Source organism: Lepidochelys kempii, chromosome 22 (assembly GCF_965140285.1).
Source record: "Lepidochelys kempii isolate rLepKem1 chromosome 22, rLepKem1.hap1, whole genome shotgun sequence".
Lineage (NCBI taxonomy): Eukaryota > Metazoa > Chordata > Testudines > Cheloniidae > Lepidochelys > Lepidochelys kempii.
In genome coordinates, this window is record NC_136401.1 from 11,306,606 (window position 1) to 12,460,038 (window position 1,153,433).

General features: G+C 47.9%; 2 protein-coding genes across 10 annotated transcripts; one reads left to right on the top strand and one right to left on the bottom strand.

The window, feature by feature from the left end:
- Window positions 1-97,894: 97,894 nt before the first annotated feature.
- On the top strand, window positions 97,895-778,783 carry NTM (neurotrimin). 8 transcript variants are annotated; one of them, XM_073320725.2, is made up of 10 exons: window positions 97,895-98,130; window positions 494,085-494,169; window positions 644,972-645,204; window positions 692,851-692,976; window positions 750,022-750,156; window positions 751,645-751,765; window positions 755,915-756,066; window positions 760,101-760,136; window positions 771,744-771,776; window positions 777,027-778,783. In XM_073320725.2, the coding sequence occupies exons 1-10, from the start codon at window positions 98,070-98,072 to the stop codon at window positions 777,125-777,127; spliced, it is 1,083 nt and encodes a 360-aa protein (XP_073176826.2). In that variant the 5' UTR covers window positions 97,895-98,069; the 3' UTR covers window positions 777,128-778,783. The 8 variants fall into 8 exon arrangements, 7 of the variants coding, with proteins under 7 accessions (XP_073176826.2, XP_073176832.2, XP_073176825.2 ...); XM_073320731.2 differs by lacking the exon at window positions 97,895-98,130 and adding an exon at window positions 492,604-492,673; XR_012155901.2 differs by lacking the exon at window positions 97,895-98,130 and having other exon boundaries at window positions 493,643-494,169; window positions 777,027-777,182; window positions 777,365-778,783.
- A 35,334-nt stretch (window positions 778,784-814,117) lies between these two features.
- Window positions 814,118-1,143,070, bottom strand: LOC140901626 (opioid-binding protein/cell adhesion molecule). 2 transcript variants are annotated; one of them, XM_073320814.2, is made up of 7 exons: window positions 1,142,121-1,143,066; window positions 971,643-971,875; window positions 901,494-901,619; window positions 848,871-849,005; window positions 845,838-845,958; window positions 845,018-845,169; window positions 814,118-814,327 (listed from the first exon to the last, which is right to left on the bottom strand). In XM_073320814.2, the coding sequence occupies exons 1-7, from the start codon at window positions 1,142,285-1,142,287 to the stop codon at window positions 814,227-814,229; spliced, it is 1,035 nt and encodes a 344-aa protein (XP_073176915.1). In that variant the 5' UTR covers window positions 1,142,288-1,143,066; the 3' UTR covers window positions 814,118-814,226. The 2 variants fall into 2 exon arrangements, with proteins under 2 accessions (XP_073176915.1, XP_073176914.1); XM_073320813.2 differs by lacking the exon at window positions 814,118-814,327 and adding an exon at window positions 841,698-843,314 and having other exon boundaries at window positions 1,142,121-1,143,070.
- Window positions 1,143,071-1,153,433: the final 10,363 nt, after the last annotated feature.

A 1,153,433-nucleotide genomic window follows, 5' to 3' on the forward strand; every position in this document is an offset into this window, starting at 1 on the left:
CCTTAATCTAAATGCAGAAGTCAGCCAGAATGAATGCTGTGCAAGTGGAGAAACAGAATTACATGTATGTGTGGCGGGGAGAGGGAGGGTGTTGTTTGCACCAATACTCGGCTAGTTTCCATATGAATGTGTATTTTCAGCCAAATAATTGTATGTGGTGATTGCAATTCATTGTTCTCCTCAATCGTCTAATCGGAAGGCAGAAGTAATGCCATGTGACTTAATTCAGGTTTCAGAGTAGCAGCCGTGTTAGTCTGTATCCGTAAAAAGAAAAGGAGGACTTGTGGCACCTCAGAGACTAACAAATTAGAGCCTAAGCTTTTGTGAGCTACAGCCCACTTCATCGGATGCATACCGATGAAGTGGGCTGTAGCTCACAAAAGCTTAGGCTCTAATAAATTTGTTAGTCTCTAAGGTGTCACAAGTACTCCTTTTCTTTTTTCATGTGACTTAAGCAACCAATCAAATTCAGGAATGATGACTAGCAGACAGTCAATCTCTGCCCAAGATTTTCAAAAGTGCTTTAAGGACTTTGGGTGCCTCTGTGTTTGAGTGTCCAACCTGAGATGCCTTAAAGGGGCCTGATTTCCAGAGAGCAGGTGCTGAGCACTTCCTGCAAATTGGGTCCTTTTTCAAGGCAACCTAAGCAGGGCCCCCCAAAACCACTAGTCACTTTTGGCCAAGATTTTTTTTTTTTTAAGCGAATCGTTTGCGATCCCACAAGCAGTGAGTTCTTCATCCAGGCTGTTCAGTGAATCCTTATGAGTAATTTGCAAGAATGGAAAAGATGGGCTAAATCCATTGGCTAACTTGCGGTGCCAAATCAGAGTCGCTCGAGGGTTTACTTCCCAGCCCATGTGCTATCTGTATGATAATACTGGCCCACTCTTTTCTCCCGAGTCTAGTGGATTCCTGCTCTTAAGGGCCATTCCTGCTCACCTGAGTGAGCATTGCTCGTCTGGCCATGAGCACAGTCGGGGCCTGATGGTCTAAAGGCAGCCTCCCTTCCTGTCTCCTTGCTGTGAACTGACAGCGTCATTCAAGGAGAACCAAGGAAACTCCTGGTGCGGAGATAAAGGCAGTAACAGATGAGCCATCGTTTCTGGAAGAGATGGGCATTTGGAGTCCACAAGATCATCGTTCAGCATAAGAAATCTCTTGCCAGTGGCTTTATGGGTTTCTTGCAGCCAAGATAAGCCTGAGACCATCCTAGGAACAAATGAAGGGCTGCAGTATCGATCTGCATTCACACTGAGCTGGTTCTTTCCATTCCCATCGGGGGCAGCTCCCCCTGGCCTGTCTCCCCTCAGCCTCGCTTTCAGCAATGGAGAACTACAACCAAAATGCCTGGGGGGTGGGGAGGGTCAACCATTTCCCCTGTTAGACTTAGCTAATCGGTTCTGCCTCTTTTGAGGGAGGCTGCCGCAGGCTCTTCCTCCTGCCCAGGTTGCTACAGTAGATACCAAAACACATGAGCCTTTGCATAGGAAGCTTTCCAGTGAAAGCCAAGTCCTGCCCAAGTCTCTCAGGTGCTTAGTGCTTTCCCCTTTGCAGATGGGGAAACTGAGGCACAGAAGTGGTTTGTCTGAGGTCACCTGACAAGATGCTGGCCAGGCAGGGAGTCAAACTCCGGAGTCCTGATTTTCAGCTTCTTGGCCTTGCCACTAGACCACCTGAAGCAGATGAGTGAAGTGTGCAGATATGGGGCCAGGAATGTCCTTATTTATTGTAATGATATTAAAGCCCTGCTCAAGGATAGCAACACCACTGGCTAATACCCAAGCTGTTCCTCTTTGTCTGTGTCTCTGTGCTTCCCACAAGAACAAGTGCTAACCATCTACAGCACTCGGGCAGGATTTCGTTTCGTTTGTAAATACTAGTATGCTTCAGCATTGACAGTAGCCCCACCTAACTTGTCAAGGGTGTTAGTGTTCCATTATTCTGGGTAACTGTTTTGTTTCTCTTAGCCTGGTCAGTGATTTCAGGCCAATCTGCAGAGGTGAGGTGGTGGGAGATGAGTTTGAATCCTAAACTCTGCCTGTAGCTCACTTCAGGTTGGAACCTCATGGGGGATGTTGCTCAGCTCACAGCAGGTAAAATTCCCCTCGCCCTTTCCACATATCTTACTAGCCTGGGTGAGAGCATCCTACAGTGAGCTCTCAAGGAAGATCCATTCTGCTCTCCAAGCCAGTTGCAAGAAACCATCACCTCCAGATTTAGCAGGGAAATCTGTGCTCACTTTGTAAATGAGCAAAGAGACCAACTCCACCTTCCAGTAAATGTCTGGGATCCCTTCTAGTCTAGAACCAAGCTCTGGTCAGCCACAGCATGTCAGAGGTTTTAATAGCTGTTAACAAGGAGACCACCTTATTCGGGGATGGGATGACTTGAGCGAGGGGGCTACTGCTGTGTGTCACGAGAGTGGAATTTAATAGATTGAAGCCCTGCTTTTAGGTGAAGTTCCATTTGCTTTATGAAACTAACTGGTCCTCTCCCCAGCGTTCCCCCAGTCCTGTCTCCCTGGTCTTGTGCAAAGCCTGTCCCAGGGCTTTCCCTCCCTCGCTTGTTTCAAAGCTCTCGTCAGGAGTACTGAGGTGGACCTAGAAAGCTGCAGCAGTGATCGTGGTGCACGTGCCCATCCCATGGAGATCCAGCTTGAAATGCTTGTGAGGCAAAAAACATTCCCACAACTTGAAATACAGTCTGGGTCACCTCCTAGCCCCTCGGCGGTTTGCATTGCAGAGTGCAGCAGATCAAGAATCGGTAGCCTCTGCAAAAGAACCCGGACTATAGTGGGTCAAGACTGAAATATCTTGGCAGAGCTATACCCTCATGTTTATTGCACTGTGCCTGGTTATTTATAGAGTGCTATAAATCTCTTACATGCTACTAAATGTACCCAATATTCCTTCTGAAAGTGACCGTTCAGCTGCATACCAGCACTCCCCACAAAGTACTGCCTGTCTGTCTACTATTCCTAAGCACCGAATGCGGTAGATGGGGGAGAGGGATAGCTCAGTGGTTTGAGCATTGGCCTGCTAAACCCAGGGTTGTGAGTTCAATCCTTGAGGGGGCCATTTGGGATCTGGGGCAAAAATTGGGGATTGGTCCTGCTTTGAGCAGGGGGTTGGACTAGATGACTTCCTGAGGTCTCTTCCAACCCTGATATTCTATGATGGGAACAGCCAGGACCTGTAATTCTCCCCAGGTGTGGCTCCCACAGAAGTAGCCATGATGGAAGCCTTAGATAGGGCTCAGGAGGTATCTCACTACCATGACGTCTACCCTGCTCCAAGAGATCTCGCGCTTTCCTGTGCTAGGCTTCAAAATCCAAGGCCACAGCTCTGCTGATTGCTTTTCCTAAGAGCTCTTCTCAGACGCAGGGCCCTGGCTTTCATGAACAGGAAGCAGTGTATGGGCTGCAAAAAAAAGCTGCCCTCAAGAGCTGTTGGTGGCATGTCACATCTGGGAGATCGCGCTCTCTCTCTCTCTCCAGGCTGCAGCTTAATATGTGCGAGAAGCTTCTGAACAGCAGCCACATCTGTTCCTGGAAGTTTATGGGTGTCCTACAGCAAATGGGCTCCCCTGGGAAAGATGGCTATGCTGATGGAGGCACTTTGTTTGTAATGACTGGAATACTGCGACAACAGTTATGATGAAAGGAATAAACAGCACTGATGGTTTTGTCTTATTTAATGCTGACATCCTGAGGTCAAATTGTTGATCTCTGAGGAATACTCAAAAGCATTAGTCAAACGCAGAATCTTCTGCCTCGTAGTTCTGCTGCATGATTTATAAACCACAGGGGTAAAAAAGAAGTTGTTTCTCTCCTCTCTAACTGCTAGAGAATATTTAGACCTCCTAGATTTCTCACTGTGTTCCCCTGTGCATTTTAACTTGAGTTTTCTGTGAACATGAAAGCACTGATGCTTTTTCCACTTGGGGAGCAGAAGGACTGGGGGCTTTCTGAGCATTATGTAGGATTTGCCATGCTGCATCGTACCGTATCTGCTTGCTAGCTGTTCCAATAGTGTGGATGTGTTCACTTGCAATATATTACTCAGGCACTAGGTGTCTCTATGCAGCACAGAGTTCTAGGCAGGTAAACAAAGCAGACCAAGCTGGAACTCAAACTGTGTGGAAGCCTATTTGTGTGCTTCTAGTTTCCATTATCCAGCATCTCCTGTTTGATAGACTGTGGTTCCATGTATTGTAACAAATACCTGATCTTTCATGAGAAAGATGGGAAAATACTTACAAGGGATCCAGTAAGTGGTGCAACACTACATAGGAGGCAAATATTCCTTCTTAAACCCACATGGCAATCAGCTTAGCCTGAAGCATGAGCTTTGATTTTTTTTCCCCCTCTCTCTTCCCTCACTACCCCACCTTTAACTTCCATGACTACAATGTTGCTAGAGGTGGGACCATGTTGCCAAATTCAGATCTGGATTTTAAGTCTTCATTTCTGAAGGTGTGTGGTGTTTGGACCATTATAAGAGATCGAGGCTAATGCTGACGTTCAGATACTGATCAAGGTTTGGATTTTGTATCCCCTGCTTCCACATAAAGTTTGAAAGAGGTTTGGATGCAGCATTTTTAGTCAGGCCCATCTCCGTTATTGTCATGGAAATCTCCAGTCTTGTTAGAAATCCACATCATGGCAAGCTCTCCTCAAGCTCCCTCCCCACCTACTGTATACTCCCCATCGCCACATCTCTATCCCCTGCTTGGGCCACGTGCAGCCTGCCTGTCTGCCTTTGCCAGCTTACGGCCGAAGGAGTTCATACAGCTCTCCGGTCCCTGTTGAGCTGGTTTAGGACAGGGCAGCTGAGCAGTTACTCTTTGCTACAGGCTACCGGGATCATAGTCTGACAGGGCCAGAGACAGAGAATCTTTCAAAGGACTAAAGCTACCATTGGCATTTGGAAGGGAGACTTGGATTGTCTTTCCCCACGGCGGCCAAACAACCAGGATCCAGAAGGGTGCAAGGTGCTGTAGCTAATATTGACATTGTCCCATTTTCACTCAGCGACCTAACTTTGTGATTGTACTGGGGAACATAGGCCAGTGTCGTTTACTGAAAACCCAGGTTTTGGTAAATTATACAGCGTTGACAAATCTGAAATAGTGGTTTTTTTGTTGTTTTTTTTTTAAGTACTACAGTTTTGTTTTCCCTCCTCCCACCACATCTATTCCCAAGAAGAGAGTGACCGATTGTGGCTTAGAGCATCTGTTTTTCCGTGTGTGTACTGTGCTTAGTGCAATGAGGTCTTGTACCACGACTTGGATTTCCTTCTGCAATATTCCCCATGTAAATATTAATAAGCACAGTGTAAACTGCAAGGTGGCTTTCCAAGTGTGTAACAGTTGGGCAGACTCTGTTAGCCCTCTGTGTCCAGAACATTTTAAAATTCAGATTTAGCCCCATCCCCTTTGGAGAGAGAGCTTGACGTTTTGACTTTCCTGGGGCCTGAAATTAGGGTGACCAGACAGCAAATGTGAAAAATTAGGACAGGGGGTGGGGGTAATAGGAGCCTATATAAGAAAAAGACCCAAAAATCGGAACTGTCCCTATAACATCGGGACATCTGGTCACCCTACCTGTAATGATCCATGTGAGGAGTTATCTCTGGCTGAATCTTCGCTTAACACCCATCATTGTGGTCGTTTGCTGCTGATGTCGCTCACAAGTTGTTAATGATCGAGACGGGTTCAGGACTTTGTGTTCCCCACATGGTCTGGGCACCACACCTGTCGGCTTGGGCTTTTAAAAAATTCTTAATAATTTGTGATCAGGAGACCATTTCTTGCTCATAAAAGTCACTGACTGCACTGGCTGGCCACAGGCATCATGAGAGCATGTGCTAGGTACATTTTCCTAATACAGGGCTGCCAATGTACCTCTGATCTGCTCTTGAGTGCTCCTTGCCAGTCTATTCACAGCCCCTCTTCTACCCCCAAAACAGCTCTGTCAATGCAACTCATTTCAGACTTGCAGTGTCCCCTGCTAGTCTAGTCCTGGGCTCCTCACGCAGTTCTACCAAGGTATTTAAATTGTATCTGTAGTATGATTATCTCCCACTCCCCATCCAACCCTTGCTGAGGTGACTATGGAGCTGAATTTCAGGTGACCCTGGGCCTGCTTCTGGTTTTGGATGGGGACCAGACAAAGCCAAGAAACTTTGAACTGGAGACAGGTAAAACTCTCTTGTTTCAGCTGAGTGTCACTTATAATGTGGGGTTCCTTTGAACCCAGATTCAAAGTAAGGAACCTCATGCAAACTAGAACTGGGAGACAGGTTCATGGAGGTCCCTGACAACTCCGGCTGCTGAGTTTTATCTGGGTCTAACCAGCTGGTTTTTATGGACAGATAAAAGCAGGTAAATCTCTCTCACTCAATCCTCTTTTTTTTTACCTTCTGCTGCTGCCTAACTCCAGTCTTTGATGAGACAAAACTGTTTTATATTCAGTAATCAATCTCTTTTTGGAATGTGTTGTCCTTGATTTCCTTTGCAACCTGTTCTGTTTTGGACAAATGAAGCAGAAAACAGGTTCAAAAACTCGGAAATACAGCAGTTGCACAAGTTAATAATCCATAATATGCCAATGAAGGGCTTGAACCAAAACTCTGGTTCCAAATCCACCTAGGCCTGGGAAAAATTTGGATTGAGAACTGGGGAGGGGGGTGGTCTGAATTTTATGGCTTTCCTCTTTAACCACTATGGCTTAAGGGCCATGTTTATCTTAGTAAACATGTTTGCAGGTGTTTTTGCAAAGTGTTTCTCTTCCCTTTTGAATCTTGTTGGATTTAAGTTGTACAATAGAACCCAGCAGCTCAATCTGAGACAAGAGCCCATCTGCTCAGTGCCCTATGTATACAATTGGGTCTGTTTATACTACACTTTTTAAAAAAAAAACCCTACCAAATGTTTGTTTCAGGTTACAAATAATTAAACAAGAGTCAAACTGGAAGAGAGACACTTTTGTAAGGACCTGCAAACCTTTTTATTAAGGAGGTGAGCACGTGGAGAGCTGACCTGGTATTTTTCAGCAAAGAAACATCCCATTTTTTTCACCACAAATGCGGATTCATGAAACCATTTGTTTGCAAAATAGGGTGGGTGTTGACAAATCTCCTGATGCAAGAAATTACTTGGGGGGGGGGTTAAATGTCCCTGGTTTTATGGTTTTGAACTAGAAATTGTCAGGGTTGTTTGAGTCAAAACAACATTTTGTTTCAAAACTGAAGTAAAGTTAAATTAAAAACATTTTGAAATGTCAAATCAAAGCATTGGTCCAAATAAAAATATTTCACAAACCAACGGACTGGGAAGGCAAAAAGTGAGATTTAGACTTTTCAGCCCAATTTGAGATGGGGAATTTTTTTTTTAAATTTTTAGATTGAAAGTTCTTGGGGGCTGGGAAATCCATTTCCCACCCAGGCCTTCACCTGGCATGGACACTGGTGGAGTATCTGCCCATGAACTCAAAGTACTTGTCTGTCCTTCAACTCAAAGTACAAACTCGAATCTAGATGAACTCACAGCTATGATCAGTCCCGGCAAATGGTGGGGAATTGAGGCAGAGAGAGACTACGGGACGTGCCCAGTGTCACACAGAAAATTGTGGCAGAGCTGGGATCTGACCCTGTCCCTTAACCACAGAGTGCTCCTTCCTCCACAATGGCTGCTATTGTCTTTTGCAGGACCCTCTCCAGTGCCTATTTAAATGCCTTTAAATGTGTGTTAGTTTCCTGGCTTTGGTGTTGTAGGTTGTAGGATGGCTGTAGTGATGGCTGGGGGTTTCCTTTTTATTCTGATTGTATTTTGAATAATCATATAGCTCCCAGAGGAGCACTTTATAACTGGAATATATTTATTATTTTATTGATAGTCTCAAACCAGGTACCCAGATCAGAAACTCCTTTCTTCCCCTAACCCCTTGAATTTATTGGAAATTCAGATCTGGCTTCCTCTATACAACAGACACAGAGCAGATCAGCAAATCCCGGCAGCCTAAGGTTTGAAGAACTCCATTTTCTGATCAGAAGCTGGCTCTGAATTCTAATTATTATGATTATCAGTGTTTACATTCCTCTGCATTTTCTAGCATCCATCCACATTAAATGTCCCTTGCAACGCTGACAACAAGGGTGTGGAAGATCTGACAGTTGCTTCCATTCAGTAACATCATAATCAGCTTCCCCGCTGTGCGAGATGCATCTCCTGCAGCGAAGGAAGCGACTGCAAGAACCCATATACAGCTGTGATGCCCTGGAATACAGCAGAGCCATACAGCAGAGCCAGAGACAATGTGGGCAGGTGGGGGTGCCTAGCACAGAGTTGCACTTGAGGGACAGGCCAGCTACTGAAGTGGTTTGGTAGAGCTGATCGGAAAAGGGAGCTTTCATGTGTTGAAAATGTCAACTTTTTATTACAAAAAGAGACTCCTTTTCTGTGGGAACTGAAAAAGTTGAGTTTTTTTGTTCGTTTGTTTTTTTCCCCTGAAGGAAAAACTGGAAATTGGTGACAGGTTTCAGAGTAACAGCCGTGTTAGTCTGTATTCGCAAAAAGAAAAGGAGGACTTGTGGCACCTTAGAGACTAACCAATTTATTAGAGCATAAGCTTTCGTGAGCTACAGCTCACTTCTTCAGATGCATATCGTGGAAACTGCAGCAGGCTTTATATATACTATGTATGTATATATAAAGCCTGCTGCAGTTTCCACGATATGCATCTGAAGAAGTGAGCTGTAGCTCACGAAAGCTTATGCTCTAATAAATTGGTTAGTCTCTAAGGTGCCACAAGTCCTCCTTTTCTTTTTGGAAATTGGTGAGAAATTTCTGCCAAAAGTTTCACTTGCTCGAACTTTCTGGTTTGGGGCAGTTTCAGCAGACTTTCCTGCCAGTCCTAGAGTTCAGTCGGTTGTGATCAGTCTGTTCTCATGGAAGATCCCTGGGACTCAGTTGTACATTCTTAAAGATAACGCTTGGCCCTGCAAAGGAGGTTTAGGCCAAGCATATCCAAGGTATGGTGCTAATCCGACCCCTTGGAGCAAAAGGGAAATCCGATCTCCCTTCAGACACTCCAATTGTTATAATGGTTTATGAGGCTGATTCAAAACCCTCTGAAGTTGATGGAAAGTCTTGGTTTGGATCAGGCCCTTAGTGAGATAGAAATGTACCAGAGCCCCACCAAACTCATTGCACACAGGTCACCTGGCAGCGGACAGATGGTAATTCAGTCCCTAATAGGACTGACTCTGTATCGCCTCTGCCAGGCAGCCTCTCTCGAGCTCTGATCTCAATAACTTGCATTCAACACCAGCATTCCTTGTGTCTGTCACCTTCCACGTCCAATAATAATGTACTGCGCTGCTCGGGAAAATCCCAGCAGAACGATGGACTTTCTGCCCTGCTATGAGGCTTCATGGCTGGTCTGAACCCACTGGTGAAGGAATTCTCTGGGGGGAAGGCTATTGTCCAGAGGCTGGAAGTGGACAGCAGCAAGCAGGAAATCGAAAGCTGTATCCCAGAGGGAGGGTGAGCAGTAGGTACATGGGATCTGAAGGAGCAAGGATCGATTTCAGTGAAGTGCACACACTGACCTATAGAGCAGTGGTTTTCAAACTGCAGGGCACAACCCAGGACTGGGTCAAGGAATGGAAGGCACTGGGTCATGGCAGCTCTAGTCAGCACCACCGACCAGGCCATCGGTGGTGCTGTCCAACTAAGGCAGACTAGTCCCTGCCTGTTCCGACACCCCGCTGCACCCCAGAAGTAGCCAGCAGCAGGTCCGGCTCCTAGGCCGGGGGGCCACAGGGCTCTGCTCGCTGCCCCTGCCCCAAGCACTGGCTCCACTCTGTGCTAGGACAGGCGGGAAGCCTGCCTCTGCACCTCGGCTGCACTGCTGACGGGGAACTGCCGGAGGTAAGCCTGTGCCCCAATCCCCTGCCCCAGCCCTGAGCCCCGCCCCCAAACCCAGAGCCCCTTCCTGCACCCCCAGCCCAGAGCCCTGACCCCCTCCTGCATCCCAAACTCCTGCCCCAGCCCAGAGCCCTGCCCCACACCCTTAACCCCTCATTCCTGGCCCCACCCCACCGCCCTCACCACTGCAGTCCCACCCTCTGCCCCAGCCCTGAGCCCCTTCCACATCCCAAACCCCTCATCCCCAGCTCCGTTGGGTCACGGGCATCAACAATTTTCTTCAACTGGTGCCAGAAAAAAAGTTTGAAAACCACTGGTCTAGAGAAAATGGTGCCATGTGTATGGAAAGTGGCTTGGCGCCAATCAGGGCAGGGGTGGGAGTGGGGGAGGGACTTCAGGGGGATAAAGACACAGATTTCCAGCCCTTCCAGGAGGGATGCCAGGGATCGAGGCCAGAAATCCAGGGAACAGGGCCAGGACAGGGTTATTGTAATCCCTTGAAGGATTCATTTGCCAGCTACAAAAGCGAAAGAATGCAGCACCCTGAAATGGAGACTAGCTATTTTGAAGCAATTAGCTGTTGGTGCCGGCTTCTGCTGTTGGAGGCAATCCAAGGCAGAGCAGAGGCAGGGGGAGGACAAGCGCCCAGGTTGTTTCTGGGTAGGGTTGCTTCATCAGACATCGGAGCTGGAGTTCTCTGGGATTCATGCAGGATCTTCTCTGAATGCTATCCAGGCCAGCAAACTCCCTGGGATGGAGGGGCCAGTTGTGTCTCATTTCATTGCACTAGGTGCATTAGAGTTGTTTGGTTGTTCCCTGCCTCAAGCACCGGGATCAGACCGCAGGTCCATCTAATCCACCTAGTGGTAGTCGTATCTTCCCAAAGGGGCAGGGGGAGTGCATCCAAAATCAGAGGGAGCCTGAAATAAATACACTGGATCGGCTTTAGTGAATGCACCCAGCCAGGCTGGGTGCAAGTTTACCGACTCCTGGGAGCTGCACAGTTTTGCATCCAGATCCAAAAGCCAAACATCCCTGGGGTGTGTGGATCCTGGCCCATCTCCCGTCCTGCCCCGGAATGAAGTGGGCCCCCTGAGAAAAGCTGGGAGGTTCTTTGCATCTGTCCTTTGCTTGCGCCAAAGTCATGGCCGGGCCCATGGAGGAATTTGTCCCAGAATCATCACAATGAGGTCATGAGAAAATGACTGGCATCCCGCCTCTCATCCCTCTTCATGCCACCCGGCTGCAGAGCGGGAAGAGCCTTCCCAAGGGCTTAGCGGATCCTGCCAACCCGAGGAGCTTTAGTGACTTGAATAGAAAGAAACCACGGCAAGAGTGCCTGGCTTCAGCAGGGAGCAGCCACTGACCCGGTCTGCAAAGCCCCACTGAATTCTTCCTTTCCTTTGGTATCAAGGACATGAGAAACCTTGTGCAGTGCTGGCAGCCTTATTCCATGGCTGCTTAGGCCAGACCTGGCTTACTGAGGACCCCAGACACACTGAAGACTGGGCATTGGAGCTAGGGAGGACCACTGTGTCTCTCCAAATAACATTCACCCTTGGATTGGTGACTAGGACTAGGAGCATGTCTATCTGTGCATGTTTGGCTGTGTTTGCGTGTGCATCCGTGTGCCTTGTATGGGGATGGGGGCAGGACATGGCAGATGAAGGGGAGGGTGATGTCTGGAGTCTCTTCTTTTACAGAAAGTGAAAAATCAATCCTTGACCTTTAAAGGAGTTTATGAATTCCTGGCTTAGGGATCGATGCTCATTGATTTTTTTTGTGTGTGTGTCTGCGTGGGCTCCCCATGTACACGATCAGGTGTTGAAACCGATGTTTGCTGAGCTTGGAGCAGGCAGAAGGAGGTGCCATTTCCAGCCAGCTGCCAAGAGTAAAAACTTGGGGGGTTTCTCTCTTTCTATTGCTCCCATGGCAGCCGTGAACTCTTGGGCCGAGGCCGGCTGGGCGGAACTGATGGAGTTGTAAAGCCATCTGGGATTTTAAAAGGGTCAACAAGTTTGGAATCTTTCGAAAAGGCAGCAGCAAGAATTATGTACGTGTGTGTTTGTGTTTTGCCCACCAGCACGCCCATCCCTTCCCACCTGTCTGTGTGCTAAAGTTGCTCTCCACCAGCTCACACAGGTTGTTCATGAGCTAAGCCTGCATCACTGGGCACTGTGGGATATTGACATCTGCCTCATAGGCACGGCTCATGGAAAAGGTGCGGGAGGGGGTTATAGACGGTGGATCAGTGCTTGGCTCTCTTCCTGTTCTGGGCAGTGTTGAAGGAAAGGAGAGTACTGCCATTTTGCTCTAGCTTCATGCATGCAGTCCTGGGATGACACACACACACCCCGCCCACCCTCCCCAAGACTCTGTGTGAACAGGGGTGTGGTAACATGGAGCGCTCTCCGTGCCTATAATTGGTTCTGCTCACGTGCATGTAACCATGACACATCCCCTACCACCTGTGACTAGGAATGTGATTCCTAAGCCACCCACTGATGACCAAGTCTAGTCGGCACGGCCTTCTAAGGGGAGCAGTAGGGGCAAAAAACCTAACTTGTTTCAGGACTGAGCTTGAACAGTTTATGGAGGCGATGGTGTAATGAGATTGCCTAGAATGGCATATGGCCCGTCTGCGACTGCTAGCAGTGAATATCTCCAATGGCTGGTGATGGGACACTATATGGGGAGGGCTCTGAGTTACTACAGAGAATTCTTTCCCAGATGTCTGGTTGGTGGGTCTTGCCCACATGCTCAGGGTCTAACAGACTACCATATTTGGGGTGAGGCAGAAATTTCCCCCACAAGTTATATTGGCAGAGACCCTGGAGGGTTTTCACCTTCCTTTGCAGTATGGGGAATGAGTCATTTGCTGGTTTGAAGTAGAGTAAATGATGAATCCTCTGTAACTTGAAGTCTTAAAATCAAGAGGTGAGGAGTATTCAGTAACTCAGCCAGAGGTTAGGAGCCCATTACAGGAGTGGGTGGGGGAGGTTCTGTGGCCTGCAATGTGCAGGAGATCAGACTAGATGATCATGATGGTCCCTCTGGCCTTCAAGTCTATGAGGATAGTGGATTAGAAGGCATGTGTGTGGATGGGCTGTAGGACCCCTCCAAACGCACGGCCCTGTCCAGTCTCATAGACCTAAGGTCTCCACAGGCTGGGTGAATGGCCAGAGAGGGGAATCCGGTTAGGCCAAGTCAGTTATGTCCAGGCCTACTCAACCTTACTATGGCAAGTCTGTTCCAGCAGATCTTCCAGACGTAGGCATCTTAGGTCATAGAATCATAGAATATCAGAATTGGAAGGGACCTCAGGAAGTCATCTAGTCCAACCCCCTGCTCAAAGCAGGACCAATCCCCAATTTTTGCCCCAGATCCCCAAATGGCCCCCTCAAGGATCGAACTCACAACCCTGGGTTCAGCAGGCCAATGCTCAAACCACTGAGCTATCCCTCCCCCCTCACCAACACAAGAGCATGGGTGGGCAGAGAAGGGCTAATGCCAACTCCTTCTGGTGCTCTAGGATCCTTGTTGCAGGCTGGGGCGTGTAGGTGAAGGACATGGGCTTTGCCATGTGTCTGGGCTAGCAAAGTTCAACCCGGGAGTACAGAGAGTTCAAGATCAATGTCTGTCATTGTCCTGGCTTGAGAGAGGCAAAAATGGTACAGGTTGTCCCAGGCTGTCATGCCACCCAGGAATCTGTGACCATTTGGGGGAATAGCTAATTTCCCATTGAAAATGAGAAATTGCGGAGTCTTGGCATATTTTCCATTTCAGCTGCGAGAGGTTTTGAATGTCTGAATTGTTCAATGAATTGTAGCATAAACATCTGCAACTCTGGCTCCTGCCAGGCTCAGAAATGCTGTAGGGAGAGTGAAAGAAAGGTTAGTCTTGGAGTAAAGGCATTCAACCGGGACTTGGGGGAGCCCAGGTCAGTTCCTAGCTAGGTCACAGACCCATTATCTGATCTTCGGCAAGCCAGCTGGGATTCAATGTTTCAGTGCTTAGCATGCAGCAGCTCCCGTGTTGCTGCTTAGGGTCAGATTTCCTAAAAAGCTCGATGCCTTGGACATTTCATTGGGGTTCATTTGCATTGTCGCCCCCCGCACCTCCCCAAAAAAGTATGTTAGCCAACATGAGTTAACTTAGGGTGAAGACATGGCTCCTTGGGCTAGAAGCTCAAGTTAAAGCCTGTAGAGCAGCCTGAGGTTTAACCTGAGCTGCTCACCTCAATTCAAAACCAGGTTGCTGGGTCTTTACTACTGTTTTAACCTGTTAGCTGACCCGAGTTCAGAACACACCTTTTTCTGCAGCATAGACGTACTGTTGGTCTATCTGGCCTCAATTTCCCCCTCTGTTAAAACAGGGATAATAATAATTTCCTTTCTCTGGCCCTTTGTCTATTTAAACCATGAGCTCTTCAGGGTGGGGACTGCTCCATACCATGTTTATGTACGGCACCTAGCACAACGGGGCCCTGATTTTGATGATATCTAGGTTCTATTGAAATACAGATGATACAGAAAGACTGGTCTCCTGGCCCTGTTTCTACTCTAACTTACTTCAGTGAAATAAAATTAACTTGTAAAAGGCAGGAGTATCTCCAATGAAGTCAATGGGCTAGATGAGATTAGAATAATTTCCATTGCCTTTCTAACCAGAATTGAACCAGCGTGTTCCGCATTGACAAATCCACCCAAAAGCCCTCCCTTGAATTTCCCTAACAAAATTCTTTCAACTTATTAAGCAAAGTAAAGTTTTTCCAAAGAATGATAGAGCTAAAGGTGGTTTAGAAGCCAGCACATAGCTGTGCAAATAAGATATTTCAGTTCTCGGGAATTCTGAAAAATTTAAAGAAAATGGATTCAAGCGGAAGCAAAACCCAACATTTTGTGATTTGAAGTGTCAGCTTTTGTTCTGGGTCGAATGAAATTTTTTGTTTCAATTCTGAAAAGTTAATTTTTTTTAAATCGAATTAAAGACTATTTCGAATTGAAGATATTTTGAAATGAAATGTTTTGGACATTTTTTTTTCATTTCTTTTTTGACCAGAACAGTTTGGTGAAATCCACATGCCTTTGCAAAATATTTTGCTGTCACTGAATCTGCATTTCCTCCTCCCCCACCCCCGCACCAAAAATGTTTTGGTTGAAAAATTTCATCCAATTTGACGTGCTTCCCATCGACAGCTTTCAAGCTGCTCTTCTGTGTAACTCCACTCACGCAGGTGCCATCTAGAACATGAGTTGCAACATTCTCTGGCAGGGGCATCCCATCAGCTCAGTGCCCATTGCCAGGGTAGTATGAGAGGGAAGCTTCCACTGTTGCTCGTCCTGCGGACTAACATAGCTCGTCTGTTTCCAAGGCTATAATTGCAGCGGGTACTGAAGTTCCATTCATAAATGAAATGCTCAGTGGTAGCTTGACCTTGGCCGTGTGACACTTAAAGAGGGACTGAAGAATGCTGATGTCTTGGTCTGTCCCCGCTCCTAAGTCAAGTGGCACGTGAGGAAAAAGCAAGGCCCACCAAGTCTGTTTCTGTAGATACACCATGTATATTCGTGTCCGCCCACTGCTCTCCCCAGCAGAAGTTGCTTTAGTTGACAGTTGTGGAGTAGACGTAAGGTGCTGGGAACAGAAGGCTCTGAATGCTGCTCAGCTGTTGATAATGTGTGGGGGCTGGTAGCCATGAAATAGAAACGTTGTCATGTTAAAGGAGATTGGAAAAGAAATGGCACTAGGTCTCTGTCCCTGAGAGTGGAGGCTGGAGGTGGGCCTGACCCAGGACACTGACTGGGCCCACGCTTAACTTTGGGCCACTTGTTGCATTCCACAACTGGCCCAGTTTATCATGGGCTGAAACCAGAGCTCGGCTCTACATAAGCCCTGTATTATGGTACTGCCTAGAGACCCCATCCTGCTGGGCACTAGTACAAAGAGGGAGTCTTTTCCCTGAAGAGCTTACAATCTAAATAGACAAAGTAATTGAAAATGCAAGTGTTTCCTAATGAGTAGAGCACTTCGCTGGGATTCAGGCACCTGCATTTGATCACTGGACTGCTGGGTGACCTGGGGCAAGTCATTTTGCCTCTCTCTGCCTCAGTTTCATAGAATCATAGAATATCAGGGTTGGAAGGGACCTCAGGAGGTCATCCAGTCCAACCCCCTGCTCAAAGCAGGACCGATCTCCAATTAAATCATCCCAGCCAGGGCTTTGTCAAGCCTGACCTTAAAAACTTCTAAGGAAGGAGATTCCACCACCTCCCTAGGTAACGCATTCCAGTGTTTCACCACCCTCCTAGTGAAAAAGTTTTTCCTAATATCCAACCTAAATCTCCCCCACTGCAACTTGAGACCATTACTCCTTGTCCTGTCATCCGCTACCACTGAGAATAGTCTAGATCCATCCTCTTTGGAACCCCCTTTCAGGTAGTTGAAAGCAGCTATCAAATCCTCCCTCGTTCTTCTCTTCTGCAGACTAAACAATCCCAGTTCCCTCAGCCTCTCCTCATAAATCATCTGCTCCAGCGCCCTAATCATTTTTGGTGCTCTCCGCTGGACACTCTCCAATTTTTCCACATCCTTCTTGTAGTGTGGGGCCCAACTGCAAAAAGGGGGATAATGATACCGTCCTCCTTTGTAAAGTACTTTGTGAAAAATGCTGTCGAAGAGCTAGGCATTGCTCTAACGATCCATGGTTTTTACTGATGGGGAAGGGAAGCAAAGAGGAAGTGACTTGCCCAAGGAGTCTGTGACAGGACAGGCAATGGAACCCAGGTCTCTAGTGTCCCCCTCAAGTGCTCTAACCACATGATCGCCCTTTCTTTTTCCCCAACCTAATCTCCAAGTTCAGACATTGGCAGCACAGTGTAAACTGCACTCGCCTCCACCAGGGATTTGATTGGGAAACCACCTTTGCTCAGTGGTTGTTTCACTGGATGGGGGATTTTGCTTTGCTCCCCATCCCTTGCGTAGCATGGCTGCCGTGAGCCATCTTCCGCACCTGTGACCCGCCAGTCGCTATCGAATCCAGGACTTGCTCCTGCCTCACAGCCCAGAGGTGACTGTCTTCTGAGCTGTGGCGGAAGTCCAGTGACGCCCCCACAGACACACACATCTCGAGCCAGTAAAGTACTCTGTGATTTGTGACAGGCTCTCTAGAAATGAACAACAATTAGAATCCCACCTGTGAATTAAGTCATCCAGACAATAGACCTGAGTGACAGCTCACCTCTGCTTCCATTTCCACTCAAACAGCTGCCTCCTAATGGGGCTTCAGCAGCCCAGCTGATCTAAGGAGGAAAAAGGAGGAAGGTGGACATAAAGTAGGCTTTCCACTCAGGCCACATACCGACCACTGTCGCATAGAACACACCCTTCCCCTCGGAGCCTGTCTCATGCTAGAGATGTAGGATATGGCTGTAATGAATTGCAAAGGGCTTCTGTACTGAGGTTGCTTGATGCAGATAGATCCTGTGGGTTTCTCTAGCTTCCAGGCTGATGCAGACACTCCTAGTTACTGTTGCTATAACAGGGGCTCCCCGAATCCTGGTCTGGATTGCCCACTGCACTGCAGCCCGCTTCCTTGTCATTGACAAGCAGCTTGCTGGTGACTGCCACAAATTGTTGGAAAAGCTGCAGAAGCAGAGGGAGAGGCAGCGAGGGGGAAGAGGAGTAGCGTAAGAGCAGAGAGGTGGAGACAAGAAGGTCTCTGACCAGTGCATTGCAAAATGGGCCCATTTGCAATGATGGAGCAATGGTTCCATCCCAAGGGCTCCGGCAACTTGATCTTAACCCTCCTAGTTCTTGAGGGGGGAAAAAACAGGGACATCTGATGGGATTATGCACACTCGAGGGGCACTGAGCAAAACCAACCCCTCAACCCAGTGCAAACTCTGACACTCATATGTAATTTGACAGTGTATCCAGCCTCGCCTACTGTCTCTCCTTTTCCACTGCATGCATCCGATGAAGTGAGCTGCAGCTCCCGAAAGCTTATGCTCAAATAAATTGGTTCGTTTCTAAGGTGCCACAAGTCCTCCTGTTCTTTTTGTCTCTCCTAATGTATTCATATTTGTTTGATCGCCTGCAAACTTCCCCTCTCTGATCTTCTGATGAAATAATACACCTGGGGCCATGGAAGATACTTCACAGCGGGAGAGTCTCCATGAAAACCTTTTTAAGCATTTAGAGTTCTTAAATGTAACCTCATTCTCCTTGAAGGATACCATATGTACTGTATTGTTCAGGCTGCTCCATGTAAAATATGAGTCTGTAAAAGCTGTTCACTTACAAGGCTCGATCAGCTACCGTGTATGTGGAAATCTCTCTTTCTCCTCTCCTCCCTTTCCTGAAACACTGCTTTATGATCAATGAATAGATGGATGTGACTTTTTTTTCATTATTGGAAACCTGCATGCAGATTCATAACAGTGTAAATAAATACAGGCCCTGTGTGTATAATTTAGAGGCTGTGGGGAGAGGAGGGGAGGGCTGAGAGAAGGTATTGCTTTTTTCAAACAGGTGGCTATTGCAAAAAAGTCCATTATGGTATCGGACTGATAAAGTGCTGGACCAGAGAGCCATTTTCTGCCATTACTTAGGTCAGTGGAAAGCTGCCCCCGAATAGACACTGGTTGGGAAGTGATGAGAGCCCCATGACTCTCAAAATAAAGCAAAAATTTACCAACAGCAGCAACCTGGGAAGCTCTCTGACCCACCAGGTTGTCTTTAAAAGGAGATTGTTGGGGCCTGGTTTTCATTGTCACCACTCTTGCAGTGCCAGAGGGTCTCAGAATGGATAGAAATGATAGGTTTCAGAGTGAAGTGAGCTGTAGCTCACGAAAGCTCATGCTCAAATAAATTGGTTAGTCTCTAAGGTGCCACAAGTCCTCCTTTTCTTTTTGATAGAAATGATGTGTCAGGTCCCTTTTATTCTGCCAGAGAGGAGCATAGGAGCCATAGTGTAAATGGGAATCAGGTTCTTGGACTTTGCTTGGGTTTAGACACTCAATGGTGGAAAGGAGAGGAATGGGAGATAAAGCAAAAGGCAAGAAGTTTTCTACTGCAGTTTCCCTTCTGCCTGCCATGTGCTGATGTGACTCCGAGCACCTCTGCTCCTCATTTATATAGAGTCAAAAGTTTCACTTTGGAGCCTGTTCCATGTCATTCCACTGAGGCTGCCAGACCGCGATCAGTAGAAGCACAGAGAAGTGATCCCAATTCTGACAGTGGAAGAGTTTCCCGGTACAGACAGCCAGGCAGGAATGAGCTGTGGTAATCTGTCACTCCTCCCACAGCTCTTTCCAGTCACATAGCTCTGGAATGGCTTCTCCTTCAGTCCACTGTTAGCATTTTGGAGCATTGTGCAGGGCTGCCCTTGAGTTCCAAGCATATCCCTAGGGTGCACGCACCCACTCTTGGAAGAAAACCAGCCATTTCCTCTTTATTTTTATGGTAATCACTATATTGGATATTGCACAGCTAAGGCCCGTTTTAAAGCTCAGGGCAGCCAATGGGCTTTGGCCTGCTGGAATTCAAATCAGAGTGCCATCTGGTGGACATTTGGGCTGTGCCTCCAAAAGTCTGGGAGAACTGCACGACAGGTTCGCAACGAAACCATGCTTGAGTTGCTGGTGGCAGGGGCAGAAATAGAACCCAGGAGTCCTGACTCTCCATTCCATGCTGTGATCATGTTCGTTCTCTGTCTTCTATTTCTTTACAGTGAATAATGTTGTTTCCACCCATTTTGTATCCTCGGCCATTTCTGCTGTTCTTTGCAATGGATCCCTCCCATCCTCGGCTTCCTATTGGAACATCCTCCCCCCGGAGCCCTTGGTTGAGTTAGTGTAGTTTGCATTTGGTGTTGATCAGGATGTGGCTCTCAAGAAGCCAGCAGATCAAAGACTTCTGGTATCAGTGGAATAAAGTCCCTCTACTTGGGTTGTGTATCTCTGTCCCCTTGAGCTGGGCAGAGAAAGGTTCTTCCATTTTGCAGAGGATTTAGATATTTTGAAATTTGGTTCCATTCACATAAAGCATGTAAACCACAAAATGTGAAATGCTCTGCCACAGGGAACAAAACCCTGTCTCCAGGCCAGAACCAGAGCCACCGGTCCCCAGAAGCCCTGGGGTCCCCTGGTCAGAGGCAGTCCAGCAGCCAAGGAACGATGTGGGTGAGTGGCAGGAAACCACAGGTTTCCTTCAGAACCTAGTCAAAATCAAACAGTCTCCGTGAAGCATTTCAGTTTTGCTGAGCTGGCAAATATTGAAGGAAAAATGTTTCTTCAGCATATTTCTGACCCTCTGTAGTGACCATTGCCTCTGAATAGTAATATTGTAGCTCTTGCGGTGTGGGGGGCGGGAGGGAGCTCTCCCTGTGCACAAAGCCTACAAGCCATATAACTCCCCCTTCAGCTCTATTTTTGTGCTGACTGGCTGCATGGGCGCTCATTTTGCCCGGAGAGCCCTGTTCAGTGCCGGGTACTGCACAATACGAAATAACATTGGGTGGGATTATCAAAAGCCCCCAAGGGAGCTGGGTGCTGAATTCCCTACCCATTATCCCCATTTTACTGGTGGGGAAACTAACGCACACAGAGATTCACCCAAGCTCGCACAGCAGAGCTGGGAATGGGGCTTGAGCCACTGGCCCATGCTGCTTTCCAAGGATGTTCATAAAGCCATGTATCAACTTCCCAGTCTCTGTCAGGACCAAGGACAGAGAATCTATTATATGGGCTTGAAGGCCTCCCTGGCAATTGAGGGGAATCAGGTTACTCCTTCCTCGCTCAGGCCAAGCAGGAGGGCCCAAAGAGTTGGAAGAAGCTGTGGCTGACATTGGGTATTCTGACTCAGAGGTACCAATATCATGCGGATACCCTCATGGTCTAAATATTGACCTGTTTGCCCAGCCCTGGTAACTGTACTGCTAGGACGATTATCCATTAGTGACCGTCAAAACACTGGTGCTTACAGGAGTGATGCTGCAGCATTCTTGACTAGTGCTGGAATAGGATTATAGCACGCGCGGTCTCTCTCTCTATATCTATCTATCTATCTATCTATCTATAGGTAGATAGATAGATAGATATAGCTATTTATCTATTTAAGGGGGATAGATTGATCATCAAACCAAAATACTAACACTGTGTAAATCTGCAGCATGTTATTTATCCGTGTTGGAGGACAGTGAAATGACCAACCCTGCTCGGCCAGGGTGGGTCCATTGATCTAGACACCAGGATCACCCAGCTAGAACTTCCCACGTGGTTGGGAGAAATAGAACTCCCTTGGTATCAGAACCAGTCTCCTGCCTTTTGAACTTAATGAGAACCACTGTTGACCTCCTGTACCTTGTGTCATCTTTGCAATCACTGGACAGCAACATAATTACGAGAGAGGTCTTTGTGAGCAAACAGCAGAGTGGCATTGTGAGACCTGGATCCTATTGGTGGCTCTGCCACTGACTCTGTGGCTGACCTTGGGTGAGTCATTTTCCTTTTCTGTGCCTCAGTTTCCCCCATCAGTAAAATGATATGCCCTTTCTCTCAAGGGCTGAACTAACGAGTGTTTGCAAAGTGCTTCGAGACCTTCAGATGTATGTTGCTCCTAGAAGTGCAAAGTATTCATTGTATTATTTGCATTACTGTATCACTTAGAGAGCCCAACGGAGACTGAGAGCATTGAGCCAGGCTTTGTGCAGACACAAACTCAGAGCCAGGTGCTACCCTTAGGAGCTTGCATTCGAAATAGAGAACGGGTGTGAGGGGAAATGGTAGCACAGCAAAACGAAGTAGCTTGCCCAGGGTCACAGAACAGATCAGCAGCAGGACTAGGAATAAAATCCAAGTCCCTCGGACTCCCAGACCAGTGGCCAATTCACTAGCAGCAATGCTGCCTATAATTATCATTATATTCCCCTCCCCCCGCCCCCACACACACCCTTTTCCTTTTAAAATGTCAGCATCTCCCAGTTTATAGGCATCTGCTGTCTCCAGTCAAATTTAATACTGTAGGTTCCAAATATTCAGCCAATCAAACACTGTGATTGCCTAAACATCCTTAAGTGATTTTTAAAATGAGGAGGAAAAAAAAAACCCCACACCATGTGCTAAGAAGAAAATAATGAAGTTTTGTGGTTCAGCATTTTAAGCAGCTGTTTCAGTCTGGGCTGTGTGGTATACATAAATTAACTCCCCCTTTAGAATGCTTGCCAGCCAATAGGAAGGCTCCCTCAAGCCAAGCCATTTTATAATTAAGTAATAATTGTTTTTGCTGGGGAGAACATAAGAAAGATAAACAGCTTGAGGAATCAATAAGCATCAAGGTCATGGGCTGAGTTAGTTATTTACTGAATCATCTGCTATTTATCTCCCAACTTTTCTGTACCAGGGAAAACCGATTCTATTTCGCACCAGATTTAAAAGTACCTAGGTTAGCCTCAAGCCATGTGGTGTTAGTGTTTCTGTTTGTTTGGTTTTTTTTAAATCATGGATGATTTGGTGGCTTCACTGGAAAAATCTTCAACATTTGCAGGAGAGGATTTGGGGAACAGCCAGCACTGCTGGTACATGAGTTATCTATACGTGTACATTTGCACTGGTTTAACTAGATTGATGCAAATTTTAGCTTAAAACTGTTCCGAATTATTTAAGCTAGGCCTGGTTTGAACTGTAATAAGAGCATCCACACAGCCTCTTGCATTGGTTTAATTATATCCATTTCTAATGGCATGTTAGGTCTACACACTGGGTTGCACTCCTTTAACAAGTCCTTTGAAATGCAACTGATGCTGGGGACTGGTTGGCAGAAGGGGATCAGCGAGAGAGTATGGCACTTTCCCTATTATAGGATCCTGCAACAGGACCTTCCTTATGCCTGCATGCAGTCCCATTGAGTTTTACAGAACTCTGTGTGAGCGGACCCTGTGGCTTCAATGGCTTCATCTCAGACCAGCGCGGAGAGACTCTGAAGTCATTGGGGATCAGTGCAAGTGTCCTCTAGTCTGTATGCCCTTGTTTGCTTGTCAAGGACACTCTTTAAACCCAGCCAGCCTGGGACCTGAAGACCTGGATTCAAGTCAGCTCAAAGCAAGAGGCACTTTTGTTTCTTCCAAAAAACAATTATATTTAAGAAGCCCCTTTTGCACCAAAAAAGGATTACTGGGGCCAGATCCTCAACTGGGATAAATCAATATATCCCCTACCCTGACATCAATGGAGCTGTGCTGATTTATCCAATTTGGGGATCTGGCCTATTGTGTCCTAATAAGAATGTGCCACCTGTCATTGTTTAGTGGTTGCTTAATAAAAAGCAGAGATGTGACCAAACGGCACAAACCCAAGACCCAGATTTCAAACACTTCCAAATCTTGAGACCGCAGGGACTCAGCTCTGGAGATCTGTCTGAGGGGGCTGCCTCTGGTTAAAATGTTTGTTTTTTTTCCCCCTTGCTTGAGATCTGAAGGAATGTGTAATATGCCACATCTCCTAGGGGGGCATCTGAGCCCCCCTGCTGGCTTGAATGACAATTAACGAGATCAGAATCAATCTGTCAATGCGTTTGATGGGACAGAAAGGCCTTTGCCAATCTTGCAACTGCTATTGGTTCGCCTGCCGCTGTAATCTCTTCATGCCACACTCCATCTCTGTGCATCTCTCGGTATTGATTAAGTAATGTCAGTGCAAGGCTTGTTTTAGATAAAGTAGCTTTATAGAAAGCAAAGTGCCAGGTATATATACACTTCTGGCTATTATTGTGTTATCCTTGCAGAAGCAGGAGAGTGGCATAAATTGTACAAGAAGTCAAGTTCTCATTTCTTAGCGGCTTCAGAGAGCGGAACCAGCCACCTTGGTTCAGATGCAGGCTTGGAAGCTTTCTGCACCATGTCAAATGGATCCCTGCTACAAGCAGCCATGGAGGGGAATTTATTACAGGCCTTTATTGTAGGAGGTTGAACCAGAACGGGGCTCCCCCGCACCATCTGCCAATGAACTCCTACCTTCCAGCCCTGATACCCTGCATCCCCCTCCCTTGCTCCTCACTTCTGACCTACAGCATGGCTGCTTTTTCAACCCCATCTCCACTCCCTCTAGCAGCTCTGCTAATGAGTGCCTCAGTCACAGCCTGCAACTTGCCCTACTCATCCAGGGACCTCCCTGCACATATGAGTACCTCTAGCCTGACCTGCAACCCCTTCTGCTGCTGTTGTAGTCCAAAGTGCTCTCTGTCTTTGTCCTAATCTGCTACATCTCCTGCTATCCTTGCTCCCCTGCTAAATGCTCGGTCCTCCACTGCTACTTCTGCTATTCCAGCCCTCAGCTCCACATAGATCTCTGCCAATGTGCTTTGCTTCTGACCTGCAGCCATCCACTGCTCACCCGGCCCCGGCCTCCTCCCGCAATTCTGTCAAAGCACCTGTAATGCATTGTGCTGATCCTCAATGCTGGTCTGATAGTTTGGATGTGAAGAAACGCCCACTAGCAACTACCCTCAGACCCTCGTGCTCATTTCACTTGAGCCAGATTTACACTCCGACATGAAACATTTGTATATTAACTCAGCGAGCCACCTAAGTCCCGAGTACTTACGTATGGAACCGGCAGGGTGTTCTGTATTAGCACAAATCCTATGACCTGCTGCTGTATAACGAGTTACTTCCCAGTTCTCTGCAGGTGTTTTGCAGTTAGCATGGACATTGGATCAGAGCTCTACTTGCACCTGGAGCAGCATGATGCGCAGCTAGCTGTTGCAGATAAATGGCGTGACTTGAATCCAGGTCTTCAGGTCCCTGGCTGGCTGGGTTTAAAGATTGGCCCGGACAAGCAAACAAGGGCTTACAGGCTAGATAACCCTTGCAGTCCTTTCTAACCCAATGATTCTACAGTGCTGGTAAAGGGGTCAGACCATGATGCATTTAAAAGCTCTGGGATTACTTAACGGGACACTGTCAAAGGAAAGGCTTCCTTCAGCGTTGTCAGTGCTCGGATCCCAGCACCCCCATGGGGTGGCCAGCTAGCAGGAAATATAGGGAGCAGCTGGGGTTTGTAAGGTAGCTCGTGTTGGGGCACCCAGGCCTGTGATGTCCTGCACATGGCTTCAGGCCTGGTGGTGAGAGCACTAGATAGGGATTCGGGACACCTGGGTTCAATTCCTAGCCTCTGCCATTGTCTCCCTCTGTGGCCTTGGACAAGTCTCTACAGGCCTCCATTCCACATCTCTAAAATGGGTCGAATAATAATTTCCTTCTCTAGGTCTTTGTCTGGTCTACTTGGATAGTTCCTGCTCCAAAGAGTTCACAGTTCTTCACTACATGCATGTACAGTGCCTAGCACAATGGGGCCTCAATCTTGGCTGGGCCCTGAGATGCTGCCTTAATACAAATAAGAACAAACAGCACAATCAGTAAAAGGAGTTGCTTTATAAGTATGATGATGGTAGCTGGGGTGGTTACTATTATTGGTATAGAATTACTGTCCCGGAAGAGGGTACCTGAACCCTGCCTCTCGGACCAGATACACCTAGTCATCTGGATCAGCTCTCATTGCTGGTGTCACCTAGAACCACATCCCCATGAGTCTGCTATTCACACCACCAAATACTTTCTACATGCTGAGTTTGTCATCTGAGGGTCCCCTTAGCTACTGAATTGAGTATCTCAAGGAAGCAGTTCACACACCTAGTTATCTCTTCACAAGGGCTGAAGTGCGTTAGCCATCATGTTAAGGTCTGTCTACACTCCAATGAAACACCCACAGCTGGCCTCTGTCAGCTGCCTTGGATTCTCAGGGCGATAAAAGGCAGTGTAGATGTTTGAGCTGGGGCAGCCCCCCTTAGTCTCCAAGATTAGAACCTGGCATAGATCTTTAAAATGCATTTATATGGAGGTAGTGATCTTCAGCAAGTGAAATTCAAGAGAGGAGCTGTTGTGTTAATCTATAATGAAACAAGAACTAACCCTGAAGGGAAAGAAAAGTGAGTGTGAAAGGAGGTGTTATTGGAATGAACATTTCCCATGAAGTTCTCTTGCTCTTACTTTCTGTTCCACTCCTTCTCTATTTCTTGTTTTAATCTTTCTTCTTTTCTCACCTTCATTCTTTTCTGGCAGTGTTCCCCCTCCTCCTCCATCCTTTGGGTTTTCAACCAGAACTGAAACAGAATCTCCAGCTCTTTTATTTATTTATTTATTTATTTATTTTAATTTGCTCATGACCAGAAGAAATTTGAAATGAAGATGGTGTTTGCCAAATGAAAGCTGAGAGTTGGAAGATGACAACCTTATATTTATCAACTCTCTTTTTAGTTGAGTTTGACTGTTGAATTTGTATTTTTTGAGGATTTTTTAAAAAAACTAATTATGCTCCCACATTATGATTCGTTTAATTTTCTAAAGCGTGAGTGCTCACGAAGTAGAGAAGTCTTTTCCCATTCTCTGTGCAGCTCTGTCATTAACTCTTTCTTTCCTTTACCTCACAGATTATACTGGTTTGAAGCTGGAGACTGAAATTTTCAAAGCTTCCTTAAGATGTTTGATTAGAGTGAGTTAAAAAATTGCAAATGGAAAATGCTGATTCAATGAAATTGAAGCATATAGTGGGAATGTATCGATTTTTGTCAGGGTGAAGCATTCCTTTTTGGTTTTAACATTATACTATAATGTGCAGTCTAATATAACATACAAGTAGAAATGATAAAGTCAAAAGGAAGTGCTTCAATATGGTGGTTTTTAAAATTTCATAAATCATTTTTTTTAAATGTTGTATCACGTGAAACTTTGAAATTTTGACTTTTTATTCCAATGGGGGATGGAAGGAAATTTTGAGATGTTGGGAATTTTGCATCAAATGGAAACTTTGCTTGTTGTCCAGCTCTAGTTTTGACGCCCTGTTCCCATTAATATTTCCCGGGTTTCATCCTGGGTTTTGTGGGCTGCCTTCTCTGAGAGGAGAGCAGCTGTCACTGTGATTCATAGATTGACATTCAGTCCTTAATGTATCTGGGTCTTGATCCATTCACTGTTTTGAAGATTAAGACCCAGGTCTGAAAGCAGCATCAGAATCTGACTGGGAGATAGTGGGGTCTACAAGGCTAATCTTCCTCACCTATCAGAATGTGGATGGAAATTTAATCGTTAATATTTCTAAAGGCCACCAGTGAATTGAAGGTGGTGGTGGTGGTGGCCGTGGCCGTGGCTGCAGCCTGGAAATCAGAACATGCAGAGCATAGAATCTGCCAGAGAACTGTGCATTTCAGACATGGTCTGTCAAACGGAATAGAAACTTTTTATTAAAGACACATGGAGGCACTGACATGCACACACTTTCCACCAGCATAAACTCCACTGCCACGGCTTTCTGGGGGCTGGGTGCATGCAGCTCCCATTGTGAATCTGAAAATGACTTCCCAAGTGCCTCGATGACGCTAGGAGATTCCAGGCCTCCCGCTCTCTCCTAGTCCAGTGGGATGGGACGTTCTCACTTCCTGCAAGAGAACCTACATTCCTAACCATTCCCCCCCCCCCCGCCCAGCAGTTTACATGGAACTCCCCTCAAAGTCCTCCAGCATGGAACTTGCCTCTGCTCAGCTCAGGGGGACTATGTCTAGGCCTTCACTGCTTAACCACATACAGGTAGCCTCCTTCTATGCTTGTGTTGAATCACAACCGCCTTGGGTGAATGGTGATGAACTATGCAAAGACTTGCAAGGCAGCCATAGTCATGGAGGAGGTAGCTTATTCTCTTTTTAAAATGATTACTGCAGCCTCTGTGGCAGTATCCCCTAGCGGTTCCAAACAGGGATCAGGGCCCCATTGTGCTAGATGCTGCATATACACCTACTAAGTAATAATCCCAGCCCCCAAGAGTTTACAATCTAAGTAGACAAGATAGATAATGGGTGAGAGGGAAAACAGGCAGATGATGTGTCGTGACCAGTCTCAAAATATGTCCCTGTCAGAGCTGGGAATTGAATGCAGGTGTCCTGAGTCCCGCTTCCATGTCCATCCTCTAGACCAGTGGTGGGCAAACTATAGCCCAGGGACTGCATCTGGCCCTTCAGATGTTCTAATCAGGCCCTCAAGCTCCAGCCAGGGAGCGGAGTTGGGGGCTTGCCCCGCTCTGCATGTGCCGTGGCTCCTGGAAGCAGCAGCATGTCCCCTCTCTGGCTCCTACTCGTAGAGGCAGTCAGGGAGCTCCACACACTACCCCCGCAGCTCCCAATGGCCAGGAACCATGTCCAAAGGGAGCTGCAGGGGTGGCACCTGCGGACGGAGAAGCGCCCAGAGCCTCCTGGCCGCGACACCGTGTAGGAGCTGGAGGGGGGACATGCCACTGCTTCTGGGAGCTGCTTGAGGTAAGCGCCGCGTGGAACCTGCACCCCTGATCCCCCTCCTGCCCTCCGAACCCCTTGGTCCCAGCCAGGAGCACCCTCCTGCACCCCCAACCCCTCATCCCCAGCCCAGACCCCCTCCCACATACTGAACTCTTCATTTCTAGCTCCACCCCAGAGCCTGCTCCCCCAGCCAGAGCCCTCCTCCCCTCGCACACCACAGCCCCTAATTTCGTGAGCATTCATGGCCCGCCATACAATTTCCATACCCAGATGTGATCCTTGGGCCAAAAAGTTTGCCCACCCCTGCACTAGACCATGAAACTTCTTTTTAGTTTTACTGAATGGAACAGTGAAATCCCCTGGGCGAAGGGGTCAGCCTGTCTGGGGGGCTTTTCAATTTCCTGTAACTGGCAGGTGTGCTGAGTTCAGGATTTAGGACTTGGCCTAGTCATTTCTCCTTCTTCAGTTCCAATTAATCCCACACTGAGTAAATGCATTCCTTATGCTTTATCGCCCTGAAAAGACTCTCTAAAAAAGAAAACAAACAACCCCCAAATAAATTAAACACACACACACACACACACACACACACACACACACACACACACACACACACACACACACACACACACACACACACCAGTTCCTTCCTCAGAGTTAATTAATTGGAGCAGTACTTTCAAGAAAAGCACCCTCTTAAATCCCCTGTTCCTGAAGGCAATTTTCTCACCACAATCACTCAGTGTCCCTGACAGACAGGAACACAATCGCTCCTCAACAGAGAGCGAATGGCACAGCACAGATGGAGTGAAAATAGACTTTTAACATTACTGCAAGCCTTGTAAATACCCAAGGAGCAAACATTCCTCCCCAGCTGGAAGTCCACCTTTGATGGAAACGCTGCTGGGCTTTGGCTCTTGCTTCCCTTGATGTCGGTAATTGACTTCCCTTGCTGGTGTTTGTAACATGGATAGCAACCTGCAAATGGCTTGGCTGTGCGTGTGACACACTACACCAGTTTGCCATTGAGCTCAAGACTGAGCCCATGTTGCTATTCCGTGCCCCTTAGTGGCTAGTACTAGAATGGCATTGCAACCACCGAATTCACTGGGCTCAGCTGGTAAGGATAGCCCAGCCCAGCCACCGTGTTTAGCTGCTGGCTGAGGAAGAGACCAGGTATAAAAAGGCAGCCAAGAATGGAGACCTCTTATTTCACATTCGGAGCAATGCAATTCCTCCTACACTGGCACGGGTGCAGGTGAGAAGGGCCCTTACGTGAAGCTGGGCTGTGATTAGAGAATTTGAGTGTCTTAGTGACTACATCAGAATCTTTGCTGCAACATGAATTTTTGTATATGTGCAGGAGACGAAGTATTCCGATGTTATATGTTAGTGCCTTTGGTCCTGAAGGATTTCACAAACTATGGGCCGGATCCAAACTCCACTGCAGTCAACTGGCGTTTCCCTGTTAACTTCCTCGGGCTTTGGATCAAGTCCTAAACTGGTCTCTTATCAAACGTAAATGTCCCCCCCTCGGCTACAGTAAGACCACCGAAACGCAGTCACTTCTGGCGGGAATGTGACAGCTGTAAATGGGTCACTTCAGAACACAGGGCAGGAAGCGGGAAATGTATCCAGTCCTAACCTCACCGGAAATGTAGGGAGGCAGAAAGTAATCCTCATCCGTCTTGGAATTTGGTCAGGACACTGCAGTTATGCCTGCAAAAACCCCATGAGTTCTTTAATGACCAGAGGCTGCCGGGGCCTCAGATTTATGTCTCGTACGAAAGACGCCACTTCCAGCAACACATTGCTCAGTTAGCACCAGCCTGGGGAAATGGGCCTGGACTGGCTCAAAGAGGAGAGCATCAGCCTTTGCCATGTCAGCTCTTCTTTGGAGGCCTTCTATCCAGGCCTGAGACGGTCCAACGCCTCCTAGCATGAGGGACCTAGGGCAATCACAGCCTGAGGGGATGGATGCCCAGGGTTTAGCAACCCGACTGTGAGTTCTAGAGTAGGATCACCAGTGACAACCTGGCAGAACCTCCTCTCTTTGCTACACCATGTAGGGCCTTCTCCAAAGTCTACTGAAGTCAAGCAGAGTCTCTTGATTTGGCTCTGGCTCGGTTCCCAAATCTTCAAGGCGTTTTCTCCTTTTGCTGCTGGAACTGGAAAGTGACTCACCCTTCTTCTGTCTCCCGCAAGGTTAGTGGCCGTCAGGGTGTGAAATCCACATATCCAGGTACCTACAGCCCGGTCCCCCTAGTATCAGTCTAGTCAGCAGTATGTGCCATGCCCAGCCAGCCAGGCTCTGGTCTTCTGTGATGTGACTTACTGTATCGCTGCTAACCTGACTTATCAAAGCAGAGTGCATTGCATAGGGGAATGTGTGACACAAGTTTCCAAAAATGTAACTAGTTATTTAGAAGTAATGCATTTAAAATTAACTTTTTCCCTCCTGTTAATTTGAAAAATGAGAGGTAAATCCGGCCCAGTATAGATGAGGAATTGCGTTCTGGGTTGACCCCCCACACCTCTGCAACTGCACCTCAATCCTGCCCTGCTTTTCCAGTCTGCAGAGTCTTCTACAACTCTAATATACTTCACCCTTGCCTCACAAGCAAGTCTTCCTACTGCAGTCCTGCCCCACTGCCTACTCTTGTTCCTGCCCTGCCACATCCACTATTTACCACTGGACCTTTCCTGGACAGAGCTAAATTATGTGGGGGGAAAACAGCTTGGATGAAACCCCAGATTAATTTCACTTGCAGCCAAAGTAGTCTTCAACTGACAGATTGCTGATCATATCCTTGATTCTTAACCTGCCCTATAAATATCAGCTTTTCCCTACATAGACCTAGTCAGCCAGGGCAGATCCCAGGAGCCAGGGCTATTTAACTGCTAATTCTTGCACACAATACTAATAATTTTAACTGTGTTTATAATATCAGTCAGTGCCCATGTCAAATCCATTGTTGCATGATGTGACCAAATCCATTACTGCACACGTGGAAATCAATTACTGCACATTAGGGAACATTTAACACTTTAGTGCAGCCTTTTCTACAGCATTGTTTGCACAACGTGGCTGGATGAATCATTATCTGCTGCTCTGGAAATAGATTTTTACAGCTGTAACAAATGCACGCAGGTGCAAAGCAAAACACGCACACACTGGTAATGGCTTTAAACAGGAAAGCTAGGCAGCTCTGGGGCTGGGGAGTTAACGTTGGCAATAACTCATCACAAGGGCTGGGCAGGGAATGGGGTTGTGTTGCTGTTCCAGAAAGTTACCCCAGTTTGTGGGCCCTACGTGTTTCCTTTCAGATATTACAACACATCTCTCTCTCTCTTACGCCTGTCACACCCTACCCCACACATGTTCACTGACCCAGATTCTGAGCGGTATCATCCATTTCCTTCATCCTCGACATCTACGATGGAAGGGGATGTGTGACGGTGAGAGGACAGCACCCGGAGAAGGTATGGTAGATGAGTGTGCTGGGGACATGAGAGAGGGACTTGGTGTTGTGTTGCGAACAGGAGGAGCATGTGGGGGAGAGAGACCGTGTGGGATCTGGCGCACAAGAGCTGCTGGATTTAGGCCAGCTTTGCACTGCTGGGGTTCACCATGCAACTGTCCGGCAGCTCAGAATGGCCAGAGCACGATGCACCCAGCCTCTCCCTCCAGCATAGGCCTATGCCAGGGACTGCAAGAGCGGGTGAAGAAATCTGTCACAGCAGTCCTGGGGAATCAGTATGCACGCATCCCTCCCCCTACAGACCACACCCTTAGACACCCACCCACGCATAACCTCTCCTGAATCTCTCTCCCATATATACCACTCACTCTCACAACCGTCGCACCCCTCCCATACACAACACACCCTCTGTCCTGTCTCCAGCACACTTGCCTAATGGCCATTCTCTGTTCCCCGTTGTTCCTCTGTCATACACACACACACACACAAACCTGCACACATAAAGATGAAGGAAATGGATGAAGGTTAATTTTTTTGGTCCCCTTTTGTAATGACTCATCCACAACAATTTCGATTGGTTATATTTCCTTGTGTGACAGAAACAATTTACTGCGTTTCTGCAAAGCCTATTTTCTCTGCGTGATCAGCTTGTGTGGAGGTTTGGGGAAGTTGTTTACAGATCTTTTTTGCCTCAGAATAGCTTGCAAAGACAAAAGGGTCCTGTTGCCACTAAGATGCACTCCCCGTGGGCTAGAAAAATGTTTAAAAATCCAAACACTTTATTACAGTCACTCAAAGTTAAGTTCCAAATCATATGCTCCTGGATGAAGTCCCCCCCACCCCGTCACCTGTGAAAATGTGCATGGATGAGGGTGGGGGGGTGTCTTGGGTTTCCACTGCATTGTTGGATGAGGGGTTAGGATTTAAAGCTTACTGCTGAGGGCCAGAACCTCACCAGGTGCAAATCAGTATTGATGTCAAGGAGCTGCTCTGAGTTACACCAGCTGTGGAGTTGGCCCTGCTGGAAAAGACACATTTCAGCCCCATTGTATAAGGCCCCAGCCCTGCGACGAGATACATGTGGGGGCGTCCCTGCCTGGAGGTGCATCGAAGTCAGCGCTCTGCCCTGCGTGCGTGCAGGATCTGAGTCTGTGGTCATAGTCAGGAGACCATCAAGAATTAGAGGCTCATGATAGGGGGTGGACAGGCATTTTAGGCATCTAGAAAATCACTGAAACAAAAATGGGACCCACAAAGGCTGAGTTAAGCACCGAGGCTCCTACGCTGTACATGGGGAGAGAGAGGCGCCGAAGAATGCAATTCACAAAACCAGCATGGTAGGAAGAGAACCACCTAAGCTAGCTAGTGGTCTGTCCGAAGCCCCCTGCCTTTCCATGTTCAGCACCTAAATCTGGTGCAGGGAGGTACCTATCTCTGCCAGCAATCCATGGCCGGGATCCCCTTGTCTGTAGTCAGGGGGCTTAGGCACCGAAGTCATTTCTTGGAAGACGGAATTAGGTGCCTTCCCAGCTCCATGCACAATGGAGGGGAGTCTACCTGTCTCATAACCTTTATCCCAGTGGTTAGGTCTTCACCCAGTCTGGGGGCGACCCCTGGTTCAATCCCCACTCTGCCTGAGGAGAAGGGACATGAACAGGGATCTGCCACCTCTCAGGTGAGTGCCCTAAGCACTGGGATAAAGGTTGAAGGAGTCATCCTCCTTTTCCTCTCCCCTTACCCCCCCCCCACAGCCATTTTGTTTGGAGTTAGGTGAGCACAACTACTGAATCAGGCCCAGCACATGAGATGGGCTCTCCTCTGCCTGTCTTCCCCCGTTCGTGGATTGCTTGGGGGCGTCAGCGGGACATAGGCATCTGGACGCCGAGAGGGAGGCAGCAGCATGTGTGCCCAGAAGTGGAAACGTAGGTGTCCAGGGAACTTCTACCCTGAAAATTTAGGTGCCGAGTGAGTTTAGGAACCTACAGGGTTAGGCGGCAGCCACGCAGGACCTTTGTGGATTGCAGTGGTGCCTAAAACTGGGGCTCTGGATCCTCAATCTGGGGTTTAGGCACCTAAGCGCCTTTGTGACTCTGGGCCTGCATCTTTAAGCGTTGGATGTTCTGGGCCAGATCCTCAGCTAGTGTAAGCAGAGGATCCTGGGTGGCAGGATTCAGAATTGCTGACAGTATGCAGCTGGAGCGGTGTCGTGGGCTGTCCCGAGGAATGGAGTGAGGTTGGATGTAATTTGTACCACCAGGTCCCAGTCGCTGTGCTAACCTAATTGTTCTGTGGATGCTTTATTATGCTGGGGTTTGTTGTTATTCCAGTCTGCTGACATCCAGCAATACAGGCTGACTGGATGTTGGAAAGCAGAAATATTCCAGTCTCCTCTCATACTGTGGGACAGGAGAGCCAGAAAGGACGTTATGTGAAGAACGTTGGAGCTCCATGAGGCTCAAGGTGCAGCTGAGCTAAACTCCTAAACTGTTTTATAAGTACATTGCCACCAACAAATACTGGAGAAACTGGAAAAAAGAAAAGGAGGACTTGTGGCACCTTAGAGACTAACACATTTATTTGAGCATAAGCTTTCGTGAGCTACAGCTCACTTCATCGTTGCAGATACAGACTAACACGGCTACTACTCTGAAACCTGGAGAAACTGGAAAATTCCAAACCAGTATAATCCTGAGAGTCCAGGATGGGCTCCCAGATTAGGACCCGGGCATTCTGGGGTTAGTTACTGCTTCTACCACAGACTCCCTGTGTGATCTTCCCCAAGTCACTTGGGCCCAGATCCTCAAAGCTATTTAGGTTCCTATTGAAATCCATCATAGTTGGGTGCCTAAAAACCTTGCAGGATCTTGGCCTTAATCTCTCTGTTCCCCATCTCTAAACTGGGGCTAATTGTGCTCCCTTTATTTGTCTTGTCCCTTTAGAGATTGTAAACTCTTGGGACTACCTTTCACTATATGTATGTGCAACACCTAGCACAATGGGGCCCTTTTCATACAAACAATATCATGTTCTGTGATATTCCTGGTCTATAACAATCGCCTGCTGTCTGCAGTAGCCGACATGTGCAAAAATGCTCAGGTAATGGGTAAAATGTCAAGGGAAAAATAAAATGACCATTTCATTCGGAGCCATTTTACGTCTAGGACATTTACCCCTTTTGGCCAAAACATCACCGAATGGCTGGTTTTGTATCAACAAACTTGCCAATTAAAACGCACAGATCTTTTTCCAGATGAAACTTCAAATTCTGAAAAGTCGTGATTGCAGCTGCTTGAAAAACAGTGGACCCCCCCCCCCCCCCCCGCAGGACAAATGTTAGAAATTTTGTAAATTTTGCCAAAGTTCCAAATTTTTAAACATGTTGACTAAAATCTTAGTTTTCCCATTTTAACTAAAAAAAGGCCTGTTTTCAAATAAAAATTACCATGAACATTTTGCAGAATTTTTGGGTGTGAAATCAACACACACTTTCACATATTTGCTAGAAGCCAAGGGAATTTGAGTTCTTCAAGAGTAACTTCAAGAGTTCTTCTGATCTGTTGTGAATATTCTGTGCAGTCTCACACAGCAACATATTCTTCCTTCACCCCCATGCAGGGGGATAACACCATGCTTATGCACTTTAAATGTGACGCAAAGCTCTCAAAATAAGCTTTAACTGGTACATAAACCTTGTGTTGGCTCTCCTGCAGAGGAGTGGATTTTATCCTGAGACCCCTTTTGATGGACCCAGGTGCCTCCAATTAGTCGCCTTTACGATATCTATCTGCAACTATGCAGGAGAGCACGGCCCCCGAGCGGGCATACAGAACCGTGGTGCAGAACTTGCCAAACTGAGCCCCTAAACAGCAGCATCGGACTGTGAGGCTCCTGCACTAATTGGAAATGAGGTGAGCAACGGCAAATTGAGTTTCAAGGGCAACAGAGACAACTTGTCAATTTAGCCTAGGCTCCTCTATGTCAGTAGAATCCTTAGTAGCTGGATTTGAAGGCTTGTTTACAGCAGTTTATAGAGCAGCTACAGTCCCAAGGTAGATTAAGTAATTTCTTCATTTAGAACTTTCCAAATTGTAGGGTATGGAGAGATTTTTCTTCACCTTTTCAAGGGCAAACACTCACTGCCATTGGGGTCTCTCTCTTCCCCCTGTTCCCCTCTATTGCTTTTGCCAATAATTTATTTGAACACCATGAAGGAAGGAGGAGTTTTGGGGAGAGGATATGGTCGCCTACCTTTTATGGCATTGGAGTCCTTATTGAAATATAGGGCCTGACCCATTGAACCTGCTGGAGTTTTTCCATCAGCTTTGTTTTGGTTTTGGATTAGGCTCATAGTCCCAGGGTCTAGTGTGTGGTGGTCATTGATCTCTCAGGCCTAGCTTGTAAAAGGTTTTTAGTCATTGCTGGGCTCAGCAGCGTAGTGCCTAACTAATTTAGGAGCCTAAATCTCCTTTTCAAAAGGGATTTGAGCACTTTGAGCTAAGTAACACCTAAATACCTTTCAAAATCTGGACCTCAGTGCTTAAAGTGCTTGCAAGAGCTCTGCTTTATTCTATGTCCAGTTCCAACTGGCTGTGCATAACAGGAGCTTCAAAGCATTCATGCCCTAACTTTTTGGCTGGGAAGCTCAGCCCTTAAAGCCCTTATCAGGTAGTGGGTAGAGCATTGGACTGGGACTCAGGAGACCTGGGGTCTATTCCAGGCTCCACTACTGGCCTGCTGGGTGACCTTGGGCAAGTCCCTTCACTGATCTGTGCCTCAATTTCCCCATCTGCAAAATGCAGCTAAAGATCCTGACCTCCTTTGTAAAGTGCTATGAGATCTACTGATGAAAAGTATAGGATCAGAGCTAGGTATTATTATTTATTATCACCGTGGTGTACAAAATGTGCTAGGCACTTTCCAAACACAGATGTAGACCCAGTCCTAGCCCTGAAGAGCTTATAATCAAATATCAGCCCATAAAGCAACAAAGGAAGAAACAAAAGGCTGACAGAGGATTTGATTGATCTCTATAAATACATCAGGGGGCTACCCACCAAAGTTAGAGAACAGCTGTTGAAGCTCAAGGCACAAGAACAAATCGGGGGAAACTGGCCATGAAGAAACTGCGGCTGGAAATTAGAAGCAGGTTTCTAATGATCATAGAATCATAGAACTGGAAGGGACCTCAAGAGGTCATCTAGTCCAGTCCCCTGCGCTCAAAACAGGACTAAATATTATCTAGACCTAGTATTATCTAGAAGGGAGGTTCTGGCACAGCCTCCCAATACGAGCAGGGAGGGCAAGAAACCAAACTGGCTTGATGATGCATCTTGAGAAGTTTATGAGCAGGATGATATCATGGGGTTACCGGTGATGACAGGGACCTGGACTCTCTGACCCAGGCGGTCCCTTCCAGTGCTGTCTCCTTTGTTAATTAAAACAGTCGGGGTGTTAGTAAAATAAGCCATGAACTGAATGTGGAGACCCTTCACTGGATGGGTTGTCAGCAGGGGATGACCCTGAGATCTCTTGATCTGAAAGGATGAGACGCTGCTGTTTGAACTAAGGGGCTGTGAATCCGTCGCTAACTTATTAACCTCTTACATGGATTAGCCACTAGAGGGGAATATAGACCCTCACTGTGTCCATGTGTCTCATTGGCTCTCCATGGATGGGGACTAAAGAGTCTCCGTTAGAGCTGGTACAAGGAGGGTATGAATCAATTAAAGAGAGTGGTCACTTTGGATGGGCTATTACCAGCAGGAGATTCCGCAGGAATTCCTACCAGCAGGAGAGTGAGTTTGTGGGGGGAGGGGGGGACGGAGGGTGAGAAAACCTGGATTTGTGCTGGAAATGGCCCAACTTGATGATCACTTTAGATAAGCTATTACCAGCAGGAGAGTGGGGTGGGAGGAGGTATTGTTTCATGGTCTCTGTGTGTATAATGTCTTCTGCAGTTTCCACAGTATGCATCCGATGAAGTGAGCTGTAGCTCACAAAAGCTCATGCTCAAATAAATTGGTTAGTCTCTAAGGTGCCACAAGTACTCCTTTTCAATTCCCTCTGGGATTCTTGCACCTCAAGGACGGGGTCCAGTGAGCATGGTGGCTGAACACCTTGCCTCTCTAAAACCCAGGGGCGGGGGGGGGTCTAGCAGATTGCTTAGTTCCTGAGCACTTCTTAGTGGTGGCCTGTTCCTGGAAAGGCTACTGACATCTGTCAATATGGTGCAGAACAGCTGGTGCCACGTGTAAGGGAAGAGAGGGTGGGTCTGTGGAGTTTAAAATATGGGAGGGAGGTAGAGAACCCGATGATCCCTCCCTCCAGCCCCCAACTCATAATGGCCTTGGACAGGGGATCACCGGAACACAGGACCAGATTTTCAAAGTGACTTAGCTGCCTAAAAATGCAGACAGGCTCTTAGATATTTTCAACAAAGCCTAAGCAGATTAAGTGCCTAACTCCCCTTGGCTTCAATAGAAGTTAGGCCCCTAACCTCCCTAGGCTCTTCTGCAAATTCCTCTCGGCTCCTATCTGCATCAGTAGGTGCTTAAACCCCTTTGAAAATGTGGCCTGAGGGAGTTGCCATGGACCAATGGTGCAATGAGCCCAATTTCCTGCCTCTGGCAGGAGCGAGCGGAGAGGCTTGGGGGGAAGGTGAAAGAAATAGGTTTCCTTGTGTGATGCCATTAACTGGGAGACAGGGGAAGGGGGTTCTCCACGTGGATGTCGAAGCTCCTTCCGTGGGGGTGGGGAATGGAACTTTCTTCTTTTTAAATTTAAAAGCAAGCTGAAAGCTTTCACAGCAGGGGTGACATCCTCGCTCACCTCCCCACTCCGCCTGCATTTGATACCCTGACTGATTGTCTCACTAGCATTAATGTGCACAGCTGTATGTAGTACACAGACAATGCCTAATGACTGCTTGAGCTGGCGTACTTCCTAAGTAAGTCTGGCATGTGGGAGCACTGTAAAGGAGTGTGGGACTAACAGTCTGTGAAAAGTGATAGAGGAGAGAGATGCCAGAGCAGTGAATTTCTCCCCCCTGCCATCCCCCAAATGAATGCATTGTTGGTGAAATGGCGCTGCCTTGACATCACTAGAAACTCGGCTCTTCCAGCTATTGTAGGGGACTGTGCCTTCAAGAGACCCCAGATAGTGGCTAGGGATGTTGCACCTCTGGGAGAGATTTTTTGCTGACTTTCTCCATGTGCTTCTGCCATGATCTGAGGGGAGAGGGTCCTGCTCAGTTCTTGACATCTCTGCTGATGCTGCCAACCAGGGCCTCCAACTCCCATTTTTGTGCCATGAGGGACTGAGCTCCAGACATGCCAAACCCGCAAAAAAAAAAAAAAAAAAAAAAAAACGCAGAAATCGGGCTCGTTTTTGGCTTAATTGGCTTGTGAGTTGCTTATTGGCTAGTTTTTTGGCATGTAGCTTGTTTGGCTTGTAGCTTGTTGCTTCTTATTTTTGATTGGCTCCCAGCAAGCAGGGGAAAGGGGCAAGGTGGGGGGAGAGAGTCAGGAGTGCACAGCGGGCCCACCACAGTCCCAGACTGCACGCCGGGGGGATCTAGTCACATAGAGTGTTGGGGTTCTTAGGGATTGGCTTGTTTTGAAATGGGATTAGCTTGATTTTTGGCTTATTGTGAAAGTCGGGGTGCTTGTTTACTTAGTGAAAGTTGGCAACTGCTGAGTTCCAGCAGGTCATTTCATAGAGGATGCACCAAGCTGTTGTCCCACTGTAATAACATTTAGTTCCCACTGAGCAGGTAACCATAGAGATGGAAGGGCTCAGCCCCAGTTCCTCGAGCCAGCCAGTCTGTCCCCTTCCCAAGCCCCAGAGCACAGAGGAGAAATGAATGTCTTTCTCTGCTGGGATTGCGTTTCTAGGAGCAAGGACTGATCCAGTGCTCATGGAAATCCATGAGAGTCTTAGCACGAACGTCAATGGGGTTTGGATCAGGACTAAATTCACAAAGTGTCCTGTGGCACTGGAAACTGACTAGCACAGATGCCATGAGTCTGCCGCACAGCATAGGTTATAAACCAGATTTCCCTTCCATCCTCCAGTTCCTGTGGTTTCCCTGACCCTATGCTTCTGACCGTTAGGAAAGTAAAATTCTGCTCAAAATATTTTTAAACCAAATGGTGAATGCACGGGTTGCTTTAATTGCTGTCATATTGTAAAGTGTCTTAATAGGCCTGATTTTGTTTTTCAAATACACTTCATACGCGGTTGCTCAGATGGTCAATCAGCAGCGTGAGCTATAACCAGTCCCAGCCATGCAGGGAGAACTTTGTAGAAGCCTTGAAAGAAATAACCCTCTTTGTGGAAAAGGGAGTCAAGTACTAGCTGAGGTGGGGGTGGTAATGGGCTAGATTGATCTCTTTTTTTTTTTTTTTAAACCTCTAGGACAGTGGTTCAAATCCAGGTTAAGGGGCTATTCCTAAGAGGTACTGACCATTATCAACATCCCTCTGTGAAACCTCCCTTCCCCCCAGCACTGCACAATGCTAGTTCCCATCTGTGTGGAATTAGTTGATGGCATTCAGTCTAGTTCATGCTTGGATGGGGGTTGATATAATGCAGAAACTGTGATAGCAATTAGCAGAAACTGGGCACCTTAGCAAGAGAGGACTGAATGGGCTGTGGAGATGCTTAGTTTCTCACTTTTCCAGCTGGTCCCTCTGGCTCAAGGTCAAGGTACCTTTGCAGGGCAGCGTAGGCCAGATCCAAAGTCCACTGTACTCTTTAAACAGATGCCTATTGACTTCAAAGGGCTTTCCTAGTTTGTGGAAATTTGCCCTCTCACAGGTGGCTTCAGCATCAGGGCTATTATATTCAGAGACAGGTCTAAGCTGCGGCTACCTCTGCCTTTTCCCCAGTGCCTCAGCATAAATTGTACCAGGTGATACCTCCTTAGACCTACTTGTTGGCATGCAACTTACACATCCCCACTGAATTTGGCCCTCGGCTTCCAGGGCTGTCATCCAGCAACATTCGCTAACTCTAAAAACTGCTTAACACCGAGAGGCAGTATCCATTCCCAGTTACAGCTGGTGGGAGAATTTTCATCAAAACAATTGTGCATTGGAAAATACCCTTTGGAGGAAAACTTTTGGGAGGGTCACAAAATCATATCAATTTTGACAGTTTCCCATGAGGGAAAATTTTAAAAAAGGAAAGCAAAAGAAATATCTATATATATTTTGTATATATTGCATATTTTTCCAAAACAAAAAGTATTTTCTTGGATGGGGGGAAAAAAATCAAAATGTCGCTCCAAAACCAAACATGTTTCAAATGTTTATTTTTTTCATTTAAATATTTTATAATTTGTGCATTATTTCGTGACATGTCAGCGGTATGAGTGAGTACTGTGACGTGTCTTAGCCTGTCAAGTCCTGACATAATATGATTTTGATGTCAAAATTTCCCAGGCCACAGCAATTCTGAGTTTTCCCTTACTCTACTCCCGACTTCTCATGCAGCCTTTGTGACAAAGAAAGGCTATTTCTCATCCTTCTATAGGAGGGGGAATGATTAGTTTGCTCTCAGCCATAACAGACTTTGTCTCACCCTTAATTTTGGGGCTGCCGGAACTGAAATGCAGCAAATGAAATCAAATAGGCCCATGAAAATCGCCCACAAAAGCACCCAAACTTATGCCAGTAATGCATAAAGCACTGGAATAAATATAATTAGTGTGGCTTCAGCAGCAATAAAAAGATTAATTTGCTATTATGGAAAAAGAGGGAAAAAAACAACACCTAGTGTTTGTGCTAAAAATTACTGCCAAGAATTGCGTTTCATCTAGTGCATTCTGCTTTGTTGGTTTTTAGCCTTTTCCTCCCACTTTTCAGATATCTGAATAGCTGCATAAGGAGATTTCAAGGATCTGATCTATTGGTAGGATATTCTTCAGACGCCTCGCATGTGTCCCTCTGGGTTTCTGAGGCTCGGTATTTTATTTTATTTTATTTTATTTATTTATTTACCCAAAGATGCTGATTTGCCACTGGGCTGATCGAGGAGGGTTATACGCACTAGACTGGCAACATCTGATCTATGGCCACATTCGCAGCCCCAGACTTCATCAGCCTTAATAACATTCTTCCTTCCAAAGTGCTTTCTGTTAAATATTTATGAGCCGATGCAAGAACAACCACTGCCATTGTCTGTGAGTGCGCAAGCAACAGTTCTCCCTGCAGTTTAAGGGGGCTGTGCTGTAGAAGGGAGATGGGGAAGCCTACCTTTATTATTTATGCCAAGCCAGGGGCTGCTCTAGCCATGACATACCTTTGTTAATTTCAGGTTCAGTGGTCGAATACCTGAGTAACTGGATTTACGTGCCCAGGGCAGGTGATGGTCTGGAAGCTGGAGGTTTTGTTTAAGGACTCCCCAGGTACGTCTACATTGCAGCTGGGAGCAGGAAGACAGACTCATGCTAAGGCTAAACTCTGTAGGGCTGCACTAAAAATACCAGTGTGGACGTTGCAGCTCGGATTCTCAAGCCCGCCCGACCCCAGGGTCTGAGCTCGGGTGGCTAGCCTGGATCTCTGCTGGAGCCACAGTAGCCACGCTGCTATTTATGGTGTGCTTGCTCAAGGTCCGCTGGCATGAGTCTGTCTACCCAGGATGGGAGGATCACGCCTAGAGCTGGAAGAGCATGAGGGTGCTGCAGGTCGGGATTGTGGTGCGTCAGGTGTATTTGTCTGGAGAGCCAGGAATCTGGAGGGTGATGTGGATTAGGATTCAGATACTTTGCCTGCTTCGGAGTAGACTGCAGGAAGCAGTTGAAATTGAGATTCCCTGCAATGGGAGTTAATATGCTCTGTAGGGGGGGTTTGGAGCATTTTTTCCCCCTCTCTATTTCTAAATCATGTGGGGGGGGGGTCAGGTCTCGTGCATTGCTGTGGCATTTCCATGATGCGTTGGAAAGCAAATTCTGGCGATAAAGGAGCTCTGTCTCATGCAAACAAATCACACAAATGAGGGAACTAAAGCAAGAAAGCCCATATGTTCCAAATGCCGAGGGGTTTCCTTTGCACAGTCACTGAAGTTCAGTTCTGCTACTTTTTTCTCACCCTCCATTAATGCCTATCCCAGGCTCTCCAATATAGCTGCATATTTGGCCTGTGGGAAACTTGTAGTTTTGGTTGGTGATGTGCTGGATACATGTCCCCTGAGCCATTCAAACAAACAAAAACACCTAGCAAAATTTAGCCAAATCTGGCATGTTCCTAACTTGGGATCAAACTCTTACACTGAGTGCTGGCCCATCCAAAACTCTACCTGGAAGGAGGTCTGTGACCCTTCAAGGCTCTTTGGTAGCATGATCCAGAAGCAGATGAAATTCAACATTCACACTCTTTCACCCTTCATCTGACCTTTGTTTCAGTTTCTCTTCCGAGGGACTTGCCCATGAGCAGCGCAGTAATACAGCGGTTCTCAGCCAGGGGTCCTGAATATACCTCTGTGTGTGTGTCTCTGTCTCTTGCAGCCCTACAGAGAGAATAAAAGCTCTACTGAAACAGCCAGCTAACTAAGATTTGCCTTTACCCTAAGTGCTAGAAGAATATGTTTTGGGAACCACGAACCCTGGGTTCTGTTCCTAACGTTAGCTAGTGATTTCATCGTCATTGTGTACGGCTTCATTAAAGTGCATCTCATGTCCCAGTCAACAACTGCCTAAACTCAAAAGGTTCAAACTCTCAAGCTTATTTGAACCGAATCTCAGCTATCCGGATCTAGAAATGAGGGTGGACATCTCACAAAGACAGGCTTTCTCATCAGGATCTCTGAACCTCCCAGTTTGGGTTGTGCAATAAACACCATAGTAAAAATACTTAGCTCTTATATAGCACTTTCCAGCCATAGATCTACAAAAGGCTGGCAGGATTGACCCCTTTTTGACTTGCCCACGGCTACCCCGCAGGCCAAGGCTAGAGTTAGGAATAGACTCCTCAGTCAGAACAACCCATCACCCGGCTTTTTGGCACTGACGCTGCACGTGCCAGCCAAACCCCACAAAGTGCCGAGACTCATGAAGTAGAGAGACTCTTTCACTTCTGTCAACTTTTTAAAATGTTGGCTTTTTTATTTTTAACCTTCAGAAAGGGATTTGGTTTGGTGCCAGCCGGAGAGGATGGCTTCAGTTGGCTCTCCTTTTATCTAAATGCTTAGGGCTGGTGCAAAGCGTTCAGAGCCTATAATTTAGAACACTGCCTCAGCATCCTGCAACTTAAAATATTCTGTTCTCCAGGCACTTCTGTCCAATACAGGGAGCAAACTCTCAACAGCCTGGCAGAGTTAGTTACCCGGAGCTTGCTTCTCACTTACCCTCAGGCCTCTTTGCGCTTCTCCAACAGTGGAAAAGGGAAGTTGTGCCCTGAGAATTCTCCCCTGCACAGAGGAAGTTCTCCAATGGTGTAGAGCTGATGTACATGAGCCCCGCTACTCCCCAGTGCAAGGGGTGCACAGCTGAAGCACATTGTACAATAGTTATTCTCTGTTCCCAAGTGCCCACTGGGGAACCTGGGAAGTGGAGCAGGTGCCAGATGCGGTGTTGCCAATTCTTGTGATTTTAAGACAACTCTCATGACATTTGGTGTCTTTATTGTAGTCCCAGCTCCTGGAATCATGTGAATACAAGAAAATCGCATTTTTCATTAAAAATGTCTGGTTTTAACACTTCTAGTTTCAGAGAAAAGCTTGAAAACATGCACGCTTAAGGCTCAGTAAACAAAAGCTGGACAAATGGGTACTTTTGGTTATTTTAAAATATTTCCATGATTTTTAAGACAATCTTGTGATTTTTGGGGGGCCTGACTTTTTGTTTTGTTGTTGTTGTTTTTTTTTTTAATGCTTAGGGTTGGCAATACTGCATACGAGGAGTGCAAAGACATCTTTGCCTCCCTGCTTCTCTGCTCTGGTGCAAGTTCAGGAGGAGAATACCTTGCACTTGGGTCCTGGGGGTAGATATTAATATAAGGACATGGAACTGTAAGTGACCCCCTTGGTCACTGAATCCAGTTGCCTGCTCTCACCGCCAGCCTCGTCATGTAATCGCGTGAGAGAGAAAGGGGTGAAAAGCCAGCCCCTGAAATCCCACAGAGCTGCAGGGTACTACAGACTGCAAACGTGAATTTTGTTGCTGTGTGTTTGAAACGTTCCTTGCCAGTTGATTTCTTGTTGGTGGAGCGAGTGCCAAGGATGTGCGTGTGGAGCTGAAAATGGGACACATAAACAGTGGTAATAATTTCATAGACAGCTCTGCATATTTCTCGAGCGAGAAGAGACACTTGTCCTCTTCCGCATGGCACCCTTTATGGTTTAATCTCCCATTGAGATTCAGGGCAGAGCTCTGCTAATTAAAATGGCAAATGCCGGAGGAAGGATCTCTTTGTAGGGCTAGCGGGTATCTGCATGCGCAGACTGCTTCAGGAAAAGGACCCTTGTCCCCACCCCAGCACCCACAGTCTCACCAAGGGAGGAAGGAAACACACATATGTAAATCAGAGGGGAAATCCTAGCCCCATTGAAGTCAATAGCAAAACTCCCACATCCCCTGGGAGCTGATTTCCAGCGCAAGTGTCACCAGGCACCTTCCCAGCATCCCTTGCTGCACTTCTGAGTTGGAAGCCAATGGCAAAGCCATTGCTACTGTCCTGGGGTTTTCCTATTCCACCTGCCCTATCCAAGGGGAACGTCTTTGGTTTCTGCAGGAGCTCAGTGTTCAATGGCATTCACCATGCAGGGCAGAGGGAAGGTCAAGTCTCCAGATGTGCAGGTGCCCAGGCTGGCAATACCATACTTACGTCCTGTTGGGAGAGCCTCATTCCTGGAGCTGTGACTTCAGAGGTCAGCCCAATATGATCGAAGTGCCAGCTCTCCCCAGTTAAGCATGGTGAAGCCTGGTTGGGATGGGACAACTCCCAGGAAAGCCAAGGTTGCAGCAGGGCATTGTGTGGCTAATTAGCTCTTCCATCCGAGCCATTGGCCCAGTGTGATGCCATGGGACCCAGTGGTCCTGAGGGGCCAGCCTGTGATAATCCCTCCTAGTCAGTGCTAAACCAGCTCTGCAATGTGGGAAAAGAGAAGCTGCATAGCAGGGAGATGGTGTTGGTGACTCAGGAGGGGGCGCTCTTCCTTGGGGTGGCTTTAGGGGCTGCTGGCAGTGCCATTGTCTGGAGGAGAAAGCCGAGGAGCAATCTGCTGTGATCTGGTGATGTGTTTTGCAAGGGTAGTGGTGCTGACCCCCTCCTCCCCCGTGACCTGTCCAGTCAAGCTATAAGAATTTCCGTGATTTTGGTAAAAGCTTTACATCCTCACATCCCGCTTTGAAATTGTCCGAGCCATCTCAGACACATCAATTATTTTTTCCTATCCTATCCTTAGCAGGCACGTCACATCTACATGCACTTTTAAACAGCTGCCACACTGTTCCCCAGAGGTGGCTGCGTTTCAGTGGCAGGTGACATCCCTCTTTCTCAGATGAGGGAAAAAAAGACATAATCCAAATCTTTCTGGACCAAGTTGAAGTGCCCCAGGGCAGAATGCAGTGAGCACGAGGGTGAATTCTCTGTTTAGCCTCACCAAGTGCCACCCAAGGCTGGTATGTCAGTTGCCCACCAGTGTCTTGCCATGAATGCCTTATATTTCAATTATCAAGTAGGCAGGAAAAAATAAGAGATCTGATGGGCTCCGTTAGCCAATAACATCCTTGCTTGAGGACACAGCCCCAGGGCTGGATTCCCATTCACTGGGAGGCCCTGGGAGCAGATGTATATTCTGGGGGATTATAGGTAAAGGACATGAATGAGTAAGTGCACTAGGATTGTTCACATGATGGATTGAAAAGTCTCTGTCATACACTGTCACCAAAGCCGAGCTTTAAATAGGAGCTTGCTAGAGAGTGTTGTGTAACCGGCATTCTAACAATAGCTGCTGCACAGAGCAGGGAGGCTGTATGGAGAAATGGGACTGTTACAGAAAGCAAGATGCTTATTGTGTTAATATATTTGCCGCCTCCAGTGTGTCCATACTCAAGCTTTGCAGTGGATGGGACGTGCACCTGATGAGCACTCAGGCAAAGGGGCGTGTTCACAGAGATCCCCCTGGGACTGTCACCTGATGTGCTGAGATTACCTCTGAGCCCGTTTTCCCTGTGAGCTTGGGCCTCCAGAACCCTGCCTTGTTGAGCCAGACATGCTAGCCACCTGCAAACACAGACCCAGGTCTGGTCCACACCCCCTAAAGCTGCAGACTTTAACCAAAAACTGCTCAGCAGGTCACCTATCTTCAGTGCCCAGACACCCAGCGCCCAATGGGATCCAAACCCCGAATAAATCCGTTTACCCTGTATAAAGCTTATACAGGGTAAACGCATAAATTCTCCACCCTTTATAACGCTGATAGAGAGAGATGCACAGCTCTTTGCTCCCCCAGGTATTAATCACTGACTGGGTTAATTAATAAACAAAAGTGATTTTTATTAAGTATAGAAAGTAGGATTTAAGTGGTTCCAAGTAATAACAGACTGAACAAAGTAAGTTACCAAGCAAAATAGAACAAAACATGCAAGTCTAAGCCTAATACATTAAGAAACTGTATACAGGTAAATCTCATCCTCAGAGACGTTCCAATAAGCTTCTGGGCCCAATCCTTTCCCGTGGTACAGACCTTCTTAGTTCCAGCAGGCATCTTAGGTGAAAAGCAGGGGATTCAACATGACTGGGACCCTTTCATAGAATATCAGGGTTGGAAGGGACCTTAGGAGGTTATCTGGTCCAACCCCTTGCTCAAAGCAGGACCAATCCCCAATTTTTGCCCGAGATCCCTAAATGGCCCCCTCAGAAATTGAACTCACAATCCTGGGTTTAGCAGGCCAATGTTCAAACCACTGAACTATCCCTCTCCCAGCTTTGTTCTGTTCCACCCCCCTTTTATAGCTTTGGCACAAGGCAGGAATCCTTTGTGTCTCTCTGCGTTTCCACCCCTCCTTCTAAATGGAGAAGCACCAGGTTTAAGATGGATTCCAGTATCATGTGACATGCTCACATGTCCTGTGAGACCCCTAGTCTCCATTCTTCTAAGGCTGGGTGGCATGTACCCAGGAAGTTTTGCAAGTAAACGCAGCCATTCACAACCAATTGTTCTAGTTAATGGGAGCCATCAAGATTCCAAGCCACCATTAATAGCCCACACTTTGCATAATTATAATAGGACTTCAGAGTAATACTTCAAATTTCTAGTTTTAGATACAAGAATGATACATACATACAAATAGGATGAACACGCTGAGTAGATCATAAGCTTTGTGACAATGCGTTACAAGAGACTTTTTGCATAAAGCATATTCTAGTTACATCATATTCACATGTATAAAACATATTTTTATAAAGCATATGGAGTGCAACATCATGATGGGCACTCAGGCAAAGGGGCGAGTATGCCCATGGAATCCAGTCTGCTGTGCAAAGGGGTAGCTCTTACCTATTTACACTGTTGCCCTAATTAAATTCAGTTTTTCGTGGGTGCAGGTACATTTCTGAGGGCAGTCTAGATGCTCCTTCTTTCAAAACCTGCCACCAAATATCTAAGCTGAGGCGAGCTTGTGCTGTGGTGAATTTAGGAGGTAGGGTTGTCTCTACTGTTTAGGGACTGAGGATAACTGGGTTCTGTTCCAGATTCTGAAGTTGACTTGGAGTTACCAGAAGCAAGGCTGTTCCCCCCTTTGTGCCTCAGTTTCCCTAATAGTGTTCTGCTGGAAGGAGTTAATGACTGCCATCAAGTGGGTCTGTGTTCTATAGACAATCACAGATGCAGGTAAAGCAGATGGGTATTCTAAACATCCTTCTTTCAGGCTAAATGGAAGGAGCAATTAAATGTCCCTTTATGCAGTGATAGCTGAAAACAATAGGAGGCTACTACCCAAGGCACTGAGCTTGGCTAAACCATGTGGTTTCTCTGGGACTAGTGGCAAACATGGGCTATAGGAGCCTATTTAGCAAGCTATATATGTGTGAGAGGCAGAAAGCCAGCAGACTGTGAGAGAAGTAGTTGTGAGCATGACCATGAGATGGAGCGGGGAGACACAGCTCCTTGGGCACAGAACTAACTTGAGGCGCAAACTTGGAAATAGCAAGCACAGAAACTGCCTGCAGTTGCTTGTTCCTTGTGTGTCCAGGGGAATAGGGCTTTGTGTACAGTCATAGTAAATAAACAGAATTGCACCAAAGAATAGACCTGGTTCGTATCATCTGTTTCTCTGCCTGATGGGCATGGCCTTGAATATTGGCGATCCAGGCTAAAGAGGCAGAAATAGCTACCCACCTCTGCTCTACTCCCCTTAAATTTAAGGGGCTGCGTCCGTGGGTAGCGTTGCTGTTCCTTGAAGTAAAAGAGAGACAAAAGCCAACCATGTGGTGGAAACCCAAAGTGCCTCATCCTACGAGCTGCAAAAGCAGCTTCCTCTCCCTGCCCTGACTTGTCAGGGCCTGGCAGATGTTCTCGCAGTGTCGTAACCAAGCTCAACAATAGGCTCTGTGGCTTGCCATGACAGGCGGCCATTGTTCTGGAGGGGAAGGGAAGTGCCTGCTGTCATTCACAATTGTTGCTTGTTGTGACAAGATGGCTTTTGTCCCTGCGCTGGCCCTTAGGGATCTCAGCTTGAGCGGGGCCTTTTTCTGTTAGCCCGTAATTCATGTCACCCATTTTCCGGGTGCTCCTTTAGCACCTCTTTGTGCTCATCCGCCATGTGAGTGCTGAGCCACCAGCAGTGGACCCCCCTGATGTCAATTAAACTCTGACTTCGCTCAAGCCCCCCCCATATTCCCTGACTCTCCATTCTCCCCCTAGATCCAGAGGCAGAGCTGATGCCTCAGCTGCTGCCTGGCTTGGTTGGTCAGTGATCTTTACCTGCTCAGAGAGAGACTTCGGCTCAGCCCCAGGTCCTTCCTTCCTCACAATGGCATGGCTGGAAGTGCCTCTGCAGCAAACAAGCCCATTTCCACCCCTTTCTTCAGCCACAGGGAGCGGTCATGGCTCTGAGGGAGAGTTGCCTTCTCCTTTAGAAGGAGGCTGGCCTCGATGCACCATGAGGTAATAGCAATGATGCTTCTATAGCACCTTTTGCCCAAGGACTTTGGAGAAAGGTGCAAGCACAGATTCAGTCTGCTTTACAGCAGCCTTGTGAGGTGGGTGATGATTATTACCCCATTCACAAGGGTGGGGGGATGGAGGGGGGCAGCGGTTTGTCCAAGGCCACACAGTGAATCAGTGGCAAAGCCAGGGATACAACCCCTGCCTGTTCTCATCAGTAATAATGAGACAGTGTTCTCTCTCCCTTTTCGGGTAGCGTGTCTTGCATGCGGCATCTTCGGGGATGTGAAGAAAGGGGTTTGACAAATGTCAGAGCCGGCATGAATGAGGGTCCTGTTCTGGTTCTAAAATGAGCTCACTTTCCAAGTTCCCATCTGGTTTGCGAGGGAAGCAGGGAGAGTAAATTACACCCGCCGCACTCCTGCGTAACTCCAACTCTGGGATCTCCACCCAGCTGCACTAGAATGAGCTGGATCAGCGTAAGTGGCATCGGAAGGTTATTTCTTTGCATCTTATTTGTGGTCCTTTTTAAAGCAGCTTCAGTGCCGGACTAAAATGCATTTTAGTTCAGGCTAAACGTGTGCTGAGCTGCGACACTGGAGAATGAGAAGCTCTGTTTTATTTAGGCCTCTTTCCCCCCGATGCTCAGATACGATGTTGATGAGCGCTAGCTATGCAGTGGTTGGATGGCCTGGTGGATAGGGATCTGAACAGGACTGCAGGAGACCTTGGTGTTCAGTTCCAGGCTCAGCTGCAGAGTCCCTCTGAGATCTTAGGCAAGGATTCCTGCTCTCTGTGTGACTCAGCTTCCCATTTCTAAAAGGGGACAACATTCCCCTACTCCACAGGGCTGTGGTGAAGATAAATTTCATTGATGCCTGGAAGATGCCCACATCCTAGGGTGATGTGGGCCATACAAGTGCTGGGGTATCTACCTAGATAGACGGAACACCCTGTTTCCTCAATGGTCCCCCACCCCCCTTTCAGTTCGCAGGGGAAATTCGGTCACTCTGTGAGCTTGGACTGCTGGCATGGGGAGCAAGCTGTGACCATGGTGGGCATGTGTGTGTTGTGGACACCTCTCTGCAAAAGTTGGGCGGGTCGCAGGGACTCCTGATCAGCTGTAGGTTCTACCTGACTAGACTGGAGGGGAAAGTTTCCAGGTCTCATGACCAGCCCTGCTGAACCACTTACTTGCTAAGAGCGGAGGGCGTGAGAGAGGGGAAAGCAGGTTTGTAACTCACTGGCTAGTGTGTATTCCAGGTCCCCTTCTGTGCCCAGTCGGGGGATATGAATCTGTTATAGCCCCAGTTACAGGCCTTTAGCTCAAGCAGTAGCAGCTCTTGGAGGTCCCCAATGTGATAGCCAATATAGCAGCCGTCACCAGTGCATTTCAGTTTAGCTCCTCTTTGAATTCTGGTCAGTTCTAGACTTAGCCAGGATCTGGTCCTCTGGCTCTCCTGTAGCCTGGTACAAGCCTAGCCATTACTGTGTTGAACATGGCACTCTTTGACCCACCAGGTGCGTATGGTGACTTTTCAGCAGTCTATTGCAGGGATTCGAGAAAGGGTCTGGATCAGAACCTGGATCTGAGCTCCCTCAAACCCAGATTTTGCACAGGGCCCCTCACTCCCAGGTCTGAACAGTTCCTGCACCTTGGGGTGTTTGAAATCCACATCCAGACATTGTAGCTTGAGCTTCTCTCTACTTCTGGTGACTTAAATGGACATCAAGGGAACTTGGAAAATGGCTAGTCCATTAGCTAAGCAGCTTCCTCTGCCAGGCACAGCCCTAGATTGCTCAGAAAGTTGTGCATTGCGGCTTCTAGGATCTGGGCTTCCGCAGGGCTGGATTAGTTTGTTTTCACTTCTCCTCTCGCCTGCTGATCATCCAACTGTCTCAGTGTTTGTGTACGATGCAGACACACGTTGGAAATACCAATAATAATTAAAAATACCAGGCGATCGAATCCAAACTGCAGCGCATAGTTTGGCTCACAGCCCCTGGAAGCAATTCAGTCCTTAGAAGCAGAGATGGGACTCAAATCAAAATCCCAGATCCAGAAGTCCCTGAACTTTCCAGCATGGAGTTTGAACCTGGATCCAAACAGTGTAGCTTGGACTCTCCTCTAGTTTCTCATCCAAGATGTGCATTTCCAGAGTGGTATATTGCACGTCTCCGCTAGTTAAACACATTCCGCTTTTGTGTCCCCACCCCCTCTCCTATCTGGCCTTGTGCCCACAAGAGGCACGTTATATAAACTATCCCTAAATACACTGCCTGGGGAAGTGTCTTTATATTTTAATTCCCAAATAGGCAGGCAAAATTGAGTGCTCTGATTGGCGTCTGCAATCAGCGCCCCATTCATTGAGTGCTGTGAAGGGAGCTGATTGCAGCAATCGTGGCTTTGACCTTCCAGGGACTCTGACACTGCCTCTGTTTCATTAGCAGGATAAATATTTTTCCAAAAACAACATTTCCCAACCACCAGAAGTCAGGGCAAGGCCGGGCTGCTGTGCGGCACAAAGGCTGCAATTGCGTGAACCCTCTTCTCCGGCCCTGGGTTCATCGCTCAAGGCCCTTGGGAGACCCCCGTTCTATTCCAAGCTCTGCCACAGACATGCTGTGGGACTGTAGGCCAGTCATGGCCCCTCTCAGTGCCTTAGTTTCCCCTCCCACCCTTTGTCTATATTCTTTACTATGAGAACTTCAGGGCAAGGGCTCTCTCTTACTACGTAGATGTACAGCGCCTAGCGCAGTGGGGGCTTGACCTTGTCTGGGACCTCTAGGTGCTATTCTAATACAAAGAGTAATATAATAACAGAGCATCAGCTAGGGATTGGGGCCCCATTGTGCTAGGATAGCCCTTGTCTCTAAGAGCTTGTGGGATAAATGTGAAATGAAAGACTGTTAATATCTGCGCTGCACTTTGAGATCCTCCAGCCAAAAGGAGCTCTGGACAAGGCCAATGGATCCAAGATCAGGTGCTAGCTGCCTTGAGTGCATTTCTCCAGGCCTCCAAGGCTGTCTGTGTTCCATACAGACTCGGTACCTCCTCTCTACACCACCATCCCCACCCTTGATGGGGCCCGGGCGAGGTAGAGACCCTCGCAGGCTATAACAAAGGTGGGGCACACCAGGGAGCGGAGAGTTGGTTTATGACAAGCGTGAGATGTGGAAGCAGTGCTCACAGCACCCCGGCTGCCTGGCTGGTGCTCAGGGTTACGTAGGCATTCCCTCTGAGGGGAGCTTTAAGGAGAAATGTGAAAGAAGCTAGCGGATCACGAGACCCTCACTGCGTTAGACAGAGCGAGGCCACCCTTGGTGTCACTCACAACCACGCCCGATAGCCCGGCACTCTGCTGGCCAAGTCCAGTCACGTTCCAGGGTGATGCTCAGGAATTCCATTCTCTGGCTCAGCCCTTCCTACCCAGGAATTCTTAAACATAGTAGATCAGTCCAAAAAAGTCTCTCCCTCCCCTAAGCCTGCTATGGCCTCTACCCCTCCCCAGCCCCACTGGGTGGAGATGGTGGTGTAGGGAGAGGGGGTACCGAGCCTGCAGGACACACAGGCAGCCCCGGAAGCCCAGGTATGCATTCAAGGCAGCTCGCACCTGATCTTGGATCTATTTGTGTCTCCCATCTTGGCCTTGCTCGGAGCTCCTTTTGGCTGAAGGAGCAGTGCAAACATTAATTAATTCAGCCCAGGCTCTCAGCAAGAGAGGTTAGTGTTATTACTTCCCTCTTTCACCGCAGAGGGAAATTGAGGCACAGTGGCTTGGCTACAGCTGTACAACAAGTTGCTGGTAGGGCATAGGCTAGAACCTGACTCCCAGCCCAGTGTTCTGACCATTAGACCATGCTGCCTTCGTTTCTAAGCCCAGTAGCTAGCCCTGCAGTGAACAGCAGACTGGCGCCGTCTCCCCCAGCACTGGTATAACATGCCATCGGCTGAGCCCCTGGAGTGAGTTATAACCTGGGTTCTGCCCCAGGGGCCACTCGTATCCGGCATCCTGTAATAGATGGTTTTAATTCTCATGGAAATATTGAACAAACATCAGGGAAATTCATTTTACGGCCCGGAGCCAGCTCCGAGTGTCATTACCACTGTTACTGGAGTCCGTGCGGGTGATTTAAGCGGGGACCTCTGACAAAGACACACACCTGTCCATGAATAAAAGGCTGCCGTTTATTACCCAGCATGCTAATTAGGAGGAGGATGCAGGTCAGGTGTGGTGCCCGATCCAAATGCCTCCTGAGCAAGGTGGATGAGGTGACCATGCTAATGCTTCCCTTCCTGTTCCTGGCCATGCCACGGGGGCGCTGCATGCATAGGGTGATCTCCTCAGGGCGGCCAGGAGGTGGGCACCTCCTGTCAGCGGTGATCTAATGCCACGGAATCTAGGCACTGAGCCAGGGTGACGCTGGGACAGAAGGAAACAGATGCTGCCAACTGAAAGCACAGGAGCAAATAATTCTCCTGTCAGAGCAGAGCAATGTGCTCTGCTGCCCGGCTCTGACAGTGAAGGGTACCAGAAGCTCAGCTGAAGCTGTGAAAGAGATTCTTTCCTGATCACTTAGCTTGGGTTTGCCCTGAAGCAGAAGGGTTGGTAGCTTGTTTTATTTTACGGGTGTAATATTCATTAATTGATTTATTCCAAGCGGATCCTGTTACCCTGTAACAGTGAGTTCCATGCCTTAATTCTACATCAGACAACAAGAATTTTCCTCCTTTCCGTTTTGCATGTGTTGGGTGTGGGAGGGTGGCTCAGGGCTGGCTTTATTAGGTTCTCCTGTTCTTCTCTTGCTGTCATTTATGCCAGCTGCTCTTACACGTACCTTCCTTTACACCTATTTACTGATGTGTAAAGGAGTTGGAGTCAGCGTAATTTACATACTCAGGATCCAGAGAAGAGAAGGTTGCTTATAGATTCTTATGTGAGTTTCATTTCTTGTTAATCTCCTGTTTCCATCCCCTGCTCATGCAATTTCATCCAGTCAGCCAGGCTCAGTGAGCCTAATTTAGAAGGGGGAGCTACAGGGGGAGTGTAAGCTACATGATGATGAGCAGATGTGCAGTTAAAGAATCTGAATTGATGTAACATGCATATTCAGGTGGCTGGAAGGAAGTGCGAATTCCACCAATTTAAATACTCTCTAGGCTTCCTGGGTCACACCAAAATATTTAGACTCACTGAAACTAGTCGGTGGTGTTCAAAATCCTTACCCCTGGCTGATTTACACCAGGGATTAATTTAGCCTAGTAAGTCTTTTCCTTGATTATTCTTTCTTTCTTTCTATTTTCTCCTTTGTAGCACCAGGTTATTAGAGCTCTTCTTTTCTAATACATTTGTTTATGTTTAAAAATTGATTCCAGTAAACTCTAGGGCTCCTGGAAAGACCCCTGTATTTTTGGCTACAGTGATCTATGATAATTCTGGTTTGCTTTCTTTGGCCCCAGTTCAAGAGAGACACCTGAGTAAAGGAGTTTGTGTGGGCACATGTACCCACACACGCAGTTTTGCTCAGCTCATATCCTGTTTTGCCTCCGTGCTCCCACTGGACATTGCTTGTGCATTGTGTCCCTGCCTTGTATTATGGTAAAGGCAAACAGCTGGCTGGCCATTACCATTCATGACCCAACTAAAGTGTGCCATGGAATCTACCCTTCCCCAATCTGAAGACTTGAATCGTTGTCAACGCCCTTCACTGGAGCTTTTCTGCTTCCATTCTAACGAAATGTGAATGCAGTGGTCCAAGGTGAGGACAGGGCTGCTGTCGCTCTGGTTTGTAGAATACCACTGTCATATCTTCTGTATTGTCTCTGTCCCTTTCCCAATGGGGTAATGTCTCATTTGCCCCTCTGATGTACTGAGTTGAGCTGTTGGGAGTTTCCTGCCTTTCTTCTTTTCTTTTCTTTTCTTTTCTTTTCTTTTCTTTTTTAATAAAAAATGCGGGTTCAGCAAAATTGAAAATCAGAAAAGCCAAAATTAAATATTTTGCTTAGAGTCAGGTCAACCAGATGGAAAACCTTTCATTTTGTCAAATCAAATCAGAATATTTTATTTAATTTCTGCTCCATTCAGTCTTAATCGGTGTCAGCCTGAGCTGCTATCATGGAAAGTGTAGTGCAGGTGTCTTGCGCCCCATTTTCGTCGGGACCACATTTCCCATAATGCACTGCTGGTGTGCCTGACACTGCATCATGGGATATGTAGTCCAGCCGTGGAACACGGTTTATAGCTAGGCTTCAAAGGATTCGATTTTTATCTGTAAATGTCAGTAACTGTTGAATTCACCACACGCACGCAAATTGATGAGAAAGTGTTTCCCTCAATAATAATCAAAACTCAGATCGGCAAAGTAAGAAAAGTGCTGCTTGAGAATTCATTAGAGTTTGATTTAAGGGCATTTACTTTGAATATTTTGACATGCAATGTTGACAATTTGTGTTGTAACGGTTATAAAGCTTTAACTTTTTGAATCTCAATATCTACTGGCATTAAATAATTCTTCGCTGATCCATCCCTCCTGCAATTTCCCATGACTGTGAACGTTTAAATCAACACAAATTTTAAAAAAAGTTTAAACCCTATAATTGGCACAATTCTGAAAACTTAAATTGATAAAAATAAAAATGCTTTAAAATAAACGCATTATTAGCTATCAAATTATATTAAAAAATCAAATTCTGCCATGCCTACTTACAGAGGAGAATGGGGGCATGAAGCTCTCAAATTACAGCTCACAGTGGCTTTCAGGGACACAGATTAATGTCAAACTCAGCGGAAATGAAACGTTTTGATTCAGTTCAACCAACTGATCCGGGCGTGCTGAAAGGTCTTGTTTTGTTCAGATATGTCAAAACAAAACATTTGGACGTTTCCTAACCCCTTAAATGTTTGGAATGTTCTGCTCCACACAAAATAAATAAATACAAGATTGATTATTTTGATTTTTCTTCTTGCCCAGATTTTGGATGAGAACCAATTTCTACTCTGTCTGAGCAGGACTTAGTCAAAGTGGGTTGGAGGGCGGGTCCGATCAGATCCCCATTCACCAGAAAAGCCTGCACCCCAGGAAAGGTATGGTCAATTTCATTGCAGGTTCTCTGTCTAGCCTAGAGAGGAAAACAGGGAGTCATCAAGGCTGATTAGTGAGAGGCTTTTGGCGAGACAGGCTGGCATGATTTAATTCCCTAGTCAACATTCCCAGCGCATTGATCTCTCTCTAAGCAGGAGGGAAGGAAGCAGGAAGAATGGAGGGAGAGAGAATGAAAGGGGAAGGAGGCAGGGGAGAGAGAGATGGGGAGAAGGAAGGAGAATAAGAAATAGGGAAGAAAAAAGAGGAAGGGTGAGGAAACTGTAGAGCAAATCTACACCGACTATGCAGCCTGGGTGCAGATGGTGGCCCTGATTATTTGTCTCACGAAATTTCAAGAGCATTGGCGCCTTTCCACTAGCACCTCTAATTAGCACTAAACGAAAAGGAGCAGAATAGATCTCTGTTCATGGTGCCCTGGGCGGGTGCCTGAGCCAGAGCCGCTGCATGTGACAGGGTTGGGTTAGATGTGCTCTCTCCTGGCTTTCCTGCTGCATGAGCTCAGCTGACACGGGAATCTAATCAGACTTCCCTTCTGCCTGTCTTCACTGAGTCTGGTGCCTCCGAGCTAGGAAGGCCGTAGGACAAGTGAAAAGGGAGTGGCAATGAGTGTGAATGTGTAGGGATGTGTGCACGTGGTTCAAAGTGGATATGTGGCAGCAGGTGGGTTCACATCTATAGGTGGGCATATGCCAGGGCCGTTTCAGGCCTCCTCTGGTAGCTTTATGGTCTGAGATCTCATGAACCTCCCAGGATGGAAGTGGCTGCTCTAAAAGTCTTTGAAAGACAGGATCCCCTGCTCAAAAAGAATCGAAAGCTTTAATTTCTGGCTCCAGCTGGCAGTCAGATATCAGGCATTAAAATCACATTATTCTGAGTACCATCTTACTTTTTCATTCCCCACTTGGATTCCAACTTGATTTTTAGTGCGTGCTCCCTCAAGAATCACTGGTGCTGGAAGCTGGTATCATATACCATCCGCAAGCTCAGCCTCTTAGCTTTCATACAGTGTAATTAAAACATTAATCTCTTACTCTAACAATCTGGGAGAGAGAAGCTGCTAAAATAACATGGGAAGGAACGCTGCAAAGGTGTACAGTTGTCAGGACTGCTGCAAATGCCCGTAGGGTCAGTAAACTTTCCCTGGGGAGATTGGGCTCTAATCATCAATGCATTTCACGCAGGCCACCAAAGAGCCTTGGAAGCAATTTTTATTGTCTCACCGTTTCCTTGTACTCCCCCATCTGTCTGTATCCACCTGTTGTCCCTTGTTTTATACTTAGATTGCAAGCCCCTTGGGGTTGGAACCATCTTTTTGTTCTCAGTAGCGATCTCTGAATTGGGCCCAGACTTGAGACTACTTCTCCATTCCTGTGCCCCGTGTGTAAGTTTGGGGGTCTGATTCACTGTTGAACTGGTCCAGTTTTGCACTTGTGTAAACCCACTGAAAATAGAGTTACATGGTGAGGAATCAGGCCCTTGACCTGTTAGTATTTTACACCTATTATGCACAGGTGTAAAGGCAGTTGAGAACTAGACCTGATGGTTCTTTTTACTTCTCAGTTCAGTGTAAACCACTCATCTACCTCTGAAACAAGAGTGACATGCTCTCATTAGCTAGGGAATAGATTCGCTCCCCAGGTGTCATTGCCTTCCCAGCCTCTGGGGCCTCTGATCCCAAGCCAGGCTGTGAACAGTTCCTCATAATAAAGGAACAAGAAACAAGGTGCCAATGATTTTCATAGCTTGATTAACGCTCTTCAGAGCGATTGCCATTGGATGCCACAGAGGAGCAGAAGAAGATGGATGTTTTCCATTACTTGATGTAATGACTGTGAGGCAGGCTAATGAAACCTTTACAACCAAGTTTACAGAAAGCCCGCAAACACTGGTCAATAGCTGAGTTACAGTTCCCATGCATAGATTAGTATGCGACGTGCTGCGGGATGCAAACAGCCAGGTGCGGAGAAAGGAAGCCAGAAAGAGGGAGTCAGAAATGGGGACAGAAGGAAGCGGGGGCTCAGAAGAATGGAGGAATGTGGAAGAGAATGAAAGAAAGGAGAGAGACTTCCAGGGGACAAGGTGGGAAAGCAAGGAGCCAGCGATGTTGGTGGGAGCCTTGCATTCCCTTTCCATCCATTTGCATCCTTTGGTACAAGCTGGATGACTTTTCCACTCAATGCCAGTGCTTCACCTATTCCCTAGAGGACAATATCACTAGCGCCCCCAGACCAGTGGCTCTACTGATGAGTTTCCCTTCGTTGCTCTGCCTCCTACTGGGGATGGGGGGAAGACAGAGGTCTTTCAAATGCAACCCAGGCCCCGGATCGAACCAATCGAGCGAGCCCCCAGTTAAAGGGATGGGATGGCTGCAGGGTTGGGGATTTCAACTCCAAATCACCAGCCTTTCCAGTGTGGCCCGGGTGAGCCATGGCCCAAAGCCTTTGCTAGCTGAAGGCTGATTGCTGGTCTGTGTGAAATGCTTTGTCAGACTCATCTCTTTTCCTGTCTAATGGGGCCATACCCAGGGTACAACCAGCATTAGCTGGCTCGCTTGCTGGTGGAAGCCAAGGACTGACAAGAGAAACAACTACCGTCATTCACCTAGAGGTGGTTCCTTCTGGCATCACTGGGGCACAGCAGTGGGAGATGGTTGGAAGAGGGGAGCTTGCACTGGGTGTATCTGTTTGGGGGAGAAGCATTGCGTGCACCAGCGCTGTCAGCCCAGCAAGTTTGGGGTCTCATCCACACTTAAAAAGCGTGTTCTTAACTTGAGGTAAAATCCTGTGGAAGACCAAACCATTTGCCATTTTCACACAAGTTAGTGGGTTGAGTGATGCCCAATCCTGGTTTCGAATCCTACCAATCTCTTGGGCTCCACCGTTCCTTGTGGCAAGGAGTTCCCCTGGCTAATTGTGTGACAAGTATACCTTCAATAAGTTCCCATCCCTGTAAACTGTCACTCTGGCTGCCACAGGTATGATATCCAATTGCAGATGGGAGGGGAAGTGGGATCCCTGGGCTGGGGATTGCAAGGGGAGGTATCAACGAGACAATCTCTCTTTTAAGCTATGGTTCTTACTGTGGAAAATGTGGGAGAAGCCCCTGGCAGACCACTGAGGTTTGGAGGCTTTACCTCTGAACCAAACCGCTTCACTTTTCAGGCTTGCCTCTCTCCCTGCTTGCATTCGGCACCTTTCATTTGTCACGGATTCCGTTGCCGCATAAGCGTAGCGAAGAGACTGTTCTGCTGGTGTATCCACATAATGGGATCCACCTGCTACCAGACAAAGCAAGGAAAATAAAAAGCCGTCCATTGTGCCTCTGAAATAGCTGCAATTAACAAAAAAAAAAGACACTAGCAAAGAGCTGGATTCATTTCACTAAGGCCACAGGAGACAGCATGAAATATGCCAACATGCGCAGAGTGAGGCCACCTAAGACACAAACCTAATTAGGAACCAGCAGTCATCCTGCAAGATGACATGCAAAATGGATAAGACACCGATTTTCTCATCTCTTCTCATTTTTCTATAGGTTTTTGTACCAGGCTCGTCACTGTAGTATCTGAGCACATTCCAGTAGTGCATTAAGCAACGTGATGGAAGGGCTGGCAACGTGCTCGGAGATGCTGAGAATGCAGCAGCCTGGAATTTACAGGCAAAGAAAGCAGCTAATTCTGTTGCCCCCTTGCAGATTTAGCAGCCAGATTGGGATTCCCCACCCCAAGGGCATGGGTAGGATGAGTGGATCCATGCTAATACCGGAGCCCATTCTACGTTGGCAAAGTGTAACCTTTACGTTGGAAAGTTCCCAATTAATATTAAGTTGTTAAAGCTAAGGGCGCATGTAGCAGGGTGGTCACCTACTCCTGCCCTGAAGCGCAGGGGATGGCTGTGGCTGGGGCAAGCAGCCCAGGCTTATTGGGGAAAAAGGCACAGCTGGGGCCATGCCCCAATGAGGGCCCAGCTGGCCCTTATAAGAGGGCAGTGGGCCAAGAGCATAAAGACTCTCTCTCTAGTCTTTTGAGAGGGAGGGTCCTGGCTGCTGTGAGCTGAGTAGGATACCTAGACTGGAGCAGGGCTGGGGGAAGGCTAGAGGGGCTGGGGAGCTCCGGCCCGGAAACCCCCCAGGCTGCAGGCTTAGTGTAAGGCCAAATAGGTACTGGGGTTGCAGGGGGCAGCCCAAGGGTAGGCGGAGGCAGCAGGTCCAAACCCTCCTTGCCAGTGATGAGTGGCAATTATACTGCATCCGCCCCAGGGAACGGGGGCTAGATGGTGACTGGCAATACCCATATACTGAGGCAAGGTGGAGATAGGGGGTTGGGGGTTCCCCGGAGAGGGGAGACCCAGCGAGACTGCAGGGCACTGGAAGGGGGCAGCTCCCTGAGGAAAGGGGCACAGGGGTCCGGGAGGGATCCAGGGGCCAGCAGCAAGCGGGACATCGGCCTGCAGAGGGTGCTCCGATGGCTGGTGAGCTAATTCCTGAGACGACCAGCAGGAGGCGCTGCAGGGGTGAGTCCCGCACCGTTACAGTGCAATGAAACCTACCTTAGTTTTCAGGTTCGAGACGCTAGGCCAGTTACAATAAAATTATTTAGCAGAGGACCGCTAGGTGACACTTCGAATGCTCCAACCAAACATTAATCAAAAGGAAAATGATCAGTTAAGCAAACAGGCATGCAATGGCTGCTTACATGATACGACAGTTATGCTTACACTCAAGGAGGGTATCAATGGGTAATCGGTCCACTGACACCAGAGTGAAGTACAGCCTTATAATTGTGGAACCTAGCGGTACCCTTTGGATGTTAATTGAAGATCTCCTGAAATTTAGCAAGGCAGCTACTATTATAATACTAATTAACATTAAATGGCCCCTTATAATTCTATTTCTGCCACCTCTTTACATTACACATTATTGAAATTAACATCTGCACCAAAGTCCTTCCCGTACCATCTGTGTAGATGTTAATAAACCTCTCGGAAATTCTTAAAAACCTTGCTCAAAGCAGTTATAACCAAAGCAGAATGGCAACGTAATCTTGGGTCATGTCCTTGCTGACTTCAGTTTCCCACGGTACTGTCTCCCGCTTGTCCGTAACTTTCTCCCACTAGCAACTTCTGTTTCCCACACTCCCCATCACACATGCTAACTTAAGCCAAAACCAAATTTCTACTTATTTCTTGATCAAACCCATTCTATAGGTTACAAAAGCCGTTCTATTTTCATCAGGTACTAAAACACCACCCTACTGGAGCATATACATTGCTGAGTTCGAGCTAGTCACACAGGACCAGTGGGCTGACGATCATGGGTATTTGACGTTTCACCTGATATTCATTGGGGGTGGGAGGGGATGCAGAATTTACAAGGGTTATTCCTTTACAGGGCACTTCAGCAGAAGCCCAAGATCTGAGCACCCCAGAGTTTTGGGAGAGTTGAAAGGCTGTTCCAGATGTGCTCCAGCTTCTCTGGTGTCTTGGACTGTTATTCTGCACTCTGATGGCAATCAGAGGCCTTGATCTTGGAATACCATATATGGAGGCAGGTTCCTGAAGCCACACCATGTCCTATTGAGGGCCTGCGTGGTTGCTGGGGTGCAGAATTGAGGACTTTCGTGGCACCAGGGTACTTGAGGCATATGCGTGGCCTAGAAGCTCATGCACTGCATTAATACTCTGAAGACCTACGTTCTATTCCTCACTCTGCCACTGGCCTGCTGGGTGACCTTGGGTAAGTCCTGTCCCTGCTCTGTGCCTCAGTTTCCCCATCTATAAAATGGGGATAAGGCTAACTTAGCTCCTTTGTAAAGCATATAGAGCTCAACTGACAGGGGTGAAAGTAAGTTAGAGGACTTACCGGTACACCGGAGTCCTGAACAGGGGGCGTGGCCTCAACCGGAAGAGGCATGGCCTTAACCAGAAGAGGCAGGGCCTTAAATCCCCAGGCCCCTTAAATCTTGATTTAAAGGGCCCGGGGCTCCAGCAGCTGTAGTGGTGGCTGGGAACCCGGGGCCCTTTAAATCACCCCTGAGCTACCCGCTGCAGAGGCGGCTGGGAGCCCCGGAGCTTGGGGGTGATTTAAAGGGCCCAGGGCTCCAGCCGCCACGACCATAGCGGAGCCCTGGGCCCTTTAAATCACTGAGGAGCCGTGGGGGCTCCTGGCTGCCACCGCTACCCCGGGGCTCTGGCAGAGCTTTAAAGGGCCTGGGCCTTTAAATCCCCGCCTGAGCCCTTCTGCCCGAGCCCTGGCAGGGCCAGGGCGGTAGCAGCGGCTGGAGCTCCGGGGCCCTTTAAATCCCCACTGGAGCCCTGCCGCCACTACCCCAGGACTTTAAATTGCCGTCTGGGAAAGCCGGTCCTGGTACAAGGCACAGGCTCTTACCGGTACGCTGTACCGGCTTACTTTCACCTCTGTCTACTGATGAAACAATGTATGGTTTAAAAAAGCGCAGCAACAACACACATTAACCGAATGGTTTCAATTTTTTTAGAAATGTTTGTCAAGTTTGGGTGAAGATTTAGGTTTATCCTTATTTTAGACGAGCTTGATCGTGTGGGGAGCACAGCACATTAGATAGAGGCTGTTGCAGCTGGGGTTGGAGTAGAGGGAAAGGTGCAGATAACCTTTCAGCTGGTTTCCTGCTCTGATGCAGAGTTGCTGTGTGGCAGAAGTGCTTGGGAATGAAGCCAGCAGGAAATTAAAAATCCCTGCTGGCCTGAGTTCTAAAAACAGCGATGACCCTAAAGCCTGGATCCGGAAGTTTAGGGCTGTTTGGGCTTGGGAACTCTGCTTAGTTGCTGCTGGGCTATATCGAAAGAAGGAGAAGTCTTATGCAAATGCCTGTTCTTGTGCAATTTGCGTCCCTGAGAGCATCCGCTTTGAGTGTTTCCCCAAACTGAATTGCTTATCCCCCAAGAGAAGTCATGTGGCAAAGACTGGAGTTTCTCTTGGATTTTTGGTCACGTCTATTTCATGGCTATGCCAGGATCATCAGCTTAAATATGAAATGGAATATACTGAGAATCCACGCAGGGGCCCGACAAGAATGGGCTAAATGAGAGTATTACACAGATACACCAAACAGAACTGCTAGCCGTTAATCTGCTGGCATTCTTCAAGGCTTGCCAACCAAATTAAAAAAGCTTAAGAGCAGAAAAGGATTCTGCTCAGATACCACGGTAATGGGCAACAGTCTGAAACTCCGAGATAGAAATGCCATGCATGCCGAATCTTTAAAGAGAATGTATTTTGCTTTTTTATTTGAATCCGCCCCAGAGCGGTGAGAAATAAACGACGCAGTTCTATATGCTCTGCCGTTCTCTTTCTGTATTTCAAATGAATAATAGATAAAGGAATCACTTTATTTAAAGAGAATGAGTTGAATGGCGTTTGCTTTAAAATAAACAACATGGCGGGGGGGGGGGGGGGCACAGACACATGGCAGCTCATCCCTGATTGCTATTATAAAGGAAAATTCCTTTTCATTTATTATTGAAGTAAATTAAGTTGATTGTCGGAAACTTCTGTGTGGAGTGAAAACGTTTCAATTGTGACTTTCACTGAGATGAATGTATTTAATTTACCCCTTTGGAATACTCGGCAGCCATTCAGAAGGCCCCGTGCTGGTGAGCTGCTCCATCTCCTGGCTCGGTGGCTGTGTCTCTCAAGCGAGGATGGCTGCCAAGTTTAGGCTGAGAGCTTTTTGATGGCTCTTGTTCTGTCTGTTTCCAGGGGCATCTTGTCTATTACCCACCTGGACCTGCTAGGGAGTGGGGAGCTGATGCGAGTTGTTTTTTCCCTTCCCATCCTAGCAGTGTGACACAGAGGCAAAACAACAAAGCTCCTGCCAGGCCTTTTGGCGCCAGGAAGCTGCCTGAATTCCATTCAGAGAGCAAAGGCACTGGACCAAAGTGGGTGCAGCTTCCAGATTGTGTTGGGCAGCCATTTTCTCCATCAGACCTGCCTGCCTGTGAGACCGCAGACATCAGCGGGCACATGATGAATCGACAGTCAAAGAAAAACCCAACCTGCCTCTTTTCCATTGGCCTCCTTTCCAAAAACTCTGCACTGCCCCGGGGCCGTCATACAGAATCATATTGAGAGGCGGAAGGACTCAAGAGCAAGAGTGGACACAAGTTACTTGGATTTTGTGACCATCCACAGACAACCACCGCCTTCGGTGCGAGGCAACTGTATGCCAGGAGGTTCAGGTACAGCACAGGTCAGTCGAAGTCCTGACTGACAACCTTCCAAAACTGATCTGGGCCTTGGTTCTGACATCACTTCCACCAATATAACTCCATTCACTGGGCTCTGCAAAGTGTCTGAGAGTGTGAAGGTGTGTACCCCATATGGGCTCTCAGTGGGACAATGTGGGCCTGAGAGGCCAATTAACACACCACGCCACTCCTGGAGAGTGGGCAAGGCTTAGCAGAGGATGAAGTCCAGCTGGTAGAGGACGGTGCACAGAGGAAGTTGAGAACAGAAGGGGACAGTAGGCAGACAATGAGGAACTCTGCAGTCACTTTCTGGGATTAGCGTAGTCAGACATGGGGCAGAGGAAGTGCTGGCCATCAACAAGTTTAGGCTTGAAATTAAATGAAGGTTTCCAACCATCAGAGGAGTGAAGTTCTGGAGCAGCTTCCCAAGGGGAGCAGTGGGGGCAAAAAAACAAACTGGCTTCAAGACTGAGCTTGATAAGTTTGTGGAGCGGATGAGATGATGGGACTGCCTACAATGGTGTGTAGCCGATCTGCAGCTACCTGTAGCAAAAATCCCCAACTGCTGGAGAAGTGACACTAGATGGGGAGGACTCTGAGTTATTACAGAGAATTATTTCCCGGGTATCTGCCTGGTGGGTCTTGCCTACATGCTCTAACTGATCATCATATTTGGCATCAGGAAGCAATTTTCCCTCAGGTCAGATTGGCAGAGACCCTGAGGGTTTTTTGCCTTCCAATGCAGCATGGGGCATGGGTCACTTGCAGGTTTAAAGTAGTGTAAATGGTGGATTCTCTGTAACTTGAGGTCTTTAAACCACGGTTTGAGGACTTCAGTAACTCAGACAGAGTTAGGGGTCTGTTACAGGAGTGGGTGGGCGAGGTTCTGTGGCCAGCAATGTGCAGGAGGTCAGACTAATGATCATGGTGGTCTCTTCTGGCCTTAAAATCTATGAATCTATGAGGAGTCTGGCAGGAGGCCAGGGGGGAGACAGAGCAGCCACCGGAGTAGAGCAGGGTCTGGTGGGAAGTCCTGACAAAAGGGCAAGAACTGGCATTCAGTGAGGAGCAGAGCAGGAAGAACTGAGAGGTCAAGCCCAAAGAGGGCAGATGTGGGAGTATGTTTGTATTGCATGGGTTGAGTCTGTTAGGGGATTCCAAGGGAGGGTCCGAGAGTCCCAGCCCTGGGACAGGTTAACCTAGAGAGATTGTGGGGGAGAAAGTCTGAGAGAGGCTGGGTAGGAGGAAGCCCAGGGAAACAGCAGCAAGAAGGTGGTTGGAGGAACCCTTGGGTGCTGTCATAGGGTCCCTGGGCTGGAACCCAGTGTAGTGGGCGGGCCTGGGTTCCCCTACCAGCCACTGGTACTATGGCATGAAGGCTACTGCGGAAGAGATAACGATATTCAAAGCCCTGAGACAAGAGGGCTCCAGGACCATGGGGCCCAGAGCTGGGGCCGAAGGCCATTTTCTTTCGGACTGTCTGTTGTCCTGGAAGGGGTGGACTTAAATCGTGAGCTGGCTAGAGAGCCAAATTTTCAAATGGCTTCAAACCAGCCAGTAAATTGCCACTTAAAACCTGTGTACAAGCAGCTTTGTGTGTATTCATTAACTGCAGTCATTAACCACATCAGCAAACAAGCATTTGCACAAGTCGGGGCTCAGAGCACCTAAATACCCAAGTCGGGTGGATTTGTTTTTTTGCAGGCACAGCAACTGCACACCCAAAACTGGAGATCACTTTTTTGGTTTTTCAGGACTGGGGCTAGTAGCAAGAACCTTTAAAGGACAAGTTTTTCCCATTGTGCTGCTGATGGTCCTTCTTGGAGTCACACCTGGAATCTGCAAATGCAGAAGAAAATGATAAAAGAATGGAGCAGAGCGTTAGGGGAAGGGAGTTAACTGAGTTTTTCCTGATTTCAGAGACTTGGGTTCAACCTTATCTGGTGTTTGTACCACAAATCCCTAATGAGGGGCTCAAATTGCAAAATTCAGATCAATATTTCAAATGCCTGAGTGATCCAGAGTGTTTAGCTCTGGGATTGTGCTTCCCTGGATCAATCCAGGGGCCATTTTCATAGCTTTTAAAGCCAGGAGGGGACTTGCATGTATCATAGGCTTGGAATGTCACCCAGCTAGCCCTGTGTTGAGCCCAGTAATCTGTGTTGATCAACCTTGCTGTTAAAAATCTGTGCCTTGTTTCTAATTGGAATTTGTCTGCCTTTAATTCTAGCCACTATTTATGCCTTTCTCCACGAGCTTAAAAGCCCTAGTGTTTTCGTCCCATGAAAGTACGTATACACAGTAATAGTCACCTCTTAATCTTCTTTTTGATAAAGAAAAGGAGTACTTGTGGCACCTTAGAGACTAACCAATTTATTTGAGCATAAGCTTTTGTGAGCTACAGCTCACTTGAGCTCCTTAAGTGTCTCACTGTTATGCATTTTTTTCCCCCAGCCTTTAATCCATTTTTGCGGCCCTTTCCTACACCCTCTCCAGTTTTTCCCAATATCTTTCTTTTAAAAATGTGGATATTGAGAAAAATTGGAGAGGCCTCTGATTTGCAAACTGCAGCTCCAAGTTTGGATTTCAACCCCCCAGAGGAGTTCAGATGAGGGGAGGCCTGTATCATGGGGCCACTACTGTAAAAATCCTGCTGCTAAACACAGAGGGAGTCTAGCTAATGCTGGTGCTAAAGTGAAAAATGAAGCATTGTGGTTTTAAAAATGTAATAGAATTTAAATTGCATTTTCTTTAATGAATGAGTCACCCAATTACCACGCGCTGTGCAGTCTGAACACCTGTGCCCAAGATTTCAAATCCCTAGAGAGATTTTTATTTTTAACAATATTTATTATTATGAGTGTTATCACATTAGATGAAATCAGCTAAAGATGGAAGCTGCATTCATTGACAGCATCAAAGCAACTGTGGTTTATCTTGTCCTCCAGATGCTCCAATTTCACGAGGTTGCCAGCACTGCTTTTGGCACGTGCTCCAATAGATTAATAACAATAACAACAACAGAGTATCCTAGATTTCCAAAGTCGTTTTCCTCCTGGAGGATCCCAAAACACTTCGCAAGCTGGGGCCAGAGTTGGTTTTCATTTGCAAGCAAACGCTGGCCCTGTCTCAGCGCATCTTCTGGCCAGGCTGATCCTGTCCCTTCCGGGTTGGTTCAGTGGCGGGGGGGCTCCATATGGAAAAGAACGTTGATACGTCCCCTAACTCAAGCAGATGTACTACCAGGGTCCCACTGCCACACGAAGAGCACGTCAAGCCTTGTATGCAGGCAAGAATCATTTCACAAACCAGAATCACTCTGCGGTGGCACCCGCTTATCCGTGGACAACAAAGCAGCAACGACTGTTTAGGACAGACCGAGACAAACACCTACAAGATCTGTATCAAGCATTCTTACAACTACAGTACCCCTCTGGGGAAGTGAGGAAACAGAGCAAGATGGGTACCCAGAAGTCACCTACTACAGGACAGGCCCAACAAGGAAAATAACAGAACGCCACTAGCCATCACATATAGCCCCCGGCTAAAACCTCTCCAGCACATCTTCAACGATCGACAACCTATTCTGGAAAACGATCCCTCACTGTCAAAGACCTTGGGAGGCAGGCCAGTCCTCGCTTACAGACAGGCCCCCAACCTGAAGCAAATACTCACCAGCAACTACACACCACACCACAGAAACACTAACCCAGGAACTAATCCTGTAACAAACCCTGTTGCCTACTTGTCCCCATATCTACTCTAACGACACCATCATAGGACCCAGCCACACCATGAGGGGCTCATTCACCTGCACATCTACGAATGTGATATATGCCGTCATGTGCCAGCAATGCCCTTTTGCCAGGTACATTGGCCAAATCAGACAGTCTCTACATAAAAGGATAAATGGACACAAATCAGAGATCAGGAACGGTAACATACAAAAACCAGTAGGAGAACACTTCAATCTCCCTGGACATTCTATAACAGATTTAAAAGTGGCCAGCCTTCAACGAAAAAACTTCAAAAACAGACTTCAAAGAGAAACTGCAGAGCTACAATTCATTTGCAAACTTCACACCATTAATTTGGGCTTGAACAGGGACTGGGAGTGGCTGGCTCACTACAAAAGCAATTTTCCCTCACTTGGTATTGACAGCTCCTCATCAATTATTGGGAGTGGCCCACATCCACCCTGACTGAATTGGCCATCAACACTGGTTCTCCGCTTGTAAGGTAACTCCCTTCTCTTCATATGCCAATATATATTTATGTCTTTATCTGTAATTTTCACTCCATGCATCTGAAGAAGTGGGATTTTTACCCACAAAAACTTATGGCCAAATTAAATCTGTTAGTCTTTAAGGTGCCCCCGGACTCCTTGTTGTTTTTGTTTAGGACAGGAGGTGAAGAAGACAGCCTGTGACCAACATGAGACCTGGGAAGAGCCAGGAGTTCAGACGACTATACTGAAATGTGGCAGAGGTGCATGGACTTTTAACACTTATTGTCCCAAGTGGATTTCCTGGGGAGTCCCTTTTATGCAAAAAACTCACCCTTTTAAGGCTATGCCCTAAGGGGAGGGTCCATGACTGTTCCTAGGGATTGGAAGTTAAAGGCCCAAGTTGTATAAAGGAACAGCTGAACTGTCCAGTTGGTGTCTGGTTACTGGTATAAAAACTGACATGAACTTGTAACCAAGGGGACAAACCCAGCTGTGGGGTTTGAAAGACTGATATCTACCAGAGCTCTGTGTTGGAGTAGGGGTGACCTCTGGTAAGCTTGTAGCATGCATATAGATTCTTTGATTATTCATTTTGTATATGTCTTCCCTGTAATGTTTTTGCCTGAAGAAGAAATGCAGTTTTCTTTGTGAACGCCGGCTGGTAACTAGTGCACACTGTTATAACTCCTGGAGAAAGAGTCAACCACAGGTGCTGGACCCTGGTCAGACCTGCTAGTGAAATCACAGTGCTATGCAGAGGGTCTGCAAACCTCAGCCTCTGGACTGGAGGGAGAGAATTGCAGGTTTCTGTCCCAAGAGAGGTAGGTGAAGGCTGGGAAGCCTAAAATCTTAAGCAGGCGCCCTCAAGGAAGATGCAGGGGTGGTGTCAAAGATGCAGTAAACCCTGGAACTGTGACATTGTCTTTAATTGAAACTGCAGGTGGTGGTGAAGTGTGTGTGTTTGGGGGGAGGATTAGATTAACTGGATATTGACCGAGTCCCTAGAGAGGATACCCCTGGCTCACTTGAAAAGTGTTAAAGGATCATTAATGATCCCAAGTGACGCAAGCTTGATTAGGACTGTAAAGTTGAAGTCTATTTTATTGAACATCAGTGTCACAGTGTGGGATCGCCCTTTAAGGGAGTTGAGTTTAGCCTTCCCTGGGACTAATCAGCTGCTTCCCAGATGATGGGTCTGAAGCCAAGGAAAAGATGAATGAGGATCAGGTGACCTGAAGGTTGGGTCGGATAAAACAGCCAGCAATCAACTTGGTTAGAGAGCAACATGGGCAGGAAATAGGTAGGTGTTTGTAGGAGGCCCGCCTTAACAGAAAGGACCTGCTCTATGTGTTCGATTTATGTTGGGCTGTTTTAAGAAATAAACCCCTCTCCGAAGCAAAGGACTGAAATTATGGGGCTGTTTGGAGCTCTGTGTGATATACTTGCTGACTCGTATGCAGTCAGGCAAACAAAGGGACACTATGACCTCCTAAAAATAAGGGTGTAGAGTTGAATGACTCTTCCATTGTGAATGAAGTCACTGGGCTATAAACACTGGGCTCCTTTGAGAGCTGGGCATTTGCATATTTGGGTAGAGGAGAAATCCGACAGCATTTATAATAAATCTATTATTTGTAAGTATTTTTTGTAACTCTTTCTATCCCTGCTCATAGTTTCTATCCAACTGCTCATCAGGGGCCTGGCACAGGAGTATCTGGGGGGTGCTGTAGGGTGGTATTTAAAGCTATTGGAAGAGCTGGGTGGGTGCCCAGGTCTGGAATAGCAGGGGATGTTGCTGCGATGCATTGGCAGAGCTAGGTGGCATTACTTGTACCTCTATTCTGAACTACTGACTAGAACACTGGGCTGAGAGCCAGGAGCTATGGGCTCTAGTCCTGGCTCTGCCACTGTCCTATTGTGTCACCTTCGGCAAATCACTATGCCGATTTGTGCCTCAGTTTCTCCTCCCGCCCTTCGTAAACTCTTAAGACTCTCTTGTGGTGTGTTTGTACAATGCCGAGCGCCAGGGCAATTTTTGGTTGGGGCTGCTGGAACACAAATATCCTCACCTCCTTTTATGAGCCCTAAATCCACTCAACTTTGAGAACACTGATTAAAAAACCCAAACAAACCTATAGAGTTTGCTCTTCGAAAAGAAACTGAGATGACAATTCTGCTGGTTATTCCAAAGAAACCCTCCTCTGGCATCACACGTGTTAGGGAATAAAACCCCATACGCTGAGATGGACAGACCGTGATCGAGCATAACCCAACAAGCCGGCTGAGTCGATGCGCGCTGCATGGCAGGTGAAGACAAAAGGTATAATTATCCCAGTTCCCATTGCTGTTTGTGTGGTAGCAGTTCTTCTGCAGGCCAGAGGGCTGAACTGCTGTGTTGGTGCACCTCCCCCTCTCTGTGTTGAAATAGCGCCTTGGAAAACACAGCGGCCGCCATAACTTTCCTTTATTTCCACTGGTTTTTGTTCAGTTGCTTAGTATTTTTTGTTTGCTTTTTATTAGTGAATATTAATTTTAAAAAAATTAAATTAAATGTTTTAATTTAATTTTATTGTGGGTAGTTTTTGCATTTTTTCCATGGTGCTCTTTGTGCAGATGCGGATTGCAAATCTGGGGCTGGGCAAAGAGGTGCAGCCCCACGTGTCCCAAATTTCAGAGTAGCAGCAGTGTTAGTCTGTATCCGCAAAAAGAAAAGGAGGACTTGTGGCACCTTAGAGACTAACCAATTTATTTGAGCATGAGCTTTCGTGAGCTCCAGCTCTCTTCATCTGTAGCTCACGAAAGCTTATGCTCAAATAAATTGGTTAGTCTCTAAGATGCCACAAGTCCTCCTTTTTATGTGTCCCAAAGTGTGCAAGCCAGGTGTATGTGTGCGCGTGCATACAGAACAGGGCTGTGTGCATACAAAGGTGTGTGTGCAATTTTGGAGAGTGGATTCAGACACCCATCAGTATCCATTCTAAAGAGAACCTCCCCCACTTGCTGGAGAGGAGGCAATAGCAGTTGACAAGAATAATACAAATGCATCTGATCTTGCAAAGCTTCATTGGAGCCATCTACAGAGAATCCATGCTGGATTTACTCTGTACCCCGGGCATGCAGGGACAGGACTTTGAGAGTCTAGTGAATGATGTGTGGGTACCTGCATAGCACAGAAATGGACGATAAAACTCATGTATTCTGGTGTGTCAGTGCCTTGATTTAAGCAGCTCCCAGTAACCTAGGATGAAACATTGTAATAGCTCTTTCTCGGTCCCCATGGCCACGGCTCATTATAGGGCAGTGTCTGTTCATTGTACATTAAACTCACTTCATTGTTTCTTAGTCATCCCCACACTTCCAAGTCTAGGCACACAGAAGGGCACAACCCTCCAGGTTCCCTCAATCCCACTTCTTCAAGCTTCTCTTCTGCTTGGCATCAAATCAGCTTTCCTCAAAGGTCAGCCCTCGGTGGGTGGGAGTTGCTTTCGGCCCATCTCTAGTATAAAGAGCAAGGCTGCATTTTTCAGTACTACCTCTGATTTGGAGGGCTTCCGTGTTTGGGTGCCCAGCTTTGGCCTGGTTTTCTAAGAGCTGAGTGGCTATCACTCATGTTAAATTCAGTGGGAGTTGAAGGTGCTCAGCACCTCTGAAAACCAGGCTCAAAACCAAGGCACGTGGAACCACAAGCCCCTTCTGAAAATTCGGCTCTAAAACAAGATGTTTGTGTTAGAACAACAGTTGCTGCAGCTGGCCCACTTGCTGGCAGTCTCAGCAAAGGGGCCAAGGATTCAATGGGCCGTAGACCCCAAACTCCTCTCCTCCTCCAGCTGAGGACTGAGGGGCATGAGCACTGGGCAGGGTATGGGGGGAAGCTGAATTGCAACTACCTGTGCTGTAGCAGCTCAGTGGCAAGAAGACTTGCCCTCCAGAGGCTGGAAGTCTACATCTTTGCTCCGTGCTGACCTCCCTCAGAAATGGTTACCAGAACAACTAGCAGTCAATAAACTTGCTCCACCTGAGTTCAAGAAGGGACCTTCTTTTTTGTGCAACACCTAATGTATGGGGTCCTGCTCTAGGACTATAGTCCTCCAAATAACAAACCATATTCATGACTGATGCCCTCTTCACATCTTTTAGGCCTGGCTCACTGGACCTTGGATATGCTAATTCTTTTGCCTGGGTTACCTGAATTTTCCTTATCTTCTGCACAAGATCCCATCTCCTAGGGTCAATAGTCTGTCTCATAGCACATATGCCTGCATGTCTTGATTTAAAGGCATGGAAATCAGGTCTTTATGCAATACGTTTGAAAAGACTTCCTGTGTTATGCTTTTAAACATTTGGTGTGGTGCAGAGGATACCTGTATAGCAAGGATGACTTCAGCTGCCTTAACAAAATCACCATTTACGTCGCCCTATTCCATCCAGATTTCGAAGCTCTTCTACAGAGACCTTCAAACAGGGAGAAGGGTTTATGTTTCAGGCTTAGTGTATCTGGAACCTATCCTGGTACTTGCTTAACTTTTGCTGCCTGAATTACTGGAAGTAATAGGAGAAATCCTTTGTAATTCCTAGAATAGATCTACCACTCATTAAAACCCTCTTTACCTTTTATTGCCCATCTTTTATCCAGCCGCTAGGGCTAAGTGGGGAGCATAGAACAACTGCCTTTTCCCCCTCCCCGGTTTGAACACCGATTCAGATTTGAGTGGAATCTGTCTCTACAGCGCACGTTCAAATCCAGATCCTACACTCTGAAAAGTGATCATCAATGTTTTTTGTACGAGGGCCAGAAGCATCTGTCACCCTCAAGAAATTCTGACTATCAGGCAAAGAAAATAGTATTTCCTCACAACTGAAAAGTCCTGGGATCTCAGAGACTGTTTTTCACTGTTAGGTTCATAAGCATTTCCATACAGAGCCCTTCTCTCTCAGGGCAGAAATTTCCCCTACCACCTGTATGTTCTCTTTGCAAGCATTTCATTTTTGCCTCGCACTGGTACTTAAAATACAAGGAGAGCCTTGTTAAGAGCCAGATTGTGATACCCTTACTCCATAAGTATCCCCACTGACTTTATTGGGATTTTCAACATAAAGGGTATCCCAATCTGACCCTAAGCTTGCAAGCGCATATCAGTGGCTTGAGCGCATGTTGCAAAGGTTGCACTTCTCACGAATACCCCCAAACCATCTCATTTATTTTCTCTCTCTGTTTGAAAATGTGTGCCGTAGAAAACTGGGTTCATAATTTGCATCATACATGCGTGCGTTGGATACCCAGTGTGATGATCTGCCACCACACTACCTTCTGCTCTCGTGGCTTGTTCCAAAGCCCATTGCAGTCAGTGGGAGACTTTCCATCAACTTCAATGAGCTTTAGACCAGCCCTTGGGCTCTTCGTGTTAGTAGGACAATTTCATGATCTGGGTATGTGAGGTCTGAACGGAGAGACACTATTTGCCTTGTGCCTGCCTCCATTTCATCCTAGTGGAGAGGGCAGAGGACTGTGTGTCAGGAAGCCTGAGTTCTAGTCCTGGCTTAGCCACTGACTTAGGCAATGCACTTCTCTGTGCCTGGTTCCCCTCCCATCCTTTGCCTGTTGAGACTTTAAGCAGGGACTGCCTCTTACTTTGTGTTTGTGCAGTGCCTGGCACAGTGGGCCCTGGCCCTAGGTTAGGCCCTTCAAGCACTACTGTAATGCAAATAATATCATCCCTTAGATTGTAAACTCTCTGAGGTGGAAACTGTCTTTTTGTTCTGTGTTTGTACAGCGCCTAGCACAGTGGGGCCCTGGTCTGTGACTGGGGCTCTTGAAGTGCTACCACAATGCAAATAATAAGGAAGAAAGAGAACAGAAAAAAGGAGAATGGAAGAGGAAAGGCAGAAAGAGAAAAGGCACCGGGGGGGTGGGGGAGAAACAGAGGTGAATAAAAAGTGAGAGGGAGCTGATAACATTTAAATGAACCCTAGGGTTTGGGTTTTATTTTGAATCACTCCAAGCAGTGTGTTTGCGGTCCAATTCACTGAAAATAAAGAGCTGCTCAATCGGCAGGAGAAGTTGGCATTTCATTCACTGACTGCTCTGATAGCAGCTGCTAATTATTCCAATGTTGTTCCTCCCCCACTGGAATTATTTGAAACAGACTATTTGCAACTTCCCCATTAACGTGTAGATATATATATAGTGGTATCCTACTGAAAGTTCAATAGGATCCCATTTAAATTGCTCTTGCCTTCCCCTGGCGTCTCCCCTCTGCATTTTGCTGATGATACAGCTGCACGACGGGGAAGAAAGGCTTCAGCATCTTGTGGTAACATAAACAACAACCTCCAGCTGAAATAGGGAGAGAAAAATTACTTGCTTGTACTCCTGCGCTCTTGACAAGAGCTGTGGTTTTCCCTCCATCTACTGCGTTCAGTTTTCTCCTGACTTCAGTGGGCAGGTTACAGAACTAATCTCTAAAGCACTTTGAGCCTGCTATATAACACTACAAGCCATTAAGGGGCGGGGGGAGACAGGAGAGAGGGAGAAGGAACATGCAGAGAATGCAATTAGCTTGGGACAGTAGGATGATGGAGGGAAGCAAGGAGCCATATCCATAGTTCCAAAGCATTGGACTTCCCGTCCCCCCCTTCCCCGCCCCCCAATGAATCCTGTGCCTCCTGGGACCTCCGTTGTTCTCCTGATTCCCTTTCAGCAGCTAAAGGCTGGGAGATGTGGATTTAAAAAATCTATGGATGCATTGCAAGCCCTTGAACTGCATCTTCAGCACAGAAAGTGCTTTGTAATATTTTTTTTCTCTGCCTTCATGCAAAGCTCAAAGAATCCTGAATCTGAAAACTACGAAAGATTTTCTGATAATTAGAAGATGGGCCACAATCAGACCTGGTGTAAAAGCTGGTGCAAACCCTGTGGATATCCAGGGCATAACTGGGTCCTGAGTTTTGGTGGTGGTGGTTTTTTGGTTGCGGGGTTTTTTTTAATCTCCACTCTTCTAGCATCCGAGTAAATACGTTCTCAATGCCTCCTAAGGCTTTCACTCCCAGTACGGAGTAATCTTTATTAACGAAGGCTCTCTTGACCCCATAACAGTCAAGCTGATCACAGTGAAGCTGGCAGGTTCAGAGTTCGGAATCTGGCCTCTCAAGAGAGGTCAGTATCTGATTCCTAGGCTCTGACTGACCAAGAAAGAACACCTAACCAGCTATTTTTACATCCTTTGGAGATGGGATGAGGATGACTCCAAAAATGTAGCAATCATATAGGCATCTAAAACTTCAGAGCGGTCCTTCTGCTGCACACCTTGGCCAGTTGGAACACCCTTGCCATAGCAGGGCTAGAACTTGGATTGTCCTACTGTAAAAGCACAGACCCCTGCCCCTTGAGCTAAAAGAGACTCTCTTTGAGCAGTATAAGGCCTATGACACACAGGTCAGCATCTTCTGATTCCATTCCGTAGAGGATAGTGATACTATATGTAAGAGGGAGAATGTGTATATGTAGTTGCACATACAATATCCAGTTAGTTTTGTAATTGGTATATGACCATTTAGAGCTCTACGTTTAGGTTCCATAGAAACCCAAATACAGCCCCAAATTGCATTATTCAGATAAACACAAATATCTCCGTATCATTTATTTCACAGGGTTTTTAATGCCACAATGTAATAAACGGGGCCAAAGAGGACACAAGAGTTAGTCTTGCCATGGGGTCTACACCATCTAGGTACAGAAATAGTGCCAGATCTTCTCTTCTCTCCATGTTTTATACCAGCTGCCATAAACGGAAGAGGATTTTATGTTGCAGTTTTATCCTCTTCTGTTGTGTTTCTATCATCTCTCCTAATCGAAGGGAGCAATAGCTGGATGAGAGGCCTCCAAGAACTAGTGTATTGAAGTATTAGCAGGGGGCACTCTTCCCTCTGAGTGTTGAACTTATTTTCTCAGCATAAGGTCAGGGCCACTGTGCTGTAGTTTGGATGAGATGTAGATTAAGTCGTCACTCATGTAGAACTGATCCAATAATGGGATTTCTGACCTGCAGAGATTTTAATATTTCCAAATTTGTTTTTGTCCCCATTTGGGACGAACAGTTTGAATAGAAAAATGTTATTGAGGAATGAAAAGTTCCATAAAAATTTTATTTGGAAACATCGATGTTGGAACATTCCTGGACCCAAATGCTTCATTATGGATCAGTGATGATTTTTGTCTGCTTAAGGTGCCCCATTGCTTTACGGGAGATGGCAGCAGCTCAGCCATGTGGAGAGACTGTGATGCATCATGGGAGATGCAGCCTGGCTGAGGAGAAGGCTTGTAGGGGATAATGGGGTAATGAAAGACCGGGGACTACAACTCTTATGAGACACACGGTAGCTCAGGTAGACTCAGACCGTCAACCTGACATGAAACGTTTTGCTTCCGTTTTTCCTGATGGGAAAATTCCTCCCAAATCTATCTTTTCCCCCCCCAGCCCCCCCGGAAAACATGAATTTTGATGAAACCATTTTCGGATATGGGGACAAGGTTTGGCTTGAAATCTTTTGACCAGCCTTATGCTGCAACACCTTGCATAAGAGCGGTGTTAGCCGCAGGGATGTTCCACAATTCCAGCTTGGACCATGACTTTCTGGTTAGCTAGTTCCCACTGTGGTTTGGAATGGCAGTGATGGCCTCCTTTGCGTCCTGCCCGAAACTGTCATTCATTGTTGCTGTTATATATCAACATATGTACAATGCGCCCAACCATTTCATGGCGTCGTCATCAGCCAGGTGGAGAGGCAAAGCCTGCCATCAAAATAAGTCAGTGGGAACTCATCAAGGATATCTGAAGTTGATTGCAGATGCTTCACGGATCAATATAAGAACCCCATTTAAAGAGAGTGGCCACACAGTTGCCTTGTCCAGTTTGAAACTTGTTCAGGGATGGCCACAGGTGCCTTGGCAGATCAAAACCTGGTGGACAGATGGTTGGGTGAATGACGAAAGAGGGATTAACGCCTGTCGTCACTGACCACTGGTTGCACCAAGCACATTCCACTGTCATGTCGTGTGGTGGCATAAATGACCATAAAAGGCATCAAGAAGACAGACAAGCAGGCAGATGGTTGAAGATAACTGTATACAAAGGCAGGTCACTGGTCTCCAAGATCTTGGCCAGCAGCATGACCAAAGCCTTCTCAAGGAGAATATGGGGCGGTGCTCTGTTACTAAGTCCCAGTAACAATACGCATGGCTTTGATCAGCTCTACACTGACCAGCCTCGTGTGAGACAAGTGACCTCAGATGGGAGCACAGTACTTTGCTGTTGAATGACAGAGGGCAAGGGCTGATGTTCGAAGCGTACGGGCACTCGCACCCAGATTGAACCAGCCAATTTTCTGAGCAGGTTGTTCTGAGTGCTGCCTTTGACTCCCGTCTTCCTCAAGTGGGCGTGGCACGTTAATGACCTAGCCACTGTCACACCAAGGTAAACCAGGTTTGGATCATGCTGCAGGCATGAATCCTCTGACTGCCACCCCAATGTATCACCATTCTTCCACTTTCAAGCCATTGGTCTGGCGCATCAAATTCTTCAGCTTAATGTTTAGGGCAAGATTAGTGCCATTAGTGCTCATAATCTGTTGCCATCTCCTCCTCCAGAGGTGGCTGCATTTTGGTGGTGGTGAAGTGATCCTTGTGTTCAGGATGCATTTCATCTGGGATGAAAGGCACTATGCAAATAGTCTACTAATATAGACTCCCGGCTGGGAAGTCATCAACATCAATGGAGCTTCACTAATCAACCCCAACTGAGGATGCAATTCCATTGAGTTCAATAGTGCTGATTTACACCATCTGGGGATCTGGTCTGTTGTTGGTAGAGTGCTGGTGCCTTCTGAAATCAGGTTTCTAAGGATTAAAAAATCATAAATAATATTGCAAATAACTCTGGAGGAAACTCACCATTTTCATAGCGCTTCTCAGGGCAGTTCCTCAGCTGGCATCACTCGAGCGATGGCAGTCCTCGCCAGCTGAAGTGCTGACTCTTAGTTTATCAAGCTTTACAAAGAAGGGCAAGTATCACCATTCCAGCTTCCAGAAAGGGAAACTGAGGCAAGAGGTCTATTTGGTGAGCCATGCTAGGAAGCTGGTAATAAGCATAGGGGAATGAGACCTTTCTTTCCTTCTCCTTACATTGACCACCATTCTGTCCAAGGGCTAGGAGACAACAGGTGCTGTGTTCCCTAGAAAGGAGTAGAAATATACAGGGAGAAAGTGTCTCACATCTCACCACTAAGCGATGGAGTGTGCGTAGGGCAGTAAATATCACTCCATCTCCTCAGCCCCTTCGTCTTCAGATTCCTTGGCCATGGGCCAGATCCTTCCTCACACGTCCACTCCCTGTGGGCTTGTTGTTTCTATGTCATCCCTGAATAAATATACATCTAATCAACTGGAAAGCATGAAACAGAAGCAGCGAACAATAATAGAGAACTCTCTTGGGATTAACCATCAAAATTAGCCACCCTCTGAGCGTCATGCCCTGCAGGGCAAGGTGGGCTGCCAGACAGAAGGGTCGGTGGTGATCCCTGTCCTTACCCCTATAATGATGCTGAAAGATGGACCCTGGATCCCAGCACTCTTGCACCTTTGAGCTGGAGCCAAGCCTCGCTGAGGACAACCGACAAAATAAAGGGCCTTGCAGAGTTAACAGGGCTGTGGGCTCTCAGGAGCTGTTCAGCATCTTGCAGAACAAGCCCTATAGACCTGGCACTGGTGATGTGCCAGGTCCTGATAGAACAAGGAGCAATGGTCTCAAGGTGCAGTGGGGGAGGTCGAGATTGGATATTAGGAAACACTATTTCACTAGGAGGGTGGTGAAGCACTGGAATGGGTTACCTAGAGAGGTGGTGGAATCTCCATCCGTAGAGGTTTTTAAGGCCCAGCTTGACAAAGCCCTGGCTGGGATGATTTAGTTGGCATTGGTCCTGCTTTGAGCAGGGGATTGGACCAGATGACCTCCTGAGGTCTCTTCCAACCCTGATATTCTATGATTCTATGATGTCAATAGCAAAACTCCCATTGATGTCAATGGGGCCAGGATGTCACCCCTAGATCAAAACTGCCCCAAACTTTGGGAGAGTTCAGCTCCCCAAGGCCTCTACAAATACTCCCTTCTTCAACTTCATATCCTACCCTGGGAGGCAGGTTGGGAAGTGTTATTCCCGTTTCCCCTACGGGAAGGATGGCGGCAAGTGGCGAGGGAAATTCCTTCGCCCCTGAGGGTTAGCCCTAGGCAGGGCCATCTCCAGGCACCAGCTTTTCAAGTAGGTGCCAGGGGCGGGATTCAGAAAGGGGCGGCAGTCCGTGTCCCGCGGTGGCAATTCGGCGGCCGCTCCGCCACTCTTCCGGGTGTGACAGCAATTCGGCAGCGACTGCTTGGGGCGGCAAAATTGGTAGAGCCGCCCCTGGCCCTGGGGCTGGCCAGAAAACAATTCTGTTTTGCAAGAAATTTTGAGGTTTCAAAACTGGTTTTGCAGTCTGATGGAGAACGAAACTCAGACCTTTCAAAACTGTGGAGAGGGACAACCCTCTCCTCCCCCTCAGCCTACCCCCAGAATAGCTAATAACGGTCAGGGCACTCATCTGGGATGTGGGAAGCCAAGTCCAAGTCCCTGCCCTACCTAATTTGGTGGAGGGATGACACCAGTCTCTGACATCAGTGCCCTAACCACCAGGCAATGGGCTATTCTGGTGTGCGTGTGTGTTTTGGTTTCTCTCATGCCCCTTCCTGTCCCCCCGGGACGGGAATCTCTGGTTTTGACAAGTAATTCCATCCTGGACCTGAGAAACCTCCCCAATTTATAAATATATAAATACGTGTGTGTGTGTGTGTGTGTGTGTGTGTTTGTTTTGTCCAAACTGAGACATTTCCATGAAACATTTTGGTTTCGATGAAAGAAGCATTTTTTGATGGAAAAAATATTATCCGAACAAAAGAAACACCGGCCTGAACAGCACTCCTACATCTCTTAAGGTCATCAAAATAAAACTTAAATGGGACTAAGAGGCACAGAGACCTCATGGTGCTCTGTGAAAGGGGGAAGCTCTGCCAGGGAGGTTCAGCAGCCAACCCACCGTAATACAAGGAAGTGAGTCTCTGAGCCACGTTTAGAGCCCTGCTCCCAGTATTGTGCTCCAAATTGGCACTTCAGTCGTGCCACTTCCTTCTTATAAGTAAGCAATGGAGAAAAGGCCTTGCCAGCCCATACTCTGTGTGCCCTCTCTTTCAGCCTCTGGTGCTTCAAAGATCATCATGTCCCTGAACACTTGATTCATCATCAGTTAAATTTTAATGGAATACAATGATATGTGCTCAGTGCTGCAGCTGCTAGTTGCTGAGGTTTTTTTTGTTTTTTATCTCTGAAGCATTCCTTACAGCGCATTCCACTGGGGCTCCTTCTTAGGAGAGCCTGCAATCCTGGCCTGCATGCATAATACATTGCAGGGCTGTGTGTTAAGCACACAGAGAGAGAAAGAACCATTCCAAGAAGGTATAAATCTATAGCCAGATCGAGGGTGCTGACCCAGTGTCCTTTAGTACATGGCCTGATTGTATTTAATGTGCTTGGCTCTAATCACTCCGTAAACAGAAGTGATTTTGCTGACTTTGAGCTGGGGAAGCAATAACCAAGAAGGGAGACAGGATTCAGCAAACACTCAAAAATCAGACCTGTTAGAAAGGGCTGGGGAAGTGACATGGGCTTTGTGGCAAATGACCTTCTTGGGGATTAAGGGCAAATGAAATTGAAGCCCCAGCTCCATCTCTCTTTCCTTATGTTTCTCCCTACCCCCTCATTAGTCTTCCATTCTCCTCCACCACTGCATGCTCTTCCTTTCATACCAGCCATTACACTTGAATATAATATTAGATGCCCTGTAGGGTAGGTGACAAACCAACTTTAGTATAAATAACACACATGGAGAGCTGAGGCTCGAACCCTGGTTGTTCTGCTCCAAAACACAGGCCTTGGTCATGTGAGCTAGAGAAGAACTCCCATAGTTAACAGTAGTACTTGGTCCTTTATCTCTCTGTGGGGCAGCCACGGGAGTGCAACATCATATTCAGTAATAACCTAAAACCTAGTCCATTGTGGGTCTGGTTTTCAAAGGCTGAAGCTCCTGTAGACATCACCTGGAGCTGTGGGTGATCAGCAGCTTTTAAAAACCAGGCGCTGTAGAGCAGATTTTGAAGGACTCAGCACCCACAATCCGGATCAGATTTTCAAAAGCTCCCAGGAGAGCTCCCATTGTGATAATCCTAGAAATGTAGGGCTGGAAGGGACCTCAAGAGGCCATCTAGTCCATCCCCCTGTGCTGAGGCAGGATTCAGGATGAAGAATTAAGTATGATTATGGCCAGATTTTTCAGTAACCAGCCTCCTTTCAAAGCTGTTTCTGGTACAGAGGAGGGGACTGGTTCCTTGATCCACGCCCTCTAAGACTAGCACTCCATGAACTGCCTGTCATGGGCCAAATGCCAGTGGGTTGCAATGGGACCAGGAAATAGCAGCTGATGTGAGTGTCTCTGTGCTAACACCAAGATAGGCCCAGATTGGGATTTGGAATGTCCAACGGTACATGGATTTGGGGAAGAGTAAGGCGACTGGTTTAACCCATTGGAGAGATGAAGACCCTTGCCAAATGCAGGTCTGGATCTGGGTTCAGATTCCAACTTGCCCCTTCAAAAAGCTGATAGGTGTTTGGATGAGGCAGCAAAAATTCCCAGTGCAGTTTGGCACCCAACACTGCATGTTGGAGTATGTCTACAGTGCAATTACTGGGTGTGATTGCAGCACGTGTAAACATACCCAGGCTAGATGTAATCTGCCTATCTCATGTACCTAGAGCTGTGAAGCCGCAATTGCATGCACAATTACTCACAGGGCTAGCCCATGCTGAAGTGTGCACTGCCTGGGCTTCACGACTTTGGTACCTGAGCTGACTAGATTAAAGCTAGACTGGGTATGTCTCCTCAAGCTGCAATCACAACCCATGATTGCAGTGTAGACGTACCCTTAGTTCTGGGCTGAAAACTTCCCAGGACTGGGCTTCCTCAGGGCTGGAATAGTAACAGTCACAGAACGGTGATTTTCAGTAAGCCTTGGAACACCAGGGAAGTTCTGGAGGACTGGAACAAAGCTAAAGGTGTGCCACTGTTTAAAAAGGGTAAAGGAGGTGACCTGGGTAATGATAGGCCTGTTAGTCTGACATTGATCCTGGCAAGATAATGGAGCGGGTGATTTGGGACTCGATTTATGAAGAATTAAAAGAGGGTGATGTAATTAATGCCAATCAACATGGTTTTATGGAAAATAGATCCTGTCAAACTAACTTGATATCGGTTTTTTATGAGATTACAGTTTGGTTGATAAAAGTAATAGGGGGGATGTAATACACTTAGACTTCGGTAAGGTGTTTGACTTAGGATCGTGTGACATTTTGACTAAGAAGAAAAGGAGTACTTGTGGCACCTTAGAGACTAACCAATTTATTTGAGCATAAGCTTTCGTGAGCTACAGTATGCATCCGATGAAGTGAGCTGTAGCTCACGAAAGCTTATGCTCAAATAAATTGGTTAGTCTCTAAGGTGCCACAAGTACTCCTTTTCTTTTTGCGAATACAGACTAACACGGCTGTTACTCTGAAACCTGTCATTTTGACTAAGAAAACTAGAATGATATACACTTAACATGGCACACATTAAATGGCTTAAAAGCTGGCTAACTGATAGGTCTCAAAATGCAATTATACATGGGGAGATCATCATCATGCGGGTGTGTTTTTAGAGGAGTCCTGCAGGGTTCGGTTCTTGGCCCGTTGCTTTTTGACATTTTTATCAATGACCTGGAAGAAAACATAAAATCATCACTGATAAAGTTTGCAGATGAGGCAAAAATTAGGGGAGTAAATAATGAAGAGGACAGGTCACTGATACAGAATGATCTGAATCGCTTGGTAAACGAGGAACAAGCAAACAATATGTGTTTTAATATGACTAAATGTATACATCTAGGAGCAAAGAATGCAGGCCATACTTATAAGGATGGAGGACTATCCTGGGAAGCAGTGACTGGAAAAAATGGGGAGGTGGATGATCAGCTGAACATGAGATCCCAGTGTGATGCTTTTGGCCAAAAGAGCTAATGTGATCCTGGGATGTGTAAACGGGAAACAAAAGCAGAAGTAGAGAGGCTATTTTCCCTCTATCTGGCACTAGTGTGATGGCTGCTGGAATCCTGTGTCCAGGTCCGGTGCCCCCAATTCTAGAAGGATGCTGCTAAATTGGGGAGGGTTCGGAGAAGAGGTCCGGAAATGATCAAAGGATTAGAAAACCTGCCTTAGCGTGATAAACTCAAGAAGTTCAGTCTATTTAGCTTAACAAAGAGAAGGTGAAGGGGAAACTTGTTGGGGAACAAGTATTTAATAATGGGCTTTTCAATCTAGTGGAGAAAGGTATAACACGAGTTGAAGCCAGACAAACTCAGACTAGAAAAAAGGCATACATTTTTAATGGTAAGAGTCATTAACTATTGGAATAATTTATCAAGGGTTGTGGTGGTTTCTCCATCACTGACAATTTTTCAATCAAGAGTGGATGTTTTCGTAAAAGCTCTGCTCTAGGGATTATTTCAGGAAGTTCTCTGGCCTATGCTATACAGGAGGTCAGACTAGATGATTGCAGTGGTCCCTTCTGGCCTTGGAATCGATGAATCTGTGAAACCTATGACCTTTTCTGAGCATGGTGCCGTGATTGGTCGGAATGTCACACACCAGTTCTGAGCAGCCCATATTCTAGAGTTTGCCCAGCCCAGGTATGAGTCCCAGGGTTCAATGCCTCCCGTGTCTCTGTGGCATGAGGAGTGATCACAGTCCCTTCATCACCATGCCTGAGCACATCATTCCATCATGAAGCACCTCGAGAGCAGCTGCTGTGTTCATTTGCTACCCACAGGACTGTGCGGGCTCTGTGGCTGTGAGAATGTCTTGGCAGTGATGTATTTACTACAATTACCAGCTCTCTTCCCAAAGGAGGAAAAAATAGATGAATAATATGTTTTGAAGGAGTCATGGCGTGAAGGCAAGAGAGGAGCTTGAGCCTGAATTTATGAATAATATAGGCTTCCTTCCTTCATGCAGTCACTCCATTTGGGCTTATCTTTCTTATTTATAGGAGGCATCATTAAAAGAACAAAACCAGGCGTCCGTGTACGTTGTGTTTGGCTGTGTGTACACATGTGCTTTTGTCAGTATGTCCTGATATGCACATGCTTTTGTGCATGCCATGGGGTGTGTATTTGTACCTGTAAGTTGCATGTTTGTGCACAGGAATGTGTGCATTCATAGGTGTGCAGGTTTTTGTGTGCATAGGTGTGTTTGTGTATGCATACACATTTGTGTGGCAGTGTGAATGACATTCGGCTGTCTGACTTAGGTACTGATCTGGCCGGCATTACTGTAATATCTAAGTACCTCACGATCTTTATCCTCACAGCACTCCTGTAAGGTAGGGCTGAGCGATTATCCCAAATTCCCAGTTGGGAAACTAAATGACTCACCCAACATCACAGGAGTGTGTGTGGAAGGGTGGCGAAGGCCAGAGCTACAAAAGAACTCAGCACCCAGCTGCTCCCCTAGTTCTCAGTGGGGGAAAGGGTGGGGAATCTCAGCAGGAACTGCTGGGAGCTCAACCCTTTTGTTAATCTGGCCATACAGCACCGTGGCTATCGCTCTGGTGCATATGGTCCTCTCCACCGCCCGTGCTGGGTATGCTTAGCCTGTTGGTTTCACTCATGATTTCATCCCCATGTTTGCTGCTGAACTGGCTGCCTGCTGTTTTCCTTCTATCTTGCATAGAGGGGGTCGGAACTTGGAAATTTCCAGCATTTTTGGAAATGTGTTTTGATTCCAATTTTTAAAATATTGCATTTTTCTGGTCCTTTGAGATGTTCTGTTTGGCTCAGATCTCAATGTTTCATTGCAATTTGGCTTTTTATTGTACATTACAACATAAAACGAATGGTGAAACGAGAAGTTGTTTGGAAAAGGAGGAAGTTTTTGACCTCATCGAAATGCTTTGTTTCAATTATTTTTCTAAACCAAAATGCCATTGAAGTTGATAGCAGGGAGCTTCAATTTCAACAAATGGCATCTGCCAACAGAAAAAAACCTCCACTAGAACAATTTTTTCCCAGCTCTAATTTTGTCTCCTCCATCCATGTAGTGGAGCGGGGGTCTTCACGGCACAGGGAAAGGGGGCCTGCACTCAGTATACTGAACCGCAATAAAGAGCAGAATGAACTACCCTTCTCCCCCACTCCTGCCTTGTTTCTCACTCCCTTCCAGGAGCTGGCAGCTGAATAGGACTTTTCACAAAGCAGGCTGCTACCGCTTGTCCGTTACTCATGCAATAAGAGGGTGTAAGCCACCATTAGGAGAAACTGTGTAGACTTGTGCTCTATACAGGAGCTGGATCTGTTGTTCTGGAAGCCAGGCAACAGTTCCCAAGGCACTCGATTGGGACTCCAGAGATCTGGGTTTAATTCCTGGCTCTGCCCCGGATTCCCCATGTGACTTTGAGCAAGTCACTTAGGGTATGGTTATACTGCATTGTAAACTTGGGTCTGTGGAACCTGGCATGATGGACTCATGGTTTCCAAGCCCGTGCTTGAGTAGCCACACTGCATTGTAAACCTGGGTTTACAATTGCTGGGCCCAGGTCTCTCAGCCATGCTAATGTGTCCATACAGCACTACCGCAGATCTTCTGACTCAGGTCTTTGGGTTGAGCTGCGTCCACACTGCAAAATGACAGGCTTTGGAGCCAAGTCACAAAGGGTCCTAGGACACGGGTCCTGAGTGCTTGCTTACCTGTGTCAGATTGATTTGGGTATGGACGGAACTGGGGTTTGGGGTCAAACCTGAGTCAGAGCCCAGGCTCAGTGTGGACTGTAGACATACCCTAACTCTCAGCCTCTGTTTCACCATCTGTAAAATTGGGGGTAACCTTCTTTTCTCCCACATGTTGTCTGTCTTGTCTATATAGACTGTAACTACTTCTGGGAGGGACTATTCCCTATGTGTCTAAAACACCTAGCGCAATGGGGCCTTGATCCTTGCTTGGGCCCAGAGATGCTACTGTTGTAACCCTCGCTCTGGCACTCGTTCCTGCTGCAGCTATGAGTCAGCAGCACAGAATGCAGTCCTGGGGGGGAGAGAGAAGCAGTGAAAGAGCAGGTCCAGCTGGGGAGAGGGCTCAGGATCTGCCCAAAGGGGCAGTTGGGGTAAAAAACAAACAAACAAAAAAAACCTGTTAGATAAGAAAGAGGGAAGGAGAAGTATCTCGATACCGAGCTAGCAGATAAACCAGAGCTGGGGTAGGAGGTGAAGTGACAAAAGAACAGGAGAATCAATATTGGGCAAGTGAGAAGGAGGAAAGAAGGAAAACAGGAAAGGTTTCAGGTCAGGAGAAGCAGAAAACCAGAGCTGGGTCTGCGAGGAGAGACTGCTAGAGAAGGGAAGTACAGGGGCAAATAAAATCTACAGATGTAGCGGAGAGAGTATCAAGGGAAAAAACGGAAAGGAAATAGAATTGGTGAAAAAGGAAATTGGTCAAAAAGCTGGGTTAGATGAAAACAGATCCTGAAAACGGCAAACGAGAAGCCCACCCGCGAAGGACCTGAAGTGTATGAACAGAGAGAGTGACGGCTTGGACATCCTTTGATGGAATACAGTTCAAAGGTGCCTAATGGACAAGTGAGGGCCCAGTTGGTGAAGAAACCCGGCTTGTGGAGAAACTCGGTGAAAAGAGGCACCACCACAGGAACATCCAATCTAAGGAGCGCTTCGAGGCAAAGAACAGCTAGGAACAGTGGAGGTGGGCTGAGAGCCATGGAGAGGAAAAGTGGATTCCTCTCTGACGTAACACAGTGTGCAGTTGCGTAATCTCTTTTGTTCTTGCTAATAACAATGCACTCGGTACTAACGGCACGGAGTGAGGAGGAGTAGCGGGTACAAGCTCACAAGGTAATGAGTTGGTAACCTATAGTTAAGGCTACGATTTAGTCAGGGGTATTTGTAGTGTAAGTCATGGACAGGTCACGGGCAATAAACAGAAATTCACGGCCCGTGACTTGTCCATGACTTACACTACAAATACCCCTGACTAAATCTTGTGGGGAGGGGTGTTTTTGGGGTAGGGGGGCGGGGCCAGCAGCACCAGTTACCAGGGGCCGACCCAGGACCACTGCCGGGGGCTGCCGAGCAGTGGCTGCTCTGGCCACCCCTGGGGCCAGCCGCACCGGCCACTGCTTGGGCGGTGCCCAGGGCCAGCTGCCTGGGGACCGCCCAAGCAGCAGCTGGTGAGGCTGGCCCCAGGGCTGCTCCAGCTGCGGCCAGTGCAGCCGGCTGTGGGGCCGTCCGAGCGGCTGGCTTCGGAGCTGGTCCAGCAGCAGCCAGTGTGTCTATCCCTGGAGCCAGCTGCTTGGGCAGCCCTGGCGTCAGCCACACTGGCCGGTACAGAAGTGTGGAATCCGTTACTTCCGCGACCTCTGTGACAAACACGGAGCATGACCTATAGTTTATTATGATAAGTAGTAAGTATATGGTCATGTTCTATATTATTTATGATCCTGGTACCATTTTGGGGTTTTCCCTTATAAACCTTTAAAAATTTAAAATGATCCTTTTTGTCCTGGTTTGCCTTTGCCTTTCCTCACAGTTAGCCTAGCCTAGCAGGGTCATCACACGACCGTGATACAAAAAATAATTATATACATGTGTATATGTAGAGGCGGTCAACAAGTCTCTGGCAGGAAGATTTGTCATTGGAAAAGGCCTTTTTGTCAAAACTGAAGCTTTCTGCGGACCTGTGTTGATTTTTGATAAAATTTCATTTTAAAAAAACAATGAAACAAAGCACTTCAGTAAGGGTTGATAATGTGTGATAATGTTCCAGATTTTTTGGACCAGAACATTGGGCTGTCTTCTTTTAAAACAGCTTTTCATTTTCTAAGGCATATAACGTAGGTAATTAAGTGGAATAATCTAATTGACTGTTCCAAGCCACTCCAGTGTATTAGTTGCCTACATGAGCAGGGTCGAATCCAGGGGTGCTGTAAAGGGTGATATAAATTCCACGCTAACTTACGTATGTGCTGAGAGCATAACAGGTCAAACAAAAAGAGAAGGAATGTAAGTAGATAAAACTAGTAATACCCAGCACTTGCATAAAGATCCAAAGATTGCAAAGGAGATCCCATCCTTTCCAGCTAATAGATGGGGAAACTGAGACACGGGAGATACGATTTGCCCAAAGGCACCCAAGAAACCAGTGCCAGAAGCAGGAATTGAACCCAGCTTTCCTGATTAGTGCCCTGTCCGCTAGGCCACACTGCCTAGATGTGCACAGCTGAAGCAACGCCCTCTGTCATACTCCTTCCTTTCAATCATGTTCACACCCCTTTCAGTGGTAGTTTTCAGGCTTCTGGCACTCTCCCCCAGAGATTGGAACTGTGAGCTGTCCCTTCTCTAGGACGTGTGTGATGGCTCTAAGCTTTGCCCTGCCCATTCTTCCCTAAAACGAAAAGGAGGACTTGTGGCACCTTAGAGACTAGCAAATTTATTTGAGCATGAGCTTTCATGAGCTACAGCTCACTTCACATCATGCATTGAGCTGTAGCTCACAAAAGCTTATACTCAAATAAATTTGTTAGTCTCTAAGGTGCCACAAGTCCTCCTTTTCTTTTTGCGGATACAGACTAACACGGCTGCTCCTCTGAAACCATTCTTCCCTAAGTGGAGAATCGCCAATGGGTGCCTACTAGCCGAGGGACCCGGTTATGGGTAGTGTTTATGGAGGGATGAGGGGGGGAGTGTGGGGGAGGGCTCAGCTCAAAAGAACACAAATGATTCTGCTTTGTTACCCTGGTCTCAATCAGGCATCAGTGTCAAAGGAGTTACACCACTATAAGACAGCTGTGAGACCAGCATGGGGCCCTGTATCTGCATCAGGAGTGACTGCGAGAAGAGAGAAGCTGTAGAGAGTTACTTAGTCTCTGTCCAATTACAGATGCAGCCATTGTGTTGGGTTAAGGAGGACATAGATTCATAGATATTAAGGTCAGAAGGGACCATTATGATCATCTAGTCCGACCTCCTGCACAACGCCGGCCACAGAATCTCACCCACCCACTCCTGCGAAAACCTCTCACTTATGTCTGAGCTATTGAAGTCCTCAAATCATGGTTTAAAGACTTCAAGGAGCAGAGAATCCTCCATCAAGTGACCCGTGCCCCATGCTACAGAGGAAGGCGAAAAACCTCCAGGGCCTCTTCCAGTCTGCCCTGGAGGAAAATTCAGTCTGCCCTGGAGGACTGTTGTTGTTACAGCAACAGTCACTAATGTCATACACATTGTGAGTCACTGATGTATGATCATTCAGGATGAAACTGTCTATAGAAAGAGTTATAGAGATATCATGCAGTGACCACAACCAGACAGTCTCTTCATGGACAGTTAAACTTCTCGCAGTTTCTTTGTCATGCAGAGCAGCTGCCCCTAGTGGTCCTACAAGAACCCCCTGCAGTTTCCCTCCAAATTCTCCAGAATAATCCAGTTAAAACCAAAGTCTTTGAAACTATATTCCCCGTCACAAGTGTTTTAGTCCCCTATTGGTGGCTCCCTTCGTTTGCCAGCAGGACTCATGTATTTGCATTCTAGTGTCCCTCTGGGCTTGTCTTATATGATTGCTGAAGTGTTCAGTGATCACTCAGTGCTTAATCCCCTTGCGAGAACCCTGCTCTAATCAGCGTCTTGTTCCAAATGGCTCTTCATAACAACAAGAGCTTCAGAATTTCCCACACTGCCTCTCCTTCTTGGAAGTTCAGCCGTTAAAGCCACAAACCCTAATACCATATTTGTAGCTCCGTGTCTGGGATAAGCTGGGAAGCAAAGAGACTTCAGTTACAAGAAGCCCCTTTTGCTTATTCAGGTGCTGGAGTCTGGCTGCAAAAACCTTCTGGCATTTCAACCGTCTACTTCCAATCCCAGAGCGTAGCTCTCTCTCCTTTGGTTTAGCTGAGCCGTCAAAATGGGCCTGATTTCCCATTTCCAGGCACTTTGCTGACTCATTTATATTAGCACAAAGTGCATGTAAAATGCTATCAGATGACAGTGGTAATATTTTGCACCCATTGGGGCAGTAAATGACTGCACAAGATGCAGGCCGGGGGGAATCAGACCAAGTGTGATGCATATCAGGTATTGTGCTCAGCAGACCAAGAATGAATTGGTATTTAAATAAAATGGGAGGAGGGTGGTATTTTTGAAAGAGTTTCTCAGGATAGCGTGGTTCTGCTCAGAGATTCTCTAGGGCTATGCAACACATTGCTCAGCAAGTATGAATGCTTCAGAACCTGTGAGATTAGTGTGTTTTTTCTTTCAATTTTGCAAAACTCGTGCAATTCCATGGGAAAAAAATGAATTTTCTTTTCATTTCTTCACTTGCAGGTACAACTGATTTGAATAAAAATTCAAAAGTAAGATCATGAGATTTTGAAATGTTCCTTTTCTTTTTAATGCACAACCCACCACTTCACACAGCTCCCCTTCTCACCTCTTCCCCTGACTCCTTAAAAAAAAAAATACAAAATTTAAAAAAAGAAACAAAAGCACATCTAGCATAAAACTTTAGGGGTCATGAATCCTGGAACAAGGACAAAACTGCAAGTATTTTGTCAGAAAATTTAGCGGGGAAAATAAGAACATGTGGTGGTTTCACTCCGCTCTAATCAGAAAAGTTATGTGAAAAGGGTCTCATGTTAACAGCTTAGAACCCAGTTCCTTATCTGTATTAAATTGGCATAGATCCATATGCTTTCAATACTGTGACACCCACTGAGGATCTGGGACCCTCTCTCTTGCTTGAATGCAATCAAGTCATCTCTGCTTGCTTACTGACCAAAACAAGAGGTTTGTATGGTCAGCACTGCCAATGTGACATTAGAAGAGTGAGCTAGATTCTGCCATGCCTCACACTTCCTCAGCAGAACTGCTGGCCTAGATCTGATTCTAAGTATCTCTGTAGGAGGTGGCCACAGAAGAGAGAGAGAGAGAAACACAGCTGGATTGTCTGAGACTTTGCAGCCAAATCTCCTCTTGAATTGCAAAATGAACAGCTTGGATCTGGAAGTCTCTGAAGAAGAATAAATATGAAACCTCATCTTCCTCCTCCCCCCCCCCCCCCCACCGCATGACCACTTTTTGTGAGCATAATGTTGTTTAAGGGGCTGTGAGTCAGCCCAAGTGACATGAGATGTTCTTGCCACTAAGGAAAATAGTGAGCATTCATTAAGAAATAGTATTTTTATTTATTTATTTATTATTTGTATTGCTTAAGAGCTTCTGTTAAGGGCCAAGCCTTGTACAAACACAGAACAAGGAGATGGCCCCTGCAATTTGAAAAGCATTAAAGGACCCTTTCAACAGGAAATCTCTGCACCTCCTTAAAAGATAATTGTTAAAGTATCACTAATCTCCATTACCCGCCACGTAAAGCCTGAGGAATTATGGTCCAGTGGAATGGGACACAGGATTGTAAAGCAGGTAGCCCCTGTCCTTATCCTGGTTTTGCAACTGACCTGCTGTCTGACTTTGGCCAAGGATTTTCCCTTCTGTTTCCTACTTTTGCTCCGTCTTGTCTATTTAGATTGTAAATATCTTCAGGGAGATACTGTCCATTACTCTTTGTATGTACTGCACTTAGCACAAAGGGGCTCCAATCAGGATTGGGAGGCTTGAGGGGTTATTCTAATACTAACAAAAAGAATAAATCCAGAGTCACTCCATTCACATCAGTTGAGTCTATCTGGCCCTCCTTGCTGTCATAGCTGGGTACCTTTGGGGTTTCTCCCAGCATAACAGAGAGCAGCATCTGGCCCTCCAAGGCTGACTAAATCCTAAAGGCAGACTGGATTTCAGAAATCAGAGTAGCAGCCGTGGTAGTCTGTGTCCGCAAAAAGAAAAGGAGGACTTGTGGCACCTTAGAGACTAACCAATTTATCTGAGCATAAGCTTTCGTGAGCTACAGCTCACTTCATCGGATGCATGCAGTGGAAAATACAGTGGGGAGATTTTATATACACAGAGAACATGAAACAATAGGTGTTATCATACAGACTATAACGAGAGTGATCAGGAAAGGTGAGCTATTACCAGCAGGTGAGCGTGTGTGTGTGTGTGGGGGGGGAGACGGACCTTTTGTAGTGATGATCAAGGTGGGCCATTTCCAGCAGTTGACAAGAATGTGTGAGGAACAGTGTGTGTGTGGTGGGGAATAAACATGGGGAAATAGTTTTACTTTGTGTAATGACACATCCACTCCCAGTCTTTATTCAAGCCTAAGTTAATTGTATCCAGTTTGCAAATTAATTCCAATTCAGCAGTCTCTCGTTGGAGTCTGGTTTTGAAGTTTTTTTGTTGAAGAATTGCCACTTTTAGGTCTGTAATCGAGTGACCAAAGAGATTGAAGTGTTCTCCTACTGGTTTTTGAATGTTATAATTCTTGACGTCTGATTTGTGTCCATTTATTCTTTTACGTAGAGACTGTCCAGTTTGGCCAATGTACATAGCAGAGGGGCATTGCTGGCACATATCACATTGGTGGATGTGCAGGTGAACGAGCCTCTGATAGTGTGGCTGATGTGATTAGGCCCTATGATGGTGTCCCCTGAATAGATATGTGGGCACAGTTGGCAATGGGCTTTGTTGCAAGGATAGGTTCCTGGGTTAGTGGTTCTGTTGTGTGGTTGCTGGTGAGTATTTGCTTCAGGTTGGGGGGCTGTCTGTAATCAAGGACTGGCCTGTCTCCCAAGATCTGTGAGAGTGATGGGTCGTCCTTCAGGATAGGTTGTAGATCCTTGATGATGCGCTGGAGAGGTTTTAGGATTTCAGAAGCTTGCCTCAGCTACCGCCCGGGGCTTGGGATTTGCTGTGTGTGTGGTACAGCGCGTGAGATCACCTGTGGCACAGGAGATGCAACAGCTTCTGTGAAGTCCTCAGTGTTAGGTCAGTGTCGTCGTCTATATTCTGGCTCCTCTAGGAGTTCTGCACCCCTCCGCCGCCCCCACCACCAAAGGCCCTTCTCCTGTCCCACACAGCAATAAAAACTTCTGGCACTGCATCTCAGAGCCAGAGTCAATTGATTCGGGCTCACAAGGCTTGGGCTGCGGGGCCCAAACTTGCGGTGTAGACATTTGGCTTCGGACTCCACCCGAAGCCAAATGTCTACACTGCAATTCTGAGCCAGAGCCGGGCCAGCCGTGGCAGCACCCGGGTCTCTTTTCTCGCAGGCAGTGATGTACCCTGAGGTCCCTTGGAATCTGTGTGCAGGCACCTCCCATGATGCTCTTGAGCTTTGGCTGGACCAGGGCATGGTGCTGCCATTGTCTTTGGGCTGGAGCAGAGGAGAGTGGTGAGTGTCACTCCTGCCTACTGGGAAGATGCTGCATCGGACCCTAGCAGAGAGAAGAAAATGATCTATTTCTTAAGTACCAAGAACATTCTCAGGCCTATGCAGAACGTGAGTGACAAGACCGTCTCTGCTTGAGTGAGTGACAAGACTTGTCTACCTGGGGAAGTGGACGTGCATAGCTGTAGTAGGATACATTATTTTGTTCCAGCTATGCTGGAATAACGCCTCTGGTGGACACTGTTCTGGAATAATTACTCCACTCCTGGAATAAATGCTAGCCTTGAGGCATAAGTTCCAGAATAGTGCCTATCTGAGGAGGTATTCCGATAAAGCTATGCCATGTGATCATACCACAGATACGGCCCACTGGGAGGCCCAGGGGAAGGAGTTTGCTTGGAATGTTTATTACATCCTTGTGTTTCTACAGACCCCATCACCAGAGTACTTGAGCATCTCACACAATAGTGAATTTATCCTGGGAGTTAGGGAATGAGCCCCATTTTATAGAGGGGGGAAATTGAGGCACAGAGGGGTGAAGTAACTTGCCCAAAGTACCACAGAGTCTATACTAGAGCTGATAATTGATCCCTTCTCCCCTGAATCACAGGCCAGTGTCATAAGCATAAAGCCATCCTTCCCCTCTCTATTTATTCCTTGTCACTTCATTGCCTCTTGCATAATGGGGTGGAGGCTGTCTTCCTCTGGCACGGGTAAGTGAGGGTGGGCACTGTGAAAGGAGCGTGTCTTCAGGAAAGAATAGAGGGCGAGGAGCTTGGCACACTGGGTTTGGAAAGCTCTTCCATGCCAAGGGGGAAGGTGAGAATAAATACATCGAGCACCAAGGAAACGATGCAGCATCAAGGCTGGTTTCATTGGCAGAGCAAAGGGGAAGCAGGGGACCTCGCGGAGAAGGATGAGAAGGTTAAAGTCATTACTGGGGCAAGGAGGAGCCAGTGGAGGGACTGGAGGAGGGAAGTGACATCATCTGCTCAGGGAAGGGGGAGATCATCTCAGAAGCAACTTGGTGCTTGTCGGTTCCAGGGAGACAGGAATCCTCCTGAGTACACTTGCAGCACAGCTCACACTAATTGGCATCCTTACCACAGCCCCACTGTGCCAGGTGCTGTACGTACATGGCTATTAAGAGATGGGCCTGCCCTGAAGAGCTTTGCTAAACTCAGGGTATGTCTTCAGTGGAAAAAAGGGGGGGGGCTTAAACCCACAGTGAAGACATACGGTACATCTATATTGCAATGAGAGACCTGCAGTACAGCTGCAAACGACCCAGACTCACGGGGCTTGGGCTGCGGAGCTAAGAATTGCAGCGTAGACATTTGGGCTCTGGCTGGAACCTGGGTGAGACCCCACGTGGGTGAGAGGGGTCTCGGACGCTGGGCTCCATCCCAAGCCCGAACATCCACACTGCAATCTTTACCCTGGTGGCCTGATCCCGAGTCAATTGACCGAGGCTCTGAGACTCAGGGTTTTATTGCAGTGTAGACATACCCACAGCCAGTTTGGCAGCTTGCTCTTAACCCCAGGCTCCTCTGTCAGCTTGGACTCGAGCTGATGACCAGAGTGTCAAAGCCCAGTTGCCAGATCTGCACACAGCATTTTAAACCAGCATTTCTTGAAGCCAGGTCCAGATTCATAGGAGTGTTTTAGACAGGAATGAGGCAGGAAGAATCAGCTGGTGGCTATTTTCTAAACAACAAAGGTGTGTGTGTGTGGGGGGGGGGTGCAGAGCTGTCCCTTGGGTATGGAAAATTGGAGGCCTCCATGCTTCAGTGTATGTATGTCATGCGGGGGGCACTAGGCTAGCCCAGGGGGTGGGGGTGGGGTTAGGGATGCCTGGGGGGCCAGGCTGGCCCAGGGGGTGGGGGTTAGGGGTGCCTTGGGGGGCTAGGCTGGCTCAGGGGGTTGGGTTAGGGTTTCGGGGGACCATGTCAGCCGGGGGGGGTCAGAAGGGGGCCCATATAGCCTGATTTGTCCTGGGCCTCGCACCCCCTTAGGGGTGGACCCTGTTGTGTGTGGTTGGTCTCACTTCCTTAGGAAAACAGGGGCAGAGGAATGAAGTGGCCTCCTGTCTGAAAGTTTCACTGAGCACAAAAATATCCCTTGAAGAAGCCGGAGGAGCAGCTCCCAAACCCTCCCGCTTTCCCACGGCCCAACGTGGAACGGGGGGCGCTTAGGCAGGGGTGCCGGAACAATGGCTGGAGTGGACCAGTGTCCTCCTGGGCTGGGCTGAGCTGGCCTGGGGGTGCTGAGAGCCAGTAAACCAAGCTGCCGACCCTGCCTAGCATCACGATGAAGAGGACTTGTGGCACCTCGGAGACGGACACATTTATCACTTGCTGGAGGATTCTCTGCTCCTTGAGGTCTTCAAACTACAATTTGAGGACTTCAATAGCACAGATATAGGTGTGAGGTCTTTTTTAGGAGTGGGTGGGTGAAATTCTGTGGCCTGCGTTGTGCAGGAGGTCGGACTAGATGATCATAATGGTCCCTTCTGGCCTAAATATCTATGAATCTATGAATCTGAGCATCCCCCCTCTAAGGTGCCACGAGTCCCTCCTTTTCTTTCTGCGGGGGCTGCGACTCTGAACCCCGGCATCATGATGGAAAAACCACTTCCAGGGCAGGGGGGGCCCAGCAGCCCCCCCTCCCCCCGAGGACCCCCGCCCCGGTGGGTTGAAGGAACCCCAGCTTCGCCCTGGCGCCTCTTCTTCCACCTCCGCCGGCACGTGTCTCGGGCAGCGGCCGGCCCGATTCGCGGGGGGGTGCGTGCTGGGGCGGGGGGGGGGGGGTGTCGCGCTGCCAATCCCTGGCTGGGAACCAATGGCTGCGCGGCGGAGGAGGGCTGGCCGCGGCCGGCTCTCGCCGAGCGTGCCCCGCTGCCCCAGTGCGAGGGGAGAGAGTTACGGAGCCGGGAGTCCCGCTCCTCTCGCTCGTCCTTCGCGCGGGGGGGGGCGGTGGCGGTGGCGGGGGGGGAGGAAACGCTGGATGTAAACCTCTCCCCGCCAGCTTTGAGAGCCACCGAGAGCTGTCGGGGAAGGGGAGCGAGGCCAGGAGGCGGTGGGGAAACCCCCCCCCCCCCCAAAAAAAACAAACCCGAGCCCCAGCCACCCCGAGAAGAAAAGAAAAATGCACCGCTCCGTGGCTTGGGCGATCTTCGCCGGGCTGGCTGCGCTGTTCCTCTTCCAAGGTAGGGCTTGCGCCGGGCGCGCAGCGCACTTCGGGGCCGGTTTCCAGCGGGGGACTCGGGTCCGAGGCTGCTTGCGGCTCGGTCCCGCCGGCGAGTGCCTGGGGCTGCCGGGGGCGGGGGTGTGGGGCTGCCGGGCGCCTCGCTCGCCGGGGCGGCGGGGGGGGGGTGTTCGGCGCGCACCGACTCTGGAGCCCGCTGTGGAGACGGGCTGTTACGCGGTATAGTGCCCAGGCGCTGCCTCTCCCGGCAGGGGGGAAGGAAACTTGGATGACTGATTTCCAAACTTCCCCAGGTGCCAAAAAAAAAAAAAAAAGCCGACCAAGCAGGAGGGGGGTGGGGGGAAGCTCCCTGTGAACCCCAGAGAGCGGGCTCTGGGCTGAGATTTCGGCGGGCAGCTTCCGCCACCCTGGCTGGCTGAGTCAGTCCGCAGCAGCTGCGGACAGATGTTTTAGTCCGGGGGGGTTAGTAGAGGGGGGGGCTGCTTGGCTCAGTGGGGGTGGGGGGGGGGAGGAACTTGTGCGAAAGCTAAAGGGCTCCGCGGCGTGTCTGCTCCGCGCTGCGAAGTTCTCCGGGGGTTTCCGTCTAGAGCTGCGGGGTCCCGGGAGAAGCTCCCGTCCCAGCCCCCGGCGCTGCTGCATCTTTCTGGGCATGGCTCGGAAGGAAGAAGCCCGGGGGCGGGGGGGCTGCAGCGCGCGGCTCCGGCATCTCCGCGGGGCGTGCACACTGATTGCACTGTATTATTAATAAGGACCGTCGCCTGCAGCACCCTTCACCCTCCGATCTGCCCCTGCTCCGCTTTATTAGCTGGAGCGGAGGGCAGCAAGGTAACGCCCCCACCCAGTGGGTCCGGCAGCGTCTTGTGCGCTCAACGACTCTGTCCTCTGGAGCCGAGCAACTTTATTCCTCGAGGAAAGCGGCCTCCAGCAGGCTGCGACAGGCTGGTGTGAGGATGGGGATACTGGGCCCGGGGGGAGGGGGGGGCGGAGTCAAGAGACGGTCCCTTCTGCTCCCCATGTGTCTGGCTCGCTTTGTGTTTCCCCTGGCAAGGTCATTCCATACACCTGATTAAATACTTTGCTGGTAATCCGCTCTGCCCCTCCTGCTGAGGTCAATTGAGTTGATGAAGTCTTAATACAGCCGGGGGCCAGAGAGAGAGCCGTCCCCCTGGGGGGGTCTTTACGCCTGCATTGAAGCCAGCCGGGAGCTCTTATGTAACCGCCGGGCCCGGGGCAAAGCTGGGGGTTGCCTTTTGAAGAGGCTGCGGGCTGAGTTTTGCGAGGAAAAAGGGACCCAGCTGCTTCCCCTCCCCTCCCCTTCCCCCCCCCCGCGCTGCTCTGGAGAGCCAGCGTCTGTTTGCCTCAGATTCCTTGCAGCCAGCTGGAGGTGCCCTCCTGGCCTGGGTGCCCGGAGGGAGCTGCCTTCTGAGGGTGGCCTCAATGTGCCACTTGATTACATAATGCTGAACGCTGCTGCCCGGTCCCTCCATCTGGCTCTGCCCCTGGCCCCTGAGGGCAGGGCTGTTGGCAGGGGTCAATTTCAGAAAAATTCTGGGGGGAAGGGCCCAGCTGAGTCAACTGATATGTAAGACCATAAGAATGGCCTTATGGGGTCAGACTAATGGTCCAGCAGGACCCATGCCAGGTGCTTCAGAGGGAATGAACAGAACAGAAAATTACTGACTGATCCTTCCTCTTTGCCAGAAGCTGGGAGTGGTGGCAAACGTGTGATTATCTTGTATCCTGCCAAGTCTTGCCCCATAGCAAATGACACCCCTGGTTTATGGGTTACAATAAATCCCCTTTCCATCCTGTCTGCACTGGTTTGGGATTAGGCTTTACACAGCATCCCAGGCACCAGGGAGGATTCTGGGTGCCATGCACAGTGAATTCCCTAGCTCTGGGGCCCCGTGCATGGAGGTAGTTTTGAGGGGTGCTCTTGGATACGAAGGGCCGGGTCCACAGCTGGTGTAAATCAGTGTTGCTTCATTGGCTTTATTGTGCATTTATGCCAGCAGAGGGTTTGGCCCTAGGTGTTTAACAAGGGCAGGCGGCAGTCTCCTGGCTGTCTGCTCCCTTCCCTTGAGAGGTTAAAGCAGAGGGTTGCCTGCATGTTGAATCCCCAAGGGCTGTGCTGGCCACTTGGCCTGAGCCACATTTGTGCAAGAAACCCATGCCGCAGTGCAGCCAAAGCAGCTTAAATCCACCAGCCATCAGAACTTAAGCTCACAGGTCCTCTCGTCCCTCTCCTTATGGTTCCAGGGCCTGTCTTGCTGTAAGAGTGTTTTCCACATGTTGCTCCCTGAATTTCTCTGTGCATGCCATTGACAGATTTAGTGTGGCGAGAGGAAGTTGCTTGCCCTTTGCTCAGCTCTCCCAGTGATGGACATCGCTTGGTCCATAAGTCAACTTTAAAATTGGATATAAAAATAGATATCTTTAATCTCAAGCATCAAAGCTGGTGCAGGGGTACGTCACTGTTGTCAGGCCATTTGTTTATTTTATTTGAAGGAGGAGGAAATGCCAGTCTGCCAGCAATCTCAGTTGGATCAAACTTCCACCATTCTTGGGCAGCCGTGGTCTGCTATGCAATGATCCACCCCTATTGCATTGATTCACTGAGGCTACTTAGGATGCAGTTCACATTCCAAGTCATTTTTCTCCTCCTCTCTATCTTTAAGCTTGCGCCTTCTGCTGGGGCTGCTACTTCCTGTCTTTTTCTGCATCTTGAAAAGGTGTCTGGTGCCCACAGCAGGTGCGTAACTCTCCCCCTGCTTCCAAGCTTTGTGTAGGAGAGAATTTCCTTGGTATCAGTGCTGATTCATGGAGAAGAGATGGTGGGGAAGGCAGATGATCAGCTCCCTAGGGCTCTGGCCTCTACCAAGAGCTGAGGTTGATTGGTAAGAGATTGGTAAGATTCTGATTTCCGTGGTGTCAGTGGAAAGCAGAAGGAGCTGTCCCTTAAGCACACGCCTCCCTGCTCCTGAGTTAGACCCAGCATAAGGGTGTTGCTGCTTTCTCCCTATTTTTCTTTCTAGCAATTGGATCATTTCTTCTTAGGAAGACTTGTTCCTGTTAATACTTTCTGATCAGTTTGGTTTGATCCCCTTTTCCTTTTTGATACCCCTACTCCTGCAATCTCATTTTCTGTGTCTGGTAATCTTTCCCTTTTCCATGCACACAGATGGCTGCGGGAGGGTGCATTCAGATCACCCCCCAAATGGTCCCACCCTAATCATCAAAACCGAATTCACTTAGCTGCCATTAAGTATCTCTGGCATCAGCAGAATTCCAAACAAGGTTCTTCCTCTGTCGTGGTCAAGGGGCAGGAAATTAACTTGGCCTTCCAGGGGAAGGAAAAGGAATAGCTTGGGTCCTGCTTCCTGTCAGCAGGATCCATTCTGTGCTGCGTTTGTGCTCTAGAACCAGAGGAGTTGTATGGACCAGAGTTGCAAAAGTGACTTAACTGGCACTGTTGAGCCATGTCAGAAGTTGGTGGAGAGGATAGCAGCGCCATGTGCAGCAGGGCAGAGACGTAGCATAACCAGGAAATGTCTGAATGGCACGTTTAAAAATGTAAATATCACCAAATTTTTTTGGGGTGGGGTGGGGTGGGGTTTGGAAAATGCTGATTCTACTAAACTGACATCCTTCATGGAAAAGGGTTAGTTTCAAAAATGGGGGTGGGGGGGAGAGAGGGAGTTTTGAAGTAGTCCAAACAAGTCTGCTCTGACAGTTTTGAAAGAAAAGTTCTGCTTTTTCAGTTCAAAAGAATGTTTTGTTAAGAAATTTAAGTTATTTTACAGTATTCAAAAAAGGTAAGAAAACAAATGAAAACTGCAGTACTTAGAAATGACTGGAAATGAAATGTTCCGACTGAGCTGGTCCAGATGTCTGTCTCACAAATTGTTTTGAGATTTTGACTTTGTCCTGATTTGGGATAGGAAAAAAATGTCAATCTCAACAATTCCGAATCTCAAAGACGTCTGAAAACCTGCCCCCTCGTTCTTTAGCTCACATGTTAGTTTGGTACATGGGAACCAGGAGGCCTGGGTACAGCAGATTAAACTGTTTTTTGTTTTTTTTTTTAAAGTGTTTTGGACAAGTGTTTTGTTTCTTTTAGTTTCCACTTTTTTCCTTTGACAGTTCTAGAACTGGGTTCTGCTCCCGCTGGCAGGATCGTTCAGTTATGATCCTGCCTCTATGTCCATTGCTGTTATGTTGGCCAACGCTCTGGAGACTGACCTGAGGACCTCCAGAGCTTAAAGCATCAGCTGCTTTAGTTTAAGAGACAAGGCTCCCTCGCGAGCCCCGTAACAGACTCCTGTTCTCTGTGGATTGGGCATAAAGGGGTACATATAGCCCACACTCACCAGTGGGCTCTGCTAACATACGCTACAGCTGTCCGCAAACTTCATACATGTGTTATGGATTTTAGGTGGGCTGGTGAGTGGTACATGTCTCCTTCTGTCCCGATCCGCTGAGGATGGGAATTGTTCCAGCCTCCTGCTAAAAAGTCGCACTAGATTCAGAAGGGGGGAAAAAAATCCTCTGGCAGTTTATGCTGCAGGATGACTACCAATGAATGCCTGTGTTTAAAAATATATATATCTCATAGATATCGACTTCTTTCTGTAAGTATCAAGATTTATTGTCCCTTGAAGAAAATATTGAGTTAGTTTCGCTTTGGTCAATATTTACCACTGAGGTCAATAACACTGGATATTCACCCCAACAGCAGCTTAATAGCTAATAATAATAATAATCAATATGTACAGAATTAGATAACCCAGTTATAGCACACAAGAGGAAAGACGTTATAGAATCATAGGACTGGAAGGGATCTCGAGAGGTCATCTAGTCCAGCCCCCTGCACTCATGGCAGGACTAAGTATTATCTACACCATCCCTGATGTTTTATCTATCTAACCTATCTAAGGTGCTTATTTGGTACCCACAACTGTAGGAACTGAGCACCTCACAATCTTTAGTGTATTTATCCCCCAAACAGCCCTGGAGATATCCCCATTTTGCAGATGGGGAATGGAGGTGTAGAAAAGCTAACTGACCTGCCCATGGTCACACAGGATGGTCTGCAGGCTTTACTGGTCAGTGGCCTGATTTCTGAGACTTGCTGAGCATCTGCCATTCTTGACAACTTTCATGAGGGGTGTGGGTACTCAGCACCTCTGAAAATGAGGCCGCTAATGGGATTAATTAGCACATTCCTGAGGCCCAATGGATTAAAACATGAACAAAATAGACCTCATGTCCCTAAAGGGCATCCTTGAGACCAAGGTACATTGAGGAGAAATAGGGTCTTGTAGGTAAGGCACTACACTGAGATACAGGAGACTGGGTTTCAATTTGTGCATCTCTCTTAATTGCTTGGTGCCTCAGTTTCCCTTTCTGTAACTTGGGGATGGTCACACTCTCGTTCCTCACGGGGGAATGGTAAGGGTAAATTCATTCATATGACCATGCTTGGCAGGGTGGCATGGAGGAAGACTGTGAGGTTCTGTAAATAAAGACCTTTGGCTGGTAGCGGGCAATAGACTGTGTGGAATCTGCTGATTTGGGTTCCCATTGTTATTACTTACTTGTTATATGTATTGCAGTAACACCTAGGAGTCCCAGTCATGGAGCAGGACCCAACCGTAGCTCTATAAACACAGAACAAAAAGCTGGTCCCTGCCCCTAGGAGCTTACAGGCTTAAGTAGAAGAGAAAAGAGACCACAGATGGCTCCAGGCAGATAGGGGAGTACAAGGAAACAGTGACCCAACGCTGCTCGGCATGATGAGCAGTGGTCTCAACACGTCAATTGCCTCACCATTGTCAAGCGCCCTGTAGGCATCTCACACACCCGTTCCCAGTAGATTCCAGCTGCGGGTTTCATGAGTTTGGAATCCAGACCAAAGTCAGCTGAAAGCTGGGGGACAGTGGTGAATTTAGACCAAAACCTTTCCATATTGGGACACGTTGCCAAAAACCCTCTCTGGGCTCCGGAGATGGCAACAAGAATTGTATGAACCTCCGGCTGGTTTACTCAACGCCAACAAGCGCTGCTGGAATTTAGCTTTTATTTCGGTGGTGTCAGGCCGTGCTTCATTTGTAATGAATTTTTTTTTTTTTAAACTTTCATAACTGACATGCCAAGCCCAGAGGTGCTGTGGCTATGAACTGCCAAGCCTAGAGGTGCCTGCCGGGGCTTAGCACACATGAAGCACTAGTGTCAGGACAGTGATATTTTCTCAGATCCCTGTGTTTGAAGCACCGTCACCTCCTGGGTGGAATGTCCCAATCAACCAAAAACAACGAGGAGGACTTGTGGCACCTTCGAGACTAACACATGTATTTGGGCGTAAGCTTTCGTGGGCCATCAACCAAGTAGTTGTGCCTTTTCCTCTCTGGGATGCTGCTCCCTTAGCAAACTGGGGGATAGGATTTATTCCCTCAGAAATACCCCAATGCTGTTCCACCTCAGAAGGGGGTGGGGTTTGGGTACCACACGCAGTGTGTGTGTGTTGGGGAGCGGGGAGGGGTTGTGGTGTGGCTGGCAGATGTGCAGATCCACAAACTCTTCTTGGTCACGTTCCCTGTCCAGGGGAGCTGCCACAGAACAGCCTGGCAACAGGGAGGATTCCCTCCCCATAAAGCCTGAAATACCCAGTATGCAGTCCACACCCTCCAGCTGCATATTGGAATCAAGGCTTTGGCCATGCCGGTGGCCATGCATGTATCCCACCGGGTGTCAGTCTGGTATCTTTCACCAGCACTAAAAATCTCTTTACTTATATGGCCAAAGCCCTACAGGTAGAGCCAGGTAGTTGAATGGGCACAGCAGAAAGAGGCAAGATGCTTAAGAGAGCTGATTATGACTCCTTGATCTTCAGGCTGGATTAACACTGGCCCCAGTCTGAGCTGAGTTTAGAACTCGACATTCTGGGAGCTGCTCGACATTCTGTCAACGAGTCACAGCTCCCGAGGTGCCTTCTACCAGCTGGGAATGGCCAGAGGATATTGTGCACCTGCTACAATCCTTCCACCCCATTTTTGGCAGAGACTGCAGGGGCAGTGATATAGGAATCAGGTAGGCCAATTTAGGCTCAGTGGGGAATCCCCAATAGGGGAGATGTGACAAGTTTCCAAGAGCCAGAGTGGAACAAAGGGAGCAGATAAAAGGCCCAGGATCTGATCATCATTATCTCTAATTGTCCATCTGGAAGACTTGCCATCCCATAGGTGTCTGTAGAAACCTCCGAACTAGATCAGACAGGGATCCATCTACTCCTGTGTCTGGCCATGACCAGCACCAACTGCTTCAGCGCACAAAACCCTGCTACGAGAGAGAACCTGCCCCAGGAAAACTACCTCCTTTCCCCCTCCCCACTCCCAATCTACCTGACATATATATCCGCCTGATCTCCCTGTCACCTGGCTGTGCTTTTGACACCCCTACCTCCATAGATTTAATTTGGTGCAGTCGATATTCAAAGCCTTGGTTCGTTTATTTTCTTGCTGCTTTAGCTTAAAAAACAAGTCCTTATTTATTTTTTCCGTATGGGGGAAAAATACTGATCAGTTGACAGATCTGGGTCAAGCTAGCAGGGGTTGCTGTGTTCCACACTGGTTTAACATAAAGTAGGAAGAGGAGAGCTGGCCTGCACTTTGCAGAGATCTTGTAATCACATCACTGAGTTGTGAGCAGTGCTGGCGAGGTCTGGCACCCCTCGGTAGCCAGCAAAGTGCACTGGAGATTCTGCTCTGATCCGAGGGATCATGAGAGAGCTTCTCTGCATCTGTTTTCCTTTCCCTCATATAAGATGTGGCAACAGAGGGTGGACTCTCTGTGCTTAGTTCAGGGGAAATTCACTAAGGCTATTAGGCAATCTTTTGGACAAAATGTTTTTTCTTTGGAAATGTGGCTTTGTTGCAACTGTGACTTGTTTGCAGAAACGCATCAGTTTGAATGTGAAGCTTTCTTAGGTCCAGGATGGAATTTCGGGTCCAAGTGAGTGAGGGCAAAAGCAACCCCCAGAATTGCTGATAGCCCAGTGGTTCAGGGACGCACCTGGGAGATACAGGGTTCAAATGCTTATTTCGACTGACACAATTCCAGGCTGTTGGTTATTTGCGGGTGGGCTGTGGGGAAGGGTCTCTCCTGCTCTCTGAATTTCAAAAGGTCTCAGTTTCGTCCTGCCTCAGAATAAAAATAAATTCCAAAACTTCAAAATTTTCCAGGAAACAGAAATGTTTTCTGGCCAGCGATAAAATTCACCCCTGTGAAGGGGCATGTGTACCCGCTAGGATGAAGTGGGACTTAACTTGAGCACAGGCCTCATACTGTCCATCTGGTGAATTTCACCCTGAGAGAGCCAATATCTGGCCCTGCTTCCACAGAAGACAATGGCAAAACTTTCATTGATGTACGTCAGCGTAAGGTGAAACTCTTACACCTCTGATCCACTTTGAGCATTCAGTTGGAGGTGAGAATTAGGGCTGGTCTACGCTCAAAACTCTCATCAGCATAGATACGTGTCTCAGGAGTCTGAATAATCCACATTCTGGAGAGAGGTAGCTGTTCCAACCGAACCACTCATGGAGACAGCGCTAGGTCAACAGATGAATTCTTCTGTTGGGAGAACCCCTCCCGTCATCACAGTGAAAGGCTACGCTGAAGTGCTATAGTGACGTGGCTGTCACCTGACTCTCCCCATTTTAGATAGGGGGACTAGGCCAGGGTGCTTGGTGTGTACAACCCTGCAGGGCCATTCTGCTGACTGCTAGACTAGGTGGGCCTGAAAGGGTGGAGAATCCCTTTGTGGCAGAGGGACACTGGAGGCAGGAAGGCCCCAGCCAAGCTCAGAAATGAGTTCAGGGCAAAACTTACATTTGCCAGGTAATACAAAGGGAGGGGTAAGTTTGGAGCCAGTCAGGATAGGTGTGTCTGCTGTGCTAGGGGTGGGATGGGATTGCCACCTGTTGAGAGGGTTAAGAGTATTAATAGCATTTGCGAGATTTGCTCAGGATTACACAGCATGGTGTTCGCAAAGCTGAGAATAGACCCCAGGAATCCTAACTCCCAACTGACCTGCCCTAACGGTTCAACCACATTCTCCTCTCAGAACTAAGCCAGGAGTCCTGGCTTCTTGTTGCTGGCTTAAATTTTCTAGCCAGGCACCATCCCCCCTCTCAGAGGTGGGAATAGAACCCAGAGGTCCTGGCTCGCAGTCCCTTGATGCAGTCCTGTATCCTTTAACGAGGGGAAAATCTCCCACCGACTCCACTGGAAATGTTTGCCTGAAAAAAAGAGTTTGCTCAGGCCCAAGAGCCATGATATTGAACTGCCTAACCCTGTTCTCTTCCTTTACTCCCCAGTTCACTGGGGTAAGCAAAGGGCCGATGACCCCAAACGCGACCGCCAAGCCAGCCCGTGATGCTTGCACGCCTCAGGTCCTGCAGCATCCCGGAAAATTTGGGAGCTGTGGCTCCAGCAGCCACCTGGCTTCTCCTTTCAGAAGCCTGCTCCTTGCTCTTGGTTAATAATAAATCAGAGGTGATGTCTTCACCCTGCTCTCTGTTATCTCCTGCCAAGAAGGATATCATGGATTTTTGATGCGCCTACAGTTAATATGTCCAGCGCTGAAAGCTGTTGTAAATTAATTGGCCCTTTGACCCCCTTGTCCCGTCAACTGTTCTCACGAAAGACAATATCCAGTTCTTGGCATCCTCCCCTCTCTCCCTTTCTTCTATTCGCCCCTCTCCTGCATGTTCAGCCTGCTAATCAGAAGGAGCCTAAGCAGGCCTCCGAAGGAGCTGTAATGCAGAGCTCTAGGCAGAGGAGAAGCCTGGGGCTCCAAGAAGGAGGTGGGAGCTTTTGTAGCAGGTGTGTCTAGAAGCCAGGAGCCCAGCGAATCAACGTGAATAAATTACGGGTTGCTGGAATATTTCCTTTAAAATGCCAAGGACACTGAGATTGAAGCTGGCCCTGCTACCTCCACTTTTCCTTGGAAAGACGAATGGGGACATTGTCGAACTGCCAGCATCTCCATGACCCCAAACCAGAGCGGCTGCTGTGGCTGAGTCCGAGGGCCCGATGCTGTGACAGGCGGCGCGCCCCTTTGGAGGAACTGGGCACCCTCCACTCCCACTGACGTCAGCGGGAGCTCCGAGCGCTCAGCACCACGAATGAGCAAGTCCCCCCCACCCTCCCCACGCAAGACAAACAAGCTGCATGTCACACAGGGCGTTTGTGACCAGAAAAGTGTCTGTCAAAGACGTTGTGAGGTTACCTGGGCCCTGATTTCCACAGGAACTCAGCATAGCTGACTTCACCCTGAGTTGTGGGGTTCCAGGCCCTTGAAAATCAGACCCATATTGTTGCCCCTGTGGAGTGAGCTGCGGGAGCGTAGTGATTAGAGTAGCAAACTGCCAGGAAGAAGCATGGTCTTGTACTTAAGCATTGGGCTAGGATCCAGGAGATCTAGATTTATTTCCTGGCTCTGCCACTGATTTCTTGGTCAAGACATTTCACCTCTTGGTGCCTCAGTTTCCCATCTGTAAATTGAGGATAATAATCCCTACTTTCTCCCCCCTTTGCATTGCCTGTTTAGATTGTAACCGCTTTGGGGGCGGAGACTCTCTTCTCCCATGTGTTTGTGGAATGCCCAGCACAGGGGGGGCTCTGGTTTCAGCAAGGTTCTCTTGTTACTGTTACAGTGGCAAACTCTCAGTCTGCCAAGACCATGAATGGGAGACGCTGGCCTGTTAAAAGGCCAACAAAGACCCAAAGATGAAACTCAACCAGGAAATCAGAGGGTGGATCTTGAAGTGAAGTAAAGCGAGGTTTGTTGTTTTAATACCATCCTGCCCCTTTTAAATCTCTCCTGCCCTGCAGAAGGAAATCCACTGAATAACACTGAGTTCCTGACTTTTTGCATTTTCTTTTAAATTGCTACATTCCCTTCCTGCAGCACTGATGCAATAATTAAAGGTGACAGGGCAGCATGTATAAAAGTCTTCTCTATGTCCACAGCCAGAAATAGCATTCTCAGTAACTGGCCAAATAGTGGGACAGCACCAGCATTGTTTGGCACAGAAATCAGTTTGGGTTTAACATCGCTCCCAATAAGGTGTATTTAAGACCGGTGCTGGCTGGGAGCATGCTGGGATATTCCTGAAGCCAAAGCAAATTGTCAGCGAGTACAGCATTAAAAATTGCATTATTTATTGCTCATTTTCGCGCCACTTTTCTGCAGGTCAGTGTTGCACATCTCCAGCTTCCCACAGTGACATCACATTAACAGCCAGCTCTGAAGTCTCCCCCGGCCCAAAATAAATAAATAAACTACGCTTATTCCTTCTGATGCACTTGTGTTTATGTAAATGTCTGGAAAAGCCCCTTTCAACTCATTTCAGAAGCTTAAGGTCTTCATACAAAGCCTCTCGTTGGAAAATATCAGAAAGTGAAAAGCAACTTGGAAGACCATGAATTAGCAGCTCATTGTCTGTGTGTGTAAAGATGACTGTATTGGATGTGGCTGTGTTACAAATGGGAACTCCCTTGGGATTCAGTAATCAAACACGTGGCAACAGGTTGTCTGTTTCAACAGCAACTGGTTAATCAAAGGAGATTTGCAGCTAATCCAGACAGAACAGAGGGCACATCCAGGAGAGGAGCATACGGATGATGCAAGAAGGAAAATGGGGCTAAAGTATTTCAGACCTGCACCTGTCTATGATTTGTCTGAAGAGACATGGTGGTCGGCGTTGGGATGGGTAGGACCTAGAGGATGGTATAGGGTGTGGTTTGTTATGGGGCTGCAGCCAGCGCTCGGTGGCCGTAAGGTGTGTCAGACATGATTGGATCCATGAGGGGCGGTGAGCCAACCTCCAGCTTTCAGCGTGTCTGCCCAACTGGCAGCCAGGGAATTAGCGATTCGTGGATCGCCTGCCCTCGCTCCCCTGTAGCTGAGTGTGGCGGGAGGGCGTGTGAAAGAGGGAGAGAGGTTGTGAGGGAAGTGTGTGTTTGAGGCAGAGCGTGTGTCAGGGAGACTGTGTGTGTGTGTGTGTGTGTACGAGCGTAGGGCCAGCAACATGCAAGGTCACTGCGAGCATGGCCTAGTGCGTGCAGACTCTGAGAAACACCCTCCTCTTGGCTGAGGGCTTGACTCCCCTATGGGGACTATAGCTCTGCTGGTATAACCCTGTGGCGTAGACGGTCCGACAGAAGGGGTTCTCCGTAAGCACTCTCTGTCAGTCTAGCTCTGCCTGTCCTGGGGGTTAGGCAGGCATAGCTCTGGCACTCAGGGGTGTGGATTTTTCACACCCTGAGCGGCGTAGCTCTGTTGACCTAGATTTTAAGCACAGACAAGACCTGAGAGTAACTCTCTGTTACGGTAGGTGCCTGCTCTTTCTTACCCTCCCCCACAAAGCAGCGGGGCGCTGACTGCTCCTGGGAGGCAGAGGGCTGTCTCTAGCTGTGCTCCTGTAAATCAAACACCTTACAAACAGGCTGTGCCAGGCCTTTTCCCGTCAGCTGGCCCCGCAGCCTGTGATGTCTCCTGGATCTTTTTTTATTTTGGGGGGTTTTTTTGGTCTCTTCCCCTTCCTTATGTTAATTTCCCACCTGAGCACCAAGTACTTTATAAATAGCAAATCTAAAATGAATTTCCTAGCTGCAATCATTAGCTCCCTTGACATCCATTAAACATTCACACAAGCAGAGTGAAATGACAAAAGGGATTGATTTTTTTTTTTTTTACAGTGTGCTTAAAAGGGAGTGGGGGGGGGGAAGAAATACGTTGACAAGGCTTTTCTCAGATCCCCCATCTCATGAGGAATTTGTGATGACTTCTATGTTACCATTGAGGAGAGGGGGAGGGAGCACAGAGAGAAAAATCCCCCCCCCCCAGCCCCTCAACCACTGCACATTTAGCTTGGATCCATCAACCACATGTGCCTGGTAAACATAAAGTTAGTTACCTGGCGCTGGCTGTTGAGATGAATATGTCAGAAGTAATGCTTCAGAACACACAGGGGTTGGAGGGGATGGCGGAGGGAGAGGAAAATATCCAATTTATGGCAGAGCTACTGGCAGAATAAATGTGAGGATGCAATAGTTGGGAGCCAGTGAGCCACTGCCGTGCGAGGCACTGTGGCTGAAAATTTAACTTTGATTTCAATTTTCATATTTGTCAGCAATAATTAGATTCAAGAAATGTTTTTATCGCGGTTCTAAAATACTAATAAGTAGCTGCCTTTGTAGTATGGTTAATGGAGTCTTTTCTTCCTACGTAGCTAGAAAAATTCCATTAAAGGGAAAAAGTCCTAGTATATTACTGCCCTTCCACACGCATTGACTTTTGCTGCCGAGGTAGTCTCCTTGCTCTAACCACAGGGACAGTGGCTGGGAATGGAAGTTTGGGGTTTAATAGTCCACCAGTGTCCATCAGTTGTGACCCACGCACACTTCCACCATTGGGCAGGGGAGTGAGTGTGGAAGAAACACATCTGGTAAAGAGCCATTCGAAGCCTGGGCTTTTATGTGCGAGTCTCACTGGGGCCTGGGCAATGTGGTGTGTTCATCGAATTTATAGTTAGGCAGTGGTCACGTACTTAGAATCATAGAATCTCAGAGTTGGAAGGGACCTCAGGAGGTCATCTAGTCCAACCCCCTGCTCAAAGCAGGACCAATCCCCAACTAAATCATCCCAGCCAGGGCTTTGTCAAGCCTGACCTTCTCTGCTCATTGATGATGTCCTGTGGCTTATTACAAGTGCTCCGTTCCTTTTGCATTCCCCAGCAAGTCAGTTAGGCCCCAATCCTGCACCGTGACAGTCAGTGGGCAGCAACGGGGAAGAGCCCTTAAGAACAAGTTCCACTTGGATTAGGCCTTTTCATGCAAAGATCTCAAAGCCCTTCCCAGGCATGAGTTCACTGAGCCTTGCTGCAGCCCCGGGAGCTGGGATGTAGCCATTACCGGAGCTGGCTGGAAACGGTTTCCATTCCTTGCCATAACGATTGAGATTTTGAACGTTGATCCCACCCCAAACTGAGACAAAAATTCGAAAGAGCTTTAAAATTTTTCATGAACCGAAAATCCTAAAAAAACAAACAAACTTGGCTCGGTTCATTTGAAATGTTTTGTTTCAATTTTGACTTTTTTAAACGTTGTTTACATTTTTTATTAATTAAAATGTGTAAACAAAAAGATGTTTGGACCCAAGAAACGGAACTTTTTCATCTAGAAAATGCCCAAATGGGAATATTTTGACAATTTTTTCAATTTTTTTTTTAAATGGGAAATTAATTGAAACCGCCCCTTTCCTACAAATACTTTTTCAGTTTCAATGAACCAGCATTTTCCAGTGGGGGAAAAGCGTTTTGTCGAAAGACTCCCAGCCAGTGATAGTCAGTACTCCTCTTTCACATGTGGAGAACCGGAGAGTTCTAGGCCATGTCTACATGAGAAGTCACACCAATTTGACTTGATCTAGTTAAACAGGTACAGAGCCCTGCATGTATTCTTCTATTTCAGTTTAAGAGATTGGTTTATTTAAATGTAGCCAATGCCAATTCCTAATTGACTTAAACCGAACCAAAATAAGTCTGGTTTAAACAGAAGTAGGAGTAGCCACATGGCCAGTTGCACTTGGTTTGGCTAAATCGGTTTAACATTATATCTGAAGATAAATCTGTGCAGACAAACCGTTAGTCTTGTCTTGTCCAGATTTTCACTCGAAGCAAGTGCAAGCCATGAATAGAATCCAGAAGTCTTGGCTTCCATTGCCATATTCTAACCATCAGACAATTCTCCTTGTTGGAAGATGGCGTGAGGTAAAGGAAGAGGAAGGTGGTGCTGTTTGCCGAACAAGTCCTCTGTCCTCTCCACCAATGCCAGTTATCTAATAATCAGCAATATCTGGGGTAACCCTTCTAAGGTCCCTCCACCCCTTCCAAGCTCCTGAGGAGTGATAGCTTTATGCCGTGACAGTTGTGCCAAGGAATCCAGCAGGAGGCACTGTCCTCATATTTATTTTTATATTTTCTGTAGATTTTGCTCACTGCTCATCCTAGACTCCGGCCTTTTGTGCTAATTAAAACAAACCAGCCATATTCCATCAGAAAATGTAATCCTCTACGCAAGGGACTAACCAAACAGCGAAGGACAAACTGCCTTTCCCCTCCTCAATAACAAGAGCCCATCAGCTGTACTAAGCAGTCAGCCAGTCCCTCGTGTATCCATCCCATCAATCTGTCTCTTGCAAATGCCCTTCAGTAATGGCCTGGCCTTTGCCAAATGGTTAATATATCCAGGCCCTGGTGGGTCAAGGGAGGGGAGCAAGCTCCAAATCAGAGGACCATTGCCCTACCAGCAGCCTGCTTAAAAAAAAAAAAAAAAAAAAATCCCTCTTGGTTTATTTATCACCAAGCATGCCTTCTACCTACCTACTGATCTACCTCTGTGCATGGCTTCTATTTACCTACCTACCATCAGGCTAGCTCTCTGTCTCAAACTAGGTGATCACACTGGTGGGCCTCTCTGTCCTCAAAATCTGCCTCTCTTCTGTTTAGCTACTATCTCATCAACTAACTGAAATTTCCACCCCCAAGATCTCTCCCCAGCTCCATCATGCTCTTCAGACAGGCCCATTCTTCCCCCTCCGCTCCCAGTCTCTGCTGCTGCATGCATTTCCCTGGTGGCATCTGCCAGATTTCATCCCAGAGCAACACTTGAGAATGAAAGAGGGGAAGGGATATTAAATTTCCTGGCGGCACGTGCAGCAACTGGGGGAAGCGTTAAGTTGGTGTCATTTTCAAGCTACTTCAGCCTATTAAGCAAACAAAAGTGCTTGTGGAATGAGAAATGTAAATGGGCAATGCAAGCCGATTAATCCTGGATGTACAATTCCATTAATAAACTGCCTTTTTAATAGGTGGCTTCTTCCAGCAGCTGCTGGGACCAGGAATTGATGAATTTGCTGTAATTGTATCGCAACTAATAGGATATGAAGAAAATTGTACTGGAGAACCTGGTCTTTCAATGCTATTTTCCAATCGGTTGAAATAATGACTTGCTATGGAAGGGCCTAGCAAGGTAATGACACTTAATAAAAAGAGAAACCCAGGAATATCCATTAGTCCAATCCACATGATTTGGGATTCTGTATGTATAGGCTGTCTTCATATCATACGCAGAAACCACGGCTGAGGTTTGTGATGCTGCCTAAAGGATTTGGGTTTATTCCCATTAACATGCGCTTGAGCGGGCACCCAAATTTCTGAAGTAGCTTTGAAAATCAGAGCCCAAAGATATGAGGGGCATCTGTTCACTATTCAAATACAGATTTCTCCCAGCTGAGCACAAGGCGTCTCATGGCATGCAACTGATCGCCACAGCCCAGCTGGCCTTGTGGGATAGGAGTGCGTGAAAAGTGGGTGACCATTCACCCCTCCAGGCAGAGTGAGCACAATGTCTGTGAGCCAATGGCATCCGTCTGGAGAGCTGAAGTGAGATTTCATTGGTGCAGGCCCTCTGCAGAGCAGGGAATGTTACCCAGAGTGCTTTGCTTTATAGGCTTGGTCTGCTCTGATGTCGCTGGTGTCAACAGGGTGTTTGCCACTGAGTCCGGTAGGAGTCCCTGTAAAAGAGCCTGAGGTCCTTACTCAGTTTGTTCTGTGTCTTTATTCAGGCCAAACTTTCTTTGGCTGAGTAATAAGGTAGCATAGGGACCTTAGGATTTGGCTGTTTCTTAAGACGTGCTCCTGCTCCTCTGGGAGTCAATGGCAAACATCCCTCTGATTACGGGCAAACAAAGTGCCAGAGGGATGAGACCGAGAGCTGAGGCAAATGCCCCTCGAAGCAGTCACAAGCAATTTTAAACATTCTAAATGAGAAGTCGTTCTGAAAGGAAAAATCGAATCATTGTGCGGGAAAGGGACATTTTGACATTGAAAAATAACTTCTGTGAAATTGACACAATTGTGTGGTGGTTCGATTTCACTGGAAGTGCCTTCTCTGATGGAGAATGGTTCCATCCGAGCTTTCTGACCACTTTGATTGAGAGTCCTTGCTCAACATGGATCCCTGGATGTACCCAGTGAGGCTGCATTGGTGTGTGTGTGTGTGTGTGTGTGTTCAGGGCTACAGTGCCAACGGGTGCAAAACCTAGATTCTCCCACAGACATTTTATTTGCAATTCTTGTCTTTGGGCTCACTCATCCTCTGATGAACCCTACTAAAGGGCTAAGATAGCATGTATCAGACTGAACTTCTGAATGGTGAAAAGGTTCAGAAGTTTGGTTCAGGTCAGGTAAGCATCGATAACTTAGATCAATATCCTTCCTTTTCATTTCCCCATGATGGCAAAGAACGGTGTAAGTGAACCACATCTTGGTTGCTTTGAACAGCTGTGGTGAGCAGTCGTATCTGTGACACAGGAAAGTTGCCTCAATTATTTAGCGGTGTATCCTCAAAGCCGGTTGCTATTTGTGACATAAATGTATTTGTGTGCGCAACTACACTGGAAATATTGCAGCTCCTCCTCATGCGGGAAGGATGTGCGGTTGCAGTTTTTCACTCAGAATTCTTCAATGGAATTCACCCTCTAAGGTCGAGAATCCCCTGGATAACACAAGGAAATTGAAGGCTCCAGTTGCATATATTTTATGGACCAGTTTCTGCCCCAAGTGTTGGCTGTAAAATCTGGAGTATCCACACTGAAAAGAGTGGAGTTACACCAGGGTCACGGAGATCAGAACCCATCCTGAAGTGGACTGAAAAAGAGTTGGTCTTAGTCCATTGAAATGTTGACGATTTTTTATTTTTATTTTTTTTAAGGAAAAATTTCAAACTATTTTTTGGGGAGAGAGAAGTTGACCATTTTTCAACCAGTATTAAGCTGAAGGAGAATCTCCCATAGCAGTGCAGGGCTTATGACACACAGTTGAGAAGTTCTGATTGCATCTAGTAGAGGGCAGTGGTGCATAGCCATACTGACTAATTCTTTTAGTCCTTAGGGGGAGGTTTCCAAAAGCACCTATGTGACACAGACGCACAAATCTCATGGACTTTCAGTGGGCGTCTTGTGCTCCTGTGAAAATCTCACTCTGAGTTCTTGAGATAATAATGCAGCTCGTATAACCATGGAGATGTCATCGTTACAGAATGTTCCAAATCATGAGTTGGATGAGTGGATCAGCATAAAACTGAGGTAATATGTGACACGTTGCCCCAGGACACATGCTTTCATAATATCCAGGCAACTGGAGAATAATGCACATTAAATCTGGGAAAACATCAACCATAACAGCGAAACAGTAGCGAAACCTAATCAGTTGCTGATTATTACAGCTTGCTCTTTCTCTGCTAATGGGCTGGGGGATTGGGAGAAGTTTGTAGCCACTTCTTGTTCCTGTCTGTCCATCACTGACTCTGTTTCTCCCTCTCCCTATTGGTATGCATGCTTTGACCCTTCTTCAGTAGCAGGCTAAAGAGTAAATATAAAAGGAGGGGAAAAAAGCCAAAGCACATTTCAGCTCAAATCCCCGAGGAAACAGATGTGATTGCCTTACAGAAATGGCTCCAATAAGGCCAGAAAGAAATATTGCTTTTATAGCTTTTGGGATATAAAACATTTAACAAATGTGGATGACTGGCAGGGTCTAATCCATCATTTATCCAGTTTGTCCATCTCTCCCTCTCTAACACACACTTTTCTTTCTTTTCTCTTTGCCTGTAACTCCCTGTCCCTCCTGTGTGTGTGACTTGTATTTATCATCATCCTGCTAAGTAGTAACACTCCGATCGCCAATTGTAGTTAATACTCAGAAACCTGCCAATCCATTTAATGACACCAACAGGTCACAGCCTCCCTTCTAGCTTACTATTAATCATCATTAGACTGGTTCTGGGTTTTTACATTCCTTTAAAATGTTAATTCACCTTTATAATGCGCCTTTCGGCTCTGACTGGAAAGGCAAACATTGCAATGACTCTGGACTGTCTCTCCCATGTGCAGGTGAAAGGCTCAGGGGTCCCGATTGTGCTTGATAAAGTCTCTTCTTGGATTTCCCCTGCTGGAAGGAATTTTATGGACAAGCAGGGAGAAGGAGGTGATGTCATCTCCTCATCGCCTTCTGCTGGCTGCTCTGTGAAGCGTTGCTCGTTCCCTTCCTATGCCTGTATCCCCTCTCTTGCAGGTCAGGAGGGTCTGTATAGTTAGGAAGGTGCAGACTGGTCTGTATCTGCTTGGGGGGCGGGGTGAGCAGGGTCCATTGCATTCTTCTCCTGCCCCACTCAGAGCCCCCTGCTGGAGTAGGATGGGTAGGGTTGCACCGAATTGAGTCATGGAGTGAACACTCCATTAAGATGAAAGGGGGAGTTCACACCTATTGTTTTAGGCTGTCTGCAGACTCCGGCAGAGGTTCCTGGAGTCACATTTTCAAGCTTTTCCTCCCAACCATGGGGACTAGAAACTTCCCTTAAAAACAACAACAACAAAAAGCCGAGATTCTGATGCAATCACGTGACTTCAGGAACGCGAGGGCCCTAGGCATAGGCCTTGGCCTATAACCTCTTGGTCTTAATCCAGCCCTGTCTACACACCAAATTCCACTCTTATCCTAGATGCCAGAGTGGTTGGTTACGTGGGAAGAGTCGTTGTGGGGGCTCTCATGCATGTCCATGGCTGTTTCTGTGCCTCTTCCTTAAGGAAGTTGTTGCTGTCCTCAGTGCGTACAATGTGCCAGCAGGGGTCTGCCCATGTTACCACTGAGGTCAAAGGCTTCAGAGCAGGGATAAGGGCCTGGTTCCCCATTACCCCTCGGGTAGCACTTGGCCATCAAAGCAGTGGGGTCTGCCCCCAGTAAATAACCCCTGTGTAATGGGGTTCGCAGGCCAGCACGGAGCCAGCAGCAGAAGAATGGAGGAAAGCATAATCCAGCCCCACAGCGTGCTCTCAATTATGATGGGATGAGGACCTGATTCAAAGCCAACCAGAATCTTTCTGATGGGGGAGTGGGACAGAGATGGGCTGGGGGGGAGTGAAGAGATCACAAGCACTTCCCTAGTGCCATAGGAGATGTCCTCTTGGTTTGGGCATGAACCACATCCGTTCTGAAGGTTTAAAAACCAGTAAACCAGCGGAGAGAGGGAGATCTTTATTTTCTCATATTGCACTGAAAACCAGAACACTCTCCCCCTGGAATGTGGCACGCCTCTGTCCTAGGGCATCTGCTGTCACTTCCTCATCACTACAGCTAAGCCACTTGTCCCATGAGCCCCAGAGAGGCTTGTGTAATGGCATAGCAGAAGGGGAGCTGGCAGAGATGTCAAGAAGCAGCTCGGAGGAGAGAAAGCTAGTGGCACAATCTGGTAGCTTTTGGCAGGCGTTGGCTGTTCTTAAATAGACCCGTTATTATGTCAGAGAGTCTCTCTCTCTCTCCTTTGCTTGCAGACTTTCAACCTCTCTCTCCATCTGCAGTAGGAAGAAGCAAATCCGATGCTGAAATCATTTCCTCATCGTGGGTAACAGAGATGGACCCAAGAGGCAATTTTTTAGATCTGGATTCTGGTTCAGAGAGGGGTTGAGATCCAGGGCTTGGGTTTGGCCTACTCTCAGGGCAAGGTTAGGTTGAGATTTAGGCCCTTCTCTGATCACTCCTGGAGACTGCTGAGGATAGTATGATCTCTGCCCAGTGAGCTGACCAGCAAAATTTAGCAGGCACCTATTGCTGCGGTGCCCTGCTCTACCTATTGAATAATGTATCCGGGCTAGGGTGAGATTACAGCGCTAGGCACTGTGTAACCCTGGTAACCATCTGCAAAATATCCCACAGCCCTAGTTATTAGTGTGCAAGTGAGTGCAATGGAAGATGGCTGCACAATCATCGGGTCACACCTTCAGCAGGGGTCGATTGGCGTCAATTGAGATCTGGCCTGGTGCATTTGCACCCGGTCAGGGTGGGAGCAAAGGCTCACATTAGATTGATTGATTTTCTACTCAGGTAAAACTGATCTGCTCCTGTTTACTTTGGGGCAGTTCTAGCTCTTTATGAGCTCCATGCCCAGCTCCCATTTCGCCAAGTAAATACGCCGGCAGCGTGTGGTTTAATGAACTGTGGCTTTTAATAAATGGCTCTTATCTCGTTGAAGTGCAGCTAAATTGTCAGGATTTAAAATTAGCTGAACAGATTTGTGGGCGATGTTTTATTCACTGGTTACTCTGAGAGAGCCCCGCCCCATTCTTCCTGAATTATACAACAGTTATTTATTTGTTTGGGCCAAAGGGGATCTGTTTTGGATTAATGTTCAATGCCTCAACACTTGACTTAATGAGGATTTAGAGGGCTAGCCCAAACCGGTAGCCTCCAATTAATCACTCGCTGGCCCCTCTGCTCTGTTGCCTCTGGAATAGATTTTTCAAGCTGTCACATTTGTCTGTTCTTGCACATACGACTTCCTGCCAGCAGAAGGAGACAGAACCAAGTTTCTCTCCCTTCTGTGATATTAATCGCCCTGCAGATTCTTCTTGCTTAAAGGACCATGTGTGGGAAGAGTCCGCTTGCTGATGAGTGGGTGCTCAGTATTTGCTCTGAGAACACATTTGACTGTAGGTACCAAACTGCATCAGTTCATATGGCTGGTGAAGATCTCGTGGCTCTTTTTATGGTGGGGCATTAACCTCCTGCTGTAGATGAATCTTAACATCATGCCTTCATTAAAAACCAGCAAATAAACCATTCTCTGTCCTAACTGGAGGCAAAAGTCTTCTTCAAGACTAAACAGCTGCCACATTCCACACCAGAGGTGTCTGTGTTTCAGTGGTGATGGAAGGCCCAGCAGATCTGGACAGATACTGCAGTGATGGGGGCAATATAAAAACCTGAGCAGGCTGGCATAGAATTATATCAGGGTTGGAAGGGACCTCAGGAGGTCATCTAGTCCAACCCGCTGCTCAAAGCAGGACCAATTCCCAGCTAAATCATCCCAGCCAGAGTATAAGTGAGAAGCAATCCAAGTATCTACACCTCAGTGAGTAGGGCTGAACAGAGTCAGAAGGGACTCAAGAGACCTACTTCCTAATATGCTGCTGACTTGCTGTGTGACCTTGGGCCAGTCACTTTGCGGCTTTGTGCCCCAGTTTCCCCACCTGTAATGCAGAGGTAGTAATGATGCTGTTTACCCAACCTTGTAGACAGCTTGGAAATACACAGAGAATAAAGGCTAAGTATTGTTTTTATTATGAAGTGCTTTGCAATCCGGGTGCACAAAAGATGCCAGAGAAATGTCAATCGCAATCATTATTGTAACAAACTGCTGTAGCTGTAGAGATAATAATAATAATTAATTAATATTTAGCAATTATATATCACTTAACAAGCTTGAACAGTGCAGATAGCAGCTAATTAAACCTCACAACACCTCTATCAAGTTGGTGTTTTCACCTATGACGTGTACCACATTACACACACAGCACCCCTGTGAAGTAACGTGTATGTTCTCCCCATCTGACAGTGAGGTATAGAGACGAGCGGACTGTTAGACATCTCCCAGGGAGTCTGGGGAAAGGGCGGGACTGGAACCCAGGACCTGAGAGGATAGATGATCTTGCAATTAAGATACTGGACTAGGTTTCATGAGATCTGGTTGGGTTTCTAGCTCAGCAGAAAACTTCCTGTGTGACCTCAGACAGAGCACTTAATTACCATGAGCCTCGGTTTTGCATCTGTAAAATGGGTATAATGACCCTTCCTTCCCTCAGAGGAGTGCTGTGAGGATAAATTCATCAATATTGTGTTTGGTCTAGTGGACCGAATACTGGATTGTGAGCAAGGAGAGCTAAGTTATGTCCCAGCTCTGCTGCCGATCTGCTTGGTGACCTTGAGTAAGCCACTTCCTCTCTTTCCCCTCCTACCCTTTGTCTTCTCTATTTGGATTGTAAGCTCTTGAGGCAGGGACTCTCTGTCACTATGGTACGTACAGCACTGAGCCCTATAGGGTCTTGATCTCAGTTGGGGCCTCTCAGTGCAACCGTAAGACAAATAATTCAATGATGGAGGCCATACAAATGGATAAAGGTCAATTCCTGGCTCACAAACCTGTGTTCTTTCCGCTAGGCCACGGGAATGCGAAACTTCTGGCACTGGCGGGAAGCAGGGTGGGTATTTTGATCCAAGCCATTTGGATCCGAGCGGGCTCCTGACCCATTTCGGCTTGTCTCCGCCTCCTCTATCCCCACAGGATGTTCCCCGGGCCTGGAGAGCCAAGGCTCTCCCTGTGACTTTGTGAAGGTCGGTGTTTGCTTCTGAAGCAAGGCAGATCATAGAGATGCATGATGTGCAGTGTCAGGCAGAAAGGAAATATTGTATATAAAAGATAAGTTTTTTTCCCTTTCTTGTGGCCAAGGAACAAGGCGCTGGGTTCATTGAACATTCATAAAGTCTTGCTTTGGAAACGCCTTTAAGTACTGCTGAGGGAGACTTGAAAGAGCGTGTTTGAGAGTGTTTGCACATCTCATTGGGCTTTCCTTTCATCTGCTTTAAAAAACACAATCTTTTTTTTTAATCTTTGACCCCCGCCCCCCCCCCCCACAAATACTAATCTCCTCCAACAGCAGCAGACTCCCAGGGTGCGGGCGCATGGCAATTAGTTCAGAGAACAGAATGAGCAGAGGGAGAGCAGGCTCAGCCGAATCCTGGGAAGAAGGCAAAATGAAGCCTGTTAATTAGGAGGAAGCACAATGTGATTTTTGGGGAGGAAGGTGGCCGGGTAACTCGGGGCAGAGCTCCTAAATAGCAATGGATGAATCTCAGGAGATGGGATTGGCTCAGGGTGCAGAGTTCACACCTGGATCCAAACTGCTTCTGGGATGCTGGATTGACATTTGGCTGAGAGATGAGCCTGCTGGGAAGTTTGGATCTTGGTCAGGGTCTAGATCTGAACATCTGCAAAGCACGGGATGACAGGGTTTTGGTACTGCCTGTTGGACGGGCAAGGACCAGCTGTGAAGTTTGCAGCTGCATTTAGAGCCCCGCTGTTGGGTCCCCAGATCTGTTCTGGTCCATTTCTTGGTTCAGACCCATCCGTACTGAGAATTAAGAAGTTCGGGTTGGAGGAGCTTCCAAACCCATGGCCTGAACTTTCTTTCAAGTACCCACAGGTCTTGGTGATTGCAAGAGAAAAAGTTGTCCTGTGGGTTTTCATACCATCAACAGCTTTTCCAAAGGCAAGAGGAGGAATCTGGGAGACAGCAGGGATGCTAGGCTGAACAAAATGGGTCAACAGTGGATCAGAGTCAAGCTAAACTTTCACCCAAGGGCCACAACCTGAACTGAATATTTCCTGGGGCCTGAATCAATTTAGTTGGTAATAATACAAGTTGCTGCTGTCCCTGCATTTCTGGCTGGGATCAGAGGAGGAAGTGCCCCAATTCTGCAAGCATCTCTTTGCCAAAGAATGGCAGAAAAGGACAAGCATCACATGAGCGAGCCTGTCCCGTTCTGATCTACAGCCCTGTTTCCCAGGCCCAGGAGCTGCGGGTTCTTCAGAGAAGGCTCAGGCTGTGGAAGCTCCTCCAAATGGCACTTCTTGAATCATTTGAGTAGAGATTGCAGCCTGAGCCAATCTCTTCTCCTGAGGCTCATCCCTTGCAGCTCTGCCTCTGAGTTACCCAGCCACCTTTGTGCTGTGCTTCCTCCTACACCGAGATTTATTTTGATTGGAATGGGCCTGGTCTGGGTAGTCATGAGCTCACTGACCTCTGGCCCAGGCTCCAGAAGCTTCCCGAAAAATAACTTGAGTCTTCATGACAAAAGGTTTTTTTTTTCTTCTCCCGCTGATAATAGCTCACCTTAATTGATCACTCTCATTGTAGTGTGTATGGCAATACCCATTGTTTCATGTTCTCTGTGTGTGTGTGTGTGTATATATATATATCTATATCTTCCTACTGTATTTTCCACTGCGTGCATCCGATGAAGTGGGTTTTAGCCCATGAGAGCTTATGCTCCAATAAATTTGTTAGTCTCTAATATGCCACAAGTCCTCCTCGTCGTTTTTGCGGATACAGACTAACACGGCTGCCACTCTGCAAATTGAGTCCTACTGTCTTTCTGACCACGCAAGGCAGGGCAGGCTCAGCCAAGTACTGGGAAGAAGGCAGCGTGTTCATTAGAAGGAAGCAGGCAGGCTGTTCTGGGATATTTTGACCCAAAGGCTATGGCTGGATCTAAAAAGAAAGATCTGGATGTTTTCATGATCCGCAACAACTATTCGCAGAAACATAAGGAGAGTCCAATCAAATCCCATGTGCATTGTCACCCCAGGAACCAGATCGGATTTTTTTTCCATTTTCCAGCTGCCTTGTATATTTTCATCTTCCCCTTAAACATTAAGTGCAAGGCTAAATGGACCAGTGATCTGATTAGTTGCACCGGGGGTCAGGGTACCCAGGGGGTACAGAATACGCAAGGCCATGCACTAGTGTCAAGAAGTATGACCTTGGACGGGGCCTTCAGCTGTTCTGACAGGATACTTCTTATGCTTAGATTTATTTTATTGATTTACATGTGGTTGGAAAGGCCAGATCTGGGCAATCACAAACTCACTGACCTCGGGGGCCAGGCTGCAGATGCCTCTTGAAAAAGAACTGTGCTTTAGCATCTTTCTGACCCTGTGAGACAGGGCAATTTTCAGCTCCGCTTCCTTTTTGTTCCACCAGGTAGTGCTGCTCCATAGTCACAAGGTGCTATTGGGCACCCTAAAGAAATAAAACACACAGAGCCAGCACAGGTGCCAGCTACCTGGAAAAAGGAAGGGGTTGGCTAGTGCTGAGAGAGGACAGGTACTCCCTCTGCTTCCAGCACTTGCTACGAGAGGTGCCATTCTGCTGGCTACGCTAAATCGAAGTGACAGGTGTCCCCGCTGAAAAGCTTTTGTTTCTGGGAAAAGGACAGCATCTAGGCTTTTACTGCCTTGTGGCAAGAGATAATAGTCAACTTCATCCTCTAATAACTGGCGGATGCAATGTTTGCCTACCTGCCTACCTAATTCTGTTCTCACTTACACTTTTGTAGATCAGGAGCAACTCTGCTGAGTCATAGAATTACACTGGGGTCAGTAAAAGGGGGACTCTGTTTATCTTTCTTCCCCTGCTCTTCAAATCTAAGCACTTCATAGATGCTATAATTGCTGTAGTGCCTTCAAGCACACCGCAGGCCAGCTGGCTGAAGGTGTATAGCTTTCCCTTTTGGAACCGAGGGTCCTTGGTTCAAGTCCCCGCAGCAACCACCCAAAGAGAAAAGATGACTTATAATTACGTTAGTAATTTAAAGTGATTAATGGCAGCAAAAGAACTTCAAGCGATTTCCAGTCATTTAAATACTAATTAATTCCTTTACAGTGCAGAGCACCATATTTGCTTTATGGGTGGTATTTATGGCTGCTCTGTAACACGCGTCTTTTTAAAGATATATGAAACTGTACTATGTCATTTTCCAAAAATATTTTCCAACTTTGAGCAAACGTGACTAGAGAACAATTTGGTCATGCTGTGCCTGTAATTAGCAATTCCTAAATCATTTTTTTCATTGAAGAACACTGTTCTGGAAGCCGCTCACCTCCTGCCCCCGGGTCTTGGAGGAAAGTGGACAAAGTTTCCAGTGCCTAGCTCAACTGGGCCATGGTTTTCCCTGGCACTGTTGCAATATACATAATAGAAAGGAGAAAAAGGACAAGGACGCGGTGGTCAGGCTGGGGTGTGAGATGGAACCCAGGCCAGGGTCAGCTCTGACAGCACTGAAATCTCTCAGGAGAGTTCAGTTCAAGATGACGGGAATCTCTTGAGAGCAGCTGATTTTTCCGCCATTTCCACCATCTCGAGTGACGGGAATGTTTCATAATCGGCTGCTCCCGTGAGATTCCATGAGATCTCTGCTACCGAGAGCTGAGCCCCTTCAGAACCTGCCGCTGCCTATTACATGAAGCATTATCGCTTCGCTCTTACTGTCTTTCTCCTCCCCTCTCCCACCTCCTTTGATGGTTAGTTCTACCCACCTGTTGTGTCTCCTTGTATGCTACAACTGTGAGCTCTTTTGGACAGAGACTTTCTTCCTTATTACAATGCCCAGCCTAAGGGGGCCCAGATTCCTGAATGGGATGCTGAGTGCTACTGAATTATTGCTATTTGTGTATTAGTTGTTAAGGGTCTTTGGCCACGTGCAAACTGGAACTGCACAACAGCCCCCTTGTGGTTTGGAATTTGGCCTGGTAATTGTAAGGTAGGTTAATATTATGGAGTAAGGTTGTTGTTTAAGGGCTGGCAGTGAATTAGTCACAAAGGGAGACTGAGTTCCTGTCATAACCAGCTTGCAATATCACCATACAGACGAAGGCCAGACACCAATGTGATGGGAGACCAGAGATTATTCTAGATGAGACCATTGTTCAACTTGTCTTGGTGGTTCAGCATTGTGATGAACTGTTTTAGCCTTCAATTTTTGTCTAAGCAAAGTGTGGATGCCTGCAGTATGTGCAGGTTGACATTTTAGGGGGTCCCATGGGAGAAATGAGTTGGGGGGTGAGGTTTAAATAGAGGGTGGCATACCAGTGAATACTCCTGGCATATAGGTAAGGCAGGGTGAAATGAGCGGTGAGGCAGGCTTTGTTAATGGAGCAAAGAGGGGGAAGGGCAAGCAACGAGAACAGACGGTCTTCACATTTGTTCGTCTCCAAGGAATCAAGCTCAAGCCCCCAAACATCTGTGGGACATTCAGATCTGAGCTCCTGGCATTCGTCCATCTCTATTGGTCACATGCTGTAGGCAAGAGGACTATATTGGCCACGGTCACAGACACGATGTAATCCAGGGTCACTTCTCCCTCATTCTCTAGTATCATAGCAGAAGAGATGACACATAGCAGAGATGACGCATTGTTTGTTTGTGTTGTGACAAAGCTCGTCATTAAAGAACTGTCTGGGGGACTTGTCGCCCCATAGACCTTAAGCCATGTTCTCCCATTGACACATTGGGAAGCATCTGATGGGCGCCATTTTTTTCCCCACCAGTTTCTCAGTTTCTTGCCAATGCTTTTCATTCCCTGTTACTGCTTGAGAGAACTGATTGTCTGATTAAATTAAGACAACACAAAAACAGCTGGCCTGCCAAAGAGTAGGATTGTATTAAAAATAATATTGTTTACAGAGCTCTTTCCTTTTATGGTGCGTATAAAACAGTGTGTTCCACTCAAGCAGCCAACAGGCTTGCCTTAACTTACACGGACAAATAAAAGAGATGGGGGAAAACACTAAACCTAGTAATGAGGACTGGTAGGAAGCAAATGGGGGACAGAGAAGAAAGGAGGTGAGGGCAAGAGACAGAGTGTGTCTGTAAGGGCAAGTGGGAGAGAGAGAAACCCAGGAAACAGGAGAAAAGGGGAGGTCTGGTACCCCTGTAAATGCATACACAGAAATGGGGCACTTAGAAATCAAGAGACATCCCAGAGGAGAGGAAATAAACTAGGCCAAAGACTTGGGGACTAAGACTCCACCTGAATGGGTATGAGAGATACTTGCCCTCATTACAATATTCATGAGCCCTTTCTTAGCCATCAGACGTCTCCCCTGCTTTTTACTGTCAGATCTTCATGCCAATGGGATTGGGTGAGTTTGGAACTAAAATCTTGCAATTGGAGAGAGGAATGACGAGATTAACCCATGGGAGGTAGGATGCTCAAGCTAAGAGCTCTGGCTTTCATCCCTCCAAGCAATTTAAACCTGTGAGTCATCTCAAAGAGATGAAGTGACTTCTCAGAAGTCTCATCGGGAGCTTGGGGCAGATCCATGGCCTGAACCCAGATCTTCTGAGTCCCACTTCCGTGCAGTAGCCATAAAGCTAGATGTCCTCCCTGTCAGTGCAGGCGTCAAATGGCTGCAAACCTCAATCCAGTGCCTGAGAGGCAGTGGTGGAAGAGAGACTGGCAAATGGAAGGGGCCTGACTACCACCCGGCAGGAGCTCATTCTTTCTGCTTCCCTTCTGTGCTTTTGTTGCCTTTTTCTCTCGTTCTTGTTTGTCTGTTCTGATTTGGTTCCAGAAAATGAACTGTAAAAACCGTGGCCAATTGTTTGAATGAAGGAGGGACGGGAGCTTTCGTGAACTTGTGAGAGGATTATACACTTCTGTTGTCAGTCTCCTGGACCACAGCCCCAAAGCAAGGCCCTGACATCAGAGTGAGCTGAATTCCAAGGGCACCACAAGCCATGCTATGATTAAAGCGCGCTGGAGCAAATTCTCCGCTTCCTTACACCTTCAGTCTGCTGAAGTCAATGGAGCAGCCCTTGCGTAACTGAGGACAGAATTGGGTCCTTTATCTAGCGATGAAGGTGCCCCTCCTCCCAGCACTCCTGGTATGTGACTCGGATCCTTCCTCATACCCACACTGCTGGGAACCTCCAATGTCTTCCCCACAGTCCCCCAAAACTCCTCCTCTCCCATTCCCAAATGCCAACTGAGCCCACAAATCACTTTCCTCAGTTCTCCCCGCTACTGCCATAAGGTCTTTGACAACACAGCACACCCTCTCTCCAACACCCCCACGTAGTCCTTACCTTGGCTGATGTTCCTTCAGGAGAAGGTGGAGCTCATATCCAGCATGTGTGTTTTGGGGTCCTGGCCCATTGCTCCAATCAAATGTCACATGTTTTGTGGCTTCCCCCTGTCTGTGGTGTCCAAGAATGCCCTGTTTCTCCACTCAGGCCCAGGGAGTCCCCAGCGCTCTGAAGATGCGAACACAGCAGCTGACCCTGTCTGAGATTGTGTAGATTAGAAAATGTTCACAACAGACCCCTCAGTCTGGGTGACAGAGGTTCGCCATGAGCTTTGCTGAGGCTCATGCACCTTGTGAGTAGACCTGGGCTGAGTTTGGAATGAACACCTGCCTGGTGTCTAATGATACTTCTGTCCTCTGTTCCATCCCTATGTGGTCCAGGTGAGGGTTGAACTCAGAAGTGCTATAAGGTCGTAATCGCAGACCAGACAAGCCTCAGTGATTTGAACAGACTTCCATTCTTCTTCTAACCATCAAAATCATTGGGGTCTGAACAAGAGTGACCGAAACTTGCCCCTGCAAGCTGAAATCACACCGCTCTATTGAGGAGGCCAGACGGAGGATTTCTGCAAAACTCTGGGGAGTCTTTTGGAACCAGGGGGGACCAGGTTCTTGTCCGGCTCATATTATGTGGGACGTTTGCACTGATTGCAGCGGCTCTGGTGACACGCTTAGCAAAGCACCTTCCAACCTTGGGGAGAGTAGAAGGTGGCAGATCTGGGTTGACCCTTATTTCCCTCATCCCTAGCCCTGAAACACACACTAATCAATCAACAGGTTGCTGAGATCGCCATCTATGACTCCTCTGTGTCTCGAAGGCAGGTTGTAGAGGAATCTGGGGTGGTGGGCTTAAGAGGAACAAAGCCGAGGTGTAGCCTCAGAGATCTCTTGAATGGCAACAGCCCAACCTTCCAGCTCATCACAAATCCAGCTTTATTATTTATGTGCCTTCTGTCTCCTCCTGGTATCAAGAACTGCTGAGTAAGAAGCTGAGAATTTTTAAAAATGCATTGCACTCCCACCTTCCCTCTAACCCTCTCTCACTGCTAATTTCTGCTGATGGCTCCTTCCTTTTTCCCGGATGGTGTCAGGGGATGAAAGATGTCTCCTGTGCAGACGTTTTAATGAGCAACTAAAATCAAGTCCGCCCATGATGGAGAGCAAAGTGGGGGAACAGGAGGTGGTGACAAGCTAGTTACGAGGTTGGCAATGTCATTGAGAACTGCCTGCTCACGGTTCTTGAGGGCATCTAGTGCCTTACTTACAAGGACTGGAAGCAGGAACCCTGGCACCTAATTATCTTTGATTGTCTCTGTTGTGCCTCTCCATCAGTCCATGGCTCAGTCCCCTGTGATGCTGCGCTGAAAGGGATGGTGTCAACTAGTGAATGTCCTGAATGCAGATCACTGCTGTTGTTTGCTTGTGTAAAAGGCCAAACAGCATGGCATGACTCCAGGACATGTCCTGCCTCCTGTCTGTCTCTTACTTTGTCTCCCAGTGGCACTTTGATGGATGGTGTCCTTTGTGATGTATCCGTGGCTCTAAGCAGCATGAGCTGTGAGAGAGCGGGACGTGCATCCTCCGTGCAGTATGGAAAGTTTGGAGCAAGGGAGGATTGAATCATTTTTTAAATTTATCAGAAATATTTCAGAGAGAGAGAAAGAACTGATCTTGCATTATGACAGTTGTGGGTGTTATGGAGCGACTTCCTATTCAGTCCAATGCAGGGCTGTGCAAAACACTTTGGGTGCGATTTGCAGCCATTTCTACTCAAAACAAGGCCTTGATGGCTGTTCCCTTCATTGAGAGAGTCTGAATTTCCATGTGTTTATGTGATGTAAAGTTGATTCTTCTCCAGATGAGGTTGTTCGGTCTCCCTACCAAGGAACTCCATTCCTTGAGTCCCCTATACCTATCAGCACATCAGGAGGGCTGCTATTCGTTTGATAGTTAATTCATCTCATGTATTACATTTTTAAACCCACTTTCAATATTTTATTTTCATGATTTAGGACCCCATTCCGGCTTCAGATCTGCACCGCTCCCTTTCACTTCAGTGGGAGCTGTTCCCATATATCCCAAGGCATAACATGGTCCTTACCCTGCTTTGAAGTTATACACCACGATTAGAACGTCTTTCAGATGATACTGCAGTTCAGCACCTTGAAGCATGGCTAGGCGAACATGCTTGGAAGTTGGAACTAGGTGCATTTATGTGCTCGGCATGTGATTTGTGAGACTTCAATCTGGTTGCTGGTATTTCCAAATTCACAAGCTGCTGACTAGTTTTCTCTAGTGGGTAAGGAGGAATAGATGTCCTCTTGAGAAATGATGGTGTGTGAGACATGGACTATGCATAAAGTTAGCCATGGCTCTATGGCTATGCCAACCGAACCCCCACTGTAGACACAGTTAGGTCTTCCATCGACCTAGCTACCACTGCTCACAGAGGTTGATTACCTACACTGACGGAAAAATAAAAGCCTTCCATCACTGTAAGAAGTGTCCATGCTGTAATGCTACAGTGGAATATTTATAATGCCATAGCGCTTATAGTGTAGAAATGGCCTTAGATATGTTTCTTGCAGTGTTACAGAAATGAATCATAGAAATGTAGGTCTTGAAGGGACCTCAACAGTTCCTCTAGTCCAGTTATATTTGAGCCCAGTGACAAAAGGTTTAATTATCTCAATATCTGAGCAGGAATTAAGCTGGAGTCCCTTGTGCTGCCCTCTTCTTATTTGGCTAGAACTGTCCAGGGACTGTGCAAATGTCATTGGACATTGTTGCATCTAGTGTTCTAGCCTGAACCTGTGTTTTAAGCTCAGTGCTGCCGGGTATTTAGCACTTCTAGCTCTCATTGAAGTCAGTGGGCTTTTGGCACCTCCCTGGAAGTCCTAGGCACCTAGCAGAATAGGGGTCTATGCCTGGCAAAGAGTCGTTTGAGAGATGGAGGCGAGAAAGGTGTATCTAGAGTACTGTTTGAAATCTTGTTAGGCGGTTGTTCTGATTCCTTTGACTTCTCAGAGAAACCTCCCTTAGTTTAACAAGAGCTGAGCGTTTCCTGAGGGGAATGAAATGGGTTGCTTTGGGGTTCTTCCCTGCGCAGCAGCGTGATCTTGGGGGATTTCACCCATGTCACAGGGAGGCATGGTGGGCTGTCAAGTTTTTATGGAGGTGAGCTTGGGCTGCTGCTGGCGGCATCTACTCGTGGCAGAGAAGGGGGTTTGGCAAACGAGCATTCAACAGTGCTCGTGCTGTAACATTTTGTATGTAGACGTGCCTCCTAGCCAGAGATCTCTTAGTGCTTTACAATGGAGTGTAGAAATCACTAGCCCTATTTTACAGATAGGGAAACTGAGTCACAGAGAAGCAAAGGGGGGCATTTTTGAAGAGGGCCTAAGGGATTTAGGAACAGAAGTCCTACTGAAAATCAGTGACAAAGGATGGTTTTATGGTTAAGGCTGTGAGCTAAGACTCTGGAGACCTGGGGTCAGTCTTAGTTCTGGTACAGGCATGCTGTGTGCCCTTGGGTAAGTTACTTAGCCGCTCTGTGCCTTATCTCCATTGCACAGGCCTATCTGTACAGTGGGCATAATAGAACTACCCTACCTCACAGGGGCGTGTGAGGATAAGTCCATTAATGATTGTGAGGGGCTCAGATACTGTGGTGCTGTAAATACCTTCACTATCTCTATCCAAAATATCCCAGGTGCTTCTTACAATTTCCCCCAAAGCAATTTGGCCAAATTCCCATTGTGTGGAGGAGTCCGGACTTCTGGACCCCTGCCCCTTGCTCCAACCCCTAGGCGCTGCAACCTCCCCAGGTAATATCTATGCTTGTCTGAACTGTTCTAACTTCTTGAGTCTGGAAAGGTGCTCGTGAAATATGCTTGGAATTGCTGAGTTCTGTTGGCTGTGATTTGAGGGGTTACGTTGGCCCGGATGGAAAGCCCTTTCTTCCGCTGCTTGCACAAGTCGTTTCATTGAAATCAGCTGGGTTACTCACGTGAGTCGCTGCTTGCCACTGCGCCAGGAGTTTGCAGTCTGGCCCACTGCTTGCTATTCAGGAGTGTTTCCTGTGTGCCCGTGAATCCTGAAAGGTACCTACAGTTTAACATGGATGGTGATTTGTCTGCGTAGCTGTATTGGGGAATCTGCTATTCCGTGTTCAGTTTATCAGGGTCCAGAAGTGATACCATATGACAGTCCTGTTGCCAATAACAAACAGTGCAAGTGAACAGTTTACAAACGCTCCTGTCAAGGTTCCTTCCCCACTCTGAACTCTAGGGTACAGATGTGGGGACCTGCATGAAACCCCCCCTAAGCTTATTTTTACCATCTTAGGTTAAAATTTCCCCAAGGTACAAACTATTTTACCTTTTGCCCTTGGACTTTATTGCTGCCACCACCAAGCATCTAACAAATATATAACAGGGAAAGAGCCCGCTTGGAAACGTCTTTTCCCCCCCAAATCCTCCCCAAGCCCTACACCCCCTTTCCTGGGGAAGGCTTGATAAAAATCCTTACCAATTTTGCATCGGTGAACACAGACCCAAACCCTTGGATCTTAAGAACAAGGAAAAAGCAATCAGGTTCTTAAAAGAAGAATTTTAATTGAAGAAAAAGTAAAAGAATCACTTCTGTAAAATCAGGATGGTAAATACCTTACAGGGTAATCCGATTCAAAACAGAGAATCCCTCTAGGCAAAACCTTAAGTTACAAAAAGACACAAAACCAGAAATATACATTCCCTTCAGCACAGCTTATTTTATCAGCCATTTAAACAAAACAGAATCTAACGCATATCTAGCTAGGTTGCTTATTAGCCCTTTACAGGAGTTCTGAGCTGCATTCCTGTTCTGTCCCCGGCAAAAGCATCACACAAACAGAGAGAGCCTTTGTTTCTCCCCCCCCTCCAGCTTTGAAAGTATCTTGTCTCCTCATTGGTCATTTTGGTCAGGTGCCAGCTAGGTTATCCTAGCTTCTTAACCCTTTACAGGTGGAAGAGTTTTTCCTCTGGCCAGAAGGGATTTAAAGGTGTTTACCCTTCCCTTTATATTTATGACAGCTCTCTCTCCTGTTTGCCCAAGCTATTCAGCAAATGCTTACAAGTAACACATACATTTGAGATTACTACTAGCTGAAGCGTCTACCCGGCCATCTACTTCTGTGCAAAGGGAGTGTGCAGTGGGTATAAAAGCATCACCAAAGCTGAATGGTAGCATCTGACACCCATTTAATGCAGGTGTAAATGATCACATGAGATGCAAGGCGGGAGAGGATTGGGCCCCAGGAATGGCTCAAAAAGGGGCTATTTCATAACTGTTACAATTAAAACTGGTTGGGAATTTGCCGATGAAAGATTTCTTTTTTTCCATTGAAAAATGCCGATTTTGTCAATCAAAACTATTCACGGGACAGGGTTGGTTTTGAGTAAATTTATGATGGAAAAACATTTTTTGGGGGGAGGGGGGAGAGTTTCAAAATTACGGCATCATCCCATTTTGACATAATCAAAATGGCAAGCTTCCTTTCTTGGAGCAAAAGGACTTCTTGTTTCTAAATGTTGAAGAAGAGTTGTGTGTAAGATGGAAAGCTTGTCTTTCTCTCAAACAGAAATTGGTCCAATAAAAGATATGACCTCCCCCACCTTATCTCTCTGATTTAGTCTAAAGAGAGGTTTATTTATTTATTTGTTTTTAAAAGGTCAAAATTAAAAGGAAACCTTCCAAAATTATCAAAACAAAACGTTTCAAATGACCTGAGGGTTTTGGGTTTTTTTCCTTTTTTTCAGATCAGTTCGTGAACATTTTTGTGATTTCAACAATTTGTCCCAATTTGGGACAGGAAAAAAAAATGTCAAGATCTTGCAAGATGGCAAAGGCATTTCCCACCCAGCTCTGCACGCAAGGAACAGCTCTATGAGCTCTGGTAACCAGCCGAGCAGTTCAGTTTTGGGTGGCCAGCTGGGAGGCTAGTTACTGCTGACCCAGCGAGCTCATCTCTCTGCAGCAAATAGCTAAGAAATGTGGGGCCCAGATTGACAGAAACCTTTAAATATCACCAAAGCAATTCTGCATGGCGTTCAAATCTTAATGGCAAGCCGATGTGATGCTGCACAAAGAGACTGCAATGTTCCCTCTCCGAGCAAGGTGCCCCAATCCTGCCAGCTTCCTCTACGGGAGGGATTTATTTACCTGCCGGTCTGTGAAACAAGGAGTTACAGCCAACGCAGATCAGTACTGGCAGCAGCTATAGAGATGCCAAAGGTCTGGTGGCTTCCCCTTCCCATGAGGTTTATGGCAGGCAGATCTCTAACGCAGAGAGATGCCAGGAAGAGCAGCCTCCTGGGGCAGTTTGGATAGGGATACTTAGGAGATCCCCAAAGCGTAGAGATGAACAGAACAGAGGTTGAGATTCATCTGGCTGATGTCAGGAGAGGTGGCAGTAGGTGCGTTTGAAAGTGCTTGTTTTAGGAAAGAAATTCTGGTTTCAACCTCCCTCTCCCAGGTGTATTGGTACAGGCTTCCGTGGGGATCTCGAACCCAGCCCCCTGGGTCACAGTCACAGTGAGGGTAGTTGCAAAAAGAAAAGGAGTACTTGTGGCACCTTAGAGACTAACCAATTTATTTGAGCATGAGCTTTCGTGAGCTACAGCTCACTTCATCGGATGCATACCATGGAAACTGCAGCAGACTTTATATATACACAGAGAATATGAAACAATACCTCCTCCCACCCCACTGTCCTGCTGGTAATAGCTTATCTAAAGTGATCATCAGGTTGGGCCATTTCCAGCACAAATCCAGGTTTTCTCACCCTCCATCCCCCCACACAAATTCACTCTCCTGCTGGTAGTGTTTGCCCCACAGTATTTTGCCATCTGTGCCTCCTGGGCTTCAAGATCAGTGGCTCATGATGCAAGTATTGTTCTAGTTGCCAAGATGTTGGCCCCAACTAGTGCAGAGTTAAACACAAGCAAACGGGCAACGTCTTTCTGCTGGTTTCTCAGAGCAGCATTAAATACAATGGTTTTAAAATTATAACCAAGATCTGTCCCTCCCACTTGCTGCTCTCTGTTCAAGCTCTGCAAGCGGGGCTAGTGCACGGGAAGACTGACCCGATTTGGCAACACCATGAAGTCACTGAGCTCGAGTGCCCGTGCGTGGCAGGTGGGTCTTCAGCACAGTAAGACACTCTTGTTGCATTGACACAGACAGAGACACCCAGATGCAGGTGTTCGCTGTCTGACCCAGGCTGACACACACACACACACACACAGCAGGAGCCTGATGCAGGTCTTCCCAGCCGACCAAGCCACTATTACATTTAATGTAGGGATTCCCAGAAAGGATCATATTTGGGAAGCACTCCTTAATCTGTGTGTGTGTGTGATGGTCACCCCTTGCGGGATCCCATTCAGACCCCCTCACCATCATAACTCCCCCTAGGTGTCTTGGGTCATGTCTGTCTTTCTCTCCCCATCATACCCTAGAAAAGTTGTTTGCAAAGTCTCGCTCCCAAACCCCAGCCGGCTGGCGGCCAGGAGCAGCTCTGACCTGCTGGAGCTGCAAATTCAGAGCAGCAGCTGCCGCCGCCTGGGGAGACCAGCGCAGGGATGGTGTTTATGATGATTATTTATTTATTCAGTATGCTGTCCTCACGCGTATACATGTGTGAGAGAGAGACACCAAGAGTTTATAGCTTGCTTAGTGCTGGCTGCAGGCAGGTGACAGGCAGCGTGCCCAGCCTCCCATCCCAGCTCTGCGGCTGCACCTCCAGCCTGACTGGAAATGTTCCCTGCCATTCTCGTCTCAGCTGCTGCTGGTACCTGCTCTTCTAGGCCTGGCCAGCCTCCTCCCCCCAGCTCTGCGAGGCCTCCTTGGTCCTGATCTGCAGCAGCCTCTGCCCTTGTAGTCCTGGGCCCCTCCTCCAATGACTCGACCCAGTGCATCTCAGTCCTCCCCTGAAGTGCCCCCTTCTCTTCAGGCCTGGGATCCCTCAAATCTCCGCCTACTTTAGCAGTTCTACCGTGCAGCACTAGCTGCTTTTCCAGCCCTCCTTCCCTGGCTTTGCTAGTGCACCTCGATCCGGGTCTAAAGTTCCCCTTGCTATTTCAATCCTGCCTCCCCTGCCTCTCTGTCCAATGCAGCTGGTTTGGCCTGCAGCCCTCCTGCTACTGCAGGTATCATGGGACATGGTAGTAACCGTGGGAGGTACGCTGGGCCCCAGGCAGCTGCTGGTGTTGTAAGCACCATGTCATCTAGACCTGCACAGAGCAGATCTAGGCAACCCACTGGTTTAAGAACACCACTGGTCTGTCCACACTAGCCATCTAGTTGCTAGTACCAGCACTTGCTGCATCCGTGCTACAGCAAGAGTGGTCTTGTTTCAGGGTAGATGAGGCTTAACTGGCAGGCAGGCATGCAGCCCCGTGGTTCCCACTCACCATGGCTACCTGGCTTTGCAAATGAACCTCGCTCCGGAGCTGCAGCTCCCAACGCTCCTCCTGAGTTGGGACAATCCCCAGCTGCCACTTGTGCTGCGGAAGAGGGATGTTTGAAGCTGGGAGCGGGAGCCACATGGCAGGAGAGGGGGGTGGAAATGGGGGCTAGACCGTCCGCTGCTATCACTTGTGCACAGTGTTGGTATTTCTGGTCGCACCCGCCAGCTGTAACCGTGCTAGTTACGGTCTGTACAGAGAGACTAGGGCTGCACTGTAATCAAGGGACGTAACTGCAGTACGTGGTGGCATACCTGAGCTAGCTTTAATCTCGCGCGTTTACGGCCCGGCAGCAGCGCAGTCACGGCGTTATGGGTGGGACGTAATTACTCAGGGTCCCGGGTGAGCGTTTATCACCTGCGCTGAAACTGCTGCAGCTTCTCTGCTGTCGGTTCTGCAGCTGAGCCGATTAAAGCAAACGAGGGTCTGCCTACATGGGCTGCAATCCCACCTCCAATGCCAATGCAGACAGACCCAGAGTGAGAGACTGTCCCTGCCCTGAGGTGCGTAAAGCCTAAATGGACAAAGAGCAGAAGGGGAAAGAGGCACAGGGAGATAAGTGACCGGCCTGAGGTCATACAACAGCTCAGTGTCAGAATTTGGGAAGTCACCCAGGTCTGCTGAGTTCCAGCCCGGCGTCCTATCCACTCCGCATACTTCCGCTGAGCTGCACTGATTTACACCCGCTCTGGTGCCATCCCTTCAAGTTTCCCGATTGCTACGTTGCTTTTAGAAGTCAAGTAGAATGGGCAGCTCAAGCTAACGAAGATGCTAATTCCTCAGGCAGGATCTGTTCCGCTTGCCTCCACAGCGCCGGCCCCGTTCACCGGCACTGCGCATCTGACACGGCTATTACCGTACAGCTGGGGATCACTCAGCCCCACCGACAGGGCCGTCGTGTCTCACCGAGGCTCATTCCTGGCAAAGGTTATTTCACTTTTTTTGCATCAAGCTGAAGGCTGAGCAGGGTTGGCTCGTTGCGAGGTTCTGAAATATGCATTTAAATTAGACCTAATGAGGAAATTAGCTCCTAGCGAATGAAATGCATTCTGGCCCGCCTTCCAGGACAGGCCCATGACTGGAAGAGCAGGGGTTCTACAGGTCAAGGGTGAGATATATTGGTGGGGGTTGTCCGGGGTGTCTGCTGAAGGGCAGGAAAAAGATGCTTTAGGTGATAACCCACGATGGCAATAGCATGCTTGCTTCTGTGAACTAGCAGAGCTGTTGTGGGCGATTAAGGGACCAGTCCTGCAAATGGGCGGGGGGCGGGGGGGTACTGCTTTGAGGAGTAAACAGGACTTGGAATGGGTGTTGCAAGGAAGGACATATGAAGTATTCCCAGAGCTGTGTGGTGCCCCGTGCTGGAAAAGTTGAGGGGGGGGGAGCCAAACCCTCAAATCTCTTTCCCTCATTTTTGCCAAGTAAACGGCCCATTCTGAAGTAAAAAACCAAAAGCAAACCCTGCCAAGCACTTTTGGGGATTCTCTGGGCTCTAAAAACGTGAGCTGTGTTCGCTGTTGGATGGAGGGGACTCAGGTCTATAGAATCATAGAATATCAGGGTTGGAAGGGACCCCAGAAGGTCATCTAGTCCAACCCCCTGCTCGAAGCAGGACCAATTCCCAGTTAAATCATCCCAGCCAGGGCTTTGTCAAGCCTGACCTTAAAAACCTCTAAGGAAGGAGATTCTACCACCTCCCTAGGTAACGCATTCCAGTGTTTCACCACCCTCTTAGTGAAAAAGTTTTTCCTAATATCCAATCTAAACCTCCCCCACTGCAACTTGAGACCATTACTCCTCGTTCTGTCATCTGCTACCATTGAGAACAGTCTAGAGCCATCCTCTTTGGAACCCCCTTTCAGGTAGTTGAAAGCAGCTATCAAATCCCCCCTCATCCTTCTCTTCTGCAGGCTAAACAATCCCAGCTCCCTCAGCCTCTCCTCATAACTCATGTGTTCCAGACCCCTAATCATTTTTGTTGCCCTTCGCTGGACTCTCTCCAATTTATCCACATCCTTCTTGTAGTGTGGGGCCCAAAACTGGACACAGTACTCCAGATGAGGCCTCACCAATGTCGAATAGAGGGGAACGATCACGTCCCTCGATCTGCTCGCTATGCCCCTACTTATACATCCCAAAATGCCATTGGCCTTCTTGGCAACAAGGGCACACTGCTGACTCATATCCAGCTTCTCGTCCACTGTCACCCCTAGGTCCTTTTCCGCAGAACTGCTGCCTAGCCATTCGGTCCCTAGTCTGTAGCTGTGCATTGGGTTCTTCCATCCTAAGTGCAGGACCCTGCACTTATCCTTATTGAACCTCATCAGATTTCTTTTGGCCCAATCCTCCAATTTGTCTAGGTCCTTCTGTATCCTATCCCTCCCCTCCAGCGTATCTACCACTCCTCCCAGTTTAGTATCATCCGCAAATTTGCTGAGAGTGCAATCCACACCATCCTCCAGATCATTTATGAAGATATTGAACAAAACCGGTCCCAGGACCGACCCTTGGGGCACTCCACTTGATACCGGCTGCCAACTAGACATGGAGCCATTGATCACTACCCGTTGAGCCCGACAATCTAGCCAGCTTTCTACCCACCTTATAGTGCATTCATCCAGCCCATACTTCCTTAACTTGCTGACAAGAATACTGTGGGAGACCGTGTCAAAGGCTTTGCTAATGTCAAGAAACAATACATCCACTGCTTTCCCTTCATCCACAGAACCAGTAATCTCATCATAAAAGGCGATTAGATTAGTCAGGCATGACCTTCCCTTGGTGAATCCATGCTGGCTGTTCCTGATCACTTTCCTCTCATGCAAGTGCTTCAGAATTGATTCTTTGAGGACCTGCTCCATGATTTTTCCAGGGACTGAGGTGAGGCTGACTGGCCTGTAGTTCCCAGGATCCTCCTTCTTCCCTTTTTTAAAGATGGGCACTACATTAGCCTTTTTCCAGTCATCCGGGACTTCCCCGGTTCGCCACGAGTTTTCAAAGATAATGGCCAATGGCTCTGCAATCACAGCCGCCAATTCCTATAGGACACAAGGCACAGTATTTCCCAAGGCCCCTGCTTGGAACAGCAAGTTCGTGGTTTGGAAACAAAAAATCAGTGGCCTGCTTCCAATTCGAAATGGGTCTGGGATTAAAAAAGAGGAGAGCAAGTGCAGTTAGGTGCAGGAGGCGGAAGTTTCCTGCAGGGGCAAGACTCTAGCCAAGGAATAGCTTTCTGATGAAAAGGCCTGAAGAGTCAAGACCCAGCCGTCCCCTCTGGTTACCCAGTCAGAGCTCTGGGAACTTGTTCAAAGCCGCTGCACAGATAAACTCTCTAATAGCTTTCCTCTCAAATTTACCTGATTAGGGGGTTCGTTTGACTGGCATTATGATGATAAATGAAAAATGCTTTGCACCATTACGCCAGGTGCTAATGCGTAGTGGGAAGAATTTCTACTCATTAACAAAAAGAGCGAACAGCCGAGAGGAAGGTGATAGGTTTGTGCAATTGCGCTAAGCTATTTGCATGCAGCCGACTTGCCTGCAAGAAACACTGGGTCTAAGATGCTGCCATGACCGTCTACTGTTCTGATACCCCACCCTCCTCTTGCCTCCCAGCTGAGGATCTTAATGCACCTTGCAAACGTTGCCATCCTCACAGCAAGGGGGAGGCTTGATAAGAGTTGACCCCATTTTGCAGCTAGGGACACTGAGGCACAAAGAGGGGGGTGAGGGAATGAGTCCGTGGCAGAGCTGGCTAGGGAACCCAGGAGTCCTGACTTCCAATCCCCTGCTCTAACCATTAGATTACGTTCCTAAGCACAGTGCGGCTGGAAGTTTCCAAGAAGAATAATTCCTTTCCCCCTCCCCCTTTGTTTATCTAGACTGTAAGCTGTTTTGGGGCGGGAGCTGTCTTTTCCTACATGTACGTAGAGCGCCTAGCACTGATCTCGGTTGAAGCCTGTAGGTGCTATTACCATAATGCAATTAAAAGTACTAATACCAGCTGACCAAACACTGATGCGCCCGCAGTCCGCCCTGCTGCTAGGTTTCACTCACACCCTCTCCCACTTCACTTGTGGCCCCGATTGCTCTCCTACCTGTCCTGGTAGGAATTAGGCGTCATTCCACTGAATTAACGGAGCTGGGAGAAGAGCGCCGGGCCCGTAGTGTGAAACGCTGTTCGCGCTAAGGCAGAAGGCAACGGTGCGCTTGTGCCAGAGGCTCCGGCGAGCCTCGTCAGCCGGAGCAGGAGTTCTACCATCCAGAGTGTTTCTTTAGGTTTATAGCTGTGGAGCAAATTGAGTTCAGAGGGTCACTATTACTCCCAGCTGCTGCGACAGACTTCCCTAATGCACCAGACGCCGGCTTTCGCGAAAGCTGCAGCTTCCTTTTTATGAGGTGCTGTCACTCTATTATCTGCCGCTGAGTTGGTCTTTTAGCTCTTTAACCTCACGAGAAGGGAGGGGGGGAACCTAACCCCCCCTTCCCCAAAACTGGGATGCTGGTCATCCTCCGGCACATGGCCGTAACTGGGAGCGAGGTGCGAACTTTTGCTTGAAAGGGGACAGCATTAAAAAGGGCACAGGCTGGCCTGCGTGCTGATGGGAGAGAGGGCATAGGGGCCAGGACTGGCTTTTGATGTCCTTTTGGGGTGGAGGGACAGAGGCTCCAACAGATCAGAGGCAGTCGGGATCAAACGAAGGCTTATAGCCATCTATACCGGAGCCCTGCAAAATGCTTTGGCCTTCTCCTGGTGACTGATGCCATCTGAGGAAGGTGGGGAAAGGCGGGGAGATAATACATGTGGAGGAGAGAGCTCATTAGCAGGCTCTGAGGGGTTAAGGAGGGCAAACCTGGAAAACCACCTCAGAGGAAGAAATGTCAGCTTGGCGGGCAGGGGTTATTTCTTGGTAAGGTGTGACCCTGGCCTCGCAATTACCAGACGCAACTCAGACAGCCGAGCCGCTCTGTGATCAGCGGGAAACATCGCGCAGGGTTAGCGGTGGTTGGGATTCGTGGTGGTGGTGGTTTAATGTTGTCTGGGCATAATGCGAGTTGTCGAACTATCGTTGCCGGGGGGTTATGGCGGGAGAGGGAACTGAGAGCCAGGCTTGAAATGGGCTGCTTGATTTATGTAAGAGGAGACTGGTTGGCTGTGCTTGGTGCATCTGTAGTTCTTTTCAGGTCTGGATGGCAAAGCATTTTAAAACTCTTTGTGAATGAAGCCCCATTAGGCTCCTCTGAAGTGCATTGCAGATCGGGAAACTGAGGCAGCTAGGTTAAGGGACTTGTCCTGGGGTCACGTAAGGAGGACACAACCCAGGAGTCTCAATGTTAGATTGTATACCTTTTTGCCTCTGGGATCTAGGCAGGGCTGAAGAGAGAAGGGGACAGGGGTGGCTAATACAATACAGTTCACATTCTTTTCCTTCTCAGGACCCGTGCAGACCCCTAGATCAGGCCTACAGGCTAGTAGCTAGGCTGGGGAATGAAGAGCAAGGAGAGTGCAGATGAGCCTGGGCTCTGCCAGCTGAATACTACAATGGAGCCTGTAAGGGCTAAAGATGGGCTAAGGCGAACGCTTGGCTGACATCTGGATGAGCCGCTTGGCTCGTGGCTGTATAATGGGCTGAACCCACTCCTTCCCTCCCGAAACACGCCAAGCTTCTCCGCCATTCACCTCTGCACCTGAGCCTTCTGGCCTTGCAGAGGGGTCTGGAACATGAAGCCAGACGGTCAGTGTGGAGTGTTTCTTTGGTTTGTCATAAGCACCCAGCTGACTCTCTTGCCATAGACACCCGTTCCCCTGCTTGGCACTGGGGGGCTCGTACATCAATCGGGTGGGAGCTCTGGCCTGATCCAAACCAGAGCGCTGTAGAGAGGGGAGGAAAGGGGCAGCTGGAGGAGAGAAGGAGAGCCCTGGAGAGATAGTGTCTTGTCTCGTCAGCAGTGCAGAAAAGCGGCAGTGACCGCCATAACTCAGTCCACGGGCTATCAGGTGAACTCTTCCCAGAAGACAGCTGGGAAGGTCTCTGTCGCCGCACGCTGGGAGGACATGGGGCTTTTGCTCAATGCTGTCTCCTGCACGACAATACTCTGTCTCCCCGCAGGATAGTGCAGCCTGATATGCTGCACTGCTGCAGAGGGCATGGGGATGCGTGATCCTGGTAGTGCAGCTTCACCAGGGATGTTACGGGGAGAGGTTGGGACCCTCCTCCCCTTTGAGACCTAGCAGAGCACTTCGGCAATGTGCATAACACCCTCCAGGGGAGAATCCCTGATCCAACAGGCTTTCTGTCTCTTCACTACTACGAGTCCCGTCACTATCCCTAGTGCCCCTTTGCACTGTATCCCTGCAGGGCACTGCAACCCGCTGCATTGTACAGCTGCAAATCAGTGTCCCTTGCACCCCTGGCGCACTGTTGCCAGGCAGGATACCACAGGGTGCTGCCGATCTGACACATTCTGCATCTGTCACAATGCGATCGTTCCCTGCAGTTTGCTGCAACCAGCCGAAACGGTGCTGCTGTGAGAACTGTTCTGTGATGCTGGATCCTCTTTTCCACAGCAGCCCAGTGCACCGTGCTGCAGGGAGCTGGAAAATCCCGTTGGCTCCGATAGTGTATATATCAGCTGTGCACATCTGCTTTTATTTCCACTCCCCCACGGGTCTGCAGATGATGTCGCCGTGGATGAGAAACTTTCAGCCACAAGTCCCTCCAGTGAGCTCTGGTGGTGGCTGCAGCCAGTACCATGGGCGGGGGGGCCATTACTGTCGCTCTGTATCCCGAGTCATACCAGGAATTCCAACCCTTGGGGTGCTGGCTGACACTTGCCGCTGCGAAAGGCATAAGTCTCTGGAAGAACTGGAGCTCTTAGTGCCTGTTGGGGAAAAATGCTAATTTGTATCCAGGGAAGTTTTTGAAGGAAACAAAAACAGTGTTTCTGTGCTTTGAAATTTTTCATAGAATCTGTGGGCTCAGTTTATTGTTGCTGAAATGGAATGTTTTGTGTTGATTCAATTGGAAATGAAAACTTGCCAGTGTTTACCTCCCCCTTGCCAAAAATAATTTGTCCCCATCCTCTCTCTTCCTTCCCCTGCTGCCAGAAAGGAGGACAGAGGAAACCCACAAAAAATGGAAACAGAATTTTTCTTCCTTTAAACGCAGGGGAAATTAAATAGCTTTGCTTGATGAAAAACTAGAAAATTTGGAGTGATGTGATTTTTTTTTTTTTTTTTTTGCTTCCCTAACTTAAAACGTCTGGTTCGTTCAAAAAAGCCATTTTTGGGTTGGAAAAATCTGCAGTGGAAGTAAGTCCACCCCGCTGGAGAGCCGCACTGATGTACTTTAGCGGCGTATTAACGCCTAGGCCAGCAAGGCCTAGCCTGGCAAATTTGCAGGGGCGGCAAATTTATAATAGCAGCCAGAGGCTGCTTCCCAGGTGCCGGTTCGCGCCCTCCGCCCCTGGGCCTGCCCCCACTCCACCCCTTCCCCAAATCCCAGCCCCGCCTCCTCTCCCCCTTCGCGAAGCTGGTTCGCGCACTGGCAGGGAGCCCGGAGAAGCAGGACCTGGCAGCGCGCTCAGGGAAGGAGGTGACCTTTGGGGGGAGCAGCAATTATTTCTGGGCCTGGCGGGGGGGCAAAATCATTAACCCGCCACTGGTGTACGTAAAAGGAGGATCTGGGCCTATGCTGAAGGCGGAGAGATGAGGCGCAGTCTGTCTGCAGCCTGGTTGGGAGGGGTCCCACCAGCTGAGGAACGAGAGAGGATCAGGTTTCTTTGGTGGAGCTGGCAGCAAGGAGACGCATGGGCACTTGTCTTGGGAAGAGCTGGCAGCTGAGACGTGGGGAGTGTTGGGGCTAGCAACAGGGAGCTGGCATAAGGAGAGTTGGCTAAAGAGGGGCGGTAGCGTGAGCGTGGTCAGATTTCGGGAGTGGGGAAAAAATCAGCTGAGAAGGGGATTGTCAGGCTGGCGGCACTTTGGGGGAGAGTTGTGACACCTATGAATCACTTGGAACTCTTGTGGAGGGGCTGGCCACGTAGGATGGAAAGCCAGGCAAGGCTCAGGTGGTCCGCTGAGGCGGTCTTGGCCTCCTCCCGATGGATACAACCCTCTGCAGTGCCTCAGTGAAGCTCACCAGAGAGGAGGGGAATGTGGGTTTATGGCCGGGGGCTGGCTGGACAGTAGCGAGAACGGTGCATAAAAATGTCTTGATTTTCAAAAATGTCCACCCACCATTTCCAAGTGCCCCTATTTTTGATGAAAAATTTTTTTTTTTAGGTTTTTAAATTTTTCCTCCCACCGTCCCTCCCTTTTAAAGTGGCAAAATGGAGAGGGGAAATGAGGTTGGAAAAACGGGGGGAAACACCAAAAAAGGAGGAAAAAACTGGTTTAATTTTTTTTTTTTTTAATTGAAAATTTTGAGAAACTCCAAATTTCCCACTAAATGTTCCTTTGGAAAAAGGCCATTTTTTTCCCCTGGGTGAGTGGGAGAGGGAGGGGGAAGTTTCAAATGAAATATTTTGACCCCTTCCACTAGTGAGATTAAGGGAATTGCCAGACAGAACCATCTGCCTAGTCATTTACCCCAGAACCGCTCCAAGCATTCGACCTCAGCCACATGCCTCTGTGAACTGGCCCGAGAAAGGATCCCCCCGCCAACATGGCCTCCTTTATATACGTTTCCTTCCCACAGCCTGAGCAGATCTACCTCACTTAGAGACAGCCCCCGGAGTGGGCTCTGCTGAGATCCCCTTTGCCAATCTGCTCTGTGAGCTATGGGCACAGGAAGGACTGCCAAGCCAGCGGTAGGTGTCACTCACTCAAATTTAGCCCAGTCACCCCTCCATCATACCAGCTGGGAAGGGGCTCCAGCAGTATGCCACCCAGCTCCGGTTAGAGGCCAAGAGGGGGATGGCTCATGGCTGACCCCCATTGCACCTTTGCTGACTTCAGGCACCTCAAAAGTGGGGGGTCATGGCCCCCCTGTTTAAAAAGGGGGCACTGGCCCTTTGCCCCCCCTTCCGCTCCCCTGTCTCTAGCATCCATGCCCTGAGCAGGAGGGCAAAGAATGTGACACACCTAAGACAGTTTGAAATTTTCCTAACACAGCAAGCTGTTCACCTTATTGAATTAAGGGGTGGGTGTGGGTTAGGAAGCAATCCATTCACTCCCCATATGCTGCCTTGGTCAGGAATGTAACTGGCTAAATGCTATGGAATATGTCAGGAAGGGTAGGGGGAAGAGAGATAAATCCATCACCTAACAAGATAAGTTCCTTGTTCTTCCATCTGTTACTGCTGTGTCCTTATCTGGGATTGCAGCGTGGCAGCAAGTGATGCATCTTGTGTCAGGTATTATATTCCAAACTCAAATGAACGCATTTTCATGTCTGCAACAATCCATGATATGGCCACAGCCTCCGCTACACATGCCCTGAGGCAGTGACTGTCTCACTGCATTTCCAACTCTGTTGAATCCTTGGAGGAGCGGGGAGTTGGCTGGACTCCTGCCGATCAGCGGCATCTGGCTGCCTTTTCTTGACCCCGCTCCCTCTTTGCCTTTCTGACCAGCTCGTGCTATGACCCGCTGGCTTTGGAGGCACTGAGTGGGCACAATGCCAGCTCGTGGGGAGGCAGCAGGATAGTCTGGGGCAGGAACTGGAGTCAGTTCAGTGTGTAGATGCCAATGATGTGAGCATGTGCAAGAGCTGTTGACAGGGATGGGAAAACCAGCTCGGGTAGGGAACCTGGGTTTAGTATTAGTAGCAGGGGACAGGGAGTCAGGACATTCTTCTCCAGCTCTTCCACTCTGTGGCTTCTTGGGAAGTCCCTTCAGCTCTGTGCTTGTTTCCCCTCTTTGAAAGGGCGACACTATCCTCATCTACCTCGCAGGGGGCTTGTCCAAAAAGCACAAAATAAAGAACTCAGGTCAAAATAATGAACAAAATGAGACAACCGCTCCCCAGACTTCGTACCAAACCCTACAACTTTCAGCAGGTTGGTAAGAGTTTGGATAGCTCCCTACAGTTTGCTTTCCTTTCCACAGTAGCCTCCTGGAAGCAAGAGCTACCAGATTATCATGGTACGCCCAACCACAAGCAGGGTGCCCCAGAATCTTATGGAGAAAGCTTGGTCCTGGGAGATTTCCAGCCCAATCGTACAGGTCAGGTTCGTACCTAGATATCAGGAGCCAGGTCAAAGGAGCTTAGGGTCAGATTTTCAAGCATATGATGTCGGCAATCAGGGTCAGATTCTCCAAAGAGATTAAAATACAATGTGCTGGGTTCTTCTGACCATCTAGCCCTGAGAGCTTCTCTGAACTAAACTCAGTTTGTCCATCTTGGGAATTTCTGATAGGCCTATCACAGTGGAATCTAAGTGATAACGTTATTGAGGTCTTAATTTGTGTAGTTATCCAAAGGGACCTCAATTCTCTGGCCTTCCATGATTTTGTTAAGTCCCTTCCACTCCTTTATCTGGCCACGGGAAAGATCCCAGTTTGTTGAACTGTAGAACTTTCCCGATATTTACATGAATAGGGGGTTGGCTGGAGACAAGGAGCTTAGCTTTCGTCTCCCAATCTGGAGTAAAGCCGATCAATTCAACAGCATGATATTGATGGAAGAGAGAGAAGAATCGAGCCCTGTGCTTATTTCTCTTTATTTTTAACCATACACACATTTACTGCTGCCCAAGATATTCCTCCAGGTAGGGGCATTGCACAGCTACGGAGCATTTACACGCTAAAACTTTAACGCATATAAATCAGCAGTAACTGAACATATTCGACTAAACGAATATCAGACTAGCACATGCTTTGCTTTAAGACCTGCTTAAATACCATTGACTTTAATAGGACTTAAGCATGTGCTTTGCTGAATCATGGCCATGAGGGGTGACTGTTACAAAGAGGGCAGGATGTGTTTCTTTGGGTCCATTTTATAAAAAGGACCTCACTCATATAGGAGACGATAGGCTGGCCTTCCACATAGAATGCCTTAACGAATAAAACTTCTGCATACATATTTCAGGCATCTAATAACTGGCTTGATTTTGGGATGTCCTGAACGTTCAACTCATGTGGACTTCAGCAGGGGGCTGTGGGTGCTCAGCACCTCTGCAGAGCAGGCCAAGGGTGTCGACAGATACCGGTGCAGGTGCCTAACTTTTGGCCTAGAATGTTGACCTGTGTTTCGGAGGAGACAGGAGGTTTTGGAGATGGCATCTCTCTATCCACAGCACTGAGGGTTGCTCTGTGATGCCTGTCATTATAGTATCTCGGCGGTGAATAGATTAATTCAATCTGTTGTTCTCCCTTCCCAGTGTTCTGGGAAGCTCTGCTTGAGGTGCATTTTGAGCTTCTTGCAACAGGGTATGCAACTGGCTCCTAAATAGAGAGAGATGCAGACAGAGCTGTGAAGGTCAGGTCGAGGTCTGAAGTTCCCCAAGGGTTGGGCACGTTTGGAGCAGGGGCATTGGTTCAGACTCATCTCTATACTAGATATGCATTTGAAGCTGGTAAGCGCAGACTGCATACTGGAAGAATTAGAATCTCTGCCTCTCTGCCAATTTGGGATTGAAGCACTGATCCTGCTCGTCTCTTTACCGGACTGAAACTGGTCTGGTCTCTGTTTTGTGCTTCTTTGTTGTGTGGATAGCTCTTCCCAGACATCAGGGATAGAGAAGAAGTATTTAGGGTGGCATTAGGAGTCAGTGGGGAAGCTAAGAAACATTGGTGCAGAACTTCAGGAAAACCTTCCTGGTGGTGAAATCTCTTTTGACAGTGGAATTGTCTCCCAGAGGATAGAGAAGACAGCACTTAGCGTCCCAAGAAGAAGACTGGACAATCTGCTGGTGGGAACAGTGCTGTGTTAATCCTTCAGGAGATGGACTAGATCATCCAGTCTTTTTATTTTTCTCCTGTCCTTTTCTGCAATTTCATCCTATTGTTCCCAGTAATCGGTATACCTGGATTCTAGGTGTTTCTAAAGCAACTGTCACTCAGGTGATATGTACGTTTGTCTGTTTAGTTATAGCCCCTGTGGGTCACATGAAACAAATTCCACTCCCTCCTGGCTGTCTACTGCTTAAGGATGGTAATGCAGAGTTATTGGTATTAGCCATTTGTATTACAGGAGTACCTGTAAACCCAGTGTGAGATCAGGGCCTCATTGTGCTAGCTGTGGCATGCACCTGGTAAGGGACAGTCCCTGTCCCGGAGAGCTTGTATAGTCTTATTAGACAAGATATGCAAAGGGTGAGTGAAAGGAAGGATGTTCATTTTCTTTTACTGGTAAAGAAACCGAGGCACAAACAACAAGGCCCAGATTTCTAAGTGTTCAGACCTCACAACTGGGACCAGATATTCCAAAAGAGTTCAGTTTCCATTTTGACACCAAACTAAGGCCAAATTTCCGACTGTGCTAAGAAAGTGGGCTAGTTATTTAGGTGACTCCATGGGAGCAGAGCTCTTCTGAAAATCCGGCCTTGGGCCATTTGTCCACAGTCTGTAGCACAGCCGAGAACCGAACCCAGCATTTTGTCCAGTGACTTAACCACAAGACCTCCTTCCTCCCTTTTCCATTACATCATCCAACCCATTTCCTTTACTAGCAGATACCACCGTACATTTCTTCCTGCTTGAGCTGGGGAGGGGCTGGGTGCGGGAACTGACCTGAGCAGGTGCGACTGACAGACAGTTTGCTTTGGCTAAAATAAGAACTGACCTGTACTTGAATTGAACCCTGAGCCTTTTCAATCATGATATTTGTCCCTTCTGCAAGCCCTTTTATACAAGGAAGACAAAGCACTGCAAATGGATTAAGCTTCACAATGTGCCTGTCAAGTGGGGGGTGGTGGTAACTCTGCTTTAGTGATGGAGAAACTGAGGCACAGAAGGATGTAGTGTCCCGGCAATCACACAGAGAGTCGGGGCAGAAATGGGAATAGAACCCAGGGGTCCTGACACCCAGTCCAGTACTTTAAATCTTGGCTTTTCATCTGGATTCATGGGAGAGCTGAAGCATTGACTTTGTTTGTTGTAGTTGATGTGACTGGGGCAGGTTGACTATCCTCCGTGACATTAGACTGAAGACTGCTCAGCTCCTGTAACTTGTGGTCTAACCCTGGGCCTTGGGAGAGGACCGGGGACAGGCCTCTGGACCCATCTGGTTGTTTCAGTTGTGGGTTGGTCTGAATGTTAGTGACTCAGTTTGACCTTTAAAAACCCTTTATGAACCAGGCATTTGAATTCGAGAGGCACGAACCTTTCTGAGGTGAGAACTGAAAGCAGAACCCTGGCCAGCCTGAGTGAGTCTGGCGGCACGTTTGCCCAAAGCGAGACTCCCCCAAAGCAAATTCATAGCGGTGTGAAAACCAGGTGTGCTGAAACCAGAGAGAAGCTTTCCACCACGCTTCCCTCCCTGAGTTCCTTCCTGCTGGAGTCTGAATAAAGATGCTATTTTTATTTTCCCTTCTGTTTAGCCCCAATGGGTTTAATCCGTCTCTGCAGAGGCACCGAAATCCCAGCTCTAATTTCAATTAAGAGCGCTTTCTGTATTGCAGCCCGGGCTGGGGGTTTGAATCCATCCTTAATCCCTATATTAGCACTGATTCATCTCTTTCGCGAGCATTATTATTGGTGGCCCCAAGGGAAGGGGAGGGAGGGGTCTTTTGAGAGGATAAATACCATTTGTTTGTGTTTGTGTTCGCCTCCACGCTGCATCCTGATTACATCCTGCGTTTTGACACAACAATTATTATTAATTTCCCCGCGTCTGCGCTCCGATTCTCACCAACACAAAGGGAGGATGACTGATAATGTCAGGCTCGATAATAGGGAGGGGGGAAATGGAAGGAGGGTAGGGGGCAGATGGGATATTATTAGATTCTAATTCTCCGCCTGGAGAAGCCAAGGTATTTCTCAGCAGATGCCGGTAGCAGATATTTATGTGCACATTATCGGTGACACCATGATTGTCTCAGGAAAAAACTCCCCTGCTCTTGCTCTATTCCATTGCAAATGAAAATATGTTTGGGGAACTGAGGCCTGCATTAATTTTGCGGGTGTCATGTTTTATTGGGAGCTGTGGGTGCTCCAGTTTTGAACTGGTCACCTAAAAACAAGGCACCAACATTAATGGGCACTTGAAAATCTGGATCTGTGTGTCTTCCCCAAGGAGTCGATGGCAGAGCTAAGGAGCGAAAGTAGGAGTCCTGCCTTCCGGTCAGTTGTTCAAACAAGTCCAGGCTGCCTCCTGTGTACCACAGCACTGTACAAAGACAAGGTCTGCAACCCAATGTGCTTACACTCCTAACTGGGGGAGAGGCAACCTACCAGGCAGCAGTCCAGGTGCTGAAAGGTCAACACAGGGACATTGTCAGTGAGAAAATCAGATCAGTTTAAACCAGTTTGTAAGCTAGGAGCTCATCCCATTCTCTTGGCCAGGCTGGATTTGCATAGACTGGCCATGTTTGTTCAGCCATCCACATGAGAGGCAGTGTGTCCTAGGGGCTAAACTAAGGCCTGGGACCCGGGAGGCATAGGTTCTATTCACAGCTCTGCCACTGGTCTGCTGGATGACCTCGGGCAAGTCACTTCCCTGTTTTCTGCCTTGGGGATAGTGGTATTGCCCTCTTCTGTAAAGCACTTTGAGCTCAACTTGTTGCTCACCTATAGGGTGTTAGGGTGGATTGTGTGGCTGAGTTACCTTGTGATGCTGTTGCATGGCATCCATGCCATGACAGCTTCAGGGGAGAGGGAGGGAAAAGCAGGAAAGGGAGATGCCAGCTGCCCATGTCTGGTGCCTGAGTGGTGAATACCAGCTTTTGGCCTCCTGGGATCTGCATTTGAATTGTCCCCTAGCTCACATACCCAGAGAGATCAACATATCGCCGCAGGGCACACCCCCAAACTGTGGGTAGGAGCCATGTGCATTAGCAGAGTCACAGGGTAGGGACCGGGATGGTGGTGGCAGCTGCAGGTCAGGACGCTGACAGAGCTGTCCGAGGACTGGAAAAGGCAGGCTTGCTGCAGGCGGGGTACGGAGACACATGAGCAGAGCTGGACGTTGGGGTGCTCGGGAAGGGCACTGCGGTGTGTGGGGGAGCAGCAGGCCGTGCTGAGGACACAGCCCTGGGAGAGCTGTGGTGGGAGCCCAGGACTAGAATGGCAGGGGAACACTGCAGCTTAGGTGGACTGGCAGAGCTGTGGGAGCGGGTGCAGCATCCACTTGCGGACATGCCTTGTCCAACCCTACCTGCTGGCCCTGTATTCCTCTGAGCTTCCAATTATCCCGTAAAACAGGTGCCCCATTTCTGCTGCTTTGTCTGGATAGAAAATGCAGCCGAGCTGCTCCAATGCCCTCCCCCTCGGATCTCCGGCTGAAGGTAAAAACAAACTCTTTCTCCCTTTGAGGTCAGGGCTGAATTTTTATGGCTGTGCACAGTGAAGACATGAGAGAAAGGCAGGAGGGACATCCGTGCCACGGCAAGCAGCAGGTATTTGCATATGCAGAATACAAAGTGGGTACCTGCCTAATCAGTTAAGGGTTAGTCAACGCTGCAGGCAGGGTTCTAGCTATGCATCTCTCAGTTATGTTAGAAAGAGAAGCAGGGCTCTGTCCCCGAGCACAGCTCAGTGAGTGTCTCCCCAGGGTCAGCCTGGGGAATCTGAGTTTCATTGAAATTACAGAGCAGTGATATCATCCTGGTGCTTGTTACGTGGATGGTCTCTTTGTGTCTCCAATTCTTCCATCTTTCTTTCTTCCTTCCTGCTGTGGCTTCTAGCTGGGAGCAAAGACAAATAAAGAAGCCCATGCCTGCTGCAGGTTATGAGTCACTCTGCCGAAGCGAACTGGAGTTACTTCTATCCTGCGGCATGAAGGGCCCGGGGAGCTGGTCCCGTCTCTGGGCTCAGTCGTGCACTTTGCTCGCATCGACTGAAGGTTGCATGAGTCTCCCTGAATGTGAATGAGCCTGCGGGGGGGATGGCGGGGGTTAGTCCCATAGAGGGTTCTGGGAGCTTTTTGGCACTAATGAAATCTCACTATTGTCAGACCACTGACAGGCACTGCCATCCATGTTAATGCACCTGCAGATGGTGTGTTGAGGGAAGCAGAGCAGAGCAGAGGAGAGAGCCACTGTCTGTCTGAAAGATGCTCCTTTTTCAGTGGTGGTAGTACTGGGGAAGGGTGCGAGATTGCAGTCCCCAGGGCTGTCAAGACAGGTACAGCCTAGGCAGCAGCCAAGCAAATTTCCCCCACGCTGCCCCTGGCCTTTGTCCCTTACCCCCTCCCCGCCAGGACTAACGCCGCGTTTCAGCTCCAGTGACCCGTTCGGCCTTTACCCTCTCTGCTCCGGCCGCCTATGGGCGAGGTGCTTTATTTTGAGGCTGGCTGGGCTTGATCATGGGGCTGGGAATCCAGGTCTCCTTGGGAAGAGTTCGAGCCGTGGCTCTGCAACAGACACAGTGTGTGACCTGGGGCAAGTGGCTTCTCCTCCTTTCTGTGCCTCAAGCCTCCTCCCGTGGTGGTGGTGGTCCTTCTTACCCCATGAGGGTGTTGTGACACATCAGCTAGTTAGGAAGATGCCATGTTCAATCTCTCTTACATGGGCACCACTCCAGAGGAAATCTACTGGGTCCACCACCAGAGCGTCCAACATCTGGACCTGTACTGAAACCTACCTATGCAGTTCACGGTAATTCACCGATCAGCGTTCCGTTGCCAGCCGCTTCCAGCCATCCTCCTGCAAGCTGCATTTGAAGCTGAACCTTCAAAAGGAAGGTCTCCTACCCGTAACCCATCTAGGGGTGTGTCTCTCCCTCCAGGCACAAAGCTGCTCCTCTTGCTCCCTCTGCAGAAAAAGTGGGAGTTCAAACGGAAAGATCAATAAATAAAACTGAGGAACTAAATGGGGCTCTAGGCGTTTTTCCCTCCCTGGATTTAGTGTGTGCGGCATGCTGTGTTGCTCACAAATGGAAAGGGGCTGAAAGGGCAGGTGAAATGGTTGGGCCTCTGAATCTTTGGGAAATCTTTGTCTCCTCCATTATAAATCTGTGCAGCCAGATTATGTGTTTAAATTTATTTTTTCTCATCAGCACAGATGCTGAGGCAGGTAATGGAGTCGCTCTGTGGGAACTCATGCATGAGATTAGCAGCATAGAAGGGGAACACAGAGAGAGAATGAGAGAGAGAGTGTGTATGTGTGTGTGTCCAGGGATCTGTGTGAGTGTGGTGGGAGGAAGTGAGGAGGCGAAGGTGAAGCAGAGAATGGGGCTGTGTGTGTGTGTGTAGCAAGACAGCCGATGCACGAGTGTGAGTAAGAGAACACACTGTGCGTGTGTGCAAGTGGAAAAGCATGGCTCTGGGTGGATGTCTGCATAAGAATGGCTGTATGGGTCCATCGAGCCCAGTATTCAGTCTTCTGACAGTGGCCAAAGCCAGATGCTTCAGAGGGAGTGAACGGACCAGGTAATGATCAAGCGATCCATGCCCTGTCTCCCATGCGCAGCTTCTGGCAGACGGAAGCTAGGGGCACCCAGAGTATGTGGCTGCATCCCTGATCATCTTGGCTAATAGCCATTGGTGGACCTATCCTCCCAGGAACTTATAACTAGTTCTTTTTTGAACCCCGTTATAGTTTTGGCCTTCGCAACATCTCCGGCAACGAGTTCCCCAGGTTGTCTGTGCATTGTGTGAAGAAATACTTCCTTATGTGTGTTTTAAACCTGCTGCCTATTAATTTCATTGGGTGACCCCTGGTTCTTGTGTTACAAGGAGGAGTAAATAACACTTTCACTTTCTCCACACCATTCAGGATTTTATAGACCTCTATCATATCCCTCCTTAGTCTTCTCTTTTCCAAGCTGAAAAGTCCCAGTCTTATTAATCTCTCTTCATATAGAAGCTGTTCAATACCCTTAATCATTTTTGTTGCCTTTCTCTGTTCATTTTCCAATTCTAGTATATCTTTTGTGAGATGGGGTGACCAGAACTGCATGGATTTATATAGTGGCAATATGATTTTTTCTGTTTTATTCTCTCTCCCTTTCCTAATGGCTTCTAACATTCTGTTAGGTTTTTGTCTGCCACTGCACATTTAATGGATGTTTTCAGAGAACTATCCACAATAACTCCAAGATCTTTCTTGAGTGGTAACGGCTAATTTAAATCCCATCATTTTGTGTATATAGTTGGGATTTTTTCCAATGTCCATTACTTTGCATCTATTAACACTCATTTTCATCTGCCGTTTTATTGCTGAGTCACTGTTTTGTGAGATCTTTGTAACTCTCCACAGTCTGCTTTGGACTTGTAGTTTTGTAACATCTGGAGATTTTGCCACCTCACTGTTTACCTCTTTTTCCAGCTCATGTATGAATATGTTGAATAGGACTGGTCCCAGTACAGATCTCTGTGGGACACTGCTATTTATCTCTCTCCTTTCTGAAAACTGACCCTTTATTCCTATCCTTTGTTTCCTGTCTTTGAACCAGTCACCGATCCATGAGAAGACCTTCCCTCTTATCCCTTGACAGCTTACTTTGCTTAAGAGCTTTCAGTGAGTGACCCTGTCAAAGGCTCTCAGAAAATCCAAGTATACTGTATCCATTGGATCACCCTTGTACACATATTTGCTTACTCCTTCAAATAATTCTAATAGATTGGTGAGGCATGATTTCCCTTTACAAAAGCCATGTTAACTCTTCCCCCAACAAATTGTGTTCATCTAGGTGTCTTATAATTCTGTTCTTTACTACAGTTTCAACCAGTTTTCCTGGTACTGAAGTTAGGCTTACCATCCTGAAATTGCTAGGATCACCTCTGGAGGCTTTCAAAAAATTGGCATCACATTAGCTATCCTTCAGTCATCTGGTACAGAAGCTGATTTAAATGATAGGTTTCATACTACAGCTAGTAGTTCCGCAATTTCATATTTGAGTTCCTTCAGCACTCTTGGGTGAATACCATCTGGTTCTGGTGACTTCGTCTTGTTTAATTTATGAATTTGTTCCAAAACCTCCTCTACTGACATCTCAATCTGGGACTGTTCCTCAGATTTGTCACCTAAAAAGAATGGCTCAGGTGTGGGAAGAATTCATTTAGCTTCTCTGCAATGGCCTTAACTTCCTTGAGTGTTCCTTTAGCACTTCGGTTGTCCAGTGGCCCCAGTGATTGTTGGACAGACTTCCTGTTTCTGATGTACTTAATTTCTTTTTGTATTATGTTTAGTTTTTGAGTCTTGGGCTAGTTGCTCTTTAATTTTTTTTGGCCTGATTTATTATACGTTTATACTTGACCTGCCAGAATTTATGCTCCTTTCTATTTTCCTCTGTAGGATTTAACTTCCAAATTTTAACTGATGCCTTTTTGCCTCTAACTGCTTCGTTTACTTTATTGGTTAGCCATGGTGGCACTTTTTTGGTCCTGTTATGTTTTTTTTAATTTGGGGTATACATTTAATTTGAGCCTCTATTACAGTGTTTTTAAAGATTTTTAGTAGTTGGCAGGCATTTCTACCGTGCAGTTTGCCTGTAGTTTGCAGGCATTTCACTTTTGTGACCGTACCTTTCTAGTTTCCATTTAACTAACTTCCTCATTTTTATGTAGTTCCCCTTTCTGGAGTTAAATGCTACTGTGGTGGGTTTCTTTGGTGCTCCCCCTCCCCCCAGGATGTTGCACTTAATTATACTATGATTACTACTACCAAGTGTTTCAGCTCTATTCACCTCTTGGATCAGATCCTGTGCTCCACTCAGGACTAAATCAAGAATTGGCTCTCCCCTGGTGGGTTCCAAGACTTCCTGCTCCAAGAAGCAACAATTTATTGTGCCCAGAAAGTTGTGTGTATGAGGGGTTTATTTTAGCTCGCTCGCTGGACCCCAGCCCTTTCGATCTGAAATGCAAGTAGCGTATCCTCCGGATCAGTTCCCTTCCCCGCGAATGGTTGAGGGTGCACGGCACAGGCTGCCTCTCGGCCCGAGCAGTTATGTGGGGGGGAGTGGCACCACCTATTGTTCCTCACAAGATGTCCTGACTTAGATGGCAGGTCGAGGCCCATGGTTCTGCTGAGACGACACCGGCACCCCTCACGAGGTCGGTTGGGATTCCTTGTGCTGACAAACCGGGGCCTCCCGGGATATGTCAACGCTGGGAGCGGCTGTGGGGAAGCCGCGGCAGCAAGTCTCGGACCCCAGGTCTACAGGCTCCGGCTCATGGGGGCTTGCGCGACAGGGCTACAAGTAACGGTGGCGCTGTGGGGCAGTCGGGCTCTGAGACCCGCCCCCCTTGCCGGGCTTCAGAGCCTGAGCTCCAGCCCAAGCAGGAACGTTTGCCCAGGTATTTTTAGCCCTGTATCGTGAGCCCCATGAGCCCGAGTGTAGACTCGGGCTCTGAGACTCTCTGCCAGTCTGCACTGTAGACCTTCCCCGGTAGCCTGGCTTGCAATGAACTTAGACGGTGCGGCTGCAACAAAGCATGGCACAATGCCACGACGTCCGATTGGGTCCCTGTCCAAGAGAGAGAAGCCCTTTGATCCCTTAACTTTTAGAAAGCCATGGCAGTGGCCCGTTTTGCCGTTTGATTAACAGTGTTGTTGTTCCTATTTTGGTAATGCTGGAAGCCCTAGTTTGGATCAAGCTCCATTGTGCCAGGCACTGTACAAACATGGGTTCAGACTGTGCCACCCTTATTCCCAGTGAGAAGTATCTTATTCCTTGAGTTGTCCCATTTGAGTTAGAATCTGGCCAACTTAATGGGGTTAAGCGTACATGAAATCCCCTTTGCTGATCTGCTGTGGCGTATGTTCCTCAGAAGCATGTCTCCAAGCGATTCCCTTTGGCTAGACATGGATCCACCCTGCGAGCGGCTTGGGCTGTGCTAGGTCTCTTCCGTCAGGTTTTGGCTTTGCCAAAGCAAAATCCCGGGGATGATTTGGATCTTAGCTCCGTTTTCTCCAAACCCTCAGTGTTCGGGTTAGATGACAATTCCACCTTAGACGCAGCTTTCCTATCGATCAGCCGTACAAAGAGAGGAGAAGCTGGGGTGCTGGATCTGCTGCCTTGTTTGAGCATGTGCAGTCATGCTTCCCCTCTTTTGCAAACCCTTAGTTGGCTTGGGTGCAAGACAGTGCTGCAATGGGACTGCACGCTCTGGTAGATCAGGAGTGCTTCCTGCTCTGGCCAAGATGAGCCCAGAAGATCTACCCTCCTGCCAAATCATACTTACCCCCTTTCTTTTTCTAGTGTTGACAAACCTCCTTGCTCTCTTCCCAGGATCCTGCCCCCATCCCCACTACCCCCACCCTCCAAGCATGGCCAAAGTCCAAAGTCAGGGGGTGACATGCCAGGGCTGCTGGGATGGGCCTGTGCCATTTTATCACTGTGAAAGTATTGGGAATGTTCTGGGTTTTCTGAGCCTAATGGGCTGAGAAATAGAAACTCACTCAGATGGCAATGGCCTCCCAACCTGCTGTCGCTCTGCAGAGTTTATTACATGGCCGTGGCTGCCTGGTGCCTCTCTGTCTCTCTCTATTCTTAGCCTCATCAGCCACACTAGAGCCTCTTTGAATCTAGGCTCCCCCATCCATCTGTTCCCTGGCATTGATTTCTCCAGAGGCCTTTCCTGCAGGGCAGATGACAGGATCATGGCCTCTCTCCAAGTGGATCAGGGTTTCTTATGCTGATGAGGTGGGCGCTCTGGGTTCTGCTTGTTAAAAGTTTAACTCCCGAGCGGCTGTACTTTGGTGCTGCAGCGTCTCGGGCACTGCCTGGCAGACCCCATCCCGGCAGTGTCGAGGTGTTTGCAGGGGGCGAGAGCTGCTTTGGCAGGAGGGCTTGCAACTCGCACAGGCCAGCGAAGACGTGTTTAAAAAAAAAAAGAGTCCTGAGTTTTCACGCTGAAACGTGATGGTAAAAATAAGCTGCGTGAGGGATTATGCTAGTGTGAGTCTGTCAGCACAATCGGGACCTCGCTCCTCCACTGTGCTCACGCGCTCACTCTCTCTCTTTCACTCTCCCTCTCTCTCTTTTTGCACAACCGCGGGAGGTCAGAAATGCTCTGCATGGCGTCATTTAACTGCTTCCCCTGCCCCTCTGAACATACCATCCATCGAAGCATTCGAGAAACAGTCCAGTAGCCCTAGAGCCATACCCTCCTCCAGGGGACATGTTGCTCCGCAGGGTGAATTCCACTGGATGGCGCTGAGTTCCTGTTTTTAAAGGGGCTCCCAACTTGTTGGATTGGGGGGGATTTTAGGGCTCCAAGAGTGATTCTGCTGGGCATAAGACTGCAGTCTGAGGAGCTGGGACTGGGGAGGGAAGGCCTAGTGCTGGCTCTAGGTCAGCATTATGGGTGGGACACTTGAGTTACATGTGGGTCTTGGTGCAAAGCTCCCCAGGGGATTGGGAGTGGAGGGAAATTTGGAAAGTGATCCAGCGTGGCTGCTGGGGCCCTTTATTAAAATATAGGGTGCCGTTCCTGATGAGCTGAGGCTATGGGAACTTGCACAATGGTCTCGACTCACTGGAGCGGCTTGACCCTGTCTAGATCCTTCCCCGAAGGACCCTCTGCTGTTAAAAAGCTGTCCCTGGCTCCGAGAACTGCAGTGTGTCATAGAGGGAGTGTGATCTAGTGGTTGAAACACAGCTCTAGGAGTCAGGAGACCCGGGCTTTGTTCCTAACACTGCAACAAGCTTGCTGGGAGAATAGGGGGAAACCGTGTAACTTATTCTGTCTGTGCCTCAGTTTCCCATCTGTACAAGGGGGAGATAATATGGAAGATTGGTATGGTGTGTATCTAAGGCACCTATGACTGTGGTGTCTGAATACCTTGGGTTAGAATGGAGATGAGCAAACTGGTTTTGATCGAATCATCACACTAAAATCACACTGAAGCTAGTTGCAGAGATTCAAAAAAAGTTAAGTAAACTTTGCTTTTTTACTTTCACAACTGCCCGTCAGCTTCCAAGTTCTACCCGGGACTTGGACTTGGTGGAACTAGCAAATTAGTCTGGTATTTCCAGCCTATACGGAGGCAGGAAGTACCAGACAGTGCTTTATCTGACAATAAAAGATGTCATGAAGTCTCCTGCCGGCCAAAGGGGTGAGGCAGCATAGTCCAGTGGCTAGGGCCCAGCACTGGGGCAGCAAAGAGACCAGGCTTTGTCCCACCTCTGCCCCAGACCTGCCATGCGTCTTTGGGCAAGTTACTTTCCTTGTTTCTACTCTCTCTCTGTCTCTTTGTGTCTTGTCTGTTTAGATCGTAAGTTCATCAGGCCTGCACATGTACATCACCTACCAATGGGGCACTCCTCTAAGCTGTGGCTGCTAGAAGCTATGGTAATAGAAATCATGAAAAAGAAAAAAAAAAAAAACGGGACGATCATCTGAACCAAACCTGAACTCTGACGCTGCCCATAACTAAATATGAAGGCGGGTTGTTGTCTTCTAAAGCATGATCTGGGGGAGTAGCCAGGGAGGGGAAGCAAGCTAGCCATAGTGTTTTGTTTCCTTCTTTCTTGAGGAAAAAATTTTTTTTATCTCTAAATCTGTGTAATTGGGGCCCAGGTACTTTGGTGATGAGTGCCTCAGAAACGTGTCTTCACTAATAATCTAATATCTGCGTGTTAGGACTCTAAGGAAATCTAATAATACCGATGCTTTCCCTAATAGGGCTCCTTTCATCCCAGGATAAAATGGAAGGAGTTAGAGATGGAAAAGGCCTATTTGAGGTCATGCAGTTCATCTGCCTATGCAAGATCTCAAGGTGTCTTTACAGGCATAATATAATTTGAGAGCTGTTATGGTCAGGACTGTGACAGGGTGCAAAAAAGATGACAAAGGCCCCCGATAACTGCCCGAATCGGCTGCTGGGGTGTTTTCACAGCTCGTTCTGCTCGCTGCAGTGGTGAGGGAGAGAGCTGTTGCCTGTACTAACTCCAGAATCAATGTCAGAACGGTCCTTTGCTAGGTTCCAATGGCAGGATTTCTCTGAGCTGAGTCAAGTCAAGAAAGCGCCCTGCTCAGCTACCCAAGCGTGGGGCAGACTGGGGTGCTGGCTGCTGGATAATAAAGCCCCATCTTGCTTGTTAAACTGAGCCAATGTGAGCTGGAATACGTGAGTGAGTCCCATGTTAAGCTGAGCCATCCTGTGAGGTAGGTCAGCGCAATCCCCATTGTGCTAGTGGGATAAAACAGAGGCACGGAGAGATGAGGAGATTTGCCCAATGACTTGCACAGTAAGTCAGTGGCAGGGATTGTAACAGAGGAAGGATGGTCTAGTGGTTAAGGTACTGGACTGCGCCTTAGGAGACATGGGTGAAATTCCCTGCTTTGCCACAGACTCCCCCTGTGAGCTCGGGCCAGTCACTTCACCGCACGGTGCCTCGGTTTACCCATCAGTAAAATGGAGAGAACACCTTGCAGGGCGGTTCTGAGGGGTAAACTCATTGATGCTCGTGAGATGCTCAAGAGCCATATAGGTAGATGGAACCCAGGTCTCCCAAGATTGATAGACCTTGCCTTGCCCCCGTTGTGCCTGGTGGCTGCTGGTCCGACGCCTGCTTAACGCCGATGCCTGAGTTCTGGGACCGCATTCCTGCCAGAGGAGAAATGAAGGGGCAGAATGGAAAGCCCAGAACCTAAGGATGCTTCTGCTTCCCTGGGGTCTGCTCCTGATAGAGGCAACAAACACCTTTTGAATGATTCCCACTGAAATCCTTCAGGATTGGGCCCCAAAAGATCACACTCAGGGAGGCCTCCTTAACAGTGTGAGAGTGCTCCTTGTGAGCTGCGGAGCGGAGGATTATGCTAGAGAAGGCAGAGGAGGGGAGGGGAAGACTCTGCCTGAGAACACACCAGGCTGCAGCTGCTATAAATTTCGGAAATTTGTCTTCTTGAGTTTGGGGCGGTTGGCAGGGGGAGGGAGGCTGAACTCTGGGGCTTGGAAATTAACGACATCTGCAGTGAGGTAGCCAGGCCTGGCGATTCAGTGTTCTGCTTGGGTCATGGAGCGAAAGGTGAGGAGAAAGTACCTGCGGCCGGATCCTGACATCTGGCCTGGTGTGGATCATCCTCAAGGGAAGTGTCAAGCGCAGAGAGAACGGGGGAGGGTGTGTGTGTGAGAGAGAGAGCGAGAGAGAAAATGATGGGGAAAGACCTGGTGGGGAGGAGGAAGAGTGTGACAGCTCCCCCTTTCTAGGGGGCAGACTAGTGAGAAATATTTTAGGAAAGAGGAAACATTATGTCTAGACCTCTTTGTAGACTCTAAATATCCTGCCTTCCAGGGGCAGGGCATGCAGTTTAATGGGAGCCTGATCACTCCTTCTTCAAGGCTCAGCAAAACCTAAAAATTCTCTCTTTGCCAGGGCCTGGCTGGCTGGCGATCCAGCTAGCGTGACGTGGTAGCCGGGTAATCAATAGGAAATCTACACAGGTAACATAGTGCTCGGAAAGGGGCTGTAAGGCACCGGTGGCTTCAGTGATGAAGGGAGGCTGGGGAGCCTGGCTTGCCGTCTAGCGCGCAGTGTCAGGAGAGCAGGGTGCGGATTTGAGGTGCTGGAGCTGCTGGGATTTGCTGCTCCCCTTTCTGATGCTAATGCAGGCTCATCATGGGATGGACACACGGGCCCCTAACCCTGGGATTCTTTTCTAGTCTGGTTTGGTTCTTGCACAAACCCTCTTCCAGCTGTGTGCTGCGTGATGCGGCTCAAATCTGTCGTGTGCTGTTTGTTCTTTTCCCCCAGCAGGAGAATTGTGTGTGTCCAGGAGTGCGGCGTTGTTTTGGTGGGGTGGAAGGGGTGGGGAATGGACATGCTATCCCTCTCTTCCAAGGACGCTCCCCTTCCCTGTTACATATGAAAGGGACCGGATGGTTTAAAATGTGCATTTCTTGCTGGTGGGAGCAGCCAGCTCCTGAGATCGTCTCTTTATGCACAGAGCAGGTACAATGCACGCTGTGACAGCGTGAGCCCCGTCAGGACACCTCCCACCCTGCTCTGGAAGGATAGTCTCTGTTCAGTCTTTTGCTTCTCCGCTGAGAGTGCCAATCAGCGGTCCAGTTAGTGCTCAGTGTGAATGTGATTTGGACACTTGTTCTGCTAGGAATTGGACTGAGAGCATGAAATAATTTCACACAGGTCACCCACCAGCAGACGGTAATGACTCTCCTGAGCTAGCCTGGACTTGTGCCAGTGACCTACAGGTGAAAGACCGTGTCCCCATTATCAATCCTCCAAGCCATCCCGACAGACGTCCCTGAAGATATGGGTACGGGTGCCACTCTGCTGTGTGTCCATAAAGCGCTGAAAGGGTTAATGGAAAATGGAAAGTAAAGTAACTTCCTGGGGCCATCCTCTCCCACAATGCCTTGCAGATTTTGCTACAGGGAGCTGAGATGCACCAAAAGAAAACAGGGTGGGGGAGTGAAAAGACTATAAAAAGAGAATGAAGTAGGGTGGGAATGGAATGGAATAAAATAAGGCCTTTGAATCTTGGGGGAGTACTTGCACGGAGTTAAAGGAAAGCACCAGGGGCTGATTAATGCCGCGTGGCCGGTGTATTTACTGCATGCGGCCATGATGGACCAGGAGTCGGGCGGGTACCAAACAGCTCTGCTAGTGCACCTCAATCTTGCCCTGGAGCACCTCCTGCGGCTCCAGCCCTGAAACTCCTTCCCAGCTCAGCCAGGGTGCGCGGGTTCACATGGGATGCCACCTGTGGGGCGGAGGAGAATGCTTTGCAGAGCTGTGGCTCGTGGGGGTTCCGGTAGCATTGAGGAGTCCAGGTCAGTGATCAGTGGGGGATGTGACGGAGGAAACGAGTCTTTTTCGGGTTCATTTTCTGTTCTCACAGCAGTTGAGTAAATCAGAGCAGTGGGTCACGTCATCAGAGGTCTCAGCTCTGGCAACGAGAAAGGGCAACATGGGAGAACCGGAGACCCTGGGGATGTGTCTCTGCCATTCTACTGCAGGTGAAGCTGAAGGTGGTGGGTGGGTGTATGTGTGTGTGTTTGGTGGGGGAGATGGGAGGACTTTTCTTTGTGGCTACCCAGCCTTCCAAGGGGCTCCTGGAAAGCGAATGCTGTGGTCCCATGGAGAACCTGACAGGTTTTCTAATGGTCCAACGTTGGCAGCTCCAGAGGAGAGGAGGGAATAAGATTTGTAGCTGGATGTTTATTTCCAGGGTTGCACATGAGTCACCCTGGTTTGGGAAAGGGCTGGTGGGGTCTGTTCTGTGTGATTGCACTGAAATGCAAGGTGACCGCCAAGAGGGAAGGGAAGGTACCCATCATAAATATCCCCCCAGCGCTGTTTCTTTCTATGGACTGTAGCTCGGCATTTGTGTTTGGCCACGGGTGTGATGAGAGAGACAAACTGTTCTGTAAATGCTCATTTCCTCTTGGAGTATTTTAGACCCCCTTCCCTTCTGCGCATTCCTGCCCACCCAGCAGGATAGCATCACATGGAAGCCTCGCAACCACACACGCTACCCTCCACCCCAACCACACACTCGCGGGAGAGGCAAAGGAAATGCTCAAACAACCCGCCCCAGCCCTGAGAAATGCGCACACACACACGGACTACCCGAAATACCTGGAAAACAGTCACAGTGGAACACGTGCAGGTCGGCACACCTGTCTGTTTGGAATAAACACCAGCCGTGCCCTGAGGCGCACACACACAGAATCACTCCCTCAACGCACAGCCACCCAAGAAAGGCACATGCATGTCAAAGTACACCCCCCAACATACTCCTGCACATGCCCCGAAAGACAGACACACGTTCTCTGTCTCCTTTGCTAGACCCTCCCTTCTTCACTGCTGAAGATGGCCGCATGAAATCTGCGGTGGGGGCATCAGCTTGATACCAGCTTCAGTCCAAAGCCGCTGTGAAATGCACAGACTGGCAGTGCCGGACTGCATACTAATAAAGCAAGAGCTCTGAGGGGACTGAGAACGGGGAAGGGAAGGAGCCAGACTGCAGCTCCTGGCTACCCACGATTGATTTATCACCAGGTTTGCTGATGAATGTGTGAGAAATACTATCCGTGTTAAAGCAGAAAGCCCGTAATTAAAGTAACAGCTTTTGTTTTTTAACCGTCATTCATGTGCTGCTCCTCTGCAGCAGATTTCTTCCCTGTTACTCTTTAGATGGCATTACCCCCTCACCCCCCTTTGTCTTGCATCTGTTGGTGAGAGGTGTCCTTTTCCTGCCATTTGTCTCAGCAACAGCTGAGGGATGGAGGTTAAAGGGCAGACAAAGGAGCCAACTGTTTCTTCCCAACAGGATCCTAGGATGCTGGGTTAGGATTCCTCGGGAAAGGGTTCTGGCTCCTAGAAAAGAGTAGAGGTTTAGGAATTTGTTTTCACTCTGCATGAGACTGAAATAGGGGCTGACTCGCTAGCCCAGTGGTTGGGGCTCTCACCTGAGATGTGACAGAACCTGGTTCAACTTCCCACCCTACCTGATTCAGAGCAAAGACTTGACCCTGGGTCTCCGACATCGCTGGAGAATGTCCTGACCCCGGGCTATTGGATCTCCAGTGGGGTTCTGTCTCTTCCTGCCCAGTTCTAGTGCAGGTGCTGATCTGGGACTCGGGGAACCTGGGTCTACTTCCCTGTTCTGCCACACACCTCCTTGGTCAAGTCACATGGACTCTCTGTGCCTCAATTCCCCAGCTTTGCCATGGGTACAAGAGCTCTGACCTGCCTCTCAGGGGTGTTGCATTAAAGATTGTGAGGTGCTCAGCCTACCTCTGCTCCCAGTGGAGACAAAATGGACTTTTCAGTCAGGCCAACGCTTAGCGCTTCTCAAAGTCGTGTCTGTAGAGAGAGCAAAAGCAGCTACAAAGCTGGATCTAGATTTGGGCTAAAGTTCGGTGTGTGTCTGGGATTGGCCCATCTCTAAAGAGAAGACGGATCAGATTTGAGCGTAATATGTTACGTGATCTCAGGAATAAGACCAATGCCCGAGAGATTTAATTTAGAAAAAAGCAACAAAATCCAGCCAAACTAACTGTTGTTAGACACATAGATACTGAAAAGAAGGGGAAAAAACAGCAGCTAGATAGATAACGGTGAGATAGAAGGGTATATGTGAGGATGGATAGATAGAAGGCTATATTAAGTGAGAGCTAAACAGATCATGGCTACATAGAAGGGGGGGATTTATAATAGATAGAGAGAAGGGTGTTTGTGGTGAGAGAGATATGGGAAGATGATGGATGGATGGATCAATAGAGGGTAAATGTGATGCTAAATGGACAGATAGATGGCAAAGGCAACTGAGTATCTGGACCAAATTCTGAATCCCCTGCAAACCTGCTTTTAGATAATCTGAGCTGGGACGTAATCTCATAGTGCCATGGTAAATTTCTTAGCCGGGCTGCCTTTTTAAATGCAATTTCCCTAAAAGAAGAGAAATGAATAGGTAACACTGTCCCTCCCCTGCTCCTTTGACAAATGCCTGCGACCTGGGCCTGCCATTTCCATGATTCCAAATTAACTACCGTGTTGCAGCAGCTCTGTGTTTTCCAGCAGCTCTGAGTTTTCCAGCAGCTCTGATTCACTCACTCTAATACCCTGCCAAGTCCCAGGTACATTCAGGGAGGCTCCCTTGTTCTGCAGGGGGCTTGAGGCAATCAGTGGAGCAGCCCCTTCTTATGAAGAGGCGGAGAGGGGGGGTTGCTGTGTGTTTCGATGACTTATCTAGAAATCTCACGCGGCCTCATTCAGTTGATAGTCCCAGACCCAGCCACGCTACCTTTGCACAAGCGGAAACTCCCCTTCACAGCGATGAGAGCTTTGGGTGTGCAAGCATCAATGGGCCTTGTGCATTATTGGAGATGGTGGCTGTCACACAAGGACTGGCTCTCTTCCCTCTCACTTCCCCTGTGGAAAGCTGCCGTGACACCGAGTAGAGAGTACAAAGAATCTGACTCACTTCCATCTCGTGTTTTGAGGACTAGCAGCTAATTCTCTCTTTGTTACAGTGATGTTGAATCCTGCCTCAGCACGGGGGGGATGGCCTAAATGAGCTCTTGATTTGCTTTCCGGCCCTACGTTTCTGTGATTCTGTAACATCCTTTGACATGCCTTAGTATGCAGGCACAGTAGGTATGGGAACAACTGTGACAAGGACAGTTCAGATGGAGCTTTGGCTCAGATGAGCCCCAAAGCAGTTTGGTAGCTTCTCCATGCCCCTCCAGCCCCACAAATGTGGGCTGGGGATGCTGAAAGAAGAGAGTTTTTCCTAGCGTTTCCTGGGCGTCCAGGGCTGGCGGAAGCACACGTGTGCCCTCCCTTGTGCATTTTGGGTTATGTCCACACTGCAAGCCTCAGAGCCTGGCTCAGCTGAGCTGGGCTTGTGTTACAAGGCTGAAAATGGCAGTGTAGACATTCCTGCTCAGGCTGGAGCTTGGGCTCTGAAACCCGGCGAGGGGGGTGGGTCTCAGACCTGAACCGCAGTCTGAGGATGGATACACTGCTGTTTTTAGCTCCAAAGCATGAGCCCGAGTCAGTTGAGCTGGACTCTGAGACTCGCAGGTCTTTTGATTTTGGGGTTTGTTTGTTTTTTTGTTTGTTTTTTGGTTTATTTATCCTGTAGATGTACCCTTAGAGGCTTCTGCTTTGGATCTCAGCTGCATCTGAGAAGTGCAGAGGGGAACAAAGATGTGATCTGAAACTTCCACCAAGGTTTGTGAGTTGGGTTTGATTAGTAGATTCCAAGCCCGGAAGGGACCAACGTGATCATCTAGTCTGACCTCCTGCATAACACAAGCCAGAAAACTTCCCCAAAATAATCCCTAGAGCAGAGCTTTTAGCAAACCATCCAATCTTGATTTAAAAATTGCCAGGGATGGAGAATCCACCACGACCCTTGGTGAATTGTTCCAAAGGTTAATACCCTCCCCGTTTAAAAATGTGTGCATTATTTCTGGTCTGGGTTTGTCTAGCTTCAACTTCCAGCCATTGGTTTGAGCCCTGGGCTGGTTTCAGTGGATTCATTGTCCCCAGCTGTCTTGTCACACTATAGCACCCGCACGAGCTTGTTTAGCTCACACTAGTCTCGGTGCTTTGTTTCACAGCAGAAGTGTGGGAGGAGGAGGAGAGAACATGATTTGTAGTGTTGAGAGCACAGGATGGAGAGCCAGGACTCCTGGGTTCGATTTGTGTGCCAGTGATTTGCTGCAGGGGGTTTAGCTCAGGGCAGAATATGACCCTAATACAGTTTATTGAGGCCTCAAGGTAGTCCGATACCATGGTGATGATGAGCATGGTATAAAAGGAGAGAGGTCGTGCAGCTGCAACAGATAGAAGCAAACAACTTCTCCCTGGGAGCCTAACCGCTGTCAGTAACAGACAAGACTGAGGAGGTTTGAGTCTTGCTCAGCAGGCAGAGTATGGAGGGCGAAAGCGACGCGTGGGGTCATCTCAGTGCAAACAGCACTGAAGAGGCTGGGTTTGGAGTGTGTAACCATTCCACGGTTAATAGCCATCACGGCGCTGGGTGGAAAGCTGCACCTGTCCGAGGGAATTGGGCTTTCTGCTCCGGCCATTTGGATGCCGGAACGGACACGGCACCTGCCGTTTCCAGATGGGAGGGTAGGGACTCCTAGCATGGACGTGTCCCACAGAACTTAGTGAGGTCGGGAGGGACGGTTTCAGCCCAGGGCAAGATACGTAACCCTCTGTCTTGCATGTTAGCAAGCCCTCAGATGCACAGCAAACCTGTGCTCCTCCTAAATGCTCCTACACAGTGTTTGTCCTCCAACCTATTTCAGTTGGTATCGGCCACGGGAAAAGCAGCTGCAGGTCGGGACCGTTCTCCACCCTGGACGAGTGAGAACGCCGGGGTCTGTCAGACCGCATCTAGCAGCTGCACGGCAAGGCCACCCCCGTCAGCACTGCAAGGCGGGAGGTTGGATAGCAACATCTTTCCCCTGGCACGCGTGGTGATCTGGTGGCGCGCAGGGTGCTTCTAGAGCTGGGAGCAAGCTGACAACGTGGGTGGACAGGCTCGAGCTGTGGATGTTGCGGCTCCAGAGGCTCACGCTAGCCACCCGAGTGCAGACCCCAGGGGCTGGGTGGGCTCGAGGGCCTGAGCTGCACTGTCCAGCACTGCTATTTTTAGCATGCAAGCTCGAGCGCCACGAGCATGAGTCACGGTACCCGCGCTGGGAGGCTCCCCCCGCCCCGCTTCAGTGTAGTCATACCCCCAGAGATCGGGCCCCATTGCGCGAGGCGCCGCGTGAACACCCAGCGAGAGACCATCCCTGCCCCCAAAGAGCTTACATCCTACATAGGCAAGGAGAAGAAGACTGGGAGGGGGAAACTTGGCCAAGGTCATGCCGCAGTTCAGAAGCACAGCCAGGAAGAGGAACCCTGATTTTTCTGAGTCTCAACCCGGTGATCTCGCCATGGGATCACCCAGCCCGTCCGTGTCCGGCTGTCCCACCACGTATTGCGCCTGTCACTGCTGCTGGAGAGCAGATACACAATTTTTAAATTTTTTAAAATGCGTCTGTGGAACAGAGCGGCTGAGGCGGGCTCAGAGGGTGAGGCTCTCCGGCAGCTTCAGAGATGTGGGGTGAACATCTGTGGGTGCAGCATGGTCCTGGGACATTCCTGCGTCACAGATTGCTGAGGAGGATTATCACCAGGGGGTCTGGTAGGGCTGTCTGGCTTAGCCTAGGAGTCCTGAATACCCTGATGCTTGGAATGTTTAGCTGGTTTGTTTCCCGGCCCTAAGACGCAGCGTGAAGATTGCCTTGGTTGGCTGCACAGCTGTGGGCTGCAGATGGGTAGTACTGCCCTCTACTGGAAGAAATCCAGACTGCTCACATGACTGTCCTAGACCCTGTGCTCGTAGTGGAGAGTCTCCTTTAGCTCCGGTGGCAGAGGACTGCGCTTTTGGAGCAGGAAGATCAGCTTTCTATCCATGCTGTTAGCGTAGAGCACTGCCTGGCTGTGATGATGTGCAGCGTAGTGACAACCCTCTGACGTGTTCTAGGCGGCTATGGATTTGTTACAATAAATCGGTCCAGGATGTGCTATTTGCACACAGCTCTAGGTCAGGGGCATGCCGCCCTAGAAGGTATAATGCCTCCTAGCATGCAGCTGCCATGGCACCCCTGAGCGGGGTCCAGAGTTCCCTTCTCTCCCCTAGAGCAAAATAATGGCCGGGCCAAGTCTCCCGGCCTCTAGCACCCAGGAGGGCATGAGCCCGGAGCAAACTCTGAGCTCTGGAGGAGCACAAAGGCTGCAGTTGTACATGTTGTATGCGTGTGGGAGTGCAAGTGTGGAAGATCGCTCGTGCACACTCCCCACACTAGACCTTAGCACTCCTAGGTAGGGGCTGGCTGCAGCCCCCTTGTGTGCTCAGGTCAGAGCGGATGGAGCTCTGTAAGAGGGCTTGTATCTTGTGAGCTCTGGGAGGAGAGAGAGAGAGGTTCATAACGCACCAGCCAGAAGCCCCCTTGCTTTTGTTCCTTTTCCTTGGCATCGGGGACACACACACTCATTGGGTCTTGGTGCCGTTGGCTCGTTCGCTGCGTGCTAATGCAATGAAAATTAAATCTGTGCCCAGCACGCCTGACTTTCAAAGAAATCACAGTAACACATGCGGCCCCCTTCTCTCCGCGGCTCCTGGTGTCTGTGCCACACGGGCGCTGGGGGATCACTGCAGAAGGCTGTGAATGATGAGGGATGAAATGAAAAATTCCTCCCTAACAAAGAGCTTGCGCTTGCGAGAGAGAAGATGCAGGAGAGGGAGCGAATACAGGGGCTGGAGAGAGACGGGGGGGGGGGGGGGGGGGGATAGGAAGGAGAGGATGGAAGGGAGCCGAGTTAATGGGAACATCAGTGCTGGCTTGAGGCACTGATGTTCAGGGGAGTGATTTTGTATCTTGTGGTCCAGAAATGATCAGAAGAATATGGGAAATCGAGAGAGGGACATGGGTTACCAAACTCGATTAAAACCCTTGGAGGGGGCGGGGGTGTGGAAGAAATGATCAGATTCCTGCATTCCCCAACCCCACTCCACAGGGCTGGCTGGGATAAAGCACAGGCTGAGGAGAGGCCGACAAAGCCAGGCAGGCCGGAAATCCGCAAGCAATCTCAACCCCCATCCGACAGATGTGCAGAGGGGATTTTCCTCCATTCCCGTTCCAGATAGAGCAAGAGACGCCCCTGCCAGCTCCTGGCCCTACTACTGTTTGGCCCAGAAGTCACCGGCTGTGCTATAGAACCTGAGCATCATGTGCCCTCCTTCCATGTCCAGACTTAACTTCCTCACTTACCAAAATGTCACTGTACGCTTACTGTGTAGGCTGACCTGTTCGAGCGCATTAATGACCTATTCGTAACTATTTGGGACCATTGCTCCACCTCACCTCTGCAATTTCTGTCCTAAACGATTGTTTCCATGTTCTTTGTGGTATACCTGCTCAGTCTGAAAATGACCATGGACTGGGGTGGTCTTACCTACCAACTTGCTTGAACTTGCCCACTTATCTATGTTAGAGGTCACAAACATATATCCCGTACGCTTTAGCTCATCACCACCTATCTAGAGTAAAGGGCTCGAACATGTGTATGCTAACTTTCCTTAGCTCGACATACAGGATGTGGCCTGTCGGTTTCTTGCGTTCCAGCTAAAATACTCTAAATAGAAATTATAATAACAAATAACAAACCTTTAATAGAACCAATGATCAAATTAATAAGAAAAGATATATAGGCCAGCAAGCAGGTTAGCCCTATAGGCTGAGCTGGGGAGGTCTTTGAGCTTGAAGGCAGCATTCACTGATCAGGTAACTTAATGCAGAGTATGGGCTGTGGAGAAGGAGGACGAGAGCAGCATCTCCCCATACTTCCTGACCATGCCCCAATTGATTCAGCCCATTTCTGTGCTGGGGGAAGCATGGAAGAACGGGCCAGGCTTGATACTCGTTTACTGATTACTTGCCCGCAAAGGACTTTGTGGTTCCTTTTTTCTTTTATTCTGTGGTGTATTGTGAAAATGATTGTGCGATTGGCTACCTGAGCCACACAGGTCATCCCGTCAGGGAGGGAAAACCACTCAGCAGGCAGATGAAGTACAACTTTTGCAATTTCTTCCCAGAGTGAGGATGCTCACGATGGGATTCTCGAGGCTTTGGCTTTGCATGAATATTCCAGCAGATAAAGATTTGCTTGGCCAAATGTGTATGAACGTGAGCATAAAAAGGGCTGCAAATGCCACAGAGGTGCAGGGATTGAGTTTATTTGCAAGAGCATTACTAGTCCTTTATTACCGTAGCACAGGGGGTCAGATTTTCAAGAGTCCCCGGCACCCAGAATGTGCAATTGTGACGCTTCTGGCTGGATGTTCTAACCAGTTCCATAGGTGGGTGTAGAGCTCTTCTGAAAAATCTGACCCCAGGCACTGTACAGCCTCCTGGCAAGAGGCGGCCCCTGACCTGATGAATTTACAATCCAAACAGACAAGACAGAGGAAGGGAGGGAGGAAGGAAGGAATGATGATTATCTCCATTTTACAGATGGGGAACTGAGGCACAGAGCAATTAAATCACTTACCTAAACTCACCCTGGGAGTCTGTAACAGAGCCAGGAACTGAAGCAGAATTTCCTGAGCACCAATACATTGCTCAAAGCATGATCTTCCTCCTTCTTTCTAGACTGGACCAGCTCCTACAGCTGCACCGTAGAGGGACATTGTGAGGCTATATTAATGGCTATCTGTCGAGCGCTTTGAACACGTGACACTGGGGATTATTGTTTACTGAGCCAGTGGGTGGCAGACACTGATAGGATCATCAGCCCCCATGGGTGGAGGCATCATACTAGACCTGCCCAGCTGAAGCATGGAAGGTTAGGCTTTGTGAAGGTCACCTGGCGTTTGAAGAGCAGACCTTAAACCTCTGGCTGGTGTCTTTACTCCTCTAAGAATGTTGGTTTGATCCAGTTTGGCAATTCCTGTGGTACAGCTAGTCCAGCATCCTGGCTGTGGCGACCACCAGATGTCTCAGAGGAATCTGTAAGAACCCCGCCGTAGTAGCTGTGGGATCATTTGCCCCTTACATTAGATCTCATCTCGCGCTGGTAGGCAGTTTTCCGACCCTACGTTTTTCCGTTGGAAAATGCGGATTTGTTGAAAGCAGAATGTGTCGTGTCTCTGCTGACTTTGGCAAAAGTTCATTTCAAAAGAAAAACTGACCTGCCTCACCCCCAATTCCCCCTCAGTTTGAGAATGTCTGACCCGTCCATTTCAACCTTTACAGAGCAGAACACTTGGATTTTTCCATTTCAATCTGTGTTTTTTCTTACATTTTAAAAATGAATATGATATAAAATATGAAAAGTCAACATTGGAATGAAATGTTTTGATTTTTATCAGACCCATGTTTCAATTCACCCCAAACTTTTTTTTTTTTTAATTATTTCATTCCAACTTTTGAATTGTTTTGCTTTCATTCCATTTTGGAGGGGAGGGAAAAGTTAGAACTTGTGACATTCCCCGTGAAACAAAAAAATCCAGTGCCCGTTCCCCTCATTCTTCTCCTGATCCCCAGTAATACGACTGGTTTAAACCTTGAAGTACAGCCTCTCTCCTATCCCACAACAGCGCTTCCCCTTGGAGCTTCCTTTTCCTTTCCCTCTGATTGACTGACTGGCATGGCAGCCTAATAAGAGATAACAGCACATATGACAAATTAAACAACTGTCTAATGAATTGATTGACAGCCCAAGGATTTGACTTGATACACAACCCTGGTAGCAGATAATGTTAATGAGGGAGAAATTAAAATGTAGCTCAATGGGTAATGAATACAGCATGTGCCTTGTTTTAACACATGCCAGATGCATCGCTCAGAATCAAGCGATGGTAGCAATTTCAAAATTATTTATCACGCCCTGCATCCACTTCCTCAAGGGAAGAGGCAGTTGGACAGGTTGTGTATGTGTGTGTGTCTGTGTATTTCACAGAGCTACATATGCAAAGAAAATTGCTTTGGTTTTACAATTTTCATAGCTTTTTAAAAACTCAATAGCAAAAAACCCTGCAAACATATCATCCCATTTGAATCATCATGGCTACAAATTCACTTCCCTGAATAAATGGAGAGGTTTATTGATCAAATATATACAAGATGCCTGTCTAGCCGTTAACACACACAGAGTGGCTTGAGTAGGCAGAGGCAATCAAGAAAGTTGACTGAGTTCCTGCTCTCTCTAGGGCTCATACCTCCCATCCCATCCTATCCTCCAATTTCACCTCCAGGTGGTTTTGTCTTTTTTTTGGAATGTGAGGGGGTGACAAAACTGAGGTTCTCCGAAGTGATCAAGAGCTGAAGTTGCAAGGCAAGAGCAGGGAAGGTTGTATGGAGCCTGCATCTAACCATTGCTCCTTGCATGCACGAGAGGGGTGTGAAGGCATCTGCTCCACCAGCCAGGATGAGGAGAGATTTGTCTGTCTATTTTAGGTATCTAGCTGACCTCCGTTACTGTATATATAAGGTATGAGCCCTCCTTTACCGATGGGGAATGGAGAGACAGAAGGACCAGGCAGCTTGCCTGAGGTCCCACAGGAAGTCTGTAGCAGGGCAGAGAACTGAACCAAGTCTTCGAGGAGCAGCCTGATCACTGAACCATGCTTCCTCAAGCTGAGTGTTTGCTCTGAACAGGGCCATTACCGAAGTGAGACGGCACCATATGCTCCTGCGTGGGGGTCTCTGGGTCATTGGGCCAGCTGCCTAGGTGGAATGGGTGCTGTGGGACTTTATTCCTCTTCTCCCCAGTAAGTGGGTGAAGAGTGGGCAGGGACTGGGCTGAGCTTTGGCTCCACCCCTCTGTGCACAGGCCAGCAGATGGGAAGAGTTGAGCTGACGCAGTGGGGACCAGTTGTGTGGCTGTTGTCCTGGTGGGAGCTGCTGGGTCCGAAGCCCTTGAAAATATGTCCCTATGTGACTTGACCGAGGTGACACAGGGAGCCTGTGGCGGAGATGGGTATTGAACGAAGCTCTTCCGACTCGTCCTGCTGAGCCAACTCAGCGACGGGAGAGTATGCTGAATTCGACTCCTGCCTTAGCAGCAGTGCATTTGCAACAGCGAATGAGCTGATGACCAAGGGCAAAACCTTTTTCTCCCGAGGAGGAATAGACAAAAGGATTTCTTGCCTCCCAGGTGGAGTGCGGCAGGAATAATCTCTCTGCTTATCAACCATGGCCAGATCTGCAATCATGCGGAGCGAATGATTCTAGAACCCTGCAATGCCGTCCTTAAAGAAAGAATCACTCTTCTAAAGAAATTCCTATGGGATTCATTTAAAAGACCCCATTGTAACTCTTTGGCAATTTGGCTTGGAGCACAGGTGCTGGCTGCTCTTCAGAGGTCTGCTATTCCTTCCGCCGGCGTCCTTTCAAGAGAGTGCCTCTCTATTACAGTGCTCCAGGTATATCGCACCCCCTGATGTCATGGAGGCCAGAAGCAGCAATCTTAGCAAGGTGCAGGCATTTCAATTAACTGGCATGACAGCCAGCATTTCAGCATCTCTCTCTCTCTCTCTCTTTCTTTCTCTCCCTTGCAGCCGGGATGTATTGTATTATAAATAACAATAAGCAGGCCCAGTCAAAGGCTGTAATTGAATCTCTTCATTTTGCTGACTTTGGCAAAAAGCCCCCTTGAGTGAATTACAGCTGTTAATAATTTGGATGACACGTACAGGTATCACACTTCTTATAATTAAAACATGTCCCTTCCCAGCTGGTGTCGTTGGCCTCTGAGCGCTTAAGTTCCCAGAAGTTGCTTTTATGGGTATCCGTTTGGGAAAGTCCTGCAGTAGACGCTGGGAGAGGGTGGGAAAAATCGCCTGGTTCTTTAAGATGTTTCTTCCCTGCAGAGTGAATTCTGCTGAATAACACTGAGTTCCTATGAAAAGAGAAAACAAAATATCCTGTTTCCTGTGGGATGGGAGGCATTTCAAAGGGCCAGGACTAGCTCCATTTTGTTAGTATTCTCCTAGAGTGACATTCCCTGCTGCGCAGAGAACACTCACAAAGCCTTCTTGCGCCCAACCTAAGCCCTTAAAATAGGGCTTACGTGCGACTGAAGTGGGTCATCATCCTTGAATTAGCCCCTGGCGTGCACACTTCAATAGCAGCTTCCACCCAAAGCCAGCAGAGCACTTGCCAAACCTTCATGAATTAAGCTTCTGATGTCCTGCCATCAGGTAGCAGGTAAATATCATCGCACCTCTGTGACTCAGTTTCCCCTCTCCGTAACAGGGGGAAGTGACTTAAGCCAGTTCATGCAGAGAATGAGGAACAAAGCTGGGCATTGAACCCAGGAGTCTTGACTCCCAAGCCCCTGATCTGACTGCTAGACCATGCTTCCTCTGGCTGTCCTTTAAAACATCCTCTCCCTGGGGCTGCTGCTGCTCTGTCTTACATTAGCGTCAGCCTGGGGTAACTTCTTGGCTTCAGGGAAGTTACCTCCGGCTTTACACCAGCGTGAGAGGAGAACTGGGTCCCGCCTGTCCATCTCCATCCCTTGAGTAACTTCCCTTGACTTAAGAGGAGCTGTGGTGGGGGAGGCGCTGCTCTGTGCCACGCAGACGCCCAAGCAAAGCCTGGCAAAGAAGCCCAGCTGGGCTCCATGGCCCCACGCAGCGAAATGCTGGGGGTCTGCAGTGACACAGGGCCAGGCACCTCGGGCTCTGACACAGCCCAGCCTAGGCCAAAAGCTAAGTGCTGGTTTTGACAGCTGCTGCGAGCGCTGTTGCTAATGCAATGCACGGGGAGGGAGAGCAAGAGCGGAGAGACACGCGCAAAGCAAGCGGATGAATGGGCTCTCTCCTCCTGCAGGTTTTTACTAGTGGGTCATCTGCATTTCACTCTCACTAGCCCTGACTAGTCACAGCCTGAGGCCCACGCACCCTATGCGCCAGCAGAGTGCCCCATGTTGCCAGGTTCCTCTGACCATGGAGCAGCCAGCACCCAATCCCCTAATCCCCTCCCTTGCTTCCCGCTTGAGCCTTGGCGGCTCCGTTTGTGCACGGGGTGTCACAGGTGGCCAGGGAACTTTGAGCAAGGGCTCCTCGCAGCCTGAGGGGTGAGGATGGGGTCTGAGGCAGGCACAAGGTGGAGGTGTTGTGATCATGTGACAGTATTTAGGTGCTTAATGGGCACTGGAGTTAGATGCCTAAGTGCCTTGGAGTAGCTGGGCCGTAAGGTCCTGCATTGTTACTTCACGTGGGGCCCTGGGGAAATGCAGAGCATGTCTTCTCCACCCTCTGCCCCCTCATAGACTCTCTGACTGAAAATCTCCTGTCCAAGCCTGTGGCGGTAAAGGTGGCTCAGAACAGCGAATAAAGAAGTGGAGGAATCTGTTCAGAAAATGTGAGACCTGCCCAAATCCTCCCCAACCTTAATCAAGGCAGCGTGACATAGTGGTTAGAGCAGGGAACGGTGTCAGGACAGCTGGGTGCCAGTCCTGGCTCTGCTGCTGATTCGCTGCGTCACCTGGAGCAAGTCGCTTTGCCTCTCGGCACCGCCAAAGCGGAGATAATGCTGCTTGTCGGCCGCGCCGTGGGGATGAGAGGGTTAATGCTTCCACAAGGCTGCAAGGGAAGGTGCTGTAGAAGCAAAAAACTAAAAAAAAAAAAATAACATGATTGTCGGAACTAAACTTTCCAGTCCTCAGAGGCTGATCGGTGAGTGATGGTTGAACTGAAATCTTCCGGGGAGGGGGCAGCAGGAAATCACACGGGGGAGAGGTGACCCTGGGGTTTCTCCTGAATGTTTTTCAAGGCTGGAATGAAATTCAGAGGTGGCGGGGTGGATTCTGGCTGTCCTAACAAGGCAAGTACAAAGCATATCAGTCCTTCTACTTGAACAGGATGGCGGGAGGGGGAGAAAAAACCCTCGGAGGGAGAAGGAGTTATAAGAAAACTCAGAGGCAGTCCAGTGTACCAGGTGATTTTCTGATTTGTATTGCAGAGTACAGTACAGTTGCGATTTTTCCAGGGTGGTTGGAAAGAGAACAGGATTTTGCAATGAATCTGTTGCACGTGCTCTTTGGGAGAGATTTGCTACAGTGGGTGCCCCAATAGAGGACAATAAAACCTCCAAGGAACAAAAAGGCCACAGTCCCCTTCCACAGCATCCGTAACCCTCAGTGTGACGTGGGCCTGTGTCTGAATATTGTTTCAGCCTCTAATTGCTCAGTCTGACATTTCCAGCAGTGGCAGGCAGTCCAACGCCTCCAGCTCTGCCCTCATCAACATTGACAAGAGAAGCTAGTCTGGTCTCAGACTCCATCCTACTAGCCACCCGCACACCCATCTTCAAGAGAAGAGATTAGGATTTCCAAAGTGGGGAGGCTGGCAACATAGGAGTCCAGGGTTTGTATTTTGATGGGGAGGCCTGCAAGGAAAAACCCAAGGTTCTGCTAGTAATAAAATAGGAGAGACCCTTCCCTCTTAGTCAGTGTTAAATCCCTGCTTCAGCATGGTGCTGGGCAAAGCTCTGCCTGGCCAACATGAGAAAACAAACTCCTGGACACTTGTGTTTAGTGAATATCCTATAGCTCATTTAACACCAATTAATCCTGGTGTCGGGAGCAAATTATGCTGTTTCTACTTAAATTTTCTCTTTAGTTTCCTGTCCCCAAGTGTGGGTTAGTGTTGCTGTGCACAGCTTTGGTCAGATACAAAGCCAGCTGAAGTCAGTAAGAGTCTTTTCGCTGACTTTAATGCCCTTTAAACAGCTGCTGGGTTTCACTCCAGAGATGGCTGCATTTCAATGATGGGTGACGTAATTCTTACATGTAGTCTTGTAAGGAATTTTGTGCACATGTGATTTGCAATTTTGTTGTAGCCATGTCGATCCCAGGATATCAGAGATGTTATATCTTTTTATTGGACCAACTTTTTCTGATGGTGTGATTAGTTTTGAGGGCTGTCACTCATCCCTGGATCTCCGCCATTCTTCTACTCATGACTCAGAACATCCTTCTCCTTTTCTCCTGGCAAACCATAATGATACTTAGCTCAGCTAGAACACCTTCCATCCGAGGGTCTTAAATGCTGTCCAAAGTTGGGAAAATGTTCTCCTCCTCGCATGGCTGGGGAAAGTGAGGCACAGCACGTTGCACTGGCTCTGCACAGGTCACACAAGTGAACTAGTTGCAGAGCCATGAAGAATCCAGATCTTCCAATTCCTAGTCCACTGTTCTAACCAGTAGTCTGTGCTGCCTCTGGTAAGACCCAGGGTCCACACGGTTGACTCCTTCCGGATCTCTGAGTTCCTTCTGCCTCTGGGTGCCGCCGAGCCGATTTTACACAGCCCGGCTCCTTCACACCAGCCATTCCCCGCCCCCATTCAATCCAGACATCCCTGAAGGCCAACGCATTTTTCAGCCCAAATTTTGCACTGACAGAATATATTACATCTGCATCGAGGCAGAATATAAAGTGACGAGAAGCTTAAGGGAATGAAGAGAAATGAGGTTTGCTACACTGAGGGAGCAGAAAGTTAGTGACTTTCTCTCCCCTCCCAGCCTCCACCCTGTTCTCTCAGGCTGGGGCTGTTCCCTTTATTGATGCCTTGCTGCCCTGTTTTTCTTGGAGACTTGTGCAGAAAATGCGTCCGTTTTTTTTCCAGAATCCACTTCGTGTTACTTTTTTTTATTATTATTATTTTTATATTAAACATCCATTATTTAGAAACTGCTGGAGTCTGGAAACCAATTTTCATGCTTATTTCAAGGCGTTTGCAGCGTTTAGACAGCAACGTACAGGCTACACGTAAACCAGCCATGGGAGAGCTAAACTTGACAAGGCTGGGTGCCCTGCAGAGAGACAGGGAGCGGGCAGATGGCATGCAGTTTGGGGCCATCTGATCTTGTCTGCACTGGTGTCAATCTGGAGTAACTCTGAGGGACAGATCCTGATCACCTTGAAGCCAGCAGAGACCAGAACTCCCTGGTTTACAGCTGTAACAGGAGGTGTGATGAAATCTAACGTATGTTTCAGAGCAGGGGTTTGGGACTGGTGGGTCAGGGCTGGGTTCCACTGCTGGAAGACCATCAGAGAAGGCTGGGGCCTGATCCCCAGATACACTATGCTTCCCTCTAAGAATGTAAAGGGGCCCTATAGTGGGTAGAAATGGAAAATACAAGGGGCTTCCCTGGCAATTGCAGAGCAGGCATAAGGGCTCTAGGCTGGCTCGGCTTCCAGCCCTGGGAGTAGGGGACAGATCGGGGGCATGGCAGGAGTATTTACTGATGGTTACTCTCTGCTTCCAAGGGCCGAGAGGGAGCCATGGGAAACGGTGTTAGTTAGAGAAGCCCTGAGGTTGCTCTAATTTACACTGGTGGACTGGACAGGATCATGCATGGCCCCAGAATAAAGGGAATGCAAAGGTAGCTTAAAGCCACCTCCCTCCTCTCCGTTCTAGACCCGAGTAGAAGAAAGGATGAACTTCTCTCTTGCCCCATTAGACAGTGGTTCAGGGAGGGCAAAGTTAAGGTCTGCTGATGGAGCAGTACCAGAGAAGCCCAATACACAAGTCAGATGCAGGATGACTCCTGCTTTTTCACCCCAGGAGTTTGCAATCAGCGCTGATCAGAGCTGGGTGTCACTGATGTGGGGGGCATGGGAGGGGATTCAAGATTGAAGGACTAAGTCCAGTTCAGCCCTGGTGTAAACCCATCCAAGTGAGTAGTGTTACATCAGGGATGAAGCTGTCCCAATGGGTTTTCACACTACATGAGTGCTAATTAGAAACCCCTAAAGGCAAGTGATTTAGAATAACCCACTGCTGAGCTGGCCAGCAGTCGCTTGTGTGGGAGTTTGAATCACAGGATCACTTTTTAAATGCCAGATCAATCAGTGACCCCTGTGCAACTGATGTGTCCTGCTTGGAAGGCACCGACTCATAAGGGAGGTCATTGCCTGCCCAGTGAGTGTGAGGACATACAAACAAAAGGGAACAGCTGCTCTATTCGAATACAGTTTTTTGTTCTGTAGAAGCACAGTGCCTTTCATCCATAGATCTCAAGGCCTTTCCCAGAGGTGGAGCAATACCACTGCCTCTCCTCAAAATAGTGGTGATTTTAAAAAGCATTTAGTACGTACATGTAAACTGGGATTTTCAAAGGTGACTAAGGGAGTGAGGCACGCAGGGTGCTTCACCCCCCTAAGTCTCTTTGGAAATCCCAGATGTAATTACTCAAAGCAGCAAATCCAATAATACGCATAATACGCAAACTAGGGATCACCAAGTGAAATGAATAGGCAGCAGGTTTAAAACAAACAAAAGGAAATATTTCTTCACACAATGCACAGTCAACCTGTGGAACTTCTTGCCAGAGGATGTTGTGAAGGCCAAGACCATAACAGGGTTCAAAAAAGAGCTAGATAAATTCATGGAGGATGGGTCCATCAATGGCTATTAGCCAGGATGGGCAAGGATGGTGTCCCTAGCCTCTGTTTGCCTGAAGCTGGGAATGGGCGAGAGGAGATGGATCACTTGGCGATTACCTGCTCTGTTCATTCCCTCTGGGGCACCTGGCACTGGCCACTGTCGGAAGACAGGATACTGGGCTAGATGGACCTTTGGTCTGACCCAGTAGGGCCATTCTTATGTTCTTATGGCACAATCTGCATGACCTCTCTGGCAGGTCTGCTTCATTGGATTAAACCTAGAGACTTCACTAGAAAAAATTAACTGTGTTTGCATTGACCCTTTCAGCCAAGGGTTTGTAGGAGCTTTATAAACGCTAATTAAGCCTCAGAGCCCCTTCCCCTCCTCCCAAATATTATTTTCCCTGTTTACAGAGCTGGAGACTGAGGAACAGAGAGGTTAAGGCTAAAGGTTTCATAAAGTGCTTGTGTGTTAGGGCGCTCAACCTCAGAGGCGCCCTTATTACCACAGAACGTGCCACGGGTCTTTAACGGCCCTTAAGTGGACAAGAGTCATGTCTTCCAGCCCATCTCATTATTGGTACTCTAATATCCTTGCACTGCTTCCTTTCAAACCAGAGAACTATGGTTGATGTGCAAGCAATTTTCTTACCCTCCCACAGGATATATTTTGCCTCCTGTCAGTTTCCCTACAGTGCTTCATTTCTTGTCATTACATTACAAGGTGTAAAGTGACTGTATCTCAATACTCACTCGGCTACAAGTACGTTGACTTATTTCTGATTGTACAAACAACAAGCTACGACGGTCTGGCTCTCGGCAGTCTTAGCCTCTAATGCTGGGATCCAGTTTAATCTTCTAAACGGAGCGGTGCTGGGTGGAGTCAATGCTTGGATGGGACTTTGAAAGAGCACCTAAGTGGTGTTGGGTGATCCACTGGTGCCACTCTGCCCAGTGAGCTGACATCTAGCACAGTGTCACGCTGGAGTTGCTATCTTTTGGGTGAGATGTATAATGGGGGTGTTGCCCATACATTGAAATTAAGGAATCCAGGACACTTCTTGCAAGAATAAGGTTGCTATCCTGGCTACATTCATCTCTAGTGTAAATCGACTGAAGTCAGTGGGTTTGTGCCAGGGATAGGGTGGGCCTGTTCTGTTTACATAAATCCCACTGGCTGTAGAAGGATGGAGAAATTTCTGCCTTTATCCCTGGCTGTGTAGGAAGCTGGTCCATCTGTTCCATCTGTCCATCCATTTATAAATCTCCATGCTCAATGAGGTTCTCTCTGTAATTCCTACTCCTCTTCCCATCCTTTGATATCTGTGGCAGAACTCTCATTTTCTTCTTGGGGAACAGGATTCTGCCCTTTATAATGAAGTCATAGGCAACAGCACGCTTTTACACAGGCTCCTCAAACTGTTTCTGAGTGTGGGCCATGTTTTAATAGACAACTTGTCTCATGGACATCACTGCCCCGATCTGTGAGGATGTGAACCCCCACCTGAGGCAGGGCCCTGCTTCCCCTGTCTATTGGTGATTAGGACTAGAGCTCACATGGGAAAGGAGCATAGTGCTTAGCTTCTGTGAATGCAGTTTAGCCCCTGGGAACAAGGAAGGGGAGCCAGCACCCTGTGATCAGGCAGCAGTCCGTGGGCTACCGGCAAATATTAGCAGAACACCAACGCTCCCCAGATTGAGAACTTGTGCCCTGAAGCCTGCAGGGAAGACGAGCTCTCCCCAGAGTCAGGGCAGGCAGGCAGCGAAGGCGCTGTTGGAATTTTCCCCACGTCCCTGTGAGTTAATTCATTCCAGTAAATCATCCAGAATAATTTGTAGCGAATATCAATTTTCTGTGTGAACTTCTCAGTGGCTGCACCGGAGTATCTCTGCCGACACGGCTCCCTAATTCTGCTGATAGGAGACAACAAAGCAGCTGGGGAATAAACAGGAGGCAAGCCAGAGTCCCCAAGGCTGCTTGTGCAGAGGGAAGCGCCAGGATTTAAACGCACTTTAAAATAAAACCTAGCCGAAGAAGGCAATGATTAAAGGCTCATTTGCTGCCTGTGTTTTGTGTTAAGTATCCCCTTTTCTAATGAGCAGCCGGCACAGCCAATCGTTTCCCCATTTTACTCCTTTTTCTTCTGGGTCTTTTCTTTTTATTTTGACCTGTTTTTGTGTTTTAATGTGAGCACGCGGCCTGATCCGGGGTGGTGCTGAGCACCCGCCTGGCCTGCTGAGCCCAACAGGATTAGCAAGCCATCTCGGGACCAGCGCTAAAGAAAGGTGCCAGCTTTCCACTTCTTCTACCAGAGATGAAGCGGGATTTGTACCTGTTCTCGTTTGCACACAGTGCACCGTGCTTTCCACTGTTCAGGCATGACCCTGCTGTGTCTTTAACCCCAGGGCAGATCCAGCGTCCCCTGGCCACAGTGGATCAACAGTGCTGGGGAGGGGACGTTCTAGGAGGGTGACATTCCACGGGGAGATTGAAATGAGAGGGAGCGCTCATCAAACCAGCCAGCGACAAAGGGTGCTCTCCAGTGTTAGGAGTGGCATAGGGTTGCTACCTATCTCCGGGGGGGCAGGGGGGAGGAATGGGGAAGAGTGGAATATTTGCAGTTAGTTTTAGATTGTTCGAAGAACAAATCTCCCACCCTGGGCCAGATTCTGCTCCCTGTTTACAGCTGGCACCGCCTGGCACCGGAGCTCAGAATGTGGCCACTTCAGAGTCAAGTTGCATCGTGAGCGTGTGAGGACGTGTCAGGAGGGATGATGTTGCTTTATATCGCATTGTAGCACAAAGGGGTCACCTTGCATCCCAACCTGGTAGCACGGCAGGATGCTGTCATGCCGCAATGCGGTGTCGCAACATCATCACATAGTGATCCGTGTCGTATCGAACGCTCACAAGGGTGTCTCTTGCATAAATTCAGTGTGGGATGGTAAGTTAAGGAAAGACTGCTGGGATTTCCTCCTTGTGATTGGTGCATTAGGAAGCAGGCAGGCACAGCGAACCTATTTGCCACTGCATTTAGTGGGTCACTGATACAGCAGGGATGCACTAAACATATATGAGAACAGGCACTGCAAACAGGACCAGTGTGCTGAGTGTTCCTCTCTCCCTTGGTCGGGCTGATCCTAGGGGTACCACCTTGCCCATGGCAGGATGACGAGATGGACTTCACACTTCATACTACTCTTTATCCTAGGGTGCTAATTCCCAGTCTTCCCCGGGGGCCAAACTGGAGTGTGACCCACTTGGCCAGCTGCACCTACTCATCGGTACATTTCAGACGTAAACATCTGTCTGAAACGATTTCTGGAGCGGGGTCCCTCGTGCTGTTGGAGAGGAGGGCTAGCGCTGCGAGAATGTGTTCCCCGGGAAGGTAGCCTGGGGTGGGGTCAAACCCAGCACCCCTCCCTCTGGATAGGACATGCTGGACAGATGAACTCCTTTGGGAGTTGTCCCTACCCCTCACCCCCGTGTGTCAAATGAGAGACACTCCAAACATGAGAGTTTGATTCCAACCTCGGGCTAGTCTAGTGACTACGGTGCAGGAGCTGTGCCGCTGTTACCCCCTAGTGTAGACGCACGCTAAAGTGATGAGAAAGGCTTTTCCAATGCTGTAGTAACTCCAGCTCCCTGAGTGATGGGAGCTAAGAATCAGTCTTCTGTCGACCTAGCCCCACCTGCACCGGGGGGGTTGGGTTGGCATTTCTGCAGTGCTCAGCAGTAAGGATTATTCCTCCTCTTTTAGACCAGGCCTTGGACTCTACTGGGTTGGGAAGAGACAGTGGAAAAGGGGAGGAGAAAGAGGCACAGAGAAAATCCAGAATGGATGAAGGCAACTTAAACATGAAACCTCCCTCCCTGAAGACAAGGTCAATGCCCAGAAGGGGTTACAGTCTGCGGGTTAGGTTGTGTCTAGCCACACCCCCATGACCACCAGCAGCCCCTATGCAGCCTCCTGTCACTGTCGGAGCCTCTGCCCTCTTTGTGCAGGGACTTCTCCCTTTTTGTGCCCCTGGTAGTTGGAGGAGGCCATGGCCTCTGCCCCCTCATGCCAACCAGCACAGCTGTGCATGGTCACAGGCCGTGCAGGGGTGTAGCAGCAGGTTTGCTCTGTGCTGGACAGCTCCGAGAGGCCCTGTCCCTGTGAGATAGTCTGCTGAGCACTCAGCCTCGGAGGTTGTAAAGAGAGGAATTAAATAGGGTGGGTGTCGAATGACTCTTCCTGAATATTTGAAGGATGTGGGCTGGCTAGCTAGCAGAATGTTTTTTCTTATCTGAATAGCTGAAATGTGAAATTATGAAAGGCCAGGGCAGAAACGCCACTCCAGGGAATAAACCTGTCCAGGAAATAAGTGAATAGGGTCCCCTAGGATGCCTGTGGTCACAGTTCAGGGCAACTGCACCTGAATTTCCCCTGTATGGTCCACCAAGGGCACCCACTCTCAGGCTCCCAGCTCTCCTGGCTGTCGCTTCTCTTGCATGGAGACAGGAGTCTCTTTCCCTTCTGACCGGGTTATCTTCAGTCTGCACAGTTCCCTGCCTTCCCTGGCTTATTCTCAGCAGCGACAGGCTAGCCAAGCACACCTGCTGGCTTTCTCTTCAGAGACGGTTCACAGTGTGACTGCCCGCAGTTGTACATCCCACACCGCTCTTTTCATGCAAGCCTGTTTTATTCTTCAGACAAAAGCAGAGAAAACATATTTAAAAAAAGAAACAATAGAAGAAACTACCAACAGGCTAATAAGTTTATCAGAGATCACTGAACTCTAACATGGGCTCTGGGAAGTGAGTCCTTCAGACCTCCAAAGGGGACTCTTTTGTGGTCACAAGTTCATGACAGGCCTCGGCTCAGAACCCTGGCACACTCATGTACGGTTCAATCCATCCTTTGTACAGTTCAGAGTCTTTGCTCTGGGGTTTCCAGCAGTAGCTAATTAGTAGACAATGGGTCTCCCTCCAGGGCATAGCTTCAAAAAGATTGATTCAAAGTGGGTCATTTGGATTCCCTTCACCCCCGCCACTTCCCCCCAGGTAGTTCCTTGCAAATCCATTTTACACATATTGTCCCAAACAGCTCTTTGAATTTCCGAACATTTGCATTGGTCAAGTCTCTAGAAAAAATTATATACAATCCTACAACAGTATGTACACAATTGTATTTTTTTTACAACGGATCCCAAAGGTATTAACCAAATTCAACAAGGTTTAACTTAATTCAATAAAGATGATTTTAATTCCGTAAGATATGTCGAGGATATTGTCAGTCTGTCACAGCGCTCAAGCCCCCTAGTGACACCCACTTCTTTATGGTGCAAAGGGTGACCTCTATACCTACCTGCCCTAAGCAGATCTAGAGCATCCGCTTGCACCAACGCGAGCATTTCACTTTCTATCCCGGTGGGCACTGCCTGTATTAAAGAAAGTATTTATAAAGCCCTTTTGTCAGCTGGATCCTGAGAGTGAGGCAGTGATAATTAGTTTGCAGTGGAAACTGGGCTGATCACAAGGTGATCCGAGAGATACCCAGATAGATACACTGGACCCATGGTCCGGGGCAAGCATAGATGGGAGGTTTTAGGAGACAAGAGAGCATGCTTCTCTATCCTTTTGTTCCTATGGGCTCAATTTTTTTGTTTGTATTTAATATCTAAAACTGTTTGAAAACTGGGAGTGCAGAGGGAAACAGATGAAAGCTTTTTGTGAAAAACTCATCTGATTATTGGAGGCAGCTAGTTTGACATTTTCCATCGAAATTTCAAAAACAAACAAAACCAGCTCGATAGCTGGCTGAAAAATATGATGAATTTTTCACGATTGTTATGTTTTTGCCGCTGTTTCATCGTCTGAAGTTGTGATGAAAACTTGGCTTAAAAAATCAAACCCTGGACAATTTCAACCAGCTTTGTTATTGTCTTTTTACGTATTGCAGTCGTACCTGCAGCAAGCTAAACAATTTCCAAACATTCCTGTAGTCCAGTCGCTGATTTTCAGGATCCCATGGTACAAGGACAGACAGATACGGGTTAGTGAAAGGGGAACAGCAATAGACAATTTATATATACGTTAAGTCTCTTCACTCTAAGCAAGAAGCCAATACCTGCAGCTTCTTGGAGCTTAGGTGGGCTTGCCGTCACCTCCCCAGTGTGTGTGTTTTAGCTTGTGTGTGTGTTTCTTTTTCATTTAGTCGAGACTAAAATTACTGAGTCAAAGATTCCTTTCCCTACAGAACCCCTTGGAAGGTGGATAAAGGGGAACACAGAACTAAGTAGGACTATAAATAATGCACAGAGAACAGAAACAGCTGTAGCAGTCCTCTGCTTACAAATGGAAGATCTCTCAGTAACATATTACTCTGTTTGCCATCCTCGGTAGAGCTGCTTCCTTCCTGAAATAAGGCTCACGCCTGCCATTCATAAGCAGGAAAGCATAACAAAGCCCCTTGTTCTCACTTCTCCAGGAGTCTGCTAGTCAGACTCCGAGTCCCAGCAGTGTCTAATTTCACATACGCAGCCGAGTTCTATCCTGCGGCTGCCGTAGGCCTAATGTCACTGCCCACACTCAAGATGGTCTGTGTGCTGGTAAGTGGTGGTCAGATTGACTGATCTATTGAAGACTCTGGATCAGAGCCCCCTTTTTCTCCCCAACCTTTGGGAGAGTTTAGGGTCAGGTCTGGATCTCATATGGGACCCATCTCTGTACAGCGTTGAGTGCATTTTTTCAGACAAATGCTTTATTTGCCCAAAAATACAGGTTTGGCCAACCTGAAACCGTTTGTGAATTTGACACGAATTCCCTGGGGGGGAAAAGTGGAAGGGGATGTAGGTGCTATTCCCAAAACGGGAGGGCGGAGAAGCAGGCGGTGGCCATAGGGCTGGCTCATTATTACCTTTTAGCACAGTGGTTGGATGCAGGAGAGTAGCGTTCAATTACCTCTGCCTGATGTGGAGCGAGGATTTCAATGTGGATCTCCTACCTTGCAGAAGAGCACCCTTCCCACTGTCCTTTAGGGGATCTTGCTCAGTCTCTCTTCTCTTGAGGCTCTTCCACTTTCCATAAACAATTAAATAGTCATTAGAACAAAGACATGAACTTGTCTCCCACCTGAGTACCCTGACCACCAATCTATAGAATGATTCTCTCTCACTCCGGTCCAGTGGCTATTCAAGTATTTTCTACAAAGTGGCACAACTTCAACAGGAGAAACCGAGAAAGATCCACCCCAGACTGCCCGGTGGCCCAGGGATTAGGGCAAATCATTGGGCAAGGCATTGAACTTCTATGAGTCATCATGGTGTCATTGATTTCAATTCTGAGTTATGCCAGTTGAGGATCTGGCCCAGGGAATGAAATAGGTTTCTTTGAACAAGTTACAATCCCGTCACTTTATGAGACTTCCCACTTTCTCCATCGTAAGGTCTTTCCACTAGGACAGGCTTCTGGGTATGAGAGTGGCATCTCTAGATCTCCTAATGCCCACGGAAAGTCAATGACATATGGGTCCCTATTCCCTAAGGTTCCTTTGAAAGATGGAGCCTTTGTGTGCGTCTACACTGCACACTGAGCCTGGGCTGTGACTCAGGTTTGAGCCCAAGCCCTGCTTCCGTCCACACACAAATCAGTCTAACTTGGGTCAGCGAACTCTCAGGACCCAGGTCCTAGGACCCTGCTAGGGGGCTGGGTCAGAGTCCAAGCTCTGTTGTGACTCCAGTCCAAGCCTGGTTATTTTTCAGCATGGAGGCAGGTCAAGCTGCAGACCCGAGTCAGAAGGTCTCGTGGTGCGATATAGACACATTAGTGAGGCTCTGAGGTCTGCGTCCAACAACTGGAAACCAGGTTTACGATGCAGTGTGGATGCTCAAGCACGGGCTTGGTAACACTGAGTCCATAAGCCCGGATCCCACAGACTTGGGCTTTGTGAGCAGTGTAGACCAACCCATAACATCCAAGGGCCAAACTGCAGGCATAAAAGGGACTTAAAACTTGCCATAAAGGAGCAACTGGAGAACCCTTTGCCATAGCAGAAGCCCAATGATATAAAGTTAGTATAACCTGCTTCACGCTACCTGCTGCTCTCCTGTGCATTATTTATAGTCCTACGGCATAGCATAGATCAGCATTTCCCAAACTTTTTTGGCCACGGAACACTTTTTAGCCTATTCATAGATTCATAGATATTAAGGTCAGAAGGGACCTTTATGATCATCTCGTCGGACCTCCTGCACAACGCAGGCCACAGAATCTCACCCACCCACTCCTGCGTAAACCTTTCACCTATGTCTGAGCTATCGAAGTCCTCAAATCATGGTTTAAAGACTTCAAGGTGCAGAGAATCCTCCAGCAAGTGACCCGTGCTCCATGCTACAGAGGAAGGCGAAAAACCCCCAGGGCCTTTTCCAATCTGCCCTGGAGGAAAATTCCTTCCCAACCCCAAATATGGCGATCAGCTAAACCCTGAGCACATGGGCAAGATTCACCAGATACCCAGGAAAGAATTCTCTGTAGTAACTCAGCTCCCACCCCATCTAACATCCCATCACAGGCCATTGGGCCTATTTACCATGAATATTTAAAGATCAATTAATTGCCAAAATCATATTATCCCATCAGCCCATCTCCTCCATAAACTTATCGAGTTTAATCTTAAAGCCAGACGGTGTGGAACCCTATTACGGAACACTTAAAATATTATTTTGTAGTCGTTTGGTTTTCAAATAAAAAAATGTGTTATTTAGGCTTAAATATATTTTATTTTATAAAACGAAGCAAAAATACAAATTTAAAATAACTTGAACAAACAATTTCTAACTGGAAAGCGTGTATAAAGTAGTACAAAAATCAAGTGCAAGAGTCAAAATTAAATTCTAGATTCTTTCACGGAACACCTATTCTCATCGTGCGGAACACCAGTGTTCCCCGGAGCACAGTTTGGGAAACGCTGGCGTAGGTGGTTGCCTATTTCCTAGGCTGTAGGAACAGGCTATCAGCCCCAGGGTTGATAGAGATAGGAAGGTGGCATAGAGCTGCCTTGAAGGAACTCCTCACAGCTCAGGGTTGAGTCCCAAGGCTTTAGCGTAGCTCACAAACATGGTTCAAACAAAGCTCAGTTCTGGCTGTGCAAGAAAGAGCCATGTGTCTCCTATGGGAAGAGCCCCCTGTTGTAACTGGGTCCAGCAACACGGGTGTGTTAAGGGGCAGTCGGAGACCAGAGTGGTTTGGGACGCACAGCAAAGGAGCGAATGAACACTAGAACAGAGGGAGACTGGGCAGTTCGAAGTCACAAGAGCTCGTAGGGACTTCTTGTTCAGTTTTAATCCACAGGGTCATCAAAGCCACTGCATTTTGAGCTGCTCGTTCAAATGAGCCGGAACCCTCAAAGCAAAATGCAAGGCAAAACTGTCGTGTTTCATCCAGTTCCCATCAAGTCTCAATGCAGAACTGTGTAAATCAGTCCCGGGTTGGCAATGAGGGATCCAAATAGGCAAATGGGGTGCTGCTAGATCCCCTGCTCATGACCAGTGGATGAGGGGACATTCAATGAAACTAAAAGGCAGCACATTTAAAGCAAATGAAAGCAAATCCTTTAAAAAAAAAAAAAAAAAAAAAGACACAGGTTTTGCCTGTGGAACTCATTGCCACAAGCGATGGTTGCAGCCAAAATCTTAGCAGGATTTAAGGTGGGGAAAGGATGAAGGGGAAAAAAAAGGATTAGGCATTTATATGGCTAATGTGAACAGGCACAATTACACTCCCCAAAAATATGGAACGGGGTCTAACCCCTCGTACTTCAGAGTGTAAGAAGATTTAGGAGGAGATTTCTGTGTGGTCAGGTTGTTCCCTTACTGCACACTTTAAGAGGTTTTTGCAACATGGCCTAGTGGATAGAGAACTGCTTTGGGACAGAGAAGAGCTGGGTTCTATTCCTGGCTTTGCCACTGTCCTGCTCGGTGATCTTTGGCAAGTCACATCCCTTCCCTGTGCCTCAGTTTCCCCATCTATAAAACGGGGATAGTGATACTGACCTTCTTGATAAGGTGCTTTGAGATTGATGGATGAAAACATTAGCTAAGAAACAGGTATTTATTATTCCTATTCATCTGAAGCTTCTGTCTAGGGTATAAGAATTTCCATTGGAACCATCGATTTCACTCAGGCTGTGTCCAAACCAAGCGAAGCTGAAAATCTTGCTTGAGTAAGACAAAACAAACAAACAAACAAACAAAAACCTGGTCCCAGCCTCACTTAAAATTGCAGATAGGCTTATCCCAAAAGTTAGAGAAATGAATAAGAGGAGATGTGATCAAGGGATACAATATAATGAATGGGGTTAGGAAGGCAAAGCGGGCCCTTTTGTTCACCCTGTCTCATCTTACAAGAATGAGGGGACGTACAAGGAAATGGAAAATTAGCCTCCTGGAAATGGATGAAAGTGACTAGCCTTTCACAGAAGGCATAATTAACCTGTGGAGCTCATTGTTGCAAGATATCGCTGAGGCCATGAGAAATCCATGGCCGGGCTGGTGTTTTTATAGATAACAAGAATATCCAGAGTTACCGTGGTAAGGCTTTAAAAATCAAGACTTGCAAGGGATATAACCTTCATGCTTCAGGCAACCTTGAACTAATGAGGATCAGGAAGAAACTTGCTTTCTGTGTAGGTTATCCTATAACTGCCCCCTTTAGGATTTCCCACACCTTTCTCTGAAGCATCTAGGGAACAGAATAGAGAATAAGCCACTGATCGGAGCCTTTGTTAATTCGGGTGGAATCAGGGTTGCTCCAAAGCACCTTCACAAACCTGTTTCAAATGTGAAACAAAACCCCCAGAGCAGGACAGTTTTGTGTGGTTTGCCCAGAGGCTTTCCCCCAGCTCCTTATGTTTCCTCCATATACCATGAATAATGGCTCCATGGCAATATTTCTCCTAATGCTATTGTATTACACCACACTTAACTGCATAATTTCAACATTTTCCAGGGTATTTGGAGGAAATTTGGATGCTTCATTGACTAGCGTTTGAAGGAAGTGGAGAATTTAATTAAAAAACATGAGAGGAAATTAGTAATAAAATAAACCGATTTGAAGGGCTGACGTAGGAAGATTTTAGGGATGTCAGGCAGGCAAGCTCGGGTGAGGGGCCCAAAAAGCTGGCTCCACTTTCCAACCATTTCCTCTGCCCTTGGGGAAAATCATAACCAGGAAAAGGGGCTGGGGGAATGACTGTTTTTATTGTTGTTTTGTGATTTTTTACATACATTTTGCAGATTGCACAGTCTAGATTTTTTTCCCCCACTCTATTTCATGCATACCACACCATCCTGCTGATTGCAATCACAGTCTGATTGAGAGACATACACATTGCCTGTGATGGAGACAGAGAAGGGTTGCATCTTAACTTTCTTTCTTTCACCAAAAGCTTAGCAGGCTTCCAAACCCTGCACCCCCACCACCCAAAGGATTAAACCTTTATATGAACGACACAAATATCCACAATTACAATAGCAGTGCATTTATTTTAATAAACTAGAGCTCTGGAAGGGATGAAAGACCTCATGTTTCAGGGCATAAAGCTATCTTTAATTAACAAGGTTTAGGAAGAATCTTTCCTTGTGCGTAAGTTATCCCATAACTGCCTGCTGCAGGATTTTGTGGTCTGAAGTAGCTAGTTCTGGCCACTGTGGGAGACAGAATACTAGACTCGACGGACCACTGTCTGTTCTATATTGGTTCTTATACTCCCTCTTTATGGTTGTATAAGAGGCCCAGATCCTAAAAGGTTCATAGGCTTTTGATTTCAGTGGGAGTTAGGCACCTAAATACCTCTGAGGATCTGTGCCTGAGCACCTTAAGCAGCAACATAGCCAACTTCCGTTACATGCGGTTTGTTCTCTACCTCTCCTCGGGGAGAATTGCGTGCGCAGTGGAGTGGTTTGTTTAGATATGCTGGAGCACCTTGAGGATAAGGTCCGAGACCTAGAACTTGTCTCATTCCATGGGAAGCCAGCGTAGCCGGCAGAGGACAGATTTGATATGCTTGTGGTAGCCGGTGTTGGTGAGTATTGCAGCATTGTGTATTGGAATCTCCCAAGGGCTGGTGGCTTCATGCCCAGGTATGTTGCATTGCTGTAGTACAGGCCGGAGGTGTTGAAGGTGTGTGTGTAACTAAAGCCAGGTCACCAGGATGAAGTGGGGTCTCCTAGCCAACCAAAGATGGCAGAGAACATTACTCATGGATGCTGCTCTTTATGAGCTTAGCATCCGCAAAGATCCAGGTGTGCGCCTAAACTGCTCTGATCAAGTGTGACCATCCCCATGTCTCCCTTTCGTATTTTGTGGTAATGGTGCTTATAAGAGATACAGAATCAAACTCCTCACTGGCGGAAGCAGAGCTCCACCAGGGTCAATAGAGCGCCGTCTGCTAAGGTCGGTGGTGGATGTAGTCCGTGGTCTGGTAAGTTGCCAAGAAACAACCTGTGAAGCCAATGAGTTTAGGGATGGGATTGTATCACCTAACTCAGTAACGTCTCAATAACATCGTGGTTTACAGACATCGATCATTTCAGAGGAACCTGCAGAGGGATTTTAATGCCTCGCAAATTGCTTTTCCTTCTATTCAATTTACATTTGCGATTGCACAGAGCATATTTAGGAGCTTTCCAAAACGCCACAAGCAATGACGGATCTCTCCGAAGCATTCTGCCACAGCAGTAAATTTGACCTGACGAAAGAGAGCAAGAAACTTTAGTCTGCGTCGGCTCCTCTACACCACGCTGTCCTCTTAACCCATCAGAAGCCAGTAGCACCTGAGCTGAAATATTTAACAGGGACCACAATCCAACTGCTGTTCGCACAGCCCGCAAGGCTGTCAAAGCTCAACTGAACAATCCTCTGGCTGAATGATTCATACTGAAGGGCGGAGCAGAGAGGCATATTGCTTCACTTGCTATTTTTAACATTGCTTATTAATTTAACCTTCCCCCCCTTTTTCTATATTAAATTAGATTAAATATCATACACAGCGATTTGTCCAGATGCTCTGCTGAGTGGTGCTATATCATAAAGCAGTGAAGCCTCCTGTGGAGATGCAGGTGAGAATCAAGGCCCCGATCCTGCACTTGGCTCCCCTCTACTGAGTCCCATTGATGTCGCTGGGGCTTTGCTCAGGTTGAGAGGCTGCTGGCGTGGCTCCAATGGCAGGATCGGGACCTAGAGCTGCTCCCGCCAGTGGAAACTCCAATAAAGGGCAAATGGCAATGATGCTGTCTCACTTCCCCCATGATGAATCCTACCCCCCAACTTTGCTGCAAGAGGTGTGATTGGTGCACGGATGTGTCATAGAATCATAGAAGATTAGGGTGGGAAGAGACCTCAGGAGGTCATCTAGTCCAACCCCCTGCTCAAAGCAGGACCAACCCCAACTAAATCATCCCAGCCAGGGCTTTGTCAAGCCGGGCTTTAAAAACCTCTAAGGATAGAGATTCTTCCCTCTCCCTAGGTAACCCATTCCAGTGCTTCACCACCCTCCTAGTGAAATAGTGTTTCCTAATATCCAACCTAGACCTCCCCCACTGCAACTTGAGACCACTGCTCCTTGTTCTGTCATCTGCCACCACTGAGCACAGCCGAGCTCCATCCTCTTTGGAACCCCCCTTCAGGTAGTTGAAGGCTGCTGTCAAATCCCCCCTCATTCTTCTCTTCTGCAGACTAAATAACTCCAGTTCCCTCAAATCATGTGCCTCCTCGTAAATTATGTGCCCCAGCCCTCTGATCATTTCTGTTGCCCTCTGCTGGACTCTCTCCAATTTGCCCACATCTGTTTTGTAGTTGGGGCCCCAAAACTGGACACAATACTCCAGGTGTGGCCTCACCAGTGCTGAATAGAGGGGAATAATCACTTCCCTTGACCTGCTGGCAATGGTCCTACTAATGCAACCCAATATGCTGCTGTCAATTACAGCTCTCTGTGCCAACTTCAAAGACTGGTCCAGTGTGGTAAATGTTAGATGTGTAAAGCAACAGAGTAGCTCTATGAGTTCAACAGTTTGGGCTTGATTTGCAGATGTGGTGAGAACAGGAGTTGCAGTTTCTCTTAAAAATCAGGCCTTTTGTGGTAACAGAAAGAAAAGTCCCCTACGCTGTAAGAATGCCGTGACTCCGCCTCTGCTGTCAGATGGGGATACTGGGGAGAGTTCGATGATTGCAATCGCGCATCATTTTCAGAGCTCCACGCGTGTGCACGGCCCTGCATGGACACGTGAGAGGCAGGGGACCTGCTTCTGATCTTCCGCACACTGGTGGAGATCAGGCGCGAATCCACTGCAGCCCATGGCATTTCACTGGTATCAGTCTGGTGCAAGAGGACAATGGCCCTGGGGAATTTACAGCCTGCCCCAGACCAAAACGAGGCAGGCAATGAGTGGATGATGGAGATGGATGGTCTTTAAGGGGGGTCTTGGTCTTCCTAGTGTAGGGGCAGCATGAAAGAAGGTGCAAAACAGAGCAGCATCCTTTGCAGTAGAGAAGAACAGGACTCGGCTGTAACAAGTATAATGGGATCATTGGTTGATGCTGCTGGACTCAGATAGACTTTGTGGTTCTCTTGGGCTCTTTTGGTCCTGGATTGACTGACAGCCTTTGTCAGCAGATTGCTGGTCTCCCTAACATGTGGCCATGATCAAGCGCTCATGAAAAGGTCTGCTTGCCTATGCTACACTGAGAAAGGGGAGAAAGAAGAGAGCAAGGGGAAAGTAGAAACACACTGTACTTGAGCATCTAGTCAGTGTGACTGGGATCAATAATCTGGGTGATGTTTTACATTACAATGCTGAGCCCTTTGGCGTATTCATTCCGGGATCCTGGCTGCAGCTGGGGACTCGAGGTGCCATTAGATTAAAATTCATTTTTTATTATTATGCAGGCTCAATATCTTTTGGCAGCCACATCTCTTCACAGCCCGTTGTATCCCTGGTCTCTGCTCCTGCCGCCAGCCCCACAGCACACATGGGATTCTTGCTAATTGAATTCTCCACCCTTTCTAATCAATAGGAAAATGATTGGTTTTCCATTTTGAGAGATCCTTTTCAGCCTTGGGATGCAGCAGCTGGGGGGAGGGAGAGCCTGGATGTGGAAAACACCCTGGTCTGTCTGGTAAATGGGCTGTGTGCCTGAGGAACCAGGGCCTAGTCATGCTATCTGTAGAACCACCAGGCACGTAGCAATTCCTGGTGATTCAAGGGATCTGACACCATAAAAATCCCACCCTTCCGATTCCCATTTGCCTTTCCCTAACACACACCTCCTCTACAACCTGATATAAATGACTGCTTGAAAATTGGCATTCAGACACCACCTGTGAGCCCCAGCACCCGCCGACACCCACCTATGCTGCACACCGGCACCCACACTTAAGTTGGGCATACATCTTCACTGGCTTGTGTGTGCAAGACCCCTGGTCTGTGCGACTCCACCCAGGGCCTGGGGTGAGGCCCCAGTTCATGTCATTGTGTTCTACCCAGCCTGTTGGCCAAGTTTTTCAAAAGTGACTGGTGACAACTGGGTGTCTTGATTTTGGGGGGTGGGGGGGTGAGGGAGAGGTGTCCCACTCAAAACACCTTACAGAGTCTGAACTTCAGTGAGTTGGTGAAAATCAGGACCCTTATATGGGTCTCAAATTGGGCCCCTCCAAAATGGGAACCTCCCTGAATCACTAGTTACCTCTGAAAATCTTGGCCGTTGACTCTGAGCTTCTGGATCAGTATCGACCGGCCAAATGACCCAGTTTAGTCTCTGGGGATCAGAGGAGCTATTGCAGCTACCTACCTATCGTTGGTCATGGTTGTTGGTACTCAGTGCATGAGGATTGGAGGTGTTCTGGGAGATTCCCCGCCAGGCGACTCGACTTGACTGAGCTTGGAATTTGGGAACTAATCACTGCTGGGAGCTGGGCACGAATAACTTGACACAATGGCTGGCTTTCTCAGGAAAGATGCAATTTCACGTGTGGTCCTCAAGTAGCTTTGGGTCAACTTAACAGGTGTCCGAGCTGGATGGGGATGGGTACGGTACAGCTCAACTCCACTCTCAGTTGGTGAAATTCACCTAGTGCAGAGAGCTAGCACATGGTCGAGGCTCCACTTAAGTCCTGCTTCAGCCCAAGTCATGCCTAGACCTTGTGGGTAGGACTTAAGCAGTGCCTAGGCTGCGTGCTGGCCCTCTGTGCAAGGATGGATTCGCCGCCTCCCGCCCCCGATCTGTGGCTGCTGACTCAGCAGGGCCACCCAGCCTCTGGTGGGGGCTGCCTCCATTCATGCCTCTGGGTAGGAAAGGCTGGGGGAGTAGATTTAAAATTCGAAAATGGAGCGAGCGAAAGTGCATTAGAAAAACAAAAGCCCTTTGCAAGCCTCCAGGAGCAGTTTATCTCTCAGCCTCCTCCCCCGCCCCGTCCCATATTATCAGGGCTTCCACAGCTGTCAAGAAATGGCCAGAAAGCGAGCATCTCACCCATGTTATTATTGCATTAAAAATGTTAATTCCAGCGGGCTGTCTTCCTGCACTGCTTTGCATATTCATGAGCCCCCACCCCCCCCTTCATTCCTATTCCAGAGACGTGGCCCCTGGGCAGAGGATCAGCTCTGTGGCCTGACTCACAGGAAGGCAGCTCTGTCAGGGAGCCGCAGCGGGTGTGTGTCTGAGCAGGAAGACATGGGCAGGAGGGAGGAGGTGGGTCCTTGAGTTATTTCAGTTTGATTCTTCTTTAGGCTCCTACCTGCTGGTCAATGGAGGGACTTTATGCACGGCAGGGCGTGGTCAGTGCTGGCTGTATGTCCCCACAGGACCATGCTGGTGCCGGATAGGAGGACAGTGTTGTGAGCTTCCTCACAGCAGTGTGCCCAGCCAGTACCTGCGTGCTGTGGTATGCGTTTCAAGCCAGCTCCTGCAGGTGAGCACCTTTGGTCAGGGCCAGCTAGGATTCCTGCCATGTTAACACCCTCGCAGCAGTCCCAGCTGGGACTCCAGTTCTGAAAGCCCCATCTCACCCACAAAGGGAATCCACAGGCAGGGGGTTCTCACAACATGTTTTTTGGTGGCCTTAGAATGTGGCCACCAACTCTTGTTGGTGGCTGCTCTGAATTTTTTTCCTAAAATGATTGCTTAATTTTAGGATAAAACAAATAAATACATGCATACACATGTACAAATCATTGAAATTAACTTATGTAGGTTGTTTTTTTTGTGGACTCAATAATAAAAATAATGTCCAGTTGTCTCTCTTCTTTATGGACCTAAACAGACTAGAAACACAAATAAGGGGGTTTGCATGTTCTTGTACTTTTTGTTGTTGTTTCTTTTTTTTTCTTTTTTAAAGACTTATTAGCTGGTAAGTCTGCTGCTATGAAACCTGATACTTGTGTGTTAATAATTTCACAGCAGATTTACTCAGCCTCGGCAAGCCCAGGGACAAATTAAACCTTGGATAGGGAGGGAGGCAGGCAGGCAGCAGGGGCCAGGAGTGATGGAGGGGGTGAGCCTGGGGAACGGAGCCCGGAGCCCAAAGCCCCATGCCCGAGGAATGGAGCCCGGAGCCCCATGGCCATAGTCTGAGGCCCGCAGCCCCAGCCTGAGGCCGTGGGATGGAGCCCGCCACTATGCAGTCAGAGCCCAAAGCCCCACGGCTGGAGTCTGCTGCCTAGCACCCAAGTTCTGAAGTCCGACCCAACCACCTCTGGGAAGCTGGGGAACTCACTGGCTGTCTGTTCCTCCAGCATTTGTGTCTCCAGAGGGAGAGCCCTGGGGGAGGGGCCACTGCTTTGTCCCCCACTCTCAATCACTGCCCAGGAGGCTGTGGCTGCAAGAAAAGTCTCTGGTAGCCACATTTGAGAAACACTGGGCAAGCATGCCTCCCCTGGTAAGGACACCCCTGGGTGACCAAATGAAGCACCTTGAGCCTTTGCAATTAGTTGTTCAATTGGAAATAGAAAGGCTTCAAAGAGGCCAGCTGAGCTCCTTGTTTGCCATGGCCAAGACATCCAAGTAAACCATCTAATTGAATCAACTTTCCAGACTCACTCTCCGGCAAGTGCCGGAGCATCATCTGCTAGATCGAGCCAGAGATTTCAACTGGAAAATGTCAACTAGCATTGAATGGATTAAGCCCAAGAGTGCTGGCACCTTTCCTGTCTGCTCTTTATCGCTCTCCTCAGAGAAGTTAGGATGCAGCGAGTGGCCACATTCTGGGGAAAAGAAGCCATCACACGTAGTGGAGAAGAGAATTCCTGAAAGAAAAAGAAAATAAAAACTAACAGCAGCTGCACAGTCTGATTAGAGATGGGCCCAAGACATGGTGTTTGGATCAGAACTTTCCCAATGCTTGCTGGATGGGGGGTGGATTTTGAAGGTGGGATCTCCTGATTGGGTCTATTTCTGATCCTAATGCTTGGCTCTTTCTCTAAGTTGCCTAGGCTTTGGGGTTCCTACACACAGCCACCCCCATTCCCAGCTTTCTGTTCTTATTTTATTTGTATTGAGGTGTAGCCAACAGGAGCTCAGTCATGATCCTCTCTCTCTTCTCGCCCTTCCTAGTAGATCCACGGAGCAGGGCCAGCTATGTTCCTAGCAATATGATGAGCATAAAGCAGTTTGTCGAGTGTATCCCACAACACCTCTCCTGAGCCACCAGAATAGCCAAAACCCACCAAACAGCCAGCACGCCTGGACTTGTTTAAGCCAGGATTCGATGCCCGGCTGTCAGAGTCCAGTTAGCTGCTGTGATGGCTCGCAGTGTGTCGCGGGATTTTCACACCCATCCTCTTCGAGTGCTCGCAGACGTACTGGAATCCGGTGAGTGCAGGAGCGAGTCGTAGCACCATGCAGATGAGCCATGGAAAAGGGAGTCCTATCAGCTGGCCCAAGCTCCTCTCCTGGCCAGCAATGGCCTGTTCCCTACAAGGTATCTTCTAGCAATCTGCTAAGTCCCGCTTAAAATGCCTCCAGCAATGCGTCTCTCACCCCTTTCCCTTCCTGGGTACAGAGAGCACAGCCCACCAGTGGAATCTCCTCTCCTACTCCCAGCCTCGTCCATCTGCATCCAACCCAGCCATTGTGAAACGTATCATGATTAGATGCCCGCCACTGCCCTTCACCCTCGGAGCCAGCCCTCTCATTGCATTCCTAGGTTTACCAGAGTAGGTCATTAATGTTTCCACGGCTCCCAGCACTGCTAGCAAATCTGTTTTGGCAAAGGCAGTCACAGCCCCCTCCGCTAACAGATCTTACCCCAGATGGCTCTAACATTGGGGAACGATCCACAGTGCAGTGGCAGTAACTGGTGGGGAAGACACTCCTGTGCTGGGCAGCCCTGACCTTTCTCTCCTAGGAGCTTGCCAGTTTGCATTGCATGGAAGGAAATGGGAGAGTCATAAATCAATCTGGAGTGTTTCTCTTCTCTTTAGGGGAAAAATAATAACCCCAAACAAAACAAGCTTGCAGTCAGGAGAAGGGAATTCCTAATGACAAACTTACTTCAGCTAGGACACCAGGGGCTTCAGCAATATGAGATTAAACGGGCTGTGCCGAGACTCTATTACTCCATATATTATTGTGTGCTGCTGGACTGATGGTTCTCACAGGCGGAAATACAATCCTTTGAAAATGTCAAGGAACATAATCAAGAGACCTAGCAGGGGAGGCTGGATGGCTCTGGGGCCGATAAAGCCTATACACTGCTGGTTTCCAGCCAAGCCAAGATGGGGAGCTTATGAATGTGTTATGGGGCTAAGACCAGATCCTAGCAGCCCCACAAAATTGCCAATTAACTAGACCCCTCCTTATAATGAGGGCTTTAGGAGAGAGGTGAAACATATGGGGATGGGGGAGATTTTGCTGCTATACCCCCATCATGCCAGACCTGTTTTGTAGATGAAGAGGGGACCTCAGTCAACAGAAGGAAGATCTGAGTGTGTGGTCAGCTGCTGGCTGTGAGTCAGGTCACCATCAGTTTGTGCCTAGGGATATGATAGCAGCAAGCAGAGAAAGTCTCTCTGCCCCTTGCAGGCCTACCCATGTTTGGCCATGTCAGTACAGCCTTGCACAATGCAGGAAGGAAGAGAGAAGTGATGGAACCTAGCCATGTCTCCCGAGTCCACAAAAGAACAGGCTGGACATTTTGTAGGAAGAGGCTTTCTGTCAAGTCCCTTCCTGCCGTAAGAATAGCCTTTCTCCTGCCGGCCCACTTCCTGCTTAAGCCAGAAAGAACGGGAACAGGCAAGAAGAGCTAATGAACCTTTGGTAAATAGCATGAAAGTTGTGTTCTCGAGCTCAGGGTGAGCATTGGGTCAGTTCTTCCTTACCAGCTTCCTCACCTACCCCTCTGGCCACCTCAGCCCCCTCCCCAAGTCCCCTTGCTCCAGGCCTCCATCACTCTGAGACCCTGTTTCTAACCTTCACTGCTCTCTGCATCTGCCTTTGTCTCATTTCCCATCTCCTACCCTGCTCTGCCAGCCCCGTAATGGTGTTGATGTAATATACTTGGACTTCTGTACAGCGTTTGACTTGGTACCTCATGACATTTTGATTAAAAAGCCTAGAACGATATAAAGTTAACCTGGCACACATTAAATGGATTAAAAGCTGGGTAACTAAAAGGTCTTGAAATGTAATTTTAAGTGGGGATTCTGCGTCAAACTGGTGTTTCCAGGCCCACAGGGCTTGGTTCTTGCCCCTTCGCTATTTAGTGTTTTTATGCATGACCTGGAAGAAAACATTTAAAATCATTACTGATGACATTCACAGAGGACACAAGAAGTGGGGCAGTGGCAAATCATAAAGCAGACAGGTCTGTGATACAGAGAGATCTGGATCACTTGGCATGCTTGGCACAAGCAAACAGTGTGTGTTTTAATGTGGCTAAATGTAATTGTTTACATCTAAGAACAAAGAAAGTAGGCTGTACTGGGGGACTCTATGCTGGGAAGCAGCGACCCTGAAAAAGACTTGGGAGTCCTGCGGCACAAAATCAACTAAACATGAGCTGCCAGTGACATGCCCTGGCCAAAAGGACTAATGCAATCCTGGGATACATAAAACAGGGGAATCTCAAGTAGGAGTAGAGAGGTTATTTTCCCTCTATATTTGGCACTGGTGTGACCACGGCTGGAACACTGCATCTAGTTCTGGTGTCCACCATTCAAGAAGGAGGTTGATAAATTGGAGAGGGTTCAGAGAAGAGCCACGAGAATGATTAAAGGATTAGAAAAACAAATGATTACCATGGTCCCGTCTGGTCTTGGAATTGATGAATCCCCTCTTCACTTCTTTCATGCTGTGCCCTGTGCCCAGAACACCCTCCTTCCCCCTGTGTGATTGGCACCTCAATCTGCTCCTCAAACCTTCCCACTTCCAAGGCTGATCTCCTGCTGCTCCCTAGTTCCACCAGTGGTTGTGTAATCAAAGCACTGAGAATGACTTACTGAGAACTACCACTAGACAGCTCTCAAAGCAGCAGGCACCTGTTCCTAAGTTACCTTCCTCCAAGTAGCTTTCACTTTCTTCTCACCTTCCCCCGCCCTCCTTTTGTGACTTTGTCCTCTTTCCTCCTTGCATTAACTGTTTAAATTAGACTGCAGAGGAATTGGGGCAGGGCTGTTGTTTTATTTTTATGCCTGCAAAGTACCGATCATATTGCAGATATTTGTAAGAAATAGCCATGAATATCTGAATCATCTGTAACACTGTACAAATGTTAGGTGATCATGTCTGGACCAGTTCTGATGCCAACCCACCTTCTGCTGTTCGTGCTGGAGGGCATAAGCCCAGAGGGGGCTGCTCCAGAGGGGGCTGGTTGATCCATAATTGCCCCATTCAAGGTTTCTTTCACCTTCCTCTGACGCAGCTGGCCACCCCTGGAATACTGGACTAGATGCATCCAATCTGGTGATTGCTATGTTCCAAGGGGCCAATCTGCCCCTCTGGCATTGGTCCAGCAGGGGTCACTGGATTGAAACCTCAGCGATCACCATTTGGAGGCTGTGAACCTTCCCAGCTCTCCATTGGCTCCATGGGCTCGTTAGTGCAAGAAGAGGGGAATAAATCTCTGGGAGCTCATGAACTATTTACAACCATGCTGAGCAAGCAACCTGCAATTACTTATTTATTCCACCCCCACTTTTTTGCTGGATGGCACTTTGCGAGCCCAGAGGGAAGCAGACGTGCCTCTGGGCTCCCTCTCCAAAGCATCTGTCTCTGGAGTTCCCACAGCGAGGCACCTCCCAGTGGGGTCCAGTGGCAGGCAGGGAACAGCATAACACATGGGGAGTGCTCAGAGCAGCTGGCAACCGGAGAGACCAACATGCCAGTTCCAGAGCGTGCAGCTGCTGCATAGAAGCACCGCCCGTTCGGTGGGTGCTACTTTTGCTATGCAAAGTCTAGTAGCATTAGCCAGCCCTCTCGCTGTCAAACTTAACTGGGCTGTCTGTGGCCGCATGTCTCATTTGCTGTGTGTCGTTAGAGTTGTTCAAATAACTGTTTGGTTATTTGGATTTTTCAGTTTGCTGGCAAACAAACAAAACCTAGCGTTTTAGGTTAAACCCAGACTGATTTCTTGTCAGGGAATCAAAAAGTAAAAACAACCAGAAAAATTGTTTCAGGTCAAATGAAGCATTTTATTTCGACATTGGCTGTTTTTAAGCAGTTTTGATTGGGATTTTGTCAGTCGGGTTTTCATAAAATGGAAGGAATGTTCGAAAGGAAAGATCATTTTTGAACCAAAAACTCTCAAAGTTTGCTTTGTTTTCAGATTTTGTTTTAGGGTTTTAAGGAGGTTTGTTTTCTGAGTGAAACAATTTGATGAAACCGACGAGAATTCATGAAACTTTTTGGTGTTGTCAAATCCACGGTTTGCACGGAAAAAATTTATCCAGCTCTATGGGCCTCTCTACATAGAGTGATAGTGGTGTGGGAACTCCAGAGCAAACCACCATGTGTTCACACAGTACTGTTTGAAACAGGAGCATGCTAATGATCATTTGGGAACTTTTAGTGCACACCAGCATGGGCTAATGAGTGCAGGACATGTTGGTGCACATAATTCACACCCGTTGGGTGCACACTGCCACACCGAGTAGATAAGCCCCTGGTGTCATATCTCCATGATTGTGTTTCAGGAGTAGAAATTAGCTTCATGGTTAAGAGGGATTCCATCACCACCTGATTGGGGCTCCATACCATGAGGAGAGCAAGCAGATTGCAGAAGCCACAGAAAGAACAGAGAGGAAGTAGGAAGATGAAGGATTGGGAGTGAATGTCAGAGGGAGAAGAAATAAGTGTAGCAGAGAAAGGAAAGGGGATAGCTAGGGAGGATGGGAGAAAAGGAGACAAATACCCAAGCCCTGCAGGATAGCTAGATGTCTTGTGAAATGTGTGGTAAATATACAGTGTATGTTTGGAGACATTTTGCTCTGTGTGTGTGTGTGTGCTTGCTCGCAGCAGTGTTGTCTGGATTGATGATGACAAAGTCTGGAAGGTAGGATCTCCCAAATTCTGACTTTGGCTAAGTCTCAGAGCCTCTCTTTTCCCATCTGTAAAATAGGGATGATGCAATTATCTCAGAGGGGTGTTTTGAGGACTAATTGGCTAATCTTTGTAACATGCTGCTGAAGTGTGTTTTGTCCCTGTCTGGTGGCTGGTCCTTGTAGAGGATAACAGCTTGCTATGCTGTCAGCAAAAGGAGCTATTCTTTTAGCTCAGCAGGTGGAGGCTTGCACTTATGGTGGTAAATGTCCTTCGTTCAGTCCTGCTAACAGCCCTATGCTGGGGGATGTAAGGAAGCGGTGATCCGTACCAGAGTTGTTATTTTTAGTGAACATCTTTCTTTTCTGCAATGCTTTGAATTAATTCATAGCTATGTATGTGTGATCATTATAATTATTATGCAACTGGCTGGTTTTCATGGCCTTTAAAACACCAGGGAATAGTCTACGCCCAGTGTTCTGTGCCACAAATTGGAAATGCACCATTTTAAGTGACATTTGTTTATGTCCTCTCCGGGAGAGCTTTGCTTTCCCTGTGTGGATGTGATCAGGAAGTGCGTGTGTGTATGTGACAGAGAGAGTGCCACTATGTCATTGGCTTCCATGCAGCACTGATCATTTGCTCGAGCTGTGGTTTAAGATTTAGATTGAAATACCCAGTTTGGAGTCAGTTAGCTATGTGAGGCTGAAACAAACAAAGCACTTGTCTCTTTCCCATAGGCCTGGCAGGCTGAAGTCTGCTTACCAGGACATGGTCACTTCAGCGTGTTGTCTTCAAAGGGCTTTTGTTGTGGGACCTAAGGGCCAAGGACACTTGCAGCGTGGCTTTATATCGGTTGGTTTGATCAGCACACGGGGGAGAAGGCCATAAAGCTGCCGAGGCTGGAGCCCGAGTCTCTAATTTTGCCAGGAGGGCCTAGGTTATTTCTCCACCGGGAGTGATAATAGGATTCTAATATGCCGGCGAATGGGATTTTTTACAGCAGTGAGGCTGCAGTTACTGAGATGGTGTGTCGCTGGGACAGCCCTATAAATCTTCCCAATCCGCTCCCCGGAGGTGAGGGGACTGCAGGGAGAGGCATGGGGGGGGAGGGATAGCTCAGTGGTTTGAGCATTGGCCTGCTAAACCCAGGGTTGTGAGTTCAATCCTTGAGGGGGCCATTTAGGGATCTGGGGTAAAAATTGGGGATTGGTCCTGCTTTGAGCAGGGGGTTGGACTAGATGACCTCCTGAGGTCCCTTCCAACCCTGATATTCTATGATTCTTTGATTCTATGACTCATAGGGAAGGGAGCCTTGGGAAGAGTCTGGGACTGAAAGGTGTGGGGGTCACATGGAGGTGTCTGCAGGGAGGCATACATGGCTTTCTTTGGGGAGATGGGGCACCTGTTGCAGTGACTGTCCGGGCGCAACTTGTCATGGGGCCCTGTTCCAATGTACCTGACGGGACCATGTCAATGAGCCTTGTGCTGACGTCTGGGGGATCTCTGCTATGTTATTGGGGGGTCCATAGCATAGTAGTTTGGAGCCCCAGGTGGACATCTGAGGTGCCCTGCCCCCACCTCACTGTCTTTGGGAAGGCCCTTAGTCCTTGTTGAATATCCTGGGGAGCCCTTCCGCACTGATGTCTTTGGGACACTCGTGCTGGCGTCTGTGGCTGACAGCAATATATTCAGGGTGGGGGGCTTGGCAGTGTCTTTGGTGGGGAGGGCATTTATAAACGATGGGGACTGTATAAGTTGGTGGGACTGCAGTGTTTTGATACCCCCACTCCCCGACTTTGGGACACCATGGAGACCTGGCATTCAGCCAGAATCGCTGCCTCAATGGGACTCATCATCTCATGTGCCCCGTGGAAACCTTGAGACGCTCACAGCACTGAGCAGGTGCTTGGTGGTGCCCGAATGGCACGGAAGGGGTTAACAGCTGGGCCCTGTATTCAGCTCGGCCCTGGGGTGGCTTGTACAGGACCGTCTCCATTTACACCCTCCCTCTCGCCCATCGCTAGTCACTGGGATCCAGCCCACTCTCACCGTGGCTCTGTGCTGCTGTCATCTGCTTTGGCCCAAGCCGTTGGACCGTTTCCAGTCCGTAGTTCCTGCTGGCTTCCCTGCACAGCCCTGCCTCTTGGGCCTGGAACAGCAGGACAGATTAGCCTGAGAGGTTCCCAATTGGTATCGCAGCCCCGGCTAATGAGTCTCTCGTGTCAGCGTGAGAGCTGGGGCGGGGCTTTGTCTGGACAGCTGCCGTCCTGTGCTCTTACCCCTTCACCGTAGGTCACGCGACAGCTTGTCCGACTCGCCCGCCTGTGTGATGCGGTGTGGATTCCCACGGGAGAGGTCATGGGACACGGGCTCTGCGCAGTGGCTCCCATAATGAGGTAGCAGAGAAAAAATGACGAGGCGGCTCTTTGTGCTCTCGTTCCGTTCCACCTCCTGGGGCGCCGCGGTGACTCTCTCCTCCGACAGTGAACACTGTTCTCTGCCTCCTGCGGTGGGATGGAGCAGCTCTCCTCGCCCTTACCCCTGATCCTACCTTGACTCCCCCCCCCCAGCCCCCCCAAAAAACACACCCTCCCCTATAAAAAGAGTGATGTGTCCAGCTGTTCAGTGTAGCCCGTCTCCTCTGGGCTGCTGTTGGGAGTGGCCATATTACAATGACTGACATTTGCGTGCCTGTCCTTCAAATGGGCCCACAAGGCGTCTCACTGACATGCTATATGCTCCAACACCGAGCTGCCCCCAGCACCAGTTGATCTGGGGAGTGAAGAAACAAGCAACCATCATCCTCTGGCCTGCGTGAAAGTACCTATGTCTTTCTGGCTTCTGTTCCATCCCTTGCTCTTGCAGTCCAGGGAATGTTAATGGCCCTTACAGGGCATGCTACACTTGAGCACATCAAAGGCGTTTGCTCTGGCTCATACAAGTGCTGCTTGTCTGGCTGGGTACTCTCACAAACGTTGGAGTGAGATATTAGGGCAGAGCTGGTGGGGCTGGGAGAGGAGCCAGCTGATAAATTCCTATGAACCCCTCAATCTGATCAGAGGAGGCTAGAGCAAGGTGTGGTGTGTGCAAATGCTGAGGAGGGTGTTCCATATAACTTGGCCAGTGCACTTGAGTCCTGACTTCATAGATTCATTCATAGATTACAGGGCTTGAAGGAACCACTGTGATCATGTAATCTGACTTCCCCTAGAACAGAAGCCATAGGACGTCTCTGAATTCCTGTTTGAACTAAAGCCTCTCTTTTAGAAAAACAGCAACATCCAATCTTGATTTAAAAATTGCCAATAATGGAAAATCCACTACAGTCTTAGGTAAGTTGTTCCAATGCTTAATTCCACTCACTGGTTTTTTTTGTTTTGTTTTTTAAAAAAAGCCTTATTTCTAGCCTGAATTTGTCTCGCTTCAGCTTCCAGCCTTTGTATTTTGTAGCACCCCCCGCTATTCCGGACCCTGCTTCCTCACACAGATCGGCTGATGCGCCCCAGTCCTGAGCTTCACACACACACACACACACACAAGTAAATCTTCTCTGTGCTCCTGCTCCTCAGGTAGCACCTGACTTGAGTGCCAAAGCCATAAATATTGTATTAGTTTATCCAATCTCGGCTTTGGATTGATTTTTCTCCAACCCTGAGCGCAGTAAACCAGGAAGATGGGATTATTTTGCAGGGCAATCACTGGCAAAGGATACCTTGCAGCTGGTTCCACACTCTTTTGAACATCAGTAAATAGCCAGCTCCCCGTTCCATTTTGTAAATGGTGCCACTGGCTCTGGGACATCTGTGGGCATTTTTATTGCACGGTCCTGTAAATTGATACAGTACAGCAGACATTTTGAGAGGATAGATCAGGGCCTCCTCAGCTTAAAGATGTCTGCAGGCCTTGGTGTTCTCTCTGTCCATCTCTCTCATGCTTTCACAGAATCACAGAATACCACGGTTGGAAGGGACCTCAGGAGGTCATCTAGTCCAACCCCCTGCTCAAAGCAGGACGAATCCCCAATTTTTGCCCCAGATCCCAAATGGCCCCCTTAAGGATTGAACTCACAACCCTGGGTTTAGCAGGCCAATGCTCAAACCACTGAGCTATCCCTCCTCCTTTCTTTCTCTCTTTCTAGCCATCTATATATCTATCATCATCATCATTATTATCTGTGTTACAGTTGCACCCAGAAGCTCCAACCAAGATCAGAGACCATTGTGTTAGGCACTGGTACATACATATAATAAGAGACAATCCCTGCCCTGGAGAATTGACAATCTAAAAAGACAAGACAGACATTTTAGAGAGGGACAGTCGAGTCACAGAAATATATAGGGCCAAATCCATGAATGCTAATGGAAAGACTCCCATTGACTTGCTCTAGATCATAAATAAAGACCATGGTAGAACTGGGATTTGAGTCCAGATCTCCACAGTCTCAGTGCCAAGGTTTAACCACAAGACTATCCTTCTTCTCCCTGATTATCTGTCTCTAGTTGTCTAAAGTACACACCTAGGAGTACAAGTAAAATGAACAGAGTCCCATTTCCAGTAAAAAAAAAAAAAGTTTTGAAATGCTTTGCCCAGAAAGCAGGACCGAGGAATGAGATCATGTTGCCTGTAAATAAATGAAAGCGGAAAGATGTTACATTTCACCGAGGCACTTTCCTAACTCTTGGCTACGAGTGGAAGTGGGAATGGTAGGAGGTTGGCAGTGAGCAGCAGGCTTCTGGTGATGTGGTTCATTGTGGATCTTCTCCCAGGCTGCTGAGAAAAGAAACAGCTCCTAATGGAGGGAAACAGGGGATATGGCCTGTAGTGAGTTCATGAAACCTAATACAATTTATTACTTGGAAAATATTTTCAGGCTATTCCACAAACATGCTTATTATCGTAGCACAGTTCTTGGTTGGTCTGGGCGTGCTGAGTGCTGTACAAACACAGAGTAAGAGACCGTCCCTGCCTGGAATACCCAACACTCCAAAGGAACAAGATAGACAAAGGATAAGGGAAAGGGATCTAGCATACAAGCAAAATGTTTGGCTTTTGCTGCCACAAAGTCCACACAGCCAGCATTTTAGAAATCACCAATGTTGTTGTCAAGTACGCAAATCATCGCATTGAAGTTAATGGAAATAACTCACATGCTTAAAGTGAAGCCTATGTGAAAGTGCTCTGATGGATCATAGTGACACGCTTAGCCCAAAGCTCTGAATGGGAACACCTCTCTCTGAATTTTGGTTCTGAGTGTATTGTGTCATTTCTGCGTCCAGTCGGGAATCCAGAAATAGAGAGTATGCCAACAAAAATGGAGGCTAATAATAATAATTAATAATAAAAAGTTTTCAATCCTTCCTGATATTCTCAGGACCCCACAGGGGTGGAGGGTCTGAGCCTGAGTCAAGCCCTATTGCTTTGCAGTGTAGACATAGCTTTGTTTCCATAAAATAGATCCCACCTCCTGCTCTGATAACACTTCATAGACTTAGTTATTTGAGGCCAAGTTCTGTGGCCCTTAAGGAAACAAAAGTCCCAGTGAAGTCAAGGAACTGAGAGCCAAAGACTCAGGTACCCGGGGGGTTGATTCTCAAAGGTGCTTTGGCTGGAGTGGGGGGTTCTCAGCACTTCTAAAAATCTGGCCCCAGCTCTCTTTCTCATCTTTCATTTGTCATTCCCTGTTGTTTGCAGTTCGTGTGGAAACAATGCTATCGGTCCTCAGGCTTCAGGGCAGAAGCTGGTCATAGGTTTGGATCCGGAAGAAATCTGCCTCCCATGATGTCTGATCTGTTACGTGTGCTTTGATTCTACCCTCTTGAAGCATCTGGCATTGGCCATGGTTGGCAGAAGAATCCCAGACTAAACAAGCCATTGGCTTGTTCTGGTGTCCCAATTCCTGTGGGCGTGTGAGTGTGTGAAGCATACAGAATAGCATCTGCAGCTATTCTAGTTTAGCTAGGATAAAAGTGGAAGAGTTTTCAATTCTCATGCTTCAGAACATGGAATGATCAATAGCTGGACCCTCCTTCCCTCAAAGTACATGTGATATTTCTGGACTTTCACCCGAGGAATAAGTGTCCATAATTAATAAAATAAAATATGTTGTACTAGTGTTGGTTGGGGAAAAAATGTATTTTTGATAATAAACGTAAAAAAAAAGCAATAAATATAAATAGCAATACTGACGGTGGAGGTTGCATGCCTTCCTTTGAAAGCGTTTGGTGGTACCAGAGGCAGGACATCAGTATAGATTCAATGCTTTTGTGTTCCGATGTGTCCATTCCCATGTTCTTCTCAAAGAGGCTAATTTAGTTATTTTTAAAGCGAAGGGTAAGGGAAAGCCAGGGTCAGATCTGCTGGTGTAAACAGGAGGGAATGTTCAAGAGAGAGGAGCAAAGAAAAAAAGGATAAGGAGAGGGGACTAGTTCTCCACCCCTTTGTCCAAGCTCGAGCGGAGTAGTAGGATTTCTGAAAGGCAGGCTAACTAAGGGCTTGCCTGAAACAGGCTGCCAACAAGACATTGGTTAGTAGCCATGTTCCTAAGGGATCTAAACTTGACGAGTGATGGGAGGAGGTTGAAAAGGCGGAGGGGATGGGGAGGATAGACTAGACTTTTTTTAATTTTATGGCAAGCAAAGGCTTTCAGGCAACCACCACCAGGATAATACCAAATGAAGGTGACATGCTTATCCACACGGAGTAGATTTCACCCAAGGCAGAGAGTCATCAAAGTCCTACACACTTGTAGGACGTGCAAAGTCTTCTTATTCAAGGGGTGCATCCCACACACTGTCCCAAGTGCCTGCAGTCACTCTCTTTCCACCTAACACATGCCTGACACTCTGGGTATTACCAGAGAGAAGGAGCAGCACCAGATCTCATAAATGCTTCTCACTCCAAGGGATATCATCCCACTAAGTCCCCAGATCACCTATATTCCCCACCAATGAGGCGTCCTCCACATCAGGTGTTGCACCAGAAACAAAAAAACGACGTTCTGTGTTTTCAGCAAGGGATTGACTCTGCAGCATGTTGAGTTTCCTGGTGAAATGATTGTTGGTAACCCTCCTCATTTTGGATCTTCATGCTACATTGTGTCTCTACTTTGGGCCCTGTTAGGTTGAGATGTGTGGGCAGGACTGAACTTCCAATGCCCCCATGAAAAGCTAGAAAACCTGTTTTCAGTTGTTTTCTTTGTCCATGGCTTGTAGAATATTCTTTGCCTAGTTGTGTAATAGGAATTAAGTTCATGGCACTGAGAATATAATAGAGCAAACGGCTTTTGCACTTATCAAATGCCTCAGCTCTGCTTGGCCATTTAATCACTGGCAAAAGCCATTTATTGCCTCGTATACTCCTCTTCTATGAACATTAGCTCTTAAATACCCAGCATAATTAAAGGTGAACCTGCTGTGCTTTGTTGAGTCTTCTATCTGGAGAAAGGGTAACAGATGAGGTAGGAGTTTTGATGGAGTTCAAGGTGAGAGCCGTAAAGCCGATTTTCTGCATGTGTCAGGGACATTATTTTAGGAATGTATAATTCCGCTCGTGAAAATTGAGGCTGGCTGAAATAATTCACAGTTAATGAACTTAGAGTTATAGCCCTGGCTCTGAGATTCCCTCTGCGCTTTGCATGGTCGATTTGGCTTGTAAGATGTTTAAGGACGGTATGGAAATGACAAAAAGGATTTGAAGGAATTACTTGGATTCCCCCCATCCCCGTTTCTTTCATTTTAAATCCCTTTTTGGAAGAAAGGAGATAAATTCTCTTCTGTTTTGGATATGAACCAGCCAGCCCCTGAATCAACACCTTTCACCTTCTTAGCCCTTTGCCTTGTGGATGTATCTTATCCAATAATGGTTTTAAAAAACCTTGATGAATATTCACTTTGCTTTTTAAATGAATTTGTGGTCCCACTTTATAATAAATTACATATATTAACAAGGTATAAAGGCGGCAAAGAGTCCTGTGGTACCTTATAGACTAACAGACATATTGGAGCATTAGCTTTCGTGGGTGAATACATCTGACGAAGTGGGTATTCACCCACGAAAGCTTATGCTCCAATACGTCTGTTAGTCTATAAGGTGCCACAGGACTCTTAGTCTGGATCTGTAAGAGCGGCAAACACGGCTACCCCTCTGATACTTGAAGGTATCAAGGGTTAATTAATGATTAATTGATATTATAAGCATATTACAGATGATAGTAGCCTGTATGATCTTATCTATTGTAGGTTCTTTCATAGCCCACCTTTCTATAGTATTTGAGCACCTAACAACCATTAGTGTATTTATCCCCATTGTACAGCTGGGGAACTGAGGCACAAAGAGGCTAAATGACTTGTCCAAGGTCACTCAAGAAGACTATGATAAAGCAGGGAATTGAACCCAGGTTTCCTGAGTCCTAGATTAGGGCCCCAACCACATGAGTATCCTCCTTCCTCATCCCAGTGTCTGATGCCCACAGCAGTTCATGTACCAGACGAGCCCCCACCTATGCGAGAACCACCAGTTTGGCTGACATAGCAGGTACTGAACAAGGGACCTCCTGTGGTAAACACACCAGTTGCTACAGCTTGAGCTAAAAAGCTAGCCTGTTTAAGAGATACATATATGCCTTGATTCTAAGTAACCTGATTGATCTGTTGCGCTCTGCAGCAAGCTGTTGCCATTGATTGGCCATTTATTAAAAGCTCTGCTAATCGTTTATTAACACTTTATAAACTTCACATAAATGAAACCTTCATACTAAGTGGGACCTAAATTAACTCTGGCTGCTCTGGTGCCCTTTTTGTGTTCGGTTCCCATGAACACTCAACCAATCAGCTTTTACCAGCAGGAATGCTCACAGCGGACGCGACACGGCAAGGTGCCAGTCACTGGAGTCCTTGGGAGCTGAGGGAGTCCTGCCCCCTTTCCGCATCAGCCCCAGAAAGCAAATGTTAGTCACATGTGCACGCTTGTTCAGGCAAAGCAAATTGGAGACACGTGTGCTTATCCAGCCAGAGGCCAGCGGCTTTACCATGCAATGTAGCATAGCTGACCAATCCCAGCTAAGCGACACGTAGTTCAGACATTGGATCTGCTGCCATTGATCCAGAAATAAATTAACAATAATGATAATTGAAGAAATCTGAATGACAAATTTACTGTGGGGTTCTTATACCTTCATCTGGTGGTAGTCGTGGACTTAGATGGACCTCAGGTCTGACCCGTCTGTCAAGTCCTGTGTGTCTGTACATCTGAGGAAACCGTGAACTGTTTGTTGATACTCTGTGAGCAGAAAGGGGGCTAAATTCATTCAGGAAAATTATTCTTGTGAATTCTCCATCCAGTTCTACTGGGTTTGGGCCCTTTGTAGCCCTCACTCTCAGCTGGTGACCGATGAGGGAGAAATTGGTTGTAACATTTGGCTACTGCCGGAAGTGCTTCTCACCACCGCTGACTAAGTGGTTTCCAAAGAGGTAGATAGACCCTCTCTAGACTGGATTTCAAGGTTGGTTGATGGTGCAGGAAGAATGACTTCAATGCATCTGATTGCTGGCTTCCTTGATACGGAGAACTCAGACTCCATGCTCTGGGAAGCAGCCGGAGGGCGTCATTGTTGCAGATGAACTTTGGAGGACTTGATGACTTTGAAGATTAGGAATGAAATACAGACTCTTTTACCCCTAGGTCAGTGGTTCTCAGCCAGGGGTGTGCCGTACCCCTGAGGGAACACAGAAGTCTTCCAGGGGGTACATCAACTCATCTAGATATTTGCCTAGGTTTACAACAGGCTACGTAAAAAGCACTAGCGAAGTCAGTACAAACTAAAATTTCACACAGACAATGACTTGTTTATATGCTCTATATACCATACACGGAAATGAAAGTACAATATTTATATTCCAGTTGATTTATTTTATAATTACACGGTAAAATGAGAAAGTCAGGAATAGTTCAGTAGCAATGTGCCGTGACACTTTTGTATTTTTATGTCTGATTTTGTAATTTTTAAGTGAGGTGAAACTAGGGGGGTATGCAAGACAAATCAGACTCTTCAAAGGGGTACAGTCGTCTGGAAAGGTTGAGAGCCACTGCTCTAGGTCACTGGCTGAAATCTAGCCCAGGCCAATAGTGAATTGAAAGCAATTTATTTTATGAGGAACTTTGTAATAAGTAATTAGTAAATGTTGTGGTAGTACCTAAAGGCTACAACTGGTGGATCTGATTCTGAATGCTTCTCCGTGCCTCTGAACTCTGGGGTCATTTTGGATCAGTCCATATCTGATTAGCCAGGATGGGAAAGGAATGGTGTCCCTATCCTCTGTTTGTCAGAGGGTGGAGATGGATGGAAGGAGAGAGATTACTTGATCATTACCTGTTAGGTTCACTCCCTCTGGGACACCTGGCATTGGCCACTGTCAGTAGACAGGATACTGGGCTGGATGGACTTTTGGTCTGACCCAGTATGGCCGTTCTTATGTTCATATCTGGAACTGAATTGGGGAGTTTCACTCCACTTCCTAGAGGGACATCACAGTTGATACTGCCTGGCACCATTGTCACCACTGTAAGAATTTTACATCCACCATGAGTCAGAGAGATTCGAGTTCCCCTCTGCCACCTAGAAGTGGTTCCTCCAGGTCAGATGGGAAGAAGCTTTCCTGTGCACTGGACTCATTAGGAGGAAAACGTACTGTTACAATGACACATTTGCACCCAATGCTAATCCTGAAAAGTGTTTAGTCACACAACTCCCACGGGCATTAGGCACCTTAATATCTTTGAGGTTCTGGGCTTTTATCCCTGTTCCTTGTTCATTGCAAAACCATCATTCATTTTGTCATCAGGAGAGCAAATAATAATAATAAGTTCAGCAGATTTTCTCCTGTTTAAACCATACCCAGCATTCATCAAATTCATACTAAAAACCAAGACTTATTCTCCAGTCAAATTGGTCCTAGGACAATGCCTAATGCTCTTGGCTACACTAGAATACTTTTGAGCTATTCACCCATCTCTATTTGCAGTCTTTTATTACTTATAATGACTAGTCATTCAAGTGACCCACATTTTCAAAATGTCCTCCTTATAAAAGGTCTAGTCAAAGCGTACCTGGTGCCATTTCTTTCCATTGGTTTTTACTGAAAAGACCAAAATCCACGTAGGCAAAAATAACTCCACAGAACTTTGCTAAAGCTCATAAGCTGTACATGCAAATGTCAGTCATTTTCCTCCGACTTCATCAAGTTCGAACAGCAGATGCTAAAATGAGTTTCCATATGACTAAGATTTCACGGTGTGTGCAGGTTATACTGCAGTATGTTGACGAGTGTGCTGCAAAGTAAAAGCAATGATCATAACTGGACTACCCTGAATAAACGAAGACTTGGGTACTGCCAGCTGTTAAGCGTGTAGGTGCTTCATTTGGACATCCATGAGATGAGTCACCTGTAACATCAAATGTGTGCACGTGTTTTCAGGATTGGAGGCTACGTTGTTTATTTCACAGTGCCCAAAGGGATCCTAGTTCTCTGCACAGGACATGTATAAAGGTAAGGTCCCTGCCCCAGGAAGCTTCCATTCTAAGCGGAAATTGCCCAGCATATCTCTCATGTGTGGGCACTCCATTCAGGCATAAAGGTGGCTTTATTCTGGACTAATTACTCCACTTTGGAAATGGAGTAATAATTCTGGGACCGATCTATCTGTCTGTCTTAGGTATTTATATGGCCATGTCACATGTGATCACTTCACATGTGTTCATATATTTATCCTGACAACACTCTTGTGCAGTGCTATTGTCCCCATTTTGCAGACTGGGAATTGAGCCACAGAGAGACTCCACCCTGGTCTTCTCTTAAAAGTTAGGTTGACGTAGCTTCAGCGCTCAGGGGTTGGAAAAATCCACACCCAGGAGGGACGTCACTCTGCCGATCTAGCCCTCAGTGTAGTTGCAGCAAGGTTGATGGAAGATCTAGCTACTGCCTCTTGGAGAGGCAGGTTACCTTAGTTACTTGTGCAAACACTTGGAAAAGGCTAATACCCTGCACGGTGGAGCAAAACATCTTTAAACTATATAAATATCTGCCCTATTTCTTATGGATGTTACAGTGAGGATTTGATCAAAAGCCCACTGAATTCAGCAGGAGTCTTTCCCTGGACTTCAGTGAGCTCTGGATTGAAACCTGTAAATGGGTCTTGAGGTGATGCATTAGCCTGGCTGTTTTATAATGTATTTGATCACTTACGTGGTGATTTTTCAAATGTCAGACATCTGAGATGGGTCGTTAGCGCAAATTAGTGATGCTCTGTGTCCAAAGAAACGTCTCTTGAAATTGAGCTGAGACTCATAACACAGACAAATGTGCCGGCATCCCATGGCCATAGAAATGTAAGGAGAGTATTAACCCTCATTAAAAAAGACAACTCAGTCTAATACTTACAGTGACCCTGTCACAGAAACACTGGATTTTTGTCTTTTTATTTTTTAGTTATTTCTGCCATTGAACTAGTTTAGGGACATAGGAACTGCCAGATTGAACCAGATCTGTGATCCATCTAGTCCAGTATCCTTTCCCCAATGGTGGCCAGCAAAAGAGACAAAGGAAAGCACAAGAAACCTAATGCTGAATGATTATAAAATAGCCATCCTATAGGAGAAGTTTCTTCCTGACCCCAGGCCATTAGCAGCTAGCAAATGCCCTGAAGCATGGGGATTTATATCCATCCTTTTTTTTATCCTGTGTAATGTAACTGTGGATGTTCTCATTAGCTATATAAATGTCTAATCCTTTTTTGAATCCTGCTAAGCTCTTGCTCTCAATGATACCTAATGGCAGGGAGGTTAATTAAGTGTTGTGAAAAAAGGATCTCTTCGTATCTATTTTAAACATGCTGTCTTTCTATTTCATTGAATGTCCCCTTGTTCTTCTGCTAAGAGAAAGGGGAAATGGTAGAGCCGCATGAAAACTTCATGACAATTCAACATGTTTTGCAGGAACCTATCGATTTTTGTCAAGTTTTTGTGGAAAATTATTGAAATGTTTCATTTCAACTTTTATGTTGTTTTATATAATATCATATAAAAGTGAAAAAGATAAAGTCAAAGTGAAATATTTTCATAATATTTCATTTTGCAAAAAATTCCAAGATTGCAACTTTTCGTCCCCAATTCAGGATGAAACCAAAATCTGAAATCTCAGAATTTCCCATAGGACAGAAATTCCATTTTTTGACCAGTTCTGGGCAGTAGGGTTGCCCAGATATTTCCCTGCTTTGTGATGGTTAATAATATGAACATTTCAACCAAATACAAGGGGGCTTGCAGACAGCTTCATTGGTCTGTTATTTCTAGGGTCATCCCCGTGTCTTTAGTGGACCTATGTAAAGGTCGGTTCAACCTTTGCTCCCCTCCAGGCATTTGGTCTAGCAGTTCATGTTAAGGATTGTATATTTTTGTTACAATGAAAAGCCTGAGGATACTTCAGCTCCTTCAGAACTCTTGACTCTATACCATCGGCTCCAGGACGTGTCTTGGTCCTTAGTTTGTCATTTTGTTTTAGTGCTTTCTGACACTGCAGTCTTCTTCAATACTCAATCTTTATTACTCAGAAAGAGCAAGCATCTCCCCAACATCCACTGTGGTGAAGAGTGAGGTAAAGAAATCATTTTGTTTCCCTGTAGAGTCCTGTAGAATTGCTCCTTTCCTTACTCGTATAGACCAGTGACTCGCAGGCTTTCTACTTCGGATATTCATAGACTCAAGGGGCCATATCCTCAGCTGGTATAAATCAATCCAGCTGCACTGAAATCATAAGAACGGCCATACTGGGTCAAATCAATGGTCCATCTAGCCCAGTATCCTGTCTCTGACAGGGCCCAATGCCAGATGCTTCAGAGGGAATGAACAGAATATGGCAATTTTGAGTGATCCATCCCCCATTGTTCAGTCCCAGCTTCTGCCAGTTGGAGGTTTAGGGACACCCGGAGCATGAGGTTGTGTACCTGACCATCTTGGCTAATAGCTATTGATGGACCTATCCCCCATGAACTTATCTAATTGTTTTTGGAACCCAGTTATACTTTGGGCCTTCACAATATCCCCTGGGAATGAGTTGCACAGGTCGACCATGCATTGTGTGAAGAAATACTTTGTTTTGTTTGTTTTAAACCTGCTGTCTATTAATTTCATCAGGTGCCCCCTAGTTCTTGTGTTATATGAAAGGGTAAATAAGACTTCCCTATTCATGTCCTCCATGCCAAGTCAATGGGGCTACATTGATTTACATCAGCTGAGGATTTGACCCGATGACTTTAAGGTCAGTTAATCTTGTTTGACCACCAAGTGATTCCTGCATTAAGCCCAATCATTTGTGGGGATTCCCTAAAAACAGAGCTGCATTCAGGCTGGCACAGCTCATTTTTAACTTGAAATGATAACAAGCCAGAAAACCCGTAGCCACCTTGAGTCACCTCCTGCCCCCACCTCCTTTTTCCTTTCATTTTAAACCATGCAAACTTTCCTTGGTCACATTGTACATCCCGAACATTTACTAAAGTTTAAGCCCAGCGTTTTCTTTACCAATCCACTGACTGAGACGAAAAGGTGAACTTTTTTTCCCTAGGCTGATCAAAATGTAAATTGTAAGGGTGTTTGCTTTCAAAATCGGAGTACAGAATGGATTGGAGCAGCAAAAAATTCCCAGCCAGCTTGGAACTTTCCCAAAGGTAGACTTGTTCAAATCCGTTTGTTTCCAAGCTGTTCGTATTATGAAGATTCAGATCTTTGATTAGATTTTAAACAGGCCCTGGATCATTTTTGACCATTAAGAACAGCTGTAGCTAACATTGCTCTAGTTCTATGAGGCATTATTTTAGGGAAATTCCTGGCCTCTGTTATGCAGGGGATTAGATTGGATGATCACAGTGGTCCCTTCTGACCTGAGAATGTATGAATCTATAAAAACAATCACACTTCATGCACAGGGACATAAGCTGATCAGAATGTTGCTTGTGGAAATAAATCCCTTTCTCCTATTGGTCCAGGCATATTATGGGGCTTTTCACCTTCCCTTGAAACATCAGAAGTCAGATAATGCTGGAGCAGGTTACTGGAATGGATAGACCAATTATGTGGTTCTTTCTAAAAACAAAATCAATGTACTTTGATTTGTAGGTATTTAGAAAAATAAATTGGAATGTCATTTATTGTAAAGTCCTATGTAATCAATAGGGATGATACTAACAAGATTTAATGGCCATTTAATAGGGTTCTGTAAAAGACATTCTAAAAACCTCTAGGTCAAGAGCCTCAACTGGCATAGCTCCATTCAATGGAGAAACATGGTTTACACTGGCTGAGGAGGATCCATCCTATAGAATTTAATAGATGATTAGATCTTTTCTATACCATTTTTAAACTATCCAACAGAATGGTGGCCCTGATTGAGCAAGGAACTCTGCTGAACTTTAAGCAAGTGCTGAAGTCCCATTGACAGGTTTAAACGCTTTGCGGAATTGGGGCATATAGCCGAATGGGATGGAACTACAGATGGTGCCCTTTGGAGGGGACCTCAAAACCCTGCTTCACCCTGTTCCAGTGATATCCCTAGAAAAAAGTCCTGCTGAGCCAACCAAAGATCGCTGCAATACAGTTCCCTAGGATGGTGTAAAAAGGAGATCCGTCTCTTTTAAATTCCATAGGACTTTCTCATTATTGGTATTCATTCTTTTTGCCTGAAGCAGAACCGAAAATTAAGTGAAGGGATCTGTTTAAACCTTTATAAATGCATGTTTAATATCCGCTTAATGCGAGATTGAATGTATGAGCCATTAAGTTATACCGGATGGTTTTTATAAGAATAAAGAAATCTAGTGGGGAAATTTCCTCCTGGGACATAATCCCATTTTATATTAAAGAAAGAGAGAGAGTTAATAGGGTTAGAGTTGACATTTTTAGTGATAATGGAATACTTCATACACAGGAGCTTTCACCAGTGCTTTAAAAATCTTAATTAGTTAAGATTCATGAGATCCCTATATAGCTGATAAATACTATGCCTGTTTTACACGTGAGTAAACCGAGGCACAGATATGTTACGGGGCTTACTCAGTAGAGCTCAATGAGTCATAAGTAAAGTCAGGAGTAGAACCCAGGAGTCCTGCTTTCTACTCTTCCTGGCTCTGACCATTAGACCACATTACCTGCATCCCAGGACCAGAAATAGAACTGAAGAGTCCTGCCTCATGGTCCTCTTTGCTTTAACCATTAGACCACACTACCACCCGGAATCAGAAATAGAACCCGGGAGTCCCCCTTGATATAACGATTAGAGAACATCACTTTCCTAACTGAAGGTCTAATTCCTACTAGTATGCTGTAGCACTTGCTGCCAGCAAGCCAGCATATATGGCTATGGGCAGGGTAGGCCCATAGGTGGTACTGAATTCTTGGCAAAGCAAGATCCTCCCCCATCACCCTCAAGTCCCAAGGTTTTCTCTCTGCTGCTTGCTCTTTTTGTGCACGTCTGACCATTGATCTGCCTGCTCCCTCTCAGCTATGGTAAAATTATTCAGGTGCTCTTGTTGCCTTTCAGAGCTGACAGCACAGCAGCAAATCACCACCTTAAAGCCTTACGCTGGAGGTGTTAGTGGTGTAAAAGCTTCCTTCTCCTCCAGATATTAGCTGACAAATTCCAGGTTCGGCCCAGGACAGGGGGGCAACCAGGCAGACACACTTTGGTAAAGTGGCTCTTTTGTCTTGCTGTGTTTGTGTTAAGCAGTTTAGTCCCCAGAGCTGTGGTCCAGATCATCAAAGGTACCTAATTCCCTTTGATTTCAATGGGAGCTAGGTGCCTAAATACCTTTGAGGACCTTGGCCTGCCTGCTTACTAGAGTGGGTGGGGATTCCCCCACCCCCATGAACATTTTTGATGAAAATGACATTTTTGTCTTAACTTGTTGCAGTTTGTCTTTGAAATCATGTGTTTTTGTTTAGAAAGGGATTTAAAACAAACATCTTTGGATTTCTTTGCCAAACACCAAAAGATTCTCCATTTTCAATAAAAGCGCTGAAGCAGGTGTTTTGGGGTAAAAATTTCAATTTTTGTAAAAAAACAAAACAAAAAACCAACAACATTGTGATAGAAAATATTTTTCCAGCTTCACATCACACCTGCATCTTCAAAGAAACAAACAAATCTACGCTTGCTTGTGGTGCGTGGGTGACGGTAAGATTCGTAGCTCCGTATGTCCAAGCATCTCCCATCCAGCTCTGGCCCAGGTCCACACACAGCTCTGCTGATGCCCCATGATCCTCGCCTGCAGCTTCACAGGCATGCTTCATTTTCAGCCCTCTCTTTTGTAGCAATGCCCACCCCGTAAACACTTTGGGGGAAAGGACTGGCTTTCCATGGCGTGCACACGGAACCAGCTCTGTGGTGCAGGATGGTCTAATGGTTAGAGCAAGAGGGAGCTGGAGACAGGACTCTAGGGTTCTAGCCCTAGGTCTGGGAGACAGGAAGCCTTCGAGAGGCTTCTGGGTTCTAATATAATACAAATAGTAATAAAGCGTGTGGCTGTTTTGTAGTGTGCATCGTCAGGCACTCAGTGAATTCATTCCCAGGCTGTGAAAGGGAATTTGGAGGGTTAACTCCTAGCGTCTGACTTACACTACAATTAATTAGGTTCAGCTGAGCCTAATTAAGATCAGACCATTAGAAAGGAGCTGGCCTGGAGGAACAAGAGAGAGGTTTTCTGATAATAAGCCAGACCCTTGTGCTCTGGAGACATGCTAGCTGCCCGGTTTGTGTTGGTTATTAGGATTTCACAGCAGTATGAAGGGAAGGTGGCTGTAGGTTACTTTGGATTGTGATGTTTTTTGGCTCCACCAGATGCCCAAAAGCAAAAAAAAAAAATGCCAACCCACCTGAGTCCCCAGAGACATTTTCCCCCTGGGACTCCTGCTCTGTGTCTGCCCAGAGACGGAGCCCTGCCACACACCTTCCTCCTGGAATCAGATCTGCCATATCCTCTGCCTGCTGCTGAAAACCAGCTTTCATGTATCAATTCCCCTCCTGCTTCCAGCGGTTCTCAAGTGTCCACCCCCACTCAGTGCAATAGTGGTGGTGGGGAATCACAGTGACCCACTTAGCATGTTGATGGCAGGCTTTGCATTGACTGACAATCGCTAGGCCCTCTAGGCAGGGAAAGTGAATGGAGCAGTGTATGTCACAGGGAACATCCGTCAGACAGACCAAAGTGATGTGTCCCAGGTAAGTCTGAGAATTACTAACAACTCCCTGCTAGTCCGGGGCTATCTGAGACTATCGGCAACCCATTGTCAAACTTCTTATGAATAATTAAGAAAAAAAAGTGACAGAGAGAGAGAGAATGCTGAAGAAATAATCTTTATTACATTTTAATCTGAGCCATTTTCAGGCAGTTTGATAAGGTGGACTGTAGAAATGTCAGCTTCCCCTTATCTCTAATTGGCTTAAAGTAAAGGCAGTCTCTAATCCCCCCACGCATGGGAGCCTAGGATGGGGAGATGAGGGTGATTGATTTCTGGCTTTTTAATTAACAATCTGTCCGCTTTAAAAACAATGGGGAAGTGGGGGGGGGGAAGGGAACTGGAATGAACTTGGTGACATTTAGAGCTCTCAGCACGGGGCATGTGATGGACCACTGTGTGGTGGGCTGTCAGGTAAGCTTAAAACCTCGTTCTCCCCTTCTTGACGGTGAGGTGAAACCGGTGTGTTTCTACTGGGTTCCATGTAGTTACCCCGATTTATAGCGGCTCAAGTGTGAGTCTATCCTTCAGCCCCATGCTGACGGCACTTGAACTAGCTCACTAAGAAGAGCAGTGAGGATGCCCTGGTGTGGGCTTCCGCATCAGCTGCTGCATAAGCCCACCCGACCCACCCCCCTGGGTACATAGACGTGTGCCTAGCCTTTGCTGAAACGCACCCTGCTGCATCCTCGCTGCTACTTTTAGCCAACTAGCACAGATATGTCTACACTAGCTGTCATTCGAACTCCCTGGCTGAAGTGTAGACGTACCCTAGGTGGAGAATCAGGTCCTTGGTTTCTTCTGAGCAGAGGACATGGTGAGTTAGGGCTCACGAGAGTCCCTAGCTGCACCAGCTAGAGTAAAGTGACCACGGTTGTCAACCTCCCTGCTTCAGACCGTGGCTGGGTGTGGCACGTCTCCCAGAGGTTGGACAGAGTTGCACTACGAGGAGCATTGTTGAGCACTGTGCTTCGCTCTGACGTGTCTGGCATTGACCACCGTCAGGGGCTGGAGAGGCCAGTATGCTGTCCTGTCTTGGCAGGAGGCAGGATACCGCACCAGGTGGGCCAGTGGTCTGTTCCAGTGGCTTGCCAGTGTTCCGTGATGCCAACAGAGTTCTTTGCACGTGTGCCGCTGTGTTGCCTTTGGGGAGAAGTCTAGAGGCCAGTTCCCTCCTTTTCCACCCCCCTTACCCATAGACAGGAGCAGACATTCCCTTTGCCGCCTTCTCCTCTCCGCTTCCCCTGGCTTTCCTGGCATTTTACGTATCTGTCAATATCCCTCCTTTTGTTTTCATGGCTGATTTCCATGACTGGGTACCTAATGGGACAAGCGTGCCACTAAGCATACCCATGGGCAGCTCATGGATATTACTAACGCCGCAGGGTTCGTGCTTTGGCAGAGCTGCCAGTCCTGTCTGGGGAGTCTGTGAAGAAATACGTATACATGTGCATACATGCATGCTTCCGTGCACATGCATGTTTGTGAGTAGGTGTGTACAGAATAAAAAACCTCCTTGGTATTTGGAGGGTGCCTATTGCCGCGGTAGCAAAGCTTCAATGTTTCTTTGCTCATGTTTGCACTTCCACACTCCCGCTTACATTCAGGGCACTGTGTGTGAGAGCTAACACACCCACCATTGTAGGGCCAGTGTTACCAGACACTGCACCTCTGACCGCAGAGCTCTCAGCCGCTGGCTGTGGGTCAAGACAGCCCCGTTGTGTAGATGCAGTGCCACGTGCTTTAATAGCTCCACTTGGTGCTGGAAGTGATTCTTAAGCAGTGAAGAGAGAAATAAGGAGGGGGGAATTGATGATGGCTTGGCTCTTCGATGAGCTTTCTGGATGGCTGCAGCTGCACAGATGTGTGTGTGATGATGGGCCTTGGAGCAATGACTAGCCTGCTGCTGAGCTTGTTATGCTTGCGTTTGCCGTCCTGCTGCAATGTACTTACACTTGTCCGTTTAAGTGTCAGCCACTCAGCGGAGAGAGTTGTTTATGCAGCACTTAGTAACATCTACAGGGTAATGGGCTGTATAGAAGACCCCGGGATAATTGGAGAAATGACTGTAAGTGGATTAGCTGTGTGTCTGGATGGAAGGAATTTGAATTTCTTTTTAAAAAATACATATTAGTCCAAACCTTAATATCGCCCTGGGATTCTGGAGGTGGATTTAATGTTCGGTGAGCAAAGCAGGATGCGTGCGTTCCTTGCAGCATCTTGAAGCACACATCTTTGAACTGTGACCCTGGCCGGGCATCCCCAGGGGCCCTCGGAACCCACCCCGGTGGCCTACACAAGGATGTATGTTGAAAAGCAAATTGAGATGCTACTGGAAAAGGATTGGTCTGGGAGAAGGGAAAGATTAAACCCCTGCTGACTTGGAGGGACACATGGCAGCGCATGTTCTCTGTGATTGCAAAGGGTAAAGGAAATCTGGGAGGCAGCTGTGTGATTGTCCTAGAAACAAGGTTAGAGACTTAGGGTATGTCTGCGCAGACGCTGGGAGGTGTAATTCCCCACTGGGGAAGGCATACATGCACTAATTCTGATCAAGATAGCAGCTAAAAGTAGCTTTGTTGTGGCGGCTTGGCCGATCGGCCCAAATACGGGGTTGGGCTGCTGGTCTTAGACACTGTGGCCACATTACTCTATTCAGCGCACACAAGTTCGGGCAGAGCTAGCGTGTGTAGGTCTACCTCCCAGGAATTACACCGCCCAGCAGCAGTGCGGACCACACTTATTCTGCAGTACCTGCAGCTTTGCTCTGTTTCTTTCTTCTAGGAGCGAGGGCAGATAGTTATCTGTCTCCAGCTTCTCTAACTCTCTTGGGCTTCGCATTCCACATGCTTGTCTTTCCAAGGAAAACCCCCGACGTTTCGCTCTCTTGCATGGGCCCTGGCCGTTTTTGCAAATCTGCAGCAAAACACAACAAACCCTGCATTTTTCTAATGCTTCCCAGTTTTTCCCTAAATATTCTGTACAGTGTGTTGTATCAATGACTATGTTGGAATTACAAGCTATCACTTTAAGAGTGGGGGGGTGGGGTGTGGGGGGTTTGGTCCTATTGTGGGCTAGAGGAGTTCTGTAGTGTGCCATCAGAGTCGGTCAGCAAAGAGCCAGCTTAAAGCAAGGTGGAGTGAGTTCTCCCTTGCTGCCTTAGGGAGCAGCCTGTTTTTTCTCTCTCTCTTTTTAGATTCTTTGTGTGTTTTTCTGAATTCTAAGAAATCAAATAGTGTAACATTGCACCCTTCCAGAAAGACCAGTTAGATTTTTATCTAACTTCTTTGTGTGTATGCTGTGAACATAACACAGATTCTACAGTACAAGTTTCTTAAAGGGCTCTTTGGAGGCTGAATAAATTGGGGCTGCTCAGTTCAAAGAGGAGAGAAATTAATGGGGACACCGCTGAGGTCTGAAGAAGATAATGAATAGCACAGAGATGTCTGATTTACCATCTCTGTTTGCCTTCTGACACAATACGTGGAGAAGGGGCTATTCAGTGAAATTGTAATGCAACAGGTTTTATGCTGCTAAAAGAAATATTTAAGAAAAAAAAAAAGCCCTGAAGTAATCAGTGGAACCCATCATCGCTAGATAGGCAGTTCCAGACAAGACTGGAAGGATTCTCAGAGAAATAGATCTGCTCTAGGAATTATCTTTGGGAAGTTCTCTGACCTGTGTTACACAGGAGTTCAGACTAGAATGGTCCCTTCTGTCCTTGGAATCTGTGAATTGGACATTTATATGGATTTACATGGATAACGAGGCCATGCTCAGCTGCAGTGTGTTGTTACAGTATTATGGCAGCACCAGCTGAGATTTGGAGCCCCGTTGTGCTAGGCGCTGTATATACACATAGCAAGAGGCAGCCTTCAGAAAGAATAGAAACCCATTGTGCTTCAGGGCATAAGCCAGCCACTAAGTAAATGGAAGTTAGGAAGACACTTTTCCATAAGCAGGTTAGTTTATACTTTTCCAGGGTGGGGATTTTCTTGCATTCTTCTCCAGAGCAGCTGGCACTGGCCACTGTCAGAGAGAGGTTACTGGACCAGATGGGCTACTGGTCAGATCTAGTCTGGCAGTTTCTCTGTGGGTGCCCCGGGGCAGTAGATCAGCTGAATTGTATCTTGCTATCTGCACAGAGAAAATGACTGAAAGAGTGGACACCGAAGGACAGAAGGACCTGCCAAATCTGGCTGAAGGGGTTAGGGGCTTAATTGACTCCTGATGGTGAGAGAGACAAAAGGCTCCCCTGTAAGAGCTGCATCAGAGGAAGAAAGGAGCGGACTGTGCTCCCCTGGCATAGTAAGTGCGGCCGCCCTGCCATCCCTGGTGAGCAGACGCTCCCGAGAAAGGGCCTGGCAGGTGATGTGAAAGTGAAGTGAGAAGCCAAACTGATTTAGCAGCCGCCAAAAGGTGGCAGCAACCCAGAAAGGAGCTGGGCTGTGGGAGGAACCCTGGGAAATGCAAGCACTGGCGAAGAGAAAGCAGTGAGCTGACAACGAGGCACTGCCCAGGATGTCAATGAGCTCTGGTTCCAGTCCAGTGAGCCTCCCACAATCAGCTAGTGAACAGCAAGAAGGAGAAGAGACATCCCTGCTCTTCATCCACTTTTACTGCCGGTTTCTCCCCCTGCTCTGTCATTTCTCTCTGTCATTTGTTGAACCAGGTGTCTCCCGCTCTTTCCTGTCCTGTATGGCCTGGCTAGGCCAGCACGGCCACTAGTGTTCCTCCCCCTCCTACCCCCCCAGCCAGTCTCTCACTCCAGCTCTCTTCTTCTGGTGCAAGGCGCAGCAATCTGAGCAGCATCCACTCTTTGGGGGGGTTCTGAAAACTAGAGATGGGTCTGAAGCAGAGCCCTGGCTGTGAACGCCGCCAAAGGGGTACAAACTGTATTGCTCTTGCGCATCACTGCTTGAAACGCTTCTGCTGGGGATGTCTCATTACCAGACATAAAAACACCTAAGGTAGCTTGAAGGTTCATAGTGATTCCGGCCCCATGCTTTGTAAAGATCATGGGTGGGTGGTCAGGCCCTACATGTGGCGAATGTGTGCCCTAAGGCGATGCGTTTCCAAATGGCTGTGCAGTTGCGTACTTCAAAGTGGGAGCATCACACGTAGGCCACAGGAAGTGCTGAAGAGCGCTGTAAATGACTTTCAGCAATGCTGAACATTTGCAGCTCCTACTGACCTCAGCTGGAGCTCTGAGCAATCAGCAGCTCCTATGAGGGCGGATCCAAAGCCCACTGTAGTCAGTGGAAAGGAGGTAAAGTGTAATCGAGTGGGTAAGGCCCTGGATTGAGACTCAGGAGACCTGGGTTCTGCCAGTGGGCATCTTGTGCACATCATTTCAACTCCTTGTGCCTCAGTTTCTCCTTCTGTAGAAGGGGGCTAATGATACTTGCCGCCTTTTGAACGTGCCTTGAAATCTATGGATGAAGAGTCCTGTAAAACAGCTAAGTGGTGATATTACTCAGTGAGGTTTGGTTCTGCCTGCAGTTTTGTATCTAAACTAGAGCATCAAACTAAAGAGATGCCTGGGGTTTATTAGTAGTAGTATTTTAAATGCAATAACACCTAGGTGCCGCAGTCATGTACCGAGTCCCCATTGTGCTAGGAGCTGTACAAACAGAGCAAAAAGAGCCCCCTGCCCCAAAGGGCTTAGAATCCAGGACAAAAGTATATTTTAATGTAGTTTATAGGCACTGGATTTCCACACTTACGGAATTATGAATTATTAAGGCGCACTAATGCTTTGTGGTCTCTCTTTCATTACTAGAAATCAATTTGCTAAGGCTTAGATCTGCCACTGAACCTCTTTGGAGGGGGGGAAATGTTTTCATTCTGGTTTTTCGAATTCCCTTCCTGGCGCAAAGGTTAAAATCAGCACAAAAATGCCACAACCCTCCGTGACGAGTTTCCTTTTTTTTTTTTTGTTTAAAGTAAATCTGTAATAAAACCTGAAAACCAGTATAAAACAATGAAGCATGATGTAAATCCTTGCTCCCGTGCACAGTTGTAATAGAAACCCATTATGCTTGTCTGAGCACTAACGCCTCCTTATTGAGAGAGCCCCAAATTCTATTTATATCTCGCAGCTCCGAATAAACATGAAAAGGCTGCCGAAATGGCCCGATAAATCCTAACAGCCTCATGTGTTATCGTTCCTGTGCACTGAAAAACAAGGGAGAGAACGAGGAGGAGATATGGCCATGCTACCCTGCTCGTAAGGTTTAAAGGCCAAAGGTGAAGGGAGTTAGGCACTTAAGTGTCTGAGGAGCCTAAACCCAATTTTCAAATGGGACCTTGGGCCAGGTTTGAAAGGTATTTAATTAGTGTTTAGGCACCTAATACCTTTAAAAATCTGACCCATAGGCACTTAGGAGACTAAGTGTCATTGAAAGGCAATAGGATTTCTGCTTTGAAGTGCCTAAATCTCTTCTGAAAATGAGACTTAGGCCAGGCCTACACTTAAAATTTAGATCAACCTAGAAATTCACCCCCCTGATCAACGTAAATAAGCCGACCTAACTCCCATCAACCCAGAGGCCACTATACTGGAAGAATTCTTCCATCAACCTAGGTACCGGCTCTCAAATAGGTGGACTAACTACATCGATGGACAAACCCCTTCTGTCTCTGTAGGAAATTGTGCCACTGTAGCGCCTTTAGTGTAGACACAGCCTTAGGCTCCTACATCACCTATGTGCTTTTGGGAAATGTTATCCCTAAATCCTATGGGCATGCCCCTTCCATAGGCATTTCTGAAAATCTGTGGCAACCAGTGGACCAGGTCCTCATCTGGTGCAAATCGGTGTAGCTTTACGACCTTCAATGGAGCTGCATCATTTTTCACACTCGCTGAGGATTTGGCCGCAAGCAATTTCCAAAAGGCAGATTGAGATTTCAGAGCTATAGGTAGAATGAGCCACAGTATAACTAATATCTGCGAAGAATTAAAGGAGATTTGGGGAGAAAAAGGCAAGATCTCCAGTGTAAATAACAATTTGGTCTCAGCATGATTAAAAGTAAGCTGCTTCGTGATTACAAATGCTGTTGTTTAAATGAAGAGGAGAAGAGGATGTTTTAGAGTCTATCTAAACAGGGAAAATGATAATGCTGATAAGAGAGAGGCATGTACGGTAACGAGGAAGGGGGTGAAGAAGTTTGGGCAATTGCAAAGGCTTTATCTCCTCCCTGATCTTAGGCTTGGTTTACGCTTACATTTATATCGGCATCGCTACATCGGTCAGGAGTATGCAAAAACCACGCCCCGGCCGACATTGCTTTGCCAGCAAAACCCCCAGTGTAGACGCAGTGATGTCAGCAGAGGAGTGGTTCTGGGGACATAGCTGATGTCATTTGGGGAGGTGGGGTTCCTACACTGATGGCTGGTCTATGTAACAAAGCTAGATTGGCTTAATTACATTGCTCAGGGCTGTGAAAACATTCACATCCTGTGTGATGTAGTTAAGCCGACCTTAGCTCTGGTGTGGACACGGCTAGGTTGACAGGAGAATTCCTCCATTGACCTAGCTACCGCCCCTTGGAGAAGTGGTTCACTAAGCATCAGAGGAACCCCTTCCATTGCTGCAATAAGTGTCTACACTACAGTGTTACAGTGGTGCAGGGCAGCGTTCCTAGTGGAGGTATACCCACAACAGAAACAGTCCTGCTGGTATAGTCTGTGTCTACACTAGGAGGCCACACCAGTGTTGCTACAGGCTAGTGTGGTCTCCATAGTGCAGGGGTAACCTTAGTGAACATTTGTTAGGTTGAATGAGTAACAGAGGAGTCTCAGAATTATGCACACAGCTTGGCAGTGCAGAGCTCCTGGAGGGTCCGGTGCTCTTCTGGACCTAATTATGTTCCTTTGCGTGAGAAATTGCATGCACCACTGCTCCGTGCTCTGCTCAGAAAGCACCCTGGAAATCTAGCCCTGTACAGAGAGAGGAAGGCGGATCCAGTTATTAGGGTGCTAGACTTAGACTCAGGTTCATTTCCCTGCTCTGCCAGACTTCTAGGTTACCTTGGGCAAGTCACGCCTGGTCTGTCTACACAGCATCCATTGGCGTGACTGCAGCACGTGTACCTGAACGGCCTGTGATCTAGCTAGCTCCAATAACAATAGCCGTGAAGCCACAGCACCATGGGCTAGCCTGTCCAGTACATACCCAGTGTCACAGATGGGCTGCAGCCCATGTTACCACCACTTCACTGCTATCGTTATTCGAGCTGACTAGATCTAAGCTAGCTCTACACGGGCCGCAGTCACACCTCTGACTGGAGTGCAGACATAACCTCTGTTTCTCTGGGCCAAATTTTCAAAGGTACATCAACTAGAAAACCTAATCTCAACTATACATACAGAGTGATGGGGTCTAAATTAGCTATTACCACTCAAGAAAGAGACCTTGGAGTCGACATGGACGGTTCTCTGAAAACACCTGCTCTGTGTGCAGCTGCCTTCCAAAAGTTAACAGAATGTTAGGAACCATTAGGAAAGAAATAGATAATAAGCCGGAAAAATATCATGTTGCCTCTATATAAATTCATGGGACGCCCACACCTTGAACGCTGCGTGCAGTTCTGGTCACCCCATCTCAAAAAAGATTTATTAGAATAGGAAAAAGTACAGAGAAGGGCAACAAAAATGATGAGGGGGATGGAATAGCATCCATATGAGGAGAGATTAAAAAGACTGGGACTGTTCATCTTAGAAAAGATACAGCTAAAGGAAGGTATGATGGAGGTCTATGAAATCATGAATGGTGCAGAAAAAGTTAATAGGGAAGTGCTGTTTACCCCTTCACATAACACAAGAACCAGGGGTCACCCAGTTACATTAATTGACAGCAGGTTTAATACAAATAAAAGGAAGTATTTCTTCACATGATGCACAATCAACCTGTGGAACTTATTGCCTCAGGATGTTGTGAAGGGCAAAACTATAAGTGGGTTCAAAAAAGAATAAGATAAGTTCATGGAGGATAGGTCCATCAATGGCCATTAGAGTAGATGGTCAGGGATGCAACCCCTGCTCTGGGTGTCCCTAAACCTCCAACTGCCAGAAGCTGGGACTGGGTGACAGGGGGTGGATCACTCAGTGAATTACCCTGTTCTGTTCATTCCCTCTGGGGTACCTGGCATTGGCTACTGTCAGAAGATAGGATAGTGGGCTAGATGGACCATTGGTCTGACCCAGCATGGCCATTCTTATGTTCTTAAGTGCCTAAAGATGCAGATAGTGCCTAGTTTGATATTCAAAAGCATCTAAGATAGTTAGGTGCCTAAGGCCTGGTCTGCACTACAAAGTTAGGTCAACGTAAGATGCCTTGCATCAACCTAGTTGTGCATGTGGCTACACTTAAACTGGTTTCTCACCAGGACTTAATGGGGCTTCTCTGGTGGCAAACACAGATGTTGCAGACTCTTGTGGACCTAGAGGTTTATCAGCCTCCCTTTGCAGTCCATGGAGAACTCCAATATAGCAACTTCCTGCCTCTCTCATCAATGCTGAGGCATCGGGGCCATATCCCTATCCCTACCACTTCACACAGGGGACAGTACGGACCACCACAGCTCCACATGCGCTAACATGTGAAAGCCACGGCTGGTGTATGTGTAGGTAAAATGGACATGAATGTTCTTCCCTTTTCTTTAAGCTCTGGTCCGTACATTCATTAAGATTTTAATGTATTTGCTTTTAACTTGCACAGATATTTTAGGGTGTTTTTTGTCATTCAATAAAACTCTATTGTTTGGGAAATAATTCATCTTTATTAGCTCCCAACATTCAGCTGTCCTTCTGCATGTGCTAAACTGGTAGTCGAATCTCTCCTTGGTGCTGTCGAGGTGGCCAGTGTACGACTTCATGAGCCAGAGGAATAAGGTGTAGGCTGGATTCCCAGGATCACTGTTGACTTTTCAACATTGCCAATGGTAATCTGCCAGTCAGGAAAGAAAGTCCCTGCTCGTGGCTTTCTGAACAGATGCAAGCGTCATGCACCTTCCTGGACCAGCCAACACTGATACACTGATGTTGGTGAAGTATCCCTGGTTATCGACCAATGCTTGCATAACCATGAAAAAGGAACTCTATTGGTTGATGTACTCCGTGGCAAGGTGGTCTGCTGCCAAAATAGGGATATGCATGCCATCTGTTGATCCACCGCAGTTTGGGAATCCCATTGCTGCAGATCCATCTATTTTGTCCTGTACATTACTGAGAGTCACAGTGCTGCATAATGGGAGGTGATTAATGGCCCTGCACACTTGCATAACAATGACACTCACAGTGGATTTTCCAGCTCCCAAATGATTTTCCACTGCCTGGCTGCAATCTGGCACTGGAAGCTTCCAGGGAGCGTTCACCACTCACTTTTTCCACTGTCAGTGCAGCTCTCATTCAGATGTCCCTGTAGTGGAGGACTGGGATGAGCTTGGCACAGAGACCTAGGAAATTGGCCTTGTGCACCTGCTCATCTGCAGCCACTGCTCATCATCCCAAACCCGTGTTAATTCCAAACCTGCATTATGATGCAATCCCACCAATCAATGCTCATTTCTCGGGCCCAGAAGTGGCGCTTCACCATTTGGAGCTGCTCCATGATTGCCACCAACAATCTTGAATCGCTGTGTCCCACAGCAATCTGACCTCCAGGAAACCATCATGTTCCCTGCAGCTTTTCTTTTGGCTCTGCAAATACCAAAGGATTGTGCGTCCTATGCTTGCAATGCTCATGCTCATACTGCTAAGCTTGCTTCTGTTGGAGCTGGTGGGCAGTGACAGGTCCTGAGCAGGTTTGTGGGCTTTTTAAAACGAGTGTGAAAAATTATGGGATAGAGAAGGCATTATGGGCTGGAGAAAGTTGTATGACGGGAACTTGACCCTGCAGTCCCAGTTACCCCTACACGACTCATTTCTGCCCCATCATGCATTGCCAAAACTTCCCAAAAGGAAGTGTGCTGGATGGTGGCAAGTTGCACTCTGAAACACCGACCCAGGGTGTACTGCACTGTGCATCAACACAAGCACTCCGGGTGCACGTACGAGCGCAACCGATATACTAACTGCAGCAGCTTTACACCAATGTGATTTGCGCTGGCAAAAGTTTGTAGTGTATGGACATGCCATACATCCTGTTGATTTCAGTGGGACATAGGCATCTGCCTTGCTTTTGCGAATCCTACTAGGTGCCTATCTGCAGTTTTAGGTGCCTAAATACCTTTGAAACTCTGGCCCTTTGGGCCTGGGTTCTCCATTTTGCAGATGGGGATAACAGCACATCTCTAACTCACAGGGGTGATGTGAGCGTAAATACATTAAAGATTGTGAGGAGGTCAGATTCTGCAGTGATGGGGGCCAGATCACTACCGTGGTGCATCATAGTTCTACCAAAGGGAATTATCCTGCATCTTATAGTCATTCTACTAGTCCCCACTCACATGCATAGTCCATTGACATTGCTGGGGCTAATGTGCATAACAAAGAATCTCTAATATAAGAAGATCAGGCCCCAGGGTCTTTCCCAGCTCATGAACATCAGCTTTCCAAAGACAGGACTAAGATCCAGGAAGGAGAAAGAAAAACAACAGAAGAGAAGAAACTTTTAAAAAATAATCTGGTATTTTACAAGGTGATGACTGAGCTTTCCTACCCAGGTGATGAAGGGCTGAAAGGAAGGGCAGAAATACATTGTGTGGTCTAGGAAGAGGTGTCTTTGGAGGACTCTTGAGGTTGAGTAGAGTTGATTGGATTCTTTTTTTTCCTCCCTGTGGAAATTTTGTGAGTTTTTGGCAAAAAATCATTTTGATTCTGAAATGTTGCAGTAGTATCTCCTGGGCGTTGTACTTTGGGCGCATCATGCTGCCAGTCTTCTCTGTATGTGGGGCTCCCTGGTTGGACTACGTTACCTGTAATGCTCCTTGCTTTCCCCTTTTGGTGAAGGGTGTGGTCAGATGTTCGGCCTGGTGTGTGTGTTCTTTCTGAGTGCTGTACCGACTCTAGCCGGATTGCCTGTACAGCAGGTCCGATTGAACGGCCCCATAAATCCACAGCCTCGGTTCGTAGTGAAGGAACTTGGTCAGGTTTATTGTCAACAAAGCACGGTCCTAATGTCCCAGCTCAATAGTTACAAGTACACTAACACATGTATGCTGTTGCAATGGACTAGCTCAGTTAATAGCGGGAGTTTCCATTATCCCCTAGACCAGCCGAAGACACTCCTTCTGAGATACATCTTTATACACTGATACAAGCAAGTTACGTATTGCCCCTCTGAGGTATCGAGGTGCCAACCTCTGATGTATTTGGGTGTCACCCGTTGCCTTGTACACGTTGGTTCGATCAAAACATCTCTATCCATTATGCTGTCATCCTGACCTTATCTTCAGGATGGGCCCATGTGTTCCCGTTATCTTTGAGGAACGTCTTTGGTATCGAGGTGTTCTGGTATCACCTTTCTGGAATGTGTTTGCGTGTTTATTCTTATGCCGAGCACGATTTAGGAATGCGTTTCGGCCCTGTTCTTGTCAGATTCTGTGAGCAGGGCCTGCCTCTAGCTCACCGCCTGACTTCCCTTCATATTGGCAAAGTTTTGACCACTACTTTAGTTCAGGCCTCTAGTACAAGGGCTTATGTTCAGGCTGTCTTCTTACTACAAAGGGAGGAAATGCGTCATGGACGTCATGGGAGACCAAATCTGGCTTGGGCGGAGCCCAGCCCGAAGAGGAGCCTGAGACGCTGCCACTGCTTTTCAGAGCTGAAATGTTTTGCTCTTCATGTGCTTTGTTTGTTCAACAACAACAACAAATACCCAAATCAACATTTTCTGCGTAAAAAAATTCATTTTGTCAAAAAATAACCCCACACACAGACCTTTTCCAAAAAAAACAAAACCAAAAAACTTTTGCTGGAAAATTTTCAACCAGCCCTAGTGATGATGAACATCATGGAAGCCTTAGGGAAAGCATCTAGCACAATGGGACATGTAGGTGCTAATAGAGTACAAATAAACAACAATAAAACACTAACGGAGAGGGGCTAGCATAGGATAGGTTATCCTCTATGGACAGGTTCTTCTGTAATTGTTCACTAAGGGGATTCATCTGAAGTGACCAGTGCTGTTGAAGACAAAGTTCTGAACTCGATGAATGGCTGGTCTGATTTGAAATGGCAATACCATGGATACCCCTCAACCAGCATCATGCAGAGATCTTATTTACACTAATCCTTCCTGGGACACGTACAGCACAAGTGAGAGCTTAAAAACCCCGGCCACTTCCTGAAAGACAGAGGTTTGGAATGAGCCTGGAAACCACAGGCTAATTATAGGATACGCTTGTACAAAATTGAAAACTATTTGCCTCTTTCTTTTAATAGAGGATTCTGGTGCATCCAACTGCAATACCACCCCCCCACCCCCCCCACCCCCGTTGTATCTATTTTCCATGTAGATTTAACTTGAGATGAATATAAGTAGGTTTTTAGCAGCTTTGGTAAAGAGAGCTGTAGCTCTTCAGTTGGGTTGCTGGCAGGGGAGCAGTCACTGGGAGACTGGCTGCCTGATGGCCTGTGAACAACGGGCTGTGCTGTCAGTGGAAGAAAGACACCTGTCACTTTGATGGGCCAGCAATAACACGAAACCGTAAGGAATTCATGCAAGTGCAGCGAAGGGACAAACTCACTCATTTCCTTACAAAGCTGTTGTGTACTTTGTTGGCGAGAGACCGAGTCACTATTTTCTCTGGATTTTCAGATTTCCATATTTATTGCTCGTTTTGTGCCATGGTGGGAAGGAGGGGAGAAGGGGGTTGAGGATGTTTTGCCATTGGAAATTTTAAAGCTGGAAATATGAGGTTTTCTCCCTATGCATGTGCATGGATTATTTATGTATCTTTAGGACATGGGCATCATTTAAGAAGAATCTGTTAATTTTTTTGCAGATGTATTTTCTCCATAGTTTTCTGATGAATCTTTAAATCCTTACCTGAGTGTAAAAAAAAAAAAATAAAATAAAAAAAGCAGAATTCCAAAGCACAAGAAGTGTGTGAAGAGGGAGTGTGGCATTTTGATCTCCTTTTGACCTACAGAGGATCCATGCATCTGGAGGATGAAGGCCAAAGGCCAATGAGAGAGGCATTTTGGGGAAGGACTTGAACCGTCAGAAAGAGGAAGCTAGGCCTTTTTAATTAGAACTTTCAGGGGAATTTCACGAATGCTGGAAAATCTTTCACGTTCTGTGTTCCAGTGTGCAATGAGCACAGGTATGCTGCTGCTGCTCCTTTCAGAATTATTTAGGGCACCTCCCAACTGAGATTGGGGTCCCACTGTGCGAGACACAGCACAGTCACACAGAGGAAGTACCTATGCTGAAAATCTTACAGTCGAAGTAGACATGACAGACAAAGGGTGGGAGGGGAAACCGAGGCAGGACGCAGTGAAGTGACTTGCCCAAGGTCCCAAAGAAGGTCAGTGGAAGGGCTGGGAATAGAAGCCTGAGGCTCGGTCTAGTCCCCTCTCCATTGCCCCATGCTGGTTTGAGTCAGAAGCATGTTGTAATCCCAGTGATGCTACTGACTTGCTGTTGGGCCTTGAGCGAGTTGTGTAACCTTTCCTTGCCTCCCTGTCTTCAAAATGGAGATAATGATACGGATCTAGCTCACATGGGAATGGGGGAGGGGAGGTTATAAAGGTAAATTAATGTCTAGGCAGTAATTTGAATAGGTAAGGCATCACGTGAGTGCTTAGTAGTTGTTGGCCTAATTCTAGACAAAGGCTGCCATTAGCTGATCGTATCTTGACAGCAAGAGGCTATTTATAGCAGTGTCTCAGACCTGCCCTTTTCCAACTTCATCCTGTCACCACGATCAGATGCACCACACACTTTTGTCTAGTGAATTTAAAATCAATATAATCACTAGTGTGACAAGGTTTACCCAGTGCTCAGCTGCCGTTGCTGCTGCTGGCTCTTCCCTTGTGTGGATTTAGCTTTGGTGAAAGGTGTTGATTGATAGCTTTGGAGACCAATGTTGAATGTTAATTCCCACAACACTACAGTACAGCACAGATAACAGTGCATGTTTCCCTATGCCAACTACTGCCTGGGGCCTCCGTCGTGACTCAGAAGCTCCTTTAGGGGTCTCTCATGGATCATAGTGAGTGCCTCTTCGTGGCCACTTACTAGGGCTACTGTGAAGGGAATCCAATCCTCTGTTCTCTGGATCCCCTGGATTTATTCAGGCTTTTATTGCCTCACCAGGCTGAAGCACTGGTTCCTTCTGTAGCCCTCAGCCCACCTGCCATAGCTCCTGGATCAGCGCTGACCCCTGAGATTCCCCCCAGATACTTAAACACACCCTTTTCCCAGACCTCTCCCCCCAAAGGTGTGAATCTTCTGGTTTACCGTTTAACTCTCTCAGGGCACGCAGCAATTGTAAAGCAGACAACACATATATGCTTTGCACAGTCTAACACCTTTATGCTCTTTTATACTTAATCATGTAAAGTACAGGAGAGGAGAGCTCAAACAACACAATAAATATTACAGGTATGTCCCTTTCTATCTGATCCTTCCCTTGGGAGTCCTTTGGGACTATCCATGTCTGGGAAGGCAGGCAGACAGGGTGTGCCCTCCTTGTGCAGGCTATTGCATGCTAGCCGGTCTCTTTCCCAAATGGAGCCCCATTTCTGTGACTATCCTGACTCACCTTCCTTTTCCTGTCTAACCCCTTGTGTGTGTGTGTATGTTTGTGTACACACACCTCCTGGTCACCTGGCCTCTTTTGTTGTTCTCCTGGTAAATTTCCACCTATCCTCTCTTTCCCCCTCCCTTCAGAGGAGTCAACTAAAATGATTTGTGTAAGGATACAGCTGCCTTTTTAGCATAAACATATGTGAGGCTTAAGTACCGTCGTTAATCTTAAATATTTCCCATTGTCCCTGTCTGATTTATAGCTGCTACAGGACCTGTCAGCAGTGGTGGATCCACATACATATATGTTTGCAGTGTTGTTGTAGACGTAATATTAGAGAGACCAGGAGGTGGGTGAGACAAGATTTCGAGCATACACAGAAATCTTAAGATGCTTGAAAGCTTGTCTCTTTCAACAATAGAAGTTGATCCAATAAAAGATATTATCTCGCCCACCTTTTCTCCCACATACATATAGGCACACTGCAGGTTTTCATCATACACCTTCACAATAGCAATCAGAATTCATACGCTGCACAGATGTAGCTCATCGCTGGGCCAAAAGGCAATTTAGACTCCAGGGGCTGTCTGTTGAGGTGGTCAATATGGAGCAGAGCTGGTCAAAAAAGGGCAATAAAATTTTCTGTGGATTGGGGGGGTGGATGTAATTTTCCCTGAATATTTTTTCATGTATTTATTTATTTGACAAAAAGACAAAACTGGATTTTTTTTTAATTTGCGGGAATTGCTGAACACACACACAAAGGCACAAGCTCAATTTTTGCGAAGTAGCCACTCATTTGGCAGAGACCCCTAGGGAATGTTTTGTCGGCGGTTCTGAGAACTGACTTACAATGGAGTTATGGGTTGTCATTTGAGCAACTCAGGGATTTTTGGAGTAATTTTTTTCCCCATTGGAACATGTAAAGTCGGTGAAACTGAAACTTCACAACAAAGGGTTGGTTTAGACAAATTTCCTAACTTGAAGAAAATTTGAAAAAGTAACTGTTCTAGTTCAAAAAGACTTTCCATTGAGAAATTTAAGCTAATTATAGTTAAATGGTCAAAATTGAAACAAAACATTTGAAAATGATCAAAATGAAACATTTTGAGTGACCCAAACCAACTGGATTTTAAATTGTGAAAAATTTTAAGATCTCTACGCTATTACTTCATCAGGGATGAGAAATATTTTTGAAGTCTCGAAATTTTTCAGGAGGACAGGAAAACCGTTTCCTGCCCCACATCACCTCTGAAAAATCTGGCTCATAGTGTCTCAAATTGGGTATTCAAAGTTAGTGGACACTTAAAAAAAAATTGGGACATAACCACACAAAGGAGATGCAATTCTTCCACCCCTCTGCCACTACATCCCCCAAATAATTCCTATTGCATATCTTTCAGAAAGACATTGAATCTTGATTTAAAAATCATTAGCGATGGAGAATCTACAATGACCCTTGTTAAATTGTTCCAGTGGTTAATTACCTCTCTGTGAAAAATCCTTATCTCCAGTCTGAGTATGTCTAACTCCAACTTCTAGCCACTGGCTTGTGGTATATCTTTCTCTGCTAGACTGAAGAGCCCTTTATTAAATATTTGTTGCCCATCTACATACTTATAGACCGTAATCAAGTCATCACTAATCTTTTCTGTTTGTTAAGCTAAATAGATTGAACTCCTTGTGTCTATCACTATAAGGATTGTTTTCTAATTCTTTAATCATTCTTGTGGCTCTTGTGTGAATCCTTTCCAATTTATCAGCCTCCTTCTTGAATTGTAGACACCAGAACTGGACACAGAATGGTCCCACCAGTTAAATAACCTCTCTATCCCTTCTCCAGATTCCCCTGTTTATGCATCCCAGGATCGCATTAATGCTTTTGGCCAGAGTGTTACACTGGGAGCTCATGTTCCGCTGATTATCCACCATGACCCCCAAATCTTTTCCAGTGACTGCTCCCCAGCATAGATGTCCCCCATCCTGTAAGCCATGACCTACCTTCTTTGTACCTAGATGTATACATTTACTTTTAGCCATATATATAAAAACACACATTGCTTGCTTGTGCCCAGTTTACCCAGCTATCCAGATCACTCTGAATCCATGACCTTTACTCTTCGTTATTTACCACTTTCCCAAATTTTGTCATCTGCCAGCTTTATCAGTGAAGATTTCAAGTTTTCTTCCATGTTTAATGGCACAGGGCCAAGAATCAGTGCCTGAGGGACGCCACTTGAAACACACTCTCTCAGTGACCACTTACAATTACATACTGAGACTGATCATTGCACTTTTTAATCCATTTAATGTGTGCCATGTTAATTTTATATCATTCTTGTTTTTAATCAAAATGTCATGATGGTGCCAAATCGAACATGTTACAGAAGTCTAAGGATATTACGTGAACACTGTTACCTTTATCAACCAAACTTGTAATCTCATCAAAAAATCTCATCAAGTGAGTTTGACTGATCTGTTTTTCCATAAACCCTTGTTGATTTACATTAATTACATTCCCCTCCTTTAATTCTTTATTAATTGAATCCCGAATCAGCCACTCCATTATCTTGTCCAAGAGTGATGTCAGGCTGACAAGCCTATAATTACCCAAGTCATCCTGTTTTTGCCTTTTAATTAGCTTCCTTCCAGTCTTCTGGAACTTCCCCGGCGTTCCAAAATGTATTGAAAATCAACAATTAAAAGTCCAGCTCTTGGATGCAAGTGATCTGGATCTAGCCGGTTTAAAAAGGTCTAATTGAGCTATAGAACTATAAGTGTTGTGTTGGGTCAGCCAATAGATGGCAGCATGTCAGTCATAATGTCCGCACGGGCACCTACGCAGAGCCAGTGCATCACACTAGCACCCACAGCCTCTTTGAGCACAAATAATCGCTTACTTCCCAGATGTTGTGCCATGGACATCGGAATTGAATTGGGAGTTGCATTTGCCCCTGTGTGCAAGTTGTGATGGAGGGAGGTGTGTCCCACACCGAATGAGATGTTGCTTCTAGGATTGCAGAATTCCGCATATGTATTTTTGCTGCCCCAGTTGGGACCAGGAGGACAGGGGAGGGGAAGAGCCCTGCTGAGGGAGGGAACACCAAAGTAACTGTCCCTTTAAAAGCCTTCGCTGGGATAATGGTATCCTTGATCTTGCAACCGTATAAATCACAGGCAGACAGTTCAAGTCAATTCATATTTCTGGAGTTCGTTAGCAGCTCAGGAGGAAATTGCATTTATTATAATTGCCCGTAATTGCACCAGATTAGTGATTACAATTATTGATGGTGGCTGATTATTCATTAGGCTTCAAATCAGTTCCTCTGCTTCTTTGTTACCTGAAACAGTAACTCTGATGAGGAGATAGGTCTGGAGGAGCCCAGGTCCGTGCTCCTTCCAGGAAGCCAGACAGTCTCCAGAAGCCATGAGCAATCAGCACTTGAAGCTGATTGGTGCCTTGAGCAGCTACTTACTTGGACTTTAGATTCCTCTGATGCCTAAGATTTGAATTCCAGTCAGATACCTCTCTGTTGGCTGTTGTTCTAATGACCCCCCCGGGAGGTAGCAATCACGCCCATTGTACAGATGGGGCAGCTGAGGCACAAAGAGGTGGTGTGTCTCCCCCAAAGTTGCCCCACAAGTCACAGTGTGATCCAGAACTAGATCCCAACAGCTCTGACTTCCCAGTCCTGTGCTCTAACCACCAGATCATGATGCCTTGAGAATGACTCTCCCTGTAGCTCCAGCTGCATCCACATAGACACCTGCAATTCAGTGCATCTTAAGATATGCCTAATTATCTTGAAAATTGCCTGACTTGCATAGTAACGGCAGCTTCAGGTAGACTCATCCTCAACCAATTGAGTGCCAGGCTGCTTACCGTTCAGCTGAAGCAGCTGTTCGGTTTAGTCATCCAGGTTTGTAGATGCAGGGCAAGCCAGTCCGCTTTCCTTGCTGATCTCTTAGACTGGATAGGGGTGGGCATCCAAGCGGCATAGGCGATGGCTGCTAGCCTTACAGCATTCAAACCGGTTCTGTCTCATCCCAGGCAAACTTTGGTCCACGGCGGGAAACAAAGCTGCTAGGGATGAGGATGAGCCCTTCATGGGAGGGCAGTTTTTTTCCCACGTCTCGCTATTGTGGGGGGTTCTTGCAACTTCCTCTGAAGTATCAGGTGCTGACTACTATTGGAGAGAGGATGCTGGATTAAGCGGGCCATGGGCTTGATCGTCTGTGGCAATGCCTATAGTCCGACCTAAAATATTCCCCACCCCCTTCACCTTTTTCTTTAAACCTCCCTACTCATGTCCTGAGGCTGTTTTCTGTGCCATGGCAGAAAATGGGTCTCATAGGCAGGAATGCCCTATAAGTGTGCAGGGGGGGGCCCACAGGTCCTCCAACAGTGGCTCTGCCCCCTGCACCTCATTGCCCCCGAGGACCCGCCCTCACACCACCCCTTCCCCCAAGATCCCATCCCCGGCTCACTGCTCTCCACTCCCTCCCCCCGTTGCTCGCCCTTACGGCTGGTAAAAATTGGGGGGGGGCATGGCCCCCTCTGCTCCATCACCCCTGCTCAGAGGGGACAGTTTGAATAGAAATAGCAATGGGATCCCTGCAAAAATCAAACTCCCCTCTGGTGCTGAGCCACGGTCACCAGGGCTGAAAAGTGGATTCAGACATTTCAGGGCTAAGCTGTGCACCTGAAAGGGGGCAGACCGAGAGCTCTGGAAACTGAAGTCTTCTGTTTCAGAGGAGCAGCCGGGTTAGTCTGTATCCCCAGAAAGAAGAGGAGGACTTGTGGCACCTTAGAGACGAACAAATTTATTTGAGCATAAGCTTTTGTGAGCTACAGCCCACTTCATCGGATGCAATGGACAGTGGCCCTACAAACCTCTCCCGTGCAGCCCTATAAACCTACGTTGGACCCTCTGCTAGTGGGGACCCCTTCTAGGATGGGGAGAGGGATTCAGTCTTCAGAACCCTGTCACCTCTTGGCATCTCTCCAGCAAAGGAGCCAGCAGGTGCCAATAGTGATGTGTGGGTGTTACTGTAAATGCTAGTCCACTAAGGACGGAGGCCACTGGCCCCCTGAGTTTTAGTTCCAGGTCCCAGCTGCCTTATTAAAGGGCCATTACTACTTATCTTTCCCCACGTTGATCTGGTTCTGCTGCTCAGCTCAGACATTGCTGTAGGGGAAAAATCATCAGTTCCGTTCATTAATCTCACCCAGATTCCTTTGCCCGGAAGGAACGTGGGGGCCTGAAGGCTCAATTAGCCCTGGTGACTGTAGCTCAGTGACACATGGCAACTTCTCTCCCTTTCATGAGCGGGACTTTCTCTCTCTCTCTCTGAGTCCATCTCCAGCTGTTTGTCACCCCACTAGATGGCCCCTGCCATCTCTCCATCACGGGCTTGTGCGAGGGGCAAATTACAGCAGTCTGCAGAGGAGGTGAAGGCCGAGTGGCTAATTATTAGGGAGGCGTCCTGTATCCAGAGGGGTGAGATGAAGGCAGTTGATGGCCCCAGCCGAAGGAAAAGGGAAAACAAAGGGGGCTGCTCTCTTAAAAACTGGCTCATTGTACACGGGCAACCGAATGGTAGCACTTGTCAGTCACTGGGCTGGGTTGGAATTCCAAGAAGTAATGAACTAGATCAGGGATCGGCAACCTATGGCACGTGTGCCAATTTTTAATGGCACGCTGCTGTCTGCCGGACCCGGGCAGACAGCAGCGTGCCACTCAAAGCCCGGCCCGGCCCGCTCTTTTCCGCCCCCCGCTCTCTCCTTGCAGGGCAGGCAAGCTTCCCCCTCCCCCCGCCTCTTCCCCCAGCGTGCTGGGTTCCTGCCCCTCCTCCTCTCCCTCCCTGCGGCCGAGGGGGAGAAGTAAAAGCCGCAGCGCGCTCTCTGCTCCGGGGACCTTGGGGAAGGGGGTGGAATCAGGGCATATCCCCTCCAGCCCCCTGCTGTGAGCCGCTCAGGGCAAGGGGCTGGGAGCACCCCCATGACCCCAGCCCACACCCCCAGCCCTCTGCCCTGACCCCCTGAACCCTCCTCACACACACCCAGCCCTCTGCCCTGACCCCTGAACCCCCCCCCAACAACCCCAGCCCTGACTCCGGCACCCCCCACACGTACCCAGCCCCCCCCCAGTCCCCTACCCTGACTCCTGCACCCTCCTCACACATCCCCAGCCCTCTGCCCTGACCCCTGCACTCCCCTCACACGCCCCCAGCCCTCTGCCCTGACTCCTGCACCCTCCTCACACACACCCAGCCCTCTGCCCTGACCCCTGAACCCCCCCCCAACAACCCCAGCCCTGACTCCAGCACCCCCCACACGTACCCAGCCCCCCCCAGTCCCCTACCCTGACTCCTGCACCCTCCTCACACACCCCCAGCCCTCTGCCCTGACCCCTGAACCCCCCCCCCAACAACCCCAGCCCTGACTCCGGTACCCCCCCCACATACCCAGCCCCTCCCCCCAGTCCCCTACCCTGACTCCTGCACCCTCCTCACACACCCCCAGCCCTGACTCCGGTACCCCCCACACGTACCCAGCCCCACCCCCAGTCCCCTACCCTGACTCCTGCACCCTCCTCACACACCCCCAGCCCTCTGCCCTGACCCCTGCACTCCCCTCACACATCCCCAGCCCTGACTCCGGTACCCCCCACACGTACCCAGCCCCTCCCCCCAGTCCCCTACCCTGACTCCTGCACCCTCCTCACACACCCCCAGCCCTCTGCCCTGACCCCTGCACTCCCCTCACACACCCCCAGCCCTCTGCCCTGACCCCTGCACTCCCCTCACACACCCCCAGCCCTCTGCCCTGACCCCTGCACTCCCCCAGCCCTCTGCCCTGACCCCTGAACCCCCCCCCCAACAACCCCTGTCCTGACTCCGGTACCCCCCACACGTACCCAGCCCCCCCCCCAGTCCCCTACCCTGACTCCTGCACCCTCCTCACACGCCCCCAGCCCTCTGCCCTGACCCCTGAACCCCCCCCCCCAACAACCCCTGTCCTGACTCCGGTACCCCCCACACGTACCCAGCCCCTCCCCCCAGTCCCCTACCCTGACTCCTGCACCCTCCTCACACACCCCCAGCCCTCTGCCCTGACCCCTGCACTCCCCTCACACACCCCCAGCCCTCTGCCCTGACCCCTGAACCCCCCCCCCCCCCAACAACCCCTGTCCTGACTCCGGTACCCCCCACACGTACCCAGCCCCCCCCCCCAGTCCCCTACCCTGACTCCTGCACCCTCCTCACACACCCCCAACCCCCTGTCCTGACTCCTGCACCCCCCACACATACCCAGCCCCCTCCAGACCCCGTGCCCTGACTCTTGCACCCCCCACATCCCCACTCCCACCCTGAGCACCAAACGGGAGCTCCTGCGTACACACACACACACACACACACACACACACACACACTCCCACCTGCACCCCTCGCACCAAATGGGAGCTGCCCAGGTAAGTGCTCCACACCCAAACCTCCTGCCCCAACCCTGAGCCCCCTCCCTTATTCTAGCTCCTGGCCAGACCCTGCACCCCAAACCCCAGCCTGCTCCTTCACCCCCAGCCCTGTGCTCAGTGCACTCCCACCCTCAGCTCAGTGCAGAGAGAGAGGAAGAGAATGGGCTAGAACCAGGGAGAAGGTAGGTACCCACTCTATGTGGACAGGGCCAGGACTCCAGACCGGCAGCAGGCTGCGCGGGGCCGGCAGCTGGGACCCTGGCTGGCAGGAGCCGGCGGACGGAATCCCAGGCTGGCAGCGGGCTGAGCGGGCCGGTGGCGTAAGATCAGCATTTTAATTTAATTTTAAATGAAGCTTCTTAAACATTTTGAAAACCTTGTTTACATATGACAATAGTTTAGTTATATAATATGTAGACTTATAGAGAGAGACCTTCTAAAAAACGTTAAAATGAATTATTGGCACGCGGAACCTTAAATTAAAGTGAATAAATGAAGACTCGGCACACAGCTGGTGTAAATGGACATAGTTCCATTAACTTCAGTGGAACTGCGTGGATTTACAATGGTGGTTGGTGTCTCTCTTGAGGCTTATGAGTGCAGTATTCGAAAGAATGGAATATCTGGTGGAAAAGAGTGACCTGGAGAGGAAATTAGCTAAGAGCCCTGAACTGCGGCAAAACACAGCTTGAAAATTTGTAGGACCATGGCACCTCACAATTACAGGCGAATTAGGAGCGAGCGAAGCACATGGGAGACCGAGGTTTTATTTTGTCCTGTTGTTTCTCCCCTCTCTTTTGATCCCAGCTTAATTCTCAGCATTAGCTCTCAGACCGGGAAATTTGGGGAAAGTTTGCTGATCTCAGCCAAGCTGGCAAGCGGGTTTTCCCTGCTGATTCTGGTGAGGGGGCCGTAATGACCGGAGCTAAGCAAAAAAATCACAGAATATAATTTATCCAATGAATTCCACCTGCTTTTCTGTGTGCAGAATGCACATTGCAATTTCCTCCAATTCCCACCCACCACTTGAGTCCCGCGCCATACCTCATGCACCTGGACTTAAGGAGTGTCTAAGCTATGTGCTGGACTCTGCTCAGGGGATCAATTTCACACTGTTTGAATTCGTTCAAGGCATTTTTTCCATTGCAGGTTGACCAGTGGCAATTTGATATTCAGAGGTTGTGTGATGCTTGGTCTATTCTGACAGGTGACAGGACATTTTTCTGCCCCCTAATTGGATGCATATGCGCATACTTCTGACAGCCATAAATACTTGCAAGCAGGAATTTAAAACTTTGCCTACAACTTTGAAATCCCCTTTCCATGCAAGTGAACTTGACTGACGAGATATCTGTGGAAAACAAGGAAGGGCTATGAGGGTGGTTTATTTGTCACCCACTGCACTCACGGTGTTGCCATCTCATGGTTTTATTGCAAGTCTCATGATATGATGTGTTTTTTCTTAAAGCCCCAGCTTCTGCTGTCAAAAAATTGAATGAGAGGAGCTTTCGTTAAAAAAGTTAAATTTCTCATCCTCTTGGAGGTAGAAAAAAGCTTGCAAACATGAAGCATTTTGCACTCAGAAACAAAAAGACAGGGAAAACCCACATTTTTATTTTTATTTTAAATCTCTTGATTTTTTAATCTAATATCTTGCTTTTTTTGTGGGTCCTGACTCCCAGTTTTTGAACTTTTGGGGCTGACAATACAACAATAATCTACCGCGAACTTCCATGACCTGCTTTTACTAGCGTAGGAAGCAAATTTTGAGCTCATGCGTTTGAACACTCATGGGGGGTGGGAGGAATAATTTTTTGTCAAATTTAACAGAGTAAGTTGTGATCACCCAATCAGGGAACAGAAACAATAGCACATGACTCATGTGACCAATTATAACTGAGCAACACAGCTCAAACTTTGACTAGCATGCCTTAGCGCTAAAAAGATACATATATTCAACTTGATCAAGTAAATTTGAAGGACGTGATTGTGTCAGATTTCTTCAATTAGTTTCTGGATAGTCTGCAAGCAAAGGCAAAATTTGTCACAATATTAAATATGGATTATTTGCTCCATCTAGTAGAAAAGCCACATTCAACAGGAAGACAGGGAGGGAATTTGTGATAGTGGATAGTTTCAGTTATAAATGGTATTATTCTACTTACTCTGTTCTAAATTGTTGTCCAGTGCCGCCAAGTGATATTAACCAGCTGCTGAGTTCTGCCCAGAGGGGGCTGCACTGCAGTGATGGGAAAAGCGATTTCTGCATAATGACATATAACTTATCATGTCCCTTTGAGAGTCTTCAAATATAGAAATTGCTTTATAAATGTAACATATTGTTAACAATCACAGGAACAAGATTCTTCAGGGGAAATTAAATCTTCATCCTCATGGAGAGGATGCAAAAGCATCCTTCCTATGGAACACCCTAATGATCATACTTTGTAGCTCTGTGTGCCTCTTTTTATCCAAAGATCTGAGAGTGCTTTGCAAACAGTATAGTCGTATTCACCTCTATGCAGAGGGCCAGTAAAAGGTCGAGGTGTCACAAGAGCCCTGTTTTGAATAGAGAGAAAGGATGACCCAGTGGTTAAGGTGCTAGCTCGGGTCTTAGGAAACCTGCATTCAATTCCCTGCACTGCCACAGACTTCCTGTGTGACACTGGATCTCTGGCCTCAGTACCTTATCTGTACAATGGGGCTAACAGGGCAATGATATCTTACAGGGATGTTGTAACTATGTTAAAGATCATGAGATGCTCAGATCAGTACCTAAGATAGTGCACTTCACACCGTAATGGCCTAAGCATCAACACAACCCATCAGAAGGGGAAATAGAGACTGGAAGAGGTGAAATGTCTCATCTGTGGCTATACAGGGATTTAGCAGCAGCAGGAGGAATAGAACCCAGGAGCCCCGAATAACCACTAGCCTAGTCCCTTAACCAGCAACTGCCTATCTGCAATTACATCCTGCGAGACCAGCACAAAGCTGCATCAGTCAAGCAATCAGTTGCTATGGAGCCGATAATGCAGCAAAGCAGAGATTAAATTTTAGGGGTGGAAAAATCATTATATAGAGATTACATTTAAAAAAAAACCCCAAACATTATGTTTAAGAAATGTCCCAGATAACTAACCTGCTTAAATACCCTGGCAATGCATCAGCCCTAATGGAATAACATGCTTACCACTTTCTTTCTCTCTTCCTCCCCCCCCTCCCCCCCCCACATGTGCCAGGGGAAATTTCAGGTGACTTATAACTTATTTAGGAAATCAATCTCTCTTGGCAGGCAGGGGCAGCTCATTCTGGGGCTTTGAAGCAAACATAGTTAAATCTTATCTTTCCAGCTGAGCCACTTATCTTGGGAATGAAAGAAGAGCTTATAGGCTAGGAGCTCTCCCTGGTATTCTACGGCAGGACACATAGAGACAGATTGCTTGTCACCTGATGGGTGCTTAGACACCTCTTGGCGAGGGGTACCAGATAGCAACTGTGAAAAAACGGGACGGGGGTGAGGGGTAATAGGCGCCTATATAAGAAAAAGTCCCCAAAAACAGGACTGTCCCTTTAAAAATGGGACATCTGGTCACCTACTCTTGGCTCTAAACACTCGATGAACGTCTCTTCCGATGGCCTGATTCTGCATTGTGTTTGTAGAATGCTCACCCATGCAGGTTGTGTCTGCTTGGCTGCTGGTTCGCACAGCTTGTATCTCTGTGCACCTCTGTAGCCCATGATGGCATACCTGATTTAAGGACCCTGTTTATTTATGTGTTGTATAGCACAAACTCACTGTTTCTGCTAAATAATAATAAAAAAGGACGATCCTGGTTTGGATTTCTGCTAGCCACAGGCCCCAGCACAGAAGTGCTCAAATAGTAACCAGGAACTTACCATTGTAAATGGCCCCTTTCTTTATGATAGGCCCCCAAACCCCAGATACAATCATTTTAGGGTTTTGCAGTGTTCCTGCTCCAAACCCAGATCTGTCCCTTTGACTTGGGAGCCCTTATTCATTGCCACAGAACCCCAAAGCCAAGCAGAGTTTTGTATGGTTTCAGGTCCTTTGTGACCATATTGCATCCCTCTGGAACATCCCTTTCCAGGTCTTGGTGATGAGTTTAATAATTGTGCACACCCAAGTAAGAGTTAACATGGCCATCATCTCATCGATATCACCACTGACCTCTCCCGCATATCAGTCAGTAACCTTAGACTACATAGAGATACTTTATCTGCTAATGGTATAGCCTGTAAACACATGGGAAGTTCTAGTGTAAACCTCTCTGTGTGATTGTCACCTGTGTTTTGCCTTTGCAAAGGCCACAGCTTCGTCGTTCTCTACACTAATCCTTCACGATGCTTATATGAGCCTCATCAATGTAATATTTGAGCAGACTTGTGAGAGAGTAAAATGTTGTTGTCTTCATTTTGTGGATGGAGAAATGAAAGGTTAAGTGATTTGCTCAAGGCCACACAGGGAGTCTGTGGCATTGCCAGGAATTGGACCCAAGTGCGCTGAGTCTTACTCTACTAAACTGGTCTTTTCACGGCCTAATACCCAGTTGTCTTGATGGCTTTTGGAGTTAAGTCACCTGAAATTGCTATGGAAACAAGCATAGGGTTTCGGCACTTAACACAGAGATCTGACTTCCGCTGTTCCCTTGATTTCCTAGCTTTGGACATAAACAGTTATGATGCGGTATGGTTCTGAAGCCACCAAAACTACCTTTGCACCATGAGGCACGTGGCCAGGCTGCAGAGTTCCTGCATGTGTGCATCCCAGGCATGTGGAATTGCCAAGAGCAAATCATCCCAAAACCAACTTAATTTCTTCCTTTGATAGGGTTACTGGCCTAGGTGATGGGGGTGAAACTGTAGACATAATTTATCTTGATTCAAGTATGGCTTCTGATACTGCTCCAGGTGACGTTATCATAAGTAAACCAGAGAAATGTACTTAGGATAAAATTACTATAAAGTGGTGTGACAGGTTGGGTCACAGAAACCCCCTTGGGACTGTCACCTGATGTGCTGAGACTACCTCTAAGCCCATTTTCTCTGGCAGTTTGGGATTTCAGTGCCCTGCTTGGTTGTGCCAGACCCACTAGCCTGCTACAAACACAGACCCAGGTCTGAACCACGTCCCCCAAAAGCTGCAGGCTTAACTGAAAACAGCTTAAGAAGTGCTCCTGTCTCCAACACCCAGATACCCAGTGCCCAATGGGATCCGAACCCAAAATAAATCAGTTTTACTCTGTATAAATCTTGTACAGGGTAAACTCATAAATTGTTCGCCCTCTATAACACTGATAGAGAGATATGCACAGCTGTTTGCTCCCCCAGGTATTAATACTTGCTCTGGTTAATTAATAAGTAAAAAGTGATTGTATTAAATATAAAAAGTAGGATTTAAGTGGTTCCAAGTAATAGCAGACAGAACAAAGAAAATTACCAAGCAAAATGAAACAAAAACACGCAAGTCTAAGCCTAATACAGTAGGAAACTAAACGCAGGTAAATCTCCCCCTCAGAGATGTTCCAATAATGCTTCTTTGACAGACTAGACTTCTTCCTAGTCTGGGTCCAGCAATCACTCACACCCCCGTAGTTACTGTCCTTTGTTCCAGTTTCTTTCAGGCATCTCTTTGGGGTGGAGAGGCTATCTCTTGAGCCAGCTGAAGACCAAAGGGAGGGGTTTTCCAGGGCCTTATATAGTCTTTCTCCTGTGGAGAATTACAGCTACAAGACGGAGTTTTTGAGTCACATGGGCAAGTCACATGTCCATGCACGACTCAATTCTTTACAGGCCGATGCCACTGTTTACATGTTAGTTTGAATGTTCCCAGGAAAGCTCAGATGTGGATTGGCGTCTCTCAAGGTGCATTGTTAGCTAAGTGTTTCCACTTACTTGAATAACCCCTTCACACTATGTTGACCAAATCTGCCTTATGTGTTTCCTACAGCAAACACTTTAAATACAACCATAGAGCGAGCCAACGCTCATAACTTCAGATATAAAAATGATACATGCATACAAGTAGGATGAATAGATTCAGTAGATCATAACCTTTGTAAAGATATGTTATATGGTATATCTAACATAAAACATATTCCAGTTATGTCATATTTACACTCATAAGTATATTTTTATAAAGCATTGTTGGGTGCAACATCACAGTGGGTGCACAACTGCTTGAAAGACCATATTCAAAGAGTTGTTATCAATGGTTTGCTGTCAAACTGGGAGGGTGTATGTAATGGGGTCCTGCAGGGGTCAGTCCTGGGTCTGGTACTGTTCAATATTTTCACTGATGACTTGAATAATGGAGTAGAGAGTTTGCTTATACAATATGTGGATGACCCCAAAATGGGAGGGTTTGCAGCACTTTGGAGGACAGGATTAGAATTCAAAAGGACCTTGAAAATTGGAGAATTGGTCTGAAATTAACAAGATCAAACTCGGTAAAGACAAGTGCAAAGTGCTAAATGTAGGAAGGAAAAATCAAATGCACCACTACTAGATGGGGAATAACTGGCTAGATCGTAGTACTGCTGAAAAGGATCTGGGGTCAATAGGGGATCACAAATTAAATATGAGTCAACAGTGTGATGCAGTTGCAAAACAGGGTAATATCCTTCTGGGGTGTATTAACAGGAGTGGTGTAAGACACGGGAGGTAGTTGTCCTGCTCTACTAAGCACTAGTGAGGCCTCAGCTGGAGGACTGTGTCCAGTTCAGGGTGCCACGCTTTAAGGATGCTGTGGACAAATTGGAGAGAGTCCAGAGGAGACCAACAAACATGATAAAAGTCTGGAAAACCTGACGTGTGAGGAAAGGTTAGAAAACGGGGCATGTTTAGTCTTGAGAAAAGAGGACTGAGGGGGCACCTAATACCTTCAAATATGTTAAGGGCTGTTTATAAAGAATACGGAGATCAATTGTACTCCATGTCCGCTGCGGGTAGGACAAGAAGTAATGGGCTCAATCTGCACCAAGGGAGGTTCAGGTTAGGTAGTAGGGACAATGTTCTAACTGTAAGGATAGTTAAGCTCTGGAATAGTTACCAAAGGAGGTTGTGGACTTGTCATCAGTGAAGTTTAAGAACAGGTTCGACAAACACCTGTCAGGCCTGGGCTAGGTTTATGGGCCTTGCCTCAGCGCCGGGAGCTGGGCTAGATGACCCCTTGAGGTCCTTTCCAGCCCTTCATTTCTATGACACTATGATTTAGCAGCACGATCTCAAGGTGACCCCCCACTCATGCCGGAAGCACAGAGGTAGTGCTTAGTGCTGGCAAGAGAGGTGTCCTAATAAAGAATGGTTAGGCTCTGAACTGGCTTTTGCTGATTATTGGGAATAACTGAGGGAAGGGGATGGCCTTCAGTACCTTTCAGGTTCCTGAGCTTTACCCTGGGTAATGACTAGAGTTGGATGAAATTCAGAATTGCTGTTCCATTGGAAATACCAACAGTTCCAAATTTCCTTCCGTCTTGAACTGGATCAAAAAGTTGACATTTCCCAGAAAAGAGAAGTTCTGGAAAGGGTCATTTCAGGAGCATCAAAACGTTATTATTGAATGCTTCATTTGGATAGAGTCAGAATGATTGACTTACATATTACAGCTGAAAGGATAAAGCTGAAACAAACTGCTTTGGTCTTAAAAATGAAACCATTTGAAAATATGTCATCAAAAAATTTGATAAAATCTATACGTTCCCATGAAACATTTAAGTTTAGTCAAATCAGCATTTTCCAGTGGTTCAATCAATAAAATTTTAACCAGATCTAATAACCGAGTTTTAGGGTAGGCTGGGTACTGGACAAACTTCTTTTGGTACCTTTCCCAGACCTGAAGAAGAGCTCTGTGTAAGCTCAAAAGCTTGTATTTTTCACCAACAGAAGTTGGTCACTACAGATATTACTTTACTCAGATTGTCTTTCTAATATCCGTGGACCAATTTGGATACAACAACATGGCATACAAATCTAATAATGATGGGGGTTTTTTTACATGATAGTTGCGGGTCTGTTGCTGGGGAAAAAAGGTGAATTTCTCCCTTTGCTTTTCCAAGATTGGATTAATAGCTGAGAGGTTGGCATGTGTTCCTGCAGCATAATATTTAGCCTCCTGCCACTGAGCATGGGTGGGTTTATGATGAGCATCTCTCCGTACCTTATGCCTGGATAGGGGACCAAATCCAAAACCCACCTCAGAATACCCTTGAGTACAGATCGAGGCCTGAACTTTCCAGCTTGCGTCCATCTCTGCATCCGTGTGATTTTTATATTCAAAGTATAGGTCTGGTAGCTTTGATTGGCTCCAGATATAGCACTGTACAATCCTGTGCAAGCGTCTTCACGCGTCTGACAGTGTACCGGAGCTCTGACTTGAAATAACTTCACTGGTCCCCCATCCACTGGTCACTTACAGGTGTTCTGCAGCTTGGCCTGCTGTTTTGAAACTAGGCAAATGTCCATCTGACCCTGCTGTTCCAGTCCTGGGCTCCTTTGACAGCTCTGCCAGTACACCTCCATCCTGGCCAGCCGCCCCTGCTATTCCAGTCATTGATTTCTGCACAGCTTTGTTCATGTACCTCGTTGCTGACCCACAGGACCCAGGACTGAGCTATCTGCAGAGCTTTGCCAAAGCATCTTTCATAGCACACCATTGTCTTAAAAGAGAAATGTGGTTTTTTTTATTTGCAGGGTCAGCATAGCATAATTATAAGCAGAGCGGGTTATGTAAATGTTTGTGAGCTCTCCCACACAACACCTGTTCGTGTCATCAACGACGAAGGTTGTGTTGCAATAAAGTGGCTGTTTTCCCATTTTTCCACTAAGTCCATCTTAGCTACATAGATTCCTTCCCCTGCCTCTCTCCCTGCCATTCGTCCAATAAGAGAGGCTGAGTGAGCAGTTTTCACATTCATCAGTTTCTCTTCAACACTGAAATAACTCCCCCATTGAGCGGCGCATCTACAATAACAAATAAGTTCCATCAAAAAAATTGTGTCCTGCACAATCGTAGTGTAAGTTGAATCTTGTTCCACGTGTCGATTGTACAGAAGCATCGCTGTAATATCTGCTCCAAACTGGCACATGCTATCAAGTAATCATGCGCTATTTATTTTCTCCATCTGCCTGGGGATATAATATCAGCAGCCGAGTATTTGGTATTGTATTTCTATTGGATAAGAGGTTGTGGCACTCTAACATGCCAGCTGGTGCCCATCTTCCTGTGTTAATTCGCTCTCAATTCTGGATCACATTTGTTCTCCATATACTTGAATCCGAAATACTCTTCTCCATTTCCCTCATGCCCCACAAAGAGTTCCCATGAAACCCCTCAGTGCCCATCTCATTTAACATTGCTGTTCACAGTGAGGATTATACTTTGCATATCTATTGCAAAGATGGACCTCGGAGCATTAATGAGCTAAGCAGCCCAGCTCTTCCCTGGGGCAGGGGTGTCATTATTGGAGTTGGTCAAAATTTATGATTTTTTTCATTAAAATCGCATATTTTTTGTAAATTTTTTTTCCAACCAATTCTGATATATTATCCCCATTTTAGAGACAGGGAAACTGTTACTTAGCGAGGTTCTGAGTCCCAGATTTTCAAAAGTTCTCTCTAATTTTGAGTTGCTCCATTTTGGGGGTGCTCAGAGAAAGAGGGGCAGATCGACTGGGCTGGAACTCGAGACCTGGGTTTAATTCCAGCTCAGCCTTCCTGTGTGACTTTGGGCAAGTCATATAAGCTACTTCATGCCTCAGTTTCCCATCTATAAAATGGGGATAAACCCCTCTGTGCTTCACAGGGGTGAGGGTAAAATGTATTGATGACTGCGGTGCACCGAGAGTATGGCATTGAGGGACCATGTAAGTACCTAGATCGATAGCTTTGAACATCTAGGGTCTGATTTTCAGACGTTCTAAGCACCCACCCCTCAAACTTAAGCCAGTGGGAGCTGCAGGTGTTGAAAATCTATGCCAGTTAGGCTCATGGAGTGATATCCTGGTCCCAGTGAAATCAGCAGGGCCTGATTTCACCCTTTGTGTCCAACATTGGGCTCCCAAAAGCTTGAGGCACCAAAAATTTGAGGCCCCTTTTGAAAACTTTACTTGAAGAAACTGCTCAAAGTTGGGGATTGGTCCTGCTTTGAGCAGGGGGTTGGACTAGATGACCTCTTGAGGTCCCTTCCAACCCTGATATTCTATGATTCTATGAAAGTCATGCAGGAAGGTCAGTGTTGATCCAAGAATGAGCCAGCATGCCTTGCTCCCAGTCTTTTGCTGTCAGCACAACCCCACCTTCTATTCCGACTGAACGCATCTGAGTGTCTTTGGTTTGCAGCTGTTCATGCAAACATACTTGCTTCTGTGTTGCGCTGTGCGGTTTCTTGACAAAACCATGTGTGGGGTCATGTTCCTTCTGGTGCCTTTTTGAAACTATCAACTAGCCCAGGTCCCACACCTCTTTCAGTGAACATGGACTGAGGTGGAAGGCAGAGGACTTGTGGTGTTGGAAACATGCACGCTAAGGTACATGTGCAGGAAGGGGAAAGGTCTCCTTCAGTCGCATACAGCTGTGTGCAAATTTTTGGCCAAACTTTTTTTGCAGTGAAAAATGCAGATTCAATGATACCAAAATGCTTTGCAAATGTAGCCACATTTTTCATTTTTGGGGGGGGAGAACAGTCGCAACCTGCCCCCCCAAAAAATGTTACAGTTTTATGGTTTGAAATGACTTTTAGTTTCGAAATTGCCATGACATTTATTTTTTAAAAGCCCCGATACAATAAAAAATGGCCAAAATTGAGACAAAATGGTTCTCTCTTGTTGAAATGACCGCCCGCCTGTTTTTTTTTTTTTAACTTTTTGATTGAACAAAAAATGTGTTTTCTAATTGACTGGAAACGTGTTTTTTTTTCTCAGAACGGTCAGCATACCGACAAACCTGTCATTCACACAGCTCTCCTTGGCATTCGCACAGAGCGCCTTTCATTTGAGGATCTCAAAGCATTTTGAATCTCATGACCTTCCTCCAGCGATAGGTCTGGTCCTCATTTTCCAAAGGTACAGAGGCTGGGAACTTGCTCCAGATCCCACCCAAGGGAATGGCAAAACGGGGAGCAGAACCCAGGAGTCCTGACTTCCAATCACTTCTTAACTTTTAGTCAAAACTTTTAGTGATGGTTTTCCTGCCAGGATTAGATTCCTCTTGGAAGTCCCTGTTAATTGAACCAGCTATGATGCTTCTGCTGCTTTTCCTCATGCTCAGTGTGCAGCTGAGAGAAGGTTAGTAAGGTAGCATTGACTAGGCACAGGGCAGGAAGCCAGTAGGTTTGGAGATTTATTCCCAGCTGTCACTGAGGGCAGAGTCATGTATGCGCTGTGTGCCTCAGTTTCTCCATCTGCAAAATGACTCCGTTCTCCTCATCGCTAACAATTCCTGATGCTTGTGGGCTGTTACCAGGGTGCAGCTCAGGGATGAGGAGAAAAGAGTTTGAAAATAACTTTCTCTCCATTTTTTAGGGGGGTGCCTAAATCCCTGATACAATCTAAAGCACTTTTGAAAGGTCCCAGATGCTCCCAGGAAAGCCAGACTGTTCAGCGAAGCAGGACGAAGAGGAGGATGATACAGTGATGCAGTGCTTAGGAGTGACAGCCTTGTCACGCTGACTTATGATGGATGGGGGAAAAGCCTATTTCTCATTAGTGGTGGAAAGAGGTGAAGTGTAAAGAAAGATGCGCCACGAGTCTCCGGACAATTCATCTTGCTTCGGGTACATGCCTGGAGTTGCCAGAGTTTAGAGACTGAGTAGGTGAAGCAAATAGACCAAAAACAAAAAAAAAAAAAACCCCAAAAGAAGTTTGGGGAAAAATTCATTATATGAAGCATAATCTCACAGGGAAATATCAAAATGCCAGCAGCACCCAAGTTAGGAGTCAGGGATAGAAATTAATCGATGCCATTTGTCAGTTGCTAAACCGGGCATGGAGTCAGCATAGAATGGGAAACAGCTGGATTGCGTAGCTTCTAGGAGCCCTGGCAAGGGGGGAAAGGCCTATGGATGAGGTGTTTCACATCAGAAGCAGAATCTGCCTGGACAACTTTAGCAGGGTGTAGGGTCTAGTGGTTAGAGCAGGAAGGACTGAGAGTCGGGACTCCTGGAGTAATGTCCTGGCCCTGTTGAAATTAATGGGAGTTTTGCAGTTAACATCAGTGGGTCCAGAATTTCCCCTCTAGTTTTTACTCCTGACTTTGATTCTGCCTTGCTGTGTGACCTTGAGCATGGTGCTTAGCTGCTGTGTGCCTCAGTTTGCCCTTCTTTAGACTAGGGTGCAATATATGTGTACTTGGGGTCGGGGGGGGGGGGGAGTAGGACTTCTTTGTTTGTAAAGCTCTTTGAGATCCTTGGACAAATGGTGCTATAGCAACACCACATAATCATTTTGTTGGGGTGGCCAAAAAGCAACCCCATACTTCCCAAAAGTCATTATACCCTCCTTGGAGTTTTGCAAATATTTGCCTCATTGGCTGTGAAAGGCAGAGTGTCTGGCTGCAAAATATGGGCCTGACCCTGCCCTGTGACCTGCCCTGCAGGGACCCCCTTACATTTTGTAGGAATTGAATTTGATGGAGTTCTGCCCAAGCACAGGGAGTCGTTTGCATGGATCAGATGGCAGGATCGCCCGAGGCCCCTCTTTGTGCAAGTGGAAATATTCTGACATCTGATGTGGAAAAGGGCATAATTTTGCCCTGGCAGAGAATGTACAGATTATCATGAACACCTCTGAGGGACATTAGCTGAGATTCCATTGGCCCCAAGGAAACCACTTTAAAGAAACTTCAAGCTGATCCCTGCTTGGGGAGGTAATGAGCGACACCCCTGCACTGACACTGAAGTCAGCCCAGGGACAGAAGAAGAATGCTGCATGCAGCTTCTCTCTTCACAGACTGGGGGCTGCCATTGTGATATGAGATGGTGCTGGTTTTTTCCCCTTTCAAAGCCTCTGCTCCTGGAGTCATGGGATTATGTGAGAATTTCAGTTTTCATTAAAAAAGACGCACTAAGTTTCTAACTTTTGTGGCTGAGGAGAAAAGCAGGAAAATGTGACCCAAGAAGGTACAAAACAAGAAAAAATATTTAAAAAAAAGTCATGTCTTTTTAAACCAATCTCTTGGATTTTTTTGGCTCCTGACTCTTGGCTTGTGAACACTTGAGGCTGGTGAAACTGCTAATTTGCAACCCTGTATCAGAGGCCTCGAGGGAGTGCGGAATTGCTGGGTATGGGGATGTCCCTGCTAGTTTCCTCCAGTACCATGGGCTTGTTTCAGTCAGCCTGCTTCGTGCCAAAGGAGCACAGGGCAAGGATTCATCTGGCCGCTTCTCTGTCCAACGGGAGACCAATTAGCCTGTGAAACAGAATCCCTGGGAAAACAAAAGACACACCTGACATATTTAAAACTAAGGGTAAGCAAAGCACAGGCAAATAATCCTGCCTCAAGAGATGAATGGGATGTAAGAGTTGAGAGACCCTGGTTCTATTTGTCTTGCTGTGCCGCCTCAGGGGAATCATGGAGCCATTCCATGCCTCAGTTCCCCCATCTGTAAAATGAAAATAATTATACTTACTCCTTCTGTAAAGTTCTTTGACATCTACCCATGGAAAGTTCTATTATGATGCTTCAGTAGATCTTTTCCGCCTCTAACTCCTAAGAGTCCTGTCTCTGTCTCCCTTCCCAACAGGAAGTGGGCGCTGCCAATTGTGAGCAGTCACCTTTGGATTCAGACTCAGAGCTGCTCTGTTGTACATCACTCAAACAGCCCTGGAAGGATCTGAACCCAGCGAAGCTCCAGCCGCCTTGCTGTTCGTTCTATATATCTAAAATAGCTTTGTTTTGGGAGAACTCGCTAGCGAGGTGGTAACAATAAAGAGCAGTGGTGTTTAGAAATGATTGAGCCATTATTTCCAAATGCTACCAGGTCTTCTGTCCTAGCCGTGCTTTCTGCTCAGCGTGCACATAGCAAGGAGAGGAAGTTTAATAGCTGGCGCGCCAACATGCAGTACTCAATATAATAGTCAGGGCCTGACACCAAATAAGTATCTCCTGATAAAGAAGGCAGGTTAATTTACTGTGTGAAATGAACCAACTTAAACTGCTCCCAAAAAGACAATATGCAGTGGGAGCAAATACATTTTCCAGGGGAGCAAAAATTATTTGAAGCCATTGCGGCGGCTTTCTGTTCACTCTCTATTGATTGAGGTGAGCGATTGCGCTGGTACTCTTGTTTCAGCAATTTCCCAGCACGGCCGTGCTTTTGTGCGAGGTGGTGCTTGGGTCTCCTCCTTCCCTGCCTTTGGGCTTGATCATGGGAGGTGCTGGGTGCCCAAAACTCCCATTGTTCAGGAGGGAGGCTCAGCCACAGGTGTGCCTCTGCGCCAGCCTTCAGCATTTGGCAGCCATCTGCCCCCCACCCACCTCCACCTTCCAGATGGGCTGGCCTCTTCCACCGAGAGCCTGACGGTGCATCTACCCTGCCGTGGGCAGGTGGGACTGCAGTGCATGTCGGCATACCCGAGTTAGCTTTGATTGAGCCAGCTTGCTAAAAATATCTATGGCAGCATGGGCCATGGCACGGGCTAGCCACCTGAGTACTAGCCCACCCTTGACCCTGGGTATGTACTCGGGCATTTAGCGCCACTGCTCTTTCTAATGAGCTAGTTTGATCAAAGCTGGTTTGGGTATGCACTGCAATCCCACCTCCCATCTGCAGTGTAGACATAGCCTGAGAACAGCTCGTACTCTAGGCCAGGCTACGGTGCACACAGTTCAACAGAGTGTGGCAGGTGGTCTTTGCCTGCATTAACATGCCTTTCATGCCTGCTTTCTGGGTGAAATCCCCTCCCACTTAGAGAGCTAGTCAAAGGCTTCGAAATAGGGCCACTGGATACAGCGTCCTTTTCAAAAGCTGTGTAATGTTGCTGTGAGTTGTTAAACAGCAGCAGTGTTCCACCCCAGAGGTGGCTAAGTTTTGAGGGGTAGCCCTGACTGATCCCCCTGTGTCTGTCTAAGGAGAGCAAACACTACAGTAAATAAGCAGGTTGCAAAGTGCCATGTTATTCTATTGCATTTCTTTACAGCACCCAAATGTGTGCTAAGCCCTTTAAAGAGTCCAGGAAAGATAAAGCCTCTGAACAGCTTGCAATCTAAACAAAAACATGGCATAAAGCAATAGAGAACAAGGGAAAACAAAGGGAGGAGATCCTCTGGTGATAGACTCTGAGTGAAATTCTCCCCTGTGTAGTGAAATTCTCTGCTACTTAGGTCTCACCTCTGTTCTCAAATTCGAGCCTTAAGTGGGCCCGAAGTGCTGCCTAGGCCCTGTGCTGTCTCTCTGCAAGAGGTGGATTATGTTCCATGTGGTCGTATTAAACTGAGCTGTAAGAAACTTCCGTTAATATCTGCCCAGCCTGGTTTTTACACTAGTGTCTGAGGCCCATTCATGTATGCAAGTCCCTCAATGTGTCGTGTTAATGGAAAGCTGGTTACACCTGCAGCAGCTTTTAATGTTCTCTGAAATGAGAGACTTCAGGCTCTTTGGGGGCGGGGAGCCTCGTTTTGTTCTGCGTGCGTACAGTGCCTAGCACACTGGGGTCCTGGTCCATGAACAGTGCTGCTAGAGGCTATCACCATACACATAGTAATAGCAGTTTGGACACCAAGCTCCGCCTCTGAATTTCTGTGTGGCCTTGGACAAATCACTTCACTCTTCTGTTCCTCAGTTTTCCCATACACTAGGGTTAATGATATTTTACTTGTCATAGGGTTGATGCAAATATCTCTGTAAAGCACTTTGAGATCCTCAAATGAGATTGCCGCTGGGGGTAGGATCTGGCTGTGAGAGGGCTGGACCCTGCCCATGGTGAAGGCAGTGGCAAAATGATCCTCATGACTCTAGTGGGAGCAGATGAAGACCCATTGTCTGTCTCACCATTACAGGAAGCTCCTTCAGCATCGAATGGTTGACTGAGGTAAACTGACAGATGCGTCAGACTGTTCTCCCAGGCTGGTAGCTTTTCCCATGACAGATATACTCCAGTCTGATAATGGCCAGCCTGTCCACTCGCAAGATGAATGAGGATGTGTGTGTTTGTGTTTACTACTGGAGATTAGCCAAAATGCTTCCTAATATTGATCTTTACAATGGGTGCAGTGTGGACCCAGAGATCTTTACATGCTGGCTTGCTCTTCTCCACTGTCATGCCAAATCCTGACAGGAAAAAGTGGGCCTCATAAGCAGAGGAAGACCCCGTCTTCCCAGTAGACTGTGGTCTAATGTTAAACCAATTCATAATACTCTTAAAGGGACAATGTGGTTGGGCAAAGGGCTAAGTAGGGCTGGCCAAAAAACCAGAATTCCGTTTTGTGAAAAAGTGGATGGTTCAACATTGGTTTTTATTCTGGGATGGCCCAAAAACAAGACCTTTCAAAGTTGTTAATGAAAGAACACGAGAGAGAGGCGTGTCTTGCGATAAGCTGATAGTACCATGGTGAGGGAACTCACCTGGGCGGTAGGAGACCCACATTCAAGTCCCTGCTCTGAATTATGCCAATTTAGAGCAGCGACTTGAACCCTGGTCTTCCATATCCCTGGTGAGTTCCCTAACCCCCAGCTTGTTGGCTGTTCTGGTCTCTCTCTCTCTCCCACTCCTTCTCCCGCCAGCAATTCCATCATGGACCTAAGAAAACTTGCCAACAAAATTGGCATCAAAACTGATACATTTCTGTGAAAAGTTTCAATTCTGATGAATTGTCGTTTTCTGACAACCGCAGCAAAGTTTCATCGAAAAATTCCCGACCAGCTCCAAGTAATACGGTTTCATCCCTTAGTTTGTGTTATGTTTTTATTAAGCTGCGATCTAAAGCAAAGGAGAGGAGAGCGACTTTCATAGCCTGCAGCTTCTTGTTTGCAGATTATTTTCCAAAGCTGCTCACTGGAATATCAATTGGCAGTGATTAGAAGTCCCGGCAGGTACTGCCTTGAACAGAAGAGACTTTAGAAGTCAATTCAGTCCCTGAGCAGAGAGGCACAGTTTGGCTTTAGCGCATTGACTCAAACAAAATTCCATCTCCAGTCAGTTCCACCTACTCCTAATTGGCAGAGCTGCGTTGGAGTACAGGGCTGGGATAGCAGGGGGTGCTGCAGGCTAGAACCGAGCCGCCTCGCCAGAGCTGTGCAGGGCAGAGTGGCTGCAGCAGGAGGAGGCGCTAGGGGGTCAGGAGTCAGGCTGGCAGAGCCGGGTCGGGGGCCAGGACTGGAAAAGCAGGGGTGCTTCAGGTCAGCATAGAAGTGCACAGACAAAGCTGCTTGGGAGTAGTACCACAGGCAGCAGAGGGTGCTGTCAATCAGGATGATGCTCTTAGGAGCACACGCAGGGACCAGTATAGAACCACAGGGGATGCAATAGATTGACACAGCTGTCTGGGGGAACAGGACGGGAATAGCAAGGGGGGCTGGAGGGGGGTTCTCAGTGGTAGCTGATGACAGAACGAGGAGTAATGGTCTCAAGTTGCAGGGGGGAGATTTGGTTGGATAGTAGGAAAAACTTTGTCACTAGGAAGGTGGTGAAACACTGGAATGCGTTACCTAGGGAAGTGGTGGAATCTCCTTCCTTAGATATTTTTAAGGTCAGGCTTGACAAAGCCCTGGCTGGGATGATTTAGTTGCGGACTAGTCCTGCTTTGAGCAGGGGGTAGGACTAGATGACCTCCTGAGGTCCCTTCTAACCCTGATATTCTATGATTCTATGACTCTATATTCTATGACCGAGGTTAATTTGGCAGAGCCGTCTGGGGGAAGTTTGCATGATTCCTGCCAGCACTATGCCCAGCTTGTGCCAATGGTACTCAGTCTCCTGAGGTCCATGCTGTTGTTCAGATGCACGACTCGCCAGGCACTGGTGGGGGCACTGTTATTTTAGCCCTTATATTACGGTAGCATCTAGAGACCCCAGCTGTGATCACTGGGCTGGGTGCTGCTCAGACACATAGACAGTCTCTGCCCTGACGAGTTACCCTCCAAACAGACAAGGCAGGAAAACAGACGGAGAGAGGTGAAGTGACTTAAATGAGATCACACAGCAGAGCCTGGAAGAGACCCCAGTGTCCCGGCTCCCCTCCCAGTCCAACGCCCTGTTTGCTGCACCGCACTGCTGGAGGGGATTTCTTTTCCCTACCTCAAAGGGCTTTTGTGAAGATAAGCTAATGAATGTGGGTGAGGAACCCAGAAGCTACAGTGAAGCAGATAGATCCTATGCGTGCCCAATATGCCACGGTGTGCATAAGAGGAGGGAAAAATAATCTTTTTTAGAGATAATGATTTTCTGATTCCTCAAAAAGCTCTCAAGTTTCCATGCACCCCCTCCTATCCCCTGTAGAAAACAGACCATCCGGGTGCATCCAGACTTCTGCCTTTAACAGAAGCTCTCAAAGAGCCACTGAGGCCAATCAACAGGAGAGGGAAACATCCGGTGCTTCAAGATCTCAGAACTCGTCTGCTGATGAAGAAGAGCGGGGTACATGCACACTTGGAATAAAAAATGAGCCCTTAAGATTGAACCACGCAGTGACCTAGCTAGGGAATGGACCAGAGCAACACATCCAAAAAGTTCTTGTCAATTACCCAGTGTCCCTTCAGAGCATCTTTAATCAGATACCCTATCATCATCATCATCATCTTCATCCGATGGGAGGTGGCAATCAAGGCTCCGAGCAGGAGAAGATGCTGTTTTTATATGCTGCTGAGGTTGTCCTTTTGGGGGGGGGGGGGGGGGCGGGGAGGGAGAAGAGTTGACAAAGAAGATCAAGCGTGTGGGTGGGATTTAGATAATCTCTTCTTTCTGTATCTGATTCGGCATCAGCTCATCTAGCCCTGAGGACTGGAGTGCAGAAAACCATGCCTGGAGAGTTAGCGAAGGGAAATGCAACGTGAGCCGTTCATTTTCTTCCTCTTTCTGTTTAGTGGTAAAATGATAGAATTTTGCTCAGTCAATCGAGGCTATTGAGTTGTTTTGCCACTCAAGTGCCAGAGCATTGACTGTATGGATTGACAAGGTCCCCCTGGAATAACATTTCTTTTAACGGTGCACCATCGAGGGAGAAGTGCGCAAGCTTTAAAAGATTTTCCAAGGTTTGTTTGTTTATTTTTTCTTTTTTGCTCTCTCTCCCCGCCACCTGATGGACTGAAGTAAGATCTGATATGAGCTCGGTGCCTGGCTTTTGGCTCCAAAGGGATCAGTTCGGCTGGAAGTCATGCACTCCCGTATAAAGCTGACATGCCATCAAGTCCCACCAACTTCAGTTTGTCCCCTCTAATCCTCCACCCCCTCTGCAATTCCTTTTCCTGTCTCTTGGCTCCTCCTGGCCTCCTCCTCCAACAGCTGCTCATCGCTAGGCCGAATTTGAATCAAAGAGGACGTGGTGGGTAGCAGGCTCTAGGAGAGGAGAGATTGAAGGGTTGTGGGACATTATGGATGTTGTGGCTCCAGTGGATACTTGGGCTAGCCATCTGAGCTCAAGCCCACCCTACACTTTGGGTCCGAGCTAGCCCAGGCCTCCACAAAGCTATTTTTAGCACAGGATGTGAGCAAGCCCTGCTAGCATGAGTCTGTTCACCCGGGCTGGGAGGTTCTCTCCCAGCTGCATTTAGACATACCTAAATGACCAAATATGATTCCCAAAGTGAGGTGGAAAATGCTCATCCTCCAAAGACGACTCAGGCCCTGCCTAGACTGGGAGGACAAGAATCAGGCAGTGCAGTGATTTGAATCTGCCTCTCCCACATTCCAGGTGAGTGCCTTCACTCCCAAGCTGTTGGCTGTGCTGGTGGTCTGTGTGCCTCTCATTTCTCATGAAAAATGTTTAAAGGTCTCTTGTTTGTCCTGATGCAAAATGGAAACATTTCTGAAATGTCAAACATTCCCATGGGTCAGAAAGCTGTTTCCCACCTCTCTGTAGTTATCAGCAGAGTTTGAACCTAGAAGTCATGATGTTTATGCTCAGAAAGGAAGCAGGACGGTTAACGCAGTGGGCTAGGATACAGAGGACACCTGGATTCAATTCCTGGCACTTCCACAGGTCTCTTGTCTGGCATTAGGCAGCTAAATTTCTTTGTTCCTCAGTCATACATCTGTCCAACACGGTCTTTATTTAGAGTGTAAACTCCTCAAGGCGGGGACTGTCTCTTGCTTTGTGTATGTTGAATGCCTAGCATAATAGGTCCCTGCTCTCAATTTGGGCCTGTGAGTGCTACATTATATAAATAATAAAAGATCCATACAGAAACTCTTTGACACTTGAGCTGAAGGAGTGACTCCATTAGCTGGTAGCAATAGTAGGCTGGTATACTGAAGCAGAACCGCCAGTAGAAGAGAACACAATGTGTGCTTTGCAAGTCATTGTGCGCACCCAGTATGTCAATGCACCCATCACACGTGTGCAGAAGCGAGCTGATCTCCACTAGTGGAGCAGCCCGCAGAAGGAAACACAGCACACACTTTGCCAGTGTGTTACATCAGACCTGCTGTCAGGAAAGGTCATCTTAGGAAAGGAAAGAAAATGATAGTGCAGTGAAGAGCTGCAAGAGTGTTGAGGAAACACAGCTGCCTGCCAGGAAGAAGGGGTAGTTTGGTGGGACGGTCTTTACTGATGCTGGCTTTTGTTCTTGAAATGAAGGCACAAATTAAAAGTAAATTAGAGACTATTTTTTTGTAAGGCTGAGAAGGAGGCAGATTTTTAAAGGCGGAGACTGGGAACATCTGAGAAGAAGCCCGGAGCTGATGCACTCTCTTAAGGGATGGCTATTTTCCTTTAGACAATACACATGTAAATGTGATGGCGGCTTCTCTTCTCAGATCAGCTCTCTTGGCAACGGGCCCAACAGCTGGCCGTGAGGAGGAACCTGGCACAGGTGGTTGATTGCAACAGGCAAAACCTTGCACCTTTGTGGGTCATGAGGTCTACATTATGGAGAGGCCACAAGCCTCCTTCAACATGGTCTCAGCATTGCCAACTCCTGCAACTGCACTGTTTTGTGGTATTTGGTGGGTTTTTTCCTGAAATCCCCAGATCCTGGAGTCCTGTGATTACTTGAGAATCTCAGTTTTGTTTTTGTTTTTAAGTTTCTATCCCTCATGCCAAGAAAAGCTTGAAAACATGACCCCTAATGTGTCAAAAACCCGGAGGCAAATTATAAAAAAAAAAAAAAATGAAAAATGTATTAGTCCTTTTTAAAAATCACATGATTTTTGTGCCAGTTGTATGATTCTTGCGGGGGGGGGGGGAGTGCTAACTCGTGATTTTTGAATGCTTGGGGTTGGCCACGATTGCGCAGTGGTTCTTTGACTGGGATGCTTGGATAAGCTCTCCCTGGTGGCCCTGGCAAGGCGTCTTGAGACCCAGGCAGTTGGAAAGGGGAGCTTGACTCAGGGGAAGATCTGTTTCTTCTGAGGTGGCCCAAAGAATTGAACAGTGGGAGAACCAATGTGTTAGCAAACTGCTCACGATGCATCAGAAGGGGCTTGAGGGAGAACGTGGGTCAGTGGGAGAGAATCCAACATCTCTCATCCAACGATCCTTCCAACTATGCCACCATTTTGTGCCTAGCATTACTCTGACCCTTACTTGGGGATTGTTGGCAACAGCTGTGTTTGTCCCTCTAGTGCCAGGAATTTGTTACCCCTTGATAACAGCTAGTTGTACATGGCAGAGCACCAGTTAACTTTCCACCTTTTGCCAACAATGCATGGGGTGGGTGAAGGAGATGTCTTTAATGGCCCCATAAGACGGCACGACAGCCACGAGCAAGTCAGAGGGTAAGTGGACAAAATCAACCATATGGCTTCATCTGAAGTGTTTTGTTTGACATTTCAGCAGCAGGAGTCAGAAAGAGAGGGAGCTGGAGTCTGTGGCTTGGGAGTCAGGAGGAGGGGGTGGTGAAGGCTGTGATTTGCCTTCTGAGGGAAGCTCTCGTCTCGTTCTGCTCCCTCAATTGCAGTCCCCTACTTTATCACATCCTCCTGTCATGTAAAACCTACCGGTGCGTTAGCAGAGAGCATGGAGACCCTGTGGAAATTACAGGAGTCGGGCTTGCTGGGTAGAGGCTCCCTGCTGATTATGCACCATGAAGTGACCCCAGTCAAAGCCACATTGGGGTCAGCATGTGGGATGCTGTGCAGCAGGGAGCCCAGCCAGTATGTAATGGGAGTGCAGTCACTTAACATAAGAACGGCCAGACTGGGTCAGACCAAAGGTCCATCTAGCTCAGTATCCTGTCTTCCGACGAAAAGAACAGGAGGACTTGTGGCACCTTAGAGACTAACAAATTCATTTCAGCATAAGCTTTCGTAAGCCCACTTGATCGGATGCATAGAATGGAACATACAGTAAGAAGATATATATATACATACAGAGAACATGAAAAGGTGGAAGTAGCCATTCTGACTGTAAGAGGCTAATTAATTAAGATGAGCTATTATCAGCAGGAGAAAAAAAACTTTTGGAGTGATAATCAAGATGGCCATTTAGACAGTTGACAAGAAGGTGTGAGGATACTTAACATGGGGAAATAGATGCAATATGTGTAATGACCCAGCCACTCCCAGTCTCTATTCAAACCCAAGTTAATGGTATCTAGTTTGCATATTAATTCAAGCTCAGCAGTTTCTCACTGGAGTCTGTTTTTGAAGCTTTTCTGTTGCAAAATTGCCACCTTTTAAGTCTGTTCCAATCGCCAATGCCTGGTGATTCAGAGGGAATGAACAGAACAGGTAATCATCAAGTGATCCCTCCCCTATTGCTCATTCCCAGCTTCTGGCTAATTGAGGCTAGGAACACCATCCCTGCCCATCTTGGCTAATAGCCATTGATGGACCTATTCTCCATGAACTTATCTAGTTCATTTTGGAACCCTGTTATAGTCTTGGCCTTCACAACATCCTCTGGTAAAGAATTCTACAGACTGACAGCTTGTTGTGTGAGAAGGATTAAATAATGCTTCCTTAGTTACTTTCTCCACACCTGTCATGATTTTATAGACCTTAGTCATATCCCCCCTTAGTCATCTCTTTTCCAAGCTGAAAAATCCCAGTCTTATTCATATCTCCTCACTTCCAGCACCTTGCCACCACCCCAGTCCTCTGGGGAAATGCATCTCGGAGCAAATGACAGTTGCCCTGGCTTTTCTGGAGCCAGGAGTTTGGAAGGTGTTGACACTGGGGTTGCAGAGTTGGTAGAAACAGGAAAAGCATGCAGGTGGGGGCTCCTTATCTCAACCACAAACCTCAGTTTGGCTCTGCCTCTGTCTCTGTCAGATTGAGGCCCTCACACCTTGCCTTTCCTCCTCCGCCCCTGGCCGGACGCAGATGCCGAGAAGCAGCCGTCCTCTCTGGGATACTGCGCTGCCCCTGCCAATCACTGGCCATGCCTGGCAGCTGGAATTGCAAGTCCCCTTGTTTACAATGCATTGTAATTTCAGACACAGGCTCAGCTGTCACTTGTAATTTTATCTTGTCCCATTTTGCAGGCGCACTCTCTCCCCTAGGTGTCGAGCATCTGCCCTTGCAAGCAGCAGGAAAATGTGCCCCAGCATCTTGTAAGAAACAACCTATTTTCCCCCTTTTCTCTCCTCCTCCCCCCGCACCTCTCCCCACTTGGAAGATATAATAGCAAAAGACAAGATGAGCCATTGATGCTTCTGATTACACTTTAGCTTCCCTCCCACCTCACTCACCTATACACTCTTCTTTCTTTCTGGCTTTGTCTTGTTGCTTTGGCTGCCCCTGGGCTCTATGGGATTAGGATCACCTCGCCAAACCTTTCCCTCTGCCAGTCAGAGCCTGACTCGGTTCTCGTCCCATCTCCTTGCTGAGGATGTATTTAAAAGTTTAAAAATAGATAGCGCTGGGCATGAAATATGAATTCTCTCTAAATGTGGGCTCACCCAAGGTGACTAACTCCGTATGCACGGGGGCCAGATATGCAGCGAGGTATCTGTACCCCGCATGCTGTTGCCTACCTTCTGGTACTTGTCTGGGTATTGGGCCATTGCCTGCAAGATATACTTAGACTGTGAACTCTTAGAGGCAGGGGCCATCTTTTCGTCCTTTGCTTGTGCAGCAGCTGGCGCAATGGAGTCTTGGTCCACAACTGGCACTGCAAGATGCTACTGCAGTACAAATAATAATCAGATTGTTAATGCCTTGTCGTTGGAAGCATCAGAACTAGAGATGTGAAACATATGTGGTCTCGGGAATGACTAAGCTGGACTAGGAGTCAGGGGACCGGGATTCAGTTCCCGTCTCCACCACTGAACTACTGTGGCATCTTGGGAAAGTCTCTTCATCTTTCTGTGCCAGTTTCCCCACCCATTCTCTGTCTCCTGTTTAGACTGTCTTCTCTTCAGGAGAACGAATGGCATGTGTGTTTGCAGAGCACCGAGCACAACGGGGTCCCAATTTCTGATGGGGCCTCTAGGTGCCATTGTAATTCACATGACAACCTTTGCATTAGAGCAGGGGATTTAAATAACCATCCCTGTCTCACAGGTACATTTGCAAATAAAAGTGCAGGTTCACTATATTGGAACAGCCGAATGATTTGTTCTTTTGGAGGATTTGGACGACTGTCAGGTATTTGTGAAAATGGTTGCAAATCCCCAAAGTTTCACAAGTTGTAGAGTGACTGATCCTTCTTCTGAAGAGCTACACCAAACCCATGCCTTTGTTCCCTGTGAGAAAAAAAGACCGTGGAGGGAGGGAACACTTGAAAACAGTCTTCAGATAAGTTAAGGGCTGTTATAAAGAGGATGGTGATCAATGGTTCTCCATGTCCACTGAAGATAGGACAAGAAGTAATGGGCTTAATCTGCAGCAAAAGAGGTTCAGGTTAGATAGTAGGGACAACGTTCTAACTATAAGGATCAGTAAACACTGGAGCAGGTTGCCGGGGGAGGGGGGGGGGAGGTTGCGCCTTTGAGGTTGTAGAGAATAGGTTAGACAAACACCTGTCATGGATGGTCCCACCTCAAGGGGCCAGACTAGATGACCTCTGAGTATCCCTCCCAGCCCTATGTTTCTATGTGCCCCTTGCATAAAATGTTTCCGGCTTCTGACTGAACGGCAAGCAATAGCATCTGATTTCAGATGACCAGTCACGCCACGTGAACAACAGAGACTCAACATGTTTTGTGAATGACCCTGAAAGCGATAATCACAGGCTATCCAGGTAAATAGCTGGGAACAAGATTATGTTCATCGTGAATCAGGATCCAGTCATGGACCATTAGCTGACCAAAAGAATGGTTACATTCGTAAGGGATGTTATTTTGTAATAAATGGTTTAACCCATCTCAGTTATCTCCATCCATCCAGCTACTCAATGAGTGTCCCGGTCAAAGAATAACTCTTGGGGGAAAAAGAAACCCCGCCCCGGCCTGCCTGAGTCACATTGACTGCTACCTTTCTCACTGTACCTGTGGGAGGAGCGCACTCTTATTCCAGAGGCTCAACTACGTGTCTGCAACTCCCTGTGCAGCAAAGAAAGGGATCAAAAAGAAACCACCACTTCCCTACCTAATACCAGCTTAATTATCTGATAGTGTCTGTTACTTACTGACACCGTGCAGAGACGTCATCAGCTGAAAGCTAAGAGGTCCTTTGATGAGAACCAATTAGGAATACAGACTCAACATTCAAGAGACCTGAATGGTTTATATATATAATATAAAAGGACCCTGGAATTAGTTTAAGTGCTGTGCTCAGGTATACATATTAGCCAAATAGTTTTTTAAAAAATGTATAATTTAGAGGGGATGAACCCAGGGGAGTGGGGTTCATTTGCTTCTTATCAGCTTGGGACCTGATTATTTTGCAAATGAAATCTCCATCATAAGCAAGAGCATCTCTCACTAAAACACACATGAATAAATGATACTCGGAGGAGCCACTTTGTGCAGTCTTGGCTGAGATGAAAGAATTGAGGCATAGAGTTCCCATGATGTTCCTGTTCGCCTCCCAGAGATTCAGAAACAGTGATGGACTGGGAATTAAAAAAAAAAAAAAAAAAAGGGCAAACTCTGAGGTTTTAAACAGAAATAGGGAGGTGGAAAGAGAATTGAAAAATAGGAACAGTTTACAAGATTGATCTAAACACCTGAGCTCACAGCCGGTAGCAGACTCGTAAACCTCGATACATGATCCAGGCACTACTAGAGACAGACAATGATCCACATGGTTCAGTTCTCCTACAGCACCTACCACAATGGGTTCCTGGTCCATAAGTGCTGGACACACTTGGGTGCTGCCACAATGGAAGTAAGTAGGAATAATAATGGGTTAGCATAGGTCACAGAAACACCAGCATAGCATTGTCAATTGCATTTGGCCCATCTAATTATTTGTGGCCCTCATTGGCATAGCATCTAAATGCCTCACAATTGTTAATGAATTTATCATCCTTGCTAGGTAGGGAAATAATTTCTTGGTGCTACAGTTTTCTCATGTGAAATGGGGATACTAAGAGACTTGCAAAGCTGAGAATTGAAGCTCGGTCTCCTGAATCGCAGCCCACAAGGCTATGCTTCCTGCTTGCCTTGAGGATGCATGCAAAGGAATTTCCCTTGACATTTCAACTAGCTGCTAGGAGGCTATTTACTTCCGCTCCCAAAACTGACAATTTCTGCTGCCTTGTTCCAGCTTAGAGGTGGCTGCATTTTGATGCTGGACAAAAGGAAAAAAAAAAAGCTTTTAATCAGTTTACAAAATCAAACCCACTGAATCTGGACAGGCAGTGCTGGGTGAGGAGAAGGATGGCTGCTGTTTTCAGAGAAAATTGACAGGAGGAGAAACTGATTTTCAACCAGATGAAGTGGAAAGTTTTGCAACACTTTTTATTTATTTATTTTACTGCAGAGGAAGGAAATGATTGAAGCTGATGATCCACCAGATAAGCTCCAGGCTCCTACAGATATGACTTCTGAGTGTCCCCTAGCACAGTGGAACACAATGGAGTTCATAATTTCACCACAACCCCACCCCCCTCTGAAAGCCTTTTCTCATTCCAGACCTGCCCTTTGTTTGGTATTTGTCCCATGGGTTTTATTTGAGTCCCACTAAAAAGCCACAGTGGTTAGGATCATGCATTTATTTCCATCTTCAAAAGCCATCTGCAAGCACAGCACAAAGCGGGTGGCTTTCCTGGAAGGAATGCTTAGGGTAAACTGAATTAAGGAGAATAATGTCAATGAGCTGGTATAGAATCATAGCAATATAGGACTGGAAGGGACTTCAAGAGGTCATCTCATCCAACCCCCCAGGCTGAAACAGGGTTAAGTCTACCATCTCCCTGCACCGAGGCAGGACAAAGTATGCCTAGACCATCCCTGACAGGTGTTTGTCTAATCATGTTCTTAAAAACCTCCAGTGATGGGATCCACAATCTCCCCAGTGCTTAAGCTCCAGTGCTTAACTACCTTTATAGTTAGAAAGTTTTTCCCAATACCTAGGCCTGATCTCCCTTGCTGCAGATAAAGCCGATTACATCTTGTCCTCCCCCAGTGACACTGAGAACAATTGCTCCTTATAACAGCCCCTGACATATTTGAAGACTGTCTAGCATGTTCTACTGCACATTGGGATGCTATGTCTGCTGGTGGCAATGCTCATTCACACTTCTGGAGTCACCGCTCTTCCAATACAGACCCGAGGTCAGTTGTGCCACAAAGAAAGACCCATCCAATACGGCATTTTGTCACGGTAAAGTACTGGCTAGAATAAGTTTAGGGTTTATTGTGCTTGAAGGACGGATGTGTAAAGAGTCAGGCCTGGCCCTTCAATTTCCGGATGACCGTTGGTTCTGTCCCAGTGAGATGATGCGGTGCTTCATGGAGAGGATCGTGCTAGGAACAATTGCTTGGTACCGCTTTGCAGATTTAGGAGGAGATTTTCAAAGGGCAGCCTGGAACCCAATTCCTATTTGTGCACTGGAAAATTTGTCCCATTGGTAGAAGTTTCTTGCCTAATTTCTATTTTTACCGTTGAAAAATGGGGTTGAAGCTGCATGTATCTTCTCAGTTGTAAATGGGGTGAGCTCAAAGACCATTACCTGCTAATGGCCGAATGTGTCAGAATCCAGGGGGCATGAATGTGGAGTGTCACCAGAGTAAGGCTGTACTTCACTCTGGCTGTACTTCACTCTTGGTAAGGAATTCGAGTCTGACTTCTCCTTCAGGCTGTACCGAGGGTCCATTCTAGCAGGGGTCCAACTCTGGGCCTGGTGTAAAGTTGTGATCCAACAGCACATGATGCTCAGAATGGGGCAGTCGGGTGAGATTATTTAGGGGGAGCAACAATGAAACAACACTTGCAGTGGTTCATTGGCAGCTGTACAGAACTGGGGTTGAGTATAGATGAGATTGGAAGGATTAGATTTGTATCTGTAAATGCCAATAAATGTTGATTTCACCATATACACAGAAATAGACACAAACAATTTCCATCGATGATGATAGAAATGTACAGAGGCAAAGTGAGAAAAAAGCTGCTTGAGGATGTATTAGAGTTGGATTTCAGGCTAAAATGTTGACCTATGGTGTTGACAAAAAGAACAGGAGGACTTGTGGCACCTTGGAGACTAACACATTTATTAGAGCATCAGCTTTCGTGGGCTACAGCTCACTTCATCGGATGCACAGAATGGAACATACAGTAAGAAGATATATATATACGGAGAAGGTGGAAGTTGCCATACAAACTGTGAGAGGTTAATTAGTTAGTTATTATCAGCAGGAGAAAAAAACTTTTGTAGTGATAATCAAGATGGCCCATTTAGACAGTTGACCGTTTGTGTTTTAACAGTTATAAAGCTTTAATTATTTGAATCTCCGTATCTACTGTCATTAGATAATTATTGCCTGTTTTAATAATTGAATCTCAATATCTATCGTCATGAGATAATGTTCCTACAACTGTGAAAATTTAAACGAATAAAAATGGAAAAATTATCCTTAAAAGCCACAAATTTTGTGCTCCTGTGAAAATGTAGATAAGCATTGATATTATCTGTCAACACTGTAAAAAAAGATACAAATTGAATTCTGCCAAGCCTAAGTTCGAAGCTGAGTGAAAATTTTCTTACCAAACCATTTTTTGGTGAAAACAAAGGCAGATTCAGCAGCACTGAAACAGTGTGTGAATTTGTGCTAATTTCACCGGAATGTTTCAGTTAAAAAAAAAAAAAAAGTCTAAAAAATTTCAGAAGAAAATTGGGAAGTTTCACTTCCATAGTTTCAGAATGAAATGTTTTGATTTTTCATTTAGAAATTTCCTTTATTTAAAATAAAATCCCCCCCTTTCAGAATTGGCAAAAAAAAATATTTAGTTCAACTCAAAAATGATCTTCAATTATTCTGAAAGCGAGCAAACCAAAAAATCTGTTCTTCGCCCAGCTCTGGTTGAGTACGAAGGGTTCTATCTCTCTTCCGTAATGTGATTGATCTGTCTAGCCTATACAGTGTGTTACCCACCATAGGGCCTGCCCTACACCACATGGTGTCATTTACCCAAGCTCAAAGCTCAGATAGCACTTGGACCTTGTGTAAACGATGCCACGAGCTGCAGGGCAGTGGAGAATCAGCCGAGGGGATAAGCGTATGTTGGATTCTGGCTTTACATTTCTTTCACCAAATGAAAAACCCTAGGCCAGACTCCCAGCTGTCGTAGCTTCGTGGAAGTCAGTGCTGACCTATGGTAGATGAGGATCTGCTCCCCTGTGTCTAACATCTCTTACTTTACAACTTCCACCCACGTTCATGGGCATGCTGCTGTAAGGTACCCAAAGCTGTGCAATGTTAGAAATGCATTTTACAAGCGTGTCCCCTTGAGACAAGCCCTATTGCCCCCTTCCACTTTCCCAGACTGGATTCTGCTCCCCCCGACCTGCCCTGAAAAGTCACTGAGAAGCCAAGCTTGCTGCAGCACATGGGCGGCTCAAACAGTATCTCTTACGGATAGGAAATTATGAATAACTCTTGATGTAATTAGACATGTCTCAGGCCTATTTGCCCTCAACCAACATCTTTCCATGGGAAGGGGACGTGAAGAGACGGTTGTAGGGAGACACCTTGCTGTTTAATAAATAAAAGAAGAGATTCATAAAGTGTCTGGTAAGCGCATTCCTCATGCAGAAATGTTACAGAATAACACAGGATGAATAATAGAAAAGGTTACTGAAAAATTCATAATTTCCAAGCGCCAGCAAAGGCTGAGCTTCCATGCTGTCTATTTGCCTGTAGAAAAGTGATTAAAATATATATTATTGTCCTGTCTATAGGAAAATGTATTATTAAGTGGATACTACCGTGACATTTGAAAAATCCATTTCATTCCATTTAGCAGCGGAAGGGTGGGTGGTGGGGTGGAGGGGCTTCTTGCTGGTGCTTTTGTGTGGCAGGTTTTCCAAGCACTTTAATCAGCTGTTTGAAAAACAATACAAAAAAAGGGGGGGGGTTAATTATGGCCCCCTGCCTCCCCGCAGTGCTATTCTCTCTCCATTTGCATGCTGTTGTATTAAAATGAAATGAGTCTCTCTACTTTTATTTATTACTTTAATTGCGAAGAAAGCAACTTGACACAAAGTCTAGTTTCGGGGGGAGATTTTCCCCTAGCTCCCATTAGTGACAGGTGGGCTTTTTGAAAGTGTCTGAGCCTGGGTGGGGATGTAGAGATAGACCCAATGGTCTGGATGTCTTATCTGTTATTCCTCTCTCATCTCTAGCAGCTTTCAAAGGTGCAAAGTTTGGAGCCAGCTCCAAAACTGTCCCAATGTTGGGGATGGTGTGGGTTTTGGTTCTTTGATGTTCGGGTTTTTATATTGCGCCCGTCACCGTGGTATCTGTGAACCTTCCAATAGCGCATTAAGTGATGTGACCGGCACCTGTCACAGGTGGTGCTTTCCATCTTTCTTCCCCTCTTACTGGGGGACAATTGTACAGTCCATCATCCTAACAGGATTAGCCATAAGGTTTAGATTCGGAACAAGGTTGGAACATTTAGAGTGGCTTGGCATCCAGTTGGTGTGTTCACGCTCCGTCTCTGATCTGAACTATCCAGATGTCTTAGCTCTGCAAAAACGGGCGGGAGCTCTCACGAGCAGGCTTCCTTGTGGGAGTTCTACTGTTTCCTGTAGCACCGAGAACATGCTGAAACCTGCTGTGTGCCACGCATTAAGACTCGTTCTGATGGAAAGAACTGATCCGGGTCCATTCCCCCAACCCAGTGCCGGTGGGTATTGCTACTGATTACCAAGGGTGGATATTTTGGAAAGGTGGCCAAAGGGGTCAAGGCATGGGAAGAGGGGCCACTTTAGGTAAGACCCAGGTTGAATATGTGCTTTGGGGAAGGGCTCTGGATTTGGATATTGTTATGCCCCTGAGGCCCAGTCCAGTGCCCACTGAAGTCAATGGAAAGATGCCTGCTCAAAGGGCATTTGGTTAGGACTCGGGCCTGTTTGGCAGCAAGGTCAAGAAGTAAATGGAAGAAGGAACGCCCCTCTCTCTGGATGAAGGTTGATGCCCACTAGAAGGGCAGTGGGCATAGGGAGTTTCCAGACCTCTTGTCTGTGTTCTTCTATAAACAGAAGAATTCAGTCTCCCAGGTGGTTAATCTAGGATCATGGACATGTAGGACTGGAAGAGACATCAATAGGTCATCTAGTTAAGTCCCTTGCACTCAAGGCAGGACTAAGTAATAACTACACCATCTCTGACAGGTGTTTGTCTAACCTGTTCTTAAAAACCTCCAATGATGGAGATTCCACCACCTCCGTCGGCAATTCATTCCAGTGCTTCACCACCCTGACAGTTAGGAAGTTTTTTTTCTCATGTCCAACCTAAACTGCCCTTGCTGCCATGTAAGCCCGTTGTTGCTTGTCCTATGCTCAGAGGTTAGCAAGAAAAATTTTTCCTCCTCCTCCTTGTAACGACCTTTTTATGTGCTTGAAAACTGTTATCATGTCCCCCCTTCAGTCTTCTCTGCTCCAGACTAAACAAACTCAAATTTTTCAATCTTCCCTCATAGGTCATGTTTTCTAGACCTTCAATCATTTTTGTTGCTCTCCTCTGGACTTTCTCCAATTTGTCCACAGCTTTCCTGAAATGTGGCACCCAGAACTGGACACAGTACTTCAGTTTGAGGCCTTATCAGTGTGGAGTAGAGTGGAAGGATTCCTTCTCCTATCTTTCCCTAGCCCTAAATCCATTTGTGGGGAAGCAGAGGGGAGATGTAGGACCAGATCCTCAGCTCAGACAAGTCAGCACAGCTCTGATCATATCAGTAGAGCTACACCAGACTGGATCTGGCCTGAAGAACTGAAATCCAACTCTAATGGAAGAAGCAGAAGGAAGTTTTGCTCTCCCCATACTTGGGCCCTGGGGCTTTCAGCAGTGTCTGTATTTGGGGTGATACTTATTTCTAGCCCTTGTACTCAGTTTTATTCATAGTGTCCATTTGCGATGGCTATAAATACTTGTCTTAGAAATGCAAAAATCTGGGAAGAAGCCACCCTGCAAGAGAAAGGTGCAAGCTCTTTGGCGGTGGGAAAGCATAGTCCCATGAAGGGCAGCTGATGTTCTGCTCTGTCCGCACTCCAACCACAGGACCCTTCAGGGGAGGCCCTGGTGGTCTAACCTTCTCCTGGCCTCTAGGAATCTTTGGGGGATACCCATCATTAGCTTCCAGATCCTTCTCCCTTTCAGCAGCAGCTTGGAGCACCCATCTGTTTGGCCCAAAGACTGTTATCCTATCATTTAGGGCTGAAAAATCCAATCTGCACTTCTTCCTGGTCTGTACTCCATCCTGGAGTGATCTCTCCAATCCGCCATGCTGTTAGGTTGTAAGGGTGAAAGTAGCACTCAAGTTCCGAAATAGCATGTGAAATCGCATTCTTGAGTACAGCAGACCATGAGACTGTCCTGGCCCTTTAAAATTCCCCTTCTGCTTCAGGGAGGGGATCCCTTTATATTTAATCTAGAACTCAGTTTTATCCAATGGAATTCATTCGGCAGTCTATTAGGAATTTTTAAAGGGCCAGGGATTTTGTACATTGGGATGCTACGCAAAAGACTGTACCATACAGAAGGCAGCATGCAAGGCACTGTAGCAGAATATAAGACATCATGGTCAGCGTGGTAAATTACTGGGCATGACTTTTACTTATCTTTTTTCTTTCACCATCTCAAACTCGGCTAGCTTCTTTCTGTAGCTCTCTCTCCCCCGTCTGCGGTACCCATCTAAATTAAAATCTGTTATCATTTCCCAGATAATCCCCTTTGATGCCCTGAATACAGCAGAATCTGTCCGGCTTCAACCTTGCATGTAAGTGCTGATAGCTTTTGAACAGCTAAATGGCTTTGTATATCTCATACAAATGTTTGTCTCGCCCAGATCCAACCGGGAGCTGGCGAGCAAGGCGCAGTCCTCTGAGGAAGCTTTTTGAAGTTACATATGGAATTATTTTAGCAAGCGGCTAAGAAAGTCTAGCCATCACCAGCACATGCTGTCTTGGCATCTTCTATCCAAGAGGGAAACAACTGCATTGTCTTAACCTCTTTGTATGGCTAATTGTCGTTATAACTCTGATGCAGTAGGAAGCTACTGTCAGAGCTTTGCTGCCGGTTCTGTGAAATGCCATTTTTTTTAGGTACCTATGTTATAGAAAGGAAGGATGGTACCAGGGTTATAGCTGTGAAAGTAATGGCTTTTTGGTTCTCTGGCAGTTCTGAAAAATAAAAATAAAATTGTTTCGGGTTGATGCAAGAGCATTTTTAATTTTTTTCCTGAATCAGAAGGTTAAAAAAAAAAAGTGTTTCGATCTTTGAGCTTTTTAAAAAACCTTTTAATATACATTTTAAATAAAACTGAAGGTACTTCTGAAATGAAAAGTCATTTCTACCCCCACGCGCCGTGGAAATGTTTCATCTTGGAAATGTTGAACTGAAACATTTTGACTTTTTCTGATCCCCCCCCCGCGAAGACAAACGAGTCAGCAAAACCAACGCGCCTTCCTGAAATGTGTTGGAGTTGCTGAATCTGCATTTTGCCAGAAAAAAAGTTTTGACCAAAATGTTTTGCCTTGATCTAGTCGGTGTTAAATGGATGGAAATGTAGGACATCTGGGTTCAATCTGTGGCTCTGCCACAAGCCCTCGATCTGACCTTATGCAATGACGTAATCTCTCGTCAACGTCCTGTCTGTAAAATGGGGATAATACTTCCTTTCTCTTGTATTTTGTCTGTCTTGTCTATTTACTCTGTAAGTTCTATAGTACTGGGACTACGTGGCTATACAATCCCTAGCACAACGAGGCCCCGATCTGAGTTGGATCCTTTTAGATCTGACTGTAATACACATAATACTTTTGAGAAAATGCCCATTTATAATTAGAAATAGGGTAGAGCTGCAAAGTTCAGACCTGGATCATGATCCAAACCTCCCTAAGGTTCTGGAAAATCTAGATCCAGAGTTTTGGTTGAGGTAAGCCTTTAATTATCATTAGGAATGAACCAGAGCCACTAAGTTAGTATTTGAATCTGAACTTTCCTGATGTTTCAGGGTAGGTTAGAGTACAGCTTTAGACTCATCCCATTAGCAAGAGCTAAATTTGGGGGAGTATTTTCATTATTCTGAAGTTCTCAGACTTAGAGGAAACGTGGTCCAGTGGTTAGGGCACGGGTACAATTCCCTACTCTGCCACAGACTTCCGGAATGGTCTTGGGCAAGTCACTTTGCCACTTTGTGCCTCGGTTCCCCATCTGTAAATAATAGCACTGCCCTGCGTCACAGGAGTGTTGTGAGGATAAATACAGTAAAGGTTGTGAGGTGCTCTGAGATCTACTGATGACAAGCACTCTCTATGACCTAGGTATTATTATATATTTGTTGATTGATAATAACAAATTTATTTGTTGTCATTCTCCCCTCACCCTCTTTGAGTTGACAGCAAATAGTTAATTGCAGATGTTTGGATTTGAGGTTCATGCTGTCTTGGTTACTTACTTAGAGTAAATCACTTTATTTGTTTTCTGATTGGATGCCTTACATAACTAAACAACATGGCATGGATTTCAAATTGTAGTCTTGAATATGTAATTTGATATTTGCTTTGGGTGAATATTCAGGCTTAAAGTTCGTTCCGCATGAACATTCTCACTTGGAGAGCTTGGACACACCAGATGTCACAGAAAATGAACTCAAAATGGTCATTATTCCAAATGTGGTTTGGAAATCAATATTTAGAGAATTTTTTTTCTAATGATTGCTCTATCCCTAAACTGAGGCACTGTGGACACTGGGCATGTTTTCCAGATTTAGAGAAACTAGCCACCTAGTGCTAGTTTGATCCAGTGAATTCAGTATTAGACCAGGAAGACAGGGAATCTGACTTCTGTCCTGACCTTGGCAATGACCTGCTGTGTGACCTTGGTCCTCTCATTTCATCCCATCTGTTAAATGGGCTTGATAGTGCTGCTTGCCCTCCTTTGTCAACTGCTTTGAGTACAATGGGAAAGTGCTGAGTATGATTTATATTATTTGACATACCTTTTTTACGGCCACTTGACTTCATGGCTGTTCCAATCTCTAGGGAGAGTGGGCAGAGAGAGCGAGAGAGAAAGATGTTGAAGGAAACCTCAGAAATAGAAGATAATTTCAATTATTTAAAGAGGAATAAAGTTGGAGTTCTGGGATGTAAATCGGTCTACCTCCACCAAAATGAATGAGCCAGCTCCCCAGATGGTGTGAATCACTTTAGCTCAAATGAAGTCGCTGAGCCAGATCTTCAGCACAGCTCTGCTGATGTCTGCAGGCCAGCCCCTGCGCTGATGTGAGTGCGCATAAATAATTTTCCAGCCCTCCACAAACCCAAAGCACTGTGTAAATGTTAAATGTCTCTGGAAAACATATCTTCTCCAACCTGTATCTCTGCATCTGAGAGAGCAATTTGAGGAGCAGATGAGAACTGCCATTGTCCGTGACATCTCCGAGTCCCCTCTGAGAACTCAGCAAGATCTATCATCATCTGGGGGAGAGAGGGGGGAAATAATCTGTAAGGAACTGGTAATAGTTTAGTAATGGCCTGGTGACTTGAAATGATGTGGCAGGCTACAGCTGTGACTGAGAAGCGTCTTTTCAGCTCTTAGCCCCAGGTGACAGGATATGAAAACTCCAGCCCCCTGCATGGCAAGTTGTGCTTAGCATCAAGTCCAGAGGAGAGGAGATTAGGGAGGAAGGAACCAAAGCAAGGCAGAGTTGTGTTTTATTTATTTATTCTTTTTAAAGCCTTTTTAGTGGCAATCACATCTCTTCTCCTCTCCCCACCTTCCCACCCCTCCTCCGGTGTCTCTGTGCTTTATAGCAAATGGGTTTTGCTTTGGAAGCAAATTGACCTTGAAATAAGTTCCAAGATCTGCACCCCTTCCAGCCCAGATGTATCTGAAAAGGCACTTTGCTCATTTAGCAAGGCAAGACGTACACTAAAAATGCCCCTCCCCCCAATGTTTTCAGGGGAGGGAGCAAGGATGTCCATGGCTGATAGGACCCCAGGAAGCAGGAGTAGGTGGAACGAAAGTGTTGGCATGTGATGGAGTGGGGACAGAGGAGTTGTGTTGGCAGGGAGGAAATGTGTGTTGGCGTTGTGTGTGTTGTGCAATGCACAGCATGTGTGTCTCCAGGGAGTGCCTGTGCAGATGTGTTGTGCTCAGGATGTAATGTTGGGTGGTGTCTCTGTTGTGCACTGGCTGCTGATGTTGTGCAATTTCCAGTGTGTTGTGTTTGTGCAGTGCTGTGGGGGTGTGGTAACACAGGCGGAGAACAGGTCCGATTACTAAGCGGGGAGTGTGTGAATCCCCTTTGGGACCGTGCTGCTTGGGTGAGAAGGGCAGCGCGTGTTTGCACTGAGGGGTGTAATTTGTGTGGGGAGGTTGTGGGGAGGAGCTGGCGTTTTCTTTGGGGGGCGTAGGGGGAGAGAGGCATAGGAGTGGGCATGGAAAAGGGCGTGTGTGTGCGCAGACGCAGTCCTAGCCAGTCCTGCTGCACACGTTAACCAAAGCACTGTGCTGTGCCAGTTAAAAGTCCTGCAGGGGGGCTTAATCCTCCACCTCTTATTGTGCTTCCTCAACAAAAACAACCATTGCGGAGTGTGTGTTTTCAGTGGGCTTCTGAAATGAAGGCTGGGGAGCTGGCAGCTGCAGACATGGCCGTCCCTTGTCCTCTGCACCAGGTTGGTACAACTCGCAAGGGTTACAGCGACATCTGAGCGTCGCCATGTAACTATCTTCCAACCTGACCTTGAGAAAGGAAGAATGGCATCTGTAAAGGCACGGGAGAGGGGGAGGAGGGAAAGGGGGGGAGGAGATGCATTCAGCCCACCCCGATCCCTCTGTCTCCAATGGCCCCAAAACCTTGAGATGCGCCGCACAGGTTTTTCCCTTGGAGCAGGAGCCAGATAGAGTGATGGGAAAGTTCTGCTTCGGCCTTGTGTCAGGGGAGAGAAGTGGTGTCAGAAGTGGGCATTCTCCAAGTAGAGCAGGAGGCTGGGTGATGCGCAGCGGGTCTGCCGTTCTCCAGAATGCCGTTCCAGCCCTTGGCTGTTTTCTCGGTTTGCCGGTGTCAGAGCTGTGGGAAGAGCTGCAGTCACGCGCGTGCAGTGTATGGAATAAGTGTGAATGGCTGGAAAGGCTTCCCTGCTGTCAGCTTTCAGCCTGTACTGGTGTGTGTGTGTCAGGGAGCAGGAATGCTAAAGGGTACGTGATTAGGCAAGAGGTACATGGTCACTGGCTCAACTGGAGTAATTAGAAGTAGCTACCATGTGATAGTGGCTTGGATGACATTAATTGGTGGGTTCTCAATCCAGTTCCCAATGGACAGATGCCCATGCCACAGAAGGACCGCTGCAGCTGGCAGTCTGAGCTTCTGCAGAGAGAGCAAGGCCTGAATGTGTCTGGAAAATGAGCTCCTTTCCCGGCCCTACAGCTTGTCTTTCTAGGTTAAGGTTGAACCTAGGGGCACTGTTTGGGAAGCATGCTGTGTCAGTGCCCATTCTGTGGGGGGAGAGAGTTAGCGAGCTTCAGTCACCAGGGGTATCAGGGTGGCACATTGCACCCGGATTTAATTTTTACAATGGGGGCAGGGGGAGAAATTCATAGATTCCAAGGACAGAAAGGACTGTTGTGATCATCTAGTCTGACCTCTGCCAGAAAATCCTAGAGCAGATCTTTTAGAAAAATATCCAGTCTTCATTCTTAAATGGTTCCCAATTATCATTCAGATAATTCTTTTGATAATTTTCAGATAATTTGATGATTTTCAGATAATTTTTTCAGATTAATTCTTCCTCCCAGTTGATTTGGCTTATAATTGTTTTCAGCTTTGTAAAATTGGTCCCTTTAAATCTCCAAGTATGGATATCACTGGTCTGGACATTATTCTGTTTGTAATTATCAATGTGATCAAGTCATGATCATTTGCACCTGAGTTACCACTAATTTTTAGTTCTGTGATCAGTTCCTTTTTATCAATCAAGATAGTCTTGTACAGAATCCCGCCATATTGGATGCAGTACTGTTTGAGTGAGGAAATTGTCATCTATACTATTTAGAAATTCCAAAGATGTCCTGGCAGCATGAATCTCCAGCATATGTCACTCAAACTGAAGTCCCCTGCGATCATGGTACCTCTTTTCCTACACATTACAGACAAGTGCATAAGGAGCCAGTCATCATGTTCCCGAGCGTGATGGTCTGCAGCAGATACCAACTGATACCTCATCTTATGCTTATCTGTTAGGATATTGCTCCATAAGCTTTCGAGATCATTTTCTTCTGTGTTGTCAGTGACTGAGAAGCAGGTAATGCCATTTTTAAGGTAGCGTGCCACTCCCCTATCCCTTTTGTCCCCTCCATGCTAACTACGTAGGTGTTAAGCATTGATTTTAACATGCCAGACATGGAATGAGACCATTCTAAGGCGTTAAGGAGCACTTCCCACTCGTAACTGCACTAGGACTTTGGACTTCGAACAGGGCAGGCAGGCGTAGACTTCCCAGGTCCCTGGTTATTATTCAGCAGAGGGGAGTTTAATCCCCTGTGTTGTGGATCAGCCAGTTTGTGGTCCCAGGAATGCCTACTAGCCTCCCCGCTCCCTTCTCTTCGGGAGTCAGCCAGCCATGGGCCTATCAGAGAAGCTGCGTTGTGTTGTCAGGCACATCTGTCACATCGAGTTGGCTTGGGAGCTCATCTCTCAATTCCTCTCTGGTTTAGATCCCAACCAAGCATAGCAGTGACAGGGGGAACCTGTGCAGCCTGCCATGGCACCACCATGCAACTGTGCCGGGCTGGCGTTAAGCACGGGCTGGGTTCGCAGCCAGCTGAGTTCCCAGCTCCTTTTAGTTATGGGAGGGAGACAGGTTCTTTGATTCCAAGAGGAAGAAGCTGTCTAGCAACAGAAGGACGGGTTGATGGGGTCCTCCCCTGCAGCATGGGAGCAACCGGCTGGACAGAGCTCGCGGGAAGACAGTGGGAGCGGCCCAGAACACAAGTGCTGCACCAGTTTTGACAGAGGAGGAAAGGAGGGCGGGGAGAGAGATAAGAAGGGGTGGGGGATGAGGAAAGGAAGATGGAGTTGTGACGTTCCCCTGGTGTTATCTGGACCGGTGATCTGCTAGGTCACTCCAATCCTTGCCTCCGGGAGCCAGCCTTACCCTGCTCTGTCGTGAGAACCTCCACCCCTGGGCTCGTCACACACACACAGCCTCTGGCATGTAAGCTGCTCCTTGGATTGTGCAACCGAATGACGCTAGCCATTACCTCCAGTCCCAGACACAACCCTGGGAACCTCCGTCTTGCAGTGTCCAGTTATGCCTGCTGGACTCTGCGAGCTTATATGAGTTCATCAATTTAACAAGGAAATTGATATGCACCAGGCTTGTTATCCCAATGGGAGTCTCTGACATGCTTCAAACCAAACACACTGCTTCAGGTAGAATAAACAAATTTATTAGCTACAAAGATAGCTTTTAAGTGATATTAAGTGATAGGCAAAAAGTCACAGTCGTTACCAAAAGAAAAGAAAATATAAGCACGCAGTCTAAACTCTCACCCTATTAGACTAGGCAACATCTAGATGAAACAGTTTTTCTCTCCCCACTGGATACTGCAGTCTTTTATACAGGTTTGTTCCTTAAACCTGGGCCAGTCTCCTCCATTGGAGTCTTGTCTTCTTCTCATTGTCTTAGTTGCTTACAGCGAAGGTCGGGGCAGGAGAAGGGCCCAGTATGTGTCCACTCTGTCTGTTTTATACCATGAGTCCACGTGCTTGAAGAGTACAAGTCCAGGCATACCTGGGGGGCATTGCTGAGTCTCTCCAAGCAAGGTTGAGCAATTCCCCTGCTGTGGCCTCATGCAGGTGAGTCATTGCACTGTAGCTCCTTTGCTGGACCATGGCTGTTGATGGGTTGTTTAACACCCCGCCTGGGCATTGGTTACTTTCCTTGCTGTTGCCTCTGGGGAGCTAATATCTGTCTCTGATCTCACGCGCCCTGGTTTCATAGAGTCTGGACTTCCGCAGAGATACACCTGTCTCGCACCATGAGAGCAGGATCAGGCGCTCGGATTGGCTGAAGGTTTGTCTGTGCCGCTGCCCTTCAGACGCTTGCTACAGCGACAGAAGACAGACTTCCCTTGCTGTGGTTAATCCAACCCCTCGAGAGGTGGTAGCTAGGTCAACGGAAGAATTCTTCACTCGACCCAGCAGGGTCTACAACCAGGCTTAGGTCGGCTTAACTGTCTCCCAGGGATGTAAATATTTCACACGGTTGAGCAACATAGCTAGGTCAATCTAAGTTTTCGGTAGAGACCAGGCCTGAGTCTCTTCTTCTTACTTGGGTACCTTCAAAGCCTTTGACGTGCATGCTCTCTGCCTCCCCCAGACCTCCTTCCCCTCTGCCAAATCCAAAACCACCGGAATGAACTGAGCATTAATCGCTTGTGTCAAATCCTTGTGCTAACAAGCTAACGAAATCAAACAGGCTTCCCCCGGGGAGAGGCAGTGAGTCAACACTCATCCATTAAAATGGTAATTTTGTATTTTTCACGGAAGCGGTCCTCGCTTTTTGCCCTTGTGCTCTCCTTAGTGCTGTGGTCTTTAAATTATAGCTTTAAAAAAATCACCTTCCCCACTCCTCTTCCTTCTCCTTATTTCGTGAGATCGCAAACACAAGCTCTATACAGGGGTAGCTGGGCTTGGAACCGAATGGGAGATGATTGTTTTTTCTCTCATTGGAAGAGCGATTGGAGCTGGTAAAATAAAGCCCTTCCAAAAAGTGATTTGTGCACAGTCTCATGAACCGGAGAGCCAAGTTCAGGTCACCTGTTATTCATGGGGTTGAAATTATTTTTTATTCATGAGCCTTCAGGCGGCCGTGGGCTTGCTAGGAAAATATTTGCAAATCCTGAGAGTTTTGCGAAGTTCGCCATGAATAATGAGCCATGCCAGAGAAGTGTGGTGCTGGCTATTTGTCATTTGCTATTCTCCCCGTTTTAAAGTTAGTCATGAAAGAGCAGACCAAACACTACCATGTGACTACAGGCACCAGAAACACAGCCAGGACCAAGGAATGGTGCAAGCACAGCCTAGTGAGCAGGGTACCTGCCTGGGTTCTATTCATAACTCTGCCGCTGACTGGCTGGAAGTCACTTTGCTACTCCGTGCTTCAGTTTCCCCTCCTGCTCTTTGCCAGTGTTGGCTATGTCTTTTGTGCTAACAATAAGGATTTGTTTTTTACTTCAAAATAGCTCTCTCCTTGCAAAATCTTAGGAGGATAAGGCACAGGGACTTGTTATCTTGATGTATCTAGTCAAGGGGAGATATAAGCTTTCAATGGGTGTTAGGCGCCTAAATACCTTTCAAAATCTGAGCCTTTGTCTCTCTCTCTGCCTCAGTTTTCCATTGGTGCAATGGGGAGAATAGCACTGTCATACGTCACAGGCATGTTGTGAGGATAAATATATTAGAGACTGTGAGACACTCAGATATTACTGTCATGGGTTATAAGTACCTTAGATAGATAGATTATCATTAATTAAGCCCTGACAGTGAGCCAGACACTGTACAGACATGAGTATCAAAGCAATTCTTCGCCGGGGAGCCTACTGTCTAGAATACAAACAAACAAACAAACAGAGCTGGTCCAAAAAAAAAGTTACGATAAACAAATAAAAGTAAAAAGCTTCATTAAATGTTTCATTTCATTAGATTTTTCCTTAATTTGTTTTCCCATTTTTCATTGGAGATTCTTCTGCTGAGCGTCTTCCACGCGGCTCGGCACTGGGAGGCCCACAGAGAAGGAGCTTCCATAGTTAGTGTGGTGGTTGGTTTTTCTCCTGTTTTTATGGGGCAGAGTGGACTGACTTCCCCTAAACGGCACCTGCCCTCACTTGCCCGGCCCAAGGCTGTGCTCTGATCTGGGTACGCTGGTGGGAGTCAGGAGAGCTACTTCAGGTGGGTTTGAGTTCTAAACCCTGGTCCCAAAATGGGGAGAGGAAAGAAACCAAGGGAAGCTCCTCTACTGTTGTTTCATCTTCCTTCTCCTCTCCCCATTCCTCTTGCTCTTACTTCATCTCCTGCTGTTGTGGCCTCTTGGACAGAACATGATTTGGAGCCTTCACAATTTTGGAGCTGCTCTGGGAGCTGGAGACGCCCCCAAGTCCAAGTCAGGGGACCGATGTCTACCCAATCTTTTAGTTTGCAGCAAGCTAGGGTGTGACTCTTTCCCATGCTAGCCTGCCACGGACTAACTGTCCATGTGGCCCCTGCTGATGTGCATGACCAGCTCATTAATGCGCTTCAACCTTGTCCTCTTTGAAACGGGACTAGTAGATTAAACTTAGTTATTGTGCGTCAGCAGGGGCCACACACAGTCCACAGTAGGTTAGCATGGGGTAGGCTTGCCCTCACTTGCCACAAACTAAATGGTAGTGTAGAGAAGCCTTTAGACAGATGTGAGGACCTGGCTGAGTGACAGCAGCCTTCCTAGGCTGTCCTATGAGCCACAGTGCTACCCAGAGTCTGTGGAGCACTTTATCCTGAGACTCTGCCCTGATGATGTTGATGATTGATGATGATGATTTGTATCGCTGTAGCTTCTAGGATCCTCTGCCATGGACCACAACCCCACTGTGCTAAGTGCTGTAAACCACAGAACAAAAAGATGGGCCCTGCCCCCAAAACGTATGTTCTAAGTATCAGACGAGGCAATTGGTGGCTACAACAGGCAGAAGGGGAGCACAAGGAAACAATGAGACAGTGTCGGCCAGCATGATGGACAGTGGTCTCTGTGCGCCAGCAGCCTAGCTGTTGTCAAGTTCGTTTGTAGACGTCATGGTTTTACCGAGAGACCAGCCTGCAGAAGGTCACCGTGCCCTAGAAGGTCGCCGCCGAGCATCTCTCTAACCTGCCCTTTCACAGCCTGAGTGTGGACTCCTCGTCAGAACTCATTTTGTCCTTTCGGAAGCTGACTGGGGAGGAAACGACCCCTTTCCCTTCTCAGCATTTTATGTCATGGCTGCAGTGGGGACTCATGTGTATCCCTTCGCGTCTTGTGATGCCTGCAAAAGTGAGGGATTAATAGCGCTGGCTAAGACCAGCTTCTCAGAGGAGTTGTTGCTTATTATTTGTATTACATTAGTGCCAAGGTCCCACACAAGATCAGGGCCCTATTGTGCTGGGTGCTGTACATACACATGGTTAAGAGACAGTCCTTTACCCAAAGAGCTTACCCTCTAAACAGACAGGACAAAGGGAGCAGAAGCACAGAGCAGATAAGTGACATGCCCAAGGTCATCCAATGAGTCTGTGCCAGAGTTAGGAAGCTGAACCCACATCACCTGGATCCCACTGTACAGGGTCTGAATGGGTTCGTATTACATAAATGTCCCCACCTGAGTGATCTGTGTGTTTCGAGTGTGGAAACTGAAGCAGACAGGTTGTGGCTTGTCCAAGACCACAGAAGCAGTTGGGATTACAACTTAAGGTTCTTGGCTCCCAGTTGTGTGCCTTCGGGAGCAGCTGAATCTTTAGGGACTGATTCACCCAGTTCACCCAGTTCGACACTGAAACCATGAAAAAAACTGGAGTCTTGCAGTGGTGAAACAGGCTCAAAGACTAAGCAGTGGGTGCATGCACAAATACACCTGAATATTTATGTAGTTATTGTTATCCATCTAAAATTGGGGGCAGCATGAGGTGTGCAGCTGTGTTCCCTCAGCTCCGGCACATGCTATGAATGCCGCCTGCATATTAAAGCACCCACAGTGGCCATTGGAGTCAATGGGAGTTGTATGCAAGGCAGGGCTGCAGAATCAGGATTAATGAGCACAGCGTCTTTCTGGCAAACTGTATCTCAAAACGCTTTCCAGAGCTAAATGACACAAGACGGGGGATAATATATGGTGTAAATTGCAGAAAAACAGTGCCGCGAAGATACGGCATGACGAATAAATTAAAGCCTTCAGTGGCAAAGCCAATAACAGGGAAGGAAAAGTGAAGAGATAGAGACAAGGCGGTGGGTTCTGTTTTTCTGAAGAGATTTGAAAGGAAGTGGAGAATCAATAAACAGAACTTTTGGATTCTCATTTATACTGGCATTATATACATCCCCTGCCCATCACCCATGGTCCTGATCCTGGAAGGTGCTGAGTTGCCAGTCGTACAGAGGGCTCACTGCCCACTTTAATGTGTCCCAAGCTGGTTATTCCCAAATCGCTTGCTACTTTAAAAAAAAATTGTGTATATAACCCCCCTGCACTGTAATAGCTGAGCACCTCCTGTGTGTTAATGGATTACATTCACAACACCGTTCTGTGACAGGGACGTGCTATGATCTCCACGTTACAGATGGGGAAACTGAGGCACAGAGCGGCAAAAGGGTAATATTTTCAAACATCCCTAAGTGACTTAGAAACCGAAGTCTCTGACAGTCAATGGGACTTAGTTCCCTAGGTGCCTACATCACTTTTGAAAGAGAAGCGGGCTTCTAAATCTCCTACGCACTTTTGAAAATTTTACCCTAAGGTTGCACAGGGAGTCTGGGGAAGAAGAGCTGGGAATTGAACTCCAGAGTGCAGAATCCCTGTCTGGAGTAAGACAGTTTTCATGAAGGAAGTGATATTTTTAACCTCTATCCCTCTTGGCTCAGTGGGAGCAGGGGAGCTCTTAATACTCCTTTCACTAGCCTGGACTTTGTTCTATAAGTTTGTAAAACAGTGAGTGAATTTACAGGCAGCGCTTCATGTCAACGCACTGAGGAATCTGCTCCTACCTTCCCGACTTGCCCCCTCTGATAAGATAATGAGATACGCAGCTTTGGCGTGTTTGACAAGCTACTATCCTACAGTGGGAGAGCTCAGAGTGCTCGGAGGCTGGCAGAGGAGATTAATTAATGCTAAAAGACACAGTTTGATGTGGCAATGAAATTTCGATTATAATAATCTCTAATTATCTCGTAGCACAAGTGCCTCGGCTCTCCCAGGTGTCTCTCCCCCCTGTTTGAAATGGTTATTTGGGGCCTTCCAACACAAGGTGGTCGTGGGGAGGGGCAAATCCAGGCCGTCGCATGGGTTGCCCCCTCCGCTTTGGAGGAGACGCCGCAGTATAGGGAGGGCGGACGGATGACTGGCTGGGGACGCGGCTCGTTTGCCCCATGGGGAGGCAGGGGGTGAAGATGGAGGTTTTGCTCCTCTCTGTCATTGGACCCCAGCGGGATGGCCACAGCTGTGGAGCACAGTGGTACTCGAGTGGCAGCCCGAGCCTCCTGCAATGATTACCCCCAAAGAATTGTAGCAGGTGCGCCCTGGTGTGCAGCACCTGTCCTTTGGAACGGGAGGAGGCAGTTCAGTTTCCACCACCCCTTCAATCCTTGGTGTTCATGCAGAATGCGGCTTGGCTTCAGGTCAGATGTGGCTGTTGGTCTGCCTGGAGCTGGAGTGATCGAAACCAACACCTTATTTCCCTAAACACCGTAACAGACGGAGGCACGGATGGATCTGGTCCTGATGCCTGGCTAACACAGGTGCTGGGTTTGTTCCTCTCTCCACCACCTGCAGCCGAACCACCAAGAGGGGAAATACCCCAATCCTCCCTAGAAACAAACTGCTCCCCGGTCAACATCCCCCTCTTACAAAGATGGGCTTGGAGCCCTGAAGGCCGATACATTAGGGCTATTTCACATCCAGGGTGGAGAGCGAGCTCCAGAACTAAGAGGCCACGAACCATTCAACTGGGTTTTGATGGAGCCTGCCAAGCCTGGGGCCTCGTAAATCATAAATGCTGGCTGCCTTCTTGGCTGCTGATCTGGTGCAAAAGATCATGAGCCCAGGATCCTTCTCCCTCAGCCTCTGAGAAATAGGTACGAATGGCACCACAAGGAAGCATCATGGGCACAATTTTCACCACTTCCTTAACCTGTCCTGCCTTCCTCTGCCCTCTGGCAGAGGAATTACAGGACCTGAGCTCCATCAGATCTCACCATTTTATCAAGACTTGTCTGGGTCGACCAAAAAGACAATGCAGTCAAGAGGCTAGGACCGTGAAAATGCCAGGTTCCATTCCCAGCTATGCCACTGATCTTCTTGTGTGATCTTCAGTGAATCATTCCCCGTCCATGCCTCAGTTTCCCCGCCCGCCCTTTGTTTGTCTTGTCTTTTTAGACTGTAAGTTGTGTGGCACGGAGTGTCTGTTGCTATGTACTTTTATTGCACCTAGCACAGTGGGGCCCCAGTCTTGGTAGTTGCACTGACATGCTAACGTATTGCAAATTAATACTAGAGCCATTCTAACCTCCGAATTTCCATTCATTAGGAGATTCTGACATTTCCAAGGTTTGTTCTTGTTCTGAAAGGAAAAGAAAATTCAAAATTTCCTGCGACCTGAAATTTTTGCAACAAAATGGCCTCCCGGTCAATTGAAACATTTCATTCCGATTTCTACTTTTTACCAATGTGAGATTAGAATTTATAATAGACTAGGAAAGACAAGACTTCTCAAAGTGAAGACAATTGTATTGAAATGAACTATCGAAATGTTCTGTTCCCATAAGGTCAAAACGGAACATTTCGACCTTATCGACATGCTTCCTTTCATTTTTTCCCCTTAAACAAAATGTTGAAAACAATCAACAAATTCCCATGGAGAGTTTCAGTTTAGTTGAAAGGGCATTTTGTAACGGGAAAACATTCCACCAAAAAATATGTCACACTCTCAAGGTTTGACCGACGGCAGATGTGTACCTAGACTATAATAATAAGACCAACCTCTTCATCGTTTGATCTCAAAGCGCTTTAAAAAGAAGGACAGTATTACTGTCTCCATTTTACGGATGAGGAAATTGAGGCACAGAGAGAAGCGACTTGCCCAAGCTGGTCAGTGGCAGAGCTGGGAATAGAATAGACTTTCCTGAGTCACGCTGGGGTGCTCAAACCACTAGGCTATACTGGACTTTGAAGAAGCCAAGAAATGAAGACATGTGACAAAGCCAGGAATTGAAATTTGACCTCCTGAGTCCTAGCTCAGTGCCTTAACCCCAAGGCCAGCCTGTCTAAAACTCAACATCCCATTTAAGCCACCTGAATCAACCATTTCCTATGCACTCACAGTGAAACTTATCTGTCCCTTCCCAAAGGGTTGTCTTGTGTTCCAGCAGATGGCCCTCAGCAAGCGTGTATGTGTGTGGTTGTATATTCACGCTGTGTAGATGTGAACTGAATAGAAGATGCATCTGTATGAAGAGGAGTAATTGGCTTCTCATCTCAGTGGGGACCCTGAGGGGGTCTCCACTGTTTTAAATCACACGTCTGGAGTCTAGCCCATGGACCCGCAGGGAGGAAGCCTCTAATACAGAGGTATGATTTGCATTCTGCTCACTCAGGCTGGAAGTGGAGGAGGCATCCTTTGTTTTCTGCCTTGATCTGCAAGCCCTGGTCATTGCCCTGTGTCTGCAAGAGGCTGTACCCAGGTGAGGTGGGAGGGGGCGACGGAATTATGTTACTGAGAGGTCTTGCTGGGTCAGGACTGTGTACCGAGATCGGTGTGCCCAGGGATGCTCCAATGGCTGTATTGACTTGCTGCCTTTGTCCTCTCCTCTGACCTCATATTCACACCCGTTGTTGTCATTCTTGTTTATATAACAGTAGAGTTTAGAGGCCTCAACATATCGAGGCTCTGCACATGCACAGAGTGAGACCGTCCCTGCCCCAAAAGCAGGCACCAAGGTGGGAGGGGAAACTGAGGCACAGAGCGGGGCAGCGACTTGCCAAGGCCACACAGCAAGTCAGTGGCAGAGATGGGTCTTCTGACTCCCAGTCCTGTACCCTAGCCACTAGACTATGCTACTCTTTGTAAACCCTTTTCGCTGGTAAAATTCAAGCTATAAAACAGGTTCTTCTATCAAGCCAGCAACTCTTTCTTTAGAAAGAATTCTCCAGGTCTGTCCCAGATCTGGAGCTCCCTGCTCTATCTTTTCTCTCTTACTCAGGTCTTTTGCAGGGCCTTTGTTTAACAGGACCTTGCGACCCGTTCACCTTAAGCTGCAATTCCGTCATGACTCACAGACTACTCGACCCTGGCAGGGTCCCTACTTGCCTGGGAGACCTCTGGAGAACACATGTTGGTAGTGCTACCAGAAGGGGTGTTGGTGACTCAGCACGTGTGGTACAGGGGTTCTGGGCTGCTGGGGGGGAGGGCGCCTTTGGGATGAGGCGTAGGGAGGAGAGAGAAGGATGCTTGGTGGTTGAGGATAAGGGCAACTTTTCCATGAATAGAGAGGGCTGCAAGGCTGAGAATGGGAAGAGGAGTTAGTGATCCAGAGAGGAGTCGGAGAATAGACTTGGAGACTAGGGAAAATAAGAACAGAGAGACATAGGACAGTAGGGCATTGGGCGAGATTCTGATCTTGGTGTAAATCAACAGCAACACTAAGGAAACCAGTGGTGTCACTCCGGATTTGCAGCAGTGCAGCTCAGTTCAGTGTCTGGCCCTCTATGCTCCATTCTAACTCCTGACCAAGAGGATTACAGATAAGAGCACATCAAGTTAACACTGTGTTAATCATTCCTGCATTCTTAGAATAATCCCCAAATGCATCTGCAGCAAGAGGAGGCAGGTGATGGGCAGAAGGCAGAGTAAAGGCTTCTGAAGTCATAAGTAACAAATCTGGCCAGGGTCCACCTTTGCAGTTCTGTGCCTTGAAAGGGAGGAAAGAAAACAACCCAACCTCCAAACCCTTGTGTGCTGTTTTGAGTTGCAGAATTGTCTGCAAATGAGCATGGGGGTTCATTGGCTAAACGGGGATGCTTGATAAATCCTATTTCACTTCACCAGTGAGCTGAGAAAGTAGTGCAGAATGGGTTATGAGTTGTAGATCTGTTTGATTGCATTGTTGCAAAGTGGGAATTGTTTTGCAACATAGATCCTTAATCACTCAGGCATCTATGATTGAATGCATCGAAAATTGGTTGGAAATGAAAGTTAACTATACTGTGGAGGGCTTATTCTTGTGTATAATTGAAACTAAATTCTAATAACTCTTCTTGAAAAGAGCTGCCAGGAGGAAATTCCAGACACCGCCTTCTCCTCTCTCCCTGCCTTCCCAAAAAGAGACAGCTACCGCTAGACACTTTTCTTCTGCGTACTGTAGTGATGGGAAATGAAATCCAATCTCCTCATGCAGGGCCCTGAGTAGGTGGCACAAAAGCGCCATGTGTGAAATACATTTCTGCCCCGCTGTACCTACCTTTGGGGTGCAAGGAGATGGGTTGTTGGAAGGGTGGATCGTTTGAGGGGAGGGGATGGGGTTGTTAAGGCACGAGATTTGGGAACGGAGCAAATCAGAAAAATTCCAGTGATTTGTTTTATCAAACCAGCCAATTCATCCAAACTGAAACGTTGGGTGGAGACAGGGAAGTCCCGGATGACTGGAAAAAGACTAATGTAGTGCTAATCTTTAAAAAAGGGAAGAAGGAGGATCCTGGGAACTACAGGCCAGTCAGCCTCACCTCAGTCTCTGGAAAAATCATGGAGCAGGTCCTCAAAGAATCAATCCTGAAGCACTTGCATGAGAGGAAAGTGATCAGGAACAGCCAGCATGGATTCACCAAGGGAAGGTCATGCCTGACTAATCTAATCGCCTTTTATGATGAGATTACTGGTTCTGTGGATGAAGGGAAAGCAGTGGATGTATTATTTCTTGACTTTAGCAAAGCTTTTGACACGGTCTCCCACAGTATTCTTGTCAGCAAGTTAAGGAAGTATGGGCTGGATGAATGCACTATAAGGTGGGTAGAAAGCTAGCTAGATTGTCGGGCTCAACGGGTAGTGATCAATGGCTCCATGTCTAGTTGGCAGCCGGTATCAAGTGGAGTGCCCCAAGGGTCGGTCCTGGGGCCGGTTTTGTTCAATATCTTCATAAATGATCTGGAGGATGGTGTGGATTGCACTCTCAGCAAATTTGCGGATGATACTAAACTGGGAGGAGTGGTAGATACGCTGGAGGGGAGGGATAGGATACAGAAGGACCTAGACAAATTGGAGGATTGGGCCAAAAGGAATCTGATGAGGTTCAATAAGGATAAGTGCAGGGTCCTGCACTTAGGACGGAAGAACCCAATGCACAGCTACAGACTAGGGACCGAATGGCTAGGCAGCAGTTCTGCGGAAAAGAACCTAGGGGTGACAGTGGACGAGAAGCTGGATATGAGTCAGCAGTGTGCCCTTGTTGCCAAGAAGGCCAATGGCATTTTGGGATGTATAAGTAGGGGCATAGCGAGCAGATGGAGGGACGTGATCGTTCCCCTCTATTCGACATTGGTGAGGCCTCATCTGGAGTACTGTGTCCAGTTTTGGGCCCCACACTTCAAGAAGGATGTGGATAAATTGGAGAGAGTCCAGCGAAGGGCAACAAAAATGATTAGGGGACTGGAACACATGAGTTATGAGGAGAGGCTGAGGGAGCTGGGATTGTTTAGCCTGCAGAAGAGAAGAATGAGGGGGGATTTGATAGCTGCTTTCAACTACCTGAAAGGGGGTTCCAAAGAGGATGGCTCTAGACTATTCTCAATGGTAGCAGACGACAGAACGAGGAGTAATGGTCTCAAGTTGCAGTGGGGGAGGTTTAGATTGGATATTAGGAAAAACTTTTTCACTAAGAGGGTGGTGAAACACTGGAATGCGTTACCTAGGGAGGTGGTAGAATCTCCTTCCTTAGAGGTTTTTAAGGTCAGGCTTGACAAAGCCCTGGCTGGGATGATTTAACTGGGAATTGGTCCTGCTTCGAGCAGGGGGTTGGACTAGATGACCTTCTGGGGTCCCTTCCAACCCTGATATTCTATGATTCTATGATTCTATGACAGGTCGATTTTGACAAAGTTCCGACAGAACCCAGGCAGAGGCCTGATGGAATCCTACCTGCCTCCAGGTTTCCCAGGATCTTGGCACCAGGGCAGCCTGCTCAGCAGACACCCTCAGCCAAGGACCTCAGGGCTCCCAGGGTCTGTAACTCTGGGACAGCACACCAGGTGGACCACCTCACAGCTGGGGCTCTGTTCCCTTCCCCAGAGAATTTTAAAATGTTCAGGTTTCATTCTGAACCAGATCTGAGTTTTAATTCCTGTTTGCTCCCAAACTCCCTGTGGCACCGTAGGCAATACAAATAGGGACCACACATCTTGCGGGGGAGGGATAGCTCAGTGGCTTGAGCATTGGCCTGCTAAACCCAGGGTTGTGAGTTCAATCCTTGAGGGGGCTGTTTAGGGATCTGGGGCAAAAATTAGGGATTGGTCCTGCTTTGAGCAGGGGGTTGGACTAGATGATCTCCTGAGGTCCCTTCCAACCCTGATATTCTATGATATTCTAAGTCACTTAGGGGAAGGCTTTTCAAGAGCTCAGGGTCAAATTTTGAAGCACTCATTACCCCCAGTTACGGCTAGATTTTTCTAAAGAGCTCTGATCCCATCTGGGAGCCTAAATCAAGGCCAGCCTTTCAGACGTGCTTTTGAACACCTAAGGCAGGAGCTGCTCAGTAATGATACATGCACCATTATGAAATGTGTCTTACCTCTTCGTAGCACCTTTCACTCAGCAAACTATCTGCAAGGAGCCCCTTTTCAGGTGGGAGGGTGCCAATGCAATGGAGCACGATACAACAGTGAGAAAAGGCCAAGGGCATCAGGGCAAAATCTGGGGTCTTTAATGTCCGTACAGACCAGAGAGGTCATCGATTTTAACAGGCTCACCTGCAGAATCCAGCACGTGGTGTGGGCAGCGCAGCATCTCGGAAGGAAGCTGGACCCAGGTGGCGTTGCTGGAAATGGTAGTGGTGGGTAGGCTTCTACATCATCCCATCCAGTGATGATGGAGCTCTCAGAGGTCACAACATTGAATCTATATGAGCTTTGTTGGGTGCTCTGGGATGCTCTATAATAAAATAGAGCTGGTTTGGTAAGAAGCAGGTTTGCATTTTGTAAAACCAGAAGCTGTCTGAATCTGGGGCCTGGGTGCAGCTGGGGTGTGTGTGTGTGGGGGTGAATTATAGGAGGAAAGAAAGGGAATGTTCCCCCACTTACCCCCAATGTTTTTCTGCCCTACTTAGGCCTTTAGTTCTGCATCTACCCTCATCAAACACCACTGCGGGAATCTACTAACTTCACTGGGCTTTGGATTGGGCTCCAAATACATTGTCCCACGTCTTCTCCTCAGAGGGCATGTCCGCACTTAAAATGCTGAACCTGTGGCACTGTAGTGATTCAGCAAATATACTACCTGGGACATTGGGAAGGGTTCTCCCAGCAGCATAGGTAATCCACCTCCCTGGGAGGCAGCAGCTAGATCAACGGGAGAATTCTCCCATTGACATAGTGTTGTCTACAGCTGTCTAATCTAAATCTAGATTGATTTAACTGCATTGCTCATGGGTGTAGGCCAGGCCTAACTCTTCCCACTCCTGCATGGGTTGCCCCAATGATCTGGGTGCCTTTTCTCTGAACCGCCAAGATTTTGGATTGGACAAAAGGTTTGAGTTCAGTTTGGGTTTCTTTTAGCACCGTTTTAGGGTGATTTTTATCACCACTTGCTCTTGGCAGAGGCTCACTGCCCCCCAGACTGCGTCTGTCCCTTCTTTGTGGTGCAGGGTGGAAAAGAGTAACGTTCCAACCAGAAATTGACAGCCCGGGAGACCAAGTCTCTGGGTCTGATGTTCCACTGTGCATATTACACCCCTGGTTTTGTTGGTGTTTCAGAGCAGAGACTCAGCCTTCCACAAGAAATACCAACCCATTAAATTACCATCTCACTGTGCTAGCCTCCTCTGAATAAAGTTAGCCTTGACAATTCTCAGGGGTGAAAGTAACTTAAAGGACTTAGCGGTACAATGGAGTCCTGAGCAGGGGGGCGGGGCCTCAACCGGAATAGGCGGGGCCTTTGCAGCCCTGGGCCCCTTAAATCACCGCTGGAGCCCCAGGCCGCTGCCGCTACCCTAGGGCTCCGGCTGCGGGGCTCTGGAGGTGATTTAAAGGGCTCGGGGCTCCAGTCGCTGCCAGGAGCCCTGGGCCCTTTAAATCGCAGGCCTAGGGAAGCTGCCCCCTACTGGTACAGTTGGCTATGTATCGGCTTTTCTCGGCACACCGGACCGGACGGCTTACTTTCACCTTTGACAGTTCTGCATTCCTTTTCCTCCAATGATTTCTCCAGCCTGGTCTGCAATTCATGGTCATGAATCTACTGCTGACTGTGGAAGTTTGTTCCATGTTCCCTTCAACAAATGTTGGTCTAAAATAATTTTCCTTGACTTGTAGCCAAGCAACTGCAGGCTCTGGAGGTAATAGCAATGACACATACCTGGGGTGCTAATGAATTACTACTCTGCCCAGAAAGGCTGGGGTCTTGGTTGCTGAATATTTCAACTCTCCTCTGGAGCATTTTGCACCATTTATGTGACAGTAGATGATACAGAGGGGTCGGTCAGGAACTGCTGTTTGCTAGACCTAGTCGGCAATTTTTCAATTAAACATTTATTCACTGGAAAATGCTGATTTGTTGAAACCTGATCTTTTTATGGATACAGGTCGGTTTCATTGGGAAGGTGTCTCCAGTTCAGGATGGAATTTGTCATGAGAGAGGAGAACGCTCTCAAAATAGCCAGGATTCTAGCAATTAGGGCACTTCCCTGGGATGTGGAACACCTAAGGTTTAAATCCCTACTCTGCTCGCTCCAGAGCAAAGTTTCCCACATCCCAAGAGACTGCTCTAAGCACCAGGGTACAGAGTCAGTGGAATTTTTGTCCTGATGCAGAATGAAAACAAAATTTGAAACCCCACAACTTTTCATGAAACAGAATTCTTGTTTTCCGGTCAGTCCTGGAATCTATCATAACACACGATCCAGGGGATACCCAGTGAAATTAAAATGTCACAAAATTAAAACGGATATTTCAAACAAACAAACAAAGGACATATTTACCCTGTGGAACTCTTTGCCACAGGGTATATTTGATGCCAAGAGCTTAGCAGGAGTCAGAAAGGGCGTTTTGCAAAAACTGCCCTGTGGTTTTGTGAAGATGCAAATAAAATGTTTATTTTGGTTTTTTTGTTTGTTCTGTTTTTGCAAGTTAATATGTGTGTGTTAGGGAAGAAAGAGTGTTATTCTTGGAGGGAGCAGAGGTCAATTCTGTTTAGCAGTGAGACATGTTTTTCCACACGTCTGTGCTGTGCTGGAGAGAATTATATTCTTTTGTCACTCTGATAGCAAGGCAAGGCTGGTCAATACAATGCTCTCAGGGCTGGCTTTCGAAGAAAACTTGGCAGAGGATGAATGGTTGAATTATTATTAAGCATTTATTTGTGGTGTCACCTGTGATGTGCTAAGTGCTTCCCAGACACACTAAAAGGGCTAGATCATAGTCTAAAGATAGATAGATAAACAGGAAGATAGACAGAGGTCAGAGAGGGGGACTATCAAGGATTCTTCTCTGCAAATCCAAAAGGTTCACTCTAAGCGACTCAGCAGAAATTCGCCAGGTGCACCTCCTAGGAAAAGTGAGGAGTTTATCTTGTAATTTGGAGAGAGGCTAATGATGGCAGCTCTGAGAGGGGATGGAATTAGTCTGATTACAGATGGATTGGAATATGATGACAGTTTTGTCAGAATTTTATCATCTTAAAAAAATCCATTTTTAAAATCAAAAACTGGAATTTCAATTTTGAAAACGCCAACAATCGGATAAGGGAAGAACTGACCCCAAAATTGCATGGATTCAATAAACTCGATTTCAACTCACTCTAGTTAATGCAGTGCAAACACAGTCACATGTGAACCACTTTAACCCTTGCTTAAATAGATCTAGCTTGCGTCGGTAAATTTCTGAGTTAAACTGAACTGATTTAATAGAGAGTTAAACTTGTTTAAATGTGTCCAGATTATGGGGTTGCACTAGTTTAGAGAGGCAGGATGGTTCAGTGAATAAGATGCCAGCTCGGGAGCTGGGTTCAATTCCCTGCTCTGCCACAGTCTCCTTGCACAAGTAACATAGACCCTCTGTGCCTCGGTTTTCCCTCTGGAAAAATGGGATGATTACCCTGCCCTACCTCACAGGCTGGCTGTGAGGATAAATACATTAAAGACGGTAAGATGCTAGATATTAAGGTAATATGGGCCAGATAAGTCCCTTAGCAACTTTTCTAGTACAGACAAGAATCTGATCTAAAGTGAGGACATTCTCACATTCATATGATGCAATCTGTTAAAGCATCTCCTTTCATATGATGCAGGCTTTGTCCCTTAAATGTTGCAATTTTTGGCACATCAAATATTTCCTCCAGGCAGGAGGAAGCATTAGCGCTGGGTACTGGAGGGCTTCATGCAATATGATACCATGCAATATACTTCTTCATTACAGCTTTGTGGGTTCCAGAGCTCAAGGGTAGTTTGCTTTTGTTTGTCTTTTTCTTATTTTCTCTCAATGGGTCAGTGAGGAATAATGCACCAGTGGGAATCCCCTGGTAGCGCAATGAACTGTGCTTAACACTGGCATATCCTGGATGGAATCGGAACTGCTGAACTAGTCTGCTAATGGGGCTTCCTGGTTAGCTGAAGTGGCAGGGACCTGGGCCCAGAGTGGATCCTCAGAGGTAGCTAGGCACCTAATTCCCACTGACTTCAGAGAGAGTTGGGTTCCTAACTACCTCTGAGGATCTGGGACTTTTGGAGCAGGAAGATCTGAGTTCAATTCCTGCTCTTGCGAATGGTTCTCTGAGTGGCTGTGGTGTGCAGCACTGAATTCCTCAGCTGGATTAGAAGGTTTGAATTCAGGTGGATCTGTCCTGAGCAGATGCCCTAGAAGGAGCAAAAGAAAAGCCCACGGGGGACAGACGTGTTCTGAGCCCCCAGTACCATCCTGCTCCTTAGGGAGGTGGGGAAGAGAGGGACTAATGGCATTTGACTAATAACTCATGGAGAAATCAAGGAGAAGCAGAACCCAGGTAAAACCAGGTATCATTTTGGAATTAATGGAGGACAATTTGAATTTGCGGCTAACTTAAATACTCATCTGCTCTCATCCCAGGAGCGTATACATTTCAGGGGATAATTAGTAGCTGCCATACACAAAGCAGCAGGGCACAAACCCCATTTGCTAGGGTTGTGGGGTCTTGTCTGTCTCTCTGCGGTTCTGTGTGGATGGCTGAGTTCTGGGAAGAAAGGAGCCAGATTGTCCCTCTGTCTCATAAAGGGATGGAGACAGAGGCAGTTCTGTTTATTCAGAGGTCACCAAAAGAGGGGGTTGGAACCTGGAGAAGGAACGGAGGAATCTTCGGGATGGGAAAGTGCCATACAGATTCATTTTGAGCCAGAGTTATACTATAGTTATATATTATTAGATTATAATTATAGTAGAGACCAAAGATCCCATAGGTCAGGGAAAATTCTGATAAGAATTTGATTTGGATCTTGCTGTATGTCTCACTTTTCATTCCTAAGTCTCAAAGCATTTTACTAAAGCAGGGAAGTATTTTATCCCCATGTTACAGATGGGGAAACTGAGTCACAGAACAGCAAAGTGACTTTCCCAGGGTCAGTGCCAGAGCTGGGAACAGAACCTAGATCTCCTGATCGCTACTGTGTCCATCTTCTGCTCTGGCCCCTAGTCCACGCTGCAGGATCAGCCGGTGTGCACATTTTGTCTTTGAATTTCTCCCAGCCCATCTTCATTCCCTCTCCCTGCTTTTCTGAAAGATGGCCGGTAAAGGATGGGCAGTCCGGTGATTACAGCAGGGAGGACTCCTGGATTCCATTCCCGGCTCTGTCACTTATCCACGGTGAAACCTGAGGCAAGTCACGTCTCTGTGATGTGCGTTGGTATAACTGTCTCTGAAATGGGTGTATATAATACCTGCCTCACAGTAGGATTGTGAGGCTTAATTGTTTCATGTTTCTAAAGCGCTTTTGGCTCCTCAGTTGAAAGTTGCTCTCCAGGAGAAGTGCAAAGCATGCTTATTTGCATTCCTATTGCCAGCACTATCCATAGGGAGAGAATGTCAGAACAGCTGTTATGTCAAATTACCTTCTTCCCATAACTAGGGATTTTGTCTGTCATCTTATGGATGGCCGACCCACTTCCACCTCTGGGGGGAGCCCTGTTTTGCATATTCTTTGCATCTAGTGCTTTGTGATATTAGCCAGACAGCCCAAGTACAATGCAACAGAAGCACTCGGCTCACATCTGAAAGAGATTAGCAGATCCTTTCAGACAGCACATTACGGGCCTGTTAGCAGAGATGAACCATAAGGAGCTGGAGATGCGGCAAGATGGGATGGAGGGGCATCGGCAGGACTATATAGGGGGGCCTAAGACTGGAACAACTTGCTGCATGGGAGCCGTTCCCATAAATATGGGCAGAGGTGGGATGGAATGGAATAGCTGGCTGCGTTGTGGGTCAGGGTTGAGGTGCACCATTAGAATTCTTTTGGGGAGCGGGGCATGGAACGGAATATCAGGAGGCACAAACTACTGAGAAGCAAGGGCACCGAAAACAAAAGCATTCTCGTTTCATAGGAATGTGGCCACAAACATGTTTCTACATACTAGCACTGAAATGACTAAACCAATGGGGGTTAGGTGGGCCTCTCTGGGGGACCAGGTTGTAACAAGACCTGGGCAAAAAAATTTTTGTCTGAAACTGTTTTTCATTGAAAACTGCAGATTTGGGTCGACTGAAACAATTCGCCAATTCGGGTCGACTTTACAAAATTGTTTCAGTTGAAAAAGATCATGTAGGACAAAAGGTCAGAAAAACTCAAAATGTCTCATTTGACATTTTCGACACAAAACATTTTGTTTTTTGTCTTTTTGTATTTGAAACAATACGATTTAAAAACCTCCTTCTGTTTTTCATTGAAAAGCATTGATAAAGCTTGAAATGAAACCCCATTAGTTTGATCCAAAACTAATGTTCTTTCAACAGTGGTGGGTGAAATTCTGTGGCCTGCGTTGTGCAGGAGGTCAGACTAGATGATCATAATGGTCCCTTCTGACCTAAATATCTATGAATCTATGAACATTTTGGTTTGCCAATTTTTTTCCCCTCACTTTTTGGGATGGGGGGAAGTGCCAGTGAACTGCAAACACAGTTATTTGTCCAGGTCTGGTTGTAAACCAGGTCCCTTGGGAAGGTTCTATTTGCAGAGTAGAAAGGATCCAGGCGGTTCTGGGTGAGATCCTCAACTGGTGTCAGACAATATAGCTCCACTGGTTTGATGATCCTTGGAATATGAACGGGAAACTCCATAATGTGTTCCATTCTGTCCAGAGGCCATGGTTCGAGAGTTCTCCAGTCCTTCCTCCTTCAGCTGATTTCATATGAGCAGCTCAGTGTGTCCTACTATTTGAAACCCTTATTACAGACTTTCAGTATAATTGCTTCTTAATTAACTCAAGTGATGGCTTTATTTCCTTGAACTCATTTCCAGGGGCTTCGTTTTATTTCTACACAAAATTAATATTTTACATTTACACTTAGGAGAAGAATAGACACACAATATAGAGAGAGGATGAGAGATGAATGTGACCTGGCTCCTATCTCTGCTTACATTACAGAAATGTTTTATTTTCTGGGAGCGGCACTCGATTTCCAATGCTTGTTTTCAGGGGAAAAAACAAAAACAAAGCATGAATCAAGATAATTAAACAGCTTGGTTTAGGGCAAATTAAGAAATGATTATGTCAGCAGAATCCCCTTTCTTGGACTTCATTACATCCATTTCAGCCTTGAGGACCCAGAAAGCACAAAGAATCTCTGTGTGTATATGTGACTGCCTTATGGGTGGGGTGATCTGAGCACAGGGCTGGAATCCAGGAACCCCTGAGTTCAAATTCTGCTGTGAACCCTGAATCCCTCTGTGACTGTGAGCTAGTCAAGAAGCATAAGCTAGTGGGTGAAGCTCAGGGGATATGCGTTCAGCCCTTGGCTCTGCCACAGACTCCCTGCGTGACCTTAGACAAGTCACTTCACCACTCAGTGCCTCGGTTTCCCTGTATAAATGAGATGATGATATGGACACTTGTGGGTCTAGGTTGGGGTGCTCAGCACTGACTTCTCTCTCTCTTCCCTGCTGTGGCTGCTGGAGAATGCTTGAGGACTCACCACCAGTAATTGGAAGAGACCCCTACTGTGTTTAGTTGTCAAAAGATGTAGAAAGCAACTCTTCTTATTGTGTCTCCTCATTCCTTCTAACCGAGAGCTGATCTGGAGATCCATGTAGCATAGATCAAGATGTAGAATGTGTGTCTGGCTCGCAGACACCCAAGAGTCAGGGGATGTTAGAATGTGGGCTTTGGCTTGGACCAGATAGAGCAATGTCTGTGCCCATCTGGGTGGTTAAGCTCTGGACTAGACTCCCAAGGGAGGTTGTGGAATCTCTGTCCCTGGAGGGTTTTAAGAACTGGTTGAACAGACATCTGTCAGGGATAGTCTAGGTTTGCTTGGTCCTGCTTCTATGTTGAGGAGCAAGGGAGATAGACTAGATGACCCCTTGAAGTCACTTCCAGCCCTACATTTCTATGATTAGGATGGTGAAGTCGTAGACTCTTATCTTACTGGCTTGGGCACTACTGGGGGTGTATGATCACACACTAGGCCAGTCAGTATTATATTGGCACGATACTTGGAACGAAATCCCTACCTGTGTTGGTCAAGCCACCTTAACACCAGCTGTGTTCACACTACCGACGTTGTGCTGAGTAGCAAAGGTTCTGGTCCCAGGATGAACCCGCATCATTAACCTGTGTTGCAGAACTGGGAGGCAAAACAGTAGTTCCCAACCTGGCTAAGCCATTTCTGTCTTGCAGTGTAATTAGGATTGAACAAAGCTCCCATACCTGTGCTCCAAGTCTGCAAAGTTCACAGCTGCTGTGTGATTCAGAATAGAAGAACTGATGGGAGATGGTTTGGTCCCAACTACTTTGCCAGACTGAGCTATGATTTACCTGTGTCTGGTGCTGCCATTCTGCCACTGTGCCCTGCAGCTTGCAGTAACATTGACAGTAGGAGTGCTTATGACCCATCTGCCCTGGTTTGTGACCTGTCACTTGAGCAGATTTTTAACATGGTGACAGAGTTGCCTAGTGGATAGAGCACTGGACTGGGACTCAGGAGACCTGGGTTCTATTCCTAGCTCTGCCATTATGTGTGCCTCAGTTTCCCCATCTGTAAAATGGGGCTAATTATACTGACCTCCTTTGTAAAGCGCTCTGAGGTCTACAGACGAGAAGGGCTAGGCATTATATCATTTAAGGGCTTAACTCAATTCATGAGGGGTCCAAGCAGCCACGTGGACTTGGCCTTGAACTAGCTTTAATCTGTCTTTAAAACCACTTTGCACCAGGTGTTTGCCAGCACTGTGCGATGAAGCCGGGTTTATCCAGCCCAACCTAACGTAGTCTGCGAATGGAGACTTCATCCCGGCTCCATCAGCAGTGATCTTCCCTGGGCTAGGGTAGGTTGCATAATGCTGGTAGGGGTTGATCCCTGAGCTAAGCAGGATTCCCTAGTAAGTGTCCATTCACCTCCTGAGCAATCCCAGACACGTGGTTAGAACTAAACTGCTCAGTGGCTTTAGACTTAGAAATAAACACTAGATTTGATGGGAGATTCTGGAGAGAGGAACATAAATAACACTGACTGAGAGACCCCAAGAGGCCAAAAATAGCACTCAGCCATGCTGGATGGGACCCACAGAGGCTGAGCAGCGGCACTGTTGCCCAGACAGCTAATCTGTTTCTTGCCAGAGGGGCTAGGAGTCCCTGCTGCTTTCACAGTTAACGATGGCCCGGTTTGAGAGAGAGATTACTCACTAAACTCTCATCCAGCAGCCCCAGCTTCAAAGTCAGCCTAGAGAGCATAGAGGAGGGAATGACTGGGACCTTTTTTCCTGAATCAAGCTCAGCTGGCCCTTGGCTCTAGCAGATAAGGACATCAAACAGGCTCCTGTTGGGAGGAATTTGCTGGGACTGGCGACTTCTGCCGCAGGGGTGGGGAGAATTCCGAACCCCAGCCAGGGCTGATGGAATCCTGCCCTCCCGGGGGACTAGCTCCACAAACCTAAATGCCTGCATTTCAGTCATGTCTTGTTTAAACCCTCTCCTGCAGTCCCAGCCTGGAGCCAAGCGCGGGGCTCCAGGAGCTGTAACACAGCTGCAGCTCCGGTGTTGAGGTTCTGAAGCAAGCGGATTCCGGCTCCGAACGCATGGCTCTGAGCTTTGGGCCGGGAGAGCTAATTTAGCCTTTAATTTGCAGGGTTCCAATATGTGTCCCATCCCCGCGCTGCAGACATGGCGTGAAAAATCCCCCGCCGGCTGCAGCTTGTATCAAAATGCGGCTACTGCAGGAGAAACACTTAGCAATTGCCAGTGAGTTTGCAGTGGTGGTGTAGCCGTGTTGGTGCCAGGATATTAGAGAGACAAAGTGGGTGAGGTCATATCTTTTATTGGACCAACTTCTGCTGGAGAGAGAGAGAAGCTTTCGAACTCCAGAGAGCTCTTCTTCAGGCCTGGGGGAGCTACTCAGAGTGTCACAGCTATATACAAGGAGGAAGAGATCACTCCATCTCTGACCTCTCAGTCATCATCCTCAAAGGAAACCTCCACAACACCTTCGAAAGACAAGCCTGGGAGCTGAAGTTCATAGCTCTGCTAGACACTCAAAACCCCGGACAGAATGGAGACACTGGTTTTATGGCTCATTACAGCAATCATAGCATAATAGAATATCAGAGTTGGAAGGTGTGACGATGTGACTCAGCAGGGAGGGGGGAGTGTTGACCTGGGAATGTGCCCTGGGGATGGGAGACCTGAGAACCTGTCACCTGAGCCAGGAGGGGGAGGGGGAGGTGACACCTCTGCCCAGGAATGTGAACAGGGGCTGCAGCAGGGAACCTGCTGGGTGAGTTTAGTTTCAGTTTGGGGCTGGGTGGAGGAACACAGGGAACCCCAGGGCTGGGGTCTAAGCTCCCTGCTCCCCCAGAAGGACGTGATTGAGGGGTCCTGGTTGTACCCACAAGCTCTGTTTTTGGACTGTGTTCCTGTTGTCCAATAAACCTTCTGTTTTACTGGCTGGCTGAGAGTCTCAGTGGATCCCAGGAAGAGGGGTGCAGGGCCTGGACTCCCCCACACTCCGTGACAGAAGGGACCTCAGGAGGTCATCTAGTCCAACCCCCTGCTCAAAGCAGGACCTAATCCCCAACTAAATCATCCCAGCCAGGGCTTTGTCAAGCCTGACCTTAAAAACCTCAAAGGAAGGAGTAACCCATTCCAGTGCTTCACCACCCTCCTAGTGAAAAAGTTTTTCCTAATATCCAACCTAAACCTCCCCCAGTCCCCTGCGCTCTGCACTGCTCAAAAGCTTGTCTTTTCATCAACCAAAATTTGTCTGATAAAAGATATTATCATCCACCTTGTCTCTCGTACTGGCCAATCATCTGAGGATCTATCGGCGCTTTGTAAGCAAGAATTAAGCTTCATGATACCCCTGCAAGGCAGGTGTTACTGATGGGGAAACTGAGACACAAAGCGATGACTAACTTACCCAAACACAATGGGTCAGCTGGCAGAAACAGAACCCTGGTCTCTTAATTCCCAGGAAGGTTGTGTGGGCTAGCAGAGTGGTCGATAGGCTGGAAGCGAGGACAAATCTCTCCTGTTCCTGGCTCAATTGGGGATATCTTCTGAGGCGCTGTGCCTCGGTTTCCGCACTTGTTAAACCGGGAAAACTCCACTGCCCTCCCTCAGTAAAACACTTGGAGGGATGAGACATGTTAAATATTATGTATTACTTACTGTAACCACTGGAGCACACTGTAACCTGTTTCAGAGTAACAGCTGTGTTAGTCTGTATTCGCAAAAAGAAAAGGAGTACTTGTGGCACCTTAGAGACTAACCAATTTATTTGAGCATAAGTTTTCGTGAGCTACAGCTCACTTCATCGGACACTTAGCTCCTTTGCCCTGATTGTGTCATTTCCCAGGCTCTCAGAGAGGGAGCTAACTTTCAGGTTAAAGAACTATGGGAGTGGAGAGGGGGCCCAGAGAGCTCTTAAATATCTCTAGCCTTTCTGAGGCTATTTTTTTAGCATCTTGAGAGTTCCATAATTCATAATCCTGAAATGCACTGGCTGATAATTGCCCTAATCACTGGAGAAACATGGCTGAAATGTACTGAAATAAGCCATAAAACTCATTACAAGATAACAAGATTCTATCTATTCTCGGAGGTCGCTTTAAAGCTCCACAGGTCAGGGAGTTAATCACTTCCTTCAGTGGAAGCAATGCAGATAAGAGGCTGCAAGTGCTGTGTGTGTACAGTGAGCCTGCCGCCCGCTTGGAGTCTCTGTGGGCCTTACCGTGGGAGAAGGGCTGGGGGGGCCAAGGAGCGAGCCTGCACCTGTCTGTTGGGTTTGTGTTTTCCGTTCCAGTTTTTATTCGGAAATTGATCCAAGAGGGAAGGGATTTGGTGGCCAGTCTTTCGAAAGACAAATTGCATCTTTCTCTCTTTGCCAGGGAAAGGGCAGCTCTGTCCAAACTGGACTCTGAGAGAGAGAGAGAGTGAGCAGAACACGTTTCTGGAGTGTTTTGACCTGAGGCCTCCTGCATGGGCCGTTACATTGGGTTGGCCGTGATCGATCGGTACCCTGCACGTGGCTAACACATAATTAACTCTCGATCAATGCTGCCTATGAGACAGTGCTCACTTAACATAAAACAGCCCTGCTAGCCAAGCCAGCTATTCAGATCTAATAGGGCTGCGTGCTGAATAAATAGTAATTGATTCTTAAAAGCATGTGTTGATGGAGACTAGGGACTCATAGCCCATTATATGGGCACAAGTCAGAACTGATTCTCCATCGCTTTCCACCTGTTGGAGGCCCTCCTTTCTTGTCTGTCCATCGAAGTACTTACGTTGGCCCTGTTGCCGTGGTAGCCGAGCTCCACACCATCTTCAATGGCTCTGTCCTCAGAACACCCCTGGGAGAGAGGGCAGTGCTATTAGCCCCATTGTACAGATGGGGAACTGAGGCACAGTGGGACAACTTTTTAATGGGATTTAGGCACTTTGCTCCCAATAGTTTAAAGGTATTTAGGTGCCTAACTCAAAAATCTGGGCCTGAAGGACGACAGGACTTGCCTAGGTCCCTTGTGAAACACATGCCACAGTGAGGTACTGAACCCTGGATCCCTAAGTCTGAGTCTTAACCACTTAACTATCCTTCCTCCTCGGGCAGAGGAGGGTTTGGGAAGCTGGATGCTGGGTTCAGGCCAGAGGCTGTGCTCCTGGGACCGCTGTGATAATCCTGCTGCTGCCCCTGCCTCTGTGAAAAGAAAAGCAACCTAATCCAAGGGGGTGAGGCTAGGGTGCAGGGCTGGAGACACGGCACCCCATGGTGGGGTGAGCCTAGGGCCCTGCATTGCCTTACTCCGGCCCTGATCCCTTCCCTTGCACTTCCTTCTGAAATGTCCAGAGCCAGCTGCTCTTGGAGATGGGATGCTTGCCTCAGCTTCCCTACAGCCCTGGGGCTTTAGCTTTCCACCTATCCTCAGAGGAGCCTTTCTGTTAACAGGAACTCAGTATCATTCAGTGGAATTCCCCTTGCAGGGCAGGTGGGCTTGGAAATCTTCAGAGGTGGCTGTTGTTCAGTAGGCTAAAATGGTTCAGGGGGATCCTGGCCGAGGACAGGACTTTTGTAGGATCCCCATGGGGAACAGTACAAGTGCTGCAAATCTGTCTCCTCTTTTATTTTCTTTCTTTCTTTTTCTTCTGTCCAGCAAAAGTGCACAGAGAGAGAGGCTAGTATGCAGGATCAGTCTTCAGAGACTGGAGTCGCTGTGTGTGATATTTGGAGGCAGAGGAGAGCTGTAGAGGTGGGGGTGTTGAGACAGTGAGATTGCAGCAGCCCACAGATGATGCTCTGACATCCAGATTGCATCCTTGCTTTGGTTGAGCTCAGCCCTGCCAAGTAAGGACCCCATGTTTGACACTAGCAGCATGAGGGCACACCTCAAAAGGCAATTTCTTTTTCTTCACCATGAATCCATGGCCAGGTCTCAGGCATGCACAAGTTAATCTGGGACTGTGTGCTTCCCCCATCAAGAAAGGTTTAGGAAGGAGGTGGAATCCGTCAGGAGGGAGCCTGTCAGCTCCCACAGCTTCTGCAGTTTCACTTCCTTTAGTGATCTGAATTTTATGATTGTTAACATGCTGTGAAGCTGGGGCAAGCATTCCAGCATGCACCTGCAGCGGGCCTGGTAGGAAACCTTCCTACAGAGCAACAGGAGCTTCCACTCAGTGCTGCCAAGAGATGTGAATGTATTTATTTTTCTTTTTGGGGGGTTAGGGAAACAGGTCCATGAAGAAGTTTGCAGCATGGACTCATGGCTAGACTGGGCATTAGCCATTAGGACACCTAGGGGTCTTTTCCCAGCTCTTGTGCAAGTTATCCTTGCGCAAGTCATTTCCCCATCTGTAAGGTGGGGCATAATGAGATGTACAGAGAAAAGCACTCTACAGTCGATAATTATCTGTTAAACCCCAGCAAAGGATAGTCTTCCTCTCCCAAAGAATTTACCTACAGTCTAAACTGAGGGACAGCCAAACACACTGGCAGTTCCTGTCTCATGCTTCCTTTGCTGCATCAGAAATAGCTGGCGAGCAACGCCCTTGGCATCCTGTTTTATGGGAGGATGCGAAGACACCTGTAATAACTGTGTAAGACCTCTGCCATGACCAGCTGTCTAACTCCAGAGCATGCGTGATCAACTCATTTCCCAGGTATTGCCTGAGGCGATCAGTGAGTGAGGGACAAAATGGGTGTCTTTCCCATGTTAGTATCAATTGCAGGAGGAGGTAGATTGGTGAAAACGCTGGAGAGACAGCATCGTTTAGTGGATAAGATGCTGGACTGGGACTCAGCTGGGGACTTATCAGTTGGAAGCAACAGGGGAGGGGAAAGACCTGAGTGTATTGGTTGATCACAGGATGAGTATGAGTCGTCAGTGTGATGTGGCCATGAAAAAGGCTAATGCAATCCTAGGATGCCTCAGGGGAGGTCTTTCCAGTAAAGACAGGGAAATGTTAGTACCATTATACAAGGCACTGGTGAGACCGCATCAGGTGCGCATTTCTTCTCTCCCAGTTCGAATTCATCTTTCTTAAACATGGAACAGGTGCAGGAGCAGGGCTACTTGGATGATCTGAGGAATGGAAAACGTACCTTGTGAGAGGAGACTCAAAGAGCTTGGCTTGTTTACCCTAACCAAAAGAAAGCTGAGGGGAGAGATGATTGCCCTCTATAAATACATCAGAGGGATAAATGCCGGAGAGGGAGAGGAATTATTTAAATTAAGCACCAATGTGGACACAAGAACAAATGGCTATCAACATGCCATCAACAAGTTTAGCAAAAAGAAAAGGAGTACTTGTGGCACCTTAGAGACTAACCAATTTATTTGAGCATGAGCTTTCGTGAGCTACAGCTCACCTCATCGGATGCATGCCGTGGAAACTGCAGCAGACTTTATTTATACACAGAGAATATGAAAAAAATACCTCCTCCCACCCCACTGTCCTGCTGGTAATAGCTTATCTAAAGTGATCATCCGTTGGGCCATTTCCAGCACAAATCCAGGTTTTCTCACCCTCCACCCCCCCACACAAATTCACTCTCCTGCTGGTGATAGCCCATCCAAAGTGACAACTCTTTACACAATGTGCATGATAATAAAGTTGGGCCATTTCCTGCACAAATCCAGGTTCTCTCACCCCCTCCCCCCCCCTCCCAAAAACCACACACACAAACTCACTATCCTGCTGGTAATAGCTCATCCAAAGTGACCATTCTCCCTACAATGTGCATAATTAAGGTGGGCCATTTCCAGCACAAATCCAGGTTTTCTCACATCAAGTTTAGGTTCGCAATTAGATGAAGGTTTCTAACCATCAGAGGAATGAAGTTCTGGAGCAGCCTCCCAAGGGGAGCAGGGGGGGGCAAAAAAACGAACTGACTTCAAAACTGAGCTTGATTAGTTTATGGAGGGGATGGGATGATAGGACTGCCCGTGATGGCATGTGGCCCATTGGCAACTGCCAGTAGCAAAAAAAAAAAAAAAAACTGCCAGCAGAGGCTGGAGACAGGACACTAGACGGGGAAGGCTCTGAGTTGCTACAGAAAATTCTTTCCCAGGTGTCTGGCTGGTAGGTCTTGCCTACATGCTCAGGGTCTAACTGATTGCCATATTTTGGTTCATGAAGGAATTTCCCCCCAGGTCAGATTGGCATAAACCCTGAGGGTTTTTTGCCTTCCTCTGCAGCATGGTTCCCGGGTCACTTGCAGGTTTAAAGTAGTGTAAATGGTGGATTCTCTGTAACTTGAAGTCTTTAAACTATGATTTGAGGACATCAGTAACTCAGCCAGAGGTTAGGGGTCTGCTTCTGGAGTGGGGGAGGTTCTGTGGCCTGTGATGTGCAGGAGATCAGACTAGATGATCACGAGGGTCCCTTCTGACCTCAAAGTCTCTGAATCTGTGATTTCTGTTCATAGCTCTGCTCTGTGACCTTGGGCAAGTTGCTTTCCCCTCCTTGTACCTCAGTTTCCCTCCAGTCCTTTGTCTGTCTAGTCCCATTGGATTGTAAACCACAAGCTCATTCTGGGGCCTCTGTGAGCTGCCTTAATATAGATAATGATATTAACAGACCTTTAATCTTGCATTTATCCAATAACATCCCCCGTAGCTCCAAAGTAATCTGCAAGAACAGTTAATTGTCGGGTCCTCTAATTTGTTTGTCATTTCAGAGCGGGGGGAGCTCATATGTTCCCTGTAAGATCAGGTGATTCCCCCGTCAGCATGGAACTACAGTAAAGCTCACAACCTGCAATTGGATCTATGCGAAAGCCTGGTCTACACCTAAAACTCAAACTGACCTAGCTCCACGGCTCAGGGCTGTAAAAAAATGTTGCGCCCCTGTACAACATCGTTCGGTTGACCGAACCCCTCCTGTAAACACAGCTAGGCCAACGGAAGAATTGTTCTGGTGATGTAGTTACCTACCATCCCGTAAAACAGGATCCCCCTTCTGTCTATGGAGGAAGCGTGCACGCTGCCGCACAGCTCCAGCACGAGAGTTGTGCTGTTGTAGTGTAGACATAGCCTCACACATGCGCTTGTTCCGGGATTGGGGAGTTCTACTCAAGCCGGTGAGATTCTCCTCTCGCAGATTCGGCGGCAGAATTGTGGCTTCCAGCTGGTTTATTTTTTCCAAGGTATGAGAGAATTACAGCTGAGAGAATGCTGCAAATAACATTCCACCCGTGGCTGCCCCTCTTGTGGGTTCACTTGCCACAGGTATTGTAGCCAATGAATTTGCTGGCAGGAATGGTGAATTTTAAGCAGATGGTGGAAAATAGCTGCTGAGAGTGAACTTCAGATTCTTAATTGCGAGTATTATCAGTGGAAATCCAATTCTAAGAATTACTGTGATCTGACTGGAGAACAAAAGTGAATGAATGTGATCTGCAGATCCAATCAGAACATCTGAGATTTTGAATACCATCTCCCCACAGTAAGCTGCTTATGAACATACTACAGGTCACAATTTGTTTGCATCAACAGTTTGATGCCTCATTTTGAATAACGAATGAATGAAACGGCACGTTCCTGGTCTCTCGTTTTCTGGTACAGTTGGGCCTCTGCCCCGTTGCATGATGGGAAGAGCAGTGCAGACCTCCCCTTGATTTTCTGCCTTTTAATTCCCCATTCTGTTGTGTGGAGGGCTGACAGGAACCTCATGGCTCCTGGAAATGGAGATCCTCTCAGGAGTATAGTGTGTTTCTTTGCCCAGTGTGAAAATCAATAAATATTCTTGCTACCAAAATATATATATATATATATATATATATATATATATATATATATATATATATATATATATAATACAAAGGAAAACTCAGTGTGAAGCAAGGAGGGCAAAAGTAAAAGCTTTTCTCAAAGGAATAATGGTTTGAAATGGAAGCCTTGGAAAATAATAATAAAAAAGAAAGCAATTTCTGGTGGAAATAGAATAACGTTAGGCATCAAAACTGCGGCCTTGTCAGAGGATCAGATCGCTGGCCTGTCAGGTCCGGTGTTGGTTTGGGAAGTGGGTGATAGCATCGGCTTGATGGGGAAAGAAATGAATGCATTCTTACTGGGTAAAGCTGGGTCTTGGGCAGAGGTTGATAGTGCCACTCAGCAGGAGGATGCGTGAATGTGTTTCACACTGCATTGGATCCTTTCGCATCCTATATTTCACTCTGACTTTTGGGGGACTTCAACCCAAAATTCACAGTCTGTTCTGTGTTTGTACAGCACCTGGCACTGCGGGGTCCTGGACCAGGGCTGGGGCTCCAAGGAACCACATTAATATAAAGAATAGTAAGAAAGCGATGACAAGAACATAGGAATTGTTCTGATAGACCAGACCGGTGTTCCATCTAGCCCAGCAGCCTGTCTGTCATCGGGGCAGAGTCCCCTGGTTCCCAGTTCTTCACTCCAACCAATAGGCAAAGCTGTCTGGCATGAAGATATGTTGTGGAGTATGTAGAGTTTTCAGTTGTAAGCTGCTCAGTGTGACCCTCTGTCTCCATCTGTTGTTGGCTGGACCACTCAGAGGTGGTTGAGCCTGCTACCCTCTGGGCTAAGGAGTATCACGTCTTTTAGCTCAGGCAGTAGAGGCTCATGCTTTAAGATCCAGAGGTTCCAGGTGTGAATCCCACTGTCAACGAACCACCTAGGGGCATAGCATTGTCCGGCGTTAGCTCCTTTCCCACTCTGTGTGTGGGATCTGATGCCCTGTCTGGCCCACCCGGTCCCTAGCGGTTTCAACCGGACTGAATTAGGGCAGACTGGGCCCTGAATACATTTCTGAGAGACTAGCTCTGTGTGTGGTACTTGCTCCAGCATTTGATTATCATGGCTCCACTGTATTGTTTCCTCTGTGATTGCATGTGTGTGCGCGTGAGTGTTTGGGGGTGAATGAGAGTCAATGTGGCAATGATTCCTCTGAACAGAGGTTAAACCTTCCCAAGGGAAAGTGTAGTTGCCAAGTTCACTCAGTCCAGCTCTTTGAGTGTCTGATACTCGGTTCTCTCTTCTCCCTAATCCCGCTCCTGCAGTGCCAAATCCGTGCGAAGCAGCAGAAGGCAAAGAGTTAATTTTCTTGCATTTGCTTCTGCTGCAAAAGACGAGGGTGAGAGAATCTCTTGAGTTGAAACTGATTAGGAGCAGTTTGGGCTGTCACCACTCTTGGTTTTATGATGGCCCTATAAAGATCAGCCGGTAATTCATTGAAACAGGTTTGGTTTGCAGGCTCTGAACTGGGGCTGCATATCAAACAGGCAACCTCTCTGCAAGCATCTACATGGGATCCTTGAGAGACACAAGAGAGGAAAGGGGCCTGTGTGCAAAGAACCTGTATGAGAAGGGGGCAGTGAGGGGGCTCGAGGCTTAATCCTCAATCTTGTGAAGCTGCTTGGGTGGTGGGTTGGTGTCAGACAAAGCAGAAGGGAGACTGGTGAGGACACAGCTTAAATGCTGGGCAGTGCCACTCTAGCGGTGTTTTCGCTCATCGGGGCTTGGGTGGAAATCCATCGATGGTCACAGGCATACAGAGTTGGGCTGGTCTCAGTTGAGTGTTGTTTTCCGCTGCTGGTAGATGATTGATTTCAACTACTAATGCTGGCCATGTACAAACAGGTACCACCCTACCATGAGTGGGAACTGAACCTAAGGCCTTCCGGACCAGATGCACAGTGCTGTGAGAAGGCATCAGGCTCTTATAGCTTCTGGTGCCAGCCATTCTACGGCGATATGTTCATATACACTGTGACAGCATATTACATACTCTGCCTGTTAGACTGGCTAGTCCTGGGCACCTGAGACACACAGGGGGTTCTAGTCCCACCTGGGCAGCCATTTTGTAGTGGGGCACTCAGATACCGGCGATGAGCCTGCTATGAAGCGGGAGGGATAGCAGGAAACATCTCCAAACCGTGAGATCCATTCGGCTGTTGAATAGTTTCCTGAAAGATGTAGTGGAAGCCCCATCACTTGAGTCATCTGAAAATGAACCTGAGGAAGCCATGTAGGGCTCAGTCCTATGGTAGCCACAGTAGGAAGGATGGTTTAGTGGGAAGAAAAACTGGATTTGTGATGCAAGAGCCCTGGTTTAACTCCTGGCTGTGTCACAGGCTCTCAGAGTGATCTTGGGCAAACCACTTAATCTGCTCTGTGCTTGTGTTCCCCGTCAGTACAATGGGTGTAATACTTCCCCACCTGATAGAATGAATCATAGAATATCGGGGTTGGAAGGGACCTCAGGAAGTTATCTAGTCCAACCCCCTGCTCAAAGCAGGACCAACGCCAACTAAATCCTCCCAGCCAGGGTTTTGTCAAGCCTAATCTTGAAAACCTCCAAGGAAGGAGATTCCACCACCTCCCTAGGTAACCCATTCCAGTGCTTCACCACCCTCCTAGTGAAAAAGGTTTTTCCTAATATCCAACCTAACCCTGCCCCCTTGCAACTTGAGACCATTACTCCTTGTTCTGTCATCTGCTACCACTGAGAACAGTCTAGATCCATCCTCTTTGGAACCCTCCTTCAGGTAGTTGAAGGCTGCTATCAAATCCCCCCTCACTCTTCTCTTCTGCAGACTAAACAATCCCAGTTCCCTCAGCCTCTCCTCATAAGTCATGTGCCCCATCCCCCTAATCATTTTTGTTGCCCCCCGCTGGATTCTCTCCAATTTTTCCACATCCTTCTTGTAGTATGGGGCCCAAAACTGGACACAGTACTCCAGATGAGGCCTCAACAATGCTGAATAGAGGGGAACGATCACGTCCCTCCATCTGCTGGCAATGCTCCTACCTATACAGCCCAAAATGCCATTGGCCTTCTTGGCAACAAGGACACATGGTTGATTCATATCCAGCTTCTCATCCACTGTAACCCCTAGGTCCTTTTCTGCAGAAGTGCTCCCTGGCCACTCGGTTCCTAGTCTGTAGCAGTGCATGGGATTCTAAGCATGAAATCAGTTACCGATCATGGGGTGCTCAGGGATTGCACTGTTCAAGGCCATATAAACATTTAGAATAGCAAAATTCTTCCCCGTCTCTTAACTTCTAAAATTTCTCCCCAAAGAGTTTTTTGCATGCATTCATATTTTTTATTTTGGGCTCCTGATGTTTTGCTGCTCACGTGCTCTGATGTGCTTTTCTCTGTCTCTCCTTTGGCCTCTCTGGGGGCAACGGAGGGCGTGGGGGGCACAGGCACAGTGTGAAACAAAAGAGCGATAATGAAGGGAAATCTGAACCCAGGGACACAGGTTTTGAAAAGCAGCAAGTTTCATTAAAAAATAAGACGGGGGAGGAAAATAGCCTAGCGTTGCCATTTTCGAAGCTCTAAGCTGACCGGATTTCAAAGAACGCGTGTTTAATGCTCTGGCTTTCTCTTCTCTCTCTCTCTCTCTCTTTTTTTTTTTTAGGTAAGTGACATTTTATTCTGCTCGTCCCTAAGGCAAAGTTGGATTTTATTTTTTTAAAGTGTGTGTGGGGGAATAGAGTTGCAGTGAAAGAGTAAAGCAGGCGTGGAGGACAAGGGAGCGGGGAGAGCTGGATCAGAAGTCGACTGCTCAGGTAGGTAGCTACCAAACGGAGGCTTCTTTATTGCCTTGGAAGCTTTGAAGAAAGGGGATGCATACGGAGCCACGTGCCGCGGTGAAAACGGCCTCCGAATGGTTATTGCTGATGACAGTGGCGCTGGGTTCGCTCTCGGGGAAGGGCGCCCCTCGGGGGCCTTTGCAGCCAGCTGTTGTGTTGGTTCAGTGGAGGAATTGGGAAGCCGGGGAACGCCTGGGGATAGGAATGAACATCTGGGCAGGGTGCTCACTGGAAAGTGTAGTTCTGGGCTAAGGAGGTGCATGGCTCAAGGGATGGGCATTAGGTATTGTCTGTGTTGTGTTGTGATGAGTGGGGCTCAGGGCATTTGGGGTGCCTGGGCTGAAGGGTGGGGGCTTTTGTGGGTTGATACGGGCTGTGCGTGTTTGGCATGTGTGGCTTTGTCTTGTTTACATTTGTGTAGCTCTTTTTAATGGCAGATTTTTTAACAGTAAACAGAATGATTAGCCATAAAAATGACGTTGTTACCTAAGGATAAGGTAAAGTGATAATGCAGTAGGGAACCCAGCAAACGGAGCCTGCCTCTGGAGCTTATTTGTGTGGCAAACGGCATTTTAGTTCCTGGATGGTGCAGATACCACAAGGAAAGCAGATTGGCATTATATCTCCACCCAAACTGCTCCACGAGGAAGAGAACAGGCCCTTGAAATCCTTGCAAGGGCTTGGCACCAATGGACAGGACCAGATCTTCCAAAGCGCGTTGCTCTGCCAGCAACGCGCACCGTGATGCTGCCTGCCAAAGTGCTCAACACCCAATGCACTGAGTTTTTCTGAAAAATCCAGCCCAGTAAAACAAACTCCTGAACCTAAATGACAGCAACAAACCCACTGTGTGCTTCCCGGTTATTGGCAGAATGATCTGGGGTGGCCCTGGACACTGCTCCTTGGCTGTTTCCTCAGAGCCGTGTCTATGCCTAGGATGATTAGACTGTGCTGACAAGGGGTGAAGCTAAACAAGGTTTCATGCAAGCACAGCAAGGGGGAAAGCATGGGGAAAAGCTGCTGCGGAGAAGAAAACACAGCCCTGGGGAGTTAGTACAGTGGGAGAAGAGCACGCGGAGCCTGTGTATTTTTCCCCCTTTCCCCTCCACTCGTCATCTACGAAATTTTCAGCCTAATTGTGATTCCTGCCTGCGTGTGCTGGTGACAATGCGGGAAAGAGAAAGGAAGCTGCAGCTGGATTATCCCAGAGCCCAGCTCCAGCTGAGCTGTAGACAGGGAGAGAAATCCTCGGCTTGACTTGAAAAGATAACTGGGGAAGTGGCCAGTCAAGGATCAATACGGGCCATCAAGATGTCGGGTTTATGTGGAGTCACTTTGCTGGCTGTAAAAGCCCACTTTAGCTCCGCGTGGAGGCAGATGAGGTTTCAAGTGTGTGCTTGCTGTGTGGAGAGGGAGCTTCTTCCCCATCCCTGTGCCAGGCACTGGATTAGCAAGGTTTGCCCTGCCCGTCCCCATGCCAGGTGCCAGATAAGTAGGGCTGTCCCCATTTCTGTCTTTGCATGCTCTAGTCCTGTGTGACATTAGCTCCTGGTAGTGTTTTGGGGCATCCACGTCATGCCCCGGATGCCTGAGTTCTCTGGGTGAAAGTTTCTCCCTGCGCAGCTCTGCAGAAGAACCCCATAAACGACTGATCCTTGTTGTGATGAATCCCTTCTCGCCTGAGCTTTTGGCATCTGGGTGCAAAATGCACCATGCTGGCGCTAGGCATTTTGCCTCCTTAAGCGTTCCCCTTGTGCTTGTATTAGGGGGTCAGGGGAGGAATCTGGGCCACAGCTGTGCCGATGCAGCTGCTCCCCACAGCTGGTGTGGTGGGGGGGAATTAAAGGGGTAAGGGTGGTCAGGCTGGAGCCACGCTGGTAGGGTGGCTCCCACCCCTTGCTACTGCTCTTGGTCAGTGGGACCCTTAAAGGGGATGGGGGCCGTGCATGGCTCTCAGGTGGTGCTTAGAGCCTTAGGTATTGGCCTGTGCATTCTCTGGCACTGGTAGTGACTTGGTAACTCAGGGGTTAATGGACACTGTGGTACTAGGTCACGTTCTAAACCTTAACCCCCCTCATGCAACCCCCCGCCCCCCAGCTCTCTTTTACCCTAGCTGAGCTCAGGTACCTGCTGTGGGCTAGAGCCCTGCACTGGGCTATTCCTTAATCCCACTCCTGCTAGCACGGCCGCGGGTCCCTGGTATCCCAGTCCCGCTGCAGGGCTCTAATGTGGACACTGTGTGAGCCCGGTGCGAGCACAATGTATGGGAAAGTCCGAGCGAAAACACCCCGGTGGGAGTGGAGCTGGGAGTGGAAACACGGAGCGCATTCGAGGGAAATATTTAGACAAGTTAGAGGCTCCGTTGCAATGAAGAGTCGACTGCTAATAGCAGCTCCAGTGGGGAGTGTGGCATTACAAGATGTTTGTGCCATGTACTGATTAGAGAGGGGAGCCTGGGATTCTGTTCCCCTCCCCGGGGGGATCCCTGTGCTGCATATTGGGGGGGGGGGCATTGGGATCTAGTTCCTTTCGCTTCGGAGCTTCCCGAAGGCTTGTGAGAACAGGTGCCGCTGCTGGGATTTTACCCTGTGTGTCCTGAATGGGGGATGCAGCTGTACCAGAGACAGATCTGAGCTGAGAAATTTATATACTGGCTTCAAGCAACCCCAAAGCTCATGTTGCCTGGGTTTTGCTAGTCAAGACGTATTTCAGCACTGGAGGGATTGTCATGGATCAACGTGGATCAAACCCCCTATCCAATCAAATCATGCATGGGTGGACACATTTCACCCATCTTCCCCAGAGTTCAGGGAGGACGAGACCATTGTCTGTATCTCCCCTGGGCTCACCCTGGGCAAGCACTCTCCTCTCTGATCCAAGCATGCACTGAAGTGTGACTGTTCTCAGAGATCCTCTGCGTCCTCAGCTGAGCTTTGCACGAAAGACCAGTGAAGGAGGGGGGCTAATCTGGAGCTGTCAGTCTTCCGCTGCTGGAGATTCTTCTAAGTCCCACCTACTGCACCCTCAAAAGAATTTGCATGGACCTTTAATTCGGGGCAATCTTCATTGAATGCCCATTTATCGTAGCCTTACTCCTTTCCTAACTGTTCAACTCTCAACGGCTACAGTTTTAGAGCTAGTGGTATTAATTTGAAAAACAAAAAAAAAAAAAACCGCATGGAAATACATAGGTCAGATTTGCAAATGGATCCTGCGACGAACAGCATTATGGGAGCCCTAGCTAGTTGCAGCTGAACAAGTGTAAGCTGGATAGAGTGTGGGGCAGCTGGTTGGAACAGGCCTAGCTCCAGTCTGGCTTTAGACCATAAGGAAAGCTAGGGCTGCTTCAACAGTGCCTGGAGGAGTGATCTCCAAGAAGGCAAGGCAGAGATCTGCTTGAAGAAATAGGGTCATAACTAAGGCCCCCCCTGTGAAACAAAACTCATGGCACTGAGTCTCAGAGCCTGGGTCAATTGACCCCAACTTGCAGGGCTCAAGCTGCAAGGCTAAAAATAGCAGGGTGGAAATTCCCTCTTGGGCTGGAACCCCAAATCTGAAACCCCGCGAGGGGTGGGGTCACAGAGCCCAGGCTCCAGGCCAAGCCTTAACATCTCCACTGCTATTTTTAGCCCCACAGCCTGAGCGAGCCTGTGGCCTTTTATTGCCGTGTCGGCATATGGTAAGAGAGGTCTCCTTCAGCTCTCCAGGCAGCCCTGCTTCTTGAGGCTGCAGAGGCCCCCAGTTCAATTTCTTTGTGCAAAGGATGCCTTGCAAACAAGACTAATCCTCCATTTCATGTTTACTCACTTGGAAACGTTTGTGTATTTTGTGCCCTTCGCATCAGGCTTTGCAGTGTGTATTTATTCTTGCCAGAATACACGAACACATTAGCATGTTTAGCGTCTCTCCCCCTCTCCTGCCCCCGTCCCTATCCCTGACTCCATCTCCCTTGAATGAAATCGTTCAAACTCTTGTTAAGGGTTTTCGTCTAAGAAGGGAAGGCTGGCCTTGTAGTTAAGGACTAAACTGGGCATCAGGAGATAAGGGTTCAGTTCTCATCTTTGCCACAGGCTTCCTGTGTGACTTTGAGAAAGTAACTCCATTTTTATGCCTCAGTTTCCCCTGAGGATAATGGTTCTTTTCTGCCTTTTCTATTCAGAGCATGAGCTCTTCATGGCAGGGACTCTATGTCTAGTGCAACGGGGCCTCACTCAGGATAAGGGCCACTCAGATCTCCCCGTAGTGTAAATCACATAGGCGCTGCCATAATGCTTATAATACGACGCTGTTTAAGGTCACGATCCCCAAGGGTCTGAGCCTGATTGCACTGAAGTCAATGGGAGCTCTGGAGTTGACTTCAGAGTGTGCTCGACTGAGGCCTTGCTGCATGGTTTAATAAAACCAGCCGTAGAAAACGGCATGAAAATGAACTAAATGCGGCACCAGAGTCTTTCACTTGAACTTGGAGATCGGGGTCAGACGTCACAGGGGTATTGGAAGCAGCAGTACGTCGATTTTTCATATTTTTTCTTCTGATCTTGTTTGCCCTTGTCTCTCCCCCACCCCACCCCCAATTTTGGATCGGTAAAGTATTTACATTGCATTATTATTGTAATTGCATTAAGGGAACCGATAACATTCTATAATCAGTGTAGTACTGAAACCATTTGATCCTGACAAATCCACACTTCAGACCCCACCCCATCCCCCAGGAGCAGATTCACAACTACCCGAACACAGGCTTGGGGGTTTAGCCTATGGAAGTTGTGATGCCACAGGGCTTGCCTGCGGGAGTTGTAATGTCATACGCCTACGCGAAAAAAGTGTGTTCTCGACTCGAGCTAAAACACCTAGACAAGCCGAGGCAATTTGTAGTTTTCATATGAGTTAGCCTGTCAAGGTAAACCCTGAGCTCCTCCAAAGGGCTTTACCTTGACCTGCGAACTCCTGTGAAAACTCCAGGCTGCCTTATCTTCGCTAGGATATTACCTCGTGTTCGCTAACTCCTGTTAAGCACACCACACGCTTTTTTCCAACTGAAGAGGCACCTTGAGTGTTTGTTGTGATTTTAGGACTTAGGGTGGAGAAGCCAGGAAGTTTGTAGAACCCACTCTTCAGGATCTAAGGGAGGCAATTTTGATGCAATGTTTCTGTTTTTAAACATGCAGACATATGCTCTTCCCTCCCTAGAATCTTGCTTTGAGTATTTAACTTGCCTTTGCAATCCACCTTTAATTCTATCCCCTTGCGCCAGTGCACTACACCAGGACATGCCATTACAGTATCACTGAGTAAATCCGCATGCTATTCGGCACATAATACAGTATGCATCCGATTAAGTGAGCTGTAGCTCACAAAAGCTTATGCTCAGATAAATTGGTTAGTCTCTAAGGTGCCACAAGTCCTCCTTTTCTTTTTTGCAAATACAGACTAACCCTGCTGCTGCTCTGAAACCTGTCATAATACAGTATAGTAAGTCCCAGTGGAACAGATCTGCATATTTTTCTCCATTCTGCTCCTCTCTTGAGCCTCTGCACATGTCTTACGTATGTTTAAAGTGCTCCTCTTTCTATCACTGTAAATGCAAACACGTGCCATTTAGCATTGCTGCTTACACTGTATGTGGTGTAATCAAAGTCTAGATTTTCAAATATGTGCACACCAGGGGCTGATTTCAAGTTTTGGTAGGAACATTACAAGTGAATTTCCTATCTTTCGTGAACTTAAAATCTCGACCTTAACGATGGATATATATATATATGTTTAATGTGTCTTCGTGTGTGGCATATACTCACTGTATGTCATTTTTATAACTACATATTAGAACGGATCGGACAAACTTCGACAAAACCATTAAACCCAGGGTTGTGAGTTCAATCCTTGAGGGGGCTGTTAAGTTGATCTGGAACAAAAAATGGGGAATGGTCCTGCTTTGAGCAGGGGGTTGGACTAGATTACCTCCTGAGGTCCCTTCCAACCCTGATATTCTGTGATTCTGTGATTTTCCATTGGAAAATGCAGTTCCATCAAATTTGTGAGATTGTGTTAAAATGTTGTTTAGGAGAAAAACCGCAAAGTTCCCATTTTGACATTTTTGAAATAAAACATGGCATTTTTTTTCCTTTGGAAATTCCTTTTCATTTAAAAAAATATGTTGCATCATATTATATAATATGGTGTGTAAAAGAAAAGAAAGCTGAAATCGAAACAGAATGATTTTGTTGAACTGAAAGACCCCCACCAACTCAACAAACAAAAACCAGTATTTTCTTTTGCTGAGAATTTCAGAATGTGTTGGTTTCATTCCAATTCCAAACCAACCCAGATATCAAAATCTTGAAATTCTTTGTGAAATGGAATTTCCATCTTGCTGTAGAGCAGGCAGAGTGGTCTTGTGGATAAGTCATTACTTAAGCCTCAGAAGATCTTAGGAAAGTCAATTGGTCAGTTCCTCATCTGTATAACGGAGTTAACAATGTCCCCCTATTTCACACTAAGGTTGTGAGGCTAAATCATTTAATAATTGGGAGGTTCACATTCATCAGGGGAGCAACAGAAGCAGATAGGGAGGCAGGTCCAAGTGCCAACGTTTGGATATGGATTTTAGACCCACAGCCTGAGATTTTCAAAGCACTGTATATCCAGACCCTCTTCGGCATCTTTGAAAATTCTGCCTGCCAAGTTTAAGGGCATTCAGATCTAGGCTTTTGGCATGACCCGGATAGAAATACGAGTACCATGCAGGCTCAGGTTAGGGAATGCGTCCCAGGCCCAGAGTTTGGGATTGTTCCGGTCTGGGATTTTTGGCTTGACCCATTATTGAGAAAGGAACCAGCATGAAATTTGGATCCAGATCTAGGTCTGGATTTGGAGCTTCTCCTTCACCCTCAAAGGCTTGGTGATAACTGGTTTGGAGGTGGTCTTGCCTCTATTATTAATGCATTTGCATTGCAATAGCACCTAAAAGCCCCAGGCATTGATCACAACCCTGCTGCAGGAGGGGCCCTATAGAACAAAAAGATGTTCTCCGCCTTAAAGAGCTCACAAGCTCTTGGGAAGGGTCCCTGAGCAGGCAATGAAGTATGGACTCTCCAACCTCACCATGTTTAATACCAGCCTTGTGACCAAGTCTCTGCCTTGCTGAAAGCCAGCAGGTTTTTCTGTAGTTAATGGCCACAGCTCCACTGACGATGGGTGCTCAGGGCCCTGGGTTTGGTTCACAGGCTGTCTATTGATCCTCTCATCCCTTCAGGTCCCATCAACCCCAATTTGCAATTGTTAATTATTTCTCATTTGGAATCAATTTCCCGCAGTGCAGTTTTTTTTTCCTTTGCTACATTTAATCAATTTTTTTCCTTTTGTACCCTTCTGCTCCGGCACGAGAGCGATTGTTCATTGCAGAAGAGGCAAGTCAAGCCCATTGGCTGTGTTTGTTCGGCGGGGTGTCTCTCTGGGTGAAATGGCTTGCTGGTTGTTAAGGGAGAAACAGCAAGTGATGGCAAAAATATCGAAATGGGTGGAGACGGAAATAAAACATCAGAGCAGGTCGGACAATTGGGCAACTAGCTGAAGAAGAATAGATCAGTAACTATAAAATCCAGAGCTGTAATTCCATCACGGCGTGCCAGCACGGTGATAAATCCCAGAGAGGGAAAAACTTGAACCATATATTACAGGCACATATGAAATGGGGGGGTGGATGCCGTGGTACGAGCACAGATCATAACGCACATTCCTCCTAGCCTGATAAAGATCAGCTCCACCTCCGTGGGGTCCCAGCCAGCTCCCCGCTGCATTGCAGGGATCCCACTGAGCTCTTGACCAGTTAGGCAAGTGGCTTGTATTTTTTCCTGCTTGGGTGCACCTGCCTATTAAGGCCTGATCTGAAGTCCGCCGCGGTCGATGGGAATCTTTCCACTTCAACAAGCTTTTGGATCAGGCCTTGAAATTGTGCCCAGCCATGCAAAAACACAGGCTATCTGCCAAGACAGTCCTGTATGCTTCCTGGAGCCCGGTTCTTGCTCCCCGCCTCCTCTATGCCACATGGACACGAGGAAAGGACTGGCAAAGATTCGTTAGCTCTTCTATGAAAATGTAACACCCAACCCCATTTATCAAAGCAGCAACAATGCGGAGCCAGTGAAGTCAAGGGGAGACTTTCTGTTGACTTCAATGGGCTTTGGATCAGGGAGCAGGTGGCTAGCAAACTGAGCCTCTCAGTCACATTGGCTCCTGCCAGGAGTTTCCCCTGTCCTGTGGGGGGAGTGTCATGTTTACAGGAAGTCAGCGTTAACCAATGGAATTCACCCTGCGGGGTAGGAGGAAGCTTACAGCTCAAACACTGTGTTAGATTATTATTATTTCGTTGTGTTATCGTAGCGCCTGGGTGCTCGGTGCTGTACAAAAACAGAACAAAAAGACAGTCTCTGCCCCCAAGAGCTTACAATCTACATGTAAGACAAGAAATGGATACAGACAGATTGGGGGAGTACAAGGCAACAATGGCTCTCCCTCCCACCTTCCTCTGCCCAGTATCAACCTCTCAGCATCCCATCTGATAGGGTGATGATCAGGAAGTCCTGCATGATCCCAGATCAATTACACACCTGTTTACACACACACACTCTCATGATCTGCCCTTTATTCCCTGCCATGCAGGTGCAAGGTCAGAAGCACATCAAGGAAAGAATCATTCCAATCATTCCAACCAGTCATATTTTCCCCACCTCTTTCTAGCCCCTGGTTTTGGACGAACACTCACCCAGAAGGGAGAGAAGGGAATTAAATTAACGTACACAATTTCTCCCTGTCATTGAACTCTGACTAATGAGTCTATTTCTGGGTAATAAGAAGGAGCAGGAAGTGACAAGGCACCATAATGAATTAGTGGCCCAGAACCTCGTTAGTCAGAATAATCTTTCCACAAAAGATAAATGATGCAAACATTAATTATGAAGCTGGTGTGGAAATGCATTTCATTATTTGGCATCCTGAGAAATGTCTCCATGTTATTACTGGAGCAAGGTGCTTATTTTTTTTTAAAGGTGGTCATATAAAAAGTAATAATCATATGTTTGTCTACAAGCATGATTGCCTCTGCGAGGTGACACAAAACCATAGGAGGAGGAGGATTTCTGGGGTACCTCACATATCTATGGGGCTGTTCCTGTCTGCTTCTGTTAATATTTTTATTATGATAGTCCCAACCAATATTGGAGGCAACCACTGTGCCAGGAGCTGTACAGATAGGGGGCCCCTGTCCTGAGGAGCGTACAATCTTAATCAACAGGACAGACAACTGTGGGAGAGAGGCAGGATTATGATCCTAGTTTTATAGGTAGGGGAAACTGAGGCACAATGTGAGAGATTTACAAAGGTGTTTTGGTGCCTGAAGAGGCAGAGAAGCACCTAGTGGGATTTACAAAAAGGCCCAAAGGAGTTAAGTGGTTAACTCCCTAAAGCATTATTTTAAAGCCCCACTTGAAACCTCTTTGCATCTTCAGGCATCTAAATATCTCTGTAAATTTGACCCAAAGGGATTGAGTGACTTGCCCGAGGTCACATAGGAAGTCTGTGGCAGACTCAGGAATAGAAGGCAGGTCTTGTTAGACCCAGCCCTGTGCCTCCGCCATAATACTGCAAGGTTATTAAGGGGGAAACAGTCAGTGATGGTAAAAATGTTCGGGTGGATGGTTTCAGGTCATGTGGATTTTGTGAACTTGAATGTGAGCTGGTTCCAATTCAGCCAAGTTAGAACATAAAAACATAAGAATGGCCATACTGGGGCGGACCAATGGCCCATCTAGTCCACTGTCCTGTTTCTGACAGTGACCAGTGTCGTGTGCTTCAGAGGCAATGAACAGAACAGGGCTAACATCGAGTGATCCATTCCTCGTCATCCAGTCCCAGCTTCTGGCAGTTGGAGATTTAGGGTAACCCAGAATATGGGATTGTTTCCCTGACCATCTTGGCGAATAGCCTTTGATGGACCTATCCTCCATGAATTTACCTAATTCTTTTTTGAGGAATATCCACAATGACCCCAAGATCTCTTTCCTGAGTGATAAGAGCGAATTTAGACCCCATCATTTTCTGTGTATAGTTGGGGAACTGTTTTGCAATGTGCATTACTTTGCCCTTATCAACATTGTATTTCATCTGCCGTTTTGTTGCCGTTTTGCTGGGGGATATCACTATTTACCCCTCTCCATTGGGAAAAATGACCATTTATTTATTTATTTATTTCTGTGTGTATATAAAGTCTGCTGCAGTTTCCACGGTAAACATCTGATGAAGTGAGCTGTAGCTCACGAAAGCTCATGCTCAAATAAATTGGTTAGTCTCTAAGGTGCCACAAGTACTCCTTTTCTTTTTGCATTTATTCCTACTGTCAGTTTCCTATCTTTTAATCAGTTACTGATCCATGAGAGGACCTTCCCTCTTATTCCATGACAGCTTACTTTGCTTAAGAGCCTTTGACAAGGGACCTTGTCAAAGGCTTTCTGAAAGTCGAGGTACACTATATCACCTGGATCCCCCTTGTCCACATGCTTGTTGATGCCCTCAAGGAATTATAATAGATTAGGGAGCAGTGTTCCCTTAATTTTTTCCACCCATGTGCAGAATGAATTTTGTTATGTGCACCAATATGGAGGTGATGGGTCATCACCTCCATATTGGTGCACATAACAAAATTCATGTGGCAGGGTGGGGCTGAAGGATTCAGAGTATGGGAGGGGGCTCAGGACTCTGGCAGAGGGTTGGGGTGCAGGGAGGTGTGGACTCTGGGGTGCAGCTGGGCATGAGGGGCTCAAGCCTGGGGCAGCGGGTTGCGGGGTGCGTGTGGGGGGGTGAAGGTTCCGGCTGGGGGTGAAAGCTCTGGGGTACTTCTGGGGATGAGGGATTGGGGTGCAGTGGCGATCCCTGGGGCTGCAGCAGGGAGAGAGGACTCCCCCCTAGCTCTCTCTCCCTGTAGCAATGCCAGGGCTTGGGGGGAGAGGCACCTTTCCCCCCGCCCCTGGATGCAGTAGGTCTGGGCTGGGCCGGGGAAAGGGGCGCCTGTCCCCCATCCGTGATAGATCCGGGCCGGGGGAGGTATGCCACAGCAGGTCCGGGACTTGGGGAGAGGCATCTCTCTGTGGTGCTTAATAGGCAGCTCCAGAGCCACGCAGCTTAGAGGGAACTTAGTTTGTGCAGCATGATTTCCTTTTACAAAAGCTGTGTTGATTCTTCCCCAATATATCATGTGTATCTTTGTGTCTGATAATTTTCTTCTTTACGATACTTCCAAGCAATTTGCCCGATACTGATGTGTGGTTTACTGGCCTGTAATGGCCAGGATCGCCTCTGGAGCTTTCTAAAAAAATTGGCATTACACTAGCTACTATCCAGTCATCTGGTACAGAGGATGATTTAACCCATAAGTTACCTAACACATTTAGCACTTTTGCAGTTTCATATCTGAGTTCCTTCAGAACTCTTGGGTGATACCATCTGGTTCTGGTGACTTATTACGGTTCAAATTATCAATTTGTTCCAAAACCTCCTCTACTGACACCTCAGTCTGGGACAGTTCTTCAGATTTGTCCCCTAAAAAGAATGGCTCTGGTGTCGGGATCTCCCTCCTATCCTCTGCAGTGAAGACCAATGCAAAACAAAAAAAACAAACAAACAAAAAAACATTTGCCTTCTCTGCAATGGTCTTGTCTTCCTTGAGTGCTCCTTTAACACCTCGATCGTCCAGTGGGCTTGTTGGCAGGCTTCCAGCTTCTGATGTACGTTTTTTTCTTTCGTTTTTGCTCTTAGTATTTGTGTCCTTAGCTAGTTGCTCTTCAGGTTTTTTCTTGGCATCCATTATTATATTTTTACACTTGACTTGCTGGAGTTTATGCGCCTTTCTATTTTCTTCAGGAGGATTTGACTTCCAATTTTCAAAGATGCCTTTTTGCCTCTGACCACCTTCTTTCTTCTGTTCTTTAGCCATGGTGACAATTTTTTGGTTCTCTTACTGTTTTTTTTGATTTGGTATATACATTTGCGTCTATTATAATGTTTTTGAATAGTCTCCATGCTGTGTAGTTCCCTGTTTTGAAATTAAATGCTACCGTGGTGGGTTTCTTTTGCATTTTCCCCTGTGCAGATTTCTTTGGCACTTTACCCCCTATATTATGGTCACTATTACCATGAAGTTCAGTTATATTAACCTCTTGGACCAGATCTTGTGCAGCTTTTAGGATTAAATCAAGAGTTGCCTCTCCCCTTGTGGGTTTCAGGATGAACTGCTCCGAGAAGCAGTCATCGATGGTGTCTAGAAATTTTATTATCTGCATCCCTTCATGTGGTGATATTTACACAGTCAATATGAAGATAGTTGAAATCCCCCATTAGTATTGTGTTTTCTGCCTTAGTAGCCTCTCTAATCTTCCTGAACATTTCACAATCACTGTCACCATCCTGGTCAGGTGGTTGGCAGTATGTTCCTTCTGCTATATTCGTATTATTCAAGCATTGGATTTCTATCCATAGAGATTCTATGGTACTGTTTGATTCATTTAAGATTTTTACTTTATTTGATTCTCTGATTTTTTTCACAAATAGTGCCACTCCCCCACCAGCGCAACCTACTGTCTTTGCTATATATTTTGTACCCTGATACTACCATGTCACATTGATTATCCTCATTCTACCAAGTTTCTGTGATGCTTCTTACGCCAATATCCACATTTAATGCCAGGCATTCTAGTTCACCCACATTAGTATTTAGACTTCTAGCATTTGTATATAAGCACTTGTACCACAGTTTGTTAATGTTCAATTGCTTGCTTTCATGTGTTTTATTTAAATAGGGCTTATTTACATTTTACTCTTCCTCACTAGTTCATACCTGTAATTTACCAACTTCTTTGCAATCATCTTTACTAAGATATAGAGTATTCCCTTTAATAAATCCTCCCCTCAGGGATGTCTGTGTCTGAACCACATGCCCCCGTGCTCCTGTCGGCTTTCCCCCAGCCCTTGCTTTACACACTCCTCTACAACGTTTTTAATTTTACATGCCAGCAGCCTGGTTCTGTTTTGGTTTAGAGAAGCCCATCCTTCCTGTATAGGCTTCTCCTTTCCCAAAAGGGTCCCCAATTCCTAAGAAACCTAAAACCCTTCTTCCTACACCATCATCTTATCCAGGCATTGGGATCCTGTAGTTTGCCTGTCTTTCTGGCCCTGTGCATGGAACTGGAAGTATTTCAGATAATGCAACCATGGAGGTCCTTCACCTAAATTTGACCTCCAGGACCTCTCTCCTACCTTTCCTTATGTTACTTGTACCCTAATCAAATTCCCCGTTACTTGCTCCCCAAACCCCTTGGGGCAGTCCTCTTCAGGACAGTGAGCTGAAGCAGCAGTCGATAACGCAGAGTCCCTCATAGCAGAAAGAGGACAGGACTTGGCTGTGATGAACATAAAGGGGTTGCTTCACTGGGGCTGCTGCTGGACACAGGTGGGGATCCTGTAGTTCTCTCTAGCTTCTAGCCTGTGCTGTCGTGACACATCCGAGGGTCTCTCTAATTGCTGTACTGGATCCCCCCAATATTGACTATGCTCCCCACACTGCTGCTGCTGCCAGGACTACCATCTGGAACATGGGATGCTGAAATGCCCCAAATCACACCACATTCGGGTGTTGGCTTGAATCCTTCCCACGTACCCAAAGTGGTTCAAGCAATGTTGTTGTTTTTTTCAGCATTGACTCATGGGATCAAACCATTTTTGTTCAGCCCTAATTTGGACATGAGCTGCCAGGGGGAGAGATCAGCAGCACCTATCCTGACTGCCCCAGCACCAGCCACCCCTTGTTTACTGTCGGCTTGTGATGCGCAGGGAAATCCAATCTGCTCCAAACCCCAGTTTGGCATGATGTGAGTTTACGGGACCCTCGCCTCCATGATGGTCCAGTTGGGAGGCACCCTGCATAGAAGCATCTGTACCAAAATTGAAATCGAAAGGGGTGGAGGAGTGTGGGTAGGGGAATTTGCAGATGCCCACAGATGGATGGGGAAAATCTTTCCATTCCCCTTCTCACTGGCAGTCGCTCCCACCTCCCACGGTATTAAAAAGCTTGTCCCAGTTTTCTGCTTTGTTGTTTTTATTCCTGCCAGATTCAGGTGGCTTCTCGCACATTTCAAAGAGCCAACGCATAGTATTTGGTCACAGCTGCTTCTGTACCTTCGAGGTACAATTACTCTACAATACAACTTGATTTTGGACAGTTTCTTTCATACCAACGTGCCTCTGAAAGCTCTTTGCAGGGTCTAACACCGTTACGGTACGAAATAGTGAATAAAAGAGCAGGAGAGGAATTAAAAGTCATATTGCAGCCGGAGCAGAGCAGGTGGGTTATTCTCGCCTAGGGGTTCTCCAGCTCTTTCAGAGCATGCAGTTGCAACCTCCCCTTCTACCACAGGGAGCAGTAGGAGACTGGCACAACCCGAGGATATGGGTGGGAAGAGGAAGTGGCCTCGGCAGCTAGGGAATGAGTTGAATCGGTGCAGTCTCCATTCGTACAGCTGCTATGCATGGCGAGTTAAAGCTGCTGACCCTGTTCCCAAGTGAAACCCCCATGGAGGAAGGGGGCAGCGTAAGGCCTTGTAACTTACTCCATGGAAGTGAATCTGGCCCCAAGTCATTAATGAGTACTATCAGTGTTATATCATCAGAAGCAGCAGCAGCCAGTGGACGGGGCACTGGGCTGGGAGTCAGGAAACCCAGGTTTTATTCCTCGTTCTGCCAGTGACCTTGAGCACAGCATTTCCATTTTCAGTGCCTCAGTTTCCCATCCTGTAACTCTCTTGTCTAGTTAAGCTCTTCAGAACAGAGACTGTGTCTGTACAGCCCCTAGCACAATGGGGACCTGAACTCAGCGCTGTTGATGCTACTGCAACGCAAATCATGAATAATAATAATTGTGCTGCTTCTTGTAATGACGTCTATACACACATCTGTATCACTGTAACTATATTGGTTTGAAACTGCTATAATTAAAGCAGTTCAGCTCCCTAATGTGGACACAGTTATGCTGGTATAAAAGTGCTTAGACCAGTAGAATTTATTCCTATAGGGGAAGGGGAATAAGCTATACCATTATAAAGCACTTTTACACCAGTATAACTGTGTCCACACAAACAATTGTTCTGGTATTACTATTTCAGTTTAAAAAAAAAACAATCACACCCAGAACCAAAATAGATAAATCAGCAAAAGCAAACAAAAAACAACTAAAATCACATGGAGTAGGGGTAACATTTTCAAAAGTACTAAAGTGACTTAATAACCTAAGTCCCATTTTCAGAAGGGACTTAGGCTAGAGTAGTGGTTCTAAACTGGGGGTGCACTAAGGTGTTCCAGGGGGTACATCAACGCATCTAGATATTTACCTAGTTTTACAACAAGCTACCTAAAAAGAACTAGTGAAATTAGTACAAACTAAAATTTTCCTACAGACAATGACTTTTTTATACTGCTCTATATCCTGTACACTGAAAAGTAAGTATAATATTTATATTCCAATGGATTTATTTTAAAATTATATGGTAAAAATATAAAAGTCATCAATTTTCTAGTAAGAGTGTGCCATGACACTTTTGTATATTTATGTCTGATTAGTAGTTTTTAAGTTAAGTGAAACTTGGGGGTACACAAGACAAATCAGACTCCTGAAAGGGGTACCGTCATCTGGAAAGGTTGCGAGCCACTGGGGTAGAGCCTGGCCCACACTTCAAAGTTAGACGGATCTAGTCGCCCAGGGCTGTGAAACATCACGAAAGCTTATGCTCAAATAAATTGATTAGTCTCTAAGGTGCCACAAGTCCTCCTGTTCTTTTTGCGGACACAGACTAACACGGCTGCTCCTCTGACACCTGTCATTGTGCGCCCCGTGCAGCATAGTTAGGTTGACCGAACCTCCACTGTGAACACGGCTAGGTCAACAGAAGAATTCCTCCTTCGGCCTCTTGGAGACATGGATTACTTACAACAGTGAAGAACCCCCTTCCATCGATGTAGGAAGGGTCTGCATTACGGCTGCAGTTCCATAGCTATGCTGCTGGAGCAGTTATGGTGTAGACGTGCCCTACGCTACAGAGCTTATGTCAGCGTAGCCCCGTAGTGTAAACACAGCCTATAACAGAAGGAGGAGTTTTTCCGCTGACGTAGGAACACCACCTCCCCAAATGACAGTAGCGATGCTGACAGAAGTGCTCTTCTCTCCACATAGCTGTGCCTATACAGGATTGGTTTGTCAACAGTTGTATTGCCAGGCGTGTGGGGTTTTTTCCACGCTCCTGGCCTGTAGAAGTTACAAGTGTACACCAAGCCAGAGGCACTTACGAGGCTAAGCTCCATTTCTTTTCAATGAGACCGCAATCAGAGGCGTGACTGCATTATAGCTAGACGCCCCCAAGCTAGCTGTCATCTAGCTAGCTCCAATTACAATAGAAGGGACGCCTCACCATCACAGACTAGCCGCTCGCATCCATAGCTAGGGTCCGGCGTGGGCTCGTACAGCCCGGTGCTGCTGCAGCTTCATGGCTTTTGCCCAAGCACTCTAGATCCAAGTCTACCTCTGGTTGCTGTGTAGACAGACCCTGAGTCTCCTAAGGGCTTGGTCTCTTTTGAAAATAGGACTTTGGCTGTGTTTACACTTGAAGCAGGAGGTGTCATTTCCAGCTTGAGGCAACCTACCCACGCTAGCGCTGAGCAAGAGAGCTCGCTAAAAATAGAACAGAGCCAGGGCGGCACAAGCAGCAGGACAGGTGGAGTATGTCCCTATCCTGTTGGGCCGGCTCGTACCTGGGCCGGCTAGCCCCACCCACCGTTTGTGGCACTGAGGCTGCACTCTGTATTTGTCACCCTCGCTCAATCAGAGTTGGCCTGGGTATGTCTCCTCAAGCTGAGAAGCACATCTCCAGCTCGGCAGATAGGCTCCTAAGGCACCTAGCATAATGACAGGTTTCAGAGCAGCAGCCATGTTCGTCTGTATTCGCAAAAAGAAAAGGAGGACTCGTGGCACCTTAGAGACAAACAGATTTATTTGAGCATAAGCTTTCGTGAGCTACAGCTCACTTCATCGGGTGCATTCAGTGGATGCATCCGATGAAGTGAGCTTTAGCTCACGAAAGCTTATGCTCAAATAACTTGGTTAGTCTCTAAGGTGCCATGAGTCCTCCTTTTCTTAAGGCACCTAGGTACTTTTGAAAAATTTCCCCCATGTCTAAAAGGCTCTTTCTGCCCCTGGGGTGTGAATAAACCAGATGAAAAGCAGTGTGTTGGGGGGGGGCGAGGGATGTCACTGTCCTTTCCTGCTCACCCACAACAATCCCTCGCCACATTGCAGCTGTCTGCTTCCCAGTTCCCCTGCCTGGAGTGAGCAGAGGGAGACGTGTGCGTTGGCCAAGCACCCCGCAGAGAGCCCAAGCAACGCGGCCTCTTGAGTTCCTCCTTTTTCCATATTTATGAATATGTTGATCTCTGCTGCTGTCCTTCCCCTATCCGACTGGCAACGCGTAACAAAAGTTGTGGGGGGGAGGGGGAATGAAAAACAATCAAGGAGCGATTTCTAATCTTCCCTGACTCCCAGTTTGTGGAGCCATAATGGGCTCTTTATTGTGCTGTTAAATTATGTTACCGCTCCCAAATAATAATAATCCGAGGGAGATGAGACGCAAGAAAGAAAAACATTTTATATATATATATATTACTATTATTGTCCTTCAGCTGTTTGCCAGTTCTGCAGGGCACTGGGGTTAGAGAAAGGAGGCGAGAAACAAACCAGCTGGGAAATACGGGATGATAAAAGCTTCTGCTGTGGCTGGATAATTAAAAGCCACAGACAAATGCACACACATGCTCTTGCGGGGCCAGCTTGGGTCCCCTTTGCGTTCAGAGGAACAGATCGGGCGGGATCTATCCTTGTACACTTCTTTGCTTGTATCTACCCACCCCACAGCAAGCAACTGACTTAGGCTTTCAGGGCTTGTGCCATTACGCTAAGTACAGCCTTGTAGATGTTGCAGCTTGGGCAGGAGCTTGCATGAGTCTGTTGACCCAGGTTGGTGGCTCACTGCCATCGGCTGCAACTATCTGTGTAGACATATCCCGTAAGGGCCTGCACCAATGACCATTGAATTCAATGGAAAGAGCCTAATTTGACTTCAGCGGGCTTTGGATCAGGCCTTATAGGCCCAGCTGACACAGAAGGAAGCCGAGTGGAGGCTGTAGTCAAAAAAGGGAACAAGTTCTAAGGCCAGGTGCTCTCTTTTCTAGCAATAGCTTTTGCCTCCATGAGCGGAGATGGTGGGTCTCCAAAAATCTGTGAGGAGAAGGAGTATTTCCATGGGGAGCAGGGGCATGTTGAGGAAGTTCTCTGCTATTCCAGCAGAGGGCAGCAGTGCACATCAATGGGCAAATGTGCATCACATCTTGTCTCCCTCGAGAGCCTGGCCCATGAAAGGATAACAACCTACTACTGCTGCCAGTTAATCGCATGACTCCTCAAGCAGATATGAATAGAGACTTATGCCATGGTGCTGAAAATCTCCGTTTCAGACCATGCAAGGGGTCACCATAGACACATGTTCATTTTGTTCTGAATTCTGGAGGGAGTCTGCCTGTTACCTGTGTGGGTCTGAGTGCTGCAGAGACAGCCCTAGCCTGGAGAAGGTGCTGCTAACCGGAAGCCCTGCTTCTCACTTTGCGTTGGAGGAGAGAGGCAAGTTCAACCATCACAGCCACTACTGGATTCCGGGAGTCTGTGGGCCTAAGATAGAAACTGGGGGTGAGGAGTTCAGGATTCCTGGTTTCTATTCCTGGCTCTGACTTGGCCGTCACTTGCCTCAGTTCAAGTACAATAAGTCCAGTAGCTCCCTTTTGACAATCCCAGACACGTGCTGTCAACATGGGGTCATTTCTCATTGCAAGACTAGCTTCCTGTGTAGCGATGTGCTCCCACCATCCCTGCCTGTCCATCACATCTGGGTCTCCAAGTATTATATAGCCCTTTGTCCTTAGCCCACTACTCTTCCAGTCAGTGGCCTAATGGATAGAGCACTGGCCTGGGACTGAGGAGACTTGGCCTCTATTCCTGGCTTTGCCACTGGCTGCTGGGTGACTTTGAGCAAGTCATTTCACCTCCCTGTGCCTCAGTTTCCCCAGCTGTAATGTGCTGATAATAATACTGACCTCCCTTTGTGAAGTGATTGAGATCTATTGATGAAACAAGCGAGCTATTATTATTGGCTTCCTTGCTGGGAATCTTGTAAGTCTTTGATTCCTGCTCTTGGCCCCGGGGCCTCCCCGTAACAGAAGCAGGTGGTTGAACCTATAGCGGGGCTCACCGGGCTTTACATACTCTCCCAATGATACACTCGTACACCCCAGAGCCATCATTCACCTGTGCTGTGCTGCTCGGAGCAGGGTTAGACGACAGTAATGATGATCGAGTCCCATCTCGCCTGCAGCTGCCAGGACTGCTGACTACTGGTTGTGTGGTTTGCTAGTACAGAAGCCACATCGCTGTGGGGCAGAGAGAGAGAGAGAGTGTGTGTGTGTGTGTGTTGGGGAAGGCAAGAAGGTGGGAGAACAGTTTACTGAGTACAGTCCCGGCCCTTTCAAATCCATGCAGGGAAAAGACTGTTTTTACAGGACTTCGCCCCTGCAGAACAAGTGGGCGTCCAGGCCTGGAGGCCAAGCACTTTCCTTAGAGAGGCAATGTAGTTTTAGGGGAAAGGACTCAGAAGATCAGGGTTAAATTCCTGGCTCTGTCACAGCCTCCCTGTGTGACCTTGGGCAAGTCACTTATTCTCTCTGTGCCTCAGTTCCCCATCTGTAAAATGGGGATAACACCCAAGGCTATGAGTCTTATAACTAATTCTATGTTTTACTCATGGGTATTTTTAGTAAAAGTCATGGACAGGTCACATGCAGTAAACAAAAATTGACTTGTACTATATGACTAAACCTGGGGTGGTCTGGGTAGGGGGTGGCCTGTGGCTGCTCTGGGGAGTGCCACCAGTGCCCTGGGGAGGGGGCAGCCTGGGACCCTCGCTGCTGCTGGGGAGGGGGACCTGGTGGTCTGAGACTGCCCCAGCCACAGCCGGTGTGGCTGGTTCAGGGGCTGCCTGAGCTGCAGGGAGTGAGTCTATGGATCGAGGTTGAGGCCCCTATTGGGATAGAAATTATGATGATGATAGCCCTTTCTCTGCCCTCCAGTCCTGAATAGCGCCATGCCTTTGCCCTGATTCCCCGGCATTGCACCGGAGCACAGCTGCTGCTGTGACCATACACAGATTAAAGCAGGTCAAAGACTGATGCGGCAATTGATGGCTTGGCAGAGCGGGGTGAGGTGGCTTTCAGACCCCTCAGCTCTGGGGGAACGAGCGAAGAATCAAACTCCCCCAGATACGAGAAACAGCACCACGGAATGCAAGATCTCAAGCGTCTATTTCATTCAACTCTCCTGCACCAGTGAGATATCTCATCTGATTCATGGAGGTTTAATCTCGCGTGAGATCCAGCCGACACCATAATCTGAGCCTTACAATCCATGTGATATTTATGTATGTGGTGTACAATGCCGTCTGTCTCATTCAATCTAAATTACACGCGTATTTGGGAACCTTAATTCAAAGCTTTCTACCCCGAGGTCTCAGGCACAGAGCTGTGCGCTGCTCCTGTCTATAGAAACAAGTCCAGCATGTATGTTTCCCATCTCTCCATTCAGCTCCAGGCAGGCAATTGGATTTTGGTCTCTCTCTCCATTCACTCCTTCTGCTGTTGCTGGGACTGTTCCTTTAAGTGGGCAAGAAGAGTTTAACCCTGGGGTGAGGCTGAACAGATGGAGATGTGGATGTAGCAGCCTGTGGCAGCTTTCTAGAGGGGGCGCTGTTAACAGTCGTTTGCAATAGAAATATAATGGGTCTAATTCTCCTTGCACGTTAATTTTACACCAGTGAAACTCCACTGACTTGAATGGAGTTTTCCCTGATCTACACTGGTGTAACTGAGATGGGAATCAGGTTCGACACTCAATTTATAGCAGTGCCTAACAGGACCGCTGGTTCTTTCTGATCTCTGGGGATATCTGCAGCATTTCTGGTCTTCAACTGGCTCTCCCAGTGCCTTATTCCCAGCAGCAGAGGACACTTCCCCTCTTGCTCCTCTGCGGGCATCTGAAATAATAACTTCTCTCGGTGTTATCTTTGGTGCAAAGTGTGCTGCAACAACTCTGGGAAGTTGGTAAACATTGCATTGAACAGGCTAGTTTCCACTGCCCTCTACTGGAGGAGTTCAGAACTGTGTGTCATATGCCCTTTACTATTGCTAGCTGATGGGGATTCTCTGTTAGTTCAAGGAGTAGATGCCTGAGCTTTTGAAGCAGTTAGGCCTGAGTCCTAGCCTGCTCTCCCCGTGAAGTACTAAGGGGCTGGGATGGGATGAAGTTGATGGTGGGCTATTGTATGACTGACCTGTTCCCAGCTGTATGGAATGGTGCAGGAATGCTGGTTATGGTAGAGCTCACAGATACTGTAGTTCCAGTCACTTTCAGCAGGGGGTGCTGTATAGAAGAGCAGGGAGCACTAGCTATGGGCTGGCTCCCAGTTATTGCAATCCTAGTGCCTCTCAGCAGGGCATGTTGCATGGCAGCACTGGCTATGGGGCAGCTCCCAGCTCTCCTGTAGCCAAAGGGGGCAGGTGATAACAGACCACAGGTAAGCATAAACAAGTCATCAACATTAACAGAGAGCTGGACATTGAGGGGTGGGATAAGGACAATTCAAATTGGGACATAGGAGCAAAAAGAGGGAAAATCAGTGTGGGAATCTGCTCAAAAGTCTATTCACAAATGCAAGAAGTATGGGAAGCAAACAGGAAGAATGGGAAGCATTGATACATAAGCTAAATTCTGACTTAACTGGTATCACAGAAAGTTGGTGGGATAAATCTTATGATGGGAATATTGGTATAGAGGGGTATAACTTGTTCAGGAAGGACAGGCAGGGGAAGAAACGGGAGGATGCTTTATACAGCAAGAATATATACGCTTGTTTGGAGGTCCAGCAGAAAGTGAGAGGCAGAGCAGCTGAAAGTCTCTGGATAAAGATAAAATGGAGGTGATATCGTGGTAGAGGTCTACTATAGAGCGCCAGATCAGGAGGAGGGGCATTTCTAGAACAAATAACAGAAATGTCCAAGACACGAGACCTGGTAGTAATGGGGGACTTCAACTAGGGTAACCCCTCGCGCTTTACCAGAATGCCAGACATTTGGTACTTCTGGGCATGTTTCCTCTGGCATGACTCTGCCCACGCTGGCATGACCTTGCACACACAGCGTGTGTAAGGTCACACTAATGGGGGTGGAGTGGTGTACGCTTCAAAATGGGGTCTCCTGTCCAATACTGGACCAAAGCACATCTGGTTTTGTCTCCATACTGGATGGGGAACCAACCACCCAAAAAGAGGACTGTCCAGATTATAACCAGAGAGATGGCCTGCCTAACTTTAACTGCTCTGATTTCTGTTGGACAAGTCAGATGGCAAAACACAAAATGCCCAATGTGTTCTTGGAAGGTATGGGAGGAAACTTTTTTTTTCAGAAAGTGAAGGAGGTGACCTGGGGAACACACATTTTAGACTTCGTTCTGACCAAGAGGGAGGAATTGCTAGCGTATCTGAAGGGGGAAGGCGGTTTGGGTGAAAGTGACCATCAAACAACAGAGCTCATGATCTACGAAAAGGAGGGAGTGAAAGCAGCAGAAAAAGGACAGTAGCCTTCAAAGAAGCGGACTTTAATCAACTCAAAGAACTGGTAGGTAAGGTTCCCTAGGGAGAAAATCTAAGGAAGGGGTAAAGGAGTTCAGGAGAGCTGGCAGTTTCTCAAGGAGACAGTATTAAAGGCACAACTGCACACTATCCTGGCGCAGAGGAAAGATAGGAAGAATAATGAAAGGCAAATATGGCTCCATCAGGAGCTCCTAAATCCCCTGAAAATCCAAAAGGAACCCTACAAAAAGTGGACACATGGGCAAATTGCCAAGGAGGAGTACAAAAGAATAGCACAAGCCTGGAGGGACAATATAAGAAAAATCAAGGCATAAAATGAGTTACACCAAGCAAGAAACATAAAAGGCAATTAAAAACAGGTTTTTTTTAAAATACATTGGGTGCAAGAGAGAAAGGTGAAGGAAAGTGGAGGCCTTCTACTCAGCAGGGTAGGAAGCTAATGACTGATGACATCAAGAAGGCTGAGATGTTTAGTAGCTATTCTCCTTCAGTCTTCACTACAAAGGTCAATGGTGACCAGATACTCAACACAATTAATATTAACTACAAGGGAGAAGAAATGAAAGCCACAATGGGGTAAGAACAAGTTAAAGAATATTTAGATAAGTTAGATGTATTCAAATCGAGAGAGCCTGATGAAATTCATCCTAGGGTACTTCAGGAACTAGCTGAAGCAATCTCAGAATGGTCAGTGATTATCTTCAACAATTCCTGGAGGATGGGTGAAGGGTCAGAGGATTTGAGAAGGGCAAGTATCTATTTTTAAAAAGGGGAACACAGAGGTCCCAGGGAATTATAGCCCAGTGAGCCTAACTTCAATACCTGAAGAGATACTGGAACAAATTATTGAACAATCAGTTTGTAAGCACCTGGAGGAAAATAGAATCAGAAGGAATGGCCAACATGGAGTTGTCAAGAACAAATCCTGCCAAACCAATCTAATTTCCTTCTCTGACGGGGTTACTGGCCTAGTGGATGGGGGGAAGCAATACATGTGATATACCTTGATTTTAACAAGGAGTCCGGTGGCACCTTAAAGACTAACAGATTTATTTGGGCATAAGCTTTTGTGGGTAAAAAAACACTTCTTCAGATGCATGGAGTGAAAATTACAGATCCAGGCATTATTTCCTGACACATGAAGAATGCTTGATTTTAGTAAGGCTTCTGACATAATGCTACATTGGAGAATTGGTCTGAAATCAACATGATGAAATTCAGTAAAGACAAGTAGAAAATGCTACATGTAGGAAGGAAAAATCAAATGCAAAACTACAAACTGGGGAATAACTGGCTAGGTGGTCGTACTGCTGAAAAGGATCTGGGGTTTATAATGGATCACATATCAAATCAGAGTCAACATTATGCAGTTGCGAAAAAGACTATTATTCTGGGATGTATTAACAGGAGTGTTGTACGTAAGACAGGGGAGGTAATTGTTCCACGCTAGTAGGCCCTGGTGAGGCCAAAGCTGGAGTACTGGGTCCAACTCAGGGTGCTACACTTCAAGAAAGATGTGGACAAATTGGAGAGCGTCCAGAGGAGAGCAACAAAAATGATAAAAATATTTAGAAAGCCTGACCAATGAGGAAAGGTTAAAAAAAAAAACAGCAAAACTGGGCATGTTTATTTTTGGAAAAAGAAGACTGAAGGGAACTTGATAATCTTCAAATATGTTAAGGGTTGTTATAAGGAGTACAGTGATCAATTGTTCTCCATGTCCACTGAAGGTAGGACAAGAAGTAAAGGGCTCTATTTGCAGCAAGGGAGATTTGGGTTGGATATTAGGAAAAATAATTTCTAACTGTAAGGGTAATTCAGCTCTGCAGTAGGCTTCCAAGGGAGGTTGTGGAATCCCTTTTACTGGAGGTTTTTAAAAACAGGTTAGACAAACCCCTTTCAGGGATGGTCTAAGTTAACTTGGTCCTGCTTCAGTGCTGGGGGCTGGACTTGATGACTTTTCGAGGTCCCTTCCAGCCTGACTTTTCTATGCTTTGATGACTCTGCAGCCCCAGTCTCTCTCAGCAGGGGGTGCTATAAAGAATAGCATAGAGGCACTGGCTACCGTCGCATTTCTGGCTCCTGTCCTCACAGCCTCTTTCAGCAGAGGGTGCTGTGCGGCAGCATTGACTACTGGCAAGCTCACACGTACTGCATTGCCAGCCTCTGTTTATCTGACACTCCAGGCTGTTGTGTAGATAATTGCAGCACTCATGCTGACGATTGTCTTTTTATACCGAATGTCATTTCAGAGATTTGATGTCCCACATCAGGGAAATATGTTTCCTTCCCCCCCGCCTTTTCATTCCCCGGCCTTCTGGTGTCAGGCGGGTGATGTGCTGAAAAGCAGAGCGGGGTGTGGGCAGGGGGAGGCAAAGCCTCCGGAAGATAATTGACTTTGGAAGCGGTTCATATGAGATCTAGGAAGACAACGAGTGAAAATATGTTATTTTACAACCTTGATACTCCTGACCTCATTGGAAATAAATATACACATAACAGCACAGAGGAATGAGGTGTCACATTTAATGGAGAGATGGGGACACGAATGTGGGGCTACAGCAGCCTCTGGTGGCTACACATGGTATGCTGAAGCCAGGTTTCTGGAAGAGAAGGCTTGGGAAGTAGGCATTGGTGTGGGGAGGGAGGGGAAGTTTGCAATGCAGGGGTGATGCAAAAGCAGAGAGAGAGCAACCCCAGCTCTGCCTGGCTTAGGTAACCCCTCTCTCCCCTCATCCTTAACTCATGTAGGGAGAGTGCCTGCTTCTGTCCAGTCTGTGGATATGCAGGTGTGTGTGAGATTCTCTCCCACACGCAGTGTGTGTGTGTAGGGTGGGGGGTGACTGTGCTCACGCCTGTGACATAGGCTTTCGGTCCCCTGGGTATGCATGGATCTCTACATATATAGGAGAATTCAGTGCTGCCTGCTCTCAATTGCATCACAAGTGTTGCAATATTTGTTGTGTTCCTTAAAGCCCCAGCTTCTGGAGTCCTGGGATTATGTGAGAGTTTCTGTTGTCTCTATCCCTCTCCCTTGTGAACGGCCTTGCAAACAACAGAGGTGTGTAAACTGACAGAAACCCATTGCCAGGGCTGAAAGGAACAAGCCTCTAAGGGGGAAATCCTGGCCCCATTGAAATCCATGCAAGTTTTGCCACTGATTTAAACGGATTCACCCTAGATGGTTGTCCGTTTTACCCTTTGTCTCTGCTGGAGAGGAGATCTGCAGGTTGGCCCCGTCCTACTCCTGATCAAACACATGGTTTATGTGGAATTAGTCGGTGACAGTTGGGGCACATCCCAAAGAATCATCTCATGGGGCCTCCCCAAGGGCCTGGCAGGGCAGTCAGGGTGGGTGAAGATTGGTGCTGTTTGGATTGGCAGGGCAAAGAAAAAAGTAGCTTGACCCAGGTCCAGCCTCAGGGCTCTAAGGCTGACTGCGTGTTTAGGGGAAGTGAAAGAGCTCCTTTTGGCCTCCTGATCTCTGCTGGATGGCACCCGATTCCATCCTTGGTGGGGCCCCTTTCACTCTAAACACCTGCATTTCCATGTCTGCCCCGCTCCTGTTTCAGGAGCGAGGGGGGAACCTGACTGAACCAGGGACCTTCAGAGCTGAAGGCATAAGCTGCTCTAGCTTGAGCTAAAACTTCACAGGTGGGCTTGTAGCATCTCCTCTGTGGACTGTAACACTCACTCACCAGTGGGGTACAGTAACACCAGGGGCCCCAGACATTGCAGCTATAACCCAGACTCAGAGCGGGAAGGTTGTTCGTCACCCTTGAGTGGCTGAGCCCCATAGCAAGCTTGTGACCCCGCCACTGGGTGTGTGGTCCATTGGCCCAAGCAGTCTCCTGCTTTCACAGCAGAGAGTCGGTGGTTCAAACCCTGCTGTTGGCTTGGTATTAAGATACAGAGCCAGTCTGTCTACCTGGACTGGAGGCTTACTCCCAGCTGCAGTGTGGACATGCTTAGAGCATCCTGCCTCTCTCCAAACTGAATGTCAGCTCAACTCTGTGGACGTCGGTCCATCTCACTCTGTGCAGAGCCTATTGGGAAGCAGATAGAAGGCTCCATCCTGCCAAAGCCAGACCCGCTGGGCCATCACCAGGTGTATAGCAGGAAGCACCCTGCATCCACATGGTCGCTCTGCGGCACCACCGCTGCACTGGCAGACAGGCCCCGCCTCTCCCTAATCTCTAAATGGGGGCCGTGTAGAGTAGAGGAGCGGTATGATTGTACAGAACCGAACAGCTGTGGATGGCAGTGCCCTCCTGGCATCAGCTTGGGCTGGCAAAGCCCTCCTGGCATGATGGCATCACTTGGCGCAGAGCCCTTGTTCGGCAAAGCTGCCTTGCCTTCCTAGCCCTGACTCTCCTTTTGCCTTTTGCCCCTTGCGCAGGGATGCGGCTCCCAAAGGATGAAGGCAACTTGTCTGGTGCCGCCGTTCAGCCAAGGCCCCCTATTTACCATCTGTGCCAGGGTAGTTAAAGGTGTGAATGAGTGCTTGTCCTGCAGCACTATTTAAAGGTAATGACGTTTACTTGGCTTGGTAAATTACCAGCTCACAGTAAATGGCCCTTCTCCCTTCATTGCTATGCAGCTGTATGCTAATCTGCCGGTTTCCAAACACAACTTGATGACCACCTAATTTTTATTTATTTATTTATTTATTTACTCGAGAGAGCAGTTTCAGAAGGAAGTGTAATTGAATTAGTGTCTCTGTTTCAGAGGCTTTCCTGACAGTCAGCTGAGGGAGGGGAGGGAGCCTACGTGGGCCAGGGAGGGTCGGATCCCCCTGCATGTGAGAGAATGAGCTCCCAGTGTCATCTACTCACGTAGGTAGCAAAGACGAGAGAAGTCACTCTGTGGGTGGAGCATACTTTAGGGTTAAATGCTGGGCTGCAAAGGCTTATGGGGCTCATTCCTCCCTATGGCCAAACTTGGAATCGTGCATTCAGTTCTGGCCAAAAGATACAGCCAAGCGGGGGGAAATTCCCAGAAGAGCCCTGGGAAGCATCAGGGAGCTGCATGGATTGTATAGTGAGGTGGGAAGGGGAAACCACAGAGCAAAGGGTGTTAATGCCAAGAAGGGAGGGGACATATTTAGGGCACACGTGGGAGTGGCATGAGGAGACATGAGGTGTGGTAAGGAAGTTGAAGGTGAGGGCTGAGGTGTATTGTCTGTGGCTTAGTCACCATGGTGAAAGGCCCATTACGGGGAGCTTTAGAACTAGATTGAACAGAGCACTGGGAAACGTTTCACCTCCCCTGCTTAGCCCAGAAGGGCTGGTGTTGTTATTAATGATCAATTATTATATATTTGTATTGCACTAATGGATAGGAGTCCCCGTCATGGGCTAGAACCCCGTTGTGCTAGGCGCTGTACAAACACAGAACAAAAAAACAATCCCTCCCCCAAAGAGTTCACAATCTAAATATCAGACAAGAGGCAACAGATGGATACAGACTGATTAATGGGGAGCACAAAGAAACAATGAGACTTTGAAACCGGCGGTAGAAGAATGAGCTTCTGCCACTGGGCTAGAGAACTGTCCCCTCGCTGGCAGCGGTAGCGAACTCATTGTTAACCTCCTGTGTGGATCAGTTGTTCTGTAGGGAATAATCCTGCACTGACCTCAGGGAGATAGGTGAATGCTCTAATGGGTCGTCTTCTCCTTGAGAGTCTGTGAACCCCAGCCAGAAGGGGCTTCTCCAAGTTATGAGATACTCTGAGTTTCTCCCCTGTGAAAAACCCTGTGGTACAGTGACAGTCAGGATCTATCCAGGGTGCCGTTCAGGGGGATCCAGCCTTAAACACTGAGTGGGAGAATGGAAGCGAGGGTGGCCTGAGGGCCAGGCTGTATGGTGAATTGTGACTAAATGCACCCCTGTATTCACACCCTAGGCATGATTGTAATAACCTTTGTACAAAATATGCCTTGTGCAGTATCATTTGAAAACTAATAACTTGCTGGTCAATAATATCACAGTAAAATGTAGGTAGCAACATTACACATAAAATTATGAATTCCCCCTGTGTGATGTTGTTAGCACATGTTCAAAGCCAGGCAACCCTGCCTAGGCAAAAGTGGTCAAACAAGCCTATGCTAAACAAAGGGATGTGAGTTTACCTCAGTTTTCGTAGAAGTAGTGAACAGGGTCCTGGAGAAGGCAGCGGGAGAAGATGGCAGGAAAGAGAACAATTTGCTTTTTAGCAAACACAAGTTTGTTTGTTTACAAGGCGAAGAAAGAGTCTCCCTAACCACCAGCCTCTGTGTTGCCTTCCTCACAGTTGGGGTAAACTTTGCTTTGAGGGGTAACCTTCAGAAGAACCCATGTCAAAGGTTCACTTGAGTATAAAAGAAAGGAGCAGAAAACCCCAAGTTCTCTCTCTCCCTCCCTAAGAAGGCAAAGACACCAGCATCTCTGGGCCTCAGGGAGCGATCCTGACCAAGGAGAGGGTCAGTCTCCATCTTGCTGGAGGACTGTGGGTGAGAAAGGACATCTTAAATAAACCCCTGAACTAAACTTGCTAGATTAAATTTTAGACTCTTAGCTGCGTGTTTGAACTGTGATTTGCCGGTAACCATTTCTAACTTTCTCTCTTATACTTGAATTCACTTAAAATCCGATCTTCATTTGTTAATAAATTTGTTTTCATTTTAATCATACCCGATCCACTGCTGTGTTTAAATGGAATGGATTGGTAACTCCAGTTAAAGTAACCAAGAGCTGAGTATTGACTCCTTGCTGGGGCAATGAACCTCAATATTAGAACTGTCTGGGAGACAGCTGGACAGTGCAGAACACAGGCTTTGGGGAAACTCTGGGACTGGGAGTGTGTTGGGGTCACCCTGCAAGTGGGAACCAAGGCTGGTGGAAGCCAGAGCTGGGCTGTGGGGCTATAGACAGGCTGCTGGCATCACCAGGGCTGTCTAGCACATAGATGCTCAGGGTGTGCCTTGCATGCAGGTAGGCCGGTTATGAACAGTCCAGGTTGGGAGCAGCAGCAGCAAAGCATCGCAAGGCGCCCAAGGTTACAAGGCAGGCCGAGGCCCGACCCCTCACTGGTCTGGATTGTACCCTGGAATGTAACCAGCAGGGGGCTCAAAAGCAGAAGAATATCACTGTAGAATCCAGCAGCCATGGCAGAGCCTTGTAGGGGCACTTTCAAAGTGCTCAAGCCTGTGGGTGCTGCACTGTGGCAGCACCTGAAATGCAGCCACCTCTAGGGTGGAGAGTGGTAACCAACTATCGTGCAGCAGTAGAATGGGCATGGGTAGGATTTTGACTGAGAATGTCTATGCGGAGCAGGGTGTTAAGGTCTCATCCATGCCGGATTGCTAAAAGATCTGATGAACACACCGCAAACAAAGCTGCCAGTTGCCCCTAGGAGATTCAAAGCCACACGCTTCTCCCCCCAACACTGCTACATCCCAACCGGAGCCGCCACCTACATCCCTGGGCAGAGTAATGCCCCCTCCCTTTGTGTGTCACTCTGCCCATGCAGCCTGCGTTAACTTCACAGCAGGAGGGGCCAATGCCCTGGGGCACCCAAGCACGGCAGCTCCAGCTGCTACTGTTTATATTTAACTGTTTACATTTGCATATTGAAAAGACACCCAGGAGATTTCCGGGCTCATCCTCAAGTGGGGCCTGAGAGGCAGAGAGGAAACCCTTGAAAGACATTGACCATGGAACCACCTCGGCAAACCCTCTGATTCACCCTCCCTGTGTAACAGGGGATATGTCTGCACAGCAGCTGGGAGGCCCGTGCTAGCTTTGCTCAAGCTAACATACGTACAGTCCTGCACGGCCCTGGCCGGGTACATATGGGTGTGGGTAGCCTGAGCAGCCATCTATGCCACCGTGGTCACACTGCTCTTTTTAGACCCCTAGTTCTTATGTTGTTTACTCCTTCTCATAACACACAAACTAGGGGTCACCAAATGAAATTAATAGGCAGCAGTTTTAAAGCAAACAAAAAGAAGTATTTCTTCACCCAGCGCACAGTCAACCTGTGGAACTCCTTGCCAGAGGATATTGTGAAGGCCAAGACTTTAACAGGGCTCAAAAAAGAACTAAATTAATGGAGGATAGATCCATCAATGGTTATAAGCCAGGATGGACAGAAATGGTGTCCCTAGTCTCTGTTTGCCAGAAGTTGGGAATGGGCGATAGGGGATGGATCACTTGATGACCTGTTCTGTTCATTCCCTCTGGGGCACCTGGAATTGGCCACTGTTGGAAGGCAGGATGCTGGGCTAGATGGACCTTTGGCCTGACCCAGTATGTCCGTTCTTATGTTCTTAACTTGAGCAAAGCTAGTGTGTGTCTGGCTACCCACTCTGGGCAGCATGCTCCCAGCTGCTGTGGAGGCAGCAAGAAGCTTTCACCATATTCCTTACTCTCTGCCCTGACATTTTGGCAGAATGGGCTGCAGGACAGAGCCGGGGGCGCTTGTATGTAGTCACAATAACGGGTTGGTTATTAGTCATACCTATTTCTTATATAGTACTTTTCGTCAGGAGATCTCAAAGCACTTCACACTTTTGAATGTATTTACCCTCACAACACCCTTGTGAGATAGGGCAGTTCTGTTATCTCCACTGTACAGGTGGGGACTAAGGCACCGAGAGCCTAAGTGACTTGCCCAAGGTCGCACAGGAAGTGTGTGGCAAAGTAGGGAATTGAACCCGGGTCTCCCTAATCCTAGTTAACCCTAGACCATCCTTCCTCCTTATGGTAGCGCTCATGGTCATGAAGTCCAGTTCCGAATGACTCTTCAGACCAGTGCTGTCCATCTGGATCCGGATTCGGGTGATTTAAAAACTTCCCAAGACCCAGAATTTGGGCTTATCTTACTCTAAAGCTGGGCCCATTTGGATCTTGATTTAAAATATGCATGTCCTTAGCTCCCGCAAAGCTGCAGGGTGTTTAGAGGCAGGGTTCTCATTGGACCCTCTCCTGGTGTTTTGGACTGCTTCTCTGACCCTCCGTATTTTCCCATTGCTCAGTAAATGCCAAAGGCCACTTGCTACCCGAATGTCAGATGGAGGGACAGCATGATGGAAGGGGGTCATCTCCCCCACGTTACGCCAGACCTGGTACCGAATCCACGCTTTTTGGCTGCCTTCGCTCCCACCGCACTAGTCAGACATGGGGAGGCTGCCAGCGAAAAGGGAGTTCAAACTTTTATTGGCATATTCATGTCCTCTGATTGACTGATAAACTGGCTCCTCATTAGGGTTTTGTGTTTTACTCGTCTTTTTAATTAGCCTAAGGGCCTCATTAGCAGTAGTGGCAATGGCTGTGTGATCAGCCTTGCCTGGCACGGATCTCACATAACGCCTCAGTTCCAAGGGGTTACCTGATAAAGGAACAGAACCACTCCCTCAAGGGCTGCCTGGCTAATAGACTCTGATAGACCCAGACATCCTGAGGGCCCTGGGGAACCAGGTACTGGCTAAACGGCAGGTTCTCAGCCTGCAAAGCGAGGGATGTGATGGTAAATGGGCTCGTCAAAGGACTGGCTTCCTCATTAGGGGGAATTCGTCTTGGCAGTACAAAGCCGAGGGGACATCCATGGCGAGGAGTTCTTGGAGTGGGAGGGGAAGGTTGTGCCATGACATTTGAAAATAATATTGTTAACAGGGTTTCGTGGCTTGTGTTTTTCTCATTTATCATTTTAATAAAGATACTTAGCCTTTCCCACTCACCAGCTTATCAAAGGCTCTCCGCGTTTGTTCAGCTCGTTAGAGAGACGGGGGTGATCTGAGCACAAAGCTGGGAGCTAGGACTCCTGGGTTCTGTTCTCTGCCCTGCCATTGCCTCCTTCAGGCAAGTTGCATTGTGCCTCAATCTCCTCTGTCCCACTCGGGTGTTGTGAGGCTCACTCTATTTAGGGCCTGGTTTCAGAGATGCTGAATTTCTCCTTCTCCAGCCAGCACCCGAGGAAGCTCTGTCTGAGTTGAGCTGAGAATCGAGTCCTTCACCTGGGCCAACGACTTTCCCAAAGAAAAGCATCCTCAGACAGTATTAAAGGTCGAGAAAGCATGTGACCGATGAGGGAAGATGGGGAAAAATGTGTTTGTTTAGTCTGGAGAAGAGAAGACTGAGAGGGGACATGATAACAGTTTTCGAGTACATAAAAGGTTGTTACAAGGAGGAGGGAGAAAAATTGTTCTCTGTAATCTCTGAGGATAGGACAAGAAGCAATGGACTTAAATTGCAGCATGAGCAGTTTAGGTTGGACATTAGGAAAAGCTTCCTAACTGTCAGGGTAGCTAAGCACTGGAATAAATTGCCCAGGGAGGTGGTGGAATCTCCATCACTGGGGATTTTTAAGAGCAGGTTGGACAAACAGCTGTCAGGAATGGTCTAGATAATGCATAGTCCTGCCTTGAGTGCAGGGACTGGGCTAGAAGACCTCTCGAGGTCCCTTCCCGTACTACAATTCTATGATTCTGTGGCATAGAGAAACCATGTGACTGTTTGCACTGGCAGACAGCTGGTGCCCTCTTGTTCTGTTCCATCAAGTAGCCAATTAGCAAGAAATGTATATTGTGATTATCAAATATTATTTTTTGTATCTTAATCTGTAATGGGGTTATTATTTGCTTGTAAGCACTGATGGTGGCCACTAGATGTCATTGTTCTTTCTTTAATCCCGCATGCAACCAGATGGGTGCATTGAGACCCCACACCAAGGGTTTGGAAGAGTAGCTCGGAGAGGCCCTCACAATCACTCCACTTCATTTCTCAATTCCTTTTCTTGTTTACATGGGGTTGGAGGGACCCAGGACTCTTCACCACTCCTTTTGCTGTATGGCCTGGGTTTGTAGGGCTCAGAGGGCTCCAAACTTCCCTTGACAGACTTTTTTGCATTGTATTCTCAGTCTTACCCATCTGTTCTTGCTGTCCTCTCCCTCCCATGCTTTCTTTGATAGTCCTTCTTCTCTCCTTCTGATCACCTGTCCAGCCCCTCTCAAACCTGCACTCTTCTCTTTATCTGTCCCTGAGGGTCCCAACTTCATTTCCTCCCTAATTTTTTCCCCCACATGCACAATATATTTACACATGTGGGGGCGTAGATGATGGTATGTCCCATCCATGCAATGAGTTACTAGGACTCAGCAGTGAGATTTGGGGCTGCGGGGAGGGTGTCTATCTTTTTTTTTTTGTGGAGGGAAGTCTTTGGATAGGAGCAAAGTTGGAGGAAGAGTGATGGATCAGCTGTGAAACACTCAGGAATCTCCAAGAGCCTAACTTGACTATTAGGAAGTGTTGCCTAGTGTATTGATCACTGGAGTGGCACTCAGGAGACCAGGGTTCTATTCCCGGCCTGGCTGCTGATCTCTGGGGGACCTTGGGCAAGTCACCTCACCTTTCTGTGCCTCAGTTTCCCTATCTGTAACATGGGATATTGAGGCTTACCTCCTTTGTTAAGCCCTTTGAGATCTACTGATGATGTATTATTATTATTACTCTCTGGGACCCGATCTGATTTCCATTCCCCACAGCAGCATCTCATGCTCTATGGGGAGGAGGGGGAGTTGGGATAATACCTGTGCGCTCATTTGGAGAGACGAACCACCACCTCACACCTCGGCTGGATCTCAGAGCAGCCCATCACTTGCGGACCCTTTAGATAGCTCATTTTCCTACCCCTCCTCAGAGCTTTTCCTTTCTCAAGCTGCCTCTGCATATCCAGGATGGCAAGTCTCTGAAAAAGATCATCCAGTTTAACCACAAGTGATTGGGCTAGGAACCAGTGAGAGAAAGTCGGTGGTCTGTGTTGCGTGAGATGTCTGCCTAGATATCATAATGGTCCCTCCTGGCTTTGGGATTTCTGACTCCAGATATCAGCACCAGGAGAAAGTTTGTCCTTGTGGCCCTGGTTAATGACCTCTGTGGGCAGATCTTTTTCTGCCTGCATGGAAGAGGGAGGGATGCCACCTCCATGGGCATCACTCTCTTTTCCTAGAACTCTATAGGACATGCAGGGCTTGTCTACATGGTGAGTCTCCAGCGTGAGCATCCAGGGTGTGAATATACAAGCCACCAGCTTGCTCAGCACTAGCCAGCCGCTTGGACCCTGCTCTGACCTGCTGCTGTTGGAAACGGGAGTGCATCCAAACGCACTACAGAACATTTAGTGTGCGGCAGCGGGGTCCACACAGCAAGTCGGCCTGTTGGAGATTCACACCCTGGCTTGCCGTGCAGTAACTCACAATGTAGATTCATGCCCGCCCTGTGGGAATTTGGGGGTTTCTGCAGTTCTCTCCCAGTTCTGCGCATTGGGGAGACCCCTTCTGCCTGGCTCCCTTGATCCATGGATTCGGGATGCCTTGTTCTCTCTGAAATCCGGGCTTCCAAGTCCTCTTTCCCTAGGAGGGGGAGGCTTTATAGGAAACTCCAGTATGTTTGCCCCGTTGGGACCCCAGGATCCCCTACGCACACGCACACTTGGGATGCTGCTCCATCAACTCCACACCAAGTGCCAACCAGAGGAGGCGCTCCCAGCCTGCATGTCTGAGTGCACTGCCCCAGCAGGCTCCCAAACCCAGAGGGGCTGGTAGTGAGTCAGGGAGGCGGGAGGCCATGCAGTGCAGCACATGGCCACGAGATGGCTGAGTTGGCCACAAGATGAGTAGGAAACTGCTCACCGTCAAGTGGTAACCCAGGGCTTCAAAGGTACATGTTCACCAGCTGTGACTCTGGGGACCATTTGCAAAGCCCATCAGTAGCGGAGGGTCCCCTTCGCGGTGGGGAGCCAGAAGCAGTGAATAAACCCACAGAGGAGCTTGTAAGCACCCACTATGGCAGCGTTCGGGTGGTCTGGCACGGCTGCAGCTTCAGTTCCCGTGCCAAGGAGCTGGGCATGTGCAATGCCTTCGAGGCAGCCAGAGAAACAGCAGATCCTTTTCGGTGGCAGGGAAAAGCCTGGAGCCCCGGCGGGGATACACGCGCTGATGACGGGCAGTTGTTCCCCTGCAGCTGTGTAAATACCATGTTCAGGGGGACAGTAGCGCCCCTGTCCCAGGGAAAGCATGGTGTGGTGGCTCCCCTGTTCCCTATAGACCAAGTGGGTCATCTTGCCTAGGGCCATACCAATATGTGCTCTGATCGCGCCACATCATACCAGCTGCTCAGTCTGGGTTAGTGCCCAGCTGAGAGATGTCCAAGGGCCACAAAAGTTCTGTAGTGGTGTTGCGGATTCACGAGATGGCGTTGTTCCTTTCGGGTCAGGGACAAACAATTGTCTGAGCAGGGTGCCGGAGGCCAGCTGTTCTGCAGTGTCCTGTCTTTCTGAGGAGATGTCCTGAATGCTTGCAGCCAAGTAAGGTCACATGGTGCTTTGTGCTAGAACCAAGGGGCTTAACCTCCGTGGCTTGGCTTAACTTTAGACGCGGGTAATTACACAGTGCCTCTCTCAATTTCTACTGCAGTTCTAGTTGGATATTGGATTTTTCTTTCGTGATGTTTAGTGTTGCTGTGAGCTGTTAAGGAGCAGCCCCATTCTGCCCCAGAGGTGGCTGGATTCCAGTGGTAGCTGCCTAAAGAGCTGTCTGTGTATTATATATCAGTTAAAATGCTTTTGAATTTGAGGTATTACATGTTGCTCCATGAATATAGAGAACATGTGACATGAGACAGTAGAGAGCAAATGATATTTCTGTACTTCTATCTGTCGAGAGTAGATGTAGAAATATCAGACAGGAGAAATCCAGCAGTTCCCTAAGGAAGACCTCTTGCTCTTAGTAATACTTCGCACTTACATGGCATTTCATGTTTTAAAAGATGTTTACAAGCATTCACCACTTATGCTTCCCAGGACCCAAATGAGGTATGTGGCTAGATTCATTTTTCCATTCTCAATCAAAATTATTTCCCCCATTTTACAAATGGGGAAACTGAGGCACAGAGAAGGGCAGTGACTTGTCCAAGGTCACACAGTGAGTCTGTGGCAGAGCTGGAGATGGACCCCAGGAGTCTTGACTCCGAGGTTTGGGTGTTAAACACAAGACCATCCCTCCCATATTTTTTAACGTGACTGAATCTGTCCGGTTTTGGGATTCCTCACTTCCATTCAATGTATGCGTGAAAAGGCCGACTTAGAAATGGCGGATGAGGTCATATCTTTTATTAGACCTCACCCATCTTGTTTCTCTAATATCCTTGGACCAACACTGCATAGTTAGAAATGCATCAGAACCCAAATCACATCCGAATGCTCCCAACTTTGGAGGTTGGGATCTATGGGACCCAGGTCTGGACAATGTCCGGTTCTAGTTCTGCAAGAGAAACTCCAGCTCCATAAGGTTTTAGAAATCTGAAACTACCTGCAAGTTTCTTCTCTTCCCTGCCCCTCCCGTCTTCCACCTTTCCAGTGGAAAAGTATGTCTTCCCTCCCCACTCCCTACCTGGGATGTGAAATAACTGCGGTGCAAAGGGTTGGGCACTAGGTGGCAAAAGAGAGCTACAGTAGGGCCACTGGCAGCTCCCCAGCCTGGCCCTCTCCCCTGTCATTTGGTCCTGAAGACTTAGAACAAAAGCGATAAGTTGGAGGAACACAATTTATACAAACGCAGTTGCAGCGTGAAGCACTAACTCTTCCTCTAACCTTCAGTGTCCTCAATCCGGGAGAAAGCGCGCACGCTGGCAGCAGAGTTATGGGTTTATCTTGGGCTTCTCCCGCCTTGTCCAAGTTCTGTCTCTCCTTTCGATGCTTTCGCTTTGGAGGCAAGGTGGTGCTGTCGGACAGCCTCCGAGCCCCAGCCTTGACCCTGCCAAGGCCTAAGGGGCGCGGACGGCAGTTGGGTTTAGCAGCCTGATGTGTAAGGAGCCTTTGGGACAGCGCACGGTGCCGGGCATTGGGTGGGGTTACGGTGAGGCTTGCCGGGCTTTTGCTTGCACACAACAGGGGGCTGGCGTGAAGGGTCCAGTGCCAATCAGAATGGACCCAGGCACCATGGGCAGCTGCTGGTTTGAAGGCCTCTCTGGCCGGAGTTTGGGAGCAGTACAGAAGGATGGAGAGGCCGAGACTCACCTTGCCAGCTGGAGGGCTCAGCGAGGGAGCTGTTGGAAGAGGTTTAGCCTGCTCCCATTAAATAATGTGAGGGTTGCTGTTGATTTCCCACAGTGCCAGCTTCACTCCAGGCCCAATCTACCTTTTCAGGACTTCTCTCTTTGTTTTTCTCTTCCTTCCCCCTTGGCTCGCCTTCCTTCTGCCCTGTCCAGTCTGTTACCCTCCTACCCCTCTTGCTGGCCCACAGCACTCTATTCAGGGGGCACATGCCCGTGGGACTGGTGTGGCAGGCCCTAGCACTGTGCACCTACAGGTCTGCCATCTCCCAGCTTCCATCTGTGGGAGTCTAAGCTGTCTGTTCGGGTCCCCCCGAGCCCAGCGCAGATGCAGGTTTCGTCTGTCAGAGCCGGGCTAGCAGGGCTGCGTCGAGATGGCCAGGGATCCCGGGTTAAGGCGAGGTAGAGAGGGAGAGAAACAGTGACGCACACTCAGTTACATTCATACACGCACAGGACTGCAGCCTAGCAGAGGGGCTCGCACTGTTATGCAAACACTCACTGTTGCACAACCAACACACAGTTGCGCACAATCACAGAACCAGAGACTGACACACACGTTACCTCTCTTGCACAAATACAGTTATGCACTTCCAGATGCACCTATGCAAACGTTAACTCCCATTCTCTGGCCCACACCCACAGGCTCTCTAGCAGACACAGCTGCAGAGGCATGCATAGAAATACACACACACACAATCGCTGATGTACACACTGGAATAAATACTAACTCCGTCTCTCCCTCACACACACAGCAGATTGGAGTGCGGTGAAGAGACGATGTGCCCCCCCCACACACACACATTGAGTTAGAATTCAGTGAAAGAAAGTGGCTGGGAACATTGTGCCAGCACATTATTTGCACGCAGCGGAGAATTAAACGTTCCAGGATGCTCAGTGCCAGCTGAAGCCAACATTGTTTCTGCACAGTGGCACTGCACAAAAGCTCTGCTTCTGGGAAATTGCTGGAGCTCATGTAGCGAAGCGCTAGGTTAAAAAAAAAATACGAGAGAAAGAGAAAGGAAGCGAGCGGAGGACACGTTGCATGTGTGAGCAGCCCCAGCCTTGTGCAAGGCAATCTAGGGCACAGGCGATTGTCAGGAGAGAAGACAGTGGGAGAACAGCGAGCTCTGGGTAAGGTGCAGTGGTAAACAACAGAGCTTTGGTGTAAGGCCTGCCTGATGGGAAGACAGACAATCTGCCGGCAACGACAGGCGGGTTCAGGACCACCAGTGGGCAACGGAGGGCAAAGTGCCGGGCTAACCTCCTGGCTTGAGCTGCCAGGGCTTGGAAATCCAGCTCCTGGATGAGCAAAATCTGCCTGTTGTCCAGCAGCTGTAATATTATTTACATTAAAGTAGTGCCCAGAATCTGCAGCCGAGATCAAGGTCCCGTTGTGCTAGGCACTGTACATACACTTAGGAGGCAGCAGTGGAGGATAGGTCCATCGACGGCTATTAGCCAAGATGGGCAGGGATGCAACCCCGTGGTCTAGGTGTCCCAAGCCTCAGTGTGCCACACGCGGGGAGTGGAAGACAGGGGATGGATCACTCAATGATTGCCTGTTTTATTCATTTCCACTGGAGCAGCTGGCATTGGCCACTGTCAGAAGACAGGCTATTGAGCTAGGTGGACCATTGGTCTGCCTCAGGATGGCTGTTCTTGTGATCTAGAGAAGGGATGAGTTCCGTCTCCACGGCTCATTCAAACTAAGGAGCCTTTGCTGAGGGGCCAACCAGAGGCTTGGCCCTTAAGGCAATATCCTTTGTAATGTGAACAAAGCCCCTTGAGCTCCCCACCCTGTAAGAACTCCGGGACCCAGCCCGTTCACTCCAAGGCAAACGGCCATGAGCACAGCACCTGTAAGCACCGGCCTACAAACCCCTCCAGCGGCGGTGGTGGTCACAGAAGCCCCACAAGTGCCTTCGCACCGCAGCGGTACCCCTGCCCCTCACGCGGCACTAATGCACTGGACTTGGCCTTCGCTTGCAGCTGCCCCACCCTGGTTTTTGAGATCCCAGACGCGCCACTTGCCCTGGCTTTGTCTTCCCATTAGTTTCCATCTTCCACTCCCGTCTGGTTCCCTCAGGTGCTGTGAGTAAAGAGCCATGAGACCAGCACCATCCCCTAGCCTGGGGGTAGCCAGGGCATTTGGGTTTTCCAGAGATTCCCTGCTCCATTAGCAGATCTGAGAGCTTTGGAGGAGCACCTGAGTTCAGGGGGCTTCTCACAATCCCCTGAAACGTCTGAGATGCTCCGGTTGCCGACCTCTTGCTCCATGGAGATGCAGCGCAGGCCCTGGGTGGCGGGCTGATCTCACTAATTACCTGTCCTGCCTGGGAGTTAGGCAAGTAAGTCCGGAAGTACTCCTACAATGGCAGAGAGGAGGCAGGACTTGGCTGTAATGGATCAAAGTGGGATTTTATATGGGGGCTCCGACAGACCCCGTGTCTCTTCTCTCCAGCTTTCTGTCTCCCAGATCAGCAACCGAGTATTGGTCTGAACGCAGAAGTCATGGCAGGCACCACTGAGTGCCCTCTTGGGCCCCATGACATGGCACCTGGTGAAGTCCCTGCGAACGGCTGGGAGGTGGAGAGCTCTCTATGTGGGCTTTGGCTTATTTCTGGCACTCAGCATTGGGACCGGGCTTCCTAGGGACAAGCCCAAACCCAGCCACAACCCCGAGTGCTCTATAAAGTTTCTCTCCCTCTTCTCTCCAAGGAGTGGCTGAGCTTACTGGGCTTGACAAAGCCCCGCTCCTGTCTTGTGCCCTGGGGGCAAAACGGAGTCCTGGCAGTGAGCCATTTTTTTACTCTTGACATATGTATATATAAAGCTGAAATCCTCCCTTCAGTGACTACCCTGGGGCTAGTTTTCCAGCCAGCACATCAGGCATGTTCTTCACTCGCTGTGAGCTAGCTGGATTTCTTGCAGCCGCTTATCCTCCCAATGTCCAGCCTATAAGGAGCTCGCGACACGCTGACCTGTGACGATCCAGCCAAGCAGAAATTCAGGGAGCACAGGCCTGGGGAATAGGCGGAAATGCTCTGACAGGACGGTCAAATGGCAGTGAGTTTGTCAGGCCGTTCCCATGTTCATCATTCCCACCAGCCATCGAGCCACTCACACAGTCTACTGTCCCGATACACCCCACCGATACCCCCACCCAGGGCTCTCTTCTCTATTAACTGTTGGAACAATTTACCAAAGGTTGCGGTGGATTCTCCATCACTGACAGCTTTTCAGTCAAGACTGGGTGGTTTTCTAAAAGCTCTGCTCTAGGGATTACTTGGAGGCAGTTCTCTGGCTTGCGTTACACAGGAGGTCAGACTAGATGACCACAGGGATCCCTTCTGGGCTTGGGATTTATGAATTTATAAATCCATCCAGCCAGCGTTCTACTGACCTTTCCAGATGGACCTTCAAGTGTCCCTAGGCCCATAGGGGTCAGGCATTGAGATATCACAGCAGCAAGCGCAGTAGGAAACCTGGTCTAGGATAGTATCCGAAATGATTTGGCTCTCTTGAGAAAGTGATCCTGATAGGAAAGGGATGAAATTTGATGCTGATTCAAAGTAAGCAAGATGAACTGTAAATCAGGACGCTGGGGTGCAGTCAATCCAGAGGAAGACCAGGCTACCCAGAGTAGTTTGGACAGACCAGGAAAAAGGGGTAAAGAAAGAGATGATGGGTGAATCGTTCAACCTGTCTCTTTCCCTTATACGCCAAAAGAAAAGAGTAGGTTACTAGATACTAGAAGGAGAAAGGCCTCTGAGGTACAAAGAGTTAAATCCAGAAGCTTTGGCATCAAAGCAAAAGCAAAGACAACTGGGATTGTTAAATGCAAGTGTGCAATTTATAAGGGAGGAAATTATTGTTGCCCTGTAGCAAGGGGTTCCCAGTCCATCAAAGGAAGGGTGGTAGGCGGGGTCGGGGAAGGTGCAAGGTTGGAGTGAAAGGTGGTTTTGAGACTTGCACTGAGACTAGACCGATTGCTTTAGTGCTGAAGTTTTCATCTTTCATTAACTGTGCATCCATCAAGGGTTTCTACTTTTTTCTAAGGGTTCTTGCAAGGGAACGTTTCTTAAACCCCCAGCTCCTGGAGGCCTGTGATTAGGGGAGACATTTTTAAAGTATGTTTGAAGCTCTCATAGCTGCAGCAAAAAACCTTGAAAATATTGACCTGAGTTCACTTTAATGTTTCAAAACCCAGACAGCAAATCTAAAGAACCCAACTTTTAGATACAGATGTACATAGATATCAACTTTAAAGATTTTGAAGCCAGTCTTCTTATTTGGGAGGGTCTGATTCATTCATTTTAAACACTTGGGGTTGACAGTTCTGCAGTGGTAACGGCGAAGCAGCAAAGACAGAGAAGAAGACAACCAGACCAATGGTACAGGGTCTGGGAGAGGTCTGCTATCCAAGCAGGGTTAGAGACATTGGCTCTGTAACTACTGGCAAAGAGGAGATTAAGATCGGACCTCGTTGAGGTTTTACCCATTTCTGAAGGGAATTGAGTGGCTTGATACCATGAGGTTCTTTAAACTACTGTCGGATTAGAGGAACAAGTGGGCATGAATTGAAGCCAAGAAACTGAGAAGCAGGACACACAAGAAATGTAGGTGGATTTTTTTTCTGTAGCCAGATTACTTAATCTATGCAATTGACAGCAAAAGGCAGCAGGAAGAGTGATCAGTGTAAATTTGCTTGAAAATTAAGTCAGGCTGGTAATTAGGGATCATGAATGTTGTGTTGTGAAAATGGCGAGTTGGCTCAACAGCATCAGACATTTGCATGGGTTTGTCTGGTCCTCTCTCCAGCCTCAAATCAGTGAGACCGTGTGCTGGCCTCGAGGCAGCTAACAATAAACCTTTAAATGAGTCTGATGGCTCTGTCCCATCTCCAGGCTTTGAGGGCTGCAGGGAAAACTGATGTTGCAATGGACAATGGGCCATGTTAATAGTGTGTTACCCGTGCTATGCATGGGTGCAGCCCAGAGGTTAATGTTCTGTGACAGGTCATCTAAGATACTGACACCCAATGTGATGGTGCTCAGGGAAATCTCACATACTATCCTCAGAGATTTAACAGACAGCTGAGTAAATAGGAATGTGTGTTCAATGTGGCAGGGGGAGAAGGAGACCCAGAGGCTGGAGATGGGCAAAAACCCTTCCAAGTTTGATTTGAAAGAGCTTTGCCAATGTTGCATGCTAGCAAAGGGTCCTCCCCACAAATCCAAGCCCCATGTGCAGCCAGGGAGTAGCTGGCCAGTTTTACTAAAATGAGCAGTAAAATAGTTAGCGACGCTGACATTTAAATCACCCTCGTTACACTTCCGAGTTAACACCAGTTGCGATGAATTTGAAGAGATCACGTAACTTCCCCAGGGGTGGGTTACTGGTGCCTTTTGAACCTATGGCCTTCAACACTGAAAACAGAGTCTCAGCCATGTGAGCTAAAGGAGTAACTAGAGATTTATGCAGCTGTGGGATCAAGCAAACAAGCGATATCTGATGGCTGGGGCAGACGGACCCAAACACATAGATAATAATTTAAATGGATTTTTTATTATTATAAATTGATAAAGCGTCAGCTAACCACATTATAGGAAGCTATTTATTTCCTATAGGTGTTAGCAAGAGGAAGTATGTGCTTGTGGGTAAAGCACTGGACAGGGATTCAAGAGACCCACGTTTATTTTCTGGCTGCGCCGTAGTCGTCTTGTATGACCTTGGGCAAGTCATTTAACCTCTCTGGGACTCAGTTCCCCATTTGTTAAATGGAGGTGGTAATACTCCTTTTTGCCTGCTCTTTGTCTGGACTGTAAGATCCTTCAGTCGGGGACGGTCTCTCACTGTGAGTATGCACAGCGTCTAGCACAATCTTGCTTGGCTTTACCATAATGTAGACAGATTGTAAGCTCCATGAGACAGGGATGGTCTGTCACTATCTGTCTGAGTATGTACAGCCCCTAGCACAATGGGGCCTCATGCCAGTTGGGGGGGAGGGCTTGTTGCTACTGGAATAATAATAATAATCTTAAAAAAGGTTTTGTTTTAATACTTTAAAACCCTTTTCCATTCACATTTGAAATGTTAGGAAACTCAGGCCAAGGGGTCAGATGCGGCTCATGCTACAGAGTAGCTGAGATGCAATCTGCTGTCATCCCACGGGGCTGCTCGCGAGGTTTTTAATTGTCTGATCTTTGTGTTTTTTAAGTTGCTCGGGAAGGGGGAAAAAAAATCTGAAAAATGTCACCTTCATGGTGACATGGGCCTCAGCACTTCCAAAGCTGCGTGGCAGGGGGGCACGCTGGCAGATGGCAGCCTCAGCTGGGACAGTGCAAAATAACAACCAGAGGTCTTGGGAAAAAAAAAGGGGGGGGAGGATTGTGCATCCATTTAGGATTTCATAAGCAAAGGCTGCCACGCCTGGGAAGGGAACTGTTGCTCTTCGTATACACAAATCCAGATACATGAATCCTGGGTGGAATGGGGAGCATCCCCTTACATTATGAGAGGTGACAGGAGCAAATCCTCCAGGCCCTAACACCACCTGTTGGATGGGTCTGCTTATTTTCCCTCCATTGACTGTGTTTTGTTTTTTCGCGATGCAGGCAGCCACTGAAAACCCCTGGGAATATAGAGGACGGATGCTATGCTGGGGTTCCTAGCTTCTTTTTAATTGACTCCTGGGAGGTTTTTTTGCCAGCAGTTCTCTCTCTCCCAAGTTCACTGCTGTTTCCCCTGTAATTGGTTAGGAGCAGAGAGCACCAAAGGAGGAGCTGCAGTTGGGTTCGGAGCTTTGCCTAGCCCCTGGTGACAGCCTGTGAAATAAGGGAGAGGATGAGTAGAAGCTGCTAGTTCCCTTCCCATCATACAAACAGATGCTGCTCCCTCTGGATCTCCCCAGTCTCTGCTTTGGGAGCTGTCAGTGATTGTGCTCCAGTCGTGCGCAGAGCTGGCTGCACACTGACTTACCCAGTTTGTCCTGCAGCGAATTCCCCGAGGATGGTGCAAAAGTCCCAGACACCAGGGGGAGCTCTTTAGTCACGAATTGTTTGTAAGATTAGAAGGAAGCAGTTTCCCCCAACCATCTCTGTACATGTTCAACCAGGGGTGCGTATTTCCCTTCAAACTCTCTCGGTTTGCGCTTTGCGGTATCATTTGTGCACTGTCTTTTTCTGAGATGGGACCAAGCCAAAACTCGGCATCTCAACCACCTGGGAGGAGTCACTTGAAAGGAGTCCCTGTCTAGAGCAAGACATGGCCGCTGGTCTCTGTCCCTGTGTCTCGACAGGGAAAAGTACAGAGTCCTGCACTAAGGAAGGAAGAATCCCATGCACCGATACAGGCTGAGGACCAACTGGCTAAGCAGCAGTTCTGCAGAAAAGGGATTACAGTGGATGAGAAGCTGGGTATGAGTCAGCAGTGTGCCCTTGTTGCTAAGAAGGCCAATGGCATATTGGGCTGTATTAGTAGGAGCATTGCCAGCAGATCGAGGAATGTGATTATTCCCCTCTGTTCGGCACTGGTGTGGCCACACCTGGAGTATTGTGTCCAGTTTTGGTCCCCCCCCCCTACAGAAGGGAAGTGGACAAATTGGAGAGTACAGCAGTGGGCAACGAAAATGATTAGGGTGCTGGGGCACATGACTTATGAGGAGAGGCTGAGGGAACTGGGGTTATTTAGTCTGCAGAAGAGAAGAGTGAGGGGGGATTTGATAGCAGCCTTCAACTACCTGAGAGGTGGTTCCAGAGAGGATGGTTCTAGACTATTCTCAGTGGTAGAAGATGACAGAACAAGGAGCAATGGTCTCAAGTTGCAGTGGGGGAGGTTTAGGTTGGATATGAGGAAACACTATTTCACTAGGAGGGTGGTGAAGCACTGGAATGGGTTACCTAGGGAGGTGGTAGAATCTCCATCCTTAGAGTTTTTTAAGGCCCGACTTGACAAAGCCCTGGCTGGGATGATTTAGTTGGTGTTGGCCCTGCTCTGAGCAGGGGATTGGACTAGATGACCTCCTGGGGTCTCTTCTGACCCTAATATTCTATGATTCTATGGGGGGGGGGGCAGCCAAACACTCTAGATCTGATACCCTGAATTTCTGGAAAGGCCAGATGCCGACTGTGTTGCGGTGTCCCTCTCTGGAATGGGGCAGGACTTTGGAGTCATCCAAGCAGACCCCAGAGAGTCCTTCCCAGGGTTTAATGCTGGTGTCCTGGGACCAGCCTTTAGGGATATCTATCTATCATCTCAGAAACATGTTCACTCTCTTTATGGCTTTGACATTGTGCCCATCCCCCTAGCAGCTAGGCTTAGCATTTCTCCCTCTCTCCTTTCCCCGGGAAGCAAACAGGCCTCTGATCAGCTTGTTGACCCCAAGCTATATGTTCCCTTTATGTGAGTGCTCAGTAACAACCACTTCCCAGCAAGCCCTGTCCAATTCCTACCCTTCCTCTTCCTCCTCCCCACACCGCAAAGCATCCCTGTTGCTGGAGCATAGATTGTGTGCTCAGAGCCCCATCAATATTTTCTAAATTTATGGCGCGTCAGAGGGGTCTCCCGAGTTCAGTGCTCAGGCTAATGCTGTGTGACCAGTCCTGTCCTCACTCCGTCAAATCGCAGGAGTCTGGCAAAGCAATGGCAGTGGGAGAGGGTCGGGCTTCGGCCCATGCCTCTTTGCTCCCTCATGAGACCCAGGAGTGCTGATGAACTGTCTCAGGGCCTTGCAGCCCGGCTGGCTCCATAACCACGCTCTCCTCCCGGTGAAAAAAGAGCTACGTTTGGCCCTGGAAGTGAGAGGTTAGCATGTATTATGTATGGAGGGCACTAAAAGCAGGCTTCCCTCCTTGGAGTCGGTCTTCACTGATGCCACAGGCTGCTCTGCCATCCTCCTCTGGAGAGGGCACCCTTTGCTGAGGGAAGTGGGGAATTTAGTCTGTAGAGTCATTCAGTCCCGGGCTGTCCCAGCCCACTTACACCCTGGAGAAACCATCAACTTATGCAGCACAGAGGGAACTTTGGCTAACCCAACCGGGAACCCCTGCCTTTCCCTCCTGCGCCCCACGTCCCTGGAATTCAGTCTCCCAGCAGACCAGGCACAGGGCAGGCCCCTCTGCTCTCCATCACTGGGCCTAGGAAAAGGCTTCCAACTTGAGGTGCCCATGTTCAAGTGTAATTTCTTGACAGCCCTCTGTCTGAGTCCAGCCCCTGAATCTGCTGAGTTCAAGGTGGGATCGATGCCACTTTGTTTTTTGTTTTTTTGCTGGTCCCTATCATGTTCCCTTTGGCATCCATATCTCTGGCAGGAGACTGAAATGAACTCTGGCAAGGCAATGTTCACCCTTTTTTGTAGTCTAGAGAAACAGACCAGCCTGGGAGCCCACAGGGGATTAGCATGCCCTCGTATTTCAGACTCTTCTCCCCTCCTCAAGTTATTTTTGCTCTCTGGTGGACGGTTGCCTGCCCAGCTCAGCTCCCATCCTCAGAGTGCCTCCTCCCACATACTCTAAGGAGCTGTCTCCACACCAGTCACCTTCAAAGTTCTCTCTGTCCCAAGTGGGGAGGGGCTGTTTTCTCCACACCTCCAACTCCCAGAATCCCCTCTACCCATTTCCACCTTTGCCCCCATCCCTCAAAACACTCTCTGTCCTGCACCAAGTCACCGCAGTTACCAAACCCAACTAAAGCTGAAGCTCCCTGACCTGCAACATGATAATGAGGACTCTCTACATACTTATGAATTGCAGGGGCTTCTCTGTCCTGCATTACAAGGTGGGGCTGTCTCTGTACTTTGGAACCACTGAGTTCCCTCCTTCGAGAAGGGGCTGCCCGTGTCATGCAATGCCTCTTTGTTAGGTGGACCTTCATTCTCTGTATTTTCCCCGCACACAGGAAGGATGGGAGTTGCATTTGGACTGGAAGTAAATCCAGTCCACCACTTTGCCCTGCTCCGCAGCCAACAATGGGTGCATAGTTCCCAAGACTATGGGATGAACTCTACCAGGAGCAAAGGGCCATCACAAACCTCCCCAAGTAGGAACTCTTTGACCTTGCTGGCTAACATAAACATATAGGAGAGAACAAACACATATTCGATATCTGTCAAATTGGGCGATACGCTGACTGGAAAGTGCTCAGGTTCTCCTCCGCTTTGAAAGGATACAGTATAAAAACCGATACAGAAGAGACCCACTGGGCTAAAATCATGAGCCGCTACCACTTGAGCTCACTCTGGGCTAGGCTACAACATGAGCTGCTAAATTAAATGACAAGCTGCCAGCCTCCATCTACATCAGGCAAACGGTGTAGCGGGGATGCGCTTAGCGAGCATATGTTAGCTGAGCGTGACCTAAACTCAACCACTTTTCCTAGCAAAGAAAAGGTCTTAAATTTGCCCCAGAGGTTTTTTTTCCTGCCCACGATTCCAGCAGTCATTTGTCTCGTGAATGTGAAGGCATTTATACGGGACAAAGTGAAATGTACTAGGCTGATCGCCATGGTTTTATTAGCGCTAATGGGAGCCTGTGCAGATAAATCCTCCTGTGTCCTGATGGAAACTTACCTTTAAATATCTCATGTTTAGTGTGAAATATGATAATGTGGGGTTCTGGGGAAGGGCGAGGCAGACATACTGCTTGCTGCAAAGCTTGGCACTTAATTAGCTCCTTAAGGGTTTGCCGGAGAATGTGCTGGCAATACACAACTGCGGAGAAGACAGATGATCTTGTGGTCCAGGCTCTGGAGTGGGACTTAGGAAATGTGGGTTCAGTTCCTGCATCTGGCCCAGGCTTCCTCTGTGACCTTGGGAGAAGTCTGGAACGGTAATATTGCCAGGCCTCGCAGAGAAGCTGTAGAGGCTAAGCTGGCTAGTGATTGCGGGGAGCTCAGGTACAGTGATTCTGGAGGACAGTGATCAGGTCCATGGACCATGTTCGAATCCCCGGCACAGAAAGCAGCCAGGTGGCAAGTTGCTTGGTGAACAGAGCTAGGATCCTCAGAGAGCTGAGTTAGGCAGACCCTTCCCAGAACGGCTAGTCCCCTCTGTGGGTCTGTCATTGCTGCAGGGTTAACATGACTTATCTGCACTCCTCCTCCTGCTCGAGTGCGAGCAGCCTCACCAATAACTCCCCAGCTCCTTTGTCCACACAGGTGCTGCCCTCCCTTGCATGTGGTCCTGAGACTTCTGGGGGCAGAGCCTCTGGGTCTTAGCGTTGAGCCGCTTGGTGAATTCTTGCTCAGTGAATTGTGGGAAAACTTGTCTGTCCTTTCTGGGTACCCGGGGAATTGTGGCAAGGCTTTGGCGGATGAGTGGCACTCAAGTGGTGCTTGCCTTTGTCCACACCGCAGAGTACTTATGTTAGCAGATGACACGTTGTGCTCACTTGAGTTTTAGCCTGTACCCCATCTTGGGTCAGCCATCTTGAGTTAGAAGCAGGACTAGCCTCAAGTCAATGTTTTGGAGTATGGACAGGACTCAAGTTAACTCTGCAGTGAAGAAAAACTCTAAGATGTTGAGCTGAAGAGAGCAGACTCCCTTCCGAAAGCCTTGGGCAGTAGCTGACAGCGCCCCTTTAAATACTGCAAGATGACCGACTCATCAAACTCCTCTTCCTGAAACTCCCGGCATGAGGCTTGCAGCTAACGCAGAGCTGACGGGGACTGATCCGTGGCCACTGAGCCTCAGAACACGGCACCTCAAATCCATCAGGTCTGTTTAATCTCTCCACTCTCCTGCGATGTGCATTCGTGATTGCCAGGCACAGACGTTCCAGAAGGAAGAGATTCAAATGCTTCCTTATTTATTTATTTTTAATAAACTGGCAGATGAAAAGGCTCGTGCAGGTCCAGAATGGTACAGGTCAAGCCTCTGTCCTCCCAGCGAACCGAGCGATGTCTCAGAGCTCTCCCGTCTCCTTTCGGAGCCAGAAAGGAAATGGCCAGGAAGGCGTTCTGACAAACGGACAGACAAGACACTGGCATCCCCACCACAGGGAGATGAGACGGCGCAGGGGCTTGGTTGTGAGCCTTTCAGTGTCCATGTGACTGCTCTAGACACAGATGGCTGTTTAGTGAGTGAGGCCAGTGGGTGGCTTCTCAAACCAGTTTCCAGTGGATAAGTGTGTCCTGGCTCCTTGCTGGGCATCTCAACAGAGAAGCCCAAGGTAGGACTTGGCTGCCTGTAAACTCCTCCCTCCTGACTGCAGGGGGCGCTCCCTCCCATCGAAGTACAAAGGTGGGGAAGACCACGGTGGCTGTGTTGCATTTATTCCAAGGGTAAAGGGTGGAGACCAGTTCCCAGGGCTGTCACTCCAGCACCTCTCCCCAGCACTACATTCTCTTTGGAAAAAATCCCCCCCCCCCCACAAAGTAAGCCCTGAAATCACCAGTTAATTAAGTAGCAAGTGATTATTAAACACATGCCTAAGACCGAGGCTTAATAATGCTATTACAGGCATTGTCTGTCTCTGCACATGTCCCCACCCTAGAGGTGATGCACTTCAACCGGGGTGCTTTTTAATAATCAGTAGTTATTTGTTAAACGTAGAAGAGCTATTAAATTTAAATTAAAGGCCTAGCCGGGAGATTGATGAGATTTGATTTTAAAGTATTAAAGAGTTCGCTATCTAGCACAGCGCCGGCTGGAATCTTCAAATTGCTTATCCTAGGCCAATGTTGGCCTCTGAGTCCCTGCATCTGGGGCTGTTCAAACACCTGCATCGTCTCTGATCTGCTGAGCAAAGCCCATGTGCCAGTGTTTCCCGAGGAAAGAAAGAGGCTTAAAGATCCAGCAGAAGGTTCCCTATAAATTATAAATCAGAAATCTACTGCTGGGCCCTCGGTGTCTGTGGCAGGGAGGGGAGCAGATGAATGAGCCAGCCTTCTAGCCTACCTGAGAGTGTAGTGATGACACTGGCTAGCAACCAGAGTACCTATCCGGGCTCCTTGGCAGACATGTACTCAGGTTGCTAGCCAGTGCTGCCTTGTCTACACTGCTATTGTTACCCACAGTAGATGGATTAAAGCTAGAGCTGGGATGTCTACCCATGCTACAAGTACATCTTCACTTGCAGAGTTATCCCTAATGTCTGTACAGCACCTAGCGCAACGGGGCCTCATCTCAGTTTGGGCATCTAGGGGTTAGTGTAATACAATTATAACCAGGAGGATATAGATACAGCACTATCTGAATGAGTATATTACATTTATCTAGCAAAGCGAATTCCTCAAAGAGCTTAACAAATTATATATACCAGTTACCATGATAAAGTCAATATTTGCCAACAGATACACATTTACTTCCTAAAGATAGGGGACAAACCATGGTGCCTCAGGTACCTGTTGGCAAATGCGGACTTTTTAGTGGTGACCACTGTAGGCAGAGGAGCAAATGCAGCTGCCTCTGTGGTGGAAAGCAGCAGTCAGATGACAATGGAAGTCCGAACAGTGGAGGACGGGAAGATATTCCCCCAAGAAATCAAAGTAAGTTCTCTACTCTCTCCGAAAGTGCCATTTCGGGTTAGAGGCTTCAGTCTGGCCTCTTCGTTTGTCCCTGCAATTTGTGTATGCAAATAACCTCTTCTCCCCAATCTGCAGTTTTGCACATAAATGGTAGCTGCTTCTGTGAAGTGGACGGACATTGAACTTCTCAGCACAAACCTAGAGAGCTAGGGGGCGGGCACTGTCCGGTCATGTGAAAATGCTGCATTAGAAATATTGGCACCTCTAGACACACTTTATAAGGTCCCATCCAAAAGAGAGAAGCATGGTGAACTTCAAGGAACGAGGATGAAAATACCCAAACCCGGGCAGCTAAATCCATATTCAGGGCCGATCTTCAAAGGAGGGAGAAGTGGATGCTCAGCAGTCTGACGATCAAGCCACTTGTGTAGGTACCTAATCTTGGATCAGGAGGCTAAGCATAGGCACCCAGGCTTGAAGATGCTGGCCTGTACAGTTCTATAGCTCGGGTGCTGGGGTTTGAACCTATGACTTCCAAAAGTTTAGGGATCCCAAAGGCAAGAGTTTAAAACACTAAGCCATCATCTCTGGAATAGGGGGTTTTTGTTTCACGTGCTTGTGTCCCTGGTGACTTGAGGCTCCTGGCTGTTTTCCAACCCCTTGTCAGGAGTTATCGGAAGCTCTCTATGTGTCAATAACTTGCTGAAATTGGCTCAGCATCCCTCTAGGGAAAAAAGGGCCTTAACTGCTACTGTTTATCCCTCTTATTTTCAGTTCATTTTATGCAGCTTCAAACACAGCCGACACTCACCCAGGTCCATTAATGGAAAATAAAGGTCACAGCTGGAGGCGCCAATCATTGCCTTTTCCCACTTTTGTGTGGGCACGCGGGTGTGTGTGTGTGCACTGCAATCTTTTCAATTTCCTTTTTGATCTGGTGGAAGCAATCAGAACAGAATTGGCCCTGAGCGCCAGAGGGAACTGTCCCCTGTATGAAAATGCCCAGCAGCAGGCGGGGGAAAGCGGTCCGCTGAGCTCTGCTGAGAGGGAACATTGCATGGAGTGGCAGGGCGAAAAATTCACAGAGCTAGAACCAGAGAAATAGAGGGCCGGAAGGGACCTCAGAGTTCTCAAGTCCAGCCCCCTGCACTGAGGCAGGTATTTAAATGACAGGACTGGCGGGAAAGGGAGTGTTATCTGGTCTTATTCTGGAGTGTGCATTGTAATTAGCGTTCTGGCAATTTCAGCTGATTTCCCAGTTGGGCTACCGGGAGCTTCCTCCCACCTAAATAGGGCTGAGGTTGTATTTTCTGACCTCCTGGGTTTTCTCTGGCTTTTTACCCATTTCTTCATTGTACAATTGGGATGAGTTGTGATTGGCTTGGATAAACTCTTTGGGGCAGGAACTGTCTTTGTTGTTCTGTGTTTGTACAGCTCCTAGCACCATCCTGGTCCTTGGCTCGGATGTCTGCGCCTGTTCTCCTCCCCTTTGCTAAGGGACGTGTTCAGTCACATGCAGGGCTTGGATAAGTACGATGGGATCCTCAAAGGAACCTAAGAGAATTAGGCGCCTAACTCCTTTAGGAGTAATCCCAGCATTTGAGCCATAGCAGGAAGCTAGAATGTGCTGTCTCCTATTGCTGTATGTAGGTATTGGGGAGGGAACCAACCCAAGCATCTTCGGAAAACGTCCTGGCCTGTCTGATTCATGGCCTGTTGTACAGAGTGAAGTCATTTGCCAGCCCTGCTTAGTGGGATCAATGCAGGGGAAGAGAGTGTTTGCGGGGATTCTGTCCTGGGCAGGGAATATGGGTGCTGTGCTCTGGGCATGTAGCCCGGCTTCCCAGCCTGCCCCATGTTGGATACTCCTGTGAAAGGTGTGAGCTTCCCATAATGTACCTCACAGTGTAATACTGTGGCGCTGGGGTGGAAGCCTCTCTGACCCCGCTGGGGGCCAGATCCCACTCTCCTTATTCACATGAGAAGGCCTGTTCCCCTGCTGATCACTTGGAGATTGTATTTGCTGCACTGATATCCCTTACCATCCCAAGTTATTTCTTCTCTTTCCTCCCTACCAGAGCTCCTCTATCATTCCTAAACCTCCCTATCTTTCCGGTTCTGAGCCGCCAACTCCCTGCCTTCCTGCAGGGGGAAAGCTATTGCATAGCAATGAGTTCCTGCAAAAAATGACATGGAACAGGTGCAAGGCTCTGTGTAATCTGCCGTATGTCTAATGCACCATGCACGGTAGCACCCAGGCCTCTCTTTCTCTCTGTCTCACGTGCACGCATTTATTTTACTGCCTTTGACATATAAATCTGACCAAAGGGCAAACCAAAAATAAAAAAGTCAATAGCACAATCTGACATGAATTGAAATGTGCCCAGCAGAACAGCAGGTGGGGATAAAGCACCAGCCAAGCAAACCAGGGCTGGCGCTAGGCCCAGGCAGTGCAGGTGAGTGGTTGGGGACCCCAGGAAGTTGCGTAGCTCACAGCCCAGCCAGACCTCCCTTGTTCCTCCCCACTTTGGCAGCAGGCCCCATTGGAAAAGCAACTTCTTCCTGAGATTTCCACCTGTGATGCAAGGCTGATACTGTTGGAAGGTCGCTCGCTGCACCATCTCCCCCTCTGTCAACTTGTGGTCTCAAGGCTGATGATGAAGTAAATTATGCCTTTTCTCTAACCCCTTCACCACCATGAATTCAGAGCCAGGCTGATGGCAAACCTGCCACTATCTGGCACAGGTGGTCTTCATCGCCCTCTGCAGACTGGTGCCTACTGACACTAGAGTAAATTGTGATCCCTCATCTCGGACTCTGATCCCATCACCAGCAGGATGTCCTGGTTGCTGTAGACAAGACCGGCAGGAGATGACTCTCCATCCTTCCTTCCTGAGCATGCATCTCACACCTCAATCCACCTCACCCCATTCCCTGCATAGAATCATAGAATATCAGCGTTGGAAGGGACCTCAGGAGGTCATCTAGTCCAACCCCCTGCTCAAAGCAGGACCAATCCCCAATTAAATCATCCCAGCCAGGGCTTTGTCAAGCCTGACCTTAAAAACTTCTAAGGAAGGAGATTCTACCACCTCCCTAGGTAACGCATTCCAGTGTTTCACCACCCTCCTTGTGAAAAAGTTTTTCCTAATATCCAACCTAAACCTCCCCCACTGCAACTTGAGACCATTACTCCTTGTCCTGTCCTCTTCTACCACTGAGAATAGTCTAGAACCATCCTCTCTGGAACCACCTCTCAGGTAGTTGAAAGCAGCTATCAAATCCCCCCTCATTCTTCTCTTCTGCAGACTAAACAATCCCAGTTCCCTCAGCCTCTCCTCATAAGTCATGTGTTCCAGATCCCTAATCATTTTTGTTGCCCTTCGCTGGACTCTCTCCAATTTCTCCACATCCTTCTTGTAGTGTGGGGCCCAAAACTGGACACAGTACTCCAGAAGAGGCCTCACCAATGTCGAATAGAGGAGGATGATCACGTCCCTCGATCTGCTCGCTGTGCCCCTACTTATACATCCCAAAATGCCATTGGCCTTCTTGGCAACAAGGGCACACTGCTGACTCATATCCAGCTTCTCGTCCACTGTCACCCCTAGGTCCTTTTCCGCAGAACTGCTGCCTAGCCATTCGGTCCCTAGTCTGTAGCTGTGCATTGGGTTCTTCCGTCCTAAGTGCAGGACCCTGCACTTATCCTTATTGAACCTCATCAGATTTCTTTTGGCCCAATCCTCCAATTTGTCTAGGTCCGTCTGTATCCTATCCCTGCCCTCCAGCATATCTACCACTCCTCCCAGTTTAGTGTCATCCGCAAATTTGCTGAGAGTGCAATCCACACCATCCTCCAGATCATTTATGAAGATATATCGTTCCCCTCTATTCGACATTGGTGAGGCCTCATCTGGAGTACGGTGTCCAGTTTTGGGCCCCACACTTCAAGAAGGATGTGGATAAATTGGAGAGAGAACAGCGAAGGGCAACAAAAATGATTAGGGGACTGGAACACATGACTTATGAGGAGAGGCTGAGGGAGCTGGGATTGTTTAGCCTGCAGAAGAGAAGAATGAGGGGGGATTTGGTAGCTGCTTTCAACTACCTGAAAGGGGGTTCCAAAGAGGATGGATCTAGACTGTTCTCAATGGTAGCAGATGACAGAACGAGGAGTAATGGTCTCAAGTTGCAGTGGGGGAGGTTTAGATTGGATATTAGGAAAAACTTTTTCACTAAGAGGGTGGTGAAACACTGGAATGCGTTACCTAGGGAGGTGGTAGAATCTCCTTCCTTAGAGGTTTTTAAGGTCAGGCTTGACAAAGCCCTGGCTGGGATGATTTAACTGGGAATTGGTCCTGCTTCGAGCAGGGGGTTGGACTAGATGACCTTCTGGGGTCCCTTCCAACCCTGATATTCTATGATTCTATGATATTGAACAAAACCGGCCCCGAGACAGACCCCTGGGGCACTGCACTTGACACCGGCTGCCAACTAGACATGAAGCCATTGATCACTACCCGTTGAGCCCGACAATCTAGCCAACTTTCTACCCACCTTATAGTGCATTCATCCAGCCCATACTTCTTTAACTTGCTGACAAGAATACTGTGGGAGACGGTGTCAAAAGCTTTGCTAAAGTCAAGATACAATACATCCACTGCTTTCCCTTCATCCACAGAACCAGTAATCTCATCATAGAAGGCGATTAGATTAGTCAAGCATGACCTTCCCTTGGTGAATCCATGCTGACTGTTCCTGATCACTTTCTTCTCATGTAAGTGCTTCAGGATTAATTCTTTGAGGACCTGCTCCATAATTTTTCCGGGGACTGAGGTGAGGCTGACTGGCCTGTAGTTCCCAGGATCCTCCTTCTTCCCTTTTTTAAAGATTGGCACTACATTAGCCTTTTTCCAGTCATCCGGGACTTCCCCCGTTCGCCTCGAGTTTTCAAAGATAATGGCCAATGGCTCTGCAATCACAGCCGCCAGTTCCTTTAGCACTCTCGGACGCAACTCGTCCGGCCCCATGGACTTGTGCACGTCCAGCTTTTCTAAATTGTCCCTAACCACCTCTTTCTCCACAGAGGGCTGGCCATCGATTCCCCATGTTGTGATGCCCAGTGCAGCAGTCTGGGAGCTGACCTTGTTCGTGAAGACAGAGGCAAAAAAAGCATTGAGTACATTAGCTTTTTCCACATTCTCTGTCACTAGGTTGCCTCCCTCATTCATTAAGGGGCCCACACTTTCCTTGGCTTTCTTCTTGTTGCCAACATACCTGAAGAAACCCTTCTTGTTACTCTTGACATCTCTTGCTAGCTGCAGCTCCAGGTGCGATTTGGCCCTCCTGATTTCATTCCTACGTGCCCGAGCAATATTTTTATACTCTTAACAACCTGCCCATGAGCAAATTCTCCCCAGTCTCCCATCTTTCATTAACTTGTGACTTCTTCATTGGACAGATCCTTGTGCCTTGACTCCCTTCCTCCTTCCTCCAGGGTAAAAAAAACCCCTTCAGCTCGTGCCACCTGTTCTCACCCATCCATCTCAGCCATTCATAACCCCATGGCACGACAAAGTCTTCTTCATCGCTGCTCCCAGGCTCCATCGCACGTGTGACTGTGTTTTAAAGATAGGACAAAGAGAGAGAGAGAGAGAGCGCGCTCCATGTTTGTGTCCTTTTTCAGGGCTTAATACAAAGTTAATTGAAATCTTAGCCTTGGCTTCCACAGGCTTTGGATTTAGCCCTCCCGGTCTGCAGTACAGGTAAGAATTTGATCACACCTGGAAGGTAACGGCGGCACCAGCCAGCTGAGACACCCTCAATAACTGTACAACCAAACCGCTTCCAGTTTCCTTCCCCCAAGCTTCGTTCCCGTCGCTCCTCAGCTGTGGTGAACCGTCAAGGAAGGCAGCGATGTTTTGGCCTGCAGGGATGTTGTAGCCCTGAAGGTGGCACAAATTCCATCCTAGGGACGTACATTCTTGTATCCTCCAGATGGCCAGTTGAGGAGTAGCCTTGCCGTGCTCCAACTTCACAATCCTTGTTTGGAAGCTGTGACGAGGGATGTTGTCTCTCTGAGCAGTGAGGAAAAAAGTGGCAGGTCCTTAAGCTTCCCACCCCCTCCATCTGGAGGGCAACCAGACAGATAAGAGAGGAGAGGGTGTTGAACTCAGAAGGCAGGGCTGTGTGAAATGCATTGTACACCCAGCAGATCTGGTTGTTTGTATTTCAACCACCAGTGGCGTGGAACTGGGATTTTTGCCAGAGTCTTGCTACAGGCAAAGTTTTCTCTGGCTCAGCTCACACAGTGACAGGTCCCCCCCCTCTTTATTTTGGATACCTTTTTAACAAGATCAGCTAAATAAATAGATATAATATACCAGTTCTCAGGCCCCTGGAGGTGAAAAACCATTGCAGATTAAATTATTTTTTTGTGATCTGTAAAGCAACTATCGTTTACATGCTGACCCTGTTTAGCTGATCCTATTAATGGATATCACAAAACAGACAACCTTGTGGCTATATGTGTTTGGCTTTTCGTCTGAGTATTTTCTTTGGCCGTGTTTCGTTTCGGCGCCAGGAGAGGTGATTCCTGCCAGGAGTTGTGCAACCTGTCGGCACTGCTCTCAGTTTTATCAGAGCTCGGGGAGCTAGGACTGAGTTTCAGTGCGACACCCGCTCCCTGGGGGGCTAGGGAGGGATTTCTAGTTTCAGATTCATGCCATCTGAAAAAATGGTTTTGTTTTTGGCTTGAACTGATTGAAGTTTCAGAGTCAAATCGAAATTTGGGACACAAACCCAGCTCCAAAAGAAAAAGGGTTCCTGGAATCCCATGTGAACCAGGACTGGGCTTTTCACAGGATCCAAAAGGATTTAGGTGTCTAAATCCCATTGAACTGGGCACCTAACTCCCATAGGCATCTTTGAAAATCATTGCCCAGTAATGCTGAGTTTTCCTTTCTGTTCCTCTGTGTGTATGGGTGGACGGGTGATTCTGTTTGTGAAAGAATAGGTGTGTTGTTTATAAAGCACTTTCAGATGAAAGGAACTATACCAATCAAAGGGCTAGATTGGGAAGCCCTTAGTCATACCAGTGAGCAATTACTTACATGAGTAATCCATCATCTTCAACCCTTGGGGGCGGTGTGGGCCAATGGATAGTGCACTTGACTGGGACTCAGGGTACCTGGGTTTTATTCGTGATTCTCCCACTGATCTGCAGAGTGACCGTGGCTGAGTCACTTCTCTCTGTGACTCTGTTTCCCCTCCCCACCTTTGTCTCTCTTGCCTATTTCGATTGTAAGCTTTGTCGGCAGGGGCCGTCTCTCATTGTGTATATGTACGGCACCCAGCACAATGGGGCCCTGATCTTGGTTGGGGCTATTGTAATAAAAAACGAATGATGATGAGAATGTGGGTAGAGGCCTTGCCTTCTGGCCTGAGCTTTTCTCGTAAGCAGTCGTGAAATGCACCATTGCCATAGGAGCATGCTGCTATCACATGAAAAGTCAGCCTTGCGAGTCCCAGCACAGATATTATTATATTTCTGAGTATCGTGGCACCCCAGTCATGGACCAGAACCCCATTGTGCTCAGTGCTGTACAAACACAGAACAACGAGATGATCCCTTCCCCCAGAGAACAGCCAGGCTAGGTGTAAGAGCCAACAGATGGGTATAAACAGATGGGGGAGTACCAAGAGACAGTGAGACAGCTCTGGTCAACTTGCAAGGCTCTAGGAAGTGGCTTCAGCATCCTACCAGCCTAACCATCGTCAAGATAAACTGCCGGGACCTATCTAACTTATCCTCTTGCTGGGTTTCTCAAAGCTCTTTTGCTATTATTGATGAGAAATGGGCTTGAACCAAAATCTGCGCACCCCCCCATTCTTTTTTGGGGGGGAAAGGGGGCTCAAACTCCAAAGCCAGATCTGAATTTCCCAAGCAGACTCGTTCCAAGCCCCCACATCCTAGTTCGGAGCCCCTCCCCATATTAAAAAACAGCCCAGCATGGCTGTGGCTTGGGGCCCTCTCCAGTCATAATGAAAAAGGACAGTAATTAATGGGAGTCATTAATGGTGTTTATGATTGTGACGCTGATTGACTGTGATTGTAATTATAGCAGTTATCGATGGAAATCATTATCAATCTCGCCATACTCCCCGCGAGCCGAAGAGGGGGGGAGGGAATCTTCCCGTTGTGTAGAAGGGTGAGTCAGGTGCCCCTTTGGGCCTGACACGACATTGACTCACAGATCACGGAAGTGGCAGTGGGTCTCAGAGATGCTCTGGCTAACTCTCCCTCCTCCTCCTCTTCTTCTGCGTATTAATCAGCCTGGTAGCGCCTGCTTCCCTGCAGATGGATTTCACTTTCTGTTCCATCTCATTTGACACTTCATCAGCTGTAGACGGCTCTGAGACAGTGCACTGTCAGCTCCCAAGATCCATCCCCTACCTGCCAAAAGGCTCTTACTCCTGGCAAGGCAACACCCGCACCAGGGATGTGATTAGTCTGGCCGGCTGATCTCATTACACTGCAGAGATTTCCCTCAGCACTACCTGGTGCGTATATGTAGTGAGTAGCAAATTCCTCCCAACTCCTCTTCCAGAAGGGCTGTTGCTTGTTTTGGGCTGAGGTGGAGAGGGGCCCTCTCTCCTCGCTGTGTTAAGGAAGTGAACGTGCTTGTTAGCTGTTTTTATACATATGTATAAGGGCACCGGTAACTGTGCTCTGTGTCAGACAACGAGGCTTTGCTGCCCACGGAAGACGCAGAAGCGGGAGGTCTAAGAGGCTGAATTGTTTCCTTTACCCATAGGCTTTAAATACAAGCCACCCTCCTCGCCTGGAAAGACCAACAGCATCTGCAGATGCACAGTCAAAGATGGGGAGAGAACCCTGGTCCTCTTTCTCCAAAAGCACAGGTCTCCAAGACCTGAGGTCAAGGGGAATCTCTTGTACCGCCCGAGTAAGGCTTCTGACGCCTACTTACGTAGCTCTGAGATTCCCTGCAGCAGAGGCTGCAGACAGATACTCGCCCATGAAGCCATCGCACCTCCCTGCCCTGTCCTTCTAAGTACTGAGAGTCCCCCATCCCTCCAAATCCTTCCTCAACCCCCACTGCTTCCATTGTCACTAGCTCTCCATAGGGTGTCACTACCCGTTCTTGCACCTGATCTATTTCCCCCACGCACTATGGCTGGCTGAGTTGCACTGTGAGCTATTCATGGGAAGGACCGTGTGGTTCTTCCATGTAGGTTTATGAAGCTTCACGTGCATTGGCATTTCATTAACAACAAGGTTGGCTGATGAAGAACGTAAATCCATGTGAGCAGGAAATGCGGGTTCTTCAGGAAGTTCAGCAGAGGACTATTACACAGCAACTGAGGAGCCTATAAGAGCGAATTCAATGGGACTGGGCACTCAGCTCCCTAAGATTCCTTTGAAAAACCCAGCCTGCTCAAATTGTGCCCTAGAATTGCATGGCTCAACAGAGAACAAATAGAGACTGCTCTCCCAGCACCAAAAACCTGACAGTCCAAGAGCTTGATTCTTCCACTCTAACTAGAGCTCAGCAGGATTCATGCAAGTAGTTTAATAGGGATATTTGTGTGAGCAGCACTGCATGTAAGTACGGGTTGTGGTATGGATCACACAAATCATGCAACAACTCCCTGCCTCACACTAGGTATCCCCAGTGAACACGGAATGTGGGACTTTCAGCACCAAAAGTTCTACCTCTTGACTTAGAGGGTTAGCTTCATCTGCTGGTAGCAGTAGTAGGCCCTTACTGTCTGTGTGGACTAGCCAGTAGAGTGGGGACATAACAAACATGGCCAGGGGGTTAAGTTAAGATGAGAATCAGCAGGGAAGTCAATCTCTCTGGCATGGGCAGCAGAATGCAAGAACTAGAGGAGATGGCAGTTTAGACTATAAACTCTTTCAGTGGCTCAATGGGGCTGTGACTTCAGAGGGTGGCCGATAGGCATTACTGTAGCACCTATAAGAAATTAAAAACAAAATGTAATTATTTTGACACTTGGAAGACAAACATGTGTGCCTAGGGAGCAGCAAAGGGTGTTTTATTTAACGGTTGTTGGGGTGTTTTGGGGTTTTTTTACAATTTTTACTATTATTGGCATTTATTTCAAATTATTTCGATTTTCAACATAGACCGGGCCATCCCTTAGACACCTCATTGGAGAAGTGGCTTTGGGGAAGGGAAGAACAAATCTGTATAAAGCTGAATATCTTGGTGCCAAAGAGCCTCGATTATGTGACTGCCACTGGGGAAATTGGAAAGCTTTGGAGAATTGAAGGAACTGAATATATCTAATAGATGTCCAGGAGATTATTTACATTACTGTAGCTTTAGAGGCTCCAGCTGAGATCAGGGGGCTGTGGCGGTAGGCAGTGAATAGACGCACAGTAGGAGAGAGTCCCATCTCTGAAGAGTTCATGGACAAAAGTGGTAAAACGGAATTATTAACCCCATTTTATGAGTGGGGCACTGAGGCACGGCGAGATTAAGGCTACGTCTCCATGACCCCGTGGCACAGACTATGGGGGTGTGAATCACAGTGCAGCCCGAGGCATTGCTCTGCAACTGTCCCACGTGGACGCTGCTGGTGCGATCTAAAAGGCACCTCTCGTTGGCGTAATGTAGTCCGCGCCAAGCAGGACCATGTAAATTGCTAACTAGGTACCTGTTAGTTCATGTTAACAGTGTTCACACAAGGCAGCACTTGAGTGTCTGCTGCAATTCATGCCACCTTAGTCCACCCTGCAGGGCAATTTGTGTAGACAAGCCCAAAGTAACTTGCTGAATGACCGTGCCAGAATCTAAACCCTGATCTGAACCACAGGACCGGCTTTCCTCTCAGCTAACGCATGCCAAGGGATATAACCTGGTTGAGATAATGGCGAATTTTGGCTAATTGAGGTTCTACCCCTAGTGAGCCATTGATGGGGCAATCAGCTCTTCTCACTTACTTCCACCCTACAGGAACTGAAATCTCCCAGGAAGGCCCCAATCTCCTGTTCTTCCAGTCTAGGGTGGGGAAAAACTAGCAACTCTAAACACAAGTCTGTGCTGGTGTCTCTAAGCGCTGAAGAGTTTAGCAGGAGCATCCATCACTTCCATAAGAGTAAGAGCTCCCTCGCCCCCTAAGCTGTGTCCGGCTCAGTGAGCCAACACACACTGATAACGTGGCAGATGGGTACTTCCAGCATTTGTCTGGACGATGACAGTGTCTGCTGAGCTCAAAGACGCCCCCAGGACACATTGTTCTTTGGGTAAAATGATGAAAATTAAGACTGAGTTTCCTAGGTCAAAGAGACACTTGTTATATCTGTCAGGCCAGCGACATAAATAAATAAATACTTTCTGTAAAGGCAAGCCACTCCAAGGGAAGTCTCTGGATTATGCGGTGTATTTATTATTTGAAGCCCCAACCATGTCATGACTCCCCTGAGCTAAGTGCTGTTCAGCCAAATAGGCAGAAACAGCCTGTGCCCCGAAGAGTTTATCAAGTAGAGAAGACAGACAGCGCGTGGGAAACACACCAAGAGAGGACATGCCCACAGTCACGTGGCAGAGGTGAGAGTTAGTCTAGGTCGTCTTGGTCTAGCGCACTGGCCACTAGACAACCCTGCCTCTCTCTACGCACCTCTGCATAACGCCTTCCAAGGAGTCAGCCTGGGATTCATGTCAAACTGACAGGCCTCCCCTTGAAGCTCAAACGACCTTCAAAACAAATCAGAGCTGCACACAATTTTTCCCTCTATAGCAGAGAAAAGAGGTGACGGGTGAGGAGGACTATGGTAGCGGACGGGCTTTTTGTGTCTGAGCGAGGCAACAAGGTTGCCCTCTGGTGACTGGCTCAGAAAGACGTATACAAGACGTATTGCCAGAAGTGAAACTAGAAAGCTCTCCTCTAGCTCAAGTGACAGAGGCCTGGGTGCTTGGAGTTGAGAAATCAGGGTTATCGCCTGATGGTAATATGGGATTATGGGGGTAATATGGGATTGTCTGCAGCATTAGGGTTTATTACACTATGTCCTGGGGGGATTGTTTGGTTATTTAGAAAGAGAACAGTTACAATGGGTTGAACAGCAAATTCTTGTGAGCTGCTGTGTGATGTGTGTGTGTGTGTGTGTCCGCATTGCAGTGTTTTGTTTTGAGGAGTCTGCCTTTAAGCTTCCAGGAGTCTGCGGTCTGTAGGGGCAGCTGCCATTTTGTGAGGGCAGAGTTGTTGCCGCATGTTAGAGCGGAGTCACCCGTGCACACCCTGTGCTCTCTCCCGTGGAGACTTGACTTTGTTTCTTTGTTTTATTGCTTTCCGCCAATTTAACCATTCAGTCCTGAAGCGGAGAGCTGCTCCCCATGCACGGGAAAGCACAACACGGAGAGGGCATCTATGGGAGAAGAGGAGCGAGAGGCAACTTTGAAATATCAGGGGGGAAAAGAGGGAGTGTTACTTTGGCAAGCTACAGTGACCTGTGAAATTGACACAGATAGTCAAAGCAGAGCACGCAGGTAGCCATGCTGAGAGAAAGTGATGGTGGAATGGTTATAGGGTGACCAGATGTCCCGATTTTGTAGGGACAGTCCCAATATTTGGGGCTTTTTCTTATATAGGCTCCTATTACTCCCCACCCCCTGTCCCTATTTTTCACATTTGCTGTCTGGGGTCACCCTACGTGGTTAGAACAGGGGGAGTGGGATCAGGGACACCTGGGTTCTATTTGTGGTCCTGCCACTTACTCCCTGTACGATCTTGGGACATCACTTCACTTCTCTGTACCTTCGTTTATCCAGCTCTAAAACGGGGCTGCTAATATTTATCTAATATGGTGCAATGGGGTATGTGAAGCTTAATTCGTGGTTGCAGAGCACTTGGAGATCCTCGCATAAAAGCTGCTATAGAAGAGCAAAGTAGGATTAATAATTACTCTACAACTAGAGCAAGGCTAGAATTCCCAGGAGCCAATCAGGCAGTGCTATAATCTAATGTGAACTCTTTATCCTAGATATGTCAGAGCTCAGATAGAAAAAAAGTCTGTTCTGGAAGCTAGAAAATATGCTCTCTCCCCTCCCTTCCTCATAAGGGAAAAAACAAACACCAACAACCCTACTATTTATTTTGCTCTCTGTCTATTTTTATGTGATATAAACAGTATTGGTTTTTCTGGCTGTTTTTTCCCCCCCTTATTTGTTATTTGATTTGCCCTCCAGAGAGCGTCAAAGAGCATCAAACATCATTTTAGTTCTACCCTCTAGATCAAGGGAAGAGATTAATAGATTAGAACCTTTATTATGTGTGTGTGTGCGTCTCACTCTCTTTAAACATTTTTCCATTTGGAATCAAATTTGGACTCTGCCTCAGAGTTGATCAGCAAGTTCCTTCTCTTTCCCAGTGAAAACCTGTCAGAAATATTAATCCTCTCCATGGCAAGAGATGTCCCGAGGGCTGCAGGATTTTTCATCCTTTCCCCATCCTCTGCCAACCCTATTTATCTTCTGTCATTAACTGGTTTCCTTTTGATCTGAAAATTAATTTCTAGACAAAAACAGAAACATACACACATGCACGTGATGGGCCAATTTGGTGTCCTCTCCAAACAAAGTTGTAATTATACCATAGATCAGGCTGACTTTTTCATTTTGCCTAGTTTCAGCGGCTTCTCTCAAATGTCTCTGAAACACAACAGGAGCCAAAAGCAACAGACGTTTGTTAAGATTAAACTGCTCTGGGGAAATGCGGATCTCACACAGCTAGGTGGGTTTCTTGTCCTTTCAGAATGGCTCAGTGTTTTGCTTGGGAGCCCCACAAACCAACACCTTCAGTGCAAAGTGCTTTGTTGGCAATAGTGCCTGATGTTTGGTGTTTTTTTCTTAAAGTACCAGCTCCTGGAGTCATGTTATAATCTGACATATCTCATCTTTATTTTTTTCTTCAAAAGTAAGTTTTTAAGCTTGAAAATGCAAAGCCTAAAGGCTCAAAAATGAGAAGATAAATAAAAATACCCAAATGTATTATTAATAATAGTAGTTTATTATTAAATCTCATGATTTTCAAGTCAATCACAATGTTTTTTGTGGGGTCCAGCTCACAGTTTTTGAACACTTGGAGCTGGGGATACTGAAGATCTTCCTCAATGAAAGGCTGTGAAGTCCATATTTGATACTAACATCTGACCTTTAAAACTGACCTCTTTTAACCCTTGGCAGGACTGCTAAGAAAGACCCCTAAACAACAAAAGCCTGATTCATGCCCACTCAGTGTTTTGTGCAGTCACAATAGTGCAAAGTGAGTGGAATCTACTAGCAAATCAAACCCAAATGGTAGCATTTGCAGGTGCGTTGTGCTGACGAAAATGACTGGACAAGTGCAGGACAATAATGAACCAAGACCCAAGAATCTTGAGTCATTTGTCTGAATTTCAAGAGGATCTCTTGAAATGTACATCTGACATCCCTTTCATCCAGTTCTTTCATTTTCAGATGCCTTGTTGGCATTGAAGCTTGGACCCTCAACCCAGTCCTACTCACCTTGAATGAGATATCGGTGCTTGTTAATAGCCGGGGCTGGGTGCAGGATACCTAGGACCCAGCTTCGCTGGCTGATCAGTGTAACAGCCTTAAGGAACTGAAGGGATTGAGCTTCAGTTGGACTTAGAAATATGGGAGCCAGTTCACCCTTGCCCTCATCCTTCTTGTGCAGTCATCTACCACAGTGCAAAATGCAGCTGGCCAGATCTGGTAATGTTTTACCCCATATTGCCCTGCTGTAAATGACTGCTCAAGGGGCAGGAGGATCAAAGCCCAGGGAAGCATGCACAGTTTGGAAACATTCAGGCAGGAGCCTTGCCTGGGTAGGGCGAGTTGACCCCCCTTGTGGCACCTGTTTGAACGTCTGTGCTGCAGGAAGTAGTGCCTCTCTCAGGCTTCTCAGCTGCAATAAATCTGCTTTGCAAGCAATGCCCCTTCCTCATTCTCACCCCTCTCTTCCTACACTCCTCCTCTCTTCCCCACATGCTCTTATTTCCTCTGTCCTCCGTGAAGTAGCACAGAGCTTCAGGCAGTCAATTTCAAGTCAGTGGGCTGTGAAAAGCTGTTAGAATAATAGTTTATTGACCCTGGATGTGGCAGCTGGAGCTGAGGGCAGACACGACTCTTGGCAGAACTTAATCGCCACAAAGGAGGCTTGATAATCTTTGATCATTCCTGTGACCTTTAAGGGATGGGACATTTGGAACCAGTCTCGATGCATGCGCCTGTCGGCTTCTGTGCCAAGGTGATGCTGCATCTCAGTCCCTGAAAAAGGTTTGAACAGCTTAAAGACCTACTCCAAGCCCATTGAAGTCAATGGAAATGCTCTCTTAGGGTGCATCTACTCTGCAATTAGACACCTGTGGCTGGTCTGTGCCAGCTGACTCAGGCTTGTGGGACTCGGGCTAAGGCGGCTTATGGGTTCAAGCTGTGAGACCCTCGCAGGGTCCTAGAACCGAGCCCGAGCCCAAGCCCAAACGTCGACCCCACAATTAAACAGCCCCTTAGCCCGAGTCCATGAGCCTAAGCCAGTGGGCACAGGCCAGTCGGGGGGTTTTAATTGCAGACATCTAGACATACGCCTAGACTTCAATAGGCTTTGGATCAACCTTTAAATGATGAACATTTAGAATGATCAGCCTGTCATATACATGTTAGATTCCTTTGTCCCTCACTCTGTCCACTCCCACTACCGCCACCTGGCACCCTGTTTGCCACAGGCTTGCATAGCCATATATGCAGCCCTGCCCCTTTAGAATTCACTACAGGGAGAATTCCATTGAAGAACAGTGAGTTCCTGCCTTAAAGACATTCCGTCCCTGAATGAGAAACAAGGAGTAAAGGGCCAGAACTGGACACATGTTAACTAACTCCCCTCCAGCCTTTCCAATGGAGAGCTGGTCTTTAAAGGTGAACTGAGATATTTAAACCAATTAAATTGTTGACCAAAGCTGCCTATGATCCCCCGATCTTTTGCAGGCATTACAGATGCATTTTAAAAACAAGAGAGTGGCCCATTAAGTCCTCCTTTATGTATCTGCCAAGATCCAAATTCAGAGTTCTGGACCGGCGAAAGTACTGACACTGATGTCTTTGGAACGGCTGCCGCTCCCTCTATAGCAGTCGCTAGTGATTTCATCCGTGCCTAAATTCAGGTCCTAAAAGGTGTTTAAAAAATCCTTTCCCCTTTGCTTTAAAGTGGATTTATTTGTAATACTGTATGTTCTGTTAAGGATTTGGGCGCTCAGAGGCTTTTATACGTTATATTACCTTGAAAAAAGGGGGGGGAGATGGTGGCGGGGGAGGGAACACTTTGTTCACCTTAAGGATTTATTATGTTTTTTCCAGAGCAGGTATTTACTGGAGTATTTCTCTGTGGAAATGACTGCAGATTATGAAAAAATAAAGTAAAATAACCCTCTGAAAGCCAGGAACCTTGCAAGGTGATATATGGTCTGGCTGCAAGTGGTGGTGTGTAGCAATAGAAATACAGAGAGGAGAGATGCAGAGACAGCAGCTATATTCAAGGGAGTCAGGGAGGTGGATGAATTATTAAGTAAAATTAATAATTGAAATTATTAACCGCGGCGAGAGATTTTTGTCCGTTCTCTTCATAATAAGGTAGGAAGGTTTAGTACTGAACAGTAGTAGTAACCACTAGTAATTTGATGCAAATTAATTCATTGGCTGGGTATTTATGTCATTTATGGGTGTTTTCTTTCCTTATAAATATATTAATACATTTAAGTAATTTTAGAAAGTAATTTCTAAAATAAATAAATAAGACCTAGTAAACAGCAAGTAATTTAGTTTTGATCAGTAATTTAAATGAATTTTTTCCCCTTGTGTGTGTATATCAGAGCTAGGAAGATAACCAGATTCCAGAGAGGTTCTAGTTCTTATTTTTCCATCCTCTGTTGCAAACTGAGACTGCACATTGTTTGGGACATGGACTACTACTTAGTGTGGCAGGATTTTCCTCACAAGTCTCACAGTATTTGGTGGTGGTTTCTTTTCCAAAGCCTCTGATTCTGGAGTCATGTGATTATTTGAAATTCTCAGCTTTCTTATTTTTTTTTTAAATGTAAATTTCTAACTTTCATGGGTGCAGAGAAAGACATAAACATGTGAAGGCTCAGATGACAAATAAAAATAACCACAAATTCGTATTTTTAATAAAATATCATGATTTGGGGGTGGGGGAGGATCCATGATTTCTAAATACTTGGGGAAGGCAATGCTGCTTCCTCCATATGTTTGTACAGCCCCTAGCATGATGGAGCATGGAACTGTTTGAGGACTCTAGGCCCTGCCACCATATACATGATGATAAGACTCCAAATCAGAACATATAGGGTAGCGTCAGGAGCATTCAAAGAAATGAGCTGAGACCACATTGTTTAAACCTCCCACATGCTTTAATGCAGCCTTCCTCCAAGAGCTGACGACAGGCCGCCCCGTGGACCCAAAGACTGCTTCCTTTCAATTCCCATTCTCCCAACCTGGCTCTCAAACCACACCCTCCCACAGCCCGTCTAACAGGGCCGGGGAATTTCTCATTAGGATAGAGTATGGCCCCAATCTTGAAAGGTGCCAAAAATCCTCGGCATCCAACATCTTCATTTGAGGTGAATGGCCCATCTCCACCTTCCTTTCCTCACGAAGGGATTAAGGCATGACCCACAGCCCCTTGAAGTCAATGGGAGTATCTCCATTAAGCCTGGGGTTGGTTCCTTTTTAAGGAGGCCATGCTGTAGTAACTCCACTTGCTTGAGGGTTCCTCCAGTGTCCCGGATGCCTAGAAATCTGGCTTAAGTCCTGGGTATGGTGCAGAGATCCCATTAATGTCCTTGCTCAATGATCTCCTGAAGGTGAATGAAGGTCATTATGTCTGTGAACACTTTTTGCTACCGTTGTCTGCTAGCTTCTGCTGACCGGCTTGCAGGTCTTGCACTGAATGGTGGAGTTTTCAGAAGCTCAGTTCCGTCTTCTCTTGGAGGTCCCAGAAGACGATGGTGAGTGGCTGCCCATTTTCCTTCTCCAAACATGCACATGAGGTTTCTAGGGGCATGGTGTGATTTTGGGGGCTCCAGTGCCATTAATATACCAATGACTGTCAGAGCTGTTTCCAAGCGGTGCCTTTTTCTTGCTTTCCTAGTGCCTGGATAAGACTGGGATTGAGATAATCTGTCTCAAGCTCAGTCCTGATAAGATGGAGATGATGCTGGCTGGCAGGGATAGTTAGAAGATCGAGTGAAGGTTATGAGTGTTCCATCTCTGGCCTCAGTGGTTCATGGTCTTGGGGTAATTTTGGACTCCGACTGCTATAGATATTTAGGTCAGAAGGGACCATTATGATCATCTAGTCTGACCTCCTGCACAACACAGGCCACAGAATTTCACCACCACTCCTGCAAAAAACCTCACACCTATATCTGTGCTATTGAAGTCCTCAAATCGTAGTTTAAAGACTTCAAGGAGCAGAGAATCCTCCAGCAAGTGACCTGTGCCCCATGCTACAGAGGAAGGCGAAAAACCTCCAGGGCCTCTTCCAATCTGCCCTGGAGGAAAATTCCTTCCTGACCCCAAATATGGCGATCAGCTAAACCTTGAGCATATGGGCAAGATTCATCAGCCAGATACTACAGAAAATTCTTTCCTGGGTAACTCAGATCCCACCCCATCTAATATCCCATCACAGGCCATTGGGCCTATTTACCATGAATATTTAATTACCAAACCATGTTATCCCATCATACAATCTCCTCCATAAACTTATCGAGTTTAATCTTAAAGCCAGATAAATCTTTTGCCCCCACTGCTTCCCTGGATTCCTAGTTAGAAGCTGGAGCCCAATGTCATTTTCTTGTTGTTTATGTGCTTCAGCTAGGAGGCAGCAGCCTTGTCTTGTCAGTGGAGACCTCACTACAGTCATCCAGGTCTTGGCCCCTGACAAGCTGGCCTGACCGTGTTGTGTCCTTTGTGGGGCTTCTTGAGATGGCCATTTGGATGCTTCCGCTCGTGCAGAATATGGGGGGGGGCACCAGCATTGTGCAGTCATAGTCAGCGTGAGTGCATGCCAACCTTGCGCCATGTGTAACACATTGTTCAGAGTGTGCTGTGTCTCCCTAGCTTCTGTGCCTGATTCACAAAGGATAAAAGTCTACTATGGCCCCCAATGAGGGAACATACTTCTTTAGCTCCAAGTCTAGAGGATCATGGTCTTTCTCCTGGAGGTCCCAGCATCCGTCTTTGCTGGTGATTAAGATGATGGTCATTTCACTGGTATCTTGTCCACGTTAGGGTGTGACTCAAGGCCTTGGCATTTACTTTATAAAAACGAATGGAAGGCACTAAATAAATGTAAGATCATCATCATCATTAACATTAATGCCGACGCCTCTGAATGTTGCAGAGACAGAATGATGAGGTGAGTCCGAGATAATGCCGCTGACAAACACAGCCAGCAGGCAGGCTGATAGATCTCTATATAATACAAAATCAGGGCAGAGGGAGAGAGAGGAACAAAGCTCTGGATAAATGGAGCAAGTCAGATTTAAACAAGGCTAAATACATGTGAACAGGTGAAGAGAGGGGAGGGAGCAGGGAATCAGATGAGCTGGGGAAATGATGCACGATATGACTCAGCCAAAGGAATGTATTTCTCGGGGGGCAGGGGGTGCTGAGCCAACCCCCACTGCTGAAATCAGGCCTCTTAAAGGTGTCTCAAATTGGGCACTCAAAATCACAAGCCACTTTTGAAAAGTGTAGATGGGTTCTGCTGACTCGTCCCCCCTCCCTTCCCGCTTCCCAGTGTCCTCAGAAACTCTAGGGTGGTGTGGAAGAAAAGGGGAACACAAACCCACAGATAGATGGGTAGATCAGTAAGTCCATGGTGGGGGGGCTTCCATTTTTGTCTCCCGCTCCGGTGGGTTGTACAGATGCTTGGTTTGCTTTGTTTTCCAATGGCAAAACATGGCACATTCATTCGAGCTGGCTGAAAAACTTTCGGGCAGAACAGTGTTCTGTCGGAAAATGCAGGTTTGTCAATTTAGCAATGTTTTGTAGGCAGGCGGTGACTTTGACAACCCTGTCCGTGGGAAAAATGTGAAACTATGAGCGCGGTCTTTTCTTATTTCCTTTGGCTAATGTTGAATTTTATTTTTTGCTTTAGACAGATGTATTAATGATTCCACGTTTTTACCATATTGAAACAAAACGTGGTAAGAGTGCCAAAGAATACTGAGCATGCCTGTAGCAATCTGCATGTTTGAACACAACACACGGGAGGGGCTGCCTGTGGGGATGAGAATGGAGACCCTGCCTCCCATTTGCATTCCCCCTTGGGTCCCGGCCTGGGAGGTTCTGAATACCCTCCACCCCTGTCGACCTGAAAGGGAGTTGCGGGACCCCAGCACCTCCCAGGACTATCCCTCTTTCCGAGGCATCCACCTGAGACCTGATCTGCATGGTGCAGCAGGCTGCCCCAGAGGGAGGCAGATAGCCTCCTTTACTAGAGGGAGGGATAGCTTAGTGGGTTGAGCACTGGCCTGCTAAACCCAGGGTTGTGAGTTCAGTCCTTGAGGGGGCCGTTCTGTGTGACAGTTGTTTTGGGGGGGAGGGATAGCTCAGTGGTTTGAGCTTTGGCCTGCTAAACCCAGGGTTGTGAGTTCAATCCCTGAGGGGGCCATTTAGGGATCTGGGGCAAAAATTGGGGATTGGTCCTGCCTTGAGCAGGGGGTTGGACTAGATGACCTCCTGAGGTCCCTTCCAACCCTGAGATTCTCTGATTCTATGAGGCCAGTTGTAGATGGCGCTAAGGTGTTGTGCTCCAGCAGCTCCGTGTAGACCCTGCTGACACAATCTAGAAGGTTTAGACCGCTCTACAATTTACATCTGTCTAGTGTAAATGGATGCAGGACAAGCCCAAAGGCACCAGCTGAGGCACAGACGCTTAGCCTGGAACGACAAGTTCCTTTCGCATTAGCTCCCAGAGACCTTCTGCCAAGTGTGACTTTGAACCAGTGCCCTTGAGCACAGCGCTCTGTATTGTGTACTGTAGCCCTTTCCCCCACCTTGTGTCTGGCTTCACAAAGAGGTTAAGGGGTGACTTGATCACACTCTATAGGTACCCACATGGGGAACAAATATATAATACTGGGCTCTGCAGTCTAGCAGAGAAAGGTTTAACCCAGGGGTGGGCTAACTTTTTGTCCTGAGGGCCACATCAGGGTTCTGAAACTGTTTGGAGGGCCAGGTAGGGAAGGCTGGGCCTCCCCAAACAGCCTGGCCCCCGCCCCCTACCCGCCCCCTCCCACTTCACACCCCTTGACTGCCTCCCTCAGAACCCCTGACTCATCCAATCCCCCCTGCTCCTTGTCTCCTGACAGCCCCCTCCCAGGATCCCCCTCCCCAACCGCCCCCCCAGGACCCCACCCCCTATCCAATCCCCCCACCCCCCCCGCTCCGTGTCCCCTGACTGCCCTGACCTCTATCCACACCCGCGTCCCCTGACAGGCCTCCTGGGATCCCACCCCCTGCTCCCTGTCCCCTGACTGCCCCCCCCCGGGACCCGCTGCCCCTTTTCCAACCTCCCCCGCTCCCTGCCCCCTTATCATGCTGCTCAGAACACCAGGAGTGACAGCCCTAAGTAGTACACCATAAGTAGCAATTTAATACACTACACCAGCGGCTCTCACAGCCGCGCTGCCCAGCAGGAGCTCGCAGCCCCACCACCCAGAGCGCTGGCGGTACAGCGAGCCAAGGCTGCAGGGGAGGGGCCGGGGGCTAGTCTCCCCAGCCGGGAGCTCAAGGGCTGGCAGGACGGTCCCGCGGGCTGTAGTTTGCTCACCTCTGACCAATGGCTGGAAGTTGAAGCTAGACAAATTCAGACTGGAAATGCAGTGTAGATTTTTAACAGAGTCATTAACCATCAGAACAACTTACCCAGGGTTGTGGTGGATTCTCCATCACTGATGAGTTTTAAATCAAGATTGGATGTTTGTCTAAAAGCTCTGCTCTAGGGATTAATTTGGGGACGCTCCCTCGAGGAGACTAGGAAGTAAGAATAGATGATCACAATGGTCCCTTCCGGTCTTAAAATCTAAGTCTATTTAAATTGTAAGTCCTTCAGGGAAGGACTACTCTGTGTCTGAACAGTGCCTAGCCCCCTGGCAGATCCTTAGGGACTACCATCATAAATGTGATTAACAATCTAAATGCCATCAACTATCCCTGGAGGCTGTCTGGCAAGGAGGGGAACTCTGTGCAGAAAACAGGGAATTGAGCCCTTTGCTGTAGAAAGAAAGGCCATCCCAGCCTCAGGAGACTGTTCACTGACCCCAAAGCAGGACAGCGGAAGGGGGTGACGCCCTCCAACCAAACCCTCCTTTCTCGGCAATCAGTTCGGCACAGATGCCAAAATGCACCCAGTGCTCTCACCTACTGTGGAAAGTAAAAAGCGAAGCCCGGGAGGGGTGTAAATTAATCTCCCAGGAAACCGATCCTATATCGCGTGGCAGTTTCATAGGGTGCTGATCCCTGAAAGGATTTGGTGGCTCATGGAATGAATCTTGGCTTGTTGCCTCCCCGCCCCGCCCATCCCATGCTCACCCTGGCTTCTGTTCTCTTTAGGGCAGGGAAGCTGGTGTCAAAGCGTGAATGAAAAAAACCACTAAATAACTCTTGAAATGTGAAGCCATCATCTGAAACACAGGAGCTAATTTTGCATTATTAAGGAGCCCTATCACAGCTTCCCACCGAGGGGGAGGCGGGAAGGGAGGGGAAATGGGTGTTTGCGGAGTTCAATTATTTCTGAAATGCCGGCAGTCTTATTAACTTGGGCAGAAAATTAATTAGTCTAATTAGAAAACCTCATTGGAATTCAGAGAGGAGTTATTGGGGAGTGACTGGTGGGGGGGAGAAGGAGGGGAATGACAACAGCAATGGGGTGGCCATCCCGGGGTAGGGGGATTGAGGGAGGCAATGCACATAGGGGAAAAAGCAGTGAGATTTTCTTTTTAAGGCTTTTTGGTCCAAGTTTTTAAATGAATGACGCCTGTTGTGTATTTGTGTGTGTGTGTGTGTGTATAATATATATATGTAAAATGCAGGAGAGATTTATTGGAGGGTTTCCGTGGGCTGTTGTCTGAATTTCTTATATGCCTGTTCGTCAGCATGGGGCATTGTTATAAAGCGCTGGGTGGGTGGTTTCTTATCTTCACGGATTTATGAAGTCCTTAAAATACCTGTTGCCGTCCTGATTCCACAGTCCTTTAACAGCTCAGAAAGAGAGAGAGACATGACTTGGTGGAGCTGTCTGAGGACAATTGGTTTTGATAGAGACACATTTGCTGCATGTTAATGTGGAGAGTCCCAGGGACAAAGGCAAAGAAGAACGTGACATGGGACAGGGCAGCCATTTGCTAGGCAGCTTGCTGCCATCGGCACAATAGACACGGAGGCTCTGGCAGTGGCGTGTCATGTACACCTGGCTGCACGCTGCAGTGGAAAGCAGGCTGCCTCCACACGGCAGTGTGTCACTACGAGCGTCAGTGAAAGGCTCTGGTAGCAGGGAGTGGCCCGAGCTTTTCTCCGCTGCTGGAGCCTTTCACTGCACCGGGAAGGACTCTGGCAACAGGACGCTACTCTGCAAAACGTAGCAGTGTCGTTTGGAGGTGGGGGAAGTCACTGCTTGGATGAGTAGGGTTCATACCCGCAGGGCCGTGCAGGTGTGTCCTTGCTCTACTCACCTAAGCAGGGTCTGGTTTAAGGCTGGGATTTTGCAAGGAGCCAAGGGGAGTTAGGTACTCAGACTCCAGGAAAACTCCAGTGGAATTGGGCAGCTAACTTCCTTCAGCTCCTTTGAAAATTGCACCCTGAAAGCAGAGTTGATGACGCTTGAGAAAGTCCACTTAATTTCCTAGGGGACTGGTTGCCTCCTGGTTTTGGTGCTGGAGTGGACATGAGACCTTTTTACGCATGCGGTGCATGTTTTAATCTAGACTGGAAGTTGTGACACTTTTGGGGATTAACTGAGGTGTCCTGATGTCACCCAGCTGCTTACAGTGCAAGGAAGTCTTGTGTGTTCCCAACCAGGGCAAACTGTCCCAAACTACCAGCTGTAGGCAACGCAAACGCTTCAGGCCAGGCTACCAGAAGGCCTGCTCTTTTCCAGTGCAGGCTAGCAATTTACACACCCCACCTTATTACATACAAGTGCCCAGTCCCATGTCTTTGGGACACACCGTTGTACACCAATCGGCTGCCTCCAGGGAAGTAGTGCACCTCAGTTTATTGACTTCACCTCAGTCCAACACTTGCCTTAGCACAAGTCACTTAAATGTGTCTACAGGGAAACCAAACTGAAGTTTATTTAACAAAGCTTGAGTTTAAGTTTCAAATAAAAGCTAGTAAAAAGGATGTGGAAACATAAGGTTACAGATAAAAGAAAAAACATAACATGTAAGGTATAATTTATAACTATTAACAAGATATTTTCTTATCTACTAAGGTATTTCTTTCCCAATGGTCAGTCCCCTCACAGAACTTGTGTGGTTGAGAGACCTGGGATTCACTTTCCATGAGACACTTGCTTTGGCAAAGTGTCTCCTCCGTAAAGGTTAACATTTGGCACCTTTCCTCATTCTCTTACCCAGTCCCAGATTTTTGTCTCATGTCATAATTAGGGCGTTTCATTACCTTCACCTCAGTCCTGATGGTTCTCTGTTCAGACTTGGCCCGTGAGGTTCTTTTTGGCTGTGTCAGTGCTCAAGCCTGTGTCTGCTCCAGACTGTAAAGAGAGGGCTGGGTTGATGGATTCCAGTTTTTCTCAATGTTGATTGAGTCAGCTCTGAGCCCCACCCTGCCTCAGGTGATATGATTATGTTTCACCTCTAATCAGTTGGGCACCCAGTATTCCACATATGACGTAACTCTGAAACTGTTTCCTATACAAACAACCCGCGAGAACCATGATAACCAGCTAGTGCTTAGCTTTCGGCACAGCCACCACAAGACCCCCTCCGGTGAAATATCATGAGGAGGATTGGACACAGGTGGGAAAAGGGCAACAAAAATGTTTACGTTTCCATATGAGGAGAGATTAATAAAACTGGGACTTTTCAGCTTGGAAAAGAGATGACTAAGGGGAGATAAGATTAAGGTCTATAAAATCATGACTCGTGTAGAGAAAGTAGATAAGGAAGTGTTGTTTACTGCTTCTTATAATACAAGAACTAGGAGCCACCAAATGAAATCAATAGGCAGCAGGTTTAAAACAAACAAAAGGAAGTATTTTTTTCACACAATGCACAGTCAACCGGTGGAACTCCTTGCCAGAGGATGTTGTGAAGGCCAAGACCATAACAGGGTTCAAAAAAGAACTAGATAAATTCATGGTGGATGGGTCCATCAGTGTCTATTAGCCAGGATGGGTAGGGATGGTGTCCCTAGCCTCTGTTTGCCAGAAGCTGGGAATGAGTGACGGGATGGATGACTTGATTACCTGTTCTGTTCATTCCCTGTGGGGCACCTGGTATTGGCTATTGGGGGAAGACAGGATACTGGGCTAGATGGACCTTTGGTCTGACCCAGTAGGGCCATTCTTATGTTCTTAAACTGATTTTTAACAGAGAGGTATCCACGTACCTAAAACACCCCTAAAATTGGCCCCTTTGGAAGGAGTCTCAGCAAAGAAGATCAAATGGTCCCTGAGTAATTGAATCCCCTACAGGAGTCCTTTGCAGTACAGAGTTGGGGCATATTCTCCAGGTAGCCTACAGGAACCTCTCACAGGAAATGCCCATGTTACACTTGTTCTGTGGCTTAGGGCAGGTTCTAGGGCAGGTTCTAAAATGAAACAGCTGGTGTGTGGACGTGTGTGTGTGTGCAGAGCAGACAAAGGAACCAATGAAAGGTAGAGAAGAAAAGGAGCCGGTATCTTGTTACCACACCACTTGTGGTCCTGGAGGAAAGCTGAGAAGATAGTTTCTCGCTTTTCCCTCACTCTGAAAGCCAGGAGATTTTCCGTTCTCAGTCCCCTCCAGCCGCAGAGCCCAAGGAGCGGAGGGTAAGAGAAAGAGCTCTCACACCTGGCTATCAGGGTGCTCAGATCACCTGCCTTCCCCCAAGTAGGGCAGCTGGGGTGGTTTTGCCCTGCATGGGAGACTAACTAGCCAGATGCCGCTTGCCACCCAGGCAGACTGAGGAGTGCATGGTCTTACCCTCTTAATGCTAGGCTGAGGCTGCCAGCAGAACACTAAACACGGACAGCATGGGCACTGGCTGATGTTATCCGGCCACATTTATGTGGCCAGACGGGGCTGATGCCTGTGCAACCTGGCACCTCTGTTATCCAGTTTTCCCATCCCAAATCAGCATGTTAGGGCTAGAGTTGGGCACAGACCCCAATCCTACTTGCAAACACCACACACCTGGGGGCACATCTCAGCTTAGCAGCCAGCCCACACTCTGGATCCAGACCTAGATGAAACTGAACTTTAAGAATAGCTGGGATCCAGCTCTGACCCCTCTAGGGCTTCTGCAGACTTGGAAGACCTCCAGAGAGAGACTCAGCCATGGTGCTGGGCGAGTCCACCAAACAGAGGGCAGGAGTAGGCATTTGTCACTAGCAGCATTGGCCATCAAGGGTCCTAGCAAGCTGGGTGAATCGGTCATGTCTCCTCCATAGCAGACCATGTCCAGAAAGATGCACAGGAGCAGCTGCCCTTAGGTGACCTTGTGGGACTTCACACTGGCTGCTCAAAACCTCTAGCCTGGCGGGATGCATGGCCCCTAGGTTTTCCCCAGTGCATTTGTTCTGATGGCTTTTCTTCCTGCCACTGAAATAGCCTGTCAAGCTAAAGCTTGTAATAAGCCAGAAGTCCGTTTCTCTTGGTAGGGTGCTCTGGGTGTCAATCACACATCTTAGGGGTGACCCAATTATGGTAATTGCCCAGTTTTTGGTATGGAAGTTTTAAAAAAATTGCCAGGCAGATGTCACCCAGCTGAGTGCAGAGGAGGAATAAAACAATGCTAATAAACCAGAGAACGGTCAAATATGTCGTTTCCAAATATGTCGTTTCTGGGGGGGTCGGTGCCTTCTGCTTTAACCCCTTCAGTGCTGACCATGTACATGTATAACCAAGCTCCTACCATATGCCCTGTACTATCCTGAAGTTCTGTTCATTTGAAAGACAGAAGCACAGATCTAGAAATCAGACAGCCTAGGTCCTGATTCAGTGTCCTGATACTTCTTGATTCGTCTAATTAGAAATTCTCATTGGACTTCAGAGAGGAATTACAGGGGGATAGGTCACTTGAGGCACACACAGGTTGAACTTCCCTGTCTGTAAAACTGAGATAACACTTACGGGATGTGGTGAGACATAATTCACGTCTGTTTGGGAGATGGTTGGAATGGAGTGTTAGGGGGGACGGAATATTTGTTGCAATCTTTTCCCCCAACAAGCTCTGTGTTTCCAAAATCATCCAACTGTGGCATTTTGCCCCCAACATACTCTACAGTCATCATGTGTCCTTCACATCCGTGTCTACAGATGTGGCCTAATGGGTGGAGCATGAGCCAGGACTTACCTAGGTTCTTTTCCTACCACTGACTAACCTTCTCCCTGTGCAATGTCTGGTTATGCTTTACAGCACTTCTGGGTGACAGTGGAGTATTATAACTCTCCATAGATTGCAACAGGAACCCTACTTGACAATGGCACTGGCCTACAGATGCCCAGATGAGAGGCTTAAGCTCCTCCCTTCTCAGTGAATAGCCGTGAAATAGTCCTGCTCTGGCGTAAACCCTTTGCTTGTTACTGGTGTGTCAGCAATGTTTGCCCAGCGTGATACGTGCGGTGGGGGGTGTGAACCCTGATGGACCAAAGAAAATGTTCACCCAGAGCCATGGGGAAGCAGATTCCCGAGCATCCTGCAGCTTTGAGTCAGAGTCATAAAGGTTTAAGGCCAAAAGAGATCAGCAGATTATCTAGACTGACTCCTGCACATCACAGGCCACTAACCCTTCCCATTCACCCCTAATTTCAGACCATTCACTGGGGCTAGAGTAATGTATTATAGAACTCAGTCATGTTGTCACATCGTGGGGAGAGCCAGTAAGGGAGGACTCCCACTATCTCCGAGCAAGGACCAAACACACGGGACATTTAATAGCCAGTCTGTCAGGTAAAGAACTTGAAAGTCTCCCAAATGCATGAGATTCAGCTCTGCTCCCTAGCCAGTCCCCTTTCCGCAGCACCCACTCACACCTCCTGTAAGCTGAGAGCCCAGCCTGCTGCTGATTAGCCACCTGTTCCCCTTTCAATCAGTCCCAGCTGGGCTCTGCCTCTGACCAGGAAGAAGTTCCCAGATCTCAGACTCTCTCTGAAGCCTGTGGAGTGAGGGGCAAACCCTTCCTTCTCTTTTTCAAGCAGAACAGCACTGGGAGCTCTGCTTAGGTTCTGCCTGCCCTTAGGAGATACAAGGACTTGCCCTGCTGTCTCATGAGCCCTCAAGTAGGGCCAATGAGGGCTGGTGTCTCCAATGTTTGGATGCAAAATGGGGAAACCTGGGCGCTGCAGAGAGAGAGCCAGAAGGAGAGGTGAGTCCTATTCCATGTCACCCTGTCACTTTCCTACCTGGGGGTTTCCAGGGCTGCAGAGATGAGAATAAAAGGGGAACTGTCCTTTCCTCCCTTGCAAATGCCAGGAGTCCTCCCTCCCCACATCCTTCAGCAGGAATTCCCCTCTCAAGCCTCAGGACCCACAGACAGGGAGGTAGCAAGAAACTCCCCTCCTGACTCTAATAATCCTGAGAGCCCTGGGGCCCCTCCCCACCACCTCCAGACCCCAGAGACCTTCACAAGGGAAAGCAAGAAGGCAGTAACTGCCTTCCAAGTCGTAACCGGCTGGTGACAGTGAAACACCCTGCAAACAGGGAAGACGAGGGTCCTTCGCTCGGCTCTGATGGATGCTGGGAGGCGGGCAGGGGAGTGCCACGTGCCCGCCAGCTGCTTGCTATAGAGCAGGAGAGGCAGGAGCTCCAAAAGAGCCAGTCTCACTGAGGCCTGGGGAGAAAGCCCCTCCACACCCAAAGCTTTATTCGGGCACAGCATGGAGCCCACACACTCCCCCTAACGTTCTGGGCAACTTGGTTCCCAGCAGCTCTTACGTTGCATTGAATATGATATGCACATATCCAGCATGTTACGTGGTTTTTCACTCCCACCCCCAAGCTCCTCCCTGGACTGGTAGCATCCTATGATGGAAAGGAGTGGTGGGGTTGCCTGCCATTGCTCAACTCAACGGTGACCCTTTCTGGGAGATAAAAAAAGCAGCATTCACAGATCTCTCTTTATCTGCAAGGACAGTGGGAGTGATATTACACCAGCTGGGGATCTGGACCGCTGTGTGACTTTCTAGGGCAGGGGTGGGCCAACCTTTTAGCCTGAAGGCCACATCAGGGTATGGAAATTGTATGTCGGGCCATGAATGCTCATGAAATTGGGGGTAGGGGTGTGGGAGGGGATGAGGGCTCCAGCTGGGGCTGCAGGCTCTGGGGTGGGGCCAGAAATGAGGATTTCAGGGTGTGGGAGGCGGCTCCGGGTTGCAGTGTGTGTTTGTGGGGGGGAGGGCTCTGGGGTGCAGGAGGGGGCTCCAGGCTGGGACCAAGGGCTTCGGAGGGTGGGAGGGGGATCAGGGCTGGGGCAGGGGTTTGGGGTATGGGGGAGGGGTGTGAGGGCTCCGGCTGGGGCTGCAGCTCTGTGGTGGGGCCAGGGATGAGGGATTTAGGGTGCAGGAGGGTGCTTCAGGCTGGGACCAATGGATTCAGAGGGCAGGAGGGAGATCAGGGATGGGGCAGGCTGTTGAGGCATTGGGGGGGGTGAGGCCTCTGGTTGGGGGTGTGGGCTCTGGGGTGGGGCTGAGGATGAGGGGGTTGGGTACAAGAGGGAGCTCTAGGCTGGGATCAAGGGGTTCAGAGGGAAGAGGATCAGGGCTGCGGCAGGGGATTGGGACATGGGGGCGGGCAGGGCTCAAGGGGGCAGGCTCCGGGTGGCACTTACTGCAAGCCGCTCCTGGAAGCATGTTCCCCCGCCAGCTCCGAGGCGCAGCCAGGCAGCTCTACGCAATGCCCTGTCTGCAGGTGCCGCCTCTGCAGCTCCCATTGGCCAGGAATCGCGGCCAATGGTAGGTACGGGGTCGGTGCCTGCAGACAAGGCAGTGGGCAGAGCTGCCTGGCCACTCCTCTGTGTACTACATAGGAGCTGGAGCGGGGGGGGGGGATGCCAGCTGCTTCTTGGGAGTCGCGCGAAGCTGGGTAAGCCCCTGACCCCGCTCCCTGGCTGGAGCTGAGGGCCAGATGAAATGGTCTGACAGGCCGGATGTGGCCCGCAGGCCGTAGCTTGTCCCCCACCCCCGCCCTAGGGCTTGGACTGCACTGGGGATTTTGACCACTGGTGTTGCAGCAACAGCGCCCTCGTTCGTGTGGGTAGGCTAAAGCGTGATTCTCGCTGGTGCAGGTCGCTCCGGTTTCACGCAGTAGTGGTCTCGCTTCTCTGCACAATGGGTTTGCACTGGTGCAGCTGCTTCAGTGAAAATCCCCAGGGCAAAGTTGCACGTGCATCTTCCCTTTGCTTAGTTTTTTGAATTGTATGAGTGAAACTAAGCTCGGTTTTCACCGTTTTGTGGCTTCACATGTGTGACACTAGCAGCTTTGTTTTGAGTGTGTTTCAGGCTGAGATTTTCCTTCTAGTGTGGAAGGCTCGTGGTGATGTTTCATTTCCCCCTTTCTTAGTGCAATCAAAGGCTAGACACTTCCACTCTCATTTCTCATCTGTTTGACTTCCCACTTCTCATGAGCTACCACATGAGTGCTTTTGTGTTTGGGCTTCCAGCAGTAGGTGTGGAGGGAGATTTTAAACCCAACAGAATGCCTGTTCTCGTTGAAACTTCAAGAGGAACATTGCATGGAAACATTCCTTGCAAACTCCATGTTTCCCCCAACACCTGTCCGTGTCCCTTTAATAAAAGAGAAGACGGTTTTGGGTTTTGGTTTTTTTTTTTTTTCAGAAGCAGCTGTGGCCATGTATGACACATACACGCATGGAAAAGATATTATTTTCCCATCTGGGCGGGGACTGATGAAGGAGGGAGGTTCCCCTCCCTTCCCAGATGGATTGGATGCCAGCAGAGAAGGCTGAGTGAATGGCATGGAGGGCGGGATTTCCCCACCACAGCGATCAAGGGGAAGCTCCTTACTGGTGCATCAAGCTGGATTTATTCCCCTCTTTCATACGTTTCTTTGCTTCAAAGTCTTGAGTCTCGAATGAATGATGTCAGAGAAAATCTGCACTTCTTAAGAACTGGTTATGCTGATCAGATGTATTTATTTCGGCTTTTGATCGGCTTTTCCCTAAGGCCTGTTCCTCACCCTCGTTCCCCTACCTTTGAAGCAGCAGGCACAAATGTTAACCCTGCCGAGTGCTGGCACTGAAATATCTCCTGAAATACAATGAGCCCAGGTGGTGGGATGGGGTCACCTTGTCTGTGTCCCGAGTTCTGCCTGGTGCTAGCAGTTCTTCTGAGTAACTCTTCCAAGAAACCCGCTCTGTGTATAACATACACACCAGCACGAGTAATTTCCCACTGAGGTCTACACCAGGTATTGTTTCAGTGAATAACCAGGAGCAACCAGAGAAGTATGAGATGCAAAACAATGGTGTTGGACCTCTCCTTCCCCGTGCGCTACTGTCTTCTCCCCTCACACACCAGACCTGTACAATGTGCATCCTCCTTTGTCAGTGACATTATTATTATTATTGAAAGAGACAAGGGGGGGGGGGTGAGGGAATAGCTTTTATTGGATCAGCTTCTGTTGGTGCAAGGTACAAGTATTTGAGCTTACACAGATCTCAACATCTTGTACCTTCCAGCAACAGAATTTGGTCCAATAAATACATTACATCCCCTGCCTGGTCTCTTTCATATCCTGGGACCAGGACAGCTGCAACAACACTGCAAACCATTGTTATTCAGATGTAGAAATAATAACCAAAAAAAAAAAAAAAGAGTGAGACCACACTGTTATGACTGTTTTGACCTGCTGCCCAGTGAGCTCTGTTGAAATGCAGCTAGCTTTGTAACTCTGCCTCGGTCTCTTTGGTGAGGGATCACGTCTAGCTAATCTATAATTTACAAAACACGCTCACATCCATTTTGTATGGAATAAAGTGTGTGTTTGCATAATGCCAACTTCTTTTTAAAAAAAAGAGCTGAGGCAATCTTTTAAAAGTTCGCCTTGATTCCTCGTTTCTGTTGTTGTTGATCTGTGGAAACCAATGCATTTAATACGGTTGTCATTTTGGCAGAATCTGGAGGCCCCAGCTGAGATCAAGGTGCCACTGTGCTAAGTTTTGCATGTGCATGTCATGAGAGGCAGTCCCTGCCCCGGGAAGCTCACCATCTAAATAGACAAAGGACGTATTAGCCTCATTTTACATATGAGGAACTGAGGCGCAGAGAGAGTAAATGACTAGCCCAAGTTCACCCAGACAGAAATGGACCCTACATCTCTCCTGTAGTCTAGTCTACTGTCTTTACCACAGGAACATCTTTCCTCCTGATTTTGCTTTTGCTTTGGAAGCCCAGTTCAAAAGAAGGAAAATGTTATTTCCTTCCCTACAGTTTCTGTTTGAGGGGGAGGGGAACCGGGACAAGAAGTCCTATGCAATCTACCTTGTCTACAGAGCTTGTTGTCCCAGCAATAAAAAGACAGTATAACTTTTCAGCAGTGTTCTGAAAGCCTTTCTAGTGAAACTATACAGGCATCCAGTTACTACAGAAAATATTCTCTTTGAGGGAAATGGTCATGTGATGTGGGGAATCAAACAGACTGTCTGACATAACCAAATAGTTTGAGGTTTCATAGGTTGGCCAGTCAGTTCAGCACCATGGACAGAACCTGCAGAAAGGAGCGGTGAACTCATCCCAGTTGTATGTGAAATCTACCCCTGTGCAGGGGGTCAGCATCTCTTCCCCTGGGGGTACTTGGAGCTCTGAGACCATGGTTCTCTTCTGTAGGCTTTGTGGTAACCCCTCTGCACAGAGGTGAATTTCCCGCTGTGTGTAATTACCAGTAAAGGCTCATACAGTGCTATTAAAGTAAAAACCCAAGAGTGATTCTCCTGGGATCCTATCAGCAGCACAGTAAGGATTAAAACATGTTTCTGTTTCCTGACCAATCACTGCTCAATGGCTATTGTGAAAGAAGTTTGGAGGGGTGGGACTCTCACTCCAGATCTTAGTAGATGTGTGGACATCACTTAAGCCAATAACACAGTTAACGCCCTCTTTTGCAAGGCATGAAAGGGGATGGAGACTACTCTGTTCTTCCTCCCCTAGAAGTTGTCCCTCTGGGTTAGAGGTGGAAGTGAAGGAGGTGCAGAGTTAGGCAGCAAATGCTGTTGCCTTGCTATGCCTGCTCTGTTGATGAATAGAGGGCTCTGATCTTGAGGGATGTCAACCTGGTACCTTTTGAGCAGCAAGAAATACCCTGTGGCCCTGATTCTCCCCAGCCTTGTGCCTGGTGTGCTCCTTTACACTTGTCACAGGCTGAGCCTGGTAGTGCTTTGCACTCACTTTGCACAAGTTACAGGGCAGAGGAGATACAAGCCCTTAAACTGGTGCGATAAAATGAAATCATGCTTCTGATGGCAGCTGTCTATAATCTAAACATCTCTGACCCTGGGTTCAGGCAAGGGAGGATCAGAGGCGTAGTGATATGATGGACATTCCCACATGGGACAGAGCAGGCAAAGAGTGAAAACATACTTTCCATTAGTTCTGATTTTTCCATGAGCTTGCTTGGATGACGTTGACATTCCCGTATTCTCAGTATCCCTGAGATGACTCATGACTCAGTAGTGTGAATGTTCACAAAAAGCATTTCTTCTTACACCTGGCATAATCAAGCACCCTCTGGAAGTGAGTTTTAAATTGCTGAGCAACACAACTTAAATAGCAAGCCATGACCTAAGCACAAGTTGAGAAAAATTTTGTTTGCATAATTATGAAGAATGAATATAGGGGAGGATCTGTTTGCAGATGATCCGAGACACAATGAATTGACTGAAATGCTAATTTCCTATTATTCACACATCCCTAATCTCACTAAGAATTATACTCATGGTTAACTTTACGCACACTAGAAGCCCAATAACCTAAAGTTACGTGGGCACATAATTCTTTGCAGGATCAGGGCTGTGGTGGGTATGGAAAATGAGAGAGAGACAGAACATTACAATCACACATTTCCGGAGGAAAATACTCTACAGTTAGCCAAAGGTTTCATGTGGTTGAGGTGAGAATCAGCTAATTAATTACAGACTTGGTGGTAATTTATTGCCCCATGTAATAAAACGGATTCTATAAGCCTGCTGTCACCATAACAAACTAGATGAGATATCCCCTTAGATCCTGGTGGTGGGGGGTGGGAGAGGTGGCTTGTGGTGTGGAGTGCAGTCTTTGGGGCATTTAAAGAATGCAAATTTGTGAGTGACACATGCACAGATGGGGGGCCTGGGAAGATAAAGATGCTCTTCCTTAGGGGCATCATGATCCCAATTACTGGGTTAAGATGTGCTGAATTCAGAGAGATTTCTGAGGAGGAGTAAACCAGGCCCTGGGGAGGAACACATGAGCAAAGAGCATTAAACAGAGCAAAACTGATAATGAATGCTGCTGTTCTAGCACCTGTCAAAACTTCTCAGGAGTTTAACACTTCAGCTTTGTGAGAGAAAACATCCTTCTGTTTAAAGCTGGGGCATGGGGGTGGGGATCTTTAGTGCTTTTTAATCCTCTGATTTCAGTGATGAATAAGCACTCTTTTCCCTGTTGTCCAGGTTGGGAAACTGAGGCACAATATCACACAGGTAAGATGTCTGCTGGCATCTGAACTGAGACTCCACAACCTCATCAAACAGTGAGCTAATGGATTTAGGCCTTCAGCATGGGCAATAGCAGCAGAGTGGGGCTGGGAGGGGATGGAGGACTGGACTGCAGTTTAGAAGAGCTCTGTTCTATTCGTGGGTCTGCTGCTGGTGGCCTTGGACAAGTTTTTCCTGCGCTGTGCCTCAGTTTCCCAATCTGTAAAATGGGGTTTAATGAGATCTTTTATAAAGTTCTCTGAGTCATTTGGATATAAAACAAGGCATTACTACATTTACATGGGATGTAAGTGTGTGATGGGGTGTTCACCTCACACATGACTGGTAGGGGTTAAAGTGGCCAGGCAGGCCTATTAACTCAACAGGCTGCACCTGGAGGAAGAGCCACGGAGCAGGGAACTGATTGCAAGCAGGCTCAGCTGTTCAGAGACGGGGGGGCAGGAAGCTGGCAACAGACCGGGGCGGCTCCTGGGAAAGGACAGTTACTCCTTGGGAAGAGGGCTTTTAGCTGGTATACCCAGAGTAAGGCAAGGCACCAGGAGTGGCAGGAAGCAGTCCAGGGAAGGTGCAGTGAGGGATGGGAGAGGAAAGCCCAGAACGGCTGGGTTGAGGGTCCCTAGACTGGAACCCGGAGTAGAGGGCAAGCCTGGGTTCCCCTACCAGCCACTGAGGGAGTGACACAATGGGGCAGTGAATGGGAAGACTGCCTGAGATTGTCAGTGTGAAGAGAGACTTTAAAAGACTTTGGTACGCCAGAAGGGGAGAGCACTGAATGACCTGGCCGGAGGGCTGAGTTATGAAGAGCACCCTGGAGTTCCAGGAGTGAGAGGGGCTGCAGACCAAAGAAAGTGAGAGTGAGTCCATGCAACCATAGGAAGGGGTGTGAACCTGATGAGCTAATTTCCAGATTGGCCAGGAAGAGGCGCAAGACTAGCGGTGAGTGGAGCACTCCCACCACAAAATGGTACATAGAATTAGCCTTACCTACCCAGCTGAAATTTATCCCTTCAATGCCAACACTTAAACGCTGTCCAGTTTTGCTTTTGGTAGCTAGATACGGTGCATACTGAGCTGTCATTACTCCCTGTATTGCTAAGACGGGTGGCTGCAAAGACTGAGGTACGGTAATGTTTAGTTGCCAAGGGAACTGGTGCACTTTAAATTACATTGTACTTGGGACCCAGTTCAGCAAGATTCTTAACACAAGAGTGGCCTCCTTGAAGTTACTGGAGCTACACACGGGTGTAAATCAGGCATGTGCCCTACAGAATTGGGGCATTGGAGGACTCAGGTGTGTGCTTCTGGCAGAGGCAGAATGGAAGAAGGCAGCTGTTTCCAGGTTCTGGGGATTCAGAATGGCATCTTTGCTCTACTTAAATTGTCTGGGAGAATTAATTAACGTCCCTTAAGTAAACTATTGCTCCAAAAAGTCAAGGCTGAGCTTCTTGGGAATGAAACAAAAATAGACTTAAAAAAAAATTCTCTGGAGAACTCGTCTTAATGCAGCCCGCCCGGCTGGCCAGACATGGGAGGTAATGCTGAAATGAATATTCATCCTTTGCTGTTTAGTTAGGTAGGCGGGAAGTCTGACCCTGCTGTCCCTGTCAAAGGGGATTTACTGCTGTTTCCAAGAAGAGGCAATGTGAGGGAGGCAGCTTGCTTTTGAACGGGGAGCGCGGGTTGTTGCTGTACGTTCACCGGTGAGGTGATGCTGTTACTTGGTCAGTTTGGTTTTAACTGGGACCACGTGAAGGGGATTTTCAGGGCAGCCCGGGCTGTGGGTTTTGTCTGAAATGGAACATGGCCTGGTCATTTCCCAGGCACCCGCTTGTGCTAGGCGACAGTGCTCATGTGGCATGAGGATTCCATTGGAGGGGATGTCAGAACCAGGTTTGCTGGGAAAGCCACAAAGGAACCCAAAGTTCACCCCCCCCCCCAGCCCTTACTCAGGGGTTCTGGAGTTTGCATGAATCTAAAACTCCCAGCTGCAGAGCCAAGTGATTTCTCAGTTCGTCGAAGTGAACCAAAAATTGGGAGTGTCTTACAACCCCAACAATCCTTCCTATGTGTATTACAGCGGTGCCTGCCCTGAGACCTGTCACGGGGTAGCTGGTCCCTGGACCAGAGCAGGTGAGCCAATTAAGGAAGGCTGGGCTACCCCTGGGCCTATAAAGAACTGCTAGTGAGCAGCTGGAGGAAGGACTGAGAGAGGCTGTGGGGCGAAAGCTGCAGTGGAGTGGAGCTGGCACCTGTGGTGGGTGCCTGGAGCAAGACATCAGGGCTCAGAGAAGCCTGCGGCTCCAGGAAGGGAGCAGAGGTGACTGGGAGACTACCAGGAGCAGGAGTCCCTGCCCTAGCCCCGAAGAGCTGGCAGTTTAAATAGACAAAGGAGACGGGGCACGAGGAAAGAATGTGGCTTTTCCAAGGAGATGCAGCAGGTCTGATCCAGAAATAGAACACAAGTCCAGTGCCCTCCTCACTAGATCACAGCTTCTCCCCAGGGCTCCTTCAGCTGGATATAGTTTTACTCCCTGTCCTAAACTGCTATGCAGCGTTGCTTCGTATTGCCTCCTGTTGAGAACCGGTCATTGGCATTTAAGGGCAGAATGTGGACTCCAAGACACGTATTTTAGAACTGAATTGGTGACAACTAACAAATCTTCACACACAAGTGCCCATAAACTTCCATTTGGATACTTCTAGCCAGGCCTCATGGGGCACAAGGCTGCTGCTCCCTGGGAGAACTGGTTCTCCCCTGATGGCAAGGCTGGCCCTTAATTTTGTGCTTGGAGCTGTACAACCGCAGAACAAAACGACAGTCGCTTCCCCCAAGTGCTAACATTCCCTGTAGCCTTGCCTGTGGTACATGAACATGTGTCTGTCTTGGATGACTTATGGCCACCACTGGCATATGGAGTCAGATGCGTGGGACCTCACGCACACATTCCAGAACCACCCATCATGGGTGGCTAGGAGGACCGGCTCAGCAGCAAAGTTTGTGCTTGGGACTTTGAGCAGCATAGTGGGTGAATCCATGAGCCGGCAACAATAATAGGCTATTAACCTCTGACGATTCAGCCACTAGAGAGGACAGCAGGGCACGTTTTGCCAGCCTTTGACACTTGTGCTACTCATGAGGGAGAGACCCCCCCCCCCCACCCTCTTTTTCTCCCTACGCTTCAGGAGTAGGAACTTAGAAAGAAGCATCCCTCCAAGTTTGGCTGCTTCTTGCTTAGCATGCGTAAAATGGAGGAAACTCTGTCAACCTGTCCCCCAGCCCGGAGGAGCAAGCTGGATTTTGTTATGCCTTGTTTAAATAACATTTTGTTTTCACGGCAACTAATCCCTTCAGCTCCTCTAATGTAGCGCTTCTCGGCAGCATCCCCTGCATGTCCATTTTCTTGAGCGCGACAGCTTGATGACCGTGCCGGCTAGATGATAGTAATTGGCTAGGTGTTTAGATGCTCCATCATCTCTCCTGCCCCCACTCTATCACAAGAGGATTTCAAGTGCAATTTTCGCTTGCACATCAAACAGCAATTTCCCTTGCCGAAATCACAACCTGTGAAAACTCTGCCCTAATCAAATCTATCAAGCCCCATTTAGGAGCTGGCTTCTGTCTGTTTATCAGGGAAATGGACTTGAAATTGGCCCTTCTAATGGAATCCCAGCTCCCACACAAGTGTTTGGAATTACTAGCAGGGCCCGCTGCGAGCTCGGAAAGTTGGGCGCTTGATTGTGGTTACAGTAAATTGCCACAATTTCTGCTCCTCGATACTCTCAGGTGACATAAGGATTTTTAGGAGGGGGTGAGGGGGTTGTATATGTAAGCAATCCCCCTCTTGTTGATAAAGCATGGTCTTGTTATCATGGCAACCCCTTTTGTAAGAGAGGTATAAAAAGGGAAGGTATTACAAATGCTTAGGTGCTGACAGCAAAATTCAGAACAGGTCGCTAAATTCAGGGTTACTTGTTTATTGCCTGCATCTGTGATGCCTTCTGGTAGGAGTGAATCTGCTTCGCTAAGCAATGCTAGGTCAGATTGGTGCTTGGAAGAGAGACTTCTACGGAGCACTTGGGAACTGCAGAAATAATTCAGCAGGGTGCTGCTGCTCCTTCAGATGCAGTGCTGAGCCTCACTGGGGTGAACTGCTGCCTTTCAGGTGAGAGAGAAAACTAAAGGCCTAGACCTCTTTGTGTGTATTAAAATCCCCACAGCAGCTCGATGGAGAGATGAGATGGTAACTTCTTTGCATCCTGGGCAGCTTGGAATTTGAGCAGTTGTGGTGGTAGACCGCTTTACCAAGCAAGAGGGCCTGAGTGAGTGCAGTATTTTGCTTTCCAAAGAGTAAAAGACAGGTCCTGTATGTCAGATTCTATGAGCGGGAGCTCCATGTTAATTTCAGTGGTGCCTGCGGGTCATTTTGAATGCCCCACTACCACCCCCATGGTTTTGGTTGGATATAGTGCTCTTTTCCACTCCCTGCTATGTTGTGTTCCTGGACCTTAATCTCTCTCTCAGTTCCCTATTTGTAAAATGGGGATAATAATAGCCCCTCATCTCACAGGGGTGCAGTGAAGACACATTCACTGTGACTGGGAAGCAGTCAGATACTGTAGAGGTGTATGCCATAGAAAGGCCCAAGAGAAAATAAATAATTTGGTCTTCACAGCAGGCTTTAAATGGTGTGTGATTAAATCAAGCTTGGGCACACTGAACAATGAGGATGCAACAAAATACAGAATAGCAGCTCATTAAGTGAACACCATCCATGCTGTGCACTGAATGAGGCAAGGGTCCTGTGGGGGGGAAAAATAGTATGTGATCATGTCATTAAAGACTGTATCATAATGCATCTGTACGAGGGGGCTGAATTAAGGTTGCATGGGCATCCTTAATTCTGGCAGTTCCTAACTTTTGAGCACTTGGCTTTGCAACTTTAATGTTTTAATATAGTTTTTTTAAAATAATATATATATGCAAGATATATATTGTGGGTTCCCTAATGTTGGTGAGTGAGAGAGGCGCTGAATGCTCTGCGAGTAGGATGTTTAGTTTGTTGGCTCTTTAAGGACAGCAGTGTGAGAAGGCCTGCGGGGTGTGATTTTTTTATTTTTTTTTGTCTCCCCACATGATGACAAGTGGACAGCTTGCCTTTCCTTCTTGGCCTTGTTTGTGTGTCTCTGTAACAGGCCATTGGCTACAAGGGCCAAAAATGTGTCTGTGAGCCAAAAAGAGCCAAATGTCCCCTCCTGCCACTGGGCTGAGGATACTTGGGGCCGGGTCCTCAGCTGATGTGAATCAGATTCGCTGCACTGAACTCAATGAAGCACTCATGACTTGCTGACTCTCAGCATCTTGCTTGTGTTGCTCAGCTTCTTGCTGCATCTGGCTCTACATTATGTAACATTCCTCCGTGGAGCTGTAAAATGTGAAAAGATGGCTGGTGAGCCGAGGTGTGTGTGAAAGAGAACATGAACCAAAATGAATTCCATGATATATGAGAGAATGGAAACTATATGTTTGCACCTGCTTCCTAATGAGAATTAGGATGGAAGTGAGGAAGAGACACAGTTACTCTGAAAGATAACTGACAATCACTCCAAAATCACGAAGCATTCAACACACTGATTACAAAATCTGTCCCTGGGGATCAGGTCGCCTGCCGCTGATGCAGCCACCTCTGGTGTGGAATGCAGCAGCTGTTTAACAGTGCATAACAACACCGCAGTGCAGGCCTGGAAGGGGAAGAAGGAAAACTAGTCAATGTATGTAACTGTTTCAGAACAATAAAGAGACTGTCATTTTTTGTGGATATGTCAAGAGGGAGCTGCACAGAGGGCCCGGTCCTCCTTGTGTGGCTGTTTCTAACAGTGCTAAGTGTATGTAAACTGTTACCGGAACGGAATGGCATCCTCTAATATCCACTTTCCACAGGCATAAATGACAAGATAAGGAGCAAGGCAGCAGGGAGCTTGTCCTGATTAACATAATTTAAGCCTGGTCTACATTTGAACGTGATGCCAGTGTAACTGGCACAATTAGTTTTCTATGTTAGTTCAGGGCTGGATTTATTTACCACTGTAATTATACCACTACAAGCCCTAACGCAGATCCATTTATACCCGTTCAAAGGTGCCTTCTACCATTATAGGTCCTAGCAAGAGCTATGCTGGTGTAGGCGCTGTTATACTGCTCTAACTGCATCCAAACTGGGGGTGTTCTTCCGTGCTCGGGGTACATTTCCAGCTGCACAAATTTCCACTAGACAAGGCCTTACCCACGCTAGAATTCAGCCGCTGCTCACTCCTGGGAAAAGCATCCTTGGATCTGCAGATCACCTGTTGTCAGGGCCTTGAGCTCATGCCTTCAGCAGCTCAGCTCAAAGAGGTAACCCGATTCACGCTGGGCTCCTCGGGAAGAAGTGTGCAGCTGATCCGCCTTGAGCCACTGATGGCAAGCATCATCTTGCAAGCCGGGCTGACCTTCTTAAAAGGGATCAGCAGAGCAATTTGAAGGAGATAAAGCTGGGGTTTGGGGGTTTTTTGCCTTCAATTAGGGGTTAAAAAGGAAGAGTGAAATTAACAACAGAGATAATACGTGTATTAAATACTTATCTGACCTCTTTTTACATGATCCTTTTATATAATGACCCAGAAAGCTGGTAAAGAGAGGTTTCCTCCATCTCTCCTCTCTGCCTTTCCCTCAAAGCCTTTGGTTTTGATTAGAAAGAAAACTCTTTCCCGACAGCCCCAGGAGGAGGTGTCGGGCCAGCGTGGGTCAAGCAGGAGCCTTGTTAGCTGATGTAAGATGACGCCACTAACGATGACGATTCTGACAAGGGAGCCAGCGTGGTTCACTGGTGATGGGGGAATAATGGATCAAATGGGAGGGAAAAGAGCGAAAACACCAGGCCTCGTAGCTCAGAATATCCACTGGGCTTGGATGGCACCACTCGACTCGGGGTACTCACTGCAGCCCTCTCCCCAGTACAGTGCTGGGGAAGGTGGGACGGACATACACATAATCCACCTGCACTCCCTAATATACTCGATTGATGTCATAGCAGGGGAGGGCCTCCCTGCTCACAACTGTTGGGCCTTTGTTGTCTTCATCTTAGCTAGTGGAAGATGGTGCATTGACAGCCCTGGGGATTGAAGTGCCCTTTCTCCCTGGAACATCCCTGGCAGGGGCAGCGTAAGCTGCTCTCCATCCCAAGAGTCGGTGTGTTTCTCTCCCTAACATGAAAGGACCCTTCTCTAGGGATGCCTGTGAAATTCTGTCTCCAGGGCCAATCACCCATTGCCCTCTCTGCTGAACAGTGCCCATTCATGCCAATTGTACTGTTGGGTTTCTGTGATGTGGGACATGGTCACAGAGGCCAGCAGTTTCACCTCCCAGCTATCTGATGGTGGTAACTTTCATTCACTACTGGCCCAGGCTGGGTTTGAATTGGTAATGTTGAATGGGACAGCACCAGTCCGCTGACCCATCCAGGCCCCTTTGCAGAGGCTGTGCTTTTACACATTCATGCAGAACCTTGTTGTTGATCCTTTTGTTCAATAATATCTTGTGGGAGTGAGTTCCACAAGTTAACTCTTACTCTAAAACCGAACTTCCTCTTAAAGGACAGTCCTCTGTAACTACTGAGTTGCCTCTAATCTCACAGTCACCAACCTCTAGTCACTGTCCAACTTCAGTACTTTGCCCTATTTGCAATAGTTGACTTAACTATTCAAATACGACTGAGGTTCTTTGATGGAGCAGTTCTAGCCTCAAAAGGTTCTAGGGTTTTTCAGCCACTTACTGTTTGGGGGAATGTTATCAGCCAGTGAACTTCAAAACAAAAGCTCTGTGCTGAGAGGGCAGGAAGCAGAAACAGATCAATGAACTACAGGGGAATCCAGGTTGCTCAGCTAAGGATCCTGATCAGAATTTCCAAACCATTTTCTCTGTCTGCCTAAAGGGGTATTGTAAGTGAATGCAAAATATGTAAAAGCCTTTGTGGGCTGGACCATCTGAGATCGAGAGATGAATGGAAAGATGTAAGACTGGAAGGCTTTCTGTTGTGTGTGTATATAGCTGACTAAATTCTTCTGACTTTCCCAAAAGGGCTGAGATGGGGATGGAAAGGAAGATCGGCAATGGCTTATTGTGATTGGAATGTAGCAAGACTTTTTTAATGCCTTTTGATCAGGTTTCTACTTTACTGCATTGCTCATCTGTTGAGTCTCCTTTTCTCAGTAGCCTCTGGAATGGGGTTCACTCACCACTCTGGCACCTCCTGCTGGTTCCCCTGGGAATTAGCTCTGCGTGTTCGTGTGTCCCCTGTGGGTGGTGCCTCACTGCTGTCACTCCTGCTCTGGAACCCACGTCTCCAAGGACCGTGGTGCCCTCTTCAGGGGCACAGACTGTGCCCCCCCCACTTCTGGGGGACCTGCATTCCGCTGTTCAGTCACTGCCCTTAGTGGCTCCTGCAGCAAATTGTCTGGCCACTTCCTCATGGCCACAGCATCCTCTTTGCCCTTGCCTCAGGGTCTCCACCTGCAAACCCCAGCAGCCAGCTTGGAGCTCTCTCTCGCTCCCCCGGTCCCTGCTTGCAGCACTGCTCTGTCCAGGGTGCTGGGAGTTCCCTCTGTCCTCCAGAGACACAGTCCTTCCTCGTTGGGCTCCCAGCAGAGAACGGTCCTCCTCCTGCCCTGCAGCTCTCTTTTTATATGGGCCTGCTTGGCTCTGATTGGCTTGTCCCTTCAGCCCTTCTCTGATCGGCTGCCTCCTGCAAAGCCTCCCTAGGGCTTTATTAACCCCTTAGAGCCCAGTGTGGGGCAGGCACCCCATCACACCTCTGAGTTTCAGAAACATTGGCTAACTTCGCATCCAAACTCTGCCCTGTATCTTCCGTCAAGCCCTCGCCCTTCCCATCTCTGTCTCTTGCCCAGAGCCCAGAAACAGCGTGTGAAATGTCCTATGTAGAAACAGTTTGCTCTGACAGGAGAGATTTTAGTCACTCTTTAATTTCCAGCGCAGATTGAGCATTTGTCTGGGAGTCAAAGTTTTGATCCAGCCCCCGGTGAAGCTAATGAGAAGATTCCCATTCACTTCACCGGACGTTGACCAACGTTTTATTCTTGACACAGCCACTGACTTCCTGAATGACCCTGGGCAAGCAGCGTAGCCTCCCTGTGCCTCAAATACCTTCTGTATGGAGCGAAACTAACAATGCCCTGTTGTTGTTTTGCTCAGCCCAGCAGTCTGCAGGTTCAGGAGTGAAGAGGCCCTTGTCACCAAGGGGAAACTGGGGAACATCATTATTTTTTCTTAAAGTTCGAATTGAAATTAGCATTTTCTAAGCCTAGCGCTGGAGGCTAGTTTCACAAATGACATCATTTTCTGGTAAGGTGGCAGCCTCCAATGCCTGCTGTATAAATGACAGGTTTTTTGTTTTTTTTTTAAAGAAACATGCCACATTTTATTCCTTGTGGCAAGCATCTCCTACCTTCTGTTCTTACGCTGAGGAATTACGAGAGCAACTCTCAGACTTGCTGTTTATTATATTACCTTAAGACGTAGAGGGCCAATCCAAGACCATGACCTCCTCCTGCTAGGGGCTGTATGTACACATAGAAAGAGGCAGACCCTGCCCTGAACAGTTCACAACCTTAGTAAACAAGACCAGGGCATTTTTCATTGGAAATTGTCAATCTGTTGTAATCGGAATATTTCATGGAGACAGTTTGAGTTCAGCACAGTCCTGACGGAACCCAGGCAGGGTTTTGAGGGAGCCTTGCCTGGCAGGCAGGTTTCAAAACATGCCTGGTTTCCTGCTTAGCTCCTCAGCAGCTCACTTGCCAGAGTGCCTAGGAGTCGGGTACCCGAGGCTGTCCAGGGCTTGTGGTTCTGGGTCAATCCATCTGTCAAGCCGGCAGAATTTTAAAATGTTCCGTTTTCATTCTGAATCGGGTGAAACAAATTTTGAAATACCAAAATCCTCTGCCAAACGGGATTACTTTTCTCCGCCCAGCTCTAATTATTATCCTTATTTAACAAATGGGGAATGGAGGGGATTGAGGTTGGGAAAGTGTGATCTGGAGGACAGAATTTGGTCTGGGGTTCAGCAGACATGTGTTGTGTTCATAGCACTACCATTGATTTACTAGGAGACCCTGGGTACCTTGAAGCACTTCTACCACTTTTTCCATCTGTGCTCTTGAAGAGTGTCTTGCTTCTGTGGAATTGGCAGGCTGAGGCTGTGCCCAATAATAACCCTTACCTTTGTAAGATACTCTGAGATCTATGACTGTGAAGTTCTGGAGCCCTGAGATCCTGTTTGTAGCAATGAAGTGTCTTATTAAATAAAATCACCCTGCAGAACAGGAAATCCTCCGCTGGTCAGAAAGGATATTAAGGCTGCTGGTCTGAAAGTGCACAATGTTGTTGTTAATCAACTGAAAGTGATCCTTGCCTCCACCAATCCGAGTAAAGTGAAAACTAAAGTAAGCCGAAGTGTGTGTGGTGAAAAGTAGATTGGATTTTACAAATGCTTTCCGATTCCATAATCTGAGGTGACATTAGTAACACAGCTCGAGGAATTTTAAAATACGCATGTCCCCGTTTTTAAAAAACCGACTGATTTCAGATACCTTGATTTTGAGGTCAGAGGGTGGGGGACGGGCAACGTGAGACCACTTTAAAGGAAAAAGATTTGCAGTATGTGCTGAGCTATCACTCTCTGAAAATCGGGTCTCTTCAGAGCATCTCAGTTTAGGCATCCAGAATTGCTAGTCACTTTTGAAAATGGGGGCGGAATGTGTAAAACTAGACCTCATCCAGTGGCAGCTGTCGACCATTTAACTAGCTGGTAAATATCCTGGAGTAACCAGATTATTATATAATAGGTGTTATATTATTAAAGGCTACTATATGATTATTTCTGTCTTCTAACACCCACATCCCCAAGTGCAGGTGACATGGGGCTTAGTTTAGCCTCCAGTAAATATAATTACACAGTAATCCACAGAAGCCTGTGCAAAAACTGCCACAATAGGGGACTGACCAACAAGACCTATTAGTGTTCTGTGTAATTAACAAATAGCTATGCTGCATTCCTTCTTCCCTCTCCTTAGCCCATTTGTTATTGCTGGAGAGACATTTAGGGAAGCAGAATTGTGGTATATTGAAAGCTGTGTTAATATTACAAGCTATCACTTTAAGTTGTAAGGTATTTCCTTTTAGTGCTGGCAGGCTAGGGGCTCTATGGGGAAAGGTGGGATCTGGGTTATCTGCAAAGAGCTGTCTCTTTCTGCCTTTAGGTGAGAGTCTGCTGTCTCTCTCTGTAATTGGTTATTATGTGTTAGATTTCTGGATTTTAAGAAATGAAGTCATGCTGTGTTGCAACTTTATGCACAGAGTACAAATTTTTTTATCCCGAACTATCTGCATGTATTCCGTGACAGTAACAAGGAAACTGAATAACTTTAAGTGTAAGGCAGATGGGCTGTTGGTGCAGACGTATGATATACACGTAGACCCTGATTTGCATGCTTCTTCATTTGATGCACATGCATAGACCCTTAGATTTCCAAGTTAAGTGTGTGTGTGAACGTTTGTTGGGTCAGGACTTTAGGATTCAAGAGTTCTGAGGTTCAAATCGAGGTTGGGCCATCCAGGAGAATAAGACCTCTTTGGGCATCTGGATCACACAATGATGAGCACTCTGGATGCAATCAAAACTCTGGCTTTTGAGAAACTGACAGAGTTTTCTAGCAATAAGCACAAGGAACTGAGAGACAGCATGTGCCAATGCCCGGCTCTGCCAAATATACTCTGTTCCATCTTGGACACATCACTTAGGCTCAAGTTTTCAGGAGTGACCTTTAATTTTGACAGGTTTCTAGTAGCAGCCGTGTTAGTCTGTATCCGTAAAAAGAAAAGGAGGACTTGTGGCACCTTAGAGACTAACAAATTTATTTGAGCATAAGCTTTCGTGAACTACAGCTCACTTCATCGGATGCACGCTCCTTTTCTTTTTACGGATACAGACGATATCTTCCACTGAATGCATCCGATGAAGTAAGCTGTAGCTCACGAAAGCTTATGCTCAAATAAATTTGTTAGTCTCTAAGGTGCCACAAGTCCTCCTTTTCTTTAATTTTGAGTATCTCAGCTTTTGGTTGCCTGACCATAGGCATTTAGGGCTTAGTAGCAGTACTGAATGCTTGCAGTTCCCATTGACTTCTGCTGTAGTTGGGGATGCTCCGTCGAGCTGCTTGGGACATTTTTTTTCATTTGAAAACATTTTTCCATTTTCCATCAGAAAATTTGCTTGACAAAAGTTTCCTCATTTCCAGAGAGGTTGAGCATCGTAGCGGGAGAGAAAGTCAGGCCCTAGCTGTTTAAATTGGGCACTCAGATCTTGCATCCGATTCCATATCGGAAGCCATTTTTTTTTTTAAAAGGTGGGTCTTTACCTTTCTGTGGCTTAGTTTCCCTGTCAGTGAATTCTAAATTCAGCACTTCTCTATTTCACCAGTGTGGCGAATGTTTGGAGCGCAGCACAAAACTTATCAACCCATTTTTTTTCCCAGTGAAAAGCTTTTCAAACCATATGAATTTTTTTCACTGAAAATGTTTGTTTGACCGTTTCTGAGTTTTCACTATAACCGTGCAAACAATAAAAAATCTTTAGAATCCAATGAAATCAAAAGAAAAAATTGGTGTCTTTATTCTGCCTTTTTTTCATTTCCGCTCCTTTTTTTGCAGTGGGAAGGCGGTGGAGGGAGAAGGAAACCAGATATCCAGTAAAGGTTGTTTCGATACGTTTTGATTTGACTCAAAATGTAATTTTTTGTTGGCTGTTTTCAATCGTTTTGTCAAAAAAAAAATGGAAAAAATCATCTGGATTTTTTCAAAAGACGCAAAAAAAGTGTTCCCTTCTAAACTTTTTGCAGAATTCCCAATTTTCTTTATCATCTCTGCTTATTAAACTCCTGTAAAGTCCCCTGAGATTCACAGCTAGAAAGACAACAGGGGCCACGTTCAAACATCAAAGTAGTCATGCTTATTTATATCGACTGGGAATCTGGCTCTGTGAAGGAAGGGTCTAAATCCAAAGCCCATGGGAGCACCTCAGTCTTTAATGGGTTTATCCTTCCAATGCCCCTGTGATGTAGGGCAGCACTCTCATCCCCATTGTACAGATAGCCTCTCTGTGCCTCAGCTGCCCAAGTGACTTGCCCAAGACCACATAGGCTGTTTTTCATAACATAGGGGTTTGAACCCAGCATTCGAGAGTCCAACGCTAGTGTTCTAACCACTGGATCATCCCTTTTCTCAGTAAGAATCTTTCTGTTGACTTGAGTGGGCTTGCGATCAGGCCCACAATAAAGAAGAGGAGAAATTTAAGAGAGAGTAGTATGTTGAAACACAATGTCTCTTGAAGTTTTCCTTGGAGCAACAGTCTGTGTTTTGAATGTAGAGGTTTCAGATTATCTCTGAAATTCCAATCTTCTTGTCAATCCCTCTGTTGCATTTGTTCCTGTGAAATCTCCTTGGTTTTATGCTGTTTGTTAAGCATACTCTTCCTGATTTTAATCTGAGAGAGCTGTCTCCTAGTGATACCCACTGATTTTTGATAGCAGCATAGAAGTCAATCCTGGGCTTTCTCTTTCTTCCCTGTGATGGAAAGAGTATTGGGCGGCTATTGTGAAAGAAACCCTCCCTACCCTGACTCCAAAACCCTATTACCACTGCCAGGCCAATAAACCCATTCCCTATTGTTCCTCTCAGTGCAGTTGTTCGCACTGATAGAAGGCTAATGCCTACGTGAATACACAACTTTTTGATTTATTGGCTTTCTTCATTCATCACTCTTTTCTTTAAATTAAAACTCCCTCCAGATGGGGTCTCTGACACAGATTTATTGATCTGCAAATCAGCCTCACTCATAACCTGTACAGCTACCCATTCATCTTGCGCCGAAGGAGGGTTCATTCCTCTATGGATCTCCCAAGAATGAAAGTGAGGCGCACATTTTTTCCCCCTCTGTCCCATGCCTCTTCTGTCTCTGCCTCACTCTGCCTGTCTCATTATTTTCATGCCACTTGACAATTTCCATATCTCTTTCCTAAGCTGCTCACTAATGATTTGAAATGGATTGCGTAATCTATGACCCAAATGCACCACCCCTTTCATCTAGACAGTGGTGGTGATCAGGTGGTGGAATGGTCTGGTTTGAAAGAGAAATGATCATAGAAGCCATTGGAAAGATGGAGAGCTTTTATCTTTATCTGTGTTCTACCTCACAGGGAGGAGATGGGGCTCATGATCAGAAATCTTCAAGGCCCAGTGAGTTCCCTATGTTATAGTCTCAAGGGGATGTGCTCAGAATGGACTGTATTCAACATAGGAACACCACCAGAACTAGACATGGGGAAATACATATTAAGAGGTCTATGGAAGTGGGGGTGGGGGGAATTGAAATGAGACTTTAAAATCTCAGATTGAGGTTTCATCTTTTAGTTTTGAACTTTCACACATGGTCCAATTTACTGGGGGGGGGGGCAGGGGAGGGAAGCCTTCACCAAAAAGGCCTGGGATTTTGCTCAAATATGGAGATGGTTTTGAGCTGAAATTATCCCATTTTCATCCAAAATGATTTTTGCCCTCCAGCCAAAAGAAATTCTAAATTTAAAAAAAATCAAAAATTTTGTTAAGTACTTTGGCTGTAAAATAAAATCAAGTCACATGGAAAATGACATATTTCATCTGCTTCTGAGTGTTCAAAAAAAGTTTTGAAAATGGGAATTACTGGGGTCTGAACTGGCCCAGAACAGAATGAACTTTCCCCCATTTTCTTTGCCTTTTGGTAGGGGAAATCTCTTTCCTAAAGATGTAGGCCAGAATTTGGAAAATCAAGGGACTGAGATTCTCAGCAGCCCCTGGTCTCAGTGAAGTCAACAGGATTATCAAGTATTCAGTTCTGAAAATCGAAGCACATGCGTTTAGATGTTAAGGCCTTGATCCTACACCAACAGTTCACTATGAGAAGTCCTCTTGAAGTCAATGGAACTATTCACAGGTGCATAAAGATACTCACAAATTTTTTAGTCTCTAAGGTGCCACAAGGACTCCACTTTTTTTCCTGATACAGACTAACACGGCTACCACTGAAACCTGTCACATGTTTGAGTCTTTGCAGGATCCGGGTTATGGATGTGGAAGCACCAATGTTTAAAAAAAAAAGAAAAGAAAGAAAGTTAGTCTTAGTTAACTGGCCCATGTGCCTGCAGCCAGAGCATGGTCCCTCCTGTCCATATGGTCCCTAAAGCTTTTCCTAAATGACTCGAGAGAGAGAGAGACAAAGTTGGACCAGCAGCTACTTTGAAGGACAAGTTGGTAGCTGGAGGCACAGTAGAAGTGCATGCCTCTTAAGGTTGACCATAGGAAGGATGGATGAGATGGCTCAAAAGACAGCTGATTGGCAAGCTTGACAGAGGAGTGCGTACTGCACATGAATAAATAGGGGTGGGGTTCAGATGGTGTGGGGATGGTCAGGAGAGGATGGCTGAACAGCGAGTCGGAAGGCCTGAATAGTCATTCATCACCGTAATCAGGAAACTAGCCTGGGAAGGTTTTAATCACCGTGTGCGGCACTGGAATGCAGAGCAAGTTTATGGTTTGCGGAGAGCAGACTGACACAGCTGATTGATGTCAAATATGTCATGATGTATATTGTAAAGCCGGGAGATTTAATGGTGTAACTTCACGGCAGGCTTGGAAGTGAGGTGCTGCAGAGTAGGGAGTGATGGATGGGCTCATTTACATGTAAAATTGCCGATGGCATTGACAGTGCTGGTATGCGGCGGGAAGATAAGAAGGATACGGCAAGATTCTCTCTGACCCTGGTATTGGAACGTTAAAAGACAGCTGTGGGGAGCATACGGGCTTTGCAGAGTGTCTGTGTGCGAGGGGGTAGCTGTGGGGGGCGGGGATATGCACACACTCGTCTATATACACTTGTGTGTATTGCTATACACATACATATATAGCCCACTGGTGTGTTACAGGTCCTCCCATATGCCAGTCCATACAGGTGTTACAGAGCCTAGGCTCTCAGGCTTTTAGCTCGGGCGGTTCCTGGTTCAATCCCTGCGTTGTCAACCAAGATGGTGACATTCACAGGCCTACATATTATATGCATGCACCTAATTTGATCAGCTCCTTCAGGTCTCGGTCCTGTAAGGTGCATGCTGCTACCAACTTCTGGAGAAGAACCTCATTCAGCCCGCAGTGAATCCAGGAACTGCTCAGCCCCTTGCAGAACGAGCTCTTAGGCCTGAGTAGGTCCACTTCCACCTGCAGGGATATTCTCCAAACCCCATTAGGACATCCCCTTCCTGGCTTTTTTCAGCGGAGACGCTATTGCTGGAGTGAGGTGACTACTCACTAGGGCGGCGGATTGTGTTAGGCCTCAGGTTCCCATGTTCCTTGTGCATTCAGACCTTCCACTGGCGGGTGTTGTGTTTATTTAGATGGAATATATAGGCCAAAAGAGTCGCTGACCCAGTCGCTGCTCACCATTAAACAGTGTTCAATGAGGTTCGGGGTTTGGAATGCAGGGACGTCAGCCTACTTAGTACCATGGTAAACCCACCATTGAAAATCCTTTTATTAAAGACCGAGAAGAAGGAAAAACAGTTAAAACACTTCAAATAGAAAGTCGTAAGCATGGCTTTCATGTTAACAACATCGCTTCTTCCCCTTAGATGGAGAGAAGGGGAAAAAAAAAAGCCCCTGTTTGACAGTCTGCTAGATAGTGATTAGTCTCCTTTGGGGGGCAAAAGACAGGACGTTGGTGGACATGGACTGGAGGGGTTGTTGAAGTCCACTCCTGTTTCATCTCAGGCAGTGGTTGGGATTCAGCAGGAGCTGATGGAGGTGCCAGTGTCATCTGTATCCCCCTCTTTGACCCGTTCTGGTCAGGACGTCTCTCGGGAGTAGGCCAATGAAGGCCCAGGGTCCCAGGAGACAGTGCGGGTGGCAGCCAGGATGGAGAAGCTTGCTTCAATTTCTCTCCCCAGAATCCCTTTCTTTAAGGACCCCAGAAGGGATTGGCAGGCCGAATATGCCCATCCCCTCATTATTTAGTCCAACAGTTAGGCCCAGTTTCCCACACACCGATTTTGGTGCTCAGATTTCTGGTTCTACATTTTTCTTTCTTACCAAGCATGATCTTAACACTGTCCTTTTGTTCTGTCTGGACTAATTCAGTCTTTCTGCCTCCCTTACACCTCTCTTCCCACCAACACTTGTTGTTGTAGGTTACTGTGACACCTTGTGAACTTTCATGTATTTTTTTACAGTTGAGCTCTTGAGGGTAAATGTGTAGGCCCATTTACCACAATAGTTTTGTAGACACAAGGAGTGCAGGGCTGGGCCTTCGTTGGCTTTGGAGTTTCTTCGGTGTTGCAGACTTTTTAAGCCACATCTGCTGGGACAGGAACTGTCCTTTTCTCTTTCAACACTTTTCTTCCCCTCCAAACGCACACATACCCTCCGAATGTCTCCCTCGCAACCCAGAAAACTTTTCATAGAGGGGGAAAAAACTGAGGGGGAGGGCAGCGGGGAGGAGGTTCCTGGATTGGAATCACTCCAACATCACCAATCTCAGTTCTAAATCAGCCCCACAACCTCATAGTTCCTTTGACCCTTTTCTCCTAGAGCATGAGGCATTAGAGCATGAGGGCGGGGGAGGGATAGCTCAGTGGTTTGAGCTTTGGCCTGCTAAACCCAGGGTTGTGAGTTCAATCCTTGAGGGGGCCATTTAGGGATATGGGGATTGGTACTGCTTTGAGCAGGGGGTTGGACTAGATGATTTCCTGAGGTCCCTTCCAACCCTGATATTCTATGATTATTTGTTGAACTCACATGGAGAGAGGTTTGTGTTGGGGTCAGGTGTGCAGGAAGATGAGCATTCTTTCTTCCTCTCCATCTCATGTGGACAGCAGGACTCTTGCTTTGCTCTTCATTCTCAAGTCCCATTTTTTTGACATGGTTGCATCTATCTTCTAGTCCAGCTCTTATTTAATCTCTGCAGGCAGCAGTTCCCAAGTACATGTAACACCAGGATCCAGGTACTGCACATAGATGAGAAGGGCTAGAAGCACCATTAATTCCCCTGCCCCCACGCCAGGTTCAATCATGGGCTGCTACCTTTTGTTAGATTTCCTTCCGTCCCTCCTCTTAGGCGAGTGCAGTAGTGGAGCGGTGTGGACAGAAGATGGCAAGAGCAAGACCCTTCTTGACCTCCTTAGGGGTCCATGGGCCTGTGGTTGAGAACTTAAACTCCACCTCCAGCGCCTTGGGGCCTAGGCATGGGCTCTGTATAATGCAGTGTGCCGCATAGCTGAGGGAGAGAGATGGTTCCCGGAATGGCCTGTAGCTCACCCCCATGGAAAGCCTTGTAAAGGAAAAGCCGTGTTCTCTAGGGCTTGTCCTGCTTAGGAGTTGGGGCATCGTCCCACGTGTCAGCTGTAGCTTCTACCTGAGCTTCTCATTAAGGCCCAGCTGGAGTGAGTTGCAGAAGCTGTAAGATCCCGATCCATTGCCCAGCGCAATCAATGGAAAGGCACCCAGTGATTCCAGTGAGAACTGGATCAGACCTAAGTTAGCCACATAGGCCCCTTCCTTTCCCTAGCTACTCTGAGCTATTTACAGACTAGCAAGGCCCTGCGTTGGCAGGTCTGTGAGCCCGCAGCTGATCAAGGAGGGGAATTACCCCGATGCTGCCTGCTGTCCTTGCGACTCACATGAGGCTCCTTGGGGAGGAAGGTCCCCAACAAATCAACACAAACATTGGTCAAAAAGGTGGACTTGGGAGCTGCCACTTTTCAAATGAGCTTAAGTGCAATCCCTGCCCTTAGCCCTGCTCTTCTCCATGTGTCTTGCAATGGTCCTGCTAGAGCCATGCCCTGGCTTCTCTAAAAATAAACCGGGATGAAACCAATAGGATTCTAGAGAAATCACCCTAGAGTTCTGCAACCAGGTGCAAAGGAGGGTGGTGTACAGGGAGCCAGTGGCAGTTACCGGATCCTGGGTCACCTGATCCCAGCAATTCCCCTCCAGGACAGGATCAGACTATGCAGATCTCTACTGCATCATGCACCCCAACCTGGATGTATCCCCTTTCTTCCCTTAGAGCATGGGTGGGGAGGGGGCCTGGTAAAGGATCCTGCTCTGTTACTGCGGGGAATTCTCCACTAAGCGTTTCTGGCTGCTTTCAGTTCACATTTTTGTTACTCAAGTGGTGTAAAGGGGACTCAGTGGAGTGGAGAATCTGGTCTAAAGAATGGGGGGGTTGAACACTTCCCTGCCCCGCCCGCAATAGAATTCCATCGCTGGGGTTGCTACAGGGAATTCTGTCTGTAGATTGGTTGAAAAGTAGGGATGAAACTAAAGATTTTTGTCGGACTTTTCTGTAAGGGGTTAACTTCTCTTCCCTTCTCCCTAGCTAGCAACCTACCTGCCCTGCATAAACCGCCTGACAGCCCCCTGGGATATATTTTTCCCTGCTGTGACTGCACTGAAGCCAGTGGACTTACTCCTGGGAGGAATCTGACCGGTTATCTTTCAGGGAAACTCTGTGAGGTCAGAGACGTGAAGAGTAAAATCCTGCTCAGAATAGGCCCCAAGAGAATTCTGGGAAGGGATGGGAGCAGGGAGGAGGCTAAAAAGGGTGCTGCTATCTAAAGAGAGGTTTCAGAGTAACAGCCGTGTTAGTCTGTATTCACAAAAAGAAAAGGAGTACTTGTGGCACCTTAGAGACTAACCAATTTATTTGAGCATGAGCTTTCGTGAGCTACAGCTCACTTCATCGGATGCATACCGTGGAAACTGCAGCAGACTTTATATACACACAGAGAATATGAACCAATACCTCCTCCCACCCCACTGTCCTGCTGGTAATAGCTTATCTAAAGTGATCATCAGGTGGGCCATTTCCAGCACAAATCCAGGTTTTCTCACCCTCCACCCCCCCACACAAATTCACTCTCCTGCTGGTGATAGCCCATCCAAAGTGACAACTCTTTAAACCCTTTTTAGCCTTTAAAGAGTTGTCACTTTGGATGGGCTATCACCAGCAGGAGAGTGAATTTGTGTGGGGGGGTGGAGGGTGAGAGAACCTGGATTTGTGCTGGAAATGGCCCACCTGATGATCACTTTAGATAAGCTATTACCAGCAGGACAGTGGGGTGGGAGGAGGTATTGGTTCATATTCTCTGTGTGTATATAAAGTCTGCTGCAGTTTCCACGGTATGCATCCGATGAAGTGAGCTGTAGCTCACGAAAGCTCATGCTCAAATAAATTGGTTAGTCTCTAAGGTGCCACAAGTACTCCTTTTCTTTTATCTAAAGAGAGTGACTTACACTGCTTTATACCCTTCCTCCGCTTAGCCCCCCACCGTCTTTGATCCTGTGCCTCATTGCAGCTGACTTGACAGGAAGCTGGAAGGGTCTAAATTGGGATATTTTTCAGAGGCAGGTTGACTAAGCACTGACTGAGCTGACCCTGATATAAATGCTTAAGAGGCTTTGGAGGGGATTAAGTGACTGTATTTTAATCTTGCCTTCTTCGTGGTGATGTGTCAAGGGTTCCAGCACGCAGCCTGAGCTTGCGGATTCATTCATTCTCTCTCCTCATCTCCTGCTCTCAAATGTGCTCGGGGCAGATGGGCCGGTAGGGAAGAGAACTGTGTTTCCAGGAATTGACTCGGACCAGTCTTTCCTACAATTGAAGGGCTAAAATTAAGGCTGGAAATCTTAAAACTAAATCTTAAAATTAAAGCTCAGAAATCTTTTTGGATTGATGTGCCGCTCTCTGTTAGCTGGTGAAGAGGTATCAATTATAGAATAGTTCTATGTCCAAGCAAGAGCCCATGACAAGGTGGGTTGGGTTGGGTTGGATGGGCCTAGTGATCAGGGAAATCAAGAAAAATGCGGAGCTTTTGTCAAGTTCAGATGCTCATGTAGGGTGACCAGCTGTCCCGATGTTATAGGGATAGTCCCCGATTTTGGGGGCTTTTTCTTATATAGGCTCCTATTACCCCTCCACCCCCATCCCGATTTTTCACACTTGCTGTCTGGTCACCCTGTGCTCATGTTGGTTCTGATCCAAAATCCACTCAAGTAATTGGGAGTCTTTTTCTGCTGTTTTCAATGGGCTTTGAATCAGGCCCCGAGAACACAGGATTAGTCTGGTATCCCAGGTCCAAAGCAGCCAGCTGCTTCAGAGAAGGGCACCAGAAAACCATGTTGGATTATTAGTCCTATTTAAAATTGGATTATGGTAGCACCCAGACGTTCCAGTCAGGATTTCTGTGCTCGGCATTGTACACATGAAAATGTAGTCCCTGCCCTGATGGGTTCGAAAGCTAAGAAATGGAGGTATATCAATATTATTATTTTATATTACCATAGCACTTAGGATACCCAGTCAGGGAGCAGCATTCCATTGTGCCAGGTGCTGTACAAACACAACAAAAAGACTCTCTCTGCTCTTAAACAGTTACAATCTAAGTGTAAGACAAGAGAAAACAGATGGAGACAGATGGGGGAGCACAAGGAAAAAAATAGACAATACTGGATTGTATGATGGGCATCTCAACACATGAGCAGCCTCAACGGTGTCAAGTTTATTGCAGGCATCCTGGCAAAGAAGAGTTTTGAGGAGAGAGTTAAAGGATGAAGTATCTATGCAGGGGGCTGTATTAAAATTGAACAAATGAAGGCTGGCATCCCGATCAGTGGTGGGAACTGACATCTCAGCATGAAAGTGAGGTGATAGCTGTTGGGGGATGATCTGTGCAGGGCCTTGACAGTGAAGATCAAACAGTTCATGTCTGATGCAATGGAGAAAGGGAAGCCAGCGGAGGGATTCAGAGAGAGGCATGACGTGGCCAAAATGAGGGGCCAGGAGACCGATCTCTGCAGCAGCAGCCTGAATGGATGAGAGCAGGGCAAGACTGCATTTGTCAACACCAGAGAGAAGGATGTTCTCGTAATCAAGCCATGAAATTATGAGAGGCAGGACACTTAGCCTGTCCGTGCCTTGTTGCCCAATCTGTAAAAGGGGGACAATAGCATTGCCCTATCTCGCAGGGGAGTCAGTGGGGGCCCCATAAAGCTGCAATCTTGAAAAGTCAAATAATCCTGTAAGGGTCTGTGAAATCTGGCCCCAGCATGGGGAGAGAGCGTCTGCTTGTTTAGCAATTCATTAATCTGTGAGAAGAAATTTAAGGGGAACTCAGTAACTGACTCACTTAGCTCTTTCCGTGGGTTAAGGATGCCAGTATTACACACACTGCGAAAAGGTGACCAGTATCTGCAATATACATTGGGCTTTCCTGACCTCGAGCCAGGGAGCTCCAGATAAACTGCGTGCTTAGCCACCCGTGCGGGCTTCATTCACTTCTAGTGACTCTTGCTAATTGGATCAAAAATACCTTTGGCCTACGAAAGCTTATGCTCAAATAAATTGGTTAGTCTCTAAGGTGCCACAAGTCCTCCTTTTCTTTTTGCGAATACAGACTAACACGGCTGTTACTCTGAAACCTTTGGCCTAATTGCACCACAAGGGAATGTAGTTTTAAAAAAAGAGAGAGAGATATATTCACAGCAACATCAGCCCACCAAGCCTGTCATACAGAATTGGGCATCTATGTTCCGCGCCCCCATTTTCAAATCTGGAGGCCTGATCACAGTCACCTAAACATGTATGTAGGTGCCTAAATACTTGACCTGATTTTCACAAGTGCCGAGCAACTAAAGCTCCCATTGGTTGTGGGTACTCACTGCTCAGTACCTCCGAAAGTCAAGTCACTTATTTGGGCACATTAAACGTTGGAGGCTCCATATCTTGGTTCTGTGACATAAGTTTTACATTTTAGCAGAACAGTTTCTTATGGAGATTTACTCATAGATTTTAAGGCCAGATGGGACTATTGGATTATCTGGTTTGACCTCCCAAATCCTGCAAAATACAAGCTGTAGAATTTCTTCCAGTTTCTCCTTTACTAAGTCCAGTAACTTTTATGGTTGACTAAATCCCATCTTCCAGAAAAGCATCTGATCTTGTTTTGACGATATCAAGAGGTAGAGAATCCATCTCTTCTCATGGTAGTTTGTTTCAATGGTTCATCACCCTCACTGTTAAAAATGTGTACCTTATTTCTGATTTAAATGTGCCGGGCTTGAACTTCCAGCCGTTTCGTTATTTAACATACACAAGCTATTGCAGCATAGGCAGTAAGCCAATTTGGAGCATTTTCTGCTGGTGTCAGTCAATGGATTTGCACCAGTTTACACTGATAGACAACTTTGTCCTGTATTGTATATAGGGTGTATTTGCATTTGTCCGCAAAGCAGCAAGGACACCGGTATCATTTTAGAAATCTTCCTCCTTCTCTTCTTGATGTGACAGAAGAAAGCCTCCTTTTAGAGCATCTAGACCATTTCCTTGTGTGTGCTTTGTAATTGTGGTACATTCAGTAGGGCGCTGTCCTTGTGTTTTTGGACTCAAATGTCATATCTCCATCATCAGGGATTGCAAGATGCAAAGTGGCCAGTCCCAGCGGTCTTGGGAACAACCGTTCATCATGAAAGCACATTCACTCTAGAGCTTTGTCCTAGATGTGGTCCCTTTCACCATACTGGGCTACCAAAAACCATTTCATCATGTCGACTAGAGCTGGGCAGAAAATTTCTTTCCCATCCCACGAGAATCTTCACAACTTGGACATTCTTGTCCCATCACAAATTGGGACAAAAAGTCAACCTCAAAAATTGTTCCGTGGCAAAAATCTGAAGAAAAAAATCATATTGGGTCTACCAAAATTGATTAATTTTTTTGACCTTTTGCAAAAACTTATTTTAAATTTCAAAATGGCAAGTCACTGTTAACTGGTTTTGTTTTGAAAATGTTGAAATTGAATGTTTAAGCAATTTTGAAACTTTTTATTCAAAATGTTTTGGAAGCGGCAAATTCATCAAAACCGACACTTTCTCACGAACAGTTTTGGCATCAACAAATCAATATTTTTTTTTCCCAATAGTGAAAATGTTTCATTGCAAATGTCCTGACCAGCCCTACCGGGGACTAAGCCTTAACACAGAGATTGTCTCATGAACCCATCCCTTCCCATTTTCAGTGACACTGGATCCATTTGTCCTCATGCAAATTGAGCAATTACTAAGATGGCAGAGTAGTCTGTATATTAACTGTCTTTAAATGCAGCTTAGAAACTGGAAATAAGGAAGAGCCAGTTCTGTGCAACCAGCCAGCTCTTTGCAGACCACCAGCATGCCTGGCACTCATTTTGAGAAATCCAGTTGCTGCCCTTTCCATTAGGAAATGCTTCCTGCTACTGCTTTTCCTTTGCACTGCCCCCTCCAACAGTTTGCCATGTCCCGGTGAAATCCAAGTTGAATTGCTGTCCCTTTAGCCATGAAGTCAAGGCTCGTTTTTTTTTTTTTGTTTGTTTGTTTTAATTATCATTTTCCTCTGTGGCTCGGTGCTCCCGCAAGGGAGATAGCATCTCTGTTAATGGGATTATGCGTGCTGTTTGCTTATGCGTACGTGTGCACTGCTCTCTCTCCCTTTGAATTTCACCCAGATAATTGATTTCTGTCTCTTCCCTGGCACTTGCCTTTGTGGCACAGGGTGTTATTAGGCCCCCTTTGTTCCATTGCTGAGTGACAAAGCCTTTACAAGGCAATCAAGCAAAAGCAATTGTTGCATCTCTCACTTTTCCTATTAACTAACAGGGAATTGCAGGCAGCTTGAAGCCCTCTGAAAGAAATAATAACATAAGCGGCTGCTTGGGAGCAAAGTAGGTCCTTTCAAGCACAACGGGCTGGATTAACAAATCTCTTCTCTGACCCTATTCGTTCTCTTCTCCCCATTTGTCTGCAGCTGGCTGTCTCTTTGCGTCACCTGAGTGTCTGTTTCTCTGCCTTCTTCAGTGTGTGGTGGTGTTGTTATAGCATTTGTGTAATGGTAGCACCTAGAGGCCCGAACGGCGATCTAGGCCCATTGTGTTAGGTGCTGTACAAATGCATAGCAAAAGACCAAAGAGTTGTCAAGATTGGGGGAAAGGAAGGTGCTGTTTTCCCTTTCTGTAAAATGGGGAGTTAAAGCACTGCCCCAGAGACATCCAGGGGTGGATTCTCTGGCCTGCTGTGCTCCCTTTGGGCCATTCAGACCTCCAGGGCCAGGAGTGCATCAGGGGCAAGGAGAGCAGCCAGATCACAAAGATGCCCTTGGGGAACATGATCATTGGTCAACTGCCCCTGGGCTGGGGCTGAGAATCCGGGATTCCCAACTAGTTGCCAATAGCTTCCTGCTCTCTGCGGCCCTTAGTGTAAGCTGGGCACTGCACAGTGTGACCTGGGGGGCCGGATTGTCAAATGCTCTGGACTAGAGCTGGTCAGGAATTTTTCGAGAAAACTTTGTTTGAAAATGCCGTTTTGTCTGAACTGAAGCTCTTCATGGGAAAGGGTTGGTTTCCACAAATTTCCTGACTGAAAAATATAATATAATATAATATAATTGGAAAAATTTCAAAATTGTTGAACCGTTTCGTTTCAACACGTTCTAAATCAGGGATTCTCAAACGTGGGGTTGGGACTCCTCAGGGGGTTGCGAGCTTATTACATGGGGGGCCACGACCTGTCAGCCCAAACTCCGCTTTGCCTCCAGCATGTATAATGGTGTTAAATATATAAAAAAGTGTTTTTAATGTATGAGGGGGGTCGCACTCAGAGGCTTGCTATGTGAAAGGGGTCACCAGTACAAAAGTTTGCGAACCACTGTAAATGATAAAATCAGTTCATTTCTAAATTCGAGCTCAGTATGGCATAGGTATAAAATTATTGAAACTGAAATTAGACCCGGGCAAAAAACTGTTTGTTTTTTTTTAAAGGGGGAGGGGAGGGGTCATTGGCAGTTCCAGGAAATAGAGGGGAAACAAACAAATCAGGTCTGGTCAAATCTAAGCTGAAATGTTTCGGAACTGTGGGTGAATCAAAAAGGTCAGTTTGGGGTCTGTTCCATAGCGGGGAGTCAAACCTGAGAATCCCAAGTGAGTTCTCTTCGCACTGGGCTAAAGGTTATAAAAGGGGTACAGGAAGCAACAGGAGCAGCATCACCACTTCCTCCTCCAACCATTTTATGAATGGCCAGAGCAATAGCTTCAGGTTGACGGAAGCTGCAATTTTAATCAGATAAATGATCCATCGGAATAACTTCACCCAGCTCTCCTGTGAGTAAAAAGACCTTTTGAAGAGTTCAGATCTATTATTATAAATTACATGGCACCTAAAATGTGCTAGGTGGCTTGCAGAGCAAGTCCTTGATTCGAGAGCTGTTAACCTAAAGTTGCAATCCTGTGAATTTACTACTAGAGTAGTAACCCTGATGAGAAGTGCTATGTCTCAACTACAGATTTTGCTCCTGGTTTAACTCGCGTTAACTGATCGCCAATGAGATCAACTAGACTCATATTTTTGTATATGCTAATCTAGACACTCCACAAACATTTGCTCCAGGACACACGTTTGTTACTGAATTTTGTAGAGGAGGAAAACCTGTGTAGATAATCCCCCAGTGACGACTCATGGGTCTCTAGTTTACATAGCACTGGCTATAAGTCTAGATAATACTTAGTCCTGCCAAGAGTGCAGGAGACTGGCCTAGCTGAGCTCTCAAGGTCCCTTCTAGTCCTGCGATTCTATGTAATGTGAATTGGGTGATGTATCACTGGAAAGAGGGAAAGGAGCAGACAGAAGGAGGAGCACTAGAGCAGAACCCTGTGTGGAGTGTTAAGGAGGCAGCAAAGTTCAATGGAACTGAGTAGAGAGAAGGGTGGGGAAACTGAGGGAGGGAGGAAGAGTTGGAAGGGGGAAGCAGAAGAAGAGGATGAAGCTAAGGAGCTAGCAGAAGGGTAGAGGAAGCATATGAGGATTGGGGTATGATGAGGATGAAGAAGGGACGGGGTGAGTGAGGATGCAGCTGTGGGTCTGAGCTGGTCAGCCAGTCCCTGACTGTATAATAGACTGTGCCAAGATGCAAAGACCTCTGAGCCTGGAGAAGTTTGGAATCTGGATTTGGACTTAAGAGCATGGGCGCATCACCATTAATTATTACACATTTGTATACAGGCCCTGCCTATCTACAGTACAGGTACATCTGCGTATTTGTACCCACTTTGTGAGACTCTTCTCTGACCGGTGTGACAGTGTCAGGCCAGCTGGCTACAGGAGAGTGATAGAAGGCATATATATTAGCCCCAGGTTAAGTAGGTCCCTTTTCCCTGGGTAAGGTAACGGGGAAGGTTCCAGAACCATCAGGAACTTTCTGGAAACAATTAAGGCAGACAGGCTGATTAGAACACCTTTAGCCAATCAAGAAGCTGCTAGAATCAATTAAGGCAGGCTAATCAGGGCACCTGGGTTTAAAAAAGGAGCTCACTTCAGTTTGTGGTGCATGTGAGGAGCTGGGAGCAAGAGGCGCAAGAAGATGAGAGTGAGAAGGTGTACTGCTGGAAGACTGAGAAGTACAAGCATTACCAGATGTCAGAAGGAAGGTCCTGTGGTGAGAATAAAGAAGGTGTTGGGAGGAGGCCATGGGGAAGTAGCCCAGGGAATTGCAGCTGTTATAGGAACCACTGTAGACAGCTGCAATCCACAGGGCCCTGGGCTGGAACCCGGAGTAGAGGGGGGCATGGAGGGATGGGGAGAAACCCAGGCCCGCCAACTCCTGACTTGATACCGGAAGAGTTGAACTGGATTGTGTTTCCACCAGAGGGGAAGGTCTCTGGCCTGTTCCCCGATCCACTAGGTGGATCAGCAGAGACTGTGGGGATTGTTCTTCTTCCTTTCCCCATGCTGGCCAGTGGTGAGGCTAACTGAGTGAACGGCAGATTTGAGCCACGAAAGTGGCCACACTGAGGGCTGCCGTGACCCTCTCAGGCGAGAAAATCCGCCAATAAGTGCAGGACCCACCAAGGCAGAGGACGGACTTTGTCACACCGGTTAAAGCATATATCCACACAGCCACTTCCTTCACAACAGAGCCGCGTGTGAGTTTGTGCACACGCACTGCATAAATGCATTTTCGGGGCATTCTAGGGCAATCCGGGTGGCTATCCCATTGGGCCCCTGCCAGAAGAAAACAATGTCCCAGCCTAGGCTGCTGGCAAGGATGAAACGTGGCTAGTAGGACTGGTCATAAGCTTTCCATAAACACTTCCCCTCCCCGCCAACAGAAAACTCTGTTTTTGATCAAACTATTTTGTATTTTTATTTATTTTTGTGGGAAACCTTTCCTTCTCTCCAAAATGTTGATCTTCCATCAGGAAAAACAAACCCCTAAAAACAACATTTCAGGGGCAGAAAAAAACTTGGTCCATTTTTTTACAGCAACGTTTTCACAGGTAGAAATTTGGAAATGTTAGGTTTGGCTTTTCAACGAAAATTTTCCCTGGGGGCGGGGAAGGAGGAACTGTATCTTTTTCTGGCCACTGGTAACCCATCTGCCTCAGCTACAAAGTATTCACCATGATATGTGCGCAGACACACGTCCGCTATGGTTGTTCACAGTATTATAAACTCAATTAAAAGTTGTAGTCTAGTCAAGGCTGAAATGGAGATGCCCAGTCCCCTGGGATGAATTCCTGTTCAGTCGACCCTCACAGAGTAGCAAATCAATTTCTGGACAGGATTTCTCTTTCTCAATCCTCCTAGTTTTCATTCTCTTCCATCTCCCTTCTCCTTCAGAATAAGCAATCATTAATCCAGCCAAAGGCAATGAAACTTTCACTCTCACACAGGAACACGTCTGAAGTCCACACAAAAAGTAACACATTCCCTTGATACCCTGACACCATTAAAAAAAATGATTCTGGGGAGAGCTGCTTGCTTTTCTTTTTTTATCGGTTACTCATTCAAGACACTGAAACCAGCTGGTTACGAGTGGCTGGTATTTGCTTTACAAAGGGAGCAGACAAAAATAATAAAAAGACACTTCCTCTAGACACACATTCCTATTCTTTCTACAGATTTGAGCACTAATGGTATTTGACATGTCGGTAATTTGTTTCTTTTTTACCATAATTCATTTAGTGCAGTTCTGCTTTATTTATTGTACATTTTACACATTGATGCACAGAAACATTTTTTTAAAACAATTCTATTCCTTCTAGTAATCATTCATTCATGTGAGCTGTGCTCTAGCCTAGGTGGGGAGGAGAAGGAAGAGAAAAGGAAGGAAGGAATAAGAGGAAGGGAATAGAAATTAAGCAGAGAGGAAGGAGAGAGTAGTGAAGAGATGGAAGAGGAGAGAGAGTGAGCAGGAAGGAAAAGATGCAGAAAGAAAACAAATGGTGGTGAGGGAAGAAAAGCAAAGGGAAGGAGGACAAAGAACATATGACAAGAAGAGAGGGGAGAACAGAAAGACCGTGTGACACAAGGGAGGGGAAACTGACAGGCGAAGGAGTAGAGGGATAGGCACGTGTATTTATAGAATGGTTGGCCTCTAAGGTGAGGCACCAGCCTGGGCTTCATGAGCTCTGGGTTTGATTCCTGGTCCTGCCACAGGCTCCTTGTGTAGATTTTGCCCAGATCCACTGTTGCAATAAGGAAAAAAATAAACTCTTTAATGGCAAGAGATGTGTTGTTTACTTCACCAAGTGAAGTATTTGTCTGCTTTCTGCAGCTAATTTGGAGCTGGATGCTGATTTTGCCAAAATTCAGGAATGTTCCAATCCAAATTTCATTCAGACACATCTGTACACGTTGCAGTTTAACTTGTGATTAGGTAGCTTGAAATCGGCTTGTTAACATGGGTGTCTATGTACGTACTTCTTGTCTAATATAATATTATTGAAGAGAGGTTTGAGGTCCTGACTGGGGTTTTGGTTCAAGACCTTCTTCACAATCGTAGTTTAAACCCCAAGTCAGAAGAACACTTAAGAACATGCTTAAGCAGGTGAGCTGTGCTATCGACCATCCAAGGGACTATTCGCATGTTGAAAGTTAGGTGTGGTGACTTTAGGTGGTTTGCTGAATCGGGACCATCATGAGAAAATGACATGGAGTGGGATGTGGTCTGAGAAGCCCAGGACAGACCTCACCATCAGTCCACCTTCTGGTACAGCTCGTATCTAGCTTTTCTCACTGGAGTGCTGCAGACCTTGTTGTATGCTTCTGATCTGCTAAGTGACTTGGGTAAGGAGACTTATGGGGAAAACTCCTTGTGGGAGGGATCCAGAGACTGGGCTCCAGCCTGAGCCCAAATGTCTACATTGCAATTTTACAGCCCCACAGCCTAAGCCCCGCAAGCCCAAGTCAGCTGACCCAGGCCAGCCCCTAGTGTTTAATGCTGTGTTGACATACCCATAGAGGCCACTGTTAGCAGTGCTGAAGTCAGGCAGGCAGAGACTGGCCTAGGAATAATTGCTTACCGTAGGAAAAAAGAGACCCCATTATCTAGAAGCCAGCAGGAAGGATTGTGCCATGCTCCTTGCTGGGGTGAGCCCGAAGAATGTGTGATAACAGCCCTAAAGCTTGGAGGAGCCCAGCTCCCCATTTGCCAGCCCATCTCAATGCCACCACTTTGACTTGTTCCCTAGCAGGAGCCTCTCACCAAAAGGCAGAGGAAAGCTAGCCATGTCTGTCAGCAGCTGGCCCTCTCCCTTGTGTTCTGCAGATGCATTCTCACAGGCAAGAGGTGCTCTTTCCCATTTCCTCTGGGACCTACTTGGTCCTTCTTCTAGTGCTCAGTGGGATGGGATTCCCTTGTGACGGCCTCTTCTCAGCTGGTTCTAGCTTCTGAACCATAGCTATTACCTTGCAACAAGCTCTTACCTTGCACCATAATAAGGCTGTATGTTATGGACCAGATTCTGCTATCCTTACTCCTTGAATAGTTCTAGTGGAATGAATGGGACTCTCTATGTAGGCAGTTGTTATGCTATAGGAGAGGAAGGATGGTTCAATGGTTAGGGTACTAACCTCAGACATGCAAATCTGAGCTCCATTCCCTGCTCTACCGCAGACTTCCTGCATGACCTTGCATAAGTTATGTAGTTTCTCTTTCCCTCAATTCCCCCTCTATAAAATAATAGGACATCTCAGGAGGGTTGTACAAATAAGTGTATTAAAGACTGTGAGGTGCTTCAGTAGTATCATATCTCAGCAAGACAAAGGCTGGGAGAGCTGACCCTTCAGAATCAGCGTTGTCCGACCCCATGACAGAGATGATGGCTGGCCTGATCCAGGGGCCTGTGTCTTACCGTCGCAGGCCGCCCTCACATTGGAACACATGTTCCAGCCAGGGACAGCTTGAGGGCCGTGAGCTTGAGGAAGGCGATGTGTATAAAATCAGGTCTGATATTAAACAAAAATAAATTCCCTCTAATGCGAGTTTTCAGACAGGTTGTCCTAATATATTAACTTCTGTCTGTGTTTTGAATAGTCAATTTCACGGTGAAATGACTTCTTAATAATATATTTACCACCTGGGAGAAATCTCCCAGCCATCTGGAAAGGAGTGGGGATTTAGTGCCTCCAAATGGAGATCCAGTTGGATTTATTTATTTATTTACATTTCCCTCTCCAAGCAGGATTGTTTGGCTCACACTCCACCATCACGGTAGGTACGGGTGGGCATCCCCTGCCTTTTGCGGGCATGTAGATGGCAGGATTTCCCAGTGACTTCCCCAGGCTAGGGATTGCTGTGGTGGAACATGGCTACTTTGCCTCTGAATGACTCAGCTTGGTATTTGTACTGCTCCGTGGACAGAGAGGCTATGGCTGGGAAAGGTGCGTGATGCTGGATGTGTCAAGAGGCTCCGGTGTACCTGGGTGTCTATGTAGATGTTGCATTTCTTTCCTTATGTGCGACATCCATACCTGTTTCTTTGCACACCCATCTGCATGAGTGACTAACCTTCCCTTCTAATTTCCATTGAGGAAAAGGTGCCATCGTAGTTACGATAGGAGCTCTCCTTTAACTCACACAGGAGAGACACAGGCATTTGGAGGTGAAAGACCAGGGTTCTAATCCCATCTCCTTGACAGGTGCCTGTGGGTTTCATTCAACCAGCCACAGTGTCCATAAACATAATGTTCTTGCACCAGACGAGGCTACCTCCTTGAGTGGAGATGTCAGCGATAGATGGTCCATATTCACACTGTTTCAATGCCTCTCCCAAACTTTGGCGGCTCAGATATAATGGAACCGAGATCCAAAGCACGTTAGGGTCTGATGACCAAAGGAGGTTGCAAAGTTGTCGTCTTTAAATCAAGATTGGATATCTGTCTAAAATGCGTATGCTCTAGTTCAACCACAAGCTATTGGGTTTGATAGAAAGGAGAATAATTCTTTCCACTTCAGGAGTCGATCACCAGGGTTATGCTGGGTCAATTATCATAATTATTTTGGTCTGGCCATAAAATCATTGAATCTATGAAAACCTAGTATCATTAGCCCATAGAGAATGTCAACATGTGGCCTCCCCATCTTTTCAACTGGTGTAGTGCTGAAGTCTGAAATTCTCATGTCGTGCAGGAACTCAGTGTTATCCAATGGATATCACCTGCAGGAAGAGAAACAATTAAAAGCTCCAGGATTGCCTTGCTGCAAGGGTCAGGGGGAAGGAATTCTGATCAGGAATAGAGTTTTGCATCTCTGGCCCATCTCTACTAGAAAAGCATTAGTTTTGTTCGCAAAAACAACATCATTAGCACTTCCCTATCTGCTGCTGGATATTCCGTGCAGGTCACTGACGTCATACTTGAGGGAATCTCTTTGCTACATTTTGTTTTGCATACCCCATGTATAGCACTATCAGTTTTAAAAAATTCCTCTAGGCATATTTGTACATGTCATTACAGTCTGAAGAATTTGCAGTCTTGCTGTCTGAATAATCTCTTATTTGTGGGTCTGAATAAACTTCACTGTTGCAACCTGGAGTTGGTTAGAACCCGAGGCCATTCTGAACACTCGATATGAGCTTTATTCCAGAAAGTGTCCTCTGATCTCATGGGTGTCTTCACTGGGAATGGTAGAAACAGCTGTGTTTGGAAAACTGTGTTAAAATTACAAGCTACCACTTGAATTTGTAAGGGGTTTTCCAGTCCTGCTTGCAAGCTCAGAGGCTCTGTGGAGGGAAGCGTGGGATCTGAGCCAGTTTGCAAAAAGCCAGCCTAGAGCGAGATGGGGAGTATTGTGCCTCTCTTCCTAAGAGCAAGACAAAGCAGGTTCTGGATTCTAATAGTGTTACATTGCAGCCTTGTAGAACTTCTCCGCATGTATGCCATGAACGTAATAGAAACAAAGTCCAGCTTTCACCAAAAATCAGGACATTGGGATCATCCATGGAAATGATACCAGCCAATCTGTTTTGGCAAGAGATGGACCCAAGGCACAGAAGAGAGATCGGAGTCTGCATTTTGAACATCCCTAAGTTGGGAGGTGGGGTGGCTGCGCAAGGTTTTGTCCATGCCAGCTGAGGTTGAATGTAGGCGCTTATCGCGTTTGAGGATTAGTCCCTTGGGGTTTTGCTTTGGTTCAAGGGCTGTTGGTGAAGTTCACATCTCGATCTGCGTTCAGATTTCAAACTTCAGCAAAGTTCAAAGGCTTTCAAGCCCACTGCTAATTCTGGAACAAAGTTAAGACACTTCACTTAAACTAGGGATGTAACTGATCTGGGGTACTTACAGGTCTTAATAGACCCAATCCTAAACCAATGAAGGAAGGCATTAGTAGATTGAGAGCAAGGCAGGCCTGATTGGCTCTAAGTTCTGATCTCTCTAGAAACACCTGATCCAGGGTGGGAAAAACATTTTATTTCTGGCCCACCCTTAAAATCCCTTATTCCTGCCTTTTGATCTTTGTTTTCAACCTGCTACTTCAATTTGGCTTGAACCATGCGCATATCTGAGATCCAAACTCAGTGGAAGGAAGGATGGTCTGGTTAAGTCACTGGACTAGAATTTCGTAGAGCTGGGTTCATTCCTGGCTCTTACAAATACCTTCTATCACACTGTGGGCAAGTCACTTCGCTCCTTTGTGCCTCCTTCATTGCTCATCTGTACAAGACAGATAATGTTTCCTGTCTTATTGATTTAGATTGTAAGATCTTTGGGGCAGGGACGGTCCCTTACACCTACCATAGCAAGGGCCTGAACTTAAGTGAAGTCTCTAGCCATTACTGTAATATAAATAGTAATCAGATCCAGTTTGTCCCCTATCTTTACAATACGCCAAGACAACCCCCTGGATGCAAGCCCCTTGAGCCTTGGTCTGTTTGCAATCCAGGGCCAAAAATTTTGCAGCTCCAGCTGCAGCGTGCTATTACTGTGGTTGCAGTTATGAAAACCATTAAAGCTAGAATCCAAGGCTATATACTATGCTTGGAGTTTCAGCTTTCAAATGTATAAAGCATCAATCTTGAGCTAGCAGCTCATGAGCTAGCAACGGCTACAATCAAGTGTAAAAGACCGTTGCAAAGGCGCTTAGTTGGTGGAACTGTACAAATGCTTTCTGGACCAGTAAACATTTCCAAGTCTTGGTTGTGAACCAATGATTAAATGTGATCCCTGATTAAATATTTCAGCTGGCTACCAATACTGCATAAGCCTAAAGATAAACAGGAAGATTAGGAGTGGTCTGGAGCCTGTGAATTTTGTTTCTTTTCCCCCTTTTAGCTTCTAAATAAGTTTTTTGGGCATTTCCGTCCTTTTTTTAAAATTGTTTTTTCCTAATTGCAAATATTTCTTTTTTTTTTTAGTATAAAAATGCTGATCTTGAATATATCAGTAAGAGAGATGACCAGAAGTATGTTGCCATCCTAGAGATGCATTTTCAAGGGTTGGAACTATTGTTGGCCAACAAAATTACTTCCCTCATCTGCAGTGTTTGTCCGCTATGCAATGTCCTATTTGCTTGTGTGAGTACGCAGCAGCTCTCAGTAAACTTTCCAAAAGAACTTAAGAGATATAGGAACCTAAGTCCCATTGAAAGTAAAACCAAAATGACCAGTTTTACCCACACTGTCTAAGAATAATTCTATCAGAAAGAGAGAGATTCTGAGAGTGAGACCCAGCTGTATTTTCAGATGCACAGCTTTGGGAACAACTGCCCCGCAGTGAACAATAAGCATTCCTCCAGGATCTCACTGCCTACCCAATCAGTTAAACAGAGCTTGTAAAACTAGCGGTATTCGCGCCATCTGGTGGCTCCCAATAATACCATGTGGCCTCTGGCATTTTAATAATCACAATATGAAATTAATAATGGGTGGAATTTTTCACATGTACCTGAGTCAGTTAGGAGCCAAACTCCCATTTACATTCACTTTTGAAAGGCCTGTCCAATATAGATTGTAAGAATCCATATTTTAATAAATTCATGGCTACCTAGGATGTCACTCTTTTCAATGTGCTGAACACCATAGCCCCTGGAGAAAGCAAGAGGTTAAAGCTCGGACCTACATGCTTCTAAAACACAAATTGTTATTGCTTGAACAGAGGGCGAATCTTTGTCGGTTGCTAGTAGTTTAAGGTTTATATAGGGCTGGATTAAGTCATGAACACTATAAACCCATCCTAAAGGCCCTGGCTTCTGGGGTCATGTGATGTGGGCAGAATCTCAGCCCCCATTTAAAAAAAAAAGTCTGTAGCCCACACAGTTGTGATAAAAATTTGACAATGGGATCTGAGCATAAGCAATATTTGGACATCTGCCTGAGTCTGCAGACAGCCTGAAACCATTGTTCTGAGAGGTGTGAACTTTGTTATGCATCTCAAGGGTATTAATGCCAAGATCTGCTGCTCTGGCAGGGCCCACCATCCCCACCCCAGCAGGAGACTCTTTATGGTCAGAGGAAAAGAATGCAGATGACCTAATCCCTCACCCCAACCCCCTGCCCCTCTAATGAGAGGGAGCCGCCAATACCACTGCGCCATGTGGGGGCGGGGCAACAGAACAGATGTCAGACCATGGAGGGTGGAGCCCGGGGGGGGGCGAGTCCAAATTGGGATGGGCTTTAATCTGGCCTTGGGTTTGTGACCCACAGTGGTGAAATTCTGATCCAGTCCAGCAGAGGGGAGTGGTGCCTGCATGCATGCCTTGATGCATACCCACACCCCGGCCGGTTCATTACGACCAGATACCAGGCTGTACGGTCCTGCTGATGCATTCTCACAGCCAACCACAAAAGAGTAGCCTTCGAGTCCCCAGCAATTCCAAGGTGGAATGTCTTTGCACGGCACCTTTGCATAGTAGCTCACTTTATTTATTTATTTATTTTATTTATTTATTTATTTATTTATTGTTCAGTAATGCAGAAGGTTCAGAATGTGCTGAAGTTGAAACCGTCTCCAGTCACCGTCCATTTTCCATAAGTCATTTTACTACCCATGTGACATATCATCAATAATAATGCGGTTTCTTTCTGCCGGCTGTGGAAAGGAGTTTCGGAAAGCACATTATTATAGAGAATAATGGATGGACAGTGGGGGGGACCAAGAAATAATTGCATTGGGGAGGCTTGGAAACATCATAAAGCCAGGAGTGGCGTTTGGCTGGTCTCTAATGTCGCAAGCTCACTGAGGCCAAACTAAATTGTCCATAAGTCTCAGTGAAACCCATTTAAGTTTATGGCTTTTCATTGTTTCTTTAAGGAACAGCAGCATGAATACAGGAGACAGATTTCAGCTGGCTCCCGAGCCGCAACTATTATTGTTGTTTGTTTTTAACACCTTAAGATCTTCAGTCATGCACCAGGTTCCCATTGTGCTAGGCACTGTACAAACACAGAACCAAAACAGCTTAAGGTCTTGTTGGCGTTGTTTGAGTCTGTTAACAGAAACGGCAAAACTAGCCGTGGAGTTCAGATCCAGATCAGAAACGTTCCCAACAATCTAGTTTGCTGGGAGCCAAGGTTTGTGGCAACTTGAATTTGTTCAGCTATTAGAAATAACTGAAGCCATTAAAGTGCTTAATTTATGAGCGTGACCTGTTTGAAACGGGTTGTAAAATTACCCGGAGATGCTCCGATGCCATGGTGATAGGGAATAAAAGCCTAGATGGGTGCAGTGCTGCAGTTTCCAGGGTATTTCCATGCATGACTCAGAATTGATCCATTTGTGAAGTTCAAAGCATTTGGACAATTCTTTCTTTCCTGGTGTTTTCTCTATGGTCCCGCCCTAACTGGTTGCACATAGCATCGTCACTGCCAGTGTACTGTAAGAGAAGCCACTGGCTACATTGCTTCTGGTAGCTGGATTAGAATTTATCGCTGTTCCCTATCTTGGTAGTGGTCCAAACCATGACTGTAGCCCACAGACACACTGATCCTGGGGGAAGTTTGGCTCTTAACCCTGAGGCTCAGGCCCATCTCAAGACCAGCTGGTTAAAAGAAAGCAGAACATTCTCTATGGGGTGCACTCTCCATCAGGGCCAAGCAGGACCAGCCAACATCCTACCATAAAATTTCTCCAGACAATATTTTGCCCTCTCTCTGGGTCGACTTGCATCCCTCACATTTTGCTCAAATTCCCATTGAAAACACAAGAGAAGTGAAATGTCTGAATGTGGGCCTTTCAGTTTTCAAGTTATGTCTCTCCAAAGAGCCCTAGTTTCCATCTATAACTGGCTCGTTATCGCTCGGAAAGGAGCCCGTCTTGAGAGAGGCACATTTCCCAAACCGCAGCCACTTTTGTGCTCTGTATCCTATAGGGGGTGCCGCATCCCTGCTCTCTACTGGCTTCGGGTGACGTATCTACTCCCTGGGATCAGAGAGCTCTCACTGATCACAGTATGGTGAGTTTGTCTCTCCAGGAAGGGAGGCGAGTGAAAGTTTTTTACATCTTTAAAATAGACATGCTATATCTATTTTTTAATCAAAGGGAGAAAGAAAGGGTTTCTGCCTAATGACCAGACTCAAGCTGGATTCCTTTCTGCTCAACCATTATACTGTGTTTCCTACAGTCATCAGGGAAAAAAAGATGCATTTTCCACATTAATGGCACAATCCTCTTCAAGGGGGAAGGCCCTTTCCAGCTTCTGCTTTGCAATCAGCTGCACAAAACAGGGCTAACCCTTATGCATCCCTTCTCAGATCAAAGTAACTCCCTTATTCTTAGTATTTACTCTTCATCAAGAGAGAGGCAAGCACCCTTAGGAAGCAGAGATCTGGAGTGCTTGAAAGGGGCAGACGGTTGTTGCAATGAAGTGTTCTGGAGGGGTTAATACACAGAGGTCTATATGTCAGAGGAGTAAACATACAAAAGCTGTCTGGCTTTAACTATATCAGTATTGTTAAAGCAGCACAACCCCGCTTGCATGGATCAGTTATGTCAGAATAAAGGTGCATTACACTAGTATAACTATACTTGTATGGAAAGGAAAATAACTCTGTCATAAAAAAATCACATTTCTAACTGACAGTGATATTAGCGCAATCACTGTGTCTAGACCATGCATTATGAAGGGAGGCTACCCAATGCCTGTCTTGTACCTTAGACCCAAAGGTGATGCTTGAAATTAATAGCCAGTAAGTATGACTTATTTTTCCGTCTTTGAAGCACTGAACAAATAAAAATTCTTACTATGTGATATCATCATCCCATTTTAAAGCTAGGTAAACTGAGGCATGGAGAGGTTAAGTGATTCCTCCAAAGCCGCACAGTGAGTCAGTGGCAGAGCCAGGATTAGAGCATTAGAAAAGCACTTGAGTGCAAATTTGACTACATCCTTATCCAGGAAATCACTTAAGCATGTGCTTAAATGCTTTGCTGATTCAGGACTTAGAACTCAGTCCTGGATCTCATTCTGCGCACAGTCCACCATATCGCCCTGCTATAGTTATAGGTGCAGGTTTCCCTTCTCCATCCCCTTTGGAGGAGGCATTTTTGCTGCTACCCAAACAGTTCTGGTAAGTCACATAAACATTAAACAAATAACCAAAATAAACAACTACACTCCAAATAGTAACTCCTTGCTTCTCTTTAAATGAAAAGAAAAGCCATTTCACAGTTTGCCACTGACCTGTGGAACTCACTGCTGCAGAACATTAGCGTCCGGTATTGTGGCTGAGAGAGATTAAAGAGGATGCCGTTATCTGATGATCCCGAATAGCAGCTATAGCTATGCAAGCTTTAGTCATGAAAAGGGCAGTCGAGTCCTGTGGCCATCGAATGTGATACCTGCCATGTCCAGTTTGCATTCTCATCCCTATTCCCGTATGGGCACAGCATTAGACAGTCAGCTATTGTCTGTTCATGATGGTGCATTCGTAATTATATGATCATCATAATTTTATTACCAGTACTGATTATTAGTCCCTGTGGTATGCGATGTGTCCTGCGCCACATAGTCCAGGGGGTGGGACGGGCACTTTTTAAAGGACTTTTGCAAATTTATGGCTGGATTCTTTCTTAATAAAAAGTTGAGTCACTTTCCGCCTTGGTGGTTTGGCTCCTTGGAAGCAGCTGGTGACTTTGTCTGACTTTGTCTCATTCTTTCTCTTCTCCTGATTGCTTCACGCTCCTCCCAGTCTTACCCCAGAAGGGACTCGGCAGGCAGTAATCTTCTGTCATTAGCTGTTGTGTCTGAGGCAGTCTGGCTCAAGGCATAGAGCATTGCTGTAGGGCTGGGGTGTCTTGAGTTTTGCTCTAGGCGCTGCTGTACTGTCAGCCCTTGGGAAAGTCACTTCATGCCTCCTTTGGCCTGTGCATAAAATGCCAATAATCATACTTGTCTTCTTCTGGAAAGTACTCTCTGATCTGGCCATGCAAAGCACTATATGGACCTGATACCAACCTGTGAGCTTTGGCTCAGGCCCCGTCAGAACTAAGCAATGTTACTTTTAGGTCACCTCTGAGTCTTGGGTTCAAATTCTAAGAATCTTGCATCATAAGAACGGCCATACTGGGTCAGACCAAAGGTCCATCTAGCCCAGTATCCTGTCTTCCCACAGTGGCCAATAGCAGGCGCCCCAGAGCGAATGAACAGAACAGGTAATCATCAAGCAGTCCATCCCATTGCTCATTCCCAGCTTCTGATAAACAGAGGCTAGGAAAATCATCCCTGCCCATCTTGGCTAGTAGCCAGTGATGGACGTATCCTGCATGAACTCATCTAGTTCTTTTTTGAACCCAGTTATAATCTTGTCCTTCACAATATCCTCTGGCAAAGAGTTCCGTCACTCCATCCTTTTGTGCAGCAGAGACTAGTGAGGGGTGGAACCATCTAAGTCTGGAAGTCCCAGTGAGTAATCAAAGGTCTGGCTAGAGGGATGGCAACCTCCAAATCTAGGCTGGAAATCAAGTGAAAGCTGGCTTCATCCAGAGATTTCCAGTACTTCCCATCATGCTGGCTATATGAGAACAGCTTTCTCGGTAGTATTTTGGCCCTTCCACCACTGAAAGACTAAAAGGCAGATCCTCAGCTGGTGCAATTCAGCGTAGCTCCATTGACTGTAATGGCATGGCGTTGATTAGAAGCAAGAGATTTGGGACTAAGTTCTCCAGACTTTTTCTGATTTCAAATGAGAATGGTTTGGGGTCTAATTGAATGTTTTGGATGAAGCGTTGGGTCGGTTCTGTATCCGATCCGGTTTGCACACCCGCAGCAGAGACCTGAGGAACTCACCACATATTGGTTCCTCCTGCTGCTGGCATCCAGACTTGTCCTTGGGGCAGAGGCAGAGAGCGAGGGAGCACATGAGGAGTGTTCATGCTGGGACGCAATGTGATAACCCGCTGATGCGACTCCCCGTGGATCCAGGAGTTCAGTGCGAATGGCGGTCATGGTGTGCACTGAAGCGTGAAACCTTGAGAACTTCAAACAAGCCGAGGACAGACAGATGTCTATGGGAAATTAATAGCTAACAGGGATAAAAATTGCTCTCAACATCATCCTATCCCCCCTGCCCAGCAAGGCCCTATTTACTTTCATGCCACCTAGAGTATTTCACACATAGGACACCCTCACACCTTTCATTTTCGAAAACATAAATCCTCCGCTTCCAATTGCATCCATTTGAAACATTTCCCTTTTCTCATTCTTTCTCTATTGCCTTTGAAATACTGACATTTCAGTAGGGACGTGTTGTAACCTCCTGGCACCCTTGTGTCTGTTTTCAGTTCTTCCTTAGAACATCTGGTTCGGTGATGGCCTTCACACTTCTCTTTTCACACACACCTCCCTCATTCACACACAATACAGAATTGATTTACACAGAAAATTTGAACAGGAACATCAAATTGCAACAGAAGAGAAAAACCACCATTGCATTCTTTACGTGTTTTAAAATGTTAAACCTACAACTAAGTGGTGACCCTAAAAGGTCTGTAGCTGCCTTGAAATCAGCCCAGATACAGATTCTGACTGCTGCATCTCTGCCAATGGCCAATGAGGCCACTCCTTTCTGCTTTCAGAAAGGGTGGCTGGCAAGATACAGTTAAATACATGCGACATTATTATTCTTTATCCTTTATTTTAAATTTATACAAAATATAAACACAAATCCTGCTACTACAAGCCCAGTGGGTACAATTGCTTGCATAGCTAGTGAGTCATAACCTCGTACAACTGATGTACCCCTCCTGCCCATCCCTTGTGCAGTATGAGCGCTCCAAAAAATCATTAGAGGGCAGCTATTTGGCATCTCCTGAAGTATAAAAATAGCTCCCTGTAAGAATGCTGCCTAGCGGCAGCTTTATCCAAACCATACTGGTACTTTTGCAGGTACTGGCAGTGACAATGTTCTATCCACGATGCTCTTCTAGAGTGGCCGAAGAACAGTAAACTATCCGCCCTCCCAACAAAGCCTGGAATGCAGTGTGTGATCTACAAGGTGTGTCAAGAGGACCGAGAGCCGCACGCCTGGGTTCTGTTCCCAAATCTGGGAGGGAGTGTGCTGGTCTTGTGGGGGAGAGGATGGATGGGCTTGGTGCTTCAGGCACTTCCCTGGAACTCAGGAGATCTGGGGTCAATTCTACAACACAAGGAGATCTCCCTGTGTGACCTTGGGCTAATCACTTTATCTTTCTGTGCCTCAGTTCCCTATCAGTAGAACTGACATAATACTTCCTTGGCTTATCTAATAAGATAAGGTTATCAGGGCTGACACTGTCTGTACAGCACCTAGGACAACGGGGTCCTGATCTGCCCTGGAGCCTTTGGGTGCTATTGCAATACTAATTACTAATAATATTAACATCAACTAGCCATGTCAATTAGTTAATCCAAGAGGAATGGGAGTTCGAACTCCTGGGCTCCATTCACAGCTCTGCCTCTGACCTGCTGCGAGACCCTGAGCAAGTCATTTCACCTTCCTGTGCTTCTCTTTCCCCATTTGTAAACTGGGAAGGTCGATTTACTCAGAGCTCCTGAGGGCACCGTGACATTCAGTTCAGTACTGGTTGGGTGGCATTGCAGGATCCTGGGGTAAGAGATTCTCTATAAATGCAGGGCGCTGGTATTTATTACCCAGGTGCTTCCAGTTCTATCTGGCCCATCCATCAGGGGTCAGAACCTGCTGCTTCTGGGTCTCTTGGGAGCTGGCGGGTCTCGTCTTGCAGTAACACGGCTCCCTCAAATCCTCCCACTTCGCAGACAGCATGCCTCATCCTTGACCAGTTACTGAAAACGTTTTCCACTTCATAAAGCCATTGCATCCAACAAAAAAACATTTATGCTCAGAAATACCAGAGCGCCTGCGAGATCCCAGGGTGAGAGAGGGGTGGCCCAGACTGGGAACTCTGAGTAATATAGGGGCTGGAGAAATCGTTAAAAGTGACATTGTGTGAAGGGGGGGTTGGAGGGGGAGGAAGAAACAGAGGGGAATGATCTGTTTCACAGAGGTCCACACCCATGGTCGTGGTGCCAACTTCCCAGACTGGCTTTGTCAGTGCCTGCTAGACAAAGTCAGGTATTGCTTTAGCAAGGGACATGGGGGGCTGCCGGCTGAGTCTCCTTCTCCCGGCAATTGCAACCCATCATGCTGTGGGGGCCCTGAAGCAAGTGGGTCTGGGGTGATGTTGGAGCATCTGGGATATAAAGAGGATGAGCTGCATGTGGCTAAGCAACAGAGAGGTGCTTCAGAGAAGGCCCTCAAGGGACGCGTGGTGCAGGATGTGCTTAGCAGCTAGTACGCGCTGTTCTTGGCCATGTTTGCTAGGAGCAAACGGAAGTCAAACCAAGCTGTGTGTTCTGGGTGCTGATCAGGACAGATCTTGTGTGTGGGAGGAGAGGATCCAATTCAGTGTGGAACAGGGAGTGTTTACCTGCCAATTCCCACTGAATCTGTGGTGTGTTCATTGGAGTGCCTGAAAGTGAGTGGCGGGTCAGCTTCTGGGAGGCATTTGGGGTGAGGTCAGGGCCATGATGCACTGAGGTCCCTGGTTCCACTTCTGGTCTCAGCTCTTCAGTGGGGATGGGACCACGTACCGAATGACCTACACACCAGGACAGAGGGGCTTAAGAAGAACTTTTGGAGTGTCTAGGGGCTGGGCCTGGGGGGTGGCCCTCTGCACAGGGGTGAATTTCACCCCGGCCTGGAATTTCCCTCTTCTTGTCAATCACCAGAGATCCACCAATAACAGCGTCTGGGGGTTGATATGTTCTCCAGTCACGAGCTAGGGCCAGGTGACCCACTTATGGCACACGATTATGTCCTTTAAACGGGCGCGGTTAGCTGGCTCTGCATCCTCCTGGCTAGGGAACCGAAAAAGCAAGACACAGCTGAGCTCAACATCTGTCCTCTCTTACAGGCCCTTGTTTCCCTGTGAGAGGGTAAGAACTGTGCATATCAGCCAGCAATATGGAGCTGGGGTGACTTCCATTGCATAAGGGCTGCAGACAAGTTAATAGAGCTATGCTGATTTACATGGACTCCAACCCTAGATGTTTGGATTTCAAACACTTCCCCAATTGTGTCATGTTAGATCTGCTCCACTCTCCCTCCCTCCCTCCCACTTTTTTCCTCACTCCCCTTTTTAAGTCTCTCCCCATCTGTCTGGCTGCCTCCCCTTCTGTTCAGCTCTCTATGTCCTCTATCCATCTTTCTCTTTCTTGGCGAAAAATGAAGGAGAAAAAAACAACTCAATAGATTTTTTCCAATAACCTTCCCTAAAGTCTCACCAGGTTACATTATGCTTTAATAGCATTTAAGCCAATCTGCCTGATGCCACTAGAAAGGTCAATTAAATTCACCCTAAAAATTTCACTCCTGGCTCATTATACATTTGGAAAATGAATTAGAAGCACAAGCTGCCCCAGAGGTTTCTGATATTTTTGCTAATGAATATGTCTCAGATTGCACACACACACACAAAGAGGTGCTTCTCCGGCCATGTCGGGGTAGCTGTGTCAGTGAGATGGCCCCAGATTGTGTCCTAATGGAAGTGGAAGGAGAGGGAGATGAAAGAAGAGTGATGTGATGTCTGACCCGGATGAAACTGATGCTCCTGGTCACGTGGTGAGGACTTGGGGAGGGGGGGAAGCGGGGCGTGCATCACCAAGTGAACGAATGTGCATGGAGTGGAGCATGGGTCTCGCCCGTGGAATTAATGGGCCAGCTGATGGAGATGCTCCTGTATTTCCAGCACCTGGTGGTTTCATGGCAGGGAATGTCCTGAAGGGAAGGGTGAATTGTAGCAATACCCAGGTGCAGGATGGCCTGACCCCAGGCTGCTTTGGAAGAAGAGACTTGATCAGCAACCAGCAAGGCATTTCTCCGTGCTGGACTTATTTGCTCTGGAGGGACAGCGAAGTCTCCTGAAGCCTCAGCTGACTCCCCTGTTGCTGGCACCACTACGCAGGAGGAGTCAGAATGGAGTGTGTCCAAGGTCCAATAGCGCAGCCAGGCCCCTTCTCTGGGCACCATTTGGGGTCTGTCCATCACTGTGTGATGTGATGACATGGGACAGCAACAGAGGGGGAGCCACATTCGGAGGTGGCCTCTGTGACATTTCTCAGAGAGAATGTGAGTGCCGCTTGGTACACAAAGCCTCATTCCTATCGTTTTCTCACCATCTTTAATGTGTTTACCCTCCCAATATATCTGTGTGGTAGGGCACTGTTCTTATCCCTGTTTTGTAAATGGAGAACTGATACCCAGAGACTGTGACTTGGCTTACCTCACACAGGAAATCTGAGCAGGAATTGAACCTACCTCGCCTAAATACCAGGCTATGACCCTAACCCCCGGGCCAGTTTTCCTCTTAGAGCTTCCTACCATGGCCCTGTCTTCCCTCACACTCCACATGCACCATGCATTGATGTGTGGAGTTGGCTCAATAATGCAATCCATATTCCCCAACTATTCGGACAGAGGTTTAAAAGCACTCGCTTCCCCGTGTCCCAGCCCCTCTTTCATTTGCACAGCCCAGTTCTGCCAGCAAAAGTGTTCGCCGAGCTGCATCCCCCAGTGCCTAGGGTACTGTCTGAGCTTCTGGGCATCTTGGGATGGAGTGTGGGAGATTACAGCCAGTAAGAAAAGGACTCTGAGTTTCGCTGTCACTTAAAACTGTGATTTTTAGGTGTGGGAGGGTGATGGTAAAGTGTGGTCCCTTGCAGCGTGTGGGGAGAGGTGTTTTCCCAGTGCCTGTGCATCTGTGTGTCAATCACTGGGTGTGATCACCCTCTTCCGCGATGTGTGTATATCCCTTGCAGAGTGTGTCTGAGGGTACAGGGTTCCCAGTGTGTGCACATCTGTGTTGTCACAGTGTGTGTCTATCCACTGTACTTGGCATGGCTGGATACCCTGTGTCTGTGTGTGTCTGAGAGTTTTCCTTGGTCAGTGCTATTCTGTACCAATGATAATGGCACAGAAGTCATCCTGGTCACTCGTAATGCAAGCACCAAAGGACCCACTGGGGAAACTGAAAGGCAACTTGTAAAACTGGTAAAAGGAAATAATATTTTACCTGTCACAATTATCCTGTGGAACTCAATGCCACAAGATATTGAGGCCAGGCGCTCCCTGAGGAGTACTTTTTCTTGTCTCCATGATTATTTCTTTTCCCTTCCCCAATACATAATACAAGGTTCTGGCAGAACGAGGTGTGGGGGCTGGATGTCTGTGTGGCACTGGCAAAAATCAGATACTATGGAAGGTGATCTGCAAGGAGGAAACTGGTTTGCAAGTGTGTAGAGGCCTGCTTGGACTGGCTGGGCCATGGATACTGAACTCCTCTTTTAAACCCTGAGGTGCTCACTCCAGTTCAGGATTCAGTCAGAGAGGGAAGCCTGTCCTGCTCTCTGTGCACTGCCTTGTCTGTAGAGGGTTCCCAGGCCTGTCTGTTCAGACCTAAACTCACAGCCAGATCCCCCCACCTTAAAATGGCCCCTGTTTGGGGTGCTTCAATTTCTGGCTGCTCCCCTCCCCAGCCCCCCCAGTGTACCTCAGATTTGTCTCCCTAAAACTGAGGCACCTCAAGTCAGGGGCTGATTTGGAAAGTTGGGCCCCTACCAAACAACATCACCCAAACCCTTATCCTCAACTCCCTTTCTGGGTGCTCCGTGCACAGGGGAAGGACTTGGAGTGAACCAGTGAACCCCCCTGGTGAGTGTGTCATCTAGGTCTCCCTCTTTGTGCCTGATCTACGGAGGATACAGATGTGGGACAGCCCAAGCTAGGGGTCTTTAGCTCAAGCAATAATAGCGCACGCTTCTAGCCCTGGAGATCCCTAGAGTGTCAACTAAAACTGTGTCTGTTACGGTCTCTCCCTCTCGCTGTGCTGCGTAAAGGCTGTCTCCTTGAGGATGCCATTAGCGCTGCATAGACTGGACCTGGTTCTGCTTCTCAGGAAAGACAGGCTTCCCAGCACGGCTTCAGTCCGGGGCCACTTGCTCTGGGGGATTGTGACATTTCCCTCTCGGCATAGGGTGGTTGAAGCTTGGTTTGTTGGAGGCTTGAACTTAGATCATTCTCCCTTTCCTGCCAATCGTGGGGCCCCTCTCCTGCTCCTCCGCTCGGCGGAACCGGGCGTGATCAGTTTTAAAATGTGAGGCATGTTTTGTTTTGTTTTTTGTTTTTCCCTGGGACCCCAGAACAATAACCACTGTCGCTTCCCTGCTGATGTTTTCCAATCCCTTTGGCTCTCTGTCCCTCACAAAGGCCAGCCCCCATGTGGATCCCTTGTAAAGTGGTGTGAAAGGCAGAGGGACAGAGGCCGAGAAGAAGTTTCACAGGAAAATGTTTACAAAAAGGTTAGACGTTTGGTGCTGAGGCTTCCAGCTAAGTACCCTGGAGCGAGCCTGCAGGGAGACCGACCCTTTCCGGGGCCAGAGGAAACAGCGGCTTCCTGGCTGACTCCCGAGGAGCACAGAGCATCCACACGCTTCAGTAACCCAGCTGGCGGCTGCTGTCTCCTCTCCTGCCGTAGCTGTTACAGCTACATTAGCCTTGTCTTCCCTTCTCCCCGGTGACTGCGCTCGCCCCCTATGCTGTCAGTTCAACTTGGCAAACTTCTGCGCATCCCACTGTGCCGAGGGCCCGATTTCTGTCCCTCTCCCTCTCTTGGGTGCCCGGGCTGCTCTCACACAGTATCCTGCTCCCTGTGTATTTTCCAGAGTGGGGGAGATGCTTGAAAGTGGGTTGTCAAACCCAACACAGCATCACTCTTGTCTCTGGGTCAAGTCCCTTTGTCTGCATGCCAGCTGCCTCAGCCTCTCCCCAAGAGCTCTCACTGCTTCATTTCTCTTTTAATTTTGCTGCAGTTTAGCAACATCCACTGCTAGGTCAGAAATTACAGCGATGGATATTGACGTCCTTAGCAGTGCCCTGACCTCGTCAATTCCGTCGTGTCCTTCCTTCCTTACACTTGCCCTAGCTTTTTAAAAGGACCAGCCTCCCACCTATTGGCCTTTTTAATGCATCGAGCTTAGCTCATCAGCTTTTCCTTTACAGGTGGCCAAAAGGACTCGTTATAAAACAGGGTCTGGAATTAAAAGCTGCGGGGGGGGGGAGGGGCGGTTATGAACCTGAGTAATCGTGGTCCCATTCTACAATGCCTAAAATGCTGGAGTGACCTTAACTCTTAATGAAAGAGGGAACATGGTACCCTCTTAGTTTCTGAATCACATTTTCCTCCAGCAGCTGTGTCTGTGCCCCTCAATCATGACGGGCTGTATTTCCCATCATTCTTGTCCTGTACCCCATAACTCTAGACCTCATGCACCTCATCCTGATTTGTAGCATCAGCTCTGCCCTCATACCCTTCAGTCCTCCTCTGCGTCACCTGCTACTGCTCCAGAGCTGGTCCCCCTGTGCTCTGTCCCCGAACCTCTATCCTGATCTGCAGCAGCTGCTGCTAGTCCGCTCCTGGGTATTTTATCCAAACAGCATGGCAATATGCTGAGCACGTGTATGCAGTGGAAACTAGGTCCCTGTAATAACTGGGACCAGTTTGTCTCTGGTGTAAGCACCTTGAGCCAGTGTCTCTTGTGTGACGTCTCCTGTCTCGTATCGTCGATACCTTCAGGCGGTGCCCCACCCTAGACGTGTTACCCACTGTCGATAGCTCGCTGAGATGGGGGGCAGGCTATCAAGCCAGGCAGCTCTAGTTCAGTGGTTCAAATCGAGCCTATATCACTCAGCAGCCGCTGTTGTTTCGCTTTCTTGCAATGAGTTAGGGAGAGTTTCTGTCTAGTTCCCGGTAATTAAAAAGTAACTAAAATTGGTGCTAATCAGCCCCCTTTCTGGCAATATCAGCCAAGGTCCGAATGGGCCATCAAGAGAGAAGTCCCCTGTTTCGCAAAGAGGTAATTCCCTCCAGGGTAGAATTGCAAGACAGCGCCTAGCACCGTGGGGTTTGTACAGCGCCTAGCACAGTGGGGTTCTGGTCCATCACGAGTCTCCAAGATGCAACAGTAATTCAATAAATAAATAAATAATATCTTTTGTGCGGAGCAAACTTTGTGACTCTTTTTCCTGTTCTGTGGATAAATAGAGGACCTTGGTTTCCAGGCAGCCAGACTGGCATTAAATTCAGTTAAGGAAATAAGTCTTTGTGGTCTATTAGAAAATATGGGGAAGCTAATTTTAGGTGTGTCTTATCTACCCATTGAGAAACTTCTGTGGCTCAGTAACTCACAAGCTTGCCTCCTGTTTTCAGCTTGGCTGCATCCCCTCTGTCCGCCCCGCTGCTCCCATCCTCTCGATCCTCCGACAAGCTGGTCGAACGTTTCCAGATGCTTGGGTAGTAAAACTCGCTGTGCACAAACTTTTTTGCTTTATTGTTGCGTCCATAAAACTGGCTTGGAAACTGCTGAAGCAGTAACCCTGTTGGTTTTAGAGGCAGCTGCAAATCAGACCCACTCTCCAGCGCTGCTCCAGGAGGGTTTTACCACATTAAATAGGCATTGACCTCTGGTCTGCCTTTTACCCAGGCAGGCTGAAGGATGGGATTTAACTGCTGGGATGGTGGGTTTACAGTTCTTCATTGGTGCGTTTTTGGCCCTGTCTAAATGATCTCCAGTAGAATCACGTGTTGGTGGATATTGGCATGCACACCTTTATGCTGCTAGCTTTGCCCATCTGAATCCATCTCTGGCTGGTTGTGACTGAAGTGTATTACCCCCTACCCCGTGGGCTGCAGAGCGGGCACAAGGGTTCTCCAACTTCATTGCACCACAACTCCCTTCTGACAACGACGTTACTTCACGATCCGGGGCGGGGTGGGGGGAAGACCGAGTTCGAGCCCTGCTGCCCCCCGTGTGGAGGAATGGGGGCTGCAGCCTGAGCCCTGCTGCCCCGGAAGGGGGTGGAGTTCTGGCCTCAGCCCTGGGTTCAAGCAAGTCTCATGCTGGCCCTGGCAACCCCATTAAAATGGGGTCGTGAGATGGTGGGTTTGAGAACCGCTGGCGAGAAGGTTCTCAGTCGAGTGGGAAAGGGGCCACATCACCACTGCTCCCACCAGCACCAGATGGCACCATTCAATAATCACAACAGAGGCTCAGGAATGAATAGGCCATGTAGACTGAACTCATTGCCAGACTTGGTGTGAGGGCCAGGATAGGGAGGGCGAGCACAGGCTACTGCTGTCCTCGTGCGGTGGGTAAGCAGAGGGCTCCAGGACTGCTGCTCCAGTGCCGTTCGCTGGCACCATGCAGCGGGGAGTTCAAGAAAAGATCGAATTTGCTGCTTTGCTAGTAGGAACCCTTTATGTACGGTGCCGTCGGATTTTAACCTGCAAAGGCGAGCGGTGGGGAAAGGTGACCCTTGTACCCCCACTGCACCCCTGCCACAGCTGGGTGGCAAACCATCCTGAGTGCTCGGTGCTGCCTGAGAATGCTCCATAGCCCCAGAAATGGGGGTGGGGAGACTTAACCTGTCCCCTTTCAAGAGCATGCTCCCACCTGGCATAATGCATGCTTCTTGCTGCTGCTGCAGTAGCTTGGAGGGGTGTTGCTGAGCATGCTTCCATGGGGCAGAATGGCTCCACTGCTCCATCTCAGCCCCCCCCGAGAATACAAACTATAGTGCAACTCTAAATGGAAGGGTCCAAGCCATCCCTTCCCCCATCTCCTCAAGCCAGGAGTTGCCCCTCTAACACGCAGCCGGGGTCAGGAGAAGTACCGTGCAGCATGGGGTTGCGTATTTCCACCTGCACTGGCTGTTAACAGGAAGACCCGCCTTTTGGCCCTCCCAGTACAGCCAAGACATTAACGCAGTCGAGATGCGGAAACCCAAGCTGGCCTCTCTTCTGCCTCTGGCTGTTCAGAGACGAGACAAGGCATGTGCTGCCAGTCGAGGGAAACGGCCGTTTTGCCTTGGAAATGGTTCATATTGGTTCGACAAGTTGCCACTCTGGCGCCCCGCTGGCCATGCTGGGTATGGCAGAGGTGTGCTTGCAGCCCGTGTGAACGTACCTGAGCTAGCTTTGATCGAGTTAGCTCAGACACGGGAGCGGTGAAGCTGCAGCCGCGTGGGCTAGCCGCTTGACTCCTTACCTAGGGTCCCAGGCAGGGTAAGCGCTATCCATTGCCACTGGCACTCACACTAGCTAGATCAGGTATGTCTACACGTGCTGCATCACACTCTGACTGAAGTGTAGACAGAACCTTTGACGGAGCTGGATCTCTGAGCCTACAGTGACCCCAGGGCAGGGCCGCAGGAGCCAGGCAGTCCCTTAGTACAGCTTCTCCACACCATCCCAGAGATGGTGGTCCAAATTCAGCCTCGATGGAAGCAGCTGCAATCCAAGGGACCCCGCTGAAGTTGAACACGCTGACACCAGGGCTGAATTTGACCTGTTTTTTGTGCATTCTGGCAAGAGGAAGCCCTGCTGGAAAGTGAGCCTTGCACCCATCTGATATATAACCCTGCCGGGATCCCACCAAATTATTCTTTCAGGACTCGAACGCAGGCAGTTAATAACCTGGAGTTTGCTGGCACCGTCACCAGGAGTGTGACAGATCGATATAAATAACGCACATTTGTATGGTACGTTCCACACTAAGGATTCCAGCTGTTTACAAACAGGTGGCTAGACAATCGACACGACAGGATTTGCTTGGCCCAGCACTGAAATGCAGCCACCTCTGGGGTGGGAGGAGGCAGCTGTTAAAGAACACCCAGAGCAATGCTGCACGGCAGTTTCAGATAAGAAGTGAAGGAACCCCATCCAGTTACAACGGGAGGGTGGATTTTAGATGGGCAGAATGCAGTCTGTAGTCACCCCAAGTTGTCAGGCACTTGGCAATCTTTTGTTAATGTTGCTCCTGTTAACTGTTGCTGGGCGGGAGGGTGGGAGGGTTTTTTCTGCTGGCAAATTTAAAAGTGCTGTTTATCCTGTAATTTCATGTGGCACTAAGAAATACAGCACGATCCCTCCCTCTGTCTGGCAGCGTGTCAGGGGAAGAGAAGGACCGGAGGGGAAAATACCAGCTAATAGACCAACCACAAGATAAAGAGTTACCATCCTGCTGGGAGGCAGGGAGGGTTGAGAAATGACACTTGACAATTTGTTTGAACTCTTGAGTTATTTCCAGGAAAGCAATTTCTTTGACATTTTCTCTTGGCATTTGAAGGGGAAGAAAAGTAGCTTTCTTCCCCCCACCCCGGCCCGCCATTTCCATTCCTCCTTTCCCTGAAGTGATTTAACTCCTTGCTCTGTAAAAGTCACCTGTCTGCAAGCAGTGAACAGTAGGTGCGAGAGTTGGGGGGAGTGACAGAGCGCAGGTGTGTATGTGACAGGGAGCACGGGGGAGCGTGTACAGGTTTGAGGGTGAGAAGATGAGTGTGTCGTGTGTGTGTGTGAATGGTAATGTCCGCGTCTGTGTACACGGGAGACCGTATTTGAGTGTGAATACATAAGTGTTGTGAGAGTGCATGCATGGGAGTGCTTGTGCGTGATTGTGAGCACACGAGGATGGACACAAAGGGGAGCAGGCTTCAGTGTGAGTAATCGGCACGTGGGAGCATGTATGTGAGCAGGTGAATGCGTACAATAAGGAGCGCCATATATGCCATATATGCGCCTGCACAGGGGTCACATGACTTACGAGGAGAGGCTGAGGGAACTGGGCTTATTTAGTCTGCAGAAGAGAAGAGCGAGGGGGGATTGGATAGCAGCCTTCCACTACGTGAAGGGGGTTCCAAAGAGGATGGAGCTCGGCTGTTCTCAGCAGTGGCAGATGACAGAACGAGGAGCAGTGGTCTCAAGTTACAGTGGGGGAGGTCTCGGTTGGAAATTACGAAACACTATTTCTCTAGGAGGGTGGGGAAGCCCTGGAATGCGTTACCTAGGGAGGTGGTGGAATCTCCTTCCTTAGAGGTTTATAAGGCCCAGCTTGACAAAGCCCTGGCTGGGATGATTTAGTTGGGGTTGGTCCCGCTTTGAGCAGGGGGTTGGACAAGATGACCTCCTGAGGTCTCTTCCCACTCTCATCTTCAATGATTGTATGTGCGATCACACGGCCATGGGCACTTGCACGACTGTCTGGACAGTTGCTACATCTGTGCATGCATTTGGACAAATGCAGTCCGTTTGGTCTCTGAGCTGCGTGCCTTTGGGTGCTCTGCTGCACAGGAAGTCTGAGCAGTGGGATGCTCCAAAGAGACAGCTCTATACATCCCGACACGACACTCCCACAGCCTGTTTCGCTCCTATGGACAGGACGCCCACAAAGCAACAGTAAAATAGCAGCAGCAGCATGGCTGGGCTTAAATCTTTACTGGGTCTCCATTTTTCTTTCTTTAACCGCTTACAGAATAAATGGAATTTATAATCAGACACTATAAAATTGCTGATTTATAGCTCGTCTTGATGACAATATTTAATAACTCGTGTATATTTTATTGTGTCTTTTTAATGCCCTGTTGTGGAACTTTACTTAGGCATTTCGCCCTCTATCTCACCCTGTCGCAGCACAGATGGGCTGCTTTGCACTCGGGACTGAGCACTGAGCCTGCCAGGACCTGGGAGCCGCTCCAGGTGGGCTACGTGGAGGGCTGCGTTCTGAATCACTTCCAGGTCAGGCCGGGAAGCCAGCCTGCCCTCTCTCCAGGGATGTATTCTGAATCCAGTCCCAGCCCCTCTATCAGCTGCACCCAGAATCCAGTCCAGCTTCTATCAAGGTGTGCAGCCAAATTTTGTTGCCGGGGGGCACAGAAATCAAACTGAGGTTTCTCTGGTCCTGGAGCCCTTCCCACAGCGTGGGTTCTTTTCCTGCCTCCAAGTGCATTTCCCACCTGGGGGAGCGTCCGTCCCCGCCATGGTACCAGTGCTGCGTTAACTAGTCCAGGCTGGCAGTGGCCAAGACTGCTTCAACACGGAACTGATTTTGTTCTCTTCATTTTCCCAAGGTGGTGAAATAAGTGAGCAGATCAGACAGGTTCTGATATCCAAAAAAGGCCTCCTCCCTTCCAGCCAGCTTTTGTAAGCAGCTATTTGTGTTACCACCACCATAACCTCTCTGAAAACTCAGCATGGAAGAGGAGAGGGGGGTTGTCTGGGAAAAGGATGGAGCTGGAAGAGCAAGGATGGACTAAGAGGGCAGAAAGAGTGGCAGGGGGTGGACACACAGGCTCAAATGAGTCCCTGCTGTGAGCCTTTGCAACGGCCTCGTTCGCTTCTGGGCCAAGATGAGCAGTGGGGTCAATGGTGATGTGGGTCGCGCATGGGGTGGAAGCGGTGAGAGTGGCATTCGCGTGTTCTGATTTGGGACTCGGGTGTGCAAAGTGGGTGCAACGTACACGCAGAGGAAGTGCAACAGGGTGGGACGGAGCAGGAAAATCAACACCCCAGGAAAGCATAATGTGAGGTGTGTGGGCTTGTTTTACTTAATCCCTGCCTGCTCCTACCCTCCCTGCAATCAGATTCTCCTCTCACACCAGAGTAAGCTACACTACCATCAGTGGCATTACCCCTGGTATAAATCAGAGAAGGATCAGGCCTGCAGCATGTAGGTTACACTCATTTTGCACGTGTAGCCCACTGGTGTGTGTGTGTTCCAGATCCTCTCCGGGGCCCGATCCGCAGAAGATACGAGTCTGTTGTAGCCCCAGCTACAAAGCCCCAGGGCTCTTTATCTCATGCTCTAGCGGCTCTGGAAATCCCCAATTCAAAGCCTGTTGTGTTGGTCACGATGACAGCTGCCACGCTCGCTCCACTTGTGCTGGTGTGCATTACACCCTCCTCCCGCTGCTGTCGAACATGACCCACGGGGTGGATTTTTCTCTCTTTTAAAAACAAGCTGCTGGCAAATGTCACCTTGGCCCCGACACACGGCGCATCCTGCCCCGACTGTCCGAGCACAGCCACATGAAGATCCTGCTGTTGCGTGTGGGGTCCTCAGGCCGTGTCGGTCGCCTGTGCACTGGAGGAGCCTGGCTCTCCGGTCCTTGGGGAGGACAGGCTCTGCTGTATGGGGGTAAGCGACTGACCTTGGTGAGTATTGGAGCGGAGAGGAGAGCACGCTGAAGGGCCGGGAGGGGGTCGGGGAGAGCTGACATGCCGAGAGCTTGTTTGCATGCTGAGTTCAGAGCTGGTGAGCGTCTCCAGGTCCTACCCATCCGTCCGTCCCTCCTTGCCTTCCCCTCTCTGCTCTTGGCAGGAGCCAGGACAGCAAAGCAGCCAGGTGGAGAGGAGTAAACAGGCCGAGAGAGCTCGCTGGAGCTCAGGTCTGAGCTTTGTGCGGGCCGGAGCCACCCCTGGGTTGCTGGCACCGTCTTGATATAGCCACGTACACTCCTGAGAAGCAGAGGTCACGGGTGCTCTGCCTGATCGGGTTATTGTAGGATGGGGGGAGGTTTCTGAAAAACAGCAAGACGGATGTGGGTGTGGGTCTGAAATTCAACGGCGCAGAGAGGGAGATGATTTACTCGCATGGTGGGCCTGACCCAACTCTACGTCACTCCCAGTTTACACTGGCGTGCCCCAGGATCATTGGAGTCACCCTCCGTATAGAACGGGAGGAAAGTGGCAGGCACTCAAGACGTGCATGTTCTGAACGCTGGGGAAGGTGTTCCCGAAGCTTTCCTCAGGCACTGGTATAATGCACTGGTCAGGGTGTACTGTGCATCCCATCACGGAGAATGTGAGCTTACCATAGGCCCCTGCTACAAAGTTTGGGTCTTTAGCTCATGCGGTAGAAATTCATGCTCCGAGCCCTGCTGCAATCCGTTGCTGATGTGTTGGTCAAGATGAGCTTCAAAATCAGCCTCAATTCACTGAAAGCTGTGCTCAGGTTTGTAAACCTTTTGAGGGGAAGCCAGGGGCGGTTTTGGGCAAATCTGGGGATGACTGGGGGCTTCACATGGAGACCGTGAGAAATCTGCGGCCTGAGAGGGTTTGGCTATTAGGCAGAACCAGCCACTGTCACCTGGCTTAAGTTTCATAGCAAGGCTTTCTCTTCTAACATGTCCACACAGGGCTATGCAGGCCAATAGCTCCATATTACTGATGATGGCCTAGATTGTGCCCTTGCAGAATTCGTCTCTGTTCGGTAGAGCAGCACTACCCCGGGGAGCTCCCTGCTCTTCAAAGGAGAGGTGGCCAGTGCACCATCCCTCAAGAAGATGCAGTTTGCAGTACCCTCTGTGCCAGTGTAAAGTGGGGGGTGCAATGGGCCAGGCCTTGGTGCCACCTAGACAGGTCCCCCATCACAGCCTGGGACAGTATTGTTATTCAGCTGCGGGCATTTCTGTGGTCTTCGTGTGACCCGCCAAGAGCCACTGGGAAATACTGGCACAAACTCTTGGGCAGGGAAGTTTTGCACTGCTCATTTGATGGGCAAACCTCAAACTGTTCAGTTCAGAGGAACATCTCAAAAGACTGAGGGCTTGAGTCTCAGCGGGTGTAAATCGACGGGGGTTCTGTGGACTTTTGTGGCGTTAGGCTGATTTAGCCCAGTTGAGGATCTGGCTCTGAATTTTTATCCAAACAGCCAAACTCTCCACACTGGTCCCTTGGGAAAAACTTAGTGACTGTTATGTGTATGGCTTTCCATGAAGCCATTTGTCTCTTTCAGGTCAGGTTGGTTTCACATCCCGTGAGATTCATCTCTGTAAATTTCAGGTGCATCTGAACTCCTCCTGGTGAGGGTGAAATCCAAATGGAACCGGTGACTTCCGTTAAGCTCTGCAGGCCTCCTCTGTGTTTGTGTGACCCAGGTGACCTGCCCTATTATCAGATGCCATGTTTCTTTTGAAACCGGCAGAAAACTCTCCCCTTACCTGAAGTATTTTGACGAACATGTCTCGGGGCCCAAAATGTTTCGGGCAGCACTTCTCTGGTTTTGTTTAAACGTTTGAGTCTGGAATTTTAGCCACATGGACTCGCCTTCCCTTGGGAAAGGTCTCTTGGATCTCCTAATATGAGGCAGGAAATGACTTCCCTCTAGATATTCTAGCATTTCTGCTTCCAGCCTGGCTGAGAAAGAGTCACCTGAAAATAAAAATGTCAATTAAAAAAACTCAGAAATGTGCAAGATCCAACTGGACTTTTGGGAGAAGGATCCTGTTGATTCTTGTCCAGACAGGTTCATTATTCCCAAATTAGACCACACCTCTTAGTAACTGAATAGCAGAGATCCTGAATTTAAAATGGTTGGTGCGGTTTGTTTCTGGTCTGTAGCTGAAAAAATTTCCCCTGTCTGAGACCAATGGGTGTGAATTTCTCTAATATCCTTTTGCCTTGGTGGGGATCTAACTGGAGCCTCAACTGTTGCCTTTGGGGTGAATGATTCTGAGCAGAAAACTGGGGAAAGATGTTGCCAGGTCGGACTCATTCCTGATCGTTCTGAAAGTAGCCAGTGTGGAATTCAGGGGCATGCTCACTCTGAGGCTATACTGTCTGGGTCTAATGTTAAATTATAGTCTACAGGAGAGTCCTCCGAGTCCTCTGAGGTTGGGCTGGGGGGAGAGGGGAGAATTATCTCAGCCTATAAATACCTTCAAGGCAACAATATAAATGAAGGAAGGGACTTATTCACAGTCTCAGAAGGTGGTAGGACAAGGAGTGATGGCCTGGAGCTAAGGAGAGAAAAGTTTTTGGCCAACTACTAGTAAAAAGTTCTCAACAGTAAGAGCAAGTGAGCAGTGGAATAGATTCCCAGAGGGCGAGTGGAGGCACCGTCATGGCAGAGATTCAGGAATGAGCTCGACAAGATATTAATGGAAAATATGATGGGAGGAATCTTTGCAAAATGCAAGAGGGCAACCTGCTGACCCAAGACAACTCTCTTCTGGCTTTGTGCTCGACAGATTCCGTGTTCAATTCCTCTTATGCCATTTTACTGCCGATAACCTAGATTTTTGCTATAAGGTATGTTTACACTGGATTATAAACCCAAGTCGGTGGGACCCATGCTTTTGGATGTGGTGTTTCCAAGCCCACGCTTGAGCGTCCATGCTGTGTGGCAAACCTTGGTTTACCATTGCGGGACTCGGCTCGCACAGCTATGCTAATGCATCCACAGTGCACTGCACAGACCTTCTGACTCAGGCCTGTGGTTTGAGCTGTGTGCACACTGCAAAATGACAGGGCCTGGCCGTGAGTCCCACCCACCTGAGTCCCAGGACACCCTCCCCCTCCCCCTCCCCGTGGGTTGTAGGCTCCGGGTCCTGGCAGCTTTCAGATCTGAGTCAGAAAGATGTGTGTAGGGGTGGTGGGGCTCAAACCTGAGTCTGAACCCACTTTACAATGCAGCATATACATCTCCCTAATGGGGAGGAAGTTTTGATGTTCAGCTGCCCCACCTACAGCAGAGTCCAACCTTTTGGTCCTGGTTTTAAGCCATAACGCAGCATCTCAGAGGCAGCATTCTCTTTTCATTAGGTTCCTCATCAGTGTCAGGACTCCTGGGTTCTTGTCTCGTCTCTGCCACGGGTTTGCTTTGTGAGCTTGGTCAAGCCGCTGGGGCCCAGGTTTTCAAAAGTTGCCTCTAATATTTGGTGCTTCGGTTTCTAGGTGCCCAACCTGAGACACGCTGGGACTCATTTTCAGAAGCACTGAGCACCTACCATTCCATCTGAAATCAATGGGCACTCTGGATGCTCAGCACCCCTGAAAAATCAGGCCCCTTCAAGTCGGGCACCCAAAATTAGTGGCCGCTTTTGGTCTTAACGTCCCAACAACTCCATTTCCTCCCCAGGGGGATAACGAGGTTTATCTACCCAAGCAGGGTGCTTTCAGACTAATGTACTTGAGATCCCAGTGCTGCCAACTCGCATAATTTTATTGTGAGCCTCATAGTCTGCGGACTTTGTCATAAAACCCCAGCTCCTGGAATCATGTGATTACGTGCAAATCTCAGTTTTCAGAAAAAAGTTTCTGGCCCTCATGGTTGCCAAGAAAAACTTTGCAAGCAGACCTGTGTGAGACCTGGAGGCAAATAAACCAGAAGGGACATAAAGGAACCCTAAGTTTATCATTTTGCAGTTTCATGATGGGCAGTGGGGGCTAGCTCTTTTTGAGTGCTTGGATTGGAAACACTGAGATGCTGACATGGAAGTTGTTTTACTGGCTTCTGTAGCAATGGTGCAGAAGGCAGGCAGGGACTCAGTAGAACGGGAGAGTTCTGTCCCAGTACATGCTGGAAACAGATCTGCAAAAATGGCTACTTCTGTGGCAAAGATCTGTGACAGGGGAGAAAGGAAAACTAACTTTCCAGAAAGATCTGTCCCCTCCCGTATTCAGGGTGGTCATCAGTGAGACAGCCTGGCTTTAAAGAAACATAAGCTCTGTCTAGCCTTTCAGGCCATTGATCGCTGAGTGTTCTACTCTGTCTCCAGAGGTTGGGTTGGATACGCACCTTAGAGTTCCAGAGTGGACACTGTTTAAAGGCCAAATCAGTGAAATCAGGAAGGCCAAATCACACCTGAGTTGCAGCTAGCAAGAGATGTTAAGAGTAACAAGAAGGGTTTCCTCGGGTATGTTAGCAACAAGAAGAATGTCAAGGAAAGTGTGGGCCCCTTACTGAATGAGGGAGGCAACCTAGTGACAGAGGATGTGGGAAAAGCTAATGTACTCAGTGCTTTTTTTGCCTCTGCCTTCATGAACAAGGTCATCTCCCAGACTACTGCACTGGGCAGCACAGCATGGGGAGGAGGTGACCAGCCCTCTGTGGAGAAAGAAGTGGTTCGGGACTATTTAGAAAAGCTGGACGAGCACAAGTCCATGGGGCCGGATGCGCTGCATCCGAGAGTGCTAAAGGAGTTGGCAGATGTGATTGCAGAGCCATTGGCCATTATCTCTGAAAACTCATGGAATACCCGGATGACTGGAAAAAGGCTAATGTAGTGCCCATCTTTAAAAAAGGGAAGAAGGAGGATCCTGGGAACTACAGGCCAGTCAGCCTCAACTCAGTCCCTGGAAAAATCATGGAGCAGGTCCTCAAGGAATCAATTCTGAAGCACTTAGAGGAGAGGAAAGTGATCAGGAACAGTCAGCATGGATTCACCAAGGACAAGTCATGCCTGACTAATCTACTTGCCTTCTACGATGAGATAACTGGCTCTGTGGATGAGGGGAAAGCAGTGGACGTGTTGTTCCTTGACTTTAGCAAAGCTTTTGACACGGTCTCCCACAGTATTCTTGCCAGCAAGTTAAAGAAGTATGGGCTGGATGAATGGACTATAAGGTGGATAGAAAGTTGGCTAGATTGTCGGGCTCAACGGGTAGTGATCAATGGCTCCATATCTAGTTGGCAGCCGGTATCAAGTGGAGAGCCCCAAGGGTCAGTCCTGGGGCCGGTTTTGTTCAATAACTTCATAAATGATCTGGAGGATGGTGTGGATTGCACCCTCAGCAAGTTTGCAGATGACACTAAACTGGGAGGAGAGGTAGATACACTAGAGGGTAGGGATAGGATACAGAGGGACCTAGACAAATGAGAGGATTGGGCCAAAAGAAATCTGATGAGGTTCAACAAGGACAAGTGAAGAGTCCTGCACTTAGGACGGAAGAATCCAATGCACCGCTACAGACTAGGGACCGAAAGGCTAGGCAGCAGTTCTGCAGAAAAGGACCTAGGGATTACAGTGCACGAGAAGCTGGATATGAGTCAACAGCGTGCCGTTGTTGCCAAAAAGGCCAATGGCATTTTGGGATGTATAAGTAGGGGCATTGCAAGCAGATCGAGGGACGTGATTGTTCCCCTCTATTTGGCATTGGTGAGGCTTCATCTGGAGTACTGTGCCCAGTTTTGGGCCCAACACTACAAGAACGATGTGGAAAAACTGGAAAACGTCCAGCGGAGGGCAACAAAAATGATTAGGGGACTGGAACACATGACTTATGAGGAGAGGCTGGGGGAACTGGGATTGTTTAGTCTGCGGAAGAGAAGAATGAGGGGGGATTTGATAGCAGCCTTCAACTACCTGGAAGGGGGTTCCAAGGAGGATGGATCTCGATTGTTCTCAGTGATAGCAGATGACAGAACAAGGAGTGATGGTCTCAAGTTGCAGTGGGGGAGGTTTAGGTAGGATATTAGGAAAAAAAATTTCACTAGGAGGGTGGTGAAGCACTGGAATGGGTTACCTAGGGAAGTGGTGGAATCTCCTTCCTTAGAAGTTTTTAAGGTCAGGCTTGACAAAGCCCTGGCTGGGATGATTTAGTTGGGGATTGGTCCTGCTTTGAGCAGGGGGTTGGACTAGATGACCTCTTAAGGTCCCTTCCAACCCTGATATTCTATGATTCTAAGGCCATTATGGTCTGATATGGCCCTGGGATGGAACAACACCCTGGAGAAGAGCCTTGGGAGCCCTTTCCTTCCTGACTGTGGGCTAGGGTAGGGTAGGCCTGCAGCATCCCCGCAAGGCCATTGTGGAGCTTTGAGTCCGAGACATGCTCTGGGAGTGTGCAAGACTCTCATTGCAAATGGTGGGAGGAGAGGCTGTGAGGCCTATCAGGCGTGGGCAACGCAGAGGATGCGCTGTCTGGGTCCTACCTCACAGAATCTCCAAATCACCCCTTTGGGGCAGGAACATGTTTCCTTCTGTCTCCTCTTGAGTATTAATTCATGCTTGACTCAGGCCTAATCGTTTAGTTTAAAAAAAAAAAGCAGGAGGGGGAGGGGAGAAAGATATTTGAAGGTGCAATCTTGTTCCGCCTGGATTGAATTAAAAACGGTTTGTCCCCAGGGTCTGCTAGCGACCGCGAATAATGCTTCTGCCATTAACTGGGCGCAACGCTGCAGGTGGGGTGAGTGGGAGGGGGAACAAGCGAGTGCCCCCTTAGAGAGCAGCTGTTTCTGATGACCCCCCGGGTGACACTCCCTCAAAAGCATCCGCGTTCCATTATAACGAGCAGTGTACAAACGCCGAAGGATTCCCTGGCCCTTTCCAGAGGCTGTTACAGTAAATTGCTAGCAGACTACAGTGCAGCAAGGGATCTGTCTGTATCAGCTGCCTTTTGATAATCTGATGTGAAGGGTCCCCTTGTGAATGTATCTGGAGGAGTCTCTCTCTTCTTCTCAAAATGCAAAGTGCTCTATGCAAGCTCCTAGTCCTTTGGTCAACTGTGGCATGCTAGACCGAAACCTGTGGTACTCTCCCCTCCTTTAGGGGGATGATGTGCTCTCCCTCCCACCCACTGCAGTGTGGTAAACTTATTTCCTTTCCCTGTGCTCACTGAAGTCAGTGGGGCTCCTTGAGTGAGCCAGGGTTGCAGACTCTTGGGTCAGGAGTGTTAGCGGAGGCATGAAAAGACAGAATCATGGCAGAGAGAGATGGAGAAAGACCCACTGGGAATTTCCCCCTTGGAATAACTTTCGGATGGAAAATGTTCTTTTTGCAAAATTGAAATTTTCCACGAGAAAAATATTGCATTGCCAAAAATTTTAAATTGGGGAAAATCAAAAAAGATGGGCCACAAGCTGCCTGCTTGGGTGGTGGTTGTCAATTTCACTTTGTCCCAGCATGCAGAAAAGGAAATTGACAAAAACCTTCCTCCAGGCAGGCTGCAAGCTGAAAAATTACATTTGGAATCTTTCAGCAAATCCCTTCCCACAAAAAATAAAATAAAGGTATGTTTTACTTTTCATCCTGATTCAGGATGAAAACATTTGCAAAAACTTGAATTTTTCCATGGGAAGAGATTACTGTTTTCCAGCCAGCTCTACCCATTAGGTTCTACCTAGTTCAGCCAGCGACATGAATGTTCCCCCTTCACCATATTCTCCAGTGTCCATCATAACTCTGACTCTTCCAGATGATGAGGCTTCTGCATCAATCCCCTTGGGAATCTATTGTACCATCTATGTCAAGAAGTGTTTCCTGATTACTGAGATGTATTTTTTTTTCTGTTTAGAATGTTAAAAAATGAAGGGATATTAACTGTCATGCTTCAGGGCATAAACCAACCTGTAACTAATGCAGGTCAGGAGGGAACTTTCCCTGGGAGTAGATTATCCCATAACTTCTACTGCAAGTTTTCTTGCACCTTCCTCTGAAATAGCTGATACTGGCCACAGTTGGTGATAGGATGCACTAGATTGATCTCAGATTTGATCCAGGCTGGTACTTCCTCTGTTGCTAATTATAGCCATGAGGTCAATATAAACATTTCCTCTCCATTTGGATATGTTTGCTTAAATTGAGGTCCATGGGGTGTAGTACCCCAGCTCCCCAGTCACTCAGGGGTCACCCAATCCCATTGTTTCCAAGATAGTGAGGGGAAATCTGTTTGCAGAACTGGCAGGGTGGCACTAGAGATGGCCTGAAAGAAAAATCTGGGTCCTAATGCAATACATTGGCAGACTGTGTCATGATCTCCTTTAGCCATTGGTCTACCTAATGGAATGAGCGCCTATTACTACTATCCCCAACAGAATTATTCCCTTAGTTTAGGTGGTAGAGCAGAGTGTGCTGTGAGAGGGCTGCTCTTGCATTCAAATCCGCCCATGACCACTTTGGTGCGGGGCATTACACAAAGACAACTTGGGGATAATTCCAATGAGGATCCTGCTCTGAATTTTCCGTCCAGGAGGCGAGAGTCTGAGGCAGAAACTAGCTACTCTGACTGTCCATTTACATGAAACAAACTCTGCTGCTGTGTCTAACAGATCCACATGGCACCAAGTGCCAGAGCCTGGTATATCTGGACTGAAAAAGGGCTCCCTCAAGGCAGCTGAGGGGGAGAAATGGGATTTATGTACAGACCCGAGGGCTGCTGCTACTGATGAAGAGACAGCAGAGGGAGGCAAAACAAGCCCCTTGGACTTAGGAAAGCTCCTTCAGGCATTGTGGTTAGAAAGATGAAGGGCCCCTGGGGGCAGGAGCTGCCCAGCGGTGGCCAATATTTCTATGAAGGCCAACAGGGTGCTGCATAGCCGCAGTGGGCAATGAACACTGAGCAAGGACACAGAGCAATGGATCTAAAAATGCTTTGGCTTTTTTGCCTGTCTCAGACAAAGGGGAATTTGTTACACTAAGTGTAACTACACTGTTAAACTAAGGTCTAGGTCTAGGATTGCTAGCGGCCCCTGAACATGCCCGTGGTACAAAGAGCTTCCCTAGTCGGCATGAAGCTGGTCTAAAGGGCTTTGGGCTAGACATGATCTCAACCCCTAGAATAACGGCTGATTGGGAGCAGGGCAGGGGTGTGGCCAGATTGCACCATGCTACAGCTGTTCTCCACTCCGCAGGGGCCATGGGAAGTGAAGCGTAAGGTAAACTGCTGTCCCCTGCCGGGCCCCAGAACATGGGGAGTACAAAAATGGCTTAAAGACAATCCTAAGTGCAGAAGCAGAGGAACTGAGACCTGGGCCCACTCTCCTTTGAACCTGACCAAAGATAAAGTAAAGCCGAGGAGCAGAAAATTTCCAGCTAAAGCAAAATCTCTGTCCCATCTGATTGCATTTTCATGCCCACATGTCAGCTCTCCATAAATGCAGTTAGAGCACATGGGGGAATAGTTTCTCATTGCATTAGTGCACAGTGCAACAGAAAGGGTTGAGTTTGTTCTGAGGCTTCACTGAATTACAAAATGACTCAATGGATATTTTACCACATGTCCCTGCCTGAGCTCGGCTCCTCACTGTGAGCAAGTGACTCTATCTATGAAAATAACACGTGGTGAATAAGATCTACTGGGAGACCTGTAAATCCTGGCCACTCTTAGAGAAATGGGGAACACTATCATAAACCTTGAACTTGCTCACCTTTTGAACTCACTGGCAAAATCCCCATTGACTTCAATGGTGTAAAATCAAGGTCCTGGAAGATGAGGCTGGAAACGACTTTACTGGAAGGATGGTCAGGGCACTAGCTTAGTACTTGAGACACCTGCCATCATGTCCCTGCTCTTCCACAGACTTCCTGTGTGACCTTGGGCACATCACTTTCTCTCTCTGTGCCTTGGTTCCCCATGTGCGCAACAAGATGATAGCACCACCCTAGTTCACAGAGATGTTGGGAGGATAGATACGAATGTAACAAGGTCCATGTAAGTGCCTTGGGTGGGCTATCTAGTGCAAAACTGTCTCCTGCAGAATATTCTCCAGTCCTTTGTCCTAACTTCAAGTTAGGCAAGCAACATGAGAGAATATTCCCCAGGCTAGTCGATCTCAGCATAAATGAATGTTTCCTGATATTCAGCCGACAGGACTCTTTCCTTAATTTCATTCCACTGCTCCAAGCTCTGCTCCTCTCAGACTGCTCCAGTCAATTCCTCTTTCTCCTTGGGGTTTACACCCTTCAGATATATGCCGGCTGTCACTCTGTATCCCTTCTAAAGTTAGCTGGAGGGAGTATGCATATAATGAAGGGTTGCAATGTATAATAGAGGGGCTGTAAATACCCTGAAAATACAGCATCATAGCTCAGCACCATTAATTCACGTAATCGGAAGTTTCTCTACGTCAGGGAGTCTCAAACTTTTTCTTTGAGCCCCCCCCTCGCCCCCATGCTATAAAAACTGCACGGCCCACCTGTGTCACTACAGCTGGTTTTCTGCATATAAAAGCCAGGCCCAGTGTTATGGGGTAGCAAGCAGAGCAGCTGCCTAGGACCCCACACCATAGGGGGCCCTGTGATGCTAAGTTGCTCAGACATTGGCTTCAGCCCCATGCGGTGGGGCTCAGGGCCCCAGGATTCAGCCCCATGCAGTGGGGCTTTGGCTTTCTGCTGTGGCCCCCAGAAAGTCTAATGCCGGCTTGGCTTGGTGGACGCCCTGAAACCTGCTTGTGGTCCCCAAAGGGGCCCTGGACCTCTGGTTGAGAACCACTTCTCTATGTTACAGAATTAAGGTTACCTACATGACCGCAATTACCCCTTTGCTCACTTTGTGTGTGTGTTTTTAGAATTCAAGTGCATTAGTGACATTGTAATTAATCATGGAGTCAAGAATTTAAGGCCAGATGGTCTAGTCTGACCTTCTGTATATCGCAGGCCACCACTACCACCCGCACCTGAACACTACCCCCAACAACCAAGTTAAATCAAAATATTACAGTCCGCAGGAGGCTAGACTGTGATGTGCTACATGCAGAGACTAGGGATGACCAAGGTGCACCAGTGCCCAACTCCCCTGCAATGGCAGGGAATTGATTAAGTTATCTGTACCCAGATAATCCTGGTAAGTGACCCACACCCCATGCTGCAGAGGAAGGTGAAAAAAAACCATGCTCCCTGCCTGACCTGGGGGAGAAGTCTTTGCTGATCTCCTGTGAGAAGAAGCTATAAATATACAGGAAGAATTCTTCTTCTCTGTAGTGTTTTGGATTCTAATAGGGCAGAATAACCAAACGAGAAGACGGATAGCCGTAAAAGACTTTAGAGAAACTGTCAGATCACTACATCTCTGCTACCTTGTGAAGTTATAGCCTGTGATTATAGACTGTACATATATTTTTACCTGCTTTAACCTCTCAATAACTCATTCTCTTTTCTGAGCTAATAAACCTTTCGTTAGTTTACTATGCAATTGGCTACCAGCATTGTCTTTGGTGTGAGATCTGGGCTGCAAATCGATCTGAGTGAGTGACCTGTTTCTTGGGACCGGGCATAATCTGAATGTTCTGTGATGGTGGTGAGCCGCTCAGACAGCATGACAGTCAGATTCTTAAATGTTCTTGGATGGAGATTATCTGGGCCCCCGGACTTGGTCCCATTAAGCTGTTTGAGTTTGGCTTTGACCTCAGATGTAATAATTTCTATGTCCATATCCTTGCTCCTATTAGCCACCCAGCCACTGCCCCCAAGCCCCTCACTAACCTTGTTAAAAACTGAGGCAAAGTATTCATGTTAGTGTTGGGCCATGCCTAGATCATCTTTAATCTCTACCTATCCTCAGTGCTTAGTGGTCCCACTTCTTCTTTCCTTGTTTTCTTTTTATTTGTATGGCTAACGAACCTTTTCCTGTTGGTTTTCATTTCCTTTGCAAAGTCCAACTCTGCCTGACTTTTGGCAGTTCTCACTATATCCCGACACTCTCTGACCTCCAAGAGGTAGCTTTCCATGCTGATCCATCCCTTCTTCCATTCCTTGTAGGCTTTCTCCTAATAACCTGTTTCAGATGCTTGTTCATCCAGTTTGATCTGCAGACCTTCCCTATGAATCTGTCCCGCCCCCACTCCTTGCTTGGGATGCAGGCTTCAGAGAGCTTCTGCACCTTTGACTTAAAGTAATTCCAAGCCTCCTCCACAATCAGATCCTTAATTTCGTCAGTCCAGTCCACTTCCCTGACTAATTCCCTGAATTTTTTTTTAAAAGTTTGCCTTTCAGGTACCCTAGTTGCAGCCCTATTATTGTTTATCCTTCCGTTTAGTTTAAACTGAATTAACTCATGATACCTTCAAATCCCTGTCTGAATTCCATCATTATCTCTAGCTGCATTTCTAATCCTTTGAATCTTTTCTGCCATGAGCTCTATCAGGCAATATTTCATGCGTAAGTAGCTTCCATCAGATACTCACTCAAGGATGAAATACATCCCGCAGCTTCTACTTCTGACCATCTTCTTTGTCTCCTCTCCTCCTGGGGCTACGTCTACTTCTGCCTCAGCTAGTCATTGCTGTTTTCTCTTCCTAGCCCCCCTACTCCTGAAGAAAAAGAAGACACAAATCCCCTTAAAAGTCTTACCTACAAACTCACGCAGAAACTCCCCTCTTAGCTGTTTGCTGCTCTACTGTTTGCTAGTGATTTGCTTTTAAATCTTGCCAAACTAGATCAGCACCGCCCCTTCCTCACAGTCATGGAGTTAACCTTTGAGGTATGTGAATGCAGTAGAAATTACAGGTATCAAAATCATAACTACTGTGTAATCACACTGTAATTGCTGTGAACTGTAGTGGTTGTATTGTATAGTGTAACCAAATTAAGGTTTGCTTGGAACGATCAGAAAAGATCAAGCCAGAGGAACAGGTCTGATCACGCACAGACTCCATTAGAACTACACCTGTTTGCCTCAGCTGCGGGCTGGCCCCATGACTTGGTCCAGGTGTGAGGCTTGGTGGGTCTGCTGGTGCACTCCATGTCCCTACCCCCTCGGGTTCTTTCAATCAACTACCAGACCTAAGTTGGTTCAATCCTCCCACCCCCCGTTTGAGTCGTCTGGTTTATTCACTCATTCTGCAGAGGGCAACTCACTTATTTAGTGGCTCATGTTCACTCTCAGTCTGGGCCCTAGCCAGGTTCCTCCCCCATTCTGGGGGCCCCAGCCCTTCTCTTGGACCTGGGTTGTACTTTAGGAATGGGACAGAGGGATTGTCCAAAGAAAGGAGCCCCTTAGCTCACCTTCTTGGAGCTGGAGTAGTACTTTAGGCCAGCTGTAGAACTGCAGGCAGCTTCTCCTCAGCTGGACCTTTTCCTGATCAGTCCTTCTATCCTCCGGCTGGCAGGGATCACCAGGCAGACCTGCCCCTGCTGCTGTCCTCTCCCTACTAACTCAGGGCCCTACAGGAGCCTTCTCAATCCCTGCAGAGATGTGCCCTGCTATGAGAGAGGAGGCAGTATTTATGCTGGTCCTTTTCTCCCAGCTCATCCCCAGTTGCTTGGGGGTGGGGTGGGGGGGAGCCTCACCCCACTTCTCTACAAGGCTCCTGATGCTGGGCTCTTGAAGATACAGTGATATCATTTCCTCCTGCTCACCAGTGGTTGCTGGGACCTCTTCCTCTCTCTCCACATTCCCCACTTTGGTCCTTATACTGGCCCTTTCAAGCCCTAAAAGGACCATGCCACATGGTAGGCTGGGCCGACCACCAGGCACTACTGCCTTTAAGGGGCAGACTACCCCATCATAGATTTCTGTGGAGCTAGACCCAGTTACAGCAGTTGGGGATTTGGCCTACTGAGTTCCATTGATCTAATTTCAAAGTACTTGGAAGCGGGGAATAGGACAGCACTTTCTGTTCAGCAACCAAAGTCACATTGCCATGGAGATAGGAAAGACAAGGTCCTTGAGTCTCTGAAGAGACAGGTGCGAAGGCAGCTTCCAGCCCGTGCACCTAGAACTTATTCTTGTGCTGAGGCAATCGTACCGAGGAAAGGGGTATTAATATTTTACTTGCAAACGAAAGAAAGTTCAATCATAGGAGCTGGAAATGGAAAAGCCCGGATAGGCCACGGAGGGAGGAATGACCACAAGGAATTGAGGTCTGAGTGTCCCCCACTGTTGGTGTGTGTGCGTTACAGGTCTCCCCCTCTTGTCCTCAATCCACAGAGGATATGAGTCTGTTACAGCCACAGCCAGGGACGGCTGGGTCCTTAGCTCAAGTTGTAACTGCTAGTGTTTTTGCTCACGAGGTCCCCAGTGTGTCAATCAAGATACCAAATGCCACAGAAGTGGGGGGCTCATCCAGGATTCGAGCTGCGGTGGGCCTCAGACACTTGAGATAAGCTTCCTTCATCGGAAGCCTGGTTACCAGGAACTCCTGAGATCTATTCTGCCTGTGCCTTTGGGCAAATCACTCAAGGGCTCTGTGTGACCTAGTAGCATTGACCAATGTCTACTGGCTAGCATATATATCATATTAATAATATGTATGATCTGCACCGTATATTTGTGTGTGTATTAGTATGCATTAAGCACAAATAGCATTACACACAAATATTATAACTGAGATATAGCCTAAATGGGCCTATACCTTTACAATAATCCGGTTCTCTTACGCAAAGTATCCCATAACACCTTGCATTAGGGGAAGTAAGCTTTGGCCTAAATAGACAGGAAAGCTGTCAGATTCAGGACATATGAGTATTTTACCATAGCAACAGGTAGGGAGTTATTCTCACAGGCCAGTACTGGAATGTCCCAAAAGAAGATAACAAGAGAGATGATTAGTCTATCCTGGTACAAACCTAGAAGGTACTTTCCCAGACCAGTACCTGGAATTCTGATGTGCAAAACCTCGATAAGGAAAGGAATAGAACAAGAAGTTAAGAAACTGGGCCAAACTGATTGGGTGAACTTTAGTGACTTGTAAAGAAATATGTACTGTAAAATCATCCTATAAATATTACCAGCTGCAATGTGTAGCTTGGAGAGCACACCTTCTGTGTAAGGCAAATGTAATAATGCTGCATGAGACAGCTTCCCAGAGCCGGGTATCATATAGAACTCTTGTCCTGGGCGGGCTTGTTATTGGCTCCTTGCAATAAACCTGACTGACATTGGTTATTTGGTCTCTTGAGTAAATTTCATAATGAACCAAAGAGTGGTCAAGCAATTGACTACACAATTTATGAACAGTGGATGGAGCGCTGGGCTAGGAACCAGGAGACCTGGCTTCTCTTCCTGGTTCTGCCACTGCCCTGCTCTGTGACCTTCGGCAAATCACTTCACTTCCCTGCACTTTAATTTCTCTATCATTCACATGGAGATAATGATGTTTTCTTCCTTTTGTGAAGCACTTTGAGATCTACAGCTGAAGCATGTCATAAAAGAGCCAGTATCTCTTCTTATTAACCTCTCTGTAACTATTTCCGAATAATTTAAATGGGAGTGAGGAAATGCACCTGCCCCTCTGGGGTCTGGGGTGGATTCTCTGGGTCAGATCTCTGTAGTGCTTAGAGGAAGTGATGTGCTATGCGCCTGCTGGCTGATATTGTTTGTTAGGAATCTGGTTTACTTAGGGTCTGTCGTCCCCCCCAGCTGGACTTGTGGACTCCAGTATGGGACACTGGACCAGATTCCTCCCTGGTGTCACTCCGCTGACTCCAATTAAGCTTCACCGGGGAGAAATCTGACCAGCCCCGGTTGCTAGATGCGGGCCTGGGTTCGATTCCCTGCTCTGCCACTGACCTCTTGTGAGACCGTCAGCGAGTCACTTAGTCTTTGTGTCTTAGTCACTTAGTCTTAGTCATGTAGTCTCTGTGCCTCAGTTCTCCACTTGTGCAATGGGCATAATAGCTCTGCCCTGCCTCCCAGGGAGGTTTGATACATTAACATTTTGAGGTGCTCAGATACTGCGGTGACAAGGGCCAGATAGGTAGGTGGGGCCCAAACTGAGAGGGGCTTTCAAACACTACAGGAAATATGAAAACTGGAGGATGGATTCAGCTGAGAGTAGTTTGTAAATCCTGCGGCTAGGGGATAAAACCAAAGTCAGCCGTCTGGTAGATAGATGGGCCCAAGCTGACTGGAATCTCCCCCTGCTCTTCCCCCACACACTGAAGCACAGTCCGCCCTCCAGCGAACCATAGTGGCTGTTTGAGGAGTCCCAGCAATGCCCCGTGACCGTTCAGGCTGAGGCATGAAGCAGAATTGAGTACCCAGTTGAAACCGTAGGGCATGCTAAGCACACAGCAGCGTGGGCACCGGGGCTCGTGCCCCGACTCTTGAGAAAGCTGCCCTCAGATCTGCGTCGTTTCCTTGTGCTCCCCCTCCCTGTTTGTTTTAGGGCCTGAACCTCCTTCCCCGACCCATCTCTGATTTCCACTGGGGAAGGACCAGGAATCTGCTGGCTGGCTGGAGCAGCAATGCCCCTTCCAGCTCCTTCCTCTCACCCTGGGTCTCGTCTTCCTCCCTGAACAGAATCCCTCTTTAGCAAGTGCTGCTTGCACCTAACGGCCGGTGACCAGATGTCCCGATGTTATAGGGACCGTCCCGATTTTTGGGTCTTTTTCTTATATAGGCTCCTATTACTGCCCAGCCCCTGTCCCGATTTTTCACATTTGCTGTCTGGTCACCCTAACCTAACCATGGATCGGCTGGCTCAGCTGCAGGCCAGAGCCTCGCGACTGGATGCTGGGATTAGCACCTAGTTTGCAACAGTCATGCAACGGAGCCCCGGCCACTAGGTGCTACCATAATACAATTAACGAACAACTCTGATCAGAAGGACAGCAGGAGTCCACATCCTCTGTTTCCAATCGCATCCTCAAGCATGGCCTGGAGGCGGCAGCTTCTCAAGGAGATAATTCTGTCTCCCCATTGAAAGTGGAGTCAAAAATTCGGTGCTGGCAGATCTGGGGCAGAATTTAACGACGTCAGGTTTTTTTTTTTCTCCCCCTCTGAAGTGAGATGCATCTGAGACGGCTGCCTTTGCTTTTTTCCCCCTAACCGCAGGCGTTTACGAACCATTCTCCGCTGCATCCATGCTCCCGTTTTCATATTTCCTGTGGTGTTTGAAAGCCCCTCTCACAATTGCTCACTCAGAGGCATTTTTTATATATAGCTATATAATTAAGTTTAAATGAGACCAAGTTCGCTCTCTCTTTTTCCCCCCCCCTTTCCTCAATCTGTTAAGAAATGTGCTCTGTGAGGGGATAAAGCAGGAACTGTCTGGTGCAGGTAAAGAGGAACAAGGGTTTTAGCCTCTTTCCTTCTCCCCAGGCTCCAAAATATCATCTCTCACGCTCCACCCAACATCAGGTTCCCTGCTGCAATAGGGACATTAAGCATGGTCTTCCTTCCAAAGACTGTAAGCTTTTTGGAGCAGGAACTGTCTACTACTTTGTACAGGGCCTAGTGGGCATAATAGGGTCCTGTTCTTGAGATTGGTCCCTACGCGTCACTGTAATAAACCCGATTAATAGTCATCATAAATGGGAATGTCAAAGTAACCACCCAATCTCTTCAAGACCACATTCATTTCCCATTTTGTAGGATTACATTTACTCTCTGTGCGTTGTACTCACACACCATGTATATACATGCATGCACCCACACTGTACATACATAGACACGTGCTTACAAATGTTGCCTGTCTCTGTCACGCACACACACAGCGTACGTCTGTGGAGAAAGCACATTTTCCAGCTAGCCCGTGTATGCACATAGCACGAACTGCACAAGTCCTACAGACACTAAACGTATGAGGCATGTGTGCATGGTACCTGTTGCACAAGGCACACACATGTCGTGCAGGCTAAACCAAAAACCTGAGCGCTTTATTGCATTTCCAGATTTTGAATCAGAATCCAGTTTCAACTTCCTTTAGCTCTGTTGTTCTCAGCCTTGTTCTTCCTATAATCTTTTGAGACAACAGAGAGAGAAAAAAAGTGTGGGCTCTCTCCTCTGATAATTTTCAAATCCCCTGTTTCTCTCTCTCTCTGTACATCCACGCTCTCAAGGCACTAAGGAAGGGATAGTGGCTGTGACCTCATAAAGCTGGATCCCAAATAGAGCTGGTCAGGAAACTTTTTTTTTTTTTTTTGGTTTCCATTGATGAAACATCATTAACATTTTCTTCTCAAGTTCTCATAATTTCATCAAAAACCTGAAACCTACGAAAATCCAATATAGTCCTAAATATAGAGCTATCGGTATAGCGGTACAAATCTGAGGTGTAAAATCAGCCAGTGGGCACTGGGAAAGAAGCCCTCTTTGTGAGATCTGAGCATCTGCACCCAAAGGTAACCCCCGCTGAGTCTCAGCTACCCGTTTCCCCACCTTTGGGGCAGCGTGTCTCTGCTTCTCCTGGCTCATCCCTTGTCCTTCCCGGTATTCTCAGGATGGTCACAGTTCTCTAGGGGCCAATCCCAGGCATGCTCGCTGTACCGTCACGACTCTCCAGATCACTTACGGGTCTCTTGCAACGTCACTAGAGCTCATTGAAAATTTTCCTCCAGAGCAGTTTTTTCCTTTGGAAAATGAACTTTCATTGAAATCTGAAGGTTTCACAGGAATGTTTTCAATGATATTTTAATTGCAAACATGTCACAATAATTGGTGCTTTCTTGTTTTGTTTTTCTGTCTAAATAGTTTGATGCATTCAAAATGTTTTGACTTTCCTGTTTTGATTCACTGCATATCGACTTTTCTGTTATATTAAAATATTAATGGTATCATAGCTGATATTTAATATGATAGGTGTCTTATTTGTTAATTTATATTATAATGTTTTGGCATTACAAAATGTTTTGACGTTTCCAAATCTTCGAGTTTTCAGAATTTCCCTTTTGTGAGCAGCTTTGACTTTTTGTTCTCATTTGCACGGAATTAAAACCAATTTTGAAACGTCACCAGTTCCTACAGACTAGAAATCCCATTTGCTAGCCACTTCTCGTCAGCGCATGACAACATTGCGTCGTGCCAGTCTGTCACGGGCGTGACCCTTTGGGCACACTCAATAGTGTCAAAGCTAGTTCTGCCAGCCCCATGACTTCTAATCCAAGGGGTACCCACCTGGCACCCCCACGCTCTGTTTCTGTCTCAGACCCACATGCACTATCTACAAAGTTTCCTTTCTCTAATAGGTTCTGGACCAACCCTACTTGTAAATTTCATTGCATTCTGCGTAGCTTTGAGGCACCTGTGCACGGTCCATGCATTTACCACACAGACATGTAACCTAATGTAGCGTGATCTGGGCGGACTGTTGAGGGAGAGGCAATGCACGTGAAATAAAGGGGAGGTAAAGGGAGGGAGGAGAAAGGTGTAGCATGAGAAATTGTCTTTGAAGCCATTAGTAATGATCTCTGCAGGGCCCCTTCTCTCTCACTCGATCTCACACACACACACACACACTCTCTTATCCTGTCAGGCACTTGCTTGCTGGCTCTCCCGCTCTGTCTCTGATTCACACTTAGCCCTCCCTACGTCAAGGTGTAGGGTATGCATGGAATGAGAAGGAGGAGGCAGGATCCTGGCTTTGCCCCTCCTCCCCGGTCCCCATGCATGCTGGCCAGCTACATGGAGAGATGTAGCCGCACGTGCACAACTGTCTCTGCAAAGACGGGCGACTCCTCCCAGGACCCCCACTGGGAAATGGCAGCTCTGCTCAGTCCCTTGCTGGGCTGGGCCTAATTGGAACAACTGACTTTCCACCCTCCCATGCAGCGTGAGCCGATTGGCATGGAGTGCCGGGTTTCCTTAGCTGACATGCTATATAAGTTCCCATCGGGGTTAGGCTGTCATTCCCCCTAAAACAAGGAGTAAATCAACCCAGTGCTAATCAAAGATGATTGGCAGTTGCTAATAGGAGCTCAATTGTACAGCCTCTTCTTAGAAAGCCAAGCTGAGTATATTGTAGTCTTTCTTGGATCAGGGATTGTCAACACCTCTGAGTCCTCGTGGGAGCTGCATGCTCTAACCCCCTTCCCTTCTTTGCCTCAGTCTCATTGCTCGCATGCATCCCTAAAATGATCCTCGTAATGTTAATTAGCTGGATTAATTAACAGGCTTCTTTCTAAGTCATTGTGCTTTCTGTGGTAGCAAATATTGGCTGTATCAAGCATCGAGGCTCAGCAGTGCAATGGTGGATACATTCAAATGAGTGCAGAGCGGCAGGCTATGGGGTGTGCATGGAAGCAGGTGTCAATGAGTGTGTGAAGATGGCTGCACCCTACTTCCATGATGTTACACGCGCAATCTGACCACTCTTATTGTGCTGCTGAGAGCAGGTTGGCTCTTACAGAAGGAAGTGTGACTTTTGTTAAGTGTGTGTGTGTGTGTGTAAATAGGGTTTGGGGTTTAGAAGGTGATCCCAGCATGTGAAACCCCAGCCCTATAGAGCTTCTTGCTCACTAATACATGATCACGGTGCTTTGTCCATTCTGGTTTTCATCTTTTTAAGCCCTGATTTGTGCACAGTGCCTGTTTTAAGGATGGAGGATCTTACCCCCTGGAGCAAACAATTGACAAAAGACAACACATCTCTGCGGGGCCCGTTGCTTTGTGTGTGTGTGTGTGTGTCTCATTTCTGCAGCCCTCTGTGTTTGCATGGCAACCTGTCTCCCCCGTCGTTATGCACACCTCCACCTTCTGCTTTGGCTTGGAAGTCCTGATCCTGTGTCCCTGGCATTGCTCGCACATTCAGCCTCACTGCCTTGCTTCCTCGCAAGACACCCCCACCCCCCGGGCCTCCAGGGTGCTGATGCCACTGGAGTGGCCTCTCAGGTAGCATTGCGTGCCTCCAGCCCCAGGCAGCAGCCAGTGTGTGCAGACAGCACTGCAGAAAGGAACGTTAATGGGGGGGAAAAGTTAACCACTTTTAGTGAACTGCAAAAAAGGTTGGTTTTATATTTCTTTATTGGAATATAAAGACAGCATTTATAACCCTTTTAAAGAGGCATAAAAGCAGCTTGGAGACTGGAAAGCTCTCTCCATTTTAAGACAGACAAAGAGAGAAGGAGGGCAAGCGTCGGCCATGTACTGGGGTCAGAACTAACCACGGTTCAGTGCAGGGTTAATTCCTGGAAGAGGTTTCAGAATGTTTGCACTAGCAATGGGCCTGAGTCCAAAGCAACAGACAGACACTCCTCGACTTTGGGGCCATATTTCCGTTAAGCAGATTGGACCCATCTCTAGGCTTTGACGTGTGTTTCCTTTCTGTGTAGCTGCTGAGCTAGTTCCTCAGATCTTCAGGGGAGTGTGGTGAGCGAGTAAGTGTGGTGCATAATGATCTAACCTGTTTTATTTCATTCTCTCTCTTGTCCTCTTTGAATAAATGCCCCTCTGGCTTTGATCTTACTGGAACAAGGAAGTGTGTCTGTAAATGACTTAGGCTACATATCCCTTGGAAGTGAGGGGTGTGATTCCCAGCTCCCCTAAACACACTCAAGCTGCAGCAGCAAATGGAGGCCTGACTAGCCACCTGACTACATACCCCTGGAGTCCAGGCGGACTCGTGTTCGGAGCAGCTAGCCCATGCCACCCCTCACTGCTGCCCATGCTACCATGACAACACTGCTATTTGTAGCACGCTAGCAGCTGGATGAGAGCTAGCATGAGCATGTCTGGGCTAGCTGGAAGTCACACCCCCAGGTCCAAGTGTAGACGTTGCCTCAGTTTGAGTCTTTGGCGAAAGGCTGAGTTAATTCTTATCCAGCTGGAGCTATTCACTCCCAGAGCAGAGTCACTTTCACGGTGGCACTGAGGCCGTCATGCATAGGTTGGGAGCCTCACCTTTTGCTTCCGATCCTACGTGTGCTTATTATTCTCCCCTTACTTATATTTCAGTTGTACCTAGTAGCTTGTGCTCGGCACTATGCTTACATAGAGTAAGAGGCAGTCCCTGTGCTGGAGAGTGTACAGTCTAAATGGACAAGATTGGTAAAGGGTGGGAGAAAGGAAGTATTGCAAGCCCTATTTTACCTATAGGAAATCAAGGTACAGAGATTAAATGACTCACCCAAGGTCACACAGGGAATCTGTGGGAGAGCTAAGAATTGAATCCAGATCTTCTCGTTCTCAGTCCAGTGTGTTAATCACAAGACGGTTCTTCCGAGGCGACACACACGGGTCAAGCTAAGTATGTGCATAACTCTGGGTGGTGTCTTCACAGTTATTTAAAGCTGGTCAGAAAAAATTCTCATTAAACTTTTTTTTTTTTTTTAAATTTGCCCATTTGTCTAAATTGAAAAGTTTTGTGGGGATGGTACAATTTCAACAACGTTCCAGCCAACTGGTTTCCTGCCAGTTTGCAGGCCCAATTCCTCAGCAGCCCTCCTGCTGGCCTGCCTCGGAGTTGGGGACCACAGGGTTGACGGCTCTGGGATAGCCCACCAGCCCACCACATCTGCTTGAGGACTCTTGGGGTTTTCACACGTATCTGGGTGTAGGAGTTGGTCAGATGTAGCACTTAAAGAGGGGAGTCGCCCAAACCGATCTTCATAACAGTATCCTGCTGAGGAGAGAGCGGTACCCTGCAACCCTTTCCAGTAACTGAGTGTGCCTTGTTTGTGGTTCTCAGGCGCTGCTCCCCTCTTCCTGCCCTCCCCCCCAATAATCACCCTCCTTGGATTCTGCCTAATGATCCTACATTGCAAAAGAGCAGCAGCTTCTACTTCTACTTCACAGAGAAGAAGTGGCAAGGGAGACCTCCCCTTTTTCTCTGCCCATATTTATCATCATTGTAAGGGGAAAATGCCACTGGAGTGGCAGGTATTAATGCGATTCTCAATGGCAGAGAATCGTCTTCCTTTCATCAGGCTCGGTGTTTAGTGAGGAGGCCAGTGCCCAACCCGGGGGTGGGGGAGGTGTTTATACCTAGAATGATGGAAACCTGCACAAGTTCCTAGTTGAGGCACGCTTGGAAAAGTACCACAAAATGTGGATGTTTCTCTGTACTTGGGGTCAAATGGGGCCTCTCTGTGCGTCTCCCATGGACATGAATGGAGCTGAATCTGTGTAAGTGATAGGAGAATAAAGAAAGCTGCGGGGTGTTTGGATGGTGGGCTTGCTTCAATCTGCTATGGAGACAGAGCCAAGATCCCAAGGCCCCCATTCTGCAAACCGCTCCATATGGGCATCCTCCCACTGAAACCATTGGGGTCTACATGTGGGCACAGGGATCTGTCCCCAGCCGGCAGCCTGCACAATCCAGCCTCTGTGCATGGTTCACAATCTGCATTGCATCCATATTCAGATCTGGGTGTTGGTGATAGCCAGTCTCCAGTCACAAAGTTTGTAAAGTTATTCTACACAGGGCTCCCGTTTCTATCGCCCCTCAGCCTCCTTGTATTTGCTTTTCCCACTAAATATTCATCAGTAACATTTAAGACAAAGGAAAGAGATAATTACAAGGGGAGAGTTTTTTTGAGATATTAAAGGTTAACAGAATTCTTGGCATTTGTGCCTTGTCAATTTCCATGTAATTATGCTCAATTCCCAGAATTCAGAGGCGACTCTGCCTTTTAACTCTCAAAGATGGTACCCCGGGAATTTAATTTGAGATCATTTCTCAAAAATGTTCAGCTTCAAATCAAGCATCTTGCTTAATAGCATGGTTATTATTAATATTATTCTTGGATGGGGAATGCTACGCGGGTCAGTAGGCCGGCAACGAAAGTAAAATTGACTCCCTGCGACAGTGGTGAGCCTTGCTTTTGTTACTCAGAGTGAATGATTTGTCTGCCCCAGCGCTGTGTGAAATGAAGGGCTGTTACTTGATGATCAGCGAAACAGGAACCTGATGATGAGCCACAGATTTGGTCTTGGTGGAGCATCCGGGAGCAGAGCTGGGTGAACACTGGATGTTTTGATTTGCTGGCAATGGGGAAAAAAAGTGACCCTTTTTATCCCCCCCCCAGAAATATTTGAGTAAATCAAAAAGTCAATATTGTGGTAAGATTGAAACAAAATGTTTTGTTTTGACAGTAAACAAATTCATTTAGATTTTCAGGCCTTTTGGCAAAAGCAAAGACCTGAATTCACAAAACAGCTGGAGGAGAGGCTCTCGCCTGCCTGGTAAGCTTTAGCCCAGTGCTTAGGGCACTCTGCTGGGATGGGGAACTCCTTGGTTCGATTCTGCCTCTTGTGGAAAAGGGATTTGAACTTGGTTCCTCTCGTTGAGGGTGAGTACACTGGTCTATGCTGCTGTGGGGCTTTCTCTCTTGTTGAAGCTGTTCTACTTTTTATACATCATTGAAGTGTCATTGGGGGCCCTGGGTCTGCCATTTCTTAGCTGAGCCTCCTAACTACCAGTCTGAGTCTGCCTGGCCCACGGTCTATTCATTGTCATCATGAATGATCATGAACGTCCGGTGTGATTGACAGTGGATAGTTGTCAGGTCAGGGCATGCTACTACAAATAACTATGTAGCGTGGTGGTCAGGGCCCTTACCTAGGCAGTGAGAGAACCGAGTGCAAGTCCCTGCTCTAATGATGCTTTAGTTATTTATATAAAGTGGAACAGCTTCCGGAGGAGAGACTGGTAGAGCCCCACACCAGACTATCCCATAGATTCCCAGATCCAGCCCTCCCCTGCAAGGGGGGACAACCAAGTCCAACTTCTTTCCCCACCTCAGGTAGACCAAACTGAACCTGGATCTCTCATTTCCCCGATGAGCGTCCTAAGCACATCTCCCCAGCTAATAAGAGAGCACCCTTCACCAGCTTCTCTTCTGGTCATTTTTTGAATCCAGTCTTTGTCAAAATGCCTGAAAGCCTCAACAAAGTTGAGGCTTATCAGCGTAAGCTAGCTCTTTAAGGGCATCCTGGGTTGAGCCTCACCTGGGACTAGTTCAGATCTCAATCCAGATGTCATATGATTAATCTCAATCCAGGGGTCATATGATTAGAGCATGTGACCAGGAACTAGGGGTATAAGGGCAGCGTGAGTTCAGGCAGGGGGAAGGACTCAAAGGAGGAATATGTGTGAGTTGTACTTTATAGACTGACTTGCCTTCATTCCCAGGTGGAGGGCCTAGAGGGTCAAAACCTGTGGAGAGCCAGGTGCTGGTGGGAGACTTGTATTATTCTAAAGTTTACATTAATATCCCAGACTTGATGAAGGGGGAGACTTAGTGAGAAAACCTCCACAGTGTAAAGTTTGATTCCCTGGAGAAAAAACGCTGCACCTGAAGCCAGATCTGGTAAGCCCCTGTTACTGGGCTCCATTGTGCTAGGTTCTGTAGACACTTGGGAAAAGACACTCGCTACCCCCAGATAATTTACAGGCTAAGTCTATGGCAAAAGAATAATAAAACCACCCAACTGGAAGCTTTTTGTTTGAGGTTTTTCAAGTTTCACCACACTGCTCCAGTGCTCATGCATGTTTTAGCTGAAGATTTGGTCCTTGTTTTATTTTAGCTTACTCGGCTATTTTCCCCCTCCTACTCCCTATTAAAATTCAGCCTGGAGTGAATTGTAGAGCCCTGAGTTAATGCCATATGCTTATAAAATACTATTAGATGGCTGATGGTGTGCTTTTATCTGACACCAACAGATGTCTCTGGCACCTGGCTCAGCCCTGATCAAATGCAGGTGAGGAAGCAGTGTCTGACTGTGCAATGACTTTTTAAGTGTTCGTTGGTTGCAGTAAGTTCCCAACAATGCCACAAGAAACAGATTTATATAAAAACAATATTGATTTGTACCAGGGAGAGCAAAGATCAATTCTGTTTAATAACTTCCACGGTGCCTATGCTGCTCTGGATTTCCAAGATAACTTCTTTGGACTCCTGATATAAATATTAAAGGGACACGTACAATGGTGTCATGAGGTAAATAAAATAATTGTTTGGGGTTTGCTGGGTAAATGTAGGCAAGCAAAACAGCAGGGCCCTGATCCTCCCATGGGGTGAGGAATGCTTGGACTAAGACTTGAGGGAAGGTGCAAAGACAATTGTGCACACACACCCCCACCCCCCGTCTCCCTCTGAGCCTGTACCCTGGGGCTGTCTGCCCAGTCCATAATACATTAGAGCAGCCTAAAGGTTGCTGTAATCTGCCCCAGCAACATGTGACTGTTATAGCAGCTGGTGGCTATCAACCTACAAGGGCTTACCCCTAGCAACAGTGGCCCTGGTGGGGCTGAAGGGAGATGGTTCAGGATGACTATAGACCACCTGAGGATTCTCACAGGGAAGGGGAATCCTCCACTGGCCACCTAAGCCAGCTGTGCACTACAGGGTAGGAGCTGACTTATTGGGAGCCAATCTTGCAACTTTTAAGGACCTGGCTGTTCCCTCTGCACCCCAGCAGCCCCCTTGGCTGCTAGCAGGCTTTACTTGTGTGAGTAAAAGTCTGCAAGATCAGGCTGTTCGCTCAGCCTCCAAAATAGCCTGTCACAGGCTGGAAAGAGTTAAGTTCCATTTTAACGTAAGAGCCAGACAGCGAAGAAGGGAGAAAGAGACAAAACCAACCCCAAACTGACTAGCTTTTTAAAGGGCAAAGGAAATGTTCTTTTTATGGCCAAGCGCCTAGTGTAAAGTGCAGGGAAGGGAAGGGAAGGACCGGAGCTGCAGAATCCCAGCTAGGCTTTAGGGGAAGGCTCCCAAATGCGCAGTTAATTTAAATTTAATAGGACAGGTACTGTAAGTTTAAATAAATGCCAGTTAAATATTAACTGCATCTTTATTGGGGGATTAACGGACCCTCTTGTATTATGTTTTTTAAACTCAATAAATATGTTGCTAATAATCATCACTCCTCTTCAAATGTGACAGCAGCTGCTGCTGCTACTGCTGAATCTAAATCAAACAATTATTTGGGGCAGCTCCCGAAAAACATTAGCCAGACAAGAGCTGGAGAAGTTTTGGGGTATGGGGAGCCTGGGGATTGTGAGACATGAAGGGGGAGGAGTAAAGGTAAGTCACATTATCACATTAGCCTGCAAAGGGCCAGGCTGTGATGGGAAATTATGGGCAGGGTTTAAAAAAAAAAAATAAAAACCAGCAGAAGGGAAAGTGAATCACTCCTCAGGTGGAGTTGGGGGATGGAATTAACGGTAATTATTTGGGAACCTCTGAGATCTGACACAGCAGAGTTGCAGTGGACCGTCATCTCTGTTCATGATATGAATTCCTCTGGGGAGGAGAGAGTTCTGAAAGGTCACCAGCCATAGACCATGTGCTATCATTGTTTCCTAATTGGGGCCACTCTTAGCAATGGAAAAAATTAGTCTGTGTCCTGTGTCAGTGCGGAGGGGTGAGAATCCTTTGTATTGTCAATGAATCTTTGTTGTAGACTCTTAGGACCTACTGACTTTAATGGGATGTTCACTTATGTAGCGAGTGTGAGATTTTGAAAAGCACATTTGTAACCCTGAGGAAACGGAGGGATAACATTTAACGTGATTGCGTGAAAGAGGTTGATGCAATAATTGTGTGTGTGTATGTTAAGGGTATTGTATGCATAGGTGTTGCAGTGGCTATTAGAGATGAGTTTTGGACCAATTACGTTTCAGATGAGAGTTGGGAATTTCAAAACTGTATACATGTCCATCCATCGTCAGGTTTTATGCTGTAGTACGTGAACTCAGTGCAGTATCTGAGCTCCTTCCCCATAAAAGAGCTGTAAATTAAAACAAAATGTTGCTCATCTAGTTGTATAAATTGAATATACCAAGAATTTCTGCAGGTGAAATTGTATCTGAAATGAAGTTCTTCCATGTAAGTGGGTATGTATTTTCTGGGTAGGGTTTGGCGGAACTGTGCCAAAAGTTCTCAGAAAAACTGAAATAACGTGAAATTGACCTGGCTTCACTTGACTCACAGCCCTTAATTACAAATGGACAGAGAAACCTTGGCTGTAAATTCTTACATCTGGAACCCGATCCAAAGCGCCTCAAAGTTCAGAAGTGTTCAGATCTAGAGATTTTGCTTCTGCTTATTTCTAGTTTTGCTAAAAACCCCTAGAAGTTCAGTGTGTGTGTTGGAAGGCTTGCAAACCATTCACAAGACCCAGGAGCCATTTTTGCATCAGAGCCGAGTGGGGACGCTAATGCAGGTAGAACTTGGTGGTTTTTACGGAGATTTGCTGTGAATTTAGGGGTGTGTTTGCATGAAAATGCACTTGCTTGAAGTTGAAGGTCATAGCAGAACTGTAAAAAAGCCATGTGAGTTAAGGGTGGAAAGATGTAAATCCTTATGAACTGCTGAATTTTGCACTGTCTGCCTGTCCAATCTCTCTCTCTCTCTCTCTCTCTCTCTCTCTGAATTTTGCACTGTCTCTGTCCAATTTCTCTCTAAACATATGAGTAAATATCACCTCAAAAGCATTTTGCTTCACTGATACAGCCAGGATTTCAGCCTGCTTCTCCACACCTTATCTGGACTCTGAAAGCTCCCATCCACTCAGCCTATGACACTGCAAGATCCTCTGCTTTCATTCAGATTGTTTCTATCTCCTTCAGATTCTCCCTGGAGATTTCTCCGTAGACTAGACCCATGAACTCTTGCTTCTCCTGCCCCTTCGCCTTTCCTAGGTTCATCAGTCCATGCAGACCCCTTCCCTCCAGTTTCTGATAATCCCAGGGAAAATACTATCCCAGTTTAGGCTGTCTTTAAATCTCTCTCTCTTATATCTCCCCCCCCCCCAATACTATTAGCCAGCCCTCTCCTTGCCAGTCTGTACCTTGCTTTGCAGAGCCTCCTGCACGCCCTGTTTATGGACTCTGCCAGGAAAGGGGGGCAGTTAGCCTTGTTAGAAAGAAGGAACAGGTTGCAGGTATTTTTCTTGTCGTGTTTGCCCTGGGCAGGCAACAGGCACAAGGAAAACAGATCTTTATTGGAGTATGAAGAAAGCCGGGAGAGATCAGAAAAGATTCCACATTCCCTGTTCAGCTCTGTGCCAGTGTGCAAGCACCCTCCCCACGTACACCAGACCCCGGCCTTCTGTTGTGGTCCAAATCCAGCAAAGGAAAATGATTGCTCGTGTCCCCAGAGGAAGCTACAAAGCTCTCTCTCTTCCGCTGCTGCACAGTCACAGCTGGACTTGACTGCTGGCTCCTCCGCTCCTGGAGCCACAGAATTATTCAATGGAATCTGGATTTCGTTTTCTCTTTTGCTGTTTGTGTGCGTGTGTTTATTGTCTGTGGATATTTTTAAAATCGGAACCAATTACAGCGAACGGCGTGGAGATGAGCGGTGACAGGCTCATTTGTTTATACATTGTGTGTGTGCAAGAGGGAGAGACAGGGAAGTGGAGTGGGGAGTCGGTAGGACTTGGTATACGCAGGCTGGATTTGTGTGGGAGAAATGACTTAAGATCATCAGAGCATTGCCAATCACCTATTGCTAGGTAACCCTGCCCCACCTCACTCTATTCCATCCACTCTATTTTATATGTGGCCTCATTCCCGTAGAGTCTGAGCTCTTCATAATTACTGTATTTATCCTCCCAGGTAAAGCTAGTGCTATTATCCCCATTGTACAGATGGGGACTTGAGGCACGGAGAGACTAAGCGACTTGCCCAAGGTCAAAGGGGAAGCCTGTGGCAAAGCAGGGAATTTGACCCAGGGTCTCCCACGTTCCAGGTTAACACCCTAACCGCTGGACCATGCTGCTTCGTGCTTCACCCAATCACAGTGTCACAGATCAGCCAATGAAATTGTGCCCTGATGATCCAGTGCTCCTTTCTTTTGTTTCATTGGTTGAAACTTTTGCCGCTCGGTATCCTGCATTGTGAAGAGCTCTGCATGGTCCGAATTGGTTTAGGGGATGCTTCAGCTCTCCTGCTCTTGTAGCTGAATTAATTTCTCTTTAAACACTGCTCAGATCTTTCTCATATCCCTCCAATCCAGACTCTTCAACATTCCTTTCATCCTCCGTGCCCGAAGCATTATTGCTTCTGACACTGCTCTTTTATATTAAATGGGGAGGGGAGTTGATGCAGAGAGGCTGGCAGTCTGGCCTGTGGAAAGATCACCCCAGGCAGCATGGTGGTGTAGTTAGAGAATGGCACATTTAATGTTTAAAGGCAGCCTTGATTTTGACAAGTGACAGGCTCACTCACTGTTTCCTATCCCATCCCTTTTCATGTGGGAGTCATTCTTCGCTTTGTCTTAATCCACTGGAAAAAGTGATCCAAGGCTGCATGAGAATGAAGAACAGAATGGCTCATAGAGGGCAGGAGTGGGGCATATGGATGAGGACGAGTGTTCCTGTGCTGACTGTCCCTTTATACTAGTGGGGTGTGAAAGATGGGAGGAAGAGCTCCCCATCAGATGCCCACCCAGGACTTGAGAACAGCCAAAGAGAATCCACCCCATGATTTAAACTGAGCCCAGGGCATGCTGTGGTGGGACTTGGAGTCCTAGTGAGAGTTGTACAAGATTCCTGTGATCAATAAATCTCATGCTTTTTATGTGTACTAGAATAACAGCGTCCACATGGAGGGGGTTTACCTGAAAAAAACTCCCCCACCACCATAGACAAGCCTGGAGAGCTTTTGATTTCAGCAGCTCCCACTAACTCAGAATACAATGCAGCACCTTGTGCATTGGGAAACAGGCAGAGAGGGGTTATTCGAATGGCTAAAGGAGAACAGTCTCTTACCAACAGACAGGTCCTGAGCAGCCTGGAGGAGAATTGGAAAGATCTGTGTGAAATAAGAGCAGTTTGCTCTCAGGTTTTTTCTGAGCTGAAAAGCCTCTACACTGCCTCATATCTATCTTCCACTCTGTTTTGTACAGCAGGGTGCAGTGGGGTCCCAATCCTTAGTGGGGCTTTGGGACATTACAACAGTAGAGGTAATAATGAACTAAGTCAGTTTAACCCTTTGTTGGCAGTCATGGGGACCGAATGGACCACTGAGACTAAACTCCTCGTGCCAGTGAGTGTGTCCCTACCACAGCAGGGGGCAAAATAGGAACTTAGGGCTGGAAGGTGCTGTAAAAACACCAAGCTCTCACTTTAAATACTAAAGGTATTCCTGGTCCTGCTTGCAGGCTAGAGGCCTCTGTAAGGAAGTGTACAATCTGGTGGCTCAGCAATCAGTCTGCAGGGAAATAGTAAGGTGGGGTGTGTTGTGTTCCTCCGGTTTGGGAAGCGGCCTGCTCTCTGGTTTTGGGTTCCTGTGCGTGTGATCATGTAGAATTCTAAGAAATAAAGTTGTGTTATGTTGCAACCTTCCAGCCTGAATATTTTATGCTTTTAGCTAACTTTGCTGTATGTATGCTGTGAACATAACTGGAGGGACTTCGTGAGTCATGCAGTCCAGTCCCCTGCTATCACAGGCAACCCCATCATAAACATAGCAAGCTCCATCTTAAACTTAGTTAGGTTGTTTGTCCCACTCCTCCTATTGGTAGTCTGTTCCTGAAATGGGGAAGCTGTGGATAAATGTGACTTCTGCCTCTAGGGTTGTCAATCCAGCACCTTCTACCAGTGCTAAATTCAGAGCAAACAATCTTAAAAAAGAAATGGAACAGGAAAGCACAAAGAGACCACAAAGCAATCCCCTTCTCTTGTGACCCATCAGTATGCTCAATAATAATAATAATAAGGCTTTATTTGATAGTGTCTTCTCTACCTGACAAATCTCATAATGTTTGAGAAATTAAACAGCACAGTTAATGAATTAAATAGTACTTTACAGGGGAGTGGGAGACTCAGGGGATTAGTAGCAGGCTATGGATCTTTTCACATCTAGGTCACCGGTTTGAATCCAGCTCGGGTTGGCAGGGATTTAAAAAAAAAACAACCAAAACTCAACGGTGCTATCTAATAGCTGGTAGGTGCCCTGTGTGAAAGGAATTGGGAAGTCTCAGATCAATTCCTGGGTGTCCTCACCATTAAAACCACCATTTCCAGCAGGCAGGAAGGGCTGGACTCTCGCAAGTGCTGGGCACCTGCATCTTGCACTGAGTTCAGTAGGAGTTGTGTGTGCTAAACATCTCTGAAAAGCGGACCCCAGACTGCCAGCTTTATTAGTGGAGAGGCCGAAGGAGCGATTGCGGTTCCTGGCCACTGGCTTGACACTAATGGAGAGTGGGAGACTGGCACTTCAGCTGTCTGCATTGTACCTGTTTGGCTAAATAAAGGACTTCGTTCTCCAGGGCTGTCTACCTGGCACCTTTTACCTGCGGGAAATTGTGCATAAAGATGGCAACACACTGAGCAGCGGGTGGAGGGAGAAGTTACTAGGCATAACACAACTGCGATATGTCCTAAGTAATGAGTTGATTTAAAAAAAAAAAAAGTATTTAGGGATGAAGGGACAGTTCAGTGGTTTGAGCTTTGGCCTGCTAAACCCAGGGTTGCCAGTTCAATCCTTGAGGGGGGCCATTTAGGGATCTGGGGCAAAAATGGGGGATTGGTCCTGCTTTGAGCAGGGGGTTAGACTAGATGACCTCCTGAGGTCCCTTCCAAGCCTGCTATTTTATGATTCTATGAAAGGAGTTGCTGTGGAAGCGCTTGGCAGCCCCCCCTGCCCACAGAGCACTGTTAGGAAGTGCGGTGTTATGGCTCGCGCACACAGGACGGGCAGCCTTGGGTTCTGTTCCTGTGTCTTTTATTGACCCACGGTGCGACCGTGCTGCTCCGTGCCTCAGTTTCCCCACCTGCAAAGTGCTGGGTTCTAAGCCCGAGGTGCTCGGCCAGGCGGTAATTCAGGCTGGCGATGGGCGTGGAGCTTCCCCGCCCTAGAAAGAGCGGCGTGGCCGCTGTAATGCGATGGGGGGGGGGGGGCGGAAAGGCGAGCTGGCTCCCCGAGGGGTTGCCGGGGCGGGGGGAGGAGCGGGTCCCAGCCGGCCCGGCGCCGGCGGGGTGAAAGCGGGGGAGCCCCGCCGCCGCGCAGTGCGGCGGGGCCGGAGCCCGAGCGCGGGTGGCGGCCGTGGCCACCCCGGGGGAGCCCGCGCCCGGGCGGGCGGGCGGGCGGCGAGGCGGAGCTCCCGGCCGGGAGGCAGCGCGCAGCCGGGCTGCTGAGAGCCGGGGCCGCCGCCGGCTCCTGCGCGCCCGCCCCGCCGCCGCCTCCTCCTCCCCCTCGCCGAGCCCCGCCGGGGGCAGCCGGGCTCCCGCCCCGCCGCAGGTCGGCGCCCAGCCCGGGGCGGCTGGAGCGTGCGCGGGGCGGCGGCGGCGGAGCGGATTTGCGGTGCCCGGCTCAGGCGCTTTCTCGCGGCCGCCGGGGGAGCCGGTCCCCGACGCCCCGGGGATGGGAGCCGAGCCCCCGTGCTGGGGGCAGGGATTCGCCGGGGCAGCGTGAGAGTCCGGACTGTTGGCAGGAGGAGCCGGCTGGTGAAGCCCGACGCGCCGCTCCCCCCCCTCCCCACCGCGCCTCGGGGCTCCCTTCCTCCTCCTCCTCCCGCGCCCCAGGATCGCCGGGGGCTCCCTGCGGATGCTCGGCGCTCTGCGGCTGGATTGCCAGGGGCTCTGCTAATCTCCGAGGAGCTCCGTGTCTGCCCCGCGCTCCCACCCTGTTTGCTTCTTCCCCCCCCGCCCCGCTGCCCCGCTTCTCCTCGCCGGGGGTGTTTCTGGCCTTTTGGAAAGTCCCTGCTGCCCAGGATGGGGGTCGGCGGGGGCTTAGTCGTGCCCTGGAGGTGCCTCGTCGTCCTCTGTCTCAGGCTGCTCTTCCTTGTGCCCGCAGGAGTGCCCGTGCGCAGCGGGGATGCCACCTTCCCCAAAGCTATGGACAACGTGACCGTCAGGCAAGGGGAGAGCGCCACCCTCAGGTAGGAGCAGATGTTTTTTTCTCTGGGTATCTACAGGGGTCTTGCTCTGTGGGCGCCCCGGCCCCAGGTGCATGCCAGGAGTGGACGCACCCGGCTGAGCCAGGGGCTTTCGATGCCACATTGCCACGGGGGGCGGATTCTGCTTAGCCCAGCCATGTCCTGAGTGGGGCGGGATAAAACCCCCGAGTCGGGGAAGAAAACGTGACGCTGAGTCTGGGGCTCCTGCATTCGGGGCAAGTGGCCTCGTAGTGGGGCAGGCAGGGGGGATGGTTTGCTGTTGGTTCAGAGAGCGCCAGGGTGTCTGCAAAGGAATGAAGAGGGAAAACTCTGTCCTCCCCCCCCCGCCTTGGTACTGGAATGCAGATGCCAGGCAGTGAGATCTGGATGCCAGGCAGGGAGTTACGATTAACTGACACCCCAGTTCCCTTCTTTAAAGTTACTGAAAGGGAAGGGGAGTGGGAATTAGTCTTTACACCTCTGAGTCGGTATCCGCTTGGATTGGCAGCGTGATGTTTAAGGCTCTGGCAATGCTGGGGCTGTGGCCTGGTCACTTTGTAGAACATGTGGGCTTATGTGTTGCCCGTATTTTGGGATCAGGAGAGAGCTGGTCCTCTGAGGCTGGTGTTCCTGTTAAAGATGCCTCCGTGCATGTCCAATGAACATGAGCTGGGATTGTGTGTTTGCAAAGTATAAATGGTCCCTGAAGTTTCTGAGTTCCCAGTTTGGTTTGTAGGCATCCGCAGGCATGTGGGGAGAGCCAGAAGTGGTCCCTTCTTGGCACAAGAAGGGCAGAGCGATGAGCAGCCATAAAGTGTCAATGATGGGAGGGGTGTCAGTTTGGTGCCAGGCATGGCGGGTGCAAATGCCAGTGTGCCTCGCCTGCAGAACTGCTCATTAAAATCCCATTGTGTGCACGCTCCGGCATGGGGGGTTCCACTCCCTGCAGGCATTAACTCTTCCGAGCGTTTCCCTCCTGCTCTGTTAGCCATGCTAGGGGGCTGTTTAAAGGGAAGAGATGAGCTTTATTCAAGGGATGCAGAGGCTGAGGATGCTGCCAAACACCTAATGTCTCAGATCGCAATCAATGCAATATCTGGGATGTCCTTTACCCAGACACCCATTCCTCCTCTGGCAGCAGACAGACATGCTCATCTAATAGGTCTGTCTCCGATGATGAGGATCTTTGTGTTTTTTTTTTTCTTTTCTTTAAATTATTGGTTTTAATTGCAAGCTTCACAACTGGTGATTAAAACTCTCTGGTGCTCAGGAGCGACTTTTTAGTGGTCGCGTGTTGCACTGGTGATACATGACCGCCTGCGGGGTGTGTCAGGCAAAATCTAAGCTCTCCTACTTCTCTGCGTCAGTGAGTGGAGCAGTGTCAAGGGTGGGCAAAAAGTGGGGCTGGCTCCAGGGCGGAGGCCATGGAATGCTGGTGGAGTGTCTCTTTTGAAGTGGTGCAGGGGAAAGAAATGAAATTAGGGCCATGTACTGCCCCTGGAAACATAAGCAAAATGCCCATGTAGGGACTACACCTCACAGGTTCCACTAATTTGTCTTCTCCAGCTGTGTTGCTGTCAATTCCCTCCTAGCCTGCGCTGGGTTGCTCGCTGCAGGATTCCTGGGTTTTGAGGATCCCAGCAGCAGAAGAGAAGGATGGTTGTCCCTCGGATCTGATCCGCATTAGCCTGGCTGTGTGTGAGGGTGCCCAGTAATGGAAAAACAGGGGCTGACTCAGGACAGGGCTCAGCCTGCTGAGCTCTTTTGGGAGAAGCTTGCCCATGACCTGTCCTGACTCCCATCATAAGCAGCACTGCCCAGTGTTCAGAAGCCAGTCCTTCGTTCGTGACCAGAATGCATGCAAAAGGCACAGGAATGTGGGTGACAAGCACAGGGGCTGACAAGGGCATGTGGGCACCAGGCAGCAAAGGTGACAATGGGATACGGATCAGGGGGCTGGCATTGACTGACACCCCAATTTCCTCCCTCCCCACCCCCACCCCCACCCCCAAGTTACTCAAAGGGAAGGAGAATGTGAATTGGTCTTTATGTCTCTGTGTCAGGTCTGACTAGAGTCACAGCGGGTGGGGGGCTCTGGCAATGCTGGGGGTGTATCCCGGTCACTTTGTTCTAATGTGAATCTGGGCACTCCGCACGTGTGTGAGGATGGGTAGAGGCGAACTTCACTGCGAGTGGTCCTGTGGCATCAGCCTAGAACAAAGGATCAATAGGGTGAGTCAGCAGCTGGGACATTTCCCATTTTATGAATGAGGCCTGTAGGAAAGAGTGAAAGATCCTGCACATACGTGGGCTGCAACAAAGCCACAGGAAAGGTGGGTTCAGCTGAGCAGGCAGCAGCCGTGGGATTGAATGCATTCAGCCAGCACTCCAGGACAGCAGTGTGCTTTGCTGAGTTAGACCTTAGAGCCCATCCAGCACAGGAGCTGAATGAGAGACGCTGGGAACAGACGTCCACAGACACAAACGCTCGGGCACCAACGTGTGTGAAGAGATGCACATTTACACTTTGCACGCGTTCTCAAGGACATACGAACCATGTGAGCGTAATACCCTTCTAGTGGCCATTGCACATAAAGGATAACTGCCTACTAATGTATCATCTCGTGGAGTTAGTCCTTTTGCTCAAGTGGCAGAGGACTGTGTTTTGGCTGGTTCTGGATTCTACCCTTGCTGATGACCCATGATGAGAATCATCATTCAAGCATTCATACTCTTGGTTACACACACCACGTGTATGCTCACAGATGCCCATGGCCACACATGTGCTTACAGACATGCAAAGCATGCCTGTGCCCTACACCCATATGCCTGAGCATGTGCACCGTGCTCACCTGTGACTTCACATGTGTGCTCCTGTGAGCACACCGGGGCAGTCACAGACACTTGTGGGCACACCCGCTTTGAGCTGTGCAGTGGTTACAGGCTGGTGGGAAAAAGTGCAGGAAAATAACGATTTCCAAGATAGGAAAGCAAAGAAGCATGAGTGTCTCTTGCACTCTCTCCTCAGCCTCCTGGTCCAAAGCCTGATGGCAGAGGCTGGCTCCATGTGTAATTATTGATCTGTTGTTTGAGTTAACTTGTTCTGAATAGTAATGCTCTTCAGAAGCTTGTGCTGATCTGGGTGAGGCCACTGTCCTTCCCCATCCCCACCAATGGGTTTCTCCTCTGACCCTGTAACTGGGCAATGCCTCCTCAACTCCTGGCAGCATGGAAGTTAATGGAAGAAAAGGCTTCATTGTTTCCAGCTGATTTCCATTTGAGCTTGGAAAGCAGCAAACTGCAGCAAAGGAGTCCAAAGGAAGCAGGAGGCTCTGGAGTTTTGTTCTTGTCCTTTCACAACCAGCAAAGGAAACACAAGTTTAATAACTTAGCTGCCAAAGAAGCAGATTCCCTGGGGCACTATGAAAATCCTGGATCCACTCCCCCCACCCAACTTCTGTCGTGTTAGCCAATGATGCTGTTTTAAACTCTGTCCAAGCTGTCCCTGAGAATGAAGTTAATTCAGTGCTTGTGAAAGGCGCCAGATTGACAGCCCTGAGAAGACTGAAGGCCACTCTTTGTCCACAGTGCTGTTACAGCCTGGGCAGTGACCGAGGAAACGCCTCACGCCGCCCCATGCCAACATGCTTCAATCCTGGCATAGAACGATCTCTACCACCCGGTTAAAGAAGGGTCCACTCCTCATGGCCTATTCAGTCCTTGACCTCTCTGCACAGGGGACGAGCTAATGTCTGTTACAGGGTTGTTTAAGGACAGGCACACCTGTCAAGGAGCGACCAGACTGAGTATCCACCAATTGATCAGATCAATGCCAAAAATCATTTTTATTAGATCTGGGTCCTTGACCTGGCTGTCATGACCCTACTGGGGATCATGCATGGGTGTCGGGGGGTCACAACCACCCTGTCCTCCCTGTATTGCTAAATAGGAAAGGGGTCCTGGCTAGATAAAAGGACCTGCTAGGATGGGGTCCCAGATGGAAGAGGCTGAGAACCACTGCATTAGACGGTTCTGAATTATGGGCATTACCTCAAAGGACTGACTCAAATTGGTGACCTAGATATGAAATGTGTCATTGCCTATTCTGGTCCCCCGTGTGTGTCCCCGCCCAGCTCCAGCACAAGTTGAGGGGGGAGCACAGGGTTTATCTGTACTATAAGACTATTTCCAGGTCCAGTTTCACCCCACCCTGAAGATATTATCTCATACGTGGTGCTGTTAACATTATTCAGTGTTAATGATGGGCCAGGAGGTCCACATCACAGACAAACTAACCTGAGCCTTCACCTGAAACTTGAACCAAGCCCAATCTTTTTGGGGAGTTTTGAAAAAAAGTTTGGTTAATGTTTAAAAAAACAGCAACAACAACAACAAAAGCCTTGATTCTAATCCTACCTGAGCTGGTATAAATCAGTTAGTAGCTTTGCTGGACTCAACGGAGCTACCCTACTGTAAAGCTGACGTGCGATGAGAATTGTTTAGATTTCCAGTAGTAAAGGACTCCTGACACATCATTAATAAATTAACCTCCCAGCAGCATTAGAACAGTCGCTTCCACAAGAAGTCAGCCACCTACAGAAACTCCTTTCAACCTCTTCATTGTAATGGGAAGATTTAGGTCTGTCGTCTTCCTTTCCATTGTCCTCTACGCTTCCCATTTCTAGCTGGACCAGAAGCACTGATATACCATGAATGACACTCCTCTTACCATGTTTCCAGCATGACTGGAATCAGGAAGTGCCTGATGCTGCATGAAAAAAGTCTGCAAGTGGGTGCATTGCCCCGTATCCCGCTGCTTTGTTGCTATAGGGTACGTCTACTCTGCAGCCGGGAGCATGCCTGAACTCCTGGATATGTACTTGGGCAGCTAGCCTGAGCCAGGATCTGTGCTCTCCCCAGCTATGCTGCTATTTTAGCATGCTAGCTCAAGCAGAGCTAGCTTGCCTGTCTCCCTGAGCTGGGAAGCATGCTCCCGGCTGCAATGTACATGTACCTGCAGAGAATATCCATCCTGGCAATTTCACTCCACACTTTAAGCCTTGATCCTGGAATTGCATCAGCATCTAATGACATTTGCACCCATACAGCATCACACTGAAGTCAAGTAGGCCACGGGCCCATGTGGCTCCGATTTCAAGGTTGGGGTAATTTTTTTGCAGGAGTTTTGTACATTTTTTTGCCTGGTTTTGCTGGATGTGGAGTTGAACCCCCTACATTTTTGCTTTTGAATTGAATAACCCAAAATGACCATGCTGAACACAACGGGCTTTTGCCTGGGTTTGGTTCATAGCCCCAGAGTTTCCTGTGGTCTCCACTAAGGCTCTGCAAAACTGCAGCACGGTTTTTCAATGAACCCTTTTGCAACATTTTTCAGGGCTATATTTTGCATATTCCTTTCACCCTATGTTGCACCCCTGGAATAATATTGGGGAAGTGGCAACATGACTCCAATACAAAACAAGCCTGTTTTCACCTGGACTCATAGAGACTACTATGAAACTTCCCAGTTCCTAAGCGAAAAAAGAACCTGGCTCAGAAATAGGCCTGTTTTCTCTGAAAATGGTCCCAGTTGAATATTTCCCACAAACGGACTGATTTCTGATTTGCAACCAATTGGGGGCAGTGCTTAGATTTCGAGCCTTTCACATGTCTGTTCATATTTCACCCAAATCGAGCTTTCACCTAGAACTGAAAAGAGGCTGAAATTCCCTCAAAATGTGTGCTTGGTTCTCTGAAATTCTTGCAAATCTTCTAGCTCAAGTTTTGGGGTTTGTTCTGAACTTTTCCTCTGGTCCACAGCTGAGAATGCGGCTTGTGGGTTTTTTCCCCTGCTCCCACTAGTGGAAACACAAGGCAAAATTCAGCCCAAGCGATGTGTGCCTTTGGTTCACTCTGGGGAAGCCCCACCCACTTACACCAGGGCTCAGCTTTGCTCTGTTGTTGCTTGTCTCTTTCGGATAATTGAGCACATTAATGAATACTGGAATCTCACCCTCTTCTGTGCCAAGCACAGCCCCGGATTCCGGCCCGGTCGCAGGCTGCCAGGGTTGAGTGACGGGAAATCTCTCCTGCGGTTTTTGGTCTGCTGCCAGTGGTTTGTAATCAATGAGCTGAGAGAGTCTCTGCCAGGATGCAGGGGACAGAAAAGCTTCTCCCCAGCTGTCACTCTGAAGGACCCTGGGCAGCGATCTCTTAGGACAATCTGAGCACTGGGCCTCACGCTCCCCCCCAGCAGGATGTCCACTGCTGGAAGGACTGGTGCTCTTTTGAAAAGAAGCTGGAGCAGGGCCGAGGGCAGCAGGGTCAGGTGGAAGTGGATGGGCAGTGCCGGGCATTCAGCGGATGGGACAGTGCAGGTGGTGAGTGGAGCTCAGCGGGTGAAATGGGGCAGCGGGCAGAGCTAGACTGGTGAAGGGGCAGCCACCATCCCCGTGCAGGTGGAGGGCAGCTGTTGGACGCGTGGCAGCAGTGAGGAATGGCACCGTCAATCGCATGGCTTCGTACTCTGCAGGCTGCGTACAATACGCCATGTGTTCCTTGACCTCAGTCCCTCCCTGGAGGGATGCTGCAGTAGTCCATGTGAGGACTTTTTCACACCTCTCCTTCATGCCAGTGCAGTCGGAGTCAGTCTGAGTCTCTTACCATTCACCCCGGCTCACTCCTGGCATGCGTGTACAACCACCGAACTCCCGGTTAGTGGATCAGTACTCGTGTTCCTCTCCAGGGCTCAGGCCCCCAGCATGCTGTTCCCATGAAATATTCATCCCGTTCTGATGTCCCGAATGTTCACCACCTGGTATTTGTTTTCACCTTCTGCAATTGTTCAGTTCAGAGCTTCATCCGGTAAACTCCTACCTGCTTGCTCAGGGATGGGTTCTGTGGGGGCATGGTCTGGGCTTTCTGCTTCTGACTTCCAAAGCAGAGGAGCAGTCACCCTGATTCTGCCGCTCCCTGAGTGGTAAAAGAGCCCACAGCTGTGGGGGCAGCCTGGAAAACACTGTGGGTGTGCACGGCTGGGATAGAATTAAGCCACTGACTCATTTGATGGCATCATGAGCAACTTCTTCTGGCCCCTTTAGTGCCCCATGCACTCTGCCTTGATCGCCCCCTGCTCCACATGGATCACGGGAACCTCATTTTGGGTCATAAGAGTTTCTTGTATTTCCCTTCCAGGCCCAATCCCTTTAAAGATTTGTGGTCTCTGGAAGGGAGAGGCTAGCAAACCCACAATTAAATAGATTTTGTGCTAAGGCTTGTTGCATAAAGGTATATGTGTGTAGGAGCCACAGAACACATTTTCACCCATATCCACCCTCCCTCCAAGCTCCACCTTCACCATGAAAATCATTGTGAATTATAGGGGGGAGCACTGGGAGTCAGAACTCCTGGGTTCCATCCCTGGCTCTGCCTCACTGTTCAGCAAGTCACATCGCCTTTTGCCCGTAAAATCGGGTGCCTTGCAGCGTACTTTAAGCTCCTCACTCAAAAGGGGCTGTGGAAACATGGAGCATTATTACCAGTGTGTATTGTTCATGGGAAGCTTGTTTGGAGCCTCCAAGTCAATTGCTTTGCTCACGGTGGCATGTTTTTGTAAGGGGAGTTTATTGCTAAAGTGACATGTTAGTACATCTCGGTGACAGGAGAGAGGTGGCTGAGATGGAACCAGGTTTAAGTGAAACCAGTTGTGATATGCTTGGATTTTTAAGTGTCCTTTCCATCTAAGAGGAGCCCAGCCAGGGGAAGGTTTCCCTTGATATTTTTTTTCTGATAGACTGGTGCCTGTCGATCATCATGTGCTCTGGTCCTGTCTGAAGGAGTGTCCCGGGTGTGATTGCAGCTCATGGAGGTCCCGGGGCAGCGAAGCCATGGCAATGTGGAGTTCCAGGTGGGTTTGTACAGCCTGTGCTTCACTGCTTCTGTACCCGAGCTAGCTAGATTAAAGCTATAGGAGCTGCAATCAAACTCCATGCTTGCAATGTAGACACACCCAGAACCTCTGGTCTTATGGGTCAAGCATATAGTCCTGCACCTATCAGCTCTCTGGGTTAGAAGCTCCCTGTTTGTCTTGATAAGCGTTAGTTTAACACATTCTTATCCCTCTCCATCTGAGGTGGGTAGGACACAACTCTGGAACGTTTTCACCTCCCATACCAAATATTTCACATATCCATAAAAAGTACTGAAGCCAGCTTTGGAGAGTGTGTTGTTCGGCCAGTTCTATAAAGGCACAAGCAGCTCGTTGGATCAGGGATGGGGTCTTGCTATGTGCCTGCATCTTGTGAGTGCTGCTGGAATGCTAACAGCAGCAGCCATGCTAGGAAGGGGTGAGTTACTCCAATGATCACTTAAATGAGACAAAGGAAAACTTACTCCCTGTGCTACTAGGGCTCATGAACCCTGACAGGGGAGCTGTGATCTCATGGATTGGGGGTAGATTAACTCGCTGTACATTTAAATAGCTAACTGTTTTCTATGGCCACTCAAGGCATCCCTAAACATGGTGGCTGTGAGCGCTGGAGGTGTGGTGTTGAAAGTGCTGGGCTGGGACTCAGGAGATCTAGGTGCAATTCCCCGACTCCCTGTAAGAATTTGGGCAACTCACTTAATCTCTCTGCGCTTTGTGTCCCCATCTGTATAATGGGGGATAATACTTCCTTACTCCCGTCCCTTCTCTTGTCTATTTTGATTATAATCTCTTTGCGGCAGGGACTGCATCTGGCTGTTTCCCATGTGGCAAAGTAGCCCCCAGGAATCATTGCCAGATGGCGTAGATTAGAGCAGTGTTAAATTAGCTTTAATTTGCATGGGGGGACCAGTCTGGCACTTCTGAACCTAGGATCAGGGAAGTGCAAGGGCATCTTAAAGTCCTTCCCTCCCAGACATGTCCTGAAGTGCTCCTCAGCTGGTCCAAAGATCTTCTCCTCTTGTCTTCCTCACTCCCCTATCAGCTTTGTGCCTTCTTTCTCAATGCCGACCATCTTCCATTCCTACATGGCAAGCAGGCCCTTGTGCCTCCACCTTCAAATCAGTCTCCAAAGTCAACCATTTCTGCGGCATGCTCCTGTTAGAATTGTTGATGGGCCCAAGCCCAAGCGAACACCTGAAATTGCGCTACTTGCTGTCCGAGCCCACCTTTGGCAAATGTCTCCCGCCTGTACAGGCCTGAATGTCCTGAAGTTGGGGTCTGAAGGACGAAGGCCCGGTTAGCTTGCCTCCATCTTTAACTGGAATCCTTACCCAACGCCTCATCCTCATATCGTCTTGTTAGGCATTGCCAAAGCCCTTTGTTGCAATGCACCTGTTTGTTGTTTGGCACAGCTTCCTTACTGTATCGTGCCATGTGGATTTACTGTGGCATATACGTGTTAACTAATACATATTGGGGACCGGTTCTTCAGATGGAATAAATCAGTGTCACTCTATTGACTTCAGTGGATCTGTGCCAATGAACTCCAGCTAAGAGTTTTCATCTTCCTGTATCTGAGCTGTCCTTCCCTCTTCTCCCCCCTCAAACGAACAAACAAACAAAAAACCCTGGCAGTTTTGTGCATTTCCATTATTTTGTTTGGGCAGCCTGGCCCCAAAAAAGGGGATGAATCAACCTCTAATCGTATCGATGGGTAAACAAATAAAAAGAATTGTAATGAAAATACACAGTCAACCCGGGGGGGGGGGAGAGAATGCTGTCTCATCAATGCAATAGAGACAAAGGGCCCCATCGAAGACTCATTAAAGTCTATGGGAGTTGATTTCTTATCCTTAGTGGACTTTGGATCAGGCCGGAAGAAAAAATTTCGGTATGCTGGAATGTTCAAACTGTCAATAAGTTGTGAGTGGGCTAGCAAGGCAGAGAGCCTTTCGAGACACAGCTTTGCATCTGTGGTCACATTGCATCTGTGCAAAATGCTGCCATGCTGATCCGGTTACGTTTTACAAAGCAGTGGAGGATTAGCCCCAGAATATCCTTACATAAAATGTCCTGAGAATCAGGCTAACCCTCCCCTCCATGTGCTGTGGTATCCGTTATAATGCTGAACCATGTCCAAATTATTAGTCTATTAAAAATCTCGCTTTTGACTACATGGAAGCTTCAGCCTGCAACGAGTGGTGTGTGTCCCTACCAAGAAGCAGCCATAGAGGAAAGGAGTTTATGTGCATAGTTAGAGAGGCGGATGATTTTAGGATCAGTGTGTCAGGCTAACTTTGCAGCTGACGGGGGGAAAAATATTGGTGGAGCGATTGAGACAAGGTGGTGAAGTGCTGCGATGCCACCCGACGGCAGTGACCACTGTGTGTGGCGGGCGGATGTAACAAGAAAGGGCACAGATTGTTGAATCGGAGACAAGGGAGCTCAGCTCTGCATGTCAATGAGGATAGAGGAAGTCAAGAATCAAACTACCTTCCAACACAAGCAGCTGGTGAAATATCACAGGTTTTTCCCAGAGATGGAAGATTTTGACTGACTCTGAGCCTGCAACCATAAATGGCTCTGACACCTGCGTCTGCTTTATCAGACACACGCAGAGCCCCGGAGACCATCCAAACATTCATTAGTTCAGGTTTTAAAGTCTGTTTTGTTTTTTTTTTGTGGTGGATTCATTATTTCTCAGCTTCGCTTTCTCCATGCAGCAGAGTTATTCAGGCTCCTGTTTTCTGGGCACCTCTAATGAGAAGCATTGTGCAGAGCAGGCCGACAAGCCTAATTCTCAGAGGTGAGGAAGAACATGTAAAATTGTATAAATAACAGCCGTGGGGCAGAGTCACAGAATTCAGATCCAGGTTTTGAATCACCCCAAAGATCAAGGTTGTTTGGACCCATCATTGAGATAGGGGCTAGTCTTTAAATTTTTATACAGATCTAGGCTATAATCCTGAACCATTCACAACTTGGGGTATTGGATCTAGGGCTTTGGTTTAAGCCAATCTCTAATAAATAACATTTCTACAGTCCTTATGAAACCCCTATTGAGTTCAAAGGAAGCAGGGTCTGAGTAAAGACCACAGGTGGGATTTTCAGATGAATCTATGGGAGTTAGGCACTCGACTTGCAATAAAATTTAATGGGACCTGTGCGCCTGCTTCCCATAGGCACATTTGAAAATCCCAGACTACAGGGTTTGGCCTTTGGTTACTATATGGTGTGTGCTATGTACCCAGCTTTGTATTTCCTTATTTCTGAAGATTGGGCTTTTTCTGGAAAATCAGCTGTTTTCCCTAGGTCCCCGTTAATAAAAGAATTACAGTTGGTCAGAGAAATTCCAGTGAAATGTTGTTTGTTTTTCATCAGAATTTGCTGATTCCTCACAATGGAAACGTTCCACAGCAATGGCTTGACTTTGCCAAATTTCCAACATAACCCTGACTTCCAGCAGATTTACATTGGAAAGCTGTCTTGTTTCCTGCCAGTTTGCTTACCTGCCTCCTCATCAGCCTGTCTGGTGGGTGGATGGGGAGCTGAGACTCTGGAAGTCCTGGTGCAGGGCTGGCTTTTAGGCCATGACTCCTTCACAGCCTGGGCTTCCTGTGCCCATGGCTCCGTCCCCTTCTGTGGAGAATTTTGAAAGGTTTGGGTTTTGATCCAAATTGGAATGAAGTATCAAAATTCTCTGTGGAAGGAATGACCTTTCTCCACCCACCTCTAGAACATTTGGCTGTTCCCATAAACTCTCCAATGAGCAGCCGGAAAGCTTTTCTGGAAAGTGTGGAGAAGAAGAGTCTACTCCCAGGTCCAGCTGCGGAATGGGAAAAGAGGAGCTTGGATGGGTGAAAAGGTTCAGCACTGGAGCTGGCTGGAAATATTTTTTCAGTCAGAAAATGCTGATTTAGTGAAAAGGAAACTGATTGATTTTGACAAGTTCATTTAGAAAGAAAAATTGTGGGGGGGAAGTATTTTGATCTTTTCAGAATGGAACATCTCCATTTTTCATCACAACATTACTTTTGATTTCAGGTTTTGAAAAGTTTATATTATATAAAAGAAGTTGAAATCCAAACAAAAGGTTTGGATTTTATCAAAATGTTTTGAGCCCAAACAGTACTTTTTTCCAGAATGTCATTTTTCCGGAAACGTTGAAATGTTTTGTTTTCATTCCATTTAAGAACAGAAGGAATTTGGAAATTTTAGAATTTCCCATGAATCAAAAAATCCAGTTCCTACCCAGCTCTAGTCTGCATTACATCTGCTCTAGGAATTGTTTGGGGTCAAGTTCTTGGGCAGGTGTTATGCAGGAGGTCAGACAAGTGGAGTACAATGGTCTTTTCTAGCCTTAGAATCTGGGTCACCTTCTTCCACTCAGAACAAACTTCACACTAAGTGTCAATTTCTGCAAATCCTAGCTGGCTAAGATCCATTGCAACCCAATTGGCTTTAGAAAAGTTGCAGGGGGTGTATGTCAGTGTAGAATACTGTGCATGATGTTCTGTTTAGGAAGGCACCATAGACTGGGGGGAATCCAAAATGCATGTGGGTTGTGTATGTGTAAGAGAGATGAGACCTGGTCTCTCTGATGCTGGCATTTTGTCCTAAGAGCTTCAACTGCCTGTTGACTCATGTATGGCTCTTCTAAGGTCCAAGAGGTTTAAGCATACGTTTTCTGTCTCCAGATGCTCCTATTCCGTGATGCTATGTGCAGTGTTTAACCCTGGATAGATGGATCTTATTTTGGGTTTCCTATAGTTGTACTCTATAATGAGAATGATCTGATTTGCCGCAGTTCTGGAAGGACTGCTTCCACTGAGACAGGGCTGGGGAAATCCTGTCTTCATGTTCATTCAGTCCTGAGACAGACAGACACACACACACACACACACACACACACACACACACTTTATAACTGCAGGCTTGCCCATCTTCATGGATTCCTGGAGAATTTCTCCCATTTGCTCAGAATCCAGGAGTTTTCCCACTTGCACGTCTCACCTCTAACTCCTAAAGATCTTTGCTTTTCCTTGCCTCATGGAGAACAGTGTCGGCAATTTCTTAAGGGGCTTAAGTTATGAGCACGCAGACTTTGGGAGAGATGGAGTGAGAGATGGAGCCTTTCAAGTCTGCAAGTGGTAACGTACAGCTCTTCTGTGGCATGCTTGGTGACCTCACTCCATTTTCCACATCACGAGTCGCCCAGCCGCAGATAGTCCTGGCCTGTGGTTGAGGCCTGAATGCACCACCTCTCACTCAAGAAGTGGTCCTCTCAGTAAAATGCTGAGGAATGATGGCCAGCTTTAATGTAGGAGAATCTTATCCCATCTGTACATGTGCTGCATGTTTCCTTTGGATTCAGGCCCCAGGGCTGTCAATCACCAGACCTAATTTCATTCTGCAAATGATGAGCCAAGTCCATCCAGCTGTCACCGTCATACCTGCGCTCTTGTGAAGTCAAAGTTCATTGGGCAGCATCGGGCCCTCGGCAGGTTTAGGTGGGAACAGAAAGGTGTGATGCAGCATATGAGCGGCAGGCAGCTTGTAATGATCACCATGGTGATGCCACTATTAATTTAAGCATATTCCTTCGCGCTCTGAATGAGTGGCATAGCTCGGAGTAGTCCCATGGCATGCAAGAGACAGAAATTGGTGGAAAGGGGGAACAAAACGCTCTGATCTATGAAGAGGAACTGGTGCTGCTGAGTGAGCAAGATGGGGAAATGTCAGTTCTTCCTCTCAGCTTTCCCCTTGCAGCGCCAACTGTCAGTAATTTAACTAACGTTTTGTAAATAACTGTGGCATTCGGACAGCTGTCACTGCGCCTGTTATAAACACTCCTTTTGTCACTAAAAGCTGGCATTGCCACTCCGTGTCCCCTGCAAATGCAGCCAGCACTGCCAGTTGGCTCCTGGATCCAGGTCTGTCAGGGAAACACATGAAGACCAGTGGCTGCGGGACCTGGATTTCACATGAAAGGAGCATAATCATTTAAAAACCAGAAAATCCATTTGTGTGTGAATGTGGCACTGGCAGGTTGGCAGTCCTGGAGACCAGAATCCTCTCCTTTCAGCCACCGGGGAGGTACAGCGTGGGCAGTGTAGAGTCCAGGTTCTCTGCAGTACCACCAGTATCACTGAGACCTGACCTGGAAGGATCACATCCAGGGAGGAGATGGGGAGGTCGGTCAGTCATTGGCCTCTCTGCTCATCCTCACAACAAAGGGGCAGTTAGTTCCACCTGTGGTGGATGCTTTTCCACTGGGAACTGGACTCTCTTCACGTGAGGCCATTGTGCATGCATCAAATGACACCATCATTTAGGTTGTGGCAGATCAGGGACTGTGTTTGATGAGGTGACCTATGGATGGCAGGTCCTCCCAAGTCCTTTACCCATGCCCTGCTCCATGCAGTCCCCCTAGCAGGACAGTCCTTAAAACCCCAAGACAGTGCAGACCTTCATTCCCTTATAGCAATGGGCACCTATGTCAACTCACCTGACCTGTGATAGGACACTACTCCCTTTCCTTCCTACCCATATCCCCCCATCAGCAATCCTCAGTAGCTAACTATTCGGAGAACACACTACCCCACCAACACATTCGTCCTCTGGCTGTGATGTCCTGGTGGTGGGGAAATGTCCCATTTAGGTCATTGTGTGTAACTTCTTGGCCTCACTGTGCCACGCTAATGGGTGATCCAGATCTCAATCTGATCGCTTGTAAAATTCATCTTTTTGTAAGTGGCTGGATATTACAATAGCTTTGCCTTTGAGAGCAGTGGATTTATGCTGTGGAGTCACCCACACGGAATATACAGGTGGAAAAGGTAGAGTGCTGCGGAATTGCCAGATTAGCTTTTCCTACCAGGTCCATGGTACTACAAAATCCAAGCAACTCCTTCCCCTCTCTCTTTTTCCCTAGAAGGGAAAGTCAGATTATTTCTATTGGTGGTCTTGCCTCCGGATCCTGCAAGGTTCTGAGCACCCTCCAGGCCTCCTGGAGATCCATGCAAGCCAAGGACCTTTCTATAGGCACTCAGCACGCTTGTAGGCTCAATCCTCTCAGGCTCTGCAGCCTGTCAGAGACCACCTCTGTCCCACAACCTCGTGCTCCATCTCGGAGGAAGCTGTCCTGACTGTCCCCGAAAGGGCATCTCCGCTTTCATTTGCCCTCCGTCGGCTTTAAGCTCAGCATGGTTACCATAGACAAATATATTCCCCTTTCTGCAATTGGCAGCTTCGTACTGAGGAAAGTCTCGCCAAATTAGGCCAGCAAATAGGCCAAGAAACCCTTCAAAACACTGATAATCAAAAGCTAAGCTCTGTAATGCTCTTGCTCCCTCCCGTACGCCGCTCTGCAGCGTTGTGGAAACAGCACTATAGTTATGGGCAAAGAGACACTTTTATTCTCAGCCTGGGTCGCTGGGATTTTTATAGCTAGTGCTGCAGGTGACTCCGCATTTTTGGTTTGAAGGCAGTTTCATGGGAAGGGTCAGACCTAAGTCACAACCTGAATTCCTCCGACACTCAGTGTGTGTGTGTGTGGGGAGGTGCTATATTCCATGTCCTGTGTCAGCCAGTTCTAGAGAGATGCCCAAACTGTGAAGTTTGGATCAGTATCTGGGTCGAAACTTCTCCCGTGTTCGAGGTTGAGGAGAGTTCAGATTCTACAAAGCCACAACTTAGTACCTGTCATGCACCACTCATCTCAGTTCTGCTCAGAAGTCAACTCAGTCTCAACTAAACTCTTCAATGTAAGGCAACGTACAGGCGAAACTCCCAGCCTTTCACCTGATTTTGATATTTTAGGCCCAGCCTTTGCAACCGTGACCTGTCTCCAGTTAGCCGGAAGGTCATAGAATATCTTAAGTTCACTCAGCACTGGATTCACCTTCCTTTGTTCAGTCAATAGAATTGTGAGCTTTAGCAAACTTCTCCACTAACCTGGTCAAGGGCTAGATCCACAGTTCAGACTACAGGGATGTGAACTGCAGCACGTAAAATGCAGTAACTCCCACATATGGACCCTGTGGGCATGAACTAAAAGGTACTTAGTTCACGTTAACGTCATACGTGCTGGAACTGGGGTGCTGCCACACCCCGGCTTGGAGTGGTTTCCATCATATACAGGGTTTACCGTTTGGTTCAATGGCTCTTAGTACCCCCACTATACAACTTGTTCCAGCACGCTTGGTTAACTTAGTCCTGTTCGAAAGAAGTCTACGTTAACGCAAACTAGTTACCTTTTTGTTCACACCAGCTGCGTCCATATGGGAAATTACGGGACAGCACATTAGCCTACCCTGCAATTCACCCCCCCCGCCCCCCGTAGTCTGCACCTCAGGCCTGTGCAGACAAGCCCTTATTGGCCCTAGTCGATACTTAAAACCCTCCTAGTGTAGGATGCAGCTTATAATAGGATAAGAGTGATTTTTGCCAGTATAGCTTATGCCAGTTTGGCGAGTGAAATAACCTATACTGGCAAAAACATCTATACTAGGAATTTTTGCTGGCACAACAGTGTCACAAAAAATCACCCCCATTTGACATTGCGATACCAGCACAAGTTTCCAGTGTAGGCCTGGCCTAAGCAAAACTAGTTCCTTAAGGTTTTGCTCTTCGTAATATCCGTTTGGCACGCATCTGGTTTATTTCAGTGTGTGATCACCATTACTGAAAGCAGGTGCACGGCTGCTGGAGATACACTGACCATCTTAATTCGGTGTCCGTTCCAAGGTGTAGCCATCTGATTCTAACATTGCACATTGAAATAAGCATACGTTTCAGCTTCTTTGTTTCATTTCGTTACCCCCCCTCTTTCCCATAAACTTGACTCCTAACTGTGGACGGAATGTGCAGTTGGAGGGAGCGGGGGACCCAGGAAAGACCATTATGAAAATAAACAGATCAGGGCTGGAGATTTGTTCTCTGACGGTTGTAACCAGCTGCCTCTGGGTGCAGGAGTCTGCTTGCATTCTGCACACGCCAACGATCAGAGCCCATGGAGATTGACTGAATATATATACCTTGTGTATGGCTAATGAACTAGGATAGATAGAGTAGAGAGGAAGAGTAATTCACACAGATTCCTGTGGAGAGATGCAGGACTCGGCGATAAAGGCAGTGAGAGATTGTGCCGATGGAGATCGTCGATATCGCAAACAGCTACAGGGAAGGGAGACCTCAGGAAGGCAGAGTCGGGGCACCACTGGGGAGTTGGGGCAATGGAACCATTTGCAAAACCTTCTTTGGGTGATGCTGACAGCGAGTTGTTTGCCCTCTGCTGCCATGACTCTGCAATGAACTCCGGACCACAGAGTAACCTCTAGCATAACTGTGGGGCTGTTGTTGGAGGGGAAGGTTTGTTTAGCTCATGTCATTTCTCTAGGCTCGGAGGAGAGGGTATTAAATAAAGAAGCGTCTCAAATGGGATCGTTGTTCTAACGGAGGCCAAAGCGGACTGCTCTCCAGCCACCCTCCCTTTCGTCACCAGGACTGCCCCCTCTTCTCCAGAAATAATCCCTCTCGTTTGGATGCGGCATTGCCCCCAATCAGAGAACAGAGCTCATTATTTTTTGCAGCAGATAAAGGGCTCCTTTGCCCTGCTGCCCTTCTCGCTGGGAAATCTGTGATGCGTTTCATCCGAAAGCTCTGGAATTGAACAGCTGTGCCCCATGGAAATGCAGCTTCTGTTCTACTGGTTTCCCGGTGCCTCTGGGCGGGTGCATGGTGCTGCTGTGACTGCCGGTAATTCTTTCTGCTCACGAACAGCAGTTTCCCTCTCGCACACAATGCACTTCACTCATGCACACAATGGTACTCGCTCGCTCTTCCATCTGGCACTGGCATGCGCTGCTTTGTGGCCACGTTTTCCTCGTCATTCTCAAAACCCCTGAGCAAATAGGTCTCACTTAGTAGCTTGCTCTGAGTCCGCAGGTCAGGTTGATGCTTGGGGATCTGGGTTCCTGTCGAACGCTGATCCCAACAAAAGTGCCGTCCTTTAGATGAGATGGTAGCCGGAGTTCCTTGAGGACTGTTTCTGGTGGGAGGGCCACAGACAAGACAAACTTCCCATGATTCTCTTTGCTGATTGCCCCAATGTCCTGCCCTGCATTTTCCCCCACTGAAACCAGGTTCTAATGTCCAAGGCTGTACGTGTGAGCGAGCTATTGCTGAATACCGGGTGACTCGTTTGCAAAGTGCTTTCTGAGAGCTGGAATATGAAAGTGTTAGATTAAATCCCGTGATTATTCTAAGTTTCAGAGTAGCAGCCGTGTTAGTCTGTATCCGCAAAAAGAACAGGAGTACTTGAGGCACCTTAGAGCCTAACAAATTTATTAGAGCATAAGCTTTTGTGGGCTACAGCCCATTTCATCGGATGCATTGAATGGAACATATAGTAGGAAGATATATATATTTATATACACACATACAGAGAAGGTGGAAGTTGCCATACAAACTGTAAGAGGCTAATTCATTAAGATGAGCTGTTATCAGCAGGAGAAAAAAACTTTTGGAGTGATAATCAAGATGGCCCATTTAGACAGTTGACAAGAAGGTGTGAGGATACTTAACATGGAGAAATAGATTCAATATATGTAATGATCCAGCCACTCCCAGTCTCTATTCAAACCCAAGTTAATGGTGTCTAGTTTGCATATTAATTCAAGCTCAGAAGTTTCTCGTTGGAGTCTGTTTTTGAAGCTTTTCTGTTGAAGAATTGCCACCCTTACGTCTTCTACTGAGTGGCCAGAGAGGTTGAATGTTATGATTCCTGATGTCAGATTTGTGTCCATTTATTCTTTTGCGTAGAGACTGTCCGGTTTGGCCAATGTACATGGCGGAGGGGCATTGCTGGCACATGATGGCATATATCACATTGGTAGATGTGCAGGTGAACGAGCCCCTGATGGCGTGGCTAATGTGATTAGGTCCTATCATGGTGTCACTTGAATAAATATGTGGACAGAGTTGGCATCGGGCTTTGTTGCAAGGATAGGTTCCTGGGTTAGTGGTTTGTTGTGTGGTGTGTGTGGTTGCTGGAGAGTATTTTCTTCAGGTTGGGGAGCTGTCTGTAAGCGAGGACTGGTCTGTCTCCCAAGATCTGTGAGAGTGGGGGATCATTTTTCAGGATAGATTGTAGATCTTTGATGATGCGCTGGAGAGGTTTTAGTTGGGGGCTGAAGGTGCCGGCTAGTGGCATTCTGTTATTTTCTTTGTTGGGCCTGTCCTGTAGTAGGTGACTTCTGGGTAGTCTTCTGGCTTTGTCAATCTGTTTTTTCACTTCATCAGGTGGGTATTATAGTTTTAAGAATGCTTGATAGAGATTTTGTAGGGGTGTGTCTCTGTCTGAGGGATTGGAGCAAATGCAGTTGTATCATAGAGCTTGGCTGTAGACAATGGATCATGTGGTGTGTCCTGAATGGAAGCTGGAGGCATGTAGGTAAATATAGCGGTCGGTAGGTTTCCGGTATAGGGTGGTATTTATGTGACCATCGCTTATTTGCACAGTAGTGTCCAGGAAATGGACTGCTTGTGTGGATTTGTCAACCTGAGGTTGATGGTGGGATGGAAATTGTTGAAATCATGGTGGAATTCCTAAAGGGCTTCTTTTCCATGGGTCCAGATGATGAAGATGTCATCAGTGTAGCACAAATAGAGTAGGGGCATTAGGGGACGAGAGCTGAGGAAGCGTTGTTCTAAGTCGGCCATAAAAATGTTGGCATACTGCGGGGCCATGCGCGTACCCATAGCAGTGCCTCTGACTTGAAGGTATATATTGTCCCCAAATGTGAAATAGTTATGGGTGAGGACAAAGTCACAAAGTTCAGCCACCAGGTTTGCCGTGACATTATCGGGGATACTGTTCCTGACGGCTTGTAGTCCATCTTTGTGTGGAATGTTGGTGTAGAGGGCTTCTACATCCATAGTGGCCAGGATGATGTTTTCTGGAAGATCACCAATGGATTGTAGTTTCCTCAGGAAGTCAGTGGTGTCTCGAAGACAGCTGGGAGCGCTGGGAGCGTAGGGCCTCAGGAGAGAGTCCACATAGCCAGACAATCCTGCTGTTAGGGTGCCAATGCCTGAGATGATGGGACGTCCAGGATTTCCAGATTTATGGATCTTGGGTAGCAAATAGAATACCCTTGGTCGGGGTTCTAGGCATTTGTCTGCACAGATCTGTTCCTGTGCTTTTTCAGGGAGTTTCTTGAGCAGATGGTGTAGTTTCTTTTGGTAATCCTCAGTGGGATCAGAGGATAATGGCCTGTAGAATGTGGAGTTAGAGAGCTGCCTAGCAGCCTCTTGTTTATATTCAGACTTATTCATGATGACGACAGCACCTCCTTTGTCAGCCTTTTTGATTGTGATGTCAGAGTTGTTCCTGAGGCTGTGGATGTCATTGTGTTCAGCACGGCTGAGTTTACGGGACAAGTAACGCTGCTTTTCCACAATTTCAGCCCGTGCACGTCGGAGGAAGCAATCTATGTAGAAGTCCAATCTGTTGTTGCGACCTTCAGGAGGAGTCCACACAGAATCCTTCTTTTTGTAGTTTAGTAGGAAGGATTCTGCGGGTTAGTATGTTGTTCAAAGGTGTGTTGTTCAGAGGTGTGTATTCTAGTCTAACTTTAGCCAAAAATTTCCGTGGAGAGAGGTTTTTAGCACCCATTGGATCCACCCATTCTAAAGGTCTCCGTCAGATTTTGGATTCAATTTAACCTGACCCCATTATCTCATTTACCTGGAATATAATCAAGCCCTTTACTAAGCAGGGAACCCCCTTTGGAAAAGCCATAGGATGGCCAGTTCATATTGCTTAATCCTTGATGCTGTCACAGCTACCTCTGATGAAACCTTTGCTTGTGTCTTTTCTTTTCAAATTTGGCCAGGACCTCTGTGAAGATTTAGATCTCTCGTCCTCATTGGCCCTGATCCAGGGGTTTCGCACAGGCTGTATCTGGGTCCTTATCGCCCGTCGTTCTTTGCCCAGATGCCTGCTGCATGCTGATCCCTTGCATCCAGAGGAACAGAGATGCCTTATCTCAGGAAGGGCCTAATCAGTGGTGAGCTGGAGCCGGTTTGCACCAGTTCGCTGGAATCGGTTGTTAAATTTAGAAGCCCTTTTAGAGCCGGTTGTTCTGCGAGGGACAGCCAGTTCTAAAACGGCTTCTAAATTTAACAACTGGCCAAAAGCAGCGCCTTAGGCTCCAACTCCATGGGTGATCCAGGGCTGGAGCACCCAAGGGGAAAATTGGGTGGGTGCAGAGCACCCATGGGCAGCTCCCCACCCCGCGCGTGGCCCCAGCTCGCCTCCATTCCGCCTCCGCCTCCTCCTCCTCCTCTGAACGTGCCGCCCCGCTCTGCTTCTCCACCCCCCTGCTTCCCCGAATCAGCTGTTCATGCGGGAAGCCTGGGAGGGCTGAGAAGCAGGCGGTGGCTTCGCGCTCAGGCCCAGGGAGGCTGAGCGGAGGGGAGCTGGGGCGGGGGACGGGGCGCGAGAAGGGCTGCCTACACCGCAGCAGGTAATCTGGGGGGGCGGGCGCAGGGGAACTGCTCCTTGCCCCAGCTCACCTCCGCCTCCGTGGGCCTGAGGCGAAGCTGTCACCTGCTTCTCGGCCCTCCCAGGCTTCCCGTGCCAACAGCTGATTCGCGGGAAGCCGAGGCAGGGGAGGGCAGAGAAGCAGAGTGGGGCGGAGGCGGAGCGGAGGTGAACTGGGGCTGGGCGCGGGGCAGGGAGCTGCTTTTGATGTGATCAGTGTTGGGAGTGGCCGCTCCCCCTGCTCCCCCCCGGCTACGCTACCCCGCCCCTAGGAGCCAGAGGGACCTGCCGGATGCTTCCTGGGAGCTGCCCCAGGTAAGCACCGCCGGGACTCCCCACCTTGCCCCCCGGCAGGTCCCTCCGCCTCTTAGAGGCGGGGTGGGCACCCACTACGGTGGCTCACGAGACCCTCCTGCCCGGTTCTGGGGACAGGGGAGGGGGGTGGATGGGGCAGGGGTCCTGGGGTGGGGGGCGTCAAGGAACACAGGGGGTTGGGATGGGGCAGGAGTCCCGGGGGGCGGGGGTGAGGAGGGAACCGGTTGTTAAGATTTTGGCAGCTCATCACTGGGCCTAATCCTGAATGGGCCTGTCAATTGCAACAGCTGGCGTCTGTGGCATTGCTGAGATAGACTGGCTTGCCCTTCTAGTCCATAAAAAACTTGCTTTCCAGAAGTTTTTAACCGTGTTAGCAAGAAAAGCTTTGGAGCTGAAAAGAAATAAAAAGCCAAGAAGGGGGTGGGGGAGAGAGGCATTTATGATGCTCTCAAACTAACAGCATGCTCTTCTCATATTATTTTTCCTCAGTCTTTGAAACAGAACAATGGCCTGCAGCCTTCACAGCAGATGGACAATGTGTGCGCCTTAGCCACTTAACAGCCATTAGACTAATTTCCCGTATTGGAGCCAAATTAAATAATAAGTAAGAGGCTCTGAAAGGCTGTTTTGGAGGCTGTATTACTGCCTTTCACTTGATAACCTTCTCATAAACAGATGCTCCCCTTCTATCCTATTAACCTTGCCTAAGAGTGAGGGGGCCTGTCTACAGAGAAACAAGCAATAGTGCCCTAGATGTCTGAGGGGAGAGGGGGCCAGATGGGAAGGTTCTCTAGCCAGGAGGCATGGATCATGGTTCTTCCCCAACCCAGAGAGGCGATCGAGCGGGAGTCCAATCTGCAGTCACATCCAGGTCTTTTTAATGTGCCAAATTATTCATCTTGGTCTGCAAAACCCATCTGTACCTGCTGGGAGCTGCCGTGCCATGGAATTATTTCCAGATTTGGTGTGTAGAGAAAGATAGAGGGAGTAGCCCCAACTCACATGAAAGAGCACACAATTCTTCCCAGATTCCGCAATGCCGTTTGCCTCCTGCAGTATGCCAAGCTCCTCCCCATGTTCAATCTAAACTCTCCCCCCGCTTTCTAATTGGCTGGAAGCATGGTGCAGAGAAGAGCTACTAGGATGATCAGAGGAAAGTAGGGCCTATTTTATGGAGGAGACTGGAAGAGCTTGGCTTGTTTAGTCTAGCAAAAAGGTGGCTGAGAAGGGGGATACGATTGTTCTTTATAAATATGTCAGAGGGCGGGGGGAGGCGAACCAGGGAGGGTGAAGAGGTTTTTTAAGCTAAGGACAATGCTGGGACAAGAACAAATGAGTTTAAACTGTCCATGAACAAGTTCAGACTGGAAATCAGGAGAAGGTTTCTAACTATCAGAAGAGTGAGGCTCTGGAACAGCCTCCCAAGAGGCGTTGTGGGGCCAAACACTTTACTTTGTTTCAAAAGGCAGCAGGACACATTTATGAGGGTGATTGTATGATGGGGTTGCATGTGATGGTGGGAGGCGGAGCTCAGAGGCCCTGGGATTTACTTCCGGTTTATGTCTTATGTTCCTAAAAGCTCATGCTTCAGGGTTTCAGCCAGCCACCTGCAGGAAGGGGTCAGGAAGGGATCTCTCCTTCTCTTCTCCCCTCCCCACCCACCCCCGGATTCTTTTTGGTTTTTTTTTTGGTTGGTTTGTTTTATTTTTTAATCTGTTTCTTCTGAAGCCTCAAAAATGGCCATGGCTGGAGATGAGACATTGGGCAGGGTGGACTGGAACTCTGAAGTGGCACCAGGCATTCTCTGTATATGCTTGAGAATGGCTGGTTGGGTCTTGCTCACATGATCTAACTGATCACCATAATTGGGTCGGGAAGGAATTTCCCCCAGCTTAGATTGACAGTGACCGTGGTGGGTTTTTGCCTTCCTCTGTGGCGTGTGGTGCAGGGATTATCTGGGTGTATCTCAATAATTTCCATGCCATTGTGGAGGTCTTGGACGCTGGTGCACCTTGGCCCCACCTATTCTCTGTCTGTGGCTCTTAACAATCTAGTTTCCTGTGGGCTGTAATACTTCGCAGTTGTTGGGTTTAATGTGCGGGTGCTGCGTGGTGTTGCTGGCCTGTGATATACAGGACGTCAGACAATCTGGTGATCTCTTCTGGCCTCAAACTCTATGAATCCTAGAATATCAGGGTTCGAAGGGACCTCAGGAGGTCATCTAGTCCAACCCCCTGCTCAAAGCAGGACCAATCCCCAACTAAATCATCCCAGCCAAGGCTTTGTCAAGCCTGAACCTTGAAAACCTCTAAGGAAGGAAATTTCACCACCTCCCTAGGTAACCCATTCCAGTGCTTCACCACCCTTCTAGTGAAAAAGTTTTTCCTAACATCCAACCTAACCCTCCCCTACTGCAACTTGAGACCATTACTCCTTGTTCTGTCATCTGCTTCTACTGAGAATAGCCTAGCTCCATCCTCTTTGGAACCCCCTTTCGGGTAGTTGAAAGCAGCTATCAAATCCCCCCCTCATTCTTCTCTTCTGCAGACTAAACAATCCCAGTTTCCTCAGCTTTTCTTCATAAGTCATGTGCTCCAGCCCCCTAATCATTTTCATTGCCATCCGCAGGACTCTTTCCAATTTTTCCACATCCTTCTTGTAGTGTGGGGCCCAAAACTAGACACAGTACTCCAGATGAGGCCTCAACAATGTCGAATAGAGGGGAATGATCACGTCCCTTGATCTGCTGGCAATGCCCCTATTTATACAGCCCAAAATGCCGTTAGCCTTCTTGGCAACAAGAACACACTGTTGACTCATATCCAACTTCTCGTCCACTGTAACCCCTGGGTCCTTTTCTGCAGAACTGCTGCCGAGCCATTTGGTCCCTGGTCTGTAGCAGAGCATGGGATTCTTTCGTCCTAAGTGCAGGACTCTGCACTTGTCCTTGTTGAACCTCATCAGATTTCTTGTGGCCCAATTCTCTAATTTGTCTAGGTCCCTCTGTATCCTATCCCTACCCTCCAGCGTATCTGGACCATCAGGAACACCTCAGTGCTAATCCTGGTTCTGACACCAGCTCTCTCTGGGGCCTTCGGCAAGTCACTTTGCTTCTTTATGCCTGTGTGTATCCATGTCTACAATGGGGCTAACAATACTCGCCTAACTCGATAGGGATTTGTGAGTGTCAATTAGTTAATATTTAGATATTGCTTTGAATGCTACCTTAACTGTAGACATTCTACGTATCTTTCAGTACATTATAAATACTGGGGAAATTCCCTTTTTTATGTGAAGAGTTGCACGGTTTTGTCTAAAAATCAGAGATTTTGCAGTTTAAAACCAAAAAGATTCGGTTTCTGGTTTGGGCATTTTTGACAAAAATCCTGAAATTAATTTATTTGGGGTTGGGGGAGGTTCCATGTCTGTGAAAATTTCTATTTATCAAAAAGACTTTTTGCATTAAAAGAATCTTTTGATGGAAAATTGATGGCCACACCCCCAAATATTAACCCCTTCATTATTAATTTTAATTGTGCTATCATTTAAACTACCGGATGTTTAATTGCGTGGCGCAAATTAGTAGCTCCCGGATTAAATACTTTACTGCTGAGTTTTACAGAATTGTCTCTGCTCTGAAAGCCCATTCTGTCCTTTGACAGAACCAGCCCTGTACCACAGCACCTAGTACCATCAGTGTTGGTCTCAAGCAGTGGGACAATCTGAAGCAGCCCAATATGGAAAAAAAAACAACCCTTGAACTGCCCATTTGAAATAATCTGGGAAGGTTTGATTGTGACCCCATGTGCCATGACATGCGAAATATGGAGAAGGCCTCATGTCATGTTTTACTGCATGGAATAAAAAGCTCCTTCTAGGCATTTAGTGTGGACACATCATGATCATTAGCTGATCACACGTGTGGTAGTTAATATTGTGACGGGTTCCCCTGGGGGGCCACCTGGAACTTGGGTACCACGGAGCCCATCTGATCCACCAGCCTGGGCTCCCACTCAACCTGCAATGCTGTGACAAGCAGCAGAGACGCTCACGGTCACACACGTTCACCGGCACACGTACAGGTAAGGACACACCCAGCTCTCGCCTCACACAGATGCTGAGATCAGCTGTGCATGGGAAGGCTCATTAAGGAACTGCCCAGATATGCAAGTGCACACCCTCCTTTGAATGGTAAACCAAAAATTATACTGTCTTGCGCTGCACAGGGGACTGTACAGCATAAGCTCATGAAATTCACCCTCTCCCTCAATGTAGAGGAAGATATGCAACAGCATTCTGCCCCCAGTTATGACTTCCACACACTGGTTTTGGACAAAACAAAAATAAGTTTAACTATAAAAGATAGATTTTAAGTGATGATAAGGGATAGCAAACACATCAGAGCAGATTATCTAGCAAATAAAACAAAACACGCAAACTAAGATTAATATACTAAAGAAATTGGATATGTGTAGCAAATTCTCACCCTAAATGTTGTTTTAGGCAGATTGCAGAGATTCTTAAAGGCAAGGTGCACTTGCTTGCAGCTTAAAACTCCAGGTATTCCTTTCACAGGCTAGAAATCTCTCTAGCCTGGGTCAGCCGTTCTCCCCCAGGTCAGTCCTTGTTTCTCAGGTGTTTCCAAGTGTCTCCTTTGTGCAGGGAGTCAAGAAGAAGAAGAAGAACCACAACAATGTCATTCCCCTGCCTTAAATAGCTGTTGGATATGGCGGGAACCCTTTGTCTCCCAGTTTGATTGCCACGCCTGGTCAGTGGAAAAACACTGGGATTCTCTGATGGAGTCCAGTACCAGGTGACTTGGTCACATGTTTCTAGGGCCATAGCAGCCATGATTCAGAGGCTGTTTGTAACATCCTCAGGGAGCCTCTCCAGGAAGCCTCCCCGGTGGGAGATTATCATCTTCTAAGACCTATTGTTTTCCCTAATGGTCCATTGACTTGTTCCCAGCCAGCCGTCTAAACTGATTGCATTCTACGTAGTGGGCATTTCCCGGGTGCAAACACATTTGTAATAGATGCATAAACAATATTCCTAACTTCATATACCAAAATGATACATGAATACAGATAGGATAATCATATTCAGTAAATCATAACCTTTCCATTCATATTTCACATGACCTATCTTGTATGAAATACATTATGATTGTCACAATCGTATCATAATATTATTATGAAAAATATGGGGTGTAATGCCACAAATATGACTGACTCTGCTTGGACCAGTGGTAGATTTTGAACCCAGGACAAATAGCTAGTGATTTTTGGATTCTTCGCTTTTTACATGCACAACTTGGAACACCTTGGATGGGCTGGAGTTACAGAAAACTCTGAGCATCTGCCCTGTGAAAATCAAGCCTCAAGTTGGGTACACAAAAAATGAGGCAGCAGAATCACGAGTCACCACGGAAAATGTAGGACTGATTAGTGCTGAAAGCATGAACATCTGTGGATTACATTAGCTCAGTCAATCCGCATCGTCAAGCGAGCAAGCAAGCTCTGACTGGCTAGAAAGATAGGTTGACTCAAGAGAGGAAAGGTCTAACACTGATCGGTCCTGACACATTGTGTCCAGTATTTTTCTGAACGTTCCACCCCTGGAACATGCCATAAAAACTCCACAGCCCAGCTGTGCCACAACAACTGGCTTTCTGCATGTAAAAGCCAGGACTGGTGTTAAGGAGTAGCAAGCAGGGCAACTGTCTGGGGTACCACCAAGCTAAGTTGCTCAGGCTTCAGCCCTGAGTGGTGGGACTTGGGGCCCCAGGCTGCAGTTCTACACTGCAGGGCTTTTGCATTCTGCCCTGGGCTTTAGTGAGTCTAACGCTGACTATGCTTGACAGACCCTCTGAAATCTGCTCACGGCCCCCGGACCCCTGGTTGAGAACCACTGCAGTAGAGGACACTTGGGCATGTACACGCTAGCGAGCAAATTGCAGGGGGGTGCCATGATACCTCATTAAATAGATCTAGGCAAAACCAGAGGCGAATCCTGATCCTGTTGGGTTCAGGGAGGTGCCAGTAAGTGATTTGGGATTTGGTAGCTCATACAACAACTTGGAAGATTACCAGCATTCCCTCTGCACCGGTGAGGGGCCCAAAGTGACCCAGTTCTGCATCAGAGCCTTAGTTAAACAGCAAGGGCTGAGAACTGAATCAGTCCCCACTAGAGCTGGTGGGAAAACCAGACTCGGCTGCTTGTTTTGAAGCTCGGCTCTTGCTGTGCATGATTTCGGAAATGCAAGGGGTGGGTGCAAACATTTGCTCTTCTGGGTAAGGCTGTGACTGCCAAGGGGCAGAAGAGGAAGTCAGCATCTTGGGGATGTCTCCATACTCCATCTGTCTGAGAGCCTCTCATTGATTTTCCTCCAATTGGAAATGGCGCAGACGTGCATTAGCCAGCTTCATGGCCTCTCCAGGGCCATTATTGGAGGCAGCGAGGGCTTTGTTGCTAATTTTGCCTCATCTGTTTTTGCGTTTTTCTCTCGCTCCTTTCCAGCTCGACTCTGTAGACATGGCTGTGATTTGCCAGGGTCGAATGGTACTGGGAAAGGGGAGAAGAAATATGAGGTGGGAGGTAAGTTTGTACAACCAGACTGCTTCTCCTCAGGATATTTGAGGTCTGGGAGGCTCCCTATTTAGTTAAACTGCTTTGACAACCAAAGGCCACTCGGTGAAATACCGAAGGAGAGAAGATATGGAAAAGAGACAAAGCCTTCCCCGGCATCATTTGTGGTGCTGTCGCTGTCTGGGCAGGAGACACTTCCATACTGATGACAGAGCATTCAGACTGTAAATACTGGGAGATGGATTGATCCCTAAGTTTTTTTAGCACTAGGCTTCTCAACACCCTGTTGCAGGAGGGCTCATTTGGCCACCTGTCTCTGACCCTCAGTTTTATTTAACAGAAAGCAGCCCAGGGTTTCTTACGTTTTCAGTGGAAACTCTACATGGTTGAATATTCTAGTTTGCTTGGTTTCTTGTTCCATTTGCCTTGTCTTTTTTTTTATTGAATGTTCCTGTTTTCCATCACCAGCTGTCATTGTGAAGCTCTCCTTTAGTTGTGTTAAGTCCTAGCAAACCGTTCCATTTTGTTAACATCAAAGCATAATATAATGCATCTCTCTCTCTCTAATATTGTGGTGGAAGTAGGACTTCCCTGTAATCATTTATGAATGCTGTGCGGTGACCTGGTTATGGGGATGTTTTCTGTATGACTATATTGGGTTAAACAGTGGGATGTTTACTATAGGATTGTATTGCGCTGAACCAACTGTGCTGTTGGGAAACAAGCAGGAAGGAGAAGCAGTGACTTAGATAAGGTCCCCTTCAGCTAATACTGGAGGTTGTTTGGGGGCAATGGCAGAGCCATTGGTTCTAGAGAGTCTGGCTCAACGTCCTGCTAAGGGCAACAAACTGGTGTTGGACAGCAGGACCAAAAAGCCTTGGGGAATAAGAAAGCAAAGGAATTCTGACTGGATGAAACGTGACTCTTTTGTGAGGTTGAGGGGCAGCTTCTGGGGAGCTGTTTGCGGGAACAGACTAACATACTAAATCCGGTGAGGGGGTCTGAAGTAGTTAGGTTTGTATGGGTCACCATCACAGGATAGTAAGGATTGGGGTAAAATAGCCATACATGTAGACTGTTTGTTGCTATAAAATCCTTCTCTCTCAATGTGTTGTCCCTACTATTAAGATAAATAATGGTCTGGGTTCCGACGGCAGTCTGGTCATTCCATTTACCACTGGTCACAGGGGTCGGAAGAATTGCCGGTGCTGAGCCCAGTTGGACATACAGAGGTGTAGCTAGCCCTGTAACTGTGACGTAGATAGATATAAAGTAAAAATGAGGAAGTTGAAGAGAAGTGAGACAGTCAAAACATAATACTGCGTTTGGGTTTCAAATTGCTAGGAAACGTTTCCATTGAAAATATCATCACAATGCATAGTTCCCGCCAAGCATCTTGATTTTGACAAAACAGCATTTTCCAACAGAAAACTCTTCTATCGAAAATGTTCTGCCAGCTGTAGTCCTGACCCTTGTTAGCACCCCTTTCCATTCCTGGTCTGTGCCCCGGCACAGTTTTGTGATTGTTCCCTGGGTCGTGGCTCTGTCTTGCAGTCCAGATCCCTGTTAATAACCTGCAAGCCTGCCCTCGATATCTGCTATAATATATAGGCCTCCAACTTCCCCAAGTAGTAGCAGAACAGGAAACCTAGTGAAATCCCCTGGTTCTGGCTGACAAGATGTGCCTTGATTTGGGAGTCCATTAAAATGAAGAGGAGTTTATCACCAACATGCTCCTAACCAGCTGGGAATGTCCTGATCCAGGATGGTTTTAGATGCTGGAAATGGAAGCAAATGGAGCCTGGACTTCACGCTTGATTGCTTTCCTGATTGGTACTATAAAAAAATGCATTTGAGAGTGAATGTTTGATTTAAAGAGTGGCTGGATGTCGACACCATCTCTGTTTGTTTTCCTTTTTTAGCAGAAACCTTGTAAAAATTTTATGAAGCCTTAATGGATTGGAGATTTTTCTCCGGCACATTTTACGAGGTGAGCGTAACCCCTACACATCTGACCCAGTTTAGCACTCGAAAGAGGCTGAGGACATAAAAAGCACTGAGACGGCCCCCTGAGTTATTCCCTGCTGGAAGGACACGGAGAAGTGGGGAGGGTTGAGAAGTTTATTCCCGTCCATAGTATCGAGAGGTAAATTAGACTGAACCCATCTGGAGTTAGATAGGGAGGACCTGCTGCAGCAAGGAGGCACAAGATTTAGTAGATGCCAAAGGAGGGGAGGTGAACAGGTGTGGATATGAAAACTGTGTTTCATAAATTAGCCCTGACCCTGAGAACTCCAGCAGCTCCTCTCCGCTCATGGTGAGCAAATAACAGAGAGGCTTAGCCCTGTAGTCTTTCCGTCATGGTTGCCCCAGCAATCTACTAGCCCTGTGCTCATAAGCAGAAAATTGTTCACTGGTGAGCAGGGGACGGGTGACACTATATGTTTCATGCTTCTGTATTAGACAGTGTCCGCTGCCATCCTCCATTGTGGGAGGAAGAATGGTGTAGTGGTTAAAGCACTAGGATGGGACTCAGGAGATTGTTGGTTCTGTTCCTAAGTTTTCCACTGAGTCCTTCTTTGACCTTTACCTTGCCTCTCTGGTTTCCCCAAAAGGATAACAACCTTCTGTGCCTCACTGGGGTGTATTGGGAGCAGAGAGAGAAGTGGGGAGGGAAAGCGACGGGGTTGGCAGACTGGTGGTGAGGACAGGCATGGCCAAGGGAGTATTGTTGAAGGAGAGGAATGGGTGGGTAGGAGAGATGGGCTAGAAGAGGCATGAGTGAGAGAGGAGAATCCTGAGACCTTTCCTGGCTTTCTGCAGGGCTGGGGTGTGTGTGTGAGGAGAACAGAAGCAGCGTCAGAGAAAGAGCATAGCTGTGAGGAGCAGGAAGGAGAAGGCCGAGGATGGTATTAGTGAGCTTGTCCTTCGGTGTATATAGCCCACACCATGTCCCTTGACAATATAGGCAGACTGGGGGTAGCAGCCCCAGATCTCAGGAATAACATCAGGCTCCACAGTGCTTAATGAGATGTTATTAGCCTGTATATTTTCCCTTTATTGCTGGGCCAGACTGCCATGCAGCCGGACAGCTCTGAATAATTGATGGCTCTTCAGAGAGAAGCCAAGTTTAGGTTTTGTGACTCAGCAGGATCCTGTACTCTTGTTGACCTTACCCTTCAGAGGAGCATGGGCATTGCTGGGAAATCAATCAAGGCTTCTGGTGCTAGTGTGTGAGGAGCAGTGCCTGAGAGTGGGGAATGGGAGGAAGAAAATGGAGACAGAGGATAGCAGGAATGGAGTGAGGAGGGAAGAAGGAGGAGAGGTGGGAGTGGAATGGAGTGAACTGGGGTGGGGTGGGGCGGAAACGCCACTGAAGGCTCCACTGCATGTGAGGAGGGGTCCAACCACAAAGACCAATCCAGAGCCAAACTTCTTCAAAACTCAGGCATGTTCAGATCCTTCTTTAAGACCGAAACTAGCGTCTCTGTGGCAAAATCTGCTTTAGTGTGTGTGTGTGTTTCTTGGGCACAGGAGCATGCCATCTGCTTGTCATTGATTCCTGGCACTAGCAGAGGCAGGGTGGGTACTATACCTACTCCTGGAATTATTTTAATAACATAGACAAGGTGGGTGAGGTAAAACCTTTTCTTCTGCGTAGCTCAAAAGCTTGTCTCTTTCACCAGGAGAAGGCGGCCTAATGTAAGATTTTACCTCGTGTCTCTCTACCATCCTGAGACCAACACAGTTACACCACCACTTAATCAGATTGTACTACAGTAGTATTGTGACTGTATTGGGATTATCTTGTTATTAATTAGAATGATATTAGCAATCCCAACCCCAGCAGTATTTTAGCCCTTGCTAGAGAATACTTTAGCTCGTTAAATTCTTATTAGTGTTTAAGATTTATTTTAGCATCCAGCGTATTCTTGGCACTTTACTGATGGAGTATAAAATGCCGTCTCTGCCCCGAGAGCTACACTGCAATCTGAGGTGTGATTGCAGCTCAGATGCATGTACCCGCCTGGGGCACATCTGCATTGCTAGCCTGTGCCGCCAGCCGCCCCGCTGCATGCATGCTGCTTCTTTTCGCCATGCCAGCACGCGCAAAGCTAGCGTGGGTGTCGCACCATGACCAGAGGTGCCAACTCCGCGGGTGCTCTGGAGCTGGAGCAGCCAGGGGCCCCGCCAATCAACTCCTCCCCTCCCTCCCGCCGCCTCCCACCCGCCGTGATTAGCTGTTCGGCGGCAGGCGGGAGGAGCTGGTGGGGGGGAGTGAGGGTGGGAAGAGGCAGGATGGAGACGGAGCGGGCGCTAGAAGAGGCAGGACAGGGTGGGGCCTTGGGGAAAGGGGCGGAGTGGGGGCAGGGCCTGGGGCGGAGTGGGGGTCGAGCACCCCTGGGAAATGACAAAGTTGGCGCCTGTGCTTAAGGCTATGTCTTCACTGCAGAAAATAAGTGTGTTGTTATACTGAGGTTGCTCATATGTTAACTGTCTCGATGTAAAATCCTCAAGGAGACAACTTCTGGGTAGTTTTGACCTCGACGACCTATGCCAATGTGAAAACACTCCTTTTTTTGCAGTGAAAGTGTAGGCTAAATAGAGAGGGAAAAGTGCCAGCTGATGGCAGACAGTAGAGGAGACTGGCAGGGTAAAAGCTCCAGCAATAAGACAGGATCCTTTCTCGTTTTGTTAAACAGACCGACCCATGGAACTGGTTGCCCCAAGAGGCCAAGAGCATGGTGGGTTCAGAAGTTGCTCTGGGTAACAAGAACTCCTGCAATTACACTCAGATAGAAAAAACATTGAAAAGGATTCCTGCCTTAGCACATCAGCTGGTCGCTAACTATCTGGGGTTCGGAAGAAAATTCCTTCAGGGACAGATTGTCGTGTAATTGTCCACGATGAAGATTCTTGGAACTTCCTCTTGAAAGGCAGTCCCAGAAATGGGTTACTGTTAGGAGAGGTCGATCTGATCCGGCTATTCCCACATTCCTACATTCCTGACTGCATTTTACGATCCAAAGCGCAGATTTCCCCTCCGTCTGCATGTCTGTTGGCTCCTTCAGGAAGTTAGATGTTAACTCCTTCTGTGGTGCTGCTGCATTCGATTGACATGCCTGTCTGGTATATCGAGCAGCAAAGAAGAACAGGTGCACTTTTCTCGAGCATACCAGAAATATGCAGCAGCAATCAAAGCAATTAGCTATAATTGCAGAATAACTACCATACAGTGGCAGGACACAGAAATAGTCAGGTAATTACAAAGGATTATAGATGTGTGGTTATTTAAGTCATGCAGGATACGCAGGGATTTATTTCTTGGGATTGTGTGGACTAGTGGTTAGAGCATGAGTCTGTGAGATGGGAGTGGCAAGTTTTCTTCCTAATTCTGCCCTTGAGTTGCTGCATATAAAATCCAGCATCTGTCTGTCTAGCTCAGCGGTTCTCAAACTTCATTGCACCATGACCCCCTTCTGACAACAAAAATTACTACACGATCCCAGGAAGGGGGAATGAAGCCTAAGCCCGCTGCCCCAGGTAGGGAGGCCAAAGCCCAAGCCCCACTACCCTGATGCAGGGGGCGGGGGAGGTGGGGAGGGACAAAGCTGAAACCCAAGGGTTTCAGCCCCGGGCAAGGGGCCTGTAACCTGAGCCCCACCACCCAGGGCTGAAGCCCTTGGTTTTCAGCCCAAGGCAGTGGGGCTCAGGTTTTGGCTTTTGCCCTGAGGGATGGGACCCTGGCTTTGGCCCTGGGCCCCAGCAAGTCTAACGCCAGCCCCGGTGACCCCATTAAAACTGGGTTGTGACCCACTTTGGGGTCCCAACACACAGTTTGAGAACCGCTGGTTATCTAATTGATTTGCCTACCTATCTCACAGGAGTTTTGTGAAATGTCTCAGGTTTTAAAGTTGCTTTGAGATCCTCAAATAAAATTCACCACATGAGTTCAATTTGTTATTTAACCACCCAAGTATCTGAAGGAACCCAGTTTTAGGGCTAAAACCCACAGCGGTGATATCTGAGCATCCTGCCCTTGCCAGAACTGAGAGGAACTAGTGCATTTGCTTGCTACTCAAATCCTGCAGCTCAGGTCAGAATTCCATGGGATGATCTAAGATGCACGGATGCTGCTGCCCTGCTTCACAGAGGAGCAGCCAGCGTGCCTGGCTAGTGTGTTATGTAGATAGCAGCCTGTGTGACAACTGCCTCTTGGCTGACATGTCAGGGATTGAACTGGGGACCTCCAGCTGTAAAAAGCACAAGCTTGCTACAGCTTGAGTTAATAGCCCAAACTCTTATAGCGAGAGGCTGTAACAACTCACCTTCTTTGTGTAAGACACTCACCATGCACACTAGTTGGCTTAGTCAGCAGTTTGACCACACTCCCTATTAGGCAGTCCACTACCTCAAAGGCCGGTGGTGTCCTGACCAACATGGGACAAGGTCCACGTTCCACAAACTCTCAACTGGAGTCCCACCCTGCTGTGTACGGGGAGAAGGAAGGATGCTCTGTAGATCTTGTCTCCCTTAGTATTCCATCGAGCAGAAGGCATGCTCCATCTCTTTATTGCCACATCCTGTACAGCAGGATGATACCCAAGGTTCCCTGTGCATGTGAATAAGGACTAGTCATATATTATTTGTGTCCTGTGCTTTCCAGAAGTTGTTAGCAAATTACCATGTAACCCTTGATTACCGCTTATGCCCTCTCTTTGGAGGAAAGTTTTGGAGGCACTAGGTGATAGTCAAAGGTTATTTGTAGAGTTGTTCTAAAAGCATTGCTAGGAACAGGGGGAAAAGCCTTTCAGAAACTAATACCAAACATCCAAAGACATGATCCATTAAGGAGGGCAAGATGAAAAGGTGGTGTGGCTAGTCTCTGTACAGGAGACAAGATATTATGGTGGCGGGACATCTTGTAAGTTATGTAGGTTTCCCGATCCTGGCCTTGGCTCTCCAGAGAGGTTTTTAACAACATTAATGCCCTTTTGCTTGGCAGTATTTGCCATCTACTTAGCAGCAAAGAGATTTCAATTATTTAAAGGTACATGAGGACATGAAAGCCATTAGGAACGGGCATAGCCTCCCCGCCCTGAGATATTTCAGTCTTTTCCAGGCCACCCCCAAATCCATCTCGTACTGCTTGTGACAAACGTCTGAAACTGGAAAAGTGCTGGGAAGTGTGCAGCATAAACTGGAAGGAGAACTGCTTATGCATAAAGTTAGAGCTGAATTTCATGTTGAGTAACTTTGTCAGAATCCATCAGTGGGTGGGATTAGGGACCATCTCTAACTGCGAGGAGAGGGAATCTGGATCTGCAAAGGCTTGTGAAGGAAATAATGATCCTAAAATAGGAAAGGAAAAGGAGGATTGGCAGAAGGTTGTTATCTAGCACTCGGCAAACCTCTGAAAGGATTCAGAGCGCAGGTTTGGTACGGATAAACATTCTAGATGATGCCCTCTGCACCTTTCAAAATGGGGCTGGTGATCACACTCTCCCATGGGATCTCCTGCCCAATCGCACTGGAAATACTATGAGATCTACTTTCTCATGATGCCTTGGCATGTTAGCTCCTGATATCAGGTGCAACCTGCTGCTCAAGAGACTGAAATTGCTGAGGGAACCCAAACCCATTTTCAAGCCCCAAGAAGTGGTTTGCATTGAGTTTTGGGTGAAGGTTCAAGTGATGGGAGCTGGCCCAGCCACCATATTACCTGCTCTTTGGGTAAATAAAGGAGTTAAGTCCTCTGGGTTGTCAATTCAGCACCTTTTATGAGGATGAACTTCACTATAAGAGGTTTTTTTCAGCACAGCTTTGAAGGAGAGCTGACCCTGCATAATATAGGCATGGGCACCAGGAGGCGATAGTCCCACATTCTGTCTTTTCAGCTGAAGACACATTTCTTGTTGTTTCATTGACTCAATCCCTTTGGTGAGCATTTGATTTTCGATAACTCCTGTTCATCTCCAGGGAAGTCTTGAACTTCTCTGCAAAGCATGGTGTTGGACCATGCTCGTGCAAGGATTACGTCGGCAAAATGCAACAGCCACGATGTGTTCTGTGACAGTTAGCACACAGCCTTGCATGCGAGGACTTATTTTAGCCAGGAGGAATATTGGTTGGAGATCAGTGGGGTCCTGTCTTACTATTGTCTAGGCAGGTCCTATGCTAGTTTCTGCTTCTACCTAAATAGCCACAAGGGATTATCAGAAAGGATGGTGATTTAGCATCTCAGCTGAAGTATAGCATGTCTCTCCCCTCTCTTCCTGCACTGCCATTTATTCTTGGATCTGAGCCCAAGTCATAGGGCAGGACTACACTTAAAATGCTGCAGAGCCTAAGTGAAGATGCTCTCCCATTGGCGAAGATCATCCACCTCTCTGAGAGGTGGTAGCTTTGCCAACTGGAGAAGCTCTCCTGTCGACATAGTGCTGTCTACATGGGGGGCTACGTCAGTGTAACTGCGTCACTCAGGGATGGCATTTGAACCCACAGCCTCCTACAAATAAAAAGCCACTTTGGTATCTGTGACATAGCTCCGAAGTTACCACCCCCAGCCGTGTTGCTTTGTGCTGTGGTCTCATCGGCTTTCCCGAGCCAAACAAGGTTCAGCTGGGTCTGTACTTAAATGGATGACCTGTAAGCAGTATCTGTGCCATGCTGGTGAGGTAGGGCTTACCTACACATGGATTTATTCAGGAGCAGCTCCTGATTAACTCCATGTCTGGACATACTTATTCTGCAAAAAGCATGCCTGGTTCCTGTTTAGCGTAACCTGGGAACAACTCCATGTGTAGACAAGCCCTACAAAAGGAGAACTCCTCTCCCTGAGACTTGTCTAGAGTAGGATTTAAAGGCATGATGTTGGCACTAACAGGGGCTAACTAGTATGGTTTAAAAGTCAAGTGTAGACTGCCTTGACCACATGCTGAACTGGTCGAGCTAAAGCAAGTGGAGAGTCTGGGTTTTAACTTGGCCAGCTTAGCACGTGTTTGCCATACAACTTGCCTTGTGCTGACTAGAATTTTAGACTGTGTTAGCTAGATCAAGCTAGCTACCAACACACCTTTAAACCCTAGTGTCGCAGCCTGAGTGAGTGGCTGTCTAGTGTCCCAGAGTGATATCAGGGCACGTTGTTGCAGGAGGCGCTGTCATTCAGATGTGATGTAAACTCATGTTCCTGTCCACTTCCAGGTCATTTCAATTACAGCTTTAACAGGAATGAGAACCTCCTTTGTCAAAGCAATAAACCATAGGGAACAACCCTGCATTGGCCAGGGATCGAGGAAACAGGCAAGGTGACCAAAGGGGTCTTTCCCATTTCTGTGATCCTATTCCCTATCCATTAGATTACATTGGATGTATTACAACTGTAACTGAAAGCAGTGTTAGAACCAAGGGAGGATTAAAAGCACGCATGGCATGTATAAGGTATACAGCAACTAATCTAGCCTGATGTTTGCCGTCAATCAAAGGATGAGGGAAGATAAGTAACCATGCCTCTCGTGAACTCCGGCCTTCTCTCTTCAGTCATGAAGATAAATGTCAGACATCAAGTGTCATTTATGTACAACCCTCCACTGGTGAACGAAAGAACTGCAACAAAGTGCTACATTCCAAGGCAGATTTGCATGGAATCCAACGAATGCCAATATGACTGACTGACTACCAAAATTAGACACCCAAACATTACAGGCCCAGATTCCCTCCTGCCCTGAGATCTGCCTGGTGGGAGGCGATGAAGGGCAATTCAGGGTGCTGGTTACAACTCCCTGATTCTCCAGCTAGTGAAGCCCTGGCCCCTGCTGTATGTTAGAGGAGCCCATGCGCTGATCTAAGTTCCAGCAGGTAGCTACGGTCTGCAAAGGACCATGCAGTAACTCTAGTGGTCAATGTGGCATGAAATCTCTGTTCTCACGGTACCATTATAAAGAGGGCTCGTGGCTGAATGGTGTGTGTGTGAGATCCTGGGTGAGACCTCTCCATGCCTGACTGTATCCATTTGTAGAACGAATGAAATAATTCTCATATATGGGTATCTGGGGACTCAGTGTTTCCAAAACACTCTCAGATCTTGAACTGGAAGGTGTCCTGGAAGGGCAAAGTTAACATTATTACTAATAGCAGAACACAATTAATAATTATGCAGTCATCGTCACAAAATACTTTATGGAGAGAGAATCGATCTTAAGCAAAAGAAGGAAGGGGGGTGCAAGGGGAGATTTAAAGAAAGGCAGAGGTGAGGAGGGGCCCAGATGTTTTCTTTTTTTTCCCTTTCCCTTCTTCCTTTTCTCATCAGTTTTATTTGCCAGTCAAGCATGTGTTATGTATGTGCCAGGGCCAGCCACCCCATGGATCCATTGCACCAGGGCAGACAATCTTCTTCACTCAGGAGGATAAAGCTAGGCAGAACCTGGGTGAGCGAAGGGCACTGATGTGGCTTTGTCGTGTCACATTCTCTCAGGGCGCCAGAGGGAAGGGTGGGGGCATCCTGTCCAGCTGGAATGCGATCAGATAGCCATTGCATGTCGATAATTCTTTATCGGATAATGGGCAATTGTTTCAGAGGAATTGTTTCAGAGCTATGGTAGCTGCATTAGTCTGTATCAGCAAAAAAAACGAGGAGTCCTTGTGGCACCTTAGAGACTAACAAATTTATTTGGGCATAAGCTCTCGTGGGTTAAAACCCACTTCATTGCATACATCCAATGATGTGGGCAATTGTTTGACGATAAGCAAGAGGGTTTTGCCTTGAAATCAACTCTTAGCTCCCTACGTCGTGACTGTCACGTCAGCGATTTTGTTTTAATACCCCAGTAAATGCCCAGGCTGAAATCCTAACCTCATTGAAATCAATGGAAAACCTTCAATAGGTACAGGATTTCACCTACAAATATCTTTAATGTCTTAATTATTTACAACAGGGCTGAGATTTTCAAAGCTGCCTGACGATATTTGTTTGGATGCCCAAATTCCCACTAGCCTGGGATTCAAAGGCAGCTTTTGAGGTATGAGGGTTTATGACCTAGAAGTTTATGACCTAGCCTAGAAGTTTATGACCAGGTAAAGTTATAAGAAGTCCTTGCTTGTCAGGGACAGCTGAGTCAAAGGGGACCTAAGGGGAAGGCTGGCTAAAGCAGGGAAAGCCAAGAGGAATTATTGCCCTGTGTTTCTCAGTTGATTTGCTTTTGTGTGGATGATAAAACAAGCCACAAAGAAAAGGTCTTAAAATACTTTATTAAAAGGGCTTCATTCCCCTTCCCTGACTGGTGACCCCGCCCACTTATGGGGATGTAAGTGGTGAATGAGCCTTCAGCTGGCGTGCTACATGTAGTTAACTTTCACCCTACCTGCTGTGCAGGGCTTTGGCGACCTTGGATGACAGGTGCCGTGTCGGAAGCATTACAGTTGTTATTGAGAGGAATACAAGTTTTGTATTGAGTTCGACATGTCTCTGCATGAGCCTGAGTCAGTTTTAAGCTGCCTTGTTAGAACTTTACAAGCTGCTGGTTGGTTTCACGAGTTGAGGGAAGGGAAATCAGTCTTCAGGCACTGTTCTTTTAAGGCCCACTTTGGGGACTGAAGAGATACATAGGCCTTACGCTGGTTGCTCTGCATGGGGGTGAATTTCACCCAATAGCCATACTGCCAACTCAAAACATTCAAAAAGCATAAGTCAAGCCCCACAAAATCAGGAGATTTTTTTTTTTAAAAGATACATTCGGCGTCCTTTTTCTTTGCCTTCTGGTGTTTCAGCATTTAAGAGATACGTTTTCAAGCTTTCTTCTCTAGCCATGAGAGGTAGAAACTTTTCTTCTTTAGAAGAAGTAACATTCTTCTGTGATCACATGACTCCACAAGCTGGGGCTTTAAGACAAAACCACCAAATATAACAAGAGTTGGCAACATGGTGATAGTGAATTAGGATCTCTGTGACATGAGTGGATTGATTCCTAATGCTCTTTTACACGTGGCTAAGAGGGAAAGGGCCTGATTCTGCAGTCCTTACTCACATGAGTACTCACGAGGAGGCAGAAAGAAGTAGAGAGAGGGGACAGAAAGGAAGAAAGATGGAGTGAAGGTGAGAACAGCTGAAATAAAGAGACGGGAAAAGGACAGACCGAGAAAGACAAGCCTTTTGTGCAGGTTCATTGGCTGACTGGGAAAAGGCTTTGGGATTGATTAAGTGAGGCCAATTCCTGTAACTGATATTATAGCGGGTCAGGGAGGAGGGAACCCAGCCAGCCATGGCTGTAATATGGGTAAGCTGCCTCTTTAGATTGTGCCACTTTGGCTAAAACAGCATTAGAGCAACATAAAATGAAAGCGTGTGAGAGAGAGAAGTAAAATTACTTTAATTCGAAGACAGAGGACATTAAAAAAAAAAAGCAGTGATTTGGGTTCTTTTATTCATTGCTAACCATAAAAGGCCCAGACTGCATTGCCAGTGACTTTAAAATCCAAGACCCCATTAAAACCTTTCCTTGCTACTCCGCACTTGGAAACTCACTTAGAGAAAAAGAAAGGGGGAGCAGAGGAAAAAAGCCAATTTAATCAAGGGGGGACTTAGAGCAAAGAGCGGCACTGATCTTACCTTTCTGCAGGGAAAGCTTTTAGGATCAAATGATTTAGACTGCCTGTTTGCCTAAAGAAACCCCGTGGAATCGGCAGCGTCCTGCTGCCTCCTGCCAGGGAATTGCCCCGATTCCAGCTCCTCAAAAAAGGGCATCGCCCCCCATTCTCAGGCATTAAACTAGGATTTATTCCTGCTGCTTGCAAAAGCCCGCAGCTCAGGGGACGGTGGCTTGAATGAAAGATGAGATAGGAGAGGGAGAGATCAGTAGATAAATGGAAAGGATAAAGCCTGCAGAGAGAGAGAGAGTGAAAGGTGCTTTGGATTAAGTTCCCTTATGATAAATCGCAGCCATATTTCTTGCCATTTGAAGTTCACACTCAGGTGTGGGGAGAGACGCAGCTGCAATGCTATGGGCTGCGATCAAGCAAAGCTAGATCCGCCCTGGTCAGTACCTGGTCAGGATTCCAAGGGCAAACACTGCAGGTGTCCGTAAATCCAGTAGGTGGCACTTTTCCCTCTGAATCCCTCCTAACGTATCATTCCCTAGACCAAAACCACACGCTTTGTACTGCTGCAAATGTCTCTCCTTGCCAGCCCTGCAGCCACTGCCCTCTGTCCAGCTCAGATGAGAGTTATAATTAAAAGATCTGTTCCCTGAGACCCAACGACTTATTGATCTTTGTGTGCATGTGTCTGTGTTTCTTACTCCCCAGGGAAATAGAATAAACCATTCATTTTAAAAGTGAGACCTGGGCATGAGGCAGCGACCTGCTCCAGGTTCCATCCCTCGCTCTTCGTTATCACGTGGGGAGCTGTGCGCTGGGATGAGAAAACAGCTCACTGGAAAATGTTCACCATGACATTGCGAGGGATCTCATGCCCCTGCAAATGTTCCGCTTTCCCCCTTTCAACTCCCCCTTCAAAACATGGTTAAAACACAGTGTCCAGGATTGGCTCAAAATGTCCGTCTCACGAAATCCTGAGTGGGAGCGCTGGGGCGACTGTATTTGGATGGCAGAATGAAAATGTATTTTGTAAATTTTGTCAGCTAAGAGAGAAGGAGAAAAAAGTCTCCCATTGTTCTTATTGGCTCCTTCCTTCTTGTCTAAATGTCCTTCTCAGAGTTGCTCTGTGGGCACCTTTGCTTAAGCTCGTAAAAGGTGTGATTAGCTCATTTTTAAAGACTTAAGTGGGACTCAAGCCTGGTGTTGAACTTCTGCATAATTGTGAACCGCCCCCGTCTCCCCATTCTGTGTGGCAGTTGCAGAAGAGAAATAGATTCCAACTGTTTGGATGTAAACTGGCCATGAAGAAATTCAGGCTGGAAATTAGAAGAAGATTTCCAACCACCAGAGAGGTGAGGTTCCGGAACAGATTCCAAATAGGAGTTGTGGGGATAAACTTAAAAGTATAACTGGGTTCCAAAAAGAATTAGATAAATTCATGGAGGCTAGGTCCATCAATGGCTGCTAGCCAAGATGGTCAGGAATGCAACCCGTGCTCTGGGTGTACCTAAACCTCTGACTGCTAGATGCTGGGACTCGACAACAGGAAATGGATCACTTGATAATTGCCCTGTTCTGTTCATTCCCTCTGAAGCATATGGCACTGGCCATTGTTTGAGAACAGGATACTGGGCTAGGTGGACCATTGGTCCGACCCAGTATGGCCTTTCTTATGTTCTTACTTAATTAGTTTCAAGAGTCAGCTGAACAAATTTATGAGTGCGGGGTTGATTGTGAAGGTGGAGGGTGGGGCTCAATAGCCCTGTGGTTTCAGGTTTATGTATTATGTTCCTAACGCTCATGCTTCTGGGTTTCAGCTGGTCACTGGCAGGGGGTCATATTTTGGGAGGTGTTGTGGGTTTTTTTTTTGTTTTTTGTTTAATCTTCTTCCTCTGAAGCATCAGGGATGGTCACAGCTGGAGAATGGGACATTGGCTGGGGTGGGCCAGAGCTCTGAAGCAACACCGAGCATTCTCTATTTCAGGGAACTGTCTGGCTGGTTCTTGCTCATGTGATCTAACTGATCGCCATATGTGGGGTTGGGAAGGAATTTTCCCCCAGGTCAGATTGTCAGTGACCACGAGTTTTATTTTTCACCTTCCTCTGCATTTGTGGGTGCAGGTCACATACTGGGATTATCTGGGTATATCTCACTTAATCACTTCTCTGCCGCAGGGCCTTGGGCACTGATGCACCTTGGTCCCTCTTGTTCTCTCACTTTGGTCTAATTACGGTTATTGGGTTTAGTGTGCGGGTCTTGGGTGGTGTCGGTGCCCTGTGGTATACAGGAGGGCTGACTAGATGATGTAGTGGTCCTTTCTGGCCTTATATTCTATGACTCCTTTATCTAGCTGGCAGGTGGTGGCGGCTGTCAATAAGTAATAACATGCCTCACTGAGGCTGGGAGTCATGCCAGCCATCCTTCATTCAGGACAGATATTCAGGACAGATATAAGAAGCAATTATGCTCCTTTATGTTCTAAGATAGCTAAAGCACTGGGAGCTACTGTCCAAAACACAGACCACCGCATTCAAGGCTAGACAGACACTGAGCTATGTGGACAGAGGATTTTTGCTGAGGGCTGATTGCAAGCTGGATGTGTTGAAATCAGAAAGCAAGGAAGGAGCCTGGAGGAGAAAACTCACAAGAAATTGGTAATGTGTCCCTGAGAGAAAGCCAACAGTTTTTTGGGCAGATTGCTGGCTGGAAAGAGGCTTGGAATTCTGAGCAAAGAAACTTTCCTCTCGTTGTTTGATTCCTACTGTGTTCAGGGAAACAGAATTTTGTGTATTTATTTTGTAAGTAAACAGGATTGCATCAAATATCTGACTCTATCATCAACTTCTCCTGATGGAAACCATCTGTAAGGCCCCAAATATTAGGGGTAATATAGCCATCCTGGGTGTTTATGACATACACATCCCTGTGATATGTTTATGAGGCAACAGACAGCTTCACAGTTCAATAATAACATAAATGAAAGGAATGCCCACCTTTTTGCCATATTTGCAATGAGCAGGAAGGAACAAAGTTGACAATGGAATTTTGGAGGCTTTGACCATTGGGGGGAAAAAATCTAGGCTGTAAACTAAATAAAGTTACAAACACATTTTTAAATTTTCCTGCTTGTATTAATAAGGAAAACCCAGAAGCCCCCAAAATGGTCCTCAATGTCTCAGTACCGGATTAAACTTATCCAAAGAGATTTAAAGAAGAAAGATTCCCTTTAGCCACTACTTGAGCACTGAATTTTGGCTGAGCCATCCAGACAATCTGTTCTGTGATGGAGATCTCTCATTGAAAGTAAGTGTAAGCAAGTGGTGGTGACAGATTTCTTTGTGTGAAGCCTAACCGGCTTGTGGAAGATTTTGGAAGTGTTATTTGGGGATTTACCCTGTTGTAATTGGGCAAGCCACAAAATCCAGATATTGTTGTACTTGGCGAGGTATCCCATTATTTCCTCTTAACAAAGCTTTGTCCTTAACTAAAGCCTGAACAAGCCTTCATAAAGAATTAACTTAAGCCACCCTGCATTTCAACAGCCCTTTATTGAGCTCTCTGATGGTTTCCGTTCAGAACTCTGCTTTGCTCAGAGACATCTGCAGAGCATCCGTTTTCCTAGAAAGACTTGCTTCCATCTGCTATGTAGACTTGGAGGTAAGGAAACCCCTGCTTCTGCAGGTAGGACTCAGAGATTATCCCGAATATCATCCCTGGATATAAGTATTGTACTTCCTGGATTCCTTCAGCTTCCAGCTGACTCAGGCTATAACTGGACTGGGGAAATCACTCAGGTCCAGCAGAAGTAAGAAACTGGGCAGTTTTGCTGGAGAAGGGGCTATTGTAGATGTTATAACAGCTGGTGAAACCGCTTCACAAATTGGAATGAAAACAAATTTTGAAAAGTTGGAACTCCCCACAGAATGGAAATCCTGAGTTTTGAGAACACTCATTCTGAGCTTTCTGGGCCAGAGACTTGTTTAGTCCTGTTTGCATGGTGCTTAGGAGAATGAATCTCTAATCCCTGTTTGGGATGCTTTGAGGCTACCAAAGTAGAGCTGCTAATAAATCATCATCATAATTAATTTAAATAGTAGCCATTTGAGGTATATGTTGTTTTGCTTTTTTGCATTTGACTCCATTTCAACAATTAAAATAGACACATCTGAGGTGGTTTTGTCAGTTTCCCTTCTTGTCTCTGGTCAATGTCCGGCAGCCTAGAACTAGCACTGCAATGTCTTATTTAAGGTCAACAATCACCACCACCAAAAAAGTTTGTGGTGGAATTTACAAATCCTAGAAAAATGTATATTATTCTTTGATTTGGTAAAACCTGGTATTTACTAAATTTTGCACTGAAGTCAACCTGATAGTGACCTTTTAATCTGGCCCATTCTCATTGTCCTTTTACATGATGACTGAAGAAAGAGGCATGCTCTTTAGCACACAGGTACCCGAGCACAGTGGATGAAAATCATGCCCATGCAAAGCACACACTCTCTGTGAACCACTTTTAAGTCCTCAAAATAGCACTTAAGTGGGACTTAATAGTGCACAGGCCTTGTTCTGGCTCTTCTGCACAGGGGTGAATTTCACCCAGTGATGTCAGGCCAGCCAACTTCATCTTGCTGGTGTCCTGACAAGGTCTGCTTTCTCGCTCTGCTAAAACTGCTGAGCTCAAAATCGGGAATTGGTTCCAAGTATGCAACCTTACGTAAACCTGAAGGAAATGTGTGTGTATGTGAGTGAGTGAGTGTCAGCGGGGATGAAAAAACAAAGCAAAACAAAAACCAAACACAAGCCCCCTGTCCCTGTATTACTAAGCTTTTAGATATACAGTTTTGATAAAAGCTTGCAAGTAGTGAATTTGCTATCAAGCCTAATGTAGCATGGCAGATTTTGTCTCAGCTTGCTAAGGATCACATTTGCAGCTCCTGTGAGGCGGGGAAGTGGGCTCAATAAGCTAGTTTCCACATCCATGATCTGTTCCAAAAAAAAAGGAAAATAAGTAAAAGAACAATTTTCCTTTTTTTAAAAAAAATCTCACCATGGTTTTGGGTGCATCTGCTGTGAACCTTATTGCCTGATAAATTATGTGCTAAATGCAAACTATACTGTAGAATCTATCTGAGCTGGGTGCACAGAGTTGCTTTGGAATATACACTGAAGTACTGCAGAGTTCTGGTAGGCATTTTAGATTCATGATCTATTAGTAGTTTTACTTAAACTCTTAATTTGCTAGTGGAATGATCTTTTTGTACTGTGCTAAATCTGCAAGCCCTCTTGCTAAAATGGAAAAAACAAAAGGACATATGATATCTGCCTGAACTTCCACTGAAAGTTTAATGTCTTATGGTTATCTTCATAGTTCCTATTATTGATATTAAGAAAGAATTGATTTCTTCCATCTGAGTTTCAAGACTTATTGATCCGAAAGGAAAGTATTGACAGAACTGATGGTATGATCAGCATCAGACGTCTGATCAAGTGCTCATTGAAACAAGAAATCAATATCTATTTTAATTAAAGCCAAATTTCACTTCTGTTACTGTCTGTGAATTGACCACAAACAAGTCACAATTTTCTCAAATGTATTCAATATTTAAAATGATTTGTCCAATCGTTTCTGTGAATAATTCTTATACTGTAATGCTTTGTGAACTTTAGAAACTTGAGCAGTTTCCAATGGATGGCTGAATCCAATGGTGTATTTTTTTTCCCTGATTGGATGATCATAACTTTAGACTCAGGTTATCAGTATAAATACTTATGAGACGCTTTTTGGAATATATTTTTTGACTGGATGATAGTGCTCCAGATCTTACTGTTACGTTGAGGCAGGGACTATCCTTGTCTTCTGTGTTTTTACAGCCCTAGCACGGTCAGGTTCTCATACATGACTGGGGCTCCTACGTGCTACAGTAATACAAATAAATAATAATAGTTAGTAATGCTTACTTCTCAGAGCTGAATAATAGAACTTTAGACTTTTAGGCAATCATGAGGCAGGATTTTTTCTCATGCATGAAACAATTCTTTTTATTTTGGGATCTAGCTCTGTGAGTATTCTCCACAAAGCACTGTTGCTGATCATCCTTATCTGCAGCACCTTTTGTCACTCCAGCTTGGGGACCCGATACACTTTAATCCCGACCTGTCCCAATCTCTGTACCGCACAAGCACACCCAATACAACTGAACCCTGCTGTCCCACATCAATCCCACCTGCAGCACCCTTGACACACACACTCTCTCTCTCTCTCTCTCTCTCTCTGTTTCTCTTGCAGTCTTACTAATGCACTGTCACTGTGGCTTACCCAACAGCTCTCCGTTTACTTCGGCCCTGACCTGCAACACTCTGGACCTCACAGTCCTGGGCCTTGCTTGAGGAGAAATTGCCAGCCACGCTAGGTCAAGGGCTGATTGTTTTGGAGAAAGAAAGACTAATACCATCAAACTCATTTTGTTTGGGAGTTACCAAGATTTGAACCCGGGATAGTGTAAATCACTTTCTGGGGGGAGCTGAGAGCCTCTCTCAGTTCTCAGGCACCCCTCTATAATTAGCATTCTGAATCCTTCCTATTAGACGGAGCTTACAGCTGCTCTTCGCATGTCCTCTGTGCGAAGTCCCATACATTTTCCTTCTCTGAGTGGGGTTTAATGAAGACCCATATTGCCCCTGCCGGGCATGGCGAAAAGTGTCTGTGATGGCCAATATGTGTTTGTGTGTGTCTAGAAATTAAGGGGGGGTCCATATGGGATGTTCACAGAATTTGACCCAATGACAAGACCTTTTAAGAGAGCGGCAGCATCTCTGTTTATTGCAAGCCAGCATGAATTTTTTTTCTCTCCTTCTCGCTCTGCTTCAGTTTGTCTCCTCCTCCCAGAGGCAGACACCTCTTGCCAAATTCTTACCTCACAAGGGCAAAAAGCTGTAAAAGCATCCAGTCTGTGATAACTTTGGTTTTATTTAGTGTCTTACAAAAGGATTTATGTCTAGCTATTCCCCTTCCACCCCGCCCCCCCCCCTCCCCCGCCCCAGTCTAAAGGACACCTACCTGGCGTTTTGGGACATTCCCATCTCACGCGCTCCATAGCCCATAAACCTACCCCTGACTGGGCTCCTGCCCCCTCAATTTCCGTCACTCCCTCCTGAGCCAGCAGTGCAGTCCCTCTGGGGTTCCCCGCATTGTTCCAACAGGGCCTGTAAATGTACAAGACCATTTAGGGTTTTAAGACAACTCAGGCCACTTTTCATTGCCGGCTGGGCCACCGCACAGCTTTACAGGGTCATAAAAGCCCTGACAGGAGCCGTAAAAGCCTCCAATTGCACTGCACAAACCCCGTGGAGTATATTTTAAGGACCCCTGAGTTTTCATTTTGCTGGCTTTTATGGGGACTCATAAAAGCCACGATGAGTGAAGCCCCCGATTGGCTCCTCAGCACGAAGGTAGTTAAAATTACAGCCTTAGACAAATTGTTCTCCGTCCGGATAAATCAGGGATTGGCATGTGATGGGAAGGAGGAGCCTGACTCTCTTTTGCACGCAAAATGCTCCAGCACTCATGCACACACGTGCACAACGCTACCCACCGTCATGCTGTGCCTCTCAGGATCCACCCCCCTGCCCCTTTCCACCAGGAAATAATACATCAGGGTTTTGCATGGGATATAAAAGAGGAGTGCTGCTCCCTTTTGCACCCTATATGCATGCACACTCAGTGTCTCGCGCACACGCACACTCTGTGCTGCTCAGGATTTCACACACCCCCCCCCTTTCCACCAGGCCCCCACGTGCTCCAACACACACGCAAGCCTGAGGGAGCTCCCTGCTATCAAGATGCTTCTTCTGCACACTCTCAAAAAGTGCCAGCATCCATCCCTGAAACAGAGGGTGGCGCTTCCTCAGTGAGAGGTCATGAGTGGGCTGGTGGGACCCAGCAAGTCTAGCAGGGTTGCAAAGTTGGTATTACAACACAGAGCGTATGTGTGAGCAAAAGACTTCATTCAGAGCAGCTCACCTTAATAATTACAGGCTGGGATCGTGCACCAGAGCAAAGCCGTGGGCAGGGGAACGGCGGAGACACCTGGCTCTGATGTCAGGAATCTCCGTAGCAATGAACTGTAGGCTTGTACAACCTTTGCATTGGTTTCCCAGCTTTGAAACAGCTTGTCATGGCTCAGGAAAGGGAAAAAGAAAGCGAGAAAAAGGACGTGATCGTAATGGTTCTCTTTGCTGTGCAAAGATAAATGTATCTTCTTTCTGTCTTGCTGTAGCTTTATATAGTAATTATATCAACTATGGCTGATCAAAGCATTTGTTAAAGAGAAAACTATCTCTCCTTTGCTTTTGTTACTGTTTGCAGCCAATTTGACAGGCTTTATATCTCTGACTACGTTTTCTTTTATTTTCCTCGCTTGATTTCTCTTTTTTTCTTCCTTCCTGCTTGTTGGCACCTGGCAAGTAGATGTATCTCTCCTTCCCCCTTTCTCCATCTGGCTTAATAAAAATGTTTTTTTAAGCCATCCAGGGGACTGAGCTGTGAGTTATCAATCCACCAGTGTCTCTTGCTCTCTGCAGTCGCAGCAGGTGGGAACCTGGGTAGCTCTAACCAACACAAGCGGCTGGGCAGCGAAGCGGAAAAGTGAATGGGATAGTTCTGCGGAATATTCCACATGAAAGCTCTCAACTCTCCCCAAGCCAGCCCCCATTTTTGTTTTGTGTCTTTCATTCTAGTTTCTTTCTTCAAATATTTATAGGAATTTAACCTTTCCCCTTCAAGCTCCTTTCCTGAGACAGTCCCATATCTGCTGTGCTTTGTGTTTGAAATATATCCATGTATCCTAAAGGGTAACCTTGCTTTTTTCCAGGGTTCTCTTTCTATTGGTTTTGCATATCTCTGTGATCTCATTTTAAAACCTTGTTTATGATCTCTTTTCTCCGTTGTCTATGCATCTTTATTTCTCTCTCTGTGTTATCGGCTTTATGGCCAAAGGCTTTAATTTATTTGCCATACAGTGTCTCTTTCACTGCTGCTTTAGGGCTACAAATTGAATGGAAGATGCTACAATACTATAAATGCTTTACCCGTCTGTTTGACAGTGCACAACATTCTTGTACAACAGCTAAGGACAGGATGGAAAGAAGGATTCTGTATCCATTTGAAACCACCTGGGAGGATTTTAAAAGGTAGAATGTAATTACCTGAACTGGCATTTCACCAGGACCCAGGGATACTGGGTGACTCTCGCAAAGTGTGTCACACAATCATTAGTGCCCAAAAGTAGTCAGCACCTAGAGTAAGTTGGGAATATTTGGACAAATGGTCCTTCACTGAGAAATGCTGTGTCATCTAAACCAAAACTATTCGTAAAACAGGGTCAGGTTTGATGAATTTCCAGACGTGACAAAATGTTGAGAAAAATGTTTTGAAATTGGCAAAGCGAAATATTTCCACATTTTTGAAATGAACATTTTTCTCTTTTTGTAGTGGTAAAGGACTTTTTGTTTTGAAATTTAATCTAATCAGGCTGAAAAATAGGAAAAGTCCAAATCAAAAACATTTCCGAATGGTTGATTGAAATGGATGTTTCAGTTGTCCAAAAATGGGTGAGTGGGGGGAAAGGCTTTTGGGTTCGCAAATATTTTTGAGATTTAGACTTTTCACCTTGATTTGAGACAGCAAACATTTTGAACTCTCAAAAACATTAATGGGATGGGAAACCTGTTCCCTGCCCACTTCTAGCCAGCATGGTGGTTTTACATCTCAGTCAAATAATGTGAGCATTGTATCCCCGGGGTGTTGGTTTGTTATTGATTCAGTGGGAAGAGCACCTCCTACTGAATGAAGAAGGGACTGAACCTACATCTTGGAGCAGAATCCCTGACTCAAATGCTGGATCCATAGCTAAACTTCTTGGGCATGATTCTGATCTCACTGATCAGTAATTCCACTAAGTCGATGGAGCAATACCGTTGTACAGCCAGAGTAAGTGAGATCAGAATCGGACCCAATGGCCACCTTCCCAGTCAGTGTAAATTGGTACAGTACCATTGATTTCAACGGGATTGCCCTAATTAACACGAGATGAGAATCTGGCCCGCTATCTCTATAATGGATCAGACCAAAATTCCCCGAGATATGAGAGAGTCCCTGCCCCACAGAGCTTACAAACTAAATAGACAAGACAGACAAACCATGCGGGAAAGTATTGTTATCCCCATTTTACAGGTGTGGAACAGAAGCACAGTGAGGTGAAGTCACTTGCACAAGGTCACACAGGAAGTCTATGGCACAGACAGCAGTTGAATGCCAATCTACAGAGTCCAAGTCCAGTGCCTTAATCACAAGACCCTTGTTCCTCTCTAGACCCATATTTTCTCCCTTTTCTGTGATTCTGAAAGACACTAAAATCCCAACCCCTGACCTTCTTGTGTCCCTCACATCCAACCTGTCTCCTCACAGTTTGCCTCTTGGGCCCTTCTTCACCCCATGTGACCGAGCCTAGTCGGCTGCATTGTAGCCTACAGACAACACATGGGTATAGTGTTGGCCATAAGGAGCTGGGAAGCATTCCATGATATTTCCTATGAAAGATGCTGCACAAAAGTAAATTGTATTGTGTCAGCAGGAACATCAGTGGAAATACGTGGGATCACAGCAATTCAAACCCTGTGAAGATGAAGCCTCTGTGGGTTTTTGTTTAGCTTCTGACTAGCTAAGTGCAGGAGGATGAAAGGATGCCATGAGTGCAGCTTACTGTCTTTTAAGGGGACTTATCAGAATTCTGGATTCCATGGGGAGAAGCTTCAGGCACTTAAAAAAAAAGCAAATTTGCAATTGTTGCTGTTCCTTGGGCCAGTCTGGAAGAAACCAAGAGATGTCAGTGCCATGGTCTGGAGGGGTAGATCCTTTGATTCTCAGGATTGATCAGAATCCCAGTGATGCCCAGGGTGGTCTGATTGCTCCTTTGCCCCCCACACTTCTGCTGCTGACTCTCTTTGCTTATCTGCTGGGATCTTTGCTTCTTCTAGTCCTGCTTCTATCTCCCGCCACGAGCCAACCTATTAGTATCCCAAAAAGGATTAGACATTTGTATGGTTAATGAGACCATCCACTGCTAATGTAGAAGGGCTATAAAACTTCATGCATCAGGCTATAAGCCAATTACTCAGTGTTGAGGGTATTAGGAAGAAACTTCCTCTATGCGTAGGTTATTCCATGATGCTCCACTGCAGGGTCTCTTGGAACTGCCTCTGAAGCAACTGGTGCTGGCCACCACTGGAGACGGGATGCTGGATAATGGTTAGGCTGTTGGTGTGCCGTGTGTTGCTTTCCATGCTGATAGGTTTTGCTGTTTTGATCCCTTGTGCTCCCAGCACCTGTTTGTTGCATCAATTTGTTGTCTCTTGTCTTAGATTGTGATGAGCCTCAGGTTAAGAGACTGTGTGTTTTGTTCTGCGTTTGTACAGCACCTTGCTCAATGGAGTCCCTGGCTGGGACACCTGACCTCTACTGCAATAGCACAAACTAACAATAATACGGGACGAGGTAGACCGTTGGCATTTGGCTTAGGTTTTAGCTGCATTTCAAGTTAGGACCAATCAGTGGAACATATGCTCTTGGGAAGAAAGATTCAGTTACACTGGATTTATGGCTGCTGTGCCAACCTAATACTTACAGAGGCAGTGCCACCAGGAATTGGGTGTAGCAATGAGCAACAAACAAATGTGCGAGCTCCTAGTGAACCCGGTGCAAGCATCCCTCAGTGCACAGAGCAAGCGATGGAGGCCATCAAGATAGCTTTTTAAAATTCCCGATCACATCGCTCCTCTTCAATGCATGCTGCTACTTTTATTTATGCTCCTGTTCCTTCCCTCCCCCCCCCCCCCCACTTCTGACTCATGGTTTCAGCTTTCCTTTCTCCAGAAGCATCAACCCCTTTGGATAATGCACCCTGACAGCTCCTGTAACCAGAGCTTTCACTGTCAATGTGCAAGGCTGTGTGGGAACAGACAAAAATCCAACTTGCAATCCCTTTCATGGAGTGAAAGTCAACTGCATCATGTAGGTAGGCATAACACCTGCATCGCTCAGCCCCCAATGGTGCAAAACCTCAAGAGGCAGAACACAGCCATTGAAATTAATGCAAGATGGCTTGGCTGTTTTTTTTGTAGCTGGGGAAAAAATAAAAGGCAGGGGACATGGAGAGGATATTTTGCAGTGAGAAAATGGGGCAGCCTCCCAGGGCAACGGTGAGAATCAAGCCATGTGACAGCACCAGCTTTCTCTCATTTCTCACCTTTTTATCCCAGGCTGTACAGGTCTGGTTGGGTAGAGCAGTTGGCTTGAAAGCTAGATTATTTTGCAACCACCACCATTTATTTATATCTGTGCAAGTAAAAATCATGGGTGATCAGCTCTCATGCTTTGCCTCAGGGCATCAGCTGAGCTTGCAGGTGGCAGAGAAGAATTCTTCACCTTGTTGTACTGAACGAGGGGCCAGGTTCAGTCTCCCCCTCCCTCTGTGTCACTAGATACTTGCTGCTGATCGGCTCCAGGATGGAACAATGCTGTGATCTGTGTGCATTGGTTGTTCTGAGATAGATTTAATGTAAACCACAGAGTAATTGGCCAGAGTTGCTCAAGCACAAAGGGACATGGATGAAAGAAGAATACTTCCAGAGCAGGCTGAGCTATGCTATAAACCGTCATCAAATTCATTTAATTTGTATGATTCACCTTCAGCCTGGCCAACTACCCCCTCCATTTCATGTTGACTCAACATGGATCCTGGGGCGCTGGCAAAGCTCACCGCGACATCTACAGGAACAGGATTTGGCCCTGAAAGCAGCATTCCTTCCCTCTGTGTGCAAAGAGCCTGTATGGAAGGGAAGGTCAGGTTAGACGTGCGTTGAAGGTGGAATTTGCCCCCCTCCCAACTCCCAGCACTGATTTCTACTTTGCTGAATTCGCATAATTTCTGGAACGATTAAAGCTACATTTTAAAAGTCCCTCTTGTTGTTACTTCTCTCTTTCCCCCTCCGCCCCTTCATCTCCTGGCGCGGCAATCACTCCTTGCTTTTCATCAGGCTCTTTGCTTTCACCACAGAGAGGTTTCTTCGTGTTGTCAAAGCCCCTGGAGCATCTTCTGTTTTTAATTAAGAGTGAATGAAGGTAACAATGTGTTTTATAACTGAAGAGAATCCACCAGCAGGATGCCAGGGCAGGAGCCTGAAAGGAGCTCGGGTTGGCCCCAAATCACCAGCATAGGGAAGATGTCCTGCAGATCCTTCCACCTGCTGTTTTAGCTGTTCATTCCCCTAGCCCACAGCCAGCTGGGAAGTTTCCATGTTACCTCAGAATGTCCTGGCTTCTGCTACATTGTCACATCCTGCAGGGTATTTTAACGTTGGGGGGGGGTGTGGTACAGGTGTGTGAATACACACACATGCGTTATATATGTGTATGAGCTAGACTGTGTCCCATACTCATAGGGAGGAGAAGGGCTTTGCAGAAATCTTGGGCTGCTTCCCAGGGAAAATGCTGTCTGGTCCCTGGCCAGAACCCTGCCAGCTTGAGCCCCCTTCTGTGGTTGGACTCGTACAGCCCTTCTGGCTGGTGCATGGTACAAGTGGGGACCCTGTATACATTCATTTGAGGGCAGAGTTAATCCTGTGATATCTGGATTCCCATGGGCTCAGGCCCATGTTGTACTGATCTCTTTGTCAGAAGTGTGTTCTTACAGGCAGAAACAAATATATATGAAATGAATATATAAGAAATGAAATATATTTCATTTTATGCTTTACAATTTCATATAGTGTTTCAGGAGACTATAATATGGTTTGATTTTCATGCATTGGACACACAAACTGCCATCCATAATGCTTTGTAGTCCCTGACATAAATTCCATTCCACTGTTTATTAAAAACTCTCTTCATCACCCTGAACAGTAGCAGCTTGATGTTCCACTGCACCTACACCTGACATTGACAGAGCTACTCCTGTGGACACCAGGATCTTTAGACCTTGAGCCCTTTGGGACAGAAAGTGTCTTTTTGTTTTCTCTTTGTACAGCACCGAGCATAATGGGGTCCTGGTTCATGGCTAGGCAGGGACTACTGCTGTACAAATAATAAGCAGTTATAATAAAAGAGCATTTTATCAAATCCACTACTCCATGGGCTGCACAGCCATGAAATGTGTCACTTTGATAAAGCTGCTCAATAATAGTAATAACGCCTAGCTCTTATATAACACTGTTCCTCAGTAGATCTCAAAGCACTTTGCAAAGGAGGTTGGTATCATTATCCCCATTTTACAGATGGGGAAACTGAGGTTTGGAGCGGGTGCAGAAACGTGCCAAAGGTCACCCAGCTGGCCACTTTAAAGCTAGGAATAGAGCTTAGGTCTGCTGAGCCACAGTCCAATACTGTGTCCACTGGCCTCCCACATAGGGGAGAACATTTCACAAATATGTTGTTAATTATTTTTGTTGTATTTCTCCTCCCCTGCCTGCCAAAAAGTCAAAAATTCCAGTCAGTTCTTTCACTGTATCACCACCGGGCAGGAGAATTCCTGCCCTAACCAGTAAAGAGGAGTCAGAAACTATGGGCCTTGTGAATGAACCGTATTGCATTTCAGCAATGGGTCCCGTTTGGTAATGCTGATCCAGGTGTTCTGTCTCCAGGATAGTACGAGTGCTGCAGGGGAAATGGTATCATCTGTCTGTCTAATTATTATGTATTGATTATGTATAGCAGCAGTGCTTAGGACCTCCCACCCCCCATCTTTTTGCTCTGCACCTTGCACAATGGGATTCTGGGCTATGACTGGGGTTCCTAGGCGATACAGTAATATAAATAATAATAGACCAGCACCCCAGTGTGCTCGGAGCTGTACAGGCAGCACAAGAAGATAGGCCTGTCCCCGAAAGGTTTACAGTCAAATGTATTTACAGCAAACCATTCCAGTGGGGATTCCAGGACTGGACCTAGGCCACATGATGATATTAGTTTATTGCAGTGCTGAGGAGCCCGGGATTATATAAAGATGGAGCAGTTCACTCCCATTCAGAAGTCAGGGAGGTGAGACTTTATGACCAGGTTTCAGAGTAACAGCCGTGTTAGTCTGTATTCGCAAAAAGAAAAGGAGTACTTGTGGCACCTTAGAGACTAACCAATTTATTTGAGCATGAGTTGTGTCACCAGGTTGTGACTGGTGTGTGTGTGTTTTCTCCAAGCTGAAGTAATCCAGATGGTAGGAGCCTGTGGCTTCCGACTGGGCTGGGCTGTGTGAGTACTCAGCATGCTCCCTCCATCCATTATATGTTTCACTTTACGCATGTGGTTGGTCTCACGCGGGATATTCGTGCTGTGCCGTGTCAGGGCTATCCTGCTCAGCACCCCCTAGCACTGAGCTCTTACTCAGTTGAGGGATGATCATTAAGTGCTCCCATCAGGCAGCCATGTTTCCAATGTCAGAATCTAAGCACAACCTCTAGGTGTTCAGAAGGCCCCTATCGCCATAGTATCGAAGTGCGAACAAACTTACTCTGCTTCTCCTTCTCAGCTCCCTCCGAAGCTGTCTGTTTCCATGGAAATGGGGTTGGAAGTGAGTGACAGCCATCAGCAGAGTTGTTAGGGCCTCTTGTAAATTTCAGCAACTGCTGGCTGATGGTAACGGGTGCCCTGTTTCTTCTCAGGCCGGCTGTCAGTGCTTGAGTTCTCTCTGATACTCCCACTGAACCAAAGGGACATCCCAGTTGGTTGGGCCGGTCAGACTTGTTCACTGGGTGCGCAGCCTCCTGCCCTCCATGGAGATTCTGCCTCTGCAGCTGCTTTACAATGACAGCAAATTTTGAAAATTTCTCATCTCTTCCCCTTCTGAAATTTGCCTTTCCATGCCCTCGGAATCAAGTGAAATGCCAGAGTACAGTAAGTCAAACTCTGCTCTCAGTCATATCCGTGCCAATCCCTCCGAAGTCAAGTGCAAACAAGGGCAGAATTTGGATGGATAGATACTCCACACCCCATGGCTTAATACAATGAGCCAGGTTTCACACTGTCCTGCTCCTTGTCACTTATACCTGTGCAAAATGGGTGTGACATGCTTCCGTTCTGCCTGGGCAGCTCATGATTGGGTTGCCGTTAGGGGGAGATTTTCAAAGGTACAAATGGTAGGTAAGGCGCCTAATTCCCATTGGCTTTCAGTGGTGCCCAAGGGCCGTGTGTGCCTGTGAAATTCTCCCTCTACATGATGTGCAAGGCCGTGGAGTGTCAGGCCCCATATGTCCCAGTTGCTGATCAGAGAATAATCAAATGAGAGACGCATCTCACTGGAATAAATCTCTACATACACACACAAACGAAACAACAACTGATTTGCGGGGGAAAGAAAGGATGTTGAATAGAAGTGCGTGCGTGTGTATGGAGAGAGAAAGTGAAGAAGAGGAGGATGAGGGGATAACCCCTATAGCATGTTGTCATCGAGAAACTAGAGAGAAACCAAAGTAAGTACCAAAATCCTCTCCAAATGTGTCTGTGACTCACTATTTCTTTGGAGTGAATAGATCATCTCTATAGCCCCTTTCATCTGGAGATCTGGCAGTGCTTTGCACAAATTAACTATTTAACCCCACCCACTGCCACTTTGCCCTCATGAGAACAGACATTATCCCTGGGGAAACTGAGGCATGGAGAAATTAAGCCGCTTACCAAGGCCACTCAACAAGTCATTGGCAAAGCTGGCAACTTGCATTCCATGCTGTAACCCTTAGAACCACTCCCTGGACATGGATAACCTTTCCTGCCTTTGCGGCTTATTCCTTGTTTTATTTACTGTTAATCGCCTGTCTTTCTGTGCTGGGTCACAGCCTCCTTGTCTTAGTCTCTAGCTGCAGCCTGTTAACCGCAGCTCCCTTCTGAGCAAAACACTCCACCTGCAGTACCCATCTGCCCATCCCCACTCCCTGAAGGGATCTGACCTCCTTGCTCTAATACCTCCAGCTTGGCGCTAGCCCAGGCTGAGAACGCACGGGCAGACCCTGCTGTGGTGTCTGCTCTCCATCTCTGAGTGCCTGTTTCAGCTTTGGCAGGGCAGTGAAGGCTCATCACACACTCTGGGCAAGTGCATTTGTGGATCTTTTTCAGATTTGCAAAGTCGCTATTTGAGGGCTGTTAAGAACTTGGGCTGGCGATAATTGGATTTGTAAGACAGTGCAATGTGTGATAAAGCGCTCCTGTTGGACAGGATCCCAGATTTCTTCTATCGTTCCTGTTAATGTGACAAATGTTGCTGTCGCCTCTGATAGGGCCATGCTGGATAATAAGATTGGAATCAGCTTTGATTTCTTCTGCTCAGTTCTATCTCCCAGCTCAGCATTACCTGTTGGGCAGCATCCTGGAGGGAGTCTGTGTTTGAGGGAGAGTGGGCTATACACCGCCACGAGACACCTCTTTGGCAGATTTCCAGGGTCATCAGCTCCCCCTACTGGTGCCCTGACCCCTGCTGAGAACGCCAGCGCCCAGAAGAAGGTGGAGGAGGAGACCGCCCTCTGCTATCGCTGACGGCGGCCTGTGAGAAAGTGGGAGCGGGGGGTTCTGTGCGTCACACGATGAAACCTCTCTTAATTAAAACTGAAAGCAAACAAATACGAGCCAGTCCAAGTGCAGCTGTGAAGCACAAGTCCAATTTGGAACTGAGCAGCTGTGAAATTGGACCTCTCAGCCACAGCTGGGGCCGGGAGAGGAGACTGTGGGGTTCAGAGGAAAATACACTGGTGGGGGACAGCCATTATTAATTATTATTTAATTATTAGTATTATTGTGGGGCCTAAGACACTGTTCATGGACCAGGACCCTATTTGGCTAGGTGCTGTACAAACACAGAACAAAAAGACGGTCACAGGATGCGTCTGTTTCCCTCTCTCTCTCGTTCTGTATCTCACAGTTCCCTTCATTTGCTGCTCCTTTCAGCCTGTCAAATGGCACCCATCTCTGTGCTTTCCTCTAGCCACACAGCCCCATTGCCGTCCCTGTGGGGGATCCAGCAAGCATACTGGAGGATTTGCCTGTTGGACAGGGATATTCTTGGGGTGTTAAAGATGAAAGATGGAGCCCCCGTGGCTCACCGAGCCATTGTTTAACACATAAGCAAACAGAGATCTCTGAATTTCTCTTGGAACTTCGGTGTTCAACCAACCCCTTGTGATTGTGGTAGCTTCTAGGATAGGAAGCACAGCTATTCATTGACAGAGAAGGACACAGCCCAAGCCCCAGGATAAAATCCATTCACCCCATGTCCATAGAGCAGAACACGATGGGTCTCAGCAAGTCCTGGAAATTATGATCACTCAGCCTTGGTGTCAAGACATGGTAGGCTACTTTCTAAACCACGTTTGCTGGAGGCTCCTGCCTCTTCCTCTTAAAGATGCAAAATCTTTGTCATTTGGGAATAGGGTCTTTACCTTTTTTTTAAAAAAAGCAGCTCATTCAGCACCACCCCAATAGTCGTCGAATCTGCATCCCACTGCAGCACTGCTTTGGTAGGAGACAGTGGAGTAGTGGGCTACTGGCCCTTGGTGGTGATTCCATAGGAAACACCCTCCTCTCTAAGTTAGTGCTCAGCTAATCCTCCCTCTTCCTCCTTGGATGACTTCGTTGTTGGAGGCGCCAACCATGGAGAATAAATGGAAACCCAACCCACGGCCCCCCCTTGTGCTCATTAAAGATCCCATGGGACTTTCAGCAGGAATACAGGTGTCCTGGCAAAGGAAGCTCGGTCCGGCATCTTTGTTATTCCCCTTGCAATTGGGTTGGCTTCACTCCTGGTCTCAAACTGGTGGCATTTTTTCAGCCGTTGTCTGGTGTCACCGTGGAGCTGGCTGCTCCTTGGGGACAGGCAGCTGTGAGTCACCTCTCTACCGCCAGCCTGCGCAATCAGGTTAGGAAAGTTTGTGAGCCATGTGAATGAAAGGCACTGTATCAAGGCGGGGGAGCGGGGAGGTTATTGCTATTATCTTCATCAACAGTATTATCATTAGGCACCCTTAGTTACCGTGCAGCTGTTGGCTTCATTGGAGGGCAGAGAATAGCACGCACTGCTCAGAAAGCCAGGCAAGGCACCCCTGCCCCGCTGAGTCCCAGTTTTGTAAATGTTGTTTCTATTCTTCATTGACTTCCCAGCGTGTCCTTTCCAATAGCTTTGATTGCCTGCCTGTTTCTTTTTGGGAAGCAGGGTGTTTCATGCTCTTTGCTGATTGCTGTGATGGACATAAAAGAGGGGAACCCCGCGGACACCAACCCAGCGTATTTAAAGAACAAAAAAGACCCCACACTAGCTGCACCGTCTGCAGCTCAGAAGTTGCTCGCTTGCATGCTCTAATTGGAGATAAAGGACCCCAGGGGAATAAGCAGAGATCTAAGATCACAATCAGCTGTTTGCTCCAGTCTCTTAGGGAGGGGTGGACGCAGGTGTCAAGAGAAGTCATGTCTTGCCCCTCGGTTTGATTGAGCTGTCAAAGAGGCCCAGCTAATCTCGCAAAGGCTACAAGGAAGATCTATTATTGAGAACTGTGATCCACCAAAATTCACGGCGTTGGCAGCAGTGTGGCCTACCCAGCCCAGCACACCCTCACATCATGCCAGAATGTAAGAGTGGGGAGAGGGCTCTTACCTCTTGTTGGCCCTGATTAGATTGGTCTATGGAAGCGACCTTTGTCACTGACTGCCAATGCTCACACTTGAGCTTCAGTCTTCCAGGGCGGGAAGTTCTGTGCCAAGGAGACCTGGCCATCATCTAGGCTCAGAGCACCATTTTAGGGCTACAGTCTGCTCCGGCTTCTCCTCTGTAGGGCTCCAACCCTTGTGAAGTGCTTTAAGCACGTGAGTGGTACCGTTGATGTCAACATCCAATCCTGTAATTCTTGACATCCTTGGGGCTACTAAGCCAAGTGCTGGAGCAGATCCTGGGGCTCTTATCCCTTCAGGGCTGTATCTCTCTGTTGTTCATTCCTCATTTCATCCCATATGCTCCTCAGATGCACACTGCAAAGACAAGAGATCCCAGAGCAGAGCCATTGTCCTAAAAGCAACCTCCTCTCCATGCCACCTGGCTTCATAACCAATGGGTCTGTCCTCATGGTCAGATGTTGCCACGGCTTTGACCTGGTATGTTTTATGGAAATTCTGCTGAGTGCAATCAGTGTCAGACAAGCAGAGTTCTGCTACCTCACTTGCCTTCAAGATAACATCAATAGAGAGTAGGACACTATCACGGGATAACGATTTCCAGCTGCTAGATAAATGCCAAGCAAAGCTGAGACCTTTATTTTCAAAGCAGGAGGCAATATTCCTCAGTCCCAGTGACTTTGATTCTCTTCATCCCAAATGATAAGGAGAGAGAAATGCAATAGATCCCTGGTGTAACCAGAGTGACAATTGCTCCTCGTGCTCTTATAGCAGATGCTGCTTCCTGATTGGTGCAGAGAACTGGATCCTTCTGATCTTAGACCAATTAGGAGCCCTTTTCTTTACAAATAAAAGAAGTTTCTGTGTGGTTGAGGTTTAATGTTCGTCACCAAATAAGGTTCTGAAATTGATCCTTGGACCTGCAATGTCTTTGGGAGATTTTATTAAGTTTAAGTAGCTTTGGAGTCCATTTTCTTATAAATGCAAAATGTTTGTCTTATTGTGGGATTGGATGTAATTTCTCTAGCAGGGAGACATGGCCAGTGTAAAACCTGGGAAGCGTTAAAAGCGTCAAAGGACTATTTTAAACAATATGCCAGACAAGAAGGAATGTTGGAGACAATGTGTGTGAAGTGGATTTCCTGGGAAATATGTAAGGGCAGGTGAATGCAATTCCCTTCCTGCGCCGCACCCCAGCCTCTGGTTATGCAAAGCCCAGCATTTTGAAGCTATGCCCTGTGGAGAGGGTGATTGTCTGCTGATCACCTGTTCCCAGGGACTCAAGATCAAAGGCCAAAACTGTATAAAAGAGTGATTTGTGGATCCATGATTGCTCTTGTTCTGAGCAAAAGTGGGACCACTCCATGGCGAGGTTTGAAGGACTATATCTTACCTGAGCCCAAGGTTGTATTTGGGGGGTGATCTCTGGTAAGCCCCATTTAATGTGCATGCAGGTTCTTTTGTTGTTTTAATAGGCTTTCTTTGTAATGCTTTCACTTTAAGAATAAATGTGCTTGCTCAGAAAGGGCTGAGAGGTAACTTTCACTGTGGGCAATCATGCTGTTGATAGCATCTGAGAAGAAAGCAAAGCAGGCCTGCTTAGGCAGTCTGATTCACTGGGGAACTCTCTGTGTGAAGCAAGGAACTGTGCAGCCTGGAAAACCCCTGGTCAGGAGGGAGAGAAATGTGGGTCTCCGCCCAAGAGAGGTGGTGGCTGGGGAGCCAAGAGTGGGTGCCTTTGCTGGTGCATGGAGGGGGAATATAGGTATAATTGTCCTAAACTGTGATGCTGGTCACAAATTCGATAGACCAACCAACTAATCGCCAGTTGTTCCTACCAACAAAATAAACATGCTCAACTCTGGAATTCAGCACCAGCACTGGTCTGCCAAAGCCAGAGTTAGTTGATTTCAGTGTGCATTGCAGAGCCAGCTTTGTCTCAGGGTGTAGGCTGAGTGGTTGGTGGTGATTGCATTGAAGGGTTATTTTTGGTTTGGGGGGGCTGGGAAGGACAATAATGTGGCCATCGGGCCAGCTGCCTTTTTATTTGTAGTGGATTTGTGCATTAGCTTTTTGCCACACTCAGTGTTCTCTCCAGATTTCCCACCCTCAGCCCCAAGGGAGATCTGAGCCATCCCCTTGCTTGGGCTACACACCGTTCTGTCTTGTGAGTTGTGTCAAAGAGAGCAGGGTCACCTTTCTGCTTGCTCCTCAGTGTAGATGAGGAAAGATGGTCCAATGGTTAATTCACTTAGGCTAGGACTAGGGAGACGTGGGTTTAAGTCCCTGTTTTCCCACAGACATCATCTTATGACCATGGGACAGTCACTTAGTCTCTCTGTGCCTCAGTTTCCCATCTGAATGTTGAGGATAGTAGCACTGTCCTGCCTCACAGGGGTGTTGTGGGAATAAATAATGATATTGATGGGGAGACAAATATTTCAGCCAGAAAGACATAAGTGCAATTAACTATCAAGCAGACAGTAATTGCTGTGTAACTGCAGTGTGAAGCAAAGAGACACTTAATATAGCAGTGAAACACAGCCACAGAGCATTTGTGCCCTGTGATGTTACATGTTACCAAGCAGCCTCCCGCTGGCAAATTTTCTTAAATTAAATCTAGATGAAAACCACGAGGGTCGTGCTGAATGACCCTTAGGAGTTGGCAGATAATAATCCTTTTATGCTGCACTTCCCTTTGCCAAGGCAAAGCTTCTGTTCCTTTAATAACCATCAAGGGCCTTGGTGGTAGAGGGGGGCTCTCTTTGTCTCTGCTTTTTGCTTTTCTGGGAGCTAGGGATCTGTAGTAAAATGCCCCTTTTTATCACCTAAGGAATAGTCCTGGATTGTGTCCTCTTTTCAGCAGCTTCACGCCTGGAGCCTTCGATCTAGACTTTTGTAGTGTCTGCGGCTGATTGCTGCAATTCACCTGTGTTCCGGCCCCACGGCTAAGACCCTCCATGGATTGGAGAACATTCACAAGGACTGCAGGCAGATTACTCTTACACACTGTCACACTTGTACTTAAGTCATTACTTGCATTGGCTTCTTCTTACCTGGTGCATTGACTTTAACACTGTGCTTTACAAGGCTTTAAATGCCTCGTGAGTGCTTATAATGCCTTGATCATTTGGAGCACGTGTGCTATCTTCTCCGTGGTGCATTCATTAAACACAAGACTTTTGGCCGTTCCATGGCTTAAGTCTTCTGCAGTCTAGTGCTATTTTAATTTTGCCCATGGGCATAAGAGCACCCCTTCACTTAGCACTTTAGATACCATATTGAAGTTTATTGTTGTTGTTTGTTTATTTATTAAATGTAGAGTTTTTAATCTGGAGAGAAGTGATATTTATAATTTACCCCGTATGGCCTGGTAATTTACATTTGTGTAAAGCTCTCAGAGATGTCTTGGAGATGAAACGTATTATATAAATAAAGACAAGTCTTCGGGGAGAAATAAAAGTTCCCCCAGCTTTCATGGGAATATGTGAAGTTATTAGGTAATTCAAAAGTCCCTTGACATAAGAGAGACGGGGCGGAGAGGGGGCGGCAGCGGTGCTCGTGAAAATAGGGGGCTAGTGCTTTCCGCAGCTAGGTCGCAGGTTCAAACCCACTCCAGGTTTGTGGATTTTAACACTTTTCAATCCAAAGGTGGCTCATAATTGCATTTATGGTGGGAGCTCATTCCTCGTAGGCAGTAAAAGATGATGCACTTACCAAGGTCTTTGGCTGTGTTAGAAGAAAGGCCGCGGCTTACATGGGCCATGGAGGTTGCAGCACTGTTGAGGCGTTGCCGCTGGCTCAAGGCTGTGGGGTACTGTTGGGGAAGCTGGCTGGCATTGTTGTTGCTATTGTGGTACCTGGTCTAGGGCTGGCAGAGCCTCATTCTCCAGGTCTTTCAGGCTGGCTCCTTTCACCGAACGCACATGAAAAAGAAGGGGGAAAGCGTTAATATCACAAAACCTACATTTGCTGTTGATTGCACCCTTTAGGCGAGGAAGATCGCTTCCCGGGATGACTGTCTCATCATGCAGATGGTTTACGGGCACCAGTGCAGTGTAATTGGCGAGTTATTAGATGGTTATTTTGCTGCCAGATGAAAAGTGATACCCAGTGTTATGCTGCCGTGTACTCCATCCTGAAGCACAATGGGAAACCCTCTCTAACCCTCTGTGCCCTCCTGTTCTGCGCTAAACGCTGCATTAGAAAAGGGTAAGCTGAAATTGCTTGGAGTCGATGTGCTGATTCGTCCTAGCTGCTGTCCAGGGCCTATAAGGTGACCCCATCATACAGTCCAAAAGCAGCCACTGGAGGCAGTGGAAACTGGCCCTTGTTCGGTAGCTCTGATCCGTGTCAGCTGAGTCCAGGAGCCAGGTAATAAAGGTGAGTCCCTCACTAGGTACCTGGACACAGCCTCTCAACAAACTCAGGCGAGAGGGGCCGGTGCTCTAAAATAGCTGTGTAGACAGTCCTTTGAAGCTGCTGCTTGGCCTCTGACGCCGGGGGAGCCTGAGCTGCAGGCCAAGCCGTAACGTCAAAGCTCTGTCTACACACCTATTTCTGGAGCCGTAGCGCACGCCTGGATCTGAGAGTCACTGATGCAGGTTGTGGAGATGTACTCACCTGAACTCCTGGATGTCTAATGAAGCGTCTAGTCTCTTACTTCTCAGTGGGTCTTAGGAAGCCTCCAGGGAAAGGGGAGGCCAAAGGACAGGTGTTTTGGAAAGAAGAACATGCAGTTGTCAAGCCAGCTGGCGGTGCATTGATTGAACTCTGGGACCTCTGCATCAGCAAGTCTGAGACGCTACCTCTGAGCTAAAGGATGCCGCAACTGTTAGCTCGCACGGCCTCTCAAAGGGACTTTTCTCTCTTCTACTCCAAGTCCAAACCATTTGTGGTAACTCAAGATGGGCTTGAATCCAAGTCCTCCATCCAAACACCATAAACCTTTGGGGAAGTCCTAATCCAGAATTCAACTTTATGGGCAGGCCATGTCTCTTTAATGAACTGAACCCAACTGTCTGTATATGAGCCCCTATGGACTTGGGCAGTTGGCCCCATCTATGGTTGCAACAATCCCTAGATTCCTAGACCAGAAGGGACCATTGTGATCACCTAGGGCATGTCTACACTGTGGGTTAAATGGGCATCGCTGCGATCAATGCAGTGGAGTTGATTTAGCGGGCCTGATGAAGACATGTTAAATCAACAGAAAAGCGCTCTCCCGTCAATGTCTGTACTCCACCTTCCCAAGAGGTGGAAGCACTGTCAACGGGAGAGCATCTCCCATAGACACCGCTGTAAGTCGATCTAAGGTATGTCGACCTCAGTTACTTAACCAACATAACTGAACTAGCGTAACTTAGATCGACTTACCTCATTAGTGTAGACCAGCCCCTAGCCTGATCTTCTGCACAGTACAGGCCTGAATTAATTCCTTTTTGAACTAGAACAGATCTTTTAGAAAAAAATCTGCGCTTGATCCTGTTGAATCAAGAAGTAAAATTCTACTTTGTGACCAACTTAGTGAGCAGGGGGATGGTAGGTAACACCATGAAAGCACCTAGTTTAAGATTAGCGATGATCACTAAAGATGATCCGTCTAAAGAACCTGGCAATGGTGATTCAAAGGGTGACTTTCTTTCTACTAAGTCACTACTGAACCCATGGCCCAGCATGGCATGAGGGGATCCTGTGCTGTGGCAGTAATAACAATATACTGACCACTGGTGGTCACTAAAGACTCATGGCACTTGTCGCAAGGGTGGAGGTGCTAACCCTGCTGCCTTGGCCAGTTCCAGCTCTTTTAGGGCCAAATTCTGCTCTTTTCCACTGGTGTAAACCCTTAGTCCATCAAGGTTAGTCGTGTGTTCCAGATTTACAGCGGTGTAACTGAAAGCAGAATTTGGCCCTTAATTACATTTTCCCTTTTTAAATCCCCCTGCTTTTTCAATAGAAAGCGGTGTTCTTCACTTCCTGCCCTAGACTGTTCGCAGAGTAGTGCCGCGCACTGCTAACCATCTGCCACGATTCTGCACAGAGGTGGCTGCGTCTTTGTAGTGGTTAAAGTGATCCCTCTGTATCGCTTGAGTATATTTTTTCTCCATGCGTGACGAAATCCCGGCTGCCCCGGGGATGAAAGGAGCTATAGAAATGAGGAAATTATTAAGAAGAAAATCTTTCCCCAAGCCTCACCAAGGACAGCCCGACCAGGTGGGGATCAGGTACCTAGACAGAAACATTTAACTTAGCTACTTTACTTCTCTATAGACTTGTTTTGTATCCACTGTGGTGGCCTCTGAGATCAGTCAGATGCTGTAATCAACCAATACACCAAACAGCCACCGGCTCTTGACCCTGTTGCCTGCCACTGCCCATCACTTAGGGCTATACTGTGCCTTTAGGCACAGGCCAGAGTATGGGGCAGTGTGCAAGCTGCATGTCGCTCCAGGATTCCTTGTGACATGGTGTCAGCCCTCTGAGTCCCAATTCCTCCCTTTCCCCTCTCTTTCTCGGGAGAGGCTGGGGGAGTGGGCTGGCTTAATATTTGTTGCTACTCTATCCCAGCAGTAAAATCCTTCTCCTCCCTCTGTCCTTGCTGATTCAGCTACATTAGCCAGTGAGAAGGGGAAAGTGGGAAGCGTCCAGGCTCAATGACTCTGGTTAGCTAGTAAAGCTCTGCCCATTCCATGCCCACCTGCTCTGGGGAGGAGCTAAGCAAAGGAGTATCCCCCACTTACTGCTGTACACCTGGACCCAATGCCCAGGCAGACTGTGTAGGGATATCACAAGGGTGTCTCTGAATCTCTTATGTTGGCATCTTGTCTATGCCACAATATAGCCCTCAGTAAGCCTCCATGTATGAGACTCCACTTCTAGTGCTGGTTTTGATTTTTCCATTGGGGAAAAAAATGTTTTTTGATGGAAAATGGCTTTTTGGTTTTGTTTTGTTTTTAAAAACAAAACAACCAACTTGGGGGAAAAAAAATTCCTGTGAAAACAGCACGGAGGGGCAGCAGGGGGATACAGGGCATCAAAAATAAAAAAAAAAAGTTTCACTGGAAATCTTGGGGGGGAAACATTTTTTAAAAATGCAGTGAAAAAGAATTAACGTTTTCCCACCAGCTGTACCCCAATTCAAACAACATGCCTGGGACAACCTTTTGTATTGGACCAAGACAGCCAGCAAGCTTGGGTCTAGAGCTGGTTAAAATTTTTCATCTGAAACTTTTTTGCACAAAAAGTGCAGATTCAGTGACAATGTAACATGTAGCAAATTCACATTGGTTTCAGCAAATTGTTTGATTTGTTTTCCAAATAAAACATTCTCAAATAATAATAAAAAATTGTTTTGATATTTTCAAAATGACCTACTTTGATTTTTTTTATTTGAGGCCACTTTTTGTTTCAAAATTTCCACTGGCTTTAAAAAAAAAAAATGTTTACGGATGATTGAAACTGGAACAAAACATTTTGATTTTGCCAAGATGGAATCTTTCATTGAACGTGAAACACAACCAAAAAAGTCGTTTGATTTGTTGAAATTTTCTAACATTTTCATTTTTGTTCCAACGGGAAGCGATTTTATTTTTTTATTTTTCAAAACTGCAGATGAACTAAAAAAATCTGTTATTTGCTCAGCTCTATATGAGAACTAGTTTCTGATCCATCTGTCCATCTGGGGAATCTTTTTGTGTATCATCTATCTATTGCCTGTATAAAACACCAATCAACTGATCTTTCTTTCTTTCTTTCTTTCTTTCTTTCTTTCTTTCTTTCTTTCTTTCTTTCTTTCTTTCTTTCTTTCTTTCTTTCTTTCTTTCTTTCTTTCTTTCTTTCTTTCTTTCTTTCTTTCTTTCTTTCTTTCACTGCTCTAATTATAATGTAGCTTTTATGTAACTAACATGTGCAGGTAATATTGTGATTATAGAGAGAGAGCCATATGGCCCTGTGCCGTCACTTTCAATGCTGTTAAATCACTGAAGCAGATAAACTTCATGTCCGTGCACAAAGTAATTGCACAAAACTAATTTTGTGTTTGCAAACAGAACTGAAATTAGGTATGTAAATAAGCAAAGCTGCAGACTAAATATTATAGTGGGGATGAAGGGAGGGGGCACGGGATGTGGAAAGCGGAAACAACTTCATAACTGCAAAGTACAATCAGTGTACGAGATAGAAATGGTAAGTGTTTATAATGTGCAGATAGCTAATGCTGTGAACAACCATTAAAATGTTTCAAGCTATAAATCCTGTGCATCTCTCTCTCTCCCCCTGCGCTGTTTCTAGCTGGAACATCATCTCTGTCATTCAAGATGTATGTCTATTTTTAATGTTGTGTGTTTGAGGGGACAGAGACAGGGTTTAACCCCTGTCAGTAGTTTTAAGATTGTGTTCCACTGAAAATAAATACACTACAGAACATTTTCTAGCTTGGTACGAAGCAGTGTGAATAATTAACGCTGAAATATGTGTGGAATAGTGCAGTGCAAATAACTGATTTCTCAGTTTGGTTGGAAAATCTGAAAAATAAAATAAAAAACATTTTGAATCAACCCAAAATTGCGGGATTTTTGCTAACATTTTTAAGTGAAGTGAATATTTTGAGTCAAATGAAATGTTTTCTTTGAACATTTTGTTTCATTTTTGAGTTTTATTTTTTTAAAAATGAAATTGAAGCAAATTCAAAACAAATAAGTCTTTTTGAATTGAAAAATCAAACTCTTTCATTTGAGAAATGGTGAAATAGAACATGTCATTTTTTTCAGAATTGTTTTATGGGGGAGGGTTTCAACCAAAATAATTTGCTGAAACTGATACAAACTCACAAAATGTTTTGGTCAACTCAAATTTGCATTTTTCGGCTAAAAGAAATTAGAAAAATTTCACCTTGTGAAACCCAAGCATGTTTTTGATGTGTTGTTCTTTGACTGGGACAGTGGCCCATCCTTCATGCCTGATCAGGTACCGAGAGGGTTTGAGGCACACCTTTGCTGCCCTGCATCCGCCGCACATGCTGTGAGTAGCTGTGCAGGGTCAGAGCTCTCTCCTTGTAGGGAATGGGTGGAGCCAAGACTTCTCCCTGGCCCAGTGTGCTGGGAGATGTATACTGCATCAGCTCTTGGGCTGGTGTATTGTTGCTGTTTAAATATTTATATTGAGGAAGCATCTATGAGCCCCAGACATGGACCCCATTGTGCTAGGTGCTGCATAAACACAAAACAAAAAGACAATGCGTGCCCCAAAGAACTTACCATGTAAGGCACATCCCAAACGAGCCTGGAGCAGAGGGGGGACAGTCAAACAGATGGTAAATCTCTTGAGTTGCAGTTTGCTTCCTGGTCTGCTTCTGGAGCAGCATAACAATGGGCTAACCTTTGTGCAGGGCTCCTGGCCAAGCCATGATGGAGGCCATAGTTTGGGGCTAAGGCCCCAACTCAGCAAAGTGCTTAAGCACGTGTGCAATTCACATTGATTTCAGTGGGACTTCTGGAGGAGTAAGGATGGCATATAGTATTAACGAAGAGCTGTGCATGTAATCACAGGAGCAGTAATAAAATCCAGAGGAGCTGATATTCCCACAGGCCCATTAGGTCAGTTAACGTTGTCTCCCACCAAAACCAATGTGTGGGTTCCCTCTGCTGGATGTACAGTGAACAGTGAAGTTTGGTAATTACCTGAGCTCTTGCAGAATAAAGTTATAGGCCATTGTAATGAGGCCAGTGCATAATCAGTGGAGGGTGTCAATGGCACAAATGCTTCAGAGAACACAGATGAGCTTGCATAGAATCATAGACGATGAGGGTTGGAAGGGACCTCAGGAGATCATCTAGTCTAACCCTCTGCTCAAAGCAGGACCATTCCCCAACTAAATCATCCCAGCCAGGGCTTTGTCAAGCCTTAAAAACCTCTAAGGAAGGAGGTCCCACCACCTCCCGAGGTAACCCATTCCAGTGCTTCACCACCCTCCTAGTGAAAAAGTTTTTCCTAATATCCAACCGAGACCTCTCCCACTGCAACTTGAGACCATTACTCCTTGTCCTGTCCTCTTCTACCACTGAGAACACTCTAGATCCACCTTCTTTGGAACCTCCCTTCAGGTAGTGAAAGCAGCTATCAAATCCCCCCTCACTCTTCTCTTCTGCAGACTAAATAATCCCAGTTCTCTCAGCCTCTCCTTCTAAGTCATGTGCTCCAGCCCCCTAATCATTTTTGTTGCCCTCTGCTGGACTCTTTCCAATTTTTCCACATCCTTCTTGTAGTGTGGTGCCCAACACTGGACACAGTACTCCAGATGAGGCCTCGCCAGTGCTGAATAGAGGGGAACGATCACATCCATCGATCTGCTGGCAATGCTCCTACTAATGCAGCCCAAAATGCCGTTAGCCTTCTTGGCAACAAGGGCACACTGTCGACTCATATCCAACTTCTCGTCCACTGTAACCCCTAGGTCCTTTTCTGCAGAACTGCTGCCTAGCCACTTAGTCTGTAGTGGCGCATGGGATTCTTCCTTCCTAAGTGCAGGACTCTGCCCTTGTCCTTGTTGAACCTCATCAGATTTCTTTTGGCCTAATCCTCTCATTTGTCTAGGTCCCTTTGTATCCTTTCCCTACCCTCCAGCGTATCTACCTCTCCTCCCAGTTTAGTGTCATCTGCAAACTTGCTGAGAGTGCAATCCACACCATCCTCCAGATCATTTATGAAGATATTGAACAAAATTGGCCCCAGGACCGACCCTTGGGGCCCTCCGCTCCATACCGGCTGCCAACTAGACACGGAGCCATTGATCACTACCCGTTGAGCCCGACAATCTAGCCAGCTTTCTATCCACCTTATAGTCCATCATCCAGCCCATACTTCTTTAACTTGCTGGCAAGAATACTGTGGGAGATGGTATTAAAAGCTTTGCTAAAGTCAAGGAATAACATGTCGACTGCTTTCCCCTCATCTACACAGCCAGTTATCTCATCATAGAAGGCAATTAGATTAGTCAGGCATGACTTGCCCTTGGTGAATCCATGCTGACTGTTCCTAATCACTTTCCTCTCCTCAAAGTGCTTCAAAATTGACTCCTTGAGGATCTGCTCCATGATTTTTCCAGGGACTGAGGTGAGGCTGGCTGGCCTGTAGTTCCCTGGATCCTCTTTCTTCCCTTTTTAAAAGTTGGGCACTACATTAGCCTTTTTCCAGTCGTCTGGGATCTCCCCCGATTGCCATGAGTTTTCAGAGATAATGGCCAATGGCTCTGCAATCATATCCGCCAACTCCTTTAGCACTCTCGGATGCAGCGCATCCGGCCCCATGGATTTGTGCTCGTCCGGCTTTACTAAATAGTCCCGAACCACTTCTTTCTCCACAGAGGGCTGGTCACCTCCTCCCCATGCTGTCCTGCCCAGTGCAGTAGTCTGGGAGCTGACCTTGTTCATGAAGACAGAGGCAAAAAAAGCACTGAGTACATTTGCATTTTCCACATCCTTTGTCACTAGGTTGCCTCCCCCATTCAATAAGGGGCCCACACTTTCCTTGACCACCTTCTTGTTGCTAACATACCTGAAGAAACCCTTCTAGTTACTCTTAACATCCCTTGCTAGTTGCAACTCCAGTTGTGATTTGGCCTTCCTGGTTTCACTCCTGCATGCCTGAGCAATATTTTTATACTCCTCCCTTGTCATTTGTCCAAGCTTCCACTTCTTGTAAGCTTCTTTTTTGTGTTTAAGGTCAGCAAGGATTTCACTGTTAAGCCAAGCTGGTCGCCTACCATATTTACTATTCTTTCTACACATCGGGATGGTTTGCTCCTGCAACCTCAATAAGGATTCTTTAAAATACAGCCAGCTCTCCTGGACTCCTTTCCCCCTCATGTTATTCTCCCAGGGGATCCTGCCCATCAGTTCCCTGAGGGAGTCAAAGTCTGCTTTTCTGAAGTCCAGGGTCCATATTCTGCTGCTCTCCTTTCTTCCTTTTGTCAGGATCCTGAACTCGACCATCTCATGCTCACTGCCTCCCAGGTTCCCATCCACTTTTGCTTCCCCTACTAATTCTTCCCTGTTTGTGAGCATCAGGTCAAGAGCAGCTCTGCCCCTAGCTGGTTCCTCCAGCACTTGCACCAGGAAATTGTCCCCTACACTTTCCGAAAACTTCCTGGATTGTCTGTGCACCGCTGTATTGCTCTCCCAGCAGATATTGGGGTGATTGAAGTCCTCCATGAGGACCAGGGCCTGTGATCTAGTAACTTCCGTGAGTTGCCGGAAGAAAGCCTCGTCCATCTCATCCCCCTGGTCCAGTGGTCTATCGGAGACTCCCACCACGACATCACCCTTGTTGCTCACACTTCTAAACTTAATCCAGAGACTCTCAGGTTTTTCTGCAGTTTCATACCGGAGCTCTGAGCAGTCATACTGCTCCCTTACATACAATGCAACGTATGTGTGACCTAATGGTTATACCAGGTGAATAGGTGCCAGGACTCTTGGGTCCTATTCACAACTTTGCTACCTGGCAGTGTAACCCTGGGAAAGTCTCAGCCTCTTTTTACCCCACCTCTAAAATTAGCATCATATTTGTCTCCCTCTGATGGGTGTTTGCAGGTGACTGTAAAACACTTTGAGATTCTCAGATGGAAAAGTGCCATCCAAGTGCAATTTTTATTATTGTTGTTTATTACTTTGTACTTTCTCAGCACAAAGGTGGTGGCTCTCAATCTGTGTTAGAAAAAACGGAGTTTAAAAAAAGAAGGGAGGGAAAATAACAGAATGATAGTTTACCAGATGGAAAGGGGCAAGATGGCTCAGAGATGAAACTCTACTTTCAAAATGGTGCAATATGACAGTGTAAAATAGATACATCAATTGATTAAATAAATACTGTATAAAAATAGATGTGGTCCCTATAGCCAGCCATCACTCCTCTTTGTTTCTTTCCAAGCTTGTACTTCAGAGCAGGAATACCAGTGTGAGTCCAGCACACCCCTTTGGTCTCTGCAGTGTGTTATCACTGTAAATTCTGCCTCCGTCCGGATGGCAGTGTTTTGCCATAAAGTGGTGCACGTGGTTTGACGACTGGTTCGACAGTTTTTTCTTATTTGGACAAGCAAACAGCCCTATAGAACGCCTGCCCACGTACCTTGCTGGGTGTGTCCTTCCCTTAATGCAAAAATACAGAGCTCTGTTCTTTTCTGTAAATAGTATGTGATTCACTGGCATGGCAATAATGTAATTAATGTAATTATAGTATATAATAATAGTGTGTATATATACACACATACCACCACCACCCATGCTGCTCTGTGTGTACTGTGGATCTGTCCAAGCTTCTGCAGTGTGATCTGTTACAGGGAATGACCCATTTGATGTTTCATTTCTAGGATGTATGGTCTGCTGTCATCTCTCAGGCTCCTGCCTCTTCTGTAATGGATCGGCGTGGGAGGGAAGTTAATAGCAAATTCTGGGATGGCAATGCCAAGGGAGGTTTTTCCGATCCCTCTGGCCCACCTTGCTGGAAGCTCTCTTCCGGTAGGTGAGTGAGAACATGTGTGTGTTTGTTTACAAGCATGGTGTGCACGTTCGGAGGGGGTGTGCATGGCTGTCCTACATGGGTGAGCGTGGCTTTCATTTGGGAGAATGTGGTTTGTGTGTATGCACCCACAACGTGCCTGGGAACCACACAGCATACTAACCAGCAGCAGCAGGGAGAGAAGTTGGCAGAGTACAATTCACAAGAGAGGGGCCTGTCTGGTTTCACATCCACCTTTGAGATGGCTCCTTGGCCCTTTACCTCCATCGCTTTGACAGTCCAAGGAGAGACCGCAGCCAGCAGCGTAGCAGGGTTGCCCTGCTCTTATCTAGGTGCAGTTCTGGCAGGGGGTGGGCAAGTAGGACTGAAAGTTTAAAACCAAGTATCCCCACCAGAGAAAGGCATGAATGAGTCATCCCCTGCGAGTGACCAAGCCTTGAAGAGAGTAAATTACTTCAGTCTTGCTTATTATCCACTTGATCCAAAGCCCACTGATGTCCATGCAAAGGTAACCGCCAACGCTCCTGGCCCTCTATGCCAAAGACCCCCAGGTGGCTGTTGTCACCCTTTTATGACTGGAGCAGCTAGTCAGTTTGAGGCCCTGTGCGTGCTCCCGTGGGGAGTAGAACTTGGTGGTAGTCAGGTCTTTCTTCGATGCAGTTGTGTATATTTACAAAGAATGGACAAAGGCCTGAACGCAGAGGGGACCAAACAGCTGGAAATAGCTTCTCTTGCTCACAGAGCCAAGGCCACTCTTCTCAGCTTGCACCCCTGACCCAAAAGCACCCAGAGTCACCCACCGTGTTTTCAGCTGCTCCAGCAGCCTGTTTCTCTCTCTCAGAGGGTTTGTCTACACGTGAAATGCTACAGTGGCCCAACTGCAGATGCTTCAGTGCAGACACTAACTACACCAATGGGAGGGGTTCTCCTGTCGGTGTAGATAATCCACCTCTCCTGGTTGCGAGGTTGATGGAAGAATTCTTCCATTGACTTGGCACTGTCAACACTTGGGGTTCGGTTGGCTTAACTACATCATGCAGGGGTCTGGACTCTTCACACCCCTGAACAATGTAGCTGAGTCAACCTAGCTTTTTAGTGTCGTCCAGACCTGACTCTGTTCTTGTTCTTGTTGTTCTGCTCTGACCTCCGTTTCTGTGTGGCTTTACACCCCTGCCCTGATTTGTTTTCACACACACCCCTGGGCTGGTTCACACCCACCTTTCGTTTTAGGTTGGAGATGATGTTGATAGTTATGTTAATTGAAGGGCACGGTCACACCTACCAATCTCAGTGGGATTTTTAATTAGACCCGAAGCAAGGTTTCACCCAGCTCATAACGTTATTTTACCCTCTGCTGCTTGGGGAAGTTAAACACCAATAGCCCTGCTCTGAGCCAGGCGTGGTGTGGGGATCTCTCCCACAGGGATCATCTTGCCACGCTCATGCAGAGCCCACAGAGAACGCTGCTGTCAGCCTCGAGCAACAAGTGTCCGTCAGCATCCGGCAACAAGTGTGGGAGGAGTTCCAGTGGCCACTCCCAGCCCCAATCCAGCTGGGTCTTCTGCCTGCAGAGCACCTCATGCAACCTCTGATCATCCACTGCTGCTCCTCCCCACTCCCAGCTAACAGCTCATGTGGTTAAAGGCACCGTTCAACCCCGGCCTCAGTTTCTCCATCTGTAGATTGGGCATATATCTGCCAGAGATGGGGTGAGGATCCCCTAGCTAATATATGTAGAGCAAGTTGGAGTGCAAAGCTTTTGATTATAAAGTGCAAAGATGTAACTTCCAGGTGAGCAGAGAAGGGCTAGTCTAAGGCTGACTTGTGCCCCGTGCTGTGGACCTTTTATTCTCTTGTTATCCGAATGTTTTAAAAACAACTGGGGAGGAAAAATGGAAGTGAAGGGGGGAAAATTAATGATAAACACAGACTGAAACACTGTTACAGGCAGACTTGAGAATCTGAAATCACCTCAAATGTCATCTAAAATTACCTTGAGTGTCTTTAGGCAGACCTATTTTTCATCACAGGACATTAATGTACTGACTTGTAGGATTTTTCAGCACAAACATTTCTGTCACACACTGGTATAGAAGTGTAATCATCATCAGAGTGCTGGGGTGTGAGAAGCGGCTTGGCAAGTGGGGACTGGGAAAGCAGCGTGATCAAATAGTTAGAGCGTAGTTGAGCGTCGGGACTGCTGGTTTCTGCGTCTAGCACTATGAAGCGGTGAGAACAGGGGATTAAAAGTGAAGACCTCTGGGCTCTCTTTGTAGTGCTGGAGTATGGTCACGGTGTTAAGTCAAACAGCGAGAGATTGAGAGTCTATGTGTCTATGGGTACATCTACGCTGCGATAAGACTCCTGGCTGACACGGGTCAGCTGTCTCGGGCGGTGGGGCTATAAAATTTATTTATGCACATTCAGGGTTGGGCTGGAGCTCAGGCTCTGAGATCTGGTGAGGGTAGATGGGCCCAGAACCCAGGGTCCAGCTCAAGCCTGAATGTCTACACTGTATTTTACAGCTCCGAGTCAGCTCACCTTTTCTAGCAGTGTAGATGTGTCCTGTAGTGTTGGTATGGTTCCCATTACTACAGTATGTGAGCACAATCTTTTAATGTGTTTGTCCTCCTGGCATCCCTGTGAGGCAGGGCAGTGCCGGTATCCCCATTTTACAGATGGGAAACTGAGACACGGAGAGGCTAAGTGCCCTAACCACTAGACCCTCCTTCCTCTAGCAGTCATTCTGGACTCCTCAATTCTGTTCATCCTCCTGGAAGAGGAGCATGGTCTAGTAACTAGAGTAGGGGACTGAGAGTCAGGACCCTAGGGTTCTGTTCTTGGCTCTGCCACTGTCTGACCTGGTCAAGTCCTTTAACCTTCTGGCCCTCAGCTTATCCACTTTACTTGTCTTGTGAGATTAAATATGGGTAACATGCCCAGGGATCTCCAGTGCTATAGAAGTGGACAGTGGGGGACTAGCAGTTCTCAGTGTTTAAAATCCCATTCTTGTCCCTAATTTCTACATTCGTCATTAATAGTGTGTTATTTATTGGGGACGTACAGATGCTTTGTTCCTCGCTGCAGAAGAAGCAAAGGCAGGAGTGGAGCCAGCCCTGAGATGTTTTCGATCTGCGAGTCAGATTGTGAGGCCCTTACCTTGGGGAGCTCTGGTCAAGGAGGTTACTCACGTGCATGGCAGTTCACCATCGCAATGGCTCTGCCCTAAATCAGACAGCCCAGTGCAATGGGTGGCTCAGAGCATGAGCCTGTCTTGGAGCAAAGCAGGGCTGTTAGTGGGTGGCTGAGAACTGACTGGCTGAACGTGGGCTATCGCTGGTGGGAGGATCTGATCGGAGAGGGCGCCATGGAGTCACGGGGCCTGTGCTTCACCATGCCAGGGCCTTGTGGGTAAGGCTATTGGAGCATGATACAAACAGCAGGCGGGAGCCAGTGGCAGGGAATGCCCTGTCTGAACAGTGGGTCAGAGGCAGAAGAACTAGCCCAAGAGCCGTTGAATCGGTCCCCCGTGTGAGGAAGCTGGGGAGCGGGAGGGAGAATCAGAACCACATTGACCTTTGACCCGTTGCCTGGGCCTGTGTTTTAAAAGCTAAGGGGGGATATCTGAGCAGGTCGAAAATGAGGTGGTGAGAATCTAAGCACGTCAGAACCATCGAGCAAGCTGTCTTGCCACCTGCAGTCCTTACTGTAAAATCAGTCACTGCTGGTGAGTGGGGAGAATAGAAAGGTTAGGATGGAGAGGGGGGGGAAGGAAGCAGCTTGTCCCCTTCATTTGGTAGCAGCAGCTCTGTGGCATTTCTGAAATGCCCTGAGACGTGCACAGATTGAGCCAGGAGCCCTTCGGGCAATCACGCTCTTGTGTCATCCCCAAAACAGCCACTAGAGGGGCCTGAAAGTGGCGGAGAGCAGCACCCATGAGGCTGGCAGGGAGAATTATTCACCAGCTTGCATGTGACTCGCCTCCCTCTTTGACCAATTAAAAGCCTTTCCTATAACCTAATGATTAATGACTTGTGCATAGAAATACTGCTGCTGCAGCTAAAACGTCATGTCAGCCGCCGGCCTTCCCCATGCTCCGCCAGAGCCGCGCTCTGCTCTGCCCCGAGGGGGTGGCTGTCCTTGTAAAAGGAGGCTGCGTGTGGAACAGATCGGTCTCCCAAGCCTTGCCCTCGAAGCCCAGATGAGCGACTTGCTTGTAGGGCAATGCTTGTTCTGCAGAGGAGGGGCAAGTGTAACCCTGAGCTTGCTGGTATCAGAGAGGCCCTTTTTATGTCCCCATTTGAAGGCCAGATGGAGTAGATTGTTCTCCACGCCCCTCTGGAAGGAGATTTCATGACCATTTGTGCTTCCGCGGCACCTCCCGTCAAAGGCTCCAAAAGTGCCTTGCAAGCATTAATGAATCAAACCACACAACAGCTCCTGAGTGGTGGGAAAGCATTACTGACTTCAGGAGACAGATGGGGAAACAAGACACAGATCCACTGGTTCAGATCTACTCATAATAGGCCAAATTCAGGGTGCAAAGATTCCTACAGAATGTGACTGGGCTGAATAGTCGTTAAACTAAGTGGCTGCGTTGGTGTAACTAGTCTTTGTCTCCCTGTAGTGCCTGGCTCACATAAAGAGGTTTATCAGTCGGATGCTAATGTATTTAGCCTTGTAGCTCAAGTGGCCAAGGTACCTGCTTTTAGTACTGAAAGTCCTGGGTTCACGTCTCCCAGTAGAGCTGGTCACAGTGGTGTCTAGTGTAACTGCACAGGTGGGGCGCTGATAGTGAAATGTTACCGCAATGCACCAGGAAGTGACTCTGGAGCAGTAACAGAGCCGTGACCGTGGATGCACTCTGGCACCTCTGGTGACTAAAGGAATTTACTCCTTGGCCTGCAGCCTCACATTCGGAGTGGTGAGAGGTGACCTTGGCTTGCAGATCTGTGAGCAACTGTTGAATTTTGACATGAGTAAACAGGCAGACAAGTGGGGTCCAACTGGATTATTCAGTCACATACAGCGGCGATGGACCCAATATCAGAATCTGGCCAGGTCACAGCAGAGGGAACATCACTCAGAATACAACCTCTTGCCTCTCTCTTTCCCTTGCTTCTGCTCCCCCTAGTGTTCCCAAATATGTATTGTGTCTTCACACTCCTGATCAGGCGGTCAATGTTTTACAGCTCTGGGGTTGCGGGGTGGGAGGGAATTTATTCCCCCCCCATGCACCTTTTTTAATGTATGGAGGGAAAGGGGGGAGGGGTAAAAAGCAAGAGAAGCTGGAGTTTTTTCCCCGTCAAAACTTTTTGAAAATTGAATATTTTGGCACCAAAAAACAACAAATCTTGATTTATTTTTTATATGTTTTACCTCCCCACCCCAAAAAAACCAGAAAATGCATATTTTTGGGGGGGAGGAGAGAGATTTCAACTTCCCATGTTTTGACCAGCTCTGCTATTCAGTTAACATTCGCCACAACAGAATCACTCGTTTGTTTCAATCCGTGTGGGTTTTCACGCCCTGGGTTTGCATTTAGCGTTAGCGTTCGAATGCACAAAACCTGAAGCTGAACTTAGCTGTAAAACCATGCAGTTTCACCTTCTCCCCCTGAATGGGATGGCATCCCTTGCACTTTGAAAGGGACAGGACTCAGGTGCAGGAAAAGAGAGAGAGGATCCGTTAACGAGGCTGCAGGACATGGGCAGGCCACGCTAGTTAGCAGACCGAGCACAGCTTTTGCTGTACTGTTATCCCATGGGCTCTGCCTGACTCGTGACCTGGTTGAAAGAATCTTGGAATGGGTTGCTGGTCACACTATAAATCTAGCTTCTGTTCTCGGTGCTCTCAGCCAGCCGCTCCACTTGCGGCCCCAGTGCTTGGACACATGCACACAGGACATATTCTCCACCCCCTACGGTCTCTCGGGCCGCGCAGCACAAAGACCCAGCTGCATGGTGTACCACGGCTGCATGCCCTCTCTGCTCTGCCCATAGAGTAGCCATGGCTGCATTCCAGAGCGATGATGGGGCTGGCTTGAGCACGGGAGCTGAGGACGGTCTCTGGTTTGTCGGAGGGAACAATGCCCCTGTTCTCGTCCTGCACAGAATGGAAGGTCCTTGTGTTTGTCTCAGACCTCAGGCTCTGCGGGAGGCTGGCTCTTCTTCCCATTGGTGTCTGTTCCCGTCGCTGCCTGGTGATAGAGACCCAGGGGTGGGACTGGGAGGAGGTGTGCGGGAGCAAGTTCCCTTACTCTCAGTGGCATTTTCTGGTTTTTGGGGGAGGGGAAGTAAAACATATAAAAATGCTTTGAGCAGGGGGTTGGACTAGATGACCTCCTGAGGTCCCTTCCAACCCTGATATTCTATGTTTGAGTGTCGGTTGCACTCAGCTCAGCATGGATCAGGGTCACTGAACATCTGGCCTAGCACCAGGATGATTGAGCTGAAGCTTTCCCCCATTGGCTCTGGGAGACCATGAGAGCCAGGCGCTGTGTCTGTGGGCATGTCTACACAGAAAAACCTACCCAAGCCTACTAGTGCGGGTAACAACAGGAACAACAGAGCAGCCCGGGCTTCAGCGCGGTTGGTACGAGCCCGGCACCGACCCTGTGCATGTACTTGGCCCGCTAGCCCACTTTGAAACCTATCCTTCAGTGTTTCGCTGTCACTGTTACCTGCACTAGCTGGCCTCAGGCTAGCTCGGGTAGAGACACCCTGAGCTGCACCCTGCCTCTCCTGCTCCTCCTCGCCCTTGGTTCTGCCAGCTGGCAGCAATGGCATAGCTACCCTCCCACCGACGTTGCCGAGACCCTCACCTTAGCCACACACAGCGTCCGAGGACCCCGTCGTCTCATTTTGTGGGCACAATGGGCTCTGTGTGATTGCGGTGTGGGGGCTCTGCTGAGCCAGGGCTAGTGCTTGGGCTTTAAAGCAGCCACCTGATCCCCTCCTCATTTCGAAGCAGGATTAATTAACGTTCTTTAGAGAGAGGCCTGAGCATCCAGACTTGGGATCCAGACTGAAACCCCAGAATTGGTGGCAGGGGAGGAAGGTAGAAGCAGTGTTTGGCTGGAGGATTTTGAGCCTGATCCGTGTCTGATTACAAACAGAAAGTCACGCTCGGTTACAGCTGAGGGTGAGAACCAGACTGACCCACCTCATCCCATTGAAACAGACCAGGAGGATTCTTCAAACCACGTCATGCCCTCTGATCACATTACCCACTCACGCTGACCGAGCCCACCTCAGCCTGGTAACCTCATGCCCTCTAGCCCCAACAGTGCATGTCCCAAGGTCCGTACCGCCGCTCTGGCACGCTGGCCTCCCACTTCCCCCAGGGGATGCACCACCTGGAGCCTATGCCCAGCTCTGGCACGGACTTGTGGCATGGCCATCAGCCATTGAATTCATCTGCCTGCACCTCAGCTGCCTCCCAGGCATATCCGGCTCTGATGCGGGTACCACAGCATCTTCCACCAGAGGATTCCGAAGCAGCCGGCAAACATCCATGAATCAAGGCTGGCGAGGAAGGCGTCTGGAAGCTTAATTCCTGCGTGGTGCTCCTGTGCCCTTCAATGGAAACCGCTAGAGAACGGCAAAATATGGTGGTTATAAAATGCGTCAAGGAGGAGCAAGGCCGGATTCATTACAGGAGGAACGGGGCTGTAAAGCACAAGAAGAAGATGAGACCGAAAGAGCCAGCACGCCCCCACAGAGGAGTGGATGTATTAAATAAAGGCCCCATTGCTTTGACTAGTTAGGTGGGGCCGTAGATTCAGCCCCAAATATGGTGCCTATCTGTCTTAGGTCCTTATCAGGCCTCCATTCCCACAGTATCTGAGCACCTCGCAGTAAAATGGATTTATCCTGACAACACCCCAGGATGCAGGGCATTGCTGTTACCTCCAGAGAGGAAGGAAGTGGAACTGACTTGCCCAAGGTCTCACACGTTCTGTGGCAGATTAGGCAATTGAACCTGGGTCGTCTGAGTCTCAGATGAGCAGCCCCACCACTCGTGCAGCCTTTGATACCCAGGGGGTGTCTGCAGTGGAGCTGGATGGTGGAGTTTCCAGCTGGCACAGACATACCTGGGCTAGCTCGGATCCAGCCAGTGCACTAGAAACAGAAGCGTAGCTGCAGCAGCGCGAGTGACGGGACGGGCTCGCCGCCTGAGTGCGCGCCTAGAGTCTTGGATGGGATCATCCTTGGGACGGCTAGTCTGTCCTGCTGCCCTGGCAGCCCCGGCTCCACTACTGTTTGCAGCAGGCGAGCCCAGTGACAGCTGGCATGTGCAAGTCTGCTTGAGCTGGAAATCACGCAGTGCCGCCATGTCCATAGATGGGCACACAAGGCTCCTCTGTCCCCCACACTGTGCTCTGATGGGCAGAGCTTGCTGTGACTCCTTCCCTTGTGGCTCAGTGGCCGGGGAGTGGATCATGTTGGGTTCTGTTGCTACCCTGCTTGGGAAGGGCGTGTTCCGTGCCTCTGATTCCCAACGCAACGGAGATAAAGAGACATGCCTCCTTAGGGAAGGTCTGCAAGATCAAGGGATGAGGCGAGTTAAGTATTGTTATATTTACTGTTCCTGGCCCATGCGTATGGGGCAGAAATTCGGCTCCCATCCACTCCCCACCCATCTGCTCACAGGTCAAGCATCAGCCACGTAAACCGTGGCTCTCCCGACTATACACTGGAGCTGCAATACAGGCAGCCTTCACCCAGATGCAGAAGGAGGTTCGAAACCTCTGCCCTGCCTGCTGCATTAGGGACAGTCTGTCCCTTGGAGCGTTAGCCAAATCAATTGTGCCTGGACTGAGGCTGGGGGATTTAAGGCCAGAGCGCCATCTTCTCTCCCAGGGATAAAGCCCTGCAAAGCAGAGTGTGCGCAGGGTAGAAGTGGCAGCACGAGCAGCTGCCAGTGAGTTGTGGACCATCTCAAAATAAAAATGGCTTTCTGATGTCGTCAAAGCCTGGGCTGTCAGAGAGGCGTGCACCCTCAAGCCGGTGACCTGGCAGTTCTCAGTGCCGCCGGAGATCTTTATTGCTTCCCTCACGCTCGCTCGGGATGAAGTTTTGCTTCTGTCGGTGGCGTGAGCCTTCAGCGACCTGACTCACCTGGGCACTGTGGAGCTGTGGGAGATGCTGCAGGGACAAGGGCTGGCGGGTCGGGGAGCGGGGGAAGGTGTCGTGCTGCTCCCCTGGTGCAATCTGGCACCTCAGCGGGTGTCTCAGCTGCTACCTCCCCGGGCTGTGGATCCCCCGTGTCTCCTCGATGCAGCTCCCCAGCTGTCCTGCAGGCACGGCTTGCTGTGCGTGACAGAGTGTTCGGGGAGCAGAGGGGACGGGGCAAGGAAGCCGACAGCAGCTTGTTTCTCTGCCGTACCCTGCCCCTACTCTATCTCCCCCGTTGCCCATCACTTCTTACCTCCCCCTCTGCTGTATCAGGGCTGGATGACAATCCAGTTAACACTGCCCTGGGAACCATGAGCCCAGCACAGTGACAGACGGCATTCCGGTTGCTAGTAATTAGCTCGCTCTTGGTACCCAGCAGGAGCCCCTCTGACAAAGTCACTGCCTTCCCAGCAATGAGGCTGGCGACTGCAGAGCTCATGCAAGCTCAGGTCGGCCAGCAGCCCTGCAGTTAATAGCACGCAAGGAGAGCTGTCTCCGTCAATCATCTCAGACGGCTATGCGGGAGAGGAAAGAGGCTCTCTTCCTAACCCAACACAGCCCAGCCCTTGGGAACTGCCAGGCCAGAGCCTGGGCTCCCTGTCACAGCCCGCTGGCCAGCGTTGCAGGATAATAATTACCACCCAGATGCCAGGGTTCCTTGTTCAGTCTTGACTCAAGCCAAAGCCCATTCAGGTCAAGCTGGTCGGAAAGTCATCGCTGAAGCAAAATTTCAGAGAAATAGGCTGCTTTGTCGACGTGGAAATGTTTCACGGTGACATATCCTTCGGCACAAAACTTTTGGGGGAAGGGTTTTTGTTGGGGAAAAACAGAGGGATAATTTGTGCTGGGAACATATTTCCCCGCCTCTTTTCTCTTGTGGGAACAAGACATTGGTTGTTCCCTCTTAAAGAAGGTAACAATTTGCTGAGGAAAACGTGAAGAAAGCAGCAGTGCCAAGAAAACAAAAGGGAACATTAAAAACCAACCAACTCCTTGAGGAAAAGAGCCATTTGGCTTAAGGAAGGTTCCTTGAAAATCTCTAAGACATCAGTCCCCTGGGAAGAAGAAAAAAAGGGCTATGCCAAATTCCCCTCTAATCCCCTCGACAACAGGAAAATCGGCCTGGTTGCCAAACTTCCCCAGAGCCTGTTTTGCTTCACTCTTGATATTTTGCAAACGCTGGCATGCCGGGAATTTTAATCAGGACTTGTGACCTTGTTCATAGTTTTGTTTTTATTTCTGATTGGAGGGGTAGGGCCACATTTTGCCCTTTCAAAACAAAAAGCGCACCATTCCCATGCCCTCAGTCATGTTGATCGAGGTGCCTGCCTCGTGTAAATGGCACTTTATCCACTGGAAGTGTGATTCCCATTACCAGGGCCTGGGTCTGTCATGCTTATCAGCTGAGTGAGTGAGACAGAGAGATATACCTGGTCCTGTTAGTGCCAAGAGAGTGATAGACAATAACATTTCGAGGGGAGACAAGGCAGAGGAGCTGATGGACAGGAATTAAGACACCGACTGGAAGAGTCAATCATTTATTCACTCCCAGTTTCATAGTCTAGGGAAATGTTGTTTGTTTTTGAGTTACTGTCTTTTCTTTTCTTTTCTTTTCTTTTCTTTTCTTTTCTTGAGTCAGTGCAGCAGAATTAATTTTCTTCTCCCTACTCTCCCATCTCACATGTCAGGGGGTAGCCATGTTAGTCTGTATCCACAAAAACAACATGGAGTCCGGTGGCACCTTAAAAACTAACAGATTTATTTGGGCATCAGCTTCCCATCTCACAGACTGTCTGTGTGCATCACTCCTCATCTGTAATTGTAGTAAGTTCCTGTACGTTTACATTCCTAAGCTCCGTTATGGCTTTTGGAAACCCCCAGAGAGAGAGAGAGGTCTCTGTAATCTGGGTGTGGGGGTTGGCCGGCGTGATGCTTGGGGTACAGGAGGATGGGCTGAGGCCACAGGAAATGGTAGTTTCCGGTGCCATGTGCCACAGATTTAGTTTAATACTGCTATTGTCTTGTGTCTATGCCTTGAGTGATCTCAAAGCACCGTACAAACTAAGATCTATTTTCAACCTTTCTTGGGTTAAAAACTGAGATCTGGAGGAGAAGCTATAGTTCAGAGATGAATAGTTCCTGTGGAACTGCAGTTCCACAGCATTGTTGGGATGGCCATGATCACTTTGTTAGGGGTGCCGATCTTTTATTATTTACTTGGGGTAGAGCCTAGCGGCTCTGGTGCTGGGTGCTGAACACACACACATCATGAAAATATAGCCCCTACCCCAAATAACTTGCTATGTAAGCGCATCATGCAAGATAATAGGTGGATGCAACAGACAGACACAAGGTAACAGCAAAACCATTATGATCAACATAATAAGCACTGGTCGCCAGTTACTTAGCTATCGCCAAGTGTTTCGCTGGCATCCCAGCAGAGGTGGGTTTAAGGAAGATAATGTGGCTTTGCCAATGTTTACAGGGATCTTCCCCTATACATACGGGATGGCACAAGAGAAAGTGTGAAGATGGTTGTTGGAAAACTTGATAGCTAGGCAATGAAGGCTGGCATCATATTGATCATTGTATCCTGATGAGCGTAGCATAAATGCACAGATAGTTAGAAGGCCACAGATCATAGAAACATAGAAGATTAGGGTTGGAAGAGACCTCAGGAGGTCATCTAGTCCAACCCCCTGCTCAGATCTGCTTGGGTAGAGATCAGCAGGAGAAAGTCATTTCTGGGGAGCTCACAGAAATGTCCTGGGAACTTTAATGACCACAAGTAGCCAGGGCCCCAGGGAGATACAAATCAGCTCTGTTTTCTGTATGCATGATCCTGAAATTACCCTTTTTCCATAGGGTCGCCCTGGGCATGAGGGTTATAATGTAATGAGTTAAACTGTTTGCTTACAGCCCCGCTAAAAGCACATGGGCTGGGAACTCGCTTTAAAGCTGGGAGGAACTTTATTGGCCAATAAATTAGAACGCATAATGGATCAATTAAAGGGGAGCATCAAGCCAGGCTGTTGAATAAAAACCAGTAAAGGGCAGTCTATAAATAGAGCATTATGGGATGCACCACAACAGACAGCAGGCAGGGGAGATAAGCAACAGCCAGGGCTGGTCCAGGGGCTAATGCCGGGATCACAATCCCTTCATCCCACATCCACCCCAAGTCCTTACACCTCATGGGGTGTACAGTTGTTTGGGAAAGCCGTCCCATCACATGTGAGTGTTGCTCAATCTCTTTCTGCGGGTCTGTGTGGTGAAAGAAAGGCAAGAGTACCTGGGCATGCATCCCACAAAGGAGATACATTCTATCTGGGGAAGGGAAAACGCACAGTAAACAGTAGTCCTGAGTCACGTGGGTGAATGGAGATATGGAGAATGGAGTCAATGGGAGTTTTGTTTCCAATTCCAGCGGGACCAGCATTTCACCTCCCAGCTTTCAAAATCTGATGTTGAATGGCTTGATGTGGCACTAGGCCACGCATCTGGCTGACGTCAATGGGAGACTTCCCACTGATTTCAGTGGACATTAGATCAGACCTTGATGGAGCTACGCCCATGTGTTTGGGCCCAGGTCTGATGTGTGGAATCGCCAACAGTGAGCCATGGCAGCGCAGAAGTTAGAGGTCACAGCAGGAAGGCGAGGCTGTGTGGTGTATGTATATTTATGGCAGGTTTCAAAAACATCCTGAACGAAAGGCAATTGCACCTGATATTTCATATTTTCCACTCCCGGATCCACTCGCCATTATAATCCAGTGATTGTGTCTTTACTCCACAGATTTCTCTCCTTGGCTGTGAACCCCTTGGTAAAGGGGGCTGGGGAAAGTCAGCCACAAAATATTGCACATCTTTATTGTCCCATCTCTTGAGACCAGTGCCTGAGAAGGTCCTGCCCTTGGGGTCGACCTCCTCCCCTGCCCACGTGGCTGGTTTGTCACTAGCTTCCCCAACTTGATTGTGTTGATGTCCATGGCCCCTTGCTTCAGATCACATTTACCACTCTGTAAACCCAATATGACCCCACCAGAGTCCCAGTGCCGCTTCTCTGGGATTTACAGCTGGTGTAAATTGGCATGGCCCCTCTGAAGTCCATGTTGTTATGCCAATTGACACCAGCTAAGCAGCTGGCACAGAGATCAGCATCTGACCCCACGTAGGAATGGTCTGGTTGAAAAACCACAGTCTGCCCTTTGGCGTGGTGGATAACCCTTCCTGGGGATCTTAAAGGGGGGTCGTTTTTGTAGAGGCACAGCCTTACCTGTGGCTAGGTGGAAGGGAGACAGAGAACTCTCTCTCGGGCTGGGTTAAAGACTGATTTCTCCAGCAGGATAAAGCCATTGTCTCTAACACTAAGAGAACTCCCATTGAGTTCAGTGGGGCCAAGATTTCACCCTTCATGTCTGACAATGGGTGGCCAGATATGAAAATGCCCTTATGCAACATAAGGTTGCTCTGTGCACCTGTGTTCTGCACGTTCCCACAGTTGAGACCTGAAGTAGGACCCTCGTAGCCAGCAACTGAGTTAAAACAAGAACTTCTCCACCTTGCCTGCAGTTGGCGTTTGCTGAGCTTGTCTCAGTGAGAGGTTGTTCTTTCCAGGCCTTGCAGCTTTCCACCAGCCAGCACCACCGACCTGAAATGCACTCTCCAAAGCAAGCACATTCACAGTGGGTTTTCCTGAGGAGAATCAATAGAGTTCTGCAGATTTTATGGGCAAATCTGCTGCTTCCAAGGAGAGGGGGGGAGGGAGCTGAAAGGGAGAGCTGGCAATTGGAGAAATGAGTTGGAAGAGCTAATTTCCCCACAAGCTGTGCAAACTCTCTTCCGATGATCAAATAAACAAGTGTGTGTGTGTGTATTCCCTCTGCAATGAAGTCCCCCCATAGTACTAGTTGCCTTTGTTCATGCTCTCCAGGAGTCCTGGCAAACTGCAGCTGGCAAATTGATGGTCCTTTCGCATGCACATCCCCAACACGCACCCACCCTCTGTTGGTGGTGAATTTCCTCCCTGTAGAAATCTCGTATTTCCAGACTGCGTTGAAAACCAAACATGAAGAGTAATGCCATTGATTTGCAGAAGAGATTTTGAGTAATCTCCCCAGTAGCTGTAGTTTCCCTGGGGATTAGGTGTGGGATTGGGGGTTTATGGTCCATATTGGACTCAGGTTGGATGGCCACTGTTATTAGGCCACATTTACATAACGAGTTGGTGTTCTCAGCCCCGTTGGTTGGTAAACCCAATTTGTGTATCCTTCGTGTTGCATCTGGCCTGCTTCTTGTCCTGCTCTCCTACCCCATCTACCTCCGAGAGAGTAGTCCCAAGATCCGAACCATGTGAAATTCAAACCTGGATCTTACCTCCTGATCACAGGTCTGACTCTACTAACTGTACACTGACAATGTATACGTCTTCTTGGGTGAAAGCCTGTCCCCTCTGAAGGCAACGGCAAACCTCCCAGTGACTTCATTCGATAAGGCCAGGATATCATCCCTTGAATCTGAACTGTGGTCCTGAGAGTCCTCTTCACGATAGACTCGAAGCTCCTTGGTGCATGGCCTCTGGCCTTTCTAGGTGTTTTGAGAAGTTCTGTGTATGCTTAACAAAGCTCTACAGATACAACAGGGACAGGTGTCAACCATCACGAGCAGCACCCGGCCCACATCATAAGCAGTCACGGCAGAGAGGCCAAGGACTTCAGTGAGCCATGGAGCCCGAACCACTCTGCTTAGGGAAGGTCCTCTTGAGAAGCGTCCTGATCAGGAAGCTTACAATGCTACGGCAAGTGCTGTCGCTCCCCTGTGGGTAACTAGAAGACTTGAGTGCTGTACGTCGCAAACACTAAAGTCATCCCCCGACTTCATCCGGTTCGGATTGGGCTCTTCTTAAAACAACCATTGGTTCTCACTTCGACCCCTCCCCTCAGGGCACATCCTGCTCTGCCCATTCCCCTGCCGGGCATCTCTTCCTGGAAAAATACAATTGCATCTCTTTCTCTCCCATGAACTTGGTGTCATTTTACAACAGGAGCTGAAGCTGTTTCTAGGCGACTTGGCACACCTTGCTGGTTTGATGCATTATCTGAGAGGATGGCAAAAGTGGGAGCCTCGCAGGGAGAAAACACAAATAATCAGAAATAGATTTTTTGCTGCTGCTGCTTCTTCTTTTTTTTTTTTTGAATGCAAATTAAAAACAAGCAAACCCCCCTCTTTCTGGCACCTCCTCGCACAGTCTCAGCAAGGAACGCCAGGCAAGGGGAAAGCAAAGGAGTAAAATTATGAGGGGGTAAAAAACCAAAGCAGTATTTACTGCTCAGCCAGGTAGAGCTGGTCGAAAGGAAAAATAAGGTGAGCAGAGTGTTTTCTGCATCATTTCTTGTGGTGATTTAGACTCAGGGTCCATCTTGCCCTGGGAATCCTGTAGCATCCCGTTATGATGATACTCGTATTCAGGCAATTCTCCTGGTGAAGTCAGCAGGCCAAGTCCTGAGGCCTGTTCTGAGTAAACACTGAGGTCCAGATTCTTAGCTGGTGTAAACTGGCCTAGCCACACTGACTTACAGCCATAGCGTTTATGGCCAGAAGGGATCATCTAGTTGGACCTCCTGTATATCCCAGGCCACCAACACCGCCCAGACACCCCCACACCAGGCAAACCATTGGAATGAGACCAAAGTTGTACAGACCTCAGGAGACTAAACTATTATCAGTGATACTGATTTATCATGGGCCTTTTCTTGCCCCCATGACCACGGTATTTGAGCGCCTCACAATCTTGGATGGGTTTACCTCGCAACACCTCTGTGGGGTAGGGCAGGGCTATCCCCTCACTCCATTTTACAGATGGGGGACAAAGGTGCAGTCAGGCAAAGGACCAGGTTTTTAAGGGATTTAGGCCCCTAAGGATGCAGATAAGCACCTTTTGGGATTTTCAAAAGCCCCATGTGCCTAACTCCCATTGATTTCAAAATTCAAAACCAATCATTGATTTGAAGTTGATAGGAGTTAGGCACCGAGGGGCTTTGCAAATCGCCCTAGGTGCCTATCTGCATCTTTAGGCGCCTAAATACCTTTAAAAACCTGGCCTGCCCAAGGCCACAGTGGAGGTCTGTGTGGGGGGAGGGACCTGAACCCAGGTACCCCAATCCCAGGCTAGTGCCCGAGTCACTGGACACTTCTTCCGGTCTACACCAGCTGAGGAACAGGTGTTTGAGCGTCCCCGTAATGAGGAGTTTGAGATTTGAACGGAGGGACATTTTGCCTGGCAAAGGACGGAGTGCGGATTCAAAGGAGGGCTGTGCCAGGGGTAGGTGAGAGATGAGGCCACTGTTCCTGTGCCCTCTGTCGTCCAAAGCAGGTGCATCTGAATGCCTCCTGCTCTGCTGTGTCCATTGATCCTGCTGAACGCCAAGAGCCAGAGCTGAGTATCTGGGTGACGCTTCATTTAGAGCTTGCTTAATCACCTGGGCTATGGATGGAGGCGGGATGGTCTCTAGCAGGCTGGCAGAAAGGCCATCAAGGGTCCAGAATCTTGCCTATGTGGTTCAGTGCAAATGAAAGACACACACACACACACACACACACCCTCTCTCTCTGTTTTCTTTGTGTGCACAGCGTTCAGTCTTGTCCCCCAGCAGCAAGCCAAGAATCACCATGCAGGCAGGAAGCCTCATTATGGAGCAGGCTGGCCTTGGCTCTCCTTTCGCATGTGCTGCATATGGACAGGGGCCCCGTGCTGTGCTCCCCCCCATCGGACAGCAAGCTGCCGCGGTAAAGGGCAAATGTCTGCCGCTAATGAGACGCTCCCCTCCCGTCTTGTGAAGATGCATAAGGAACAGCCGACAAGCTTGCTGGTCAAATCCTTATTGGCGCAGAGCCCCTGCAGATCCTGGCGAAACACAGCCTGAATGAGAGTGAGGGAGGATTGTGTAATGCCTGTGTAACGCTCACGGGATTTGGCTTGTTGACTCCCACGAGAACTGCAGGGGCTCTGCACTGCTCAGGATTTGACCGTCTGCTTTTCCATTCTTGAAGGGCACAGCTGCATCTGGCCAGGCCATCCCTGGCGTAGCAGGGGCAGTCTTGGGCACCTTTGGCCAGGACAGCCTGGAACAGGAGAATTCAGCTGCTAAGAAGCAAGATCTGTACTGTTGTGTCAATGGCCGTTAGCACTAAACAGGGAGAGACATGAAATACAGAAGGACGTGGTGCTCTTTTGGGTGACACTTCCATTTAAGGGTGAGGATGCTCTTTGCCAGCCTGGGAAGCCTGGCAGCAGGGGGAGCTGAGTTCTGGTCCAGGGATGCCTCTTGTTCTGTTTAGCACAGTAGAGCTCCTGCCCCATCCTGGTGCTGAGCAGGGAGGGCTGATTATTGCCCAGGTTGAGATAGAGGAAAAGGTGGGCAGATCTCCCACCCCAGCTGCAGGACTGGAGAGAGGTAAGGAACAAGGATGGGGCTATGTTGGAAAATTCCAGAGGGTGGCAGGAGGAAAACGTAGAGAGAAAGGCAATCCAGATCTTCTTGCTTTTCAATGCACCTCTCTCTCCAGCCAGTGTCTGGGGCTTGGAGCAGTCCACCGGGGGACAGGACACTTGGAGAGTTTTGTTAGTTTCAGGTGGGGAGCCAGCCATGTTCATAGAACCAACTTGTTCTTTTAGACACATCCTTACTTTGTGAATGTAGCCAGGGACTCCACTGCTCTTACCTGGTCTTTGCTCTTAAGCCACTTAGAACAGATGGGTCTGGGGCTTCTTGCCAGAGACGCTGCACTGGAGGTTGATCCTTGTAAATAACACACCCAGGGCCTTAAATTCCCAGATGAGCAATCCAGGAACTCAGTGTCGTGCACGAGAATTTGGTCTGCAGCATGGGTCTGATTTGAAGGCTGCGGGACAGTGTGGAAAACCAGGAGAAAGGGGGAAGGTGGGTGGAAAAGAACAACCGTGGGACTGCCCGATGAAGACAAGGCAGGGATTGTACCCAGAGCCAGAAAGAATGTTTTGATGGGCAAGCCGCTGGAGAACCACAGGGGAGAAGTGCAGGAGGGTGGCATGGCCCGCAATGCCGAATGACTTTGCATGCTCTTTGGGGCAGAGGCGCATTGTTTTGTTCTGTGTTTGTACAGCACCTAGCATGCTGGGCTCCATGAGCGGGGCTTTCTAGGTGCTGTCTCCATACAAGTAAATAATAATAGTACACATGGCTTTTGTTCTGCTGCCCTGGTTTACAAACAAAGCAGTGCAGCCCCCTAGTGGTGAGGTTGTTTGACTAGCAAATGGGCAGTTACAGTGACATTTGCAGATCCCCATGGTGGAAGAGAGTCTTCCTGCTACTGCGCACCCATGGCAGCATTCCCATTAGGGGCAATATAACCAACCTTGTGCTGGCATAACGGCATCAGCACTGGGGGTTTTGACACCACTTGAACTACACTGCTTTCTACGGTGGTCTAAAAACTGTGCACAGACCAGGCCACAGACTGCTTTATTCTGTTCTGCAGGGGATCTTACCCCGCCCACATCACCGTGACGGCTGAGCGCCTTCTGGTCGCGCAGTAAGCCGCGTGACTAATAAGGCAGCTCATGTATAGTTCGTTCTTTCTCTCATCCTCACCCCGGGCAGGGTGGGGGGGGATCGCTGTGTGCCATGCAGGGCTGTGTCTTGGTAGGGGATTTAGCAGTTATTGCTGAGATCAAGGAGGGAAGAGAGCAGTTGTCACCAGCTAGGAAGGGTCACTGAATAAACCCAGTACAGCAGCTTCAGTGGTAAGCATGTGCTCAAATCCCATTGACTTCAATGGTACTTAAGCATGCGCAAAGTGCTTTCCTGAGTAGGGTTGCTTGTTCTGAATCAGTGTCAGAGAGCAGGCTATAGGCTCAAGGGACCATCTGTCATCTCAAAGTACTATGAAGTAGCTACTCATTGCAGTGCTATTTCCATGATGCTACACAGAGCACTGGGCTATATATCTAGATGGTTGGAGAACAATCTCTCCTCGGTTTTTTCTCATGTATGGCAGCTGCTCCCATTGTTGTGTGGTCACCTTGGTAGCTATAATTCTGCTGCATGTCAAGATGCGATTAGTTTGGTTTTAGCCCCCCCCCCCCCCCCCTTGATGTGTTGAAGCTGGGCTGTTTCTATGGTGACTAAAAACACTCTTGGCCAAGATTTTCCAAAGCAGCGAGTGGTTTGGGGTGTCCAACAAAGACACCTTAGAGGGCCTTATTTTCAGGATGTGCTGAGCCCCCGCCCTCTGAAAATCAGGCCCCTTTAAAAACTTGGGCACCCAAAATCACTACAAGGCCTTTATGTAGATTAGATGCCAGAAGGTCTTGTTTGTTTCTGAGAACTCCAAATATGCCAACGAGTTTCATTCTCCTGGGGTGATTTTCCTCTCCAGGTGTAGGAAAGTGTGAGAACTGGTAGGAAATGTTTCAAAAGTTTGGCATTTTAGTTAACAAGGAAGATGGAATCCACACAAAAATGTTTTGCATTATCTAGCCAGGTTTAAAAATGACATTGTGGTAAGTGTAAAAAAGAAAGAAAGTGCAAGCCAGAATGAAGATCCAGCAGGGAACTGTAGTTTGTCCTCTAGCAAACACCACTGGTTTTCACCTTGTGAGTGCCGCGAAGCGGAGTGGATGGCTGGAGCCAAACTTAATGTAGGCTTCCCCCATATATAACTATGCCAATATGGCTCAGTTGTGATCTGCAGTACTCTCTGTTGTTCCAGTCCTGGGGCCTCTGCTTGGTTTTCCCATTGCCCCCTCTGTCCTCACTTGCAGAACCCCATTGATTGTCCAGTCCTTAGTCCACGTATGTTCTGTCAGTGGCTCTCCGTTTTCACCCACAGCACGCCCTGATCCTGCTGTCCGGGGACCATCCACTTAATTCTACCAGTGAACTTCAGTCCTGCCTTTCAGCAGCCCATACTACATCAGCCTTGGACCACAACCCAGCTTAGCTCATCCACGGTCACAGGCATTTGCAAATGATAAAACAACTACCAACATTTCGGGCCAGTTCCTCAGCTGCCGTAGGCCGGCGAAGCTCCACTGAAGTCTGTCGGGCTAAGCTGACATACGCCAGCTAAGGATCTGACCATAGGTGCTGACTTTTCTTTTTTCCGGTCGGTGCTCCACCCCCGCTCTGCCCTGAGGCTCCGCCCCTTCCCCCAAGGCCCTTGCTCCGCCTCTCCCTGCCCCCACTCCACCCCCACCTCCAAGGCCCCGCCCTCACTCCATCTGTTCTTGCCCCCTCTCCCCCCGAGGCCCCACCCACCCGCCACTCTCTTCTCTCAACCCTCCTCCAAGCACCTCCCCCAGCTGCTGAGCAGCTGTGGCTGGTGGGTGCTGAGCACCCACTACTTTTCCCCTATGAGTGCTCAAGCCCCGGAGTGCCCACGGCGTCAGTGCCTATGGAGCTGACGCAGGGTGTAACGAGGCTGGTTCTGGCAGGACCCAACGGAGAGTGCCAATTCAGGACAAAGTGCTTCAAGCAGGGCAGTTACAGCCCAAGGCTGGGGTTTTTCCATCTGTAAGGCAAACCAAACCAGCCAGACGGAGAGGCCTTTGGTTTTACCCCACTGGCTAACCACAAGTCACACAAGCCACTCCCTTAGACACTCCAGTTTCCTAGTATCTCCACCGGTGCCACTCGTTATGGGGAGGAATGGTTATGAAAACCAATACCCCAGTAAAGGAAAAAAGGTTCTCTCGATCCCAAAGGACCAAGCCCCAGACCCAGATCAATATACAAAGCAGATTTTACCCATAAATCACGCTGTTGCCAGTCCTTTAGAATCTAAAGGTTTATTCATAAAAGGAGAAAGATATAGATGAGAGCTAGAATTGGTTACATGGAATCAATGACATACAGTAATGGCAAAGTTCTTGATTCAGGCTTGTAACAGTGATAGAATAAACTGTAGGTTCAAATCAAGTCTCTGGAGTGCATCCACAGCGGGGATGGGTCATCAGTCCTTTGTTTAGAGCTTCCGTTTGTAGCTAAGTCCCTCCAGAGGTAAGAAGCAGGATTGAAGACAAGATGGAGATGAGGCATCAGCCTTTTATAGTCTCTTCCAGGTGTAAGAACACCTCTTCTTACTATGGAAAACTACAGCAAAATGGAGTTTGGAGTCACATGGGAAAGTCCCTGCATACTTTGCTGAGTCAGGAGGCATATCGGCCTTCTCTCAATGGGTCAGTTGTACAGCTGATGGTCCTTAATGGGCCATCAAGCAGGCTAGGCAGAGCTGACACCAACTTGTCTGCAGTGTCACCCAGAAGCATAGCATAAGTTTGAAATACAGACAGGATAGAGCCAATATTCCTAACTTCACCACAAAAATGATACACATATACAGATAGCATAATCATAATCAGCAAACCATAACCTTGTCTTAGACACCTCATTTGACCCCCTTTATATAAGATTTGATGCCACTACAGGGCCTTGGTTGCAACAATGATCTATATGGTCCCAGCTTATGTCAATAACGTCACACAGGGCTTAACAAATGTTTTACAATAGTTTTAGATACAAGGAGATAACTGAGGTTCCACCTAGATAGTGTGTGTATATGAATAACCAGAATGTGTTAGATTTACCTACTTAATTCTTTAGAGGCTGCTGCCTGCCCGGTAGCCATCAGCTATCCCTGAATAATACACACCCATTCCAGCTAACTCAAGAGGACCTTGGGCGTCACCAGGCTGCTAGAGCAGTTAGGAGGGTTTATTTGACTAAAAGATGTCATTGATTTGTTTGGGCCGCCTTCAGACTGTGTGGTCTTTGGAAGTCAATACCGCCCAAGCCCTGTTCTGTATACACAGCAATTACCTTGTAATATATTATAGCTAGAAAATGAAATGCCAACTCTCTCGCTCCATGAGTGCGATTGAGCAAGGGAGAAGGGGAGCGTGGGTGGTGGCTGAGAGAAGCGCATGCGGGGGTTAAAACGAGGGTGGTGGAGGAGGAGGAGAGCAAGTGGCCGTGTCCTAGTGTTCAGCAATCCAAAGCCCTTTACCCAGGGGAGTAAGTAGCATTATTTGAAGATGGGGAAAGCTGAGACACAGAGACTTGCTCAGATCACAAAGCTAATCAGCTGAAGAGCCGAGTGTAGAGCCCAGGTCTCCTGACTTGCTCTAACCACTGGATGCACTGGTCCAGATTCTTAGCTGATGTCAAACCATGTAACTCCATTGAAGTGTCCATCAGCTGGAAATGTATCCCACTGTCTCCCCTGAGAAATGTGAAAGGTGAGTGGTGGAGTTGTAATAAAGTTCATGAATAATTTCAGACCATTGATGGTGGCAGCATGGTCCAGAGGCAGAGCACTGTACTGGGATTCACGACACCTGGGTTCTATCCTCAGCTCTGCCACTGATCTGCTGTAGGACCTTCGGCAAATCACTTCCTTTCCTTGTCCCTTTGTTTCCTTTGACTGTCTTGTCTATTAGACTGTGAGTTCCTTGGGACAGGGACTGTCTCTTACTGTTTATGTACAGAACCCAGCACAGTACAGCTGTAATACAAAATAATAATAAGCATTAGCACAGACTTATCCCCTGAGAGTGTCCTAAGCAATTCCTATTCCCCACTGGACCAAAACACTGCCTAATTACACTAAAGTAAATCCATAGTCACTCCATTAACTGAGGTGGTCTGACTCCAGATTTACCCTAGTGACAACAGAATTTGGCCCTGGTGTAAACACTTTCCATCTGCTTGGACACCCCTCCTCTTTATATGTAGTTCAGCTAGAGTCAACAGACTATTAAAAGATGGATATTATTTTATAGCAATAATTGACCCTGTATTCCACATAAAGCCTTTGCTACAGCTTCCGGGCAGAGCTAGGAAGGTGGGTCACCAGTCATGTCTTGCCCTTTTCATGACTGGAAACCATCCCAGATGCTTCCCTGAACAGCTGATCCCAACCAGTACTTGATGGCAGGTGTCATTAGGTTGCCTTTAGGGAACCTGAGGCTCTGTATCTCTGGGTGCAGTTGTCACTGACAAAGGATTTAGGACCTCAGGTTGGGACCTGTGCAGCAGAAGCAACTGAGATCCTGTTCCTGGGAATTCATCAGGATGGATTCAGTTCAGTTACACCACCGGGGAGGTATTTGGCGCTATGCAAATTTCCTGAATAGCGAACAGCAGAGAGGAGGGGAAAAATATGGATCCTAACATCTTAGAGAAAGGACTGATGGGCGGATTAGATGGTGGGTTTTGCACCCCCAGCCGTGGTCCCGCAGTGCTCAGTCGGGAAGACTCCTGCTTGTGTAGCTTTGAGGCAGGCAGAGCACACGGGAGGGATTCCCTCGTGAGAGCATGGGTGGATCTACCCTGCAGCCTGAGGGGTGATGCACTGCGGGTGGCTATACCTACGCTAGTGTGGCTTACGGTAGCCGTGTAGCTGCAGCGGTGCATGCTGATGCCGCCCCATGGACAGTGCCGCTTTCAGGCAGGAATGCCCGCCACAGCTGCAATGCAGTGTAGACGTACCCACGGAGTGCAGGCTAGTGGCTTGGGGGAGAGGGAAAAGAGGATTTGTTCAGCACAGTCACACAAAGCAGGGGTGAGTCTGGCCCCAGGAATGGAAGGCGAAGGTTCATCCATCCCGGACGGTTGCCGTCCTGGCTACACACAACCTCAGTCCTTTTAGTAGCCCTGTCTGAGTTAGGTTTCTGGTTGATCCTGAAACGTGTGCATTAGTTTGGAAAGCAAACCCAACAGCCCAGAGCATGCTGGGTAATGCTCTGCAAAGCGACTGGGAAGGTGGGCTGAGCTATAGCAGATGTAGGGGGATCTTGAGCTCAATTAGGGGGCTGGAGAGATGATGGGTTAGGAGGAAAGATTAAAAGAGCTAAAAACGTGCAGCTGGGCCAAGCCACACCTGGGGCGAAGGGGGCATGACAGGTGCCCACAAGTGCATGATGACTGCAAAGGGCACTGGACGCGTAGAATTGCTGTCTTTGTGTTCTGTGTTTATACAGGCCCTAGCACAGGGGGCCCTGGCCTGTGGCTGTGATTCCTCCATACAAATCGTAAATAATAACACAGCAGGTGGGACAAGAAAGAACATTGGGATGAAACTGAACTAAGGCAAACACAAGCCGGGTATAGCAGTCTCTCACGTTCAAAGGCAGAGCTGGCTGGGAAATCATTTGGGGAGGGGAATTTGCTGAAAACAAAATAGGTTGGGTTCTCACAGAAAATGTTCTGCAAAAATAGTTGGAGTTTTTATCAGAAAACTGAAAACCAGGAAATCGTGGCTTCATTGCTCCAGGGCCAGGGCTCAGCTAGATTTAAGCTAGCTCAGGTGTGTCTACTCAAGCAGGCTTCACACCCTGTGATTGCTGTATAGACATAGCCAATGATTAAAGTCAATGGAACTATGCTTGATTTAGACCTTCTGAGGAGCTGGCCTGTGGCCTCTTATGAAAAGTTTTAGCTCCCATTCCTGATTCCATATGTCCCCAAACAGCACCCCTGTACATCACAAAAGGGGGTGGAAAAGCCCCATCTTTCACCAAACCATATTCATCTTCCCACACTGTTGCCCGGTGTGTTTGTTACCATGCTGTGCAATGGAGTTCGGATGCCGATCAAAAGGCATTCATTCGATCACACAAGTGGAGATAAAGAAGCCACAGATTACAAACACTCTCTTTGCTTTCACCGTTTAGCAGAGTATAATCAGTATGTAGTTGGAATAATGTGTCTCTGTTTTGCAGGAGGGCTGAGTTGAAGGCTACCGTACCATGTTCTTGTGTGTGTGTTTGTTTTCTACTCCTCTGTACCGAGAGAGGCAGGTCATACAGTGCTCTCTGCTGGGTATATTTGTACACCAGCAGATAATGGCTCCTACCATACGCCTCCATTAGAGAAATGTATGAGTCTCACCTTTCCCCTGGAATAGGCATAAGACTGGCAAGGAAAGGGGGGCCGGTGAGTTAGTTAACCCTCCAGATGCATTCCAGTCTCCATGACTAATGCACTACCCATAGAGAACGCCACAATGAAATGTTCTCAGATGGGCTGTTATCCCACAAAGGAAACTGCTCTAAAATAAACCATGCATGCATGCAGATTGTTGAAATGCCATCACTCATTAGGGAACCCTTCCATGTCATTTTCACACCCGGCATTTCTGAGGAATACAAGGGACAAAAAACTAAAATGGATCAGCAACTCCCTGGGACCCAGGGGAAAGCAAAAGCAATGCTCCTCTCTCTGCTGGGCACACGGCATTAGCTGTCTGTCTGATTCTAGTCTCCCGATCGCTCCTCTTCCATCTTCACTAGTGCTGGAGCGCAAATAAAGTAGGTAACAAGAATCTTTCAGGTCCATTAGAAACACAGAGGGAAGTAGTCAATGTTAGCCAAAGAGAGAAGGGAAAAGATGAAAATGATACGGATGAAGGAAAGCCATCCTCAGGCTGCTAAGAAGGTGCTAATTGAATTAAGTTTTAGAAATATGCCACTCGTTCCAGCACACGTTTGCAAACAGCAAAGGAAGAGTGTGAGTGAAATTTGCTGAGTAAATTATTTGCTACGAATTATTCACCAGGCTTGTACATATCTGCAACTGACAAGCTTCTTTGGGGACTGCTTTTCTTTGATGCTGTTATTGATTCCTATGGGGATGGAGAAGAAAGACACCTGTGGAAACATGTGATTATTTTTAGCTTTACAAAAGCAAGGGGATTAGGCCAAATAACAGAATCCTGTTTGCGTTAACCCCTTGTGCTCCTCCATAGAAGAGTCTGTGTAGGTCTCTCTATCTCTCTCTTTTTGCTGCGTCTTCTCTTGCAGCAGGAGCCTAGCTGTTCAGAATCTGCTGGAGATTTTCAGAGCAAGTGAATATGCAGTGAGTTTTCAACGATCACCTCCTGCAGCCAGCTCTGCAGACCCTGTGAGAGCTGGCAGCTGGAGCAGTGTTCGTTAAAAATCCCTCCAGCTCACCTACATTCTGCTAAGCATGCAGCTGCAACCGGGCAGGGTGCAGCGTAGATACTGCATCAGTTCTGACTGGTGTGCTTCAGGCTTTCTGTGCAGTTCGCACGACAAAATAGCATTGAGCAGGATCAGGTGATTGAAAGTGTACAAGGAACAGGGTGCACACCTCCTGGGTGTAGGGTTCTGTCCCATCTAGTGGCACCCAGACCACTTAGAGACAGAGAGATTAATGAGTCTGCTCTACAGCCTTAGCTAACAGCCAGTTGGCTTTTAGCTCATGCAGTAGAGGCTCATGCACTAAGCCCCAGAGGTCCCAGGTTCACTCCTGCCCACCTGTGTTACAGCTACACGGGGTGCAGGGCAATGAAGAATCAGGTCCTAGGCCATTTAACCCCCACGTGCCTCAGTTTCTCCACATCAGGGTTGGAGAAGCAAGGGAGGGCTCTGTCGTGTTTGGTGCTGTACAAACTCAGCGGTAATAACAAGCCCTGTCTACCTCTGTACTCTCTCCCAGTGAAGAACAGGACACTTTTAGGCTGCTGGGGATGCAGTGGGTTCTGTTGTTTGTCAGTGTATGTATAAAGTACAGAGTCCCCCCACCCCCGGCACAGCACTGCTTAGACCTTGCCAGAGCAATGGGTAATGAAATGCCTCCATATAGACCCACCTGCTGCCAGGGGAGGGCTGGGTCCTTTTAAAGCAAAGATGCCAGCTGCAGCCCATTTACAGCAGCTGGTGAGGATCCTGTGGGATCTGATTCAAACCATGGCAGGTGCTGCCCACCCTGCTTGCCTTCAGCAACCTCTGCAGTACTCTAAATCATTCGCCTGGCTCTCTAAACCTGGTCAGTCATGCTCCGAATCCAGATGAGGGATGATTCTGTGCCCCAGCAGGCAGTGGGCTGGCGTTGCCGGGGCATAGGACTTGCCGGGTATAGCCTTGAAGTTACGATCCTGCAGTGAGGATCCCCCCCCCCACCACCACCCCTTTCTGGGTGGATTTTACTTCCTCCAGATTTGGCCTTTGTCGCACAGAGAGGGCTGGGATATGCATGTCCAGTGTAACAGCGTGTGTTCTAATTGGCTAGGAATCAGTCCTGAAATGTCACAGGAAGATTTATATCTCGGTGTAACCTCTCTCTCTAGGCACTAATTTAGCTATAGGCCACTGGATAATGGCTCATGGAGACAATAACCTATGGTTCCTAGTGCCTCTTTTCTTTTTTATCCTGTGTGTGCTTGGCAGGTTCCCGAAGGCAAAAAGATGCAGAAGGAATAAGATCTAATGATATCCGACCAAGTGAGCTGTAGCTCACGAAAGCTTATGCTCAAATAAATTGGTTAGTCTCTAAGGTGCCACAAGTCCTCCTTTTCTTTTTGCTGATATCTTCTTGCCACCTTACGGAGTAATGGGTGAAGGGGGAATGCTGTCAGTGGGATGCTCCTGTGAAAGTTCCCAATAGCTGGGAGTTCTGTTCCTGGGTTGAAAGTGGGGTGTGACTCTGCATGAGAACGTCCCTAGGAATGAAAATCTAAGCGGGACTCTTAGTAGCTGTGGTTGCAGTTCCCATCCATTTTCATGTTGGCAGGCCTGGGAGAAAGCTGGATGAGCCTCTGAACCATTGCTAGTCTGAGCACAGGTTTCCTGGGATGAAAACCCAGGGCATTAAGCCATGTTGAGTACCCTGACTTGAGTCCTATTGTGAGGTGGAATTTTTTAGACAGAAACAACTCTTTTTTTAAACAGAAACAACTCTTTAAGATTCTTTCAGGATGCTAGCTAAGAAGGACCTCCCCCCTATCCCCCACCCCCAACATTGCCAGCCTGATCCTGGGGATGTATTGGCTGCTTGCAAAGAAATATCTGGAAATGTATTGCAATTAGAGCTGGTTGAAACTCCCGGAGGGGCGGGGAGACACTGTTTGCAAGGAATTTCTGTATTTTGGACTCTGCTTTCATTCCGGTTTGGAACCAGAACAAATTTTACTGAAATTTCCTGTGAACTGAAGACCCTGTCCCCCCAAAATTTTGCTTTGGAACCATAGCGTTCCTGAAAGCAAACTGATCCTCTTGTCAATTTCACAGCTGCTATTGAGTGAATGGCATTGGTGAAACTGAAAAAATAAAGTCACTTTCACTCATCTTGCTGCCTGTGGTCCTGCTAAGGCAGGGCTCTGGGGGCTCCTGCCATGAAGCAGGGAACCTATCAGCCCCTGAAACATGGGCTCTGGTGAGGACTCTGGTGGCTAGCAGGCTCCCTGCTATGGAGAAGTGGACCCTACAATGCCAGCAGATTTCCAGTGGAAACCAGCCTGTGTTTCCCACAAAAGTGTCCTTGAATTTGTAATAGATTAGGCGAAACATTTTGCTTCAGTGAGTCAGCCTTTTTCGATGAAACCTAAATTTCATCTGAAAATTTCAGACCAGCCCAAATTGCATTAGATCTGTGGCTGCCTAGGAACGTCCGATATGTCACTTGGTGGTCCTAGGCACTTCATGGTGACAGCAAGGATAGAAAAGCCCAGGTCCCTCTTACTTTAACTAAAAAAAAATTTCCATTAGTACTTTAGAGCAGCAGTGTATTATCTGCGATCTAGCTAGTACCGATAGTTCTGATTTAGCGAGTTCTATCCAGACAGCCCTAATTTAGGTAATCCCTGAACTAGGTAGCCCTGATTGAGGTCGCTGTGTGTAATTAATGAGATGTTTTTTGTCAAACAAGAATATTTTTACCTCCCCAGCTGAACCAACAGTATTGATCTTCCTGGTCAGTTACGTAAAGACCATCTGCATTAATCTGATTTAATAGGGATTTAGCTGGCACTGGAATGAACCTGTTGCTGTTGTAATCTTGTTTCAGCAACACACAGCTGGTTTTTAAATAGTACTTTGCAGCCTCCTCCCCTAGAATCCATTCGGATCAGATGATTTTCTAGCCAGTACTTTGCTTTGTCTCGCAGCTTTTCCATGTGTCTCTCATGCTGGTCTTGTCTCCTAGAGACATTGCCGCTAGAACGGCCAACATATGCACAACCCAACGTGTCTGATTTCAAGTCTCATCATAAACTTGGGAAACTCAAACTGTGTTCACTTATTTATCTCTCATTTATAAAATGCCTAACAACACCTGCAAGTGCATAGATTAAAAAATGTGTGTCATCACATGTTTCAATACCTGGGGGAATAGAGCGTGAGAGGTAAACTGTCAGACTACTGCAGAATCTCAGTCCCCTGCCATCAGTCCTTTCTAGAAAAAATTCTAATTCTTACAATGTGCCCGGAAGGTAAGCAAAACTAAGCTCTGTTGGACTAAAGGGAATGAGTGTCATCACCAACCGTTGGGTGTGTGTGTGTGTGTGTGTGTGTAAAAAATCATGGTGACCAGCATGCAATCTGAGCCTGCTTCAGTCTGCAGAAACCCTGAAATGAGCTCCAAGAACAGCCCCATTCATCTTCTTTCTGAAACCTGAGGCTGTCCGAAGAAGGAATGGATACATGGGGGTGGGGCCGCAAGGGACCCTGTGTGTGGCATGCCTGGGACAGTGGATTGTCTTCATTAGGCCATGGAACCATGATGACACCAGAGTTCAATGGACTGACAGGTTTTTCTCCACCTCAGATGACGGGAGCTTGTGCAAGGTATATGAGTATATAGTATAGGTGCTGAGGTCCCACATCATATTTGTGATGTTCCCGCTGAGGGTTGGATGGTGCACGAGCCACATTCAGATTGGGTGTTAATTCAATTAACTATGATCATCTTTATACCAGGGATGAATTTGACCCGCAGTTGCTCTTGTTGTTATTATTACATACCAAAAACTGCATTAAGGTGCCTTGTGCATATGTGTAAAACTGCAGTCTTTATTCACACCATCACATGTCATTTTCCCCACATTGCTCGCTCTGCCTGTGATGCCTCCATCACCCTCAGCACCCCTGAGTTGCTACGTACAGAAGAGACAAAAGCCAGAGCAGGACACAATTTTAATTTGCCCAGTGACTGGATCCGCAGTCACTGCAGCGTGCCTCTGCCAGCTGTGCCGATATTGCCCGCACAGCTGGACCGCTACGCTGATGGCAGGCAACGCTGTTCTGTTTTACCTTGCTGCTGAATCAATGGCTAGCAAATAAATAAATATGTAATTGTCCTTTGCTTAGTAACTTGATTGCTCCTGAAAGGCATTTGACTGTCAGCATTGGCGTTTTGGAGGCCTCTGTTTATTAGCTAAATCCTGCAAGGATGGGTGCACTAAAAGTGGAAATGATGTAGATGGGAGAGAAGTGTATATCCAGACGGACAGCATGGACAGCAGCACTGTAACCAGTCTCTTTACTGCATCAATCTTGTTCCGAAGGCACCGTTTTTAGGCATCTTTGGCGCACGCATGTCCATCTCTGTGGCCTTTGCTGAGTTTGCCATCAACGGGGCCCAGAGGACAGATCCCTTTGTGATGTGGACGCCTCCCCACCAAATTGGTCCTGACTCTTAATAGAATGTTGGGTTTATTGTGCACCTGGGGAACTGGGCGGAGCTATTGGCCACACACGAGGAGTGTCATCCAGTGGATCGGTGGCTTGGGAGTCAGTGGTTTCTCTCCAGCTCTGCTACTGACTCGCTGTGCGACCATGCGCAAGACCCCTCATCTGTCCATGCCCCCAGTAAAATCAGGGCAATGGAACTGACCCATCTTTGGGATCTACAGATCAAGCGTGCTAATCGCTGTTGTTGTCCGGATGCTGCAGTGTGCTGTAAAGACGGGCTGCACCTGCCGACTGTTCAGAAGCTTAAGCTAGTGCACAACGTGGCCACCTGCCTCCTGCGGGCGCATCTCTCTGGGAGCACGCTGTGCCAGTCCACCAGAATCTGTTGAATTCTGGGTTGATTTTAAGATGTTGATGTTGACCCAGCAAGCCCCAAGTGGCGTGTACGGCAAGACCCTCTTTCTCCTTGTTGGTATTGGAGGTGTTTTTACTTGGGGGTGCTTTGATTTAATAGACAAGGGCCTGACATCAGGACATTCTCTATGAGCTCCCTTCAGTGTCGGGATTAATCCCCGTGTTTGAAATAGCCTGAATCTGGTAACTCGGAAGGCACAAATCAAGGATCATGTGTTTTCCCAGGAGTGGATGGGCATATAGAGGGAATAAAATGGGGTTCTGAGGGTTAATGGGGTGTTGTTTTCCTTCGCCTGTCAGGGCTGAATTTCGCTAACGGTCCAGGGCTAACTGGGGGATGTATAATTTCATTGGCAATATTTGAATTCACACCCAGGAGCCTAGAGCCACGTTTGGACAACATTCATGTTGTCTTTAGAAATTGAAATATAACCTCCCCCCCCACCCCCAAAAAAATAAAACAAAAAAAACCCACGCCACCAGGTCAAAAACTAGAGCAGGCGGGGCGTGGGGATTCAAAATACTGAATTTTGATGGGAAAAGAGGAACATTTTCACACCCCCATTTCTTACCCAGCTCTCATGCAAACCTTCTGACAGGCGGGCTGATGGCAACTTTCTGTGATGCGTTAGCAACAGCTGGAGGAGACATGTTTCAGGAGGAGGACTGGTGATGGTCTTTTCAGATGGCTGTTTTCTTGGGATTGGTATCCAAGGCTGACCAGCTGTCATGGTTTCTTCCTTTTATAGCCTCTTGCTGTTAGCATCTGTGGCCGAGATAGGTATCTTAGATACGGTACAGTCCCCATCACTGTAGCATCGGAGCATGTCACAGCATCCCTGGGAGGCAGGGCAGTGCTGTTACCCTCCTTTGACAGGTGGAGAACTGAGGCCCAGAGAAGCTAAGCAGCTTGGCCAATGTCACAGAGGAAGTCTGTGGTGGAGCAGGGAATTGACCCCAAGGTCTCCTGAGCGCCAGGCTACCACCCTAAGTATTGGATCATCCATCTTTTTTTGTCCTCCAGTCACAGCATCACAGATCAGCCAATGGTAGTGTGCCCTGATGATCCAATGGTTCGTTCTTTCGTTCCATTGGTTGAGCCATTTGTTGATTGATATCCTGCATTGAGAGGCATAGAGGGGCTAAGTGACTTCTTCTCCGAGGTCACACGGGGGTCTGGGGCAGAGCAGAGAAGTGAACCCACATCTCTGAAATCCCGGGCTACTGGGACCACTCTGTCATCAGTCCCCCCTGCCCCCGACTCGCTTTCTCGGAGCAGGCCAGCCAACCCATCTACAGGCACCGCAGCTATCAAGTCAGTTGGTTGTAGGGCCATTCACCTGCACAGCAGAGAGAGACAAGAACTTGAGGCTGCCCTTCCTGAAGGCCCCCTGGGGAGACAGAGGCTGCTCTTGGCAGCAAAGGAGTGATTCCCTTTGGGGGTCTTTTGGTTTTGTTAAATACCGTTATCTTGGTTGCCATGGAAGCAAGGCAAGGGAGAGGGAACAAAAAAGTCAGGGAGGTTAGAGCAATGAGACACCTCCTACCCTCAGTTTGTCAAAGATGACTATGGCTTCTTATTTTCCCCCAAGCTCTGGCATGCCACTGGGGCATAGAAAATTTGGAGGATTATTTGTAGCATACGTTACAGGCGGGACCCGAGCAGTAGACAACTCTCAGCTTTTAGCAGTTAGGAAGGCTGTGTGATGACAGCTCCATCAGATTAATAGATGCAAGAAGGAGATGCAAGAAATCAGAGCCAGATGAGTGTCAGTAAAGGAGAACTACCTCTGAAGTGACTCTTCCTCCTGATTTTAAATAGGCCGCAGTTGAGCTTGAGAGTTGCAGTGTTGTGTGTTTAGAATCTGCTGCCTCTTCACTGTCTGCACATCTCAGACCTCCCCATAGTCTCCTTACCTTGTACAAAAGACCAGGATTTTTAGTTTTGATTCCAACATTCAGCTGATGGATGTGCCCAGAGGTGGGATATTGGACTTGGTGAGTCAATGACCAATCCCTCTGGGGAACCTGGCACTGGCCACTGTCGGAAGACGGGATGCTGGGCTAGATGGACCTTTAGTCTGACCCAGTCTGGTCTTTCGTATGTTCTAATGATCAGCAAATCCTGTGCTAGACGTGCATCTCCTTAGATTTCCCTGGATTTATCACTTCCTGGGAAGAGGGGAAGGCCCATGTGGAGCTCTCTAGATGAGCACCTTTCCCTTCTTCACAGCCACTGTGAGGTATTAGGGTGAGGGTGCTGCGTTGGTCTCCCAAGTCCCCGTTGTCTAGATAGGCTTGTTACTGTCGGCTCCAGCCTTGATCGTAGCCCAAGGATCATCAGGAGGAATGCCTGAGAAGAACTGAACAGAGACCTTCTGGCTCTTCTGGTTTCATCTGAGTTTCACAGTGTAATAGAAGATACGTGATGGGGACTCTTCTGAATTCTTAAGTTAAAGGGCATTGAAACCAATATACTGGACTAGCCAGATCTTTGTGACAGCACTGAGGAGACCTAAGATAAGTCTCGGGAGCTGTGATTTTGGCGATCCAGGACCTGACATTGGGATGTGAATGTGAGGGGCCAAATCGAATGCTGTACAGGAACGGGGCATGGTCAGTGAATGCCCGTGCACGCTGTTCAGTACGCGGGCTCAGAACCTGAGCTCCATGGATATTCAAGCCACAGTGCCATGTCAGGTGTGTGTACTTATTTATGTTAAACTCTCTCCTCCCACCCCGCCCCAAGGAAAGCTCAGCTCACCCCCAACATTAGCTCTCGGGCAGGTTCACCCCTTCGTTTGCAATCCACTTTGCCAGATGGGTGGATAGAAGCACAAGGGGGTCAGAGGGATATGACTCAAAGTCGTTGCCTGAGTCACTCCCCCTGCCCGCCCCACCGCCCAAGCCTTGCTCAGAAGACAAGATCCCTACCCCACCTGCCTGTCTCAGAATACCATTCCCTGCCCCCAGCGCTACTCTGAACACCACTCCCCTTTCTCCCTCTCTTTCCTGCCACCTCGCTTTCCTCTCTGCCTCTCCCTCTCTGTCACTTTCTGCCCATCATTCCCTCTCTCTCAAATAACCATAAGACCAGACCTGCATGGCAGCTCCTCTGACACCCAGTGTCAGCCATACCAGTCGATTGCAGCAGGGTGCAGAACTTGTCACTTAGAACCAGTAAGTTATCAGACTGTGATAGGTATTTTTTTTTCTTTGAATGGATTTTACTTGTTCTCTGTTTGGCCTTTTCAGTGGAGAGAACAGTTTGGATACACATTACCCACATAGCAGAGTGTGCTCTAATTGGCCCAAAATTGGTCCTGAAATGTCAAGGAAAGATTTATTTCCCAATGCAGACTCTCCAGATACTAATTCTTCTATGGGCTGCCGGATAATGGCTCCTGTGCACAATAGCCCAGAAACACTAGTTGGAATACAGGGCAGTAATTGAGTTGAAAGGATTTAAAATAATTAAAACCACATTCAGGGAAGGGAATGGAAAATGGAACTCCCTTCCCCCACACAACCCTGAATGACTCACGTTGTATTTTATAAGATACTGCTGGAATGTGACTTATAATACTCTGGGAGTTGTGCTAGGAGCAGGGCTACCCAAGAAGGGGCTATTCTGAATCCATAATTCTAAAAGTCTCACATCCCACCAATCTGATGGATTTCTAACCTAGCACGAAACCCTACATGACCATCAGACACGGTCAATTCTGCTTCCAATCATCTGTCGGTGGGACTTTTACGGCCCGCCACACTGTAGTATCTGAGCACCTCACCATCGTCAATGTATTTATCCTCACAACAGTGCTATTATTGGGAAACGGAGGCACGGAGAGGCTAAGTGACAAGGAATTGAACTCAGGTTTCCTAAATCCCAGACTAAAGCCCTAATCAGTGGACTGTTGTCCACTAGTGAAGTCTTACTCGCCCTTTCTTTCTCTGTTTCACCAGTGTTGAATCCACAAGATTGGAAACTTTACCAGTGCAGCCAGCACCTCCGGTACTCGGATACCTGCTGAATACAGACAGCGCTCCCTGGCAGCACTGAGAGCAGCTGCAACAGCAGACTATTCTAGTCTATATCGGTTTTTACACTGTGCTCATCACTGTAGAATCTGAGCGACTTCCAGTAGTGCAGTAAGCAACGGAACTACACGTCTGTCACAGGGTGTCTGTTCTCCCATCCTGTCCCCAGCGGATGGGAGGGGAGTGTCTCATTTGGTAATGTTTCTCTTTAATATAAGTATACCGGATGGTATGTGTTTGTCCAAGAAGGCAAGATAAAAGAAATGTACCTTGCACTTCAACTGGAAAGTGGGGAGGTTTGTGATAGTCCCTAGTTCCTGAGGGAGTTCAATCCACAGTCTGGGACCAGCCCCTGTGATAGCTCTGTCTCCCAAACGGATGAGGTTTACTCATAGTGTAGAGCGTTCCCTTGTGCCAGAGGAGCAGAGTTGTCAACCAAGGTCCATCCCAGAGTTTTAGATGAGCTTTTGTTATCCTGGACTGAAGTCATGGGAGCTCTTTGAAGATGAGGACCAAGATCTTGAACTTGGTTAGAAATTCTCTGGGAAACCTTTGTAGAGATTGAAGGATACGTTGGATGTGTTTGTAGTAGCCTGTGTAGCTGAGTCGTGTGGCAGAGTGCTGAACCAGCTGGAGTTTTCTAACTGTTGACGGCTTCGTGCTGTAGTCCAGCCAAGAAGTGATGATGGTGTGAATAACTGGAACCAGATCTTCGTACGCCAGAAGGGGACAGAGTTTCCTAGCCAAGCAGAGACGGTGGAAACGTTAGTCGTGGAAGCTGCCTAATACCAGAGTTTTTTGTAGGCCTCAAAGCAAAGGAGAGTTACAATGTGGTAACAAAAGACATCATAATTAGCATACCTGGGTTCTAATGGTATATGTATTAAGGTGAATGCTAAAGGGTAATACAAGATATTATTGTTGGTCCAATAAAAGATATTACCTTACCCACTGAGGGGGGTAATAAGTAATTCAGTCATGTAGTTAACTCCCCGGCTATGTGAACTAGTGGTAATATTCTAAAATCCCAAAGCACAGGGTATTCAGGCAGCAATTGAAATGTAACTACACTGGAATTATGGTCCATTTTAATAAATTCTAACCTTGGTACAAGAGGAAGCTATAAAGTTTGCATCTGGATACAGATCCCAAATCTTTCAGTATTTTAATCCAGAAATTGAGTTAAGGAATGTTATTGCAAATCGGAGCCATGTACCTCTAAAATGGGCAGAACCGAAACCTTGGGTCCAAATTAATGTTGCTGAATTTGGATTTGATTATTCCTAGAGTTTACATTTGACCTGTTAGAGAAACAGGGCCCTGCTTCTCCACTGAAGTCAATAACTAAATTCTCGTCAAAACCAGTGGCACAGGATCAGACCCTGTTGTACAGCTGATCCGAATGCTATCTTGTGACTCACGGCTAAGGGACCAGCACCGCTCGTCTTTTGTCTTTCATGCTTCATATCTGCAGCCATCATGAATGGACACTGTTATTTGACTTGAGGTGCCACCATTTCAGGTATTAATTTCCCATGAGCTGCACAATGCACCCCAGGAGCCTTTGAAAGGATTGTGGAGAAAATGACGTCAGGAAGCTCACCGATCGTAGGGAAAATATTATGTCCAGGTTTAATTGGCAATGATTGTTTTGTCTCCTATACAAAAGCAGCAAATCCCAGAAGCTGGTCAGGAGCACAGCTGTTTATGGCGAACAGAAGCTGCCGCTTATCTTCTTGTAGCAACCTGTCTCCAGGAGATCACGGCTTAATTAACTCCTGTGTTATCGAGAGTGAAATTGTTCAGACGTTGTAAGAAAATAAAATAAAAATAAAAGGAGATAAAGGGGAAAGGAATGAGGTGGCCTGGGAACAAAGCCGGGTCTGCTCTATACAGACAGTCCAGGCATTTGGTCGGCGTTAGCAGCCCCAGGTGGTGATGGAGTTTGCACGGTGGGCTGATGGGGTGGGGCCATATCCGGACAGTGGCTGAGCAGCTTGAGCTGTGACTGGCAGGGCAGGCTGGCTGGCTGGTGTTCTGTGAGCATAGGTTGTTGCAGAAATATAATCAGAGTAACGGGCCTGAGTCAAACCTGCTGAACTCAGTGGAAGGATATCCATTGACTTCCATGGGCTTGGATCAGACCCACTGTAATTTGAAAGGCCTGCTATTTCATGAACCGCGAAAGCCAAGAAGAGCAGCCATACCTCCTTGGAAAGCTGAGATTTCCAGCTTGCCAGCAGCATGGAATTGATGGAAGATATCACACCTTAAAATGATCTCTGGTCCCTTGGAGTAGATAAAAAACCCAGGCTGATTACCAGAGAGGCATGGTGCTTTCCTGAGCCAGTCCGCCCTTGCCCATTGATTTCAATGGGACTTGCAGATGATCAAATCAGGATTTGGCTCATTATTAACAACTCAGTGCCTTTGTCTAAAAATAAAGGGGCATCCAGCAATGCCTTGAGCAACTGCTTAAAGTCCAATGGGAGCGGAGGGCACTCAGTACTTCCCAGAGCAGCTCAGCACCAGACAAGATTGAGTGCTAAGGGCCTGATCCGGAGACTACTGAACTGACTTCAGGAAGCTTTAGATCAGGCCCTAAGTTCAGTGCCCAGCGGTACCAGTATCATGTGGGTTCGTGATACTTATGGCACAGCCCTGGTGGTGGTGGCATTGGTCGGCTGCAAGGGAGCGGGGACCCCACCCTCCCAGCTGGAGGGGGGTGATGATGGCAGAGGTACAGGGCTCTCCACTGTGACTTAATGAGAGGTGTTGCTGAAGGAAACTGCAAAGCCGCATTTCAGCAGAGGATGCAGAATCACTTGGAGAAAGCGGAATGAAATTTAACAACTCTTTCCCATTCATCTCTCAGAGTGCATTACAGTTCAAAGCCAGTGCGGTGCGAATATATTTTGAACTAAGAATGTTCATTTCTAGCCAGAGCATTTTTAATAAATAATTTTTCAGAAAAAGTCAGCACAGACCTGTCATCTCAGGCCAATTCCATTTAATATCCAGCCTGTTGACTGACAGAGTTTTTAGCAGCAGAATTAGCATATATAGGCTTAAAAGCTTTCATCAGTTTCTCAGATGTCCCCTGGATTACGGATTCTTTCCTGCCCCTTAATATTATTATTCCGTTGATATTTACTTACTGTGCCCACTGAGCCAAGCTAAGAGAGAGGAAGGTGGAAGCAACTGCTCTTACGGCCGTCGCCTAGTGGCTACTTCCTTGTCCCCACGAGGGCCTGTCCCTGTGCAAGTCCTTTGAGGCCTGTCCCTCAGCCAGGTCACCTAAATGTTCAGTCCCCTTCCAGGGTGATAAAGGTCAAACTAGACATCCAAATAAATATCCAGACTAATAATTCTTCTGCCCCTCTTGGGCTACTCCTTAGTCATCTGCTTTTGCCCCTGCTACTGGGCCCTGCAGAGTGAGGGAACTGTCCTTGCTCCTCTCTCCTGGGTCTGGCTCCAGATTGAGCTTATAGTTCAGTTTAAGTAGTCTTCTCCCTCTGATCACCGCCCCAAGCTGTCCAGCCACAGGCAAAGCTGAGCCTGGCTTCTCTTAAAGAGCAGCCAGCCTCTGACAGAAAACCAGTCTGATAACTGTCCTCCTAGGATGCATATATGGTATAAAAAGCAGTATTGCTTACCCCAAGCTTTCAAAAATGAGTCCTAAAATCATGAGATTGCCTTAAAAATCATGTCTAATCACGTGTATGTGTGATAAAAGCTCAGATTGTCATCTAATCACATGACTCCAGGAGCTGGCGCATGACAAAAGAGCACTATATATTGTGAGATGCACAATTAAAATCACAAGAGTTGGCAACACCAAGGAATGCTCCTCAGAACTGTTGCATGGAAGGATGTGGATTAGGGCACTTTCTCCTTGGGCGAAATTCACTCCTCTGTACAGGCCCAGCACACGGGATATTCATGCACCATATCCCACGTAGGTGCTATTTTGAGGTCTTAAGTGGCCTGTAAATTACATCTACTCCTCATGTTTGTTGTGTGCATAGAGGTGGATTTCACTCTTTAATCAGAAGTTCTCTATGTCTCACTGTGGCAGTGAGTCTCAGAGCCTGGGTCAGCTGAGTAAGGCTGCTGGGGCTCGCACTGTGGGGTGAAACATAGCAGTGTAGATACTGGGGCTCAGGTTGGAACCTGGACTCTGAAACCTGGCAAAGAGGGAGGATCTCAGAGGCCAGACTCTCGCTGGAGCATGAACATCTGCATGGCTATTTTTAGCCCTATAGCACAAGCACCGCGAGCCCAAGTCAGTTGACACGGGCTCTGAGATTTGCTGCCACAGGGTTTTTGTTCTGTTTTGTTTTCCTGTTTTCGGGAAGGGTCCACACCGAGGTCCCACGTCTGAACACCCCAGTGTTTGGAATCTGAATCCCAGACCTGGATCAGAATTTTGCAGATGCTTCTTATGTCTGTAATGACATGAACAAATTGGAGAGAGTCCAGAGGTGAGCCAAAAGAGGTTTGGAAAACCGTGATGGTCATGAACAATGAGGAATGGTTGAAATAACTCAGCATTTATAGTCTAGAGAAGAGAAGGCTGAGGGGGGACATCAGTCTTCAAATATGGGAAGGCCTGTTATAGAGGACAGGGATCAATTCTCCTCTGTGTCCAACGAGGGTAGGACGAGAAGTCATCAGCTTAGTTTGCAGCAACAGAGGCTTAGGCTGGATATTAGGAGAAAACTTTCCAACTCTAAGGTTAGTTAAGCACTGGCGCAGGTTACCTAGAGAGGCTGTGGAATCCCGTCACTGGAGGGTTTTTAAGAACAGGGTGGACAAACACCTGTCAGGGATAGGCTAGGTTTATATGGTCCTCTCTCAGCCCAGAGGAGAGGAATAGATGACATCCTGAGGTCCCTACCTTTCTATGATTCAGTGGATCAAACCCACTAATCGGAATCCCTTCTCCCCACCAATGACCAGCCTTTGTAGGGTAAACATCTGATCAACAGGGGTTTTTTGGTATGGACCCATCTCTGCTCTAAAGTGAGTTTCTCTCTAAATTAATCCTCTGCAAGGATTACTGTGTTATAAGAAGAACAGCCAGCTTTCTCCAGCAAACCTGAATTAATTAATGAACCCTCACAACATCCTCTGAGATACGTAAGCATTATCCCATCTGCTTTGAAAATGGGGACACTGAGGCAAGGAGGTGCAGTGCCTTGGCTTGAGATAGTGACTTTCCCAAGAGAACCAGTATCAGGGCTCAGTTTAGAACTCAAAGGCGTGATCCTGCAAAGCTCACTCATGTGAGTAATAATAATACCTCATGCTTTTTGTCAGTGGATCTCAACACACTTTACAAGGTGTTTATTGTATCATTATCCCCGCTTTATAGATGGGGTTAATGAAGCACAGAGGGGTGAAGTGATTTGCCCAAAGTCACCCAAAAGAGCTCATGAGCTACCCACTAGCTCCACTCATGAGCCTCCACTCATTCCTGTGAGCAGCGACTTCCAGATAGGAAGCGCAGACCATTTGCCCATCGCCAGAAGCAGACTCTTCCTAGATCGACCTTGTCCATCCCATCTAAGTGCTGTCATTTCAGCTGTGATCGCATGTAAGGGCAGGGGGTTCTTTGTAAGGGGAAGAAAAACCTGCTCCTACTCCTGAATTTCATTCCCTGTGGTGATAGGCAAGAGGCTCTTCTCATACAGTTTCTGGCAGCAAGGCTCTGTAGCACAATTACACCTGCTTGGGCTTATTACGTACCACATGTTGATGCATTAAAGTAAAGTACAGGCTTCTCAATTCTTCTGTGCACAAGGGAGCCCATTTGGACTGCAAAGGCCCTCCGTCCCTGTTGGCTCTAGGGAGCCCGTGGCATATACAATGCAAATTGGCTGCACAGAAGAATAGAGCAAAGTGCCCGTATCAGCATTTGTTTCATCTCATTATTCCTTTTGTGGCACATCAGCAGCAGATGCTTCGCTAGGTGCCCCCCAGATGCACAGCCGCGAAATCCGCGCCTTCCGCCCACTCCACGGCAGACTCAGCTCCTGCAGCTGACGGTTTTGACAGGGTGATGTGTGTTGGCATCTTCCCACCACCAGCTTGGAGCGGGCCCTCTGCAAGTCTGTGGGGTCTACAGTGGCTTGGAATAAGGTTTGGAGCCTGTGTGTGGATCATTCTTGGCGCAGGCCAATTTCCCTTTGCCGCTATGGTGGTATTTCTTAACTCCAGTTCATTGCTGGCTCGCAGCTGCCGCATGCTAACTTTGAACATGCTGTGGCTAATTATTATGGAGGCACTCCGTAGTTGAGGTTTGTGTGTAGAGTGGGAGTGAAGCACCCCTGCTTCACACTTTCAACACTGAATTGGGTCTCCCTGTTTGCGGAGGACAAGGGACCTTCCCGTGTTGTCTGGGTATAAGTATTCACCAACTTAGGCAGAGGAGACATTTAAATTAAAACATGACCTCTCAGGGAAGTTTTGGGGGGAAAAGGGTTAGTTTAGTCTGGAGAAGAGAAGACCGAGAGGGGATATGATAATAGTTTTCAAGTACATAAAAGGTTGTTACAAGGAGGAGGGAGAAAAAAAAATCCCTTTAACCTCTGAGGATAGGACAAGAAGCAATGGGCTTAAATTGCAACAAGGGCAGCAAGGTTGGACATTAGGAAAAACATCCTGTCAGGGTGGTTAAGCACTGGAATAAATTGCCTCCGGATGTTGTGGAATCTCCATGGTTGGAGATTTTTAAGAGCAGGTTAGACAAACACCTGTCAGGGATGGTCTAGATAATACTTAGTCCTGTCCTGAGTGCAGGGGACTGGACAAGATGACCTCTTGAGGTCCCTTCCAATCCTATCATTGTACAAAAATTATGGCTGGCTGGAAAACAATAATTCTATTCCCTCCCCCCCCCCGCCCCAAAAATGAGGTTTTGACTTATGTTTTCATTCTGCATCAGAACAATAACTAGATCTTTCCAACTTTTTTTTGTGAAAAACCAGAGATTCCTCCCCAGAGTAGTCAATAGCCTAGTGGCTAGGGCAGTCACTGGGGATAGGAGAGGTTTCAGTCCCTGCCCTGAATTTGGATTTGTTACAGCACAGGTGTTCAGAAGTGGGGCGACTCTTTCTGGATTGGACCAGAAATTCCATCTTTGATCCAAGTGTCCTTCCCAGTGAAAGCTCAGCTGAAACTGACACATTTCCATGAAAAGTTTCGGTTTCGGTTAATCACCGTTTTCTGTTGGGAAAAAAAATGTTTTGCTGAAAAATTCCTGCCCAGCTCTATTTAAAAATGCTTCTTTCTGAAATGTTGCTCGGCTTCCGTCCCAGGGCTCCTTTAGCTGAACAACCACAACATCCCACAGGCCCCAAACTCCTGGCACACACACACGTCAGTAATATTGCGGACAAAGGCCATTTGTCAGTGTTGAGGCTGGGATAGTCAAAGGAGCCTAAGGGCATCAGACTCTCAATTCCTATTAAGTCTCAGTCCATGGGAGTTGGGTCCCATTAGATCCCGTTGGAAGTCTCAGCCTTGCTAACGTAAAGAATTATTCTTCTTACTCGGGAAAACCTAAGTTTGGCACAGCTAGGTGAGCCAACGGAGTTACTCGGGTCACTGCTTGCACTTCCCATGCTGTTAGTTTGCTTTACTCTGCCAATGCCCCTGAGGTGTTGCTGGGCCAGGCTGTGCAGCGGAGGGTACAGGGAGGTGGGAGAGAAGGGGTTTGGGACAGCCATGGTGGCATGAGCGGCTTGTGCTGTGATATATAGATGCTCTTAGGCATCCAGCCACAACTGAAAGAGTGGAGGGCAGAGGCCACAGCAGCAATGAAGGGACAAGATGTTAAGTGAACTTTCATTCAGAATTCATTCAGTTTTGAGTTCTGAGTAAGGACTCGGATCTATTTCATAGAATCATAGAATATCAGAGTTGGAAGGGACCCCAGAAAGTCATCTAGTCCAACCCCCTGCTCGAAGCAGGACCAATTCCCAGTTAAATCATCCCAGCCAGGGCTTTGTCAAGCCTGACCTTAAAAACCTCTAAGGAAGGAGATTCTACCACCTCCCTAGGTAACGCATTCCAGTATTTCACCACCCTCTTAGTGAAAAAGTTTTTCCTAATATCCAATCTAAACCTCCCCCACTGCAACTTGAGACCATTACTCCTCGTTCTGTCATCTGCTACCATTGAGAACAGTCTAGAGCCATCCTCTTTGGAACCCCCTTTCAGGTAGTTGAAAGCAGCTATCAAATCCCCCCTCATTCTTCTCTTCTGCAGGCTAAACAATCCCAGCTCCCTCAGCCTCTCCTCATAACTCATGTGTTCCAGTCCCCTAATCATTTTTGTTGCCCTTCGCTGGACTCTCTCCAATTTCTCCACATCCTTCTTGTAGTGTGGGGCCCAAAACTGGACACAGTACTCCAGATGAGTCCAAATATTCCAGATTTGGAACACATCTGCCAGTCCCTACTTGGGCTTACGTGGATGGAGAACGCAATGGGGCTCCACCGGCAGCTGTCCATTTGCACGCAAACATTTTAAGTGCACAAATGTCCGTTGTGCATGAACAAATCCCTGTTTGCATGCACCACAGTGGGAGTTGAGGGGATGCATTTGGGGTGAAAAAGAGAGCCAAGCACAAGCCTGTGCACCTCTTAAATCCTTAAAACCTGTATGGGCCAATGGCCAGGCTTGAAAGTAGGATTTTCAGAGCCAAAAGCATGGCCTTCTGTCACTTGAGCTAAAGAACTTAGCCCTGCAGCTGTAGCAGGCTTTTTCTAACGTGTGTGATTTTAGCCCTCAGAGGCCCACTCAAGATCAGAACCCTGCCCTGTGCTGGGTTCTGTACATACACACAGTAAGACACTGAAGAGCTTACAATCTAAATAGACAAGGAAGGAGAATTGTCCCCATTTTGGAGTTGGAACTGAGTTAGTATGGGTCACATAGAGAGACTGTGCTAGGAGTGGGAATTGAATGCAGATCTTCTGAGTGCTAGCCGTATGCCATAAATAGAAGGCCAGCCATAAGAGGAGGACAATGACCCACACGTCCCTAGGATGTGTGACTCATAAGCCTTATAGTGGTCCCCAGCAGAGGGGTAAATTTCACCTCGGCCTGATATGCATTGCTGAAAAGGCAGCCATTGCTGCTTGATTCACCCACAAGGTTTAGTTTTCGGGATGCAGGCACTTTAATTTCAAGGTGAGAGTGGGGTGATAGGTTGACATTTGAGCTGGAGCTATAGGGCTGAGGATACAGGATTAGTGTCAGGACCTGTATGGCACACAGAATTAAGAAAGCAGAGGCAGTCTGTGTTTATGATTCAGGTTTGTTAGGGGATTCAGATACTGTCATTCTTATATAAGGATATACTTAAGGATTAATGGCAGGAAGTCCAGCATTAGCAGCGGAGAAATGGGTGTTAGTGAGATTAGAGGTGGAGGGTTTATTTTGATGTTCGTGGCATGAGCTTCTTCAGGAGACAAGGGGCTCCTAGGCGGGCAGGGAATCTGGTATTTTGCAGGAAAAGCAAACAATTTGCAAGTCAAAATAGTGATTAGAACACATTGATAATGAGGTGAATTCTCTGCTGCTATGAATCAGCAGAGCTCCAGTGAAATCAGTGATCTTCCACTAGCTGAGAATCTGGCCCACAGTAACCAACCTGTTTTTAGCCCCTTTTCTCCATGTGCAGAATATTCACAAGGAATTTGCTTAGATTTGTTCACTGTGTGAAATTATTCAACATTTTTTTTCTCTGCAACATTTTTGTCTGAGCCCATGGTTTGATGGCAAATGGCTCATTGCAAGTAGAATAGATTTTCTATGCGAGCTGCATCACTTTCTTGCAATTGGTTGGATAAACATACACAGTGTTGTTTTTGCTCCCTGACTGGATGAGTGCCTGAGCATTTCTGGCTGCAGATATTCTCTGGCGGACCAATTTACCTTTCGGTTCCCACAAATTTTGACTCTGTCCGTGAATGCTTGTGCCAATAAACCTTGATCAATTGAAGCCACTTCTCTTAAAAATGGGAGCATGTTTTCAATGATCATTTTCTTTTGTGTGCACCGTTAATCAGCTCTGGTGGCGGAAAGAGAGTGCTGGATTAGACCGCCCACTTACCCCTGTTTTGCAGGAAAAGCCTGTAACCTGCGGTCTAGGCTCCGGACTCCTGGGGAGAAGTCTCTCTAATGTCGCTGTTCATGCCTGAATGATATTCTTTGATTAAGCCATCCCCATAGCACTCTTGTGCTGACTCAAAAAGAGAACCCAGTTTTATAGCTGCCAAGCCAAAGAAAAACTAAACCAATCCCATTACTTTATGGGGCATTGTCCAGCCCCCCAGTACTGTGAGCAAACCCTATTGCTCTTGACGTCTGAAGGGGGTGGAGCTGTCATCAGAAGCCCACTCTGTCCTAGTTCCATATCATCAGGTGACAAGAAGGGAAGGTGGATGTGCAAAGACGGAGGACAAAGGATCTGGGGTGGGGCGGGGGAGGCTTGATTTCTTTCTGCCAAAGACTTCCTGTGCAAGTCACATCCCTTCCCCATCTTGACATTGATGGCGACAACATACTTCACCAAATTGGCCATTGGCCATTCCTCCGTTCCTATGGTGGACCTGATGTTTGCCGTGCTGTTGGTGCAGAGCTCTTTGGTGGAATCTGGACTGCAGACGCCCACATAGTCAAACTGCCTGGTGGGTGAATGGCTTAGTTTTGTTTAACTAAGCCAGAGCAGTAGAGAGTTTCTATGACTTATGCACTTCCTGAAGCTGAAACAATTGCTATGATCCCCCATAACATTGCATGACCTACATTTTTACTTGAAAGCCTCCAGCTAATAATTAGTTTGAATTTTGATTTATAAATAAACACATTCGTATTCCAGTAAATCAGAAACCCAACTCACAACAGACAAAGTTCCCTCCCCTGTGCCCTGCTCTTTCTTTTGCTTTTTGTTGTTTGTCTTTCAGAGGAGGTGGGGATTTTGCTGGTGTGAGTGAAGGAGGAGGAGGGTTCGGATGTAATGAGACCACTGGGCATTTTCCTGGAAATCTGCAGGCATCTCAGTGCTTTGGAGATTTGTGCCATCTGGATAAAGAGGGTCAAGCTACACGTTGGCAGCAATTAGCCATTGCGGCATGGCAGGACAGCTTGACTGCACTGAAGGAGCTGCAGAGTGCAACAGATTAGTAAACAAAAGTACCTAGCAGAAGGGGCCCAGGTTGGTCAACTTTCAGGGCATAGCTGGCAGTGGTGATGCCTTTTATTTCTCTAGCTGTCCATCTGTGTAGCCATCCACCCTGGCACTAGAGATGGGACAGCATCGGAAGGTCTGGCGCTTGTGTTTGGTTTGGGTAAGGGCCCAAAAGCTCCAGCATAGTTTCTATGGATGAGATGATCATTTCAGCTACACATCTGCATAAGGGATTTTGAGGGTGGGAGAACCTCCTCCTCTGGTGCACTTGTGCAGGAGTAAGTGGGGGGGTACTCCTTCCCCGACATGTTAGCGGAGAGCCGGTGGGCAACGCGCACAGTTATAGCTGCACTTGCTGTGGCCGGCACAGCTGAGAACGCATGGTGTGTGGGTGTGGGGCAGTGACTTACAGTGGAATGGACCAGGAATAAATTGCCACTTCCTTGGGAGCAAGCGGAGAGTGGAAAGGGAACTGAGGTTCTTTTGCTAGGATACTACTGGTGTGGTGCTGGTAGGCTTCCTTCCCTACCATGAGCTGTGTCCTTGCAACAAAATTGAGCCCTAAACTATCAAGATTTGATGCAAGACTGGTCTGCAGAACTGGGCTGGAAAACTCAGCTATCATAGTGATGGGAGTGGTGGCAGACATAGACTAGAAGAGACTTTTCCTTGGGGTTTGCAGTATTTTTGACTTCTGTTTGGGCTGAAAATGCCATGAGATCTGCCTTTCATGACTGATGTATTTCCAGACTTCTGTTGCTGGTCCTTGCCAGAAATGTCAAGTGTAGAAACTGCCATGACAATGATTACTGAGCCAAATCCTGATGCCCGTTTTGAGTCATTAGTCATTCAGACTGGCACTGAAGCCAATGGGAGTTTGATTTGAATATGAGATCCAAGGCCTGGCCTCTGGTCAGTCCTTTCTGCTCAGCTGTAGAATGTGTGCGGGGTTGATGCAGGTGGCAAATGAAAAATTGGATTTTGGTTCAAAATTGGGTAATTCTTATTTTAAAGGTACCAGTTGGCCCATTGCTACCAGATACATGTCTATACCCACAACTTTATTCTATTGTGATAGTCCAGAAGGCTGCATATTGCAATGTTTTCAATCGTTAATGGGAGTATATTTTTATAAGGATAATATCTGGGCGACACAAGTTACTGCACCAGGGACTTGATCCAAAACTCTTTGAATTCAGTGGAAGTCAAGGGTCTGTGGACCCTGCTTTCCTGTGTCTAACAGTGGTCAATGTAGAAATCTTGAGACGAATGCATAAAGCATCCATAATGCACCCAGTTACACAGTGGAAGTAATTGTCATTCTAACCCAAGCTGGTGATCAGCATACACCTTGAAGCAGACAATTGCTAGCCTTTGTAATTTCTTTCATTGAAAAAAAAAAATCCAAGTCAAATGTAATAAGGACGAGACCAACAGGGTTCTACAGAAATTAGTCTGAAAACTTATAAAATTGAATGGAGGTTGAGATGCCTGTTGTGGAATTCTGTGGATGGGTTTAAGTATTCTACAGGACAGTTGTTATTCTCTATTAAAATCTATAGGTTTCCCACCAGGTGTTATCCTAGCTCATGCAACTCCAGATACTATTTTTGTTCAGAGAAATGTCAAATCCTTTCTTGAAACTTACTAAGCTAGTTGCCTCAGCAGTCTCCTGCAGTAGCATGGTCTACACAATAAAAGCATCCCTTGTTTTCTTTCTCCCCGTTACACGGTTTTGTCTTTTTTACTGTAAAAAAAGTTTTCAAAAAGGAAACAAACATGAATAGTTCAGATGGGGGATGGGGCGGGTCGTGGATCTGGCAACAAGATTTCTCCTGAAGCTCACTGAAGTTAGGGTGACCAGACAGCAAATGTGAAAAATCGGGGTGGGGGGTAATAGGAGCCTATATAAGAAAAAGACCCAAAAATCGGGATTGTCCCTATAAAATCAGGACATCTGGTCACACTAAGTGAAGTACAGCTATAGGCAGAGAAGTGTCTGTGCAAATGGCATTGCCTTTGCCGGTGTTCATGGACTTGGTCCGATGCCCATTCAAGTCAATGGGTGTCCTTCCATCCAGTGAATATTACTTCAGGCCCTGCTCTCTCATCATGGCTCCCAGATCATATTTGCTCTGTTTATTGGTCAGAACCAGAACTGAGCAGGAACCAGGAACATTTTGCTGAAGTTCCACAACCTCCGAATTTGTTTTTGTCCTGCATTGAAACAAAAGCCACGCATTTTGAAATTTCACACCGAATGATCGAAAAAATAATAATTTCAGGTCAATGAAAAGGTTTCATTTTGCTTTTTGCTTGTGAATTTTATGTTATGGTCTCATTTACAATAGAAAATAAAAAAAGCGGAAATGAACATTAATTTCAAAATGGAAAATGGGATGGCCCCATTCCAATAGTGCTGAACTGTTCCATTTGGATGGGTTTTTTTCTAAACAAAAGTTCATCGAAATCAGCACATTCCCATGGAGAGTTTTGGTTTCAGTAAAGTGGCATTTTCCCATGGAAACCTGTTTTGTTGCTCAGTTGTCAGCCGGCTCGAGTCAGAAGGCCACTGAATGATAGAACCATAGGGTTTGAAGGGACCACAAGGATCATCCTGTCCTGTGGTTCTCAACCAGGGGTCTGGGGCCCTGGAGGGCCACGAGTAGGTTTCATGGGGTCTGCTAAAATAAACCATAGGGTAGGGCTGGCGTTAAATTAGCTGGAGCCCAGGGTAGAAAGCCAAAGCCCAAGCCCCACTGCCCAGGACGGAAGACGAAGCCCAAGGAACTTAGCTTTGTGGGGCCCCTTGTGGCGTGGGGCCCTGGGCAATAGCCCTGCTTGCTACCCTCTTAACAATGGCCCTGGTTTTTAATCTACTGGGCACGCAGAGAAACAATTGTGGCACAGCTGGGCTGTGGAGTTTCTATAGCCTGGAGGTGGCCTCTGAGAGAAAAAGGTTGAGGAACCTCCTGATCTAGTCTAATTCCCTGCCAAGATGCAGGATTTGCTGTGTCTAAACCATCCAAGATGTTCATCTCCTAGCTGCCTGCATCACAAACCCTACCTGAGGGGCGAATGCGCTGTTCGGGTCTCTTTCTTTCTTCCACGTGGTGAGAGGTGATTCCCGCTTGTGACTGACGGGCTTGCTGGTGATGCACAGGGCAGAATGGACTCTAGCTCAGACTCTGGGTTGACTCTGCCAGAATTAAACATTAATGGTCTTTGCCGGTAAAGTGAGCAGAGCTGACTGTATGATGCACACCATGTGGCAGGATCATTGCTCTTTTGACCATAAGTGCACCTTATGGGTCATGTTCAGACCTGTCGCAAGTGGATGCAGCTTGGTTGACTTCAACGTGCTTGCAATGGATATAAGCAGGGTCGCTTCAGTGAAGTTGCACCCACTTAGGCCGGGGCTGAATGTGGCCCAATATCTGTCCGCCTTGTCTCTTTCCTTTAATTATGTGCAACTCTAGCGCTTTCTATTTTATTTTATTTCCCTTTTCCGTTGTGTGCAACTCAGAGCTTTAGATGGTCCTTAGAGGCATTTCTTAGAGAGTGGTTTATGACACATTAGTAATAGGCACTAGAAACATACACTAGATACATGTCCCCGTCACACATTGAATGCCATGATGGGTCCTAATTGGCCGCTGTCTTGGCAGCTTTAACAGAGCAATCAAGGATTGACTGAGCTAGGAAGGTTGGACTTTCCTTTCTCCTGTAGAAGTGCACCCTCCGGGATAGGGCTGAGGAAGGCTGGCAGGTCATTGAGAGACGCTTGCGTTTCTGCTGCCTACACACTGTGCCTATAAGGTGGGTGTCCATCCAGCCCCGCCAACAACATACCTTTCATCAACCCCAGATTCACTAGGGAGGATCCAGAAGACAAGGTGGCTCTCCAAGCCCTTGAATTGGAATGGATGGTAGGGGGAGGCCTGTGTTGTTAACGAGGCTCCCGAACACCTGCCCCCATCGGGATGTATGGAAAGGACAAATCCAAAGCTGAGCACCTGCTGCCAGTGCAGCCATTCCATTCGAGAGAGGGGAAAGCGAGAGGGAGGTGAGTAATATCTCTCTAATCACAAGATCCCGAGGGACAAGACTTGGACCCGAATGTCTGCGCGGCCCTAATAAAACATTTACTGGGGTTTGGAGACCTGTTCGCTCCGACACGGTGTCTACATATTAAACGATCACCGTTCCCGTGCCTTCGGAGGAGCAGGCTGCTAATCTAACGCAACTCTGGGGTTTTGCTCACCACTGACTGCATGGAAACAAACGGCGGCTCCTTTTAATCTGGTTGGGTTGCAGTTTGGGGAACAACAGGATCTGATCTCTTACTGGCTTTTTCAGAAAGAGTCAAGAAAATAGCAGATGTGGGAGGGTGTCGATGGTTGTTTTTTGCCTCTCCAACTTTAAATAGTCACTTGTATTCACGTTCAGGGCCCCTAGCCTTCTGCACCCACATTCATGTGGGACAGTTTAGTGGAGCAGAGAATCGGACTGGAAGATGGGAGAGCTTTGTTCTGTTCTTGACTCTCTGAGTGACTCTCTGTGGTGCAGAGTTTAATCCCCTGTACTCTCACTGAGTAGTACTTTACTCCTCCATTTCTCCCATTGATTTCAATGGAACTACTCTCACAGTAGAATACATTTCATCATGAGCTGGCAGATCAGACTTTTCCCCATGCGACATTGGCTAAGTTGTGCACCTCTCTGTGCCTCAGTTTCCCCACCTGTAAAATGGAGACAATAATATTGACCCACCTTTGTGATGCACTTTGGGATCCTGAGATGAACAGTGCTATCTCAGCACTAATTATTATGTACTCCTGTTTGTTTCCTTGCTTTATTCATTGTCGGAACTACTATCAACCATACAGACAGAGCAGTTTTGTGCTGATGTCTGTACTATTGAGCCAAAAGGGTGATAAGATACCATGCCAGAATATTTTTTCCAGCTTCTTTCAGATGCATCTCCCCACCCCAAGGGTGAGTGAATTCCCTGTGCCAGAATCTACTACAGCTGGCCCTGCAAAGAGGACCCAGCTTGGTTTTCAGATCCTAGCTTGAGCTGGGAAGTGCTGCCAGTGGATTAAAAACTAAACAGAAACCCTCTTTGGATTTGTAATCTGAGCACATTTGAGCTGGAAATTGTCAAGGTGGAGGAAAAAAAACATACCAAGTCCTCGCTGTCATATTTCAAAGCAACACTGTGCAGGAAGTGACTGTGCTTGCTCATTTCGGGTGCACGGAGTTAAAACACGCAGGAACTCCGGAGACAGAAAAAAGGATATTTCAGTGGTGCTGAGCTCCCCCTCGCTGCCGTCGGAGCTGTGCATACTCAGACCCTCTGCAAATCAGGCTCCCGTTACATCTGACTGCCTCCTTTTTATCTATAGTAAATACGACGATGAGTGGTGCTCAGCTGCTCTGACAGTTTGAGTCCGATCAGTTTGGCTTTCCACTCCGTTATGGCATCTTATATGTTTCTCAGGCCTCTTTCATGTAATTCCTTAACTGGTTTCCTATCACTTCTTTTAATGTGTTTGAATGTATTTGATCATCAACAAATTTCTCTCTCTGTTCCTGTGATAAAAAAATTAAATGCAGGCACCTTTGAAGGCTGTATTTTTTTCTCCTATGTGCTACAGTGTAGTAACTGAGATCCTTTACTTATTAAAATAAAAAAAGTTCTAAATGTGACATCTTTTGTTAAAAAGAAGAGGGAGAGAAAAAAAAATAAAACACACCACTGTATATTCTTACAGATGGGACATCAAAATGTAAACTATAAAGGATACATTTTCAAAGCCTTGTGCAGGAGCTGAGTTTATTAAATGGGAACGAGGCATCCAAATCCTCTTATGTCACTTTGAAAATGTATTGATTTGGGAAAAGTCTGTCATTTTAGCTTGAAATATGTGTGATTTCCCAGGCCTAGCTAAACTATGTTATGATGTACCCCTAGGGGGAGCTAGACGACACCTTGTTCTCCAGGTAGGCGATCCTGAATCTCTGTGGTTCTCAAACTGTGGGTTGCAACCCTGTTTTAATGGGATCGCCAGGGCTGGTGTTAGACTTGCTGGGACCCGGGGCTGAAGCCGAAGCCCGAGCCTCACCGCCTGGGGCTGAAGTCGAAGCCCGAGCCTCACCGCCTGGGGCTGAAGCCAAAGACCAAAGCCTTCAGCCTTGGGTGGCAGGGCTCAGGTTACAAGCACCCCACTTGAGGCTGAAGCCCTTGGGCTTTGGCTTTGCGCCCCCTGGCCCGGGCAGCAGGACTTGGGTGGGCTAAGGCTTCAGTCCCCCCTTGTGAGGTCATGTAGTAATATTTGTTGTCAGAAGGGGGTCACAGTGCAATGAAGTTTGAGAACCCCTGGTATATCTGCCTACCTTAAGTAATTACCTCATCTGCCTTGGAGTGACTAGACTGTGCTCCCTCCTTCAAGGCACAACCAGAGAAGACAAAAGACAAAGTTAGCTCCCAGAACAGTCTGCAACTTCAAAACTGGGAACGGACCCAGTAATGTGAAGAGCCACTGCACTTGGCCATTGCTTTTCAAAGGCTGGGAAAGATTGGCCTGTGCAAAGAAACGGGACCCTCTCCATCAGTTGCTGCTACAACACAGGATGTCTAAAACCAACAAACATCAACAGCCTGGAGCCGGAATCGCTCCACCAGAAATCAGGAGAGCGGTCCCCAGCAAAACTGAACAATCGTGAGAGGTCCGAGACACCAGACTTCCATTGCATGGCCGCTTGGCAGCTGCTAGCCACCTGAAATTGTGGAAAAGCTTCCTAGCAGCAACAGAACCACTGAAAAAATCACTAGCAGCCACACTCCTGGAAATGTGGCGCTCATGGCTCAAAATACTCAACGGGGACATCAAAATGAACGTCGACATTGTTGAACGCCTTCCTGCAGGCGCAGAAATGGTTGGTCAACCGGGAGATGTCTAAATCGCCTCCAAACAAGAGCTGGCGGTCAAAAGTCAATATTCCAGCAACAGAGATCGCACGTGATTGTGGGGAAACACCAACGGTGGCACAGCTGTTAGTCTGCCAGCACGCAGAGGAACCATGAACCATGGAAGATCTTGCCACCGCTACAGGCTGGGACATATACACCCAACATTGGGGGAAAACTATGATTTTGGTGGAAGGGCATGAGAAGAATATTAGGTAACTACATGGCCCTCATTACCATTGTATCTGAGAGCCTTGCACTCTTTAATCCTCATGCACCCTGCACAGATGTAGAACTGAGGCCCAGAGAGACTAAATGACTTACCTGAGGTACCCCACAGTTTATAGTGAAGGGGAGAGTTGAATCTGGATCTCCTGAGTCCTAGGCTAACGTCCTAACTGCTGGGCCACCCTTACTGGAAGATTGGGTTATATCATTCATTAAGGAAAGGTAGCCAGGGAATAGGGTAAATTTGGTACCCCATCTAAGGACGTGACACTGAAATGGCTCTGTGTCACTCACCGGGGCTGAAATGGCCTTGATTGATAACTCTTTGGCTGCCAATCTCTGCTCTCCCAAATCCCCCTTCCAGCGGCAGTTTTGGAGCAGTTGCCAGTTGATGGAGCAGCCCTTCGAGGAGGAAGAAAGGACACAGATAGGTGTATTATTGAGCTGTGGAGGCTGAAGGTAGGAAGACAGCAGGCAAGGGAAGGGCCACTGTATATACCCTTTCCCCATATGGCACTGACATGACACAGCTATTTGAGAAGTGGCTGTGCGCTTCTGCTGTAACTGCACTCGGTGGGGAGAAAGCAGGAGATGCTGCAAGACAGATGCATGGATGGCAGCCAGGATGGGCAGACCCCGTGTGTGCTTTTACTCTTGTGTAAAACCTCCCAGAGACTCTGTGTGCATTGGGGAACTCCCAAGAATGCACTGGGGCTTTAGTTACTCTGTGTATTCATGTATCCCCTCTGAACCTCAGGAGCTAGTGACGTCACTGTGTGACTCTTCCGGCCTATTGCCCAGGTGCATTACCCTTAGTCTGAGGTGGAGCCCAGGGGCTGGCCTTTTCTGAACAGGAAGATCTCAGTTCTGTTCCCCCAGCACCCTGGCATTTGGGGAGCTACTGGGGTTGCAGCAGAGCAACAACTGGAAGTCGTAGGGGGGCACAGATTTGTTACAGTACTCCATTACCCAGGTAATGGCTTCATTCCCTGAGTCACGGTTTCCGTCAGTACTCCATGGGGCCAAGGACCCATCGGTTTGAGTCTGCCCAAATCCACCCACATGCTGGCAAAGAGTTGGCTCACCCTTTCCGAGCACCGGTGTGGTATATTGTTGCAATAGCATGTCCCCTCTGGTAGGTGCCTTTACTCCAAGGGTTGAGCATTGGAGGTGGGGTCATGAGTGTGAGAGTGAATGTAGGGGGCCGGGGGACTGCATTGCCACTTGGCGATCACTGCACCTATGATGAGGCTCATCACAGCTGTTTGCAACGAGCTGCATCTAGTAACTTGCCCATGGGCAATGCAATTTCACAAGCACCCTGGGTATAATTAATTGACATTGTGCAGTAGCCAGTGGCCAATTGTGGCCATGCTGTTCATAAAGAGCTTCACCCATTGGAGTCAATGCGATAGCTCAGTTTAACACCTGGCCTGCATTTAGACTGCCTTCCCAGAGGTAAAGGCAGTTGAATCGAGCAAACACCATTGTATTTTATTATTTGAAATAAGGGAAGATGTGTATGACAATGTAATACACCTCCCTGAGTTCATCTGAAACTTCCATGCATGGTCCAAATCAGCCAGAATTCTCAACTGCAGGTGGAATATCCTTGAGATGCATCTGCGCTTGACAGAGATGAGCCCTTAACTACCCCACCCAGCTCTTACGCTCCTGAGCTTTTTTGAGAGTTCACAGCCAGCCCCTTTCTCTATAACAGGCCAAACCAGACACCTAAACTGACGAAAGGTTAGAATCTGTATCCAAGCTCAGCAGATCAAACCCTTCTCTGTGACAAGGTGGCTCACAGTCAGTGATGCCCAGCCCCATATGTCTGTCACCCCGTGAAAGGCACCACATGAACTCTAGGGCAGCAAAGTGGATGGTGATTTGTTGTGTCATTTCAGACTAAGCCTGACCTTCTCTCGGTGACTTCAGCAGCTCTCAACCCCTGGCCTCAACCAGGTCCTTCCTACAGTATTTTCTGATCCCTGGAGACCCCTTCTCACGTGCCTGAATTAAACACCGTCCAGCTTTGTAGTGGGGTCATGTGGGTTTCTCTCTGATGAAGCCAGTCAGTTGATCTGTTCCAGTCCCTACCAAACATGCTTCCAGGGTGTCAGCGTCTCTGATATTTAGATTAGGGAATGGAACTGTGTTTATTCTGCTGACCATTGCCAAGGTATCTGAGCACCTTAAAATCAATGGCAACATGCTAGGCACCGTACAGAGGACACACAGACAGTCCCTGTTGTATTTAGAAGAGGAGGTGCTTGGGAGCCCATGGGAATCCCAAAGCCAGGGGATCCTATACGGAAAATTCCTTCCTTCTGGCTCCCTGAGATCCAGCAATCAGAACATCCCAGTCACTTGTACTATTCTTGGTTGGCTATGTGAAGAGGATGCTCGGTGGGGTAGCCCAGGCTTAACCCAACCTGGAGGACGTTATAGGTGAGCACTGGGGCCTTCTGCTGGGTTTGGATTTGGTGTCACATGAAAGACTCTGCCCTGACTTTCCCACGTTGAATCTATCTCATCCCCTTGCTCTGTCTGACTCTGCTCAATGCCAGTACAGTGCAATGCACACATATATAGCATCTGCACAAGAGTCCCAGGGCCCTTTGCAACCATAAACATCTAATCAAAGCACAGCCTCCAACATGAATTCCTATCACTGAAACGTGTAAACCGAGACAGACATGGCATTTTTTCAGCTCTCAACCAGGAGCTGAATCCAGTCTCTGAGTGGCGTTAATTACCGAAAGCTCCATGTCCAAGATGCCAGTGGGTAGAGTGGGCTTGGCTGGGTAGGAAGCTTTAAGTGAACATAAGGGAATATAAGGTAACTGTCTGTCAGAGAGGTGGGTGGGGCTGTTCTTGTCAGAGGCATGGCCAGGGACGTGTGTCAGATACATAAGGGACTATGGTGCCAACAGTTTATTTTCTTTATTTAACGGGGAGAAAATATGTTTGCAATGGATTTAGCCCTGGGGAAAGGTGCTGGGCTGATCACCAGAGAGGCTGAGGTCCTTACAATAAGTGTAGCAGAGTCAATGTGAGTGTCCCATCAGTGTCACTCAAACTTGCCCAGCTCTAAGGCTAAGAAGAGCGTCCAGCCTCCGTGTCCCATTTAGTCCACAGCTGCTCTGCTGAGACTGTCAGCTGGCACCACGCACAGTACTGGCATTTGTGACATGCAAACTTGTCCATTGGGAATTAGAGTAGGATCCATCAACTCACGTGACATAATCCACCCTACAGCCATCAGTCAGGGACAACTTCTGGCACTGTTGATGACCTGGTGAAGAAAGTCCCTAAAGATGGTTATTGATCCCCATCCAGTCACCCTCTCTACACTCAGGTCAGTGATTAAATGCTCAAAACATTTTCTAGCTGGAGTAACTTCTCAGAGCTCGGCTGTTCTCAGTGGTGGCAGATGACAGAACAAGGAGCAGTGGTCTCAAGTTGCAGTGGGGGAGGTCTCGGTTGGATATTAGGAAACACTATTTCACTAGGAGGGTGGTGAAGCACTGGAATGGGTTCCCTAGGGAGGTGGGGGAATCTCCATCCTTAGAGGTTTTTAAGGCCTGGCTTGACAAAGCTCTGCCTGGGATGATGTAGTTGGTGTTGGTCCTGCTTTGAGCAGGGGATTGGACTAGATGACCTCTTGAGGTCTCTTCCAACCCTAATATTCTATGAATTTTTTGTTGCTTTGCCCAATGCTGAGTGTCATCAGCCAGTGAACTTTCTGAGAAGCACACCTTCATTATTATTTGCTTTATACTCATCTCTAGAGCCCCCCCCAACAAATGAAGATTGAAACCCCCAATGTGCATGGTGCTGTGCACACAATGAGAGACGGTCCAATCTAAACAGCCAAGAGGTGAGATGGGAACCAGAGACACAAGGTTGTGAACTGACGTGCCCGAGGTCACAGGAGCCAAACAGAGAATAGCACCAAAGTCTCCTGACTCTCAGTCCAGTGTCCTACCTGCTAGTCCACACTGCCTTCCCACGTCTAGCTCTGTGATGAAACCTGGAATCAGGCGCGGTGCATCCAGCTCAGGGCTATCTGCTGTGAAGGTTTATCAGCATTTCTATCTGGGGTCTCGTGAGTGGTGCCAGGTGCTGGAAACACTGGTGGGGGAGGGAGGAAACACTGGTGGGGAAAGAACATAAATAAGCAACAGGGGAAAAAAGGTAAAATGTGAAGTGGCCCTTTAAATACAAGCCTCTGGAGCCCAGAGCTCCTCTAGAGCTCCCTCAAGTATTCAAATGAGATTGCAGCATCAGATTGGTATGCATTAGGCTGGTCTCAATGAAAATTAACATGTAATTGCTTCAAATGAAGTAAGTGAGGAGGTAATCTGTTCTTAAATTGGATTCGCAGGATTTTGTGGTACCATAATGCAGCTGTGAAATGAAATATATTTTAAGGATGATGTCCTCAAGGGGTGAGGGGGAGGGAAAGGGGGATGTCATAGAGGAAAAGTTTTCCCCTTCCCCATCTTGCTTTATCCTTTGTTAGCACCACGCTCTAATCAGCTGGTCTGACAATGGGGTGGCAATCTGCGTCTCCTGGACAGGGAATGCCTCTGATGTTCTGCAGTCTTGTCTCCTTTGCCTTGATGTTCCATTGTTCTCTCTTCCTTTCCCTTCTAGCCTGGAGTTCTGTTTTCCCTCTGCCTTGCTTGCTCCGCTGTCCTCTCTTCCCTCTGAAACATCAGTGAAAGAGTGAGCGGATGCATGACCTAGCAGTGAAAGCACACGCCAGAAAATCTGGCTTCTGTTCCTGACTCTGCCACTGATTGGCTGTGTGACCTTGAGCACGGTTTACTTAATCCTGCCTCAGTGCCGTGGGTGGACTGAATGACCCTTTGAGATCCCTTCCAACCCTACATTTCTATGATTCTGTGATTTTAAGACACTGTGACTCCGTGTGACTCAATTTCCCCATGCATAGAACAGGGATTATACTCTCCTATGTTACAACAGAGCACAGGTGAGCTGAAATTCACTGATCCCTGGATGGAAGGCAGAAGAGAAGGGAAAAGTATCCTCATTATTATTTTGCCAGTGGACAGGGCAGAGGATTCAGGCATAGAACACGAAGTATAAATATTATCCACTAGGAAATGCCTCCCTGGGTGTCATGAGGCTGGGAAGTCAACAGGCTAGGCCAAGGGGAAGCCAAATCCTTGGCATCCGGCCATGCGTTACCTGAGCTCTTGGCCATGTCTGAGCTGCCAGCGTCTCTCTGGTCTCCTGGGTGCCACAGGTTGGCATGACAAGAGGTCTGATGAGTCCTTTAATACTCCACTTTGTTGGCACTCTCCACGCTGGTGTTCTCCAGCTGCACATGCTGACTGGTTCCAGCCGCATGTGTGAGGAGCTAATGGATCCGTGTAACTCAAATGCGGAGCTTTTGCGGCTCCTGGGGTGGATGCGACGAAGGGGGCTCTTGAAAGCGCTCCACGAGGAACGTTTTTCCACCCCTAGAGAATCTCCTGCTCATGAATCCTAAACAGGTAGATTATAAAGCGAAGTCCCTCTGCGTCAGCGAAGGGGGGAGGCAGCCGTGGCTAGTGGAGCTCGCTCTTCTGGCTTTACTCCTCCTCTCTTACAGTGGTGAGCTGGTCTGGTCCCTTCCCACTCCCATTTGGGAACCAGAGTTCCCGCCGGAGCCTGGAATGGATCGCGCCAGTCTGCAGTCAGGAGGCAACTCTCCGTCCGTATCAGAGATTTCACAGCTACAACCCAAGGCGGCTCTGGGGCTTGATGATTCTGTATTCTGTGGGGCAAGGGACGCTTCCGAAGCAATGTCAGAGCTCGCTGGTTTGTGGACCAAGTGCTCTGAGGGGTGGGGGGGTGCTGGACTCTAAAATACACCCCCCTTGTGACCCCTGCAGAATCCAGCCCTTTCCCCAGGCTTACATGTGAGGGTGAGAGGGACTGGGTGAGGGATAGTTAATTGTTTATGATGGAGATTGGCTTTTCCCTCTCGAAGTATCTGTCTGTCTGTCTATCGCCATACACCCCACCTACCTATCTATCTAATCCGCTTAATCATGTATTTGCATCCCAAGCTGCACGATAGGGATCTAGTAAATAAGGCTGAGACTGACAGCTTGCCTGCAGGTTTGTACAGCACCAGACACAATGGGCTCAACTAATTCGACTAATAATAGCCTGACCATGCTTGTGAGAAGCAGGCATCGTGCAAAAAGGTGATGTGTAAACTTCCCATACCTCTGTCACCTCACTCCTCACCTGCAGAGCTCCCCTGCATAGCTCTGACAGTGCCTCTCAACCCCAATCTGGAGCACCTCTGCTATTCCAGGGCAAGGTTTCTCACACGGTTCTTTCAGTGCCCCTCAGCACCCCCCCTCCCCGCTTTCTGTTCTTGCAGCTATGCTGATGCCCCTGGTGCGTGCCAGCCTGCAGCGTGCCTTCCTCTTTCAGTCCTGACTTCCTGTCCACTGCCTCGCCAGCGCACCGCAGCCCTGACCCGCAGCACCCCTTGCTGCTCCACCCAGCTCTGCCCATGCCCTTCCCTCTTGACTCCCAGCTCCCTCTGCTATTCCAGCCCTGCTCCAGACAGCTCTGCTGATGCGTGTCAGCCCTGACGCGCAGCACTCCCTGTGATTCCAGTCTTGTGGCTCTACTTAAAACACCAGTTGTGGTGATCGTTTTCCATCTGTTATAACTTAAGTGCATCGCTTCCCTCCACATGCGTTATCATTGCAGTTAAACGCTGCCGTCCCTAGCCCTTGGCCTCGTTAAATGCGTCCCGTTCACATACGCTGGGGCGATGGCTTTACTTTATTCGTGGGCCATTAGTGTCAATTGCACAAAGCAGAAACAGGATTTATTCAGGGGGCACAGCTTATAATTGAGAGAGTTCAACGCTCCATGCAGCGCCAGTGGCTGCAAATGCAGTGGTGAGGGACCAGCCACCGCTCCCTGTTAGACTGAATGAGGGAAGCACGCCTTGCCAGCGCCTTGACTTATCACAGACTGATCTCCTGGGTACTGAAGTGCAGAGGTAGCAGCACTGTCCAGTGGACCACGCACTGCACTGGGAGGTAGGTGACCTGAGTTCTTTGCCTAGCTCTTCTGCATGACTTGGGGCAAGTCACTTCCCTGCTTGGTGCCTCCGTTTCCTCAGGTGTAAATGTATCATTGTTTGTATTGTGGTAGCTCTAGGAACCCCAGTCAGAGACCAGGGGTCAGGACCCCATTGTGCTAGGTGCTGTACAAACACAGAAATTAAAAGTGATCCCTGCCCCCAAAGAATTCATGGGATTAATACTGTGCACTTCGTAGTGGGATGGTGGCTCAGTTAATTAATATCTGTAAAGCATTATGAGTCCCTTGGCAATGTAAGTGTTAATGTTGGATCTGAACCCATCTGTCTACCCACCCCTAGTATTTTCATGTGCTATTCTGACTCACTCGTGGCAGAGAAGACAGCTGGGTGGCAAATGGCCAGCCAGGGGCTTCCCAAGTGATTGGGTCTTCTCCTTTTCCTTTCCCCATCTGTTCTTGAAAAGGGGGTGGATCAGGGTGTGTGTGTGTTGGGGGGGGGGGGATGTTAAAGGATGGGTGGGAGGAATTCTTCTATCTCCTCCTTCTGAGAGCTCTGGTGAGTCAAATGCCCTCAGGCCATTAGAACGGGTAAGGCGTTCCCGAGTCCTGTAGGAGCTTTGCGTGGACTCAGGCAGAATGCACAGAATCAGCCTACGCACTCAGCATTCTGCATGGCAGCAAAGTGCACGACCCATGCCCATATCTTGCCTAGGAAGGTTATTACTATTCAGGAGGGAAGGGGAGGATACTTGATTGTTTCCATCCCCAGCACCTAGACTAGAAAGCTCCCCAGACTGGATTAGACACGTAAATAAATAGTCTAGAGAAGGCAGATTGGGAGTTTCCATTTTCCCCATCTTGTAAGATGAGAACAAGGGGACATTCGATGAAACTGAAAGGTGGCAAATTCGAAACTGATAAAAGAAAACAGGTTTTTTTTCTATGCAATACATAATTAGACTGTGGAACTCATTGTCACCGGCGGTTGCTAAGGCCAACAATTTTGCAAGATTCAAAGGGGGATTGGATATTTATATAGCAAGAATATCCAGAGTTATGACAGTTAATACTAAACAAAGAATACAGAAAGGGAAATTAAACCTCAAACTTCAGTGTTTAAATCAATCTCGACTATTAGGATTAGGATGAGACCTTCTTGGGGGCAGATTACCCCACATTTACCTCCTAGGGGTTTCTTACACCTTCTTCTGAAGCTTCTGGTGTGGGCTACAGTGGGAGAGAGGACACTGGACTGAATGGATCTGTGATCTGATCCAGTCTCCCTATTCCTCTGTTCCTACGTGTATAAGATCTTTGCAGTGCCACCGTACGTTCTCTGGGCAGGGAGTATCTTTTATTCTGTGTGTGTACGCCATCCGGCACAATGTGTTCAAATAAATGATACCAGTAGTAAGGACAAAATGGATAAGGTCCCTTAATCCACATACTTCAGATCATAAACCCACTGCCAGCTGGAACTAGCAAGATTTCCCCCCATTGTGCAGCATTTCAGAAGCACAGTGGAGGTGTCCATGCACAACAGTCTGTGTGTATTTTGGTGGTGCTTTCACTTTTCCTTGAGACATTAACAGCCAGCCAGTCCTGGAGGGTACCTGACTGGATGGGCCAGTAGCTTGCTGTCGGTAGCAAATCCTGTATGCCTGTGTGACTATCCTTGGTTAGATTTAGAGACAGGATCCCAGAATGAAATGACCCATTGGTCTGTGCTGGGGCAGTGACTCCTACCCTACAGACACTTCTCTACCTCACAGAGCAGCTGTGAGGCTGAATTCCTTCGGGTTTTGTAAAGCACCTTGAGATCCTCGGGTGGAAGGTGGCAAAGGTGTGCAAAGGGGTAGTGGTGTTAAGGTGTGTTAATAGGAGGATTGGGATGAGCTTGGTGCAGGACCACACGGCAAAACACAGCAGCGCTACAGACAGATAAAGACCTTCCTAGAATGACTGTCTGCCGTATTAGGACTTGTCTGCTTTGCTGTCCTCCCACCATGACTCATATGTCAAGGCTGAGAACTTGTGAGCTCCTTAGCCTGAGTTTCTTTTGAAGGACTTAATCTTCCACCACTCAGAAATTCTCCTGTCGCAGAGCCACCCAGAATTAGATTCCTATTCCCTTGGGATGCACGTGCACGCACCCACATGCAGAGAAAGATAAATATGGGAGGAGGGAAGGGGGGAGAGCCGGGCCTGGGCTGCTGCTCCTGCAGCTTAGCCAGCCTCTGCTGTTTGGAGACTTGCATGTGGGGGAGACAGGCAGCATGTCAGCACCAGAGGGATGCAAGAGCAAATCCCCAGCACCTAGGGTCACAGTATGTTGCCGTGGGGACTAAGGGGTTCATCCTACTGATGTCAGTCAGCTTCTGTCTATTGGCTTGAGATTGGGCCCTAATTCATTAATGTTTGGGAAGCACTTTGAGCTGCTTGGGTGGCTGGTCCCATGTACTCAGCCATTGCTTTGGAGTTGGGAGGGGTCTCTCAGCCTGGTGAGAACTAGAAAGGAGTTTTCAAGCTCTTGCTTCATTTTTTTCCTTCCTCTTTTTCTTTCCATTCCTTTGGCCCCATTCCTTTGGCATTTCCCAATAAGCTCAAGTACAGCTGTGTACCCTGAGCTGTTTGGAACTCTGGGCATTATGGGCATTGCACCAGACCATGCAAGGTGGATTGTTTATAGCTTGCATCCTATTATTAATACAATTAGGGTGAATGATTTGCATCTGTAAACTTTGAACAGAGGCTCTCAGGTGCTTCAGAAACATGCATTAACTAACCTTCCAAACTCACATGGGGAGGCCGGTGCTAAAATCTGTAACTGCATTTTACTCAAGTGGAAAGCGAGGTGGGGAGAGATGAAACTTTTCGCCCAAGCTCACGGTGCAAGTCAGGAACTGAACCCAGAAGTCTTGAATCCTAGTCCCTTATTCAATAACCACTAGACCACACTCCCCTCTCAGAGCTGGAGACAGAATCCATAAATCTTGACTTCCAGTCCCCTGCCTAATCACTAGTACACTCCTCCCCCAAAGCTAGGGACAGAACCCAGGAGTCCTGACTCAGCCTCCCCCCCCATAACCCTTAGATCACACTCCCCTTACAGCCCTGGGAATAGAACCCTGGAGTCCCAGCCTGTTTCTTCTAGCAATCAAGGTAGTGCCTCCTCCTAGGTATTGCCTTTTTGCTCCTCCAGCAAAGGACAAAGAGAACAATTTGGTTTGCAAAGGAGGGAGAAGAGAGAGCAGGCTTGAATGGCATTTGATGCCCCCGATGGGCCTGTTTGAGTGAAGCTGGTTAAATATGCTCAGATCTTCGTGGGCAGGAAGGGGGGAGTCATGAAAAGTTTTTTATTTTCAATACCTGAGCCGCACTTTTGATCATGTCTGCAGGAATCTGAACAAAACCCTGGGTGCCAGCCGATGTGAGGGCACCTGTTGGCTCCCAGCCTTTGGAAATGCTCCGACTGCTAAGAAAGAGAAAATTTGAGGTGCATGCGGAAATCAGCAGGCTCTCCTTCCTTACCTGTCTGTTCTCCTGTTGCCAAGTTAATAGTGACTATCCAAAGGGAGATTTTCCCCGGCGGTGAAACTTCTCTTAACCCCTCATGCTATCTGTCCTGTGCAGTTATAATATTTCTGTCTGTCTGTCTCTCCCTTTCTTTCTTTTTTGATTTGTGCTGAGGCTGTCCATGCTTCTGAGAGTTAGTGCCATATGTCACACCAGGATCAACTTGAGGGCCCTGCGGACAAACCGAGCTGTCAGCAGACTTTACAGCTTCATATAAAATGTTGTGTCCATGGCAAGGACGGGATGGGGGGAGCGCTGAGATATGTGACAGTAGGCATGGGTGGAGATGGGGCATACCAGCTATTCCAGGGGCTTTCTACCAAGGGAACGTGCAGAGGACATACTGGAGATCACTTTCACCCCATAAGGTGACTCTGTTTTTTTCCCACGGGGCATATCTGTTCCTTGAAGCCCCCGTTACTGAGAAGTGCGCATTACAGCAGCACCAGAGCCAAAGTCAAAGCTGATCAGAGCTGCTGCGGGATAAATGAACTGTCTCTCTGCCATGAGAGCTGAGATCCAGACGGAGCTGACAGTCCCAGTGCTGACATGTAGTGCCCCTTCTTTCTCATGCGACAGCTGCTGTGATTCGAGTCTCCTCGAGACCAGGAGTTGTATAAGCATGAGCCTAATTCTCCTTTCATTTGCAAAGGTGTAAGTCAGGCGTATCCCCACTGAACTGAGTGGAAAACGGGTGAGAGGAAAACTGGATCCACTTTCTCTCTCTCTCTCTCTCTCTCTCTCTCTTATTCTGATGTGTCCTTGTATCATTCAGAGACACCAGCTGAGAAGCATCTTGAGCCCCTCTCCTAGATTTATAAGCCATCAATCAGGTTCTTCTGTGTGCAAAACTAAGACAAGATTCATAGATTTCAATGCCAAAAAGGACAGTGAGATCCTCTACTCTGATCTCCTGTATAACACAGGCCGTTACATTTCACCCATTTACTCTTGTATTGAGCCCAGTCATTGGCTAATGTGCTTCAGATCTAGGTCCCAGTTTATCCAGGCCCCAATGCTATGGGTAGGGAGATCTGATAAATGGTCCCCAGATGCTGTATGGATTAGTGAGGTGCCACTTTCACATTTTTGGGGGTCCTAAGGAGGAAAGAAAAGGACTGAGGAGTTGGAGAAAAGGATTTTTTTTTTCTGATTTTCTTCAGTCCAGAAAGCTCTCAAGATCAGGGTTTCTTGTGCAATTCTCTTGTACTTCCCAGGGATGGCTGAGTGTGAAGTATCTTGTGATTCATTTTTCTTGTCCTGTGTCCTTTTGCAACTCCAGGAACAGCAAAAGGGGTGTACAAATTTAGTAGAGTGCCAGCAGAAAAATTGCCGTGTGTAATGTGTGTGTGTGTGTGTGTGTGTGCAGCAAGTGTGTGTGTATAATATATCTGTGTGTGATACGTACAGTTTGTATGTATGCTCTTTCCGTGGGTGTAGTTGTGTACTCTTTGTGTGCACGTCGTGGTTACAGACAGCGTGTGTATATGTCTGTTCTCTGTGTGCGTACAGTATGGGGAGTGGTTCTACACAGTGTGTGTGCACTCTGGGTGTGGGTGTGCACACTGGGTCTGCGCTCTGCACGTGTGTACGTGTCGGTTATTGAATACAAGTGAAGAGCAGAGCCAGCAGGCTCTCTGAATCCCTTGGGAAGGCCGGCCTGTTTGATAAAGGTTGCCAGCCTGTGAGTTGTGGGAGCAGCCGCTGGTAGCTATTGTTTGTGCCTGACCTACCAGCGGTGAGCTGTTTTTGATGGCGAAGCAGGAAAATACAAACGAGACAGAGCGGCAGCAGCAAGGACCCAGGCTGCTTGTTTATTAGTGGGGGAAGGTTGCCCCCGTCCCCACCAACTCCTCAGCGTTTGGGGTGGCAGCCGCGTCCTGGCAGATGGAGAAGTGGAGACTGGAAATGACCACGCTCCGCACTGCCAGCTCCCCCATGGCTTGGACAGTGGGGAGCCGGGAGAGATGGTCGGGGAGGAGGACAAAATGAAAGCGGGGGCGTGTCAGGGATTTGGTTTGTGCACAGCCTTGTTTCGGGTTAGGTCTGGGTCTTATATAAATACCTCACCCTGTGTCCTTTGGGTCTAGTGCTCTGCTCCCCCCCGCCCCTCATTTGTCTCTGGTAGGTCCGCGGATCATGGGGTCTTCTCCCTCAGACCCCAAAAGCTCCTTCAGGGAAAACTGGAATGACTCACAGTCTCACCAGATGGCTGTGAAAAGAACCTATGGCATCTTAATCTTGCCTCTTAAATGCCTTGGTAAACCTGCTGGCACAGTATGGCCCTTCTAAAAGGATACAAGGCACTGATGTGATGGGGCACTGTATATTATCCAACAATGCCATCCCGAATGGTGTATCATTACAAGAAGAGGCAAGCTTTGGGAATTCTAATGAGGGTGGGCTATCCATTCCTCCCTCTCTCCATCCATTCATCCCACCCGCCCACTCGCTTTCCCACACATTCCCTTAGTATCTCACAGGCTGATGCTAGCTCACAGCTATAGTATATGTTCTTCAGACAGGCAAGGAGGATTTGAACATGCAGGCGGGGCAGCGCGTATAGGATAAATAGAGGGGACTTTCATCTCTAGCGATGCCGGTCTGGCACCTTTCACTAGCACTCAGATTGCCTCAGGGCCAGATTGTGACCCTCACAGTCCTGCTGGGGAGTGATTATTTGCATGAGGAGAGTCAATGAAGTCAGTGAATTCAGTCACTCCTGAATGGGAGTGAGTGCTTCACAGCCCGGCCTTCAATTAATTCTAATAAATAGCAATAAAATGTGATAATCAAAGAAATAAATCCAAGTTGGGAAGCTCCTGCCTTCGGCAGCACGCTAGTTTAGTTGATCACTCATAGCACAACAGCTTGGAAGGTGAAGCCAGATATGAAGCCTGAACTCTGAGGTTCTCCTGCTTCCAGCACACTCAGTAGGATTTGTGGGTCCATTTCTCCCCGTGCAGGTCAGAAATAGCTCCCCCTGCTGGCCAGATCTGTACTAGGAACATTTTCTGCCCGAGATTTTACCGAGTTTCCAAGCTAGTTCGTCAAAACTGATTTTCAGATGGATCCAAAGCCCAGATCATGTTTAAGGGACTGGTTTCAAAGTCCACAGTGGGTTGGAACTGGTTCAGTTAAAAAAACCCGTCTTGGGCCGCCTGGAACTTGGTCAGTGCTAAGGCTCCAGCATGTCTGAAATCCAGCATAGAATAACTGGTTTAAAAAACTGTTTAGTATTTGGGGGAGGGAAATTTCCCCAGTACAGACACCAGCCTCTCAGCAGCTTCACTGAGAGTTAGTTTTATCCTGCAGTGTGGCTGGACGAAGACCCAAGGCCGTGAGTGAGTGAGTGTGTGCTTTAGAGGTCCCCAACACCACAGCCCACACCCCTGATCTGGCCTGAGGAAGAGGTGATGGACCCCCAAGTTTGCTGTGGGGAGAAGAGAGCCCAGCTTTCCCCCTGACAATTGCAATGAAAGCATCAATCAGGCTGCTAATTTGGCATGGCTCTTTTGCAGTTCTAATTCATATTATGTGTTTCGTTCATTGCCCTGCTGGGTTGAAACAAGCCACATTCCCCAGCCCAGTCATCTCAAACACCAGCTCTTTGTGTGAAAGCTGACAAAGCCATGTGAGCCAGTTCTGGCAGTTCAATAATTAACAACCTCCTTCCCCCCACCACTTTGGCCCCCTTCAGCCTTTATGTGTGTACTAGAGGACACAAATAGGGAAAGTTGGAGGAAACTTCCTCTAGCCTTCTACTGGGACATAATTGTGTTGGCTGTTAGTCTGTCGGTCTTCTTCTGAATCTGGGGACATGTGAGAGTACTATCCAGATGCAGGGTGGCCTAAGAGAGGACAGGATTCCTTGGTTCTATTCTCAGCTCTGCCACTGACTTCCTTTGTGGCCTTGGGAAAGTCACTTCAGTGCCTCAGTTTCCCTCTCTGTCAAATGGGGATCATACTTCTGAGCGCTGATGGGCGACTTACTTCTTTACTGCTTGCAAAGGGCTTGGAGAGCCTTGCTGGGCAGTGTAAAGGAAAGATCGGTGATGGGTTTTGAGGCATGAGTGCTTTCTGTGGCAGGCAGCAACTGTTGGGTTAAAAACGGCTGGAAATGGAGAAACTACTGCAGCGGGAGCTACCAGAGATGTAATTTATTCCATTGGACAATCCCGGATGGATGCCCTATCCTGAGATAGCTTATTCCCCACCCTCTGTATGGGGATAAGCTACCGCAGTGGGGAACTTTTATGACTGCATTCACACTAGAAAGAGTTGCATAGTTCTTGCACAACAACGTTTGCATGTAGACAAAGCCGTAGAGGGGATCTCTTCTGAGACACTTTCCCTCTTTCAATTTCAAACTTCAAATTCCACTTGCATCTCTCCCTCTTGCTTCCTGCTTGTTGCCATGGCGCTGCCGGCCGAGCTGTTTGTTATGACTGTGCATCTTTTGGAAAGGGCTTGGAGATGCTGGAGTTTGGCACAACAAGTCGCCCCTGCGGAGGTCTGGGGGATTCAGAAGGGAGGAGAGAGGTACTTATCAAGCTGCTTGAGCTCCTTCTCTCTAAAAAGACAAAAATTGGAGGGGCCGGGGGGTAGGGGAACAGATGCAGTGGAAGGGGAACTGCGCTGAAGAAGGGGACTTGGGATTTCTGCACAAGGAAAGCAGTTAAAGTGAATTACCCAGGGCAGTAGGTGGTTTAGAAAGGAGTTAGTGAGTACGAGCACAAGCCTACATTCCCTTTGCACTCTGAGATCCCATTATCTTCGGTGGGAAATTTGGTGTGTGAGGAATGCTGTATTCGGAGGAAAGAGAACGCTTGCTAAGGCACAGCTGTGCAGAAGGGTCTGGAGGGTAGAGCTGGGGTCCTTGTTAGGTTTCTGGTTCCTTTACCCTCCCTCCCTGGCATTCCCTGGGTCCACATGTAGCCCTATCTGTTTGCTCTACCAGTTTAGGAAAGATGGGTCCAAGCCCCATATCTGGGATCCAGCTTCAGGGAGTTCTGTTCTCAGGTTTTGGCTCAGCCTATTATGAAAGGGCCAATTTTGGCTGCTTTTTACCACTCCCACAGCAAGTAGGGTTTGTAAATAAGCCACAAAGGGCCGGGGTAGAATTCTCCCAGTGCCAGAGTAGCATATATAAGGAATCCTATCCTATCCTGTCCTGTAGGCCTCAGCCCAGGGGGTGTGCTGGGACAGGCCTAGGGGTAGGAATGGGGATAGCTTGAGTGCTAAGTTCTACAGTGTGCTGTGCAGCCCATAGGCAACCTAGGACAGACTGCTGTAAGTTGGACTGACCCCGGGGCTGCTCTAACTTACACCAGGGGGTGTTTTGAACCATGCAGAGAGCTGGAAACCATATTGAACAAAGCTGTCAGAAAACCACATTTTGCACCCCATCTCTGTTGCAAAGTGCATGAAACCTGGAGGGAGGAAGAGTTTGGAGGAGACACACATAAGTCAGTCTGTGCACACATGGCTGGAATGCTAGTTGCAGCTGAAGCGTCTCTGGAAATAGTTCTTTTAATAAAGATCCAGTTTAGTTTTAGAAACTTGGAGTCTTTTGATGTTATTACCCAGCACACGGTACATGAAACATGTTGGCAGCAGTCAGCCTAGTGAGAGAGACAGCAAGAAAGAGAATGTGATTAATAGGCAAACAAAGCAGCATCTAGAAGCAGAGATGCTACAACTCCACCTCTCATTCAAATTATGTGCCCACAGACTGGCTTCCTGGTGCATCCTCCAAATTTTTCCCTCCTGCAACCGGTGCTTCTCCCTCCAAGTTCCATCCAGGTTGTTACAGTTTCCACCTGGGCTGCACTTCCATCTCCCCAGGAGGTGATTATCTAGCCGTCTCTGATTGGCGATGTGGACGGGAGGATGGTTACGGTGTCTGGATGGATCGATGGGACAATGCATGTGGATGGAGAATAAGACATCTGAGCCACGAGGAGTCTGGGTTTAGAGTCCTTTGCTGGCTACAAAAGTTGGTGAAAATCAAACCCAAACCCTTCCTTTCTTGCCGTGAGAGGATGGGCCGTTCCCCAGGCAGACAGAGCTCTTCTCATCACCATGCCCTGAGCACAAGCTTCTTCAGCACGAGGCTGTTCTGGTGCTCTGTTCCCCATGCAGCCGAACATGATGATGTCTGCAGTGCATTGTCATGAATGACATCATAATGGTGCAAACAACGTGCAGGCTGTAACCCCTTGTTTGCCAAGATGGGTTCACAATATTGGGGTAGCAGAAGGCAGGGTGGGCTAGGATTTATGTTAGGACCACTGGGGATAGAGAACAATCTCCACACACTCATCCTCCTCATTCTTCCAGGGCTAAAAGGGAAAGAAACTTCCACCGTTGATCTTCAGGACTCCAGCAATGGTCTGTGTGGTGCTTGGAATATACAAGTGAAAGAGCCTATACTGGGCTTATTTGAGAGATCTTGCTGCTTTTCCTAAGACATACGGCACATTCCCCAAGGGAAGGGTGTGTCGGTGATACCCTGTCAGTAGTGTCATGAAGGGCTCCCACAAAAGTATTCTCACTTAGTCTGTGATAAACCCTGCACAGCTGTCTGACCTCTCCCCCACCAAGCGGGTAAACATGCATAGAGGTTTTAAAAATCTCTTTGGCCCAGATCCTCAAAGGTATCCTCTCTTTGAGGATCTGGGCCTCACTGCCAACTGATCCAAGCTAACTGAGCTGGTTCTTTAGCTCAGGCAGTCAAGACTCATACTATAAGATCCAGAGGTCCTGCGTTCAATCAGTGCAGGTGTCCTGTCTAGAGGCATCATTCCATAGGTATATGTGTTCACAGAAAGGAATGGTGCGGGGCTAAGGGATTCATGTATAATTCCATTTAAACCAAAGTTCTTTCTTCATAAACCCAGCCAAAGAGCAGGGAGGAGCAGCAGCCCCTGACACACAAATGCACTTTGTTTCAACTTCCCTCCTGGGAAAACACACTCAGGACTTGTCTATACATCGAGTTACTCACAAATTGCTGCTTTTCAATAACTCCATCTGTGCAAAAGTCCTAATGCTGATCCTGTAGCCCAGGATGAGTAGAGATGGGTGAGGTGATGGTGATCCAATCAGATATAAGAATGACCACAGTGAAGCTTTTTTGGCCTTCTGGATGTGTGACATGAAGTCCATAACACCATACGAGGATGGGACAGCTCTGTGTGAGTCGGGTCTTGCATGGCTAATTAATAATAATGCATGTTTGTTAGTGAACAGTGTAAATGTATTCACGCCCCCCCACCACAGGCTTCCTGTGTGGCCCTGAGCAAGTCACTTTTTCACTCTTTTACCTCAGTTTCCCAACTGTAATATGAGGCTAATAATGTTTCCTTTCTCTCATCCTTTGACTATGTACACAGTGGCTTGTACAGGGACTCTCTTTTACTATATGTATGTACAGCGCCTAGCGCAACTGGGCCTCAATCTTGGTTGGGGCCTCAAGATGCTACTATAAGTGCATTAATGATCATGTTAGCAGCGTTCCGGGGGATAGCTCACTGGGGAAAAAATTCAAAGGCAAAGATGTTGCTCCTCCAAAGTATAGCTCTGAGCCCGAGGGCTAAAGGATGTCTGGCAGGGATGGTTTAGAGGGATCCAGAGATTGGGGTGAACCCACACTGCTGCATCTGGGTGGTGGGATATTAACAAGGCACCACCCTCCTGGCACATAGTACTGGAATCTCGAACCATTGCTGCTGAGCAAGGAGGATGCTGTGATCGCGGCACACTAACAGCCTCCCCTCCTCGCTGAGGGAAGCCGGGAGACCTGGGACTCAAGATCTGAAGGGAAAAGAGATGCAGGGAGAATGAAGAGCGTGAGACCAAGAACATTGCCTCCCCTTGCTGGAGAACTCCAGGCTTTTCATCTTCTTGGAGAATAAGGCCCTGCCTTCTGAGCTGGAATGTAAAGGGGATTAAGGATCTTGAGAGACGAAATTACCTCATCTGCGCTTAATGACTTGTACATCTTTGCTGAGGCCAGGGCTGTTTCCTGGCACCTTGGGGACCCATTCCCCCCTCTCTCACTGGCACATTGCAGGGAGAGAATGGCTTCAAAGAGGTGCACAAGTGAGCAAGGGGAAAGTGTCTTTGGGCTTGGAGTGTTGCTGGAAGGAAAGGAGGGCAGGGAAAGTTTTCAGACTCCACCATGTATTTTAGCTCCCTCCTCCCCCTATTTGGAGCTTGCCCTTGCTGCTACAACCAAAGGGGCGGCTGGTTATTTTGTTTGCTCCAATCCACATTGTCTCCTTGGTGGGGAAAACAGGATTTCCCATCAACAGGCTCAGCTTTTAGTTAGGAGCCACTGGAAGAGGGCAAAGAGCCAGATGGGCAGGAGACTGCTGGCCATCCTGAGCTGCACTCAGTATCAGGAGCAGAGACTGAGCCTTGGCCATGTGACGTCTTCTCTTTCAGAACCATCACCCTTCCCTAAAAATGTATAGCATGGGTGCACTCCAGCGTGGCTCTGGATGGCAGTCGTGGGTCAGGATCAGAGCTCTGGACCCTTTCTAGGCCCCTGATGTGTGCCGCTGATGTTGGCCTTTATTAATGTGGCGCATAGGGTGTTGGCCTGTTGGCGAGAGTCAGGCGGCCTGGGTCTGACACTGACTCACTGAAGGCTATGTCCACTGGTATCGATGGAGTCACGCCAGAGATGCAGCTGGTTCTTCTGTAATGCTGGACAAGTCACTTAGAACTCAACAGCCTGATGAAGCTCCCAGGGAAGCCAGTGAAAAGACTCCCATTGTTATTGCTCAGGTCTGTACATCCCCACAGAGAGGGTGGAGTGGAGATGTACCCCTATCGGGGAGCCTTGGGTGGCATTATAACTCAGCCAGTAGCAACGCAGCCTTGGCACCACAACCTGTCCGTCCTTCTCCCCTTGGGAGGGATGCGCTATCAGCTGGGCCCAGCCCTGCTCTGAGCATCAAGACTGCCTGGCCCATCTCTGTCTCACATGGGTCAGAGGGAAGGATGAAAACCTGTCCCTGTAGGGGCTCAGGAATCCCATGTGGATGGCATGGAGGAGGACTGGGGTCTCAGGGATATTGCTGTAGTATCCGAGGCTTGGGTGTCTATTCCCAGGTATTGATTTAGTTGGTGTTGGTCCTGCTTTAAGCAGGGGGTTGGACTAGATGACCTCTTGAGGTCTCTTCCAAGCCTAATCTTCTGTGATTCTATCTGGAAGCTGTTTGTATTGTGCTTTTTTTTTTTAAATTTTAAGAGTAAGGAAATACAACATAAATACAATACAAAAGCCAGACCCTTGAGTCTGCCCATCCCAGGGAAGAGGAGTGTGCCTATGTGATAAGAAGAGATGGTGACCAGGCACTGTGAAGGGCAAAAGCACTGATTTCGCTGTGGCCTCATGCGTTGCCTGAGCTCCGTTACTTTTCAAAAGCGCTTAAATGCTCGTTGGATGGAGGGAATGCTTGGATTACATGCTGTCTGATTCCATTGTTGTCCATGGATCTCCAAGCTGGGGTGCTTCACAAAGGTGGAGGGGGAGGGGGAGGATTTTTTACTTAAATCTGCTCACTGGTCCATGGTGCAAACTTCAGCAGAAAGTGACAGGCAGTTAATCATCTGCATTCCCATCACCTGCTTCGTCTCTGAAATATCCAGTAGACAGGGCACCTCTTCATTTGTACAGAAGTGGGCCTCAGAGTGTTTGTTGGAACCTTTCTTTTACAGTATCTTTAAAAGTGCCGATAGCGGTAGGCCCAGACCAAAATCCTGGATCCATACATCCTCCAAAGTTGGCTCTAAACTCTGTGGCCCCGGCCCAGCTCTATTACGAACCATTATTCATTTAAAAAGAGAGGGATACAGTAGATTTGTCCTCTTGGGTGAGATCCTAAGGACCTTTCTCAGTCTTCAAACAGCCAGAACTCCCACTGACTTCAACAGGAGTTTGATTAAGCACAAACTGAATAAAGCCCTCTGGGTTTGCCTGTAGTGAAGCCATGGGGTTTTTTTTAGAAATAATAAAAATCTATGTATGTCAACAGCTCCTTTCATCTAAAGGTCTCTAAAGCAGAGAAGAAGAATGGTCGAGTGGTCAGAACACTAGCCTGGATTTGGGGGATCTGGGTTCAAATCCCTGCTCTGCCCAAAGACTCCCTGGATGCCCCACTTAGCCTCTGTGTGCCTCCATTCCCCATCTACAAAATGGGAATAATAGCATGGTCCAACCTCAGAGGAGTGGTGTGGAGACGTCAATACATTAAAGATTGTGAGGTGCTCAGGTAATGGGGCTCAGATCAGGACCGTACATCGATGAAGCAGTGTGAAAGTATTCTTGCTGGATCTCTGTGAAGTAAGTAAGTCTTCATGGGTAGACAATTATTGAACAGAGAGATTAGATGATTTTCCAAGCATCGCACACTGAGTCAGTGGGAGCACCAAGAACAGAAGACACAGTTCCCAGGCCTAGACCGTCTCGGGAGATTACACCCTGAGTAAGGTTTACTGGAACTCCAGTTCACACACAGCTGTGATTTTGGATCTTTCATTCTGTTCACTATTGATGGAGGTTCACGCTATTCAAATTCACGCTCAAGAGGATTCCGCTCATGATGAGGTGGTACCTCTGTATATGGGTAAATGAGTCCCTCCTTCAAAATGAGTCCATTCACAGATAACTTTACAACAGAGAAAAGGAGGACTTGTGGCACCTTAGAGACTAACCAATTTATTTGAGCATAAGCTTTCGTGAGCTACAGCTCACTTCATCGGATGCATACTGTGGAAAGTGAACAGGTTTAAATCAAAAATCCTCCCCCTCCCCCTCCACCTTTGTGAAGCATCCCAGCTTGGAGATCCATGGACAACAATGGAATCAGACAGCATGTAATCCAAGCATTCCCTCCATACTTTCCACAGTATGCATCCGACCAAGTGAGCTGTAGCTCACGAAAGCTCATGCTCAGATAAATTGGTTAGTCTCTAAGGTGCCACAAGTCCTCCTTTTCTTTTTGCGAATACAGACTAACACGGCTGTTACTCTGAAACTTTACAACAGAGCTCATTCGTCCCTCGTATAGCTGGGCAGCAGGCACAATGATAGGTCAAGAACAGAGTAATAGATATAGTAGAGAGGAAAGAAATGGGGGTGGGGGGGAGACGGGAGCATAGAGGCATACAAGAGAGTGGTGGCAAAGAGGTGCATGAATTTTAATAGTGACTTTAGTTGTCTTTCATGTTACTTTTATCATTGTTTATTACTTAGACTGTAGTAGCACCCCCAATATACTAACACTGAGGAAGGACAAGGTCCCCAGACGACATGCAGTGTCACCAAAATTCACTGACAAAATTCCACACTGGGGCCACAGTCATCCTTGCTGTCACTCCATTGACCTCCATTCACTGAGGTTTCCACGTACCACCTCTGTGATCTCTGCTGCTCCCTCGCTCGTTAACTTGCAAGTTAATTTGCATCACCACTGCTGGAAAAAGTAATGAAGTTGACTGGAAAGAATATAAACATGGGATCTTAGGCTGAGCGGGTTTATCCTCTGTCACTGACGTCTAACAAAGCTCTTTCTCTGGGTTATAAAGGCTGTTAAATGCTTTGAAAGGAACACAGTTGTATTCAGCTTGGATGCTTGAATGTTCTCCTGTCACATAAGGGGCTTGGGTTCATGGGTAGCACTCTGACTTTGCAGTCAGGGATCTGGGAAGCAGCATTTAGTGACAGTGACTGCTAACAAGATGATATGGTGTTGATGTGGATGAGTGAAAGGAAGCGAGGATGCTTGCAATGGGCAAACTTTAGGAAGTTGAAAGGTTTTCTTTGGATGTGTGCCCTGATCTTTTTTTGAGACTGTCTGCCTGGAATACTTGGGAGAACAGAAGCTATTTTCTCTTTCCTGCTTCCAGAAACTGAGAGAGACTAGCTTCCCTTGCTGTGCTTCACCTTTTGTTCTCCTGGCTGCAGGGAGATGGAGATCTCTGGGGGAAATGAAAAATAAGGTTTTGCTGGGGGAGAAAAGAGATTTGAAGTTTCCAAAAAGTTTGGATTGATATTTGGACAAAAGTTTAAGGCTGTAACTAAGCTGGCTTGTGTGCACTTGGTAAAAGGCAGCTTCAAGGTGAATGAAGGGGCCCCAAAGAGCCACTTGGGAATGGACTGAGAGGAGTTCAAGCCATGTGACTCTAAAGTAATTGAGAAACTTTTTGGAAATCCTCTTGAACTGCTCTGAGGCTCAGGTGGAATTTTAGATGGAACAAGAAGCCCTGAGCCCTGCAGGCAACGTGCTGATGTTCTCCTCCTGGGAAACCCGTGCTACTGGGTCTCTGAAACTGCTGCTCACAGCAAAGCTAAAAAAAGCAAAGGACAGAAAGAAAAGAGGCCGTGGGGAGAATAACCACGACGGGCGGTGTGCTCATGAATCACTTTTCTCCTTCCCTTCAGGTGCTCCGTGGATAACAGAGTCACTCGAGTGGCCTGGCTGAATCGCAGCAGCATCCTCTATGCCGGCAATGACAAGTGGTGTTTGGACCCCCGGGTGGTGCTCCTGTCCAACACCAAAACCCAGTACAGCATCCAGATCCAGGACGTAGATGTGTACGACGAGGGGCCCTACACCTGCTCCGTGCAGACAGACAATCACCCCAAAACGTCACGGGTGCATCTCATCGTGCAAGGTAAGGCCCAGGCGAGACAGGCTTTCTTGGGCAGCTAGGAGCTCGTTGCTTCCTTGGTTTCTCTTCTCCCATCTCTCCTGGTTCCTTTTCCCAATGGCCCCTTTCAACTCCTCTTCCCGTTTGCCACCATGACCTTTATTCCCAGTTCCCTTGTTCCCGTGGCTCCATCCTAGTCTCCCTCTTCCCAAACAACAGCATCTCCTTTCCCATTCCACTCACTGCCTTTGCTCTTTGCCAGCCTTGTCCCAGCTCCCCACACAGCCTGCCTGTCTGGCCTAAAGCTCAGTCCAAGTGTCATGGTGGGGGTTGTTTAGCCCCAAGTGGAGCAGGATCGTGAGGACCAGGCAGTCCAAGCAGAATCGAGCAAAGTCCATGTGTTTTATTTTTTTCTGGGAAGATGGGGCAGGGCTTGCCTGACTCCCTCTGAATAGTCATCAGGCCTCAACCTCAGCCGCTCTAGAGTCTGACACAGACGCTGTTCAAACCATTATTTTCTCACACTGGAGGGAAACAGCAAAGCAAATTATGTTTGAGGTAGTGGAAAGAGGATGAGAGGGACGAGAGCGAGCAAGCACATCCGTGCTGCGAGAAAGATACTTGCATCGGATCCATCTCTTTGTGTTGGGAGCGGATGTGTGTGCACCCGGTGGCCGGGAAGGTTGGGAATTCTCTGTGTAGGGAGGAGGGAGGATGTTTGTATTGGAGAGTTGTGTTTTCTAAATATGCAGTCACTAATACGTGCATGTACGCCAGTCAGGCTGCTCACTTGTGTCCATACATCCATTCTCTCATAGTGCAAAGTGCCATAGAGTCACGTCACAGTGCACAGTAAACACAGCACATGGGAGTCATGGGCCCGCAATCTTCCTCCACATTTGCCATCTTCACACAGCCTTGATAAGCATCATTCTGTGTCCCGTTGAGTCAGTGACATCATGAGACCACACCTGGCTCAGGTGCCCCCTGGCACCAGTCCCTCCAAAACTTGCTTCTGCAGTCTTCCTCCACTCATCTGACCCATGTGGCCCACAAACAAGTTATCTTTGTTTGATCACCTTAACGATCTCAGAAATCATTCCAGTTATGCTATACATTTGGGTGATTACCTTCTCATTAGTCATATGCGAGGTATAGCTAATGCGAAGCAATCACCTGTAGCATCTCAATTTGAAGGCAGAAAACCCTTTATGTCCTTCTTCCTTAGCATCCACATCTCACAGGCACATAGCAAGACGCTGAAGACGAGACTCCGCAATTTCATTTTACACTTCATGGAAATACCTTTGCTTCTCCAAATTTGGCTGAGGATTGCTGGAGCAGCAGTCGTGAGTCTGATTCTGTGTTGGTTGTCTGAGCCCTGGTCTACACTAGGACTTTAGGTTGAATTTAGCAGCTTTAAATCGATGTAAACCTGCACCTGTCCACACGATGAAGCCCTTTATTTCGACTTAAAGGGCTCTTAAAATCGATTTCCTTACTCCACCCCTGACAAGTGGATTAGCGCTTAAATCGGCCTTGCCGGGTCGAATTTGGGGTACTGTGGACACAATTCGACGGTATTGGCCTCCGGGAGCTATCCCAGAGTGCTCCATTGTGACTGCTCTGGACAGCACTCTCAACTCAGATGCACGATTGTTTGCCGTTGCTCTGACACAGGGAGGGGCGACTGACGACACGGCTTACAGGTTTGGCTTACAGGGAGCTAAAATCAACAAAGGGGGTGACTTTACATCAAGGAGTATTTCAGGCAGGACTTCACGGAGGGTTCCAATAAGAAATGGTGCACCTAAGTTATTGTTCTTATTGGAACAAGGAGGTTAATCTGGCCTCTGATTGATACATGGCTAGATTTACCTCGCTGCACCTTCTCTGTGAGTGACTGCAGTGTGACCTAGAGGAATGAGTCCCCTAGACGGGGGCCGGGGGGGGCGGTGGTTTGCAAATGAGTACAAAACAAATCTGGTCTATTTCTTGTTTTGATCCACTCATCTATCTTTTACATCTTTGGCTGGCAGCAGACGGTGCAGAAGGACTGCATGCCATCCACATCTCATGGCTGCTCAGCAGAAGATGGTACAATAGGACTGCTAGCCATCCTCATCTCTTGCCTGCCCAGCGGAAGATGATGCAATAGGACTGCGAGCAATCCGTATCGCCTGCCTGCTCACCATAAGATGGTTCAATAGGACTGACTGCAGGACTAAAGAGAATGACTTGATCAAGTCACTCCAGATTTAGTCCCTGCGCCCATGTCTGCCCAGGCGCTCCTGATCAACCTCACACAGGTGACCAGGAGCACCTCGGACATGACGATGACGGCTACCAGTCCTATTGCACCGTCTGCTGCCACAAGGCAATGGGTTGCTGCCGCTGTGTACCACAGTCTGCCAGCACCCAGGAGACATACGGTGACAGTGAGCTGAGCGGGCTCCATGCTTGCCGTGGTATGGCATCTGCACAGGTAACTCAGGAAAAAAGGCGCGAAACGATTGTCTGCCCTTGCTTTCACAGAGGGAGGGAGGGAACGGGGGCCTGACGATATGTACCCAGAACCACCCGCGACAATGTTTTAGCCCCATCAGGCATTGGGATCTCAACCCAGAATTCCAATGGGCAGTGGAGACTGCGGGAACTGTGGGATAGCTACCCACAGTGCAACACTCCGGAAGTCGACTCTAGCCTCGGTACTGTGGAAGCACTCCGCCGAGTTAATGCACTTAATGCACTTAGAGCATTTTCTGTGGGGACACACACACTCAAATATATAAAACCAATTTCTAAAAAAATGACTTCTATAAATTCGACCTAATTTCGTAGTGTAGACATACCCTGAGTGATGTTTAGTGTACCTTGCAGTCAAACTACCCCGGTGTCTGAAGTGTTCAACCCACTCCGGTGCCTCCTTAGATTTGGGTAAGAATATCTTTCACTTTTCAACAGATGTAGATGTCACCATCCTCTTTGCCTTTCCATGTGATCTCTTTAGACCTAACTTCTCTGCTTCCACCACTATAGTTTTCTACCAATTTTTGCAGCATTTCTTGCAATGATGCAGTCAGATCCATTTTATTCCTGAAGCATAGATGACAAGTTTTTCATCCACCAACGGGTACAGTCTCTTGTATGTTTCCATCAGTGGTGGCTCTTAAAATGTCTTCAACATAACAGTTGAGGAGGGAGATGCATGCAGCCCAGTTTAACATTTATCCCCAAATAATCCAACTACTTTGCTCACGGCCCACAAACAACAAAACTGTCATTTTTCCACAGATATTTTCTATCTGTTTTATTACATTTTTACCAACAAGCTGCAGGATTACCCAAAGAGGTTTGTGCCGTAAGTTGTCAAATGCCTTCACAAAATCCACAAAGACATTTACTACCTTCCCAGCACTTTTGCACTTAGCACATGCAGATAAAATATTTGCTCCACTGGACCTCTTTTGGGTCTCAATCTGGCTTGTTCTTCAGCCAGAAAGTTCTCTGTCTTGTGCACAGTTCTCTTCAGAACGATGCACAGAAGTATTTTATTAGGGCATGTCAGTAATGAAATGAAGTAATTTCCACAAACATCAGATTGCCTCTTTTTATTAATAAGAACCATCAGGGACTATGTCCAATCTTGTGGCATCTTCCAGACTCCCAAATCACATTGACAAACTTATGGTATGCTTGGATGAGTGCCCCTCTCCACTTTTAATTAGTTCTGCTTCTATGTTATCTACTCCATTGCTTTTTCAGTGACCCCATTGCATCCTCAACTGTGACATAGGAGGAGGTTCATCAGGACAAGTCAAGCTTCTTGTGTAGATTGCCCCTGCCTCTTTCACTTCCAACTTAGAATTTGTTTCGTTCATGTTCTCAGCAATACCTACCCAAAGCGCTGGGTGAAACAATATTTTTTCCTGACAGAGAAACCTTTTGAAAGAGTCTTAATGGTTTCATAGGCCTTGCTGGGGATATTTGCTACAAAGGAGTTCTGTATATTGAAGCAATCTTGTTCAAGTTAGTCTTCTTTTGCCACTTTAATCTGTGAACCTATTTCTCGTGTTAAACGAGAATATTGCTCTCTTGCAGTTTCATCGGTATTCCTTTGTGCTCTTAATTTCCTTCGTTGATCACATAACTCAATAATATTCTCTGTGATCCAAGGTTTCTTTTTTAGGATCCATTTCCCCAGGAGACCATCCATGGTCTCTGTAATGTAGCAGGAGATGATGTGCTGTGCCTGATCTATGCCTGGAGCTTTTGTTTAATCATCCTCTTAAATTCCACTTGTGCTCGATGGACTTTCAGTGAGTCAGCATTATAATGGACTCCGAGGTACTAGATGCTCTTTTCTTGTTTCCCAGTTTGATCTTTATGTCGGCCATTACTAATTTATTATCAGATCCTATGTCGGCCTTCTTGAAGGATGGATTCCCCACCCCACTGAGACGACATCTCTTCGAGGCCATGACAAAGGCGATCTTGTTCTGAGTCACAAATGCAATCATGTCCAAGTCCTTCTCCGTGCTGGTTTGTGCTTGAACAAAGTCTTCGCTAAGACTGAGTCGTTTCTAGTCGCACATTGCATGAGTCGCAGTCCTCTGCTGTTTGTCTCGGCGTAGCCAAACATCCCAACACAGCTGCACCATTCTGGGTTACTCTCGGGACCAGTGCAAGCATTCCAGTTACCCTATATCATTAAGATGTCTCTGAGGTGAACCACTGCTAGATCCTGCTCGATGTTGCGGTAGAATTTCTCAACCTCTTCACCACCACAGTCACTAGTTGGGGTGTAGCACTGGGAAACGCTTATGTTATAGGGATGGGCTGACAAGCTGAGGGTCATCGACCTGCTGCTGACTGGTTTGTATACTATCATGTAGCAGGCTGATCTGCTTCCTGATCAGCAGCGCAGCTCAATGTGTGCCCACTTTTCAGGCCATATGTGCATGCACAGTCTTCAAAACGTGTGTACTCACCAGTGTTTACATATGTGCATGTGTGTCTGTGTGGGTGTGTATCGGGCAGGAAGGAGTGTGCATGGTGCGATGTGTGTGAAACGTTGCTGTTTTAGTTGAGGGCAGTCTGGGTGAGGATCAATGGAAAACGTCTAATCCCTTGCTAGCAGTCTTTTCTCTCCGAGTTGGATGGGAGCCCTTTTAGCATGACACACCAGCTTGAGTACTGGAATCTCATCTCGGGCTAATTTTCGAATGCTGATGGGTGTATTGATTTGGCAACAAGCTGGGTTAAAAAGGCACTGGTCTGGTACACAGAGTTGCGTTATGCTAATCCGCTGTCGATGTGCTGGGGCTGAGCATTATTGACAGCCTAATGAATAGAAGGCCAAAAAGATTTCAGAGCTTTTTTTTCCCCCTCCTCCCTCCTTCTCCTTCTTCTTCCTTTTAAAGCAATTGAGAAAACTAAACAGAGCCGGACTTTTCCCATTTCCATTAGCTGTGAAATGGACAGGAGGTGCATCGCCGCCCCAAATTCTTGCTGTTTATCTTGCAGTCTGTTATTACCTGCCTGGGTTTCTTAAGATGAAGTTGATCACCTGAAAGTTCTGGAGTTGCCGTCAGACACCGAGGTGACACAACACAATTATATTGGATCTGTCCTGATTTCTGCTGCCAGGTTTCCTGACGTAACTTTCTCCATATCCTTAAGCATCCAGACCCCTCTCTCCGTCGCGTTGGATACCAAAGTCAAATCCTGTCTTATTTCTCTAGAGCATCACTCCAAAGCACTGGAGGATCCTCAACTGGTTCACAAATGATGGGCCCAATCTTGCAAGGTGCTGAGCACCCTCAGCTCTCATTGTGGTCGGCTGGAGTTGAGGGTATTCAGTACCTTGTAGAATCAGGCCTTATGTTTTCTACAGGAATTGCTTAGCTCATCGTCAAAAGACAGCCACTGCTGGGGTGGAACGCAGCAACAGTTTAACAGCACACAGCAATGCTACATCGCTGTTTAGGGCAGGAAGTGAAGAAGAATATTGTATCCTATTAACAGTACAAGGGAGACAGACTGTAGTGACCCAGAGTAGAATTCAGCCAGGATGCTGGGACTAACACGTCTTGCCCTTGGAAAATGTGTCCTATAATAATATGACCCAGTATAACCTGCCTGTAAAAAAACAGTCTCTGAAAGTGCAAGTCCTCACTCTGTGTAAAGGGTGGCGCTCTGTGGTCCGGTGTCAGACCTACTGTCAGTGCTGAGTCCATCTGTGGGACCCAATGCCATGGCCCCTGGTGTCCTGCTTAGATAACTCACTCCCAAGCCAACTTTTTTATTCAGCTAAAATGAGGAAGGGGGATTCATCTCCCCTCTCAGGAAACAAACCCAAACCCAGTCGTGAGCCAGCATCTGGACAGCAAGGGCTGCAGATCACGGGAAGAGCAAACAGCTGCTTTTCCGACTGCAGAATGTGAGCATCTCCTGTTGTTCTGTGACGTTTATTTGGAAGGGTCCAAAAGGAGAGGTGAGCCGGGGTATTCAGTCCCTGTTTTCTAGTCCTCTCCCTTGATGGAATTTTGGCATTTCTGCTTCTGGTTGAGGTCAGGGCAGGAAGCACCAGCGCTGCTGTGAAAATGGAACAGAGCAGCCTTGGAAACAGTTTATCTGAGCTGCCTCAGTCTCCTAGGAGGGAGTTTGAGTTTGTGGGAGGAAGATTTCGATTGGTGATGATAACACCTGAGCCACTTTGTCCATTGCTCACACCCCCCCTAGCTTTCACCTGTGTGACTCCTTTTGGAGACCCGGCCTTGAAAACTCCCCAGACGGTCTGAACTCCAGCCCTTCCACATCTCGTTCTCAAACCTTCTGAAGACTTTAGCAGACTATCTGCAGGACACGTTTTCAGAGCAGTGGAGCCCCACCTCAGATAACTAATAATGTCCCATTGCTGGGGTTAACCGCAGGGAAATTACTCAAATTTTAAATACGATCAGTTAAGGTAATAACCTGAAACAAATGATATGACCAGGTGGCCACACACAGAGCTCTAGGACATAGGAAAGGGCCTTTGGGCAAAATTCTGGAAGTGAGTGCACCAGAACCTCTCAAGAAGCCATTGAATTCTGCTCTGGGGCAGGCTATATTCTCCTAAGGATCCGACCTTCTTGGGCCATGAGATCTTCCACTTTTGTCCGGCAAGTCCTCTTAAATAAATCCTGTGATTTATGCAAGTAATCCAGAGATACACAATGAAGATGTCAACACACACTATGGATTACTTCTCTTGGAGTGATATATCCTCTTTCCTCCCGGGGCAAGCTGTCTTAGTGGGGTAGCAAAGTATAAGGTATCCTGGAACATTGCAGTGGGAAGAGGATACAATACCTGTTTAGTGCTGGGTTGACAGTCTTCGAGGCCGAAAGCCTCCTACAGAAATGCAAAAGAAAGGGGTTCAGCAGGACTAGCAGCTCCCACCACCAAAGAGCCTCAGCCCACACCAGGAGGGAATGACCCCTGTCATGAAAGGATAGTTCAGTCCCTGTCCCATCTGCTAAGAATGCCAGCAAGGGAGCTAACTGTACGATGGTGAGCTCCGTGATGTGGACGCTTGTCCATGGAGAGCCAGATGGCAATCCACCAAACTCAGGTCACCCAGGCCATTGAACAGCAAAACTCACCTTTTCAAAAGAGGCCACTGGTTATGGGGGCCTCAGTTTTGTGGCACTGAACTGAAGACACCATAGACCTGATTTTTAGGGGTGCTGGACACCTGCCACTCCCACTGACTTCTACTGGGGCTGTGGGCACTCCAAAGCAACTCTGAGAATCAAGCCCAAGTTGGGCACCCGAAAATTAAGACATGCAAATTCGGTGGCCACTTTAAAACACGTCGGTGCTGGTTGTTCATGAACTGGGCTGGTTGCAAACCAACAAGCTAGGTGCAAAGTGTTAGAGGTTCTTAGCACCCACAGGTCCACCTGACTTTGTCAGCGTGATGGATCTTGGGAGCTCTGTGCTCCATCCCCAGTTTTGTGGCTCATCAGATCTCCTTTCACTTTTGTTCAAGCTTCACTGAAACTAAACTGCAGGATCAACGTTCCCTTTTCATTACTGGTACTGAACTGGACCGTTCTGGGGAGGCTGCCTTTCTCTTACCTGACCTAGTGTGTTTGGGTTACAATGAAGTCTCCTACAGATTGTACCTGTTGAGCATGGTTTCTTTTCAGGGAAAGTTCTGCCGTGCATAGATGGACTGTGTTAAATAGAATCAAGAGGCACTGGCTCAAAAGACTTCATCTCCTGGGCTTCTGGCAATGTTTTGGGTAGTCAGGATCAGAAGGCTGCGGGCAGAGAGGGATTCAGGGTGAGGAACGACCAGAGTATATGCCACAAAAATGTAATTGCCCCCTGGAATCCTGGAAGAGCCTCATTTGCAAAATGCAAGGCCACAGCTCCTGATCTGTGAGACGCTGCGCGGAGGAACCTGGTGTGGCTCTCCAAGTTCTGAATGAGGAGACTTCACACACAACCCACTAGCCTTTGGGACACAACAGCTTTCCTTCCTTTCATCCTCACGTTCCCCCTGCAGGTCTAATTAATGACTAAGTGCTTCCAAGCCCTGCCTGCTCCTTTCAGCCACCTGGGTGGTTGCTGCACTCTTCAGGAAACGGTGCCTTGGTCTGGGGATCCCAAACAAACCTGCCTCTGGCCCCTACTGTGTCTCAGCCTTAGCGGCCCACCCCCCTCACCCTGCTCCCCATAGGACACATAAGCTATTTAAGTCTTGCAAACACAGCCCTGCCAGGGGTTACCAGGCAGAAGAGAGTGGGGAGGGGGAAGGATGGCATCTGGAAAGCTCTATTTATATTTGTAACACTCCCTCTCCTCAGCCTGCAAAAGACTCCTTCAGCCTTGTAAGATGCATTAAAGAAAGTGGGCCTTTTCTCAGTATTGGAAACAGACCGGGTGAGTGGAGCACCGCATTGGCTGGGGTTGAATTTCACTTAGACACCACATTTGCATGATAGAAAATAGGGGAATTTTAGTGTTTCAGACAAACCAACCTGGGGGATATTAGCACTTTTCCATCTCTTTATCAGTTTCCCTGGCCCTATCTGACTCTTTCTGTTGTCGCTAGAGCAACTAATCACTCCCTCCCACTTTGTTTGGTGTAAATGAGTTTTCCCACTTCTTCCTGGGTCTGGTTAATCTGCAAATCCTGCCATTGTTTGATAGTTAATTACCTGCTTGCCGGGAGTTAGGGGCTGTGTAGCTCAGGTGGAAGGGGGAAGTGCTGATACCTTGCCCAGACATAGGAAAGCCAGCAGCGCGGAGCCAGGGCGCTTCACCTCACATATGGCGCAGATGCGGTCGTGCGGTGTGGAGGCATGCAGCCGCACGAGCCTCTCTGCAAGGTGTGCGCGGTGTAGATAATGGGACCGTTGGGCCTACGGCATGTTCATGCTGCCTTTTATTTCCTTTGTGTGTCTGTTTTCATTCAAACACTGAACTCTGCCCAATTAATTTTCCTTTGGCAGCATGAGCCCCTTTTCTTCACATGAAAATAAGAATAGCTTCTAAGACCTCACTCCCCCCTCCACTTGTACTGGTGTAAATCAGGATTAACCCCATTGCAACCCATGTGGCAATGGTTGTGAAAACAGCGTAAGTGGGAAGAGAGTTAGGCCCTTGATTTCTGGCCACTCGGGCCCCAGGCATCTGGGTTGCTTGCAGGGGAACTGAACGCATAATCTTTGCCTGGCTTCATACCTGAGCCAGAGCAGAACCTGAAATCCTAGCACCTCACTGACGGCCGCCATGTACACTACAGTCAACTCCAGCCAGCCTATGCTACTGGTAAGGAAAGGTGCCCTGCAGGACCCCACTGCTGGGCTCTCGGGGCTGGCTAAGGCAGAGGGGCAGAGAATTGCAAAGCCACGGGCCCTTATGTGGATCATGCCTCCCACTCCAGATTGCAATGGGAATCTTTCAGCAGGCCCGACTTCCAGATCTCATGTGAGATAGGTGGCTTTTTAGCTGTTGAAAAACCTGTTGGATAAGAGGCAGCTGGCCAGGATCTGGTAGCACTGAGTCACCCCAGGGAAGGCTGTGAAGCGATCACGCTGGGGCATTCTGCAGTAGCTGCAGTCGGAGTGGATTTCAAGAGCGTGATGGTCACAGCATGGTGAGGTCTGGAGGCCGGGGCAACTGTGACTATGTCGGCAACTCACAGGAAAACTACAGCCTCACACCCACTCGGGAACACTGATACAGCGGCTGGTTGGGGGCACTGCACTAGACAGGGCTGCTGCTGAACCAGACGAGAATATCCAGGTAAAGTCATTCCAGTTTCTTATATAGTCTGAGCTGTCACCAGCTCTTTCACATCCAACACGGCGGCCCTGGCCAGACGCTGGGATAACGGTGAAATAGAGCCAGTGTGATCGGGTGAGGCAGCGTGGCCTAACTATCGCCTCTCGGTCTGTGTGCTTATACTTTGCTCTTCACTGTGGTATCTAAACGCATAGATGGAGCTATTGTGAACGTACTTGTGAGATGGCAGGTGTTACCCACCTCTCCGCACGGTGTCACATCCACAGCGAGCAGCAGCTTTCTCCACAGTCATCTATGGCCTTGTCTAACCAAACTCATTTCTGGCTTCGTGCCCGTAGCTGACTACAGCTAGTGCGGCTTCTGTTCAGGTACCCTCTCTTGGTGTGTAAGGCCAAGGGAAGAATTTCCAGGCACCGAACAACAAACCTGTGCAATAAGCTACTGGAGAATGTGATAGACGCTTGGAGTGTTAATAGCTCCAGGGAGATGCCTGCATTTGTTGTTGCAGGAGGAAAGGACTGGATGGGGGGGATGTGGTGTTGAGAGGCCAAGATAAAAGCCATCTCTGATGCTGTGTGAAAAGCCAGCTTGCATCCCTTGATACTAAGTGCCAGCCATGGCACCCTAGCGAACCTGCAGTCAGATAAACAAGATCATCTCCCGCCAGTTTTTTTTTTCCCTCCTCTCACCTAATAAGCGATTCCTGCAACTGAGCTGTTTAGTATGCAACAAAACAAGGCCTCAGCACCATGCTCGGGATGCTTCACAGAGGCTGAGGAGTTCCCCTGATTTAAGAAGCCTTTTCCTGGGGCATGGGGGGGAGGAACACGAGCGTGAATCACGTCTCTTTTACTAATGTTGCACGTCGCTCACTGGGGGAAGAGCGAGAAGCCACCCAGTGCACTCGGTATATTGGTTCAATGGGTTTATAATGCGTGTCAGGGCTGGGGCTACTCCTGGAAAAGTGAGGAACTCTGTAAGGTCAGGAGTTCAACAGTAGGGCTTGTGACCTACCAGAGGGGTGCAGAATGGGAGTCAGTCAAAATGGCTGTCTCTTCTGCACTGCTGTAGACATCTAATTAACCTCGGCTAATTCTCCCCAAGAGAAGGGCTGGTTGTTAAAGGCTCATTACCATGCATGAATTACTCAAATGCCTTTGCTATTCCTCTGCCCGGTCTGCAGTTCATTCAGGCTGCCATTGAAAGCCAAGCTGTTTTCTCCCTGTCAGCCTGGTTCAGTCTTTGGAGTCCATGGGAAGACTCCCTTTGTGTGTGTCATCGGCAGAGGGGCCAGAAGAGGGTTCTGTAGACAGGCTCAGCAAGCTGGTACTTTTCTATAGTGACCACCATCGTGTGTTCCAGAATCTCAGTGTTTATTTATATATTTTAATTAAGTTTCTCTAGACCAAAGCGTTATAAAGGTAACCTTCAGGTGGTGTTCAACGCAGTGACTTTTGCCTGAATCTGTAGAGAGCCTGGAACAATAGCACTAGAGAGAGAGAAGGAGCTATGAACTTCCCTATTTACTCATTAAAGTATTATCTCTGAACCCTAATGATGACAGCTGAAATGTTAAAACTATTGGCTATTTCACTGGTGACCTCACAAAGATGAAGGACAGTGCCATTGTGATCGTCTCAATTTACTTTGAGGAGCAGTTCATTGCAGCATCATCAGTGGGTTGAGCCTGGGTTCTGGGTGCAGTTTAGGAATTTACCACTGTGATGGGTTCCCCCTGGGGTGCCACCTGGAACTGGGGTACCACTGAGTCCTCTGACCCACCAGCCTGGGCTTCCTTTCTCACTGTGCTGCAGTGACAAGCTGCAGACCCGCTCCCAGTCCTACACTTCCCCCAGTATTCACACAGGTTGGGACACACCCAGCTGCAGTTACATGCAGGCTGTCTGACCAGACACTGCATGAACCAACAATAGAGAGGCTACAAGCCGAGGACCACAGAGTGGTACCATCCTGCCTTGGCCCAAACCCTAATCAGTATGAATTTATTATCCAGTTTGCCTCTGCATCAATGTGGAGAGGAATATGCAACAGCCTTTGCCCCTTAAGCTACGATTTCCCATGCATTTCACTCAAACTGACTGGTTTAGATAAAGTGAAAACAAGTTTATTAACTACAAAAGATAGATTTTAAGTGATTATAAGTGATAGCAAACAGATCAAAGCAAATTACCTAGCAAATAAACAAAAATGCAAACTAAGTCTAAAGATACTAGAAAGATAGGATATGAATTAACAATCTCTCACCCTGATAGATGATACAAGCAGGCTGCAGATTCTTAAGGCACAAGCTACACTTGCTTTGCATCTTGGAATCCCCATGTGTCTCATACACAGGCTAGAAATCCCTTTAGCCTGGGTCCAGCACTTCCCCCAGTTCAGTCTTTGTTCCTCAGGTGTTTTCAGGAGTCCTCTTGTGTGGGGAGGGAATAGCCAATGATGTCACTCCCTGCCTTGTATAGCTTTAACATATGGCAGGAACCCTATGTCCCAAACTCAGTTTGTGGAAAAATACTGACATCCCAAGATGGAGTCCAGAATCATGTGGCCGGTCACATGTCCTTGTAGAGTCATAGCAGCCATTACTTACAGGCTGTCTGGAGTGTTCTCAGGAAGGCTCACCAGGTGGGAGATAAGCTTCTCCTAAGGCCTATGGTTTTCCCTAATGGCTCATTGCCCTGAATAGGCCCTTCCCAACCAGCTATCTAGACCAAAAGCATCTAGTCTAGTGGGCATCACCCAGGTGTAACTACGTTTGAAGTATAGATCCATAAACAATATTAATAACTTCAGATACAAAAATAATACATGTATACAAATAGGATAATCCTATACAGCAAACCATAGCTTTTCCAATGACTCCTCACATGACCCGTCTTGTACAAAATGCATCATAATTATGCCCTAATCACATCATAACAATATAACTATGAAGAATATGGCATGCAGTGTCACAACGGCCATTTCATTTTTTTCTTATTCTAACTCTTGGTTGTAGCAAGATAAGCCGTTAAAAGGGTTGTATACGAATGTGCAAGTAACCTTGTACTTTACCTTTTGCAGGGTCTCCCATGGCTTTGGCTATGTTAAAAAATGGGGCATATTTGGCAGACACATTAGCGTACCATGCTAATTAACACCTTGTTAAGCAGCACTTATCATTTAGTGTAGACAAAGACAGTGGTGTTTAAAAAGGTATTTGCTGTGGACAGTCTCTGGCCTGTGTTACAAGAGGTATTCTTGTACACAGAGGTATTCTGTGTTACAAGAGGTATCCCAAAGTATTCTTGTCAGCAAGTTAAGGAAGTATGGGCTGGATGAATGCACTATAAGGTGGGTAGAAAGCTGGCTAGATTGTCGGGCTCAACAGGTAGTGATCAATGGCTCCATGTCTAGTTGGCAGCCAGTATCAAGTGGAGTGCCCCAAGGGTCAGTCCTGGGGCCGGTTTTGTTCAATATCTTCATAAATGATCTGGAGGATGGTGTGGATTGCACTCTCAGCAAATTTGCAGATGATACTAAACTGGGAGGAGTGGTAGATACGCTGGAGGGGAGGGATAGGATACAGAAGGACCTAGACAAATTGGAGGATTGGGCCAAAAGAAATCTGATGAGGTTCAATAAGGATAAGTGCAGGGTCCTGCACTTAGGACGGAAGAACCCAATGCACAGCTACAGACTAGGGACCGAATGGCTAGGCAGCAGTTCTGCGGAAAAGGACCTAGGGGTGACAGTGGACGAGAAGCTGGATATGAGTCAGCAGTGTGCCCTTGTTGCCAAGAAGGCCAATGGCATTTTGGGATGTATAAGTAGGGGCATAGCGAGCAGATCGAGGGACGTGATCGTTCCCCTCTATTCGACATTGGTGAGGCCTCATCTGGAGTACTGTGTCCAGTTTTGGGCCCCACACTTCAAGAAGGATGTGGATAAATTGGAGAGAGTCCAGCGAAGGGCAACGAAAATGATTAGGGGACTGGAACACATGAGTTATGAGGAGAGGCTGAGGGAGCTGGGATTGTTTAGCCTGCAGAAGAGAAGAATGAGGGGGGATTTGATAGCTGCTTTCAACTACCCGAAAGGGGGTTCCAAAGAGGATGGCTCTAGACTATTCTCAATGGTAGCAGACGACAGAACGAGGAGTAATGGTCTCAAGTTGCAGTGGGGGAGGTTTAGATTGGATATTAGGAAAAACTTTTTCACTAAGAGGGTGGTGAAACACTGGAATGCGTTACCTAGGGAGGTGGTAGAATCTCCTTCCTTAGAGGTTTTTAAGGTCAGGCTTGACAAAGCCCTGGCTGGGATGATTTAACTGGGAATTGGTCCTGCTTCGAGCAGGGGGTTGGACTAGATGACCTTCTGGGGTCCCTTCCAACCCTGATATTCTATGATTCTATGATTCTAGGTCAGACTAGATGATCACAATGGTCCTTTCCGGCCTTGAAATCTATGAATCTATGAATAAACTGGTGGTACTAAACCCTAATGGGGAACCTATGCTGTAATTCACCCTGTTTAACCTTTGTTAAAGTATGTGCTGCCTACTCTACACTATACATTTAAAATGTTAGCTTGTGTTAGCTAATATCTTCTGTTGGTGGTGGTGTTTGTTTAGAATTTGTATCACAGTAGTGCATAGGAGCCACAGTCATGGGCGAGAACCATACTGTGCTAGTCAAACAGAACAAAAGTCGGTTCCCAACCCAACAAGTTTGCATTCTAGTGATGGGGCACCTGCCCCACACAGGGCTCTAAGGGATTAATAGAGCCCTAAAGAGGCTGCGTAGGAGGCAGCCAATCAGAGAAGGGCTGAAGGGAGCAGCCAATCAGGCCCATATGAAAAGGGAGCTGCAGGGCAGAGGAGGGCAGTTCTCTGCTCGGAGCCCAGGGAGGAAGGACTATGTCTCTGGGGGACTGAGAGAGCTGCCAGCACCCTGGACAGAGCAGTGCTGCAAGCAGGAACCAGGGGAGTGAGAGAGAGCTCCTGGCTGGCTGCTGGGGTTTGCAGGCTGAGGCCCTGAGGCAAGGGCAAAGAGGACGCTGGGGCCACGAGGAAGTGGCCAGACAATTTGCTGCAGTAACCACTCAGAGAAGTGGCTGAACAGCGGACTGCAGGTCCCTTTCCAAGCACAGTGTGTGGCAAGCCGGAGAGCTATGTCACTGAAGTTGACGCCAGGGTCCTTGGAGAGACGTGGGTCCAAGAGCAGGAGTGACGGTGGTGAGGCACCACCCAAAGAGGGCGTACTAACATGCAGAGCTAATCCCCAAGACAGCCAGCAGGAGGTGCCAGAGTGGTGAGTGAACCGCGTTACAATTCTAAATACAAAGAATCATAGAAATGTAGGGTTGGAAGGGACCTCAAGAAGTTATCAAATCCAGCCGTCTTTTGCTGAGGCAAGACCAAGTAAACCATGCCTTTAGATCTCAACCTACTCAAAGGCTAGGAGCGTACACTGGTCTACCTACATCAGTGTTGTTATATCAGGGCACATTAATGAAGAAAAGGCATCTTAACTCCTTTACATCCACCTGGACTTCCTTGCACCCTCTTACTGATGCGTAACTTACTCATTACCTGTGACTTGGCCTCTGACTTGGTGATATCTGCAACATTGCCATCATTTCCATGGCAACAGGCTGTAATATCATTGGCTCAGGATTATGTGCAGCGTTTGAGCTGGGCTGGATGAGGAGGAAGTTTTTACTTGCAAATCTGATTCACCATGTTCACTAATATTCACTCAAAGGGTGTTTGGCCTGAGCATAGGACGGGCAGCCAGGCACCCCGGAGGACTGCCCCCGTCTCCGATATTCACTTGACCTCTCTCCAAATCAATTTAGCATCTGTGAGATGGAGATAATACTCTTCGCCTACCTCGGGGGGGTGGGGAGTGTACAAGGATTAATTAGTTAATGTCTGCAAAGTGCTTTGAAGATGGAATGTGCAATGTGAGCGCTGAGTGTTGTTATTAATTATGTAGCAAGTGGGGAGGGGAGTGATTGAGGGGAAGGGGGGAAACAGAGAACCTAGAGCGTGTACTGTAGTGTCACTCCCTAGCCCAAGTGTGAGCAGACATACTGCAAAGCCCTACCTGAGTTACTGCTCTTCATTGCTGCCGCATGCACCCAGGTGCATTGCTAGGACTTCTAGGGGCATATCCCATGGTTCTTTGAGGTGCAATAAGTTGAGCTGCTCTGTGATTCTTTCCCAGTGAATTGAGGGAGAACTTGTCTTTCCTTCTGGGGACACAGGGGCCGGGGGCGGGGGAATTGTGGGAAAGCATTGGAGGACTATAGGCACCTCAGAACTTGAGTATCATTCAAAAGACTTCAGAGAATAAGCTGTGGGGGACTGAACTGATCTCCTGAAATCAGGAGGATGAACCTGGTGCGACTGGGGTTTGAACCTGTGATTTTAGGTATGGCAAACCGAAGAGTGAGGATTCAAATACTTCCCCTCCAGCATGCAGTCCTTGTTCCTAGGCTGCATGGGCCTGATTCTGCATCCCTGGTGCACACTGAAGTGCTTTGCATTGATTTCCGTGGGCCTTGCCCCTAGGGTAAAGTGATACTCAGTGCGCACAAAGGGGGCAGGAGTTGGTCCTATGTCTCCATTCAGACATATATATCACCACTCAGTTTTGCCCCCTTCTCCTAACCACCTTGGCCTCACGCTGCCTTCCTTCATGCTCAGCTGCTCTGTATGCCCACACAGACCCTTGTCTTGGATGGCCACGCCAGCTAGTCACTTAAAACCTCTCCCTCTCCTTGCAGCCGCTGAGGGGACATTAGCATTGTCATGCCTCAGTGCCAGCCCCCTTTACAGGAGGGGCAAATTCTGCCCCAGGTGTAACTCTAGGTTACTCCAGATTCACGCTGGGCGCTCCTTGGAATGGTATTTGGCCCACAGACCCTGTTCTGGGAGCAGTGGCTGGGCAGCACGAGCACCCAGCTCCTGGCAGAGGAGTCTGGAGTGCTGAAGCTGTTAATCCATGTGCCACTACACACAGTGAGTGCTTGTCGGCCCCTGAACAGCACAGAGCTTCCCTGCCTTGTGGTTGCCACCTCCACCCACCTGCGAGCCACATGCCAGGTGGTGATTGACGTGTTGCATATTGATGCATGAAAAATGCATCACCTCACCGGTTAGAAGCATGTTTTGTTTCCCAGATGGAAATGGCTGGGTTTTATTAATCAGACAGACGAGGAGCAGGACGCGGGGGCGGAGGAGGATGGGAAGGAGCAGCAAAAGCCTCTTTCAGCTGCAGGACCATTCATAAGACAGAGTATCCCCTGCCACTGGGAGTAGAGCACTCAGCAACGCCTAAGATCAGGCCTATGGCTTGCAAACAGCCCCAAGCCATATCGGGTATTGGGATCATGGAGGGATCTGTGAGAGGCCTATCTCAAACAACAATATTGCTAGTCTGGGGTTGTCACTATCCTTTACTGCCCAGTCTTTGTTCCCCATGCTCCCCTGTTACTTCCTTAGTTGGATTTCACTAAGATAAATCCATAAATCCCATAGACTCTTTTGAACTACAGACCCCAATACAATCCATCCACCATCTGAAGTTGGGTGGAGCTGGTTAATTTCCACAAGGTATGGAACACCATATTGGTTTCACATGGTACAGACAGAATCATGGTATAAATCAGTAATATCACACTCACACACACGCACACACTCACACACAGAGGGACAGGTCTAGAACCCTGATCCGTAAGGTCCCAAGATCCTGTTTGATATGAAGGAGAGCTCCCTGAGCTGGCAATGGTAGTAGCCTGCAGATTTTGTCCCCGTATGTTGCATAGACGTGTAATGCACTTTGCACATGTAAGCAACCTATGGTAAACCGGATACCTGTCCACACGGGATATCACCATCAGTTAATGTCCAGCGCAGCTTACCAGGGGAGAGGGTTGTTGCTGGAATTAGATTTGCAGTTCTCTTGCTCAGTGAACTCCAGCAGTCAGATCCGCCATCCCCTTACTGCTCATATCACAGTCAGTGCGCTGAGGTGGATTTATCCAGTCAAAGCCTTGGAGCTTGGTGACTAATTCTGCCTCTTGGTAGGAGTCCCAGTTGCCGGAGTCTTCGGAACTCTTTGTGACTCTGTGTATTCGTTTCAGTGGAGCTGCCCTCATTTACACCAGCGGAGTATCTGGGGTCAGTTAAAGCCCTAGACTTGGCACTCACCTGTGGATGGATGCTTTGCGGAGCCACACCTTTTCGTGACATTTTAGCGCTAGGCTCCTCTCCCAAATGAATCTCAGTCACGACCTATACACCTCTAGCTCCTTCTATTCCCGTGCCAATCAAGTCAATGCTCTGAACCTGGGACCTTCAGTGGACGGACTATTCCAGTTGGCTCCCACACAGCCTGTCCGAACTGCATTTCCAATCCCTCTCTGCCAATGTATCTCTGTCCTGACCTTCAGTGTCCCCCGACCATTCCATTCCCGAGCCTTCCTACCAATGCATCTTAATCCTGCCCTCCTGTCATCCCTGTCAGTTCAATCCTGCCCCCCCGCCACCCCGAGAGGCAGCTGCTAATCATCCCTTATCTGTGAGCTTTGGATCACTGTGTATGAGTATTTAGGCTCTTACCTTCATTGTAATTCTTTGTTTGTTCTTTAATAAAAAAAACCCATTGAGCCCCCTAGATACCAGAGTTGGAATCAATGGGACCTGCTGCCTCCTGCATGCCAGTCTGGTATCGGATCCATCCTGCCAACACAGTCTCCTCTGGGAGTTACATGTTTGAAAACAGTGCAGCAGCCTCATCTCTGATTCCGTGTTTTTCTCCATCATTTGCTTTATTAAATATTGATTTTCTGTTGCATTATTAAACCTTAAATCCTGAGCATAAATTCTGAGCTGATACTTTAATCTGGCTCTCCTCTGGTTCTCCTTTTTGGCCTTTAGAACTGGTTTTCAGGCCAGCTCTCCTGGGGAATCTTTGAGTCAAGTCCAGAGCTTGTCGCAGGACTTAGGGGGTGTGGAGGAAGAGGAAAGAGCAGAGACCTCTACTCAGAAGTAGGGTTGCCGACTTTCTAATAACACAAAACCCAACACCCTATCCCCGCCTCTGCCCCGCTCCTCCGAGGCGCCACCCGATCACTCCATTCCCCCTCCCTCCTTGGCTCTCTCTGCCCCAACCTCACTCACTTTCACCGGGCTGGGGCAGGGGGTTGAGGTGCAGTAGGGGGTGAGGGCTCCAGCTGGGGGTGCAGGCTCCAGGGTGGGGTGGTGGATGAGGGGTTAAGGGTGTGGGAGGGGGCTCTGGGCTGGAGTTGAGGGGCTTGGATTGGGGCTCAGGGCTGGGGCAGGAGGTTGGGGTGCAGGAGGGGGTGTGGGCTCTGGGAGGGAGTTTGGGTGCAGGAGGGGGTGAGGGCTCCAGCTGGGGGTACGGGCTCTGGGGTGGGGTCAGGGATGAGGGGGTTGGGATGCAGGAGGAGCCTCTGGGCTGGAGTTAAGGGGCTTAGACTGGGGCTGAAGGCTGGGGCAGGGACTTGGGGTGCAGGAGGGGGTGTGGGCTCCGGCCGGGCAGCACTTACCTCAGGCAGCTCCAGTTGTTGGTGCTGCGGGGCTAACGCAGGCTTCCTGCCTGCGCTGGCTCTGTGCGGCACCCTGGAAGCGACCGGCACGTCCGGCTCCTAGGCATACAGGGAGCCAGGGAGTCTTCTTCTGCTCAGAGTCTCCAGCTGCAAACCCTGTCCTTGTGTGAGGCACCTTAGCCAGATCAGCTGTTTAGGTAGCCCATGCGACCCCCATTTGCTTTTTATTTGCCTGTTTTAGTATTACGGGAGGGGGCCCAAAAGTATTCTGCTTAGGGCCACCAATGGGCTAGCAGCAGCTCTGAGTCCTGACTTTCAGTCTGCTGACCCAAGTGCTGGAGCACTACCCCGGTGCTGTGGTGTGTTCCAGCTGGCTGCAAGGAGAGGCTCAGCCAGAGCGGGGATCCCTGTGCATGGCCTGAGAGGAGTCCGGCACCAGCCTCCAGCGCAGGAAGACTCAGGCTGGTAAATCTCCAGCTGGTGGGTGCCCAGTGCCATACATGGGCGATGTCACTGCAGCCTGCGGTGATGGGTCCTCACTGCCGGGGTGGACCGACCGCAGAAGGTGTTGAGTAGCACCGGCTGCCTCCCTCCGCGTTACTCCTGACCACGGCACCTGCCCTTCGTTCTTCGGAGCTGGAAGTAGCAGCTTCGCTGGGGGTAGGAGCCAGAGGCGGCGGTTTGGCCAGAGGGCGTGTGTCTGTGTGGGAGCCGCTGGGCTCAAGCCACCTAGGAGCTGGACCTACCTAATGCCGCAGTGCCGCCGACAGGACTTTTATTGGCCCCATTGGCGGCGCTGACCAGAGCCGCTAGGTTCCCTTTTCAACCGGGTGTTGCGGTCGAAAATCGGACACCTGGCAACCCTCCTCAGAAGTGGTTTGATCTGATTCGGAGCTGCATCTGCAGCATCACTGATGGCACTTCAGCGGTTGCAGTTGTGCTGCTCATGGTAGCGCATCCCAGTTTAAATGGTTTGAGATTCGGCAAACGGTCGTCCCGTGACCCACAGTCCCTGGAGGTATTGCACAGTGAGATCCCAGGCTTGGTTAGGGCACCAGCCTTTCACACGGGGAATCCTTGGTTGCAATCCTGTCCAGCTCACAGGTGAAATGCGTTTGGCGGGGTCTTCTCCAAGTCCCCAAGTGATATTAGCTTACATGATGAAACCATCAGCATGATGATAGCAAATCCAGCACAGCCCATTAACATTTGCTCTGCCAGATGGGCAATCTGAGCTTGAGCCGCCTTGTTCCCTGTGGTTAGCAGAAGCCTGAGCGTGGTATGGGAGTGGCAAATGGGCTGTGTGATGGCAATTACTAACCGTAGATCCTGAAAGGGTAGCGGGGATGGGGAATAGCAAGGATGAGCACAAGATGAGCAGGAGAGATCCTGACATGATCCTAAAGGGAAACCCCTAATTGGCTCCATTGGATAGACATTAGTTGCAGTGCAAGAGAGGACTTGTCAGACCAGTCCTTGATGTAATTGCTTCTTCTGATCTCACAAGATGGGTCTCTCTGCTCCCTTTTCCTTCCATTTAGTACTAGCCTCTTCTCTGTCCTGCTGCTGCTGCTGACACAAGAGCCTTCTCCTTTGCCACTCCACCTTCCAGCCTCTCTGGCTCTTTTCTAACTCATTGGAAACTGTGGCAGCAGATTCACAGATAATCACCAGCTATTTCTGGTGGTGAAAAGTAGCTGTGAATCCATTTCAAGCTGCGTTTGCAGTTTACCACAGCAGTGCAAAGCAGCCAGAGCTGTACCGGAAAACCTGGTCTGTCCAGTTGATCTGTTGGACTTCCTGGGACTCCACACTTCTCCAGAGTCTGGGCTACAGGATCGAGCTCTAGTGTTGTTGTGAAACTGGGAAATACCTGGTTTCAGAGCAGCAGCCGTGTTAGTCTGTATTCGCAAAAAGAAAAGGAGGACTTGTGGCACCTTAGAGACTAACCAATTTATTTGAGCATGAGCTTTCGTGAGCTACAGCTCACTTCATTGGATGCGTTCAGTGGAAAATATCTGTCGTATTTTTGACTGGTGAAGGTGCATGCCTCTGTGTGCTTGTGTATTGGGGTTACTTTTTTTTTTTTTGGTCTCCACTGTGGATCATCAGGCCATCCACTAACTTCTTAGACTTGGCTCGCTGGCCTCTGAGTTTACCAGACACCACCACCTCACAACCCTTAGCACCGCTCTCCATTGCTAGTGACTTAAAGAAGCCAAGTAGGAAAAATAAAACAGTAAAATGTTAGAGGAATCAGTGGGAATGCTGTTCATTGGGTAATGCCCCCTACCTGACTCCAGGCAGGCTGGGAACGGTTTCTTCTTCCCAAGGCAGCGGCCATGTCTACACTAGGGAGCGTTTTATCTGCCCAGGAATAATGGTACGCTGTACTGGCAAAATTGTGCTTTGGACCAGTATAGTACCTCTCCACCCCCTATGTGTGAAACAAGTGATGCCAGTCGATCAGTTTTGCCAATATAGCTCTAGGGTCTTGTACCAGCACAGATTTGCCAGTCAGGAATCACAACCCTTCACCCCCCTGACCGACAGAGCTATGCTGGCAGAAGTCTGTAGCATAGACACAGCCTAAGTCTAGGATCAGAAGGAGAATCTGAAACACTCTAAGACCCTGGGCCTAGAAATGGGGGTGAGCGAGTGTCTGTGAGATCAGGCAGGCACAGAGGCAGGGAGAACATGCTGCAAATAGGACAGTGACCAGGGTAGCTGGCCTGAGGGGACCTTACAAACTAGCAAGGAAAGACTGAGAATAGGAAAGACCCACGTGTAGGGGCCTTGTATTAATTTTAGTCTTTCCCCTGCGTGCTCTGCATCTCAGAGTCAGTGAATAACTAATGCTTTGCATGGAAGATCCTGGTTTTGTGTCACTTTGATCAGCCGCTGGACATCTTTAAATGCTGCTCTTGGGCTTGTTTGCGCATAACAGAGGCTTTACCCAGCCCCCAAATATGCCAGAAGTTAGAGTTTGCCAGAACATCAGCTCAAGCAAGAGGGCTCTGACTGGTTGGAACCCTGCCTGCTATTGGCTTGAGAAGTTCCTGGCACGGAAGAGAGCTGAGCACATGGACACTGGCAAGCGCCCGATAGTCAAGGTAGATTGCACTGACTGCCCCTGACTGGGTTCTGATCACCTTCCCCTTCCTATCTGAGAGCTGCATGCGGAGAGCTGGCGCCAAAGCCCGACGCTGCCAGAAACCAGGTGTCTGGACATGTTTGCGGAGCCAGAGAAACTGTGGCCTAAAGAAAAAAAAAAAAAGCCAGGGCCATAACAGTGGCAATAATAAAACGGGTGGTAAGATCATGCAAGCTGCCTTCAGACTCCTGTCCAAATGTGACATACTAGGCTGCATGGAATCCATGCCAGGCAAGCTACACCCGGAGCGGAGATTCCAAACCAGGCTCCCAGCGCTGGGAAAGAGTCAGCGCGAGAAACAGATGTAAACCCAGTGATGGAGGTAAAGGAGAGGCCAAGGTAACATCTGTCCATTCCTCACTGTGATCCAACCACCGTGAACTCCCCAGAATCCCATTTCAGACACAAAGACTGAGGAAGGCTTTCGTAAACCAGTCGAATACTGAGCACTGCACTGGGTCGTGGCTGTTGTGAGCTAGTTGGAAAGTGATCGTTGGTTTTTGGAGGAAAAAATGGACATGTTCCACAATTTTTGAAGGGTGCGGGGGGTTTCAATGAAAATCCCAAACTGAAAACTTTTGTGGGGGGGATCGGAAAAAAAATAACATTTTTCAGTTCAGGGTTTTTTTTTATTGTTTCTCTTTTTCTAATGGCAAAACGAAAAAGGTAAAAAGGAGAAAGGGAAGGAAAAGAGAAAAAGGAGGAGAAAAGAGGGCACCCCCCCAAACAAACAAAAATGTTGTTTCTAAAATCAAAAACATTTTAAAATTTTGCAGGAGGGGGAGCAGAGTCTCTGGCTTTTCTTTGAAACCCAGGAAATTGTGAGCTTCACAAATGTTGTGGTAATAAAAAGCCAGTTTTCACTGGAAATTGATTTCAAATGAAACATTTTGACCAGCTCTAAACAACAGCAGTATCAACTGCAATGGAGAACACTGGAAAATCTTATGGCTGCAGGGAGATGGGTGGATGCAGTTGCAAGATTTTCACAGCTGCACGGCTGCTTTTAGTTCAGTGGTGACAAAAGCTTTTAGGCCTGACTCTCCTTTCTTTGCCCCCATTTAGCTGATTTCTGGTGTAAGACAGTGGGCGATCCAGCCCCTTTATTGCCAATGGCAGCTTACTAGCCTGGATATAATGAATTTTGGTGCGTCTCTGTCCACGTCCTAGTTGGACAAATATCCACATCATAAAACCCACCACAGCAGTTAACTGCTCTGATTTGCCTGCAGGACCATCCTTGCTCTGGACAGGCTTCGGCGTCACTAAAGGTGATCAGCTGCCTTTCCCTTTCCGACTCCCCCATCCCACAGCTTGCACCCAGTCTGGGTGATTAGCGCCTCTTCTTGTGCCCACACGTCTCTTCGCCGGTGGGATTTATTTTTTGTAGTGTTTGTCTTTCCTTTCCATTCTTTTTGGCTGAGTCTCTCGGAAATATTATTTTTTGCTCCTTCAGCAGCAGGGCTGTATAATTGATGGGCCTCGCCAGGCTCTCAGAACTAAACATTAAACTTCCGCTTGCCTTGGCTCCAACACGGAGTTCATTACTTTTTGAAAAGCTTCATGTCTGTTTGTGCTCAGCTGAGAGTTGCTCTGGAAAGGAGGGAGGATTTTGTCAGGCTGAGAGAGGAGAGTGAAGTCGAGCTCAGCTAGGACGCTGTTGTCATTGAAATCTGAGCTCTCTTTCTTTTCGATAAATGTTCCATGGTAACAGGGCCTCTTCTGTGGAACTGAAATACTGACACCCCGTTGAGGTTGAGCCGGGGGAGCAAGAGCCTGGGGCTTTCTAATTAAAGCACAGCAAAGGGAAGTAACAAATTTCAGGCCAGGGGAGGATGCTGCTTTGCAAATAGCTTGTAAGGAAAAATGCCCACAGCCCAGCGCTGCACCTGGAGGACCGGGCAGTGCATTAGATGTAGTCGTACTGTGATGTTTCAAACACCTGGGAGGAATCATTTTCTATGAAAGAGTGGGAGCCATCACATTGCCTACTACAGCCTGGCACAGGGCTGGCAGGGCCTGTGCAAGCGTTTCCCTCACAACTCTGCCAGTGCATCTGTATCCAACCTCCCTGCTACTGCAGTCTTGACGAGAGCAGAGTCAATAAGGGATTTTTTGGTTCGGTGGTCGAATGTTTTTGATTCATTTTGATGTTTTCAGGAGGGAGGCTGGTGCTGAAACTATTCGCTGACTTCAATCCAAATTTGAAAATGGTTTCAGTACCCTGAAAAAAACCACATTTTTGGGCAAATTAACTATTCACTGGAAAAATAAAAACCTCCTCCAACTCTAGTCTTGACCTCCAGTGGAGAGCTGCCAATGCACTCCGATCCTGATCGGCTGTCGCTGTCCTGTAGCCATGTGGTCATTTAGTGCCCTCTGCAAACATATACCAGAGAACAGGCTGAAATCAACAAATTCAGTCTCCCTTGCAGCATGAGCAGGATTTAAACCCAGGTCTCCAGAAGTGAAAGGCTAGTTCACAAACCAACTGTACCCCTTAACCTCCCCTTCTTGCCTTTTTACTTCTGGCCCTGGGCTACTTAAACCCTAGGCTTATATCATGCACCTGAGCCCCACCCCATATCAGTCAGCAGTGGGGAGCAGATGCTGCACTAATGGGCACACACCCCTGCCAGTGCAACTATACGCGTCCTGGAATGGGGCACGGGTGCAGCTTCTCCTGACCAACAAGGGTCTGTGTCTTTAAAGCACATGCGCCCCTAAATATTCTGCCTGCTTTCATTCGGATGATGAAAGCAACATGACAAAAGCCAGGAGGGGCTGGATTTGGTCAGTAACTGTCTGGGAATGTATTTGAACCATGGGAATCATTTTATTTTTAAAAAGAAAAGGAGTACTTGTGGCACCTTAGAGACTAACCAATTTATTTGAGCATGAGCTTTCGTGAGCTACAGCTCACTTCATCAGATGTTTACCGTGGAAACTGCAGCAGACTTTATATACACACAGAAATCATGAAACAATACCTCCTCCCACCCCACTGTCCTGCTGGTAATAGCTTATCTAAAGTGATCAACAGGTGGGCCATTTCCAGCACAAATCCAGGTTTTCTCACCCTCCACCCCCCCACACAAATTCACAGGTGAGTGAATTTGTGTGGGGGGGTGGAGGGTGAGAAAACCTGGATTTGTGCTGGAAATGGCCCACCTGTTGATCACTTTAGATAAGCTATTACCAGCAGGACAGTGGGGTGGGAGGAGGTATTGTTTCATGATTTCTGTGTGTATATAAAGTCTGCTGCAGTTTCCACGGTAAACATCTGATGAAGTGAGCTGTAGCTCACGAAAGCTCATGCTCAAATAAATTGGTTAGTCTCTAAGGTGCCACAAGTACTCCTTTTCTTTTTGTGAATACAGACTAACACGGCTGTTCCTCTGAAACCTGTCATTTTATTTTTAAGCATCTTTAGGCCTCTGCTGGAGAGATGAAATTTCCCTTTGTTTCCCCCACCCAGTTCCTCCTGATAGCTTCCTCTCCTGTTTCTGTGGCTTTTCAGCATTTAAAACATAGCAAGGCTGAGGTGATTACAAGGATTTGAGATGCTGTGACACTTCCCTGCCAAAAAGTAATTGATTTATTAAAGACATTACAATGCATGCATGGTTCAACATAAGAGGTTCCTTTGAACTCACTTGGTATAAAATCCTAACGGATGCCGTTTGCTTTCAGCAGGATGGACGGAACAATTCTGTGTGTCGTCCCTCCCCCGAGCACTTTCCAACCCAGTTCCCTTTGACTAGCGCAAGTAAATATCACAGCTCGAGGACTCCAATCCAATGGCCACAGTGTGGTCCAATTTAATAGCATTTAATAATTCAAAGTGATTGTTAGCCGAGTGGAAATGTATGATTTCATACTCAGCCTGCCTGGAGGAGGAACAAGGGGAAAAATAAGCCAGGACAAGGGGAACAGGCACAAATGGACTAGATAAAAAATAATAGAATACAACTTAATTAAAGAGACCCGAGCCAAGTTAAAAGCGGTAATGATTTATAATCAGGGAACGCCCGGGTTTAAAACGAGAAGGGGAAAGGGAAGAGAAAAAATAAAGGAAACTCAGTGTAAACAGTCTGCAGAATGATTAAATGGATCAATTGGGAGGAGTAGGGAATAAGAATGGGGTGGCAGCCGAGGAATAACTCTTCTAAGAAAAACATAGGCAAATGAAGGAAAGATGTTGCAGCTGCTAAGGTGGGGTATAGGAAAGACAAGGGAGGTCTTAAGCGAAAATAACAGCTAGATTTTTTTCAAGGGTTCTCAAAGGGGAGAGGATAACCAACGAGAAAGCTAGAGGGTTTTGATGGGAAACTGAAGGTGGAGGCCTTATGTAAAAGTCCTGAAAATGATAACATACATGCACACGTATTATGCTGGTAGCACCTTCTATTGTAAGATTGCCTGACCCTTCCCCACTCTAGGACCCTGTTTTCACGTGTTTATAACTTTGCCATATTTTAACCATTTGGGGTGACATTTTCTATGCAGCCTTACTTCTGCCCCCTTGGGCTTGTGCAATATGCTGCAGTTTTTTAAATGACATGATCACAGACTGGTTTTTCCACAGACCTTCTGCCTCATTCAGTGCACAGGATGGACCTACTCAGGGGTGTGTAGTGAAGGAGGCTGTTACCTGTAGGACTCAAGTCTCATTTGTTGAAGAAGTTGGAAGGTTTGTAGTGAATGCAGTTGGGGACTGCAGGGAGAAAGGATGGCATCCTGGTAAGGCAGTTGAATGCTGCCCTGGGGAAATGGATTCTATCCCTGCCTCTGCCACAGAGTTACTAGGTGATGTTAGGCAAGTCACTTAAACAGGGTCACTAATTGTGTGTTCCTTATTTTCTGGAAGCCCGATTTGAGACCCTGCAGTCTGATTTGAAGAAGGGCTGCACACTCACAACTGCAACTGAAGTCATGGGAGCTGTGCTTTGAATAAATTAAGTGCCATATAATGCTACAGACTGTGAAAAAACACATCCTTGGTGTCTCAAATTGGCCACCCACACTTAGCAGATGCTTGTGACCTATGGATATGTCTACGTATAAAATCCAGAGCTGTTATATTAAAAGAGAGTTGCAAAGTCAAGCAATCAGAAGTTAGGAAATGCCAGAATGGATGTTGCCTCTGCAACCTTAATTCAGCCCGCTTATGCATATGCATGATGGTACAATCTTTAATTTCATGAATACATATTACTTTTTTCTATAGGAGCCCTGCGTCATTCAGTGCATGGGATGGTTGGGGCTCAGGGAATGAATCATGGGCAAAAGCAGCTTTTTTCCTAACCTTGTTCTCAGAAACAGCGGAACTGTTTCTGCTGAAACTTAAAAACAAGAACAACACAGCCTGAGGCAGTCATCAGCATGGAAAATTTCAGCCAAAATGGCTTAAGTCAGGCAAAATTATCAGCAATTGAAAACAGGGTCTTATGATAGAAAGTGTTAGGCAACCTTAAGTATAGGCATCTCTATCTGCACTGCTTGTAATACATGCCTATCTGACTATTATATAAGCCTTCTATAACTTATGCTGGGGCTGCCCCAAATCAGGGATTCACAAAGGTGGTGTAAAGTCACTTTTGCCCCCCAAATTCTCTCTGGACTGTGTCTTCTGTTACTCATTTCCGAGGGGGTCACAGGACAGAAATTGGCCCCTAATAGTGTGTCTTTGTTTTATTTTCTATTCATTACTTTGTGGTAGTTGGAGTTGGTGCCCTGGGTTACTTATGTATAGCGTTTGTGCAGTTTGCATGAGCAATTGTTGATTAATGTTTGATCAGGGTGCCTTGAGATCCTTGGCTGGCGGATGCTGCCAGAGTGCAGTTTATGGATAACATGCTAGAACTTCAGTTCTGTTTGAAACATACCTCATAGCCCCCAATCCCATTGGTGGAAATGAGCCCTTCCTTTACAAAGCGGAGTGGGGAGGGAAACGGAAAGAGACAGCAGGAACCTTTGGCGGCTCTCAGCCATGTGGATCCATAGCGATTATGGGAACTTTGTGTAGGAGCAGGAATGGATGAAGGGAGGCTAGTCTTAAAAGCAGCAGGGATCAGGGAAGGCATAACCTCAGTAGGAACAAGGACTCATTGGAGAGGGCTTTAAGAGAGCATGGAGGGATATGACTGGGGCAAGTGTTGGTGGAGATGCGGCCCAGGGAGAGAAGGAGCAGACTGGGGAGCCTTTTAGAAGACAGGCTGGCTTCAGCAGGAGAGATGGAAAGATCGGTATGTCTGGTGTGAGGAGGCCTGGCCCCATGGGGACTGTGTGTGGGATCCGGGGGACAATGCAGCATCTTATGGGACATAAACCACATCACCTGCAGCTCATTTTGGACTGCGGGACAGCTTCCAACCTCTGCTGGGGGTCTGGTCACAAATGGCAGTGTTTGCCTGGAGACCTCCTAATCAAAGAGTATTAGGGAGAGCGACTCCCTGTCCGATCTGTTTACCTTTCACCAGGGCGCAGGGAGATCGGGGGAAGAGGGGAATCAAATTTGTAAGGTTCTGCCTAGATTAGGAGACATGCGTCAAATCAATAAAGCCTGGCGACAGAGACAGGGAAACAGCAAGTGAAGATCTGTGATCCTCTGGCAAAGCTTAAAGGGGACAGAAAATTGGGGGTGATCCTCCGTCACTCCTGGGCAGCTGTGAGGTGGAGCGCGGGGTGTGCACGGGTAGACTGTGAGGACTGGGTGGGTCTCTGGCAACGTACAGAGCCCTGCGTTGCAGCCCCTCTGAATTCAGACCCGGATCCTCCCGGATCCTTACTTTGCACAGGACAGTTTATAGTGAAAAGTGGGCCCTATGTCACAAATTTCAGGAAAGGTGGTGGTGATGCCCCTGTGTGGATTGTCTGGCTGTGCAACACATTGGGCGGCAGCACAGTCTGCAGGATAGTGCCCTCGACTGGGAGTCAGGAGAATCGTTCCCAGCTGTGCCACTGACCCGCTGGGTAACCTTGGGCAAGGCCCAGCCCTTCTCTGTGCCTCAGTTTCCCCAGCTGTAACATAAGGGAATTGGTGCCACCCTTTGAAAAGTCCTCTGATGCCTGTCTACAGATGATAACGCTTCCCATGCAAGGATCTCAAAGTGGTAATGAATGAGTAATAAATCAGGTCTCTCAACACCCCCCAGTGAGTTGGTCAATGTAATTAGCCTCATTTAGAAAATGGGGAAAGTGACTTGCCTACAGTCACACAATGAGCCTCTGGCATGGCCGGGACTAGAACTTGGATCTCTGGACTTGCAGGATCTTGCTTTAACCACTAGATAATGCTCCCTCTCTTGTGCTCAATGGTTATTTTTCTTTCTTGCTGTAAAGATCCCCTCCAAATGGCCCTGGATGGAGATATGGCTGATCTGTGTCTCCCACATAAAGCAACACTGCTATGTATTTTAGACATGCTGATGAAAGAGTCTAATAGCCTCAGATTAATGCATTCATTCCCAATCAATTGAGGGGCTCATTACACTTCTCAGACACTGCCTTGCCTCTGCTAAATCGGCCTGGGGTAATGAGCCATTCAGCCGCTGCTCTGCAGTGCTGCTGTCCCAAAGTTGGGGGGAGAGAGTGAGCGACTGAGGCTGAGAAAAAAACAAACAAAGGGATGGGGGGGGCAGAGTGTCCTTAAGGAGCACTGCGGGATGCTACTCCCAGCTCCTCCAGGGCAAAGGCAGGATTCACTGTAAATAAGACATCAGCGTTTCATTTGGATGAGATGCAGATACACAGGCAGCTGAGAAGAGTCTGATATCAAGTGTTTGCAGGCCTCTCTAGTAGCAGACACCGCGCAGGGGGGTGAGTGCATCAATCTGTGAGTGCAACAGTCTCCAGCCGAGAGAGACGACGGTACCGAAAACATTGGCTGCGCACAAAGTGACTCCTGTACCTTTCTGCTTGTCTGATAGGCACCCAACTTATAGAAATCACACAAGGGTGCATTCCCTATGTAAGACTGGGGCTTGGACAGACAGCAGCAGAGTCAGCAAAGAGCAACGAGGGAGCCGCACCATCTCCATCCTGCGATTACAAGAAAAGGGATAAGCCAGGATAATAGATCTCAACAGGGATGTTTTTTTTTTGTTCTTCATTATAAGTTTAGAAAAGATGTGATTGGTAGGTAGATAGATGAAAGATATAACAGGTATGCAGATCTAGTATGCGGAGAGAGAGCTGGTAGGCAGATATTTAGATAGAAATGGAAATTCAGTCAAAACTTTGGATTTTCAGTTGGTTTCACATTAAAACCATGAATCTCCCTGGCTTTTGACCATCATTTGTTCACAGTTCCCACATCTTTCAGCACTCCTGGCCCATGTGTTTTCCCCAGCACATTCCGTCCAGCTCTTCGAATTAGCTTAGCGTCAGTGTGGCAAGCGTAACAATAAACACATATTCTGTGCTTGAGTCAGAGGGAGAACATGAATGAGAGAGAGAGAGCATACAACGATAAGAACGAACATGCAAGAGCAGAGTGTATGCTTAATGGAGAGGAAATTTATTTCTCTCTTGGTCTGTTTGAGCCTCTAGATAGATCATAAAAAACACAACCAACTCCCCAAAAATAGCCACCATTCTAATTTAAAGGGCATCATTTTAACCTGTACTTCACATAAGACTCCTACCCTATATTCATTGAAGACACTAGCTATGTTAGAGCATCTTATTTATCCTTGAAAGGGAAATCTTTAGTTCTTTAGTTCATACAGGTTCTTTTTACAAGTCATATGGGGTAGGGGTAATTCAACCCTCTCTGTGTCCCTCTGAAGAAGCCCAGTGGCTTTCTATTTCCTGGGGGACAAACAGCAGCAGAAGTGAATGGTCCATAGATAAACGGTCCATAGCTGAATGTGAGCATGATGCATGTGGCTCATTTCTTGCGATCATCTCTCAAGGTCTGTGGTCGCATGGTGAGAGCAGGTGACTGGGAGTCAGGTCTCCTTGATTCTGTTCCGTTACTGCATGACTGTGGGCAAGTCACTTTTCACCTCATGACATGGTGAGGGAGGGGAGCTGAGTTCACCAGGCTCCTCTCTCTCCAGCAGGAGACCCCATGTCTTTCATGAGGTCCCTCCCTTGGAAGAGGCTCCTCCAAATATGCCTATTGCCCCATGCTGCCGGCTTCCCAGCTGCCAGCAAGCCTAGAGCCACTCTGTGGCTGTGCTCTGCCTCTCCCTGGCTGATTCACAGTCAGAGAAGGCAGTCAGGAGCCAGCAGGTTGTGAGGGGAAGAGGTAGGGCTAGTCAAGATGGGCTGGTTCCCTCAGGGCAAAAATCTTCCCTGACAAGAAGGTGACCCTATAGCCGTCCAAGAAAACAGGCCAGTCCACAAGATATAAGAACCGGGGATGAAATCCTGGCTCCAGTGAACTCTCTGGGAGTTTTGCCATTGAATTTAATGGGGCCAGGATTTCACCCCAGAGTTGCTGAGTACCCATAATTTCCTGTTGTTGTTAATGGGAGTTATTTATGGGTGCTCAGCAGCACTCAGGGTCAGGCACTAAACTAAACACCCTAAGGCTGGACCTCTCAGAGCCTCACTTTGGCTATCTGCAAAATGGAGCTGCTAGTAATAATGCCTACCACATTGACTTCTGCTTGTGGTGCTTATCTGACCCCATTACGGCAATATCTGAGCACCTTACAGTCTTTAATGTATTATCTATGCAATACCCCATGAGGCAGGGTCATGATCTTGCTGCCATTGCAGAGATGGGCAACTGAGGCAAAGAAAAGCTAAGTGACTTGCCCAAGGTCACAGTGGGAAATCGGTGGCAGAGCAAGGAACTGAGCCTAAGTCTCCAGCTAGTGGCCTAACCATTGGGTCATTCAGTCCTTGCCACTGACTGACATGGTTAATGTCTGTGAAGGGGCTTTGCTGTGAAGGGGAAGTGCAAATCATGATCACCATTCCCCACCATTGCCCTCTAGAATAGGCAGCCAAGTCCTTTTTCATTCCTGGCACCCACCCTGAGATGAGAAGCTGCAGGCTGCAGCAGCTGGCGTCCAACAATCACCAGGATCCCAGCGGACTTGCTCCCGCCTGGAGCCAGACCTCGAGGAAAGGGGAGTGGGGCAATGGGAAATGGGAGAGAGCTATTGTCAAATCCCCAGCTTGCCCTTTCCGATCTAAAGTTCACTTGTAATATTTTTCTTGACTCCAGTTGCTAATGCGTTTTGTTCTCCTGAGTGCGCCGGGCCCGACTTCCTGCGCAGCCTTTAATTAGTTTCTGGATGATGACATCTCCGCTGAGAATCATCCAGTCGTGTCCCTCCGATCTCAGGGGGAGATAAAGGAATCTAATAAAGACATTCAGCATTCCTAGGTGATGGGTTTGACATGCTTTGTATTAACAAGGAGTAGTGTTCAAACTTTCACTCTCACTCTGTTTCAACACTTTTCAACTCACTCCTGTGTGGTGACATTTCACAAGGGGATTAACAGAGGCACCATCAGCTCTGAGGCCTTGTAGGATGAAACGGAGATGGCTGGAAAGAACCACAGGCTTGTGACAGAGAAGGAGGGCAAGGAGGGTGGGAAGGAGTCATTCTGTGTTCGATTGGCAGTGTGGTTACTTTGGATATAGCTGTGAAGAGCTCACCTTGTTTACGGTGTAGTTATAGCTGTGCTGGTCCCAGGCTTTTAGAGAGACAAGGTGGGTGAGGTAGCATCTTTGATTGGACCAGCTTCTGTTGATGAAAATGACATGCTTTCCAGATTACACAGAGCTCTTCTTCAGAGCCCACTTTGCTATTCTGTGCATGGGTGTCTCAGAAGCTGGATGGATGATGTGGGAGTCTTGAAGTTGTCATATTTCTGCCTGTACTGCAAAGTATTTCTTGCCTTACCGGGGGAATTCCGTACAAGAACATGGAGTAAAACAGATACTTGGTTCCTGCGGTGTAGCTGGGATTTTAAGATTCCAGAATAACAAGTACATAGGTGCTAGTTTATTTTGTATCCATCTATCTATCCATCCCCATCCACGCCCATCTGTCTAATCTATCCTCCATTCATCCCCATACACCTTTCTCCCCCCCCCAGCCCCCCAGGATACACACCTACCTCTCTCTCCCCCTCCCACCCCTTACCTGCTGGCTCTTGGAGATGTGAGGTTTTGGATTAAGTTTCACCCATCTCCAACTCAACCATTTTATTTCCAAGACTAAAACAGGAACTGATGGATGTTGCAAAAGGTGAATCACCCCTGGATTTGACTGGAGAAAACCCTGTTCTATACTATTCTATTCTGATTCTTTACATCATGTTCCCCACTTTGTTATTTTAGCCTGCAGCTTGAGATAGAGTTTGGATTTCTAGCCAGAACTGTTCCCATCTGGAGTTTTGGGGGCACCCCACTTTAGAAATAAGGGCCAGCTGCAAAGTCCAGATTTGGACATGGGCTTCCCCAAAGTTGTGGGGGAGGTGTATTGAGAACCAGGGCATTGGTTTGGACGCAATTTCCATTTTTGCCTGTCTCAGTTTGAAACAGAGATGGGCCCAAGCCAGAACCATTGCTTGAAATGCCTCCTTTTCTTCTTTAGGGAGCTGGCTAAAATGGATCAAATCATAACAACTAAACTATTTCTTACCATTAAAAAGATTTGGCTTTCAGTTTATTTGGGGGAAGTTTATTTGCAGGGAAGGATGGGTGTTGGTGAATCCATATAGAGACCTGGAATGAAAGGGAACAAAACCAAATAAACTGGAGAGAGACTGAAACAAATCCCCAGATCCAAATAAGTTGGATGTTCTGTGGATACTTGCAATCCAAACTGAGATCAGGAGCCACAGTTCTCAACACTGAATAGTGATACCTAGCTCTATACAGCTCTTTTCATCCATGGATCTCAAGACCCTTTTTAAAGGACTTCAGAATCGTTGTCATCATTTTACAGATTGGGAAACTGAGCCATGGGGAGGTGAAGTGGCGTGCCCGAGGTCACTGAGCAGCAGTGATCTATCCACTAGGCAATATTGTTTCCCCTATTTATAATAGTGTTAACCAACCCCCCCCCAATTCTGGCCATCCCTCAATCTTTGGAGCATTCAAAATCTGAATCCAGGCTTGGTGATGTAGATCCAGCTGTCAGGAAGAGAAAATTCTGGGTACTTTGGTTCTGATTTTCCTCCAAAGGCACTGTTACTCTGATGTATCCCCATTGCCTTCAGTGGAGCTAGTCCTGGTTTAGACTGGTGTAAGTGAAATCTGGATTGGGCTCCATTTTGGCATCTAGCCCCAGTGTGTGTCTACAGAATCCTGCTGCTTGTACTGTGATTTATATCAGCATCCACAAATACTTACTAATGCCTGATTGGAAACTCCTTTTCTCTTCCCCCCTGTAATGAATTATGAAAATCTCTTATCATATAACATGCTGTAGAGATGTGTGTAAATAATTTTATGTCTCCCAGCTCAGAAGAGCTTTGCTATGACAGCAGGCTCTGTTATCTGGTTTGGAAATCATTTAGACACATCTCTGTGGCATATGATACATCTCATTAGGCCTTATTTTAAAGAGAGCAATTGCTATTAGTTATTTATTAATTGCTTATTAAGGTAGTTATGTATGTCCCTTTCATTTCAGGCATTTCATTTCATTTTTTCAGCTGTGTTCAGCTTTAAATAGTTGCGGCTGAGCTCTGCACACCTGGAGGGCTGGCAAAGTTGGTATTATTCCGCCTGTCCCCTGATCTCCCACCCCTTCCTGCAATCCTAGGTTTGCTTGGGGGCCACTTCATAAATCAGAGCAGCTTTAGGATGGCAGTGAATTATGACAGCAGGGATAGCGCTTATTAACCATCCTGCCAGCCCAGGATCATTGGAGCATGCATCATGCTCTGGCTCTGCCCCCCAGCACCACCGCTCCTGGCTTGCGTCATGTCAGCTTCCATCTTGTCCCCTGAGGATAGAACAGGTGGCATAAAGTCAGCTGTTCTGGCCAAGGATTCCTCCGCTCTGAGGGAACCCTCAGCTACCTATTTAAAGCAGCCTGAAGCCCACATTGTGCCACCGGAGAGGGGCCAAGGGGACTTACTGGAGGGCAGGACAGCAACCGAGACTTGCAGAACCAGATCAGACAGTTGGTCTGTCACATTCCAGGGTGCAATCCAGACCGGGGAGGGGTTGTGTCACCACCTCCCCTGCAACCTTGCGTGCTTCACAATGCTTTGATGTTGCAACTCCCAACCTGGGCCAAACAGTCAAACAGCATGTAGGTCACACCCTGAGTGTCTGTGTATAACTGCACTCCTGGTCCAGCAACTCGGACACTAACAGCCTGTCAGCGACACACCAGCCACACACTCTGGCTTCCGGCAGCCTGGGTTACTGCCTGCAGGGTGACCCCAACATGCTCGCAGTCCCGAATGTTCCCCAAAATGTGTCTTCTGCACTGTCCAGCCCTCTCCTGGGTAGTTCAGATGTCCCTTGGGAGGGGTCAGCATACAACAGTTTGCTACTTTAACTGCAGTTAGCAAACAGATCAGTTGAAACACAACACTGGATTCGTTTTTATGAAAAAATATAACATGTTTATTGAACTACAAAGACATTTTAAATGAGTACAAGCGTAAGGTATCAAAGTCAGAAATGGGTACAAGAGAAATAAAGATAAAATGCCTTCTAGTAGCTAAAACTTAACAACTAGACTTGGTTCAAGGTAAAATAAGGATTTTTTATCACTACCTCCTCATGTGTTCCTGCCCACATTGCTAATCAACGTGAAAAGGCTAGTTTCTTTGACTTCTTAGATGAAAGAGAAAGCCAGAAGGAGATAAAGGAAGATAGGTAGCCTGGTGTGTTCCCCCCCCCCTCAATTTTATAGTCCGATCACCCTTTGAAATGCATTTTCCTGAGGGTTAACCCTAGATAAAGTTCCTTTTTGCTGTGAGGATGGAGACATGGGGTCTTGTGGTGAAAAAGGTTCCATGTTCTTGCTTGCTAAAATGCAGATGGATCTATTCCTGCCCCTCTTCCTTGCCACTGGATGGCCACTTGACAGGTGATTACCAATCAGTTTTGATGACACCTGGCTAGAGGCATTAGCTTGTGCTTTGTCTTTGAGGAACCAGTTTACCCCTCTTGCGGTCTCAAGGACCCTGTTTACTACTTGTATGTAAATTGATGTAAAGACGTATTTCTTTGGTTAGGGCAGACCTGTTTAACAACTTCTGTTTGGTCAGGGCTATGTTGGCTTGAACACCATCATATGGAGGGAATTCATAACTTTGCATATAATGTTGCTACCCTCATTTCACCATGATATTATTGATCAGTGAGTTGTTAGTTTTCAAATGATAGCTCACAAGGCATATTTTGTACAAAGATTATTACAATAGGGTGTGAATACAGGGGTGCATTCGGTCACATGGTCCCACTGGCCCAGTGTCCCACTTCCAGCCATTGCCTGGTGTAAAACAAAATGAACCCATAAGTGTCTGTTTGCCTCGTTGTGCAATGCTAGACAAAAAGGGAGGAAATACCTTCCTGACCACTCTGGAGAGATCAGCTTATGCCCTGGAGCATGTGATTTGATTGCCACTGTCATAGCATGCAAAACTACCAGGGTGTTTAAGTGATGAGGGGGAAGAAATAGCAAAGATCCCTTAGCAGGATAGAACTGCCCCTTAAAGATTTCAGTGCACAAGGTGGCATCTCTTTCATTGTGGAGAACAATGGCCCCTATTCTATGCTAACATTGATGTGAACCAGGTGCAACTGATTTGGGGAGTAGGGAGAATATGGTCTTCTGGCTAAGTCACTTGATCAGGACTCAGGATAGCTGGAGACTTTACCAGAGACTCCCCGTATTTCCTTGGCCAAACTACTTAGTCTCTCCGTGCCTCAGTTCCCGATCTGTAAAATAAGTCTAACCCTACTTCATTTCTCCCATGCTTGATCTATTTAGATTGTAAATTCTTTGGGCAGGGATTGAGTCTCACTATGGGTATGTACAGCACCTAGCACAATAGGGCTCCCATCTCAACTGGGATCTCTCATACAAATAAATGATAATTAACAGCTTCATTAAAGCCAATGGACAAACACAGGTGGAAGACACCAGAAAGTGTGTCTTTGAGACCTTGATTTTCCTCACTCATATTGGCATACCACCATTGACTTCAGTTGAGTTGCTCCTAATTTGCACGGGTGTGACAGAAGAATCAAACCCTCTGCGTTTTGCTGTTCAAACAATGTGGCATTAGAATGGCTGATTAGCTGGCCTTTGTAAGTGCTTTAGAATACAGATATTACCCAAGGAGTAGCTCTCCGAGTTTTCTCTCTGGCTCCCCTTAGGAAAACAAGCATGAGAGGGAGAGGAGACTCCGTGGAACAGTGTGGCAGCAACTACAGAGGGATCTGTACTTAGACGCTGACTTCCTGAGTTTCCGGGGGGTGCTCGACTCCCACTCCACTCCAGGCTCCACCCCTGCTCCACCCCAAGCCCCGCCCCCACTCCACCCCAAGCCCTGCCCCCGCTCCACTCCAAGCCCCGCCCCGCTCCACTCCTTCCCCAAGCCCCCACCCTCACTCCACCCCCTCCCCCCAACGCCTCCTGCACACTGCTGAACAGCTGATCATGGCAGGCGGGAGGTGCTGAGAGGGAGGAAGGCGGAGCTGATCGGTGGGGCTGCCAATGGGTGCTGAGCACCTATGGATTTGTATATGCCAAGAACTTGTGTATGAATGGAGATGGTGGGAATTGGTTTGCATGCAGCCAGAAGGAACAAGATGGTTCTGGATGCCAATAAAAGGATATAGGGCCTTTCACTTCTAGGTCACTGTGATGGATCCAGGTTGGCAATTAGTTGCCTTATATAGCCTACAGCTGAGGTGGATAAGTATGAACTGGTATAAACTAGCCATGAATGGGGACAAACTGGCCATGAATAGAAAGGCTAGAAATTAGAAGAAGGTTTCTAAGCGTCAGAGGAGGGAGATTCGAGCACAGCTTCCCAATAGGTGTGGGGGGCTGTGGGGGAGGAATGGCAAACAACCTAACTAATTTTAAGATGGAGCTTGATGAATTTCTGGAGGGAGGTATATGACAGAGCTGCCTGTGGTAGCCGGGGACTGCACTCAGTGACACACAAGGTCCCTTCCAGCCTGTGTCCTTTGTCCCTATATGGATGAAGGGTTATGTTCTATGTAGTGTTTATTGAAGGCAGTGTGATCTAGTGGTCATGGGACTTGACTAGGAGACTTGGGTTTTGTTCCTCTCTCTGTCTCTGACCTGCTGTGTGATGGTGCTCCAGTCACTTCCCCACTCTGTGACTCAGTTTCCTACTCTGTAATAAAACACTGTGAGGTCAACTGATGAAAGATGCCATCCGAGACTATTGTTAGAAATAGAGAATCTGCCTGTTCGATGCTCAGGCAGCTGCCACTGTGCATTTCAGATTGGTTACAGAACTTTAGTGTTATTTTCAGTCCTTTTCTCTTTTTAAGGGGAACGATTATTAAATAAAGAACTAATATGATGTTCCTTAATCTGAAACAGACGTCACCTAGGCTGAAAAATGCAATTGCTGTGCTTTGTGTGGGGAAGGAAAACCAGTATTACTCTCCAGGGATGGTCCTTAGCTGTAGCTAGAGTCGCATTCTGGACCCTTGATGTAGGATGTTCTGTACACTTCTGTAAGGGCTGTTACCCTCTGAAGGCTGTTTGAAATGAGTTTGTTGGGTTCTCACCATGGTCTGTATCATAAAAACCAACCACACTCATTAATGCCCATGCTAGCAAGAAGTCACAGGTTTAAATGGGCCATATCTATGGATGGTGCTGATGTTTCCACCCCACCCCCCCACCATAGTATCTAAGCATCTAACAATTTCTAATGGTTCTTCCTTCACAACACCTGTCTGAAGTAGTGCAGTGCTACAGATGGGGAACTGAGGCACAGAGGAAGTAAGTGATTTGCCCAAGGTCATGCAGGAAGTTTGTGCCAAAGCAGGGAATTGAACTCAGGTCTCCCAAAACCTAGATGAGTGCCCTAACTAGTAGACCGTCCTTCCTCTCTGGACACCCAACTCAAACTTCCTCTTTCACAGACACTAACCTCCCCCTTCAACCTCCTAGAGGGGACACCTCCCATTCAGGGGCAAGGAAGATTGACTGCAAGAGCCAGATCTGCTTGCTGGCTCAGCAGGAAGCACTAGGATTTTCAGTGAAATATCCAGTCCAGTTGTGCTGATCCAGGAAGTTTGGATTGTTCGGCTCTGGCTGAGAGAAGAGGCTGAAATCTGGGGTCCTTATCTGAGCCCAGCAGAGCTGGCCGATCTGAACGGAGGAGCGCAACATGGACGCAGAGACTGAGCACATCAGGAACCAGCTGCTCCAGAGAGAGAGCTCAAGCAGCAAGGCGGGGAGGTGTGGCAGAGGAAATGAGTGAGGACTTAATGCCAGGGGAAGGGATTGACACCATCAGCACAGCCCTCGAGGATGGGGAAGATAGATGGGGAGATAATGGTGATGGGGTGATGGCATGGACCGATCGAGGAGGCAGAGCCAATGATGTTTATGCGAATAAGGGAGGGCTATAAAAACAGGCTGGAACAGGGATCACAGAGGACATCAGTCAGCCTATTAGTGACCGGGAGTGTATTACCTGGGAAATGGCTCAGGAAGTACATGCCTGCTAGTCCCAATGTGTGGGCTGCAGGTGCATCCGTATGTGAGTGTGGGTGTGTGCAGACACCGAGGAAGGGGCTGTACAATCCACCCAAAGCTGCATATGTGTGCTGCTATGCATGTATGCCACATGTGTCTGCAGGGAATGGACATACGTCTGTGGGTAAGGGTACGTGGCATTTGGGTATGTCCATGGCACACACGTTGGTGCGTTTCTGTGTGAACAGATGTGCATATACCATTCAACATGCACATCACACAGATGCACGCCCTCCATGCATATATATAATGCATGTGTGTGCCATCTCTTTCAGCTAAATACTGTGTTTTCGATCCTGCTGAGTGTGTGGGTGAGAGGGATGAAAACTGACCCTGGGACAAAGTCAGGGTATGTTCTGGGGATCCACAAAAGGGGCTGAATCAGCTCAGAACAAAATAAACACCTTTCCCAGCATCATGGCAAAAAAAATGAGATCAGCAAAAGCACAGGCCCCGGTCTGGGGAAATATGCACGCTGCAGGCTGGCGCTGCCATGTTTAATCATAGAATCGTAGAATATCAGGTTTGGAAGGGACCTCAGGAGGTCATCTAGTCCAACCCCCTGCTCAAAGCAGGACCAATCCCCAACTAAATCATCCCAGCCAGGGCTTTGTCAAGCCTGACCTTAAAAACTTCTAAGGAAGGAGATTCCACCACCTCCCTAGGTAACCCATTCCAGTGCTTCCCCACCCTCCTAGTGAAATTTTTTTTCCTAATATCCTACCTAAACCTCCCCCACTGCAACTTCAGACCATTACTCCTTGTTCTGTCATCAGCTACCACTGAGAACAGTCTAGATCCATCCTCTTTGGAACCCTCTTTCAGGTAGTTGAAAGCAGCTATCAAATCCCCCTTCATTCTTCTCTTCCGCAGACTAAACAATCCCAGTTCCCTCAGCCTCTCCTCATAAGTCATGTGTTCCAGTCCCCTAATGATTTTTGTTGCCCTCCGCTGGACTCTTTCCAATTTTTCCACATCCTTCTTGTAGTGTGGGGCCCAAAACTGGACACAGTACTCCAGATGAGGCCTCACCAATGTCGAATAGAGGGGAACGATCACGTCCCTCCATGTGCTGGCAATGCCCCTACATATACATCCCAAAATGCCATTGGCCTTCTTGGCAACAAGGGCACACTGTTGACTCATATATCCAGCTTCTCATCCACTGTAACCCCTAGGTCCTTTTCTGCAGAACTGCTGCCGAGCCATTTGGTCCCTAGTCTGTAGCGGTGCATGGGATTCTTCCATCCTAAATGCAGGACTCTGCACTTGTCCTTGTTGAACCACATCAGATTTCTTTTGGCCCAATCCTCTCACTTGTCTAGGTCCCTCTGTATTCTATCCCTACCCTCCAGCGTATCTACCTCTCCTCCCAGTTTAGTGTCATCTGCAAACTTGCTGAGGGTGCAATCCACACCATCCTCCAGATCGTTAATGAAGATATTGAACAAAACCGGCTCGAGGACCAACCCTTGGGGCACTCCGCTTGATACTGGCTGCCAGCTAGACATGGAGCCATTGATCCCTACCAGTTGAGCCTGACAATCTAGCCAGCTTTCTATCCACCTTATAGTCCATTCATCCAGCCCATACTTCTTTAACTTGCTGGCAAGAATACTGTGGGAGACCGTATCAAAAGCTTTGCTAAAGTCAAGGAACAACACATCCACTGCTTTCCCCTCATCCACAGAGCCAGTTATCTCGTCATAGAAGGCAATTAGATTAGTCAGGCAGAGAGAGAGATGCCAGGAGCAAAAGGACTGGCAACAACGAGAGAATTTCCACCCGGGATGCCTTTATTTATTTATTCATCCTCATCTGGGTGCAATTCCATCTGCAGCTTCCATTCGGCTCGAGATTCCCCACCCTTAGCTGTAGAAACACTGGCCCAAGAATAAAACATTTTAATATAGACGTAATGGGATTACTACTGAATGTTAAATAATATCAGATTTATATTTATGGTCACTTATTTATTAAGGCTTTTCTCCCTTGTGTAGTAAAACCTTACACTCTATCTGTTAAGTCTCAAGAAAGGCATTTTAAATAATTCATTCAATTAATTATTCAAACATTTAATTTCCATACAATAACCGTTGTGTTAAATCTGAACATTGCATATTTAATTTGAAAGGGTAACTAAAGGCTCCTCTACCCCTATCACTCTCGTTTCCTTCCCCAGGTACTCCAGTGTCACATCTGCCTTGCTCCAGCTGACATTGATTCGGGCAAATCTTTTCATTCTTTGGGCACCTAAAGATTCCTCCCAACCCCTTCCTGAGATGTGGGCGAGGGAGTGTGGGCTCATTGCCAGTTAATGCATAAGAGGCTAATGATCGCGGCTCGTGTAGCTAAGTGGATTTATGTGCAAAGATCAGAAAGTGCATAATCAACTGATTATATACTATTATACGCCAGGCCAAAACTGTCCCAGGCCTCCAAACAAATCTAACAGCTAATTTGGTGGTAAGATGGAGAATGCAAGTGCTCCCAAGTCAGGAACAGCAGAGTTGAAAGATTAACCTTAACCCTGCCTTCTTAAAATTGTGTTTTGAAATGTGGCTACTCTTTACATTTGTCAGTTGATGTAATACAACCTGGAATGTCTAATGCAAGCGTACGTGTTGCTAAGTGATATTACAGTAAGTAGCATCTTCAGACCTCATGTACTTTTAAGTCTCAGTGAGCTCTACAAAACAAGCCAAGTTTGATGAAAATGGATTCAGTAGTTTTAAACTCATGAATGGCCCAGAGCTGCATTAGAAAGGAAGTATGGATTTAGAATAAGGCACTGCACTTATATTTGGGCTCAATTGCTTCCTCTTCTTGTAGGACCTTGAGCAAGTCTCTTGATCTCTCTGCTTCAGGTCCCCATCTGTAATGTGGGGATAATAAATACTTCCTTTTTCTGTCTTGTCTATTGAGACTGTAAGCTCTTTGGGGCAGCGACTGTCTCTTATTGTATTTACGTACAACTCCTAGCACAGTATGGCTCCAGTCTTGGTCACAGCGGTCAGGGCATTGTTATGGGGCACACTCACCCTTAGAGCGCCTCCTGGCATCAGCACGTAATGTTGCCAGTGTCCTTGGCTCCAGCACCTTCTGCCTTCCTCTGGGTCTTCCGTACCTCAGCCCTCTGGCCAAGTCATGGAACAGCTCCTTCCTTCTGAGGTACTCAGAGTCCCCTCTGATGTACACAAAAAGTTCTTGGCCCCTCCTATGGCTCAGCTCTCCAGCCTGAGCCAGCCCCAAACTGTTGGGCCTGTCCAATCCACCAGCTCTCTTTGCCGAGCTAACAACTGGAGGTTCCCTAGGGTGTCCCTTTCCCAGGGCTCTGACAATCTTTCTTCAGGGCTCTCCCGGTCACCTCCAAGCCCCAACTCAGGGCTCCTCCCCTACAGGAGCCCGTGTGCTTCCTGTGGGTTCCCCCTAGCCTGTAGTCCCATGCCTGCCCCAAGGAGAGCACTCTCTTCCTTCCTCTCACCTGGCATTGCCCGTCCTATCTGAGCAGCCCCCGACGTATACTATTCCGGCACTCTTCTGGTAGAACTCAGACTTTCTCATGCTGATTGGCTAATGAGCCAGCACCTGGAGCACCTGCCTGCTCCCAGGTGTAGCTTGCAGGGTCAGCATGGGCCAGTTAGGTCCTGATTCTCCCTGAGGGCCCACTGGCCCGAGGCCATGCCTGTCGGTGTAACTGTCATACAGCTAATAATAAACAAAATTCCATCTCCTCCAGTAGGCAGAACTGCTAGCAGCAGAGCGTGCTTTAGCACCATGCTGGGGCATTGGTTCCAAGGGGAACCATCTGTGCTGGAATTTCCAGCTCGGATAGTCATACCTATACTAGATCCGATTGCCTGGCCAGTGACTCAAGTACATGCCTAGGCTTTTGGATGGGATCATACTTAGGGCTACTTGCGCCGCTCTGGCTACCCTTCCAACATTAGTGTCCTGACTCGATCAGAGCGAGTGTGAGTATATCTACCCACGCTGGAAATGACACCACAAGCTCCAAGTGTCGACATACCCGCAATCCAGTTAGACTGGCTCTTAGCAAGAGCTGAGATGACTCACCAAAATCTATGTACCTTTCATCTACTATCATCTTCATGCACTGCCCCAGGAGCTCTTCCATTCTGCCTGCATTTGTTCTGCTCTTGTCCTCCAGTGTATGATTACCAGATTAGCCGTTGTGTTCAAAGTAGGGAAAATGAACTCCCAGCAGTCCTTCACATCACAGGGTAATTCATTACCCACCTTGTTTCCACTTAAAATGTACTTTAACTATACTTCAAACCACAAACCCTTAATCACGCTGGCATTCACAAAAAAGCCCCTCTTTTTATTTTATTTTATTTTATTTTATTGCCCAGGGCTAGCATGACATAATCCCTTCCAGGCTGTCTCGGAGTGCTTTACGGATCAATAAATTACTTACCTGTGTGGCGGAGGCTATATGTGCAAGGAAGGCCACTGCGGTTGCTCTGTCTCAGCCAGTCCTCTGGAAAGGTCAATGTGCGTACCAGCTCATCGGCCATGCGTGGGAATCCAGAGAGATGGAGGTGGTGTACAGCAGAGGGGATGCTGTAGCCCATGGCTGCCTTGCGTGGCTGAGAAGAATGGGAGTAGCAGTGGTTCTTTACATTATTCATGAATTTTCAGCTGGCATCAATAACATAGCTCCATTGAAGTTGATAGAGCTATGCTGATCTACAGCCCACTGAGAATCTGTCCCTACATTTCCTCTTATGGAAAAGTCCTGTAGAAAATACCGTAATGATGAAGAAACCTTGAGGGTTCTTTGCAAAGTATTCAGAACACCTATGGAATGTATAGAATCCTTTCTATAGTTTTTTTTTTTGAACCTATAAAATTCCATAGCAGGGACAGAGTTTTCTATTAAATGTGATAGGATGGTCCAATGAAACCCTATAACAGAAAGGCAATTATTTTCTTTTCAGTTCTACAGGGCTATTTTCATGACAGTTAAGAGAGAGTTTATCTCGCAGAGACCTCCTCTCCCATTGGAGATCACACAGATCACATCCCATCCCCTGCTCACATGGTAATGTGACATTGAGGAAGGCTTTAGCTGTTTTCTTTCAACTGTCTTTAGAGCACAGAGCACTAAGCCCCTTTGGAATATGTCTTGTCATGCTGTTTCCTTTTGCTCTTCATTTCATATCCGTTCTGCTCCTTCTACTCTCCTCCTGCTCATGTGTCCTTATAGACAGGACTCCCTGTTCCCCTATATGTGTCTATAGCCCCTCATGGCCAAGGTGGAGTCTGCTCTGCCAGGCAGCTTTGGCCAAGGAAAGCCACATGCAGGAACACAGCAGGGAAACTCCCTTCCACCTACCTCAGGGACACCTGTTCCAAACCCTCCGGAGTAAACACGCTCATCGGAATAGTACAACAGATGTAAGAAAGGGAAATACTTATTTACAGAGGGATGGATGGAGAAAAACATCAGGGGGAGAAGACAGGGGGAGTGGCAAAACAGGGTTACATCCCAGACGAGGACCCATGGACCCAGTGCTACCACAGTGTAAAAGGATAGATGCCAAGAGCAATGTGTCTAGACTCAGAAGTCAGGAATCCCGGGCAGAGTTCCTGTGCAGCAGTGAGCCGTGGGTGCAGAGCCAACGCTAGGTGTAAGCAGACAAAGCAATTGCTTAGGGCCCCATGCAGCTCAAGGAGGCCCCCTATTCACTTTTCATTGTGTTGGGGGGGGGAGGGGCAAAAATATTCCTGCTTTGGGCCCCCAATGGACTAGCACTGCCTCTGCTTGGGTGCTCCTGGGTATCTTCAGCGCCCATCCTCTATCAACAACCAACCCGTCCGGTGTCCTGCTGCTCTCCACAAACCCACACAGAGTAACAACCCGTCTCTTAGCTAGCTACAGCCTCCCTCCTTATTCCCCGTGCAAAGTCACAAACCCCAGTACTCACAGCCCCATACAGTTCCGGTCAACGGTGGCTCCAGTTTATGCTTCTCGTGTGATTCCTTCCTGGCACAGTGCTCCTTCAGGGTCCCGTCTTGGGACGTCCCCGGTGAGCCACTCTGTTCCTCCCAGGCTTTGAGCTGATTCTTGCCTGCTTCGCTGTGCGAGGGCCTACTCGCTATAGGAGCCAGGAGCTACAGACACCCCCACGTCCCTCTCACGCTCCCTCTCTTGGCTCCCCTCCCCTCAGAACAGCCGAGCCTTGCACTGCCTGAGGACGAGGTTTTAAAGCAGCTGTGCTCCCCAAACCCCCTGGGTTACACATCCTACCCTGGACATGCTGCCCAGCCATCTGGTTCTCTTCTCCCCCATGCCCTCCCTGGACATTGGTGAATAGCAGCGCAAGTGGCTCTCATCCCTGAGGGCACCACTGTGTTCCTCTCCTGTGTAGTGGCAGCTCTTGGAGGCAGCTAGGCTGGCTCTTTCTCCTGGCTTCCAGCTTCTTTCAAAGGCCTCCAGGATCTTCTTCATGACGTAGAGGTAGCTGCAAACAAGGGGCTTGAATCAGCACCGCGCCATGCGTGAGCTCTGGGCACCCCACCAGTGGGAGCTCCCCTGGCCCCAGTTTGGGAACGCCTGTCAGAGAGGGTGTTTTCCTCCAGTGAATCCTCTTGAGGACATGATTCCAATGGAAACGGGGTGGGGAGAAGGTTAAGGAGGGATCTGGGGTTAAGCATATCTGGGAAGGAAGTGGGGGATGGGGGAATGTCACCTCCAGGTCCTTCACTGCCGTGTTAGATGGGGCTGATGGGCTGTTGCTTAGCTGGTAATTGTGAGTTGGGGAGAATCCACCTATACCTACAGCTGCTCATCCACAGCTACTCACAAAAACTCCCCCTGGCCCTCCCCAACACACACAACCTGGAGAATTAGAGTGAAACTGTCAAACTGGAACCTGCTGCCTCCTCACTTCTCCCTGTATGTCATTCCAGTGTCTCCCAAAATTGTTGAGATCTCTTCCGATATCTCCGTCAACGAAGGCGGCAACATCAGCCTCACCTGCATAGCCACAGGCAGACCGGATCCTACAATCACCTGGAGGCACATCTCCCCCAAAGGTAAGATGGCCACATGCGGCCTCATGCATTCCTAGTGCTATCCCTGCAGCAGGGGCTTAGGGGCACCAGCAGTTCCCACTCACAAAGACAGATGTGTTGCACGCTGCAAGGAGGGAACTCCAGATGGAGGCTGGAATTGTGGCCACAGAGTATCTGCAGTTCTGCCTGGTGGCCTGGAAGGAAGACTCCATCCTTCCCTGCCCCAGGAATTGATCCTGAGAGCACAAGCGGTTTTAGACTGTGTGCTGAACAGAGGATTCAGGGTTAACATGGCACAAATTCTCAGTTGTGTTTGTGAAGAACCTGCACTAAGTGTGAGTTTTATCATGATCGTGGGTTGAATGCTTTCATCAGACTAATGTGATAACTGGAGATCTTAGTGAGTGCAAGTCTGATCAAAGGCAATGTTTTGTTTTTGTGTAGGACCTACAAAAACGCTATTTTAAAAAAATGCAATATTAAAAGTTACCATTGGGATTTCTATATCAGTGCCAATGAGAGCTGGAAATAGTAGTGCAAAAAAAAAGGAAATCCACTAAACAAATTGCATGAATTGCCATCTCTCGTTAATTAATAAACAACAGAGGTCTCTAACAGTGTGGGTTTGATTACTGGAGAGTTAATTCCTATAGGCACAAATTCAGTGATGTCAGATCACATTTCAAAATATTTTCCCAGTGATTTTATTTAATTTCACTTTGAGTTGTGCGATCTCCAGCATTTCTCAGATGCTGTTGAACCATGGGGTTAGATCGGTTCGACTAGGACGATGACTGGAAGGCTTTGAGTACTGGGGCTCTGGTTGCAGTGCCCGGCAGCCAGCTGTCAGGTTAGATCAGGGCAGGGTTTGATTGTCTGCGATATCGGCAGCTCTCTACCGTCACCCCGCATGAAGTGAAAGAACCTCAGGGCTGAATGCATCTATTAGACAAACTTACCTCCCCTGAGAAACGTATCCATTTGCCCCATTGTTCCCCAGTCTAAGTCTATGTTAATCACTGCAGTGTCTGAGTGCGACCCCAGTGCTCTCAGCCGACCCCAGTGCTTTCTGCGGCTGCTGGGCCAACTCATTAATCCCCGTGGACAGAGAGGGGTGGAGCAGGGACCCCGACACCTCACTCTGTTCCTTTCCTGTCGCTGACGATGAGCACCTTTCGAACGGGTCTGTTACAAAACCCAGCCTTCCCTGGGTGCGTTGGCCTCTCTGCTTGAGATGGATGCACCCCACGTGGGCCAAGCTGCCGAGCAGGCCCTTCATGTGGGTGATGGATAAAGTCCGTGCCACAGATCTCTGTGTGCTTCCTCCCATTGCCGAGCATCTAATGGGACTGGATCAAGGTTACTGCCAGTGCATCTATCACGATCAGCAAGCGTTTATGGTAGGGCATCTCTGCACTAGTCCGTTTGCTCCCACTCCCACAGCCATTCATCTCCTTTTTTTCTTTCTTTCTTTCTTTTCTTTCTTTCCCTCAAGTCTCTTTTCTTCCTTTTCTTCTCCCTCCCCCATAACCCCCTTTTGCTCTATTCCCCATATGCCCCTCCCCATCCCTGAGGTTCAGCCACTGCTGTCTTTCAGAGGGGCTGTTATCTCTCTATGCCGGCATCCAGCAGATTCCTTTCCCCAGGGGAGCTTTACCTGGGCTTGAACCAGATGTTTCCATTTTACGTAGGTCTTAGCTGCTATGGAAACTGAGGATGCACCAAGGGGAGAGGAGTGAGCTAATCAGAAATTACCTGTGGAGTTGGATAATTTACAACAGTAGCTGTTACCAGATTTCTGGCCCAGATTAGAGATTCTGCATTTGAAACCCAGTAGAACTAATCACCGCACAGACCGCGTGGGGCTGGGCTCTCGATAGCTGGGAGTGCCAAGCTCAGAGTTGGCACAGGGCAGTTCCGATGCCTGCCTACCTACCCATTTATTGCCAGACATGCCATCTCTCTCTCGTGAGCTAGCTCAGGAGCTATGACTGCACCTGATCTGTCATCTGTCTCTCAGTGTCTCCACCCACACCCACTGCCCCATCTCAGCACCTTTACAATAACGGGGGGGGGGGGTAGGGGCACCTATCTGTGAGTTGATTATTCGGCTGTCATCTAGCTATGTTTGGGCATCCTGAGTCCTCAAGGTGAACTACATGCTGTGAAAACTCCCCAGCTCTGTTAATCCCAAGCAACTGCATTTGGACATGGTTCTGTAAAGAGCCTGACAGCGGATCCTTCTAAGAGGCACTGTGGTTCAGAGGAGCAGGGAGGGGACTGTAAGCCATGGATCTGGCTTTGCCAGTTGTTCCCCGATGACCTTGGACGAATCACTGCCCAACCCCATGCCTCAGTTTCCCTCAGTTGGATTCTCTGCAGTGGGCGAAATGGTGAAAAGGGGCCACAGGGAGTTGGTTATAGGTCCCATGGTTTCCAGCACCTGCATACATTTGAGTGGCTAATAAGCATATGTAACCTGCGTCATCCGTGTGAGATCTTTCAGTGACCACCCCTTATGACAGGGCTGAGGCAGGGATGGCTGGTGTGGAAGCTGGTTCCGCTGCCTTTCCCTGCAGGAGCTACCCTGTGTAATGTGAATTTTCTGCTGCTGTTTTCTAGCCACTTTAAGTCCAGTGACTCATCTTCCCCCCAAGCTCCTTTCCATCCACCCCCAGCTCCTGTGACAACAGAGGAGTCCTTGGTACCTGATTTCTAGAAGCCTGCATTGCTCTGGTACAGAGTGATATATATGTAGCAGCTTGCACTCATAAACCCCTCTGAATGCATGGTGCTCATCACTGCAATCTTAACCACATTATGGGAGCTAAATTCACACCACTTGTTTCGAGGGGGGATGCTTTTCTGGTGCTGACCAGGTTGCTACTTGTTGCTGGGGGGGAGGAAGAGGTGTTATTTCCACCATTTAACTCTTCTGCTAAGAGCTGGAGCAGGTGAATTTCCTGCTGGTGCCGTCTCTGTCACTGAATCACAGGGGCTTTGAGTGATCTCTTCTGTATCTGTGGCTGAATACTTAAGGCCTTTGGGGAGTTCCCCTGCAGGAGCCGCCTGCCGTTCCTTTGCACATGTCTCCATTCACGGGCAGCAATCTTTCCAAATTCCTCTTGCTGTGTACGGAAAAAACAACAGGATCACTGCGGCAAACGGCTTTTGAAAAGAGCTGTATAAAGCCTATTCCAGTTTAGCCAAGATCTCATTCCATAACCCATGCGCTTTCTCTCTGTCTCCTCCTCCCCTGGGACTCTCATAAAACTCTGCCAATGCACCTTTCTCCTGATGTGCAGCCTGCTCTGTTCTCCCGGTTCTGAGACCCCCCTCCCTTGCATCTCTGCCGATGCCTCTCACTCTGCAGCAACCCCCCTCATCTTTTTATTCTGCACCACAGCATATTATTCCAGCCAGGCACCTCTGGTAAAACTTAAATAGCAAATACAGCCATCCCGCTGGGTCAAGGAAGAGCAGGTGCTTGAGTCATCTGTAGTCTAGTGGAGCAGGGCAGAGGGTCTGTACAATTGCTTTGTGCAGAGATCCAACAGCGTTGTGACTCCTACCCCGACTTTTGGTGCATCTCTGCTGAGAAGTCCCCTCCAGCCATCAAATGGGACCGGGAGGCTCTACTGGGCAGTTCAAGTTCTGCCAGACCCACCAGGCACCCTGCCTTCAAATATCAGTTCAGCAAAAAGGTGTCAGAAGGCTACGCTCTGGCATCTGGTGGGCTGACACCAGCGCCCTGGCCGTCAGCACTGGTGTCAGAGCCCTACGAGGCACTGAGATCATTAGGATGGCAGTCAGGAGAAGATTTTTCAGCTGTGTGAAATGAGGAAGCAGGAGAGAGAGAAAGACAATGAAGGTCAAGAAATAACACACTGTGTGGGAGGCAGCAACATCCTTCCTGAGAAACCACCCCCACTGCAAAAGAACCTTCTTGTGTCACTTGTGCTGGAGACTTGCCCCCGGGGTGCTTTAGAGATGCTCTAAATTGGCTGATTTTGGAGGCTGATCTTGCACTCTGCTAATTACTAGAGATGGGCGAGGTTCGCATTTCACAGCACAGAATACATTTGGCTTCACCCTGAACTGAAAATCCAGCTCTAATGCAGTTCAGATGCCAACCCAAGTCGCACAGCTGGGCCCCTGCTTCCCAAAAGGGATGGAGTCCAAACGCTCAGGGAATGGGAGAAGGTTTTGCCCCGAAGCCAGATTTTGGGGTTCCAGCTATCACTGCTGCTTCCATCTTTCAGAAGAACATATGAACAGCCATACTGCGTCAGACCAATGGTCCATCTAGCCCAGTATCCTGTCTCCAGTAGTGGCCAGTGCCAGATGCTTCAAAGGGAATGAACAGAACAGGGCAATTTCAAGTGATCCATCCCATTGTCCCGTTCCACCGTCTGGCAGTTGGAGGTTTAGGGACCCACAGAGGATGGTCTCTGACCATCTTGGCCAATGGATTGGACTGGCAATACCTCAATTCGAGGATGATCTCTACCACGGATTTACATATGGGTCCTGAGATGACTCGGGAGTCCGATCCTGGAACTGCAAATCTACCCGCAGTAGGTACAGACATTTTGTGGCAGGCCAACTGCCTGCGGGGAGAAAGTTCTTTCTTTTTCCTTCCTTCTCTCTCTCTTTTCAGCTTTGAGGTCAAGGCGCTTTTCCTCGAAGCGGGCCACTGCCTGAAGGAGGATATGGCGCCATTGGGGTCTGTTGGTGGCTTGCTCCTCCCAGCTTGTGATGTTCACATCAGTTTTCTTAAGATACGCGTTCAGTGAGTCTCTGCAGCATTTCCTCTGACCACCACAGGATCTCTGACCATGGGCGAGCTGAAAGTACAGGGCTTGTTTTGGGAGGCAAGAGTCTGGCATCTGCACACAGTGTCCAGCCCAGTGAAGTTGGTGCATTAGGATCATTGGTTCAATGCTGGTGACGTTGGCTTCAGCGAGGATGCTGACATTAGTGCGGCGATCTTGCCACTTGACACAAAGGATCTTCCAGAGGCATCATTGGTGGTACCTCTCCAAGCTCTTGAGATAGGTCATCCAGGCTTTACATCCATAGAGGAGTGTAGCAACAATTGTCTTGTAGACCTGGATCTTGGTGTCCTGCCATAGGTCATGGTCCATGAAAACGCGTTGGAGCAATTTCCCAAAGGAAGCACTTGCGCACTGGATCCTGTGCTGGATCTCACTGTCGATTTTTGCATTTTGAGAAAGTTGGCTACCGAGGTAGCGAAAGTGCTCAACTGTCTCCAAAGTCTGACCCTCGATGGTGATTTGCGGTGGGTCATGTGCAAGGCCTGAAGCAGGTTGATAGAGCACTTTAGCCTTCCCCATATTGAGTGAGCGTCATAGGCTTCAGTCAGCCTGGGACTTGGCTAATAGCCATTGATGGATCTGTCATCCATGCACTTCTCTAACTCTTTCTGGAACCTAGTTATACTTCTGGTCTTCACAACGTCCCCTCATGAGTTCCACAGGTTGCCTTTGTGTTCTATGAAGAAGGACTTTCTTTTCTTTGTTTTAAACCTGTTGCCTGTGTATTTCATCAGGTACCCCCTAATTCTTGTGTTATGTGAAGGGATAAATAACATTTCCCTGTGTACTCTCTCCACTCCATTCAAGATTGTATTCACTGTTAGCAAATTCCTCCTCCCCCCGCCGCCTCCTTAGTCGTCTCTTTTCTAAGATGAATAGTCCCAGTGTTTTTAATTTCCCCTCATATGGAAGCTGTTCCATCCTCCTAATAATTTTTCTTGCCCTTTTCTCTACTTTTTCCAATTCTAATATATCTTTTTTGAGACAGGGCAACCAGAACTTCACACAGTATTCAAGGGGTAGGCGTACCATGGATTTAATAGTGTCATTATAATATTTTCTGTCTTATTATCTATCCCTTTCCTAATGATTCCTAACATTGTTAGCTTTTTTGACTGCCGCTGCACACTGAGTGGATGTTTTGAGAGAACTCTCCACAATGACTCCAAGATCTCTTTCTTGAGTGGTAACAGCTAATTTAGACTCCGTCATTTTGTATGTATAGTTGTGATTATGTTTTCCAGTGTGCATTACTTTGCATTTATCAATATTGAATTTCATCGGCCGTCTTGTTGCCCAGTCACCCAGTTTGGTGAGGTCCCTTGTTACTCTTTACAGTCAGCTTTGGACTTAAATATCTTGAGTAATTTAGTATAATTTACAAACTTTGTCACCTCACAGTTTACCTACCTCTTTTTCCAGATCATTTATGAATACATTGAACAGCACTGATCCCAGTCCAGATCCTTGGGGGACCCTGCTATTTGCCACTTTCCATTGTGAAAACCAACCATTTATTCTTAGCCTGTTTCCTGTCTTTTACTGATCCATGAGAGGACCTTCCCTCTTATCCCAAACTGGGATACAGTATCCTATACCGTCAGGCTGCGGTCACTCAAGTGTTTCCGTGGTTACTGGCCTTTTACGTTTTTGGTGTAAATCTAGTGTTGTCATGGTGACAGCAGTATTGTCATGTGCGTGTCAGCAGACCCATGCCCGACTCTCTTGGCTAGGCAAGAGTACAGCTTCACGAGCTGTGGGGGACAAGAGAACCCTGAAAGTGAATAGAGCGGTCGCTCTAATAGAGTGAGAGGCAACAGTGCTGGTGAACCCGGGGGCACCTATCCGTGGATACGACAGAAATCAGACTCATCTGTAAACAGGTGGCGTTTGTGGGGATCCGAGGCACGTGCTCAGGTTCCGTGTGGATAGGGCTCTAATGCAGGGATCTGGGCGCAGGGGTCCATTCCAGGTCCAAGGCTTGAGGGGGGTCCCACTTAGAATGATTGCCGTTTAGCACGATGGATTCCAATGCAAGGGGCCAGAATAGTGACTGCCAGGGTAACGAGGCACCCTGATGTACGGCTGAGGCTGCAATTATTAATAACAAGCCAGTTCACAATGGCTTTGCTGATGGAAAATTCCTGTTTCATTCAGTGAACCTTGGGGTTTGCCTCAATGGGGAGGATTAGAGACAGTAGTTGGGCAGGGTCCATAGCTGAAACTCAGCTGTGGATTATCATTAGCATCGCCATGAATCAGGGTGACCTTTGGGCCAGACTTCATCAGCTGTTTGTATAAGAGAGGAAGGGTGGTCCAGTGCTTAGGACAGTCACCTAGGACTTGGAGAGACCAGAATTCAATTCACAGCTCTGCTGGGTGGCTGTGGGCAAGTCAGTTAGTCTGTCCATCCTTCAGTTCCCTGTCTGTAAAATGGGTGCACTAACACAGACTCCTTCATCGGGCTGATATTAATATAAATACATTAGAGGTTGGCAGGAGCTCAGACACAGCAGGAATGGCATCCAAATTAGGATCTAAGATAGATGAGATTTTGGCCCAAAAAAGGCAGAGGTCTCATGAGATCCTCTGCCCATACTTGCAACAGCAGCAAAGCTGGGACTAGACTCCAGGCTTCTTGACTCCCAGCCCAGCCCCCTGTCCGCTACACCAAGCCAGTTCTCTATAACTTTTGGCAGGGCTTAAAAGCAAGGCAGGGAATCTTGAGATGAATGAGTTGGTGGATTGGAAGTGGATTTGTTCAGGCTACTTGGTCTGTGAGAGCAGTATGGAGCTGGGCTGTGGGGCGGTCGGGGTGTTTCAGGGAGCCGGGCAGAGTGTCGTCACTGGGCTGCAGAGTGGTCAGGGCTTCGTGGGGAGCTAGGCCGCAGAGCATTGCAAGGGAGGGGGGTCATGGGGAGCTGGGCCACGGGGAGGTCAGGGGTGTCGCAGGGCCCTGGGCCGTGGGGTTCTCCAGGTGCTTTTCACCTGCTGTGGTTCTATCCATGATGCTCTCCTGATAAACACGCCTTTCTTTTGGAAAGAAAACCTTTCTGCCCGCTCTCCTCAGACCAGGCTAACAGCCGGGAGAGAGAAAGACCCATTCTGGTGCGCCATTCCACCCCCGCCACACACCCCCCCGCGCTCCATGAGTGATGTAGTGAGAGGCAGCGCATGCCGGCGAGGCTCACAGCGGTGTCCCTGTTCCGGATAACGCGCGCGCACAAAGAGAATGAGAAACTTCACATTGTGGTGTTGTCACTCTAGCCCTGTCTCGCCTTGCAAGCCTGTGGTGCATTCAGCCCAGTAGAGCCATTACAATTCAAAGAATTGTGAACCCCCTGCCGAGCAGATAAAGCAGAGTCAGGTGCAATGCAGAGGACTCGGAGAGGCTGATGTGAGGGGCTTGGCCATGGGAGGATGTGTGGTGGGTGGGAAAAGCTTTAAAAAAAATCCCCTTGCATTGTGGAAACTGGAGTCGATCAGGGGATCTGTCTGTCTGTCCTAAGTTATCTGTCTGTGCATCTCATCAGTCAGTTTGGCTACATCTATAGCTCTTATCACTGTGCGGCCCATCCATTGCTGAGTGGGACGATCGCTAGGGAAAGAGATTGCCTTTTAAACAGTAATATATCTAGCCTTGCAACAATTGTCTAAGCAATTTGCCAAGCAGAACCCACCTCTTTAAGGTCAGTTCTCCAGGCCAGGCCAGCTCAGCTCTCCAGAAAGACCAGTTTTGAGGCCTCAAGGACATTCACAGCAGATGTTGCCCCTTAAGCCAGCTACGTTCAGTGTCTCTAGTCCTCGTGGTACTTTGGGTAGCAATGGGCGTGCTTCCTTGAGAGAGTCAAGGAAACAGATGACACGGGAGCTGAGACAACGATTGACGGATGAATTGTGTTATTGACAGTCAGGGTAATAGAAAGAGATTTTTTGAAAGCAATGGCGAAATAGACTGATGAGTTGAGGTGTTCATGCAGGGAAATAGGAAACCCCAGTTGCTGTCTAACTCAAAAAGAGACAGTTTGGTCATACTTTATATGAAGGTGGTTCTTATAAAGGGTTAGTAAATGGCTAATAGACGTTTTAATAAATGATGAATCAGTTGTTGCAGATTGTTATAGAGTCTGATAGGTTATGCATAAGCGTGACATCTAATCATTTGTAACACCTTCTACTGATGTGCTTCTGAGTGTCCCGAAACCGTCTGTAACATGCTTATACCAGCTAGTTATCACTTATTAACCCTTTATCAACCATTTAGAAATGGAACCTTAATATAAAGTTTTGACCAAACATTACAGCGAAATAAACACCGGAGTCAGAAGGGTTTGGATGCTTTGGTCCAAAGGACTCCAGAGGATTTTGGTCCAAAGGACGCTAGACTCCAGAGACTGGGAGTCAGGACTCCTGGGTTCTATTCCAGGCTGTTTCATTGTTCTTGTAAAATGCAGTCATGCTCTCTCACCCTTGTACTCCTGTGACAGGCACTTTGTAGGATATGTACATTAGGGAAGGTTTTTGTAGTCTATAAAGCTCACTATGTCGCATCTGGTATGATTAAGTGAGTGAATGTGATGCGAATAGAGTATGTAAGATCATCTTGTCTTGGTCTGTTTTGTTTTCCTCCTCCTTTCTTCCCTCTGCTTTGTGTCTGTCTATGGTCAAGTTCCTTTCAAGAATCAAATGAGTACCAGTGAGTCCTGACACCTGGCTCTCAGTTGGATTGTCTTAACAATTGGCCAGAAATGATAGGAGCTAGAGGGCCTGGTTTCCTCCCAAAAGGCCAGATGAGGCTTGTTGAGGAAAGCAGCGTAAAGCACCAGAGAAGCCCCCGATAAAAACAGCTCAACTGAATTTACAGGGTGATTGAAACACTGGAAGACACCAATCTCTGGCAGCTTCTTGCAGGCTGGGAAACCTGGGTTTTTTGTTGTTGTTGTTGTATGCAGTGTTTTGGTGATGTCCTTTCCCAGCTCAAGGAGATGAAATAAAACTTTTATTTCACCCTCAAGAGCGAGAAGGCACCAGTGACTTGTTTTCTGAAAGCCAGACCCGCCACTTGAGAACTCACTGGTTTTGCTGCTGCCTCTGTTAAGCCAGGCCTGAGATCACACACAACTGTGACATGTAATCATCTGTCAGCACCTGCTACAGATGTGCTCTTGACCATCCCTGAGCAATGCCACTCATATCTGTAACAGGCGTATATCATTTATTAACCTGTTATCAAACATTTAAAAATGGAACCTTTGGACTGTGCCTTTCCGTGTGCTGTGACAATTCCCCTTCTCCTTCAGAGCAGCAGTCCAGGGGCTGGATACCTCGGGCTCTCAGCATTGTACCTGGAGCCTTTCTCCCACATGTGTCACAACTTCAACTCCAGCAGTGGTTGGTAGAAGCCAAAAGTTGTTATTTTTTGACCAGTGTTTGTTGGCCCATGTGGAATACGTTTGTGGTTATCAACCCAGTTCTTACAGGGCAGGCGTCCATCACAAAATAGACCCTTAATTAACACTGTTTTGTTCCATGCTTAGCATAGGAGACTGGGGGGTCAGGACTGCTGGTTCTCTCCCAGCCTTTGTCGTTGATCTGGGGCAAGTTACTTCATCACTCTGTGCCAGTATCACCATCTGAATCAGAGGTCTTGATAATGCTGCCTTTTCTGGTGCGGACTGGTTTGCGAGGCTCAACTAATGATTATCCATAAGGCACTTTGAAATCCTCAGGTGAGAAGGACTGTAGGGGCATACGGTATTGTTGGTCACCCCTTTGGGACAGGGAGGGCAAGGACTGATGGGCCACAGAGATTGGACGCCCCCCTGCTCGAGGGACTTCCCTCCAGATCAGGGATGGCAGGGCAATGCAGCAGGGAAGCAAGTCCTGCTACTGTCTGTGTTTTACATGTCTTAGGGATAAGCAGAGGACTGGAGTCTCTAGGGCTGTCAAGCTGGCACCTACTTGGCATGGTAGGTGCTGTCTGGGTTTCTCATCAGTGTCCCTTTCCGGTTCGATCCCCATACCCTCTGTATTTTTAATACCCTCCCTTCCTGTTTTCCCCCCTCATTTTTTGTCCCCCATAATCAGAGGATTCCTGTGGCCTTGCGGCTCCTTCCCATTTTGATGGCTCCACCCTCCCAAGCAGGCATCACGTAGGCTGGCACGAGCCCCACCTTCTCTGAGCATGGGCATCACCCAAGAGTCTTTGCTCAAGTGTCCCTCACACTTTGTGGTGGCCCCTCCCCTCTCCTGATGAGAACGAGGCTGCTGCTCTGAGGCTCCGCCTCTCCCATGGTAGGGCACCTCCCACCGGCACTAAATTCTCCAGATGGGCTGGGGAGGCCATGGCATGGCTGCGAGCCATGGGGAGGCCTGTCTTTTTCAGTCTGCAGATGAGAATGTCATCTTCATCCGAAGAGCCAGTCCCAGGCCTGGGATCCAGCTAAATTAACGGAAGCATTTCAACAGGCTCCAGTCCTGTTGGCAGCTCAACCATCCCCTTGTTTACTGTTGAAATAATTACTGCTTTGCCATAATATTAGCTCTGAGCCGTGACTCCATTACCATTATCGCCAGAATATTACCCATTTATTATCTCCCAGCATCCCTGGAAGATGAACACTAGGCTTTAGAGACCAATTGTTTTACAGCAGACAGGATCTTGGTGTGCATTGTTTAATGAGGTAAACTACATTATAGGCAGCATTAATTTGGCTGCAGTGCACTCTACTCAATCCCTGTTAACCTGTAAATCTGCCACTGGTTTTGATGTGCACTTCATCGCACAGGGCTGGAGAGATCCTTCGTGAAAAAGGTCACTTCCGACATCACTGAGGCAGCGAAGGGGGGAAAGGGCTGCATGCAAGTCTGGAGGGGCGGGGGGATGCTGTGCACATGGCACCCACGCCAGGCCACACCAGCAGAGCTCCTTATCGGGCGCGCCCAGCTCTCCGCTTGCCGCTGGCACTGCTCGGTGCAGGGAGATGGGAGATGAAGTGAACAGTAATGAGCATGGACTGCGGCAGAAGAGACAGAAGCAAGAAGATAGCAATCTCCAGCGCTGTCTCGTTTGCAGCCCACAAGGGGGCTGGGCAGCATGGGCCAGCCACGTCTGGATAATGCACCAGGCAAAACCAGGCTGTGCCGCAGTTACCTTAAAGAGTCAGGACATAGGTCAAGGGTCATTAGCTTAACCCCTTCCAACCTAGGAGCTGTGTATGTGGCTTGGTTTGCCTGTCTGTCTGTTATATGCCTGTCTGTCTGTCTACAGTATTCTGTCTGTCTGTAGCACGTCTGGAGAGACAGGATGGGCGAGGTAATATCTGTTATTGGACCAACTTGTGTTGGTGAAAGAGACAAGCTTTTGAGCTTACACAGAGCTCTTCTGATCTGTCCGTTATGTCTGTGAGTGGAAGAACAAGCCTAAGAGACTGTTAGTTCTGATCCGTTTGCTTCTTTTGTTTTGGAGAGAGATTTATTGGGCACAGCGTCAGTGTAACTCGTAGCAAACACTCACTCATTTAACCCACAGACAGGTCATCTTGCCCCTGTGAAATGAGCATGTAATTCACAACACATGCATGCTGTGACCAAATGAAGGGAGCCTGCTCCAGCTCCTGTGAACTCAATAGACATGTAACGCTCGAGATGCTGAGCATCTGTAGCTCCCATTTAAGTCCATAGCAAAACATCATTGACTTAATTGGTTCAGTAGGATCTGGCCCGATGGGAGCTGTAAGGTGCTCAGCATCTCACCAAATTAGGCCTTGAGGACCCAAGGGCCAAATCCATCCCTGGTATAACTCTCTCTGATGCTCTTGGAGTTACACCAGTGATAAAAAGAAAAGGAGGACTTGTGGCACTTTAGAGACTAACAAATTTATTGGAGCATAAGCTTTTGTGAGCTACAGCTCACTTCATGCTCAAATAAATTTGTTAGTCTCTAAGATGCCACAAGTCCTCCTTTTCTTCTTGTGAATACAAACTAACATGGCTGCTACTCTGACACCAGTGATAAAGTTTGTTCCAAGGGTCTAACCCAGATCAACTGGCTTTAGTGGAGAATGGGAAAAAATGCCATTATGCCTTAGTCCAGGAAGTAACCCTCTGCTAGCTCATCTTCTGTCAGTGGAACAGACTCAGCAGCAAACACTAGTGAGCGTTTGTTCCTTCCATCGTTTCTGAGCAGTGGCGATTTTTCTGATTTCCAGTATGGCTGAGATAATTGAGCTGAGTCGGTTTGGGCTCTCCAAATTAAAATCTGCATTAAAAGAATAGAACTCCCCCAGCTACAAATGGGTTGATGTATTTCTCTGAACTCTCCAGCTTCCAGGAGGGATGCATATTACCGATATGTGGCTTTGCCACATCCTCTTCTCCCTCCTCACCACAGGCAAATTGTTCTGGATTCACTAACATCAGGGTATGACTCTTCCCGCAGTGTTTCTCTACAGGTTAGCAACAGACACACTCCAACCTCCGAGCACCCCTTGGAGTGTCCAGCCCTGGTCCCCTGGACACGCGCAGTATTCACAGATTCACTGCTCCCAAAGAAGCAGTACACCTCAACGTACCAGTTTCCCCTCAGAACACTGCTCTGTTTAAGACACAGCACTCAGATATGTTTATAGTGAAAACAAGTGCAACCTTGTTTAACAAAGTATAGAGATTCAAGAAGTAGTAAATAAAACTATTGGAATCAAATGGTAATATGTAAAATAAAATCAAAGCACATGTTCTAGAGCCTAGACTTCATTGGCAAGGTACTTTCCTGTCTAATGGAGTTTAGCTCTCCCAAAGTCCTTGCAGCGTTTTCCAGCAAGTTTGGCTGTGACTTGTCTTTCCTTAGACAGAACTCACTGACCATTTGTCTCCTTGGGGAAGGATCCAGGGTGTACCTCAGTATTCCCAGCTATACCCCCAAAATGTTCTTCACTTATAAACAGGATACTCCCCCTGCTGGTTTTGGTTTTTTCCTACAGCTTTCCTCTCTTGTCAAATGTGCAATCTCCGGATTAGTGTCAGGCCCAATAATACAAATAGGCCTCTGTTGTGAAAAAGACAACATACCACAGATACATGACAAGCCAGAGAGAGATAAGCATCTCTTCCTTCCTGACTGACCTGACCTTCTGTTGACCCGCCATAACTCATAGCCCTTAAGAACATAATTTTTAACGCAAGATACATATTTCCTTAAACATTACCCATACACACATTTAACAGTGATTGTGGCAGCCATTGGGCTATTGGTTCTTGGTGGAGACCTCAAGTTTACCACCCTTTGGTAAATTTAATATACATTCATCTGACCCAGTGGGACTCTGTGCACCCCTTGTGCCTTTGCCAGCTGGCATCAAGACATTCTTGGGTCACATGGTAAAGGGCAGAATACATAGATTGCAAATTCTTTGGGGCAGGGACTTTAGTGTTGGATGTTATAGAAGGATGGGGTTTTCTTTCTTTCTTTCTTTCTTTCTTTCTTTCTTTCTTTCTTTCTTTCTTTCTTTCTTTCTTTCTTTCTTTCTTTCTTTCTTTCTTTCTTTCTTTCCATAGTAGGGAGAGAGAGAAAATGAGTTTGAGCCTCCCAAATTTCCTCCCCCCTCTTTAGCAATCAGAGTGGCTGAAGAATGGCAGCCTCATTTCCCCGGTAAATGTGGTGCATTGTATTCGTGGCTCACTCGGGCTTGTGCGGCACTCAGCTGGCATTGTGAAGCAGGGGAAGAGCAGGGGACGGGAGTAGCTGAGATTCAAGAGATCTCCACACAAATTAAAACCTTTTATCAGCCTCTAATAGCTGTGCAAACTAATTATATTTTGGCCAAACTTTGCCAGTGACTCCCCTGAGGTATTATTATAAAATTCTGAGCTGTGGAATCGCGTCCCCATTCTGTCAACACCAGGAGGCTTCAGCTACAGAAAACTCGGCTCATTTTAGCTGCTGTGATGAGGTTTGCATAAGCTGTAGAGGTTGTGCTTGGGGAAGTTGGGAAGCACAGCTGTATTGTAACATGTGGCCTGGGCTTGTTAAGCAACACAGCTAAAGACAGGGCTGGGCTGAAGGGAAGAGCAGTGCAGGGGTTTTTTTCGTACAACTCCTGACGGCCTGCCTCATTCTTGTTTTGCCTTCCCATAGGCTGTGGCTATTGGGTGTGTTCAGTTGGTAGCATAGAGGGTAAGTTGACAAGTGGAGGGGGGAGAGTGGTGGGATTCCCCCAAACTCTACCCACAAACTAAGTTCCACCCACTTGTGACACCAACATGAGACTGTGCTCATAGTAGATGGTGCAGATTGGGGTGTGTTTGGTGCACAAGTGAAACAGCAATGCTGATGTTTAATTCACATCATTAGGCTTCAGAGTGAGTGCACCATTTAGCTGAATAAAGGGCATTCGTCACCTCTCTGAGCTATTGTTTCAGACTGTCTGCAGACTCAAGACAGGTCTTCACTAACAAGTTAGGTGAACCCAGCTGCATTGCTCAAGGGTGTGAAAATCCACACCCCTTGAGTGACGCAATTAAGCTTGCCTAATCCCCAGTATAGACAGCCCTAGGTTGACAGGAGAATTCTTGTGCTGTACTGCTGTAGCAGTTGAAGTGTAGACATAGCCTCAGGCAGATGTCACCGTATCGGTTATCACTCACTGAACATTTAGTGGGTTTTATTTGCCAACACAAGGTCTAGAGTTAGGCTCTGATTTTTACTGGCGATCTAGCCCCCTTGCACCACTCAGGCTGATAACACACCAGAGCTGGGGCTGGCCGGCACCAGGATCAGGGAGCCATACAGACCCCAAAAGGCACTCAGACACGGGGGAGAATCTCTCCCTGCATTTTTCTTTTTACAATGAAAGCTGAGTTTCTGGCACCCAAGACAGTGCCCCCAAGAAAAAGCACCTGCTTGCTCTCAGAGCTCACTTGAGGTCCTTACTCATCTCTTCCCTGTGGTTCCATGAACATGGGCTTCAGGAATGGGCCCAAGATGTGCCGAGTAGCCAACATACAGCTTTGGGTTAAAGGATATGGCCCCGATCCTACAGCCTTCTCTCATATCAGTCGTCGCCACTCACTCCATTGGTCCCAATGACTTAATTGGGGCTCAGCATAAGTAAGGGTTTCAAAGACCAGGGAGTGGGGGGCACAGATGTTAGACCTGAGGGCTGTTGCAGTGGCTCATGGCAAGCATTTGGACCAGGCAATTTTCTCTCGGACTGCCCTTCTCTGCACGCCGCAGCTGTGAGGACCCTGGGTTCCTAGCCAGAGGCTGAAGGAATGGAGGGAGGAAGCGGCTGGCAAGTGGGCCCGTCCCTCACCAAAGGGCCCTGAGTTGCATTCTCATCCCTGCCATCTGCTGCCCTGTCTCATGGGCTCCCACAATTGGCTTGTCAGATTCTTGACTCCTTCCCAGTTGTCACTAATGACACTGCAGGTTGGTAAATCATGTCGGGCAAAGAGCTGACAATGAGAGAGAGAAAGGGGGCGGGCCCTCTGCCATGCCGAGAGATAGGCTAGTACCCGAAGCAACTCCTCTGGCTAGGGTCACACTTAGACCCACTGTCTGGGATCCTGGGTTGCATCTCTTCTGGCACACAGGGAGCTGGGAGCATGCATGTAGGTATGCTGACTCACAGTCCTGAGTATGCGTCCTGCACTTTTAGGGGCTGGGTAGGTATCCTGGCCCAAGTGCCCCGCCCATGCAGCTGGTTAGATATTAAGGTGAGGGGAACCTTAGAAATGTCAAAGGAAGAGAGAGAAAGAGAGCAAGATCCTGTACTAAGAGGCAGTGGGTGTGTCTCATGGCTCAAGTGCTTTGATGTGGGGGAATCCCACTGCTTTGGGAGCTGAGTCCCCCTGGCATTAGTATCCTGAGTTACAGAACTCTAGGCAGGACCGGATTTGCACCATGCGAACCCCTAGGCAGGGTTCCCACACTGCCCCCAGTGGCTGGGCCAATGCGGGGGCCCCTGCTCTGAGCTGCCCCCCACCGCCCATGGGGGCTGGGAGCTCTGGCCCCCCACCCCGTGGCTGCCGAGAGCTGCAGGGTCCCCCCTGTGCCTGCAGCAGCTCAGAGCTGCAGGGGACCCCGCTACCCAGAGGCAGACAGGAGCTGCAGGGTCCCCCCACTGCCCGCAGCGTCTCGGAGCTCATAACTGCTGCGGGAGGCAGGGATACCACCACTTTTAACTTTTAGGTGCCCGACTGCCCAGTGCCCCTCTGCCCTCAGACCCCCAACTGACCAGTGCCCCAACACACACTGCCCAGAGCTCCCCCACACACCCCCCCCGAGACCCACTCTCCTGCGCCCTGCTCCCTGGCCACACTCACCGGCCCCACTGGGAGGTGAGTGAGGAGAACTCCGGCAGAGCTGGGGGAGGCTGTCTCCCCCTCCGCCTGCCCCACCACCTGCTGGGACCCCGGGAGCGGCAAATTTTGTATTTTTAGGCACCCCTGGAATGTTGGCACCCCTAGGCACGTGCCTACTGTGCGTAATGGGAAATCCTGCCCTGTCTCTAGGTCTTTTTTCTCTTGGCCAGCCTCCCTCACTGGTTCCCCCAGCATCCTCCCACATCCATGCCAGGCTCCGGATCATGCATAGCAAGCATGCTGTTAAGTTTGCCGTCTCAGGCCGCAACATGCTTGTTTGCATTCCTGCTGTGAAGGATCTGCAGCTGAGGAGGAGGCAAGGAAAAACCCTGACGTGTCCCAAAATCCTGCAGGCGTGGTGTAGGGCCTGGTGGGAGGGACAGACCGCAGTTCCTCCCTCCTTCCCCCCAGTCTGCCTGACAACTCTGAGCTCTTTCTCCGCACAGATTGCTGGCTAATGGGGTGGAGCTAGCTGGAGTGCTTTCTATTAATGGAGCAGAATATAAACAGAATAAAGCCTTCATTTCCCAGGCTGTGGTTTCATTATTAATACACTTTACAGTTCACGGCTTGTTCATTTGCTTCCATGTTTTCTCAGCTGGTGTAATCTGTACCTCGGAGTGAGAACAGTCATAAAATTTCCATTTCCAGTTGAATGTGCGTCCAATTCTCCGTGAAATATTCTATCTGTCGTGAATACGAAGTGCACCAGGAGCCCAGAGCTGCAGGATTAGGCCGGGAGGATTCCCAGCACCTTTTCAGGGCCGGGGAAGCAGGGAGGGTTTGCCGGGGCATAGGTGCAAATCCTGCTTAGAGCCCGAGTGGCATTGAGAGCTGAAGTGATGAAGAGAGGAGTGTGTGGGGTTCCTTGGTGACTGCTGGGAAGCAGGCAGAGAAAGGTGGAAAGCTCTGAGGGGTGAGGAGAAGAAGAAGGCAATGTGGCAGAGGGGGAAATGGAAATTGGATAGAGGGAGAATAAGAAGGGCATAGGGAAAAGAAAGAGAGGGAGGTGTGTGTGGATGAGGGTTGGGGAGAGAGAGGAGGAGGGAGAAAAGATGGGATATTGGGAAAAGAGAGGGTGGAGAGGAAACAAAAGAGGGGGGTCTGAGGCCTTTGTCAGAACTGGGATTAGAACCCAGGTCTCTTGATTTTCCCAGAGCCAGTGGGGGATAATTAAAAAAAAATGGCTGTAAATGCTTGCATTAATTCCTAAACAACTCCACATGAGCTCTGCATGGGTCCCTTCCAGAAACGTTGACTCCATCAAGTTGCAACAAACACTTGCAGAAGGGAGCTATAAAGTCCTTTTCATGAGCCATTGCATGGGGCTTGTGCACTCATCCAGTCAGAGAGCAGAAACCACACCATGCGACTTAGCTGGCCAGTGGCAGGGTACCAACCATGCTCCAAGAGCGAACAGCAAAGAGTCTCCTAGATTTATTTGAGATCAGTTCCATTTTGTGTGTGTGTGAGAGAGAGAGAGCACGCACATGCAGTGGCAATGTACTGAAAAAAGGCAAGATTTGTATGTGAAATCATCCATTATGAATTAGTCCTAGACCCCACTATAAAATCTGTGTTGTGCAACATATGGAACCCAGGGAGTGATGAGTGTGACAGCTGAGTGTGAGAGTAGTATTGTGCATGTGTGTCCTGGAGTGTGTGTGTGTGTACTTGTGCACGTCTGTGTTCATGCACCTCTGTGCGTTCTCATGCACTCAGGTGTGCTTGTGTGAGGAGTGGGCGTGTAGTCACACCGGTGCAGAAGGTGTTGGTGCTTTGATCCTCCAGTTCCAAAGTGGTAAGAGAGGGCAGATCTCTGCAGTGAGACCAGGACTGGGAGGGAGAGAGTACCCCACACGTATCATTGGGATGGCATCACCCTGAGCATAGATGTCACCTGCTGCTCGGGAGTACTTGCCTCGAGAACTCATTTCCCGTGAGTGGAGACTCTCCAAGTTTCTACTGCGGTATCTAAACTTCCAGTGGCCGTGCTGCCCAAAGAGTCCATACTGGGATTGCGTGCTCCTCTGGAAAGCCTGCAGAGAGCTGCGGCTGGCTAGGGGTCCAGCCAGAGACAGTGCCAGGCTCTGGTTCCCTCCCTCTTTTCCCCCTCTGGCTCTGACATTCTTCCTCCTAATGTTTAATTTGGATTACACCTGCCTAAATTTTGTTGTCCCATGGCTCCGCTCCAGCCAGAGGCAAGTTCCTCTCCTCCCACGGCTTGCTAAGGGATTAGGATGTTAGCTGCCTGTGACCGGGGACAACCAGGCTGCTTTGGGCAGTGTGAGTCTATCAGGATTTAAAAGCTAAGCAGGGTTAGGTTTGACTTAGCACTTGGCTGAGGGACTGCCCAGGGAAACCCGAGGTATTGCAGCAAGTGGGGCTGCTGCTTTGGCAGGGGACACTGTTCCCTGGGAGGCAGCATTTTGTAGGGGGGGTTGCGTGTTTGAGAGAAGTCGTGGAAGCGGAGACCCTGATCCTTCACTCAGGATCCTGCAATATTTGCATGAATATTCAGCTGGGCTGATTCTGTTCGGATGCATGCTCTCTTCTTCCTTTGGCCTCTGAAGCTGCGTGTGTGGTTTAGCTGTGAAGCAACTGCCCCATGCGGAGGTTGCAAAGCACGTTGGGATCCTCCAGGATGAAAGGTGCCACTGCAAGATCAGATGATGGGAGGATGAAAGGAGGAAGCTGCCTTTCAGGTCCGCTGGACTCCCAGTGGGTTCAGGGCAGGAGGCTGGGAAGTGGCAGCAGGGTAGGGGTCAGAGGTCTCTATGCAGCAAAGGCATTTGAAGATGGGGAAGTGAGATGATGTGAGAGCAGGAGGAGAAGTGAACTCTGATGAGTGAGGCCGGGGAAAGAGAGGAAGCAGAGAGGGAGGGAGGGAGGGGGTGGATTCACACAACAGCTACAGGCTTAATGGCAGCAAGGGCATTCTCAACAGCTGGAGACACAGCTGGCACTGTGGCGGGGAAGCTGATGCAGTTGGAGCTGCATCTGTGGAGAAGCCACATTGCCCTGGGGGAGGCCTGTTTAGGAACCCCCCCCCCCCGTATGCACAGCAAGGCAAGTCCTGGCCCTGAGCTGAATGGGCAGGCTCCAGAGATGTCCTGGCCCAGCTTCTCCTTCTCTGCTGAGGCTGCCAGTAAAAGTGCCCGTTAGTGCTGATTGTCTTAGGACCCGATCCTCAAAAGTAAGTGGGTTCCTACTTTCCACTGAGGCTAAATACCTTTGTGGATCCCGGCCTCCGTATCTTTTGTAAAGTGGACACTTGTCCACTGGGAACTAGGCTAAGAACCTGCCAGCACTTTCAATACAGGCCACCAAACAGCCTGAGATGGTGAGACATTCCAGTTGCTCCTCTGCTGAGGCCTGGATTTGATCCCAGATCCCAAAGATGTGGGGGGCTCTGTAACTTATCATGCGACCACCTGCTTTCATCCTGAAGGATCACAAAGCGACTGCCAGAGTGTATAAAAACAGAGAATAATTTCACCTGCCACTGAAAGGCAGCCACCTCTGGGGTAGAACAGGCAGCTGCGGAACAGTGTGTAGCAGTGCTACACAGCAGTTCAGGGCACAGGACTGAAGGAAGTTCTATTGATTTGAAACTGCAGGGAGAATTTAGGGAGAAAGAATGTAACAAAGAGAGGTCTAGACTTTGCGGACAAAGAAAAGCCTCTCATTTTGCCCTCAGACATATGCACAGTGCATGCAGTCACCTGCACATGGACGTACAGTGAGATGAACTCCACGTGCAAAACAGTGGGTGCAACATTAGAGGCTAAAGACAGACTGCTTAGAAAGTTGGTCTTTGGTTTGTCTCCTTGCGTAATGTGTTGTCTCTCTTCTCATTCTCCCCATCCCATGTTTTAGTTCCCTTTCTTTCATCTCTTTCACATAATCTCTCTCACACATGCACTTTCTTGCAGTAGTTTTCCCCTCACTTTCCCACTCTCTTTCATGAGTTTTCTCTTCCCTGCCTCTCTCACATTCAAGTTCTTGCTCTCTCCCTTCTCTCAGACAAATCCCCCCGTCCCTGACCCCCCCAGGTCAGCACAGGGTTCCATCCTGCCATGAACTGACACTTTGAGACTGCTCAGTCCCTGGTAGGTTGACGCTGGTAGCACAGACATAGCTTGGGCTAGGGCTGGAACAAAGACTCAGGTATGTGCTTCCCCCCTCCATCCCCTTTCAAGCCAAAAAAAAAAAAAAAGCCTCTGGGACCTCGGACAAATAACAGGAGAAAGGACAATAAAACCAACTCCGAGTCCGTGCCCAGCTGTGGTGATAATTCCCCTGGTCCGGAGCTTTGAAGTTCCCTTTTGCTTCTGATTCTTTGCTGAAATAGATTCCGCCCCAGTGTCCTGCACTTCAGGGGGGGAAGGAGAAAATAGTCCATTTTTCTCCCATCTTCTCTCTGTCGAGTTGAGATAATAATAGTCTTTTTCTGATCCCCTGAACTTTCCCATCTGCTTGGTAAAACAATGGCAATTCTTTTTCCTCACTCCCTTCCTCGCTTTTATTTTTATCCTCCTCCACTATAATTTAAAGCCACAGCAATGCTGTAGCCTGTGAGAGGGTTTTTTTTTTCCCCTTGCTTTAATACACTGCTGTTACTTATAATGGCCTTTCCTCTCAGAGTAACACATCCCTCCCCCGCGCACACATCTCTGCCCACCTCTTGGGCAATGGAGCTGGCGTCTCACATGACGCTGCTTTTGTCAGCGGAAGGCGTGAGGCCCAGTGGGGTCTCGAGTTGGCCTGTTGTTTTTTGTTGGTTGAGAGCTTTTGCTCTGGAAGATCAGCGCAAAAAACGTACATATCTCGCCATTTCTGTGAGGTCTCAATGAGAGATCAAGACGTGGGACAGGAGGATGGGGGAGTTAGAAGCTAGAATTCCAGACCTTGTCTCTGAACTTGGTGGGTTCTCAAAGGCCAGTCAGACTCTCGGTTTCCTATGGGCTGCGTCGGGAGACTGGGGTTCATAAAATAGGAAGACTGATATCTTCAGCACAGACCAGCCATGCAGGCTTTCCTGCAGTACCTCTCCCACCGTCCCTCAGTCCTGACCCTCAGCTCCACTGCTATGCCAGCTCTGCCAGTGCACCACACAGCTGATCCTCAGCACCACCTGGTCTTCTAACCCTGAGCTCCCAATGCAGCCCTGCCAGTGCATATCAGTTCTGTTCCACAGCTTTCTTACCGCTCTGCCGGTGCACCTCATTCCAAACCAGTTGTGTCTCCTGACCCCTGACTTGTGGGCACTGCATGCTGGGCTGAATGGACCCCATCCACAGCCATTCCTGTTCTGGATGCTGTTCTACTGTTGCACCCAATCCTGACCTGCAGCCCCTACCCACAGTCCTAGCTCTATCCTCCAGGTCTTCCGAAGCCCCTGTGTCCTGACACGCTGCACCCTCTGCGAGGACAGCCCCAGCTGTCTTCCCTTCCTTCTGCCCATATATTTCCCAGGCTACTGTCAATAAGCAGCAGTATTCCAAATGATCCTCTGGAAATGGAGATATCAGCACCGTCAAACATGAGGGACAGAGCAAGGCTGCTGGGTTGGAAAATCGCATGTCTGAAAAAATCAAGATGGGCTCCACATGATGGAGCAGTGACAGTGATCAGAACCCCTGTTTGAATTCAGATCGCTCGCTCGTCCCCACCAGAGTGGAAAGGAGCTCTCTACAGGGCAGAGAGAGGGGCCCCAGAAAGCAGCACAGACCCACGCAGGGCTCAGCCATGGGGCTTGGGCCGGTCTAATTTGGGGCGTACGGAGTGATGCAGCTCAGAGGGGAAGGTTGGGTCCCGTGTGGCCCAGAGGGCCTTCTCAGAGCCGCATTAATGTTGCTGCCTTCTGCCCGTGAATTCCATGCTGGTGGACGGTCCCAGACTGGCACAGGTCACTGATGTAGCCTCACCTCCTCCTGTTCTCACCCCCTCACCAGGGTGGGCAGAGCATGCATGGAGAAGGGGTGTAGGCTGACCAGACAGCAAGTGTAAAAAGTCAGGACAGGGAGTAGGGGGTAATTGGTGCCTATATAAGAAAAAGCCCCCAAAACTGGGACTGTCCCTATAAAATCAGGACATCTGGTCACCCTAACAGGGTGAGGCATGGCGCATGCATCTATCACCGGTGCCCCCTCCCCACGCCGAGGCACGGCAAGTCGCCATGCTGACCCTTCCTCCGGACTTCACTGCCTCGCTTTATTTTAACATTTGTTCCCTGTCTTCTGAAAAATTGGAAATTTATCTCCAATCAGCCCTTGCCTGGGCTCTCTATCAGCTCTCCCTGCTCCCTCACTTCTTCTCATTTATTTCTGACAGGCATCATGTAACAAATTCCTCATTTGACGAGCTAGAGATATCCCGCAGGCAAAAGAGCAAAGCAGAGATGTGCCGTCATAATTTAGTTACTGCTTCTGTGTTCCCCAGCCCCCTGGAGGGAGGAGAGGAATAAAAATATCCACCCCCTCGGAGAAGCCTCCCAGGAGCCTGGACTGACAAAATTTGAACAGGCCTGGAAAGGGGGAAGCACGCAGCTCAGGAGAGTTCACTGGCACGATCAGAGCGCCGGTGTGTGGAATTTCACCGTGCAGGGATCCGCGCTGGCATCATTAGGGCAATGCTGCAAGGAAGATCGCAGCGCCCAAGGGCTGGTTGGCACAGTTACGTTCCTGTTCAAATGTCCAGCTGCCTCTCAAGCAAGTGGTGATTCTGGATCATCAGCTTTCCCAGATGGAACAGGGTCGGCCTGGACTACTGTTGGGATGCCAGGCCCAGGTGGCGTGGGTGACTCAGTAAGAGATGCTGACAGTTCTGAGCCAGGACGGAACCAATACCCCAGCATGGTCTCAGGCTACTGTGCTTAGAGGACGAGATGCAAAAGTGAGCTGCTCACTGTTTGGTTGTGGTGCAGGTAGGGCCACAGAGAGGCACATGTGGGTTAAACAGTGGAAATGCAGTCAGTACTGCTTCTGGGGGTAGCACTGCTTGGGGGTTAGATTGACTCTAGAAGCTCCTGACTTTCAGAGATGCAGGGCTCCCGTAACTGTTGTGGACAGCCGGGGGTGCTGCAGGAGCTCAGCACCTCTGCAACGTGCCTTCCAGCATGCTTGCCACTCGTGGTCAGACTTTTCAAACCCAGTGTTGCTGGGTGCTGTTTAACAGCATCAGTGTTCCACCCTAGAGGGAGCTGCATTCTACAGGTGGGAGGAAGGGATCTCTGTATACAGTTTGCAAAGAGCTTTGGGGGTTCTCTCTCAATTATGATGTTCAGTTGCTAGTCATGTGTGTAACTCACATCCTCCTGCCTCCCCACTTGCCCTTTGATTGGCTTATTCATGTAGCAGGGAGCAAGGTACATAACCAGTAGGGGACCAGGTGTGATTCAGCCTGCATTTGGGACCAGCTCCTCTGGTCTCTTCCTCTGCTTTCAGGCTGGCTCGCCTGTCCCTTTGCAAACTCACTGAGCCTGCTTCACAAACTACATTTAGACTAGGGTTGTGAAATAAAGCTGACAGCCCCGGACTCCTAGAGCTAAGCACTTTTGAAAGACACCATGTGCTCCTCCCTCAGCTTCCAGCTATGAACTAATATCTCCCTCCCCTCTTCTTCCACCACCCCTCCCTCTTTTCCTCTCTCTTTCCTCTTCTTCCATCATTCTTTCTCTTTTCCTTCCTCCTCCTCTTCCCTTTCCCATCTGCCCTGTCACCATCTCTCCTTGTAAAGTCTCTTTTTCTCCCTCTCTAATCCCTGAATAGATTTCCTTTGGCTGTACTTACCAGTCGCTTAAAGGTTTAAGGAAGGGCTATTAAATATTCCATGTTGCTTGTGTACTGGATTCAATTCCAGCCCTGTCCAGCATTCTTGGACCTCTGCTCTGGTCTCCAGTGTGAAGCCTAAAGTCTTGCTTGCAGACATAATATCCAGTAGCTGAGAGAGGTTTCAGACGCACTGGGGACTAGGAATTTGAGCCAGGGTTGTGTTTTGGTGACTGGAAGGAGACACACACAAAGCGGTTGAAGTTTCCCAGGTCCTTGTATGGATGGATTTAGCCAATACTCAGTGCTGGAGGGTGGGCGGGGGGGGGAGGGGGAGGGGGGTGTTGTTTGTGTTCTAGTGTCACTTACTTCCATCCTAGGGATATTTTCTGAATTCACTTAAAACACAGGTTTGACTGAGCTCTGCCGGGTACAGCCATTTAGCGGTTCAGAGGGAAATCACTTCTTGAAAGCTCTGAGTTCAAGACTCTTGTGGGTGGAGCGTACCACCACTAAAAAATGTAGCCACTTATAAAACCAATCCCAAGACACCTGGGATGTTTTCTGGTCTGTCTGTTTGAGCGGGGGGGGGGGGGGGGGGTTGCTAGCAGATTAAAAGTGGAATATTTAGGCATCAATTAATTTGTTGAGTTTTGTTCCACACACGTGTGCGTGATGGCAGGTGGGAGGCAACGCTTTGCTAAAGCACCTCAGTCTTAATCACCCGGATGACATGTCATTGCAGCATTGGCAATGCACCCCAGTCCAGTCCTGCAGCACCCCCTGCTACCCCGACCTTGAGCCATTCACAGCTTGGCCAACGCACTTCAGAGCTGTCCAGTAGCACCCCCTGCTACTCAGGCCTGGGCCCTTCACGGTTTTCCCAGTGCATCTCCATCCTGCCCTGCTCCTATTCCAGCCACTGTACCGTTTGCCCAACACACCCTAATCCTGATAAGCAGTCCCCCCTGCTCACCCTGACCCAGGCTTCCCTTTCACCCTGGCAATCCCGTGTATTATTCCAGCCGGCTGCCTCCCACTCACCTCTGACAGTGCACTTTTACCCAGCCTAGGCCACCCGAGCGCTCAGGGGTTGGTACTCCTGCTCCTCCAGACTCGGGCCTCTCTTGAGCAGAGGCTGGTGATAATTCCCCATCGTGGCGAATTACACAGCGCTTATTGCAATGTGTTGGAAATGTCCAGCAAAGATTAGGCCAGAAGCATCTAAGCTAATTTGATTACCCAAAGCCCCCTTGCATCCCTGCCTGAAGGGGATAATGGCTGTGTGGTATGTAAAGCGGCTTTTCCTAAGCAGAGTCAAGCAAGAAGGGGAATGGGACTCACTCCAGCCAAGGGAAGTTGCGGATTTAGTCTAGGGCCAGAGCTCCCACAAACACGATGTGTGTGTTTGTCTGAGTGATTTTCCGCAGGAGCATCTGTCACTCTCAAACCTCTTCTTAGCATTAAACATTGCCCACTGAACCCCATCTGGAGATGAGCCCCCTCCACCATCATGGGCCCCAGCCTCCCCAGCTCACCTGAGAAACTCACCGGCAAAAGCAGCAAGCCAAACAACAGGACAAATTAAATCAAAAAGCGCAGCTTCGGCACCCAGGGGGAAAATGCACATCAGCTTTGACTTATTGCATGGCGCACACTTACAAGAGAGAAGCAGCGGCTTTTGTCACTGCGAGGGGCCATGAAAAATGAATTAGGGCCATGGCTGGGAGAGGGCATGCGGGAGAATCTTTCATTCTGGCGATGCTGTCCTCTCTCACCTTGCAGGCAGCTAAGAAAAGAAAAAAGGCCGAGGGGAGCGGGGAGAATAACAAAAAAGAAAAAGGAAAGAAAGCAAAGAACTACCAGCTGGTAGAAGTCTAGCCAAGGGCTGGCTTTATCCGCTGGCACCCCTGAAGTGCAAGGGATAGGAGAGAGGGAGGAGGGGTTTGCAGTCACTCAGAGAGGCATGCTAGTCAATACAGGAGAGCACAACTGCAGTGCCATGCTGTTTTTCGTCAGTAGTGCCTCTTGGAAGACACAGCCACAGGGAGGGGGGTCAGTCAGATTGCAGGCCTGCATAGGAACTCTGCTTTTGGTTGCAACTGGTGAGTTCACCCACTTTCGAGCTGCGCCATCTGATGAACCGGAGTAACTCAGTGGGAAAGTTGCTCACGAATCACAGCGTTCTACCTGGAGCTTGTGCAAAACCCACAACACCCTCACGCTCCTCTGGTTCTCACGTGAAAGTAGCCCAGGTCAGCCTGAAGTCTGATCCAGACAGAGGCTTCTGGGGCAGCTGGCCTTGCTCTCCTTGTAGTTTCTTGAGCACTAGGAAAAGATCCTGCCCCATTGCTTGTGCAAAGCGAAGAGGTTCCCTATGCCCTCTCTCCTGCCAGGTACCAGCAGGCAGGATCTAATTCTGGGCCTGGGTTAGGAGCAGGACAGGTAGATGTAGCAGGTCTGCAGGCTGATAAGAAAGCTGGCTGGCTCAATGTTGCAATCGTATGTAGATGTCAATAAGAAAAGCAGCCCCCTAATGTGCACTTACACAAGTTTGACTACCAGGCTACACTAAAGAGCTTTGTGAGCTACAAATTTTGTAACCTGCTCCAACTACAATGTGTATTGTCCAAGCACACCCCTTTCCTGAGGCCTGGCTTTATTAACATGGAAGATAGCAGTAAGGTAACACACAATTTAGCTCAATTCTTCTCTTCCAGCTTTGCAGCCCATAGGGCTCCTCCCTTAGGACTGCTCAGCCTAAACCCTATATCTTCTTCCCTCAGAGAACCATTCCCAACTCCCATATGGCTGAGTGGGATTACAAGTCACCTGCCTCAATGAGTCAGGAGAACCTTCTTCACCCTTTCCCAGCAGGATCAACATCTGCTAACAGGGAGAGTTATTTCAGGCCAGCCTGTTATAGGCTTATTTAATGTGGCTGGACTTGTTCCATCCTCCCCAGCTTTTCCTCTGCTCCTCCTCTAATACAGCAAACCCTGTGATTTTGCTACATGTTTTTCAGCAGTATATTTACCATGTGTAGGTGAAAGGGTGGCATGTGCATTTTGCATGAATTTCCCATCCTGCAGATCTTTCAGAAACAAGGCTCCAAACTTCACTGGCAGTGCATAAGGGCTTTGATACAGCGTATCTACCAGTTCCCTTTGAAGTCCATGGAAAGTTGGACTTGCAGTGACTGGCCCCTAAGTGTGATAAATGTGCCTGTGTGAGCCTGGACTGTGAAATTTGAATCCAAACTTTCCTGGAGGTTATTTTATTTTATTTTGAATAGGGTTTTGTTTGGCCCAGTATAGAGTTAGGGTGCCAGGGTGAACTGCACAACTGGACACAATTCTCCACCAAAGTTTGGGGTTACTGGGATCAGAGGTGCCTAGTAGTCAAATTGTGTATTGGGGTTCATGACACATGGTGCCTCTCTGTGTGTGACGGGGTGTATATAAGCTAACACAGTTCATTCCTGTTTCAGTTCCTATTGTATATAGCTGGTTGCAGTTGAGTCTCCAGAACAGCTGGCCTTGTTTACCATAACAATCCCCCTTGCCTGCTGCTCCTTGCCTTTGTGCCATTGGCATGATCCTGGACTGCTGTCACCTCTAAATCACCTCTTTTCCCATCATGAGCTCAGTTCCTCTACCCCTGCGGCATATTCTTCTGATTCCCTTCCGCATTCAGTTATGTTTGCTACACAGTGGGGATCAAGAGTGTGGCTCTTTTTCCCCAGAGGCTCCATCTCAGACGCATGTATTCTGGATGCTATATGGATGCTGGCCTTTTCTGAGGCTTTCATTTCTCTTCCCTGGTCTCTGATACCAGCAGCTCTGATAATACCGTCTGTATCCACTGCATCCTTCTCTACTCCATCCACACTGGAAATAAAAGGAATAATTCTTTATGCAATTAGTTTTCTTGTATGTTAAAGAGGCTCACTCAAAAGATGGTGGGTCCAAAGGGTTTTGAATATCTATTTACACCATCCATTTCTTTCCTGAGAGACTCAAACAGTTTAAAGTTCTTATTTTTCTCATAAACATGCAGTCTCAAGTGAGCAACAACAAAGCATAACAAAGCGTGCACCTAGGCAGCCCTTCTAGTGAAAAAGTTTTTCCTAATATCCAACCTAAACCTCCCCCACTGTAACTTGAGACATTACTCCTTGTTCTGTCATCTGCCACCACTGAGAAAAGTCTAGATCCATCCTCTTTGGAACCCCTTTTCAGGTAATTGAAAGCAGCTATCATATCCCCCCTCGTTCTTCTCTTCCGCAGACTAAACAATCCCAGTTCCCTCAGCCTCTCCTCATAAGTCATCTGCTCCAGCCCCCTAATCATTTTTGTTGCCCTCTGCTGGACGCTTTCCAATTTTTCCACATCCTTCTTGTAGGGTGGGGCTCAAAACTGGACACAGTACTCCAGATGAGGCCTCACCAATGTCAAATAGAGGGGAACGATCACATCCCTCGATCTGCTGGCAATGCCCCTACTTATACATTGCCATTAGCCTTCTTGGTAACAAGGGCACGCTGTTGACTCATATCCCTCTTCTCGTCCACTGTAAGCCCTAGGTCCTTTTCTGCAGAACTGCTGCCGAGCCAGTCAGTCCCTAGTCTGTGGCGGTGCATGGGATTCTTCTGTCCTAAGTGCAGGACTCTGCACTTGTCCTTGTTGAACCTCATCAGATTTCTTTTGGACTAATCCTCTCATTTGTCTAGGTCCCTCTGTATCCTATCCCTATCCTCCAGCGTATCTACCACTCCTCCCAGTTTAGTGTCATCTGCAAACTTGCTGAGGGTGCAATCCACACCATCCTCCAGATCATTAATGTTTGTGCAGCACTACGTACATATTAAATGTTCAAAATGTGAAACCGGGTGAGCTTCACCTAGGTGTGTGTTTTCTTTTTGAGCATTTTGCCCAGCTCTTCCATCACAGCCCACTGTTCTGCATGCTTGATACATTCCCCGTCTTGGCTGGTCCACAGAAGCCATGAGCTACCAGCTAGGAGAGTTACCCCTTGAGCTCAATTAGCAGAAGCTCATGCTGTTAGCACTGATAGTTGTGGGGTTTGATCTTCAGGGACGTCCCATGATGGGCAGCCATTACACTAACACATGTCAGCAATAGTTATGAGGAGAGAATGTACTGGGAGGAGTAGGGCTGGTTGGGAAATAAGTTTCCCATCTCTCAAAAAATTTTCCTGTTCTGCATCGGGATGAATCTGAGAACTTCCAATGTGTTTTGTGAAAAATGAAAGCAAAAGAGAGACAACCCCCTAGCCCCAGAATAGCGTGGCGAGTGGGGCATGCAGCTGGGATACAGCAAAGGTTCAAGCCCCCAGATCTGCTGTTTGCCTACACCCCAAGTGAGTTCCCTAACCGCCTGCTGATTGGCTGTTCCAGGCTGGGGCTCTCCCAGTCTCTCTGGTTGAAGCTGTTCCGCTGAAGAGTCACTGGAACAGGGGCTTGGACCTAGCTCTCCCACGGCCTAGGAGAATGCACTAGCTGCCAGCCTGCTGGCTGTGTTTGTGTGGGGATGACCCTGTGTCTGTCTCTCTCTCTGACCAGACAGTCCATCCTCGACCTTGGGAACCAACATCGCCAACAAACAAAAAGAGTTTCGTCCAAAAATTCGAACTGGGAGCAACCCCGGTGCTGATTCAGCAGGCGCCCTTGGGCGTGGTGAACTGCACCGTTGGTGTAGGTGCAAGAAAAGGATTATCCATCTCTGTGGCTTCTGTGTCTGAGGGTTTCTCTGGTGGGTGTTGCTCTAATGGTACAAGGGGTGCTAGTAAGGACAGAGCTGAGTCCAGTGTCGGACAAAAAAACTCCCAGCTTAGGGTCACTGATCTGTTGATTGTGTAACTTTGTGGGTACTTGTGGGTCTTGCAGAGCACAATGCTAACACGGACTAGTGGAGGACTGGAAGCAGATGGGCAAAGGGGGCAGGAGGCAGACTAGCACTGCACAGGTTAAATGCACCACCAGGTGGCGCCCATGGCAACTGTGGGATCCCCAGCTTTTAGCTGGAGGCATCTCTAACATGCCTTTTAAGATGGAAGATTTGAGAGTCAGAGGCCAGAGAAGCACAATAGCAGATAGAATGCTTGTACCTCATTGTCTGGAGAAGAGATGGCTGCAGGCTTGCGGAGAATCAGAGCTGCCACTCAGGTGGTTTTAATGGAACAGGTGGCAGATTTCAATAAAAGAAATGAGTGTAAATATTGTTAGCGAAGAAGGGAGGAAAAGCGAAAAAGACCTTGTTTGACTAGTCACAGCGGGGAAATTTTCAAGGGCTTTTAAGTTAAAAATTCCTCACAATGGAGTTATAATGCATGTCTTCACTTAGCTGCATTTCAGAGAGCTGCTGAGGACAATAAACCAACCTGACCCGCCGGGGCCGGGTTCCATTGGCCTTGGCACTCAATGGATCCCACCCACACTGCACCACGTCAGGGAGGGCCAGCCCATGCGGCCCCATGATGGCAAAATAAATAGAAAAGAACGACTGGATGTGTCAGAGCGCTCCTTGGTGTCTGTCTAATGCATTCAGTGATTGTACTATGAGACAGTGTGGCCCAGTGTACAGAGCACTGCAGAGTGACTGCACAGACCTGGATGCCAGTCCCAGCTGTGCTTCTGGCTTCTTGGGTGAGCGTGCCTCAGTTTCCTCATCTCTAAAATGGAGATAATGATACTCACCTTCTTATTTTGCATACATTAAGCACCAGAAACTGTCCTCAGTTGCAAGGTTGCATCTCCTGTTGAAAGCAGCAGAAATCAGACTTGCGTACCTGAGAGCAGAACTGGGCCCCAGGCGAAGAAGCAGCAAATATCATTAGGCAGGTAATGATCTATTGCAAAGGCACAAAGGAAGCAAATAGAGGACTGGGCCTGCAGCGAGAGGGATGAACTTCTGAACTCCCTCATGACATAACGTGAGGTATGGGGGTCACACAGTGGACACCATAGGCGCCGACTCCGTGGGTGCTCCAGGGCTGGAAGACCGACGGGGAAAAATGAGTGGGTTCTCTGCATCCATTGGCAGCCAAGCTCCCCTCCCTGCCCCCTCACCTCCACCTCCGCCTCCTCTCCTGAGCGCACCACTTCCCTGCTCCTCCGCCTACCTCCCAGCACTTGTCACTGCCAAAGAGCTGTAGCAAGCTCCAGGAGGGAGGTGGGAGGAGCGGGAATGTGGCGCGCTCAGGAGAGGAGGCGGGGAAGAGGCGGGGCCAGGGAGGGGATTTGGGGAAGGAGTCAGCATAGGGGCAGAGTTGGGGCAGGGACTTTGGGGAAGGGGTTGGAAAGGGGCCAGGGCAGGGGTGGGAAGGGGCGGGGGTAGAGTTGGGGCAGGGCCGGGGGCACAGGAGGCGTCGAGCACCCACTGGTGCCAGCAGAAGTTGGCACCTATGATGTACACTGCATCAAGAAGAATGGAGTTCCCATAATACACCGAGTGCAGCGAGATAGCCACATGACGTGTCATGATACCTTAAATGCAACTCTGTATAGAGGAGTTAGTGTGTCATATAACGTGATAACTGGCGATGTATATTTCACATGGCAACTTATTATTTACATTGTGGTAGAACCCAGCAGCTGCATTGTGCAAGGTGCTGTACAAACAGAACAAAACAACAGTTCCTGCCCCAAAGAGCCTACAATCTAAATAGCCTAAGGAGTCTAACAACTTGGGAAATGTGATGGGGAGCTCCTTAAATGAAGGCTCTGAGACTAGATAGTCAGTGCATAGCTATCAGAGCTTCAGTGATCATGCCAGTCTTTCAGGAATGTCCACCCACGACTCTCAAAGCCCTGTCCCAGCATGCTCTGGGCTCAGATATAACCTGGGATCAAATCTTGGGAGGCTGGTGTCCTTCCAAAATCCTGCTCAGGACTGTGGTTGGGGCTTCACCAGCCCGTTTCAGAAGAAGCTGAGAATATTTTGCTTGCCAGTACTTCCAAAGCAAAAGACAGTGGTTCAGATGCCCCTGGAACTGGCCCTGTCTTTAACCTGGAGAGGGAGGAGCAGTTAAACTGATCAAGGATAGAAAGAAACTGCTGCTCTAAACTTCCCCAGTACCTTTCAGCAAGACAGGCATCCTTCGCTTCCTTTACATCTGCCTTGGGCCCAACTGAGGTGCTCGCCTTATAGCAGCTCTCACCAAACACCTTCATCCCATCCGGCCCGATGGAGAGAAAGTAACATCCACCAGGCCAAGAAGCAAAATTGGACCTGAAAGTTCTGCCGAATCCAATTTAATTAACTCTACTAGCAGCAGCGTGTTTGAGAAGGAGAGAAAAGCAGGGAAGCATTATTGTTCCCGGGCAGTCAAGCGAGGAGCCATGATTGGCAGAAACAGCACAAAAACATTTGGGATAAGCAGTGAATATCAAATGCCTTGTGTTTCTGAAAATTAATCTTAAAATCCTTCCCCCTATCCCTACCCTGCTCCTTAAGTATCTCTCCAGAGGATGAGAATGAGAGGGAGAATTTGGAAATATTATTGTTAAGCTAGTCACTGGACTTAAGTTATAATACTGGCAACTTTAAATCTGGCCTGCTACCATGGAGACACTGAGTTACTGCCGGATACTGTGTGATATCTGGTGATAACTGACTGAGTGGTAAATCTGTCAGACTCGGGAGTCGCTGCATGTGTGAAATGTTTCTCAGTTGATATTAGAAATGGGACAAAGGCAGGACCTCAGATCCGAAGGTCCATGACATTTGTAATTCTCAGAAAGACGATGGACTTACTACATTCACTGAAACTGGATTCAATTTCAGCAGGGCTTTAGCATTCCCAAAATGTCCAAGCCTCACTTACCTCTTCTGTTCTGCAGTAAAAGCCGGACATTTCTCCCAGCTCTGATTACGTTGTTCATGATAGTGGTAGCATATTATATTGTTGTAACATGGTGAATGATTTCGGACTTTCACTATTGTTTGCACGAAAAGATCAAGACATACTACTGGTATTACGTGCATGTCAGTGGGCAGGAGAGCGATCAGTTGCAAAGTTCAGACACTCAGATACCACAGCAATGAGGATTGCATTAAAACCTAGGTATGTTGGCAATCTTGGCACGCAGTGAGAATTCTGTGTTTACAGGACTTCTAGTGAAATCATGAAGACATGTAAGAACATGTTACTTGACATGAGAACACGAAAAATGACATATTTGAAAAGTAAACTATCAAAAATTTTGGTTAAAACAGGTTTTTTACTCCATATAATGCAAATAGAATATTTTTTAAAATAAATAAATTAGGTTCTGGGTTTTTTTAAATTTCCATGAATTATTGGTTTTTAAAATTATTTTCTTTTAATCATTCTCCAGCAGTTTAATCACCCTTTAATAGTCCTACTTCAGATTTTGGAAGCTCAGATATAACAGTGCTGGGCTAATGCAGGAGAACCAAGAAGTGAAAATGATATTAAACAAAAGTGAAACTGACCAGTTTAGTTTCATTGTCCAAACTGAGTGAAAAGAAAAAGTAAAGACAATAGAAAAAAATAGTGAAAAGGACCTAACTGATTTTTAAAATGCTTCTATTTTTAACCATCCTAAAAGCTGCTAAGTGTATCACAGGCAGAGCTGGTCAGGAATTTTTCACTGAAAAACGAGTTTCAATTCATCGAAAACGAAACTGTTCACAGAACAGGGTTGGACTCCACAAATTTCCCAGCTTGAAAAAACGTTGAGCAAAAATGTCTGGAAATTGTCAGAATGTTTCATTTTGAAACCAAAAACTCCAGTGTTCCAGCACAAATGATTTTTTCTTTGGAAACCTAAGCTAATTAGAGGTGGTGGTGGTGGTGTTTTTTAAAAAAAGTTAAAATAGAAATAGGTCCAAATGATCAAAATGAAATGTTTGGATTGACCCAAAGCAAGTAAGAATGTTTTTATTTTTATTATTTATTTATTTATTTATTTTGGGTCACAAATATATTTGAGATTTTGACTTTTTATCCAGATTTGAGATAGGAAAATAATTTTGAACCTTAAAAATATTTGTGAGATGGGAAAAACGGTTTTGGCCACAGCATGAAGTCCTGCTTTGCCATTTCCCTACACCCTGTGTAACCCTGTATGTCTGTACAGAAGGAGTTCAGAATGCTACTGCATCAGGATATTAGAGAGACAAGGTCTCTGTAATACCCTAGGACCAAGAGAGCCATAACTACACTGCAGACTAAATCAGGACTGCGTTTTACACTTGACCTCAGTGCTGAAGAGGGATGAATTGGGTACTATGTGTTTAAGATTAATTATTAGTATCATTGTTTATTTTATTTACAATACACGTTTATAATGGAACCATCACCATAGTGTCTGAGTGCCATTTCAGATATATGTGTCTTTAGAGTGTCACCTTAAGCCAAAAATTCCTGAAACCTTAATTTTTATTGCCAGAAGTAACCATAAATTGATAGCTCAGAAATGCTATAGGGATTGTAATTAACTAGTTACTATTTCACCTCCAAAAGAAGCAATGTTTCATGGACCTCACTTTTACTTATCTAGAATCAGTTGCTGTCAACATCTGCTGAAGTCAGTATAAAGATTTATAGACCTTAGAGGTAAATATTGACCAATGGGTAGGCTGGCTTAATGTTCACCTTGAAGGACAATAAATTGTGCTATTGATTGAAGCCAGATGTCAATATCTCTATTGTGGCAAACATTTTAATAAAATTATCTCCATAAAATATTCTCATTTTCAAGCTGGCCTGATTTCTGAGCTGGATAAAATAACGGGATAGCTTTGTTGCGGAATGGCAGCAATGAAGCGGTGGGGCCTTGTGACTCAGGTGTGGGGCTGGGAGCCAGGGCTCCGGGGTTCTATGCTCAACTCTGCTGCTGATACTGTGTGACCTGCAGCATGTCATTGTCACACTCCGTGCCTCAGTTTCCCCCTTTGGAAAATGGGAACGATGTGACTGACCTGCTGGATGAGTAAAATTGACCGAATAAATTAATTGATGCTTGTAGAACACTTGAGATCTTTGGATTAAGAAGGGCTGTACTATTATTTATTGATATTGCTGTAGAGCCATGGGTCCCCAGCTGAGAACAGGGTCCTTTCATGCTAGCAGTGCACAGACGCAAAGTAAATCTAAACAGACAAAGTAGACTAAGGGAAAGGGAAAGAGATGCACAGAGCAGTGAAATGACTTAGCCAAGGTCACACAGCTGGTTAGTGGATTTTTCTTCTCCTTTGGAAAGAGACAAGAAACCCCCATCGTACCGACCATTGCGTTCTATATGTGTGTCTCTGTTGTGTCATAGGCACGCACAGTGCATTACAGGAGGAGATTTCGGGCCAGTGCATACTCATAACACAATGAGTAGAGGCAGCATCAAGGTGAGGAGCGGGAATACTGGGCTAACACAAGAAGGATAGAGCAGGAAAGCACTTAGGGGAGCTTTTTATATTCGTGTTTTTGTCTTGTGCATGGAAGTTGGCCTGGTGATCAGATGAGATGCTGTGGACTCTAGTGTCTGCAGTGGGGAAAGAAGCGACTCTTGTACTTAACAGGGCCTTGGGAGCCACGCGGACGAAAGGCGCCGTAAGAATGGCACTCATGCGCTGCTGTGACTAGCATAGCATGAATCACAGCCAGGTTAGAGTCTTACGAGGGCTGTGGATGGAGAGGAAGGATTGGCTTATTGTTAAAATGCCGCATTCGAGGTCCTGGTTCAATTCATGACTCTGCCACAGACTCTCTGTGTGACCTTGGCCAAGGCACTTAATCTCCCTGAGGCTCAGTTCCCCGTCGATTTAAAAGAAAAGGGGTAATAGTTCCTTCCTTCCACACTTTGTCTGGTCTATTCAGAATGTAAGCTATCTGGGGTAGGGACAGTCTCTTCTTCTGTGTATATTCTGCATCTACCACAACAGGACCCTCATCTTGACTGTGGCCTCCAGCCACTAGTGTAATGCACACAAATAATAGAAGTCCAGATTCCCATGTGCAGAGCACATTCTCCCAGAGGTGCAGCGCTGTCTCTGTCAGTGCCAGGAGACCTGGTGGAGCAGTCTGGAGTCGGAGGAAGTTTTTTAGTCGGCTCTCGAAGATACAGACACACAAGGCAGGTTGCACTGGGATGTCCTTCTTTTCGGTTCAGAGAAGCTTCTTTAATGGGCACACCACAATGTGCAGTCAGGAGAACTTGGAAGGCAAATCCCAGAGACCTGAACAGGACATTTCACAGAACACAGAACAGCCAAGCGAGGATGGCACGTCATTAGTCTGGGGATATGTGTTCACATTCTTGTCAGTTATTATCGTGTTGCAGCCTAGATGCAACACGATGGGTTGAGGGAAACAAGGAGAAGACGACTGTGGGAATAGGAAGAAAAGTGCTTTCTCTATATTGGTTTCACCTCCTGCTTGGTGGCCTGATTTCTGCAGCCACCAATCCAAGAGCAGATGCCCCCTTCCTTCCTTTGACCTTCACTCATTCCCTCTGTCCTAGACCCCAATTCCTTCCCCCCTCTTCCCACTGCCCATTCCAGGCTGCCAGCACAGAGGCTGTCCCGTCTCCCCTCCCCCTGATCTCTGACAGACGAGCCAGGGTCCTTACAATGCAAGGCACCATCCGCTGGCTTGTAGATGGCAATCTCTCTAATGTACCCGCTGCGGCTTATCTCTGCCACGCCAGGGGAGAGACAGCGCTCTGTTATTTATACCTTTCTGTTTCTGGCTCATCTCTGCCATTCCTCTCATCTGTCTCCGGAGAGGACACGGGGACCTGCGTGACACACCGGGGCTATTCACAAGCTCTGCTGGGTTTCAGGAGCAGTGTGAATGGCACAGGCCTTGCAGGACTTGGCATCTAGCTCATCCCTTTTCCAGATCCTGGGTTGTTCCCTTCCCACAGCTCTTTTATTATTTCCTGTCCCAGTTTCCCTTCTGCGCCCCTTTTTTGGCTCCTGATCCTCAGATCTGATCACTCAGTGTTGGATCCAGAGGAAGGGGAAAAGATGGCTTACAGTGGTTTCGCCCTCAGTGTGAAATGGAGCAGCTTCAAGGCTGCTTTAACCTATGCTGCCGGCAGTGGTCCCCAGCGCCAGAATCGCCATGGCCCAGCATGCTGTGGCCATGCCCCGTTTTTCCCTGGGGGAGGAGCCAGGACTGGGGTGAGGATGTGGCTCATTATTTCTGGGCCGCTGCTGTTGTTTTAAGGGTGAATCTTCACGCTGGCACAAGGGGCCAGACCAACCTCCCTGTCATCTGACAGGTGCAGCGTGAGCGGCAGCAGGGCCTGGCAGTGCCCCCTGTGGATGAATCTTAGCCCTACCCTAGCGGGGCCATTCAGCTCCCGTGCTCTGCTAACTACTTTCCCTCCTGGCTACACCTGCCAGCAGAGAGGGCCAGTTGGTGCCAACTGTGGTGGAGTTTTGGGAGCTGGGTGCACACCCCATTGCAGGACAGGCTGAGACCCACCCAGCTCATTTCACCCAACCCACCAACCAGCTGATAGGTGGTGAACACACATGGTCACTATTGACCTGGGCTGGATTTCATGTTACCTTTCTTGTCCTTGCCTCTCTCCTTCATCCTCCAGCCTTCCCCAGCACCCATATGACCTCTCGTTCCTGTTTCTCAGCACCAGAAATCTTTGAGCTAAGTTGCTGTGTAACTCTACTAACTACACCTGCAGACAATGCAGCCCCTTGGGCCAAGGAGGGGTGAGGGAGGGGTGAGGTTGCAGACACACCTAATTCCCCATCCTTTGCAGTCCTCCTAGGGGTGACACCAGTGTTATGTTATATTTTACTGCGGTTAGAATCACAGAATCATAGAACTGGAAGGGACCTCGAGAGGTCATCGACTCCAGTCCCCTGCACTCAGGGCAGGACTAAGTATTATCGAGAGCATCCCTGACAGGTGTTTGTCTAACCTGCTCTTAAAAATCCTCAATGGTCTCTCTAGGCAATTTATTCCAGTGTTTAGCCACTCTGACAGTTAGGAAGTTTTTCCTAATGTCCAACCTAAACTGCCCTTGGTGCAATTTAAGTCCATTGCTTCTTGTCCTATCCTCAGAGGTTAAAGAGAACAATTTTTCTCCCTCCTCCTTGTAACAACCTTTTATGTACTTGAAAACTATTATCATGTCCCCTCTCAGTCTTCTCTTCTCCAGACTAAACAAACCCAATTTTTTCAATCTTCCCTCATAGGTCATGTTTTCTAGACCTTTCATCATTTCTGTTGCTCTTCTCTGGACTTTCCCCAATTTGTCCACATCTTTCCTGAAATGTGGTGCCCAGAACTGGACACAATACTCAAGTTGAGGCCTAATCAGCGCGGAGTAGAGCGGCAGAATTATTCCTCGTGTCTTGCTTACAATACCCCTGCTAATTCAGCCCAGAATGATGTTTGCTTTTTTTTGCAACAGCGTTACACTCTTGACTCATATTTAGCTTGTGATCCACTATGACCCCCCCCCAGATCCCTTTCCGCAGGACTCCTTCCTAGGCTGTCATTTCCCATTTTGTATGGATCCAGCCCTGTCCTCTCCATGCATCTCTTTGTAGAGCACTTTCATTCCTTGGAAGCAAGGGCCTCACCCCTCTGTAGGGACTTCCTGGCTTAGGAGTTCTGGGTGCAACACAGTCATCCCCACCACAGGCAGCCTTGCAGTGTATATGGAACCAAGTCATGCTTTTCTGTGTCCCAGGACCATGCTGTTACCTTGGTCTGGGGACAGGGTTCAGCTGTGGTTGGGTTCCATCCACTCTATAAGACGGATTGGTGTTTTACTGTGTTGCACCCAGATCCCCCTCAAGGGTTGTTCCCCCAGTGCAGACAGGGCCTAGCAGGGTACAGATAGGCAGGGTGAGTATATAAAGCTATACGGGAGGACGCAAGAGGAAAAGTGGCCTTTTGGTTAAGACGTCGGGCAAGGACACTGGAGAACTTGGTTCTGTGCCCAGCTCTGCCACTCGCTGATTGTGTCACCTTTGGCGGCTCACTTAATCTCTGCCTCAGCTCCCCTGTTTGTAAAATGGTGATACTGCTTCATAGCAGGAGAAATTCACTAGGTCTTAGAAACTAGGGTGATGAGCACCATAAAGAAGCAATAAACAAGTGTGTGCTTGTGCGGTGAATGTACTTGGCATTTACCTAGCACTTTTCATCGCTAGACCTCAAAGCCATTTACAAGGGAGGTCAGTGTCATTCGACCTATTTTACAGATGGGAAAACTGAGGCACTGCAGCAATACAGTGACTTGGTAGCAGAGCCAGGAACAAAATCAAGATCCCCTGATGGCCACTTTCATGGCCGATGCACAGGACCACTCTTCCCCTGGAGGGAAATATGCATGCATAATAGGGGGTGTGAGGGCGGGCACAGAAGTACCTCTCCTTGCGTGAATGGGGACGGAGGGCAGGAATGCACATTTCTATGTGCACAGGGCTCTGAAGGCAGGAACAAGCTTTCTGCTGATTTACCTAGGTTCTTTGCTAATTGCTCTGCTGCAACCACTTGTGTTCTGCTTGGCTTCTCTGCCTGACAGCGTAAGTTATCATCCACTCTCTCAGAGGCAGTGCGTCGCTCGCCAGCTGCTGACTGTGCACCGCGGGCTTACAACACTCTCCCCCCTTCCAGAATGCACCGGGATAGACGCCGTTTCCTGCGGAGTCCCTCCGTGCAGGCCATTAGAGCTTGGAATGAAAGGACAGAACCGAAGACATGGATGCTTAGGTGACTTAGATACATACCCCAGGCACTATGCAGTTATTTCACAGGCTGGCGGGATAGTGGGTTATTGCTCCAGCTGTCCCTTTTCAGTCTCTAGGGTTCAGCTAAGTTCCTGGTCACTGGTGCAATGCATTTGGTGGAGTCTCCTCCTAGCCGCTAGTGAATAATTGTGCACACATCACAAGAAAACACCGGGAGCCTGGCAGTGTTCAGGAAAGTGGGAGTAGGAGGGGTGGAGCTGCTAGCCAGAGGGGAAGTGCCTAGACTGAGCTGTGAGGAGGAGCCAGGAATGCTGGCTGCAGGTTCGAGTTGTATGTTGGCAGTGTTGTTCAGCAGTTGTGCCCATCAGGACTGTGGTACGGCAGAGCAATGGGGTGCCCCAGTGCTGGCATAGCTGGGAGCACTGCAGGGCCACTTTCAGGTGCATTAACAGAGCTGCCTGAGACAACTAGGACTGGAATAGCAGGGGATGCTGCAGGGGAGAAGAGGGGTTCATTGGCAGAGCTGAGCGGGGAGGCTGGCCAAGCGTGGACCCCACACCGTTCCTGAAACAAACAAGTGTTTCTTGTCTGTAGCTTTGAGGTGCTCCAGAACATTCAGCCTGCCATTTTCTTCCAAATGAATGAGTTACAAAGCTAATGGACGGTTCCCTGCATGCTGCTTCTGTCAGTGTCACCTCCCTTTGCCGTGTGAAAACGATGAGCCCAAGGAAGGGGATCAACAGCGGCCTCACATCTGGGAGCTTGCAGTCCCATTGGCAATCCAGGGGTGATAATATGCCCCAAGACATGTCTGAATCTTTCAGAGGAGACAGACAGACGGATGTGTAAAATCTACACCCTTCCTGGCCTGATACAGATCAGTGACTAAAATCCAATAATGACTGAAAGTTACTCAGATACTGTCGAGATGAGGGTTACACGTAGAGATAGATAGCTGGGGGTGTACGGGGATGGATGTATAGATAGATAGATGTGGGGGGATGAATGGATGGATAAATAGTACTTCTGAAGAGGCCTTTACTCAACTAATGAAATGTCGTCCCCTGGCACTATTGCCCTTACAACGTGAGAAACAATGGAAGATATCTGACCAAACTTCAGAGCTCGCCTTGAGATTCTCTAGCATGCCCCAGGCCAGAAGGGGGCAGAAAGTGGCTCACTAGCCTAGTTAAAGCAAGAATTTTGTGTGCACTTAGCTGATGGATAGGGAATGCATATTTCTTAACAGCTCAATTTTCTGGCCTATGTTATATCTTTATTGTTATTATTATTATTAATAATAATAATAGGTGCCAGCTGTGCCAGTTTTATGGCTCCCAAGGAGATCAGAGAGCTTAATATTAATTCCTGTAATATTTCAGCTCCTAACTGTGCTCAAGCGGAGCCATCTTTTAAAAGTTAACAAAGTTGATTCAACAAGGAAGAATGGAAGGAAGTGAGGGAGCTCTCAGAGCTTCTACCAGGAACTGGCTATTTCAGATTAACAGACTGTCCTCCCTCCGATGGTACCGGGGAGTGAACTTCGGGAGAGGCAAGTGCTAGTTACAGAAGCTATAACGTGGGTATGCAGAGAACCTCACCTGCATACACTGCCCTGCCAATCAGCCTCACCCTGGACCCCCTCTGTGTATGAAATGAGAGGATGGACTCCATGGTCCATTCGATCCTAGGCCTTTCTGCTGGAATTGCCCACAAATGTGTCCATTGTGTTGCTGGGTTTTGTGTCCACTAAGAACTGAGGTGGGATACACTAACCCATTTCACACAGCCATCAGATGGGGAGGAGAATGTTTGAACAGCCCTGTATCTTTCCTGTGAACCAGTCTTTCAAGCCCCTTCTCACTTGAAACGTTCACAGAGGTGGTGCTCTAGATTGAAACACAACAGACCCGCTTCGCCACTGCATCACTCCAGCTTGGCACTGCTGTAATGTCGCTGCAATCCAGGGAGTCGCACTGGCATGGCAGTGGAATCGTGCCACAGCGAAGCAGGCCCGAAAAGTGAAATTTACCCCTCTGCAGCAGGGACAGCGTGAGACCTATGACTTAAGCCTCACTTAAGCTGCCAAAACAGGGCTTGAGCTGTGCTGAATCTCCACACAGGGGTGATCTTCACCCAAAGACGTACCAGTGCCACCTTTCATGCCAGCCAGCGCCACTCTCCGTGTAAATAATTGTCCTTTCCATCTCTAATGGCCCTGTGAGACCTGAGCAGCCGCAGTTTACATGAGCAGTCTGTTGCTTCCTACTGTCTGTGCTTACAGATTCTGTTTGCTTAACCCCAGCGCTGCTCCCGGGTCCAGTCTGTTTGTTTCTCCATTCCTGGCAGTCACTAATGAATGAGATTTGTCCAGATATCAACAAGACGTCCCATTATAAATAGGCAAAAATGCAGAGGCCACAGAGCAGAGTGCGTTAGCAATTAGTCTCAATCTGTGCTTTTCTCTTTAGACAGATGCAGTGGCCGGTGTTACCCAGCAGGGGATGCTACAGCAAAGGATCTGTTAACCCCCATTTTATTTGGTCGCCGGGGGCGGGGGGGAGGTGGAACATGGGAAATAAATTTTCAGCTCGGAAGTAGAATGTTGATTTATTTTGTACCACACTCATTTTAAATGGCCTCAGCTAGTTTCGGGTTTTACAGACTTTGTGGCTTGCGACTTTATTTCCTGCTTCTCTGTCCATCGAAACTTGCTCTCCTTTTAAAAACCCAAAACCCAGTGACAACCTACCGTTCGGAAAGGCCTCCTGTGCTCTTGGGCCTTAAGGTGTTAAAAAAGGGAAACTGATGAACTATTATGGTTTAGGAGATGACTTTACTTTTCCATATATAGTGTTTTTTAAAGTCTGTTACTGCCTAGTTGCAGTGCCAGGAATGAATCACCCATGGTATTGTGCGGGGAAGGTGAACTTTAAAGCCAAAGCTTAAGTTCTGTATATTTAAAAAGATAAACAAAAAAAAAAGGGGGGGGGGGACCTAATGGCCTGGATACCTCCTGCCGTGCACCTTGTCGTGTCCTTTACACACAGTGACTGTGTAGTGGTGCCAGATCAGAAAGGCGCTGTTTTGAACTCACTCGGCACAGGTGCTGCTGGCTGATGGAGGGGCAGGGTGGAGGGAATGGGTCCCCATGTGCACAGAAATGATCACAGGATTTTTTTCTCTCCTTCATGAAAACCAGTAGCGGGGTTGGATTGAATTGCTTCTCCGCTGTGTTGGGAACCCAAGCACACCAGCATGGCGCTAGTCCATGAGAAACTGACCCTAAACAGGAAGACTAGGTTAATTGTTTTAAGTGGAATAAAGATCAAACAGAAAGAACATAGGTGTTGGAAAGCAAATTAGATTTCTCAAATGCCTTAATAATTCCCAGTGTTCTTAGTATTATGAGTAACTAATGGTAGATAGATGGATGAGATGAGATGCAGTGTGGTCTAATGGACAGATGGCTGGACTGGGACTCAGGAAACTTGGGATCTCTTCCTGGCTGTGTGACCTTGTCTGTGCCTCCCATCCCCCTCCTACCCTTTCTTTCTCTTGTCTGTTTGGATTGTAAGCTTTTGGGGGCATGGACACTCTCTCTCTCTCTCTATGTGTATAGTTTATGGAGGAGATGGTATGATGGGATAATATGGTTTTGGCAATTAATTGATCTTTAAATATTCATGGTAAATAGGCCCAATGCCCTGTGATGGGATGTTAGATAGGGTGGGATCTGAGTTACTGCAGAGAATTCTTTCTGGGGTATCTGGCTGGTGAATCTTGCCCGTGTGCTCAGGGTCCAGCTGAACACCATATTTGGGGTCAGGAAGGAATTTTCCTCCAGGGCAGACTGGAAGAGGCCCTGGAGGTTTTTCGTTTTCCTCTGTAGCATGGGGCCCGGGTCACTTGCTGGAGGATTCTCTACTCCTTGAAGTCTTTAATCCACTATTTGAGGATTTCAATAGCTCAGACATAGGTGAGAAATTTATCGCAGGAGTGGGTGGGTGAGATTCTGTGGCCGGCGTTGTGCAGGAGGTCAGACTAGATGATCATAATGGTCCCTTCTGACCTTAATATCTATGAACCTATCTGTATGTACAGCATCTAGCACAATGGAACCTTGATCTCGGTTAAGCCTCTAGAAGCTACAATAATACTAATTAATAGTAGCTAGATACTTGAAGCTGGATCCTGCAGTCTCCGAAAGGGCAAAAGCAAGTGCTGAAATACAGTGCAAGACCCGTATTTCAGTACTCTGCTGTATTACTGGCCCACCTTTGCAGGCTCTAGACATCCAAATTGTTTGGATAAGAATCAGATCTTGTGTGTACCCATCCAAAGTGACTTGGATTCCCATGCCCTCTGTGGTTCACCCTCTGTAGGTTTATCATCATGCACTTATCTCCGACTTCTGCACTATCAAAGCACAAAGGGAAGGACTTGGGAGCCTTTATCTCTGATATTTCCCTCGCTTTTGTGGGTGGAAGGCTGACCCTCACCATTAATTTTTAACAAAGTCTGTTGCATGCAGGAAACACACTGGAGCTTACTTATAATGGGCTCAAACCACACGCTAGCACTGTGGCTCCCTGCACTCTAATGGCTAATTCTTTTGGCATGAGATCCAGTAAGGTGCATGCTCAATAAGCTACTTCTGTGCACTCAGAGAAAGGTCTTTTGTTAATTAGAAAGTGGTTCATTATCTTTGCTTTGCAGAAACTGGAGTCAAATTTGCTCACGGGAGTATCTGAAGGCCACTGGCTGTGTCCTTACTTTATCAGCAGGCAGCGCTGTGCTACTGAGAAGCCAATTCTAGGTCAGCCATAAAAGGGAGGACCTTTTTGCAGCACGCTTTACTGTACAACCCGTGGAATATAAAAGTGTGATTTTTGTGTCTCCAAAGGATATTGATTTTGGGGTAACGCCTTCACATCTTGCCCTTCAGTTGTGCTAGGTACTGATGAACTCAGCAGTTTTAGCCGTAAACCGGTCCGGTGGGGATTCCAGCTTTGGACCTCGGAAGCATGTGGATGTTAACAATTCATCACAGTGCAGAGGAGCCTGAGATGATGTAACGATGCAGTGGTTCACCCCCTTTCTAAGGTCTGGAGTGCGGCGTGAGCTGCAAACAGTGCACTTTAGGGCTGGTTTGTGACTGGTGTGTGCATTCTGGTTATAGTAGACACACGTGTGTGTGTGTGGCGGGGCGGGGAGTGAGGGGAGGAATTCAGGGACACAGAATGTAGATGGAAATCAAAGGAGTGACCATGCGTCAATTTCACTGCCTGCAAACCCATGTCACAGAAACACATGGCTGCAAATTGGCTTTTTAAATAATATTATGGACAGAGGCAGCACATATGGGTGTGACCCTGTCAGTGTCTGCGTGTGTTCATTCTGTGTATATGTGTGTGTGTACACGCACATAAAGGAGGCAAATCCTGCACCCTCCACTGGGGCAGGGGAAGAGGATGGAGGCTTGCACAACTGATTAAGAGAGCTTTAGGGATCTGGGGCAAAAATTGGGGATTGGTCCTGCTTTGAGCAGGGGGTTGGACTAGATGATCTCCTGAGGTCCCTTCCAACCCTGATATTCTATGATTCTATGATTCTATGATTCTAAACTAGGAATTTGGGGGAGATGGTTGGGAGATGTCCAGGTAATCTCTACGCCAGATTTTAACATTGAGAGGGAAGAAAATGAAGTAAGAAAGGATACAGCCGTGGGTAGGAGAATGGACATAAGGAGGAAGGGCAGTATGGATACCAGCCTAATAGGTCATACTGGCGGTAGAGTGTCCGTGTCTAATTGGGTGAAGAAAGTGAGCGAGGCCAAACAGCAAAAATTAAGATGTTTGTACACCAATGCGAGGAGCCTAGGTAACAAAATGGAGGAACTAGAGTTACTGGTGCAGGAAGTGAAACCAGATATTATAGGGAGAACAGAAACATGGTGGAATAGTCGTCATGACTGGACTACGGGTGTTGAAGGGGATGTGCTGTTTAGAAAAGACAGAGATAAAAGCAAAGGTGGTGGAGTAGCATTGTCTATCAATGATGAGGTAGACTGTCAAGAAGTAAGAAGCGATGGAATGGATAAGACAGAGTCTGCCTGAGCAAAAATCACATTGGGGAAGAAAACTACTAGACCCCCCCACCCCCGTGATAGTGCTTGGGGTGTGCTATAGTCTGCCGGGATCTAATCTGGATATGGATAGAGACCCCTTTAATGTTTTTAATGAAGTAAAAACTAATGGGAACTGTGTGATCATGGGAGACTTTAACTTCCCAGATATAGACTGGAGGACGAGTGCTAGTAATAATAATAGGGCTCAGATTTTCCAGGATGCGATAGCTGATGGGATTCCTTCACCAAGCAGTTGCTGAACAAACAAGAGGAGATGCCATTTTAGATTTGGTTTTGGTGAGTAGTGAGGACCTCAGAGAAGAAATGGTTGTAGGGGACAATCTTGGCTTGAGTGATCATGAGCTAATTCAGTTCAGACTGAACGGAAGGACAAACAAAAATAAATCTGCAACTAGGGTTTTTCAAAAGGGCTGACTTTCAAAAATTAAGGAAATTGGTTAGGAAAGTGGATTGGACTGAAGCACTTATGGATCTAAAGATGGAGGAGGCCTGGGATTACTTCAAGTCAAAGTTGCAGAAGCTATCGGAAGCATGCATCCCAAGAAAGGAGACAAAATTCATAGGCAGGAGTTGTAGACCAACTGGATGAGCAAGCATCTCAGAGAGGTGATAAAGAAAAAGCAGAAAGCATACAGGGAATGGAAGATGGGAGGGATCAGCAAGGAAAGCTACCTTATTGCGGTCAGAACATATAGAGATAAAGTGAGAAAGGCTAAAAGTCATGTAGAGTTGAACCTTGCAAAGGGAATTAAAACCAATAGTAAAAAGTTTTATAGCCATATGAATAAGAAGAAAAAAAGGAAAGAAGAGGTGGGACCGCTAAACACTGAGGATGGAGTGGAGGTTAAGGATAATCTAGGCATGGCCCAATATCTAAACAGATACTTTGCCTCAGTCTTTAATGAGGCTAATGAGCGTAGGGATAATGGTAGCATCAGAAATGGGAATGAGGATATGGAGGCAGGTATTACCATATCCGAGGGAGAAGCCAAACTCGAACAGCTTAATGGGACTAAATCGGTGGGCCCAGATAATCTTCATCCAAGAATATTAAAGGAACTGGCACATGAAATTGCAAGCCCATTAGCAAGAATTTTTAATGAATCTGTAAACTCAGGGGTTGTACCGTATGACTGGAGAATTGCTAACATAGTTCCTGTTTTTAAGAAAGGAAAAAAAAGTGATCCGGATAACTATAGGCCTGTTCGTTTGACATCTGTAGAATGCAAGGTCTTGGAAAAAAATTTGAAGGAGAAAGTAGTTAAGGATATTGAGGTCAATGGTAATTGGGACAAAATACAACATGGTTTTACAAAAGGTAGATCGTGCCAAACCAACCTGATCTCCTTCTTTGAGAAAGTAACAGATTTTTTAGACAAAGGAAATGCAGTGGATCTAATTTACCTCGATTTTAATCAGGCGTTTGATATGGTGCCACATGGGGAATTATTAATTAAATTGGAAAAGATGGGGATCAATAGGAAAATTGAAAGGTGGATAAGGAACTGGTTAAAGGGGAGACTACAGCGGGTCATATTGAAAGGTGAACTGTGAGGCTGGAGGGAGGTTACCAGTGGAGTTCCTCAGGAATCGGTTTTGGGACCAATCTTATTTAATCTTTTTATTACTGACCTCGGCACAAAAAGTGGGAGTGTGCTAATAAAGTTTGTGGATGACACAAAGCTGGGAGGTATTGCCAATTCAGAGAAGGACCGGGATATCATACAGGAGGATCTGGATGACCTTGTAAACTGGAGTAATAGTAATAGGATGAAATTTAATAGTGAGAAGTGTAAGGTCATGCATTTAGGAATTAATAACAAGAATTTTAGTTATAAGCTGGGGACGCATCAATTAGAAGTAACAGAGGAGGAGAAGGACCTCGGAGTATTGGTTGACCACAGGATGACTATGAGCCGCCAATGTGATATGGCCGTGAAAAAAGCTAATGCGATCTTGGGATGCATCAGGCGAGGTATTTCCAGTAGAGATAAGGAGGTGTTAGTACCGTTATACAAGGCACTGGTGAGACCTCATCTGGAGTATTGTGTGCAGTTCTGGTCTCCCGTGTTTAAGAAGGATGAATTCAAACTGGAACAGATACAGAGAAGGGCTACTAGGATGATCCGAGGAATGGAAAATCGGTCTTATGAAAGGAGACTCAAGGAGCTTGGCTTGTTTAGCCTAACCAAAAGAAGGCTGAGGGGAGATATGATTGCTCTCTATAAATATATCAGAGGGATAAATACCAGGGAGGGAGAGGAACTATTTAAGCTCAGTACCAATGTGGACACAAGAACAAATGGATATAAACTGGCCATCGGGAAGTTTAGACTTAAAATTAGATGAAAGTTTCTAACCATCAGAGGAGTGAAGTTCTGGAACAGCCTTCCAAGGGAAGCAGTGGGGGCAAAAGACCTATCTGGCTTCAAGATTAAGCTCGATAAGTTTATGGAGGAGATGGTTTGATGGGATAACGTGATTTTGGCAATTAATTGATCTTTGACTATTAGTGGTAAATAGACCCAATGGCCTGTGATGGGATGTTAGATAGGGTGGGCTCTGAGTTACTACAGAGAATTCTTTCCTGGGTATCTGGCTGGTGAGTCTTGGCCACATGCTCAGGGTTCAGGTTATCGCCGTATTTGGGGTCAGGAAGGAATTTTCCTCCAGGGCAGATTGGAAGAGGTCCTGGGAGTTTTTCAACTTCCTCTGCAGCGTGGGGCACGGGTCACTTGCTGGAGGATTCTCTGCACTTTGAAGTCTTTAAACCACGATTTGAGGACTTCAATAGCTCAGACATAGGCGAGAGGTTTATTGCAGGAGTGGGTGGGTGAGATTCTGTGGCCTGCAGGAGGTCAGACTAGATGATCATAATGGTCCCTTAAAGTCTATGAGTCTATGAGGATGAGGGCCATCTGGCTGTGGAATTGGTATGTTTCTGCTGTACAAGAGGGGAAACATGTTATAGAGATGGGATTCTTGTGTAGGGCAGAGCTCAGCTCTGTGAGTCTCCATGAGGGGTGCCTTTGGGTAAGGCTTGAGGCTGGAGGATGTACTGCTATGCAGATCCTATGGCCACTCACCATGGAGCAGCTGTGCTTACCTGCCAGGGAGGAGGATTCCTCTCCACTTAAGACTCAGAGATCCCGGTCCCCAGGTGAGTCACAGGTGCTGGAGAAATTGCCATGCTAATGTGAAGTGTGTTTATACTCGTGTACATGTTTGCATACTCATCTGTGCAGTGAACACATTCATATCTTAGAACGTGTGTGTGCATCAGTATCTATGCAGGTGTGTGGGTATATTTTGATGCCTTATACTATAACGATCGGGACATGATAAATAGACAGACAGACAGATAGATACCCTATTGAGCAATGCTGCCAGTCTACATGATCATATTCACTGCTCAGATGCTGCAGTGATGGGTTCTCGTATGGTTGCCTACAGGAGGTGGACAGCTGTGGAGGGGGTGTATTTGAGCATGCAGTGTGCATATTTTCCATATGCACACAAGTAACCGTGTGTGAGATGTGACCAGCCACCCACCTCGAGCCATAACTTATTTGGATGGCAAACCCCCGCACACACCATCATTAAGGTGCTTCTCGGAGCTGCATCGCTCTGGGCGAGAGGAGAGGCAGGAGAGCTGCGGGACTCAGTGTCCTCTCATCTCCCCAGATCCAGCAGCCAAGTGCCCCGTCTCCCTGGGGGACCTGTGAGCACTCCCCTCACCGCTGGCACTCAATCCCAGAAACAGCTGTCCGGAGCTAATTTATTTCCTAATGCGTCGGCAATGTTAATTTATAAATTACACTGGTAATTCGAGCTATTATTAATTTCAGATGGTGTAGGGCAGGCCTAATTAAAATATGACACCAATTGCCACACATATGTACCAAGGACTACCGTTTAAAATTAATAGGAATATTAAGTGTGACACTGGTCTCAGAGATGCTTTGCACAGTAATTATAGCAGCCCGGCTGCAGGAGATCTGATAAAGTCGATAGTGAGATTTCAAAGAAATAAATACAAAAATCCCACTCTCTCCCTGTTCCGGGGCTATTACGGAAAGCTGCTGCTGCTTTTTTTTTTCCTTCTTCTTCTTCTTCTTTCAAGGTCAAACACACTTTTTCATTTGAAACAGGGCACAGGAATGGCACCACTGGACGCACAGATTTAATAACCTGAATATTTTTTTTAATACGAGCTACTTATGAACATCAGGTAGGGGCACAGCCAGTACCAAGAACCAGCTGGCCCCCTCTGTGCTGCAGTCCCAGCTTGCTGGTGAAGACGCTTTGGAGAGGTTTGGCACATGGCTGGGAGACCTCCGAGGACCACTGCAGGAGGTGGTGGTGGTGGTTCAGTAGATGATGCTCTTCGGCCGGCCCTGAGCCAATACAACAGCTTGGTGTTTGAGGGTGGCTGAGTGAAAGGGGCTGCGGTTGGTGGTTATTGCATGACCAGTGTCACGCCCTTCCATCAAGGGGCAGGGTTGGCTCTTCATTCCTGGCCCATAAACATGCCAGAGAGCCTGTCTGTGACAGCTGTCAATGCCCAGGTGAGGCATGTATTTTTTTTTTGCATGAACAACAGCTCTTTGTCCTCAGAATATGATATTCCATTTCCAGTCCATAATTTGAAAAGATGGTTCTGTTCCTCCTGATGCTTAGCTTTTGTCTGTTGGCCACCCTACTAGTTCGCTCTAGACTACTGGGGGTCCTTCTCCAAAGCCTCTTTGGTTTCCATCAGTGTCACTGTTGAAACTGGGAGCTCGTGCAGCATGCTAATGGAGTCGGTGCCCTGATCCCCTTCCCCCAACTTGCTGATGCTGGGGATATATGCCCAGCGCAGGGTGTCAGCCAACACCGGAAGTCACCCTGGACAACATCTGATCTCTGCCGGGTAGTGCTGGAGGTGCCTCAACATACACTGCCGTCTCTTTGGAGCGCTAGGAAGGAGCTTTGCCATGATTGCCTGGTGGGGTTTCTGATCTGATTGCACTATTACTGAGTGGCCAAACATGCACTCTCATGGAATCGCTCCACTCCAAATACCTCAGCCAGAAGCTCTTTTTCTATTTGGGTGTACCGCTGTTCAGCCTCTGACAAGGCTGTGATGGGGTGTATCAGCCCCACACTGGTACAGCAGGGGTTAACCCTTCTCTCTTAGCCGAGGAGACCACACACACACACACACACCCCCCCGGCTCTGCTGGGTATGCTCCTGAGGGAGGACTGCCTGCACTCCAAGACGCAGAGGCCAGCCAGTTGGAGACGGACCCCGACACACCGGCATGGGACGTCATGGAGAGGGGAAAGACTGGAGAATCCCAGAGAGGGAGGACTCCAGAGACTTGGGTAGGAAGTGACCCGGGGAGGTTTTGCGGGGAAACCGGACCAAGGTCGGTGTGTTTCAGTTGGACCCCTGCCAAGCTGGTGGCGGGCAAACCCACCTCCGATAGGGCCCTGGGTTGGGACCCGGTGGAGAGGGTGGGCCTGGATCCCCCTATCCTGGCCGCTACCCACCCTGGGGTGATGGCCCCGCTCGCCACTTGTATTGACTCTGGCCATTGAGCCGCACTGCCCTGACAGCAAGGGCTGTGGTATTGATTTTGGCTGATAAGCTGCACTGCCCTGCTATCAAGGACCGCATCAAGGACTAAGGCCCCTGGGCCGTGCAGCCCCAAGACCCGGGGCTCCCCTTCAAACTTGATTGCGGGGTGCTGAGGCACCTCTTCCCTGCCCCCACGGGGTGATGGGGTGTATCAGCCCCGCGACAGAGGCTCTGCTGGCATAAGCGACAAAAGAAGAGCATCACCTTTCTCCGATGCATCACCCTGGAGTCTCAGTGGTTCTCCTGGCTGGTAGTACTTCAGGACAGGGGCATCTGTTATAATTTGTTTCACAGTGTCAAATGCTTGCAGTTGGGGACCTGCCCAGTCCCATTCAGCATCCTGCCTTGTGAGCTGATGCTGCAGTGTGGACAGTGCTGTATCGATTTCATAGCCACTAGAGCTGGCATGTTTTCTGACTGCCTTCAGCTTTTTGGGATCTGTTTTCAGTCCCTCTGCTGTGAGCAAATGTCCAATATATGTCACCTCATGTTGTCTGAGTTGCATTTTTTCTCAGTTGAGTTTTAAGTTCTTGTCCCTGCATCACTGTAGAAAAAACTTGTTGTTTTCTGCAGTGGTCCCAGTCAGCTCCTGAATCACTGCTCCCTTCACCTACAGTAAGGCTATCATCTGCAATTACTTTCACCGCAGGCAGTCCTTCCAGCGCTTGGGCAAATTTTCTCTGCAACACCTTTGGTGTTGGGCTTATGCCCGTCAGCATGCGCAGCCATCTGTGGCAACCAAATGGCATTGCAAACATTGTCAGCATACCGGACTCTATCCAGGCTCATGTGCCAAAACCCATTCCTCACATCACAGAACACAAAAATTCTGGCTTTGGGAGGTTGTGGGCAGTGAATAGTGGCATCTTTTTAATACTCAGTTGAGTGGCTTTGAGTCTAGGCAGATGCATAATTTGCCTGATAACTTCTTTACCACCACTGTGCTGCTTACCCAAGCTGTGCTGGCCTCTACAGGTGCTACAATACCCCTGCTCTGCAGGCTTTCAGGCTCCCTGTGTACTGGATTACATAGTGCCATTGTAATTTTCCTTCATGGTAAGCACACCAAATCCACAGCAGGGTCTAGTTCTAGTTGCAACTTTCTTGCAAGGCCTTTGAAAATATCCCCTTGTGCTTCTTAAATGGTCTCCATTGTCCATGGTTCTCCCTCTTTTGCATTGCAGCTGAACCTGATCGGCTCCATCGCTTGCATGGCCATATTTCCCAAGAGGGATCTGTGGTGCTTACCTTTTACCACCACAAGGTTGAGCTGGAAACAACTGTTATATTTTGGATCACTTGTTATAAGGTCACATTTTCCTATGGGCTGCTTTGTGCTCTTTGTACATTATTTGCTTGCATCTGCTGTTTGTAAAGCACGTGTTTGAGTCCAATTCACCCCAACAAATCAAATAATCATAAAAATGTAGGACAGGATGGGACCTCAATAGGTCCTCTAGTTCAGTCCTCTGCACTGAGGCAGGACTAAGTATTATCTAGACCATCCTGACAGGTGTTTGTCTAACCTGCTCTTAAAAACATCTAATGACAGAGATTCTACAACCTCCCTAGGTAATTTGTTCCGGTGCTTAACAACCCTGATAGTTAAGAAGCTTTTCCTCATGTCTAACCTAAATCTCCCTTCCTGCAATTTAAGCCCATTACTTCTTGTCCTTTCCTCAGTGGATAAGGAGAACAATTTATCACCCTGCTCTTTGTAACAACTTTTTACCTTCTTGAAGACTGTTATCATGGCCTCCCTCAGTCTTCTCTTCTCCAGAGTAAACAAACCCAATTTTTTCAATCTTTCTTCGTAGGTCATGTTTTCTAGACCTTTCATCATTTTTGTCACTCTTCTCTGGACTTTCTCCAATTTGTCCATATCTTTCCTGAAATGTGGGGCTCAGAACTGGACACAATACTTCAGTTGAGGCCTAATCAGCTTGGAGTAGAGCGGAAGAATTACTTCTCGTGTCTTGCTTACAATACTCCTGCTAATACATCAGAGAACAATATTTGCTTCTTTTTTTTTTTTTGGCAACAGTATTACATGCTTGGCTTATATGTGGTTTGTGACCCACTATAACCCCCAGATCTTTTTCTGCAGTTCTCCATCCTAGGCAATGGTTTCCCATTTTGTGATTGTTCAGTTGATTATTCCTTCCTAAGTGGAGTACTTTGCATTTGTCCTTATTGAATTCCATCCTATTTATTTCAGACCATTTCTCCAGTTTGTCGAGCTCTAATTCTAATCCTGTCCTCCAAAGTTCTTGCAACCCCTCCCATCTTGTTATCATCTGCAGACTTTATAAGTGTTCTCTCTATGCCATTATCCAAATCATATATGAAGATATTGAATAGAACTGGACCCAGAACAGATCCTGGTGGGGTCCTACTCGACATGTCCTTCCAGCTTGTCTGTGAACCATTGATAATTACTCTCTGAGTATGGGTTTCCAATCAGCTTCCCAATGATTTTTCAGTCACGTTGCAGGAGGCCCTGCTATCCAGCTGAAATCGTGCAGGGCGTTTCCCTGTTCACATCGTTGCTTACACAGAGGTTGATATGGTCTCTTGTTGCCTTCCTGTCCCAGTAGCCTGAACTTGGGATGCTCTTGGACCCAAAGAGAGAGTCATGACGTCACCACCACTGTCTGATGTGCTGTCTCGCTCTTGTACCTGTCTGAATGCATCTTTTTGAGACCTTCTGCTCTTGGGCACGCTGCTAAAATGGTCCAACTTGCCACGTTCCTTGCAATGCTGTATTAGCGCAGGGCACTTCTTTATCCGCTCCTGCTGTCTCCCACTGTGGATACATCTCGTTTCGGGTACAGACCCCTGGCCATCGGCTCTCCTTGGCTGTTTTCTCACTGCATGTACCATTGGGCACGTTGTGCCTGTAGGCTTTTCACCCTCTGGCTTGGTCTCTAGTGAAAAATCTGGGTTGCTCCACAATTTCATTCTGCTTTGGGGAAAAATAGCTCTCCAGAGGACCGCTGTGAAGCTTGGGACCGTGGTGAGTGTCAGAGTGCTGCAGACCTCTCTGCCTTGTTCCCCAATAAGGCAAAGTAAAAGTTTTACTTTCCTGCTGTTGTCGTCCCCCTGCATGGCCAGGCCTGTGTACAGCTCAAACTCCGTCTACTGGGTCCGTCGCGGGGCCAGGTTTCTGCTGGCAAAATCCAGGGCTCTGGGGGGCTTCAGCCCAAGCTCCATGGCCCACACTGCCAGCTGCTGGTCTGCAGAGAACTCACAGCTCCCACACCGCCCCCGTGATTCTCTGTCAAAGCAGGAGGGTGTGCACAGGTTAAGCTGAAGTGGAACTTATTAAATTCTGGGCACTGCTGTGTCCCTGTGTTGCTTTCAGCCTAACTCCCTGCATTCCTTGTTTTCCTGGTGTCCCAGTTACTGCAGGGAATGTGGGTCCTCTGACTCCAGTTCCACTGACCATGATACCCAGCTGTGGTGCGCTTGGCATGCTAGCAGGGACTGTATCAAAACAAAGCTCTCCAGAGAGCACAGCCCATAAATGTGTGGCTAAATCTTCAGCAGAACTCAGCCCATTTGGTACTGTTTGGAGCCCTGAGCTCATTGGAAAATCTGGCCCTGGTTGTCTATAAAGATACGTCAGCCCTTCCCCCTAAATTAAGGGAAAGTCAGGCCTGGAGTCCTGGGACAAATTCCAACATGGGTGATCGCAATCTTCTTGCCTTCGCTCCCACCATCAGAGTCCAATTGTGCGTGGTGTCCTGCACTTCCTCTCGTAAAGCCGGGAGCTGTTTTGCTCGTAGTATGAAGCAGTTGCTACATTTCACACCAGAAGGGGTAGCATTTCTGTGCTGGATGAACTGATAACTGAGTGTGTGTTGTGATCCTTCAGGATGGGAAGGTGCTTTCCAATGGTCAGATCGTATTAATATCAGCTGATGGTAAAAGGTCCTGGACAAGGGGAATTTCTTGGCTCAGGGTCCTTCTGATATTGGTGTTTAGTTATGGAGATTCAAGCCTGGCGTTTAGACCAAATTGGAATGATCTTTATGGTTTGATGAGGCAGCCTGTTAGCTGAACCAAAGGGGTAGCTTGTTATCCACTGCTCCCCCTGTATAGATCCAACATGAAGAATCCCATGTGCAGTGGGTGCCCGAGTCCTCTCGGAGGGTGAACTCTTTAGGATCACAGTCCAGGGGCCTTGCTAGAGAATCGACCGTTTCCGTAGGGCCTGATAAATGAATTTCCCCTCTTGACCCAGAAGGGAATGTTTTCACACTGCAGGCTCCAAACCAATGCTACCAGGGTGGAAGTGGTCTTCTGCACATGGGCCGCCATGGGACCCTACTAAACCTGGCTCTACAATTTCTTATTACTCCGTGGCTGGACAATAGCACTTGAGTTTCTCTCTTGCATCAGACAGAGAAAGGGGTGAAGAGGAGGGTTGGGGAGAAGGGGCCCATGTTAAGAGCTGTGTCAGGAAACCCCACTGGCACTGGAGGTAGGTAGAGCGGCTGAAGGGCCCCCCACACCCTCGCCTTTCAACACACGTAACTGTTAACCCAGGTGTGGAGCTGCTCCCTAGCCCATGTTCTCCTTCTCTTTCCGGCCCCTGCAGCTGTGGGTTTCGTGAGCGAAGACGAGTACCTGGAGATCACGGGGATCACCAAGGAGCAATCTGGCGAGTACGAGTGTAGCGCATCCAACGACGTGGCGGCTCCCGTCGTCCGGAGAGTGAAAGTCACCGTGAACTGTAAGTAACCTCGGGTGCCAGCTCTTGGCTGCAGCACAGAGGGGACGCCGGGGGCAGGCGGTTAGCAGAGACAGGGTGGCGGGCAAAGGAAGGAGAGCACCCCTCAATGCGGTGGGGAGGGGAGGAGACCATTGTCCTCTCACACTCGGGCTGTATCGCTGCCAAAAGAGAGGGTGCATGGTCTGGGTTTGTGCAGAGGACTCGATGTGTCTGCAAGTGGTTGGGGCTGGGAAGGGCTGTGGGGGAGCTGGGTGTGTCTGTCGGGGCGGGCTGCGTGTATCCTTGCAGGAGAGGGGGGGTGTTTGTGCAGGGGGCTGGGAGAGGGCTGGGCTGGGGGCACCCTTTCAGGGAACGGGGGGTATCTGTGCAGGAGGGGAGGGCTGGGCAGAGCTGGGTGTCTCCTTGCAGGGGGCATATGCAGAGTGGGTTGGGAAGGGGAGCGCATGTTTTCTTAGCAGATGTCGTTCCACCCATTTGTTTGGTTTTTGAATTCCGTTTTTTCCCACTCCCCCACCTCCCTGGCTCTCTGTGTGCACAGGGCTTTCACAGCCCATGGTGAGATGCTGTGCTGATAACCTCTGGGGAGAAGTGAAGAGGGAAATGAGCAGCAAGTGGGAATTTATAAACAAATAATGAGCAGAATGCTGCTGCTAAGAGAGTGGGTGAAGAAAACTCATCCCTCCTGGCACCCTACTCCTCTGCACACACACGCACGCACTCAGACACACACGGGCACAGACCCACGGGGGCATGCCCTTCCACAAACACACACTGTGGTCCACACAGGAGCATCGGTGCTCAAAAAGCATACACGTCGGTGCGTGCGTTCACACACATATGCTCAAATACCTGTGCATGAGCTCACACTCATGCAAAAACATGTGCACGCATTCATGCTCATGCACAAATGGGCATGTGCTCTCATACGTGTACAAACACGTGTGCTCGGGCTCACACACATGCACAGACAAACGTGTGCATGAGCTCACACACGTGCACAAACAAACACGTGTGCGTGCGCTCACCAGCGTGGACATGCGCACTCTCACGCAGGCTCATACATGCACACGCAAAGTCACATGCACTCACACCAAAGGAACAAAACTGTTAGGAGTGGAGAGAGCCAGAGGCTCCAACAAGCATGTGGTGCTGGTGAACTGGGGCAGACAGACGGAAGGGCCCACGCTGGTTAGAGACACAGAACGAGGTTTGGGGTCATTCCCTTCCCATCTGCCTGAGTGCGGGGCATGAAGTTCCTTGCAGGCCTGTAGAACAGCACTTGAGTGGCAGGAACTGGGCACCGGCTTGGGGAACAGGCCTCGTGTTGGCGAGGGGAGGGCGGCTGGCACAGGGACCTTCTGCCGGAAGCTGATTCATTTGGCTTAGCCCACGAGGTGGGGAAGAAAGAGAGGCTTGCGGAGTGAAGGCAGAAAAGAAGGGTTTTCTGAGGCCCCGGGGAGAAACCCTCACGCCCTCATGTCCCCGCAGACCCGCCGTACATCTCAGACGCCAAGAACACCGGGGTGCCCGTGGGGCAGAAGGGCATTCTTCAGTGCGAAGCCTCCGCCGTCCCCGCTGCAGAATTCCAGTGGTACAAAGACGACAAAAGGTAGGTGAATCTGACGGGGTTTGGGAGTGGAGGGAGATGGAAAGGCCTTGCAGGTGGCATCCGCCCCAGCAGAAAAACTATCTACCGCCTTTCCCAGGGGATTTACCTGCATCGTCTCCTGGGCTGGCTGCCCTTTGCACTCCACTCACCTTGCACAAAGCAGGAGTGGTTAAGCCTTCACGTGAACTGCAGAGCCTGTTAGCACCGGAAAAGGGGGGTCAGCAACCTGATTTCACCTTGTCTTTGTGACCGCTAGGCTCTCACTGCAGGAGAGAGGAGGGGGTTGGAGGTGGGGAATAGACTACGCCCTGGTTATGCTGTTGTAAGAGGCACCAGGATTCTGCTGTGATTCCACCCCACCTCCCCCTGCGGCAAAAAGAGCCATAAAACCAGCATGTCAAGGAAGGCGCAGGGAAAGCAGCTGGCCTCTCCATCCAGTGCATCCAGGTGCAGTTTCCAGGCAGGGGAAACAATAATTAAATATTGAGCATCTCTCGGTCCCGGGTGTTTTAATTAAATGATGAGGAGAACAGAGGAAGCCAGATTGCCAAGCCATTTACTCTCCCCGAATCTTGTTTAGCCCTTTAAAAAGAGGCTTTTGCAGAGACAGAGAGGCCAGCGCTCCTGGGAGCAAAGGGAAAAAGACCAGCAGCTAATGAGAGATGGGCCCAAGGTGGAGTGTTTAGATCCAGATGCAAACTTGCCCGTAGTTCAGAGACTGGTGGCGTTCAGGTCCAGCTGACTCAGCCCTTTATCAACACAGGAGCCAACCAGATCCAAAGTCTGATCTGGATTCTGAGCCAGATTTCCCCCCAACTTGGGTAGGGTTCGAATCTGGATTTTTGTACTGGGCCCAACTCGGCACTAATAACCGATCTGAACAGGTGCTGAGCACATGCAGTACCCATCCATTCCAACAGGACCTGCAGTTGTTGACACGTCTTAAAATCAGGCCATGAATTTATATTTAATTCAACTCTTTCTCCACAATATAGAGTATCTGAACTCCGAGGCTAGTTTTCCTGCCAGGGAATGGATCTTCTGGGCATTTGTTTTCAAAGTGGCCTCAATCTGCACTCTAAAGTCGGTTACCTTGAATTCAGATGTGCATGCCCCATGCTGCATGTGTAAATGGCATTTGTGGGCCGAAAGGGGGCAGCATGATCCAGTGGTTACAGAAGTGGGCTGAGAGTCAGTTAACCTAGCTTCAGTTCCTGACTGCCAATGTCCCCTTGGATGACCTTGCGGCAAACCATTATGTGCCTCCTTTTCTCCATCTGTGCAATGGGAGCAAAAGTAATTCCTCTCCTTGGTGAAGATTGCGTGGCTCCTTGCCTGAAAGTGCCGAGAGTATTACTGGAAGCACGAATCCAGGCTTTGGGGGTATGTGAAAATGCAGCGGCTTTAAGACTAAAGATGCTCCCGGTCCAGTTCCTTTGAAATGGCAGACGAAATGTAAGGCCCTTATCATGCTAGAATGAGGCCCCAATGGGAAGTGAAGAAGGATAGTCTGGTGACTAGGGTGCTAGCCTGAGATTTGTGAGACTCGCGGTCGGTTCCCAGCGATGCCACTTTTCTGTGGGACCTTGGACAAGTCACTTAACCTCTCTGTGTTTTGCTTCCCCCTCTGTGAAATGTGGATCACAGCATTGTCCGACTTTATGAGGGTGTGGTGGAGATAAACACATTAAAACATCTTGTGTGACGCTCAGATCCTATGATAATCTATCAGCATAAGATTAGATAGATCTCTCTTTATGTAGGCCCTACACCAACTGTGAGGGTTGTTTCATATGTTAAGCACATCCTAGGAATGGAGAAATGGGTTTTAAATACTAATTGAAGGATATTTTGCCATCAGGCTATGCATTTTTCAGAAGCAGGCCATATTACACTGACCTTTAAACCACTAATATGAATAACATTCATATTCATATTGAAGCCAAATGCTACTGAGAGTTGTCAGATGAGACCCAAAGCAAGCTGGGGTGGTGGTAATGAAGAGCCAGCACCCACTGGGAGGAATTAGCTAGTAAAAAAAGACCAAAATGCCTGAAGAAATAGAGATGCTGGGGAGGAGGGCGAGTGAGTTGTAAAACGAGGAAACAAAAAATCAGTGAATGGCAGACCTGCAAATGATGTCACGCCACACTGCGTTTAGCCAGAGAGAGGGCAGCACGATCCAGCTGTGACCCATCTCCTCGGCTCGCCTTCTTCCTCCCTGCCCTACACTCTGGTTTCCTGTAGGTAGCGTACTTGGAGCTAGGGTTGGAGTTCTTATGGGTAGGGCTCCCTGCACTTGGATTAAGGTTCTTAGGGCTAGGGCTCCCTGCCCTAAGGTTAGGGTTCCTAAGGGCCTGGTACTTGGAGCTAGGGTTAGGGTTGCTGTGGGTAGGATACCTGGAGCTAGGGTTGGGGTTTCTATGGGCCGAGTACTCAGAGCTAGGGTTAGGGTTGCTGTGGGTAGAATACCTGGAGCTAGGATTGGGGTTCCTATGGGCCTGGTATTTGAAGCTAGGGTTGGGGTTGCTGTGGGTAGGATACCTGGAGCTAGGGTTGGGGTTCCTATGGGCCTGGTACTCGGAGCTAGGGTTAGGGTTCCTATACATAGGGCTTTGTGCCACTTCACAATCTTCCCAGAGCCTAGCCAGGCACATACCATGCTCTGCTAGCCGGAGAAGGGCTCTCTGGAGCGGGTTTTCCTGGGTCCTAGTTTGAATCAAACGACAGGATTAAACTCAGCACTCCCTTGGCAGTAAGGGTGGAGCAAATAGATTTGGCTCAAATCAAGGGAAGACTTGACTTTCTGACCTTTTTCTGAGGTCAGAACTTTGCTGGAGTTCTGGAGGAGTTGGTGACTGGAAGAAAGTCTCCAGTGCCTGACATCTCTCCAATCCCCCTGTCTCCAGTCCCACGCAGGGCTCCTTCCTCTTCCAGTTGTCCCTCTGGTCTTCTCTTCTCTCTGTAGCACCTCAGCACTGTCCCTTGAAAGCGATGCCAGCTCCTCCCATCTCTGTGAGTCCCTGCCAGACCGTTTCATCCATCCAACATGATGTCCCAGGCCTCTTCCTCCCACTATACAATCCTCACTCAGTTTCCTCCAGCTCCATCTACCTCTCTCCGGTCTCCCCTCTGTGAAGGTCTTTGCAGGCACCAGGGAGCTCAGCAGCATGTTTGCAGAACCCCAAACCACAACTCCACTCAGACCAAGACCGCTGTGGGTCTGCTCTCTGATGTGCCCTTGAAAGCATGCCTGGATTTATCTGCAGTGCCGGGGCCCAGTGGACACACTGCCAGGGGTTCCCCCAGAGGCCTGGGGGGATAGATTTTAAGGAGAAAGGGGGTCAGGAGAACTCATTAGGGAGGCGTGAAGGAAGCAGTCCATGGAGCAGGAGGTTAGGCCACCTGTTGGGGTTGTCAGATTTGGAAGGGAACAAGGGGATCATTTTTAAGGCGGAGGGGAGGGGAGAGGAGTATAATGCTGGCATGGAGGGAAGAAGCAGAGAAGAACAGGGGAAACCCCAAAGTGCTTTCGGACTCATCCAAACAGGATCTTAATACCTAGCACATGTTCAGACGGCTCAGTCCCTACATGCCAGAGGACTGGAGCCGTGCCAAGGTCATGTGCTTATTTCTCATATATGGACAAGTCTAAAACAGGCCCCGGAGGCTGTCCTTTTGCTGGTAAAGAGTTGCTGTTCCCACATGGTGATCATCGCCACCTATGCTGGGAGATTTGCAAGCCCCAAGACTGTTCTGCCATGGTGGCTGCTCTGCTTATCTGCGGATACTTCTTGTTCTAGCTCAGCCCTGAGGCAGTCTGAGTGTGGTCTGGCGGATAAGGCAGAGGATGGGACTCGAGACTCCGGTCCCAGCTCTGCCACTGACCTGTTCTGTGACCTAGGGCCATTCATTTCATCTCTCTTTTTCCCCACCTACCCTTTGTCTGTTTAAATATAAGCTCTTCAGGTCAAGGAATGTCTCCCTCTCTTTGTCCAGTATGGTGGAGCTCTGATCTCAGGTGGGTTCCCTAGGTTTTACTGCAATACGGATAAGAGCCCAGGGCATAGTTAGCAGCCCCTTGCTCTGACCATGTCTTCCATTCTGAAGGTGTTACCATGTTCCTTTCCCCTTCTCCCCTTGCCTCAGGCTGGTAGAAGGACAGAAAGGGGTGAAAGTTGAAAGCAAAGCCTTCTTCTCCAGACTGACCTTCTTCAACGTCTCCGAGCAGGATTACGGGAACTACACCTGCGTGGCCTCCAACAAGCTAGGAAATACCAACGTCAGCATCATCCTGTACGGTAAGTAGGGCCAGGTGCAGGGTGGGGAGAAGTGAGTAGGGAGAAGCCAATGCTAGGGGGAGGGGATGGAAGGATGTAAACCCTCAGGGGTTGTTTTTTCTGGGTGTTGCTAACAGACAGGGCTGCCTCAGTGTGGAAACTCCATTCTGGAGAAGTGGAGATGTCATCAGATGGGATGCGTATTTCTTATCGATTGTTTCTGCTTTGGTAGGGTTCTGCAGTTGCAAGGGGCAGATCATGCATGCTCAGCTGTTATTCCCAGGTATAGTGGGACCAGGAGCAAGGTGGGCTACGCTACCAGTGTAACACCTTGCAGATGAGTGGCCTCTTCTCCGGGCAAAAGGAAATCCAGTCTCCATGCTTGTTTCACCCCAGTTTCTTCCACTCATGCCCTTCAGTTCTGACTTGTTGGAAACCATTCCCCCAGAACTTCATCCTCCATGTTTGTTCATTCCTGGGTTTCCCCAAATCCTGCTGTCCCAGTATGCCCCCAGCGCTGACCTGGGAGGGACCTCCTGCATTGGGAGAGGAAGTCTTCTCCATCTCCATGCAACCCTGGATTTGTCCACACGCTACTTTCTCCTTCCTCTCCTTGAAATCCCTTCCTTGATTTGCTCTCGTCCTTTGTCTCTTACCCTATAAACTTCTCAGAATTGACCTAAGAGCTGGCCAGCTGAGAGCTCCTAAATCAGAACAACTGTCACCCCACAAACAACCTAGGCTTGATTGAAGTTGGACATTAAGATCTGAAAGGGCTTTGTGAGAGTGAGTGAAACCTGTTTTGGCTGAAATAAACCCACCTACCTCATTGCCCCAAACACCTAATGCATGTTTCATAAGAGTTGGATGAAATTTTGATAGCCCCTCACCCGCATTATGTCCCCATGTTCATGGCACCTCAACGCTTCAAAACAGGTCCAGACTAGGGAATACAAAAAATGGCAAAATAGCCAGTTTGTGTTGTGTTTTTAGCCTGATCAGAAGGAATCAGGAAGCCTGCAAGAAAGTTTGTCCAGTTTCTCACTACCAGACTCAGGTTTGAATATGGCAAGGTCCAAGGGTGTTCTCGGCCAAGCTTTGCTTTGAAACTTGGAAGCATTGCAAAATTTGGATCCAGATCTGGTTAGGGATTCCAATCACCCCTGAAGTTTGATATTTACCGAGCTGGGACTTGGAGCCTATCTCTAGTTTTCAAGGTAATAAACTACAGGAGCACCCTTCAGGTGTGCGGCAGTCGGCCAGGTGGGGTCATGTGTCTGCAGCTTCGCACAGAGCCGTGAAAAGCTACAGTAACCGAGCCTGAATCTAGGCAGCACTTGCTTTGTTGCAAACCTGAATCTCAAGATTGTTTTGCTGAGATACATGGAATTTTCAGCCAGCCACAGCCACAAACCAGATAGACTTGGGCTGACTCCTGGATATATGCAGGAGACTTTGTGGTTTCTCATGTTTTGAACTTAAACCTTGGCCAGTTTGGCTGAGTTTCCATTTGTGTTTTTGGGTCTGTCAAATCCCAAACTCCAGGGACCCAAACCCAGATTGGATCCAGATTTGAATTTGCGCAAGTCCATGGGAGCGGGATGGACTGTATGATCCTTATGACAGAGACATAACCCAGTAAGGAAGTTCTAGTCCTGATCTGCTGTGCATGACTCCAGAGCATAAAGGACCCACACCACTCTGTCATTGTGTGTCAGCTTCCAGGTCACATTTTCTGTTACTGCAGCAGAAAAAAACAATAGAAAGATGACTTTGCCGGAGGGAGGGAGCAGGATGGGGAGTTCCGCGCCCTTATCTGGGAGACGTTTTCTCCACATGTCAGAGCTACGATTAGAGTGATGCATCCGTCTGACACCACTCACAGTCGGGGAGGACATAATTGCTCAACACATTTGTCACGCGTCTCACTGCTATGGCAGTCAGTGGTGTTGGAGCCTGTACTGCTGATCAGGAACCGAATGGGGAGCAAAGGTTTTATCACCCCCTTCCCAGATTCCCCCACCCCCAATTCCAGCCCACACCCATAGCCAGCTGTCCCTCCATTGCATTAGCAGCACCGGTATCCCCATACCATGGGCTGAACCTCATCTTATTATCCGGGCTGACCTGTGAACATCACGAACTCCGCCCCTGCTAATGATGTCATTGTCTCCTAGTAACTAGCGACTGCTAATAGCAGAGGGAGATTTTTTTAAAAAAATAAAGGGACAGAAATCCAGACAGTGTGGGAGCGGGACAAAATAGGCGGTGGAGCAGAAGGGATTTTTGGGTGGCTTCATTTCGGGGCATCTCATTTTCAGAGGGGCTGAGCACTTCCCCTTTGAAAGTCAGCTACCTCGACGTGTCTGAAGCCGAGCGTCCGCAAAACTCAAGGAATGCAAAATTAGGCGCCACTGTTGAGCCTGTGGCTCTCCTCTCCCACCTCGGCCTCAGGTTACCCATCTGTAAAATGGCTGCAGAATGTTAAGCCTGTCCTGGATGTGCAGGTGGCAGCAGCCTGCTCTGGAAAGAATGTCTCAGCTTCCCTTGTGGTTTCTGCTGGGGTTAGGGCGGCTTTATTTTTCTGTGGGGGTTTCGGAGGCGCTTCACCAAAGGAATCTGGGAGCAGGAGGTACTGGATTGCCCATTGCCTGGAAAGCCTCCCCCCCATATCCCTATTTCAGGCAAGCAATGCCCACTTTTTGTTCATTGACTCCTTTATAGCCCAAGTTTCAGCCACTTTCCACCACCATTACCTCATCCACTTGCAGATTATCCCCATTATGGGGGACCCCTGCCTCAGCTTTCCCCCAGGCCACCTTCCCCCTTAACGCCCACCCCTGGGGTCACCCTGTCCTTTGGGGAACCTTCCAGGGCCCCCTCACTTTGTGCTGGGCTGCTGAGGAACTGGTCTGAGAGCGTGAGCCAGGCCATGGCTGATTGGTTAACACTGCTGCAAACCACACTGTTATTGGCCGGGGGGAGGAGGGGGGTGGAACAATGGAATGTACTGAGTCAGCTTTTCCAGTCAATCATGAGTCAGGCCGTGCTGACGTGAACTGTGGGGTGGTTATGAGGTTGGATTTACTGGTGTTGGAAATCATGGGATGAAAAGCAAAGCGTCTTAGAGCTTTAAAACCCCTTCTGTGCTGCTCAGCTTCCTGCCCTGCAGGAGGCGTTCCTCTGAGTAACACTCAGTTCCTGTAAAAAGACACACCCTACCTGTCGAACAGGTGAGATTGTAACATACTAGGGCCCCAGTCCTGCAGGTGAGTCTGTGTAGGTGCAGGGATTGACCTGCCTGGATAAGTCGGGACCTAGAACTGTATATAACATCCCTGCAGCTACCCAGTCTTTGTCATGCTTCACCATGCACAATCTCTAGTACCTATTGTATAATACAGCCTTGCAAAATTCTGTGTGCCCAGGGGTGGGGACTTTATTTTGGTGGGCGAATAACATATTGTTAGCTTTTCATTTTCATTGTGGTAACAAGGACAAGCATGGAGATTTTGTGATTGGGCCGGTACATTTCCAGAGAGGCACTTTGGTCTAGTGGACAGTGCACTGGACTGGGAGTCAGGAGACCTGGAGCTCTGCCACTGACCTACTATGTGTCCTGGGGCAAGTCTTTCCCCATGTCTGTACCTCTGGTTCTCTCTCCTGTCATTTGTCTATTTCAATGGTAAGCTCTTTGGGGAGGGGATGATCTCTCACAATGTGTTTTTACAGTGCCTGAGGCAGTGGGGCCCTGGTCTTGGCTGGCGCCTTCAGGCATTCCTGTAATAATAATCTCCCTTTTGCAAGGCTGCCATGAGGTTATTTATTATTTTAAACTCATGGAAACCTCATTCCTGCAATTTCCCATGATTCATTTCGCTCACTTCAGAAAGAGTCTGCTGCGCCCCGGCCCCGCCCTCCAACCTTTTAAAGCCCCCCCACACACACACACACACCTCTTATTTACACGTCAGAGTGTTTGCGGAGTGGTATGTGAACTATAACGATTTTTTTTTTTGTCATTTTTCTCTTCCGTCGTTTCCTCCCCGGTTTAGAAATAAGTGAGCCCACAAGCTCAACCTTGTTCCAAGGTCAGTATCGCTCTTGCTGTGTGTCACATCTGCTGTCCTTTACCTGCCTTTAATCTCTGCCTGCTCTCACATTCCCTGTTTCACTGTCTGACAACATGCATGGAGGCCAGTACCACTTCCTGGAGGGCAGCCAGAGATGATGCAGGTAGACGGGCTGTGACTGGTCACCTGGAATTTGTCTCCATAAATAGCATGGCTTGAACTCGACACGCTTGTCCTGTCGACCCAGAATTCCTTCCGGGGGTGGGGGGTGCAAAATGTGGTTCCACTTCATTTCTTCCTGGAGCTTGCGCCCAGACTCCTTGTCCTCGTGCAATCTTCTCCTTCAAAAGGTTGTAACTAGGGTCTCTTCAAGCTGGCCCCAGGGATCCAGTCCCAGTTCTTCTCCTTATTCTGAATGATGCCGTGTGAAACATCCCCCTGGATCCTAATGCAGATATTGGACCCAATCCTGCAAGGTACTGAGCTCCAGCTGCTCCCATTGAATGTGCAATGGAAGTTGAGAGCGCCTGATAGCAGAACAAACAGTCGGGCCTTTGAGAACTATAGGGGAGACATTAATGGAAACTCCTTGTCTTGAGGGGATTTGCTGTGCCCACATCTGCATTGGGGTTGTAGGCTCAAGGGGCCATTGTTCTTGCAGTCCTTCTTATGGCGCAGTGCCGCTTGGCTTCTGAACACACCGAAGGACTGTAGGGTCTTAGTCATGCTGCTCCCATGAGGATGAATGGGGATTCTGTGGCTGAGTGCTCAAACACTACACTAATTGTTGCAGAGGAGGCTGGGATGAGGGATGTGCAGCGATAAGGCATCCTGCAATTGCTGGAGACCCTGGCTCAGGAGCATTCTTAGACCTTGCTGGGAATCCAGTGCAAAGTCAGATCAATGCACCAGATCTCTGGACAGGGGAAGGCTAAAGGAGAGCTGGCTTTAGGATTCAGGGAACCTCTACTGTGGTTATTCTCAGAGGGTCCCCAACCTTTTAATCTCCCCTTTTCTCATGCAGTCTCCTCTGTTCATGGTCAGGACAGGGTGTGGAAGATTTCCCCCCTGCTCTAGAACTGGCCTCCTCCAGATCAGAAATTGCACTGGTCTTTTCCCTGCCGGCTCCGGCTGAAACAGAGCACCCAGGCAGCAACAGCCCTCTGAGTGCTGCAGTTATTTTGGGAGGGACTGTTCGGCGAACGGAATCCCCCTTGGCTTTTTCTTTGACAGCTCCCAAATGACAGCTGCTGGCTAAGAGCATCTCACCATTAACCCTCTGAGGTAGGGCCTGAGCAGACCAGCTACACAGGGGGATACCAAGGGGCACTGTGTGGCTTGCTCTGCGGGAGAGAGACTACATGCATGATAGTTTAGTGCAGAAGGGGAAATAGCATCAGGTGGAAGTAAAAGAGAACCAGCTGTAGGAGTGAGTATCCTCCCAGTGGGGTACATGGACAGCCTTGCCAGTCAGAGCTAAAAGAAAATATCCGTGAAGGAGTCCAGTAATTCCTGCCAGTCCTCCTACATGCCTGGCACCTTCGTTTATGATACAGTCAAGATCACGAAAGGAAGGGATGGGGAAAAAATCACCCTTACTCCATGGAGTTCTTAAAAAAATAAAAGACTCCGTAGCAATACTGGTTTGTTTATCTGCATCCCCCTTCCCCTCACAGTGTCAACAGAGACAAGGTCGCCTCACGCCCACATGTGGACGCGTTTATTAACTCATCCCTTCATCCTGTTTTGTTTCTCTTCCTTTTCTGTTTATCTCTTGCATGCCAACGCCCGCATCTCTCCTCTTCGTGCCTCCCTCCATTCTGCCGTGTAAGTACCCCCAGCACTAACAACTCACCTTCATTCTACTAAACTCCTTAGAGTTCTGTAAAAAAGGGAAGTTGGGAGTTGTTGGGCAGACAAAAACAATGCCTTGTCCCAGAAGCCAACCAGCTAATGCACAGAGATGTGACAGATGCATGTGCAGGCATGGCGGTAGAGTAGATACAGGCTGAGATATGGCAGATGGAGACAGGTAAAGAATTGGGATGCTTTAGATGGGTGAACACAATTGCTAATGGGTTGTGAATAGGTGTAGGTGGGTTGCGACTAGCCATATTGCTAAATGACAAGTATCAGAGGGGTAGCCATGTTAGTCAGTATACACAAAAACAACAAGGAGTCTGGGGGCACCTTAAAGACTAACAGATTTATTTGAGCATAAGCTTTCGTGGGTAAAAACCCCACTTCTTCAGATGCATCTGAAGAAGTGGGGTTTGTGTTGTTTTTATTGCTAAATGAGACAGGTGTGGGCAGTCCTAGCTAGATCCCGGCTAGATGGGAGTGGAGACCTTGGGCTGAGAAAGTTCGCAGTATGGAAAAGGTTGAGAACCACTAAAAGAGATGGATGAATGAGACAGCCGTGGACACCGTGAATGGTTTGTATAAGTTGGCAGATAGGAGCAGTAGATAGATATCATAGATGTATGTGACATATATACATACTGATGCGGGGAGAGAGGCGGGATGAGGGGCGGATGATTGCAATACACAGACAGATGGATACCGGAGGTAGAAATTGTTAAGACTGTTTACAGATGACTCAGCTCTGCAGAGAGAACAGGGTTAACATCTCAAAGTCCTGGTAACTGTTTATAACCGTTTGAGCTTCTCAGAAGGTGGCTATTGCACAGAGATTGGAACGTGGTCCCTCTTGGATGGCTTGTGGGTATATTTGCCAGCCATTTGTCCTCTCCAGTGAGGTCATGAGCTCTGTGTCTCAGTGGCATGCAGAATCACTCAGCCTGCTTTTGTGACACAAAGAAAGAAGCTGGCTTAAGCTGCTGTGCCACGGGCTTTGGCAGCTTTGATCTCCAGGCGCCACAAGTCTCTGCCACATGAGCATTCCCTTTGACCACAGTAGGATTTGGAGACACGTCCCAATAAAAGGCTGTGTTGGACACTCTGGGCCAGATCCATTCCTGGAGTAACTCCACTGCCTTCAATGGAATCAAACAGGGATGAAGTTCACCCAATAGAAATAGAAATCAGCAAACCTGAGGGGGTTTAGCTCTAATCTTACCAGAGTCTGACGGCAGAGTTGACTAGACCCTTCCAGAATGATTTGTTGAATTGCTCCGAAGGCAGTAAGGTTTTATGAAGTGGATAGGATCATTGGGCCTGATTCACCGCTCAGATACCCCAGGTTGACACTGTGCTGTATCAGATCCAGTGTGTTTGCTGTGGTGAAGCTTGGGGAGTTGAAGGTGGGGTGTTCTCTGTTGCAGACGCTTGCCATGGAATTGGTTCCCCCCAGAAATACTGAGCCTGGCCACACTTAGAACTTGGGCCAGATGCACCTCTTTGCTCGGGTCTTCCTAGGAGGTCAGGCACTAGAATCTCTGATCACCCAGCCTGCTGCTTAGGAGTCATTGCCTTTCAGCTTATCCATGTTCTTGTCACAGATACGCCACTTGGGAAAGAGGGTGAGCCAGAAATCCACCTGTGCTCACTTGAAACACAACCCCCATGTGTGTTGAGACTCTGAGAGCCAGGGCACACAAGCTGATAACAGAGGGACTGCCACTCCAGGGACAGACTGGTGTTCCATTGAATCTTCTGTCCTTTCTCAGGACTGGTCTACACTGGGAACCTACGTCGGCACAGCTACGTCTCTCAGGCATGTGAAAAACCCACGCCCCTGAGAGATGTAGTTAAGCCAGTCCAACCCCCAGTTCTTTTGTTGACCTCGCTCCTGCCTCTTGGGGGAGGTGGATTACCTGTGCTGACGGGAGGCCCACTGCATAGGTGGTGTTTACACTGAAGTACTATGGAGGCAGGGCTGCAAGCAGTTTAAGTGCTGGATGCTTCAAAGGAAATCACAGTGCATCTTCCTGCAATAATATCCCCATCGGGGTGGGTGTCTCCCTGCTCCCAGCTAGCGACTGGTTTATGGCCTGAAGCATCAGGACTTACCGGGGCCGTACCCTGATATCAGTACCCTGATATATCTTCTTCAAGGTCCCTGGAGGTACTGTACAAGTAAAGGTACTTGATGGGAGATTTTCACTCTGCCATGCTCCACGCCTCCCCTTTCCATGCACACAGACCATCGGGCCGGGAGCTTGGGGGAATGCACAATAGCATCTTGGCTCTGAGCCGCTCTCTCTCACTTGGAGTGTTCTCTGAAGGACCGTTCACAGCAGCCTGAGCCACGCTGCTGCTGTCTTACCGCCTCGCTCAGTCCCCATGGAGTCTTTTATCCCCCAGGCATTAAGCTGGCTTTTGATGGTATCAGCGCTTGGTAAAAGGTCAGCTGATTAACGACTCACAGCGATCATCAAGCCAATTTAATAGTGCATATGGGACTGGAGTAAAACTTCTGACATCACAAGGGAACGATTGTGAAAAGAAGTGGTTATCAAAGACAGGCTCAGCATCCCCTGAGGATTAAGGGGAGTCACTTAGGAGCTGGACTGCCAGTTTGCAGCACTTATAGCCATAGCATGTGCCAGAAAATTTGCCGAGCTTTCTGCTATAAAGCAGCATCTTCTGGGTTTTGTGTGTGTGTGCTACCCCGAACTGCAACTCTTTCTGCATGGAATCAGCAAGATCAGCAAAAAGCTGTTGATTGCAGGAGTGGCAGGAGATCAGGAGGTTGTTTGTCCTTTTCTTCACCCTGCTAGAAAAGCAAGATCACATGATCATGTCGCTGGACATGTTGAGTTGCTTGAATGTCATGTCCATCTAGCCTTCTTCCAGGACAGGAAGGGTCATGCATGCTGGGTCCTATGGTGGCACCGTGACATAAGCATGATTCCTGTCTGCAAATGGAAAAAAAGCTGGGATTGAACAGGAATTGCAGATTAAACTAACACACTGCGGGCAGGGCGGGATTCTTCCGTAAAACCAAATGCTCTGAGGTGATGCCTCATAGCCTGGCAGAGAGCATGGCTGGGTTCCCATCACCATCTGTGAGGGCCTTTGCCTTATGGGTGATTTTTCAAAATGTTTTATGGGTGTGCAGAACAGGGCAGGCGGTTCATTCCCCATGCTGGCCCTACATAGGTACCAGCTTTTTCTTTCCCACATCAGTGAAAAGAGAACATCTTATCTCTGGAGGCTGACCCTATGTCCTAAGAGCCCCTCTGTGAACATCAGAATGCCTGCCCCCCCAAACCCTCGACAGTCAGTGAAGCAGTTCCAGAAGGGAGGCTTCTTGGGAAATGAGGGACCTCTGTGATCCCAGGGTTTTCATGTGCCACTCATCAGAGCTGCATGTGGTCCTGTTGCCCACCCCCAGACAGTAGGATCCATCAGTACTTCAAAGGCATAAAAGAAGCAAGTGCAAGTGACATAATTAGAAGTAGGAATGGTGATTGCTATAGCACTAATCTCTCAGTAAAACTGTCTTTTCATAGGCTCACTGTGGAAGGGACCTCAGTAGGTCATCTAGTCCAGTCCCCTGCACTGAGGCAGGACTAAGTATTTTTTAGACCATCCCTGACAGGTACTTGTCTAACCTGTTCTTAAAAAATCTCCAGTGATGGAGATTCCACAGCCTCCCTAGGTAATTTGTTCCAGTGCTTAACTACCGTTACAGTTAGGAAGTTTTTGTCATGTCTAAATCCCCCTCACTGCAATTTAAGTCTATTATTTTGTGTCCTCTCCTCACTTTTCTCTTTATAACAACTTTTTACATTCTTGAAGACAGTTATCACTTCCCTACTCAGTCTTCTCTTCTCCAGACTAAACAAACCCAGTTTTTTTCAGTCTTCCCTCGTAGGTCATGTTTTCTAGACCTTTCATCATTTTTTGCTGCTCTCCTCTGGACTTTTTTCAATTTGTCCACATCTTTGTCAAAGTTTAGTGCCTAGAATTGGACACAGTACTCCAGTGAAGGCCTGATCAGGGCTGAGCGGAGTGGAAGGATTACTTGCTTACAATGCTCTTGCTAATACATCCCAGAATGATGTTCACTTTTTTTCCAGCTGTATGACATTGGTGGCTCATATTTAATTTGTGATCCACTCTCGAATTCTTTTCGCAGTATTCCTTTCTAAGCAGTCATTTCCTGTTTTGTATTTCTGCAGTTGATTGTTCCTTTCTATTTTGCATTTGTCCTTATTGAATTCCAGCCTATTTATTTCAGACCATTCCTCCAGTTTTTCAAGATCATTTTGAATTCTAATTTTCTTCAAACCTCATTCCTAAATCTTCTGGCTTTGTGGATTTCATTCTGGAGAGGACTTGACTTCTGTGGCCTTTGGATCAGGCTCTGGAGAAGAGAATTCCCTTTATCCACTATAATGATGCCCTTTTGTCCACTTCATTCGAGGTCACCTTTTCCTTGCTTCAGCAACGGCCAAGCTAGGTTGGATCCATCTCCCTGTCCTTCCACTTGCCAGTGGACATAGAGGTTTTGAGTCCTGGTTTCAGGTTTGGTTACAAAAGACTTGCACAGCGCCCTTTGGAGAGGGATAGAATAGGGCCCATTCAAGAAAAAACTTGGTCAGCCTAACAGACTTTAAGCCCACAAAGTGATAAGCACCATTTAGAACCTGGGAAATGGTCTTCGTTTTAATTTTGTCAATGTGGCACAGTGGGTGTTTCTGAGGCACTTGATGGAGGTGGCCATCTCTCTGCAAAGAGATTTGATTTTTGAAAATAGGTATTCAATCCTTAGAAAGGTTTCAGAGTAACAGCCGTGTTAGTCTGTATTCGCAAAAAGAAAAGGAGTACTTGTGGCACCTTAGAGACTAACCAATTTATTTGAGCATGCGCTTTCGTGAGCTACAGCTCACTTCATCGGATGCATACTGTGGAAACTGCAGAAGACATTATATGCACAGAGACCATAAAACAATACCTCCTCCCACCCCACTCTCCTGCTGGGAGGTATTGTTTTATGGTCTCTGTGCATATAATGTCTTCTGCAGTTTCCACAGTATGCATCCGATGAAGTGAGCTGTAGCTCACAAAAGCTCATGCTCAAATAAATTGGTTAGTCTCTAAGGTGCCACAAGTACTCCTTTTCTTTTTGCGAATCCTTAGAAGGGAATTCTAAACTAGCTTCCAAACAGAGATAGGTCTGATGATGTAGTTTAGTCAGCAGTATTTCCAGGAGTGCATGGTTCAATCCAGAACATAGATAGACCCTGTATGGTGACGCTAGGCACTGCAGGCTGTGTTTCGTTACTCTAGTGGGCCGAGAGAACTGTAGGAACTTCTCCATATCCAGTAGCCCCTGTAAACGATCAACTTCATATTTATCACAAGCTAGTCCTTTCTCTTCTCTGCCATGAGGGATATTACAGCTCCAAAGCCTCAGACTCATGGAAGTTTGGATCCAAGTCTGAACTGTGCATCTGTGCCTATCTCTATTGTGATTGTGGTTTTTTTAACCAGCATAAAAATAATTCTCGCATTACTGAGTGTTTTTTAAAAAAAATGTTTGCTGTTTAAATTGTAAGCTGTCGCAGCCTCTCCCTTACCAGGCTTTCAGGCTAATCAGTGTCACAAATGACCCAGCTTTTTCAGTAAGATGGACACCTCCAGCACTGGTTCTGAAAGGCCAATTGTAATTAAATGTTTGTCTGTCTGTCTGTGGCTGTTAAATGCATGTTTCCTGGTCTATTCATCCTAAGACATGCTCCTTACCTGTGCACTGTTGGGCTGAAACTTACCCAGGGTTGACACAGAATTTGGATTAAATATCCTGGCAGAGGGGCCACATGGCAGACAGTCCACTAGTTGGGCAAGGTTTCATTTGGAAAAAAGTGGCCACAACTTCCCTTGCACTTGGGATGGGGAAAGATTGTAAGGATCTTTCGGCAAAGCGAGCATTAGTGGTCTACCTGGGGGCAGGAGTTATGCTGATTCAACCCATCCCCCCATCAAACTCCGCCAGCAGGTCTCTGGTCAACTGAAAGCTGTCTTCCCGGGATAGTGGTGCACCGGGCCATGTTTATGCAGAGAAGCTCCATATGCATGTCTTTCTGTGCCAGGTTTATGGGATCTGCCCTCAGGCAGCTGGGTTGAACGAAACAGGTGTTGATATACTTCATGCATTGCTTCTGTAAAATCCCACAGTGACTAGCCATGCAGGGATGAATTGGAGACACCGGGCTGAAAATGCATGGTAAAGTCTTGACCGCCCCATTTGATTAAAAACCACATGGGGCCAATCGGGAAGCCCTTAACTAGGTCAATCTCCCACTGAATGGGTGAGGGCAGCAGGAAAGAGAGGTTGACCTTGTGTTTAAGGCACTAAACTGGAACTCAAGAGACCTAGGTTCTGATGCTTGCTCTGCTGGACTCACTGTGTGACTGTGATCTGGTAACTTAAGATGATTTTTTCAAAGCTTTTTGTCCCTCTAATAAACTCTTCTTAAATAGCTCCCAATTTTTATTCACATTTATCTGTTTAATTTTTTTCCTCCCCAAAATTTTGCTCATTATTTTCTTCAGCTTTGGAAAATTGGCCCTTTTGAAGCACCAGGTATATATATTACTGTTCGGGACTGTCCACTTTTTGCCCATATTGAATATAATCAGTTCTGATCACTGATCCCTAGGCAACCACTAACTTCCAGTTCAATGATTAATTCATCTGTACCCATCATAATGAGGTCCAAAATAGAGTTACCTTGGGTTGGGTGCAATACCTTTGTGTTAGAAAATTATCATCTAGAATTTGTAGACGCTCTAATGATGCTTTATTACTGGCGGCATGAAACCAGCAGCCTATGCCTCCCCAACTGAAGTCTCCCAGAACAACACAATTTTTCTTTCCACTCTTTACAGACAGGTGGTTAAGAAGTAACTCGCCATGCTCACTGGTATGATTCAGAGGCTGGTAACATAACAGTACCCTCTCTGGGCATTGGTAGCTAGCACACTGATCCATATGCATTCAAAATCCTATGGCTCTGTGTTATCAATAGCTCTAAAACAAGTAACGATGTCTTTAATATAGAGTGCCATGCCCTCACTTCTTTTCCCACAGTCATCCACAGCTGTGCAAAGTGGGTATGAACACTCCCGGATCAGAACGGTAGTGTTTTAAAACCACTTTGCATAATTGTAAATGACTATACAAGGTGTAAGGCAGTAGAGAATTGGGCCCATAGAGAAGTAGGTTACTCTCTGAGTAGCCTTACTCACATGAATCTGATCCTTAATCATTTTGGCCATAAAATCTATTTACTGACTGCTACAAACAGGGTTAGGGATCCTGGCTTATTTTGTGGCTAATCTTGAATAAATCTATTCCACCAAAAAAGAGGCAATTGTTTTTTTTTTTATTTAACATACAGTACAGGGCATCCCACTTTATTCAATCGCTAATTTGATTCGTTCTTTAATTTATCAAGACCTCTGGAACCAAATCTTTTTTATTATTATTAATAAAACCCCTAAAACCTCAATTTCCACCCTTTATTGTGATCAATGTTGATTGCTTTAGGCAGGTATTATTAGATAATTCTCTCTAGAAAGTCGCAATTAATAAGGATGGGGCAAACATTCTGCATGGGAGAGAGAAAGAAAGAGCCCAAGGGAACTCCCAAGAATAAAATAAAAGACAAGTGCAAATTCAAGGCACATTATTTAGACATTCTGGGCCAAACTCAACCCTGATGTAACTCCACTGTTGCACCGTCAGTGAATGTCTCTGTCACGTTGAAGGGCCAGAGCCTCAAATGGTGTAAATTAGTGGGTCACTCTTAAGTTTTATTACAGATCTTGCCGTATGCTTTGCCAGCTGTGATGGCCAGGTCTGTAATTAAATCAGATTCTTATTTAAGGTTAGATTTTGCAACCATGAGTCACACTGCTGAGAACTGGCATGAGTCGTCTCATTAAAGTCAATGGGCCAACGCTTAATTTAAAGGATAGGAATGGGCTTGATTGAAATCAGAGGTGGGAGCTAAGGCTGGCAGTTTCTGAAGTGGCCACTGCTTTTTGGGCACCTCTGATTTCGGGTGCCCTGTTTCAGATTTTCCAAATGGCTGAGCACCCCACGTCTCCAGATGAAATCAATGGGTGCTCAGGACCGCTGAAAAATCAGTGCCTCAGCAGCACCCAGAATCAGTGACTCCTTTGGCAAAAGTTGGCCTGAATATCTAACTTAAGGGCCAGATCCGGCCAGATCTGGATTTACACCAGCTGAGGATCTGGCCCTAGATGTTGTTTTAAGAGTAAATGATAATAATACTTTGCATTTGCAGTGCTTTGCGTATGTAAAACGGCCTATAAATATTAACTAAATGAATTCCCCCCCATGAGTGAGGTATTTACCAATCCTACTTTATAGATGAGGAAACTGAGGCAGAGAGGTGCTGTGCCTTGCATAAGGGATGGTAGCATCTTGAGTCAGTGGCCAAGCTGGGTTGAGATCTCGGGACATGCTGACTCCAACCGCTAGGCTCATTTCTCCTAATCGCAATTGCCCCTTCCCTCCCAATAGTTGACTGGTAATCCCAGATGTTATTGCGTGCTGGTAACACCATCAGAGGAAAGGCCTGTACATGCAGAAATGTGAAGTTCCTTGTGCTGCAGGTTGCTCTTTGCACTCTGCCTGTCTGATTCTGAGCCTCATCGTTGTCCCTTGCACATGGAGAAGAAGGCTGGCAGCAGGCTGTGGAGGACTCACTCAATGCAATCCCAGCTCAGACCATTCAGAACTCATTTTTGTCCGAGCCAAGATAAACCCTACACCGCCACCTTTGGCTTCTCTCCGTTGTTCTTCAATTCCGCAAGGTTTAGTGTGGGATCAAGGTACTGCCTTAGCGTTTCTAGGCGGATTATGAAGGCCACTTTGCTGGTCTTCTCTGCATTCTCAACAGGAGCCTAACACTGCAATACAATCCTTCCCACCAATCGCCTGCACCTACGTCAACTGAAACTAGTAAGACCCAGCATTAGTGAGGATAATGCTGTGTCCTGGGCCTTCAGTTAGCACACAGGGACTCATCACTGCAGTAAAGAACAGGCAGGTTTCTTGGATACAGTCGGCATGGCTGGCCGTCTGCCTGAAATCCCCCGAAGTGTCCTCCTCCTGCAAGCACTGATCTTGTTTACGACATGGGATGGGGCTGTCTCCTTCCCAGGATTGCTAGCCAGAACAGGGAAGGCAGGACATTGATACTAGCCTTTGGAGATGGGCTTGACCCAAATCCCCTGTGCTTTAGGCGAGTTCGGATCCTGATCCAGTCTTTGCAAACGACCCCACCTGTAATGGGACAAATAATCCACCCTCTGAGCTTGGAGAATATTAGGGAAATAACCCTAAACTCTCGGTCAGAACTCTGTGGCTGGTTCTCCCCTGCCTTGTAGCCATCAATTCACCCTTGTGCAAAAGGAACATCTAATGCTACCAGATCTGTGGGGTTGTGCTTTGCACTCCCTTTGCACAGGGATAGATGACGACACAAGGTGCAAGCCAGTGGGGAAATCAGGCCCGGCAAGACTCAGACCTATCTCGAATAATACTAGTAACAGCCACCTCGACGTTAGTGGGGGAGTCAGACGCTGTCCAGGCTGCTCAGTAGGGGGAAGAATCAGCTGAACTGTCTTTAAACATCGTTTTCCGTTCACCTTAACCATGACTTGTTCTTTAATTTTTAGAAGAGACAACTACAGCCCTGACACCCTGGAAAGGTCAGTACATGTGCTCCCCAAACGGTGAATGCTCCCCCAAACTCTGGTTTCCCTGCTGCCGCCAGCCCCTCTGCTTCTGCTGCCCCTTGTTTTCCCGTGGCTGCACTAAAACCAAGGGATCGGCTGAGCGGAAGTCACGATCTCTTGTCCCGCAAACCACCGAGAGCACCAATGCAACTAACTTCCTCGTTGCACCCCTGCTTTGTGGGGACTGCTGCAGCTCACCCATTAATGCTTGCAGGGTTCTAATTCAGTAGCATTAGAATTAGGAGCAAGAAATGCACCTGTGATGAGGTGTAGCCATCCTTGTGTCCGGAATCCTGCAGCCTGTCCTTTCTTGTAGCCTAACATGCTATAGAGACCTTCTTTACACAGCCTTTTCCTCTGGATGCTGTGCAGCTCCCTGCCTAGCTCTCCCTACCTTGCTCTCGCTCTCTTTCTGTCCCCTTTTGCTGTGGCAAATATCAGGAGTATTTTCTGGTCTGATTCACTGGGTTTCAGAGAAAATTTGTCTCATTCGAGGTCCTTATTCCTCCCAGATGTTTTCAGCGGATAATTGATGCTTGTAACATTTCTGTAGGACACTACAGGGTTTGATAATTGGCCTCTTTGGACTGTCACATGTTTCTCTAATGAGCTGGAAGTAATGAATGCATGAGACCTGGAGAGCAGTCACAGCCTGGCCTCCTTATCAGCTGCACTGCTCCGGACACAGGAGTGCCAGCAAGGGCTCCATTATTATCCACCCACAGCGCTTGGCTCCCTCCAGAGCTTGATCCGAAATTTCATCAGGTTCAGCCCAGGTTTCAGGCACCTGATGCTTTCAGCTCTCCAGGATGCTGGGTCCAACTTTGTTATGATAACCCCAGTTGACCCTCCGGTGCTGGCCAACATGGCTTTTCTTTTGAGTGGAGTGGACAACAGGTAAAAGAAGTGAAGTCTGTTTAGCCACAGAAAAAAGAGCATGTTAAAAAAAAAAAAAAGACAGGAATAGCTACACCTTTCTCTGGCGCCAGAGGGCGTCAAGACAAATGCACACCAGCAGCCAGAAACGTTCAGCATCCAATGTGCACCCAGCATGCTCAGCTCTTCAGAAAAGCTGACCACTTATTTTGGTGCCTAAAGAGGGCGAAGGCAAGTTCTTTTGAAAACCTGGTCAGAAATATCCCAATGGGAGCTGCTGGGACATTGTGGGGAAATCCGGCCCCAGTCATGGGTGCTGAGTAGGATTGGTTGAAAATTTTCTGTTAAAACTGTTTTCCTATGGAAAATTGGGGTTTTGACTAAACGGGACTTTTTTTTTCTTGGGAAGTGTCTGCTTTTGTGGAAAATTTCAATTTATCACTGAAAAACAAAATGCCTGAACATGGAAATGTTTTCATTTGGAAATGCTGCTTCTGTGGTGCCTTAGGGGAGTTAGAGTCTAGTTGACTCATGTCCCCATTCTTCCCTTTGAGCTAGACTTCCTGTCCAGACTGCATCTCCCATGGCTGGGGACTCCCATAATTCACAGCTTGTGATGCATCCCGGCGGATGTAGTCTGACCAGGGAGCCTGGTCTATTGAGGGAAATGGGAACAAGGCACACTAACTACAACTTCCATGAGGCACTTCAGCAGCATGGAAGTTTAAAGACTGCTAGTGAATAGCAGTGTCAAGTCTGCATTGAGTCCTGTCCACTCTTGGTCCCATCTGGGGGGAGATATAAACCCTTTATGCTTTACTAGCATGTCTTCTTTTGCATGAGATGTGGAACAGAACTCCTGACTACTTCTTAAAAGTCGCATGACTGTTTCACGAGCATAGGGATTTTAATTATGTTATACAGGAGGTCAGAGTAGATGGGCACAGTGGGCCCTGCTGGCCTTGGAATCTATGAACTGTGGTTTCCCGTTCCAGTTCCCCTGTTTACCTATCATTCTTGCTGCCATTTCAATTGAATGGGAGAATTCTTCATTTCCTGTATCAGGTAGCTGTGCAAAGTTGCTGTGAACTTTTGAAAGGTTGTTTAAGGGAGGTGGATGCTTTGCAGTGATGGGGAAGAGATCCCTGTCTATATAAAGTTTGGAGTAGTTTGGAAAGTTTGCCAAGCACTTTTCACTCATTGGCTGGAAGGTGTTGTATAAACATCAGCCATTGGGCCAATTTTAGTTACTCGGTGAGGAAGCTTTGAGTTCCTTCTCCCCCTCTAGTCTGACTGGGCTATGCAATCATCTTCTCTTGCACAGCAGATACTCTGCCATTCCTCCTCCCAGCTAGTGTTGTAAAGTGGGTATGGCTGGGGGAACGGAGCCTGGCTGGGAAAAAGGCAGTGTGACCCAGACATCTCTGCTCTCCAAGCAATCGTCAGTTGCTGGTATAGCCTCTTAGGCCCATAAGCAACTGGTGCCAGTGAGAGCAGCCCCAAAATCAGAGGAGCCTAAATGTGATTTAAAGGCAACTTTGCATCCCCACTCCACAGCAGTTACTCCAATAACAGCTGAGGATCTGTCCCATTAACTTTCTCAGGTTCAGTAGGACTTCCTGCTCCTGCTACTAAGTGTCAGGAAATCTTCCCCATCAGTCATCTCATTAGGAAACATTTTCATCTTGATTTTGGGATCTTTTCAGTGTATTCAGCTGCCTTGTCATTTCTTTATGTTTTAAACAGCACAATTATTATTATTATGATGGTAGAGCCTAGGACTTTAGGAGAATTGGGGAGATAACGGCATGAAACTAATTAGTTATCGAGTTAAAATCTGTCCTCACTTCCATCCCTTCTAACTCCATCAAGTGCAGAATTCGTCCCTTCACTTAAGAGTTTGCAGCTTTTAATTTGTGTCTTTCTTTTAGTTATCGTTATTATTGTCTGAGCTGAACAAATAGTGACTCCCAAGAACGGCAAACTTTACAGACATTAACTAACCCTCGCAACACCCCAAGGTGGTAGGGAAGTATTGCTATCCCATTTATACAGACGGGAAAACTGAGGAAGGGATCACAGGCTGAGTTTTCAAAAGTGGCCATTGATTTTGGAATCAGTGGTCTCCTTTGAACCTTTTGGACTGTGTGACTGGCACAAGGCCATGGAGGGGAAGAATCAGCTTCAGAGCTCAGGTTTGAATGCAAGAATCCTTGGTGTCTAGTCCCATGTCCAATCCACAAGGCCAGTCCCATCTCTGAGGCTTCCATTGCATGTATGTTAACTTGTTTGGTAGAACTCAGCTGGAAGAATGTGGCTCATGGTTTTACACTATGGAAGAGTGGCCTCTGAGAGAGGAACAGAATAATATATCCCTCGCAGCCATGTTCCTCCATCCCTTTCCTCTCATTTGGGGTTCTCTGGTTCATTGGGCAAAGGGGGAAATTATCAATAAGCAAGAAACTTGGAGCCCAGGAGATCTTGTTAATCATAAAGATGGACAAAAATTATTGTTGGTTTTTTGGCAGAACACATCTTCTAACAACAGGTCAGGTCTTATCTCCATGAAAACTTCCATAGTGCCATGGGGAAGTGAGACAAGTAAAACAGGAATGTATAGGAGTGACAAGGCAACAGAACCTGGGGCTAAAACAGGGACCTCTGGGGATTGTTTGGGGTATGGGCCTTTATGTCTTCTCTGCTTAATCATCATGTCCCTTTGCCTGCTTCAAAAATCACTCTGCTACTATTGAAAATCTGGACATAGAATAGCTGCTTTTATATTCTTGTTGCATTTCATGTGCACTTCCCTACCAACTGTGGAAGACACACCACAGAGGCCCAAGGACACTAAATAAGTGCTCACACGATTAACTTTGCCAACAAACAGGAAAGGAGGTGGAAAGAAACAAGATTACATGAGCCCAGCAAGTGGCATCTTTTCCTCTTTTTGCCACATCGTGTCCAACCTCTGAGTGCTCAGCTCAGTTCTGCACGAAGTTCTCAGCTGGATGTAATTTTTCTCCAGCAAAAAAAGAGAGAGAAATCAGCCTCAAAGATTGGTGGCTTGAATCAGAGTTCATTCTTGACATTTTGCCTGTTATAAAATCCATGTGAAGGGCACACCTGCAAGCACATTTTCCCGGTTGTACGTGTGAAAGACACGCCCGCACACAGCTGCTTCTCCAGGTTTGCAGGACACGTCTAGGAACACACCTGCCTTCCCACCTCCAAATCTGACACAGGGCTCATGGTCCTTTGGGTACCAACATATTCATATACCACCCAACTCCCATCCATAAGTCAACACACACAGCTGGCTCCTGGAGTTTTGTTGAAGTCAAGCACAAGCCATGGGATGTTCGCAGAAGTGAGCCCTTAATTGGATTTGTGAAAGACAGAAATGCCCAGACCATCTACCTTAATGGTTGTCAGTTTTGTGCCACAGATGATGTTCGTCTACTAAAACGTGTAGTTAGGATGAGCTATCCCCCATCAGCCTTCCTTTTGCATAGGAGAGATTAAAAATAAATAAATAAAATAAGTGGGTTGCCATGAGTACTAGGAACGCTTGTGATGTGCTGTGGTGTAAATGAGACCAACAGGCTGAAACTAAGAAAGAGGAAATTGAGACTGAACATCAGAAGTTCCTTACCAGTAGGATGCATTAGGCTGTGGAATAGCTTCTTCATGGGAAGGGCTAGAAGCACCATGGTTTGAGGTTTCTAGAACTGGAGTGGAGAAGGCAGGTAAAAAAATGTGTTGTAGGTAGAAACCTGCATTGTCCTTCAGGAGATGGAGTGGAGGATCCAGTAGGGTTTCCATCTTAGAGGTCTTGGGCAAAGATTTTTCAGAAGAGACTATAGATTTTGGGTGCTCAACCTGAAACACTTGAAAGGTCCCTGAAAGAGGGTACTTAGCACTTTCTTTCCGGCCTCAATGGGTGTGTCTACACTGCAACTAGACACCTGTGGCTGACCTGTACTGGTTAACTCCGACTGGAGCTAAGGGCTGCATAGGTGTTTGAGCTCAGGCTGCATCCCAAACTCTGGGACCCTCCCACTTTGCAGGGTCCTAGAGCCTGGGCGCCAGCCCAAGCCTGAACATCTACATGACAATTCAACCACCCCACAGGCCCGAATCAGCTGGCACGGGCCAGCCGTGGGTTTTTAATTGCAGACTAGACATACCCTTTAAGTCATTTCAGGGTGGGCATCCAAAGACTGACATGCCCCAGATTACTTTTGCAGACATTGCCCTATGTTTCTATGAATTAACCAGGGCTAATTTGTTTATTTCTTGACTCTTCTGACTAACACCTTCGGATTTTTCCCTCCTCCTTTGCAGGCCCCGGAGCAGTGCATGATGGGAACAACGGCACGTCAAGAAGAACTGGCTGCATTGGGCTGCTTCCCCTCCTGCTGTTGCATCTGCTCCTCAAGTTTTGACCCAAGTGCAGATTCTGCGGAGTAGCGACAACCACAGCAACAAGAAGAAGAAAAAGTATAACATTTAAAAAAGAAAAATAAGCGTTATAATAAAGAGAAAATCTGAGGGGGAGAGAGAGGGGGGAAAAAAGGGAATTTTGAAAAAAAAAAAATCCAGTTTTTTCTCACTGAAGTTTTGACACAGCTGAATCTTTTTCTTTCTTTCTCTGTTTTCCTTTGCTTTCTGCAACGGACAAGTGTGCCGGTACCAAGGACCAACCAGTACATTTGGCTGAACGGCCCCCCCACCACATCCCCCATTCCAAGGCAGCTGGCTCGGTTATTTCTTTCCGCTCAACTCTCCCACACGGATGATTACGGAGTCGGCCGCTCCAGCACATGCATATACAGACGCACAAGCCCTTTTCTTTTTTTTTGAGATTTTCCCTCCCTTTCATGGACTGTGCTGCCATTCGTGTTAGTATGAAACAAACAAGCAAAAATTGACGCCGCCAAGACACATGAAAAGGAACAAAGCAAACCGGTTGTTAAACATTTCTTCATTCTGCTACACACGGACATCATGGAGAATGAGGGATCTGATTCATTCTTAATTTTATTAATTATATTTTCTGATATGAGCCTAGAACTGTTAGTTCATAAAAAACAACAAAACAAAACAAAAACAAAGAAAAAGAGAAGTATGTTAATGAAGCATTAAAAACAAAACAAGCAAATAGTGTTCTTCTTAACTAGGTGTGCAAAAGGTGGAATCTCATCTTGTCTTAGGGGTTTTGCAAAATTGATGTGAAGAGTCAACAAGTCCTGGGGGGGGGGGAGTGGTTTTACAAAAAATTCCTCCACCAGCGTTATTGAAATGTCATCCATCTCTCTGGTGTTTAACGCAGAAGATACTATGCTGTCTACATACTGTTTTGGAAACGGAAAAGGTGTGCTCACTGTAGGTTGAGTTGGATGGATATGCTTATTCTTTTTATGGGATATATACATATATATATATACACATATATATATTATTTTTTTGTTAGCGTTCTAGCCACATTATTTCTCAGCAGGGTCCTTCTTCTGCCATTCCTGCATGCTGTATATGGACTTAGCTGTGTATTGGTCTTCTTCTAAGAGATGATAGAGTCTATTGATGATTGTGTAATCAATTCCTGCCTATTATTTTGTCCCCTCCTTCCCTTGGGTTATTTACATGTTGGAGACACTTATTAAAAAACAACAACCAACCAACCAAACATAAAAGGAAAAGTGAAAGCTGCAGCGTCTCTTTGCAGGTTTGGCTATTCCAAGGGGAAACCGTGTATAACAAGAAGTATTCGTCATTCCTTCTTTTCTACACAGCCTGGGACGTTAACACAACAACACCGCAAACTAAAAAAGTCAACAGAAAAGAAACAAAAACCCGTCACCCACCTTTGATTTGGCCATTGGCTGGTTGTATGACACGTGTGTGGCTATGGGAGAAATTAACTTGCTTTATTATTTCGTTTCCTTCTTGGTGGACAAAACTGAAGAAACGAGCTTCACATCGAGGTTCTGGGATAGCCCTATGGCCGGAGGCCCTCCGGTGTCCTTGACTTGTTTGGGAGGGACGAGAGGGGGAGGTTGTGTCTGACTATACATTAAAAAAATGTTCCGTGTTGCCGTTCAGCCTGGTTGTAGTACCTCATTGTGAAGCTTGGAGAATTGGTCATATCGGGGGGTGGGGGGGGAATCTGTGCTTGTATAATGTTTTCTTGTTTAATTCTTCAGTAAACGCCTGCTCTCCCCTGCAGGGGAGAAGTGAGTTTGAGAACAACGGCCCAGATCCTCAAAGGTATTTAGGCTCCTAATTCCCAATGGGTGTTAGGTGCCTAAAAAACCTTTGAGGATCTGGGCCGTCTAGCTCTGGAGTCCTGTGTGAGTCTGACGGAGGAGATGCAGTCTCTGAGGAGGAAGGGTGGCAGACAGATGACACAGGTCCTCATCCCTGCCTGATGGCTATTACATGCTTGTATGAATGCCTCACCGCTATGGATAATGTCCAGATGCAGCTGACATTTGGGGTGGGGTGGGGTGGGGGAATAAGGAGGAGAGAGGTAATGCTAAATAACAATAATTAACAACAACATGGCCAGCACTGCAGCATGGAATGAAGGAGGGAGAGCGAAAATCCCCTGATCCCGCTCAGTCCATCATAATAGGCTTTGAGTCTCAAAGCCCGCTGACGTCAGCTGAAAGACTCCCATTGACTTTACTGGCTTTGGATCAGTGAGTCTGGGGGTCTCTTGGAATAGACTGTTGGGGGCTGAGCCTGGGGACTGCTAGCAACTCTCACTTTCTACTCCCTCAGCATTTTGCAGGATCGGGCCTTTCATCGAATAGAGCAGGCTGCTCATGTCAGCCCCAGAAAGTTAAAGACAATACTGCAGAACCCTAAAATGGACTCTACTTTCAAAAGGTCCTGACCTACTGGGGAATGTCCTCCAGATTCCAATGCCCGTTAGTCATACTCTGTTGTCTTTTATTTTCAGGGGCTTCCTTGGTCTCTCTCTTCTTTAACAGCAGAATTACGGTTCAGCCTTAGGGCTGGATTCTGATCTCGTGTTCAGCTGTGCAAACCCACTGAAGCCAATGGAGCTGTGCCCAGATATGCCACCAAAGAATTTGACAGCGGGGATATGCCAAGTTTTCACTAGAGTAACTGAGAACAGGATCTGGCCCTCAGCAATTAAATGGCTGCTTTTTTTTTTACGGCCAGTGATCAAATTATCCTGTAATAGCTTCCTGAAGGGATCGGCATTGATCAAAAGAAAGGGTGGAAGCTGTCTTCCTGTTAGCACAAGTGACTGAGCTCCTGAGGTGCTGATCGAATTAGATGGAGGATCAAATTAACCAAGGGTTGAAGTAAGTGAAAGCAGCGGTTGAATCTAGGGGGATAAAATAGTGAACTGCACCATTCCATCCCCTGAGGAGAAAGATAAATACATTAGCATCTCCGTTTTGGTGAAACGTGAGTGGTCTGATGTCTGAGCTGTCCCACAAGGAGTAGTTAACCAGAGAGTGCTAATCCCAGAGGACATGCATATTCTTCCTGGTGCCTGGCCAGAGAAGGACACAGAAATAAAGCTGTGATGGTACACAAAACACAGGAGGAGAGAAATGGAGAAGGAGAATGTGATGGAAAAGGTGGGGATGGGGTTCATTTTAAATTGATGAGTGGATGCCAGAAGCAAAGCGGAATAAAATATTAATGATTAAAGGCTTTTTCTAAATGTGTAAGTAACAAAGCATTTGTTTCAACGGTCAGTTCTCTTCCCGCAGGGGCTTGGATTGGAGCCTCAACAGTCTAGGTGACAGGTTCAAACCCAGCATGCAGTCTGTGGAGAGTGAAAGCCCTTGGTCACGGGGAGGTGGTACAGACACCTGTCCCCATCACAGAAACCCCCAGCACCATTTGGTGCTTGTCAAGTGGTAATCTCCGCAGAGAAGCCAGAGTCTCAAGGGGACACAGAGAATGAACTCTCTGCTTTATCCCCAGACATGGTCTCTCACCAGGGCGTGACTGGAGCCTGTTCATGGAGCACTGCTGGGAAGCTGGCATCACTGATTTCTGTGCTCTGTGCATTCTTAAGGAAAATCAAAGGATATTAGCAAAAATATCCCGCCAAGTGTCTCTCTGTCAAGATCTTTTTTTTTCTAACCCTATTACTGTAGGGATTCTCCCTGACTTTTCTGAGCCTTGTCTGTCATAGTTCTCTGTCCCTGGAAGTGAGCTGCAGCCGGGCTACTCCCTGCACCATGTAGCTGTGGGACTCAGGGACATTGGGTCGGTGTGGGAAGGGCGCACCTTACAAAGCTGGCTAACGGCTAGATCTCCAAATGTGATTGTCACCAGGGAATCCTCATCAAGCAGATGCATTTCTAGTGGGGTCCCGCAGGGATCAGTTCTTGGCCCTATGCTATTTAACATCTTTATCGAGGATCTGGAAGAAAACACATCACCACTGATGAAGTTTGCAGGTGACCCAGAAAATGGGGGAGAGAGAAATAATGAAGAGGACAGGTCACTGGTACAGAGTGAAGTGAATTGCTTGGTATGCTGGGTGCAAGCTGTGTGTGGTTTAATATGGCTAAATGTAAAAGTTTATAACTAGGGACAAAGAATATGGCCCTTGCTTAGAGGATGCAGGTGCTCTTTTTCAGTCAGAAAACTGAAAAACACAAAACAAAACAAAAAAACATCGGTGATGGTGGATAATCAGCTGAACACGAGTTCCCAGTGTGACACTGTGGCCCAAAGCACTCATCCTGGAATGCACAAGCAGGGGAAATCTCAAGTAGGTTATTTTACCTCTGTATTTGGTGCTGGTGTGACCACTGCTGGAATCCTGTGTCCAGTCTGGGTGCCCACAATTCAAGAAGGATGCGGACACATTAAAGAGGGTTCAGAGAAGAGCCACGAGAATGACTGAAGGATTAGAAAACCTGCTTGATAGTGATGAGAAGCAAGGAGCTCAATCTATTTAGTTTAACAAAGAGAAAGTTAAGGGGTGGCGTGACTACAGTCCGTAAGTACCTGCAGGGGGAACCGCTACCTGATAATGGGCTCTTCAATCTAACAGAGAAAAGCATAGCACGATGCAATGGCTGGAAGTTGAAGCTAGACAAATTCAGACTGGAAATAAGGTGTTGATTTCTAACAGTGAGAATAGTTAACCATTGGAACAATGCACCAAGGGTTGTATTGGATTCTCCATCATGAGCAATTTTTCAGTCAAGAGTGGCTGTTTTTTCTCAGGGCTCTATTCTAGGAATATTTCCAGGGAAGCCCTAAAGCCTGTGACAAGGTTGGACTAGATGGTCACAATCACCCTTTCTGACCTTGGAATCTAGGACTCTCTGAACTCCAGCTAGTCAATGAGAACAACTCCTGCAGCTTGGCCCTGGGCAGTGTTTCACTCCAAGTTGCATCAAAGGGAAGAGTAGTGGTGGACCTGCTCACCCTGCACCAGCTTGGGGAATAACTACCCAAGAACACAAGCCCAGCAGCTGGCTGAGTTCTGACTTGCTAGCCACTGTCTTTGCCTCCCTTTTGCTGCATTCAGTCTGCCTTTTCCATAGTTTGCCCCCCAAGTGTCCCGAGATTTTCTCCCTTCCATCTGGTCACCCTACCCTTCCCTGAGATTTTCTTCCTCCAGATCACTTCAATCTTCTGCTCCCCTTAGCCGCCTCTGCCCTGCGGGGAGCAGCCAGCAGCCTCCACCCCTGGAGACAAGCAGGGAAGGCAGAAGGAGAGGGGGGGGAAAAGGTAGGAACCAAAGCAAATATAGCCTCAGATCATGCAAACGTGTGCGACCCCCTGTGCGTGTGTTACAGGTCTTTGTGCCCAAGCCACAGAGGATTTGAGGCTGCCACTAGATATAGATTTCAGAGTAACAGCCGTGTTAGTCTGTATTCGCAAAAAGAAAAGGAGGACTTGTGGCACCTTAGAGACTAACCAATTTATTAGAGCATGAGCTTTCGTGCTTTTCCAGCCACGAGGTTCCCGGTGCAATCCCTGCCGTGCCAGCCAAGAGGGCAGCCCTATCACAGCCGCCCGCCCTTTAAGCCTGCGAGTCGTTGGCAGGAGGCGGCTGAAGTTAAGCACATGCACCCCCACGCCCCATGGCAAAAGCGGCAGCCCAGCCCCCGGGCACTTGCAGGGTCGCCCTGCGTGCCCACGGCAAGCTGCAGCGCTGCGGCTCTGCCAGCAGGTGGTGCTGTGTGAGGTTATAAATCAGCCGGGCCGCCGCCCCCACGTGGTGATCCGAGACGGTGCCTGCCCGCGGGGGGGGGGGGGCTCGGAGTGTTTGGTTCCCCTTGTGCCCCCAGTTCCTCGTCACCCCCCCGCCCTCTTTCGGGCTGCACGTGGCCAAGGTAAGCGAGGCCAGCTTCCTGCTGCTGTCCTGGGCCGGGGGGAGGTGGGGGGGTGGAAGGAGGCCAGCTGAGTCCCATGCACCTTGCAGCTGGTTGCCCGGGGGTCGGGGGGTGGAAGGAGGCCAGCTGAGTCCCATGCACCTTGCAGCTGGTTGCCCGGGGTCGGGGGGTGGAAGGAGGCCAGCTGAGTCCCATGCACCTTGCAGCTGGTTGCCCGGGGGTCGGGGGGTGGAAGGAGGCCAGCTGAGTCCCATGCACCTTGCAGCTGGTTGCCCGGGGGTCGGGGGGTGGAAGGAGGCCAGCTGAGTCCCATGCACCTTGCAGCTGGTTGCCCGGGGGTCGGGGGGTGGAAGGAGGCCAGCTGAGTCCCATGCACCTTGCAGCTGGTTGCCCGGGGGTCGGGGGGTGGAAGGAGGCCAGCTGAGTCCCATGCACCTTGCAGCTGGTTGCCCGGGGTCGGGGGGTGGAAGGAGGCCAGCTGAGTCCCATGCACCTTGCAGCTGGTTGCCCGGGGTCGGGGGGTGGAAGGAGGCCAGCTGAGTCCCATGCACCTTGCAGCTGGTTGCCCGGGGTGGCGAGGGGGGCTTCCCCCTTGCATTTCCTTGCCCCACTGCTCAGGCGTTCGCCAGGCCCCACGTGGTTCACCACAGATCCGTGCCCCTGCCTTTGCAAAAAAAGTAACAGCCCATGGCGGCTCCCGCATGGCGCCGGCCCCTTCGAAAGGCCTCTGCCCCTTACACGGGGCTGAAATCATTGCCCTTCGCACCGTGCCCGCGCAGCCCGGGCTCTGTTTTACCGGCTGCCCTCCCAGCCTCCCGCCTGGGTCTGGGGTGGGGCCGGGGATGAGGGGTTTGGGGTCTGGGAGGGGGTCAGGGCTAGGGGCAGAGGGTTGCGGGGGGGGGCAGGAGGGCTCTGGCTGGGGATCAGGCTCTGTGGTGAGGCCATGGATGAGGGGTTTGGGGTGCAGGTTTCCATGGGGGGAGAGAGGACTCCCCCACCTCCACCCGAGACCTCTTTTGCTGCAGGAGCCCAGGGCCGAGCACCTCTCCCTGCTGGGCGCCTGCAGCCCTTAATAGCCTGCTCCTCAGCTTAGAGGGAATTGAGGCCCAATTTAAGCCCCCCTGTAATGGCAGGGAATTGATTAGGTGAGACACACCCAGATTAGCCCAGCAGTTGAAGGTTACCTCATAGGATCATAGACTTGCCAGATTGGAAGGGATCTCAAGAGATCCCCCTGCCTTGGGGGGAAGTAAATGTAGACCCTTCCAGGTAAGCGTTTGGCCATCCTGTTCTTAAAAATCTCCAATGAGGGGGATTCCACAACCTCCCCAGGCAACCTGGTCCGGTGCTTCACTCTCTTTAGAGTTAGGCTGTTTTTCCTAGTGTCTATCCTAAATCCCCCTTGCTGTGTAAGAAGGTGGTGAAAATCCCAGAACTCAATGGGACTCTGCACCATACAATGACTCACACACCTAAGTGTTTGCAGGATCGGGGCCTTAATTATCATGAGGGTTGGGAATTATACTTTATAGGCCCGGTTATCAAGGGTTGGGCACCCATGCAGCTGGGACCTGATCTTCAGTGCCCAACATAAAAACCTGGCCACTGCGCTTAGTGCCTAATAAGTGTTTGATGTCTGTGAAAGTGCAGCTCCAGATGAGTTTAAAAGAATCATTCCTTATCATTGACTTTTTAAAGCCATGTACTTTGTAGCAAATCGATGGCTGGTTAGTTTGTAGTAAGTCATTAGGTGTTCCCCATTTCTTCCTGTCCAACATAGGTGTTATTTGCTGCTGCTGCTGCGTTCCACCCCAGAGGTGGCTGTGTGCCCATAGCAGTTGAAATAATCATGGGCGTAGTTTGCAAAGTGCTTTAGAAGAGTCTGATAGTAGGTAAGGAGGGATTGGAAGTGGGGAAGTAAGTTTTGGGGAAGAGGGTCTATTATTTAATTGATCCTATTTGCTTTTTCAGTCCTTAAACAGTGAGCTGGAAAATCTCTTGGTTTCTGGTCTGGAAAGCTCAGTCTGAAGAGGAGGGGTTTGGCCAGCTAGTATGCGCCAACCCTGCCTTGCTGCAGGTTTTGGGGCAGGTTGAGGAGCCTTTTTGTAACACTGGAAGTTTGGATAATTAGGCGTTTCAGTCTGCTGGGTTTATGACCAGCTCCTCAGCAGAGGAGGGATGGTCCAGAGCTCACAGCACTAGTCTGGGACTCTCATCTGCATGGCCACAGACTTCCTGTCTGACCATGGGCAAGTCACTTAGTGTCTCTGTGCCTCAGTTACCCAGATGCACAATGGGGATACTAGCAGTGCCCTGCCCCCCAAAGGGATTGTGAGGCTACAAACATTAATGTGTGGGGCTCTCAGATACCATGGTAGTGGGGGCCAGATAAGAATCTAAGAGAGAGAGCTTTAGACTGGGCTTTTCCATAATAGCCTATTGGAGTTAGGCACCTAAATCCCAGTGCATTTCAATGAGTGCCTAATTCTCTGAGGCTCCTTTGGAAAAGCCCAGCCATAATCAGAGCAACTTCAGGTTAGATATGGGAAAATCAGGTCTGCAGTGTAACTGGTGCCTGCAGTTGCTTTGGAAAGTGGGCACAGGGAGGAAGTGTTGCCAGCCACTCTGGGGGCTGTTTTCTGATAATATAGGGGATGCTAACCCCATTGAATAACGCCTGCAGCCCTGCCAATCTGTGATCATAATGCCAATCCATGTGGTAACTGGAAGAGGTTTCTGCAGCAGAATGCCAACTTGCCACTGTAGACAAGGCACACAGGCTGTTTCAGGGCAGATATTTGGTGCCAGCCCAGGTTGGGAGTGACCTGAAGTTTATGGCCTTCTGATGGAAATTTGGCTCAGATGCATTCAGTTGATGATCTCCACCCAGATGTTAGGCCCTGATTCTGAAGTCAGGTCCCCTTAGCACAATCACCTCCAGCTTCCTGGGTTCGATAAGACGACAGGGGTCCAAGCGAGCAGCTCTGATTTCATCCCCAGAGCTCTGCTCCTGCAAGGCCACGCCCACCAAGCCCTAAAAAGAACTTCTATCCATTCCTCCCTCCCTCCTTGCATTATTGCTTCATAGATTTCAAAGCCAGAAGTGACCATTCTGATCATGTAGTCCGCCTCCTACCTGCCCAAGACTGTAGAATCCCACCCAGTGATCTCAGACAGGCTGCCTGATCGCAGAGAGGCGAGGATTGGGAGGATTTGCAGTTTGGGCTTTCCTTTCACTGCTCCACATCCTGCTTCAGGAATATTGGCAGGGAGAAGCTCTCCCTGCGGCTGCCCATCAGATAAGTGGAGGGTTTTTAGTCCCCAGCCCTCTTGTGCCAAACTAGCTAAATTCATTTTAATTAGAGCACGTAAACATATTAGCACACAAAAAGGGGACTGGCAGGTAGGGAAGCGTTGTTGTCTCTGTACACTGCATGGGTAAGGCTGGCCCTAGAATAGCGTGTCCAGGTCTAGTGGGCACACGTCAAGCGAGATGTGGAAATGCTGGGGAGAGGTCAAAGGAGGGGTTAACAAAAAATGATCCAGGGGCTGGAAAACAAGCCAAGTGATGGAGCTCGACCCAGGCAGCTTAGTGAAGAGAAGGCTGAGAGGTGATTTGATCGCTGTGGCTAGGTATTTACTCGTGCAAAGAGATCCGGGTGCGAGGTTCAGTCTTGCTGACAAAGGCACCAGAAGATTCAGTGGCTGGAAGCTGAAGTGCAGTAAATTCAGCAGTGAAGTAAGGGGCAATTTCTTAGCAGCGAGGGTAATTAAACAGTGGAACCGCTTACCAGGGGAGATGTGGCCTCCCCATCGCTTGGAGCCTTTACAATTAGATCACATATTTCTTTTTAAAGATATCTGGGAGAAATTCTATGGCCTGGCTATGCAAGGGATTGGGCTGGATGGTCATGGTAGTCCCTTCTGACCCCTGCTCATTCCCTCACTTCATGGGCCAGGGAGAGAACAGGAAGCTCTGCATTGCCCTCAATGTGCTCATAACAGTTGCTGTGGTGTATTAAAACAATGGCTATAATGCAGTCTCATGCTTCAGGGCTTCAGTTTGTCTCCTGCAGGGGTCAGGAAGGAATATTTTTCCCCAATGCATAAATGACCAGATGTATTCTGGGATGTTCTTTTCCCCCCGCCTTCCTCTGAGGCATCAGGGTTTGGCCACAGCTGGAGACGGGATAGTAGATGCAGTGAGCGGTGCAGAGAATCCTCGTTATCAGATGTCTGGCTGATGAGTGATGTTCTCACAGTCAGCGTTAAATTGAATGCCAGATTTGGGGTCAGGAAGGAATTTTTCCCTGGGTCTGATTGACGGGGACCTTGGGCCGGAGGTTCGCCTTCCTCTGCAGCGTGGGGCACCGATTGCTTGCTAGGATCACCTGGGCATATCTCACCCAATCATTTCTCTCTCCTAATCAATCCCCTGCCACTGCAGAGGCCTCAGGCCCAGAGGTTGCCTTGGTCTCCCCTTTTCTCAGCCTGTGGCCCAGTTTTAGCCTCCAGGAGGCTGAAATGCTGTAGGCTAACCCAAACTATTGAGCGGGGGTGACTGAGTGAAACTGAATGTTCTGCGTTATACCAAAGGTGAGGCTATGATCTCATGGTACTTTCTGGCCTTTAACTCGATGACACTGTATCTACTGGGATCCCATCTTGCTACAGCCCCGTGCATCCCCCATAGTGTTGTGGTAACAACTGCACCTCGCCCCACTCTTCATTCTCTGAATCTTCTGATTGCATACATTAACCACTCTCCAGGTCAAGGAATTGCACCTTACCTCCCTTTAGTGCCTGGCCCTTTCTCAGCTTAAGTTCTCTCCTCTTCGCCAGTGAATGCAAGCCGAGTTTCTTTAACCTTTCCAAAGAACCGAGCTCCCTGTGTCGTTATGCTGGCTGCCCTCTGCTCCACCTTCTCTGGTTCTTGTAATCGCCATGATATAATAAGGCTGCCACAGCTGTTCACGGTATTTTCCTTGTGGCCTCCCTAGACTCTTATGCGGCATTTGGAATAGCTGCTGGTGATTTACAGTCACCACACTTCTTGATCCATCCCAGGATTTTCTTGGGCTGGGGTTGGGTTAGACTGTTGTTTTTTAACACGGCGGACTGTGAGCAGAAGGCTTCATGTTGGCCACCCAGCTCCGTTTCTCTCTCCCAGAGCATTTAGAAGGTGCAGGGTATCCTTGGAATGATTTTCCTTCCTGAGGTTTGTCAGTGTTAGAATAATAATACTTCAGAACTTCTCTGGTGTGTTCCACTTGAGGAACTCGAAGAACTTTAAAGACATTAACAGAATAAAGCCTCATGGCAATGCCTTGGAAGGCGGGATGGTGTGCTATTTGGCAGATGGGGAAACTGAGGCACAGAGAGGACAAGGCAGTGGAAGAGCTGGGAACAGAACCTGGTCTTCTGACTCCCTGTCATGCACCTTAGTTGCAGGGCCAATCTCAGCACGTGCTGTAACATTTGGTCCCCCCAGTGGGTGTCGCTTGTTCCTGAATACTAATGGGCCAAACTCAACCCCAGTGTAACTCGGCTAGCTTCAGTGGAGTTACACCAGGAATGGGATTTGGCCTGATGTATATTCATGGTGGAAGGCGGTGAGTTGCTAAGCGAGTATCGACTGCAACCAGCATCCTGGGAAGATGGAGACCCAGACAATTTATGTGGCTGGGGTTTTATCTGGGGTGCACCAGCCAATCTCACCCACGGCTGTGGAGCGCCAGGCTGTTAGCCTCTGGAGTTAAACAGCTCATGCAAGGCTTCTGACAAGGGGCAGTTTTTGGGCTGCCTCTGGGGGGATGTACAAGGCAGGCTCACAGAGGGGTGGCATGAAAGCCCCAGGACAGGCATCACACATCTTGGAAGATCCAGCGCAGTTTAGAGATGTGCAATCAGTTGTTTTGCAGGACAGCAGAGTCTGCAGCTGCCCTGGTGCCTGCACCCAGCCTTGCTGTCTTCTTCTAGTCTGAAAATCATCAAGCTTTGCTCTGTCCTCAGCAGGACTGGGAAAAGAGCCAGCCCATCTGGCTTTCTCCTGACCATTTGCATGGGGAAGGAAGAGAAAACCACAACCACAGGAGGGGAAGGAGAACGCACACGATCCACAAGGGCTGCTTTAGTGATCTGGGGAAGGAGACCTTGTGGGGTTGATCCTGGGGAGCAACCAAACACCCCCTTTCTCTCCCTACACAGCTAGTGCAGCCATAGCAGTCCCACATTGTCGGACCCGACGGTCCCATATGGAATCTTGGCCTGCCTCTTTAATTAACAGTCCCATCTCCTCTGCCACGTGCAGCTGTGACAGAGGGTCCCATGAAGACAAGGAGGTGGTGAAAGAGCAGCTAGACGGGGACTGAGGGTAGAGATCCCAAGAGCGATCACCTGACAGATTGCCACACCCCAAAATAATCCTCAAGCCAGTCCTGCCTCTTGGGCTCTAAATAAAAATGTCTGATTTTGTCACTTGGTTTTTAACCCACAATGGTCAGAGCCCGTGGTCCAGGCAGCCGGGGCGGTTGGGCCAGGTCCAGTCTGGGTGCTGGGGTTTGCATTTCTGCCGTGCGTGAGATCTGTCTGGCCCCCCAGGTGTGGCACGAGGGTGCCTTTGTTGTAGAGCTGGCTATGGATGTTTTTTAAAAAGCAGGGCAACCAGGTGGCCTCTTTGCGGAATTGCAGTGTGGGCAGAAGACCAATGGCAGGCCAGCAAAGTAAAGCTGGACTGCCTTCTCGGAGGCAGACGGGTCTCGATAGAGGGCCCTGTTTCTGCCCCGTAATTACCTTAGCTCCGCCCAGGGGAGGGGCTCATTCATTTTGGATCTCTGAAGGGACATAGCTGGTGATGCACAGAGGAGCCAGAAACAGGCTGGCGTTTTCAAAAGGGCCTCAGGAATTTAGGTACCCATCTCATTACATTTCAGTGGGATGTGCGTGACTAACTGTCTAGCGGATAGAGCACTGGATGAGGATGCAGGAGACCTGAGTTCTGTTCCCATCTCTGCCATTGACTTGCTGGGTGACCTTGGGCAAGTCTGAACAACGCCCTGTATCTCAGTTTCCCCATATGTGAAATGGGGATATTGGCACTGACCTCCTTTTTAAAGTGCTTTGAGAGCTACTGATGAAAAGTGCCATATAAAATGTGGGAATTATTATTATTGTCCTTGCAGATCTCAGCCATAAACCAGAGAGAGGGGAAGGACAAAAAGATAACAGATGTCAGGGAGGGGCCCCCATTCTCCTAGCCAGCAGTCCCTCTCCCAATTGATAAAGTCAGTTATGGGTCGAAAGGACAAGTAGCCAAGTTTTTACTGCTGGGCGCTCTGCAGGAGCATCATCCAAAGGCCACTGAACTCATTGGAACGGCTCCCGGAGCACGGCTTTGGGGCTGCCCCTCAGTAACGCTATGACACCGTTTAGCAGCATCACAAAGCTGGTGATTTGCGTATTCATCACCAGCAGTAGTTTGGGGATTCCACCCTCTCTTTTTTTTTTTTTTTTAATGAGCACAAATCTCATTGTGTCCGGGGGGTTCTTTGGAAAACTCAACCCCATGTGCAAGCAGCGAGAAGCATTTGCAACTCTGTGGGCTGATCTAGCAGTTAATGGGGACTCTGTACCGGGCTCTGCCATTGACTCAGCGTGACCTTGGACCAGTCACTTTGCCCCTCTGTGCCTCAGTTTCCCCAGCTGTGAAATGGGGGTGGTAAAGCACACAGCAATTCTCTGATGATGTTACAGAAGTGCAAAATATTATTAGGATTATTATTTATTACTGCTCTCATTGGGGTTTTAAAAACAATTTCTACTGCTTCAGCACGTAAGCCAACCTGAAACTGTTAGGGGTTAGGATGAGACATTCTTGGGGGCTGCAGGCTAGCTCACATTTTCTTGTGCTGGAGCCGGTCACTGTCAGTGACAAGATGCCAAAATAGATGGACCATGATGGGGCTGATCTGTAACGGCGATGGCTGTATACTTTAAATTGCTGCAAAGAAAGAAACGTTAATTACTTTGCTGAAACCACACACAGCTGTGCGACTTTAAGCCCAGAGTGTTCATATCCTGAGACTTTTATGTGGAATAGCACTTTGTTCCATGGTTGGCCCTTGTTGATTTCAGTGAGGCTGCCTGCAGCGTGATCAGAGTGAGTGAAGGTAGCGGGACCCGGCTTTTGGTGACCCGTCACCCCATCGTGATGTCTGAGCTCTGCCATGGTGAAGTGGCCCCTGTTTCTCCGTTGTACGTCTGGATCTTGAGTTCTCATCCTGAGGTGGGTTCATGACCAACCTGCCCTTCCCATATTGCTGAATGAGAAGCAGTTTCCAATTGGGTGTGGGGATGCCTACGGGTATGGGAAAGGTTGAGAACCACTGCTTTTGGGACAGTGTGGACCAGTGGTTAGAGCACTTGACTAGGACTCCGGAGATGTGGATTCTATTCCTGGTACTGCCACTGGCTTGCTGTGGGTGACTGTGGGCACTTCCCTTCCCTCTGCCTCAGTTTCCCTATTTAGATTGTAAACACTTGAGGGGAAGGGACTGTCTCTTACTATGTGTTTGTACTGCACCAAGCACAATGGGGTCGCAATCTGTGGAGGAAGGGGAACTACAGTAATACAAACAGATAAAAAGACTCCATGAGTATCTAAAGAACTCTTAAAAGGAATACAGTTCAGGTCAAATTTGAAATGATTGTTTTTCCCCACCGAATTTAAGACCACCAGTAATGCGTTTATGGTTTTCTTTTTTCCAAATCCTAGTGGGACTATTTATATCTATAAACAAACAAGCATTCCCCTGCAGCACTGATGTCACAGACATTGCAACACTGTGCTAGGGCTTGAGCACCTGAAAGTGAAACCAACCTAACACTGTCTAAATGTGGTTTTTTTACGTTCTTTCATGTGTAAATACAAAAGGCAGTGTGGACTAATGGGTAGAGCACTGGACAGGGATTCCCCTGGAGACCTGGGTTCTATTCGCAGATTGGCCACTGTTGTATATATTTAGATGGACTATATAGACCAAATGTGTTAACATAACCCAGATTCGGGTTAGTGAGTGAAGGTAGCAGGACCCGGCTTACAGGACTTTGGATAACAAGATTCAAGGCTTGGCATAAAGAGACCTACCTCAGCCTGCTTAATACTGTGGCAAACCCCCCATTGGCAGGCCTTTTAAACCCTTAATAAAGATACAGAAAAAAGGGAAATCAGATCAAGCCTTTGAAACATGCAATATTAAGTAAAGTTTCATTTTAACAACATCCCTTGTTCCCTTGCCTGTTAGCTGGAGAGAGTTCTTAGAAAGCAAACCTCCTTGTCAGACAGTCTCCTAGGTAGAATCAAAGTTGGTCATAACTGTCCTTTTGGAGGGAAAGAGAAGAAGTGAGTTGCAGTGGCTTGGAACTGCGGGTGCTGAGGAAGTCTGATCCCATTTCATCCCAGATGGTCTCCTTCCCCTTCTGTCTGTCAGCAATTATTGTGCTTGTGCTCAACTTATTTTCTCCCCAAAGTCGTTTCTCTTAAGGCCCCCAAAAGGTAATGACGGGTAGAATAGGCCGTATGGCGGACAAAATAACAAGCGGTTGGCCTAATTTTCAACACACCAATTCCGTTCTAGTTAAAATGCGGTGGCGTAAGCCGAACACTGTGTCCTTGGGGTATTTTTCCATCTACAAGAAGCTGGAAGTTGTACTCATTTCCCAAGAGAGCTGCGTTCTCAGGCCAGAGCCATGCCAAATTTCACCGCCCCTGTAGAATAAGGTGGTAAGCACGTGGGTCAGTATTTCCAGAAATTGAGGATGGATGCCCAAAATCACTAGCCGCTTTTGCAAACCTTGCCCCTGAACGCTTGGATGCGAATAATCAGATACTCCGAATCTTTCAGAGCTTCCCGTCCCTCGATGTACATTGATCAATAAAGCAGACACACATTGTGAGGGGATGTATGTAAATGTGATTAAAGATTAAATGGCTCTGAAATGCTGTGGGCTTTAAAATCAGGCAGCAATCAAAAACCCCTGGGAGTTCTCACTTTAGATTCACAAGCCACTTCCTCTTTGCTGGCAGCAGCTTACAGATGAGCTGTTTTCATGAAAGGGCCTGGTCGTCCCTACGGTGTTGACTACCTTCCTAGAGAACGCAAAGCAGAGGAAAAGAAACTCATCATTAAACTGAAATTGACATGTGAACTCCCATTGGTTTTAAGCTCCTTTGAGTCCCCTTCTGGAGCTGTAACTCCATTAATCTAATATAAAACACCATAATAGAGAAAATATGGGGCAAGATCCTCCACTGCTATACATTGGCATAGCCCCATTGACTTCTACGGAGCAGTGCCCACTGACACCAGCTGAGGATCTGGCCTGTAGGTCTTCGATCAGCGCACCGTGTTTGTGTAAAAGGGAATGATGCAGCTAATGAGTTGTAATTTGCGTTGACCCTGTGAATTTAGATGTATTAACTTCACCGCTGAAGAATTCTCTTCAGTCATTCAAACCTCTTTATTCTCCACCCTGCCTTCTTGTAGAATAGTCCACGCCGAGAGGGCGGCTGAGGTCGCTCCGTCAGGCTAAGCCATGTGAGAGGCAGAATTTGCATGCCCTGGTGTGGAGTGTTAGAAAGGATTTAATACGCTTCCCCCTGAAAGCTATGATCAGGGATAACATGTTCTTAGCGGTGATTAGGATGATTATGTATTACTTGTAATCCAACAGCAGCAAGGGGCCCCAGTCAAAATTACGGCCTTTTCCCCACTCCATGCTAGCTACTGTACATGCCCATGGCAAGAGACAGCCCCTTGCCCTGAGAGCTTACCATCTACACAGGCAAAGGGTGGGAGGGGAAACTGAGGAACAGGTCATAAAGTGATTTTATTATTATTACTTCAGTGTTTAGGAGCCCATGCTCCAGGACCCTGTTGTGTTAGGTGCTGTTCAAACAGAACACAAAGCCCTAAAGAGCTGTCAATCTAAATATAAGGCAAGAGACGACAGATAGATACAGACAGATGGGGGGGGAGGGCACAAGGAAACCGTGAGACCGTATTGGTCAGCATGGTGGGCTTGGTCTGTGCTCAGCAGCAGCCTAACCATTGTGAAGGGAGCTGAGCAGGACAAGATTGCATCTGTCAAAGCGGCTACAGAGACGGGCTGAGAGTTTGAGCTGTGCAGATTGATAGGGAAGGTCAGATCTTAGTGATGCTATGCGGAAAGAATCTTGCTCAAGGTCACGCAGCAAGTCAGTAGCGGAGTTGGGAATAGGACTCAGGAGTAAAACTCTTGCCCTGTTGAAGTCAGTGGCAAAATTCTCATTGCTTTTAATAGAGCTGTGACTTCACCCGACATTTCTTGACTCCCCGTCCTAGTGCCCTAGCTGCTCAATAGCACGGCATCCCTTATGTGGTCTGCAATAAAAGCACTGATTGTGTATTTGAGGTTATGTTTTCCCCTTCTGCTATCTTGTTTGGAGATATCATTTTTAACAGCTAACACATGGATATTACCAAGAGGACTTTTCCTAACAGCATAATCAATACAGTACAACTTTTGTATAGTGCATTCTGGGATGCAGTTTGTATGGAAGGCATTGCAGAGTTATGGTTCACTGCAGGTCCCTGGTATAAGCTACAGAAAACAGTTGCACGGCAGTAGAATTAAAGCATTTAGTCAGCAGGCCAACTGCAGGGGGAGAGAGATGTTGAAGTGTAGACAAGGGAGCCATACGCTGCTTTAAACTGGCCTGGAAAGTCAACTAGGAGGTTGGAGGATGTTGCAGACAGTGATATAGCAGATCATAGACGCTGCGGAGGAGAAGGCTCTTGAGGTGGTGGGGAGACATGGAGAAGCGAGTAGATGCTTGCATGGGGGCCGTGAGCAGGAAAGGGGAGTGGAGGAAGGTGGGAGGCGGTATCTACACCAGGAAATTAAACCATTTGTAATTGAACACAGACAGTTCAGTGTGTCCACATGAGCCACGCTGAACTAGTTTAAGAATCCTTGCAGACAGAACGCTGCTAGCGTGGGTGTAAGCCATTTCAGTTACAGTGTCCTCTGGCTGCCTCTTCTAAACCTCCCATTACAGCTCACAGAAGCAGCAGATTCTGGGAAATTCCATATGGGAATATTAGAAGGGATGGATAATTGAACATTTCAACAAGTCTGTGTCCGCACAGACACTAAACCAGTTGAAACTGAATTGGTTCTTAGACCCAGTACAAGCCTCATCAATGCCAACCAGTTTTCAAAACGCTTATGAACAGGCTGCAGCATTTCTGCATGTGGTTGTTACATTTGTTGCGAGGAAATTAAACTGGTTCTTAGACCAGCACCTGTCTTCAGTGCAGTCAAGAGTTGTAAAAGGTGGCTGCTGTCCCTTTAAGAGAACTCTTAACTTTGACAAAAGCAAATAAATTCACCAGGTGCCTTCTGGTAACTTCTGATTTGAGTTTCTGGCCTTGTTCAGTCTTAAAGCTCCTGATGCAAAAATCATTTTTCAGTACTTTGGGGAGGCAAAGTGGTAATTTCATGCTTTTCTTTAAACAAAGTGGTCACTGATTAAGCAGAGAAAAGAAACCGAGATTTTTTCAGCCCTGCTATCAGCCACTGAGGTTCTCCCTTCCCTTTCCAGTGTAGTGAATGAGAATGCTTCCTCCTGCTGAATTCAGATTCTATCCAGAGAACTGTCGCTCTGCACCTTGCCCTGGGCTGTGGGGGAGCCTGCCAATGAGATAGCAAAGTGGTTGGACTTGACTGCAGCCTGCCTGAGCAGCTAAAGAATGATGCCAGGTCTGGTTGTGCTTTACAAAGAATGATAAGTAGAATTATCCTCAGTGGGGAGGGGAAGTGATTTGTCCAAGGCGAATGGGAATAGGACCCAGGCATCCTCAATCCAAATCCAGTGATGTAGCTGCTGGACCCCAGAGACTGTCTGCAAAGTGTATGCCTGCACCCTGATTTAAGGCAAGGAAGGTTTAAAGCAAGACAGAAACTCCCCTTACCCTCCAGGTGCAGTAACTCCAGTGCTGGGGCACAGTGTTATTCAAAGTCAAATGGACTCAGAGTAAGTAATGACATGGTCCAAGAAGGGGCATAACTTCCTACAGGTAGTATGGAAAAAGAGATGGGCCTATGTCACGGTGCAGCAACTCACCCCTGCGGCGCCTCCTGCTGGTCTCTCAGGGAATTAGCTCTTCCAGCCTCTAGAGCGCCCTCTGCAGGCCAGTGTCCCGCTTGCCGCTGGCCCCCATGTCCCTCCTGGACCCCGGTGCTCCTTTTACCCAGGGTGCTGCCCCCTGGCAGTACCACCACAGTCTCTGGGTCTCCCCTTCCCAGGGAGCCCCCACCCACGATCTCCACCTCTCCTCAGTCTTTGGCTACTACCAGTCACCACTGAGCCCCCGCACACTGGGGCAGACTGCAGTGTATAAGCCAACCATCACAGGCAAGGGGGCTTTGGATCTGCTGCCTCTGCCTACCCGTGGGCTGCCCCCTGCAATCCCGGTACCCCTTTTTAGGCCATCTACCAGGTCCGCAGCCTGGGGCTTTTCCAGGCCAGAGCTCCCCAGCTCCTCTGGCCTTCCCCCAGCCCTGCTCCACCTTAGGTACACTCCCCAGCAGCCAGGCCCTTCTCCCTCTAAAGGCAGAGAGAGACTGTCTGCTCCTGGCCCACTGCCCTCTTATAAGGGCCAGCTGAGCCCTGATTGGGGTGTGGCCACAGCTGAGCCTGCTTCCCCAATCAGCCTGGGAACTGCTTGCTCCCAGCCACAGCCCTCTCCTGGGCTGTTGTAAGCCCTTTAAGGCCGAAGCGGGTGACCACCCTGCTAAAGCTTCTACTTCCAATAGTGCGGGGATGGGGATGGTGAAGGAGCGTGGTACCCTGCCTCTGAGTCAAACAGCTACAGACCCGGAGCCTCACAATCCCTCCTGCCCTGCGTCATCCTTTAAAGGAACTCAGTGGGATTCACTGGACTTGGCCCCGCAGGGCAGCAAACAGCCTGATACGGGTGGACTCTGGAGTTGTACCGTAATTCACAAATCCAGCTGGGGCAACACCTGCGTGACATTGTGCCATTCAGTGCAGTGCATCCTCCCTGTGTCTCCCGCTTCGCTGGGATGGCTCCCCTTTAGGACATGGGTTGGCCAAAGCCTACAGAGGAAATCGGTAAACCGGGATCCAAGTGTGCCGCTCCTCAAGCTGTTGTCACTCTGCATAGATTCCAGCCACCTTGGACAGCGCCAGTGCTGAACTGCCATTGGCGAAATAACGATGGCCATCAGTAAAGTCGGTGCTATGTGGTGCAAGGTGTTCATAGGCTTTGAGGAACTTTTGCCACCACAGAATCTTGTAGCAGAGCTTTAGTCCCTAAGCCAGGAAGCATGCACCGTATAGCAGCTGTTCCCCACCTCTTCCCAGCCCCATCCGAGCACTCAGCTCTTTCCCCCATCATTCAATATGGAAATCAGTGGGGACCCAGTGAACACGGAACCGCTCACTGTAAGGCGGTCACTTTTCAGGGTAGAACAGTGCTTGAAAGAGACCTTGCCAAGTTGCTTGATGTCCTGAATGTAGAGGAGGGGAAATCCCAAGCAGGAGGATGTCTTTGTGTAAGATGTAGTCTTTCAGTCATGTAGAAAAGCGCCTGGATGTCCAGGGTTACTATATGGGCTTTGCCATTAAGAAGGATACAGTCCATGTTGCAGTCTGGAAAGGTCCAGGGTATTAGCCCCTTAATGAAACAAAATTCAGAGGCAACAGAAAGCCTACTCTGTAAGTCACAGGGCTCACTTTGAAGCAGGTAGCTTGTCCTGGTTGATGGGAATATGGACAGAACCTCCTGAATTTGGCAGCGTCTGGAGGATGCTCTGGGACAGAGATAAGCGTGTCTGCTTCCTGGTGGTGTTTATCATCATGGTATATTCCAGGGCACTCACCCAGGCTACTGGGTAGATGTAATAATTTGTATTCTGCACGAGAGCTTCTGTTATACTATGCTCCAGCTGCCACTGAAGTCAACATGAGTCTTTCCGCTGATTTGAATGAGAGTTGTATCAGGCCCATAGCCCCACGAGACCACGAGAGAGGCAAAACAGTGGTGGTAGACTTGGTCCCACAGGCTATCCGCCCTTCCCCAATAGATGTGCCTTGAAGAGACACTATCGGATTAATCATCATATAGAGGGAAATTCCTTTCTATGTTAAAGATGCTACCTTAATGATGACAATGCCTAGGTCTTATACAGTTTTTATCCATAGATCTCAAAACATTTCACAAAGGCGATCAGTAGCATTATCCCCATTTCACAGGTGGGGAAACTGAGGCACAGGTTGGTGACAGGACTTGCCTAAGGTCATGCCCCAGGCTAGTGACAGAGGTGGGACTAGAACCGAGGTCTTCTGAGTCCCTGTCCAGTGCTCTACCCACAGACCACACTACCTTAGGGTTTGTTACAAATGAAAGACTGAAAAGAAATGGTGCTTTGTAAGTCTGTCGGTGCAGTGTTTGCTTATTGTATTTCAAATTGGACCATGAAAATAGATGAGTGAGTTTCACTTTCATTTCTCGTGAGGAGGGGCAGGGACACCACATGCACACATCCCCAGAGAGTGGAGTTCGGGCTCGGTCACTAATTCAGAGACAGTTTTAGGTCAGTTTCATTTTCAGGCGCTCACGCTTTAAGCACAGTGTTGCAGTGTCTGGATGGTTGATGCTGCAGGGGAATGCTCATTTGTGTATCTATAAAATACCAGTGTGCTCCCGCTGGGAATCAAAACAAAAACCAGAGACATGTTACAGTTGGTCTTAAGTTTTGTGGAAAAAAAATATGGAGTTAAATGTGACCTAACTGTGTCCCTTTTAAGAAAGAAATCTTCAGATACAAAAGGGTGGCAAATGCACTTACAGAGTCTTATTAATTTGTCTTATAGTATCCCCGACTAAAATCATGGCCCATTGTGTTAGGCGCTATGCAAACACATAGTAAGAAACAGACCCTTCCCCTAAAGAACTTACAATTTAAATAGACAAAGCAAAGGGGAAACTGAGGCACAGAGCGGTGAAGTGGCTTGTCCACAATCTCAAAGCAGGTCCGTAGCATAGCTGAGACTAAAATCATGACTGCTTAGTCCCAAGTCTTAAGTGTCCAGTTGTCCTTCAGGATGAACTCCATTGAATGACACTAAGTTCCTGTGACAGTCACATCCAGATCCTGTAGGTCAGGTGGAATTTTAAGGCTTCATGCTTGTACCAGGGCAAAAGGAACATAATCCATCCAAAATGCCTTACAAGTGCATTGACAGGACTGAGGAGGGAGTCTGCTCATTGCAGAGCTCAGACAAGAAAGAGTGCATGTGTCAAACTCCCTGGCCCTTCCCTCCTCCTCTGGGCTTCCGAGAAGAAAACAAACTGAAATTTATGATCAATTGAGTTCAGGCTAAGGCTGGGGAGATAAGCCGGGATGGATGGTGTCGCTGCAGGCAAGTTCTGGATATTTCCAAGGTTACAGACTTCCTTGAGGAAGAAATTGCAGGAGGTAGCATTATTTCGGATGGATTGTGAGAACCGTTCCCCGGCTGAAGCTGAATGCCCTTTCCCATTTTGCTTTCTGATGGAATATCAGATAAGGGAGTCTAGAAATAGGGGCAGCACTTGCAAATGAGCGTCGTAGGCACTGAGTGAAGGTTAGGTGGCGTTGCTCGTAAAAGGCCTGGAGCCAATAGGAACGGCAGGAGCTCAACACCTTTGAAAATCAAGCCCCGAAATATCAAAGACCTGATCCTGCAGTCCTGATGTGCAGGCAGCCCCTGCTGAAGCCAATGGAAGCTTTGCTAGCATAAAGAACAGGAGGACTTGTGGCACCTTAGAGACTAACAAATTTATTTGAGCATAAGCTTTCATGTAGCTCACAAATCCTCCTTTTCTTTTTGCGGATACAGACTAACGCGGCTGCTACTCTGAAACTTGCTAGCATAAGGATTGCTGGATTGGGTCTCAGCTGATGGTTACAAAAGGAAAGACAGCCCCCCTAAAAAGTTTGGGACTGTGTATAAATTAATGTACACGAGGGATAGGCAGGAGTCGGAGAGTTAGAAAGAGGAAGGGAGTTAGAATCATAGAATCATAGAATATCCAGGTTGGAAGGGACCTCAGGAGATCATCTAGTCCAACCCCCTGCTCAAAGCAGGGCCAATCCCCAATTTTTTCCTCAGATCCCTAAATGGCCCCCTTGAGGATTGAACTCACAACCCTGGGTTTAGCAGGCCAATACTCAAACCACTGAGTTGGACCAGGAAGGAAGAGGATCAGAGATGATCACATCTGTAGAAACACTTCTGCTGATCTGGAGTTTTGGAAGGAACACAGGTTTTACAAAGCTTATGTTTCAAGGTCTACATTGACAGAAGAAAAATGACCCTTTAATTCTATTAACAATCAGTGCCAGCATTTCTGTCGCAACTAAAATCCCAGCACATACATTCGGGGGAACAACCCTGCACTTCCTGAGGGGCGGGACACCCAATATCTTCTCTCCAACCCTTATTTCTGCGTGTCTGTCTGTCCTTTCACAGAGCATTCTTGGTGTCTCTCATTTCTTGGGAGACCAAAAAAACCCACCAAGCATAGGGCTCAGGGTTTCAGTTCAGGCTCCAGGCCCTGTATCCTCTCTCCGGCAGTGGCCAGTACCCAGTGCTTCAAAAGAAAGCAAAACAAAGCCTTTCACAATGCCTGTGAACTATTGTGTAACTCCATGGTTGCTGGGCAGCTCACCTCCTCAGTCAAGAGGGCTGATTGCCCTTATTATCTTTTGTTAGTCATTAGGCAGCAGGTTTGCTCAAGACACAGTTCTTAGATAAACAGGGAAACAGTGATCAGGTAGAAATGTCCTCATGGGGGGCCCCGCCTGCCTTCCCCTGTCTACCTGCCAGTCCCGGCTCCAACCTCCCGTCCTTTTGCTTGCTCATAAACAGGCAGTAATAAGAATCTGATGAAATAGACTTCAGCTTTGATGCGCACGACCATACCACTTAGTGGTAGCAACTGAATGCAGAGTTAATTAGACAATGATTGCGTGTTAATGAAACGGCCATTGATCGGTAAAAGAAAGGGGAAAAAAACAAGCCCTTGACTGAAGTTCAGTAACAAGATGAGAGAGAGATTCACTTAGTTCAAAACCGAGACGGCAACAGGCTTGGAGCAGCAGCAATGATCTATGTAAAGTCAACAAAGGACGAGGCTGCTTTTCCAAGGAGCCCTGTTAAATAGGCATTGACTGTTTTGACACCCCAAGCTCTTTTTATGAAGCTGTCATCACATGGGCTTAGATCAGGCCCGTCACCTACACGAATGGTCTTGTGTCTGTTTTTGAAGCTCCCTCTATCGCTGCCGAGGGAGACTCCTGTGGAAAAGGAGAGTGGCACAACTCTTCCTAGGGGAAATTCAAAGCACATGCCGTAGCCATGCAATAAATCCCGGATTGCGTGCCGCGCCGGTTTCAAGTGTTTGTTAAAAGATGGGTTTAACGAGCGGGGGGAGTGGGGATGGTGGCTTGACCGCCCCAGGGGACTGGAGTCCAGGGTTTATGCATGGAAAAGGTATAGAATGGGTTAGCGTGAGGGCAAGCCCCCACCCACCCAGGTGCCATGACCAGTCAGCACCATTTCCACAGGCAAGAGAATTTGGTCTTTGTCTCTCTTCATTCTTGGCTTCTCTGTCGAGGCACTTCGGGCGTGTGACCGAAGGAACTTTTGATGCCAACTGACAGAGGGCACAGGGTACATAAGAGATACAGAGATCCCCTGGGTCTGGCATCTAGCTGTTAGTCCACCAAAGAATGTCTCTAGTGAAAGCCAGAGAGTCATCATCATCGCTGTGTGGTGTATGTATGGAAAACGTGTGCAGAGCTGCCTATATATACGAACAATATTTTCTCTGGGACTGTGAGTTAAGGTAAGTCAGCAAAAGGTGACCTGCCGACCCCTGGCGTGCAGTGGGGAAGAGACGCTTCTCTTTCTCTGGCTGGACATATGCAGTTTGAGTATTGTATGGTTCATAATGGAGGCCCATTTACAGTCTGAGCAAAATGTGAATGAATCGATGGTGTAGCCTGGAGGAAAAAAGCAGAACCAGCAGTGGTTGTCCTGGTCAGGGGAAAAGACAATGAACTTTTGGAATTATATGTGGGGTGCAGATGAATCGCCAGTTGTTCCTTCAGTCTGTGAGGACAAGCTGCCAGCTGGCTGCATCTTATGAGAGGGGAAACCTGTCAAACTGGTTGAAAATGCTGGGGAAAGGACTCGGGGTCATCTGTCTTGTAGGAGATAAGGGAATGCCTTGTGAGCTAAGATTAGGCTCTAGAAAACATGGTATGATTTTGTTTTATGTATAACCATTTGTTTCCAGTATTCTCACACTTCCTATCACTTGAATGCTTGTTCTTTCATAATAAATATATTCTTGTTTTCACCATTTAGACATATCTAAGTGCTGTGTGTTAAGTAGAGTGGGGATCCCGAGTTGAATCTTACAAGTTGGCAGTTACTTTTCCTTTGGAAATATCAAATTTGTGAGTTCTGGAGGCGTTCAGTGGAACAGGGCTGGCCAGTGCAGAAGGGGTTGGGTGTGTGTATCACTAACCTGTAGAGAGACAGCAAAGCCTGCAGAGTGCTTGGCTTGCCAGAGGCTGGTGGTTGCAAGGAGCTGATGGATCTGCATCCGGTACAGACAGGGCTTCTTCACGCTAAGGGCTGGCCATGGCAAGGTGCCTCAAAACCCTAGGAAGCATCCCGGGGGGTTATGATGTCAATGCAGTCGCTGCTGGGAGCTGGCCTGAGATGGGTTCTGTGCTGGGAAGCCACACGACGCACAAGAAGCAAGGATTTTTTTATCCCTGTTAACATGACTGATGTCTAAACAGTGGCCTGGAGGCAGTAAGATGCCCAGAGGAGCCATGTGTGTCTAGCCATGTTGATAACCCAGGGCAGTGGAGATGGATGTTGGGTGGAGTTCACCGAATATGGGTGGGAGAGACGTCTGTGGGGTCCAGGCCAGCCCAGAAGTTGTGATGTGTGGGACATGGCCCAGCTCCTCTGGCACATCCGTGCAGCACCAGCTTTGTAGTCAGCATGGGGGAGGTGGAGTAGATCGGGCTGTGGCTCACTCCTGTGAATAGCACGTGTATGTGTGGGATGGAGCTTTCCGTGGATAAGTACCCGCCACGGGGTGGACAGGAAAACCCCGGCCTGCGGAGCATGGAGAGGGGCATGGGGGTAAAACTCTGGCACAGAGAGTGCAGAAGAGGCGAAACTATGGGTAAATTCCCCAATGGCAGAGGAAGTTTGGAGGAAGGGGAGAAGGAGGTAAAATTTCCCTTTCTATCCCACTTGCCAGTAGGAGGAGCATTGGTGGGCCGGAGCTGGGGGTTAAGAGAGTTTTGTTGGCATCCTGGTGCTATGGGAGGGTCGGATGCTCCATCGGTCACATCGTCTGTGTATCCCAGGCTTTGGTTTCCCAGGACAGGTGGCTGCCAGTACCTGGCTGTGGCTGTCCTGCCAGGCTAGTCCTGCAGTGAATTTCTGAGCCTGTGAGATGACCACATCTCCCCCTTTTTTCCAAAGAGGTGGTGGAGGGGCCTAGGGCGGGGGAGTCTGGGCAGACAGCCCTGGTCAACAGACAGATCTATTGACCTGTTAGTATTTAACGTTGTTTAACCAAGTAGAGATAAACGAAAGCTTTCAGGGGCTGAACAATCGCACACATCACAATTAAGGTGGCACGTGCTCAGAGGACGAAAAATCAATAGGCACAAACAGGAGGTTTTAGTCTCTATTTGAACTTGAGGAGAGAAGTGCATTTTCCCACCACAGCAGCTGGGCCCTGCACCATCCAGGAGCCTCTCTATTCATTGTAGGCAAAGGCCTTTATTACCTTCCCTAATCATTTTTTCGTCTACGCTTTTGTCTTCATCAAAAAAGAAAGCCACACTGATTGCCACGGTGTTGTTTACTGAGAGGCCATCCGGAACGCTGCGCCCACTGCATGCCAGCGGGCCACCGGTTGCTGCCTTCGTGGCTTAACAGAGAGAGAGAAAGAGGATTTCCAACGGAGACCTGCTCGGGTGCAAGGGAATGGGCCTCCCAGTTCAAACCGGCTCTGTTCCCGTGAGTCTCTAGGGCAGTGCAGAGGCCTAGGTGGAATGCCTGATTCCAGCTGCTCTTCAGAGCCCCCGTGGGGAGAGAGATTATCAGCCGGGCCCCTTTGCGCTGAACATAGTAGCTCTGTTATAGGAAGGCAGGGTGGAGGTTGGCCTTCCCCCACCACCCTGTGCCAGCAAAGCAAGGTCAGCGGGGAGCTTGGGTTCACATCCACCTCCCCGAGGCTGGCAGAGAGCAAGCCATGTCCAGAAAGCAGGGGAGGCAGCCCATCGTTCCCCATTGTGAAGCAGGGTCTCTGCTAGGAGCCGCTCCTAGCAGGTAAATTGTAATGAATTATGCTCAGTCCCCGGTTATTCCTGTATCACCCGGTGATTAATGGGCTGACCCTTCATGCTAGACCGTGGAAGTGTAACATCCTATCTGGTGGACTGTCACAGCTGTGTGAATTTCTCCCCTCCGGATCGGCGGCTGCTGCATACCTGCATGGAGGGAGAGCAGCATCTGCAACCTTGTGTGCTCCAGAACCCCCCACCCCACCCCCAGCAAAGGACCACAGCATTATTCGCCTGGAACGGGGTGGGGGGAGAAGCCCTGGGTGGTTCGAGTGGGCAGTGGTCATAGTGTCAGGAAGAGTGCTCTGTGATAAAGACCCACGCAGGGGAAAGATGGCAGAGTGAGCTGGGCATTTGGATCTCCAGGGGACTGTCAAAGGAGATGCCGTGGAGTCGTCAGGCCCAAAATGCGGGGCACCTGGGCTGTTCGAAAAGGGTTTTGGTGAAGTGGTTGGAGGCAGGGGGGCTGGGAGTTGGGAGGTCAGAGTTCGAGGCCAGACGCCACCGCTGACTGGGGCAAGCCATTGAAACAGTGTTGAACCAAAGACAGAGTAATGGAAGTAGGTCAAACTACCTCCCTCAGAAACCCCTGGGGATTGTTTATGTCAGCAGTGGATTGGTCTCCTGGCCTGGATCCTCCAAGGTATTTAAGCAGCTAACTCCCATTGACTTCAGTTGTGGTTAGGCACTGAAATACCTTTGAGAGCTGGGCCTCTGTGCCTTTTAGAGTCCTTCAGTGAAGACCATTTTTGACAGTTTCCCATGGCACCCAGGACCTCAAGTGCTACAGCTAATGTGTGGGAACCAGAGGGGGGAACTAGCTGGAAACAGAAGGGGAAACCAGCGACAAAGCACGAGGGAATCTGACCAGGTTCACCGTCCAAGCTGAACGAAACAATCAGCATAAAGGATGGGATTAAAATGCTGCTGTTTGCAATATCTCTTTGATTTAATAGGCAACACGCATTAATCTTGCCTTGCAGCGGCCACCGTTAAAAAGCCTGCTAGATAAGTTACCGTGCAGCAGTGTCCGAGGATGAGCTGAATGTCTCTGTTCTTAGTCAAGGAAAATACCTGCAAGATTTCAGACGCTGCGGCATGATAGCTGCTGACTTCTTAACGGCGATTGTTGTATGTGAAGCAGGTTTTTCCTCAGCACTTACATATCTTTGAGGCTGATTTGGGGGTCATTCATTTTTCCTTTTTGATCGGCTCAATTTCTCTTTACCTCCTCAGAGCTGCACAGCTTAAAATAATCCACACCAAGGGGTGCTGATTATTTTCTAGCGGGGCTGCTGGAAAAGGAATTTAACTGTCTTAATTTATAGTAGCTTGCCTAGTGAGGCCTGGGTTGTGTGCTGAGTTAATAAGCACTGGAGAGTTCCCGTCTGAAGGGGCCTGTATTCAAGAGGGACGAGGGATTTTGGAGTCCACTTGAGACACCTTTAAAAGGGCCTGATTTCTGGAAATTGCTGAGACTCCACTCCAATGAAAATCAGGTATCTCACAGAGGGAATCCAAAATCACTAGTCACTGCTGAAAGTGTAGACAGAAGCCTTCTGTTGATGAGCAACTTTTGGCTTAATCAGCTGTGCACTGAGATGCCACCACCAGAACAGTGTCTGGTCACCTGGGTACTTTTGCCTAAGAAGTGATGGTAGGATAGGGCCTGGCGTACTCAGGGTTAGGCGGCTGTTGCTGGTTAGAGTCGAGTGTGGGGATTTTCTGTCTCTTGCTGGAAGAAAGCGGCAGCAAACGTGCTTGGAGAAGGACAACGTTTGCCCCAATGTTGGGTGAACAATAGTCCCAGCACTGCTCCAGCCCAGACGGAGCACTCTGCAGGGGACAAAACGCGAATGCACGCTGTTATGGCTGAAAGCTGGGTCACAAAACGGACTCCTGTCGCCTTTTTGAGGTCTGCAAATTGGGGCACTCCTCCGGTTCTCTTGCTCCCGCAAAACTTACTCTCCATGAAAAAGGAGTGTGAGACTGGGCCCTAAAATGGAAACACTCTGGGCTGGACTATTCAGGCTTTCTTCTTAGCATCACCCCCCGTTGCAGCGCTGCGATCGTACCAGTGTTTGAACCACTGTGTCAACGAGGCATGTGCAGAGCAGCTCTAGACAAGATAGTGATAAAAGTACCTGCAACCACCAGTGTCTGGTCGATGCTAGCACTCCTCCTGGTGGAGCTGTGGTGACAGGAGGCTTGTGTGCCAGGCTGTACTTCATGTACATTGTTTTCTTCACCAGAGGGGCTGTCTTTTATTTTCCGCCAGTGGCTCCCCCGGACACTAGGGCGAGGCAGGATCTTACACACACTAATTGGGGCTCCGTATGCGGATCAGATTGCAGAATCGGGGCCAAATGCGTGGTGGGCCAGATTTTTCAAAGGAGCTCAGCCCTCATTATCAGACAGTCTGAAATGCTGAGCTCTTTTGAATCTTGTAGGACTGGAGATGGAGATAGCTAGGCAGCCAATGCAGAGCTCCACTGTGCCTTCCTCATTACACCCTGTCACGTGATGATCCCTGTTGAATGTTACTCCTTGCATTCACCTCACTCGGGGAAGACTGTTCAACTCTACACAAACCCTTTAGTAAAGGGCATGGGAGCGGCCATCTCACCCGCTTCTGAGGAAATGTGTGGCATGACAAAACACTGCCCTGGCCCTTTAAAATAATCTGTCCTCTGTGTCTAGAAGGGAGGGTCTTTTTGTTCAGGGTCTCAATGTTGTTCAGTGTTGATTCACCCTGCAGGCTAGGAAATGATGCTTTTTAAAGGGGCAGAATGGTGCACAGCGCTAGGAAGGGTTAACCATCTTGTTTCTGCTCTGCTTCTTTGCTCTCTATTTATTTCCCCTCAGTCCCATGTTGATATGTCTTGATAGAGACAGAAACATCTTTAATACTATTACAGCTCCAAAGGCATTTCTGTTGTTTTTTTCTCGGTTTTTTTTTTAATAGCATGTATTTCTGGACAAGATAAAGAAAATGCATTGGATCGCTTAACTGCTGTGCTTAAAGAACAACTGGATAAAGCTTCCCCAGTTGAACATTAGAGAGAGATAAGGGCAAAGATTTTCATTAAGTTGAAGTGGCTCTGAAAATAGGTATGTGCCTGCAAAGGGATAGTTTGGAGACGCTAGGTGGATGGATTGATAGATGAAGGTTGGGGGGTGGATGGTTAAATAAATGGATGGAGGGATATATGTGTGTAGATGGTTACATTAGGCAGGTAGATTGGATGAATACATGTTCAGGGGATAAGATAAATGGGAGTGGAGACTAATGGGTGTGCATGATGGCTGGTGAGTGGCTAGATGATGTAGAATTAAATAGTTACATGAATCATTGATAAGTAGGCAAGAGAATAGATGGAGTGTGGCAGGGATAAATGGGGGGCTTTCTAAGTCAGTGCTGATAGATGGGTGGGTGGTTAACTTGTTGGATGGGGGAAGAGAGAAATAAGGGGGTGAGTGAAGAAGTGAAGAGTTGGAGGATTGACAGACAGATATGGATGAAAGCAGGGTGGTTAGATAGTAAGATAATTATAGAGGGATGCTGATAGGAAGGGTTTTCAGGCAACTGAGATCTCAACAGTTCATTTAACATGCTCTTCTGGTTGGTTGGTAGCTGTCACATTTTGGTTCTGACCCTGCATCTGTCTCAAAGAGGAGGCCTGGCCTTTGCATAGAAGCACCGCCCTCTGTATTTGTATACGGTGCCTCTTCACCTCTCTGGCTGCCGGGTCAGTTTATTTAGATCCCAGAGATACCAATCTCATCTGGCTCTGCGAGGTGTGGTCACCATTGGAACTCATGGCTGCCCCAGTGCCCAGGCCTGACAGGGTGCAAGCAGAATGGAAGAGGGATCAGGACAGAGGCTGAAGGTGGAGGGGAGAGGGAAGCTTAGAGTGCCAGTCACAAGAGCCTTAAGTACTGGTGCTATGAATACCAGGTGAAATGAACCCGCGTGCAGACGGGACCAATACAATGGCTATGTATGGCTTAAGGAGCACGCCTAGGCCTTGTGCTGGTTCGATGCACAAAGCTCCCATTAATCTCAAGCATGTGCTGAAGTCCAATTGACTTCAACCTAAGCACGTGCTTAAGTGTTTTGCCAAATAGGGACGCTTTTCCAAATTAAGGCCAGGTTGAATTTCACCAGTGGCGGGGACCTCTCCATTACTAGAACCCCCCCGTGGAGTCCAATACAGTAGTGCTGTGTGGATGGAGTCCCAAATAACCCCTCCCCCCCGGTACAAATTTCTTCAAACTTTATTGATACACTGCACAATCACAACCATCTCTTATTCTTTCTGAATTAGAAAAGGTTACAACCACAATGTAACATGCACAAAATTCAGGTAGTATATTCACCCTTTTTAATACAATTATTGACGGAAAATCAAGACTTGACTTCATTGCTTTAAGAAATAATAATCAAATGAAAGTAACCCTAGAAGGCGGACAGGGAAAAATAAAGTTTGCTTTTTTGTAACAATGTGATGGTTGGTTGGTTGGTTTTTCTTTAAAGCGTTTGAATACAGAAAATTACTTATTTTTGTTTTTTGTTGTTTTTTAGGATAATTGTGAGTAAAATGTGCACAACCATAGCCTTTTACACTGCTAGTAGAACTGCACCATTGATAAGTCATAGAATTTTTTAAACCTAGCAAAGAGAAGGACTCTAAACTGGACAGTTAACGGTTTCATACACCCAACATGGTCCTCACAACGGCACTTCACGTGTCACAAGAAACTTGAATGCTCAAAAAAAAAAAATGTTCCCTGCTAGCCATTCTTTTTAGTTTCCTCTGCCAAAAAGAACTAACCGTGTGGATCGGAGGGGACTAGGTTAGAGGTTTTCCCGTTCTTGATGCTAACCACCCATGGTTGCAGGAAGAATTCGGTCTTGAAGCCGTGGGTCTTGGAGAGCCTAAAGGATCCCTTTATAGTAGTGCAGAGATCTGGGCGTGTGGTTGCCATCTTCCAGAAAAGTCTGATCAACTCCATTTCACTTGGCCTTGGACCCAGCATGTTCAATATCTGAAGGACAACGTACATTGATTAAATTTGGCCTTAGTACCAAAGTATTGACTATCTGAAGGGCAACATGCATTGGTTGAATATCACTTGGCCTCTGTTCCAAAGCGTTGACGACTGAAAGGTCAATGTATGTTGGTTGTCTATTTTTTGGCACAACTTTTACCTGTAATATTTTGTTTTGTTTTTCTTCTGTAAGGGAAGAATGGACTCTGTTTCCTTTTAAATAGGATTTTTTTCCATCTTAACGTTATTTGGAAACTCTTTGCTCTGATCTGCCACCCACCTCTTATAGAGGCGTCCTGTGGCTACTTAAACGTTCCTGTCTTGGGGGGGGGGGGGAGGAAGGAAATTGCACTTGAAGGTTTTCAAAACTAGGGCTGTGCAAAAACTAAACCCTCTTGCTGTCGGTGGGGAATGAAGAGGAGAGGAAAATCACATTGTTTGCCCCAAATTAATTTTTTTTCAGCTTCACCTTGTGGCCTGCTGTTTATTTTTCTCTGGTTTCCAGAGATAAGAAACCTGGAGTCACATTCAGGAAAATCGTTGGTTTTTGTTGTTGTTGCTTTTCCCTTTGATGGGGGGAAAAAATATCACTCCTTGTCAAGCGTCACTTGGTATTTTTCATGCAGCTCCACTTGGGACCTCCCGGGGTGTAAACATCTTAGAAGTTTTCCAGGTGAATCATCTGCAGCAATTACGTACGTGTGTGTGTGTGTGTGTGTTTTTCTATTGCATGGTTTATTAGATTTATTTTAAGTCAATGTAATACGCCCTGAAATAGGACCTTTCTACGACTTCCTGTGCTCTGACTTGCTACACACCTAGCCCGTAATGTCTTCCTCACATGAAACTTGTGCAGAGAGATGCGGCATCTGGGATACAGAGTTGAGAGCTTAGAGCTTGCTTGCTGCATTGGGAGTGTGGAAATTTTGCCAAAGCTTGAGTTAAATTTGCAGGGCACTTTAGATGCTGAAGTGAAAATGTTTTTTCTGCCCTTGCCCAAGAGAATGCTACCACAGCAACAGAACATGGAGACCCAACTCTTACATTTGTGGCATTTCTCCTGAACACCAGGGAAAAACAGACTTGCAAACAACCATGTATCAGGCACTTAACATTTACCACCAACACTTCAGTTCACATGACCTTGGAAGTCATGAAAGACATGGATGCCCCAATGGGCTTTGAAATGTTGTTTTGTTTCGGGTCTTTTATTCCTTCCACTAGATTCCACTTGTACCTCTCTCTTCTTAAAGGCAGCGTGCATGTGTGTGGCTTGTTGACTTATTGTCTCTCTGATGATGATGATAGCGGGCAGGAAGGGAAGAGGCATCTGTGTAGGAGTAGCTACACTAGTTGACCCCTCTGAGAGACCACTTCTCCAGCAGCTCTCCTCCCTCAGCCTCAACAGAGTTACGGCACGATTAAGCACTTAAAACTCTCTGTTTGATGCCCTGCTCTGACAGTTAAAGGCATCTGCTGCAATTTTTGGTATTCATACACCGACAACATTTTTCAGTACCAATTGATAGATTTTAAGGGTCTGTTATGACCATCTAATCTATCCTCCTGCGTGACACAGGGCTACGATTACACCCAGTGATCCCAGCTGCTAGCCCTACGACTTGTGGTTGAACTAGATATAAATGTGAACGTCGGTTGTTTTAGTTCTTTACCAGCATTCCACCTAATACCCCAATGGAGCCAGCGTGTATATGTGGGGTTTAAAATAATAATATACCTTTTGTATGTTTTAACAATGAACGAGGTTCCACGTGGACCTGTTGCAGGAGGCTTCTTGCACAGATTAAATCAACGTTCAACAGCTTCATGTTGTTTTTTTATCCAGATGAAAGAGTGGGAGGGCACTGTTAGATTTTTTTTCAGAGCCGTAAAACAGAAGGGGTGATGGCAAAATCCAGACGCGTTGCTCTTCAAACTCAAACCTTCCCTCATGGAAGGAAAAATGAATGGGAAAGCAAGCGTATACATTCAAGAACTCACACACATTAACTCAAAAGAATATCCCCCTCCATTTTGGGAATATACCGCACAACTGTTTTGTCTTGTATACGTTTTTTTCAGACTTTTTTAAAATCATTCATGTTTTACATTTATTGACAGATCTGATGAGGCACATCCTTGACCTTCTGACTAAAGCACCTAGATCCTACCGGAAACCAGCGCAGGTAACTCCCTCTCCACAAGTTCATCTTTGCGTCCTCGGCACGTGGCTGTTGGCAGCTCAGTATGGTCGGTCGTATACTTCCTTACTGCTGTTTTTGCTTACTGCATTCAGACCACCACACCTGGCACCATTGGGAGTGCCTGCAGGCATCAGATGGCCACAGTCGTAAAAGAAAAAAAACCAAAACAATCAGCAACAACAAAAATAACCAAACGAATCAAGGTGTCCTTTTACTTCCTACCTGGGAAATAGTGTCTGTGTCTCATGGGATCAGAAAAAGCAAAGAGGTTTCTACTTGGCAGGTCTTTGTAAGAGCCACTTGATTTGCTGTAGTGATCCAGGTCATGCTGTGCAGCCCAATCCGGTCTGGGGCGTTGATTGAAATGACTGTCATGCAGGTCGCAATTTGGTCTGGGAATGCTGCAGTCCTCTAGCCCTGTTAGGCCTTAGCAGTGACCCAGAAAGCTAGTAGTATTTTTAATTTAAAAAAAAAAAAAAAAGTACATTCAAAGACATTTAAGCAATGCAGATTCCTCCCTTACTGCCATTTGGCTTCCAAGAAGGTGCCATGTCTCATTCGAATAAGGCCTAAACCGAACCAAGGAACTTGGGGAAGAATCAATCGGAACTTTCAAAGTAAACATCCACAGTCTAAAAAATAAACGATCTGAGGCTGCTGCTCCATTTTGGAAACAGCTGCCTGAAATTCCCTCTTTAAAACGCTCCTACAGAAGCAGCTGAGAAACAGGACTGTAGGTTTGTGGAAGGGTGGTGGTTATTTTTTCTCTTCCCTTCCTCTTTCCCATCTGTTTTCAGTGCTGAGTTAATCAAGTGCTTGGAAATTAAGTCAGTTATTCAAGTACCCTCTGCTCATAAGAGGTTCCCAAACAAATACAAGAGTGATGTCAACACACTAGCAAAATAATTGGCCTCTGTCAGCTTCTGACTGGATGGATTCCTAAGAGAGCAAATGAGGATCGGGGCTGGGAAAGGGAGTGAGCATAGAAGTGCCGGTCAGGTGATAACCAGATTGCGTCTGGCTCTCTCAGGATGGATAGTGAACATCTTGTTTGGAATTGCCATAACTAATGGATAATTAGGACTTTTCTTAAAGAAAACTGGATGCATCCCCACTGGAAAACAGCAGTACAAGCACCTGTTAGCAGATATAAAACATTGGTTTTTAAACGCAAAAGATCATGAACAGCACTGGGGTGGAGTGAGGGGTGTTGCTTACTTTAAAAAAGAGAGTGTATATTTTGGGGAGGTAGGAGAAAACAGATCTCTGACTATTTTTTCTTTTGGAGGGGGGAGCTAAGTGAAGGATTGCTACTGCATTATCGTGCTTTGAATTGTCAGAGATGTGTCCAAATGGCCAAATATTGCTCAGCTTTATGGCCAGTAGTTCTGTTCTACCGCACGTATAAATGTAATATTGTGAAATTTCTCAATATCCTCCGCTGTAACAGGTAGATGAACAGACAAAATAGAAAGAAAACGAAATGGATGGAGGGAGCAGGATAGAAAGTTGGCTAGATAAATAGGTGACTCAATAGAGATGATTACGCTGATGGATGGATGAAGAGCAGAGAAGGAGAGATTTGGATAGAAGCACAGATAATTACATTGATAAATTGATAAATACAGTAAAGAGATGGTGAGCTAGAAAGCCAGATGGATAGCTAATTAGATGGATGGGTGAATAGGATAGATGGATGGATAGAATGGCTCCGTGATTACTTTGATGGATGAGGAGATGGATGACTCACCATTTTGTCTATTTATCTGTTTGTATTAGCCACTCACCCATCAGTTTTAGCAAGAGGGGAGAACAGTGTCCCCTAGCTTTTCCCTTTCTGCACTCCAAGGGATCTCAAATCCTTTGTCAGTGTTCAAATGCACTATCACTATGGCCCATTCACAGCCGCCACTTACTGCAGTTGTTGCCAAGAGCCCAGGTGCTGGCGGGGGAGCAGGGGGTGGATTTATTAAAACATCCCTCCAGATGGATGCCAGGTGAAGCCCAAGTGTAATAGGACACTTATCAACATGAACAGGTATGTACAGTGTAACAAGTAGAAAGAACAATCCTTTTGCTAAAGAGAGACAGAGATAATAGGACACTTTGACTCATTTTGACTTCTGCTGTGTGTCGTCCCTCAAACCAAGACACGTCTCCGGGGGCAATTTGAACAGGTTCGGCCGGGACACGCTTAACGTTAGGATAAGTTTATAAATAGGGTTGAGGGCGGGGCCGGGGTAGAAGAAACTGATTCGCTTTGGGAAACGCCCATGACTTATCCCCCAACAGGCGGTCGGAACCCTTTCCCCCCTTCCCCTCTCCCATCCCCCCCGGCAGTACGTTCAAGTGGTAAAACTGGTTGTTGCCCCCGCAGTATAGAGAGTAAAGTCTATGGTGTGGGAGAAGCCAGGTGTTGCCTCCGAGGACCCTTTGCTTTCTTATCAAAACTTGATGAGGAAGTGAGCGAGGAGGGTGCCCGATAGCCAGAGGCAGGCCAGCGCTCTGGAAGCTGCATTACTGCTGTCATGCACGGCTCCAGGGCCTGGACAAGGGAGAGACAGAGAGAAAGGTTTGTTATTACCAGCTGGAGGGAGAAGGAAATCAACCGGTCCATTGACTTCTAGGTGAGGTGGGTCCCAGAGGGAAGCCCCGAACTTTGGGGAAGTCTAGATCTGAGGTCCATGGCTCAGGCATATCTCAGCTAAAAACCCAGCAGGTCTTTTCCTCCCTGCCTTTGTCCAAAGCCAGAGTTTCCTTTCTCTCACTCATTGCTTGCAGCCTCGCTAAGCCAGGGTTTGCCGGGGCTGGGGGGATCCTCAACCATTACTTTCAGTTCACAAACCACTCCCGAGGGGAAAAGAATCGCTCCTAGACAGCCAGCTCCTCCATCCTTGTTCTGCTCAGGTTCCCAAAGGCCTCATTGCGCTGCCCGCCTGAAGGGATGCTGCTGTGACCCATCAGGTCCATGCGGCATAATTTGAGAATCTGTTTGTATTAGGCAGAGTGAGTGACCTCCGTCCGTGAGCTAGCTCCCCTGCTGCATCATGTGGCTGCCTAGACGGCTCCCCCGTCCTCTGTGTGACTCTTTGGAGCTCTTTTCTACTCCACCCTATTCTGCAGAGGTTCTTACACTGAGCTTTTCACCGGAGTGACTTCGGCTTGACCCCAATTAGGAAAAATCCAAGGTGGAAACAAAATCTGTGAGTCCCAGTTGAACTCCAGTCCCATTCCACTAATGCCATATAGCTCTTGCGTCCTAACGAACAGGCACTTGGATTTTCGAAGGCACCTAAGGGAGTTGGGCACCCAAATCCCAAGGAAATCCCAGACAGAATCTTTACTCTGGACTAAACTGGACTAAATTGTCAGGGAGCTTCAAACGAAATGGCCATTCGTAATGAGATCGGATAAATATATTGCCACAAATCGGACCAGTCAGTTCTAGGAGTCAGTGGTCCCGTTCCACACTTACTCACGTGAGGCTTAGGCAGTACAGTTGTGATGGGGAAGAAACGTGGACTGGGACCTTGAGCTCATTTCCCATAAGCCTCCTAGCCATTTCTCAGGTTGCTACCAACGGGGACTGGATTTGAGCGGATAAGCAAGAAGCATTATACATTACACTCGCCACAGACATGTAGCTACTGGCAGGGTGGAAGGTGATGCCTGTTTCCAGTCTGTTATCACTGTACAGCCAGGGCAAGGATGAAATGTCATGGGGAAGTCATGATGACACAGGCTCCAGCTGTTGGGGGCTGGGGTCAGGAACAGTGAGATCAAGGGCTGGAATGTCCCCTGTGTGGATGATTCCCGAGTAGGAGCCAGAGCTGCAGAGTTTGGACCCGCGCTGTTCTTACTGCAGGGGAAAGGTGTCAGCTGCTCGTAGCGCTCCCAATAACTGCCCCCCATCGTCAGAACCGAGTCCTCGGGACTCCCTCCCAACCCCTGCTCCCAGGGTATCCCAACACCCCTCCTGCGCAGTCTCATCACAGTGAGGAGAACTTGGTTCGCTGCCGCTGGAATCCGTATTGACCTGGGCCAGGAATCCCTATGGGGCGCAAGGGCAGGTTGCTTCTAAAGAGCTGCCATCCCCTGCTTTGCCCCATCCCCCTCTGCAGAACCGTGGAGGACTCCTGGGGGGCTTCCTTGGGGTCAGAGAGCCAGCGACTCCTCCTTCCATGCTCCCCTCCCCTGCCAGGAGGGAGCATTTGGCCCAAAGGACCTCAAAGGGCCAGGGAGGAAGAGGAGTTCCTTTCGGGGAGCCTTGTGGAGTTGTCGATAGGTGGCACTGCCTGACCCTAGAGATAAAAAATAGCCACCTCCCTGTCTGCAGCTTGCATGCCCTGTGCAGACCACTGGGGGCCAAGCTGCAGATACTGTCATATGCAGCATGGTCCACTGGTGTCCTCCTATATCCTGCATCTGTCGGTGATCATGTGGTAAAGACACCACTAGCCTTAGGACCAGGGGAACCAGACTGTAACTGACACGGCTTTCACTGGCGTCATTCCGTTTAGGTCCTGTAAGTAAGACTGAGTTGAATCGTCTTTGATGAGTCCCAGCTTGATACCTCCCACAAAACCACCACACTGGGTCCCCGGATTGGCATAGCAGGGGGCGGGTTGTGGGTCAGGATGAAGGTGCCTCCGCAGAGCTGTATGGGAAAGTAGGGACAAGGGTTAAAGTCAGGGCTGGAGTGTGTTAGCAGAGAGAGGTGGGAAAGCGGGGGTGGCGGCAGATCAGAACTGAGCTACATTGTCAGAGCTGTGTAAAGAGAGCTTACGCCGAGAGCCCGCAGCTCAAGCTATTGCCATCCGTCTGTGGGTTTGAGACGCACCACAATCAAGCTGCCTCCAACGTTGGCATGTATAAAAAAAACAAACCCTGCAGCCTGCTCCACGGTGCTTTGCAAGCTAGCGTAAATGCTCTGCATCCCCATAAGTGCTTTCTCTGGAGCACCGTATTGCTGCAAAAAGAATATGGCCCCACTTTACCCCAGCAAAACTCCCTAGGCCGCACTGCCTCTAATAGTATCATTTGCTCACAGTTCCAGAATCTCTCTCTCTGTATTTTGCACGGCTTTCCAAAAGCTCTGGATATAGCATCGAATCTGAGCAGAAAGCAACACTCTCTCCAAACAGACCGTCCCCCCGACTACACCCCCAGTGGAATTGCTAGAGACTAAAGATGCCAGGAAAGCACCGTGCTGTTTGATTAATTAATCACAATTTTACAGTAACCCTGATTGACTGGAGCCACGGAAAAGAAAGCAGCTGCACTTAACTCCTCCCAACTGGAGCTCTTTATGCTGTAACTGCTCTTAAATGCTCTACACTCTTGTAGCTCTGTTCTCTAGTGGGTTCTATTTCCCCGCCATACATGAACAGACAGATCTCAGTTGTTGTTTAACTAGCCTAATGGCACTAGCCGAATTAAAAATTGATAACGACCAAGGCACACGGGCAAACTGCAAACCGACAACTACCGCAAGCTCCCCCGGATCATTTTAATGTCATTCCTCTTCATACCGGGGGATATTGTCAGTAACCATATGTTGATTTGACTTTCTCCCTTCCAACGCGGAGAAACCCCATTTCAAACAGGCAGGGGCTCCTAGCCCAGCACTTAGGCCATTCACTTGAGTTGTAAGAGATCAAAGTTCAAATCCCTTCTCAGCAAGCAGACGGGATTCAAACTAGCACATCCCACGGGGAGTACTCAAATCACGAGCCTTCAGAGGGCTCTTGTTTCTTTGTCCCTTTTGGGCCAATTAATACATAACTGAAGTGGACCAGCTTCAACAGGCAAGAGTGAGGGAGCCCCCCATCGTGGTAACCCCAAGGTTAGGGCGTTAACCTGGGTTGCAGGAGATACCTGTTCAAACCCGCTTTTAACGGGCAGAGGGGGAATTTGTACCCGCATCTCCCTCAGCCCATGTGAGTATCCTAACCCCTGGAGTAGACAGGGAGTGTAGGAGACCTTTCTTTAAAGGCCTTCTCCTCATCAGACAGAGGATGAAACTGGGACAGGATCCCTCACACCACAGGTGATGACTCTAACCACTGGGCTAAAGGTTACACCGGAGGCCTCCAACTCTTTCCCTCTCTGCCCTCGGCTGTTTTGCGGGGTGTAAGGCTGGTACCTCACAATCTCACAAGAAATGGTTGGGGCACTGAAGTCACCTGACTCCAGGAGAGGGGGTTCCTGGCAGTGGATCTCAGGCAGAGATAGGTGCTGAACTCCCCAAATGAGGCAGGGCTAAGCCAGAGCCTCTCTCGTCGCTGTCTCCCAGTGGCTAGCTCAGGCAGCTCCCTGCTGGCTTTTATGGATTCCGTTCTTAGGTACCTGTCTCTCCCCTTTCATTGAAGAGGGAGCCTAAGTGCCCAACTCAGGCTTTGGGAATCTCCTTGTTCCAATTATTTTTCTAGGCATCTAAAAAGCAGGGATGGCACTGCTGGTGTTGTCACTTCTAAGTCGCTCTGTGGATCTGGGTGTGTGAGGGGCTTTCTGGAGCTCCTCTTCCCCTGCACTCCTGCTGCTTGGGATAGGGAGCTCTAAATTCCTTCTCTGTCCGCTTCTCTGGAGGTCAGCTGCAGTCTTCAGTCATCTCTTTTTTCCCCTGCCTCTGAAAGCTGAAGTAGCATCACACATCCACTGACAGCGTGAATGTTTGGCAGCATAAGACACGGGCCCATTCCCGGCTACTCTGGGCATGGGAATGCCTCTCTTCTTTGGGCCAACACCGGTTCTGAAATCGAATTCATCTGCCCCAAGAATAGAGCAATAACTTGGGCACATCAATGCAACATCTGATTCCGAGCTCCACAGAAGCGCCCTGTTCACGCCGAGTGTTTGCTTTGCATCAGCAACGTGTAAGAACATGCGTGAATCTACATGTTCCTTGTCCTTGTGATCTGCCTCATGTTCTGGCAGAGGGGAAATGGGACATACTTCAAACCTTGGATAGCAACATCTCTGGACTGGGCAATAATGGACAGCTTGCTGAAGATCTGACAGTCAGCAGTTATTGTTTATGCTGTCTGCTTCTTCTTTTTTCCGATTGTTTTGTTGAGATTACAAAATTATTTGAGATTGTGCCTTTTTATGGGATCAAAGACCTCTGCCTCACCCCTTTGCAACCTCCTGGATATGAACTGCTTCATTTCTTGTGCCATTGTCTCTGATCATGCACTAACTTTCTGCAATTTCAGGTGGGGCAACGGTGTTCACAAGTGGCTTTCTGTTGTCTGGGCTTGTTCCAGGTTCAGTGCTAAAAGGATTTGTCATTCTTGGACAGACATTTCATCTGCAGCCATGCGCTTTGTGATAGCTGCTTTGTGGAGATCTGTTGCTGAAGGCTGCACTCCACACATTTGTTGGTCACTTACAGCTGCTTTAAAACCTGCAGCCAGTTAATACTTGGTCAGAGCCTTATCTTCTGTGGAAAGATGCTGATGCTTCCCACAATTCTTGTTGAGTGATTGATCAACCGACATGCCATGCCATCCACCACTGAAGGGTTTGGCAGTCGGGTATGCTGACAAACAACTAGGACACGATATATTGCTGGCTTCTCCTCCTCTAGAAGTCTGGTTTCTGATACATTTATAAAACTCCGTCTAGCATCGTTCACATGACCACACTGGAAGTCAGTGGAATCATCTCTGCAAATGTCTCTAGCTCCATGGACTTGTCATCATCTCTCTTGGCTGCTAAGTATCCATTAGTAGTTGGGAGAAATCCATGACATAATTTTCCCAGAACAGAAATGCTTATGAAGTTTTTTTCTGGGGTAACGTAAGTGTCCATGACCTGGTGATTGGGTGCTATTCCTTAAGTCTGCCAGGGCATTCTGTGCGTCTGCTCTGTTTCCTCTCTGTGCCTTCTCTAATCCTTCAAATGCATCACTGTACGATTGACCTTTCTCCAAGATATGTGTCTTCTCACCTTCTGGGAGAACACCGTTGTTCATGGAACCGCCAGCTGTCATCCATTTCAAGCAATTCATCGCTTCATTCATAACGTTGTGGATTCTAACGGCATGGTTATATGCTTTCCCTCTTAGAGCATGGCTAATGACTGAAGCACCATAGACACTGGCTTCCACAAGAATGTTTTCAAACCCACTTTCCTGCATTCCTGCCTATATTGCCCATGAAATTCAGTGCACAGTGCATGACTCCCACCTCAAGGTGGTCCCTCAACTGTGCTTTGCAATAGGTTGTTTCATCATAAATGACATATGTCCAGTCTTGGATCTGAGAATGGAACATATCTTGAAAATATTTCATCATTGTATATGCTGTATTAACATTAGTTGCTGGTGCAGGAATCCTAGGACAGTAGCCAATATTCATAAAATAGCAGACAGAATTTTTTTTCTCAGATCAGTCCATTCTACAAATAATGACACAAGTTTTGATGTATTACCTGGTACAAACAAGCTCATGCTGTCATGTGACTACAGACTTTTGCTTTCACGGAAGGCAAAAAGTACAGGAAAATGCATAAAATATACCACCTGGGGCTAAATATTTCCCAAACTGTCCATACATAGTACTCTGCTGAGTATATAGTTGCATTAGCAATTGTATTTAGAAGCTTTCTGTCAGTTTTGGTCAAAGTTTGACTATGTTTCTTTGAGTTATGTCCCTTTTGAGATTTTATTATTTTTTTGATATGTGATCGTAATGAATTTTTTCTAGCTGATTGGTTACCCAGACTCATTAATAAGATCCTTTTACTCTGGCTGGCAGACTAAAGTAAGAATTATCCCTATTTTAGGTGGGCCAACTGAGGCACTGACCTGCACATTAAAAATCACTCGAAATCCAGCCAAAATGTTTTGTTCCAATCCCAGACGGATTTTTTTTTTTTCTGACTTGTCTAATCACCCAAAATTTTGAAAACTTTTATTTTCGGGTTGCCCTAAACAATCCCCTTCCCTGCAATTGCTAGTAAACCAAAAAATTTGCCCGCTGTATCCAAGAATTGTGACTTCTCCCTGCGCCCTGCTTGGATTACTTAAACCACTCTGCCTCTCTAGGCTAGCTGGAGAAGGAAGCCAACAGCACAGGGGAGACAATATTCACATTTCGAATTTAGAGGGCCTCAGTCCGAGTACCTTGATGTCTTTTCATTTTAAGCAATTCTGGAATTGTAACTAACGCCGCCCCGGTTAATCACGCCATGATGTTTTCAACTCAAGCTCTCTGGCTCTAACTGGAAGAGAAACCCAAAGCCGCTCCTCTTCCATACACAGACACGCAGAGCTCTGCGTGGACTCCGTCCGCTCCCATGCACTACGTGCACAGGTGTGTTGAAGGGAAACGCAAAGAGCAGCATCAAAATATTGTTAAATGTAATTCTAGCTGGAGCAATTGATCTTAAAGCATTGATCAAATAAAAGGCCGAATGACTTTCGGCCTGCTTCGTTGGCCTGAGGCTGGGGGGAGGGGAGGGGAGCCTCATTAAGCTGCATGAAGCACATAGAGATTGTCCGATGGAAGGCACACTAGGAGGGCAGAGTGTTATTGCTGCCCAGGCGCTATGGTGATGGGCACAACAAAAATGTCTAAAGAGATAGTCGGTCCAAAGTGGCCTACTTACATTAATCTGAATGAATTAGGTTGAGCTAGCTACCCTAATGAAAACAGCCTTAAACTAAGGTTTGCCTTGAAGGAGCTTAACTTGCTCCTGTCTCAGTGGGCAAAATTCCCAGTGACTTCAGTCAACACTACAGTATCAGGCCCTAAACTGGGAGAGACAGGCCTTGTCTACACCGGGGAATGATACAATGTCATGGAAATGCTAGGGCTGCTAGTATGTAATGGGGAAAGGCAACATGATCTAGCGGATAGGATACTGTAATAGGAGTCAGGTTCTATTCCTGGCTCTGCCACTGACCTACTTGGTGACCTCAGGCAAGCCACTTCACTGTTCTGTGCCTCAGTTTCCCCACCTGCCCTTTGTCCCAATTTTCAAATCAAGATGTAAGTTCTTTGGGGCAGGGACTGTCTCTTATTATGCGTTTATACAGCACCTCGCACAACAGGGCCCTGATTTAATTAGTTCGGACTCCTAGCTGATACTGTAATACAGATAATAAACTAGCGGTTCTCTTCCACTTGCGTTATTTCCCGGGTTCACACCTAGCGGTGCAGCTAAGCAGTGCAAGTGCCCTGCCCACAGCGGCGTGTCAGGAATCATCGGCACATGCTAGCTAGTTTTCCGGTGCTTCCTGTCTATGCCAGCACTGTAATGTCACAAGCTAAGAGCAAACCTTATTTAGACTTGTTTGAAGTGGGGCGAACGTCAACAGTACAAAGCCGCCTTTAGAATGAGTGCAGTTACCCAGAATGCTACAATTCTCCAATATGTAGAAAAGGCCATACTGGGTAGAAGTCAAATGTATCATTCCTGCACAGCACAAAGTAACATATGTTCTGCACCTGTGATCTTAGAATCATAGAATCATAGAATCATAGAATATCAGGGTTGGAAGGGACCCCAGAAGGTCATCTAGTCCAACCCCCTGCTCAAAGCAGGACCAATTCCCAGTTAAATCATCCCAGCCAGGGCTTTGTCAAGCCTGACCTTAAAAACCTCTAAGGAAGGAGATTCTACCACCTCCCTAGGTAACGCATTCCAGTGTTTCACCACCCTCTTAGTGAAAAAGTTTTTCCTAATATCCAATCTAAACCTCCCCCACTGCAACTTGAGACCATTACTCCTCGTTCTGTCATCTGCTACCATTGAGAACAGTCTAGAGCCATCCTCTTTGGAACCCCCTTTCAGGTAGTTGAAAGCAGCTATCAAATCCCCCCTCATTCTTCTCTTCTGCAGGCTAAACAATCCCAGCTCCCTCAGCCTCTCCTCATAACTCATGTGTTCCAGTCCCCTAATCATTTTTGTTGCCCTTCGCTGGACTCTCTCCAATTTATCCACATCCTTCTTGAAGTGTGGGGCCCAAAACTGGACACAGTACTCCAGATGAGGCCTCACCAATGTCGAATAGAGGGGAACGATCACGTCCCTCGATCTGCTCGCTATGCCCCTACTTATACATCCCAAAATGCCATTGGCCTTCTTGGCAACAAGGGCACACTGCTGACTCATATCCAGCTTCTCGTCCACTGTCACCCCTAGGTCCTTTTCTGCAGAACTGCTGCCTAGCCATTCGGTCCCTAGTCTGTAGCTGTGCATTGGGTTCTTCCGTCCTAAGTGCAGGACCCTGCACTTATCCTTATTGAACCTCATCAGATTCCTTTTGGCCCAATCTTCCAATTGGTCTAGGTCCTTCTGTATCCTATCCCTCCCCTCCAGCGTATCTACCACTCCTCCCAGTTTAGTATCATCCGCAAATTTGCTGAGAGTGCAATCCACACCATCCTCCAGATCATTTATGAAGATATTGAATAAAACCGGCCCCAGGACCGACCCTTGGGGCACTCCACTTGATACCGGCTGCCAACTAGACATGGAGCCATTGATCACTACCCGTTGAGCCCGACAATTTAGCCAGCTTTCTACCCACCTTATAGTGCATTCATCCAGCCCATACTTCCTTAACTTGCTGACAAGAATACTATGGGAGACCGTGTCAAAAGCTTTGCTAAAGTCAAGAAACAATACATCCACTGCTTTCCCTTCATCCACAGAACCAGTAATCTCATCATAAAAGGCGATTAGATTAGTCAGGCATGACCTTCCCTTGGTGAATCCATGCTGGCTGTTCCTGATCACTTTCCTCTCATGCAAGTGCTTCAGGATTGATTCTTGGAGGACCTGCTCCATGATTTTTCCAGGGACTGAGGTGAGGCTGACTGGCCTGTAGTTCCCAGGATCTTCCTTCTTCCCTTTTTTAAAGATTGGCACTACATTAGCCTTTTTCCAGTCATCCGGGACTTCCCCGGTTCGCCACGAGTTTTCAAAGATAATGGCCAGTGGCTCTGCAATCACAGCCGCCAATTCCTTCAGCACTCTCGGATGCAACTCGTCCGGCCCTATGGACTTGTGCACGTCCAGCTTTTCTAAATAGTCCCTAACCGCCTCTATCTCTATCTGATCTTCAGCCTTGGGAAGGTACAGTATATACCCCAGGGTCTCATGTGAAACCAGGAAAATGGGGTGTGAAGGACAAAAAAAAAATTGAAAAGGCAAAGGCACAATAAAGGCTACGTGTACAGAGTAAAGAGAAAGCAGGGAAGGACATAAAGAAAAATAACTACAGGGGAAAAAAATAAGGAGCCCTGCAGAGAAAGGCCCATAAAGAAGACATAAAGCTGTTTGGGAATTTGTAAGGTCAATTTGTGTGTGTGCAGGGGGTGAGAAGAGGGATTACTCAGCCAGACAGACAATTTTCAGCGGGAGATGAGTCTGAAAACAGGTTGACAAACGTGACTGTGCTCCATTGCGGTTTCTGCTGGCAGCAATGCTGGAAGACAAACCTCTTAAAGGAGCCGATTATTCTAAGAGAGCCTGAGTGGAACATGACTTTATGACAGGCAAAGGGCGAGTTTAATAACCAGCTGATGCTACAAGTGCAGTCCGCTCTCTTTGGATTTGTCTTGCCTGCATGGAAGGAAATCTAGGCCATCTGTTCAAGGAACTTGTTTTTCTCAAATTAGTGGGAGTGCCCAGGTCGCTCACCCAGTGGAGCAGCGACTGGGCAGAGGGGGTTTACATTCCAAACTCAGCTTTCATCCTTCTCTCTCTAATTTGGTTTAACTGATTGAAGTCAGTGGCCTATAAACTGCATACGGCAGCAGCGTCAGTGTGTTCTGGAGAGTACCCTTCGGCTTTATGGCACCAAGGGTTTCAGTGGCCACTTGGCAGGACTTTTTTTTTATCGTAAATGCACCCAAAGGAAATATTTGTCCATGCTTGTTTAAATTAGCAGGAACTGTTCACTGTTGTTCACCAGCTGCCCAAATTGCAGCGGGACATAGCCTCCAGTTACAGAGAGAGGGGGAACCTCTTGCCTGGATCATCCTTAGCAAACTTGGGTGGCTTATAACCTTGCTGTTGGACTCTAAATGTTAACGGAGAAATTCGCCCCTTTGCAAGGGCTTGCATGAGACCTGTGCACTGCGTAACTCTCATGGTTTAAAGCTTAAGTGAAACCTTGTATGGACCCTTCTACACAGAGGGTGTCTGGGACCCAGGACAGAAATAATGCACATCCATGTCTTGTAGCTGTTATTGGGCTGGACATCTCAAGATCAACCCTGCACTCTCTTGGTAACTACAGATGGGCCAAAAGCGAAGCCTTTGGTCAAAACCCCTCTGAAGTCCCATGGAGGTTCAGATTTGAATCCCCAAATTGAAAGCCACCTCTATGATTCTAAGGTCACATTTTCCAGATTTGTCCCAAGTTGACAGAAAACGTGGGACTTCAGCTGAGTTCACAAGATGTTTGCCATGTGGGGGACAAAATTTCAGTCATCAATCTCTTATTCAGCTGTAACCCCGAATTCCAGGTTAGACTCCCATCGGAACAGCTCCTCCTTTTCTCAGTGCAGTCAGAAATAACCGCAAGAAGAGAAAAAGGGCCCTTTCCCCCTTGAAAAGAAGACTCATTAATTTATAATTACACATTAACTGAAATCTCTCACACTTGGCTGTGATCTGAACTGAAAATAAAAACAATGTGCACAGCCTAACCTCATTAATTCTAAGGCAAAGGAATAACAACCATCATAATGGCAAAAAAAAGACAAATAATGGAGTGAGGGGATGTAATTAGCTGACGCATCTCTCTACTTGTTCAGGAACACAAACCTGTTTTCCGCAGTGCAAAACCAGCCTCGCCAAATTGTTTCATTTCAAACAGAACTTTTATTTTCCTTAATTACAACAGACTGTGGTACTGTGTTTCCAGGCATCTACCAGACGATCTTTGTAGAGCAATTAAAATCATTTGGGGGGAAGGGGGGGAAGTGCAGTCGATGCTTGTTTTTGTTTTGTATTTTAAAATTGCATAGAGTTGGTGCATGATATAGTGCTGTGACTGGGAGCCTTGTAATGCTCTCTCAGAAAAGCTAATTTCCTTGGGATCATCACAATAAAGACCGAGACACTGCCAAGCTGCAAAATCTCCAAGCCTCTGCTGACTTTAGCAAACGTCGAATTGACAGCGTCAGAACTCGGAACGCGAGGACTAATAACCAGATGGCAATGATTCGGGAAAGGGGGGAGAAACACTCATCAGAAATGAAATGTGAAATGTCTGCATATTTTTCTAATATGTTGACATTTTGCAGGTTTCAGAAAATGTAACTGATTGCGCTGCTGTCAGCCAGAAAAAGGAAGGGACTGATTCACTCCACTCCTCCGTAACGAAATCGGAGATGTGAAAATGTATTTGGGAAGGAAATGGAAGGCTCTTCAGAGTTCTTGCTACAGAGGGGAAAAGAAATCCCTTGACAATAATTTGCTTAACCGTTTTTGATTGAAAGTGGTTTTCCCCCCCACGTTTCAGTTTGCATTCAAGGCTCTTTCAATATGACTCACCAATTTACCAGATGAAGCTGTTTGAGAGTCTGTGTTTAGAAAGGGACTGGTTTTGCTCAGTGCTACGTATGAGCCAGAACCTTTAGAGTCAGGTTGGAATCCAAAGCACCCCCAAAGTCCAGGGAGTGTCTGCAATCACTGTAAAGGCATGAGCTTATAATAGCGATAAGCAAGATTTGCAAAGGTTGGCTTCATATCCATTGGCTAGGGCAGGGGTTCTCAAACTTCATTGCACGCCGAACCCCTTCTGATAACAAAAATTACTGCACGACCCCAGGAAGGGGGGACCAAAGACTGTGACCACCCCTGCCCTGCCACCCCGGGTCTGGGGGGAGGGCAAAGCCAAAGCCTGAGGGCTTCAGTCCTGGTCTGGGGGCTTGTAATGTGAGCCCCGCCACCTAGGGCTGAAGCCGAAGCCTGAGCCTGCCACCTTGCGTTTCGGCTTCAGCCTCTTTCACACCTCTTCCCCTGAGCCCCAGCAAGTCAAATGCGAGACTTGGTGATCCCATTAAAATGGGGTACCAACTCACAGTTTGAGAACCGCTGGGCTAGAGGGGCCTCCATTTGATGTTAGTTTGACTCGCAACAGAGCCCTGAGTCATGAAGTTTGGATGTGGGTCCATACTTTCCCATAGTTTGAGACCAGACTCGTGCTGTGATTCACACCAATCTCTAGCTAGCACCAAAAAGTTGGAGTTTAAAGAGATGAATGAAGATGGTGTTGTACAGTCCTTAACCCTCTTGTGCCCCCCTGACATTCAAAGTGGATTGTAACGAGGGTACTTCCTTTTGGCCCAGCTGATCTCACTCAAAAACCTACAGCTAGAACAGGGGTGGGCAAACTATGGCCCACAGGCTGGATCCAGCCTGTCGGGGCTTTGGGTCCGGCCCGCGGGATTGCCCCCCAGTAGCGCCACGGGCCCTGTGCCACTCCCGGAAGCGGATGGCATCACGTTCCTGTGGGGGCAGGGACAGAGGGCTCCCTGCGCTGCCCTCGCCTGCAGGCACTGCCCCCCACATTTCACATTGGCCAGGAAGGGGGAACTGGGGCCAATGGGAGCTTTGGGGGAGGTACCCGTAGGCAAGGGAAGGGTGCGGAACCCTCTGTCCCGCGCTCCCACACCTCTTCCCCAGAGGCCGTAGGGATGTGGTACCAGAGCAGGGCAGCCAGGGAGCCAGCCTTAGCCAGCCCTCACCCCTTCTGCACCCCACACCCCAACCCCCTGCCCTGAGCCCCCTCCCACACTCTGCACCCCCCTGCACCCTAACCCCTTGCCCTGAGCCCCTTCCTGCACCCCACGCTCCCTCCCATACCCCAACCCCCTGCCCCAGCCTACATTCATGGCCCTGCATGCAATTTCCCCACCCAGATGTGGCTCTTGGGCCAAAAAGTCTGCCCTCCCCTGAGCTAGAAGCTACTGCCTTACTTTCCTGCAAAAAAGGTGATGACAGTAACTTTCCCAGAGCATGATACGCGTGTCTCATTCCTGCCATGCCTGGGGCACAGCTCACTACAGTTGTCTTTGGCTTTTAAATGGTAAAGGAAAAAAAATCACCGTGTTCTCTCCCCCTCCCGGCCCGCCCCCCCGGGCTCTTCAGGTTCTGAATGCAATTAGTGTGATGCTGTGCCTTTGTCTCATCTCCCTTAATCCTGAGGGGTTTGAAAGGTACAAACACAACACAAGACACAGAAAACAAACAACCGACCAGCCCAGAAAAGCTCTTAACTTTTCTTTGTGTGGAGGGAAAACTCAAGCTAGTGGGTTTAACTCAAGCTAGTGGGTTTTATTCAAGTCATTTTCTTTCGTTCCACAAAGAACTGGACTTGAGTGGAGACACAATATGAATTGATATTTCAACCTGATGCCCCCCCCCCAACCCTTTGCAGCGGTGTTAGCAGAAGCTTCCACAGTGCTGGGTCTCGTGGCATTTCTATTTTAACCCCCTTCCCCTCTGGTCAAGAATAATCTGCCCTTGGCAGCGTTTCTCACTCCAGTTTATGCAGTAAGATGGATCAGACGCTGCTTCAGTATTACTTTGGGGGGCAGGGGGGATATTCCTTTTGGGTCAAGAGATGGGGGTTCTGTTTTGTTTGCTCTACTGCTGCGGCTTCTAGTGGCACTTGCTGGTTTTCAGAGGACAGATGAATACTGTTGCCTGTTCCACTTGATCTTCCTCACAGTTTGCAGCAGTCTTCATTCTGCTGCATCTTGGTTATTTTTACCCAATCTCCTGTTCTCCCCTGCTCCTTTATCTTGGCTGCTGAAATCTGATTAGCCCGGGCTCAGTAACCTCCTCTGTTTTTCCTGTTGCTCTCGCGCCTTTATTCACAACTTTCTAGACTCTCATTTTTCTGCAAAGGTTTACGAGATGGGATTTTATTTTATTTTTTAAATGTCGCTTTGTAGCAGCCTGGCTTTATGACCCTAGGCCTCTATTGATCGCGGGTCGTCATTTTCCCCTGGGCTAAGTGGGTGGGGAATGCCAGCCAATGAGAAAGTTTTCATTTCCCTTGCCCTGGTGTAAATGGCCCAAAAACTTTGTGAGCTGCAGCACTCAGGGGAGGAAATGCAAAGAGGATCTATCCCTTTCTTTCTATGCAAGTTCTAGGGAGGGGGAGTCTGTGCTCAGGCTGCTCCAGAGTTTGGGGGCAGCTCTTCTAGGCAATGTGAGGGGAGTCCCGGGGGGCAAGGCACAGTTCATGGCCTGCCCCCGGAATCCTGCAGGATCTATCAGGTGGCCAGGGGGAAGAGGGAAGGGTAGGAGGACCCAGGCCCTCCCCTTCCAGCAGATCCCTCTCCTGGGCCACTTCCTCCCTTCCCTTCAGTTTGGGGCCCAATCCAGTCTTCTGCTTGCACAGGCTCAGGAATTCAGAGCCCCAGCTGGGCTCAGGGAGAGCTTCCCAGCTCACTCCCAGAGTCCAATTGTTCCACCTAGTCAGGGAGAAGGGGAGGGGACAAGCACAAGGGGTCAGGCTCCCAGTCTCCCGGCTAAGTCTTCCTCGTACAGATTGCTCTGCCTCAGTGGCTACTGCATTATCTGCCCTTCTGCAGCCACTCTCTTCTTCCCCCAGGCCGACTGCCAGAGCTCCCTTTGGAGCAGGTCGGCCGAAGGAGGAAGATGCCTGGCAGCTGCTGAGGTGTGGGGCCATCTTGCCACAATACTGGGCCACCACCCCTCTAACCTGAGTGTGGGGTGGAAGATAAGGAATGGTTTTCCCCTTTTGCTGCGCCAGAATGAGAGTTCTGGCCCCCAGCCTTCAGTAAAAGGAAAATCAGCCTAATGCCTTGTTCTTTCCACAGTTCATCTCAAAGCATCTTCCTTGTCCACTCCCCATCGTGCAACGCTTCTGCCATCAAAGTTAAGTCCTGAAGCCAGCAGAGCCTGCTTTGCCCCTGGTGGTGGTGAAGAGGCAAGTAGGATTCCAGGTAGCAAACTCTGCGCGAGGGAAGAGACATTACAGTGCTTCACGCTGCCGAGGCCCTGCCGGAGGTGGTGGGCCAGCTGTCTTCTATGACAAAAGTGGCTGATCTCTAATATGTATTAAAAGTTACCTTGCTCCAGACTAAGATCACAATGTGAGACTTTCACCCTTTCTTTATCCCCCTGAAAGCCACTATGCCAGCATATCCTACTACGCTGCCTGGCCCTGTCCAGTTACAATACCACAGAGATGTCGGGGCTTAGCCCAGACTATGCGCAAAGAGGCGCGATACGGCACTGCATGCAAAAGGTACTGGCTACTGGTCACGACAGGCCAGGGTTGACAACAGCTCAGCCTCAGAATGAGACTTCGCTCAGTGCAGCCTCGAAACATCCTCGAACCTCAAGCCAAGCAGGCCCCTCGCCATGCCCCCCAGGGTAAAGGCATCAAGCCTCACATGCCCCCAGCCTAAAGGCATCCTCGAACAACGACACACCCCTGCCACACCCCCAGAAGTTAAATGGCTTGTAGACAGACACGCCCCAGAAACGCCCCCGCCACACCCCCCAGACTAAAGGCATCGGCGAACCACAACCCTGACACGCTCCTGCCGTGCCCCCTCACACCTCCCAGAATAAAGGCATTCTTGAACCACAACATGATCCTGACACGCCTGTGACACTCCCCCAGCAGGTAGAAGCTTCATGGACAGACACGCCCCCGACATGCCCCTGACACGTCCCCCAAGGTTGAAAGCATGAAAGCACAAGACTCACACGCCCCCAGGCGAAAGGCATCCTCGAACAACGACATGACCCTGACACGCCCCTGCCACACCCCCAGAAGTTAGATAGGTTGTAGACAGACACGCCCCTGACACGCCCCCCCAGACGAAAGACATCAGCAAACCACAATGCTGACACGCTCCTGCCATGCTCCCTCTCACCCCCAGGTTAAAGGCATTCTTGAACAACGACACGACCCTGACACGCCCCCAGCAGGTGGATGCTTCATGGACAGACACACCCCTGACACGCCCCCGCCATGCCCCTGACACGCCCCCCCCGGCTGAAGGCATGAAAGCACAAGCCTTACAAGCCCCCAGGCTGAAGGCATCCTCGAAAAACGACACGCCCCTGACACGCCCCCGCCACACCCCCAGAAGTTAGACAGCTTGTAGACAGACACGCCCCCGCCAGGCCCCCAGACTTAAGGCATCGGCGAACCACAACCCTGACACGCTCCTGCCATGCCCCCTCACACCCCCAGGTTAAAGGCATTCTTGAACCACGACACGACCCTGACACGCCTCTGACACGCCCCCGCCACGCCCCCAGCAGGAAGATGCTTCATGGACAGACACACCCCTGACACGCCCCCGCCATGCCCCTGACACGCCCCCCCCCGGCTGAAGGCATGAAAGCACAAGCCTCACACACCCCACCCCAGGCTAAAGGCATCCTCGAACAACGACACGCCTCTGACACGCCCCCGCCACACCTCCAGAAGTTAGATGGTTTGTAGACAGACACGCCCCTGACACACCCCCGACACGCCCCCGCCAGGCCCCCAGACTAAAGGCATCGGTGAACCACAACCCTGACACGCTCCTGCCATGCCCCCTCACACCCCCAGGTTAAAGGTATTCTTGAACCACGACACGCCTCTGACACGCCCCCGCCACGCCCCCAGCAGGAAGATGCTTCATGGACAGACAAACCCCTGACACGCCCCCGCCATGCCTCTGACACGCCCACCCCTCGCTGGAGGCATGAAAGCACAAGCCTCACACGCCCCCCAGGCTAAAGGCATCCTCGAACGATACGCCCCTGACACGCCCCCGCCACACCCCCAGAAGTTAGATGGTCTGTAGACAGACACACCCCTGACACGCCCCCGCCATGCCCCTGACACGCCCCCCCCGGCCGAAGGCATGAAAGCACAAGCCTTACACGCCCCCAGGCTGAAGGCAGCCTCGAACAACGACACGCCCCCGCCACACCCCTAGAAGTTAGATACCTTGTAGACTGACACGCCCCTGACACGCCCCCGCCAGGCCCCCAGACTAAAGGCATCGGCGAACCACAGCCCTCACACGCTCCTGCCATGCCCCCTCACACCCCCAGGTTAAAGGCATTCTTGAACCACGACACGCCTCTGACACGCCCCCGCCACGCCCCCAGCAGGTAGATGCTTCATGGACAGCCACACCCCTGACACGCCCCCGCCATGCCCCTGACACGCCCCCCCCGGCTGAAGGTATGAAAGCACAAGCCTCACACGCCCCCCCAGGCTAAAGGCATCCTCGAACAACGACACGCCCCTGACACGCCCCCGCCACACCCCCAGAAGTTAGATGGTCTGTAGACAGACACGCCCCTGACACGCCCCCGCCACACCCCCAGAAGTTAGATGGTCTGTAGACAGACAAGCCCCTGACACGCCCCCGCCATGCCCCTGACATGGCCCACCCCCAGCTGAAGGCATGAAAGCACAAGCCTTACACGCCCCCAGGCTGAAGGCATCCTCGAACAACGACACGCCCCTGACACGCCCCCGCCACACCCCCAGAAGTTAGATAGCTTCTAGACAGACACGCCCCTGACACGCCCCCGCCACGCCCCCACCAGGCCCCCAGACTAAAGGCATCGGCGAACCACAACCCTCACACGCTCCTGCCATGCCCCCTCACACACCCAGGGTAAAGGCATTCTTGAACCACGACACGCCTCTGACACGCCCCCGCCACGCCCCCAGCAGGTAGATGCTTCATGGACAGACACACCCCTGACACGCCCCCGCCATGCCCCTGACACGCCCCCCCCGGCTGAAGGCATGAAAGCACAAGCCTCACACGCCCCCCAGGCTAAAGGCATCCTCGAACAACGACACGCCCCTCACACGCCTCTGACACGCCCCCGCCACACCCCCAGAAGTTAGATGGTTTGTAGACAGACACGCCCCTGACACGCCCCCGCCACGCCCCCGCCAGGCCCCCAGACTAAAGGGATCGGCGAACCACAACCCTGACACGCTCCTGCCATGCCCCGTCACACCCCCAGGTTAAAGGCATTCTTGAACGACGACACGACCCTGACACGCCTCTGACACGCCCCCGCCACGCCCCCAGCAGGTAGATGCTTCATGGACAGACACACCCCTGACACGCCCCCGCCATGCCCCTGACACGCCCCCCCCGGCTGAAGGCATGAAAGCACAAGCCTCACACGCCCCCCCCAGGCTAAAGGCATCCTCAAAAAACGACACGCCCCGACACGTCTATGACACGCCCCCGCCACACCCCCAGAAGTTAGATGGTCTGTACACAGACACGCCCCTGACACGCCCCCGCCACACCCCCAGAAGTTAGATGGTCTGTAGACAGACACACCCCCGCCACGCCCCCGCCAGGCCCCCAGACTAAAGGCATCGGCGAACCACAACCCTGACACGCTCCTGCCATGCCCCCTCACAGACCCAGGTTAAAGGCATTCTTGAACTACGACACGCCTCTGACACGCCCCCGCCACGCCCCCAGCAGGTAGATGCTTCATGGACAGACACACCCCTGACACGCCCCCGCCATGCCCCTGACACGCCCCCCCCACCGGCTGAAGGCATGAAAGCACAAGCCTCACACGCCCCCCCAGGCGAAAGGCATCCTCGAACAACGACACGCCCCTGACACGCCCCCGCCACACCTCCAGAAGTTAGATGGTCTGTAGACAGACACGCCCCCTCACACGCCCCCGCCACACCCCCAGAAGTTAGATGGTCTGTAGACAGACACACCCCTGACACGCCCCCGCCATGCCCCTGACATGGCCCACCCCGGCTGAAGGCATGAAAGCACAAGCCTTACACGCCCCCAGGCTGATTTTATCCTCGAACAACGACACGCCCCTGACACGCCCCCGCCACACCCCCAGAAGTGAGATGGTTTGTAGACAGACACGCCCCCGCCACGCCCCCGCCAGGCCCCCAGACTAAAGGCATCGGCGAACCACAACCCTGACACGCTCCTGCCATGCCCCCTCACACCCCCAGGTTAAAGGCATTCTTGAACCACGACACGACCCTGACACGCCTCTGACACGCCCCCGCCACGCCCCCAGCAGGAAGATGCTTCATGGACAGACACACCCTGACACGCCCCCGCCATGCCCCTGACACGCCCCCCCCCGGCTGAAGGCATGAAAGCACAAGCCTTACATGCCCCCAGGCTGAAGGCATCCTCGAACAACGACACGCCCCTGACACGCCCCCGCCACACCCCCAGAAGTTAGATAGCTTGTAGACAGACACGCCCCTGACACGCCCCCGCCACACCCCCAGAAGTTAGATGGTCTGTAGACAGACACACCCCCGCCACGCCCCCGCCAGGCCCCCAGACTAAAGGCATCGGCGAATCACAACCCTGACACGCTCCTGCCATGCCCCCTCACACCCCCAGGTTAAAGGCATCCTCGAACAACGACATGCCTCTGACACGCCCCCGCCACACCCCCCAGAAGTTAGATGGTTTGTAGACAGATACGCCCCTGACACGCCCCCGCCACGCCCCCGCCAGGCCCCCAGACTAAAGGCATCGGCGAACCACAACCCTGACACGCTCCTGCCATGCCCCGTCACACCCCCAGGTTAAAGGCATTCTTGAACGACGACACGACCCTGACACGCCTCTGACACGCCCCCGCCACGCCCCCAGCAGGTAGATGCTTCATGGACAGACACACCCCTGACACGCCCCCGCCATGCCCCTGACACGCCCCCCCCGGCTGAAGGCATGAAAGCACAAGCCTTACACGCCCCCAGGCTGAAGGCATCCTCGAACAACGACACGCCCCTGACACGCCCCCGCCACACCCCCAGAAGTTAGATAGCTTGTAGACAGACACGCCCCTGACACGCCCCCGCCAGGCCCCCAGACTAAAGGCATCGGCGAACCACAACCCTCACATGCTCCTGCCATGCCCCCTCACACCCCCAGGTTAAAGGCATTCTTGAACCACGACACGCCTCTGACACGCCCCCGCCACGCCCCAGCAGGTAGATGCTTCATGGACAGCCACACCCCTGACACGCCCCCGCCATGCCCCTGACACGCCCCCCCCGGCTGAAGGCATGAAAGCACAAGCCTCACACGCCCCCCCCAGGCTAAAGGCATCCTCGAACAACGACACGCCCCTGACACGCCCCCGCCACACCCCCAGAAGTTAGATGGTCTGTAGACAGACACGCCCCTGACACGCCCCCGCCACAGCCCCAGAAGTTAGATGGTCTGTAGACAGACACGCCCCTGACACGCCCCCGCCATGCCCCTGACATGGCCCACCCCCGGCTGAAGGCATGAAAGCACAAGCCTTACACGCCCCCAGGCTGAAGGCATCCTCGAACAACGACACGCCCCTGACACGCCCCGCCACACCCCCAGAAGTTAGATAGCTTGTAGACAGACACGCCCCCGCCACGCCCCCGCCACGCCCCCAGACTAAAGGCATCGGCGAACCACAACCCTCACACGCTCCTGCCATGCCCCCTCACAACCCCAGGTTAAAGGCATTCTTGAACCACGACACGCCTCTGACACGCCCCCGCCACACCCCCAGCAGGTAGATGCTTCATGGACAGACACACCCCTGACACGCCCCCGCCATGCCCCTGACACGCCCCCCCCGGCTGAAGGCATGAAAGCACAAGCCTCACACGCCCCCCCCAGACTAAAGGCATCCTCGAAAAATGACACGCCCCTGACACGCATCTGACATGCCCCCGCCACACCCCCAGAAGTTAGATGGTCTGTAGACAGACACGCCCCTGACACGCCCCCGCCATGCCCCCGCCAGGCTCCCAGACTAAAGGCATCGGCGAACCACAACCCTCACACGCTCCTGCCATGCCCCCTCACACACCCAGGTTAAAGGCATTCTTGAACCACGACACGCCTCTGACACGCCCCCGCCACGTCCCCAGCAGGTAGATGCTTCATGGACAGACAAACCCCTGACACGCCCCCGCCATGCCCCTGACACGCCCCCCCCCGGCTGAAGGCATGAAAGCACAAGCCTCACACGCCCCCCAGGCTAAAGGCATCCTCGAACAACGACACCCCCCTGACACGCCCCCGCCACACCCCCAGAAGTTAGATGGTTTGTAGACAGACACGCCCCTCACACGCCCCTGCCAGGCCCCCAGACTAAAGGCATCGGCGAACCACAACCCTGACATGCTCCTGCCATGCCCCCTCACACCTCCAGGTTAAAGGCATCCTCGAACAACGACACGCCCCTGACACGCCTCTGACACGCCCCCGCCACACCCCCAGAAGTTAGATGGTCTGTAGACAGACACGCCCCTCACACGCCCCCGCCACACCCCCAGAAGTTAGATGGTCTGTAGACAGACACACCCCTGACACGCCCCCGCCATGCCCCTGACATGGCCCAACCCCGGCTGAAGGCATGAAAGCACAAGCCTTACACGCCCCCAGGCTGATTTTATCCTCGAACAACGACACGCCCCTGACACGCCCCCGCCACACCCCCAGAAGTGAGATGGTTTCTAGACAGACACGCCGCTGACACGCCCCCGCCACGCCCCCGCCAGACCCCCAGACTAAAGGCATCGGCGAACCACAACCCTGACACGCTCCTGCCATGCCCCCTCACACTCCCAGGTTAAAGGCATTCTTGAACGACGACACGACCCTGACACGCCTCTGACACGCCCCCCGCCACGCCCCCAGCAGATAGATGCTTCATGGACAGACACACCCCTGACACGCCCTCGCCATGCCCCTGACACGCCCCCCTCGGCTGAAGCCATGAAAGCACACGCCTTACACGCCCCCAGGCTGAAGGCATCCTTGAACAACGACACGCCCCTGACACGCCCCCGCCACACCCCCAGAAGTTAGATAGCTTGTAGACAGACACGCCCCTGACACGCCCCCGCCAGGCCCCCAGACTAAAGGCATCGGCGAACCACAACCCTCACACGCTCCTGCCATGCCCCCTCATAACCCCAGGTTAAAGGCATTCTTGAACCACGACACGACCCTGACACGCCTCTGACACGCCCCCGCTACGCCCCCAGCACGTAGATGCTCGAACGACACGCCCCTGACACGCCTCTGACACGCCCCCGCCACACCCCCAGAAATTAGATGGTTTGTAGACAGACACGCCCCTGACACACCCCCGACACGCCCCCGCCAGGCCCCCAGACTAAAGGTATCGGCGAACCACAACCCTGACACGCTCCTGCCATACCCCCTCACACTCCCAGGTTAAAGGCATTCTTGAACCACAACACGACCCTGACACGCCTCTGACACGCCCCCGCCACGCCCCCAGCAGGTAGATGCTTCATGGACAGACACACCCCTGACACGCCCCCGCCATGCCCCTGACACGCCCCCCGGCTGAAGGCATGAAAGCACAAGCCTCACACGCCCCCCAGGCTAAAGGTATCCTCGAACAACGACACGCCTCTGACACGCCCCCGCCACACCCCCAGAAGTTAGATGGTCTGTAGACAGACACACCCCTCGCACGCCCCCGCCACGCCCCCGCCAGGCCCCCAGACTAAAGGCATCGGCGAACCACAACCCTGACACGCTCCTGCCATGCCCCCTCCCACCCCCAGGTTAAAGGCATCCTCGAACAACGACACGCCCCTGACACGCCTCTGACACGCCCCCACCACACCCGCAGAAGTTAGATGGTCTGTAGACAGACACGCCCCCGCCACACCCCCAGAAGTTAGATGGTCTGTAGACAGACACACCCCTCACACGCCCCCGCCAGGCCCCCAGACTAAAGGCATCGGCGAACCACAACCCTGACACGCTCCTGCCATGCCCTGTCACACCCCCAGGTTAAAGGCATTCTTGAACGACGACACGACCCTGACACGCCTCTGACACGCCCCCGCCATGCCCCCAGCAGGTAGATGCTTCATGGACAGACACACCCCTGACACGCCCCCGCCATGCTCCTGACACACACCCCCCCGGCTGAAGGCATGAAAGCACAAGCCTCACACACACCCCCAGGCTAAAGGCATCCTCGAACAACGACACGCCCCTGACACGCCCCCGCCACACCCCCAGAAGGTCGATAGCTTGTAGACAGACACGCCCCTGACACGCCCCCGCCACGCCCCCCCCAGGCCCCCAGACTAAAGGCATCGGCGAACCACAACCCTCACACGCTCCTGCCATGCCCCGTCACACCCCCAGGTTAAAGGCATTCTTGAACGACGACACGACCCTGACACGCCCCCAGCAGGTAGATGCTTCATGGACAGACACACCCCTGACACGCCCCCGCCATGCCCCTGACACGCCCCCCCCGGCTGAAGGCATGAAAGCACAAGCCTCATACGCCCCCCCAGGCTAAAGGCATCCTCGAACAACGACACGCCCTGACACGCCTCTGACATGCCCCCGCCACACCCCCAGAAGTCAGATGGTCTGTAGACAGACACGCCCCTGACACGCCCCCGCCACACCCCCAGAAGTTAGATGGTCTGTAGACAGACACACCCCTCACACGCCCCCGCCATGCCCCTGACACGGCCCACCCCCGGCTGAAGGCATGAAAGCACAAGCCTTACACGCCCCCCAGGCTGAAGGCATCCTCGAACAACGACACGCCCCTGACACGCCCCCGCCACACCCCCAGAAGTGAGTAGGTTTGTAGACAGACACGCCCCTGACACGCCCCCGCCACGCCCCCGCCAGGCCCCGAGACTAAAGGCATCGGCGAACCACAACCCTGACACGCTCCTGCCATGCCCCCTCACACCGCCAGGTTAAAGGCATCCTCGAACAACGACACGCCCCAGACACGCCTCTGACACGCCCCCGCCACACCCCCAGAAGTTAGATGGTTTGTAGACAGACACGCCCCTGACACGCCCCCGCCAGGCCCCCAGACTAAAGGCATCGGCGAACCACAACCCTCACATGCTCCTGCCATGCCCCCTCACACCCCCAGGTTAAAGGCATTCTTGAACCACGACACGCCTCTGACACGCCCCCGCCACGCCCCAGCAGGTAGATGCTTCATGGACAGCCACACCCCTGACACGCCCCCGCCATGCCCCTGACACGCCCCCCCCCGGCTGAAGGCATGAAAGCACAAGCCTCATACGCCCCCCCAGGCTAAAGGCATCCTCGAACAACGACACGCCCTGACACGCCTCTGACATGCCCCCGCCACACCCCCAGAAGTCAGATGGTCTGTAGACAGACACGCCCCTGACACGCCCCCGCCACACCCCCAGAAGTTAGATGGTCTGTAGACAGACACACCCCTCACACGCCCCCGCCATGCCCCTGACACGGCCCACCCCCGGCTGAAGGCATGAAAGCACAAGCCTTACACGCCCCCCAGGCTGAAGGCATCCTCGAACAACGACACGCCCCTGACACGCCCCCGCCACACCCCCAGAAGTGAGTAGGTTTGTAGACAGACACGCCCCTGACACGCCCCCGCCACGCCCCCGCCAGGCCCCCAGACTAAAGGCATCGGCGAACCACAACCCTGACACGCTCCTGCCATGCCCCCTCACACCGCCAGGTTAAAGGCATCCTCGAACAACGACACGCCCCAGACACGCCTCTGACACGCCCCCGCCACACCCCCAGAAGTTAGATGGTTTGTAGACAGACACGCCCCTGACACGCCCCCGACACGCCCCCAGACTAAAGGCATCGGCGAACCACAACCCTGACACGCTCCTGCCATGCCCCCTCACACCCCCAGGTTAAAGGCATTCTTGAACGACGACACGACCCTGACACGCCTCTGACACGCCCCCGCCACGCCCCCAGCAGGTAGATGCTTCATGGACAGACACACCCCTGACACGCCCCCGCCATGCCCCTGACACGCCCCCCCCCCCGGCTGAAGCCATGAAAGCACAAGCCTCACACGCCCCCCAGGCTAAAGGCATCCTCGAACAACGACACGCCCCTGACACGCCTCTGACACGCCCCCGCCACACCCCCAGAAGTTAGTTGGTTTGTAGACAGACACGCCCCTCACACGCCCCCGCCACGCCCCCGCCAGGCCCCCAGACTAAAGGCATCGGCGAACCACAACCCTGACACACTCCTTCCATGCCCCCTCACACCCCCAGGTTAAAGGCATCCTCGAACAACGAGACACCCCTGACACGCCTCTGACACGCCCCCGCCACACCCCCAGAAGTTAGATGGTTTGTAGACAGACACGCCCCTGACACACCCCCGACACGCCCCCGCCAGGCCCCCAGACTAAAGGCATCGGCGAACCACAACCCTGACACGCTCCTGCCATGCCCCCTCACACTCCCAGGTTAAAGGCATTCTTGAATGACGACACGACCCTGACATGCCTCTGACACGCCCCTGCCACGCCCCCAGCAGGTAGACGCTTCATGGACAGACACACCCCTGACACGCCCCCGCCATGCCCCTGACACGCCCCCCCCGGCTGAAGGCATGAAAGCACAAGCCTCACACGCCCCCCAGGCTAAAGGCATCCTCGAACAACGACACGCCCCTGACACGCCTCTGACACGCCCCCAGAAGTTAGATGGTCTGTAGACAGACACGCCCCTGACACGCCCCCGCCACACCCCCAGAAGTTAAATGGTCTGTAGACAGACACACCCCGACACGCCCCCGCCATGCCCCTGACACGCCGCCCCCCCCGGCTGAAGGCATGAAAGCACAAGCCTTACATGCCCCCAGGCTGAAGGCATCCTCGAACGACACGACCCTGACACGCCCCCGCCACACCCCCAGAAGTTAAATGGTCTGTAGACAGACACACCCCTGACACGCCCCCCCCCGGCTGAAGGCATGAAAGCACCAGCCTCACACGCCCCCCAGGCTGGAGGCATCCTCGAACGACACGCCCCTGACACGCCCCCACCACACCCCCAGAAGTTAGATAGCTTGTAGACAGACACGCCCCTGACACGCCCCCGCCACGCCCTCAGACTAAAGGCATCGGCGAACCACAACCCTGACACGCTCCTGCCATGCCCCCTCACACCCCCAGGTTAAAGGCATTCTTGACCCACGAAACGACCCTGAGACACCTCTGACACGCCCCCGCCACGCCCCCAGCAGGTAGATGCTGGGGCCCGCATAGCCTTGAGACCCCCCCTCCACCTCCGCCCGCCGTGGCCCTTATATGCCCTCATAGGGGCTTGGCAGCCTCGAAACATGCACCCGCTATATCCCTGACGCCCCCCCCCCCACGTGCTTGCATTAGCTCTGATACATGCCCCCGTACACTGAGGACCCTCCCCCCAAAACACCCTGGGTGTCCTCATGTCAGAACCCACTTCCATCCATACCCTCCCCATGTGTGGGCTGACTGTCTGCTCTTATCTGTACCCCTGTGCTTAATGCTCCCTCTCTGCTCTGCCTGCAAGGAGAACCGTCCAGTCACACTGCATTGCGGGGTGGTTTTTGTGGGGGAGAAACACATCCAGCGAAGGACAAAGCAGGGACAATTGCCTTTATTTGATTGGTGACCTCAAGCACGTGCCCCCCCCTCCCGGGCCCAACCGTGTCCAAAACTAGCCCTGAACGTTAATATTGTGTCTCTCATTGTAACGGCTGGCACTCTTTCCTCAAGAGCAGTGTGTCTTTACAAAGCCCTTCCATCCAGGACGTCTGCCACCCTGTTTCATGTTCTCCCTCTCGAGCAGGGAATGCTGTGCTGAAGAGCAGCAGCTGTTGATTAGTGCACAGCAACCTGGACCCAAGCCTCATATCTCGGGAGGCAAAAGTGAAGGAGAGCTGCAGGAGGGAAGGGACTACACAGCACAGAAATAGCTGAGTTAACTTCTACAGCTGGGGTAGAATGGAATCCAACCGTAACAATGAGTTAATGAGAAATGATAATGGAACTGTGTCTAGCCACTGATTACAAATCATATACTTTAATAATATACAGAATTGTGTATAGTCACTCTCTTCGATTACATAAAACAAAGACGTTTATTTCCATCCTAGCCGCTTTGTTTGAGAATGAAACTATGAAACCAGACTCTATTATACCTAGCAAGGAGGCTTTGCCTTGGCTTCGCTTTCTTCTGGTCATTCAGCACTTCAGTGGTGCAAGGTTTACCTTACAAATAGCCCTACCTCCCCTGTACAAAATCCATAAAGCTGTTTGCATTAGAACTGAAGTGAGGCAATAATGGGCGTATTTCTGTTCATCATAGCTTTTTGTAAAGATTTGGTCTACCCCGAATTAAAAATCTGGGCTTCTCGCAAACTGACAGTGTCCCTTTAACTGTGTCCTGAAGGGGAAAAATATATACATTAGGAGGGTGCCCCTTCTGATGTCTTTATGATGTACAAAGGCAGCCTTATATATTTATTTAATTCATCAAGCATATGTTCGTTTGTTTGAAGCTATTAGAAGTAGCAGAAATATGAAGTCTGGTCATCTCTGCTTTCACTGGAAGACTTGCTGGGGTCTCAGAGAAAAGTTTGCCAAGCTTTGTCAGCCTTTGGTGATGGAATAGTGAATAATTAACAGAGAGAACTTTTCTTCTGTTTGTGGGACATTTGTGTTCAACAGGTTTAATAATAAAAACAAGAACAATAGTAATTAATCAGGTTTCAGTTCCTCGGTATTGGGGATGTCCAAATCCTCCAAGTTCTCTAGTGGACATAGTGTAAACAAGACCTCCATTTCTAATGGAGAAATGAAGCAAGTGCATACTTCTTCCCATGTCCCCACAACTCAAGCACCTTTTAAATATATCATAAAGAAACCAAAAAAGGGCACACACCCAATCTTTGCTTTCCTTTGCAGGTCACCTTTCAGACAAAACCCTCAACCATCTTGCGGCAGAGGTGCCCTCAGATTGGTTCTGCTGTTTATGTGCTCTGAGGGTTTTGAGTTGTTTAAATGTAGAAAGCAAATAAGCGTCCGACCTGGCGTAAACTGTGCAGCCCCACTGATATCAATGGATTTGCACCCACTCAGAGATCTGAAATTGAAATGTGCAGGGAACTCCTCAAAGCATAAGCCGATCAGATAAACTCTGCAGCCTCTCTCTGCAGGATTTTAGGAACGCTGCAGACTGCTGGCACTTACTGATAGTCATTTGTCCAAACCCTTTGATTATCCGAGTGAACGTCATGTCCCCTGTTACATTTGTATAACTCAGTTTGCCCTGCTTTGTACAAAACAACTAGAGTCTCATTCGATCACGGCCGACCAAAATAACGGCACTGCAAAGCCGTGCATGGGTCCGTGAAACTGGAATACACTTTGCCAGATTGATTTCTGCAAAGATGGGACCAAGGCGGCTGTGACTAATGTGTATTTATACAAACTGGCTCCTTCCTGCTTAGAAGAAAAATCCGTGCCTGGTCTTTTCCTTCCTTCCATCCTTCCTTAGAACAGATCGCTGGCCTTAAATCTACGCATGCTTGCCCATTTGGGCTGATGTAGGAGTCAGTCATCATTCGTAACAAGCCTACGAGGCAAAGGCGTCTGGGTGTTGCAAGCAAATGAAGGGAGGAACATGCTGTACCAACCTGCCAGGGCTGTGGGTTCACTTATTTCTAAAACAGAGGACGATGGAGACAGACAGAGAGAGAACAGAAAGGGGAGGGGGAGAAAATACATAGTTCATGTTTTCAGACAGTTGATGAAAGAATGATCATTAGAAAGGTGAGTACACACTGATAATAATGCACATGCCGCTGACATGGTTACACAGGACAGACAGGAAGTGTGGTTACCATCGGGAAAAATGACAGCGTCTCTCTCCATACATCCCGACTCACATTTGCTTGTCTACATTTGAAAGACAATTCAGATTAAGGGAGGCTGTGAATTTAAAGCACAATAGCTATTCCTGAATAACTCTGTGCGTGGACATACTTCTTTCAGAATAAGCAAGCTTTGTTCTGGTTTAGCTTAATCCAATTTGAAAATGGATTAAGCTACACAGGAACAAGGCAATCTTATTTCAGAATAAGAGTGTCCACACGTGGAGTTATTTGAGAATAGTTATTCTGGGATAACCCCAGGTGTAGAAAAGCCCCCAGTGATGAGAGTCTACTGCAGAGGAAGCTATATCCTATTCGGCCTTGAGTGTCAGAACAAGTATCAGATAAGTACATGGGATCACAGTGACTGGGGCTGAGGCATAGGGAGAGTACACGACCAGATTTTCAGATGCCAGGTGACACTGGCAGGTGAACTCAACAGCCAGCAGTCTAGGAGGGACTAGGAGACAATAAACATGAACGCCTCCACTCTGTGACACATCAGTTTTGCAGAATGCAACCCTGGCTTTAAAGGGAGGCCCTGGCAGAGCAATGTCTCTGACCCCTGGGCCCACTCACTGCATTGCCCTGAGAAAATACTGAACAGGTCGGCTGGCAAGGACTGTGACCATGGAGGTGGCATTTTGGAGGCACGGGCGTGAAGGTGGAAGCGGTTTAGTGAGGTGCAGAACTAAGACGGAGACCACTACAAAGGTATGGAAGGGTCTGCTTTCCTTTTCCAGGCGAGGGGACCAGATCTCTTTCCCAAGGCTGCATAGTCTAGTGGAACAAGACTGGGACTGGGAGCCAGGCTTACCTAACCCCAGCTCAGCCACTGACTCCTACCCCCTCATATGTACTCACTGCATGTCTCAGTTTACCTATCTGTCAAATGCAGGAGACAGTGCCTACCTACTTCAGAGAAGTGCTGGGAGGAGTCATTCATGTTTGTACAGTGCTTTGGAGACACGAGGCTTTAGATTTAATATCATCATTGGGGCAAGGGGAGGAGTGTGTGGGGGGGGGGAGTTGGTGAAGTGACATCACATTTTGCTCACAGAAAGAGAAAACGGCTCCCTTTAATACTCGGCTGCTAGCAGTATACATCTGTGTGCATTAGTGAATAAGCAGGGTCGGGTTCTTCTAAGCATAAGGGCCTTGTTTATTTGCAGCTTGGACATGAGGAGGAAGCATTGAATTAAATGGCCAGAGTCCACTTCCTCAGGATGGTGGGTTCATTGCTGTGGTAACGTCCCTTCTCTTGTTTTGCCTCACACCTCTCTGCAGGCGAGATTCAGATTCACTCTTCCCCCAGAGGACCCAACACAGGCCTATGCCACGTAAGCCCTGAAAGTAAGGCGCCAACAGCCTTGGACTGGCACTTTGCAGGAAGTTGAATTCCACCCTTTGTGAGGCTTGGTGGTTATCCAGCTCCCTCCGTCAGTACCGGCAGCGTCTCCTCACAAAGCACAGGCTCAGCCCCTCATACCTACCGTACAGAATTATACTGGCATTGGTGTTCCCCAGCTTGTTAGTGGCCACGCAGGTGTAGTTGCCGTAATCCTTCTCCGAGACATTGAAGAAGGTCAGCGTGGACATTCGACCTTTGTTCTCGATTCTCACTCCATCCAGCCCATTGGCTAACCTGCGGGGCGAGAAAGACGAAGGGCCGGGCCCCCCAGTGACAGGAGCGATCAATTCCCATCCCCATGCAGTCACACCAGCTATATCTAGGTTAGTGGGGAAAGCCCCACTAGTCCCCAAATCAGGACCTCCCAGCTGGCTGTCACCAAGACACTGGGCTAGCTCCTCGGCTGGTCTAAAGCAGAATGGCTTTCCTGATAGTGGAGCTATGCCACTGCCCCAAAGTCTCCCCCTCTTCCTGAAGGTTCCCCGGTCCTGGATATTTTCTGCCTGGTTATTGAGAAGGTTCTTCCAGCTAAGGGGACCCCCAGACCAGGCCATCACTGAGGGTTCGTCTACACTGGAGCGGGGAGGTTTAATTTCCAGCCGAGGTGTAGACACCCATGCTAGCTCTGCTTGAGCTAGACTGCTAAACACAGCTGTGAGATTTGGGACCTGGATGTTTTAATTGCAGATCCCGATGCGCCTCCCACAGGATCCTTTACTTAAAGAGACGTCTGCAGCAAGATCCCCCCACCCCACCCCCTATAAATATATTAAAATGAAGTGTAATTCTCTCTCCTTCCCATGCTGACAGATGGCCATCCTGACCCAGGGAATTCAGCACTCCCCATCTGTGCCCAGAACGCAGCCCGGGATCTGCCAGGCCCTGGCAGCTTGTTTAGGTACCTGGTTTCTTCTTTAAACCACTGAAATTCTGCGACAGGGACGGCGGAGGCCTCGCAGCGCAAGATTCCCTTCTGGCCCACCGAGGCACCAGTGTTCTTGGCATTGGAGATGTACGGTGGGTCTGCAGAGCAAAGGGACGTTATTCCGGAGGGAGGGCTGGGGCCCCGGGATACAGTACTGCTGCCGTGAGGGGCTCCGGATCCCGAGCACAAGCTGGGCTCAGAGAGACGTGGGGATGAGGAGGGGTGTTCAGGACGGTGAGGGGATGTGGAGCCGTGTTGTTATGAGGCTGGTTGGAACCCAGTCTAGGTTGTGCCCTCCTGGGATGGCGGTGGGGGGGGGGGGCACAGATCCACACCCATGAGCGGCAGTATTAGGCACTGACCCTTCATATAAAGGACACACAATTGACTGCCATTGCTTTGCTCAGCATCTTTCCCCTTCCCTTCTCAACCCACCCCTGAGCCATCTCCTTTCTCCTGTCTCTCCTTCCACCCCTCATCTGCCCCCTTTGGCCTGTGCTCTCCCCCATTTACTTCTGGGGCTCTCCTTTCCCACGTGGGGTGGGAACGCAGCACCCCTAAGTGTGTTGGGGCAGGGTGGAAATTGGGCTCATAGCAAGAGGGAAAAGCCCTGTGTGAGCAGGGACAAAACGAGCCACCCTGCCCCTGAGCCCCACTGGTGGTGAGGGAGGTGGGCCGAAAGCTAGGACGGCTTAGACAGCTGAGGTGGCGGGGCTGGCAGCAAGTATGCCCCATCCAGCAGAGAGGGCCAGAGACACTCCCAGCACAAGGTGGTCACCCCTCCCTACAAAAATGGCCAATATCTGGCCAACATGGGACAGCCGAGAGGGTGAGCGTCTAAGAGCTGTTTGTCGGCCGTCATGAAATGAGATGTCCTAGAAGGGCGGAGGACCACACAGTGACCTCCTGCACCACGACCAACACTCATTGGACTCCTTGTGAGCAGTCTCAGTAGAGCAACCAAAGGCAGAAACGGCCAGGGAGACCAAAGTCTCCTCTCGCCCCCTCGCCGGATCAACACTGGGGCACATTGGTAGGGCAACGTAGATGATATTTGGACTATTGCTACCCATGCCCCATCTCTTGCTCTGGGGACAGAGAGAAAGATTCAGGCCCAGGGTAGCCAAGTCAGCACTAGGTCATTCAGAAATGAATAAGGTGAATGCCAAGTGTCAATTCAGATACACATTGAACCTCTGGTCCTCCCACCATCTGCCCCAGACCACATGACTGTGGGAAACACACATTTCACAAGCGAGATACCACATGCACAGGATGGAAACTAGGAGCCTGCAGAATGAGAAGAGACGCTCCATTGTAGGGTGCTGTCCCTGATGTCCCTAATCCCACCTTTGGATGCGAATTGGACGAGTCCCCTAAATAGGGACACTTTGAAGGCACAAGGCTCTTTCCTTCCTTCAGGACTCCTCTGATTCATAGCCACGTAGTTCGCACGCCCGAGTGGGCTTTCTTTAAAGTTCTTCTAATCTGATCGGGAAAATTCCCTGGTTTCTAAGTAGCTTTGCATCTTTTAAACCCATTCTGTTGTGCCGAGAAATTTACAAACAGGCCAACACCTGTGTAGGACCTAGACAAAAAGACGAGTTTGGAGAGATGATCCAAAGCCTGAACAATGTATGCGAAGTCTTGCCTCTCCCCTGCACTTAGAAGGGTCGCTATAAAGTGTAACCCTGAGCCAAACCAATCCTGGTTTTGTACGCTCAAAGAATAGACCGACCGCTCCAGTTTCACCCATCTCTGCTAAACCCACTTCTCCTTGTGTCAGGTGTGAAGAGGATTACAACAGTGGAGCCCTGATTGAAAAAGAAAAGAGCACCAGGTAGCAGAGGAGTAGATGCAGCCCTTCATCCCAAAAATACTCAGGTTTTTTTAAGCTTCCCAGAGGCGCAAAAGAATTCGAGTCACTCCTGAAATGCCGACAAGCTTTGCCACTCCAGCTTTTCTGCCTTGGCATGTCCTCTGAAGTCTTTAAAGCGTCTGGGCTCTGAATTCCTAACCATGCTTCTAAAGAACAAATTGTCCTAAGATGTAAATGCTTTAAGCTTAATGAAATGTATATATGTGATTTTCTTACAGCAATTTAGTGGATATAAAAGAGCTACAAGCTCCTTCCTAAAGGGAAGGATCTTTAATGTGCTCTGTGTGTGGTGAGCCACTAGAGATTTTTCCCCCCCTGAATTGCTCCTGAGGAAAAGGGTATTACCATTTATGTTCCAGCTATAAATAGTCTTTAAGGGATGCTGACGTAGATGTTATCTGCTTTATTTTTTTTTCAGGAGTTTATGGTTCTAGTTCAGCTGTTCTAACACACACGCACACCCCCGCCGGCACTGGAATACTAGGATCTCAGCTCTGTTTCCCCATCATCTTGTGCCTTTCATCGTCTTCTAGACCCCTGCAAAGCGGTGAAGAATCAAGACCCTTGGATCTCAACGCTGGCAGGTAGGGAAAGGAAAGTCACACTTCAGGAGCAGCCGTCCCCACTCAGGGCACATCAGCACTCTGAGCCAGGGGTACAATTCCCAGCTGAAGGAGACGAACATGTACTAGCTCTGATCCAGCTTGCATGGTAAAAATAGAGTGTAGCCACGTTGGTGGGAGTGGCGGGAGAGGCGAGCCACCCTGAGTACGTGCCCAGTGCCTGGGATGGGATCATACTCCAGCAGCTAGCCCCTCCCGGCATTCGGCCTGCCATGACTACACTTGATTACTAGCATGCTCGCTCGATGGGAGCTGGTATGGGCATGTCTCCCTCAGCCGAGAATTACACCTTCAGCTTGAAATGTAGACGTACCCTTCGACGGCATGGTAGACAGAACAGAACAGTAAGTTGTGGAACTCTAAGCAGACTACATTACAGCCCCCAGTGTTCAGGTAAAAGCCAAAATGACCTGTGTGAAAAGTCCGCACAACTAGCCTGAGCCCAGTGTTGTCTGAAGCCAGGAGGCGGGATCAGGGAGTGTGTCGCGCAGAGTCGTGCCCTACTTACAGTTTACGGTGACTTTTACTCTCCGGATGTCTGGAGCGGCCACGTCATTGACAGCGCTGCACTCGTACTCCCCGGACTGATCCCGGGTGATCCCAGAGATCTCCAAGTACTCGTCTTCGCTCACAAAACCCCGGCCTGCAAGGGAGAAGGTGCAAATGGAAAGATCAACCCACCAGCCTGCCACCTCCACTCCCGTTGGTCACTGGGAATAAAATCTGATGGTTTGATGGAATGGCGACCTCCAGGCCTGATCCGGATCGGTTACATTGGGGTAAATCTGGGGGCTTCAGGGGGTTTAACTCAGGATTAGGCTGGTTTATCTGGGATCAGAATCAGGCTCTCTGAAACACTCACAGGACTCCAGGGGCCATATCTCACTGCAGCTGTAAAAGAGGTAAAATCCTGGTGGTCCTTCATTGTAAAACATTATTGCCTACATAAGAACCCTGGGACTGAGTCTCCGCAGACCTGGCTCCAGAAGCATATAGGGGTGCTGCATGAGCTGCAAGGGGCCAAAGAACAACTCCTCCAGGCTGGAGCAGTGCCAGGGCCAATGTAAGCGTGTTGGGGCATGGCGGGGGTCACATTTGGGTTAGGTGGGGGAGCAGCCACAGTGCTTTGGGCTACAGCTATTTGGGGCCGGTGCATGGACCACAGGCAGCTCTGGGAAGGCTACAACCCCAGGAGCTGCTCAGATTTATCCTAGGGGACATGTTGTTCCCAAAGCACTGCAGAAGTAAAGCCAACCCCTTCCCTTTGGTCCATGCTGCATATGTCATGAGCTGCAGCACAGAATCTATCCCATATTGTAAAATAACCCTAATCTGTTCTATTGACAATGCCACTGATTATTATACCTGAAATACATGCGAAGAGCTCCTCAACTTGTTGCCATGTATGCAGTTTGCTCACTGTTCTGCATTTCAATCTGCTGGGGCAGTGATATTAAACCACTCAGTATCATTTCCCATGGTCATTCCTTAGCACCTTGCTGTTGAGTTTGGGTTCCCAGTGTTGCACGGGGCAGGTGTCTCTCCCCCATCAAAAAAAAACACCTTTCCATTGTTTTGGGGGCTGGGGACTAAATTATTATTAACAAATGGTCTCTTGGTGAACAAATGGGACTGGGAGTCAGGTCTCCTGGATTCCACTCCAGCTCTGCCATCCATATATTGTGCAACTGTTGACTGGGATGATATAGTTGGGGTTGGTCCTGCTTTGAACAGGGGGTTGGACTAAATGACCTCCTGAGGTCTCTTCCAACCCTAATCTTCCATGATTCTCCACGTCTCTCCACCAGGACCCCCCAGGACTCAGCTGAAATACCCCCTGCTATCCCAGGCATAACACACACATGCACAGAGCTTTGCCACTGCACTTCCTTCCTGATTTGCAGCCCCCGACTGCTATTTCAGTTCCGGGCCTTTTCAAAGCAGCTGTGCGAAACTGGTCGGTGGGGTAGGGAAAAATGTCTGCCAGAGACTGGGAGAAGCGTCTACTGAAATAATGTCACATCCCCAGACACTGACCAAGCCTGTCTGAGTTTAACCTGTAAGGATCAAAGCATAAGAGATCACTGCACAATCATTTTCATATGCCAGAATATAAATATTAGACACAAAACCACATACAAGAATCACTGCCCTTACGACAGCTCCAGTACACTTTGCTGACATTAACACCAGGAATACCAAGCGTTTCAAGCCAGGAAATAACAATATCGACTGCAAAACCTCCTTGCTTGGAAGACAAAACCATCCCCAGAGAGGGAAAGTCACAGAGTGTGGGTTAGGGACGGTGGAGTGGGAAGACGAAAAAATAATAGTGGGGGGAAAGATGAAGTGGATGAGTGACGGCAACACTTTGTAAGTGAGTCTTCTTTGTAATGATCCCATAATCCTGGGGTCATTATGGACCCGGCCTATCCGCCCAGCGATCTCTATAAAAGATGATTGGAAGCGAAAGAAAATAGATTCGACGAGCCAGCGACAGAAATACATAAATAACCAAGGTGATTTCTTTCTGTGGAGAAGGGGCCTCGGGAAGAGATAAGCCCAGCTCGCTACATTAGAGAGATAAGGATCTACAAGGATACAAATGGGTGCGCTCAGACGGAGGCTGCGTGACAGACATGGGGCCATCAATCATGAAGTGGTGGGGGTCACGCCGGAGCCGGGATCTGCTGCGGCAGAGCGGCCAGCGCACACCGGGTCGTGCGCCATGCCCCCTCGCGTCTGGCTGTATAACAAATATGCTGGGGTCTCTCAGGGACGGGGCTGAACTGGAATGTGCTGCTTGGTGCTTTGCAGCACATGGCTTATCCCTGCCTCGCTGACTGACTGATGCGAAGCAGGGCCCCAGCCTCCCTTAGGATAAACAAAGGTCACTGGTGCCTAGCGCTGCTCATTGGTCTCCTTTCATCAGTACTAAATCCACTGGACTCTAGCCGGTCTAACGCTGCTTGACTAACGCCTCCCTCCAGCTACCCACTCCACTCCCAGGCAGACACCTGTCCAGGGGCGCTGAGCTGCAAGTTTCTCTTCCCATCTCACCCAAGTGTAGGGTGACCGGACAGCGAGTGCAAAAAATCAGGAAGGGGGTGGGGGGTAATAGGAGCTTATAGAAGAAAAAGCCCCAAATATCGGGACTGTCCCTATAAAATCAGGACATCTGGTCACCCTACCCAAGTGATGCCCTCTAAGGCCCCTCCTTGAACCACTTGAGGCCCTTCAGCAAGAAGGCCTCCGAGGTGAAGCATGACCCAGAAGCATGACGGGAAAAGGGAAGCACAGAGCCTGCTGGCTGCAGCCTTCCCTTCGATCCTAAGAACGGCCCTACTGGGTCAGACCAATGGTCCATAGAGCTCTGTATCCTGTCTTCTGACAGTGGCCAGCGCCAGCAGTGTCAAAGCGAATGAACAGAAGAGGGCAATCCTCAAGCGATCCATCCCCTGTTGTCCGAGCCCAGCATCTGGCATCCTGCGGCACTGCCATACAGGGGCCTTTATGCCTCTCGCCCAGATACGCACTATTTTGGAGAGCCCGGGCTGTTGTCATCCCGCGTTTAGCACCAATAACAGCCTGCACTTCCTCTGCTCCAGTACCTGACGCAATGTGAAAAGGGAGATGCCTTGGGGGGCACGACTACAGAGGCCTAAAAGGGGGGCACAGCGGTGGAGAGAGACGCAGTGAGGTGAGAGGGGGAAGGCAGGAGTTGTGGGGGGGGGAAGGAGGGGAGAGAGGGATGTTGGGGGGGGCTCTCCAAGCTACCAGCCATCTGCCCTCCCCTCCCCATTTGGGAATCTAATTGCTGCAATGGAGGAGCGGATTCCCCTCGCTAATTAAGTGCGGGGCCGGGAACTGCAGTGCATTTCGTCCCTGTCGGAGGCCGGAGATGCCACCACCACGCCGGAGTTAATGAAAAATGTGATAAACCCACTGTGTTAATTAATCCCAGGGACTGGATTGTGCTGAAGTCAGCCTGGGTTGGAGAAAGCGCCCTGGGGTCAGCATCCTGCTGGCTGGCGGCGCGAGAGGAGGCTCTTTGGCTGGGGTGTGGGATGAGCGGGAGCATCTCTGACTGCAGCAGCTGTGACTGGGCTTTGCAGAACTTCCCCCCACACACACACACACTCTCCAGTTGCTGCCCGGGTGCTCGGTCTCCTTTCCCAGAGCCGCAAGGTAACCCTAAAGCCAATGTGTGACTGTGATGGGAGCTGTTACTCTGGTGAGGAGGAGGAGAAGATTCAGGCACCCAACACGTATGACCCTGCCCTCCTCAGAAGAAACGTGGAGGCGTGCCCTGCCGCAGACAAGCACTCCCATCCACACCCGCTGCTAGTCGCCAACACCCTGCCTCCTCCGATACTCTCTCACACAGGTGGGCTGTGCAAAAGTGCCCGAAAGGTCAACAGTTACAGTCCGGGAGGGGACAGAGCCTTCCATTCTCATGGAGAACCAGTGCAGGGGATCAAGCTCAAGAGCTCCAGCAATGTGGCACGGGGTGGGAGAGGAAAGAGACGATCTCTCCAGCCATGTGGCCAGGGGTGGGGTGGGGAGCGGGCAGGTCCCAGGCAAATGGGCAGGTCCCAGTAACTTATTTAGATTGCAGCTCTTTGGGTCAGGAACCACATTTTTGTTTTGTTTGTACAGCACCTAGCACAATGGAGTCCTGGTCTAATACAAACAGTAATAACAATGAATAAAATGCATGGTAGGTTGAAAGCAACACCTTCAACTCCACGGGGCGGCAGCTGCAATGCAGATCCAGCAGGTGCTTTAAAAATGGGCATGTCCTTAATAGAGGGAGGTTCATATTCCATTAACCGAAGGCTGCCCCTAGTGCTTTCCAGTGGGTAGAACAGAAGACTGTGAATAAGGGCTCCTGGGTTCTAGCTCCAACCCTCTCAGACTTGTGTGGGTTTAGGTAAGTGGCTTAACCTCTCTAGAGACAGCTCTTCCTCGGGGGTACTACTAATGCTCTAATTCATACGCGTGTGGTGGTGGTGGGAATTCAATACAGCCCTTTGAGATGCCAGCACGCAATGGGTGACATAATTGCAAAGTCTTCCTGGCAAGGCAGCCCCAGTGCTGCAGATTAATTACATCTGTATGACTTTTCCAGCCAGCCAGCCAGATGGAAACAGGATATAGCTAAAGACACTAGAAGCCCAGAATCAATACAATGGGAGAAAGGCAGGGGCAGCCCAGCTGGGGGAGAGGAGTATCTTGAATGATACACCCAGATGCAACAGGGTCTTTGCAAACCCAGAAGGTCAGCTGGCTCCGGCTGGGCAGTAAATGATGCGGAAAGGCTGCTAGGGTGGAGCCTCAGGTTTAGGATGCTAGGAGTCACTACTGAAAGAGGCAGCTCTACTCCATACCACCCATCCCCCTGTCCTTATAACACTAACCAAAACTGATGGGGCAAGTGTTTCCAATTCGTTAGACCAACTCCACTGAAGCAACATCAGTACAAGAAAGGAGGATTTTTCCCACCAAGACTCAACCAGCCTTCCCTGAGACTCAAGTAAAGCCTCAGATGGATTCTTCTGCGGCCTGTTCTACTTAGTTGGTCCAAAGTCCGTGTCCAGCATATGGAAATGATCTTGCCAGGACATTATCACACAGCAGTTTTTAAACAGGGGGAGGAGAAGGCACATGCTCTGCTCAGTGAGAGATAGGTGGGCAAGGAGAACAAGGGAGTTAGGGTATGTTTCTGCCATTGCTGGAATGGAATGGGATACATCAGAATTCGAGAGGGCACTGGACTCCAATTCCTTATCTGAGCATCCCAAACTTCAGGGCAGTTTGGATCTGCACCAGAATCCAACCTGCACTGCTGGCTGGCTGGCTCTCCATGATGGACCAACCCGAAATCCTGTCTCCACGGACCACGGGGGAAGTTTGGATCCAGATCTGGAATTTTCAGTGAGTGACCCTTGGCTTGAAAGTTTTGGAGCGTGCACGGCATCCTCAGAAAGCTTGGTGGGATAATGACAAATCCATGTGCTGCACAGGCCGATGATTATTGTGGAAATCATGCACACTGATGCATATCTCCTTCATTTCTAGAAACATAGGCCTTAAACACTGGCGCTAAAAGAGAACTCCCTTAACAGGAACCCGGGGTAATAGGTCCCTTCTCTTCTCTGTGAGGCAGCCACTAAAAAGGCAATATCACAAACACATACAAAGCCAGTATGGTAGTGAACACAGGGCATTATAGGAGAGAGCAAAGTACACTGCTCGGTCCAGAATTTACCCTTTCTTCTCTATAGGAGTCCCGGCTGCTTCCCTTTTGGAATCATCAACAACTGCTTTATCCATCACATCTGGCTAAGATCAGGTTCTCTCGCTCCAAACTGCAAGACAGTCCTGGCATGTCCTCCAGCGCTGAGTGCATCCATCTCCTTCTCCCTCATCCTACAGGTTTTTTTTTTATTGGAGACACTTTGACATGGCAGGATTATCTGTCTGTGCATAGCCCTAGCGGTATGATAATGATACTAATTAACAGCATTTGTTAATATCTTTAAATTACCTGTATTAGCTCCGAGGCAAAGCACCTACTAACAGTGGCAGCCGTGTTGGCAGATTTGCATCAGCAAGTGACAGTATGTTCATTTCATAGTTCATTAGAACACTCCAGAGCGAACATGTCACCAAACGACATCATGATCCGCGGGAGACTGGCCTGGTACCGGAACCTGGCGCCAGGGCTGCTCGTCTCAGCAAAGGGGACCTGCTTTCTGAGGGTGCCTTTTTATTTACCCATTGCCCTGATACCTCTCTGGTGCCAGGGTGAGCCAGCAGTGAGTAAAGCAGCTGGGATAGGACTCAGCCCCAGGGGGCTGATGTGCTCATAGGGAAGGATGGACAGGGCTGGCTGGAACGGGCCATGAACAGGACGGTGCGGTGCAAGCTTTCCTGACCCAACCCTTTGCCAATATCACACCCGCCTCATTCCTGAACTACTCTGACCTCATGGTCTCAGTCCTGAGCTTAGCCTGACCGACAGTTCTCCACCTGTTTCGAGTCCTGGTAGTCAAAAAAGCGGCAAAGAAGGCAGAACAGACGGGGGAGAAAGAAGAGATTCAAGGGGTGAAAGGTGGCCAGGAGGAAAAGTCTGGGATCTGATTTTTGATTTGTCTGCATCAGCTTCCATTTTGGGGATTCCAGCTAGCAGCAAGCACCAACACTTCCAGCAGAGCTGGGGCTTTCTGCAAGGCATGTCTCAGTCATGGTTGTAAATTAGGAGCTTAGAAGGTTGAGCTCTTCAGCTCCCAGCCCTTACTGCAGGTTGCCTGTCTGCCTCTGCAGGTCTTCTGTGGCTCGGCCCACCGGCCAGGTCCCACAGTGCAACCATCCCTTCCGGGGGGGGGGCAACAAACTTAGAAGCTCCTTGTGCCCTTCAGGGACAATTATAAGCGAATGAGTTTCTTCCCCTTCGGGGCTAAATTCCCTCTCTGGAATTGAATCATCTGCACTCTTGCCACTGGCTACAGCCAGTGGTGGTCCCTGGCCAAGCCTGGTTCCTTTGGCCGTAGTCTAGGCAGCATCCCTCCTCGCTCCTCTGGCTCCACCCAGAAACTGATTTTGGTAGCAGCAGGCAGCTCTTTTTATTCTGGCCTGCTGGGCCTTGATTGGCTGTTGCTGGACTCCTGCCCTTCTAGCTGGTGCAGGACCAGATCTCAGTGGTTCCCCCCAAAATGACTGCAGCTGGGATGGCTCTCTAGGCAAGCCTGCAAGCCTAATGCTTGGTGCTATTTTCCTGTCAGGGAGCAGTTTTGGGGGGCAGGGTGTAGCAGAGCAGCAGGGCCTCCAATGTGGGGGTGGGAGGGCGATGAAGAACTGGTACCCTCCATCACAAGGAATCTTCCTGGAGGGGTACCCTGATTGCCTGTATAGGAGAGGATACCTTGATATGAGAATAGCACACAAATGATACCCAGCCCCCACACAGGTGCACAGGGAGACCCCGCCCTTACTGCCCCAGCATAGGGGCAGGGCACAATATGGTGCTTTCAAAGTGTGTAAAAGAGTCAGTGCAGAGGCAGTGTGGTCCAGCGGATATGGCCTGGGACTCAGGAGACCCAGGTTTTATTCTTGGCTTTATCATGGGCCTGCTCCATGACCTTAGGCACATGATGGCCCCTGTCTGTGCCTCTGTTTCCCCATCTGTAAACTGGGGATAACAGCACTGCTCTCTTTTGTAAAGCACTTTGAGATCCATAGATGAAAAGCGCGATGCAGGAACTAGGTGTCACCATTCCTGTACTCCAGGAAGTGCTGTGCTTTCTGACAGAGCCCATGCTGGGTTACGGCAGCTGTACCCGCCCCACCCTAGGCACCCCAGCCCACATCCACTTCATCACGAAGGAGTCAGCTGATGGTTCTGCTCTCCCAAAATCCTTTGCAAACAAGCCTACTGGTCTCCAGTTAGGAAGAAGATAGGCAGGAACACAGCAGCCGGCTTTAACAAATCAGAAAGCAATTCATTTTCAGAAGAAAACAAGTGATATTTACATTATTAAATCACAATTACAAAGCAAATCAGCTGCAGAAGAAGGGAGCCCATTTTCATCAATTATTACTGAACTGAACGTAATTTTTCAATCAGAGGCGGATTGTAAATGGAGGCCTTGATGCAGCCAGAACTCTTTTATCATCATATTTACTAATCAGGTATTAACTTCTTGGAATTACCAATGGCACTGTGAAAAGGAAGCAGGGGATGGACGGGTGAGGAAGGAAAAAAAAGAAGGATGCACTTGTGCTAATTACAGAAAGTTAAATTAGGCGTTGTGAGCAATTCATTGATAGGACAATGAAACGCCGTCTCGTGGGCTGGAATTCAATGGGCTTTGACTTCTCTCCAGCAGGGTTTCCTTCTAGAAAATCAATTGTTTCTAGCTGGATCAGAATTACGACGGTGTGGGGCTGGGGGAAGGTAAAAAGACATCCCTTTGCTTAAATACAACAGCGATGAACCCACTAGGAAGTGAGAGCGGAGAGACAAGATTAGCGACAGAAGAAAGACTGGTGGGGGGGACACAGCTAAGATAGACGCATCCATGCCTGAGTCACTGCATCACTGCAGTATGCATTTAGAGAAGAAAACGGTGCCGTGGGCTAACACTCAGGAGAGTGAGGTTCAATTCCCAGCTATGCCACACACTGAGTCACTTTCGGCACATCACTTAATCTACGGCTCAGCTCCCCATCTATCAGACAGGGCTATTAATATGCCCTTGCTCCCACCTTCTGTCTTGTCTATTTTGATTATGAGATCTTGGGGGCAGGGGACTCTGGTCTTAACAGGGGCCCCTGGACACTAATGTAACCTGTAATAAGATGCTAGGATTGTCGTTCAGAAGCCCAAGATGCCTGATGAGTCATTGTGAAGCGATGGAAGCAGCTACAAGCATGGCTGAGAGCTCTTTGTTCAGACTATCCCCAGGTTCAATCTTCCCTGGGCTTTGCGGTCTGTTACCCTCCAGTTTTTAAGTTCTCAGCCACTCTGACTTCACCAGTTACACCCACGCGTGGTACAGCTACAGTAAGGCACAAATCTCTGCCATGCCAAGAGTCCTAGACCACTGTGAGATTGGCAGAACTCAGCCAATCACGATGCTTACTCTACAGCTAATTTGCATGCTACAGTGTCATTGGTTCTATGAGGGAGACTGCACAGATGGTGGAATATTTGGCCCACGTGCCATGAGCATCCCAGCTTCTAGGACAGAGGAGAGGGAATCATTTTAGGAGCCCAAAACCCAGGTCGGGATGAGGCCAAAGGGGATGGAAAGTTTAGCTTTGCACTTCCCCAATCCTGGGGCCATTGTGTATGTAGCCAGCCCCCAGGCATACTCTGAAGAAGCCAAAGGGCTGCTCTTCCTTACACCAAGAAGTTAACGCCAGAATCTCGACAAAGTGTTGGGGCATTCCAGCCACACCCTGTCCATGCTGGTAGCAGGGGATAGCGTGGGAGTCTCTATCCCAACTCAACGGGAAGACCCTTGTGCTGGGATGTGTCCGGCGATGCCACCTCTCAGGTGAGATTCGGCTCAGCACACGTCACACTGGAAGGTCTGCACTGTTGTTGTGGCTGAGCCCAACTCGGAGCTGTTAGCCTGTGCACAAGGCAGCTGTGACCCCGGTCTGATGCGATCTGTGCTTGAAGTGGGGCAGCGGGGCAGTGGAAGTGGTTACGCCATATTCCCACTTTGCGCTGCTGACAGCTGAAATTTTTAGACCAAGAAATAAATGGGTCTATTTTTTTCTAAATGGAGCCGTTGTGCTGGTTCTCTGGCTTTGCCTACGCAGATGTGCAATGCAGAGAACAGAACTCAGGACAACTGAGCCTCAACCCACTGAGCTAAAGGAGCAATATCTCCCGTTCAGTGGATACAGCAAATTGATAGACCTGTGAGGAGACATATTCCATCCAGGAGGGGGCAGCAGCAGGTACACCGTCTTAAGCTCTGCGACAGTTTTAAGCACAGAGGTGAGCCTGTGCTTTGATTCCGGGCATGTATGGCGAAGGGATATAAAGGCTATTACCCGGCACTTATAGGTATGATTTGCTCACGTGATTGAATTGAATCCAATCATAAGTGCAATGGGCCTGATTCGGACACACTGACTTGTGTCGAGCAGCCCCTTACTACGCAGTCATCCCAGGGAAATCAGCGGAAGAAGCAGCTGCTCGGTGTAAGGGCGCTGTACATTATAATTATGACCGGTGGTTAATGGTATAGAACTGACACAGAAATGTAACACATTATTGGGTGTAAGTCACCCTGCTGCAGCTCTGCACCTCCCCACTCCGGTGTCTGCCAGGGTGGACAGCGCACGTGCTGTTTGGAAGCTGCAGAAAAGCTCCCCGATTTTCTGAACGCTCCTCCCCTGCTCCCCGCTGGATCCTCCGAAATGTGGGGGCTGGGGTGAGAGTACAGGAAAATGGCAAGAAACGGGGGCGGGTCCACAGAAGATTTCAAGGCGGTGTGAAAGGAGGAGGGTGTTTGAGAGAATGGAGGAAGTGGGGAGAACAGGTTCAAACCCAAAGCCCGGATCCCCCGGCCCATGTCAGTCTGGGTCCATGCACAGCTCCATCCGGCCAGTCAGGATAAAGCAACACACGCTGGCACTACATCTGAGTGTCAAATAGCAGCATTTCAGGCTAATGTTACTGTCCTCTTTCTAATGCTCAGTGCCATCGTTTCCCCTAAAACTTATCAAAAGTAGACCCTGATTCCTCCATGCCATTCCTCCTTTTGCTAGAGCCTGCTGTGAGATGGCACCTGGCTGGCCTCCCTAGAGATATCTGCATGCCGTGTCAGGATGCAGCGATGGGGATTACCTTGCCCTCGCACCCTCACAAGCCAATCGTGGGAGAGGAGAGAAGCGGCTGGGTTCACCCTGTACTCTCACCCCAGCCCCTGTCTCCATTTGCTTCAGAAAAGCGAGAACCTGAGCTCCCTGTCCAGGTCACCACGTCCATTTCTCGGCACTTTACAGGCTTTAGCATCCTTACTCAGGATACTGCCGCGTCTATTGCTCCTCTTTGCATTTGATCTCATTCAGCCCCTTCCCCAGAGTCAGCTTCTCTTCCTAAAGCTTCGCTTTTCACAGGACTTGAACCCCTGCACAGCAGAGCTGTGTTATTAATACTAATAATCAATGGCTGAGATTAAAATAGCAAGAAGGAGCAGGCCTTCTTGGGGTTATGAAGCCAAGCTCATGCGAAATGAGAACTGGATAATGATTACCAGCCCCTGATGAGACAGGGATTTTGCACTACAGCGGAAGGCATAAACTACAAAGGAATAAACAGAGCCCTGTTCTTATTGCAACTTGTAATTTCTGAAGTGAATTTACTGCTAGGGCAAGATGCCAATTTGACAGAATTGGTGACTGACGCCCTTTGTTTATCCACAGACGATGAATTTCACCCCTGTGCAAGAGGCCAGAACTACTCAAGCCCCCAGCGTGCATAGGCCTTGCACTGGTTCTCTGTATAGGGATGAATTTAACCCAGGATAGACGAAGCCCAGTCCTGTAGCCCTTAAAAACCCTCAAACCATCAACAAGCCAATTTCCTTTCTGAGGAGCGGAAGAGCGATTGGAAGCGAAAAACTCAACATACATGACAGATGCTAATCGCCCTGCTTACTGCACTGTTAGAAGGTGCTCAGATACCCCGGTGATGATGAACGAGGAGCTTGAATAGAACAGAATGACTTGGGCAAAACTCCTGTGGAAGCCACTTGGGAATGGCTTTTGCCTGAGTCAGGATGGTAGGACTGGAACCCATCTGTGGGGAAACCACCAAGAGGAGGCACGAGTGGCGCCCAGATGGATGTAAGCCCCCTTGCTCCCGAGCCATTTCAAATGGTTTGGCCTCCAGGCAGCCTCCCCACTCTCGTATATATTAATATTAAAATGTCTGCAGCTGGTGGTCCAGGTACGGCCCAGGAAACAGCAGTGCAAGCGGGAATGCCGTACTCTGCCCACTCACCCCAAGCAGCAACTCCAATAGCCTCTCTATGCAAAGGGCACATCAAAACACCCCACCACGTCGGAAGCCCTAGTGTAGACAGGCCTCTGAGTTTAAGCCTTGTGTCCTCTGATCCTGCTCAGAGTGCGTCTAACTGACGTAGCGCTTAAAAGGCTGAGAGGTCTCTCTGCCCTCGCACTTCCAGTGTCGTTAACACAAGTGGGGCTGAAGCTGAATCATTTCTCTTGCACAGATAGAGAGAGAACTCTCTTCCTTAAAGTCCTATAGCCCATATTAGAATCATAGAATATCAGGGTTGGAAGGGACCTCAGGAGGTCATCTATTCCAACCCCCTGCTCAAAGCAGGACCAATCCCCAAATTTTTGTGCCCCGGATCCCTAAATGGCCCCCTCAAGGATTGAACTCACAACCCTGGGTTTAGCAGGCCAATGCTCAAACCACTGAGCTATCACTCCCCATATTGTCCCTGGCTTCTCTGCTACGGACTGGTCTATATTAAGTAAGTTACTGAATTAAGGTAAACCAGGGTAAGACCCACCTTGGGCAGGTGAGGCATCTACATTAGGAGTCTGCACTGATGTAATTTATAGTGGGACAAATTTTCTTAATAGAGACAAACTCTCAGTGAGTGTCAACTGTGGTTTTGTGAAATAGGCAGGCATTCAATCCACAAAGACTTGCTATTGAGATGCACCAATTTATTTAACACAGAGATGCCACCAGAGATGTTTTGACTTTTGCCTGGGGGATGAATTTGGAATAGTGAGCTAGAGATTTGGCCCATCACCTTTTAACGAGCTGAAGCCCGAAGGAACTCGGGGGACAGCCAACCTATGGTAACCCAAGGACTCACAACAAAATAAACAGATCTTTTGCAGCAGCGCAGGAAATAAAAGCAAGATCGAGCACCAAAACCTCAGGAAGCCCTCAGGTTTTAAACCTCAGAGGAGGGAGCATAGACTTACAAGACTGGAATGGAGTCGGTGGGAGAGCAGCTGGGCAAGGAGCATCTTTTCTGTGGGGCAGTAAACCCAATGACTTCAGCCTCTGGAGGTTGTGCCCAGTTCCGATCACCTGGCAACAAATTCTCAGCCAACAGAGGATCTAACAATGCAGCCGGCAGAGCAGGAGGGAAAGTCCAAAATGTGCTCACGCAAGAGAAATGCTCAGGGAAATCGAATGGCAACATGACAACACTGAGGGAAAGGGAAGTGACAGCTTCAAAGTCTGTGTCAATTCTGAATTGCAAACAGTTTCACTACAAAGGAATGATTCCAACAGACAACAGTGGCGTCCAGACACCTACCAACTAGTCATCTCCCAAAAATCAGCACCCTTCGGACAACTAAGTACAAGATTGTAGTGCAAAACATTTTAAATCCTGGCCCTGAATCTCACAGGCAACGGATCTCAAAAGTGCATGCGTGTGTGTGTGTGAGAGTGCGGGGGGCGGATCAGCAAAGTGCTTCAGGGAGGGACCTAGTTGGAGGTGTCAAGCCCAGAAATCTTGGGTAGTCATTTTGCACTGCCCAGCAATCTGGGTAGTCATTTACACCTGTGCAGGGTGAGTGCCAGGTGGGTATAAAGGCATCATCAGAGGTGTGAGTGAGCAAAGACTTCTGATGCAGTCGCATTTGACACCTACCTTGTAAGAGTTCCAATGATGGCATGGTGTGAAAGGCAGTGTAGAATCAGACCCTCAGTCTAAGGCTACATGTTCACTGCAGACAGAAGTGTCTTTCTACACTGAGACAGCTACCTGGAGAGAGACATCTTGATTTAAAATCCAAGGGGAGACAAGGCACAGCTGTTCTTTTTTTACCTTGGTGTAGCTAGCTGAGGTAAAAAACACCACGCCTTGTCTCTGCTGGGATCATACCATGAGATAGTTCTTTCCAGTCTGCTGTTTCAATGTAAAAACACTCCTCTTCCTGGAGTGAAGACAAAGCCGAAAGAACAGAGTTGCATTGGGTTTAACTAAAGGTATGTTTTTAAGAAGATTTTGTTAAACCGGTCCTGTGTAGATGGTCTTAATTCAATTCAAACCCTGCTTCTATTGGTTTAACTTGGAGTGGTAAATTTGGTTTTGGTTAAATCAGTGCAACTTCTGTGGGCAAACACGGCCTATCTGGGAGGGGAAACTGAAGTGCGCTGGGGGCAGGTTGCTAGCAGCACATTGTATCTACCCCATGTTGAAGGAAGGGGCCCAGGAAGTAGGATAGTTCAGGGAAAGGACTGAGTTTCTCTGACCTGGTTTTTTGCCTGTGACCTTATGTCTCAGTGAGTGGATGAAAGACTGGTTAATTTCCTATCACAGGGCACCCAGCAATTCCTCAGGAGAGGGTTAAAAGAGATTCCCAGCCCACTGAATGGGAAGCAGGATGCCTTCAACAGGCTAATCTCGCATCAGAATGCACCAAGCAAATCACTGCTAGTAGCCAAGGGCTGGCTCCCAACCCAGCGAGATGCACCAGTGACTCCTTGCTGAAATACTGAGATTGATCATCCCACCAGAAATACCTAAAGTGACTCTTAAAATAGATTATTAACCAGCAAGTTCAGCACTCTCCCATGAAGGCGTATATGCAGATGAGGGGAAACAGGTTTATATCACAGTGATATAGATGAGCAGGAGATCTCTCTGAGGAAGAGAAATTGGGATAGATCCAAGCAGAAGCAAGCAAGCAAGGCACAAAACAAGAGTGAAAAATTCACCATCTATATTCAAACCTCCTCTGAAAAATCTCTTCTCCCTTGCCTCTATTGGATTCTTTTCCTTTCTCTCTCCTTCTGCTATTATTGTTCCCCCATTTAATTTTTAACTAGGTTGTTTAACTCTGAAAAAGCTTTTATTAGGTTGTTGAGCCAATTCCATCAATCTGTCCATCATCATTGCAATATCTGACCACACCTCACAGTTCTTAGAGGATTTATTCTCACAACACGTCTGTGAGGTTGGGCAGAGTTAGCGCCCTGATTTTCACTGAGGCACAGAGAGATTAAAAGTGACTTTGCCAAGGCCACACAGGAAGTCTGTGGCAGATTAGGGACTGAACCCAGAAGTCATAGGTTAGTGCCCTAACCACTGGCCCATCCTTCCCCTCCATTCTCCACTCCCAATTCTGATCTCACTCACACCAGCATCATTCCACTGGGCTTCATTCTCTGCCACTTTGCACCTTGGTGTTGTTTTGCAAAGAGGGTGTAAACTCTCCCCGCATGCCAGCCGCTCTGTTTTACGCTCACCCAGAGAGCTCAACAAAACAGCAGCCTTTGCAAAAACTAATCGGAGAGCTTCAGAAAATGAGGGTTTGGATTCTGCCAGGAGCTGAGTGCACACCGACTCAGCACCTGGCTAAACTGGACCTTTTCACACTCCCCAGAACGGTGATGGGCAGCCCTGCTGGACCTTCCTCCCCAAACCCTGCTCGGCACTTATTGTTTTTTCTTCTTCATTATTTTCCACCTTTGCACACGCCTTGCCTTTTCAGACAGTACCGATATCAAGGTGGTCTGCCCCTTTAAGGACCAGGGAGCTTGGGACCAGCCAGCCCTGTTCTGAGGTAGAGCCCCATAGAGAACAGGCTGGGGCCTAGCAGTTTGCAAGGGGTCAGGAGGTGGCCCAATGAGCACCCAAGTCCTATCTAGGCTGAAAGTAGGTCAGTTGGGGTGGAGACATGCCTGGAGCAGGGGGCCTCTGGATTAAGTAGGGGATTGTTTGTGGCAGACCCAGCTCTGGATAAGGAGCAGGAAGTACTGGAATTTTTCCCAGACACATCCTGCTCTGAAGGGATTTACCCACCACAGACATTTGGAGAAGGCTTGGAAATTCGAGGATGCTATTTGAAGGGAACCTTTTGGGGTTTGCCTGTTCATCGCCAGCCTTGAACATCAGTGGGCTGCTGGGGATATTCCAATTCAGAATACGCCTCCGGGAAGCTATTCACTGAGGAACGGAACCAGATCCGGATCTCATTTTCAATGGAGTTGCTCTGGATTAGCATCAGTTTAGCTGAGACCAAGCGCTGTCTTAGCAACAGCAAATCTCCCCACAACGTGGTGCACAAGGACACAGCCTCAATTACCATGCCTCATAACCTCCTAGGCAATCTTCCCTCCCCGCCAACCAACTCAGAACAACGTATCCTAATTAGATAGACCCAACCTTACAGTCTAGAATGTAGTTAGTGACCGTGAAACAGCTCTCGCTACAAACGGGATGGATGGCTCAGTCATGTCTGGCTAATGAGGTGTTTACTGGAAGTCAAGCCACGAGCTCACAGCAGCCGCTAGCCTCTGAGGTTCCCAGGCCAGCGAGAACCATGAATGCCACATGACGTGCTCTCACTCTTTACAGGAAAGAGTGAAGGACTAGAAAACACATCTGGGCCAACTTGAGTGTTAGATGATATAAAGCAGGTGGCTGAAAGGAATAACCCACTGGCCTGAGAATAAACTGTAGTGATCCGAGGGAACTGGTTATGGAAGCCAACTTCAGGGCTGATTGGAGAGGTTCTTCAGGTCAGGAAAAGTGTCTTCTACCTGTCTAGATAGGCCCCTATCACCATAGTGACAGCACCACAAACATTCACCTCACAACAGCCTTCTGACCCCAGAGAAGTGCCATTGTGCCCATTTTACAGATAAGGAAACGAGGCATGGGGAGATGGTTGCAGAGCTGGGTCCTGAACCAAGATCTTCTCAGCCTCAAGTCTGCTCCCATAACCACAAGCCTATATAGATACTAGGGGTCTTCTATGTGTTTTTAAAGCACCTAGCACATTTGGGCACTGAAAAACACTAAATAACATAGTTCATAGCAACAGTCCAGGTGATGGTTCAGGGTTATCACTGGTATTAAGTAAAAGGCCAAGCAGCTTTACTGGATACATACAACATGGCTGGGTCCCTGCTTAACGCTGATGGAACCAGCATGTACCAAATCTCATGGAGATACCGGAAGAGACTGCACAGGAGAGGCCGGTATCTTGGTTGTTCCCAAGTCCTGGGGGGAGACATGGAAAGGATCTGTCCAGGGACATTTGAGATGGTTCATCTGTCCCTTAGCTTGAAGGGTAATTCTTTTTTGCGACTCCTGCAGCATTTAACCGTTTCTCAGAAATCTGCACATCTCCTGAAACTGCCCTCCCCGCCCTGGACAGCAGCACAGTGTGGTCTTGGCCTTTCCATGCAGTAAAAAACCGCTGTACTGACAGGAGCCTTTGGCTCCTGTGTGAAACACTCCCTTGCTGTCCCGCAAACACCTGCAGAGCAAGGCAGGCAGCTCATAATGAGTTCCTTTCACCAGCTCGTGCAGCCGCTTTTGTCTCGCCCTCCTCCCCTCTCTCTCAGTTCCTTGGCTCTCCTTTCATCCTGGGGCCTGTGGGTGAGGGAATCCTAGCTGGGAGCTGGCAAAGCACTGGCTGATACCTTGCAATGAGTTTTCCCCTCTGCTCCCTGGCTCTTCACACATTACATGCAGCATTCCCTGCATTGGAGAGTTGGTCTCTTTGTGCAGGCAGGTGGATGTTTATCTTGGTGGTTTTGCTTGAGGGATGCCTTTTTCATCGCACAGCACAGCTGAGGGGAAAGGAGTGGGTAAATGTCCTGAAAGGAAATCCAAGCGGCTCTGGCTGCAAGAATAGAACTTTATCAAGCGTGGCCAATCCCCAGCGGAATAAGAAACATCTTTTAAAAAGGGATAAATTGAAAGAGCCCTCTTAATGCCTCTCGCTGAAAGAGCATGGGGAAGGGCTGGGCAATTTTTATTTCCTTTTACTTTGTTTAAAAAAAAAGTTAAGATGACAAAAGTTTCCAGAAGGTGAAGTTTGGGGAGATAAAACACAGACATGCACACAATCCCACACTTACATACCTGTAAACATACACACTTAAAATATTTTCGGAAACATATCTATCTACACACTAATGCCTACCTACTCACACCTCTCCATAGACACATCTCTGTACCTATCTGTAGCGGGGTGGATACCTGCTCGGGCCCAGAGGGGTTTAAGATAGCCCTGGGAGAGGGCTGGGGCAGGGGAAGAGCTAGGCTGATTGGTAGAGCAGCCGCAGCTGGGGGCCACGCCCCAAACAGACCCAGTGGGCATTATAAAAGCCAGAGAAGCCAGGAGCAGAAGAGCACTCTCTCTCTAGCTCTGAGAGGGAGGGACCTGGCTGCAGAGACCTGAATAGAGGACCTAGTTTGGAGCAGGGCTGGGGAAAGGCCAAGGGAGCCGGGGAGCTCTGGCCTAGGAAAGCCCCAGGCTGCAGACCTGGGAAGGCCTATTAGGTACGGGGGTTGTAGGGGCAGCCATGGGTAGGCAGAGGCAGCAGGTCCAAACCCAACCTTGCTGGTGATGAGTGGCTCATACTCCAGTCTGCCCCAGGGTGTGGGGGCTAGCTGGTGACTGGCCAGAGCCTACAACTGAGGCGAGGTAGGGATAGTGGGTGGGGGGGTTCCCCTGGGAGGGGGAGACCTAGAACTGAGGGGTACTGCTTGGCGGCAGCACTCAGTGAAAGGGGCACCGGGGTCCTGGGAGGGACACGGGAGCCAGCAGCAAGGCGAGACACCGGCCTGAAAAGGGCCCTCTGGAGGCTGGTGAGCTAATTCCCTGAGATGACCAGCAGGAGGCGCTGCCGGTGAGCCTGCGCACGGTTACACTATCGAACTGCAAACACACATATGTGTGTCTCTCTCGTGCTCTCAACAGTTACACACAAACACACTCTATAGAGGGCTGTCTGTGTGTGTGGAGATGTCTCTCTCTTGCTCTCAACAGCTACACACAAACACAATCTATAGAGGGCTGTGTGTGTGTGTGGAGATGTAAAGATGCACAGCTATATGCAGAAAGTGGAGTCTATATAGTTACAAAAAGTCTCTCATATACACACACCTCTCTCTCTCTCTTTATTTATAAATGGACACCTGTCTATATTTACCTCGAGGCAAGCGCACACGCACAATCTAAACATTGTAAAATGAGGCCAAAGAAGGTTCAATTCTGCATGTGCATGCATATATATTCATATGCAGCTTAATGCACGTATATGTGGTTGTCTGTGCGTATGTGTGTTTACAGATACAGACACAAACTTATTTCTAGACATTGTCTTTGGAGGAATAAAAAAGAAAAGGAAAAGGCATCTAATATCTTCCTTCTGTGAAAAGAAGGGGAGAACAAAAGCGAGAGTTGCAATAGAAAAAAGAAAAGAAAGAAAAGAACAGATAAGAATATTCCTAGCTGGGAAGTGTAAAACTAAAGGATAATAAAATTGAGCTGATGCAGTTTAAAGACTCCTCATTACCTGCCCTGAGATACAGCACCTATTGTTGCTACCAGTTGGAGATTATTTCTCAACCTGCCACAAGCTGATAACAGATTCATCCACCGGTTTGAAGGCTCATTGTTAGGAAGGCAGCAATTGCGCACTGGAACCGGGGATACAAAGTTGTCTACAGCTGAAGCCTCTCTCATTCTTTGCCTTCTGTGGAAAAGTGTTCAGGCCACTCAAGGTGGAGACTGTGTTTCCTCTCCCCCACCCCTTTCTGCCTGAAGTACATGAAGGATGAGGGGCACAATCTGAAGCATTTCCATTTACTTCGACAGGCGTTGAATCAGGCCTCAGAGCAGTGTTTATTAGACAGCGATGGGTTCAGGATGTCAAACATCTGTACCAAGTGCAGGACCTCTTATTGGCTTGCACTGATCCCTGCATGTCTGTCAAGAGATCCAGACTATCCATCGTTTATCCATCCCCTCTATTCGGCACTGGTGAGGCCACACCTGGAGTACTGCGTCCAGTTTTGGTCCCCCCACTACAGAAGGGATGTGGACAAATTGGAGAGAGTCCACAGAGGGCAACAGAAATGATTAGGAGGCTGGGGAACATGACTTACAAAGAGAGGCTGAGGGAACTGGGGTTATGTAGTCTGCGGAAGAGAAGAGCGACGGGGGATTGGATAGCAGCCTTCAACTACCTGAAGGGGGGTTCCAAAGAGGATGGAGCTCGGCTGTGCTCAGTGGTGGCAGATGACAAAACAAGAAGCAACGGTCTGAAGTTGCAGTGGGGGAGGTCTAGGTTGGATATTAGGAAACACTGTTTCACTAGGAGGGTGGTGAAGCACTAGAATGCGTTACCTAGGGAGGTGGTGGAATCTCCATCCTTAGAGGTTTTTAAGGCCCAGCTTGACGAAGCCCTGGCCGGGATGATTTAGTTGGGGTTGGCTCTACTTTGAGCAGGGGGTTGGACTAGATGACCTCCTGAGGTCTCTTCTAACCCTAATATTCTATGATCCTTAGTGTGGGAAGCCCAGAATTGAAGATGAACATGGACATTGCATTCTCCTCAGACATGGTAGTCCCTCCAGGCCAGGTGAGGTGCAGTGAAGAATGAGAATCATTTAAACTTAATTCCCATCTCAGGCCGGAAGAGGACCTTGCAGCTCAGTGGCTGGGAGTGCACGGATGGAGGAGCGTGTGGAAAGTTCAGGACTGAACAAAACGTGGCAACAGAGTTCCCGTCATACTCAGAAAATGGTGACCTCTCCAGATAAAACTTAGGGCATGTGCAGGCAGCATGAGGGCACACCCAGGATTCCCCCCAAGTACAGAAGATGACGTTCCTACCAACCAGTAATGAGATACTTTGGAAGGGCAAAAAATGAGCCAGTAAAACAGACTGTCTGGAGTTGGTCCAATTAAAGGTATTACCTTAACCATGTTGTCTCTCTGATTCTCCACAGACATTTTCTAATTCCTTAGGTACGTGGTGAGCCCTCAAACACCCAAGTGTTAAATCTAATCACTTCTCAGAAAGTTTCTTCATGGTGTGTTCTATAAAAGACTTCCAAGGGCTCGTTAAGAGGGACAATGTTCTGTAATGAAGTCCTCTTGCATATCTCTAGTAATAATCATCACACGCAGAGAAAATGAGCATCTCTCAGTAATATTTATACTTCCCAGCAGTAAAGACGTCCTGTTCTGTAATTCTGCAGATCATGTGGAAAAGAAAAAAGGAAGCCAAGAATACACAAGTTTTCCATGGTAACTAGGTCACAGTATTTCAGGGACTCTGCCACTGCCTTTGTGTGTTGTCAGTCGATGCAGACTACAAAGCAGGACACGATGTTCCAGGGACAAAGCATTGCTTTGGTAACCTTCACCTGATATCATACCGAGACCTGGGGTACCTTATCTCAGGAACAAGATGCTCCACCGGCACTTACTTCGTTTGACATTTGTGTCCATTCTCAGAGCATGGCACACTGGGGACAAGCACTGTATCACCCACTCCCTTTCAATGTACATAGATTCCCACACAGAACACACCTTTTTCCTGCAGACGTATAATATGTTCACCAGCCCAACCATGGTTGGTAACGATAGCAAATGATCAGCCTTCCTAAGGCTTTAAAACTTCCAATTCCATATGTCATGTCTTTTTCCCCCATAGCATGACCCCAATTTTCAAACTTGAGTGCTGAAAATTAGCTGCCTCCCACCATAACTTAGCTGCCCCCATGGCATGATTTGAGAAACCTAGGTGCCCATGCAAGCAGCAGTATGTCAGAAGCTAGGTCTCTCACCATAAGGACTGGACTCCAAGCACCCAATCTGGAGAACGGCCCCATAGATTACAACATGGTTGTGTGGTGACTGGGTGACTCAGGAGATCTATAGCACCACAGTGAGAACCGAGGGGGATAAGACAGAGAGCTTGGTAAATGGCAAGGGAGCTTTTTACCCCTCTGTCACTGTTCAAATCCAGCTTAGGTTGGCATTTACCTTTGTTTCGCTCTTTGGTGGCCAACATGAAGTGAGTTTGGTGGCCTTCAATCCAGCTCCCAGGGGACCAGTTTCTCTGATTCAGAAGAACACCAACACAATTGGCAGTAACTGCCCTTTCCCCATTTGTCTCAGCAGAGAGGCTAAGAATGGAACAGAGCATGAAGACTGAACATGGCTCCAGGCGAACAAAGGAGACACATCAGTGGGTCAGCATGGGGGAAGCTTGCAGGGCTGCTCCTGCTGCCTTGTGCTGTGCCTGCACTAAGGACTCAATCTCATGGCTTGGCAGATCTGCCCTAAATCCACACACTGTATCAAGGAGAGAAATAATGCGGATGCTGGGGACTGAAGGGAGATTCACTGTGGGTGTCAGCTAGCAATTGTTCGGACCGAGTTCTTGCTGAAGTTGGGCAGAGGGGGCTAAACATGCAGAGCATGTGACCACCCGGTAAAGTCAAAATAAAGAACGTCCAGGCATCTGCAAGTCAACAGTCAGAGTCCGCTCACCCACACTCTCCTATCCTGTCGGACAGAGGGCTGGACAAGCTGCTGGCCACACACCAGCAAGGCCACCAGACATATGCAGGCAGAGTTGGCCCCAGGCTTGGACTGTACACAACTGTTACCGCTTTGCAATCAGGTTATAACTGGCTCTGTGAGCAGGGAGCATTGGAATCCGACATTTCAAATCCGAGAACCAGAAACGCAATTCAAAAAGAGCCAGACCTCACCAAGGAATGGAAGGAACAGATGGGGCTAGAAAATGGATGCAGTCCACATTCTTCTCCCCCGCCACCACCTCGCTTTGGCTCAGTAGCTGTCGGAATCACGTCTGGCAGCTCTGTATCTGTCATGCTGTTTTAAAAGAACGTATATTTCTACAGTGCCTTTCACCCACGCAGTTCCCAAAGTGTTACACAGGGATCTCAGAAGAAAGACAGACGTCTCAGCACCTCTGCGTGGAGCTGTTTAACGTAACAGTTTGAGACAGGAAGTGTGGGGAAATATTGCATCCAATTGTGAGTGCAGTGCGCCTTTAGGGAGGCAGAATGTAATTAACCTAACTAGGAAGTTGGCCAAGGCACCAGGGCTCACAGTCGCTCCCTTGGGAAACATGCCATGAGATTTTTAATTACCATGAGGCCTTCGGGCTTTATCCAAGAGAAGGCACCGCCAGTAGCACAGAACCCCTTAGCATCACGCTGGGGTACCTACTCAGAGGGAAGAGAGGCAGCTTACTAAGCTGTCAACACCAGCTGGATTCCCGCTGGAGATCTCTCATTCAGTTACTAGCCAGGGCCAAACCTCCTTAGCTGATGAGATCTGACAAGATCTCGGCTCCAGGTAGCACGACTTTGCTGGCACATACTGAGAGAAGGCTCTTTCGTTTTGTCAACAGCTGCTTTCCTGAGCTCGCTCACCAATGTTCACAATCTCATTGCTCAGCCCAGGGCTAGGTGCGCCGTACGATGCAACACACTGGGTGGAAATTGACACAGAGGACCTGGATGGATGTGCAGTGGCTGTGATGAAATTCCCCAGTCTACAACATATAGCCTCCCCACCCACCCACTATTTGTTGCTGCTGTTGTTTTTGTGGCTTGTTTGGAAGCCTGCCACATCACCTGGCTTCTAACAGTCGAATTAGAAATAGAAACCCATATGGGAGATGCATGGGTCGGCTGGAGCTGGTGTGGAGGGGTTACATGGAACAGCCTTTGTCCAATAACTCATCACATTTTGCAAGCTTTAAACTTTCAGTTTTTAAAAAAAAAAAAAATAAAAGTTGTATTTTTCCTAGATAATCTTCAGAGTGTGAAACGAATGCAGGGCCGTTAGACTGACTCTAAGGAGAGACCAAAACAAAAGGTGTAAGACATGCACCAACTCTCCATCTCAAATGTGCATTGACCCTAAAGACTAGTGACATTTAATTAAATGCCAGCATAATGTAATCCACGCACTCGGGGTTTGTTACCTGTCCACCTCCTAATGGCTGGTCCGCACAACAGGATAAAAACCTTCTGCTGCTAGCAGCGTGTAGATCTATTCCCTTTTACTCCAAGGACAGAGCCCTCTGCTTTAGTTGAGTCCCAGCCTCTAACCTATCCGTTCCTGCATAAGTGGGTTACAACTGTTTCCTGGCTGATTAGTTTAGGAGAGGCCCCCAGTTACTCTGGGACTGTGGGCAGAATGGGAGGATGCCACAATGCTTTTTCTGCATGCTGGCCCCCGGCAGGGAGGCAGGAGACACGTCAAACAGAGGAAAGAGAGCTCTTGCCAAGCAAAGCCCTGGAAATGAAGCAGAAGAAATAAGAGGAAAAAGAAAAGGAGTACTTGTGGCACCTTAGAGACAACCAATTTATTTGAGCATAAGCTTTCGTGAGCTACAGCTCACTTCATCGGATGCATCCGATGAAGTGAGCTGTAGCTCACGAAAGCTTATGCTCAAATAAATTGGTTAGTCTCTAAGGTGCCACAAGTACTCCTTTTCTTTTTGCGAATACAGACTCACATGGCTGTTACTCTGAAACCTGAAATAGGAGGAGACTCTGCTCTTCCGAGGGAATGTCTTAAGGGTACAGAGCCTGAGAAACTGGCAACGGATCAAGCGCAGCTGTAATGGAAGAGAGAAACCTATCCTGTAACTAGGTTAGGGAGCAGTCCGGTGAAGTGTCTGTTGCAAGTGAAATATCACGCACAGTCCAGTTTCCCTGCTTTTAGGACATGCTAAGAGTGCTGTCTGGCATTCAGAAGCCAATTAATTAGCAAGGCTCTGTTGCCGCATGCACAGTGGGACACTGAAAAGGGCTGCTGAATCATACCTGGGGAAGGCATTGCAGATACGGAGGTCTCTGAGGTCTGGGAGAGTAGCCTGTGGGAGGATCCTGCTGGCTTAAATCCATTAGAGGGCTGATGGCGTGCCAGTCACCAGTCAAACCCATAGAATCCATAATAATAGAAAATAGAGATGGAAATGACCTCCCAGGTCGCATTAGCCACTCCTGGCTGACGCTGCATTGTTCCCTGCAGCGTGTCCCAGCCTTTCGTGCAGCCCAGCTTTAAACCTGTTTATCGTTCAAAATGAGTGTCATTAAAGTCAATTGTTTCAGAGACGCAGCGCCCAAGTGACTGAGGCTGGGACCTCACCAGGGCATGAAGCAGCAGGGAGGGCTAGGAAAGGGGCAAAGGACGGAGGACAAACTTCATTTTTCCTCCTCTCTCTTTTTGCTCTACCCACAGGTCATTGCCTGGGCTATCTGGGCCCTCTGAGTCCCGTCTCCCAATTGCAGGTCTCTCCTGGGCCCTGCAGATCGGCGGCCAGGGCGGATCCACAACTGGTATAAAGGGATGCATCGCCACAGACGTCAGTGGAACTTTGACCCTTTACAGCAGCTGGGGAGCTGAATCTGGCAAGTAGATTCAGCGGGAGGCCTCAAGTCTGTCCTAACAGTCATCCCTGGAGTCATATTTGTTGGTGATGCTTGTACAGGGAAGATGTACATCTATATTACTCACACATGTACATATGAACATGCGTGCACAGACTTAAAAGAATGTTATGGTTGCAAAGGCAAGCCCTCAAAAGTTTAGGAAGTGCCAGAATTCATGTTGCTTGTGCAACCTACATGATCACAAATTCTTCTTTCCCCCCACAGGGCTCCTGCTTCATTCAGCTAATGGGAGTTCTGGTGTGTTTGTGGGACCAGGGACATAGCTGCTAAACATTGACCACACTTACAAACGCTATCCACAGTACCTTAAAGCATGGCTCTGCCCTGAAATTGACTCTTTAAAAATGTCAGTGTGAGGCTGGCCAAGCTTTTCAAAAGTGACGACCAATTTTTGGATGCTGCGATTTGGGACAGGGGAGGCATCCGAGCTACCTTAAAGGGGGCTGATACTTAGGAAGCGCTATGCCCCCATCCTCTGAAAATCAGGCCTCTTTAAGGTGCCTCAGGTTGGGCACCCAAAATCACAAGCTTTTGAAAATCTCAGTCATTCTGTCTCATTGATTTCCATGTCAGATTTGCTGAGTTTACAAGCCTAGACATTTGTTTTTTCCAAACTGCCAGCCATGCAAACTCTCCCTGAGTTTTCCATCTTGTGCATGATCACTATGAATAAGAGATCTGCAGGACAAATTATGCCCTCAGACACACCTGAGCAAAACTCATTGCTGCCAGATGACAATCCTGGCCGTATGAAAGTATTATGTGGTACTTAAGCATCAATGTTTTAAGTGTCCCCTTCCCAAAAGTGCTACCCTAAACCAGTACATCTGACTGGGAGCTCACAGCATGAGAATTCTTTCACTAATGAATGGGGTTTAACTTTCATCTTTCCTATTAGTTTTTAAAGATCATCTTAATTCATACAAATATTTTTCCTTTATTGATTTAGGACAGTTCTTTCCCACCTGCTGATATTATTTATCTCCGTCATCGTATTTATCTGGGTTACTGTTTGAATATGGTGATTTGGATGCCATATAAAGCACATAGATGGAAAGATACAGGCACAGTCATAATAAAGTTGGATCTGTCTAGCTATCCACTGAAAACTTTCTACTGAATTGATCTCAATACGCTGTTATACCACTTGAATGCTCAAAAGTAACTTGCTGACCAAATGGCCCCATCAGCGGGTCACATGAATTTCCGATTGCTTAGTTCACGCCACTCTCCTGAGCTTCCTTAGCAAAGCCACAATGCTGTTTAGCAACAGAAGCTTTGTTGCAATGGCCACATTCCATTGCCAGAACCAAGTATTTCATGACTGACTCTTCAATCTAGCAGACAAGATCCAATGGCTGGAAGCTGAAATTAAACAAATTCAGACTGGAAATGAGGCACACATTTTTAACAGTGAGGGTAATAAACCACTAGAACAATTTACCAAGGGTTAGGGTGAATTCTCCATCACTGGCCAATTTAAAATCAAGATTGGATGTTTTTTTTCTAAAAGATCTATTCAAACGGGAATTATTTCAGGGTAATTCTATTGCTTGTGTTATGTATGAAGACAGCCTACATGATCACAGAGGCCCCTTCTGGCCTTGAAATCTATGAAAACCAGACAGAATTTGATTTCCTCACAGTTACTATGTGCTGAGGATAACAGCTCTAAAATGATCAATAAGCAAGTGGAAAGATACAACAAGAGAAAACACCAAGTATGACATAATTTGAAGAATAGCTATAATTCACAGATCATACGCCATCGTATTAAGAGATCTCTGCTAATACAAATTCAGCTTGTCTAAGAATCGCTGTGTATACTTATCAATGTGAAGCATCAGAGGTTTGCATGGTTTGTAGACTTGATGGAAAGCATCCAACTTCTACCCCAATCACTTGTGGCTGAACTAGAGCATATTTTTTAGACTTGACTTCAAAACTCCAAGTGATGGAGAATCTACCACATCCTTTGCTCACTGTTAAAAACGGGCAACTATTTTCCTCCTGGATATAAAATATTTTGACATTATTTAAAGAAACTGCCAATTGACTACATCAATTAGTCCACGGTTTGAATGAGCCCCAACCTAGCGGACTTTAGACTCTGTTGCAAAGCCCACCTTTTCACACAAGTCTTCTGGCACTAACAACAGCAAAATAACTTTGAGGAGGAGAAGGAATAAGATTTTTTTTATTAATTAGTAGCAGTAGTATTAAGTGTAAGCAGATAAACCTAAGCATATGAAAACAAGCCCCACTAGGCATACATAGTTTAAATGTCTACTTTGGCACCTAAATTCTGTGCTGATGGGTACTGTCATAAATATAAAGGAAAGGGTAAACACCTTTAAATCCCTCCTGGACAGAGGGAAAACCCCTTTCACCTGTAAAGGGTTAAGAAGCTAAGATAACCTTGCTGGCACCTGTCCAAAATGACCAATGAGGAGACGAGATACTTTCAAAGTTTGGGAGGGGCAGGGGGGGTGGGAGAAACAAAGGTCTTGTCTGTCTGTGTGATGCTTTTGCCGGGACCAGAGCAGGAATGCAGGTCAGAACTCCTGTAAAGAGTTAGTAAGCAAACTAGTTAGATATGCGTTAGATTCTGTTTTGTTTAAATGGCTGATAAAATAAGTTGTGCTGAATGGAATGTATATTCCTGTTTTTGTGTCTTTTTGTAACTTAAGGTTTTGCCTAGAGGGATTCTCTATGTTTTGAATCTGATTACTCTGTAAGGTATGTACCATCCTGATTTTACAGAGGTGATTCTTTTGCTTTTTCTTTAATTAAAATTCTTCTTTTAAGAGCCTGATTGCTTTTCATTGTTCTTAAGACCCAAGGGTTTGGGTCTGTGTTCACCAATGCAAACTGGTGAGGATTTTTATCAAGCCTTCCCCAGGAAAGCGGTTGTAGTGCTTGGGGGGATATTTTGGGGGGAAGATTTTCCAAGTGGGCACTTTCCCTGTTCTTTCTTTGTGTAACACTTTGGTGGTGGCAGCTTTGAACCTAAGCTGGTAAGAATAAGCTTAGGGGGTCTTTCATGCAGGTCCCCACATCTGTATCCTAGAGTTCAGAGTGGGGAAGGAACCATGACAGGTACCTTATGCATATGTTAAATGGGTTAGGTGAAGAATAAATTAGGTTAGCTGGACAGACAGGCAAAGGAGCTCCATTTTCAGGCAGATTCTCCTGGAAAACATACCCTTTTAGAGACTGTGGAGAGAGACAGACAGAGTACAAAAGTGTTATCAGCATGAATTTGGGGTAGTTGCATAACTCGCAAGTGGCAAAACACCAAATGAACACCAGTCAAATGTTTATACACCACCATCGTGTAGTCTGTTTATGCCACATACATTGCAGAGGGTGTGGGGATGTGTGTATACAATGCATAGTGTGTGTGTGTATATATACACATACGTTAAGTATCATGCATAATGCAAAACGCATGTGTGTGTGTACATGAGAAATGTGTGTATGTATCACATATATCCCCTTAAAAACTTCCATGTGACTGACAGTCTGGAAAAAGCCAGCAATCTAACGCCTCCAACAAAGAGCCAAGATAAGTAATCCAATGCCGACCACAACTTTGGGGGAACCCTAGTTCCAGTAGCATTTAACCATGATTAGCTGGTGTGATAGCGATCGTGAGATATCCTTGCAAAGCTCGCTTGATTCGAAAAGGCTGCATTCTAACACAATAAAGCTGTAGAGAAGAAAAAGCCTAAGGGTCAACAACAGTTTTCATGGCTGGAGAAGCAGAAGAGAGTGAGTATTATTGAGAGATGAAGGCATTTACTGTACGGGGATGTGGCGTATGTTACACACAACACTGTTGTGATGGAGTGTATAGCCCACACAGGACAGCAGCAATAAAAGGGTTAATGGACAGATCAGTTAATTCCCCAGCTGTGACTAAGGGCACTCTACATTTGGAGCTGGAAGGTGTAATTTCCAGCTCCAGGACACCTGCCTGCACTAGCTCGATCAGAGCTAGAAACAAATGCCACGGCAGCATGCGCAGCGAGAGGGGCTAGCCGCCCCAAACACAAGCCTAGCGTCTGGGACAGATATGTACTCAGGGTGGCTCGCCTCTCCCGCCACCTGTGTTGCCAGGCTCTATTTCTCCTTTTAGTGCAGGCGCTGGACTGTATGCGATACGCTGTGTATATACGAGACACCGGATCATAAGCTATACGCTGAAATGTAAGTGCAAGGGTTAGATTCCAATTGATTTATTTTATAATTATAGGGTAAAAAACGAGAAAGTCAGCAATTTTTCAGTAATTGCGTGCTGACGACACTTTTGTATATTTCTGTCTGATTTTGTAAGCAAGTGGTTTTTAAGCGAGGTGAAACTTGGGCGTACAGAAGACTAATCAGACTCCTGAAAGGGGTACAGTCAGCTGGAAAGGTTGAGAGCCACTGGTGTACGCTAGAGAGTTTTGGATCTGTAGTGTCAGATAATGTGTTCTCTGGGCTCCGCCACTGCCTGTCAACACCTTCACTGCCCCGACCCGCAAATTGGCAAGGCCCTTCTTCCGTACGCACAGCAAAGGAAGATCACAGAAAGGGCTCTCTGGCCGTGAACCTGCTCCCGTGTTTTGTCTGTGCCCGGCCTTGGTTCTGACTTGCCCTCCCGGTGTGGGAGGTCTTTGTGTTCCGTGGGCCAGAGGCGAGCAGCACAGCGGGTACTCAGAGTCTGAACCTGTTGCTAATTACAGCGCAGCATCTTCCCAGCCGCCTGGCATGCAGACAGACCCAGCTGCCAGCACCAGTCCTTTCACATGCTGGCAACACGTGCAGCAGGCCGAGGACACAGAACTTAATTGGGGACACAGCTCAATTGACTAAGACCCGGCTGGGTTTCTCGATTAGCTTTCGGCCACCAGCTTGAGTCCTGGCAGGGTAGGGGCGCAGGGAATGAAAGCAGATCCCGGTTTTCCTCTGCCTCAAAATACAAAGGTGACGTCTGCAGAGAGGACGGCTGGGAATGGAAGGGTTAAAAATCTAAGCCAGGCAGCATGGTTCTGGAGTTGATTCCTAGTGGCAGGATACAAGTCAGCTAAAGGGGCTCAAAAGCCCCTGTGTCAGCTTCATCCCCCTCCCCCTCTCTCCCCTCCTTTCTTGCACTTCTGTCTCTCTCTGCTTTCCCTCTGTCTCCCGTCAAAGGAGGATACATATCACATCCCATGGACAGCAGGCTCAAGACAAAGAGTTGCCAATTTCAAAGGGTTTCTTCCTCGCCTCCCTGTCTATTGCAGTGGTTTGTGTCTGCCCCGTAATAACTCTTGGTAAAGAGAACACCGGTGCAGTATTAATAATACATGGTTTGCTGAGGTTTCTTTGCTTGCTTTTCCTCCACAATCCAAAAGGCTCGGAATTCAAGCCCAGGGAACTTGTTTATTCCACGCTTCACATGTAACAGGGGATTTGCTCCTGCTCTGCTCCCCGCGCCACTTGTCGCATTTGTTTGCTTGAAAGCATGGGATCAGAACTTGGGGGTAGGCAGGTTGCAAAAGGTTTCCCTTTATAGCTAGATGGGACTGGCAGTCCCACTGAGACAGAAAATTGGGGAGACTCCAAACTTTTATTCCATGGCACCACGCAGCTGCGGTACAGTAAAGTTTGAGAACCGCTACTTTGGCACAGTCTCCGTTGGAACAAGAGCCCGGATTTCCTCTCGGCAACACCTTCCCTGTGGCTGCTCAGCGGGAGCTTCCTCACAGCAGTGCCCTGTCACCGTCAGCCATGAATGCTGCTGGGAGAGAGATCTCCCAGCAGCGGCCTGTCAGTGTCAACCAGGACTCTGGGAGCAGGAGCCTATTCACGGCGCAGCATCTCACCACTGCCAATTAGGGCTCGCAGCCCTTCCACTGCTACCTAGTTTTACTCCTAATCACTCAGCTGTCCTTATCAATAATTAGCCAGAGGCAAGGGAAGAAAAACGTGCGTTGCAAGCTGCTGTTTTCCAGACACTGTACAGTCATGAATCAGGCAGCCTCCAAATATGCCTCTGCTTATAATAAATCTAGATGGAACAATTACCTTTTTAAAAATAGCTATTTTCTCCCATGGAGGGACACGAGGGAGGTCTCTGGATATTTTTTCCCCTCCTCACCCTGCTAATTCTTTCCAGCAACTGTGTAGGGGGGTCAGTCTGTGTCTGTCTCAGTCTCTCTCAACCACATACACAAATTTTCCATTCTATTTCCCTTCCTGACTCTTCCTTTGATTTGTATCACAACACAGCTGATGACCCTCCAATCAAGACCAGAGTCCGAAGGGGCTATGCTCTGTGCAAACACACAATAAGAGATAGTCCCTGTCTCAGAGAGCTTACAATTTCAATAGACAAACCAGGGGAGAAAGACAGAATTGTTATCACCATTTTACAGATGGCAGACTGAGGTTACATATTATGCTTACTGAACATCGTGCTGGAGGGAAATAATACAGGAATCAGAAGAAAATCGGCTTTGCCAGACTGGATTGGATTCACATTCCGTCTATGCTGTCCGCAACAATGGCCAGCACCAGATATTTCAGACAAAAGGGTGAGAAACGAAGCTGATGTGCCTAAATCATCCAAGGATTAATGCAAGGAACATGCAGGCTCATCCCTAATTCAGGACACACCTACGCGTTTCATGCATGTTTGATGCACAAATGTAGCCAGAGAAATAGAATGTCTCCCAGCCGAAGATTTTCACTCTCCTTCATGACAGGCAAGATAGCCACATGACAAATGATTTAATTGCACAACTGGGGATGCTGCCCAGGATAGGAGCCCGTGTATGCCAAATGCTGTTGTTTCTGCAGATGCTGATGTTTTGGCAAGGGTTTGCCACCCTGCTATGGCTACAATACATGATGCCCAGGGAGAGCAGAGAGGGGCTACCTAGAAACCAGAATGAGGCTAAGTTGTTCTAAAAAGTTCTTGGTGTGGAGTCAAGTCATAGCTGCTAATTGGTGTGAGAGGAACCAAAGGCAGCCTGTGGCTTTTAGATTAAGTAGCTGCTGAGTTTGTAGCAAGCTTATTCGCGCTTTGGTTTTATTTCATTAACAAAATATCTATAGGAACAGCCATGCAGAATTAAAGTCAACTGTTGCCAGCTCTTGTGATTTCATTGTGAGACACTTTCTTTTTTTCTGAAAGCCCGGGCTCCTGGAGTCATGGGATTATGTGAAGAATCTCAGTTTTCATTAAAAAAAAAAAGTCCACTCCTCGCCCTCACAGCTGCAGAGAAAGGGATGAAAACATGAATCCTAAAGTCTTAAAGGCCAGCAGTAAAAAAAGAACAGCAGAGTTAATATTTTCCAAATCTGATGATGGGGGGGGCAGGTCTGATTCATGATTTTTGAACACTTGAGTTGCCAGTACTAAACTCTCCCCAGTACTGCTAAAATTCACTCCCATGGAGGAAGCCAACAGCTAATCAGATCACATTTATTTCGGGGCATGATACTGCAGAATTCCCCACCCCAAAGAGCTTGCAAATAGCTGTTGGAAGACAGGACACTAGGCTAGATGGACCACTGGTATGAGCCAGTATGGCTGTTCTTATGTAGGGACCAATCTCCGCAGCACACAGCTGTACCGCCTCTGTAGAGGATGAGGCCCCAGGTCCAAGTCCAGCTTGGATAGAAAAAGCCATCTCAGCTCTGATTGAGCTAACACGCCAGAACTTGCAGCGTAATGTAGCGGCACGAGTGGCGTGATGGGCTAGCTGCCCGAGCACATGCCTAGAGTTTCAGATGGGATTGTACTTGGGTGGCTAGCTTTATCGGCTGCTCATGCTGCCATGGATAGATAGCCTGCTAAAAATAGCAGTGTAACTTGATTGATACTAGGGCAGGTATGTCCACTTGAGCTGGAAATTCTCTCTCCAGATCCAGTGGAGACATACCCTATGTTTTTCCAGGTGTGCTGAAAGGGACACTCTGATAACCTGGCCCACTTCCACAAACTACTCTCCTGCTTCACTGAGAGATTTGGATGCGTCAGGAGTACAAGACTGGGTAACTACACCTTCCGGTATTAAAGCAGAATGAATCTTAAAAAATAATTTATTTTCCCAACCCATTAATATTGTTTAATATTTGCATTTCCCTCCTCATGGAAAAGGAGAGGAAACCAGCCACTATCACTTTTGCTTCGCGTCAATTTAACTCCCTGGCACTTACTGCAAATGGGTGAAATTCACCCCGTGCCGAGGGTCCACACACCTCCTAAATCCCACCTAGGAAACCTCGCAACAGGGCTTATAGTAGAAATGACATGATAAACGGGTCTTATGTTAGCATTTCACTATGCGGAAACACGTGGGTTGCAGAACATGGGACGGGGAATATATAAACCTGGATAAAAGTCTATTTTCACTGAAATTAAAAATAAAAAACAAGGCAAGGAACATAAAACCATTTCTATTCATGAGAGTTTTTCTTATTTTATTTCACTGTTTCAACAATACCTACCTACAGTCTGACTTGATGAATGACTTTGGGCGAGTCACGTCATCTCTCCCAGTCCTTGTTTTGCTTGCCTGTTTAGATTCTCTCTCTTTCGGGCACTGACTATGAGGTCTCTGTATAGCATCTACCACAACAGAGCTCTGATCTCAGTTGGAGCTACCAGTCACTACTGCACTAGAAATTACAACAGTAACAAATTAATTAATAAAAATGTTGGAGGGCTACCCATTACTCCCACCCATGCTTTTTAAAAACACTCCTCACCCCCTACCAAACCTTTCGAAAAACACATTTGTTCCTGATTTTGTTTGATTCCAAGCACATCATAGTGCCCCTTCACACTGTGCATTATTTCCACAACCAGCAGATTCTCTCCATAAATGCAGGTTTTGATCTGTGGGTTTCTGTTGGTGGTGGAAATAATAAAACACTAGGTGGAAGGTTTTAATTAATTTCATATTCATTGTACCAGAAAAGCTCTAATGAGGTGAAAAAAAAATATCTTGCTATTGGCAGGATCCTGAAGTTAACAAAACCATGACAGAGAAATCCCTTTGAAGTCAATTTGTGTGTACGCTGCGGGGCACACCTAGGTATAAATAAACTTAAGAAGATGTGGAAGGGGGGGTCAGGCTGTCCCTGTTAAACACAGAAGCTTTACAGGAGGCTGGTTGACAAAGGGAGCTTGGGGTGGAGAGGGGGAAGGAAATAAACACAAGTTGGGCAAAAAGGATTTTTCTGCAGTTGAATTCTTGAATCAAAGGGAGGAATCTCCTAATCAGCACATTTCTGGGGGACAGATTGTTCCCCCTCTGCCCACAGGAGGCTACAATAGGCACGTGTGTGAAAAACCTCCATGTGCAGCTACTATAAGCCCGCAAAATTGGTGACCAAGAACCGGATCCATCCAAGTGAAAGGTGAGGGATTTGGTGATGCACACCTTGTACCTCCCTTTGCTATTACATCCCTCCAGTCAAGAGAAGGGGGAGCAACGACAAATCCATCTCCCGCCGTCTCTGAAATCTCAGGTCAATACATGGGGCTGGATTCACCTTATGAGCCCCTAGGCACAGCGTCTTCAGCGCCCCCACTGCCTGCAGCTGACCCTGTTTTCCGTAAAAAATGAAATGAAAAGAAATATAAACACAGCCTCCCCGGGAAGGCACAAGACCCTTCACCATGCACGGTGCTCCCAGCCCAAGCTGGGGACTGTACCTCTCCTGGGTGTCTTCCATCCCTCCCACAGCCCGGCGTGGCAGCTGCGCTCCGGCTCTGCCCGTGCAAGCGAATGGGGCACCAGCCGCATCCCTCCCTGTCCTTCCCTAGCACTGTGTCGAGACAGCAGGGTGGTCGAGATTGAGAAGGGGCTGGGATGCTTCCAGCACCTTCATCAGCTGCCCCGCCCGGCTGCGGCTCACAGCACCTCCAGGGGGGCTGACTCGGATGCTCACCTTGCTCCCTCCCCACAAGCTGGGCGGCCACCATCCCGCGTCAGGAACCCGGTCGCCCGCAGGGGAGCTGTATGCGTTAAAAATTTAAAAGTGGGTTAAAAGTTAAAAAATGAAGTACCCCTAGAACACCGGTGCCCCCAGGCATGTCCCTACCGTACCAAAATGGCAATCCGGCCCTGCCAATACACACAGAGGAACACAAAGTCTGCCAAATCCAGCATGCCTTAGGCAGAACTCCCATGGACTGTAATCGAGTCCAACTGCAGCTCTGCCTGAGTGAGGACTCCAACGTTTGGTCCTGGAGCTCATTCTCTCCTGGACCACCGACAGAACTTAACTAGAGTAGTGGCGGATTCTCCCTCAGTGACAACTTTTTAAACCAAAATTGGGTGTTTTTTCCTAACCCATCTGCTCTAGGAATAATTTTGAGGAAGTTCTATGGTGGAGGTCAGAGTAGATGACCACAGCGGTGCCTTCTGGCCTTGGGATCTAGGAAAATCTTCTCTTTTCTGCTCACTCTGGGTTTGTTCCAAAGCCCTGCGAAGTCAGTGGAATGATTCCCGCTGCGTTGTGGAACGGGACTTTTCTCATTACTCCCTCACCTGTCTCTTTTCCTCATCTCTCCTCCCTCCCCAGTTCCTGCCTCCAGTGCCTCATTCCTTATCCTCTCCCGCTTGTTCCTTTCCCGTTTCCCACTCTCCCGGGCTCCGGCTCGCCCACTTGCCCTTTCTGCCTTTCTCACAGCACAGGCCCTGACAGAATGGGGACACCGAATGCAGTTACAATAATGTCAGCAGCTCAGGGGAGAGGAAGGGAAAAAATGAAAAGGGGGAGGGGGGGATTTAGAGGTTTTTAATTAGATCTCGGAGCTGAGTGACTTGCACTTAATATGCAAATTTCTTAAGTCCTTCCATTGTTAAGTGAAATGAGAGTTTTATTTAAATGTGAGGGTGGCTGGGAGATGGTGAAGGGTAATTGCAGCAGTGAAATGCAAACCCCCTTGTTTCAGGGAGCCAATCACACCCCAGAAATGCAGGGGAATTGAGGCTAACGTGCAAGCCCTTCTCTTAGCTGGGAGCGAAGCTGTTCGCGGAAAGCACAGGCTGTCGCAGGCTAGGGTGCAGCCATGGCTTTCAATGCCTGCCTCACAACCAGGCTTGGGAAGATTCCGATTTATAGATGGTAACCCTGGGCAACTATCCATTTCTCCCTCCATCTTCCCCACCAAATAATTACCACCCTCAATAATCAACATGGACAGGGAGGAAAAGTGACAAATATCCAACAGGATGTTCTTGTGGATAACTGGTGCCCTCTATAGCTGCTAGCCCTGTCTGGCAATCAATGAATAAGCAAGTAAGGAATTAATCCTGTCCCCCACTTTGCCCAATGGCTTTAATGGGGCAGGTTCACATATAATCAGAATTTCAGTTCCAGGCTCCTTGGATTTTTAGTCAGAGAGGTTTTGGTTCGCTGGATCCAAACCTTCTCCTTTGGGTTTAGTTCTGGATTGGATTCTCAGCAGGGGAGGGGGCCTGTTTTGCAGATCTGGTTCTGATCTGGAGAGATTTCAGCCGGTGACGGCAACAAATAGCACGCAAGAATTGCCGAGTCAGCAGAATCCTGGAGCGGTAGAACCTTTGCGCCTGAATTCAACCCCCCTCGGCCTAGGTAGCCCACTACATAACGTAACCCACGTACAACGCCAGTTCCCAGTGTTGACCAATAATGGAGGTTGTAGCAGATCCAAAAGCTCTGCCACAGTGCAGGCTCATTGTCAGACATTACAGTTTTATATCTGAACATGGCAGGACCCTCGCTCCAATTGGCTTGCGAGGAGGACACCTCTTCTCCTTGGGTGCCCACGTTACTCTGTCCACCCCATTTCAGAGGAGTGGACAGGAACTAGGAAAGCATTCTGTAGAAATAAAGGGCCCAGACAGGGAATCAGGTGGGCGTGGTGTAGCCATCAGTCCCTTGCTTAGCCTAGGCCAGGACTTCGCGAGCTCTGGAGGGGTGACACTAGGCAGCACATGTTGTGTTTGCATAGTCTGAGCACTAGAAATCCAGAGAAGACCACAGGGTTTCTCTCTGTCCAGCCACCTCGGCAAACCACCTTTTAAATTAATGAACCCACGAGCAGAAGTATGAAAAGAAAAAAAAATCAAATGTGTATCTAGAAATGTAGTTTCACCTAATTCAACAGCACAAACACGAAAAGGCCTTAATGAAATTCATATGATTACTACATGGCATCACTATAGGGCAGAGTTAAGGTTGTTTGGGTGACTTCACTGCCCATTTCTTACCTTAACATGCTTCAATTAATTTTAAGTGCAACCTTAATTCTGAATTTCCTGCTTATGGTTATGGGATAATTACTACATCCCTTGAATGTTTTGTACCCTTAAATTACTGATACGTGCTCTTAACCTTAGCTCCCTCTGAATATCCTTTTATTGTTTGTGAACAGTCATTACAACAGAGTCTGGTTTCTTCCCGACCGTGAGGGACGTTACAGTGCGTGGTTGAGCTGAGCTGGATGGTTTTGGAGGCGATGAAGGGAACGGGGAGTAACCGGACTATAATGGGGGAGTCTACCCCTTAAGCAATACTGCCTACTGGTCAGATCACCCCATCACCTAGCATGGCCCTTTAAGAGTTTGGGGTGGTCTGATACATCAAGCCCGAGGAGACAAGGGGAGGGAGAAAAGGGAGAAAAAAATAGCACTTAGAAGGGCCTGTTTCTCTGTGTTTAAGGGCCCGGGACCTGGAGCCTTGCAGAGAGGGTAGGGCAGGGCTCCCCTTTCACCCAGTCAATATGGAATCAGCTGGGAGAAGGGGCCAGCATAAATACTGGCCTCCTACCCAGCAGACATGGAAAGGAATAAGAAGGCAGGGCCCTGAGTTAGCCAGGAACAGATCCCAGCAGAAGGCTGCCAAGCCCTCAGAGCCTGAGGACTAAGGGGGGCCAGTTTAGGGAGAAAAAGTGCCGCTCGGCTCCAGGAGGCGAGCTGGGCACGTGAGCGGGACAGTCACGGTTTAAATTAGCTAGCTCCAGGAGGTGTACTGGGATTCCTGCCATACGGAGAAGATGCGGGCTGAGAGAGAAGGTGCTACCTAGCTCCAGGAGGAGAGTTAGGGCTCCTGTCATGAGGAGAGAGACAGAGAGAACCCCAAGGGGACTGGGAGCAGAGCTTAGACAAATTCTGAAAACCAGAAGCACCTTTTGGTTATTTGAGACTTTTTGCTATGGCCATTTTTGTAAGAGGTTTGTCATAAACAAGCCCCAGAAGGGGTATTATTGAATCAAGTGTCAAGAGTGGCTGAAGCGCAATTACTGGCTTCCTGAGAAGGGAAACTGAGGCAAGGAGTACTTGCAGCCCCATACAAACTCAGCAGAGGGCGCTAAGGGCAGGCACAATCTATGGCACAGGCTACAACCAAATCCCCTTTGACTTGGGACGCCAACACCCTAGCAAGCATTTACAGCGGTGTCATGGGGGTGGGGGGCCTGTGACAACCGCGTAGGAATTTTACTTCTCAAGGGAAGAAAAAGTTATATATATTTATTTTAAAAAACCATCAACCTGCATCTCAGTGGGGTTTAGTCACTTGTAATCGCTGCCATCTGGCTGCATTGTGTCTGACCCAAACTGTTCAGGGAGAAGCACGCACATGCAAACACAATGTGGGCAAAGGAGGTGGTGAAGGAATATTAGTTTGATAGAGCAGGGTGATAAAAATGGAGGCTAAGAAGGGAGGTGAAGGGAAGGGGAGGTAGGATGAGAGACTTGGGAATAGAGAAGAGATTAAGGAGCCATGGGCTATTTCATAATCCAAACGCTTTGCTTAAGAAGCAAAATAACCCAGAGAGTCATTAAAAAACCACAACCCACTACACAGGCCCTGCAGGAGGTCTGGAATTCACTAATAAGTCATCCCTGCACTGGGCATGCCAGAGAAGAGCACGAGAGAGCCTTAACGATCACCCTCCATTTGACTAATGACAGTCCCTTGGCTAAAGGGGAGCAGAGTGGAGAGAGAGGACCCCGGGGCTCTCGGCATTAGATACAGCAGGATAAAACACATCCACCTCGCCCACCCCGTCCCTGCTGGTGCGCCGGATGTATCAGGGATGCCTCTGGCTGTGCGACCCAGACACAAAGCAACAATCAAGGATTTTCTGCTTAATGAGCCCGGTTCCTCCCCCAGCCCAGCAGTCAGGATCCCAGATTGGAGAGGGACCCCTCCTTGGAGTCAGCTAGGTTCGACTAGCCAGGCAGAATGTTCCACTCCAATTAAAATCCTCACTGCTAACGGCTGTTTGTCATGTTTTTTATTTATTTATTTTCCATCCCTTTCCCCTCTTCTAAGCTCAGCACAGAGAGAAGGGTCCAATTAGCTTGGCGACTGTATAGTCATCAGTGACAGAGGAAATATTTAATGCCACAAGACGGTCCGCGGGGGTGACCTTTCCCTTTACAGATGTTCTGACTCATTCCCTGCCCCATGCACTGTATAAATTACCCACTGGGTCCTTTTCGTGTAGAGCTGAATGGCTGGTCCCCAAGGGAGAGGGAGAAGGCGATCAAACATTCTCTGTACGGATGTAAGAGACCCTATGCAGGTATGCAGAGCTGTTCTGTTAAATCAGCCTGGATGCTGAATCTCTTGCCCTATGATTGAAGATAACTACTCCTGAGTCATGCTGGAGGTGGACCCACTTAGCTACAACCAGCCTAGCAAGGGAGTGTTAGGATACAGGAGGTCCTAGAGGGATCTCCTAGGGGCACACAAGTTCATGGATGAAGTTTAAGGTGGGGTTTTCTGTTTTCGAGTTACCACATCGAGCAGGGAGATTGGGGACGAAGGCCCCAACTCAGCAAAGTCTTTAAGCATGTTCTCAATTGCAAGGGTACATTTACACTGCAGCTGGGAAGTGCAATTCCCAGTGCAAGTAGCCAGACACATGCTAGCTCTGCTCGAGCTAGCATGCTAAACATTGCAGGAAAGCCGTGGGCTAGCTGCCCGAGTACAGCCCCGTCCAAGAGCCGAGGTACACATTCAGTTGGCTAGCCTGAGCCTGTCTTTAAATCCCACTGAAGTCAATGGGATCTAAGCACATACTTCAGTGCTTTTCTGAACAGGGCCCTACGTCAGGGTCTTGTGTGTTCTGTTGAGGGCAGAGGAGGGGAAACAGCCTGTTCAGAGTCCCCCCTCTTAGAGGATGGGATATTTAGCCCCACAATCACACAGCCCATGCTGCCCACAGGCCATAACTGTCAAGATGCAGTCTTCATATTCAGTCTAGTTTTTCCTTTTTTAAAAACTTTCATCTCATTTTTCCCTATGAGCTACTCTAACCAATTCCTCCTCTGTGCTTATACCCTTGTATACGGACATTCCCCCTCCCTCCCACTCAGGCCCGATTCCCTACTGCCCGGCTCTTGAGGTCATTATTTATACCTGTGCAAAATAAGTGTAAATTGCTACCGTCCTCACTGGATGGCATGCGAAGCCCACTTTGCACAGGTGTGAGCGAGGAGGCCCGGTGCACGGTGGGGAGAGTGAGACCCTCCGTTGGCGAGTAACTTTTTCTATCTCTACGGGAATCACTCCTGCCAGCAACCCTGATCTTTGTGTTGCTTTATCTGAACTCTTTCCAGGCTGAAAGCAGTATCGTGGTTGTGATCATCACACCAGGGCTGCGGAGAGAAGGAGCATTCGCACTCTGCTCCCTGATTTGGTGCCTTTGCACATGCAGATCACAGTGCTACCGATGCTCCTGTTTGGGGCTGATGTCCGACATGGCCAGCTTGTGCTTTGTTGGCTGCCCACTGTCACCATCGAGGGCCTGTCTTCTTTAGAGATTTGCCTCAAGGTAGCTACTTTGGTACAAACCCCTAATGTAGATGAGCTGCACTGGGGCCTGCACAGAGCAACATTGCAGTGGTGTGAGATTCATTGTCTGCTACGGCATTGCAGCTGCAGTTGAGTTTTGCATCAGAGTCGCTGCATCAATATGAACTTCCCCAACGTAGACAGACCCTGAGTCTCTTTCAGCCAAGAACCTTCACCAGGTACCTCCCTTCCACTCAGTGTCTGTGGTTTGGATTATTTTCCCCCTACTTATATTAGCTTGATATTTTCTCCAGATGACTCTCACTTTGGCCATGGTTCCACTCCAGAAGACCCAGATCCTGCTGTGAGCCCCACCTGGATGCAAGATGTCTGACCACGCAGAGCTCACTGCAGCATTAGGGGCTAAGATTCTTTTGTTCTATTGCCCCTTCTTCTGAGACCCGTGTTGTCCCTTTACCAAGAGGTAGCAGAAGTCCGGATCCTTGCAAGCAGACTTTTTAGGAGGAGGAGGAGGAGGAGAAATCAGTGAAGTGGAGTTTGGGTATACACCCGTACACCAGTCCTGAACTAAGATGGTCAAACAGCATGCAGGGCAATCTCTTCTTTCAGGAATCTCAGCTCACCACCAATGCCCAGGGAGCAACTCTGCCTGAAGCACTGACTCCAGTCAGAGACCAAGGCACAGAGCAAACTCACACAGCTCCCTCTCTCCCCAATCTACCTCGACACACAACCGTGCTTAATCCCAAAAAAAGCACAACACAGCACATCTCCCCAGGAGTCAAAACTTGCTTGCACCCTAAGAAAAAAGAATTTTTAAAACTGCCCAACAGTGCCACCTGCTGGTGCCTTCCATAACAAAATTATTTCTCTGTCCTGGGCGTTCACAACTTCTTCTGCTTTAGGGCCAGGCTGTGTTTAGTCCCAGAACAGTTCACAAGAAAGGAGTGTGGGCAAGGAGTGTTCTCCTCCCTGGAGAACGGTCATAATTCCAGAAAGTAAGGGCTGCTCCCTGCAGCACTTCATTCCAAGACTGTGCAAATGCACTGAGTCCAGCTCCTATGCTGTGAGCAGATTGCTCAGCCTCTCTTGGCTTCGGGGAGGGGAATAAAAAGGGCCTCCCAAGGAAGATATTCCAAACAATTTACGACTCAATCAACCAACCCAAAAGGAGCATAAATGGAATTAGTTTTAATATTGTTAAGTTGCAAAAATACAGGCATATGTGCGTGCCAAAGCTAAAACGGATGCATACAGAGAGGGGAAACATATGGCTGCCCATCTGGTAAAAAGCGCATTGCTAGACCTTCCTACACTTCTCATTTACAACAAGAAGCGAAGTTAGCCAACAGAAATTTGCTTTGCAGAAACGTGCTAGGAACAGCTTGCTTGCCCATAACCGTTTTACTGAGCAAGATATGAATAACCTTGATTTCTCATCTCAGCCACCTCATACACACTCTTGGGGGATTAATTAGCCTCTAAACAGGTCTTCAGATGGGGAAACAGAGCACCTTGGAGATCGGAAGGCAAAAGAAACAGAGGCGGCGACAAGATGAGATGGCACAGCAGGTCAATATATTAGATGTCTCTCGTTAGTCATTTGCAATTGTGCCTGGTTTAGGTCACAAATGAGATTACTTTGGTGGGGCTCCACCGTATTTATTGCGGGCTGATTAGATATTAAAACAGCAAGTAGAAAGCCACTGCTGCTGCACAAGATTGGATCAGGAAAATCCCAGGGCTACAGAAGCAGAAGGAAGCAGGGTGGGTGCTTTCTGTACAGGTGCGGTCACCTAAAGCGAGCGATTGTATGTGGGGGAATTAGGAAAGGGGCAGTGTAATCTGGGATTGATACCCACTGGCAGAGCTGTATGGGGACCAGGTACTGAAAGAGCAGGGGGACTGAAGGGTATGACGGAAAACCTTTGCCAGAGCAGTTTGTGCCCCTGTGTGTCCAGCTGCTGATGGGGTCTGGGGTGCATCGGTAAAAAGGTGGGCGGGGGCTAGGGATGGAATGGCAGAGGGTGCTGTAGCTCAGATAGAATACATCAGCAAAGTTCAATGGCAGGGAGGATTATAACAGCGGGGGATGCTTTGGGTCAGGATTAAGGTGCAACTGAAATGCTGTGCAGGGTTGTTTGCCCCTCCCAGGGCCGAGCCCAAATTGAATTAGTGCAATCAGCCTGTCAAGTCAATGAGAACTGAAGGCTCAAAAAATTGTCAGTGCAGAGGCGAGAGGTCAGCAGCTGCCTGCTCAGGAGCCGACCCTAACTGTCGAGTGAAGACGCAGCAACGTTACAAAGATCTGCTAGCTGTCTCAATGCCTGGTGCCTTCGGAAGCTACAGATCCCACCAGCACATGCAAACTGTATTTCTCCTTCCTCCCCACGCCCAGGAATGAACAAAAAGAGTGACACTGTGTAATATAAATAGGAACAGGTGTGGTCTCTGACTGCAGAGAGACGGAAGAGCATGAAACATGGGAAAAAAGCAAGTTCTGTCCCCGACACATACAGCTGCAGAGCAGAGCAGTGGGAGTCACGGCTCCTGGGTTGTCTGCCAGTGGCCTCCTGTGTGGGACTTTGGGCAAGTCACTCTATATAAGCCTCATTCCCCCAGCTCTTATATGATATTTCTCTCCCTCCTGAGAGGGGCTGTGAGAGTGAACTCATTAACGTTTGGAGACGTCCTTGGATTTATCAAGTTTCAATAAGGTACCATTTTTGAGTGCTTCTGCATTTTCCAGTCCCATCGGCAAGCAGAAGTACACATGCCAAAGAAAGCCTGAGTACAGCTCTTCTCGGGATATTTACTACCTGTCCAAAACCCGGGATACGCTAGCATCTCCGGAGAGCGTTGGATCAAAGGGAATTCGGAAAGATCAGATCGGTTCCTGCCAGTGACCGAGAGCTCACAATTCCCAGCCATGCAGATGGGAATTAAGGATGCTCAGCACTTCGCAGGATCAGGCTCCGCATGCAATCGGAGACCAAATACCTGTCTCCAGCCATCACACTAAGAGACATGCTGTGCTCTCCCTTGATGAGAAGTGTGAGTAATAATTAAGATGTCTTCAAAGGGGCCTCCAGCCTAGATAAGACTTCACCTCTCCAGCAGAAGAATGACCCTGGTTATGTCAGTCTCGATACCTATGATTGCTATTTTAACCAGAGCATTTCGTCCCAGAAGTATTTTACAAAGGTTCCTTTATGGCCCGCATTATCTTAGTATTTGAGCAGCTCCCAGTCTTTAATGTAGCTCTGTCAGTACCCCCTGTAAGGCATGGCAGTGCTTTGATTCCCATTTTACAAATGGGAAACTGAGGCACGGACAGGCTAAGTGACTTGCCTACGGTCATCAAATCATAGAAGTGTAGGGCTGGAAGGGACCTCGCGAGGTCATCAAGTCCAGCCCCCTCACCGAGGCAGGACCAAGTAAACACCCCTGACAGGTGTCTGACCAACCTGTTTTTAAAACCCCCCAGTGATGGGGATTTCACAACCTCACTTGAAAGCCTATTCCAGCGCTTATCTATCCTTACTGTAAGGAAGTTTTTCCTGATACCTGACTAAATTCTCCCTTGCCGCAGATTAAGCCCTGCGCCTCTTGTCCTACCTCCGCTCAAGAAGCTCACACAAGAAACCTGCAGCGGAGCGTGCAATTGAAGCCTGTTCTCTCATGTCCCCGATGAGGACTCTAACCATTGGACCATCCTGCCTCTCTGCAGCCCCAATTCAGGAACGCCTCCCTACTCAAGAAATCACTTAAGCACTTTCTTCACTTTGAGCACGTGCTCCCATTGAATTCAAAGGGACTTGAGCATGTCTTAAAATTAACCTTGTGCTTAAAGGCTTTCCTGACCTGGTGCCTATGAATGAACATTCAGTAGTTGAAAGAGGGGAGGGGGAAGGGAGACAGAAATACTTTGGAAGAAACATTTGCATGCAGCTAGATTTCCATTGGCCTCAAAACAAATAAATAAAAAAAATGAAGTAAAAGGAACAAAAAGCCACCCTCGCATGCATTTTCAAAAGTGCCTCGTGATTTCTGAGGTCTTAATTTTGGCGTTCCCAACTTGAGAGATTTTTAAAGGGCCTGATTCTCAGAGGGCAATGTGCTCAGGTGAAAATCAGGTCCCTGGAGTTGGACACCCAAAACCAGAGACATGCAAAATCACTAAGCCCTTCAGAAAATGAAGGCCTCTGTGTTTAAAGGCTGGGACAGAAACGGACAAAAGACAGGGAGTTAAAAAAATAAAAGCCATAAAAACAAAAGAAAAAAAGATAAAGATATCAGCTGAGTTTAGTGTTGATGGTCAGTCTGACCCTGGAATATCCCCAGCATTCCCTTTGCATCGTGACTTCAATGCTGTATTTCAGTTCCTTGGGGTTTTATGATTTTGTTTTTTTAAATCTTTCCATGTACAGTCTATAAAAAGTGAGTGGAAGCATTTACCAGAAGCCAAGATGCCTTTAAAAAGATCTTCAGGCTTATATAAATATGTATTTAGGATCAACTAAATACATACTGGGGATTTCAAACATTTGTAAAGATGTCTTTCTTCACTGGCTGCAGAGAGAAATTGGTTTGTGTATTATACAGCCGCACTTGTTACATGTATTGTGTTTTGCACTGACTATGCTTTAGTGCAGATAGTAATGGTTCTGTACATATATGATACACGTTTTGCTACACATTATCCATGTTTTGTTGTGTGTTTATGCTGTACATATGTCAGTAGATATGTTACATGCCTTTGGCATGAATCAGGTGCTTTGTATAATTTGAAATATGTCTTACACATGTTTTGCATGTTGGCATGTGTGTCATACATTAAATTCTTCTCTCCAGTAACATCAGTTTACCTCTACTATATATCTGGTAAATAACACTATTAGTTACTTTACATTTACACTGGTGTAACTTGAGAGAGGAATTTACTGTACGACATGCATACCAAAATGCATGTAACAATTGTTCCAAATTACATAACGTAAGCATGCCAACACATGTATACAATTCATGCCAAAAGCATGTAATATATCTACCAATATACATACTGTAAAAATGTAGTCCTGACAGTTATGGTATATGTACTATGTGTGTTTCTGATATGTTCATCATACATGCTCTGGTACATGATTCATTTACGTGGCAAGCATTATTCCCATAATTCCACCTACACTATGCACATACGTACCATGGCTGGATGGGCTAATTTTGTGTTGACTCTCACTCCTTATTCAATCCCATTGGCCCCAAAACTTCCAGATCTGCCTGGCAGTTTAAGTAATAAGTACCCGATCTTTGGCAGTATATTCTCCATGGGCGATTGGGGGGATACATACAGGTCAGACATGCCAAAGTAGGGTCTGGTAGGATAGTGTCTCTGAGGAGAAGCAGGTGATTTACGATGGTCAGTCACAGAGTGACGAGATGAAAGAACAAACCTATTATGCTAAGCAGGAGCCCTGAATACTGCAATCAAGTAGTATAAAGAGCCAAGAGAAAGAGGATCCTGCCGGTGCTTGGAATAGATACTGCATGGCCATGCGCTTAAGGCACATGTCTGTAAGATCCGGCCTGACGTTTTAGGAGGGAAGAGCTAAAAGGAGGGTTGGTCTCGATGCAAAGCAAGCTGGGGAGCAGGTGCAGGGCTGCCGTGAGGCACAGCAGAGATGACTGAATAGAGCTAGGAGATTTAGAGCAGCACTGCAGGAGAGCCAGGAGCGAACAAAAGCGGGTGTTACTGCCAGCACAAACTGACTGGGCCGCTGGTCAGCAGCAGCAGCAGATGGACGTATGGCTTTGGCAGCTCCCGTCAGTGGCAGGGAGGCCTTTGTCTGCAGTGCACAGTAAATCAAGTGCCTTCGCTGTAAATGTTTTCACCTGCTCTCTTCTCAACAAGGATGGCAAGAATTATGCCAGCTCCATGGTTCAGTAAGACACAGTGGGGAAGTATGGTGGTGCGGTCCGGTATGCCGTACCAGCAGATATTTATAGCCGGTACGCCATACTGGAAAGACACAGGAGGAGCAGACCTAGCCTGCCCCCAGCCCTTCCACACAGCTGCATCTAGCATCTCCTATCTGGGGTCTGTACAGCAGCCCTGCTGGAGGACAGGGCTCTACTCCCCCCTTTAGCTGGTGCAGCATACTGGTAAGAAATAAATTCTGCTTGCACTACCGGTAACAGGAGACAGAGGCTTTCACCTCTAAGAGACTGGCTGGTTCTTGTAGCTGTCCCTAGATGAACATTTGGGGGTCTGAAGGAATCAGTCCAGTTCTTGGTCTACAGCAGAAAAAACACTGGCACTTACAGCCCCTTGTTGACAGTCACAGCAGTGTGACCAGCCCTGAATGGGACATGGAGGCTGTATTACTCTCTCACGCATAGGGGAGTTCTGCCAGGGAAGGGCTGAGACATATTGGCAGGATGTCATGGGGAACACCATACCACACTGCTGATGCTCTTTAGATAAACAGGGAACTTTTGTCACTATAGCATCTTTTATGAGAACTAAATCTACTTAAACAGCTAAAAAAACTAAACAGACATTGGGCCAAATTCCCCTCCAGTACATCCCTAAGGAAGCCATTGGGGTGCATAACCAAGGCCAGAATTTGGCTTTATAGACATAGCATATCTAAGAACTGTATCAGTCGTATTACTACTGACGAGTTTTCAGAGCACTGGAAAGGGACGGATTTAGCCATGTAGATTCATGCACGCGGCTGAGCCTCCACACACCTTGTTAATGTATGTCTCCCTCCTTCACGCTTAGCTATACAGAAAGCACTTTGTTACAACTGTGAGGCATCTGTGAGTACAAATAAATAATGTGAACTCAGATAATGTGAACTCAGGAGTCAGTGAATCAGTGCATCACTGGTCCAGCTAGCTCAATACCAAGGCTTTGGCAGTGGTCAGGACCCACTGTTTTAAAACAAGGTTGCTGCTCCATCCCACTATATAGATATCTGGCCAATTATGGAACATTGGGGATAAAGAAGAGGAAATCTTTTCCTTACTCCTGAAGCAATCAGCTTAATCCAGAAGCATGAGATCTGACTAGCTGATATAACCGACTAGCTTATGTAAGTGCAATGCTAAGTCTGATTCAGCCCTTTTTAAAATCCACCCACACTACCCCAATGAGGCTGCTAAAGATGTCGAGGAGACATCATCTGGGCATCACTGGCCGATGTAGCCTTGGTCACGCTCAGTAAGAACCGCTGAAGACAGAACCAGGCTTGATTCTCCTCTTACATCAGTGTCACCCTGGCATCATTCCATTGAGGTCAACGGAGTTACTCCAGATTTACACCAGTGTGAGTGGGATCAGAATCAGGTTCTTTGGGCTTCCTGACCTTGGGCCATGGCGTTTGTTTGAAAGTGAGACAACGTTGCCATTAGCAGCGTTCACTTGGAGAGGAGGCATTCCCCTGCCGCTGCGTACCTGCCTCTTAATGCTTACTGGATACCCAAAGCCAGGCATCAATATCAAATGCATTCCTAACTCCAAAAGCTTCAGATACACCCGCCCGCATTCTGGCCTGAAAAACACAGTAATAGGAGGAGGAAGAGCAGAACAGCTCAATTAACCCAGGAACTAGCCCCCCTTTCCTCTCTGGAGATGGGGATTGACAAGCAGGGGTCCTATTCTCCTGCTGCAGGATCTGAGCAAATACCACTGCCTGCAATGATAATGATGATTATTTGTACTACAATAACACCTAGAGCTTCCAACCAAGACCAGGGTTTCGTTGTGCTAGACGCTGTACAGAGACATTGTAAGAGACCGCCCCTTCACTGAAGACTCTACAGTCTAAATAGAGAAGACAAAGGTTAGAAGAATGGAAATATTAGAATTCCTGTTTTACAAACGGGGAAGCTGAGGCAGAGAGCAGTGACATGAATCACCCAGGGAGAAGAGGAGGTACTTGAACCCAGATCTTCTGAGTCTCAGCACAAGAGTCTTTTATACCCTGCCTGGAGAGATCTGGGACCTAAGCTTAGTTACGAGAGAAAGGCTATGTCTACACTACACAGCTTTTAGTGACATGGCTGCATCTCCACAGCCATACCGCTAAAAGTCACGCCATGTAGCAGCTGTTTATCGGCTCTCCTGCCAACAAAAAACGCCTACCCCCAACGAGCGGCATTTGCGTTGTCGGCTGCCAACAACGCACTGTTCACACTGGCACCTGTCACGGTAAAACTTGTGTCTTTTTTTGGGGACGGGGGGTTAACACGGCTGAAGGACAAACGTTTTGTCATTCAATCGCCAGCGTAGACATAGCCAACATTAGTGTGCTGCAGTCAAATACTGCAGTCAAACACATGACACAAAGACACCGCATCGCTCACTGCCGGACAGCTTCCATTTCAGGACTTGGGGGAGAAACGAGAATTATGCTCCACGTTAAGAGATGAGATGCAGCTGCAGAGGTGGATGGGCCAGGGTAGCAAGGTTTGAACTGCAGGTCAGGACTGTTTTAGATACTTCAGCCAAGCTGGGCGGATGCAGGTTGTTTACATCACCTCCAGTCAGCGCTATTAGCCCTTTACCTACAGGAGTTCTGAAGTGGCAATGTCCTTTTACTTCGGTTTCCCGCTGTGCTAAGACATGGTGCGCCTCGTGGTGTGAACTGTCGTTAAAAAAATATGCTTCACGATTCATAGTAAAGTGAATGCAGCTGCCAGGCCATGTCAAAGGTAGAAAAGCAACATGACGTGTTGATTGCCCATGATTGCTTGTATTTTTAACGGCCCAGTGCATCAAAAGGAGTAACTGGAGAACATGCGTGCGCGTGTGTGTGTGTGGATGTCAATTTACACATGACACACGTGCACATACATTCTCAGTGTTCACATTGGTGGTTGTGACCCTTGGTGCCAACTTGCAGAGGAAACAGGGTGCATAAGGTTGTACAAGGATCCCTGGGTCAGATATTGGCATAACAGTCCACTGAAGGGTGGCGTGTGAGGTCTCTGCTGAGAGTCAGTTTCCCACTTGTCGTCACAATCACTGCAAAGTGTATGGGCGGATAATGTTTAAGGAGTTACGTACCTACACTGAAAATGATGTTCTTCAGGTCTTGGGGTTACGGCAGATCACTAGGAGGTGACGTACCTTGGAGATGTTCCTATCAGGCAGGAAGTAACTGACACCAATCTCCCTGTCTGGCCACTTGTGTATCGAACGCCTATTTGCATATTGAGCCAGGTGCAAATTGAGAGAGTAAAATCTACAAGAAAGGAATTCTACTGGAAGAAACAAATAGCGGCAGGGGGAGGGGTTACCTGTTTTTGAAAAAGACAAAGGATAAGTCTGGTATATTTTGGAGTGCAAAGCAACACATGGAATCCTTCACCTAGTACAAGGATGGGCAAATTTTTGGCCCGAGGGCAACATCAGGGTGGCGAAATGGTATGGAGGGCTGGGTAGGGAAGGCTGTTTCTCCCCAAACAGCCTGCCCCCTGACTGCCCCCCTCAGAACAACTCCCCCTGCTCCTTGTCCCCTGACTGCCCCCTCCCGGGACCCGCCCCCTGAAAGGACCCCTGGGACCTCCAACCCATCCATCCCTCCCCCACTCCTTGTCCCTGACCGCCCCCCTTCCAGGACCCCCATCCCTAACTGCTCCCCCAGGGCCCCACCCTCTATCCAACCCTCCCTGCTCCCTGTCCCCCCCAAACCCTGGGACCCCCCCTCCAAACTACCCTCCCTGCTTCCTGTCTCCTGACCGCCCCCCCCCCCGACCCGAACCTCTGCCCCATCCAACCGCCCCCTGTGCTCTGACTGCCTCCCGGCACCTCCTGCCCTCCCCCCATCCCCTTACCCTTACCAGGGCGCTCAGAGCGGCAGGACAGGCTTATTGGAAAGCCTGGGAGGTGGGCGGGCACAAGCCATGCTGCCCGCACAGCGGCATAACTGCGGGGGAGGGGGAACAGTGGGGGAGGGGCCAGGGGCAAGCCCCCCCCGGCCAGGAGCTCAGGGCCTGGGCCAGATGTGGCCCACGGGCCATAGTTTGCCCACCCCTGACCTAGGAGGCAAAGTGACCATATTCACGTCTCATGAAAGAAGGCTCACAGCCAGCGTGGCTGTGAAGCACTGCAGGGACTTTGGGCGAGCAATTCTTTACTAGACAGGAGAGTATCTGGTTAATTAAATCTAGGCTCTAGAGTGCGTGTTTTGATTTGATTTTGTAATCGTTTGTTTCCAAGACTTCTACTTGCTACCATTTGAATCTCTGTGCTTTGTTAAATAATGTTATACTTGACGTCACTATAAACTAATCTAAGTGCTGTAATTTAAGCGGAGCAGTGATCTAATGGGGAACTGGTAAGCTGGGCTGTCCTCTTTCTTTGGAAGCAGCGGATCAATGAATACTGCAAGTGTCCAGCGGACCAGGGGCTGGACAGTCCAGGGAGATGCTCGGAGGCCTCCGGGGTCAGACTGTGACAACAGGGCCTGCAAGGCCAGGAGGGGAGGCTTGGGTTTGCCATGACCGGTGCTGTTGGGGAGCACACCCACAACAGGCAGACACACACACACTAAGGGCAGGTGGTAGCAAGATGCCACCCAGCCCTGAGTACCCCTGGGAAGCATCACAGAAGTACAATATTCAGCAGGTTTATGAATACACAGAGAAAAACAACCTGTAAAACAACCCGACAGTCAGAGTTCTAAGCAAAGAGTGAGCTCTAGTGGTTAAAGCAGAAGACTGGGAATTGGGATTCCAGGGTTTCATCCCCAGCACTGACTTTGTGTGTATCCTTGGGCAAGTCACTTCGTCGCTCCATGCCTCAGTTTCCCCCTTTGTACAATGAAGGTCATGGCACTGACACTGTGTCTCTGGGGGATAGAGGGGCTTCATTCACTAGTGTCTGTAAAATGCTTCGGGATGCTGGGACAGAAGGGGCTAGCAACATGCAGCGTATTATTGTTATGAATAATAACTCCTCGTCCCTCACCCCATTATGGGAGCGAATCCCTCCTGCTTGCTAAGCAGGAGCTTGGAAGCTTCACCCAGGAAACAAACATCTAAATATTTAAGACTTTTGTGTTTATTTAGCCTCTTTCACCCACAGACCTCAAAGATTTTTACAATCATTAATCACTTACACCTTGCAGTGTCCCTCAAAAGTAGGCAAGTGCCAGGATCTCCATTGTACAGTTGAGGAAACTGAGGCACAGCAAAGTTAAGTAACTAGCCCCACGCAAGTTCCATGATGGCCATTTTACACATGGGGAAACTGAGGCACAGAGGAGTTAAGTAACTTGCCCAATGCCACGCAGCAAATCAGGCAGAGCCCTACACGGATCCTATGAGTCCTGACTCCTGGTGCCATTCCTTCACTACAATTCCAGGAACACTATCAGGAACCAAGGACTAAGGGCAAAGGCTCATAGAGAGAGAAATACACAGGAAGAAAAACTGAGCAATCCCTCCTGTGGCCAGTCCCCTATTGCATTTGAGTGTATCTGTTCAGAACCATCGCAGATGCCCGAAGTCCCCCTGACCATCTGAAGGCATCCTCTTACCTTTTCCAGACAGGTGCCTCCATGTCACCGTAGGCTCTGGTCTCCCAAAGGCCAGGCACATGAGAGTTACGCTGCTACCTTCGTTCACCGTGATGTCTGATGAGATGTTTATAATCTGGGGAGGAACTAGATGAAAGAGAGAGAAAGAGAGAGAGAATGAGGAGAAATTCATGAGAACTGTGTTTCATCCAATGCTCTGCCATGCACATACACACAGCGGGATCCCTAATGCTTGGCAATCTCAAGCCTTCCACTCTGGTACAGCACGTCTGAAGTGGCTCAGGGCTGAATTATGCAGGTTCAAAGAGATTGGAGCAAACCACATTCCTAGTGCTTCCCCTACTACGCTTGGGATGTCTCTACTGAAGTGTCAATGCAATGCCAGCTGTTCAAAGGCCCTCCTCATGCATGCTGCCCCCACTCAGGAGCTACAGCCTCATTCCACAGCCCAAAGCACTGACATATTCCACCATCCCAGAAGAGAACCCTCCTACTTTCCAAGTACCCCTTGTTTCTAAAAGAGACGTGCTGGACACTGGAGGAGCTTGGCCATTTGCATCCAGCTGGTTTGCACATCCCACAGTTTGAAATGCCCTCTCTTTTTGCAAAGTTTTAATAGCATAGAGCAGTCAACTTACTACAACAAAAAAAACACGACACTGCTACCAAACATTGGTCAGTAGAGCATTGAGGGATTAGCTTAAACAACTGAAATCTGTCTGGGCTCATCACATAAAGCACATTTTGTAGTGATCGGAGATGAACCCGAAACAAGCCTCCTGATCTCATCACCATAGAACAAGATTTCACAGCTTGGCCCAGGGGTCTCTTCCTGGCAGAATATAACCCCTTGGGACGCTTTTAGGGCCTGATCTAAAGCCCATCGAAGTCAGTGGAATTTCTATGCACTGTGGATCAGGCCCTTACAGTGCTAGCCATAGTTACTGCCTTTGGGTGGTACATGGGGCCCACAAGCGCTCTGGGTGCTTTGCAGACAGGTGGGAAGACAGGCTTGTGCCCTGCAAGATTTACAGTCTGCAGATGGTGTTTTAAGAAAGGGGAAAGAGATGGAATGGAAGACAAGATTTTCCCTGCCCCTCCCACCCTTTTGCTAATTATGATTTGGGTCTTTTTTTTTCTTTAAATGCTCAGCCCTCTTGCTCTAAGGTGCTGTTCTTGCTGCTTATGAGCCTTGTCCGTTTGCTGTTGGGTTTGTAACCCAGGTCTGTAGGCTTTTTAAATTTCCCAACTTGCTTTTTAAATCCTTGTCCATGTCTAGGCGGTTACTGGTGTAGCTCTGTCCATGCAGAGAAGGGATGGGTTTTGTTTTTTTTTTCAAACCACGCCCTACTGATTTGATATGGGACACAGCCCAGGACCTCAGACACCTGGTATCCTCCCTGCCATAGAATGAGTGCTTGGGAGTAGCACAATTCCCCACCCTACCCACCTGAAAATGGAAAGCCTGAGATGGTCTTTTCAGATGACCCTTTCCCCTCCCAGAGCCCCCATCCTCTTCCACCTCCCTCAGCTATTCACAGAGAAAAAGCACTCAAATCCCTTTCAGCTGTTACCTCTAAACCAGCTGTGTGACTCCTTTCTTGCCCTGGGAATTCAGGTCCTGTCTGCTTTGCAGCCTGCCTGCTCCTGGATTCAGTGCCACGCTCTTGTCTGGCAGTCCAGGGCTACAGCACCACCACAAGTCCTAAGGTTGTGGAGACCACCCCAGAAGACCCCTTCTCACAGCCTAGGCATGAGGTCATGCAGGGATTATCCCCATTCCTTCATGATCTGAGCACACCAGAGCCATTCCTTTATTCATCGCTGCCTGGCTCTCTGCAATGAAGTTATGCACCTAATGGCAAACTCATGTCTCACCCAGCAAACACAGCAGCTAGGCACCACACTTCAAAGCTCGCCTACTTCCAGACCCACCTCTCTCATCAGCAAGCCTAATTTCTGTTTTCTACGCCTCTTAAAGAAACAATGTCCAAAACATTATCCCAGAGAAACCCAAGGCTGAACCCTCTTGATTTAAGGGAGGGCACTGTCAAGTCTTTCAACACTGCCTCTGTAGCTCAAGCTGTAGCAGCTCACGCTTTAAACTCTGGAGGTCACTGGTTCAGTCCCCACTGTGGCAGTTATTAAAGAGGTAGCTGAAGAAAATGGGGCTTGAGCTGTGTGGAATGAATTTTGTAGGGCAGAGTTTTTCAATGTGGGGGTCAGGTGAGGCTGCTGAGAGAGGGGCTGTAACCACCCTGCCCTTTCCATATTGCTGCGGAGGAGGTGGTCCCAGCTAGACCCTGGCTAGATGGGAGGGAAGTCCTGAAGTAGACAAGGCTTCATGGTAGTAACTGGTTCAGTTCTGCACTGCTAATTCTAGGGGATAAGCTGCTACCTACGTGTGGTGTCAGGAGCGCCTAGACATTTTGGAGAGGTTATTAATTATGTAGCAATCCAAATAAACAAACAAGAGTTTGGCCAGAAAAGGAGCCAGGGAGCTGGAGTGAAGCACTGGACTCAGTTTCCAGCTCGGCCACAGATGCCCTGGCTGACCCCTGGCAAGTCACTCAGGCCAAATTTTTCAGAAGGGACCCCTGATGTTTTATGCCCAACCCTGAAGCGCCCAAGGGTGCTAAAAACCCACAGCTCCAAGGAACAGCCTGTGAGAGCTGGAAGACCTCTGCCTACCCCCAGGGGTACGCATACCCCTGGCTGAGAGCCACTCCATGTGAAAATTAGGCCCTAAACTTGGGCAGCCCAAGATGGGGTCCCCCAGACTTAAAGGCCACTTTTGAAAACTGGGGCCTTCATCCTCTTTTGTGAATCCCCAATGTTCAGAAAGGCCAAGAGTTGTACAGAGGAGGAAGCTGAAGCATCATTTGGAGAGAAAGGGAGCGAGTGTGTCTTGTGTGTGTCTTTGGTTTCTGAGCCCTTTTGGGTACCCACATTTCAAGCTTCTCCTCACAACCATGAGGACTGGGGTTTTCTGTTCGAGAGTCCCCACCATAATCCCTTGGTCCAGGCGCTGAGGCTGTAAGTAAATGACCAAATATGGCGAGACTCCCGGTAACATTTTACGGGGTGGCAATGCTCTCTCTCTCTCTCTGGACCTCAGTCTGCCCTTATGGCTCTGCCCACAGGGAGTTGGTGAGGATAACTTCCTTCAAGTTTGTGGGCCCCTCAGACACTACAGCAATGAAGGCAAGCACCCAGCTAACCAGGCAGGTTATTCAAAATGTTCATTTAGGAAAGCTTCATTCTGTGATGCTGCAAAGCAGCGGGTGGTTGGAGGGAAGATCTCCCGCCGTGTGGAGGTTGAGTTCTGACTCTCCCCTCTCAACTGCTGGGAGCAGGAAGAATTAGAGAGCTGTTCACAATGCCTTGAATTTGCTCGGGGAAAGATCTTTAGTTTTCAATCCCCACTCTGCTGCTGGCGATATAAAGCCTGGCAGATTTAAAGGATGGCTGACATCTCATGGCAAGCTGAAAAACATCCGACGAGGAAATTATTCAGCCCCCTCCGTCCTAAATTTTCTGTATTTCTCTTCACTGGCTCTTTATTACAAAGGACACTGGCGTGAAAACGTGTTCTTCAAGGATTCATCTGTGTCTCTGCTGTTTATTCCCCACCTGAAATCATAATCTCCTGTATGCGCCTTCACAGCTGGTTGCTATGGAAGTGATTATGTCCTTGGTATCTTTCGCTCCCACCATAAAGCAGGGGAGGAAGAAGCTAGTTCAAGGAGAGGATGAATGGTCTCTGCCAGGGCAGTACTGAAGTCTGTTAAAGGCACTGTATAAGGAGCATGGCATGACTGAATAGTTTTGTGGTTTATATTTAAATGAAGAAGATTATCCAGGATTACACAGGCCTACATGGAACATAAACTTCCATTTAAGCACAGGTAACTGTGATCCATCCTGCATGGAGGAGGTGACGTGTAAGTTCCACAATCTAGCCCTCGCGTAGTATGTTATTTGAGACAGGGACTGTCTCTTGAATATGAACTGCTCGTAGCACAGCGGGGCCCTGAGCTTGGTTACACCTAACTCCTAGGAAAGCCAGACTCCTTTGAGGTGGTGAGTCTGCCGAGAGGTTTGCATTATGCAGTGCACAGCTAAATCCCCGCCCTTGGGCAGCAGCACCCAGAACCCTGCTGCTTTATATCATGTCATGTCAGCTCAGATCCTGTTATATTTATGATTGCATCTCGCCCCTGTGTTGTATTTTGTGGAGAGAGATGATAGGGAATGAGAACAAATGATTATGAATTATAGGGATATAAATACATGCCATGATGCTGATGACATCACAAACTACTCGCGCTTTGCTCTGGTGGTTTATAATGATTGTTTCCAGAGCATCTCCTGGCACGTTTATTTATAGCCTTATTCACAGTTTCCCTCATCTTAATGTGCACAAGGCATAGAGTCTATTACACACTGAAGAAGAAGGGGTTACTTCTTGCCCATCCTTCCCCTGGCATCTCCCTTGGCTCTCTTTCCAGTGTCCGTTGGGCAAGGTACTGGCTTGATGGCTCCGGAGATTGGAAACCCTCTCCCCCCACATCCTCCCACCCTGACTTGAGTCTTTCTGGTCTGTTCCCTTTTTAGCCTCTGCTGAGCCTGCTGGCCAATGCCTGTCACAGTGGTGCTTTTGTGACATGCACACTCAGAAATGGGCCGAGGATGGCAAATTAATTTCACTCAGGGCAGGCATTTCTGGCCATTAACCTGGGCTGGATCTGAACCACTGACTTAGAGATGAAAGCACCTGTTACCATCTAATGCATGGCCCTACCACCTCACTCCTATTCTATTAGCACCTGCTTGTTCCACTGTCTCACTAACTCCCTCTTGCCCCTTTGCTTTAGTATCAGCTCCTCCTCCTCTTTCTTCAGTCTTGACCCTCTCTTTCCTGCTGCTACTTCTTTCTCTCTCCTTCCCCTACCCTATTATCCCTCTGTGATTCCTTTCAGCTCGTGTGTCCTGCACCCTCCTCTGCCTTCTCTTCGCCTCATCACCCCCCACCCCACCCGCTCCCATTCTGCAGGCTGGAATGGTGATTTCTTGCCAACAGCAGACAGGTGTGAGCAGAGCTGGCGTAGCAGGGATGTGAGAATCCCAATCAAGGCTAGAGGCATTGAGCCATTCCCTAGTTGCCAAAGGCCAGCAGCGTTAGTCACAGGACCCGTTGGGAAAGATCTAATGGAGGGGGAAGGAGAGTAGAAGTAGAGAATTATTTTTGCCTTTAATTTATATGAGAAAGGCGTGGGCTCCTAAATCTCCATGTGGGATGAAATCAGAGCAGAAAGTAGGCGTGCTTATTCTATGAGTCACTGGGGTAGCCTGATCAAGCAGGGAAATGCCCACGGGTGTGAGGCTGAAGACAGCTTGGGAGGGTAGTAAAAGGGCAACATCTGCCCTAGAATGGATAGTTTGGGTCTGTGATAACAGGGAGGCTTCTGAAGTAGAAAACTAAAGGGCTGAGACAGTCGTTACATGGCTAACGCAGGCTGCATGGGCATGTAGTGAAAAGTCCTTCCAGCTTAGGGTACGCAGAAAGAAAGAAAGAATGTCTTTTGGACATAGGCGACAGCTATGTAGAGATGCTCCCTGCAGAGCTAGACTCCTACAGCTGGCCCTGGAGGCCTGATGGCCAGACCTAGAGCTCCCTATGTGCATGTGACTTTCAGGAAGAGCTTCTGATATTTCACCCGTAAATCAAGATGTCTAAGTGCTACCGGTTATGCCTGCAAGATCAAAGGCTGGGGCCAGATGCTGTGGAATGCCAGACACAGGGAGGGGGTCAAGTCCTCATTTTCCAGCTCTGTGCAAAAAAAAAAAAACCCCAAAAAAACCCCAAGGCTGAAAATCACTGATAAAAACATGATAACTGAGTCTCATTACAGCTAAAGACAAGTCTCATATTTTAGCATTTTTATTAAAGCTTTTTAAATTACTGAGTGTCTGGTATATTCAATACCAGCCTAAGTGATTTATATTAGTCTATCCCCAGATACTCCATCTAATAAATAACTTGGCAATCTCCTAACCCATAAATATCCCTGGCCCCGGCAAAAAGCAATTAAAGCATGTTAAAAAATGCTGCTTCCCAGCTCTCCAGACTGCAATGTCATTGGATGCTTCACCTGGAATATTTCATACCACTTACTCGGGCAAAAAAGAAAAACAAACCACACATGCACACAGAAACCCACCCTTGCCAAGCTCCCCCCATCCAAAATTTATGCTTTTGCTCCAATTTAAAAACAAGCTAAATACAAAACAATTTTTTAATGTTTAAACATGTCACAATGATGTAGAGATGTTACCGAGGTAAACATTATTTCCAGCAACAAGTGTTTCTTAGCTGCCTGAGACAGCTTAGGCTGCTAAAATATTGTTAAAAACCACTTCGGGAAGCAGTGGAGCCAAAAAACATGCTTAAAATGCTATGGCATTAAGCACCAAGACAGCAGACTAAAATGGTGTTAAAGGCTCCTGCCTCGCCAGCCCAGAATATATTTCAGGTTATTAAAGTTCAGGTGTATGCCAGGTAAAAGTCACCCTTATTTATGAGGCGAACTTGGAGTTCAGCGGTATATGCTTTACTGCCCTACCTCTAGGAAAGTCCCTGCTTCCACCAGGACGATGAATGGGAACCTCTTGTGTACTCTGGATACCATGGCTTTTTCAAACAGAAGTTCACTGTTATGCATCGGTAGGTCATGGAGGGTTTCACTGCAAAACTTAATAGAATTCCAAGAATCTAGTCCAGGCGAGTTGTCGTGGAATTCAGTGCAAAGTGTTAGATATTTGTCATAGGACCATAGTAAAGGCTCCTAGGAAGACATGCTTTCTTCTAATCCTGACTCAGGAACTTGATTAGGCACGCAGGGTATACGTACACAGCAATGAAAGACACGCAGCACCGTGCCTGAATCTGTGTCAGCCGGCTTGGGCCAGCAGGGCGAAAAAAAGAAGTGTGGACATTCAGGCTTGACTGGATCCCAGGCTCTGACACCCGGCCCGAGCCTGAATGTCTACACCAGAGGTGGGCAAACTACGGCCCGCAGGACTGTCCTACCCGGCCCCTGAGCTCCCGGCCGGGGAGCCTAGCCCCCAGCCCCTCCCCGGCTATTCTCCCTCCCTGCAGCCAGGCCGCCGGGCAGGCAGCACACTGTGCTCATGCAGGGCAGCGCGTCTGGCTCCAGCCGAGCGGCGCAGCTGCCAGACATGCTGCTCTGAAGAGCATGGTAAGGGGGTCGGGGGGTTGGATATGGGGCAGGGGGTCCCGGGGGGCGGGCAGGGGACAGGGAGCAAGAGGTGGTTGGATGGGGCGAAGGTTTGTGGGAGGCAGTCAAGGGATGGGGAACAGGGGGTGGTTGGACAGGACAGAGATTCTGGGGGGAGGCAGGGGACGGGCGGGTTGGATAGGGGGGCGGTTAGGGTCGGGGGGGTCCCAGGAGGGGGCGGTCAGGGGACAAAGAGCAGAGGGGTTGGATTGGTCAGGGATTCTGAGGGGGGCAGTCAGGGGGTGGGAAGTGGGAGGGGTCAGATAGGGGGCAGGGACCAGGCTGTTTGGGGAGGCACAGCCTTCCCTACCTGGCCCTCCATACAGTTTTGCATCCCAAAGTGGCCCTCGGGCCAAAAGGTTTGCCCACCCTGGTCTACACTCTAGTTTTAGCCCTGCAGCCTGAGCCCAGCTGATCCGGGCTCTGGGTCTCACTGCCATGGATTTTTTATTGCTGTGTAGACCTACACTTATGGGTACAGACCCAAGGCTGGGGGGCTCGCGTGAATGCTCTAAGGTAGCTGTGTGGACAGTGCTTTGAAGGTGCTGCACAGGCTCTGAAACCTAGGAAGTGGGGTGGGCTTGACAGACCCTAAGCAAAACATCTTTAGCCCAGATTCTCAAAGGTACGTAGGCACCTGACTCCCACCGATTTCCATGGTGGGAAGCTGAGCCACTGTCCTTAAAACTAAGTTCACTTCCTGTTCTTTCCAGAAGAGCTTTGGTCTAGAGCAGTGGTGGGCAACCTGCAGCTGACATTTTGCTGACCTTGACCGTCCACAGGCCCCCCTGCAGCTCCCAGTGGCCACGGTTCTCCGTTCCCGGCCTATGGGAGCTGCGGAAAGCAGCGGCCAGCATGTCCCTGTGGCAAACCAGCAAGTCCTGGGAGTAGCGAACCGTGACCACTGGGAGCTGTGTTGGGCAACACAGGAATTTGTAAGGAAAGGGCTAACCCGCGTCTGTACCATTCACTTGCCTTTGGAACGGGCAGAAGAGAGGACCTTGGACTGAACATGTCATCAAGGAGACATTTCTGGGCTCAAATAGGTACTTAGGGTAGTTTGAGTACCCAAAGGTGAAACTGGATGTCCTAAGGCAGAGGGATGCACACAAAAAAGTTTAACAGCAGCTGCTGTGACGTGAACTCTCCAACCCACAGAGACAGGACCAGGGATGCTCCTCTAGCCATGAGGGTGAAGTATCCTAAGCTGGGTTCTAGTCTAGTCTCTATAGCTTCTTATATCATCCTCATCATCGTAGTACCTGAGGTCCTCCCAGGAGTCCACTACATCTGTCGTGTGTTCGTTCTCTCATCCTTATCCTGGGGGAGATGTATGTGAAGGGGAGTGTTTAGTTGTGGATTTTTTTTTAATGATACACACACACACACACACACGTTGCTCCATGTTTATGTCGGTGAAAGCCAGGTAAAAAAAAAGTGTCTTGCACGTAGAGCGAAAGGTGGTGAGGTTTGTGATGGGCCTTAGTGCCTGGGGGAGATCAATCCACATGCTTGGGCTGGCCCCCGAGAAAGCTGTCTCCTCTACAGACAAATTTTACCCTTACTGCCGCTAGTTCCATTGTGCCAGAGGAGCAAAGCGGTCAACTGCGATCTTTATCATTGAGCTTTAGTGGCTCTTTTAGATACCCTGGGCCCGAGCCATGGAGCGCCATGCAGATAACAGTCGAGACCTTGTACTTAATTCAGTATGCTACGGGAGGCCGGTATAAGGAGTGGCGGGCAGGTCTGAGGTGCGGGCGGTAGCCCGGGTTACTGAGGCAATGTGCTGCAGCGTACTGTATCTTTTGGAATTTCCTAAGCACTGACAACTTGATACCCAGGTAGATCGCTTTGCCATCGTGCCACGGAAAAGTGAGGAAGGTACACGCATAACTGAGGCTGGTCATCATCCAGCAGGATGGGATGGCATCTCTTAGCCAACTGGATGGTAGAGAGCATCACTCATGGATGCTGCAATATGAGAGCTTGGCATCAGCAAAGAATCTAGGAGTGCTCTCAGCCAAGGAGCGAATTGACCCCTGGCGGCTGTGTACTTTCAATCAAAGGATACTGCACTGCAATCATCATCACTAGAGAACGCTTTCCTCTGCCCACCAGCATTACCTGGGCCTTGCTCAGGTTCGGCTCCAGCCAGCTGTTCTTCATCCAGGAGCTGAGCTCACCTGAGCACTGGGCGGCCTTGGCAGTAGTGGTATGGTCATACGTAAGGCTGTGATTCTTTCATGGAGGTCTCAGAAATCACAGCTGGTGTGGCTAACTTCAGGGGACCACCCAAGCAGTGGTCCTGGGGGTGGTCCCGGGGCGCGCCGGAGCAACGGTCCCAGAGGCTGCCCCGAGCCAGCTGCACCAGCCACTGCTTGAGCGGCCCCGGGCAGCTGGCTCCGGGGAGCCCCAGAACAGCGGCCTGTGTGGCTGGCTCTGGGGAGTGCCCAAGCAGTGGTCCTGGGGATGCCCTGGTGAACTGCCCAAGCAGCAACGGTCCTGTGGCGGCTGGAGCAGGGACACTAGGGGCACCCAGAGGCGGTCCACAGAGTGGTCCCAGGAGCAGCGGCTGGGGGGCAGTCAACCCCCAGCACTGGAGCAGGGCCCCCAGAGCAGCGGGGCCCCAGAAGTAGAAATTTAGTCACGGGTAGTTTTGGTAAAAGCCACGGACAGGTCACGGGCAGTGAATTTTTATTTATTGCCCGTGACCTCTCCATGACTTTTATCAAAAATAGCCGTGACTAAATCTTAGCCTTCGAATACGTCTTCACTACCCGCCGGCTCTGCGGGTAGTGATCCATCTATCGGGGATCGATTTGTCACGTCTCGTCTGCACGCGATAAATCAATCCCCGAATCGACGCCTGTACTCCACCTCGGTAGGAGGAGTAAGCCGAGTCAACGGGGGAGCTGCCGCAGTCGACTCGCCACCGTGAGGACAGCTGGGTAACTCGAACTAAGATACTTCGACTTCAGCTACGCGAATAGTGTAGCGGAAGTTGCGTATCTTAGTTCGAACCCTCCCCTAGTGTAGCCCAGGCCTTAGTCATCCGTGGTGAAGGACAGGTAGAGCTGTGTCATCTGCATATTGCTGGCACTGGATTCCACGTCATCCAACCAGTTCACCTGGTGGCTGCATGTGGCTGTTGAACAGAAGTGGTGAGTCATTCACTGCTCTGCTATGGGAGAGGAATATATCCTCTTCTCCTTGCAGATTTCACCAGTGTGCAAGCCCAGCTGCTCAGACTGTGTGCTGTGCAGAGAACAGGTCCCGCTTTGCGTCTCCCTCTGCTCCTCTTCCCAGCTCCAGCCAGGCTTCAGCCTGGCGGCAAGCCAGGAACAGACTAGTTCCATTTTTGCTTGGATTGCTAGCAAGGCCTTGGAAGGGACTACAGGGCACTTGCCTATAAGAGAAACATCCTCCCACCCAACCTGTTTTTATTTTTTTTTTCCACTTGGCTTCTGATTAAACTTTTTACGATGTTGTCAGTTCCTTAAGAAGAACAAACTACTCTGGAACGACCCCAATAGAAAAGCAATCTAACGGCTTTTGCTCTGCAGGGATTTGCCAGTGTGCTCTCTGCTGCAGATGTTTGAGCAAATAGGGCTTTACCCAGGCAAGTGATTTATGATTTAAAACCCAAGGCGGGGTGGAGGGAGCCAAAGATGAATGGCCCTCAAATGCCAAATGCTAACCAAATTTCCTTTCCCAGCATTCCAAGTCAAACAGCTGCTCCACACCCATCTAGCTCTGTTTATAAAGTTTATTCTTTTTTAATTATTGTGATAGTCCCTCTTGGTGCAAATCTCCTCTGAACAATCTCCAACACAATCCATAATTTCTCGCTCTCTTTTTTTTAAATTGGCAAAGAAATTAATTGATGGTGGCCCAATCCCAGACAGCAGGTGAGAAATTTAGTCTGTTAAACGGGGACTTGCCAGTGCAATCTCACAGGGAGTCTGGAGTGTATCAGGATGCACAAGTAATTCCAGGCTCTCTCTGTAACCTGCAGACTGGGGATGCATTCCTTCAGAAAGGTGACCGGGTAGTTCACTTCTGCAGTCATCCATGCAGAGCAGAAGGATTGTTTGCACAGATTCAGTTGCCCCAGAAGTGGAATGTACCTAAAATGGCACTACACGGATGTAACTCCCACTGACAGACATCTGCCTTGGATGCAAAGCAGGATACCTTGCGTCGATGGGTACCCAGTGGAAGAAAATGTACATACAAACACAGGGGAGTTCCCACTGACAGGACAGTGCCACTGGTGGAAGACAAGGCCTAAGGCTTTACCTAGAGTGAAGTAATCTCGAACAAACTTTCGATAGCTTGCCTACGCCGGGCACAAAAGATGCAGACAAGCTACGAAGAGATGGGCCAGCAGTTTCTTCAGTGCAGCTAAGTCAATAGCATGCTTACCCATGAGCTACAAGTCTGCAGGGTCTAGTCTCCTATGGGCACGTGTTCTTATATACCAGTGGGCTAGGAGGGTGCTGGACCTTTAGGAGGGTGCTGGCTAGGAGGGTGCTGGATTTAGAAGAATCTTCTTGTGAGAGAAGTGTTAAATTCATAGATGCTAAGACCGGAGGGGACGACTGTGATCACCTTTTCTGACCTCCTGTATAGCACGAGCCAGAAAACTTCCCCAGAATAATGCCTAGAGCACATCTATTACAAATGCTCTTGGAATTATTTTGGGGAAGTTCTATGGACTGTGCTATATAGTGCTCTACACTTTCCACCATCCAGCTGGCGAGGAGACTTCCTCAAACACACAACACAGTGAGGTCCCTCCTGCCCAGGGAGAGGAGAAAGATCCCCTGGCACTTTTTAGAAAAGAGTAAAAGGCATGAAACCCAAGCTACTGGTCCCCTGCTCTATGAAATGGGCAGCAGTTAGAAATGGATGGAACCATTCTGGAAGCCGAGAGTTTGCGTGAACTTCAGCCCTTTCTCCAGGCCAAGCTGAACACGAGCTATTTTTAAGAATTGAGATGGCTTTAGTTAAGGACATACTCACCGCTCCCAGAGCCAAACCAGGCCCCAGCTCTGCCCTCACACTGACCCCAGCCAGTGTCCTCTCCTCTGACAGACAGATCCCTGAAACTGGACTCATACAGCCTCCAGATCTACTGTCAGGACCATACCCCTAAAGCTTTCCACAGGGCTTTGGCTAACACAAGGACTACGGCTCCCTCCCTCTTGTGCAGGGGAGGCTGTGTGGTCTAGTGGATAGAGCACTGCACTGAGATTCACGAGACTTGGGCTCAATTCCCTACTCTGCTACTGGCTTGCTGGGTGGCCTTGGGCAAATTGCTTCACCACTCTGTGCCTCAATTTCCCCATCTATAAAAGGGGCTAATGATGCTGACCTCCTGTGTAAAGCACTTTGAGATCTACTGTGTATTATCATCAGTGGGGGTGATTCTCTGAACAAAGTCCTTTGGATTCTAAGTAGGCTTGGCTCAAGACCTACACTCTGGAGCCAAACATTCCTAAATATAGGGGGATATTAGAAATCCTTCTTTTTGACCAATGCTGTTGTATAAGGTGCCTCCCTGCAGTATCTAAGCAGTGATCAGAATTAAGGAGCGCAAAAGCCCAGCAAAGAAACCAATGTTTTGAGACAGAACTGGGTACTAACACAATAAACACTGTTTCTCGTCTAACTCTGTTCCAACCACGTGGGAGTCACACCATAGCATACCGAGGGCCTGAGTAATTGATAGCATGATTTGGGCTAGTGTCATAAAAATTCCAATCCATGCTGGATAAGGAAACCCAACAAGACCCATGCTAGTAACGATTATGGTGGGCAATGGTTCTTCTTAGCAGGGTTCGCACATGCTATTGCTCTGTGCATCGTTAATGTCGTGTTTGCTTACAGTTTCACTTGCATTATTACAGTGATGCACTCAGCGTTTTCTTGATTAATAGAGTGGCAGCGTAAATCCACATTACATCCATTCTAATCTGCTGTGATACCTGGAAGAGAACAAATAATGGAGTGATTCGGGAGCCCACTGAGCAGCAGAGCTCTCTGGGTATTTTGGAAATGAAGCTGAGGCAGGTGAAAAGTATCCGGCTGACAAACAACTTGTGCCTTAGTCTTGACTCAGAGGTTAGTTCAACTTCCAGGACCAACAAATATGCACTACTGAGACAGAGAGCAAAAGTGCCAATGGATATTTAAAATATTACTTAGCATTTATCTAGCACTTCTCCTCTGTGGATCTCAAAGCCCCCTGCAAAGGTGGGGAAGTTAATACTGCTTCCCCCAGTGTACAGATGTGGAAAGTGAGGGACAGAGAAGTGAAGCCATTTGGGCAAAGTCACATATACTGAGCCAGTAGGGGACGGATAGCTCAGTGGTTTGAGCACTGACCTGCTAAACCCAGAGTTGTGAGTTTAATCCTTGAGGGGGCCATTTAGGGATCTAAGGCAAAAATTGTGGATTGGTCCTGCTTTGAGCAGGGGATTGTACTAGATGACCTCCTGAGGTCCCTTCCAACCCTGATATTCTACGATTCTACGAGTGACAGAACCGGAACACAAGCCAAATTGCTGGTTCCCAGTCCAGTGCCATATGTACGTAGATATATTCATATATGGCCACCATCACCATAGTATGCAAGCACTTCACATACATTCCTGCTCACAATACCCCTGGGAGTGAGGCCAAGTGCTAGTCTCCCCATTTTACAGTGAAAGAGCTGAGGTGCAGAGACTTGCCAAAGGCCACCTTGGAAGACTGTGTTGGAGCTGGGAACAAAACACAAATCTCTCCAGTCCCATTTGAGTATCTTAACCACCACACCATCCCATTTCTCCTATCTGCTGGGCCAGCCCCTTCCTCCACAATCAGTGCCAACTGCAACGACAGCTGTCAAGATCTGAGTACGTATCTGCTAGGATCTGGACTGATGCCCACCAAGTCATTGCACACATGATAATAAGGAGCTGTCCGACAGTACCAATTTTCAGTCACTACCGCTCTGGCTCCAGATTTGAAAGAAGATCCAAGAGGTGAAAGCCTTCAAAGCAGTGTCACCAATCCCCTCGAGCCATCCCGTTCCCCTCTGAGCTCATCTCTTCAATAGCTTGTCAGAGTCAAGCTGCAAGGTTGTGGCAAATAACTCATGTTTGAAAAACAAAATGAAAGAAGTCAGGAGGGAGATGGAAAAGTTTTCAGGGTCACGAGACACATTTGTGGGAAGCCTTTAAAGTAGAATTTAAGAGCAACTGAGCGGTTGCCATGGAAATAGGTAAAAGCTAATCCATGATTTGTAACCTTTGGATTCCAACTGCACCCAGCTGGGGGCATTTTGCTTTATCTTCCCCTCTCCCCCCCAAAGCTCATCTTAGAAATTATTTAAAAAACCCAAATTAATAAAAGAAAAGGGAAAACAGGACCTAACGTCTTAACATCTTTATAGAATAGTCTTTCATGGGAAGGCAGGGAGGGAGAGATTCTTTAAAATAAGAAAAATATAAAGACTTGGAATACTACGTAAGATGGAGGGGAACACACCCTATATTAGCACCTAATTCTACTCACAGATGCACATCTCTGTGACTGTAGCCAGTGGATACCGACCCCATGCTCTCTCCCACCCCGCAGTCACCAGCAATGAAAAGCACCTTGAATGTCTCGTGTTACACATGTTAATTCCTTATGCTTAACAATCAGCTCCACCATGTATTTCGCTGAGAGACTCTGAGACCGGAAGACGAACTCTGTGCGAGCTGGAAAGCTTGACTCTTTCATTCGCAGAAACTGACCCAATGACAGATATCATGTCATCCATCTTGTCTCTCTAATATCCTGAGACCAACACGGCTGCAACACTGCAGATGAACACAGACGAACACCTTTGCACCTGAATGCACTGCTACAGAAGGAGCTGTCGTTCAGCGACTGTTAAGCTCCCCTCGGTTTCACTCTGGTCTCTACTTTCCTCTCCAATGGATGGTGTGAGGACCATGTACAATGACCAAACTGCCATACCTGGATCAGCATCGGGGTATGGACCTTCAGTGCTAGGAGCATGGGCTTCTGCCACTCGGTGGAACTCCATTACTTCGTAACAGGAGTAGACCCTTATCTTATGTGGAATGGCTATCAGAGAGGGACAAACCACCATGTGCTCCCAGTGTGAGTTACTCCCACATCAGATAGCCAAGGGCTTCCCTTTGCCCCTATTCTCCTTTCAGCGAACACAGTTATTTTGGTGGCTACCAACACAATTACTTCGCTGTTCACTTTAGAGCCTCTGCGTCCCCCTTGTGGTACCCCAGGATCTTTGGCAGTGGGGCATAGGGTCCTTTACCAATTTGCCTGGATCCCAACCATTAATTAACCATCTTGTACTGGTGGAACCTGCCTCTGCGTCACAAATTTGCATAAGCTTGAGTGCTTTGGAAGTGTCTGTCAATTCTTGGCCCCCTGCCACAGGGTAGCTCTAACATGTCTGGCAGGCTTTTACAAGGCAGATTTCCCTAAGTGGAGGAATCCATTTGCTCCCCTTCTGCCCAGGGATTTTTTTCTCAGCACACTGGCTCACAAGCTTTGCTCAGAAGTGAAATGTGCATCTGTGTTCTCTTGTGGCATTTGTTTTGCACCTTGTCTGCCCCTGAACCGTGCTGTCAAATTTGCTTACGGACATGCAGTGTCTGTGGATCCTGCACACAGATGTGTGGTCCGTGTTCGCAAGCCCGTTTCCCTTTGTGTCTCACACTCACGGACCGCTGAGGCTCGCAGACAGGCAGTTCTGCATAGATAGGCTTCGGCACTGGGAGGGGCCGACTGGTGGGTCAGCCAATGTATAAAGAGAAGAGTGCAAAGGAAAAGCTCCTGCTGCTCCCGATGACCGTGGCATGGATGCTGTCGACCCCTTTCAGCCTTTTAGAATAGTTTGGTGACTGCAGCTCATTCTTCCCAGTCTGACTACATGCTTCCTTCCTCACTGGTTTTGCACTCATATCCTACCCTCTGAGGAAGCCAGGATGGGTGGATGGATGGACAATCCGTTCTCTCTCTCTTTATCCGGAGGCTGCACAAAATGTTTGCGCAACCATCCCCAAGCACAGTCAAGGCAACAACTTAAACCAGCCCTATCATTTCTTCTTGAGAAAGTTCGTGGTTCTCACCTTCAAGGTGCTCAATGCACTGGGCCCAGGATATCTAACAGACTACCCAAAACTCCGTCCGGGAGCTGTGGTGACAGCTCCAATTCCCAGGCACAATGGGATTTTCTATCCTAAGCTTACCTGTTCAGGAGACAAGCTTTCCTGAGGGCCAGCCCAAGACTATGGAATGAATTCACCCAGAACTCAGGGTCATCGTAAACTTCCCCACCTTCCACTCCGAGTGCACGTCTCTGGTTTGCCTTCTTTCAACATAAACACAGAGCAGAGTGGGCTTCAAAAGAAAGAAATGAAAACAAAACCCTACTAAAATAAACCATCCCAGTGCACACACCACTCTCCCCCCAGGGAGAGGATGAGAGAACAAACCACATCTGCCCAGATGTTAGTCGTGTCACAATTGCACAACTGGAGACGCTCAGATAGTAGGTGGTGAGGGTGGTGTAAGAACCTTTGTACAATAGAATAAAATTCTCCAGGCAGAAGGGCTATTCTAGCTTCATCTTAAAGCCAACCCGCACAACAACCTTCCACGGTCATTCTTAAGTCTTAATGGTAACTGATTCCACATTTGCAGAACCTTATAACAAAAAGCTTTTGTCCATAACTTGTATTCATTTGAAGGTATGACAGTTTCAAAGCCTCCATAGTGTATAAGCTGGGCTTGTTGAATGTAGCGTATTAAACAGTTCACTAGGCTTACAACAGTTCCGAATGTTAAAAATAAAATTGTACCCGCAGTACTGCCGTCTCTGCGCTGGAGCAAAGCAGACAATTTTTGAATAAAGAAAACAGCCGCATTTGTTGGAGCTAATGAACAATGCCAAATGACACCTCCTGCTCATAATATACAAACTGCATTGAGAGAGCTCATTAGACTGCGTTATTATCATATGCAGGATTACCACCGGCAAGAACTGGCTTCCCCACTGATGTATGCCTATTCTCAGCCAAGAGTGCTAAGTCAAACTGCTACTTAATCTATAAAGAAACTGGAGTTTAACATGCTCACCCATATAACCTGCTATAAAAGTCGTGCCAGATCAGAACGATCTCAATGTTCATCATTTTTAGGACAAAATGCAAGATTCATCTGTGTGACACAGAGTTCTCTCTCTCTCTCTCTCTCTCTCACACACACACACACTCCTACTCCCTGTCTCAAAGAAGAGGAAAGAACGCAAGGTGATCTTGTATTTCTCTGAGGTGATCAGATACCATGGGGATGGGTGCATTACAGACATCCAGAGAGCTCAGACAGATATGACAGAATCAAAGGCCTAAACCTTTAAGTCAGTCAAGCACCTTCTCAAATGATAACAGCCAGTGAGATAAAACTATCAATGACAGCCTTGTTCAATGACAGCCTAATTCAATCTGCATTCAACGCTGTGATTATTGCAGTGTGACTATTGCAGTAGGGGCCAAATTCTCCTTTTGGTTATATTCGAACAGGTTGGTTAAACATCTTTGGGGCTGGATGGGTTAGGACAGTGGTCCTCAAATTTTTGTACTGGTGACCCCTTTCACATAGCAAGCCTCTGAATGCGACCCCTCCTTATAAATTAAAAACACATTTTTATACATTTAACACCATTATAAATGCTGGAGGAAAAGCGGGGTTTGGGTGGAGGCTGCCAGCTCGCGACCCCCCCCCATGTAATAACCTCACAATCCCCTGAGGGGTCCTGACCCCCAGTTTGAGAACCCTTGGGTTAGGAGATTAATAAAGGGATACAGAGTTTTCCAGTGCCAGGTCATACTCCCAAGCTAGACTCCAGCCCAGGGTGGGTGGTAAGGCGTGTGACTAAAATTTGCTACCATCTGATGGTTATGCAGCGATCTACCAATGTGAGTCATGAACTGGGTGGTCTCACCCATGCTTCCAGCAGAGAGGTGACTATTTCACCCCCACACCATTCCCAGATACTTTCCTTGTTGATAGTCACAACAACGATTCAACAGAGAAAAAGGTCCCTGGCAACCAAATCACCATCTTGTCACCTAGACATGGTCTGTTTGAGTCAGGCCTGAGGCATATCAGCAAGGGGCTGTATGGTGAAACTTGACATGATGTTGCTCAGACTATGTCTGAGCTGTGGTTAAATAGGAGACTTCAGACTCCAGGGCTGGATTGCCAGCACTAAATTCACTGGGGTGGGGCAGAGGGGAAGAAGGGCAAAATGAGGTTAAACTTTTCTTGTGGTGATTTGAGCTAAATTGAAAATGACTCTCTCTGTAGCAGTCTCTTGGGTAAGAATGGTGCTAAACAGGCACTGAGTCAGTCCTGCTACATCATCTCTTTACAAAAAGAAGGAGGTGTGGTAAAACTCCCGCTACATACAGCAGATACCTGGAGCCTGCTGCATAGCCTCCCGCGAGAGTCATGGAAATTATCAGGGCCTAAAGAATCCATCTGCTCTCCTGCCATTAAGGGGTTCTCCTCGGTACAGCAGCATGCGGGCACAGGCTGTCCCGAGCGAGATGACAGAGTTCTGATAGACTGAGATGCCCTGAAGATGGAGCTGAACCTCAGTGGTCTAATGGGCCCAGCGAGGCAGTAAATATCACAGCAACTTGACACATTAATATAGAAGTACAGTCTGTTATATCGAAGGGAGATTGTCTTAGTCCTTAAGGGGGAACCAGCAATCCAAAAATGAAAAGTGTACGCTGGCAACGGGGGGAAAAATGTAGTTAACGCCGAGCATTGAACTGAGCAAGTTCTGCCGCCTTCCCTCTGACAAACTCCATCTCAGGAAACCTTTCCTACTGCCCAGCACCTGCATTGGCTTCCAAGGGCAAGATCCTTTCTTGGAAATAGGATTGAAAACAAATAGACAATGAAAGTTTGATTTTGAGGGGAGACCTGAATAACGAAACCTTCTGGCCAAGATTTTCAAATATGGCCAGTAATCTTGGCTACCTCAATTATTGTGTGTCCAATCTGAGATAGCTTAAAAGGACCTGATTTCCAGATGGTGCAGAGCACCTGAAACAGGAACACCTACAATTGCTGGCCACACCTGAAATTATTGGCCATTAGTTTGTTTGTTTTTAAATGGGTGCTGTCTCTGCAAATGTACCTCTCCCCGCACTACAAGAAGTATAGGCCCTGTAAAAACAAAAGCAGATGAGACTATATCATTTGTACCTGAAGATGCGTGCTCCCAGGTTGGTGCTCTTCCCCTCAGTATCTCCCAGAACATTACTGACCCTTGACACAATCCCTGGTAGGCACTAGCGGCTCTTCAAAGAAACTCTCCCCCCAGAAAATTTTGCAACAGGCAAGTAAGTGCTAGAAATGGAATGGACTCAAACCGCACTTCGTGAACCACAGTCTCTGGAGCGCTACTTATAAGATGAAACACTTAACAGAGGGATAAGCCCTACTCAGAACACTGGATTCGAGTCACCTACAACCTTGTGCAACACACTGTGTTGGGATATGCATGAATGTTGTGGTCATGAGTGGGGGTAAAACCCAGGACCTTCATCCGCTAAAAGACAACCTTCCACTTCTTAAAAAAATTATTGGAGGTATGGAACAACTTTGATATGAGGAGAGATTAATACAACTGGGACTTTTCAGCTTGGAAAAGAGACGACTAAGGGGGGATCTGAAAGAGGTCTATAAATTCATGATGGGTGTGGAGAAAGTAAATAAGGAAGTGTTACTCGCTTCTCATAACACAAAAACTAGGGGTCACCAAATGAAATTAGCAGGCAGCAAGTTTAAAACAAACAAAAGGAAGTTTTTTTTTCACACAATGAACAGTCAACCTGCCGAACTCCTTGCCAGAGGATGTTGTGAAGGCCAAGACAATAACAGGGTTCAAAAAAGAACGAGATACATTCATGGAGGATAGGTCCATCAGTGGCTATTAGCCAGGATGAGCAGAGATGGTGTCCCTAGTTTTTGTTTGCCAGAAGCTGGGAATGGACGACAGGGGATGAATCACTTGATAATTACCTGTTCTGTTCATTCGCTCTGGGGCACCTGGCATTGGCCACTGCCGGAAGACAGGTTACTGGACTAGATGGACCTTTGGATGGCTGTTCTTCTGAATTAAAGAGGTGACTCCATTAGCTGAGATGAGTGTCAATATACTCTCTTTTACCTGCACTAAAGTCACATAAAAAACAATATTGGGAAAGTACACAACTATGTATATGTTTTGCATAATCTTTTCTTGTAAAGGGTCTATGATGATTTCCTGCAAAGCCTGGAAAAAACAATCCTCTTCAGAAGCAATTTTGCTTTTCGATCACAGATTTTGCTTAATTCCCTTCTCCTTAGTCCTCTCTCTGTGTCTGTAATTGCACAAGCACAAAACGGATGTTTCTGAAGAAAACATCCCTTCCCACTTGTTGTTTCCCCATCTGGGAATTATATAGTCTTTTGTTTGCGATACCATCATCATTTCCACAGCAGCCAATTGTGATACATTAAGATGGTCAACAAGACAGCAGGGGAAGAAGGCTCGGTGAGGAGCGGAGATACTGTTTCTAAGGTGAGTGTCCTTAATCATGAAATGGAGAGAGCAGAAAGAGAGAAAAATGTATGTTATAGAGACAGAGTGGTTTGGAAACAGAATCAGTCACATTATTCATGAAGCAAGAGAGGAGCTGCACTCTAACTTTCTTTCCTTGCCCTTCCTATCAATTTTCTTTTGTAACCCCATGTTCTATACTTCAGGCTAACTAAGAGGATATTCCCATGTATTACAGAAAAATGGAAACAAATGTTGTTCAGACATCATCTGCTTTTCAGTGTTAACAGATATACATGTTCCCTGTACAGATTAATGTAGTCACAGGGGTGCAGGAAGACAGACAGGTGGACAAAAGGACATGTAGGGCTCTCTCTGGGCTTTTAGCAATAGCCCTGGAGCTCTGGGAGGCCCTGAGTTTAAGTGAGGCACAATGCTCCAAAGTTTCAGCTGGTGGAAATGAACACAGTTCCACTCAATGCAGTGGATCTGCATCAGCTGACACCACCAGATATTTTGGCCCCAAATTGTGGGTGGTGGCACAATGGCTGCTTCAGAGCATGCCACCATATGGTCTCCTGCACAGCTGGATGGCTCTTCTGCTGGGCGTTAGGGGCACGGCCTTGCCTTCTCTCTGCCAACAAGAGGGCGTGAGCAGGGAGCAGTCTCTTCACAAAAACAGGAAAAACAGGAAAAAACAGGTGGAGCACCTTTGCAGGGTCCTGTCTAACTGGATTGGGAAAGAAAGAAAGAAAGTTCAGATGAATTGATAGTGACACACAACAATGGACCATGTTTCATGCCTGCCCTTACACTACTTCAATGACATTATACCAGGTGTGGCAAAGTGCCATCTTGTGGACACAGCATGCATCTAACAGGAAGTGCAGAGGCAAACAGAAATAAGCTAGAGAGACACGGAGACAGACAGAGTGAGAGCTAAATTTAGTTTCATCCTTTATGTTGTTGGTGTATTAGTTTAATGAAAGTCATTCACCAAAAGCTGAGACTCCTTGCTGCCTCACCAGGGAATGAATATGGCCCAATATAGTCATATGGAATTGAGCCAATTTTGCAAAACATTTCCTGCTCCTGCAAACAGCCCCATGTTTTGTTTGTTTTTGGTTTTTTTTTATGACTCCCCTCATGCGCCTTAAGTGATCTCTTAATGGCCTGATCCAAAGTTTGAGGAAGTCAATGGAAAGCTCCCATTGACATCAGTGGACTTCGGATGGGGCTCAAAGCAAACATTTGAGCGGTTGAGTTTTTACTCTCCCCAATGTTCGGGAGGAGGGAGTGAACTTCAACCTTCTGTGGGGTGACTGTTCATGGAAAGCCAATGTTAAATGCACACCCAAGAGTAGTTCACACCAAAGCGCTTGCTAGAATTGTTGTGTTTACTTGGTCTGGGAGCTAAAAGGATGATAGGTGAACGACCACAGCTTATTATTATTGTTTGCATTGTGTAGGAGCATCTGAAGGCCCCAACTGAGATCAAGGCCCCTTTTGTTCTCGGTTTTGTACAGGTGAACTGTAAGACAGTCCCTGCCCTGAAGACTGTATAACCTAACTAGACAAGACAAACAAAGAGTGGAAGGGGAGACAGAGAAACAGAGAGGTGCAGTGACTCACTAAAGGTAATGTAGCTGGTTAGTGGCAGAGCCCAGAATAGTTCACAGCTCCCCTGAGACTTAGACCATGTTGCTTCTTCATCACACCGCTCCAATTTCCAATACTGTCTATCAAATACTCACACATTCTACTGTTCACAACCCACCCGCAGCCAGAAAAAAATGAAAACTAAACAGAAGTGTGAAACAAATCCTTCCAATAAATCCAAGGAAATTGAAATCTCCTGGCAGATATTCCACCAGCAGAAGAAAAAAGCTAAATTAGTCTAGTAAATTATTCATAGTGAATTATTCACTGAGCTCTAATATTTATATATCACCTTTCATCTCAAAGTATTCTACTTACTGAGATTTTATATAGACTATCTGCAGGGTGTACTTTGGGATCTTTACTGACCATAGATGGCCAGAACCACATTCTTATGTCTCATCTGAAATACAGCACTCCCCAGCAACACAGATCCCTGTGATGCTGTGCTAAGGCATCGGTCGGTGCTGACAAAGCCAGGAAAGGTACGCCTTTGTAAGTCATCCACAACATGTCCAGCAGACGGTATGCAAGGTCTCCAGGGTGTCATCTGGAGACCCGAACAAAACACAGAAGAAGAGGGGGTCAGAACCAAGCCACAGTGAAGTTCCAGAGAGGAGCATTCAAGCTAGGACCTCCTCATGTAAGAATGTTCTCTGGGATCTATCCAGGTACTTACAAAGCCCCCTAACACTATAGCATCCAAGCACTTCACAGTCATCCCCAGATCTTATCCTCACGACACCCCTGCAAGATAGGGAAGTACTATCCCAATTTTATAGATGGGAAACTGAGGCACAGAGTGAGTTGCTCAGTGTCACACAAGACTTCAATAGCTGAGTCAGGAACTGACCCCAGTCTCACTGGACCATCCTCCCTTCCCTAGCCTTGGGCTAAAGTTGGTTTTGCCTATCTGCTGAGTCCAGAGCCATAAATTCACATGGAGAGGTCTAGAAAACATCCCTTGAGGCTGACACAAACATCTCAGGGTAATACTGCTTGGGTTACCAAAGATTTAACACCAAGGGAAGGAGTAACAGAAAATGCTGCTTAAATAGCAACTACACTTTGCAGATCTATAGCATCTTCCATCTGAGGATCTCTAAGCACTTTACAAGCATTCACTGATCAGGCATTGATATTCCCATTTCACAGATGTGCAGGGAAAAGACACAGAGAGGCAAAGTGACATGCTCAACATCACACAGCTCATCAGTGGCAAAGTCAGCAAAATCCTGGGAGACCGGAGGGTCTTGACCCTCACTGCTGCACCACCCGAATGGAAAGTCCCCACTGAATGGAACAGAAATCCTTGCTGTGGGCTTTTTGAGCCATCCTTTAGAATTCAGTGGCGACCACTCTCCATGCTATAGAATTCAGTGCTACAGAGAGGGTTCAACAAACCGACAGAAAGAGGATCATTCTCTATGAAAGTCAACAGGTGTTTAGAATCTTTTCTAAAGGAGTTGATTGCACTTCTATGGCGCCCACTTGATTCATTCAAGGGGACTTTTCCCTAACGGCATATTCTCCTTACCATTTCAAAACTCAGCCCAGCACCTGGCTGGGAGGGAACAGGGAGTGGCTGGGAAGAAGGGTTAAGAGCTGAAGCAAACTGAAGAGGAGAAAGGAAGAGGCACATTTAAGAGAAAAAAACAGACTTGATTGCGCTGGTAAAAATAATCTTGAATTCGTGATTGCTGGATGAAGTGAAATAGGTGCAGCCACGTCACATATGGAATGGGCCCCTATCCCACCACGGAGAAATCTGAGCAAGTTATTACGGAGCAGATGGTCTCAGCAACACCTGGCAGCATAACAAGGCTGCTCTTCCTTTTTGCTGAATCATGTGTTTTCATTAATGAAAACATTGCACTGCTCAAAAACGCGAATTAACCCTTTGAGCGGCCCACAGTCCCACAGCTACTGGCAAAGGGCTTTTATTTGGCAAGGAGGGAGGAGAGCTTATTACAGCAGCTGTGCCTCCCAGGCAGCACTGAGTATTGGAGACTGGAGATCTGAGCGTTGTCAATAACACGGAAATGGTCTTTTGTGACATTTAGAGCAGTGGAGAAAAACAACTGAAGGGCTTATGTAGCAATAAGAAGATAGGACTTGCCATACCAGAACAGACTAATGGTCCATCTGGACTGGTTTATGTTCTCTCATTGGCCAATGCTAGATTTTTCTACAGATGATTCAGACCTCCACAATGGACCCAATTCTGCCACCAAGAGAAGGGGAAATTTTTCCTCAAACCCCAGGGCATGAGGAGCTGGTTCAGTGAATTTAGGAGTTCTTGAAAGCTCCGGACAGGTGCTGGATTGATAGTTCTGGTGATAAGTGTAACCCTGGAGCAAAAGGCACAGGCACCAGTCAAGTCCTACTCTGAGGGCTTAAGAGGGACTTAGGTGGTGCATAGACCTTGTACTGGGTTTCTGCCCCAGTGAACCTATCCAGCAAAGACACTTGCAATGCAAGCTTCTCCACATTCCTCTGCCAGTATGCCTCAGCCATGAAGAACAAGAGAACAGCTAGGTCTCCATGGCCCATTCAGCCTTTTGATCCAACCAGGGTACTACAGCTGTGTGGGGTTTTTTGTTTTATGTAGACACCTATGCACAAACAGCTGGATTCACACTACCGGCTTCTTTCACAATAGGCCTCCAAACATCTGTCAGGCAGTAACTGCTTTCAATCCCTCCCATCAAGAGCTCCAGACATGAAGGTGAAAAGCTCTTGTATCCTGTTACCAAGCCCGTAAGCCATCCAAGTCCCCTGATGCATGAGGATTGATAACCCTCGTAATATCTTGTATCCCGGCAAACTGGAACTGCAGATGCTATTCTTATTCATATAAATGTCTACAGTAATCTTTTTTTTTATTATCTTTGATATTCTATAGTTAAAGATGACAGGGGAGGGGGAAACAAACCACACAACTCCAGTATGCAGGTAGCGTTCAATATTTATGACTCACCATCTTTACCACTAAATATAGAACATAAGAAATGATCACTAGACAAATCTGTTAACATTCAAAAGCATGGGGAAGAGTGAGAATAGGAATGTCACTTAGGCAGGAAAATACAGTACTATTACCTGTTATCCCTTTCATTGTGTTAACATCTTCTCTGAGACATAATATGCTTTATAACAGCTTGCCACAGGCTCGTCAGTTCAGGAGCTGTTATTACTAATGCACTTCATAATGTCTGATAATAAAATATTTAAGACAAAAAAGGCTACCCACCCCTCCATTATTTCGTGTGAATAAAGCCATTACAGAAAGTCATCTCGAAGGGATTATTGGTTGAATAGATTAGGTTTCTCCTAAAATTGTAATCAGGTAGGGGGTCGTGTCTTCTGAGTTCTTCTTCCCAAGATTCAGGAAACCGAATCAAGATGGAGAGCGGTGTGGAAAACCACGGGCCAGCAAAGGAGAGAAACACTGCAAAACTCTTGCAGGTCACACCTCCGCTTCCATCGTTCTGCCTTGTGCTGTGACACTGATCCACCTCAGCAACTCCACCAGCGTTCATCCTAGCCAGGATTTGGATGGTAGAGTCAAAAGCCAGCATAGGTGTTTGCAGGCACTTGGTGGTTCAGCAGGTGATACTACTTCTACTGGGTTAATCCAACTAGGCTGGGTTGCTGGATATGCCACCTACCGTTCTACCAGACGTGACATGAAACTGCAGAACTGATATTTTGTGGTTAGTAAAGTTCAGTTCCCGTCTCTCCCTGCCAAAGACTAAAGGTGTTAACTGTGGTGTCCTGGCCAAATTCTGCCTGGGGCAATTACATTCCACCTGCTTATATTCCACCTCCAGAAGTGATTTGCCCCGGAGTTACCAGTGACATATGAGAAGGCAGCATGATTTGGCTAACAGTGTTTGCAAAGAGGGAGGGTGGGTGCTTTACTTCTTTGGTGGAACAGAAGGAAATGCCGGGGGAGGCGGGGAGTAGTAGCAATGTCATTTCCAAAAGGTGACTGTCAGTAGCCACAGATCCCTTCCAGGACTAAGGATTACTCTGTCTGTGAACATTAGGCAGCATAGTCTGTGATAGCTAGAGACCCAAGGAGAAACCTCTGGGGCTGTCTGCGCTCAGCAGCCTCAGTGAAGAAGCTCCTTTATATGTATTGTAACCGAGGCCCTCCACACAACGGAGTGGTGGCAGCTTTATGAGTTTCTTTTCAGTGGGCGAAATCCTGATTCCACTGAAGTCGATGGCAAAACTCCCCCCTGATGTCAATGGGAGCATCTGTGGCCCCGTAAAATGCAGGGATGCTTATTCTCCCTCGCTCTGCTGTAGGAATACAAGAGTTCTTTTGTCTCGATTATTCTTGCACACCTTGGAACCTGGTGTGATGCTGGTAAACCAAGTGTGAGCTCTGGCCAAGGCCACAGGTGTTAGCTAGGAACTGACAGCCTCATGCCCGGAAACCAAACCAGCTCACCTGTATGTTAGTTTTGTTCAAAACAGGTACTCGTATGATAAGAATGTATTTCGTGTTTAGACTCTATGAACTGCTTGTAAGTTGCTGCCTGGATTAATCGCACTCGTAATGCCTGTATTCCTTGCGATAAGGAACAGGTTAAGTTTTGCTTTATAACTTGGGAAATGTCTGCTCTGTACTTGCGATTCCAGGCCCGGGAATCGGCTCTCTCCCCCCACCCCCTATGTAGGAGGCCTATCAAGATTAAATGGGCCATTAAGGAATATCATATGCAAAGGATTGGTGAATGACCCTATCACACCTTGGAAATGCTACCTGCAAGGGAGCTCTGCTCATGGACTGGATGGTCAAATGTAAAAGATAAAACATGGTCACAAGAAAAAGAAAATCATCCCTTTGCTGTTTGAACTCTCACAGGACCAGACACACTACAATTAAGCAGAAATCACAGAGTCAACCTGAAAGACATTTTGAACGGACAGAGTACTACATCTCTGTCACCTTTCGGAACTATAGATGGAAACTCATTCGTGTGTCTATGTTTGCTTGCCTTAACCTGTACATAACTATTTCTTTTTCCTAGTTAATAACCCTTTCCTTAGTTTATGACAGAATTGGCTACGGGCGCTGCGAGATCTAAGGTACAAATTGATCAGGGTAAGTGACTGGTTTCTTGGGACTGGGAACACTCTGAATATTTTGTGATTTTGGTGTAAGTGACCATTTATCACGAAGTCCAGCTTGCCTGAGTGGCAAGATAAATTGGAGAGCCTAAGGGGACTGTCTGTGAGCCCATGGTAAGACTGTTACAGTGATCCAGGAGTTCACATTTGTTACTCAGTTGGTGAAATCTAATTATAGAACACACCACAGTTTGGAGGGTCTGCCCTGAGACAGACACTGGCGGGCCTGAGCCACTCCAGACAGCATGACACTTGCTTTGTTCGGGCTTTGGGGAGGGTTAACTAGGAGTCAAAGCTCTGGTGTGCTTCCATTTAGGAGGCAATTTGGCCTAATACATAGATCTGTGGACTACAATCGGGAGACCTGGTTGCTGTTCTAGCCTCTGGCTTCTTGGGTCACCTCCCTGTATTTCCCATCTGTAAAACATGGATAATGATACTGTCCCCCTTCTGCAAAGTGCTTTGAGATCTACAGATGAAAACTAATAGAGAAGCTAAGCATTCTGTCTGTTTTATTAATAGTCTTGTTTTCCATGTAAAGCATTTCTATGAAAACTAAATGGAATATGAAACAAAATCTCAAGAAGCAAGTAGCAACACTTTGTTTAACAATCTTATTTGAGCACCAAGCAGCCCTTAGAGGATTTCATGAGCACAGTGTAATATTAATCAAAGATAAGTTAATACATAATGTTTGGTGGGCCAAAAAATGCATTTAAACTGTAATTTCTTGTTTGTTCAAAAAGCCAGAGAGAGATATTGAACGTGTAAGTGATGCCACTAAATTCAATAACAATAAGCCCTTGATTTATCTCCTTCTTTACAGTTTTAGACCCAAATCACCTGATGTTCTGATTAATCTTTTATATTAGAACTTGGTGAATGCTTCACAACAGCTTCTATGAATACTTATTGGAATTTTAAAACAAATTTGCTTCAATTGTGTCTGTGCCTTCCCCGCTGTGAATAACCTAGAGAACAAGGCAGCACTGATCACAGAAACAAGGAATTTTAAGAAAATACTGCACAATAAGGGTCTGAATTTCAAATCTGGAACAGCAAATGTTTACACCAGAAACTGGATTATAATAGTTACACTCATCCAATCAGGGAACTGAGCCATCCTATGTGATCTATATGACCAGTCAAAGCAGTTTGACCAGGGACTAACTCACAACAAACTGATCACGATCAACAGACCAATTATTAACAGAAATTAATTAACAAATAAAGTCTAATAACAAAGGCACTCAGGAAAATTGTGACCTGACATACCTTGGTTTGTTCAACTTCGTTTTGCCATCAGGAGGCAGCTCAGACAGAAAACTGAGCTCCTGACCTCTCATGGTCAACTAGGGCCCTACCCAACTCCACGGAAGCCAATGGAAATCCTGCCATGACCTGACTGGGAGTTTGGACTGGACCTTAAAGAGCCTATAGTGCTTTTGGAGATCCTGATTCAGAAAAGCACCAAAGCACATGCTTAAGTCCATCCCTCCTCAAGACATCACGTGCGTATGTCCTTAGCTTTAAATATATCCTTAAGTTCCATTGTCTTGGGACTTAAGAATGTGATTTAGGGCTGTCGTAAGGAGGGAACGCTGTGCTGAACTGGAGCCTGAAAGAGCTGTGGTGCTTTCATGAGTATTATGATTTGTATTGCCGTACTGCTTACCTTGGGGTATATTTGCACTGCACACTACGCCTGGGTGTGTGGGACTAGGGCTTGTGGACTCAGTGTTTCCAAGCCCGTGCTTGAGTGTCCACACTGCATTGTAAACCTGGGTTTACAATTGCTGGACCCAGGTCTCACAACCGTGCTCACCTGTCCACACTGCACTACACAGATCTATTGACTCAGGTCTGAGGCTTGAGCTGTGTCCACACTGCAAAATGGCAGAGCTTGGACCTGAGTCACAGAAGGACTCAGGCTCTGACCCACTCCCTGAGCAGGGTCCTAGGACCTGGGTCCTGAGTGCTTGCTGACCTGAGTCAGACTCATTTGTGTGTGGACGGAAGCGGGGCTTGGGCTCAAACCTGAGTCAGAGTCCAGGCTTAGTGTGCAGTGTAGACACAGACCAGGACCCCATGGTGCTAGGTGCTGTACAAACATGGAACAAAATTGTGCTTTTCCCAAATACAGTATGGGGATATTCATATTGCATATACATTTCCCCTATAGTTCCAACCGTGCATGGGATTTTTGTACTAAAATGCATCTGGCTTAGCCATGTGCCTGTTAAACAACTTCCAGTTTCTACCCCGAGAAGGCTGCATTGCAGTGGTCGGTGAAATGATACAGCTTGATAGGTGTGTGTGGCACAGACACCATTTGTAAAGCAGCTTGAGATCTTGTCGTTTGTGAGACGCTAGATGAAACCTAAATATTATTACGGATGAATATTCCCTTGCTGACATGTGCTACCCATCCAGGGAGGATGAGTCATGCCTGCTCCGACAGACCTAGCTCTCACAGACTGTCACTAAAGCCTTTTGTGAGAGACAGCGCTTTAGTATTACTGCGCGATTATTTACAGAACGTAAAGCCGAAACACATAAAACCACAGAGGCTGACTCATCTCACAATTACACTTTTGCACGGATATCTTCTGAAGACACTCTCTGCAGTGACCCACAGATAGCACAGTGGACTATTTTTAGCCCAGATCACTAATGCTGCATACCAAGCAGTAAAGAGGCTAAGCAAGCTTACAGAACTGACACCTACCACCGATATCCTTCCTCTTTATCATGAGTTTTTAATCCATTAAAATATACTTACTTTTAAACCTTTCATAAAGCAAGATGATAGACAGATAGAGGGGTATGTATGGTAAATGATGATAGACAGACAGACTTCTTGGAATGATGGCTGAATACCTTGGTCTTGTGGAGAGGGAGGTGGGTGGTATATTTTATATCTAGTTTACAATCATATTATCCCATAATAAAACCATCCATGTATCATTCCTTGTAACTGCAGTGGCATGGCCAAATTCCAGATGGACCAGAGCTGCACAGTTTGGCTCTGGATGTGATCTGATCTTGCCCAAAGCCAAAATGAGTTCACATGCAGGGTTCCACTCTACTCCATTCTGATCAAATTTCAGTGTTGCTGCTGGTAAACGTAACCAACATGCAGTGTCTATCCATCTCTCCAGGAAGATAATTGCTTCTATCAGTTTAAAAAAAAAAACAGTCTACATAAATGCATGAGCAAATTAGGCACGGTCCTTGGGCTTCTGCTAGGGGAGTTCCAAAGAGGATGGAGCTCGGCTGTTCTCAGTGGTGGCAGATGACAGAACAAGAAGCAATGGTTTCAAGTTGCAGTGGGGGAGATTTAGGTTGGATATTAGGAAATATCATTTCATCAGGAGGGTGGTGAAGCACTGGAATGGGAATCTCCTTCCTTAGAGGTTTTTAAGGCCCGGCTTGACAAAGCCCTGGCTGGGATGATTTAGTTGGGGATTGGTCCTGCTTTGAGCAGGCAGTTGGACTAGATGACCTCCTGAGGTCTTTTCTAACCCTAATCTTCTATGATTCTATGACAGGAGAAGGAAGATGTAGGAGAATGAGAAAAGGAGGAGAGAGAAACAGAAGTGAGACTAGATGACCGCCTGAGGTCACTTCCAACCTTAATCTTCTATGATTCTGGCAAGTTACCAAGGAGCATCTCTCTGCCACACAGCTCACCCTTTTCACTGAATCCAGATTTGGGCTAGCCAAGGCATTTGTGTTCTTTGCTGTGCGTGACTTGTTCTGTGGATGGCTACTTTGATCCCACTACAGCCGACGGGATCCAGAGCGCAGCAAAGTTACTTCTGTAAGGATGCTGCCCTAAGGCACTGTCGTACTTGTACACAGCTTCCACCCATGCTTAGCTTTAACTCAACAACCTCGTGTTCCTTGGTGCAAGTCCTTGCAGGTTCAAGGCTGAAGGGTTATCCCATGGAGGGATCCGCACTGGAGATGAATTATGTTCCTCTTCTTTTCCTTCCCCAGGTTGACATACTGCTTCTGCTGACCCTGCTCACAAACTGTACACGCATCAGGCCAGCCTAGCCAGGCTAACAGACGCGGTGCTTTTTGCCACTGTCACTCTGCAACAAGCTGGTTACAAATAAAATGCTACCGTGGAAATGGATATTTACAATTTTGCGTAAAAAATTATTCCCTCTGTCACAGTTACAAGGCTGGCTGCACCTCTCTGAGCTCTCTGAAAACACCCGCTCAGGTGTTAGGTCTCATGCCTTACCTCTGCTGGGGCAGAATTCCCCAATCCTCCCTCTCTTAGAGCGGGCCCTGGCCTACAGCACCCTGAGTATCAACAGTGCTTACTCAGCAGGAGTTCGGTACCTACTTCTCTTCGGGAGTCCATGACCCATGGTATACAGTGACAGACAGCCTGCTTCAACCAAAGTATTGTTTATTGTAACCAGTAGAAACAAAGCATCATGAAACAAAGGATTTTAAAACAACCTACATACACATCTATTTTACCTAAACACTTATCATGCCCTCCTGGGAACCTAGGCAGACCTAGAGTGGTTTCTCTGAACAACTCCCCCACTCTTTCTTGAGAGAAAGGCCCTTTCTAAACTCCGCTACAGTTCTTTGATCTCTTGTGGTCCCAGGCTTCTTCCTGTCCTGGTATTGTCTCTGAATTGCCCTCAAGTGTTTGTGGGAAAGTGGCTTATATTGAGCCATTCCTTCCTTTTCTACTTGCTTTGATTCCCAACAGCCTCCTATGAAACGGCACCAATTCAGTCATACAGAAAGCATTCCAATAAACGGGTCTACCTACAGTAATTAGAAACCCTAAATCTGTCACACTGTCCCGTACCCCTGTGTGTTTCTCATTTGTGACAGGTCAGGTGGCCCATATATGCACAGGGCACTGCAAACTCAACGGTCTCGCTCTCCTCCGTGGGTCGGGTTCATCTTCTTCCTACTCTTCACCTCACCCGGAGTTTTCTGCAGCCCGTTGAAACACTGTGCTCTTCCCATTCTGATCCACCCATCCTGCCTATGACTCTCTCAGTGCCTTCTGCCTGCACCCATGAGTCCAGAAAGTCTCTGCATGGAACATGTGGCAGGAGAAGCAATCTCTACTCGACCTTCCTCAATCTGCAGGCAAGATTGCTGGCACAGCCAGTTCTGCAGTTGTGCTGGGAGGGCATCTGTTTGTCAGCAATGCCACTTGGAATCAGTTCATTTAAGCACAGGAAGGACAGGCATGAGGTAGAGCCTGGCAAATGACTGGCTTCAGCTAAAGAATGATCTGGCCCAAACTTGCACCCCAAACTCAAAGGAAATTGCTTGCTGCTTGGAAAAGTTTGGTCAAACTTTCACACACACCCATCACACATTTGTCTTCCACTTAGACTCACCCCTCTGCCCCCCCCACCAGTGAAAATTCCCATTGATTTTTTTTTCATTGGATTCTACTGGTCCCAGCTGGTCAAAATAACAAGATAATAATGCCTACTATGATAGTATATAGCATGTTTCATCAGTAGCGCTCACTCTTTAATGTCTTTATCATCACAATTCCCCTATGAGGTAGGGAAGCACTGGTTTTCCCAAGGAAATTGAGGCACAGGGAGTCTCATTCCTGGTTTCTCAACAACCAGTCCATGGACTGGTGCCAGTCCCTGAGATCTCCCTGACACTGGTGAGGAAGGCAGCAAACTGGTCCCTGGTATCAGAAAGGTTGAGAAACACTGGCCTAATGGACTTGCCCAAGAACACAGATATAGTCTATGGCAGCACAAGGAATTGAACTCAGATCTCCCATAGCCTAAACCAGTACCCGAACCACTGGACAATCCTGCCATCTTATCTGCCCTCTATGTTTCCAGGAGAACACGTCTTTCAATGAAAACCAACATGGTATGAAAACTGAGATACTGTGAAAGAACTCTCTCAGCTGCTTAATCTATCACTGGAAAGCTTTTAGCCCTGGCGTACCAGACAAAATCCACTCCAGGTCTGTTGTGACCAACATCTTTGCCTGTTTGGTTGGTATTTGTTGGCTTTTGCTTTCCATACAGTTTCTAGTGGGCCCGTGCCCACATCACAAAAAACACCATCAGAACTACGCCTCAACTGGCCCCCTTTATCAATGGAGGTGCCAAGGAGTAAAGAGCTCAACATCTTCTTGCCCCCAAGGGGTGGTGACTCTAAGCCAGGGCGAGGCTAGAGAGGTGGGGTTGGGCCCTTGCCTTTTGGATGCACACTGGCAGGGAGCTCATATTGCTGCTGGCATTGCTTGCCAGCATTTCAATCCAGCTCTCCAAGAAAACACAGCAAAAGCTGCCAAGCAAAATGTTCCTTAGACATTGCCAGAGGTGCCGCAAAGTTCTCTCTCTCTCCTCTTGAGGCCACTATGCCCACTCCAGAGGCTCTTTCCTCTCCCTGCTCCTTTTGCCTGGGATGTGTTCTGAGTGTAGGGTCCTCCTTGCCCCATCGCTCTTGGACTCTGTAGGAGGGCAGCACGTGTTGCCCGAGTCCCAGCTCCTTTATGCTGAGTGCCCTGGCGGCTCACATGGAGATAGGCACTTTATTTCCCCGTGTTGTGGGAGGACTTTCCTCCAATATTTGTAGCTGTAAGGTGAGCCATGGCCCTCTTTACATTAATTGTTAATGCCTTTCTTGATTCAGATGCAGTTATGGACCTATCAACTCACAGGCACCGACTCCGTGGGTGCTCTGGGGCTGCAGCGCACACAGAAAAAAACAGTGGGTGATCAACACCCACTGGCAGTCCCCCCAGTCAGTTCCTCCCCCCAGTGGCCCCACCAGTGAGCTCCTCCCCCTCCCTCCCTGCTCCTCCTGGGTGCCGCGGATCGGCTGTTCAGCGGCGTGCAGGAGGTGCTGGGGGCGGGGGAGGGAAGGAGAAGGCACGAGGGCAGGGCGCACTCGGGGTCAGGGCGTGCGCGGGAAGAGGCGGGGCAAGAGTGAGGGCTCAGGGGAAGGGGTGGAGCGGGAGCGGGGCCTGGGGTGGAGCGGGAGCGGGCCCTGGGGTGGAGCGGGAGCGGGGCCTGGGGTGGAGTGGGAGCGGGGCCTGGGGTGGAGCGGGAGCGGGCCCTGGGGTGGAGCGGGAGCGGGGCCTGGGGTGGAGCGGGAGCGGGGCCTGGGGTGGAGCGGGAGCGGGGCCTGGGGTGGAGCGGGAGCGGGGCCTGGGGTGGAGCGGGAGCGGGGCCTGGGGTGGAGCGGGAGCGGGCCTGGGGTGGAGCGGGAGCGGGGCCTGGGGTAGAGCACCTCCCGCCCCCCCCCCCGCAACTCATAAAGATGGCGCCTATGTATCAGCTCCTCCTATAGCTCTCCACACGTCTCCCCTCTGTTAAAGTCAGACATGTGGGGGATGGAAAGATCATCTAGCTCCGCAAGACGTCTGCAGCTGGGCAGCCTCCCAGCTGCTCTGTGGCCCAGCTCCAACAGCATTCTGGGGCGGCACCCCTGCCCAAGGGCAATCTCTAGGGGTTCTTTGACCTTAGCACAAGTAAACGTCCATCGCTACTGTGCCAGGCCGCAGCTACCAGAACAAGACAACAACGTCATGTTTAATACCCCAAGCCCACTGCCTGTCCCGTCTAGATGGGAAAGGGGGCTTTGACCCACTCTTCTCAGATCCCTCCTGGGCCTCTTAGGTGTTGCCCCAACAATCTCAGTCTTCCTCTCTGGTCCTCTCAGCCCCCTCAAATTGTCTCTGACCCTTCCCAGGCATCTTAGGCTCCCTTCAGTCCTCTCTGTAGCTGTCTGGGAGTCTGTCCGGCTCTCCACAGCCCTCTTCTTTCCTCTCCCAAAAACCTCACAAGAGAATTGTTTGCTGTTGTCCTTTTAATCCTCCGGGGAAGCCACGCAGTCGTGCCCTTCATCAGATGCAGATGTCACCGCCAGGAAGCACAAGTGTAACCCTAGCAAAGGTCGGACCCAAGCCATATCTAAGAACCGCCCCCTTCCCCTCTCTCTGTTGCTATATAAAGCGCTCTCCATTTATATCTCTGTCAGAGTCTCCAAGCCCGTCTCTGCTCCCCAGCATTGGAAGGATGGAGCTGTTGGAGATGTCATCGTCCAGGAACTAATTAGATGGTGTGTGTGAAGCCAGCAAAGGAAGGAGAAATATATTAACAACTCCAGTTAAGCTCAGCGAGGGAAGTAAAATTTTCTATAAAAAGCACTGGCTGGGTCAGAGCTCTGACGAGGGACTAATCAGCCCTAATGTATTTATTCCTTTACAGATGGGAAGAAAAGGCCTGGCAGCAGCAGTTGAAATGAGCAGACACAACTTGTCACTTGATGCCTCATCTTTTTTCCTGTTTCTTTCATCCCTCCCTTATTATTTGTATTACAGTAATGCCTGGAGAACTCAGCTGACATCAAGGCTCCCATTGTGCTCGGCGCTGTACGTACCCACAGTAGGAGACAGCCCCGAAGAATTTACAATCCAAATAGACAAGACAGACAAAAGAAGTGTCGCCATCCCCATTTTTACAGATGGGGGATTGAGACCGGGAGATTAAGTGACTAGCCAAAGGGCACAGCAGAAGTCAGTGGCAAAATTGGGTAATGAGTCCAGCAACGGTGAGATCCGACCCAGAGTCTTAGACAGAAGATGATCTTTCCTCCCTGAGAAGCTAGAGCAGCTGTCTGTGTGAAGCAACACTTTACAGAAGCCACACAACCAGGCAGAAAACAGCCCTGTTCTTTCTGCTGCTGGACACCTTGCTGTGATAAAGCAGTAAGGGCAGATCTACGCTGCAATTGGAGGTGTGACTGCAGCACGTGTAGACACGCCCGAGCTAGCTTTGGTTTACACCAGTCAGGTACCAATAGCAGTGAAGCTGTGGCAGCATGGACTTCAGAGTGGGCTAGCTGCCCAAGTAGGTACCCGGGTTTCTGGGAGGGTTTGTATAGCCCATGCCGAAACACATGCTTCCACAGCTTCACCGCTGGTACCCAAGCTATCTAGATGAATGCTAGCTTGGGTGTGTCTACATGTGCTCCAATCACACCTGTGCAGATGTACCTTTCAAGGCAGTGGTGACTAGTGGCTGGGAATCCTGATGAGTGATGGTTCCTTATACTACATCAGAAAAAGGGATAAGCCGTGGGCACTCCTGGGTGCTTTTCTTGGCTCTGTCACCAATTCACTGGATGATCTTGGGTAAGATATTTAGATGGCTAAAGTTAAGCACCTAAAATCCATAATTAGACACTTACCTGCTCAGAGGCAGTTCCCACTGCAGTCAGCCTCTGAGGATCAGCTAATTATTCAGATGCCTAACCTTTAAACAGCAAAGTTTTAAAATTTTAGCCTTAATCTCTTTTGTGTCCTTAGAGTCCTCCAGCTCCAAAATGGGAATAACACCCCTGGAAAATGTCCACGGTCACACAAGACCTTGTTCTTGTCACTCAGCCACAGACCTGTGGCAACTCAGAACCTCTCAGCAATAGCAGGGACAGAACTCAGATCCTTCTGCTCCAAATACCCCGGCCACCTAAACGAGAATCTCTGTTAGCAATACAGGGCCTATGACACACAACTGAGCAATTCTGAGTGCATCCAACAGCGGGCAGTGGTAGAAATACACACTAGCAAGATTTTTACAATACTTAAAAGGACACTGTCAATTTGAATTTAGCCCACCATTTACATTTCACAAAAACAAGGTGTTAGAGAACCTAAGTCCAATAGAAATGTTTCCTTAAAAATAAAATCCAGTACAACTTGCTCTTTTTAAACTCATAAACATTTCCTCTTCAGTGCTTGCTACCCAAATATTTCACCATTAAGAACCTAAAAGTGAAACTGACTCCATTGACTTGCATTGTTCAAGCCAAGAGAAAGGCAAACAGTTATGTTGACAGTAACACACAAACTGGCTTTCTAAAATTCTTCCATGTGAAACAATCCCGGATGATATTCGTAAGATATGTCCTTCTTTGCAACACAAGATTTTTAAAAAGATGACGTCCCTTTCACTACATCATATGTACCTACTGGCTAGGCAAAAGGCGAGGTATGTCGTACCCACGGCTAGTCTGTGTGAAAACGTACTCTCATTGCTACCTCACTCTCCTTCCTTTTTGCCCTCAGCTGCTTGTCTAGTTCACCCACCTGTAGCTTCTTGTCACTAGTCTTTGGAGCAGGGACGATCTCCTACATCTTTGTTCAGTGCTGAGCACAAGGGTGCCCTGCTCCCTGATTAGGATCTACAAGCGCTAGGTTCTAATGTAAGACAAACAAATGACAGAATTATTAACTAAATAATGATGATGATGACGTTGTGAGGTTTAATTTATTAACATATACAATTATCATGTGCTTTGCATTTTTTAGCTGCGAGGTAACACATCAGTGTAAGTATCGTATGATCTCCTCTGGTCAGAGCACACCTAAGGCTTGGTCATGCATGGTGCTGAATATCATGGCCCGGATACGGCAAAGCGTTTAGGCACCTATGTCATTTGAAGCATGTGAGCAAGGACTATGCAAATCAATGAAGTCAGTGCCCACTTTTGTGCTTAACATTTAAGCACTTTGCAGGATTGGGACCAGCACGTTCAGCACATCAAACCCCAGCTGCACAACTCGGAAGGGACCAAACTGCTGTGCAGTCAGAACCTGGTTTTAAACCTTCTGTCTTTTTTTCTAACATTTCCCCAAAGCAGAAAGAAATTACTGAGTAAAGAACACACTGTTATTTAACTCTCTGTTACTCTGATGCATCAGCACTCTTAGTCTCGCACAACAGCTCTGCTGAAGTCACCATCAATAACACAGCTTACTAAAAATACACAGGCTTGATAGCACCAGTGCGTGTTTTTTGGACTTTCATGACCAGTATTACTCTGGGACTCGCTGTGGAAAAGAGCACTAGAAATACACACACACACACACACACAGAAGATAGTCACAGAGGAAATTAATGGTCACAGCTACCAAATTGGACTGAAGCACAAATGGAGAAGGTGGTTTCGGAACACAGCAAAGAGCTTTTCTCTTTGGGTCCCGCTACAACCTCCACATCATTATTTCTGGAGGAGGCTCCAGCCCGACATTCCATTTGAAAACTGTCATTTGGCAAGTGTTTAATTACTTCTCAGATACAAAGGATGGCCACAAATGCGTGATCTGTCTTGTTAGGGACGATCAAACTCAACCCCCATTGAGTCACCGCAAAATATAGATGGGATTTAGAATGGTTTTATCATTCAGTATTTCATTAATGATTTTGCACCCTTCCTTTGAGCTCAGTTCATTAGCTAGTGGAACCCAAGGTGGAAAACATCCTTCCTGCGCCATTAGTTTGCTTTCTCTGCTCCTTTTATCCTCAACCAGTGGCCTCTCTAGTACCTCAAGGTGATATCTTGACTTTGCTGTTCTATTAAAGGTGGCTAACCTTTCACAATATTTATTTTTATTGAAGCAAGAGTTCTGCCTTCAACCAAGAGAGAGCCAGGGTCTCTTAGCTCCCTGCAGATATCACCCACTCCTTTCATGGTCGCAGTAGTGTTGTCAAAGCTGTCTGTGTGGCTTCTCAGCTTCCTGTTGAACTAATTTGTTCCGAACATTTTCCCCAGCCATCACACAGTGTAAGATTCTGAACATTTCTGTAGGCTGCTCCTCTGAGGTCAGATCCTCTTTGCTGTCAAGGAAACAAGTAGTTTGTTTCTATTGAAAGAACTCAAATACAATAAGGAAAATGCATCAGGACTGTAGATTTAAACAAATTGCCTGTGACAATTTCTAATGCAGAGTTTTTTCATCAGAAAAATTGAGGGCAACCCCATGTTGCCTGAAATTGCATCCATGCTACTTGGACATATTCTGAAAGGGCAAGACCTGCTGTACAGTAGTGATGTGTTAATGTCACCACTGATAGGTGAAAATGAAGAGCCATTACCATGCCCTATTTTATCATATTGCTGGCGTCCTGTTTACACCCTTTGGTGGCTGATGGCCGAAAAGACGATAATTGTGGTACTGTTGCTGAAGCTAAAAACAGCTCCTCTTTTAGGTCAAGTGATAGCGTTATCATTATTATATTATTTATATAGCACCCAAGTGCACCCCACACCAGGTGCTGTCAGAGAACAAGGATGCTCAAAAGAAATGTTTCATGATTTTGGAGAGGGAAAAAAGCTACACATTGATGGGTGATTTTCTGAAAGGATTCAGGAAAAGGAAAGGTGGGTTTTTCAATCTTGAAAATCAGCCTTCACCCATGGAAAGTGGCAGCTGAGGATTGCCCTTTCACCCTAATAAGGGCAAACATTTGCTACATCACACCAGAGAATCAATATCAGCTGATGAGAGAACAATCGAAATAGGCCTGTGATTTTCAATCTTTTTTTCATTTGCGGACCCCTAAAATGTTTCAAATACAGGTGCAGACCCCTTTGGAAATCTGCACACTCCCATGGACCACAGGTTGAAAACTACTATTATCGGATAACAACCACCTTTTGCAGGCTCCTTAGACACAGTCTGCGGAGCCCCAGGAGTCCGTGGACCACAGGTTGAAAACCGCTGAATTAGGCAAAATGCAGATGAAGGCTGGGGAAAAGGGCAAAACCAAAAAAATCAAAGAGATCAAGGTAATATTGTAGCACACAGAGGGCTGAATGGGAGAATGCATGGAGGTGATGCTAACGAACAGGCAGACAAAACTGGAGACACTGATGTACTCAGAGGAATGAAGGAGCTGCAGACTGTCCAGGTAGGTTGGCGTCTGATCACATGGGAAAACTCCTGGGGAATTTGATTTAGAACACATAAATAAGTAATGTTTTTGGATTTTGCACTAATATTGAAGTTTAGATTTGGGATAGGGAGATTTGTACAAATAGAGTTTAGTCACGATTAATTTTAGAAACAAAGAGGGTGAAATTCACGCCCATGTGGAAGGCCCGCACAAAATCCTTGCAACAATGAACTTCCACGTAGATCCTTAAAAAGAGGACTGTATGGGACTTCAGTGGCGCACAGACCTTGAGCTGGCTTTCTGCACATGGCTGATCTTCAACCAGAATCATAGAATATCAGGTTTGGAAGGGACTTCAGGAGGTCATCCAGTCCAACCCCCTGCTCAAAGCAGGACCAATCCCCCAACTAATCTTTTATTTAGTCTTCTATTTATTGTAAGCAAATTGCCCAAGCTATGCATAGACATTATAGCTCTGATCCAGTGCCCATCGAAGACAACAGGAGTCTTTCCATTTACTTCACTGGGCATTGGATTCAGCCCGGGGAGCCAAGTTTTCAAACTTAGCTGGTTCAGTGGCACGGACAATCTGGAAATTATGGGTAAGATTTTTCAATGGGGCCTAAATGATTTACATACCAACTCCTATTGACTTTCAATGAGAGCTCAGTGCCTAACTCCCATGGGCTCTTTTGAAAATCCCAGCCTGGGTCTGCAAAAGTCATGCTGGCGTGCACAAATAGGCACACACCAAAGTGTCAGATACAAATGGATGTTTTTGTGCACACAATTTTCAAGCACAGCTCAGCTGTCTGTGTTTGAAAACCTGGCCATCTAAGCTTCGTTATTCATTGTGGGGATGAAGGCATCCGCAGACTTGAAAGATGCTCACCCCAGGTTAACCTCTTCCAATTTGTTTCTGGTTTGGGGGACCATGGCAGGGTGAAAGAGTGACAATGTGTAATTGTGTCTCAGAATCCCATTAAGCCTATGGGAAAAGAAAGTGTGTGTGTGTGTGTGGGGGGGGGAATTAGAGCTTTAACAAAGTGTTGCTTGTTGACATCAGAGATTATCCTGTTTAATAAAATCAATTTTGATGACAGCACAATCTGAGAGAGTCCTCAGAGTTGATTTTATCAAGATAATAGATTAAGTACATCTGCCAGCTCGAGTTTGGTCAGCAAAATGATTTTTGTCAAATTTCTCAGACAGGCAAGTTATGCACCCATCGCTCTCTCTCTAAAAGCATTTTGGTTTGGGTTCAATTTTGTTGTTAAATACTCCCCTTCCCTGACATCCCCATCTGGCTCCCCTGATAAAAATACATTTCATGGGGAAAATATGTTCAAACAATTCATGTGGGCGGCTTCAGAAGAGAGTTTCCAACTCAGCAGTTATTCTCCAATTAGGGTGCCTTCTTGCTTCTCCTCCTCCTCCTGTCTCTAAAAACAATGCTTGAAAACGTGTTTAGGAAAACATAAAAGCCCCATTCACAGCCCTGCGACCTCTGTCCACTCCCTCTCCACAAACCCTTCCACCAGCCAACCAAAACTCTTTCTCCACCCAGATTTAGCATCAAACCTAAAATCCATTTTCAAACCAGGGTGCTTAAAGTTAGACCCCTAGGCCCTGCTTCAGTAAAGCATGTCAGTGGGGACTTAAGCCTCGCTTACAGTAATGAGACTTTAGCATGGGCTAAAGTTTTTGATGAAGTGGGGGCCTTAGATCCACATTTACAGCCTGATTCAGGAAACCACGGAAGCACATGCCAAACTTTAAACACCTGGATTGTACAGCTCCAAATAACTTAGACCTGAGTTTCAGAACCTGCCTCAACTACTTGCAGCTTAGAGGGTAGGGCCAGATGTGAAGATTAAGCTGGGATGATTGGGAAACAAGCACTAGAAAGGGAGCATTCATGTGCTGAAAGTTAGGCAATGCTTCAGTGCCTTGCTGAATCAGAGCTAAAGGCACAGCAGGTGAAATCCTGACCCTACTAAAATCAATGGGGTTTTGTCGTTGACTTCAATGGGGCCAGGATTTCACCCCAAACCAGCAAAGCAGTTGAATGCATGCTTCAGTTTAAAGCATGTGAGTAGCAGTGAGGTTTCACATCCACCTGTAAGTGTATCACTGTGTTGTGGCCCCAATTCAGTAAAACACTTAAGCAGATGCCTCAGTGCCATTAAACTAAGTGAGACTTCAGAACATGCTTAAGTGCTTTGCTGAACAGAATGGACTGCTAAATCAAGCGCATAGGTCTTAGAGATAACTTGCCTACAACCAGATACCATCCCATGGACCTCAAAGTGATATTACACCTACCCTTTTGCTCCAGATTTTCTTGTTAAGACAGTGTATGCAATAAAAATGAAAATAACGATGTTTCACCTACTGTGTAACCACCTGTCAGTAAATTTATGAACAATTAGGAAGTGAAAGTGCTTTCCAGGGAACCATTTGCGCAAGCTATAAAATGCTCATTTTGTTTGGAAGTATAATGGGGAAACAACTTTTCTAATTTTTTCCTCTCCTTTTTTAATTTAGCTTTTGCGGTAATTAATCAGCTTTTGTTGTTCTTTTATTCTTGAAACTTACGATCCCCTCAATGTGCAAATACACCAAATTGCACAGAGCTGAAACAGTCATTTAGAACAGCCAGCGAATGTGAGACTCCAGGCACAGGATGTTACATGTGTTAAATGGATACAGTTCAATGGCCAAACATGCCTCATGGCTGTAATGGGGACATTTCTGTTGCGTAAATATTGAATACATGTCCCTCGCTTTGGAGCCGAAGGATGATCTCCATTAGGCATCATTACTCGTACTAAGGCCTAGCAATGTCCTTTGTGGGCTGCAGCCAGCAGACTCTTGGTCAGAACTGACCTTCACACCACTAAAGGACAATAGTGACACACACATACTAACCTTTTTGTTGCACCTTCCTCTCCTCTAGCTGATGACACAACTTCTTTTATCTAACACATATCCACAACCTGCCTTGATTTCCTTTCGCCTTTCACATTAAGGGCATGTTTTGGTGCTCATGCTCGTGTGACAACACTGGCCCCAAGCAGAAAAATTCAGCTCTCGATTTTGTGGCCCCACCATCTTCACCCCCAGAAAGTTTGGGGGCATTTGGATCTAGGTTTTGGTTAAAAAGTGAGTGGCTAGTTTCAAAATTCCAGTGTTGCGAACTCATGCAATTTTATCGCTGGTCTCTCAATATTCGGTGTTCTTGTAAAAAACGCCTCTTACATGCTGAGCACTCATTGGGGCAGAGAAACGTGTGCAAATGCGAACCGTAAAGATCAAAAGCCAGAAGACAAATAAAAAGGCCCAGAATGTATTTATTCATTTTAAGCCACATGATTTCTAAGCCAATCTCATTATTTTGGGGGCCTTACTTGTCATTTTTGAATGCTTGGGGCTGTCAGTTCTAAAACTCAGGTCTAGATCTAAGCTTTCTTTTTCACCTGGCTCCAAGGGGACTCCTTACAGGACAATACAGGCTTTCCCGTAGCAAGAAAATGCAAAACAAAACAATCTTTCTGCTTCAACTGAATCGCTCGGGGGGGGGAAAGAAATAACACATAATGGGCCTATTTCACCACTGAATTGCTCCAGTTTCACACATGTGTAACTCCGCTGAAATCAACAAGGTTACACTAGCATAATACCAGAGTGATGCAGGGGTGACTCATGGTGGAAGAAATGGCTCACATACTCAAACTTGCTTTTGCAGACTCCACAGCACTAGCTTGCGCATTTCCTGAATCTCCGATTCCACAAGGTTCCCCTATGCTCATCGCTAACACCCTCTCAACTAACACTTTTTAAAAGTTATTTTTCATTCAAACTATTTAAAGATGCCTCCATCATTATTATTTATATAATAAATACAGTTAAATTCAACCTCGGCAGTATTCAAGTAATCAGTTCCACAGGAACTCAGCCAGCCACCTACCCTTCTCATTATCCAGGGAGCAAACCCTTAGCCTTCTCCAAATCCCCTACCAAACAGGTGTCTTGGGCAGGGGGCTCAGAAAGTTACAACATTTGGGCTATTTGGAACCAGGGGAAGCAAGTTCCAGAGTCCCGCCCCCTCAGAGGGTTTGTCTCCGCTGCAAAGAACAACCTGCAGCACCAAGTCTCCAAGCCCATGTCATGGGGTCTCAGCGCCGGGTCATGGGGTCTCAGAGCCTGGGCTCCAGCCCAAGCCTGAGCATCCACACTGTTATTTTTAGCCTCACGGCCCAAACCTTGTGAGCCCAAGTCAATTGACCTGGGCTCTTTTACTGAAGTGTAGACGTACCCATAGAGAACACCCTGCCAGGTGCCCCCTCTCCTTTATAATGAGGGGAGCTCAAGATCCTCCGCAAACCATGCGGTGGTCCTGGAAGAAAGGTAAGCCCTCTGGTAGGCCAGTCCCAGGCAATGTAGGGCCTCTGAAATCCTCTCCCTCCAAGTTTCAGAGTAACAGCTGTGTTAGTCTGTATTTGCAAAAAGAACAGGAGTACTTGTGGCACCTTAGAGACTAACCAATTTATTTGAGAATAAGCTTTTGTGAGGTACAGCTCACTTCATCGGATGCATACTGTGGAAAGTGTAGAAGATCTTTTTATACACACAAAGCATGAAAAACTACCTCCTCCCACCCCACTCTCCTGCTGGTAACTGTGCCCACATATCTATTCAGGGGACACCATCACAGGGCCTAATCACATCAGCCACACTATCAGAGGCTCGTTCACCTGCACATCCACCAGTGTGATATATGCCATCATGTGCCAGCAATGTCCCTCTGCCATGTACATTGGTCAAACTGGACAGTCTCTACGTAAAAGAATAAATGGACACAAATCAGATGTCAAGAATTATAACATTCATAAACCAGTCGGAGAACACTTCAATCTCTCTGGTCACGCGATTACAGACATGAAAGTTGCTATATTACAACAAAAAAACTTCAAATCCAGACTCCAGCGAGAAACTGTTGAATTGGAATTCATTTGCAAATTGGATACAATTAACTTAGGCTTGAATAGAGACTGGGAGTGGCTAAGTCATTATGCAACCTATTTCCCCTTGTTTTTTCCTCCCCCCCCTCCCCCCAGACGTTCTTGTTAAACCCTGGATTTGTGCTAGAAATGGCCCACCTTGATTATCATATACATTGTAAGGAGAATGGTCACTTTAGATAAGCTATTACCAGCAGGAGAGTGGGGTGGGGGGTGAGAAAACCTGGATTTGTGCTGGAAATGGCCCAACTTGATTATCATACACATTGTAAGGAGAGTGATCACTTTTGATAAGCTATTACCAGCAGGAGAGTGGGGTGGGAGGAGGTAGTTTTTCATGCTTTGTGTGTATAAAAAGATCTTCTACACTTTCCACAGTATGCATCCGATGAAGTGAGCTGTAGCTCACGAAAGCTTATGCTCAAATAAATTGGTTAGTCTCTAAGGTGCCACAAGTCCTCCTTTTCTTTCTCCCTCCAAGGACAGCCTATGTGCTACTGCCACCCTGCAACAACTTGATATTAAACTAATCCACTTTGGTTTCGCCCTCCCCAGAGTGCTGGCAGGAGAAGGCTGTTCAAACTGCACTACTGACCTGGGCTGTGTGAGGAACTCCAGGGCATGACAACGGTGGGGCTGGTTTAGGTAAATGTTGAAGAGCTCCGGAGGAAGAAGCCTTATTACGTTTATTTCTCAAGTCTTTTTGGATGCGGGGGGAGCACATGTTTTTGGAATGGGGGTGTTGGTAGGTGTCCACATCAGTTTACTTCACCACACAGCCTCCCAAATCAGTGCTGGAGAGGGAAAGCAGCCAGCACAGGTTATCAAACTAGTAGAAAATGAGACAAAGATATTGCAGGCCAGAGCTGAGATTTCTCCAGGGGAAACCCAGCTCTGGCTAAATCCTGCAGCTTGGGCTTTGGAAGCAGGGGAACCATTGTAGCTCTAATTCAGCAGGATGCAAAAGAGCCCCCCCCCCCCCCCGAGCAGGTCTGGGCCCCCTTTGCACATCACAGTTCTGCTGGGCTCCTTAGTGTGGCTGGAGTACTGGGTGCAGATCCACCTTCCAGTGCTGCTGTGTAAGTATGGTGAGTGTAGTGGTTATGGGGGTGACTGCAGCCTTGACTGCAACAGCAGCTATGGGGTAGATCTGCTGGTATCACAACTTGGAGGGAGATTTCCTTGCCTTCCTGACCCTGCACAGCAACCCTGAGCCACGGGGCAATATTTATTCTTGACCCACACATGGATCAGGATTTATCTTAATAGCCACCCCCCTCTTAAAGAGGAAGCCATAGTGCAACACAAAGCAAAACAGACAAACAAACTAACAAACAAACAAAGGAAAAACCATTTCCATCCCACCATTGAACTCAGCCTGGACCAGTCCACATAAGAGATCCACTTCCTGGACACTACGGTGCTAATAAGCGATGGTCACATAAACACCACCCTACATCAGAAACCTACGGACTGCTATACTTACCTACATGCCTCCAGCTTCCATTCAGGACACACCACATGATCCATTGTCTACAGCCAACCTCTATGATATAACCTCATTTGCTCCAACCCCTCAGACAGAGACACACACCTACAAGATTTCTATCAAGCGTTCTTACAACTACAATACCCACCTGCTGAAGTGAAGAAACAGATTGACAGAGCCAGAAGACTACCCAGAAGTCACCTACTACAGGACAGGCCCAACAAAGAAAATAACAGAACGCCACTAGCCATCACCTTCAGCCCCCAACTAAAACCCCTCCAACGCATCATCAAGGATCTACAACCTATCCTGAAGGATGACCCATCACTCTCACATATCTTGGGAGACAGGCCAGTCCTTGCCTAAAAACAGCCCCCCAACGTGAAGCAAATACTCACCAGCAACCACACAACAAAAACCTTAACTCAGGAACCTATCCTTGCAACAAAGCCCGTTGCCAACTGTGTCCACATATCTATTCAGGGGACACCATCACAGGGCCTAATAACATCAGCCACACTATCAGAGGCTCGTTCACCTGCGCATCCACCAATGTGATATATGCCATCATGTGCCAGCAATGCCCCTCTGCCATGTACATTGGCCAAACTGGACAGTCTCTATGTTAAAGAATAAATGGACACAAATCAGACGTCAAGAATTATAACATTCAAAAACCAGTCGGAGAACACTTCAATCTCTTTGGTCACTCGATTACAGACCTAAAAGTGGCAATGCTTCAACAAAAAAACTTCAGAAACAGACTCCAACGAGAGACTGCTGAATTGGAATTAATTTGCAAACTGGATACAATTAACTTAGGCTTGAATAGAGACTGGGAGTGGATCTGTCATTACACAAAGTAAAACTATTTCCCCTCATTTCCCCTCCTACTGTTCTTGTCAACTGATGGAAATAGCCCACCTTGATTATCACTACAAAAGGTCCCCCCTTTCCCCGCTGGTAAGAGCTCACCTTTCCTGATCACTCTCTTTACAGTGTGTATGGTAAAACCCATTGTTTCATGTTCTCTGTATAGATAAAATCTCCCCTCTATATTTCCCACTGTATGCATCCGATGAAGTGAGCTGTAGCTCACAAAAGCTTATGATCTAATAAATTTGTTAGTCTCTAAGGTGCCACAAGTCCTCCAGTTCTTTTTAAAGGAAAAACACATACCTTTTCTTCCAGCCTGAGACAGAACTTCCCCATGCCAAGCTGTCAGTCGTTGCTGGAACATGGGCAAAAAAAAAGCCTCAAACAAATTTGTGAATTGGGTCTTCTGGATTTTTTTTTTTCATATCTCAGGTTTTGACGTGAAAATTCACGCAGCAAATATTGTGGGGTTCCCAGGGTCCTTCCCAAAAGATTTTTGCTTGGCCAAATGTTTTCAAAATTAGCCTCTGATTTTAGGTGCTTCCATTTGGGGAAGCCCAATCAGAGACACCTCGAGTGAAGTCCTGGGCCCACTTTATCACAGACTCGCAGAAATGTAGGGCTGGAAGGGACCTTGAGAGATCATCTAGTCCAGCCTCATGCACTAAGGCAGCAACAAGTAAACCCAGATCATCCCTGACAGGTGTTTGTCAATCCTGTTATTACAAAAACTCCAAAAAACAGGGATTTCTCAACCTCGGTTGGAAGCCTATTCCAGAGCCTGAGAGTTGGGAATTTTTTCTTAATATTTAACCTGAATCTCCCTTGCTGCAGATTAAGCCCATTACTTCTTGTCCTCCCTACAGTGGACATGGAGAACAACTGACCACCTTCCTCTATGTAACAGCCCTTAACATATTTGAAGACTGTTATCAGGTTCCCCCTTCAGTCTTCTTTTCTCAAGAGTAAACATGCCCCGTTTTTTTAACCTTTCCCCATCGGTCAAGTTTTCATAGAATCATAGAATCTCAGGGTTGGAAGGGACCTCAGGAGGTCATCTAGTCCAACCTCCTGCTCAAAGCAGGACCAATCCCCAATTTTTGCCCCAGATCCCTAAATGGCTCCCTCAAGGATTGAACTCACAACCCTGGGTTTAGCAGGCCAATGCTCAAACCACTGAGCTATCCCTCCCTTTTATCATTTTTGTTGCCCTCCTCTGGACTCTCTCCAATTTCTCCATGTGTTCCTTACAGTATGGTGCCCAGACCTGGACACAGGAGTCCAGCTGAGGTCTCAGCCGTGCCGAGTAGAGCAGAACAATGACCTGCCCTGTCTTGCATACGACAGCCCTGTTACTAAGCCCCAGGATGATAGTTGCCTTTTTCACAACATACTCATGTTGTTGACTCATATTCAGTTTATGATCCACTATCATCCCAGATGTTTTCTCCAGGAACACCACCTACCAAGTGTATCCCCTGGCTGTAGTTGTGTGCCTCATTTTTTCTTCCTAACTGTAGTATTTTCCCCTTGTCTTTATTGAATTTACTCTTGTTGATTTCAGACCAGTTTTCCAATTTATCAAGGTCCTTTTGAATTCAATTTGTCCCTGTTTCCACTTTCTTGTAGGATTCCTTTTTGGTTTTCAGGTCATTGAAGAGTTCCTGATGGAGCCATGTTGGCCTGTTACTATTCTTCCTATCTTTCCTTTGAAACGAGAGCGTTTACTGTTGCGCCTTTGACTTCAACAGGGCCAGGATTTACCCCTTGTGCCACAGCTCTAACTGCTGTATGCGGCTCCACTTAAGAGTAGCTCTTCCCTGCTGCGTGCTGGTTCCAAAAGGTATAAGCAGGAGTACTGCGTATAGCACAGTGCAAAACACTCCCTCGTGGCTCCAAGTGAGTGCCGACAGACATCAGTCCTCGACAGGCTTTCTCCTGAAAGCAAGTGGTCTTTGGCACTTCTGCTTTCATTCACAAACCAGACCGTCACTGTCTTGCCCATGTGTGTGCTATTTTCTGCCTCCAAGCCAAGACTTTTTTCTTTGAAGTCTTTCCACTCTTTGCGCCCTCACGCCTTCATTGTTCTTTTATTTTTTTCTGTTTTTTTTTCTCTCTCTCCTCCTTTGATGACGGGCTCTTTTTGTGCATTTCAGTCTTTCTTCTGCGCTCTTTGTTGTACAAGTCACTGGGCTTTTCTCCTCTATCTTTTTTAATGTTACTTTATTCTCCATTCATTGTTATTCTCTCCTGGATTTTCTCTGGTCTTTCCCTGGCTTTGAATTGTGTTCTTTTTTGTGTGTCTTGTGCTTTGTCATCAGCTTTGTGTTCCCTCTTCTCTGTTTCTTATTTTTGTAGGGTTCAGATTATATTCTTTTTCTGTTGCTTGTTATTAGTTTTTTGCATGCCTTCCTTTCATCTATGGAAAGTGACTTTCTACTCTAGATGACGCTACTTTGTTATCTCTCTTTGATAAGTCACAGAACCTATCAGAGCATTTAGCTGTCAGATCATTGGCTTTGCCGGCACCTGCTCACTAAAAAGGGTAAGTTCAAGGTGAACTGAAAATTCCATCCAGGATAAAATCTCACCCTTTCCGCTGCGCAATGTAGCCAAATTCCACCCTACTCTATGTGCAAAACCGGTGAATCATGGTGGGCTTGAAGTCATTTCTAACGAGCTGTTCATGAATGTGTTCCTAGCCTAGGTAATGCACATTTTGCAGTATCATGGGATACTATGGCTCAGCAGATTGGGCTAAAGAGCAGTTTATGAGCTCCACATTGAAGCCAATGGCAAAACTTTCATTGTCTTCAGTGGGGGCTGGACTGGGCCCAAGATCAGTACGGACTAAAAGTCGTTATTATCCCGATGCTTGTTTGCTGGCCCATGTGGAAGGAGCCAGTGATCTCAGTCCAACTCCTAGTTGGCAGTCTCAGCTGGGAGGTCAAGGAACAAATTAGGCCAGGAACTTGGTACCCCTGTAGGTATCCCTTCCCTGTCTGGGTTAAGGGGTGCTTACAGAACAGAGTGTGTGTGTGTGGGGGAGCCTGCCCCACCTATTCCACAGACACAGAGATGGCTTCAGTCTCCCGAGCTGTCAACCTGCCCCTTGTACCAGCACTGTTGTCAGTACGAAGTCCTCAAGCGCTATTACCTTGTACCGGATGCAGCCAAAACCTGCTGTTCCCAATGTCACATTTTAACAGCAAGGGAGTGTTGCCTAATCACTTTGTAGGCTAAACTATGCAAATATATGTAAATATTCATGCAAATTAGGCACAGCCCTTGGGTAAGCCTTCAGTGCAGTCCTTGATGACATAAAATTTCAGCAATCTTGACAGATAACACCTTCCCGATCCTTACAGATAATGCCAGCTCAAGGGCGGAGGTTAGCCAGCCCCTGCTAATGTGCCCTAGGGGGGAATTAATTTCTATCTCCAAACGTGGTAATCAGTTTCACCTTGGTGCAAGTGAGTGTGTATCACCCTGGTCAAGTGTCCATTCCTGTATATGCCGTGACATGCCACGGGTCACCACGGTATCCCAGGGAGCAAGATGATGCTAGAACCTCCCTGGATGCTAGATCAGAAACAGGCCCAACCTGAACCAGTTATCCAAAGCCCTGAGCCGCTGGCAATTTGGATAAAACCACATCCAGACCCACCAGTTTGAGTTTTGCAAAATCAAAACAAGACCAACAAGTCCTTGCAAAATCAGAACCATCTGCACAGCTTCTAGTTGAAATTCAAATCCTGAGCCTGATCCAGTGCCCCATGAATTGAATGGAAGGATTCTCAATTAATTCAGTGGCCTCTTCATCAAGTTCACTCAGACGGGGGTGGGGGGTGGGGGGGGGAAACAGCCCATGTGATCTGAATCTAAACTTTCCTTCCCTCTTGTCTCCTCCCTGGGACCTTTGCTGTCATTAAACACTCAAGACCCCATTGATATGCAGAATTGAAAGTGAGATGGTGCATTATTGTATTATTAACCTGCCTCCTTGGTATGATCTCTGTGACTGAGCTGTTGTGTCAGACCCAGCATGAAGCTGGGAGGTAAAGTCACTTTAGGCACTAACCACTTTCAGAGGCTTTCAACCTCCATAAGAAGCGATCTTGAGATATTCCTCTCCTTTGAAAGGTCCCCGTGTCTCTCCCAGGAGTCTCCCTAGGATCCCTTGTAATGGTGCTAGCTCTAATTGTTTTTTCCTATTTATTTATGTTTTTGCTGTCCTGTGTCAGCCAGTGGATAGCTAAATAAAACATACCGAAGCTGGCTGAACCCATTTCAGTCCATGCCTTTCCCCTGCTGCCCAACAACTTGCACAAATGTGTATGGAAAAGGAGATTGCAAAATGTTATTTTTTAAGGCAACTTAAAAAGTTTTCCACTTTATTTCCTGCTGGAGAGACATTTTACCAGCATAAGTGATTTTTCCCCTTCCCTTTAAAAGCCCTTTGATCTTCGTTTTATTTTCTTGCTCTCCATCCCCATAATTACAAAGCCTAAAGTCTGGGCGTAATGACTTTGCTTTTCCCCACTGGCATGATTTAACATCTTGCAATGGGGATCAGCGAAAGCCAATATTCTGAACAAAGGCGTAAGCAAAACACCTAATGATATTCTGAGGTGCAGCGGAGGAGATGACATGCTCAAATATGGAGTATGATCAACACACCAGCGTCTTTAACACTCAGTCCGAGGAGCAGCTGTACCAGTCAAGGGTGAAAAACATCAGTTATATAGTCTACTCTTCCCACAGCCAGCTACCTCGGGCTGTGATCTCAAGAGCTAAGCTGAGTCAGTATTTAGTTTTTGTTTATAACAGTGCCATGGATACCGCTTTAGACATATAAGGAAGAGATGATCCATGTGCTAAGCTCACAACATTCAAGGGTGTCTTGGTGAAGTGCTGAGCATCTTCTGGTAAGGTTAATTTCAGTGGGAGTCGATGGCTCTCAGAACCTCTTGGGACCAGTCCCTGTCAGCCTCACCCACTTGATAGGAGAGTAAAGAATGATGCTGTGACAGGGAAAAGCTGTTGTGGAGCCAGAAGTGAGGGAGAAAGAGCCGATTGGCCAGATGGGCTGTCAATCATTCAGGGACTTCCCTTTCCCACAAAGGGTTCTGGGTAGGGAAGCTCTCTATAAAACTCCCTAGCTTCCAGCTGGGAGTCAGAGCTGCAGAAGGAAGGGCCACCTGGAGGAACCTGGGCCTGCGGGCATTATGTTATTGAAAGTGGTTGTGTTTCTTTAAAATAAATCTTGGTACTATTTTTTAAAAACCCTCCTAACAGGGTCTTGCTGCTTTATTGGACAACCTTGCTCCTAAAGCCTGCCATGGATACAACTTTCATAACACCCATCATCATGCTAAAGGCAAGGAAGCCCTATGCCCAGTGCTTTAGTTTCAGATGTAAAACCAAGGTCCAGACCATTCACGATAATTAAAAAATGTGACTACGTAACGCCTGCAGACCCTGGTCGTCAGCAGGCGAGATTGAACCTGGGACCTCTGGAGCTTAGTGCGTGAGCCTCTACCTCGTGAGCTAAAAGCCCAAAAGCTGTTTGGATGATAGCTAAGGCTGTAGAGCAGACTCATTTTATCTCTCTCTTTAAGTGGTCTTGGTGCCACTTGTGGAGACATAACACCACACCCAGGAGGGGTGTGGGTTACAACAGCAGTCTTCACAAGAGAAGAGGCTGGGAACCTTGTGTTCTGGCTAAATCCCAATATAGATAATTATATTCTGACTTGTGAAAATTCCACACACACATTCACAATAGAATACGGACAAGATGCTCTTATCTTCCTTGGACAGAACTCTTGTGAAGTGCTACTTTAAAAAAAAAGGTTAAACTGTGTTAAACAACAGCAGTGTTGGGTGAAGCCCCAGCTCCTGGAGTCATGTGATCATCTCAGCTTCCATTTAAAAAATGTTTCTAGCTCTCACAGCTATGAAGCAACACTTAAAAATGTGACCCAAGTGCACCCTAAAGGTTCAAAAGCCTGAAGGTAAACAAAAAAATCCCAACACCAATTGTACACTAATTATTAATGAGTATTAATTAATTAATCATTCATAATGAATAGTTGTTATTTACACCATGATTTTAAGCCAGTCTCAGCATTGTGGGGGAGCTGAGTCATGATTTTTCAATGCCTGGGGTTGGCAATGCTGGGATCCACTGTAAATCCCTGTTAAGGTGTTTTGATCCACTCATCGACCAGGTTGTAGCTCTCCTCAAAGCTCCCCTGTACTGTTTAGTGTCTTCTAAATGACCATCACCTGATGGCAGGGAAGGGCTAGCACTTGAATTGGGTTTAGTTTGCATCAGCTGTCATCCTCATTACCGTCTTTTCCATGAAACTGACATCAAGATTTGAAATCACAAGCCCGCTGCTGTTTGGAAAGGGATCTTAGATGCAAATAAAACTCCCAAGCCCGGGATAGAGACTGATCTTAGATACTTGAGTCTGTATCGCTGCAGGTCATGTGTTATCTGTTCTTAATCTTCCCTTCCTCAGGTCTGAGCAGTAGCAGTCTTTGCAGACTACATGGCAAAACCTCCCTCTAAACTCTCCAGTCTTGCATTAGCAAACACTGAGACTTAGCACTTGTATTGCAGTTTATATGTTCAAATCACTCTGAGTCTTAACTAATCTTCCAAGCCCAAAGTAGCAATATCTCCATTTACCATATGGGTAAACTGAGGCGCAGACAGTGGCCTGGCATATTGAGGGAATCTATACACTGCTGAAGAACTATGATTCCAGTGGACAAATTCTCTGCTAGTGTAAATGGTGCAACTCCATTGAAATTAACAGAGCTGAACCCATTTACACCAGCAGAGAATTTGGTCCCCAAACTGGCAGGTGTCACTCTTTCAAGGTACTAATGTCTTGGGATCAAATTCTGCTCCTATTACAATAACCGGCCAAACCTTAACCATGCTTCAATGGGAACAAGACTGGTCCAAGATTGTTACTGATTGTTCTGGTCTTTTATCTGATGTTGTTGCATCCTACAATGTACAAAATTAAACCTGAAACTGATTTACCTTGTGCACCACCCTGCATACACACACACACCCTTCCATGTCCTGAAAAGGAGGAAGACCCAGGGCAACACACTTAAGTGGAAAGTCAGCATGCATCTCCACTCTCAACAGCACTATCAACAGCTAATGCAGCCGGAAGAACATTTCTAAAGACAAACTAAGGCTGAGTGCAGCCTTCTCATCTCTGTATTGTGCAGTACATCCTCCTGGTAAAGTATTAATAGGTCTCAAAGTTTCATCTTCTGACCATATATCAAAGACAACATTATAAAAGAAAGTTTAAAAGCTGAAGTTGTGAGATTTCCTCTCTCAGGGGCCCTCAGGCACAATATGTTGTCGCTTAAGAACAGACACCTTGGATTTTTTTATTTTGGAGTTAAGGAGCAAGTTGTTATTGGGAAGAAGAAGAAAAAAACCCAAACTGCTTTAGAAACACTTGCTGATGAGATGAGTCTCTCTCTCTCTCTCTGACGCATCCATCAGCATGGCATTTTCTCAAAACAGCCCTCTTTGATCAATGTGTCTGACATTGGGCATCCTTCCTTGTGCTGAAGCGATCAAGAATGGCGTGTTGTGAACAAACCGAATTACCCCTGCCAGGTGTATGTGCCCCAGGAGCCAAAGTTACAGTCTCTCTCCTGCCAAGTGAACATGCACCCTTAATCTCCTTTCTGGGCTACATCCTGTGAGGTGCTGAGCACTCTGGCCCCACTGCAAAAAAATACTTAAGCCCTGATTCAGGGAGGTTCCTAGGTCCTTGCTTAACTCATTTCACCGGATGCCCAAAACACCCATAGTTCTGCAACCACAAGAAAAGGCTTCTTTCCATGTTAAAAATGAAGATGAAAGCCACGACAACCCTAGCAAAAGGAGAAAGGGGAAAGTTGACCGCACTGACTATACATTACAGAGACAAGGTGGGTAAGGTAATATCTTTTACTGGACCAACTTTTGTTGGTGAAAGAGACAAGCTTTCAAGCTACACACAGTTTGAATCATAAACCAGTTGGTCCAATAAAAGATATTACATCACCCACCTAGTCTCTCTAATATCCTGGGACCAACATGACTACAACAACACTGCAAACTGACTATAAATTAACAGTTGTGAAATGCAGACAGTTGATAAGGGAAAGTAAAGGTATTAATGAAAAAAAAATCTATGGCCAGTAGGATTAAGGACAGTTAGGAGGAGCGTTATTTATGTATATCAGGAGCAAAATAAATCCTAGCAATGGTATAGATCTGTCACTAGATAGAGATGGGATAGTACAGATGTACAGGCTCCTGAAAGATGAAGTACTGCACAACATTCTGATAAAAAAATTAGCACTCCACAAAATGAATTCAGCACATATTAAATGGATTAAAAACTGACTAGCTGACAGATCTCAAAAAACACTTGTAAATGGGGAATTATCATCCACTGGGGATGTCTCTAGGGGGGTCCCAGAGCGATCTGCCACTGTATGCTTTTCAATATGTATATCAATAGCCTGGAACAAAATATAAAATTATGCCTGGTAAAGTTTGCAGAGAACACATTTACCACTTGGAGGAGTGGTAAATAACGAGAAGGACCTGTCAGTTCTACAGAGTTACTGGGATCACTTGTCTAGCTCATCCGAACAATACATATTTTAATAGTGCCAAACACAAGGTCTGGGATGGAAAACAGTACGTCAAATTTACAGGTTTGGGGGGAACATGCCCTGGAAAGCAATTACTCTGAAAAGGATTTAGGGGTTGTCACTGTGCCTCCGTGGATCACAACTGAGAATATCAAATTTAGAACAAACTGCTGAGAAATATGGCAGACACACCCCAAAACTGGTGGTTATTCTCCCATAAGATATACCAAACCAGCAACAAAAGTAAACTTCTGACTCACGACACTGGCTAACAAGAAGTCAGAAAAGCAGTCTCTATGGGCATTTCAGTCCTGGATTCAACACGCAGACACTAGACTTAAAGATGAGTGGTTACTTAAAACCAATTTCATCAAACAAAAGGGTTCTTTTGATCCCAAAGGACTAGCCACATACTCAGGTCAATATATAACTCAGATCTTACCCAATAATCATGCTATTGTCAATCCTTTAGTATCCAAAATCTAAAGGTTTATTTATAGAAAGAAAGGTGAGAGTTAAAATTGATTAAAGGAATCAAATACATACAACAATTGCAAAGTTCTTGGATCAGGCTTGTAGCAGTGATGGATTAAATTGCTGGATTAAGTCAAGTCTCTGGTTGCTTCCAAATCGTTGGAAGGTCCTCAGTTCCTTGGTTAGAATGCTCCCATTAGTATAAGTTTATAGTCCAGAGGTTAAAGAAGGAAAGAGGCAAAATGGAGGTGTTTCCAGGGCCTTTTATAGCTTCTGCCAGTTGAAGGGAATCCCATTGTTATCACTGTGGAAAATTACAGGTAGCAAGATGGTATTTGGGGTCACAAGGGCAAGTCACACGTCCATGCATGATTTCGCTTAGTCACAGCAGAAGCCATCACCTATATGCCAGATGGAACATTCACGGGAAAGTCCTTTAAGTGTAGGTAGGTGTCTCCCATAGTCCATTGTGAGTTAAGTGTTCCTTGATGAGCCATTTAACTTGAATAGTCCCTTCAAGATGTGCAGGCTAATTACCTTGTGGGTGCTACCCAGGAGCAAACATATTTGAAATCCAGGTACAGAGCCAATACTCACAACTTCAAATAAAAAAAATGATACATGCATACAGATAGCAAAATCATATTCAGCAAATCATAACCTTTCCATAGATACCTTACTTGACATACTTTGTACAAGATTTGTTGCAATTATATAACAGTGGTAGCAACAATGATGTACATGGTCATATTTTAATCAGATAGCATCACAGAGGCACAGTAGGTTACTAGCTGAACACAAGCTCCCAGAGAGATACAGTGGCTAAGATGGCTAACAGGATCCTTGGATGTAAAAACAGGGCAATACAGTTCACAGTAAGGAGGTAGTCTTCTTCTACTTCTTTGGCTATCCCTCCATGTGAGGATGATGTCTGCCAAGGGGGTTCACTGGTGGGTTTTTAAGTGGCTGAGGAGCCCAATTCGTGCCCTGCAGATTTTCCCACAGATGTGACAGGTGTAATCTTGGAGGAGACAGTTGTTGGCTGGAGTGTTGTGCCCTTTCTTTCCTCCTTAGTCGCTTCTCTGTCTCATGAGCACGTCTGTTCTCCTCAAAGTGAGCTGTGGCTTGGAGTATGGTGTGGTGCCGCTGTTTTGTTCCACACCGAGTCCTCCCACTTTGTTGGGCTGATGCCTCCCTTTTCATAGTGTACTTTCAGTATGTCTTTGAAACGTGACCTCCGCAAGCCCTTCTTCCCTGACTTAACCGAGAGAAGAGTATTTGCTTCAGCAGGTTAGTGTCAGGCATACGTACACAGTGGCCAGCCCAGCAGGGTTGGTATTTCATGACCTGTGCTTCTATACTGCTGATGCTGGCTGCAGAGAGAACACTGATGTTAGTGTGTCGCTCTTCCCAGCTAATCCTGACAATCCTCCTGAGGCAGCGCTGCTGGAACCATTCCAGCCACTTGAGACGACGTCTGTAGGTTACTCTGGTCTCACGCCCATAGAGAAGGGTGGGGATGACAACTGCCTTGTAAACCAAGATCTTGGTGCCTGTTTGCAGATCCCTATAATTGAAGACTAATTTGAGTAGTCTTCCAAAGGCTGTTCTGGCACAGCGGATCCTGTATTCAATTTCTGTTTCAATGTTGGATGTTTGGGAGAGGTGGCTGCCAAGGTATGGAAAATGGTCCACATTTTCCAGGGGTTCTCCACTGATGGTGATTTGTAGAGTATGAAGAGTAGTTTGTGCAGGTGAGGACTGGCAGAGTACCTTGGTTTTCCCAATGTTGAGAGAGAGACCCAGGCTGTAAAAATATTTAGGGTACTTTGCAGGTCAACACAGTCATTTGCATACTGAAGGTCAGTGATGCCAATTCTCGTGATCTTAGATTTTGTTTGGCGATGTCGAAAATTGAGGAGTTGGCCATCCGTATGATACTCAATCCCAGTTCCATCAGGAAGGTGGTCATGGATAAGAATCAGGATCACAGCAAGTTAAACAGAAAAGAGTGCTGAAGCAATGACACAGCCCTGCTTGACACCAGTACGAACGATGAATGGTTTGGTCTCTGAGCTGTTGCACAGAACGATGGCCATCATTCCATCATAGAGTCATCTGATGATGGAAATTAATTTCTGAGGACAGCCAAACGTACACAGCGCCTTCCGTAGGGCATCACAAATTGATAGAGTCAAAGGCCTTAGTTAGACCAATGAATGCCATGAACAGTTCCTGGTGTCGTTCTCTGCACTTCTCCTGAATCTGTTGTGCCACGAAGATCATGTCAGTTGTGCCTCGGGATGGCCTGAAGCCACACTGGGATCTGGGGAGGAGTTCCTCAGCAAGGAGGAGAAGGCGATTTAGTAGGATCCGGGCAAGGATCGTCCCTGTGATGGAGAGGAGGGCAATACCTCTGTAGTTCCTGCACAAAGAATTGTCCCCTTTCTTGAATATTGTAACACTGTTGGCATTCTTAAAGTCAGGTGGAATTTCTTCGCAGGTCCAGATTTTGTCAAGGAGTTGGCAAAGATTGTGCTGCAGCATTGTTCCACCATCTTTGAAAAATTCCGCTCAGATGCTGTCTGGGCCTGGTGCCTAGTGGTGGCACGCCAGACTTCCTCAAAAGATGGGGGATCAGCAGTGTTCCATGCTGAGTGTTGTGGAATAAATTCGATGGTGAATTCGGAGACCGTGGATTCGTGGTTTAGTAGGCTCTCAAACTACTCCTTCCAGCATTGTTTAATGGCCGCATTGTCCTTGAGGACGGTGGAGCCATCCTGGGAATGTAAGGGGGTTGGGCCTTTGGAGGTTGGCCCATATATAGCTTCTGTTGCTTGAAAGAAATTTCTTATGTCATCCTGGTATACGAAACCCAGGATCTCCAGGTCTTCTCTGGCTACCACTTATTTTTGATATCATGTAGCCTCTTTTGGATGTCAGCTTTGAGCAGGTGATAAGCCTCATGTTTTCATTGGTTATAGGAATCATTTTGCCAGTTATAGAATGCAGTTATTTTCTGTTGAATTAATGCTAGGATTTCCTCATTGTTTTCGTTAAACCAGTCTTGGTGCCGATGAGTGAAATAGCAGATGGTTTCAGCACATGCACTGTGAATGGTATTTTTAAGTTGATCCCAGTGCTCTCGAATGTCAACGATATCAGGCAAGTTAAAGAGTTTCTCAGACAGGTGTTGCTGGAATGTCTCACAGCTGGCATGGTCTTGAAGTGCTTTGACGTTGTACTGCTTTCGCTTAGTCTTTGGGTGTTTGCAATGTGGCAGAGCAAGCTGTGAGTACATGAGTGATCTTACTAATTGATGGTCTATCCAACAGTGATCTGTACCTCTCATTGCTTGAGTTATATGGACATAGGCGTAATCTCAGACTCTGACTATAACATAGTCAAGGAGGTGCCAATGTTTGGACCGAGGATGTTTCCAGGTGGTCTTAAATTTGTTACGCAGCCTAAAGATGGTATTTGTGATGAGCAGGTCATGCTCCACACATTTGCTGAGGAGCAGAATACCATTGGGCTTTATGTTTCAAACCCCTCCTTTGCCGACTCTGGCATTGAAATCTCCCAGGAGATTTTCTGCCTTCAATGTGGCTGTGAGGTCTGCATAGAGAGCGCTATAAAACTGCTCCTTGTTGTCTTCCTCATCATCAAGTGTTGGGGTGTATGCGCTGATGACTGCGGCATATTAGTTATTGCTGAGCTTGAGCCGAAGAATCATGAGACACTCCTTGATCCCCACGGGAAGCTCTCAAAGCTGACGGGTGATCTTATTTTTGACGGCAAAGTCAATCCCGTGAATGCATCTCTCCACAGGTGGCTTTCCTTTCCAAAAGAAGGTGTAGCCACCTCCATCCTCTGTTAATTGGCCCTCATCAGCCCGGTGGGTCTCAAGAAGAGCTGCAATGTCAATGTTGAGTCTTGACAGTTCTCTAGCAATGATGGCAGTTGTTCTTTCTGGGCATTCACTGTGCTGAGAATCCATAAGGGTGTGGACATTCTATGTGGCAAAATTCATTGTCTTATACCTATGGCCTTACCAAATTCACGGCCATGAAAAATGTGTCATGGACCATGAAATCTGGTGTCCCATTGTGAAATCTGGTCTTTGGTGTACGTTTGCCCTACACTATAAAGATTTCACAGGGGAGACCAGCATTTCTCAAATTGGGAGTCCCAAAAAGGACTGGGGGGGGTCACAAGGTCATTTTAGCAGGGTCATAGTATTGCCACCCACACGTCTGCGCTGTCTTCAGAGCTGGGTGGCCAGAGATCAGCGGCTGTTGGCCAGGTGCCCAGCTCTGCAGGCAGCGTCGTCGCCAGCAGCAGCGCAGAAGTAAGCGTAGCAGTATCGCAACCCCCCCCCCCCCAATAACCTTGCGACCCCTCCCCCTCAACTCCTTTTTGAGTCAGGACCCCTACAATTACAACACCGTGAAATTTCAGATTTAGATCGCTGAAATCATGAAATTTACGATTTTAAAAATCCTGTGACTATGGAATTTACCAAAATGGACTGTGAGCTCCATAGGGCCCTACTTATATCTCTTGTTTCGGCCGCACAGTTCAGAGGTCTTCCAGTCTCCTTCCCCCATTGCTGCAGTCTCTTCCATGCCACCCCAATTGTCACTGATGCATGATTTTTTATGTCATTCATTTCCCTCTCCGAGGAGTCTGTGTTACCGAGGAGAAGGAGTGATATTTTTAAGCGGTACATTAAGTGTAAAATGCACAGCATCAACCAAACCATTGACTAAGAGCTCTGTATTCAAGAGAAAAATATATTCCATATTCTGAGACAATCCATGCATGGGAGGCTGCGGGAGGTCTGTCCTGTCAGTAGATTCCAGAGTGCTCTGGTTTATACCACTGATGCTTCCAATGATTTCTCTGCATGCATTTCCATGTCACACAGAAAAAGGATGCTTCCCTCTCCGACAGGACTGCAAATCGCTCACCCGCACAAAAAATCAAATGAAAAGGAAGTGGCCTTGTTGGCTGGCATGTCTGTGAGGATTTTTTGGCTTCCGTCTAGCCGGAATCTCACTTCCCTTCCAAGAGCTGCATTTCTGTCTTTATTAATCAACACCCTTTTGAAGGCAAAAGGCTCTAAATGGTCTGATAGCGAAATTACAGCTCCTCTGATGTCATTAGTGCCAATGAAGTCACTCTGACAATTATTTCCCCCCTCCCTCCCCATTCACCTTTACTTGGTCTGCCAAACCTGCTCTAGTTTCATTTATACAGGGAAAGCGAGTGCAGAGGGAGATAGACAGAGAGAAGTCCTAAGCCCAGCAGCTGTTTATGATAAGACGAAGATTAGGTGGCTCATATCCTAGTTACATTAAATTATATCCCAGGTATCTTTCTGTTTATAACTCTCTCTGTCTCTTTCTCTCTCTCACACACACATGCACTTGTGTGTGCATGAAACCATCCATCTTATAACGACAAGATAGCCTCTGAAAAAGAGAAAAGAAAAGGAAAAAAAAAAAAGCCCTCTGGCCCTGCGCCATCCCCGCTCTTATAAACCGTTGATAACTGCTGTAATGAACCAATCCACGAGACATATTAATAATGACATGAAGAGACACATTTATTGTTGATTGTTGAGTCACTGGCAGATTTACCGCGGGGTTGCTACGAGGGGAGGTCTGGCCCTGCAGTCGTGCAATTAAAAACATATTGAATACACGGACAAAGAGTCAATAATTTAACCGGGCAACTTTTAGTTTTGCAAAATACACATATAAATTAATTGACCTGAACACAGTTGCTAACTGGTCATTAATGCCTGTTTGCTAGCCAAGCTGAGCACACAATGCAGCTCATTAAGTCAAGGAGCATGAACCTCCCACTTGTGTTGCCCCAGGCTGTCTGTCTGTGGTTCCACTGGCATCTCCTGGGTTTTCCAGGGCGATGGACCTGAGCCTCCACATTCGGGCCCACGTCCGAATGTCCCCAAAATGCCAGGAGGGCTGGGACAGAGGTAGGGCTTTGCTCCCACCCATTGCTATCATTAGTGCTATAATGAGAGTGCCTAGAGGCGTCCATTGAGAGCAGCGGGAATGAGTATTGTACAAACATGTAGTAAGAGACAAACCCTGGTCCAAATAATTTACTGTCTAAACAAACCAAGCAGACAGAGGGTTGGAGAAAAACATGAACTCCATTTTACAGATGTAGATTTGAGGCGCAAAGAGATTAAAGGTACACCTACACTTACAGCAGCCTGTAGAGTACAGACACAGCCCACTCAGCGAACATGGGTATAGACAGTCGTGTAGATGGTGAGATACGGCTTAGGCGGGGAAGAGCCCTACATGCCTGGCCGCCCCGGGATATGTACCCTATATGGCTCTCGACACGCCCAAGCAGTGCCTCCCATTTCTACATGCCTATTTTTAGCAGCGTAGTGCCCCACGGCTTCCCCACCACAGGGAAAGTCTTCAGCAGTGCCGAAAGGATCTGGCAGTGGGGAGGCAAGCCATAGGTGCTGACTCTGTGGGTGCTCCGGGGCCCCGCTGATCAGCTCTTCCCCCACCTGCGCCTCCCGCCTGCTGCTGATCAGCTGTTCAGCGGCGGGCAGAAGGCACTGGCGGGAGGGGAAGGAGTGAGGGCAGGAAGAGGCAGAGCAAGGGCAGGGCGTGCTCCGGGGAGGGGCAGAGTGGGGCAGGAAGAGGCAGGGGTAGGGCCTTGGGGGAAGGAGTGGAGTGGGGCTCGAGCACCCCCAGGGAAATCAGAAAGTTGGCATGCCTGTGGTTGGAGCCTTTCCCCACTGCCCCCCTACTGCTGGAGTCTTTTCACTGCAGCAAGTAGCTACACACTGCAGTGACCTTTCACAGCAGCCTGTAGTTACACATGGTGCCCGTACGCTACACGCCACCCACCCGTGCAGACACAGCATAAAGGTAACATTTTCAACCGCGCTCTAAATGACGTAGGCACCTAAGACCCATATGCAAATGGGACTTAGGCCTTTAGCCTAAGACTCGTTAAAAAAATCATAGGGCTTGGGCTCCTAAGTCCCTAAATCACTTTTGAAAATGAGACTTACGCTCCTGAGCCGGTTAGGCATTGTAATGCTGAGCAGAGCAACATCTAAATACCGTTGTCAAGCTGGGCCATAAGCTCTAACGTCATTTAGCTGCTTTTGAAAACTGTACCTTAAGTGACTTGCCCAAGATCGCCCAAGAGCTGGTGACAGAGTTGGAAGGAGCCTCCCAGATCTCCTAAATTGCAGTCCAGTGCCTTCACCACCTGACCACTGTATCCTCTGGTTATACAGAATAGGGCCAATCACAATGTTCAGATCCAAATGCAATTTCCCCCAAAGCTTGGGTCTCTTTACAGCCAGCATTTGGGTTCAGGCTTCTCGCCAGTTTTCAGGAGTTTTCAGCTTCACCAGTAGATTTTCGCTCCGTGCTGAAACTGCACTCAAAGTTTTGAACTCAGGATTCCCCCCGCCCTTCCCTTCTTTCATTTTTATTGCTGCATTCTGGCTGTAATCATCCTGATTCAGCAGAACGTGGCGAGGGTCTTTTAAGTGCCAACTTTCTATCAGAGCACTGACATTTCCACTGGGTGTAACTAGGTAAAAATGATGATCCTTTGCTCTCCTACCTGAGAGCACGTCTATCTGAGCTCTCTCAGCACTTCATGAGCATTAATAACAGTGAATTAAGGATTATTATCCCCATTTAAGAGATGGGGAAACACCAGGCAATTAGCGAACTTTGCCTCGTGTCACACAGCAAGTCAGGTGGTGAGAACTGGGAACAGAATCCAGGAATATTGGTTCCCACTCCTTTGCTCTGACCACTAGACAATACTGTCTCCCTTCAGGCACTGTATGAAAAATGAGGTTGACATCATGTACACACTGTAATTACTGGTCCAAAATGTTACAGTTTACACTAGAGATAATGCAGAGTTTGGGCTTTTTATTTAAAATGTACATGAATTTAATGCTGACTGACAGCCCCAGAGACTGGAGTCCTCTACTTATCCACTGAACAGGGACAATGTGTGCTGCAACTGTGCAAATTCTCCATATGCTGCTCTTACCCTGCAAGTCTCAACCTTAACCAGGAAGAACCAACTGCAGAGTTAAGATGGGCATTCAGTCTCCATGGCCCATTTAGTCCTTGGCCTCTCTGCTGAGATGGGCAATTACTGTCAACGCTGGTGGTTTGCTCTGTGATACTGCCCGCTCAGAACTGGACTCAGGCCATCAAAGAGTTGTCAGAGCAAAACAGCTCCCACTCGTGATCAACCCGGGCTGCATCTGAAGCAGGAAACAAGTGGTGAAAGTTTCTGTATCTCCGATCACCAGTCGAACCTGGGACCTCTGAAGCTTAGCGTATGAGCCCCTACTGCATGAGCTGAAAGATACATAGCTCTTAGCCATGGCTGTACCAGACTCATCAATTGCTAGATGGCCTAGGTGCCACTAGAGGGGGACAGAGCGCCTCACCAAGCAGGCGTGGGTCACGCTAGCAGTCCCAAATCACAAAAAAGAAAATAATTAATTCATTTCCACTGATAGGAGGCCAGTAAGGAAAAGCTTTTTTAAATGTGCAAGTTGCACTGCGTCCGGGTTAACTGGTTTCCATTATAGTGCAGTCAGCTGTACAAATGGGTGACATTTTTCAGCTGAAACTTTTTTCCCAGTGAAAAATGGAGAGTCAGTGACTCTGGGCTGCTTCACAGAGTTGTGCCGGTTTTGCCAAACAGTGCGTGTCGAAACAGAAATCGGAAAGAAGTCAACAAGCGTTTTTGATTTTTTTTTTTTATTCCAAATGACTTTTTGTTTTAAAAAGCTCCAAATCTCAATGCAAAATTTTACTGCGGGTCAAACAAAATGTTTTGTTCTACCTGAAACTATTTTGCAGAGCTGAAAGTTTCAATAAACTTTTGTTTTTAGGGCAGCCTGAAACAATCTCCCCTGTCCCCAATTTTTCAGAATTGCCAGCCGACCAAAAAAATCAGCCATTTGCACACTCACTTGTGCCCCTCAAACTCAGATTCAATTTAGAAGGCACAGCTAAATGGGGAAATTGACCCATTGCTATGACCTTTGCCCTCACTCTCTCTGAGCACGTCCGGACAATGGCTTAATTGATAGTACGGACGGGACAACACCATTTTCAGCACCACGAACACTTCCTGGTTTTGCCCTGCCCATACGAGCAATGAAATTGCTTCAAGCACCATTTGGCCACAAGCATCCTTAGCGCTGAGTCATGATCATGACACTGGACAGACATGGAGAGTGTGAAAGGAAGACCCAGTCATCTGGATGAATAAAGGTAAAGCTAAGAATTACTGACCAAATTCACAGCTGACGTAAAGTGGGGAGAACTCCGTTAAAGTCAACCGAACAATGCCTGGTTACGCTTGAGGCAAAACTGGCCCAGTGTGTGGAAATAAAGCATTTCTAGAGGAAGGTTGGCCATGAACATCACAATCCCGATCCTTCTTGATTCTTGAGCCCTTTAGGGGAAAAGTCTGCATTGCAGACTGCGCTGCTGTGAAAGCCACGGCTGCAAGTCCCCTGGATCTCTACCTCCCTGCACTCTCCTCTTGCTGCAAGCAGAGTTTGGCACAAGTGTCTCTGTGAAGTAAGAGGCTTTTTCGTCTTGTTTTAAAGAGATAAGATAATGACACATGGATTTTAGTAGGCAAGATATTGGTTGTTATGTGCAGAAGGGAGTTGGAGCGTGTGGAGGGGGAAATAGGCAAAGATATAATCTCTCTCTGTGTCTCACACACACACTCATTTCAGACACACACTCTTGCAGCAAAAAAGAGAGCCCCTCGTTTTCCATCTGATTCCTGCTCTCTAACAATACTGCATCCATTCTCCTCTCCTAATATTAGTCCCCAGCCAGTCTTTTCCAGTCCTTAATATGAGCCCCGTGGAGGCAGCAAAAGGGTGTTGTAGTTAAGCCTGACATCACGCCCTGCCCCCTTGTAAATTCCAGTTTAGACCTACCATTTACAATCCCAGGGCCAAATGCATCCCTCTGATTATTCCATGGACTTAATTACACCAGGGACGATAACTGCAGTAGATCGATGGCACTGGTGGGAATTTTAACCTCAAAGCTCAAAGTGAAACTTTGCAGAAACAGACACATTTTGAGTGGTTCCAGTTTGAAACTGGGCATATAACCACTAAGCTGGATCACATAAGCCCCAATTCAGTGAGGTACGTAAGCATATGCCTAGCTTTAACCAGGTAAGTAGTTACACTGAAGTGCCAGTACAGAGATAAGACAATCACACCAGGATATTTATAGTTAATTTACTCGTAAATGGTTTGGATGGCAACTGCTGTTCTCCTGAGACTTCAGGCTAAGATGGACCATATCGCAAAATCATGTATCTGGAGATAAACTATAGTAAGACCAGCACAAGGAATTTCAGCATCATCAAACGTGACACCGAACACTTGCCTTGGCATCAAACCTGCTTCTTGAACCCTCTCCTAAATGCAATCCATAACCAGTTCTGAAACTTGCCTTCTGAACCTGTATCTAGTTACAGTTAGGTACGGGTGAACCTCAAAAGGTTTGGAATTTGGATCTTGGAGGAGAAAGAAAAAGAGAAGTCCACATGTAAATCACGCACGTGGATTTATATAATAGTGTCAAGTGCTCAGATACATCAGAAATGGGCAATGGATGAATTAGAAAGATAAAGACAGGATAGGGTAGATAAATAGATTCGGGTTATAGAGAGAGATGTCTCAGAGTCTATTGGCTCTGCAAATTTAGGTGCATATCTCACAAGATCAGACTTTTTTTGGGGGGTATATTAGTGCTTGGCTTTCCAGACCCTGCTGAATGTCAGATGTGTAGATGGGTGTAAAAATGGAATATGCAGCCATGCAAACATTTCAGCAGCTGCTTTGTCTGAGTTCGGGTCTAGAAATGCCCCCAAACGGGGAGGGAAAGGCCGAGTAAGTTATTTTGTTTTTCCCAAATCAGTTTTGCCCTTCCCTGGTGACAATGCCTTGATTATTTTAGAATGCCTGGTGCAGCATATTGTCCCCCCCAAATGGACTATGACAGTAAATTCCATCAGAGGCTTGGCAAGAACAACAGCATACAATAATCTGGGCAAGCGGTGAGGTAACTGATTCCTAGATCTATACATAATTAACTGGGTAGGTGACAGATTTGGGTGGGTTTTTCTCTTCCTTAATGATAGCTGATTGGTGGGAGTAATCAGACCTTAGCATTTCTAAATGGAGAGAGGATAAATAATTGCAGGAGTTTTTTTAAGAAACAGGTTGGGGCACAGATATTTTTCAGATTTGCTCATTGCAAAATCAATACCCATCAGCTGTTTGAAATTAAAGGAAAGATTAGGTCCTGGTTTTATACATGCCTTATTGTATTCTGAGAGCTTTCTACTCAGCCAGATAAATCTTCTTTAAGAGGATTAGGAAACTTTCATTATCTTTATCTAACCTGAACTAACACTAACTCTGAAAAATTAATCTATAGACTGGACAAAACCCGATAGCTGTTGCAAAGAAGTAGGGATCTGGAGTTACTTTCTAATTGAAGTGGGCGGGTGGGTGGCTGGTGAAGGGGTGAAATCTGTTTAGTGCTGAGAAAAACAAGAGCTCCTCATGGGCAGAGCTGGTCTCATTATTCTTTGAAGATAATTGAACTAATGCATTTCAGCATTTATTTCTATGATTCAACTGGCTGGGAAAACTACCCTACATCCCCTTCTTTGACAGCTCTTTCCACCAGTGACCAAAGCTCTCTAACCCATAGGGTGTCAGTGTCACCCCCTCTTCTTAATGCACAGGGTCATTTTCCTGACCTAGTCACGCAAGGAGGATTCCTTCTCCTTCCAGGGGATGCAGGACGCATGCCTTCTGAGTTTATAGTTCATGTTATCCAACAGGTACTGGAAGCTTTCAGACTTGTCTGATTTGGATCAAATATTCCAACTCAATGGAACGCCTTCAAAAAGAGATACATGCTGCAGCCCACCTCCTCCTACCCAACCTGTCTCAGATCTAGAAGCTCTGAGAGCCTTCTGATTGAAGAGACTCCGAGACTCCCACTTTTCAACCCAACAGCTTATGTTATGCCAAGGCGTTTCTCTAATAGCATTATCCATTGAAGCTGTGTGCCAAAAGCCCTTTATGGCCTGTATTGACTTTGATGTACTTACACAATCTGTCTTCTTTCCTGAAAAGTGATAGCCTTGTTCTCTTTGAATCTGTTCCTCTACAGTACCTGACAGTTCTTTTATTTCAGCACTGCATTTCCCAAAGAAGAAGATAACTCTGCTGTCAAGGCCAGTAAGGTGCCACTGAGACATCACTTCCAATGCTAAGAATCCTTTATTCCTCTGGAACTGAGCCCTACTAAGCAGGTGGGAAAGCAAGAATTGACAATTCCTGGCCGGCTCTTCCAACGCCTAGGATACTATCAAAACAAACTTCAGCTTGCCATTCTCGCCTTCTTCTATGGGAAATACTTGAGCTGTTACCAGGAGGATCTTCAAAAGCAGTCTCCAGCTGAGCTCATTGACCACAACAATCCAGACCCTTTAAGCTGATAGGTCCATGTCTTTGCTGATAACATACCTGGCTAACAACCATTAGTCCTGGGTGCAATTCCCAACTGGAAGAGGCAAGCTCTAAGGGGCCCAAGCTAAACTTTCAATTAGCAGAGTAACTAGTTGTTCTATGACAGGTTTCAGAGGAGCAGCCGTGTTAGTCTGTATCCGCAAAAAGAAAAGGAGTACTTGTGGCACCTTAGAGACTAACCAATTTATTTGAGCATAAGTTTTCGTGAGCTACAGCTCACTTCATCTATATTCAATCCCAAGACGGCAGAGCACTTGCAATGGGATAATCATCAGAGGACATTGGGACACCTAGCAGAATGTGGAACAGCAGCCAAAGGGCAAGATTTCAATGCCCAACTACTAAGCATCCAAGACAGAGACAGCAGGAATTATCAGTCTCATTATCCCCTGCACATCGTCAGCAGCACCTAATAGAAGCTGTACTGATGGGAAGCCCTGTCGCCCTTCAGCTTAACAAGTTTCTTTCTCAGCGTGCAGCGCTGAGCCTTACCTTGCACGATCAGATGCACCCGTGAGGTCTTCGGGTGATTGTCTGTCTGCACGGAGCAGGTGTAGGGCCCCTCGTCGTACACGTCCACATTATGGATCTTGATGCTGTACTGGGTGTTCGTGTTCGATAGGATGACCACGCGGTTGTCTATAGACCACTTGTCATTTCCAGCGTACAGGATGGTGCTACGGTTCAACCAAGCTACTCGCGTGACCCTCTCATCCACAGTACACCTACAAATGGAGGGAGACAGTGTCAGAAAACAGGCCAATGGCCAGCTGGGAACGTGCCCACGGAGCTGCCCAATAGTGACGCTGAAAAGAGGTCATTTTGTTCACTAGTGGGATTGGGCAACTTAATATGAAAAAGCTCTGTACAGGATAATAGAGATGCAAACAATAGGGTAGCAAAACAATGAAATAGGGTTTTATAGAAACCACTCTAGCAAACGTATTCATTATTATTCTTATCCCATAGCCTCCACAAGTGTAGTAGGGACTCCACATAAAAAGCAGGTTCCTGACCCCCAAGAGGTTACAACCCATATTAATTGGACAAACGACCACAGAAACGATTCCACGGGACTTTTCAGAAGGGACAATACTAGAGACATTCACAGAGTGCCCTTCAGTTCCAAATTCCAGCGCAGGAATCTGGAGGGGATGTATCCCAGGGTATTTGACACATCCCACCTGTTCGGTCACGTCCTAGCCTTATGCGGATAAGTTTTGACTGTTCACTGCAGTACCATGTGGTGCTCTGAAGCGTTGGAGAAACTGTCCCCCCAGAAAGGAACAGTGTCACCTTTCTGGGTGGAAGCCACTCTGTTGTCCTCTGAACGCCCAGAGCGGCTCTCCATAGGTCCCCTCTCTCATGACCATCACAGCCCCTACCCCTCCCCTTTCCCCTGGCTGGACATACAGAATTTTAGATGAAGCTGTGAAATTTGCTGACAGCTTGGCTTGTCAGTAAGGCCCTCCTGGCGGCCCCTGTGAGATATACTGTGCTGAGCCCCAGAGGGCTTGAACAGACTCAGCATAAAGGCAAGAAATGGACAGGGAAAGAGGCAAAGGAGAAAGACGAAGAATGAGGGGGGCCTTTGGAGAAGCAGCTGTAAATCTCTCTCTCTCTCTCTCTTCAATTATTTATTTGCTGCCTAGGTCCAGCCCTCCCCTCTCCTGCCACTCGACACTGGACAGTTTTAGAGCTACGTTTCTGAGCGGTTAGTTACCATCGGTGAGGAATGGCGCAAAGAAGGAATTAAAATGTTCCTGGAAGGCTGGAACACATGTCTTTTTAATTCTATTTGATAGATGATCTTGATGTATTTTACTCCTGGGTCTGTCTAGCTTGGGAGCACCCACGGAAAAAGCATCACATGTTTGGCTATATCAGGAGCTAAGCATTTCTCCAGAGCATTCCCTTTCTTTCCAAAGCTTCAGCAAGCACGGAAGGCACGAACACTTGGTTGTGATAAAATGGACTAATTGGTGGGTTGTAATAGTAATATTTGGTCCTCCTACAGCACTGTCCTTTCAAAGATCTCCAAGGGCTTTTCATACATGAATGAATGAACTCTCATAATTCCCCTGACAGGCAGGCCAGTGCTATCCCCATTTTACAGATGGGGAAACGGAGGCACAGAGCTGCGAAGTGGCTTGGTGATTATTGTTCTATGCATTGTGGCAGTGCCTATGGGGCCCATCTGAGATCAGGGCCCTATCGTGCTAGGTGTTGTAAAGACACTTTAGGAAATAGTCCCTGCCCCAAAGCACATAGGCCCAGATTTTGGAGGGATTTAGGCATTGCTCTGCTCAGCATTGCAAGTTCTGAGTGAGTTAACTTCACAAGTGACTTAGGCCCAGATTCTCAAATCACTGAAAATAATGCAAGTTAGGCACCTAAATACCTTTACGGATCTGGGCTTTAGGCACCTGAGTCTCTTTGACTTTCAATAGACTTAGGGTCCAATATCTCTTTTGAAAATGGAACTTAGCCACCTCAGTCCCGTAGGACTTGAAGGCTGAGTGCAATAACACCTCACCACCTTTTAAAAACCTGAGCCTTATGATCGAAATAGAAAAGAGGGACAAAGGGCAGGAAATGGGAGTATTCTCATTCCCATTTTCCAGATGGGGGACTGAGGCAAGTCGAGAGAAGTGACTTGCCCAAGGCCACACGGGGAGTTTGCGGCAGCGGAGGGAATCGAAGCCAGGTCTCCCGAGTCCCAGCCTAGTGCCTTAACCACACCACCACCCTTACAGTTATAGACCCACCTAAGCTTATCGAGCTCAGCCAGCTGCCAATGGGACACAGACCCCCATCAGAGGCTGTCTCAGATACTAACCTGGTCCTCCACTGTACCTTGCCGAAAAGCTGTGTCTGTAGCCCATATTGGCCCAAGCGGGCCATTAATCCCTAGCAAACGAACAGGTCCAAGGCTGCTTCTGTTTTCAAATGGGAGGGATGGGAGCAGGGGGGCCCAGGTACCTCTTTTTGTGTTTGAGGCATGTGATTTGACATTGGTATGGAAGGGGAATTCTCAGAGTATTAACGCCATCGAAATCACAGCAATCTGGGGCCACAAGGGCCCCCAAGAGGTTATCGGGTCCTTCCCCCTGTGCTGAGGCAGGATCATCAGGCCATGCTGGGTCACGCCATGCACAGACACTGCTGCTTCTGCTCAGCCCCCTCTTCAAGCTTATAAATTGGCAGTATAAATTGGCTTATAAATTGTCTTCCAAGACGTTTCATCTCACTCACCTCTGCCGCCAGATGTGGCAGGAGGAGAGTGTCGGGCCTCTTGCACCAAAGCTGCAGAAAAGTTATACGCCTCCCACGTCATGTTCACCAAGTGTCAACTCTATCACGGTTATGATTTGGGGTGTGCGGGTGGGACTGAATTAAGCATATTTCAGTGCCCCCCTGGGCACACGGTGCAGAGGAATTAGAGATATATTCCCCCTTAAACAAATAATTCTCCCCTTGTAGCGGCTGCGTGCTCCCACTAGCCACTTCAAGTGTGGACTCCTAGGAAGATAGATGGTCCGTTGAGCTTGGCATGTTATTACCTTTACCCCAGGAGGCTGCCATATTTCAAATAAGATGCCGTTTCTGCAGCTACATAAGCTTTGCCTCTCAAGAGCTGGAGGAGCGGCAAAGGGACAGGTTCCACCGCTCCAGAAGGAGACACCGCATCATTGAATGGGAGCCCAAGGACATGGTGGACCCACAGACCATGGGGAAGAGGGGTCATTCCACCCTGCATTTCCCCCATCCAAGTTCAGAATAAAAATCTTTTCAGGGTATTTAACAACAGACGGATTGAGCCACTGGAATCATATTTCATGTTCCCCTTATACCACTCTGCCCATGCACCTTAATCTGGACTCGCAGCCCAGGTCTTGGCTTCTGTGTACAACTCTGCCAATGCACTTTAATCCGGATATGTGGCATCACCTGCAGGGCTAATCTTCAGCACCCGCAGAATTCGACCAGTGAATCTCAATCCTCACCTGCCGTACCCACATTGTGCTATTCCTGTCCCCAACATCGCAAGGTGAGGTTTTGCAAGGTGGTGAGCTGACGCAAGTCTCCTGGAAGTCGGCATAGGTGGAGGGCACACAGTGCTTCCCAGGAGGTGTCCTGCAGCTAGCAGGATCAGCCCCAGAGTGCTGCCCCAAAAGACTCCTCACTTCACAGCAGCCAGCCATGAAGAACTGCAAGTTCTGGGGAAGGCCATCCATGAAATGAAAGGTGGGCTTGAATCGAAAGCAACCCCCCTACCCCTGATGGGCAGCATCCCTCCCACTGCTATCCCAGTCCTTCTCCCACACCCCCAGAGCTCTGCCAGCACACCCCAGTCCTGACCTGCAACATACCCTGCTATTCTAATGTCAGGATTCAGAGCCCTCCCTTTATTCAAATGAACCGTGGGAGAGCTAAGCGCAGCCTAGTTAAGTTGAGCCCTAGGGAATTCCAGTCTAGTGGACTATTACTCCTGTCTCAGTTCATTATAATGAATAATAAAGAGATACTTACACACATTTTCTGTAAATTATTCATTGCGTGAACTGAAAAAATCAGGGCAGTAATATGTAAAACAGACAACTTGCATGTCTGTTCTCATATAAATATCTAGTATAAAGCCCCTCAAGGTACTATCTGGTCCCCTCATTAGGGGAGAAGTACAGGGACTAGGGTTTGAAGTGACAGTGAAGAGTCGTTTACTCCAGTTTTGTGCAAGTTAAAACTCCGTTGCTCAAATGCTTCTCTCGCTTACTGGGTGCAGTCCCTGACTGCAGGTGAACCCGTGTAGTGTGGAGCACAACATGCCCCCATGTAACTGCATCCGCTTGTCTAGTATTTGTGAGTTTCTGGTCTGGCTCCTGATCTCATTTGCACCGGTGGAAGTCAGGATTGGCTCTGTTGATGCCCGTGGAGTTACTCAGTTAAAAGACAGAGTCAACAAGATCAGAACCAGGCCCGCTGAGTCTCTAGCTAGGGCTGCTTGAACCTCAGCCACACCTTCTTTCAGCCACCCGATGAGTTTGGAATGCACCCAAAGAACTCAAAGCAAAAAGCAGGTGAAATTGCTGCACTGCATCAAAACCATACACCTGCCAATGTTTATGACTCACTGAACCTGGGCTGAGTTTTGAGTTTGCAATGAAAGCAGGAGAACTGCATGGGTCTGGGTGTGTTGGGTACGTTTTGCACACATTTGCTCTCTGAAGCGCTTTCTCAGGCAAAAACTCCCATGGGACGTGACTTTACAAAGAGATGACCCTCACACAATGCCAAAACTTGGGCTCAGGCTGGTGTCTGATGGGAGAAAGCAGCACACCTATTGATTATGGTTAATATGAACCAGTACGTCACCAGAAATAACAAATTCTTCTTGACACATCAGCCCTGGAGATGCTCCAGCATAATTGAGACCAAGAAACTCTGTCACTTTGCACACGGGCTGGCTACTTGTATGCCGAGTTTTGTATTTTCAAAGGGTCTGCTTACAGAACCTGTCCACACTGGAAATCGGGGTCTAACTACAAATGGCCATAGGCACCAAAATTCCAGTAGCACCCTGCATAATTCTTTGACATGTTCCAAGGCCAATATCCATTAGCTCCTAAGCCTCAGGCATCCCCTCATCTGTGGAGTGGCCCTTTGTTCCTATTTCCAATTGCAAAGGATGATGATAATGTCTCCCATAAAGCAAACAGGTAAAGAGACTTCTCCAAATTGTTTAGATAAAGCAGATAAGCTCTGACAAAGCCGGATAATAAACTGGGCTAGGAGGTTTTCCCTTGAAGGGATCTAATTAAGAACAAAGACAAACCTGCAATAACATTCTCCTGAAGGCTCTGTATCCATCTCCCAAGGAATCACTGTGTCGCAAATCCAGAAGGAGGTGGGGCAGGTGAGGAGAGTGTGTCTGATGAGACAGGAAATAACCCTTCTCGGATGTTGTGTTTCGGCTGGGTAATATTCGTCAGCGCCAAATACAGAGGGTTAAAATAACATCTCTACTGTTACTCGGGATTCCCCTGTATCCCAGGATCTCATTAGTCCTTTTTGGCTACAGCATTGCACTAGGAGCTCATGCTCCCCTTATTATCCCCCCCACAACCCCCCAAATCTTCTTCCCAGGATTCAGTCCCCCTTTCTGTAGGTATGGTCATCCTTCCCGCTAAAAACAGCAAGAGCGAAGGGTGCTCAGCACTGAGCGCCCTGCAGGTTCAGCCCCACAATGCCACCACACAGACTTCCTCCCTTCATGGCAGCACCCCTGAAGAACTGCAGATCCTGCGGAAGCCCTTCCTTGAATCTAAACAGGGGCTTGAATCAAAACCTGAGCTAAACATTCCCACATTTAGAGAGTAGGGCTGAGATGTGAACCAGACCTGGCTCCTAATTTTACAAGTGGCCTATATTTTTATAATCACCTGATCTGGGGGTTGTTTGAAACTTGGATCCAAATTTTGGGAGGCCTTAGCCTCTCTTGGCTTGGGAGCACAGGGAAGGGTTCAGAACTGGCGTCACCAAACACTTGCAGCTAGACCCTGAACATTTACCAGTCTCCCCCATCACTAATTCTGCGTTTGGGGTTAGGAGGAGTGAAGTTGTATCAACTTGCAAACACCTATTTCTGCAGGGCAAGCCAACTGCGTAACTTTTGCCCGTAGCAGAAAGCCATCAGCTGGTGGCTCTTCCAACAAACTTGCAGGAACCCCCGCACCCCCAAAACCAGCCTTTCTTGTCTCGTGCTTTCTTTGTTTAGATCGGGGTGGGCAAACTTTTTGGCCTGAGGGCCACATCTGGGTATGGAAATTGTATAGCAGGCCATGAATGCTCACAAAATTGGGGGTTCGGGTGTGGGAGGGGGTGTGGGCTCTGCGGTGGGCTCAGAAATGAGAAGTTCAGGTTGCAGGAGGGGGCTCTGGGCTGAGGCAGGGGCTTAGGGTGTGTGGGGGGGTGGGCTCTGGGGTGGGGCTGGGGATGAGGGGTTGGGAGTGCAGGAAGGTGCTCTGGGCTGGGACTGAGGGGTTCGAAGGGTGGGAAAGTGATCAGGGCTGGGACAGGGGGTTGGGGCTCAGGAAGGGGGAAGGCTCCGGGCAGTGCTTACCTCAAGCAACTCCCGGAAGCAGTGGCACGTCCCCCGCTCTGGGTCCTACGCAGAGGCATGGCCAGGCTGCTCTGCACTTTGCCCCGTCCGCAGGCACTGCTCCTGCAGCTCCCATTGGCTGCGGTTCCTGGCCAACAGGAGTTGCTGAGCCTGTGCTTGTGCCGTGGGCAGCGTACAGAGCCCCCTGGCTGTTCCTACACGTAGGAGCTAGACGGGGGACATGGCGCTGCTTCTCCAAGTCGAGCAGAGAGATAGCACGCGCAGAGCCAACCCCCGACTCCGCTCCCCGGCTGGGGCACCAGAGCGGGGCGAACCCCAAACCTTGCTCCCCGGCAGGAACTTGAGGGCCAGATTAAAATGTCTGAAGGGCCAGATGCAGCCCCCGGGCCATAGTTTGCCCATCCCTGGTTTAGATGATGTGTTGCATCCCACTATAGTGCTCCTGTGTGTATCACATGCATACAATTTCCTCTGTGTCTGTCGAGTTTATATTCTCTGCTCTTTGGGGTAGAGACTTTGGTCTCACACGGCAGCAAACACACTAAAAAGAAGGTCACCACAACTGGTTCACCGACAACAACAGGTGGCCATCAGGGCTAGTTCCTCATTCTTTCCCCAGCAGCGGAGACCACAAAAAGAAGCCATGCAGTGCTGGGGCTCTACCCTGTCTGTGCTGATACTGACAAATCCATGCTATCTAAAGGAAAGGCGTCTTTTTTATCCCCCCTCCCCCTACCCCACCCCCATCATGGCTCTGAAAGCACAAGAGCTTCCTTACTGGTCATGCAGCTTTGCAAGAGACAATGGAGACAAATTTGAATGCCGCAGCAGAGTGAGAAGATGCATGAAGGAGGGACTTTGGGGCACCGAGATTCTGCTGCTTGCACTCTAATTGTAACCATTCTTCCTCCTTTACATGCTAATTTTGAAGTTTTCCAGGGAATTATTTTACTTAGTGTCAACAATATAGATAGTGCCGCTAAGTCCTTTGCATTCTCCTAGAGCGAGTGGTCAGCCCCTATCTCTGGAGGCCTATTAGCAGAGCCCCCTGCTTGGAGCACTCAGGCAGGCCTACACCTGGGCTCATTAATGATATTGACATGCTGTTACCATGTAGGGAAGATTAAAGAACAGAAGCCACCTTCATCTCCTGTGGTTGCTGTTTCACCCCTAGACTCCTATCAGTGTCACATTAAGCAGGTAGCAGGCAGGCCTGCTGCAGAGAATGGCTCCTGCTTCACCTTTGCATGGCTTTCGGAGGAGCAAGGTTTCATTTGCAGCAGTGCCAGCCAGCTGCACTGCAAGAGGAATATGAGGCTTTGCTGCTCTCCAGTCAGAGTGCCACTCTTCCTCTAATGCTGAGGTTTAGGGGGATCGGTGACAGATAAAGAAGTTGGAGGAGGGGGGGAAACAGATGTTAAACATGTATATGCCTGGGAGGAACAAAAGTCTCAAGGAGGGGAGGTTTAAGACCGCTGACAATTTGATCAAGCCTCCTGAAAAGTTCAGATGCTTAGTTCAAAGCCATGAGAACATCTCAGCAGACAGGCAGAGTGTTCGTGGGGTCAAGGCACTGCTTCTGCCACACACATACTAAGTGATGTTAGGAAAGTCACTCGATCCGTCTGTGCCTCAGGTTCTCATCTGCACTTTGGGAAGAATGATATGCCTTGTTAGATCACCATCTCTTTGGGGCAGGGGCCATCCCTCCCAGCATGCGTGTATGTGCCTCGCAAAATGGAGCCCCCATCTCATTTGGGTCCCTACACATTGCCGTTGTACCAATAATATATGAGAGCAAGTATCTTAGTCCAAAGATTCTTTAGCTTCCCAATTCATTGCTCCAGCTACTTGACAACATTGGCTCCACATTTCAGCTGTGAAAGTTTCCAGCCGTAACTACCTATAAAAGGAGGCAGAACAAAAGTGCGGGCGCCATGCTCTTTGAGAAGGGAACGTTAATTACGTTTTCAGGGGACTCATAATTGAATATTTTCTCTTCTTCTGGTAGTCATTCTGGCTACAGAGTTAACATGCTCTGAATGCCTTTTATTTGAGGCAGCTGGAGAAAAGGAAGAGGAGATTTATTTGTAATCATTGGAAATAAACACATTTCCTCAGAAGTAAACACAAAGGAACAAAAACCTGGCTGGGGTCCCACATCGTTAAAAATGCAAATTAGAAACAGGCCATCAAAATGGGAGGTTCCACTAATCCCCTCTCAGCAATGCAAATCATCAAATTAGCCTCTGGTACAATGGCATCTGCAGCATGTAACATTCGGTTTAATACAATATATCCCAGAGGGCAGGGCAGTGTCTGTCAGGTTTCCATCATTGTCACTGGTGATATTTATTTTTGGTGTCGAGGGCCGAAAGCGCTTTGTGTTAATTCCCGATTCCTGCTGTTGGCATCATCTCTTCTCTCTGAGCCATAGGTCTATCCGCTCCATGGCACTGATACACCCATGTTTTTCTTTCCACATCTTCCAGTCGTCTTGCTGTTTGATAATCTGAAACATGTTCTACATGTGCATGCTGCTTCTTCATGGACAGGTGACCATGTGCCCTCACTGAGGATAAGCGAAACATGCATGAGCCATGTTTGGATCGAGAGCCAATGCCCTCAGAATCTGGGGATGTTTTGCTTGAGGAGCTGCGGTTCTGCTCATTTCCGAGATAAGGGTTCCTGCAAAGTTTGGATCCAAGTCCAGATTGCCACAAAGCTCCAGGGTTCTTGAGTCCAGGGGTTGGATTCAGGCCCATCTTGCTGTTAAAAGGTTCACACAGCCCTCTGCTCACAAAAGCTGCTAAATTTTGCACAGGTCTGGTCCAAATCACACCTCAACTCCCTGTTCGAGCCCTTTGTGAAGAGGACATTCTAAACCAGCTGATTTAAATAAATAAGTTGGATCATACTCAGCAAGTGGCTGGAGCACAAATCTCACCTTCTCTGGTTACACAGAAGAGCCCTTTATGTAATTTAGATACAACCTCTCTTTCTTCCCTTTGACTTTCCTTTCTACATTCAGCCTTGAACAGCTGTAGGCAGACTAAGGTTCAATGGGACTAGGTACCGACTATGGGCAGCTTACAGCAGGCTGTGTGATGCTACTGCTCACGGGGACAGAGCGGTCTTGCGGTCAGTGTATACTGACCCTGTTTGAACCAGGAAGGCACAAGGGGAGAGAAAACCAAGTTTACACTGGCCTCATAGCTGCTAAATGACTGTATCTGTTCCCTAAAGCTTTTCACTGGATTTTCTGAATTAATGCTCCAAATCGAGCAAATCCGGAAACCACGGTTTGATCCTTTAAACCAAGTTACTTTATTATTTTTTCAAAAAGCTTTTTATTTTAAGCTCAGATTCAGGCTACAGGGGAAAATAAGAACAAAACCCTTGATCAAGTCATTTCAGTTGGAAAGGGAAATTTGACTGGGCTATGTGGTTGAGTATTCTAACTTGAAATAAGCTCCCCCTTGATTAGGAGCCCGAGCCTCTGGTTTACAGAGACAAACATCTGTATTTTGATGACTAAGGACCTAATCCAACCCCCATTACAGTTTTAGGAAAACTCCAGCTGACTTCAATGGGCTTTGGATCAAGTCCTAACATATTCATTTGCTGCAGGGTAACTTCACTGCCTTGCTCTGAAGAAAGGCTCCAGCACACTGGGGTCAGCTTGTGACCCGAAGCAACAAACCATCAGATCCTCATCTTGAGTATACACAGTATGTGTATACACAGTATGCATCCGATGAAGTGAGCTGTAGCTCACGCTCAAATAAATTGGTTAGTCTCTAAGGTGCCACAAGTCCTCCTTTTCTTTTTGCGAAGACAGACTAACACGGCTGTTACTCTGAAACTTGAGTATACTGTAAGTCTCTGGCTTATCATGAGTTGTACATACATCCCTTCACCCTAAGTGGTAGCATGCACATAGATTTACACTGGACTAAGAGTGTAAAAAGAGAAACCTACCTACCTACCTATATACAATACATTTATCTATTTATAGCTATGTATTACCTATGGCACTGATAACACAGCTATCTCCACAGATTCCAGGCAGCAGTTGCAAGGGGACTGTAAAGTGTCATTAATTAGTGAACTTGACCACGTGATAGATCCTTGGTGCTATATTACAGCGAAGGGCTGTGTTACCACAATCCCTTTCTAATATTACCACCCAAAACTAAGCCTCCTCCACACACCAAACAGTCTGTCAGCTGAATCTCAGGAGCTCTGCTGGGAGTGCATGTATTTTGATTTGAATGTAAGAGTCTGATGTTCCATGGGATGTGCCGGCCGTTTGGGGGGATGCTGTTAGGAGCCACATGACAAGGGCTGTTGAGTTACTGAAGTAAAAACCTTGAAGACACTGAAGACACACCCACACTGCAATCTAAGGTGTGCCGGCAGCTCAGGGAGACCCACCCTTGCAAACTGTACCCACGCTAGCATGTCTAAAATTGGCAGTGCGGACATGGCCATGAAGACTGCAGCAAAGGGTAGCCATGTGAGTACACACTCAGGGTCCCTCACGTGCTTGTACATCCCGTGCTGAAGCCTGTGTCGCTGCTTTTTTTTAAGTCTGGTGTCACCAGTACAGCTACCCAAGCTGCAATCAGACCGTGGGTTACAGTGTAGACACCCGTGCTGGGCAGGTTTTCAAAAGCACAAAGGTCAGTTAGGCATGCAACTCTCCTCGTCAATCAACGGGAGTTAGGCACCTATATTCCTCTGTTTGGCGGGGTCTCTTGACCCTCTGACACATGAACCTGCTGCATGTTTCAAGAAGCCAAGTGCTCTGCAGTCTGGAATGTGTGTCTCCAGCTCAACCTTGCTCCCCCTCCACCCAACCCATTCTGACCCCATCCCACCAGGCTAGTCTATTCTGAAGCATGACGCTGATCAAAATAATGATGGGGGTGTTTTGCCCATTTACAGCTCTGTCCACTTAAAGATCTCACAGTGCTTCACAAATGTGCATTGACTATGTCTGGCAGCACAAGTGGTCCTCTCTCCTTGGAAGAGAAACTCTCTGCAGCTAAATTATTTTCTTCCGTCTAAGGATCACTCAACCCTACCCCATAGAATGGAATCCGAAAGCTCTTCAGAGTGTGAAATGGAATCACTTGGCCCACAAGTCCTGAACTCACGGTCTGCTCCATTGCTCCTTCTTAAAACAAGGTCTCAGGTCGAGTCGGCTTTGCATGCAGTAACTCTTGTTTTGAGCTGTGCTCAAGTCCTCTACTGGGTCCTTTGACCGAAAGGTACAGGCTGCCTAAGGGATGTCTGAGACTAGTCAGCTGAGACCTAGCAAGCAGGCAAAGAACGGTGTCCTTTTTTTTCCCCATCTTGAATGCACGCTGGGCTTTCACGTAAGGGCCACAGTGTGGTTGCATAGACACAGCTTTGCAGATTCACTCAGACCAGATGATAAAGGAGTGGAGCTAAAGCAACTGAACAGAATTGTTTCTCTCTCTTTGGTGGTTGCCCAGCCTTCTGGAAACCCAAGCAGGTGTCAGGTTACCCCCAAAAGTGTGTACTCCATTGGGAAGGGTCCTCCAGAGAAGAAGCCACCAGAGCCAAAGAACGGGGTGAAAGTGCAGAAGGAAGCCCTCTGAGGTGCACTGGCATCTCCAAAACCTCAAACTGTTTTCCAGCACTGACTTTTGGGGTGCATGCACATGAATGCCCCCCATACTACCCCCCCACACACACCTTGCTCCTCTCTAGCCCCGAACCCATTTCTGCAGTTTAATGTATTTTTAAAGCAGCAGTACAGGTCCAGTGGAGAGGAAAAGCTGGCACCCTCAGCCTAAGTCCTATGTAAGTGAGGCGGACAGAGAGCTATTGTTGGTTTAATGGAAATTGTCATTAGGAATTATGAGACAGCAGCCGAAGAAATAGGGTAGGAGACCTTTGATAGAGCAAATCAATGGGAATGTTTATAGCACAGAGGGCACTTGGATGCTAACATCAGAGTAAGCCGATGCTTGCGTCCGTCCCTGATCTTCTGCATGATAATGAAAACTAGTACACAAAATGTATCAAATAGGGATGAGCAGACCAGTGTGGAAAAACTCAGAAGTAGCCTCTGTGCCCTCTCCTAAAACTAGACCCAAACTCAAACCTTTCATAAATCTTGGAGGAATACTGAAATACCACAATAAAGTGGCACCTATGACCTGACCACAACTAGTTAATATGGGAACCCATTTTGCAGGTTAGCTAGGTATTTATAGCATTCTCATCATCGTAGTATCCCACAGAAGGATTAGTGATCTTAACCTCACACTGCCACTCTGCAGTAGGGAAGAATTCTTAGCCCGGTTTTACAGATGGAAACTTAAGACAGAGAGAGAGACTAATGCGCTGATTTTCAAAAGCTCTCAGCTCCTACTGACACACTGAAAAGGAGTGCTCAGATTTCCAAGTGTCCAACACTCAGCAGCTCCCAATGATGTTGGACTGCGATGCTGGGTACTTCTGAAAATTGGGCCACTCTACACTGCAATATAAGCCTGTGTTTGATCACGGGCTCATGGCTAACCCGCCTTGCATCTACACTGCAACTGCACTAACCCAGGGCTCAGGTCCAGGGTGCCAGGACGCTGCAGGGCTGGAAAGTTTGAGCTTGAGTCAACCCGGGACTCAAGGTCCGAGCCCTATTGCTTTGCAGCGTAGCCACAGCCCTGCTCGACTCAGGTCCTGAGAGTCATCCAGAAGTATCCCACAGTTCCATGGGACAGCTTAGTCCTCTGTATCCCAACAATCTACAGTCCACCCTACTTAAAAGGGAAGCGCCCCCCTCTCCCGCTTCAGCAAACAGCAGCAGGTCAGGTCAGCATCAACGCATTCTCTTCTGATCACCGATCTGGAAGCACAGTCTCAGAGAGCCTTCTGGATTTGAATGAAGAACCAACCAATCAAGCCTTTTGCAAAGCAAGCTGCTTCCTGGTAACATGCAGGGCGGGCAGTAAAGTTTTCCCACAGTGCACCACGGTCCTAGGGCTACAGCGGCCATATTTTGGAGGTGCGAGGGAATCTGGGATATGGTTCTTTGATTCAGGTCTGCACACTGCAGTGCGGATGCCAGAGACCTAGGTTCAAGCACGGGTCAGAAAATTCTGAACATAGGGTTAAAATACAATGTAGAAGCTCAAGCTTCCCTAATACGGGTCAGCTGACTCAAGTCCCACTAACCCTGGGCTTACATTGCAGTGTAGACATATCCTGTGATGCCTCAAGGGGAGCTAAAGCCCGACTTGTAAAGATATTTACGAGCTGCTCAGCTTAAGCATTGGAAGGCATCAGTGACTTAGGAGCCTGTCTCATTTCCAAAAGTGAGTTAGGCAGTAGGAGCCTAAGCCCCATTGGCTTTCAATGAGACTTGTACTAACTGCCCAAGTCACTTTTTGAAAAAAAGACAGGCTCCGAAATTGCTCAGGTCTTGCAACATGGAGCAGAACACCACCTAAATACCTTCACAAATTTGGGTCTTAGATGTTTGGAAAATCTGCTTAAGGGTCAGATTTTTAGGTGCTACACTGCAGATAGGTACCTAGTTGCACCTAACTCCCATCGAATTAGGTTCCTAGGCACTTTTGAGAATTGCAGTAGGAACCTACCTGCATCTTTTGATGCCTCAATCCCTTTAAAAACCTGGCCCTAAGTGACTTGCCCAAGGTCTCTCAGGAAGCCTGTGATGGAGTTAGGAACTGAGCCCAGTCTTCCTGAATCCCCATCTACTGCTCTAACCACCAGACTATCCTTCAACCCTCAAGGGAGTTGTGTAGTTTGAGTAATTACCACATCAACATTGGGGCTCTTCTCCAAACCAGCAAATCTTCTGGCATCCACCCCTCATTAGCATCAAAGCACCTTGCAGTGTCATGGGAAATATATGCTGGATTGTAATGTCCCCAGCAACTCCCAAATCAGCTGTTCTTCTGGGATTATTTTGTAACAGGAGATGTGGGCACAGGATAGATGGCTCGGGGCATAACGGCCCACTCAGCATTTTTGTCCTAAAGCCTAACAATTTGTATTTTATAAGGAACTGGTGATTCAGAGCATGAAGTAAAACAGGCATCTTCTGGTCAAGGAATCTGAATTCTCCTCTCAACCACCAGACAACTTGCACAGCCAGACTAGGGTTCTGCTCCATAGCACAGACCAAGGAGAGAGAGAGAGAGAGGGATACCCGCTGACAATATTGACAGATTCAAGGGTGCTGATTAAGGGACATGATCCAGCAAAATACCCTCCTCATTGCAACCCGGCGTTTGCAGAATCATGTGCTTGCAGAACACGCGCGTCAATCAGCTGGCTGTGTAAGAATTCAATCAGTGCTAATCTAACACAATACAGCACCTGCTCTCCGGCTGATTTCTAGTGTTCTTCAATCAAATGAAAGAGAAGAAAAGAAGAGTTTATTGCTAGCAGTGTTAGCAGACCTGAAAATGTAAGAACCTGGAGCTCTCTAGATTATTTTTTTCTTCTTCCACCTTTGGGGGCAGAGAGAGAGAGAAAATTTCACTGCAGTTTCAGCTAGCTCTGTAATTAAGTAACAGTAATTAACATGTGTTAATACCAGGCTCTGGCTACTATGATTCAGTCTTCCTGACAGATTGGTCACAATCTCCATCTAAACCAAGAAACTGGGCCAAATTCACTCTGTGTTAAAGTAGGCACAGCTTCACTGACTTTAGTGCAGTCTCCCAGCATACAGCAGTGGCAAACAAGGAAATGAGTTTGCCAATATCCTTAGAACACGGGCCAGGAGACTCCCAGTGCAGGTATGAGATAAAAGGGACAGCTGGCTATTTGAGCAGAGGGATCTTAAATCTGCCATTGATGCCTAAGGACTGGAGGAAGAATTGGACCAGCTATATCACAAGTACCTGCTTCAAGCTGCTGCAGTGCTGAATCAATCGGACAGTGAAATTGCTGATGGAATTCTGGCAGGAATCCATGAAAGGATCCAGACTAGCATCAGTGCACAGAAAAAGAAAATACTTTTGAAGTTCAGAGCACCCACAATTAGAGATGTTTCATCACTTGGACCTCGCTGTCCATGAATCTCATATACTGGATTGGATATCAGCTGGCATAAAATGGGATAGCACCACACAAGTGTTAAATAATGTCTCAATCAATGATCACTTGTCAATCAAACTATGTCAGTTTGTATCAGCTGAGGAGCCAGCAGCTGTATGAAGCCTCACGAAGACAAAAGGGTAGGGACGGGACCATTGTTTGGAAAGGCACAACCACCAAGGAAGGGGGAGGAAGAAATGCGTAGTCTGGTAGGAAGTGGGTAGGACAAGGAGTTAAGTGGGATGAAGTTAAGCAAAGGAAGACTTAGGTGGGGTATTTGGATGAGATCTATGGCACGGTTTCGCAAGAGAAGTGATGGAATGCTAGAGTCATTTAAAACTAGACTGGTCAAAGCCCTGGAGAATGTGTCGTTTATCAAGTGATCTTAAAAACCCTCTCCTGCCATTATTTCTGTAGATAAGCCAAGGAAGTGGTATAAGTTCTGGATTGGGCGGGTGCTGGAGTCCAGGGCTTGCACTGGAGATGAAGTCCAACCTTGGACATTGGGTTTGCTTTCAGCGTCACCATAATCTTGTGAGCTATTCTTGTGTGATTTGGGCTTGAAATGGTGGAAGTTGCACCATGCTCGGCAGTTCTGATGTTCATCCTGGGTCAAAATTTTGCAACAAGGGCCGTTCTTGTGATATTTTTGGAGAACTGTCAAATATGCTCCTCTGGATTCAGCCCAGAACTAAAACCGTAGGATCTGGTTCATAAGTCACCTCTCATGCAGCATTTATGCTCTGCTAAACACCATAGTACCTGGCCACTTTCACCACGATATCTGAGTGCTCTGGGATCCAAGGATTCAAATCCTGTGCCTCTGAGCTTAAAGACTGATGAGGTTTTGATTTGAGGTTCCACTTCTGACTCACCTGTAATCATTCTCAAAATATATTTGTCATGAGACACCGGCTCCTATCTCTGTGACTCTTAAGGGTAATGGAGAAGTTTCAGTCTTTGGAAGATAAGTCTCAGGTTCTTGGCTGCCTGCCCAGAAGGATTATTTTACATCAGGTTGAGTTCTGTAGTAATTATCTTCAAAACAGCTGGACTGGTGGATAAACTCTCTGTATCTTCATACACAATAAGAGAGCAAATATGGAGAATTAAACTGCAATTTCAGGCTGGCCTAACAGATGGGCAAAAAAAGCATCTTGCCCGACATGTAGCAAGCTGACATTCAAGACTCCCCTAACTTTAGATCTGGGGGACAATATTTTCATTTCTAGTCAGTTCAAAACTTCCCAATGGAAAACCAAAGTTGTTCAAGTGAAAAAAAATTGGAACCAAGTGTTTTCATTCTAAATTTCTCCTGGGAGGAAATCTCAGTTTGCCAACCACCTACAAGATCACTATGAGGCAATGGCTGTTCACCAGTTCGTTCTGGGAGTTTTGGCTTAGCCTAGAGGTTTTGATAAAGAGTTCCAACTTTTCATGTGTCAGTCTAGCTAAACCCAAACTGTTGTGCTCCACCTGAGCAGCACTGAAGAATGGGCTAGAGGAAAACCCCTTTCAGAGCCCCGTTTGACCTACCTATGAATCCTGATTCTCATTTACACTCAAGCCATTTTACACTCCAGCACAAATTGGCCATACAGTGGTTTTAAATATAGTTTACACACAGCCAGAGAGGTGTAAAGTGGCCTTAATATGTATGAGCATCAGTCCCATCCCCTTCAAAACCTTTGTCTTGCTTCTCCACTATCTTGCACTTCCCTCTAGTCCTTTCCATTTGTTGCAAAGTGGGCACAAATCTGAACTCTCCACTTATTCACACCACTGGTAGCGTTTTACTTCCACTACCCTGAGGTGGAAATGACAACACAGGGAGCAAGACAATGGAGATTCATGCTGCTTAGGGTTGGGAAGAGCAAGCAAAACCTCACACTCAGCTCCCTGAAGGGTGGGGGGGAAAACTGCAAACATGCTGTGATAATTAGAGGAATCTGTCTGTGCAATCTGTGAATTCTCTGGGAGATTATGCACTCTCTGTATGTACCTTTACCAAGCTGCAAATTCCATTTGCAGCCTTTTGCCTTCTTTATTATCTGTTTGGCTTCATGCTGGACTGGAATTCTAAGGGAGAGTGATACAGGACTGACAAGACTTGGTCATTAACTCGCTATGCTCCTCTATTCAAATGAAAACATCTTAGACAAGAAGATAGCTCTTACCTAGAAAAATTGATTAGTCAGAGGATAGGTCACCTGGTAACAAAGTCACCTGGGAGGTGTCTCTGGTCAGCTGAGGACGATAATCAGGAGATTACCTGTCAACAGAGGGACTGTAAGATTATAAAAGGGCAGAAGCTGCTCCATTTAGTCTCTTTGGCCATTTCCTCCCATCTTAAAATGAGGGAAGCTGCTGCAGAAGTCAGATGAGGCTGGAGGAGGAAGGGACCCTGCCTACCTACCGAAACACAGATGGTTCCCCATGACTCTCAAGGGAAGGGTGAGCTAGACAGGGAGATGCGGGCAGGGTTGTGTAGAACTGTGTATTTCTCTTGTGATTAAGTAAAAAGCAATAATGTGTTCGATGTCTGTGTGATATGCTACCCCCACCACATGCCCTCAGAGAGTTAAACTGTAACCCAGAAAGATTAGACCTTTGGAGGGATTCTGGGAGAGGAGGGGTTTAAGAGGTAGGGGAGTCTGAGGAGTCAGCATTAGTTTCAGGCTCTAAGGAATGCCTGGGCTCTCTTTGGATGCTGGATGTTTAAAACATCCAGGGATCCAGAGGCTGGATTCCCTTCACAGCAATCTGGTGGGCCATCGGCAGGGGAGGCCGTCCAGATCTGTGTCACACACAAACACAAATGAAAAGAAAAAATGACGAACAAAAAAGAATCTTGACTTCCTTTAGCAAGGCACAGCAAACAGAATTAGTATGCATATGTCCTGTAGGCAGGAGTAATAATGTAGAGAAAGAGGGAAACTCTCTCAGAGGATGATGAAACCATATTTCATGGGAGGTGTTATGAACCATTCCTGCCAAATGAGAAATGTGTAAATTACCTGGGTAAGCAATCAGCTCGAGATTATAATTGGCAATTTGCAAAAAATTCACCAACAATTAAGCAAAATAAAATAACCCACCTGAGGAAATGTAATGCCTGACATTCCAGCACCTCTTTAAACGTGTCTCGATTCAACCCGATATTTTATTTCTCGTTCTGAAATTAAAGTGGGATTTTTCATTCAACAGACTGGAAGGGAGCTGCCATCTCAGCAGAATAGCAAAATGACTTTGCTAACGTCTAGTTTCCCTGGAATTCTCTAGGATATAAAACTTCTTTCCTCCCAAACTCTTTGGTATGTTACAATATAGAGGGGGAAATAATGGAGGGTTTCTTAAAAAAGAAAAACATGTCTAATGAATATGATGCTAATATGGGCACAGGATTTAAACAAATACAATGGCCAACCTGGAGAGCTGTGCTTCTGATAAGTTTAATCTGCACTGGAGAAGCAGTGCCCAGACTGGACCTGGCTACGTGCGTCCCAGTTGAGGGGCATTTTTTTCTGGACAGACTTTATACCTCTAGCTACATTGGAGGTGTAGAGTTGGAATTCTTGCAGCATGTGTCCAGAATGAAATCACTATCCGAATGTATTCTTGGGATGACTGCGCTGGAGGTGGACGTGTATCTCTGGCCATAGGGAGGACTGTGTTCTTTGGAGGTCTATGCTTGAGAATCAGTTTTCCTAACTGGACATGATCTCTCCAGTTGCTATAGAGGGACTGTGCTCCTTGGGTGAATGTAGTGAGAAAGGGTGTTTCCTGGGTGTTTCCTGGGTACAGCCAGGACCTTTAGTTGCCCTGCAGGGGTGCACTGACTAGATACACCTGTTGCAATTGCACCAGCTGCTCTAGACAAACACAGTTGTTGGTAATTCCAGCTGCAGAGCTTGAGCTAAGCAGTATGTTTACTGATTGTAAAGAGAGGTATGTACTAACCAACAGCATCCTCACGGACAACCCCCTTTCAAGCAACTTATTGCTCCTGCACACAATTTTCTCTCCTGGAGCCAAAAGTGGCTCCCCTGGGAAAAGGAAACACCAAGTGCAACACAAAACAAAAACAAAACAACAACAACTAGCCCCCCCAAAGCCTTAAGAAGTAAAACATCTTCATCTGCTAGGAGACAATCAGAAATATTGATCAATTTCCCATTCCTTCCCTCCTACCGCCAACACCAGAAAATTGCTGAACTTTCTCTCATGTTAAACAGACAACCTGTCTCTGAGTCTTCCCTGAGGAGTGATTCATTTGGCTTCTGAATGAAATGTGTGGATTCAGGGCTCCTGATACAGGCAAACTGGCAGTGTGTCCATGCCACTGAATGAGTTCATCTAATTAGGGAGTTTATTTGTTTGAGTTGTACATGAATATACCAAATTACATTATCAGATCATAGTCCTGTGTCTGATTTATTCCTTCTTTGTTCTTCAAGTCTTCGTACATCTAAGCAATTAACCTCTCAAAGAACTGGAGAACACATAATTATCCTCATTTGTCTAAACGTCACCAAGATGGCTGCCTTTCAATTAACCTTCTGGAAATGGTGGAAAGTTGGAGTGATATAGTGATCATTTTGAACCTCACTGTATGGTTTAAAAAATGTAATTGAATTGAAATATTCAGATGGTAAAACATAGTCAGATAATTGTTACCACAGGTAAAAGGATCAAGAGCGGGTTTCAGGTAGAAAGGGAAATTAACTGAGCTATGGTAATATTATAATAATACCTTGCACTTCTGTCTAAGGATATCGAAGTGTCTTACACATATTAACGAACTGAGCTTTTCAAGGTCCCTGCTGTGATGCGCATCCATAGTAGTTCCCTGTTTTTTACAGAGGGTCAAACCAAGGCAGAGAGGCTCAAGTGTAGCTTGACTCTGAAAAGCGACTGTGAAAAAACAGCACTGATCCGTTCCGTGTTTTTTGAGTCTCAACCATTTTCAGGTCCAATTCGCATACTTGATCAGAAAATAGCAGAAACAGAAAGGGTTCAGAGACAGGGAATGAAAATGAGGAGAGAGCCGGAAAGACTCTGAATGTAAGTAGACACTGAAAAGACTGGGGCTGTTTACTTTAAGGCATTGATGAGGAACAGGGGACATGCTAAAGGTAGACAGATAAATGCATGTTATAAGGAAGGTACAGAAACCACTTTTGGCCAGAGAGCAGCTCTGGAAAACTTCAGTCTAAAGGATGAAAATGTTGGTAAGTTCTAAGTCCCAGATCCTCAAAGGTATTAAAGCACCTAACTCCCATTGAATGTAGTGGGAGTCAGTTGCCCCCACCACACAAAAAATACTTTTGAGGGTCTGGGTTTAACTGACTGAAAACAGGGGGGCTCGAATATACAACCATTAGGGCAGTCTGTTGCCTCTCCTGCTATAATACAGAGCTAATATTAACAGAGCGTGTTTCAACCAGAAAGAGTCCATTTCCTTATAGTGAGTCCTGGAGTCATTTCACCCGCCACTGAAATGCAGACACATCTGGTGTGGAATTTAGCAGCTGTTTAACAGGGTACTGCAAAACTGTTATACACCACCATAGTGATGAGTGTATTATAAATGTAAGGGGAGGGATTCCCCCTCTCAGTATGGCCTCTATGCACTTTGGAGGATATAGGCCGTACATGCCCCATAGCCAGGAAGGGGGAAATTGTCCAGCACTGTATAAGACAGCTGTAGACGGTGGTAACAGGTCCCTTCACAAGCCACAGGAGGTGAGTCAAGCATGTGAGGGGGATCCCTGCCTGTCAGGGGTGTTGGGAACACTGGGGCATGGCCACTAGGTAACTCGAGGGGATGGAAGACCACGAGTGTCGATGAAGCCCCCTCGCACTAGGCCCCGGTGTCCTTGGCCCCCCCCACCTGCCTGGAGGCACTCACAGCAGCTCTGCGTGCTAGGCCCAAGTGTCCTTGGACCCCCCGCCTGGAGGCACACACAGCAGTTATGCTGAGAATCTGCAACAGTATGCTGCAGAGTCAGACTGCCTGAAACTAAGCAAGGCCAAACAGGGGAGATATGGAAGAACAATGCTGAATAAAGCAGCTTTATGTATAGTTTAACAAATGATACAGAGAATCAGGGAACTAGCTGGGAACTGGATTGGCTGGCTATATGGATACTTGGAGCAGCTTGCTATTGGATAAGTATGCTGGGAAAAAGGATGTATAAAAGCCTGTGTAACTTCCTGCTCTGTTGTACAGGATTTGAGATTCAAATCTCCCTGTACCTTTTTGAAGCTTCAAATAAACTTTTCTGCTTCTCCACCCCGTTGTGATTATTGGGTGTAGCACACCGGGTAACGAACCAACTCAAGCTGTTGTTCAGCCTCTCGGCACTGGGTGCCGGCAACAGGGGGAATGCAAGGAGGGACAAGGAGGGACAAGGAGGGACATATTGCACATCCTCGCTGCTCTGTGTTACATCAGAGGCCACACTGGTTCCTGGAATATGCCAGCATCAGAAAGGTGCAAAGGTGCCTCTTCCTCTGGGCTGCATTGTTCAGGAAGAGCAACACAGAATCTCAGCCATGAAGGTGAACGGAAGGATGGACAGACAAGATTTACCGCAGGCTCAGCAGCCCAAATGCTGAACTCCTTATTCTGGCAAAACTCAACCCCCAAGAGGTCTGGGTTCAATTCTGGGCTATGTCACAGACTTCCTGTGTGACCTGAGGCAAGTTAATCTCTCTGTACCTCAGCTCCCCAAGAGTAAAATTGGAAGAGTCGTACTTCCTTCTCCCCGGCCTTTTCTCTGTCTTGGTATTTAGAATGTCAGCTCTTCAGGGCATGGTCTGTCTCTTATCATGTGCACCTTGCATGCTGGAGCCCCCATCTCAATCAGGGCCCCTACATCCTCCTAATATCATTATCATCATTGTTTTTCAGGGAAAACTCTCATTGATATCAATGGGGATTTTGCTCAGGTAAGGAGCCAATAATGAGGGAATCAAGGACTTCGAAGTTTGGCCTGGTGCAAATCCTCAGAGTTAGAATTGAACCCAGACAATGCATCTTTTCTCTTGCAAGAAATGCCATGGGATTTTTAATGACCATCCGGGGTCAGGACCCGAATCTCATGCCAAGGAAGAAGGTCACTCCATAATAAAGTTAACATTAGAGAAGCTGTCACGGCGAGACTGTCTTTGTTTATTTTTAATAACAGAAATGTTTTGCTGATATAGCGTCTGACACACTGAGCGGGTTATAATTTCGCACTCCCCTTTTCTAATAAATATGCATCATTTCCACCAGAACGTGCCCGGTCAAGCTCCGTCCCCAGAACACGGTATATTAAAAAGATGCCGACGCTGGCTGTTGCATGTCAATAAAAAAAATGCCCTCTGAAGTTCATCACATTTCATTCCTGACAAGCGTAGCTTTCCAATTCGTCTCCGAGCCGCCGCTTCCCTCTCAGCGTGAAATCCAGCCCGCCAAAAAGCAATTTCAGCATGGGCCCCTCGTCGTTCCTTCCAGTTTTGATGCAGAGCGAGGGGGGAAATAAATTGGGCAGCCAGATGGTCGGGAGCGCTTGTTCCCGCAAACCCGCTTGGCCAAATCAGCTCTAAAGCACACCTGTTTTCCATTGTTCAACGAGATACACATCTGCCCCTGACAGTGCGTAACATTTAAACAACGTTCAGCTCTGCTTTACGCTGTCACTTCCTGCCAGGTTGGTTGGTTTGTTTTCCTCTCGAACATCTTCTCATGAAAAATGGGCTTTCTTGCTCTCCTTCGCTCATCCTCCTCTCCTTCCCACCCCCTTCTTGGCTCTCACGGCTCCAGCCAGCACCCAGTGGAGTCAACAGAAAGACTCTCACTGACTTCAGTGAGCACTGATTTAGGATTCACAGGCCAGATGAAGACTACTTGTGAAATAAGGCACTGTGAAGGTATCACAGTCCGGCCCACTGAACTCAATGGCTTTCTTTTCATTGACATGAGTTTCATTCATGAGTTTAGGATCAGTCCTCTATCTCATTTTCTTGTTCTCCTTTTCCCACCACCCCAATATCAGAGAGACCCCACCCTCTTTCTGAGCAATTTAACCATGTCTACTACCCACGATTTACAAGGTAATGAATAAACTTAGCTTGTAAGCTCTTAGTGGCCGGGGCCATCTTTTTGTTCTGTACAGCACAAGGGGCTGTTGATCCATAAGTGGGGCTCCTAGATACTACAGTAATACAAAGAATAAATAAATACATAATGCATTAAGGAGTCCTTTATACTACAGTGGTGGGCATCACAGAGGTAAACTAGACTAGAAAGCAGGAGTCGGAATGTCACTCGGGTTATCATTCTGCCCAGATAAAATTGCTGCTGGAATTTTTGTTGGTTATGTTGCGCTGTTATAAAGCTGTCGCGTCACCCCAGGGGAGGCTGCATTTTAGCAGCAGGCAGGGTGATTCCGCACCGTACGCACACACAGTTTATAAATTACTCTGAGACCGTTCAGGATAGAAGCAGCTACATGCAAAGATGAGTAAATGACATTACTAGAAAGGGGAGGGGTGCTATTGCCATTATCGGCACGTGCTGAGTCTGTGATGTGCACGCTGGATCGCCAATTAGCAATGCTAACACGTCAAGCCCAGCTACTGCGGAAATCAGTGCAAAGGCTCTCTGCTTTTGCAGCAGTGTGGTGGCATTGGGTGTCTCTTGCACAGTGTGTGTGTGCGTATGCACATTCCCCCCACGTTCCCCCATCAGGGACTCTATCTGCCCCACAGTGGCCTAACATTCCTGGAGCCACCCTGAGAAACAACAAAACATGACAGTATCACTCAAAGTCAGGAAGAGGGATACACACTTAAAGGCCTGTCTCCACACATGCTGCATGCATGTCCAGAACGACTCTGCGGCCCTGGGTTAAAGTTGCTATGGCAGCTGATAACGGTTCAGTGTTATCGCCACTTTCCTGTCACTTGTAGTGACACAGTCCTACACAATACCCCCTGAGAAACGAGGCCTGGCATTGGGGCATGCTGCCTAGTAACCACATGTCCTGGCTTTAAATATTTTCAGGCTGCTTTTAAAGACCCAGCCACTGATGCAATAAATAAATAACTATAATCATCACCATTTAAAAAAAGACAGTTTCCGGGAGACATAACCCCAAATACCGTATGACCCTCTGAGGAAATATCATCTTAAGCTATTATAGGACAATCCTGCATTGTTTATTTATAGGGGCTCCCTTCCTGAGACTTCCCCACTCAGCGCAACAGAAGATGTTACAAGCCTCCACGGTCCCGGCCAGAATAGCCTGGAGGGGGAATTCTTTGCCAACCTCAAATGTTATGTTCTAATTTGGATCCTAGGATAATAGAACACGCGGTGCCATGTTGCTGTGCTAAGTTCAGTGATTCCAGTTTCAATAATACCACCAAATACTCTTAGGGTCTGATCCCATGTTCACTAATAAGACTGCCATTAACTTAAATGGGTGTGGCTCAGAACCCAATAGTTCCTCTTCTATCTGTAGATCTCAAAGCACTTCACAGAAGTAAGTGTCACCCCCATTTTACAGATGGGGAAACTGAGGCACAAAGCAGTAACTTGTTCAGGGTCAGAAAGTGAGTCAGTGGCATAGATGGGAACAGAACTCTGAACTTCCCCGTTCCCTCCCACATTCTGCATCCTAACCACACTATCTTACTTTAAGATTAGCTATGGTACTTTACTTAAAATATGTCTACACTGCAAAGAGTGCTGTGTTCTTAATGTGAGTCAGCTAATTTGGGTGAAAATAGCAGTGAAGAGACAGCAACTCAGCTTTTAACTCAGATTAGCAGACAGAGTTCAGCCCCAGGCTGCCTTCTAGGTTTGAAATGGAGCCGCTAATCCACATTAAAAACCAAGTTGTCATGCCTTCACTGCTATTTTAACCTAACTTAAGAACACACCTTTCTTTGCAGCATGGACATACCTTTAGAGGCTTCGAAGCAGATGTGTGAAGATGAGTGGGGAGGGAACAGCAAGAGGGCCCATGTGAGGGTCTTCATAAAACCATCTCTCTCTTTGCATTATCGGGAGAGATAGAGCGAGGATAATACAATAGCCACAGAGTTTATTCTCAGCAGAGTCCGATGGCAACATAATTAAAATGCAAGCTGGAGTCAAGGTACCTATCAATAAATCTTTGCTTCTGGCTCCCAAGCTTGACAGGAAGCCTATACCTGGCGAGGGGAGTTCAGACAGAGGGAAAGGCAGGAATAAAGGGTCTGGTTTATGGACGGCTATTTTAATGTTTCAGTTGAGTAATGGGCCTTGCAAATTAGCACCCAGCAGCCTGAAATACATATTTTTCCAAGGACACGCAGGCTCTCAATCCGACAGGTGATGTGAGCAAACAGTCCCCAAGGGGAGCTTTGATTTCTGCACTTCTCGGTTGCAGTCATATTTTATTCTAGCCGGGATGACGGTAAAGATAGTAGATAGCTCTGGGGTGATTGAAGGACTCGGGGAGAAAATGGAGCAGAAAATGACCCGGCGTGAGAGCAGGGAGATGCTGATGAACTAAGGTGGTGGGGTAAGGGGAGCAGCCAGCTGGTCTCCAGTGGGAGGGAAGGTAGCAAGGGGGCTTTGAAGCACCAGATTTGGATCCTCTTTCAGTCAGAGCATGGTCACTGGCTGATCTGCACAGGGTACTGTTTCATGGATTGAGGCACATCCACTGCAGGGACAGATCAAACCAGGCCAATCCCTTTGCAATCAGTTTCCAGCTTTCTGTTCACCACTTTGACACCCTCCCTCCCACCCCCATCCGCTGGTGCACAACTCGTCTGAGCCTTTGGGGATTTTTGGTAGTAGGCTTACAATGCTTTCAGCACCCACATGGCCCCACGTACGTCTATGTCCGTGAAGCAACCTGCCAGACTGCAGTGAAATAGAGAGCAACCATTCACTGGGGTAATCATGGACTGTTTCTCTATCTCCCAGCCCCAGTAAATCTTCTCACCTCCTGTCAGTCTGAAGCCTATTCCGTTTGGACAAAGCTCAATGCCGCCTCGCTGGATCAGGTGCACTAAGGCTGGGGGGCACACTGACATGAGGCATAGCACGGAAAGGAAGAGGACCACGCCCCAACCTGGCTGGCCCCTCCCCTTTTGTCCACTGGACACTCTCAGGTAGGCTAGCTGCCCCTTTGCCTTTACAGACAGCTAATGGCAGGAGCTGCCAGGAGCTGCCAAAGCTGCTCGGAGACAGGGTTAGGGAGGACTCCCCGTGGGCTTCCCTGCCGCCAACCAGTGCAACCCTATGGCAGCAGCCCTCAGTCAGGATGCAGTTCCCAAATGATGACATCACAGAGTGACGCCTGACATCATGGAGCATGTCAGACTGCGATGGAACCTGGGGGAGCTCACACTGCAGTGGTCCCTTAAGGAAGGGCCGAGGAAAGCGCACACTGAATTTCAGAGCTCAAACCTAGAGCGCTACACTGGCTATTCGCAGTGTCTTCCCTAGAGCTGCCTGGGGAAAGGCTGCTGCTCCACGGCGTGCTCCTTTCCGAACAGGAGAAGGGCAGGGGTGCAGCCGACAATCGGAGTTTGGCTGGACTCTGAGATTCTGGATCGAACATCGGAAGGTCTGGCTTTGCCTCTCTGCTAACAGAAGCGTGCAGGAGGGGGATTGGTGCAAGACACACTTCGGAACACTAGGTGGTGCCCAGGCAATGGATGGATGGGGAGCAGAGAGCAAAACCTTGAACTATCCCTTTCCCCTCCCTCTGACCCTTCCTCCTTTTCACACCTCCTTCCATCCATCTCTCCCACTCCTCCCCTCCTTTCCTCTCTCCCTTTCTCTCCACATTCTCCTCACCTCTTTCCCATCACACCCTCCTTCCCCACTCCCTCTCCATCTTTCTCCCGCTCTAGTCTTTACTCCATCCCCCGCTGTCTCTTTCGCGCCATTCCCACGCCATGGTCTCCCCACCCACGGTCTCGCACGGACGCCGGCCGTCTCCGGGGGCCGCAGGCTGCACTGCCTCCGAATAGGAATGCCAGGAAAAGAAGCCTCTGAGTAACAGGGCGCGATTCTCGCTGATACCTAGCTACGTACCGCCACCACCACCATGCGAGTCAGCAGCAGCCCTTGCCACCCTCCCTCAGCAGAGGATGGTTTCCCAATGTCTCTCCACAACATTTTGACGGCTGTGAGGGCTGTATTTATCACAGTGTGGGGCACGTGCCTGCAAATGCTTTGAACCTCCAACTATGGGCAAGACCCCTGTAATTCTTCTCCTCATTGTACCCACAGCATCCCATGGATACAGCCTTTATGCATTGTGAATTGCCTTTCCCAGCCCCTCCCCACTTGGAAAGTAATTAAGACAAGGAGGAAAACACAGCGTTTCTTGCAGCCCAAGCGTGGCAGCTTCTGAATGCAAAAAGGCTGCGAGCCCATAGAAAACCCATTGCATCTCCCGCCCCTCCACCTCCAGACACATACTTAGATCATTTGGATTTTGTCATTAGGACTCAGAGATGCTCGTCTCACCTCCCCGACTAGACATCTGCTCATGCTCACTGGTGACCCAGTTTAAGGCTTTGCAGCTGCATGTGTCATACCAGCCTGTGTCTTCATGCATTCCCAGTGATGCTATTCCCACTTCGGCCTCAGCCAGGGAATGCCACACACCCATCAGAGGAAAACACACATGCCCATTGGGAGAAGCTGTACCTTGGGATGTGTGCTGCCTACCGCCCACTCTTTTTACCTACGGGAGCTTCACCTTCTCCCCCTTTAATCCCTTATTCTTAATGTTTCATGGGTATTTAGTGCTATTCGAAGGTGCCAGCTCCGCAGTCCTGGAAAGTGAAGTCCTGTTATCCTCAGAACTGGTACGGCATCCCCTGTGCACACGCCATCCCCTGACCATCCATGTGGCTCAGTGCTGTTCTGGGTAGATGCCTCCGGGCATGGGAGGGAAGTTCAGTCTCCAAGATCCATCCTGCCTGTGCCACCCTGACTCGGGTTACGCTCCAGTGGACCACATGAGAGAGACCACACATCCACAGGGGATAAGGACCGAGACTCATTTTATCCAGGTTACTAAGCAACCAACAGAAGGCAACAAATGATGGTCACTGCTGGCTTGGGCTGGACTTGACCCCGCTGCCTCGTGGTGACAGCCCATCTCCCACGATCATTCACCTGAGCCGTCCGGGTTCACCTGCGCTGTTCTCTCTACATGGATCTATGACGTGCACCACCTAGTAACTGGCTGGCTCATGTGCACCACTGCCGTGCTCTGATGGAATCAGAATCGCACAACCCTGAGTCACTGGCTGTACTCTGCCAACGCCGAGGGAAGACTGTACATCAGCACAAGCTGGTAGGCGCTGTGCTCTGGGAGCAGGGAGAGCTGAATTCTGCCTCTGCTCTCAGCATGAGGTTCCAGGTGGCCAGGAAATGCAGCAGAGGTACAAATATGAACTCACCGTGAAACGCTGCAGAGAAGGTGGGGTGTCTAATTGACACTACTGCCCACCTAGCGATCATCAAAAGCTTTGGTGGTGTGACAAGACTTTGGGATTTGCCATGATGCTGAGGAACGCACATCTGGGCATGAGAGAAAGATGGAAACGTCCATCAGCACACCCTTCCCACTCCCTACAGCACTGGGTTGCAGAGAAGGAAAACCATGCTTTTTAAGTTAATGAACATGCCTCTTTATACCCCTATAAACCTCTATCACTGTTCCTGGGGCTTTTCCATTCAGTCTCCGACGGGCATCTCCCTCTTCTCACATAGGACCTAATCCAAAACACTGAAGTCAACAGAAAAACTCCCAGGAACTTCAACAGGTGGATCGAGCCCAAACAGTCTCAGCTCTTTAAAGCTTTAAAACTCTTTAACAAAAAAGCTAAACACAGGGACCAAAACCACTCAGGCCAGTTAATTTGCGGTCTTGTCTTTAAGGATCTCCGCAGGGAAAGTCACAAGTGGTTCCAGGAAATACCAGTGGCCTCCTATTATACTGCAAAGCTGCTATTAACATCTCTCTCTCTCTTTCTATACACACACACACACACACACACAATTTTTTAAAAAAGGGGAGAATGGGCAAAAGAAAGCAGAAGTCATTTTCTCTTGGCAAAGCTGCAGACTCAAGGAGAGACATAAAAATCCAGATAAAGGGCTTGTCTAGTTTATTATAACATCAGCTTTAATTTATGCTCCTGCCTTTTATGATTGTTCTCTATCACTGTTCCTGGGGCTTATTTATAGAGGGCCATTAGCACAGGGAGCGAGCCCTGATGAGTGAGCATTTGGAGTGTCTGCCAGGGGAATGGGGATATAAACCGAGATGAGGAGGCGGCAAACTCTTGCAGGGGGCTTTACCACGTCCTCTCTTTGGAAGCCGAGAAGGATAATCTGATCTCGGAATGCGATACAACTTTATTTCAGATGGCCTCTTTCCGGCAAACTGTACCCTTCTCTTGACATGCTTTAACAAACTTCAACACACCATCACTGAACTAAATGATGGAACACCAGCAGCGGGGGATGGGGAATGAGCAGTAAAGGCAAAGGGTAGGTCATCAGCTGAGTGCTGACATGAGGCTGGGGGTGCAAAGGAGAAGGCCCTTGTGCTCTGAGCAGGAAGATGTCATGAACAGAGAAAGAAGGCTACATGGAGATGGTTCCAGAGGTGACATAGGGATGTTGAGGCAAGGATATACCACAAGAACCTTCTTCTTGGCATGAGCTGCAGAGAAGAAGGCTCTTGGGCCTGCTGGGTCAAGACTGCAAATGGGGACAGAACAGAGGATGGAGCTAAATGAGAGGAGGGGAATGGAGGGAAACAAGGCCTGTTAGGTAGGTTGGAGCAAGTCTATGGAAAGGTCCTCCCCAAAAAGCAAGAATCAGGGTCCTACTTCTGCTTATCGCAGGGCAATTGCATAGACCTAAAGAGAGTACACATAATTTACACTGATGTTCAGTGAGTGGAGGATCAGGCCCGTAAGGGGCAATATAGGACAAGTTCCCAAAACGGACATGGAAGGGGCAGGAGATATCTGAGGTTGTGTGTGTTGTAGTTATGCTTAGAATCGCAAGTCCAGCTGGAGGGGCCATTTACTGAATTTCTATGCAGTCTTTTATTCAGCAAAACTCCCAATGACTGTCCCGCTGATGCACAGATGCTTCACAATAACGTGGGATTCTTTCTTTCAGCACAAACAGCATTGGGACAGATTTTTAAACAAACTCAGCTCCCATGTAGGCAAACACGTGTGCACACACGCACACACACACAATCGCTAGCCAGATTTTCCACTGAGCTCAGTGTGTTGGGTGCATGGTAGGTGCAGAGCTCCTGGGAAAATCTGGGCCCCGCTGTCTCTAACAGTATGTTTCACAGTCCATCACCACGCCTGAAGTGACCAAGTGAGGCCATCCCCACTCTGGTATGAGACAGGGTGAGAGGTGGGATTGCTGCTCATAAGGAGGAGCAGCAGAGAGGAATCCCCTAGGAAAAGGCTTATTTAGATCCTTCGCTCTCTCTCCCTGAGGCCAGTGCAGGGCAATTCCTTTGTGCCCTACAGCTTTATTCACCCTGCCTTAAAAATATCAGGTAAAGGGCTATCCAGAGCTTCCCGTAGGAGTTTATTCTACAGCCTAATACATGCAGAACTTCTTGAAACTCAGTCAACCCGCCTGCCAGCCTACCTATCTAAGGTTTTGATACTGACGCCCATCACCATGGTATCTGAGCACCTTCCATGTAAAATCAATAGCAATAGTTAAGTCCCTAGTGGAGTACGTTCCCCTTTCTTAGGGTCACTCTATCATTCTTTGTTATGTCCCCTTCAGTTCACACTTAAGAAGTCTTTCTCCTCCTGGGTGCCTGGCAGAGATGGGAGAACAGCTCAGAAAAGTATTTCCATGCATTTGCTTGGATAAAAACTCCGTGGCCTGAATCCTCAGTCACACAAAAGCCACTTTACACAGCCAGAATGGTGTTAAAGTACATTCATGTAATGGAGAATTCAGACCATCTGTGATTCAATGGCATTCCCAGCTCTTTCTATTTGCTTCCCGTAAACGTTTGTACTAGCAGCAGGTTTTTGCTCATGGAAAAGCAAAAGCCGCATGAATACTTGCATGACGGGTTTGGTCACAGTGACCCCCTTGGGACTGTCACCTGATGTGCTGGAATTACCTCTGAGCCTGTTCTCCCTGCCAGCTTGGGACTCCAGAACCCTGCCTTGTTGAGCCAGACACACTAGCCAGCTGCAAACACAGACCCAGGTCTGGTCCACGTCCCCAAAGCTGCAGACTTTAACCAAAAACTGCTCAGCAGGTCACCTATCTCCAACGCCCAGACACCCAGCTCCCAATGGGATCCAAACCCCGAATAAATCCGTTTTACTCTGTATAAAGCTTATACAGGGTAAGTCTGCCCTCTATAACGCGGACAGAGAGATATGCACAACTGTCTGCTCCCCCAGGTATTAATTACTGACTCTGGGTTTAATAAAAAACAAAAGTGATTTTATTAAGTAGAAAAAGTAGAAGTTAAGTGGTTTCAAGAAATAACTGACAGAACAAAGTAAGTCACCAAGTAAAATAAAACAAAACATGCAAGTCTAAGCCTAATACATTTAAGAAACTGAATACAGGTAAATCTCACCCTCTGAGATGTTCCAATAAGCTTCTTTCACAGACTAGGCGCCTTCTTAGTCTGGGCCCAATCCTTACCCCGGTACAGTCCTTGTTACTTCTAGCACAGGTAGTAACTAGGGGATTTCTCATGACTGGCCACCCCCTTTGTTCCATTCCACCCCCTTTTCTAGCTTTGGCACAAGGTGGGAATCTTTTGTCTCTCTGGGTCTCCACCCCTCCTTCTAAATGGAAAAGCACCAGGGTTAAGATAAATTCCAGTACCAGCTGACATGGTCACATGTCCTGTGAGACCCCATGCCTCCATTCTTTCCAGCCTGACTCACAGGAACACAGGAAGGCTTACAAGTAAACAGAGCCATTTACAACCAATTCTTCTGGTTAATGGGAGCCATCAAGATCCTAAGCCGCCATCAATGGCCCACACTTTGCATAATTACAGTAGGACCTCAGATTAATACTTCATATTTCTAGTTTTAGATACAAGAATGATACATTCATACAAATAGGATGACCACACTCAGTAGATTATAAGCTTTGTGATACCTTACAAGAGACCTTTTGCGTAAAGCATATTCCAGTTACATTTTATTCACATTCCAAGCATATTTTCATAAAGCATATGTAATGCAACATCACAACTTGTACAAATGCATGCACATGCGTGTGATTATTCACACCAGGAATATCCCACCAGACCTCCCCTCCTGTACAATAAACATCTCAGTCATCCAAGCAAGAAGCCTAATGGTATCATGTGACTTAAGTGACCTCGGGTGTCAGTATTAAAGAACAGTAAATAGTCAGAGACCTAATCTGAGCGAAGAGTTTGTGAACAGCCCATAGGCACAAGTATGGTTAAGAGGGGGGAGGGAGAGCTCAGTGGTTTGAGCATTGGCCTGCTAAACACAGGGTTGTGAGTTCAATCCTTGAGGGGGCCATTTAAGGATCTGGGGCAAAAATTGGGGATTAGTCCTGCTTTGAGCAGGGGCTTGGACTAGATGACCTCCTGAGGTCCCTTCCTCAGGTCCCTTCCTCCTGAGGTCCCTTCCAACCCTGATATTCTATGATAGGTTCCTGTGTTAGAGTACAACGAGGTAGATGATACACCCAGAGAAAGAGCTGCTGTTCTGCTAAAGCAGGGGTGGGCAAACTTTTTGGCCCGAGGGCCACATCGGGGTGCGAAACTGTATGGAGGGCACCCCTGCCCCCTGACAGTCCCCCTGGAACTCCGACCCCCTATCCAACCGCGCTCTGCTCCTCGTCCCCTGACCGTGCCCCCCACCCCGAACACCCGACCCATCCAACTCCCCCCTGCTTCCTGTCCCCTGCACGGCCCCCGCCCCCGGACCCCTGCCCCTTATCCAACCCCCACACTCCCCGCCCCCTTACCATGCTGCTCAGAGCAGCAGGAGCTCGCAGCCCCTCTGGAGCCAGCTACGCCACCCGCACTGCCCGGCAGGAGTGGAGGGCCAGAGCGCTGGCAGCGCGGCACTCTGAGGCTGCGCCGGGGGGCGGTGGGGGGCGGGGGCAGCGCGGGAACAGTGCGGGAGGGGCCGGGGGCAGCCTCCCTGGCCGGGAGCTCAAGGGCCAGGCAGGACAGTCCCATGGGCTGGATGTGGCCGCGGGCCGTAGTTTGCCGACCTCTGTGTCTCAAAGATAAAATAGATTAGACAGATAGCTAGGCAGACAGAAAGACAGACAACAATGACATCAAATGAATTTGTAAAGATCAAAGTCTGTTCACAGATCATTTGTGAAGAGAACAAAAGGGCTTAAATTCATCCACTAAATCATTCACCGCAAATCATCTGTGCGGCCCTTGTGCTGAAGCTCCGAACATTTGTAGGTTGCTTTTGTGTCCCCTCTGCACAGAGAGGAGTTAGAAAACCAGTGGAGAAGCTACCTTCTTCTTGGGGAAATACAGAGCCACTAATCCAACTCCAGCTATCACAGTTTGACTCACAGACAGGGCTGGTGAGAAGAGAGAGTCGCCCTTAGGAAAATCTGAACTTCAAGATCTAACTATCCCAATCCAGTAGCTCTCTGATTGCTCTCACCCCACCCCTCCTTAACAGACGCTCGCTGCAGGCGGAATAGATAATGTTCAAGTATCTTGGAATATGCTGAGAATGTCCTGCTTGGGCAACTGAAGCCTCATAAATCATTCTTCTTTCCTACGCTTGATCTCTCCTTCAGCAGGAAAATGTCAGTTCGCTGGGGGGTTCGGGGCCTTGGCACTTCCATGAACATGTTTCGATTGTGTGGAGTGGAAACTAGGGATATATGGCAGAAGAAAGACTGAGGAACAAGTGGGGAGAAGAGGGAGAGGGTTACAAGTTAATTTGTAAGCATATTTGAGAGAGGTTGGGGAGGCTTGTAGGCAGAAGGGGAGACCAGAGAGCCCGGGATCCTGGGGTCTACTCCTAGATCTCGGAGGGTGTGCGGGTTTAGTCATTAGAGGTGGGGGTCTAGCAGCAAGGACTCCTGGGTCAGTTTGCAGATCCGTGAAGGACTGCGGGTTTTGTGATTACAGTATGGGACTAGGAGTCGGGGCTCGGCCACCCCACTGTGTGAACCTGAGCCAGTAGCTTCAGCTCTCTGGGCTTCAGCTTTCCCACCTGTTTGGCAGGTATTATTCTCTCCCCTTGTCTCACAAGATCATTGCCAGTCTCAATTCATTAGACTCCCACAGTATTCTTGTCAGCAAGTTAAAGAAGTATGGGCTGGACGAATGCACTATAAGGTGGGTAGAAAGTTGGCTAGATTGTCGGGCTCAACGGGTAGTGATCAATGGCTCCATGTCTAGTTGGCAGCCGGTGTCAAGTGGAGTGCCCCAGGGGTCGGTCCTGGGGCCGGTTTTGTTCAATATCTTCATAAATGATCTGGAGGATGGTGTGGATTGCACCCTCAGCAAATTTGCGGATGATACTAAACTAGGAGGAGTGGTAGATATGCTGGAGGGCAGGGATAGGATACAGAGGGACCTAGACAAATTGGAGGATTGGGCCAAAAGAAATCTGATGAGGTTCAATAAGGATAAGTGCAGGGTCCTGCACTTAGGACGGAAGAACCCAATGCACAGCTACAGACTAGGGACCGAATGGCTAGGCAGCAGTTCTGAGGAAAAGGACCTAGGGGTGACAGTGGACGAGAAGCGGGATATGAGTCAGCAGTGTGCCCTTGTTGCCAAGAAGGCCAATGGCATTTTGGGATGTATAAGTAGGGGCATAGCGAGCAGATCGAGGGACGTGATCATTCCCCTCTATTCGACATTGGTGAGGCCTCATCTGGAGTACTGTGTCCAGTTTTGGGCCCCACACTACAAGAAGGATGTGGATAAATTGGAGAGAGTCCAGCGAAGGGCAACAAAAATGATTAGGGGTCTGGAACACATGACTTACGAGGAGAGGCTGAGGGAACTGGGATTGTTTAGTCTGCAGAAGAGAAGAATGAGGGGGGATTTGATAGCTGCTTTCAACTACCTGAGAGGTGGTTCCAGAGAGGATGGTTCTAGACTATTCTCAGTGGTAGAAGAGGACAGGACAAGGAGTAATGGTCTCAAGTTGCAGTGGGGGAGGTTTAGGTTGGATATTAGGAAAAACTTTTTCACTAGGAGGGTGGTGAAACACTGGAATGGGTTACCTAGGGAGGTGGTAGAATCTCCTTCCTTAGAAGTTTTTAAGGTCAGGCTTGACAAAGCCCTGGCTGGGATGATTTAATTGGGGATTGGTCTTGCTTTGAGCAGGGAGTTGGACTAGATGACCTCCTGAGGTCCCTTCCAACCCTGATATTCTATGATTCTATGTGTCTGGGAGGTACGTGGGGCCCTCAGACAGGAAGGGCTAGAGAAATGCAAAATATTTCAAAATGTTAACTTAGGATTTGTCTACACTGCCCACGTTGCAGCGTGGCCGCGGCAGCCCCGTGATGTGGGCAGTGTAGACATGTCTTATCACCGTGGGAGAGCTCTCCCGGCGATAAAAAATAACCACCCCGAATGAGGGGGGGTAGCTTTATCACCGGGAGCCACGAAGCGCTGTTTTCCTGGCACTTTTCAGCGCTAAAACTTTTGTCGTTTTTTCACCCCCCCCCCGAACGACTAAAGTTTGAGCACCGAAAGCAGCAGCGTAGACACAGTCTCACTGTACGGCACCCGTCTCTTCTGGCTTCTTATGACCAGCCAGGGGGCTCTGGTAAGGTTGTAGTGATGCAACACACACTGCCTGAATGCAGAATGTCAGCGGGAGAAAAGAACCAACCATTCAGAATGACAAAAGCAAGGTGAGGAGCAAATAGTTACCCCTGAATGCAGCAGCTGGGTGCTCCTAGAGGTAAGAGGGCCTGTTCACCCCTGTCCTAGCTTGGCAGAGTCACTGGCATTACATGAGGGGCCAGCAGAGTCAGAGGAGTTACAGAGTCACCAGAGATTCACCTGTGAAGGTACCTAAATACTAGGGTGACCAGATGTCCCGATTTTATAGGGGCAGTCCGGATATTTGGGGCTTTTTCTTATATAGGTGCCAATTACCCCCCACCCCCATCCTGATTTTTCACACTTAATATCTGGTCACCCTACTAAATACCAACGTTGCCATCCCAGCCTGCAAAAGCACTGACTGGCCCCCTTCTGGGCATTCTGAGCAGAACCACCGAGGTCTGAGCAGGCCCTGGAGACTAACATCCCCTGACATTGCTATAAGGGGTCCCTTCAGACCAGCGCTGAGAGGCTCAGACACCATGGCCGAGGAGGACATATCAGAACCTAGATAGCTAGGTTGATGTACCGGGCAGGATGCTGCGAGGGGGAAGCTTGCCCATGTTGCAGCTGCTCTGTAGGTTACAAGGACTCCATTCTCCTAGGCTGTCAGTCTGGATCCTTTCACCAGCACTAAAAATCACTTCTCAACTCAAATCAAACGAAACCCTGATTGAGAAGAAAGGATTCACTGCCCAGGACTGCCCGGGGGAGAAGAGCACTTTGGTTCAGTACCAGAGCCCGGGCATGGCACCATCACCCTTTCATACTTATTGTGACATTTGCTTCGCCGCTCACCCCTCCTGCACACCGATGAGGTCATCCTGGGAGCTGCAACAGCCGCACGTCTCAATGCTGGCCTGGCACCTGTCACTCACGGGTGATGGACAGATTGCAGACTTGGGAGCTCTGTGACAAGGCAGTTTGGGAAGGAGCTTCATTTGTGGCTCTGGGCAAAGAGTGACACCAACCTCCTCCTCATCATGGCAGGATCATAAGCTAAAGGTGAGAGCTGAGTTTGCACATCCCTGCTGGGAGCAGCAGAAAGTCACCCTGGCCCTGCCGACAAGCCTCTTCTGGAAGTTATTGAAGAGCAATGGTGTTGAATCACACCAGTGGAGCAGGAGCCCCTGGCTGACCCCATGGGGCAACCACACGTCCCTGAGCTCCAGGAACATCCCCGCTTTTGGCATCTGTCCTGGAGACCGTGACTGTTTTACCAACCACTCCCCACACACAACAAGCTTTGTCCTGTTTTTTATGTGTACAGCTCCAAAGCAGTAACCAGCCAGCTGGGCAGGGGAAACTGACAACGGGGCTGGGCAAAAGCACACACCCCGTTTAGGTTGCATACCACAAGACCTTCTCCCTTCTGCATAGCTCTCAAGCCAACTTTCTCCGACACTCGAGATGGACAAGGTTGGGAGTGCTTGGTGGCGATGGTGGGGAAAGGGAGATATTGGTACAATTTTCTCTCGATCACCCAGCACCAAAATCTTTCCTGACTCCCTCACCCAAAAAAGTGCCCTGGGATGACCCCCACCCTCCTGCAAAACACATTTCGCTCCGTCACTTTGCAAACCTGATCTCCTAATGGTCTTTGCTCTAAGGTCAGCCCTCACGCTGCTGCATGCCCCAGCACGAAGTTGCTCAGGCAGGAGTCCAGTCACTGTGTCAAAGCACTAATGTGATGGATGCACACAGCCATTGCATATAGCTCCTTCTGCTCAATGGCAGAGCTCAACATGCAAGGTTGGGGGAGGCAAAGTAGAGACCTGCCGTCTCCTGGCTCCCTGGGTCAGTTAGTTATTAGTTTCTATCTTCAGGTAAAAGCTCCATTAAATAATAAATAAATAAATAACCCAACCCGCCTATGCTCCTCCGGAGCCCGAGACTGTGTTTTATGACACAGTAGCTATTTATTCCTCTCTGTGTTTTGTAGACAGCAGATGTGACATGCACGGGGAACGGTCTAGTTTAAGGCCTCTCGGTTATTCTGCAGATGGATCAGATCAGCTATTTTAGAAGAGAAACACACGCAACGCAAACCAAAAAAGCCGAAAACAGCAGCTCCAACAACAGCAGCAACAAAATCTATAGTGATGCCTTCAACCTTGTTTTTAAACTCGGAGGAAGGTGAAAATGCCAAGAAGCGTGATTAGCACCCCAGGACCAACACTTGCAAACAGCTGTGTCAGGCCGGAGTCGAGCTGCCAGCAGGCAGAGAGTCACCAGAGGCTATAAGCCAAATGATGTGCCACTGGAAATGCCATAGGCAGGCACCAAGCACAGATCTGGTGATTATCTGTGGAACAGCCCCCTGGGCCACAGCTGGCAAACATGGGACCTAAATAATACCCATTTCTCCAGGTCCTTTTTTTTGTTGTTTCAGATGCTTATCCATGCCATGTGCCCGCTGCAGCACCTGGTGCCACTGTACGTGATGAGTCAAATGCATCCTCGGTGTACACCCATCGAAACCTATGGAGTTACACCAAGGTTCTCGGGTCTTGTTGAGATTTTCAGAGGAGCTTGGGGATGTTAGTCACCCAACTCCCAGGGAATTTCAGTGGCAGTGGGGCACCTCCACCCTTTGAAAAATCTCAGGCTCATTTCTCTCTGCATGCAGCTCCTGGAGGATATAATGGGAGATGTGTGTCCCCAGGGGGAAGTGAACAAAACGACCCTCCCACCAGACTTGATCAAGCATCCAGCATTGTGATGTGTCCAGCTCAGAAGGGCTCAAGCTCCGATGTGCTTACACTCTGCCGCGTGGAGAAGAAAGCACCCGTTCAGCCACCTGATGCTTGCTGCCGCGAAGGAACATGCCTGCATTTCACACTCAGAAGGCCAGTCCGTTATTCATTTCCAGCTGCTCCTCCGAAGAGGCTGCCCGGCCATCAGACAAGCCGAGGGCTCCCTGGATTTTGAACAGACCCAGTCAATCGCCGACTGAAGCACGTAACTGTATCACACAGGCAAATGCCCTCTTGAGCTGGGATTTATCTAAGATTTTATCTTTGTGGGTGAGAAGGCATCAGCTGAGGAGGTTTGGACCAACTCTCAGAACAAAGTTCTGAAGCAACAGCATCCCTAAAGTCTGGGGGTGAAATCCTAGCTCCACCGCAGTCAACGGCAAAACTCCCATTGACTTCAGCGATGCCAGGATGTCAGTCGGGATCTCTCTCCATCCAGGATTTTGGTTTGGCTCGTTATAGACATGGGAGCCAGTGATGGGAGGAGCTGAGGGCACCCAGCAACCTCCAGATGACCAGCACTTTGCTGGATCGAGCTGCACATGCCCGCACATTGCCAACGTCGGAGAAACAGCCAGAAACTGTGCATTTCTTTTCCTCTGGGCTTTTCTCCATTGAACCCTGGCCCACCTGAACACTGTCAGAAGAAGTCTGGGCTACTGAATTGCGATCTCGACATTTCTCTCAGGGACTCCCTTTGGAGTCACACTTCTTTAAAGTCAGACCTTCATCCTGATTGTCCCAGAAAGGCTAAGACCATGAGGATGCGCTTCGTAATGCCACCCCTACAGTCCCTCTGATGGAGATGGATTGTAATTTACAAATGATTAAAACCTAATTAACAACACTGAGTGGGTACTTGAGGTGATAGTAAAGGAGCCTTGCAATTGAGGAGTGATCAGAACCTTTGGTGTCCTGAGGCCTGTCAATTCTCGTTTGAAATAAGTGCATTAGCCTCGTCCAATCTCCATCTAACCTTTCCACTCTCCCTTGCTCGGTTTCCTTGGCAACCATTTAAAAGTGTGGGGAAAAGGCACAACTGCCTTCAAAGGAAAGGAAAGGAAAGACAATATATGTTCTTTTAAGGAGCTCGCTCTCTTTCTTCAGGTGTCCTTTCCCCGCCACCCCCTCCCCGGCTATGTTCTCACAATGACGGCTTTCTAGCCTCTAAAATTTAACCTTCAGTGCACTGCTAAAAATTCAGGTTAATTAGAGGGGTGTGAACTGGCCTCACGGCAGCAGCTTCCCCAGTTTATGGGACCGTGGGAGGGGAACTCCATGGAGCAGAGCAGATTGCAGTTTAGCAGAGAGGAGCAGAAATTAAAAAAAGGGGGAGGGGAACGGTGCAATCATGAGGGATCTACCCTGAGTTTAGGAAACCTCATTTGAAGCGGATACTGTGTCAGTGGATGGCCTAGTTATGAGGTGTTTTACTGTGGCTTCTTGGGAATGTCCCCAGGAAAGTTATCTTTGCCCTCAGATTCTCTGCCCCCACTTAGTGGGGCATGTCCTGGGAAGGATGGGTAACGTTGAGCTCGCCCCGGTCAGACAGCACCAGGGTCCCAAAAGACGGGGTGCTGTGAAGGATGGAGAGAAAGGATGGGCCTGTGGTTAAAGCCCCGGACTGCGTCTCAGGAGACAGGCTTCAAATCCCAGCTCCGTCACAGGCTCCTTGGGCAAGTCACTTTGTCTCTCGGTGTGGGGATAACAGTACTGCCTTGCTGCCAGCTTCCCTTGCTCGGACCTACTGAGTCGGTAAGTACTCCAAGGTGGGGCTGTCTGTTACCATGTTTGCAGAGTACCTAGTGCAAGAGGGCCCTGCCCTTCCCCGGTAGTCTGGTGCAAACGAATAGGGGTGCAGACCCCAGGGAGCTGTTCCGCTTTCCCTCAGTCCTGATTGCCTCTGCTCTCCTGCTGTTGTTAACCGTTTAGCGCACTACGGGCAGACACCCTTGTACAACCTGCTGAAAGCCGTGCAGCTCTCTGGAATGGTACAAGCAAAAAACCTGATATTTCACCGAACTCCCTGTCACTCGCAGAGCAAAACAGCAGTTAACAAAGGTCAGAACTTGAGGCTGTCATTAAACACTCCTCAACTGCCTGTGGAGGAGGGATTTCCTCCCTCCCTGGGTCCTCTCTGACTGCCTCGTGTTCCAGCAAATACACACAAAGAGGGTGGTATTTGTCCTGCTACCTTTGGGAGATGCGCTGCAAAAGGCAGGAGGGAGAGAGGAATGAGGAGCAGTCACAAAACCAAGATCTGGGATTATGGCCCCTTGAAGCCTGTCCCCTCTGTGCCATTTGCCCAGCCGGCTGTGTGAATGTCAATGATTGACTGGCCCTGCAAAAACATCCATGAGTCACCTCCCACCCTTCCCGCAACACCTTGAGCTGTCAGGCCAGGGCAGCCTCAGAGAGGGAGGCTCTCACTTTCTGCAGGAAGGAGGGTTTAAGCCACTGCCAGATCAGGAGCCAGCTACAGGCTTCAGACATGCCCTGCAAGACAAGAGAGGGACCCTGGGACACAGTGGAATTCACCCTGCAGAAGTGGAATACTAAGGCTCGAGGACGAGAGCTAGCTAAAACGGATCCCCTACATTAGCCACACAGACTAGAATACTGAGACTCAACAATTTGGCTTCCCTGGGCTAGACAACACCGTCAAACCAAACACCTCCTTGTGCCTAACAATGCCAGGCAAAGCTCCGTTCACAGACTGGCTCACCTGCACTTCCACCTGCCGCTTGTTTACAAACCGATTTAGTGCACCAAAGACCAGCTCGACGTCCAGGACTGTTAATGTCCCTGCATTACTTCGCGCTCCCAACATTTGCCTGCGTAACTTCATGTGCATTGTGTGTGTATGTTTACATCATGTACCAGTCTACCCTTAGGAGTATTGTGTGTCCGCATCTTCTGATTCAGCCATGTACCTTAGCGATCGGTCTTCGGGCTCTGTGCTGGACCCCAGCATGCTGGTATCTCAAAACTGCCTTCTTTCAGTCATCAGGTTGAAGCACAGTCAAAAAATAAACACGCAGACACACAATATACACATTGCAATGGGCAACAAGAGGGTTAAGGAGAGCCTGTGGACCCGGTTGACCCCATTCAGCTACACATGCAGCCAGCCTCAGGCATGGAGAAGGGAGTTAAAAGGAGACCTAGCCCAGTTCAGGGCTGACCAGAGCTCTGCTACTTCCTCAATGAGGTTCCAACTAGGAGCCCAAGAAATGAGGGGGCCACTGGCGCCTGAATGGTGGCCCTGCCTCTTTCCCGAGGCCCTGCCCCGCTCGCCTCTTTCCCCGAGGCCCTACCTCACACCCTTCCACCCCCACCCAGACACTCGCCCTTAAAGGAGGGGAAAAGAGATTGGGCCATGGCTCCCTGGAACCCCTTGGTTCCAACCAAGAGACTAAGACAGCTTGCTCCCCAGAAGCTACTTGCTGTGATCCACAATCCACAGAGGTTGAACGCCATGGGAAGTTCTGCCTCAAGAGCTCTGACTGACAGTGGTCTTAGCGATCACAAGGCAAGAATGTGGCTCTGTAGCTAGCTGCCACGATAGCCCTGCTTCTGTGTTCCTGAGCTCCCAGCTTGGATTCTGACGCCTGACCTACCCCTGGAGCCCAACACGCACACCAATACCTGGTACTGACCCTTGGCCCGACTCCTGGCTCTGACCCTTGGCTTAACACCTGGGTCTGACCCTCAGCTTGACTCTTGACCCTGATTCTGTCTCTGACCCTTGGCTTCAGTTCTGGGATCCCAAGACCTTGTCTAGCTGTGCCCAGGATCCTCACAATTAGTGACACAGACACAAGCCTGGAGCAGAAGGATGGGGTCTGGCTGATGACAACACTGGGTTGTAGTTCACTGTTTTCCTTTTTGTTTTGGACTCCAACACCCCAGAATGGGTAGGACTCCAGTATGCCTTAGACTAGGCTAGAGGGGACCTTGAGAAGTCATTTAGTCTGTCCCCCCCATGCTAAAGCAGAACCAAGTAAGCCCTAGGCCGTCCCCGGCAGGTGTTTGTCCCACCTCCAATGATGGGGATTCCTCCCTTGGTAGCTGTACATGGGCGTGCCGCTCTGTTGCACCCCATGCTGGCCACGTGTGGCTCTGCTGATGCCCTGCCTCTGGTAATAAGCTCCACACAGGCTTTATTTTTGTCCAGTAACGCCCCTTCTCCCAGGGGCTAATTTATTTGCATAACACACACACAAAGCTGAGCCATGGGTCTTCTCACCCACCCTCCCAGTCTGGCCTCTCCAGTCTTCCCTGCGTTGGTAAGTTACACTGACCCAGCCCTTCCTGGCCAGAGTCTGTTCTACTTCTGTGAAGTCTGCTCTCCCTGGCTCTCAGACTTTTTCAGCTCTCTGGCTCTAGCTTTGGGGCCCCAACGCTTTCCCCCAGTTAAGGGTGTTGCGGGAGACCTCTAATTCCTGCTCACAGCAGCTCTGCTAGCCTCTTCTCCGGCTGTTTCTGTCAGGTTGCCAACCCTCCCAGTTTTGCAGGGCGTCTCCCGGGAATCAGGCTTTACCTCCCAGAGGCTACTGAAGCCAAACTGGGAGATTTTAGGCGCTAAACCTCCAGTGGCGCAGCAGGGCTAAGCCCGTCCTGGCTCTGTGCTGCTCCTGGAAGCAGCCATCACGTCCCTGCGGCCTCTGGCAGTGGGGGCAGGGGGTCTCCGCACGCTGCCCCTGCCCCGAGCGTCGACTCCACAGCTCCCATTGGCCCAGGAACTGCGGCCCATGGGAGCTGTGGGGGTGGTGCCTGTGGGCATGGGCAGCGTGTGGAGATCCCCTGCCCCCCATCCCCGCCTAGGAGCCGGTCGCTTTCGGGAGCCGCCCCAGGCAAGTGCCGCCCGGCCAGAGCCCGTACCCCTCACCTTCTCCCGCACTCCAACCTCCTGCCCCAGCCCAGAGCCCACACCCCACACCTCCTCCTGCACCCAAACTCCCTCTCAGAGCCTGCACCCCGCACCCCCTCCAGCATGCCAATCCTCTGCTCCAGCCTGGTGAAAGTGAGTGAGGGTAGGGGAGAGTGAGTGACAGAGGGAGGGGGGATGGAGTGAGTGGGGGCTGGGCCTCTGAGAAGGGGCGGGGGGGCATGGCCTTGGGAAGGGGCCGGGCAAGGGTGTTTGGGTTTGTGCAATGAGACAGTTGGCAACCCCATTCTCTCAGGGCCCTCTCAGCAGGTCCTAGTGGAAACCTTTTCCTTAACTCTCCAGCTGCGAGAGAGGTCAGCAGATAACAGCCCTCTGCAGGAGCCTCTCTCAGTATCTGCTGCCCTCTTCCTGATTCCTTCTTTCTGAAAGTGCCTCCCCTTAAGCCCCAATTGAGCAGCAGATAATCAGTCCAGGTGCACCCTCTTAAAGGGGCCAGTCACCCTGTGACAGGAACCTATTCCTGTAACGATCTATCCTGATAGTTAGAAAGTTTTCCGTAACATACAACCTAAATGTCCCTTACTACAGATTAAGCCCATTACTTCTTTCTTCTACCATAAAAGACAAGGAGAACAGCTGACCACTGTCCTCTTTATAACAGCCCTTAACATATTTGAAGACTTATCAGCACACACACACACACCCTCAGTCTCCTTTTCTCAAGGTTAAACATGCCCAGTTGTTGTTGTTTTAAACTTTCCTCCTCATATATCAGGTTTCCTAAACCTTTTAATTATTTTTTGTTGCTCCTCTCTGGACTTTAATTTGTCCACATCTTTCCTAAAGTGTGGTGCCCGAAACTGGGCACAGGTCTTCAGCCGAGGCCTCACCAGTGCCAAACAGAGTGGAACAATGATCTCCCGTGTCTTACATATGTTACTCCCGTTAATACACCCTAGAATGCTATTAGCTTTTTGTAAGACTGCACCACATCATTGGCTCATGATCAATTTGAGATCCTCTATAACCCCAGAGCCATTTTCTGCAGTACTACCATCTAGCCTGTTAGTCCGCATTTTGTATTTGTGCATTTGATTTTTCTTTCCTTAGTGTGGCACTTTGCACTTGCCTTTATTGTATTTCATCTTGTTGATGCTACACCAATTCTCCAATTTGTCCAAATCCTTTTGAATTCAAGTCCTATCCTCCAAAGTGCTTGCAACCCCTCTTGGCGTGGTGTCATCTGCAAATTTTATAAGCATACTCTTTACCTTATCATTCAAGTCATTAATGAAAATATTGAACAGCACCAAACCCAGGACATACCCCTGTGGGACACCAGTGTATATGTCTTCTCAGATTGAGAGTGAACCATTGATAACTACTTTGAGTTTGGTTTTTCAACCAGTTGTGCATCCACTTTATAGTAGTTTCATCTAGACCACATTCCCTTCATCTTCTTATGAGAATGTCTATCTTATATATACCCACACACTGCACATATGTATATGTGCACTTAACGCACACAATATTGCTAAATTCGTCTCCTAAACACAATTCATCTCCTAAATCCTTTACAAGCACTAACTAATCAACCATCATGAGTTCCTTGTTAGTTAGCTAAGATTAGGATAAGACACAAAACCACTGTGCTTTAAAATCCTATACCTATAGAGATAAGCAAATGCAAGTAAGGGACCATACACCCAAGCAACTGCTTAAAAAAACAGCCAGACCAAGGGGGTTATCATGGTCAAGGTAATCTTGGGTGTGCTCAGGTATAATGCATGTGCCGGGAATGGGAGGGGAGGGGGGAGGCGTGAATTGGCGCAATCTGGGGGAGAGATTGTTTGTGTTAATTAATTGTGTATTAAGCAGTGTGTCCATGCCACTTCACATTAAGCATCTCAAAAAAAGAAAAGGATGCCGGGGGGCGGGGACGACAACAACCACAAAACAAAAACAAAAGGCCCTAATCTAACATTCAACAAACACTCAGCACCCATACAGCCTATCTTTGTCAGGAACGTTAGTTCCAAGAACCACTTCCAGGCTTTCTTCACCACATTATAATATTAATCAAAACTCATAATGCAGAGTGATTTGCATGCCAACAATATATTTACACTGTAAATTGTTTGTTGAGAAGCCTCAGAGAAATATGCAATTCACTGCTATTGAACTTGGGTAGTGGGAAAAAATGAAGTACAAATTCCCTGTAGAGTTTGTTCCTTCTGGGTTTGGCCCAAAAAAAAAAAAATCATTAACATTCATTCTGATTTTCCATGCAGGCTTCAGTGCTGAAGCATTCTTCTGGATCGCAGCAGTTAGAATTAGAAAAGGGCTATTAGTACTTCATATCAAGTGCAGGGGACAGTCGTACGTTTGATAGGGGCAGTAGCTGATGTCAAACGGATGCTATCCTGGATCTTAGCCATAGAGCCAAGGCAAAGCAAAATTCTCCAAGTGGGGTCTCTTGGTCTCCAGAGCTGGCATGGGCTCAGAACACTGCAGGGACAGTGCACTTCAGACTCTTGCTCCTGGGCTGTGTTTCTCCAAGAGTGGGACTCTTCCTCAGAGAAAGGTCATTCCACAGAGCCTCATCCTCCCATGTTCACCAATGGCCAGGTCTTCTGATGGGTAGATCTGCTCAGGGTGGTTAGTGGGCTCCAGATAGGGAACTCTGCTCTTCGATGACTGCTCAAACTAACAGCACCAGTGGGCCCAAAAGGCATCCCGTCCTCAGCCGAAGTGGGCTTGCCATGACACAGGGACTTGAGAGATTAGGGTGAGAGTATCAATGTGGGGAGGGGAAGCTAACTCCCTTTCCCCAAAGAACGCCATCTTCTTCCAGCCTGATCCTGCTCTGGACTGACGTCCACGGCACAATGCATCAGTGACAGCAGCATCAAGCCCTTTTACTCTAGGGCAGGTGGTAACAACACACAGCCGGTGATCAGGAACAGAGTAAACAGGCAGCAGCGTGGAAGGTAGTGGAAAGGGGTTCTATTCAATTCTATACAGGTTCTTATACCATGCTCATCACTGTATTATCTACAATTAAAATGGCTGAGTGTTAATTGGCCCTGTTCTGACAATACGATGCTTTTATTTATTGTTGGTTGTATTACAGTAGCACATAGATGACTTGACCAAGATTGGGGCCCATTGTGCTAGGCATTGGACATACACAGAGTTAGGTCTTATCTTCATGGGAAAGTTGACCAGTTATACCAAGAGAGTTATACCAGTATAACTCCGCTACCGCCATGTGGACACTTATTCATTATAAGAGTGGCTTTTTATTGTTGTTGTAGCTTACATCCCTTCAAAAACAACAACAACTAAACCAAAAGGAGCCACTCTTATGTTGCAATAAGAGTGTGTCTACACGGGGATTATATCACTATAACTAGATAGACTGAAATTCACTTCTTAGGTTATACCAAAAACACTTCCTCATGTAGACAAGGATGTAGAGGCAGTCCCTGCCCAGAAAAGTTTACAGTCTAGATGGGAAAAGGGTAGTGGGAGAAACAGGGGCACAGAGAAACGCAAAGTGATTTGTCCAGGGTACCAGAGCAGGTCAATGAAGAGCCAAGAACAGAACCAAGGTCTCCTGACTCCCAGCTTAGTGAACTATCCACTACAACTCGCCGCCCCACAACTGAGCTTTCAATAACATCGCGGAAGGTGGCTGCTTTTGTTAAATATGCAGGGGCAGATTCTCAATGGGTGTTACTCAGCATAGCACCATTGGAGTCAATGACTGAATTAACGAAAATATGCTGATTTACATGCTGGCCAAAAAATGCTGACTCTATAAATCTACCCCATGACCTTGCTGCAATCAGCCAGTTAGTTTTCTTTAGGTGCCACGGAAGAATTGGCCCTTCAGGAGGGGTGACAGGGACGGAGAGGACCAGATCAGGGAAGACGTTCCACGCACGGCTCACAGTGTGGAATACAGCAGAGGGATGGCTACAGGAGAAGCAAACAAATGGGACATCAGTGCTGGCATTCCTGGCAAAGGAGAGAGGATAGTGGGAACAGGGCAATAGCAGCCATGGGTGGATAAGGAGGGAGAGATGAAGCTACCACAAGACCTTGAAGGGGAGCACAAGAAGCGTGAGCATCATGCAGTGGAAGAGGAGAATCAAACAGGCAGATTCAGAGAGAGGGGTTCCATGAAATGGGTAGATTTGCCGTCTAGCTCTGGAGCACTCTGCCCTCAAGCTTGGGAGTTCTGTGGTGTACTCTGTTCTCTAGCTTTGGCGCTGCTTGATCCCTCTCCTGTCTCTCTTGCCCAGTGCAGAGACCCTGCACTTGCTTGCAAGACCTCAAAACCTGCTGCAAGTGAATACAGCTAACGTTCTCCACTCGCCTCTTTTGCTGGCTGCAGAGCTCTGGTCTGGAAAGGATGATTAGCGGAGGCAGTAGAAGAGAATTAAATGGAGTATTTGGTGGTGGCGCTGAAGAGCTGATTAGCAGGTGGCATTGATCTCCTGGTTCAGAGATCTTCTGAAGACTAAGAGAAGTGGAAGTGGGGGGTTGAGGGGGGAGGGGGAGCTGGGAGATGGGCTGGGCTGTAGAAAAGGAGGAAGCTGTGAGCCGAGTTCCAGAGGGTGAGGAGGAACAGAGACACGGTGCAGGGACTGTGATACGAGCGTTAGGGAGAGGGATGGTGGGGCTCCGATTCCCTCCATACTGTGCCCATCTCTACCCACGCCAGTTCTCTGCCAACCCTTCTCCCTGTGTGGACCCTTTAGAGACAACAGGCATATTACACAGACATAGGATTAAAACTTTAAAGGGTCATCAGCTCCTTTGGCCTCTTTTTGTTTTATCCTGCATTTCTCTATGACAAGAAAACACAATCCAAGCCCCTAATGCCTGCACCATAATTACCAGCGTCAGGACCGAAGCAGATTTAGCGACTCGTTATTGCTTACGCATGGACAACGGCCTTCTCCCACCCCTCCACGCTGCAACATTAGGGACAGACAGATGCCCCCAAGCCATGCAGCTCTCTGCCGAGCTGGACGAGGCAAAGGCATCAGGAAAGGAGGCGGCAGTGGGAAGTGGGTGAAGGGGGCGTAAACTCTTAAGAGCAGCGCCTCCTGCAGAGACAGAATCTGCACAACATAAATGCCAGGTTTATGAACAATTGAGCTGCTCTAGTCCTGCCTGAAATTGCTCTTTAAGGTCAGTGCTGTGAGTGTTCTCTTGGGTAGCTGGACCATTTGGCTAAGCGCAGCATCGAGGACTGTGGCTTGGCGGCTTGGAATGGAACATGTGTGGGAGAGGGGGGACCTAGCTCCCCTGAAACGGATGGGAACGGATGTGGCAACTTGATGCTTTCTTGGTGTGAAGATCCCACGGATCCACAAACACGCACAGAGCCTGTTGTGAGATCACTTGAACAAGCAGGAGGAGCAATACACAAGAAGAGGCTAAGGGCCTGATTCTCCTCTCACTTCCACCGTTTTTACCCCAAGGTAACTAGCTGGACGTCAGTGCAGTAACTCCCGGTTTACACTAGAGGGTCGCACACTTGGTTGCTCCTGTAAGTGAGAGCATTGCACACACCAGGGGCTCCTTGCATTCCTCCTTTCCACCCTCACAAGCTCCCCGTGTGCCACACACTCAGCCCTAGCTATTTCAGGGACTCTCGAAACCCACTGCTGATGCCCTCCCTCATGTCTGCCCACCCATTCCCTCCTCCCTCCACGCCAGGGTCACTTTGTGACCCCTTCCCCCCTCCCCCTTCTCATCATCCCCTCTCCCTATTCCCCCATTCCAATCCTTACCGGCATTCCCCATTCTCCCCCACAACCCCAGTCAGGGTTTTGGGTGACCCCTCATTCTCTCCGCATGCCAGGGCTCAGTGTGCACTCCATTCTCACCATCACCACCAGTGTGCCCCCCATCCCCTCCATGCCAGGATACCCCGTTCTCTCCCCATCCTGCCAGAGCACTGTGCATACCCCCCATCCCCTACAACCCTTCTTCTTGGCCAGGTTGACACTATAAACTTACATCAGTATAACTACGTTGCTCCGCCCTGAGAGACGTCATTATACTGACCTCACGCCCCCCCAGAGTAGCTTCTCCCGTCGACATAGCAACCGCCTCTTGTGGAGGTGGAGTACATACGCCAGTGGGAGCTCTTAAGTGTAGACCTACCCTTCTTTTTCTCTCTCTGTCTCACTTTCAGTGTTTCATCATTTTAAAATGGTATTGGGAGGGTCAGGGCTAAGATGAGGGATATTGTTATGCTGCAATGTTTTAACGGCTGCGTGGCAGGGTGGACTAAATCCAGAGGGACCCTGCTGGAGGCTTCGCAGCCGTGCATCACCCTGTCCCAGAACAGAGCAGCGAGAAGTCCTCCGTGCAGCCTAGAGTGGCTGCAGAAGAGCGGCCAATCAGAGCGCTGATGGAGCAACCAATAAGGGGCCAGAAGGGTCAGATAAAAGGCAAGCAGCAGAGCAGAGCCTTCAGTTGCTATGTGGAGCTTGATGAGGGAGGACTGGGTGCCCTCCCCACTCGTGAAAAGAACTGTGTTTGCAGGTACTATTGGCAAGAGAAAAGAGGGCACCCATGAGAGGTGGGTGCGGACCCTATTACAGGCTGCCATCACCCAGCAATTACAGAGGGAGCTGAAGCTAGCAGCTCTGCTAAGGAGATGCCAGGGGATCCATGTGCTCCCCATTTCATTCTTCCAATTTTCATCCAAATCAATAGGTTTCTGCCCTAGACCATTCACTGGAATTTTGGAATTGAGGAGGTGTTGCATTCAAATGTTACTGTGTTACAGCCAAACATTCAGAGAAATGCCATGAAACTCAGTGTAAGGGCTGGAGTCAGTGGATGGAGAAGAAGGGCCTGGAGCTATAGAAACACCATGGAAGGGTGCACACTGCAATAAAACTGTGCTCACATGACCCGAGGCCAGTCACCAGTAAGTGCAACCAATGACAGAGATATGGTCATTAAAAATATAAGAAAGGGAAACAGACAGGCTGTGCATGACCTTATTAATGATCGGCGACCATGCCCCTTAATAAAGGGATCAGATTTCGCACCCATAAGGTCCTCTAGATGGTTCTCCTGACCCTTCCTGCACCCGCTCATGGCCTCACTTCAGCAAACTTGCTCTTAGCTCAGCCTGACACGGGGAAAGTGATCACTCTGCTCTAGCAATTACTATTATTATTTATCTGCATGGCAGTAGTGTCCCGAAGCCCCAGTGCCAGGCACCGTATAAACACAAGCAGAGACATGGTCCCTGAATTGGTACAGGAGGCCCAGATACAAATAACCCCCTCCCCAAACTGTGGATCTGGTCTCTTGTTTATATAATGGACTTGGAGCCAAGCACCAGAACTGAACCCCCACCCAAACCTTGGAAAAGACTGAGTCTGAGTGCAGGTCTACACGATGGAGGTCTACACTATAGGGTTAAGTCAACCTAAGGTACACAAATCCAGCTACGTTATTCATGTAGCTGGAGTTGATGTACCTTAGGTCAACTTACTGAGGTGTCTACACTGCACTGGGTCAACGGGAGAAACTCTCCCATTGATTTACCTTATGCTTCTCATTCTGGTGGAGTACCGGAGTTAACAGGAGAGCGATCGGCGGTTGATTTAGTGGGTCTTCACAAGACTCGCTATATCAACCCCCAGTGAATCGATCCCCGCAGCGTTGATCCCCGCAGCGTTAAGTGGAGACAAGCCCTGAATGTTGCACATCAGGCCCATCTATACCTTGCGTATGCAAACACAGAACATGGTAAAAGACAGTGACTAGCTAGGAGGGACTGGGGTCTACCAGGAAGCCACAGGTGGCAGAGATTGAAGGTTGGCATCTTTGGAGCCCCAGATTCACAAGCCCTATCCCATTTGAGGCAAGAAAAAAAGCTATATCCCAGTGCACATAAATCCTGAGCAAAGACTGGATAGTTTTGACCTGTGCGGCTTTGGGAAATGGGCTGGCTACAAGCAGAGGGGGCAGATGGTTCTGAAAGGCAAGCAATCAGTAATACCAACTGGTAGCTTGACACTGATTTAAGAAGGCATCATGGCACAAGTTGTAAACCCCTCATCTCCCTCCCCAACTGATCTGCGCTATCAGGTCCCTGCAAGGTTCCAGCTTTACACCCAGTTTTGCAGTGAGGCACAAGGTCAAACAACTTGCCCTGAAAACAAGTGCAGTGAAATTATGATTGGGCCCTGAACTGGAGAACCCAGCTTCTCCCTACTTCCAGTGCCTTTGCTCTATCCAGAAAAACATGAGTTCTCCTTGGAGTGGAGTACTGAGGAGGAGACTAGCCTATAAGCAATTCATGTGTCTGAAATACAGACTCTACAGCCAGTGCAGTAAGAAACCCAGAGCATAAATCAATACAAGAGGGAGCTGGAAAATGAAGGCTTTGGAGGTTATAGCAACAGACTCAACAGGAGGCTGGAAAGATGAGCACTACTGCAGGTTGATTTGTATTCCTCGGGGTTGTTACGACAGGACCTTGATGGGCCATATGGTCGTGTCTTGACCCCTAACTCTTCTTATACCCTTATGACAGCAGTGATCACTGCTGCTGGCTTCCATTTCTTGTTATTCTAGGCAGTGGGTGGTTTGGATTTCAGGGCAGTTCAACCTCATAACAAAAAGCATCAGATGGAGACCATCTGGAAGGAGCATCCAACTTTAACCTTGAGGGCTGCTTTAAAAAGAACCTTGAGTCAGTGAATGCCGCCTTCCCACAGAGAAATGGGCTTTTGTAGGATGCTCCTCTGAACATTCCTGGGTCTTGGTAGCTATCAACCTCTGAACAGAACAGCACTTAGCCACCTGGGCTTGATGTCTACAGGATGGGTTCTCCATCTGCTTCGTGCCACATTACCAGATCCTCATATAGTTGGGTGACAGCAAAACGAGGCCAGAAAAGTGACACAGTTCAGCCTGGGGAGCTGGGAAATAGACAGCCAAGTGGGTCTCACCGGTGCTAAATCATTTAGCAAGCCACCTTAGCCCTGGAAGTTGGGACAGAAATCTCAGTGACCCCTAACTTGGACCAGGGAGAGGTGGGGAATGGAGCAGTCAATTATTAATAATACTTTGCACCTCCACCGCATCTTTCATTTAAAGGTTCTCCATGCACCTGATGTTAGTGAAATACCTCACCAGCCCCTAATGAGCCGGGTAAGGATTTTTATTAGAGCTGTCCAGAGGGCAGAAATTCCAAGGCATGAAGGATTTTGAGGTTTCAAGTGTTCTTCATTCTGATTTGGAACAACACCCATAAAACATGAAATTCTTAGTGAAAGAACATTTAGGCAAATAACTACGGCAGGTTGATCAAAACATTTTCTTTCAATTTGGCCTTATGTTATGAAGTTGAAACAAAATCTGAACCAAAAGTCATTTCAAAACGGAAAAGCAAAAAATGTCAAAATGGGACAGTTCAACATATGATCATCAGTTTAGAAGTGTGTGCAACAAGAGTGATGTAGTGGTGGGAGTCTGCTATAGACCACCGGACCAGGGGGATGAGGTGGATGAGGCTTTCTTCCGGCAGCTCACGGAAGCTACTAGATCGCATGCCCTGATTCTCATGGGTGACTTTAATTTTCCTGATATCTGCTGGGAGAGCAATACAGCGGTGCATAGACAATCCAGGAAGTTTTTGGAAAGCGTAGGGGACAATTTCCTGGCGCAAGTGCTAGAGGCGCCAACTAGGGGGGGTGCTTTTCTTGACCTGCTGCTCACAAACCGGGTAGAATTAGTGGGGGAAGCAAAAGTGGATGGAAATCTGGGAGGCAGTGACCATGAGTTGGTTGAGTTCAGGATCCTGACGCAGGGAACAAAGGTAAGCAGCAGGATACGGACCCTGGACTTCAGGAAAGCAGACTTCGACTCCCTCAGGGAACGGATGGCCAGGATCCCCTGGGGGACTAACTTGAAGGGGAAAGGAGTCCAGGAGAGCTGGCTGTATTTCAAGGAATCCCTGTTGAGGTTACAGGGACAAACCATCCTGATGAGTCGAAAGAATAGTAAATATGGCAGGCGACCAACTTGGCTTAATGGTGAAATCCTAGCGGATCTTAAACATAAAAAAGAAGCTTACAAGAAGTGGAAGGTTGGACATATGACCAGGGAAGAGTATAAAAATATTGCTCGGGCATGTAGGAATGTTATCAGGAGGGCCAAATCGCACCTGGAGCTGCAGCTAGCCAGAGATGTCAAGAGTAACAAGAAGGGTTTCTTCAGGTATGTAGGCAACAAGAAGAAAGCCAAGGAATGTGTGGGCCCCTTACTGAATGAGGGAGGCAACCTAGTGACAGAGGATGTGGAAAAAGCTAATGTACTCAATGCTTTTTTTGCCTCTGTTTTCACTAACAAGGTCAGCTCCCAGACTGCTGCGCTGGGCATCACAAAATGCGGAAGAGATGGCCAGCCCTCTGTGGAGATAGAGGCGGTTAGGGACTATTTAGAAAAGCTGGACGTGCACAAGTCCATGGGGCCGGACGAGTTGCATCCGAGAGTGCTGAAGGAATTGGCGGCTGTGATTGCAGAGCCACTGGCCATTATCTTTGAAAACTCGTGGCGAACCGGGGAAGTCCCGGATGACTGGAAAAAGGCTAATGTAGTGCCAATCTTTAAAAAAGGGAAGAAGGAAGATCCTGGGAACTACAGGCCAGTCAGCCTCACCTCAGTCCCTGGAAAAATCATGGAGCAGGTCCTCAAAGAATCAATCCTGAAGCACTTGCATGAGAGGAAAGTGATCAGGAACAGCCAGCATGGATTCACCAAGGGAAGGTCATGCCTGACTAATCTAATCGCCTTTTATGATGAGATTACTGGTTCTGTGGATGAAGGGAAAGCAGTGGATGTATTGTTTCTTGACTTTAGCAAAGCTTTTGACACGGTCTCCCATAGTATTCTTGTCAGCAAGTTAAGGAAGTATGGGCTGGATGAATGCACCATAAGGTGGGTAGAAAGCTGGCTAAATTGTCGGGCTCAACAGGTAGTGATCAATGGCTCCATGTCTAGTTGGCAGCCGGTATCAAGTGGAGTGCCCCAGGGGTCGGTCCTGGGGCCGGTTTTATTCAATATCTTCATAAATGATCTGGAGGATGGTGTGGATTGCACTCTCAGCAAATTTGCGGATGATACTAAACTGGGAGGAGTGGTAGATACGCTGGAGGGGAGGGATAGGATACAGAAGGACCTAGACCAATTGGAAGATTGGGCCAAAAGGAATCTGATGAGGTTCAATAAGGATAAGTGCAGGGTCCTGCACTTAGGACGGAAGAACCCAATGCACAGCTACAGACTAGGGACCGAATGGCTAGGCAGCAGTTCTGCAGAAAAGGACCTAGGGGTGACAGTGGACGAGAAGCTGGATATGAGTCAGCAGTGTGCCCTTGTTGCCAAGAAGGCCAATGGCATTTTGGGATGTATAAGTAGGGGCATAGCGAGCAGATCGAGGGACGTGATCGTTCCCCTCTATTCGACATTGGTGAGGCCTCATCTGGAGTACTGTGTCCAGTTTTGGGCCCCACACTTCAAGAAGGATTTGGATAAATTGGAGAGAGTCCAGCGAAGGGCAACAAAAATGATTAGGGGACTGGAACACATGAGTTATGAGGAGAGGCTGAGGGAGCTGGGATTGTTTAGCCTGCAGAAGAGAAGAATGAGGGGGGATTTGATAGCTGCTTTCAACTACCTGAAAGGGGGTTCCAAAGAGGATGGCTCTAGACTGTTCTCAATGGTAGCAGATGACAGAACGAGGAGTAATGGTCTCAAGTTGCAGTGGGGGAGGTTTAGATTGGATATTAGGAAAAACTTTTTCACTAAGAGGGTGGTGAAACACTGGAATGCGTTACCTAGGGAGGTGGTAGAATCTCCTTCCTTAGAGGTTTTTAAGGTCAGGCTTGACAAAGCCCTGGCTGGGATGATTTAACTGGGAATTGGTCCTGCTTTGAGCAGGGGGTTGGACTAGATGACCTTCTGGGGTCCCTTCCAACCCTGATATTCTATGATTCTATGATTCTATGAACATTGTTGAGGACCTTTTTTAACGCCAGTTTTCTCCCAAATGAAATTTTGGCAAAATCAACATGACTTGGCAAAGCATTTTAATTTCTCCGGCACTGCATTCCCTGATGGGAAAATGGTTCGGCTCCAGTTTTTCCAATCGGCTATCATTGTTATCCAGCTAACCTTAAACAATACCAGGGAAATATGTAGGAACCTGCACAATCTCCCCCACCTTCTTCCTGAATAAACGCCCCCTAACCAGGACCAATGACCCACAGGTTTAAACATAAGTAGAGGTGGTATAACGAATCTATGTTCACAGACCACAGATATAACTAATATATTAATCAGAGACACATAGCTGGGGTGGCAGGATTTAAACCCTGGCATATCAGCTCCAAAAACATAGGCTTCAATCACACCAGCTGCAAAAGACTTGATCCTAACTGGTAGCAGCAGTGTCCTTTATCCTCTCTGTAGACCAGCCAAAAGAGCAGGGCTGGATTAACCTTTTGTGGGCCTGGCACCAAACATATATGTGGGCCTCCATGTAGTTGTTATGGGCCCCTTCCGAGTGTTGGCCCAGCGTCACAGAGCCATTGGTGCCATGGTAAACCTGGTACTGAAAAGAGGACAGTCTCTCTCTCTCTCTCTCTCTCTCACACACACACATGCACACACAGCTGTATTTTTAATCTCCCTGAAAACAGCGTGGAATCTCCTCCAGCGTGTGTTTGATTGAAAGGAGCATGTACTGACTCCAAAAAGGGGCTGCATATCTTGCAAAAAGAGCTTCACAGTGCAGAGACATTTTGTTTTCTGGTGTACTTGGGATGGCTTCAACTATTACAGTAGCCAGTAGTCCGTCCATCCTCCCTCCCCCCCTTCCCCCCTCCACACACACACACACACACACACACTTTTTAGTTACAGCTGTGAGGACAGGGATGCTAAATGCCCGAGTGAACAGTCCTGACAGAAGCCTCTTATTCTCAGTATGATGTAGATGTTATTGCAGATGTAACAGAGAAATGGGGCACAGACACACCCTGAACCCTTTCCAGCCATGGCCTGTCTATGCAGCATCGTGCATGTGAGCAACACTCACATATGATCAAAGGGCGACTTCCCCTCTTTGGCGCTGAAGTTTGCTGAGATGAGCCAACCCATGGCAGTGAGTCAGACACGTGTGAAATTTCCCTCCTCCCTTAGAGCTTGCAGTATCCTTCAGTTTAGTCATTTGATCCCATTTACAAAGGTCAATGCCTCTTGGAAAAACAGAGAGAAACTGAAGGAGGTGGGGTGTCCTTATTCTCAAAAGGAGACAAGCAGACATAGAGCAAATGAGAGAAAAAGAGAGAGAGAAGGCCCTATTCTGATCTCAGTTATATCAGCATCCATTGGAAGTAATACCAATGTTGATAGAGTTACCGGGATTAATACCTGTGAAACAGGCACTAGAATCTGGCCCAGAGATAACTAGGACACAGCATCCATGCTTTTCACAGCCTGATCATCCCCTCAACACAGATGTGCCAGATAAAATGCTCCCACCCAACAGCATCCACACAGAAAAGAAAAACAAGCAAACGAAAAAGAAAGCATGAAATGGGGATTAGTCTATGCATCAGAGCTATCCCTCTGCTATTATTTTACTATGAGCTTTCCTCCCAACATTTGATTTCAGGAGTGGTTTGACTCTAACTGAAAGAGCAGCCCCCAGATTTAGCTTTCTTTTCTCCCCCCCCCCCCGCCCCCATTCCCATATCCAATTGATTTCTCTCAAGCTGCGATCCTGATTGCCTCAGTCTACTGAGCTGGCAGCAACACATTAACCTGTCCGAGAACAGCCGGAGACATGGGCTGCCAGTGTGGCTATCAAAGGCCCGACTCAGTACTCCAGAGTTCCTGGAGACTTAGACAAAGGAGCAGATATAGCAAAAGACTCAGCACCACGGTGGCATTTTCATGCCTCACAATTAACCTTCACCTTGGTAAACAAGCAGTGAGCTTTGCATGGCAAATTACACACCTCACTGTTAAGGAGGGTCTCTTTTCTCTTCTGAGAATGAATTAATTAGATGAATTTCTCTCCTTCTCTTTCCTGCATGAGCATGCTCGCTCGCTCGCTCTCTCTCTCTCTCACACACACACACAGCCTTTGTTATCAATACACTGCCACAAGTGTGCATGGCAAGGAAATGAAAGAGACTGTCCTGAGGGGATTACACTTTACCTCAGGCATGACGCAGCAAAGAAGAGTGGCTGGTGGGGACAATGGTGGGTGGAGGATTCAGGGGGTACTGGAAGACCAAGCCATCTCTATGCAGCAAAAAATCCCACTTAAGCACATGCATGTGCTTAAATCCCATTGAAGTCTGCTACATTTAAGCATTTGCTTAAGTGCTCTGCTGAATTGGGGCCTTGGTTCTTTCCATTTCTTAGCACAATAAGGCTGAAACTGTCAAAGCCACCTCAGGGATCTGGCTTCTCAATCCCCGCTCGAATTCAGAGGAACTAGGAAAATGAATCAGAATGGAAAGTGAGAATCCAAATCCCATTGCAGGATTTGAAAATCTCACTTTATGTGTGATTTTTCTTTAAAGGCCCAGTATTTTCCAGTGAGTTAGCCATCTCACTGGAATTTGTGGGGGGGGGTGGAGGGTGAGAAAACCTGGATTTGTGCTGGAAATGGCCCAACCTGATGATCACTTTAGATAAGCTATTACCAGCAGGACAGTGGGGTGGGAGGAGGTATTGTTTCATATTCTCTGTGTATATATAAAGTCTGCTGCAGTTTCCACGGTATGCATCCGATGAAGTGAGCTGTAGCTCACGAAAGCTCATGCTCAAATAAATTGGTTAGTCTCTAAGGTGCCACAAGTACTCCTTTTCTTTTTACTGTTCCCACAGTTACTCTTCAGCGCATTACTAAGGCTGTTTCTGATAAGATAGCTACACACACACAGTTTAGTTAAGAGTTTGTTCAAGGATAGGGCATAAGAGAAAAAAATGACAGCCATATGTAGTGCCTGCAAGTCTCAACAAACTTCCTTACCCTTCAGACTCAAGGGCTTAACTCACAAAGAATTCTATTCTAGAACTAGGGACATCCCTACGTCAAGAGGCAACAATTATTATTCTAGCTGGATCACCCAAATTGTTACATATAAAACATCCACTTGAGACAAGGAGAACAGAAATAATCATTCCACAATAGAACAGCAGAGCAATGTCTTGATGGAAAGAGGTGCCGGCCAGGACTTCAGAGGGGGCACTTTCATCCCTCTGAGCATGACTGGAGAGCACGACTGTAAATGTGCTAGTTAAGGAGACAGCTCTCCTGCTGAAAAACACCACACTCTCCAAGTGGAAGGGTTTATTCCAGGCTGGAGAGCTGTCTGGCCAGATCGGCTAACATACATCACCTGCGCACCAGATCTTAATGTAACCTTTCCCTCTCCATATCTCCAAAACAGACCTTCCAAAACACCTGAGGCAGAATCAGTCTGTCTGCCTGTCCATCCACGCTATTTCTAGAGCACCCATCACTGCAGGGCCTAAGCATAGACATAGCATCTAAGAGTCAAAGACAGCATGAACCAGGAAGGCTAAGAGTGAAGTGGACCAGTAAAAAACAGAACAAAAGGCCCCATTACCCTTGTGAGCCACATAACACCCATCAAGCACAAGACCTTAGAAGATCACGAACACTTAGACCTTGAGAGGAAGGAACATTGACACTTAAGAATAAAAGAGAGCACCATCACTTACCCACCTGATATCAACAACAGCCCCCTAGGAGGGGGACCAACAAAACAGACTGTACAGGAAACACCCAAGAGGATAAGTGTAACTGGCTTGGAATGGGATACCTATAATCGGACTCCATGGATAGGTGAACTGGCTAATTTAATCAGGTGACATGCTAAGTGTTAATCCTTCCACTTACGACCTGCCAGAACCACGTCCATCAGCATCCTGCCAACGGCTGGCCTCTGCTCGGGGCTCAAGAGTTAAGGAGCTGATCTGAGGTGATCAGAGATGCTGTGGTTTGAGTACTGCCTGAAGACACTCCATTCCGACTTGCATATTGAGTTTGATTATTTGCATTGTGTGATTATAAGGTATAGCATTGCTGGAACGGATTAGACGTGCTGCTGTTATAACAGCGTTTTGTTATGTGGTCTGATAACTGATTGGTTCTTGTGAACAATCACAACAAACCACATGCCATCGATGTTGCCGTGAGCGAAATATGTTTCCTCACATTTTCTGTCCAGTAACCAGCGAACCAGGGTATTTGCGCCTATGCTGCACTCAGAAATCAATGGACTTGATTCATCTTATTCATCCTGTGTTAGAAGCTTGGTTGGGGGGGCTTTGCTCACATGCTCAGGGTCTAACTGATTGTCAGCTTGGGGGCAAGGAAGGAATTTACCCCAGGTCAGAATGACCAGGACCATGTGTGTTTGTGTGTGTGTTCCCCCTTTTCTCTGCAGCAGGGGGCACAAATCCACTGCTAGGATCTGGGCATATCTCACCTCATCAATTCTTTGCCATTGCAAGGGCCTTGGGCTTTGGTGGCACTTGGATCTCTCCTGATCTCTGTGGGTCTGTCTACACAGCTACTAGACACCTGCGGCCGGCCTGGGCCAGCCGACTCGCGGGGCTTGTGCTGCAGGGATGTTTCACTGCCATTTAGATGTCTGGACTCGGGCTAGAGCCTGGGCTCAAGGACCCTGTGAGAGCAGAACCAGACCCCGGTGAATTCATTACTTTCTGATGGCTTAGCTTGTATCCAGCAATGCCCACAGACATAATAAAAGCCCTGACCAGGACTCACATCAGTGGACCCATTGCCGCAGCGCTCAAGCAAACCCTCACAGAACTAACTGCCTTTTAACTGGGGACCACAGATCCGCAAAAGCAAAGGGTTGATGGGAGGAACTCAAAAAGTCTGGCGCTGGGGCAGTGGTTTCAAAAAGCAGGTGACATTCTTTTTGCTTCTCCAAGCATTTGCATGACCCCTGGACTTTCCAAAACTAGGTTTGACATGACATGAGAACAGGTTCCTGAGGGACCATGATTGCTTCTTATGACCAGGGCATACAGAACAATGCAATCCGATTAATAATAATGATTTGCCTGTGCTGCATTGTACATAAAGCTATCAAACCTCATGCTTAAGAACAGAAGCTGACTGGCTAGGGACAGGAGGAATCACCCTGTACAGACAGATTATTCCATAACTGTCCATTGTAAAAGCTGCACACCTTTCTCTGACACATCTACTCCTGACCAGTGTCAGAGATGGGACACCAGACCAGATGGACCATCAGCCTGATTCAATATGGCAATTTCTCTGTTGCTTGGCTTTTCCTCTGGAGACCCTTTACAAAGGTGGATAAGTGTTCCTATCAACATTTTACAGGAATTCAGCACTGCAGAGGTGGCTAAGAGAAGGAAAAATCATGGGGAATAAAAGTTAACTTAACCTTTCAGAACCTGCACATTGTTTTTGATCTGAATGTATAAAAGGAGCCTTAGAGGGGGCATAAATACTCACTTGAAGGCCCCTTCACACTCTCAGAGCAGTGTAAAGGAGCTTTACTGTAAATAAGAATCAGTTCTCTTTTCTATTTACTTCCTGAACCAGATCACCCATCACTATAACAAACCCTGGTGCCGAGTCAAGCCAGGATGAAGGTACCTTAGATAAATCAGCGATGCAGTGTCTAATAACACAAAGCCACACAGGGAGCGCACAAGCCACCCTGCTGTGTTCTTAATACATGAACTTTGCCACCACCCTCCCACGCTGCCTGCTGCTTTTTATACCACGTTGCATAATTAATCCATCAACATTCTGTGACGAGGTATAAATATTAATAATGTGATCACACAGTTGGCTGTTCCTTTTAAAATTCAAACTCTGCAAAGATAAATCACACACTTAATCTTAGCCGGCTTTGAAGAGGGTGTCTCAAAGAAATAAAATAAATAAATACATAACGAGGATACGTTTGACTTTGAAAAAGGATTGCCTGCTTTTTTACCTGAATTTGCCCTCCCTTTATCTCTGTGTCTGTCTCTGCCCACATACACAGATCAGAGTCTGAGATAGTATCATTGGCTTGAATGGCTTGCTGCCAGGGCTTTCGAGCTTTGTTATCCGAGTGGCACAAAAGAGGTGCCGTAAGTGGCGCTGTACAACGGGTGGAATGTGCTGAATACCGCTGCCCTGAGAAGCTTAGGGAAAAATCTTCAAATGGAGGTGGCTTAAGTCTGAAACCTAGAGCGTGATTCCATGCTGTGCCTCTTGGAAACGCAGCTCAGAGCGTATTGCGCAGTCCCTGCACTGAGAGAATACTCCCTGAGCTACAGCCTGAGGCTTTCGGGCCCCTTTTCCCTGTTCTGGCCCATTTACCCAGTGTAAAAGGGGGCTAGAGTGGGGGTGTGTGTGAAAATCTTACTCCGATGGAGCTTTGAAATTGATTTCAGCGGGACCAGGATTGCAGCCCTGGCATCCACATTCAGCAAATAAGGCTGGGCATCTTGAAGTAGCAGCAGGGAGTTAGGAGCCCAAACTCCATTAAATTCAGTGGAAGCTGGGCACCTAACTTCCTTGGACCCTTCAGAAAGTCCATCCTCAAGGCCCCGATTCACCGAGGCATATCAGGATGTGCTTAACCAACAGCACGAGCAATCCAACGGAAGTCAGTGGGACTGTTCAAATGCTTGGAGTTAGACGTGTGTTTATGCAATCTGCAGAACTGGGGCCAAAATAAAGCACAATTTTAGGCACCATAAGCACCCTTGCTTGATTGCATCTCTCCTAGGTGTTTGCATGGCCCCCCATCACCACAGTATCTGAGCAACTCGCAATCTCAAATGCATTTCCCCTCACAACCCCCTGTGGGGTAGGGAAGTAATACTCCTGTTGGACAGAGACATTAAATGACTGGCTTGTAGTCACACCAGCTGTCCGTGGCAGAATGGAGAACTGAACCCTGGTCCCCTGCGCCCGTGGCAAGCATTGATGAGTGAGAGCCCAATCAATACCCAGCACTGACCTGACCTCACCTCACCAGACACGTGGGTCTTCGAGAGGAGGCCAGGGAGGGTGCTCGGAAGAATGCCCCTCTTATTCCTTTCCCACCAACCTGAAAGGCTTGAGAAAACCCTCTGCCCCTCTTCCATCCCTCCCTACATAGAATCATAGAAGATTAGGGTTGGAAAAGACCTCAGGAGGACACCTAGTCTAACCCCCTGCTCAAAGCAGGACCAACCCCAACTAAAGCATCCCACACACAGACTCTTATCTTCTTCCCACTTCTATGCCCTTGTCCTTCCCATCAACTGAGGCAGTCCATCAATCCTGCAGGGAGCTGTATGTCAGCAAAGAGCCACGCATTGCTGGGCTGGCTCCTGCTTCGCCTGGCTCCTTGACTGTAGAGCACAGGTCCCAAGGACCGAACCCTGCCCCAGCATCTTCCTTTTCCCCTATGGAGGAGCTCTGACCAGCAATTCCCTCTCCCTACCTCAAGTGGCTGTGGCTGCCTGTGCTGTTGGTCACAGCATCCAAGCCCCGCTCAAGGACATGGGCCATCCTATGTCCTTAGGAGGAAACGCTTCCAGATCACAACACCTCGCTGAGATTAAAGCACAAGGGCCCCGATTCAGCATAGCACCTGCTCAACTTCATGCACGGGAGGAATCCCAACCTTATTCAGCAAAGTCCTTCAGCACGGGCTAAAGTTCCAAGTCAGCAGCTCAACATTAAGCATGTCGTTCAGTGTTTTGCTGCAGAGGGGCCAAAATGGGCAGCTTCCTAGACTCCAAACAGCATCTCAGGGGACAGATGTGATCGGATGTTTCTGCCCAAGTGTAAACCAGTTGCCAGATTTAAATTAGTCAAATGCACTGGGGCAAACTGGTTCCCCAATTTGGGGATCAGGAAGGTGTTTCTGCTCCTCCATCCCAAGTCCAGCACCCTTAGGTATTTTTGCTTCCCTCTGGAGTACCAAGCAGGGAACATCACACGAGTCCTTTCCATACAATCAATATGCCATCACTGCTGGGAACGGGGAACAAGGTAAGTGGTGCTGGTTAGTGCTGGGGACTCCTCCTTGAGTGTTTCTCTGCAACACAGTTGCCTTATGCAGGCCCCTTCTGTTTCCAAAGCGCATCTCCATAGAGGGAAGTGGGGGAGGATCACAGCACCCTCCACTTTCTGTAATACAAATAAGGCAAAGCAACTGCAAACTCTTTCATCAACACTCCAGTCACTTTGTTTTACAGAGCCTTGAAACGAAAGGGATACTTTAGATTAAAAGATTTGTTTAATGGTCTGATTAATTCATTCCATAAAGATTGTTCCAAGGATCTCTGTTAGCTCTTGACCTTTCCAGTGTGGGTTTTTTGTGTGTGAGTGTGGATGTGTTTTAATTAAACATTCAGCGCTTGCTGCTTCTATCTGGGTTGGATCACATGGTTTTTCTTCTTCACTTGGAGTGTCTGTGTGTGTGTGGGGGGGTGTCAAATGCTTCTTCAAATAAAGACAAAGAAGCCTGTACACAGGGAGGGAGGAGAAAAAGTGCACACCTGCATGGCCGCACACGCCATGGACAATTACCCCATTCACCCCGGTTCAGTTCACAAAATTAATTAGCATCAAGCGCGGCTGGTCCATATTAGTTATGAGCTAATGAGCAGGAGATGCTGCAGTTTTGGAGGCAAGCATGCCAGGATGCTAAAGGCAAGCTGGGTGCACTGTATTGTTTCTCTGACACTCACTAGAAGGCACCACACAGGTCCATTTGGTCAGCAGACCATGATCCAGGATGTAAGGTGCATGCTCTGCAGCTCACTGGGTACCAGCAGAGGCTCACAATGACGATCATACACTGCCCATGAGGTATTCTATCCCCCTGGAGTGTTACGATCTCTTTGGGGTGATAGGGAAGTGGCTAAGACATAAGAGGATGTCACTTTGCTACTCAGATCTGGTGCCTTCAAGTACCGCCACCTATACGAAGAGGCCAAATTTATCTTGGGTGTAACTCGCCAGGAGTGTTTTTGCTTATTATTAGGCACTTTGTGTCCTTCAATGGAATTCACTCCATAACAGGGTTCAAAGAAGAACTAGATAAGTGCATGGAGGGTAGGTCCATCAATGGCTATTAGCCAGGATGAGCATGGATGGTGTCCCTAGCCTCTGGGGGGGGGGAGGGATAGCTCAGGGGTTTGAGCATTGGCCTGCTAAACCCTGGATTGTGAGTTCAGTCCTGGAGGGGGCCATTTAGGGATCGGGGGCAAAAATTGGGGATTGGTCCTGCTTTGACCATGGGGTTGGACTAGACTACCTCCCAAGGTCCCTTCCAACCCTGATATTCTATGATTCTGTTTGCCAGAAGCTTGGAATGGGCAAGAGGGGATGGATCACTTGATGATGACCTGCTCTGTTCATTCCCTCTGGGGTACCTGGCATTGGCCACTGTCGGAAGACAGGATACTGGTCTAGATGGACCTTTGGTCTGACCCAGTCTGGCCATTCTTATGTTCACTTTGCAGGTCAGGGTTTCTCCAGCAGCAGAGGTGGAATTTTAAGGCTCCAACGCTTTGCCCACCCTGACTTATTTTAGTTGATGGAACAGAAGAACCTTTAGGAAATGGTGTGGTGACTAAGCCACCCTCACTGCGCCAGAAGACCGAAGCTCAGCTCTGGAATACAGAGGCTAGGTTTGCTAGGCCTGGGGAACACACCTCGAACAAGAAGAGGAGTATGGCCTCTGGCCTGTTACGGAGCACTAAATGTAGTCCGGTTAGCCTTCCTGCTGGGAGCAACACCCACTCCTGAGGGGTAGTGTTTAAAACAAAGAAAAAGCAGCATTTCAGGACTCCATCTGGGAAGAGGAGGAGCTCCTGGAACGTTCTGGCTGTGTACAAGTAACAGAGGTCTGGCATGCTCTAGTGGCTTGGGCTGCATATAACACAGAGGACCTACTACTAGTCGTGGCTGAGGGAGGTCTCCTTTAGTTCTAGTAGTCTCTGTTATTGTAACCGAAGGACCATGGTTCTTGTCTTGGCTTCCCATGTGCATGTGATTTGTATGGTAATTGTACATGTCGTATACGGATTGTTTATCTCACCAGGGTGGAGGGATGGAAAGGACATTTTGCAAGCACAACACTATGGCGCTGGTCAGATGTTCTCCTTCCAAACTGGCTGAATTGGTGGCTGTTACTTACCCTCCCAAGGAAAGGGGACACTTGAGTGATTACAACAGTCAAGAGTCACTGCGTGCCAAGGCAAGCCACATGGTTTCCTAGCATGGAAACAATGGCATGTCAGCTACCAGTCGGCAAACACCATCTCTTTAATGGGGATCGCTGTAAGTCGTGTTTAAACTCAGGGAGGCCTAGCACATCATTTTTGTCTCCTTAGCACATGAACTGCTTGCTCGCTCTCTGCAGAGCTGTGAAGACAGAACTTCATTCATCCTCAGACTGAAATGCAAGGGCATGCTGTCTGAGGGAGAGGGGGAAGGTGACAATCCAGCACATTAATAAAACAGGTGAGCGAAGCACCATGGATTAAGTTGTTCTTTCCAAGTCCTAAATGTGGCAGATGCATGGAATTCAAGAACCATGTCTTGTTCTCATCAACTGGATCTCCATGGACACTGCTCCCTGGCTACTACTGGTGTCACTGGCATATTGACCAATGGAAATCCACTATGATAACGAGTTCCAATATTCAGTGGTTCTCCCAAATGTACTGTCTCCTCGTTCCTGGCTTTATGGCAAGTCCTGTGCTAGCAAAATGCAGGCTCAGCAGAAAGGACGGTTCAGCAGTAGCAATATGAAGATCCATAGTCATGATTCAAGCAGCAGGCTGATAAAGCCTAAGAGGCATTTAGTTTTCACACAAGGTGATATCACTTAAATGAGATCATGGCTCGAGCTCTTAGTTTCACTCTCTCCTCTCTGTTCCTGTCTGTATGACTGGTGTTATATATCGATGTTACGCTCAAATGACTCGGAAAGTTCAGTCCTGGCATCTTCTAAGAGTAATCATCTTCCAAAACTAATCTCTTACACTCCCTTCCAAACCGAAGGTTCCTTGGCACTTTGCAATCTCCATATAAAAAGGCAGTTTAATAGTGTGTGACTCTACCAGGATGGTGGGTTTACTGATGGGCGATGGGGACTGCTGAGTTATTATAGGTGGATTTATGTAATTAAAGACTATATCATAACATATATGCACAAGGGGGCTGATTTAAGGTTGCCAGGCAACCTTAATGCTGGCATTTCTTAACTTTTGAGAGCTTGACTTTGCAAGGATCGATTTTTGTTTTTATGCATTGCTATTTATATGGGGTCAATTTTATTGATAGGTATATGTCCAGTCCATTAGCAGTGCTGTAGTTTTTAAAATATGTGTATAACCTATTGCTTGTTTTAATTAGTATAAATCCTAAGTAAATAAATAAACGCATGGATTGTTTTGCCCAGCACTGAAATGCAGCCACCTCTGGGGTGGAAGGTGGCAGCTGTACAAGAGCACACAGCAACAATACAGAACAGTTTAGGACCAGGGGTGAAAGCCAAGATTCCAGAAAGGAGTGGACATTTCTATGGATAGCTATATCATCTAGACTTACAGCAAGGATTAAAAAAAAAAGCCAAATAAACACACATTTTGGAAAGGATACACCCCCCACAACACACACACACGCACACACATCAGGGAATAAGCCAACCTCTATCTGTTGGGGGTTAGAAAGGTGCTTTCCCCCGGGGAGGTAATTCTACAAATGCCTACCACATTGTGCCTTGCACTTTCCTCTGATGCACCTGGGACTAACCACTGTGGGAGACAAGATACTGCAATTAGACGGAGCAAGGAACCAGCCTGGCAATTCCTATGTTCCCAACTCCATATCAAATGCAGGGGAAATGTTATAAATGGTAGGAAGGAAGAAATTACCCAGACTGGAATTTGACCAGGACACTGTGACTCACCCCTCTATGGCATGTTTAATGACAGCAAGCGGTCAGGAATAAGACTCAAAGCTCAATGCGAGAGCAGTCAAGTTTACTGGTTGTAGACGTCTCCACATGGACAACTAGGTATATTATCAATCATGAACTAAGGGCTTGTCTAAAATTGGGAACATAGCTATAGCAGTATAACTTCTCCACTACAGCTACGCCAGTTTAACTTCCGCATCTGGACACTCTATTCTGGAATAAAATTACTCCATTTTAGAAGAGCGCTGGTGCATCTCACCAGAAAATTAATTCTTTTTCATATTTTGTTCATTTTTTATAATCTGTGGGGGGGTCATGACATAAATAAATAAATTCAGTTTGGGACAATTTTTTTTTTTTCAGTTTTTGACAAGCAGAAACAAAACAGTTTCACCTGGTAAGAAAAAAACATAGTTTGGTTTTACTTTCCATTTTTTGCTTGACTGGCTGGAGAAATTTTCTATTTTTAGTTGGTCAAAAACTGAGAAATGGATGGCTTTCAAGGGTTTGGTTTTTCAAACACAAACTGAAAAAAACAGAAATTTCTGTTTTGACAAAAAAAGGACTTTTGGGGTTGGAAAAACGTGTTTCCAATGTAAAATTTTGATGTGCTCTTCTCCCAAATTCTTGGAATTCACGTGGCTTTCTCAGGTGAAGGATCTGGTCTAGACTGCATCTGGGAGCAAGCCTCCCAGCCTGGGTTGATACACTTGTGGTAGTGGGCATCGCACAGGTGCACTAAAAATAGCAGTGTTGGCTCTCCCCGCCAGGCTCAACAGCCCTAGCAGCCGTGTCTACACGACTATTTTTAATGTGCTGGTGTGATCCCCTCTACTGCAAGTGTGTCAATCTGAGCTGGGAGGCTTGTTCCCTGATACAGTGTAAACATATCCTCAGTGGCTCCTTCTGTCCCTACAGCTAGAGCACAGGACAGATTTGCTTCTTCATGCCATCCCCAGGTAATTATCCTTCCTTGGACTGGCATCCAACCTCGAACATTTCCACAGTGTGGTTTCTGCAGAAGGGAACTATAACCAAAATTGTCATTAATGCAAGTAAATAACTTTCCTTTACTTTGGCTGTAACCATACTCAAAGGATTCCGTAATTAAAGTGATAAGGCAAAGTCAGACATAAAAACAAGTAACGCAATTAAATTAAAACACGCAGGCGAGTCACATTTAGTCAAAACTAAAGTAATCATATCCAAGGTGAAAAGTATTTTTGGTGATATTAGCTACCCTGTACTTGTCAACCTGATGAGCTGTAAGGAAAACAGTAATGAATTTAGCTGTCTTTTCTAAGAGGAAGTACAATCTAGGGACTGAAGCCGGGGACTGGGCATCAGGACTCCTGGGTTCTGGTCTCAGCTCTGGACTCACCATATGTGAGTCACGTGTTTTCTTTTTCTACCTCAGTTTACCCTTATGTAAAATGTGGATATCAATATCCCCCTGACAGTGGTATTATTTATTGCAGTAATTAATTATTTCAATGCTCTCCAGTGTCCTCAAATGAAATTTGCTACATTGCAAGGTGTTATCAGAGAGTGGGATTATCAGACGCAATCAGCACTGGCCTAATTCTGCTCCCACTGAAGTCAATGGGATCAGAGTTACGCCACTGATCTGTGCTTTTGCAAATCCAACCCATAACAAAAAATTAAAAATCCTAAAAACCCAATACTGCTCCCACTGGAGCCTGTAGCTGAAATTCTAATGACCTCAGTGGTGCAGGTTCTGGTCCCACGTCATCAAACTGCATTGCCTTCAGTGGACTTATTCCAGATGCACGTGTGTGTCAAAGCAGAATCCAGACCCTGGAGCAGTTCACTTTCCCAAGCTCACTGCACATTTCTACCTGTTTTTTTGCCTGAAATACAAAAGCTCTTCAGATGCTTCTCCTCTGGAGGGGTGAAGATCAGTGATTGGCACCAATCCCTTCTGCAGGACGAGATAATGTGTATTATTTGCTAAACTAAGTTTGACATTAATTAGCAAGAATCTAACTGGCAAAGACTCACACTGAGAGCAGATGTGTCACAGACAGGCTGTCTCCCTGCTGGGTGGATTGGGGGAAGAGCTGGATATTCAGAGAGTTTACATCACATCCAGGAAGATGGTGTTGACAATGATTGTCATGACTGGTGCTAACTTCAGGCATCTTCTCAATTGCAGGGCTGGAGACTCATTTAAAAGAGATGGGGGACAGGGGGCAGATGTCACGTGTGGCAGACAATGCAAGGGCAGAGGGAACTTGAGCTCCAGAGATCATAGAATCATAGAATATCAGGGTTAGAAGGGACCTCAGGAGGTCATCTAGTCCAACCCCCTGCTCAAAGCAGGACCAATCCCCAACTAAATCATCCCAGCCAGGGCTTTGTCAAGCCAGGCCTTAAAAACTTCTAAGGAAGGATATTCCACCACCTCCCTAGGTAACCCATTCCAGTGCTTCACCACCCTCCTACTGAAAAAGTCTTAACTAATATCCAGCCTAGACCTCCCCCACTGCAACTTGAGACCATTACTCCTTGTTCTGTCATCAGCTACCACTGAGAACAGCCGAGCTCCATCCTCTTTGGAACTCCCCTTCAGGTAGTTGAAGGCTGCTATCAAATCCTCCCTCACTCTTCTCTTCCGCAGACTAAACAATCCCAGTTCCCTCAGCCTCTCCTCATAAGTCATGTGCCCCAGCCCCCTGATCATTTCCATTGCCCTTCGCTGGACTCTCCAATTTGTCCAATTTGACTTCAACGGGAGTAGAGTTAGGCTGATGCTGAGCATTTTTTAGAAATGTCCCAATGCCTGACACAATACGATTGCCCCAAGAACTCCACTCTTTTCTGTATGCTTGATCATTTACCCAGCTAATACCCTAACCCAAGAGGCAGCTGCATTTATGTGCTAACTGAAGTGATTCCTATGTAGTGCCTAATTCTGACCTCACTTACCTGGGAGTAAACGAGGAGTAATCCTGTGACCATCTTTGGAGTTACACCAGTGTAAAGTTGGTGTGAGATCTGAATCAGGCTCATAGTTGCTTCATGACATTTTATTGGAAGATGTGTGGCTAAGTCCCCTGCATTGCTTTGAAGATCTCAAGTCCTTGTTCTGAATATGGCTGGGCCATCTACTCTGTACAGCCTAAGAGTCCTGGGATTGGACTGTGTTCATCCTCAAATGAAGTAGCAAAAAACTCTTTTGATGATAGTAAATGGAGTGAGAGTCCAACTTGGGGATGTCCATTCCTAATCTATTCTTCCTTCATCTGTGTTTCATTTGCATCAAGTGTTACTCCAATGCCTTATGCAGGTTTGCAAAACAAACGAACAACAATAATCCACCTCTCTGGGGCCAATAAGTTAATGTCACACCATTCTAGGTTGCTCTATTGTCTCTCACGTTCTGAGGTCTGGATTGAAATCTTGCTCAGATCAGAAGGAGCAGTTTGATCTAACCCTACAGTCCACTTTAATAAAAACAAAAGAAAAAGAAACTGAAATTCAGCACCATGGACAGCACCTGTTTAGGGAAACCCAGTCTAGTAAATGATGCAGATTAGGACTGAGATGAGTGAGTAGCCCAGGACTGGACAAGCAGAGGGTTCTGCAAGACAGGATTGAACATCAACAGAGCTACACGAGAGCCTAGGACAAGGAACGTGGGGGGAGGGGAGGAGCTGCAGGGCATGGCTGAAGTGAACTGGCAGAGATGTATGGGGCCCAGGAGCGGAAAAGCTGGTCACACGTTAGGTGTTCAAGGAGTTGTGAATCAGAATGGCTGTGCAGTAGTAACAGTCAGAGCAAGCTCCTGAGCCTCAGAGCACAGGAGATATCACAGGTCAGCACTGGGCATTTGCAGACTTCCACACCTCAAGGCGGAGGACCAGAATAACAAGCGTTGTTGTAGATTGTGGCTGCGGAGCTGTGAAGTGGGACTTTCTGTATCCCCTGCCTGCACTATATCTGCTGCTAGCTGGTAGTATCAGTCCTTCTGCTTGCATAAGTGCCAACTTCCCAACAACTACCCGCAAAGAAGAGTGAAATCCACGTGAATGGAACTGTGTATCTACCTTGGTTCATTCTATTGAGAGATCTGTGCCCTCCGAGCCCAAATGTATTAACAAATAAAAGCAGAGAAACTCAGCAACATCCAAGTTCAAAGCAGTTAAGGACCAAAATCATGCAGTGTCCGCACTGGGAGTGAGCTGACTAGCAAACAGCCTCCTGTCGGGTTGAGTCGGCGCTGAGGTGTTCCAGACGCCCCTCAATCCAATATCAGATTTTCTCTTTCATAGGCTGCTTGAAAGCAACTTGGCTCAGGGAGTGGGGGGAAAGGGGAAGGGGAGGCGGGAGAAAGAAAAAAAATAAATCAACGACACCACAGTGAATGGGGTGGAAAGCTATCTAAAGGAGCCATGTTTGTCACATTAAAGTGACAGGTGCTTCCCTGCCTGTCAATTGCGTTTGTCTCTGGTCCCTGGAATTTTCATTATTCATTATTCGCCTGATGAGGACAGCAGCACCAGTGCCAGGCTCTGTCTAATCCCCACCTGATAATGTATTTCTGATAAGCATGACGGAGCCAGCGCTGGTGACAGCGTTCACATTTCCAGAGTATAAAGTGCCATTTACATGAGGCAGGCGCTGGGCATTTAGATTGCCAAGATAGGGAAGGTTTGTGCCGACGTATCCCAAAGCCACCCTGGGGAGTATCGATCTGGGTCTGAGAACACAGAAGACTTCAAAGCGCCTGCCCACACATCTGGTGCCAGGTGGGTGGCAAACCTCAGTATCCCAGATAGGCAGGCAAGAGAAAATCCCGCCAGGAGTAACAGCGCTTTGTCCTTACAAAGCCTTTGGCCTGACGATCTCCAAGCACTTTGCAAATATTAATTACAATAATTAAGCCTAATTAATTATTGCAATTAAGATGCAATGTGCTGTAAGCAGGAAGATTTTATACTGGTTTCACCGATGGGCTAATTGAGGCAGAGAGAGGGGAAGTAACTTGCTCAAGGTCACACAGAAAATTTGGCAATAGAACCCAGGAGTCCTCAATCCTAGTCTCCCATGTTCTAACCATTGGGCCACATTCTTTCCTAGAGAGGCGTATAGAACCCAGGAGTCCTGATGCAAGAATAGCCTCTCCCACAGTATTATGGTTTCTGATCTCAGCTGGAACCTCAGAGAAGCAAACATGAAAAGCTGAGTCGGACAAAATTTTGATACCCCACCCCTCCAAAAAAGACAAAAAAACAGGTTAATGAGTTTGGGTCTGGTATATGGTTTGGGCATGTCTTACTTTATCTGAACTAGATCTCCCATCCATGGCAGAGAGTTCAGAGCAGCAAAGTGGAAAACATCTGTGAGGCAAATAACAGCTCCACATTTGGGGAGAGAATGTGATGACTGGTTGGTGTCCATGTCCACAAGCAATTACCACACATCAGACCAACCTCATTGACTCCAGGACTGCCCCTGTACGAAGCTACAGCAATGGGCCATTACTATTTATTCAGGATTCGTGTATGATATGTTCCGTGTAATTTATATTATGTATTTTAACAGTGGGTCATGGCTGAAGCCATGGAGCAGTAATCCTGTCAACCAGCAAGACACATCGCTCGGTTAAGAGATGAGGAAACGTAGGACATTTTACCAGTCTATAAGTATTTGAAGGACGTAAATTCTAAAGAAAAAAGGAGGAATTAGTTAACATGATACAAACTAGGAGGGTTAGCTATCAAAGGTGTAATAGGATGAAATTGAGAGAGAAAAAATTTAGGCTGAATATAGACTTTTTAAAAAAGCTTTTTGGTACTGAGATCTACAGATCTGTGGTACAGTGTCCCAAGGGAAGTGGATGGAAGCCCCATGTCTTAGACATTTAATTTACATTGAATCTGGACAAAGCACTAAACATACAGGGGGGAATAATGTATGTACCAGCAGAGTGAACGAAATAAAATGTAGTCCCGACTATGAAAAATGGCTCTGTAAAAATGACACCGTCTTACTGTCTCACTCAACAGATAGGCTCCCCATGTGCATTCAGAGCTAGATAAACTGATTTTTAGTGACAAAAACAAGTTTTTAGTGCTTTTTTCCTCCTGTTAGCACTCCAGAGCCAATGCAGCTAAGAAAGAGGGAGTGGACATTTATTCTGGCCAGTGCATCAACAGCATTACTACATTCCACTTGCAGGACTGGATTCTGCCATGAGTAACTGCACTGTAACCCCATGCAAGATAAGGAGGTTGCAGAGGTATAAACGAAGACAGCATTTGTTGTGGGGAAATCTGTGTTACGTGTGCTGACACACAGGCCAGAATAAGCCCAGCTTGCCTTTCAGATCCCAATAGTCTAGTCGGACTTTCAGAAAAGTTAACTGTAAGAGGCATCATTTGTTAAAAGTTGGTAACAAGTCTTTTCCCAACAATTAGGTGTGCTGTGGTTGTTACCAAGTTGTATGTTGTGTATAAAGGCCCCTACAAAGAGCACAAAGTAACAGAGAAATCACTCAAGTGTAAACCTTTATTTCCTTTTTGTTTAGGATAATGTACTTCTGTTGGATCTTAACGAGCTGCAGGATGCAATAAAAGTAATCAAATAATATACCCAACCCTTTTATAAAGCTTTTGAATTTCAGTTTCTTATCTGCAAGAGGCACTAGAAATATTTAATACTTTATCCAACAAATGAAAGAGCACGTTTACATGGCTCTTGTAACTTGAGCATTTGCACCTTGAAACAAAAGTACACACATCGATATAACCATGAGAAACACAATGCATAATCTGAGAACACCTGTTTTTTTTTTAAAACACGCACAAGTATTTTCTTGACTAAGCATTAAGTAAACATTTTAACGCACACAAGCTAAGCAGACGTGTTAATTTTGTACTATTTCAAGAAAGTTTAGGTTATGCAATGGCAGATTGAATCAACATCTTACTAGGTCACATGACATGACATGACACATGAACTTGTTTGCTAATGCTGCCCGTAAGCATCTGGAATCAGGAACATCAGCACAAACTTGTTCTAGTACTCTACATTTGCAGTCGCCTATACAAACCAGTCGTGCCATCCTGCCCCTCTGTCGCTGACTTCTGCACTTGTTGTGCAGCCACAGAATAGTGCCTCCATGCAGTCTGCGGGTATTGGTGGTAATGGCATGAGCTCCGTCTTCCTGTTTCCAACCCATTGTATTTGGAGGAGGAAGCACTGGATTTGGGCAATGGGCCTGTCTCCGGACTACAAGCTCTCTGTATGGGGAAGGAAAGAGTATCACTTGTTGGGGGCAGAGCTTCTGATGAATGGCACGTGCTTTGTCAGTGCTGTGGACCTCTGGCAAGCCACGAACCTTATAAAAACTCTGCTGCACTTTTCACCTTCTCAGAGTCCAAGTCACCCTGTCCAAGGTGTATTAGAAGCTGATGGTGTCACTGCAAAAGCTTTTCCATGCAGCCTTCTTGCTGTACCCAGCAATAAAAGAGGGAGCCTCACAACCAGTCAGCACATGAAATGGGATCTGCAGAGTTTCCAGAACAATGGATCCAAATTGTAGTTTTTCACAAAGGGCAGGAACAGGAGAGTTCTGCAGTTCCTTTGATGTGCAAGCTCTCATCCAAAGCTGCCTCCATGTCGTTTTTTGCAATAGGAAGCCAGATAAAGAATAAGTGCATCAGTGACCCTGGCTGCAATGACCACACAGTCGGCATCACTGTGAACACAGTGGAAAATCATTCTTGGGTCTGCCTGAGGAGCACACAGGTGATCGGTGTCAACCGCTGCTGTTGAGCACCATACTTCAACCTCCTCCTGAAAGCCAGCAGCCAGAGTCATGATTTTACCATGTGGTGCTTGGGTCATGAGTTGCTCTGATCAAAATATTGCAAGGCCCTCCTTATTTTCTTGAAGTGCAGTGAAATTCATCCAGTTACTGGAAGAGGCACGTATCTGCCTTCCGCCACTCTTCAGATGGGCCTTGTATCTCTTGAGTGGTTTTGCCTGGTGCCACCATTCACAGATTCGTTTTAGCATCTGTCAACTGCAGCATCAACTCTGTGGAAGTCTGCTCCAGACCTAAATCCTGTTTTACAAATGCATCTGCAAGGTCTCAAAAGTGTTTTGGCTCCAGAGGGCTTTCCTATGGCTTATACCAAAGCTTGTGCATCCATTGCAAGACAGCTTCTCCCAATGGGAGTAACTGTTGGTGGGCAGGAGACATCAGCTGTCAGCACATCACCCAGTATTACTTTTGTGCTTGTTCTTAGACTGCCACTTGGCTATGCTAATGCCAAAAGGACAGACATTAAGTCATGTTTCAGAACCTGTTGCAAATTCACAATCTGGCCAGGTTCCTAGGCTGTAATTAGTAGCTGAAGAATGTTTCTGTTTGCCTTCCTGGTTGGGACCTTTCCTTTGATTTCTTTCCCCCCTTATATGCCATAGAAAAAGCTGCAGCATTATTTTGGGGCAAGGATCATGAATGTGCACATGCCCAGGCTCTCCTTCTTGAGTCATAAGTCGTAAGTGTCTACTAAGCTGCCCAGTTGCACTTACCCAGGGATCTTTGCATTCCGCAGAGCCTCTTGGGTAACTTAATTTGCCAGGTACTTTGCTGTGATATTTTGAAATGATATGGGTGGTTCCTCCCCCGATAAAATCTTAAACCTTTGAAGTGTTCATAAGACTGCATCCTCATTTTCATTGTCACATTCTCCCTTGGCTTTCTTGACTCACCATGAACAAGTTGGTCATCCAAAGCAACACGGAACATGGCTCTGATCAGGGCTGAGCAAGTCTTGCGATGCCTCCAGTTCCACCTCTTTTCTTTCCTATGAAAGCCGTGTTTGGCTCTGATCAGGGTCCACTTGGCTGAACTTCTGACATGATCTCTTGACAACAAAGCTCCCTGCTGGAGCACTTAGGCCGGTAGTTGATGCATTTCTGCAATGAAGACGGCTCCTCAGCTGGCATAGTTTGTGTGACCATAGCTCCTGAACAAAGGCAGCATACATTTGAAGGTGAAGAGATGCAGCTCATCTGGGTTGCGTGGGGAGGAAGAAGAGGAGATGTTCGACGACGATGACTGGATGCTGATGGACGCAAACAATGCAAAGACGGTGGGAAACCGGCATGGATCTCTTGAGACCCACTACCGGTACCATGGTTTACTCTCACGGGCTGGCTGGCCCTTCGAGGCAGGCTAGGCTCAGCCCTTGCCCATGATTTAGCAGCTATCCCTCAGCCACACTGATGAGATAGGACTGACACGCCATGGGATGGGAGCACAGCCCTGGCTCCAGCAGCCACAGCGGGGGCACGCAGCGACAGGGGAGGCATACAGTTCCTACTCTGGAGCTGGCCACAGCTGGTGGGAGGGGACACAGTCCCAGTTCCAACCCCAGGCACAGGTGCACAGCCCAAGCCGCAGCTGGGGGTGGGAGGGCACACGGCCCTGGGAAACTGCAAGGGCGGTGCATGGCTCCCACTGCAGCCCCTATCGTGGGGCAGGGGCGAATGGCCCTGACTGCAGTGCCCACTGCAGTGCCCACTGTGGGACAGGAGCACACGGCCCCAGCTGCAGCCCCCGCCACAAGCCGTGGGACAGGGGTGCACGGCCCGGCTCTGGGGCAGGGGTGCATGGCCCTAGCTGCAGCCCCCACTGGAAGCCGTGGAGCAGGGACACACAGTCCCGTCTCCTACCCCCGCCACAAGCTGCAGGTCAGTGGCACACGACCCTGGCCGCAAGCTGCGGGGCAGGGGCCCACGGTCCTGGCTCCAGCCCCAGCTCCAGGGCAGGGATGCACAGTCCCTCTTCCAGCCGCGGCTTCAGGCACTGACAGGTGAAGCCAAAGAAGTCACAGAGGTCCGGTAAGGTCATGGAATCCGTGACTGCTGTGATCTCTGTGACTAAATCGTAGCTTTAGTCATAAACCACAAACTCACCTAACTGCTGTTGCTCTCTCTCTTTGTAAATAATACCATCCCTTCTATGTTAATTCTACTCTAACTACAAAGCATTATGGTGCTTTCAAACAAATATGAAGCATGCAAGAAAATGAGAAAATGATTTCACAAATTACAGGAAAAATAACTTGTGTTGTGATTTAACTGATTTCTAATATTACGGATACATAGGTGTCTACATGCAATAAAAAGTTGACCATTTGGGTAAAATAGGTGTTAAAACCATGATGTGTCTTCTCATTTCTGTTCTTAATAGACTAAAAAGGAATTATGCCAAACAACTGGATTTTGCTGGTAGCTTCACACATGCACTGTTGGTATATCAAACATTTCTGGTGAATTTTGGTGGCCATATTTATTTGCAAGTTTGGGGTCCAAATGTCAAAATTCAGCTTGGTTACAACCATTTTCAAAATCAGCAGGTTCAAATGTTGTTAGAAAAAGCAGCTCCCACCTTTTAACAAAAAACGTCTCTCGACCCCTTACAGAGGATTGATGCTGAGATTTCCATCTAGTTTACAAGTTGAGTTTGGAGAAAATCCTTTCGCTGGTAAATACATTTGATATGGAATCACTGAGGCATAAGAAAGACGGTGCAGAAATGGCAGAGTCATTATTCCGAACACAGACACACTTGGTGGGCAAAATCCCCGGCTGGTGTAAATCATTGTAACTCCACTGAAGTCACATCAGGAATTTCCATTAGATCTCCAGCTGGTGCAAATGGGCCCCAAAAGAGCGACATTGATTTATCTCAAGTCAAGGATCTGGCCCTCAAATTTCTATGATTAACAAACCTGTCTTGGCCTGGCCATCTCACAGGGAATCTGAATCAGGGGAGAAGGGAGACAGGGTTGACTGAACCCAAAGTAACCCCAAGAGAACTGAAAATTATTTCCTTCCTTTCAGTACTTATGCCAGCCAGAGGGTAAGAGGAGAACAATGACTATAACTCCCTTCTTAAAATGATCATAACTATGCAAGAGAAGCTCTTTAACAGGCTCACTCACTAACAAGCTGCTCTTGTTTTCATGTTTTGGAATGGCTTAATCCTGTATATGATAACATCCCCGACAACCGAATGCATTAAACTGTGACAGCTTTTCACTGACCTAAGCAATTGCATTACAAAAACACCATTAGCAGCTCTCTCCTCTTCATCTAATCCCCCCTACCCCCCTTCCTTCTCCTCCTCCTCCTTCTCCTGGGCCAGTAAAAGCTATGCTCAATACTACTATTAAATTACCCTTAGAAATACGCTCCTCAAAAAAACAAAAATCAATGCACATGTGTTTTAACACTTGTCACAAATAGATCAACCGGGCAATCTAACATACGTTATTCCACTCAGAGATTTAAGTAAATAAAAGACCCACACGTTGGTGGGCATGCTTGGTGAGTTCTCCATGCTCTCACATAGGCTATGTTTAGGAGGAGGGAGAGGAGGGACACTGAGTGAGCTGCTTGTTCATATGGTTCCTCTGTTTTCTGTTCAGATGCCCAGCCAGACTCTGATTTCAGCCTCAATCCGGAGTACTACCACTGACGTAGATAAAAACAACGAGGAGTCTGGTGGCACCTTGTTTAAGGCACCACCAGACTCCTCGTTGTTTCTGTGGATACCGACTAACACGGCTACCCCTCTGACGTAGACAGAACTACCCTGGTGTAAAACTGGCATGAGGGGAAGTTCAGCACCCCCATGGGCCAATGCCTGATTTCAGTGACGCTGGTGTAAACCCTACTGAAGCCCATGGACTCACTCCGAATCTACGCCCGTGTAACCGAAAATAGAACTTGGCTCCCCAAGTTGCACGCTGTGTTGTGTATTGGCTGCAGGGACTCATGAAGCTGCAAAGGGCACTGGGTTATACACACACCTGGCCCGCTGGCCATAGGACCATCACTGCATGCTTCCCTGTGGTCCCATCGGACCAGCGCCAGCAAGACTGGGCAGAAATGAACCCTCTTCTCGTGCTGCCCTCATTCTGCCAGACTGCCACCATCTCCAAGCTTCCCAGGCAAGAGGGATCAGTGGAGGCTGAGGAGAGGGGGGCGTGACACAGGCTAAAGGAACAGAGGGATGGGTGGGGAGGGAGCTAGATGAAGATATTTATGCTGGGCCCTGCTGCCCGGGGAAGGTGCATTAACCCAGCAGAGGGAAAGGCGTGTGCAGGATTGGAGACCCCCACTAACCTGCCCTGATTAACCCTTTCTTAGCCTATGCTGGCATGCACGATTCTGTTACTTTTCCTTTCCTACGTTTTTTTTGTTAATCCTCTCCTTTTCTGCTTTGTGTCTGATTTCACTGGGATACCCTGTCCTTAGTGCAGACGGGACAGCTGTAGGGGAAGTCGGGAGAAAGAGCAAGAGTGTCTATCCCTCCATTTAAAGGGCCAGTGTCACTAATTTGTATGCAACATATGGCCAGGATTCATTTTAAAGCGTTGGCTAAATAAATTGTGAGCTCTTAAATCTATTCCTCTTATGCACTCATTTACTGCCACTACTTTCTATTTCATCATCACTTTCTGCTTCTCACTTTTTTTTTTTTTTTGGTTGAATCAGGACAGAGACAGATTTCTTGCCGACTAATTAAAGACCCGCATGTTAATGAACTCCCAGCACTTTACTGCTTCAGAGCGTCTGCAGCCCCCCAGGAAATTAGTAAAAGCTTGAAACATGGAGAGACTTGAAAGGTCAGTGCCTGCGATGGATTTCCAAACAAAGAAGGCAACAGAATCAGGTCCTATTTTAAAAACATCATCACCATAGTAAGCTGCAGGGCTGAGGATATAAACATAATAGACAGGGAGGCAAATTAGAGCCCAGCTGAAGTCATAGGGCTGGGGGAAAACAGGAAAGAGTTGGTTGCAATTAAATGTTGTGGCTGTGTGTTCTATGTAATCCCTTCTACTTTTGTTATCCCATTTCCCCCCATGCCGGGCCTAGATGCACATGGTCTTTCTACCTACTTCGCGACCTCCTGCCCTACCTGCCAACCTTCCTCTTCCTGCCATACGTACCTACCTAGATACCTAGTGACCTCTTGTCCAACCTACCTGTTTATGTACTTCCTGACCTACCTAGTGACTTCCTGTCCCACCTTCCTACCCATTTCTATGTGTTTATCTACAGTATTTAAAGATATGCAAGGTAGGAAGACAGGCACTGTAGATACGATTCTGTAATGTATCTGTCTATGTTATCCATCTACATACCTACATTACCTAGCTAGCTGCAGTATCTGCCATATTACCAATTCATTTATGAATGGGTATTTATAGACCACTCCTCCCGGTGGTATCTAAGTCCTGAGTTGCAGACTTAGGCTTCGTGGGTGAACCTCAAAAGGTTCGGGGGCTTCAATCAGAGAAGACTGATGCTTCTTTTAGAATCTTAAAGCTAAGCTCTGGTCTCAAAATCAGGCCAGACATTCCACAAGAATAGAATCTCTTGAGACATTTAAAATTTCTCTTTCTGGCCCTGGCAGGCATGAGGAAGCAAGAATTCATTAATTTTTCTTCACACTCAAAAGAATTTGTGGAGCAGGCCGCTTTACGGGATTGATGGTGGGATTTTAAAATAGGCTCCTTGTTGGCCTAACAGGGCTCCTCCTGAAGTCATTGGGACTTCAGGGCAGCCCTCAGGCCTGTGTCGTGCAGGAGGTCAGACTAGATGATCACAGGGCTCCCATCTGACCTTAGAATCGACAGATGGGAGTTTTACTCTGGACTCCAGCGAAAGCCCACTCCATTTCTAAGTCACCAGTTTGAAGCCAGACCTGGTCACTAGAGAGCAGAAGGCAGCATGTTCTAATGTCTAAAGCACAGGGCTAGCACTCAGGCAATCCGGGATCTTTTCCTGGCTGCCACTGTCTCATTGTGCCCTTGAGCCGGGTCAAGGTACTTCTACTTAGCCACTTTGGTGAACTGCTTTGAGATCCTCCATGGAAAAAAGTAGGGTTGCCAACTGTCTAATCACACAAACCCAAACGCCTTTGCCCCACCCCTTCTCCGAGGCCCCACCCTGCTCCCTCCATCGCTCACTCACTCACTTTCACTGGCTGGGGCAGAGGGTAGAGGTGCGGGAGGAAGTGTGGGCTCTGGGCTGGAGCCAAGGAGTTCAGAGTGTGGGAGGGGACTCTGGGGCTGAGCCTGGGACGGGGGTTGGGGTGCTGGAGCGGGTTTGGGGTACAAGCTCTGGGAAGGAGTTTGGGTGTGGGAGAGGGCTCAGGGCTGGGACCGAGGATTGGAGTGCAAGAGGGGTGAGGGGTGTGGGCTCTGGGAGGGAGTCTGGATGCAGGAGGGGGCTCCAGGCTGGGCTCGGGTGCAGGCAGGGGTGCGGCATGCAGGTTCCGGTTGGGAGCTACTTACCTCGGGTGGCTCTCAATTGGCAGCACAGTGGGGCTAAGGAGGCTCCCTGCCTGCCCTGGCCCAACGCCACTCCCAGAAGTAGGTGGTTCATCACTGTGGCCACTGGGGAGGGGGCTCTGCATGATGCCCATGCCTGAAGCTCCCTTTGGCCTCAGTTCCTGGCCAATGGGAGATGTGGAGTTGGCGCTGGGGACGCAGACAGTGTGTGGAGCCACCTGCCCCTCCCCCAGGGGCTGCAGGGATGAGCCACCTATACTGGGATCTGCTTGGGGCCAAGGCAGACAGGAAGCCTCCCTTAGCCCCACTGCGCTGCCAGACTTTCAGCGACTAAAATCTCCCAGTTTGGCTGCAGCAGCCTCCGGGAGATGGGAAGTGATTCCGAGAGCCTCGTGGCGAAACCGGGAGGGTTGGCAACCCTAGAAACGAGCGGAGAGAGTGCAAAGTATTGTGATGAGGGGAACAGAGGGTCCTGTGTGAAGTGACTTTGGAGGGTCTCAGCCTGGTTCCTAGTGGATGGGTGTTTACAGTACACACCCACCACTACCGCAGTCAGTGCTAACTGTCCCCCCCAGGCAGGCAGTTTCAGCATACAGGCCCTGGACTGAACGAGGGGAGGCCCAGGTGAGGGCTGTGGTGAGCATGCACAGGAAGCTGCCCAGTTTCTTCCTGTGCTAAACCAGTGCTGTGGGCAGAGGCTCTCAGGCTCCAGGGGTATTAAATCCACACACACACAACTGGCTCAGGTCCACTGAAGATCTGGGCCTTATTTCTTTTTATGTGGCCCAGTACCCACCTCTCCAATTTCCTCTCTTTCTACCCACCTTTTCCACAGGTCGTGCCCCATGAGCCTCTGTTACCAAAAGCATCCTCTCAGGCACCTCTTCCCTGCCCCCCTCGGGCTCCTCCTTGCCTTGGACTTTGAGCCTCCACCCTGATGTTTCCGACATGACACTGGAAACGTTTCAGCCAGTCTAATCGCCAACCAGCGGAGAGAAAATCATCCTCCCTGCAGGCTCCTGTCCGCCTTCAGATGCCTCTACCCCTTCAACTCCTTCCTGGCCACACTCCTCACTCTCCGTGGGAGCAGTCCCCATGGTGGGCTTTGGGAGAATGGTGGGGAATAATCTCCTGAGAATGTGCAATTGCCTGCTCCTTTGTCCCCCACCACATGCCTTTCTCTCCCCCCCCCACCACAGCCAAGATCCCCTGCCCACCTGGTTCTTGCTTTAAACAGAGTCTGCATTGCCCCCCTTTGTTCCCCTCTAAGTGACCAACTGCAGCTGTCTAAAGGGTCCAAATACCAAGAAGGGAGCAGACTAGAAACAGGTCCAAATCAACACTACACACTCCTGGACTTCGCTGAGGTTTGGAATCTGGATATGGATCAAAACGTCGCCACTGGTCCCCGTGCCAGCATTGGGCCAAACCAGAACCCCACCTCACATCACGCCCAGATGCTGGCGGGGTTAGGGATCAGCATCTTGACCAGGAGAAGCATCTCAGGTCCATCTCCAGAGAGTTTTTAAAGAGCTCGACATTTAGCCAGCCATTTCAATCTCTACAGGCCAGATCCTGAGAAGGGATAAGCCCCATACAACTGCCACTGAAGTTCAAGCAAGCCGTTGGCATCAAATAGACACGAAGAAGATCCACAGCTCCACTGCCTGGGATACAACTGAAAACAGCCTCCTGCTTCGAGGCATAAAGCAACCACTAATTGCCTGGAGTGAACACTGTGCGGTTTCCTGCGCCTTACTCTGAAGCATCCACCTCTGTCTGAGATGGGATATAGGACTGGCGGGCTGTCCATATGATCCTCTGTGGCAATTCCTGTGTTTCATTTTGCATTACGGCTGCCTCATCACCCCTGGGGATTTGGCCCAATCTGCAGAGATAATTGGAAACGCACCCTCTGCCACCTCCTCCTGACAGGAGCCAGCTGTCTGCTGCTTTAAAAACAATCACATTGTTTTCATCCCGGCTGCCCGCTAAAGCCTCATCCAAGATCCTGGTGAGATGAGCACCCGGGGGTGTGTGTGCTGCTTCGTTCCCAGGCTCCATTCCACTCCAGACCCCCCTGAGCTTCCCCTTGAATATTCAGAGTCAGATTCTCTGAGAGCTCTTCAGGGGGTGTTAGAAGAAGTCGTAATAATAATACAATTAAAGTCTCTCAACAGCCGTAAAAGAACCAGTAATTACACCGGCTGCCGGTTCCACAGGCGCCAGCCCTATCCTGGGTCCATCTCTTCTCCCCCGACGAGGAGTCTGCGGCCACCTCAGAGACTCCAGAGTGACAGGGAGTTTGTCGCCTCTCTCTGAGGCGCTGGACCAGTTGACAGTAATGGCTGTATGATGAGGGGAGCGCGCCTCAGTTTGCTTCACCTCACCCAAGAGCACCGAGTCAGGCAGGAGGGGCCAGAACAATTGTACATGTCTGCGGCTTCCCTGGAGGGCCGGACTGCCTCCAACCCATCAGCATGAGAGGCCTGGCTGAGGTGAAAGTGCCCCAGCTATGCTGGAACGTGGCTAATGTTCAGAGTGTAGTGGGAACCGTGAAAGATGACAGGAGAAAGAGCCTCAGGGACCAGAGGCAGTGGTGCCATCAGCCCAGGAAAGTTGTATGCCTTAGGGACTGGATAAGGCAGAAGATATCACACCCCTTGCGCAGTTCTCTCTCCGTCTCTGGTTTCCCTGATGTCTCTGCCTTGCATTTCTCCTAAGGGCTTCCCACTCTTGTGCATGCCCATGCTGCTAGCTGCCCTGTGCCCCCATTTTTAAGCCCCCTCTCCTTTCATCTGGCCTTTATTCCTATCCCTGCTTCCCTGGACAAAGACAGCATCTGAGAGAACTCACCTGGGAACCTTCGTTTGTTGGGAACACAAAGCTGAAGAAGTTTCATCCTCTGCCAAAAACCTAATCTCTGTGATTGACAGAGGGGGATTTCGGTGACACAGCTCACCTCTCTCCCACCATCTACCTTGGGGGTCACCTCTCCATTACCTCTCAGACTGGGAAATGGGACTCCTGGGGCCTTCTCAAACAGCTCTCGGGGGGGGTGTGTGTGGGGGACTGGGAGAACTTCAGGCTCCCAGCAATGCTGAGAGGCAAGCGCTTCCTGTGGGTACAGCACCACTGTGTGTCAGATGGCGAGATCTTATATATATTATATATATATATAAAGAAGAACGACACATTTAATGATCTCTGATACCATCCCTGTAAAGAGCGGGAAATTATCTGAGAGTCTAGGAATATCTTCATTAAAAATGCATTTGGCTTTGGAGCTCTATGAAAGGGAGACCTGTAATACATGAAAGATTAGCCCCAGATTGCTGATTGGACTATTTCACATCATTATGGTAATTAGGCTCACAAGGCTGCTGACGCTGACAGTTTGCTGCACTTGCCTTTGTCTCAGATTTAAAGTGGGTTTTTTCCCTTCCCCACCCCCAAACTCTCCATGGAAGGCCTATCCCTCCACCCTCACTCCCTCCTTCCGAGGAGTCCTGAGCGAGCTCCACTTCATGCATATGCATTCTCCTCCACTGATTCCCTTGCGCTCCCTGGGCTGCCTCTGCCAACCCCAGCCTGACTTGCATGGGAAGAAATTAACAATAATTACAAGGTGTGAGGAGATATTACAGCTCTCAATCTGATTGCCGCTGAAACCAAATAAAAATGGAACTTAATCAGCCAATTATTAAAACAGGGAATAAACAATCCGAGATGCCTGTGCTCCGTCCCTGCCATGTCACGGCTTACATACTCATGCCTGGTCATGGGTTCCCTGCTCCACCACCAAAGGGAAAGTCTTCATCCTATGAGGTTCTGCCTAGACGGGAAAATTCACTCCTGAGCCTTGCACTCCCGAGGTCTTGCACAGGGGTGAATTTCCCCAAGAACTGCGCAGTAGTCACACAATTCATTTCTCGTTTTGCCACTCGCCCTTCTTGCAACAATAAGCTACAAACTTCAGTCCTGGTTATCCTCTCACTCCCACTGATCTAACTCCTTTAACTTCAGTGCAGTGCTTCATTTGTGCCAGAGCTGAGCCTCGGCACCTCTAGGCTTGGCAGTTCCTAGCCCCGGCACCTCTGGACTTGCTGCATCAGTTATGAATGCAAAAGAATTGCTTGAGTCCCGGCACCTCTTTCATTATGAAGGGAGCACTGCTTCAGTGGACTTACTCCTGATCTACACCAGTGCAAGGGAGAGATGTATCAGGACTCTTGGGCTAAATCTTCATTTGAGCAAAACTCCAGGGACTTTATTTGGAATTTTGCCTGAGTAGAGAGTGAATTAAAACTGAAAGGGAAACTTTGAGATTTGGCCTCTATGTATACCGTAATCATTCACTCAACCTACCACGAAAATGCAGCGGCCTCTGGAGTGGAACGTAATGGCTATATAATAGTGCATGGGAACACCACAGATAAATTTGGGCTAGGAAGTAAGAGAGGATTCCATATCTAGGCAGATTATCATCAGTACGGGTCAGAATATTGGGGAGACAGGTATGCCCACTACAATCCTCTTACCCAATTTTTTCAGTTAAATTTCAGAATGTTGTACTGATTTATATTACACACAGTTAAAGCAGTGTGGATAGGTTTTTCTATAGTACTCAGTGTTGGCCGAGATGCTCCCTCTAAAGTCAGTGGTAAAACTCCCACTGATTTAAATAGAAGCAAAATTAAGTCAATATTAAGTGCTGTTGCAAATTCCAACCTTTCGGTTTTGAAATTTATTTTAAAAATGTGCTGACCAGCCCTGGCAATTACCCAAAATGATCTCCAACAGGACACCAGGGTTCAAATTCTTTTTACTTGGGAAAATATCATGGGATCTTCGATGACTACAAGTGGCGAGGACCTTAGTTTTATACCTCATCCAAAAGAATAATTTGTGAGGCCTACTCTTTTGTGTTGCTGTTGGCAAATTTGCCCCACAATGCCTTTCACCACCGAGACAGCCAATCCTGCCCTACCAATCAACGCAATCTGAACCCAAACCAAGAAGCTTTAGCCCTCTACACCATATTAGCTTTCCACATTGTATTATCTGAAACAGGCCTATCTGGAGCTGGTTTCTTGAGATCAATTTATGCTATCCCAGATGTGACACAGATAAGGAGCCATCTGGTCGCATGCGGTTTATACAGTGAATTTGGCGCTCCGCACCTGGGGGACATCCTGTGGGTTTGTGAGATGTCCCAGGAAATTTGAGGAGGAGGAGGTGCTTGTTGCACCATACACCAAAGAACATGCCCCCCATGTCATTCAAAAAGGAAACTGGTGCCTATATTGCTCAGCCCGGAAAGCCTAACTGATAAAGGTGTGCTCCAAATGGAGAAAAATGCATTTGGGGAAGGTCAGTTTCTGCTGATGATTGTCATTAACAACTAGATTTTCAAATATGTCTCATGGCTTATCCCTTGCTGCGAAGTGCTGCTTTAGCTTTTTCTTGAGTGGCTGAAGCTGCTAGAGTGAGCAAAGTGGCCACGCATCTCCTTTGAACTGCATCAGACCCACCAGGTGGGAGAGGACAACTGGCTGCAAATGGCTTGTACGAAATGAGTGTGCGTAGGGGGGGGTGGCACGTTGTGGCACGCGGCCTGCGTCTCAGCGAAGCAGAGGGCATGCCAAATGCCAGCCAGAGCCTAGGCATCAAGCCAACGCCCCAATGACTGCCCTGCCTTCCTGTTTGCTGCCAGCGGCTGCCATTCAAAGTGCTAGCATTGTTGTCTAAAGGAGACACCCTTTAGAGCTGCAGCTATTACAGCAAAGCCAGTGCATTGCACTGTGGATGATCTTCCCCTGGAATGCTGCAAAGGCAGCCCGGCAGTGTATCTAGGCAGCCTTACAGGGTGTATGTGTATGCGGTGGCTACACATCCTCTCTCTCCATGCTCCAGCACAGCGTCTGAATTCTGCTGTGACACTTTTGCTCACAGCTCCTAGATTTTAATATTCGGGGGGGGGGGGATGCGGGGCTACAGGAGGGTGTTTTCAGCCAGGGATCCTCAGCTGTAGACATCAAATCCCCTGCTGGTCCAGCAGAGACAGAGGCTGTTGACCTGCAGGGGATGGTGTAAAGTTTAGATGGCATAAGGGGGATGATTGGGGGCTAGGTGTGTTGTGTGGCAGAGGTCTCTGACACTGACACTGGTCAATTATGGATTAATCAGCAGCACTGCTGTGAATGCTCCTCTTTATACACATCCAGGGAGTAGCTGAGTTCCAGACTCAGCGTCCCGATGGCAGAGCTTGGTAATTGGGGGCTGGGAGCCCACCTGGAAAATAAGGACTGGGATTCATAACCGTGTGCCTCGGAGGGCAACAAACAGAATGAGTGCATCTACACTGCAATAAAAGACCAACGGCACGACTGGCCGGGGTTGGCTGACTCAGGCTCACGGGGCTCAAACTGATGGGCTATAACATTTGCAGTGTAGTCGTTCAGGCTCAGGCTGAAGACTGACCTCTGAAACCCCGCAATAGGGGGTGGGGAGGGGCTCAGATCCTGGGCTCCAGCCCAGCCCGAATGTCTACACTGCTAATTTTAGCCCCGCAGCCCAAGTCAGCTGACCCAGGCTCTGAGACTTGGTGCCGAGGGTGGCGGGGAGGGGGTTGATTAGCCCTTCTCCCACAGAAAATGCATGCATCCGATGAAGTGAGCTGTAGCTCACGAAAGCTTATGCTCCAATAAATTGGTTAGTCTCCAGGGGGCCATAAGTCCTCCTTTTCTTCCTCCACTGTTGCCACCCTATATCCACAGCACACTCTGATGCCCTCAAGATGGTGCCAACCAGGATTATTCACTTGCCAGTCCCAGCCATGCAGTCCCCTAATTCCAGTCTTCATCCTTTTCTCTCTCAGCCCTCTGTCTTCTCCGCCTTAAATTTCACCTACTATGTTTCTAATCTGGATCATGGCCCAGAGGATCTCAGAACAGTGAGTGGTCCTCTATTAACCTTATGGCGCCACTGCAATTCTGGAGACTTTCCAGATGTGCTCAGAATCTCTGACTCGGAATAATAGGCAGGGACACTCATAAATTAATCCTCTCTGCCATCTATCCCCTCCTCGCATGTGTACTAATGTGTTTCTGTAGCCCTTCCCCACCCTACCTTCTCTCTATTCATCCATCGAACCCCTGGCATAGTCTTTAATTACCTGCCGGTTAGGGTTCCTGTTTCCTACCTGTCACATTTTATCCCGTTTCTGATTACTGTGGGGAATAATCTTTAACCCTGCAATAGCCCATGGGAGAAGAGTCCATGGAGTTATCCAAGCAAGGAGGAAGGGCTGTGCTCCCGAATCCTGAGGGAATCTTCTGCAAACTTCCTCTAGCGGGAGAGAAGAGATTTGATTAACTAGAGCACTTGCTCCCAGGGATATAACTGGCCACCTACCGCAGGGACATAGCTGGGATAGGCTGGAGTGCCCAGCTTCAGGTATGCTGTTGTGATAAACTAGCATATCTGCTCCAAGGGATGTGACTATCCCAACCACCGTTTGTCAGAGACAGGAATGTGACGATGGTACAACAATGCAAACTCTTCCTCTGCTCCTGTAACAGGTGTGAGTATATAGGCCTGTTTGTTAGCCCGAGATAGAATTCTGGGTTTGATTTTTGATACTCTCATAACCTTATATGTGTGAATAAAGAACAGACACTGTGTATTGCTTCTGCTCAGCCAGATGAGTCTGTTAGCATGACGAGAAAAGATAAGGGATAGAGCTAAAGTGTTACAGGGTATGGTGGGAGAGTAATACATGAGCATACACTGGAAGGCTGTATGTCTCCTCTCTCAAGCCAAGGTCAAGCAATCGGTCAGGAGCGACAAGAGGGTATGGGGGGAGGCGTAAGACACATTAAAAGCCGAAGAAAAGCCTGGCCTTGGCTAGTACACAACCTCACTCTTCACCCCTCCCATGGGATACAAGAGAAGTAGTACCAAGACCCCAGACTTGACCCTCCAGAACAGAACATGACCATAAGTTGTAAGGGGTGGGACCAGGGGTGTGCATTGCAGGTATACTTGGGCTTGCTAAGAAGGAGGAGATGGGAATAGAGAGCGGGAACACAGGTAAAGTGCTCTGCAGCGTCAGAAACTATGGGTATCCTTGCTTGAAACTAATCCCAATAAATATTCCTTTGCCTGCACTTCGGACTTCTGGTCTGCTTTCTGTCTGCGATACAGGAACCAGGGGAAGGGGTGAAGGGAAACCCCCTAGCAACAGGGCATGCCCTCTGCTCCTGTTTTCCTCTGTGCATGCAGACCACATGGAGACTCTCTGCTTGTAAACACCACATGTGGTTCAGTGGTTCAGTCCCTGGAAAAATCATGGAGCAGGTCCTCAAGGAATCAATTCTGAAGCACTTAGAGGAGAGGAAAGTGATCAGGAACAGTCAACATGGATTCACCAAGGGCAAGTCATGCCTGACTAATCGAATTGCCTTCTATGATGAGATAGCTGGCTCTGTGGATGAGGGGAAACAGGTGGACGTGTTGTTCCTTGACTTTAGCAAAGCTTTTGACACGGTCTCCCACAGTATTCTTGCCAGCAAGTTAAAGAAGTATGGGCTGGATGAATGGACAAAAGCTGAACAGAAAGCTGGCGAGATCGTCGGGCTCAACGCGTAGTGATCAATGGCTCCATGTCTAGTTGGCAACCGGTATCAAGTGGAGTGCCCTAAGGGTGGGTCCTCCGGCCGGTTTTGTTCAATATCTTCATTAATGATCTGGAGGATGGCGTGAATTGCACCTTCAGTAAGTTTGCAGATGACACTGAACTGGGAGGAGAGGTAGATACACTGCAAGGTAGGGATAGGATACAGAGGGACCTAGACAAATGAGAGGATTGGGCCAAAAGAAATCTGATGAGGTTCAACAAGGACAAGTGCAGAGTCCTGCACTTAGGATGGAAGGATCCCATGCACCGCTACAGGCTGGGGACCGACTGGCTCGGCAGCAGTTCCACAGAAAAGGTCCTAGGGGTTACAGTGGACGAGAAGCTGGATATGAGTCAACAGTGTGCCCTTGTTGCCAAGAAGGCCAATGGCATTTTGGGATGTATAAGTAGGGGCAATGCCAGCAGATCGAGGGACGTGCTCGTTCCCCTCTATTCAACATTGGTGAGGCCTCATCTGGCGTACTGTGTCCAGTTTTTGGCCCCACACAACAAGAAGGATGTGGAAAAACTGGAAAACGTCCAGCGGAGGGCAACAAAAATTATTAGGGGAGTGGAACACATGACTTATGAGGAGAGGCTGAGGGAACTGGGCTTGTTTAGTCTGCAGAAGAGAAGAATGAGGGGGGATTTGATAGCTGCTTTCAACTACCTGAAATGGGGTTCCAAAGAGGATGGATCTAGACTTTTCTCAGCGGTAGCGGATGACAGAACAAGGAGTAATGGTCTCAAGTTGCAGTGGGGGAGGTTTAGGTTGAATATTAGGAAAAACTTTTTCACTAGAAGGGTGGTGAAGCACTGGAATGGGTTGCCTAGGGAGGTGGTGGAATCTCCTTCCTTTGAGGTTTTTAAGGTCAGGCTTGACAAAGCCCTTTCTGGGATGATTTAGTTGGGGATTGGTCCTGCTTTAATCAGGGGGTTGGACTAGATGACCTCCTGAGGTCCCTTCCAACACTGATATTCTATGGTTCTATTATTTACCGTGGTCCCCTGCCACCTTCACAGCATTGTTCAGTGCATTATCTACAATAGCACATAATCCTCAGCTCCTTAGACCACAGACTCTAGGTCTCTTGCCCTCTTCCCTCCTTGGCACTTCCTTCTGTGCCTTTTCCATTTTCCGGGCTCATGGGTTAATTAGCCTTGGAGCTCTCTCTCGCCCATCCTCAATCTATCAATTAGGCACCACTATGACTGTCAGGTTTACTTCCAGCCAGCTAATAATGTTGTTGCCTAGCTCTGTCACTCCCACTCCTCATTCACAAAGAGACCTTCCTGGCCACATGCAAATCCTTTCTTTCATGAGGCTTTTCAATGATACCTCCTCTTATCGGTACAGTAAAATACACTGAACAAAGAGGCTCAACTGTGAGTCACGGGCCCTGTACTGCTAGGAACAATGGAGACTCTCCTAGGAGGACTGCAGTTCTATCCCTTCAGTAGCAGTTCCAAACGGTTGTGTTGCGTGCAGCAGGTTGCCCCAGATTTGTTATAACAGTCACATTCAGAGCTGATGAGACTAATTCAGATTCAAACCCTTGGCCCTCAATGAACACCACCATCACAAATAAACCCTGTGGACTGGCAAGAAGGCAGTTGTAATAAACCAATGCACACATCCCACTCTGGCTTCACAGGAACTGGTCCGTGTATCCAAGCTGCTGATTACTGATGGCGTTTGCGTTTCAGTGATACAGTCTGACTAGGAAATCTGAGGGTCGTTCCCGCTCCCAGCATTCCACCTCAAGTCACCTCCCTCCCACCACCCTTTAGCAATTGCTTAATGACCATCATATTGTAATGTACCAGCTCTTTGTTGGCGCGTGCTTATGACTGGCCACAATCACATTTTGTCTTTCATAGCTTCTGTCACTCAAAAGGGGAGAGGTAGCGTTACTCCCATTTAACAGATGGGGAAAACCAAGACACAGAGAGGTGAGGTGACCCCTTCCCAGAGACAATGGCCAACGGAGCTGGGACTTGAACACAGGTTGCCTGAATCCCATCTCTGTGCTCTAACCACCAGACACGTGGGGCTGTTCTTCTGCGGCTGGCCCAAAGACGGATAAGGGACCTAGTGCTACTCACAGCGATCGGAGGTCAAATAGTAGAAGCCGATATTTCTGGAGTTGAAGGTTCTACTACATCCTCCGAGAGCGGATGGTCTTGATTGTGGAAAAAGCTTAGGAGACAGACTCGAGCCTCCAATCAAAAACACCCAGGTGTGATAATTAAGGAGACTGTTTAAAGAGGAAAAGGCAGCTGAGTCAGAGACACTGCTGCCCAGAGCTTCCTGTCTGGCCTGTAGTCCCCTGTCTTCTGCTCAGCTGCCGTTTCCTCTTTAAATAGCCAAGGGCCTCCTGGATTAAACTCTATGCTGTTTTGGTCTTGGGCTCCAGCCTGTCCCTTTAAGGAATAGCACACTCCTTCACAGTGATGTATGCGCCTGCTGTCTGCAGCGGCTGAATTTGTTACAATATGTGGGCACCGCATTCCCGTTTACCTTTCGATCCTGATCCTGAAGGGTGCCAGGCACCCGCAGTCAACAGGACTCCCAAGCTGGCTGCAAATTGCCGATTCCAGGGATGACCTCTGCACAAGCAGAGACCGATCATTCGGCCGTGTCACAATCCGGGATCTGTGACATCAGAGTTCAGTACCCTGGAAGCAATTGTGATGCCAAAACAAGACCGAGCCGCTCTGCTGGGTGCAAGCTGAGCATGTCTATTTATACCCTGATGTCCTGATGAGCACCAACAGCAGGAGAAAGCGTAACTGCAGCTTGATGGGAGTTTGGCTAGACGGGTATATTTTAGAATGGACCTGACTTGTGATGGGACCATATGAATTCACATCACCCACCTGTAGCGTTTTCTTTCCCTCTACCCCCGCTTCCATAACTAAAACTGCAGGCAGAGTGCCGGATAATGAAACCTTAATTCTGCTCAGTGACTCACGTGCGTACCCAGTATCATAAAACTGCCTGGCTAATATGGACACAAGAGCAATTGGGCAAATCACTGCAATTATACTTGGGTGGAGGTTTGCTTTCTTTCCCCCCCCCGTCCTCCCTGAAAAACAAAATGTGAGCAGAAATTAAAAAAAGCTTGGGGTTAATGTACCTCGCTGTTGACTGGCTCGCTGGGGAGCCTGAGACAAGACAACAAATTGGAACTTAATGCTCTTTTAGCCAACAGTGGGAGTCAGAGGTTTATCGCGTGTGGGAACCCAGGGAGAAATGATCTCCAGTCAAGGGGGAATCATCTGTATTTATAAACCCACAGGTGATGGGCTGGCCTTCCGTTGCGGCTTAATCACAGGCAGACAGGAGCTGCTATTTTCAGCCACATTAACACAGCTGTGCCAATTTCTAGGGGAATCAGCTTTGCTTCATCAGACAAATCAACAGGCTCAGCACTGCCTTCTTCTCTCCTGCTTAGATTTATTTTAACCATGAGCTGTAAATATCATTTTCTCTCATTTCCCGAACCACATCCATCTGCGAATACCTCTTGGAGCACCCAGATCTAGGGTCTTCCCCACCCTTTGCATGACTCCTCTCTCTGTCCCTTCCTCAGCTCACCCTGCTCCACTCAAACTCACTTACCCATGGAAGTTGCTGTTTCAAATCCTGGACTATGATTTTCCGAAAGGACCCCTGATTTTCTCAACTTGAGACACCTTAAAGGGGCCTGCTTTTCAGACGGCGGGTGCTCTGCACTTTCTCAGAAGCAAGACCCTTTTTAAAGCATCTTCAGTTGAGGCACCCAAAACCATTGGTTTAAAATCCTGGCCTTGAAGTCAAATGCTAGTCTAGTATCCCAAGACTGGCATTTCCCTCGGGACTTAGGCGCCCCACTCACATAGAATTCTAATGAGATTTGAGTGCCTAACTCCCATAGGCACTGCAAACATTTCAGTTAGGCACCTAAATAAGTGGCCTGATTTTCAGAGCTACTGAGCTCCCATTGATTGGGAATTGTGGTTGTCTAGCACCTCTGAAAAACAAGCCACTTACGGAGGTGCCTAACTATGGATTGAGGTACCTAATTGAAGCACACAAAGTTGGCATGAGGACACCTGGGCTCTAAGCCAATAGGAGCAGCCGTCTCGTTCTGGGAGCCCCTTTCTCTGTCCTGGTATAATCAGCATTGTTAAAGTTATCTGACTGGGCTGTCATGTCACAGCCATATCCGCAAAGGAGTTTGCCCCCACTGAACCCACGAATGCAGCTATTTCCTAATTCCCTTTGCGGCACAATGACTGTTTTCCTCATCAGATATTTAAGACAAGTCATCAGCCATTAATTTGAGCATTCATCCAACTAATTGGCAATTGAAGTACTCCACGTTCCGCTCCCATTTACATGGGATGAATGTTAGTCAGTGGAGTGACTCCAGATTTACATAGCTGGAACTGACAACTGAATAGGGCTCATCCAAAGCTGAAAGAGAAGCTAGGCAGAGCCTTGAATAGCACAGGCACCTGTCGTGTATTTGAATGGCCCAGTTCAGGATGTTAGTAGTAAAAGAAAGAAAATAGCAATGGTTAGCCACTCTCCCAGCCTCATAAAAACAAATGGAATCATCGTTAGATAGAGCTTTTCCCATTATATTTTGTTAATAACTTGCCGTTCTCATCGTATCGCATTATGAGGAAAGCATGACGGGCAAAATATCTGTGGTTGATGAAAGAGGTGTCCTGGAATCTCCATACGGAAATCCTAATCATAATTAAAGGCTGTTATTCCCATCACTTAGAAAGGCAGCTCAGTAATTAAATCCGCTGTGCAAAGAATTACCTTTTTCTTGTATAAAATGGTTTTTTTTAAACAATAAGTTGAAAATATGAACTGGTTTCACTCACTCCAGGAAGGCTTGGGACCCTCCCTGTGAGTGCTCTTTTGTTCTTGCTATTGGCCTAGCAGATAACAGACCAGATTCTAATCTGTGATCTGGCTCCTTGCACTTCCCAGGCAGACCAATGGAGCTGAATTCTGGCCTTAGGTAATCAGCTGAGAATTCCTTTGGGGTAAGGGAAATTTCAGCTGGTATAAGATGGTGAAGCCACCCTCTCCAAAGCCAGCATAGAGGGCATGTGGAGGGAAGGAGGTGGTGTGTTGGGGCAGAGAGAAGGGGATGGGTCAGTGTGAAGCTCTGCTCTGTTGAGTCTCCATATGGTGTATGGTCCCTTAGATTGCTCTAAGTGACACCCAGTGTGGGTGGTCCCACAAACCAGGGAACCCAAACCCAGCTCTCCCAGTGCCTCTGAACCACCCCCAACACAGGAGAGAATCTAGCCAGACAGTAATACAAGGCCCCATCCTGCCACTTTTACTCAATTTGCATAGTACCATATCCCCTGTTTCAGTGAAGAAAACGGGAATACTCATGGAGTAAGGTATATATAGGGATGGAAGAATTGAGTTCAGGGTCCAGCAAGACCTGATTCTGCAAGGTGCAGAGCTGGAGTCCAGGTCAGTTGAGTGTGTTCAGCACCTGGCAGGATCAGGCCCTGAGTCTGCACATGGTGATATTTGTATCTTTCAAGCAACGTTTCTGACCGTGTAGAAATGAAAGTTGGAAAATTGCAGATGGTAAGAGTGAGGAACGAGGCCAGGTGCAAACCAGCTCTATGACAAGACTCCTGATTTCACTCCAGTGTGGGAGGAGGGTCTGATTCCAGGGAAGAGAGTGGGAAGGAAATGACAAACCCAGCTTGTGTGAGCAGGACACACAAGGATCTGTACCCCTGGGTGGAGCTGCCTGGTGGAAGATCTCACATGAATTGGCCAGGAGGAGAGGAGAAGGACCAATGTGATAAGGAGGGATCAGAGACTCTCCTTATAACCCACTCCTACTAGGCCACCATCAGAAATGGCCATAGGAATTGAGCAAGCATGTGCTCTTAACTATTTGTAGCTATCTGAAAACCCTTTGGCTAAAGTGAAACACCCACATGTTGGCAGCAGTTTGGTGGGATACCTACCTGATTTCAGTTCAGACTTCGGTTCTCCTGAGCATACCTGTCCATCCAGCCAAAGGAGACCAACCAAGGAACATGCAGGCGATTAACATGACAGCAGCAAGCTACTCTGGGAAATACATGGCTGCAGTTCACACAGCACAGAATTTACAGACAGAAAGGACCTATTAAGACTATGGAGTTCACCCCCTATAAATGCAGGGTGCAGAGCATATTTGATATTTAACTGACCCTAGTCTTGTTTGGAGCCAAACATGGGACGTTAGTGGCACAAAGGCTTTTTAGAGAGCCAAATTCAGACCCAGTCTAAGATAGTGCAACTGCATGGACATCAAGGGAGTTCTACCAGTTTGCTCCAGGTCTGAATCTGGCCCAGCGAGGCACGCTTCTGGAGCAAATACACATTGCCTGCTCCCTGTAGACTAATAGAACCAGCCTGCCATGGCTGCCTTTAATAACTTTGCAATCAAGTTTAAATTGCCATTGCAAAAGGTTTATAAAAGTTTGTGTTGCCTGCTAATTAAATCTATGTGAACGCTGGCTTGGCATTAATTTACTATAAAATTAGTGCAAGGCTGCAGTGGGGTATTTGCAAGAAACATGCCCATGACGAACTGCAGCGGGGAGCCGCTGACCTCAGGAATTATCTCCCCAAACCCTCACCACCGCAGATCAGATGCATTTATTCTTGGGAATGCCACATTGCAAATATTGTTGCGTTTCAATTCGTCGGTGACTGATCTGATGGCTTGGAGACAGCAGCTAATTAAAATCTAATTGAAATAAAATCATTTCCAGTTCTGTCTCCTTTCATCGCCTCCCAGAGCAAAAGGTTCCTCACTTTGCACACTGTCTTTCTTTAATCTCATTTATTTCTTTGGTTTGCAAACAGCCCACATGTCATCACTATCTCTGTTCTGAGTTGGCTTCCTGGCATTTTAAGAGGGGCTAAGCTGGACTTTAGGCAAGGAGAGTTTCTGGGAGGGTGATGGCAGGAGGCAGTGGGGAAGGAAGGATGGGAAAAGCCCTGCAGTTGGGGAGGGAAAATGAGATGGAGTGTGGAGGGATAGGTAAGGAAAGGGAGGAGAGGTGTGGAAATGGAGGGAGGCGAGGGGGTGAAGAAAGGAGATGGAGAAAAGACAGGGTGGAGCAGAGGAGGAAAGTGAGGGGAGTGCAGAGAAAGAGGCGAAGGAGACCAAGGGGAGAAGGAGGAGGAAGCTAGGGAATGCCAACTGGTACGATTAATACTATGGTCTCCAGCTCTCTGATGAAATAAATAACGTGCAAACAGATGCCTTCAAGCAAGAAAGGGGAGTGAGACAGGAACGTAGCCTCAGCCCTGCCCTTCTCAATGCAGACATCAATAAGCTGCTTACTCTGCCGGAGCAGCCCCCAAACCTCCCACTAAACGGTGCCAAGATGGACAGCCTGCTCAGCGCAGATGACCCGGCAGTGCTCACACCCACACAACGGAGAGTTTGCATGCTAGCGAGAGGCTACTGCATGAGAGAGCCCGGAGCCCACTGCCTTTTACTGAGGAACCTGCCACCTCTCACCCTACATGTACTTTGACATCAGGGAATTTCAGAGACGTAGAATCAACACGACAAGAGAGAGCTCTGTGGGCCTTACACACTATCCGAAAACCAGGCCCCTACCACCTGGGCTGCACTGCGGAAGTCACGTACTGGTGACAATGGGTGCGGCTGGCCTGGAGCAGAGAACGGCTGAACTGCAGGGAGAGCCAATGCTCTGCAACACGGCTGAGCCTTGCAAAGCATTTCCAGCCCTGCTTCAGCCTCCATTGTCAGCAGTGAGTACATTTCCGAGGGGAGCAGTGACTTAGAGGCCTCAGATTGGACACCTTCCAAAACTAGCCACCCTCCCCTCCCCCTGCAAAAAAATTAACAGACATGTTTGAAAAATTGGACCTAAGTATGTTGCCCAAGGTCACAGACGGTGTTCATCAGAGAGTTTGCAATGGGACTCAGGAGTCTTGCTTCCCTGCTTATGGTCGCAAAGATTAGGGCTTAACGGCATTATAACCTTATCACTTTATAGAGAAAGGGATCAAGCACAATTAGAAAGCCTGCAGCTGCACTTTTCCATGTACACAGGATCTCTCCTCACAATGGCTGCAGGGCAGAACTAGGACAATTCCCTCTGCTCATCATTATACATAACCGAGCATTCAGCTTCTGGTGCTGTCGCAGTAAAAACAACAGGGGCCCCAACCCCCCGCCACAAAGCACTAGGGGCTCAATCCAGCTGCCCCTTAAGTCACTGCAACGATTCCCATGGACTTCAAGAGCCTGATCTAAGCCCCACTGGCAACTGGAGATGGATGTTTGGCCAACGCACATTGCAATGACATAACACAGCCCTGGGGGCTCATCATTGTCTTCTCCAGACCTGCCATGCCGACCACCCCAATGCTCAACATTCGACAAGACTCCAGGGAGACAGGAGAGTGCCAACTGCAGAGGGCAGAGTAAAGATCACAACCTTGTGCAATAGTGAATCTTCACGCTGGCATATGAAAAATGCAAAACTCGGGCAGACGCTTACCAAGTACAGAGCCAGCTACTCCAGACACACGGGAAAAAGAAACGGGGTGACAGAATGCTGAATGGAAATCCATGGAGGAACAGTTCTGTAATCAACATGACAGGGGAGAGATTGAAACCGAGGGACGTTCTGTCCTTTGAGATGTAGAGGGGCTTTTACCTCAGGCATTAAGAAATAGCTGGGGAGGAGCCTATCCATTTCTCATTCAAAAGCGAGGACGAAAAGCTGTGCCTAACTTGAGCAGCGGTGGCTGAAATACCCTCCCAATATACATCAGCCTGAGCCATCAAATCAAGAAGTGGACACACTATATAAACCCCAATTACCGCTGTGAAACTCTCTCCTAGACACACACACTTGAGACAGTATTAACTCCAGCAAGGCTGGCACATCTTGTCATGCCCATAAAGTTCTTGACATTGAAACTGAGAGAGAAAGAGAGAGAGAGAGAGAGCTAAGGGAGAAAGGGGCTGAGGAAGGAGAGAGGAGGAGGAAGGGTGAAGATCCCAACAAGCAGGTTCAATTTGCCTGTAACATTTGCTCTGGTATATTTTTTCCCAGTGACTCGACAGCTCAGCGGGACTAACAAAGACCACAAAAGGGGGGGGCGGGGGAGAAAAAAGGAAAGGAAAGAAAGAGGAATAAACACACAAGGTGCTTTCAGGCAGCTCAGCTTCCACACCAAGGTCTTTGGAGATAAGTCCCTTCGTGCTCCCCCTCGGCAAACGTTTTCCTGCTTTTATCCATTTGTATTTTAAACTGTGTCAGCCAAATGTGGCCCCTGCTGTGATTTGGGCCAGACAGTCTATCTTGAATCAGCCAGTTGACTGCGTGGGTTGCATGCAGCTAGGAAAAAGTAAAAGCCAACTGAGAACGCCCTGCTGGGAAGTCTGAAAGAAACAAGGATGGCTAAGAGCTTGGAATACAGCTCCTCCCCTACCCCAACCCTTCACCCGTTCAAGGTAGGGTGGAAGAGACATGGAGACAGGCTGTGGAAAGGAGGTACTGTGAGGACAGCAGTACAGAGATGAGATGGGACAGAGGGAGCTCTGGAAGGCTACAGGCATAAAGACAACACCTTCATGGAGTGAGACAGAGGGGGATAAGTGTGCAGACTGACCTCTCAGGGAATGAGGAGACCGATAAAGCTCTGTGGGGATCGAACCCCATTACTGATGGAACAGAAGGTGCTTGGTGGGGGGATAATGGCATGGAGACATCCCCCTGATGGAGAGGCATGTAGGGGGCGAGATATCGGTATAGAGATGGATCCCTTCCTGAAGTGGAAGCAACAGCCTCAGAACACTTTTCTCTTCCCACTTCCCCAAGGCTTTGCTTTCGCTCCATCCCTCCCACCCCCCATGAGGTACCTCATGGATAAAAGCTTCCCCAGAGAGCCCCCCGATGCTAGTTCTCTTCTCCGGTGAGGCCCACGCGTGGCCCTTCTGAAGCACCGGGGCACTGGAGATGACTCCTTTTCATACTGTATGGTGTTTCACTCGAACAAATTTCTCCCCATTACTAATCCTCACAAGAGGTTGCAGGGGATCGCACTGATCAAATGATACCTGCATTCGCCAGAATGTGGCGGAGTCTTCACGATGTAACTCAGCTTTCTCTCTCTCAATATTCACAGCAGCTTAGGGGCTAAACGAACTTGGCTTGACGAAGAAAGCAGGGAGGATTTTTTGCCTCCGCGATATTCACAACAACGGGGCTCAAGAACCAGCGGCAGCACTGGAGGCAGAAGAAACTGCCAGGATATAAGGGGAACCCTTTTAAAGGGGGCCCCTGGGAGGCTAATGGGATCCAGAGCTTGCTCTGAGTGCTGGGCTAGGTCAGGTGGAAACGGAACTTGTCTCTCTCTAACTGCTGCTTGGTGCCCTCTGCGGATGGAGCATGGTAGATCTCAGGCCAGCTCCCACCCGCCTACAACAGCACCCCACCATCGCAATTAGCCTCCCTTTTTGGCCCTCCTACCCAGGAGGCAGCAAAGGGAAGGGTTCATGGAGACTGAACTCCTCTCTCGCCCCAGAGGGAGTGCCAGCGGGTCAGGGCTGAGAGAGATACTGACCTGGGAGCATGTGGGAGACGCTTACGTTTGGACTGTCTGTGCTTCACCTCTCCTATGGACCCAGCGCCTCAGGCTGGTTTCCAAAGCCGCCTAAGGGATTTGGATGCAATCCCATTGACATCAATGGGGATGAGGGCTCCAAATGCCCTCGGCAGCATTGGTGGAGCTCAGCTTCAGTCTCCAGGGCTTTTCATCAGGCAGAATCAAGCCCTCAGCTTTCCCTTGGCTCCTCACAGACTGGGAGCAGCAGCAATAAGCCGTATGGGAACATCTCCCTGCCCCACGGTGAGTAAGAAGGTCTAGATACTACCAGCACCTACACTTACTCTGCCTTTATTACTATGAGACTACACAGAGAGACATGGATCAAAAGACAGACAGATTAGACAGAGAGGATGAGGGGAAGCAGAACAGGAGGTTATTATCCAGCAATATTCCTTGGACAATAATTCCATCAACTTCATTCGGAAAAAATAATGTTAAAAAAACAATTTGTGAGAACCCCCAGATTTGATTCAAGGGGAGAAGGGATGGGAAAAGTCACTTCAGCCTCTGGACTGTTGTAAAAAATGTCCCCATCAGTACCAATGCCGGTGTCTCTTCATATTAATGATGAGTCTGAGTGTATCAATTCCGTGCTCCCAGAGAGCTGAGAGAAAACACGTGCCAAGGTCAGGGCTAAATGGCTTAAATGTATCTATTGTCATCCACATAATGTACTGTCACCCTCATAATAGCAAATGAGATCCTTTTTCTCCTCTTTTCTTCTTTAATAATCCTATACAAGTGATGTAATTCTTTATTCATAAATGATATAGGATGAGTCCTTAAAAATAGTGTGTGCCGTTTTTAATATCAATGTGCAAGTAAAATCTGAAAGATAGGGTATGGGGTGTTCACTGCTCATTTCTGACCAAAAAGTGTTTTGTTTTTTTGTTTCTCTTTTTTTTTTAAAAAAAAAGAAATTACCTTACGAATATCAGGAATATCAAGTTGTGTCTGTCTGAAGAAGTCATTAGAGGCCCCAGAAATGCAGATTTGGGCCTTTCTGAACCCTCATTTGAAGGGTAAGGGACCTCATCTCTTTAACAAAGACATCTTTTCTCCCATGTGTTCCCTCCAGGCTTCAGGTGTAAATAAAGGTGATGATAAAACCAAATCCTGCCTTCAAAGTGGGTTTAAATCAGTCTGACACCCCCTTTTCTTTGAATGAATCAGGTTCTCTGATAATGGTAATCCTACCAAGTTCTCCAGTTGTCCTCAGAGTCTTTCAGGAAACAAAGGATAGACAAGACCTGAACGTCTAATGTACACAACAACCAGTAAATGAACAAAAACAACTACAAAACTAACAGAATGAAGCTTTCTAGTCCTTTCCACGTAAATCACTGTGGTACATTGACTCCTCTAAAAACAACAAGGAGTGCTTGTGGCACCTTAGAGAGACTAACAAATTTATTTGGGCATAAGCTTTCATGGGATATAACCCACTTCGTCAGATGCATGGAGTAGAAAATATAGTAAGCAGGTATAAATATACAGCACACGAAAAGATGGGAGTTGCCTTACCAAGTTGGGGGGGGGGGCAGTGCTAACAAGGCCAATTCAGTGAGGGTGGATGCAGTGGGTTATATCCCACGAAAGCTTATGCCCAAATAAATTTGTTAGTCTCTAAGGTGCCACAAGGACTCCTCGTTGTTTTTACTGATACAGTGCAAACAGACTAACACACCTACCCCTCTGAAAATTGTCTCCTCTGGAATCAAGAGCCCTTTTCCCCCCACTGAAATTCTCAGCAGCTATTGTAAGAAAATCTACAACAAACAACTGTGCAATCATCAAGCCCGAGAGGATCAGCCTACTCGTTACAACCCAAGCTACCTTCACTCACAAGCACATATGCGTGTGAGCCCATGGAAAGACAAATGCCCACTTACTCACTCCTTGACCTCAAGGCCTTGCCACCCCATGGGAGACAGGCTTTGTCTGTTGTTTAGAGAAGAGGAATGACACTTCCAGTGAAAGGCAGAGCCCAAATGTGCTTTACCGATGCTGGCTTCTGACTGCCGGAGCTGATGCTTGCTTAGCAAGTTCCTGTTGCTCAGGGCGATTTAACATTTTCTTCCACTTTTCAGAGGCTGGTGGGAAATGAGCTGGAGGCTCTGTGTCTAGTTCCCAGCATCCACAACAAGAAAGTGACCAACAAGATTGGCCTCTTGATTGGCAGTTTCAGTAGAGAGGCAGAAAAGTAAACGGGCCAATGGAGGCTGCACAAGCTTCTTGTCCCTGTTGTAGATGTAATCCTTCCAGGTCAGGCGTGAGGCACATTAATGGGGCAGCAAGGGGGGAAGCTGGCATCATCGCTGGTGTTGTTCCGTGAATGAACAGAAGGATTCTGGGGGGAGGGAGAGCTCAGTGGTTTGTGCATGGGCCTGCTGAACCCAAGGCTGTGAGTTCAATCCCTGAGGGGGCCGTTTAGGGATCTGGGGCAGAAACTGGGGATGGGTCCTGCTTGGAGCAGGGGGTTGGAGCGATGACCTCCTGAGGTCCCTGCCCACCCTGATAGTCTGTGATCCCCATGTTCTACCCATGCTCTAGGCGACCTGTGGTAGAACAGGGGGACGCTGCTTCTGCTCTGAGCCCCATCACCTAGGGTGTACGTGGCATTTCCTCTCATGCCGCAAAGGATAAGCCAACCCAATGGCATGTGGTGCTGGGCGTCATTGTTCCTGGCTGAGCCTGTCATCTTCTATTAAGAGCTTGGCTTCCTGCCAGACACTGGCACCAAGCAGCCTTTCACCTGCCAATTACACTAGACTGCAGTGGTGAAAGGCAGTTCCAGGGTTTATTATTGTCTTAAGCCAGGCACTGACAGCTAAAAAGTCTCCGGTGGGCCGGAGGGCAGAAGATTAGAGCTAGGGGAAGGGGTAATGAGAGACTAAGGCATTGTCCATGCAGGGATTTCAGCCACCAGTACAGCTGCACCCATGCATGCACCTAGGAGACATTATTTCCACTGGTGCAACATGATTTGTACTAGCAGGTTGAATTGTGCGGTATCAGTGTCAATTGTGTCTGAACTAGGAGTTTTCACTGAAATCCCGGTGCATGCAAGGCCTAAGTTATGAGTAGGGTTGCCAACTGTGTAATCACACAAACCCAAACACCTTGCCCCGCCCCTACCCCACCCCTTCTCTGAGGCCCTTCCCCACTCATGCCATCCCCCTCTATCTGTCGCTCGCTCTCCCCAACCCTCACTCACTTTCAGCGGGCTGGGGCAAGGGGTTCGTAGTGTGGGAGGGGGCTCCGGACTGAGCCTGGGGCAGGGAGTTGGGGTTCAGGAGGGGGTGTGGGTTGCAAGCTGTGGGAGGGATTTTGGGTGCAGGAGGAGGCTCAGGACTGGTGCAGGGAGCTGGGGTATAGGAGGGGGTGAGGGGTGCGGGCTCTAGGAGGGAGTTTGTGTACAGGAGGGTGCTCCAGGTTGGGGTAGGGGATTGGAGTACACAAGGGGGGTTGGGGTGCAGGCTCTGGCCAAGAGGCACTTACCTGGGGCGCTTACTTTTCCCGGTCAGCGGTGTAGTGGGGCTAAGGCAGGCTCCCTGCCTAGCCCTGCCCTGGCCCTGCACAGCTCCTGGAAGAAGCCTGTGGCTTCTCGGGGGGTTGGGGAGCAGGGGACTCCATACACTGCCCACACCGCAAGCGTCGGCCCTGCAGTTCCCACTGGCAGCCAATGGGAGCTGTGGTGTTGGTGCTCAGGGCTGGGGCAGCACGTGGGATCCCCTGCTCCCCCGCAAGGGCCACATAGATGTGCAGGCCACTTTCGTGAGCAGAACGGAGCCAGGGCAGGTAGGAAGCCTGCCTTAGCCCTGCTGCTCTGCGGGACTTTTAGCATCTAAAATCTCCCAGTTTGGCGTCAGTAGCCTCTGGGAGATAGGGCCTGATTCCAGGAGACTCCTCGCCAAACCAGGAGTGTTGGCAACCCTAGTTATGAGGAGAAAGGCAGTGCCCCCAGTGAAGGGATAGTTAAGGGAGAATGATGGCCTTCATCATTCTAGCCCCAAAGGCCTGCTTGCACTTACTTCTGCGGGTCCTGTGCTATTTCCATCAGACTGGAGTGTCTGGATGAGTGACAGGGGCCCTCGCTCACACCCCTTTTACGAACAGGCCACAAGTACCCAGAAAATACCAGTAATTTAATACTGCAAGAAAACAAGAGATCTTTCTGTTCATAGCACAGCTCAGAAAGAAAAAGCTGCCATCCTGATGCAACACATCCTCAGGTGCGCACCCCTTGACATTGTGCTGTGCACAGCAGGGGCTGGGGTGGAGGAACCAGTCGCAAAAAACAGACTCGGCCCCAACCACTGCCCAAATCACACAGGGAACTCAAGGGCCAGCCTGTGAGTCCGTTTAGCAGCAGGAGCCCCTCCCCCCCCCACCACCACCATGAGCAACCCCGCTTAAGCCCATGGGGCCAGTAACGATTCACCCATGTGAGTAAGGGCCTCATAATCTGCTCCTAACTGTGGCAAATCCTTACCCCAAGTCCTGTCTTGTGGGACTCCCAGTGCAAACAAGAACCAGGATGAAGAGCTCTGTGAGAAAAAGAAAGAACCCTCCCCTCCCCGCAACACACACATTTTCAAACCTCAAAAAAGTTTGTCCCAGTTCCTTTTATTTCTGCATTCGCTGGTCCTGTCCCTGCCATGTAATGAACATCCTCCAGGGTTACAATTACTCCTGACCTACCTCGAGAAAGGAAATGGATCTCATTCGCACATGAAATGCCATATCAGCGCTCACCATCTAGAATTAGTGCTGGTAGATTTCTCTGACTAGAACATGTTAGTCATCGCAGATGGGTTACAAGAATCAGCTGAGGCCAGATGGCGGGGTGTGGAACTTAAACAATGCTCTTTACGGTAGGATTGCACATGCTGGCAAAAGATTTTCCATTTTCATTTAGATTTAAAATCACTCAAGTGTACACTCTGTGTAATTCATTCCAGGAATGGAGAGGAAACTACCCCAGAAAGGTGTGGAATGTATTCTTCTTCTCTGATAGCTACAAGTAGAAATAAAGGACCAGAGGACAGATCACCTGCTGCTGTAAATCAGCATAGCTCCATAGAAGTCGATGGTTTACAATGAAGCTACGCCAATTTATGCCAGATGAAGATCTGGCCCGGACTTTGAACCTAACTCTGCATCGACTTCTTTCAGAGCTGAGGGTGCTCACTACCTTGCAGGAGCAGATATACTATAGCTTAAGTTAAAATTCGTTTCACACCCTCCCCAGACAGAATAGGATGCTCGTCACCATCATAACCAGCAGAACTAAACCTCAAACAGTGATTCTTAAGAGAGCTGGAGGCTGGTAATGGGACCCAGCCAAGGTTAGTCGGGGGGGGGGGGGGGGGAAACAACAAAAAAGAAAAAACCTCACACGCTTGCTAAGATGCAGCACACCTCTACTGCTGCAATAAAGACAAGATTGAATTGCAGAAAGTGGCTGCAGGTCTTGTTTCTATACGTTTCCATGTTGTGCTCCAACAGGTCGGAATATTATTAGCAATTCCGTCTGCAGAGGAGACATTGCTGAACTGGGTAAAACATGTGGTAAATTTCCTTCTGCATTCATCTTAGACCAGGTGAAGGCATCTGATTATAAAGGCTTGGGGCTTATTTGCATTATGGGATTCCCAATACTCTTCCTGAAATGGTCAGGAACATTATGCAAATTAGCTAAAGGGGAAGCGGCTATAAATGTCTCAGTTGACCGAACAACTTTAATCTCAAAACTGGCTACTTTTCCAATTACCTTGTATGTGTTTTGCCACTGACTGCTTCATAAAGCAAACCCAGTCTAGCCTAACCCAGCTCTTAAAGGGGATCCCTGAGTTGTCACGTTAGAAGTAAGGAAATCCTATTCCATTTTCTACCCTTGTGCATGGGCCATTATCTTTGAAAACTCATGGTGATCGGGGGAAGTCCTGGACGACTGGAAAAAGGCTAATGTAGTGCCCATCTTTAAAAAAGGGAAGGAGGAGGATCCTGTGAACTACAGGCCAGTCAGCCTCACTTCAGTCCCTGGAAAAATCATGGAGCAGGTCCTCAAGGAATCAATTCTGAAGCACTTAGAGGAGAGAAAAGTGATCAGAAACAGTCAACATGGATTCACCAAGGGCAAGTCATGCCTGACTAATCGAATTGCCTTCTATGACGAGATAACTGGCTCTGTGGATGAGGGGAAACAGGTGGACGTGTTGTTCCTTGACTTTAGCAAAGCTTTTGACACGGTCTCCCACAGTATTCTTGCCAGCAAGTTAAAGAAGTATGGGCTGGATGAATGGACTATAAGGTGGATAGAAAGTTGGCTAGATTGTCGGACTCAACGGGTAGTGATCAATGGCTCCATGTCTAGTTGGCAACCGGTATCAAGTGGAGTGCCCCAAGGGTCAGTCCTCCGGCCGGTTTTGTTCAATATCTTCATTAATGATCTGGAGGATGGTGTGGATTGCACCCTCAGCAAGTTTGCAGATGACACTAAACTGGAAGGAGAGGTAGATACGCTGGAGGGTAGGGATAGGATACAGAGGGACCTAGACAAATGAGAGGATTGGACCAAAAGAAATCTGATGAGGTTCAACAAGGACAAGTGCAGAGTCCTGCACTTAGGACGGAAGAATCCAATGCACCGCTACGGACTAGGGACTGACTGGCTCGGCAGCAGTTCCACAGAAAAGGACCTAGGGGTTACAGTGGACGAGAAGCTGGATATGAGTCAACCGTGTGCCCTTGTTGCCAAGAAGGCCAATGGCATTTTGGGATGTATAAGTAGGGGCATTGCCAGCAGATCGAGGGACGTGCTCATTCCCCTCTATTCAACATTGGTGAGGCCTCATCTGGAGTAGCGTGTCCAGTTTTGGGCCGCACACTACAAGAAGGATGTGGAAAAATTGGAAAACGTCCAGTGGAGGGCAACAAAAATGATTAGGGGACTGGAACACATGACTTATGAGGAGAGGTTGAGGGAACTGGGCTTGTTTAGTCTGCAGAAGAGAAGAGTGAGGGGGGATTTGATAGCAGCCTTCAACTACCTGAAGGGGGGTTCCAAAGAGGATGGAGCTGGGCTGTTCTCAGCAGTGGCAGATGACAGACAAGGAGCAATGGTCTCAAGTTGCAGTGGGGGGGTCTAGGTTGGATATTAGGAAACACTGTTTCACTAGGAGGGTGGTGAAGCACTGGAATGGGTTACCTAGGGAGAGGGTAGAATCTCCATTCTTAGAGGTTTTTAAGGCCCAGCTTGACAAAGCCCTGGCTGGGATGATTTAATTGGGGATCGGTCCTGCTTTGAGCAGGGGATTGGACTACATGACCTCCTGAGGTCTCTTCCAACCCTAATCTTCTTTGATTCTATCATTCTATGAAATCCCTCGTCCTCTTGAAAATTCCAGACTAAAGACCCATTGGATTAAAAAAGAGAGAGAGCTTCAGGGCCTGGGAGCGCTGAATCAGCAAACACCACCAAAACAAAAATGCTGTTTTAGGGGCACACAACAGGAACGGGGAGAATGGGAATGGCAGGGAGAAAAAAAACATTTGTAGCCATTTCAAAGGTCTAGAAAAGGAATGAGATAAGCTGGTTGGCAAAGTATATAAATCCCGCCCTCCCCTATCCCAGACCTTTGGTCCCATGCAGAATCAAGCTTGAAGCTGCACCAAACTCTCTTAAGGTCCCTAAGCATTGAGCTATATTACACCTTCCTCCCCACTCTTAGCTTGCCTGCTTCTAGTTGCAAGCCAGGGTTGAGATATCACCAGTGAATGCCTGTTCCATGATGACTTCCACCATGCCTGGAAAGGCAGGGGTGAGGAATCTCAAGAAAGCCCAGCATTGCAGAGTGGAGGGACACCCTACAGCTGAATCTGAATTCTATGGCTTAGGCTCATTACTCTGGAAAACAGACAATATTTTCTGTTCCTGGTAAGGCCAGGAAAATAGGCAGACAGCCTCACCTGTGGTACTTTGGACTTAAAGCTGAAGCCAGAAAGTGAAGGGGAATGAAAAACCTTTGGGATCAGTTTCTATCTTGGTATTTATACCTCACGAGGTTTCCGAGCACCTGAGTTTGAGCTGCGAGAGAGTCTGTCGGGTTTCTGGGATTTCTTTTCCCACATCTGAACCAGTTTCTCTGTTCCTAATCAGAACCTCAAGTTCCTCCGATTTACACCCAAGCTGGGTTTCAGGAGTTTTCACCCTAATGGTTAAAGGACATAACTCTTCTTCAATCAGGACTGTGGCTAAGTTTCACTCTGGAAAAGCGAGAAAGCATTTGACACTCTCTAGGGGAGAGACTTCGAAATATGAAGCGGCTGATCTTTTAACAGGAACTCTCTAAACAAATGACTCTCGTTAAGGAATAGGGAACACTATCCAGAGAACCTCTCAATTTGGTTATCGGAAATTACTTCATTGTTGTTGCATGTTGACAGTTGCTGAGTTGCTTCTGAGTTTACTAGATTAGAATGTCCATATTTCCCTTCAGAGATACCTTGATTTATTTTACTCCATTCATTATTTAAGCTGGATACCTTGGTGTAATATTGAAGACTGACTCATTCTTTATTATAAATTGCCACCATATATCCTAGGAGGCTCTGTGATCTAACTAGCCTTCGATCCAGTGGGAAGAGAAGAAACCCATCTTGATTCCTTTGTAAGTATAAGGAATTGCTGAACTTCTTTTTTATATTGCCTGTGTAACTGAAAATGCCTTACCACAGAAAGAATTCTTAAAACTTAATTTACTTTTTCAACATCTGTGCTATTTGCTTGCTGCTGCTGCTCTTTTTGCTACAGCAAATCAGCCAGGCAGCTGAGGATCTGCCCTGCTGTTGTTATCTGAGTTTCTGGCACTGCAGGGGGCTATTGAAATTCCTGCCATCCAAAATGTATTACTGGAAATTGTAAAGGGGGAGAAAAAAACCCCATGAAAACATGTATGGTTATGTTAGATCGTCATGTTTCTGTTTTTTAAACCCCATTTGTCCCCTTTTAGGACCTGATCTTGCATGTTGTTCAGCAACTGTGATCATCATTGGGAGTTGAAGGGGCTCACGATGGAACATCTTTAACTGCGAGATTTTTCACCCCCTGTCTCTTTCAGTGGTGCCTGAGTGTCATGCTGGATGCTTATTCCTGTGTCCACCAAGGATTTCCCAGACTTCGACAGGGTTCACCCCTTGTGTACAGCATGTTCTCCAGCTCCCATCAAAACAGGTTTCAGAGGGGTCACCGTGTTAGTTTGTCTCAGCTGAAAGAACGAGGAGCACTCATGGCACCTTAGAGACTAACAAATGTATTAGGGCATAAGCTTTCGTGGGCTAAAACCCACAGAGGGAGCCAGCCCAGACCACTGGATCTAAACCTCCCCCAAAACTGGGGAAAACTGGGGTCTGGATCTAGGTGTGAATATGAAATTCATAGCTTGGGTCCATCTCTACAATGGGATGAGCAGAAACACCAAATATAAGAACAGCTCCCTACCACAGATATGGATCTGCATCCAGATAAGAACTTTAGGGCTCAGATCCATCCCTACTTTCAAGTAAAATATGGAAGGCCGGGGAACTTAACCAAGGAGGAAGGGAGGGCACTGGACAGTGCGCTTTTCACTTCAATTGCTCCCACAGCACTTTGCAGCCTTAATAAGTTGCTGTAACTTGCTCTAGGTAAGGATCACTTCAAATACCGCTGAAGTGCAACCTCCTCTAAAGAGAAACGTGGTAGCTGCTTCACAGAGCACAGCAACAGATTAGAGAAAGGGAGAAAGGCTAGCATAGCATATCCAATTGAAACCAAAGTTGGCGGAATTTTAGAGAATTAAAACACAACTACTTGAGCTGGAATTCAGCACAAGTACCAAGGTTAACATCCCTAATTCTTACCAAAAGCTGGATCTTTAATGACTAAAAGCAGTGAGGACCTCTGTTTACATCTTGCCTGAAGCAGACTGTATCTTTGAGCACAGCACTCCCCAACCATCCCTAACTAACTTCAAGCTTTTGGTGCAGTGGCTGGGAGAGAATATATCTAGAGGAAAAGTGACACTGAAATACACAAGAGGTGCAAAAGGGGCCTATACACGGGATGTAGAGAACAGATATTCCTTGAATGGTTAATAATTATTAATTCCGCTTGGCACACAAAAATTAGAAAAGCTATCCACCCCTGTCTATCTCAAAATAGGACCCAGCTAGGAAGTAAAAACAGTAAGAAAATGACTCATGTTATGTGAGACACTTTGTCTAAGGACCCACAAATCATTTAAGATTATGAGTTCCACTGCTCAAGAATGGAAACTAAAATGAATACATGAGACTATTGTTAATGGCTTAACAAAGAAGCTCTCTCAATCGGCATATGGATAAAATCTCTTTTTTCCCCTCCCAGCCTCCAAAAAGCTACCAGTGCAAAGTGGCCCATTGCACACGATGAGTGGATCAAGAGACAGATGGGGAAGCTGTGAGTTAAATTAGAGATGATTTGCTGTGAGACTGAAGGTAAAATGGGACAAACTGTGTGTTACCCCAAGAAATCCAAACCACCTTTTCACTCTAAATAAGAAGCTGCTCTTTTGTTTGTCCTTTGAGTCAGATCTACATCTTTCTATACATTCACAGCATCTCTTGTTCTCTTGCAAACCCTAAGGAATATGAAATGCTTATGTACAATAAAGTGATGTATGAAGTGTAGATTTAAAAGATACAGGATTTTCTTGGCTTTTACTGTAAATAATTGTTGCACTCCAGAAGTAATTGTATTGTATGGCACAAGGAAGAAGGAACGTTGAAAGATACAAATCAGCTTATAAATTTGAATTACTAAAAGAAAATGCTTAAGGGGGGGGGGGGGAATTCCAACTAATAACATGGACTAATATTGAAATACAACCCTTAAAATGAATCAAACATAAAAAGCCTCCAAAAAGAAAAGGACTGAAGAAATTTGTTATATACTATCACCATCTACTGGATGCCAATGGAAGCAATAGAGAAACTGAGAGAGCTGAAATCTGAGCACTCAGTTGGCAAATGGCCAATAGAAATCAGAGGGTGCCCCCCCCAACAAGCACTGGAATCATCAAGGTGTTTAAAATTGAGGTCACCATGTGAGAACCTAGAGCTAGCTGAAACCACATGCTGTGGTCAGCCTCTCCCTTCATCCAGGGTCACAGAATTGACTGAACCCATAAAGAAGCTGCAGAATCCCCAGTGTGACCGACACTGTGTAGAAAGGAAGAATTCTTTCATCAAACTAGCCGCATCTACAATGGGCTTAGGTCGACCTAACAATATCACTGAGTTTGAAATTTTTCATAGCCCCTGAGCTATGTAGCTTGGTCAGTCTAATTTTTAGGTGTAGACCAGGCCTGAAGGTGATCTTATGGAGTTTACATGCTTTAGTGAGACCTCAAGTAACCATATTTAGATTTAACTAATGGTATCTGTATGTTCTCCTTTATAAGTGCAAGCAAATTGACCTAAGAGAGATCTGAACCGTAACTTTAAGCAATTGCTTTAGATATTCTAACTTGTCCCTTCCCCTCAAACCATTCAAATAGCAGCGACCACATTCTTGAAAGTGCTTTAAAAACAAGAGCAGCCTTACTCCGTGGAGGAATACTGGAAGTGTGCTAAATGTGTTAGGTGCTAAAGAATTGATGACTGATGTCACAAGTAAATGTAATAAAAAAGAAACCTGGTGACTTGCATTGTTCCTTGATGTTACTACTGAGCCTACCCATACTACATGACAATTGCTTGAAGGACTGTACTGGTGCACTCAGTACAGCCTAGAATATTTGTTGTATCTACACTTAATTAATGAACTGTTGATTGTACACTGATGTGCTTCTGAGTTAATTCATACATTGTTGATTGGTTAAGAATAACCAAGTGTCCTGATTTGAGAAATGCTGTTCAAAGTAAAAGTTCACCAAAACAGAACCGAGCATTAAATTATTAAGCTAACACTCCCTGGACTCAATACAAAGGGGTTATCCTATTAGATTCCATTCAAATGTTGTCCATAATATTATCCATTTAGCACATACATTTTGTTAGATTTTAGCTTTAAAATTTAACTGGCACTTTGACGATAACATTAATAAAATAGACGCCCTTTCATTCTCACAGCCCCGTCCACAAGCAGAAACAACTTATTGAAAGTAGTACGACCTGTTGAAATGGCCATCTCAGTCTGTTAAACTCACACCCTTTTCTTTTTTAATAAACGCGTTTGATGTATCATCTCCATTTTTAAACATCAGAGAGAAATCCAGATATAGTTGAAAATCCCAGGCTTTTCAACGCCCCATAGCAGGCACCTGAAGTGAGTCGAACCAGAACCATATTTTTTACTTGAACTGGAACCGAAACTGAACCCTAATTTTGTCCTGTCTAGCAACCCTGAATTGGAACTGAGTTGGGGGGTGGGGTGGGAGGGAGGAATGTGTTACTGGTTAAAATAAAGGTTCCGCATTTTTTAAGCTCAATAGTTTTTTAAAAAGTTAAAGTGATCTTAATTTCATTACAAAAGAAAACAAAATAACTAATAGGCATGTGCTTGCTACCAAAAAGGCTTTCCCCAGTCATTAGAAGAGACTGAGATGAGAATGAGAATAGAAGGAGGCTAGCCCACACAAGTAGGGAGGGAGAGGGGAAGCTGCCTGCACACCATATGGGACAGCAGGGGCCTCAGCTGGGGAGAGAAGAGGTGGAATGCTCCCTGGTCCCAGAAGTTAACAATAACTCTTCACCCAAGGAAAAAGGAAACAGGTCCCCAGCCTTCTCCCCAATAAACAGGCTTCCTCCCACCCATCCCCAACCCCTGGGACAGCTCCTCCCTCCAGCTGCCCCACTTCAGCCAGGGCCCATGCCCCAAACTCACTTCCCCATTGAAGCAAGCCTCACAACCTCTCCCAAACCCTGTCCTCCTTCCTCTGGGGTGCCAAATCTGAAATCTCATGACATCTCCGAAAAGGAAGAGATATCTGGACAAAGGATACCCCCCAAAAGGATTGGGCCAATTCTTGATTCATTTGCCTATGAGACATGTCTCAATAAGAAAGAAAACATAGTCAACTACTGGGAGCATCAAAAAATGTCATGCCCAAGCTGTAACAACTGGCATAAAATTGTACGGGCAGTTCCAGCAACAATGATGAGTGCTGAAAGAACTTTTCAAAGCCTCAAATTTATCTTGTGACCACAGAGGTCCAACATGGCAGAACAAATATTAGAAGATGTTATTTTAGTTCACTCACACAAATTGTTCATTAAAAAAAACCGTGTTGATTTGACGACACATGAACACTAGAAACTAAACTCTTGTAAAGTTAAAGTTAAAAAATAAATAAATGGTCAAAAATAAAAATAGTTTTGATTTTAAGTTTCAACTCTCTTTTTTGAATTTATGTCCACTAAGACTGAAATTTGATTTGAACCATTTCAAACTGGTGACCAAACCATGGGTTGTTTTGTTTTGTTTTGTTGGCAGCTTACACCAGAACTGAACCCGAATACAGTGGATGCTGCTGAACCCAAACCTGAACCAAGCCAGATAAATACTGTTTTGACTCCCTGCCCACTCCTTAACACTGTCGTGGGGCAATGATTCTTCACAGATTCAGGGGATAGACTGCCACCTGCAGGTTCATCAGCACCATTGTATAAGCATGTAGCAAGGGCCACCTATGATCATCTCGCTGAGTCAGTTCCACATTTGGATTCAGCCAGCACAGGTCTATCCCGCTAAGAGAATTCAGTATTGACTATTCAGTACTATCTTAACCAACAAATACATGCTCATGCACACGTCTCTTATTTTATTTTATTTTCCTCATAACCTACCAGTTTCCCCAGGCTTTAGTGAACACCCCCATGGGAGACAAGTCTCACAGTTTGAGTCCACCCGTATTAAATACGACTTCATACGAAATCCGATAAAGAGTAAATTACCCATTTGTAAATATCAAACGTGGGTTGTTTTGTGAAAAGTTCAGCATCTTGGGTTGGGCTTTTTTTATTTTATTATTTTCATTTTAAGCTTTGTCAATACTGAATGTGCTTCTCTTCCTGGAACCTGTATAATAATGAGAGAAACTGTTTATTTTTCTCCTTAAAGGGATGAAGTATTTTTTGCCGATATTTTGCATGTCCATAAAAACGATTTACAGGATTGAGTGGATGCCGAGGCTGAATCTCTTTGACGGCTCAGGGGAAGGGAGAAGGTTGCTCCAGGGCAAGATTTCAAGGCAGTTGTTTCTAGCAATGAGGACAAAGGCCTTTATGTGAAAGAGCATGGGAGCATAGAAGCCCAGGATTGAATGGACAGTGAAAATAATTCCCTTCAAAGGCTGGAAAAGAACAGCCTTTGAATGTCTTGACTATTTAGATTGAAAGTTCTTCAAGGCACGAATTTGCATTCACTATATGCTTGTACAGCGCCTGGCACAATGGTGTCTTGAGCTCAGCGGAGGTCTCTAGCCAATACTGTAATGCAAATGAATAAGAACAGCAGCCAGACTATTAATGGTGTAGATTATACCTGGAAACTCACACATGGATGGAATTTTCACTCCACCAAGTTGTTTAATTGGGTTTTATTGATTTGGAATAATCCACCACCTGACACAGAGCTGGGGTTGAACAGCAATCCCATGTGTTTTTCAGACCATTCATAGATGTGGGGGATGGGATTTGCCTCTTAACCATAGAATCATAGAAGATTAGGATTGGAAGAGCCCTCAGGATGTCATCTAGTCCAACCCCCTGCTCAAAGCAGGACCAACCCCAACTAAACCATCACAGCCAGGGTTTTATCAAGCCGTGCCTTACAAAACCTCCAAGGATGGAGATTCCACACACACCCCAGGTAACCCATTCCAGTGCTTCACCACCCTCCTAGTGAAATAGTGTTTCCTAATATCCAACCTAGACCTCCCCCACTGCAACTTGGGACCACTGCTCCTTGTTCTGTCATCTGCCACCACTGAGAACAGCCGAGCTCCATCCTCTTTGGAACCCCCCTTCAGGTAGTTGAAGGCTGCTATCAAATCCCCCCTCGCTCTTCTCTTCCTCAGACTAAACAATCCCAGTTCCCTCAGCCTCTCCTCGTAAGTCATGTGCCCCAGTCCCCTAATCAGTTTCGCTGCCCTCCACTGGACTCTCTCCAATTTGTCCACATTATCATTTTGACAATGATCAAAATCTAATTAAATATTGAAAGACATGGAGTCAACATTCAATCTATAAATCAGTTTCTGTGTATAGTAGGCTGTAATGCAGGATGGATGAATGGACAGACAGAATGCACCATAGCTTTTTCCCCAGGAGACCACCATTCGCAGCCCCTTGCAAAGCCACTTAGTCAGGCTTTGTACAGAAAGATGCATATCTGGGTGTATATTTCAAAGTATCCGGATAGTAAATTTGTGCCAAACTCAAACCAAGAAATCTTTGCCTTTAAGTGGAAAAACCCTGAGTAGAAAGAAACAGAGCAAAGACGTGGGGTAGGAGACTCATCCCTTCAGTAACAGCAGATATGATAGTTTTGAAAGGAACAACAGGGGCTTCAAATAGAAATGAGAGATGGAAAAAATCCTCTAATGTCACCTCGTAAACCTCACTCATAAAGTGCAGGAATGCTCCCTGCAGCATTATTTGTTAAAAGCACCACACACCAGCAACAGAGCTTTGTCCAGTTTCTGCCCGGCAGGAGAAAGGGCGATAAGAGGAGCATTAAAAATTTCCCTTTTCAAAACAAAACAAAAACACTTTCCCTGACCAAATTTCTTTATGGAGTAAAGTGGGAGAATAATGAGACCACCGAGCAATACCTTCTAACGCCTTATCCCCACTACTAAAGAAGATGGATTTTTTACCTCAGGGTAACTAACACATGAGTTATCCTGGGATAAAATCAGAGTGAGGTCCAGGCATTTTAGTTTTACTGCAAGATAACTCTCCAAGACCAACACCTGGAGCAGGTACAGGACTGTTTACCCATGGTAAAACTAACAGGCCTGGTCTTCACTGTGTTTTTACCTTAGCAGAGCTCATGTGTGTTATCACCCTGAAGTGAAACAAGCACCTTTCAAAGCAATAAACACAGGGCACAAGTGTATTTGCAGTGGAGAGAACGGGTTAGTATGGACCAGACTGAAGAAGAGAGGACATACGCGGCAGGATTTGGGAAGCATGGAAAATTCAGAGCCACTGTGTGAGAGTGTGTGTGTGTGTGTGTACAGAGCATGGCAAATTCAGAATAATTGTGTGTGGGTGGTGGGTTGGTGTGTAAGATGACAAATTAAGAATCACTGTGGGTGTATGTGTGGGTGTGGGTGTGTAGCATGGCAAATTCAGAATCAGTGTCGGGGGCATGGAAAATTGAGAATGTGTGTGTGTGTCTGTGAGAGAGATGGCAAATTCAGAATCACTGTGTCTATGTGTGTGGCATGGCAAATTCAGAATTTGCGGGGGGCAAATTCAGAATCTGGGGGGTGGGGGGAGCACGTACCCAGTGCATTCAAAGGAACATGGGTATCATCATTACTAAGGCCAGATGGAGGCATTCTGAGTGTAATGTTCTAAGAACTCTCCAGTCAGTAGAGGTTAAAATAACTTCTATTGTTAACACAGGAGCTAAGCAAGAGATTAGCTGCCTCTCGGCTGTAGGACCCAGCTGGTTCTGTTCAGTTCCAAGAGCGGAGCATGTCACAGGACGCCTACAGAGCACAGTGCATCTTCTAGGCTGTTCGATATAGGTTTAGACTGCCCTCATGACATTTTGACAAAAGAGACAATTTTTCATCCAAGTGAAAAATGCAAATTGCTTCATGCTTTTGAGGCAAAATAATTTTTGCTTAGAAACTAGACTATTTCTGCTCGGAAATGGGTCTGGTTTTACAGAAAAAATGTGGCGTCCTTTTTGGGGGGGGGTTCACTTTTGTACTGTTAATGAAATACCACAAGCAAACAAACCCACCCTTTCAATATATTTGGGTTTTAAACAAGGTTGCATTTTCCTAAGGCTACTTCAGACACCTCTAAAGCCAATATTTAGAGAAGAAAAAGAAGAAAGAAAACTAGGATGAATAGAGGCAACTGGAGTCCAGCTAGTGTTAGATCTCTGCCAATGAAAATTGCTAGAAACATAACGATACTAAGGACATTCATTAGAGACAAAATGAGTACTGGCAGAACTCTTATGTATTTCTCTGTTTGTTTTGTTGATGTTGCTGGTTTTTCGGCAGGGGGAAAGAGAATGAGAATCTAAGCACTTGTCAGCATGGGTTCATCACATAAGAAAAAAAAAAGACAGCATAAGACAAATATAATTGATTTTGTGAAGGGAGTGACTAAGAAAACCAGACAGAAGGCAAGCAGCGGATGCAGTTTACTTAGATGTCAGCCAGTCCTTTGATATGCACCACCCAGAGGGAGAGTGCTCAACCAAAGCAGCAGCAGCAAAGAGAGTCAACAGGGCGCTGGGGTGCAGTAACAAATATACTAATGATGCCCCTGGTAAATCATTACAATTAAAAATCAAGGGTGGTAACAGGCGCCCTAAATAAGTCGCCTCAGAAAGAGTATCACGTACAATATCGTTCACCTACTTCAAGACAGGCCAAGCAAGTCTTGGAAAGAATCCAGGCAAGGCAAGAAGCCTCGTGTGGGGAATGGAAGGATTGTTTTAGGAGGAAAGGCTCTTTAGCAAAGTAATCCAAGAATAAAAAGGACGGCCCCATTTTAACAAAGCACTTAACCACTTGCTTAAGTCCCACAGGCCAGACGGTGCCATCCTTGCTTGTGCTGAGCAGTGCATTTCTCTGTAAGCAGCCTTGTCGGCTATTACCTGGGTCACCTGGCACGGTCAGGTAGTGCTCAACACAAGCAAAGGTGGCAGAGACTGCTCGTAAAACAGGGCTCATTCACGCTACTGACAAAGGGTATCATGTGCATCAAGGAGAAAGGTAAATTAGTAAATGCTATCAGGAGAGGGTCCCTGTTCCAGAGAGGCACTAGCCCAAGGAACAGTTTGGGCAGCACACACGCATGAGCTGAAGGGAGAAGGACAAGAGGACAATCAATGCCACATCTGGGCACCTCTGGGCAGGGGTGCATCTCTCTCGCTCTTCCCCCATCTGTTAATCGTCTGTTTCACTTTCTGTGTCCCTAAAAGAAACTACCCTCTCTTTAAGCTGCACTGAGCTGTCAGGGAGCCAGAGAGTTCGCGGAAGATGGGCAGAACGGGTTTTATTTTCTCCTCACCATTCTTCTTTCTCTTTTTGGATTTATGACAAAGAGTTGAAAACCAAGAGCTTCTGTTCCTGGAAGAGCAGCATTGGCTGGGAAGCCCTGCGGCTGGCAGATGCACTAAGCAATTAACCCCCGTGCATACAGAAGTGAAAGGAAAAGGACCGTCTGCAAACCACAGAGGCAAGGGAAGGGGAGCGGAGATATCCCAGCTTGAGCATCATCTCACTGCCTTGTGGCTCAGCTGGGACGTGAGCTGTGCCACCAGCCAGAGTACATGTTCTTCAGCACATTGTGGGTGAGAGCATCTGCTATGGGCTAAGGCCAAGATCCTCCAGTGAAATCAATGGGAGCTGAAGGTAAAGACGCACAATGCCTTGCAGAATCTTGCCCTAATCCAATCATTCCCTCAACAGCACTGTGAGTTAGTTATGGATCACTATCCCCATTTAACTGATGGGGAAAACTGAGGCTCAGAGAGACTGAAGGACTTGCCTGAAGATCCTACCTAGATGGAATCCATGACACAGGCATGGTTAGAGTTCACCAATTCCTACCATAGCTCCCAAGTCCCATGCTCAGAGCTCTGATGGCAACACCTCCTTCCTATTGGCTGTATTTATTAAGTACTGACCATGTGCTAAGTGCCCGGCAAGAGACGACAAAGAAGGCCCGCTGCTGTGAGGAGCTTGCAATCTAAAGGAGAGGTATAAAGGGGATGGGGCATACTGGGAAGCCCAGGGGAGAAATAACTTAATGCCTGTCTCTCTAAAGGCACTGCCTGCAGGGCAGGTGCGGGGTCCACGCAACAGAACTTGACAGCCTTGTTTAAAATAAAGCTGGTGAGAGTTTGTTGTTTTCCAACCTGAGAAAAATCAGAGCTTTTGTCTCCTTTTAATTTCCTGAGGTTGCTCTCTCCCCCGCCCTTCCTCCCTGCAGCGATACTGTGCATTTGCAGAGTCTATCTACACCTCAGGGCCCCTGAAACAATGCCCGTCCCACACCCTCTCCCGACTGCCAGCAGCATCTTGGAGAAGCCAAAAACATCAACGCTTTTCTTCAGCTGAGCCGGAAAGAGCAATAAATCAGATCCAGCAATGGCAAATGAAACGGATTGCTCCACTGCAATTAATGCCTTTCCTGCACTGCACCCACCAGCAGAGGGATCTGCTCATTAGAATTCTGGCTGGAGAGCTGAGTGACAAGAGATGGAGATAGATGGGGGAGGTGGGGGGGGGGTTAGAGGTGGGAAGTCGGGGAGGATCAGAATGAGAAAAAGAGAGAGATGAAGAAGCAGAGAGGGAAGGAGGAGGATTCAAAAAGAGGGAGAGGAAGAGATGGAGAAGAGAGAAACAGAAGCAAACCACATGAGAAAGAAAGAAAGAAAGAAAGAAGAGCTAGAGAGGAGGGCCAGAAAGAGATAAAATAGTGACAAAGGAATTTAACAACAGAGCTTTATCTTTCAGCTAAGAATAAAATAACCCCCTGCTTAACTAGGGTGAATTTATCTCTCCCACTGTCCCTGTGGCACTTGCAGTAAGAAGGAGTAAATAATTACCCTGTCAGGCTGGACCAGGCCCTTGCTTTCACACCAACGGTGGTTTAAGTTTCTTGTTATTCTCCATTAAAGACCGGATATTGCTTCCTCTGGTGAGCACCCCCCCTCTTCCCCCTTTCTTGTTTAATGGCCACAATGGATTATATCCTCATTTCCCCCTCAATAGTGGTTTGCCAATCATCATTTGGTTATTATTCTGGATGACAAACTATTTCAGCTAAAGCTCCCCTGACAGAAATCCCTGCCCTGTCACAGTCATATTTCTGAATGCTGCAGCATGACTATGAGAGAGGGGTGGGAGGAAATGAAAGCAAATAATGGGGGCAAATAACTCAAGAACACAGCTGATTTCCCGCCCCTCTGTGGCAGAAGGCAGAAAGCATCATTCCACTGAAGGATATAAGTGTTTTAGCAAACTGAGCCAGGAAGCACCGTGATCTTGGTTTGCAATGCTGCCTCTCAAACTGCTTTTTCCTACATATCGCCTCTTTGCCCTCTGCGACTGAGCCCTTCTCACCAGTGATTGGAACTGACAGGTGCAACCGCCAATAAGAGGTCTCTAGTCAGGCATTAACCAAGCAAGTGGAGGAGGGAGGTGGAGAAACTTTCTGAAGACATTCTTTTAAATTATATATGTTAGGGATAGGTCCTCGGCTGTTGTACGTCAATGTTAACATCACAGACTTCAACGGATTTATGTCAGAGCACAGAGAGTGCAAAAATATCATTCCAACCTAGGGTGGGTTTTTTTTTGCTGTAGTTGGTCCTGGCAAGATTTTGAAAGACAAAAAGGAATTTGTAGCCATGACAGCAGTGCTCAACTCACAGGGAAAGAGGAGGAGCCTGGTAGACAGGACTCCTGGGTCCCATGTGTCTCTGCCATGATTTGCTGTGTGACCTCAGGCAAGCCACTTACCCTCCAATTTTCCAAAAGCAGGCACTGATTCGCACGCCCAGTTTGGGACGTGATTTTCAGAAGTGCCGAGCTGAAGTCAGTGGGAGCAGAGGGCACTCAGCAACACCTCTGAAAATCGGGTCCACCATGTCTCAAGTTGGGCACCCAAAAACCAAGCCACTGAGAATCATTCGGGCCTGGCCCTCTCTGTGCCCTCAATACCCTCACCAGTGAATAGAAACAATGGGCCTGAAACTCCCCTCCCTCTCTGCATCTGTACCTCAGTACAATCCCTCTGACTTCAGTGTCTCCTGGCTTACCTTGGTGTAAGTAAAAGAAGAATCAGGGGAGATGGGGAGCCTTACATTTCCATCTGCCCTGAAGGGTGAATTCCATTGAAAATCACTGAGTTCCTGTGAAATCTGACTTTCCCTTCTCGGAGAAGAGGTCGATCTTTGAGGTTCTAGCACAGTACCTCACAGAAGGGCAGTGAAGCATAGTTTCAGAGGAAAGCACATTGTGATCCTCAGTCAAAGACGCTATTGAAAAGCAAGGGTGGGATTATTTATGTTCTCAGCTCGGCTAGCTTCACTGGTGATGTGTCTGGTGCTCCAGCAAGGCCCTGATGACAAGAAGATTACAATACTTAGCAGTGCAACTGCCAGGGAGAAAGGCCTTCAGGCTGACAACACACATTGGGGTACATTGTGAACGTCCCATCGTGCTTAAGAGTTCCAGCTCACTTTGGGCAAATGCACACAGGGATAGATTCTTAGCTCACAACCCCGTATGGTAACAGGGCACTGCTCTGATGGAACTCACACAAATGTCGCCCAAGCCGACCCTGACAGGATGCGGCTGTGATGTTGTGAAGAAGCTCACACTGTCAGAAGCCATGATGGCACTGCCGTGAAGGAACTTGCCTGGTCCGAGCTGAGTGTGTCACTGCTGTGGAGCCAGGGGAAAAGATGTGCTCGTTCAGAAAAGACGGGCTCACTATATCCTGACAAGGGCTTCCTTCCTACAAACCTGAAACCTGGCGGGGAAGTGTCTCACTGCACTGGCCAAGAGAGGCATTCAGAGGGCAGACATATTGTCTTTCAATTGACCTCACAAGTATCCTGGCAGCTCCACGGAGCAAAAAAATAAAAAAAAATAAAAAAACTCTTCAGAGATCCAAGTTCAGGGGCATCCAGTTCGTGCCTTTAACAGTGTCAGGCAGGGTTTGTGCTGGGAGCATTGTTACTCAGAGCTTCACCTTGCAAATAAATAGCTCTGAACTACAGCCAGAAGCACTGGGATCTTTCAAAGACATTATCTGGAAACACTCAGTAGAAAACACCTAAAGTCCCATTAATCATCCTACCGCTTACAGTACTTTTTAATGGCTTTTATGGCTTATCCTTTGAATGCCAACAAAGAATGTGATTTCTCCTGGCTTATTCTATTAAACAGAAATCAATAGCTAATACAAATGTGCCGATGGCGGGATATTTGGAAAGGCCAAGGGGATGCCGGTGCCTTTTCTTCTCTCTCTCTGAGCAGCAGGCCGTGGCGCAAGGATTTGTAATCCTAAGAATGACACCTGGTATAGACCCTGCTCAGAAAGGAGGCTGTGATTCTCAACCCCCACACTGGGGTTTTGAGTCAGGGAAAAGGCTCTGAAGCCAGTAAAGCCAGCAGCCGGTGTACTCCATCCTTTTTCCAGTGCTCAGAAATGAGGAAGCGAGTGGTGGGGAAGGCCCAAGGGCCTTTGGCCTCCCAATGGAAAAGAAAAGCCAGATGGAAATGCAACCTGGCACTGGCCAGAACCCCTGACACCCCATGACTCTAGACCAGATCCCCAGCCGGGTCACACCACTGTCGACTGCACTCTCTGGTCCAATGCTGATCTACACTACCTGTGTAGCCGTTCACGTGTTTAACTCTAGGGTGGGTGAATAGCCCCATTGTCAACAATGTAAGTACTCGTGCTTAAAGATAAGCATGTGCTTTAGTGCTTTGAGAGATTCAGGCCTTTGTTCCACAAGTCCATAACTAACATCCTTGTGGTTCAAGCCAGGGTTTGGAGAGTAGCTCAAAGCTGATTTAGAGCTAGGATTTCAGCTCAGATTTGACAGTGCTGGTTCCTATGGTAGCAGGAACAAAACCAAAATATCTACAAGGGCTGCTGCTTTAACCAATAACTAATTAAATAAAAATGACTACCGGTAACTGATCTTGAATTACTGATATCAATTGGAATCTGTTTTTGCTAAGAGCTACTTGCCCAGCATACACATTTGGGGCTTCCTTTCTGTACATTACTTATAACTATTTGTCGCTGTTGTTCAGCAATTTGTTATTTACCAAGTACAAAGGCTTCGCACAAATACCCAAAAGGAAAGACATCACTTGGCAAATCAACTCACTGGCTTAGATTTTCCTCCCCTCCTCTGTCCCCCGAAACCATGAGGAGATCTCCCCCTCGCACAGGCAATGGGGCTCAGCAACCACCATTGCACCGGCTTTGTCCTCACTGTATATTCTGAACGCCCCGGAGGACATTCCACAGGCCTGGGACTCAGGCTGGAGCAAAGAGGAGCGTGGATGAGCACACACATCATTCCCTCCTGTAGAGATAACTCCATTAAGATAATCCGGCCTGGAGAATAGCTACTCTACGGACTACACCCCAAGATCAAGGGGCAGATAGTGCCAGGGATCCAGCTGGTAGTCCGGTAGTCTAGCTCAAATGGAGTCAGGGAGTGACCCACCAGGGCCCAGAAGCAGAGGGCCTCCTTGTGGATGTCACTGATGTCCCAGGACACAGTTATTGTGGTCTAAAAAGAGCTTTCTGCCAATCCAAACCCATAGAATCCCTGCAGCTTTGGTGATCTGCAAGCTTCCTGCAGCACTCGAGGGGTTAACGACATCTCATTCTGTTTCAGAAACACAAGGGTGCAATGCTCCAGAGGTCTGGGCTTAGGACAAGAACAGCAGAGTTTGCGAAGTACACAGAGCTACCAATTCATTGTGCACAGATAGTGCTAGGAGGATGCATTAGAAATGGGAGATGATTGGCTGGACGGACAGACAGGTGAGTCGGCTGTCTTGTGAGTACTGCAGAGGGAAAGAGCTGAACTGCAGAATAAATGCCAATAGATAGCCCAGGGAAGAGAGTGGATGACAAAATAGGTACGAGATGGCAGTGCAGCAAAACCAAAATTTATGTTGATTTTTAGCTGCATATGGAGAGGCACTGCAGATTAGAGGTGGGAATATCTCTGTCTATCCATCTAGTTTCTCCAAGTCCCTCCTGTAGCATCTAAGTGTTTTCTCTACTGATTCAAGCAGACCAGGTTCTGAGCAGTCTGGCCCTGAACCAGTCATGCAGTTAAGCAGGTGTTCTCAGCAGCTTGTAGCATCAAGCCTTTTATGGCTCCCACGCAGAATAACCTGAGCTCCAGACAACAGAAAGACGTCGACCAATAGAAGGGAATTCAGAGCCGCTCAGATATGGGGCTGGCGGGACTGACTTCAGGAGAAAGGTTCAAAGAACGGAATAGGTAGAGATTGGCCAAACCATGACCAGGGTATGAACAACATAAAGATTCCCTAGGGTCAGTGGGAGCCAATCAGCACACTGCACCAGAAGCCGTGCAAGCTGGTGTATCCATGGCACCCCCATGCACCACACTGGGGTACTATTTAACATGGTTGATTGTACTCGCTTCCTTGCTCCCCTCATGAAAATGTCTCTTTAGGGAGAGAGAGCAAGGAGTGGAATAGTTACAGATGCTCCAGGCACTTAGCTACACTTAGCAACCTGAAGCCTGCCAGAAACATCCGAGCACAAGTGATGCTTCCAGAACTGACTCCCCTCCCAGATCTCAGTGCGGCATGAGAATGGAAAGCAGGATGCCGGCTTGCTCAGCATTGGCTAACGCTTGGCTGTTAAAGCAGCCGCTCTCCAAAATGAGAGAACAACCGAACCCTCAATACAAAGTGGCTGCACACTCAGCCAGTTCTATTTCCAGTGCATGGCCCCTCTCATAAACTTCTGCTACAGGCAGCTTGGGTGGTTTATGCAGTGGGCGAGAACTTTATGCGTGCACATGTGTCTATGCGCCCTGTGCCGGTCCTGTGACCCTAGACGCCCCTGTATTCCCACGCTACATGCTACTGCAGTAATTTCTGAACTGAATATGCCTTGTGAGATATCATATGAAAGATAACACTGTTCTGGGTATTCATATCATTGTAAAATGCATGTGTTAACAGTGAAGTTATGAATTCCCTCTGTATGATGATACTAAAACATGTTTAAGACCAGACAGCCTAGCCTAGGTGTAGGAGATAAGGAATGTGGGTTTACCTCAATTTACATGTTAGCAGTAATGTTAGCATGGAGCTAAACCAGCAGGAGTTATCCTGCTTCTAAACTCCAGAGACAGGGAAATAATATGGCTCCTGCACCCCAGTTAGACAGGAGACTGAATCCTCAGACTCCATCCTTATCCTTCACCTTAAAAGACAAACGATCTGATCTTGGGGATGGGTCCTGGCCACACCGGCCAGTAAAGGCTGGAAAGGAGACTGGGGGTGTGAGAAAAACCAGCTTGAACAAAGACCTTATCTTGCTAGATTTAAGTTCCAGATGTATTTTCACTTCTATTGGCTTGTAACTGTCTCTACCTTTATCTCTTACTTGGTATCACTTAATCCTTGCTCTTTTGTTAATAAACTTGTTTTGCTTTCATTATAAATCATCAGTGCTGTGTCAGTTCAGTAGAGTGTGGGCTTCTAGAAAGCTGACAGACTGGAGTGTTTGACTGTCTCTGTGAAGGTAGAAAGAAAAGGAGGACTTGTGGCACCTTAGAGACTAACCAATTTATTTGAGCATGAGCTTTCGTGAGCTACAGCTCACTTCATCGGATACATTCAGTGGAAAATACCGTGGGGAGATTTATATACATAGAAAACATGAAACAATGTGTTTTACCATACACACTGTAACCAGAGTGATCACTTCAGGTGAGCTATTACCAGCAGGAGATGGGCGGGGGGAAGGGGGGAGGGTTGCAGTGATAATCAAGGTGGGCCATTTCCAGCAGTTGACAAGAACGTCTGAGGAACAGTGCGGGGTGGGGATGGGGGATAAACATGGGGAAATATTTTACTTTGTGTAATGACCCATCCACTCCCAGTCTCGCGAATTTAACACATTCTCTGGGAGGTCCTTCCAGCAGGATGATTTGGGGGCAAATTCAAGGCTGGAGAGGGTCCCAGGTCAATCTGAAAGGAGTAACCAGGTTGGGCAAAGGTAGGGTGAGGCTTGTATGCTGCTGTCACTGGCAGCCTGTTGGGGACAGAGTTCTGAACCAAAGCTGAATGCATGGCCACAAGACACCCTGGGTTACGAGGCAGACAATGACCAAACCCCTTACTGGCCTGGCTGAACCCCCAAAACATCACAAGTGCATGCATGGGGTGGTGTGTGTGTTGGCATGTGTGTGCAAAGCCTATGACTGCTACCTAAATGTATGTGGGCACCAGGGGCGACTCCATGGCAGGAGGGAGCATTGCGGCTGCAGACAGCAGTGGGACAGGGCAGCAGGGAGAGGAGGGACACCCCTGCTCTGGAGAAGTTACCTGGCTGCTTCAGCTGCCCGCCTGCAACTCGGATCTGTCCACCCTCTCTGGACGCTGCCGCTCACTTGCCTGGCTGCTTCTGTTAGCCCAGCTGGCTCTCAACATGTCAGGTGGGAAATTGCACTGCCCGAGCCCAGCACCCTGGGCAGTGCCCCCTGCCCCGGATCAAGCCAGCCCTGGTGGACACAGGCATACAGGGGTGTATGGGCACAGGCATGGATGGGGATCACAGGTCTGCACCTGTGTATGTGGGAGGGCACAAGCATGGTATGGGAGGCAGCTGGTGGAGAGGAGAGGAAAACACAGGCATGTGTTTGTGTGCATGGATGGGCAGGTATATGGGCATGCATGCACCCTTGCATGTGTGAGCAAACGGGTGGGCATTACCCATGCTGTGTGAGTGTGTACAGATATGTGGGCATGCCCCCCTATGTAGCGGGCAGGTGTGCAGGCCCAAACCTCTGGCTGAAGAGTGTGCGGGTGTATATCAGGCATATATGCAGGTGCATATCAGGCATGTATGCAGGCACCTCCGTATCCTCGAGTGGGAGCGCGTGCGTGCAGGGATGGTGGGGGTACAGTGTCCCTGCTGTCTTGGGGAAAGGAAGTTACAAGGAAAAAGAAACATGTGGCTACTCATCTTCCCCCAAGTGAATAAGAGGTTGGACTTTTTTAAAAAAAAGAGAGAGAGAGAGAGAGAAAATGTCATTTCTCTGGAAATGCAACCAAAGGTCATTTTTTTTTCCTGGGGAAAGGCATCTCCGGTTTAAATAATGAAAGCTGTCTGTGTTGTTCCTCTGACGATCGGGATTTATTTATTTATTTGACTCCATCCCCACCAGCCCATAAATCACGGGCAGTCTTTGAAGAGCATTCAGAGTGCATTCAAAGCCACTCGTTCCCCTCTGCTCCTGCCCCCACCCCACAGCAAAGCAGCCGAAGGAGCCAGTGCAAACATCTCAAATGTCTCCTTTCAGGATCAAAATGTATTTTAATAATTTAAAGCTGCACACGCCTTTCAGCTGCTTGATGAATTATTTACAAATTCTACAACAACACGCACGCGGGCGCTCACACACAGGAAAAGAGCCGCCCTTTACAATTTCTGGGGCATTAAATCATGTCGGAGACGACAAGCAGATGAAAGCGGGGGGGGGGGGGGAGTCAGCCCTTAAATTCTTTACAAATCGCTGCCTACTTTATTGCTCTGGATGAATGTTCCACAAGAACTTCCTGGGACGTGTGACGATAGGAGACAGCTCTGTGCTGCACCCAAGCGTGTAAGAGGGAGTCAGAGGGAGAGGATAAAAACTGCTAAGGCTTAACTTGGACGGAGACATCAGAGGCAGGGCTTCCTCGGGAGCACAGGGCTCTTCTGAACTGGATTGGAAGGGGAGGTCTCAAAGAGCCAGTGGGCTCCTGTTGTACTGCCTTCAGTCACTTTGTCCATACGACATGGTGAAGATCAAATGCCGGTGAACTCCAGCAATGAGCATTCTTTGTTCTTCTTTCAAGGCAGCTGGAAGACCAGGCATGTCTTGTGATTTACCGGCTGGTTTTCAACTAGTCAGAATCAGATCCTCAATTTGTGTAAATCGGTGTCAACAGTCTAAGCTGAAGTCAACAGAGTGACACTGATTCACACCAGCTGAAGATCTGGTCCATGTATATTTTAGTTACACCACATAGACTCCAGAGAAGTTCCCAGCGAGGCCCCGAGTGTTGTGAAACCTTGTTCTCAGGGGGTTCATGCTACATAAGTAAGAGATGTCCAGCATGGCCAAGAGACAAGTTGGCTGGTACTTGTAATATGGAGAAAGGAAGCACTCCATTATGGAAGGATGCTGTCTGAACAAACACCTGGATCCACAAATTGCATCCCTGTACCTAAGTCTGACCAAAACCTGATCGGTCCAGTAGAAAGGAGTCTACCCTGAGATCCCTTGGAAATCAAAGGGATTGTGATGGATTTGGTTTGGTCTAGTACGAACTACAAAGTTTGGATCCATCACCAAACTTTTCTAAATGTTGCAGGTGTTTGGCTCTGCTTCAGGTCTGTCTCTGACCGCTGCTAACTCTCACACAAAGAAAAATCTCCAGTGTAGCACATGATGGATGTAAAACCAGGTGAAACATGGCTATTCTATTGTGGCATTATTTTGAGTTCAGGGACCAAACTCTCCTACTACAGGATACGAGCAATACCCATTGAGGTTAACGACATTACTCTGAATTGACAACAGCACAGAATATGGGCCATTCATTTCAATAGGAGTTATTTGTTTTGTGCATGCAGCTACCTGCTGGCACATATATTTTGAGAGGATCAATTTGGACTGTGTGCATTTTTATATTGCCCACCAGCCCAGATTTTCGAGTTCTCAGCACGATCTGGGACTAGAATTTCAAAAGAGCTCAGAACCCAGCAGCTCCCACTGTGACCCTTCTGTCCAGGATCTCAGAAGAGCTCAATGCCCAACTCAAATGGGTATTCAAAAAACTATTTAAAAAAAATCTAACAAAAAACCCGTACAAATTTGGGGTTTTTTCCCTAGTTTGTTGCCACTAAACACAGGACAGCCCCCTCACCAAAGTGGCTGTAATATCCATTTGCCAGGTACTTTATCTAACCTAATCTAGCTGCACTTGGATCTATCAAATGTATTTCTAAGGCACCTACCATCTTTGTACGGAAGCCTCCAGTGAGCAGGTCTAGTTCTAGGAGGCGGTTTTTAGGGGTAATGTTAAGTCAACACTGTGATTCCATTAGGGGGCGTTTCGCTATACTCCAGGGACCAGTCCTCTCCTCTTCCCTAGGTCATGCACAGGGCAATCCATGTGCGCTGCTCAGCAAGAGCAAGACATGAGATGAAGCCTGCCTACAAAGTGACAGCTTGTGGCCTCTGACCTCGGGAAACAAAGCCAGTTCAAATTCCGCCGAGCAGAGGTTTTGCTGCTGCCCGGGTATGTGAGGGACGTGACCTTTCTGAAAACTCTGGTTATTTATTTTTATAATCCTTCTGTTGGAATAAACGCTCTGCTCTCCCCAGCACCGGGAGGTCACAGGAGTTAACGAGTGGAAGAGAAAGGCCAAGTGCGTGGGATTTTTTCCGTGTGACTGAATGTGCTAGAGAAGGAAAGAAGAAATGGAGGGGCTCGGGATTTTTTGTTCTGTGCTTTTTACAGCTGTGATGTCTCTCTCTCTTCCTCTCTGCCTAACAGAATGTTGTGAATCATTAAGAAAGGGATAGATAATAAGACGGAAAATATAATATGGCCTCTCTATAAATCCATGGTACACCCACACCTTGAATACTGAGGGCAGATGTGCTTGCCCCATCTCAAAAAAGATATATTGGAATTGGAAAAGCTTCAGAAAAGGGCAACAAAAATGATTAGGGGTATGAAACAGCTTCCGTTTGAGGAGAGATTAATAAGACTGAGACACTTCAGCTTGATAACAGATAACTAAGGGTGGATATGATTGAGGTCTATAAAATCGTGACGGGTATGGAGAAAGTAAAAAGGGAAGTGTTTACACTTTCTCATAACACAAGAACTAGGGGTCACCAAATGAAATTAATAGGCAGCAGGTTTAAAACAAACAAAAGGAAATATTTCTTCACACAACACATAACCTGTGGAACTCATGGCCAGAGGAGGTTGTGAAGGTCAAGACTATAACAGGGTTCAAAAAAGAACTAGATAAGTTCATGGAGGATGGGTCCATCAATGGCTATTAGCCAGGATGGGCAGGGATGGTGTCCCTAGCCTCTGTTTGCCAGATGCTGGGAATGGGCGACAGAAGATGGATCACTTGGTGATTACCTGTTCTGTTCATTCCCTCTGGGACACCTGGCATTAGCTACTGTGGGAAGACAGGATACTGGGCTAGGTGGACCTTTGTTCTGACTCATTATGGCCGCTCTTATGTTCTTATGCCTCTTTCACATTCCCGCTTTCCTGCCTTTTCCGTCTCTTTCCCACCACTCTCTCTTCCTCCCCTCTCTCACTCTACCCTGTTCTTCCACCCATCTCTATATCTTTTCCTCCCATTCACTCCATCTCAGTGCTCCCCAAGCAGGGTTAAGATTCATAGACAATAATGACAGACAATTATCTAGAACATGCTTTTGGATTGGGAAAGGAGAATTAGTAAATATCTGCCCATTGTGTTCGAACGTCTCACGCTGCACATACACAAGGAGGTAAGAATCCCTTGTCCTTTTCATCTGAGAACCTCAGAGCACTGTACAGACATTGATTAACTATTAAACCTCACTACGTCCCACTGAGTTAGGTTAACAGATGGAAAGGAATCAATTCACCCACCACTGCAATGCAGCCACCTCTGGGGCAACTGGTTAACTGCCACCTACACAACAGGTTAAAGAAGAATGCAATATCCAACTGAAATTAGAGGGGGAATTAGGGAGGCAGGATGTCCATGCTGGAATTTAGCTAGGACAATGGGGTAATCGTGTAAATGTCGTGGAATCTTTCATACCAACTGCTCAGGACTACAGCTGTGCAAATAACATTTTTGGATTAATTGAAAATCCCCAAAAGTCAGGAAAAAATCATTTTGGGCTGACCGGAAAATGATTGTTTAAAATTGTCGGTGACTTCAAAAGAAAAATGAGTGCTTGGGGTCAGATGCAATATTGCGTTTGACATGACACAAGATGTTTTCCTTCGGTTTTGAGCATTTTTAAAGTTTTTAATTAAAAGAAAAATAGAGGAAATTTCAAAAGGAAAAGCTGTTTTGAATGAAAAACAAACAAAAAATTTAGTTTTGAAAACATAAGGACAAAATGTTTTGTTTTTTTCTGATTTTTGGTGGGGGAGGGGTTGGCTAAAATAATTTGGGGAAAGTTAGATGAATTTGCAAAAAGGTTCATTGTCACCATCTCTGGATTTTTCACACACAGACACACACACACACACATACACCCCCAAAAGTATTTGTTGAAAAATTTGCCTACCTCTGCAATGGATTTAAAGACAGAACCTTCAGCAGCACAGCGCCTTATCATAGACTATCAGGGTTGGAAGGGACCTCAGGAGGTCACCTAGTCCAACCCCCTGCTCAAAGCAGGACCAATCCCCAATTTTTGCCCCAGATCCCTAAATGGCCCCCTCAAGGAATGGACTCACAACCCTGGGTTTAGCAGGCCAATGCTCAAACCACTGAGCTATCCCTCTGCCCTCCTCTTGTCCAAGTGGGCAAATGGGATAAGTAGTGTTTCAGAAGGAAGCGTGCCATCTACCAAATCCCAGTACCATAGGTGCTGCCTAGAGCACCTAAGGGTACACCTACACAGTGATTAAAAACCCATAGCACAGAGTCTCAGGGCCTGGGTCAGCTGACTTGGGCTTGCAGGGCTCTGGCTGTGGGGCTATCAAATTGCAGTGTTGTAGATGTTCCAGCTTGGGCAGGCCCAGGCTCTGAGACTCTTCTCCCCTCACAGGGTCTCAGACCCCAGGTTCCAGCCTGAGCCCAAATATCTACATTACAACTTTATAGTCCTGCAGCCTGAGTCAGCTGCCCCAGACCAGGTCTGGGTCCTTTACTGCAGTGTAGCCACACTCTTACTCTCTCCTTCCAAGTACTGTCTAGTCCTATGCTGCTCAGCTTGTGAGATATGAAAGGCTCACATGATAAAGTGACACAGCTGCGGGCAGGAAAAAGAAACAGAGCGAGAGAACTATGGTAACAAATGAATCTGCTCCAGTTGCATCAGGGAGTAAATCAGTGAAGTGTACCAAGCAGGAGACAGTTGAGTCAGAACGTTGCTGTGATAAGTCCTTTTAAAGGGGTTGGTAGAATAGGCTGCCCAATAAAAAGAATACACCCCAGCTGGTATGGAAAGATCAATGAAACTTCTCATATGGCCTCTCAAGGCACAGCCATGCCTGATGTTTGCAGCAACTTCTAGTCCCCCAGTCCTGGGAAAACTTTTATGTTTGATTTTCCTGCGCTATATTTTCAAAGAGATGGCAACCGTGGGGGAGCAGGGGGGACACTGCTGGTTCAACAGAGAAGGTTTGATGGCAGAGGAAGAGAGAGACGCTCCAAATCTGGGAAGGATCTCTTAGGTTATCCAGGCTAACGGCAGGGCTGTTTCTTCACTATGTTTCTTAGTGCTTTATCGCGAAAACTTTTCAATGGCTGAAATGACGGAGCTTACACTGTGTCCTCTGGGGAGATGATACCACCATATAAGGCCTCACTGGCAGGAATTCTTTAAAGCCCTGGGTATTCATTATAAACTTTCCAATGCTCAATTTCATCTCATCTTGGGTCCCTCTAAACAGCTCTTCCCCTTTACTGGTTTGTAGATTCCCCCATACACCCGGTTATGTGCAACCTTAATTGTTATTTGTATTACAGTAGCACCTAGAAGCCGCAATTAAGATCAGGTTTCAGAGTAGCAGCCATGTTAGTCTGTATTCGCAAAAAGAAAAGGAGGACTTGTGGCACCTTAGAGACTAACCAATTTATTTGAGCATGCGCTTTCATGAGCTACAGCTCACTTCATCGGATGAAGTGAGCTGTAGCTCACGAAAGCGTATGCTCAAATAAATTGGTTAGTCTCTAAGGTGCCACAAGTCCTCCTTTTCTAATTAAGATCAGGGCACCATAGTGCAGGGCACTGCACCTACACAAAACTTCCAACCTAAAAAGACAAAGAGTGGGAGGAAGGCAGCCTCTCATCATCCCCATTTGACCGATGGGGAGCTGACTCCCAGAGAGATTAAGTGACTTGTGCAAGGTTACCTGGGGAATCTGCGGTAGAGTTGGGATCTGAAACCATATCTTCCAAGTCCCAGTTCAGTGCCTTGTGACAAGGACACCCTGCTTGTTTATACATAATGGGTTCTTTTAATCTCTTACTCCTCCTGCTACCGACTCTCTTTGCGTCCTTGAACATGTGAGCTGCAGCAATTTGGGGAGTATCTACACTGCAATCGGAGACGGTTCCCGAGCTAGCTTGGATCTAGCAAGGTCCAGTAGCAATCCCAGTGAAGCCATGGCCGCATGAGCCCACCAGGGACCCCTAGGTATGTAATCGAGTGGCTAGCCCGTGTTGTCACAGCTTCTCTGCTATTGATCAAAGATAGCTCAAGTTTTTCTGTGCATGCTGCAGTCACACCACTGGCTGCAGTGTAGACAGATTCTTAGACTCTCTCAGTCTCAAGAAGCCAAGGTGACGTGTAAGCAGGTACTAATCACACATCAGTGAGTGGATGTATCCACCTAATTCCTGCGTAATCTCTCTCTGTGTGTATGTATTTATACCATGCTCATCACTTCAACCCTGATTCAGCAATGAATTTAAGCATGTACTTAACTTTATGCACATACTTAAATCTCATTGATGCTAATGGGCATCAAGCATGTGTTGAAATGTGCTGCTGAATCGGGCCATAGAGGACTCAAACATCTTGCTTGGTGTAACAGGCCCACAGAAGGGGACCAAAAGTAGATATTAGTTACATTGATTTAGCTCTGCCTCTCAGTTCAGCCTATGGTATCTTCCTGCCCAAACGCATCTGCTTGTCTTTTACCTTCAGCCTATAAATAGCTTCACCAGCCCTTCTCAGCATTAGCCACTTGCATCTTCCATGCAGGTAATGCTCTGGGCCCACTTGACTATTAACAAAGCACTCAATGCAAAGCGGAGGAGGATGTATTAATATCTAATAGGAGTGATGGACAGCGCGAACAGCCCAGGTGCTCTTGCTCGCACATGCAGCTCAGACACGAGATCTGATTTAAAATAGTAATACCAAGATATACATAAAAGCGATATACATTTTCCAAGTCAATTGATTCCTCAGCAGGAATCCTTGACAGATCTATTTTGATCGAATTGTCTAATTGACTACAGTTCTCGTTTCCCTTCAATTCACAATATCTTAGACGCCCACGGAATAAATGCAATTTGGAGAACTCCTCCTCAGTAGCAAACTGCAGCTCCTCTGGGGACGGACAGGAACTCTGCCCATTTTAAATTGTAAATGAAACACCCATCTACCAAGCCTGTCAGAATCAGGCATCTGGTCCTGGGTCCCTAATATTTCTCTTCCTATCGATTTCAAAGTTAAACAGAATTAAATGAAGAAGATGGAATATGAGCAGTTTGCAAGAGGCCAAAGCCAGCTGTGTCAGCTGATTACTGCATCTGGGAGAGTGCCTCCCAGCCCATGGAGACAGACATGTGCTAGCTCTGTTTGATATTCAGCTTGCATTTCCCCATGCCTTATTTTAACCCCAGACTCCTCATCCCATCTTCCTCACCCCTCCATCCCCTTCTCTGTGCTCTTCAGATACCAGCAGAGAGCTCTGAATCCTTTCCCCAACATCTCAGCTCTTTCACCATTGCTTCCTTCCAGGTCGCTTGTCCCCCACGCTCTGGTGGCGATTCGACACACCAGGGGAGACGCAGCACTTTCCATAAATTTAACAAGAGCCAGCTTCAAGGATGAAAGACAACAAAGCCATGTCCCTGGCAGACGACACGCCATCCGCGCGCCAGGAGGGGTGCCGAGGAGAAGAGTTGCCGCTGAATCTTTCATAATAATATCAATCGGTATTAAAAATGTATGGAGCCTGCTCAATTTTTAAAGCGTCTTAAATTAATCTTTAAATACAACTATTTTGCTTAAGCCAAAGGCTTTTGGGTAGCCTGACAAGGGTGTCTCCTTCTCTCCCGGCCACCCCCAAATGCCCCCAAGCTCAGATCAGTTAAGTGGAAGGAGTTTAAGTAACCAATGGCAGGTTTCAGAGTAACAGCCGTGTTAGTCTGTATTCGCAAAAAGAAAAGGAGTACTTGTGGCACCTTAGAGACTAACCAATTTATTTGAGCATGAGCTTTCGTGAGCTACAGCTCACTTCATCGGATGCATACTGTGGAAACTGCAGAAGACATTATATACACAGAGACCATGAAACAATACCTCCTCCCACCCCACTCTCCTGCTGGTAATAGCTTATCTAAAGTGATCATCAAGTTGGGCCATTTCCAGCACAAATCCAGGGTTTTTTTACCCTCCCCCCCCCCCCCCTCAAACTCACTCTCCTGCTGGTAATAGCCCATCCAAAGTGACCACTCTCTTTAAAATGTGTATGATAATCAAGGTGGGCCATTTCCAGCACAAATCCAGGTTTTCTCACCCCCCACACCTCCCTCCAAAAACCACACACACAAACTCACTCTCCTGCTGGTAATAGCCCATCCAAAGTGACCACTCTCTTTAAAATGTGTATGAAAATCAGGGTGGGCCATTTCCAGCACAAATACAGGTTTTCTCACCCCCCCACCCCCTTTTTTCAAAAAAAACACACACACAAAAACTCACTCTCCTGCTGGTAATAGCTTATCTAAAGCGACCACTCTCCCTACAATGTGCATGATAATCAAGGTGGGCCATTTCCAGCACAAATCCAGGTTTTCTCACCCCCCCACCCCCATACACACACAAACTCACTCTCCTGCTGGTAATAGCTCTCCAGCAGGAGAGTGAGTTTGTGTGGGGGAAGTCGGGGGGGGGGGTGAGAAAACCTGGATTTGTGCTGGAAATGGCCCACCTTGATTATCATGCACATTGTAGGGAGAGTGGTCGCTTTGGATAAGCTATTACCAGCAGGAGAGTGAGTTTTTGTGTGTGTGTTTTTTTGAAAAAAGGGGGTGGCGGGGTGAGAAAACCTGTATTTGTGCTGGAAATGGCCCACCTTGATTTTCATACACATTGTGAGGAGAGTGGTCACTTTGGATAAGCTATTACCAGCAGGAGAGTGAGTTTGTGTGCGTGGTTTTTGGAGGGGGGTGGGGGGGGGGAGAAAACCTGGATTTGTGCTGGAAATTGCCCACCTTGATTATCATACACATTTTAAAGAGAGTGGTCACTTTGGATGGGCTATTACCAGCAGGAGAGTGAGTTTGTGGGGGGGGGGGGGGTGGAGGGTGAGAAAACCTGGATTTGTGCTGGAAATGGCCAGACTTGATGATCACTTTAGATCAGCTATTACCAGCAGGAGAGTGGGGTGGGAGGAGGTATTGTTTCATGGTCTCTGTGTATATAATGTCTTCTGCAGTTTCCACAGTATGCATCCGATGAAGCGAGCTGTAGCTCACGAAAGCTCATGCTCAAATAAATTGGTTCATCTCTAAGGTGCCACAAGTACTCCTTTTCTTTTTAAGTAACCAATATACACCAAGCAGTATTCCCCAGAACCTAGAAGGGGTGTCAAATGGAATCCTATAAAAAAATCCACTCTTGATTTAGCTGGGCAATCTAATTTGCCGGTGCAGTGCGATGGGCACCATAGGAAATATTAAAATAGTTAATATTAGGCTAGATTGGGTAGAAAACATGGTTCCAAAGGCAAACCCCACAGTACCAGACCAGAAAGGTGCAGAGTGGCGGGGATTTAACAGAAAGTACTGAAGCTTACTCATAGAGCTGCAGCAAACCCAGGACTGGACTGGCAGGAACTGTCAAGATCCTGAAGGAGATTAACTAAATCGTGTGAGATTTAGGAGCGGGTGGTGCTGCAGGTCAAGGCTGAGCTGTGTTTGTGGGACTAGAACTGGAGTAGCTGAGATGTCTGTAGGGTATACTAGCAGAGGAGGGCAAACAACACTTCCTCATTCACTTGTTCCACATCCTTATGATTTTACAGACCTCTGTCCTCCCCCTCATTAACCATCGCTTTTCTAAGATGAACAGGCCCAGTCTTTTCAATCTCTCCTCAGATGGCAGCTGTTCCATTCCCCTCATCCTCCTTGTTGCCCTTCTCTGTACTTTTCCCCATTCTGAAATATATATATATATAATTTGAGACAAGGTGACCAGCACTGCTCATAGTATTCCAGGTGTAGGGGTACCCTGGATTTATATAGAGACGTTATGATATTTTCTATCTTATGTTTCAGAGTAACAGCCGTGTTAGTCTGTATTCGCAAAAAGAAAAGGAGGACTTGTGGCACCTTAGAGACTAACCAATTTATTTGAGCATAAGCTTTTGTGAGCTACAGCTCACTTCATCGGATGCTCACACCCTTAACAATCTTGAGTAATTCTGTATTGTTTGCAGACTTTGCAACCTCACTGTTTACCTCTTTTTCCAGATCATTTTTCCATACGTTCCACAACACTAGTCCCAGTACAGATCCTTGAGGGACCCAACTATTTATCTCTCTCCAGTGTGAAAACTGACAATCTATTCCTACCCTTTGTTTTCTATCTTTTAGCCAGTTACTGATCCACGAGAGGACGTTCCCTCTTATCTCATGACTGCCTACTTTGCTTACGAGCCTTTGGTGAGGGCCCTTGTCAAAGGCTTTCTGAAAGTCCAAATACAATATATCTATTGGATCACCCCATCCACATGATTGATGGCCCCCTCAAAGAATTCTAATAGATTGGTGAAGCATGATTTTCTTTTACAAAAGATGTGTTGACTCTTCCCTAACATATTGTATTAATCTATAAAAAGAAAAGGAGTACTTGTGGCACCTTAGAGACTAACAAATAAGTACTCCTTTTCTTTTTACGGATACAGACTAACATGGCTGCTACTCTGAAACGTGTATTAATCTGTGTGTCTGATAATTCTGTTCTTTACTATAGTTTCAGCCAATTTTCCTGGCACTGAAGATAGCCTTATTGGCCTATAATAGCCATGATCACCTGTGAGCCTTTTACTAAAAGCGGGCATTACATTAACTACCCTCCAGTCATCTGGTACAGAGGTGGGTTTAAATGATAGGCTACACACCAAAGTTAGTAATTCTTCAATTTACTATTTCATACTCTTCGGGGAATACCATCCAGTCCTGGTGAGTTATTACTGTTTAATTTATCAATCTGTTTCAAAACCTCCTCTACTGACTCCTAAATCTGGGACTGAGAAGTTCAGATATATTCACCTCTTGGACCAGATCCCGTGCACCACTTAGGACTAAATCAAAAATTGCCTCTCCCCTTTCAGGCACCAGGACTAGCTGCTCCAAGAAGCAGTCACTAATGGTGTCATGACATTTTATCTCTGCATCCTGACCTGAGGTGACATGTACCCAGTTAACCCATTACTACTGGATTTTCTGTTTTTGTAGCCTCTCTAATCTCCATGAGTATTTCACAATCACTGTCACCATCGAGGTCAGGTGGTTGGCAGCATATTCTTACTGCTAAACTCTTATTATCCAAGCATGGAATGTCTATCCATAGAGATTCTATGGTACAGTTTGATTCTTTTAAGATTTTTACTATATTTGACTCTATGCTTCCTTTCACATACAGTGCCACACCCCCACCAGTGCGACCTCCTCTGTCATTCCTATGTATTTTGTACCCTGGTATTCCTGTGTCATGTTGATTATCCTCATTCCACCAAGTTTCTGTGACGCCTATTATATAAATATCCTCATTTAATACCAGGCACTCAAGTTCACCCATCTTAGTATTTAGACTTCTTGCATTTGAAAACAAGCACTTACAAAATGTGTTAAATATTTGGTTGTCTGCCTTCACGTGATGTAACTGAATCACACTCTCCTTCATTTGACTGGTTCTCTTCAGTTCCCACCTGTACTTTACCAACTGCTATCATCTCCTCTTTATTAGGATATAGAGTATCCCCTTTAACAAATCCGGCCCTAAGCAATGCATCTGTCTGAACCGCATGCTCCTGCACACCTGTCGGCTTTCCCCCAGCCCTTAGTTTAATTACAGATGTGTGCGGATTATTCTGGGTGGTGAACCAGTGGGCCCCTTGATTTAGCAGTCTCGCGAATACAGCTTACAATTTGCTGAGGTTCAGGCTGTATCTACTGTGGATACTACAATCGCACACCTAACGTGCTGCTCCTATGCTGCGGTAACGCAGACGCTTCCTGCAGTGACAGAAGGGTTTTTTTCCCCACCGATGTAGATAATCCACCTCCCCCAGCAGTCATAATTGGGTCGACAGAATAATTCTCCCATCAACCTAGTGTCTCCTACACCTGGTGTCAGGTCGACTTAACTATGTCCAGGGTGGATTTTTCACACCCCTGAGCACCACAGCTACATCAGCCTAACTTTTGAGTGTAGACCAGGCCTCGGGCACAACACTAGGTGATCAGGCCAAAACCAATTGCTGTTGCAAACTTCCAGCCTTACACAGGAGCAAAGTTCTGCTCAGCCCAGTTGTCATCCCCAGACTACAGCCTCATCTCACTTCTCACTTCCGTGGGAGCCATACAGGGGACACTGCCCGCTGATGACGACGACATCCTGCAGGATAGACAGCGACACAGACGCCTGGGAATTCTAATGCCACAGGAAGCTGGCTCAAGGCTCCTTTGCCAGGACATGGACATGGCACGTACTTGAGAGGTTCATCCTAAGTGTAGAAGGAAACTACCCACCTGCAACTGCAGCGGGGACTGAGAGAGGAATGACAAAATTACCTCCATTGGGATATGGCCAATGTGCCGAGCCCTACGTTTTAGCACAGTGTGCTATGGGTCTTCTGTGACCACAAATGAAGCAGGGCTGAGATTTGTGTGTCATTCAAAAGTCTGCACCCACAACAGCATGCTGATCCCTAGCAGCACATCAGGACACTGCCCGCTGGCTCCGTTTCTCTTTCTTGGGCTTCCCAAGAGCTGCACCCAGAAATCTCCTGTGACAGAAATTACAGACATTCTTAGGATCCGGTTTCTTAAATCAAAACACGTCTTTCTTCATCTCCATACTTTCTTCAGTCCCTTGTTGGGCTCTACAGTTCTTTCCCACACAGCTAGGTCTTGCCGCTACCTAGCATTTCCTCAAGCCTCTGCCTCTTAAGGCTTCTGCTCCTGCCACTCATGCCAGGTGGCTCCAGCCAGGCCTTTACATCTGGCTAGTACAGCAAGTGCTTTCCCAACTCCTCTCTGGTCCTGGGTCCCCTGTAGGAGTCTCCCTGCAACTCTCTTTCTCCTTCTCTTCTTTACTGCAAAAGGCTTATGCTTATAGGAAATCCCACCCCTCAGCTCCTATCCTGGTCCTCTGATCCAGCTGACAACCCAAGCCCAAATCAACCAAGGGGGGCTGGATAACAAGGTACAAGTGGGACGGAGCCCAACTCCCCAAAATGGCCACAACCTCTATGCGGCACTGGTGAGGCCACATCTGGAGTATTGGGTCCAGTTCTGGGCCCCCCGCTACAGAAGGGATGTGGACAAATTAGAGAGAGTCCAGCGGAGGGCAATGAAACTGATTAGGGGACTGGGGCACATGACTTACGAGGAGAGGCTGAGGGAACTGGGATTATTTAGTCTGCAGAAGAGAAGAGTGAGGGGGGATTTGATAGCAGCCTTCAACTACCTGAAGGGGGGTTCCAAAGAGGATGGAGCTCAGCTGTTCTCAGTGGTGGCAGATGACAGAACAAGGAGCGATGGTCTCAAGTTGCAGTGGGGGAGGTCTAGGTTGGATATTAGGAAACACTATTTCACTAGGAGGAGGATGAAGCACTGGAATGGGTTACCTAGGGAGGTGGTGGAATCTCCATCCTTGGAGGCTTTTAAGGCCTGGCTTGACAAAGCCCTGGCTGGGATGATTGAGTTGGAGTTGGTCCTACTTTGAGCAGGGGGTTGGACTAGATGACCTCCTGAGGTCTCTTCCAATCCTAATCTTCTGTGATTCTATGATTTGGTCCTGTGACAGGATGCTTGTTCAACACTAACAAAGAGAAAAGTGTGCCCCCTACTGAATCACTAGCACCCACTTCCCAATGGGCATGCACACCGCTGCTCCTTTGAAGCCTGCCATCCTGGCGCTGCCCTGGCATCTCGGCCCAGCTTGTGAGCTGTGACAGGATGGCGGCAAAAAACGGGGTAGGACTGTAGGCTTCTCCTAATTTGCTGCCTCTCTTCATGTGCTGCAGCTCCCAGCTGATATCTGAGCAGAGTCCAGAGCTTTGCCAGTGGTCCTGGTGTCGCTGTCAATGGTGACAGCTGCTCCTGAACGTGAGAGCTTCCTGTGCACAGGAAATGCCAAAGAAATGGCATTCAGCAGGGCAAGGCACTTCCCAGCCACATTGCCTCTCATAGTATATTCAAGGGATGTGGCATTTCTGACTGCATCGCTTCTGCCTCACTTGCCATTTAACGTTAAGAGGCTTGTATAGTCAGCAGCGTTTAAAGTGTAATGACTGTTTTCATGCTAAATGCTCTTTTAAATAACCCTGAATTATTGTGTTGGGTTATTGCATTTATAAAATGGCATTTCAAAAAAATAATAATTGTTTTAGAGCTAATTGTTGTTTTTAACGGGCTCTGTGCATGGAAGCTGCATTCAGCAGAGGAATGGGTTTCCGTCCGGGAGACGGCAATAAAGGGAGAGAGGTTTTGACCTAGGCAGCATGGTTGTGGGATCTTCCTCCTCCTCATCTCATTCAGGGGCTGCTTTTATGCGAGCCCTATTTTACAGCCATTAGAGCTGATACAAGCAAAAAAAAAAATGCAACTCATTTGCTTTAAAATGCTGCGGCCAGTTTAAATATCACATTGTAGCAAATCTGCAGGCACATCCAACTTTACAGTTGTCATTCTGCTCTGCATCATAGGCACTACAAACATGACTGTGACAGGACTAGAACTGAGACCCCATGGCTCCAAAAGCAGAGGTCTGTGCCACTTGAGCAAAGGGGGAGTTTCATTAGCACTACGTGGCCTATGACACACAGTGCAGCAGTTCTGATTGCATTCGCTAGAGGGCAGTGGTGACACATACACATAGAGGGTTGATACATGAAGCTCTCACTTAGACAATGCATTGTCTGGGACAGACTTTCTAACACAATGTAACTATATTTTGTAGCCACATAGGCCTTTACAAAGGTCACAATGCCGCACATTGTGTGGACACTCACAGCTTTTCAGCGACAGCAAGGATGGAACACAGGTCTGCCTGCTTCAAAAGCACAGGCCGCTACCACTTTCAGTAAAGGAGAATCACCACTGGCTGTTACCAGTACAGGATTTATGACATACTGGTGAGCAATTTACATTTTATTCAGCAGGGGTACTAGTACTTTATTAACAATTAAAGGATTTCAACACTCTAATTTACGTCGGACCATTCGTGCTGTTTACTTGCTGCATTTCATTCAGCACAGACAATGGAGCTATGCTAGCCATTTCTGGATGCATAGAGTTTAAGTCCCAAAGGGAACATTATGATCATCTAGTCTGACCTCCTGCACAACTCAGACCAAAGAATTTCATCCAATAATTTCTGGATCTACTAGCACAATGCCACACTAGTCAGTTTGCATGTGCTGTAGGCAATGCATGCATGCAAACAACAAGTTCCTGAAAACATCTGTAGGAATGCCAAGGTTGGGTTTTTTATATAAATAAAAAAGCAAAACCTAAAAACTGGGCCTAAACTACCTGACAGTGTTCTTTGAAGCCCGCAGATACTGTATTTGGACCCGTGACCAATATAAGAAGAAAGTACTTGCTGCCAATGAACCTAGAATCTTCAAGCTAAAGCCAAGTTCACCCGACAGGCTCAGAAACTAGAAAGCAAATAAGCTGAATCTCAAAAATAAAAATAAAAACACTGGTGATTTTTAAGCCAATTCCTGACACATGATTTTTGACGGTCTGGCATTAGCAATGCAGGTCACCATTACCCTACACGTGTTACAGTCATTTACACAAGCCCAGCGAGCGTGTGAAATGTGGATTCTGATTGGGAAGCGTTTCACACACACATTGCACTGGGGCAAATGATGGCACAATGGGCACTGGAGAACTGGGCCTTTAGTCATGGGTAAAGCACTTATAGCAACACACTGTGGGGACTATAGATGATAGTAACTATCATGGAAGGGCACTTTTGGCCAGGGACAGTCTCTTTGGCATCCAGCATGTCTATACAGTGCTCCTCTAGGAGCTACGGCAGGGCAAATAATAGTTCCCGACTCTCTGGTGCAATGTGATGCTTGTTCTGTACGAAGAATTACTTAAAATTCACACCTACGCTGCGAAATTATTTAGCAAACTTTAATTACTTAACAAAACCAGCAACGATATTTCTAAGCGGCGAGAGCACCCATAAATATGGTGCCATAAATAAACTGCTCCTCTGTAACATGAATTAATTTGTATTTAATTACGAGAAATTGCTATCAATTACTAAACATTCCTTGCAAAATAGGCAAATTCTTTTAAGAACAAGAACACTTTCTAATTGAAAGTAATTTCCCCTCTCTCTAGCTCCAGATCATGTGGGGTGCTGAGCTGCAGTGGATGTCTCTGAGAAATAAGGGGGCTCAGGATTTTGCAGTATGAAACCTTGTGACAAACGTGCACACAGAGTGACTTCCGTGTATTTGTTTGGGTATGGATGCCTTTAGTCATTCTCAGAAGCGCCTTGAAGTCAACGAGACAACTTGTGCTCTTTGATGGATGCAAGGGAGCAAGAGAATCTGCCCCCTGGATTTCACATACAATAACCCCGAGGAGGCTGATGAAAATCCAGAGCATGATTTTAAAAGGAGCTGAGCATCCACAGCTCTCCCCGACATAGATGGCAATAGATCACTTAGGCTATGATTCAGGAAAGCACTTGATTTAGTCCATCCGTGCTCAGGACAACACTTAAAGAATATATTTAACTTTAGGCATGTGCTTAAGTTCTATTGGTATCAATAGGCTGTAGGCACATGCTCAAGGGCTGCCCTCACTGGGGACTCTGTAGAGCAGGGGCTGTCCTCTTCTGTGGTTTTTAAGAGGAAGTCAGAGATGGTCTAGGTGTGCTTGGTCCTGCCACAGCGCAGTGAGCTGGACATCATGGCTTCTTGAAGTCCGTTCTAGCCCTGCTTTTTTATGATCCTACGATTCTTTACTGCTTGTCTGAGCAGAGTCAAGTACAATGGGGCACTGATCCTTGGCTGGAGTTCCTAGGTGCTATTGTAATGCAAATACATAGCAGCCACATCAGGTCACACGAGCCACAACAAAACCAAATCAATGCATTAGCAAACCAGTGATGGATCCAATCCCACAGAAGGCATGGGGTGGCAGAACCCCCATCCTCCCACCCCCACCACCTAAAAACTGAAACCAAATCTAACCATGGGGGTGTAGCAACGTTCCTCAGTCCCTACTGCAGTAGACAGTGAGCTCTGTCCCTCCCCCATGCCACATCCTTCATCTTATTCCTCCTCTCTGGAGGGGATAATGCCATTTCACAACCCTTCCCCCATTAGATGGGGGCAGGGGCTGAACTGATGTCAGTTCAAATGTCCCTGCTGCGGGAGGTCAGCTGCGTGGCGCAGTGGGCTGCTTCCCCCTCTGTGCCTCCTCTCCCAACAACCCCGTACGGTTTCCGACTCATTTTCTGCTTTGCTGGTGGCATACCATCCTCTCAGTGCAGTTAATTCCATGCATGCTGAGTGTGAAGGACAAGCTGATTCTCAGAAGAGCCAGAGGCCACCCCACCCAGCCCACTGCTCTTGCAAAACAACGTCCACATTGGGCTGACATACTGTAGCTGAGGCTGCTTCCCCCCAGCTTGCCGGAGCCATAGGGCCCAGGGGGGTTTCTCTGCCACATGCCACCACCCCAACATGCTCTCACCTCCCAAACTGCCCGGTGGAGTCATCTGACTGCTGCAGCCATGTCATGATGCCCGAACATGGGCTGCAAATACCCCTCAGCTGGTGCTATTTCTCCTTTCTTCTCCTCAAAGCCCAGCTCTTCAAGAAATGCTTCCTCGTTTCTCTTTCTAATTATTATATCATGGTAGCCTCTACAGGCCCCAGCTGAGATCAGTGCCCCCTTGCACTGGGCTCGGTAAAAGCACACAGCAAGTCCCAGTCCCTGCCCTGAAGAGCTTGCATCATAAACAGACAAGACAGAGGAATGCAGGAGGAAGGAAGGATTATAATCCCCATTTCAAAGATGTGGAACAGAGACATGTTGGGAGTCGGTGACAAAACCAGGAATTGAACCTCTCTCTCCTCACTCCCCGTCCAGTCAGGGCCTTGGATTATCCTTCCTCCCATCATCAGCACCCTCCCGCTTCTGAACCTGTGTCTCAGGTTTGGTTTTTTATGCAAACGGCAGGATTATGCAGCTGAGAGCCAACCCAACTGTGTACATTCCGATGGCATCTTCCATCTGAAAGGATCCTGTATTGTCTCACCAACTATTGGCCTAACCCTCAGCGGACACAGATCAGCATAGCTACATTGATGTCAATGCACCTACCTTGATCTACACCAGCTGAGGATCTAGCCCTGGAGACAGTCCAGGTGGTCCTCTGGGGTGGCAGCTAGCACGCAAGTAGGGACGCTTTAACCAATGACTGCTGAGTAAACCTGGGCTTTACACAAATCAAGGGGTTCTCTACAGTCCAGACATAGTCAACAGAACCACGGCTGTTATAGTTTCACCCGAAAGACCAGACACACTGAAGTACCACAATCAACGTGCCTTGGACAGAAAAAGGGCCGAATCATCCCTTGCGGGATTGTGAACCTGTGATTCCAGGAAGACAGCTCAATTCTGTTGCTAAGTCTCTGGGCCCTCCCCACCCTCCTTCTGAATCGCACATCATTTTAGGTGTTTTGCAAGGCTACATTTTCTAAGACTCTATCCTGCGGTTTCACTGGCAGCCTGAGCTAGCTGAGTGGTCTGGAGATCTCGCTGCAGCCAGCAAAAACGTGCAGACCCCCCCCGTGATGTTTCACTCCATATTATTTACGAAAATATGCTTATGATATGAATATGACACAACTGAGATATACTTCATGCAAGATGGCTCATCCAAGATATCGTTGGAAAGGTTATGATTGACTGAATGTGATTCTCCAATATGTATGCCTGTATCATTTTTGCATCTGAAGTTAGGAATATTTACCATTTATCTGTATCTCAAATGTGTTACTTTGGGTGTCACCCCCAACCAGCCCTTCAGGTACAACAATGGAAAAGCCAGTCAGGGCTAATGGGCCATTAGCAGAGACAATGGACTGCGAAAGAGTCTAGTCTTCCTGTGGATGCTCTAGACAGCCTAGGAGTAATGGCCGCCACAGCCCTGCACAGACATGGGGCTGAGTCACCTGGTACTGGACCCACCCCTTGGAATGCCAGTGTTCTTCCACTGGGAGACAAAGGGTTCCCGCCATACACAAGAGCTATATAAGGCAGGGGAGTGACATGATCACAGTTCTCCTCTGCCTTCCCACCCAAAGAGACACTGAAAAACACCTGGAAGCAAGAAATGAACCGGGGGGAGAAGGGTTGAGCCCAAGCCGGAAGGGCGTCTAGCTTGTGAGTAATAATACCTGGAGGTCTCAAGCTGGAGACCCGTGTAGCTGCCTTTCAAGACTTTTTGTAAGCTGCCTGCAACAATATCTACGGTGAGAAATCACTATTTGTAACCAATTTTTTTTAGTGAAACTAGCTTAGTTTGTGTGTTTGATTTTATTTGCTTAGTAATCTGCTTTGTTCTGTTTGCTATCTCTTTAACCACTTAAATCCACCTTTTGTAGTTAATAAAGTTATATTTTCTTTATTATGAAACCCAGTTTATGTAATTTCTAACTGGGAAGGGGGGGCAAGAAGTCATGCAGATCTCTCTTCACATTGAGGAAGAGGGTGAATTTTTAGGAGCTTGCGCAGTGCAAATTTTTCTATACAGTGCAAGATAGTATTATTTTGGGTTTACCTCCAAAAGGGGTGTGCACATGAGTGCTGGGGGAAGTCCTCTCACTCAGAGCTGACTTCAGTCTGTGTCTGCAGCGGGGTGTGGCCCTACTTGTGTGTGTGCTGCAAGAGGCCGGAGAGCCTAATTCAGCCATCCAGGGATAGGGTACCCAGGCTGGTTGAGCAGGAGAGGCTCAGTGAAATCCCAGTATATCAGGTGGTATCCCAGAAAGGGGGTCCAAGCCATCAGACTCCCCTCTTCCAAATGGAGCTCAGGGCTGGGCTACACTAGAAAATAAGATTGACCCAGCTATCTTGTTCAGGGATGAGAAAAATCGACCCCCTTGAGTGACATAGTTAAGCCGACCAAAGCCCTATGTAGACAGTGCTAGGTCGACAGACGAATTCTTCCATCAACCCTAGCTACTGCTTTGCTGCTGGATTAACCCCTCCCATCAGCGTAGGTCGTGTCTACACTGAAGTACTACAGTGGGACCGCTGTAGCATTTCAAGTGTAGACGAGCTCTGAGGCCTTGTGCCGACTGTCACTATCAGACTGCCCTGGGAATGTCAGCCAAGTGCTGCCTCCGTAGCCACACCTGAAAGCTCAGCTGTGGCCACACCCTGGGAGATCCTTGCTTGTCACCAAGCTGGCTGTGGTACAGCACACACTGAACAGCAGCAATCCTGCCCTTAGTGTGACAGCGTCATTCCTACTCCAGGAGGAAGAGGGAGGGGAAGTTTTCTGCACCAGACTTGTCAGACTTGCTGCTTTCGAAGGACCAGCCAGTCCTTGATTAGAAGAGAAGTTTCACAGGGCTTGTCTGCACGTGGAATGCTGCAGGGCTTCAGTGTAAACGCTCATGGGGAAGCATGTACGGGGAGCAGAGGGGAGCTGCCCATGATATAGGAGCTCTGTGGACAGAGAGAACCCGCCGCTTTCCAGGAACATTATTCAGTCCGCCCCCCATGGGCAAGGCTGATGCTACAAGGGAGACAAGCATCATCTACAGCAGGCACAGATGGGGGCTGGGGCCATGACAACCACCCTCCCAGCACTCCGGAACTGGCGTGAGGGGGTTGGCGTTGGCGCACGTCTCCAGCGAACAATAACGGACCTTCTGTGTCTAATCCGTCATACTTGATGCAGATCTCTTACCCCGAAGTGTTGTCAATGCGGTTTTAATTTAGAGTTAATTAGACAAATATTGCATGTTAAACACCCATTGATTATTAAGACACAGTAAATGCCTCTGCAGTGCATAATGGACACGCTGTATTATAACTAGGATGAGACGGGTAAATGTCTATAGCTGTTTCTAATCATCAGCTGGTAATTAACATCCAATAACTTGCAACTTGGTTTATCATTATAGATTCAGAAAAGCAGGAATTGTACTGTATGCTAATTAAATAAAAATGGATTATTTAAGACATATAAAGCTTTACAACTATGTAATAGATATACACAGATGTGGAACTTTAATAACTACCATGCAGCTTTCCTTTGAATCATTTGGTAAAACTGGTCTTCTCTTAAATGTAATGTTGTGGGTGAGATGTTCAGATGCAAACAGCACTGGACTAAAGACCAGATTTTTAAGCTATTACCAGCAGGACAGTGGGGTGGGAGGAGGTATTGTTTCATATTCTCTGTGTGTATATAAAGTCTGCTGCTGTTTCCACGGTATGCATCCGATGAAGTGAGCTGTAGCTCACGAAAGCTCATGCTCAAATAAATTGGTTAGTCTCTAAGGTGCCACAAGTACTCCTTTTCTTTTTGCAGATTTTTAAAGGTATTTAGGTGCCTAACTCCCATTGATTTCAATGGGAGTTAGGCGCCTAAAAACCTTTTAAAAACTGGCCCGAACTGTGCTCCCATTGAAGTCAATGGCATAGCTCCCAATGAATCCCCATGACATGAGAATGGAGTTAGGCCAACATTGAAAGCACCATCTGATAAGCACAGGGCAAATTTTGCAAATGGGACGACCTAAAGCCGGGCACCTAAAATCGGTATGTCGCTACCCACATACAAATGGCCTGATATTCAGAGGTGTTGTCAACTGGAGCCAAGAGGGACATGGTACCTTTACAAAAATCATGCCACTTTGATTGGGGTGCTTACCTATGGATTTAGGTGCCCGTCTTTGCAGATCATGGTCAATGTTTATTTTGGGGCCAGCGTGAGATGACTCTGGTGGGAATCAGACTATTCCTACTGGCCAGGTTTCTGCATCAGAAGGCCACAGGCACAAATGGCAGAGGGCAAAGGAAGGACTGGAAAGCATGGGCGGCCGGCATCATAGGCGGGGGGAGGCTGTGCCTCCCCAAACAGCCAGACGTGGCCCCACCCATGCTCCGCCCCCAGGTCCCCACTCCTGCTTCCACTCGGCGCAGCTCCAGTCTCCCCATGGGGTGGCCCTGGCTTGGGCCATGCCACCTGCTCTCCTGGCGCTCCGGGGCTGGGGCCATGACACCCACCCTCCCAGCACTCCGGAACTGGCGTGAGGGGGTTGGCGTTGCTCCGGGGCTGGGAGGCACTAGCCTGGGGCGGGGGGCGCTCTGGTGGTGGGCGCAGAAGGGGTGGGGCCTCCGTTGGAAGGGGCAGGGCTGGTGGCTTCGTCTCCCCCAGCCGACGGTTCACACGCCGCCCATGCTGGGAAGTGAACTCTCCCCGGTCCTTCTGAAAGTTGCTCTTGCAGAAGAAGCCAGGCACGTTGTGGGAGGGGTTCACACTGCTGCTTCCTATGCTGTACCTATTCTGTGACTAACGAGACGAGTCTCCAGGTCATTCAGCAGCACTATGCTGGCTTCAAGGCTGGGAGTTTCAAATGAGCCAGCAGGAGTTCGGCACTCACCTCCTCACTGCATTTCAGTGGGATTCCTTCAGGCTCCTTTGAAAATCCTGCCCTACAGGTCTAAAAATAATGAAACATCAAATCAGATGCATGTGCTTCTGAATCTCTTTTCAGCCGAAGATCTCAAAGCACTGTGCAAATGTAGCATTCTTGCCCTTTTACAGATGTGGAAACTGAGGCAGAGAGCGCGGAAGTGACTTGCACACCTTCACATGGAGTCAGTGGCAAAGCTGGGGAGAGAAGCTAGGTCTCCTGACTCCCAGTCTTGTGTTCTGCACTCATTGGACATCAGTGCCTCTACAAGGATCTCTCTTGATCTGTGTAGACCCGCTCACCAAGAAGATGTACTAAACAGAGCTGCCAGGTCTTTACATTAACACTGATACCTACTGCAGTAATCCAAGGCTGCCAATGAGTTGAGGCACAGCAGCTCAATGGGTTTAAAAGACAGTTACGTCCAATGAAACCCAGAATCATGAAAAAAAAATTGTGTAATTTCAGGCCGAATCTCAGATTCAGATCATGTTCCTCAAAGTCCTGCTAACATTTGCAAACCTTCCGAGTAGCCCTGGCCCGATTGATGGTTAAGCCATTGTTAATCCACAGGTTTGCTGCACTTTCAATGTACATGCAAGTTTTGATTGAGATTTTGGTTTCGTCTGAAAATCACAAGGGTGCAAACTCGAAGGGAACTGAAACCAGATCTAATGTCTCTTGCAGGCACTAGAGATAGGACTGAGCTGAGAGGACTGCACTGAATTTTCCGAAACACCAAGGAAATCTAAGTCCCGCATTCTGATTTAGATCATATGCCTTCCAGTGATGGCTGCAAGACATGAAACTCTCATCCAGATCAGAACTTCTCCAAAAACCCAGGCGGTTCAGATCCATGTTCAAGTTCCATATTCAGTACCGTTAACCCCCTCAAGTGAAACTGCTTGATGTTCCCCACAGCTCGCGTGTTGCTCTGCATGTCTGAAGTGTGTTTCAAACAACAGAAAAGGGCTCCCCGGCATCACAACTTTCGAAATGCTGCCATTTCCCCACATCTCCTGCCATTTGTTCCCTGCTAAAAGGGGCTGTTTAATCATCCCCAGCAGCCTCTGCTGGGATTCTGATGGCCCCACAGGGCATCTTAACTGTAACAAACCAGCTGATCAGAAAAGACTCACACAAGCTCCAGTCTGAAGTGATTTACCACTAAATAATAAACAAAGGGAATCAATAAAGTGTCAAACGATGTTACAGAACCAAACTGGGTCCCGTCAGCCCTTCACCAGAGAGGCAGTAAGCGCGATGCCTGCTCACAGCTTGCTGGGTTTCCTCCTCCTATTCACTATTGCACCATATTGCAGGCAGGGCCCGATTCTGTGAGGCGCAGGGGCCCGGCAGGAAGGTGCTGGACACCCAACTCAAGTCGGTGAGGGTCGGGAGCGCTCAGCACTTCGCAGGACCCAGCCCCACTGTTTGCAGAAAGAAACAGCAGCGGCATGCTTGAGTCTGAAGCTGAAGGCGAAATGGTTTCTGAATGGAAACAGTGTGCTGGGAAGCACCCTGTTAAGTGCAAAAGGGCCACGGCAAGGACTGTGCTAGCAGGGGACTTTGCAAGGGCAGGGCAGGATTGAGGCGCATTGCCAGAGCAGCATGACAGGCGCAGGACTGGAGCGAGAGGATTTGCATCGGGGCAGCACCAGGGTGTATGTGAAGAGCTACGCTGGGGACCAGCACGAAGACAGCTGGCAAAGGCGCAAGACACGACTGAGGTTACTGGCAGTTACATAGAGCAGCCGGGGGTGCTGCAGGTGGGGGACGGGGGGCGCATTGGCAGAACTTGGGGGCGAAGAGGGCAGGGATTGGAACAACAGGGGTTGGGTGCTGCAGACGACAATTAAGAATCTTCCACCCTGCCCGCTCCAAGACCGACACAGCCGCAGTTGCACTCTCGTTTCTGGAACGCCGCTCCTGACGAGGGCGCCAGGGGAGGAGTAGGACGTGGGTGAGGGCGGAGAGGCAGAATGCTGCCCCAGTACATCAGTCACGGCGCAGCCAGGGAAGTTAATGTACCACTTAGAAGGTGGAACAACTTTCTTTCTTTTTAAAGGGAGGAGATTTTTTGCAGACAGGCTGCCCCGGTAATTGATTTACCAAGGCAATAAAAAGAAAAAAAAAATCAAAGGAAAATGCTCGGGCCTACGTCTCTGAGCGTCTGCACGGGATGTTTGCAGAGTCCGGACGGGCCCTCGCTCTCCTTTGAAATCCGTTGTGGTGCTGTTGGGGCTGGCTGCAAGTTACCTCGGGCTGTTGTTACAGTATAGTTCAGGGGGAGCGAGTAGTGAACTGGCTTTGACCAGCCGAGCTGGCTTGCAGCCACTCAACTGAATAAACAAGTCAAGAGATAAGCGAGGCCCAAGAAGTGTGGGAATAGGAAGCAATAGTGTTTCCTGCCAGAGCCTGCTTGTGGGTGAATACAGCCCCCCGAGAAAGAGATGGTGATAAAAACGGCTATGCCAATTGCTTTAGACAAACAGTCTCACCTGGGGACTTTGGCCTTGTGGGTGCCCAGGAATTCCCCACGCTGGAGCAGCACCTGCTATGAGCCCTCAAGGACAAGGCTGTAGGGTTCGGGACTGTCCGTAGCAGAAGGGGCGTAAGTACCGATTCTTGCTTGCTTGCTGGGAAGCATGTATTTAGTAACGCGTGAAGGCTGGGAAGCTTATTATATCTTGGCAATAAAACTGGTTATACTTATGCACCTGGTGTGGCTTCATTGAGTGTATTCGAGCCCCCCTCCCCCCCCTTTGGCTCAACAGGTGCTTAATTGGTCTGCGGGGCAGTTTGGAGAAGGCATTAGCACCATTCTGCAGGATGGTGGCTGGCTCTGTGATAGGTTCCAGAACCCCAACAGCAATGAAATGGAATATAATTGTTGCCCTTTCCGGTCACAAACCCGCTCCCACAACCCTGTAACAGACCTGCCCTTTACGAGACTCTCCTGCAGAATGTAAGGAGGTGAAGCTAATAAACAGGCTTTGAGAGAAATTACTCTAAAAATAGTTTCAACTTCAACAGAGAATGAAATCGTTTCGACAGGTTGTTAAGACTATCCTATAGAATTCTACAGCCAGCATGGGAGTCTCTATTAAATTCTGTAGGGTGACTCAAAAACCCTACAGAAAGGTGAACACTCTATTAAATTCTACAGAACTGTCAGCATCAGACCTTTGCCACTAGGAAACATTTTACGGACCTGGGTGACATTACAGAGTGTGGACCCAGCAGATATTTGAGCCAGAAGAACAGATGTGACAAAGCTACGTCCAGCCACACACCTGACCGTGTCTAAAGCACACACAGGGACAGATATGTTGTGAGGGGGATGGCACAGCGAGTCAGTGAAGCTTTGGTTCCAGCTTTGAAGGGTCTTGGTGACAGGTGTGATTCCCCCAAATCTTCTGTGCATTTGACTCCTGGGAATATCCACAACACAGATCCCTGGAATCTTTCACCTTGGAATCCCATGTGGTCTTTGCCTGTGGGACTGATCCACAGACAGGGAAGAGACTGGGATGCTAGAGATACAGGATGCAGGATGGCTGACAGGCTGGGCACACAGCAGGGCCCTTGGATGGGTGAAGCCCTAAGCAATACAGAGTTACCGCAGGCCTAAAGGGGCCTACTTATGTTACTAATCCACAAAGAGAGTTTCTATTGGGAGCTAGGGCTGGGGCCTGAGCGCAGGAGAATGGCTGACAGTGGGTGAACCTCGGAAGGTGATAGGGCCAGAAAAGCACATAGAAATCTAGGTTATCTGAACTGTACCTCCACTAGAGATGAGACCAAGTGGCTACATTCAGATTCAAGGCAATGTAGTAGGATGAGCCAATCTGGGGGAAGCGGGGCAGGCTGGGCTCATTTGCAAAATCCCAAACCCAAGATCCAAGTAATTATTTTGCACACCCTTGGTATCCAGGGCCTGGGTTCAGGTCTATCTCTAAGCCAAACCTCTTGAGTCTGGGACATCTGACCAGGAATCGCCTTAGGATGCTAAGTAGTTAACGTAACACTCGGCAGACACTCAGATCTTACAGTGAGGATTATGGAATAAATGCCAAAAGCAGATGAGACTGGATGGGAAGTGGGGAGAGAGGGAGAGCGTGAGCAGGCCTTCCCAAAAGCTTTCCAGTCATGCGAGGCATTTACAGGGGTGCATGAACAATTTGTATAGTGGGGGTGCTGGAAGCCACTGAACCAAACTGTAAACCCTACCTATGATAGAAGCCACTTCAAGCCAAGGGGTGCGGGAGCTCCCTAGTTCCTGCATCTGTGGGCATTTACCTGCATGCTGAAGCAAGCAACAAAGAGCGGTGAGATGAGCCAGGGGAAGCATCACAACAGATCAAGGATTCTCCAGGTATAAGACAAAACCAGTCCTGGAAACCTAGCAGAAGTGTGTTTAAAGCCTCCAGAGGATAGCAATTGAGAGCCTGTCACTCGGTGTCAGGATAACTTTCTGGGCAGCTCTTGGGGCTTGTTACGTCTCTCTTGCTTAGGCTGCGTTGCAGCACCACTGGCAGGGCTGCCTGAAAGCAGAAGCACAGAAATTGGAGATCAAAAATACGGATGACTCCTCAGTGCCTCATCCGTTCCCCTCCCCCACTCCCAGCCAGCAATACCCATTCCCCTACACTATATTCCCAACTCTTGTGGTCTATCCAGCATGGTTTTCATTGCGATTTGAAAAACCAAGCCCTTGTCTGTTCCCAAGAGGTACGGGAGCAGACAACGGCTTGATTTCGTTGTATAGATTCCTCCACCACTTCCCATGGGGCTGGGCTGTCTGGTTTCGAAATATGACCAGAATTGTCTCCATCTGGCAAATCAGGCATCATTTTGGGGGTGGGGAGAAATGCATCTATTAATTGAACGCTATTGATTTCCAGGTTGCTCAAAACATGTAGTTAATCCTCTAAAATTCACTGTTAGGGTAAATTATTAGTGACCTTATTGAGTACATCCATTCAGGCTGGAATCTGCAGAATGCTCCCGCAGTAACCCTCCCACCACTGGGTCTTGTGCAAACCCTGGCATGGATTCCTTAGATTGTCTATCCAATTTACTTTGCCAAAAATTCTTGGTTAAAAACAATGAGCAGAATCTTTCTAAGGCATTGGATCCACTGGGCATTAGCCCCAACTTCACCCATCAGAGGCCAGCCATTGGCATAGGTGCACCAGGGCACACCCACAAGGAAAGCCGCAATTTACAACAGTTGGTCTTGCTTGAAACTTGGGTTGGCTCAATTAGTACAAATCACTCTTGTCTACACTGCAGTTGTGCTGGACACGGATAGCTGGAGTCATGGCTATTCCCCACTGGAAATGAGACCTAGGACTCTGCCAAACCAAAACCACTTTTAAGATTGCATGCCCCGTTTCCACGTCGGACACTCTCGAGTATATGGCATTGGTGACATCTTTATTGCAATACTATGTCCAATTCTGGTCACTGCACTTTGAAAAGCATGTGGAAAAATTGGAGAGGGTTCTAGAGAAGAACCACAAGAACGGTTCAAGGTCTGGGACACATGGCGTACACAGGGAGGCTTCACGAGCACCATCTATTTAATTTAAAGATTAAGACGTGATTTAATCGCTGTCAATAAGTACTTACATGGGGAGAGGATTTCTGATAGTAGAAGCTGAAACTGGACAAATGCAAACGAGAAACAAGATGTAAATGTTTAACACTGTGGATAATTAATCATTGGAGCAATTTATCCAGGGATGTAGTGGATTCTCCAACTAGAAGTTACGGGTTTGATGCCAGAATTACCAGATGAAAATCTAGGGCCTGTGTTATGCAGGAGATTAGACTAGATGATCGTAGTGATCCTTCCGTCCTTAAAATCTATGATTCTGTGACTAAACAGCTCCTTCCTCTAGAGCGATAACCATGCCAGTTACCTTACACATCCGCAAGATGCTCTGCTCCCCCGGCACCCTAACTTGAATGAAGTCTGAATATTCCTCCCGCAGATGTGAGGGAAGCAAGGCTGTTTCAGACAGTGCCAGGACCAGCCAGTGTAATAATTACACAGTTAAACATAGTAATTAAAACAAAGCAAAAAAAAAAACTAATCAATTTCACTTAATGGAATATATGTGAACAAGGAGCAAGGAGAGGGAGGGCAGGGTGAGGGAAAGAGAGATCTTATGCGACATGCATACTAACTGCTTCCAAATGAAGCCAGTGCTGCAATGAGCCTCAGGCCTGGCTGCTTCCCACAGTAACTTCAAGTCTCCCTGGAAATGGGTTCAGAATAAGTCTACACGGCAAAAAAAATAAAGACCTGGAGCAGGAAGTCTCAGAGCCTGGGTCAACTAACCAGGGCTCATGCTACGGGACTAAAAATAGCAGTGCAGACTTTCAGGCTCTGGCTGGAGCTTGGGCTCTGAAAACCTCCCACCCTTGTAAAGTTTTAGAGACAAGCTCCAGCCCCAGCCCAAATGTCTACACCGCTATTTCTAGCCCGGTGGCATGAGCGTGAGTCTGTCGACCCAGGCTCTGAGACTCGCTGCAGTGTGGATGCAACCTCAGTCCTTTTCCCTTGACCTGTCACTGCATCAGGGCAACTCCTGTGATAGCACAAAAGACTTTAAATCCGGGCTTTAACGGCCTGGCTGGAATTAAATGCATCGTAAAGCAGCCTCTCCGTTCAAGGGGTTGCTTTCTCCTCTCTGCTAAAGGCTCTCTCCCTGTTTATGGAATGATGAGTTGATTGTGGGCTACGCTCTTCCTTTTTCTTTTTATGTCATCTGATCAAGAGGGTTATAAAACACGCTGCGGTAATAAACGCAGTGCGAGGAGCCCGCTGCAAAGCATGGCAGAAAAAGTAGATACTGTTGTGGGGATGCGTTACTAATAAATGGTACAGGGAAGCGGAGTGGGATTCCACAAGCTGGGATAAAGCAGTGATTTAGGAGGGGCAAAGGATAGAAACACATTTAAGATGCCGAAGCTGGGCTTTAGGGGTCCTGAGGAGTGGGAAGTCGATTGGGGGTCGCTGAAATAGCAAAGCCAAGGTTTGTGTTTCTTATCTCTGACGCTTTATACAGTGACATCATCTTGATTGCACGGAGCGTATGGGTCTGTCTTCACAGCAGAGTTAGCCTGGGATCTTACTAGGGTGTTGCCATAAACCCCTCTCCCCTCCACCTATCAAACTCACACACATTTGATGGTGCTTTTAACCTGAGCTAGCTGGGCCTTTTGGAGCTACAAGCTAAAGACCTGAGTGAGGCGTTTGCATGGGCTGGTAACCCATCCACTTTGCAGTTAGGCTGCAGGCTAAACCTCTCAAATGCTGATAGTCCTCCAAAGCCTTCCCACAATTCCCTCCTGCGTGCCCAGAAGAACAGACAAGTTCTCCCACAATTCGTGGGAAAGAATCATAGAGCGGCACAGTTTACTGTGGCACAAAGAACCACAGACAGTGGCCCCCGAAATCCTCATGACACACATGGCAGAGCGCAGCACCAGTGAGGATGCGGTCACTGGGGTAGGGCTTTGTCGGGTGGCTGCTCAGGCCCGGGTGTGAGTTAATTCTGCAGCGAAGACATACCTTACGTGGCCAGATTTGTACTGGGGTGGGGAGGGCAAGGAACCTGGGAAGACTGCCCACATGCTCAGGGTTCAGCTGATCGCCCTATTTGGGGTCGGGAAGGAATTCTCCTCCAGGACAGATTGGAAGAGGCCCTGGGGGTTTTTCGCCTTCCTCTGCAGCATGGGGCATGGGTCACTTGCTGGAGGATTCTCTGCACCTTGAAGTCTTTAAACCGTGATTTGAGGACTTCAATAACTCAGACATAGGTGAGAGGTTTATCATAGGAGTGGGTGGGTGAGATTCTGTGGCCGGCGTTGTGCAGGAGGTCAGACTAGATGATCATGATGGTCCCTTCTGACCTTGATATCTATGAATCTAAGAGACAGGAGAAGAACTTGGCATGGAGAAATGATACAAACATGGGGCTGAGTTGGAGATGAGGGGCAGAATTACACCAGTGCCAGACGTACGGGCTCCTCTGCACAGATAGAGCCTCTGTAGGGTAACTGGTAGTTAGACCAGGAGACTGGCACTTTGAACTGCTGGGTTCTGCTCCTCAGTTTGCCATAAACTTCTTGAGTGACCTTGAGCCAAGTCAAACCAAGCCTGAATTTCAAGAGTAAGGCGCACGTGCAGCTCCTGTTGACTTCAGCAAGAGTTGAGGACTCTTTGCAAATCTGCAAAACAGGTCCTCAGCTGCTTTGTGACTCTGTTTCCACATCTGGAAAATGGGGCTATCCATACCAGACTCACAGGGCTGCCCTGGGGCTTCCTCACTTAACATCTGCGAAGCACTTCAAGGTCCCTGAATGGAAGACGCTGTAGGAGGGCAACACATTTATTATCCAACTCTTCTGTTATTTCCACACTGAAGCCTTCCCTTTCAGGATAAACTGCTCAAGGGTCCGGAAAGCATCTGGCTCTTCCCTGCCCCCCTGTGGGGAGAACAGGGTCCTGGCACATGCACATGGCAAGTGGCACAGGCCCATGAGAATTATGGCCGAGTTCCCAGGCATGGACTAGTCTGTGCGCTCCTTTTTACGAGCCTTCATGGTTATTACCACCTATTTCTTTTTACATTCCTGCCAAAATACCAACATTAATCTCCTTCGCTCCCGCAAGGCAAAACATGGGTAATTGGATTTATATGGCTTAGAAATTTGTTAGATTTTTTTTAAAAATGTATATACACACTAAATATATAAACAAATAAATAAATAATGACAGGAGGGAAGGCACTGCCCCGCTGTGACGTATCCTGGGGGATGGGTAACAGCAGGCTGGCTTAAACCGAAACCCCATTAATCTTAGCTATCTCCAGCTACCACCTTTCCCTCCTGTCCTCAGGCCAGTTGTGTTGATTACTTGGGTCTGATTTAAGAACTCTCGCATTCTCGGAGCAGTGAACTTTACAAGCTTCCCGTTGTGCGCTGCCATTCAAGCTTCAAGCCCTCCTGCTTTCTACTCTCTTTTCCTTTCTTTCTCTTCCACTCTTCCCTCTACTTTCCTGTCTCTCTCTCCTTCCAATCCTCCCCTTCTCTTTCTTGCTTGGTCTCTTTCTCCCTTTCCCCAGCTTCATCCACTCCCTCACTGGGATACAAAGGAAGTCTCTTCACCACACACAATCCCTTTTCATATCCTTGCTGCATAAACAGCAGGAAAAGAGAAACCTGGATTTCCCCATAGGGAGCGAGAAACCATGAAAGAATCTTCTCCCGCTCAGCTGGAGTCTCCGTCCTTCAAAGGGCAATTCAAAGGGTCTTAGGGCTTTGTCTAAGTGGGGAAATTGGCCAGACTGAGTCATAAGGATTGTTGAGGAAAAAGCTATAAGTGTCAAGGAAGTATTCCAGAATAGCTCCCCGCGTTGACCCGCTGTCCCAGAATGAAAGTGATTTTATTCCAGAATAAATTACTCTGCTCTGGAAGTGCACTGATGATTCTGGAATGAAGGCACTTTTACTACAGAACAGAATGTCAATCCGGTGAGCTATTCCTGAGTATTTTATTCAACAATGGCTATGCTATTCAATTTCTCCTTGTAAACAAGCCCTTACCCAAGGCTCCTTGCAGCACAAACTGGAAGCAAGAGGCACCCTATTCTGCAATGGACATTTAGCTGCAGGTAATCCACAACGCGCTTAGGCGATGGTCACTTTGCACTTTGCTTATCCAATCCCGTGCTTAAAGGTTTGAGCTGTATCCTGCAAAGGGCAGAACTAAACCCTCTTCCTTCCTCTATATGCAGCACTGCCCTGCTGAGGAGAGGACTAGAAAGAGAACCTCATTTCATCAGCCAGTCCAGACTAACAGCTGTACTCCTCTTCAGCAAGTATAACACAGAGTGGGATGGCTACTGCAAAAAATTATTTCCACCACCATTTGTCCAACTACTTAAACAAATTTCTTTTGATGGGACTCAATGCCCTTTTGTGTTTGCTTTCCTCACATATTCTAATGAACAAGTTAGCTGGGGGGAATGTTCATGCAAGCAGCCAGTTTTAAGCAAATATTATTATATTAGCATTACTCATGCACCAGAACCCCGTTACGCTAGGTGCTGTACTAACACAGAACCCAAAGATGGTCCTTGCCTCAAGGAGTTTACAGGCTACTGGAGACTATGAATAGAAAACAAATATACAATTAGTATTTGTGAGTATTGGCACTGGAGATCTAACCATTGAGAGTTATAGCTCATCCAACCAGGGAACAGAAAACATGAGTTGTACGTGTCCTATCAAATCAGCTTGAACGTCAAATACCCCACAACAAACTGCTCACAGCAGACAAAGAATTACTGGCAGGAATTATTCAGTGAATTGTTTTGCATGAATAAAATTGGAGACAAACTGGACTCCCACCCACAGATAACTGGCAAAAGGGGTGGGGGGAAAAAGAGGTGAAATTCACTGAATTAGTTATTCCTCATGAATTGTCTGCTTGACTATAGCATCTAGATTATCATTTAAAATAATGCATGTGGCTGCTGTATGAGGTATCCTTACTTTAGGGTTGAGAGAAAACCAAATAAATTCAGGAAATGGAAAAAAATATCTAGATTCAAGAGACAAACTATGAAAGAAGGTAGTGGAACCAAGAAACAGTTCGGAAGATGGAAATCGGAACAGCGAGGGTTCTGTTGGGTCCCGATTTCGTTTTGTGGCGTTAACTCCTAAGCCCTTTCCAGAAACAAAGATTAGAACTCTAGGAACTGTGCATATGTCCAGACGAACAGCAGCTATTACCATCTTCAATCCAGGGGATCTTCTTATGCCTGAGGAAGATTTAGTGTATTCCTCAGCAAAGGGGTTACAAAACATTTCATCTGAACCTCTGTAACTGAATATTGCTGCTTGTAACTATTTCAGAGGAATAAAGCTCAAGTGTTTGAAGCTGTGTGTGGATGCTGGCTTTTCATTAGAAAGAAATACAGGAAGCTTGCTAGAACTTAAATCATATTCCTCATAGAACAGCGTGCAACTCTCTCACTCTTTCTTTTCTGTGAAGCCAGAAGAGACCTGCTGCATTATGCAAAGCAGATTTTAAAGCAAAGACTGTTGTTCCAGTTTTCCGGTTGCAATTTCACTGTCTTCGGGTCTCCACTCACCCTCTTCCTTCTCCTGTCTGTTGTATTCTACCCAGCCCCCTGGACAATGTTCAGACAAAGAGAGCGGGTCTGACCTCGTACCCAGAGCAGCCAGTGGGAAAACACCCCTTGCCTTCATGGTGCAGCATCAGGCCCAGAGAGGGGTATTGGCAGAATCAGTGGCTAAGCTTTGTTGAGGAGTATGTTCCAAAGGCCTGATCTAAAGCCAATGCTGAATTCACTGGGGCCTAGATCCTCAAAGGTACTTAGGTGCCGTCAGGAGCTATAGAAACATCAGACGTTCCTATTACTGCTACCTCTCGCGCTTCACTGGAGATGGAACCTAGCTGCAAAGTGTGAATGAGAATTTCAAACACACCACCGTGCATGAATCCAGAGGGCTGGGTACGGGCCATTATTATGGCAGTACCATAGCAGCTGCAGTTCTGTAATAGCACTTGTCTCGATGTAAGAGGTTGGCACAGAGGGGAACTCTCCTTCACCCCCATGCCCTTTCTCCAACACCCAGACAATGGCTCTGATATTACAGTTAAATGAGTGGGCACTGTAATTATACCTATCAGGAACAGATAAGACAAGTTAAATACCAGCTACCCAGGGGGGAATTATTATGCCAACGAGGAGGATCCAAATGCCAGAACCCATGGCTGTAATTTCACTGACTCGCCAATTACAGCTCCTACATGCAGGGAGCTCTACCTTGTAAATGGCAGGTATATATTTAGCTGCTTTGGGAAACTTTTGGGGGAAGGAAGGGGGGCAGTGACAGAGTAGGGCCTCGTTAATCTGGCCTTCACTAATCCCCGGGCTTTTCGCATTGGCGCACAAAAAAGCAGCAGGCAGCAAGGATTTAATAGCAGCGACGTAGCTGCGGTGCAAATTCTTTACTCTATCTAGGACTTTTCATCCCTATAGCTCAGTGGTGGTGAGTGTCATTAGCCCCACTTTACAGCTGGGAAAACTGAGGCACAGAGGCAGACAGTAGCTTGCCCAAGATCAATGGCAGAACCTGGAATAAATCCCAGGTCACCTGCCTCCCAGACCGGTGCCCAAATCCATTGGTCCATATTGCCTGTCTGAAGTAGTCTTATATTATCAAACCTCATTATGTGCTGGGAAACAGGCTTCAATAGTTTATTGTACAAAACGATGCAGCACTGTCAGAAATCATGAAAACTATAATAGCAAAAAATAAACAAAGGAACCATGTCTCATGATGTTTTATCCTGGTGTTTGCTTTTTAATTGGGTTCGTTCAGTGAATCACAAAGTCTTCTGGGTGCATTAGCAAGGTTCTATTGTTTCTTTAGTTTTTAAATGACGAAGGGTTGGGGAGGCCAAGGTTCCGTTGGAAGTGAATGGGGCAGAAATCTTACTTTTAAACTTTCTTTTAAATATGGGAACAATTCAGCATTGTGCGTCTGTATTTTTTGTTAAATAAAAATGCTTGGTGCTTTTGTGTAGTGCATTTCATCCAAGGATCTCAGAGCATTTTACAACTGTTAAGGAATTACTGCGCGTAACCTCCTCTAGGAAGCAGGTGCTGTGAGCCCCATTTTACAGATGGGGAAACTGATGCATGGAGAGGTAAAGGAACCTTCCCAAGGTCGCAGCACAGCAAGTCAGTGGCAGAGACAGAAACAGAACTCAAGCATTCTGTCTCTCCGCTGTTCCCGTACTCGCTAGAGCACACTTTCTTTGCCTTTAGAAACGGGCTATTATTTCTTAACTACAGATTAAAGCCTTGAAAATTCTGCTTCTGTTCATGACTTTCTGTGATGAGACTTGACTCGGCTCAGTTAGATGGGACTTTTGAGGTAGCACCATTGCAGGACCTCAGTTTCTGTGTGGTCTGTGCGTGGTCAGAGTGCATGTCATTACGTTGGAGAGAACTTCTTTGTCACTAAGGGCTGCCAAAACCAGAGCGGTGCAGGGGCAGACTGCTAAAGGCAATAAGCTGGGTAAAATGCCATTATTGTGGTAAATGTTAAAGTACAATAAGAATGGGAACCTACCGTAAACCACACTGCATTGATTATGTTGCCAGCAAACCAACCTTTTATAACAGGCACCAGTACAGCTCAATCAGTATTTGGATGGGATACCTCCTGGGAGTACCTGGGTACTACAGGGAGAAATGTTGGTCATTCATTAGGTGGCACTCTTCCCACAAAGTCAGGACTGAACCAGTGTGTGACTGGAAATGGGGTTTCAGAGGAGATGTACAACTGCAGCCCAGCACATGGTTATTCAAGATTCCACTGCACCTTCCACAAGAATGGGAACATTAACCCTTATGTCCTGACCAAATTCCAGCTAGATAATGATATTCTTACTTTTAGTTTCAAGCTGATTTGTGTGTTTTCCTTTCCTGTTCTAACTGCTGTGTAGTGATCATTTCTGTGGGCTACTAAACAGCTACTGTGCTTCAGACCAGAAGTGGCTGCATTTCAGCAGTTGGTAACGGCTTGGCTGTTTGTCTGATTTTATCCACAGTGTATAGACCGACTGCAAACCACTTGGAGTTTCTTTGAGATGCAAAGTGTGTAAATGTACTAAGGGAATTGTTTGTTCTTAAAACAAAACAGCAAGTTTTCCATTAAAATATGAGAATGGTTGTACGGCAATGATCTAAAGCGACACGGGAAGCTGCCAGTAGACGGAGCCATAGATTATGCAAGGGATTTCTAGGAAGAAAAAGCAGAGAGAGATTCAGGAGCAGCTAAGACCCAGGGAAGCGCTAAGCTATTGCTTGTCTGTGTGGAATCTTCATTTGCCCCCCCAGAAAAGCCAAAAGTCCTGCTCTTCATTGTAGATCTCATTTCTTCTATTAACTTGGTCCTTTTTTCAGCACTGTATGCATTTAAGGACTGGGTGAACTTCTATTAAGTTCTGTTAAGGACTGATCCAGAGTGGTGATGAGCTTCCATAAGTCCATTAAAGTCAACATGGAGTTTCAGGTGCTCTGCACCTCTCCGCATCAGGCCCTCCTGCATTATCATTTTCAAAGGGACCTTCTGGGTGAAAACTAAAAAGTGCATTTTCAGGGCTTACAGGTATAAATGAGCTCGCGTCTCTGGACCCTGGTTTGTGAAACTGCTGGAAGGCCCTACAAGTCCTCTCGTTACTGGAAAAAGAAACCTCTAACTTCTCTTTTAAAGCAACAGTCTCCTCACCAGATAGCTGTCAATGCCACCTCCCTCCACAATCTGGGTGTGGACTCTGCATTTCATGCCAGGATCACATCAGAGACTGTGCATGCTGGAGGCCTAATGCAACCTGTCATCAATGCATAATGCAGTGAGCCTCTGAAGTCTGTTTTAAGGGCCTCACTGCTTTCCTGTCCCATGGGGGAAGGATGTTTTAAAATCTGTATTGCATGCATGCATCCCACTGCACTGTCTTCTGAGATACTGCAGCCTGTGGCATGGTGAAGCCACAAATCAGTGTCAGGTGCAGCCCAGTGCACCCTCTCCCTGAAACTGCATATCAGTATCACATGCATCCCTGATACACTGTCTCCTGCAAGACATTGCGGTCTGCTGTACAGGGCTGTTCCGAATCAGCACCAGCTGCATCCTTGATATATCGTCTCCTGCAGGATAGTGCAGCCTGCTCAGTGCTGATGCAAATCATTTTCCACTACATCCCTGATACACCATATCCCTGCAAAACGCCGCAGCCCGCTGCACGGCTGCTGGTGTCACATCTCAGGTAAGGACAAATGCCATGCCACATATCTGAGGGAAGCGGAAGGTTCACTTTAAAGATGAATTGCGCATGTCTGTCTCAGATAGCTGGATTAAGCAGCAACAGCTGCTTTCAGCAATGAAAGCCCCGGCAGTCTAGGATTGTTCCTATGGGCAGTGGAGTTCTCCCGTGTGATGGCAATAACCCAGCTCCAGAGAGAGCTAAGGCTGTGCTCTTCCACACACGTACGGATCATTCTGCGCAGTGGAGCCCCTGGGAAGGGAAGCAGCACCATGGTGCAGCACAGAAGGGAAGCTGGTGCCCTGGCTTCGATAGCCTCCCAGGGCTTTGTGCTGACCCCCGTTAGACAAACCATTCCCTGAGAGGTCCACCTGGTTAAGCTGATTAATGAAGAAGCTGTGGGCACGATGGGCTAGCATAGACACTGTGAGCGCTCCGCGTTAGGAGGTCCTGAATCTTCATTAGCTCACTGAGCAACTAATTGGCTTCTAAGGGCTGGCACCCGAGAGATGAGGCAAAAATTCAAAAGTGAGCCTGGCAGGGCCAGCTGGAAGTGGGGCTGGCAGGAGGTACCAGCAGAGCCTGGCAAGCAGTTATCATGGAAAGACATAAGGACAGCTGAACACAATTCCTCTGGCTGGGCTCCCAGTGATACCACCACTGGAACAAGTGCAAAGGACAGACAGGGGAGTGGCTCACTGCAAGGAGCGTGGCTGGGGATGGAAGGATGGAAGGGGCAGAGTGTGGAAACAGGGAAAGTGGAGAAGATGCATGCAGTGACGAGGAGACAGAGGATAAAGAGGGGGAGGTTGAAGAGACAGAGACACAGGGCAAAAAAAAAAAAGATCAAAGGAGAGAAAGAGATTCCACTGAATGCATCCGATGAAGTGAGCTGTAGCTCACAAAAGCTTATGCTCAAATAAATTGGTTAGTCTCTAAGGTGCCACAAGTCCTCCTTTTCTTTTTGTGGATACAGACTAACACGGCTGTTACTCTGAAACCTGAAAAAGGAATGAAAGCAGTAGGGGAAGAACAGATGAAGATAAAGTGGAAGAAGGAAGGAAAGAGATGAGAGAATGGGAGGGAAGCAAGAGACAGTCTGGATGAGACACAGCGAGAGGAGAGGGGATACCATGGAGAGACAGGAGTATAAAGAACACAGCTCTGGGATTCTCCTAACAGGGTCCTATTGCTAATAAGAGGCAGTTAACAGTTCTGCTGGGGAATGTCATTTCTTACAGGAAGGCTGAAAAGCCCAACAACTATGGGGCTGGATTCTTCCCAACCTTTCGCGTTCCCACAAGTTTCATCCTTAACAGCAGGCAACCAGGCCAGAGCCTCAAAAAATAGATCAAAGTTGGCCCTCTGCTGGTGGAAATCAGAGCGTGCATCAGAGACAGCATCAGATCAAATGTATCCCTAAAATTTAAGCTTTTAGACCAAGAGGCATGTGCCCAATGATTTAAAACCAAGAACTCTAAAAGAAAATGGCTTTATATTTTGAACATATGATCCTCTCCCTGTTAGATTTGCAGCCCTAACATCACAGCACTTTGCTAGAGCATGAGAACCTCAAAGTCTACAAACTAGTCTGCCTCCATTTTCCAGGCTGGGAGAAATTCAGAAAACCACCAAGCAGCATCCAGGGAGAAAGGACAATGAGATTTTTAACCAGCTTAGGTTCATTATCTCAGAAGCTATATTATTGGGAGCAAAATGGAAATTGTGCCTTTTGCTTTTTAACCTGCGTCCCTTGAATCACAAGGCGTAAACCACCCTGACTTGGGCTGGGCAGACCTCAGGGAGAATCTGACCTTGAAGAGGATGGAGCACAAAGGGGAGCTGGGGGGGCTCTGACTGGCCTGCAGAAAGTGTGTTTATTTCAGAGCCAGAGGGCTGAGCACAGGACTGAAGTCCTGAGTTCTAACCCAAGTCCTAACCCCAATTCCCCTCTGTATGACTATGTGGGTGGCACTTTACCTCTGTGCTTTGGATTTCTGTTCTGTTTGCTCTTTCTTCTCAGAAGGGGATGAGTGGGCTCATTAGCTAATTTTGGGAATGAGCTTTGGAAAGGGGCAGTGGTGTTGCGGGTCCTGTTTTAACAAGGCTGCTGTCTGAATGGCGGGGTGCGATGTGTCCATCTCCCTCCGTGAGCCCCTCTGCCCATGAAGCAGGGAGATGACAGACCAGGAAGCAGGTAGGTAAATGGGGCAAAGGAAGAAATGCCAGCTGGTAATCGAAGTAGCTCTTATCCGCTATGTGGGTCAGCTGCTAGAGGAGGATATGATGACACACGTAGCCTGAGTGTTGCACTCCCTTGTGCCAGTTTGGGAGGAAGAACTGCTTACTGCAGCCCTGCCGTTCTGGGTGTATGGAAGGAAGCAGGCAGGCTAGTGTGGTGGAGTGGTATCACAGACTATTTGGCATTCGATACAGAGCAGCAGACTGCAAAGTTCTTAGGACCTGTTTGTTTAAGATCCGTACTCAAAATCCACACCCCACCACAGACACTTCATGCTGCACAGATAACTGGAATAACACTGGACCTGTCTATCGGACCACAAACAGCACAGTCAGCATGTACTGAACTGGCTGTCTCTGCTGTGCCGACACCATGTGCCCACAGCATACGGGGCACACCTGTAACTCGCTGAGGAAAGGGAAAGGGACGCTCTGCTGTACTGCCTCATGTAGAAGCGGCCATCTGCATATAAGTTGCCTGCATTTCTTTTGCAGGAAACAGCGTAAGGTAAAACATCCATCAGAATTCATAAGATGCACCCCCGGAGTAAAAGATTGATTTGATATTAACAGATGTGTGCAGAGAATATAAAGTGATCAAGGCAAAATACTGACATCTCCGGAGGCATCACAGCCCTGGAAACCGGTTAGAAATGCATGCTGGCATAGATACACAGGCAATACAGAGCCCTGATACCCGCCCCACCTCTCCCCCCCCCCCCCACCAACTTTAGGAAGAGAACTGGAGTGTCAGCCAGCCCTAGCTCACTGTCTGCCACCTAAACCCAATTGCCAGCTCACTGTCTGGCACCAACATTTTCCTGCCAGCTCCAACATGACACCGCCAATACGCCACCCCGCACCCACGTTTCACTGCAACCTCCCGTCTGGCACCCACGACCCAGTGCCGAAGAAACAACAGAACGTGCCCTCTTTGTTCCTTTAGACACCCTGACACTCTACGCAGAGACACCCCCGTTACCGTGTCAGCACCCCCCCAACGCCCCACTCCCAGCCCACTGGGCCCCAGCTCCAGAGCCCCAGCCGCAGCATTGCACGTTCTTCCCTGACTCAGGGGTCTCACCCCGCCCCATTCACGGACAAACCCTCTCAACCTGTTTTTACAGGAGAAATGGCCAGAGCCAAGGCTAAACCCTGTTGCAATGTGGCATCAAAAGCCCCTGGCTCAGCCGGGTGCGTCCACTCCTGGCATGCACCTGGGGCCGGGGCGCCCACAGAGCAAGACCCCTGTAGATACCCAGAGAAAAAACATCTGCTCCTACCTGAGGGTGGCGCTCTCCCCTTGCCTGACGGTCACGTTGTCCATAGCTTTGGGGAAGGTGGCATCCCCGCTGCGCACGGGCACTCCTGCGGGCACAAGGAAGAGCAGCCTGAGACAGAGGACGACGAGGCATCTCCAGGGCACGACTAAGCCCCCGCCGACCCCCATCCTGGGCAGCAGGGACTTTCCAAAAGGCCAGAAACACCCCCGGCGAGGAGAAGCGGGGCAGCGGGGCGGGGGGGGGAGGAGGAAGCAAACAGGGTGGGAGCGCGGGGCAGACACGGAGCTCCTCGGAGATTAGCAGAGCCCCTGGCAATCCAGCCGCAGAGCGCCGAGCATCCGCAGGGAGCCCCCGGTATTCCTGGGGCGCGGGAGGAGGAGGAGGAGGAAGGGAGCACTGGCTGGGGGGGGGGCGGAGGAAGAGGAGGGGGCGAGGTGCCGCGCGGGAGATGAAGGTCACAGCTCTGCCGCCTGCTCCAGACGCCGCTTTAAGACTCCGCTGGGCACGCGCCGCGGAGCCCCGCCATCAAAAGTTTATCACCCCAGGAGGAGGACGCGTGAGCCTCCCCGGCAAGAAAGGGAGGGTGGCGGCTCAGCCCAGCCTGGTCCCGGGCAGGGGGGCAGGGGCGGCGGGGGGGGGGGAAGAAAAGGAAGGCGGAGGAAAAATAAAGGAAAGCCAGGACAAATTGCTTCTGTCGCAAGATCGAAACTTCCCTGCGGCGCAGCGGCTCCCCCGCCGGGCGAGGCAAAGGCAGCGCCCCGGGCTGGGCGCCGACCTGCGGCGGGGCGGGAGCCCGGCTGCCCCCGGCGGGGCTCGGCGAGGGGGAGGAGGAGGCGGCGGCGGGGCGGGCGCGCAGGAGCCGGCGGCGGCCCCGGCTCTCAGCAGCCCGGCTGCGCGCTGCCTCCCGGCCGGGAGCTCCGCCTCGCCGCCCGCCCGCCCGGGCGCGGGCTCCCCCGGGGTGGCCACGGCCGCCACCCGCGCTCGGGCTCCGGCCCCGCCGCACTGCGCGGCGGCGGCGGCGGCGACGGGGCTCCCCCGCTTTCACCCCGCCGGCGCCGGATCCGGGCTTGCGCTGGGGTCCCGCCTCACCGAGCCAGGGGGACCACCAGCATCTTCCGCCCCCGTTAACCATCGCCGCGCCGGGCCGGTGCGCAGCAGAGCAGCCGGGAGGAGCGGGGCTGTGGGGGGCTGTTTGGGGAGTGGCGGGGGGGGCGGTGTATAATTAAACCCTTCCTGCAGCCGGGACCCCTCTGAGAAGAATAAAGCTCCCGCACGGCAGGCAGCAGCGCCGGCTGCTGGGTTTACAGTCGGGCGCCCCACAGCCGCGGGACCCGGCTTCGGCAGCTGCTGTGCGGGGACCCCCGCCTGTCGCCTATTGTCTCGCCGTGTCCTGCTGCCCTGTCCGGATCCATCTGTCCTCTCTAGTTTTTATGTTTTGATTGGGCAGGGACCGGCTTTTCTTTCTGCTTGTGCAGCACCGAGCACCACGGGGTCCTGGTCCATGACTGAGGCTGCTAGGTGCTACCACAATACAAATCAATAATCGCCTGCTGCCAAGCACCTGCTCAGCTTCTCCCACACCCCCGGGACCGCCTGCTCCCTTCCTCTCCATGCCCCCAGGCGGCCTCCAGCACCCCTCCTGCATACCCTGCCTGTGCCCCAAGCAACCCATTTCCTCTCGGCCCACTCCTGGGGATACAGCCCCCAGCCCTGGCCCCGCCATACCCCACACAAATTGAACGCAGATCCCCCCTGGCCCCACCTGCCATCTAAGCGCAGGGCTCCCCTTGCCAAGCCTTCCCCTTCGCCATCCAGGCAAGTTCCTCCTTGTGTGCTGCCAAGCACCGACCCAAAGGCCATTGCACAAGGAGATGCTCAAGGCTTTTCATCCGCCCCTCACAGCCCAGTACAGAGTGCCCTCTGCCATGACCATCAACAGGCCCCTGCCAAGGATCACCCAGCATGCACATGCGGCTCAGAGGGCCCCCTGCATGGCACCTCTTCTACAATGCCGGAGTCAGGCTGGGCATTTCCTGGTAGCTCAGGAAGCAGCTCAGACCCCCTGCCAACAGGCTGCTGACCAGGTGAGGGTTCAATGGCCTGCCTGCAAAATTAACCCCTTCCTGCCCCTGCGGTGCAGACTCACCAGTAGTAAGCTATCTGTTAACACCTGCTAGATTTCTCCCTCTGATGGAACCCACTAGGGTGATGATCAGAGGGAGCATCTGAGGACGTGTTACCTACCCCGGGAGATGTGGGGTACACTGTACGTGGGATGATATGGCCAGTGAAGGGAGTTCTAGCTGGTTTGCTATGCCTCCGTGAGCCTTCCCTAGACTGGGGGTGTGACGGGAATGAGGCAAGTTCCAAATGTGGTGGTTACAATTTCCTGACTCTGGCTACAGACTTGGGAGCTTTTAGAGTCCTTAAAGGTACCCTGAACTCGGGGGGTGGGGGGGAGTAGGGGAGGGCACTAAGATTTGAAGCGCTTTGAAATGGAAAGGACCCTGGAGGTGTGTATACATGTGATAGAGGATCCCTGGCATTGTTCAGGCCTTTTGGAAGAATCTGACAAGCCAGATCAATTTCTATCTTGCGCTGAAATGTCACGACCCTAAAGACACAGCACTAACCAAGGGCCTAATGCTGCAGGGACTCACACTGGCTCAAGGCAAGAGCAATGGCTGAGAGATGCTGGCTACGTCATATGGATAAATAGGGCAGCCGGGCCTGATGAAACTGGGCAGAGCCTGGGCTTTCCATCCAAAGGTGACATAGCTCTTTAAAAAAAATTGCTTCACCCCAAACATTCAAGTTGGCTGGTGCACTTAAGCAGGGTTGCTGAGGGCTGAAGGTAACTGAGAGACTGGCCTGCTGCCCCTGCCAGATCACCCCAAGCATCAATAGAGGGGAAATGCATATGGAGCTGCTGAGAGGAAGGGATAAACCACAAACCAGCTGCACCTGGGCCCTACGTCAGGAGATGGAGTCCACCGAGCATGTACCAGCACCAGGACTGGGTTGACTGGAGTGATTGCTGCTGCAGGGGCTTTCCGGTCTGTTGGGTAAATTGGTGTTTACCCCTTGGGATAGGAAGCTGTTGACACACAGTGCATGTTTCTGAAATAACGCTGAAATGGGTGTAATGCATACAAGGGGAAGATTGAACTGAGATCCTGCCTCAGTGCATATCTACCTTCGAAAGGGCTGAGCTAGCCTCCAGAGATAAGAATACGCATGACCGGATGGATAGCCACAGACAGGGGGGATGGATAGATAGACAGATAACTCCTTGCTAGCTATAGCTGGGCATGTGCGTGAGGGACAGGGGAGGAGAGAGAGAGAATGTTATACATATTTATGTAACAAAAACCTACCTAACTGGGTATTTACCCAATGAAGTGGAACGACTGTGAAGGAGACTGTGCAGCTTATTCGCTAAACCAGACTCGCCCCCGGGGCTGTTTTGGACACAGAAGAGCAGGAAGCACAAGCAGATTAAATGTGGAATGGTGGATCCATGGGATATTACAGTTGGGGGTTGAGCCAAGCGATTGAGGGGAGATAAAAAGTTGCCATAACGTCTATTCTTTTCCAAACGTGCAGAGTTTAGACAAGAAGATAACCTTTCCCCACTCTGGCTAACTAACCTTCAGTGCCTTTCTGTCCCACTAACCTCCATACGCCTCCTACCATCCTTCACATTTCCAGTTCCCACGTTATGCCCCAGAGGTGGCTGCATTTCGGTGGTGGGTAATGCAGTCACTGTAATTTTTCTGGGGTACATTTGAATCACACTGCTAATGCGTTTGGGACCCATGGTGCAGTTAATAATGAGTGAACATGCTGGTCTCAATAGAAAGGAGTAGGAATGGGGAGGGAAGACAGAGAACTTTGCAAAAGAGTGGGTGGGTGGGTTTTTTGTCAGACTATAGAAGGGCCAAGGGCACAAAATTTGGTTCTGAATGTGACGGCTGGGGTTGATGGGAAGTGGAGCTTTGGGTCTGCCCTTATAAAGGGAAAATGAAAGGAAGGAGGGCTTGTTATTAAGACACTGGCTTGGGTCTCAGGAAACCTAGGTTCAATTCCCAGCTCTGCCAGAGTTCCTGTGTGATCTTGGGCCAGATTCTGAAAGATATTTAGGTGCCTAACTCCCAAAGAAATGACTGGGGGAATTAGGCTCCTAAATAACTTTAAAATCTGGCCCTTAGTCTCTGTGTGCCTCAGTTCCCTGTCAGAAAAAATGGGGATAATACTGCTCTTCTGCCCTTTGTCAAGTCTATTTAGGTTGCAAGTTATTCACTGCAAAGATTGCCTCTTACTATGTGTATGCACAGCACCCAGCACAATTGGGCCCTGAGTTTAGGTGGGCCCTCTAAGAATAATAACACTTGTTACGAAGATGGGGCAATCTGCAAACTCCATACCTGGATTTCAAACACCCCCAGCCCACATGGGTGCCCAGCTTCATGGCTTTGCCTCAAACCAATCTCTAATAAAATCACAGAAAGGAGAAGTTCTTGGAGCTCAGCGTGATCTCCTTGGGGTACCCAGGGTTCGGCAGTGGTGGATTGCCACTCGTGATGGTAACAAGCTCTGATCGGCTCAGAAAGAAACTGAACCTGTGAGGGCGAGTCCCTTCTCCCCCCCTCTTTCCTCCCTTCTGATTGTCAATCTCAGGGTTTATTAGTGGCGGAGGTTGGTCACAATTGCCCTTGGAGATTTCTCCCTCCTTGCTCTAATCAGCAGCTTGCAAAGGTCAGGAGTATAGGCCTGGAAGTAATTAGGGAGGGCTGGGAAGACTGGAGGCTGGGGAGTGAGTCAGGCAATGGGGCCAGAAGCTCACCTCGAGCAGCCAGCAGGACCCCTGGGAATGAAGGACTGAGGTGTTTGATCAGCTTGTTCTCCAACCTTGCTGCTGCTACTGGATTTTTGCTCCATCTCCCCAGAGCTACAGGAGCTGCAGTCAGAGAGGCAGAGACAGCCAGCATCCCTTCCAGCTCCAAGCCAGAGACCCAGCCACGCTCTTCTTTCCTCCCCCTCGGCTCGGGGAGAATTTAAGAAAACCCTGACAGAGTCTATTAGTACGGATCCCTACATTCCTATTGAAAGGCACTCGCCAACTCGGCATTGTCTGTGTTCCCAGCATGCTAGCGCTCCAGAGTCCAACAAGGTCTGGCTCTAAGGCCCTGCCCGCAGTTCATTCGAGAGTCTGCTAACAAGCAGGGTGTTTATCCACAGTGCTGGCTAACAGCCTTCCGTCGACACTGCCTCTGATCAGCATGCACAGGGAAGGGTTTCTGGGCTGAGGAGCCGTGTTTTGGTGCTAGCAAACCATGCAGCAGCGTAAGGTCCCATCTGAACCATCCATCCTACATGTTGCTATTTGTGTTCCAGGAGCACAGAGAGGCTCTAAGCAAGACCGGAGCCATGTTGTAGGATTGTACTGAGCACAAACAAAGAGGCAGCTCCTACCCTAAAGAGTTTGCAATTTAAGTACACAGTAGAAAATATCATTTGGCCCTTTCACAGGTAGGGAACTCAGATGGAGAGAGATACCGGGCAGATCCTCAGCTGGAATAAGGCAGCATAGTGCCATATCCAGCCCAAAGTGATCTAGCAAAGATCACACAGGGAGCCCATGCTAGAGCCAGGTGTTGAACCCACATCTTTGGTAGGACCACAAGACTACCCTTTCCCTCTGCAATACAGTCAACACAGAGATTGGTCGTACAGCAGAGGGGGGGACCAAACAATGTTTTAAAACAGTTTCCAATCTGTCCCTTAAAAAAATGATCAGTTAGTTTTTTGGACAATTGATAGAATTTAATCGAAAAATTATATCCCTGCCATAGAATTCTATAGAATGGTTAAAACCTTTTTTTAAAGCTACAGAAAGCTTAGAATTCTCTATTACCTTCTTTGGTCTTATAGTAATTTCTCAAAAAGAAAAGGAGGACTGGTGGCACCTTAGAGACTAACAAATTTATTTGAGCATAAGCTTTCGTGAGCTACAGCTCACTTCATCGGATGCATGCAGTGGAAAATACAGTGAGGAGATTTACATACATAGAGAACATGAAACAATGGGTGTTACCATACACACTGTAAGGAGCCTATTTCCTCTTGTTTTTTCCTACCCCCCCCCCCAGATGTTCTGGTTTAACTTGGATTTAAACTTGGAGAGTGGTCAGTTTGGATGAGCTATTACCAGCAGGAGAGTGAGTTTGTGTGTGTATGGGGGTGGGGGGGATGTGAGAAAACCTGGATTTGTGCAGGAAATAGCCCAACTTGATTATCATGCACATTGTGTAAAGAGTTGTCACTTTGGATGGGCTATCACCAGCAGGAGAGTGAATTTGTGTGTGGGGGGGTGGAGGGTGAGAAAACCTGGATTTGTGCTGGAAATGGCCCAACCTGATGATCACTTTAGATAAGCTATTACCAGCAGGACAGTGGGGTGGGAGGAGGTATTGTTTCATATTCTCTGTGTATATATAAAGTCTGCTGTAAAGTTCCACGGTATGCATCCGATGAAGTGAGCTGTAGCTCACGAAAGCTCATGCTCAAATAAATTGGTTAGTCTCTAAGGTGCCACAAGTACTCCTTTTCTTTTTGCGAATACAGACTAACACGGCTGTTACTCTGAAACCTGTAAGGAGAGTGATCACTTAAGGTGAGCTATTACCAGCAGGAGAGCAGGGGGCTGGGGGGGGGGACCTTTTGTAGTGATAATCAAGGTGGGCCATTTCCAGCAGTTGACAAGAACGTCTGAGGAACAGTGGGGGATGGAGGGGGGGAATAAACATGGGGAAATAGTTTTACTTTGTGTAATGACCCATCCACTCCCAGTCTCTATTCAAGCCTAAATTAATTGTATCCAGTTTGCAAATTAATTCCTATTCAGCAGTCTCTCATTGGAGTCTGTTTTTGAAGTTTTTGTTGTTGAAGAATTGCAACTTTTAGGTCTGTAATCAAGTGACCAAAGAGATTGAAGTGTTCTCCAACTGGTTTTTGAATGTTGACGTCTGATTTGTGTCATTTATTCTTTTACGTAGAGACTGTCCAGTTTGACCAATGTACATGGCAGAGGGGCATTGCTGGCACATGATGGCATATATCACATTGGTAGATGTGCAGGTAAACGAGCCTCTGATAGTGTGGTTGATGTGATTAGTAATTTCTGTAGAACCCAATTGGTTCAATCCCAAACAAATTCAACAGGACTCTTCCATAAGAGAGACAGTTTTGTTTTAGCCTAGCCAAACAGCTTCCTGGTTGTTAATGAGTTCCCCTAACAGTTAGGATGTTCAAAGCAGAGGGGAAACACACAGTGGAATTAGCAAGGTTTTGCTAGCCTTATTGATAAGGAAAAAAAACATGTCCAAATGGGTGATGGGGAAACAGTATTAAAACATGGCTCTGGCATGATCACTCACAACTGCAGGATCTAGAAGCCCATAAAGTTGGAGACAAGGAGATCACAAAACAGCAGGGAGGAATAGAACACAGGCGGTGAGCTGGAAAAACACATGTGCAGCGCATCACAAGGTGAATCTTCAAATCATATCTGTCCTGGAGAAAGAGAGGGTCTTTTGGTTTGTTTGTTTAATTAAACAAGAACTCCATGTTCCTCAATGGAATTCAACCCATGGAGCTGATGGGACCTGAATTTCTCCAGGACAAGCCAATTAGTGATTTCCAGGTTCTCAACTTTTGGGTGCCCTGGTTGAGAGGCACCTGATTGGTGGAGGGCAGGTGCACAATGGTTTTGGGGCCCCCTCCTCCTCCTCCCCCTTTACCAATCTGAGCCACGTAATTATCAGAGACAACACAGTACTCCTTACATCAGTCAGCTTTGTTTAGAGAAATGTTACACAGCCACCTAATCATGGAGCTCTCTATCTAGCAGGGTGTTACCATCTGATGGAGTGAGCATCTTTACAGTAGCCATGACGTGTTGTTTCCGATGGGAAATGAGCCCCCTTTAAAATAGCTCATAATCACTAGCCCCTCTTTTGAAAACCTGGCCTAAGTATCTGGCCCACATGTATATAGCACGTACCTGGCACATGTCTATACGTATGCTGTATTGGTATATGCAGATGGCATCTGTATATATGAGATCTTAAACTAGTTTCTGTGCCATTCTCTCCTCTTCCTCCTCCTCTCCATCTGTCCCTAGCCCCTTTTTCTCTCCACCTTCTCTGCTCTTGCACATTTTCAGCTGCTATTTTTTACCCAACACATTTGTAAATTAATTCCAACCCTTTCCCTCCCTCATCCCTGTTTGCCTAACTACTCCCTGTTCCTGTCAACTATTCTTATTTACTTCAGACACCGCAGCGCATTCGGCTCTTGACCTCTCTATTAGGACTACCAATAAGATGTTCTGTTGTGGCCATCTGAGGCTTGGGAACTGAACAGACCACCACATGTGTGTCCCAGTGGCCGTCAGATAGAGAATAAAAACTTTCAGTTGTCACCAGCATGGACCGGATTTGAACTGGTGGTCTAGAGGGAAAAGTCTGTCTTTCCTCTATCATGGAGCCAACCAGTGCCACAGAGAGCACATCAGGTTTGTTTGCCTCCCTCTTGCCTTCTTCCTGTTAGGCACTGGCCAGTGTCAGACGCCAAAGTAATTGGACTGTGTTGCCACCTTTTCCAGGCATGACCTTGGGTAAGTCACTTAACCTCTCTGTGCCTCAATTTTCCCCACCTTCAAAATGGGGTTAATAATACTGTTATCAACCAGCTAGCGTGTATGTATATCTCTGCCTCTGCTGGATAAAACCAGCTCAGACACGTGTGAGGCTCTGTACCATTGACAACTAATTGAGATGCATTCGAAGCCCAAGACCAAGAGACTGTGTCTTTAAAAGTGTGGGGTGTGGGAGGGGTGTATCTAAGGTCTGGCTCTGCTGTTGCCATGGTGACCAATGAGTCCTAGATGTTGCAATAGTTGCCCCTGAGTGCTTTGAGATCTCTGGATGAAATGTAACTCCAAAATATTACTATTGTATTGCAAGTGTGGGCTTGGACCGTGACATCCCTGCAAGACACATCAGAGAAGCTGAGTGGGAGGAGGAAAAAGCCTTGATTAGAACAAAAAAAAATGCCTTAAGAACTACAAAGGGAACAGCGGAAAATCCCAGCCAAGTACATTGCTCCCTGTGTAAAAGTTCTTTTCAGGGTGAAAGTCTCTCTGAAGCTGTTCGCACTTAGCTGGATTTACTGCTGCCTGGTATATTCCACATTAACAGCTCACCTCAGTAAAAAAAATTCCCCTTTGTTCTTTTCTTGGCCAGCCCTTCTGAAAATTAAGACTGCCAGATTCGGCCTCTTGAGGCTCTTTTGGGCATAATTTACGTACTCTACCTAATTTCTTAGTTGTTTTATCTTTTTATATTTGCACTAAATCAGGATCGCTCTGCAACCTCAGCTTTTATTTTCTGTATGTCTGCATTTAATGTATTTTACTGTCCAAATTTTAGTAAAAACGACCGTGGTTATTGTCAGAAAATGTAATCTCCTCTTTAAATGGGTAACATTCCTTCTACTGACCCTGCAGACAAAGCTCTGGTGGAAGGAAAAGAGAGGAAGTATCTTGCACTGTTCTACAGCGTTCCCTACTGGCCAACATTAGCATTACATTAAAAGTTACATTTACACCAGATGCAGAATTTAGTTATTTTTGAGATTGGGCTCCAGTGTGATGGGTGATGTACACAGTTTAGGGCTAGAAGGAACCACCAGATCACCCAGCCTGATCTCCTTTACCTCACAGACCACCAACACCTACACACCAAACCTGATAACCAAAATTAGACAACACTACAGCCCACAGGTGACTCGATTACTACGTGACATGAGGAGAGAACAGGAGGAACCAATGTGCATCAAATCCATAGGCCCCTGCAATGAATGGTAGGGAACTGATTAAGTGACCCACACAGGCCTGGTGAGAGAAATCTGGGGCCCCAGTTCATCATGTTCTCTGGGGCCTCACCCTCACCCACTTCACTTTATTTACATGGACAAACACACATTTTGGAGGTCCCAGTACAACTGTCTCCCCCTTGTTATCTGTAGACTTTCAGCCCATGCTGCAGAGGAAGGCCAAAACAAAAACCAACCCCCCAGGTACTTCGGGAATACATACACCTATTAAGACATACTCCTTGTCCCAAAGAGCTTATACCTAAATAGACATGACAGACAAAGGGTGGAGAAAGGAAATATTCTCTCCATTTTAGAGAGAGGAAACTGAGGCACAGGCAGATCAAGTGATTTACCTCAAGGCAGGCGGGGAGTCTGTGACTGATTCAGGAACTAAATACAGATCTAAATACCAGTCCAGTGCCTTGACCACAAGACCTCCCTTCTTTTCTTTCAGAGGGTCCGCAACAGGCATCAAAGCCCTATCTTTGATCACAATGGCCCTGTAGAAACCATAGACCATGATTCAACAAAGTACTTAGGCTTTATACCTAAGTCCAGACTCCCTGGCTTTTCTCCCCGGCTGCTATTCTTAATACCGACTCTGTTCGGGTGACTTTTTTCTCATTACATTGATGCTCACTGCTGCACGACCAGTAGCAGAAGCAAATGTATCAAAATACCATCACAGAGGCGGTTTGTTTTTAAAGCCCATCCACATCTCCTGTGAGGTTCACAGCCCTGGGAGATTGAGAGACTTCAGAGAAGCAGCCCCCGTTCGGGGTGATTATCCCCCAAACCTTTCGGAGGTTCACCTACCGCTACAAGAATATGGAGGTGATGTGGGGGGGAAGAGTCCATCCAGAAATCCTTGCCCGTGCATATTTTCTATAACCAGTCAACAATTACAGCTGCGAGCTAATTAAAAATAATAACCAAAGGGGAGAAAAAAAGATCGGACTCTGGGGAGTGAGAATGGCACTTGCAGTTGTTCATTTGGTCAGCTAATATTTACTGCAAAGTGGAATCCGGCAAGCACAGGCGGGAGAGAAATAGTCTGGGGGAGGCGAGCCTGCTCAATGGCAGAGGATGTGTAAATCTTACGGAGCCAGCCAACGGGGGCTGAGGGAGGAGGCTGGAGAGAACCCACAGCAGGCCACAGTCCGTGGCGGGAGACGGACAGAGGCAGAATGACAAAGGAGGGAGGGGGTTTGAGTGAGGGAGTAAAGAAAGAGAGAGTGGAGACAAGGAGGGGACATTTGGGGCATCATCCAGTGCAGCACAGGTGCCAGGTTAAAGGTGCTGAGCACCGGGACCCCCAAGCCTGCGCTGTTGAGATGCTGCATGTCCTAGCTGGAGGAGAGAAGGCGGAGA

Coding starts and splice junctions, on each gene's coding strand:
- NTM (XM_073320724.2), top strand. CDS start 494,003: ATGGGGGTCGGCGGGGGCTTAGTCGTGCCCTGGAGGTGCCTCGTCGTC. Junction 645,205..692,850: donor GGTGCATCTCATCGTGCAAG/GTAAGGCCCAGG, acceptor ATGTCATTCCAG/TGTCTCCCAAAATTGTTGAG. Junction 760,137..771,743: donor AAGCTCAACCTTGTTCCAAG/GTCAGTATCGCT, acceptor TTTAATTTTTAG/AAGAGACAACTACAGCCCTG.
- LOC140901626 (XM_073320813.2), bottom strand. CDS start 1,142,287: ATGGGGGTCGGCGGGGGCTTAGTCGTGCCCTGGAGATGCCTCGTCGTC. Junction 971,876..1,142,120: donor GGGGAGAGCGCCACCCTCAG/GTAGGAGCAGAT, acceptor CTCCATTTGTAG/GTGTACTGTGGATGAGAGGG. Junction 845,170..845,837: donor TGGTTTAAAGAAGAAACCAG/GTACCTAAACAA, acceptor CTCGCCCCGCAG/GTTAGCCAATGGGCTGGATG.